Source organism: Carettochelys insculpta, chromosome 1, assembly GCF_033958435.1.
Source record: "Carettochelys insculpta isolate YL-2023 chromosome 1, ASM3395843v1, whole genome shotgun sequence".
Lineage (NCBI taxonomy): Eukaryota > Metazoa > Chordata > Testudines > Carettochelyidae > Carettochelys > Carettochelys insculpta.
The window spans coordinates 241,574,517-242,727,949 of NC_134137.1; the positions used below are offsets into that span (position 1 = coordinate 241,574,517).

Below are 1,153,433 nucleotides of genomic sequence, written 5' to 3' on the forward strand. Positions count from 1 at the left end.
GGACAGTAGTACATTCTGGACATACCCTATTGAAACATGTAAATGATCCATAAAGACTGCAAACCTGAGTCATATGTGGAAGATTCACTAAGTGATGACGCTAGGAAGTGAGAGAAAGAACGCTGGGGTCCATATACTCCTTCCGGCTAGAGTTAAAAAAAAGTAGTGAAGGAAAACACAAGGAGTTCTGCGTCTGCTTCTTCCATTTCAGAAACTATCACGAACAGAACAAAGGAAACGAGGGTCTCCCCTACTTCAGGAAGCTGATGGAGATAAGGAGTGCCAGAGGAAAAATTCCTCGATGCTTTTTTAAACAAATAGTGATGCTCTCAAAGAGGATGTCACCACCTCTTTGAGTGGGCTTCACTTGACTTACCCACTCTTGTTTGCTATTAGTGCTCGGACTTTCACCTTTGTTTAAGTTTGTCAGACTCTCACTTCCTGGGCTTGTCATCTCTTCCAGTTGTTTTCTCAGAAGCAGCCTGGTGCAAGGCTGTCACCACTTTGCCCTCTGAGACCCTGCAGCCTCCATTTTCTTCTCTTCCTGCTTCCCTTTGTAGCAGGCCCTTATTTTTTGGCAGCAGCTTTGGGTGCCTGCTCCCACATTTGGCAGCTACTTCTGCTGTTTTCTAACTATTTTATTTCTCTGTTTACATCTCCCAGTTGCACATCTACTGTCTGTGTTTATTGCTCAGCCTTGTTCTTAACCAAATTGATTTGGTAGAGCTTTTCCAGTCAGATTATGTATATTTACTGTTAGCCATTCAACAGTGCTTAATGGGCATTACAATGTATTTTTAAAACCCTTATCTAGAGTCTATAGTGTACGAAATATGGAGACAACAATGGTGGAACTGCACCTTCAGAGTCTAATAGGTTTCTGCATCAATGTTCCTTCAAATAAGTTGCTTTTGGGGTAGACTGCCTAACTCTCCTGTATTTTATATGCACCTTTGAACAGGATAATATTACTTTGCAACAAGCTTTTTAAAAGACGGGTAAAATTTTCAAACATGCCTAAATGACTGTGGGCTAGATTTTCAAAAGCATCTAGTACCCTTCTCTTTTTTTAAAAAAGTCTGCTAGGCACCTGTCTGCCTCTCTAGACATTTAAATATCTTCAAAAGTTGTCCCATCACTTCCCACACTACCACCAGTAAATGTAAGTGGTTCCACTCACTATTACCTCACATCAGGTAAGGTAAGGTAGCAGAGAAAGGGGGTTTTCTCCTCATCCCCCCACTGATTGCCTCTTGGGCCCTGTGATGGCCTGTTTTTCCCAAACTAACCCTCCTAAGATATGTGTAATCCAGCTCCCTCTCAGCGTTACAAAAATAAAAGTATCTCAGCAGATCATCCTTTCCCCTACTTGGGCTCTGCCCCCACCTCTCCTCTCAGCTCAGGCCCAGCCCTACCCTGGTTCAGTAATCAACGGTGCTTTTGGGGACATGTTGTTTTCTTTAAAAAAAAAAGAAAGGAACCCAGATCCTCTTTCTGTTCTGGGTTCCAGTCCAGGCACACCAAGGTCAGCAAGCAGTTTTAGTCTTTTAGACATGCTACTACTGCTACATAGGCCCTTCCCTGCTTTCAAGCCCCTGGAGTGGTTTCCCAGAAGGCTGTGGTTAATACAGTCTCTCTCCCAATTCTCATGTTACTCACTAGGCCCTTCTAGCTCCTCAGTCCTCTCCTAGTACACCAATCTCTTGGGTCTTTTCTAGAGCTAACTCCCTGCCCATAACCCTGCCCCCCTTCACCAACCCCATCCCAAAGAACAGAACTCGAACTCGAACTCGAACTCGAACTCGAACTCGAACTCGAACTCGAACTCGAACTCGAACTCGAACTCTCTCAGGAATTGCTCCCTAGCTGTGGTGTCCTCTAATGTAGTCTTTCTTGACCCTTACACAGCTTGGGTCATTAGCAGTAATTAAGACACCAGATTACATCAGATGAGTGTGGGGTTGCCAAATGTCTAATCACATAAGCTCAAACAGCCTCACCTTGCTTCTTCTCTGAGGCTCTACCTTCTGTTCACTCTGCAGCTCCTCCCTCTTCCTCTTCCCACCCGCCACCCTCAAATCACTTTCACCAGACTGGGACGAGGGATTGGGCTCTGAGATATGGGGTGGGACTGGGATGTGGGCTCTGGAGTCAGCTGGAGGCAGGTGTTGGAGAGGAGGCTCTGGCATGAAGTTAAGAATACAAAAGGGGATTCAAGGCTAGAGCAGGAGGTTGGGTGCAAGCTCTGAGAGAGTGGTGCTTACCTCATATGGCTTCCAGAAGTGACTAGCATGTTCCTCTAACTCATAGGCTCAGGAATAGCTCGAAAACTCTGTGGGCTGCCCCTGCCTGCAGCATCTCCCCCACAGCTCCAATTTGCTGTGGTTCCCAGCCCTGGGCCATCTGTGCCCCTAGTAGGTGGCCATGCCAGACACTTCCAGGAGTCACACAGAGCCAGGGGAGCTAAGGCACCAGCTTTAGTCCCACTGCACCACTGATGGGACTCCTAGCCAATCCAGGGGAATTGGCAGCCCTATCTGAGGGGTAACTGGTAGGTGAGAGGCAAGGGTGAATTCTATTCCCTTTTAGGGGCCATGAGTGTGATTGCAAAGATTCATTTATTTCAGCATTTGGTACTTAGTTGAGTCGATGTTTACAAAATGACTCATTTTGGTGCCTCAATCCTTAAGGTGTCAGGTTCAAAACACTTTCACAGGGCATAATTTTCAGCAAGTGCTCTGTTCCCCCTGAAAACACAGGCCCCTTTCAGTTGTCTTAAAATGGGCACCAAATAACTGGGGCATTCTTACTCACTAGTCACTTTTGGAAATCTTGGCCTTTATTTGTCTGTGAATGTTCATTTCACTGCACATTCTTCCATGCATAAATCCATGCACAGCATGCTTGGCATTATACACTTTACCTCTATTTATATTTCTTTCCACCTGAACTTTTTTTTTTCACATTTATTTTTTTAAGCCAGACCTGTGCAATTTGTTTTCCTCTCAACAAAGCTAGTTGAACTCTAATCCTATTACAAGGTGTTAATTGGACATAGATAGGGTTGAATTTCAAAAGCACTCAGGCCCAGATTCTCTGATATTTTGGACAACTCCATGGGAGTTAGATACCTAAGTATCTTGGAGAATCTGTGCCACAGCTATTTATTTTGCTTCCATTGAAGTCAGTTGTAAAACTCCCTTTGTTTTTAATGGGAGCACAATTAGATCAACACTGAGTGCTTTTGAAAATCCCAGTCAGCCTTTTCGATAAGTCCTGGGTACTCAGCTCAACAGATTCGGGTCAGTAGTTCTAATAAAATTATGCTGCCAATAAAGCTATTGTCCGACTTCTCACAGACTGAGTGAAATCTACTGGGCCGAGTGAGAGATTTGCTTTTGTTTTATGAACTTCTTTAACAACAGGCTAAGAGTACAAAGCAGTTACAGTGGTTATATTTGTGTGGGTTACGGTTTCAAAGACCACAATAGATTCAAGGAAGAATTTGAAGGCAGTAAGACACAGGAAACAAACTAGAAGATCCTAATTCACATTTGTCAGGACAGAAGCAAGATTTAGGCTTGTCTAACCTTATAAAAACAGCAGTGCAATTGCAGTTCTGCTGCTGAAATTCTTCAGTATTGACACTACCTATGCTGATGGGAGGGATGTTCCAGTCAATGCAGGTAACCCACTTTCCTAAAAGGTGGTAGCTAAATTAGTGGAGGAATTCTAGTGCTGTCTACATGATGATTAAGACTTGCTAATAGGTAAGTAATGTAGGCAACATGCACAGCCTCGTCACTGAAATTGGGCAGTATAAGCACTGTTAAACTTCCACCCACTCTAAGCAGAGTTTGTGTTGTCGACAGGCAAGCACTCCTGCCGACAAGACATTTTACACTGCCATTTGCTTCTGCAAAACTGTTCTTTGGGAAGGCAAGGGGATTAGCACTTATGAACAAGAGAAGTTTTGTCGTTCAATTGGCAGTAAAGACAAAGCCTCAGTTTTGGCTCAAATATGCTGCTTGGGAATGTGGAGGTACTCTACTTTACTTAGAACTCCCTATATCCATTGTTTCGAGTCACAGTACTGCCTTTCTGCCAGCTTGTTTTTTTGTCCGTTTTCCTGTTCAACAGGAGTGTTCTTTCTTGTGAGAGCAAGTTATGGTCTGATGCTGAGAGGTGCTTCACACCTGCAACTCTCATTATGTTCACTGGCATCTGAAATGAAAAGCCATAACACAGCGTACAGGTCAGTGCTTTGTGTTCTCAGTCAGGGATCAGTAGTGCTCACTCAAAAGTTGTTCTAGTAAAACATGTGAGCAGTTTTCAGCTTTTCACAGCATAGTCACCTGACCCTTTGAGACCCATTGCTCCTTCACATTCAGGCTACATCTACACTGCAGAGGTATTCTGAAATCAGATATTTCAAAACATCTTATTTCAAAATAACAGCTACACACAAAAGCTGTGTCTACACTATCCCCTTCCTTTTGGAAGGGCATGGTAATAAGTGAGGTCGGAAGATGCCAATGAGGCACTGCTATGAATATGCAGCACCTCAATAGCATAATGGCAGCTTCAGCAATTCGAAAGTGCCGCTTTCGAATCATGCGCTGCCCTTGTAGACAGAGGCCTTTCGAAAAGACCCCCTAGCCTTTGAAAGCCTCTTATTTCTATTGATGTTAAGAATAAGGGGCTTTCGAAGACTAGGGGGTGGGTCTTTTTTAAAAGTCCCCGTGGACATAGGCAGTGTGTGATTGGAAATCGGTATTTTTGAATCGCCGTGGCTGCCATTATGCTAATAAGGCACTACATAGTCCGAAAGGAAGGTGCTAGTGTAGACACAGCTAAAATGTATTTTGAAATAGCACCCCACTGTTTCGAAATAGCATTCCCAGACAAACAGCACTATTTCAAAATAGTCCCATTGGACGCCATTATGACTTCTTTCAAAATAGCGCTATTCCATGTCTTAACAGCAACTCTATTTCAAAACAGCTATTTCAAGATGGCCATTATTTGTCCTGCAATGAGGTTCACTGGTTTCAAAATAACACATCTGCTATTTCAAACTTATTTTGAAATGCACATGTGTAGTGTAGACACTAGCAAATTTATTTCAAAGTAAGAGCTGTTATTTTGAAATAACTGTCGCATAGACATAGCCTCAGAGACCCATTATGAGGGTTATCAGCTTTGCTTCAAATATCAACACGTGCTCAGGGAAACTAGAAGTATCATGTGACAAAAAAATTATCTTGAAGACTTTTAAGGGGTATACTATCACTGTCCCCAGATAATCAATATGAAGTTAGTGTGCTAATATAAACTTTTTTTAGATGCAATGAGAACTAACCTGGATAAATGAACTGCATCATGGACCTAATCCAAAACTCCCTGAAGACAAAAGGAATCTTTCCAGTAAGTTTAAATGGCATTACATCAAGCCCTATAAATACCAAAACTCTTAGATTATGAATCTGTTAAAAATTCTCTCCACATGCCTTACTGTACATTTGCCCTGTCCTTCCTGTTATTTATACACGTGGAAGTCTGCGATCTGCACCTCAGACCCCCAACATTCATATCATGAAAGGAATGAATGCCAACCACTGAACTGCAGGAAAAATGTTGCAGGAGTGTTCAACTTGGCCAGAGATTAGCTTCCCCTGTTTGAGAACATCATGTTCCTGTCACACCTCTGACATTTTCTTCCAATATACAGATTCCTTCCTACAAACATGTGTTGTTTCTTTGTTTCTTTTCAACTGACTGAGACATGTATGGCAAGCTCTATTGCTACTTGTGAGAACAGTTTATGCCTGGAGGACAGACAGCTGCTGCTGAGCATCTGTTTTCCACCTACCTCTTTGTCTCATCCCCTAAAACATCGTTTCTGTGGACTTTGCTGTGTTTAACATCCACTGAAGTTTAGAAAACCACAAACTAGAGGTTCTCATCCACACTCTAGCTCTGTTCTGCACTTGAATGCAGCAGCTTCCCTCAGCCCCCATGCTGCAGGGGACCTGGAACACGATACCACGCTGTATCACATGATCTAATCTTCCTAAACTGGAGACTTCTTTAAGGAACAGCCAGTGCTGAAAGTGAGATCCATTTAAACAACCCCCAAATTTAAGTAAATTAGAACATTTTTGAAATGACAGTTGTCCCCAGACGTATTAAGCAATACCACTCCTAATATCTCACCAGTCCCCAGCCACCATGAACCTCTCAACTCCTTCAAAATACTAAGGTTAGATTCTACCATGTTTACCTGGGGTAAATGCCACATTCTGTAAATACCCATATTGCTTTCAGTAGGGCTAGTTGTTGAGTTGGACCTCCATCCATATGGGTCGAGGTGACAAAAGAGTTCTCTATGATATGGCCAATAAAAATAATGTTAAACTGATAGTCTAGGACATTTTAAAAATTTGACTTGTCAAACAATTGAGGAAAGTGTGTATAAAGTGAACTGGAAAAAATTAAACCCGTTTTCTCTGTATTTTACTCGGTTCTCCATACCACTCTGTGGGGATTACGCAGCATTATGTGGCACCAGTTACTATTTGAAGAAATTATTAGGGGTAGCGAGTGGAAAAGGAAAGGATGAGGAACTGCAGAGATCAGCTTTATAATGGGAAGCTAATTTCAACTTTAACTATAAAGCATCTATCAACACTCTTAACATCTCTACCTCTTCTTTACATAGAGCTTACAGAAGAGGGAGAGTGCACTGATCAGCTTCAGCAGGGGGACCAATAAGCATAAAATACACACTGCACAAAAGTGGGCAGGCAGCACTGAGTCCACAGAAGGATGGGTCCTGCGTCAGAAATCTGACCTCAGCAATTAGCTGTAAGCTCGCAACAGAAAAGAACCCCATGTTGAGCACTGGCCTGCAGTGTGAGGCATTTTTGTCTCAAAGGAAGGGAAGGAAAGGGGCAACAATATCACAATAGAAGAACCTTCTCCTCCAGTTTTGTGTTACCTAAATGAGAACACCAGAATAGCCAGTGCAACTCTCAGGAGGCTGAGAGATACATCAGAGGAAACAGAGAGAGAGAGATGGGTGTACATGTGTGCATATAAGCAATATCGGACCCAGAGCCACAATGACTATTCGGCCTCTAGTCACATTCTAGCACCAATGGAAGTGAACGAATGATTTTGTTAATTGAAAAATATCATTTTATTTCACTGCATTTGTCATCTCTAGGCACTGTGACAAATTTTTACCACACATCATAAAATCTGAGCAGACTGTTTCATCTTTTGTGGACTGTCAGAAGTTAAAACCAAAAAAGGGAGTACAGTATAGGGTTTGAAAAGCTCACATGAAGGAGCCAAATGCCTTTATTTGCCACTGAAGAACATGGGACTTGGGGGCACTCAGTATCCTGTACAGTTTCGGCTAAGTTGTACCTTTTTTGACAGGGATAGTTCACATTGAAGAAATTGTGTGTGTGTAATGGTTCTAGCTACTGTACAAATATTAAAACATATTCAAAATGCTGAATTCTAATGACATACTTAATAGTTGTTTATTGGTAACATCAACATCACCAGGAAGAAACAGAAATACATGCACAACATGCATTAAGGTACCAGTTTCAAAGGGGGCAACAGAAAGGTTCCACCAAGGCAAGGCTCCTTTTCCAGCATTCTCTCCCTCCTTTTGGAAAAGAAACACAAGTGGCACTGAAACAGGCGCCGAGCATATCAGAGAGAAAACATACGGTATGTACAGAATGTCAGCATTAATTAGAGTATCAGGAGAAAATGTTTAAATGCTCCCTACCTTAAGGCTTTGGTTTTGTTTCTAAAACTTACCGTGGGTGTGGGGAGCCACCCTTTGGTCATCCTTGTAAGTGCAAAATCAATAAAATCTACAAAGACTCACGGCTACTGCCTTCAGAAAGGAATTCTTAATAGCTGTTTATGAACTCGCTACCCCAGTCTTTACCCTAAACGAGCTGCCCTAGATTATAACACCACCTTCCTCACAGGGATGATTCATCATTGCTTGTGAAGTATCTGAACCTTCAAAGTGCTGAGTGTAGTTACTACATGCTATGCCTTCCATTCTCTTTTATGGCCCTGACACAGACCACTTTTCTCAAAGTGTCTGAATAAATGGATTGTCATTTCTCACTGAAATTCGATAAAAGAAACGTTTGTTGGTATAGGTCCCTTTCCTCTGCCAAGAGCCCAAAGTGAGAGAAATAAAAATGCTCTCCTGGGGCTATATACCACCTCATTGTTTCGTCCTTGTTACTGGTAAGAACAGCACAGTGTGAAAGGCAGATGGTCACACTTTAAAGACTGACAAAGTAGTATAATGTAATTGTAGTAAAGCAGGCTGGACAATGGATGTAGCAAGACAAAAACTTCAAAGAAGTGAATATACAGACGTGGAAGGCCAACTAGCAGGACATGGGAGAAATGCTACGGAAACTGGCCAGGGAGATTATGTGGAAAACAAGAAGCTTAAATATCATCCAAATCTTATTTCACATTGAAACTACAGGCCTTACCTGGAAAGCAGAAACTACAGGTCTGACAAGTTCTCTTTGCCTTAGTCTCAGTGATCTTTATGAGTCCTTAAAATTGTCCTCTGTTGTATAGTCTGTTTTCACTAAGGCCAGATTTTACTATCCGGTGGAACTGGCCCAAGAGGCAAGGGCAGTGTCCATGAGAGAATATGAAAGGTTGATGCCTGGGTACACAACCCTGAATGAGGTAGACATGAAGGGCAAGAAGAGATACTAAGCATGGATGGCTAAAGCTCAAAAGACAGGTGGGGGACAGGTGAACTAAGATCATCTATCGCTCATTATGTGAAGAAAAGAAAAATAGCCAATATGTAAACAAAAGAAAAGCTGACAAATGGGAACACAAATCTGTTAAGAAATACAGAGAAGAATGTAAACACTTCTTAAAAGATAGCTAATATGGAGCAAGGTGGAATTCCTACTTGCCTTCTGTCCTAACACCTCCCCACAAGACAATTTCAGTAATGAAATTATAACAAGGCACAGCATTTATGTAGTTCTTTACATGTTCGAAGTGTTTGACAAACATTAAATGATTTAAAGTCAACACCCCATGTGGGATAATTACTGTCCACACTCTGCAGAGGGGAAAAATGGACACAAAGGAGCTAGATGACCTGTCCAAGGCCACACAGTAAGTGCAGGGCAGAGCTGGGATTAAGATTCAGGAATTCCCAGTCCTGTGCTCAATTAAGTAGACCACACGGCCTCTCGTTTTAGTATATTTATATAGCTGCCATTCAATGGAAATTTAATTGCCCCTTAAATTAAGAGTGTTTTACCCTCCCAGGGAGGTAACAGAATGTCTTGCATCACTCAACAACATTTCCATGGGCTGACTAAGTAGTTTGTTGATGAGCTATGAAAAGAGCTCCTTTGCCAGTCTGTCTTGTCTACCAGGATAGTAGTTTCTAAACGATACCGTATGTGGAGTATGAAAGCAAAGGAAGGAAAATGAGACTGGAATGGGACAGTCATGAGGATTTCTTCTCTGAGGTGTGGAAGGCCACACACCAATAATTTCCCCCTGGAAAAAAAAAAAAAGTTTGTGCAACCGTTACTTAAGTCTAATTCAGTATGCTCCTGCACATTACAGCCTGTGCCAGATCAGGTGGATTCACAGCAGAGATGCCAATGTCCGAACAGTCCACAAAAATCATCTTTTTTTTTTTTAAGTCTCAGCTACCATTCCCACCTAAGTCACCAATGCTGGCTCACCAGACCTTAAAAGTAGTGAACTGATCACAGAGCACTGAAAGTAGGCCCTGCCGAGAGAGATTTTCTTTGTCTGGTGTAAAAGAATCATAAAGTTGATTGTGTACATTAACTAAATATAGTAGGAGGCCACTGTGAATGGAACAATCACTCCCAAGAAACAAAACACCCCAGCTTGGGTTGGAAGTTATTCGATTAATGGACACCAGATTTGAAAGTTGTCATTCAGAGATATTACTCTCAGCAGGGGGTGAATCTGGAAGCGATAGCTCTTCACAAACAATTCAGCACAAAAGTCAGTGGGCAAAAGACTGCAGACCGACTGACTCCACTGTGAAGAGATCTCCAATGTATATTGTTCTGATTGTGACTGGGATGCCTTTGGGAGACATTAGAAAAAAAAATCTAGTCCTGCAGAGAACGGAGGAAAACAAATCATCGGATAATATGTCTAAGGAAAGCTGCCATGGGATAATAGCCTCCTGCTCACAGCAACCCAAAGACACTGAAACTACATGTTTTGAAGATATAAAACAGAGATTTGATTAAACTATTCCATTCCAGTCACCTTATTTCTATTCAGGGAATAGATGGGGTTGCTTAGCCTACTTATGTTGCTATAACAGAGGCAGCTGCTCCTTATGTGTCACATCTTCAAAACCATGGCTACCCATGTTTGTGTACCTAGCTGGACTGCAGGCACTACACTGTGAGTGCTTACACTTCCTGATTGCTTTAGTCACACTTGGCCAACAGTTCATTTTGTGGGCACAAAACCTCCAGGTACATATTCTTTCCACCCCAAAAAGAAGCTTATGTGTTGACTGAATCACTGCAGGGGACAAGCTGGAATTCTCCTGTCCCCTGTTATTGAACACAGTCGTGCAACCAGCAGCATCTGTGCTAGGGCCTGTAAAAGCTGTGGCATGGGCTCTGTGGGCTAGGTCTCCCCTAAGGAAATAGATTGCCATGTGTAAGGCTTTCACGACTTTCTACTCTCTTTGCTTTGCCTGAGAGGGAGGGGAGAGAGAGTTGTGGATGTTTCCCAAGCAGATAGAGTGAATAGGCTGTTCAAAACTTGTCAAGTAGCAAAAGAGAGTCCAGATGAACTAAAGATCCCCCCTGATTTTGAGACAGGCTGTGAGGAGAGGAAGAGAACCCTTCTCCCCAAAAGCTATTCTTCCCAAATACTCCAAATTTGCATATTTGAAAATCACAGGTCCAGGTCTCATCTCTCCCTGCCCCTTCCCCATGAGGCAGAAAAGGGATTACCATAGACCACAGGCTAGAGTGGCCCATATCACACCATCTGGTGGAAAGGGTACGGACCAGGATGCACACAGAGCTGTTCAGGTGGTAGCTCATTTACATGAGGTCATCTCTCTTTCTCGCACCTCTGAGCTGCCCCATACTCCTTTTGGCACAGGACTGACTGACCAACCCTTGCACGGAGCCATCCTGCTTAGCCTTCTGGGGTTCTACTGACACATAACTGACTTCACAATCTGTTCCTTTGTTTCTACAATTTGGTTTCAACCACTGAGTCCACGGAAGAGCGAACTGATCAGAAATTATTTTTAAATCACTTCTCCAGCCAAGCACCCTTTCCCCATTTGGAGTTCAGTCCCCCTTTGTGTGTGGGTTTTTTTTTTTTGGTTTTTTTTTGTTTGTTCGTTTGTTTGTTTGTTTATTGTAAAGAGTAGTTCATTGCCTGTCACCATCTGACATTAAAAAAACATCCAATACTCAGGGAAGCGCTTTGAAATCGTTGTACATATGTGCCCAGTGCCCACATGGGTGTTCTGTAAGAAACTATAGGGGAGATTCTGAATCCCCAGTGAGTGCCCAATGGCCATGTTTGCCTTTAAAAATCTCCCTCCTGTTGTTATTGTAAACAAGATAAAAATACTTAGGTACAAATCATCTTTGTGCATCTAGTAGGAAACTGACAGGAAAAACCATACTTAAAAATAATTCCTTACCTTTGATATTTCTCAGTTTATTAAAACAGACAATCCTGAAAGCCTGTTTTCTTTTTTATCATGTATCCTGCTTATTTAACATTTGAATTTCATTAACATGGGCGATAAAACTAAACAAATCCATGTTACTTTATGATACCTATGTCAGGTACTAACAGAGTGCTGTTGAATCAGGAATGCACACATTGCTTGGAATCATTTAAACTGAACATAACAACGAAAAGTAAGTTTAATTGAAATTTTCAAAAATCCTGGAAATATGATGGCTAAAGTGAAAGGGAAAAAGGTGTAATTACAGTTCTAGCATACTGGGCAAATATACAGAGCAGACCAACATGTTTTGTCCAAAGGCTGGAAAGCGTCTAAGTGACTCCCACCTATCTGAGAATATGTCATACTTAAGAAAAATCCGGTGTTCCAAGCTTGTAGATGGTGTAATGTCTCTGCTCATTATATAGATCCCATCATTATGGAGAGTACAAGTCAAGTTGAGACCTGATTTAGACGTGTTCTCCTTGAGGTAGACCCATTCTCTGGTTGCAATGTTGTAAGACTGCACTGTTAACATGTCCTCACTTTGGCCAGATTTTTGGTTAGGTCCCAGTTCATGAATACAACCCCCGACCAGGTAGATGGTTTCCTCAACAGAGAGCATCTGCTGCTTGCGAATGTGCACATCACACAGCTCAAAGTTGGTCCAGCAGTCAGAGATAGGACAGTACTGCAAAATGTTCATATTCCTATCTGAAACAAAGGATAGGTGTTTATGCAAAAATCCAAAGTACATCAGCATAGGATTATGGTATTTCAATCAATATTAGATTGCCTATCTGTGGGTCACACTAGCTCTAAAGAAACAATATATCTTCCAACACTGCACAACATATTTACAAGGAAGTTGGAATGATAATCTTCTCCATTTTGAGACTGGAGCCTCTGATCACTTGTTTTCTTTTTTAGAGGGAAAGATTTAAACCAGTTTTGGCACACTGATTACAGAGTCCAAGTGGTATGCAGGGAGTTGAGGGTTTAGGTGAATAATTCTTATATGTTAGTTTGTGTGTTGTCTTTTTAATCTTTGATCACTGACTGATAGTTAATAATTGCTCCACTCCCTCCCCCCAGAGAAGATACAGGTTGAAACTCTCTTATCTGGCTCCCTCAGGACCTCACCGGTGCCAGACAAAAGAATTTGCCAGACAATGGGGTTATCAATATTGTCTAGTACATTACTGATGCCTCCACAGCTTACTGGGCTCTTAGAAGACATTTAGGGGCAAATTACAGCTAAAGAACAGCACAGAACACTGAGAGCCAGGGCCGGTGGTTGTAAATAAACTTTATGGGACCAGGGGAAACTTGGCCATCCGGCTAACTAAAATCATGTCGGATTATGGAGTTTGCTGAATGAGAGAGTGACAGGTTAGAGAGGTTTAGGCCTGTAGTCTCAGATCTCAGCCAGTGCATCCTTTAAATGGGGACCAGTGGGAGGGAAAGCAGAAAACTCCAGGAAGTTCCCTAGACCTTACCATGCAGATTTAATTTACCTGTGAAGCACTGGCACATTACAGTGAATAGCACAGTGGAAAACTCTAGTGTGGACAAATAGACAAGAGCTAAGTATTTGTTTTCCTCCACAGTTCTAATACAGTAGATGCAAACAGTGTTTCCTTTTTCCTTCTTTCCTCATCCATGCACCATAATCATTGGTCATGTCAGAGGGCACGTACACAGCTCTGCTTTTGCCATTACATTGCAAAGGAAAGCTGCACAGCAACGGCAGGCTAGCACAGTGACGGAAGGAAGCAGACTTCTATTTAAATGTATCATGCATAAATGATGGCTATTTTTGTTTATTTTCTTGGCAGAGCAATGGAAATGCCAGGCTATAACAATTACAAGGTGAACTGAAATGTTTTCATTTCCTTTTTAAAATGAAAAACCTTGTCTGGGATATTAAATTGTTATGCGAACAGATTACAATAAGAAAGGTATTTTAAAAGGAAACAAAAGATGTCAGCTGCTGAGACCTTTGTTTCATCTTCAGCCACCCATACCTAAAAAGGAGACTGAGCTGCATGCCTTGTTTTGCAATCTGCAGAGGTGCCGAGCATGTGCAATTCCTTTAGAAGTTAGGCTACTTTAACGACTGGCACCCTGGTTTGTACTTTTTGGCTGTGAATTATTTTCTACCAAGTGCTTTATCTTAGGTTATTTTTGCTGTTTCAGAACACTTCCATCTATAAACACAGATGAAATTTTGGTCTTGAACAAATTGTTTGTGATCTCAGAAGACAATAGGGATTAAAAGAAATGTGTCTTACCTCTTGTAGTATATCCCCCAACAACATAAATTTTGCCTTTGCATTCACAAGCTGAGAATTCTGCAAGAGGGTTTGGCATAGATGCCACAAAATTCCACCAGTCGTGCTCTGGGCTGTAACACTCCACATTGGAAAGGGATTGGCCGCCAATTGCATAGAGCTTTCCGTTTACAGCCAAAAGCTTAAAATTGGACCTAGAAGACACAGATTGAAGTAATGAAATAGCTAGCAGATGACACACACACAAAAGAAAAAAAAAAGGAAAAGGAAAGGACATTTTTATTACAGTTCCAAGATACCATCATCTCTTCAAACTTGCACCATCAGCTGGTATATCGCAGACTGAACTCTTTTGTCTGTTTCCAGGTAGACTGTAAGATCCTTGGGACAGGACCTGGATCTTCTGTGTTTGCAGAGGTATAAGCACATGGAGGGCATTCAGGAAATTTATAATAATAATAATGCTTTTAAACATTTTATACTTAGATTTCAGACCAGCACATTTTAACTTTAGCTCTTCAGCAAAGTAATCTGTGCAAGCTGCATTGTGTTTTGTGTGTGTGTGTGTTCTGTTGCTCAGGCACGTGCACATGTACACAAATATTATTCTAGTCAGAGTTCCTGGATCTGCATGTAGAAGTAGATTAATGCATGCAATTGAGCCCTGTCCATGGCCTGTGATAGTATTTCAACAATCCATGATAAAAAGGTATTTAGTTTACTACAGGGTGAATGAGATCCTGCAGCAGATGAAAGGGAATAGTTCCTCTCTGTTTTTCTCTCTTTACTTTCACCACCAAAATTATTCTGAAAGTAACGCACTTTGGTATTCTTCCCTTCAGTCAAAAGCTGGAGCCAAACACTAACACAGTATGCTGAGCTCAACATACCAATAATCTGTTTTTGATGTAACAATATCAAAGTTCTATATTTCAACCTCCATTTTACTCTACTATATCCTGCATCTTTCACAGGCTGCAAAGGGAAACTTGCACATGATCTGTGGTATCATTTTGCACCTTGAGCATCTAAAGAAAATGCATGGAGAAACATTCCAGAAATCAGGGAATAAAAGGAGAGATAAGAAGACACAGAAAAACTGAAGAAAAAGAGCAAGATGGGAAAGAGATGGATCAATGGATAATAAAATTGCTTCTTCGGCACAACTTGACTTGAGCCAGATCCAGCAAATTTTACTCAGGTGATACTCCTTGTAAATGCAATTGGTGAAATTTACCCCTCTGCACTTGATCAACGGAAGGTCAATACAATGACTCATTTAGGCCCGCAAAGACTTTAGCAATGCAGTGGCTATCAGTCAAAATGCAAGCTTCACTCAGTGTGTGCATGAGGTTACAAGTCAATAAGAACACTGCCTAAGTAGACAGAGTATGTATGCTTTTGTCTGAACAAAATGAACACTGCCTGGCAGCAGACTGCCCTGCAATTTTTGCATAAATCACATGTGGGGAAACATAAGTGGGGGGGATGGCAGGAGGGAAGCCTCCTTCCAGGTGGAATCATTTTGTTCTTGTAATCCTGAGATGGCTCTGGCAACTCAAATGCTTCTGAGAAAGAATTATTTGCTTTTGATTCTGTTTTTGATGTCATTTACTATTAAGTCACTTGGCACACCTCGAGTCAACAGTCATTAAGTTTTCCAGCTTAAAGAATATGGACTTAAGTGGCAATAATGAGTATGAAATCAGAGCAATTACTTGCAAAAATATTCTGTGTTTCAAAGAGATGTGCCTATTTAAAAAGCTATAGAAAGAAGGAAAAAATACACACGTGCTCTACTGGAGTTCCAAATCTGAGGAACTGCAGATTGACTATATTTGAGAAATTAAGCATATCCTTTAAAATTACTAAAATGTTAGCAGGCCTACGGCTGTGTTTGTCTCTGTTATGAAAGGCAGAAGCAGAGCTCTGGTCTGATAAAATTAGTTCATTTGGGCATATACAAGATCTTTCACCTGATGGCCACAAGGCACTTTGTGAAGTTGGGCACTGACTACACTTAACAGATGATGGCTAAGAGACAGAGAAGACAAATGGACCATCCAGAGTCATAATGTCATAATGGAACAGAACTCAGGTCATCTTAATCAGATTTAGCAGCTCTAATCACAAGAAAATATGGCCCCTTGCTGCTTTACTTGTAGGGAGATCATTAATATCACATTTGCCTGATGGCATCTATGTAATTGGAAGCCTTGTTGGAAATCGAAAGAAAGTTACTTTGTCATTGATGTTATGGCACAAATCTCAACTCCTGATGGTCTAGATGGGGTTCATGTCATACATTCCTGTAAAAGTGTTCAAACTACTTGGGTGATTTCAGCATTGCTTAAGATGATGCTCAGAGCATGCCTGTCACATAAAGGAAGTCTACCTACAGCACTAACTCATTTATTTTTCTCACAGGCACTGATCGTACTTTTTCAGGGCTTGGCCCATAGCTTCATATTGCAATTACCTTGAATTACCACTCACCTTTGTGTGCCAATTACAGCCATGGTTTTTTACAAAATACTAACATGAGGAAACTATCCCTTTTTAATGTCCTTCAGCAGCTATAAACCAGGAAAGCAAGCTCCACACAACCACCATTGTCCCATAACCACTAGCCAGTGTTGCATGGGCCACACTTTGGGACCCACTGATCTCAATACTGGGTCATATCCACTCCTGATGTAACTCCACCGACTTCAATGGAGTTACACCAGGAATTACACCTTTCAAATGCGCCTTATTTGAATGTTATTCAATTTAATCCCAAGGTTCCACATAAATTTGTTGCCTCATTTTTATAGTTGAAAACTATTTACATCAGAGATAGAGATGCATGAAAGTCTGATTACAGGAAGAGGCCTTTACAGAAATAAATCCCATAGCATGTTCGGTTTCCTGTGTGAGTATGCCCAAAAGCCTCTTGTCCAAATCACTTCCTTGTCTCTCATCCTAGGAGGCAAAGAAAGGACTTGGCTAACACAGCATTACATGCACCTCCTCGCCCCCTCAAGACAGGACTGCAAGGAGGAAGATGAGCCCTCAGCTGTGGGGAAGGCCACCCTGCTGTTGAGTGGCCCTCTGTGGTCCTGCTGTGAAACGAGTTAGCGTGCAGCTCTGCTATCATGATGCCGCTGACAGCACCCTTCCCCTCCCATAGGGCCAGAGACACCCAGTCCCTGGAGGCCCAAGGAAGGCTGCAGTCCAAGTAGAGCAGAGTCCTGGTGTCTCTGCTCTGTCCCGCCCCCACACCCACTTTGTGCATGCAGGAATCAAGTGTCACTGGCCCTCCAGCAGCACAGAAAGCCAGCTGCAGCCCCAGTGTCACAGAAGTGAGTTAGTGGGGCAGAACAGACTGTGGGACGGAATAGGATGAGCCGCCGGCTGCAGGGGGAAGCCACCCCAATACTGAGTAGCTCCTATCCTATCCGAGGTGGGCAAAATCCAGCCCATGGGCCGGATCCAGCCTACCAAACACTCAAATGTAGCCTGCCAGGATATTCTGGGACACCAATGTCCTGCAGCCCAGGGGGCTGCTCAAGCAGGCTCCCTACCCGCCACAGCCCCATACATGGCTCAAAGAGGCCAACTGCTGGGAGCAGTGTGCACCTCCCTAGCCAGGGGAGTCTCCACATGCTGCCCCCACCCCCAACACAATCCTCACAACTCCCATGGGAGCTGCCTGGGCCATGCTTGCAAGTGCATGCAACCTGCACAGATCTTCCGCACGGGGCGCACGGCACAGAGACCCACATGCTGGCCCCAGCATCTGGCTGCTTTGAATGGTGTGTGGGGGTGTGACAGGCAGGCAGCCTGCCTGAAGGTCCTGCTGGGCTGTTGGCCAGGAACTGTCTATGGTAAATGCCTCCCGGCCAGAGCCTGCAACAGGCACCCCACCCCCTCCGGCAATCTGACTCCCTGCCCTAGGTCACAGTCCAAACCCTCTTCCCTCCCTCCTGCACCTCTGCTCCTGGTTACACCTCCCTCCCAGATCCTGCACCCCTCCCAGGCTCAGAATGATCTCCTGCACCCAAACTTCCATCCAGACCCCACATCTCTTCCTGCACTTCAATCCTCTACCCACAGCTCCCTCCTGTACCCAGCTTCTGTCCCAGACCCCACACCGCCTCCATTAATATCATGGAAAAGTGTGGCCCCGTGACCACTGACCAAATTCTTGGAGCAGCCCCCTCCATCAATTGTGCACCCGGAAGTACACTGGAGTTTGTCTATACCCTTTATTTTGGCTCTTTGTTATGTTTGCATCCCACACTGGGGCCTTGGCAGAGCAAGAGGCATGCGTGGGATGAATCTGCCCTACAGGCTTTTTGACAGGAGTGTTTGGAGTAATTCCTGACACACAGGAACTGGGAGTGAGGGGATGGAAGTGGGGAAGAGATGATCTCTTCAAGAGGCAGCCTGAAGGTCTCCTAATCCTCTGACTTCACCAGCAGCAGCTCCTCTTGACTTCCTGTAGAAACCCTGCAGGTGGCAGCAGTTCAGTTACAGCTTGCTCCCATGAGCCTCCCTCCAGATGTATCTGCATGCTCCACGGCTGGTGTTTACAACCATGGGATATTATCCACTGGGAGGGGAAGCACACCACTAATTTTGGAGAAAAACAACAATTAAAAATGCAGTCAAGGTAGGCTCAGAGGGCAGGGATGCTAAAGGCACAATATTAAGGAAATTGTTAATAATAATAATTAGGTAACCCTAACCTGTTGTAACCTGCTCACTCAGGAGTGTGGAAAAATACTCCTTGCCCTTGTGAGTACAGCAATTCAGAAAGTTGTAAAGCACTAGTGCAAAAGGGCTCCCAGTGCTGTTAGCTATTCCCCTTGTGAAGGTGGTTCATGTACAGCACTGGTGCTATGATTAAAGTACTGTTTTGGCAACCCTTTATACTTGAAAGCGTAGACAAAGCTTTAGTAAAATAAAACCTAAAAGGACTCTGCTTTTCACTACTCAGTCACTAAAGCCCCTTGTTTTCTCTCTCTCTCTCTTTCCTCACTAACTGGCTTCCAAGAGCATGACTTTCCATATGAAGTTACTTCCTTATAAACTGGGACCCTAATTTTCTGTGATAAAAAACAAACAAACAATATTCTTCACTACAAACAAAATAACTTTTTATTGTGATTAAAATTAAACAATGAATTTTAGTTTCCCTAGCCTCAATATATATAGTTATTAGTTAAACACAATGTTTTACTGATGTATAGTAGAACCTTGTGTATCATGAGCCTCTGTTATTTTTCCCTCTGAATTAACTGAACCACTAGCTGCTTGGAGATGGCAGGAGAAAAGCTTGGGCAGGCAGCTGGTGTCCCTCCTCCCCAATTTATAATAAGAGACAGAAAGTTCTTTGCTAATCCTCCAGATTATCTGGGGTTTTTTTGTATTTGTTTTTTAACATCTCACCAGCCCCTGTTCCCAATTAAATCAGATGAATGGGGTTCCACTGGAAATTTGAAGCACATTCAAAAACCAAACCCAAGGGTGGGGTAGGTTGAATGAGTTACGCAGCTATTTTCAGTAAAATTTAACTAATGTGTTTTTATTGTTTACTAAAAGGTAAAAATTAAAGCTTGTCTGTAAAAATGCAAATTCTGCGTTTTTCCTGCAGCAAACAGATTTCTAGGATCCCTGCTCATAATGCTCAAGACAGTTCAATAAACATGATATTTCAGTACAACAATGTGTGTTGAAAATGTTAACTACAAAGGTAGTAAGTATGGTCTAGTGACTTGGCCCCAGATTAGCACTCAGAGAAATGTGGATTGAACTCAAGCACAAACTTCCTACATGACACTTAGCTAGCCACTCAATCTACGCTGTGCATCAGTTTCCCGTATGTAAAATGGTGATAAGACAACTATACTACACATGGATTTTTATCTTCTCTACATCTATTACTGATTGTGAGGCCCTCCAGTACTACGATGATGAGGCACAAAAGAAACTGGCTAGATCACAGCTATAAACTGGATTGAAATAACTAGTCAATAACCTTTAGGATATGATGAAATCCAAGAAATTTTTAAGGGCAGGGCAATCTTTTTATTAGTTGCTATTCAGCACAATCATAGAAGATATGGGTTGGAAGAGACTTCTGGAGGTCATCTAGTCCAACCCCAACTGAATCATTCCAACCAAGGCTTTGTCAAGCCAGACCTTAAAAACCTACAATGAATGACCTTATTCCTCAAGGTGATCTTTTGGCCACGGGGGTATCACAGTTCACTTGGGTCCAAATTCAGGTCCCGCTAAAAAGTCAGAGTTAAATCACCAACTTCAAGGGGACCAGAAACCTTGCCTCAGTGTTTGCAGCAGTGATCCATGGAATCACCAATTGACTGAAGTTCCCTCTGACAGAGGAACGTGTGACTGCCCTTCCTTGGAAGCATGCTGAGCAAACGGTCTGTTTATCTCAGACTCCGTACACTCCGTTCAATGAACCATTGCGTTTATTGCAGCATCTCTCTGTGTAGCATAATGCCATGAAGCTCTAGCACTGCTGTGGCTGAGGCAGGGTCTGCACCTTTGTTATACTTCTCTCCTTTAAGAGGTGGGACTGTTTGACAGCTATTCATTTTAATACATGGTACCCATCTTCAGAGGTGATTACAAAGACAAGTGTGTGGGGGATGCTGTAAAGTACATGAGACTAAATCAAAAAATCTCATCTAATCTATGTAGGCTTTAAATATCCTGGGGCATATTTTGTAAAAACAGAAGTTTTAAAGAGTCCCCTTGGCAAAAAAGATCCCCCAGCTGTTTGCTCAGAGGGCTACATGTTCAGTGGCTGCTACCAAAAACACAAGAGGCAGAAACACTGCTACAGATCTGGCTCAGGTTAATGAGAATCCCGAATCTCCAGAACAGGGAGGCTTCTGGAGGGATTATGATCTGTTGGCTTACTTTTGTTACTTCTTCTCCACAGCTGGCAGCAAGGCATGCTTAGGGAAGGGCCCACTTGTTGAGAGTCCTACGGTGTGGTCTTAAACGTGCATGGTAAACACATCGTCAGACTTCAGTGCAGAAGAAGGATAAGCATGAGTGTGACAGGGTCTTCTGGAATATGAAGAATGGTCTTGTCATTAAGAACTTGAGACCTTAAAGATCTGAGATTTTATTCCTGCTTCTGCCACTGATTTATTGTGTGATCTTAAGTAAGTCACTTAAATCTCTATGTATTCCAGTTCCACATTTGTGAAATAAAGATAATACTTCCTACTATTTCCAGGGTTGCTATAATGATGGCATCTCTGATACTTTGTTAGAGATACATCTATCTCATAGAGCTGGGAGAAACCTTAAAAGGTCATTGAGTCTAGTCACCTGCACTCACAGCAGGACCTATTGTCATGTGGGCACTTTTTTTTCCCCTTAATCTATTTGCCCTTGATCCACACATGGCTACCTAAAGGATTGAACTCACCACCCTAGGTTTAGCAGGGCAATGCACAAACCACTGAGCTAGCCCTCTCGCCATTCATATGTGCTTTTGAGATGCTAAAATACTATGGCAAGAAATCTCATAAAACTGCTAAACAAGCAAACCACAAAAAGGAGAGTCAGGCTTTCAAAAGCTTGTTAGCTTGATTCATAACTGGGATGGGAGCTTTTGGGGTGAGACAATAGCTTAGTTGTTGGTCCTTTTACGTTGCAGTACCTATATTCTTTCTGGTTTGTCTCACTGATGCAAGGGTGCTCATGTGTTTGCCCTTGGTATCATAAAGTATAAACATCAGTGCATTCGAATTAGAGTGAAATTGCTCCTACAGAACCTAATAAGAGAACAGCATTCAGATTTTTTTAAAAGGTGTCTGAATCCATTTGTAAGCACTTAAATCAGTGGCGTGATGTCACAGAGTCTGGGAACTTTAGAAAGCCAGGCCACTTATTTAGAAGCACAAAGATGCATTTAGGACTCTAACTTTTAGCACCTTTACAAAAACAAACAAACAAAAAAAAAACAACCAACTTTGGCTACATCTTTATCCAGTGTCATTCCTCTTATGGGCCGTGTCTACACGTGCCCCAAATTTCAAAATGGCCATACAAATGGCCATTTCGAAGTTTACTAATGAAGCGCTGAAATGCATATTCAGCGCTTCATTAGCATGCGGGCGGCAGCGGCGCTTGGAAATTGATGCGCCTTGCCGCCGTGCGGCACGTCCAGACGGGGCTCCTTTTCGAAAGGACACCACCTACTTCGAAGTCCCCTTATTCCCACGAGCTCATGGGAATAAGAGGACTTCGAAGTAGGCGGGGCCCTTTCAAAAAGGAGCCCCATCTGGACGCGCCGCGAGGCGGCAAGGCGTGTCAATTTCGAAGCGCCACTGCCGCCCGCATGCTAATGAAGCGCTGAATATGGATTTCAGCGCTTCATTAGTAAACTTCGAAATGGCCATTTGCATGGCCATTTCGAAGTTTGGGGCACGTGTAGACGTAGACATGGAGAAAAAAAAAAGACAAATGAGGTTAATGCAGTGTTAAGCTATAACCATTTCTGTTAAAAATCTCAGGAAATCTGTGCTTTCAAGTCCCTACAGCAATATTCACTCAAGCCTTTATAGTTTGTGAAATACATAAAATGAGAGTAAATTACAGGCAAACTTTGCCTATGCATAACAAGAAGTCCCGTGGCACCTTATAGACTAACAGATATTTTGGAGCATAAGCTTCAGTGGGCAAAGACCCGCTTTGTCAGATGCATCTGATGAAGTGGGTCTTTGCCCACGAAAGCTTACGCTCCAAAATATCTGTTAATCTATAAGGAACTACAGAACTTCTTGTTGTTCTCGAAGATACAGACTAACATGGCTACCTCTCTGGTATTTGCCTACATATAGCGCTCTGGGGACATCTGAAATTTTATGATAACATTAATTTCAGAAAGTGATCTGGGATACCACAAAACTTGAATAATCAGATTATCAAGTTTACTGATATTATTTTATACAACAAACAAGGGAAATAGGAGTAGAAAATGGGAACACTACACATATGCAACATGTCCCACTAACTACTGTGGTACAAACCTTTAATTTTGCATTTCCTGACTTTTTACAACATTTTATCCTGCATTGGCTTAATGTTTCTTCAATTAGACACTGGATGGAAGGAAGGATGGAAGCAAATAATGGAAGATCAACAATGCTCATTTCTCAGTGGCAAATTTGTGTTTGGTAAATACTATTCAGGAGACCATATTAAGCCACCTGATAGAAGTTTAGGGATCATGCTCTCTCCCTGTCAAGAGGATGAAGTGTTGTTAGTCTTAGGTTTACTTCCCCGCTTTAAGAGGCACAGGAAAGAGAAGGGATGCTGTAGGGCCTGATGCATGCAGAGGGCTGGAACTAGGTTACTGCCTCCCTTGATGCAGTAATAACTAATACCAAATAGACTGTTTCCACGATCAGCATCCCCACTATGAAAATTGTTCCAACACCCTTGGATCCAGTTGAGCAAAATGCCTTCAATGTCTGTTGGCTATTCTCTAGTCAAGGAAGAGGTATCAACACTAGTCGATAATTTCAAACTTCTTAATCTTTGGATAACCCTTTTCAAATAGGGGGACACAGCTCAAAAAAAAATGTGTTCAAGTTACCATGCATTATTTCTAAAACTTCATAAATGCATATATCCATGTAAAGAGTAATACTGGACATTGAATCTTTTAAGGTAAAACAAACTGAAAAAGAAGAGAGCTGGTCAGAAGTGGAAAGGTGCAGGTGAAAAAAAAAACCTACAAGATTTGTTCTGAAACACACACTCTTGCAGCAGAAGCACTGGATGTAGGAAATCTCTCCTGTCATGCTCATTTTGCAACTAAAGGTTCCATTCCTGCAATTTGATCAGTGTAGGATCTGCTCTCATGTAATGACTTCAGTGGGACACTGCATGGGTTGACCTTTACGGCTGCACAGAATTCTGATGAAATAAACAGTGTTCTGCACATACACAAAAATCTACACACAAAGATGAGAACACTGAACCAAGACCTATTAAAATCTGGTTTTCAAACACTCAGTGAGAACTATTTACATGCCAAATCATAAGAACTAAAAAATACCCCCAAACTTAGTATTGTCTAATCTGTCAGTTTTAAATGTGTAGAATTGTATAGCTGCATAGTTCTACTGATGATCCTTTAAAACATGCACCAGAAAGAAACATATACAAACTATAAGGTAGTATCAGAGAGGTAGCTGAGTCAGTCTACATTTTCTAAAACAAGATGCCACGCATGCATCTGATGAAGCGGGTCTTTGCCCATGAACGCTTATGCTGCAAAATATCTGTTAGTCTATAAGGACTTCTTGTTGTTTTTTAAAACTGCAAGATGTTTACTTTTTTTTCTAATTGTCATTATCTATTTCTTTATGAAGAAAAACAAAAAAAAACTAATTACAAAACACACTGAATTATATGGGCCACTTCCACTGACAATTATAATACACTTATGGTCACCTTCATCAGCCTTTAAAAACAGCGTAAGAAACAGGAAGAGGGGGTGGATGGTGGAAAGAACACCACCCTTGGGTATACTAAACACTAAGGTATATGAGGAAAGAATTGTGTTTTCATAGCATGTGTGCTGAGAGCCTAGCACAACATCTAAATGCCATGATACAAATAATAATGTGTTTGGTGGATCTTGACTGTAATGATCTGCACTCTCTGGCTGTGTCTACACGGGCACAAATCTTTGAAATAGCCATATTTCAAAGATTACTAATGAGGCGCCTCATCAACACTAGAATGTTTCCGTCCGCGGCGCTTCGAAAGCGCCGCTTTCAAAAGCGTGAGGCTCAGCATGGCTACACGGGGGTCCTTTTCGAAAGGACCCCGCACCTTTCGAAATCTCCTTATCCCGTGTAGCGGCACTGAGCCGCGTGCTTTCGAAAGTGGCGCTTTGACGGAAACGTCCTAATGCTGATGAGGTGCTGAATATTCAATTCAGCGCCTCATTAGTAATCTTCAAAATATGGCTATTTCGAAGATTTGTGCCCATGTAGACACAGCCTCTGTATGCATGGATCCATTGATGTTAACAAGGTTTCTACACGTGAAAGACCAGATTATTGAACCAAAAGGCACAATGCATGGGACTAGGAGAACTTTGCCTTCAGTGTTTTACCACAAATTTCTGTTTTAAATAAAGGTAGATATTTGGAGACAACAAAGCCTACTGGACCCCAGAAACCTGCTTCCCGTCTCTTTTGGTCATTAACACTAGCCAACCAAGAGAAAAGGGGAAAGTCAAGCACTGCTTAAGCTGACAGAGTTGACTCCAAAGATGCAGGTGAGTGGCTAATCAGGCCTTTAATATGAGGGTTTAGTCTATACCTGCATTACCCAATAGGCTGCATCTTTGCAAGGCATCATGTGGGGGTTTACCTCTTCTGGTTCATTGAAGCCATCTGACTCCATTCATTTATGCAGGGATTGTAACAGTGGGCAGCCGATATCTCTTGGCTGGTGATCCTGTAACCCCCGACGACGAACAGGTAGTTGTCCAGGATTGCTGACCCATAGCCTCGAACGTTCACCAGATCCAAGGGCAAATTGTTGGCCAGAGACAACCATCTCTGGGCCACCTCATCATACCTCATCATGGACCAAGGGGCTTCCTCCTGCATGGGGCGACGTGGGGCCAGGCCCAAAGAAGTGGCACCCATGAAGTTGCCGATGGCCAGGAGGGTGGCAGTGCCCTTCATCCGCCTCTCCTTCAGCTGCTGCCGGAGGGCACTGGGCAAGAGGAGGTGGGGGCGGGCCTCAGGCCTACGCAGCACCTGGTGGTAATGGGTGGCCATGAAGTCCAGGCAGGCATCTTGCAGGTCCTGGAGGCCATAGACCTGGGCCAGGCGGTGCAGCTCCAGGCAGTTGCCCAGCCTCACCTGGGAGAGGAGCAGGCGCAGCAGAGGGGTGACCTGCAGGTAGGAGGCGGCCTCTATCAGCTCCTCCAGCAGAGGGGGCTCCTGCTCCCCGCCCTCCTCTTGCTCCAGCCGGGCGAGGCACGAGGTGTTGATGAAGTCCAGCACCAGCTCCAGCCCCAGCGCGCTGAGCCCGCCGCGCAGCTGCTGCTCCTCCTGCCCCTGCCCGGCCTCCCGCATGCCCGAGCGGAACAGGGCGCGGAAATAGTCGCTCTGCTCGATCAGCTTCTTCTTGCACACCGGGTAGCACCTGTCCCCCAGCCGAATCCGCACCACCTCCTCCCCGCCCGCCCCCGCCCCCGCCTCCGCCGCCGGCGGCTCCGCGCGGGACATGGCCCGCTCCGGCCTTCCCCGCCGCCGGCTGGCAAGGGGGGCGCAGCCGCGGACTGGCCGGGGGGACGTGCCGGCGCCTGGGCCGCGCGATGGCTCCTCTGGCGGCGGCCGCAGCCCTTTTCCCGGCGCCGGTGCCTCCCGCTGCAGCGCCGCTGGCCTAAAAAGGCAACGTCGGAGCCGGCGGCCGGGGCTGTGCGGCGCGCCGGGCCCCCCGCGTCTCCAGGCTCCAGCTCCCGGCCGGGGAGGAGCCCGGGGAGGGCTTTAAACCGCGCTCCATGTCGTGCGCCTGGCTGGGGCACGGGGCGGCGGGCTCAGGCCTGCGCTGCCCTTCCCGCGGCAGTGCCCCTACGGGTCCCTTCCGGGTGGCGGCAACCCGGCAGCAGCGAACGGGCCGAGAGGCTTTTAAAGCGGCTATGAAATCGCCCGAAATGCGGGAGTTCCTGGTCCAGCCCTCACGTTTCTCTCCTCTCCGGGAAAAGGGAGAGCTGGCGGCTATGGAGTCACTGATTAAGTGGGCTGATGGGAGAGGAAGGGTGGCCTTCTAGTTAAGGCCGGTACTGCAGTTTCGGTCTGCCAGGAGAGATACACACCCGCATCTCGTAGTGCTGGAAAGGATCTTGGGAGGTCCTGGCGTCCACTCCCTTGCCCTCTTGGCACGACCAAGCACCATCCCAGGCAGCTTTTTATATTATATGTGCCCCAGACCCCTAAATTGCCCTTTCAAGGATTGAGCTCATAACCCAGCATTTAGCAGGCAAATGCTCAAACCAGGTGTAATTCCTAACAGTACCCTCACCTTCTTATTTCATCCTGGGGGTATTCGTGGTCTTTGTCTCCCACTCTGTGGCTGTTTTATTGGCTATGACGGGTGTGCCAAGTGGGGGGCCTGGAATTTCATAAGGGGGTGCAGCATGATTAACTGCTGGGTCTCAGGCTCATCCATCTCATTAAGAATGTTGAACTATGTTACTATTTTTATGTACGTATATTCATATTTATATAGCTATTAATAAAGTTTGGGGTTTTTTTTTACATTCTACAGTCTTTCTTACACATGCCAAAAGGTTTGTTTTTTCTTTTTTTCCATATGAACATAACCAAAATTTCCAGCAGTTTGGATTACATTAGAGCGGGGGAGAGGTGGAGGAGGCTGCTAGTTGTAGGGACAAAAAGCAGGGCCGAACACAAATAGTTTGCTCAACCCTGGGCTATACTGCTTGTAAGCTCTTTGAGTTGCTTAGTCTGGTACTTGATCTTGGTGGGGGATGTGAGAACATGCACCCTTTTATTTCATATAGTCTCAGAGGGACAGCCATGTTAGTCTGTAGCTTCACAAATAAGGTGTCCTGTGACACCGTTGAGACTAACAAATTTAGTAGGTCATGGGTTTTATAGACTATGTATTTATATATACATACACACATAAACATAATATTATAATCAACTTTGTACAGTGTATGTATGGTAAGGTTTTATTTGAAAACTAATAATTTTTTGATTAGTATTGTCCTGATAAAATGTCTACTCATGTTATAGGTGAAGTTCTAAAATTCGCCTGTATTCTAGTATTAACACATTTTCCAAACCACACAGCCCTGCCTAACCATAAGTTTTGCCAACAGTTCTGTCCTAAACCAAGGAATATACGCTTGCTTTAATTTGCATTCAAGCAGTAAACAGAGTCACTAAGCAGGAGAGAAAAACAAAAGAAGCTCAAACAGGTGAAAGAACTCAGCAGGAAATATCTTACACAGACTCTTTTTGTTGTGTTTCCCAATTGGAAATGTTTTTCAAGACAGGGAATGAAACTATGAAAAGAAGGGACAAATACCCCAAGACCCCTCCCCTTCACCTCTTCGGCATCAGACCTAAGAACATTAATTAAAAAAACAATCATTGGTCGTGAAAGGAAAGGGGTCCTGATCGGCTAGCAGGCTAGACTAGTGGTTTCCAACCTGTTCAGTAACATGGCACACTTTAATGAGACAACAGTTAAATGACACACCCACTTTTTTCAGCTGAATCAATTGCTCATGTCACATTTACTTACATTTACTATGGTCATAGTCTAACGAGAGACATTTTCAACATAGTAGTGCATACAACAAGCTAAACAAGGATCAAATAAATTCATGTTAAAGAACCACGGCAAGGGGAAATTGACGAAATTTCAGGGTACACTTAGTTCTCACAGCACACCAGTGTATTGTGTGGCACAGTGGTTGAAAACCACTAGGCTAGCCCAGGACGTAAATATCGGGGACAGGGAATCTGGGACTGAGAGTTTGTTGGAATCATTGTGCAGTATAACCAAGGCCTGGGAAAGCCAGGGTGGAACTGGCAGGCTACAGTTACAGACACATGTCTTGGAGGGACCAGCATTTTGGTGTCTGATTGAGAGAAGGCCAGGTTGGAGGTTACAATAGCAAGGAAATCAAGGCAGGTTTTGTGGGCAGAAGTAATACAGCTGCCCCCACCCCAATTTTACCTCCGATATTTCACAGGAATGCATAGGCAGCACTTTAATACAAATAAGTAAATAGTAACAGAAGAACGGCAAGCCATGTGGCACCTTATAGACTAAGATATTTTGGAGCATAAGCTTTCGTGGGCAAAGACCTGCTTCGTCAGGTGTAACAGGACACCTTACTCTCTGGAAAATCATCTGTCAGGTGATAGTTTTTGTTTCCTTGGTGGTTGTACTTCTTGGACTAGAAAATAACAAGTATTGAAAAACTATGTCATGGGGCAAAAAGAGTTTACCACATTAGACCCAGATCCTACAAACACATAAGCACATGCTAATGAAGTAAATGTCATCTATTTTAATGTGATTAATCACAACCATGCAGTTTGTGCATCTTTGTAGAATGAACATTTAGTGAGTTTAATTCAAGTACAATCACATGTCAAGGGTATGCAGTAGCCTAAATTGAAAATGAAAAAGACCCATCAGCTTGTGTAATCTGTCCTCATCACTACACTCTGAAGGTGGGGAGTGGCAATTAGCATAGGGATGTAATACAATATTGTTACATCAAAGTGTGATATTTTTATGAGCGACTGTATCCCTGTATTTATTTCTTGCACACTATGGCAATAACCTTTGTATAAATCTTGGTGAGATATCATTTAAAAACTGATAGTTTGCTGGTCATTATTGTCCTGGTAACCCACATGTGGGGACATCGTATATAAAGTTGTTAGAAGCTAGTTCATGGTGTTACTGACACATGTTCAAGTCTGAGGAGGGGACAAACCAGTTCCTCAGGGACAAAGGGTAAGCTGACACCTCAGCCAGATATAAATAAAAGCAATGGGCCTGCTAAATGACCATTCTTTGGCAGGAAAGGGGGTTCTGGGTGAAAAAGCTGCCTTTAAGCAAAGAAACACCCTGAAGTTCCTGTCCACATAGACTGGCCATTTTGATGTTCTCAGCTGGAAATTCCCCTTTGGAGATCAGGCAGGAAAAAGACTATGAAAAGAAAAGAGAGACAACCCCCACCCCACCCCACCCACCCACCCACCCACACACACACACACAGAGCCCTATCTATAGAGGCACCAAAAAGAACAAATGAAGTAACCATTGCCCTAGGGAAAGGGTCTTGGCCTAAAAAGTGTGGCCAGTCAAGACTGTTGAGAGCATCTAAAACTCCATTTTGAATGTAACCTAGTTTGTTTACTTAGGCACTACTTGTTTACTTTGTCTTTTTTCTTTTTCTATAACTACTGCTGCATTTCATGTCTCATTACTTCTACTCACTTAAAATCTTTCTGTAGTTAAACTTGTTTTCTTGTTTTACCTAACCTAGCATGTTTGAAACCAAGTGCCTGGGAAACTCTATTTGGGGTAGTAAGATAGGTATGTCTCATTTCTATTAATTAAATGATGGACTTTATATACTCTTGTATTGTCCAGGAAAGGGATGGGCAGTACGAGCCATACAAGACACACATTTCTGGGGGGAAACCTAAGACTGGGAGTATTTTGGGTTCACTCTGCAGTATTAACAAGGCAGGTAAGAGCCAAGATGTGCCTGGGTGGCTTGCACCATGCAGCAAACAGGCCTGGGAGTGATTTATATGCTGGAGGCTGTTTATAAGCAGTCAACAACTGGAAGCAACAGCAGAGAAGCCTTCTTAAGTGTACCCCACATTAGAGGGGAGGCATGACAGCTATTCATTAGCCCAGATTATACCCTAGGTACATCACAGTCTCATGGGCTACCAAAGGTATCTTGGGACATATTGGCATCTCCCAAGTCTTGATTGCACAGTCCTGGCTTGCCCCATGAAATACGGGGTGATCACAGAAATATTTAGAGGCACTAACCTTGCTTGACATGCTGGAGTCACAACTGTAATAAGAATGGACACCCACTAGCTACATATTTACAGTTTTTCCACTTTTCTCTTTCCAAATAATTTTCCTAGACCAATGTACTGAAATAAAATGAATGTCTTGCCCCAAGTTTTCCTCACTCAATATCTCGTCAGTAGTGTTTATGTATTGACAGGTTATCTGCAGGGTGGCTATGACATCACCAGCAAAGCACATAATGAGACTTACCAGAGAACAGAAGCTGGTGATCTGTGAGTTCAGGAGACCTGACAAAGCAAAACAACCCAAAGCCCATTTAAAATGACTTGAGCACTGAATGCCCCACAATTCCCATTTACTTAAAATCCCCCCTGGCCCTGGCTCAACCCATCTGCCCCCGCCAGTCCCACTAACCACCCAAGCACAGCTCCTGCTCGACATCCCCACTTGTGGCTTGGGCTCAATCCCCCTCCATGCGGGGCTCCAGTTCAACTTCACCCCCTGCAGCCCTAACTCACCCCAGATTTAACCCTCCGTCCCCTTCCCACATCCCCAACCCATCACCAGGCTTAACCCTCCCCCAACAGCCCCCTTGAACCCTGGACAAAAGTCAAGTTATGTGAGGTTGCATGGGAACACAATCCTCAGGTAAATCAAGGCGCTACTGTAGTAAGAGATAGCCCATGCCCTACGGGGCCTAAAATTTAAACAGATGCGACAAATAAAATGTGTGAGGGAAAAATATAATTATTCCCATTTTACAAATGAGAAGCTGAGGCACAAAAGCTACAAACTGACTTACCCACAGCCATATATTGACTCCGTGGCAGAACAGGGAAATGAACATTGATTTCCTGAGTACCAATCCTGTGCCATAACTATGGGGGATCACTGAATGCTTTTTTTTTCCCTCAATTTCTTTGCCTAAAGCTTAGGTTTTAGTAATCTGCACACAAAACCACTGTGATAGTATGTGAGAACCAGAAAAGGAGGAGTTGTAAACAGAATATAACCCTTGCCAGCCTCATATCACTAAGGTTAAACCAATATAAAAAATAAACAAGCAACACATGTGAGGCAAAGTAAATTAGATTTTAAAAGTTCCTTTGATGTTAATAATCAAAGATGTGAGCAGTGCCATGTAAAAGAAAATTTTAAATACATGCGCTTTCCATAATGTCTCCACCCTAAAATAGAGCTGCATTCTTCCCTAGTGACAGATAGACATTTCAGTCTGTATTCTATCAAAACAGAAATGGAGTCATGTAGCACTTAAAAGACTAACAAAATAATTTATTAGGTGATGCGCTTTCATGGTAATAACCTTTGTATAAATCTTGGTGAGATATAATTTTAAAACTGATATTTTCACTTCTTCAGATCATAGCCTTATCAGAACAGACTTCCCTAGTATAACTGTAATGCCTGTAATTCCTAGGGAGGAATCAGACACAGTGATTTAAAGTCTGTTGGAAATGATGAGTCAAATGCTGCCCCTGCTGAGCATTTTGTTTGTCATATGATACAAAACAGGCGTATCTGAAACATAGGATGCAGACGTTCAGTATTTCAGCCTCGAGACGATCAGAATTGCAAAAGCCTGTGTCTTTTCTGAGAAGCTGATTGAAGCAGGTTTTATTTCAACTGTGAGCTTTACGGCTCTTGAAGGATGGGCTACTAAACAAGGATAATCCCCTACTCAAATTCTCAGTCAAACAAAGCACTTCTTACGGAGTTCTCTAAACATTATGTTACCAAAAGAAACACCCACATTTTTAAGCAGTCAGTTACATTTCATTCCCATTATTTTCAGCTTATTTTGTCTGCCTTTTGATAGTTCATTTAATGTGTTTATTGGCCTGTAATAAAATTGTTGCATCGCACACGCTTAAAAAGAATGTGATAGGGAAGAAAAACACACTGACTTTTTATTTGTTACAAAGCACTTGACCTGTCTTTTGCTTCATTCTTTATTTATACTTATTAGCACTGGCAGGTGGCTGTTTTGAAGGCAAAAAACATGCCAAATGTTCTTGTCTTGCTAGGTATTCTCCATGGCTTATGAGACTGCTCACTCACTGGAGAGCACAAAGGAAGCATGTGTGCTTCAATCACTGCCTTAATACTCAATCTGTTGAATGTATTAAGCAAAAGATCCAGTTTGTGACGGAGTGAGGTTAAAAATGTCCCCTAACAAATCCTGAATGGGGGGTCAAGCAGGTGGAGCACTCTCTCTGTCTGCTCCTGCAACATGCATTAGGGGCACTTTTGCTTAGTGGCAGTCACCGATACATTCCAGGCTGGAACTTTTGCTTGGTCTTGAGGTCTGCCTGGACTAGGATAAATGCTGCAGTTTAAAAACAGAATGGTTAACACATTTTAAAGGCCTAATGCAGACAGGATAAGATGTGTTTCAACATACAATAACTGGAGAAGGGGCATATTCAGTAAACAATTGAGCTGTATGCACATTTTCTGAGGAGTGTGGTTGCAGGTTTTGCAATGAAAGTCCTAAGGAAGGCGACCGTCCGTCCTGTATTAGGTGCGACAGTCCCATATTTGGGACACCAAAAGACATCCCTGCTTATTTCTTAAAAGGGACTGATTGTCGTATATTTTAGCCCTCCCTCCTGCTGATCTTTTCTGGCAGCAGCTGCTGGCAGGAGTTCTCCAAGCCTTGGGGAATCAGGGAAGCCTGGGCAGCTGCTGCATCCCTGCCGCTTCCCCAGGGCGCAGGGAACACAGGCAGCTGCCGCTTCCCCAGGGCACGGGTGTGGGGGGGTAGCACTTCCCCGGGGCTCTGGGAAGGGTTGGCAGCTGCGGCCTCCTTCCCGGCTGCCTGCAGCTTTGTGGAGATGCCCCTCCCCCCATATCTCCTTGTTCCATATTTAGGACAGGGGATATGGTTGCCCTGGTTCTAAGTTCTGATACGAAGTCCAGTGCATTAATTAGCAGATTTGATCAAGTTTGTGCCCGTTTGCAATGAATGCAGGCACAATTTAAATGATTCTAGAAAGATTTATTGTTTCATATCTGAAGCTGGTTATGCATCGTTTTACTACAAAACCAGTGGAGACTCAAGAGGCTTTGACTTCAAGGTTTTGCTAGTGTTCATTTGAATCTGAAACTCAGAGAGACATTCAGGGTGCGAAAACCACCTCTCCTTCCTCTTGCCCTTGCAATCATTTTGAAGAAAACATTTAAAGAAAAACCTAGAAACAGATATTTCATCATTTCACCTAAATTGACTATTTAGCTGAGATGTGCCTGAACCAAAACCCTGGAATCTGATCACCTCAATCTTTGAGGAAATTTGAATCCCGCTCTGGTCTCTGTGAGTGAACAGTCACTCTCTGCTGGGCCAAACACAAACCTGAATGTATTCACACATCTGAACAGAGGTGGGTTGAAAATTTTTCAGTCCATTGATGCACGTTCATCAAAATCAAGACATTTAACAGGACTGTGTCAAATCAAATGACATTTTTAACAGCAGAAGAAATCTAAATGGTTCATTTACATCAAATCGAAATGTTTTGTTTCAGCCTTCTGGTTTCAATTAATTCTGTTTGGACTTTTTAACATTAAATATAAAGCAAAGCATTTCAACATTATTGAAACAATACATGTCAAGCTGTCAATGCTACAGTTAAAATGATTGAAACAATTAAACAATCCTGAATTTAAATTATTTCAGAACTTTTGTTTCACAGGAAGTTTTGAAATGTTAGCTTTTTAATCCGACTCAGAACAAAGAAGAAACAGAAACCCAACAAAAAATCAGCAATGGTGGATTTTTGCTAGGAAATTTAAATTCCAGTTTTTAACCAGATCCCTCTCCAAACATTGAAGAAGTTTAGTTCTGAGCTTTATAAATTGGGCTCCTCTCTACTGTTTAAGGACATACTTAATTCACTTCAACACTTGTATGTATTTCAGCTCCATAAACTTACAAAAGACCTGGCAGCAGATTGTCAGTGTTATGATTGCACTAAGCAAAGTTGAACACATTCCAGAGCAATGAGATATGTAAACACTTTTAACACAGATCCTGCATATAGGCCACTAGGCCATTCCCTCTTCCAGGGCTTTAGACCACCACAGGAGTCTGTCTACCCAGGCCTGATTGTAAGATCAGGGCATTTAGTCTTTTATTCTGATTTGCAAATGCATTCTTATTTCAATTCCCTCTCCAATATTTACATACAATTGATGCCAGAACACCATATTTTAGATTAAAACAAATAGCTTTGTTGGCATTTGGCATTCAAATATGTAGCAAAGTACTTTATTTTCCTTTTTTGCTTGGATTTGGCATAAAAATGGTTAATAAATGACAGCCATCTTCTCTAGGGAGCTCTTGGATTGTGCCATTATCCCTGCATACAGGTAGAAAACTTCAGGTAGAGATTTTCATTTATAACAGGTATTGCTACAAAGAACATTCTATCCCTTTGCTGTTGCTATGTTAATCTCTCTGCACAGTAGGATTACAGAGGACTATAATCTCACAAAAAAATGAACAGTTGCCAATTCGTTTCCTAAAAATAAATCTTAAACAAAGAGCTATGAAATACTATTGAAAACAGGAGGTTCTGATCTGACATTGATCAGGCTTTTTGCTAAAAGGAAACATTGTTACTTCCTTCCCCCTTGAGCACATGGAACAGTCAGACTTTTTGCAGGTAAGACCCTGATATTTGCTACTTGTGAGATTTTTGGTAATCCATGTTAATATTTTATCACTTTAAAAATCCGTTAATGCATTTCCCATAGCAGAGTCATTAAATGATTAAAATGTGGTAATGATGCTGCAATATAGTAGGCAGGTAAAATGCTTGATTTGTTGGGAATTGCCTGGAGTGGCTTCAGATACTTTGGATGGTAAAATCAGTTCAGAGTTCTTTAAAGAAAAAAAAGGTGAAAATTCCTTGTTATTCTTGCTACAATTATATATCCAGAATGAGGATGGAAGGAGGAATTAAAACTAGTACAAAGAAAAAAGATGCTATTACAGCCTCTTGAATGGAGCACTCTTCAGAAGAACAGACATATTATACAGAGGTATCAAGAAGAGAAAAAGTATAGCAACATCCACACTTTGCCAGGCTAAAAAAGTACTGAAAGTGTACACTGAAATAGACTCTTTGTATGCAGAACGGTACTTGTTATACACCTGGGGCACAATCTGGCAAACATTTATTATTCTCATGAGTAGCGTGCTTTGGACTAGTGCTCTATATAGCAGTTAGTTACAGGCTTAACAGAAATGATAAAACTTCAGTATTTATCATCTTATTGAAAATGTGATGCATGAATGTTAGTCATTACCATGTTTGAGTGATATTTCAACATCCATACCTGTTTAGCTGCCAGCCCTGAACTTTGTCCTGTAGAGGCAAGCCCCTGTGCTTGTACACAGCTGCACTGAAATCAAAAGGGCTGTGTGTCACTAGCAGGGTCCATCCACATGGAAAGAGTTGTAAGATGCGGTCTTAGCTTCTAAGTCCTTTTATGAAAGGTACAAAAAACTGTTGATCATGCATCAAATGTGAGGGGCCTAATTCTGACTCCCTTACTGATATGGAGAAGTACCTTATTCCACACATAACCCTGATTATTTCAGTAGAAAGTAAAGTCCTCATTATAAAAAGGGAAGAATCACATGGTTCATCATCAGATGTTCTCAAACTCTAGGTCAGAACTTCAAAGTGGGTTGCAACTCCCTATTTGAATGATATTTTTGGGAGGAAAATATCTACCACCAATATGAAGTTCACAAGAAAAGTCAAATATGTGGATATAATTGTGGTATTTTTAAGAACGATATTATCTTTGCTGAAAAATCACACCCTTATAAAAACATATTAATTGCAAATGATTGCTTTTCAGCCACAGCATCCTTCAAATCTGCAAATACAGTCCACTTATTATAGACTGGTGTATTATAACGTCTTTAATCTTTTTAACAGGGCTGCACATAAAAGAGGAAATCGTGCAGCAGAGCAGATGTTCAAAAAACTGGGGTCAGTGTTTGCAGAGCAGGTGCTGGAACAAATGCAATGTAAAGCACTGACTCCAGCTGCTCTTTTTGTTACATATGAACGTGTGCAGACCTTATACAATATCAAAAATAAACAGAAAAAGTCCATACAAACTGAGTTCTTTATCTTGTGGAACTGTAAGAGAGCAACTAACTATTCAGTCCATCCCATAGTAAGTGTAGGATGCAGCCTTCTCCAGTCACTGCCAGCTGTTATGGGATTTAAACCCACAAACCCTTTTTGGTAAAATGATAGGGTAGTTGATATACAGCAAAAAATAATTTAAATACTTAAACTTCAGTGAACAAGGAATGGAAGTACATGTGTGGCCACCAATTCATTCAAAAAGTAACAAGAGACTAAGCCAATCTCTTTCTTCTGTGTTAAGTATAATAATGGACCGGAACCAGGTGGGAGACCGCTATGCTCTCAAATGACTGAAATATTTCCTTTTCCAGAGAGAGAAATGGAGTGTTTCTGTTAGAATCGCTATTATTCTGTATTTATTCACACATTAAAGCTGCTTGCAGTAGATTGGTAAAACAGGACAAGCAAGGTAGAGTCAGGATCATGTGGTCTAGCTTTCTGAATGATTGAAGGCAATGTGTATCTGGGCTGCAGGAGAATAGAAGTCCATGAAAAAGACATTAAGAATCTCAACAGTTTACTCGGGACTCATCTTGAGAGAAGAGAACCTAAAACATGCATGTCAGACAATGGCTTAATCAACCTGGATCCTGAGAACAGCTTAAAAGAAGCTAGTTCCTTCTCCTGGCAGCGTTACCACTTCTCAAGACATTCTCAAAATGCTGGCTAGTCCCCAGTGCTGCAGGCTGGAGGAAAGGCACTCACTAAGCTGATCCCATCGAGGAGATGATTCTGTTGGTGGCAGCTGCAGAAGTGCTATTTATTCTGGGTTTGGTGTGGAAGTCGGAGTCCTTTTGCACACCCACAACTTTTTACAAAAACTGTTGGATCCGACGCTTCCCAGGGCTTCTGATTGATGTGGAGGGGTCTCAGAAGAGGGGCGCCCAGGTGCTGAAGACTTACACAGAAGTCACAGCACAACAGTGCGGCAGGACCTGCTGCCTTCTGAAGAATGGTAAGTGATTACTATCTGCTTCCGTACAGAGCCCGTACTGTCTGTATTAAAAATAAGTATTCGCACACATGAGGGAAGTTAATTTCAGGCTGTTTATACATAATTTAGTCATTGTTCCAAACTGTAAGAGTGCAACAATTTGATGGAAAGCAAGGACACATGTAAATAATTTCCTTCCTATATCCCCTCTTTATTCTTATAGAAGTGCACTTGGCTGCTTGAACTCTTTCAAGGAGCAAATGAGAATGTTGATATTTTTAGATAGGACTGAAATTGGGGTCTGTGTCTCCAAAGCAAGGGAGGAATATTATTTATTTAAAGGGTAATGAAATGGAGGACCTCTAGATTTCACTACAACACCGATTTCCTGGGAACAACATGCCAACAGCGCTATGTTTAAGTAAAGCAGACTCACAACATCCCTGGGAGTGATTCTGTCATCAGCAATTAGGCTGACAAGATCATTTCTTGCTAACTAGTATGAGTGATTTCAATGGGACTACACTAAATCAAAGTAAGTTACTACTGAACATAAGTAGGGATGGCAGACTCAGGCCTTTGCTTGAGCTATGTTAACAAGACTGTAAACTCCTTGGGGCAGGGACCATATTTTTGTTTTGGGTTTACAGAGCACCTAGAACAATGGAGATCTAGTCCTATGAGTAGGGCCTATGATGTTCACAACTTACAAATTCTGAAACACACTGAGAGTTGTTATTTAACTTGCCAAAGATACATAAAAAACAGTACTGAAGGTGGAATTAGAAGTCAGGAATTCCTGACTGTTAGTCACAAAGCACGTAATGACCACTCTGCTTTTCTATACAATTGCAGAAAACTAAAGATTCTCTTGGAGGTTCTGCACTGGCATTAATGGAGCAGGATGCTTTGCTAGGACATCAGCCTTGAACAGGATCAAATCAATACTGGACAAGTTGCATAGCAATAGTAAAAGCAAAACCCTTCTATTTCAGTTTTGATGCTATTTTAGATGACTGACTGAGGATAGGAACCTGTGAGGAAAATTAAGAGCTCTGCATCAAAATTGGGAGGGTTTAAATATCAACAAGAGATTTTGAGAGGTGTTGGGTTGTCTTAAGCAATACAATGACTAAGCAGTTGATATAAATGTAGCAAGATTTTATCCAAGATTTAAAAAATATCTATATACTTTGCTTGCATTTTGTAAGTCTAAAACAAAAAATTTCCATTAAAATATGCAAACTTTGGAATGGCTTTCTGAGGCAGATGGGTAATGGCACATAAAACATCACAACACAAAGTCACCCGTTCAAATTGTTTATAAAATAACAGGAAACAAGTTTGTCCTATATTGTTGGCATTTCAATTAACTATCTTAAATAAGGTTAAAACTGCTTTCAGCTTCCTAGTAAACAGACGTAGATACTACCAAACCTACCATTATAAACAACCTTTACAAGTGGCACTGTCATCCAACAGGCCAGGACTAAATGGATATCCAGATTCATAAACAAAACCAGTGAAACGGAGATTCAAAAAACAAAAATAGTGTTGGTCCATTCAAAATGGAGTTTTACAGTTACTGGAAAAAGTGTCACAGGGGAATTTACTCCACTATTATCCATGCTGTATTTTGTTTTTGTGACTTGACATAAGACTTTTGTGACCATGACTATCAAAAACAGTAGATTTAACAAGCACTAAAATTACAAGATGAAAAAGTTAAAATAATTAGAACAAAATACTTTAAAGTTACCTGGTAACTGTCTAAGGTAATCAAAGACATTATTATAGCATGCTTTTTGTAACCTTCATTTTTTTCCCTTCCAAAAAAACCCCACCCTTACCAAAAGAATTACAACTGGGGCAAATTAATTGGCTCATTCAATTCATTTTAATTCACCTTAAGCAGAAAACAAACTACCATATAAAAGGAATATAGACTCTAATATTTATTCTTTCCATTGAAAGTAGACATCTTTTTGTTACCCTTAGGAAAGAATTCAGTTAAATTTGCAATTGCTGAGTAATCTGCAAAACAATTAGACTTTTGAAAGGAAATGTTGAGATTGCCACAGATGTCTGCATTGGCACCTGTAATTCTTCCATAAACAAAAAATGTGAAAGTAAAAATTTTGGGACGGGGGTCTTGCTTTGAAATATACTGTCCAGCTAGCATGTCTATTTGCAGGCACTTCGTGTTCTTAAAAAAAGACATACTTTACCTAGAAAGCTGCAAAGTATTTCATGCATAATAATGTTAAAAGACACAAGATATATTATCACAGGACAGACTGATGCTGTAGAAATTAATGATGTATGCCTGTATCTAAGGATAAAGCTATAGGTTGCTAATGTAATTAGTGAAAAATGAGGAATACCCTAAAGTAAAATTATCAACATGAACAAAAAGATAAAGCTTCCAGTTTTCAAATACTGACTTTATACAGATTTGTAGTCGTACATTATTAGCAATTTGCACAGCATATTGGGATTCCAGAATGAAAGATACCATGTAAATGCATTAGTCATAATTCTATAACAAATACTTGAAAATCTATTGTTTTGGTTTTTATTTTATTTTATTGCTATTTGCTTACCAATTTTTTTTAAAACTGCAAGAGAAAATGGAAAGGCTTATTGGTGCTGAGAGCATTTTCTGCAATCAATCTTTAAAAATGGTCAGTGAAACTCAAGTTCTCTTATAGATGCAGAAAACTGTTGTCTATCCCTGATCTACAAAGATGGAAATATTTATAGAGTTATTGCAAATGGCAGCTTAATAGAGTATTAAAGTCTTTGTATTAGAGCCTATAAATAAGAATTAAGTACAACTGGGACAATACAGTGTCAGAATTTTTTTTATTAAGCCTGTAGGATTACTCTTCTGTTTTTCACACATCATGTTTTCTGTTATTTTCATAAAGACAGTGTTTATACTTCCTTACACCTGTCTTTTATTAACAAACACATGTACGCTAACCACAACCTTTTATCTTACTGGAGGCTGATGACAGTTGACTAGAGTTAGTTATAAAATATGAAGAATGACCTGACACAAGGAAAACTTGCTAATTATTTTCTGGTTTGAGACCTGATCATACCATCCTTTCCCAGAATTTTCATTAGCATTTTAGAGACACTCATCTGTTATTTGTTGACTTTTCTGTCTTGGTTCCAACTGGGCAAAAAATATTTTGGTTAAAACACCCAACGTCTGATCTATTTCTGCTGTCACATGTTATTTGCAACAGAACTGTAATGGCTCCATTTCAGAAAACTGATGTGTTCAGATTTATCATAGTTAATTAAGTACATACCCGTAAACTCATATATTTATTTTAAAAAAATATCACCTTTCCTTTACTGCACTAAATTTGCTTGTCTATATTGACAGGCCTATTTCCAAGTAGCATTTTGACTATGTTATTCTAAGGTAGTATGCAGGCTACTAAATAAAAAAAAACAAAAACAAAAAACCCTCAATAAATTAAGAAAAGAAAAGATTAAATATCCAATTCTGGTGTATTTCAAAAACAAATATGTTCTTCTCTTTCCACTGTAGATAACTGAAAATACTTTGAGTGTAAATAAAAGTGTGTATGTGGAAGGGTGGGGGAAGAGGTTGTGGCTTAAAATGATTATCCAAGGAAACACTATTAACAAATTTATTCCAAAAGCTAGTTTCTTGTGGGACTAACAGTAGGGTTGATTGTTGAAATAAACAATATAATAATGTGACACATTTATTACACCATTTTTCTGAGGAATTCTTCAGTGTGGATTCAGCATAACATTAAAGAGTTTTGTTATTACTGTGAAGGAAATACATACAGTGTATTTAGAACAGAGAGGTGGATCTGTCCCATGAAAGCTCATCACCTAATAAATTATTTTGTTAATCTTTAAAGTGCTACTGGACTGCTTTTTGTTTTGACAGTGTAGTTAGAATCAGGTTTTTTTTACATCAAAAACTACAGAATCATTCCAGAAGTGTTTTTGTAGCAAGGGTCCAGCACTTTTGATGAACATGTCTGTTCTAAGCAGAGCTATGCTGACACCATAAGCAGCTAATCTTAAAAGCACACTTCAAAAACAAACAGTCCAAATTCAAATTCAAAAGATATGGTCAGCATTTTCTCATATTCTTTGCTAACAGGAAGTATCAGCACCATATGATACCCTTTTAATCTTTCATTTCAGTCATAGCTTCTTTGCTATGCAAGAAGCTCTTTTTAGCACAGTTTAGTTTAGCTTGTCACTGGGAAAGAAGAACTGAGGTAAAAAAATATGATCATAACAAATCTTACTTATGGTTCCAAGGATGGTAAATCAGTTCACTGAAGGAGAATTAGCTTTGGACAAGATGTTTGGCTTTTGAGCACACTGTAAGATACTCTCACAGGAAACTTTGCCAGCGTTCTGAACGGCGCCTTACTTTAATTTAATGGAAAGTGTTTTAGCATTAGTATTACACAATCATGAGGGGCAAAATTTTCAGAAATATCTAAATGACTTAAAAGACTAAGTTTCATTTTCAGAAGTGGCTTTGGCACTTAGACATCTAAGTCTCAAGGAAATGAAGTATGTGTTGCTGAGACATCTAAGCACTTTTTATTCTTTTATCCATGGACTTCTGATTTTTGGCAGACAGCCCTGAAACCCAAATGATATCATATCAGACCTAGAGCTGTATAGATGTCATGGGTTTGCACTTATTGTTTAGCCCCCTACAAGGCACTATCTTGTATTATCAAAAAAACAAAAGATGATGCCTAGTTTAAGAGATTGTTAACGGGGTAGAAAGCCTTTTATCTGTAGGCCTTATGCCTGAATGCAGTGTACGTCAGTAATCATCATCAGCAATTGCTGTCCAACAGCATTGTAATAACCTTTGTGAAAGTCGTAGATGGTCTCAGACCAATTCCTAATGGACAGTCATCCACGTCACAAGAGCTACCATCTCAAAGTCACCCCTGCTGGTGGCTTTAGTAGAGATGTCCAGAATCATCTCACCAGGAAAGGAGGACTGTCCAGAACATGCCTGAGACACAATGGGAAGAGTTGTGTGGACAAGCTTGTAATAGCCTGACTTCAGCATACCTATTTTGCAAACCTGGGGAATGATCTGTAATGTAAATAACTCGGTTTCTCTGTGCTGACTTGCCCAATTGCAAAACGAAAATTAAAAATACTTGTAGTACCTGCCTCACAAGGTGCTGGCAGGCTTACTGAATGTTTGTAAACTATGATGGTTTAAAAGTGCCACGTGACCTTCCATTTATTATAACTCCTCTTTTAAAAAAATGTTAAACAATAAAAACAAAAGGCAATGTGAATGGATCATCATCCCCCCCCCCACACTACATTATATACTCTTTTCTCATTATAGTTTCCTGTAACCTGGCAGTTTTCTACTTTGAATCTATCCATGAGAACATTAATTGCCTGCACATTTATTGTCCAGCATTGGAAAGCTGCATATTGAGACCTGCAACCAATGTCATTTTATACAACATCACAGCAGGTAAAAATATACTGTGCATACAAAGACTAAAATAGACCAGTGATGGGGTCATTGGTTATCATGTCAGTTCAATCATGATGTTAAGATGAAGGGAAAACATCACCTTATTTTACTTGAAGCACATGTATAAATGGTAAAAGTGCCTTGGGAGCTTTTTCTTTATCTACAACAGTTATAAGCTAACTTGTAAATTTCATTTACTTATATATGTATCTATTTTATTTCTTCTCTTTCATTCAACCTATGAGAGATTAACTGAAAAAGCACCGGTATTGCTACAATTTACACTTTTAGGTGTGTATTTAATGTTGTGTGTCTTTTTTAATTTCTTTAATAGGGATTGATCCAGATCTTCTCATTTTTGAAAAATTCTCTTATAAAGATCCGAATACCCGTTCATCTTTTAACAAATGGGAAAGGCAAAACAACTCCAGGACTGCTGATTCAGAAAAATGCCGGCACAATAATGTCACATCGAGGTCTCTTCTACTCCAATCTCCATCTTCTACCACTAGCCAAGGCTTGGTGACAAATGATACTCACACCCACTACGGAAGCGGCGTGGTCCCAAAAATCAAACCAACCACACACTTATGGGCAAGATCTCTACCACTGGACAACCATTTTGCTAAGGAGACAGATTTGACTTCAGAAAGTATAGGTTTGACATCTAACTCAGACAAAAAGATGTCTGTATCCACTAAAAAGATGTCATCCCATCTGCCCAATCCTGCTCACCTGAACATCAGTAAGCAGCACTTCAATGAAACTAAAGGATACAGCGGCAGGAACTACACTTCAGATAATGAGGATCAAAGACCTTCTTGGGTGACATTGGATACAAGTGCTTGGTTTACCCCTGTGGTGCTTTGTTCTTTTTTCATTTGCCTTTGCTGTTGTATTGTTCTTCTGGCAGTTGGGCATTGCAAAAAGAAGAGAGGTCACTATAAGCCAGTGCGGAGAGGAGAGGTCAGGTCCAGGCAGTATATAAAATACACTCTTGTAAAAGATAGTGTGTAATAACAGATATAGAAAAAAGTAAAAGCTAATTATTTTGCATCACTTACGCTGGTGGAGGAAGAGGTAGCAGCTATGTTTAGCTAAATACCTTGCACCACTTATTTCTTAAGATCTTCCCTTTGGAGATTTTGAACTAATTTTTAGCAGCTATATTAGCAACTTTTGATAGCACTGTTGGTTAAACATCCTTTTGTAATTCTCTTTTTGCTACTCATTGATCCAAAGAGATATAGGGACAAATTCTAGTCATATATACATTCCCACAACTTTCATTGAACTCAGAGATGTTTGTACATATTTGTTTATAATGTGATCCAGAGTAACTTATTTACAATTAGAATCCTTTCCTAACCTCTCTGTAAAGACAATGGACTTGAATCCACATTCCTCTTTTCACTGACCTATTTCATGTAACCTGTGTAAAGCAAATGAAAAATGCGAACATATGCGAATAGCAGCATTTTACAATTGCTTTGCCTAAATCTTTATGGAAATGCAAAGTTATTGTTAGGTTATTAATATCTTAAACAATATCCATAAGTTTAAAGTAGTGGAAATTAGAGTTTGTAAACACACACTTACTTCATCAATTACCCAGGAAAGGGTTGTAGATACTGTAATTCCTTCAGTTCTTTGTTTTAAAATTAATCAGGTGATGGGACTTCCACAATTGTTTGGGTCTTATCTGTTGCCTGTAGCAGCACTGCCAGTTCCCTTCCAGAAACCTGTAGCACCTATCTCTTTGTTTCCCCTCCCATCCTAGATCCCAAGCCTTCTTGCACCTCCTCAGACCAATAGCCTTTCAAGTTGCTACAGCTTGTCTGTATCTTACAAATGTCAATCATATCCCAAATCCCCACCTCCCACAAGAAAATTGATGGAGTCTCTTGGCATTACAGCAAAATATTCATTTCATTCTTAATCATCTCTAACTGCTGTTTCCATTAAAAGGGCATGTACTTCTGTTCTCAGAGTAAATCCCAGAGGCTGGATCTGGTGCTTTTCCCTGCAAGAATGAAGATAAGGTGGTTTAGCCAGACACTTGTCATTCTCCACGAAACACTGCTCCCTTGCATCACCTTATATACCTTACACTCACGCCCACCCAAACGTTTTTTGTCTGCAAAGACCTTCACAATTTAGTGCCCCCCCCCTCGTCTAACCAAGCTGTTATCACAAGGTTGACCCCACCTTTTCGTTTTGTCCTGCCTCAATTTTTTACCCACTTCTTTCACAAACCCCCTTGTGCTTTTCCCAGGCTATATCCTTCAAGCCCCTCCTCAAACTCACGTGCTCTGTGTGAACACTGAGAAATGCAATCTGATAATGGCAAAGTAGGTAGCAAACTGATTACTGCTCATGACTGGCTCAGATTATTTGTGTGACTCCATGCCATCCACCCCGGCCCACTTATTTTTCCTCATCTACCCTATTTATATTCCTTCGTTCGGGCTGAGCTTTTTTTAGGAAGGAACAGTTGTTATATGGTTGGATAGTATACAGCACAATGAGGCTCTGAAATTAAAGGCCTTTAGACCTTCCCATGAGTGAAGATAAAGCAGGTGAGGCAGTCACACTATCAGGTGAGGGAGGCAAACTGTCACTCCGATGCTGCACCTAAGACCTGCCACTTCTATGAGGAGCTGGACTATATACTTGATGGCAAACCCACCACCGAAAGCCCTGTAGATACTTCAGCCAGCTTGGAGATAATGGAAAGAGGACCAACCAAAAGGACAAAGTCAGTGTTGAAGAGGTAGAGTTAGCAGATGGTGTGAAGCTCCTGGCAGGGCCACCCAGGAGGTCAGGCAGCCAAGCAATGTTCACCATGCCGGAGGTGTCTGGCCAGCTGCAGTGCTGACTGGAAAGCAAGAAGCAGAAGAGAAGATGCTGAAAAGTGGCCCTGGTTTTGTATTGCCAAGGTGGCTTTGGGTTACAGAAATGCACAAGGCTGTTTGTGTTTTTGTGTGATAAACATTTCCCTGTGCGGCTTTTAGAAGGTCTGTTGTAAGTCTTTGTTTAAAGAACAAAGGAAGAAAGTGTGAAATTTAACAACTGAGTAATTTTAAATTATGAGATGTGACTGAATCGATGCTTTTTTGACAACTTTTTATGCATTTCACCATCAGTCTCTCTTTTCAGGGACCACCAATAATCAGCCATCATGTTGATGTCTCAGAGTCCTTGATATCTCTTTTGCATTGTCTTGATATCCTGATGAAATCTTTCCCCTTGCTGTTCACTGACAGTACCAAGATTGTCAGGAAAATAATCTAGATAGGAGTGCAAAAAATGAATTTTCAAGCTCAAGTTGCATCCAAGTCTTTCTGATTTCTTTAGCATGTTGCCAATGATGTTTTTATAATCAGGATCTTTGTTATTCCCTAAGCAGTTTTGTATGACATTTCTAAAGGCCGCCCATGCGTCCTTCTCTGTGTCATTCATGGTTTCTTCAAAGTTAGTGTCAAGAATCAGTTTCCTGATGTGAGGACCCACAAAACATCCTCCTTAATGTTTTGGTAACTCAAAGCTGGGAACTTGTTGTAAATGTACTTGAAACAGTCACTGTTCTTGTTTAATGCTTTCACAAATTGTTTTATCAAACTTAGTTTGATATGGAGGGGAGGCAGCAGTAAGTTGTTGGGCTCAATCAGTTTTTCCATGAATTATATTCTTGGAGCTGGGAATCAGACTCTCCCTAGATGGCCTCTAATGGCCAATGAAGATCTCTTGCTCTGCTATCCCATTCACATAAAAAACATGGCATTTTTGTGTAACCAGCCTGCTGACCAAGCAGCATAGACAGCACTTTCAGATCTCCACATACAGCCCATTAATGCTCTGGATACTGCTCCTTTTCAAGGAGAAGCTCAAGATTTTTGTCGGTTTCTCTTAAGTAGAACAGACTGAGCAATAGGCACAGAAGTCTATTGATTGCCATTATGAAGTAGGACATCTTTGAAGAGTCAATAAAGAGTCTCCAGTCACCTGGTTGGTAAACTGTTCCCAAGCTTTCTATTAGTCTGGCAATGTTCTTGCAGTGTATGAACAGACCATCTGTAGAAAAATGGAACAAACTCTTTCTTGTGGTCTCTGTACCAAGCAAAACTTGTCCCAAGGCAAAGCAAATTCTTCGCTTCAAGTCTGAGTCCCAAAATCTCAGCAGAATCTTTAGGCAGATCCAGGTCTTTCACCAAGTCATTCAGTTCACTTTAGGTGAAAAGTTATGGCTCATGACTAGCATGTTCTGGTTCATACTCAATATCACCTCCAACATTATCAGCATCGCTGTCAGAAGATGACATGAAATTTTCAAGACAATTTGGTGGGTTAGAGATAGGCACATCAGGTCTATGTGGTATTGGCCGTATTGCAGAAGGAAGGTCTGGACAAGAAATACAGTGCTAGCACTTTAATTCATAGATCTACACTTGTTAAACGTGCACAAAAGCAAAAGATGAAATACCTAGCAGGTCTTATTCTCACCCCTCTGTTACCAATGTGGCGTGGCCAGTCTTCTCTCAATCCCTTGGGAAGAAGTCTTTTTCCTTTTTTTCCAGGAAGCGGGCGTCCCCTGGGACCTTGAGAGACAATAACCCTCCTGTCCAGCAGGCAAAGATAATTGGAGCTCAAAAAGGGGTCTGCCAGACCCTCCTCTTATACCTCTTGGGTCACATACGCTTCTTCCTTATCTAAAAGGGTGCCAATTGAATTAAATCGTCCCGTGATGCTGGTTCTCATGGGGAGTTCAAGGGCTTAGTTAGCACCTATGGAGACAATTTAACAATTTAGGGCATTTTTTCTTAATGGGCTGTAGATTCCTCCGTCTGGGACCAAGTGGGCGTATTCATCATGGGTATCACCGGTACCAGTTAAGGGCAGCCCGAGGCCCTGGCGGTTTGTTAGTCCGTTGTTCTTTGTTGTCTGGTTCCGGCCCATTCAGGGTCAGTCTGGCTCTTGCTCCGGAGCATCAAAGACTTGTGCTAGGAGATAAGTACATCTGCGCTCTCGGGCATTCCAAGACAGGGCCGTTCCTTTTAACCCTTTCGTGCCTGAAGCACCTAAGGGAAGCAAGATGGAGTATAGCAAAAGGTGGGGGGGCTCTGGCTGGCTACATATACCTTTCTACATTACATAAACAGAAATAACAGTCATCCCCATGACTCTTAAGCTCACGCCAAACCACGGGAATTCCAAGTGCCATTGACTTCATTTTTCCTTGACTCCATTGTCTCAAAGACTCCACACATGATGGACACATTTTATGAGGGGCCCAAGACTTGTCTTGAGCCCCAAGTTTTATACCAAAGTAGGTGTGATATACATTTCTAACAAAATTTGTTACATTCCATCTTTGCTTCCTTGGAACAAAACTGACAGAAGCGTAACAAAATATGTCTGGATCATTCAGGCAACCTTGAAATGCCATGTTAGGGGATTACCTGAAAAATGCAGAAAATACTGTTGTAAATATTCAAAACATAAAACAACAAAACCATTCTGTTTTGTTACTCTAATATATAATAATTCGGCACCCCTCTTCAACAAAAATTAAGATAGATGGCATTCATTTTGACAATTTCAATCAATTTGAGGTATTTTTGCATGAAAGTTCTTGAAAATAAGTTGCAGCATATAACACATTATAATATCATTTTTGGAAAAAGTAGACTCCAGTTTTTAGAAAAATCTGAAAGTCATGAGCAAAAATGGATATAATTTTTGAACTCAGCACCCCAAAATTAGTTAAGAACAATTATTTGTTCTTAAACAATGGAACCCATGCAGAAGGGTGATCAGTACAGTGTGTGTATTGTTTCCTATGTAATATAAGCAATTTTTTTTGCATAGTTGCTCATCTTTGTCTCCTACGAATTGAGAGAGCAGGCATTCCCACTACATACACAGGTAGTTTTATCATTTGCTTATTGGAATGTCAGAACCCAGATTTCATCATTCTTTCCTAGGAAAACTATGTGTAACGTAACATTGCAGCACCTATCACAGAGATGTACATCACTGTTTCTCATTTTCAAAATGTTGCCTGAAAGCTTTCCTGATTCAAATTGCCCCCACCTGTGAACACTTCTGCTAGCTCTGGTATTGGGCTGCTCCAAATTAGCACTCAAGCAGTCTGCCTCAACACGCCACCCCCGAGAAACCTTTCATCCTTAGCTGCACAAAGATTATGCAATGTACAAAATTTAGCTATGACAATAGGAATATTATCCTCAGTGACGTCTAACCTCTCACAAAGGCATTAGCTTGTTGTTGAACCATTTCTTACTGCTGTCCAGGATACCCATGAAAGGCTTCAAGAGTTAGGGACAGAAAGAATGAGCCAGGTCTCCGAGTTTCAGTATGGACTTTTCAACATCAGTCACTGCAATCTTCTGGTCTAGAAAAACTCCTGGCTCGTAGCTTAAGTTTTAGGCTGCTGTTCCTGAAGAGGTGTGCTTCCTCACCCACCCCACATTGATGTCAGTGAAACGCCCACAGAAATGCCTGCAACACCTTGCTATTGAGGTACTCTGTTGCAAGATGATCTGGTACCAAGAGTGGAATGTGTGTGACACTTACTGTCCCTCCATACTTAAGGAAACTAATTTTGGCAACGTTGTCCACTGTTGTACACTCTTTTCCCAGAATTATGGTCCTTCATAGCAGGAGACAATTAATTTCCCTCTGTATGTGCATTGATACAGCCCCAGCCATGAAGTTCCCAACTCCAAATTGGTTCACAATGGACTGGTAGCAGCCTGGAGTCATTTAGCTTTCACACTGCAATGGACACATCCATCTCTATTGTTAGGGCAACTCTCTAAAATTGCTCCCGTCATATCACACAACATCTCAGGCAGCTGGGAGTTGCTTCATGATTAACTGCTCTCCCATCCATGATGTCTTAATCACAGTTACCAGAGCGTAGGAGAGCAGTGCAGGGCTCATCCCTTCTCACCAAGATTCTCACAGTAAACCACTGTGGTTGAAAAATGCCTCAAAAGAAAGCCGTGAGCCTATGGAATGCTGGGCTAGAAAACAGAGTTATGGGGCATTGAGCAAAGTCCCAAGATGCACCACAGTCTGCTCTACTTCCCCACATGACGTAGCTGCAGGAAGTGTCACACTTGACTGTGGGTTAGGCCAGTGATAGCACCCCTGTTCTGGTTGTGCTGTCCCAACAGAGGGGGAGAGCGTGAGTGCGTAAGGCTGATTTTTATTACAGGTTTTAGTGAGTGTGAACATAACTTTTGTCAAGAAAATTCTGTAGTGTAGAAAATCCTTACACATACTCTGCTGGCTCTTCAATCCCCAATGCATTTTTCAAACCAAGTTACTGGATCAGCAGGTTAGTAAGTTGCTACCTTACCTTAAATGGGAAATTTGGTTAATGAATTTAGGCAAAGCAAATGAATTTTCAACAGTAACTGTAACTGTTAATCTTTTGAACTTCAGTTTCAATGTTCATCCATTTCTTTACTTTCCATCAGATATAACTTGATCTGCTCTCTTGAACAAAGAGGTGTGAAAAACACACGTATTCAATTTTTGTTATTTGTATTCAAAATCACTTTCTTAAAGTAAAGTTGCTGTTTACTATACATATAAAATTGATAAGACAGGCTTTAATTAATGAGCTGTTATGGGTTCAGGGGTTCAATGCCAAGTGCCTATTACTAGAATTTAGGAAACTATAGTATGACAAGACTGTTATGTTGTATGATTATATAAGGCTATGTGCACATATACAACAAAGCAGATGAACATTAGAATAAAGATATCTAGAAGTGCTATTCTGGAGTGAGGGGAGAGTTTAGCTTTTGAATCAGATGAAATAATGCAACAGAATTTTTATTTTATTTTTCTTCTGTAAAGCCTGACTTATTGACTTAAACCCTTGTACTCTGGGTGGAGCACAGGTCATCTACAAGTCTCCTTCACTTAATTTTTAGAATTCATTTTTGAGGCTTCATCTGGTTTTACCAATAAATTGGCAAGTTGTCTAAAGGGGCCAAAACATTGACATCTATGCCTGTCTTGAATAAGATGATACATCCATAAATGTACCCTCATGGCCCCTTCTCCAGCTTCCTGTAAGATCACAATGCAACCACTGACCCTGGTGAAATCTGTCAATTCTGTGAGATGCACTTTTGAATTAGAGATGAAGTTCAGTGTAATCAACTTAATTTTACAAAAAAAGCTTCTGGCAAATTATGGTGTCTTCCCTGTGATGGGCAACATTTAAATGCCCTTGACTTCATATGTGGTAACACTAAAACATTACAAATTACAGCTTAACTGTAACATATATGAATGAAATGGTTGGCCACATCCCCACAAATCATAAAGAGTTGTTTTTAGTTTTTACCCCACAAACCATTAACTAGGACTTTTCGTCCTCTGAGTTCATTATGAAACATTACAGTCAGCCACATTATGATGCTTGTTTACATAAAAAAAATTAAAAATAAGGTGAAAAAAACCCTCCTAATTTTAACCATGAACAAGCAGCACTCAAAATCCTCTTTTGTATGCAAGAAGGGAAGGAAGTATCAGTAACATGTACAAAAGAAAATACGCTATCATTTCTTTTCTACTTGTCTATCAATCACCATGCAAATAAACGTTCAGTTCAGTGTAATAATACAGAAATAGTTTATAAAACTTTTTCCTCGTGGTTTATCATGGTCATATGAGCAGACAACATAAAAATGCACCTTTTTCTGCCAAAAGGTGGCTCAGCAAGAACAGCACTTTGAAGAACATTATACTTTTGTGGAATTAAGGTTTAAGGTAGCCTAAACCTAAACCCTGATAAATATTTCTAAGAGAACTAGATCTGCACCTTTGGGATACCTTTCTTCAGTCTGAATACAGCCTTTCATTCTTAAAGCACTGTTTGTGTCCATAGTCTCACCTCCATAGTGCTCAGCCAGAAAGTGGGCGTTCTATAACTTGAGAAACTGGACTTTCCAAACAGAACAACCTTTATTTTCCAGGATTTTTGCAGCACAGATTTATGAATATATGTTCGGCCTTCATGTACATTCACAGACATACCATCTCATACTGTGATCTCTCTGTGGGAATTCCGTGGCAAAAATTAAAAATTCTGCCCCAAAACATTTAAAATTTCACATGCAATATTTTAAAATTCTGCAACGTTTATTGGCCAATAAATAAATGTGGAGGCTCCAGCATTGCAGTGGGGAAGACAGGCCACTGGCTGGATGGAGGTGGGAGATCACCCTGCAGCCCTCCCTGCTCTCCTTCATCCCAGTACATGGACTTAGTAGGGAGGCTGCACCCAACCTTAATACAACAGAAGGGGTTGGCCTGCCCCAGAAACACCCTGGGGCTCTGCCCCTTAATGCCAGGCATACTAAATATTGACAGGCAGGCGCAGCCAAGCAGGACCAAGCCTGTGCAGGTGGGATCCAGGCACAAGGGAAGAAGATTCTGTGTGGGCCAATTTGGTAATGGGCATCTCAGTGGGAGGCATAGGTGCAGGGGGGTTGGCAATGCATGGGGTCTTGTTGCAGGGTTCTGGGTGCAGGGACAATGGGACTCTGAAGGGGGATCTAGGTGAAGGTGGATGGGGCTCAGCCAGGAAATCTGAGTGCTGCTGTCATGGGGGACTGGGTGCAGCTATCTGGGGGTGCTGTGTGCAGGGGGCACATCATGATAGGGTTAAAATGCAAGCTGTTTACAGGGGTGGTCTGGGTGAAACGGGTGAGATTCACTGGGGTGAGGGTTGAGGATGTGGAGGGCTTGGTGGGCAGCTCTGGGTTCAGGGAGGGTGTGGATATGCGGAAGTCCAGATTCACAGGGATTGGGCAGATTGCAGGGCGGTTCCCTATACTATGACCCTGTGACTGAAAAGTGAAGGGGGTGGGGTTTCTGGGAGTGGGCCTAACCTGTCCTCGGCCACTCCTTTCAGGGGAAGAACAAGTCCTGTTCCACACCAGCCTAGCACAGGGCAGGAGCCACGTGAGGAGGTAGCTGAGCCCCACATTTCTGCTCCTCTATACTATCTGCCATCTACTCCAGGTGCCCAAAAGGATGTCCCTGAGTTGCTGGGGATGGGCACGTGGCCACTCTTGCGCTTCCTTTAGTTTTCTTCAAAAAGTCACTTCAGAAATCTGCAGTGGACATGAACTCTGCACATGCACAGTGATGCATAATTCCCCCCTGAGTCTTCCACCTAAGAACGAACTGGGTTGGCTAGAGGAAGACAAGTAACTCAGTAAGCGGCTCTCTTCTCCAGTGCGGTGCCATGGGTAGGAGCAGAACTACATTGCAGAAGGTGCTGTCTTTTGAATGAGAGTTAGGAATCTTGTCTCTTTGCTGACATACAACATTCATTCTGCTACCTTGGCCCAACAGTATCGGGCAATGTCATCTTCTGACTACCTTAAAAATCCACTGATGTGTCATTTGGCTAAAGTATTACTGCTGTAGTTTAGCTAAGGACTATTAAAAAGTTGTCATGTTTAACCATAGAAGCAGGTGCATTTTAGTATTAATCTCGATATCGTAAACTACATTGTGAGCCCTTTGAATGATCAGAAGTCATTGTTTCCTCGCCAGGTTTCTCAGAAAAAACAGGATTGCAGAATATTTAGGCAATTCCCTGCATTATGAGAGATTAGATTTATGTATGTAAAAATTTACTATAACATTTGTACAAATGTTGCAATATTGTAAACTATATATCCTCATGTATTTTCAGTTGCATCAGAATGCTCCATATACAATACTTAAGAATACTGAAAATAATATAAATCTATTGCTGAGAAAGGCACCAGGTTCAGTAAGATACATAGAAATTAAACATGTGCTGTCTCGTAATGTTAGACTCATCCTTAAGGATCTTGTTGAACTGGGACTATGCTGAGCCAGTCCTTTTAATATTCAATTAAATGAAAGGCAATGAAACATTAATATTGCATGGCTAAGCATTCAAAAGACAGGACTTGTCAAATATTAAACCGAACAAAAATTAAATCCACCTGTTTATCATGCACATCATAATACAATTCAAACTGCATCTCAAATAAAAATCATATATTTTTATATAAAACACACTTTTTTAGCATAATGTAATGCTTTCATTCTTGTATATTTACACTAACTTTTAATTGTTAGGATATTTTTAATGACTTCTTAGATATTGGATAGCTCAGTGGTTACAACATAGGCCTTGTAAACCCACAGCTGTGAGCTCAGTCTTTGAGAGAACCTTTCAAGGTTCTGGGGCAGATTAGGTTTTTTAAAAAAAAAAATCTGCTAGGGACAGTGATAAGTCCTGGTGTGAGTGCAGGGGCCTGGACTTGATGACCGCTTTAGGTCCCTTTCAGTTCTCTGAGATATGCTGTGCTATGATTTCTCTTCTCAGTAAGGAGATCCACAACAGATGGTGCTGACTTTCTGCTGCTTTATGGTCAGGACTGTCCCTTGGGGGGTGTGGACTCTGGGACAACCCCTCCTCTGCTCCAGGTTCTCAGGGAAGCAGAGCTGAGCAGTCTGGGTCACTCCACTTCCTGCAGCTCCCACTCCGGCTGGTGAGTGTGGGGGGTCAGCCCAAACCCTGGTGCCAGTGCCAGGCTCCCAAGCCGCCTTGGGACTCACAAGGCTGCCCAAACTGTGGGGCCTGGGGTGGCTACCCCCAAACCATTCTATAGGTGGGATGGCCCTGTTTATGGTTCTCTTCATTGCAAATAGCCCATAAAAATAGTTGCAAACAAGGAAGGGGAACCCACATAGTTGCTGTCACCAGTAACTCTTGCAACTCAGAAGAGGGCTGTCATAAATGACTGGAAACACTAACTTTGCTGCTGTTGTGTGGCTAGAGCTAATAGCCCATTAGCAATTGTGTGGAGGATAGTCTTCCATCTGTTGCATCTGACGAAGCAGGTCTTTGCCCATGAAAGCTTATGCTCCAAATTATCTGTTAGTTTATAAGGTGCCACAGGACTTGTTTTTGAAGATACAGACTAACTCAGCTACCTCTCTGATACTTGTCTTCCCATAGAGGTGCTGCACTGGTACAAAGACACGATCACATCACATGGGCTCCGTCTACATTAGCAAGCTCTTCCGAAAGATATTTTGAAAGAAGTGGGCTCTTTTGAAAGATGTCACAGAACATGTACACACAATCATTCTTTTGAAAGTAAATGCAAAGAATGTGGCACTCCTTTCGAAATGATTCTTCCTTTCCTGTTTCAGGACGAGCATCTCTTTTCAAAAGCTTCTTTTGAAAGAGAGTGTGTGTAGACGCTCCATGGGCCCTATTTTTCAAAAGAGCAGTCTTCAGGGGGCCCGATTTTTCAATACCTGGCCTATTCATTCAAAAAAGAGTGGGGACTGTGTGGATGTTCTCTTTCAAAAGAGCAGATCGCTCTTTTGATCTGCTTTTTTGTGTGTGGATGCACTCTGGCAAAAGATGTTCTTTCAGAAGAGAACTTCAGAAAGGGCTTCTTTCAAAAGACGTCTGTAGTGTAGATGTAGCCACGGTGCTGGAATCCATCTTGAATTTTGTACTTTTCCACAGAGGTGTGGTGGAATTGAAGTCTTCTCACTCTGTAGAACATCCACGTAATGCAAAAGAAATAAACTATTGTCTTCAGCTGGTTCTAAAGACTGCCTATCCACCCCAAAAGCTTACATGAAAACACCTGGAAACAAAAGGATTGTACGGACAGGTTGTGGAGAGAAACTAATAGACATGGGCATGTGGCCACCTCTGGACAAGTCTGGCCTGAAAATGACTTTACCTGAAGTAAGAAATATAGTGAGAAATTATGACTTTTAACAAGTTCTCTTAAGTGTATTAAGCTTAGCTTGTGTGTTTTGCTTTACTTTGTTGAGTAATCTACATTGTTCTATTGCTTATGACCAATTAAATACTACTTTTTATACTTCAAATCTGCTTTATCAATAGACACAGAATAAATAATTGCTATCGGGCCAGAGCAAACAGCTGTGCATATTTCTCCTTCATTAGTAAAGGGAACAAACATTTTATGAGTTTTCTCTGTATTAAACTTTATACAGAAAAAAAACTTTATACAGACTTTATATGGAGTTCTGGTCCCACTGGGGATGTGAACCTGTGGCAAGTCCCTGTGACTAAACCTCCCAAGATCTGAGCTAATTTCAGCACCTGTATTACTCTGTGGCCTACACCTCCCAACTGTGCCACCAATGGAAGACATTGCAGGGTCTGGCTCAACAGGACAGGGTAAGTGACAGGTATTTCAGCACCTCAAGGGACAGTCTCAAGGGGATCTCTGAGACTGAACCCATCAGAAGCAGTATGAACCTCTACTCTGAAGAATGCATTTTAATATTGCTGTCACTGTAATATGTATTATAAAGGATTATTAGGTAGTTTCCTCTCCCTTGCATATAGAAATTTATATCTGGTTCCTTATCAGCTGTGTCATGTCAAAACACATTGCCTCTGTGCAACAGTCTCCTCATTTCTAAACAGGTGACGTTCATACCTAACCTCTTTGCAAACTGATTATATAAAGTCAAAGAGCACTATAATATGTTGTGGACCAATTTCTATATAATAGGGAGAAAGTATTTTGGGAGTGAAGATGGGGATTCATATTTCAGTAAGATCCAACTGGCAGACACAGAATTTTTGGATAGCAGTGTGTGTGTGCGCGCACGCGCACGCACGCACACACAGATAGAGAGAATTTTTGGGACTACTTGTGGGGAGGGGTGGTTTTGTGTTTTTAATTACATGGCATAAGGGATTATTGAAACCAATGATTATCACATGAAGCAACAAAAGAATTTCTCAAGTACCTATGTGGAAACCTTGCTGAGGAAGTTGAGTCAATAGTCAACATTTCAACATCCTGAGAGACATGGCAAGACAGCATGCTGGAGGCACACAGTTGTCCCCTTAGATTAAGTCAGGAGTTCATTGTTACTGTGAAAATCATGGGCCTATCATTAGTGCTTTCCAGTTGTATGTGAATAGCTGACCACATTTAGGATGTCTTGTAAAGAGACTGGTCTCAGAGAAGTAGCTGTGTTAGTCTGTATTGTCACAAAACTGTATTTTCATAAAAAAGCAGTGAGGTAGCATTTTAAAGACTACCAAAATAATTTATTAGCTGAAGAACTGGGTCTGTCCCACAAAAGCTCATCACCTAATAAATTATTTTGTTAGTTTTTGAAGTGCTACATGACTGCTTTTTTAATTTTGTCTAGAGAAGTTATTGCCCTTGTTCAAGATCAAATAATCACCTCGTGATATCAAGTTAAGGACACTGACAGTCAGGGCATGAAACTTAATTTAACAGTCAATATAAGAAGAGTGGTGCTATTGGATAAATATCACAATCAATGATCTACTGTAACACAAAAACTCTTTAGTCTATAAACAACAAGATGTCCTGTGACACCTTATCAACTAAGCACCTTATAGACTAGAGCACAAGCTTTTGTGGGCAAAGACCTGCTTCAACAGACAAAGCTTATGCTCCAGAAAAATCTGTTAGTCTATAAGGTAACAGAGGACTTGTTTCTGGAGATACAGACTAACACAGCTGCTCCTGTGATACTTATCTTTAGTCCATGGTTCTTAATATAACGGCTCTGACATGAGCTGTTGTCCAGCTTCACCAAAAACAGATCACGATGTGTTGCAATAAATGCAACAAGGAAAAGATGGACAAAATTCTTCTCAAGACTTCTCACTGCAACATCAGGCATTTTTAAAGCTGCCCTTTGGGAGATATATATAAAATCTTAGCTTCCAACAAAGCACTGGCAAAATTTACATACAGAAACTCTTCCACCAGATAGGTTATTGAATCTGAGTTGCCTTTGCTGGAGACAGCTGAGTTTCCCTGACTGCATTGAATTTCATTTTGGGAACGCTGCATGGATTTGGAATCAGCTTCTGTCCTGTTCCACGGACAATGTTTTGAAGTTTTGTTTTGTTTTTTTTCTCCTCACCCCCCTTCCATTTTTCTTTTGCTCAAATTTCAGCTCATGGCAAGCTGAAGTAGAAGCGTTAAGAGCGCTTTGGACCATAACCTGCACACTAGCCCTATATTTCATGGTTGCTAAAGGTCAGCGCTCAGATAACAGGCCCATTGTTGGTGAACATAGTCAATGCCTCTTTGTTTGCCTGCAGGATGCCTTATTAGACTTCTGAAATTTAGAATATAAACATTGAAGTAAAAGAAATTACTAGTCCAGTTATACGTAACATGGAAACAGTTTAATTACAGCATAAAAATATGCAGCTGTAAGGAGCAGAGTATTAGCGTCGGCACAGTGTGTGATACATTACTGAGGCACCGACAGGGATACAGTAAGCCACTTTATGGCCCTACACATTTAGTACTATAGGTTGAACCTCTCTCTTCCGGCACCCTCAGGGCCTGACTGGTGCTAGATGAGAGAATTTTCTGGACGATGGACAGTCAACATTTCCAAGCACATTACCAACATCTCCACTGCTTACTGAGCTCTTCAAAAACAATTAAGGGTAAATTACAGCTAAATAACAGCACAGAACACAGAGCCAGAACTGGTGGCTGGAAACAAACTTTATGGGACCACAGGAAACTTGTCCACACCCATGATAAGTGGTCTAAAATCATGCCAGACTATGGATTTTGCCGGATGAGAGAGTTGCGGGTTAGAGAGGTTCAACCTGCACTATTATACTCCACAAGCAAGAAAAGAGGCACTGTCATTTGTAGATTGTGTCCTACAAGGACAGTACGTAGAAGATGCTAATGACTGTATTTATTATAAAACCCATTACACATTAGGTTAGACAACTTAATCATATTACAGCAGCCACCTACGAGCACCAGCTGAGGTCAGGGATCCTTGCATGAACACAGCAATAGATGGCTCCCCCTCACAAAAATCTTACAAGTTAGAGAGAGAGAGAGAGAAGCTGTGTCTACACGTGCACGCTACTTCGAAGTAGCGGCACTAACTTCGAAATAGCGCCCGTTGCGGCTACACGCGTCGGGCGCTATTTCGAAGTTAACTTCGATGTTAGGCGGCGAGACGTCGAAGTCCCTAACCTCATGAGGGGATCGGAATAGCGCCCTACTTCGACGTTCAACGTCGAAGTAGGGACCGTGTAGACGATCCGCGTCCCGCAACATCGAAATTGCCGGGTCCTCCATGGCGGCCATCAGCTGGGGGGGTTGAGAGATGCTCTCTCTCCAGCCCCTGCGGGGCTCTATGGTCACCGTGGGCAGCAGCCCTTAGCCCAGGGCTTCTGGCTGCTGCTGCGGCAGCTGGGGATCCATGCTGCAGGCACAGGGTCTGCAACCAGGTGTCGGCTCTGTGTATCTTGTGTTGTTTAGTGCAACTGTGTCTGGGAGGGGCCCTTTAAGGGAGCAGCTTGCTGTTGAGTCCGCCCTGTGACCCTGTCTGCAGCTGTGCCTGGCACCCTTATTTCGCTGTGTGCTACTTTGGCGTGTAGACGTTCCCTCGCAGCGCCTATTTTGATGTGGTGCCGCGCAACGTCGAAGTTGAACATCGACGTTGCCAGCCCTGGAGGACGTGTAGACGTTATTCATCGAAATAGCCTATTTCGATGTTGCTACATCGAAATAAGCTATTTCGATGTAGGCTTCACGTGTAGACGTAGCCAGAGAGACTTGCCCAGACAAAAGAAAATTAATTTCCTATGCACTCCATTGCATCCACGAAGACTATTCCCATGCCAAAGTTGAAACTGCTGAAATTTGAAAGTAACATCTGGTCTTGCTCTGTTCAGGCCATAATTAGTAAAGTTTGATGGGTAAGAGGAGATTAATTGCATTCAGTTGTATAGAGCAACAGAGTGCAGCATCTTCAGGCACTTAATAATGTATGCACAAAAACATTGTGATGCAAAAAAACCAACAGAAAAAAATAAGTGTATCAGATTCTAAGTGTCTCAAAATGTATAGCAAGTCAGTTTACAGTAATTCTGTAGACTACCCACTCCCATTTGCAGCAAAATTAGGTGAGGGGTTCAGTACCCAAACCTAAAAATCCCTTCTCCGTACAAACTGAAGAAAAAAATTCTCTGGAGTAAGGCTAAGCACTGATCTATAATTCTTAACATTTTCTAAGCTAAACCACAGCTTTCAGTTCTCCAGAGATTTCTGCTCTATAGCTGTCTAGAAAAAAGTTTGTACTATATAGGTACACATGTACACTCCCCCTCAAAACCAAACATTCAAAAACAGCAGAGCCATTTTTCCTTCTTGACACTTTCAAATAAGATTCACCTGGATGCAGAGCCAAAAGGAAGAAATGCTTAATGCTGAAAACGTGAAGGATTGCAAATTTCTGACAGTCTGGATATGAGTTTACTAAAATAAACATTTTAATCTGAACTATAGCAGATACCAAAACTATATTACTATTTTGTGTGTATAGAGGTATTTATTCCTGGACCAAAAAATGTGTTCTATCATACAGAAACCATTTGAGAATGCCACTCCTTTTAAAAGGAGCACATACATCTCAATCTCAAAGGCTGCATATAGACAAAAGCCACACAGAACAGTCCTAAGCAGGACGAAACAGCCACTTCCCTTCATCCCCCTTAGTTCCGGTCCCTATGTTCTTATGTTACTTCTTAAACAGCAGTGGGTAGGGAACAGAATATTGTGACTGTTGTTAAGCTTATTTAACCTTTTGTAGAATCTTCAATTCTGATGAACAAAAGCCTCAAAAATATTTTTGTAGCATGCATGCCTAATTTTACTGACATTACTACTTCTACTTTTTCATGCCATAGTATCTTAACTTCCTCAGCTTTTGAAACTTGCTTTTCTTTTGATCCTTGAAAAGAAAGGTAGTTTTACAATTTTTTGCGTTAAGAACCATTTTTGATAATAGGTGAATGCCACAATTACCAACTACTTTCAGAAAATTCTTGACTCTCCCCGCCCCCGCCCCTCTGCTCTCTGATTTGCTCACCTTGATAATATTTTTCTGATTTGTCAACCTTAATTACTATTTTTGGCTCTCTGTGCCTTAAATATTGAGTCTGTTCTGGTATGGCTATGATCTGAAGAAGTGGGTCTGTCCCACAAAAGCTCATCACCTAATAAATTATTTTGTTAGTCTTTAAAGTGCAACTGAACTGCTTTTATGTTTTGATAGTGTATAGACTAGCACGGCTTTCTCTGTTACTATTCAACTACTTTCAGGTTTTCAATGCTGTTTCTTCTGCCCAACCAACCAACCAACCCACCCATCCAACACAATTACCAAAGAACATAACCACGCATACAAGTCCTTCCTCCACTCATGGGGACAAGGTGTGGAGCCTACATGAATTTTCTGTACTCCCATTCATGTATTTACTCTTCAAGACAATTTAACACTCTCTTTGTACCATGAACAGGTCATAGCCTTTAAAAATATTTCATTAAATTAACTTCCCATCATGTCATCCAAATTGTTTTTGCTGATGTAATAAAGACACACAATTTTGGCTTATTCTACAAATTCCTTGTATAGATACTTTCAGCCACTCTTTAACCTCTCCCATATGACTCATGGTTCACTACTCCATACATTTTCTATTCCGGAATCTTACCTTTACCCTGTTCCCCTTCCTTCAGGGGAAAACACAGGTTGATCGGAGTCAGATGACTTTGTTTCATGGGGCTTGTATTGCAGGGTTCTTTTGTGGCTGCACAGACTTCTGGGCTCAGACTGGACTCCAGGCCATGCCAGGCATGGGCTTAGAAATATCCCACGTACCCCATCCTTAGAAATGACCTGTGTTCCCGATAATTTTTCCACCCATGGGTGGCATAAATTTTCTTACGCACATCAAGGCATTTATGGATGTGCACCACCAACAAAGAGACATGATGCCTGCTGTGGATGGCTCTAGGCACTCTGCTAAGCAGCTGGGTGGTACCTGAATCTCTCATGGGCAGCCACGTAAGAGCTCAGCTTTCAGGTAACACCGGAAATAACTTAGGCAAATAGCATCCTAAGTTGCATTTAAATTCAGTAGAACTTCGTAAAGCAAATGGCTGCTTTTGAAAAATCTTACCTTACATGATTTACCCAATGGTATGAAGTCTGTGGCAAAGAACCAAATTAGGGCCTCCTATGTCCCACACTAGGACCTCTAGTACAAAATGGTTAAGCCCATTAATACTCAGAAGGCTTTCCAGAAAAGACTTGATACAAATTTTATTTATAGAGGAAAGGAAGGATATTTGCAGGCAGTGATTTTGTCTTGCCAAGAAAATTAAACTGCATGGAAACATATTAAGTTTGTTGCTGAGCCTTGTTGAATCTCTAATCATTCTAAAATCCATTCAAGGTTTTAAAATTTGTAAAATTTCATGTTTTGTTGAATGGCTGGAAATTCTGAATTCTACACAAAGTAGCATTAACATGCACAATATTTTTGTACTGAAATGAGATCAGATTTGTGCAGGGAATGTCATTTTCCCTGTAATGGTTTTAAATTAAGTAATTTTACCACAGATTCCTTATACTTCAAAATGTTGTCTTCCGTTTCTCCTTCATTTTTAAGTGCAACAACAGAGTTTTTGTAATTCTCAACTATCTCAGAGGCAAGCAACTCTTCCCTAGTTACTTCACTAGCTCTCTCTGCTGCTCTTATTCGAAGAAGCACGTCCAAAGCATTCTTCTGAGAGGGGCTATTTTCCCAGACATATTCCTCCATGTCTGCTTCAGTCTTCTCACTCTCCCACATTTCAGTTTTCTGAAAGAAAACAGGCATCACCTTTAAAAATGCATCAGTACTGAATAGTGAAGGGACAACAATTAGGACAAATCTGAACTCTCTCCCCTCCCATTAAAAAAAAAAAAAAAAAAAAAAAAAAAAAAACTCACCTCATCTACAGTCCATGCAAAAGACCCCAAATAGAGCTTAAGTGACACTTAAGAGGTGAACAGGCTTTGTTTGCACCCTCTAGATATGGCGAATTTAACGCTATACTTGAAGGTCAAACTCTGATGAATGTAAACCTGGAAATCCATTTCAAATACATATAATTTGACAAAATTACTGTAATCTGGAGGGGAAAGGCAGAGCTGGCAGAAACAATGATTAGATCTCCAGTTATGTAAAATAACCAATTACAATTCAAACAAGGGGGCTGGGGGCGGGGAAAGCACAAATCTTCCAAACTGTAATTTTAAAATAATGGCCCAAATTCCATTTTCAGCATTTGAGTAGCTCTGTGTTTACACCAACCTATTCTGTATTTACACCATTACCGGTTATGCATTTACTGTTAAAATTGGAATCTGATCCAAAGCTTATGAAATGAAAGGCAACTGTCCCCACGTTACTGTGGATTTTGGAACACCAGCCATTAGGTCATTTGGACAAATATGTCTGTCTTCTGTTGGGTCCAGTTTGTGTAGTCAGATTTAAGCCAATTTTTTCCCCTTGTTCGACCACAAATTGGACTGTAGCTCAACACCTGCAGGACACATCATAAAAAGGATGAATGACTCTCAGTGTTGGTGTTTTCCCCCTCAAGGTTCATACTGGTGAAAAATAAAATCATTTCACTGACTGTATGCTCAAGTTGTTCCATCCCTGGCGTGAAAGACAGAGCGGACACATTGATATAAAGGGTAAAGAAGGATGGGGGGTTGAACACTGACACGAAGACAAAGCGGTGAAGAATTTCCAGTTCTGTTGGATTGTTACTGCCATTTAGAGCTCCAGCCATGAAAGTTACCCTCAGTACTGTCTTGATTTGTCTCACCACCTATACTGACACAAGTAGATGAGCTGGAGGATTGTCTCCCCCTCAATACTCCACCCAGAAGAAGAGACTGTATTGTAGGCATTTACGTGGCTTCAGAAACAGATCCTGTCATCTCCCCTGAGAAGGTGGTGGAAACGGTATTCAAAATTTGTGGAAGCAGGAAAAGGCATCTGGTGAGTCTACTGAAGCAAGCCATATATTTCCACAATAGGGGCTTTTTTTGCTCTTTTATTCAGTGTTGTCCACAAAGAGACAAAAAGAATCAGCTTTAGTAAAAGCCAGAGGACCTGCACATGAAGCAGCGTAAAGGGGAGCCCAGGTAGGTGGGGGAAAACATTCAAGTTTAGTAACTGCAGAACCTGTGCTTCACTATGGAGGAAGCCAACAGGTCCAAAAAACTGGTCCTCAGTGCAAGCTGTGTCCGGCCTAATCAGCACATAACTACATCTTTGGTAGCATCCTTACGGCCACACAGGTAGTATGTTTACTTTGAATGGATGTGGCCCACATAACACAGAAAACTGCATATACTGGACACAGTTGGTTGAGAACCACTGGTGTAGAACAAAAGGTAGGACTTAGATAATATTACCCCTGAGTTTCAAGTTTTGGCAACTGGTAGCTAATAGCCTTGTAATACCACCACTGGGCTCTGATCTCATCTGATATGAAATTAAATAAGATGGGTTGTTAGTATGTACTTATACAGAAGACAGCTCTCGTCCATCCTAAGGAACAGATTTATGATTTGGAGGAAGAGCACCACCTTCCAAATTATATCCACTTTTTACAGCTTACAAATTGTTTAGAGAACCATTATCCATGAAACAGCAGCTAAATTCTGATTATAGCTGTGATCCTGTCATTTCAAGTGTCTTATTTTCAGGCCAGCACCTGTGAATATTTGGGAATAAGTCTATTTGCAAGGACTACGCCATATATCCAGAAGTTCTTCTAATCACGTACGTCCACATTTTGTTTCATTGACTACAAAAGAGACAGGTGAAACGGCGTGCCAATTTAGTGGCATACCTGCATATGTAATTACTACAACATAAACTTCGCTTAAGCCACATCTGATTATTTCAAACAGATGAACACCACAGTTTTAGTTTTCATCTTGCTCACTTAAAATATAATCCAAGACTATACGTGAGAAAAAGAAATGTAAGCACATTAAGCCTTTTATTTTATATGTTATGTTTGTATTGGATTTAATACTGAGGAAAATCACTTCTGTAGATAGATATTTCTGTGGAAATAAGTCAGTCAAAACAAACACTCTACTAAACCCATACATCACTTGTCTAATAAAAATCCCTTAACAGGCAACTGTTGAGCAATCCTTCAGCTTTGCTAGCTATAAATAAGTTGCATTACCTATAAAATACTGTTCAATACATTTATTAATGACCTAAATGAGGGGATGGATTGCACCCTCAACAAATTTGCAGGTGACACTAAGCTGGGGGTCAGGGATAGGGTCCAGAGTGACCTAGACAAATTGGAAGATTGGCCCAAAAGAAGTCTAATGTTCAACAAGGACAAGTGCAGAGTCCTGCACTTGGGATGGAAGAATCCCAAGCACTGTTACAGGGTGGGGACCGACCGGCTAAGTAGCAGTGCAGCACAAAAGGACCTGGGGACTATAGTGGATGAGAGGCTGAATATGAGTCAACACTGTGCCTTTGTAGTCAAAAAGGCTAACAGTATACTGGGGTGCATTAGGAGAAGCATTTCCAGCAGATCTAGAAAAGTTATTTTACTCTATTCGGCATTGGTGAAGCCACATCTGGAGTACTGCATCCAGTTCTGGGCCCCCCAGAATAGAAAGTATGTGGACGCATTGAAGCGGGTTCAGCAGAGGGCAACGAAAATGATTAAGGAGCTGGACCACATGACCTATGAGGAGAGGCTGAAAGATATGGGCTTATTTAGTTTGCAGAAGAGAAATGGAGGGGTGATTTGATAGCAGCCTTCAACTTCCTGAAAGGGAGATGGAAACAGCTGGTGATGGATGGCAGAACAAGGAGCAATGGTCTGAAGTTACAGAGGGAGAAGTGTAGATTGGATATTAGGAAAAACCATTTCACCAGGATTGTGGTGAAGAACTGCAATGCCTTACCAAGACAGGTGGCAGAATCGCCATCCCTAGAGATTTTTAGGTCCCGGCTTGACATAGTCATGCCTACGGTGGTTTAGTTGGGGTTGATCCTGCTTTAGGCAAGGGACTGGACTAGGTGACCTCCTGAGGTCCCTTCCAGCCCTAGAATTCTGTGATTCTATGATAAAGAGAGTTTTACCTAAGCAACAGAGTAGTGCTATACAAAACACAATGCACAATAATGGCTAGTTTATTTAAAAGTGATTTCTTTTACATTTCCAACATATTGATCCAAGTTGTACCTTTGTGCTTATGACTTACTACCTGAATTTACAAATGCTTTAAGTGTTGCACTCAGAAAAAGGTAACTGAAAGCTCTTCTTGAAAATCCACCAGTCCAAATGTTAAATCAGCAACACAGATTAACCTCATGAAAAGGTTCATATAACTGACATTTAGAGAACCTGGGCACAATGCACTTCAGAAATAAAAACCTTATTCAGCCATTAATGACGGAAAATTAAGTACTGTAATCTGTATGCCCAGAGCACCAATAAACAAATGGTTACAATAAAAGGTACTCTCTGCATCATGAGATTTTTCAGCCAGAGTTGACACCTACACTTTTTAAAATAAACTGTTAATAAAACATTAATGCTTACATATTCTTAAAAGTTGGAAAAGTTATTATCCTGCTTTTCATACTAGTCATTTATCATTGCACACTGGCTTTTCAAGGCAGTTTGTCCAGTTTAGAAGGAATTAAAAAAACCCTCTCACAGGGATAGGGTTTCTCAAAGTAATGGAATGAGTGTTCCACCTGGTCAGTCCTGGACCAAATTTTTGTTGTTTGACAGACGCATGTCCTAGGTTCAACAAAAGATCACTGTGAGGCCTCTGAACACCTTTACGTTCCAGCAGAGGTAATAAAAACTAATTATGGTCATTACATTTATCTCTTCAGGAAAATCCTTTTCTGTGTACATTAACTGATGGGATTTCAAAGATGAATGTTGATAAACAGATTTACAGCGATTCTCCTTGAACAGTGCACTGCAAATGATTTTTACAGTTACATTAGTCTAATTTAAAATATTACTGGTTTGTAAGCTCTGAGAACAGGCTGGAGTGTCGAAGTAATTCTTAAATAAAACTAATTTCTTTTAGGGTGAGGAATGAGTATGATTTCAAAATAGAAGTGCTCTGCAAACACACAAGCCAGGTCATCCTTTCCCTCCCCAGTTCCTCTCCTGCAGCTGGAATAAGCTCCCGCCCCTTCTCTCCTGCCATGGCAAAAAGCTGCCACTGGCCATATTCTGGTGTGAACCCAGGGAGAAATGTGGGAGGTGAGGCATGTACCAGGAGAGACAGGTCAATCTTAATAGCCCAACCAGACATGGATGGCAGAAAGCAGTGGGCAGGGAAGGTTGGGGCAGCTGATCATCTGCCATGTGAGAGGTGTACAGTCACCTTTCCCTGTGTGAACCCTAAAGCCTTAAAAAGGTAAGTAAGTAAATAAAAGAATTCAACAACTTGAAGTTAATTTGAACATTTGTTTTGTGTAACTGTGATTGATTGCCATATTGAACTTGCCTGTATATAAGTAATTTTACCAGGTGTCCCATATTAAGCACAGGAAAACCAGAAGATTTACTGCAAGAATAAAAATAAATGAATCTGGAATTACACTTCCATCTGATAACACATTAGGGTAATCAAACCCATATGTGAACTCTAATACAGCAAACATTGGTGTCTCAGTTTACAGGGCTGTGAAGTGTGCCAGCGAGACAGTGATGCAAAAGAAGTACATCAATGCAAAATCTTAACTTGGAATGAGAGCTGCCCATTTATTCTACAACATGAAAGTGAAGGATGCGCTTTAACTTTGAATAAAGTTGTGACCACTGGAATATGCAAACTGTGTATGTTCACCATCTGTCTGGATTCACTGCTGTAGTAAAAACCTTAAACCTATGATTCCTCAAACAGGACTGCAATGGCTACTCCACTCTTCCACGTGTATACAAATTTCCAAGAATCATTCACCTGACACAGCAACTGGTGCTCCAGCCCAGTAAACACATCCAGGGAAAGCTACAGAATATTTTTCTTTTGATATAAATTCAGAAAATAGCTGATATAGTCAGACTAGGTGATTTTTACACTCCAATGATAAGTCTATGTTACTGCACAAATCTTTTATATCAACTGTGAACCTCCCAAAACAGGGGCTTAGAACTGAAGTGTTGACAAAGCCTTAACATTAAAAATTGGAGTCAAGCCAATATCAAAAGCCTTATTCTATAATGAAGCTCTAAGACAAACAAAAGAGTGATTTTTATTCACTTAAGACACTTAAATCACCGTTTTTCTTTGTTTATCTTCCAGCTTAGCACTGACAAGCTGTCTGCTGCAGTCATACCGTGGATTAAGGCTGTCAGTTCTTCTTGTGTGTCTTTTTGAAAGAGTTAAGAGTTAAAATATTTTAAAACCATTATAAGTGTCGTTCATTTGTCTGCGTGCTGATCAGAAAAACTTAAAAACTCACATTGACGGGAAAGCTGACTAACCACCCGAATAGCTAGCACATTAACTAAAATTAATGATGTTCAACAAAAATGCCAGTATTTATTAATAATTTTACACACCTCACAATGGAACTTTAATCTGAAGATACCCAGGATGGGCAAACCTATTTCTCTGTACTGTGCTGAAATAAGAATGCATTTTAGCTCCTTCACAGACCTGTCTCAAATTACAAGCCATAACGGAGAATGGTCATTGGGAACATACCAGCTCAGCTGAGCACTCCTAAAAGAAATGCCAAATCTATTTACATACCCATCACTGTGCACATACCAGAGCCTTGAACTGCACTTAAAATTCTTAGTTAGCATCTTGAAAAATAAGTATAAATGTAAAAATACTCAATAGGCAAAATATACTTTAGAACATCTCATTCTGAGAGAATTTACTGAATAACTGTAAATGCTGATACAGGGGACTGTACTCTAGGTAGCCTTGAAGGTAAGCTTCAAAGCAAAAGCTCTTGCTTTAAGTTTTAAAACTAAAGCAAACCTGTCAAATGTCATCCAATGCACATTTGCCCCAATGCCACTCTTGCCCGTGCTGACTGCAGTGTTACTACATGGAATCAGGGATACAAATAATAAGTGACGATTTCCTGTCAGCTCCCACTACTCAGGTGCTAGGAGCTCTCTCAAGGAGATTCTGAACAAGAGGCTTCCACCAGTCACTATCTTTGTACACGTATGACCAACTGTGGGAATGAATGTGTGCTAGGACTACTATATCCTGGTCCTAAACTATTAACACATTCCCCTACTCCCAGGAAGAAGTCCATGGTATGAGTTGGAAAGCACAACAGGAATTAAAGTGAAATTCAAAGGGGGAGGAGGAGACAGTGTGGACTTGGAAGACAGGACCATTTCAGTAAGAGGGCAAATTAAAATCAGAAAAAGAGAATGAGCCAGCTGGTAGCAAAGATGCAAGGATGAATAAAAACAGGTAACTTTGTCTTAGAAGAGCAATGTGGGTTATAAGAAGAGGAAAGATGATCATCTGACTCATGAAAAATTCCTGGGTTCCATAACCAATGCTGCTATGGATGTACTAAGCAACACAGGAGAAGTTCTATTACGTCTATATCTTACGTCTGAGCTTTTTTGCACCTTTAGGTTGTCTAAAGATCTGAAAGGTTCAGCCCAAAGCTTTTCAGAAAGCAACAGTCTTACAGAGACTAATGAGAAGACATCACAAAAAGCTGAAGAGGAAAAGGAATATTTTAAAGGGCTTTAAAATTTGAATTTTTTAAAAAATCTGTATCTATACCTAATAATCTTGAGAGAAAAGATGTCTTTGAAGAATAATCTCCTCAGTCTTTCATGTAACCTGAGACACTGCAACATATATTTGAGACCCTTTCCCTTTCTATAATTGCACTGTAGAACATACAATCAGTTTGAGGTTTCTATCCTGCTTTTTTAAACAGTCAACCTTGATGTTGGCACTCATGATCATGAGCCATTTCTGAACAAGGCCACATTGTTGACTATTTAAACATAGCAAGTTTGGAATTTTTCCATTAATTGGAATCAAGAATCTCACTTGCACCAGTAAAACTAAGAATAAGAAAGTCTAGTATTTGAAAAGCACTTAATAGAATCCTCCAAAAAGTGCCTCTAGGTTACAGGAGAAACACATCAGAATCTGCACGTAATAAATGCTCAAGTTAGGTTACATTTATCTAATATTTTCTCACCATTCCAAATAAAATAAAAAGCTAACTATGATTGTTATCCTACAATATAAATGCCTATGAGAAACAATGAAGACTGAGATCTCCAAACTCCTTTCACTTTTAATTTTAAATGCTTGAATCTATGTCTCCAAGAATGGTTTTATATACCTAACTACCTTTCAAAATGCACTTCAATGACAGGAATATCCTTTGCAAATTAAATTGCTAACTTGCAGGTGTCCATTACAAAACAAGTATAAATCAGAGATTCAATCAAAATTAAATATTTCAGGTATAAAGTGCACCAGTAAATTTACTTGTAAATGTAATATCTCAGAAAGTGTAATTTACTAAACCAGTACTAGGGAGAGATTATAAAGGTCTGCCTCATTAGCATGCCGGCGGCCACAGTTCTTCAAAATTGCTGCGGCTCACTGCTGCACGGCTCGTACAGACGGCACTCCCTTTTGAAAGTACCCCGGCAACTTCGAAATCCCCTTATTCCTAGCTGCTGATGAAAACAGCCATTTGCATGGCTATTTAGAAGGTCTGAGCTAGTGTAGACACAGCTCTATTATCTTACAAAGTCCCAAGAAAGTAAGGAGCAGGAAGACATGTTGTTCAGGAAAAAAAAACAAAAAACAAGGAAACAGAACACATACATACAGTTTTAATTTGCAAATCTTTCACTTAACTGCTACAGTCAAGAAGCTACAAGGAAAAGTACCAGCAACCAGTATTCACCTGATCTCCAGTCACTTTCCCTTTAAAGTCCAACTAAGAACTAAACTGCACACCGTTTGGACAAACTGAACTAGATTGCATTGGTTTATCTAAATTGGTTTTTAAATGATCTCCGAGCATGGATACATCATTTAAAAGTGTTTTTAGCTTTGGCAATGCAAGCTGAAATGACAAGTAATTAAAATTGATGTTAGTGTCCACAGTAGGCAGTTGCACTGATTTACCTGAATTGGTTCTTAAGCAGATTTAATTAAAAAGAGATGAGTTTGCAGGGCTCCAAAGTAAAGTGGTAAGAGATAAGCAACATTCACACATATAAGCAAAACAAGAACTGAGAATTTTAAGTACAGTCTGAAACACCAAAATCCAGCCCTCTCTTGTCCGGCAACAGCCATCACGTGGCAGGACCACTGATCAGTGTCCCAGGACTGGGAGGAGAAAGGGCCAGTCAGATCAGTGGCAGGAGTGCAGGATAGCCAGAGGTGGTCTGATAGCAGAGAGAGGGATGACGGGGAAGAAAAGGAAAGGGGCCAAAAGCAGCCAGGGAGCCTGAAGCCCTGGAGCTGCAGCAAAAGACCAATGCCCCAGGCTGGGAGCAGTGGCCAGGGAGGCTGGCTGGGAAACCTCAGTCTGAAGAAGCCATGACCAAGGCTGGAAGGAAAGCCCAAGGCAGGGAAGCAGCAGCTCACAGAACTCATTCCCAGGGCTGGGCAGGAAGCAGCAGCCCTGGAAAGCCACAGCTGGGGCCAGGTGGGAAACTGCAGCTGGGCCAGGGAGCCAGAAGGTGTGGAGCCTAAAGGGTGGTGGCATGGGAGGGGTGGGGAGAATCAGGGAACTGCATGCGACATTGTGGAGGGGAACCCAGGAGCAGGGGCTGGACGCCAGCAGGAGGCAGAACTGACCTCCCCTGGTCCAGGACTGTTCAAGTTCCAAGGGTGACAGACCAGGGAGGCTGAATCTGTAACATTTTTCCTCTCCCCGCCTCTTATTGTTATTCAAAAAAAATATCAGATGCAGCTCAAGTGTATCATGCATAGTATTAATTACGCCATAAAAATGCCATGCAGAAAAGGAGGTTGAGAGCAAATTCCTCAGTTTGATACAAACCACATGCAGCTCTTGGGTTCCTCGCAGTTTTTCAACATGGCTACTGGGTGTCACACAGTTTGGGCACGTCATCGCTCCCTGACAAAATACTGACTCCTCTCCATTTTAAACCGATGCCTTTTAGTTTCATTGGATGTCATTTTTTTACTGCATTACAACCAACAATGTAAGGAAGCATTCAGAACATTCTCAATAGTATTTTTATGGATTTTAATCATGTCACCTTTCGCTCACATCTTCTCTTTTGCCCAATTATCTTTATGTAACAGTCTAGGAGGGGTTGCAGGTGCTGGACAGAATTAGAAGTCAAGAAGTAATTCTTCCTCTCTACTTAGCACTAAGAAGTCCTGAACTGTAGCATGGCGCCCAATTCAGGGCACAACACTTCAGGAAAATATGGAAAAATTAGACAAAGTCTAGAGGAGAGCAACAAAAATTATAAAAAGTCTAGAAAATATGACTTATGAGGAAAGACTGAAAAATGGATTTAACCTGGATAAGAGAAGAATGAGTGAGGACATAACAGTCTTCAGGTATGTGTAAGGTTGCTATAAAGAGGAGACAAAGAACAATGACAGGAAGAGAAATAATGGGCTTAAATTGCAGCAAAAATTTAGGTTAGATACATAATGTTCCTCTACTTTTTTCCATCCATGTGCATAATGAACCGTTACGTGCACCAGTATCAAGGAAGTGTGTGGATGGACACCACCAGTAGAAACAAAAGCCTAGGTAATTACCTAATAAACTATTTTGCTCGTCTTTGAAGTGCTACTTGACTGCTTTTTGTTTTGATAGTATATAGACTAGCACGGCTTCCTCTCTGTTACTATTTTTTAAAAAGTTATCATAGGGATAATTAATCCTGCCAGGACAGGTTACGCATTTTAGAACTAACTACTCAAAGAATTAAATTAAAGCATAAGAAATAAAATTATGAAATGCACAGACTAGTAAGAAAACCTAAACAGAGAATGTGCACACATTTCAGGAAGTACCAAGAAGTAACACCACCAGCATCAGTATGTGTTGGGTGAGCACATGGGAAAGAGAAAACCTGAGGGCCACACACAAACGTGTGTGCGCGCGCATGCACGGGCTGCTGGGAAGCATATGAGACACTGTGTGATGTATCTACACACCGTTACACTCAGCCTGAAGGTTTGTTCAGACTGCAGCAGCTATATATAAATCCCAAGCCCTGTTCCGTTCTCCAACTCCGCAGTGATGGATACATTAGTGGGGATGATGGCAACATACTGACATCAGCATGCCTCTTTCCCTCTCCTCTCTGTACAGTAAGTGGAGGCTGCCAGAAAGAGCTGGGCAGGGTCTCCAAGGCAGAGGGCATGAACAGCACAGAAACAGAGCAGCATGGGGACAAGCATCTATACACAAGTTGCTGGAGGAGAGAGACTCTACTAATTAACATAGCACCTAATTGACTCTTGGCCACCTGTGCAGCTTAGAGGGAACAACATTCCTAACTGTAAGGGTAGTTAAGCACCGGAACAAATTACCTAGGGACACTGTGAACACTCAGTGAATTTGAGAACAGGTTAGCCAAACACCTGTCAAGAATGGTCTAGATAAAATTTAGTCCTGCCTCAGGGCAGTGGGACTGTACAGTCCTACATTTCTATGATTTTATGCTTCCAATCTTTGTTGCTTTTTAGCTTTCTCTTTTTTAAATTTTATTTCTGCTATGCAGAAGAGGCAGGAAATTAGCATAATATTCTAAGAGACAAAGGCTGTGTCTACACGTGCACGCTACTTCGAAGTAGCGGCACTAACTTCGAAATAGCACCCGTCGTGGCTACACGCGTCGGGCGCTATTTCGAAGTTAACTTCGACGTTAGGCGGCGAGACATCGAAGTCGCTAACCTCATGAGGGGATCGGAATAGCGCCCTACTTCGACGTTGAACGTCGAAGTAGGGACCGTGTAGACGATCCGCGTCCCGCAACGTCGAAATTGTGGGGTCCTCCATGGCAGCCATCAGCTGGGGGGTTGAGAGACGCTGTCTCTCCAGCCCGTGCGGGGATCTATGGTCACCGTGTGCAGCAGCCTTTAGCCCAGGGCTTCTGGCTGCTGCTGCTGCAGCGGGGGATTCATGCTGCATGCACAGGGTCTGCAACTCGTTGTCGGCTCTGTGGATCTTGTGCTGTTTAGTGCAAGTGTGTCTGGGAAGGGCCCTTTAAGGGAGCGGCTGGCTGTTGAGTCCGCCCTGTGACCCTGTCTGCAGCTGTGCCTGGCACCCTTATTTCGATGTGTCCTACTGTGACGTGTAGACGTTCCCTCGCAGCGCCTATTTCGATGTGGTGCTGCGCAACGTCGATGTTGAACATCAGCGTTGCCAGCCCTGGAGGACGTGTAGACGTTATTCATCGAAATAGCCTATTTCGATGTAGGCTTCACGTGTAGACGTAGCCAAAGTGTATAAAGGTATCTTTTACTGGACCAGCTTCTTTTCGTGAAAGCTTTTATCAGGGGCACTAAACTACATGGGTCAAACCAGACAGATAACCATTATGCTCTAGCTCTGTGGTGTCCAACCAGTTCTGAAGCAATAGCTACTATAGCCACTGAAGCAAACTAACTACATTATTCTGAAAATATATTTATTGTTCAAGCCAACTAGCCACACTCAACTGGTCATATAGCCATATAAGGCTAGTAGCTAGCATGTAGGACACCACAGCTCTGGCTTAAGCTAAGTCAAGCATACACTGCTACTTCACTGCACTGTAGCTTTCTGGCCCAGGGGTGTGAAAAACTCCCTCTTCCCCCAAGCGTTACAAAACTTTAAAGTAAAGCAAAGGGGCTCCTAGCACTGTGAGCTACTCCCCTCACGTAGCTGGTTCACCTAGAGAGTTAGGAGACCTCTCTCCCAGCACTTCAGCCCTGGCCACACTTCCACTTTAAAATGCTGCCACAGCACGCTTTAGTTTTAGAAGTACCGAAGAAGCTTCAGAATGAACTCTCACAGGAAAAAGGCACGCACACCATCTTGGCATTCGTTTCATATCTGATCACATCCTCAAAGGAAACTGCAGTAATACTTTCAAAAGATGAGCCTGAAAGCTTAAATTCAGAGTTTTGTTACATACACGTAATCATGGTCTCAACGAAGACACTGAATTTATGGCTTACTACAACAATCTCCAGGCCACTTGCCCCTCCCTCCTTTTGGCTAATGGGTACAGGGGTTTTAAGAAACCACTTCACCTTAAAATATTCCTTATAGTATGTACTAACTACTTAGAACAAACTCCATTCGCTCTTGTACTTAGCTGTTGTACTTAATATCTTTTCTAGACCCAACAAAATCCACTGTATAGCCAAAGCTTGTCTCTCTCATCAGTAGCAGCCACTCCAGTAAGATATTATGTTACCTCCTCCACCCTTGTCTCTAATATCTAGGACAGGCATATGCAAAGTGGGGGGCAGTCCCCCTTGGGTGAGCATGACATTTCCAAAGGGGGGGGGCGTGCAGCATGATCAGCTGTTGGGTCTCAGGGTCATTCACCTCATTAGAAATGTTGAAATATATTGCTGTTTCTGTGCATATGTATTCACATTTATATACCAATTAATAAAGTTTTTACATTCTACAGGTTTATTTTCTTACATGCACTGAAAGGTGTTTCTTTTTTTAACCCCATATGAACGTAACTGAAATTTACGTCAGTTCGGATTACATTAAACAGGCTGGGCGGGGGGGCAGGGCTATTAATTGCAACGGGGAAAAGTGGGGCCCCATGTAAAAAGTTTGCTCACCCCATCCCAGAACCACCAGGGCTACAACACTACTACATACTAAATAAGTCAACTAATTTTTCCTGTTCACCATTTTTCCTCTTTTCCCGATCATTAATATAAAGCAGAGATCTGTACAAGAATACTTACTAACCTCATTCCATCTTGAATACTGATTTTATATTTCTACTTTGTTTTCTACCTTTAAATCTAAATGATCATTCCTACATAAATGAGATTTCTTTATTTCTTCTTTAACCATTGGAGGGCAGCAAACTGCCATTTGTTGAGACACTAATAAGACATTCTTAATGCTATTATATTTGTATCTATACAAAATTAATACAAGAACCACCCCTTGCCTTTTATAATTATTTCTTAGTCCACCTCTATCAGAGAGACAGAGGCTGCGCCTACACTATGAGATAAATATGAATTTATTTATATCATATTTCTAATTCTAGAATTTATAAGTTCGAATTTGACCGGCCTCACTTCCCACCTGCTCCCCACAAAGTTGAGTCATTGCTGCCACACACAAACTGGCTAACATCGACTACTGCAGTAGTGCATTGTGGGAACCTATCCCACAGTTCCCTCATCCCCGTAGCATTCTGGGTATGCTCACTGGTCATGACATCATCTTCCCACACTGCATTTTCCTCATTCCCCTCCTGATCCCTGAAAATATGCTGATCCCTGGAAATAATGCAGAAGACACTCAAAATTAGAAGAAAAAGGATAGAAAAGTGTTTTTTGGTTTTCCACCCACATTACATTGCCAACACAGGCACAGTGACTGTATTCTCAATTGGCCATCCACTTGTCCCACCGGCCATCATTGCGTGCACATGATCCCCGAAAATAATGCAGGGGCCTGGACTGTTTTTTAAAGTGAGAAGAAAGAGGATAGAAAAGTGCAGGAAAAAAGAATTTTTGGTTTTCCCCCAGCAGCAGCAAGCCCCAGTACGGGCAAGCTGGTGGGGGCATATGCAGTGTGGGGACAGTTGAAGTGGTCCTTCCTCACAGCAACAGCCACACCCCAAATTTCTTAGCTGCTGGGGGAGACTCTTCCCTGGCAGCAGCAAGCCCCAGTGTGGGTCAAGGTGGGGGTGGGTCAGTAGAGGGCCAGTTGAGGTGATCCTTCCGCAGCAGCAGCAAACCCCTTGATCACCGTGGAAGACTTCCCCACAGCAGCAGCAAGCCCTTTAGCTGCTGGGGGAAACTTCTCCCCAGCGGCAGCAAGGCCTAGTATGGGCAAAGGTGAGGGTCAGCAGTTGGGGGGCCAGTTGGGGTGGTCTTTCCCCATGGCAGCAAAGCCCCCAGTATCTTAACCGCCAGGGGAGACTTCTCCCTGTCAGTAGCAAAACCCCCAGTACCTTAACGGCTGAGAGAAGACTTCCCCACGGCAGCAGCAAAGCCCAAAATATCTTTCCTGACCTTGGAGCCCTAAATGTGCGACTGGCAGCATGGTCAGCACCAAACGGCAGGCACATTCTTTTATTGTGTTTGATTGGGGGCTACTGACCTGACATGGCTGAGTGCAGGAAAGACCCAGACTGTGTGATGCCTGTGGGGGAGGGAAGGGGGTTCACACACAAATGTAAACCGCTGCGAAGTTTCTTAGTGTGTTATGCAAGCATGACCCCCAGCACAGCCTTGCTGACATATGGTACGGCAGGGCATGGGCTGGCACCACGCAGCCCAGAAAAAAATAACAAATGTACAGACAGAACATGAACTCCCTGCAGGGGCTATTTGAATGGGTAGATGCACTCACAGCATTAATAGCAAAGAAAGAAAGAAGCCTTTTCTCAGCCTGTCACAAACTAACATGAGCCCACAGCTAAAGACTCACTGCTCCTGCTTGGAAATTCAGGCTCTTTCTGTTAATGGAGAGCACCAGCCAAAGCGGAACACTCACAGGGAAATTGTGGGTTACACACAGGACACCTCTGGAGGCTAACAGATTCGCTTTAAAGACGTGACATTTCCACACTGGTCTTTAATCGAACTTCTGAATTCAAGCCTGATGCTACACCCATCAGGTAACTGCGATTTTGTAATCTTGATTTTAGTGCACCCAAAATTGAGCTAATGGTCTTTACAGTGAAAACAGTCTTGTGGTAAAAAAAATCGAGCTATTTGAGTTTATCTCGTAGTGTAGACGCAGCCAGAGACACTTCATTCAATTTATCTCAGTGCTGCCCTTTTTGTTTGGGGAATGTAGAACCTGTCTGCCACAGGCTCTTTTCTGGGAACAATCTGCAAAGCCAAGGCAAAAAAATACAAAGAAAAGATTCTAGACCATCTAGATTGGCAAAAGAACAAGATCACAGTAAACATTCTCCTCACCAATCCAAAACACTACAGCATTAAATAGAGAATACAGTGGAACAAAGCACAAGGTCACCCAGGCCGTGTCTACACTAGCCAAAAACTTCGAAATGGCCATGCAAATGGCCATTTTGACATTTACTAATGAAGCACTGAAATACATATTCAGCACTTCATTAGCACGTGGGTGCACGCGGCACTTCAAAATTGGCGCGGCTCGTCCAGACGGGGCTCCTTTTCGAAAAGGACCCTGCCTACTTCGAAGTCCCCTTATTCCTATGAGCAGATGGGAATAAGGGGACTTCGAAGTAGGCGTGGTCCTTTTCGAAAAGGAGCCCCGTCTGGGCGAGGCACGCAGTGGTGAGCCGTGTCAATTTCGAAGTGCCGTGGCCGCCTGCATGCCAATGAGGCGCTGAATATGTATGTCAGCGCTTCATTAGTCAACTTCGAAATGGCCATTTGCATGGCCATTTCGAAGTTTTTGGCTAGTGTAGACATAGCCCCAGTTATCTATTAGATAACTAAAGATGATAATGAACAGTAAATTCATGTGCAAAAACTTATCACACCCATTATTAAATGAATAACTGATTCACTTAACGATATGAAATATAAAATGTTAAGCATGACTTTATATTGCCAGATATTGTAAACGTTTTCAAGTTTGTATGTTGGAAATTGTCACCAAAATGTGACCAGTTTTGTTGACAAATCATGAAACCCTGTTTTCCTCCAACTCCTGTGAACAGACTTATATGGCAGAAAGTATGGTACGGAAAGGCACAGTGTAGTACATCAGTCTTTAAATGTCACCCTAATGTATGAGCATCAGCATAACAAACAACAGCATTAAACTGTGACTAACCAATTAAGAAGTCCTGATTTTCCAAGGCTGTAGCTGCAATGAAGAAAGCCCACTGTTTGGAAGTACTGCCTTCTGTTTTTTGTTTGTTCTGTGAGCAGCACTGCAGAGGCAGATGCAAAGCTGTCTAGGGAACCTCACTTGTGTTCTTTCAAACTTCCCCATGTTTTATTTTTTTAAACCTATACTTAGCGTTCAGTTTTCTGGCTAACATCTAAGTCTCTAAGGCTATGTCTATACTTACTAAAAACTTTGAAATCGTCATGCTAATGGCCAAATCAAAGAATACTAATGAGGCACGGAAATGCACATTCAGCGCCTCAGTAGCATGCCGCTGGCTGCGGCACTTCGAAGGTGCTGCAGTTCTCTCGCCCGCGGCTCATCTACACAAGGGTCCTCTTCGGAAGGACCCCGCCAACATCGAAATCCCCTCATTCTTATCAGCTGATAGGACCCCATGTAGATGAGCCGTGGGTGAGCAAACTGAGGCACTTTCGAAGGTCTTTATGGTTCACATCACAACATGCAAGAAAGGCAGCATAAGTCAATATACAGTCCAACTTTGTTTTCTAGTAAAAATACTGAAAGGAAAGAGTGGCCTAGTTTTCTTATTGCATTCTGCCAGGCACACTCATGCAAACATGCAATGTAGCACCACTCTGTTGGCAAGGTGACAAAATCTTGAGACTGCTTTTGTAATGCATGTAATGTTGCTGTCTACAGGGATGGCTAATCCCCCCCACTATTTAAAGTTCACACAGATTAAAATAGACCGTAGCCTGTTTGTTTCTGGCTAACAAGATGCATCAAAATTACCTTTCAGTAGGTCTACTAAAAGGGATTACTACTGATCATGGAAAAAAATTCAAAAATGTCTCGCAGACCATCAATTATTCATGGAAATCAAAGACAATGACAACTGACTGATGACTTCATCAAATATTAACATGGAAGTTGAAAGGTAATAAAAGGGCAAGAGACTTGTGCGTATTCAATACACAAGGAGCATTCACACGGCAATATCATATGGCCTTAACTTCCATCACTAAGTAATGCTAGAGCAAAGAACAGATGTGTTGTTTTCCTGGCCTTAATAAAAAAGGAGCAGTGTTTAGCTTCTGTTGTCACTGTTCTACTACTGGAAACTTTGATCTGTCGTCAGAGTTTGAGATTTGTGTTACGTTAACAAGAAAAGACCTACATTGGTAGCATATCACTGAAAAGTAAAAGCTTGTCTATGAAAATAATTAAAAATTCGGGGTGTTGATTAATTGCAGTTAACTCAGGTGATTAACAAAAAATTAACTGCAATGAACCACAGTTTTAAGTCACACTGTTAAACAATAGACTACCAACTGAAAAATCTATTAACTGTTTTGGATGTTCTTCTACATTTCGAAATACACTGATTTCAATTACAACACAGAATACAATACGTACATGCACACCTCCTATTTTTATTACAAACATTCGCACTTTAAGAATGATTACGAATATTTTTCAATTCATCCTGTAAAAGTACTGCAGTGCATTCTCGCTATCATGACAGTGCAAGTTAGAAGTGCAGACTATGTTACAAAACTGCACTCAAAAACGAAACAAGGCAAAATTTTAGTCTACATGTCCACGTTGTTCTACTTCCTGACCAGCCAATCAATAAGATAAACAAGTTTGTTTATATTACATGACATTATGCTGCATGCTTCTCATTTACAATTTCACTTGAAAGTGAGAACAGGCATTTGCATGGGACTTTTGTAGCTGGCATTGCAAGATACTGACATGCCACATATTCTTTACATTTATATGCATCTTCACATTTTGGCCACCATTCTAAGGGACAAGTTTCCACATCGCTGAAGCTCATTAAAAACAAGTATTAGTTAAATTAGAGGGTTAGCAAAACCATTAAACTATTAGGATCCTGCATTAGGCTGAAAAAAAAAAAAAAGTTTGGTACTTCCTTCACACTCCCTCTCAATCATCTTAGTTGTGCCTTGGTATCACTGCATTTATTTACCCACGTTCTATATACTCTTTGAAACTTGCAATACTTAGAGTGGAGTAAAATTGAATTGTATGGTTAAGGTTAACGGAATCTACTATTTTTTTAAATTGGTATTTTGAGATCTACCAGTCTGCTACATTTTTCCCTTTGAAACATACCTGTTCCGTACAGCATGAAAACATGCATGCTACACAAATGTCAAACGCAGCGAGCTATCCAAAATGTAAGTACGGGTGTTCAATGTTCCTTTTTATTGAATGTATGTTATGTTGCTTTTTCCATTCTACATATGTTAACAGATCCTTTTTTTAAAAATAAATCTTAATATCGTAATAAACAGAAATGGGAGAAGTGGATATACTGATTATTAACTGGCAAGTTGAGGCACACATTTTAATAGAAAAAAAGAGTATGGATTGAAAATTGTCTTGTGTTCACTTGAGGGCCCATATGAAAACGTTTTTCATTCTCTAATATTCTTGGTAACATTCTCAGCAACCGGGTGGCAGATGGGCGAGGACAACAACAACAAAACAAGGATACACCACACAGGAATAAAATATTCACCCGTTACCCACCAGAAGTGAATATTTCACTCACCACAAGGTCACTGCTTTCATGAAACTCACTGGCAGAACTAATACCTGTTTTTAATTTATGTCGTACATATTAAAGGAATATGTTTAATATAAAATATTTTCCAAAGGGCAGAAAAAGGATATTTTAAAACACACGTACGGTTCAATCATTTTGACATCATTAACATAACTTCATAGATTGCTTAGAAACAAATTAATTTTAGCACTTGAGAATTTAACGAATTAACTTTTTTAACCCTACCTTGTCAAATTATTTTGCTTCCTGCTTCTTTGTTGTTGTTTTTTTTTGGGTGGGGGATGGGGGTTAAGACAATCAAGTATTATAAAATCGTATTTAAAAAAAAAAAACAAATATTTTACACTCATTTCTTAATTTTCAATTGTGTACATTTAATAGCCAGTTGAAATCTTTTTAAAAGAGCTTCATTGCCATTTAGGTTTTTAATTCTACATCAGGATAAATTCAGTCAAAATTATTCCTAATTCTAGTCTGAAGAAATTAATTTATTTCTAAAACCTCCAGTGAAGCGATATTGTGTGCATATAATTCCAATAAAAATAAAATAGTGGAATTCTGGAAAGGTATTAGAAATGTGTTCAGTGGTTCACAATAGACAGAACACAGCTGTTACACTTTCTGTAACACTTTCAAGGATCCTAAAAACGCAGAACGATTCCACACACCACACAAATCAGGATTTTTAACTAAATATGGTACTAGATGAAGCGTTATCATCTCTGAATTAAAAGGACTTTTTATTTTGCCAGATGCATTCAAATGCTTACCCAAGATTCATGGTATAAAACTGTGAGGAGGTAGAGTCCATAGTCATAGTTCTGTCTCCTTAATGGACACCTGAAATTTAAAAACAAAGGATGCATATTAAAAATAGTCACTGTTCTATTTTGGGAAATCAAGAACAAGTATCTAAGAATTCCAAGCCAACTGCTCATTGTACTCTTCTTAATTAAAATCAATGTATACAGCTTTTTAGGACTTCAGCGTTATGTCAAGGAAATATCCCCTTCAGTGACTGATCTGCATCTACTCATTGGAGCAGATTGCTGACAAACTGGACAAAATTATGACAAACTAGAACCAATAAGTTACATCTTCAGAGTCCATTCAAGTATCTTTGCCTCTTGACCAGAGCTCACCTTCAATGAAATTCTGCATTCATTGAGCACAGGTGAATGGAGATAATATGAGGAAAGTATGCTGGTCAGTTAGTGAGTGAAGAATTAATATAACTTTAAATAAAACATTAGCTTTTAATATAAGAAAATTTAGGTTAACCTAATATTAAGTTAGACAAAGACCACCAAATATAAGTAGCAAGAAAGGGAAGGATATTGAACAAACTAAGAGGTGCATTTTTTGCCTCATGGTAAAGTGTTGCAGGGACCCACGACTTGCTCTTAGTTTAGCTTTATTACACAATGTGCAGTCTCCAGTTTGGAGCTGGGTCAAACCACAATCAACAAATGAGGCCTACCTCCACTACTATCTGAACAGCTCTGAGAACATATTAAATCTTGTTTTGCAGGATCCTTAGTTGGGCATTTTTGAGGTAATAGGTTTAGGGTTTTTTATTTTTTATTATTATTTCTTAAAAATAAGATGTAAGCACAAAACTACTGCGCTGAAGGCAAAACTTAGCATCAGGAAAAAATTTAAAATAATATTAAACAAGACAAGTCTCGTGGTATATACCAACAGATTGCTCTCTCACCTCAAGAATATATACAATCAATAAATTATATATATAAAATCAGGGTTGCCATGGGATAAGAGGGAAGATTCTTTCATGGATTGAGAACTGGTTAAAAGACAGGGGAAAAAAAAAGGGTAGGAATGAATGGTAAATTTTCTGAATGGGTAAGGGTAATGAGTGGTGTTCCCCAAGGCTCAGTCCTAGGACCAATCCTATTCAACTTATTCATAAATGATCTAGAGAAAGGGGTAAAGTGGTGAGGTGGTAAAGTTTGTGGATCATACTAAACTATTCAAAACAGTCAAGACAAAAGCAGACTGTGAGGAACTTCAAAAAGATCTCACCAAACTGAGTGATTGGGCAACAAAATGGCAAATGAAATTTAATGTGGGTAAGTGTAAGGTCATGCACATTGGAAAAAAATAACCCCAAGTATACATTCAATATGATGGGGGCTAATTTAACTATAATTAATCAGGAAAGAGATCTTGGGGTTATCGTGGATAGTTCCTTGAAAACATCCACACAGTGTGCAGCAGCAGTCATAAAAGCAAATAGTATGTTAGGAATTATTAAAAAAGGGACAGAAGATAAGAAAAAGAATATTTTACTGCCCCTTTATAAAACCATGGTATCCCACATCTTGAATACTGCGTACAGATGTGGTCTCCTCACCTCAAAAAAAGATATTTTGACATTAGAGAAGGTTCAGAAAAGGGCAACTAAAATGATGAGGGGTTTGAAAGGGGTTCCACATGAAGAGAGGTTAGAGACTGGACTTTTCAGTTTAGAAAAAGAGGAGACTGAGGGGGGATATGATAGAGGTATATAAAATCATAAGTGGTGCGGAGAGGGTGAATAAAGAAAAGCTATTTACTTGTTCCCATAATGTAAGAACTAGAGGACACCCAATAAAATTAATGGGTAGCAGGTTTAAAACTAATAAAAGAAAGTTCTTTTTCACACACTGCACAGCCAGCCTGTGGAACTCCTTGCCAGAGGAGGCCGCGAAGGCTAGGACTATAAGAGTTCAAAGAAGAGCTAGATAACCTTATGAAGGTTAGGTCCATAAAAGGCTATTAGCCAAGGGGTAGAATGGTGTCCCTGGCCTCTGTTTGTCAGAGGCTGGAGATGGATGGCAGGAGACAAGTCATTTGATCATTGTCTTCGGTCCACCCTCTCTGGAGCACCTGGCACTGGCCACTGTCAGCACACGGGATGCTGGGCTAGACGGACCTTTGGTCTGACCCAGTAATGGCCATTCTTATGTTCTTATGTTAATATAAATGATAGTTTTTCAAGTGCATTCCTGTGGGTTCTTTACAGCCTCCTGTTAGAACAATTTTTCATCTGGAAGTGTTAAAATTAATAGTTACATAATATAAGAAGTATGAGACAAAGAACATAGTAACACTACTGAGAATAAAACAGGAAATAAAATTAGGAATCTGGGTTGTCACAACATATAAATACGCGGATGATAAATCTCAAACATTTTACCATAAACCAGTAACTGAAGTCACGTGCCTAAAAAGCATACAAAGGATGCAGCATTTCACAATTAATGCAGGGGTCCATAATTAATTCTAATTTTATCATAACTTGCTTCATATTTTTGTACTTATTTTAATTAACTTAAGACTGACAGGAAGGACTCTGAAATTCAGTTTAGTTAGAAGTGGTTTCAGAAGGGCTTACGACATATCAAACACTTTTTTATTCCTCAAGCATAAGTAAATATTTGTGCTGTGTACTTTGCTGAAGCCATGACATTTGTCTGAAGCTCTTCTGACATGAAACAAGCCTTTTGGAAAGACTCGTTAATATGAAGCTGCCAGATTATTGGAAACAAGTTATTTCTGCAGGGGAAGTAAGACTACCATTATTTAATATTATTTAAGATATTGATGCAAGCATTTATGACAGATAAACATGATTAGAGAGCTTAAGTGTCAGCATTAAAACTAATAAGCTGTTGACACACTGAAGCTCTACAACTTTTACTGTACTGGTTGAACCTATCTTGTCTGGCACCCTGGCCCTAACTGGGGACCGACCAGAGACTTTTCCAGACGATGGGAGGTCAATATTGTCTAGCAGATATACCAACAACTCCTCTGCTTAGTGGGCTCTTGGAAGACATTTAGGAGTAAATCACAGATAAAAGCACAGAAACCAGAGAGCCAGGACTGGTGGCTGGAAACAAATTTTATGTAACAGATCAATAACTGACAGCTAAGGAAATACTGAAATGGTAATGAGTGACCTAATGGAACTGTACAATGAGGCAGAAAAAACTGTGTACAAACAACACAGAAACCAATACAATTTGGACTTCACCACAGGGCTATAGCACCAGTGCCTGGAAAGACTAGAGAACTCCGACTCGTCTCCAGCTGGCCGGTGTGCCCAGCTTTTCTATACAATGTCAGAGGCGCCTTCCTATCATGCTTTTGCTTTTTTAGTTAAGGATTTATTGCTAAAGCTGGTTAAGGCAATAAGCTGCTTGTAGGTAACAAGTATCTTGTCAGCATGTTATGTATTCAGAGAACCCAGAGTTGAACCTGAGAGAACTTTTGACTGCAACATGTGGAAACACATGATCCTGTTGGGGGTGGGCAAAGGCAATGCTCTACAACACCAGCAAACTGTTCTGAATCAACCACCACTGGAAAGAGTCTAGATTTTTGGGACGGTATTAATGTCAACCTTCTTTTGTTCAAGATCAGACCCAGACTACTGAAAAGGCATAACGTTAACTGGATACAAGAGAGGATTTGTTCCCTTAACTTGCCCTTCACTACACAATCAATCAAGTGTGTGAAGACATGGGCTACGTCTACACGTGAAGCCAACATCGAAATAGGCTATTTCGATGAATAACGTCTACACATCCTCCAGGGCTGGCAACGTCGATGTTCAACTTCGACGTTGCGCGGCACCACATCGAAATAGGCGCTGCGAGGGTATGTCTACACGCCAAAGTAGCACACATCGAAATAAGGGTGCCAGGCACAGCTGCAGACAGGGTCACAGGGCGGACTCAACAGCGAGCCGCTCCCTTAAAGGGCCCCTCCCAGACACAGTTGCACTAAACAACACAAGATACACAGAGCTGACAACTGGTTGCAGACCCTGTGCCTGCAGCATGGATCCCCAGCTGCCGCAGCAGCAGCCAGAAGCCCTGGGCTAAGGGCTGCTGCCCACGGTGACCATAGAGCCCTACAGGGGCTGGAGAGAGAGCATCTCTCAACCCCCCAGCTGATGGCCGCCATGGAGGACCCGGCAATTTCGACGTTGCGGGACGTGGATCGTCTACACAGTCCCTACTTCGACGTTGAACGTCAAAGTAGGGCGCTATTCTGATCCCCTCATGAGGTTAGCGACTTCGACGTCTCGCCGCCTAACGTCGAAGTTAACTTCGAAATAGCGCACGACGTGTGTAGCTGCGACGGGCGCTATTTTGAAGTTAGTGCCGCTACTTCGAAGTAGCGTGCACGTGTAGACACAGCTATGAAGTCCTTTTTTTCTGAGCAATGTGGGGCAGTAATGATAACACTGGTAAAAATGTGTAGTACCCAGAGGCACTGAGACTTCATGCTAGGGTGAGTGCAGTCTCTGCTCTACAGCCTTGGCCAAGAGCCAGCTGGCCTTCAGCTCATGTGGTACAGCACAGGGCTTTAGCCCCTATGATTGCAGGTTCAATCCCTGATGCCAGCAACCCAGGTCTGTCAGCGTTACAAATGCAAGGAGCTTAGGATAGGTCAAACAGTAGCACTGCGTACTTGACCTTCCACGACAAATCTCAAACCTCCTGTGGCTTAGGGGAAAAACACTCCAGCACACACACTCTCCTCAGGCAATATCTGTAATCTGCATGATTTTAGTTAGCCAGACAACCACTTACCATGGGCTTGGCCAAGTTCCCCATGGTCCCATAAGGTTTTGTTTCCAGCCACTAGTCCTGGTCCTCAGCGTTTTGTGCTGTTATCTATCTGTAATTTACCCCCAACATCTTCTAAGAGCCCAGTAACCAGGTAAGTGTTCGTAATGCTTCTGGACAATATTGACCTTCCATGGTCTGGCAAATTCTCTCATTTGACACCAGTCAGGTCCTGAGGGTGTCCGACTAGAGGGGTTCCACCTGTATCCTGAAGCTCCAGGCTAATAAATGAGTTGTGTTTTAATACAGAATAGCTGCTAGAGTGACTGTAGTCATTGTAGCCCCCCCGCATTTGATATATTTGTTGAGTCTGGAGATGGAAAATAGGTTTCATCCCGCCCTGGATTTCAGGGATCGGGAAACACCAGGAATAGAATTCCTTTCCCAATGCTGCAGAGCTATCTCCTCTATGGCTCCCTAAGCACGCAGAGTATGAAACTGTGCAAGGAGCAATGGCTTGTGAGAGGGGTTCAGAAGAGGGAAGAGGTAGGAATGTACAGAAGAGGGAAACTCAATGGCACAACCTGAACTCATGGTGTTTAGGACCCACGTTCCCCGTTAACTGAGGGCTTGTGCAGCTGCCCAGGAATGATTCAGGTACCACTCATATTATTAGCAAAGTGCCTACAGCCAGCAACATATATTTCTATTGGTGCACTGAGAAAAAGATATGGGTGGCTAGCACATGTGAGGCCAGACACCCTATCTCTACTATGGAAATGGTACTGATGGTTATCCGAGGAAAATCTTGAGAGCTTAGTAGGTGTGATGCTATGAAATGGAAGACTTCCCCAAACTCAGACAAAACAAGAAGTCAGCTGATGTTACTGGAGGGGCCACGCAAATAACCATCCTTGTCCAAAAACAAACACAGAGAAGGCATCAGTACCAATGATGAATGACCACCATAAGAGGCATCATGTTTCCACTTCGCACTGAAGCAAACAGTCCCAGAGCCAAGGCCAGCACCAAACCTAAAGATGAGGTCTGTAGCAATAGTATTGATACCAGAGACCCACAGCAACAAAAAGGATGTTGACCACAACTCTAAACTCTAAGGCAGTGTGGTATATGATGCTGATGAACATGATAACTCTGTGACCAGATGATACAATGAGCACAGCAGAAGCAGTAGCTGAATGCCCCTGAATTACTGGGGAAGAGAGAACAGAGAGATAGAGTAGAACAGATATAGTCTGCCAAGTGAACAGTACAGTGTCCAACTTATTTTGGCACAGTACCAGCAAACAGATGACCCAGTTTCATACAGTTTACTGGAGGAATCACCACAACACCCCTTCCTGCTCTAACCGCCAACTGTTCAGCCGGTTACATAAATCCCTAATATCAAGTAACCTACAAAGTCAGTTTCACACAAATGTATATGGAATGAAACAACAGGCAGGAGTAGCAGTCAACTGTGAACAACTTGGAATGCAAGTCCGTGATCAAAAAGTTGCAGCCTTATGTCTATTTCAACTTCAGTTATGCAGTTTTCCACTAAACGATACACATTAAGTTTAAAAACAATTTTTTTTTTTTTTTTGAAGATGACATGATTAAGTGGACTAAACATGGGACTGGTAGCCCAAACTCCCAAACACTGAACTTGGCTCTAGTAACTTGCTATGGAACTCTGAGCAACACTGTCTTAATTCCAGTGTTGTACACCAATAATACTGCTTATGTGCATAAGTGTTTTGATGATTACCTTATTAGTGCTTTTATATTTGTAAAGCTTTACAAACACTGATAGGCATATATCAGAATTTACCCCAATACTGATTTACATTCTGAATTTGTAGGCTATTTTGGTCAATAAGCAACTTATTTGGATTACCCTCTTATATTCTTGCAGTGTTAGAGAGAAAACGGGCTCCTCCAGGGCAACTTGAAGTGTAATTGTGAAGAACTAAAATGATTAGTGACCTGGACATAGACTGTAAGTGCATTTAATCAGTAGATTTGAATTCAGAAGAGGACATTAGTTCAGTGAGATAAATTGAGATATTATTAGTGATACAGGCCATCACTACTTTCCAACAGGTCAATGGCACAGACATTTTTCTCAAGTTACCATACCTGTCTGTTATAATGGTAAGAATATCTGTATCCTTACAGTACCGCTCTCCTACAAGTTTAATGAGCTTCTTCTTTGCATGGTCATCCAAGTTCAAGTTGGAAAGCTTAACCTTGAAGTACAAGAGAAAACATCTTTAGTTATGTTTTGCAGATCCAATCCACATACACACTCAAAATGCTTTTAGAATTAGACAGTATCTTTTACAAAGAAATTAAAAGCCAGGAATTGAGTTATACACATTTGCAAAATTTTCTTTAAAGCCATTACTTGTCAAAAGTATTTAAAATATAAATAAGGAATGATTTGATATTGAAGAATTTTTGAGTGAATTTGTCTCTCCTTTTATCCAGACGCATAGAAAATGAACAAGTACCCTGAGCCGAGCATTAGGACTACTACCCAGATATTTCAAAGATGGTGGTCCCAAGTGTCTAAAAACAGGAAGGCACAAATAGAGAGGTACTTTAAAACACAACAATGCTTACTGGGAATTTTTAACTATATTAAAGATATAAACTAATATTACAGCTAGAAGAGATCACAATGACCATACAAGATGCATAACACAGGCTGAATAATTTTCCCCAGTAGTTCCTGCATGAAGTCAATGGTCTTCAAATGCACAGTAAACAACTTTACAATGGAAAAGCAGAAGAATCCAGCCAAAGGGAAAATCAGCTTCAATCTACTTACTATATACAGAACCTAAGCAAGAATGGTAAATTGGAAGTAGTGGCTATGAGCTACTTGAATTCACTTTAATGAACTAAGGATTCAAAGAATACAACTACACCAGGAAATTAGATTTTTGCTCAGGAGCAACAGGAGTACATATTAGAATTTACCAATCTGAAAGGCAGTTGAGGAATTCTAAAAGACACTGATATTAACTAGTGACAGATTATTGCACCGTTCTGGAAAGGGAAACAGCCAAGCTGGCTTTTATATTCAAATTCGGCACATTAACACATGGTTTAAATCGTGATGGGAACTTTCTGAGTCACTATAGGGGCTCGTCTGCATACTTGGCTCAATCTAATTCTTGACTTTCCCCCCCACCCCTCCACTCTCTGATTTGCTCACCTTGATTATCTTTTTCTGATTTGTCCTCCTTGCTTACTGTTTTTGGTTCTCTGTGTCTTAAATATTGAGTCTGTTCTGGTCTGGCTATGGTCTGAAGAAGTGGGTCTGTCCCACGAAAGCTCACCTAATACATTATTTTGCTAGTCTTTAAAGGGCTACTTGACTGCTTTTTGTTTTGATATTAACTAGCAATAAACCAATTCATCTGAAAATGAAGAATGCAAGGAACTAACAGCAGATATCCATTTTAGCTCTTCGGGGGACTACTCAAAATTCAGAATTAGGGCCGGTCCATGAGGTGACTGTGCACAGTAAGCTGGAGTATAAATCTTGGTGCTGTAGCCTGTTGTGCTTAACCATACACATGCACCATGCTTCTGCACACCTCAAAATTTTGAGGAGTAAAGGGACTCTGAAGCTGCCCAGGCACTTTGAAGTACTGGCAAGTTAGCCACAGCTGCACATGAGCCAGCACTTCCAAGTTTAACACTTCAAAGTTGCCATGGGGGAAGAATTAGCTTAATTAAGTGCTGCATATGCACCGCAGCACTTCATTAATAATCTCCCGACACCCTATTTACCATGCTCCATTCGAAGTAGGCAGCTAGCGTAGACACGCCCCAAGAGTATCAGAAACTGCTCTGACAATCAAAGAAAATGTAATGCTGTTGGTCCCAAAGTATTAGAAAGACAACGTAGGTGAGGTAGCAGCTTTCATTGGACTTACTTCCATTAGTGAAAAACAGAAGCTTCTGAGGTTACGCACAGCTTTTTTAGGTCTGGGAAATTTACCAGTGCTATGTACACACTACAAATTACTCTGATAGAAAACTTACATTGTTCAAAAGTGTAAATCCGCACCCCAAAGCAATAGAAATATTCCAATCTAAGCGCTGGTTTGGCCAGCCCTAGTCACTAGAGCTACATCTACACTAGCATGCCTCTTTTGAAAGAGGCATGTAAATGACGGAAATTGAAAATGCAAATTAGGTGCAGATTTACCTATCTGGAATCTCATTTGCATATTATCCTTTCAAACAGGTTTCTTTCAAAAGAAGGAAAGCAATGTAGATGTTGCTCTTTTTAAAATAAACACTGTTTTCAAAGGAAACCTTATTTTTTTTTTTATTTTTAGGAATAAAGGTTCCTTCAAAAATAAACCCCATTTTCTAAAGATCTGCGTCTACACTGCTTTTCTCCTTGTGAAAGAAGCTTGTTTGAAAGGAGAATATGCAAACAATGACCAGAGTATGCCGGACTAGAGAGGTTCACCCTGAATAATGTTTCACATTGTTTTATGATATTGATACTCTTTATAAATATTAACTAATAGTGGATGATGTGACAACTGATTATATTTTCAGTCTTATAACACCAGGTTAGGCTAAATAGGAATCCTTTTGAGACCAGACCCAAGCAAGTACATTGAAGGGAAAAGGAGGAAAAAAAAGGGGAGAGCGAAAATTAAGATCTTGAAGAACTTCTACACAATTTTCTTCAAAAACAACACAGCTTCTGTACCTGAATTTTATAAAATCATGGAGACTTTTGCAATATCACTGATGCAGTCTGAGTCACTATTTGACCAAATGCCATCTGTTTTTTACCTTTAAATCTCCCTCTCCCCCGACCCCTGCAGATTATGTTGTCAGGGAATTAAACACTAAAGGCAGAATTCATTAACAATGTCTACAGTATGATCCTTAGTGCTTGGAAGGCCATATGGCTAGCTGTTTCATTTTTACTCCCTTTTTTGTCTGAATACTAATAATAAATATCCATATGCTGCCCTATAAAGGCTATATGATATGCAATCTCAGAAGACACAACCCTCAGCTAAATAGGTCAGTGTGTATTTGAGGGGAAGTCATGTGCATTTGTAAGTATGTGTCCTCATACACCTACATCTAAATTATTCACAATACTCCTGTTAGTTAAAACCATCCACTAGGTTGTACTACATATGTATTACCACTGACTTGGACTAACTGATGGTGACATTATCTTTGTGCTTTGAAGATTATTTTTGTTCTAAGCAAAAGATCCAATAATGAAAGCTATTGGTAATGAAAATCTGAAACGTACAACATTGTTGCAAATGACACAAATGTAGGTCAGCCCAGCTCTGGTCCCAGCTGCAGCCAGGGCATGGAGAGGGCAGCCAGAGCTGGGAATGGTAAGATGGCAGCTGGGGTTAAGAAGTCTTGGGAGGCTGAAAGCCTAGGGCTACAGCTGAGGGGGAGCCCAGGAGTGAGGCCAGAAAGCCAGCAGGGGAGCAATGATCTCCCAAGGTACAAAATCCCTGGCCCGAGACCACTCAGGTCTCAAGGTCCTGGACCAGGAAGGTCAAACCTGTATTTGAATTTGAACATCAAGATGAACTGGGATTGAAGAACACCTCATTTCCAAAAATCAAATATCAACATGCTACCCGTATTTAAATTTTTTTTGTTTCCATCTCACATTTACCTTGTTTAACACACAAAAATAAAACAACAACTCTGCTCCCACAAAGACATGAACACAAACATTCAGGCTAAGATTTTAATTATAATTATAACGCCTCTGGAATATTTTTAATCCCCCCAACACCCATTACTCTGAAACCATTCAATTTTCATGTACTTATGGATCTGGGAATATTAAGAAGTTCATAACTATACTAGAACCATTGAGAGAGTGCAGGGGTTGGCCACCTGCAGCTCTGGAGCCACATGTGGCTCTTTAAAAAGTCATTTGTGGGTCCTGGCGCTGACTTCTCTGCAGCTCTGGACCCTGTAATGACCCTGCTCTGCCACTGCTGAAACAATAGCAGCTAACTCTCCCTACTTTGGCTTACATGTCAGGCCAGGTCAGGAGTCAGCAGGGGGTGGGTCTGACCAGTGCTAGACTGGGCAAAATAGCAGGGGGAAGGGTGGCAGGTGGGGCTGGCCCTACTGCTGTGCCATCTGGGCTGGAGTGGAGCATTGTGGTGGGGCTGCAGTGAATGGGGTCCTGCTCCACTCGTACTGACCATGAAATCTCCCTGAGACAATTTAAGAAGGCAGCAAGCCAGTCCCTGGTATCAAAAAAGGTTTAGAAAGGAAAGCTGGGCATGTGGTTATGCAGCCATAAACCTGCCACCCAACAGCTCTTCATGGTTTGAACCAGCTCCAAGAAAATAAGTTTTGCTAGCTAACTGAATCTTCTACTGTTTGGGGAAACACTATTTGCTAACATTCATATGAGTAGTAAGCACGGCTACAGACACAATTATGTTTAGAGCTCTGTATCTACAAATGTCTTTAAAAGCAGGTGAAGTAGATGAGGCCTATATCCTCTGTGCAAAAATATCTTATTCTGGAGTCATGGTCACAGACTTTGTCCTAAAATGAGTTTAAACTTTGATATTACAGTAAACTCCCGATATACACGATTTTGACTTGTGCTTAACTTATATTACTGAAAGTTGAAATCCTGAGGTTCCTAGGGGCTGGCAGAAGCGCATCTCCTTCCGTTAGCTCCATCTCCAGCCCCCAGTTCCACCAGCTGGAGGAAGCTGGGTGTGCAGGCAGCATTGCTGCCTGACTTGCAGCTCCCCTGGGCTTGCAACCTTGTAGAACCCAAATTTTGTGCAAGTTGGAGGGAGCCGGGAGCTAGGTAGAAGCCTGGTTCCCGGCTCCCCTGGGCTTGCAGGAGCTGGGAAACTGACTAGTGCACCACTGCCAGTCAGTTTCCTGGGCTCAGCTGACTTACATGAAATCTGAGTTATGTGAGGCTGCCCAGGAATGCAACCCTCACATAACTCGGAGAGCTACTATATTTATTAAGGACTTTATCACATTCACGTGCATTGGGGCTCTTGAAGTATTGATTTTGTAACCAAATTGGAAAAAAAAAAAATGGTTCTTCTCGCTATTTTGATTGCAGACCTCTGAGACAGTAGAATAGGTTTCAAAGACTATTTTTAAACAAAATAAAATAGAGGAAATCTTTGCGAAGACAGATGTTTTCTATGCCTCTGGATATTAAACCCCCAACCTACAAGTGGATTAAAGCTCTGATAATGGCTCACTCTGCCCTCTTTGTTCAAGCTGAGTAAACTATCACCCAAATGCTCTGTGTAGTCCTCCAAGGATTTCTCCAGCAAAGCCAGGTAGGACTTTCTGGGATAAATATGACGCATACACTCATCCCTCTTAAATGAGTACTTTCTTTACAAGTACTTGCTTAAATGAGGGACACACGTACTTACCTTTTGTTCACTGGACGAGTGAATACCCCCAGCTAATACGAGCCTAACCCTCTCCCCACGGCTCCAACCCGCCGCAGCCTGACCCTCCACTGGCTCTGCGCACCTAAACCACCACAACTTAAACCCCCCCGCCAGCCCTGCGCACCTAAACCGCCGCAACCTAACACCGCTGGCCCCACAAACCAAAACTGTTGCAACCTTAACCCCGCTGCCGCCCCCATAGACCCAACCTGCCGCAGCCTGAACCCCAATCCTCCCGCGGACCCAACCTGCCATCATGTTTTAACCCTCCCTCCCACTCATGTCCCCAAACTGCCCCCGGCCTTTAACCCTCCCCAACCCAAGGTTCACTTACCTTTCAAAAGCAGTGCCACCTGCTGTCACTCCTTCCCCGAGTTAGGAGCACTTGGAACCAGAGACTTTTACACATATTTTAATGGGAATTTAGCCTCCCTCTTACCAGTTTTCACCTACCAGCAGAAAGTTGGGAACCAATTGCACTTGTATAGCAAGGGATGAGTGTATTTAAAATTACATTATTAAAGCCCGTCTATTTTACAATAAATCCTTTCCCCATAGTAAGTCATCTTGAAGATAGGGAATAAAATACATTAATGTCTGCTCTTTGGAACAGTTCCAATCCAAGCTTTTGTTACTATCACATTCCAGCAAATTAATAATGAGCATCACATGAGTCAGAGCACATTAACCTGATGACATTCAATTAGAAGGCATGAGAGATTAATTAGAAAGCTGTTAAATAGATCTCTAGGACCACAATACAAGTTAAGTCACTATAATAAAAGCTTCTCATTATAATAAAAGTCTCTCAGTTAGAGCAAACAAATGAAACATAAAAACAACAGTGGATCCTAAAAGATATGCTAATACTACTACCAGGCCCACAAAATGCCAGTCATTGGTCAGAGATTACTTAAAACAGCATTTCATAACCCAAGCATAAATAACTTTATCAAGCTTGATGGCATTTCTGTCCTTATAATAAAATTATCTGGCTGATATCTGTATCTGTCTTTGCTTTACAGGAAGTGTGAATGGCAAAAAGCCACTTTGGCTTTACTTTAAACTGCACCTCTCTTACATGATACAAGTCACACTAATATGAATGAGTTTCCATATGCTGCTCTATGTTTGAAGTACTCTGCCACCTTTCATTTGAGGCTCAGCTGCAACACTACTTGAAATAACATGAAAAATTATTGTTGTTTACTAAAACACTGTACTTACTCTTAAAGTCACCACTCTTGCTTTGGGATTACGAACAGATGGCCCTGCTGAAACATAATCTACTGTCTCAATTTCAATAGGAAAATGCTGCTCAAATTTCTCATCACTATCCAATACAGTTGGCCACTCCGTGCAGAAATCTGAGGGATACAAAAGTTGGTTTGAGTCAAGCAATACTGTGGTCCTTCAGCTGACAGTTTCTTAAAAACGTACTGTATTTTTAGTTTTAAAGAATTGTTTCATACATTTATATGGAAATCAGATTCCTTTATATAATGGACATACCAAAGCTGTTATTGGTTTAAAACACCACCACCACAAGATTCTTCATGTGCTCATCAACTTCATCATAGAAGAAGCCTTTCCAGACATTCTGAAAAAAATATGGGCTATGCAGCATACTCAATTAACAGCAGAGCTAGATGGGAAACTATTTTCTCATTTCAAAAATATTTGAGAATTTATATCTGTTACATCTGAAAAGTATTTTCTCCTCTCACCTCAAATTGGGTTTAAAAAAAAAAAAAAAGGTAAACGTCTGAAAATATTTGAGCACCAAGAAGCAATTGTTTCTCCATTTTGTGTCAATTGAAGTGCTCTGTTTCAAGAATTTTGAAGTCAGAAGAGTCATCAAACCCGGCCATGGTTTGGAAGTCAGTTTTGGCAGATGGACTTTTTTCCTGAAAAATTTTTAACTAGCTCTAGTTAACAGATTCTGGGTCTGCTGGGCTTAGGCAGAGGGTGAAAAGCAAACTTCAAAATGGAAGATCCCTGAATTTTAGAATAAACAATTCTTTAAAGAGAAAACCCTGCCACTAGACCACTCTTCTAGACGAAGGAGGCTCCCACTTGATATGTCTTTACAGATATCTGGGGAAGAGAACAGAACGATGGAACTCTCAACTAACGATGTTTCCTATTATTTAGAGATTTATAAATAACAACACGCATTTTGAATTCCACCTGAAAACTTACTAGCAGACACAGATTCTACAGCACCAGTATAACATGTTCTGGCATGGAGTTCTACCTACGAAGGGACTGCTACGTTCAGCATTACCTTTAATTTCCAAGCCATTTCAAGATGTGGAACCAAGCAGAATGCTTTGGGGTAATTAATTTTAAGGTGACAAAGGCATAAATAATTATGGCAAGATCTTCATGGAAGAAAATAGGTTGCACTTCTCAAAAGAAAGATGAACATGCTTGGCCTTAGTCTCTAAGCATCCAAGAATAAAACTAAACTTTATCTGCTGCACAGTCTCAGCAAGAGAATTTACACAATCTGTCTCAACTCAACTAAGCAAGTTCCTTGGGCCTTATGCTGGTATAGTTAAATTGGAAAAGTTCAAGCAGTGTAACCCCCAGTGTGGATGCAACACTGGGGGGAATCAGACCAGAAAAACAATATCAATTTATTTAACAATACACCCCAACCAAGAGTTTTATATGTACAAAACACTTGACATAGACCAGGCCCTCGTCTTCTCTGGATAGAGTTGTATCCGAGCCTCATTCTCAACCAAATATCTTGAGATCTGTTTCCCTGTGCAGCTTAGCCCAACAGAAAAGCAAAGCAAGGCAATCTCAGCAGCACACTGAACACATCACAACCCAGAGCCACTTATTAAGCCTGCCAGTGGCCTCTTTTCAAGGGGAAAAAAAGCTTGACTTCTTCTAAATCGAGAAAACATGAATACATAGAACCATGTGAAATATATTGTCTCAATCAGTGAGAGAAAAGAAAACTGGTACCAGAGAATACTGAGAGAGAAGTCTGACAAGCAGCCACCTTTGTATGTGGGTCATCTTATTCTGCCATACTGTGATATAACCAAATTACTTAAGAATTTGAAGGAGACTGTTTAAAAGAAGGGGCAAAGCTTACCTTTCAGAGCTGCACAGTGTTTCTTAATTGCTGGGGGAGTTAGATGCAAAAAGTTGGGGATCTGAAATAAAAGATTTGATTGTTTTTGGTAACATCACTTCTTCGTAAACAAATGAACTCCTGTGTGAACTTAAAACTGAATACACTCTCTTGACTGGACAATAACTTGCTCAAAAAACAGAGCCTGACTACACTTTCACTACTTATTCTCTTTAGACAAAATTGAAATGAGAGGATTAAACAAGTGCCTCTTCCCACCTCTGACCAACCACAAGTTTCATTAATGTTAGTAAGTTATGAGAGCAAGTCACTGGGAACAGATCCTATATACATAAAAGCTTAAGGGATCACAGGAATGAAAATGCTAGTATAGCTCATCAGATTACTTTCATCTTCATTTACTTCATGGGTGCATAGTTATAATATGCTGATATATCTATCACACAATATACTTAAGTATTAAGTGCTAGCTGTAGAGCCCTGCACATCCATGGACATCTGCAAGTCCATGTACAGGCATACAGATAGCTGCAGCTCATTTTTGTGGATACAAATTTTGTTTTTTGGACCATGCAGATTTGTGGGTGTCAGTGCTGATATCCATGGCTCATTTTTGTGGACACAGATGTGGATAAAAACTGTATCTGTGCACGGCTTTACCTACCTGGAAAAAAAATATTTGGATCAAGCCACATGGTAAAATCTTTGGTCTTTCAGAGATGGTATAACACTAAGTTATACAACAAGTTTATTGTGATAGACCCTACCTTTATAAGCTCCAAATTGCCTTCTTTTGCTGGAGGTACTCCTCCCTTCATAGGGTAGCCCATTCTAATGGGAAGAGGCACCGAAGCAGGATTAAATGCTGCTGCAGCTGGATAAACACTGCTCCAGTCCTGATCAACAGCCATCTTTTTTGTTCTAGGAGCTATAGGCTAAAGAAATTAAAAGTGATACAAATTAGGTGGGGCTTGATTACCTTGAGAGTGAATTAGCAATAAAGTGAAGGGTGTTCTCAGGAATTATTGACTGGCTGGTTATAATGGATCATCTTAAGACCAGTAACATCAAGAAACACCTTTTGCTAAAGTCATTGTTGAGCTTTAAGAAAAGATAGCTTTGTAGTTAGTGTTTAATAAGTTAATTTTCAATTGTAGAGCATTTTTTCTATCATATAAACACATAATTTTAACCAAATAACTGTATTAATGATGTTCTAGAAAAAATTGATGTTCACACTAAGAAAGTTTCTCTCTTTACTCTGAAGTATTGTGTACATCTGGTTTCAAATCTGTAAATGTAAAAAGGAAAGATGAGTCAAACCCAAATATATTTTATATCACATCTTATTTCACTCTGAGAAAAGTTTAAAAGTAAGAAGCAAAGGAATGAAAGAGAGAGACTTGTGACCCTTGGCTAGGACTACAAGGCACTCTGCCTAGCGCCGCCGCCGGCAGAGCTATGCAAAATGACCTTCTCGGGACTGCAAATGGCGTGCCGTTTGCACACTCCGGAAGCTCATTACCATAGCCACATGAGAATTCAGAGTCAGCAGAAAGGAGTGCTGGCACTGCAGAGGCCGTACTGCCATGCCTCTGCTGGATAAACTCCCCTCTGTTGCCATTTGAGGCATAAGGAACCGGCAGCTGGGATGCACACGCGCGTGCGTGTGTTAGTCAGCAAAGGCACGTCCACACGGCCTCTGCAGGGCTGGCAGCCCTTCTGCTGACGCCGAACTTTCGCAGGGCTCTGGTAATGAGCTTCAGGAGTATGCAAATGACACACTGTTTGCAATCCCAAGAAGCTCATTTTACATAGCTCTGCCAGCAGTGGCACTGGGCAGAGCGCCGTGTAGATGTAGCCCTTGTGTCTTCCTTATGAGGCATACACCATAGGAATGTAGATAGTTTGCATTCTACAACTCTATAGATTGTAACGATTCAGTGGTATGAAGGAGACTAGACAAGCATCAAACATTCTCACTGGCAGATTACTTGGCACAACTGTCACTGTTCTTTAAACATTCAAAGGCTGCAGTGTAGCTTGAGGTTTAGGGCTTGAAAGGGCCTCATGGCAATGGCACTGCTGCCCCATCTCCACTACAGAGTGCTGATTGGGGAGCCAAGACATGGAACATTTAAAGCACAGCCTCAATGGGCTTCAGACTGCCCTATCCCAACACTGCATGCACCATCTACCTTATGAACACAACCCCTTCAACCAATAAGAATTTCAAATTAAGAGCTACAGTTATCAATGTACTTGAGCAGCTTCACACTGCTCTGCTTTTAAGACTATGTAGATTCAGCTTAACTGGCTGCCGTGCTCTGGCTGCTTTGATGTGCTCGTGTGCGTATGAAGTCTTACACGTGATGCTATATAATAGACACCTTTGAATTTCTTGTTGATTTCACTTTTTTTTTTTTTTAAATTTCGAAAATCACAGAAGATGCCTAGATAAAAAGTCCAATTAGGCAGCATTAACGTTGGGCGTGTGAACCAGTAGTCTAGCATCAAAGCCATGACAGTTAATTTTATCATCTTTAAATCAAGCATTGCAAATCCAAAGAACTCAAGAGTCAAAGCCACACTTCAAAACACATGATTTTATTTTAAGTGTAACCCTGAGTGCCCAAGGCAGGCAATACTTGGACTGAGAACAATTACAATCTCTTAGCGTACATCTACACTACCTGGGAAGTTAACCTGGTCAGGGTCCAGTGGTGCAACAGGGACCAGGGCTGCTCTGGCCTGGTTAGAGCATCCCTGTCCACAGTGCTTTTGCAGGTGGGGGACGGTCTACTGTGGATGGGGCAGACGTCATCTGCACTGGCCCAGCTCGGAAGAGTTACAGGTAGAAGTGTTTTGGCCTAGCTAAAGCAGTCAGCCATAATGGAGGGTGGGGGTGTTCTAGCTGGGCTGGAGCAGTTCCTGTGTGTATCAGCCCTAGTCCTGGCATGCTGTGCGTAGGGCACTTCAGCCTAGCCAGAGCAGCCGCTGTCTGTGGCCTTTCGGTACGTCTACACTTAGCAGGAGATTGACAGGAGATTGCAAAATCTTTCCCTCTGAGGTTTGCAGTCAAACCCCTATATTCCTGCTCTCACAAGGACTCAGGGAGGTCACCAGGAGAAATACCCCAGTTGACCTCTCTCAGTGAGAAAACACCTTACAGTCTACTGCAAATACCTTGATTCTACCTATGCAACTGCTGTAGCTAGTACTGGGTATCTGTAGTCAACTGTAAGGTCTAGTGGAGGCCAAACCTTTGTCTCTGATTAGGTGAGACTTACCGATCAACTAGTTAAACTTTTGCATCTCTAGGTCAAATTACTAAAATACACAGTAAAAACTCCATACAGCCTTGTAGAGAAGTCTGCTGCAAACATTTACACTTACCACGCTTGTTTTTCTTGTTAACCGCGATGCCCTGCCTCTTGACGCTGCACCTGTAAGGAAGAGCACTCTGCTAAGACTTATGCAGCATTGCAAAAAACTTGCACATTCAACAGTCTGGCTCCATTGCCCCATAAGGGGCCCTGCTAGGTGCGTGTGCGGGAGGGGCCGTTCCCACAGAGTGGCCTCGCAGTGAGGCGGGGGCGGGCAGGGCCCTGCTGAGGGATGTTCGGCCGCTGCACGGAACGGCGCCCACGGGCCCAGCGTTACAACCTCCGCTGGGACACAGCTCAGGGCAACCTTTCCCAGGGGCGGGTTTCACCTTCTCTCTGTTCGAGCCCCGCCACCGGGGCGGTGGAATAAGCCGCTGCCCCGAAGAGCGACCTGGGCCCCGCGGCCAGCTCCGCGCAAAGCCGGGACAGCATCGGCCGGGCGTAGAAAGCCAGGCAGCTGCCGGCGGCCGCCATGCTTGCTGCTCGCGCAGGCGCACTTGGGACAACTCGAGTTACGGAAGCCGCATGAGGCCCGTTGATTCGGCGAAGTGCCTGGGTCCCTCGCGGAGGGGGGCGCGCGCGGCTCTCGAGTTAGCGGCTGGCACGCGCTGAGTCGGCGGCGGGAGACCTGCGTGAGAAAATGCACGTGGAGGTTGTTGGGATGGAGGAGGGAAGAGGGAGAGTGATAAATCCCCAACAGCCAGCGGTGCTGAGTGTTTAATAACAATCCCTTGCAGAGCAGACAGCAAACACGTGGTAACTGGGAGCGAACACCTCTCAACAGGAGAAAATAAAGGAAGAGGAGGGAGGTGGTGGAGCGGGTCTGCATTACAGGGGGAGGTTGAATTTACGTACACCATTTGGCTGTGTCTGCAATATGCGATAAAATCGAATTTAAGGCATTTGGCTTGCTTGTGCGAAGTGCCTGTCTTCACTATTAGCTCGATTTATGGAGCACTAAAATTGACATAATGTCCATAGCATCATATCAGAACCTGATGGGTGCAGCATTCCTGTTGAATCTGAAATTCTGAATGAAGGGTAGTGAGGAAGTGCCATGTCTTTGAATTCATTAGCTTCCAGACATATCTGGTATGTGCCCCCCCAATGCCCCACAGTTCTCGGCTCTGGCTTTTTTAATCTCCACTGCTCTCAGGTGCGCAGGAATTAGGTTACAAGAAGACTGTTTCAGTCTGGCATTTGGAAGCCCTTGACTGTAGAGTCATGTTTGTATGAAAGGCTGAAAATCTTGTCTCTTTGCTGTTAGCATGGCTGTGGGGGCTGTTCTGTGTTTACCTCTGCTAGCTGCCTTTTTTATTCTGTGCTGCAGGCTGCCAGCTGCTGCCCCCATAGGCTGTGGGTGGGGGTTATGCTTGTATGAGAGGCTGAGAAACTTCTCTTCAGCTGTTCACATTTTGTCTTGCGCCCTATATCCCGTCTCTGTCCTCCCCCAGAGGTGCCTGTGCCCAGCTGCATCATGTGGCTTGACCCCAAACCAGTAAAAGAATGTGCTGAATATACTGCCAGGCAGCTTGCTGGTGGTGAGGGTCCTGGAGCTGCCTGGGGGAAGTCTCCCGTGGTGGCTAAGATAAAGGGGGGCTGGCAGCTATTTGGGGGCCTTGCAGCCAGCTGGGGGGGCAGGGAGTCTCCTTCAGCAGCTAAGATACTGAAGGGCTGGCAGCTATTCAGGGGCCTTGCAGCCAACTAGGGGGAAGTCTACCTCTGCAGATAGAAAGTGCCATCAAAAGTTGAGAAGGCAGACATTCAGTGTAATGCCCATGTGTAGTTCGACATACATTTCTAGATTATGAATAGTAACAGACACCACTGGTCATCACCTACAGCCCCCATCTTAAACCACTGCGACGAATTATTAAAGACCTACAACCTATCCTTAAGCAGGATGCCACACTCCAGAAGGCCCTGGGTGACATGCCTGTTCTCTCCTACAGACAATCTCCCAACCTTATGAGGATCCTCACCAACAGCCACAGTCTGTACCACAGGAGCACCAGTCCTGGAACTTTTCCTTGCAACAAAGCCCGCTGCCAGCTTTTTCCACATATCTTCTCTGGAAATACCATCACTGGACCTAACCAGGTTACCCACAGAATCACGGGCACTTTCTCATGCTCCTCTACTAGCATCATATATGCCATCATGTGCCAACAATGCCCAGATGGTTTGTATATTGGACAGACTTCTAACTCCCTTAGACAAAGGGTTAATGGGCACAAAACAGACATCAAAACACTCCAGATCCACAAACCAGTTAGTCAACATTTTAATGGAATGGGGCATTCTGTTAATGACTTAAAAGTATGTGTGTTACTGAAAAAAAACTTTCACACCACTATTCAAAGGGAAGCAGCTAAGCTGGCTTTTATATTCAAATTCGGCACATTAACACGTGGTTTGAACCGGGATAGGAATTTTCTGAGTCACTATAGGGGTTCATCTGCGTACTTGGCTTAATCTAATTCTTGACCTTCCCCCCGCCCACTCTCTGATTTGCTCACCTTGATCACTTTTTTCTGATTTGTCCTCCTTTGTTACTGTTTTTGGTTCTCTGTGTCTTAAATATTGAGTCTGCTCTGGTATGGGTATAGTCTGAAGAAGTGGGTCTGTCCCACGAAAGCTCACCTAATACATTATTTTGCTAGTCTTTAAAGTGCTACTGGACTGCTTTTTGTTTTTCTAGATTATGGAGCACCAAGAAATAAAAGTGAAAGAGCAATAGCTCAGTATGGACTTGATGCAACGGCTATTGAAGTCAATGTATTAGCTCTACATTTACCACAGTTAGCCAAGTAAGGCTTGTAGCGACCAAAGGAACCATAATGCCATTGATTTCAATTGGCTTTGGCTCTGGCCAAATTTCTTTTCAGAGTTATGGCCTTATCCATTCCAGATCAATGATCTGGAGTGGGAAGACCTTCTTATGAAAAACATTGAAAATACTCTCTCAAGGGAAGAAAAAGTGTTATCACTAGAGTGGCTGGCCTTTGACAGAAAATTCTTGTTCTGAGGATCTTTGCCAGGAGGTCTAAATCTGATCCAAAGGCCACTGAAGTCAATGTATTAGCTCTACAATTACCACAGTTAGCCAAGTAAGGCTTGCAGCAACCAAAGGAACCACAACTGTTTTAATGAGCCATTCACATTTTCCATGTAATGCCCATGTGTATTGGCCTTTGAGAGAAGATTATTGTTCCGAGGATCTTCTTTGCCAGGAGGTCTAAATCCAGATCCAAGCCTTAATGTTGCACAGCTGTTGTTTAGATCTGCCCTAAGTCACAGTTCATTCTCTGGGTTACTTGTAGAGAAGTAAAGCGATGTGCTACCTCCCATTCAGGGCAGATTGTGAAGCTGTAGTTTAGTCACATGAATTTCTATCGTCAGCCCCTCCACTGCTGCATTTGCTCCAGTGCTTTTGCATCCCATTTTGAAAATCTGTCAGTTGGGAAGCCCAAAATCTTTTTTCTAACCTTTCCTATCTGCTTTCTTCATTGAGTCCAGCCCCCTGCACTCACAGCAGGATCTATCACCATCCCAGACAGCTTTTTGGTTAAATCTGTTTGCTCCCTATCCCTAAATGGCCCCATTGGGAATTGGGCTTGTAGCCCTGGGTTCAGTCGGTAAATGCACTGAACACTTTGCTACTCCTCCCCTCCCTTCACTTACAAAAAACAAATCACTTATACAAGCAAGATTCCACCTGGAAAAAGGAATATTTGCTTAACATGGTAGAGGAATGAGGGAAACAAAATGTAGGAAGATGTTGTCAGACACCCGCGGCCACTTGTGGGGCATTTTTTCCCATGCTGCACCAGTTAAAATACCCAGAATGCTTTGGGTTCAGGGAACTGTGGGATAGGCTCCCACAATACACTGCTGCAACAGTCAGTGTTTGATGATTTGTGTATGGCAGCAATAAGTCGAATTTGTGGGGCGCATGTGGGAAGGTGAGAATGCTCAAATTTGAATTTATAAAACTCAGCATTAAAAATCGATTTAAATAAAGTCCATTTTAGCTCGTTGTGTAGATGCAGTCCTACTGCTACGTCAATTACGTAGGTAAAATTGACATACCTTAATTTGGGCTTCCACACCATTTCCTTAAGAGAGCATGTGCCCCCACTTGACTTCCCTTACTCCTAACAGGGCAGGAGTACTGCGGACAATGAGAGCTCCCTGTAAATTCAATTTAGCTGTCCCCACTAACTTGTCCCCAACCTTGGCAGGTTCGATCTTCCCTGTAGCGTAGATGTACCCAAAGGCAATGAGTAGAAAGCAGCTGCTCTTTCCACACATCATTAAACTCATACCTGCATCCATTCACTGTTGCCAGTTTTCACTCTTTCATCAAAACTCGGCAATATATGTTTTTCTTAAAGCCCCAATTCTTGGATTAATCTGATTACTGGGAGACTCTACACTTTCAGGGAGTTTTTTGTTGTTAAAGATGTGTGAGAAAGTTTGAAAACATAGCCCAAGAGTACCCTAAAAGTTTCACAAAGCAGACATAAAACAGCCCATATGAATTTCTTTGTAAGCTTCTGGTTTTGAACTGGAGACTGGAACAGGAATACACAGAGACCAGAGGGCTTAGAAGTCTGTAGCTTAGAGACTGTGACTCTATTTACATTTATGTTTACCTGTGCTCCTACAGCATACCCCATGAGTTTCACACGTGCAAACCATGAGATTGGCTTTAAAATCATGAGTTTTTTAAAAATAAATTTTACATCCTTTGCTTACCTTTTGGTTTCTGGCTCTGTAAGATACATTAAGCTATTGGGTCATACCGTCAAGCTTTTCTCCACAATCATAAAATTATAATTTTTATATTTTTAAATACTTTTTAATTAAAATTTGAATTAGAATACCATCATGACTTCTGCCAGTGGCTGGCTGTGACCCTAAAGCATGAGCTTTAGAGGCATAAGACACTGTAGCCTACAGGGCTAATTTGGTTGCTTTTATAAATGATAAGTTACAGTAATTTTATATTAAAGTAGTTTGGCTGTAATACAAGGGGCTTACACACCACATATGGGATGTTGAGCTAAAACAAAGTTAGCCTACACATGTGCCTGAGAACTTACACCCAGATAGCAAAGTTGATTTTGTTTCAGGAAAAAGGGTTCTTTCGAAGATGGGGTTTATTTTTGAAAGAGCTCCATCTACACAGCTTTTTTTCTTTCAAAAGAATCTCTTCTGAAAAGAAATTATGCAAATGAAGCACAAGATATGTAAATCAGTGCATCATTTGTATTTTCGATTTCCCTCAAATTGTATTCCTCTTTCAAAAGAGGACTGTAAGTGTAAACGCATCCATAAAGAGGAAACAGCCTCTCCTGAATGTCTATTAAACATAGAATCATAGAATCCTAGGGCTGAAAGGGACCTCAGGCGGTAACTTAGTCCAGCCTACTGCCTAAAGCAGGATCAACCCTAACTAAACTATCCCAGCCAGGACTTTGTCAAGCCGGGACTTAAAATCCTCTAGGGATGGAGATTCCACCACTACTTCTAGGTAATGCATTCCAGTGCTTCACCATTCTTCTGGTGAAATAGTTTTTGCTAATATCCAACCTACATACTGGGCCTGATTCTGCGACAAGGAAATATCAACCCTAAAGATGGTAACTGAAAATGAATAAGTACAGTCATACCCGAGATACATCCATTCAAGTTACAAGAATTTGACTTTATGAGGAGTTTCATTTAATACCCCTACTTCAGCTTACAAGGCATTTCTTCACATTTATGAGGACCAATTTGGAGGCTGGCAGCTCTGGTAGGCAAGCACCGAGGGGATGGAGTCGGCTGCATTGGTCTTGACTAAAAGGCTGTGCAGGGGGGTGGCAGCGCCCTGTGAGAGGGCGGCAGTCTGGTGCGGGGAGGTAGACTTGTCCAAGTCCCAGCAGTAGATCACGCCGCTCTGCAAGACATGGATGCTGGGTGTGCAGCCCATCCCAGCCCTGCTGCTGCCGCTCACCTCCCGGATGGCTAGGGGGCCACCACTGCCTGCCCGCCCTGTGCAGCTGTGCCTCGGGTGCTGCTCGCTGTCTGTGGTCCTCCCTCCCATTTAGCGCCTGGCTCGCCTGCCACTGCCCCCTCGGCTGCCACCGGTTGGGCCTCTCTGCCGCACAGTCCCACACGAGGGAGGCATCGTCCCATTGCCAGTCAGGGGCCCCCTGTGCCTGCCTAGCTCCCCACGTGGCCAGCCCCTGGCAGCGCCCCCTCCCCACTTAACCTAAGCTGCGCTCAGGCTGGGCTGCCTCCCCATGCCCTGCTGTGCCCTGACCGCCCCCTTGCACCAAATTTAATGGGACTTGGTGTTGTTTTAGCATAAATGGGTGTACATTTTGGGGCTCAGAAATACAAAGTTTTTTCCTATTGAAAATAATTGTAATTACATTTTCGACTTACGAGAATTTGCCCTAAGAGGGGTTTTTCAGGAACGAATTACCCTCGTAAGGCAGGGGAAGACTGTAATCTATGTAATTTATACACAACCAAAAAATGAAGTAACAACATAAAACTGACATTAAGTTTCAGCTTTCTCTTAAAACTAATTAAGTTGTTTGCCCCCCACCACTCCTTTTAGATGGCTGCTCCAGAATCAGATCCTACTGATGGTTACAATGTCCAATGTCCAGGATGAATTTGGACAGTTTATATATTGTCATTTTTTGTTTATGTGACAACATTATCCTTGAGCTTAAATAACTCTTCACCCTTCCAAGTATTTAGCACTTTAGCTACATTTACGCTATACAGATCTTTCTAAAGAAGTCCACACACAAAAGAGCAGATCAAACGGGTGATCTGTTCTTTCAAAAGAGAGCCTCTACACAGCCCCTGGTCTTTTGAAAGAACAGGCCAGGGATCAAAAAATCAGGCCCCTTGAAGTTTGCTATTTCAAAAAAAAAGGGCCTGCAGAACGTTTACACACATTTTCTGTCGAAAGAACCTTTTAAAATGGGGCTCGCTTCCTGAAATGGGAAAGGAAGACCGATTTTGAAAGGAGCACTGCATTCTTTCAATTTACTTTTGAAAGAATGCTTTTTGTGTCAAGATGCTCAGTGAGCTCTTTTGAAAGAGCTCCATTCTTTCGAAAAATTTTTCGAAATAACTTGCTAGTGGAGACGCAGCCCTGTGTATTAACTAACAGGAATAGTAACTCCTCTCTGCTTTCTTTTAGCAAGACAAAACAAGCTCTTCCAGCGTCCTCTCCAGACAAGACAGACTTCATTCCCCTGATCATCCTGTTCCTATTTCAATTCATCTTCATTGAACATGTAGTATTTCAGATTGTGTCTTGTCAGTGCTAGGTACAGTGACATTGATAATTCTTTATTTGTATTGGAAAAGCCTCTTGTGATACATCACAGGATCTCATTTGTCTTTTTCACTGCCACATCACATTGGTGACTCATTTCTTCTGTAATTAATCCATAAACCCATGTCTCTCTCCTCCTCTGTTGTTTCCAACTGATGAACCCCAGCTTGTAGCAAAAGATTTTATTAAACTCACATTGCATAACCTTGCACTTTGTACTATTACATTTCATCCAGTTTTTTACTTATGTCTTCAAGGGCACCCAGATCTTCCTGGACAATATTCCAGTCTTCCTCTACATTGATGAAACTTCTTAACTTTGTACAAGCAGCAAATGGCATTAGCATGTTCCTACTGTTTGTGCTAAGGTCACTAATAAAAATATTGAATAAGATTGTTCCAAAACCAATTTCTGAGAAGCTCCAAGAGTAATCACCCTCCAGTCTAATAATCCACTTTTCACCATATGAATGCTATATGTGGACAACATGTTAGGAGTTATGTACATATACTAAAAATTGTCTTCTCTGGTTACGTGAGTTAAAACAGGTCACCAAAAGCTGATCCACATATTCCTGTCAGGAACTTAGGAAGAGATGCTTCTCTCTCTCTGGCTGATCATGTTCAAAACGGATGAACATTTACAAGTGGAAAAAATGCTAACAGACAAATTGCAGGGACTGCAGAAAGAAAAAAAAATAACAAGGGTTATCTTATTTAGGAATAAAGACAATAAATGTTGGAATAACATCCAGGATGCAGATGAAGCCCCAGTTGTATTTCATCCAAGAAAGAAAAGTTGTCAGCAGACATGGGCCTTGTCTACACTAGCCCCAAACTTCGAAATGGCCACGCAAATGGCCATTTTGAAGTTTACTAATGAAGTGCTGAAATGCATACTCAGTGCTTCATTAGCATGCGGGCGGCCGCGGCTCTTCGAAATTGACGGCTTGCCGCCACGCGGCTCGTCCCAACAGGGCTCCTTTTCGAAAGGACCCCGCCTACTTCGAAGTCCCCTTATTCCCATCAGCTCATGGGAATAAGGGGACTTCGAAGTAGGTGGGGTCCTTTCAAAAAGGAGCCCCGTCGGGATGAGATGCGCGGCGGCAAGCCACGTCAATTTCAAGGAGCCGCGGCTGCCCGCATGCTAATGAAGCGCTGAATATGCATTTCAGCGCTTCATTAGTAAACTTCGAAATGGCCATTTGCGTGGCCATTTTGAATTTTGGGGCTCGTGTAGACACGGCCACAGTCGACTGCAGATACTCAATTCCAGCTATGGCAATTGCACAGCTAAAATTGATATATCTGCAGTTGACTGTAAGGTCTGTCGTCATTGAGGGAGATCAACAGGATTGTTTCTCTCATCAACCTCCTTTACTCCTCGCAAGAACAGGAGTACAGGGGGTTGACTGTGGACCCAAGAGAGATCAATTTGACACGTCTTTACCAGATGTACGAAACTGAACTCTGGGTCATTCAGGTTTGATCTCCTGGTAAGTGTAGACATACCCTGTTAGAAGATGTGAATGTCTCTCCAAGGGCCTTCCTAGGAAAGCCTTCCTGTGGATGCTGCAAACATAATTTGAGACATGGCTGCACAACTGTTTGCTTGATAGTGAATGCCGTGATAATACTAGTACTTTTGCACTGACGGAAATAGGAATCACAGTAGAAGACGAAGGATTCTCACCATATATCAACCCTATTCAGGGCAGGAGACTGACATAATTGGTGTTCATTCATCACTGAATCCTCACCCAAGATGTGAGTTGTGATCATCTAAGAAATAAAGATTGAACTATTGAACAAAGATTGAAAGAAGGAAGACTGAGTCCAGGCAAGAAGGTTGTCTAGCTTGTGAATGAAATATCAGAAGTTCTGTGTTTGTGGCAAGCACAGCTGTCCTTCAAGCATGTCTGCAATCTGCCTAATATAGTGTTTCCCAATTTTATTTGGCCCTGGAACCTTTTTAAACTCAAAAGAATTTTGTGGACCCTCTAATAACAGCCTTATGTATGGCTTAACCCCTCTCAGCCCCAAACCCACCCCCTTTCCCAAGGATTAACCTACCTTAGCCACAGACCTGCCCCCGCGACTAATCCATCCACCTAAAGAGGCTCCAAGGCTAACCTTGCCTGCACAAACTCCGCCCAAGTTAGCTCCTCCCATTACCTCACCCAACATGGCGCACGAACATACCTCAGCTACCCCTGCTTCTCCAACTCTAGTCCTGAGGGCCTGATTTCATTGGCCACCATATGGCAATGCTAGAGGCCAGTCTCGGCCAATGAAAGGCAAGGATGACACAGGAACTGCAGGACCCATCTGGCTTCCCTTGTCCCACCCCCATTGCACATGCGCAGGCTACTTTGTAAGTGAGAAGGTCTTTGTGGCTCCCTGCCCTGACTTTGCTGAAATAATGGAACTAAATTCAGTTGGTTTAACAGCCTGATCCCTTCTGCTGCCCTGCCAGCCATTAAACCAATTAAATTTAGTTCTATTGTTTCAGCAGTGGCAGGGCAGGGAACTGCAGAGGAGTCAGTGGCGGCAGCGCCTGGAGCCACATATGACTCTTTAGAGCTGCATGTGGCTCTGGAGCCACAGGTTGTCAACCCCGATCATATTCTCCTATAACCTTTATTTTCACTTTGTGGAACCCTGAGGTTCCATAGAACACCATTTGGGAAACAATGGTGTAATACAAACTGTAGGGTGAGAATTTACTAATTGTAACCAGTTTCTTTAGTATCTAAATCTTAGATTGCATGTTTGTTTTATTGGTTAGGTAGTCTGCTTTGATCTGTTTGCTATTCTTTATAATCACTTAACATCTATTTTTTGTAGCTAATAAACTTGTTTTGTTTTGTCTGAAACTAATGAGTGTGGAATTATACCTTGGGGCACAAAACTGTCCTATCCCTTTCCACATTAGTTGCGGGGGGAGCAACTTTCATATTCAGTGGTGTGGAGAGATGCTGTTGGCCATGGGAAGTGGGGTGTGGGGAGGGCTGGCAAGGCCTCGGGCAGAAGGGACATGGCATGGGGTACAGTACTCCACAGCATTTCAACAGGGCACAGGGGCAGCTGCACTCTTTGCCCCCCACCCCCAACCCCAGTCGGCAGGCCTAGCTATATATCCCACTCTTGCAGAGCTACAAAAGTTATCGTTACACAGTGCAGTAAGACATGCCCTTGTATTTAAGGGGTTTGCATAAACAATACTGACAATAAATGAGAAAAGAGATCATACCATTTTTTATCCATTTCTGGCATTAGCTGTGTCATTTCAGGAAAATTACAGCTTCAGACTTTGAGTAATACCAGACGTGCCAGCACAGAATATGGACTCTGGTGTTGCAAGAGTTAAACTATGTTAAAAGCAATTTACCCTTTTTGTGATTAGCTGTGCTGATTAAAATATTAACAGACAGTGCAGTTTCTTTAAAAAGAGTTATTCTGACTTTGTTGTTCTGCATGTGGGAATTTAATACAGAAAATAGCCTTATGGGAACCATAAATCAAAAGCAGAAATTCTTATTGCTTTTACTTTTATCATGACTCATCTCAGCAAATGCCAAAATCTCTCTTCACTTACAGCTATGCACCTCTCTCTCTCTTTGTCTTTCTCTGTCTCTCTGTCTCTCTCTCTCCCCCTCTCATGCACACACACACACACACTGCCAAAGCAGTAATTATATTTTGATCAGTTACTTCAAATATACTTGTAATCCATCCAATTTTAATAACGATATTCTGTTTCCACTATGGTATCAACAACAGTATACGTCTCTTCCAATGCATCACTAATGATTTAAACAAGCGCAATAAAACAATGCTAGAACACTTAATATAATTGGAGTAAGGAATCAAATTACAGTTGAGGTTCACTGTGCAAGAATTTAAATTGCCCCTTATTATTTGAAAGCGCTCTACCACTGCCATCTGATACCTCTTCCTCCATTAGAATAGATCCAATATTTCAAGAAGTAATCTTGCCTTTCCTCTCTGTAACACAGTGATATCCACAGAGACTTTTCCTCACACTGTGTCTGAATAATTTCTTTGTTAATATATAGAATTTCTTAATAATTTCTATTATATGTGTAAAGCCAAGAGACGCTGGTCATCCACAGGAAAGACTGAACGTGTGATCTGAGAGGCTAAAGCCATGTGCCTCTACTGCAAGAGCTAAAAGCCCGCTGGCTTCTAGCAAAGGCTGTAGAGTGGACACTTGCTCTCTCCCTTGGTGGTGATCTCAGTGACTTTGGGGTACATATGGATATTACAATGATTATGGATTTTCATGAAATATCATACTGTAATTGCTTAAGAATTGCATCAAACTGGTAACGATATTTAAAAATAAACATTAAGTGCCAAACCCCAGCCTTTCAAATTAGAAGCCAGGTGGATCCAGTTAAATTGATGTGAGACAAGGTGGATTTGAACTTAAGAAAAAACAAGAAAAACTTCACTATAATTATTTTTAGTTTTACAGTAGTTCCTAAAGTACCAATCAAGATCAATGCTTCATTGTGCTGGGCTCTGAACTGCAAAATGCACATAATTGGCATGTAAATGGAAATTTAGAAAAATGTTATGAAATTTGAAATTTCCTAATTTCTTATAATATTAATATAATGTCACATCCTGAGAAAGTCAGCCTGTTGAAAAGACATTTTAAATATTGTCATTACAATACAGATATTGAATCAAATAGAATGATAGTAAGAGTGGATAGAGAAGACTATATGGTTACACAAATGGTCACGCACAAGGAGCTAAATATAGCATTCAGCTGATAGGTAATAATCTGTTTGCAGTGTAGTTTAAATCTAGATTTAAAAAAAAAAAAAGAACATAAGAATTGCCAGCATCTCATTCAGATTTGCTTTATTTGTATGCAACCCACCCTGTGCATAAAGCTAACACAGGGCATACGCACCAACAATATACTCTATAAATTATTTGGAGAAAATTCTATAGTCTATGATCTATGTTATACTGCAGGACTGCTGAGATGACCACAATAGCCTTCAAATCTATTTTTTATTAAAAAAAAAAAACAACAACAACAAATTTGGGCCTGCATGAGACTGATGTGGCTGTGTGTACACTATGAACTAAAACTGATTTTATTAAAATTGATTTATTAACGCTGGGTTTTATCAATTCGATTTTGAGCATCCTCGCATTTCCACATACTCCTCACATATTCGACTTATTGCTGCCATACATAAATAGCTTAAATTGACTGCTGCAGCAGTGTATTGTGGGAACCTATCCCACATTTCCCTGAGCCCTGTAGCATTCTGGCTATTTTCACTAGTGCAGCATGGGAAAAAAATGCCCCACAAGTGGGTGTGGGTATCTGATGACATCCTCCCACATTTCATTTTCTACATTTAATTTCCCTCATGCCCCTGCCATGTTAAACAAACGTCCCTTTTCCCAGGTGGAATCTGGCTTGCAAGTATAAGAGATGTGCTTTTTATAATTGAGGGGAGGGGAGAGGTAGTAAAGAGCTTAGGAATGGTTAGAAAAAAGATTTTGGGTTTCCCAGCTGACAAGTTTTCAAAACAGGATGCAAAAGCACTGGATCTTTGCATGGTTGCATCTGGATTTAGACCTCCTGGCAGAGAAGATCCTCAGATCAATAATTCTGTCTCAAAGGTCCAAGACTTTACCCGGACATCTTCAAGGGACCCTTCAGTAAGTGTCTGGTGTGTCACACACCCCAATGCATGATGAGGGGGCTGTTCACCCCTGCCATGGCTCAGGGCAGGCCAGCCACACAAGGCCAGCCACACGTGGGCATGTCCAAAGGTGACAGTCAGTATCTGCCCCCACGGACAGCGCCATAGGCCACACGTCACCTGAGCACAGACCTGTCCAGGGCTGGACAACCCCCTTTGCTACTAGCCTGTTCCCTAAGAAGTGGGTACCTGCAATAGTCAGGCCCATCCTCAAGTCACCGTGTAGTCCGTGTGCGGCAGGACCTGTTGTGCAGGGCATACATGTCACTGCTCCTGGGACATCCCTGTCCCTTGGCCCAGTTTATTTATTTAGCACCCCCATGTCCCTCATTATTGGAGAGGGGTGAGGGGTGGATGGGTGGGAGGGGTTGTGGTGGAGATGGGATGGGGCTGTGGGCCAGAGGAGCCAGTGGGGTGTGCCTGGGGGAGGGTCACTGTGGCCTGTGGGTGTAGCTTTCTCAGAGGGCCTTCTGCATTCACAGCCTTTCATGGTGGGACTGGCAGTTGGGGGCCATGGCTGGCTGCTCATATTCAGGTCCAACCTTGGCCATTCACCCCAGGTGGAAGGTCTCCTCCTTGGCCTCCACGATGTTGTGGAGGGCACAACACACCCCCACAACCTGGGAAGTACTGTCCACCTCAACGTCCAAGCGTATGAGGAGGTACCTGAAGGAGGCTGCTGACGGCCAACTCCACCAGGTAGCGTGCCCGGCCAAGATGGCTGTTGAACAGCTCCTGGGTGGGGTCCAGGTGGCATTTGTATGGCAGCATGAGCCAGGGCTGCAGGGGGTAGCTACATCCCCCACCATGCACAGGAGCACGGTGACATCCCTGACTGCAGGCTCCCGCTGGGAGATATAGGTCCCTGCCTCTGGCAGAGGCTGGAGTTGCAGAAGACCGGCACATTGTGGGCCCAGCCTGACCAGACCACACATATCCATGAACCGCCCACTATGGTCCACCAGGGCCTGCAGTACAACTGAGTGGTAGCCCTTCCAGTTGCTGTAGCAGGCCATGCTGTGGTCTGGGGCATGGATGGTGATGTGTGTGCCATCAATGACACTGAAGCAGTGTAGGAAGCCAAGGTTGGCAAACCCAGAGACAGCCACACTGAGGTCCCTGATGCAGACGACCCACCAGAGCTGTAGCACATTGATTGCCCTCACAGCCTGCAGGGGATAGAGTGTGAAAATAATCATGAGTGTGTGAAGGTGTGAAGGGATGCCCTGGCCCTGGTGGGCTCCCCTGCCACCTCCTGGCCCCCTTCTAAACCCAGCCCCCTACCCTCTGAGCCCTCCGGCCCTCCTCCTGCAAGGCCACCCTTCCGGCAGTGGGCCTGTCAGGGGGGGAATCACAATCCCTTGGGGTTTAATCCTCTCCACACCCCTGCCCCAACTCTTTGCACCTCCAACCCCATTACCGGAGTGTTCCCCTTGCCTGGGAGCCCCTTCCCTCCTCCCTGTGCCAGGCTTGCAAGCTGAGCATGCCTTACTACCATGAGACTGCCCTGACAGTCGACTTGCCCACAGTGAATTGCTACCCCATGAAGTGGTAGCTGTCTGGGGTGGTCAGGTTCTATACCGCACTCACTATGCACTTCTTGAGGGGAAGGGTTGGCCACATACAGGTGTTCTGGCATCGCAGGGTGGGGGAAAGCCATGTGCAATACTCCAGGAATGTGTCCTTCTGCATGTGGAAATTTCGGAGCCATTACATGTCATCCCACTTGGCCATCATCAGCCAGTCCCACCAGTCAGAGCTGGTCAGGGAGCTCCAGAGGCGCCTGGTCACCTGGGGGGGTGCATCGGGGCCATGGTGGGTTGGGGTGCTCGGCCTTGGTGGAGGGTATAACCCACTGGAAGAGCTGGAGGGTGGATGCTATGACAGTGGCCAGCAGCACAACCAGGGTGTAGATGTGGTGCCAGAATGGCTGTGGATCCATGGCTATGACTTAGCAGCTTGTGGTCCCTGCACTGGATCTGTGTCACTTTGGTCAGCTTGGCAGGCCTTAGCATGTGCAGGGAGCATCTTTTAGGAGGGGCCATTTAGGGGAGTGTATGGCTGGGGCTCCCAAAAGGGCTTGCCAGCCATGCAACCCTGTCCACAGTGTTTGCTGCCCTGTTCTTTCGAAAGAGTGGCCGGGGCTGTATGGCTGTTCTCTTTTAAAGAGCTTATAGATCTTTTGATCTGCTTTTTGTGTGTTGCCATGCGCTTTTCAAAGAAGTTTTTTCAGAGGGTCTCTTCAAAAATTACTTCTTTTGAAGGACTGCTGTAGTGTAGCCATAGCCAGCATGTTTAATCTGCTTGTAAGCTTCCTTTATCCAAAATACATAGTCACTGAAATTTAATAGGTAAAACCAAAACAAACAAACAAACAAACAGAAAATCAAAGGTCTTAACAATGACTAACAAAAAACCTTCCTTTTCAGTTACTCCACTGTCAGTTTATTGACTCTTCTGACATCAACATATTATTGATGCTCTGAGAAAACCCTAATTTCTAATTTAACAATTTTATATAACTTTCAAAGTGTCTTTATACATCATAAAGAAGTAAGAAGCACATATATCTAATTTATGTTTGTCCCAGCAAGACATCATTGATTTTATGGGATGTTATGGGAAATAGCAGATGAGCTAAATTAGACATGTAATGAAACACTAAGGCTATGTGTATGCTACAGCGATCCTTTGAAAGAAGTTCTTCAGGAAGAAATGTTCCAAAAAACCCTTCTTTTGAAATATCTCATCCACACACAAAAAAGCAGATAGAAAAACCCATGCACTCTTTCAACACAGAGCATCCACACAGCCCCTGCTCTTTTAAAAGAACAGGCCATGGACTGAAAAATCTGGTACCATGAGGACTGCTCTTTTGTAAGAAGGACCTGTTTGAGCATCTACACATGCTTTTTTTTTTTAAGAAGAATCTTTCAAAAGAATAGTAACAGAGAGGGAGCCGTGTTAGTCTGCAGTCCAGCAAAACAAAGACTGTAAATGTAAATGTAGCGTTTTAAAGACTAACAACATGATTTACTCGGTGAGGAGCTTTCGTGAGACAGACCCACTTTATCAGATCAATTGATGAAATTGATCTGATGAAGTGAGTCTGCCCCACAAAAGCTAATCACCGAATAAATTGTTTTATTAGTCTTTAAAGTAGCGTGTGCTACATTTCGGCTACTTTCAAAAGAGGTCACCCTTCTTGATCTGGGAGTGGAAGAGGGCTTCTGGAAGAAGAACCACATTCTTTCAATTTCGGATCAAAAGAGCATATTTTGTGTGTAGATGCTCTGCATGTTCTTTTGAAAAAGGGCCAGATTTTTTGAAAGAACTTGCTAGTGTAGATGCAGCCTAAGTGAAATGGTCCAATAGAGAGAAACGGGAGATGCAGTCCTTGGGGGACCATTCTAAGCACAGAGCTGCAGGTTTTGTTGAGTATGTGACTCACCAAAAATGTTTGTCTTTTCCTGGTTACACTCCTTCCCACTTGCATCACTAAAACAAATCAGGAATTACAAAAAATAGTAGCAAAAAGGTAAAATTTGAAGGAAGAGATTTCTGTTGCCCTCAAGCTGTCTAACGTTTTATCTGCAGTTTAAATCAGCGAGCACCTTATAGCTAGAACTCTGTACCATTTTCTCCTTTGAATACATTATGCTCATTAAATTGATCCTTGTATTAGATCAGAAGTGACCCTATAGTGCCCTGTCTCTGTTTCCCCTCTTCAGGGCCCCTTAACAGCTTCACAGTCTTTCCACACACTGCCTAAAGGTTTTAAAGTAACCCAAACAGTTAAAAATAATAAAACAAAGCATATTACAGCAACACAAAATTTTATATTCATCTCTGTCTCTACCACACTCAGAGCTCCTGTTCTTTCTTGATTTACTCTTCCCAAAGCCAACTCTCTTTGCCCTTCCAAGCTAGATTTCAGCCTTTCGGCTCTCGCTTCTCTCCCCTGCCAGTGCCATGTCTGATAATAGGGAGAAGACAGCATGTATACTGCCCTTCTTCAGAGATCTCCTCCCAGGTGTTTGAGGGGGAGAGGAATTCTGGCCAGCCTAAACTACATGTCTTCTAATCCTGGACCCTTAAAGGAACATGTTTTTTTTTCCCATCCAGCTGCTAATTACTCAGGACTGTTTGTTGTCTCCTGGCTCTGGCCATTTCATGTATCTGTGTTCATTCTAGTGTTCCTGCAGAAGAGTCCTCTGGCCCCTTCTAGGTCTGAAGTTCCACCATACTCCAATACAAGCCTCAAAGTAGACATTGTTTCTGCATTCTGCCTACAACTGTGAAGAGTAGAAAGCTGAGTTTTCTTCTCAGTCCTAGCCATTATGTTCCTGGGTTCAGCATAATAAACATTTAGGCACAGATTTTGCATCAGGACAGATTCTCACTGGTAGAGTCTCGTACAAGAATAGAGTCGTAATAGGTTAATCTATCCTGATTGCGCAGAAGGGAATTAGAATTCCCTTCTGTTACTCAGGGTATCCAAAATAACCTAGAAAAATGAAGAAGACTGTACAAACTTCTGTGCTATTTAGCATCATTGTGTTACATTCTACAGTCCTTATGCTGGTCAAATTTCTTGCATATCTCAATGAGAATTTGCCCTATTCACAGTTAAATGTCACCTTTATAGTGCCAGAGTGAGGACTGTCTGCATTGATGTGCCCTCTCCAGGGTACTGAATACATTTGACACACTTTTATATGATTTTAAAATGGAATAAAGTAAACATAATACTTAATTTCAACAGAAAAGGTGATTTTGCTATACCCCATTTCTGACTGCTGCAGGATAAAGATCACCAGTGAAAGTGGGTGGGGGTGGAAAGGGAAGGAGAGATAGCACATATATCTATTGGATGCATATACCATTTTAAACTTACTTTTTCTCTATTTTAGCCTCTAGTTCTGTCTCAGTTTATCAGCATTAACCATGTTAGAGGTTAGGTCCAATCTCTGTTAAACTTTGTAGTGAAAACTGAAAAAGTGTCATACAGTATCTTAGCCATTTCCACATTTTCTGCTGTTGTTTTCTCTCGCTCATTGAGTAATGGGCCTTCCCTGTCCTTAGTCTTCCTCTTGCTTTTAATGTATTTGTAAAATGTTTTCTTGTTACCTTTTTTCTCTCTAGTTAATTTAATTTTATTCTGTGTCTTGCCCTTTCTAATTTTATCTCTACAGGCTTGTGTAATAGTCTGAATTCATCCTTTGTAATTTGGTCTAACTTCCACTCTTTGTAGAGTTTGTCTTGGATCTGTCTCACGAAAGCTCGTCACTGAATAAATCATTTTGTTAGTCTTTAAAATGCTACATTTCTGCTGCTTTATTTTGTTGGAGTACAGACTAACACAGCTACCTCTCTGTTACCATTGAAGATGTTCTGGTTAAGCTATTGCGGTCTCTTGCAATACTTATATCTCCAATACTTTGGGATAGTTTGCTTTGTGGCCTTTGTGCCAGTGAAAACTGCCAGTTTCCTTGAGCTGTTTATCTCCCTAGACTTGCTTCCTATGGGATCTTACCTACCAGCTCTGTGAGTTTGCTAAAGTCTGCCTTCGTGAAATTCATTATCTTTACTGTGATGTTTTCTTTCCTACCATTCCTTACAGTCACAAATGCTATCATTTCATGATCACTTTCACCCAAGTTGCCTTCCACTTCTAAATTCTCACTCAATTCCTCCCTATTTATCAAAATCAAATCTAGAACAGCCTCTCTCCTAGTACAGGTTGAACCTCTGAAAAACGGGACTCTGTTCCAGGAAAGGGAGGAAGTGTTGCCTTATACACTTGGACTGTGGTTGTGATGTAAACCCTTCTCTGCCCTCCATCTTTCTACATTTGATGTTGAGATGTGATTTCTTAATGTGTCTGGAGATGAAGTGGGAATCCTCCCAGCACATCTCTACAGAGCTCTCATAGAGGGTGAAGGGAAAGTTACACTCTGCAACTACACATGCTGACCATGTGGAACCCTGTAAATCTTCCTGGCACCCTAACCCCCTCTTGAAAAAATAAATTCAACCTTAACAAAGTCGAGCTAATCTCATAGCGTAAACATTGTAGAGAGAGTAGTTATCAGTAATTCACAGGCATACTGGAAGACCAATAACAAGTAGGGCTCCACAGGGATCTGTTTTGGGGGTGATTCTGTATATGTATCCAATATGTACATATATGATTTAGATAAAGGCACTTATAAAGTTTGAAGATCATACCAAGCTGGGAGGTGTTGCAAGTGCTTTGGAGGATAGTATTGTAATTAAAAATATCTGAAAAAACTTGAGAAATGTTCTGAGGTAAATAAGATGAAATTCAATAAGGACAAATGCAAAGCACTTCACATTGGAAGGAACAGTAATTAGCACACATAGAAAAAGGTTAATGGCTACCTAGGAAGAAGTACTGTGGAAAGGGACTTAGGGATCGTAGTGGACCATAAGCAAAATGAGTGAGCAGCATGAAACTGTTGAAAAAGAAAAGCAAACATTATTCTGGGATTTATTACTAGGGGGTATTGTGAAGAAGACACAAGCAATAATTCTCTGCTGTTCTCCGCAGATTATGCCTCAGCTGGAGCATTGTGTCATGTACTTGGTACCGCATTTCAGGAAAAAAGTGGACTAATTGGATAAAGTCCAGAAAAGAGAAACAAAAATGCTGAAAGATCTAGAAAAAAAGATGTATGAGGGAGAATTGAAAGGACTGGGTTTGTTTGGTTTGGAAAAAAGAAGACTGAGCGGGGACATGATGGCTATGTCTACACTAGCCCAAAACTTCAAAATGGCCATGCAAATGCATATTCAGTACCTCGTTAGAATGCCAGCAGCCGTGGCACTTCGAAATTGATGCAGCTCAGCACCGTCACAGCTTGTCCCGGCGGGGGTCCTTTTCAAAAGGACCCTGTCAACTTCGAAATCCATTTATTCCTAACAGCAGATAGGAATAAGGGGACTTCAAAGTTGATGGGGTCCTTTCAAAAAGGAGCCCCATCTCGACGAGCCGTGGCTGCCCGCATTCTAATGAGGTGCTGAATATGTATTTCAACATTTCATAAGTAAACTTTGAAATGGCCATTTGCATAGCCATTTTGAAGTTTTGGGCTTGTGTAGATATGGACGATATGACCTTTCAAGTATCTAAAAGCTGTTACAGGGAGGGAAAAATATTCTTCTTAACCACTGAGGATACAACAAAAAACAATGGATTTAAACTGCAACGAGATAGGTTTAGGTTGGATATTAAATAAAATTCCTGTCAGGGTGGTTAAACACTGCAATAGATTATCCAGGTAATTATGAAATCTCCATCATTAGAGACTTTTTAGAGCAGTTTAGACAATCACCTGTGATGATCTAGATGGTGCTTGATCCTGTCACGAGTGCAGGGGGCCAGACTTGATGACCTCTCAAGGTTCCTTCTAGTTCTATATCCCTATGTTTTGACTTGCCTGTGGACTTTTTTCTATTGCCCCCATGAAATCTAGTGTAAATCCCTTTTCACTATGCTCTTCTGAGTGTATCCAAACATTTTCTTCTCCTCCCATGTTCGGTAGATCTCTCATCTCTACACATAATCTAATGTATTTCTCTTCTCAATAGCCCTGTCCATTAGGGAAGTTTTTTAAATGCTGCATGCTGTCAGAGAGCCAAAACGTTTATATACCATTAAACTATACAATACCTCTGTAGTGAGTCAGTATGGCCTCCTGCAGACCCGGAGGCAGGGGAGACTATGCAGAGGCCCTGGTGGGCGGGGCCGGAGCCAGGAGACCAGAGGCCCGCCCCTCAGAGGGCGGGGCCAAGGGCTAGAAGAGCCAAAGGCAGGACTCGGGACCCATTCAGGCAGGGAGGACGTGCCTGCATGAGCTCCTCGGCACCAAAGGGAGAGGGCCTGCGGCCGCCCGGCCAGGCCAGAGGAGCAGGCCCCCAGAGGCTCCAAGCAATCCCGGGTCCATACGCCCCAAGGGGACTACCCGGACTTCCCAGACCTACCAGGACCTTCCCGCCGGCGGAGACCCCCCGCCTTGGAAGAGGCCCCAGGAGCGGGCTGCCCCAAAGTCCCGGCGGATCCTTACAGCACTCAGACCCAGGATCGCCTTGCGTCTCCTGTATTACCGCTGCCCGACTACCCTAACGACATTGTTATGGACGACTGGCCGGAGCCCCCGAAGGTGGATGACCCGGAGGAGACTGACCTAGGGGGACCCCTCGACCAGATGGACTGGGACCTTCCGCCGGCAGAGGGTGAGGTAGGAAGTGGCCCGGGGAACGACGCTCACGAACCAATGGCGGTGTGTTGCGGTCTGGATCCCCACTGCCGGGGTTGCGTGTGAGCGACCCCCAGGGTGCCGGGCCGGGTCTCAGTGGAGTGGGAGGGCCTGCGACCCCCTACCCCACTTCCTTGACAGGGCCAGCCTGTGCTGGGCCTGCACTTAAACCCTTGGGTTGTTGCCCCGCCCCAAACTGAGGGCTGGGCCTGTGTTTAAACCCTTGGGTTGCTGCCCTGCCCCAAACTGAGGGCTGGGCCTGTGGTTACACCTTGTGTTGCTGCCCCGCCCCAAACTGGGGCTGGGATTGTGTTTAAATCTTGTGTTTCTGCCCCGCCCCAAACTGAGGGCTGGGCCCAGAACTGTGCTAGTACTTGGGGACTGCTGCCCTACCCTGAACTGAGGGCCGGGCATAGAACTGTACTATCACCCGTGAACTGCTGCCTTGCCCTGGACTGAGGGCTGGGCCCAGAACTATACTACTCTTGTGAACTGCGGCCCCGCCCCAGGTTGAGGATTGGGGCCTGTATGGTGTTGTAGCGGTGAGCCGCTGACCACCTGAACTGAGTACGGGCTGGTGCTCTAACCCCTTATTGCTGCCGCCCGCCCTAGGCCAAGGGGCTGGGCGTCTTTGGACGTGTTACAACCTCTCTGAGGTATTTTACAGCTGAGGATCTGAGGCATATTTTCCAATGGTCTAAGTTAGCAGTGTAGCCATTGGACAATTCTTCCTCTCCCAGTCAAGGACCGTGAATCAGGAAACTTGGGTTCTAGAGCTGCTGCAAATTCTTTGTGCAATCTGCCATTGTTTCATAGCCTTGGTTTCTTCTTCAATAAAATGGAGAGGGTTCTTTCTCCAGGGGATATTATGTAGTCTGTCTATAAAATGCTTTGAACTGTTCCAAGGCATTTAGAAGTAATTATTTCCATAGCGCAGAAGACATGTTATGCCTGCATAACTGGCTAGTTTACAGGTGGGAATAGAAATATAAGTACTTTGAAGATGAGTACAACCAAAAATTATTTTGCAGATGGAAAACTGCCATATGGAAGGATGAGGAAGAAATCATAGAGGACGTTAACTTAAGCAAAAATGAGTGTAGGGTAGAAGAAAGCCAGTGTGGTGCAAACTTTTGTTGAAGACCCAAAGTGTGGGCTAGATTTTCAGACAAACTCTCAACTTTTCATTGAAACTGAGCCACATTTTTGGAAAAGCATGTATGGTTTCAGCCAGGTGACAGCCATTTTCTATGGTTCACATGCACCATTGTCTGGACACTCTCTAGTCAGAAGCCGTGTCTACACGTGCACGCTACTTCGAAGTAGCGGCACTAACTTTGAAATAGCGCCCGTCACGGCTACACGCGCTGGGCGCTATTTCGAAGTTAACTTCGACGTTAGGCGGCGAGACGTCGAAGTCGCTAACCCCATGAGGGGATAGGAATAGCGCCCTACTTCGATGTTCAACGTCGAAGTAGGGACCGTGTAGTCGTTGCACGTCCCGCAACTTCGAAATAGCGGGGTCCGCCATGGCGACCATCAGCTGAGGGGTTGAGAGACGCTCTCTCTCGAGCCCCTGTGGGGCTCTGTGGTCACCGTGGGCAGCAGCCCTTAGCCCAGGGCTTCTGGCTGCTGCTGCGGCAGCTGGGGATCCATGCTGCAGGCACAGGGTCTGCAACCAGTTGTCAGCTCTGTGTATCTTGTGTTGTTTAGTACAACTGTGTCTGGGAGGGGCCCTTTAAGGGAGCGGCTTGCTGTTGAGTCTGCCCTGTGACCCTGTCTGCAGCTGTGCCTGGCACCCTTATTTCGATGTGTGCTACTTTGGCATGTAGACGTTCCCTCGCAGCGCCTATTTCGATGTGGTGCCATGCAACGTCGAAGTTGAACATCGACGTTGCCAGCCCTGGAGGACGTGTAGACGTTACTCATCGAAATAGCCTATTTTGATGTTGCTACATTGAAATAAGCTATTTCGATGTAGGCTTCATGTGTAGACGTAGCCAGAAAGAGGCAAATCAAAGAGACCAACAAACATTCAGAGTTTTGGAAGGACTGACTTGTGGAAAGAGGTATATGTGGGTATATAAATTAGCTGAAGATAGGTAAGGGCTATATCTACAAATATTTGAAGGGGTACATATCTAAGAACAAGAAGAATCATTTTGGACGGTACATGCTAGGTGTAACTAGGAATAGTCAGATGAAATTCAGAAATCAACTTCCTGAAAGTGTTTTAGTGGAATATCCTTTTTTTCTGGCAGAACGCACCGGAACAGAGTTCTGGCACCTTTTTTCCGTTAGAACACCAGAAAAATTTTCACCGCCAGTTCTGCAGCAGCAGGTGGACTGGGGCAGGAGCCCCCACGGCCTCACAACAGTCTGAGACTGTGGCATTAAAACTGAACACCTAACCCTTATGAGGAATCATCAGACTTGAGTTCTGGCACCTTTTTTTTTCCCTAGAAAAAAAGGCTCTGGATGTAATCCAGCTTGTTTGGAACATTTAGAACACATACAGGGCTAGAACTTGGGTCAAATTCCTGGCCTTCCCGAGAGACACTGTTTTATCCTTCAAAGAAATGAGACAATAATTTTATTTAAATCAATATTCACCACTTTTCTGGCATGATGACAAGATGAGAAATATTAGACTGAGGAGGCTACGTTTTGGATGTTCTCTTCCTTTTACTGGAATAACTAAAATGAGTGTTAGTTCACAAGAGGCACTGAAGAAAAAGATAACTCCATCGTGACAGGGTTAGATATAGCACCCTCTGCTACTGGCTTCACCAGATCTTCAGTGTACAAAGACTAGGCATTGTGTTTAGACCATAGAATATAAAAGACTGCGTCAAGTAAGTATCAGTGCCTAATTTAATTTAAAAGACTTTGAAGGAAACACCATTATTAATCCTTTTTAATTAGTCATATACTGGTAGTAAAAGATGGGTTGTGTCAGGGTAGTGGCAATGCAGGGTTCTGGTGGTAGAGACCTGAACATCTAAGTTATTGTTTATGTCTGCGCTAGCAACAAAGCATAAATGCTCCTCTCTGACAACTGGGAGTCCCTAATTCCTTTTTTTGCCTCACACCTATTTCCAAGGGAAGAGGGAAATATAAGGGAGGTATACTGAATGGGTAAGGGTGGGACTTGATAAGCTAGGGGGCAGAGTCAGACAAACAGTTCTCTCTGCACCTATGCAATCTGTCATCTGTAGCTGAGAAGCACAGAAGAGGAGAAAAGGGACAAACAACAGGAGAGAGTATGCGCTGCTTGCCAGATGGCTTCAGGTTTTTTTTCCATTTTTTTCCCGTGTCTGTGTGGAATCTCCCTTTTTAAATGAAGCACCCTAGTAAATGTTTGTAATGTAGCTTTATTTGCAAATGTTAGTTAACAGAACTCTGTTGGCAGCAATTGTCTGGTTACCCTTAAGCTCTGTAAAATGAACTGGACTGAATATTTCTGGTGTTTGTTTAGCATAGGTTCATCTTGTGAATTGGATGGGCTGAAAGGCTTCTTGCTTTAAATTTACATGTGCAACTAGCTTTCTAGCATAATGGGAAATGTCTAGAGAAAATGAAGATTCAAAGTATTTATCTATCAGCAGTGTGATTAACAAGGGTATTTTTTCACTTTGCAAAATGCATTAAAATTAGTTCTTTTGATGACAAATCTACTACCCCAAGTAAACCTTACATGAAATACCTGGGATGAGCGGCTCTATTTAGAAGTATTAAAATGGCAATATATTCACTCATGGAATAAGACCCTTGAACAATGAAACAAGAAAGTTCATTTTAACAAAAGACAGCAACTAAGGCTGAAATTCCATTTTAAATTACTCTGTTGTGCTGATACTGTAGCAGATCATAGGGTATGTTTTGAGGCCCTCTGAGAGGAGCAGAGCAGCTGCAAGTAATAGGCATCCGCACTTGAGTTACAGCCATCATTTCAGCATTAATTCCAGTATTGCCTGAGGGTAAGTTAAACCTGTAATATTATATTTCTATTTTTATGGACATATGTAAGAATTGAAGCACTTTTTAAAATGTCTTTTCAGAAAACAGATTTCTAACGCCTGCAAAACTGTTACACTCTGATATAAAAATAAATCTAGGTATGTGTTAGCACATATTAGACTATAGATATTCAAATCTCTCTTAGGAAATACATGCTGAGTTTTCTTGGCCAAATTTTCCACCCTGTTCAACAACTTCACTTAGGTCATTGAAATGATCACCAGTTTAACCTGTTTAGCAAAACAGAATCAGGTCCTAGATCTTTCATTAAACACACTGCATTTACATAGATCTACCCAAAAATCATTGTGAGTTAATGTAACATGTTAAAGTACCAAGTCCTTTTTTTTTGTTTTTTTCAACTTGGCCAAAACTTTGACTGAGCACATCAGGAATTACAACTTCAGGATCAGGCCTTTCATATATGCAACTGGCCATTCTCAGTCTTAAAACTGTCCTACAATGTAGACATCCTAGCCAAGTTTTCCAAAATGCAACATAACAAAGCTCCGTATTTTAAACCTATATATAGAATGCTTTAGAAGAACTTAGTCAACTTATAGATTCTCAGAAAACAGAAGCACTGATAAATTTGCAGCTGTAGCAGTTCTGTCTGCACTAAAAGACACTTATGTTCACCAAATTTAAAATTATTTGATAGAATCACCTAAGAAGAAAGTAAGGAGCATCTATTACTTGTATTGTGCTATTTTAGTAATTTGGAGCCTTGTTTTGTTTCATTGTCATTTCAGTGAATCTCAGTTTACCACCCCGCTCCAAAATTCTTATTGTCTAGTTATTTCCTGTGTCTTCATTGTCTAATATGGGCTTCTGATTTAATTTCAGAGCCTCTGAGTGACAACAGGTGACAGGCTGGTGGCTCACACTGTTGTGTCACGGAAGAGTTCCAGGATAACGGCAGAAAGACATCTTATCAGTTATCGGAGAAAGCCCAGGACGGAAAGAACACACAATAACTTCTTTTATGATTTTAAATATTGATCATGGTTAGCAGTATTTGTGCTGCATTACAGAATGTCTTGTGGTAATGGTGAAACTGGTGGGCATGCTACGTATAAGCTCTGTGATCAGGCCCAAAGCACCAGCTCCCAGTTAGGCACTCTGAATGGACACAGGAAGCCTTCAAGATTGTTGGAAGTCACAGGGAATTTAAACAATATGCAATATTCTTCAGTGGCACTAGTTCCAGATGCCATGGTGAATAATGGATCAGGACTTCCCTGTAACTCCGAGAAAGACACAAAGGATTCAGTTTTCCAGCTCAGCAACCAATCTATGACAGGAAGTGAAATCCGTAGGACCTACACAGCCAAGTGTTTCTATGGCCCTTATTTAACCAAAACTAGCATGCAGGGAGATGTCTACAACTTCCTGGAGAGGCCTAGTGGATGGAAGTGTTTTATTTACCATTTTACTGTGTAAGTACCTATACTTCTACATAATTTCTTATGTCAGAGTTGTATGAAAATGATCTAAAAGAACCCAGAGTACTATGAGTCAGTCTGGCACCCTTACTCATTTGCCTGGTTTTTGCTCACACAAGTACAGGTCGAACCTCTGTCATCTGGCACCCTTGGGACCTGACTTGTGCTAGATGGGAGGTCAATATTTTCTAGCACATTACCAACACTTCCATGGTCTACTGGGCTCTTAGAAGACATTTAGGGGTAAATTATAGGTAAATAACACCACAGAACACTGACAGCCAGGACTGGTGGCTGCAAACAAACTTTATAGGACCACAGAAAACTTGGCCATGCCCATGATAACTGGTCATTTAGATAACTAAAATCATGGTAGATTATGGAGTTTGCTGGATGACAAAGTTCTGGTTTAGAGAGGTACAACCTGTAGTTCCATTGAAATGGATAGAATTACTTGTTTCAAAGAAAGATTTGGCTTAATACCAGTTAACTTTTCTAGCATGGCTCACTGGAGTCCTTCAGTGTTTTTATTTTTACTTATGAGTTCTCTTTCAACTACTGTGCTTCATCTTTGTTATTTCCAACACAAAAAAGGTCCAGTACTATTGCCTCACTTTCATCTTTGTCTTAATTTATTTGTATTGTTCCAACTGAAGATATCATGGCTTTTGCAAACAAGAGAATGTGTAAGACTTAGTTCTGGTTAGATACATGGTATGTCTGTAGATGCACATTGATCAGCCTGCAGTTGCAAAACTCTTTTAAAGACATTTTTGAAGGCAACATGTTGTATAAACACTCAAACTCTTCACTTTTACTTTCCGTTTGGATTAATTAACACAACTTGGAGTTATCAGTGTTAGCTACAAACTTTGCCACAAATTAGTCATTTACATGTTTAGTACAGCAAACCCTCGATTTATGTGGAGGTTGCAGCCAGGGCAACTGCCGCATAAATCAAATTTTGCCTAAAATGGAGGAGGTTGGGGAGATCCCTGGAATTCCCCTAGCTAGGGGGTAGTGGGTGGCAGGAGCGTCTGCTTCAGCCAGTGGCTCTGGCTCCCCCTGCAGGTGGGCAGGGACCAGTTTAGGGGTGGGTCAGGGCACCTCCTGCTCCAGCCGCTGGCCATGTGGAGCAGCCATGGCGCCCCTGCCACCCTCCCCAGCTGCAGCGTGGCTTGGCCCCAGCAAGAACCAGCTTGGGTGGCGGCAGAACCAGCCGTGGTGCTGGAGCCCTGGGCAGCTGCAGCTGCAGCGTGTCTTGGCCCTGGGCAGCTCCGCCGGGCAGCTGCAAGGCGGGAGATGCCTCCTAAGGAGCCCCTGAGCCGGCCGGCAGCATGGGGGTAAGCAGAGAGGCAGGGTACAAGAAAATAGGGTCCCCTTAGACTTGGCTCACGTTAATATAAAAACGCATAAGTTGAGTCTGCGCAAAGCGAGGGTCTACTGTACACAGTCAGAGAAAATGAAGGCTTTGATTTATCTATGCAGCCGTATATGTTGTACATTGATACAGCATGAGTTGGTAAATACTGATGCAGATACATGCCCTCTCAGGGGTGTCTCTTTTTTGAAAGTTCAGAAATGGTAACCCCAGCTTTTTGTTACAGAAAAAGGCCTGAATGTGCCTTCACTGGATCAAGTGGGAGTTTCACCACTGACTGGAATGAGAGTAGGATTGAGTCCCTCCCCCTCCGCCAAGTCTTTGTTATGAAGAAAAATGGAGCATATTGCTCTTGTGTTTGACTCAGAATACTTTCTTAGGGCCTGATCCTATGTTCCTTATCCTAAGAAAACCACCACTAACTTCAAGTAAGCAAGGCAGTGCCAAATGCTTTTGAAAAAAAGACTTAGAAAGATATAACAATGATCTAAAATGAGGGTAAACCATGATGCCTCTGTTAGTCATAAGGCAGATATTCTTATAGCTATTTCCTCTCTGCCTCAAGATTATCTAGGCTTTTATCAAATGATGTTTTGCTTTATGAAATTTTGCCAAGTAAAAGGATAGGGCCTCTTTCAAGGACTATACTTACAGCATATAATCATGCCTACAGCTTAAAGAGATTTCATTTGTGTTGATTTAAATATGTGAATGGTCATGGTTTAAGCCTATTTGAGGCTGGGATTTATTTGTCTCACTAAAGTGCGTTTGAGATTTGAAATACTGACGATGAAAGCAAACTAAGGCTGACCTTTAATTTGTGCTTGTTGCAATGATTTTTAAACTAAACAGCAGTTGGGGAAACCACTGGAGTTCATAGAAAATTGTTTAATTTTTTAAATCTTCATAATGATTTTAGCAAAACTAAAAAGCACTAAATTCCCCCACACTCGCACATTGCCTTTAAAATCTTTTCATTAAAAGTTTGTTTTGATTAAAAGAAAACTTTGATATGATTCTTTAGACATTAGGTGCATCTAAATGTCTACCTAAGTGCTATACCTCCCTAATGATCAGATAGGATAGTGTGTGTGTGTGTGTGTGTGTGTATGTATATATATATATATATATATATATATATTCAGCAAAAGGAGTATCGAAAGTTGAAATGTAATTATTAATTTTTGTTATTAAACTAAGTTGGTGTCTTGAAAAAACACTTTAAAATGTTGTCCATTACAGGCATAATAAATTTGTAAGTGTTCCACATCTTATGTGAATCATTAGGCTCTTAACTCCCTTCTGCCTTGTATGTAATTGAAAACTTATGAATAAACCTATCTGTGTAGAATGTGGTTTTCATTAAGTCTCCTCAGATTCTCCACATTCTGCAGTGCCAACATTAGTCATTTCCAAATGCTTGGGGCTCTTATAACCAAATGGGATTTGAGTCAGGTAAAAAAGATAGACATTTCCAGTTCAGATATGAAAAGCATGCATTCTGTGAAAAAAGGCAATGTAGAATGTGAAACTTGCCAGCCCACCCGTATTCTGAAATTATTATGAGCACCTATTGTCTCGTGTATTATTTATAATTATTTATAATTTCCCTGGTGTCTTAAACTGTCTTTTAAAGGAAAAAAAACTTGATAAAATCTGACTCAAAATTTACTACCTGCCCCTCAAATTGTTGTAATCTATAAATCTGAAAACTAGAAAAGAGAACAGGTTATTTTTTCTTAATTTATGTTAGCTATTTATCTCAGTGGAATTATTCCTGATTTATCCTTCTGTAACTAATGTCATGGTTACATCCTAAACATATTAAAGAGTTTTGAAGGACTGGTCTGTTTAGGAATTTTCTCATCCTTGCCTCTGTTATCTTATATGTTTATTTACAAATTAACACCCCAGTCCTGCAAATCCTTACCTGAGTACTTCTTACATTTGTCACCTATGCTTCACCCGGCATACAAGGGTTTAAGTTAAGTAAGTCACTTAGGCAAGTGACTCCTGAAAACACTAAGGCGAACAGTGTGAAAGATTACGTGTGGACAAAAAGAGAATAGGAGGCAGCAGGAGCAGCCTGATAGCAGCGATGCACAGTATATGGTGTCTTGCTTCTCTTTTGTGCCAAACATTTTTTCTGATGCTACTGAAGCTACGTAAAGTACTGGATATCAGTATAACTTAGGCTGTCTACACTAGAGCATAAAGTCAATTTTAAGACACTTAACTCAATTTACAATGTGACTGTCTTCACTGAAATTCTCATCAGGTCACTTTTAAGGGGTGGTAATGTCAACTTTCTTGCCCCACCCCTCTGACATGGTGTAACACCAAGTTCAAATTTACAAGGTCAAATTAATGCTAGTATGGAAACTGTTACTTTCAATAGATTTTATTGGCCTCCAGGGGTATCCTGTAATGCCCCAATTGTGTCTGTTCTGGCTACTTTTGCCTCTGCTGCTCTCCAGATGTGCAGGAAGTAGGAAGCAGGAACTCAGGACAATTTGAATTTGTTTTATTTCTGGCCAGAGTGGCGATCACATCTCATTGGCATTCTCTCAAGTGATCACTGTGCTGGCAGAGGCTTCTGTTGCCACAAAACAAGCTGTGTAGATGGGGTTCTGTCTACCCACCAACTCCCCACCCATACCTCTGTCAACAGCCCCTTATTGCTGGAATGAGAGATAAGGGGCTGTTGACAGGGCGGTGGGGGGGTGTTGGTCAACAGAACCCTGTTCACGTGGCTTGTTTTGTGGCGACAGAAGCCTCTGCCAGGCTGGTGATCACAGGAGAGTATATAAATGAGGCATGCGATTTGTAAATGACCACCTCATTTGCATTGTCAAGTGACCTCATTTGCATGACCCTGCTGGCGGCAGCACGCCATGTAGACGTAGCCCTGACTGAATTTTGCCATCATGAAGCAGAGCTGTGTGGAATTTACACTCATGTAAATCATAGCTGAGCTTGGCCTATTAGTTTCAGACACAGAAGTTAGAAGTTGGGCACAAATCTGAAGAGAAAAGTGATTCACAGGGGTCTGTGAATCTAACAGTGCTTTTAGAAAACTGGAAAAATCACGTACAGTTCAGCTTCTTTCAATGGGCAGATCACAACTCTTCTCATCTGTGCGTAAAGGGGTGCTCCATGTGTGGATCTACACACTTTTTCATAGAAGGAATACTTGGATATTTTCAAAGTACCATCTCCTTCCTACACCTGTATCTGACAGAGGTCTCTCTGAACTATTCTGTTTCCACCTGAAGGGAACAAGAGGACTCGGAGAAGGCTGTGGGGACGCCAGTTTTTCCCTCTTTTTCCCCACAAAATGTATATATGCTTACTACAGCTCATTAAGCATACTACAAGATGCCCAGGTGGAGCTGCTGTAGTCTGCAACTGATGTGAGGGGCACAGGACCAGCCAGAACAAGTCTGGAGTCCCATGGATCCCTGGAGAGAGTGGAGCTTAGCACTTGCTCTTTAGCCTTCCCTGTATGGAGTCAAACACCACTTTCCCAACAGTTTTCTGGGAGGTAATGCACAGATTTCCATGGGAAGTGTTCCTTTTTACACTGGGAAATGAATCTTGCCCCCTTTGGTTTCTAAGTCAAGGTTTATATTCACAACAGAAACCTTTTACATATGTATTAATGTAAAGTTGATGGCCATAACTTATCACAGATATGGTTACTGTCCAAGATGTATGAGTTTGTACTTCGTACAGTCGGCTGAGTTGTGGAAAATAATTTAGATGGAGGTTTGTGGGAAGGGACATCAGGATAGCTCAGGAATTTTCATGGGAGAGTGAACCTTTCACCTCTAGGCAACTAGTCTGAATCTCGGCCAAGTCAGTAGTGAAGACGACTTAATGTCTCTTGGGGGAGATATGAAAGAATTTTTTGCTCTCAGTTGAATTCTCAGTGAAAGGAGGTTCACACCAAAGTCACTGGTAGAGTTAATACAGGCTGAAACCCATGTTACTGCTCAGAAAAGGAAAACAAGGACTGCATGAAAAGGGAACCTATGTTCTTGTCCATGTGAACAGTTACTTCATGGCAAACTGGGGTGTTGTCCATGTGATCCCTGCTGAGTAAGGTGACCATATCTCCTTATCCCAAATACAGGAGAGGGAGATATGGGTGGAGGGAAGGGGCAGCTCCTCCCAGCTGCACTGAGGCATGAGGAGCCAGGAACCTGGCAGCAGCTGTGTGAGTGGGCTGCCAGCTCCCTGTGCCTTGGGAAGGAAGTAGACGGCAGCAGCCAGTGCTCCTACTCGTTCCCCCTAGGCATGGGGAGCTGGGAACTGGGCAGCAGCCGCCAGTGTTCCTCCCAGCTTCCTGGAGCCTCAGGGAGCCGGGAGGGATGTGGCAGCCTATGGTGATCCTCCTGGCTCTCCCTAGTTGCAGGGAGCTAGAAGCCAGGCAGCAGCCATGCAGGTCCAGCTCCCGTCCCCCATGAGTGGCAGGGAGCCAGGTGTCAGATGCAGCCACACCAATCCAGCTTCCCACTCCTGCTAGCCACCAGGAGCCAGGCACAGCTGCATGGGTCTGACTCCTAGCTCCCGGGAGCAGTGGAGAGCCAGGAGCCAGCTGCAGCCGTGTTGGTCTGGCTCCTAGCTCCCACACCAGTGCACAGCAGGAACCGAGTGGCAGCCACTCCCCCTGCAACTATGGGGCAATTAAACCCAATTTGAAAATAAATTGGGACATCTTCCTAGCACCAGAAATACAGAGCTGTCCCACCAGAAACAGGAAGGATGGTCGTGCTACTGCTGAGCTGTATTAGGAGTGTGAAGCAAGGCAGGCCTCAGCATGTTTGGGAGGGGGTATTTGGGAGGGGCCCTTTAAGAGAGTGTCTGGGGAGTGGCTGGCCGGGGATCCCAGAAGGACTTACCAGCCATATGATCTTGTCTTTGGAGTTTCATGCTGTGTTCTTTTGAAAGAGCAGCCGAGGCTGTATGGACACTCTCTTTTGAAAGGGCGGCTTGATCTTTCGATCCGCTTTTTGTGTGTGGATGCGAACTTTTGAAAGATGAGCTTTCGGAAGATCTTTTCTGAAAGATCTTCTTTTGAAAGAGTGCTATAGTGTAGACATAACCATTATGATTACCTATTGTTTGTCATCTTGCTTATCATCAGCTTTTTTTCTATCTACTTTTATCAACTTTGAATCTGAGTAGTAAAATTGATCAACAGTAGCAAGCCCCTGTTGGACCTAGCTCATCTCTCTTATCAGGGGATCATAAACTCTGCTTGGAATAGGGTTTACCACAATCTAAGACTATGTTTACAGTGCAGAGTTATTTCAGGATACCTTGTTATCCTGAAATAGCTACTGTGCATCTATGAAATGTACTTTTCAAAATACTGGGCACACTATTTCATCATCCCTTTACACATCCTTGCAGGAGGAGTAAGGGATGTCTCAAAATAGCACAGTATTTCAATATATGGCGCTGTGTGGATAGTGCCAAATGCCAAAACAGCCTCTTTCAAAATTAACTTGAAATAGGATGCGTAATTTGCATAGAGCAAATTGCATATCTTATTTTGAGTGAAGGACACAGTGTAAATGTAGCCTTAGACATTACCAAGCACCTGATATAATACTCCACGTAAGTCAGATAAATCCCTATAATCACTTGAGAAGTATGAAAAAATCAGTTGCATGGAACATAAAGTGGTGGGATTATAACCACAAAACATAATAGTGAAAAGTTTATTGGAATAAAGTATGATACATTAGGCCCTAGATTGTGACTAAATTAGCTTATTTAACTGATTCTTTCTGACTATACCCAATAAATGCTGAGATGATATATGGCTCCTTCCCACAGATTTCTATGGGAGTTAGGTACCTAAATGCCTCTGAGGATCATAGGCTGCAATTAAAATACATACCTGGGAGAAATTATTAAAATAGTGGGTTAGCAAAGGTACTGAATCATTATAATATTAAAAATAAGTGCACATGTATGAAAACCTATTGGGGGAGAATATAGGTGAAATGTGAGTTCTTTGTAATAATTTTTAAAAATAATATGGCTCAGTAATTGAAGGCTATATCATAATATATGTAAATATGAAGCAGTGTTAAGGTTGCTAAGGCACCCTAAATATTGTCATTTTCCAATATGAGTATTTAAGTATTCATCCTCATTTTCTAATGTGATGATTTCCCCCAAATTTAGTTTAGTAAATACTGTGGTAATGTCAATAATTAAGGCAACTGAAAAATTGAGGACTTCTGCTACAGCTTATATTTAAAAAATATTTGCTAAGTACTGTTGTGTTTCAGAGATCATTAGTAGAGGTCTACTTAAATTGCTTTCTACAAGTTGCCCATGACATAAACAGCCAATTTCATGGATATATTACACATCTGCAAAATTTGCTATTTTTGCCATGACCAAGCCAAGAAAAAGTTTGTGACTGTTTTGCAGTGTATATCATGCTGCTGCTGGCAGTAGCACTGGGTTGTGAGAGAGTGGTGCCTGCTGGCCAGGTGCCCAGCTCTGAAGGCAGTACCACCCCCAGCAGCCATGGAGAAGTAAAGGTGGCACGGCTCTGGCACACTTACTTCCATGCTACTGCAGGCCTTGGTGCTGACTTCAGAGCTGAGTGTCTTACCAGCAGCTGCCATTCCACCTTCAGATTTCACAGGAGACCAGATTTCATGGTCCATGACATGATTTTCACAGCTGCAAATTTGATAGACCCTTAAGCATTAGTAGTAAATAGTTCTTACATGGAATTTGTGGACTTTTTGTAGAATACGTATAAGGTATAAACTTTCATTTAGTGATCCTGAAATCAGTGGCTTTCCATTTTTTTTCCATTTGTAGATACTGTACCTAAAAAAATTTCAAATGGAGGTGAATTCCCTTTTGGAAGTCTTAGACAAAGTCTGTAGACCCCTCAGAGGTCTTCAGACCACGAGTCAAAAACCTAAACTAAAAGCATTCAACAAGTAAATTAGCATAATGTTTCTCTTACTGTTATCTGTAAATGGAACTTGCAGACCATTATTTAGAATCATAGAATCATAGGGCTGGAAGGGACCTCAGGAGGTCATCTAGTCCAGCCCCCTGCTTCAAGCAGGATCAACCCTGACTAAGTCATCCCAGCCAGGACGTTGTCAAGCGGGGACTTAAAAACCTCAAGGGATGGAGAATCCACCACCTCTCTAGGCAACACATTCCAATGCTTCACCACTCTTCTGGTGAAGTAGTTTTTCCTAATATCCAGCCTACACCTCTCCCTCTTTAACTTCACACCATTACTCCTTGTTGTGCCATCTGACACCACTGAGAACAGTTTTTCACCCTCCTCTTTAGAACTCCCCTTTGGGAAGTTGAAGGCTGCTATTAAATTACCCCAAAGTCTTCTCTTCTGTAAACTAAACAAGCCCAAATCCCTCACTCTATCCTCATAGGTCTTGTGCTCCAGCTCCTTAATCATTTTTGTTGCCCTCTGCTGAACCTGCTCCAGCACATCCACATCCTTTTTATACTGGGGGACCCAAAATTGGAAACAATATTTAAGATGTGGCCTCGCAAGTGCCGAACTGAGGGGAACAACCACTTCTCTAGATCTGCTCAAAATGCTCCTCCTAATGCACCCTAGTATGCCATTAGCCTTCTTGGCTACAAGGGCATACTGTTTACTCATATCCAGCCTGTCACCCACCATAACCCCTAGGTCCCTTTCTGCTGTACTTCTGCTTAGCCAGTCAGTCCCCAGCCTATAACAATGCTTTGCCTCTAGAGAGCCCACTAATTCTCTTTTGAATCCTTGGAACAAGTATCTCTAGAGTGCAGACAAATATCTTCCCTTAACACGAGTCTCAAAGTGATATGATTGCAATATGGGCAACATATATAACACTGAAAGTTAAATACCATAAGGAGCATGTAACTGTATGTGTAAGGACTATGACCTCAAAATTAAAGTTCCATTTGGATGTGGTAATAATCTCACTTACTTGTTTGTATTACACATAGAGGGTTGAAATCAGTAATTGCTTGTGTTGGTAAGAAACATTATTTAAAATTTTTATGCAGAAGTTGGACTGCCAAGTGTTCCAAATTAGAAATGTACTAATTACATTTGGCACATACACCAGTTGCTGGCCTGTCCGATAAGGTTTATTTTCCTGTATTTCGTGGATTTTAGATGCTAGGGAGTTAAACAAAGTTCAAGTGTATTTCTCTATTTCTGGTGTCTGAGAAAAATACAAGAAAAAATCTTTTACGGAAAGTTACAAAATATTAGGAAAAAGGCTAAGGAAAGCTTCATTTATTTCTTAAAGGGGATGCTCCTGGTAGTGTGTTTGGGATGATTGTCACAGTTTGGGAGGAGGTTGCTACTGAATGTATATGCTTTACCACTTCTCTTTGTGATTCTCTCAAGTCTTAAATTTGTATTCTTCTTAAAATCCATAGGTACACATAGGCCGTGGCGACACTAGCCCCCGCCTTTTGGAAGGGGTATGCTAATCAGCCACTTTGGCAGATGCTAATCAGGCTCTGCTATGAATATGCAATGTCTCATTAGCATAATGTCAGCCACGCGTGTTTTGAAAGTGCCACTTTTGAAATGCACACCACCTGTGTAAATAGGGTCATTTTGAAAGGACCCCCTGGATTTTGAAAGCCCCTTATTTCCAAAACTAAATGGGAAGAAGGGGCTTTCGAAGTCCAGGGGGTCCTTTCAAAAGACCCCTGTCTACACTGGCGGTGTGCGATTCAAAAGAGGCACTTTCGAAATATGCGTGGCTGCCATTATGCTAATGAGGAGGTGCATATTCATGGCAGCAGCTCATCAGCACCCGCTGAAGTGGCTCATTAGCATACCCCTTCCGAAAGGTGGGGGCTAGTGTAGTCATGGCCATACTGGCCATAGTTACACTAGCAAATTTTGCAGACAAAACCCCAGTTTTGTGGACGAAACTGGTGGAACATCCACACAGAAAATGCATTTGACAAAACTCACCACTTTGGCCGGCAGCGTTCTGCCTTTCAGTCACGAGGCATAATGCTGCTGTTGACAGATTCTTCCGACAAAAAAGCTCTGTGGACACTCTTGGGGGGAATGGGGGGGCTCTCTCCATAGACAGGGCATCCAGGACAATGGGCAACCCTGTCTGCTGTGTTTCTGGGTGCCTGTTTTTGTTGAGAGAGCAGCTGGGCAGTTCTGCTACTCTGTCAACAGAGTCAAGTGCTCTTCTGATTGGCTTTTGTGTGTGGCTGCACACTGTCCACAGAAGTTTTGTCAGGAAATCTCTTCCGATAGTGACTTCTATTGACAGAGCATTGTAATGTAACCATAGCCTCTATGTTTAGCTAGTGCACATACATCTGGACTGGAAATTCTATAGATCTGAAGAACTGGGTCTGTCCCAGGAAAGCTCATTACCTACTAAATCATTCTGTTAGTCTTTAAGGTGCTATATGACTGCTGTTTTGTTATGTTTAGCTAGAGCTATTGATGATTGTGGGGGAATTTTTTGTATGCTATTTTGTGCACATTTTAAGTTATGTGATTTTTAGTTTAATATAAAGACTGTAAAGTAGATAACATTAAAAGCATGTAGTATTTGAGTTCACTGTAGCATTTTCGGTAATTAAAATGGATACAATGCTGAGGCATTTAGACACTTTCAGAGCATGCAGTTACTTTTTAGAGCACCTGTTTTAGGCATGTTCTGGTGTTAAGATCATTCTTTTGATTTCTTGTTAAGAAGGGACTACATGTGGTATTAATTGTGTAAGATGATATTTTTGGATGTATGTGGCTGGTGAAGTGTAACTGATTTATTTACATGTCATTGTTTTACATTTGTATTACTTCATTGGTACAAAGTATGAGATACTGAATAAGATAAGCAGCCACAGGGAGTTAAGAAGATATCCTCTTATATGCCATTCATCCCTTGTATTCAAAAAAAAGATATACAGAAGAAAACATTTTTGATAGTCATTGACCATTTGGTCTCCCTGAGAACTTTACACACTAATCTGCTGTAAATCCAAGACACTCGTTGCTGGAGCTGCACAGGGATTAGTTTTGGTGCAATTAAAACTGGTTGCAAAAGAGTGTTACCCACTTCTCCCATGCTAGCCTGCTCTCTTTTCAGAGCTAAAAAAGGAGCAGGGGCGGTACACCTGTGCCTAGCCACTGCCTCCTAATTAGGCTTAAAGGAGGCACCTGGGAGTGAGAGGGAGGAAAGATTTGCTGTGTGAGATTAGGCTGAGTTTGTCAGGAGATAGGAGCTGTTATTGGCAGGAGAGTGTGTTCTTCCTGAGGGAAGGGTTGGTGTCAGGAGAGCGCTGAGAGGGGGTTGCATGTCCTTGCCAGGTCTGAAGGTCAGGGAATGGCAGAAGGAGATGCCAGCTGTCCCTGAGATATGGGAAGAGTTAGAGCTGGCATGTTCAGGGCTGGAGAGCTGTACTTAGGGAAACAGTGACAGGACAAAGGGGGAGTGAAGAGTGCTCCCAGTGGAAGCTGGGGTTAGTCCCTGTTGAGAAGAGTACTGCGGCACTTTGCCTGGAGGGGCTGAGGTGGTTGTCCAGGGCCAGAAGAAGATTGAAAGAAGCTGGCCTTGATCATAGGTGCTGGTATGTGGGGTGTTGTCGCTTCCAGTGCATTGATGTGTGGCCTGTTTGCACAATGTTAATAACAAACCATTCCTGAAGTGGTATCGTTGAGGTGGGGGGCTCTTGACGTGAAGTTATTGAGTGGAGAAAGTGAGGCATGGTGTTGTGATGCCACCCCTTTCCACAAGTGGGCACTCACAGGTAGCCTCTCTGTTACAGTAATTCCCTTCAATTTGGTGCAGAGGCAAAGCCCCTATAAGAATATCTATGGTTTAGCCCTATTATTACTGCGTCATAGCTTATGTTCATGAAAAGCACAAATACTTTTTTGGTATGTGGCTACCTGTAGGCTTGGATTTTGCTTGAATTTTCCATTGCTTATGTACTATGACTGCTTTTTTGCTTTGTGTCTATGCTCCTTTTGCCTTAGTTTATTACTTCATGCTGGTTTTTTGTTTTTTTTTTTCCCTTCTAACTTTCTTTAAATCTCTTTGTATTTTCTTTCCCTTTTCTCACTCTCCCCACACTCTTTATCTTCCCTTCCACTTGAGACTTGTGCTTCCTCTTTGCCCACTCTCCCCTCTTGTCATCAGTTATCTCTGGTGCTTGGAAGGTGAAGAGTGGAGTGGTTGGCTCAGTGGCTTCCTAAAGAAGGTAATGTATTTTAGGTAGCAAAGGGAATGTTGCCAGCTGAACAGTCTTCTGCTTGAATCAAGCTGTGTGTGTAGGAGACAGGCAGCTTGTGGAGGAGGATTATGTGAGGATGGAAAACCTACTGTTGTGTTAACATTTAACATTTTAACTCAGACCATCAAAATAGCAAGACTTGAGAGAGCTATTTTAGGCTCTGAGGAGGCTTTGAGTCACGGTTTGCGGCTGTTCTGAGAGTGCTGGGTGCTTCAGAAAACAGATTCTTGCTTGGGTTGCATGAGAACCAGAATTTCCTTTTGGTGGAAAATATCACAGTTCTGAAAAAAACAAAACCTGTTCTGAACTGGAACAAAAAGTTGGATATGTGAATTTTTCCACAGAGGGATGTTTCTCGTCCTACCAGGTGGGTAGTTAAAGAGATGGCCAGTCAGAAAACCAGCCAGACTTCTGTCAGAAACATCAAAAGAAAGAGCAGTCAAGTAGCACTTTAAAGACTAACAAAATAATTTATTAAGTGAGCTTTCGTGGGACAGACCCACTTCTTCAGACCATAGCCACACCAAAACAGACTCAATATTTAAGGCACAGAGAACCAAAAACAGTAATCAAACTTGACAAATCAGAAAAAAAATTATCAAGGTGAGCAAATCAGAGAGCAGAGGGGCAGGGGGTGGGGAAGTCAAGAATTACATTAAGCCAAGTATGCCAAAGAGCCCCTATAATGTCGCAGAAAATTTGCATCCTGGTTCAAACCATGTGTTAAAGTGTCAAATTTGAATATGAAAGAGTTCAGCAGCTTCTTTTTCTAAAGCAGGCTGAAAATTCTTCTGCAATGAGACACAAACTCTTAAGTCATTAACAGAATGGCCCACTCTGTTAAAATGTAGACTAACTGGTTTGTGGATCAGGAATGTTTTGATGTCTGTTTTGTGCCCATTAACTTTTTGTCTGAGAGAGTTAGAAGTCTGTCCAATATACAAAGCATCTGGGCATTGTTGGCACATGATGGCATATATGATGTTAGTTGAGGAACATGAGAATGTGCCCGTGATTCTGTGAATAACCTGGTTAGGTCCAGTGATGGTATTGCCAGAATAGACATGTGGACAAAGCTGGCAGTAGGCTTTGTTGCAAGGAAAAGTCCCAGGACTGGTATTCCTGCAGTATAGACTGTGGCTATTGGTTAGAATCCTTATAAGGTTGGGAGATTGTCTGTAGGAGAGAACAGGCATGTCACCTAGGGCCTTCTGGAAGGTAGCATCCTGATTTAAGGATAGGTTGTAGGTACTAATAATTCGTTGCCGTGGTTTGAGTTAGGGGCTGTAGGTGATGACCAGTGGTGTTCTGTTCTTGGCTTTTTTGAGCGTATCTTGGAGTAGCTGGTCTCTGGGTATTTGTCTGGCCCTGTCGACTTATTTGTTTGTTTTTTCTTCTCCTGGTGGGTAATTCAAGTTTATGAATATTTGGTAGAGATCTTGTAGTTTTTGGTCTCTGTCAGTTGGATCAGAGCAAATGCGATTGTACCTAAGTGCTTGACTGGAAACAATGGATCTAGTTGTGTGCAGGATGGAAGCTAGAAGGGTGTAGGTGAGTATAGCAATCAGTGGGTTTCTGGTACAGTGTGGTACCGATCAGGCCATCCTTGATTTTTTTCTGTAGTGTCCAGGAAATATCTCTTGCGTGGAGTAATTGAGGCATAAGTTGATGGTGGGGTGCACATTGTTAAAGTCTCTGTGGAATTCTTCTGGAGTCTCTATACCATGGGTCCAAATCATAAAGATGTCATCAATGTATCTTAAGTAGAGGAGGGGTAATAGGGGATGAGAGCTGACGAATTGTTGTTCCAGGCTAGCCATAAATATATTAGCATGTTGTGGGGACATGCATATAGCCCATAGCAGTTCCACTCATCTGGAGGTATAAATTGTCGCCAAATCAGAAATAATTGTGGGTGAGAACAAAGTTTGGCTGTGTTGACATCAGGGGTGATATTCCTGATTGCTTGTAGTCCGTCTTTGTGTGGAATATTAGTGTACAGAGCCTCTACATCCATAGCGGCAAGGATGACATTGTCAGAAACTTTTTGGATGTTTTGTAATTTCCTCAGGAAGTCGGTGGTATCTCGCAGATAGCTGGGAGTGTTGGTCAGAAACGTGTGTAGCTTTGGTGAAAAGTTTTTGTGAAAATAAACCCATTCCTCCAAGACACTTTGTTGACCAGTTAGCACATTCTATCAGAAAACTTCTGACCTGTTCAAATTCTCACGCAGTTGTATCCAAGAGCTAAGGCTTTCAAAACAACACCGAATATTGTGACTTGTGGTAAAACCAAGTGATTTAGCAACAGTGAGACTGGTTCCTGGGGCATTCAGCCATTCATCTGTTAATTTCACCTAGGCTATGTCTACACGTGCCCCAAACTTCGAAATGGCCATGCAAATGGCCATTTCGAAGTTTACTAATGAAGCGCTGAAATGCATATTCAGCACTTCATTAGCATGCGGGCGGCAGCCGCGCTTCGAAATTGACGCTCCTTGCCGCCGTGCGGCGCGTCCAGACGGGGCTCCTTTTCGAAAGGATGCCGCCTACTTCGAAGTCCCCTTATTCCCATGAGCTCATTGGAATAAGGGGACTTCGAAGTAGGCGGCGTCCTTTCGAAAAGGAGCCCCGTCTGGACGCGCCGCGCGGCGGCAAGGCGCGTCAATTTCGAAGCGTGGCTGCCGCCCGCATGCTAATGAAGCGCTGAATATGCATTTCAGCGCTTCATTAGTAAACTTCGAAATGGCCATTTGCATGGCCATTTCGAAGTTTGGGGCACGTGTAGACACAGCCCTACTGAGTTAAACCAACAACTTGTTTGGACTTTAGACAACTATAGGAACAAAAGTGGCTTTTTATAAATCAAAATGGAAAAATAAGTATTTCACAGGAACGTAGGGTTCCCAAATGTAAACTACAATAATAAAATTTTAAAGCAAATGAGCACTGAAGCATTTAGAAGTGGTGATCACTTGATTTCTATAACATGTAAGAAAGCTACGCCTATGAAAAGGAGGGCCTTCAACCAGCCACTTAAAGAAAAGCTCCTTTTTGCTGGGAAAACCTATCCACTTGCCAAATCAATGGCTACCTTGAACAGTATGGGAGTCTAGTCTGGCTCCCCACCAGAAACAGGCCTATTGTTGGTCAGCTGTAATTGCATGTATAGGTGTCCCCTCTGTGCCTGTTTGATTACAGAAAAGCAGTTGAGATATCAGACCACTATTCCAGTGTACCAGAGTAACTTGTTGCATTTATGTTGCCAGAGCAAAGGGAAGCAAAAATCACAAAATTGAACATTATTGAAAGCCAGCAAAAATAAACATGAATTGTAGTTTCACATTGAAGGGAGAGTATCAGTCCTCTAAAGCTATCTCCTGGAATATCTTTTACGTAGAAGAGAAACTTACAGAGACTCAGTTCTTAGACTGAAAGCTGCCATCTGTCTAATTCTTTGACTTGATCATACTTGGAGTGCCTAAACACAACAGGAATGATTTACTGGTAATACACACAACAGATTTAGTACATTAGTCTCTCTTATTCGTGCTATTACTGTAATAGTATTGGTTAGGGTTGCCAGATTCCAAATGCCCCGTCCTGCTCCCACTTGCTTCATCCCCATCTCTTTGTCATTTGTTCTCCGCCAGCTTTACTCATGTGCTCATTTTCCCTGAAATACCCAAAGAGGCAAATTTGTTGTTTGGATGGATGTGCTGCGTTCAGGTTTTATTTGTTACAGGATACTAAAGCTGACAGCAAAATAGTTCAAAAAGGGTAATGTAAAAAATTCACAATGGTTTTCTTGATTATTTCCTTCCTCTCTTCCCAATTTTCATAACCAGCTGCATGTTTTTTCTCACTGAAGTTATTGTAACTTTATGTGTGGAATTAGGACCACATAGTATCACAGATGCAATGGGTCCACTAAAGGCCCACTCCCACGGCCCAGATAGAAATCCACAAGAGCACAATCACAGATGAAATGCACCTGTCCAGATACCTATATTATTAAATCTGTAGAAACTGACTCACACCCCAACATTGTTTTTTGTGCACAAGGCATCAAAAGAAATAAAAGCCAAAGAGGCGGTAAGTTTTTTATTTATGCAGCGATATACATATCCAGCCATACACGCACCTCCCGACACACAGGCTCCTGCACATACAGAGTGCATGCACGCACACACCTGCCTACCCAGAGACTTTTCAATACACTTGTTCAGGGGCTGCTTAAATCCTTCAGCTGAGAGGAGGGGGGCTGGAGGGGAGTGAAAGAGGCTGGGGACACAACAGCATAGGGCTGAGAGGGGAAAGGAAGGAGAAAAGAGGGAGAGTGGAGGGGCTATGTGGAGTGAATGGGGATGCAGAGGGAGGCTGCAGGTGCATGAAGATGTGGGAGACACAGGGTGTGTAGGACATAATGGGAATGCAGCAGCGTATGGAGGTGAATGGGGTGAAAGGGTGTCGGGGTAAGGGACATGGGAATGGTGACTCCAGGAGGTGGAGAGTATGGGTGGGAGAGAGTGCTAAGGATGGGAATGGGTAGGTGTGAGGGGGCAGGATGGAAAGAGATGCAGCCAGGGGTATGGAGGAGGCGAGGTAGGACAGGGAGGGATGCAGTGACGGGGATGGGATGTGGACCACACATGGCAGAAAGGAGAGCAGGGTGCTTTAGCTACACCCAAATGAGTCAGGGCTCCAAGTCACAGAAGGCAGGATGTTTGCAAGGCCAGACCAGCTGTACTAGACTCCGTTTCCCTCGGCGCTCCCAACCTGCATGCCCTGTCTCATCTGCAAATGCTCTCTGGCTGCGTCTACACTATAGTCCCCTTTTGAAAGGAAGTGCTGATTTACATATCTCATGCTTCATTTGCATAATCATATTTTCAAAAGAGTCTCTCAAAAGAAAATCAGCAGTGTAGACGGGGTTCTTTCACAATAAAACCTTTTTCTTGAAAACACCCTTCTTCCTAATTTTATTCAGGAAGGAGGGTGCTTTCGCAAACAGGGCTTTATTTTGAAAGACTCTTTCGAAAATGCGATTATGTAAAGGAAGCATGAGATATGTAAATTGGCACTTCCTCTGCATTTCTGATTTGCCTCATTTGCATTCCCCTTTCGAAAGGGGACTGTAGTGTAGACACAGCCGCTCCAAGCACTCCCACTTCTGGTGCCTCAGTCCCTCTGCCCTATCAGCACCCCTTGAGCCTGCCCCACACAGCACCCCCATCCACACTCCCCTTCTCTGTCCCTTTCCATACTCCAGCTCCCCACCCCCACTCCCCTGCTCTGGTTGTAATCAGACCCAATCTCAGGCAGCTGCTCTGGTTGTAATCAGACCCAGTCTCAGGCAGCTGCTCCCTTCCTCAGGCCAGAATCAGCTATGATGTCCCCTGTTGCTGCCCCCACTCCTGCACATAGTTGTGCCTGAAGCCTGTGTGAGCGATGCGTGGGGCCTGGGATGGCAACCTTGGCAGTGCCTCCGGCCTCATTCAGCTCCTCTCCTGGTAATTGGGAGAGGGAGATGGAGGTGTGAAGGGAAGAATGGGGCATGAGGGGGGAAAGGAAGTGGGGCCAATAGAGGCCAGGAGTGAGTGATGGGCTGAGAAGGTCAGAGCATCATCATACAGTATAAACATTTGGATTTAATGGATTTTTGGCATTAACGGACACCGCTTCCCCTCATTAGTGCATTAAATTGAGGTTTTACTGTAACTTCATTTTTCTTTGAGCTACCTTCATTGGGTTTCTTTATTAGAAAATGTCATTTTTTTTGAAAAAGTCAATGAAACACATTAATTGATATTGAATATGACTTTGTTCTTCATGTTGCTCAACATTAAAACAGCTATCTAGCTCCCAATAGGGTTTTCTCAAAGCCATTTGACATGAATGTCCTTGCTAGTGGTGTTTAAATACTGTTAGCAAACATAACACCTCAAGGCCACGGTTTGACAGGAGGTTACATTCTCAGAAAAAACAGTCTTTATTTTTAGCTTTGGTTGATCAGTCACCCCATGCACTATTCAATTAAGTAGATAGTATCTGGTACAAAGAAAAAAATGAGTAGATACCTTGCTTGACTTCCAAATTTTTCTTAAATCAGAAAGCCGCAACATATGGGAAAAACAGAACTGAAAAAGAGTTTTCATGTATTACCTCTATTAAACTCATTTAAGCACACAGTCATTCTTAGTGTAGAGACATAACTAAGTGTTAAGGGACAAAGTGGGTGAAGTCCTACAACCTAAAGAAGAGCTCTTTGAAAGCTCCAAAGCCAGGGCCATGTCTACACTTAGCAAAAACTTCAAAATGGCCATGATAATGGCCAAACTGACGAATACTAATGAGGCACTCAAAGTGCCAGCCGCGGCACTTCAAAAGTGTCACGATTCGCTCCCGTGAGGCTTGTCTACACTAGGGTCCTTTTTGAAAGGACCCCACCAACATCAAAATCTCCTTATTCCTATGAGCTCATAGGAATAAGGGGGTTTGTTATATAAAGTACATTAATAAAACATGAGTAGGTAGGTACTGATACAGATACACTCCCTCTCAGGGGTGTCCTCTTTTTTGAAAGGTCAAATATAGTAACTCTAATTTCTTTCCTCTACCTACAGCATCTTTGCTGTCTCTGCTTGTCTAATGAAACACAAATTAAAAGTCAAGCAATATAGTTCTTTATGTAGTTACTGTAGAAACTTGGATCCCAGATATATTGGAAGAAGGGGAAACACTTGCATGTCAGGGAGGGATGAACTACTTCTTTTCCATAACTTTTTCCATATCATGGAAGAGCTGCTGATGCAGCTTTCAGGAACGTGAAGGTTATGATGGGGAAGGAAGGCCTTCAAGGTTAAAAAATGGGAGAGCTTTTGTCCTCTAAGGTGAAAAGGAGGGAGATGAGTAGAGTGAGAGAATCTGGGTTGTTTCCACCTCACTTTTATAGCTCCATCACCCTTTGAAATGCATTTTGCTGAGTAACTCCTAGGAAGAGGTAATTTCGAGGTAACTCTAGATAAAATTTATCCCTGTGCTGAGGTTGGAGTGACGGAGTCTTTTTTGTGAAAGAGATGTCATGGTATTATTTGCTAAAATGCAGAACTGTTTGTTCTTGCTCCCCTTCCTCGCTAAAGCATGGCTGCTTGGTAGGTGATTTGCCATCAGTTTTGATGGCACCTTGTTAGATGTGCTATCTTTTCCTTTGTCTTTGAGTAACAGGTTTAGGCACACCCCAGGCACCCCAGATTTGTAAACAAATCTCAGTTGTGATTGCAGCCTTTGTTCACAACTTTACACAGTGTTACTGTGCACATTTCACCTTGTTATTTACCAGTCAGTTATTAGTTGTAAAAGATACCTTATAAGGCACATTTTGTAAAAATTTTTGTACAATAGCATGCAAGATGTGAATACTGGAGTGCATTCTATTGCAGTGTGATACAGTACTGTAAATTCAACTGTATGTGTGCTCTATAAGATATTTTTGCTAAGTATTGGGCATTCAATTTGCTGTTTCCAAAACTTGTTTGTACCCCTGTATTCAGGGGGTCCATTGGGTAGCATAAATTGCAGTTATCACAAGATATATAAGAGGAAAATAAAAATATTTTTGTGTTTTGCAGTAATTAAATTTTCTTTAAAGTTGAAGTTCTCGAAGATGACCCAAATCTTGAGTCCTGTTGTTGTTGTTTTGTTGCATATTCTGTAACAAGAATGTGATTTTTTTAAAAAATGTTCTGCAGTCATGTTTCCTATGGGCACATCTGCTTTCACCTAATAATAGAAAAATCTTATTCTAATGCTTCATGGTTACAGAAAAAAGCTTAAAAACATGAGCCCCAAGGGCTGAAAAATCAGAAGGCAAATAACCTCAAATATTTTTAAACTTTCATAGTTTTTTTAAGTCTTGATAACATAATTTTAATATCGAAGTGCTTTAATTTTCAGAGACAACAAGCACCTACAAATGTAGCTGAAATCAATGATGCTCTGCACTATCTGAAAATTGGGTTTAGATTGTCACGTGCAACCAAAAGAAGAGGCATCCCAAATTAGTTATCACTCTGAGAAATACTGGCCTTTTGTCCTTGTTTTGGGATAACTCATCAGGTACAAAATGTAACAACAGAAGATGCCAGTGTGACAGGCAAGAATCTTTTTATAGTCAAAACGAGTCAAGAGAAGCTTAAAGACTAGCAAGCAAAGCCAAATCTCAGCAAGGGGACCAATCTAGTCTTCAGAACTGTCGTTTCCCATGGCTGGTCTTCCCAGAAGACCTTCTCCATAGGTTCTTGGCCTGGGTTCTTGTGGCAAAGAGTTGGAAAAGTAACACTGAAGTTAATTGGTCATACTGGGGCAGGATATTTCTCTGGCCCCATGTCATAGCACATAATTAGCTGAATTTTAGACTATTGTAATAAGCAACATATTTTATTCCTGAGTGAAATTCCATTCTGGAGAGAAGTATCAGAGAGGTAGCTGAGTTAGTCTGTTTCTTCAAAAACAAGAAGTTGTCCTGTGGCATCTTATAGACTAACAGCTATTTTGGAGCATAAACTTTCGTGAGCGAAGACCCGCTTTATCAAACAAAGCAGGTAGTTTATGCTCCAAAATATCTGTTAGTCTATAAGGTGCCACAGGATTTCTTCTTCTTCATTCTGGAGAGAACCTTTTAATTGTGTCACAAAAATCCAAGAGGAGGTGCCTCAAGAATATGGAAAAGTGTCTTGCATTGACAGTAAATGGTATTTTTTTCCTTCCTCTCTTAACTTTTGTTCATCTTTGATTTAATCAGTGAATTGAAGAATAACCAGATACCCCAGCTGCCTTCTTTAATCAGACTCCAGGACTGATTACCTAAGAATCTAAAAGCTGGACTTGATTTGTAACAGGTTTGTTGAGCTAATGGGTCATACTGCAAAATATTTTCATTTTGAATGAGTAATCACATAAGCCATTCAGCAGCAGGCAAAATTAGGTCAAATGATGGGATTTCAGCTGTCTCTCACTAATACATCAGGAAGCAAAATGATCTTTAGCAGTTGAGATGATTTGCTGGTGATATGCCCTCTAATTCAGATCAAGAGGTAAATCTGCTGTGGTAACTTCACTGGGTATTGCATCACCGGGGAAAAAAGCACTACTTCTGCAGTGGGGTTACAATCTATTTATTTGTCCATCTTAATCCAGCAGTAGCTAAAGAAACAGTGTATTTTGCAAGCTTACATGAAGTTGCCAAATGGCTTTTACCGTTTCAGATTTTTAATAAACTGTTACACTTTAAAGTTTGTATCATCAATAGGTGCAAATGTGGTTGGTGTGACCTACAAAGTATTATGGTTGTTGAATAATACAAAGCCTAGGATAAACTGCAGAGTTGTCATATATGAATGACTTTTAGCTGAAGATACACTTTTAGTACAGGCTGAGTAGGATAGTAGTTTTTTTTTAGGCTCATATGATTAGTTTTGCTACTTTTAGACCACGGGGGTCCTTTTTCATTGTAATATTTTATTTAAAAATTGTTCACTAAGGTAATTTTGAGATACACATGCCCTTTTTGTGGAAATCCAAGATCTACAACAAATTTGATTTGCCTTATTTCAGTGTAATATTAATTATATGTAACCCAGGTCATTCTAAAATAGCAAATGAATATTCAGCAGGAATATCAGTTCTCACTGAGAGGCATTTTAAGACAAGAGATTCAAAGCTTTTTGAAACTGTTTGGTGGTGGTGATGGTGGAATTAGGAAACTTAATTTAAATGTATGTAAATATAGGTCTGAAATACACGACCACAGATGTCGCCAGATGAGAGAATTCCGGATTTTGGAGTTTCAACCTGTACCACTTCATAATGTTGTATTACTGTTCTAAATATCATGAGTTATTTTGGGTGATATTAAAGGATGCAGTTCTTTTTCATCAATACCATATTAGAAGGCCAGTGTAACCTTTTTAAACAATGTTTTGACTAATCCTCAAACCCCAATTCTCCCCAAAATGTGAAGCAGTCTTGCCTCAAAGATTTGAGTGCTGGCAGAAAGGGTTTATATTAAAACTGTCACTTATATTGAATTTGCTATTATATTAATCTAGTCCTCAGACCCTTTTTTGAATTACTATTCCCTAAGTAGTTTTATATTTGTGCAGCTGATCACTCATTCCTAAGTAGTATTTTGCATTCCATTGAAACAAATAGGATTAAATTCAGACAGTTTGTCACATTTTCAAAATAATTTTGAATTCCAATCTTGTCCTCCTAAGTGCTTGTAGCCCTTCCTAAATCCTACTTCATTCACTACACCTAGCATAGTGAATGCTAGAGAAATGAGGTTCAGTAGCTAAAATAGGAAAACAAGAGTTCAACATTACATAGAAATGTTAGATGTCTCTAAGTCACCGCTGCCTGATCAAATGCATGGTAGAATACTCTAGGATCTGACTGAGGAGATATCTGAGCCATTAGTGATCATATTTACAAAGTTATGTAAGACTGGAGAGACTCCAGAAGACTGGAAAAGAGCAAACATAATGCCCATGTATAAAAAGGGAAATAAGAACAACCCAGAAAACTACAGACCAATTAGCTAACCTCTATGCCAGGAAAGATAATGGAGAAAATAATTAGGGAATCCATTTGCAAATATCTGGAAAACAATAAGGTGAAATATAATAATGAACATGGATTTGTAAAGAACAAATCATGTCAAACCAACCTGATAGCTTCCTTTGATAGGATAGCAAATTTGTAGATAAGGGGGAATCAGTAGATGTTGTATACCTAGACTTTAGTAAAACATTTGATAGGCCTCACATGACTTCCTTATGAACAAACATGGAAAATACAAACTACAGGAGGTTACTATAATATGGGTGCATAATTAATTGGATAACCATTCTCAGAGAGTAGTAATCAGTAGCTCACAATCTTTCTGGAAGGGCATAACAAGTGGGGTTCAGTAGACATGAATTTTGGGACCTGTTCTGTTCAAAACTGGAATGTGTTACCTAGACAGGTGGTGAAATCTCCATCCCTAGAGGTTTTAAAGTCCTGGCTGGGATGATTTAGTTACGGTTGATCCTGCTGTTTCTTCAGCAGTGACAGGGCTTGAAAAATGGTACCAGATGTTCACTGGCCACAATATTCCAGTCATGTGAATTAGCTCATCCAATACATGATTTATTTGTGATTATTCACTAGTATTTCTAGTTCTTCCTGTTTATTCCCCATTCTTGTATTAGTGCACAAATTTAATTCCTTTTTGTGGTAACACTAGTTGGTAATGGCAATATATGTGAGGTGCAAGGGTCATTTAGCAGTAACTGAATGATCCTTTTGTTATTCCTGTGTTAGGCCTGATGTGTTTTGACTTTCTCAATAATGAGATTAGATATGAACCTGTTTTCATTTTTTTCTGACCTTAAATTTGATTACTCTTATAGACCATACTGGTTTAATATGTACTGCAGTAATCCAGGGATTTCTTAAAAAGGCAATGCAACTCTCACACTCAAAATATTAGTGGGTGCAGAACTTATGCATGCACAAATCCAACTTTATGGAACTTTGTGATGTGCTGGCACCCACCCTGAAGCACAGCAACCCCCAAACGAGGCAGGTTTTAATAGTTTAGAAGAAAATGGCAATTGCACTGTGCAAGTTTGCAACCCCTGACAGATTGCTATCTGGTTGCCTGATGTGGCAACGTGTGCTACTGTGGAAGCTGCAACAAGTCAGGCCTGCCCAAGAACTTTGTGGAAAAAAAATACATGAGTGCCTGGATGAGGCCTTAGAGGAGATCTCCGAAAAGGAGATGCGCTCCATCCCAAGAAACATTAACACGCTGTTCTGAGGGGCATAGAATCACAGCTAGCAAACCTGTACCTATACACAACCCGATAGCTATACCCGTCCCCAGCCTACTTCTAGCATGCAGAATGAATATTCACCTGAACTGCCTGCTCTAGGGGGCTCAGGGTATGGCTTGGAGGGGACCAGTTCCAGGTCGATGGTGAAGAGCTCCAGGCTGTCTGGAACAACTTCCTCTGCCCCTGCTTGTTGCTCCTTGCCTCCTCTCCTTAGCCCTTTTCCTCCAGGCCACCCTGCTCCTCTGGGCTCACCTCAAACTCCATACCATGGCCTCCACAAGTGTTGTAATTCAGTCCAGGCTCCATGGTGGGGTCAATCCCCATAAACACGTGCAGCTGTTGATAATAGCGGCAGGTCCATGGAGCTGCCCCTGAGTGCTGGTTGGCTTCCCAGCCTTTTTCATAGGCCTGACGGAGTTCTTTAACCTTCAACCCGTAGAGTCCCGGGAGTAACCTTGGGCAGCCATCTTGCACACCATCTGATCATAGGGTGGCCAAGAGAAACACAACCATTTAAGTGTCTTCACCACTGATTAGTCTCCCCAAATGGCAATGAAATCACAAGTCTCCTGCTGGGTCCAAGGTGGGGCTCTCTTGTGAGCCTGAGAAGGGCTAGTCAGTTCACGATCCTGACTGCTCATGACTGCAGTATAGGGCTCCTGATACTGTGTGATGGCTACCAATGTGGTGCGATGTGATGGGCAAAGGGATTTTTTCAGAATGGATGCCCTTTTTATTTGCAGGGCTGGGCTGCTAAATTCCAAATGAAAGGCCATGTCATTACTATGATGTCAGTTAAACAAGAAAACCAGGAAATTAAACTGGAATGTTCAAAGTAGAATAGTGGTTGGAATGGAAGATTTTTTTTCCTCTACCATCTGAAAAAGTTTCATTTAACCTATTGATTGTGGTATCGGAAGAGTTTATCTAGGTGAACTGAGCATTGCAAAGCTGAAATTGAAAACCTGAATACATAATATTTAACAATCTGAATTCTGTCACATTACCTAAGATCTGTTGAGTAGTCAGTTTTAGGACCAGACATCCAGTCATTTTTAGTGATTTCCTACTGAAGGAGAACTTGAGACATTGTGTCAATTTTAAGACCATTTGTTTTGTCCCTTATTTAAGCAGTCTCACTGGCATCCTGACTTTTTTTAAAGAAAATGGGCAAATTGTCCAATATTTTATGGGTCTCCTGTTCCCAGCACTGAGTGTCTCAGGGCAGCAGCCCCTCCGCAGGGTGGATGCCTCATTCCCCAGCATCCTGCATCTCAGAGAGGCAGCTCCTGCTGAAGAAAAGCTCCTCTGCAAGGTGGTTGCCCTGTTTCCTGCTGCAGCAGCCCCTGCTACCAGGGACCCCTTCCATGGGGCGGCTGCCACATTCCCTAACCCCACTGTTGGTAGGTCACAGAGCCCCTATCTCAACATCCCGCTCTCCGGCCAGGAGGTTACAGAGCTCCCACCCTCCACTCCCCATCATTAGGAGACTGCAGATTCCCCATTCTCAGTGCCTCACCATGGGGCAGCAGCCGCATCGCTGAAGAGCCCTAACATCATGGGACAGCAGCCCCCTATCCCCAGAGGCCAGTGTCCTGTATTTGCCATGTGGTCACCCTGACTAAGGTTCCCAAAATGCAGAACTCATGCACTGGATATTGAGCAGAAGCAAAGAATATTAAAGTAACTTGAAGATGGGGAGGTCATTGTAGATGTGATCCAGAGATCTGCATTGGCTATGTCACAGTATGCAATATTCCCAATGCACAAGAACAGCTGAGAGCATGCCTCTACCATGAATGGGCCTGATGGGCCTACATGCTTCCAGAACTTGAAGAGCAGCAAAGACAAGGCACCATATAAGTCACTACACCTTTACTCTGGATGGAGGATTAGGGGGCACTGACTACATGTTCTCCTTGCTCCTACAAAGGTGATGCATGCAGGTAGTAGAAAAACAACATAACAATGACAAGCAAATTGCTATAAAAGAGTTCATAGTATTGTAGCTGAACTCTGTGACCACCTGTGATTCTGCATTTGCCAGCATCCTGATTTGTTCATGTTTGCCTTCTTTAAAATACAGTAAACACTTGAAATGCATGACTTGGAGTTGTGTGTCGCTTTCATTTATGTGAGTTAAACACAACTCAAAGCTGCTCTGTGGCTGTCTGCTCGCCAGGCTCCCCAGTCTGGGGAAAGCCAGGTGGGCAGACAGGGAGAAATGATGCCTGGCTTCCAGAGTGGTGGGGAGCCAAGATATTGACCAGCCTTGGTGGGCTGGTCAGTTTCCCAGCCCCTGGAAGTCCAGGGGAGCTGGGAACCATGATATACGAGTTTTGCAGGCGTTGTGAGGAACACAGTGCCAGTGTAACTCGGGGTCTACTGTAACCATAAATTCTATTAATCAAATATCGTAAGTGATAGTCTCTTATGTCTGTTTTGCCGGCTGTTAAATCAAATCCCTCTCAATTATACAAAGACCCAGTTATCTGGGGAAAAAGTGCCTTCCATGCCATTTTCATAAATGGAAGTATACTTTTTTTCATTAACCAGTTATAATTGGTGACATGAAAGAGCTGATGAGGGAAGGAAAAAGGTGAAAAATTATAAGGCCCTGTACTGGAAGAAAATAATGACTTTCTGGTTTGTCATATTTTTAAAATGTATGGTATTATTCCAACTTTGTACTGTAACTCAATGAATGGAAGTCAAGTAATCAAATCTTAAGCTGATAAGCTTGCAATTAATGTTCCGTTGCTTTACAGTAAGGACAAGTATGATTGCAACATACTGCTATTCCGTTATTTCACCAATGTTTTCATTCATTTTGCATAGATTTCTGATGTTGTCTTTGATGTGAATCTAGGTTACATACATTCCCACTTGAGGAGATCACCTGAAATGCACAAATAAAGCATATTTTTTCAACAAAATGTTTATCTATATTCATCGGATTATCCCTTTAAGTGGGAGACAGCACAGCACCAGATGCCATGTAGAGCTGTTATATAACCATTTAGTGGGTACCTTTTTTCCCTGTCTCCAGATCAAAAGGGAGTAAAAATACAATTATCCATGGTGTGCTGCTCTATCACCAGCCAGTGACTGGGAATCCTATAATCCATATGAAGAAACTTAGTTGATTAAACGTAATTACATGGATCAATATGGATAAATATTTAATGAGTAATAAACAGAAACCTGAATTTTGAAGATGAAATAGCTGATACTGTTGTAATACTTCCAGCCTTGAGAAATGTTTCTGAGTGTCTTATGATACGCATTGCAATTTTATCAAAATGTTGAGGAAAAGTGCTGTTCTGTCGTCAAGAATAAAGCAAGGGTGTGTAGAAAACGATAGGTTTGTGATGAATCTGTCCTTTTGTGGACATTGACAGAGCTCTTCAGAACTTATTTCTGAGCATGTGCCGTGAAGAATTAGAAGACGAGTTGGCTGAGAACTCTTCCTGTTTGCTTGGGGGGATGGGTGCATTAATTGTTTAATTTAAATAAATACAGACAGGGTAAAATTCAAGCTCCCTGTTCTGAAGTTGCATTGCTTCTGTGTGTGGGTTCTTTTTTTTTTTTTTTTGTTTGCTTGTATGTTTGTTTTTTTGGTCCCTTAATAATCTGTTGTCTGACAGGTGAGTTTCCCAGGAATTATGTTCACATCGTACTGATTACTTCCTCAGGTGTATGTGTGAAACCTCAGTGCAACTAGCTCACAATATCAAAGAGCCACAGCTTGGGGGCTTGTTCAGACAGGAAGGTGATGGAGCCAATTAGCTTTTGCTGTACAAAGCATGAGCCCCCACCCAACTGTTAGTGGATTCCGAAGCAATAATATACTCAGTAATTTAGGAGTTGCAATATATCGTAGTGGACAGAGCACTAGCATTGAACTTAGGAGACCAGAGTGTTTGATATTACTTTGCTGAATGACCTTGGATAAGTTACTTTCCTTCCCTATGTTTGTTTTTGCTATCTGTAAAATCCTTTATCAGATTAGAACAAACACGTGTCATGGAGGGTCTGGGTGTATTTGGTCCTGCCTCAGCTGTAGGGTGGATTAATGACCTTTTGAAGACCCTTTCAGTCTTAAAATTTCCGTTATTTAGAGCTGATTAATTTTTTATGGACCAGTTTTCTGTTGGAAAATTTTCATCTAAGTATTTCACAGGAAAGGGTCAATTTCAACAGACTTTTAGATTGTTTAGAAAATGATCTTCTGTCCAGAATTAGTCTTTTTTTGGTAGGTGTGCAGGCATAGGTATTGGAGAGATGCCCATTTGCAACAAGGATCCTTTGGATAGTGTGTTTCTGTAGTTGGTGAAGGAGAAATCACATTCATCACCAGTGGTTAAGATATGGAAGGGTGGTTCCAGGGGATTTAAGATTTCATCGCCTGCAGGAATCCTAAATCACATCCTTTGAAGCTAGTATTAATAGGAAATGTCATAAGATAACTCTCATGGGCCTTCCTACGCCTTCCCTACCTTCTGTGGGCATATCCCATGTGATCCATACAAAAAGCAGTCAAGTAGCACTTTAAAGACTAGCAAAATAGTTTATTTGGTGAGCTTTCGTGGGACAGACCCACTTCTTCAGACCAACGGAAGAAGTGGGTCTGTCCCACGAAAGCTCACCTAATAAACTATTTTGCTAGTCTTTAAAGTGCTACTTGACTGCTTTTTGTTTTGATAGTGTATAGACTAGCACGGCTTCCTGTCTGTTACTATTCAACATGTGATCCATAGTTTGTGACAAAGGAAATGCTGTCCATCAGATGAAATAATGACCCTCTGAATTTACAATAGAGGGCAAATATATATTTTATATTGAAACTCTTGAATCAAAGAACTTTCACTGAAGCTGTAGTGATATTCTCTCAGTGAAGATGTTGAGTGATGGAAAGCCTTGTTCATCCAAACTCTGCTTTAGAACTAATGTTTTCTACCTCTTAATTTGAGGATGGAATCTTCAACTGCTTTATTGAGATCAGATTCACTGGCATTGTAACAACAGCTTCAGAGCAAGAAGGCCAGACCACTTAACCCCCCCCTTTTTTTTGGGGGGGGGAGGAAGTTGAGGGAGTGTCAGGGTGTGGGGAGACGTACAGTGTTTGTTCAAACTATGTTAGGATAGGCTTAGGTGCTTCTTATTACAGCAAATGCAATGCCCACACAGCTGAAATATTCCATGGTCTCATTACTGCTCAGAAATTCATTTTCTATAGGGTCTCAATCACCTTCTTAAATCTTAACTTGTGGATGATGGTGAATGAATTTTTTCAGGGCAATCTTAATAGAAGTATTTGTCTTCAGATCCATTTTCAAACCCACACAAATAATTAAACTAGTTGTCATCTAAGTTAGTGCTATCAAGTAAGGACAGTTTGCTCTCAATCAGATGCGTCTGATGCTGTTGATTATAGAATATTAATGATCCAACCAACTGGATGGATAGATGATTTTGACAGGATTCATTCATTATGTTGGGGTCTACTGGGGGTCTAGCGGACATTGAGGAAATATGCTTGCACCGAAGAATATTCCTGTTGAGAGTCCAGTAGGGATCACTCTTTGATATGCATATAAACTAATTGGAGAATTGGTACCTTCATGGTTGGGACTGTATCCCAAATATACTTGGTATGAAGAATTAGAGCACTGACTGCATTGTCTTTTTGTGTGCATCAACTTGTGGTGTTAATGTATGAGAAGGACCTAGTTCTTGTACATTGGGAAAAAGCATACACATGTTTGCCTGTATGGAGGTCCTGTATGGGTACTTTCTCAGGCATTTGGGCAGCATCCATAACTTAGGAGGACACTGTTAACCATGAGGTGACTGTGGAAGAGCAAGTTTCAGCCTGGGCCAAAGTGTGTTTCAATATCAGCACATTTCAGAAATGCAATGCTTCCTCCATGATGCTGACTGTGCCAGGAAGAGCCACAAATCTGTTCCATGGGAACAATACTAATTATGTTTCATTTAGTATTGCCTTTAAAAACCACTTCTAGATTGTAGCAGTTGTGGAACATGGCCTCATGAGTGATCAAGGACCTTTGCTCACAAATGGGTGGATGTTGGCTCTCTCTTGCTTATTACGCAGCCACTGAATGTCGTACTCTCACTGTTGGTGTATAACATTGGCTCAGTTAACTTTGCAAATGGCATAGGTTGTGTGTGTTCTGGTTATTTCAGCACATGTATATTCCTTTGCAAATGTTAAATTAGTAATCCATGTATTTTTATGCATGGTGGGTGAGTTGTACATGTGTTGACTGTACTGCAGAGAATTAGGCTCAGCTAACAGTAGCAAGGTGAGAGGGCGCTTGAAATAAATGTGGCACTAGGACTATTCTGAGTGGCACAGCAGAGTAATGTGAGGTTCTCCTAAAAAACCTTGGAATCATTTGCCACAGTTTTTATGGGCCACAAAAAAAGCCTCTGATTTTTAAGAAAAAAATTGGTGACCAATTTCGCTGCTAGCAGGTAGTTTGTATTGATTTACATTTTCAAGCCATTTTTTAAAGAGGAGGGTGACTGAATATTATAGGCCATGTCTACACTAGCCAAAAACTTCGAAATGGCCATGCTCGTCCAGACGGGGCTCCTTTTCGAAAGGACCCCGGCTACTTCGAAGTCCCCTTATTCCCATGTGCTTATAGGAATAAGGGGACTTCGAAGTAGCCGGGGTCCTTTTGAAAATGAGCCCAGTCTGGATGAGCCACGCGGTGGCAAGCCGCGTCAATTTCAAAGTGCCGCGGCCGCTCGCATGTTAATGAGGCACTGAATATGTATTTCAGCGCTTCATTAGTAAACTTCGAAATGGCCATGTGGCCATTTCAAAGTTTGGGGCTAGTGTAGACACATCCTACGTGGTTTTCTAAACCTCCATATGGCATGCACAATCTTTTTTGAGTCTTACCAACAAAGTTAATGCATTATTTACATCAGGCTTGGATGCTGCTGCATGCATGACTGAATAAGATGACCATATCAAAACATAATTCTGAAGTAAGCAGCTCATTTAAGGAGAGAGATTCACTTCTTGGGATATATTAAGGTTTTATAAATTAAACTACTGAATATAAGTTGGAGAAAAGCTTTGATCCTATACAGATCTAATTACATGAATGTGAGTGGTCTCATTGACTTTAAATGGATTACTTACAGATGTAAAGCTGAGAGTATGCATAAGACTTTATTGTGCCAGTATATGGCTGTAAAAACATACATCCTATCATGATACTTAGAAAAGTTGATCAACGAATTCAGTTCTCCCTGAATTAAATTACTGATTTATGTGAACTTCCTGATTTGATGTGCCATGTGATTTTTTTTTTTCTCTGTAGAAGGTTACAAGTATAGTATTACTTTCAAATTTATTTTGAAATTCCACAGTGATTCTACTACTTTTGTTTCAGCTTTAAGAACAAGAAAATCCACTGTCGTCTTTTTTTTTTTTTTTTTTGTAAAGAAAGTGGAGCCAGTACTCAGCTGGCTCCCCATCCCCACCTCCCAGCCAATCCCACGCCTGGGTCTGCTGAGGTGCTGCTACTCAGTACCGAATAAATAAATAAAATTTTTAAAAAAGGCCCTGAGAAAATTTTACATTTGAATTCTAGATTCTGGTTTATTCCATTATAGGATGTCTTGACCCTTCTCCTCAGCATTTGTTATAGGCCACTGTAGGGGAAGCAAATACTGAATTAGATGAAACTTTTCTGGGAGTCATTACTGCTGTATTCTTTTCAAAATCCTCTTATGCCGAAAAGAGAGAGAACAAACATCTCCTTATTCAGAACTTTTTATTTTACTCTTTTTGGAAGGTTCTGATGGGCTTTAGAGTAGAAGAAGTCCTACTGTAATCCATACAGCATTAGAAGCTCTAAGAGCTGTGAAAATGCTATGTAATATTCTGAACCCATACAGTCTAGTACCGTGTGACAGAACTCTGTTTGATAGGCTACTCAATATTTATGCTTCCTATGTACTAACTACAGTAAATTTTAGCTCACATAGCGAAGTGAGCCTCTTCTGAAGTGTGCAACACTTACAGACAGCTTTTTTGAAAACGTTTAAAATAAAGGGACAAATTCTACACTGATATACTTCCAAGGAAAACAGGGTTGTGCACAGCAAATATGGGCCTAAATACTTACGCCTTGTTTGTTGGATCAATCATTCCATCTCTTAGGATCTGTATAAATATTCTGGGGAGGCCTAGGGGGGAGAGGGAAATTCATCTTGTATGCCCTGAAAAACATTGTAGTAATTCATTCATATTGCTGTGAACTTCACAGGGGCACGGCTGGTCAACTTGAAAGCTTCTGCAGTTGAACTTGGCTAAGAAGCCCTCTGTGAAACCTGGTACTTAGGAGTTTAAAGTGTTAAAGAAACTTGCAGAGCAGTATTTCCTTATCTCTTTTCCATGTTCAAAGTAAGAAATGTGAGGGCAAAGAATTCACATGAGGACTTGATCCAGTGACAACTGAATTGGAATGCTGTGGATGAGAGAACGAAACGTACTAGAGCATTAATCGAGGGCTCTGCTCCCCTCCTTGAAATTCTGAATCAATATTGGAGAACAGGCAGCCCTAAAGTCCTTCCCAGTGCATTTGATTTTAAGCCCCACCATGGTGATGTTGAAAGGGACATTTGCAAACAGATTTGAAGGTCAGTGCTGCATATGATTGAAAATTAATATGATAAACATATGCATATTAGTAATTAGACCATACAGGACACAGAAATTTGAGGCAGTTTGGATTTTTTTAAAGCTACAGGGTCCTACAGTTAAATGATGATTTTTGAGTTACAGTTTCTGGTTAATACTTTATTCTTCCTATAATCTCTGAAATTATAAAATGCTGGGCACAACTGCTAACAGCACCACCTGCTGAGCAATTTGAGTCATGATGTGGCCTTAGCTATTATAGGGGAAAAAATAAGCACAGCAGTAAATACTTTTGGGTTTCTAGAAACTATTCAAACGAAGGTGAGTGTATTGTTTCGGGTTTGTAAGGCAAAGCAGATATAGCCTGTCACATCTGAGGAAAATAATTTATGAACTTTAGAACAATTCCATGCAAAAAAGTCTTAGTATAAAAAAAGCAAAAATTAAATTCCTAGGGTAATAATGATTCTGCTAAATTTATCTACCTATGTTCTGTATTTAATGATGTAAGCAATAACTAACTTAGGCACTCATTTTAACAAGAAAATCAGGACTATAAAACTCAGATATCTTACCTTTGTAGCCTTTTTTTATCTGCATGTGCTGGTTTTTGTGATGTTTTTAAACAACGTAGCCAACAGATCTTGCAAACTTTTTTACGCTGGAGTTTTTGGGCTAGCTGTGCAGGTTTGTGATGGAGCTTGTAAGCTCTTTGAATTAATTCATTCCATAAACCACAGAGTTTGAGGATGGGGTACAGTTTATCAGCTAGTTAGTTATATGTGGGATTGAGGCTTGTGAACCATTTTGGCAGCTTCGTGAGAGTTCAGTCAGGACTCTTGTTTTAAGATGAGGGGATTTGACGCCTGAAGGAGTCAGGAGATGTGGATTGATGTTTCTGGGCCACCCAAATGAAAGGAGGAGAAACTCTTGGCTTCTCTGATGTATGTAGAACCAGATGTCCACTTCAGTCCTGCTTGTTCTGGAGGCATGGCGAGGTGGTGAGAATTGTAGTAAGAATTCATGCCATCCTGGTAGAAGAATTCTTTGTGAAACATTTAAATTGTACTTTTGCACACTGTTCTGCATGTTCCCATTTGTGCAGAGATGAGTGATCAGAAACTATATGTATTGAATTAATGAGTATTTAATTGATTCTTAAGCATTTAAGAACACAACAATCTGACTCAGAGTGTTCCCCATTTTATTTGTTATGGTTTTCTAACTAGTGTTTGGAATGATGCACATACTTTCTGGAGGCATTTATTTCTTGTCTTGCTTTAATGATGGCTATAGAAATACTACATCTTCTCTGCTAGTTTATATGTATTTTGTAGTGGTTAATTTAATTACTTTTATAATTACTTACGGAGATATTAATTTAGTCCTTAAGTCTAGTAGTGTCTGACCCCACTAGAATTAATGTGCCCATTTGAAAGATACCCATTTCAGGGTAAAAGTAATAGTGACTATTTCACTTCAAAGCCATTACTAACTTCATGAAGGGTCTATTTTAGAAGGAGGTATTGCTAGTGTGAATTTTAGGTATTTTAGCTCAAGTGAGTATTATCCTATTTTCTTTTTTTTTACAACCACAGGTCATGAAAGTTCCTTTTTTTTAAATCTGTAGCTCCCTTGAACGACACTCGGTCTTCTGGATGTCCAGAATACTGAATTTGGCTGAATCAGAAGAAAAGGCTGATTACATGATATGATACAGAAGCATTTTAGCTGTCTACACTTGCATTCCTCTTTCAAAAGAGGAATGCAAATGAAGGAAATTGGTGATGCAAGTGAAGTGCTGATATACATATCATGCACTTCATTTGCATTATCTCTTTTCGTGGAGATTCTCCTGAAAGGAGAAAAACAGTGTAGATGGGGCTCTTCCAAAAATAAACCCCGTTTATGAAAGAGCCTTTATTCCTTAAAAAAAATAAAAGAAAGAGAAAAAAATTAGAAATAAGGGTTCTTTCAAAAACGGGGTTTGTCTTCGAAAGAGCACCATCTACACTATTTCTTTCTTTCAAAAGAATTTCTTCTGAAAAGAGATTATGCAAATGAAGTGCAAAATATGTAAAGCAGCACTTCACTTGCATAATCTCTTTTTGGAAGAGGAATGCAAGTGTAGACACAGCCTTTGTGATGACTAACATTAGAGAAAGCAGGAAGGAAGAAATGTACTTGGATTTGTATCTGCAGTGTAACATCTCTGATATATCATTTAACACATTGTCTTTTTATTACAGATTTCTACTGGTGCTGATTTGTTTAATTTTTAGTGTGCTCTCTACAATAGAACATTATTCAGAATTTGCCAGTGGGACCCTTTTCTGGATGGTAAGTGTACTCTTTCTTTTCCCCCTTTTTTTTGCAAAAATAAATTTTGTTTGTTTTGGTGAAAAAAATCTGTTAATCTTTTCGTAAGACTTAAAACAAGGAAAAGAAATGAAGAAATCTATTGTTAGTCCATTAGTAAGGTAATAGAATTTAAAACACTAACTACTGTTTTTTTATGCAAAAGTAACGTAGAAATTAATGATGCAATATGGTTAATTAGACTTTACAAATCTATAGCATCTGAGTATTCACAGGGCAGCAGTGTTCATTGTTTTTTATTATTAGCTACAGAAAAACAATGATGACCATCTAGTTGGAGTTCCATAATGCAAGACACAATTTTTTTAAGCCCAGTAACTCCCATCACATATGAAATATTTAAAGGAGCGTCCCACCTCCAGGAAAATACTACTTTTTGCACACACTTTTGCTCCTGACAGTACAAATTGCTAAAGGGTTATGATCTTCAGAAGTATTTGAGTCTCACTGGTAAGCATTTTCTGACACAATGATTTAGTGTCTGGGTTGAGCATGAGACTCTACCACAGCCAGAGGAATCATACCAATGCCTCTTATAATTTAGTGGCAGAATTTAGCCTATCCCATTCTTCTTCCATGTTTCACTGCTCCCCCTTTCAGTCTTTAGGCCAAATGAATCTGGTGCCTGTTAGGACTCATGACTGCTACTAATCTCCTAATGTCTCAGGCTTTTCTTGAGGAACTTATCAAGCAACATACACTAAACTCTCTCATATCCGGCATTCTATCATCCAGAACTCTCAGACAACCGTCACTTTAACCATACATACATCTAAAGTAGGTTTTCCATAAGTAAGATATAGTGAAAGTAAAAACAAATAAAGCTAATACAGTATGGTTGGGTCTACACCTGGCCCCAACTTAGAAGGGGGCATGTTAATCAGGTCAATGGGAGATTACTAATGGAGTGCTGCAGTGAATATGCAGTACTTCGTTAGGCTAATTCTCCCCCACAGCAACTGCAAAGTGTCAGACTTCGAATTGCTGGCATGCTTGTAGCTGTGGGCACTTCGAAGTGCCTTTACTCCTCCAAAGTGCCATTAGTCCTCACAGAATTAGCCTAATGAAGTACTGCATATTCACTGCAGCACTTCATTAGTAATCTCCTAACGCCCTGATTAACATGCCCCCTTCGAAGTTGTGGGCAAGTGTAGACAAGCCCCATAACTTTAGTGTACAATACTACTGTTGGTAAATAAAGTACTCTGCATACATTATTATTATGGTTTATTTTTTTAATATCTAATCTTGTTTTTCTCTAGTATTATACATTGCTAGCTATACCTCTCCATTATCCAGAGTATTTGAATATCCGGCAATCTCCTGGTCCCAGGGCTACTGAATATGAAAGAGTTTACTGTGCTTAGTATTTTGCATTGCTTACCTATTGAGTTCTCAGTCTCACTGTTGTCACTACCAATGGTGGGGGGTGGGGCGCAACAGATTTTTGCAGTGGTGAGGAACATCTGTGCTTTTGGAATTGGTCAGACGTCACTAACCTATTTCACAATGGCCACTCAACGTCCCCCAGATGGCAGTAGTCTTCTGTTACTAACAGTCCTTGGCTAGCTTTGAATTACTGGTATTTGGATGAGAGGTGCCTCATTTTATTAGCGAACACTAAAGCTTACATCGCACCTTAGTTTTATAAATACAAGATGACTAGTATGTGCACATTTACCACCAAAAGTTGTTACATTATGTATGATGTTGAACAATGTTATTTTTGAAGCTGCTGTGAAGTAAAATGGGGGAAAATGTGTCTGGGGATTCCAGAAGACGGTCATCCACACAGCCCCAAAAGAGGGATAATAATGGGAACGTTTACTGAAGCAGCCGTTACTAAAGTGAAGAAAGTGTGCCATGATAATACATAACATTTAAATCAATAGTTGTCAATCTGTGATCCGCAGGCCCATGGGGATCCACAGGCTAAGCCTAAGATTTCCCAAGAGGCTCATACTTTGATTTGAAAGTGTTTTAAGGATACGCAAGTGAAAAAAGGTTGAAAAACACTGATGTGAATTTATAGAAGCTCAGATCTGGTGAGCTCAGTGTGTAACATATCACAACCGCTATTATGATTTTTATTTTAAATGGTGGTTTCCTGATGTGATATATTTTTTCATTTTAAAAATAGCTTGAGAATGAAAGCTAGCTTACCATTTATTTCACTGGAGCTTAAACTTCTTTCGTGCATGCTGTCTTGCATGTGGTCAGGTCAACCATGAGTAGCTTCACAGGATTATTTTTACAAATTTGTCTCATGATGGTGATGTTGTAGCAAATATAGTTTGAATTTGCTCAGAGTCAAACAAAGTACAGCATTGTTCATGTGCAAGGCTCTCATACCTTTGGAAATAGATACTGTAATGGCAAGTTATATTGAGTCAGAACCTGAAATAATGATACTGAGAGAGAGAAGCCAGCACTGACTGTTCTTACCAGCCGTGCCAACAGGCACCGCGGGCCCCAAGGCAAGGTGGGAGGGGGCCCACGGCTCCATGCCCGGAAGGGGTGGGGCCAAAAGTGGGAGGGGTGGGGCCAAAGGCAGTCAGCGCTCAGCACCTGCCCATACTGCAGTGCTGGCCCACCCATCACTCCCTGTTAGCCGCAGGCAGCTGGAGCACTGTAGCAATGGCATTTCAAAGAGACCTGTAGCTCCAGCCACTGTCGTTGCCAAAGTAGCGGTAGCATTGGCTGGAGCTCTGGGCTCCTTTGAAATGCCAGGCCTAGGGACAATTGCTGTCTTTGCCCCTCCGCTTCCCAGTGGTCCTAGTTCTTGCAGTGGTTAGATGTGTGTTTATATGGAAATATAATATTTTAGTGAATTTAGTGCATATGGGAAAACTGTCATTTAACATTCCTAGTGACTTAAAGTGCTGTCTTTTTGTTGTTCCATTTTTTCCAACCAAATGGGTGGAGCAGCAGCATGACAGACCCAAGACAGTCTCTGTGCCACTCTGTCAAAGCACTGCCACCCTGAGCTGAAAGGTCCATGTCTCTGGGATATGTCGTTCTCTGATTACTTGTTCTCCTGGGAAGTGCCATAATAAAATAATTGCAGGGTTCACCTGCTTTCATTTTTCTTATAACTCCAGCCAAATGCAAGTGGGTGAATGGCTATTGTGAAATATTCTATAGTTGATGCTAAATGCCGAAATGATTACTTCTGTTTATCTGCTACCTTAGCTTTTAAAAATCTCGTTTGGCTGAGATTAGAAGCTTTTGCTTTTCACTTGGTCTGCAAGTAGGGTTGGTGGACTGGTCAGACAGTCTCTGTCCCCACTCCCATCCATCCACTTACGCAGCGGAGCGGAAATCTGCTTTTTATCAACAAGGACACAATTCAACTGACCGTTTATTGTGATAGATGCCTGGAATTGATCCCACTGACAGTGCCACACTTACGACAAACTGAAGAATTAGAGCAGGCGATCCTCCAAAAATGGTGATTTATGCTATAATTAATTTCACTGAACCAATATCAAAGGGCTTCCACAGTATGACGCTGGTTAACCAGAAGCCAAACTCAGCCCCTTTTAGGCATCTCAGCGCTTGGTTCTCATCAAGACAAACAGGTCTAATATAGTCTCCATGTTAGTCTGTAGCAGTGTTTCCTAATTTTATTTGGCCATGGAACCGTTTTAAACTTGCAAGAATTTTGTGGAACTCCATTTCCAGGCCCTATCTCTCTCGGCCCCCAAACCTGCCCTCCATCTCCAGGCTTTACTCACCTCATACTTGCCACTTTGTTCCCAAGCTTTACCCTCCATCCCACAAACTGACCCTCCATCCCTACGTTTAACCCCTCTCAGCCCCAAACTGCCCCCCCATGACTAAACCATCCATGACACTGTCTGGGAGGCTATGCTGGGTGGCCGCGTGAACTCAGTGGAAGGAGGGCTGGTGGGGGTGAGCCAAGCCAAGCCAACCACAGGGGTGTAGCCACTCTGGCACTGTGGCAAGTGTGGGGCTTCCTGAAGCAGAACCCCAGGGTTCTGCGGGACACCTTTTGGGGAACACTGGTCTGTAGCTTGACAAATAACAAGCAGTCATGTAGCACCTTAGAGATGAACATGAGCTTTCATGGGTAAGATCTGCTTCTTCAAGTGATTGAGAATAGAAAAAAATACAGTAAGGACTCAGAGTATGTGAGGGTTCTGTTCCATGCACCCTCACTTAAGTAGGAGTCCATCTTTGCCCCAGCAGAACGCATCTTCTGCATCTGGGGAAGCAGCAGAAAGATAAGTCTTGGGATGGGGGGACAGTTGGGAACAGTTAAGCCTGGGGTGGGTTAGGGGTGGAGTTGAGTCAGGGCTGTGTGCAGGGGTGGTGAGCCAGAACCCTGCTTGGGTGGTGAGTCAGGCTGCTGGGGAGCGGGGGAGGTGTTTGAGTTGGAGCCATGTGTGATGAGCCGGCAGGGGGCTTGAACCGGGGGTGGAGTGTTGAACCAGAGCCGCAAGCAGGGGGTTTAAACCAGGGTGTGAGGATGGAACTGGGGCTGCGTGCAAGGGTTTTGAACCAGGGTGGGCAGTTTAAACCAGGGCAGGGTGTGGGGGATGAACTGGAGACAGGTGCAAGGGGCAGTGAGCCGGAGCCAGAGCCGGGCATGGGGATGGGGGTGAGCTGGAGTCACACGTGGGTGGTGAGCCAGCACCAGGGTGGAGTTGGAGTCATGCCTGAGGGGTGGTGAGCTGGAGCCAGAGGCAGGAGTGGGGGGCGAGCAGGAGTGATGCTTGGGTGGTGAGCAGAGCTGGGGTAGGGTGACTGAGCCGGGGCCATGCAGAGTCATGGGGGTGGGGTTTGGGCCAAGGCAGGGGGAGTGAGTTAAGCACAACCAGAAGTCATGCTACAGGGTTTACTGTCAGAATTAGGATCAGCCGCAAAAGAGTGGAGTCACATACTCTGAGTTGCCATACTCTGAGACCTTACTGTAGAATCCATGGTTTATATAGTGGGGAGGGAAAGTGTGTTTGGGGGGGAAGGGTTACCTAGTAGGACCAGTTGATAAAGCAAATTAAGTCGGATGTGTCCCATTCCTGTGAATATCAAAGTGGGGAAATTGCCCTTGTAATGATTAAAGTAGCTGAAATCTCTGCTGAGGCTGAGGTTAAATGTGTCAAATTTGCAAATGCATTGTAATTCAGATGTTTTCCTCTGTAATCTTGTGGTCAAATCCTTCTGGGGAAGGATAGGTACTTTAAAATCCACTGTTGAATGTCTAGGGAGGCTTAAGTGTTCCACTACAGTTGTGTGTGTGTTCCTGTTCCTGATGTCAGATTTATGTCGATTATCCTTTGGCACAGATAATGTCTGCTTTGTCCAATGCGCATGACAGAAAGGCATTGCTGGCACATGGTGGCATATATCAAATTAGTGGGTGTGCAGGCATATGAGCTGCTGATAATGTGGGTGGTGGGATTAGTTTGTGTAATGGTGTTGATTGTATAAATATGTGGGTAGAGTTGACAATTGGATCTGTTGAGTGAAGAGGCTCCTGGGTTAGTGTTTCTGTGGTATGGTGCGTGGCATTTTCTTGAGGTTGGGTGGCTGGCTTTAGGAAAAGACTGGTCTGTCCCTCAAGGCCTGTGAAAGTGAGAGATCTTTTTCCAATACAGGTTGTAAGCTTCAGTGATGCACTGGAGGAGTTTAAGCTGGGGGCTATAGGTGATCAGCTATTTTTCTTGATGAGCCTATGATGTTGTCAGCCTAAACTTAGTAGACTAAGAATTTATTAATAAAAGAAAACAATAGAATTATAAATGTTTAAGACTCATATACATATAAGTGATTTTCAGTGTTCATAAGTGAGGATCATAGTAGTGATGGAATAGAATGTTGGCTTGCAAAAGTCTCTGGTAACTTCTGAAAGATTGGAAAGTGTTCAATCCATACTCCAAGATACTCCTTTTACTATCTGGAGACTTGGAGCAGGAATGAGACAAAATGAAAATGTCTCAAGGGATGTTTTATATTCCCTGCCATGTACATGGAAAGTTACTGACCCAAGATGGATTCTGAGATCACAGGCCTACATCACATGCCCTTACATGTTTTGTGAATCAGAGGAATGACCACTGGCCCTTCGCTATCTGTGTCATTCTCACAAAGAGGTGCCTGGATGGGATGAGGTTTTTTTTCATCAGCCCATTTTGAGAGCTGTGCCCTTAATGGACAATCAACTTATTGGTTTCTAGCCCTGACGTAAATCTTTCTGAGGCCAGGGTGTCACCTCAGAACAAAATAAATGTTTTGCTACACACATCAAAACCAATATTCGTAACGTTAGATACAAAGATGATACGTGGATTTAAAGAGGCTAATCATACTTAATTGTACCTTTTCCATTGACAAATTACATGATAAACTTTATGCAAGATTTGTTGCAATTGTACAGCAATGGTAATATCAATGATATGAATGATCATCTTCAATCATCCATCACCTTGTACAGCAGTCATCTTCAGTCATACAGTACCTCAAGTATGTTTTAGTGCAATTTGGTGTTATCCATTTTCCTTATTGCCCTCTAATTCTAGTCAAATCCCTCATGAACGTGATTTCTATGAAATATTTTGTTAAAGTTTTATGTTTTTAGAGTACATAATTTGTTTTTAACATGGGAACTCCATGTATTTCAAATATTTTCCCATTTTAGTGCTCCAGTATTATGTGTTTATGCTTTACTTGTGCATTTGGCTTGGTGACAGATACTTAAAAATGCAGGTAAATTCATTTTCAAAAAGAACTATGGTTTTTATTTTTATGGTAAAGTTTCCTCAGGTAAACAATTAGGAAGTCTCATTACACTTGTTTTTCTTAAAAAAGTTGATCTAATTTTATATACTCTTTCTTCCATTGCCTTTGACTTCTGTCATGATTCAGCTCTAAGGTTTCATTATCCAATGATTTGCCAGAGTTTCATCCAGTTGCTCCTATCTAGATAAAGAAAACTCTGCTAAACTTGTCTGTTTCATCTACAGATTTCATAGTGAAAATTTCAGTCAAATAAGTAATTTGGCTAGATTCTCTTCTGTTGCTTTTTGAAATGTTCCTTACTCAGCTAGCTCAATTATCCATGCTAGGAAAGAGCCCTAAGAATGGAGAAGTCTCATTGATAGTCTCATGTCTGGCCATGCTGCATATGTTACTGATACTTTTGTTTTTCATGGTTTAACTTTATTGGCAATGAGATAGGGGCTGGTATTAGGTGGTAAAAGAGATTTGAAAGAAAGAATGGCAGTGGCAGGAGTGAGGAAGGAGGTTAAATTTTTTCAGAGCAGAGCTTGCAGAACTGAATGGAAGTAGAAGTTAGTCTCTTTTTAGGCACTTGGCGACCATTTTCAAACTGAGAATTTGCCTCCTCATTCCTCATTTTCCTTCTGAAAAATACGTTCTCCTGTCATTCTGTCATTTTAAAAATCCCATGTCAAAACATTTAGCAGGAGGTAGAATGGGTGGGTTCTTTTTTTCGGTGTGTCTAATCCTGAAAGATGTCATTCTGCTTTATCTGCACCATAAATTGTAGAAGAGCCGTACTTTCCGCAGGGGTAGCAATGTGGTGCCTGTCACCTTATTTCATATACAGAACATTAGTGAGCGATTGCGTGCTCTTGTGCTGTAGCTGCTCCATAGGAGCAGACTGCACAGCTCCTCTGACTGAAGTGGGGTGTTGTGTGGGTGTGGGACTCAGCCTGTGTAGAATAATCTGCAGGATCAAGACCTGTATTTGTTGTTTTCCCCTAATTGGCTATAGGTGCCCTACAATGAAAATGCATATTTTAATCCTTTTTGTGTATGGGAAGCACAATCCATCCCATATTCTAAGTTTTGCTTACTGGCCCCTCTATTTTAATCTACATTCATTTTCTCTATGCAGGGGCATTATGAAATATTAAGTGACCTCTATTTCTTCTGTAGGACAGAGAAAGAAGATGGGGTAGGGAGTTGTGAAATGTGAGGCAAATGTGAAAAATCGGGATAGGGAATGGAGGTGCCTATATAAGAAGAAACCCTGAATATCGGACTGTCGCTATAGAATCAGGACATCTAATCACCCTAAGAAGGGAGTAGAGAGATCAGTGTATTCTAATACTTTATGTAAACTGTACGTATGTAAGCTGCGTTGAGAGCCTTATGGACATGATATTGTACAAATATAAGCTGCTAAATCAAAAAAAGCAAAAAGCAGTCCTGTAGCATTTTAAAGACTAACAATATAATTTATTAGCTCATGAGATTTTGTGCGACAGACCTACTTTAGATCTGGGGAATCCTGATGAATCCTGATGATTAAATAAAGACAGTTTAATTTCTAAACAACCCCTTCTGAGAGTTAATCTACAGAATACTTTGTTAGTTGCAAAACCAATGGCCTATTTTCATGTGTATATATATATCTACCAGAAGAGGTCACCATTGTTATTTACAACAGATGTGTATCAACATTTTGACACTGCCCCCCAGCATAGGCAGTTTCCTTTTGTGTAGCTCAAGAGGGATGAAGAGCACAACTGATTTATTTAAGAATTATTTAAGTTTTTAACTGTTTCAAAAACTAGGTGAACAAATTCAGTTTTGAATATAACTGCAGTATACTGACACAAGCAAATGGATCAATTTATATGCTAGCTTGAGAAGAATGGTATTTTAAGATCTTGATATTGAAATATTTGAATAAATGTAATTAGCTCAGGAGATAAATAATATTTACATCAATAAAACATTTGTTCAGTTTATTAGATGAATTTTAATAATGTTTCGCCATCAGTTTAGAAGGTTTAAGTGTTTTGGAATTAAAATACAGAAAGAAAATACAACTTGGTCTTCACTGATAGCATACATTCTAGTTTGAAAGGAGCAAATGGATGTTGAAATCATTATTGTATTTATTTGCTAAGTTGGGCCATACAGCCTAATTCCCAAATGTTTATCAATAACTCTTTTTACTGTGTGCTTTGGGGTGTGTGTGTGCATGTTGGGGGAATCTGAGTGGTCAAAAGAGATTTTCATATTTAACCACCATTCTTCCGCTGTGATAACCTTTTGAACTTAAATGTACTATGTTTTTCGATATAAATGTTAGTTTCTATATTTAGGAAAGCTATTTTTTTTGAAGAATCATTTCTGGCTTAGTTTCGTACCCTTGCCCATCGTGATAGTATCTGACCATCTGATTAGCTATAGCAATGTTCCTGGTAGATTCTATGGACACACCGGCTTTGTTTCTTTTAGGAGGTAAAATCTCCAGAGCCAGTGTGCCCATGGAATCTGTTTTATGTTGAAGATGCCCAGATACAAGTTAAATAATATCCTCTCTGCTGTTAACTTTTCCTATTGGAAGCAGGCTTCAGAAATTCCTTTTTACAGTGTAGGCGCTTCACTGCAGAGCAGCAGCATCACACACCAGTCTCCTGTATCTAGGGCAGGGATTCCCAACATATGGGTCAGGACTCAAACATGTGTCACCATTAGATTTTCTAAGGGTTGCCAGCTGGGCTATTGTGAGCCACATGTGGCTCTTTAAGAAGCCATTTGCAGCTCCCACTGCTGCCACTGCTCACTCCTTCTCCCAGTCCCTGCCCTGCCCCACCGAAATGAAACTCAATTTAATTGGTTTAATGGCTGATGGGAGGGATCTAGCCATTAATCCAATTAAATTGAGTCACCATTCAGTACAGCAGGGAGGAAACTGCCCACACTGGAGACGGGGAAGGGAATTGGAAGGCTGGGGACGGCCATATGGAGGTGGCAGCCTGGTGAAGGACCAGCGAGGGGGTGCAGCAGTGTGCTCATGAGGTAAGTGGGGGTGCATTTTTGGGCTGTGAGGGGTTTAAGCCTGGGGGGAGGGGGAGGTGGTTTGGGGCTGATGGGTTTAAGAATGGAGGGGGGGTTGTGAATCAAGACTTTATAAAATTTTTCTTTGCCAGGGGAGAACTTCCCTCCCCCCACCAGTTTTGAATTGCCTTGGGTCACAGACTCTTACTGAATTGTCAAAATGGGTCGCCATCTCAGAAAGTTTGGGAACCACTGGGGAGAAAGGCTCTAGGTTGCTACTTTGGGCTACAGAAGATCTGGTTCAAGTGCCTGCTCTGACACGGGCTAAGTGATTGTTGGCAAGTCACTTTCTGTCCCTCCGTTTTCTATTTGTAAAATGGGGATGATAGCACCACTCTACCTCACTGAGGGTTGTGAAAATAAATACATTAGAGATTTTGAGTCATTCAGGTATGTAAAGGTTCTCATCACCATAGTATCTAATGAGATAAATACTTCCAGAATATTCACTTCTCAGTCTTCCTGGCATTGGGTTCTCTTGTCACTCGGACAAAGAATGAATATGTAATTTTAGTTCCATCTGTTGTTCTCCATTCATGGTTGCTAGTGCTGTCAAATTTTGGCTGCTTGTCACCGTGTCATCTGAATTGCTGGCCTATTTCTAACGTCTTCCACCATCCTGTTAACCATTTCCATCGCTCCACTTTTTCTTATCATCCCCTCTTCATCTCTTGTGCAGCAGCTGTTCCTTTCATCTTTTATTGCTATCTGTTGCTGCTCAGTTCTACAAATATGGAGATTATACTTCTAAATAAAGTCTTCCCCCGCCTTACGAGTGTAATTCGTTCCTGAAAAACTCCTCTTAGGGTGAATTCTTGTAAGTCGAAAATGTAATTACCGTTAATTTCAATGGGAAAAAACTTTATGCGTTCCTGAGCCCCAAAATTTACACCCATTTGCACTAAAACAACATCAGATCCCATTAAAATGAACACAATTACTTCAATAGTTAACATTAGTTATCATAACACAACCTAACAAGGCATTTTTCCTTCATTAATTACTCTACAATATGTCTGCAGAGACAGGGGAATGGAAATCAAAGAGCGCCTGGGAGGGGTGCGCAAAGCTGGGTAGCTGCCCGTGGCTGCAGAAGCAGGGCCGGTGCAAGGGGGCGGGCAGGGCAGAGCAGGGCATAGGGAGGCACGGGGAGACAGGCTGGCCTGAGCGCAGCTTAGGTTAAGTAGGGAGGGGGCAATGTCGGGCTGGCTGCGTGGGGAGCTTGGCACGCACAGGAGGACCCCAGTTGGCAAGGGGCAATGCGTTGCTTGTGCGGGGCTGCACAGCAGACAGGCCCCACCAGCAGTCACCGAGGCGCTAAATGCAAAGGAACGCCACAGGCGGCAAGCAGCGCCCAAGGCACAGCTGTGCAGGGTAGGCAGCGGCAGCCCCCTTGCTGCCCGGGGAGCGAGCAGCAGGGGCGGGGCCAGGATGGGCTGCTTGCCCAGCAGCCATGTCTTGCGGGAGCACCTGGGAGACCGCAGCCACTGGCTGGGCCAGGGCACACCTCTGCTGCACAGCCGAGGTGGAGACCCAGAACAACCATCGGTAAAGGCTGGGCTGGGGGCGCTGGGAAACTGCCACCGGGCACTGTGGAGAGACGTGCCGGGCGGGATGCAGCTGCGGGCAGCCCTTGTCTGGAGCCGCAGCCTTTCTCCCGCTGCAGGGCATCCGTGTCCTGCTCAGGCGCACGAAATTGAAATGGGTCCTCGTAAATTCAAGGAAATGCCTCCTAAGACAAGGTAGGGGTTTTAAATCAAACTCCTCGTAAATGTGAATTCTCATAACCCGAATGGATGTATCTCGGGGTATGACTGTAGTAAACTTAGCCTCCCAGCCACAATCAAAATCAATAACAGTATACACATGGAATAGAGAGTCTTAGGCTATGCATACACTATGTCATAATATTAATTTCAAGTCATTTAGCCTGTCTTCACTGTAAATTCCATTGGCTCGCTTTATGGAGCACTAAAATCAACATCCGTATCATGACAGGTGTAGCATTCAGTTTGAATTTAAAATTCTGAATAAAGGGTAGTGAGGAAGTGCGATGTCTTCCAATTGAATCCATTAGCCTCCAGACATGCCCCATATGTGCCCCACAATTCCCCACAGTTTTCTGCTTTGGCCTCTTCCAGCTCCACTGCTTTCAGGTGCTGAGGAATTAGGCAACAGAAAGACTGTTACAGTTTTGGCACCTTCAAGCCCAGGGCTGTAGGGTCACAAGAGGCTGAAAAATCTCTTTTCTTTTTGTTTGCTTGTAGTGCAGCTGTGGGATCTGTGGTTCTGTGTATACCCCTACTAGCTGCCTGTTTTCTTCCTGCTCTGCCTGGTGCCAGCTGCTTCTCCCCCTCCCCTGCAAAGTGGCAGCTAGGCTGTGGGTGGGAGTTGTGTTTGTCTGACAGGACAAGAAACTTCTTTTCAGTCATTTACATGTTGTCCTGCCCCCCACATCCCCTCTCTTCCGTTCCTGAGAGGTGCCACGCATTCTGGAACTTTTCCTCACGTGCATCATGTGGCAAGTAGTCTGTGGGTGGGAGTTGTGCTTGAAGGAGAAACTTCAGCCACTGACATTTTGTCCTGACCCCCAAATCCACTCCCTTCCCTCCCCCCTCGAGGCACCATGCAGTCTGTAACTTTCCCGCGCCCAGCCTCATCACGTGTCTTGGCCCTGAACCTATAAAAGGACGTGCCGTGCAAGGTGCCAGGCAGGTGCCAGGCTATAGTCTGGGGTCTTTTAGCTACCCTGAGCCATAAGGGTTGCCATGAGTCATTGCAGTTTCAGTATAGCACCCATGTCTACTTAAACGTATTCTTCTTCTAAGGGTCATCTTTTCCAGAAGGCCTAAATCCAGATTCAGGTCCAAGCCTAGGCATGCTGTTAGTAGGGGAAGGTAGTGGGTCTCTCAAAGTGGTCACAAAGTTTGGGGCTGGCTGTAGCTGTGGGTCTTTTAGTTGCCCTGAGTTGTAACTGTTTCAATGATTCACTGCGGTTTGTGTGTCACCTGTGTCTACTTAAACATATTCTTCTCTTAAGGGTCGTCTTTTCCAGGAGGTCTAAATCCAGATTCAAGTCCAAACGTAGATCCAAGCCTAGGCATGCTGTTAGTTGGGGCTGGTGGTGGGTCTCCCTGGGCGGTCACAATTTTCGGGGCGGGTTGTAATAGGGGGTCTTTTAGCTGTCCCCGAGCTGTAACTGTTTCAGTGAATCTTTGCAGTTTCAATACAGTACTCATGTTTACTTCTTCTGAGGGTCTTTTTTGACAGAAAGTGTAAAATCCAGATCCAAGCCTGCAAAGATCCAGAGCTTTTGCACCCCATTTTCAAAAACCTGTTGGTTGGGACATGTTTGCTACCCCTCCTCTCCCCTCAATTATAAAAAGCACATCTCTTATAAAGGCAAGCCAGACCACCATCTGGAAAAAAGGAAGTTTGTTTAACATGGCGGGGGAAATTCGGGAATGAAATGTAGGAACATGTCATCAGATACCCACATCTACTTGTAAGGCATCTTTTTCCCATGCTGCACAAGTGAAAACAGCCAGAATGCCACAGGGCTTAGGAAACTGTGGGGTAGGTTCCCACAATACACTGATCCAGTACTCGATTTAAGCTACTTGTGTGTGGCAGCAATAAGTCGATTTTGTGGGAAGGTGAGGATGCTCCAAATTTGAATGGATAAAACCCAGAGTTAGAAAATCAATTTTAATAAATTTGATTTTTAGCTCATCGTGTAGATGCAGCCTTAGAGTTTTATTTTCAAAGCACTAAGCCACCATCCTATATCCCCTTTGTATTGTTTATTTGTCTTTTCCTGGTGGTATGTCCACCCTCCATGTAAACTCTTTGAATAAAATTTCTCTCTAAATTTTCCTTGAGCTAGTATATGTTTTTAGGATTCAAACTTGCAGAGGAAATATCTTTCTGAAGTTTGCAGAGGTGGGCACCCTGTGATTATCAGGGTGAGAAAAATGGGGCAGTGACATCTAATACATTATGGTAAATTGTTAATCTGCAGCTTCACAAAAAAACCAAGCTGTCCTGTAGCACCTTTGTTAGTCTTTAAGGTGCTACAGAACCGTGTGTTGCTTTTATCTAATACAGTAGTTCCACATTATAGATTTTATATTTTACTATATTTTTCTTAAAATCACTGATTTCATATTGTTGTTCTTTAGAGTTAGATGCATAAGAGGCAGCATTCACCAGTACTGTGTACTATTTGGTGCATACTTATTTTTACCTTTGCCCCTGTTTTCTCAGTGACCCTGCCATTCAAGACTGTCATTATGAATCTGTGCGAGGGAGATCAAGTGCAACTTTGAATTGTCTCTTCCTGAGTTTTATGTGCTTAATGGAGCAATCTGAATTGTCTTAAAATAGCTTTTTCTGGAATGAGTCCACCAAAGCAACAACTGGAGTGTTTAATATTCACCAGTTCCTCTCCAAATCAATCCCTTGCTGCATTTTTCTGATCCCAGGTCGAGAGCCGTACGATAGAAAGATGCATGTTGTTTTGTACACTGAATTCATGAGGCCTCATCCTTTAGTCCATTCTGAGGGAAGAGTTAGTGTTTTGCCAAAGTAACATATATAGGATAGCTTCCATAACCTGGAGTGCAGCTTCATGGAAGGTTTTAATTTGCATAACAAGGGGCTTTAATGTAGGTGCCTGTGCCTTTTAAAAATGGACGGGGGAACCTGCCGCTGGAAAAGAAAACATGCTGTATCTCTTATGCTGGGGAAGAGATCCTGTTGGCATACAAAGCATGTTTGTACTCTTTACGCAGGACAGGTCTAATGAAAATACAAGGTGCTTCTCTTGTCTTTTAAATTTATTTTTAACTTCCACTACAACCTTTGTGGCAGGAGGAGAAGCGGGGGAATCTCACCAGACAGCTGGGTCTTGAATCTGTGTGGCTGTATTTTATGTTGGCCTTTTAGGAGACTACTAGAAAATAGACTTTAAAGTAGATATTTTTAATGCATCAGATAACTTGGGAAAATATGGTATAGGAAGTTCCTCTTGGCTTTGGGCTATGTCTAGATGAGAGTCTTTTCCCAGCAAAACTGAGCTTTCATTGGGAAAAACCATGGAGCGTCTATACGCAAAATGCATTTTGTCGACAGTTTGTCGACAAAACTTGGCACTTCTGCTGGCAACGTTATACCTCTCTGCGTTCAGATATGATGCCTTTATCAACAGTTTCCTGTCAACAAAACAGCCATGTAGATGCTTCAGGGGCCTTTTGTTGACAGATGGGTTTCTGGTTCACCAAGCAGCCCAGTTTGCAGAACTTCCTGTCAGCCATTCTGTCATGAGAGGACCAGGCAGCCTGGCTGCTTTCTGTTGACAGGATTGCTCCTTCAGTCTGCTTTTATGTGTAGATGCAATCTGTTGACAGAAGTTTTGCCAGAAAATCCATTCCGACAGTCACTTCTGTTGACAGAGGCTATTTGTATAGACATAGCCTTGCTGGACATGTTTCATTAACTCAACTCTTGCCCTATTTTGGTTGTTTAGCAGCCACTGTCTTTATGGAGATGGAATAGTCATCAAACACAGGAATTTAGTACAGAAATGAATTTACATAGTCTGAGTGCAATGTGTTCTACAGTTTGCTCAAACAGAGAACAACCACTGTGAAACACTGAAAGTTGTAAGGTTATTTATGAAGAAATGACCAGATCATGATAGTTTTAGTCAGATTCCTACTTCAGTTGCCCTTTGATCTAAATGGGAGTTGTTTTCTTGTTATAAGACCTCAGATTTTGACCCAGGTGACTGGATTTATTTATGTATTTTTATTTAGTTGAGGTGAGAGGTGGGGAAAGAGCAGAAAAGCCTGGAACCCAGACTTTTCTGACTCTCCCAAATTCAGAGGTTAGGAAACAGTGTATGATTGGGCTTATCCACCCTAGCCCACTCATTCGAAGGGGGCATGTAAATGAGCCCAAGTGGTGAATAGCAATGAGGAGCTGCGCTGCATATGTAGCACCTCATTAGCATAATTCTCGCTGCATGAAGTTCGAAGTTGCAAACTTCAAAGCACCAGCAAGCTGTGTAACCGCGGGCGCTTCGAAGTGCCCATACTCCCAAAATATTTGCTGGCGCTTCAAAGTTTGCAACTTTGAAGTTTCCACGGTGAGAATTATGCTAATGAGGCACTGCATATGCAGTGCAGCAACTCATTGCTATTCTCCAATTGGGCTCATTTACATGCCCCCTTCAAAGGAGGGAGCTAGGGTATACAAGCCCATTATGTATAATCTGGAAATGGGTATTCATTTTGGATAGATGGCATTGTAAATCAAGAATATACCCTTTTCCTTACAGCTACAGGTACTTATATGCCTCAATCCCCAACTAGGTTAATTTAAGGAAATTTGCACAGCTGCTGGTCTATGAATAAATAATTGGCAATGCTATCTTGACCAAATACGTAGTTTATTTCAAGCTGGATTTTAAGGTTGCTCTTGGGGGCATCTTTTTTTTTTTCACCAAAAATAAGGCCTTTAAGTACTCTATAAAAGGTTCCATTCACAGTGGGTCAGAATGAACTCTTGTATATTTAGGCAGTGTCTATCCACCTAAGTGTATTTAAGGAGCTAAAGCTTTCTATACAACATCCCTGCAGATAAATTCCAGCCTTCAGTGGTAACCTGGCTGTACAGTTCAGCAAAGTACAGAGTTGTCATTCCCTCATTAGCCAGATGACTAAAATTCTATCTTCCAGCATGTGTCCTTAAACTAGAGGACCAAACAAGTACTCCTGGTGTGATGTCAGCTAATTCTGGATGTCACCAGTGCTCTAAAATATTTAGTTATGTGAGATTTCTTTGTAAATGATCTGTGAAATGTAGAGTATGTGAATCTTTTCAGTTAAACACATTGATTACAGGTTTAAGAGCTTGGGATTACCCTATGGGGGACATCCCAGGTATGTTTTGGAGGGCTTCTCAAAGTGAGTTTTTGCACTTGGGTGGTGGTAGCATACCATTCTAGGGACATAGTGTCTGTGACTTAGGGGAGTTTTTTAAACAGGCACCTTTAGTGGCAGGGTACATGTAATTTCTTGTAGGCCTCCATCTTCTGCACTTTGAGTGTCAGAATGGGGATCAGCCTTGACATACATAGAATCATAGAACACTAGGACTGGAAGGGACCTCGAGAGGCCATCGAGTCCAGCCCCCTGCCCCAATGGCAGGACGAAGTAGTATCTAAACCATCCCTGATAGACATCTAGCTAACCTGTTCTTAAACATCTCCAGCGATGGAGATTCCACAACCTCCCTTAGCAATTTATCGCAGTGTTTGACCACCCTGACAGTTAGGAACTTTTTCCAAATGTCCAACCTGAACCTCCTTTGCTGCAGTTTAAGCCTGTTGCCTCTTGTTCTATCCTCAGAGGCCAAGAAGAACAAGTTCTCTCCTTCCTCCTTATGACTCCCTTTTAGATACCTGAAAGCCGCTATCATGTCTCCCCTCAATCTTCTGTTTTCCAAACTAAACAAGCCCAATTATTTCAACCCTTTTTCATAGGTCACATTCTCTAGACCCTTAATCATTCCTGTCGCTCTTTTCTGGACCCTCTCTAGTTTCTCCACATTTTTTTTGAACTGCGGTGCCCTGAACTGGACACAATACTCCAGCCGAGGCCTAACCAGCGCAGAGTAGAACGGAAGAATGACTTCTCGTGTCTTGTTCACAACACACCTGTTAATGCATCCTAGAATCATGTTTGCTTTTTTTTTTTGCAACAGCATCACACTGTTGACTCATATTTAGCTTGTGGTCCACTATGATCCCTAGATCCCTTTCTGCTGTAGTCATTCCTAGACAGTCTCTCCCCATTCTGTATGTGTGAAACTGATTGTTCCTTCCCAAGTGGAGCACTTTGCATTTGTCCATATTAAACTTCATCCTGTTTACCTCAGACCATTTCTCCAATTTATCCAGATCATTTTGAATTATGACCCTATCCTCCAAAGCAGTTGCAACCCCTCCCAACTTGGTATCATCTGCAAACTTAATAAGCGTACTTTCTATGTCAATATCTAAATCATTGATGAAGACATTGAACAGAACCGGTCCTAACACAGACCCCTGCAGGACCCCACTAGTTATACTTTTCCAGCAGGATTGAGAACCATTAAGAACTACTCTCTGGGTACGGTTATCCAGCCAGTTAGGCACCCACCTTATAGTAGCCTCATCTAAATTGTATTTGCCTAGTTTTTTGATAAGAATATCATAAGAGACCGTATCAAATGCTTTACTTAAGTCTAGGTATACCATATTTACCGCTTCTCCCCTGTCCACAAGGCAAGTTATCCTATCAAAGAAAGCTATCAGATTAGTTTGACAAGATTTATTCTTTACAAACCTATGCTGGCTGTTTCCTATTACCTTACCACCTTCCAAGTGCTTGCAGATGATTTCTTTAATTGCCTGCTCCATTATCTTTCCTGGCACTGAAGTTAAGCTGACTGGCCTGTAGTTTCCTGGGTTATTCTTATTCCCCTTTTTATAGATGGGCACCATATTTGCCCTTTTCCAGTCTTCTGGAATCTCTCCTTTCTCCCATGATTTTGCAAAGATGATAGATAAAGGCTCAGATACCTCCTCTATCAGCTCCTTGAGTATTTTAGGGTGCATTTCATCAGGCCCTGGTGACTTGCAGACATCTAATTTTCCTAAGTTATTTTTAACTTGTTCTTTTTTTATTTCAGCTTCTAACCCTACCCCTTTCCCACTAGCATTCACTATGTTGGGCATTCCTTCATCAGACTTCTCAGTGAAGACCGAAACAAAGAAGTAATTAAGCATCTCTGCCATTTCCAAGTTCCCTGTTACTGTTTCTCCCTCCTCACCGAGCAATGGCCCTACCCTGTCCCTGGGTCTTCCTCTTGTTTCTAATATATTTATAAAAAGCCTTCTTGTTTCCCTTTATGCCTGTAGCTAGTTTTGAGCTCATTTTGTGCCTTAGCCTTTCTAATCTTTCTCCTGCATTCTTGTGTTGGTTTGCCCATATTCATCCTTCGTAATTTTTCCTTGTTTCCATTTTTATACAATTCATTTTTTATTTTGAGATCATGCAAGATCTCCTGGTTAAGCCAAGGTGGTCTTTTTCCATATTTTCTATCTTTCCTACACAGCGGGATAGCTTACTTATGGGCCCTTAATAATGTCCCTTTGAAAAACTGCCAGCTCTCCTCAGCTGTTTTTCCCCTCAGTTTTGCTTGCCATGGGACCTTACCTACCAGCTCTCTGAGCTTACCAAAATCTGCCCTCCTGAAATCCATTATCTCTATTTTGCTGTTTTCTGTTCTACCCTTCATTAGGATTGTGAACTCTATGATTTCATGATCACTTTCACCCAAGCTGCCTTCCACTTTCAAGTTCTCTACCAATTCCTCCCTATTTGTTAAAATCAAATCTAAAACAGCTTCCCCCCGGTAGCTTTTTCAACCTTTTGGAATAAAAAATTGTCTCCAATACAATCCAAGAACTCACTGGATAGTCTGTGCCCCGCTGTATTAGTTTCCCAACATATATCTGGATAGCTGAAGTCCCCCATCACCACCAAATCTGGGGCCCTGCTTGACCTTGTTAGTTGTTTAAAAAAAGGCTCATCCACCTGTTCCACCTGGCTAGGCAGCCTGTAGTAAATGCCTAGCAGGACATCACCCTTGTTTTTGCCCCTCTTAGTCTAACCCAGAGACTCTCAACACATCCATCTCCTACATCCATCTCCACCTCAGTCCAAGTGTGTACATTTTTAATATATAAGGCAACACCTCCCCCCGCTTCCTCTCTGTCTATCCTTCCTAAGCAGGCTGTACCCTTCAATACCAACATTCCAATCATGTGTATTATCCCACCAAGTTTCTGTGATGCCAATGATGTCATAGTTATATTTATTTATTAGCACTTCCAGTTCTTCCTGCTTATTACCCATACTTCTTGCATTTGTATACAGGCATCTAAGATATTGATTTGATCTTGCCTCCCTGTTTTGCCCTGACCCTCTTTTTACTCTGACATTGTTGCCCATGCTGCCTCCCATTTCTGACCCATCAGTCAGGTTTCCATGTTCTCCATTTACCTGTGGACTTTGCTCCCCTGCCCCCGTCAAACCTAGTTTAAAGCCCTCCTCACTAGGTTAGCCAGTCTGTGTCCAAATACGGTCTTTCCCCTCCTCAAAAGGTGAACACCAACATAAAACAAATTAATGGTATTCAGAACAAAATGGGCAGATAGTATTGGAGGTACTGGAAATCTGAATGCCTCTTTCTTCCATGTATTGACTATTTTGAGCATGGTTAGTGGGTGAACCTAAGGCTGGAGAAGAAAAGGTCCCGCCCACTCCTTCTGCCTGAGGCCCCACCCCTGCTGCCCCCCTGGAAGTCTAGCCCCTCACATTGCAGGAGTGGGCCTCCCCTGCCCAAGTGGGGGGCACACGGCCCCAGCCTCTTCTGGCTCTGGGATCATGGGGAGGGTGGGTGGTGTACAACTGCAGCCTTCCCTGGAGCACAGGCAGGGAAGGCACCCTCCCAGGCCCAGATCATGGGTGGCACACAGCAAGCAGACCCCTCCATCCCCAGAGTGCGGGTGGCATTTGGCCCTAGCTACCCCAGCCCCAGTGGGACTGAAGCCCAAGAGATTGGGGGAGCTGTGCAGAATGGTGGAAGGGCTGGAGACAGTGTGTGGGCATGGCCAGCAGGGCAATTTGGGAAGCCATTGCCTTCCCCTGCTTCTTATACCTGCTGCCATGATTTTCAGCCAGCTAGTTTCAGATTTAATCTTTGTTGCTTATAATAGGGAGATTTAGGATGAGCTGTGCACATGCTCACTGCTTGTTGACTTTCATTGCCTTTGAGTAGTCATTAAATTAAGCAGTTGGTTAACTTGGCACTTTCAACTGTAAGGATAAGAAAACCTTGAAGACATGTTATCTGATCAAATTTTGGACATAAGCACACGTGTACAAACATGGGAATTTTTAAACTGATATGCCTGGCGCTGAGGGTTCATTCTTTTGAGCTGGTATTCGTTGATTGACTCTTGATGGGCAAGCTATTCATTTAGCCATTCCGTTTCCTCCCTTTACCGAGCACCTCAGCATGCCAGTAAAAGAGTGAAGAGAGCCTTCTGTGCACTCGCCACCCAAAACACAACTGCAGCTGCGAAAATACTTGCCTTTCTCATGTGTGCACTTGAATCACCCCAGCTGCATTCATTCCCTTCAGCTGCTTCTCTGATGCAGTGTGTCTTTAACCATATGGGGAGGTATTGTTCATTCTGAGCTATAGGTTTGTTTGTTTTTATATGTTTTCATTTACACAATGTACAGCTTACTTACTCATGCAAGGAGTCTATATGTGGTCACAGATGTTCCAGCAAGACAGTCAAACCTAGTATATCATCAGAATTGGTGACCTTTCCTCAAAACATTCTAATTTGCTGAAGTTTGGGACTGTAAACTTTTGGAAGTTGTTTGCCTTGTCTTTCCCTTTCACTGTACCCTCATATCAGCATGTTCGTGATCTTTTAAATATGATGTGTATTGATCCAAGTGCTAGAAAAAGCATCAAACTTTTAATGTGTTTTGATTTTTTTCTAGATGTGCTTGACAAAAAAGATTAAAGGATTATGTAAGAGTTGATAAAACTGCATCTTTTATATATAATTAACTGGAACATCCTTTGTCTTGAAGTGTCTAGGGCAGGGGTGAGCAAACCTCTTATGTCAGGGCCCACTTTTTGTCCCTCAAATTAACAGGGCACCCCCAACCTGTCTAATGTAATCCAAACTGATGGAAATTTTTGTTATGTTCATATGAAAAATAATCCCTTTCTGCATATATAAGAAAATAAGTGAGTAGAATGAAAAAACTGTGTTAATTAGTATATAAATGTGAAAACGCATAACTAAAACAGTAACATTATTTCAACATTTTTAATGAGATGGATGAGCCTGATACCCACCAGCTGATCCTTCTGTGCCCCCGTTATGAAATTTCATGCCCCCCAAGGGTGCCTTCCCCCGACTTTGCTCACCCTGGCCTACAACACACTAAAGCTTTGGATTCCAACACAGAATGAGACAGACATGCAGTTACTGTAAGTGTTGATACTAACTTGAGCAGGGAACAGTAAGTAAGCAGACACTAGAAAGCCAATGTAAACTCTGATGATTTTATCAGTTCTTGAAAGTGAGTGAATAGCTGTCAAACTTCTGAAATCTCTTCTATCAGATTATGGAGCCATTCAGTTTGATTTAGCAAATATATTTCATACAAACAATGAATTAGTAAGCTAAAGGAGAGAACTGAGATTAATTGATCAGTTTGAGGGATCCGTCTGTAAGAGCTTTGACTTCACTACATAAGCCAGAAAAAGGCCTGTATGGTGATATTACCACATTTTTTCCCCATCAGGAAAAAATCTCAGAAGTATAAGTTCTTTGTGTTTTTCTTTTCAACATCTCTGTTATACATACTGTTTTCTCTTAAGCAAATACTTAGTATAACTGAACACAGCAATTCTACCTCACTGTTCCCGTCAATAATTCTCCCAGGGTGTGTCTACTGTAGGAACTAACTTGGAAGTTAACTTCGAAGTAAGGCACTACTTTGAAGTAGCCAGCAGAGAGTCTACACACATGTTGGGTCTGTCCCACGAAAGCTCACCTAATAAACTATTTTGCTAGTCTTTAAAGTGCTACTTGACTGCTTTTTGTTTTGATAGTGTGTAGACTAGCACGGCTCCCTCTCTGTTACATTTTCCCTTTGTTGGAAGTTAACTTTGAAGTAGGGAGTCCAACTTCTAAGTCCTTACTCCATTCCTGGGACTGGAGTATGCCCTATTTCAAAGTCTAACTTTGAAGTAGGGTGTGTGTAGATGCTCAACTTCGAAGTTGTATTTCAAAGTAAGCAACTTAGAAGTTATTTTTGTGGTGTAGACATGGCTCCACTGGTGTTACAGATCTCTGTTAAGTCTGAGTTTGAAAGCCTGCATTTTGGTGGTGGTCGGGGAGAGAAGAGACATACTTGTATGTTGCAATTATATGGTACATCTTTTCTTCTTATGAATTCCTGTGACAATCCTAACCTTGGATGCTCAAGTAAATAAAGTGTCCAGGAGCCTGCCAAGGGCTAACCCTGGTGAACCACATCTGCCTTGCAGGCTGCTTAATGTTCATCCCTGCTGTGGACCATACATACAGGATAGCAACTCTGTTCTGGGAAACCATGACTCTGAAAAAGATTTGGAAGTTTTGGAGCATAATCATCTGAATGTGAGCTGCAGTGTGCAACACTGTGGCCAAAAGGACTCAAGCTGTCCTAAGATAGATAACTCATGGAGTCTTGAATAGAATTAGAGAGTTTATTTTATTTCTGTATTTGGGCTAGTATGATCATTGGTGGAATACCATGTCCATTTCTGGTGTCCGTAATTCAGGAAAGATGTTAATAAATTGAGTGGGTTCAGGGAAGAACTAGGAGAATGACTGAAGGATTAGAAATAATGCTACATAATGATAGACTCACAAAACTTAATCTATTTAGTTGAACAAAGAGGTGGCTGGGGTTGACTTGATTAATTTCTAAGTAATGTATGACTGATGTTGCAGCCTGCAGTCTAGCAGTGAAAGGTGTAGCAAGAGTCAATGGAAGCAAGTTGAAGCTAGACAAATCCAGGCTGGAAATATGGCACTAGTTTTAAACTGAAACAATTGACCAATGGTCATGTTGGCTTCTCCATCACTGCCCATTTTAAAATCACGATTGCCTGTTTTTTTCTGAAAGATGTACTCTAGGAATTATTTTGGGGAAGTTCTGTGGCTTGTTATACAGGATATCAAATTAGGTGTCAGTAGTTCCTTTTAATCTTGAAATCTTTGCCTCTATTAAACAAAACTGACCACATTCCTTTCTCTAAATGTGTAATTAGATACAAGTGACTTGATGGTAGAATTGATTGTACAATTCAGAATTCTAAACCAGGTTTCAAATTTGTGAACAATAGCTCTGCATTTTTGCATAACTTTGTATCCATGTAGAGCTTTTATTTATTTGTGTGTGCATGCATGTTTGTGTACACCTGATGGAATCATAATCAAAAGATCCCTTACAAGGGACCTGAAAACAAATGTTTGTGAACATTAGCCATTAAGTTTATTCTAAAAAATGAAAACTTGACTCGAAAGGAGAATGTTGTAAGCTCCCTTAAATTGCAGAATCACATTCCATAAAGAACAGGTAGTTCTTTGCTTATATTGACCTTTTGTGTTCAGAATGAAGAGCAGTACCAAACATAAAAGGAGTAATTGATTCTCTGTGGAAGTCCTGGGGATCATTTCATATAATATTTTGGAGAATATCATCTTGAACAAAATAGCATGCCAAACTATCATACTGACCTGTGATCTCCCAACTGTCTTTATCTGGAAATTGGACCGCACATTTAATCAGATTTCTAATCATCCTTGGTTTTCAGTTTGCATAGAAATAACATGAGAAAAGTAAAAAGATTTCTTGTGTTTGATCCTTTTGCTTTCCATTCCAGCCAAAGCCAAGCAGTGAGTTAATTACATTTTTTTCTTTTTAATTCTGACAGGAAATTGTTCTGGTGGTGTTTTTTGGTGCTGAATATTTGGTGCGGCTGTGGTCTGCTGGTTGCAGAAGTAAATACATTGGCTTTAAGGGAAGACTACGTTTTGCCAGAAAGCCCATATCAATTATTGGTAAGATCTGTGTTGTTTTAAGACTGTTCCATTAGCATCCAGTTTGAAGTGCAAATGTGAAGTCATTACCAAAGCGATTGCTGGGGACTTGCAATGCAGCCTTGATTCTGAGCACTGAGGTGTGACATTGGGCAAGGTGTCTGTGTCTCTTTGCTATTTAAATTGTAAAATTTTCAAATCAAGGGCAGGCTTATTATGTATTAGAAATGTGCCTAGTGCAGCAGGGTCTCCAGGCACTACCATGGTACAATTTATTAGCACTAATATTGCATATTACTATGCATACAATACGCATATTATTGCATATTGCAAATTATGGTATGCAATGGGACCTTGCCTGTAGGGGATTCTAGCTGAAGAAGGAAAATCTGTACCACATAATTTTGCTTTGGTAGAGAAGACAGAGAACGGCAGCATATGCTGGTGATACCGGGGTTGGTGAGGCTAGGTGAGGCACTGGCCTTGGAGAGGATGATTCTATTTGCACACCTCTCACTGGCTGAGTTGTCCCTTCTTTCCCCCAGTCCCAGCTTCTAATGATGCCTGAAATTGTTCTCCAGGTTGGACAGAGTGGAAGGGAAGACACAAAGGATATTCTGGATGGAGGAAAATAGGGGCATAGAGAGCTAGGTGGAGGAGAATGAGAGTTATGTTGGCAAAAGGGATGGTAGGAAGAGAAGTGACAGGGTTTGGACCTAACATTACTCTAAACATTCTGTTTTTGTCTTGTGTGTGTTTTTCTTTGTTTATAAACATTTTGGGAATGGCTGCATCTTGCTGTGGTTTTTACACACTACCTTTCATGTTTTGGCTGTGTCTACACTAGAAGTGTCTGCCCACAGAAGTTGCTTTTGGAAGAGATGTTCCGGCAAAACTTCTGTCAACAGATCATGTCTACTCATAAAAGTGGATCGATCTTTTGATCTGCTCTATTGACAAAAGGGCAGTTTGTGTGTAGATGCTCTGCGGGTTTTGTCAACAAAACATCAATTTTATCTACAAAACTCTCCTAGTGTAGACATAGCCTTTAGGTTCTACAATAATACAGATGTGTATGATGTGTAATGGATTAAAAAGTGTATTACACACAGAACACTTTTTAGTTATTAAGGGACTGTTGTTCACCTTCATAGGTTATTTTGATACAGGGGAATTGGAAATTGAGTTTTAGCTCACTGGGTTTTGCGGTCATGTGCCTCGTACTCATAGGTGGGGGGCAGTGCCTAAGTTTAACTGCATCTGCAGCGTCCATGGCAGATTCCCTCACCGCTTATGATTTGCATGAATAATGAATAGGGGGAAATAATTGTGCAGCTTTTGCATGTTGGAGAAAGTTTCATTGCACACAAAGCAAACAGAAGCAGAAATGCACAAAATATCTAGCTGTGTTTGTATATGGGTGGTTACCTCCTTTGGGATGTGAGAACTGATTCAGTGCCTGCAACTTCATTGTGTATGGACCTGACTCTGGTAAATGTGGCCTTGTGAGGAAAAGCCCAAAAGATTTTAAGATTTTCTGAAAACTTTTTTTTGCAAGAAATTATGATACAGCTAATTCTATAATTGACCTAGGCCTCTAGATAATACCACAAGCAAGAGCATGAAACATCCTATGCATGCAATAACTTATCCTCCCCCTCACTATCTCACAAATACAGCTAAATTACAAAACTTCCATGAGTAAATATCATCTGACAGAATATTCATTTGAATGCAGCATAAATTATATAAATACTGTTAGATTGTGCTTTCGATTACATGTCTTCAAGGTGCTGTCCTATTCCACGTTGCAATAGCAATTAGTGTTTTTATTGCTTAGAGAGCAAGCAGTGCACTTTAACAGCTAAGTGTAAATTGTGAGCACAGGGTTGCAACATTTTTGGTAGGACACTTCACAGTGTCTCATTATAGAGAACGTGGGAGGTCTTGTACAAAAGAGCTGTAAATACTGTTTTATCCTTGTGGGAACTAGGCATTGTTGCGTAAAAACATTTGGAAGTAAGGCTGTTGCTGTTATGTAGCAGAAGGAACTCTGTGTACTAGTCATATTGCGAGACTTGGCAAACTTCAGTACGTTGGCTGGTGGTGTTAAAGCCATGCATACCTATTCTGGCTTTATGGAAGGCAACCATAAGGGAACACTAAAACAGAGAAATTTAGGATAATTGAAGGAGAAATACAAAAGGAGTGTAAAAAACAAATGTCATGATTCATTTACTACAATTTTAAATTGATGTGAGAGTCACCGGGATTTGCCTGTGTTTATTTTATATTTTTAAATTTCAAAATATCCATTGACAAAAATTGGATATTATTACATTTTGGTACAAAAGACTATTGTTTTGACTTGGTGACCACACCAATGTTTGAAAGTTCCCAGAAGTGATTATTCAAAAACTTTCCCCTCAGGATGCTTCTGCCCTGGAAGAAAGCACTATGACGTGGCTGCAGCTAACCCAAATCAGTAAGCTGTGGGGATGTACATTTGCTTTATAGAAGTTCAGCCTTGGGCTGGAGCTCAAATGCCTACACAGCAATTTTTAGCCATGTGAACTCAAGTCAGCTGACCTGGGCAAGTTGCAGGTGTTTAAGTACTGTGTAAATGTGCTCCGAGCTATTTTCATTTTTATTTTTGTTATAGATGTGAGGATACTGATGTTTATGGAAGAGAAGAGACTTTTCATTGTCACATCCACTTATCACTTTATATCCTAAACTGGCTTACTGCTTCTGAATTCAGTGCAGTATAGAGGAAGGAGTTAAAATTGGCTACTCTTGTCTCCCTTTTGTTTCCTCCTCTCTTTCCTTTACTTTAGTTCTTCTAAAGCTTTACTTTTGTTTGTTTTTTTGGCGATGCTGGATATAATAAACAAGCATGTTCAAAAGAACAAAATCTGGGTTGGGAGAAGAGATTTATTTGATAAGATGGTAGAAAGCCAGCAAGTTTTCAGCAATAGTATTCTGTGATATTTTTGCATGTTTTTGTTAAGTAAGTAATTTTGAAGTGAGGTGTAACTTGGTGGTGTGCAAAACAAATCTGACTCCTGCAACGGGTACAGTAATTTGGAAAGGCTGAACGGTACTTGTTTCAGGACCTCAAATTACCTTAAGACCACGTTTCTCAACCAGTGGCACATTTACTTTTTGGGGTGCATGAGAGAAGTCTGAGGGGTACTTAGATTTTTTTAAAAGGGGTACTTTATAAAAAAAATGGGAAACAGTGATCTAGGGACTTTGATTCTTTCACCCCAGTCTGGAGCAAGCTAATTTTTTTCAAGAAGGGTGCTTTCGAAAGTGGGGCTTCCTTTTGAAGGAACCCTGTCTACGTGGCTAATTTGCATTTTGAAAGCAGCAGTTTTGACACAGCGAGGGGCTGCCATTTTTCAAATGATTCTGAATATTCATATCAGTGCCTCATTAGCATTTTCCTTCTGCTGTGTTTACATGCCCCTTCCAAAAACGAGGGGCAGGCTAGATACAGCCCTGCAGCAGCATAACATGTTTCTTTTTAAACATGTGTTTGAAAATCATTGGGAAAGAGATACATAATAAAACAGAAATTATCTTATGGCCTCTCTGTCAGTCCATGGTGTGCCTGCATGTTGAATACTGCATGCTGATGTGATTTCCTCATCTCAAAAAAGATGTGCTCACTGGGACTGAAAAGGTTCAGAAAAGGGCAACAGAAATGATTGGGGGATGGATGGCTGCTATATAGGAAGAGATTCCCATGGTCTTAGATTACTAGTATAGTAAACAACAAGAAGTCTTGTGGCACCTTATAGACTAATGGATATTTTGGAGCATAAGCTTTCGTGGGCAAAGACCCACTTCATCACATGCATGAGTGGGGGATGGTTTCAGAGGAATATTTAAAGAGTGAGGTCCCAGAAAAAGGGAGGGCCAGAGCTGACAAGGTCTATTCACCAGGTGGAAATGGGCCATGAACAAGTGAGGAAAAAGTGATTCACCAAGAGGTTTTCACAGAGCTGAGCTAGTGCTGCAACCAGGTGCACTCTGGGTAAGCATGTGCCGTGGTCTCTCATCACAGAATGGACAAGTGCCAGGAGCATCCATGAACCATGCCAGCTACACAACCATGCTCCCAGATCTATGGAGCTGATAAGCCTTGCATCACAGTGAAGAACATCCTGGCCCACAATGGCTCCTGCCCTCTGAAAGTGGGAAGAAGTTCTAGCACTTACTGCCCAGGTGGTGCAGGAGGGTGAAGCAATGGGTGTTGAGGAGAATGAGCACAGAAAGGAGTTTGAGATGCAGTATGAGACGGAGTAGTCAGATGTTGTGCAGCTGGCTCAGGTGAGGTGTTAGAGGTGGCTACAGAGGCTCATGATGAAGGAAGTTTGATGAAAAGCTTCAGAGGGTCAGTGGAGAGTGTGGAGCAGCCTTCTTCAGGACCCACTCAAGAAAAGCGAGAGAAGTAGAAGGCAAGGTGGACTCAACTTTTGGAGCACACAGTAGGGGATGTGTAGAGTGGACAGCTCTGTGCACTGGCTGAGTGTTGTAATCTGGGACATTTCAGAGTCTGGTATCAGCCAGGACCAATCTGTGATGTTTCAAAGGGGACGCCATCACCTGCACATTCAGAAGAGGTTGTGTAGGAGGGGTTCTGCAAGGAGGCCCTCCTCTGCAATATCTGCTATGGACCCAGTCACTGACACTAGGTTCCAGGTCCTGAGGAGGTCCTAGTAAAAGACTGATGATTGATAGCTCAGAGAGGTCTTGGGAGGTAAGTGATGCCAGCCATGCTGGAGGTGATGGAGGGAGCTATGCACCAACATGCTCCATTGGAGGGTTTGAAAGCAGGAACTGTGAACCTGGCTGTGGATGCAGAGCAGGCCTGGTCTGCCTTCTCATAATGGGACACTGAGGACACCCACAGAGACCCAATGTGGCCTGTCCGGGGAAAAAAATTCTGGAAACTTCTTCTGGAGGCTGGCTAGAGTTCTTGTGGAGTGGTCTCCATGTGCTGACTGTATGCCAGCGCATAGTCTGGTCTGATGGCCAAACAATGTCCTCCTCCAGAGGCACAGGAAGTGCACAGGAGGGCACTGCTCTGGAGATGAGGTAGGAATGCAAAGTGAAGGAGACTGCCTGTAGGATTGTTGCTCTATTTGTTGCAGAAGCTGGAAGGTCTGTAGTGGCAAAAGTCCATGGTCTGCAGGGAAAGAATGGTTCCATGGCAAAGACAGTTCAATGCTGACACAGCAAATTGAGCTCTATCCTTGCCTGTGCCACATACATCCTATCCGAGACAAGGCAAATCACCAACCTTTCATGTGTGTTTCTTGATTGTCCATGTCTGTTTGAGTGCCTGTTTTGAGACTGAAGGGACGGATTTGTAGAAGGGCTGACGACTCAGAACTGAAATCGCAGAGCTATTCTTCAAACATACCAAGTGTTATATAATGCTAATAAAACACCCTCGAGCTACGTCTACACATGAATGCTACATCGAAATAGCTTAATAAGCTATTTCGATGAATAGCATCTACACATCCTCCAGGGCTGGTGCCGTCGACGTTGGGCAGCACCACATTGAAGCAGGTGCTGCAGGGGAGCATCTACACGCCAAAGCAGCACACATCGAAATAAGGGTGCCAGGAACAGCTGCAGACAGGGTCACAGGGCGGACTAGCACTTCCGGGGCAACAGCTAGCCACTCCCTTAAAGGGCCCCTCCCAGACACACTCAGCCTGCACAGCACGCGGTCTTCAGAGCCATAGGCACGCACACCTCGGCGAAGCAGTTATGGACCCGCAGCAGCAGCAGCAGCAGCAGCAGCCAGAGGTCCACCCAGCCGCCCCTGCAGGAGCAGTGCTCGCCCTGCGCGATGCCATGCAGGAGGCAGCTGATCACCTTTTATTTGTGGAAGAGGAGCTGCCCCCAGGGGAGGAGGAAGCAACCCCAGACCCTGCTGTCCTCCTCTCCCCCCCACCGCATACGCCGCCAGCTGTGGAGCTACCCCACGAGTACTGACTGGTGGGAGCGGCTGGTGCTCGGCGAGTGGGATGATGATCGCTGGCTCCAGAACTTTCGTATGAGCCAGCAGACATTCCTGGAGCTCTTCCAGTGGCTCACCCCCACACTGAGGCACCAGGACACCACCATGCAGCATGCCCTCAGCATGGAGAAATGGGTCGGCATCACTGTCTGGAAGGTGGCCACTCCAGACAGCTACCGATTCGTGGGCCAGCAGTTTTTGGTATCAGCAAGGCCACCGTCGGGGCTGTCCTCACGGAGGTAAGAGGACCCATGGGGAAGGGGAGGGGAGCCCTGGGGGTGGAGGGGAGCCCTGGAGCGGGAGGGCCAGACACACCCTGCACACCCCTCATTGGTGCTCTCCCATGTCCTTCCCCTGCAGGTCATCCGCACCATCAACACCCTGCTCCTCCACAGGCTCGTGCGGCTTGGGGTCCCGGATGCCGCCATCGCGGGATTTGCCACCCTGGGCTTCCCAAATTGCTTCAGGGCTCTGGATGGGACCCATATCCCCAACTGAGCTCCGGAGCACAGCGGAGGATGCTTCCTGAACAGGAAGGGCTACCATTCGGTGGTCCTCCAGGCCTTGGTGGACAGCCGGGGCCGCTTCCTGGACATTTATGGTGGCTGGCCTGGCAGCACCCACAACGCCCGGGTATTCAGGAATTCAGGCCTGTGCCGCCGGCTGGAGGCGGGGACCTACATCCCCCAGTGGGAGATCCCTGTGGGGGACACCACCATGCCCCTCTGCGTCATCGCAGACGAGGCATACCCCCTCTGGCCCTGGCTCATGCACCCTTACACGGGCCATCTCACAGCCAGCCAGGAGCACTTCAACACGTGCCTGAACCATGCGCGCCAGGTGGTTGAGCGCACTTTTGGCCGCCTCAAAGGGCGCTGGAGGTGTCTCCTCACCCGCCTTGATGCGGGCCCCACCAACATCCCCCAGATTGTGGGCGCGTGCAGCGCACTCCACACCCTGCTGGAGAGCAAGGGGGAGGCATTCTTTCAGGGCTGGGCTGTGGAGGCTGGCAGGGCTGACGTGCAGCCACCCACTACCCCCAGTCGCCAGGTGGACCCCAAGGGGACCCGGGTCCAGGAGGTCCTGTGGGCCCATTTTGACCAGGCCACGGGGTGAATGCTGGCAGGCCCCCCACTGCACCCCCCATGCTCCACAACACTCCCTGCCCCTACGCCCACACTACAGAGCACCCAAGAGCACACCCCCCCCCAATTTTCTTGCAAATAAAAATAGATCTGTTGTTCTTGAAACCACAAAATGGTGAATTCTCTTATTATTACTACAAATATATGTATATTATATGATAAATAGTAGAACACAAGGAAGGGGAGAACTATTTACATGGGGGGCAGGTATCATAAAATAACAGGGGTCTAATACAAACTATATACAAAATAATGGGGATATGTACAAAGGGGGAGGGGGGGCCACATCCTGGGCCCCACACCCCCTACTGTCCAGCGCTTGGGGTTGGCGGGCGCGACCCTCGCCTTGGCCTCAGCCCTGGCCGAGGCTGGCTGGGGGCTGGGCGACCTGGCAGATATGGCTGGCGGGTGTCAGCAGGCCCCAGGTCCCCTTCGACGGAAGGCCCCTCAGTGGCGGACGACGGGTGGAGGGGCGGGTGGAGCGGGCAGGGCGGGCAGAGCAGCGGCTGGCACGGCATGGGGGGCCAGGTAGTTTGCAATGCGCTCAAAAGTGTGCATAAAAGCCCCCCATGCCTCCTGGCGCCAGGCCAGCGCCCGCTCTTGCAGTTGCAGATGCCACTCGTCCACCCGCAGGCGCTGCTCCGATACCTCCAGCTGTCACTGGAGAGTCGCCAGCAGCTGGGGGTCCATCACCATCCGGTGGTGGTGCTGGGTCTGCTGTCAGCCCCGCCCTGGGGCTGGTCGGTGCTCCGCCGAGGGGCTGGCCTGCAGCGATGGCCCTGGTGGGCTCTCCGGGACCACTGACACCTCGCCGGCGCTCTCCGGGCCCTCAGATGGTGCATCTGCAGAACACGGGGGGGAAGAAGAGTGGAGACAGCCGTTAGTGTGGCCCCCGAGCCGTGGCCCTTGTCCCCCACCCCTCTGCTGCTGGTTCCCCATCCCCGTCCCCGGGAGATGCTGCTGCTGCTGATGGGTGTCCCACCCCCTCCCGCCAGGGGACCCTAGGTTCCGCTCCCCCCATCCCAAGGGATGGGGCATGGCACTGTCCTGCTGGGGGGGGCAGGGGCTGATTCACTATTCTGAGGGACATGCCACTGCTGTCCTTGGGGCCATGGTCATCTGGGCACGTGGAGGGCTCTGGTCATGTCTGTTGTCCCCGCCCCTCAACCCCGGGGGTGTGCACCGGGGGGGTACATACCTGACAGTCCGCTCCCATGGTCGGGGGACACCCTCTGGGCGGATGCCCTGCTGGAGCTCCAGGATGACAGCGCGATGTGGAGCCCCCCGTCGCTGGAGGAGGATTCCCCCTCCTCCTCCTCCTCCTCCGGCATCCCAGGGGTGGGCTCCTGGGGGGGCCCCTGGGGTGCGGGACTTGCCTCCGGGGCGGACTCCGCTTCCGGGGCCTGCTGGGTCTCATCAGCTGAGGTGTCAAGAGTGGCCGGCGGGGAGGAGGTGTGCCAGGGGCCCAGGATGGACCTGAGCTCCCTGTAAAAGGGGCAAGTGGCAGGGGCGGCCCCAGATCCGCTGGCCGCATCCCGGGCCCAGGCATAACCCTGCCACAGCTCCTTGACCTTACTCCTGACGTGGTCAGGAATGGGGGCAGGGTGACCCCGGGCGGCCAGGCCCTTGGCCAGCCGAGCAAACACATGTGCGTTCTGCCTCTTGCTCCCCACTATGTGGAGCACCTCCTCCTCACTCCAGAGCCCCAGCAGGTCCTGGATCTCAGCCTCCATCCAGGAGGGGCCCCGCTGCCTCTTCCAGGGCTGGCTGCCAGGCTGGGAGCCCTGGCTCCCCTTGTGGGGGGTGCCCTGGGGGCGCTTGGGGGGCTGGCGGGCGGCTATCGCAGCAAGGGGGCGTGTCTTTGGGCTGCAGGGAGGCGTGCAGGCTGGCCGCGTGTTACTGCTGCCGCCTGCACGCTCTCTCAGCTTCCTGCACAGGAAGGCAGGGGGCGGGGAGCTTTAAGGGGCTGCTGCACACGGCAACCATAGAGCTCAGGGGCTGGAGAGAGCATCTCTCAACCCCTCTGCTGATGGCCACCATGGCGGACCCCACTATTTCGATGTTGCGGGACATGGATCGGCTACACGTGCCCTACTTCAACGTTCAACGTCAAAGTAGGGCGCTATTCCCATCTCCTGATGGGGATAGCGACTTTGACATCTCGCCACCTTACGTCGATGTCAACTTCGAAATAGCGCTCGCCACGTGTAGACGTGGCGGGCGCTATTTCAAAGTTGGCGCAGCTACTTTGAAGTAGCTGGCACGTGTAGACGTGGCTTAGGTGTGCCAAATTGGCCACCCAAAATAAGTGGATACTTTTGACCTTCATCTCTTTGCACCTTAGTTCCATACTTGTAAAATGGGGATAACACCCCATAGGGTTGGGAAAATGAATTTAAAATATGTGAAACATTTCAAAACTGTAAGGATGAGAGACACAGTAAGGACTATGAAGGAATAATAATTCTGCCTTCAGAGCAGTGTTTAAATAGCATGTAATGAATAAGGGAAGAGATACACATTGGCCGTGTCTACACTAGCCCCAAACTTCGAAATCACCACGCAAATGGCCATTTCGAAGTTTACTAATGAAGTGCTGAAATGCATATTCAGCACTTCATTAGCATGCGGGCGGCCGCAACACTTCGAAATTGACGCGCCTCGCCTCCCTGCGTCTCGTCCCGACGGGGCTCCTTTTTGAAAGGACCCCGCCTACTTTGAAATCCCCTTATTCCCATGAGCTGATGGGAATAAGGGGACTTCGAAGTAGGCGGGGTCCTTTTGAAAAGGAGCCCCGTCGGGAAGAGCCGCGTGGCGGCGAGGCGCATCAATTTCGAAGTGCCACGGCCGCCCGCATGCTAATGAGGCGCTGAATATGCATTTCAGCGCTTCATTAGTAAACTTCGAAATGGCCATTTGCGTGGCCATTTCGAAGTGTGGGGCTAGTGTAGACGTAGCCATTGAGTAACAAAATGAGAATATGAAATACTGAATAGCTGCTCATTGAATACCACCCATCCTGTGTGCTGAATGAGAGAGGAGTCCTAGAGAAAAATAAAATGTAATCTTGTAATTGAAGACTGTGTTATAATGCATGCAACACAATGGAGTCAAATGAAGTTACCACAAGCAACCTGAATTCTGTCAGTTCCTAACTTTTGAGCACTTTATAATGTTCTTATAGTGTGAATATGGGGAAAGGGAGTGGGATGGAGATTGCACACTTTCTGAAGTGGAAATAATGGGGAATTTGGATATGATTACCAAACATACTTTTACTTGGCCCAGAAGAGATTTTAATCTTAGTTTTCCACATGTGAAATTCCACTATGTTAACTCACTGTTCCTCTAAAACTCAACTTAAAGTGGTTTTGTTTTTGTTTGCCTTTCTTTTCCTATGCTCATTGGCTGTTTAAGTGCCAAAGTCTAATTTTTAATGTTTTTTTTAACAGATCTTATTGTTGTGATAGCCTCAATTATTGTTCTGAGTGTAGGATCGAATGGGCAAGTGTTCGCCACATCTGCCATAAGGTATGTTCATCTTGTAGCTTAAATAGATAATTACAAGAGCATGCATCTATAAACCCATATATCGCTGTAGACAGGGACGATTATCAAAATATCAAAGTAAATGTACTATGAAGAACGCACTGTGTGCTTGTGCCTCAGTGACTGGGAAAGACAGTATCAAGACCAAGCATGCTGTGTGGGTGTGAATGTGGAAACAGAACACACGTGACTGGAGACACATTATGTCCCAGACAAAACATAAACTATTTTCTGAGAGCGGAATAAAATATTTGCTGAGCGGGGAGGAAAGAATATTGCAAGATTGATGGTTTATTTAAGAAGTAATCCAGCACCATTTATGTCACTTGGTTACTTTTTTGGGGCATGAGTAATTACTTCACTTAAATCCATGAAAGCACAACTGCATTTTCTCTGACACAGGTGATACATACTGTGTAGGAACTATACACATTTTATTTATGTAGTGATTGTTCAGCTTGGCCCAAGTAGCACGATCTTATTTTGGATGATAAACTGCGTAAATACTGAAATGGAGCAGAAAGGAGTGCTGGTGGTGGATTCCCACTGTGTTTAATTTAACAAAAGGGTGCTGTGCCTCCTATAATGTGCTAAGTGTCTTCCTTCCCACTAAGTCATTGGGCACTGAGGGAAGTCAGCATTTTGCATGCCTGGGCACAACATAGTATCAATCTAAGGCAGGAGTGACAAAACTTTTTACACTGGGCCTCACTTTTTGTTCCTGCAATTAGCAAGGCCCCACAACCTGTCTAATGTAGTCCAAGCATGGGGAAAAATACTCTTTTGGCACGTGTGAGAAAATAAGTATGTAGAATGCAAAAGCTTTATTGTTTTCCATGTAAATGTGACTACACATGCGTAAAAACAGTCACATAGTTCAACATTTTTAATGAGATGGATGAGCCTCAGACCCAGCAGCCAATCATGCTGCAACTGCACCCCTTTAGGAAATGTCATGCCCCCCACAGGGGCCTGCCTCTCACTTTTGCACCCCGTTGTAGGGTATTTATAGGGCACTGTCTTTTGCCATATGAAAAGGGCAAGGTTATAAAGTGTTCAGAAGAGATAGACTTTCTAAAACTACAGGCAATGTATATGTTTAGATTAGTTTAGTTATGAGCAAAATGCCAGGGAAAGAGTTAATTGAAAATGGGAAACTTTTATTTATCCTAAAACCTACAACTGAGCCATGGGCTCAGTCTGATCTTTTCTGGAAAGAAATTTTATAGCCAGGATCTTGAAACCAAAGATATTCAGTCCAAAGCACCAGAGATTCTAAACCTTCAGTACTTAATATTTCATGCTAGGTCAAAAAGTAAAAGGGTCTGGTAATTTTTATATTTTTTTCTTTCAGGGAAGCTTGGAAAAAAGTAAACTTTTAAATAGAGAAGTTGGCCTTCAGAATACCTAATGCAGTAATAGGAGAGTTTGGAGGACATTATTGTGGAGAAACCTTTTGAGGTTTCTGCCTATTAATGTGGCTCAAGAGAGCATAGCTCTACCGGGTTGATTAAAAAAAAGAATTAAAAATGGCTGAATTTAAAAAAAATACCGTAGAGGTTAGACATATTTGGACAGGTCACTAGAAAGCAAAGTTGAAGGACAATCTTTCTGTAAAAAGATGGGTAGACAAGATGATTCTTTCTTCTCTGGTTACTTCGAGTGATAAGATTTCAATTTAGTAGTTGCTACAAACAATACCTAAGTGTAGGGCTGGATTGTGGGTGGGAAGGGGGATAGAGGTCATGATAAAACAAATCAAACAAAACTAATGAAAATATTTGAATCTGAATTATTTTTTTTAAATCATTTGTTAAGAAAATTGTTATTTTGCACATCACTTGAGTTTCAAAAGTTCCCAGTTCAAAATTTATGCCCTGTTGGGTTACTTAAAAGTTGTGTACTATTGTATGTATTTGCTGATTGGATAATTTACGTAATTAAAATAGGCAAAAAGTCAGAATTATGACTTTTTTATAGTCGAATGTTCAGTTCAGGTTTTTCTTTTGGAAAAATACGAGTTAAAAGTTTACTCTTTGTCAGTGTTCGTACCAGTGAAGTTTTGGTACTGAATGTTCCCAGAAAGCAGGCATGTGAGAGTCACAAATAAGTAAAAAATGTCATGTGCTTCTGAATGGGAGCAAACGCTTTATTGAACTGTTTTTCTTATACTGGTATATTGTACACTTAACCATAGAGTAGTATACAGTATTGAAATTATGAGTCCACACATGCAAGGTACTGAGTAGCCCAAAATTCCCTAGCACATGTCTAGGAACAGAAGTTGCTGAGCATCCTGAAGAATGAGGCACATGGCTGTTTTATTACATGCACAAATGCAACATTAAAATTGTTTGTATTGGTATTTGTAATTAAGTTTTTGATTTAATTTCATAGTTTTTAATTTCATTTTATATTTTGCTTTCAGGGGAATCCGGTTTCTCCAGATACTTCGAATGCTGCATGTAGATCGGCAGGGTGGTACTTGGAGACTCTTAGGATCAGTTGTTTTTATACATCGTCAGGTAGTGGATATTTAAAAATTCCTAACATGCGGCCCATGAAGTTTATTGCTCTGTTGGGCTTCAAATACTAATCTGGTTTAAAATGAACAATTATTGTTGCAATATAGAATAAATCACATTCAAAGACAATCCTGTTTCTTTTTTATTTTTAAAAAGTGAACATGGTCAGGTGGAAGGCTCATTTCAGGTTGGTGGCTAGTGGGGAACAGCTGTGGTATTTTGGGGGAATTTACTGAACACAGTTACATGGTTTGTCTCATATAAAAATGCTGTCAAGCGTATGTGCAAGAAATGTGTTCTAACCTGGGTTATTTTGGGAAAAAAACAAAAACCAGTGGAAACTCCTTACATAAACACATGGACCATTTTAACCATTTCATTTTATTTATTTTATTAAATGGTGTGGTTTCTAATCTTGCCATGAATAAAAATATTAAATATAGTGTTAGGTAGGACATGCAGAAAACACTATTTTATCTAAGGTTATAGGCTGTGAAATAGAGGCAAGTATTTCTATATGTAGCTGTCTGTTTACATTTTACTGTTACCCCTCCTGTTTGGAAGTACCATAAGCTTAAAAATCACTTTATAGATAAACTTTATTACAGGTTTTGACAACTGAATGACTGAAGAGCCCCTTGGGTTACTTTTGAATATTTTTTGGAGGGAAATGAGTGCTTGTGGTTATCTATATCAAAACAATTTTTTTGTCATCCTTGCTTTACTCATACTATTATGTTATAATGGCCCATTCACACTATGGAGTAAATGGACATAAATCAGACATCAGGAATGGTAACATACAAAAATCTGTAGAACAACACTTCAATCTTCCTGGACACTCAATAAAAGATTTAAAAGTAGCAGTCCTACAACAAAAAAGTTTCACAAATAAAATGGAGAGAGAAATCTCTGAGCTGCAATTCATTTGCAAATTTGACTCCATCAACCAAGCATTGAACAGAGACTGGGAGTGGTTGGCCCCTTACAAAAGCAGTTTCTGTGCTCTTGATATTCACACCTCCACATTAACAACCGACAGTGGGCCACATCCTCCCTTACTGAACTGATTTGTTTTCTCTCCTCTTGATGTATACAACCGATAATGGGCCATTTCCACCCTGACTGAATAGACCTTGTCAGCTCTGGCCCTCCCCTTTTCTGAGACCCCGCCCTTTAAATCCTTCTCTGACCCCACCTCCCCCACCACTCATGCATCTGATGAAGCTGGTCTTTGCCCACGAAAGCTTATGCTCCAAAATATCTGTTAGTCTGTAAGGTGCCACAGGACTTCTTGTTGTTCTTCACCTTTATAATCATGTATTTTTCCTTCTATGACAGTCCTTCTTTCACACTCCTTCATATAAATCTGTTCTCCAGTTAATGTAGATGACTATGAACTTCCATTGCAGGTGCCACCTGCATTTACGCCAGTGACTTGTACAGATCATAGTTATGTCACAGATGATTGTGAGCTGCTTAAACCAAAACACTGAATATTTATAATGTAAAAAAACAAAAAGCAGTCAAGTAGCACTTTAAAGACTAGAAAAATAGTTTATTAGGTGAGCTTTCGTGGGACAGACCCACTTCTTCATACCGTAGCCAGACCAGACCAGACTCAATATTTAAGACACAGAGAACCAAAACCAGTAAGCAAGGAGGACAAATCAGAAAAAGATAATCAAGGTGAGCAAATCAGAGAGTGGAGGGGTGTGGGGGAAGGTCAAGAATTAGATTGAGCCAAGTATGCAGACAAGCCCCTATAGTGACTCAGAAAGTTCCCATCACGATTTAAACCATGTGTTAATGTGCCGAATTTGAATATAAAAGCCAGCTCGGCTGCTTCTCTTTCCAGAACGGTGCGATAATTCCTCTTCAGTAACACACATACCTTTAGGTCATTGACAGAATGCCCCATTCCATTAAAATGTTGACTAACTGGTTTGTGGATCTGGAGTGTTTTGATGTCTGTTTTGTGCCCGTTGACCCTTTGTCTAAGGGAGTTAGAAGTCTGTCCAATATACAAAGCATCTGGGCATTGTTGGCACATGATGGCATATATGATGTTAGTAGAGGAGCATGAGAAAGTGCCCGTGATTCTGTGAGTAACCTGGTTAGGTCCAGTGATGGTATTTCCAGAGAAGATATGTGGACAAAGCTGGCAGCGGGCTTTGTTGCAGGGAGAGATTCCAGGACTGGTGTTCCTGGGGTAGAGACTGTGGCTGTTAGTGAGGATCCTCATGAGGTTGGGAGGTTGTCTGTAGGAGAGAACAGGCTTGTCACCCAGGGCCTTCTGGAGTGCAGCATCCTGATTAAGAATAGGTTGTAGGTCTTTAATAATTCGTTGCAGTGGTCTGAGTTGGGGGCTGTAGGTGATGACCAGTGGTGTTCTGTTCTTGGCTTTTTTGGGCCCATCTTGGAGTGGCTGGTCTCTGGGTATTCGTCTGGCCCTGTCGATTTGTTTTTTTACTTCTCCTGGTGGGTAATTCAGGTTTATGAATATTTGGTAAAGTTCTTGTAGTCTTTGGTCTCTGTCAGTTGGATCAGAGCCAATGTGATTGTACCTAAGAACTTGACTGTAAACAATGGATCTAGTCACGTGTGCAGGATGGAAACTGGAAGGGTGTACCTAAGTATAGCGATCAGTAGGTTTTCGGTACAGTGTGGTACTGATCAGGCCATCCTTGATTAGTACTGTAGTGTCCAGGAAATGTATCTCTTGCATGTTGTAATCGAGGCATAAGTTGATGGTGGGGTGTAGATTGTTAAAGTTTCTGTGGAATCCTTCTAGAGCCTCTGTACCATGGGTCCAAATCATAAAGATGTCATCAATGTATCTTAAGTAGAGGAGTGGTAATAGGGGACGAGAGCTGAGGAATCGTTGTTCCAGGTCAGCCATAAATATGATAGCATATTGTGGGGCCATGCGGGTGCCCATAGCAGTTCCACTAATCTGCAGGTATAAATTGTCCCCAAAATGGAAATGATTGTGTGTGAGAACAAAGTTACAGAGGTCAGACACCAGATTGGCTGTGGTGGCATCAGGGATGGTATTCCTGATTGCTTGTAATCCGTCTTTATGCGGAATATTCGTGTACAGAGCCTCTACATCCATTGTGGCAAGGATGGCATTATCAGGAACTTTTCCGATGTTTTGTAATTTCCTCAGGAAGTCGGTGGTATCTCGGATATAGCTGGAAGCGTTGGTGGCATCAAAACACTCCAGATCCACAAACCAGTTAGTCAACATTTTAATGGAATGGGGCATTCTGTCAATGACCTAAAGGTATGTGTGTTACTGAAGAGGAATTATCGCACCGTTCTGGAAAGAGAAGCAGCCGAGCTGGCTTTTATATTCAAATTCGGCACATTAACACATGGTTTAAATCGTAATGGGAACTTTCTGAGTCACTATAGGGGCTCGTCTGCATACTTGGCTCAGTCTAATTCTTGACCTTCCCCCCCACCCCTCCACTCTCTGATTTGCTCACCTTGATTATCTTTTTCTGATTTGTCCTCCTTGCTTACTGGTTTTGGTTCTCTGTGTCTTAAATATTGAGTCTGGTCTGGTCTGGCTATGGTCTAAAGAAGTGGGTCTGTCCCACGAAAGCTCACCTAATAAACTATTTTGCTAGTCTTTAAAGTGCTACTTGACTGCTTTTTGTTTTGCACTCTGTGTGTGTGCTGGGGGTGGGGGAGGTGGGGAGGAAGGTTCTGGGTGCAACTCAAAAATACCACGGAGAATTTAAGCCCACAAACCAAGTGAATTTGAAGTTCTGTTACTCCAGAGAAGTGATTATGGTGCTCTATAAGCAGTCTTTATATCTGTGGTGTTTGACCCAGGAGATCACCCACACACACATATGAGCAGTTGAAACTCAGACATGCTCTTTGTTGATGTTGGACAAGTGTAGCTGAACAGCAGTGAACAGAAGGGAAAACAGAGCTTTTATATCTCTCCAGTCTGCCATAGAAATTTGGGTTTTAAAGAAAAAAACCTTCTGCTTCTTTTTATTGGTGTCCAGAACCAGGCATGCTAGAACAATTTTTAGAGTAAGGCTGCTGAGACCTGCTGAATCTGACTGGAAAATCTGTATATGATGGAAAACACTTCAGGACAGGGAGTGCTGCAGAAACCCCTGGACTCCTACTTTCACCAGCTGTGGTCAAAATACAAAGCAAACTTCTTTTTTCAGTGTTGAATCAGATGATTTTTCAACACAAAGGCTGTGTCTACACTTAGAAAAAACTTTGAAATGGCCATGATAATGGCCAAATGGAAGAATACTAATGAGGTGCTGAAATGAATATTCAGCACCTTATTAGCATGCTGTTGGCTGCAACACTTCAAAAGTTCCAAGTTTCGCTCGCCTGTGGCTTGTCCACATGGAGACAAAGGACCCTGCAAACATCAAAATCCCCTTATTCCTATCTGCTGACCCTAACCCGAACCTTAAACCCTAACCCTATCAGCGGATAGGAATAAGGGGATTTTGATATTTGCAGGGTTCTTTCAAAAAGGACTCCCGTGTGGACGAGCTGTGGGTGAGCTAAACTCAGAATTTTCAAAGTGCCACGGTCAGCGGCATGCCAATGAGACAATGAACATTCATTTCAGCCCCTCATTAGTATTCTTCGAGTTGGCTATTAGAATGGCCATTTCGAAGTATTTTTCTAAGTGTAGACCCAGCCAAAATGGGATTCTAAATCCATGAAAAGTGCAGAAAAGTAAATTATGATGGGTCCCTTTGAAAACGGATTCTCTTGGATCTGTGTGTACCCAGAAACACTTACTAAAGGTTGAACCAATGCTTCCCATGTGTGTTTGAGTTTTACATATAGCTGTATTAGCTCACTGAAACCCAGTTTTGGCCAGGGCACTTGGCTATTTTCAGCAGGCTGAGTTTATACAAGTGTTTCTTGCCAAGGGCAACAGAACATGAGTCAATATCACATGTGGTGATGGAAAAACTTGGAAAAATCCTGCAGCTCACTGAAAAAGTATTAAGTTAACTTATCCCACTCCAGCTTATGAGCCTCTAATCTCAGAGGTTCACTTATCCCTCATCTTGCTTTGTGAGATGCCATAAAGCTTCTAACAGAAGGTCAAGCAGTCTTTTGTCTAAAAGTTCTGAATATTATTATTTGGGGTATTTGTCATTATTAAAATGTGTCTAGTCTTAGAAGAACTTATTGGCTTAAGCCCCTGAATACCGATCTATCACATTACCCTGTAGGCAAGTGTGATCCTCTTTTGCTTTCTTTGCCCACTACCCACCCACTAAAAGATTTTTAATTCCTAACTGCAAAGTATAGAGTATTGGACTGCTGTGAGTGAGAAAAGGAAAATGGCTTTTTTTTTCATTCTCTTGGTATTTTGCATTAGATGTCCTAGTCAAAATGCTAGAGTAAGCTTGCTGTGTATGGTAAGTGCGAGGACTGCACACACTGGGCTTTTGGACTTTGTATTTGGCCCTTTTACTGACTTTCTTGTCACGACCAAGTTATTTTTTTTAACTTCTATCTCTTACTTCATCTATAAAACAGAGATAATAGTATGAGCCTTGATTCCAGGAAAAAAATCAGGGAACTTCAGTTGTTAGATGCTACTTTGTACAAGGCATCAAATCCTGTTTCTTTATATGTACAGGTTGAACCTCTCTTGTCTGGCACTGTCTGCTCCGGCAATGTCCAGGGTCTGGCATGATTTTAGTTAGCCGGATGTCCATGTATCATGGGTGTGGGCAAGTTTCCTGTGGTTCCCTAAGGTTTGTTTACAGCCAGCAGTCCTGGCTCTCAGTGTTCTCTGCTGTTATCTAGCTGTATATTATCCCTAAAAGTCCTCCAAGAACCTAGAAAGCAGTGGAAGTCTTAGTAATGCTGCTAGACAGCATTGGCCTCCTGTGGTTCAGCCCTGGTCAGGTCGTCAAGGTGTTGGAGTAGAGGTTCAACCTGTGCTTTAATTCACTTTTGTTGGGATCTTTATATGCTATCTTATACACATCTTGTTAGTATTGGGCTGCTGGGACAATTTCTTTAATATGCATATAAACACATATGCTCTTGCAATATTTATGATGTGTGTGTTCTGAGTTTCCATTCGGGATTGTTTGCATCCAGACTATGTTTTGACAAAAGTTCAGGCTTTGAAGCATAGAAGCTGAAACTGAGATATCCTTATTAATCCTGGTCCCATTTGAGCCATAGTGGCAGGAATATCATGAGATTCTGCCCAACTGGACTGAAAATCATATTGGTTTGCCTGACTTTTAAAGCCAACTCTTTACACAGAAAATCTTCCCAATTATCTGGTCTCTCACCTCCATTCCAAGACAGAATCAGTGAGGAAATAGTAGATGTGTTCTGATAATTTGTAACATCTACCAATAGTTTGGACACTTCGTAGTTGGGCTTTGGTTTGAAGCAAGAAATAGACAGCCTTAGTATCATTAATAGGCTGCATCTACACTAGCCCCTTCCTTACAAAAGGGGCATGGTAATGAGTGAATTGGGAAGATGCTAATGAGGCACTATCATGAGTATGCAGCACCTCATTAGCATAATGGCAGCTGCACGCAATTCAAAAGCATCACTTTTGAATTGTGCACACCTGTGTACATGGGGGTCTTTTGAAAGGACCCCTGGACTTTGAAAGCCCCTTCTTCCTAAAACCAAATAGGAAGAAGGGTCTTTCGAAGTCAGGGGGTCTTTTCGAAAGGCCCTCATCTACACGGACAGCGGCGTTCAGAAAGTAGCACTTTTGAATTGTGCATGGTCACCATTTATGCTAATGAGGCATTGCATATTCATATCAGCACCTCATTAGCATCTTCCGAAATCCCTCATTAACATACCCCTTTAAAAAGAAGGAGGCTGGTGGAGCCACAGCCTCACCTTGGGCCAGGATGCACCCCCCCATCATAATAGAGTGGCAGCTGCTTAGTTTGCCCATAGCTAGAGTAAACCATGCCTACCAACTCAACAATATATTAGCATGATAAAATTGGATGATCACAGTGGAAGGACTTGGACAATATAGCACAGAAAGCTGCCAACAACAAGAGAAAACAATACAAGCTGCAAATTTAAAAAAAACCTCTTAACAGAGTTCAAAGAAAGAAGATCAGACATAAGTCTATTAACTACTGTACAAAAGAAGGAACAGTGTTGGTGGAGGAGAGTTGACCACAATGGAAAAATGAACTAGTGAAGATTCAGATCAGATTCAACCAGCACATTAAAGCAGCTAGACCTGAGAAAAGGACTTATAGTGGTGAAATTGGATGCTACTAAAAACTGTGAAGAGAGAGGGAACAATCAGGACTAACGGATTACCTGAAAATTTATAGAGACATGAACTGACATTGTTTTGTGCAAAGATTTGATTAGATATACTGAATCTGGATTACCTAAGTGAAGTGTTAATAGGCAGAGTATGTCGAGCCTTGACACTTAATCCTACAAATAGCAAATGCATTCGGGAGGATTCCAAGGCTTCACTATTTCCACGTGAAAGATACTGTAAAGAAAAAAACTAAGGGAGCTGAAAAAGTGAGTTTAAGGTAACAAAATCTAGATCTTCCAGGAATTCTGCTCCCTGAAATTTAGATTTGGGTGCTAATATAAGACTTGACAGAAGAATGGTGGGAGAGAAATGTGTATTATAAATAGAGGGGGTCTTTGTTAGACTAGTGGATTTTATTTTTTAAAACTATCAGTGTAATATTTGGGACACACAAGAAAGGAGAAGCATTCTCTGAAATCTACAATGGAGACGAGAAGAACACAATGAAGAATTGGGGAAAAATAGAGGTTAGGTAAGTAGTAAATTTTACTACGTGGTCTACATGCAATTGGCAAAGACTAAATTAAAGTTATTTCAAAAGAGAAGAAAACAGAAATTAACATATAGTCTCTCAGGCAACACCAAGTAAATGTAGATGAAGTCTCAGATGTCCTTTAAAAACATTAATTTTAAAAAAATTGAGGTGGAAGGCAATACTTATGTGAGCAAATAAACATTCTGAAAAATAAATTGAGTTAAGCATTATATATGTGCTTGTGGATAACTTAGCTCAATTTCCTTCAAGTCAGTTACTCCTATTGAGTTGGTGTATGTCTCTAAGTCGACAGTGTTATGAGGTTGCAGTTATTGACAGAGTATTCAGGAAAGGTGTTGCATATTTTTACTATATCTAATACTGAAGAAGATTTCATTAGACTACTAATGCATTTTATTATTGTCCTTTTTCCAAGATACAACTATATCATCTTCTTACCATTTATTGCAAGTCCAAATTGGATAACAAAATATTATGCGTACCTAGGAGATGTGATCAATGCCTATGGTTGTGTCAGAGATGAGGTTAAAATAGGGTGACACCATAGTTACCTAGCCCAAATACAGGACACCTTGGGGAGCGGAGCGGAAGAGGGCAGTTCCTCAGCTGCCCCATGCCTCACAGGACCAGAAACTGGGCTGCCGCCCTTGCGGGGGGACTTCCCCGGCTGCCTAACACCTCAGGGCACTAGGAACAGGGCTGCTTCCCCTGCTGAAGACCTCACTGGTTGCCCCATGCCTCAGAGCACCAGGAATGGGGCAACAGCCATGCCGATGCTCCTCCCAGCTCCCCCTAGACATGGGGATGTGGGAATCTGGTGCCACTGCTCCTCCTGGTTCCCCTGAGGTGTGGGGAGCTGGGAGTCAGGCAGCAGCCACACCCTAATCGCAGGTCCCCTTCCTGGCTCCCTTTCCCCCATGGCTGGAGAGCCCATGAGTATGTGGTCAGCTCAGTAGGGGGCCTAAATATGGAGCAATTAGCCCCTTTGTTAAAATAAATCTGGATGCCTACCTGGTACCTGAAATATGTTGCTGTCCCAGCCAAAACAGGGAGGATGGTCACCCTTGGTTAAAAAGAGACATGCTTTAGCAACCCCTTTTTGCACAGTTGGTGAAATTATGCACGAATAGAAACATTATATTTGGTGCCAAAAATAGCAATTTATCAAACAGGTGTGCTGCTGTATGGTATGGAAGCAGCTGCATGAAATGAAACGGACATTGCAAGGTTGGAGGCAGTAAGGAGTTCTTTGGAAGATAGCAGATATAAGATGGTATGACTTAAGATAAAGCAAGTTAAAAGAAGAGTGGGATGAAAAATGAGAGTGCAGAATTGGATGCCATTGAAAAAGATAAGGGTGGGGACAAATTACAAGGTGACCTTATAGGACATCAGAGAGACTAACACAAATGCAACCATAGTATATCAGGGTGATTACAGAGTAAGAGGTGGGACATCTTGTGCATGAACGTGAATGGAAGAGACAAGCCATTCACAGGAATGAATGGTGATGTGCTCCCTGGTCTGTTAATTTGTTGTAGGATGTGAACAAGAGACACATTTACGGTAAATAAATCACATACACTGGGTGTTGAGTGTGATTTACCCTCAGTTTTAAAAGATAGTAATTTTTGGCATATCACCAAAGTTGGCCAATGACATCGCGATATCTTAAATCTGTTTTAGCTGTCAAAATGATCTACTGTCAGAGACCATTTGGCCTTGAATGACCTAATCTTGAAGCAAACAAAGAGCTATTCATTGATTCATCTTTTTTTAAAAATGAAAGTGTGTTTTGCATTATGAACATGCTGACAGTGTCTCTTTAACCTTACTATTCCATAACATTGCCATGATAATGCCTTTTAGCAAAATATGCTGGTGTGCAAAAACAAATTAAGTTTATTTGTTTGAAACTGGTAAGTACGTAAATGAATGCTTATATAATATTTTCTTTCTTTTGTGATAGGAACTCATAACCACTCTGTACATTGGATTCTTGGGACTGATTTTCTCATCCTACTTTGTCTATCTTGCTGAGAAGGATGCAGTGGATGAAGACGGAAGAACAGGTTTCTCCAGCTATGCTGATGCTCTGTGGTGGGGTGTGGTAAGTCATCTGTAGCAAAGAAAGTGCCTAGTCTCTGTCCACTCAAGCACCATGGATGATTTTTTTCCTGAGTAAGGTTTGTTTATTTGCAAAATCAGGCCCTCTATTTATAAATAATGATCTGGAAGGGAAATTCAACTTTTTTTTAAAAAGTAGACTTGATAAATACTAAAGTATATTATGGACCCAAAAAGGTAACACTGTGGTAATCTTTTTCCATTGTGTTTTGTATATTAATTACAAGCTCTTTGGAGTCCAATTGAATTTTCTTTTTCTAAAAAAAAAACTGCATTATTTTCAGAACATTCCCTCTTCGAAATTTAGGCCAGGGTGTTTCATTATTGCCAGGGGCCTGGCAATTTAAAAGGGCCCTGGGGGCCCTGGCTGCTACTGCTGTAGCTCTGCTAAAAAGCATTTCTTGAGTCAAAGAATCCCTTTGATATGCTCCATGCAGGTTCTAAGGCTGGATTACTGGGCCCCAGAATCTGCACGGGCCATATCAAAAGTATCTTTGAATCAAGAGATGCTGCTATGGCTTTACCCAGGGAAGTCAGATTGGGCCCAGGGAAGAGAGGAGAGGCTCCGTGTGGCTGCCCTGGGGCTCACCTCAGTAAGTAGGAGACAGTGCTGGGCAGGCCCAGGGCTCCTCTGGCAGGGCAGGGAGACACGTGAGGCTTCTCCTAGTGTGAGGTCTTGAGGTAGGGATCCCACTAATTTCTGCCTTGGGGTCCAGGATTGCTGTCAGTGCCTGAACTTACCAGTGTACCGACAGCCCCCAAGTCATATATGTTCTAGAGTGCAAATGGCATATTCTAAAACATGGAATTTGTCTTAGCCTTAAATAGTTCCACTGAGAGTCATTGACAGAACCTCCCAGATCCATCAGCTGTTTTGGATATCTGACAGTGTTTCCCAGAATCAACAGCATGGCTCACATAAGGAGCCCTGCTGAACTAGAGAACCAGGCCAGTTAGGGGAGTTGTAGTGCCCCCCCTTTTTTCATTAAAAAAATAAAGAGGAACTGGTACTGTGTCAGCCAGCTCTCTGTCCCCCCAGCCAATGCCATGGCTGGGGTTGCCGAGGTGCCGATACTCAGTACTGTCAAGTACAAGCACAAAAGTGGAACCAGGAAGTTGTACAGGAGCATGAATGCCCAGTTGAGTGGAGAAGGAAATACACGGTTATGTGGGTAGGGAAGAGTGAGAATAGGTTTTAGCAACGTGCTAGGGTTGTGTTCTTCTAGCCATGTTCCTTACATTAATGACTGATATCTGAGAAATGTCTTTCATCTAGTCTCCAGCAGTCACAGTCTGACACCCCACTTGTGTTCTTGAGGGGCACCTTTTTCTCACTGGCAAATCTCATGTGGCTGATCTGTCAGTGTGACAAAATGCAGGAGGTTGAGGAACTGGGTCTGGTGATAGGGAGGAGAATAACATACCCTTAGGATATTTATGATGAGTTGTTATTGGGTGCAGACTTAGAACCACTAGCTCCCACATACCCATATTAATACCCCCCCCCAACACTTGTCCATTCAGCCCTGGCACATCCCTTATCTGTCTATTTTCTCTTCTTCCCCAATCATGCTGTAAATCAGAACTTTAAATCCTCCTTCCTACTTCCCATTGGCAATTCAGTGAATACATGCATCTAACGTCATATTTGCTGTGTTGATTACAGTGCTAATTTTATTTCATACTGTTTCTTCATCTGTGCAAGGGAATTCATAGCAGAAGTGTGCAGCATGTCTGTATGACTATTGAATGTGAGGAGTGAATGTTAAGGTATGCTACAGAAGGTTCCTTCTTGTTTACATGGATGGGTTTTGCCCTTATACAAGACTTTGCTGGCTTTGACCCAAGTGTGTGCATGTGAGAGGGAAAAAATGTTTGGGTTAATCCAAGACCAAAGGGATAACCAGTTCAAGTCTTTGTTTAAAAAAAAAACCCTCCCTGAAATAAAGACCAGAAAGAGTTTGTAGGATGGGAAAAAATGGACCTTGAAAGTCTCAGTACATAAACATTTATAATATTTGCGTTAGAATGTGTTACATAAACCTTTACTAAAATATTTTTATAAAAGTTTGATTTACCCTTTTTAAAGGCTTAGTCCAAACATTTTGTAAATCTTTAATTTCAGTGGTAGCAGAGAGATAGCCGTGCTCGTCTATACACTATCAAAACAAAAAAGCAGTCCAGCAGCACTTTAAAGACTATCACCTAATAAATTATTTTGTTTGTCTTTAAAGTGCTACAGGACTGCTTTTTTTTTTAAATTTCAGTGATTTAGTTAGGTATTCAACTAACTTGTACGATACACAAAGCATCCAAGAAATTGACCCAAAAAATTGAAAAAGCTTGACCAAAAAAGCCTACCCTGAAATGACCACACACAACTAAATAATTTGGCAGGTGGGAAAATCAGTGGCCCGCAATCATTTGTTAAGTCCCATTATAGGGCTATATATTTATTGGGGTGGGGTAGCTCAGTAGTTAAAGCATTGGCCTTGTAAACCCTGAGTTATGAGCTCAGTCTTTGAGGGGCCATTTAGGGGTCTAGGGCAAAGAAAAAAAAATCTGTCAGGGGTGGTGATAGAGGTCCTGCTGTATGTGCAGGGGACTGGACTTCATGACCTTTCAAGGTCCCTTCCAGCTCTATGAGTTAAACATATATCATAATACAAAGTTTATAAGGAATTTAAACTCTTGTGCTTTTGGGTATAAAACAACCTCTAATCAATGGGGCTTAGGAAACTTTCCATAGATAGAGATCCTGGGTTTGTTTTTTATTATATATTTCTTTTCTACAAAAACTGAACATGTCTGCCCCTATTCAGACTCAGCAACGAAGAGTCCTGTGGCACCTTATAGACTAACAGAAAAGTTTTGAGCATGAGCTTTTGTGAGCACAGACTCACTTCATCAGATGCACCTATTCAGACTGACACCCCAAAAGGATATGTATCTGCTGAGGAAACTTTAACAGCAACCAAATCCAACTTAGTCTATCACCAGTTCAGTATTCAAAAGGGGGTGGGAAGGATGCAGCTTTTCGGCTAGTTTTTACCACCATATTGTCTATATATGATGAAAAGTAAATGGAATCAAAATTATATTAGAAGAGGGTCTAGCTGTGGGAGTTTCACCAACATTAGGGCTCCTACCAGCGCTAGCATCAGTTCAGCTGATCTCATCTGAAGCTTGTAAATTCCGACAGTGTGGTCAAGCCCAAAGAAGTTAGGGGCAGCATGGGAACTGAAATGTGTGTATACATATAATAATCACCTGGGATGACTGTTCAACATAATGTGTGATTGTCAAAGGATGCAGATCTGTGTTCTTGTGACATCTGGAGTATTTAGCTATGGTCTTATAACATTTCCTGTTACAGTGGCATATAAACCCCTTCTGCCAGAAATAAACACAAAAACATCCTTTTCTTTTAGCTAGCGTCAGGAACATTCTTTAGGAATTTAACCCATTTTTCGAAGACAACTAACTATTTTGTAATCTAAGGGCTAGATCTTGCAACTCTGACAAATTAAAGGCTGCAGAATCAGGGCTTTAAAATCATTACCATCTCTTTGTATGGGCATCTGCTGCAAATATTCTTGATTACAAGTTAATGCAAGAAAATGGTGAGAATTTTCAGAAGAAATGGATAAGTTTAAAATGTAGGATGATTAGTACTTTTTTAAAATGCTTTCAATTGTTTAAGATAGGTACATTTATAATTCCACTTACATTTTAAAGTGTTGAATTATTGGGCAGAGCGCTCAGGGATTTTTCCATAAAATTCTACTTGAATTGTGCAATGGGTAGATAAAATCGGCTTTAAGTCTTTATCTGTGTGAGGCAGGCACACAAAGGAAGAACACTGCTTAAATTGTTTAAGCTTTCCAGACGTGTAGGCCTCTGCAGCATTAGTGAGTCATGGTGCAGGTGCAGTTCACAGCTGGGACCAGTGAGACAGAGCAAAATGAATCATTTAGTTTCTTTTTCTTTTAAAGCCTTCTGTAACACAAAAACACAGATGTGAAGTTATGAGGGAGTGAAATTTGATTTCACTTTTGCTTTTCAAAACTAATCCATTTGGCGGGGGGGAATCTTGGTAGCAGCTTTTGAAATTTTTTTTGTGTAGCTGACAAAACCACATTCTATTATGTGAGATATTTTGCTTACTGTAGAAAGTGAAAGTTTGCTGAATTTGATACAAAGGTCCTGAAAGGTTTAGGAAAAAGGAAAATCAAACAAAAATAAAAGGAACTAGGCAACAAATGTTAACCAGGTTCACTCACACTAGCTGAATGCAGAGCTGTTTCATCTACTTTTGACAAGCATGGCAGATTTAACTGCAGAGTTTTATGGAAGGCTTGTGGTGTCTTATAAGAACCATTTCCAACACTATTATCTTGTTAAAATAGATGGAAAGGCTTTATCAGTTGGTCATAATTATTAATCCTCCCTCTTCTTAAATTATTTTTGAGTCCTCTTTCAGGATTGAAGTTGTTGACGTCTTATTTCCATTCCTGTCCCTTGACAATATGTGTTAGTGTCTTTTGATGGGTACGGGACTAATTTATGTCTTGTAGAATTTGAGTCAAATAGCTGCTTGTCTACATCAGATTACTCTTCCGGTAAAATCAATTTTTGAGCTATTTCACCAAATCTCTGATGTCAAAAACCCTTGTCCCAGCCAGAGCAACCTCCCTTTGTCTTCAATATTAGGTTCTTTTGGTTCCAAAGCCCTAATTTGGAAAGACCTTTAAGCATGTTAATAATCCCGTTGCTGTCAGTGAAACTACTCTCATTCCAGAAGCTATGCATGTATATGTGTTTGTAGGCTCACAGGCTAAGTTAACTAGTTCATGTGCAGATGATATGAGTGCACATGTGAAATAGTGAATCTGGTTTAGGCAATAGGCTTATTTTTTTCAATAACTAATTATCATGTATATGCTGAGTGGCCCACTAGTATTGACTACAAATATAATTCTAGACAGGATTAAGAAAGCTGGAGAATTTACATCATCTGTAATCCATTCTGCATGCTCCAAAGTATTAATTATATTAACAAGAAAGAAGCCTCTTAAAGTAGCAAAGGCAAAACTTCCTGAGACATGTCCAGACACCTGCAGGAATCTGTCAGCCAAATGTCTGCTGCACGGATGGAAAAGCATCTCTTCCTTTTCTGTGGTTATGACTTTTCATGCTGTCTCCCACATCAATGTTAGAGCAGCCCCACATTGCTACAGTTGGTTTTAATTCCTGCTGGCAAACTCAGAAAAACAAGGAGCCTTTCATAGGAAAATGAAGGAGAGAAGAAAAAGCAAGATATTCAAGGATCATCTGGATGCACTGTGGAGCTGAATGGCCATTAAAGAACCATTGTTTTAATTTCCTCCACTCCCAAGATCAGATCGTTTTGAAACTTAACATGTGGTGTTGGTGCTTATCATTGCTATTGGTTTTGGGTAGTATTCAATAGCCCTGATCATTATTAGAGCCCCATCACACTAGGAGCTGAGGGGAAGAGGTGATCCTTGCTGAGGTGAGTGTACAGTTGTAAGTTGCAAGGTATTAAAGATACGAAATGTGGTTTGCTGAAAAATTAGCATTTTATTCAGCATATGGAGCCAAAAGTCTATAGAGTAAATTTGAATCTATAGGGCTTGATAGTCTTAGTTTACCAGTATTTTCAGCCTTCCTTTTTGATATCTATTCGCCTTCCTAACACATTACAAAGCTTAAGTGGGGATTGCTATAAAGGAAGCATATTCTCTTCAGCTGTTCATAGGCTTGTCAGAAAAACCTAAAAAACCTGTAGATCACTGGTTGTGTTTTGAGATACAGATGAACAGGGTTCTCTAAGGAAATAATGCCTATTTATTTAAGTAGCTGTGACTATGCCCTAAATAGATTTATTTGTTTTCTCTAGGGACATTCCAAAATGTTTGTCAAAAGGAAATTTTGATGAAATAGGCTGTTTTATTGAAGCCAAAAAGTTCTGAGGTGATGCATCATTTTCCATGGAAATTTTAGTAGGAAAGGTTTTGGGTCGGGGAGAAATTGACAAAGAAATTGACAGTCTAGCTTGTGTTTAGGTTATCTTGCCTGATGGATGGGTGACTGCCCCTTCAAGCTCAGTGGAAAAGCTAGGTTCAAGTTCCTGGTCTGTCTCAGTGTGCTACTGGGTGAAAAAAATTGCTCTGATTTGGAGCAGAGGAGGGCAGTGAACCTGCATCTTCCATGTCTCTGGCCAATACGCTAACCATGCAGATAAACAGCCTGTCTTGAAAGATTCAGCAGTTGTAGAACCTGGCTCTGTAGGTTTCATGGGAAGGAACAGCTTTCCACACCACTGTCTAAGAGCTCACTCAGGAGAAACACTTCACAGATCATGAGCCACAGTAGCCTGACCATTACAGGGCATGCTGTCAATGGACAGCCCAGTTAATGGGACATTGATCTGGACATACCGGTTAAGCCTGAGGAGGAGGATTTTCTCCGCAGCTAGGCAGAATTCTAACTAACAGCTCGTAGAGACCCCACTCTTTCACACTGCCCGTGATCTCTGACTCTTTCCCTTAGCTTTACTTCTTGTCTTCACTTTTGCATCCCAGCACTGACTCCAAATTCTGGCCTCTGGTTCTCAGTCTGGGATCAACCCACGCCTCCACTTCCTACTGTTTGAATGGCTCTAAGCACTAGACTGCCTGATCAGCCCTGCCGTTCGATGTGTTAGGCATGCCTTGATGCAAGTTCATTCTTCCTTATAGTTTTGCATGCTACTTCTCTTCCAAACAGGCTGATGTAACATGGTGAGGTTCTCTTGTACCTATACTCTGGCTTGGTCTACACTTACCTTGCATAGTGACGGCTGCTACACAATTTTATGTAAACCAATTGCATACCAAAAATTGATTTTGCAGCCATCGATATTCGTCCCTGTCCTCAGTGTAGAATGCTGATGGGAGTGCTCCTCCTGTCAGCATTCCTTAATCCTTGTGGCTCACAAGGAGTTTGGGGGTTGGCATTGACCCTGGAACACACCCTTTTGCACATGCGCGAAATGGCACCCCAGAAGATTGAACCTAAGCGCTCAATCTTCCACAGCACATGTAGACTCAGCTTCTGCGTGCTGGTGTACCTCCACTCGGTGTATTTCATTTTTCTCTTCCTACTAGGAGACCTCTGCTGGGACAGTGTTGATGGAGGACCCCAGTGCAGAGGGTTTTGGAGTTAGTGCCCCAAAGAGATGAATGGGGTAGCTCACCCTTCCCTTGGCCCAGGTGAATGTAACTTAAATGTTGTGCAGGTAGTGTTGTATCTTAACCCCCTCCCCACCACCTTAGGTAGGGCTCAGGGTAGGAGCTTGAGCAGAGCCATGAAAGAACAGTACCTATAAACAATTTAAGTGTGGGGTTTAGTGCAAGGGGCTAATGGCAGTGGTTCCACTCAGGGGTGGGGTGGAGGTTGATGTGGATGGTGCAGGAGTCAGAGCCAAGGGACTGAGAGGGGCTCTAGGCAGAGGGTTGGGGGGTGTGGAGGTGAGTATGGGGGAAAGGCTTGGGGCTGGTCTTGCTCCAGTGGGGTGTTTTGGAGGCTGGCCTGAGGCAGTCCTGGCTGTGTTTGGGGTACCTGGGTGGTGACGAGGTGACTGCCCCACATTGCTCCTTTTCTTACTCAGGGGGCTGTGGGCTGGCTGCATGGGGGTACTGCATCTGTAGGGAAATGGGCACCAGCTATGGGCTGGCCTCCTGCCGCTCCCTTCCCCTTCTTCCCAGGGCTGCAGCAGTGCAGAGTGCAGGGATGTCATATGCCTGCGCTACCAGGCATCCAGCCATCATAGCGAGAGAGTGGCAGCAGGACAGTCTGGGGTGTGGATACTCCACAAGGAGGCTGCCTGGGAGTGCACATGCCTCTGCCTGAAGTACACACTTGGTGGGCCCTCTTGTCCTGCTTTACTGGCTGCCTGCTGCTTAGGATGGCATGTGGGACCACCAGCACCACCATGCAGGAGAGCCCCAGGGTTCAGAGGAAGCCAAGCTGTGAATGCACCATGCCTCCACCTGCAGCAGAGTTTTTCAGGGCTGGGTGGGTCCTTCTTACCAGAGTCACACACTCTTTCTTCCACCTCTGCTCCGGGCTATTGCAATTCTAACCTAAGGAAATGATGTCAGGAGCTGGGGGTTTAGGCATGGGCCTTAATGTTTGTGTCTAAATGATCTGGTGAGTGGGAGCGGGTGAACTCTCTGGAACAATGCCCACATACTATGCACATAGGAAAAATGGTAAACACTCTTTGACAAAGAATAAATGGACGCAAAACAGACATCGGAAAACTCTTAATTCACAAGCCTGTCAGCCAGCATTTTAATGGAGTGGGCCATTCTGTTAATGACCTGAAAGTCTGTGTTTTACTGAAAAGGACCTTTAACAACCGCCTGCAGAGAGAAAGTGTGGGAACTCCCTTTATATTCAAATTCACCACATTAACATGTGGTTTGAACCAGGACGGCAGTTACCTGGCCCGTTATAAGGCCTCTTTTACATACTTTGCTTTATCTGACTCTTGACTTCCCCCCGCCTCCTACTGCCCCTCTGCTCTTCTGATTTGCCCACCTTGATGACACTTTTTCTGATTTGTCTACCTTGATAACAGTTTTTGGTTTTCTGTGCCTTAAGTATTGAGTCTGCTCTGGTATGGCTATGGTCTGAAGAAGTGGGTCTGTCTCACGAAAGCTCACCACCTAATAAATTATTTTGTTAGTCTTTAAAGTGCTGCTGGGCTTCCTTTTTGTTTCTGTGGAACACAGCAATCCAAGTGGATTATCCTATGTTGTTCTGCTTTTCCTTCACTCTCTGGAATAACTTTGTAATTTGGCAATGACTATGTTCTTGGTTTATGGTGCAGGTCACAGTCACAACAATTGGTTATGGAGACAAAGTACCACAGACGTGGATTGGGAAGACAATAGCTTCCTGTTTCTCAGTATTTGCTATATCTTTCTTTGCACTTCCGGCGGTGAGTAGAAACTCTAAGAAGTTATTTAATCTTGCGTGCAAATAAAACAAGTATTCGTTAATAGGTGCCACTGTGAGGAAAATGTATTTTTTGTATGTGTGTGGGGATTTTGTCCCAAAATATACCACGTGGTTTATTGTACCTTTTAAGTTGTAATATTGTTTGTGAAAGGAAGGATGAACCAATTGCAGGGGCAGTAGGCTTAGAGTTGGGAAAGCAAGTCTCAGTTTCCTCATCTTCCATAGACTTCTGGGCTGACCTTGTAGAGAGGGTGAGTTCAGTGATGTGAGCATAAGCCTCCTAAACCCAGGGTTGAGAGTTCAACCCCTGAGGGGGCTATTTAGGGATGTAGGGCAGATTGATTTAAAAACCATCTCTTGGGAATGGTGTTTGATCTTGCTATGAGGGCAGATGACTGGACTCAACAATCTGTCAGAGTCACTTCCAGTTCTCTGAGATAGGTATAGCTCCCTATATATGTTCCTTTTTTGTGCCCCCTCTGTAAAATGAGAGTAGATCTTTCCTCATGAGAGTGTTGTGAGGATAAATGCATGGAGGACTGTGAGGTGCTCAGTTAATACAGTGGTGATGGCCTTTTACATACCAGAGGGACTGGGAATTAATCATAGAATAGCAGTTTTCAGACCTCAAAGGTCTTTAACAAGGAGATAAGAACCTAATCCTCCATATGACAGATATGGAAATTGAGACACAGATAGGGGAACTGAGCAGTAGGCAAGTAGCAGAACAGAGAATAAAGCCCTGATGCCTTTAACTTCATGTCCTTCTGATTTAAAAAAACAAACTGAAAAATTGTGAAGAGACAGCCTCTGCAACTGGGGAATCTGAATTGGGTCTGTTGCAAAGCACCACGACTGGGCTTTTCTGGCTCCCTAAATCATTGAATGTGAATGAGCCTAAGGACAAAATAACTGAAAAAATATGCTACAAGACTTGCATTTGAAGTTTTTCAATTAAAATCCTTAGGGGTCGTCTACACTGTTTTTTGTGCTTGTTTTTTTTCTTCCACATTGCAAACTTGATTTTCTGGAAAACAGGACATTTAACTTGAAATAGCAACTCCACCAAAATGAATGACTTTCGCCCCCCCGCCTTCTCAGTTTTGAAATTGACTCAGTATGTACTGAGCAGAGGTAGTAGGTAGTCCGTTGTGTCTGACGATGATGTCTTGAGCTTGCACAGGCTCATTGGCTGTGGATTTGCATGTGGCTGAGGAGTCCAAGCTTGGAACGGTATGGGCGTTCACAGTGGGGACAAGGGAGATGTCCTGGCTCTGTTGGTGTGGCTGCTGCTGTTGCTTTCTTCCTCTCATGAACATCAATGAGGCATATGTGTCGCTGCTCTTCAAAGTTGTCATATGCGTGTCATACAAGAGCATGCCAGCCTCTTTGGTCTTTTGCATGCTGCTCTTGCTGATCTGGTTTTAAACCAGCATGAGCAATGTTGGCCTTCACACAGTCTTTATATCTCTTGTGAGGCCTACCTTGATTCCTTTTGCCCTGGGAGAGTTCACCGTAGAGGAGTTGCTTCAGGATTCTCAACTCCTCCATTCATATGATGTGCCCTGTCCAGCGAAGCTGGGCTTTCAGAATCATGGCTTTGATGCTCATGGTTTCTGCTCTGTCCAGGACTTCCAGGTTCGTAACTCTGTCCTGCCATCAAATGTGCAGTATTGACCTCAGGCTGCGTGTGTGGACATGGTCCAGCAGTTTTATATGTTTTCTGTACAAAGTCCAGATTTCACAGCCATACAGGAGACTGGTCAGGACTACAGCCTTGTACACTTTCAATTTAGTGGACTGTCGGATATTGTGCTGATTCAACACTCCTGCTCTCAGATGTCCTAGTGCCCAGCTGGCCTGGCAGATTCTGTCATTGATTTCCTTGTCAAGGGAGCCATCACTGACTATCACACTGCCAAGGTATTTGAACTCCTCTACTGTTTTTAACTCTGTTCCTTCAATAAAGATTGAAGCGGGGAGAGCAGCAGATCCTGGGGCAGGTTGAAATAGCACCTTGGTCTTTCCGAGGCTGATGGTTAAACCAAAGAGGCGAGTGGCATCAGCAAACTTGTTGATGATGAGCTGGAGATCAGATTCCTTGTGTGCCATTAGCGCACAGTCGTCAGCAAAAAGGGCTTCAAGGATGAGCCTCTCAAGCATCTTGGTTTTAGCATTCAGACAACGAAAGTCAAAAAGTGACCCATCAAGTCTGTATTTTATGTAGACTTCTGGGTCCAGGTCCCTAACTGCGTGGCTGAGGACGCACGTGAAAAAGAGGTTGAACAACACTGGGGCCAACATGCACCCTTGCTTCACACCATTGGATATCTCAAATGGATCTGAGGACTCGCCATTTGAAAGAACAAAGCCAGTCATGTCATCATGGAACAGGCATATGAGGTTAATGAATCTTCTCGGGCAGCCAAGTTTTGACAGGATAATCCACAGGGCTTCTCTGTTGATGGTGTCAAATGCCTCTGTCAGGTCTATAAAGACAGCGTACAGATCCAAGTTCTGCTCTATGCACTTTTCCTGGACCTGACAAACAGCAAAGATCACGTCAATGGTGCTGTGGCCTGGGTGAAAACTACACTGTGCCTGTGGTAGGTTCTCCTCTCAGATGCTGCAGACGGTTGAGGATGACTCGAGCCAAGATCTTCCCAGCAGTACAGAGAAGAAAGATGCCCTGGTAATTTCCACAGTCAGCTTTGTTGCTGTTTTTCTTGAAGAGGGAGATGATTGTGGTATCCTGTTCTCTTGCTATGAGGGCCGTTCTTCTCTCAGGCCTCATAGCATTCTTCCTGTCCAAGGGGGTGCGAACATTGCATGCTGCAAATATCATCTTTCTTTTCACTGTTTTTCAACTGCTGTGAGGGTAAAACTGCCAGCTGCAGCATGCTGGCCATTTTGTTTGGGACAAGCAATTTTTGGAACACCTTTTCTAGTCCCATCCCTCATTTTGAGGGTGAGCAGCTCTGTTCCTAAAAAGGCCTGCTCAGTCGCATGGGATGCTGCCAAACTCCTCTGTTGTCCCAGGGTCAGAGTCAAGCGACCAAAGTCCACAGGCTGCCTACGTGCAGGTTTGGAGCTACGACTCCCAGTGGCCACCTCCGCCTGTTGCTTTGCCCCTCCACCATCGCCGCAGGACTTTGAGGTAGACAGATGTGACGAGAACGTGAAAAGAACCTGTGCGGGAGAATGTTTAAAGTGGAAGAGCTGTTGCACAGGGGCAGTTCCACTCTGTCAACCTCTGAAACCTGGTTCCAGTGGTACAAAAAGTCATCACAGCTGGGAATTTCTAGGCTGCAGATTTAGTGTGATCATTCAATTTTGCAATGGTCTTGTGGTGTGAAAGCTCTTTTCAGAAATAACTTATTTCAGTGTTAGAATGAAATCGAACGCTGCTGGTGAGAATAGCTTAGCATTACACGTGCAACAGGAACTGATGGAAGGAATAGCAGGCAGCACAGAACACTGTGCAGCTTTCAGTCTGAAGCCTGACAAGAGACAGTGGGTCTTGTCTAGCTAGAAACTCAGCCCAGCCCATTTCCAATGTGTTTCCCACATTTTTGTTAATATTTTGAGCAAAACTAGGCTACAGTGTTGTCAAAGCCAGGAGACACTTGTCTACTCTGAGTTTCATTGCAGGTTTGTTCAAAGCAGAACTTAAAGGCTACATCTACAAGGAGCTGTACTGCTGGCAGTGTGATGCAAAGGAAGGCTCTTAAAAATGCAAATGACCACTCATTTTCATAGTTGCACAGCTAATTTGCATACTCCCTGGAAGAAAAGCAGAGATAAGGGGATGCCGACAAAGGGGGTTTTCACTGACAGAATCATGTCCACACAGAGCATTTTCTGATGACAGCAGCCTCTAGCAGCAGGGCGATCCCACAGGAATATTCAAGTTAGCTGTGTGGCTATGCAAATGAGCAGCCATTTGTAGACATTACCAAAGTGTATAAACCCACATTACTTTTAAAATGGACACATATTGACAATAGCAATATCCAGTTTCAATTTCTCACAGATTAGATTTATTTTTAGTAATGTTGTGCTCTATAAAATTGTACATATGTTTCCGTGAGTTCTTCCACTGGTGAAAAGAATTGTGTATTTGTGGGGGAAGTAAATAGCGAATGAAAATACAGCCAGAGTTCAGCTGTATTTTTCTCACTTCTCATATGTCACTTGCTTTTCAAAGGAACTGCTGTGTGTCTACAGCAACTGTATCAAACAGTGTTCCCCTTAAATTCTGGGTGTGAATGTGTGGTTGTTATCAGCAACGAAGGGTCCTGTGGCACCTTACAGACTAACAGAAAAGTTCTGAGCATGAGCTTTTGTGAGCACAGACTCACTTCATCAGATGCTGGTGAGTCTGTGCTCACGAAAGCTCATGCTCAAAACTTTTCTGTTAGTCTATAAGGTGCCACAGGACCCTTCGTTGCTGTTACAGATCCAGACTAACACGGCTACCCCTCCGATACTTGGTTGTCATCAGTCTTTCTGGGGACAGAATGTTTCCTGATTGGTGTAACAGAGTTAGTGAAGTCATGAGGTTCCCAGAATAGCTCCAATAGCACTGTATTTCATCAATGGATAAATACATTTTGTCCTCCTGGAAATGTTAGGAATTAAGATATACCATGACTGTAACTGAGGTAGGTGGAAATTCTTTCTCATTAATATTAAAGAAGTCGCTTAGAAAAAAAGGCTTTTATTTTGTTCTTTAAATTTTTGTTTTAAAAAGTTTCCTCAAAGGCTTACCATTATTTGCTTTATTTTTAGGGTATTCTGGGTTCTGGTTTTGCCTTGAAGGTACAACAGAAGCAGCGTCAGAAGCATTTCAACAGGCAAATCCCAGCTGCAGCTTCTCTAATTCAGGTAACTCTTGAAGAAAGACCAATTAGAGAACAGATGGAGGAGGAAGTGTTGTGTAGTAATCCCAGCACAGGACTAGGTGTTAATATTCCCTGTAAACTGAGTGCTTGGATGGCCAGCCAGGAGAGATTCACGTATGGCCAAGTTCATTAGCAGAGCACCCACAGCCTGTGTTTCTACTGGTGGTGCACATCTGTACGTGAATTCCTCGGTGCACATAAAATTTATTTTGCCTTTGGGTGGGAAAAAAATTAGAGAGAACACTGGTTATGATTTACAAGTTCTGTTCCAGCTCTGCGGCTCACTTGCTTTTAAACACTAAATCATTTTGCTTCAGTTCACTGATACGTGGCTTGAGGATGATTACCTGTCCAATAAGCTTGTGAAGTTTTATGTTTTAAAGGAAGAATAAAGAACAAACAGGCATAAATCAGACATCAGGAACGATAACATACAAAAGCCTGTGGGAGAGCACTTCAGTCTCCCTGGATGCTCAGTAGCAGATTTAAAAGTAGCAGTCCTACAACAAAAAATTTCAAAAATAAAATGGAGAGAGAAATCTCTGAGCTGCAATTCATTTGCAAATTTGACTCCATCAATCAAGGATTAAACAGAGACTGGGAGTGGTTGGCCCCTTACAAAAGTGGTTTCTGTGCTCTTGATGTTCACATCTGCACATTACAGTCTGACAATGGGCCACATCCCCCCTGACTGATCCGACTTGTTTTCTCCTCTCTTGATGTACACTACCGATAATGGGCCATTTGGATCCTGACTGAATAGACCTTGTTAGCTCTGGCCCTCCCCTTTACTGAGACCCCCCCTTTTAAATCCTTCTCTGAAACCCCCCCCCACCCCCACTCATGCATCTGATGAAGCGGGTCTTTGCCCACGAAAGCTTAAGCTTCAAAATCTGTTAGTCCATAAGGTGCCACAGGACTTCTTGTTGTTTCAGGTTTTAAAGGGTTATGAGATTCTCAGGTGAGAGACTGGTCAGAGTGTCTGTTGAACTAAAGAATCAATTTTCTCATTTATTTTAATTTTCATGCAATTATTATTTACCTTGTAGTACTCCCATAAGTACTGAATATATCTTAAATAATTGGTGTGTATGTCCAGATACAACCTCACTCCCCAAATTTGGAAAATGCTCCAAAATTATATTTTATGTCGTGTAATTAGAATGTCAACTGAGAACAAAGTTACTAAAATACATCAGAATGCCTAAAAAAGGAAATTGGGAATAAAGAAATTTTGAAGTCTGGGGTTTAATTAGAAGTTCCTACATCTACATGGACAGTTTGTTTTTCAAAAGCAGGACTTTTGAAGCATGACTGGCTGCAATTATGCTAATGAGGCACTGAATATTTATATCAGTGCCTCATTAACAAGTTCCAATCCATATCATTTAAATACCCCTTCCAAAAGGGAGGGGTAGTGTAGACACGGCCTTGGTGATGATTACCTCATAGCACAGTTAGTCATGGAAGAGACTGCATTTTATTTGACATGCAGCACAGCACATGGCCGCATTTTTGCAGCATATTTATATAGTTCAAAGAACATTGCTGTAGGTTTATTTTTGGCCAGGTAGTAGTTACCTTTCCTTTAGGACAGAGAGCCCATTTGTTCACACAGAAAATTACCTGTTTTTTACTTTACAGACTCTATGGCGGTGCTATGCAGCAGAGAAATCATACAGTTCTACAGCAACATGGAAGATCTACGTTACCTCACCAGCTCAAAATACAAAAAAAACACCAGCGCCACCTAGCCCTAGTCTAAGAAAACAGGTTAAAAGGAACTTGCCATGCTCTTGGTTTTCATTTGGTTGAGTTAACAATAGAGTATAATAAAAGTGATGTCAAGGATGCAATGAATTTATCGATCTATGTGGGTTGGAAGTGACCTGTAACAAGACATAGGATCTGTTTTCTTGCATTGTGTCAAGATCAACTTAATTGTCCCTAAAACAAACTTGCTGGATGGATATTTCTCTGTTTTGCATGCATCCATTGGTTTCTATTGGCCTGATTTTCCCTTATCTTGTCCCTTATATAGACATTTATTAACTGTTCAGCTAAGCACGCACTGCCTCTTTATATTATCTGGTAGCTTTTTATATATTTTTATGCTCAAATTAATAATTTCATATATGCCTGGAAATGGTAAAGGCAGTGGAGCAGAAAGGCCTGTGCTCTCAATTTGGCTTCTAATACCATAAAGTAGTTATCTCTGAAGAAGGCATTTGAAAAGCGAGCTAGGCAAATATTCCAGCTTGGCTGAAAGAAGGCCGGATTTTAGCGTACATCCCTCTGGTTGCCAAGTTTTACTTTATTATTTTCATTACAGTACCAAACAGAGGTTTGTGCACACGCATAGTCAGAGATGGGCCATGCCCTCAGGATCATAAAATCTGAACAGGTGGTAGCAACAGAAGTGGGCCAGAGTAGCATAAGACATGCCATTGCTTCATTCCTGTGTAATATCATACAGTAAGCTAGTGGCAGGACAAGGAAAATAACTCAGATCCTTCAGCTCCCAAGCCAGTGCCTTTCCCCTGGATCATACACCCTTTATTTATTTTTATAGTTTTCCCTAATATACTATTAAACCTGGATTTCCCCAGCTACTACTTCATCCAATAATTATAGATTCAGCGCTTGTTCATTAATAGGTGAAACTTGAATTTGTGAAGAGGGCCGGCAAAGGTGTGTGCACCACTTAAATCTTTGTGGCCCTTCTGCTAAAAGTTCAATTGGTGTATAGAATGTGTAGTCGTTTGGCAGGGGGTGAATTTGACCATGATGAGAAGAGCTGGCTGTTCAGACATACACTTTGTAACTTCATGACAATCTTTAAAGCACATATACAACATATATGCTTCCTTACTAATTAGCTACTCTGCTTCAGGAAGTGGTTAGCTGAGTCGTTAGCCAAGATAAAATATATGTGAACTTGTCAAGAGATCTCTGCCCACCCAACAGTTTTCTGCTCAATTACTGTTTACAGTAGATGGCACTGCATATTCAGGAGGAAAGGAAACAGAAACAATGGTATTCTTTACCCAGTGCCCTAACAACCTAAATTGCTGAACAATTAGAGAAAATTAGCTGTGCCTGTCCAATATAAGGGCTTGATATCACCAGAAGGACTGCCAGGTGTGCAGCCCATGGCCTCAATCTTCTCCGTTCAGGGAAGTAACATACTGAAGGAGACAGGCTTTTTTTATCCTGATTCTGCTGGGTGTCGTGCTTCTTCCTGGAGGTGTTGGTGACTAATAGATCAGGCCAGTCAGCAAATGAGATTTCAGCTTTTGAGGTCTGGCAATTGGGCCTGGAATTTTTCAGTCTTATTGTGCAACACAGCTTGTCACACGAGTTTGTGTGATGGCAAATTAGCCCGTAGCTATGACAACCATTTTAGGGCATGCATTAAACTTTAGCTGTTTTACTCATGTCAGCAATGTGTCTCCACGAGTAGCTTTTCGGGTCCCTCTCTCTGGTGCATCTCTTGGCCAGTTTTGCAGTTATGCTTGTCCAAGAAGTGCTCTGCTAATGGCTGAAACAGGCAGCTTAAATGTCACATAATTTATAACAAGTCCCTCCATATTATTTGATGATGTTCAAACTCATTTTAGCAGTACAAAGTCACTTTGGTTACTGTTCACCAACTAGACCCACATGTTTAACTATTCCATTTCTCTTCTTGTTTTAACAACAATGGCAAAATTTCTGTTCATATGACTTAGCCTAGTGTGTGCTTTCTGAGGCCACATCTAGATTACCCAGAAGATCAACCTGCTCAGGGTCAATCTTCCAGGGTTCAATTTTGTGCTCCCAGTAGGGGTGCACAAAATGTACCTATTTGTGTCACTCCTTGAAACTCTCCTGTCGACCTTCCTCAGTGAGGACAGCTAGGAAAGTCAATTTCAGATAAGTCGATTCTAGCTATGCAATGACCGTAGCTAGAATTGCATATCTGAAATTGACTTATTTTGATAGTGTAGACCAAGCAGTTATATTTCTCTGATTATTCCACTCTTGGTCAAGCTCTATGAACACACTGTTTGGTTTCAGTTCCTTTTATTCATGGCTTCTTTCAGAATAGATAGATTTCACTAACTTGAGAGATCAAGCATGTTTAATTGCTAATATTTGCCTTTCTACTTCATTTTATCACTTCAACTAAAAGAAATCAGTAAGAACACAACTTCTTTCTTTTCTACTTCTTTCTTGTTCATGGGGTAAACACTTATTAAAGTTGACATTTTTTTCCTCAAAGCTTTATCTCTAATAGTTGACTTCCCTGTTATACGTATTTGGAATTGTAATATTCGATTCCATTAATTTCCCCATTTTACTTTTGGGTGTGGCACATCATGTAGTAGCAAGTTTTGTTGCTAATTTAACTTCTAATTAATTTACTTCTTCACAGACAGGAAAACTGGGAAAGTGTCTAGCTGTATCAGTATGTTCTTGAGAGGCTACAGGAATTCTCTCAGATTATCGCAGAAATCTAGTCATTAGACCTCAAATTTTTATATTCATTGCCGTGTGTTTTAACTTTCTAAAAGGCATTAATGCTTGTTCTATTGTAAAACAGTAATATATAATTTTGTGGCCTTAGTTGTTATACTCAAGTTTTGGGCATACAATTTGAGAAAAGTTAGACATTCTTTTAAAAGACAACTGACTAACTAGAAGTTTGGCCTCTTTATGGTGTTTTGAAGTTGGGAATACAGACTGTGTCAGTTTTGAAAACTTCAGCCAAGAGCTATGGCCATGGCTCTGAATTTCCTCTTTACTACTTTAAGATTGTAGTACCAAATTCAAATGTACTATGCAATAAATGTCTGTATGGAACTTATATCTTGGCTATTATCCCATTTCCATTGTTACAGTCCAGAAGATACAAAAGAAAAGGAAAACCTGGGCGTGATAATGGCTCTACACCAACAATAAATCCTGGAGAGGCTGTCTTATCCGTTCCACAGATTACTTACGATCACATCGATGAAAAAAAAGACAAAAAAGACATGGCTTTTTACCTTGATGAACCTGGAGGTAGTTTACTTCTGTTTATGTTTAGGGCTGCAAATCTTTCATACAGACATCATTAAAAGAACTGAACTGTCAAAGGGATATTTCTTTGTGTACACAATTGTAAAAGAGGTTATAAATCAAGTTTTATCTGAAAACAAAAAACCTTAAATGACAAATGTGGGCACAGCATAGTAAAATTAGAGAAAAATTAACATATTGTGACTATCAAAGACCCAGAGGAGCTGCTTTTTTGCTTAAAAAACTGCACATAAAATCCAAAATACCAGTTTAATTCTGCCTCTTAACATTTCTGGCACAGACTTTGCTTCACAGTCAGAACTAAATTGCAAAGCTCATCCCATGAGCCATGCTTCCCCTCAGTATGTTACCAATGCACACACATAACTGTCTATTTAATCAAGTGCCTACCAACTGGGAAGGGAGAAAATGAGATTTTTCTTACAGTGTATATTTGCGTAGCATGCAGATACTGTTATGTTTGGGTGTGTTTCCATATTTTATACCTAGGTGAATATGATAGCTTAAATTGGAGACTTTCTTAACTTCTTGCATTGAAGTATTGTGTTGTAAACAAGTGCTGTGTTTCACTCTGGAAACTGTTGGATTTGTCTTAAGAGAAGAGATTCTCATGTTTGCAAAGTGCTTGGAGAGTTTTAACGATGGAAGTTAATACATAAATGTGCCTATGCAATGGTATTGGTAGGACAATTTTCAGGGATTTTCTTACATCTGATTTTTTTTCTATCTGTAAACTACCTTCCTTTGTTTTACTCGGGGAAGAATCCTTTCTGTACAAATCTTGGACCAGTGAAGCCTCTAGCTTAGGAAATAGACTTCACTGGAAGATATTTTCCTCATGCTCCTATGTGCCCTTTTGGAAGCCTGCATATGCCTGCCAGGCCAAATGTTGGATCCAGAAATGATCTGGCCCGGTACAGTTAATGAAGTATTTGTTTGGGTAACTTTAAAGAATGCTGTGCCTTCTACCATTTGACATGGGGTGCAAGAAGTCTCCATAAACTTGCCTCTGTGCTAAATGGATTTTCTTTGTGGCCTTTGGGCTGTCAGAGGATTTGACAGCTTTTTTTTCTCTTTTTATGGTGCAATGCTTTACTTTTTAAATGTATTTTCTCTCAGAGTACATGCTGTGTGCCTGCTGCTGCTGAACACAGTGTAAAAAGCTGGTGTTTTTTTTTTGTTTTATTTTGTTTTTAATAGTTTGGACTTCATAGACGACAGGAATGAAGGTTAAGTGGTACGCTAGGTTGTATAATTGCTAACTCACAACACTGTTGAGCAGCAAAAATGTAACAGCTAAGGAAAGAATAAGCAGATGATGACATCCCAATTTCTTACTCAGAGGCCCCTCTTGGTGGACTCTTTTTATATGATATACCTAGAGTGAGGAGCAGCATCTTAATGGGTGTTGTACATGAACGCTGCTGAAATTCTTATCTTGGGCTACTTTTAAAAATATACTTATAAAGCAATTGCATTTAAAATTAGTTGCTATTTATATCCATGGTGCATCCAAAGGCAGATTAAAATATATTAGTTGAAGGTTTTGTTCATATATATTTTGGAGTTTTCTTATTGTTTTGAATTGAATCCTAATGTAAAACACCTGAAGTTATTCAGATGTCAGCCCTCTTTATGACAATCTTGTATTAGGTTGTAACTTGGAGTATTATTTTTACTGCTGGCATTCTCATTTGTTGCTAATGGCTATAAAACCTGGCTGGTATTCATGTCCACTTGGAGATTTTGCTTCATCTTAGTTATACAGCTCTTGCAAATAATAGACTGTGACAGGTAAAAGAGAAGAAAGTGTAATGTGTAATAAACTTTTATTTATTCCTTAGCACTAGAGAAGTTAGAAAAAGGAGAGAACATTAAGTCCTGTTTCATTCTCATGCCTATTCATAGTTTTTCATATATAGAATAATATATAGAATATTCCTTAAATTTTCAAAGTTTGACAAGCAAACTAGTCAGTTTGCACAACAGAGGAATAAATTGTGGGGTACCTCAAGGATCTATGCTAGGACTATACTGTTAAAAATATTGAGAAGAGATCTGGAAAAGTGGATGAAAAGTAAGGTGGCAAAGTTTGTAGATGATGCAGAATTATTCAGCAGAGGTAAGTCCGAAGTTAACTACCATTTTATGAAGGGATCTTACAAAACTTCGTAAACGAGCAACAAAATGTCACGTGAAATTCAATGTTGATAAATGCAAAGTAATGTAACTGGAAAACCTACTCTGAACTATATACAGAAAACAATGGATCTAAATTAAATCTTATCACTCAAGAAAGAGATCTTGGAGTTACAATGGATAGTTTTCTGAAAACATCTGTTCCCTGTGTAGAAGTAATAAAAAAAAAAAACTAACAAGTGTTAAGAACCATTAGGAAAGGTGTAGATAAGTCAGAAAATATAATGCCATTGTATAAATCCATGCTATGCTCACATATTGAATACTGTATGCAGGTCTAGTTACCCCATCATAAAAAATTACATTAGAATGGGAAAAAGTGAAGGGAAAGGGATCAAGGAAGATGGAGCAGTTTTCATACAGTCGTGTATGCTTTCTTCTTAGAAAAGAGGTGTGGGGGCAGGATTTGATAGAAGCCTATGAAACAGGGGTGGGAAAGTTTTTTGGGTTGGGGCCTCCAACTGAGCAGCATTAAAAAGACACTCCCTTTATTCCCCTCACACATCAGCCCTAGAGATGGCGGGGAGGGGAAAGGGCTGGGCTAGTACATTTTTGTCCCTGCTCCCCCAGGCTCTGGGTAGCACCAAAATGAGAAGTTCAGTATGTAGGAAGTGCTGCTGGAAAACAGATGTGGGGTCTGGCCAGGAGGGACAGTGCAGGAGCAGAGTATGGATATGGGATCTGGGTGGGAGGAGATTGCAGGAGTGGGGGTGGAAATGCATGAGTGAGGTGGGGGGGAGGCTGCTTACATGCATAGGTTCCCAGAGAGGCACATGGCTCTGTGTCCCCACCACTACCAGGCACCACCCTTGGCTGCTCCTATTGGCCACAATTCCATCCAGTCATAGAGGTGGGGGAAAGCAGCTACCATGCATTGGCATTACCCCAGCCACGGAGAGGGGCAGGGGAGTGGCAACATGTGGATCTGCTTCTTTCCCTCACCAGGCAAAGCCCATTGGCCAGATACAGCCCCAGCTTGCCTGGATCTGACCTGCGAGGCTGGCACTGCAGCCACGCTGTGTGGCTGAGGGGCTGGGGTGCCACTGCGGGTTCCCCAATGCTGTGGGGGAATGTTGGGGTCTGGGGCCAGGCAAGCTGTGGGCTGGATTTGGCCCACAGGCCATATCATCCCTACCTGTGCTGTAAAATCATGACTGACGTGGAGCAAGTAAGTAGTGGAGTGTTATTTACCCCTTTGCATAAAACAAGTTCCATTAATTTTTGAAATTCATAGCCAGCCAGCTTAGCAAATGTAAGGAAGTGCTTCCCAACATAGTTAACTTGTGGAACTCATTGCCATGAAAGCCCAATGTATAACTGGGTTCAAAGAAGAATTAGACACATTCATGGAGGATGGGTCCATCAATGACTATTGGCCAACTTGATCAGGGACTGGCACTGACTGCTCTCAAAACACAGGATAATGGTCTGAATGGGCTATTGGTCTGTCCTGCTATAGCAGTTCCTGTGTTCAAAGTGCTGCGTCCAATAGGAAATATATTTAAAAAGTCACTTAGGTAGGAAATACATTAAGGAAAAAAGCAATGTGTTTTTAGTGCTTTGTTCCCCTACCAGTCAGCAACAAAGGAAACTCACGTGTTTTTTTCCCCTCCTTCAAATGGGGGAAAAGAGAATTGAGGGTCATCCCCCCTAGCCAAAATTTGCAGAGATGATTCTAGGGACAGCTTTATTTCTGTCTTATTTATCTCCTTTACCCAAAGCAGAGGAGTAAATAAAAGTTTCCTGTTTTGCTTTATTCCTTCTGTAACAAAGCTTCCAAGAATGTGTTGAGCCAACTAGATTGTTTAATTGACTAAATATGCTTGACCTTCTGAACCACTTTAATCTGACTTCCCTCAAAGGTCCCATGTAAATAGTTTAAGGCTTACAGCCTGGTGCCTCAAAACCATTACCCCTCCCCCACAAAACTGAAATTAAAATAGAAGACTACTGGAGGAGTTTAAGAAGGGATAGTAGTAGCAGTAAACCTCTTCCACTCCTACATCTTGGAGTATAGGACGCTGATGATAAAGGAATGGTAAATGACAGGGATGATGATATCTGCTGTTTCAGCCTTCCACAGACTGGAGCCTTTGACTATAGGAGCATGGAAGCTGAGGGCTTTTAGAAAAAACTGTGACACACTTAATAGGAGCCAGGCAGCATCGTCTCTATGGATTTCATGTTGGCAAGACAGATCTGCACTTTGGTTTTTTTTACGTTTAATTGAGATTTGAACAGAAAACATTACAGCAGTAGCTTGTGTATATCAAGGCGAGAAATGAGAATTTGTGAACTGTGACACTTCAGAGAAAAAAAGTGACAACAAAAACCTAGTAGATCTATAATGCTCAGCCTATCCATGTGTGTGAAACGACATTAGAAAATCAAAACAAAAAGCAGTCAAGTAGCACTTTAAAGACTAGCAAAATAGTTTATTATGTGAGCTTTCATGGGGCAGACCCACAGCTCACCTAATAAACTATTTTGCTAGTCTTTAAAGTGCTACTTGACTGCTTTTTGTTTTGATAGTGTATAGACTAGCATGGCTTCCTCTCTGTTACTATTCAACGTTAGAAAATGTTATTTTCGTAAATACTGACTTGCAGAGTCAGGTTGTGATGCTCTCAAGTGTAATCTGCTATGTAAAATGTGGTATTGTGAAATAACTTTCTTGCACTGTTTTGGCCTGCATAATATAAACTATTTCTTTACTTCTGTTAACAAATGTGCAGTACGTGATCTTATGATGATGGTGGACAAGCAGTTTTAAGCCTAAAAGAATTATCCTAGATTGAACAGCTATTCAGTTTTTCCAGGGGGACATTTCTCTTTCTTTATTTCACTGTAACATCTCCTTATTCATCCTTATTACCCTTTCATCATCTTTTAAATGCTCCTAGCAAAATTGTTTTTTAAATAGTTCTTAAAGCTTCCATTTTTATCCTCTACCCAATGCTTAGAATGCTGTGGGGGGGGCACATTTGTTTAACTGAACTGGGTTTGGAGATATTAGTTGTTCCTTATGTTTGTTTTTTAACTGGATTTATAGAATGTGCTGTTCCATAGACCATAGGCTTAATTAGTGGACATAAATATATATAATTCTACATCTTCCACTGTTGAACAAAAAAATGTCGGTATCCTGCGAACAAGCAATGCCTCCCGTCTGACATGAATGTTTGGGAGGGGAGGAAAGGATCCTTATACATGTGGCCAATGGCATTAAAAGTGGCTGATTTTTATTAATATATGAAGAAAGCCTGAACACTTGACAATTGCCAATTAGTATGAGATCTTCTTCAAACAACAACTGCTATTTTTGTGTCCACCTCAAGTTAGAGTTACATGGAAGACGAGGGAGGCCTGAGGGATCCAGACAGGAACCAGTTATGGCAGGGTAACTCTCTCTCAATTACTTTCTCCCCAAAAAGGGAAGCTTAGGACAACAGTTGTCGAGTGCATTTGGCACAGTGCAGAGACTTGAAAAAGGGTTGACAGAACCCTACCTTTCCAAAGAATGCTGGCAATCTCAGGGAACAGTGAACCTAATATTTCTCAGCTTTCTCTTTGTTAACCATGAGGGACAAAGAACTGTGTTGCTTGCCCAAGCTCCTTGAGTACTTCCAGATTCTTGGTGAGTAGTTATTTTTGGGTCATTCTGAAGGCATTGAATTTATCTCATGCAGTACAAACCCAGTATATATAGATCATATTAGGCAAGCTTAATGAAAAAATCCTCGTAATGGAAGTAGAAGCATCATGGAGTTGCTAAGTGATGAAATTTCAAGAACAAGCCTTCAGAATAGGATTTCGTGAAAAAAAAAAAAAAACTAAGGTATTTTGCAGTAGAGTTTTCTTGCCCTGAATTTCTAATATTCTTCATCAAGAGCCCTTATGTACTATTTTACTCTTCTCTAAATTACTATACAATTTTCTTTTTTTAGTACTGAGCCCAGCTTTCTCCTCACTTCAAGTTGTTAAGACAACAGTTTACAGTTTAGAATTCAGGTTTTTGCTTGCTGCCACCATTGCTGTGTTCTATATTTTCTTCTGCAAAGAGATCTAGTATCATAGTAGCATCATAATTAAAAGCCAGAAAGCACCACTGGATTTAGTCTGACCTCCTGGATATCACAGGCCACCAGCCCCACCCAGAAATGTGTCAGAGTAGCGAGAGAACAGGGAGTTCTCAGTTGGACATCTGTTAGCATACCTATAGGGCTTAGACGAGATACTTCAGACAACTAGAAGAAATACTAATTCGGGGTGGCCAACCCACGGCTCTTGAGCCGCATGCGGCTCTTTGAGTAATTAAATGAGGCTCCTGCTTGGCGCTGCTTGACAGGAGCACCATCAACCACTCTGAGCATGCGCCCCATGCTTGGTGGGAGAAGCATATAGCTGTGGTGGTGGTTTCGGTGACTTTCCAGCATCAAGTTTGACCAGGAGACTGGGGGTGCCTGGTTCTAGGGGAAGGTGAAGGTCAAGCAGAAAGATAAAAAAGATCACTTTACATTCATGGGACTTGCATCCTTGTCTGTGCATTGTGGAGTTTCATTTTCAAATATCCGTTCTAGTATAAGCTGTCCCGAGCTGAGGTGAACTGAATAGAAAAAAAATTGGAAACGGTTTTTTAAATAGGAGGCTAGTGCCTCTTGGGGCTTCTCCGACAGATGGAATGTATTACAAACTGTCAGTTATTATACATCCTGTATACAATTCATTATTGCAACATTTATCAAAGTCACAAAACCTTCAGCATGATAAATCAGCATTGGGCTCTATCTATTGTTATGCTTTTTAATTTGCTTTTTGGGATTTTTTTCCATAGTAATATATTTTCCCCTGTGTACAAGTCAAAACTACAAAAGACATTTTTGGGTGCAAAAACCCAGCTTCAAAAGCTCTCCTACGTAAATATTGCTGTTGTCAATCTATACTGTACATAATGTAGTTTTGATGCTGTTGGCTTCCGTTATCTGTATCTGGTAGTGAATATGTTGTTCTTAGGGGCTGTTTGAATTGGCATAGAGTGAGGTTTGCCTTCATTCTATGGAATGGGGGGCTTAAAATCTGCAAACATCTATATTTGTATCTATCTATGGATGAAGTAAATAGTTTAAATGAAATGGATTCATAGAGATGCTGGTGTTGGCATGTTGAGTGAAAAGAGAATGTGGCTAATATTAACTGAACCAAGCAAATGTCCAAGTTAGAGGGTTTGTATAACAGTTGCTAATGAGAAATAGATGGGAATAGGGTAAATATCCCCCAAGTTACTCAGCTAAAGTAGCCAGAATCTTGGTTTTAAATATCTTCAGATTCAAAGAGGACTTAGTTTAATAAATACCTGTTGCTATATTCAAGGTAGTCCTGCTAACCTTTTTGTTTTAAAATCTGTTAGTAACTGTAGTGCACATAGTCAGATACCATTGCCTGTAGCTTGTACCAAATGTTTTGCAGGGAGATACTAGGCAGACACATTGTTACCTTTCCACCAGTGCATTTTAGACTTCTGACAGCTTTACCATTTCAGATCGGGTCACCTTGAACAAAATCTGGCAGTCAGTTGAATTCTGTGGCTAACTCTGTGATGTGCAAAATATGCTCTTGCTTGTGACTGCTGCCACTCAGGAAGTTTTCCAACTTTGTATTTGTTTTCATTGCTTCAATTTGTCTGCTTGACTCACAGCAGGGTTTTTCAATGTATTCCACATAGGATTTGGCAGAGTATGAATATGAACCTGGATCTCCCAACACTCAGATTAATGTGTGAGTGTCTCTCTCTTTAAACCTTTCAGAGAGAATTTTTGCTGAAACAGGTGCATCTCTGCAAAACATTTTAGCTAGGGTGAACTTTCATTTAGTCAAAAAATTTTTTTATCTAGCTGTTTATGTAACTTTAGGGTATGAATCCAGCTCCTCTGAAATGGGAGGCCAATGTGTTCTGACACTGTCACTAGGCTCCTCATCCAGCTTTCATGCCCAAATTGATGTCGGTATATAGTAAATAACACAATTGCATAGACTACAGCTGAATCATTTTTAGAAGTTTCTTCTGTTCTTGTAGTATTGGTATAGTTTGAGCAAGCTCGGTTTTGCAAAAATGAAGCCATCAGTGCTTTGCTATGCAAAAGAAATGCTAATTAAAACACAGTATTGGAAAGAATGGAGGACTCAGAATCAGGCCATTTTTCTTTTGCTGCCAAAAGTATAGATCTCAGCAGTTGAAATCCTACAATCTGTAGATAAATTGTGTTCACTAGAAATATGTTACCTGATAACTCTGTAGCTTGAGATGAGGCCCATTTAAATGGACACACATTTTTACTAGTGTATTGGTGTATGACACCTAGCTGAGAGTTGAACTGAGAATTTTGGGTCCCAGAGAATTGATGATGAGCCTGGCTGCTGCCCTCCACAGCCCCCCGGCACCGTGTGGCAGCTAGGCTATGGGTGGGGGTCATGCTTGTATGATAGGACAAGAAACTTCTTTTCAGCCATTTACATTTTGTCCAGACCCCCACATCCCCTCTTTTCCCTCCCCCCATAGGTGCCACTCATTCTGAAACTTTCCTGTACCTAGCTGCATCACGTGGGTTGACCTCGAACCAATAAAAGGATGTGCTGCGCAAGGTGCCAATCAGCTTGCATGCAGTGAGGATCCTGTAGCTGGCCAGGGGAAAAGTCTCCCTCAGTGGACATGATTTTTGGAGGCTGGCTATGGTCAAGGGTCTTTTGTCTGCCGAGGGGAAGTCTTCCTCACTGAACACGATTTTTGGTTAACAAAAGAAAATACTTTGTCACAAGAGCAGCTGTCCTTTCAGAACAAAATTTTTGTATGGGCTTTATCCAAAGGCCAAGGGGTGGCTATAGTTGGGGGTCTTTTAGCCGCCCGGGGGAAGTCTCCCTTAGTGGTCACGATTTTCGGGAGCTGGCTATAGTCAGGGGTTTTTCAACTGCCCAGGGGAAGTGTCCGTTGACAGTCATGATTTTTGGGGGCTGGCTATAGTTGGGGGTCTTTTACCTTCCTGGGTGAAGTCTCTCTCGGTTGTCTTGATTTTCGAGGGCTGGCTAAAGTTGCAGGTCTTTTAGCCATTGTGGGGGGGAGGTCTATTTCTGCGGGCACAATTTTCAGACATTTGGTAAACACGGCAGGGGAGTGAGGGAAATGAAGTGTGGGAAGATGTTGTCAGATACCCACAGTCACTTACTGGGCATTTTTTCCCATGCTGCACCAGTGAAAATAGTCAGAATGCTACAGGGCTCAGAAAAGTGTGGGATAAGTCACCACAATACACTGTTGCAACAGTCAACTTTGGGGACTTGTGTGTGGCAGCAATAAGTCGATTTTGTGGGGAGCCTGTGGGAAGGTGTGGATGCTCAAAGTCAAATTGATAAAACCTGGTGTTAATAAATTGGTTTTAGCTCATAGTGTAGATGCAGCCTAGGACTATTAGCTTAGGAAAAAGGAGACTAAGGAGGGATATGCTAGAGGTATATAAAATTATGAGTGATATGGAGAAAGTGAACGAGGAAAAATTATTTACTTGTTTTCATAATATCAGAACTAGAGGACGCCAAATGAAATTAATGGGAAGCAAGTTTAAAACAAACAAAAGGAAGTTGTTCTTCACACAGCACATGGTCAGTGTGTAGAACTCCTTGCCAGAGGAGGCTGTGAAGGCTAGGACTATAACAGGGTTTAAAAAAGAGCCAGATAAATTCATGGAGGTTAGGCCCATGAATGGGTATTAGCCAGGAGGTGTAAGGAATGTTTGTCAGAGGATGGAGATGGATGGCACGAGAGCTTGCTTGTAGTTACCTGTTCAGTTCTCTCCCTCTGGGGCACCGGGCATTGGCCACTGTCAGCAGACAGGATGCTGGGCTGGATGGACTTTTGGTCTGACTCAGTATGGCTGTTCTTATGTTCTTATAAATACGTATTTAAAATATTAAATTCTCACCTAATTTCCCCCTCAGAGAGGATAGGGGAGCAAGAGAGAACCCCTTGTGACAAATAATAATTGTTAATGCACTTTTAGAAGGTGCTTTCATAGTACGATGGGGACACACAAAAACTTGACTGGAGTAATGATGCCATGATACTTATATTTCTTATTTATTTGAGAAGTTCCATGCAAATTAAAAAGTGAGGGTATGTAGCTTTGATGAAAACTTCTCTAATCTATATTGTATATAAAACACTATGGCTGTGGCCACACTATGCCCCTCTTTTCAGAGGGGGCATGGTAATGAGCCACTTCGGCAGACACTAATGAGGTGCTATCATGAATATGCAGTGCCTCATTAGCATAATGGCAGCCATGTGTGCTTCGAAAGTGCTGATTTCTAAACTCATGCCACCTGTGTAGCTGGGGGCCTTTCAAAACAAACCCCCTGATTTCAAAAGCCCCATCTTCCCAAAACCAAATGGGAAGAAGGGGCTTTCGAAATCAAGGCATTGTTTTGAAAGGCCCCTGGCTGAATGGGTGGCATGCATTTAGAAACCAGCACTATCAAAGCACATGTGGCTACCATTCTTCTAATGAGGCACTGCATATTCAGGGAAGCGCCTCATGAGCACCTGCCAAAGTGGCTCATTACCATGTCCCTCTGAAAAGAGGGGATAGTGTGGCCACACCCAGGGTGGCTAATAATTCCTTAAATGAAAATGTCCACATTTCAGAATGGTCACTGAAAAATTAAATTTCTTCTTTATTGCATTTCATTACATTACAAACATGCCTCTTTCAAAACTAATTTGTGCTACAAAAAAAACATTACCCTGCAATTAAGCCTGTAATAAGCAAGTTTCCAAAGAAATTGGTCTCTGCCTAGTAGGTAATGGTTAATTCAAAATGTAACAGAAACCCAAGAGATACTTCTGAGTAACTGCTGGAAGTGCTCCAGAGGGCAGGTTTTACTCCTCCCATTAGCTCTGATGTTATATCTCCAGTGGAGATGTCCTCATAGTGAAATGAGTATGTTCTTGTTCAGGATTCCTCAGAACCCCCATCTTGAAACACCAGCATAACTTTTGAGACAAGTTGTACGAGTATTGAAGTGGCCCTCAAGTTTAATCCAGATTTTCTGTTGTGTTACTTGCAGTAACGGGGGACTTGATTTGATTATCTATAAGTCCAAGTCATTTGTTACAATGTGGTTTGTCAGAGAAAATAGTATGAGTTTTTATCTTTGAAAACATAGCATTTAATGCAAGTATGCGTATGTACATGTTCAAAGTTATTAGTTCTTAGTACACATCTTTGGAAAAACAACAGAAATCATGTATTTAAACACTACATAACACTTCAGAAATACACCCTTAGAATTTGGTTCAGCATTTATTGTTTTAGTGACTTTTTTTACCACATTCAGCATAAATCCATATCTATCAACAGTTTGCACTGTTTTTTTAAGTAACTATGGCATGTATATGGCAACACTCAGAAACTGAGCAAAATCACTTAAATCATATTGTTGTCAGGAGAAGTATGAATTCTGGTAACTGACTTGGTTCTCGCTCATAAGGAAGGAAATATTTCCAAAGTTTACAAGGTTTATTTAATCGTTTTTGGCATGTTTCCCATCACAGTTTTTCTCAAACTCCTCCCTGTTGTGTGTTTCAAGAGATATGAGTCTTCCTTTAATGTGCTTGGATACAGAATTATACACAGTATAAAAGTTCTGAGTATGCAGTCTAAAATGAATCTCCATTCACTTCACAAAAATGAAAGAAAAAAATGTAAAATGTAGGGTAAGAGTCATCTATTTGCAATACTTTTAGATTCAGATATAGAGTATTTCAATTGACATTCTTGCTAATTATTATATCTAAATGGAAGTTTCACTATGATTATCCCAGAGTCTTCATGCTAGGATTATTACTACATCTAGTAAATAGAGTTGAGAGAGAAAAATTGCTCAACCTTTCATTCTGGATAATCTTGTAACAAGTTAAGCTTTTTGTGGCTTTCCTTCAAAGCTTTTTCCTGCTTTTTGCAAGAAAGGAAAAGCTGCTAGGAGGCCTATTAAAGTGAGGCTGGAATACAATAAGAGCTCCAAATGATTGTGGTTGGTTGGTTTTACTGGAATTCCATCTTTGGTACGAAGACAGTATGTACATGGCTTGTCTAGCAATTAGAAGAGATCACTGGATGAGTCAGGCTTCCTGGATGCGTTCTTAGCTCTGTTACTGGCATGCTATATAACCTTAAGCAAGACAGCTAACTTTATTGAGCTTCAGTTTTCCCATCTGTAAAGGGAATATAATACTTGTGTCCTTCACAGGGATCTTGGGTCTTAGTTGTTTTCAAAGTGCCTTGAGACTGGCATATGGAAGGCATTTTAGAAAAGAAGAGGATTACATTACTGGTAAATAAAAAGTATGAGTATATCTCGTACTGTTAACATAAAAAAGTTATTGAAAATAATGGCATCTACTATGCAGTTGAGGAGCTGATTTGTTTCCAAAGAAAATGGCGAATGCTGTCTATAGAAAGCATACAGTAAATTACGATTTAATCCAGAATAGGTTACTTTTTTGCCACAAAGAAGTGTTTCTGCTGATGGAAAGGGCAACACATTGTTGCTGGCTCTGTTACCATGTGCTGCCATTGACAGCGTACTTTGAGTTTCTTTATCTTAAGGCAGTCGTGTCTGTGCAGAACTGGCCATAAAGTGGCTAATGCAACATCACTTGTTTTATTATTTATCTTACCTTCTATGTCAGCAGGAAAATGCAAAGAGAAAGGAATGGCACAAAGGGAGACACTTTGCTTTTACGTAAGTTGCAGCAAGATGCCTATATACCCATTTTGGCAAGGCACCTCTTTTCTGTTGCCAACCTTAGTGCTTTCCCCTCTGGTGATGATAGGCCTGGGGTAATGAGCCCCACACAAGCAGGGTTTGCCTTCCCCTTTCTGTGCTCTTTTATTTGTATTTTCAGGCTGGGCTGAAGAATTGACCTAAGGAGTGATCCTCCACCAGTCAAAAGGAAACTGCCTCATAAAATAACATGGCATCTTTTGCTGCTCTCCTCGCTGGATCAAGTTGTCTTGTTAGTTGCCCTGGGATATCAGCTCTTCCCCATTCAGGCACTCCAGTTTGGCTGTCTCTGCTATGGGAAGGAGCACAGCCTCTCACACTGGGGCAGCTTATTTCTCTACTGCAGGTAGCCAGGCAGCAGCTTTCATTTCTCCACTCCTGGGCTCTTCCCAGAGGAGGGATTTTAAAAGCCTCAGGCAGCACTTAACTGGATTCAGGTGTCCTGAGTTGACCTGAGGTAACCCCTTCTCAGCTTGTAGGAAAATGGGCCTTTAACATTCTAGGACTAATATATCAGCCTTCCAGGACCCACATGCAGCTGTCTTGCCTGACTTTGTCACATCACCATCTCTAACTGGAGGCAAGTGAAGAAAGAAAATCCATGCTCTGTACACTTTTATTTCCTGATTTTGTTGAGTATTTAGGTACACAGGTGAGGGCCAGTTTATAATCACTTTAATCATGCTGTCCATAGCATGCACTCCATAGCCCCATGTAAACCACGGTGTTCCCCTCTAAGTATGTGGGACATACCATGGGACTTTTGAGTCTTTCCTGGATTCCCTGATACCAAATCCATGGGGGAGAACTGATTTCTTCCTGTGTATTTTTGGAAGTCTCTCATTTCCCCTTTCAAGAGCAACTGAGCTAAGTATAAATCTGTCGATAGGTCACCTGCAGTTGTTAGATGAGGGGTATCAGTGAGGTTCCCCCTTCTCTCAATTATGAGAGAACTCCGAGATGAGGGAACAACCCACAAAGAGGAGAACTGGGGTTTCATTTAAAGAAGAGTCAAAATGATTGAAAAGGAGATGCCTGGACTTTATGTATTATTAAAAATACTAAAAGCATTTCAGCACATGTCAAAACAGACTTAAGTCAACCTATGTTAGATCAAATTACAGCCACCACAGTAATTACTGCAGTAACTGATGTCCACACTGCATAAGTTTAGTGTGTAAAAAGGTAAGGAAGAATAAGATATTTTGGATAAAGGTTTGTTGGTCTGGGGGAATCTAATGAAAGCTCCATCTTAGAGTGGGGATATGCAACACTATGAACAAACTTTCTTAGCCTTTCACAGAGGCAGAGAATGCAAGAGGAGCAAAACATTTTTTCTTCGGCCCCAGGACAACCTCCTTCCTCTATAACACTCCCATCATCATCAACAGAATATTCTTCCTGCTACAGGCTGCTACAAGATAACTCCCACATATCCAAACTTCTCCAATTTGTAAAAGCCACTGAAATGGGCAGCTACCACTATCCAAAGGAGCAGGAACCACACAGTTTTTGGTAAAAACCATTGGAGAGACAAGGCCACGTGACCTGCATAATGGTTCCATCACATTTGTAGTGTGGAAGGGCATTTGGCAACTGTGCAGAGTTTAGAAGATGCTGTATCTGTCTCGGAACAGGCTGGATCAAATTACTGGCAAGTCCAGAAGCGTTATGCAAATAACTGTTCTTGCTGTCTACTGGTATTTCCACTTTCCCATGTATATGAGAAGGAGGAAGGGCAGGAGTGTGTGAAAATGAACCATAATCTACAATCTTCTAAGTAATATAAAAGGTTAGATTTGGTTTCAGGTGGATTCTTGCTTTATCTGAATGGATTTGCCTGTTCTTTTATGGTGGTAAAAGAAATTTTTTCTACCATATCTGAAGTTCCTGTCTGGATTTTATCAGAAACCAACTGCCTCCCATTTGTTGTTTTGCCCTTGAATAGTTCAGTAAATTATAATTTGTTACAATTGCACTGAAGTTGAATTAACTTAGATGACCTAATCAAAGTACTGGACGCTGACTGCTGAAAGCTTGGATTAAGTTAAACCTAATGGTAAATTAGTTTGGTGGCCTTAGCTGAGCTCTTGGGTTATATCTCTTTGGCTACGCCTAGACAAGAAGTGTCTGTCTACAGAAGTCACTGTCAGAAGAGATGTTCTTACAAAACTTCTGTCAACAGATCACATCTACACATAAAAGCAGATCAATCTTTTGACCTGCTCCCTTGATATAAGGCCCCTCCCCCAGAGTGTCTACACAGCTTTTTTGTTGACAGTTACGATAGAAAAAATGCATTTTGGCTGTGTCTGCACTAGAGAGTTTCGTCTACAGAAGGGGCCTTCTTTCGACATAACTCAGGGAGCGTCTATACACACAAAATGTTCCATTGACAGAGTCTTGACAGAACCCTGCATCACTCAAAAATTTGAAGCATAACTCTTCTGTTGACAGAATTCTGTTGACAAAAGTGCAGTGTAGACACTTCTGTTGACAGAGGGGGCTTCTGGTTCACCGGGCAGCCCTGTCTGCAGAGCTTCCTGTCAGCCATTCTGTGAACGGAGGACAGGGCCATCTGGCTGCTCTGTCAACAGAGCAGATTGCTCTGTCAGTCTGCTTTTATACATACATTCACTCCATCAACAGAGTTATGTCGTCACAACTCTGTCGATAGATGTTACTCCTGACAGATGCTTCTAGTGTAGAGGTAGCCTTTGTGTGTAGATGCTCCACGAGTTTTCTTGACAAAACCCCAGTTTTGTCAACAAAACTTTCTATTGTAAATGCAGTCATCGGAGTTTTCCATCTGAGCCCAAGAAATGCTTGGGATACAGCCAGTTTCTGACTGTAGCAAGAGAACTAGGACAAAGAGATTTTTTTCCAGACCTACTTCTTGAATGGTACTAACTGGCATTCTTTTTTTGTACATTGTATTTTTTTAGTAGATTGCAATTTGATTTTAACCAGGAGAGGATGGCTTAATAACCTAAACACCATGCCTAGGGTAGTTATTTTCCTTCAAGCTGATTGCTCCAGTCCCATGTAAGGTCAGCTCCAGTCCTTTGGTTTTTTTCAGGTTAGATGAATTGAATGTGGTGCTGTCTATTGTATGTGCTTCATTTTAAGCAGAACATGAAAACTGAGGACCTGTATGCCCTACTTGGGTAATGAAATATCCTGTTATGTTTTTAAGGAGTGTGGACTTGCTTCGCTAGTCTTGTGCCTCATGCTACATGCTGGCAGTTATTCTGGGACCCCAGCCCAGAGGTGGCTGCATTTGAATGGTTTGTTGAAGCACTTTGGGACCATTGAAACTGAATGTTAACACATAATATTTATAACAACACTAATCATACATCAAGGTGTCTCACACTTCACAGAAATTCATTAGATTCTGGTATAACCTAAAGCTTAAAAGCAGAGGAAACATGGGTGTCTTATGTTCTCTGTATTATCTGTAAAATCAATCTTAGGCTGTGTCTACACTGCCCCAGAAGATCAACCCGCTCAGGGTTTCACGCATTTTGTCTGCATGCATGAACCTGACCTCTCAGGGGCTGCAGTCAACCCTTGTACTACTTGCGAGGCATGAGGAGTAAGGGAGGTTGGTGGGAGAAGCTCTCCCATCCACCTTCTCTTGTACAGACAGACAAGTTAGCTAAGTGCAGATATGCCAATTTTAGCTATACAATTGGCGTAGCTACACTTGTGAATCTGTGGTCAACTTTCTTAGTCTAATGTAGGTATAGTCCTATTCATCTGCTAGCATAGATAATAACACCTGGATGCTTTCCATGCTTTTTTGGTTCTTGCTAAGATCTTTTATATGTGAATTTTTATGGGCAATTATCATGGACTTTCTGAAATTTTTGAAGGAGGAGAGTGGCTTGCAGTTCTGAGTTACATAATTATGGGTAGATCATCTGAGATCCAGTTCTACTCCAAATGCCTGGGTTACTGAAGTGCAGCCAACCTAGTCCTGATTCTTCCTCATTGGTACACTAAGCTGTGACCCAGTTCTAACCCTCTGGCTTAGGTTGTGTTCTTTTACATGTTGTAGCATGCCTGCTTCTCAGAGCTCAAATCCAGTTTTCAGAAAGCTGAAATGCACAATGCTATTTAGTGCTGGTCAATTTTTTCCTTTTTCTTCTTAATGAGGGTCTAAGTGCAACCAGGCCTTCAACTATATCTCAGATTAATTCTATCTCAAGTCATAATGACCTGAATCTATTTTAAACTAGTGTCTGCTGAGTGTGCCTGTAACTCTAGCTGTCTTCTGGTTCCTATTGCTGTTTAGTGGAAAGGACCAGATAGGGTGTAATTTCCATAACGTTACAAACACAGAAGAAGGTGGGGGATATCTTGCTTATAATTTGAACTAGTTCACTCAGTTCTGAATATGGCACTTCCCATTCTTTGTGGAGAAATTGAATATTAGGAGATTCAGAAGGCTGTACAATATTTCCAAGAAGCAAGAAACACTTTCATACGATGAGAGTTTAGGTTCATTCATTCATACTCTGTACATGATTTTGAGATTAGCCTGTAGAAATCAAGTTAGGTCAGTGACAGCTCTTGCACTGGTGCTTTGTATAGAAGCCCAATAAGCCTGGTATAATATATCATGCTTAAACTTCTGCAGAAGAAAAATGTTCAAAACCTTTACTGTAGGGCTACACCTGTACTAGAAGCATCTGTCTACAGAAGTTACTGTCAGAAGAGATGTTCCCACAAAGCTGTTGGCAGATTGTGCCTACACATAAAAGTGGATGAATCTTTTGATCTGCTCTGTTGACAAAAGGGCTCCCTGAGCATCTACACAGCTTTTTGTCAACAGTTTGTTCACAACATGCATTTTGTGTGTAGGTGCTCCATGGGTTTTTTTCTATAAAACCCCAGTTTTGTCTACAAATGTCTCAGTGCAAACATAACCTAAGGCTATGGTTACACTGACCCGAACCACAGGCAGCAGTATAGAAATGAGTGCTCTTGAAAATGCAAATGGCTGCTTATTTGCATATTTATTCACTGGCAGATGCTGCCACTGGCACAAAAAAAAGCTTTGTAAACATGGTTCTACCAGTGAAACCTCCTCCCCTTTGTCAGCAGCCTCTTATGCCTGATTTTTTCCAGGTTTTTCCCCCTCTAAAGTTGCCAACCTAAGTAAGCTACACTTCAGATGAAGTTTATCTTTGCCTAAAAAAGCTTACGCTCCAAAAAATCTGCTAGTCTGTAAAGGTGCTACAGAACTTCTTGTTTGTGCGGGCACAGACTGGCATGGCTACTTCTCTGATACAAGTAATGTGAGTCACTCTGGTGAAAGATATGTATCAGAGAGGTAGCTGTGTTAGTCTGTATCTTTGAGAACAAGAAGTCCTGTGGCATCTTATAGACTAACAGATATTTTGGAGCATAAGCTTTTGTGGGCAAAGACCTGCTTCATCAGATGCATGAGTGGGGGGTGGAGGGAGGTTCCAGAGGGGAATTTCAAGAGTGGGGTCCCAGTAAAAGGGAGGGTCAGAGCTGACAAGGTCTATTCAGCAAGGTGGAAATGGCCCAGTATCAGTAGTATCAAAACAAAAAAGCAGTCAAGTAGCACTTTAAAGACTAACAAAATAATTTATTAGGTGAGCTTTCGGGGGACAGACCCACTTCTTCAGACCATAGCCATACAAGAACAGACTCAATATTTAAGGCATAGAGAACCAAAAATAGTAATCAAGGTGGACAAATCAGAAAAAAATATTATCAAAGTGAGCAAATCAGAAGGGTGGGGGAGTCAAGAATTAGATTAAGCCAAGTATGCAAATGAGCCCCTATAATGTCCCAGAACATTCCCATCCCAGTTCAAACCACATGTTAATGTGCTGACTTTGAATATAAAAGAGAGTTCATCGGCCTCTCTTTCAAGAGTGTTCTGGTATTTTCTGTTCTGGTATGGCTATGGTCTGAAGAAGTGGGTCTGTGCCACGAAAGCTCACCTAATAAATTATTTTGTCAGTCTTTAAAGTGCTACTTGACTCCTTTTTTGTTTTGATAGTATATAGACTAGCACGGCTTTCTCTCTGTTACTGTTAGTAGTATGTATCAAAAGAGGAAAAAACAAGTCAGATCAGACAGGGGAATGTGGACCCATTGTTATAGTCTAATGGGGCGATATTAGCACCCAGGGCAAAGAGGTCTTTCACCATGGCTGCATTTAAATGGAGCAACCTTAAGGGTGAGACTTTCATGTGTGTGCAGAAGAGAGTTTGTCTTAGCACTGACCCACAAATCAGGAGCTTATTCCAGGAAAATATCAAGGTGACCACAAAACTCAGCACCTAAAGAAAAAAATCCAAAATTCACTTCATCTGATCTTTACAGTAATCCCACTATAAAAACAAAAGTCCCATCTCTGTTCTGAGGGTTGTATTGAGAGAGAAATAGTTTTAAGTGCACACTTCATAATTTTAAGAGGTGTTCACACACCAGGTGTGTTGTCATGAAATCATATCTTTTCGTGCACAAAGAAGTGGGGTCAATCTTAAACTTTTCCTGGAACAACAACAACAGCAACAAAGAGAAACCCCTGAAGTGAAACAGTCTAGTAATAGGTTTGTTTCTGCCATATTGCCTCTAAAGTATATTGGGTGAAACTTTAGAATTTCTCTGCTGGTCTGCATATAATGCTTCTTCATAGGTGACAATGTATAATGTGTGTAATATTTGAACTGGATATTCATATCCCTGACACATGGTAAAGTAAGGGGCTGAAGACCCAGTGCCTTCAACTTCTAGAGAAGTGTGGTTACATATTTGATGATGCCTCAAGAAAGTTAATGCATGTATCAAATATTTTCTCTTGAATATAACAACAACCCACTAAATTACAGAATCTGTAAGATGGACATCTGAATCATTTGAAGTTCACAGGATAATGCCACAAATGTTTAATTAGTTCCTTTTGAATTCTATTTTTTTACCTTGCAGTAATACGTATAACTGTTATTTAGAATTGAAGGCAAATTGCTATGGCATTTGAAATATTTCCAAATTGAGCCTTTTAGTGACTATGTATTAAGTCATATATGTAATTTGGAAAAGGAAGTCCCATGAAAATCCTTTGTCATTTTTTTTTCTGAAATTCAGTACATTATAAGGATAGGAATAATGGGAATTTTTAAATAGGAAATAATTTCAGTTTAATTCATTCTGTAGATAAGAAATATTTTTGTCTTGACTTGCTTCAAGTTTTGAAATAAATACTAATTATTTTGCCAGCTAATGAGATTTATTTTAACTTCCAGTATTTTTCCAGTTGCTGGAGAACAAGCATATTTGTGACTTAATAATAGCAATGCCCTTTTTTCTTTACTTCATAATTAACTGCTAGTGAATGCTAACTTGTTCTACAACAGTTCAATTGTGTGATGCAAAAGATTGCAGCAGACCTCAAATAATTACACATTTCACTGTAATGACGACAATTGGTTTTGTGTTCTTCTGAGTCACAACCTAAACGAATTCAGATTTTTGTTTTTTTAATTTTAATGGCAGGGCAATTTGTATGCTTTGAATATTAAGAGTAATGAAAAAACATTATAACAGCAGTTCTTAATCTCATAATGTGAAGTAACTACATATACATAACCTGGTATGTTCCTTGTCTGTAACGTTAAGAAGCTTTCCCTGCAGAACCAGGAAGCTGCTGAGTGACTTTCCACTGGCTGTTAATTGTTTCATTTGAGGGTCAAGTTCTTCTATTTTCCAAAAGAGCAGTTAAGGATCAGTTTCAAAGCTAATATAAGCTAGTGTTTTCCCTGAAAAGGCTCACTGTACATCTTCTCTCCAGAAATGCCAAACTAACCCAATCAATACACATTCTTTGCTAGCTTAAAAAAAAAAGTTATATTAGCACCAGTGTTTTGAACTTGGACAGCTGATCCTTTAACTTCATTCAGAAGCTCTAGATGGCTAATCCTGAAAATATATTTCTAAATGGATTCAAAATGTCATTGAATAAAGTGATAAAATGTGAGTGAGAATAGCTCGAATTTCTGAGTGATTGTTGAGTGGGGTTTAAATAAGCAGAAGAATGCCAATCACATTTGAAATAAATGGAAACTATTCAGTGCTATGGAATACTGAGAAATTGGTTACTCTGGACACTGTGTGAATGCAGTAGTTGTATTGGCTTTTCAGTGTGGCTGCATCTACACTAGCAAGTTCTTCCAAAAGATTTTTTTGAAAGAAGGGGGTGTCTTTTGAAAGATCCTGCAGAGTGTCTACACGCAAACAGCGTTCTTTCAAAAGGAAATTGAAATAATGTGATACTCTTTTCGAAAGCACTCTTCCACTCCCGTTTCAGGAAGAAGGCCTTCTTTCAAAAGCTACTTTTGAAAGAAAACCTGTGTAGATGCTCCTCAGGGCCCTCCTTTCAAAAGAGTAGTCCTCATGGCACTTGATATTTCAGTCCCTGGCCCGCTCTTTTGAAAGAGCAGGGACTGTGTGCATGCTCCCTTTCGAAAGAGCAGACCACTCCTTTGATCAGCTTTTTGTGTGTGGATGCACTCTTTTAAAAGAAGCTCTTTTGGAAGAGATCTCCTGGAAGTGTAGACATAACCATACTGGATAATTCCTGTTCAAATTCCTCTTGAGCTGCTCCGAGCTAGAAAAAGAGCTGTACCAGAAAATGAACTCATTGATGACAAGAAGTATCAGCAATTGATTCAGTGCCAGCTGCATGGAGCTGCATGGAGTTGAAATATAATCATAGACTACTGTGATGGAATTGAAGGTGTTCTGTGAATACTGCACATTGGTTTGGTTGTCGTGATGGTATTTCCAGAGAAGATATGTGGACAAAGCTGGCAGCGGGCTTTGTTGCAGGGAAAGGTTCCAGGACTGCTATTGCTGGGGTAGAGACTGTGGCTGTTAGTGAGGATCCTCATAAGGTTGGGAGGTTGTCTGTAGGAGAGAACAGGCATGTCACCCAGGGCCTTCTGGAGTGTGGCATCCTGATTAAGGTTAGGTTGTAGGTCTTTAATAATTCGTTGCAGTGGTCTGAGTTGGGGGCTGTAGGTGATGACCAGTGGTGTTCTGTTCTTGGCTTTTTTGGGCCGATCTTGGAGTAGCTGGTCTCTGGGTATTCGTCTGGCCCTGTCAATTTGTTTTTTTTACTTCTCCTGGTGGGTAATTCAGGTTTATGAATATTTGGTAAAGTTCTTGTAGTCTTTGGTCTCTGTCAGTTGGATCAGAGCCAATGCGATTGTACCTAAGAGCTTGACTGTAAACAATGGATCTAGTCATGTGTGCAGGATGGAAACTAGAAGGGTGTACCTAAGTATAGCGATCAGTAGGTTTTCGGTACAGTGTGGTACCTGGTCTATGGGCAACCTGCTGATGCACAGAAAAAAGTTCCCTAGTGTGCATTAAAGTAGTACAGTTTGAGTGGAACTGCATTGGCATTCAGTAGAGAACATTTAACATTTGCTAGCATGGCCCTTAAAGACTAATTAGGCAGAACAGTTGGTTTGTAACAGTGTTTAAATCTCTGATGGTGTGGATTCAGGCAGAATGTGTTACAACGTATTGTGTGACTTTCAGAATCTTTCGCATTCTCTGTGCATATGTATATTATTACGCTTAAAGTGAATATACCACTACCTACTTGAGGTTAAAACTGAATTTGTAGGTCTAGAACAAGGGATTGTGGACAATGGTGTCAGTTCAGATATTTTGGACAGAAGGGTGAGGGAAGTTGCAATCCCTGCTCCTCCGGGCAGGGGCCCGGTCTGTTCCAGTTCCCATTCCCAGGGAAGCCAGTTTTGCTTAGACCCAGTGACTCTGCCTTCTCTCAGCCTCACACTGCGTAAGCCAGGCCTGCTGGAAATTGGGTTCTCAGTCACTCTCCTGTGCTCTGACTTCCCGTATGTCAAGTTGCAAACTCTTTAGGCCCAGCTGCCTCTATGTCTTTAAGAGGGATAGTCAAGCCAAATATAAGTGTCATTCTGACCAGGAAGTCAGAGCAATGCTCCGGATGACTTTGGCAGTATTGTATTAAAAGTGACCAGGTCATGGTCCTCCCACACTTGTGAAATTTTGGAATGGTGGAGACACTGGCTATTCCTCCCTCCAGCCTACTGTTACTGATTCTGTTTGCCAGTGACCTTGAAAAGCCAAAAAGGAAGAGACTGCTTTTTATACTTAACCTGAGGGTCTCAAGGTCACAGTATATAATTCAGGATAAGAGCTTGGAGTGCTTGGAAAAAAAAAAAGATTAGATGGATAATGAAAATACACAAAGCCATGTAAGATGAACATATAATAGGGATATAAATCCTTATACTTTTAAGGCGCAAGCCCAAAAATTGTAATTAAAACTTAAAGGCAGACTATTCTGTAATTATTTATTATGTCACTTACACATTCCCTGACACCTTGTGCTAGCCATTCTTCATTATAGATCATTAGCTTACATCACTGATGCTCAATGTGTGGACTGTGACAATAATGTATATAGGACATGCTGGTGGACTGAAGAGAGCTGGCTCATTACTTGTGCCTGTTTTTCTTCCAGCTGCTGAAATGTTTTATAAGTTGTACATTAAAGACTTTCCTAGTTGTTTAGGACATTACCACAGACTGGTAGTCTAGGTGCCAGTGGGAAAATAGGTGGCTAATATTACAAAGAGGAAGAGAGACAGTGTAATGGTATGAGTAGGTTCATTAGACCACCTTAAGATTAGTCTTCACATTAGAAGCCCATCTGAGAACACCTGGTTAGGTAGACCATTGGTCTGATTTTTATATGGCATTATGTGTCCTCCAAGAACAGAAGACTTGAGGCTAATTTATTTCTGATTTCAAGTAATTTAGCTTCTGTGCCTAGTTACACATCTGTTGAAATAATTTTTCACCACTCCAAGTATTATGTCCAAGAGACTAGTCAAAACAGTAGGTTAATATAATCTCCTACCACAAGATGAAGACAGGAGATTAAACTTCATGGCATCACTGCTTAGTGGAATTCCTAACTTGAGAACTGCTGTCTCATTTCAGTCTTCCCGCAGATGGAGATCATGTGATACACATGAAATAAAGAGAGTTTTGTTTTAGGGCACAGTCTTAGGCAAATTTTCAGTTGAATTCAGTGGAAATCTTGAAGAGCTCATCAGGCTTGTCCATTTCGTTGTTTAATATGTACTTCTCTAAAATTGCCTAGGTGTTTGGTACTAGAGCTTGATATAACCTCTTGAATGCTGGAGCAGAATCAGTAGGCAATGACTGAGGTTCAGCCCACACATGGAATTTTCATGTAGTTCTGTTTTATGGACACTAGCGACAGTAATCAGTAGGTCCAATAGTATGCAAATTTTTAGACAGACTGACTTTTGAGATAAATATTAGTAGGCAGCATATAACATGAATGTTTAGTCACAAACATGGACTTTTGCTTTAGTTTTGTTTATCACATTGTATAATACCTTCAGTGAGAGACACTTCTAAATTAGATGGATGCTGCCTTAAACAAGAAAAAGGGTTAAGGCTTTTGAAATGGGTAAGTTGTCACAGTAAGCTGATGATATCTACTGTGCTAACCTTGACTGAGTCCCATAAAAGGTTAATGTGTTAGAATATAAAGCCACAAATGTAGAGAAACTGTGTTTTGTTGCTACTATAACTGTGTATGTATCAGAAGGCCAGTCATACTTTGCTTCAAAAATGTGCTGTTTATGTCAGGTGAATACTTGCTAAGCACGCATGCTTCTAAAAATACGTCACACCTTGTAAAATAGGATCTCGTTACTTTTCTTTCACGGGTTATTTTGTTTCAGAACAATTTTTATGCACAATATCTTTTTCTAGCAGCAATATAAAGCCCTTTTTCCCAGAGGGGGGAAATCAGCAAAAATCAAGTAGGTAAAAGTAACATGAAAATAAAAACAGCATTGAAAGAATAGATTGGAATTTACTGTTGGTCTTCTGAATCCCTCTTTTATACTGTTTTGTAATAAAATACCTGTTTTCAGCTTAACTCCTAATAAAGAAAGAGACCTTATCCTCACTACTGTTCTATGAAAGTTAATGTTTTTATTGGTTTGGCTGAGCAGTGGTTCTGCTTACACTCTGCTTCCTGTCTGGTCTTTTCTGGCCCTGTGTGTTTTTGCATGCAGGTCGACAGCTTTCCTGGTCATCCTTATCCATCCGTGCTGCAAGCTGTCCACCATCACCAGGTACAAGGCACAGTATCTACGTACACCATCATATCTGTTTTAAGGAACTGATTATTGATGTGATAGTACATGTTTTATGTGTAATTAAGCTGGCTCAGATTTACATCTCATTATCATTCATGTGCCTCTATTTCCCCTGTTTGTTTCTCCAGATGTCTACCTTCACTCAAGTTCTTTGGTGCTCATGTCCTGTTATATTTAGTTTGGGTGCTTTTACAAAACTTAAGCAGCCATTGCAAAATGACGGCAGACTTTTAACAAGTATAATTGACCTGAGGATGGTTCAGATTATCTTTCAGCTTGTCTCTTGTTTTTGGTGAATCTGATTTTCTTGGGAGCTGGCAAGTAGGGGTTAAAAAAAAGTAGCAGTGAGTTAGGACTAGATGTATATTGGCCATTGTGAATATTTTGGCTCGAGCTGGATTCGTATATTAACTGAATCTAAATAGAATATTTAATGCCAAAAAATACCTAATTCTACCTAAGCCTAATTAGATATTTTTTAACTCTTGTTCCTCATCCTCTTCTCTCATTTCTCTTTGTGTGTACATAGAAATTCTCTTCCTTATCATCGACCTCTTATTCCTTCCTGATTTGTTCATTGGTGCCCTAATCCAGTATGAATGATGTTGATGGGCTAATGGAAAGTTTCTCCCAAACTATAGGGGAGACTTGTGAAAATTTCTTCCATTTCCCCTCTAAGAGGGAATCGTGCCATGAACCAGTTTATGAAAGGTGATGATGGAGTCTCCATTGCTGACAATTTTAAAATCAAAATTGTTTTTTTTCTTCTAAAATATATGCTCTAAGAATAATTTTTGGCCTTTCTATGGTCTGTATTATACTGGTGGATAGACTAGATGATCAAAGTTGACCCTGCTAGCCTTAGAATTTCTGGTAAAAATCTTCCTCTGTTTACATTTTGGTGAAAGAGGGCTTTTTTGGGGAGATGATGTATTTAAGAATAATTCTGGCTATTGCGTGGAATATAACACTTTTTAGTGTGTTCAGTTTTAAATTTGGGATATGTCTTTTTTTCAAGTCTAGCAATTTGGAATGTTTTAATGTAAGCTTAGTAGATTAATTTAATTGGTATACATGCATCTGTATTCTTAAGCTATGAATGGATGACTTTGATATCAGTATAAAAGTAATTCATCTATCTATCATATAGATATGGAACCAGAGAGAGTCTCATTCAATCTGTATTATACACAACTTATTGTTGAGTGATGAGAAAAGATAGAAAAAAGTTCAGCTTTATTTCTTTTTTTTGTGTAAAGTTTTATAGAATGTAGTAGCAATAGTTAAGTCCCACAGCTGATACTATACATTGAACTTTCCCATAGTATGCTGCGTCAAGCCATTATTCTTCCTAAAGTCATCCTCTGAGGAATACCGTGAACTTGTAAATTAAGCTTCAGCATCTGTGATAGTTCCTGTGTGCTTTTGGTAGCACTTGAAATGGAACTTAAAAAATTACAAATTAAAATAAAAGAATCCTCCCAAACCTAAAATAAAACAAACCCTACACGCAGCGAGAAATTGATAGTTATCTGATACCAGTGAGTCCCTATCCTACTCAACAAGCTGTCATGACTTCTGCTGCTCTACCACCATTGATTTAATAGGGGGTTGTATCAGAGACCATGAGAAATGGTCATAGGAAGGAGAGGGGAGAGAGAAGTTTTCAACTGGTGTCACTCTGCCACATCCCCATCTTATGATGTACCTTTCTTGTGATTCTCCTCCTAATGCTAGTGCAAAGACATTGCATTTCGTCCAACATCTTTGTTCTGGTTCCAAGTCTGGAACTGTCATCGGCGAGCACAAGGGATCATGGACCTGTACTGCTGGCTGTCACTTTTTTGGCAGGCTATCGCTCCCCACCCATCCCACAGGGAAGCAATGCATGATTGTGGTCCCTACAGCTTCTGCCACCAAAAGAGTTGAGTGGTTGTGCAAGCACTGGGCATTTGCCACAGAGTGATGATTTTCTCTTAAAGGTTTTTTGCATTATTCGGTGCCTATGAAGCCTGGCACTTGAAAATGTCCTGGATTCAGTACTTGTCTAATAGAAAACCTGGATCTAGTGAAATACTATTTATTTGGTTTAGTTCTCAGGTCCTCAATTGTTTTCAATCACTGCAGTGTCCAACTTGCAATTCTACATACAGTCAACTTCCACTTAGAGCAAAAGTGGGCCTCAGGAAAAAAAGCAAAACAAAAAACACTCATCTGTGAGAGGGTTCTCGTGAGTGTTTTATCATATGGTGTATATACCATACCATGTGTATGCATTTGTATCTTTGCCTATGGCATGTATATATTTGTAGTAATCATCAAAACAATTCACCACTCTTTTCTAAAAATCATAGGACTGTTTTTTAAAAATAATCAAATGTGGGCACTCTAGGGTGAGAAAAGAGTGCATGTACTTCCTCCCTAATGTTTTGTGGTCTTTTTAAATTATTTGTTTAGCGAGAAGACGCTTAGAAGTGAGCAGCAATGAAATGTCACAGGCCAACAGCTTCACAGATGACATCGACCTCATATCAGAGGAGTCACCACTCCCTGCTGTATCAGATGTGTCACAGTAAGTGGAGTAATGGTTTCTACTGGATAATGTACCCATCAAGTAAAGACGTGTGGAAATGCTATACAATGAATAGAAGTTTTAGATTTTTTTTTTTAAACATACTTGCCGACAGCTTTAAATCAAGAGCTGCATAGCCTATTGGGACAGAAAAATTGCTGTTAAACTATGGTTAGGAAAGCTGGGGTACGAGTGCTTTTTGTTTGTGGTTCATCTTTTGTATCCGATAAAAATATTTCCTGAGACTCAATTCTCAAAGGCACCGTCAAGCTCTACAGACTTGCGAATGAGTCTAATTTTGTTCAGCTAGTTTATTGTAGGTCATAACGAAACACTTGTGTGGGTGTGGCCTGAAAGGAAGGAAACTGTTGTTGAAAGGACAATTCAAGTGCAATATTTTCCTACAAGGTGAAATGAACTTGTGGGATGTTACCTCAAAGTTAGGGTAGACACTTTAATGGCTATGCTCATAAAGGAAGTATGTAGAATTATATGCTTAATAAGGAAATAGTGTGCTCAAGGGGAAGAGGGTAAACTAGTTAATGCCATCTTGAATGCCATTAAAAATGAGCGGGACTGGAAGGATATGTCTATCCTCAGAGTACATTGCAGGGGTTCTGACTGTCTGAACTGGTTCATCATGTTGCTTACCATTTGGTTTAACGAGTGCATGCATCACCACTGTTTGGTAGAACCACACAGTGCCACAGCAGCTCTGTAAAAGGCACGTTCAGGTACTCTGCAGCATCTCTCCTATAATACTCAAGTCTCTTGTTGAGTGTCCTGACACTGGGGGCAACTGTCAAACTTGGGGCATCACATTGGCAGTGGGAGCTGGTATTGGTTGGATTAGGGAAGCTGTGATGTGTGTGGCTTTTGTTAAGTTGAAGAGAAATTAATATACCCATACTCATTTAGCAGACCTCAGCAAAAAGGGGTCATCCTAGATGCTGCAACCAATTGACAAAACAAAAGCTTGTAATTAAAATCTCCTGTGATGGCAGAGGTGTGTGGCCTAGCAGTATTTAACAAGAGATGCAATTTCAATGGATTTTCTAGCCAACATCTTTTTAAAATACTTTTTTGAGTGGTATAGACAGAGCAGAATGATTTTCAAATCTCTTCTAGTAGCGTGTGGTGCTTTTACTTTTACATCCTGCTAAATGTGTTGGTTTTCATTTGAGAACTACATGAAGAATAACTCTTGCTTCTTCATATGAGTTTGTGTTACTTTAAAAACAGCCCTCATTTTGTACATTTATGTAGTTAGAAAACTAGCCTGTCTGAGGAAGTTACATGTTTGAGTTTTCAGAATATAACAAGCGGATGGCCAGAAAATAATGTGACATTTACATTTTTTTGCAGTGAAGTTGCAAGGTGTTAAGTCCACATGCAAGTGACTTTCTTGCATTTGAGTTATTTTCTTCCAAGTAAGCAGGAAAAGAGCTAAAAAGACCTGTTATACAGCAAGCTTGCATTCCAGCTGTCATTGGGTGCAGAACAATGTTGATGTTACTCTGAGAGCAGTGCTGTACATATTCATCAGTTTAATGTATTGCATAGTAAAATTCTAAAAAAATGGTGAAGTGGAGATGTAATAAGGATCCAATGCGCTAATTAGGTTTGCCATTCCTTTGCTTAATTGCATTTCATATCAGATATACGAGATGCACACAACACATTGGTTTACACAAAAGTCCGAATTCCAGCCGAAAATATGTTTCAGGGAGAGGCCGAGCTCGTTAAAGGTCTTTTACCGGAAGAGTGTGATTTGCCTGTTTCTAAAGCACTTTGTATGATATTCCAATTGTAATGTCTTTACAATTTTGTTCATTTTTGAGGAGGAATGCTTTCCCAGCAAACACATATAAATCTTCAGCATGAGCCGAGCATATTGCTTTAAAATTGCTGATTTTAGGAGTGTAGAACTTATTCTATAAGCAGTCTATAGAAGATAGCCTTAAAATGAAAATAAATGTTTGTGGGGGAGAGAGAGTTTGTTTTGCTTTTTATGTTGTTCACAGATTTAAAAATGTTAGAATTGAATATTTTCATAGTTGTTGCAAATATTTAAGTTAGAACAACCATTAGCATAAAAATTGGCAGTTAAAACCAAACTCTGTAATTTAACGGTGCAACTACTGATGATACAAGACTGGTGTGATAGTCATCAGTGCTTGAGTAGCAACTTTAGGATATCTGTGCTGTTTGGTTTAGAAAAATTGTAGTTACATTAAGTTTTTTTTTAAAAATCACGTAATATACCATTTTCATCAATCATGCCAGTTTGTGAGTTTAGCAGGTTTGGTTTAATGATTGGTTCATGTTGTGAGGTGATAGTGTATCAGAATAAAGCTGCCCTAAAGCATCTAACTATGAATTTAATCAAGGGTCTCTTCTGTGCTTACATGAAATGTGGACTTGGACATACATACATGTACTGTCACGTATTTGGTATTTAGTCAAAATCTTGTTAGATTAGCAAAATAATTGCTTATGCATAGGTGTGTTTTCTAAGTTGAGAATGGCTAAAATATGGCTACGCGTATAACTTTTTATTTTAAACAACTAAATATTAAATAAATGTTAAATCAACTTCCAAAGGAGTGTCTACTGCTGGCTTTATATATATGACTAATTCACTGACTTTAAATGGCCTATGCACATAAGTGGGGAAGTAGAATGTGACTTATATTTACTGGAGAAGCCAGAGGTGCATCTGAAGGAATCATTCAGGTAGATAATATCCATACTGAAAAGTGTGATTCTTTGGGTGAATAAAACATTTTTAAAAATACTGAAACATGCATTTACATATCATAACCCTTAGTACACCCTTACAGTAGAGACCACGATGCCTAAATGAAATCATAATCCTGTTACAACCGTCTGTAAGGTTGTGTCCTTAATACAGTTGAAACTATGCCAGGCACAACCATTTGTCAAGGTGGACACTTTTTTCCAGGAAACCAAAACATGTTAATGACCACTGTGGTCAAGAAGAGATGTCAGGCATTTATGGCAGCCTTTCTTCTTCTTGATAGCCAAATAAAAGGAGGGACCCAGTAAGGTCCCTGCTAAATGGGAAAGAATTCCTGGGGTTGGGTTGAGGTGTCCCAATGTGGAGAAAGTTGAAAATCACAACTGCAAGCTATGAAATTTCTTAATAGTCTGTAAATGAATTCTGAAATTGTAACTATGCTCAGGTGAAATAATTTCCTATGCATATTGGTCATTATATGAGAACCATTAAGAACAAGTATGTTCAAACATGATCACTGATATCACAGTTTCAGAAAGGTCTGAAAGACAGATTGTATAACTTTAAAGACTTGACACAATAAAAAGAGCTAGAATGGCCAGCATGCCACTAACTTGGATTGTCTTGTTGTGGGTGAGCTTATTTCAAAACTGTTTATTTTCATACGCATGTGCTGACTATTGTCGACATGTTATGAGCTAAACGTTAGATGGAGGTGTAATGGCATGATTCCAGAATAGGCTTGCGTTCTAAGAGTGCCTTGGTTTCCCAGGTCAGGGCGACACTTGAGTATTCCATTAGTTTTGTTTATGTGGGATATTTTGGACATCCACATGTGCCATTGAAAGATTTGGTGTAACATTTTAAAAGGTGCCCATGTCCCATTTTCATAACTGCTATAGGCACTTAGAAGTGTAAGTCTCACTGAGTTCCAATGAGACACAGCTCCTAAGAACTTAAGACTGTTCTGAAGTTGGAACTTAAGTTCCTCTGTCACTTAGGCATTTTTTTTAAATACTCTTTGTAATCTTGTCTTTTGTTAAAATTCTATTCATAGGAATTTATTCAATTGTATAATACCAAACTGATGAATTATCAATGTTCATAGGTAACAATCTCAGAGGAGCAGTCTTGCTACTCTGTGTTTAAAAAATATCAAGGATGTGTCTGACAGTTATTTTTACCCACAAAAGCTTAGGCCCAAACAAATCTGTTGGTCTTTATGGTGCCATATGACTCATTGGCTACGTCTACACGTGCAGCCAACATCGAAATAGCTTATTTCGATGTTGCGACATCAAAATAGTCTATTTCGATGAATAACGTCTACACGTCCTCCAGGGCCGGCAACGTCGATGTTCAACTTCGACGTTGCTCAGCCCAACATCGAAATAGGTGCAGCGAGGGAACGTCTACACGTCAAAGTAGCACACATCGAAATAGGGATGCCAGGCACAGCTGCAGACAGGGTCACAGGGCGGACTCAACAGCCAGCCGCTCCCTTAAAGGGCCCCTCCCAGACACAGTTGCACTAAACAACACAAGATCCACAGAGCTGACAACTGGTTGCAGACCCTGTGCCTGCAGCATAGATCCCCAGCTGCCGCAGAAGCAGCCAGAAGCCCTGGGCTAAGGGCTGCTGCCCACGGTGACCATAGAGCCCCGCAGGGGCTGGAGAGAGAGCATCTCTCAACCCCCCAGCTGATGGCCGCCATGGAGGACCCAGCAATTTCGACGTTGCGGGACGCGGATCGTCTACACGGTCTCTACTTCGACGTTGAACGTCGAAGTAGGGCGCTGTTCCTATCTCCTCATGAGGTTAGCGACTTCGACGTCTCGCCGCCTAACGTCGAAGTTAACTTCGAAATAGCGCCCGACGCTTGTAGACGCAACAGGTGCTATTTCGAAGTTGGTGCCGCTACTTCGAAGTAGCGTGCACGTGTAGACGCAGCTATTATGTTCATTGGTAATAGAGATGTAGCTGTGTTAGTCTGTATTCTAACAAAACAAAACAGCAGTCACGTAGCACTTTAAGGACTAACGATGATTTATTAGGTGATGAGCTTTTGCAGGACAGATCCACTTCTTCAGACCAATAGCATTTCCAGTACAGACTGGCAGTTATCTAGCACAAAGGTCCAAAAAATTGCAATAAAAATGTGTTTGATTTATCAGTTTTTATTGCAATTTTTTTGGACCTCTGTGCTAGATAACTGTCAGTCTGTACTGGAAATGCTATTGGTGTGAAGAAGTGGGTCTGTCCCACAAAAGTTTATCGCTTAATACATCATTTTGTTAGTCTTTAAAGTGCTATATGACTGCTGTTTTGTTATGTTAATTGGGTAATTTAAACCAGGGGCTTTTGATAGCTGAAGTAGAAGGCGGTGTATTGAATACATCCAGTTATGTTTAGTGAGGATCTAGTTTTAAAATAACAGTATAATATAAACATAGACTGTACTGGTCAGCATGAGATTAAGAGCAAAATTATTTCTGATCCCCAGTAGAAGTTTTGAACCTTAGTAGAAATCAGCACTATGTATCAGATGTTTTAGTTATACTAAGTCTATTTTACCTTTGCTTGTTATTTGTGGATAATCAGACTCCTCAAGATGATGTATGCCCTTTTTCACAACAAGAAGTTATAATTTACTGGACTCACAATTGACATTTTAAACAGTACAATACAACATAGAAGTTGGTTATACTAACTGATTGGTTTTGTCCTAGATTTGTGTAAGAAACAATTATATTCCCCACATCACCTGCTTCATATGTGAAGAGCTGCAGTGTTGTACAGTCATTTGGTATATTACACATTTCAAACACTATAGTAATATTTTCAGATTATATTGCAACTTAAATGTATTTTCCTTTTGGTGGGATATTCTGTTTTAAATTTAATTCTAAATTTAAATTCTAGGCAGAAATAGTAGAAAACTGATGTGATATGTAGTTTAAATTCTGCATCATGTTTAGAGCTGGGAAAAAATTGTTAAATACTAAACCTAGGCAAAAGCTTTTGGCTAAAACTTTCTTTGGAAAACAGTACAGATTTGGCAGTACTGAAATGTTGTACGTTGTTCTGAGTTGCCTCAGTTTTCTTAAAGTAACAATTTTTAAATCAAAATGCTCTACTTTAAAGTAAACATTTCCATTTTCATTAAAAATCTTGTTAAAGTTCTTTTAGTTTGGTTTAAAGTGAGTGAAATTGAAACTAAAATTTATAGACTAGCACGGCTCTCTCTCTGTTAAAATTTTAGGGGCTTTTCTAAATGAAATATTCAACTCAACCACCAATTGTTTTTTACTCAATGTTTTATTTGCCAAAATTTTTTTGTTTGATTGTGAAGTGCTTTTTTTTTCTGATTTCTTAGAATTTCCAGCAAACTAAAATATTCCGTTATTTGTTCAAATCTAGTCATGCCACTCAGGCTACATCTACTCTATGACATAAATTCAAATTTCTTAATATCAATTTTGTAACGCTGGATTTTATAAATTTGAATCTGACTATTCTCACCTCCCTACATGCTCCTCACAAAGTTGACTTATTGCTGCCACACTCAAATTAGCAAATATTGACTGTTGCAGCAGTGCATTGTGGGAACCTATCCAGAGTTCCCTCATCCCTGTAGCATGCTGGGTATTTTCACTGGTATTTGACATTATCTTCCCATGTTGCATTGCACTCATTCCCCTCCCGTGGTAAGCAAATGGCCATTTTTCCAGGCAGAAGGAAAGAAAAGTACGGCATCAACAGAGATTGCCAAATTAACAGGAATGTCTTTATTCCATACATGAATTGCTTTTTGAAACTGTAGTTTTAACTGAGTTATCAGGGATTTTATAAAAATTAGCAGTTGTGTGTGTCTTCTCAACCGGCCATCCTCTGACTGTCCCCCTGCTCCCTTGAAAAATGAAAAACATGAAGAAAGTAGACAGTAAAGATTTGGAAAAAAGAGGGTCGCTGAAGGAAAGGGTTTTCCCAGTCTGCTATACAGCTTCTGTGCACAGTCTGTACTCTCAACTGGCCCTCCACCCACTCTTCCCTGCATGAATAGGTGCAAAGTTAGAAAAAAGAGGATAGAAAAGGCTAGGAAAAAAGATTTTTGTTTCCCCTCTTCACTACACAGAAAGGGTACTTGTTCCATGGTTGGTTGTAATAAATGTAGGCACTTCCTTGAAACTGGCTGATTATCTTGTTTCAAAAATGTACGGTAGCAAACATATTAGGGCAACTTCTCCATCAGCTCTCAGTCCTATTGGTACCTGAAGATAACACACAGTGTTTTATTTCTTTATGTTACACTTCGATAACAAACGTTCATTGAGCAGTAGGTCTACAATAGAGCTGTTGGTTTAATTTACAGCATGAATTGGGTGTACATGTACTGGTTTAGCCAGGGCAATTTGGGTGGCTAGCCACTCTGAATATAATCCGGTCTGGAATGCCGGGCACTTGCTTGAGCACTTAGCTTATCCCACTGCTAATGCCACTATGGTTCCACAACTATAGCTAGTTTTAGTGGACTAGCTCCACCAGGGCTGGCATGCATACATCTACCCAAGTGGTGTCCCTTGGCCATAGAGTCCTAGGGACTCTATTTTGTGTCTTGACCTGAGAGCATTAGCTGTTAGCTGAGCATGGTAGGCTACCACACCTGTTAAAGAATTGTGGCCAGCAGGGAGTCCTTGCAGCTGAATGGAATATTAACCTTTTGCAGCAAAATCCAACTCCACTCTCCAATAACGGCTACAGGGAATACCTGGGGCAAGAGGGATGCTTCATTGTATTAACTTAGTTTGAAGGCGGTTAGTATTTCCTCCAAGTGATTGTTTGGGTCCTTCTTTATTTGATATCCTTGATCTGTTCCTTTCACCTTCTTTGGATGTATATCCTGCTATATTGGTCCCTGATTCCCTGTTAGAAACTGTAAATTCCTAGAGGTTACAGGTGTTCTTAGTTTATGCCTCTCCAGTGGCTGGGAAGAAGCATTTCGGCAAAGGGCCCATGGCCCAGAGATCTGAAGAGGGAGGAAAAGGAGATCTACAGCTCTTGGAGATTGAGGAGTCCCGGGAGTGGGCTACTGATCAATACATTATGGAAGAAGAACTGGCACTTCCTTTGCCGCTAGCCTTTCTGTGCTCAGCATTTCAAATACCAAATGATCTTGCATAGAGGCCATGAAAGTGACTCTGCATGGGCAGATGCTCAGTCACTTCAGCAGAGCTCTGGGTGTATGGGATCATTGTGCAAAATGAGAGGAGCAGTAAACATACATAAGGGTTCTCCCGCATGAAAGTGGATTTAGGATTTTGGCCAAGCAGATTTTTTTGCCCCCTGTTAGCTTAATAGTGGAAAACAGGGAGCAAAATATGCTTTCTGTACCCACAACCCCTATTGCAATGATCTGCCTAAGAAAGTGAAAGCAACACTTTGGAGACAAGCCCCCATGCCCACCATGCCCTGGAGCCTACAGTGGCTGTCAGCCCTGCTAGTTCCCACAGGGTCTGCTGGGAAAAGTGGCAAGTAAAATCCGAAATGGGGCTCTTTTTATTAACAGAGGTTGAGGACAGACATACAGTCAGTGTAAATGCACCCCAAAGCAATGTGAAAAGTAAATAATGGCAAAATCAATGTGCATCCTAATAGCAGAGTGAGAGAGAGACGTATGATGTAGCCAGCAGCCTTTGCTAAGGCAAACTTCCTTCTGCCCCCACCACATGCACCCTGGTGAGGAATGATTGAATTGTTTAACCTGAGGCAGTCACCTGGTATCAGTTGTGTGTCAAGAGGGGTGAAATCTAATAGAGGGAAAAAAAAAAACCCGATATGGACAATTGGTTCCCTATACCAACAGGTGGCAGAAGCCTGAGGAGGGCTAAAGACTTTTTGTCTTTTGCTTGAACTTCTGTTGATCCTGGAATGGGAAAGCTTTTGCTTTACCCAGATACATGTAGTGTTCAAACCATGTCAGATTACCCAACCACAAGAGGCTGAAGATGTGAGGAAAAACTGAGGCCTAACACACAGCTATTATGGGGAAATAAGAGCTAAAAATGTACTTAGAACGCACCCCCATTATAGGTAGTAGCTTACATTGCCATAGGAAAAGGGAGACATTTCTGGTCATCTTGACTGTAAAATGTATTTTGTTAGAATGAAATTAAATAAAATAATTCCACTTGAAACATTTTTAATAATTTCTTTGAACTGTTTGTGAATCAGTCTTTGCAGCACTAACCTAAAAAATTGAGAGCAAAGTTAGTTAGAAACTAACTGTAAACCAAAAATGGAGTCAAATAGTCTGAAGCTAACCATTCCAAAGCTGGTTAGTCTTTCTCTTCATTGTCGTCTGAAAGAGAATTACTGAAAGTTAATAGTAAACATAGTGAAAAATAGGTAGTATTTCAATGTTCTTTCAGTTCGTTCTGATAAAATGACTCTAACTCAAATGTCCCTTTTAGGTGAACAAACAAGAAGCCCAGTTTAAATTCCAACTCTTCCTTTGAAACTTTAGATTCAGACTAGGATATTCATGGGGCATAAGGAAGTTTATTTTCCATGTCGGTTAGGCGTGTTTGAAAATCCCAGTGAGAGTATGCAGCTCTGAAATGTAACATGAATACATTACACATCTTTTCCATATTTTTAGAGTGTCTGTATAGACACCACCTCCCCTTATCCAGTTTATCTGTTTTTAATTTCATTAAATAAAGGACATATTGGTATGTGAGATGCTGGATATGTCAATTAAATGATATCTTGTGCAAATCACCTGAATCCACAGAAAACAATTAGGACTCACATGCATGTAGACAGCAATAAAGTGAAAACAAAAATGTCTTTTGTCACCATTGAATGTTAAAATGGCCTATGCTTTTGGGGTCAGTTTTCAGGGGTTCTAACTATAGCTGCAATAACACAGCACCTCCAAAAATCAGGGATTTCGTGCAAATTTTTCTTGTTTATTCCATTATCTCTTCATTGTGATTTTTAGCAGTGAGGACACCATTGCTGGGCACAGACAAATACAGTTAGAGGCTACAGAAGAGAAAAGGTGGGGGAGCAATGCCACCAATGGATGTATTGTGAGGATGGTGGTTACCAGGCAAAATGGGCCGATACTGTAGGTTGGCAAGCAGAGAGACAGCAGCAGTGAGAATTCTTACGGTACTTCTACACATATGGGAAGATTGATGTGCTAGTGGTTTATCTTCTGGGGTTTGATTTAGCATGCCTAGTGGGGATGCACTAAATTGAACGGTCATGGAGCTTCTGTGAACCCTGGTACTCTTGGCAGTCACAAGAAGTAAGGGAAGTAGATGGGAGAGTTTCTTCCATCAGCCTCCCACTGTGTGATTAGTGTCAAAACTCGATTTTAGATAAGTCAACTCCATCTACACAATTCTCATAGATGGATTTTCATATCTAAAATTAATTTTTCCTTTTAGTGTAGACCAGGCCTTATCTGTGAATGGGAGCAGACATACCTCTTCAGAATGATTGTTTACTTGCTTTTATTAATTTTGACAATTTTTTAAACAATGAAAAAGCCAAAATAGATAATTTGCAAAAATCTAAAGGGAGGAGAAAAGAAGACAAAAACAAACAAACAAACAAACAAAACTCCATGCCTTAAAGGGAATGAACTCTGTTATTTGCCTCTACTTCTATTGTACTACTCCCTGATGCTATATTAGTATTTATTTTTTATTCTTCATATTATAAGAACTCCTAGGAGCCTCAGTCATGGACTGAAACCCTATTGTGCTGAATGTTGTACAAAACCAGAACAAAAAAAAGTGTCTGTGCAAAGAGTTTATCATCTAAGGGCAAGAAAAGATACTGGATACAGATGGATACAGATATATGGGGGAGTACAATAAGACAGTCTGGCTAGGTCTACGCTACAGCGATCTGCTGACAGACATTATTGTCAGAAGACATCTTCCAGCAAAACATCTGTCAACAGATCACATCCACACACACAAGCAAATCAAAAGAGCAATCCATTCTGTCAACAGAGAGCAGCTAGACTAGAAGCTCAGCAAACAGGGCTGTCTGTTGACTGAGGGTCCCCCCAACCCCCAAAGCATCTACACAGCTTTTTTTTTTTGACAAACTGTTGACAAAGTCATTATTCCTCATTGCAGAGAGGCAGAATGCTGTTGGCAGAGGTGCAGAGTTTTGTCAACAGATTGTCGACAAAATGCATTTTGTGTGTAGAAGCTCCGTGAGTCAGTCAACAAAACCCTGGTTTTGTAGACAGAACTCTCTAGTGTAGACATAGCTTATAGGTCAATATGATAGGCTGTGGTCTCAGCATGTCAGCAACCCAATGGCTGCCCTGTCAAACTTGTCCTTGTGTGAACCTAATATAGATGACTATCAGTTGATTTGCAATAAGGCTAGAATGGCTAGTTCTGTACATGATACTAAATACTGATTTTAATCATTGTACAAAAACAATTTGGATGAGTGCTTTGGAGTTTGAAAACCGAAATAAATTAGTTTGTCACATATTCAGGTGCATGTCATAAATGCTAACGACGGGTTGACTTCTTATGGTTCCTATAATAATCAATTCAGGATTTACCTTTAACATTATGTTTTATCTTAAGCTTTCTGGAAAAAAAAACTTCTTTTTTAACATATATATTATAACCCAGAGCCAACAGTACAATCAACTTCTTAAATAAGAGAGAATTAGTCAAGCTCTTTCAGATTTTAGTTCAACTGCAATCTCTTAAAAGCTTGGTCGTCTTAAAAATATAGGAATCTGGGCTCTTCTGAAGAAAGTTTATTTTTAAGTTTCTGATCTTGCATGGAATGAATTGTTAGAGATTTATATTTTTATGTAAGAGGTAAAAATATATAACATGCATCTAAAAAGCAAGTGTCTGAAGAGAGGGTATCTTTGGGAAGTAGCTGAGATTTCCATTGTCAATAAGAGAAATATAACTGAGTCAGAAATGCACCCCTACCCTTAATTTTAGATGTAATGGTTTCCTTGAATTTGAATTTCTTACCACTGAGGTGTGGATCACTTGGATTTCCATATTTGTGAATGTGGAATTTATTTGTACATAGTTCTTCTAGTTCATTCACCTCTAGAATTTATTGGGGGTGGACCTTGAATTTTGGCCAGTATTTGTCCTTAAACTCAGTTGTACAATATATGGAATTATATCCAAAAAATATGAACAAGTGAGGAGAGGTACTTTCTTTTAAAGTAGTAAACTTTGATAAAATATTATATAAAATCTTGCAATTAATATAAAATGTTAATACAGTTTGTTTTTGAAAGAACCTGATATACTTGTTTCATTTTTAATTTTGTGCAGTTTATATTTAAAAAAAAATTTAAATGCAGAGAAAACTGATGTTATTTGGACAGTAGAGGGCACTGCATTATAACAGAAAGACAAAAAGTCAACTTTTGGAAATGTGATTTGTCAGTTATTTTTAACAAATGTACAAATCTAATTTAAGCATTTGAATTTTCTAAATATTAAGCTGACTATAAGGGTTTCATTTCATTCAACTGATGTTCAACTATATTTTGGATCTTTTCTCAAAGACACAATGTAGAATTTTACTTTGTCCACCAGACAGGATACTGTAGAATAACAGCTTTCTTTTTGTCAACATATAGCTTTGTATGTATGGCATAAACATACATGTAACAAATTGGAAAAGTCCTGTAGAAATTATTGTAAGAATATACTTATTAGAATATAACATTTTCATTGTTTTTTTTGAATGATCCTCTAGAATTCTAGACTTGTTTCTGCAAGTAATAATTTTGCCACATTCAGAACAAAATATACTATTCATTTCTTAATCTTTGCTTCTCCTCCTGTCATTCTCCATCCCCAGCTTCCAACCACGACCAAAACTATTATCTGAACACACACTCAGTTGTATAGTAGAAGAGAGACCATCTTCTTGCTGCCTTATTTTTTGTGCTGTTCCTATGGTATATGACATTGGTTAATCATCTAAATAGTTTGTGTTTGAACACTTGCAGTAGTGTGCACATGTAGATTGTAGAAGCGTTAGAAGGGACTCCATAATTCAGACTGGATTTAGAATTTCAGTTAAAGCTGGTATTCGTGTGTACTCATCCACAGAAGTGTCCATTTTGCTCCATCACACTCATCAATGTACACACATCTTTTGTTACAATTAGAGCTAACACCGATGTACACAAAATAACACTGCTAACACCCATTACAATCTTCTCATATATTTCAGTGTATCTTTACACAGTGAAACAAATTCACCAATCATGTTGTGGCTTCATTTCGAACTACTCTCAGGCATGTATTTTTCTTTGTGAAGCCTGAATTAAAGCAAGACATGTTTCCAAGCTCCAGCAATTGAGAGGCCAAGAAACAGCAATAACTGTAATGCTCAACACAGCGGTGAGAACACGCGGGGAGTTGGGAAGTTGGTTTAAAACAAGTAGAGGTACAAGACAAGGAGATCCTATATCACCAAATATCTTCATCACACATCTGGAGAGAGCCATGGACAAGATCCAGGAAGAAGTAGAAGGGATATCTGTGCATGGGAAAAGAATTAACAATGTGAGGTTCGTGGATGACATAGTTATCATTGAGGAAGATAAGGAGAAGCTTGTGAAAACGGTGCAGGTGTTAAACGAAGAAAGGAAGCAGTACGGACTGATTATGAACATTGATAAAACAAAACCAATGGTATTTGGAGATAAGGAAACAGGAAGGAAGATCAGTGTGGATGGTATTGAACAAGAAAATGTAGATAAGTTCACGTATCTGGAGAGCGACATAACGTATGATCTAGACTGTAAGAAGGAAATAGAGACTAGAATAGCAAAAGCAAGAGCGAGTTTGAAGGCAATGGATAAGATCTGGAAAAGCAAAGCAATTAGCTTAAGGATGAAGCTGGGTGTCTTGAAAATGTGTGTATTCAGCAGCATGTTGTACGGATGTGAGACATGGGTGATAACGAAAGATTCGAAAAGAAGAATATTGGCATTCGAAAAGAGTTGTTATAGAAAGAGTCTCCTCACCTCAAAAAAGATATATTGGCATTAGAAAAGGTTCAGAAAAGGGCGACTAAGATGATTTGGGGTTTGGAAAGGGTCCCATATGGGGAGAGGCTAGAGAGACTGGGACTTTTCAGTTTGGAAAAGAGGCGATTGAGGGGCGATATGATAGAGGTATATAAAATCATGAATGGTGTGGAGAAAGTGAATATAGAAAAATTATTTACCTTTTCCCATAATACAAGAACTAGGGGACACCAAATGAAATTGATGGGTAGTAGGTTCAAAACTAATAAAAGGAAATTTTTCTTCACACAGCGCACAGTCAACCTGTGGAACTCCTTGCCCGAGGAGGCTGTGAAGGCCAGGACTCTATTAGGGTTTAAAAAAGAGCTTGATAAATTTTTGCAGGTTAGGTCCATAAATGGCTATTAGCCAGGGATAAAGTATGGTGCCCTAGCCTTCTGAACAAGGGCAGGAGATGGATGGCAGGAGATAAATCACTTGATCATTGTCTTCTGTTCTCCTTCTCTGGGGCATCTGGCATTGGCCACCGTCGGCAGATGGGATGCTGGGCTGGATGGACCTTTGGTCTGACCCAGTATGGCCATTCTTATGTTCTTATGTTCTTATGAGTCTGAGAACAGGATGGATGCAGAAGGTCACCAATAGGAATTATATAGGAAGATACAGCTGAAAGAGAACCTGCTGCAGAATGTTATAAAATGGAAGCTACAACTATCTGGACATATTTGAAGAATGAATGACGAACGAAAAATCAAGGCCATAGTATTCAGCCTAATGGATGTTTCAGATAGGAGAGGCAGACCCCACAGAGAATGGATAGATGATGTGGTAGATTGGTGTGGCACTAGTCTACAGAAACTAAGCCTCTCTGCACTGAATAGGGAAAGATGGAAGGAAATACTGAGATAGAGGCATCAGACACCAATGGGCACTGAGCCCACGGTTATTGATGATGACGACGACGACGACGACGAACACAGTCATACTTAGGGCTAGATGTGTGCTGGTGAGAGTTGTGGAGAACATGTGATGGCTGTTGTGTATGGCATATGTATAAATGTGACTGTGTCTTTCATATTGTGTGTGTATTGGTAACATACACAAACATAAATGTATGGTTTTCCCCTTGATTTTTCCCCTTGATTTCATGATTTTGTATCATAGATCAACTGGAACAGTTTTTTTTGTGTCAGAGAATATATGTATCTTATAGTAATAGATATGTTATGATAATAAAGAACATTTATTTCGCAAAGTCCAACCCAGGTCACCAATAAGGAGATATTCAAGATCATCTGTAAATTTGTGACGTATAGAGGATAATTGTATAAAACCTCAGGTAGTGACCACACATAGTTTAGTATGCAGCATGGAGACACAGATTCTGACTGTACACCACTTCCATATCACAGAAAAGTCAAGTGGTTGTCATGTAGTAAAGGGTTATGATGCATCTTTGGCTTGTGTGATATCAGAATATTGCTCCTTGGGAAAACAGATTGCAGATGACATGTGTACTGTGAACTTTCTGGTTACATTAACTTACCCAGGGAACATATTTTACAATCAGAAACTGAACCATATACTTCACAGTAGAAATACAGATATTCTAAATGTGAAAGATAAAATAGGGGGATTCATGAATAAATTTCTCATCACAGCTGCCGTATTGTTCCCGTGTCACCAGAATTTTTAAAAGTACAGCATGAAAGTAATCAAAACACTGGAAAGACAAATATTTATTTAACTTTTCTGGATTGTATTCCCATTTTGATTAATGTTTTCATGCAGTTTAACATAAAGCTCTAGATACTTATTGGATTTGAAACACATTCTCGTAAACAATTGACTCTATTCTATACTCTAGAATGTTGGGTTATGAAAATCTCTTAAATTGTCAACTTAATCTTCACCATGTGATTACTTTTCAACTCTCACAAATCAGGAATTCTGGATGTCTGTTAAAGTTGAGTACAAATAACTCAGTGATGAAGTTTTGAAAGCCCAGCTTCCATTCACTTCGTTACCTCTCTGCGTCTGAGTTTTCAGTAATGACTTCTGAGAAAACTAAACATAGAAATCAAGTAAGTTTGGAAAATAATTTACTTCTGGCTCTACCAGCAAGTCCAACTCCAACAAACAATGCAGAATAGGCCATCCTGCTGCTCTTTGGCTGAGGCTACAAAGGGAGTGTGCAGCTCAGAGTAACTGCCTGGCAGCAGTGCTTCCCCTTCCTTGGTACCTGGCAAAGGAGGGGAAAGAAGTTTGCAGAAAAGTTGAAGGGTAAGAGAGAGAATCCATCTGGTGATAGATGAAGTTGGGGGAGTGGAGAAGAAAGTAGGAAGATCATATTTGGAGGGGGCTTGTGTTTTCTTTTTTAAGGTAGAAAAGCATGGGTTTAACACCTAGATTATTTGTATTTAAACTTTACACAATTATAAAACAATAGCAACCAGAGGGGTGTGCTAGATTCAGTCCAGAGCCATGCCTTTAGGACTGGAGAATGATCTTCAGTCACTACAGCCACATGCACCTTCTTACATAACAATGCTGACTGTTTCACTTAGGACGTAGAGGAACAGGCATATCAGTTAGGACTGGGGGCTTGTGAAGGGTATAAATAAGTACTGGAGTGTGGAGTTCTGAGAGATGACTAAGTGGGAAAGCTGAGGGGGTTACATAGGGTGGATTACAGGAAAGGGTGCAAAAGTGTGAGAAGTTGGGACAGATTGTTTAATAACTGAAATTGTTTATAAATAACAAGATTGTCATTTGTCTCTTACAATGACATGAAAAGTTACGAAAACAGAGACTTTTTAAAAATTCAGATGACTTGTATAAGAAGACCTTACTGCGGGGTTAGTATGCATACACTAAAATCTTAATCTGAACACTAGTCTGTTTGTATCAAGAGTGTGTGTGTGTGTGTGTGTTGTGTCTCAGGAAATTTTGCTGTTCACTTAATCAAAGATGTACAGCTTAGAACTGGTCAGGAGTTTTTCAACAGGACTGTTCCTTTGGAAAATTCTGATTCATTGAAGTCGTTTGTGGGAATGAATGTTCCAGCTAAACCTGTGCTAGGGTAGGTGTGTTGTGCTATGTTTTGAGCCAACAATTTAAAAATTATCTCTGACTTTGTGGGGATTTTTTTTTGTTTAAATAAAAATGCCACAACTCATATTTCTAGTGCCAACAATCGATAGCTGAATATGCACTGTTCAAACTAATGTTTTAGTTTGCATCCGTATTTAACTATGGTGAGAGCTTTGATAGGGAAAGGGAGCTGACAGAAGTCTGGCTTTAACTGCTTTTCTGACTGTTTTAAACATAAATTTTATTTTATTAAAGCACTTTGTTAAGGTAATCCAAATAACTGATCAGTGATTCTTCAAAACCTAAGAGTTCCTCTCAGATTTTTTGGTTCCTAGTTACACAATTGTGCAATTTAAAATGCTAATGTTTTTGATAGACAAAATTTGCATCTAGCCTGGGAACATTAAAAATTACTTTTCAGGTTAGATTGAAAAAAAGGCCACACAATGCCCTTTTGCTCTTGTTTTCTTCTTATTTTTTATTACATAGCAACTTGGAACAGCAATTATCCACTTTCCTTTGCTTTAGATTAAGCTGCTATTTCCACGCCTGTTTATGTCACAAAACATTTTTAGATGTAATCCATATATTCTCCAAAAACTTTTCCCTAATTGCTTAGAAGTCTGTTTGCATTGCTAAGACAATTTATCTCTGGTCTCTGCATCAAAAAGAATGTATCAGACCATTACAGTACGGAAAGCTTAGTATATGGGCACTGATGCTTACAGTCATTGCACGCTATATTGAGTTCTGTGCCTGTTATTTCACATGACTGTTTTACTTTGCAGCATGGTGTAATGGCATTTTTCATAAATTGCTGATAGTTATCTCCTCTGGTTTACATTAATAGGCATGGTTACACCCCAAGAATAGAAAGAATAGAGCTTCTTGATAGTGTTTTCATATTTAATCAGCTGTCTACAATGTGTTTGGGCCCATTAGTATTAAAATATTATTGGTTAAAACTGAAGTTAGCTAGCTGAACACACATTTATAATGGTTTCTGTTACTTCAGCAGTTTCATTGCAGAATTCTTTTCAATGAGTTCTGTGACTTGTCCTTTCACCAACACAAACATTAGATGAACAATTTAATTTTTGATTTTTTTTTCTTGCTTTAATAGACACTTTCACTAGCAGTTTTTACATACCACCCTCCCTGCTTTTTAAATTTTTTCCTATGTATTTAGTGCTCTTAAAAGCAAGGCCTGGTAGAATAAGGGCAGAGATCTTACATTTTTGAGTGCAATGTGCAAATCAACGTCCCATATTAGTTTTGCTCTTTCTCCCTAGGCCTTGAGAGAGAGTAAATTTGCTATGACTGCCATGGAATCAAGTTCAGGTCACCCCTGATTGGACAGTGGGAACCCATGGTCCTTTCTACTTTTGACACATTTCTCCAAAAATGGAGATGATTTCACTTCTGAGACCACACAATATTGATTTTTCTGGGCCTACGTTTTCAGTGTTATGTATAGGATAGAATTAACAAAGCTAGCTTAGTGTGGGAGCACCAAGAGAAAAGACGGAGGAGGAAAGAGGAAGCAAATGTACATAATTACTGATTGATCGGGGGAAAAAGAACACAGCCAAGTGACTGGGTATTGCCTTGTGAGTATGAGCTCAAGGTCCTCCTTTGAGTCTCTTCAAGGATGTGAGACCTACGAGATTAACACATCCAATAGGTTGTTAAAACTTTCTGAGAGAGAATACAGTGTAGCTGATGGACCACTCTGTTCATAACCCAGTAGGAAACAGAACTTCTTTGTCCTTCATCCTTATAGTGGGTTGCAAGCTAAAGAAGAGTAACAGTGTTAATACTGTTGCAAAACAAATCAACAAGAATACCCCCTGATCATTCTGGGATCCATGCATACTTTGGGTTAGCAAGATGCAAGAAGTAATTCTTCTGCTCTGTTCTGTGCTGTTAAAGCCTCAACTGCAGTATTGTGTTTAGTTCTGGACATCACATGTCAGGAAAGTTATGGAAAGGTTGGAGAAAGTCCACAGGAGAGTAACAAAAATGATTTAAAAAGCATGATCTGTGAAGGAAGTTTGGAAAATATGGGCTCATTTAATCTGGATACATGAAGACATTGGTGGGGTATGATAGCAGTTTTCAAGTATATTAAATATTGTTACAAGGAGTAGGGAGAAAATTAGTTTTCATTATCCTCTGAGGATAGGACAAGACACAATGGCATATATTGCAACAAGGGCAGTTTAGACTGGACATTAGGAAAAGCTTTGTAATTCCTGGGAAAGTTGGACGTTGGGACAACTTGCCTAGGAAGGCTGTGAAATCTCTGTCACTAGGAGATTTTAAGAGCAGATTAGACATATACCTGTCATAGTCCTGTGTTTAGTGTAGGTGACTAGCTTAGAAGATCTCTAAGACCCTTTGAATCAGACACTGTTATGATTCATAATTGTACCATCCTTTAAGCATCCTTTGTCAAGGTCTTTTTATCTAAACAGATGAAGTCATTAGGGAGAAGACTGGAACATTGGTGACAGCATTAGTCCACTTGAAAGTTACTCATTTAGCACAAAAGTTAAAATTCACCTGTAGCCACTCAGGTATGGATTTAGAAGCCCAACTTTATGCAGCTTTGCTTGCAGTGTTGTTTACCTAATGCCATAACCACCTCTGCAGGGGGTGATCAGGCTACATTTAAAAAAAACCAAAAACCTTGTAGTTATTGGATTTTTGTAAAATATATATTACCATGGTTCTCCTTCTCATCAAAGTCTTATTACTATGCAGTATGTTACCCCTTTTGGGTTACTCTATTGTTTTACCCAATAATCAAAGCTATAGGTAGCTTGGAACTCTTTTGCATATTTACCTTTTAGTCTAAAATTAATTTTAGTGTATTTTGCATAGTTTGCAAACCTTAAAATTAAGACACCACGATCCCACAGCTTGTTTTACAACAGGCCTGTGTATGTGATGAGTAAGCACACTGTGGGTGGTCTAGGATAAAATAAAGTTTAAATGCCTGTTCCTGAGGGCAACTTTTTTCACCTCCAGTAGATAAACACGTAGCGATGGTTTAAAAGATTTTACTAGTTGGTTTATTTAACATGAACAACAAATATCCCAATGGTTAAATATAACTGTTTTTCCCCTGGTACTTTAGTGGAAATTATGTGCAAGATTTGTGAATGCTCAATTGTTCCAAAAGTGGGCCTTAGTAGAAATTTACTTCTGCACAGCGCAGTATTGAAGATTTTGCTGCATTCTGTGACACAGAACTCATGGAACTAAACCTCAAACAACCTATTTCCTTTTTCTCCAAAGCAGCCTTTAGTTCAGGCGATGAAGTATGTGTACAGAAAGTACACTGCAGGCTGGAGTCCTCCAAGGGAAATGCTCTTCTTATTGGATCATATGTCTGAGGTTTGATGGCATACATTTCTAAGCTTCATATCAACTCAAGCAGATGAATGGAGACATTTTGATACATACTCATATGTAGGGTTGGATCTGCAACCAAGTACTGTATATTTAATCTTTTCCTTGGCTGTTGCTCATTCACAATGTCTCTTATCTCATTTACAAATGGAAGAAGCATGAGCTCACTATAGAGTTTGCTATTCAAGACATCACCGTCTCCTTCACTTTTTATTCTTTGATACTTTCTGATGTGGCTTTTCTTATTCTGACTGTGTGGGCAAGAAAAACTTGAGCCAGATTCTAGGACATTGTACTCCCTCTTGTGAATTTTAAGTTTTATTTTTAGCAAATATAAAGCCACTGAAAAGTCTCTCTCTTAGTTGAGATTACTTACATTTTCTCCACAGTGCTGTGTCTATGTGACTGACCTACTCGGTGGGAATAATATCATGAGATGAGAAGGTAGTTCATGCTCCATACCCTCTCAGGCCACAGCTTCTCTTTTAAAGACTGCTAGTGAGGGTGGCACTTCTAAAAGCAATTTCTGGGTTGTTTATAGGCCTGATCTGATTGAATTGAGGCTCAGCTATCTCTGACTTGTTGCTTCTCACACCTCCCCTTGCCCCGCCCTGCCCCACAACAGTGACAGTCATTAGAAATGCTGAAGCTAAGAGAAACAAACATGTAAATCCTAGGCAGCTTGGTAGAGGGTGCTGTGGAACTCCTTTCCACAAGAAGTCAGGATGATCCTGAGTGTCTTCTTTCAGGGTGCAGTGCAAAGGCTTCTCTCTGCAGTTTCTGGAAGCAAAATAACTAAATGGGTTTTAATTCTTACTTATGAGACTATGTACACACAGACTTGCAATAATGAAAGGGATGACTCACAACCCATTTAGTTATTTGATTTCTAAGACACTTGCCAGGGCTCGCTTGCCCCTGCACTTTTATGTCCGTTATCTGCTACTACAGAATGATGATGTGAGCAGGCTCCCGCTGTAAAGGTGCAGGCTCACACTGTATGTAAAGTCAAAGCTAATGATGGAAAGCAGCTATTTAGGCTGTTTAGTTTCTTATTTTCTCTGTGACACTTTCTTGGGGAGCCCAGCACTATTTGTCACGTTGTTATAACCCTATCTGTTTGCCTGCTATCCCCTGACCAGGCATGCTCTTATGTCCTGTCTAGGTCCAGTGGGCGTGACCACTTCTGTCTTGAGCTCCCTTTGTTTGTCCTGGTTGGCAAGCTTCTGTTGCTTCTGTTCCCGCTCCTTGTTCTGACACCTGGCCACCCCAACTCCACCAGAAGCCTTTCCAACTCCAGCCTCCACGTCTCTTGGCCTCTCACCATCTGTGCTAATTCATCTGGGGAGCTGGCTGCTTGGTCTCCTGCATGCTTTGAGGGAGAAAAAAAGCCCCTTCTGGACCCCCAGTGTGAAGCAGGTGCCCCATCTTGCTTTATGACACATTAGTGCAGCAGGGCCAATAGTTCTCCAATTCGGCACATTTCACTGTGCACACAGCTGCTTCATACTAAAGTCAGCATGTTTCTTTTCTCATCCTGCTTTTTCTGCTGTTTACTCATCGTTACTCTCTGTTGTTCTATTTCCTTTACCCAAATTAGACAAACAACAAGTAACAAACATAACCTTTGTTTCCATGTTTCTAACTCTGAATCTTCTAGGCTTTGATGTATCAGTGTTCAAAGTGGTGAAGCTAAGCCAGCCAACAAACTTTGTGTAAATTCTGCCAACTACACCACTGTGACACTTTCTTGGGGAGGTCAGAACTATGGGGTCACCTTGTTACTCCCTTGCCTCAGTGAAGGAGAGTTTTGCTGATAGCTAATAGATTGAGGTCTCAGGCAGCTGTGGCCCAGGTGAGCACCAGTAAACCTCTCTTGCTAAGGCAAGGGCAGGAAGTAATAAATGCGGGCCTTCCTGAGAAGTTATAACATCATCTGTATATTTCTAGTGTTCTGGTTAGTATAACTAAATATACCTGCTGATGTAGTTTCCGCTATTGTTCATTCATTGAGACCATTCAGCCAGCTAACAGGTTTCACTCTCTGAAAAATATCCTGATAGTCGCTTATATCTTCCTTTTCTATTATCATTCTGTTACTCGAAGCTGTATCCTGTATAGCATTCTCAAACAGGTTACCTCTATCACCTTTACGACACTTCCCCCACCACCACCACCACCACACACCATGAATCATTGTTTAGCTAAGCAATGCTAATTATGCCTATTAAAATCTTTGTCAGTCTGTCCAGTCTCCTACATGCTTTTCTATTATCACACACTTGTCATCTAGCAGGAAACCCATGAAGTATAAGTTCTTGAACAGCAAAGAATTGCTATAATTGCCATGTTGTTAATTATCACAGCATCCTTGGTGTAACATCCAAGTAGGACAGGAAAGAGGATTGAGATTCACGAGTGAAAAGAAGGCACCTGACACCAAAGGCTAGTTGAAAAACCATTTATTTGAGGCAGTTAGCACTCAGGATCCCAAAGTAAATTTCCCAACTCTCTATTGCAAGAAGATTGATCTTATGCCCCTTCAACCATCGGGGACCCTGTAACAACTGCAGACAGTCCCAAGGAAGTCACGTGGCACCAGCACCTGGTCCAACGGAGAGTCCAATTTGCTGCCCAGCAGTGTGGTTTTTATAGGCTCCCTAAGTTGCTGAATCATGGTTATATAACTGTTCATTCAATTAGTAGATTGGATTTCCCCTTATGTGTTTATGTGCTGCTTACCTTACCTATCAGGCATTGTTCACATGCATACAGCAGTTAGGCTGGTCTCCCTGGATCACAACATCCTAAGGGGACTTCACCTCCCCCCCTGCCCCAGACCTGCTGGTACAATATTCTTCTGCTTTGGTCCCTTACACTTAGTGTTATGTTTTTGATTGTCAGATACTTGACTATAAACAATGTTTGCAAATCATAATCCAGCTGATACAGGCAGGCAGACAAAATACAAGGATATGGTTTAATTAGCCTGCAACTCATTTGGGAATGCCCCACAATAAATTATATAGCGATGGTCCTTGTTCTTTCCTTAGTCATATTTCCACTTAGTTTGATGGTTGCCATTATCCTTCCTTATTCCCAACTTGATCCCAGCCCACTGCTAGTTCCTCATCACCTTCCAGTCATATGAAGATTAAAGGGTATGATAAAAAGGTTGGGTATGGGGTCATTTCTCTCCATTGCATGAGACATTAGAATCCCCAATCCCCTCTTCCAGCTTCCCTAGGGCCACTGTTTCCCAAATGGTGGTCTTTAACCACCAGTGGTGCTGGGGAAGCTTTTAGGTAATTTGCCATATCTAAGGCTAGATTAACCCATCACTGAGTCCTAGTTTGGGCAAACATGCTCCTCCCAGCCAGATGCTGGTCCCCATTCCCCACTCTGGGTATTGCGACTTGGGGCATTGTGTCACAGAGCCCAATATACCCTCAGAGCCACTCACTCAGATTTGGTCTAACTGCTTGTCCATCGTGGCAGTGGAGCAACCAAGTCAAACCTGAGTTGCACTGTGACCTGAGGTACCAAGCGGCAATGTCTGCAGTTGGGCACCATGCCCAGCCCTGTGGGACACAAGCCCCTTTGTGGGGTGAATGCAAGGGGGGCTTTCTCTTCTAAACCGTCCCTTCCGTGTTGAGTTGGGACTAGATTTGCAGCACTGTGGCAGAGGGTGCATTATGTGTAATAGCCACCATGATGTCTGTCCGTCTAGGGCAAAATGCAGTTGGTTAGTAACCTTAGTAAAAAGATTGAGAACCACCACTGTAAAGGATGCCTTCCTCAAAGTCCACATCTAGCTCCAGTTTATCAGGGAACCAGAAGGCCAACAGAACAAGTAGATTCCCGTTACATGCTAAGTAGTTCCAAGATGCTCTGGATACGAGTTACATGCTAAGTACCAACATCTTACTGTAATACAGGACCTGTCCCACTGGCGCTCTGACCTACAGTGTGGAAGATGTGGGAAGGGGAAAGAACTCAGCCTATCCTGACCAATCTGGCTATGAGGGGGAAAATTGGTTTCTAGCCCCCTCTACCCCACCACCCCCAACACATGAACTCCTCCAAAACCCAACTGCATAAGACCCATAGCAGATCATGAAACCTAGTTCTTGTCTGATCCTATTGGTGGGTGGTGCTTTTGTGTGGTTCAAGAGTTGTGGCTGGAGGGAATGTGGATGTAAATAACCGAACGCGCCGGGACACTTAGTACTCTGGTTCCCCTTTCTCATTCCTATCAGACAGATTCTTTCACTCTTTGGTCCCAGTCACTGCTCCCCCACTCTTTTGTTTTACACCCTCCTGTCAAAACCCAAAGGCAATGAGGATGGGGTAGAGGGCAATCTTAAATCAGCTAGAGCCCTCTTTCTTCCTCCAGGATAGCCAAAATCTTACTGCTTTTTAAGTTATGGGGAGTGCAAGATTGGCAAAAATGAAGCTAGGCATGCACAGTTGAGATGAATTCTGATTAGCTGGAAGAGAGACCATGGTTTATCATTAGTGTCCCTCGTGACACCAGCCAGAAGAACACTGCATGTTGCTGTAAGAATTAGCTATAAAATAAACATTCATATTTTGAAAGTCAAAATAGTGGGTTTTCCAAACATACCGGTGTTCAAAAGTGGGCTTGATTCGTGAGATTACATGACTGTAAGGTTACTCAGATTGACCCCTGTGTACAGAAAAAATATTTTGTGATCATAAAATACAAAATGAACCTCCTCTCAAGAAAGGTCTTGGTTTATGTCCGTCTTTCTCAGTCAGCAGGGCTTATTTAAAACAGTATCTCTCTGGCACCAAAAAGCTTTTAGTGTTTAAATCTGGAGGCAATGATGTTTTCAAAAGGCAGAACTGTTGAACGTGCCTGTAATACTGCATTATAAGCATTTTCAGGAGTTTGTAGTAAACGATGCTTGTGATGTTTTCTTTTGGGAAGAAAATGTTTTAAAGTGTTGGCAAAAATCCAAACAAATGATGGTAAGAAGGGTATAAGTTTATTATTGGGTTGCCAGTAAAAATGAGATGTGAACTTTGTGAACTAGGGGAACATATGGCCATTTGACGGGAACGTGAAGTCTGTTTTTGTTTTTACTTCCTCTTTCTTAATCTGTACCCGTGTAAATGCCACGTAGGCGTTCAATGTTGTAGTTACATACGCAGATTGTTTAATTTCGTAAGTTGCCCCAAAAAGCTTTGATTATTTGTTTTTTTAATTGTACAAAGTAAAGCTAACAGTGAGATTGTATGCTCAGCTATACTACCTCTGCTATAGGTGTTACTTTTCCTCTGTATTTAGTGTGTCCATATTTGCAGTCCTTACACACAGTTTCTGTTGCATGATCAGGTCCAGTATTTTGCATCTTTATAACATTCAGACCAAAAAAAAGACCCACAAATCTTGAGAGACTCGTATTAGAGATTCACCAATGACTACTACATTCAGAGTACCACTGGCTTACATATTTGTTTTGGTTCCCAATCTTGCTCCAAAAAAATGACCGTTTCATGCTCTGCCTCAATTTGTCCCTCTATAAAATGGGGATAGGAATACTTACTTTTCGTGTCTGCGAGATGGTTTGAGCTCTTTGGAGTAAAACTGTCACAATTGCATTGGTAATTAACAGCTAAAGAATATGTAACTAAGCACTTCTTTTTATCATTTAAGTAAAGGTCTGTCTGTCTATTTGTATGTAAGTTACCACTTCTTCACTGTAACTAGATTTGGCTCAGATGGTAGTGGGAATCTGTTCTCTTGCACGCCTTTCAGAATAAAGACTTTATACTTTGCTTTTTTGTTTGTAACTTCCAGTTAACGGAGATGAGCATTAATACAACATGTGGGTTAATGACTGGTCTACAGCTGTCATAATGTTGCCACCTTCTGTTTAAATTTCAAATGGCACAAATATCAAAGAAAGAATAAAGTGAGTGAAGTGCAGCAGTCACTGATCAATTATTCTGATAACTGAGTCTAGATTTTCCTGAAATTAGTTTAGATTAATAAAACCTAAAGTAATTTTGAAAAACTTCCAGCCAATCTAAGCAGATAAAGGGATTAGGTAATATGACAACACCTGGATAAATGTATGGTAATATGCATTAGATGAGGAAATAATCACATCCATTAATGCACTTGGGTGATTAGGAACTCAGTCAAGTTGCATATTTAACTCATCTAAGAAGAATGAAAACAAAAGCCATGTTTACTCCAAAATAACCAGAAGTGAGAGTCCTCACCAGGGCTATTGTGGAACTTGCAGCTCCATGACAATAATTCTTTCAGCTGAAAGTGCAGTCCTAATGGTGCAAGGTTCCCAAGGCAGAGTGAGTAAAATGTGCTGCCGCCTTCCTTCCAATTGGCCCTTGTAAAGGAACGTTTCCCTAACTTTTGGTGCAGCATTTTGTTGCTGTTTTAAAGTTCTAACTGAACCACTGGCTCTGTCTCTAGAACCCTTTTCTAAACAATAACTGTACGTTTTCACTCAATACTTCATTTTGCTCTACTGGCCTTCTTTCCAAAACTTCCCTTTGATGTGCTACGGAAACCTGGACAATGCACCTTATTCTCAAAATGGGCCACAGATTTTGCACCTATCCCCACTTGGTGTGTGAAATAATACATGCCCTCTTCAGACTTCTTTTCTCTTCTCAGCCTTTTCTAGCCTACTACTTGTATAGAACGTTCCCATCTCTCTCCACTTCCAGTTCCCACTAAGTTCTGACCTCCAGTGTAAGACCTGAAAATGGAGTCAGCTGTTCTTGTGAAGAAACATCTCCAGACATTGCAGAAGTCCATGTGTTAGATGCTGCAGTGAGTTACCTCGTCTTTGGTATTTATTCGCAGCATGTGCCCCTGAGGGATGTGTCTCCCAAAAGCTGAGGGCCAAAGTCATTTGCCCCTATTGATTTTGCCAATTGCTGGACTTACCTGTAGTGCAAACTGAAGCTCTGAATCTGCAATCTGATCTCTCTCTCTGTACCCTTCTGCAATCCTCCTGAAGGCTCCATGTGGGTGCAAGGATCCACCCCCACAGAACGGATTGTTGAATTGGAGGTTGACTGTGCAAAGAAGAGCATCAGTTGTGGGAAAAGGAGGGAAAAAAATAGCACATTAATATGTTTAATTCTTCTCTGTATATAATGGAGGTTCAGATTTTTTTTTTCCCGCGTGGACTTACAAGGTTTCGAGCAACTACAACAGTCTCCTCTTTTAACTTGCATTTTTCAGGTAAACTCACTGTGATTTTTTTACATATGGGTGAAATGCTAATGAATTAATTTGTGTCACTCTTAAATTTGTGCTGGTGTAGTTAAGAATTGAGCCAACAATGCACTGATCAATGGATTCTATTGACGTGACCAATAAAAGACCTGAAGTCCAAATTGGCTTTATTTTCCATTTCATAACTCCAAAAACTCTGTGTTTTGAGAATAATACACATGAAAGGAGGCTGTTGACTACCATAGTATGTTCTAATGCAGCAAGCATTGAAATGTTTTGATACATCTGAATGTCAGCTACTTTCAGTACAGCATGTCCTGGAAGGGAAAAAACTATTTTTATATTCAGGGGGTGCAAAAGAGCTCAAAGAGGAAGAGATAAAGTAATTAATTGAGCTAGACTATGGTGAGCCAGATTTATTTGCTTGTAACAGCAGCCAGAATGCATTATACATGTAATCCCAGGGGAATTCTAACAGATAAATGAATAATACAAGAAAGTTACAAGTGGATATTCAAAAGTAAGTTAAGAAAAAGCAAACTGTTTTCAGTTTGGTAGCTCTCAAACATAAGGTGACCATCTGTCCCATTTTCAACAAGACCGTCCCATCATTAAGGTCTCGGGCAGGCGTCCTGATTGTGTTTTTTTAACAAACAGGCAAAGTCTCCTATATATTAGTGCACTCCCCACTGCTGAGCTGCCCTTCCCCTGGTCAGCGAAGCCACAGCACCCTCCTGCTTGTGGCTGCAGGTAAAAGCAAGTTGGTGCTGGACAAGATGTGCATGGGATAGCAGCCCCCCATTTCTCGAGGGAGGATCCCATATTTGGCATTGGGAAATGCAGTCATCTCACTCAAACATTATTTCTTTCTGGCTGTAGTACTGTGTAGCAGTTACACTATATGCAAATGTGGATACTACCAAACTGTGTTTTGTAATTAAATTTTTATTGATATTGGTAAGAGACTTCGAAATGATTGGATGAAAGCTTTCACAAAGCATTCACAGCACATGGCGCATGTGCACATATGCTTTTCTCCTTTTCTCTACCTGTGTATAACAGGCTGGGCAGGTATTGCTGCCTACTATCCCAGCTGCTTGAGACGACCATTTATGAGTTCCTGTTTTCAGTTGCCTGTAAGTTGCCAGACTAACTACTTGTGGTGAAACTTTACATGTAGTCTACCTCAGGTTGATGCATTTTATTAAATTCAGCCAATTCAGTTCATCTGCTTCTGAGAAGGAGAATAGGGGGGAAAGTTGTTAAAGTTAACGTTTTCTTGAAAGCTTTTCTTTGTGAATTTCTAGTACCCCGAGGCTTTGGAGCAGAGATGTGAAATCTGTCATTTGGGATGTACTTCTTTGCCACCACTGTGAAATTCAGTCTAACTCAAACTTGGCCAAATAATAATCCCTTGAATAATGGCAATATGCAGACACTAAGTTGAGAGTTGCTAGAAAGTAGCTGCTAAAATCTCCCAGGCATCCATTCTCACACAGCATTCTGCATTCCCTCTTGGCTCCTAATGTTACATAGATTCAGTGTGTGTCATTCCCACAAATGGACTAACATGGTCCCTCCAGACCAGCACTGCAAAAACACAGTTGGCCTTTCGTGTAACGGCTGTGCTGGGCCAGGGTGGGGCTGGACAGCAGACTCAAGAGTGGGAAGCTCGTCTCTCTCTTTGTCTCAGTGGCTTGCCTGCTGGCACTAGGATGACCAGTGTCCAGTTTTTGACTGGAATGCCTGGCTGAAAAAGCAACCCTGGAGGCTCCAATCAGCACTATCAACTGGGCCATTAAAAATCTGGTCAGCAGTGCTGCAGGGTTAAGACAGGCTAGTCCCCACCTGTACTGGCACTGGGCTGTGCCCCACAAGTGGCCAGGATTTCCAGCTCCTAGGCAGGGAGGCCATAGGTATTTTGAAATAGGGCTGTGTGGACAAGGACACTGTGTGGACACTGCTTGGCTTTGCAACTGTAATGATGCTCTTTTAATCCCACGGGAATAAGGGGACTTCGAAGTAGGCGGCGTCCTTTCGAAAAGGAGCCCCGTCTGGACGCGCCGCGCGGCGGCAAGGAGCATCAATTTCGAAGCGCGGCTGCTGCCCGCATGCTAATGAAGCGCTGAATATGCATTTCAGCGCTTCATTAGTAAACTTCGAAATGGCCATTTGCATGGCCATTTCGAAGTTTGGGGCACGTGTAGACACAGCCAGGGATAGGTTTCAGGACAATGGACAAAAGGGGACAAGCGGGGAGCAGGGGCCGACAATCAGAATCTGTTCCAGCTAGAGGCACTCACCTCTACTTCCTGGAATGGAACCCAGTATTCCAGAATATGACCTTTCTCAGTTGCAACCTCATATCTGTGACCCTCTCTGGCAAAATGTTTGCCTTGTCTGCTCTAGCACAGTTCCACATAAAGAATGGCAAGCTGATGTCACTATCAACTACTCTGTAGCTCAACTGGCCCATGACTGCACAGTGGATCTGAGGTTCCAACCCTACTGATGGGTGCCAAAGTGATGCAAATGATTGAATTTCAGGCAATGGGATGTCAGTTTGCTTTTTTTAGAAACCCAGAGTTATACGCTTAAACTGCATTAAAAGAGCATCATTACAGTTGCAAAGCCAAGCAGTGAAAAGTAAGGAAATGTCAGCATTAAGGCTGCCATTGTAATGCATGATATGGGTTATGCCTCCTCTCTTTTCTATCCTCATGGGTTGTGTCCTGGATTCTTGCTGGCGGTCATTGCTTCTACCTAGGGTGACTCCTCCCTTTGCCATGTGCACATGGGAGCTACTCCTAGAGAAAATCAGAACTAATATTGGCAGCTGGCAATGTACACAAAGTCCAGTACATAAGGGGACAGCAAAGTAAATAAAACAAGCCCCAGCAAATCAATGCCACACCTAACGTGAAGGTATGACAACCTGGAACATGGAAATAGGATTTGGGTAAGAGAACAGCTAAGGTTAACTAACACATTAACAGATAAACCATTTCCCCATTTCTTAACATTATCCGGCTCTCAGTCCTGTGTCTTATACCTTCCCAAGACGGATAGTAGACTGAGGTTGTGTGTCCAGAGAGGGAATTTTTGCACAGCTGTGAGACTCTAGCTGCAGAGTTCAAGCCCTGCTATGACCAGTGTTTCACAGAGAGACATCTGACCAAACACCAGCTACCACGAAGCAGTCATACTCAGGAGGAATCCAGGTAGGAGAATAGTGAGTCCGGAAAGAGTCAGGGAAGGACCCACATCTATGACCCAGAAATGAAGCTTAAGCAAGGTGTCTTCTGCTTAAGCCAGTCAATGCCACAGAGCTGCAGCACTGTCTCTGATTCAGCTTGCCAGATGCTGACAGAAGAAGATAAGGGTTAAAGAGTTTGTGTGGGGACAGGGGGGATTTATTTAATGTTTGTTATAGTTAAAGTTGATCTTTTCCTTCCTGAGTTCTTACTCCCCTTTTCCTAAAGAAGCCCCCCATTTTTGTTCATACTATTACTTTGGGGGTGTCATTCCATTGCTGGGGAGAATGGCTACTGAGCTGTATGCTCCTTGGCAGCCAGTTGTATTAACTTTGTGAAGGAAAAACAACTTTATACATGGCACAGTATAGTGCTCACTTACTACGCTGCTATTCGATATTTTGTTTTAACCTCAATGTTTAATGTGTAGCCTGAGGACTTGTTTACTGCACATTAGTGGAATCCACACCCTGCTGTCCTTTTGAGACAATGGTCACGTGTGGTGTTCCCCTCTGCCAAGCAGTAGCCAAAATTTGGGGACTAGCAGGTTTCTTTCTGTTCTAATGAGAACTTGCATGCTTCTGTTTATTTACTAAAGGTATGAAAGGTTCTATTTCCTTGAACAGTGGTAAGAAGAAAACTACAGACAGAGAGCTCTATTCCATAGAAATTCCAAGTAAAGTACTTCAGCCTGGCCCAATAATTGGCTCTGCTCATCTCCAGGGCTCTACACAGAATCCTTCCAATTTCTCCCTCCACTGCTTATTACAAGGCCATGTTCCTCCACCATATTCTGCACCTATGAAAACTCAGGTCCACAATTCTCTGCTGAAAATATAGATATACATTCCCTGTTGGTGACTATGCTGTGTGTGTCAATAAACTGTATCTGTACATATACAGAAGTTTCTATAGTGTGAGTGTTGCAGCTGTGAATATCAGGGTTCCCAACTATACAATGACTTAAACGCTGGGCCTGATCCTGAGTCAAGGACCTGTCAACCCTAAAAATGGTAACTGGAAAGTCATTAAGTAATCTAAGATCCGGCAACACAGCATTAAGTTACATCTATAATGAAAACAAGAATGAGCTTATCCTCAAAGATCAGCCACTCAGGAGGTAGTGAGGATATTGAAAATAAATGGCTACACAGAAATGGAGTGAGCTGGATGGGCCCCTCCACGAGGTCTGATGGGTGGAGCCCCACATCTGCCGGTTACCTGGCCGGAAGCCAAGGGGCAAGGCAGGAAATATGAAAGCTGAGCCCAGGAGCTCAGTTGAGACCCAGCCACTGGAGGAGCCAGATTCTGGTCCTGAGCTCCCAGGGGCGGTGGCTGACACAGCCCTGCAAGAAGCTGAAGACTGGCCTGGACTGCCAGGCCCACAGCTAGACCTCACTGAAGAGGAGCTACAAACCAAGGCAGACCCTGCTGTACCCAGACACAGAGGAACCTAACCTACTGCCCAGTGAGCTATGCCATGAGGGGCAGTTTGGAAGTGGCCTAGGGGTAGCTGAGTCAGTATGTTGCAGTTTGATCCCTGCAGACCACTCTGCTGCTAGTAGAGCTATGTGCTAGGTTGCAGTGGAGTGGGCAAACCTTTGCCAAACTTGCCACCCCTAATTTCTGAGTGGCAGTCTTCCCCTCTCGCTATTGTAGACACACACCTGTGTTTGTGGGCTATCCACCCTGCTAAGAGGCCTGACTATTGGCTGTCCTGCCTTGAGCCTGGGTTGTTACTGTGTACTGTTAGTGGCCCCACCCTGAGCTAGGGCCTAGGCCTGTCTGACTATTGGCTTGGCATGATCACAGGCCTCAGCACTAGGACTAGTGCAGATAAGGCTGATTCCCTGTACACAACTGTGTAGTAAGATAGAGTTTCCTCTCACTGATCCAGAGGAAGAAGAACTGAGCCCAGCTGGGCTACAGGAAAACAAATTCATAACATGCTTTCTGGAGACTTCACTTGACTAACTGATGAATCCCCTATGTACAGAAGTGTATCGAACCCAAAATTATCTTCAGTGTTTTCAGCCAAGGCTGGTTCAAGCCTCTCTTCTGTGAATGCAAACAAGCATAAATTTACTTTCTAGGTATAGGATGACAGGATGTTATCTCTGCCTTCTGAGAAGTACCCCAAAGTTCATTGTCTTCACTTGCAGGCAGGATAACACCCTATCCTGGTAGTGGCTTTATGGTTTTTAGTTTTTGTTTTACTTGCGCAGTATACTATTTGATTGTCTGTATATTATAATATGCAATACTAAACAAGGCAATAATAGCATTTAGAAACTCCAGGAAGGGTGAGCTACACATAGACAAACAGGGAAAAAAAGACATTGTCTAAGTTTAGAACACTTTTTAACAGACCATTGTGGCCCCAGTTAGAATATCTGTACTAGGAGTGGCTAGTAAGAGGCTGGAGTTCATAACCTAAATACTTCCAGCACACACAGTATAAGAGGCATGGAATGTGGTGATATCATCTCTGACTATGCCAAGAGACTTACAAAGTAGCTTTTCCTTGTTTTTGCTGAATACTGTTGTTTTAAAACATTCTTTCATATTTCACGTGGCTGATAAGCTTCATATAGCCGAACCATCCAGACTTAAAGACCGTGCATATCCCCCCCAGCCTCAATTTTGGACCATGTTGGTTTCTTGAACCGCAACTTGTAGTCTGGTTTGTCAGGATCCTTAGCCCTCAATTTCCACTTTTGAATTTTGAGGGGTGATTTGACTCTTAGAACTCAGAGGAAAAACCAAGAGAATCTGGCAAAAGTTCCTGGGTTCACAACAGGAAATTATGTTTTCAGTATCAATAACATCCTTGAAAATCTCATTGTTTTATCCATCTCCCAAGGGGAGTATCATTTAAGAATGGACACTTACTTGGGATGGGTTAGTGTCTGATGGCTTGCTCTCCTTATTCCTCTGTCTCTCAACTACTCTGGCAGGCAGCTAGCTGTCCATGCATCCCTGTCTGAGTTTTGGTGAAGGCAGCAAGGATTCCAGTTTACATTACCTCAGTCTGTCTTTGTGACAAATATATCTTAGGTAGGATGCTGCTATTCATTGTGCAGCCTTCATATTGCCTATCCTCCAGAAGATGTCCTGGGCCTCAGTAATGGGGGTCAGAGAGAAATTAGTATCTTTTGCTGGCTCTCAAAAAGACAGCAGATGGGGGATTAGGCCATCAATCTACTGTCACAAAACCTCCATTGACAACACCACAGAGCAGAGGATTTGCACATCTCCACTGCAGAAGAGGGATGCAGTCAGGAGCCTTTGCTTTTATTAGAAAGGGGAGAATTTTAACACTGATGGGGACTATTTTCAGTAGATCATTTCTACATGTTTTCTTAAAGTCAGTGTTTATTGTGATATTTCCTTATCTTCTTAAGCATTCAAAACATAAGCAAGCCTCAATGTAAATAGAAAGCTATTTGCTTTTCTGGTAATTTTCTGATTCTTGGTCCAAATTTGTTAAAAACGTATTTGCATCCAGAAACATTGTTTGTTATCTTTCCCCTTCGGTATATAGAAAATTCAGTGTTGACATGTAATTTACCTTTTACGCAATTTAGACACTAGCTGTCATGCATGAGAAAAGTATTGCACCTGACTAACATAGATGGGAAAGAGTGGAGAGTCTAAGAGGGAGGAATCAGATATTTAATGCACTCAGGGTGCATCTACACTGGGAACTAACTTTGAAGTTAACTTCAAAGTTAGGCACCACATCAAAGTAGCCAGCAGAGAGTCTACACACATTTTTCTCTTACTTCAAAGTTAACTTTGAAGCAGGGAGCCCAACTTTGAAGTCCTTACTCCATTCTTGGGAATGGAGTAGTGCCCTGCTCTGAAATTTATCTGCGAAGTAGGATGTGTGTAGATGCACAACTTCAAAGTAAGCAACTTCAGAGTTATTTTTGTAGTGTAGACACAGTCTCAAATCACATTTTGAATACCTTTATTCTTCTGAAGTAAGGTGCTGCTTAAAATGAGGATGGGTATCAGGATATGAACTTCAACCTTTACTTATTAGTACTATTGGGAAAACTAACCAAAGTCATCAAAATACATTCTTAGTACCCCGATGCAATTTCTTTTCTACATATGATACAAGAATATAGCCTTATTCTAAGGGTCTCCTGTGTTGTAAGAGATTGAGATTGTAAAATCCTTGTGATACAGACAGTAGACTAGATTAAATGATTCACTCCTATTTAAGCACCTAAATAAGGGTCAGATTTTTTTAAAGTGCTCAGCACCAAGCATGCTGTGTTTCTGAAAATCTGACTGATTGGGGGTACTAAGCTCTGCAGGGAAGGGAGGGGAGTCAACCTCAATGCTTTTTGTGCTATGTACACAGTAAAGTGCCCTGGCAATTAATATGATTATTATAATTGTGCATGAGATAACATACTGAACGTTCACCCTACATGTAAACCAAACCAGTTACATGTAACCCTAATCTCCTACCACCCACAAACACTGGCCCCTTAAAACTTTGCAGTTTAAGCCATGAGCATCAAAACACTCCTGATAACGCTGTGTTCATAGTAACTAGTCAGAAGTGTCTTAATGAAAGAAAGAAAGATGGTACCCCAAAGTTCTTGCAAGATTTCCAGACTCATTCAATCAAAACTTCACTTGGAGATGGTAGGTTCCAGTGTTATTCCCTGTTTGAAGTTCAGGGATTATGTCTAAAATGTGTAGAATGTTTCTAAAGGAACAACATTTTTTAAATGCAGCCAGTGTAGTTTGAGAGAACCAGTGTCGTTAACCTTTCTTTGTTACATGGCATGGTAAAGCATTTAAAAAAAAACCTATCCACTTGCAAATAAAATACTCAGTCATGCTGACTTGCATTGTACTTTAAGAACATTTAATTTGCTACAGATGATGTGAAATTGTAACCTATTTGAAATTGTATGGGCAAGTTCTTTATTCTTTGCAGCTGTTTGATTTTCTTTTTGCTCATGTGGTGGTACGTGCATCGGTCCTTCACAGAGATAAACCAAATTATGGACATACAGGTTTGGAATGAATGTACTCAGTCACTTATCATGCAAGAAACCCAGCAGATGCCCCAAATAAGCTATTTTTAACTTTTGTTTTCTCCCCAGAAAAATGAATGGAATTAGCGGAGGCAGAGACATGATTAATCATCACAAAAGATACTGATAAAATCCAGACCAAACAAAAACAAAAACGTGTTTCACAAGGAAGGAACTTTTACTTTAAGTCTGAGTTCCAAAACATTCATAATTCAATCTTAGTTTCTACTATATTTATATAAATGTGCATTATCCTAACTAAAACAACATGTCTACACTAAAGGGTTATTCTAGAATAGCTTATTCCAGAGTTGTTCTGAAAGAAGCTATTCTCGAATAAAGCATCCACACTATAGGTAAGCCCTGGAATAAGCAAAACTTAATTCAAACACAGGCTCTACTGTGTGGAGATGCACTATACTGGATTAGAACCCACAGAAGCACTCCAGGGAGGGACCAAGGCAGCTACTTCCGGTGACTCCTTGATCAGGGAAGTTGCTCTGAATGGCCATCTCACAAATCACTGCACCGCTTCCTCCCTGCTTCCAGGATGTAAAGGGGATGCGCAGGGCATATGCAGCCTTGTGTTCTGGTTGCCCTTGTGGCCACCACAGCATGGCACTGGAGCAGCTGTAAACCACTGCTGGGTTCATGGGCTTTGTGTTGCATCTCATGGCACATGTCCTCCAAACGGCCCACATGTTGATCCAGCAGGTCATTGATGAGAACCAGCTGCACCCTCTCACCCAAGTCATGGTGCTTCTGCTTCTGCACAGTACCCTCAATCCCCTGCACGCTGTGGAGCACTGCTTTTGGCGGCATGACACCCCTACTGACTGACTGGGGATCATGTCATTATGCAGGGATGGGATGATCAGCAGCAGCAGCTGCAGAATGTCCATATGCTGTCTTCCAGGAGCTCTGTGAGTGGCTCGCCCATGCCCTCAGCTGACAGGACACCTACATCCCCATGTAGATGCAAGTCACCATCACCCTGTGGAAGCTTGCGATGCTGGATGGTGACCGCTTCATCGGAAACCAATTTAACATGGGACCATCCGCTGTCAAGGTTGTTCTCCTGCAGGTCATCCACACCATCAACCAGGTGCTGCTGCACATGGTCATCACTATGGAAAACATGGACACCATTGTGGATGGCTTTGTTGCCATGGGCTTCCCCGGATCTGGGTGGTGAAGGGGTCTAGAAAGCATGCACACCCCCATCTTGTCCCCTGCTTACCAGACCATGGACTACGTCAACTGCAAGGGCTACTTTTCCAGGGTGCTGCAGGCCTTCACGGACCAGAAGGGCCACTTCACAGATGGCTGGGAAAGGCTCACAACACACTGATCTTCCAGAACGTTTGCCTCCTCTGGAAGATGCACTCTGGCACCTTCTTCGCTAACAGCACCATCGGATTCAGGTTGTTGGGTATGTCCATCATTCTTTTCAGCAACAAAGCCTATCCCTTGCTTCCCAAGGTCCAGAAGCCCTACATCAGCTGCCTGGACCCTGGCAAGGATGACTTCAACTCCAGTCTGAGCAGGTACTACAAGCTTTTCAAGCTTACATAGAGTTCTTCAGGTCTTCTCTCTCTCACTCAGCTGTGTGGATGCTTTCTTTCAAAAGAGCAGATCTCTCTTTTGATGCACTGTTTTGTGTGTGGATGCATTCTTTTGAAAGAAGTTCTTATGGAAGAGATCTTCCGGAGGGTCTTCTTCCGAAAGATCTCTGTAGTGTAGATGAAACCTAACAGAAGTTTGGTCCCATAAAAGATCTTACTTCACCCATCTCTCTAATATCCCGTGACTCTCACGATTACAGTAACACTGTATATTTTAGTGCAGACCATTTCTTAGCTGATAATCACTATTTCAACAAATCCAATTTTTCGGCATTATGGAAATATACAGATATACTTTATCAATCTACAGAAAAGGTTTTAACGAGGGATTATCAGATATAAAAGCACGGTGCAGTTTTGGTCTTCACATACATCTTCCTTTCTCCACACTACTCTGATATAACCACCATTTTGCAGCCAACCAAGAAAACAATAATGTTATTGGTTTCAGATTACCATTGTTTTTATGGAAGAGTATGTAAAATACTCGTTGCATAGGCCAGTTTTCATGGCTTGAAAATTTCTTTTTCCAGGGTGCCTTTTGTTTCAAGTGAGCTATACAGATTTGTGGATTTAGATGGAAACTTGATAACATTTTGTGATTTCTAGAGCTTTGTGAAATTTTCATAGCAAGACTGTATTTGATTAAAGGTGCTTCGTTCTTATTTCTCTATGGTGTGAAAATACAGTATTCACATGGAAGTTTTTCACGTCATGTTTTGATAAAGTGGTTCCTTTACATTTTTTCCTGTTGTTGGAGTGATTATGACACTTTTTTAAAGCAGATTTATTTCCTTTTTGTGCATGAGTCTGTTAGAAGTAACATGGAATTGGTTCTGATGCCCTCTTTGAATGAACCTAATCCATGTGGTCAGGAGTTTAATGCTAAATGTCTTGAGAGCTTGCTGCAATCCTGTAAGTCTGAGTTGGGAGGAATGGGGAACAGAGATTCTGGGCCCAGTATAGAGAAACTTTGAATACCATGTGTGAAGCAAAAGGCAGTTGAGATTTATAGAACCATTAACACCATAGATATTTTTTAGGAAATACTTGTTTGGCTTTTTTAGACAGGAATGAACTGTCAGTGCATGTAGCCAGTAACTCATCTGAGAAATTCAAAAGGAAGAAGAGCCAAACGATAGTCTTTAGTAAATTACGCATTTTAATATATTTGGTGAATGATCATAGAAACCACAGAAGCGGTGAACGTTGAAAGAAAGGTAAGAGTTTAGCATCAAGTGAGAATTTCCCGCTCTTGTCCTTTCTCCTCAACTCCCTGTTGTGTTGTGAAGAGCATGACTGACTTTGTATTGAGTGATATTTTTGATACTTGTTATTCTATGTGAACCACTCATGCTGTTGTGCTTTCTAACCTCTATAACCTGTTTTATTGGGTGTTTACCTGCATACATATTATGTCACTCAGTGTGCGGTGGACATATGTTTGTTGATTCCTGAGATAAGTGAAGTTAAGCTGATGCTGGGAGTTGACTGTGACTGTATTAACAGGAAGCAGGCAGGGGACAAACTGGTAGTGTCTGGTGATGGAGTAAAACTTTACTCGGAAGTTGTGTTAAAAGAGCGTCCCTTTTAATTTTTCATGCCTGGTAAACAGGCAGGGGAATGGGTATTTTACAAACCTGTTTGGCCTTTTCTTCTTAGGTCTTGAGCTTGTTTCTCATAAGTTGAATTTGCTTGTGCATTTTTGGGAAAAAAATAAGCTATTGGAAATCTTTCTGGGGTTTCATAAGGGACTTTTTACATTTATTCACAAGAGACTAAGAAGAAGAAACAAATCACAGGGCTGCCTGGAGAAGAAATGCATCTGCAATACTGGCCATGCTATAAGTCTAAAATAGCACATCTATAGATTTTTATACACTTTTTTAACTCGGCTGGGTAGCACTGGGGCATGACTGTTGTTCTCAAAGCACAGGCATGGCTAGCAAAGAAATGACAGTCAGATCAACAAGACCATAATGCAGGACATGAGCTATCATCATAAGTAAAATATATGATATATTCCTAGGATTTTGGGGGTTTGTGTTTTTCTTTTCTTACAATCCAGCTTTTAATTCTGGTTAACAGAAACGTAATTTGCCTAGTTAGTCTGTAATAGCGATCTTGTTTTTAGTTGGTTGTAAATAGTGCATTATCACTAGTGAAATCCAGAGGATGAGTGTAACTTCCTTTTGCACACTGTAAAGATGAAATGAGAGAATATGGTACTTATCTATTTTAGATAGTACAATATTGGATATATAGATGAGTGTTAATGTGCCTTAGATCATAAGTGCCTTTTGTGGCTAACTTGTATTTAATTAAATCTGTTGTAAGATGCTTGGACTGATACCTTGTGCTGGGAAACAAATTCAGTACTTTGGGGGGATGCTACAGTTTAAACTAAAGGTCATTGTGTGAGAACAGTTTTACACTGAGACCTTTTGGGTATGTATACACTACAGAGTTATTCTGGAATAGTTTATTCTGGAGTTGTTATTCCAAAATAAGATGTTCCAGAATAATGCATCTACACTACAGGGAAATCCCAGAATAAGCAAAACTTATTCTGAAATAGGGTGTCTATACACAATAGAACCTATTTCAGATTAAAGCCTCTGGAAGCATTGATTCCAGGGGCTCTAATCCAAAATACTATGTCTACACAATGAAATTACTTCTAATCTGAAATACTGTGTCTACACAGCAAAGTTAGCTCAGAATAAACTATTCCAGAATAGCTTATTTTGAAATAGCCCCTATTCGCTGTCTACACAGCCCCTATTTTGAAATACTGATTTCAAAATAGGCACTGTTCCTCATAGAATTATCAAATTTGAAATAAGATGACTGCTATTTTGAAATAACGGTTGTGTTGTGTAGCTGCTCGCAAAGTTTTATTTTGGATTAGTGACCATTATTATTAGACTTTCCCCCCTCTCTGTTCTCAGGAAGACCTCTTGATGCTTTTGATAAATTGGTGATAACTTCAGCTCCTTGGGCATCACTTTCTTGAGAAATTGGGCCCCAAGTTATATCTGTGCTGCACATGGATGTTGGTCATGTAAAAGTTACTTATTTGTTTATATGGTCTTTACTTTATAGTCATAATACATTTAACAAACTGTTTCATGATAGTTTGAATAGGAAAAGGATCCTGTCATATTGAAATAATAGTCAGTTCACAGTTTGCCTTGGTTGTATTTATATTAACTTTATTATGAGCAGTACCCTGTGAAGCTTTGTTGCAAACCTTGTTATGCTTTTCACAGATGGAAAGGAGCAAATATAGTACGAAGTGTACTTCATAGATGTTTTCCACGTGGAACATAGCTGCAATTATATGCATAGATTTTCAGGTTTCCCATGATACGCACATGAAAGTAAAACTATGTTTTGGTCTCTATCAGCTCTCTGTGATTGCTCAGACAGATTCATTCATTTCTGAAGTACTGCGACCAACTTTCCTTGTATAAAGCTTTTGACATTTTCATTTACAGTACATTGGGTCTAATTCTGAGACCAGTATAAGAAAATAAAGACATTGTATAAACTCCCTGTGTTGTCATCAAGTAATGTACACAGCCAATTTATGGAATTGGCAATTTTACTGCATTTCACCTCAATTCCCCTCCCATTATTTTACTCTCACTTGTTGCACCTTATTTCAAATTAGGCCCTAATCCTGCAACTTTTTTTCTATTGGACTGCTGCTCTTGTATGGAGCCCCTTTAAAATAATTAAGCATTTATTTTTAAAATATGTGTATTTCTTGTAGAAGTCAAACCTGTACAGCTGCGTAATAGTTTATTTCAGCTGATTCTCCTCTTGTCCCTGAAATCCCTTTTCAAGAGGTTCTGGACTCATTGCTTGATATTTAAAAACATTAAAAATAACCACAATTGTTACAGTTCTTGCATACATAACTAATACTTTCCACCATATGATCTTCCATCATGCTCAGCTGAGCAAAATGGGTCCAATTTTCTTTCAGTAGTAAATTAACTAAAGCAGCAATGATTCTTCAGCATTATAAATTTATTGCTGGAAGTTTAGATGACCAGATTGTTCATTTTCCATGCAAATAAATGAGCCCACCACCCCCCAAACCAGTTTTTCTTAAAGATAATACTTCCTTGAAAATGTATGCAGGCAGCAAAAATAAAGGGATACTTTATATCTCCTGAGAGAAGTAAACCAGCTAAAAGCTTATTTGCTTGGCAAAATCTTCCTATCTTGCAGAAGATCATGTCTGCTGCCACAAATCAGAAAGGTTTTTCTGAAATGAGAAGACAAAATAAACACAGGAAATTGCTGTTTTTTCAAGAAAGCTTTAAAAAGAAGCTGCATTATGTCACTTCAGAAAATGCAAGTAAAATCAACAGATTGAGTGTGTTTATTTTTGTGGATTTTCACTTCCTTTAGTAATTAGAAGGGTTATAATATTACAGTTCATAAATGAATAAACTAACTTAATTTGTAGGATAAAAGTCTTATACAAACAGAGCCACTTTAAAAAAAAAAGCGTGAACTCTTAAATGACATCTCTCTCCAGTTTTCATCTGTATTTTTTCTTAGGGGCCATGATTAAAATAACATCATGCTTATCAAACAGAAAAATACCTTGATTCTAACTTATTTTTCTTCCTTGTTTTTATTTACAAAGTCTATGTAATTCTTCATAGGGAGAAAAATACATTGCTGTGCAGAGGATCAGTAATAAGCCCTATATACCACTTAAGTCCTTCCTGCAGTTTGTTTGGTGGGCTTGAGTGATGGTGAATGGCTTTATTCCAGCACTTTGTGTAAGTATTGTTCGCACGTGTGTGTGTATGTATAATAAAAGAATCAGTGCCAAGTTTTCTGTAGTGCCTTCTCAGAGTTTTCTTAAATTAACTTTTTAATAGCAAGTAAAATGTAGTAACAACTGTAAAATCACTCACAAAGCACCTTCTGTTTAGGGATTTTTAAAGCATTTTGTAGTCATTAATTAGCTGTAAAAGATCACATTCCTAAATAAAACATATTAAATGTTGAACTGTATTGCTCATACTCTAAGGCTAGTGCTATGCTCACCCCTGGTGCCAACAGCTTGATGCAAATGAGCTGTTTTGAAAATTCAAAATGGCAGTTCATTTGCATATTTGATCAACTCATTTGCATATTTGTGGCAGAGAACAAGCAGTGAAAAGGCATGGTTCTGCCAGCACAACCATCCTTTGTCGGCAGACTCGTATCCCTGATTTTTTCCATGGGGGAGAAGCAGAAGGTAGTCAGCAAAAGTGCAAGTTCTCTCGACAGAACACATTTTTAGTTTGGATACGTCATGAGTTTTTTCAGCAAAACTGGGGTTTGTTGACAAAACTCTCTAATGTAAATGTAGCTTTAGAAACGGCTGGTGAACCTATTTATTTATTTAGTTTTTAAATGGGGAAAACTAACAAACATATAACATCAGGTAACTTTGAATTACATTTTTGGAACCCATAGTTTGCTCTGGCATATCCCAGAGATTGTTCTGAAAGAGAGTTAGTCTCCCACATGTGCTCCCACTGAAGCTTGTCCTTTCTCTCCCATGGGCAGACTCCTTTGGGGAGTCTCCTTTTCACCTGTCAAGATGGGGAAAACTTTCCAAAATGTGTATAAATCTTGAGATGCCTTTTTGGTCTGACTAACAGTTAATGCCCTTTAGGTAATGTGGCCCCATATCAAAAGTCTGAGATTCTACTTCCCTATTTTAAGGGTCTCTCTGTACCTTTAATTGTGATTTTTAAGCACACCATTTGACAGAAAGGGACAAAGGTGTTACTTGAGGTTTTCATGTAAAATAGTTTCTTCCATCTATAGAAATTTGAGAGCAACTGGGAATATTTCAGGTAGTATGTAGTAGGGTTGGTCCAGATTAGGTGGTTAAACCTCTTGAAAGAGTCTGTCAGTATTAGAAATGACTATTCTCATAGACAGTAAATATGGTCATCCAGTTATGTGCCACAGTCAGCTGTTGGGCTAGCATAGGAGCAGCCACTTCCTGGCTGCCTGATCCTTTTGGATCAGGGTCAGGTTAAGCAGCAAAACATTTGATGCCACCTGCTAGTGCTGTTATTGTTGCATGTGTCACAGTGTTTGGAGTTTACATGCTTTCAGATTATTTTCCAAAATTACACCCATGGTGATGATGGGTAGAGATTACAGACAGGAAAGAAGCATGTAGCAGAAGTAGAGGGTCTTCTTGTGTCTCTTGGTCTGGAGAAAGATGTCCTATGAGGTGGGCAGCTGTGGGTGACGGGGCCAGGAAATCCCATGAGACTGAGGATGTGGTGTTAGGTGAGCACGTATGCATGATTATTGTGCACTGTTAGTCTGACAGCTGACTTCCTGCTTGTTCATTACTTAAATGTTAAGTTCTTTGCAGCAGGGACTGGCTTTTTTTCCCCAGTGTGATGTGGACCTGTTCCAGGACTGGGGCTCTCAGGTGTTATGGTAATACGAATAATAATAGTGCATAGATCACTCTGGTTGCAGCTGCACAGGTGCTAAGTATGCATTACTGTGTATGTCTGTGAAAAGAGATGCAATGATGCTGAAAGTTTTCAAAGACGACTATAGGATTTAACCAGCCAACTCCAATCAACATTAATGAGAGTTTTGTAGCTGAATTTCAGTCCATATTTTCAGAACCGCTGGTGAGTCTTAATGAAGAGATGTGGCTAAGTAATAAAACTCAGCATGACGTGCTTTTTTGTTCACCTGAGATAAAGTTCATCTGGCAAATTGTCTTCCCCTGTGAGACATTTGTATTAATTTTTCATGCCAATAAAAGGTAACTGGTAGTATTCAAGTTGCCATATGTTGTAATCCATTTTTCTGTGTTCTGAAGTGCACCAGAACTAAATTGTAACACCATGCACCCAATGTTTCATAAAAGAGCAGTGAGTCCTGACAATGATAATGGGTCACCTAAACTATGTATGTAGGGTTGATAATTGATGCTCAAATGAGTGTGTATATATTGTGCTAATAGATTCTGTAAAAGAAGCTCCTGAAAATATGTTCTCAAGCACAGCAGCTTAAAGATGCACATGAGAAGACATCAGAGGTCAGGACGGATCCTGTTTAGTTTTATCCAATTGTAAAATCAGTCACACGTTTCCAGATGACTATGTACTTGAATATAAAGAACGTGTCTTAAACCGGTTTAAAAAGAAATCCTACCCATAGAGTCTTTTCTTTTATTATGGTATCTTAATTGATGCCCTTTTCACCCATTGGAATCCCATTCTGTTGGTTTTGGGACTTTTTTCAGCTTCTCTGTTGTACTGTGTGCATAGGTGACTTGTAGCAATCAGGAGGTCCACTGATCCACTGTGCTACTGCTAAATTTTTAATTGGTAAGTGGGGTGCCCTCACATGCCTCTCCTGGCTTTCTGGGTCACCCTGCAGCATGCCCCACCCCCACAGACCTCAGTTGGCCCAGTTATGTGAACAATGGAAATCACTTTAACTGGTATCCTTGACTGAACGAGGAAACCAACATGGGAAGTGATACTAGAAATGACCCTTTCATGACACTGCCACACCTAGGTCAGGTCTACACTAGGAGGTAAAATTAATTTTAGATACATAAATCCAGCTACAAGAATTGCGTAGCTGCAGTTGACTTACCTACAATCAATTTTTGCCACCGTCTACACAGCAGGAGGTTGATGGGAGAAATTGTCCCGTCGACTTTCCTTACTCCTCACGACTGCCAGGAGTGCCATGTTTGACAGTGGCAATTTGATAGTTCGATTTAGCATGTCCCCACTAAACAAGCTAAATCAAACTCCAGAAGATCAGCTGCCAGTGTGTTCTTCTCATAAATGTAGGTGTACCTCTAGCAAGTGTAGCAGTAAAACTGATGTTGAGATCTTCATTGTAAAATTCCCATAAGTTTGGGACATTTGTCTGTCTGGTCCTAAAATACAAACAAAATGGAAGCTTATTTTCCATTTGGGAGGATGTTTCTAGTGATTAAAGCTCAAAACTTGGACTCAGTTTGTATGTGCTGTTCTTGATCCTGTTACTGATTCGTTTGGTCATCTTGGGGATGTTGCTTAACCTCACCCTCTTCATTTTGCCTGAGAGAGGTATAACCAAACTATGCAGTCTACCCTCCCTTACAGGGTTGTTTAAAAAATAATTCAAGTAAACTGAGTGACAAGCTCATATCAGAGGTACTATGCCAGTGTGAAGTGTTATAGTAATATTATTTCTCTAAACTATTAAACTCTCTTGCCTTTGATCGAGTTTGGATCTATCATAATACCAGCTCTTCTAGTGCTGTTTTTCAGTAGAAGTCAAAGCCCTTTGCAAAAGAGGTCAGTATCATTACACACATTTTGCAGATGGGAAAACTTGCCTACGGTCACTAGTAGAGTAGGGAAGAGAGATGCAGTTTCCTGAGTCACAGAATGGTGCAGTATCCACTGGGCCACACTGGCTTGCTCTGTATCCAGTTTTTAGGCGTGTTACAGTCTCTTTTTTTCTTTTCCCCCTTTCTGGGCTTTTCTGTTTTGCAGGATTAGCAAAGTTGGCAGTGGAACAAATCATAAAGAGAGCAGCAGCCCTTCCCTATTTTTAAAAGTAGTTCTCAATCTTTTGTCAGCTTCTTCCTGACGATTGCAGAGCAAATGTGTAAGGCTATAACATCTCTATAAACTCATCTATTTTCCTGTAAGGATGGGTAGAGAGGGAGACTGAGACCACAATGTTTGTAGTACAGCAAGTCATCTTTAACCTACGCCCCCAAACAAAAGTCTATAACGAAAAGATACAGCCACTTGAGCCAAGACCACCATGCTAAGCAACAAGAACCCACACAGTTCTCCTTTGAAGTCAGACACACAGTGCCTTTTATGTTTGCAGTGTTCAAGGCAGAATTCAAGAAACACATTAGAGAGGTTAGGTTACACATTAGGTATGGGATATGCCACATGTTAATCTTAATTACCCTGGTCTACACATTTTTATATAATCTAATCTGCTAACATCTTTGTCTGGAGTGCTTTGTAGGATGGATGGATAAATAGAATATTTTAATATTGTTGCAAGTAGAGTGCTCTTTTGTAGATGATTGTGTGCTTAGAGGTTTTTAAGAAGAATGGGCAGTATCATGCTGCTTCCTCGCTGAATTTGTTTCCTGATGGAGAAACTGAGTCAGAGGTTAAAGTCCAGAAAATCCTTGGGGTCTAACGTACAACTCACTGTAAGAGTGGCAGAATGTGGTCATAGCTGAGTTGCCAGAGTCCTTTAAGCAAGTTTATAGCAGAATTGGAGCTAGACCTTTTTTCCCCTGATTTAAAAAAAAACAAAAACCTGCCATAGAGAAAAATATGTAGAATATTTATTTTTAAATTGGGGAGAAGGGAGTTATGAATCAGCTATCTGGCATTTTTAGCTTGCTCTCCTCTGGAACATCATTCCAATACCTTTTATTAGATAGGATAATTGAAAATTAATCTTTCTCACATTCAAAAATGTGGTTAGATTAAGCCACAACAGCGCTTCAGTTTTACTTGTGTACAGATGACTAGTTGATCAGTTTCTAAAATGATTCACCCATTGAATGTTGGAGTGCTCTTGAACTAAAAATGTAAAATTATTAAAGAAAAGGCAAAAAAAAAAGGTTTCAGACCTAACAGTGGCCACAAAAATTTAGTTACTTCCATGAATGAATGAAGCGGGTTTTTTGAAATAAAAGTCATCAAATTCTGCCCTCAGAGAAAAAGGGCATTTTCATAGTATTTTTCACATACAAATTTGCCTTTTTTTCCCTCTGTAGCCAAGAAAACAGAAGTAAAACAGAAAAAAAAATGGTTTGCTATCTAGAAAACTGATGTGATTTATTTTATTTCTTGCTTAGCTGGCAATGGTTTTTTTTTTTGGTTTGTAATTAAAAAACAAAACACTCGCAGAATGAGTCAGAAAAAAGGTAGGTAGCAAAAGAAAATCTTCATTTTTCTGGAAGCTATCTTTAGCACTTTGTATTGAGGGACAGGGGCAGAGGAGAACCAGATAGTTGAATGAAGGGTTTTTTTTTTAGTTTTTTTTTTTAATGTTTACAAGTTGTTTGAGTGTGACGTTGTTTTAAAATCTTAACCAAGATATGTCATGTTTTTAAAATGTACATAAACATTTGTGCCAGAATTAAGATCCCAATCTCACTATTTGTGTTAAATCATTTGTTAAATGTCAATTCAGCACTTATTGACAAGCAACTGGTCAGAGAGTCAACTTTAGCAGATGGAGAGGCATTGCTTCAGCATGAAAGTATTAAATAACATCTGGAAGTGAGCTGCACTTTGTAGAGCATATTTTGAAATCAGCTTAACATATTCCCTCTAAACAAAACAAGAAATTTAATGTAAAAAGGAAAGAAAAACATTCCAGCTGAACAGAATAATAATTGCTGAAGTACAATCAGGAGACATAGGAGTAATTGCAGAAGTGAGACTGAATGGAAGCAACAAGTATTTGGAATTTAAACCACAAGACAAGACATCAGAAAAGAAAACAGAAGGTCTTTAATATGGCCCTATCATTTAAAAAAAAAAGGTTCAGTTAAACAAGTATGTTGTACACAGACAAAAGAAGTACTATATTTGTTATAATGTGTGTGGAAGGAACTCAGTATAATGAGACTTACAATAGAACTTTTGGCTCTGGTTACTCTCTGGTTCAAAGTCTCAACTGTTCTTGAATTCTTAACAAGTTAAGGAAAAAGTTAAGCAGAAGAGAGAGCAGGCGAAATCTGCCATAGCAGCTTGCCCTAGCTCTTCTCAAAGACTAAATAAGGCATTTTTTTAAGGATGTTATTTCTGATGACATCATTCCTGCCACTGTCAAAATGTGACAAGCTTTGGCTCACTCTGCTCTCTCCACCTCCCCCAAAGTTTTACAGTGTCACTGTGCAGTTTGAAAACATGCAAAATACTGTTACAGATATAAAAAAAAAAGTATGCCTTCTTTCTCTGTATTTGTTTTTCATTCATGTCCAACTATTTATCAAACACTTTGATTTAGTAAATCTTTAAATAGGTCACTTGAAAAAGTTCTGGTCATTCTGTTTCCATTATATTATCTCACTGGCTGTGTCTACACTTGCATTCCTCTTTCAAAAGAGGTATGCAACTGAGGTGCAGATTTGCGTATCTGGCACCTCATTTGCATATTCTTATTTCAAAATAGCTTCTTTTGAAAGTAAACCCCACTTTTGAAAGAACCCTTCTTCCCTTTTTTAATGAGAAGTAGGATTCTTTTGAAGATGGGGTTTACTTTCAAAAGAGCGGTGTCTATACTGGTTTTCTTCTTTCAAAAGAAGCTATTTTGAAATAAGAATATGCAAGTGAGGTGCCAGATACCCAGATCTGCACCTTATTTGCATTTTCAATTTCCCTTATTTGCCTGCCTCTTTTGAAAGAGGAATGCAAGTGTTGACTCAGCTGATGCAATTTGTTGACAGAGGTTCTGCCAAGATTACTCTGTCCATAGTAACTTCTGTCAACAGATGGTTCTAGTGTAGACATAGCCCTTATGTGTTGTACAATTTTTATAGCAGTGCCAGGCCCTTGCAGGGGTCCAGGGAGGCCCATGCCATTTCCAATTTTGAGGCCCATAGCCATAATAAAAATAAAAAATGAAAACAAAATAAGGCACAAAAAGTGACATAATTTGACTATTTTTTATTTAACAAATGCTTTTCTAGCCTTTTCCTGTGAAAATGCACTTATTGAGGGATGCACCTAAAAACAAGTTGCATAAATTATCAAATGCCAAAAAATTAATAAGTGTTTAAATCTGCAGCCTCCTGTGAGCTTGAGGAGAAGGCCAAAAGGCCCTCCTGCACTTCTGTCCCCACCTCACCCCACCCCATATTTGGCCCTGGCAGCATCCACACCCTGCTTTTCACCCACACACATTTAGTTAATGCTACTAACTGACAGATTAAGATCGCAGATAGAAGAGCATATAAAAGACGAGCAAGCAGGGTTCAGAAAAGATAGAAGTACCATACAACAGATATTGGCAGTAAGACTAATAGTGGAGAAAGCTCAACAAAAGAACAAAAACGTATACACTTGCTTTGTCGATTTTTTCAAAAGGCGTTTGACCGTATAGATCAGAAAGTGACTTGGGCAGTGTTGGAGTCATACAGAGTGGATAGCAGACTAACACGGATGTTGAAAGATATCAATGATAATGCGGAGGCAGCGGTGAGAACATGCATGGAGTTGGGAAGTTGGTTTAAAACAAGTAGAGGTATGAGACAAGGAGATCCAATAACACCAAGTATCTTCATCGCACATCTGGAGAGAGTGATGGACAAGATCCAGTAAGAGGTAGAAGGGATATCTGTGCACGGGAAAAGAATTAACAACTTGAAGTTCATGAATGATATAGTTATCATTGAGGAAGATGAGGAGAAGCTAGCAAAAACGGTGCAGGTGTTAAAAGAAGAAGGGAAGAGGTACAGACTGATTATGAACATTGATAAAACAAAAACAATGGTATTTGGAGATAAGGAAATAGGAAGGAAGATCAGTGTGGATGGTATTGAACTAGAAAATGTAGGGAAGTTCACATATCTGGGGAGCAACATAAAGTACGATCTAGACTGTAAGAAGGAAATAGCTACTAGAATAGTGAAAGCAAGAGCGAGTTTGAAGGCGATGGATAAGATCTGGAAAAGCAAAGTAATTAGCTTAACAATGAAGCTGGGCATCTTGAAAACGTGTGTATTCAGCAGCGTGTTGTATGGATGTGAGACATGGGTGATAACAAAAGATTCGAAAAGAAGAATACTGGCATTCAAAAGGAGTTGTTATAGAAAGATTCTGAGAAGAGGATGGATGCAGAAGGTCACCAATGAGGAATTATATAGGAAGATACAGCCAAAAGAGAACCTGCTGCAGAAGGTTATAAAATGGAAGCTACAACTATTTGGACATATTTGCAGAATGAACGACGAACGAAAAATCAAGACCCTAGTATTCGGTGTTCTGGATGGTTCGAATAGGAGAGACAGACCCCACAGAGAATGGTAGATGATGTAGTAGATTGGTGTGGAGCTAGTCTACAGAAATGAAGCCACTCTGCACTGGACAGGGAAATATGGAAGGAAATAGTGAGAAAGGCATCAGACACCAATGGGTGCTGAGCCCATGGTTATTGATGATGATGATGATGACGACATTTAGTTAACATTGAGCCAACTGAAATCCATAGGTATTTCTAAGATAGCTGTAAGCATTACTTTAAAGATAAGCTACTAGCTCTGCTTATTAGTGAGTGTTTATTTTCTGATCTAAAGAATACTGAAGAATACATATTAAAAAAACTTTAAAGATTATATATTACTTGCCATTTAAAGCTTACTACCAGTTATGAGCAGTACAACGCATAAATAATGTTGCATGGCAACGTTGGATCCCAAGAAGATGGTTAAAAAGACACTGCATCTTGGAGAGTAGCTTTAACAGTGTGCTTGTAAAAGAATATTAAAACAGCTTAATAGAGAAGGGAAACGCTCACCATCCCAAGTCATTTTAAAATGAATTTACTACATACAATCTTAGAAAGAACATTTCTGCAGTAGAAAAACAGGGCATAAAATCAGATGAAGTTATGAAAAATAGAACAGCCAATGCACTCAGTTGAAGCAAAGACCTTTGGAATTAAGGACTGCTAAAGGGTGCAGCCAGTATAGTCACCAAGGGGTAGTGTACATGTTTGTCTCCTTTCCAGCTCAGGTATTTATGGCACGATTGTACATTGGGTTCTACATGATACTTATGGTCAAGCACTCACAGCTTCACTGATGTTTCAAAGCAGAGAAGACTTATTACAGTTAATAACTGGAAGAAATCAATAGCACACTGTTTATCTTTTGATAAAAGCCAGGTTATAATTGTGTGTAATGATGATTCAACATCTGTTGGTCTTCAAGAAAAGAACATGTGAAGAGAGAAACCTCAGGAATAAGGAATCAAGCTGGGATTGTGGACTTGTGTAACTGTGTCAGACTAAATACAACAATTAACTCCATTAGCAGTTTCACCCCAGTAGTGCCACTAACTGAGGAACCTATCTGAGGCTGGGTCTATACTAGCCGCAGAAGATCAAATGCTTAGGTTCGATCTTCCAGTGTGCCATTTTGCGCATGCATGAAATGGCGTGTTCCAGGGTCAATGTTAACCCCAGAACTCCTTACAAGCCACAAGGTTTAAGGAATGCCAACGTGAGAAGCACTCCCATTGGCATTCTGCAGTGGGGACAGGGATGAATATCAATGGCTGTAAAATCCGATTTTTGGTATGCAATATTCAAGGTAAGTGTAGACCCAGCCTGAGGGAAGGCAGTGCTCCTGATTCAGGATGGATGGGTAATAGAATGCATGGAGGATGCCTTCTATCACTAAGTCCCATCCCTCAATGCCTTTCTACCGTGCCTTTCCAAGTATGAGAGGGGTAGCTGTGTTAGTCTGTATCTGTGAAAACAATGAGAAGTCCTGTGGCACTTTCCAGACTAACAGATTTTTTGGAACATAAGCTTTCATGGGCAAAGACCTGCTTTCATCAAACACATGGCAATGACATGCATCTGACAAAGTAGGTCTTTGCCCACAAAAGCTTATGCTCCAAAATATCTGTTAGTCTGTAAAGTGCTACAGGACTCCTCATTGTTCATGCCTTTCCAAATGCTCAGTGTCTTTACAACAGTCTTTTTGTGAGTAACTAGTAGCAGAATGCATGCTTTGCACCTTGCAGGTTCCCTTGGGCAATGTGTACACAACAGCCTTGTTTCAAAGTAGGCTATATGTCTATGGGTACAGTACAGTACTCTGTCGACAGAAGTCACTGTTGGAATAGATTTCCTGACAAAAGAGATTGGCTTTTGTGTGTGGGTGATCTGAAGAGCTCTCAGCTCTCTTAACAGAGTAGCAGACTGCACGGCTGCTCTCTCCACAAAACAGGCACCCTAAGCACAGCACACGGGACTGCCTGTTGTTCTGAATGCTCTGTCTGTGGAGAGAAGGCCCCCTCAGAGCATCCACACAGCTTTTTCGTTGACAGAATCTGTCAACAGCAGAGTTATGCCTTGTGCTGAATGGCAGAATGCTGCCAAAGAAAAGTGCTGAGTTTTACTGGCAAACTGTGAACGAAATACATTTGTGTGTGGACATTCCACCAGTTTTGTCGACAAAACTAGGGTTTTATTGGCAAAACTTGGTAGCGTAACTGTAGCCTTCCAGAAGAGCTGTTCCGAAATAGCTTATTTCCAAATAACGCTGCTACCCACAAAAATGTATTTCAAAATTCCTCTCAGATATTTAGAAATATGGTGTCTACACACACAGGCCATGTCCACACATGAACTATCTTCCAGAAGACAGCTTCTGGAGGATCCCCTTCCGGAAGATCACATCTACACATAAAATGCAGTTCGAAAGAGCCTCCCCTCCTTCCAGAAGAAGGCATCTACACATGCATGGGCTCTCCTCTGGAAGAACAGGGCAGGAAATGCCGTGGATAGGGTCATATGGCCAGAGAGCTCTTTCGGGGCTGCTGAGCATGCAGTGCATTAAAGGACCCTTCCCTGCACAAGCTGCTGAGGCCTGCCATTCTGCTCACAGCAAGGCTGAGTTTGTCCCTACTCCTGAGCTCCCCAGCCACCAGTCACGAAACCCCCACAGCTGCAGACCCGCAGTGTTGCCCTAACGCGGATGCTGGCCATTCTCCTAGCCACCCTCCTCGGCCTCCTGTGGTGCAGGAGACCCAGGCCCATGAGTTCCAAGCCACCACTGCTTCTACTGTCGGGTAGCAATTTGGGATGGGCAAGTCCACTTTTGGGGTCTCGAGGTGAGCCATGCTCTGAGCACTGGCCTGGCTCAGGGAGTGGGGAGGGGGCTGTTGGGCAAGGGAGACCCTTGAGGACTGGTGGGGTGAGGACTTGGACCAGGGGGCAGGGAGGCCTAGCCCCAGGAAACTTATGCAGAGCTGCTCCTGGAGGGGCTGGAGGGCCCTGTAGGGAGGGAGGGGGAAGGGGCACCGCTGTGCACACCCACGAATGTGCTCGCTCTCAGTCCCTTGCAGGTCATGAAAACCATAAATGTCATGCTGGTGCGGAGGCTTGTGCGCATCAGGGACCTGGGCACTGTTGTCGAGGGCTCCACCAAGCTTGCGTTCCCCCAGTGCTTAGGAGTGGTTGATGGGATGCACATTCCCATTAGGTCCCCAGACCACAGCACCGACCACTAGGTGAACCTCAATGGGTCCTGTTCCGTCCTGCTTCAGGCAGTGGTGGACTCTCATGGGCAGTTCACTGACTTGTATGTGGGCTGGCTGGGCTGGGCACACGATGTGCATGTCCTTTGCAACTCCACCCTATACCACTGGATGGAGGCTGGCACCTATATCCCCCAGCGCGAGTGCACCACTGGGGACATTGCTATGCCTCTCTGCCTTGTGAGTAACCCAGCCTACCCCTTGCAGCCCTGGTTTATATCGACATACATGGGCCACCTCACCCCTCGCAGGAGCTCACACGGGCCCGGTAGCCTGTGGAGTGTGCCTTTGGCTGCTTGAAGACAAAGTGTAGAGGCTGCCTCACATACCTCGATGTAGGGGTGGAGAACGTCCCCCAGGTCATGGGCACCTGCTGCACCCTCCACAACCTCACTGGGGCATGTGAGGAGACCCTTCCCCGGGTGGAAGGCCGAGGCTACCCCTGGATATGAGCACCCTGCTGTAGCCCCCAACTTGGCAGCTCAACTCTGATGGGATCCACATCCGGGAGGCATTTGCGCACAGGGAGCACTGACCCTCACTCAAGCCCTGCACAGGTCCCCCTTCCACCCCTCACTGCCCCCCTTCAATAATCAGGGCACAGGGGTTGGAAACTGTTAAACTCTATCAGCCAGAACTTGCAAACAGTAAACAACATTTTTTAACAAATAACTAGAAAACAAAAAACGTATATGTTTGAACTGAAACCTGTACAACTATTTACATGGGAGGGTGTCAGGCAACAGGGGCAAACCAGCTTGGGTAGGGACAGGGACAGGGATGGAGGGGATCCTACTCAAGGGATGGTGTGCAGGGCATGAGCCCCAGTACCTGTAGAAACCTCTCCTGCCCTGGGTGCATGGTCCCTATTGGGGCACTGATGGAGCCAGGAGTGTGGGGAGGTAGCCGTGGGTGACCATGGGCTGGGCCTCAGTGGAGGGGCATAGGGAGTTGAGGAGGAGGGTTCACGGGATGGAGGGCCCATCATGGCCATGAGCCAGGCCTGAGGCTCCTGAGGGAAGCCTCAGAAAGGCCCGGGGAAGTAGGGCAGCTAGGGCTTCAGGGGCAGAAGCAGCTGAGGGGTGGGGACAGGAGGCTGTGGGGGCAGCTCCATGAGGGCCCTGCACACTGTGTGGAGCATCCCTACAACCTTCCCCCCAGTGTGTCCCACAGGCAGTTATGTTTGGCCTCATCCAGGGCCAGCTGCCTCTCAGCCAGTGTATTCCGGTGCCAGAGGGCAGTTGTATAGGCTGTGTCCTCCTCACTGTGGCCCTAGTGTCAAGCCCTCCAGATGTGTGGCTGCTGGACCACAGGTGCCGGGGCTGGTCCAGCCTGGCCTGGCTGCAGGACTAGTGTGCCTGTGGCGTGGATGGGGCTGGCAAGCCCCAGGCTCTTCATCCAGCTCTCCCAACCCTTGAATGGAGCTAGTGTGAGATGGGGAGGGAGAAGGAGGGGGTTCAAAACTACATCCTGGCCGTGGGTGCCAAGCCCCCACCTCCCATGGGCAGCTACTCCCACCTCAGACCCAAGGGACCAGAGTAGTGTCCTATGTTCTCGGCATGCTGTCCCATGCGGCGCATCACCTTGGCAATGTTGCTGCCTATGGTGGGCCCCCCAGGAACAGGGCAGTGTGGTGTTCGGACATGGGGGTTCCACATGGACTGGGCAAAGCCGTGCTCCCTGAGGTCCCCCCAGCACATGCATGCAGCTTGCTGGCCTCTCCACAGAGGAGGGTGCCATGTGTCACCTGCTGGCGTGGCCATGGCCCTGGAGTGCATTCCGGGGTGAGGCGTCTGGGGTTGGACAGTTACATGAGGTCCCAGGTGTGCCCCCCCGGGGGGACACGCCATGGCACGCCCTTACCTGAGGTGGCCTCACAAAGGTTCGTGATGCCTGGCTGGAAGTGGCTTGGCTGCTGGAGGTGCTGGGCAGCTAGATTACGAGGGAGCCCTCTGAGGATTTGTCCCAAGATGGGACCTTGATGTCCGGGAGGCTGGGCTGTCTGGCAGGTCTGGGCTGTTCTTTTGCTGGACCTGCTTCCCCCTCTGGTGCAGCAGTGGATGTGTCAATAGTGGTGCAGGGTGGAGAAGTGTTGTCCTCCACCAGTAAGTTCCAAAGCTCCCTGAAGTAGGGACAGCTGGCTGGGGCCCAGCCGGACTGGCAGGCACTATCCCAGGCCCTCATGTAGCCCTGCCTCCACTCTCTAATTTTCCACTGGACCAGCTCGGGGCTCTGAGCAGGGTGGCCTCAGGCAGCCAGCACATTTGCGAGGTGCACAAAGGCGGAGGTGTTCCTACCGTGCCTTGCAGAGTCCCACAGCACTTCTTCATCCCGCCAGAGACCCAGGAGGTCCTGGAGCTCCAGCTCCATCCATGATGGCCCCTTCTTTTTGTGGCCCATTTGGGGTCCTGGCTGCCCTGGGTTGGCTCCCTGAGCGTGCCTGCCGGGGGCGTGGAGTGGCTGGCTGCTGGCCATCCATCAGGCTCTGTTCTCTGAGGGGGTGGCTGTGAAGTGTGAGCTGCAGCCCTGCATGTGCTGCCTGTCTCCACACTCACAGCTCCCTGCCATGTGGTCTCTGGGTCCTTCGGCTTTAAAAGCACCTGGAGCCGGGGAGCATAGAGCCCCGCTGGGGCTGCCTGGAGTGTCTCCGTGCACCTGCTGGCTGCTGCCAGGATGGATTACTCTTCTGGAAGAAGGGGCTGGGGAGTGTCTAGACGTGTTTTCTCTGGGAAAGTCTTATGGACGAAGACATGCTTCCTGATTTGGGAGCAGAGTACAGAATCTGGAAGGGGGTAGCACATTCTTCTGGATTCCTTCCAGAAGAGTACCTGTAATGTGTAGACATGCCACAGATCTACCAGAAGAAGCCAGTGCTCTGCTGGAAAATCATGCATGTATAGACATGGCCAAAGAGCCTATTTTGAATGGGACCCATGGGATGCACTATGGCTTATTTCGAGATAGACTCTATTCCCTGTCTTAAAAGCACTTGTTTTGAAACAGCTGTTTGAAATAGGCACTCTTGTGAAATGAGGCTTACCAATTTTGAAATAATTCAACCACTATTTTGAAATTATTTGAAGCAGCGGTTGTGTTGTGTAGACACTTGGAAGTAATGGCTGTAATTTCAAAATAACTCTGCTGCGTAGACCCGTTGTTGCTGGCCACAGCTTGCGAAACACAGCCAAAGAAGCAATTCACACTCATGGGGTCTGTGCTGCTCTTTTTCAAATCCACACTTGAGAGCAGTACGTAACTAATATTCCAGGAAGAACTGAGAAGTTACTCTTATAGCTCTCTTCCCACCCAACCCCTACACAAAATCTGCCCAGAAATTATTACTTCATGGCGTCAGGAAATAAGGCACAAAGGAAAGATAAATATTTTTCTCCTTGTTTGCTGCATAACAGAAGTCTCACTTACCAGAAGGAGACATGGTGTATCTCAAAATCTATAAACTCAAGAATATAAGCATAATACTATGAGCCTCTCAATGACTTCTGTACAGTGTACAGTACAGCCTATTGTGTGGCATCTCACATTAGGCCTCATGTGCTCTCTACATACAACATAGTGCTGTCATAGAATTCATTTGTAAGAGTGTTGTGTGAAGTGTCAAATGAAAGCTGGTGACATGTCGGTCATTAATATCACTACAGAACCAGTTGCAGCTCAGCTTGCAAGCAGAAGCTGAAGGAAGCTCTAGACAGAAACTTGTTATAATACACATGCAAAGTATGGGTAGGGCTCTTTGCTGGCCAGGGAAGGAGCCCTGTGGCAGGGTGGGGACCAGGCCCAGGCCCAGGCCCAGGCCCAGGCTGGCTGGTGGAGGGGCTGGCATGGTGAAGGGTGGCTCTAGCAGAGGACAGGGCTGGGATCTGTGCTGGCTGGGGGAGGGGCTGTGGCTGGCACAATGCGGGCAGGGAGGTGCAGTGGGGGGTCAGAGCAGGTCCCATGCTGGCCAGGGTTGCAGGGGTTGAACATTGTAGAATTGTGCTTGGACAGATGGATGGATGGACACAGCAAAAATAATATCTATGATTGCATGATGTATGGATGAGGATATGTAGAGTCAGATATTGTTGAGGAAGATGTTTTCCTAATCTCAATCCTTTGGGCAGAGTTGATCAATATTCCTGTGTGTAGGACCAGGGTAGCTGACAGACTTGCTGGGGCCCTGGGCAAAGTGGTAAGTGCTCAGATCAGGGCCCATCAGAAGGGTCTGGGCCTTGGGCAGGCAGGGTCAGGCAGGATGCTAGCCTCAGCTAGCCAGCCTTCAGTGCTGCCAGGACAGTGCCATGGGGGGTTCTGGAAGCAATTTAAAGGGCCCAGGGCTTCCACCACTGCAGCAGCAGCAGCTGGGATCTTCAAGTCCTTATAAATCACCGGCCCCTAGAGCAGGTGCCCCTTTTGCCCTACTAAACCACATTGGTGGCCCTGTCTAGGACAAACTTGCTTGTCTCTTTGTCTGTATTTCTAATGTAAATTGCTCAGGATGAGAAAGAAACAATGGGCTGCTCACTTTCGTCTGAGGCAAACACCAGTTTTTCAGGAACAATGGAGACAGTAGACCATCAGCACACCTCCAGCAGTCACCATGAAGTCCTCCTGCCTCTTGAGACACAGACACTGAACTGTGTGGAACATAATGGCTATCTGTCACGTTGGTGGACAAAGTAGACAGTGCACTCTTTGTCTTTGAATGGTGGATCCACTAATACGTGGGAAGTTGCTGTAGGTAAAGAATTTCTTAGACTTCTTTCCAAGGCATTCAAAGGTGAATAGGCATAGAGAATATCAAGTTCTGCTTTGTTATCCTGGTGTAATAATTCAGTAATTCCACTGATTTTTGGTGGATTTGCTCAGGAATGGCACTGGCTTAGCCATGAACAAAATTTGACTGCCTGTAGTATGTAGCCCTTCAGTGGGTGTCTGTTTCTTTTGTGGTGGGTATTACAAGCACTGTCTCCTCCTCTCATGCAATATATAGGGTGAAAACTCACTACTTTTGGGGTAGGAGGTTAGCTTTATTTGCAAAGAAACTAGCACAATATAACAGAGTCCAGATCTAATCTCCATAGTGCTTCTTTGGGTTACTCCCTCATGGTTTGAAGTCCAGAGAGCTACTCCCACCTCTTTTAAATCTAGGGTAAAGTTTGCTAGAGTCCCCAGGTGGTGAGGGGTGTTTTATATTTCACTGTAAAAGTTATATTTAATCACAAAAATTAAAAAAAAAATCTACAGCCGAGTGATCAGAAAAACTGCTATGATGATGTCCAGAAAAATTGAGAGAATTGTGGAACATAAAATAAGAAAAAAAATCAACCATCTGGAATTCAGATGTTTTGGTGAAATGTTGTGTAATTTTCCCTTAGTTATAGCCCCAGTTTGGGAGTTGCCTAACTCCATAGTTGAACACTATAGATTCGATTTTATTTTTTCTATACGAGATGTTTTCTCATGAAACATATAAGCTGATAAAACAACATCTTGGAAGCTGATATCTTACATACAATGTTTTGATTGCTCTTTCTTCCTTTTTTCTGGTACATTTTTGTTTTAAAATGGTCTCTAATAAACTATATATTCCTTTGTTTAAAAAGTGTTGTACAATAGATGCCTTTAGATTAGGGATTTCTTGGTGGAGGTGAAGAAGCAACTTGTGGTCTTTTAGAACAATTTTAGAATGATTTTCCCCAAGAGTTGCAATATGGGCTTAAAAGGATTTTTAAAACAGTGAGTAGCTGGTATACAGTACTGATGATCTGCCAAGCACACTGCATAATGCAGTATAAATGCCTGGATTCCCCACTGCCATGTTGGTAGGTTCAGGAGATCCAAAGGCTGTGGGAGTACACACAGACAGAAAATCTGGAGTGGAGATCCTAAGGGGGATAGCAGGGAGGATTCATCGAACCTGCTTTCTGGCATCTCCTTGCAGTCACCTCAGTTCCAAATGTACTGACGTCTTCCCTTTGGATTCAACTGGGATAACCAAGGGGGATAGTGTCGCCTGGGCAATGCACTTGCTCCAATCACTAGCCCAGGCAATGCAGCATGTAAGAGGGTGCCAACTGGAGAGGACACTACATCCTAGCTGATAACATGGGAACAACATGTGAATTGGCAGTTACGGGTTATAAGCCCTTCTAAACTGGTGAAAACGATGCTACCATCGGTCACTTTTGTCAGGTGAGGTGCTCCACTGGTCAGCTACTGCCTGCTTCAAGCCGGGCAGCCCCTGGTCAGTAAGGTGCTGGCCCACGGCATCTGCCTTCCTCATTGGGTGCATGGGGAAAGAGCAGAAATCAAAAAGTAGATGTACATGATGTACTCGCCAAAAAATGAAATAATAAATCAACTTGCCTCAGGTTTGGTATCTGGAATGTGCAGACCATGTGTTCAGGACTTGAATCTGCCCATGATCTTACAAACACTGACTCAATATGCAAAACAGCAGTCATAAATCAACAGCTACACAAATAGAACCTTAACATTGCTGGTCTCCAGGAAACCAGGCTAGCAGATGCTGGGTCACTGAAAGAAGCCAACTACACTTCCCTCTGGAAGGGCTTGAGTTCAGAGGAACACCAGCTCTATGGAACTGGATTTGCTATTTGGAACCATCTGCTGAAATCTAGCAATACACCCACAGCTGAATTGGAGTGTATTATATCCCTGAAGTTCTGCACCAAGTCAGGATATGTCAACATCATCAATGCTTATTCACCCATGTTGGCCTCATGTGCCGAAGACAAGGACCACTTTTATTATAATTTTCAGAAAGTTATCGATTCCTTTCCAACTGGTGAATAACTGTACATCCTTGGCGGCTTCAATGCAAGAGTTGGACATGACCATCAGTCCTGGCCCGTCTACCTTGGTCATCACAGTATTGGGAAAATGAACAAAAATGGTCAAAGGCTTCTCAGATTCAGCTCTCAGAATCAGCTCTGCATCACTAATACTTTCTTTAGCTTGAAAGAGTGTCACAAGGTTTCATGGCACCACACCAGATACAGTCACAAGCATCACCTTGACCTTGTACTGGTATGCAGGAAACATCTCAACACCCTCAAAATAATACGCATGTATCACAGCACAGATGGTGACACTGATCACTCCTTGATCAGCAGCAGAGTGAAAATCATCCCAAAGAAACTCTGTGTATCACAGGAATGCAATAAGCCAAAAATCAATACCTGCAATACTAGAGATGTGCTGTAATGTTCTTTCTGTGCAGATGACGGTTGGCTCTTATATCAGGGGAAGGCATAGTTCAATGGTTTGTGCATTGGCCTGCTAAACCCAGGGTTGTGAGCTCAACCCTTGAGAGGGCTATTTAGAGATCAGGGGCAAATAGATTTAAACAAAAAAAACCTGTTAGTGATGGCAATAGGTCCTGCTGTGAGAGTGGGGGACTGGACTCAATGACTTCTGAAGATCCCTTCCATTTCTATGATATAGGTATATCTCCATATGATCTCACTCACAAAATGGAACACAAACCATTGATGAAACATGGTCCATGCTGAGAGATCCAATATATGAATGTGCCAAATCTGCCTTTGGAACATGTACATTCTCTAACAAAAACTGGGTTAATGGAAATGCTGACATTTTTAGATCTCTTTTTAAAGAAAAACACAAGGCACATCTGAATAACATAAAGAACCCATTTCAAAGCACAAGATCAATTTGGACATGCAAGATCTGTTCTTCAGACAGAATCCAGGCAGTGTGCAAACAAGTATTGGGCCAATCTATGTTCTAATATTCAAAAGGCTTCTGATTTGGGTGACTTGAAAAACATGGATGATGGATTGAAGAAAGCACTTGGGCCAAACATTACCCAAGTCACGCCACTGAAGCATTTAAAAGAACAAGTGATCATAGACAAAAAGCTGTAGATGTCCAGTTGGGTGGAACACTACTCAAGTCTTTATTCCCACAAGCGTACAATACAGCTTGAACTCAACAACCTTATCCAAACTGTTCCAGAAATGTCTGAGCTAGATGCAGACCCTACGGAGGAGGAACTTTTCTCAAGCTTGTGATGCTTTCTCCAATGGAAAAGCATCAGGAAACAACTGAATTCCAGCTGAAGTCCTGAAGGCAAACAAGGCTGTGCTTTTCCCCTTCCTCTGTGATTGACTCCTAAAATGTCAGAGAGCAGATGTCCCACATGACATGAAAGATGCAAACATCATCACTCTTTAAAAACAAAGGTGATAAGGCTGACTGCAGCAACTACAGAGGCATCTCGTTACTGAGCATCACAGGCAAAGCATTAGCCCATATCACTCTCCAATGCCTGCAAAAACATGCAGATGGAGTCTATCCAGAAACATAATGTGGCTTCAGGGTTGGCAAGTCAAAAATGGACATGATTTTCTCACTTTGACAACTACAGGAAAAATGCACAGAACAAGGAAAGCCATTATTCATAGAATTTGTGGGCTTAACAAAGGTGTTTGACACAGTTAATAGATCAGGACTATATAGAGTATTAACCAAGATTGGCTGCCCACTGACCCTATCCAAGTTCATAACATCCTTTCACAAAAACATGAAAGCAATAATGCAATATGATGGATCTACATCAGAACCATTTGCAATGAACAGCGGAGTCAAACAAGTGTGTGTTCTTGCCCTTACCTTCTTTGGCATATTCTTCTCAGTTCTACTAAATTGCGCATTTCAAAACTCACACAGCTATGTATTTCTCCACACGAGATTAGATGGCTCTTTCTACAACCTGGCAAGACTCAAGGCCAAAACTAAGGTCAAGAAAGTCCTCATTAGGAACTTCTCTTCACAGATGATGGAGCTCTCATTGCTCAAGATGAAGACGTGCTACAGTAACTGATGAATTCTTTATCTAGAACCTGAAAGTTGTTTTCCCTTGATATAGGCATGAAGAAAATGGTTGTATTCACTCAAGGTATACCTCAGCGACACATCATTCTGGATAACAGCCCATTAGATGTGGTTCAACTATTCTGTTACCTTGGATCTACTGTCACCACAAACCTATCCATGGACAAAGAAATGAACATCAGAATCGGGAGGCTGCTACTATTTTTGGCAGACATACAAAATGAACATGGAACCATCATTAGCCAACAGTGAAAACAAAGATACTAATCTACCAGATGTGTATTGAGTATCCTGCTATATGGTTCTGAGGCATGGACCATCTGCTAGAACCAGGAGAAAAAATTGAACAGCTTCCATCTTCACTGCCTCTGCAGAATTATGAATGTCAACTGGCAAGATAAAGTTTCAAATGCAGACGTCCTCTCAAGATCTGGCATACCCAGCCTCATAATGATCCTCAACAGAAGAAGGCTACATTGGCTTGCTCATGTGGGAAAAATGGGTGAGAAACATCTTCCCAAAGAACTCCTCTTTGGTGAATTGTCATGTGGGTTAAATACAAGAGGAAAACCAAAGCTAAGAGTCAAGAATACATACAAAAACACCATGAAATAATTCAACTTTGATCCAAAATCTTGGGAATGTACATAATCAGATTGAAATACCTGGCAGCAGTTGATATGACAGGACACATCCTTCAACAGTATATGTGCCAGACACGCAAAAGAACTTTGTCTTAGAAGGAAAAACTCTTGTACTCAAGAATTCGGAAATAGACTGGCATACGGTTATTGCAATTGACTGTGCAAATTCAATATTGGATGGATAAGCCATGAGAGAAGCTGCAGACTCTAAGAACGCCCATAGATCCTCACTGTCTCTGCTAAACACCATCTCTTGGGACAAAAAGAGGCCATAGCAAATGCCTGGATGAAAATATTTAGCTTTATTGTAAGTTACTTAAAAGTTGTTGGCTATGTGCTTTGTATAAATATCCTACTGAGACAATTTTTCTTTTCACAATCAACATATTCCAAATACTTATCTTTTCTGGATCTTAGCTAGAAATCCTGAGTTTTTAATCTTCCATTGTCTTAGCAAGGCAAAATACAGAAATGATGCAGTCATACAGGTTGAACCTCTCTAATCTGGCAATCTCTTGTCAGGCAACATCCATAATCCAGCATGATTTTAGTTAGCCAGATAACCACTTATCATGGGTGTGGCCAAGGTTCCTGTGGTCCCATGAAGCTTGTTTACAGCCACCAATCCTGGCTTTCAGTGTTGTGTGCTGTTATTTGTCTGTAATTTACCCCTAAATGTCTTCTAAGAGCCCAGGATTTAGTGGAAGTGTAGGTCATTCTGCGAGCCTATAAAGACCACCCGTGGTCCAGCACATTCTCTCGTTTGTCACCCGGGAGGTCGTGAGAGTACCAGACTAGATAAGTTTAGTGTCTAGTAATCTGTCAGTCAAGTTGTTGTTACATACAACAATTTCTGAAGCAATCACTGAATATTAGAAGAAAAGGTTTTCTGTGAAACTGTCTGAGATACGAAAGGCAGATCAGTGTGTGACTTTATGACAGAAATGATTTAGACTCATGTCTGTGATCATTATTGAAAGAATTACTATGCACTTATTGAAAAATATCAAAACAGATGAATGAGAAATATCAACTCTTGTGTATGAATGAATATAGCATATGCCAATCATGGGTAGGTGGAATGTACCACTTAACAAATTATTCTGTTCTTAGCACCCTAAGCTTCTTCATGTGCTTTCAATCAGAAGATGAGTCTCCTAAATATGAGGCAGCCAGAACAAACTGCCAGCTGTGGCCTTTTCATTTGCCTTCTATAGTTTCAGTTTGCAGACCTCGCACCAAAAAATCCTGCAACAGCTGGCTGCAGGGTGCTGGTCGTTTGCTGTAGCCATGGTGTGGAATTTTTTTCCATGCTGAGTATATTTAGACAGCAGCACACTTACAAACATGTTGTAAAATTGAACGCCTGCCATGGGAGGTGTGGGCCTCCTTGGTTTACTTACTAAGCCAGCGTTTCAATGGAGAAACAAATTTGATTTTTCCAAACCTCCCTCCCCCCATTCTTTCTTTCTTCTCTTTTATCCATCCCTTTTGCTAAAGAGACATCATTGATTTGTGAGAAGAAACTGAACAATTTAACCTCCTCACCCACTGGTGGTCATGAGAAGAATATGGATGGTAGTCAAAGGTTACCTTTTGAATATGTTTTAGGGGCTAATTTATTACAGGGAGGAAGTTTCAGGTTGGCTGCATTATTAGCTTCAAGAGAAGACCACACTTGAGTTTGTTTATGTCCTTGTGTCCATTGGAAGTTCTCTTTTGGAGCCTTTCTATGCATCCACATAGAGTACAATAAGAGCCCTTTTCGACATGGAGGAAGAACCAAAGGGCAAGAAAAAATGGGCTTCACTGGAACAGGAACTGGAGGTTATTTGGTTACAGACATTTTTATTATAACATCTTTATTTCCTCTGTATATGTTTATTCTGTAGTTGGATACATTTTGGTTAATAGAATGTAGAAAAGGGGTGTGAGTGAGGGAGAGAATCTCACAGCCATCTGTCAGAATAGCTATGAATCTTTTAGGAAAACAGGATACTGATTTACAGAGAAGCTGCGTCGACACTGCATTTCCCTTTTTGAGGAGAAATGCATATGAGGGAGATTGAAAATGCAAATGAAGCACTGATTTGCTAATATCATGCATCATTTGCATAACCTTGTAGGATCACATTTCTGAAAAAGACTTTTCTGAATACAAAAACAGCAGTGTACACGGGGTTCCTTCGGGGGAAAAAAATGTTTTCGGAAGAACCCTTCTTCCAAATTTTTTTTCAGGAAGAAGGTTCTTTTAAAAATGGGGCATTTTTCTGGAGGAACCCTGTCTATACTACTGTTTTTGCTTTTGGAAAAGTCTCTTTCCGGAAATACTATCACACAAAATTATGCAAATGAAGTTCAAGATTTGTAAATCAGCGCTTCATTTGCATTTTTGATCTCCCTTATTTGCATTCCTCCTCTGAAAGGGGAATGTAGCGTAGACACGGGTGAAGTGAGAGAGACTAGAAAATGCCCTTCCTTCTTTGAGGACTCTCATTTGCTACTGAGGAGAAGTTTCTTTGGAAAACCTTTTTCTTCGTGCATTCGGAACCTCTGGGCTAGACTGGAAAGCCAAGAGATCTTGTGAATTTCAAAATTATGAGCTGTTTGGCTATATTTAAACTGCCTGTCCATATTCGGCCCCCCTTGCTACTCAGCTCTACAGGTCATCAACCCATTCCTCAGGCGTTCCATCTGTCTTTTGTAAATACACTGGATAACTTAAACTTACGTTAAAAGCTGACTGCAGTGGGCATATTTATAGCTGAGATCCCAGAACAATTACCTGGCACAGTGCAAAGATCCCCTGGCCATCCCATATGACCCACTGCCTCTATTTGCATTTTAACATTTATTAACACGGTGGGGAAGGTTTGTTGTTTCTTTTCTTCACAGCTGGAGTAGGGGATAACTTACTCTACACCTGGGACTCTAAAGATTCACATGTGCCTTCATGCCTCAACCACCATTCCAGTGGACATGCATGCATTTAGCTGAAAGGTTCTGCTTGATAAGGATTTAAAGCAGAACAGACTGCTGCATGTTAATTTTCATCATCTGAGTTAGATGCCCCCAGAAGCAGGCTGATTTTCATTTTTGGTGGTTTGGGTTCTACATTTTCTACATCAGAGTGTGGCTTTTCGAAGACGTCTGAAAGCATGCTCCATGCCTTGCCCCTCTCAGGTTTTAGAAGGCATTTCAAATACTTAAACCTTGTGTCAAGTTCTGTAGCTGTCTTTATAAATCTCACATTAGTACCTTCCTTGCTTTTGGACATATCTGCTGTGAAAGTGTTCTTAAAATGAATAACATATGTTGGGTCATTGTCCGTGGCTGCTATAACATGAAAGATATGGCAGAATGTGAGTAGAACAGAGTAGGGAACATACAATTCTCCCCCAAAGAGTTCAGTTGCAAATTTCACATTCTTTTTTTTTTTAACAACTGTGATCACCATGGAAACATGTCCTCTCAAATGGTGATGAATAGCCATACAAATGTTTAGCATATCTGACATGTAGATAGCTTGTAATGTCTGCTACAAAAGTGCCATGCAAATGCCTATTCTCACTTTCAGGTGACATTGTAAACAAGAAACGAGCTGCATTCTCTCCTATAAATCTAAACAAACTTGTATGTCTTAGTGATTGGCAGAACAAAAAGTAGGACTGAGTTGACTTCTAGGCACCAAAATTTTGCATTGTTTTCCTTTTAATAAAGTTGTGTAATAAAAAAATATATATTTTAAAGTTGCACTTTTATGAAAAAGATACTTCAGTGTGGTACTGGCAGGAGGTGTATTGAAAAATACAGTTTCTTTTATAATTTTACAGTGCAAATATTTGTAATTATAATAATATAGAGTGAGCACTATACACGTTGTAATCTATTTTGGAATTGAAATCAATACATTTGAAAATGTAGAAAAAGTCAAAGGCTGGGTCTACAGTAGAGAGTTGTATCGACAGAAGGGGCCTAGTGCCATTCCGCTTTCTGGCAGCAGAGGACAATGCAGTCTGACAGTTCTCTGTCGACAGAGCAAGTTGTGTGTAGGTACAGTCTGTTGACAGAGGTTCCCTCTTGACAGTAATGTCTGTCAACAGATGCTTCTAGTGTAGACATAGCCAACATAAATTCAATTTAATAAATTTGAGTTAATGTTCTATTGCTTAACAGTGAAATTAAAACTGTGATTAACCATGATTACCTTTTAAAATCTCAATTATTTTTCTGAATGAATCATATGTGTTAACTGTGATTAATCCATTTTAGTGATTGATTAATTTGATTAGCATTTTTGAGAGTAATATGATTCTGGGAAATTTGGGAGCCACTTCCTTAACAGGCGTAGGCAGTAAGAGGAGTATTATGAGTCCATTAAATCTTTAAATACTTTAGGAGAAAGGGAAAGATGAAGGAAAGTGTAAATCCTCTACTTAGTAGGGAAAGAACACTAATAGAACATGAAATCAAGAAAACCAAGGTGCTATGTGCCCATTTTGTTTAAATTTTCACTAAAATGGCTATTGATGACCAGGTTACTTATCACAATGAATATGCACAAATCATGCCAAACAAACTACATTTTTTCCATTTTAGGATTACTGACCTAGTGCATGTGTGTGTGGGGAGCAGTAGGGATGATAGATCTTGAGTTTTAGTAAGGGTTTTGATGCAGTTCTATGTAACATTCACATAAGCGAACTAGGGAAATGGGATCCAGATGAAATTACTGTAAGATGGCTGTACAAATGATTAAAGACCATACTTAGAGTAGTTATCAATGATTTGCTGTCATATTGGGAGGATATGTCTAGTGGGATCCTACAAATGTCTGTCCTGGATCCAGTACTATTCAATATTTTTATTAACAATATGGATTATGGGGTAGAGCATATACTAATAAAATTTGCAGATGACATCAAGCTGGGAGGGGTTATTAGCAGTTTGGAGGAAACATTTAAAATTGAACATGACCTGATGCTAGATAAGTTGCCAACTTTGGTCCAAATCCAACAGATGCAATTTAATAAAAACAAGTGGAAAATACTTCACCGAAGAGGGAAAAATTAAATGCACAACTACAAAATGGGGAATCACCAGCTAGGTGTATCTGCGGGTTATAGTGGATCACATATTGAATGAGAGTCAGCACTATGGTGCAGGTGTGAAAAGGCTAGTATCATGCTGGGATGTATTACAGGGTGTGATTTTATGTAAGACATGGAAGGTAATTGTCCAGTTCTAGACAGGGCTGATCAGGTCGCAGCTGGAGTGGTGTGCCCAGTTCTCGGTGCCACGCTTTAGGAGTATGGATAAATTGGAGAGAGTCCAAATGAGAGCATCAAAAATTATGAAAGGTTTAGAATCTGGCCCTATATGGAAAAGTTGTAAAAACTGGGCATGTTTATCTTGAGTGAGACTGAGAGGTCTTGTGTGGTATATTAAGAGTTATTGTAAAGAGTGCCATGATCAATTATTCTCTATGTCCCTTGAAGCCAGGACAAAAAGTAATGGGCTCAATTTGCAGCAAAGGAGATTTAGGTTAAGTATTAGGGAAAACTTGCTAACTCTAAGGCTAGGTCTATGCTACAGAATAAAGTCAAATTTATTAGTTGACTTATTACCATTCGATTTTATAAAGTTGAAGTTGAGTGTTCACACCTGCTCACAAAGTTGACTTATTGTGTCCCCACTAAATCACCAAAGTTTGCCTGTTGCAGCAGTACCTTGGGGGCACCTATTCCACAGTTCCTTCAGCCCAGTTGCATTCTGGGTTTTTTTGCTGGTGAGTTATGGGACAAAATGCCCCACAAGTGGTTGTGGGTGTGTGATGTCATCTTCCCAGACTGCGTTGCCCTCATTTCCCATCCCCACCCCCTGCCATTGTAAGCAAACGACAATTTTTCATAAGTCTCTTTCCCCAATCAGAGAAATTGAGTCGTCCACATTACGGAAAGAAGCAGCTTTCACAAAAGCTTTTTCAGAAGACTTTAAATTGATATTAAATACAACTGAAGAAAGAGAGAGGCTGAAGGAGCCAGGTTTGAGCTAGAGAAAGAGAAATTAATGAGCCATCACTACAGAAAAGTAAAGAACGACTGTTTTTCAGCAGTCTCTTCCACTGGTGAAAACACACCGAACAGGAATGGTTCAAAGTGGGTCCCTGCAACCAGTGAAAGACTTCATATTATTCACAAGGAAAGAAGATACAATGACTTGAGAAGGAAAAGTATGGAATCCCAGAGGGCATTGGTGCCTAGTAGTTAGCATAACTGTAAAAGAAGAAAAGAAAGAAAGGACAGAGGACATTGGTTTCTAGTGGTTAGCCCCTCTTCCCCTAGTGAAAATGTTTCAGTAGCTGAAGCCCATGATACTCGAACAAAATGGGTTAGGGTTAGGGTACTATGCAACAAAATGGTTCTATGCAACCAGTGAAAGACTTCGAATTATTGACAATGAAAAACTGTTACCGTAGTGGTAGTGTATCTGGCTGAAGGAGCCAGGTTTGAAGGAGAGAGAGAGAGAGAAATTGGTGATTCATTGCCACACAGAAGTGAAGAACGCTCTAGGGAAGCCATTACATTGTTGTCTCCAACATGAGGCAAGGAGACCATTACAATTACTAGCTCCAGACTCATTATGAATCCTCAAGACTAAATAGAAAAGAAGGAAAGAATCCCAGAGGGCATTGATGTCTAGTGGCTGCTGGAAGGAGCCATTACCCCATCAGAAGTAGTAATGGCTCAAGAAGTGAGGGAAAAGTTAAGTAAGCATTGGAAGATAGAAAAGTTGAAGAAAGAATGAAGGGAATTCCCTTGACTCTTCTGGTAAAGAAGACAAAGCCCAAAAGTTCCATTTCCTCTCACAGGCTACATGACTTGGGAAGGGAGAGTCCTCCTTATGTTCTCCCATCACATTCTGCTTCCATGCCAATGAGACTAAGCCCTCCGAAGCAGTGAAGCCCTGTGCAGCACAGGACATGGCACTGTCTGCAGGCAAGGTCCATGCTGCCCAGCCACCACGTGGTTGTGTACGACGGAGGCTAGCCATGTGGTGTGGGGGAGAGGGCTAGCACACCAGTCACATGGCACCTGGGGAAAGGCTGCCCCCCTACAAATGTGAAGTGCAGAAGACAAGTTGCGCAGCCTGTTGAAGTGGTTCATTCAGCTGGGTGCTCCCAGAACTTATCTGGTAACAAGGGTATTGTTCTTTAAAAATCAAGCTCCATTCCTTCCTATGAAATCCTAACCCCAGCCACAGGTACTCTACATGCTCCTCCGACCCATCACATTCTGCTGCCGTTCCAATGATAGGGGTGGGGTGAGAAGCTTGATTTTCACCCAGCACTGCTGAGCATCCCTGGTGTTTACTTAGCACAGATTCATCCACCCACACAGAAATGAGATCCTGGGTCTCCTGATGGCTGCATCCTGGGGCTCTTTTGCAGCCCTGAGAAATTGTGGCTGGATGCGACCGCCATGCTGGCCAGAAAGAAAATGAATTCAAATTCATGGGCTTCCTGTTACCTACTTTCTGCATACCCGGAGAGCAGTAGAGGTGAAAGCAGCCATAATGGACACATTTGGGGTACTGCGGGATACCACAGGAGGTCAATAAAGTCAATTTAAAGTAATGCTGCTTCCACACTGGTATCAATTTGACCCTTAGAATTCAAACCTGATGTTACACCACCTGGGACAGGCAGGGTGAGAAAGTCAACCTTAGCACCCCTTAAAATTGACCTGCAGTGAAGACAGTCACATTGTAAAATTGACTTTATGCTTTAGTGTAGACATAGCCTCAGGGTAGCTAAGCTCTGAAGTAGGCTTCCAAGGGCAGTCATGGGAATCCCACCACCGGAAGCATTTAAAACAAATTGAATAACCACCTCTCAGGAGCAGTCCGGTTTACGTTGTTGCTGCCACAGCATGTGGGGCTGGACTAGGTGACTTTTTGAGGTTCCTTCCAGCCCTACATTTCTATGAATCTATGACGTGGACATTCACATTTTTATTTCAGATTGTGCATCTGATCTAATTTTTAATTTTTTTCATTCCTGTTTTATGTGCCATATGTCTCCCATACTAAGTAATGCATCCTGTGTGGTTACAGTACATAGTAACTAGGCAAGCTGCTTGGGCTTTGTTTTTCTTTGGGGCAGGGGAGGGTGGAGAGTGGGAAGGGAATGACTCACTGATCAATGTGACCAATGCAAGTAAAGCTGAAAGAAGTATTAAGCTGATCTGGGCAAACAAGTTCTAAGTAGTGCTGTGATCACTGTTGTCAGGGATCTGGTGCTTGGTAAAATTTAAGGTTTTGACTTAGGGATAAAATCTTTTTTCTGTGGTTGAGGGGAGGAACTTTTGAACTTCTTTCATTTTCACTCACATATCAACATAGTATAGTGCTAATAAAAACGATCTGCAAAGGTATATCTGGCTGAAATTATCATACTCTAATGAAGATTATAAGCCGTAAATGGAATACTGGCTTTGGTTATCTCAGAATTCTCATATGTAGGATGCAAAATGTTATATAAAGTTGCAGGTGCCTCTGATGATTTTCAGGCATAGCCACAATACTCTTGCCCATTTTTTTAACCTTTTCGTTCAGCAAGGACATAGTTTCAAATCCACTCTATGCTTTTGCTCTCCTGAAAAATTTATAAAGACGCACGATTAACCCAGCTGCTGAAAACCTGTTTGTAGTTAATTTCAATATTTTAACATATTAAAGCATTGGTTATCTTACATGATTTAATCCAATTAGGAATGTAATTTACCTTCAGAAGAATTATTATGTATAGTAATTCTCACCTGCGTTTCACGTTTGCTACTCCTGCTCTCTATTCAGTGTTTGCTCTAAGGCCTAGGACTACACTGTAGCCATATCTCTAAATAACTTATTGTGAACTCGGTGCTGTCCAAACATCATCAAAGTTTGAAATAAGTGACTATTTTAAACTTCTAGCTACCCCTTTCATGACAAGGGGTAGCACTAACGAAATATCACACTTGAAATAGCTCAGCTATTTCGAGGGCGACGCTTGTCCGCAGGGTTTCTATTTCGGGATACATTTATATGAAAAGGTTTTAAAAAAAATGGGCAAGAGCATTGTGAATATTCCATTTACATTTGTATCCCGAAATAGAAACCACAGTGTAACCACAGTCCAAGTGTTTGGGCCTCCGCACAGTGTAGACTCGTAGTCTAAAATTAATTGCAATAAATAGATTCATCCTAATTTTACATAAGGAAAATTTATGCTTTTTTTGTATGAAATTATATTTGGAAGCTGTCATTCACCAGTACATCGTGATTAATTTCTGCTGTGCTGTCTTTGCTTACCCCCTCCAATGATTAACAAAAAAGAACTTTCTTGTTGTAGTGACTGTCTCCCTTTGTTAAATGTCATGTCATAAATTGTTTGATTAACTTCAAATTTGTATGCACATATGTGTGTGTGAGAGTCTTCTGTTGATAGATGCCTCCACAGCAGACTTAAACTTTTGAGTTTGTCTCTGTGAGGAAAAGCGCTAGATGACTTGCAATGGAAGTTGAATTCTATAGCTATCTTCTGTGGCCCTGATTTAAGTCTGCTGTGTTGATGTGCCTAGTTGAAATCTTAACTAACTGTTAAAATTAGAGATGAATAAACTAGTTTCTGCTCCTCTGCACTAGATCTTCTCTGTAGCACCAAAAAGCTAAGTATTGAGGACCAGGTGAACATCCGTATTTTAAGTGGGGTGTCATTGGAAACCACTTATCTGATCCAGCAGCACCGACAGCTGCTGTGGGACTTGGGGCAAGGAAGGAAGGAGAACCCAGTATGGTGGAAGGGGTGGGTTTTAGGGCAGTCAGCCTGGCCCCCACCCCCTCAGACATGCATGAAGCAGTGGCACAATGCTCTACAGCATGTCAAAGGGGTCCTAGGGCATCTTTCCCCTTCCCCTTGGTAGAAATATTCTATTTTGGCTCCAGACCTAAATTACCAGTGTTGGGGGATGACACTCAGAGGCTTGTGGATTTTGGCTGTAAGGCATAATCAGAGTTGCAATGAGAACAGTGGAAAAGTGGAAACTCTTCTGGGTCAGAATACTTACTAGCAGTTAAGGCAACTCTCTTCTCTGAAGTGGGTGTCCAATATATTTTTTTAAAGAGAAATGTTCTAGGATAAATTAAAACAATATATTTATAGCTCAAGTAATATAGACTGAAGCATGGGGCGTGGAAGGTTGGAAAGCATATTTTATGCAGGTTGTTCATCCTGGAATCATTTATGCATCAAAGTATTATACTGTATGTTGTACACAGATGTGGCTTTAACACATAAACTAAATAGCCTCTTACTCTTTATTTCAGTGTTTCAGAACCAAATTTTATAGCTTTTGGCAATGTGTACCTAGGAGTTTGAAAATTGTTCTATAAGCAATATCTTGTGGTCATAAATTATTGCAGTCATTTTAGGTTTGTAAAAGCCCTACATAAATCTCCATGTAAGCACAACAATAAAAAGTGCAAATGTGTTTCTTGGGTCACCATTGCTCCAAGTGGTGTGCAATAGGTTTCCCCGCTGTAGTTTTTTAGGGTACTATCTTATTACCTATTTGCTAGCTCCCACCATAACCTATTGCAGTAGTAAAACTGCTAAGCCTTGCTGTTTATTTCCCATTCAATGTTTGGCAATATAAGTGGACCAGAGGTGCTCAGATGTAAAACGGGCTGCCTTTTCCAATATTAATAGCGCACACATCAGATCTCTGCCATACTGGAACAAACAAGCGAGATTTAATTGTTGTGGGCTTTCCCAGCAACTTATTTATCCACTTCACATAATATTTGGGTTTTTTTGTTTACTGGTATAGCTTGTATTGTTGAACACACTCCTGGAACTAGTCTGCAAGTCGTTTTTGAAGAGTATTGACTGAGTGAGTGAATTGTTACTGGAAACATGCCTGGCTCTTATTTTACTCTTATTCTCTTATATTCTTATTTTACTTTGCTAGCATTTATGTGGAAAACGTTTATGTGCTTTAGTCTTTGAGTAGCTGTTAAGAATAACTGCAGAATTTATCTATATTATGATAGTGTAGAAGTGGTCAGGAATTTTTTGATGAAACAGTTTTTCATCAGAAAATGGCAGTTTGTCAAATCAGAAATTGTTTTGTGAAGGGACTGGTTCAATGAAACTTTTATTATCAGAAAAGATTCTCTGGTCAAGGGTGGAGTCAAGAAGGATTCCACCCCTACAGCCCAGTGCTTATGGCACTCAACTAGTCAAACAGTCTGGTTTGTATTCATGAAGAAGAGGAATATTTTAGAAAAGAGGGAATTTTTTTATGGGGTGGTTAAGTTGTTTTAATTGGATTTTAAAAAATGTACAAAACTTAAATATGAATTTGAACAAAGCTTCAAGTCCTCAAACACTCCAGAAGTGTAGGATGTTCAGAAATCTGTGTCTGAACAGTGAAGGTCAGACGCTTCTTACATTTGATGTTTAAAACATAGTAAGTAGAAACATGGGTATTCTGGAGGGGAAAGATCCACTTGTCTTGAAATAAAACATTACAGGGCAATGTGTGTGGTTGGGCAGGAACTGATTTTCACAGTTACTCAGATTTATGGCTGCAAATAGTCGACGTTACATGGAATGCATATTCTGGGTTTCCTATGGGTTGGTTTGGGGGTCCAGTTTTGATGGATACAAGGGAAAGTCATTACATATCTATGGTATACATTTTTCAGAGTAGACAGAATCTGTAGAGCTTTTGGGGCAACTGAATGGTGTGGTTTCCTTTCAGGAGAGTGGTAGGAGTCAGTCAGGTTGCAGATACTAAAATACACAACTTTGTGTAGAAATTGCTTTAAGGGTGAAATTACTCCTGCTCAAGCAGATCAAAATCCCCCTAGTTACTCGTTTTACTCTGCTTTTCACAGTGTGCCCTCCTCCTGCAAACTTCTTGCTCTGTGACCCTATCCCCATTTTTATATTACCTACCCCTTTAGCTGTGGGAACTAAGCTTAAGTAGTCTTGTCAGGGTCCCCTCTGGGCATAAAACCCTATAAGCCTCTTAGGTCAGTGGTTCTTTATGACTGACTAAGACCAATTTAAGAATGGCAAAGCTTGGTGGTATTCACCTATTGTGCTGCTTGTAGAATCATAGAACACTAGAACTGGAAGGGACTTCGAGAGGTCATCAGGTCCAGTGCTTTGCCCCCAAGTCAGAACTAAGCACTGCCTAGAGAATCCCCAATATATGTCTATGTAACCTGTCCTTAAATATCTCCAGTGATGGAGATTCCACAACCTCCCTAGGCAATTTATTCCAGTGTTTAACCACCCTGACAGTTAGGAAGTTTTTCCTAATGTCCAACCGAAACCTCCCTTTCTGCAGTTTAAACCCGTTGCTCCTTGTCCTATCCTCAGAGGCCAAGGAGAACAATTTTTCTCTCTCCTCTTTGTAACCCTCTTTTAGGTACTTGTAAACCCCTATCATGAGCCCTCTAAGTCTTCTCTTTTCTAAACTAAATAAGCCCAGTTCTTTCAGTCTTCCGTCATAGCTCATGTTCTCTAGACCTTTAATCATTCTTGTTGCTCTTCTCTGGACCTGCTCCAATTTCTCCACAGCTTTCTTGAAATGTGGTGCCCAGAACTGGACACAATACTCCAGTCAAGGCCTAATGAGTGTTGAGTAGAGCAGAAGAATGACTTCTTGTGTCTTGTTCTCAACACTCCTGTTAATGGATCCCAGAATTATGTTTGTGTTTTTTGCAACAGCATCACACTGTTGACTCATATTTAGCTTGTAGTCCACTATGACCCCTTAATCCCTTTCCACAGTACTCCCTCCTCGTCTGTCACTTCCCATTTTGTGTGTATGAAGCTGAATGTTCCTTCCTAAGTGGAGTACTTTGCATTTGTCCTTATTAAATTTCATCCTGTTTACTTAAGACCATTTCTCTGGTTTGTCCAGATCATTTTGAATTCTTACCCTATTCTCCACATTGGTTGCAACCCCTCCGAGCTTAGTATCATCTGAAAACTTAATAAGTGTACTCTCTATGCCAATATCTAAATTGTTGATAAAGATATTGAATAGAACCGGTCCCATACCAGAACCCTGCAGAACTTCACTTGTTATGCTCTTCCAGCATGACTGCAAACCACTAATAACTACTCTCTGAAAATGGTTATCCAAACAGTTGTGCACCCACCTTGTAGTAGCCCCATCTAAGTTGTATTTGCCTCATTTATTGATAAGATCATGTGAGACCGTATCAAAAAGTCTAAAGTCTAGGTATACCACATCCACTGCTTCTCCCTTATCCACAAGACTTGTTATTCTGTCAAAGAAAGATTGGTCTGGCATGATTTGTTTTTCACAAATCTTTGTTGGCTGTTACCTGTCACCTTATTTTCTTCCAGATGTTTGCAGATAAATTCCTTAACTACTTGCTCCATTATCTTTCCCCACACAGAAGTTAAACTGAGTGGTGTGTAGTTTTCTGGGTTGCTCTTTTTCCACTTTTTATAGACTGGCGCTATATATAGTCTTTTGCAGTCTTCTGGAATCTCTCCTGACTTCCAGAACTTTTCAAATATGATAGCTAAGGGTTCCGATACCTCCTCTATCAGCTCCTTGAATATTCTAGAATGCATTTCATAAGGTCCTGGTGACTTGCACATATCTAATTTTTCCAAGTAATTTTTAACTTGTTCTTTATTTTTATTTTATCCTCTAAACCTACCCCCTTCCCACTAGCATTCACCATGTTAAACACTTCTGCATCAGACTGCTTGATGAAGACCAAAGCAAAGAAGTGATTAAGCATCTCAGCCATTTCCAAGTTTGCTGATATCGTTTCTCCCTCCCCACTGAGCAGTTGTCCTACCCTGTCCTTGCTCTCTTGCTTCTAATATATTCATAGAATGTCTTCTTGTTATCCTTTATGTTTCTAGCTTGTTTGAACTAGTTTTTTGCCTTTGCCTTTCTAATCTTACCTCGCATGCATGTATTGTTTGTTTACATTCATCCTTTGTAATTTCCCCTAATTTCTACTTTTTGTGAGACTCCTTTTTGATTTTGAGATCATGCAAGATCTTCTGGCTAAGCCAAGGTGGTCTTTTACCATAGTTCCTATCTTTCCCATGCAGCGATATAACTTGCTTTTGGGCCCTTAATAATGTCCCTTTGAAAAACTGCTAGCTCTCTTAATCCGCTGAAAGTTCCCCAGCTCCATTATCAGTGATTACATAGCCACTGCTTCTTAATGTTAGTGTACTTCCTTTTTAAGATAAATTCTGGAATACTGTGGCTTAAACAGTAGAAAGAATGATTTTGATTACTCATAAGCTACGTCTATACGGGCATGCTACATCGAAATAGCTTATTTCGATATAGCAAAATCGAAATGAGCTATTCCGATGAATAGCGTCTACACGTCCTCCAGGGCTGGTGCCGTCGACATTCAACGTCGACGTTGGGCAGCACTACATCAAAGTAGGCGCTGAAGGGGAGCGTCTACACACCACAGCAGCCCACATCGAAATAAGAGTGCCAGGAACAGCTGCAGACAGGGTCACAGGGCGGACTAGCACTGCCGGGGCAACAGCAAGCCGCTCCCTTAAAGGGCCCCTCCCAAACACACTCAGCCTGCACAGCACATGGTCTGCAGAGCCACAGGCACGCACACCCCTTGGAAGCAGTATGGACCCCCAGCAACAGCAGCCAGTGGTCCACACACCCGCCCCTGCAGGAGCAGTGCTTGCCCTGCTCAGTGCCATGCAGGAGGCAGCTTTTATTTGTGGAAGAGGAGCTGCTCCCAGGGGATGAGAAAGCAGCCCCAGACCTTGCTGCCCTCCAACCCCCTTGGCCGCACACGCCGCTGGCTGTGGAGCTACCCCACGAGCATGGACTGGTGGGAGCGGCTGGTGCTCAGCAAGTGGGACGACAACTGCTGGCTCCAGAATTTCTGCATGAGCCAGCAGACATTCCTGGAGCTCTGCCAGTGGCTCACCCCTGTCTTACGGCACCAGGACACCTCCAGGTGAAGTGCCCTCACCGTCGAGAAATGGGTCGGCATCGCTGTCTGGAAGCTGGCCGCTCCAGACAGCTACCGATCCGTGGGGCAGCAGTTCGGCGTGGGCAAGGCCACTGTCGGGGCTGTCCTCATGGAGGTAAGAGGACCAAGGGCGGGGGAGCCTGGGGGGGGGAGCCCGGGGGTGGAGGGCCAGACACACCCTGCACACCCCTCACTGGTGCTCTCTCATGTCCTTCCCCTGCAGGTCGTCTGCGCTATCAATGCCCTGCTTCTCCAGAGGCTCGTGCGGCTTGGGGACCCAGATGCTGCCATCGCGGGGTTTGCCAGCCTGGGCTTCCCAAATTGCTTTGGGGCTCCGGATGGGACCCATATCCCCATCCGTGTCCCGGAGCACAGCGGAGGACGCTTCCTCAATAGGAAGGGATACCACTCCGTGGTCCTCCAGGCCTTGGTGGACAGCTGGGGCCGCTTCCTGAACATTTATGTTGGCTGGCCTGGCAGCACCCACAATGCCCGGGTCTTCAGAAATTCGGGCCTGTGCCACCGGCTGGAGGCGGGGACATACATCCCCCAGCGGGAGATCCCTGTGGGGGACACCACCATGCCCCTCTGCGTCATCGCAGATGCGGTGTACCCGCTCCGGCCCTGGCTCATGCACCCTTGCACGGGCCATCTCAGCCAGCCAGCCAGGAGCGGTTCAACACGCACTTGAACCCTGCGCGCCAGGTGGTCGAGCGCACTTTCGGCCGCCTCAAAGTGTGCTGGAGGTGTCTCCTCACCCACCTGGATGCAGGCCTCCCCAACATCCCCCAGGTTGTGGGCGCGTGCACCGCACTCCACAACCTGGTGGAGAGCAAGGGAGAGGCCTTCTTTCAGGGCTGGGCTTTGGAGGCTGGCAGGGCCGACATCCAGCCACTCGCTGCCCCCAGTCACCAGGTTGACCCTGAGGGGATCTGGGTCCAGGAGGCCCTGTGGGCCCATTTTGACCAGGCTGCGGGGTGAACACTGGCAGGGCCAGCTGCGGGCGAGCCACCCACTGCACCCCTCCATCCTCCACAACACTCCCTGCCCCCACGCCCACACCACAGAGCACCCGAGAGCACACCCCCTCCACTTTTCTTGGAAATAAATAGAAATGTTGTTTCAAACCAAACAGTGCAACCTCTTATTAATAACTTAGAAAAAAAGGGGGGAACTATTTACATGGGGGGGCAGCTAACAAAACAGGGGCCCAACAAAAACTATAGACAAATGGGGGATATGTACAAAGGAGGGGGGGCACGTCCTCAGCCCCGCACGCTATTGTCCAGTGCCTGGTGTTGGAGGGCGCGACCCTCGCCTTGGCCGGAACCCTGGGCGAGGCTGGGTGGGGGCTGGAAGAACCAGCAAATATGGCCAGCCGGCGGTGTCCCCAGGACCATGGTCCCCCTCGGTGGCAGGCCCCAGGGTGGCTGACGGTGGAGGGACGGCAGGCGGAGTGGCACGTGGAGCAGTGGTTGGCACGGTGGGCAGAGCGGCAGGCGGCGTGGCGGGGGGGGCCAGGTGTTGCGCTGTGCACTCAAAGGTATGCATGAAGGCCCCCCAAGCCTCCTCGTGCCAGGCCAGTGCTCACTCTTGGAGCTCCAGCCACCACTCCTCCACCCGCAGGCGCTGCTCCGACACCTCCAGCTGACGCCGGAGGGTCGCGAGCAGCTAGGGGTCCGTGGCTGTCCTCGGGTGGCTCCGCCGTCAGCCTCATCCTGGGGCTGGTCGGTGCTCTGCCGAGGGGCTGGCCTGCCGGGATCGTCCCGGTGGGCTCTCCGGGATGACGGACACCTCGCCGACGCTCTCCAGTCCCTCCGATGGTGCAGCTGCGGAACACAGCGGGGAAGAAGAGTGGAAACAGCCGTTAGTGTGGGCCCTGACCCGTGGCCCTTGTCCCCCCACCCCTCTGCTGCTGGTTCCCCATCCCTGTCCCCAGGAGATGCTGCTGCTGATGATGGGTGTCCCCCCCCGGGGGACCCTAGGTTCCGCTCTCCCCATCCCCAGGGATGGGGCGTGGCGCTGTCCTGCTGGGGGGCAGGGGCTGATGCACTCTTCTGAGGGACATGCCACTGCTGTCCTTGGGGCCATGGTCATCTGGACATGTGGAGGGCCCTGGTCATGTCCCTTGTCCCCGCCCCTTAACCCCGGGGGTGTGCACCGGGGAGGTACATACCTGACGGTCCACTCCCACAGTCAGGGGACACCCACTGGGCGGACGCCCTGCTGGAGCTCTGGGACGGGAGGGCGATGCAGAGCCCCCCGTCGCTGGAGGAGTCCCCCTCCTCCTCCTCTGGCATCCCAGGGGTGGGCTCCTGGGGGGTGGCCCTGGGGTGCAGGGCTTGCTTCCGGGGCAGACTCCATCTCTGGGGCCTGCTGGGGCTCGTCAGCCGAGGTGTCAAGAGCGGCCGGGGGGGAGGAGGTGTACCGGGGGCCCAGGATGGCCCTGAGCTCCCTGTAAAAGGGGCAAGTGGTGGGGGTGGTCCCAAATTGGCTGGCTGCATCCCGGGCCCAGGCGTAACCCTGCCGCAGCTCCTTAACCTTACTCCTGACGTGGTCAGGAGTACGGGCAGGGTGACCCTGGGCAGCCAGGCCCTCGGCCAGCCGAGTGAATGCATTCGCATTCCACCTCTTGCTCCCCATTACCTGGAGCACCTCCTCCTCGCTCCAGAGCCCCAGCAGGTCCCGGATCTTGCCCTCCATCCAGGAGGGGCCCCGCTGCCTCTTCCCCAGCTGGCTGCCAGCCTGGGAGCCCTGGCTTCCCTTGGGGGGGTGCTCTGGGGGTGCTTGGGGGGCTGGCTGGCTGCCATCACTGTGGGGGGTGTTGGGCTGCAGCTGCTGAGGGCATGCAGGCTGACCGTGTGGCAGTGCTGCCGCCTGCACGTGCTCTCAGCTTCCTGCACAGGAATGCAGGGAGCGGGGAGCTTTAAGGGTCTGCTGCACGCAGCAACCATAGAGCTCAGGGCCTGGAGAGAGCGTCTCTCAACCCCTCAGGTGATGGCTGCCATGGTGGACCCCGCTCTTTCGATGTTGCGGGACGCGGATCGTCTACACGTGCCCTACTTCGACATTCAACGTCGAAGTAGGGCACTATTCCCATCTCCTGTTGGGGATAGCGACTTCGACGTCTCACCTCCTTATGTCAATTTCAACTTCTAAATAGTGCTCGCCACGTGTGGACATGGCGGGCGCTATTTCGAAGTTGGCACGGCTACTTCAAAGTAGCCGGCTCATGTAGATGTGGCTATAGACTAATTAAACTGTAGGAAAACAATTTTGAGATATTTCCAAAGACTTCCGTATCTGGAACTGGATGAATCATAGAAAACCTTTAAATAATTATTTTATTAAAAATACCAGCACTTGTAATGAATAGGTGCTCACTGACATAAGCGAGGTTCAACTCAGAGATGGTTTAGGATAAACAGGTGATGACATTTTGCTACATCTGAAGAGGCATAGAACTGATTGCAGGAGTAGAGCTGGCAGAATTTTTTTGGACAAATAACATATTTGCCGCAAAATGCTTATTCAGTAAACCCAAAGCTAATCACAAAGTGGACACAAAACTGCTGAACATTTTCAAGTCAGTGGAGTCAGTGTCTACCATGGGCCCCAGCGGTAGGATGGGAGGTGGGCCTGGCTCTGCACCCTCAGAAAGAGTGGAACCAAGGGCTTAAGGGACAGGGATTAATGCTGCTTGGATGGTGGGGCTACCCCCACCCCAAGGCATGCGAGGCAGTGCAGCAGGTCTGCTGAGGTCACTTCTAAGGGGCTCTAAAGCAGCAGCCAATGGTGGTCTCCCTGTAATGTTTAGCCTAGTAGCTAACACACTTATGTGTGTTTGGGACATCTTGGTTCAATTCTTCTCTCTGCCTAATGGTAAGCTGAGATTTCAGCTTGGCTCTTGTCTTCTCCTTGGTGACAGGAACTTGAGAAAAAACTTCCCCTGAGTATCTCATATCACCCCAGTTGAGGCACCCTTCTGTGTGATGAGAGACCCAAAGATAAATCCATGCCTAGGCAGGAATGTAGGTGAGTTCTCTAACCAATGAGCCAAAAATTATAAGAATATCACCAACTCTTCTTCCAACCATTTAGTAACTCTTTCTGAATTTGCTGGATTAAAAATAAATATTTTTCCCAATTTCTTGGAACTACTAGTGGTGCACAGAAAAATCATGTCTTTGTTCACATTTATGATAGAACTCAAAAAGTGGGCAGGACCAGGCATATCAGAAAACATGTAGCTACATCTCTCTGAAGAAGCCTCTTTTGGTGTGTGTTGAGCTGTAAGTAGTGACTGATGCACAGTTTTGTAATCTTGTGAGTACTCAGTGTATATCTGGGTGTGGAATTTTCAGGATAATTACAATATAGCACTGTCTTAAGTCAGCATCAGTTCAGGCTGCAGAAATTTTTGCTCTCTGGAGGAGTGCTAGTAAGGAGGCAAACCCTCGGAATGCTACTGACAGTTTGGATTATTTAAATGGTGACTGTAGGTATCCGATTGGTTTGCTAGCTAGGAACTTGATGATTATGTTCCATACATTCCATTGCTCAGCAGAAGAAAATACATTTGATTTAAAAAACAAAACAAAACAAAACTTGGGAGAAGAGAAGTGCTTTTGTTTTTGAAGCATGTGTTAAAACTAATGTGCTGTGCAAGGAACACAGAGGGCGCTCAGATACCAAAGAAAAAATTAAATATTAGCTACTACTTTTCATGATATTATTAAAAGATACTGTGTCCTGTTTTTATCTAAGGAAAATATTTCATTAAGTTAAAATTCTTATTTTCTAATGCTACATAAACCCATAATATCAAACTATGTTGCTTTTTTGTGCTTTCCCTAACCAGCTAGCTATGCAAATTAATGTATGAAAGCAAACATGACTTCTGGAATTTTAGAAATGGTAATAACATTTTAGTCTGATCTTATGCATGAATATATACATTTTTAAGATTTTACATATAGTATCTTATTTATGAAAAGTCTAAGGTTACTGCACTGTAGAATGTTTCTTCCACAGTTTCACATTTTTCTGTGATTATTTCCAATTGCAAATATACAGCTGTGTCTACACTCTCCCATAAATTCAAATTTAGGGCAGTTAGCTTGATATTACCATGTGACTGTCTTCACTGTCAACACCATTAACTTGGTTTAGGGTACACTAATATCGAGATTACAAGATCACATTTACCTGAGGGGTATGACGTCAAGCTCGAATTCAGAAGTTTGATTAAAGGCTGGTGTGGAAGTGCCACGTCTTGAAATTGCATTTATTAGTCTTCAGAGGTGTCCTGTATGTAACCCACAATGCTCCTCACTGTTCCGCTCTGGCTATTGCTCTTCAGTAAAAGGAAGACCGTGAATATCCAGGCAGGTGGAGCAAGCCTCTGGCTGTGGGCCCATGTTAGCATGACAGCCTGAGAAATGTCTTTCTTTCTTTGCTACTAGCACTGTGAGCGCATCCACCCATTCAAATAGCCCCTGCAGGGAATCATGGCTCTATGTCTACACTTGATATTTTTTTCCACACTGCCTGGGCCAGCCGCTGCCCCACACACCATGTGGCAACAAGGCTGTTGTGGGGGGTCATGCTTGCATAAAATGCCAAGAAACATTTGTGTGTGAACCCCCTTTCCTGCCCCACAGGTACCACACATTCTGAGTCTTTCCCGTGCTCTGCCACATCATGTGGGTAGCGCCCAACCCAATAAAAGGATGTGCCTGCCATTCGGTGCTGACCGTGCTTCCAGGCAGCACCATGGCATAGATGGTGCACGTTTAGGGCTTGAAGGGTGGGAATGATATTCGGGAGCTTGCAGCCACTGTGGGGAAGTCTTCCCCAGTGGCTAAGATATTCGGGGATTTGTTGCTGCTATGGGGAAGTCTCCCCTTGTGGTTAAGATATTTGGGGGCTTGATGCCACGGTGGGGAAGACTACCCCAGCACCTAAAATACTTGGGAAGGACCACCTCAGCTGGCCCCCCACTGAATGCCCCTACGCCCCTAGTGTGGCTTGCTGCTACTGGAGGGAAGTCTCCCCCAGTGGCTAAGATACTCAGGGAGGACCACTTCAACTGGCCCCTCACTGAATGCCTTGACAACCTTAGCATGGCTTGCTGCCGCCCAAGGGAAGCCTCCCCTGGCAGCTAAGGTACTGGGGGTTTTTGCTGCCGCTGGGGGGAAGTCTCCCCTGGAAGATAACATGCTCAGGGAGGGCCACTTCAACTGCTCCCCCACATTCATAGTGGGGCTTGCTGCCACCAGGAGACAGTCTCCAGTGACTAAGATATACTGGCGGAATACTTCAGCAGTCGCAGACCCCAGCACCCATCCACACCCCACCAAAAATATTTTCTGGAGCTTGCTGTCCATTGCAGACACCTTCTGGTTTTATATTTCGGATTTTCATGCCTTGACCTCCTCAGAAATATGGGTGCGGGGGCGTGTCTAGTTGAGATTTCTGTTTGTGTTATAAGTTCAGTGTGTATTGTTTCATTGACATCAACCATGTTGGCATTATCTGCATAGTGAAGGGGCAAGTCAAAAATTCTTTTTTCCTGCCCTTTTCTATCCCCTTTCTTCTAACTTTAGAATACAGTCTGGGCTCCTGTATTATTTTCAGGGATCACATGCAATGACAGGTGGTGGGACAGCAGTGGATGGCCAGTTGAGAACACAGTGGTTGCACAGAAGCCTTATAGTGCACTGGAAAGCCAAAGACTCTCCACAGTAACAATGTAATGAGGGGGGAAACCAAAAATTCTTTTCCCCTACACTTTTCTATCCTCTTTCTTCTAATTGTAAAATACAGTCTAGGCCCCTGTATTATTTTCGGGGATCGCATGCAGTGGTGGGAGGTGGGACACTCCATGGATGGCCAGTTGCGAATACTGTCACTGCACCCATGTGGGCAATGTAATGTGTGTGGGAAACCCAAAATTCTTTTTTCCTACATGTCTCTATCCTCTTTCTTCTAACTTTAGAATACAGTCCGGGCCCCTGTACTATTTTCAGGGATCACATGCAATGATGGGAGGTGGGACAGCAGCGGATGGCCAGTTGAGAACACAGTCGTTACACAGAAGCCTTATTGCGCACCAGAAAGCCGAAGACTCTCCCCATCAACAACTCTCTTTTCTGAAAATCTTTCCTATCTTCTCTCTCTTCAAGCTTATCAGGGTCACTGTATTAGTTTCAATAAAGTCAAAAATCTTTTTCCTTAGACTTTTCTATCCTCTTTCTTCTCATTTTGAAGGTCCTTATATTATTTCCAGTAATCAGTATATTTTCAGGGCTTGGGAGGGGAATGAGGAAAATGCAGTGTGGGAGGATGATGTCAAAGACCAGCGAGCTTACCTAGAATGCTACAGGGATAAGGGAACTGTGGGACAGCTTCCCTCAATGCACTACTGCAACAGTTGATGTTAGCCAATTTGTGTGTGGCAGCAATGAGTTGATTTTGTGGGGAGCACCTGGCAAGTGAGGATGGTCAAATTCGAACTTATAAATTCCAGAATTAGAAAATTGATGTTAAGGATTTCAAATTTATCTCACAGTGTAGACACAGCCTAATTAGTGCGTGAGTGTTCGTGAGTGTACCAACCCCAGAACTCCTCCTAACTTGATTATTGAGGGTGATTGCTATGCTGGATTTGGATCCCTATTTCTGAATATAACTCTACAGCAAGTGGCAAAATCATAATTCAATCTGAATTTAAACATTGAAATGAATGTTTTGATCTGAAAATGTTCATTCATCCATATTTCTACATTTTGTGGCAACTTCATTTCAAAAATACATTTCAGAAATACAAAGTGTTTCAATAATATGGACATACTCCATTTTGACACTTTTTGATTTTTCATTTTGAAATGGCGTTACATTACATTCACAGGTTTTGTTCTTTAGTTTTCTTTTTAAAGTCAGTACCAGATTCTTCTGCTGCTTCTCCTTCTCCTTCTCCTCATTCTCTTTCCCTTCCTCCTTTGGAAATTGTTTCACAGGAAACTTTGAAATTTTTACTCCACTTCAGAATGTTAAAAAAAAAAATCCAACTTGTGAAGTGGAATATACGTTTCCAGCCATACTCTATACCTGAGTCTTGCTTACCTATTTCAGAGCCGTCTTAAAATCTTATAAGAATAGTTTGAATATTTGGATATCACCTGTGAATCCAACCTACTTTCTGTTTCAGCCTCAAAACCAAACCTGATCTGGACCTCAAGCTGTGTCTCACTCATCGGTCTCTTGAAAAATCTGGCCTAAGTAAATATACTAAAGTACTCAGGATACAGCAACTTGCAGTATTCACAAGGTCTTGTTTTCACTAAGGGCTGCTAAGTGGGAGCTGAACTCTTTTTGGAAAATCTGGCCCTAATTGTGGGTGCTGTATGTTTTAAAAAATCAAGTCCAATGTGCTCATGCACGCATGAGTGTAATTACAGGTGGAGCATACAGGCATGTAGAGAAAAGACTGCCAAAATTTCACTGTAAATGACTTTTTTTTCAAATGCTTCTAACATTGCCAATTTTTCTTTTTCTTTTTCTTTTTTTAGCTGAAATTTTCCACATATATTCCTAGATGGAAAATAATGTTGTGTGTATTTTTTTTCTTTAAAGTTTGAGTGAAGCCAATTCAACTGAATTTATTAACCAAAACCAAACACATAATGGAGAGACATGCTTTTGTCATTATACGTATTTTTAAAATGTGTCCTATGTTGCAACTCTTTTGTTTCATGTCTCTCTCACCTCATGAGGAATGGTAGAACTTTGGAAGAGATATAATCTCAAGCCAGAGGAATATCTGTTTTGATATGGCTGCTTTATATGGATTTAAGCAAAGTATCTTGTGTGCATGCACGCTGCTTTTTCTTATACTTTTTATTCATAGATCTCTCAACAGTCTATTGAACTTACATATGTCAGTGAGTGAAGCTGATTTTCATTTCTGAAGGTTATAAGCTGTGAGGCAAGAGTAGAATGAAGCAGTACGGTGGATCTGATACATATAAGTTTCTGTATATTAATATTTATTTCAAACACTTCCAAAAGCACTAGAGGGAATGTTTCCTGGGTAAGGTGGTAATGTTGCCATTCGAAGTGCATGTTTAAGATCTAAAGTAAGCTATTACTCTCATCCATCCTTGATGTTAAGCAGTTGAACTATTTAAAGAATATTTTTGTATTATAGTACACATTATGACAAGTATCAGGGGGTAGCCATGTTAGCCTGTATCTTCATACACAACAAGAAGTCCTGTGGCACCTTATAGATTAACAGATCTTTTGGAGCATAAGCTTTTGTGGGCAAAGACTCATGCATCTGATGAAGCGGGTCTTTGCCCATGAAAGTTTATGCTCCAAAATATCTGTTAGTCCATAAGGTACCACAGGACTTGTTGTTAGAGCACATTATGATTACCAGTAGAATTAATCATGGAGGAGTTATTACAAAGGAACTTTGTGGAAACAGTCATCCCACTTAATTCAGAAGATCTTGTATAAGTACTCTAGATGGTGATATTGAAAAACCTTGAGGTGTCTACTTACGTGGCCCTGATTTTGGCACAATAAAAGAGAGTAGAGGTGACAGTGGTCTGATATATAAAGCTTGATTTGATTCTTGTTGTCATATCATAGGCATATTTTCTCAAGCATCTGAACATTGCACTTGTGCTTGGAGGTGGTGTTGAATTTCTCCATCAATGTTAGTGTTCTCTGTCAGATGGCTACCAAGGTAAAGTAAGTGATCAACATTCTACAAGGTCTCTTTATTGATCTGAACGACAGGAGCAGGATTTGTGTGGTTCACAGACTGATGGTTGAGTATTTTAATTTCCTTGGTGTTCAAAGTGAGTCAGCTCAAAGAAAATGTGAATTATTTTTGGAAGATCTTATGAGTTGAAGCACATGGCAGCAGCATCAGTATACTGGAGATAAATGGCTGATTTAGTGATTGTCTGTCTTGGATTGGAGGCAATTGATCTTGAACAGCTTGCTGTCTATTTTCTAATGGATGTCAAGACCGGGGAGGAGCTTGTCAGAAATGAGAAAGACGATGACATAAAGGAAGGTGGAGAAAAGGGGTAGAGTGATAACACAGCCTCGCTTGACTCCTGTTTTCACTAGGAAGGGGTTCATTTCAGATCCATTATTGATGACCATCATAGTGGAAGACTACAACAAATTTTGTTGGGCATCCAGATTTGGGAGAATTCTCCACACTGCCTCACAATTGATGGAGCCAAGTACTATTTTGAGGTTTATAAAGGCCACGTACAGAAGTTGATATTGTTTACAGGACTTTTCCTGAAGTTGGTGGGCCGTGAAGCTAATTTGGGTGAAACCTCAAGATAGTCTGAATCCACATATTTGCAATTCTGGGAGGACTTCCTTGGCAAGGTGAAACAGCCAGTTGAGAATTCTTGTGAGAATCTTTCTGGATGTAGACAACGGGATGATTCCTCAGTAGTTTCTACAATCCAGTCTGTCTCCTTTCTTGACAATAATGGTATCCTTAAAATCGTCTGGGTTTTCTTCTGAATCTTGAAGATTAGGATGTACAGATCTTGATCCATTTCTTCTCCATTTTCTTTTGTGGGGGACCACAGCCCACAGCAGACTATGGTAGCCTTATGGAGGGCGAGTATGTCGGCAGTTGGGTCAGTGCCTTTGTTTCCCAGAGACTGAGGCTCATCCAGGATCAGCCTGAAGCAGCAGGCTAATCTAGCACCTGGGGTTAATCAACCACCTGCAACCAATTAAGGCCCATGGAACCCTTTAAAAGGCTTTCCTCAGGTGAGGAGGGGAGGACGAAAGGGGACAGACCAGGAAGAAGGAAAGAACTGCAGAGGAAAACCTGCAAGAGGGAAGGCTTTCTGCAGCAGTCAGTAGAAGGTACTGGGGAAAGCGTCTGGGGAAGTGGCCCAGGGAGGTAGCTGTTGCACGTTGGGCTGAGGGCAACAGCTCCTTCAGCAGCAGCTACCTAGGGTCCCTGGGCTGGAAACTGGATTGAGTGGGACGGGACCATGTTCCCCACAAACTCCCCCACACTCTCTGGGGCAGCTTGGAAGGGGCAGGAGGAAACCCAGCATCCTTGGGGGATCTCTCCAGTTTATGAATGTGCAGAAGATGAGAAGGCTCAATAGGCTGTGCCCTGCCCTTGGAAAACCGGGAGGTAGAGCAAAATGGATACAGCAAGCCTCTGAGGCATTTCTTTAACTGCCACAAAGCGCAGGACCCACAAGGAGCTGCTCAGGACATTGTTACACTTTGGAGATTTTAGCTGGGATTTCTTAAGGTGCATGGTTTTGGGTTTTTTTTATTGTTCATCTATTTGATGACTTTCTGTACCTCGATGGCCGTGTCTACACTAGCCAAAATCTTCGAAATGGCCATGCAAATGGTCATTTTGAAGTTTACTAATGAAGCGCTGAAATACATATTCAGCACCTCATTAGTATGCAGGCAGCTGCGGCACTTCGAAATTGACGCAGCTCGCCACCATGCGGCTTGTTCAGACGGGGCTCCTTTTCGAAAGGACCCCAGCTACTTCGAAGTCCCCTTATTCCTATGAGCAGATAGGAATAAGGGGACTTCGAAGTAGGTGGGGTCCTTTCAAAAAGGAGCCCCATCTGGACGAGCCGCGCAGTGGTGAGGCGCATCAATTTCGAAGTGCCACAGCCGCCCGCCTGCTAATGAGGTGTTGAATATGTATTTAAGTGCTTCATTAGTAAACTTCGAAATGGCCATTTGCATGGCCATTTCAAAGTTTTTGGCTAGTGTAGACATGGCCAATGAGTGCTAATCATGTTCTGAGTCATCTTTAATATGACATTGAGGCATTAAGTCAAAGATTCTATTACCAGTGTTTGGAGTCATGATTCAGGACATCTTCAGAGTGTTCTTCCCATCATGCATATACTGAATCATTGCTTCTGAAGAGAGTGGCTCCATTCCTGATCTAAGGTGGTTAGTCCTTGGGTGCTGGGTCCAGAGATATCTTTGGTGATATTACAGAATCCATGCGTGTCATGGTTGTTGGCGTGTTGTCAGATCTCCTTCTCCTTGTTTTCCCACCAGTTGTTCTTAATTTTGCAGGTTTTCCTTCAAATCTTAGCTTTGTGTTGATGGTAGATGTATTGTAAAAACACAGCCTGAACACATAATCAGGACTTTCTAAGTGGCTGATCCTAGGAACTATGCCCGGCTACTTATCTCACAAATAAAGGACTTTTCCTTTGTCCAGTGGTAGAGATCTGTTATTTGTGAATCCTAATATTCCTAGTTGTTCACTTCTGACAGTCTGTCCTATTTTTTTTTTACTTCACTCTAAATAATAGTCTGTCTCTCTCTGACATCACATAACCTTGTCTGAAGGGACACAACACAGGGAAGGAGATGACAACGGATATAAGCATATCGGAAAGGAGTTGATGTGCCCAGTTAGGGACATGCATTCTGAGAGTAAAGCGCTGCAGAGGGAAAACCCCTTGTGTTCTAAATCATCCAGTACACATTCATTGTCATATGCAAGGAATGTGGAGAGAATTGCTACAGCTGCTTCAGACTCTGTCTCCTACTGAGTCCTTCCCTCTTCAGCCCTCCACGGAAACAGTGAGGAGGAAACGAAGCTCTTGGGGAGTTTAAATGTGCTCTAGCAGGTTAAGAAGGAGGAGAAGTTCTCTTTTCCTTGTATCAGAGAAGACGTGGGATTTAGCATCTCTAGCTTGCTGGCCCTGATGTTAAGAGTGTAGGCCTCCCCCGATTCAGTAGCATAGCACTAGAACTGACAAAAACCTTCTAAAAGGTTTTAGTTTTTTTATTTCAATTTTTTACACAAACACACCAAAAAGGGTGGAAAAATGAAATTTAAAATAAAAGTTGCAAAATGTTGACCAGCTGTGTATGGCTACGTCTACACGTGCACCCAACTTCGAAATAGCTTATTTCGATGTTGCGACATCGAAATAGGCTATTTCGATGAATAACGTCTACACGTCCTCCAGGGCTGGCAACGTCGATGTTCAACTTCGACGTTGCTCAGCCCAACATCGAAATAGGCACAGCGAGGGAACGTCTACACGGCAAAGTAGCACACATCGAAATAAGGGAGCCAGGCACAGCTGCAGACAGGGTCACGGGGCGGACTCAACAGCAAGTCGCTCCCTTAAAGGGCCCCTCCCAGACACACTTTCATTAAACAGTGAAAGATACACAGAGCCAACAACTAGTTGCAGACCCTGTATATGCAGCACGGACCCCCAGCTGCAGCAGCAGCAGCCAGAAGCCCTGGGCTAAGGGCTGCTGCCCACGGTGACCACAGAGCCCCGGAAGGGCTGGAGAGAGAGTATCTCTCAACCCCCCAGCTGATGGCCGCCATGGAGGACCCCGCTATTTCGATGTTGCGGGACGCGGATCGTCTACACGTCCCTACTTCGATGTTGAACGTCGAAGTAGGGCGCTATTCCCATCTGCTCATGGGGTTAGCGACTTCGACGTCTCGCCGCCTAACGTCGATTTCAACTTCGAAATAGCGCCCAACACGTGTAGACGTGACGGGCGCTATTTCGAAGTTACTGCCGCTACTTCGAAGTAGCGTGCACGTGTAGACGCAGACTATATGTAATAAAGCTTCCTCCCAACATTTCAGCACAATTTTGGGGGCTTTCAACCAGCAGTAGAGCTGATCAGAGTTGTGCACCTATAGAAAAAAATTCAGCTCGAGGTGGGTGGGGGAATATCTGTTCAAGCACCCAACACCTCTGTGAAAATATCTTGAGAAATTATTTTTAACTATTTTCCCACAGGCCTATTTGGCTATGCCTGGATTGCTGAGAATTGTCTGTAAAAAGATATGGGGCCAAATATTGCGAAAACACCCTCTGCTAACACATCCCTTCTTCCACATGGAACAAGGATGACGGCAGAAGGCTCTCAGAGCAGCAGATTTCTCTCAGGAGACCTCCAGTCCCCCGACAGAAGCCTGCAATCTAGACACAGCCTTTGACACCTCTATGCCCAGCCTTTTCAGAGCTCATTCTGTCTCAGATCTTTTAATTTGATAATACATGTTTCTATCAGAGCTAGTGGCTGGGCACTCTCTTAAATATGGAGCTACACGCATCTCATAGATGTGGAAGGGACCTCTGGAGGTCATTAAGTCTAGTCTCCTGCCATCTTGTGAAGGATCAAACACCATCAGTTTTTTGAGTCTATTTGCCCCAGATCCCTAAATGGCCCCCCTCCAGGATTGAGCTCGCAAGCCAGGGTTTAGTAGGCCCCTGCTCAAACCACTGAGCTATCTCTCCTGACCCAAGGGCCAACTGCAGGCTTTTCTGAGGTCTGTGGCTTGCTGCTAACTTGTTGGAAAGCTGCACAAAAGCGAGTCTTTCAGACCTAACATTTCTCACCAGGTTGCCTGAAGCCAATGTAATGATCTGCAGCTTGCTTGTCCTCCTTACTTGCTTGCTGGAGTAATGGCCAGCAATAAGTTTCTGTGAAGTCAGTCTTTCAGGTTCTTGATTTCTAGGCTTGTCTCTTTGATGTGACTGACCCACATAGCTGACTTGCTTAAGAAGCTCAGCTTAAGCCCACTAGCAGGAGCTTCTGTGGTAACTAGCTCAGTACCAGTGCTTAAAATAGAAGACCAAATAAGAGAAGGGCAGGGAGAGCTCATCTGTTCTGCAGACTCTATGTACTCAGAGCCTTCATGTCTTGCTATGACATGACATTTCATCTTGCTTTGCAAAGGGACACAACTAGGGAAGCCAATAAGGACAACGTAACAAACATATCTGAATGGAATAAGTATCCTAAAAACAGGCCCTCAGATATCTGAACAACTTGCATATTGTTATTGTATGCACTAGGAGTCTGGAATATCCCTTGTTTTCCTAAAAACCCTTTCTGCCACTTCCTTGCCCACATGGCCTACCATAGGATGGCAGCGTAGAGAGGAAACTCATAGAGCTGCTGTTTCCCCTGGATTCTGGGTAGGGGAGAGGAAGCAAGGTCTTTTACATCTTTGCCTCTCAACCTCCTGCAGGGAAGAAGAAACCAGAAAAGGTCAGTTCTTCCTGTGGAAGAAAAGTAGTACAGTAAGGACTCCCAGCTAGAACAATCCAGCTGCAGGTCTTGCTCCATCTACCAGCAGAAAGACTTGAACTACTAGCTCCTGTCTTCAAAGTTCTCTATCTGATGAGTAAATTTTTCATCAACCATTGAGGAAGCAGGTAGAGACAGAGGTCTGGGGAAGTTCAGCTTCCCAATCCCAGGAAAAGGATAAGGTAGGGGAAGTCTTTGTGTGTTCCCCACAGTGGTTTATTTCCCATTGATTTTCTACCAGCATTAAAATGTTCATTCTTCTTTCTCCCAGAAGAGCTATGTTTTATCACTTGTTTAAAAACTTTGTATGTGAAACTAACAAAGTGTAGTCCATTGTTAGTAATCTTTTGGACAACTGCCACAATGTGATTACCACAGTTAAAAGTTGCTCCTGCATTATAGTGAATACAAAAGCTATAGCCCTTTTATTTCCTTCCCTTGACATTTGGAACAATACAGGTCCTTTCATAAGTAGCATTGTATCATGTTTTATTCTGAATAAAATCAAAGTTAGCATTAATGTCCCAGGGATCTTTTTAAGAAGTATATAGTGGCTTTATTTGAAACCTGTACTCTATACATTTTTTTCTTGGGTTTGAATTGTGTAGGATTTCCTTTTGAAATAAATTACCAAAATGTCATGCTTCAAGAGGCTGCTTTATTGTAATGCAACGTTTTAATTTGTGTCCATTTGTTGGTGCAGTTTTCTTAAAACTGACATTGTTCATGATCTATATGATGTTAAGATGGTTTAGTTATTTCTCCAAATAAAACATAATGGATTTCATGTTTATCTCATCCATTGGCATACATTTGCTAATAACATACCCTGTTTTATTATTTTTATATTGTAACCTTTACTCCCAAAGGGTCCCAGCACTATTAACATGCTGCTTTTTCTGGGAGTAGGAGTGGGAGACTGGGCAGCAGATAACCAATGTGCACTTTGCTAGACTGCAGAGAAGGAAATAGGATATTTTGGGCAAGTAAATCCTTGAAATGCAGAGGATCGTTGCTAGGGGCAGCAAGCCATTTATTTAATTAATTTAGCTCTTCCTGTTAACAGATTACCAACTAACAGCCTGCCTTTATTTATTTATTTATTTATTTATTTTTATATGTGTGTGTGTGTGTATGTGTATCCATTGTCATTTGAAATTGAGTGTTTTACATGAAATACACTCATCCCTTGTTAAATGAATACTTCATTTACGAGTACTCGCTTAAACGAGGGACACACTTACCTACCCTAGTTCACTCTATGAGTGAACTTCCCCCGCTCATATGAGCCTTACCTCCCTCTCTGCGGCTTCAACCCCCCTAGGCTGCCCCCCACCAGCCCCACAGCCCCAGCCTGCTGCAGCTTGACCCCCTGCTGGCCCCGCAGCCTGACACCCCATGGCTGCCTGTATGCCTCGCAGCCCAACAGCCCCCCCGCCGCTTGTACCCCCCATGGCCAGACCCTCCTGCAGCCGCTTGTACACCCCCCTTGGCCCTGCAGCCTGACACCCCGCCTGTCCCATGGCCAGACCCCACTGTCACTTGTACCTCCAGCACCTGCCTGTACCCCTCTGCAGCCAGACCACTCCATGGCCGCCCATATCCCCTGCAGCCAGATCCACCCCTCTGCCACTTATAACCCCTGCGGCCACCTGTACCCACTGCATCCCCACCCCCCTGTGACCAGACCCTCCACCCTGCCACCTGTAACCCCCATGGCCAGACCCCCCTCTGCCTGTAAACTCCTGGCCCCACAGCCAGACCCCCGTGACCCCAGACTGTGGCAGCCAGGCCCCCTTACCGGCCTGCAGCCAGACCCCCGCTGCCGCCTTACCCTCACGGCCCCACAGCCCAACCCCCCCCAGTCCCAACTGTGTCAGCCTGAACCCCTGCAAACCCACCACTAGATTTTAACTCTCCCTCCTGTTCACAGCCCTAAACTACCCCCAGCCTTTAATTCTCCCCAACCCAAGGTTCACTCACATTTCAAAAGCAGTTCCACATGCTGCCACTCCTTCCCTGAGTTAGGAGCCCTAGGAACTAATCAGAGACTTTTACATGTAATTTAATGGTAGTTTAGTGTCCCTCTTATGAGTTTCTGCCTAGGAGCAGAAAGTTGGGAACCAATTGTGCTCGTAAAGCAATGGATAAGTGTATATCAGTCTTTGGATGTCTCATTAACTAGGCTTTATGACTGTTCCATTGACTATTTGTCTTCCTGCTGTAGCACATTGTTAAATAATTTTTCCCCCTCCGTGACTGGAGATTGAGGGACTAGTAGGAGAGACATAGAGCTCAGTGGTTTGAGCATTGGATTGCTAAACCTGGGGTTGTCAGCTCAATCCCTAAGGGCACCTTTTAGGCATCTGAGACAAATAGATTAGGGGGAAAAAAGAAGGGGTGGTGTTTGGCCCTGCCAAGGGGGCAGGTAACAGAACTCAATGGCTTCTCAAGGTCCCGTCCTCTTCTATGAGATGTGCATCTCCATATATATATATATATATATATATATATATATATGTATGTATGTATGTATAAGGACTCTCAAATATAGCTGATCAAAACATTTTTGGTTGAGAAAATGAAGTTTGATGACACATTAAATCCTTAGCAGTGAATGCAACATTTCATCCTAGCTATTTTTAAATACGTTTGTATAAAATTTCAAAATTGTGGGAAGAAAATCACTTTTTAAAGTTAAAAAAAAGCAAGTGGTTTTTTTTTCTGCTTTCACTTTATTTATTTCTGTGTTCAGGTGATTGTGTAATAGCTGAATTTAGATCCCAGCATAATTTACTCAGCCCATAATTCCTCTGCGGTAGATATACTGATTTTTAGGTACTTCAGTCTGTGGGTTGTCTTTTTCTCATTTTGTTATGACTCCATCAATTCCCACGGTACTTTCCTTCTTTTAGCTGTCATTGATCACAGTTCTTTTACCCTGCCATGTAAATAGTGTGATCTGATATCATTTTGTCATCAAGCTTTTTTCTCAGATGGGGAAGCTGAGACAGTTTGAGGAAATGCCTGGATGAGTCAGTCTGTATTTCCAGAGGTGGTGGGAGGCAATGGAAACCAGCAAGGATAGTGTCTGCCTTTTGTCAAGGAAGATTTAATATTCTGGCGTATTCCAAAAGTCTCGCGTGTTTTTTCAGTCTTACACATCTTCTTCAGAAGCAAGTTCTTATCTACATTTAGCAAAACAACAACAATTATCCCCACTGGCTTAAAACTAGTGATGTACTTGGTGGTTTGTAAGAACCAAGTACCAATCTCAGCCTCGAGGAGTTTACAGTCCAAAAGAGTTTAATATTTTTAAAATATTTCTCTCCAGTTTGGACCTCATCCAATTTGTCCTTGTAAGACAATAGGATATTTTGAGATATCAGCTAGTTCAGAATGTAATAGCTCTGTTTAGCAGTGGGAGTCACAGGGAACATATGTAGTCCCTGGAAATTTGTTTTTACGGGATTTCTGTTTACTAGTGGATGCCATTCAAGGTGTTGCTTATGATTTATGTCTGTGTGTGGCTTGTTTCCTAGATATCTGAGAAGACCAAGCTCATAAGAGAGATTAAGTATGGGCAGTTGAACTAAATAAAGGTTAAGTGCAGAGTACATTCCAATTTATGCTTATCTACTGACTAGCTGCTACAGCTCCCTAAATACTTAAGCTCTACTATCTGTTTTCCTCTCAGGAGCTACACCCTACCCTGATATCTGAGATGAGTTGTTAACAGAGCCTAGATTTAAACATCGGAGTTAGGATGAGATTTTTAAAGGCATGCATCATTGGCTTTGTCTCCCCCTGTTGAAGTAAGCATCCCTGTGGGGGGCCTGGCAGCCCTCCTCCCCTGCCCCTGCTTCATTCTGCCCCTGCTGCATCCCATCCTGCAGTCCTCTCCCCTGAGCCACACATTTAAGCGGATTAATCGGAGGGTGGGGTTGGGCAGCCAGTAGGCAGCAACAGAGGTCACCCACCACCCCCGTACTCCTAGTGGTGGTGGGAGCTGGACCGACTCAGCAGCCCACTGTGCTCCACCACCCATTTCCCAGCCTGCTGAGCTCGCGTTACTGCAACAGCAGTAAGCAGAGTGCCATGGCCCAGCCCACTCCGCTCCCCTGAGTGATGGAAGGCTCAGGGGAGCAGGATGGGGCTGAGGAGATATGCTTGCCACGGCCATGGTGAAACAGAGTGCAGCAAGCTGAAAGATGGGTGGGGGTGCAGAGCAGCTTCTGGGTCACCCCAGCTCCCACTGCCGTGTAAGTGTGAGATGGCCTGACTCCTCTGCTGTCCTACATGAGCTCCCCCAGATGATGATCCCCCAGGCAGCTCCCAGCCATAGGACTATTGAGGTGACTGCCATGAGGCTCCCCAAAGCCTGGGCAACCCCCAGTCCATCCTATGAATGAGACAGCTCTGACTAGGTATGAAAAGTGTGGTAGAAGAATAATATAGACAGAAAAAAGCAAACAAATCTACATTGTTCTTGGGGAGTCCTCTCAGTTTCTCTAGTTTAAACAGTAAATATTGAGGAGGGGAGCTTCTTGGTGTTCTTCATTAAAAATGAAAAGCAATAAAATGTGCTAATTTAAGTCACTGGTAAGATACAATAACATATTATACTTCTGCCCTTTCTGACTGCACATTAACCTTCTGTGCCCACATAGTGAGAGTGAGAGGTGGACAAGTTCCCTTCTAACAGATGTTCCCCAGGACAAAAAAGTTAAAACCAAATGAGCCCCCACAATTTGGTAGGACCCAGGTATTACCATAGCATGCATGTTAAATAATAAAGGAAAGTCCCACTACAAGATTTTTAATTGGGAGTTGTTGATGTTACAAGTCAAGATCTATATGAACAGTTTTCAACGCACTTTATAAAAGAAAAGAAAATCTGCAGTAGGCAAAACCCACAGCAATTGAAATATGTGTTTCTGGAACTAGGTAAAATCACCCTTCTCATATTTGCATTCTTTCTGGAGTTGTAAATATTATTTATATATTGCAAGGGCAAGCAGCATGAGTTCTGATTGGTTATCTGCAAGTCTGTATGCAGCCACAGAGTGTATTTCACCAGAGAGGAAGGACGGTCTTGTTGTTAGGACCATGGATTTAGAAAACATGGGTTCTTTGCCACAGCCTTTCACATTTAAAATGACCTGTTTGCTCTGTTCTTCAATTTTCAATACCTGTGTCTACATGTTCACGAAACATCGAAATATGTGACTCTCTTTCGAAAGAACGGGAGGAGCGTCTACACATGCAACTCTGTCTTTCAAAAGAAAATCGAAAGAACAGAACCCAGACATCGAAATCTGAACCCTGATCCTGTATCAGGAAGATCATCCCCTTTTTAAAAACTAAATCAAAAGATTACGAATGTAAATGCTCCACAGCCCACTTTTTTGAGAGAGGGGTCTGCCATGGCGCCAGTCAGCAGGGCCGCTCCGGCTGGCAGCAGCAGGGCTCTATGATTGCTGCGTTGGGCTGCTTTAAAGGCTGCTTCCTTCCTGTGGCAGGAAGCTGTGAGCGTGCTAGGAGCAGCCCCAGCACAAACTCCAGCAGCACGCCCTCAGCAAAGCCTGGGAGCAGCAGCAGGCCATGATAACTAGCACCCAGTCCCCACAGGAGCCCCAGGCCCCTCCCCCCACCCCCCGCACCCTGTGCCTTCCCAGGGAGCCAAGTGTTCTGGGAGCAAGAAGAAAAAAAGGGACCTCTCCTGGACCGAGAGGGAGCTGAGGGACCTCCTTGGGTTGTGGAAGGAGGAGGAGGAGGTCCTCCACGAAATGGGGGTGAAGTGGCAGAATCCTGCAGCATTCACACTCCCGGCCCAGGGCCTCCTCACGAGTGGCCACCCGGAGCCCGCTGCAGAACAAGTATGCAGTAAAGTAAAATAACTGAGGCAGGGCTATGCCCAGGCCCAGGATGCTCCATAGCCCAAGCTACCTGCCCCTACTTCTGGGAGCTCTGGGGCATCCTGGGGCTCCAGGACATCCCTGGTCCCTGAGAATCCCCCGGTGGATGTTGAGGGTGGCCAGGCCCCATCCCACACAGCACACCATAAAGGTCATGGCTGGACATCCCCCCTGCTGGGCAGAGAGCTTAGCCAGCTGCCGCCAGGCTGAGGTTGCCAAAGGCAGCTGTGGCTTGTGGAGGCTGACCTGGAGTGGTGGAGGGCAGCATGGGACAGGCTGCTGACCACCCTGGAGGGCATCAGCACCACGTTTCAGGAGTATGCAGCCAATGTGGCCTGCCTTCTGGCCCTTCCGGCTGCCCCTCCCCAGCCTTCTGCTGCACCCCCCCGAGCCCACTGGCACCCCCCTGCTGAGCTGCCCTTCCCAGCAGCCTCACCTGCCAGTGCTCCCTGCCTCTCCAAGGACCCCACACCTGAAAGGGCAGGGGATCCTGGGGGATGACGGGGCTCATGATCCACCACTCCAGGCCTAGACTGAGCCACCTGCTCCCCTCCAGGTTCGGACCTTTTCTGTCCCCCTCTGCACCATCTTTCCCCCCCGCTGTGCATAGTTGCTCCTTGGGGAATGATGGTGGGTGGCGAATGTGCAGGTGCAGTGCTAGTGGGGGCCGTGATGTGGGTGGAGGTGGCAGGGATGGTGGGTGGCAGATGTGCATGGGGAATGAGTGTGGGTGCATGTCACAGATGGCCATTCGTGAAGGCCTCTCTGAGGGCCTCCCTAATATGGAGGCCGTCCTGGTGGGCCTGGCAGATGGGGGCAGTGCCCAGCTGCTCATACCCAGCTCCGGCGCCATTGATCCCCCGCCTCCTGCCCCTGGCCACAGGCATCCCCCTTGCCCTCTGCAATGTTGTGGAGCATGCAACAGGCACCCGCCACCTGGGGCACGTGGAGGACCCCACCCTCGTGTGGAGACACCTCCACTGCCCTTAAGGTGCCCAAAGGCCCACTTCATGGCATTGCAAGCATGGTTGAGGTGCTGGTTGAATGGTTTCTGGGTGGGGTTGAGGTGTTCAGTGTATGGCCGCAGGAGCCACGGCTGGAGTGGGTAGGCCAATTCTGCCACCATGCAGAGGGTCATGGTGATGCCACCCACCCACTCAACCCCACCAGGATCTTACACTGGAGGATGAATGTGCTGGTCCCCAAGCGCCAGCAGATCCTGGAGTTCTGGAAGACCCAGGCGTCATAGGTACCCAGCCCAGCCCATGCAGATGTCCTTGAACTGGCCTCTAGCGTCCACCAGGGCCTGGAGGACCACGAAAAGGTAGCCCTTTCGGTTTGCATACTGGCCAGCACTGTGTGCTGGGACGTGGATGGGGATGTATGTGCCATCCAGAGCTCTGAAGCAGTTTGGGAAGCTCAGGTCCTTGAAGCGCGCTATGGTGGCCTCCAGATCCCCCAGACAGACCAACCTGTGCAGCAGCATTGCATTGATGGCTCTGATGACCTACATGCGGGGGGACAGGCACATATGCTCCTGTGAGGGCGTGGTGGGCCCATCCCCCCAGCCCCTGCCCCCCGCCTGCCCCCTCGCAGCCTGCCCCACCCTGTCCCCTGCCCACCTGTCCCCTGCAGTCAGGGGTTGCCCTCGCCCCCTCCCCCACCCATGGGGGGCATGTGGCCCAGGCCTGACTTACCTCCATGAGTACGGCCCCAACAGTGGCCTTGCCCATCCCGATCTGTTGTCCCACAGAGCAGTAGGAGTCGAGGGTGGCCAGTTCTCAGATGGTGTTTGTGACCTGCTTCCCCAGGGTGAGAGCGGGCTGCATGCAGGTGTGCTGGGGGCGAGCTGCCTCAGCATGCAGAAGTTCCGCAGCCACTGTTCCTCATGCCACTCCCCAACACCAGGTGCTCCCACCAGTCAGTACTGCTGGGGTGGGTCCAGAGGCCCCAGGGCACCCAGGGGGGAGCCTGGCAGTGTACTGGGCAGGGAGGCTGCTCAGCCACCCAAATAGATGGGGGGCGGCTGCGCTGACAGCGCAGAGCACTGACAGCAGGTTCTGCAGGATGAGGGTATCCTCATGCAGGAGCTACTGCTGTGCCTCCATCCTGGAACACGAGTGGGCTCTGCCAGGCTGGGGACAACTGGACAGCACTCAGTTTGTGTCAGGTGGAGAGAGGGCCCTTTCAGGGAGTGGCTGGCTGCATCCCCAGTAGGGCTTGTCAGCCATGGGACCCCATCCCCAGCATTCCTGCCCCTTTCTTTCGAAGGGGAGCTTATAGCTGTGTGGAAGCTTCCTTTGAATACACTGCGGCGGCCCTTCAAAAGGGCGGATTGGCCCACTGATCCACTTTTAGCATGCAGTTGCTCTCTTTTGACAGCCACAATTTTGACCTCTCCACGTCGATTTTCACCCTTTCAACTGGGTACTCACATGCAGACCCAGCTAAAGAGTAAAATGGGGATGACAACGCTTTCCTCTAACTTACAGAGACCTTGAGAGGATAAACTCATTAACACAAGTGAGGTGGTTAGATATGGCAACCCTAAGCACATAGAAAACCTTGTAAGAGAATTTCTCTAGGCTGTTTTATCAATCACTATAGTTCATCCTTGGAACCCTCCCCCAGAGCAGTGTGCTATACAGTCATAAAAAAAACCCTCTATCAATAAAAAGTCCGCTACAGAGGGCGTGTTGTGCATTGTAAACATCTTCCCAGCATGGTCTGGGATGCCCAGGCTCCACGGCCTCTGCATTCAGATTCTGGGGGGGTTGGGGTGCGTGCCTGGAATGGGGGAGGTAAGCTGCCTGCACAGCCCCTTCCCACCAATACTGCTCCAGGCCCAGCACGTTCTCAAGAGTCCCGGGGGCGGGGGGGAAGCAATGACTGCCCATGGGGGAGTTCAGAGGTCCATAGTATAGCAGAGTAGCAAACACCCTCCAAGCCTGGTCCCTTCACCTCCCCCCTTGCAACACCAAGTGCTACCAATGGGGTCAACAGCCCTCACAGGCTCCAAGGCAAGGTGGGAGGGGGCCAGGAAGGGGTGGGCTGAGGGCAGAAAGGGCAGGGGCCTAGGCAATCAGCCCTCAATGCCACTCAAATCGCCGTGCTCTCCCTCCTCTCCGAACTGTGCAGAGCAGTGCTGCTGTGGCACATCAAAGGGGTGCAGAGCTCCTACCACTGCTGCTGCCAAAGTACCATCAGCTGTGGCTGGAGCTCTGGGTCCCTTTGAAATGCGAGGCCTGGGGGCACCTGCCTTCTTTGCCCCCCTTGTGAGCAGGCTTGAGCTACCAGCCTCCAGGGAGAGGCAGTGGGGCTGGAGTGGAGTCAAGAGGCTGAGGCTGCCTGGGCTGCTCTCTGCTCCTATCCCTGGCAGGAGCCATTAGGCAGCTGGTGAGAGAAGCGAGTGGGTGGGAAGAAGGGGGCAAGGAGAAGAAAGTCCTGTGTCATCTGAGTGGAGGAGCAGGGAGGAACACAGGGAGAAGGCAGTCTTGCCACTGCCGTAGAGCAGCCCCTCACATATGCAGTACATGTGGCTGCATAGGAGCACCCAGCAATTTGGTGCACTAAATTTTCCAATGCCCTGTGCAACTGTGTATGCCTAGGATGGCGGTGCCTCTATCATAGGCCAAGCAGTGAGGTGGTGGCTTTACCTACCATCTTCTATCATAGTGGGGCTTTCCCTAGAGCTGCAGCACTCGCAGACTGCATGAACCCTAAAACTTACCTCACAAGCAAGGGTAAATTGGCAGGTTTGTGTAAATCTGCCCAGCAAATGTTATACAGATCATCAGATCTCTGCTGGGTTTGTCAAGTGATAAATAGGCTGCTCTCAGTGAGAACACCTGGTGCCCTGATATCATTCACTTTAAACAGAGCATGTGATTCAGGATGTCCCAATGAATTCTAGCCTGTGTTACAGCATTCAGTCTCAACTGCTCGTCATAGTTAAACCGAGCCAAGCCACCAAATGCTTTGTGTGTTCCTTGTATTAGCTTCATATATTTGATGAATGTTGGGCTCCATTTTTGCCTTTTGGGAATGCATAAGCCAGAGCACAGCCCCAATTTTACAAGCCACACAGTGATCTTTCCTGTCTGTCTAATATTATGCAGGGTCAGTCCTTTGGTTTCTGATGTGCCAAATCTAGACTGTTTACACAGAAAATAGACAAACCTGATTACATCTGTCTTATCAAATGTATGTAAATAAGCAAAATATGTTTAAAACATCAATATTTTGGGCAGAACATTTGTGGGAGATTCCTCACACCAAACCAGGAAGACAGAACAATGTGTGAAAACAATGTTTTAAATTGTTATTTCACCCTTGTTTTCCTGAAACAGAAGCGTAGTGCATGCAGAATCATTTTTTTTCAAACCTAATTCTAAGTGTAATGCCATGGAAAATGTTCATAGACTTACTGTTCTGAAGTGATTATCCTTTAAATCATGGCTGTTTCACTGGCTGCCTTCATCTGATCCTGAAACTATAAATGAGCTCCAAGGCTTTGATGTTGAGGGTTGGAACTCAAAGGAGATTTTCAAGGTCTTTGAAGTTGAGCTCTAGAAGGGACAATGCACTGTGCACTTATTCACTGGGGGAGTGCTGTCATCATAACACAGCTGAGTCTTTGCCAGTGTAAATTTATCATGGGTGTTTGAAGTAGCTTTATTGCATCAGTTTTCCTTTCATTTAAAAGTCAGGACATGAGTAAAGACTGGCGGGCTTCTGTTTCTGTTTCATTCTGTTTGTGTGAAATGAATAATTATATCAAAGGCAACAGAGTTTGGACACAATTTTGTGGGCTATAAAAAGGAATCTCTTAGCAACCCCTCCCTACCTTTTAAAAAGTTGCCATCAAAGACAAGCTCAGTGATGTTTCCACTCCCTTATCTAGTTTTCCTTAGATGATGCCAAACAGGTGACGTGTCATAGATTAAATTAATTCAGACTCTAAAGACTAAATTTCAAAGACTTCCTCCAAATTTTGAAAGCTCGTAGTTGTGACCCTCACCTTTCAAGAGCATTGTTCTTTAAGACCCCATCCTGGACCGAGATCCTGGTGGCTGGACCCTGCTGCTTTCATGGATCACCACTGAAGTCAGGAAGGCTTTGTACAAGTGCAAGGGTCTTGTGCACTGATCATTGCAGAACCGATGCCTAAATTGAGAACGAGCATGCTGAGACATGTGACATCATAAATTCACGTAATGAAGAATAAATGTACGAACTGGCCCTTTGAAGTGCTGAGTGCTTCCAGTGACATGCTGTGCACTCTCAACTTTAGATCAGTGGATGTTGAGGACACTCAGCACCTTCCATCTCGAGGCTCATATTTGGCACATGACATTAAAACCAAATTGAACAAAACACTTTTAAAAGTACTTCGGGGCGGGGGGTGGAACTACATTCTTAAAGGGCTGGGTTAGTTGTTTTGCCAACACTCATGATTTTATCACAAGCCTTGGTATATTTTCTGGGATTTTTTTCCTTAAAAAAAAAAACCTCCTAGAATTATGTAAGAGTCACAGTTACTGGGTGTTTTAAAGGTTTTAGTCCATGTGGTTGTGGGAAAATCTTGTAAATATGATACCCTCCCCCAAAATCCTCAAAGAAACCAGAGTGTAAATAAAAACCCTTGATTTTAAACATCTCATTGTTCTGGTGGGCTTGTTCTGATTTTTGAACATACTTTGGTAATACTGAAGTGATGATCATACTTTTTGGTCTATTATATCATTACCATTACAAGATACACTCATTTTAGTCCACTGCTTCAAGAGCCAAACTTTGTGAATAGTTCTTCAGGGAGTTAAGAGTATATCATATTATATAGCACTCTATGTAACTGATAACAAGATACACAGAAGAGGGTTAGTTATAATATAACCTCATGAAAATTAAGAGAGGAAGCCGTGCTAGTCTATAAACTATCAAAACAAAAAGCAGTCAAGTAGCACTTTAAAGACTAGCAAAAACTCACCTAATAAACTATTTTGCCAGTCTTTAAAGTGCTACTTGACTCCTCATGAAAATGTGATTATGTTCTTCATGTGTGATATTAGTAGCTCTGTGAGCATCATACAGAAAGTAGTCCAGTTTTAACTGGACTTTAAATATTATAACATGGGTTTAAGGTCTATGTTTTATAAATGCTAATTCACAGTGTAAATTCATGAGGGTAGTGTACATATTATATTGTGCACTTGTGCAGGGCTAACACAATGGGGTCTTGATGCTGCTTGCAGCCTCATTGTTTTACTGCAGATAAGTAGCAGAGTTTTGTTTTTGTGTTTTGGTGTGTGTTCAGAAGGCAATTTAGTGTATTTCACTCACAAATATGAACAAAAATGGAGCTGGCTAATGCCTACCCTAGTGTTCAGGTCTGAAAAATCTTTTGCAAACAAGTTTCTATGTGAGATAAGAATCAAATCCATAGTGTAGAGTAGAACGATAATGTGTGAGCCTTGCCATATAGTTCTGCCAGTGTATTTTGGTCCTTGCCTCTACAGCTTCTAATACTTTGTTTCAGGCCTTGATCTTTGCCTGTTGTACTGAATTGAATGGTGGCTTATTGATATGAATGTTTGATTGAATCTACCAAGCTCATATCACTTGTGACCTGAAACAGATTAAAACAGAAGTCTTTGCAGATGAAAGGCTTGAAGGTTTATCCTCTCTGCTATCTCGCCCCAAAGAGCTATATACTGTTTTTAGTAATTTCATGGTCCTTTTGTTGGAAATGAGTGTCATGGGACTAGGAATAATGACACGCTGTGACTGGCTGTTTCAATAAAGACAGGATTATGATGATGAGGGTTTTTTCTTCCTATACTTGTCTGTTTCTATGATAAATGTACAAGACTCAGCCAGTAGGCCCATCTTGATATTTCAAGCTGATACTATTAACTTGTGAACAAAGAACTAAAATAGGGCAAGTATTTTTTTTGATATTTGAAGTTTAAAATGTGTGTTTTGTGTGGATTTACAAGAGCCATGCTGACTTCATGAACGATACATATTTTGGTCTCTGTTCAGTAGATGCTCCTAATATTTTCATAGTTTAACGCAATGCTCAGTGCCTGTTGTTTGGGAGATTTTCAAGACTCTTTTACACATGTGGCTGTTCCAAGGATTTGTATTAGATTTTTTCCCCAAAAAAGTTTTTCTTATAGACATGCTGATATTAAATTGTCATAGTTAAGGGTAATAAATGAACCTAAGTGTTGCTTCTCATACCCAACCCCAGGGCTACATCTAAATAACAGCCCTATTTCAAAATAAGCCATTCCAGAATAGCTATCCTGGAATAACTATTCCAAAGTAAGGCTCTCCAGAAAAGAGGTCACTTAATAGTATGCAAATGAGGTACATAATATGTAAATTCTCATATCATTTGAATTTTCTCTCTCGCTTGTTAGCACGCCCCTTCTGGAAGGGCAGTGCAGTGTAGACATGGCCTTTGTGCATAACAATTTTGAAACAAGTGCTGTTGAGACGCGGGATATTTAAAAAAAAAAAAGCACTATCCTGCATCTTAGTAACACCCTTTTGAAATAGTTATTTCAAAATAAGTGCTTTTCCTCCTGAAATGATGTTTAATGATTTTGGACTAATGCACCTGCTATTTTGACTTTATTCCAAAATAGTATGTGCATCATGTAGATGAAAGCAAAGTTACCTCAAAATAACTTATCTGTGTGACCGTAGCCTAAGAGTGCTCCACTTCCCTGTCATAACCTGTGAGTTCCACTGGTTTGGTTCCCTTTGCATTCAAGGACCCAAACTGTAGACCCCATCTATTCACCTGGTAACTGGATTGGGCTGTCTTCGGACCCATTAGTGCTACTTCATTATTGGTTTGGGGGTTTGCTCTTGGTTGAAGCAAGCGGCTTCCACCCTCCCCTAGAAGTTAAATATCCTCTCTGAATGTCAACAGCACTGCATACTCACAACTTGGTTAAGGAAAAGCATGAATGGGAAAATGGGAATTGTATGTAATTATAATTGTCTATTTCTTCTTTCATTTTTACAGTCCTTTTCTACTTACAGCATAGTTCCAGTCAGTTTAAAGCTCACTGGCATTCAACTTAGCTGCAGTTTCCTATAAGTATTACCACAGGAATCTAGCTCTTATGCATGAGGGCTGTGTCTGTAAATGCAGTCATAAAATAACTCATTATCTAAGCATGTCCTAAACATGTACATTCTGAGGGAAGAAATGGGCTCCCATGTTCGGGTGCACACTGCGCGTGTTATCCCATGGAGTATTACCACAGCTTCTCAGTCCTTTCTGTATCTTTCCTTTCACTCTTCTGAGCAGCTAACATTGGTACCCAGTTGTGATTTTGTAGAAAAGCATGTAACTTCTCCAGTCGCTTAAGGGGACTCAACTATGAATCTTTATCAGAATAAATGAAAGCCGAACGACAGACTTTTTTAGGTCAGTTTCATTATTCTAAATGCTGAAGGGTCAATTTGGCCTCAGCCTTCAGAATTTTTTAAGCAAATACCCCTAAAAGAATTAATGGAATGGGACATTTGGGCACATCCAAAAAACTTGCATGCAAGTGTATTTCTTTGTTGAGAAACTGCTCTTGAAGCACTGAATCATAGAAATACAGGGCTAGAAGGGAGACTGAGGTCATCTAGTCCAACCCCATGTGCTGAAGCAAGAGTAAGTACAGTGAGGTCTTCCCTGGCAAGTATTTATCTTTATTTTTAAAAATGGCCACAAGCTCTCCAGGGAATGTTTCAGTGCTTAACTATCCATAAGGTGAGAAAATTCTTCCTACTATTCAATCTCCCTTATTGGAAACTAAGCTGTTACCTGGTTGCCCTATTGTCTGCAGTCATGGGGCAAAGTTGATCTCTGTCCCCTTTATTTCACCTTTTTGCATATTTACTATTTTACTCCTGTCCCTCCTCTTTTCTAAACATATCCAATTCTTTCCATATTTTTCTCACAAATCATATTTTCAAAACCTTTTATCATTTTTGTTCCTCTCATTTGGACACTGTCGAATTTTGTTCATGTCTATCTTAATGAACCTAAAACTGGAGATAATATTGCAGCTGAGATCTTACCGGTACTGGTACTGGTAGAACAATTGCCTCTTGTTTCTTACGTATAATACAATAATGTTGTCAGTGTATGTTAAAGATGAAGCTTCTTTATTCTCTGAAAAGATGTCTGGGTTTTCCCAAAGCAGATTTTTAACATAATTTAGTTTATGATTGAAATTTTTTCCCATTTTCACGGCCATTTGAAAGTGAAGCAAAGACACCTGACTTCTACCATGACAGCCTGCTTTTATTGTCAGAGTAACGTGGCCACATGGGTACAACATGCCCCTTTTGAAATGCATTGTAACCTCCACATACAGAAAGAGAACACATTATATGGTCCTTTATTTTTTATTAGGATGGGGTGATTTACTTGGGATTGGTCCTGCTTTTAGCAGGGGGTTGGACTAGATGACCTCCTGAGACTTTTCCAACCCTATAATTCTATGACTCAGTGCATAGTGGGCAGATCACTACACCTCATCATGATTTATAACGGACCTGCAACAATGCAGTGCCAGAATGTTGTCCTAGTCTTCAGTGGTGAAGTGAATGGAGGAATTTGGTGGCTTGTGGAAGAAAAGAGACTTGTTGAATGATACCTTGATGAGCCAGATCAAATGGTTGGGGTTGGATGGCAGTTAGCTGGTGATTGTTAATAAAGTGAGGGTTAATTAGGATAATTATGGGGTTGTGTATTTGCCTGATCTATGACAGTAATTTGCATGCATAAATGAGAGGGTCAAGAGAGTGTACCTATGTGCATGTGTGCTGTGGTAGGGGATTTACGAAGGAGAGGGTATGTAAGGGTTTCAGTAAAGGGAAGCAAAGGTTATGTTGAAGATTTTGTATGTGCATGCTTCAGTGTTTAGTGCTGTTACTGAGCAGGCCTGCTGATGTGGGACGGGGCAGGGCAGAGGGACAAAAGGGATGGTTGCTCTCAGGCTCGACATGTTGAAGGGACCCAGAGCCCCAGCCTTCGCTACTTTGGCAGCGGACATGGCCAGATCTCTGAGCCCCTTTCAAGTGCTGTGGCTGCTGTGCCACTTTGCATGGCTCTGAGGTGGAGGGCAGTGCCACGATCCAACCAGTGATAAGGGCTAACTGCCTGAGGCCCCACTTCTTCGGCCCTTCGCCCTGCCCTTTTCAGTACATGGAGCTGGTCTCCCTTCTGAACTTGCTCCAGGGCCCACAGTGGCAGTTGGCCCCATGATTTCCGAGACTCCGTCCATAGACAGATATGTGCGTGCAAGGAGAAAAAGCATCCCTGTGTGTTGTCTGAGAGGTAGAGGTGGGGTGGCTTATATGATCTTGGAAGCATGTTAATGTAGTTTTGTGGGTGGCCTGGTAAATGATCTTGACGATTTTGCAAGGCTGAAAGAGATAATTTTCTGTGTATGAAAGACAGGGAGAAAAAAATCTTAATTGTAGTTTTATTTAATAAATGAATTTATAAATCTGGGAAGTATTAAAGCTGCAAATCACTTGGGGTCTGTTTTCTGTAAATTTAAGAGTTTGGGCATTTCATTTGGCTATTTATCTCCTTGCTTTTGAGTAAAACTAGAGGCAGAACAGGTTATTTTTCATCATGTGCCTTTATGCACAGTGTCAGCATAACGAGTCTTCAGTTTAAAAAAAGGGAACAAAGAGATAATAGAAAGCTTCTAATGAGAAATGCATTGTGTAAGGGAAGAGCAAACAACCAACTTGTTTTATTTGTTTGGTTTTCAAAGGTGCTAGTCATGATGGTGATGGGGGGGTGGTCGTTTTGATTTTGTTTTAAACAACACTTCCTTTTTTAAAAATGCCTTTCCATAAAATGAAAAGTGATGGCATGATCAAGTATCATATTAAGTCAACATGTGTGACTTCATGTCTTCATTTTGGTGAGCATTTTGTTAATTTTCACTTCAGATTATGTAAAGGTAAAGAGAGGCCCTGAAACAGATATTTTAATCGGGTATCTTAATCATCTGTGCTTTTCACTTGTATTTGCATTATATGCAGGCAAACTAAGTTGTCTGTTTTCACATGTTCTGCTAACAGTTACAATGAATGAGCCCTGTTCTCCAGTGGCAGTGCAGTTCAGTGTAATTATAAGAGGGTCTGGCCCAATTAATGGAAACAAAAGGCAGACCTGGGACATACGATCACTAGTAAAACATTTTGTGTGTTTTACATCAGGGTATATTTGCATCTCCAGAACAGAGTATAACTAAGTTTTGTAATCACATTTTAACAAGTAAAATTATGTAGTAAGATCTATGAACACTGATTTGGTAATGACATCACACTTTAATTATGTCTGTACAAATGCTTACAAGCTACTGCCATACTTTATAAAGTATATTACCTGGCATTTTTCATTCATAAATTAGAAGCCTCAGTCAGATTGGGGCTCACCAATTGGCACCCTTCCCTCCACCCTCAAACCCCCTCCCCCCCTGAAAAAAAGAGAGTTCACAAGCTAAATTTGTCAGTATTGAGTGATGATAGTGGGATTGATAGTAATATCATCCCTAAACACAATGTACGTTACTGGTGAAGTGGTACATTAGCTATCACTTTAATGGCCAAACTCCGTCCTTGAATATATGCTTGTGGTTCCCATTAACTTTAATGTCAGCAGCCTTTGCATAACTTCAGAACACAGTTTGGCTCTGTTCATCTTCCAAGAAAATTTAGGGTCTGATTTTGAAACCCTTATGTTTGAGGGAACACATTGGGGCTACTTAAGTAAGTAAAAAGACTTCCCTCAAGAGTAAAGATTTACCAGATCAGGACTTAATTCACTGTTGCTGAGGGGGGTAAATAAATAAATAAAAGAGGAAGGTCCTCAGCTGGTGTACATTGCAATAGTTCCATTTAAGTTAGTGGAGCTATGTTAACTTAGGCAACTGAAGGTCTTGCCTGTACTCTGCTTCTGTGAGGAAATTCAGGGTATCCTCAGTTCTTCTGAAGTAACCCTGGATAACATTTTTTCAAGTTCTAAAATGTTGTCAAGCAAAATTGATTTCTCCATGCTAAAACCTTGGCATCAGTCAATAAGTAAATATATTGTATTTGATGTTGTACTCCTTATATGGGTAAAATATTGACGTTATCAGGAATTTTGTCTTAGGTGAGGAGAGCTGGAAACTTAGTTGACTGTTCCGACTTTGAAGTAGTTCTCAAATGTGAAGCATGAAAGTATTTGTGAAATGCCTTATAAACTTTTATATACTGTTAGGATGTTTTTCACTCATTTGGGAAAAAAGTCAGAGAGAAGATGCTGAAATTCTAGTATTAATACTGAGTTTATTTTTTCTAATTTTAATTCTATACACACAACAGTGCATCACAGGAAATTGCTGAAGTGAATTCCTGAATCAAAAGTAAATAAATTAAAGGCTACATAAATTGTTTTAACATTTCAACTCTTGTTAAATATCGTCACTTGCATGATTTGAAATTATAAGGGGGTCTTACTGCAGATGTATTTATGAACTTTTATAAAGTAAACTGAAAAACTATCTAAAGAATACTGAGTTAAGGATCTAATCTGAACTCCTAAACCCCACTTCAGAAAAACATTTAAGCACTGGTTTAAGTCCCTTTAACTTCAAGGAGATGTACACATGTGCTTAAGTGCTGCTTTCAGTTGAGCTTGTATATTTACAAATATTGACTATATTTGTATGACATAATTAATTTCAGTTTGAATATTCACAGGTGTTACATCTTATTTATGTGACCAATGGCTGCAGGATCAGGCTCTTTAATTATAAATATTTTTATCAATATCTGATGAGAGAGGAGCTTGACAGAAAGAAATCCAGTGAGGATTTCTTTTTATCCTAGGAAACCTATTTTTTCCCCAACTTTGTCTTTTTCATCCAGAATTATAGATTTTCCAAGGTAACAAGAGATTGTTCGTCTCCACTACAAAAATAACTTCAATGTTGCTTACCTGGAAGTACAACTTTGAAGTAACAGACTTTGAAGCTGAGCATCTACACACTTCGAAGTAGGGCACTACTCCATTCCCAGGAATGGAGTAAGCATTTCAAAGTTGGACTCCCTTAACTTCAAAGTAAGGGAATATGTGTGTAGACTCTCTGCAGGCTACTTTGAAATAGCACCTAACTTTGAAGTTAACTTTGAAGTTAATTCCTAGTGAAGACACACCCATTCTTACAGAAAGTATTTTTCAGCGTTCAACACCTGTGGCTAACAAGTGGGTCTTGAAATAATTTATTGGGGTCAGAGAACGAACTACTATTCACAAAACAAAAAAGCAATAAAGTAGCACTTTAAAGACAAACAAAATAATTTATTAGGTGAGCTGTCATGTGACAGACCCACTTCTTCAGACCATAGCCAGACCAGAACAGACTCAATATTTAAGGCATAGAGAACCAAAAATAGTAATCAAGGTTGACAAACCAGAAAAATATTATCAAGGTGAGCAAATCAAAGAGTAGACGGGCGGGAGAGGGGAGTCAAGAATTAGATTAAGACAAGTTTGCAAAAGAGCCCCTATAATGACCCAGAAAATTTGCTTCCGGGTTCAAACCATGTGTTAATGTGTCAAATTTGAATATAAAAGAGAATTCATCAGCCTCTCTTTCCAAAGCAGTACAAAAATTCCTCTTCAGCAACACACAAACTCTTCAGTCATTAACAGAATGGCCCACTCCATTAAAATGTTGGCTGACCAGTTTGTGGATCAGGAGTGTTTTGTATGTCTGTTTTGTGCCCATTAACTCTTTGTTTTGTTTTGATAGTATATAGACTAGCACGGCTTTCTCTCTGTTACTATTCACAAGTTTATGGTAGGTAGGCAGAGTTAAGAAGTGTCATGAAATGCCCTGTTTTATTTTGTGCTGAGACGAACAGTTCTTCTCCTGAATACTGACAGAGAGATAGTCGTGTTAGTCTGTATTCTATCAAAACAAAAAACCAGTCAAGTGGCACTTTAAAGACTAACAAAATACTTTATTAGGTGATGAGCTTTTGTGGGACAGACCCTCTTCTTCAGATCAGAGTCTTCTGGTAAGGCTATGATCTGAAGAAGTGGGTCTGTCCCACAAAAGCTCATCACCTAATAAATTATTATATTAGTCTTTAAAGTGCTACTTGACTGCTCTTTTGTTTTTATGGTTGTTCTCTTGTGTTTTTGACATGTTGTCTGGGAGGAAGGTTCTACCTCCAGTGTTTCATGTTAAATAATCAAAGCAAATTTAAAAATAAGTAGTGTTGGCTTTCTTTGCCTGTATTCAGGCCAAGATCTTCACAAGGGAGCAGTCATTTGGGATGTCTGAATTATGAGGTGGCCTTTTAAAAAGGCATGTTTTCTGAGAGAGTGCTAAGAACCTACCTGATGAAAATTAGGTTCCTTTAACATGTCTCAGACTGAGTCCACAAAAACAAATAATCAGCTTTGAATAGCCTTTGTATTGTAAATTGTATGAGGTATTTGCAAAAGTGCACTGGAATTTATATGAAATTTTCCAAATTCCTGTCATTACCTGAGAGTTCTCAGCCCAACACGAACTTCCATGATAAAACAATCAACACTTTCAATGTTTGATTTTAGTATCTTAGATAGTACTACATTATAGCCGCGTCTACATGAGCCGGCTACTTCGAAGTAGCCGTGCAAACTTCGAAATAGCGCCCGCCACGTCTACACTTGGCAAACGCTATTTCGAAGTTGAAATCGAAGTAAGGTGGCGAGACGTCGAAGTCGCTATCCGCAACAGGAGATGGGAATAGCGCCCTACTTGGACGTTGAACGTCGAAGTAGGGCATGTGTAGACGATCCACGTCCCGCAACATCGAAAGAGTGGGGTCCACCAGGGCGGCCATCAGCTGAGGGGTTGAGAGACGCTCTCTCCAGCCCCTGCGGGGCTCTACGGTCACCGTGTGCAGTAGCCCTTAGCCCAGGGCTTCTGGCTGCTGCTGCTGCAGCTGGGGATCCATGCTTCATGCACAGGGTCTGCAACCAGTTGTCGGCTCTGTGGATCTTGTGTTGTTTCGTGCAAGTGTGTCTGGGAGGGGCCCTTTAAGGGAGCGGCTTGCTGTTGCCCGGGAAGTGCTAGTCCGCCCTGTGACCCTGTCTGCAGCTGTTCCTGGCACCCTTATTTCGATGTGGGCCGCTTTGGCATGTAGATGCTCCTCTGCAGCGCCTACTTCGATGTAGTGCTGCCCAACATCGATGCTGAACATTGACGGCACCAGCCCTGGAGGACGTGTAGACGCTATTCATCAAAATAGCTTATTTCGATGTCGCTACATCGAAATAAGCTATTTCGATGTAGCATACACGTGTTGACATAGCTTATATCTAGCAATTTTTTTCCACTTCAGGGGGTTGTGAAATGGGAGGCTGGCAGCTGGCAGGTGATGCCAGACCCCTTCTCTGCTCAGGAACAGAGACTCTTCCATCTGTTTTGTGCTAAGCTACAGAAAACTTGGAGTTTGAAGCTTCCAAGAGACTTTGGATCACCTCTCTCAGGGTACACAAAGGCCTGCCACCCATGTGACTATGTTACTTTTCCTTACTCTTCACTTCATTAAGCAAAAACAAGTATAGCAGCCAGCACTTCTGCTTTTAAATAGATAAGAAATGCCATCATTAAGCTTTTGTTTGATTGGTACCATAGTTATAATTTGAAGCACTCTGAACACATGGTTGTATGAATGAGAAGATAAGAACTCCTCCTAGACTTATAAGGAGTTAAGGGTCATGCCATATGCTATTTGAAAGGTATTTCCCCCAGATTGGTATGAAGGTTGATGTCACAAGGCATTACCATATGTATACAAAATGGTCATTTGCTCTAAATAGCAGGACTTAAATGATTTTTAAGCTAATAGGAGTTAAAGATAATATACCATTCAAATGTTAATTTCCTTTAGATTTGGAATGAAGTTTCAGGTTTGACCTATGACCTCAATGTCATGATAATTTGGCCATTCTTCCTGCTAGGGCTGTGTAAGCTGTTAACAAAGAAACAGAGACCTGTGGTTTTGTTCTTGAATTTTATATTAATTTCACACAAAATGTGTACAAAACATCAGAAGTTTTGGCTTGAAAATAAGCTTTTACTGAAACAGTTTTCAAAAGTAGGGGAAAAAGGAGTGTGCAATTCCATTCCTGTTGTGTGTTCATAAAATGCATGATCTTTCATACTTATTCTCCTTACTTATTAACTTTGTTCTCCTCTGTCTCAGTCTTATTTTTTACTTGATACTCTATAGAGATTTTAGATTTACTAACTTTTTTCTGGTCTGAATTTTGACTCTAATGAAAGTATCTGTTGAAAATGTATGTACAGATATGTGCCTAACACATATATTATGTAAACAAAAAAGTAACTAGTAATTTTTGAACCAGTAATTCAACTGCTTGCTCCTATGAAAATGAATATTCTCAGTAAAGCGTATAATATTTTGAAAGATCACGTTTTTTTAGTGATAACTGCTATTTCTTTAAAATATATATGTTTTTTAGTTTTATTAGGGTAATACATCCCTGGCTTTACCATGTCACTGGAGTCTTCAACTGGTTCATAAAAAGAAAACATTCATCTTTCCCAAAAACAAAGTTTTGTTTAGGATTTAAGAAAAAAAGTTGAAATTCGTTAATATTTACATGTAACTGATGTTAAACATGCCTGGTTTTTATCATTATTTTATTTTTATTCCTCTCATTTTTCATTTGACACTAATATTTTAATTTCAAGTTTCAGTTTTTCTCCGTAAAAGTAGTTCATGACCTCTTAAGTTTAGCATCCATGAGTAGGCAGCAAAATATCCATCATTATTATATTTTTGACAATTTGAGAGTCAAAGGCACATGTGTGTTACAAAGTACTAGTAGATCACCCATATGTCTACAGTAGCCATAATAAAAGGTTAATGTATTGACACATAAGCACTTAAACAATTCTAGCATTGTACTTTCTGCAGTACTTTGAAGCCATTATGTTTCATTTATAGTTAACTTACTCAATTCAGGGCATAGATAAAATGTCAGTCATACACTGTAGCCCTGAGGTCATGATTATATGAAAGCTTCTTTGACGGAGTACAAGTGATTTGGGATAAACAAGTGTGGAAAATGTTTATTTTAAGGACCAGAAGAAGACTTGAACTGTATTTACAAAAGGCTTATACCATCCTTACAAAACTACAGTGCTCTCAATTTAAAGGAATAGTTATCACAAATTTTAAGCCCCAAAAGTTGCCGTACTGTTCATGGTCTTGTGTCCGTCTGCCAACTCCATGTAATTTTGGATTTTTTAAGGGTTTAATGGTAACATGGAGTAAAAATGATTTTAAGAATGTTGAAAAATACCGTGAACATTGTCCTTTTCTAAGAAGTCAAAGCTGTGATGGTTTAATGATCCTCAGCTATTCTTTTTCCTACTCTTTGTAGCATTTCGATCAGGAGTGATAGCAAATCAGAGCATAAAACAATGAGTGCAAGGTAAGAAAATAATTGACCTGATTCTATTAGAACTGTCGTTAACATAGGGTATTGTAGCTCGTTATTTAATGTGATGTAATTCAGTGGAGGAAGCATTCTTTTATTCATTACGCAGTTTTAAAAACTAACTTTAAACTAGTGATAGGAGCAAAAACAAAACTAGAAAGCTAAAACTGAAGCACTGAGCTCAAGGGAAGAATTTTTGCATGGGCATTCAGTTCTGTAGTAAACCAGCTGCAGAAGCAAGTTTCAAATTCCTACATTAAGACTGAGACCAACAGATCTGCCCTCTGTTCCCAAAGGTTAAAGGGCATTTCTCCTGCAGGCAGAGTGGCAGTTGGTCCAATAAATATAGGACTGTTACCATGACACAGAAGGATCATTATACTGAGTAAGCTGACAAATAATTGGAACATTTCTTCAAGTCTACATGAGGGAGTTGAAAGGACAAGCGTAAAGTGGGTACATATGTTCTCTTTGAAAGACAAGTGGCTCTAAGCAGTATGCCTTTAGTAACTTTTCAGAGAGGTGTCACTGATAGTTTTATTATGTAGGCTTGCCAGAACCTGCTGGAAAATTAACCGTATAGGATTTGGATCCTACAGTTTGATTCTTAGCAGGCATAGGAGTCAACCAACAAGAGTCCAACTTCATTGTCAGGAATTTAGTGAAGAAATATTTTTGATAACACGTGAAGTAGGCAGTCATAAAGACAATTTTTTTTACCATAAATTGTTCATTCTAGTCACACTTGCATTAAACCATTTTCAAGTTGATCCATCTAAATCTTAGTCTATCCTGTTTTGACAAACAAAAACATTCTTTTTGATACCTTTTTGAGCAAAGTGCAATTAATAATCAGTTTAATTCCATGATTTACGGTGAATATAACAAGATGCAAACTCAAAATTCTTCTTTTTAAGTTTGAAATTATATTGTAGTATCTCATCAGCTGAGTTAATTAACAAGTATATATGGGATAAAGCCTAAAACAGGTTTTCTCCTGTTTGGGTCTTGTTCAAGAGAAGGAAAATGTTGCTGTAAATATTGAGGGCTTGTCTACACTACCACCTTCCTTCAAAGGAAGCAAGGTAATTAGGGTGTTGAGAGTTTACTAATGAAGTGCTGCCATGGATAGGCAGCACTTCATTAAGCAAATTCCCCCCCATGGCAACCTTGAAGTTTTAAACTTCGAAGTACCTGTATGCGTCTAGCTGCGGCTCACCCACCGGTACTTTGAAGTGCTGGGGCAACTTCGAAGTCCCCTTACTCCTAAAAACCAGTACTTCGAAGTGTAAAACTTCGAAGTTGCCACGGGGCAGGGAGAGGGGGGGAATTTGCTTAATGAATTGCTGCCTATGCACTGCAGCACTTCATTAGTAAACTCCCAACACCCTAATTACCATCCTTCCTTCGAAGGAAGGTGGTAATGTAGACAAGCCCTGGGAGTAGTTGGGTAGTGGAGGCTCCCACGGAGGCTGTGGAGTCCTAAAAAAGGGAGCTGGAAATCAGCGCAAGACACTCGCGAAGTATGGGTGGTTAAAGGACAGGCTCGCCAATGGGAGCTGAGGTGTTGGAAAGGGATCAGTTGTCCCCATGCCCAGAAATTCCTAAGGACCCAAGGCTCCTCAGCACCACTACCAATGGAGCAGCAGTGGCTGGAGCCCTGGGCTTTTTAATTCACTGCTGGAGTGTTGCATGGTACTCTCTGAGCAACTCTGAGATCTGGCCGGGTGGCGGAGGTGGGGGCGCAGCATGGAATGCGCCGGTCAGCTTTGAAAGCCTGCTGTTCCCAGCTCCTTCCCTTCTCCCAAGACTGCACCCTTTCTGGGAGTGTGAAGCCAGGCCCTCTACCCCCACCTCCCGTACACACCTTGCCAAAAGGCCTGGCAAACCTGTTGGTTTCCCAATTAATAGATAATTAAATCATTTTTATCTGTTTGTTACATGGGGATAGATTGGGAGACCACTAGAGCACCTATTTGTCCAAATGTTAGTACATGGTATGAAAAACCAAATTACTCTAAATTTGACACTTTTTTCATATTTAAGTCCAGTAAAATTGTCTGCTCTTTACATAGCATTGCTCAGTTTGAAGGCTCTTTCTACAACTTTCACTTAATATTTTTCTTAATTTTTATATATGTAAAGACATGCTCTGGAAGACTGCTGTCTTATGTTCTTCTACATGCATTTTCTTGCCACCAATCATTTAGCACTGTTGATAAAATGATTGCTGATACATGGAATGGAGGAAAAGATACTTCTTCTCTGGGTTTAAATGAAGGACGTTCGTGTTGAATCAAACTTGAGAAAAGAGAAACTTCATGTAAAAAAAAAAAATTGAAATATCCTGATTAAGGCAATCTCCCAGGTTAAATCTGCATTGCCCCTCTCTTCCAGAAGGGGCATGTAAATACAGTGGATTGAAAATGCTAATAGGGCACCAATATGAATATTCAGCACCTCACTTGCATAATGGCGTCCACTCGCTGCATCAAAAGTGCTGCTTTCAAAATGCAAAATAGCCCTGTAGATGGGGTTCCTTCAAAAGGAAACCCTGCATTCAAAAGCACCCTTCTTCCTAAAATAAATCAGGAAGAAGGGTGCTTTTGAAAGCAGGGCTTCCTTTCGAAGGCACCCCATCTATAGAGCTATTTAGGACTTCGAAAGCAGCACTTTCAATGTGGTGAGTGGCTGCCGTTGTGCAAATGAGGTGCTGAATATTCATATTAGTGCCTTATTAGCAGTTTTGATCCACGGCATTTACATGTCCATTCCGAAAGGGAGGGGCAGTATAGAGGTAGCCCCAGTGTTTAAAAAATAAAATTTCATGCCCCTTGTAAAAGCAAACCAAGAAGAGCTAATTGTACCATACTTTGAAGCCCTCCCTTTAGCCCAACTGTTAAGAAAGCAATGTGGTCTAGTGGTTAGAGCATTGGGGACCTTGGTGTCTTTTCATGCCTCTGCAAGAGATCTTGGGCAAATCATATTCTCTCTGTACCTCAGTCCCCCTACCTATAGTATGGGGGTAGTGATACTGACCTCCTTTGTAAAGTACTTTGAGATATATGGATGATCAAACTAGGTATTATTAGGAGCGGTTTGAAACAAGGACTATAATGAATTTTCATTACTGTTTTTATTAAATATAAACAATGTTAATGGAAAGTTATTTTCCATAAGTATTAACAGAGAGAGTTTCAGATATAAAGGGTAAAGGAATTCAGCAAAGATGCATAACCCTGTATATTGTGATTGTTTTATTGCAGCCAATTAATCGCAGTTAACGCACGTGATAAACTAAAAATTTAATTGTGATTAATTGCACTGACAACACAATAGCAGTTAAAATTTATTAAATATTTTTGATGTTTTACATTTTCAAATATATGGATTTCTGTTATAGCACGTGCTCACTTTATTACCATTTTAGCACTATAAAGTAATAAACAAAATATTTTTCAATTCTCCTCTTACAAGTACTGCAGTGCAATCTCTTTGTTGTAAAAGTGCAACCTACAAATGTAGATTTTTGTTGTTGTTACATAACTGCACTCAAAATGCAAAACTTTAAAGCCTACAAGTCCACTCAGTCCTATTTCTTATTAAGCCAATCACTAAAACAGTTTATTTACGTTTATAGGAGATAAGGCTGTCCTTATTTAGAGTGTTACAGCAAAGTGAAAACAGGGGTTTTCATTGGCACTTTTGTAATCAGCATTGCAAGGTATTTATGTGCCAGATATGCTAAAGAGTCATATGCCCCTTCATGCATCAGCCACCATTTTAGAGGACATGCTTCTATGCTGATGCTCACTAAAAATATGTTAATTGAATTTGTGACTGAACTCTTTGGGGGAGTACTGTATGTCTTCTGTTCTGTTTTACCTGCATTCTGCCATTCATTTCATGTTATAGAAGTCAGCGCCCACACATATTTGTTTGTTTGTTTGTTTTTAAGAACACTTTCATGGCAAATTAGGGTTGTGCAGTGTTCTGCGATCGGTGGGACAGTCTGAAATTTCCATGAAAAGTCCCGCATCTCGCATTTATGCAAAAATGTCCTTTGGTGACATTTTTGTGTAATTAAATACAGGACTGCAGGACTTGTCACAGAATTTCACAGCCCCAGCTAGGGTTTCTGCAGCTGGGGCTGCTGGTGGGGCTCTACGCCCCAGATGAATCACAGCCTTGGGAACCCAGTTGTGGGGAGTGGGAGATGCCAGCAGCCCCATGGCCTCACCAGTGCTGCTTTGTGCCCCAGCCAGCTCCCAGCCATGGTCACCCCAGCAGGGTGGGGAGAGGGCAGGGGAACCAGGCAGCCCCGTGGCCGGGGCACAGAGCCCTGCTAGCAACCTCAAGTCACAGGAACCCTGGCCAAGGGCATGGAGGGAACCCCAGCAGCTCTGCGGCTGGGAGCTGGCTAGGGCATACAGCCCCATTGGCAGCCCCAGCCATGGGAGCACCAGCCAAGGGGGTGGGGAAACCCCAGCATCCCTGTGACTAGGAGCCATCTGGGGTGTTTTGATGCCCTAGCCAAGAGGCAGCTTCCCAGCTGTGGCAGCCTCCTAGCCACAGGCTGCCAGGATCCCTTCACCCCTCCAGCTGAGGATCCCATGACTGGGGCTGCCTGTCTTACAAACCCTCCCCAGAAATCTGGCAACCATACAGCAGATTTGACAATGCTGAGATACTACCATTGTGTGGTTTCTAAAAATGGTTATAGCACTCTACCTCAAGTTTAAGAATCTGAAGAGCCCTCCACAATCTGAGAGGTATGAGGCATGCTTTCAGAACTGCTAAAAGGGCAGCTGTCTGGAAATTCAAAAGTAAGAAAGTAAAGAACCCAAGCCATCAGAGAAAAGTCAACCTTCTGCTAGTGGCATCTGATTTGGATGATAAAAATGAACATAGTCAGATGAACAAGAAATAAGATGAAGTGGACTTTAGGGTCTAAAATTTTATATTGTTTTATTTTTGAATGCAGTTTTTTGCATGATTCTACGTTTGTAAATTCAACTTTTATTGTAGATATTACATTACAGAACTTGTATTAGGTCAACTGAGAAGAGAAATACTTTCTATTTTTACAGTACAAATATTGGTAATGAAAAGGATATTGTACTTTGTATTGTGTGTCAGTAATGGAAATCAGTATATATGAAAATGTAGAAAACATCAAAATATTTAAATAGTAGTATATTGTTTAAAAGTGCAATTAATCATGACTAATTTTAATCATCTGATTAATAATGATTAATTTTAATCACTTGACAGCCCTATGATTTTTTAATCTTTCACCCATCCCTTTAACTAGTCCTGTGAAATCTAATATAGAAAGTAAACAATTTCATTTCTCTTCACGTATTTATTTTATTTATAAAAGATCTATAAATTGTGGCTTTATTTTTTTTGGCTGGTGGGTACTGAAATATTAATTGGATTAAAGGAACCATCTTTATATGTCCTTGTATTATCTCCAATTCAAAAAAAAAAACAAAACAAACCAAAAAACAACAGAATGATCCCAGTGTCATGAATATGTAGGGCTGTTAGAGGAGGCTAGCTTTCCTGCTAAGTATTTCCATCCATGGGCAGGATACATTTTGTTATGTGCACTGAAGGAGGTATGTGCAGCTGTGCACCACCAATAGAAACACATAATGTTGGTTGTGGGCTCCTGGCTAATAATCTGGGCATCATCTGAATCACTTCTGGGCAACTGTCCAAGTGCTCAGTTTACAGGGAATGTCCCAATTATATTTTCAACATATAACAGCAGCATGCTGGGCCGTGCTAGCTCATGGCTACTATATGTAGTAGTTCAGCAATAATCCAATATCTTTAAGTGAGAATTCAAAAAGCCTATAGCTGTCAATGTGGATACTGTATAAATCAAATGGCTGTGGAAGAGGGGGCATCAAAGTGGCATGCAGAACAACATTAAAACGATCCCATGTTTCTTGGTTCCTGCATCGTTAATTTTATTTATGTGACTAAGGAGTGGGGGGTGGGAAATAAAACAAGCTATATGTAAGATGATGTGGACAGCATGGCTTCTTGAGTCTACCAAGTTTCAAGATATTGTACTTCTTGTTGACCCAATGTGGAAGATTGTACTTTAGGTAAGTTTTGCATTGTTGTTATTTTCCTTATAGCTTGAAACTTACAGCAAAACAGAGTGAAAATCTATGTGAAGCCAAAAGAGGTTAACTCCTCCCCTCCATGAATCTGTCTCTACCCTCAACTCTGAAGCTTTCTGTTAATTGCAGGACAATAAATAAGGGAATATATTTATAATGTGAGCAATGCCTCATTTCAGGAGAGTTGGCCAGATGTGACAGTAACTCTCTCTTTTTTCTAACATTTCTGGTTCTGCATCTCTCAGGAAAAAAAAAACTGCTTTTTTTCCTAGATCAATTATATCATCTGTAGCAAATATTGATATTTGAATATTTGAATATTCAGGCCAGAGTTCTGAACGGTTGTCTTTGGGAAACAGAGAGCCCACAACATAAGATGCTGAACTAATCTTGTGTCACTGACACAGCTCCAACAATCATTTGTTCCTTTGATTGGAACTGACATGCTTCATGTTCATACTGGTATGGGGCTGGTAGGTCTAAGGAGCTGAGAGAGCCAGCTCTCATGTTGTGTATGACTAAACAACTAAAGGAAAGTATCCTAAAATTTCCAATAGTCCAACTTCATATCTGCTACTTCAACCTCCCTAGAAAGTGTCTCAGAATATATCTTTATAAATGTCATTCACTGGCACTTGCTCTAAAGTAGTAAACAGGTCACACATTCCTTTCTTATTTACAAATAATAGCTGAAAGTAAAGGATACAAACAAAAAACAAAAAAACCTTGAGGGAACTTCAAAATCATTGAATAAAGACATGAATGTAGCAGATGATAGAGGAGTTTTCTCAAAAAGATCAAATTATATTTTATAAGAACATAGAAATGGCCATACTGGGTCAGACTAGATGTCTATCTAGGACAGTATCTTGTCTTCTGACTGTGGCCAAGGTCAAGTGCTTAAAGGAAATGAAGAGAACAGGTAATCATCAAGTGGTCCATCCCATTGCCAGCATCTGGCAAAACACAGAATAGGGAAATCATGCGGCCCTCTCAGTTTCCATTTCAAGGGTTGCCACCACATAACCCATACTGTGTTTTGGGAAAGAATTCTTTAAACTCAGCTAGGTGCCCAACCTATCTGAACATGTTCTTACTGAGTACATGTGGGAAAACAAACAAACAACAAAAAAGTAAAGGAGAATGGTATCTCTCTCAATATGTCAACCAATCTGCCTGCATATTCTTTTTATGGTCTAATTTCTGTCCTATTGGCTCATACCAGTCAAAAGTGCAAAGGTAATTTTTTCTTTCCTTTATTGTGCATGAAAAGTTTTGAGAATGCTCTAAAAATGCTAATCTGACAAAAAGATCTGAACTAAAGGTATACACATTCATCTTATTATCTGATCTCTAATTATGCTTTTCAAAGTCAAACAGTTGCTAGTTGCCTGTTTATGGTACACCTGTATTTCTTACAGAGTGAAGGTCCAAGGAAAACATGTAAATTACTTTTCTAAGAGTTAAGATTTAATTCTTGTGTCTCTTGCTGAGCTTTTTTAAATCCATGTCATTTAACAAAATCAAAGATATACCACCTGTTAAAGCTGGTGGCTTTGACCTGTGCCATTGTGGGGGGCTTATGATGGTGGCAGTTTTTCATAGAAAAGAAACAAAATGTAGTCGTTTTTCCAAATTGTTAAGGATTAAAAAACATCTCAAGATCATAGAGATTAAAAAAAAAAAAAAGAAGAACCAGGTCATGTGGTTGTTTATGTCCTGATCACCACTTGTAAGTGAGAGTTAAAGAGCTTCGCTCTGGAGGGAATAAGTGCAGATGACTACTGTTTAAATGTTGTTTAAATTGCAATAATTTTGGGTGGTCCTCTTTGAATAATACATGGAAATATACATTTGAAATGTGACCCATCTTCAAACCTGTAAATGTGGGAAGCTGAAAGCTCCACTTACTAATCAGTTTCCGTTTTTCCTGTTTGAAATGCAGCAGACAAGAATTTAGTTTGTAGCAGATGCGTCACTTCTGACAAATGTATTTCCAAGTTAGGGTGTTCTTAGTTAGGTAAGCGTCTTGAAAGAATTCATTTTACAAATCTCTGCAATGGTCACGTACTTTTCCCTATGGCTGCAGCTACTCTGCAGTCCACTTTCGGAAGCAGAATGCAAATGAGCAAGATCAAAAATGCAAATGAAGTACAGATTTAAATACCTCACATCTATGTTGCATATTCCCACACAATTGCACTTCCAAAAGAGGTTTTTCTGGAAGCAAAAACAGCCAGGTAGACAGGGTTCCTTTGAAAACAAACCCCATTTTCGAAAGAACCCTTCTTCCTATTTTGTTTCAGGAAGAAGGATTCTTTTAAAAATGGGGTTTGTTTTTGAAGGAACCCCTTCTACATAGCTGTTTGTGCTTCCAGAAAAGCTTCTTCCAGAAACGCAATTGCACGAGAATATGTATTACAAGAGCACACTATATGTAAATCTGCATTTGCATTTTCAATCTCACTTACTTGCATTCTGCTTCCAAAAGTGGAATTCAGTGTAGACTTAGCCTATGAGTATCCAGTTTCTTCTCCCTACATTTTCATCTGCTGTATGATAAAAGGAAGCTCTTGTAATTGGAAAAGATTTCCATATTCACGGAATGAAGGAACATTAATATTTTATGTTTTGGTCAGTTTAAACGCATCCTTTTTTTTTAGGTTTTGAGAGATGACTCGCTAAAGCCTAGAATTTTAAGTTGAATACTTTTAAGTGGACTCCTGCACAAGGGAAAATGAAGAATGAAATCAAAACTAGAATAAATTATATTTTTAAATATTTTTTAAACCTGAAATGTATTATATAGCAAACCCTTGGTTGTAACAAAGCATTTGTATCCAGAGAGCAGAAGAAATTTCAAGACAGTCCTACATAGTCATTCTACCTTTGGATGTATGTACAGTTCCTACTAAATCTGAGAATAGAATATGTTCAATGATTATTCTTACACAATTCTCAATGTTGAATATGGAATCATAGAACTGGAAAGAACCTTGAGAGGTCACCAAGTCCAATACTCTGCATTTATGGCAGGACCAACCACCATCTAGATTATCCCTGACAGATGTTTGTCTAAAGTGCTCTTAAAAATCTTCAATAATGGAGATCCCTCAACCTCCTTAGGCAATTTATTCCAGTATTTAACCAGCCTGACAGTAGCTCTTTCCTGTTGTCTAACCTAAACCTTTGCTGCAATTTGAGCCTATTGCATCTTGTCCTATTATCTGAGGTAAAGAATAATACTTTTCTCCCTGCTTTTACGTATTTGAAAACTCTTATCATGTTCCCTCTCTAGGTCTTCTCTTTTCCAGCTGAAACAAACCCATTTCTTTCAATCTTTCCTCATAGGTCATGTTTACTAGACCTTGACTCATTATTGTTGCTGTTCTCTGGACCTTCTCCAGTTTGTTCACATTTTACTGAAATGTGGTGCCCAGAACTGGACACAGTACTGTAGCTGAGGCCTAATCTGTGCAATATCTCTATTGATGGCAATTGCACATCCTCTCTGGTCAACTTGTTCTATTGATAACTTGGTTGCAGGGGTAAAGGCATAGGGAGGGAACTGATGGTTTGAAAAATAGTGATTGGTATGTTTTTCTGAATTCTCCTTCCACCCATCCCCCGCTTAAAAAAAAGAAATTAGGGCATAAACATAACAATCCACCCTTAGCTTCTCTCCCTTTCCTGCCTATCCAAGCAATTTGAAGAGGTATTTAGTGCTGCTATTAAGTACGTGGACTTTGTCAGAATGGTTTTGTAGCCACAGTGGGAATGTAAGGATGGTTAGGGGAACTCGTATGGAATTCTAGAGATGGAAATGCAATTTCTAGCTGGGCCACAGATTTCATGTGTCATTTTGGGCAAGTTACTTGGTATATCTGTGCCATAAAATAGGGATAACAGCACTTTCCTACCTTGTGGGTGGTGTAGAGGGAAGCAGAGCAACCTGGCCCCAGCCCACTCTACTTCCTCTGAGCAACACAGCTGGGAGATGGGCTTGGGAGAGTGCAGCAAGCTGGGTTGCTCCACTTCCTGGTGCTGTGGTGAGTGGGGGAGGGGGCCTAACCCCTACTGCCAGTACTAGGCCCCCTTGTTAATCTCACAAGTCACATCACTTAGGGGAGGGGACTTGGAAGAAGGAATGCAATGGGGTAGGGCAAGACAGAGCAAAAGGAGGAAGAGGAGGGGTGAGGGCAGAGGAGGGTGGGAAGAGATTGTTCGGGTGGAGCCCAGGGTGGGGTGGCGGATATCCTAGGCCCCACAACTCCAAGGGATGGCCCTGACTAAATTAATGATTGTGAGCTTCTCACACACTATGGTAACAGGGTTTGTATAAGTAAATATAGTAGAGTTCATTTGCTATTGTTCAAGTCACACTGTTTTAGATAGGGCCTCAGGTGGTACTTTCTTGTTCATATCAGCTACTACATCCTAAATTAAATTCTGCCAATATAGCACAGGAGGATTATACTTGTTAAGTGTGCTTTTTGTTAATTGATGCCCCAAATCTCCATTTATGTCAGTGGTGTGGCCAGTCTTCTTTTGCAACTAGTAGAACTTATAAAGTGTTGCTTTGATTTCTTGCTGGCTACCATTAACCCAAGGTACAATTTGTATGGGCAGGAAGGAAGGCAAACATCTACCATGCATGTCAATCTCTATAATTCATAATTATATCATTAGTCCAGAAGCAGAGTAAAGGGTAACACATAGAAAGGCAGGAGTGTAAAGACTGGCTTTTGTTTTGGCAGGAGGGAGTGTTAAATTCAATAGCAATTACAACTCTTAAAATAAATCATTAACCAGTAACCTCTTGAGATATGGTAACATTGTGATGCAGTAATATTTTTGAGACTGTTTGAAGAGTATTAACACAGGGATCTCTCACCCCTCTCACTATGACTTTTGTTTTAAGGCAAAAATTTCTTTCCTGTTTTGCTCTCTGCCAATATCTCCATATTCCTTGGGTCCCGAACTTGCAGTTGGGTATCTGTCCACTATTGCAGAAACCCATTTGTTAGGGCCTGATCTCAGCATTAGGCCTTGGTTTACAAGATAATCATCTTTCTGTTCTTATTTGTATGTGCATAGCACAGTGACCCATGGCTGGGCTCTTAAATACTACCTTCAGTGCAAATTCGGTAAATAGATAAACACACAAGGTACAGGAATTTTACAAACTGAGCATTTCGCCAGAGCAGATCTAGTTTTTAATTTGGCAGGGTAATACCAAGGTGTCTTGCGCACCTGTGTGTTAGGTCACCTTCACTTTAGTCTAATGAAATGAAAGCACCATGTAACAGCATTACCACACAGGCCATGCAGCTGCTTTCAGAATCTACTTCTGCAACTATCACATCTAAGGAAATCATAGTCATTGTCTTCAGCTTTTCTGATGTCACACAGAGTCACCACAAATGTAATTTTCCATAACTTTTTTTTACCTAACTGAGATTTTGAAAACTGCAGAAATACAGGATCTGTTATCACTCTTGGTTTAATTTATTTTATTAATCCCACAGTGTCCTGGGCAGTGTTATAGTTGTGTCAGGCCAAGGACATTAGAGTGACAATGTGGGTGACGTAATATTGTTTATTGGAGCAACTTCTCTTCCTGGGGAAGATAAGCTTTTGAGCTTAAAGAGTCCTTCTACATGCCAGCTTCTGATCACAGTGGCAATCCCACAAGTAGCACATGACACTTTCTGTAATGATTCATTTGCTTCACTTCTCAAAAATATTTGTGACCTAATTGTATCTGTTTAATAGGTAGTGGGGATAGGTATGGCACTGAAGCGGACACTTCCTTAGGGCAGGGTGGACAATAAGCAGCTCGTGGGCTGGACACGGCCAACAGGAGCTGCAAGCTGCCAAACCTGTGGAGGTGCAGGTAAATAAAGCCTCCAGTTGGCTGTCAGGGGCTAACCCTGGTGATCTGCATCCAGCAATCAGGCAGTTTATTGTCCACCCCTGCCCTAGGGACCCCTTCTCTGGTGATTTAAAATCATGAATTTACGGCTAGAAGAGCCTCATCAGATCATCTAGTCTGACCTCCTGTGTATCATAGGCCACTAACACTTGACTGGCTGGTCCCTACTAATTCTTCATCACACCAGGATGCCCTCCTATATTTTTTTTTCCTCAGCATATCTTTGTGAGTTGGCATTTTAAATGTGGTACGGCCAAAGAGCAGTACAGGTTGAACCTCTCTAATCAAGGACTCTTTCATGGGGCAACATCCATAATTCATCATGATTTTAGTTAGCCAAATTTGGTGTGGCCAAATTTCTCATGGTCCCATAAAGTTTGTATGCAGCCACCAGTCCTGCCTGTCAGTGTTCTGTGCTGTTCCTTTGCTCCAATTTACCCCTAAATATCTTCTAAGAGCCCAGTAAGCAGTGGAAGTGTAAATAATGCTGCTAGACAATTATGACTTCCTGTGGTCTGGCAAATTCTCCAGTCTGACACCAAAGAGGTTCAGCCTGTACTGTGTTGGCCGAATCCTTCTCTTTCCCAGCTGGCAAGTACATACTGCATTCTTCCTCCCTGCTCCCCACACTCTTGCCCTTTCAATTTTTCCTTTACTTGCTAAGAGTATAGCACATACTCACTGTAGTTAGATATATTTTTCTTGGCTTCCTTTTCCATTTTCAGGTGTTCTTCTCTTCCTGCCACCAACAATTAAAACAAAGTAAGATCTTGTCTACACTAGCCCCCTCCTTTGAATAACAGCCACTATGGAAACTTCAAAGTTGCTAACCTTGAAGCGGTGACAGGCAGTGTAGCTGTGAGTGCTTCGAAGTACGCACCGAACTTCAAAGTTCCCTTATTCCCAAAATGTCCCTCTGGCAGCTGTGTCCTGGCTTTGCACCAGAAGCTGAGCTATAGGCAGGTGAGAAGAATGGAACAGTGACTGAGAAGAAAGAAGAAAGTAAGTGGAGGGAGATGAGGAATGATAGGCTGGAAAGCATAGATTTTTTCTCTTTAAATCTGGGTGATCCAGCTTGGAGGAGAAGCAGCAAGGGAAAACTATCTCAGGAAAAAGTCAGAGGTAGAGAAGAGGCAAGGTAGTTGTAAAAAGAAGATTCACTTTTGGATATAAAACAGAACATTTTGTCAAGGAAAAACAAACTTGAAAGAGAAGATGAATTAGGGTGGATGGAGGTCCTGATAATTCCCAGATTTTCTCATGAGTATATGGCAGCATGGGAGCAGGACTGATGAACTGGATATGAAAAAGGCTGGGATGCAAAGGGCTTTGGTGGAGGAAGGCAGTGTTATTCAATAGGAACAAAATGGCGGTATTTTTGAAGGGGAAAGATGATAAAAACCGGAAGTTTAATTTAAAATGAAAAGATGAAATTTATATTCAATCAAATATAATTGTTGCGCTTATGAAATGGTTAAACTTACCCAACTCATGCCTTAAAATGCTTCCCCTGTGCCTCAGCAGTTTCAGGGTATGTTGTCGGTAGAATCAAAACAGAAGGTGCAAGCAAGTGCTAAAGCCAGGCCCCTCCCTGTTGTTGCTGAATCCCATTGGTTGGCCAGGAGCACAGAGCATTAGTTGATTGTCTGTCATGCTCCCATGCCGACAATTTAAACTTTTTCTCCGTGTGTCTGTTACCTCTTCAGCTGCCCTGCTGTCCCTCTCTGTAGTTGTAGATTGTGAGCTGTGATTCCAGGAGCCTCTAAGTACAAGCAGTTGCCTGCTTTTTGGGATCAGGAAGGATTTGTACCTCATTGGACTTAACTATGGGAGGTCTGTTAGTCTTTTACATCTTCCTTGCACTGGCTCAGTTGGAGTACAGAGCATTAGATCACTCTACTCCAATCCCATTAGCGTAGGAAATGTCAGAAGATTCAGAAGGGAGCTGAGTCCTGGTCAATAAGCAGAAGGACCTAACCCAGGCTATTGGTTCTATGGTGGGGGTCCTCTGGAGCCAATTAAATGCCAGATATGTTATTTGGGTGAGTGTCTACTTCCACTATTCAGTGTTGAGTTAATAGGGTTGTCATTGACAACTGTTTAAAATCCAATGCAGAGTTTGTCTTTCATTCACTTGTTGACTGAATCTCAGACATTAAAGACAAGGGAAGTCTAATATTTAAAAAAAGAAAAGCATCTTAAAATTCACTGAAAGCTGATGTAGCTATGGCATGTGATGATGTATGTCTGTGGACAGAGTTGGCAGTCTGGCTCAATGATTTTGAATATGTTGCAGTTCATAAAATAAATATGCTGTGGTAGGAGGTACGTTTACTTGCAATGATGAATTGCCATCAGCCAGTTGTAATTGTGAGAAACAATTCTCACAAATTTTGTAATTATGTAGAGGAAATTTCCATGCAGCTGGAATTTGGGTGTAAGATTTTGTTATAAATGAGGTCTGCTGTACTTAAATGCCACTGTATTAATTTGAAATACATGAGTAAGATGTATCATTTCCTGTTCCTCCATCTGGTGTATCAGTATAGTGCCATCAGGCATGCAACACTTGTTTGATTTTTCTCCTTTCTCTCGTGGCATTTCCATTCTCCTTTTTCATGAACCTGTAATTTAGATTCTCTGGTAATTGCTGCAAATCCACTCCAATCTTAATTGCTGCAAATCCACTTCAGTCTTAAATACTTCATACTGAAAGAAATAAACAAATCAGCGCATTTACACATGTAACTAGGATGAGTGGGGAAAAAATACTAAATGGAAGTTTCATACACAGTAATCTGTCATTATATGAAAATATGGTACTGAAGTAATAAACAAGGGAATTTTATGTTACTCTTAAATATTGATTATATTTTCATAGTTACTGCACACATTTGGACCATAATCACTTTTAGCAGATATTAACAATGCAGATGGATGTGCATTAATAGTGAGCTGTACTAGAAATATTTTAGACCATAGACCAGCTGTGTATGCCTGTACACAGCATTTTAGGCCTGTGTTTTCAGTACTACTCATATTTTTTCTGCTGTTAACATACTCTATTTTTCCTAAAAATTTCTGGCATATGTAGCTCAGGTTGTTCTCCCTTTTCAGTTGACATGGTAAATAAGAAGTGGGCTGCACTATCTCCCTCCTGCAAATGTAAACAAAGATAAAGAGATTGCATTACTTTTAAGGGTTACCATATTTGAAGTTTTGAAAAAGAGGATACCCCTGAGAGAAAGTGTATCTGTATCCACGTCTACTAACTCACATTGTATTAATGTACTTGATACACTATAACATATTAATACAACGTCAGTAGGTAGATATTGAGACAGCTATACTCCCTCTCGGGAGTGTCCCTTTTTTGATGGTTCATATATGGTAACCCTACTTTTCTCATTTTTCGAGTGCAAATATTTGTAACAAAATAACATACAAGCTGCGTGTACACGTGCACGCTACTTCGAAGTAGCGGCAGTAACTTCAAAATAGCGCCCGTCACGTCTACACGTGTTGGGCGCTATTTCGAAGTTGAAATCGACGTTAGGCGGCGAGACGTCGAAGTCGCTAACCCCATGAGGGGATGGGAATAGCGCCCTACTTCGACGTTCAACATCGAAGTAGGGACGTGTAGACGATCCGCGTCCCGCAACATCGAAATAGCGGGGTCCTCCATGGCGGCCATCAGCTGGGGGGTTGAGAGATACTCTCTCTCCAGCCCTTGCGGGGCTCTGTGGTCACCGTGGGCAGCAGCCCTTAGCCCAGGGCTTCTGGCTGCTGCTGCTGCAGCTGGGGGTCCGTGCTGCATATACAGGGTCTGCAACTAGTTGTTGGCTCTGTGTATCTTGCACTGTTTAATGAAAGTGTGTCTGGGAGGGGCCCTTTAAGGGAGCGACTTGCTGTTGAGTCCGCCCCGTGACCCTGTCTGCAGCTGTGCCTGGCTCCCTTATTTCGATGTGTGCTACTTTGGCGTGTAGACGTTCCCTCGCTGTGCCTATTTCGATGTTGGGCTGAGCAACGTCGAAGTTGAACATCGACGTTGCCAGCCCTGGAGGACGTGTAGACGTTATTCATCGAAATAGCCTATTTCGATGTCGCAACATTGAAATAAGCTATTTCGAAGTTGGGTGCACGTGTAGACGTAGCCACAGTGAGCAGTGAGCACTTTGTATTGTGTTTTACAACTGAAATCAATGAATATGGAAATGTAGAAAACATCCAAAATATTTAATACATTTAAGTTGGTGTTCTTTGCTTAACAGTGTGAATCAAACTGTAATTAATCACAATAAACTTTTTCAGTGACAATTAATTTTTGAGTTAATCACAGGAGTTAACTGTAATTAATGCAGAGCCGTAGTTATAACTGGTTTAAAATATAAATCACAAGGTCTTTTAAAAAATGAGAAGTGGATTTTTTTTTTCATTCTTTTTCAGAAGTGACTGAATCATATTTTCCACAACTTTAAAAAAATGTTCACTTCTGATTATGGAAAAATCTGAAAAACCTCAGCCAAAGGTGAATACAGGGCAAAGCCTTCATTATAAACCAGAAATTATTTCAGTGCACTGAATAAATTTGAGTAAATTTAAGGAAATTGTGGTCAGCTGGCCAATATTTTACTTTGGAAATTAGAAGATGGTTTCTAGCTGTCTGAGGAGTTGTGGTTTTGGTACAGTTTCCCTACAGAAATCATGACACAAACAATTTAACTAGATTATATATTGGTTATGTTATGAATGGATCTTGTGATGGGTATTGTGGTAGTAGTGCAGTGGTCTGGATGACCCTAGAGGTCACTTCCATTCCTGTGTTCCAGGTATAGAAAGGTTTCCAGCTGACTTGGATCATCTCTATACTGGAACTTGCAGTTGAATTCAGAGATGATATGATTCGTCATGCATAACTACGAGGGCATAACTTGCAGGCCAAGTGGGAATAAGAGCGGGCTATAGCTGGAAAAGCAAACATATGTTTGAGCTTTTCTGCTCCTCTTACAAAACTAGAAGTGCTACAAGTGTTTATCAGAGTTGTTGAAAATATAGTATTCTTATGTGTATCACATCACATGAGGACTCTGTCATCTTGTAATTAAGAAATGGACCATAATTATTACCTGCAGAGGGGCAGATTTGAAATGATACATAAAACCTTAACATTGGCATTTTCCATATTTTGAGTGCTTACATATGTGACCTCTATGTCCTGCATATAGTTCCTGGCCATACATTTTAAGGGCCTCTCCTACATTGTTGCCTTGTAGGTAAAAAACTGTGGTCTTACAAAATACTGAGTCTCATAAACAAGACAAAATTGTATGTTAGTATGTACAAGCCCCAAAATATTCTTCTGCTTCATTTTCATAAGCAGAAAGAGAATTTGTGGCCAGTTGTACACAAATGTCAGGTCCAGAGATGAAATGTAATAACTTGGGCACAGTCAGTGAAGACAAAAAACAAAACAAAATTAAAAAAAAAAACTTGAGGACTAAGGTTTTGTGGTCAAATTCCACTCGAAGACACCATGTCTCGGGATTCTCCATAATATATTTGGAAATATAATGGTTTCTGTGTTAAGAAATTGAATTGGCTGTTAGGGTTTAGGTTTTGTCACGAAATGTGGCAGTTTTGATTATAGCTTTCATAGTACAGTATGAAACTACACCAAGCATGGTCACATGGCATTAGTGAATAGAGTGTTTCCTTTAAATATTCGTGCTTCTGTTATAAGTGGAAGAAAGCAGTGAAAGTAGTTTCACAGGATCAGGAAATTTTTGTTTTCATTGAGCATGCAAAAACTATGTTCCCACAACAGCAATTAATTACAGTATGATATAATTTGCCTTCTCATAGACAGAATATTTTCAGCCTTGTAAATTATTCATCTGAAAAAGTTCTGACGCTGCTTAAAAAGAAAAGCATTGCACAGAACTGTCACATTTGTGTAGGCTGTGTCTACCACAACAGTTAGCAGTTTAAATTCTTTTCTTTTTAGCCTTTGAGGTTTTGTCTAGAACTGAGCAAACAATTGAATTTTTGCGTGTGAGAGAGGCCCCTCATCATTTGAACCCTAAGGCCTTAAAGATAACTTCTTTAATAAAAATGAATACAACTATGCAGTTTTTCATTTTAACAGGGATTCAGTCAACTTGATAATGTGTAAGTTTGTACAATTGACTGCTGTTGAACTTGGTTGAATATGAGTAATATTATCCTGTGTCCTGTAGTCAGCATAGGAAAATAGGGTCACGCTATCTCAGGGTATGTTTACACTGCAGTTAAACACCCAGGGCTGACCTGTCAGCTGACATTGACCCAAGGCGTTTGGGCTATAGGCCTGTAAAAGTGAGGTGTAGACATTCAGATTCTGGCTGGAGCCCAGTGTCTGGGGCTCTCTCATCTCATGGGTTTTCATAGCATGCAAACCAGCCTGAGCCTGAATGCCTACACTGCAAATGGTTAGCCCCTTGAGCCTGAGTCAGAGAACGTGGTCCAATCATGGGTGTTTAATTGCAGTTTAGATGTACCCTTAAAGGCCTGTCTCTTTTTTGTAGGCAGCAGGGTCTCTTGCTTTGGTGTAGGTTTCTTTTTAGAAAATAGTTTTCTTCTGAGTGTATATTTGTGACCCACATTAGCTGCTAAATTTAGTAATACTATTAGTAATTTCCTCTATATTACATTCAAATAAATAAATATAACCTCTGCTCCCCTGTGCTGTGTACAAGTTTTGGCCAAATGACCACAAATCCATAGATGACAGTCTTCTCCAAATTTTACCTATCATTCCATCCTGTTCTATCTCACACATTTCATCCTGGCATGCTGAGATTCCAGAGGTTCCAAGAAAATCAGGCCACTTTTATTTAGCCCTATAAGTCGAGTTAGGAGATTAATTTTGGGAACCCAGATTTGGAAAATTTTACCAATAACATCACCATTGTTCAACAATATCAACGCTAAACAATGACAACAAAATGAAAACTGTGGTTGCTTTCAGGCCTGCAATACAACTTTTGAAAAGCAAGAGTGATAAATTAGCACCAGAAGAACAAACTTCTTATTTGGACTTTGTTGGAACTGTAGTTTCTGCAAAGTCTAACACTGGAAAGACTCATAGGGAAAGCTTCAGATTATAGCAGTGAGATGCACCTATCTAATGGTGGGTGCAGTGGGCTGAGACGGAATTCTTCCAGTCACTCTGTGGGAGTAGCAGCTGTGCCACCTCATTGAATGGAGTTCAGTGACACTTCAGTCTCCACCATATATGTGGGCCAATGGAGCATAACCTCACCCTTTCCAGCCCCTTGCATGAGACTACTAACAATAGTTGAAAGCAGTATGATACAAGAAGCATTGTGGCTAGCTCTATATAGAGGTTTAGGAGTACAAAGAGCTTTTGGCCCTGTCTTATCGCCATTCATTTGTACTGTGGCACAGATCCAGGCACAGTCTAACCCTTAGTGAAGTGAAAATCAATAATACGCATACATAGTAATCTTTGACTTAAAAAAAGAGGGAGTCAGGCAAATATTATTCTGGAGCTCTTTAAACAGTATGGTGATGTCTACACTACAGCGATCTGTCAACAGAAGTCACTGTCGGAAGATATCTTTCAACAAAACTTCTGTTACCAGATTGCAGCCGCACACGAAAGCGAACCGCAAAAGCGATCCGCTCTGTCAACAGAGAGCGGCCAGACTGCCTGGACACTCTCTTGACTGAACTGCTGATTGGAAGTACAGCAGACAGGGCTGCCCGGTGACCTGGAAGCCCTGTCTGTTGACAGAGGGACCTCCAGAGTGCACACACGGCTTTTCTGTCGATAGATTCTGTTGAGAAATGCGTTCTTCCTCATGGGGGAGAGGCAGAAGTCTGTAGATAAAAGTGCCATGTTCTGTTGATTTACTGTCCACAGAACACCCTTTTAGTGTGGAAGCACTGCAAGTTTTGTCAGCAAACCAGGGTTTTGTCAGCAAAACTTTCTAGTGTAGACATAGCTTTCATGTTTACTGCTGAGAAGACCTTCATTCTTGCCCCTTTGAGCACAGCTGACCTTGCAATAGGTACTCAGTGGTCATCTGTTTACATATTATTCTTATCCATTTCCAATGTTTTGCTTTCTGGCATTGATAAAAGTTTTTTTTTTTTTCTGAAGGTGCAAAAAGCAAAATTTAATTTCAGTTGCTTGCAGTATTATTAAGTAAATTACTAAATTTACTGATTAAATATCATACATGCAATTCTCTCTGGTGCTGGAGTGCAGTACATTTTTATTCGGCATACTGGGAGTTCTCTGTTGATGCACACATAGTAGCACACCAGTGTTTTATTAACAGAATATAGCAGCGCCTGAATGGTCAGGAGAGACCACCCAGAAATATCTGGGTTTCTGGGTGGGCCACTCTGACACAGCTTCTTTCTCTTGAAGCTTAATTTTTAAATTGCTACCAAATAACTTGTGAAGAAAATCTGGTCAGAAAAGGGCAAATGCTCCAATTTCAAAGCCACATCGGGTGAGTCTAACATGGGTGGGTGAAACAGTTCAAGCTAAATAAAAACCAGCTTGAACTTTCTTCAGTCCTCCCTCTGGCCAGTCTGAAGTAAAACTCTGTTTGAGTGTCAGAAAGTTTCACCCTGCCACCTTCTCACATCTAATCCTTGGTGTTCTTCATGTTCAAATCTGAGGCTCCCATTAGCTGAACCCCAAATCTTGTGAGAGTTTCTTCTCTGGAATGCCCTGTCAGATGCACAATACATTCTGGAGCATAATTAACAGGAAAGTGTAGGTACATCACAATGGAGAGCTGCTCACCCCACAGGAAATCTGTTAGAGTTTCTGAGATTCCATTTACAATCCAAACAAATTTCTTTACAGTTTTTCTTCCACCCACTCTGCTTCTGACAGACCTCCACTCTGATTAACAACAGTCAAGTATGACACTCATCTCCTTCTCTCAGAAGTGCCTGAGTCTTCCGATTTCAAATGCTGCCTTACCCATAGACTCTCCATTCCTGTGCCAAATGGTCATGCTCAGTGCGTCTACTGCCTTGGAGAGGCACATATTGCCCAGAAGTGTCCATATTGTAAAAAGTTAGCTGCACAGACACAAAACAATAAACTTTTAATGATGGTAAAGTCCCTCAGACCAGCTTCTGCCTTGAGATGAGATAGCCTACGTGCCAGCATCCACCATCTGCAGCATCCAACAGGTCTTCTACCTCTAAGGCTGTTGCCAAGAAACTGCTTCTCAAAAGGTCACCAAAAAGTGGACCCACATGTCTCTGCAGAGAGACTTACCCCAAAAAATGTGCTGTCCAGGTGGACAATCTGCCATCAGACCAGGAGGCAGCAAGAACGTCCAAAACCGAGATGTCCCATGGGGCTGATCACCCTGGGTGGGCAAACTCTCCTTCAGATAAATGCTATTTGAATAAAAATCGACCTCAGCATGAGCACCCTAAAGAAATAAGCACCTCCTTCTGTTCATCCACAATAATACCATCTGAGTCTTCATGGACAACACAGCTTGCCTGTTTTATATAAACCAACAGGGAAGAGCTCAGTCATATCCTCTGTGCATTGAGGTACTATGTCTGTGGCAATGTTGCATCTCCAACATTGTAAGCATTTCCTTGTCTTTCCTGCCAGGGCTTCCTAGTGTAATGGCAGAACAACCGAGCAGGCACTGCTCACAAATACATGAGTGTGAGATGTATTACCCAAACCTCATGGCCATATTCAACCAGTGGAGATTCCTTACTATAGATTTATTTGTAATGGCTCACACTTCAAAATGCCCTCAAGTGGGGCTTGATCACCACTCCCTGGCAATGTCCTCTTTACAAAATCGTACCACTAATATATGAGTGCCTCCCTCCCAATTCTTCTACTGAGCTGGGTGCCACACAGAATCAGACAGGACAAGGCCAGGGTCATATTTATTGCAACCACATGGCCCAGGCAAATGTAGTTCCCATATCTGAGATGGATGGCAGTGACACTGCATAGGACTCTTCCGCTACTTTCTCATCTCCTGACATAGGATGCTGGCTGTATTAATCACTCACCTCAATTCTCCAAATCAAGGCCTGGTTATTCCATGCCTAACAGGCTGAATGATGACTGCTTCAAAGAAGGTAAAGCAAGGGTGAGTTACATTCTCTTCAGTCCTGTTTCATTATTGTATGGGTACAGGGAAGCAGGATTGTACTTAACTTGTTTCAAATGAGAGGTTACCCTCAGCTGAGAGCAGATACCATGTTAAGCAATGGTATCGAGTGGCAGAGCTCTGTTAAAAGTTAGAGGGGTGGACCAGCTGAGAGGTGTGGACCTGCCCCCAAGGTTCCTTCCTGGAGTGGTTTAACCTCCCTCACCCACTGGCCTCTTCACAGTTCAAAGAAAGCTTTAATAGGCTTCATTAGGAGCTTCTTTGTTATATTAAATGTTCAGTCAGAGTCAAAGTCAGTTGAGATGGGTGTGTGGGTCTGTGTTTATATAGGAAGTTCCACGAGATGCCCCACATTTTTCTAACTTTCTTCATGGTTTGGTTACTTTGTGGCTTTACCTCAGACTTTCCCTGTGGAGGAAAAAAAAAAGTCTCATGATCTGAAGTTTTCACATTTTTAATGTTATATTTAAACTCACATTAATGCTTCTGTGCTTCCAAAACATCAGTACTTAAGTAATATAACCTCTGTAAGCTATTGCATATATAGCTGTTAGTGCTTAGTTCAAATTAATGGCTCTCAATAAGTGTGTCTGAGTAATATATGGACCTTTCCAGGTGGGGACCTAAATGTAATAGAAAGTGAAAATAATATGTAATAGTCAGCGCCACAATTCTAAATCCTACAGGTACAATCTTGAACCATTATATTTTATCTGTAGTGTGGTGACATTATGTATTATAGACACTGGAAATATAAAGCCTGCGCCAAGACTTTCAGTGTGTGACAAGATTATTCTTCTGTATATTTATGAAAGCAAATCTTTGTTCCTTGACCCCAAACCAAAGCACTGGTGTTTTTTAAGAATCCAATTAAATCATATTCCACATCAAAAGATGTTTGAACCCAATATTAGCAAACACAGTTATGGTATAGAGATCAAAAGGATGTTTTTACCTATAGTAGGATTTAACCACGTGTAAAAGGCTGACACACAAATTAAAATTAACAAGTAACCCAATGTTAGTCAAACTGTAATGTTACTGAACTTCAAATGTCAAGGTTTAAACCCATGCAAAGAAGGAAATTAAAAGATACGTTTGAAAGCCTGTCATTAGCCCATTGCAAAGTTCCTTAATATTGCGATGCACTGTTGATATGCTCTGTTTGAAGACGTGTGTTTGCATTTACCTTCAGTTATAACTAATTGATGATTAGCCTACAGCTGCTACATGCAGTGTTTACGGGTTTTCCTTTAGTGATGGGTATGTTTGTTTAAAAATGACCTTTCTCATCCCCAACCTTTTTCCTAAAACTTGATCAGAATCTGAACCAAAACATTTAACAGATTCCTGAAAACAGTTTGGCGGGTGTAATTCACCTTCATTTAATTTGTTAGTACTTCCTCTTCCCACCACCAGCAGTAATGCCAAACTACCCCATGAAAATCTGTTGTGGAGACATTTCTGTTATGGCCTTTCAAAGAATATTGAGGTATATTCATAAGAGAATTTGTTGCTATGAATATTTCAAGCTATAGAGCTTGGGATAGGTGCAGGGAAATGCCTAGATATTTAGCTGCATGTCTGAAAAAAGCCTTCATACCATCATCTAAGGCAGTGGTTCCCAAATTTTTCAGCATCATGCCCCTATAGATTTTTGAGAACTCTCAGGCCCCCCACCTCTTCTATAACATCATCCAACCCCCCTTTTAACAAAAATTCAATTCATAATTTAAGATTTAAAATAAACACTCAAACTTGGTATAAAATTTATTTAAAATAAAAAAATAAGCACAACAATTTTCTTGGCCCCAAAAATTTAATAAAAAATGCAATTTAGCATAAGAAATAGCAGAAACAAACCCAATTTAATGTGAAGGATCATGCTGCATTTTCTTCATGAGTTGGGAAATCCTAGGTTTGAAAGATGAAAGTGCACAGCACAAATGGTTTTTGACATCCAGTTGATTTCTTTGTTTCATTTTTAATTTGACTAAACTTGAAAAGCTATTTTAACAGAGGTACATTGATGAAAGTGGACAAATAATATGTAGCACTTCTTTTCCAACTTGCGAGTACATTGGGAAATATTTTATCCACAATTCCTCAAAGCTTGAATTTTCAAATTTATATTTTGCACTCGAATCATATTTTATTTTGCGTGCTTGTTCTCGCAATACTTCTGGCAATGAATCAACATCAACGTTGAATGGATTGCGTACTAATTTGTGAATGGGGTTACCAGAAAAGTTGTCTGGAAAATCATGGATGAATTCATCAGCAAGGCAGTCAAGATGAAACACAGTCTTGTCCTTCGCGTCCTCTTTACAGAGTTCTTGGAAACCTTCATTTTCAGCGAGTGATGAAAATGTCAGAAAAGATGAAAAGTTAGGCATTTGAGCTTGTGTTCAACATTTTCAAAGCTGAATTTTTTCCATAAATGCTTTGATGGCATCGTGGTGCACTATAATGTTTGTAGCATTGTTTCTTTGAGGCTTCAAACTGAGGCTATTCAAAGATTCAAAAATGTGCATGAGGTATGCCAGTAAAAGTTGAAATATTTGGTCCATAAATGCATGATATAACACTTCTTTTTCTGTTGCTTGAGGAAAACTTCCACTTCATCTTTCAGTTCAAATAATCTTGAAAGCACGTTCCCTTTGGAAAGCCATCATACCTCAGTGTGAAACAAAAGAGTGTTATGTCTGCTCCCAAATACAGGGTAAGGTGCTGGTGACAGAGAGGGTTTTTGTCAGCAGAACCAAGTCTTCACTGTTTGTTTTCTGCCGTGAATATGCAAATAAGTCACTCAGATATACAAATGAGCAGCCATTTTGCATTTTTGAGACTGCTCATTTGCATCAAGCTGCTGGCACTAGAGGTGAGCATAGCACTAGCCTGAAGGTCTGCTGTAGGCATCTTCCAAAGTGAAATTAAAGGCCTGGATTATATTCCACTAGAATAATGCAGTATGGCACCCCATCCATCAGCAGGCAGCAGTTCATTGGCATGGAGCAGAACCCTTATAAAATATAACTGGAGATCTTCAGAGAAGGACAAGTCCAAATTAACACCTGAGAGTCTCATAAAGTAGTCGGTTAATGCCTCAGCCATGAGAAGAACATGTAGGCTGAGTCTACACTATCTAGCCCTTTCAGAAGGGGCATGAAAATGCTAATGAAGTTCTGATATGAATATTCATTGCCTCATTTGCATATTGGCAGCCACTTGCCATGTCAAAAGTGCTGCTTTCTAAATGCAAGTTAGCCCTGTAGATGGAGTTCCTTTGAAAACAAATTAGGAAGAAGGGTGCTTTCAAAAACTGGCTTCCTTACGAAGAACTACACAACTATTTTGCATTTATCCTGAAAGGGAATGGTAGTGTAGACACAGGCATAGAAAACATAGCATTATTCCTTACAAAAACACAAGACTTACTTCGGAACTCCCAGAATCTCTACTTTCATTAGCTACCAGAGTATGCTATAACAGTGACACAAAACTCCTGAAATATTATGAACTGGGAGTGGTACGGCACATCATTGGCAAACAGTGAGTGAGTAACTTCAGGATCAAATGTGAATCAGTCATATGGCAGCTTTTTGTGCCAAATTTCAGTCAAATGTATATTTTACGGTGTTTGGAAATTCAGTTATAAGATGAATGCTGCCAAAATTTTAGTTCTATTGATGCTATAGCACTCCCACTATGATATAAAAGTTTTCCCTCTTCCTATGGTTTATTGGCCTCTTTCTGCATCCTTCATTTTTTTGGGATCTGAGACAGTCAAGCAGAGTCTTAAATATCTCAAACCTCTAATTGACAGCTATCTCAGTAAGGAAACAAGGAAGTTTTGTTGGTCAAAGTACCCAAACTGACCAAAGAAAAGAGTTTACAGTTGGCACTGACAAAGAAAAGTTCAGTGAAACTATTCTTAATCCAACTACACAAACCACAATCTGCTGGTGCCAAACTTGAGACATTGAAATGATGCAAGAGTTTGGTTGAGACTCTTTTTCGTAACAGATAAAAATATTTATACAAGTTATCTTTATTAATTTCATTTCTCTGCCCCAGGAAAGAAAGCTCTGATCCAAGAGTTAAACATTAGTCTTTGCTTTTGAAGTGAAGTCACTGACAAAATGAACTACTTTTTGCCGGGATTTCTTAAACAATTGCATTAGCAAGGCAGAGGTGTTAAAATACTAAAAAAGTATTAAAAAACTGCTGATATAACCAGGGTATAAATACATTCAAGACATGAGACAAGCAAGGAATTTACACTATTATAACAGTGATGTCAAAAACAAATTAAAGGATTGCCATAGCACCCTCTGCTCAAAATAACACCCTCTCCTCCTCCCCACAAAAGAAAACCTGCCAGCATCTCATGAGAGCCATCGCAGCTGGAGCTATCCTGGGCCCCATGGCTGGAGCTGTGCTGGACCCCATGGCTGGAGCCACGACAGGAGCCGCACTGGGCTGGGCCCTGCAACTGGAGCTGCATCTGGAGTTTCATTGGGCCCTGTGGCTGGAGTCATATCAGGGGCCATGGCTTGGATCAACACCGGACCGGAGCCACCACCACTGCTGCCAGCAAGTGCTTGTCCCACCAAGTGGTGGGGCATGTGCATGGAGCAAGCAGCGGGTGCTCCATGTGTGCATCCCCAAAGAACCACATTCATCACACCGTGGTGTCCAGTTTGCCACACATGGCGCAGGTGGCGAACAACAAGTGTATTGGACATTATTGGGACTGCTCTGTCTGCTATTGATATTCTATCTTTGTCACTTTAGAAGCTGTGAAACCTAGAATGGAACTTTGACATCAACACTCTGTAGGAGGAAGAATTAAGTTTCTTGCACACATTGCACATTGCACACCTTTTGCATTGTTCATATACAATTATTTCACAGCATGGTAAATGGATGTGGGGTTTTTGTATTATTAAGTAAAGGACCTTTAGACATTGCAAAACTTCTCTGTCCTGTTGCAATGTCAGCTTAGACATAGCCTGACCTGGCACTGTTTCAGAGCATACATTTTTATTCTCTGAGCTCTTACTGTTGGAGCTGTCTGAAGCTGAAGTTGCCAATTTAATGCCTATTCACCAATCACTTGGAGGCTTTGAGCCAGAGGAACTCAAGTCTGACCCAGATGATAGTTCTCTTTTCCCTCAGGAATAAAAACTACCATTTGTCTAGGAATAAGAGCTGTGTTGGGTTTACAGAATTTCATGTTAATATCACTGAGATGTTTGAAATCTTGTAACAAGCCATCTAGCACTAGGCTATTATATAAATCCAATATGGTTTGCAAAGCCATACACTATACTTTTAGACATATTACAGTGAACAAAGTATGAAACCAATATGTTTTGAACATTAGCCTTACACAGGGTGGAAAGTGGCTAGCATTTTAAAACAAGACAGAGGGACAGCTTCCATTTTGACAGAGGCATGAAACAAGATATTTAAGTATCTTTAACTTATTCTAATCGTAAGTTAAGACTTTGCAACTCACTTCGGAAAGTTTTATTTTAAGATCTAAAACTTTATTTAAAGGAGACATAATGAACATTGGCACCTGAAATTAAATGTTTAGTCTTTTCTAATTATGTGACTATGTTAGCTAATGGTACATGTTAAGTGACCTTATAACTGTATCTTTAAAGCCATTTCTTTAGTCCTTGATTGGTATCTAGTATGAAGGCAACTGTAACATGTAGGTGACAGAAGAAATTAATTTCAGGCTCGTATCCCTTTTAGTTGTGAATAAGTGGTCAAAAGTCCACGAAATTTGCTGCTGCTTTGATCATATTGCCCTTCCCACATTTTCTAGGGACAAAATCTTCCCTACATTTCTGTGTGTGGAAGGGAACAAAGGTACTAAGTATGGGGCACGGGTGTGTAGCAGGGGAAAGCAATGGCTTCTTGGCTTGCTCCCTGCTGTCACTGGTTCACAGACATCCCTTCCCAGAGTTGCTCTGTAATGATTTGGCAGGGAAGAAATAATGTCTTCTTGGAGTTTTCCAAAAATAACTTGACAATTTCTCTTCTCCCCGCGCCCATCCCTTTTCTAAAGAACAGGTATCTTATTATTATAAATATACTTAATGTAATAAACATTTTTATTCCTTTTCCACCAGTGCACATATTTTATTCTGAAAGGTGGTATGACTGCAAAAGCTTATTAGCACCGTCTCTCTAAACAGATTGCTCTGATCTCAAATGGATCTCTTTACTGAGATCTGTGGGGAAAAGCCTCATCCATCTAAGCCATCAGTTAGAAACCTCATGAGTCAAACCTCATGGAGTTTACAGCTGCTTAGAGTGATTGGCTTATCCATGCGAGGCTGTACTGTAACTCTTAACCACATATGTAGCCAGATAGAGATAAATCATTGACTTTAATGGAGGTTTCTCTGAGAACTGGTTAATGCTGCATTAGGTCCGATCTGCAGGGGAAAGTTTTACAAGTTATACTGCTGTAGTTATACTGGTATATTCCCCTTTCCCTATGGACATGCTTATTCCATTGTAAGTGTGAATTTTTCAATTTAGCTTCAACACTTTCCAGAGCCAAATAAGCTAACTAGAAAATAAGTGTCCATGAAGGGGAAAGAGAGTAATACCAGTATAACTACATCAGATTCATTTAATCCCTTCAGTTACACCAAAATATCCTGCCATGTAGGTAAGATCTTAATCAACATAGTAGGTGGTAATCATGTGATTTTTGCAGTGCCCTACAATGGTACATTATTGTATTCTTGTAACTAGGGGCTACTTTTCTTTGTAGCCAGAATCCCTTAATCATGCCTATGTAACTGCTCTGGTTAGGACTCCTTCCTCACAGCCACCTGTGTGATAGGGCACCTCAGAGTAGGTAGTGGAGTAGATAAGGCTACATAACATGATTGACTTGTCATTGTGTTCAGAGAAAAACGCTTCTTTGTGGTTACAGCTAATCTGTGCTGGCAGCTAGTGGATCAGATAGCTTTCCTGACCTCATTGGAACATCATGTCTGTAGTCATAAGAAATCTTATTTTGGTGCATATTCAGTTAAAAATGCTCCTATTTTCCAGATGTAGTTTATGATTCAAGTGCTTCCTGCAGCAGTGAACTGCAAGCTAGTCAGCTGAGGTAAAGTAATGCAAATAAAGATTTTTAATAAGAAGGAGGAAAGTGGGGTGATCATAGTGCTTTGAGGTGATAGATACCATATTTAGATCTCTGTGTGTGATGCAATATGGCAGTATAAAGATCAGTGCAAGCTGCATATGCAGAGCCAGCTTGTCACAAAGCAGTGGTATATGAATCCTTTTCCAGGGCAGCTTCACATGGAATATTTTCATTTAGGACACCACACTAGTGGAAATATGCTGACCAGCTGATTAAAAAGCAACAAAAAATTAGTAGACTGGGGATATGTATTGAGTACTATGAGGAAAGAGTTACAAGATATAAATCTACACATATCCAAAGTGTGAAAGTGCCAAGAATAGAAAACAATTACTTAAACTGATACAATACTGTAAAGGGAAATGGAATTCAATTTGGAAGGAAGATATATTGTGATTATTAGGAGTACTTTCCTTTTAAGACTGCAGAACCATCTCTCAAAGAAGAATGTGGAGCTTCTGTTTTTTAACACTTAAAAAACTAGACTTTACAAAACACAAGGAACCATCGTGAATTAGCCAAAAATGGGATGGTAAAACTTGATGGAGTTTTGTATAACTCAGTGTCTGACATTCATTGGATTTTACAGATTTATCTGTATGCTTTGGTGGCCAGTTTTGTGTCCTTTTGTTTTTTCTAATTTTGTGTATCATTACTTTCTTCAAGTGACATCCTATTCTCATATTATTGAACAGGGCATACACCAAATTCAAATCCTACTGCTTCTCAGTGAGAGAAAGATGTTGGTTTTGGATCCAGGGTTCCCACATGATGTCTTAAAAGGCTGAGGTTTTATAATAAGCACTGTTGTGTAAATAAAACAGTTGCCCACTAATCATTGTTTGATATTGAGTTAATGGAAAATGGAGCAGAAGGGGAGGGGAAGATTTACAGGAAAATGTTGCCATTAATGAAAAACGTTTCAGTCTTCACAGAACATGCTTGTTTTCAATTATATTTTATTTTGACCTTGTGGATAAGATTTTTTTTTCTGTAAGTGATTTCTTTAAAGAATAAGGGAAAAGTTATGATAAATCCTTAGTTTTATTTATGGGCCTAGAGGAGAGGTTCCCAACCTTTTCTAGATAGGGACCCATTCTGACAATTCAGGAAGACCTTGCAATGCAAGGCAATTCAAAACTGCGTGGAGGAAAGGAGGTTCTCCCCTGGGAAAAATGCACCCCTCCACTTCTGGCTTAAACCCCTCTCAGCCCCAAAATGCCCCCCAGACTCCCAGGCTTAAATCCCTCTCAGCTCCCCTGACCCCATGACCCCTGACCCCAGGCCTACCTCTGTCTCAGTTAGGGTTGCCAGATTTTTTGGAAAACTTATGAAGGACAGGCAGCCCCACCCACGGGATCCCCAGCGAGGGCTTCCTGTCCCACATAAGATTTCCAAAAACTGGGGTGTGTGGCAGGAAACCTGACTGCCCTGCAGCTGGGAGCTGGCTGGGATACTTAGATCTGGCTGGCAACGCCAGCCATGGGACCTCAGCCAGGGTGGTGGGGCCAACCACTGCAGTCCCATGGCAGTGAATCCTGTCTAGCAGTGCCAGCTCTGTGGGATCCCAGGTGGGAGGGGGTGGGGGACCCCACAGCAGCGCAGTGGGAGCCGGCTCAGGTGCGGAGCCCTGACTAGTTTTCAGCCCCCTCTGTCCCCCTGTCCACATGCTTAAACCTTTCTTAGCCACCCCGTGCCCCACGTACCTCAGAAGGGAGTTCCAAGCTGCCACTGCTGACCCCCACTGCTTCTTTGTTGAGCTTCCTCCTTCTCTGCCCAGCTCCCCCCAGCTGTCCTACTCCCTTCCCCCACCTGCAGCAAGGCAGTTCTCTGCATGGCCATTCTGAAATTTTGGGCTAGTGTAGACATGGCCAGAGTAATTTATTAGGTGATGAGCTTTCATGGGGCAGATCTGAAGAAGTGGGTCTGTCCCACAAAAGCTCATCACCTAATAAATTATTTTGTTCATCTTTAAAGTGCTACATGACTGCTTTTTTTGTTTCAGTTAAATTGAGTTCCATATTGGCATCACAGGGACCAGGAGCTGAGGAGGACTCAAGTGGCTGCAAATGGCTCCTTAAGAGCTCAGCTAGTGACCCTTAGAAAATCTAACGCCAACTCATATTTGGGTCCCAACCCATAGGCTGGGAACCCCTGGCCTAAAGAGATTGGTGGGAAGTTCATAGAGAACCTCAAGAAGGTGGACTTTTTAGGTTTGCTAAGTTTACAGAGTAGCTGTGGAAAACTCAAAATATGCAGTAAAGTGTGGGAAACACTTAAATGTGTATAAAGAATTCTCTGGATATGTAGATTTTCTTTCATCCATAAATTTCCAAGTGCTCTCACTCATGCGTAATGGGAATCAATTTGTACCCATTTTTATGAATGGGTAATTTGTAGCAACAGAGAGGGACAGGGAAATGATATCCGGACGTCTTTCTTGCCATAAGAATATAAACAAAGTAAAGTGGCACATCTACTGCTAATTGAACTAAAGCTGACTGCTGTTTTTAATTAGAAATTCTTTGCATGGATTAGTAACATCCATTTTTGGAGATGACCAGCTTGTATTCTCATGAGTTCTGTGGTAAAGTAATGTTATATGTTATCACACTTAATTTTATTCTGATCTTGTAGTTCATGTCTCATGTTAAATGTAGAAAGTGAAAGCTCTGGTACTGTAATTTAATTTAAAGTAATACTATTTTGAAGGTGCCTTTGTCCCACAAAAGCTCATCACCGAATAAATAATTTTGTTACTCTTTAAAGTGCTACATTTCTGCTGTTTTACTATTTTGAAGGCTTCAAGAAGCCATTTCTTAATCAGATTTGTTTGCTTGCTTGCTTGTTTTTAGTTAGGTGCGCATGAGTATGGCTTGCTTCTACAGAAACAAATGTGAAGTCACCAGACTTTTGGGAGTCAACAGAGTTCTAAATGGGCTCGCAACAGATTAGGATTTCAGTCTACCTCAGAAATGCATGAAAGGAATATTACATAGTGCCTGAGAGAAGGCAGTTCTTTATCTTTAGCAAGTAGTATCACTGAATTTTAAAAGTCCGTGGTGAATGATGGGACATTCTTTGTCTTATCGAACAGCTTCACCATTTACACATAGATAAAATAAAAATTAGAGCAATTAGTCTCTTGCAGCAGCTTGAAAAAGGACTTTGTCTCTACATGCATTTTTCCCCTTTCCGCGACTTCTTAAAAAGTGAAATCCTCTTCACATGACAGGAGATGCCTGGCAACAAAGTAGTTAGAAATAAATCTCATCAGTCTCGACAGGCTATGAATGGTCACCCAATCAACAGGGCTATGTCTACACTACAGTGATCTTTCGACAGAGGTTACTGTCAGAAGATACCTTACGACAAAGCTTCTGTCAACAGATTGCAGTCAGACAGCAAAGCAGATAAAAAAAGTGATCCACTATGTTAATAGAGAGAGGCCAGACTGCCCCGCTGCTCTCTCTCAACAGAACGGCCAACCAGAAGCACAGCAGACAGGGCTGCCTGGGGTCCTGGAAGCTCTGTCTGTTGACAGAAGGGCCCCTGGAGCACCCACACAGCTTTTTGGTTGACAGATTCTTTTGAGAAAGGCATTCTGTCTCGTGGGGGAGAAGCAGGAGGCTGTCAATAACATTGCCACATTCTGTCCCTGTACTGTTGACAGAATGCATTTTTAGTGTGGATGCTCTGCGAATTTTGTCGACAGAACCAGGGTTTGGTTGACAAAACTCTCTAGTCTACATGTAGCTTAGGATACAACTTTTGCTCATATGGTCAAAAAATGTCTTCTATTTTAGCTTCTGCTCAGTGTATTATTGTTTTGTTGATATAAGTTTCAAGCTCAGTTTCAAATTGTAGTGTGGAAATATAGGCTGACATGAGTAACAAGAAAAATTAATTTATTTTAGAAGAGCATCATGGAGATGACATAGCTGATAATGTGCAAAATGAATAGGTGCTGATTTCCAACATAGTGTTTAGATGGGGCCTCTGCAACCAATAGATGAGTTCCAGCATAGTATTCTGAGGAGGCTACGGCCCCGGGAGATGTCTATTGGCTCATATTTCATCACATAAAGAAAACACTACAAATTATAATTGTGTTACTTTTCTTACCTCTAATCGGGGCTTTTATTGTGCCAGTACTTGCCGGTGCTGAGTACCAGCAACTTGTTAGCCCCAGCCACAGGACTGGCTGTGGGGTGAGGATGGGGAGCCAGCTGAGTACTGTCTCCTCTGCTTTTTTTACAAAAAGAAGCACTACTGCTAATGTAAATAAGTTTGTTTTGCTTGGAAAAGAGAAGATCTTATACCCATAGATAGAACAAATATGAGTTCCAATATGACAGGAAACCACTATTACCCTAGTCTCATTTATTATTGAATTATATAGTATCTGTCAAAAGGAGTTTGGGAAAATGCAACAAAGGAAGTATTTCCTCACTTACAAGATTCACTTTTTTATGCTGCATAGTTAATTATCTGGAAAGATTTTCAATTATATCATTCACAGTTAGGTAAACACAAGTGAATTAGCTAGATTTCATTGTGTTTAGCAATATTATATAGAATGTATATTCAATTCACTGATTCCAGTTTCTATTATCTTTTTAGTTGTTGTCAGTAAATGTTGAATTAGTGACAAAGTGAACTTGAGTGATATGAAGAGAAGACATGGTAATGTGAAAGGTCAGAATTTTAAGTGTCATTAGATGGTTTTCCTAGAAGAGAACTAATTACGCATTTAAAACTTTTTCTTTCATCTCAGTCTGACTTACTATGTGTTTTGGGTCTTGGCAGATACATGTTATAGGCAGTATGATTTGTTCTTCCCACAGGGGAGTCAGTGGATGATCAAGTACCGAAATGTAATAATTTACCCTTTCCCTCCTAACGCAGAAACACAGTGATGCTTAAAATTTATATTTAAAAACTGCTGTCACTGCCTATTTTTAAAAAACTTAGAATGGCAAAGAATGGTTTCCATTAAAAATAGTATTTTCCCTTGATTTCCAAATCACAGAATCTTTAATGCTACCTGTGCTGCCTATAAGAAATAGCGTGGAATCTAGCATACCACCATTGTTAGCAACTGATTTTTGAAGGCCATTGCTATGTAACTAAAAGAATGATGACTGCTTGTTCAAATCATGTGCATGTGTAAACAACTGATTTTATATTGGACTCATTATGTTGTGTTTGGGATTATAACTAATATTCCGTCTAATCATTTCCAGTCATGAAAATTTTGTCCATGCATGTGCAGAATACATTTTTATATGAATGAGGTGTGTTGAAATGTGCAGCACCAGTAGAAACAAAAACTTAGTCGTGGGCACTCTGTTAATCAGTAGAGCCACATATGAATCTCTCCCGAGCTGCTGCAAAATCACTCACTTTACAGGGAACACTGATGATAACGCTATTAAACTGTCTGATTAATCTGATGAAGTGGGTCTTAACCCATGAAAGCTCATTACTTAATAAATAAAACTTTTAGTCTTTAAGGTGGTACAGTACTGCTTGTTTTCTATTAATCTGTTAGTATTGAGCATTTTACCATGATGTAATACATTTAGAGTGCGTGTACACTAGGAACTAACTTCGAAGTAGCCAGCAGAGTCTACATGCATTTTCCCTTACTTTGAAGTTGACTTCAAAGTAGAGAGCCCATATATGAAGTCCTTACTCCATTCCTGGGAATAGAGTAATGCCCTACTTTGAAGTTTAACTTTGAGGTAGGGTGTGTGTAGATGCTCAGCTTCGAAGTTGCTTGCTTACTTTTAAGTTGCACCTCAAAATAAGCAACATCAGTTATTTTTGTAGTGTAGACACAGCCTTCATGTCAGGAATTGGACTATGTTTCCAAAGTAGAATAAATCCATGTGGGTATAATAATATGACACATTCTAATAGCACATTCTATCCAGAGATCATATAGCACTTTGAATACACTATTAATGAAGACTCATCATACACCAGTGAGGTTTTTACACATGGAGAAGGTGAGGCATGTGGAGATCAGGTGACTTCCTGAAGGTCATACATGAATTAGGTGAGGAGTTGGAACTATAACCCACGGTAATTTACTTCCAGTCCTGTTCCCTAACCATAAAATCATCTTTTGTCATTAATATTGCTGAAGGATAGTAAGAAGTGCAGTGATGTTCAGGACTCTCATAGAAGGTCTGTAGATTGGTCTGAAACGTCGCTGTTTACATGCATGAACGTAAGTATGAATCTTGGAGATATAGCTCTTGACTCTTTGAAGTTTGAAAAAGCACTCTGTAGGACCAAAAGCTTTGTTCTGTTCATTCCTTCACATAAATCTGATCTGAATTATAACTTAAGAACTTACAAATGGCCACGTTGGTCAGACCAGTGGTCCATTCTGTCTTCCAGCAGTGGCCAGTGACATATGCTTCAGAGGGAATGAACAGAACAGGCAATCATTGAGTGATGTGTCCCCCATCATCTTACTCCCAGTCTGTGGCTATTTTTAAGCTAGTTAGTACCATATTTTTGGTTTCATTTTATCACCTTTGGCTCTTAAATGTAATCTCATTAATTTAATTATACTTAATAGGAAAAAGTGGGAAATTTTCATTTTAAATTCTTGATTAAACTTATTTCATGCTTTTCAACTGGCTCTAAAATTTTGACAGGCAGCATTCCAGAAACATGGCCTCCAGTCTCCATTGTCATCTATCATCCTTTCTCTTTACTCCCTTTTGATGTTAGAGGTGTGGCAGCATGTATTATTGTATCAGTATGACAGATCTAGATTAAATACACATTTCAGAAAAGTAATGTTTGATCAGTCACATCTCTTGCAAGGGGGAAGTGACACAGGCTTTATCTTCATGTCATAGCTAAGGTCCCTTAACTCTTCTGACATTCCTCAAGCCAGCTTTGGAATTGTTTCCAGAATTTCCTTTCCCGAAGACTAAAATTTCACATGCCCCTTTGATCTTCCATGAGTCATTTAAAGACCCAAACTGGATGGAGCTTGGTTTGTTTTTTTTCTGTTGTCCTTTACTGGAGAAATTAAACAAAATGTCTCTCTTTAGGCACAAACTAAGATACAATTCAGGTGCGTCTACACGTGCATTCCTCTTTTGAAAGAGGCATGCAAATGAGATAAATCAAAAATGCAAATGTGGTATAAATTTGCATATTTGGCACCTTATTTGCATATTCTAATTTCGAAAGAGCTTCTTTTGAAAGAAGAAAGCCAGTGTAGACGCTGCTCTTTCAAAAGTAAACCCTTCTTTGAAAGAATCCTTCTTCCTTTTATTTAATGGAAGTGTAGTGTGTAGAAGTGTAGCCGCACCCTTAATGTGGCCATAGAGACAGATCAAGGTTTCAACTGTGGATGGTTTGACATTTTGCTAAGAAGTTACTTGGGGTTTAAAAAAAAAAACCCAATGTTAGAGCCCATTTTGATGTATGATATCAAAACAGTATGAGACCTGTTGGGGAATACCCCTTCTTCCTCCTCCTCCGTATCATAGACTTTCAGGTCAGTACCACTGCAATCTCCAGTCTGACCTCCTGCACACTGCAGGCCGCAGAACTCTCAGGCCCACTCCTGTTTCTATTCCTATTTGGTCATAGGAATAAGGGGATTTTGAAGTCTGTGGGGTCCTTTTGAAAAGGACCCCTTGTAGATGAGACAAGCTCGATCGAAACACTTTCGAAGTGTCATGGCTGCCATTATGCTAATGAGGCACTGCATATTCATTGGATCACCTCATTAGCATATCTCAAGTGTCTCATTAGCATCCCTCTTTGAAAGTGGGGCTAGTGTAGACGTAGCTATTGTGTTCTAAACTTTGTTTAATTGAGCCTCAGTCCTGCAAACAGTTATGTATTTGGCTGACTTTGTGCATGTCAGTAATTCCTATGATTAGGCCTTGGGTTGTAAGTTCTTTAGGGCAAAGACCACTCCTGTTTTTCTTTCATCCAGCACTAACCAGATTGCCAGGGAACCATTAAATAAAAGCAATGTATTCTTAATCACAACAAGCAGGAAAGGGTCCTTTAGCTTTGGCCTTGCAACAGGGCTTGTATCATTAGGAAGGCTAAAAAGAGCTTATGGATAAAGGGAGAATGGCAAAAAAGAAATAATCAGAGTAGTCCTTTCAGTGTGTTCTGCAGAGAGTAAAACCCTCATCTGGGGTAATTTGGTCTCAGTGAGCTCATGGGGTTTTTTTTTTCCTCTCATCAGTTTCCACTCATGAGCAGTATTACCATATAGTATCATTGACATAAGATAAGCAGCCTTATGGTCTAATGGGCTACGTCTACACGTGCAGCCAACATCGAAATAGCTTATTTCGATGAATAACGTCTACACGTCCTCCAGGGCCGGCAACGTCGATGTTCAACTTCGACGTTGCTCAGCCCAACATCGAAATAGGCGCAGCAAGGGAACGTCTACACGTCAAAGTAGCACACATCGAAATAGGGATGCCAGGCACAGCTGCAGACAGGGTCACAGGGCGGACTCAACAGCCAGCCGCTCCCTTAAAGGGCCCCTCCCAGACACAGTTGCACTAAACAACACAAGATCCACAGAGCTGACAACTGGTTGCAGACCCTGTGCCTGCAGCATAGATCCCCAGCTGCCGCAGAAGCAGCCAGAAGCCCTGGGCTAAGGGCTGCTGCCCACGGTGACCATAGAGCCCCGCAGGGGCTGGAGAGAGAGCATCTCTCAACCCCCCAGCTGATGGCCGCCATGGAGGACCCGGCAATTTCGACGTTGCGGGACGCGGATCGTCTACACGGTCCCTACTTCGACGTTGAACGTCGAAGTAGGGCGCTATTCCTATCTCCTCATGAGGTTAGCGACTTCGACGTCTCGCCGCCTAACGTCGAAGTTGGTGCCGCTACTTCGAAGTAGCGTGCACGTGTAGACGCAGCTATGTGCTGCCAATGGAGGATGAAGTAGGCTATTATCTGTAAATGCACATGCAGAATTTTTGTCATTCTTCCTTTTCTTCAGCTGTATGGAGGAATCAGTGTGGTGTCTTTAGTGCACCATCCAACCAGCATGAACCATGCAATTGTTACATTGAATGTGGTAAAATATACACAGTTTCTGAGCTCCCTGCACAAAGATAGAAAAAAACAGCAGCCAAGCTCCACAGAGACAACCCTGCTTTCAGAGCTCCAGCTAAAATAACCATGTCTCAGCATTTTTTCCTCCCATCAGCACCTTCTCTGTCTATTTCCCAAGCCTGCCCTGTCTTCATTTCTAGCGTATGTCTGTGTCTAGATGGGGGGAAAATTCTCCCCATTGCTACCAGTGCTTCAGTGAGTGGGAATCCATGCTGTAGACAAGGCTTTAGTTGCTTCCAGTATTTCTGCCACTGTCCTTGTGATGTGTGCCTTAAATCCAGCCCAAACACACACAACAAAAACCGTTTGGTTTGAGATTGCCGCTGAAGTTACTCACAGTTGTCTCAGACACCTGTTTCTGGTTGCTGTGCAAGTTAGCTTGCTCCCCATTCTCTCAGCTCATTACCACTCTTCTCTGTGGTTGTGTTGCTAAGAAAAGAGGAGCCATTTCAGCCCGTTAGCTGGGGCTTCTGCTTTTTGCCCCACAGTGTGGACTACCCCAACATTCTGACACTGGGACATTCTTTTGCCAAATCTTTTGGGTGAAATCCTGGCTCCAGAGAGCATGTCTACACAGCCTCTGGGAGGTGTGATTCCCAGCGCATGCAGACAGGTGTGCGCTAGCTTTGCCTGAGCTAGTGCTTTACAAATAGCAGTGTGGATATTGCACTAGAGGTGGTGGCTTGGGTTGGCTGCCTGAGTCCAATCCTGCTTGAGCTCAGGAGGCTAGCCATGTGTCACCCATGCCGCAACGTCTGTGCTCCCTTTGTAGCGCACTAGCACAAATTGAACTGGCATGAGTCTGTCTACCCATGTGGGAACTGAACATCCCTGATGCAGTGTAGACCTACCGTTGACATCAATAGGGGCTTTGCTAATGACATGACTGGAGCCAGCACTTCACCATTTGTGTTTAACCCTTTTATCACGAACCCCACTTTGAGTGTCCATTTTAAAGTGTATGTCTTCAGCTTTGCCACCTGGGATCTGGGGAAGATAGGGAAGCATTCATCATTTAAGTTATTTTCTGGGTGGAGTTTGGTTCTGGAGACGCCACTTGCTGGATTAACTGTGTTTCCAAGCTTGCCTCAGTCTCAAGGGGCCCTGGCACTCATTAATCCAAGCAAATATACAGAAATAGCTTTACACATTCTCATTTTTATAGCTTATGAAAGCAAGGTTGTCAAATTCTTTAGTTAAGAGGCCTCTAGGGTTTCCTACATTTTACTTGGGAAAGGTGCCCTGACTGCTATTCTTAAACTCTCAGTGACATCCAAGTGTCCCGGAAGGCCAGAGGGAGCTCATTACCCTGGACAAATATATACATAGTGATGTTTCCTGCCCCCAGGAATGTAGTCTGAAACATTCAGGAATTATGGTAGTGATGAAGTATAAAAGGAATACATCATAATGTGCGTTGTTCATATTGCTGATTTAAAACAAAAAAGCCCCATATACCTAGGTTTTGGGTTTCTGTGGGTGGTGCACAGCTGCACATTACCCCAACATTGGTGCATATAACCGCATTCATTCCTCCTCGTTTATTTCCATCCATATGCAGAACAGTGGTTGGGAGTCTCCTGGAATTAGGCTCAATTTCCTGATAGCTCCTGCAGCCAAACCAGGAATTCAGTCACTAACAGTTAGGCAGTGCAGCAGGGCTAACGCAGACTCCTCCCTGCCCTGGGCCTGTGCCACCTCTGTGAGTGGCTGGCATGTCCCTATGGCCTCTGAGGGAAGTGGGGTCGGGGGTCTCCACATGCTGCCCTCACCTGCAGGGACTGGCCCTGCAGCTCCTAGGGAATAGCAAACTCTGGTCAATGGGAACTGTGGGTCAGTCCTTGTGGGGACAGAGCGCATAGTCACCTTCCCCTGTGGCAGGGCAAGGCAGGGGTGACCCTGTCTTAGCCCCTCTGCACTGCTGCCCGGGAGCGGCCTGAGGTAAGTGGTGCCAGGCTGCACCTGAACTTCTCCCCCAGCCCTGAGATTCACCTGCACTAAACTCCTTCTCAGAGCTTGAATCTTGAACCTCCCCCTTCCCCTAGCTTTCTGACTGGGGCTCAGCCCAGACCCTCTCCCACACTCTGAACCCCTTGGCCCAAGACCAGAGCCCGCATCCCCCCTGTACCCCAGTCCCATACCACAGCCTGGTGAAAGTGAGTGAGGGTATGGGATGGAGAGGGGATGGAGAGAGAGGGGTGGGGCCTCAGAGAAGGTGTGGGGCAGGGGCATGGCCTTAGAAAAGAGGTGAGGGAGGCAGGACAGGGGTGTTTGGGTTTGAGGTAGCTCCTGCATTGCACTTAAATTCAAAAAGTGACCTTGTGCTTAAGAAGTTTGGAGACCAATGTCCTCCACATAGCCAAATTATTATTTTCTAGTACCCCGAAATTATGCTGGATACCTCATATTCCACATCAGTACTACCAAGTTGGCACCATAAAAAACTCACTATCTGATACAATCTTAGACTCTTAAGCACGTGCATAAATTTGTTTCTTTACGTCAGTGAACTATCCCATGCACATAGTTACACACATGCATAAGTATTTGTGAGATCAGGCCTTAGAATGCACGCAGCCCAGCTAAGATGTGGGAGAGACAGACAATAGGAAGATCAACAATTTTATGTAGCTGTTAACAAAGTTATTAATAAGACGTGGAATGAAATACCTGATCCACCTGTTCATAGTTTAAATATACACCAAGAGAAAATATCCTTAGACAGTACTGAATTTATTTTCTAATATAGTTATAAATATGTATTAAATATGACTTAGATTTCCAAGCATATACCTTATTGATATGGTCTGTTTTTTTTAGTGGCATCGAGCCTCATTCATCCTTGTGGTATGCCAGTTAAATGTGTGTGGAACTTCTCTGATATTAATGGAGTTACAGAGTGAGGGAGAAGTAGTAATGCAATGATGAATTGGGCCCTTTAACTATGAGGGTCTGGCCCAGTTATGTCTACACTTAGGCAAACTTTTCACAGCCTTCAACGAGACTTTAGTCTGAGACTGCATCTACGTTGTGAGATAAATTCAAATTAAAGGCAGTTAGTTTGATATAACCACGTGACTGTCTTCACTGTAAGTACCAGTAGTTTGATGTAGGGAGCACTAATATTGATATCATTACTGTCTGTACTCAATGGGTGTAGCATCAAGCTCAAATTCAAAAGTTCAATTAAAGGCCAGTGTGGAAGCGCCACGTCTTAAAATGGAATTTATTAGCCTCCAGAGGTGTCCCGTATGTAACCCACAGTGCCCCTCACTGCTCCATTCTGGCCGCTGCTCTCCAGGTGCACAGGAATTAGGTAGAAGACCGTGAATTTCAAATTGGGACCAGGAAGCCTGTGGCTTTGGGCTCATGTTTGTATGAGAGCCTGAGAAATATCTGTCTTTCTTTGCTATTATCGCAGTGAGTGCATCTACCCTTTACAAATAGCTCCAGCACAGCGTTTGTGGTTCTGTCTGTGCTGCCTGGCACCAGCAGCTTCCCCACCACTACACATGGCAGCAAGGCAGTTGTGGGGGTCGTGCTTGCATAAGAGTCTAAGAAATGTCTTCTCAGTGGTTTACATTTGCGCACAAACCCTCCAACATCCCAGAGGTGCCACACAGTCAGGGTCTTTCCCGTGCTCAGCCGCGTCATTTGTCTAGCCCTTAACCCAATAATAGGACATGCCTGCCGTTCGGTGCTAACCAAGCTGCCAGGCAGCACCATGTTCTGGCTTGTGCACAGTTAGGGCTCCAAGGGTGAGAAAGATTTTGGGGGGAGTTGATGTGACTGAGGGGAAGTCTCCCTGGTGGCTACGATATCTGGGGGGACTACTTCAACTATTTCAACATTTCAACCAGCTCCACAGCCTCAGACCACGGCTTCCCCCCAAAAAAATATTTTTGGGGGCTTGCTGCCCGTTGCAGACACCTTCTTTGATATTTCTGTTATAAAATCTTTTCCCTAACATTTTCTATCTTTCTTCCTGCTTTGACCTTCCAGGGGCCCATTGAGATTCCTGTTTCCGTTATAAGTTCAGTATATGAGAGTTCACAGCCATCCCCTGTGTTGGCAGTGTCTGTGTAGTGAAGAGGGAAGACAAAAATCTTTAATCCCAGACTTTTCTATCCTCTTTCTTCTAACTTTGCACCCCTTCACACAGGAAGAGTGGGTGGATGGCCAGTTGAGAATACAGTCTGTCCCTATGTTATTTTCAGGGATCAGATGCAATCATGGGAGGGTGGACAGTCAGTGGGTGGCCAGTTGAGAACACAGCCTGTGCACAGAAGGTTTATAGTGAGCAGGGAAGTAAAAACCCTCCCCTCAGCAGCTTTCTTTCTTCAAAATCATTACTACCATCTCTTTCTTCAAGCTTTTCAGGGTCCCTGTATTATTTTTAAGGATTAGATGCAATCCTGGGAGGTGGGACAGTCAGTTAATGGCCAGTTGAGGATTTAGTTACAGAAGAGATTTTTTGTTAACTTTTTTGCCATCTCTGGGGATCCCCTACTTTTCTTCCTTCTTTTCCTTCCTTCTGACTGGAAAAATGGACATTTGTTTAACATGAGAGGGGAATGAGGAAAATGCATGTGGGAAGATGATGTCAAAGACCAGCGAGCTTACCCAGAATGCTACAGGGATGAGGAAACTGTGTGATAGGTCCCCACAATGCACTGCTATAACAGTGGATGTTTGCCAGTTGTGTGTGGCAGCAATAAGTCGACTTTGTGAGGAGTATGTGGTGAGGTGAGGATGGTCAAATTCAAACTTAAATTCCAGAGTTACAAGATCGATATTAATAAATTCAATTTTACCTCATAGTGCAGACAGAGCCTGAGTGAGGACGTGGTCTATGAACTTGATTAGGCTGTTCTAAATACAAATGTCTGGTAGGTACCACACACTGAATGCCAAATGATAGCGTAATGCTGTATCAAATACTATCAAACAGTTCAACAGGAGAAAACAGATACCTGCCTGGAGATACAAACAGCTTGAAAATATGATAGCTGTAAGAAGCGGGCAGGTGATTAGCGTTAATTCCTAGAGCAAGTGAACGAGGCAAAATGTGTAACTTAAAACTCCAGCTGCAGAGTAACAAGTTCATGGAAGTTTCAGCAGGTTCTGTCTCTCAGTCCCACATTCATTGGGACACCATATGGCAAGCTGCCTTATCCATCCAGTTCTGCATATGGCATGCACCATTTCAAATAGATTCTGCTACATGATTATTAAGCTTTACTAAAAGAGTAATGTCACAGCATCCCATCACAGCTGCCAAAACAGGGTTGGGTTACATAGATGGTAGCATCCAGCTTTCAGCTGCTGTATTGGGAATATTGAACATTTTAAATAGGATTAATTATATGACCTGGTGGTAAAGAGAGGCTGAGCAGGAATATGCTGATATAGACAGAAAGGAGTTTCACACCGGCATAGAAATTCTGGAAACTGTAGGGCCATTAAGAGAGATATTTGTCATCCTGTGTTCCTTCATCAAACTACAACCTGTTTTTCTTACCTTTCTGACTGATGAAAGGAAAGAAGATTGTTTAATTACAGCACAAGCTGTTCAGGATATTAACTCACTTTAAATGATCAGAAAGGACACATTAATGATACGCGTTTGTATGGTAAAATTACATTATTTACTTTAAACTGTTCAACATGATTTGTGTGTGTGTATAGCAATACTCAGCCTTGTGCAGCTATGGGGCTCCTCTCTGAATAAAAATGCAGAGAACCACAAATTAATCACTGTGTGATGATCTGATATTGCGTTGCAAAGTTTGCATTGGGGCATCGTCTCAAAATGACATGACATAATGAGCTGACACACAGCTGAGTTAGGTAATGCATGGGAGTTGCTTCCTTCAAAAGGGGTGTGAGAGGGAACAAATCCAAAGTTCAGAGTAACCCAAAATTTGGGATTTGAAATTCATGGCTCAGATTCATCTCTACATCTGTTTTTCTTTTTGTGTTTCACCTTCTGCATCCCTTCTTTACTTCTGAGTACTAGGCACTGAGGATTTGGATCCAAGCTGCCTAGGAGGGCAAGAGATGTCTCCTCTTTACTGGTCTTTTAAATGTTTAAAACAACAATAACTCTGCCTACAAAAGAAATAAGTTAGTGTCAGTTACCACTTGCTTCGAAAAATGGTCCTACATCTTTTAAATACATGTTACCATCTAGTGGAAATGCAGGTAGAATGTTTTACAATTTTGTTTATTTAAATTGAATTGTCTTTCATAAACTGAGTTGGGGGGGGTAATCTATCATCTATTTAACTGTAAGCAGCACTAGTCTATTGGAAGGTAATTGGGAAGTGACAACTAACAGAAAGGAAGAAACATCCTGGCTGTGTCTAAACTAGCAAGTTCTTTCGAGGGATTTTTCAAAACGAGGGGGATCTTTCAGAAGATCCCATGGAGTGTCTATGCATAAAAAGTGTTCTTTCAAAAGTAAGTCAAAAGAATGTGGCGCTCCTTTTGAAATCTCTCTTCCTTTCCTGTTTCACGAAGAGTGCCCCCTTTTGAAAGCTTCTGTGTGTAGATGCTCCGCCAGCCCCTTTTTTTCAACAGGGCAGTCCTCATGGGGCCTGACTTTTTTATCCCTGGCCCATTCTTTTGAATGAGTGAGGGCTGTGTGGACACTTCCTTTCAAAAAAGCAGATCACTCTTATGATCCTTTTATTTATGTATGTACGTATTTATTTATTTATTTATTTTTGTGTCGACACAATCTTTTGTAAAAAGTTCTTTCGGAAGAGATCTTCCGGAATGGCTTCTTTCGAAAGATCTCTGTAGAAGTAGACATAGCCCCTGTGTTAATACTGCATGGGGAAACCACCATGACTGTCAAATACCTCTGAAGGGAAAATGGAGGTTCTAATCATACATTCTGGGAGGATCCTTGCTTAAATCCCATCTCCACTGAAATCAATGAAAGTTTGGTTTGTTTACTTTCACTGTGGTCAGGGTTTCAACCCTCCTTCTTTCAAAAGCAGAAATTGAAACCCATATTTTGGGCTGAACAATGTTATCAAGGAAGGGAGGCATTTTAAGTGAGGGGAAAAGAATATTACTTAAGAACCTAGACACATTGCCTCATGTGTATTTTCAGAATCTGCAAAGTAGAGCTGGATTATAACTGACTCAGGCTGTGGACAGAGAAGAGTTCTTTGAGTAGTTTAAATGGGACTGGAACAAAGCATACAATCCTGGAAGGAAATAAGCTACCATGAAAGCCAACATGGATAACCTTCTAGTCTTTGTTAAAAAATGAGTGAAAATAACTATAGTTAGCTTATTTATGATACTTTATACGTTCAGCATACTTTTATAAACACTGACTATAATTTGGTAGCATGTGTTACACTTTACATAGCAGTTACACTGAATATTTAAACAAATCATCCTTTTTTCTGTATACCATCCCTGGTTAGATCTGAAAAATAAATATATGTGCTATAAGGTTGAATCAAATTGTGTATGGGGAAATACTGTATGTATTCCTGACAATTTTTTCCCCTTTCTTTGCCTGTAGAAGAAAGTTGAGTGTTGCTGGTCTAACAGGAGGAGTATTCAGTCAGAAAGGACTGACATCATAAAAACTTAAATAAAAGCGGCGCACCAAAATGTACACAGGTTAAGATGAGTGTTATCAGTTAACTGCTGTGCTTCTGTATTGAGCATCTTAAACAGGGATGTGCAAAACTACCCTGAGGAAGGGCTAAATCCGTCAGAATGTCTGAAAGTGCCTGTTGACCTTGCTCGTTAGCACGCGCATTTTGTCAACTTCTCCACCACGAAAAGTAATATAATATAATTTCAATAATAACCTTCCCATCCATCCACAGAATTCTTTACCAGCTAATTCCATTTTTGCTCCTACACCTCCGCTGCAGAAAAAAATGCCACCCAGCTGGACCTTCTTTAAAGAATCCCATCTCTCCCTTCCACTGAATCCTTGACCTGGAGCTGAGTTGGGAGTCACAAAGATTTAGGGAGGGCTTGCTGCTGGGGAAGAGATGGAGGTGACAGCTGGCTGCTGTTAGAATAGTGATGATTCAAAGTCCTCTGAAGTCAAAGGGAGTCTTCCTCCTATCTTCAGTGAGCTATGCATCATGCCTTTGGTGAGAGCCGTTCAACTAGGCAAAGTGACAGAGTTCTGTGGAAGGCTTAGCCACGCTAATAGCCCAGTTCTGCATAATAGATCCTGTCTGAAGTGAAGTACTTAGTGAACTTAACTAAGGCACTGAGAGAAATCCACTCAATGCTTATGTCCCAGTTCTGCAAATGGCTCCATCTGGTCTGACCACGCAGAGTCTTGTTGAGATCAAAGTAACTCCTCATTGGAGCAACAGACTGCCCACAGTCTCGAGCAAAGTAAGGGTCTTTCTGTCATTTTGTTTAACTTTGTTCCATACGCTTCCTTCTTGTGGGTGCTGGCTTCAGGAAAAAAACGATTTTCAGTTCAAATGACCCATCTATTAAAAATGCCATAAAAGATTAAAATCTGCTGTTTCTCCCGTAAGCCTTGCTAAGAAATTCCTTGTCAATTCCCTGTTCAGGGCTGAAATGTTGTTGTGGTGATTTAGGAAAGAGACTTTGTTGCTGTTTGTATTTTAACTGCTGTTTTCAAAATTGCTCAGCTGACAGAACAAATTGTACTTGTGATATCTTCCCAACAAAAATTATCAAAGTAATAAATGTTACTGAAATATGAGACTCAGAGCTAAATAAGTTCTAAACTAATTTTGAGAGAGGAGGGGACTGTGCCTTTAGTAAGCATTACTGTAGATCATTATTACTCATCTACTTTTATTAGTAACGATTACTATCACTGTTTCTGCAGCATAAGAAACTAAAAGATTTGACATGCTGATTTTACAGTCTGACTTGGGATTTTGAAATTGCAGTCAATCTGGAAGTAAAGGTGAAGGTATTAGTGAACTGAACCAGTGTTTTAGGGCAAAGGGTAACATATGAAGACATTAACCAACAAATAAAAATGCAATCTTTCACCTTATTTGTAAAAGAAAATGTAAGATTTACTTTGAGACTGATTAAAACACACATGTAGTACTGTTTTATGTCTCCAGCAAAGTATAACAGATTGACTGTGAGTTTATTGGGGGAGGGGGGAAGGATGTGCTGAAAGATTTTTATTATGTGAGAAAGAGAGAACAAAACCCAAGGAAACATCTGGACAATTAATCTCTCAAATCTTTGTATATAACATGAAGAAAATTACTCAAATATTGCAGGAGCCTTGCTCAGAAACAAATTAGCCATTGTTAGCAAAGCACAATATATTACCACCTTACATATAAGAAGGTCTGTGTAATTAATAATTAATTGATGTCCCTTTATTCTTTGCCTGTGGAAAAATAATGAACAAGGGAAACTACATATTCATCTCATATGGCTTTTACATTATTGCAACAAAGTGATGAATCACTTTCACCACCTTTGAACTGCTCCTTCATCTTTCAGAGAAGCGTGGGTCACTGTGGGATGCGGGAGGGGAGCCCTTCACCTATTGTTTAAGCCTGCATGGGTGTCTGATTACTAAGATGGACCCTAAACATCTGGTAGACGTGCCACCTCTTCCTGACATGTGTGCGCAATATGCAATTCCAGTCCTGAAAACAGCTACACAATAACAGGTGAACAAAGACATAGACTCTTTGGTTGAGCTGGTGAAACATTATCTCTTTGAGAGTACATTATCATTTAAATGAACGTTTGTTGAACTTGTTGTAGCAGAGACCTGTTCTTAAGGAAGAGATGACTGCCTCCTGACCTCTTCGTTCAATACTATCACTGTGGCAACAATAGAGCTCAGTTATATGCAGAAATATCATGCCAGTACTAAGTATACAAAGATGATATTTTATTTATATGATGTTTACATATCTCCCTTCTCCCTGTGTTTTATCTCTGATTTCCTCTCCTTGAACTTTCTGTTTTTGAGAGCTCAATCTTCTCTTGCTCCCAACAGCATTTGCTGCTCTAATCTGTCCAAGTCACTTTGGTTGTCTGCAAGCTTTCTGATTTTGTGTTACTTCTAAATTTAATCATGGTTGAATTTATGCTGAAAATCCTGGCAAATAGGAACCCAGCCGTGATCATACTGGATCAGATGACTGGTCCATGTAGCCAAGTATCCTGTTCCCAAGAGTGGCTAATATCACTTATCTATGAGGAAGAAACTCTGAACTAGACACATATGGGATAATCAACACCCAGGGAAAACTTCCTTCTAATGCCCAGTAGTTGCAATTGTTACTCCAGGTATTTTAGGTATTCATCTATGGTTTTGAACATCTTTTGACTGTAGCTGGGCTCGGCTCCTGTCTGCAGTGACATCTTACAGCACTGAGGTCTACAGTTCGATTGTGCATTGTGTGAAAGTGCATCCTTTGTCATTTTTTAATTTTACATATATAGAGAGAGCTATGAATGACAAAGGGAAAGGCTTGATTTTTATTAAGTTGATTAAATAAAACAGAAAATGTTTTCATAGCAGAGTGGTTTTAAATTCTGGATGCTCAGGACATCTGAAATCAGTCCACTTATAAATATGAATTGAGGATTTTGATTCAAAGCACCTTCTTCTAAAAATCTTGTCTTGGAATTTTACATACCCTTGTACATCCTAAAAGAGTCTGGGCTGGGCTTCATGTAGCAGTGAGCTTCATTTCTTGGAGATTGAAAGATGTTCCAATACTCAGGCTGCAATAGCTATGCCATCTGGAAGTGGCCCATGGGATCAAATTTTCAGAAAAATTTCTATAAATGAAATATTTATGCATCTCCTAATAGCATTAGTTAGCTGTGTTAAGGGTAACCCTTCAAGGGAAAAATTAGTCTAACACTCTTTTTTGTTAGTTTTGATATACGATACAATAAAAAAGTTTTTTGTTTCTTTTTGCTTATACTTTACATAGGGTCTTTTCTACCTTGGAAAACTACACTGACAAATGACATTGACATAAAAAAGATAGTAAACTGAGTGTCAAAGAGGATAAGGGATTTTTAGTCAGATGTTATAAAACTCTGATTTTTGTCTTTGACTTATTGTTTCATTCCTGCACATGATCGAAAGGAAATCTTGTTAAAGATTCAGTAACTCTACTCTCCTTAATGTGAGGTGTGAGAGTTCGTAGTACACTTAATTGAGATCCTAAAGAAGTCCACTATAAAAACCAGAACAAAAATCGGTAAAGTAGCACTTTAAAGACTAACAAAATAATTTATTAGGTGATGAGCTTTCGTGAGACAGACCCACTTCTTCAGACCATAGCCAGACCAGAACAGACTCAATATTTAAGGCATAAAGAGCCAAAAATAGTAATCAAGTTTGACAAATCAGGAAAAAAATTATCAAGGTGAGCAAATCAGAGGGTAGAGGGGCGGGGGCGGGGGGAGTCAAGAATGAGGGATAAGTAGGCATAATCTTTCTGACATCAAGGCAAAATAACAAACAACATTTAAAATAACATCAAACTTTATAAGTCATACAGAAGCCAAGAAAAAGGCACAATTAAAAAGTCAGCTTAGAGAAACTTTGTAATTATAATACTTAGCCTCCTATTTTTACTCTTATTTAGGAAGAGGCAAAATTTAAATTCAAACCTAACAGAGAGATAGGTGGAAGTGCTGCCTCTGGGAGTAATTGTTATCTTTATAATTCTACTGTGAATAATAAACTCACAAACACAGTGAAAAGAGTTAGTAAAGTTTACATCAGTGGTTAAAGCCATTCTTAACTCCCTTTATTGATTCAATGTGTTTGTTTTTTTTGTAGCTCATGCTTAAACTAGCAATAACAAATACTTGTAAATACTGTAGACCTGATATTTGTATATGTGTGCTATTTTCACTGTGTTTACTCATTAGTTTTATTAATGGGGAATTTAATGTTAACTACAGAAGACGAAAGATCAACATTACAGGATCCACATGCTTAGTTGGGAATAAACAGAAACAGTTGTACCAACAGACCCGCAAATCAACATATAGTGCAATCCTGTTTAGCTAATAACCCTGTTTAACCAAAATTCAGCCTTACCAAATCCCAGTTATGTCTCCTGGAGTGAATTGTTTACTAATTATTCAGTCCCTGTTTATCCAAATGTTTTTTAATGTTGCCAGAATGTTTCCAGAACAGTTGTACTGAACACAGTATAAAGAGTATGTGTTGCGGGGGAGTGGGGAGGGGAGGACCTGGGATCAGAGCCAAAAAACTGGTTTTTAACTAGCTGTGGTTTTATTTGATATGCAACATCAGTGTCTTACTTGACTTCTACGTCCTAGAAGCAGTATTATGGATTAATGATATAGTATTAGGGTAACTACTATAATTAATGATGTGCCTGACTTTCTACTGGAAATCTTAACCTAAGGGGTAGAAGTTTCTAAAACAGAACATTCATTAGAAGCTATTGCGTTACAAAAATACGTTTTATTTGTTTGTTTTGAAGCTGAGGAAAGCTGTTTTATGGGATCTTTGAAATTCATGAGGCACCAAAACAAAAGATTTCTTTTCAGAAACTTGATTATATATCACTTTTTGAAAACAAATGTTATTAAAATTTATTAAAATTTATTTGGAAGACAATCAATCCCATCTCAAAATCCCATGTTTTAATAACACATTACAATTACATTGCTTTTCAGAAAAATGACTGAAGAAGTCCAGTTTATTTTAGTACGTGAAGACAGTGTGTATGTGTGTCATAGTAATGGACAAATGTAGTCACTGGACAAAACTGCATTGCATACAGAAACGAATGAATTCACTAACACTCTTAGACAAAGGAAAAGTAAATATATATATGTATAAAATTCCATTGTGTCTCAAATGGATAGCTCATGAGCTAAACTGAAAACTAGAATAAAACTCAGTTTAAAACACACCAAACCTTAACAATCCTGGCAGAACATAACAAAAACAAAAGGAACCAGTAATAGTTTGGACAAAACTGCTTTCTATTCATTGCTTTCTAAAATACTTCATGTTGTTTAGGTGTTTGAAGATTTTTCAGGTTATTTTGCTGAAGTGAAAGGCTAAATGTTGTAGTTTACCAGGCTCTCTCTTTCAGTATTAGGCTGAAATTACCCAGATTTTTTGAGACAGGAAATTGAAAATCGAGTTGACATTTTCATTTTAATGCAACGTGGGACCTTAGGACCTTCCACTCGAGGCTTGGAATCATGAACCAGGTCCTCCAGCCCAGTGGAACTTTGCCCATTTGATAGATGGATGAACTGGGACAGAGAAGTTATTTGGTTAATGTCACACAGCAAGTCAATGATAGGGCCAAAAATAAAACCCAGGAGCCTCCCTCTTCACTCTCCCGTCTTCTTAAAGAATATGTCTTGGCTGGACCTGGAGGTGTAATTTTCAGACTGGATAGATGTCCCATGCCAACTCTGATCTCTCTAGTGTTCTAAACCCAAAAATGTGGCTGCGCTGGTGTGCACTAAGCACCCTGAACACAATCTCACCTGGAACTGTTGGTGCTTATCTGCTGGGTGCCCACCCTGCCGCTCTGGCTGTGCTGCAGGGTTTTTATTTAGCTCACATAAATAAAACAAGTGTTTGTGCATTTACCCACCCTGGAAATCATGCATATTCCTTCCCTACACTAAATGTGTAGAAAACAAAAGATAGTTTTCTTCTGATGAACTCTTTTGTTAATATAATAATGACAAATTCACAAATCCAATAATATGTTTCAGACCTCGGACCATTTGAATCAAATGCTTTTGTCTCTACTTGGTAGTGAACTATCATAAGTCACAGCCATTCATTTTGCCATCCTATACACCTGAATTCACCTTTTATGTATTCTCAAATTCAATTTATAGAATCCAGTCAGAGTCACCTAGGTATAATCATTATCTTACACTTCATTATGAGTTTTTTTTTTTAAATGGTGATTGACCTTTTGTCATACAAGCGTCATATAATGGTCTGAGGTTGGTTCAGTTCTAGATACTAACTAAGGCAAAGTTGCAGCTATTATTGCTGAACAGAAGTCTCTTTTAATGCTTGTTGAAACAAGACTGCCCTGTCACAAAGACTTGACATCTTTCACATCTGCAGTCAGTGTCATATCCCTTTGTCCAAATCTGCGTGAGGATCATACTCCTAGACAGATGGACTGGGAGCTGAGTGACAACTAAACAATACTTCAGTGGTAAGAAGTCGAGCGTAAAGCCTATTTTAATGCTTCAGCCATGCTCCCAACATGCCCCCTAGTAATTTCTTGATTTCCCCTAGGGTTTTTAGTTTTATCATCTTTACTAAGTTCCATGCATTAGAGATGTTTTGCAGAAGTAGTTCCTGATACAACATATGAACAGATTTTATTTCTGCTTGAAAAGTTTCTAAGATGAGAAACATATTTGCAATGACTAAAATGAGCTAGATCTGATTTTAATATGGGGCAATTAAATGCATTCTGGGCTCTGTTCATCCACATATGTCACAATGTTCTCACAGCTTCTAAGGGATCTAAGGTTTTTTTTTTACACGCTTATATCCTTACAAGTGTGGTGCATTTCATTTTCAACAAAGTGCTGAGTGAAAGTGAAAATTAAATCTTTTGACTGTATTTTGCCTAACATATGATGTTCAAAAGCTACCTGCAGTTTTGTTTTATTGCGGTAGTGCCTGTTGGCCTGCATCAGAGATCAGGGACCCATTGTGCAAGGCACTGTGTAAACATAGAAGAAAAATATGATCCCTGCCCCTAAAGGGCCTTTCAGATTTCAATTCACTTGCATAGCATGTCCAAATTATGTAGGGTTTCTCTTGTAGCTGTGCCACATAGCTCTTTTCTTCATTAACTTAAGTCTATTATTAGGAGTGTATACACGGACAGGTGTAGCAAACCAAACCTATTAACCCTGCTGTTACAGGTTGAACATCTCTCTTCCAGCACCGTTGGGACCTAACCAATGCCAGACGAGAGAATTTGCTGGATGACAGGAAGTCAATATTTTCTAGCACTTTACTAACATTTCCACTGGTAACTGGGCTCTTAGAAGGCATTTGGGGTAAATTACAGCTAAATAACAGCACAGCACACTGAGAGCCAGGACTAGTGGCTGGAAACAAACTTTATGGGACCATGGGAAACTAGGTCACAACCATGGCAAGGGGTTGTCTAGCTAATTAAAATCATGCTGGATTATGGAGTTTGCCAGACGGGAGAGTTCTGGATTAGAGATGGTCAACCTGTAGTGTGTATTTTATTGACTATTGATATGCACAGTCATGCACTACACACAGTCAAAGAACTACTTTAAATGAATGATAAGACTGCAAAGTCAAGCACTTAGGTTAGTAAATTCATGAATTAAGTTTACCTGTGCACCCTTAATGTAATTCTCTCCCATACATAGCTTATGATATAGTCCTTAATTACATAATCATATACTATTTTTTTCCACAACTCCCTTTTTTAATATTGGCTACATCTACACTAGCCCAAATCTTCGAAATGGCCATGCAAACGGCCATTTCGAAGATTACTAATGAGGCACTGAAATACATATTCAGCACCTCATTAGCATGCCGCCAGTCACAGCACTTCGAAATTTCTGCGGCTCACTGCTGCGCAGCTCATCCAGACAGGACTCCTTTTTTAAAGGACCCTGGGAACTTCAAAATCCCCTTATTCCTATCTGCTGATAGGAATAAGGGGATTTCAAAGTTGGTGGGGTCCTTTCAAAAAAGAGCCACATCTGGATGAGCTGCATGGCAGTGAGCTGTGGCAATTTCAAAGTGCCGCGGCCAGCGGCATGCTAATGAGGTGCTGACTATGTATTTCCATGCCTTATTAGTAATCTTCGAAATGGCCATTTGCATGGCCATTTCGAAGATTTGGGCTAGTGTAGACATGGCCATTGTATTATAATGCCCCTGGGCAATGGGGCACAATTTTAATTCTGGCATTTCCCAATCTGAGTGCTTGACTTCATTATCCTAACATTCTTTTAATTAATTTCATTCTTTTTAAAAGTAATTTTAAGTAATCATATCTCCAGTGAAATTTTTGCTGACTTGAATGTCTTAGCATCAGGCTAGCAGACAGAACTGTAACTGGACCCTTCACTTTTATGAAAACAGAGTAGACAAGAAGTCCTATTCTGGGCAATTTACCATCTATTGCATGCAGTGCGTTTAACTGCAGTTCTAATGGAGGAAGATACAGACAGCAAACCGTGTGCTTCTTTTGACTATTTAGCACAAGGGAAAGAGAGAAAATCCTAATTTCACAGTTTGCTGAGGAACGGATGAGAGGAGTACACTTGGAGAGAGGTATCACAGCTGTTTGCTTCTCTATCCTGGCCTTTACAGTCCTGGCCTTAAAGTGTTACTTGCCCTTGAAGGTGAATTCTATTGAATATCAGAGATGTGAAGACTTGCGGCTGAAGATTTTGCTCTGGGCAGCAGATGGAGGCAGGATCAGAGAAAGGGAGCGAGAGCATGAATCACTTTGCTGAATATTGTGCTTCACTCTCTTAGGACAAAGGAACTTAATGAGCCTCCTCAAGCAAAGATAATGTCCCTGCCAAGACTTCATTGTCCACCAGTGGGGCATGGGCTGGTGCATGAGTCATTTCAACTTTCTGTTGTGCTCTGCAGAATGTGGCTGGGAGGGAATGGCCATAGTTTACTTCTGTAGTAACATTATAACTTGTTTTATGGGGCAACCACACTGTGTCCACAAGTTCCCAGAGGAGAAATGCCAAGAAGATCTTTGCCTTTCCTGTTGTGTTGTCATGGAGTGACTGCCAAGCACAGCTGTGGCTGTAAGACAAGATATTGCACATGTACACTACCTGACCTACTCATAGAGTGGTCATCAGTGTCATGCCTCAAACATTTTATAGTGTACATACAAAGACACAGGCCAAAGTCTGCAGAGGTGGCTAGTGATTTTTGGCTTCCTCATCATGGGGCATGATTTTCAGAAAGCGCTGAACACCCAGCCTGTGAAAATGAGACCCCTCTTTTAAAGCATCCCAAGTTGGGCACTCAGAATTTCTGTCATTTCTTAATACCTTGATCATAGTTTTTTTGTTTTCCTTTCTTTTTGCCCAACCTCCAACATACTCTGACGGGTTTGTTTGTGCATGTGCATCTGTTAGCGTTGTATAAGTAGAGCTCATCAAAGCTTTTCTGATGAAACAGTTTTTCGTCAGAAAATGCCAGTTCATCAAACTGTCTCGCAGAAACATGCCAGTTTCCATAAACGTTCAATGAAACACAGGCTGGGTTTGAAGCCCTGCCTGACTTCCTGCCACTTCATCTGGCAGGCTGTGGGGGAATGTGGGTGATCAGGATCTGCGCTCTGGAGCAGCCTTGCCATGTGGACTGCCCTGAAGTCAAGGATGCCAGGGCATCTGTGGCCTGTAGCTTCAAGGCAGTCCCTCCATGAAGACTGCCTCAGAGTTGGGGACTCCAAAGCTCCTAGAGTCCATGCATTTGGGACACCCAGGCAGTGTGAACAATCTGAGGGTCATGAACTCCACAGCTTTCAGATTTCTTTTCACAGAGCCAAGAACCTGAGAGCTCTGAAGACCTTGTTGAAGCTAGGGCTTGGTTTCTGGTTCTGTGACTGTGTCTGCACTATAAAAATAACTTTGAAGTTGAGTGTCTACACACACCCTACTTCAAAGTTAAACTTCAAAGTAGGGCACTATTCCATTCTCAGGAATGGAGTAAGGACTTCAAAATTGGGAAGTAAGGGAAAATGTGTGTAGACTCTGCTGGCTATTTTGAAGTAGTGCCTAACTTTGAAGTTAGTTTCTCATGTAGGTGCACCCTGTGGGAATCTAGACCCTGTGCATCCTGGCTAGTGCTGAGTCAGCTCCATGGCAGAAAGCCTATGCAATCCAGCTCTAAGCTCTACAGCAGGGAACCTGGAAGCCTGGAGAATCCTGGCTTGGTTTGGGCTCTCTGTGCTTCTTGCTGTGGCACTGGGAATCTAACAGTCCTGGAAGAGCTGTCCCAAGTGAGGGCTTTCAGATTTCTGGATCCTGGTTCAGCCAGAGATTTCCAGGCCCCCTGCTGCCTGTCAGTCAGACCTGAATGGAAATCAGAACTGAGAAGCCCTGGGCACTATTGCTGAGTTGGAAGCTTTACAGTTTGGGCTCCCCAGGCTACATTTCATTTGGAAATTTTGAAATAAAATACATCTATTATTTCAGAACAATGTTGGTTTGTTTTTTCCCTTCTTTGGAAATTTAAGAAAAGCAAATCTACTGTTTATTCTGAAATGGAACATCTTGTTCAGACTGAATTTCTCCCATAAACTGAGATTTTTCGCAAACCCTCTGGGTGTCAGGTGTCATTTTTATTTAAATGCTCAACTTTCTGACAAGTAAGCACATGCTATATCCAACTTTCTTTGGCCTACTAAAGCACATATTTTTATTTAAATTTACAAAAATCACAATTACTACTGCCAATTTATGTCATTGAGACAATGGGCTACTCAACTGTAATATGTTTGCATAAATGTATTGGCTTTGGACATCTCTCCCTTGGATCAGGCAAGCTGGATAGAAACTCTAGTTAAAGTTATTTATGAAAAACTTTGGAAAGATGTTCAAAATTAATTTGCAATATAACCTGAAAGTCAGATTGGAAGTGGGAGAAGGGAGAAATGAAAGATTTTACTGTGCCTTGGAGGATGACAGCGTTAGGCTTTCAAATTGCAGAATTACTTCTCAACAGCAAAATGCGTTTCATGAGTCTTTCAGTGGGGAGTGGGGCAATAGGTAGTGATGGTCCTGAATATTTTTAAATACCAGCTCTTCCAAGCTGAATTATTATTTTATAAGCATGGTGGCTCACTGGTCGTGCTGTATATATAAAAATCACTGTGACCTCTCTGGGGTAATAGTCCTGAATAGTCCTGGAAAGGCTCCTCAATTTTTATGGCACTGCCATGAGAAATGTGTTAAAAACTAACATTTCTAGTTCCTTTTTGCCTATTCCTTCATTAATAAACATCTAAAATACTGCTTTGCTTTTCCTCTTATGTTCTCTCCTGTCTTTTCCTTATCCCTCCAATAACAGCCCATTAATCCTCCCTCTCTTCCCCCCACCCCCAGTTCTGATCCTTCTGCCAAGTCTCCAGTTTTTTGACTTACTACTGAACATAACTAGTTGATTGACTAGTCAAAAAAATTATTGGCTCATGAAAAAAAAATGAGGGAGAAAATCTTCAAAGATGTTTAAAATAAATGTGAGATTAGGGACATGCATATGGTGGCTGGTGCTTTTATGGTTTGTTTCTCTTTCCATTTACCTTATATTATCATCTTCAGAAGTAAAAGCATCTTTAAACCATTTCTGCCTCCAGTCCATCTATTAACAAACAAAACTGTTGCCTGGAAGTATAATGGGATCACGTGTTCAAGCTCCTGACATAAGATTCATGGATTCCGAGGCTGAAAGTGACTGCTTTTACCATCTAGTTTGATTTTCTGTATAATACATGACATAAAACTTACCTAAAATAATTCCTAGGAAAGCTCTTTTAGAAAAACACCCAGTATTGATTTTAAAGTGGCCAATGATGGCAAATCCATCACAACCTTCATTTGATAATGTGTAATGCGTAATTTTTCAAAAATGGATTTGTCTAACTTCAGTTTCAAATGCTGTATTATGTTATACCTTTGTCTCCTAGGTTGAAGAACCAAAATACCAAACATTTGTTCTCTGTCATGTCACTGCTTAACCTTGTCTTTATTAAAATAAGTAAATTGAGCTCCTTGAGTCTATCTCTGTAAAGCATGCTTTCTAATCCTTTAATCATTCTTGTGGTTGTTCTCTGAATCCCCTCCAATGTATTACATCCTTCTTGAATTGTGAACAGCAGAATCTGACACAGCAATACAGCAGTGGTATCACCAGGGCCAAGCATAGTGGTAAATTAATCTCTCTACTCTTTCTCAAGAGTCCTCTGTTCATGCCACCATGGAGCACATTAGCCTGCTTAGCCACAGCATCATGGGGGTGGGGATGTGGGGAGCTTATTTTCAGCTGATTATCTACTATAGACATACCCATCCATTTGAACTACTGCCTGGTACACTAGTCTCTTTTAGTGACTTCAGAAAACCTACTTAATATAACTGGGCAGGAATTCTCAATCAGAATGATTTTCGGGAGAAAAATGATATTTGTGCAAAACTGAATTTTTTTGAATAAGCTCTTGTTTTGTCAAACTTCTTTTAATGTTCCTAATAGAAAATAAATAACAAAGTTTTGAGTATTCAAATTGGAATACCTTGTTTTGTACAAATGATTTGAAATATTTCATTTCAAATGAGTTCAGTAAAATATTAAACTGTTTTTCCTATCAGCATGTTGTTTTATAAGAGCTATCCCCAGAGGACTAGCATTTCCCATAACAAAATGAGGATCTCCTTCTGAAAATGTTCAACTAACTCAGTATGAAACATTTAGGGTCAGTCCAGTAAACTGAAATAGAACACTTTAGTGCTGTGATGTTGGAATTTTTCATTCTGATTGCAAATATAAAAACAAAGTAGTTTCACCATTTCCAAATTGAATTGTTTGGAATTTCAATGCTGCACAATTTTTTTGAAATGCCAACTGCCTTCTTCCAACTGGACAAAAACTGTTGAAACATCATAATTAGAGATCTTGGAGCACAAATGCAGTTAAGTTTCAATGTGGACAGAAAACAGAAATAGATCACCATGTCACACTAAACAACTGTATGGTACACCTGGCCACATCAAATGACTCATTTTCAAAATTGAGGACATGACAATGGATTACTGGACAATACAGCAACAAAACATTAATTTATCACAACCTTTTTGCTACCTTTGATTATTATTGAAATTGTTGTGATTTGGGTGTCTAAAATAATATTATTAACCATTACCATTAAGAAAGACAAACCAAATTTGTTTTTTTATCATAATTATATTGCAAAGGTAAAAGCCACCCTTTTATTCCTCTCGTCTTTAAGCTTTCAGGATGGTCCCTCCATTGGCCAGTTCTCTGTCAAGGCACTACTACTTTGACGTAATACAGGAGTTTGGGTGCCAAAGAAAATTTTTGTAGACTAAGCTCAGCAGTGTTTCTTTTTGGTGGCTTAGACTAGGACAGTAGATGAATCGTATGAACAAGCCTCTTTGTGCTCCTCTTACTGTATATGGTTACAAAAAGAATTGAGGATTTGTTTATATGTTGTAATAAAAATTACATTAGCACTCGGTCCCCCAGCTGATCTGTGACTAAAGTTTTTCTCTGGTTGTCTATTGGCCGTGTGCAATGAAAGATAATAGAAGGCTTTGGGAAAATTCCAGCACCTCAAATTGTCATTGTTATACAAAAAGTTGTCAGTGCACACAACTGAAGCTGACAGTGTCTGGGATGCTTACCCATGGCGTTGAAAATACTATTGCTTTTGTTCACACAGTAATGATAGGCAATTTACGAATAGCCAACAATACAACATTATAACATTACCCTGGAACTGGGCAGATATGTTACTGCTGCCAGAAAGCATAATTTTGATGAACTGTTCAAGTCATCATTCAGTGTCATTACTCTGTCATAACATCCATTCAGGCTGCGTCTAGGTTATGTTTAGTTTGTTATTGTAACTACTGTAGTGGAAGTCAGCTGCACCATAACCTTTGTCAATAAAGGCCCAGGAAAAACAGTTGGGTTTTATATGTTATTAGCCAAGTTGTCATGGACTTTTTGTTTTCCCCTCTCACGATTGCTGAGGTCAGATGTCAGATCAAGGGCAAATAAAAAAAATCCCATGGTGATGGGGCAGAGTCATTACCTCATTAAATAACTATGCACTGGATTAATGGTGGCTTTGCCTGTGTTACTTTAGGTAAATCTCTGTTTTTTTCTGACCTAGTCATAACACTGAAACACTTCCTGCTCATTATAAACTTGAATCTATAGTAACTGTAGAGTCGATGGGCAAAGAGGATGCAGCGTTAAGCCCATTTCCTGGCCCCTTGTTTAATTAGAAATTAGTGTTACGTTAATAGTTGAGTGGACCAAAGCTGCCCTGTTCTCATCCAGAGGAAGAGAAATATATGGCTGGAGGATGTGGGCCACCATTATGAGGAGGATCTCTCTCCCTACTTCGTCCCACTTTCCAAAGGGTGATACTGGGAAGCAGTGAACTAAGATAAGAAACACAGTGCTATTTTGACTCCACCCTTCGTATGGAAAACCACATGCCAGACTGCTGCAAATATCCTTCTTTCAGCTATGCAATTTGCACAGGCGTCACCCTTATGTATCCTGAGATGGCCTCACAATGGACATATCTATAGCCTGGTGACCACAGGACTCCACTACTGTAATTCTTTCTTAGCAGGGCATCCCTCGCAGCTGCACTGCCTCTCTGCAATGACCTCAGAATGAAACAGCATGCCTGCCTTCCTGGACTGAGCAGCTGTATTTGAGTTACCTCCACCTTGCCTTCAAGTTGGTTGCCTTAAAACAGCTGGTGCTTTGGTTTAAAAATAACCTTTAAAATAAACTGAAGACATTAAAGAGAGGATTTCAGATATTCAAGACTCTCTTTCCAGGAGTCTGGAAGTAGCCATTCACTTTAAGGGGTTCATATCATCACAGTGATAAGTAACAGGTGTTAAAGATTTTCTCTCTATATTCTTGAGATGTATAATTTATTCTTCCTGAACGGCTGCCCCAGTACATCTCCTTCCTTTAGAAAAATGCTTGAAAATACTATTTTTTCCAAAGGTACTGCAGCTAGTGCATCTTTCCCTGCTTTAATCTCTACCCTTTGTCATAGTGCTAGTCTGTTGGTCTTGCATGTTTATGGTGTTTTAAACTGAATGGTGTTTTAGCTGTCTGTACAGCTCTTTGGAGGCATGGGCATGGTTGGGGAAGGAAGGCATTCTATAAATACCATGATTTAGAAGTCAGTAGGTCAGTGTTCTCAGATGAAGGTTTTTGAAAGAGTCACTTGCCAAAAAATAACTCTATAAAATGTATCCCTTGTGGAAGGGACAAAAGGAGCAAATGCCCAACTGCAGAGTCAAATGCCCCTCCAGCAGCCTGCCCCGGTGGGGAGAGGAAGGACCCAGAGCTAGAAATGAAGGGGTGGAGCCAAAGCCTTTTCCAGGAGGATGCTCTGGGGTGCAGCACAGTAGTCCTGGCTAAATGGGAGAGTGCTTGTCTGCTGCAGCACCAAGCTTGGCATCTGGGGACAGTGTCCAAGTGAATTGGAACCTCCTGCCCCATCTGGCTCACTCAGCTGCTGGAAGCCACGTCCAACTGGGAGGCACCCTGCTGCTACCACAGCCTAACACTCTCCTAAGCAGCCACTGCACTGCACTCAGCAGCATGTGGGAGACCAGCCAAACATGCCAGGTGAGGGGAGCCGATGCTGTGGGAGGAGAGCCCTCCTGGTAATATGGGGCAGAGAGGTGAAGAAGACAGCATTGGAGCCTCATATTGGAGCTTCAGGCAAAGAGGAGTAGGATTAACATATCTGACCTTTCAAAAAAGAGAACACCCCTGACAGGGAGTGTATCAGTATCTACCAACTCACACAAGGTACTATATATACCATATATGCTGTATTACATTAGTAGTATACTGTAGTAGTATTGCATATACTACAGTATACTATAATAGTGTAGTGTATACAGTAAACCCACAATTTTGCGGACCCCAATTTAGCGTACTTCAGGAACAGCAGACATCCACCAGCCCTGCCCCTGTTGTTCCCGAAGTCTGCTTAACTGCTACCTGTAAAATCCTAAATCATCACCTGCCACCCCACAAAAGAAAACCAGTAAGATAGGAGACTTAGGAGACTCACTGCCACAGCCTGGAGGAGCTGCTGCCACGCCCAGAACCACCACATGCTCCTATCACCAGGGGTAGAGCTTGTATGTGGACAGACAGCACTTGCATACACGCCCCACCCCTCGTAGAAGGAGCACGTGGTGGCTTCGGCAGCAATGAAAGCTCCTCCAGGCTGCAGCAGGGTTCTTGCTGACATGTGGCAGGGCCCCAAGCCATAGTGCGGCCTTGGGTGCCACACACGATGGGTCCCCCAGCCGTGTTGGAGTCCCCAGCCGCATCAGGGGCCCCAAACCGTGACGGCGGGCTCTGGTGGATCCTCCAGTGGCAGCGTTACCAGCAGCGGTTAGTAGTTGGCATCTCTTTTTTGTGGGGGACAGAGACAGGGGAATCTGACAGGGGTGGTGGGTGGGCAGTAAACCCTCTGATTTAATGGACTTTTGGCTTTAACAGACTCTCCTCCCCCCCATTAGTCTGTTAAATCGAGGGTTTACTCTACTATAGCACATTAAGACAAAGTGAGTAGGTAGATACTGATACAGATACACTCTCTCTCTCATGGGTGTCCTCTTTTTTGAAAGTTCAGATTTGATAAACCTAAGGAGGAGCCAAATGGAGGGCATGTACCCGCCTTTTAGCTGCCCTCCCTAGTGGGGAGGCAACAGTCAACTATGCCTGCCCCCCACCCCTGATATAACTGCACTGACTTATCTGAAGTTACTCCAGGGAAGAAATTTGACTGTTTCAACTGAAAACATTAAAAAGTTAGTTGAAACTGTTTTTTCATATTTTAGTTTTTCCATTAGCCAAACTGTTTAAAAAGAACACACTCATAGTATTTTACAATACATATTTAAGTAATTTTATTTCCCCTTACAGTTTTTCATCCTTACCCTTTGGATAGTTGAAAATATTTATTTCTTTACCAGAAATTGTTTTCCTTCCACTCCATTGACCTTAATTCGTTATGTGGCTCACATGAAGTATAAGATACAGGATTTACATTTTGGGTTTTTTTATTTAGTAAAAGTAATATCTGTTGTGCAAAAATATGAATTGTAGTATGAGATTTGTAACCAAATGCAAGAGAAAATGCACAGTTACAAATGTTGATCTTGCTTCTTGAACAATATCCCTTTGCAGAAAATTAAGTTTTACTCAAGGTTCTTGGTTCAGTATTTTATTAGATGAATTTTATCATCTTTTGGGGGGGGGAGAAAATCCCCAGCAAATGTTTGAGTATTTCCTTCACATAAATGAATTTTGCATAATCAAAGGGAATGTCTATACTGATGCTGGTCATGTAATTTCCAGTTATATTAGATGTACCCAGGGCATCTTTATCAAACTAGCATGCTGAAAGGAGTAGTGTAATTGCAGTTGCATAAGAGTCAAGAGAAGCCCAGCTCAGGCTTTAGGACATGTACTTTATGGTGAAAAAGAAGCTGCACAGTTGGGACTACTTCAGCTATTAGGTTACTGTTCATGCTTCCTTCTTGCCTTATTTACCTTGAATTTGTTAGTTCACTCTGTTAACCTTTGGATCAAAGTTTCCTTGTTTAAAGTAGCAAAGCCAACATGCATGACCTAGGCTGTGTCTACACTATGAGATAAAACTGATTTTAAGTCAGTTAGCCCTTCTTTTCCCAGTGCCTGTCCTCACTGTAAATTCCATTTCCTTGATTTATGGGGCAGTAAACTCGACATAATATTGAAATTGTAAAATCATAGTAACCTGACGGGCGTGGTGTTCAGTTTGAATTTAAAATTCCGAGAGAAGAGTAGTGAGGACACGCCATATCTTTAAATTGAATTCATTAGTCTCCAAAGATGTCCTGTGTATGCCCCACAATGCCCCACAGTTCTCCGCTCTGGCCTCTTCCATTTCCGCTGCCCTCAGGTGTGGAGGAATTAGACAACAGGAAGACCGTTACAATTCGGTGCCTGAAAGCCCGTGGCCGTAAGGTTACAAGAGGCTGAAAAATCTTCTTTCTTTTTCTTTGCTCGTATTGTAGCTGTGGGGTCTGTGGTTCTGTGTGTACCCCTGCTAGCTGCCTTTCTTTCTTGTGCTGCCTGGTGCCAGCCACTGACCCACTGTACCATGTATCAGCTAGGCTGTAGGTACGGGTTGTGTTTGTGTGATTGGATGCAAAACTTCTTTTCAGCCATTTACATGTTGTCCTGACCCCCCACAACCCCTCTCTTCCCTCTCTGAGAGGTGCCACATATTCTGGAACTTTCCCTCACCCACATCATGTGGCAGCTAGTCTGCAGGTGGGGGTCGTGCTTGGACGAGAAACTTCTTTTCAACCACTTACATCTTATCCTGACCCCCCCATCCCCTCTTTCCCTCCCCCTGGAGGTACCACACAGTCTGGAACATTCCCATGTTCAGCAGCATCACATGGCTTGACCCTGAACCAATAAAAGGATGTACTGCACAAGGTGCCAGGCAGCTTGCGTATGGTGAGGGTCGTGATTTTTGGGGGCTGGCTGTAATCTGGGTTCTTTCAGGTGGCTGTAGGAAGTCTCCCTCTGTGGTCATGGTTTTCAGGGCTGGCTGTAATCAGGGATCTTTTAGCTACTCCAGAGATGTCTCCCATGGCAGTCATGATTCTGGGGGGCAGGCTGTAGTCTGAGTACTTTTAGGCAGCTGTGGGAAGTCTTCAGTGGTCATGATTTTCGGGGCTGGCAGTAGCCAGGGGTCTTTTATTTGACTGGGGGATGTCCCCCTCAGCGGACATGATTTTAGGTCAATGGAAGAAAATATTTTGTCAGTAGAGTGGATGTCCTCTGGGACCAAATTTCTTGTACGGGCTTTGCCAAAGGCCAAAGGGGCTGGCTTCAGTCGGGGGTGTTTTAGCTGCTCCGAGCCATAACTGTTTGAATGGTTCATTTGAGTTTCAGTGTAGCAACCGTGTGTACTTAATCATAAGGGTCTCCTTTCACAGGAGGCCTAAATCCAGATGAAGGTTCTTACGTAATGAAAGGGTCTCCGCAGGGGGTCACAATATTTGTGGCTGTCAAACTTCTGCTGCCTTTTAGCTGCCTCAAGCAGTTACTGATGCATCATTCGCTTTTCAGTGTAGCACCCATGTCTACTTAGAGGCCTCTTTCCCAGGAGGCCTAAATCTATATCCAAGCCCAAAAGAAAGACTAAGCACGCTGCTCATAAGGGCAGGTGGTGGGTCGCCCCAGGCAGTCGTGATTTTCAGAGCTGTCAAATGTCATGATTTTCAGGTGCTGCCTGTAGTCAGGGGTCTTTTAGCCACCCCAAGCCATACATGTTTCAATGAAGGCAATGTAGTAGCTGTACAGTTACTACAGTTTTCGAAGTAAGGCTTGTAGTGGGGAATATTCTTGTCCTGAGGGTCTTTTTTGGCAGGTCCAAACCTGGCTGGAGCATGGGGTCTTTTAGCTGCCCCAAGCCGTAACTATGAACAATTCATTTGAGTTTCAGTCTAGCACCCATGTCTACTTAAACATAGTTAACATGGCGGGGGAAAGAGGGGAATGAAATGTGGGAAAATGTCGTCATATACCCACATCTACTTGCAGGGCCAGAATGCTACGGGGCTTAGGGAACTGTGGGATAGGTTCCCACAATACACTGCTGTAGCACTCAATTTAAGCTCAATTTAAGCTACTTGTGTGTGGCAGCAGTAAGTCGATTTTGTGGGGAGCATGTGGCAAGGTGAAGATGCTCAAAATCAAATGGATAAAACCCAGCGTTAAGAAACTGATTTTAATAAAATCGATTTTATCCTGTAGTGTAGACGGAGCCTGAGTCTAGCTAATGTGAAGTAGTTAACATGACACAGCTGACGAAAAGGATAGCTTTACACTGAAATACTGAAAACACTTCCTGCCTTCTTTTGGAAGCTGACTTCTGTGTAGCTTTAAACTTGACTTGATGGGCTAGGCACAACAGGATTTCCATGATCCATGGCCTTTAATATTACCATATTATTATCCTTTATCAAATCTTTTGGATTTTCTGTTGTCACCTAGTTTGTTCAGCATAAATAAAAAAATGTCCTAAAAGGGAATATCACAAAATTCACATCCAGGAGTAATAATTCAAAGAGTATATGGAAGCCCCACAAATTGACAAGTCATGCTTATGTCGGGCTGGGGTTAACTATTTTTGACCTTTCGCCCTGAGTTACTGAATGACAGTCCTGCACATTCATCACATAAATATATTGGGATAGTGAGAGAAGGAACAAATTGATAGGTGTTCCTTTTGTTTTTAGAAACTTTCCTTGTATTTTAGCAGCAGCAGTGGTACTCCATTTCTGATGACAAGGAAAGTGCCAGAGACTCAGCTGCTTATACTCAATACGGTCTTGTCTACACTACCTTTTCTTAAGATTTCTTATCCGTGGGAACAACGGTGAAAGACAAGTGTAAACAGAGCACTGATGCCTGCCATCATTTAAACTACCATGTCAGCAACATGGCAATTAAAATACTGGCAGCTGGTCCTGCCACCACACTTGTTGAATCCTTTTCTACAACCTTAATTACTTTGTTTTACGTAGTAAATTTCCCTGCATGAGTATATTTTTCTCAGCTTGATACTTGCCATTTCAGGCTGAGAGTGCTGACTCTTGTTTAAATTACATTTCATATAATCCTAATAACCTGGGATCGCATTGTGCCTTATATCTGGGGATTAGAAAGTGCCATAATAAAATCTCCCATATTATGGCACAGAACCCTGAACCAGGATGTTTGACTTGCCTAGAGGTCACATGGTGAGCATCACTGGCAAAGTCAAGAATAGAGCTCCTAATTTGTAGGCCTGTGCTCTAACCACTTCCTGTAAATTGTGGGAACATTTGATTAACTTAAAAATACTATGAGAATGAGACATTTTAAACTGTCCCAACTTTCTGAAAAAAATGGTTAGCCAGTCCATAATCCTTTCAGTTTCTTTCAGTAGTAAAATGTGGACAGGTGATCTTATATGCAGTATATTAAATACAGTTGAAAATGTTTTAATTTTAATTATATCAGCTGCCAGTAATCAAATCCAAAGCCAAAGATTAGGCTGACAATAAAGCTACTAGTTACAAGAAAATAATTTATTGCTGGGAAAGGATAGACTGAGTGCAGTATCAGCAGGATCTGAGAAGACAGTCAGAACTACTAAAGAGGAACATGTCAATATTACTAGAGGTCAAAATGATTGAGCATTCAATTACTTTCAAAAGTTGTTTGTTTAAGCTTTTACCCACTGCTAGCATTTAAAGTAAATGTTCTAGCTATCCTTTCATAAACAAATAATGATGCTGCCCTGAAGCGATTAACTACAAGCCCTTAGGACTGATTCTGATTTTAGTGTGTTGAATCCCTCTATTTTAACAAAAATAGTAATAATAATATGGGTTGTAAATTGCTGTTGGTTAAAACAATTTAAATTGCAATTTATCATGGCCAATGAAAACATTTTTTTTTCATGATTTCAAACTTTCCCATGGGAAGAGGTTGGAGCCGCTCTTCTAAGTGGTGTGTGTGTATGTCGAAACATTTCTTTGGTACAATTGCTTGGATACGCATTTTAGAAGTTTCTTCAGAGAAGGAATAGTAACAGAGAAGGTTCTTTGGAAAATCACAGAACTCTAACAGTGTTACAGTATAGTAGTTGATGTACTGCATGAGTGGATGCTATGCTACACAAAACTCTTACAATTCCATCCTCCATTTGAATGCAAGAGTGGTATGGACACTTTCAAAATAAAGAATCTTTATGAATGGGCTTGTTAGAATTCAATTTTTATTTTATTCTTATAATTTGGATGAATAATATCAATGTTTAAGTATTTTTTCAATATTTATCAATTTACATGTTCACAGTTGCTAAGAATTGTAGAGAGAACCAAAAATTATTGAGTGCCTGTAGACCTTGAGATTCAAAACCGTAAAGCTTTATAGCCATTAAAACACAAATGGTCAACGTCTTCTGTAAAAATATACAAAATTAATATCTTTAAACAGAACTCTAACAAGTTCCCAGGCAACATTTGTCTTTCTTTGCCTTTCTGTAAATTTCAGTTATTATTGATGAAAATACTTTCCCTGCAGTTTGTGTGTTCAGTGAAATCAACATATACTAACACTTACCAATTAAAAATCGAATGATCTCAAGATTATTTATAAGAGTGGTATAGTATTATCATGTGATCCTAAACTTGCAGTAGGATCTCCAGGAAATACAGAATAAGCGAACAGTAATGTCAGATTAAAGAAGACAGGATGCTCTATCTTAAAACTCCAGAGCTTTGAAGAAGTAAAACTTTGTATATGTGTTCAGCATTATTATTTAGATTTAGAATCGGGCTTGTGACTCACTGTAGTCAAGGGTGCATAATGGTTTCCATTTCAATGCCTTGTTTTCCCTGTGACATAACTTTCAGGATGAATTTTTCAGTGTTTGTCTTTAAGTGATCATAATTGTTTTGAAAAAGAAGAATGGTTCAGCCACTTCTGAGCATGAGGAGAAGGAAAAATAGTTTCCTTTATTGCTAATAAACAATATTGGAACCTTGTTGACTGTTCAACTTTTGACAGTCAAGTGGTAAAATTTGGCAAAAATTTTAAAGGCTAACAACTTTCCTTGTTTTACCAGCAAAATGGTTTTGATCCAACCAAATAAAAGCCTTTGAAAACTATATAACCAGCAATGATTGTTTCTGCTAAGCTTGTGCATGTAAGGAAGGATTCTAAGTGCTTACTCAGTGTGAAACTATGGTATGTTGCTGTAGCTGCATAATGAAATGTCTAGTTACATATTTTTCTTTCAATTTTTGTTACGGGGAAAAAAGGCTCCTGCCGACACTACAATGTGTGAGGAGGGTAAAAAGCAGCTGGGCAGGCTTTATAATGTGTACTTTTTAAGGAAGGCTTCCTGTGTGCGTATTTCTGCAGCGGACAACAGGCTTATAGTACTTTCTAGAATTTCAGAAGGCAAAGTTCAGGATAGTGATGAGGAAGAATAGCAATACAGGTTGAGCATCTCCAGTCCAGCACTCTCTTGTCCAGTAACCTCCATTATCCAGTATGATTTTAGTAGCCAGGACAATGTTAGCCGGTGGCCAGGTAATGTGTGGTGAGGTATTCCCCTGGGTCCTAAACAGCCCAGTTTTTTTTACTGTTAGAGCAGGGAGCTCCTAGCACTCTCACCTGCGGCCAGGCTGTGGTAACCAAACGGTTAAAGTTCTTTTTGTTGTGCCGGCTGTGTTGTAGTGACAAAAGGGTAACAGATGTCAGGCTTAGATCTTAACTAGTTACAAGTTTATTAAGCTACAGTTATAAGCGTCTGGTTCCAAAAGGCTATTGTCCACTTCTTATATGCTAGCAAAGTACAGGTGTTAACAAGTTACGTTACAATCCAATACAAAGATATCTGTTACCATTAACACAATGATATCTTGATACAGCGACATCTAGTTACAGAGCTCTAATTCTTTAGCTGTGCACAAAAAGAAAGGAGACCTAGCATGGGTATATCTTACCCTCTCTGCATCTCTCGATACCAGCGTAGCCAAGCCGGATCGGTCACTCAATTCTGTGGAAAGACGAATACGAGGTTGGGCGTCCCCAGTTGCGGACCTCAGGAGGCAATCACCTGACCCGACCAGCAGGTAGTTGGTGGACCGCACTCAGAGTTAGAGCTCTGCTGGGCCCACCTTTTATACCCCTTTAGATTACGTATTCTCTTTCTTATCTAAGGTGCCAGATCATACTGGTCTGTCTTTTGTGACGCCAGTTTGTTACAAGGGCATTTCTTACTTAATTTGCACTTGTAAGACAGGAGATAAGCAATTTAGGAGTACAGGACATTCTTTTTGTGTGGGCGGAGACTTCCTCTTCTGGGATGATATGTGTGTGTGCATCAAATCCATCAATGCCAGCTGAGGTGATTTCCTGAGGTCCCCCCCTTCTTGTTGACAGTTTGGCCTGTTAGCTTTTTATCAGTACTTTCTGTTTCTCAGGGTCACGATAAGCTAGCACATCTGGGCCTCAATAAGGGCATCAAAGACTGTGCTGTCAGCAGCCGTTTCCGTGCCCTGTGTGCTCCTCAGTGGGCGGGGGGGGGGCAGCGAGCTAGCTGGCTTGTAAGGGGGAGACTTTGTCTGGCTACAGACAACCACTTATCATGGGTGTGGCCAAGCTTCCCGTGGTCCCATAATGTTTGTTTACAGCCACCAGTCCTAGCTCTCAGTGTTCTGTGCTGTTATTTAGCTGTAATTTACCTCAATACGTGTTCTAAGGGCCCAGTAAGTCGTGGAAATGTTGGTAATGCTGCTAGACAGCACTGACATCCCAAAGTCCAGCAAATTCTTTTGTTCGGCACCGGTCAGGTCCTGAGGATGCTAGAGTAGAGAGGTTCAACCTATAGACATTCATACTTTTTGCTTACAGAAGTATACAGAAGTATACAGTATAAGAAGCAGATTCATTACCCACACATAAGGATGGTACTACAGATTCCGGAGTGACCCGAACTCCCCTGATCTCAAGAAGGGAGCATTGCAGAAGTATTTGGTTACCAATGTTCTGACTGTGTTTCTGCAAGTTCTTCATGTGTAATCAACAATAAACACCATAAGAAGGATGGAAATTGAAGAGTAGCATGGACCTATACTGACACAACTCCAACAACATCCGTTGCTTAATCTACGTTAACAGGATCCCACTACATGTCATACACTCCTACTTTTGGAGTCCTCCACATCACAGGCTTTGAATTGCTAGGCACCTGGGGGAGGCTTTTGGTCGCTTCAACTCATGGGCCTTTATATGGTAGCACGAGGAGGCACAGGCATCAGGTGTGACCCAACAGACACTGCTGTTCAAACAGGCACAATCTTATGTGCATGAGGCAAATATGTACTTAGTGCAGGTCCATACTAACAACCATCTGAAAAAAACACAGGTACAGTAGTTAAGTAACCTTTCTTTAATCGCACTTCAGTTCAGTGTTTGCATGAATGGTTTTGGATTTGTCTGAAAAATGTTGGGGGTTGAAAGGCAAATGATTGTACATTTTTTCTGGGATTGCTATTGCAGTGGGGGTTAATCCTTCAAACAGTTTACATATGGATAAAACAGAAATGTGTTCTTGTTATTTGTTTTCTGATAGCCTTCAATTACAATACACCTCTGCGGATAGCCTTCTTTGCTGTAATCATTAACCATTACCATTTTGGTTACGATGTTTTTTACAAGCACAGATTGGTTTTTTTTTAACTATTAAGTATTAAGTATTTTTTTCAAGTATTAGGCACAGAAGTAGCTTAAGATACCAAAATGCCTAATTTGTCCAGATACCTGCCTGATACCATCCAATTCCACTAATCACATCACCAGCACACCTAAATTGCAGCTTTCTGTTCTTGGCTTGTATTGGTAAATGGCCTTTTAAACTGATCCTACAGGTTAGAATAACATTTTTTTTCCTGATAGTAGTCTTAAATGAAAAGTTCCAGATGTTCAGAGCGAAATGTTCTTATTGGAGCAATGTGGAAATTGCTGTTTTTCTAGTTCTCCTCACATAAGTGAGGATCTGTTGCCTGTAGCAATATTTGCATTTGTTCCAGGCCCCATGACCTCAGGGTTCTGTGTTAAACTGCACTTGTGACCTCTCTTTATTAAATATATAACATGGTGCATGGAATGGAATGATAGAAACAAATGTGCAGGGAAAAGCAGGGCCACTATGGTCTTCTATTCTCCACAGTTTAGATCTCCTAAAAATCAATAAACATTAATAACAAGGACTGAAGGTCAGCTACAGTGAAGCACAAAAGTTCCTTACTATGACTGCAGTGGATTATTTCATATTCAGACTGCGGGGTCCTTTCTCTCAGTCATGTAAAAGCAGTTTTTTTATGTCTGACTGACGCCTCTATTAAATAATTGTCAATCTTCGATCACTGTGGAAGCTGCTGGGCTTTACAAACTAGCAAAAATGAAAACATGTACATCTGTGTAAAAGAAAATCATTCTACAGATTTACCAATTAATCGGTCTGACTTCTCAGCTAATTTATTTTTAAATAGCCTTTTTTGAGGGTATTGAATTTCGGTGGGACAAGTTGTCAGTTAAATCCACACTTGTAGGGGAATTTGTTGACAAAAGACATACCAGGATCATCTTGTGAGTTGCAGTGTCTTGTTTTTGTGATAGACATGCAAATATGAGTAAATATCACATTGAATACATGCATATGCATTGATAATATTGATAATTACTTGAATAGAATTAGTTAGCAAGCGTTGCTAAGCTATGTCTATACAAGAGTGATGATGTGTGGGTGTTCAGAAACTCTGGCCTGTGCTGCCACATGGAGGCAGAGACTTACACCCCGCCCCCCTCAGGAGATCCCGCTTGAGGACATCACGGTGCCCCTGTGCATGGTGACGGATGCTGCCTATCCCCTCCAGGCCTGGCTCATGCAATCTTATCCAGGCCATCCGAACCCCAGTCAGGAGAACTTCAATACCCAGCTAAACCACACCCAGGCATTTGAAGGGCCAGTGGTGCTGTCTCCTGGCACACCTGGAGGTGGGCCTCCTGAATGTCCTCCAGATGGTGAGTGCCTGCTGCACCTGCCATAATATTGTGAAGAATAAGGGGGAGGCACTCATCCACGGGTGGAGGGATGAGTCTGGCCTAGGCTACCCACAGCCAGCCACCACCCCAAGCCACCAGATCCATCAGGACACAGTCTACATATGGGAGGCCTTGCATGAGCCCTTTGCTCAGGGGCCCCAATGATTGTAGCCCTGGCAACCCCCAATGGGTGTCCCACACACTCCCCTTCCCTCCACACACTCCTCTCCCTGTCCCTGCCAAGCACACAGCACACAGGGGTGTGAGCTAAATAAAGTATATATTTCCTAGAACAAAACTGTATGGTTATTAACATGAACGTAAAACAGAATCATTGAACTATTTACACAGGGAAGGGGGGCAAACTATTTACAACAGGGCACAGGACATGGGTGCCTTCATGAGGGTCCTTATTGCTGGAAGGGGTTGAGGACCTCGAGTCATGCTGTCTCTGGGATCCACAAGCCCCCCCCCCACCAGTTTGGGGTCCCTAGTGGGGCTGGGATGGGGTGGGGAAGACGGGGAGGTAGGAGCAGGGATCTGCCTCAGCTGGGGAATTGGCTGTGATGGGGGCATCTTCAGGGGGACTGGAAGGAGGGGCCACAGTGGGGGGGCAGCAGGAGGGGCAGAGGTTGGGGGCAGGTGGGCCAGGAGCTCCCTGAAGGTGCCTGCCACATCCCTCAGTGTGCCCATCAACTCTGCCCAGGCCACCCGCTGCCAGGTCGCCTCGGCCTCCTCCAGGTGGAGGTTCCACTCCACCACCTCTGCCTGGTGCTGGACAGAGGTGGTGAGCTGGGGGTCCTCGGCAGCCTGCCTCTGGCCCCTCCTGGAGCTGGGACTCCCTGATAGCAGTGGTGGGGCTGTCCGGTCTCCATCCCTTGCCTCTGGGGGGCTGTCTGGGACCACACAGGGTGCTAGGCTCTCCTGGCCCTCTGATGGCAGTTGCAAGAATGGAAAAGAAGAGAGAGACAGGCTGTGAGTTGTGACCCCAGCACCGTGGGCAGTGGGTCCCCATCCCCTGTCCAATGGCCAGGCAGCCCTGGAGGACCGTGATAGCAGAGGGATCCCTGACCCCCTGGGGGTAACTCCCTTGTGAGGTCTGGCCCTACCCATCCCTTCCCCCTGGGAAGTGGGCCACGGTGCTATGAATGGGAGTGGGTGTTGAAGGCCACTGGCAGCCATAATGCCATCCTGAGGGCCACAGCCTGCCTGGGCTGTGGCTGGCCAGGGTCTGCAGGGGGCATGGGGGGCCCTCTGGCAGGTATGGAGCCCCCACCCTCTGATCCAGGGTGTGTGCCTTGTCAGGTACTTACCTGAGGGTCCACTGCTGAGGCTGGGGGATACCCGGATGGCTGAGGCACAGCTGGAGGTGTGGGAGGGGAGACTGATGACCAGCTCACCCTCCTCACTGGACCACTCTGGAGCTGGTTCCGGCTCTGGCCCTGTTGTGGTGGGGCTGGCCGCGGGTCCCGCCTCCTCATTGTCCCCTGGGTGGGGATCCTCAGTGGTGGTTGTCAAGTATGGGGGGTGGGCAGATGGTGTCCCTGGGCCTGAGAAGGCCCTGCAGCTTCTTATAGAAAGGGCAGGAGGCAGGCGCTGCCCCTGACTGGCTGGCTGAATCCCTAGCCCAGGCACATCTCTGCCACAGCTCCTTGACCTTGCTGCTGACCTGGTCAGGGGTGCGGACAGGGTGGCCCCTGGGGACAGGGTCATCTGCTGGCTGGGCAAAAGCAGCCACATTCTGTTGCTTTGTGCACATTTTGCGGAGGACCTCCTCCTCCTGCCAAAGGCCCAGGAGGTCCCTGAACTCATGCTCAGTCCAGGAGGGGGCTTGCTTTTCCCCCCCTGGCTGGAGCCCTGTGAGCCCTGGGTATACTCAGAGGGGGGACCCTGGGGCTCCTCACATGGCTGGGTGCTGGCTATGCTGCTCTAGGAGCTGCTGGAGGTCTCACTGAGTTGTGCAGGGCCTGCACGCTCTCAGCTTCCTGCAGTGGGATTTCTGGGTCAGTGCAGCTTTAAGGGCTGCTGCATGCACAGACCATACAGCCCCGCAGGTGCTGGCCAGCACATCTGAGCATCCCAGCTGGCTGGCGCCATGGCAGACCCGCTGTGTGAAAAGAGCAGGTTGCGACGCGTCTACACACGTTTTCTTTTGAATGAGCCTTTCAAAAGGGGGGTGCGGTGGGGGGTTCCGATTTCAAGTTTGGAAGAGCAATCTCGAAAGCTGGGGCGCATTCCTTCGATTTTCCTTGGGAAAGAGTGTGTGGTGTGTGTCGACACTCCACACTCTCTTTCGAAAGAGGGCTTGAAATTTTGTAAGTACTGGCTAGTGTAGACGCGGCCCTACTGTTTGTTGATGTCTGTACAGGACCAAATTGGGTAACAGCTTCTGTCACAACCCTGATAATAGTGGAAACTGAAGTTTGGGAACTGACTCTGAGACTTGCACACCTCTGTAAGCACTATGGTTCTGATGTGGTACTGCTGCTGCCTGTGATAGGTCAGGCTTTTTGGAGCCAGTGTAGAAGGGGTGTGGTTTGTGTGCACCATGTAGCCATCTCCACAGAGAGAGGTTTCAGAGGAGGCGGTAGAGTCTCCAGACTGCCACCATAGCTGTCAAATGGCATCACTGCCACTTTTTGCTGTTTGAACATTCTGGACTGCTGGCATCCATTGATCTCCCCTTGTGTGCATACACTCTCCGCCCTCTGGGTCTATGGCAAGGGCAGTTAATTTGATCCAGAAAATTTCGCCCAATGAGTATCACTTTTGCTGTTAGATGGATGTAATTCCTTTTGATTTCAGCTGGAGGTGCATACTACTGACTGAGAGCAAAATATGGCCCCGTGAGGGTAAGTCCTGTAATGTTAGTATTTTTTTTTTTAGTTAACACATTTCCCATCAGTTCAGAGCTAGATTATCATGCTCCTAATGAGAAAAACATTTACAAAGCTCTGTTAGAAAAAAAGAGATGATCAGCCCTAGATGATCCATGAAAAAGCCATGCCTAGAAAGAGCCACCTCTGGCATTAAGTATAATCTGACACAGCAGAGAGACCTTATTTCTATTTTACTGGAAGTGAATGATCTGTTTATGACATTATCCTGGGAAACTTGCTTTTCATGAAAAATTAAATTCAGTAGGACTGTGCTGCCTTACTATCTGAGGAGACGAAGCATAAGCAAGGGATTGAATTATGTTCATGGTATGCAGCACTGTATTTGCAGTCGAACCAACTTAAAAAAAAGCTCTTTAAAAGTACAGGACTGTTAAACACACTAAACTGGTGTGGGGCAACTGACAAAGTACTGAAATGTGAGGGTTTGAGCTATTAAACTTTTAAGCCTCTTAAATACATAACATTTCTCCACACTATAGCTTGGTGATTAATAGTAATATGAACTACCTCCTAATGGCCAGGATAAAGTGGGTGAAATGTATTAGCAGAACCATTCACATAAATGCAGCTGCTGGAAGTATTTTGGTTTTGGCTTATGTACAGGTGAACACTGAAAGTTCCTTGAGTGTCTATAGGAAGAAATACTTTGACCATGGCATTTTAAGGATATCTTCTGAATAATAACAATTAGTAATAAACAGTCAGGTTTGAGTTATGAACAAAACTATGTGTACATGTGAGATTTTTCCATTAAACATGGAATATCAATAAATCTTGTATTTAAAGCTGACCTGATTATAAAAACCTCTATCATGCCCCTGCATATTGGCTGGAAAGGGTCTTAAAAATTTCAATATACCATTGTAAAAATAATTACATTGATGAAACACAGTAACCCTTTAACTCCAAATCTGTTTGTCTGCAACTATATAATAAATAGTGGTATACTTGATTATGTGCTTGCAGTTTCTGTATTGATTTGGGAAGAAAAGAAGAGCACAGGAACAATACATTTATATATCTGGAGAGATTTACAGGTTTTGTCCAAGTGCAAAACACTTGGGAAGAAATCCAGTTGTGTTAGAGCTGGCCTAATAAGCTGTGTCTACATATACATTCCTGCTTCGAAAGAGAAACGCAAACAAGGGGAATTGGAAATGCAAATGAGGCACCAATTTTACATATCTCACACTTCATTTGCATAATCTCTTTTCAGACGAAATTGTTTCAAAAGAAAAAAAGCAGTGTAGATAACACTTTTTCAGAAATAAGCCCCATTTTCGAAAGCATCCCTTTTCCCAATTTTTTTCAGGAAGAAGGGTGTTTTCGAAAGCAGAACTTCCTTTTGAAGGAATCCCATTTACACAGCTGTTTTGCATTTTGAAACCAGCTCTTCCAGAATAGCAACTAGCTGCCATTATGCAAATGAGGTGCTGAATATGCAAATTATTGCATCATTTGGATGTTTGATCCACAGCATTTGCATGCCCCTTTCGAAAGGGAGGGGCCAGGGTAAACATAGCCCTTGTGTAAAATATGACATGTACCAAAGGTGTCGAATATTATAAAAGGCTCGTCAGTAATGGTGTGGGAATCTCCTTTTGTGATCAGTGTGGTTTCTTAATCTCACACTACAAAAAACATTTATACTATATCCAAGTATCACATTTTATTAGAGTTCCATTCAGCTGCAGCATTTGCACACCTCAGTATGCAAACCGTATGTTGGAATGCAGGTTTTGTCTCCTCAGCACAGGGTTGGGCTCAGCAGAGGGCATGGGGGGGTGGCCTGGGGAGCAGGGATGGTGGGCATGGTGGGCGCAGCCTGGAATCAGGGGCTTCTGCTGGATAGCTCAGTGCTTTGTGCATTGGCCTGCTAAAGCCAGGGCTACGAGTTTAATCCCTGAGGGGACCATGTAGGGATCTGGAGTAAACAGATTAAAAAAGGGATGGTGCTTGGTCCTGCCAAAGGAGCAGGGGACTGGACTTGATGACCTCCCTTCCACTTCTATGAGATGTGATGTGTATCTCCATGGCCACCACCCACTGCATGAGCTGCAGCATGCCTGGGGGCAGGGCACTGGAGGGGGGCAGCGATGGCATGGAGTGACGGTGGTGGGGAGAGTGAGGGCGGTGGGAGAAATGGGGGCAGCAGCCCTGGGTGCCTGGCCCAGCAAGGCCTGCCAGACAGCAGTGGCAGCGTTGAACTGGGCCATAAGTTGGTCCCAGGCCCACATCAGCCACTCCCATTCCCATGACCTCCACTAAAGCCCACAGCCGCTGCTCCGAGAGGTCAGTCTGCCTTCTGAGGGCCGCCAGGTAGGCCCACAGGATGTCCTCATCAGGCTGGCAGGGCCCTTCTGGCCATGGGCCTGTCCCTGCAGTGGTGGGGTGCTGGTGCTTTTGGGTGCTGGTCCTGAGTTGTCTGGCTTCAGCCCCGGGATGAGGCTGTTTGGCCCTGTCAGAGAGAGGGAGTGGCAGAAGTGGCCTGGCCCTTCAATGGTGCAGCTGTAAGGAAGAGACGGAGGAGAGATGATGAGTCTTTCCCACAACATGCCCTTTAAGGCCCTGCCCCCCACCCACGGTGACCAGCAGCCACCATCTCTAAGGCCAAGGGACGGGGATGTCCCAGGGTCATAGGCATGTGTGTCCTGCACCACAGGCCCTGTCACATGGGGACCACACTGTTCCTCGGTGACAGGGCTCACTACTGCGGCCCCCGTCCCCGCCCAGTGGCCTAGCAGCGAAGGCGGTGGGGGTATCCGGCCACAGAGGTTTCCTTGCCTGGGTATCCTCCCTGCCCCCTTCCCCAACCAGACATGCGGCTTGCAGTGCTCCCCACAAGGGTGGGTGCTGAGTGTTGCCTGCAGGCATTCCCACAAGCCAGGGGCCACAGTCCTAGGTGGCATGTCTGGTGTCAAGCCTTCATCTGGGCCCTGGGGCTCATCCAGGCACCCGTGGGGCTGCCAGCAGGCTGGCACCTGTGCCCAGGGTCTGCCTGCTGGGTCCGGGTGGGACACGCTGCCATGCATGTGGTTGCACATGCTGGGACTGCAGCATGAGGTCCTGCCCAAGCCAGACTGGTGAGCCTTTCTGCATGCTCCCATCTGCATCTGTCTCCCATGCCCTAGGGCATGCGATGCATGAGGTACTTTGCGGAGGGTCCCTGGAAGAGGTTCTGGGATGCCTTGGATGTGGCCTGGCTGGAGGGACCTGAGTCCAGGGTGATCACAGCATACCCCCCGTTCAACTCGGGGTCTGAGTCCGGCTCTGTCTCTGGCAGGGTCCCAGGATGCTCCTCCTCTGGCTTTGGTGGCAGTGGGGGGGTGGGGTGTTCCTCTGCTGTGTCCACAGATGCGGTGGTGGGGGAGCCATCCTCACCCCTCAGGAGCTGGTGCAGCTTGTCAAAGTAGAGGCAGGTGGCTGGCCCTGTCCCTGACATGTGGCATGTGTCCCAGGTCTGGGTGTACCCCTGCCAGAGTTCTTTTACCTTCACCTGGATGTGCTCCATTGTCCAGGCGGGGTGGCCCCTGTCTGTGAGGCTGGTGGCCAGGCAGGCATACGCTGGGGAGTTTCACCTCTTCACAGAGGGGTCCAATAATATCTCCTCCTTGGCTCAAGCTAATCAGGTCCTTGATATCCAGGCTGGTCCACAATGGAGCCCATCAGTTGGTGCCCCAGGAGGGTTCCTGTGAGCCCTACTGTGGTTCACTGGAGGGACCCAGGGGTCAGGAGGTGGCTGGCTTGAAGCCATCAATGTGGGATCGGGTGTAGGGAGTGGCTGTGAGGGTGCTGCAGTGAGCAGCCTGTAGCTGCTGCCATGCACTCAGCTTCCTTCCAGAGGGTTTCCGGGGCTTTCTGCGTCTTTAAGAATGTCTGGAGGCAGAGAACACAGAGCTGTGATTGCAGTGAACAGGGCACCCCTCTGGCCGGCCGGTCGGTGCCATGGAGGACTTTTCTGCCACTAAATATGCCCCCAGCCAGAGTGTCCACAAACCACACAGCTTTTTCGTTGACATATTCTGTTGAGAAAGACATTCTGTCTCGGGGGGAGAGGCAGAGGGCTGTTGACGAAAGTGCCGTGTTCTGTTGATTTACAGTTGACAACGCATTTTTGGCGTGGAGGCTCCATGAGTTTTGTTGACAAAACTCTGTAGTGTAGACATGGTTGAAATGAGATTTTGAATATTTTATACTTTACCAAATTCTGATACTCTAATTCGCATAGAATCCTGTTCACCTCAGTGGAAATATGTGTGAAGTTAGGTGCTATTTTATACAAGTGCCAGTATCAGAAATTGGCCTATGGAAACTCATTCACAGATGGCTGAACTTTAGCTTACATTTAGCATGGATCAGAAGATTCTATAATAATTGTCAGCTGGTGCTACATTTGGCTGTATGGAACTCTTGACATTAAGCAGCAGGTGGTTTGCATTAGGCTATCATGACTGCGATAAGAAGAGCACTGAGCTTTGTAAACTTTTACTAATCTGATACAGAAACGTAAAGAATGGCGATTTTAATGTGTATCTGACCAGCTGCTTTACTGACTGGTTCTTATTATTGGGGCAATTTGGATATGCCTAGTATGGCATATCACCTCATTTAATATTCTCTGAGGGGATGTAGCTAGTGTATCAACATGTGACCAAGCAGTGAAAGATACAAATAAGTATCTAAGCAAAAACTGTACGTCACATAAATGCTGTGGTTTCACAATAGCATTAGTTTGCTCTTTGGAGCACTTTGCAAGTTCAGTAACGTTGCAGAATGGGACCATTCTAAAATGTCATAGAATAAGCATTTAGTCTATGGAACACTGGTGAGCCAGAACCTCTCTGTCTCTTTATTACACTCACATGCACAGTATTAGTTTCATTACACCTGTGTTCTACTGTAAAGGTAGTTAAATGATTTGTGATCTTAAATAATGACAATATAGTTCTAAAAACATTTCAGCTCCTCCACTCAGTTTTGTAGAATGTTAGTATGCTATTCTGAGAGAAAGAAAATCATCCAGTGCACCAGGCTGGTGTCACGTAAATGATGCTCAAAAGACCAGGCCATATTTCACATGTACAGGAAACATATAAAATCTCAATGTGAACATTTCAAGTGCCACCAGGCAATGTCTTCTGTGGAAATGTGACACTTTGCTCCATAGAAAGAAAGATTAATCCCAGTAACCTAGTTACATTAGAGTTGGGATGTTACATTTTGATTTGCTGAAAGTCACTTTCTAGAGTCTACCGAATGAGGTATTTTTCCATATTGTATGCTCTGTAGTTTATATGCCAAGTTCTTTAGAATATAAATTTGGGTTCTTTCAGCATGACTGGTACCATATAGCTATTAAAGCCAATAAAATATAATGTCTGATTTTATATGTAATCAAAGTGCGTCTTGAATGTGATGGTGTAGCATTGATTCAATACCTACTCAGAGGGAAGAATGCCACCTACACACACATGCATGCTATTCCACTTAAAAGCATATTAAAAGAATGTTACAAAGACTGAATGAGGTAATCATCCTACAGAAAAATGCAATGTAATTTTCTAATTAAAGATTGTATCATAATGTATACACACAAGACAGTTAATTAAGGTCACACTGGTAAGTCTGATATTTCTGAAGTTTGCAATGCATGATTTTGTGAGTTAAGTTTTCCTTTATCTTGGTTTTTAACAGTTCTTTTTTGGGGAAGTTTCAATTCAAATGGTTAATGTTGACAAAGTTATAAGCAACTGAAAACAGAGGGTTTTTTTTAATGTGAAGAATCAGGCAAACTTACCAGTAACAGATGCTACTCAAACCACCTCTATTAAGCATAAAGGATTCAAATGCATTTCCAGCTTGCTTCTATACACAAACTATAGAGTCATGGCATGGGAATGTTTCAGATCAGATAGACTGCCCTCGCTTTCAGATTGGATCATCTCTGATGTATGGATAATTTTCTTTTAAATTTAAAATATATTCTTGAAAGACGTACTTTGCATGGCTGCAATTATAAGGATGTTTTCTAAGTTAGAAGAGTTGTTTATATATGACAGTTAATCCAAGTGTGTGTTTTGAAAAGACAGCTTAAAATAGCATAGTCATAACTTTGTAAATCATAAATGAAAATGGACATGAGGAAATTCCATAAACACAAGGCTAGCCTCAAGATTTGAATGAGGTCAGAGATCTGACTAACTGGCTCTGCATTGAACTTTTTCTGGATTAAATTGGAGAATTGGATAAAGTAGTGATGAGGTGAATCATTTTTGTAAACTCATCCCTTAAATTTGGGTTCCATTCTTTTCAAATGTATTTTTAGGATTCCTGGTTTACCAGAGTAGCATAGTCACAACCATTTGATATTGCTAAGGGTTCATTAGCGTGTCTATTACAAACCCCAGTTTTTAATGATATATAACTTTTCCATAATTGTTTGCTATGGGCTAAGAGCTGTCGTGCTCACTCAGCTTGGGAATATATTATTTTCATATAGCCATTTGTAAATTATAGACATGTAAACCACCCTTCATATGCACTCAAAAAGCAAGCTTACTTATTATATCCGTACTGCCATGGGTTGTGGTCTCATTAGTCTCACAAGCTAAACAGGCCTGGGCCTGATCAGTATTCAGATAAGAGACCTCCAGAGAAAACATGAACTGCTTCAAAAAATGGTGACGATTGTTCAGTAGGTGGCACTTTTTCCCTCCAGATCAGAAGTGTAACCAATGCTGTAATGTGTTAAGGCGTGTTATGGTATTGAAGATGCTATCTTTCAGGTGAGAGGTGCTCATTTTCTTACTGTGCACATTTGTTTTAATCTCATGCCCACTAAACCCAGGCAAATATCAAAAAGTCTAGAGGTTCAGGTGAAAGGACATCCAAAAGTTTAACAAATTTATCCAAATCTCTCCAAGAGATTTTTCCTGTAAAAAGTTGAGTACTTCCTAATTTGGATGGGCCACAAAATTGCATTTGTGTTTCGTGCACTGTTTTAGGAGTCTGCATGGTGAGAAGCAGCTTACTTTTTGTAAAATTATATTTGGGAAAAATACTTGTAGGTAGTTAAAACCAATACTTTCACAGCCTCCTTTTGATGCCACCTGTTTTGGCCCTGTGAAAAATATGAGCGAAGATTTTAAAAAGTAGCCAGTGATTTTTGGGGTACCCGACCTGAGACACTTTAACGGACCTCTGTCCTCTGAAAATCACACCACATTGAAGTATCTCAAGTTGAGCTCCTAAAATAATTTGTCTCTTTTGAAAAGCTTGGCCTAAATGTCTGAGGTTACAAATTAGTTTCCCTGCTGCTTTAGTGCTTTCACATTAAAAGTGCTACCTAGTGAAATTGTGCCAACATGGTGATTTAGGTTCACTAAGAGGATGTGAGAAGGTTTGAAGGAAACAGTTAAGTCACCTAGTGCACCTGAGTAGTACTGGTTCTGTGAGATAAGTATATTGAGGAACAGCCAATCAGAGGCACTACAACCTAAAGCAAAGTAAATCTTTGGTGGTGATCCCTCGTATCAGTTGTACCAATGAAGAGCGAATTAGTTTTGGATTTGTGTAACTTGTGGTATAATTTTAATAACCTCTACAGAAACCTTTTCAAATGTTTTACGTTCCTTTGCAACACAACTTATTACTGCACCACTCTCATCCAAAAGGGAAATGTCATGGTGCCTTATCTGCAACTTGACCTGAATCCTGCAAGAAGATTAAAGGTTAAGACATATATTGACCTTCTGTCATTCGTCCTTACAAGACCTGAGAATTGAGAGCAAGACACAGGAATTCATTCTCCTGCTGTACTCAGCACTCATTAGGCCTCAGCTGGAGTATTGTGTCCAGTTCTGTACATTGCATTTCAAGAAAGCTGTGCTGAAATTGGAGACGGTCCAGAGAAGAACAACAAGAATGATTAAAGGTCTAGAGAACGTGAGCTATGAGGGAAGACTGAAAGAACTGGGCTTGCTTAGTTTAGAAAAGAAAAGATTTAGAGGGGACATGATAGAGGTTTCCAAGTACCTAAAAGAGGGTTACAAAGAGGAGGGAGAAAAATTGTTCTCCTTGGCCCCTGAGGATAGGACAAGGAGCAATGGGCTTAAACTGCAAGAAAGAAGGTTTAGGTTGGACTTCAGGAAAAACTTTGTAACTGTCAGGGTGGTTAAACACTGGAATAAATTGCCCAGGGATGTGGTGGAATCTCCATTGCTGGAGATATTTAAGAGCAAGTTAGATAGACATTTATCAGGGATAATCTAGATGGTACTTGGTCCTGCTGTGAGGGCAGGGAACTAGATTTGATGACCTCTTGAGGTCCCTTCCAGTTCTAGTGTTGTATGATTCTATGAACTGACTGTCCAAACAAATAAGCAAGAAGGTATATGTATTTTACTACTGCAGCTAATGAGGATTCCACAAGAAATGCTTGTGCATTGCTCTGTAGTTTGATTTATGTTTTCTAAATGATACCAGTCTTGGTAGATCATTTTACATATTGATATGTAACATCCATAGTAGAAAAGATAATGATTTAATATAGGATTCAGGTGAAAATTCTGTCCCTCGCTATATAAATGCATATCCATACACCATAACAAAAGAAACACCTTAGAGCACACATGACCACACATATGTTTCCATACACTAGCATGTGACTAGTATGAAACAGAGAAGAAGCTTGATCTGGTGGTTAGCTGGAACTTGAAAGACCGGATTTCCGATGTGACATGGGATAAGTCACTCAGGGCTTGTTTTTGGGCTTTGTCAGTGCATGCCAAGCTGTGGTGTAAATCTGTAGTGCACTAACTGGCTGTGTGCACCCTACTGCCATGAAGCAAAAGTTCCTTAGTGCACTTTGACCTACACAGGTTAGTGCGTGTTAGGGAACTTTTAGTGTGCAGTACCAAGGTCTTCTCAGCCAACTACTGTATGGCCCACTAATGCACTGTAAATTTACACTCCAGCGTGCTGTGCATTAACTCATCCTCCATGTCCCTGTGCTCCATCTGTAATATGGGCATACTTCCCTATGTCAGTGCAGAGTTAGGATCAATCTATTGAAGACTGGAAATTGATGAGGGAATAGTATATGAACAATCTGAAATGTTCAGTCACCGAAGGGACTTGGATGCCCAAGTTTCATTAATATTAATGAGCAGCTGAAGCCATGTGATAGACCATGTCCTTAAAACTCACCACACAAACTTTATCATTTTAAAGTAAGTGAACTGAAATGGGGGAGGGGAGGAGCGGGAGAGAGAAGAGAGTAAAAAGTTGTAGAGCTTGTAGCTCTCCCACGACACACACCAAACATCGGGCCAATCATTTTGTATATATGCTTTCATCCTTCCCCCACAAGCCCCTTATCTGTGTTTTTATATGCATAGTGCTGATTTTCTATTGTCTTGGCCCTTTGTCTGGCCAACTACAACTATACAAAGTGGATGGAAAATGCTACTTTATAAAATTCCCCTCTTACCTTGGAGGTAGCACCTGACACTCTGAATTTACTTGGCAGAGGTATAAATGACTCCTTTAGGTGAAAGGCCGTGGAAAATTAGGCCTACAGATTGTAAGCGCCTTCTGGCATGTAACTGATATCTTGATTGATAATAAAAACATGAGCATCATTTTGGATGGTAAATAGTTGATAAACACTGAAGAGCTCATTCTGGGCAGCAGTAGTGATAAACTTAGATGTATGATTAATATTTGGTGTGCAAAAATGCAGATTTTTGTAAACTAACTGTACAAACGTGCTTCAAAGCCTTTGCCTGCTATATTGTGCTTCCTGCTCAGTCACGTACATTTATTTGAATGTGGATTTTAGCTTCAGTCACAAAGCAGAATGAGATATCAGTATTCGCTAACCATGAAGGAGGATCACAGAGAATTTGTTTTTGGCACTGGAGGCTGTAACGAGTGACAAGCTTTCACCAAGGGAGATTTTACACTGTGTGACCTCTAATGAAAAGCACAATTTAGAATTTCTAACCAAGCCGTCATATCTCAGATGGCAATACTGGGGCTGTAGTGAGTCCACGCAATAGAGAGGCAAAGGATCAAAATGAGGCATGAAGAGTGCTCTGCTCTCATCTCCACAGTGGTGGACACTAAGGTAAGAATACAGTTGTTCTGGTGGGCAGGCTATGTTGTTACTGTGTTGAGTGTGATTATCTGGACAACAGGCCCAAAAGAGGAGAAACAGAAGTCTGGCTCAGCTAATAATTCTTTGCTTCCCATGGCCTAGAAAGTTTACACTGGTCTAAATATTAACTAGAATCCCAGTTCAGAGATGCTTTTAATCAGTCATTAAGGCAAAAATCCCTTTCATTTCAATTATATTTTGCTTGAGCATGGATTAAATTAAAACATGGGCCCTGCTTTCACCTTGGTGCTAGTACACGTAGACAAGGCTCAGCAAAACTTCTTCCTCATAAAACTCATGCAACCCATCTATCATCCCTCCCCCTAATCCTGGGTCTCCTGTAGGGGCCTATCTATTCCTGTCAGTTTTCCACTCTGCAAGCCACTTGCCTGAGAATCATATCCCACTCCAGACACAACCTGCTTCCTGTAGGTCTTGGCCCAGGAGCTTCCCTGCTTCAGGCAGCTGTCTATCCAAACAGAGCCACCAGCCTTAATAATTAGCTGACCCCCAGCTGATCTGTCACCCATGAGGCTTGGCCCATATGGTTTGAAGAGCCAGCCAATCTGTGACAAGGCTCTACCCCATGGGCTAGGGATGGGAGCTGAACAAAAAGTTGTGTGATATCCTTTGCCTTCCCTTCACTGCCCTGAACCCAACAGGTGCAACATTTTTGATGCACTGTGCCCAGCCAGCAAGCACTCAGGTATTGTGCTTAAGGAGCTGTAGGAAAGCAGCAGCAAGTACAGAGGCACAACTGTGGGATCCAGTGATCAGTGACTTCAGCAGGTTTATGGCTCCAAGCCATTGCCCATTCTGCAGGGAGATGAAGGAGCCCAAATTCCTCAAATGGAACCATCTGGTGGAATCTCAGTGAGTTTCCAGGCCTCCTTGTGGGTTTTCTTGTATGTAAAAGTCGGGGATGGGTAAGGATTGCCAGATTTAGCTCTCGCATTTGGTGCATCTTCAGAAGTTTCAACCCAGGGGCAGCATATGTGTGTGTATGTGTGTGTGTGTGTGTGGGTGTGTGTGTGTAAACAGTCATGTGCCCCCCCCACCCCAAAATGCTGTATGGGGGAAGGGCAAGGGGCCAGAAGCAGACAGTGCCAGAGCCCAGTATCCTGGCTGCCGTCTGCAGCTCAGCTGCCAGCCCCATGCCCCCTGCCAACCCCCCTGCCCAAGACATGACTCTGCTCTAGGCACCAGGGAGAAGGGGTAGGGAGGAGTGGATGGAGGTGGGGGTTGTCTCAGGCTCTGCAGCCCAACAGGAATGGGCTAGAAATGGCATCGGGGGCGGGTCACATGGCCAGTGTCCCCCTGTACTCCCCACAGTCATCTGTTTCAACCCATATTTTAAATACATATGTTGAATTTCAGTCTTTCAATTAATCTTCAAAAATATTTTGGTCTAGGATGTTTAGAGTACATCTAAATCAGTTTATTGCCCAGTAAAGATGTTTCATTCCTGGTGTCATGCTCTATGAGCTATGAACTAAAGCATGGGTTCCCAAACTGGGGACCGTGCCCCCTGGGTGGTGTGCAGAAATTCTGGGGGGAGAGGGGGGCGTGAGGCAACCCAGACCCCCCCCCACGATCCTCCTCGCCCTTTGCTTCTGGGTCTGAGCCCCTGCCATTTTATGTGAGTGACCCGGTGCAGCCACTCGAAAAAGCAGACAGCCGGCGAAGACCCACATGCAAAGGTGAGTGAGTGTGGGTTGTGGGGAGAGGAGGATGGGGTTGGATAGAGAGCTGGGGGTGCCTGGCTCAGGTAAGGGGGATGGGGATTGGGATGGGGTAAGAGCAGGGGGCTAGTGGGGCCTGGCTTTCTGGGAGAGAAGTAGAGGGGCTGGGGGTGGTGGTTTGTGGGGCTCAGGCAGCTGGCCATCTTGCAGAACTCACGGGACTTGGGTGGCTGGCTCTGGCATTGCAGGGCACAGGCGGCTCGGGCTGATGGGTGGGTGGCTGGCCCCAGCAACATGGGGCTTGGGCGGCTTGGGCTGGCAGCTGGCCTGGGCAGCATGGGGCTTGGGCAGGCAGTTGGGGTGGCTGGCTGGTGGCTGGGGTGAACAGCTGGCCCCAGCAGCTGTCGGGTGGGAGGGTGGCTGGCCCCGGTGGTGCGAAGCTTGGGCAGGCAGCTCTGGCAGCACAGGTCTGAGGCAGGCAGGCAGTCGTTGCGGGCAGCTCTAGCGGCTGGCACAGGTCTCAGGCAGATGGCCAACTGGGGCGGCACCAGGTACCCACAAGGGGGCCAAGAAAATCTATATGTGGTTATCTTTAATTTTAAATAACATTTTTATATCAAGTTTTTCTGTTTATTTTAAATGACAAATTGAATTTTTTGTTAAATGAGGGGTTGGATGATGGTAAAGAAAAGGAGGGGGGTGTGACGGTTTCTCAAAAATCAAAAGCGGGGTGCTGAGAAGTTTGGGAACCACTGATCTAAAGATTATTTGAACTTTAAGCAGTGATAACATTTCACAGAACTGCAGGACAACTCCAGAATAATTTTTACTGAAGCAAACTATAGGCTGAAAAGGTGAAAACATATATCTCAACTGATATTCTCACCTAATTAAATGCTTTCAGGAACTGGAGCCTCAAGGAAATCACGCAAGACACACAATAAAATAATGAGAGTTATAAACACTGAAATAAGATTAGTCATTTAAATTTGAGAAAATAATAATGGATTTTGATTTATGTGGATTGTTACTATTGGACAGTAGCAGACATTCCATTAAACACTCTGGCTACGTCTACACGTGCAGCCAACATCGAAATAGTCTATTTCGATGAATAATGTCTACACGTCCTCCAGGGCCGGCAACGTCGATGTTCAACTTCGACGTTGCTCAGCCCAACATCGAAATAGGCGCAGCGAGGGAACGTCTACACGTCAAAGTAGCACACATCGAAATAGGGATGCCAGGCACAGCTGCAGACAGGGTCACAGGGCGGACTCAACAGCAAGCCGCTCCCTTAAAGGGCCCCTCCCAGACACAGTTGCACTAAATAACACAAGATCCACAGAGCTGACAACTGGTTGCAGACCCTGTGCCTGCAGCATAGATCCCCAGCTGCCGCAGAAGCAGCCAGAAGCCCTGGGCTAAGGGCTGCTGCCCACGGTGACCATAGAGCCCCGCAGGGGCTGGAGAGAGAGCATCTCTCAACCCCCCAGCTGATGGCCGCCATGGAGGACCCAGCAATTTCGACGTTGCGGGACGCGGATCGTCTACACGGTCCCTACTTCGACGTTGAACGTCGAAGTAGGGCGCTATTCCTATCTCCTCATGAGGTTAGCGACTTCGACGTCTCGCCGCCTAACGTTGAAGTTGGTGCCGCTACTTCGAAGTAGCGTGCACGTGTAGATGCAGCCTCTGGCTGTATTTGTTAAGCACACACACATAAACAAATCAAATCAATAACCCACTGGCTACATAAATATAGATATGATTTTGGAGTTAACCTCCCCACACTGCTGCTAAACATCCCCTCTCAGAGCCTTCACAAGCAAAGTAGGAAATAAGTGCTGTTTAGCATGTCTTGATGGCTTTGCAAAACCAGGTTTTTGTGGGCAGCAGTTTGTTCTAACTGCTAGACTGGCCACGTTGCCCTATGGCAAATACAGGACACTCACCTCTGGAGATGCTCTCCCTTGTCAGGGCTCCTTGGCGATGGAGGCTGCTGCTCCATGGCAAGGCACTGAGGATGGGGGCTCCACAGCTTCCTGATGAGGGGGGAGCAGAGGATGGGGGCTTAGCAACCTAGGGTGTGTGTGTGTGTGTGTGTGTGTGTGTGTGTGTGTGTGCGCGCATGCTGAGAACAGGGGCTTCACAGCCTTCCAGCGGGTAGGAGGGCAGGGGGAGATGGGGAACAGCAGCCACCCCACGTGGGAGCTTCCCCGCTGCAGGAGCTAACGAGGCCGCTGGCCTATGGTAGTGCTTGCTGGCAGTGGGGGCTGACACGATGGGGTGCCAGGGAATGGGGCAGCTTCCTGATGGAAGAGATCCCCTGCATAAGGAGCTGCTGCCCTGAGGCACAGGGACCAGGTAACAGGGTGGCCTCCTCACAGAGGAGCTCCCTGGCAGTGGGGGGTGGGGGGCTGCCCCAAGGCACAGGGACCCAGGGAACTGGTCAGCTGCTCTGCAGTGGGGCTCCCTGGCAGCAGAGGCTGCTGCCCTGAGACACGGGGTGCTGGAGAACAGAGCCCCACCAAATACAGGACAATGTGCACATTTTCTTAAAAAAATAGGGACATCTGTGGGACAGCTTAAATAAGGGACTGTCCTGGGAAAAACAGGATGGATGGTCAGCCTACTAGATGCTCACGTCCTTAATGGAGAATCCCCTGCCAGCCATGCCCTGTCTCTAATGACAAAGTGGTTTCAGCTCAAGGACCTCCGTTCTCTGCAGCTGGGCAGTATGCCGAGGAGAGAGGAATGGTTTCTTGGCCTAATTATTGACAGATAGTTGTGCTTACTCTACTGTACTGGAGGCCTGGTGGAATGCATAAGTTCAAGGTGTATGCGATGGAACTGTGGAAGTAAAGGAGTAATGCTGTAGTTTTGTGAGCTACATGAAAACATCTCAGCCAGTACTCCGCATATGTTTTTCATTAGATCCTAAATTTATATGCTGTGTATATTCCAACTGTGAGGCCGTGTATACACTAGCCAAAAACTTCGAAATGGCCATGCAAATGGCCATTTCGAAGTTTACTAATGAAGCACTGAAATACATATTCAGCGCTTCATTAGCATGCGGGCGGCCACGGCACTTCGAAATTGACGCGGCTCGCCACCGCGTAGCTCGTCCAGACGGGGCTCCTTTTCAAAAGGACCCCAGCTACTTCGAAGTCCCCTTATTCCTATGAGCAGATGGGAATAAGGGAACTTCAAAGTAGGTGGGGTCCTTTCGAAAAGGAGCCCCATCTGGATGAGCTGTGCGGCGGCGAGCCACATCAATTTCAAAGTGCCGCGGCCACCCGCATGTTAATGAAGTGCTGAATATGTATTTCAGCGCTTCATTAGTAAACTTCAAAATGGCCATTTTCATGGCCATTTTGAAGTTTTTGGCTAGTGTAGACACGGCCAATATGTTAATACAATTACTAAGGGGATAAGTGGTTAAAAATTGGGAATTAGTAAACACTATCCACATCTCACTGATTTAGAAAAATTAGAACAGATTACTTGCCAGTGAAATGACTGGCGAAAAGGTTCAGTAACTGTGATAAACGCTTGCAGGTTTCATTCTGTATTCCAAGTGTTTAATGTTAATTTCATGCATTTACTTCCATTTCATATCTATCAGTGGGCTTCCCTAGATGAATAATATTTCAAAATGTGGAGATTATTTAAGGCCAGGAAGAATGAACTTGCTTCATTTCTTCTGGGATAAGAAGGTAAAACAGTTTTTCACGATGCTTTGGTGTAATATGTGTCTTGTGCTGTTGGCCTTCAACGAAAGTCAAGTCAGCTGATCATGATGCTCTTTTGGATGTGCATTCAAGTAATTTCTTGGAAACATAAGGGTGGATGTGTTTTTAATTCTAGTTAGTGTACTCATAACAAGTAAAGTTACGGTGCTTCGAGCAAGTTGCTTGTTTGTTGGCAGAGATGTCACTTTGATGACACAAGATAGGGAAATTGTCATTAAACCATTCTTCCACTAGAAAGTCTTCATCAATTTCATGTCTCAGCATGTGTCTTGATTGGTGGGGTCAAATATCTGCCTGAGCTAGAGTTTCTCTCTCTGAGAGCATATTTGCAGCTTTGATAGGTAAGAGGGGTTGCTTTTGGTCCTCACATACCTGAAGATATGTGCAACCCAAAAGCACTAGTCCTTTTGCATTTTATTTATGGGAGAGACTGTCTCCAATTCAGAATAAAATAATTTCCTGAAAAATTCCCTGCTCCTGAAACCTGTTTTGCATTTCAGCTAAATGCTCAGCTTGTGCTTCACGCTGACATTATAAACATAGAGTGGTCATCTCTGTAACATGTAGTTCCTATGGAGAAAAGTTTAGGTGACTTTTACTACTTGATTTTTACTTTTCAGCTGTTCAGAGTTGATGATAAAAGCATATATCATCTGTCTTTTTGTGATTTGCTAGAAATTCTGTGTGATAGACTAATCATTCCTTTGACCTTTAGTTGTCCCTCTCCAATTTAGGTTTATTATAGATAACTGTTTAACCTTTCCTTCAAATCTACAAATCTGTAATTAATTCTGTGTACAACACAGACTATTAGTGGACTTTTGCCTCATGGGTCCATTAAAGAATTTGAAATCCCTCAGATGACGTTGTCCATTTAGCCCTTAACTTATCAGTGGCATTTCCTGTTGGCCTAAATACAGCCTCAATTAAATCACATGCCTCAGCCATGAGTCTGTGTTTTACTTAGGTAGTTGTTTCTACTTCTTAGGACTTTTTCTCTTTCATGGATTCTTTTTCAAGGAGGATTGTCAGACTAGCAAAATCTTTCAGAAATGCCAGACTTAAATCCTGCTCACTGTGGAGGGATGCCAGAGCCTCCAAACTTAGGAAAACTACCAGGATTAAGCTGTGCAGGGGCTGGAAGTGGCCGATTCAGGGACACCACAGTTCCAGACTCTGGCTGTGACTCATGCCACAGGAACTCACTACGGTAAAGAGGGGAGGCAGGGGCATAACTAGGGATTCCTTATAAACAAACCTCGAATGGGGAGCAGAGTGGTCATAGTAACTCATTCCTACAGCATGTGAGCTAAGCTAGCAGTGGCAGCCTGGATGCCTAAGTGTTATGCTCTGGTTTGTTTCCAGGCTGGAAGGGGAATTATTCTTTCCCTTATACACAGACAGCTCACTTGTACTCTGTCATGAGGGTGAGGATGTCATCCTTTAATTATAGATTCTTCCTCTTTCATAATTTGCTTGCACCTTGACTAAGCAAAGCTATTCTTTCCCAGCCAATGGTGGTGTTCCACCTGATCCAACAATAAAGATGAATTCGTCACATTACGCTGATTTTTATAGCAACAGGTTCTGATGTTTCAAACATGGGAATATTACTAAATGGCATAATCTTGCAGAAGCAAAAATGTGGTAAACTGTTCTAACAGACAGATTTGAAATAATAGCAAGGAACAGAGATAATACAGCAAACTTCCATTTTCTTGCTTCTAGTTTGCTTCAGTGTTAAAGTGATTCTTCAGGAGAGTTCTGGAAGGCTTTTGTCATCTTCTGTTTCTGTGCCTTGTATTTAAGTTTTTAGGCTATATTGCAGTTTACTTCAGCCATTTTACAATGAGTGCCCTTTGGCTTTTAAAATATTGGTAGAGCAAGAATTAAGATGAAGTCCTTTGTCCTCCTGCTTTACCATGGATGCTCATTTTTTTCCCATAAAAAAGGCTCTCCATATTGACCACACAGACCTGAATCTGCCCTAAAAATAAACAAATGAATGGAAGAAACACATTCCTTCAAACCCTGAAAAATGCATTCCCCTGTCCTTTGAAAAAAGGTGGTGGTGGTGAATTGCTTAATGCTCTAATACTTGCCCCATGCACTTAGGATGCTGGGTCATCTTTGGTAGTCGATGGATACCTGCATGCCATGTTCTCCCTGTGGTGTCTATGCTCTCTCTGTTAGGAGTGCAGGAAGAATGCCAGTATTTACAAAAAAATCTTATATGCTGCCTATTACAAACACAGAACATAAGTGTGTGGAGGAGATTACAAATAATTTTCAGGTCCACAGTATTGACACTGTCCTTCTAAATCTTTTGTGAAATCTTTACAGAGAGAATTCACATGAACCCTTTGTTAAGACAAGATGTTCATCTGGCTATTTCCTTATGACCACTATTAAAATGGTGGGGTCGAGATACCCAGGTGTTCTCAGCTTTCTTCTTCAGCTTTTTCCGAGGCATTTTGAGTCTCAGTTTCATACCTTGTCCCACATTTGGCTCTCAGAAGACTGAGGTGAAAATGATCAGGAGATAGATGAGAATATTTCATGGATTTCTGTGTGAGTGACTTCACAGGTCTGTTTATAATCCTGGCTTAAAATGGGTTGACTACTGTCCTAGAATTTCCAGCCACAAGGGATGTTTTTACTTAGGAAAGAACGTTAAGCATTAGTAACCTGAGGGCATTGTTGTTTGCAACTTTTAAACAGTCTTCCAGCCTATTCAGAGATCATAAGTCCCTAATGGCAATTATTATACAAACTATTTTTTTTGTTTGACTTTGTTTGTCTTTTCTCATCTAGAGAGAAGTCTAGGCCAGAACAACCATTACTTCTGTGAACAGCTACCCATTACTTTGGTGTGCTGTCAGCCTGATGTGAGTGTGTGTATTTAAAAAAAAAATTGCTCTTAGGTCAGTGTGTCTAAAATCAAGTGGTAAATTGTCATAAGAACCTACATTACTGTGGTATGCTTTATATTTGACTAATATATTATGTGTAGATGGATGACCTAGCGTATAAACAATCAAGCCTCTTTACTGTTGAGAGTATTAAATTCAGTGATTGGAAAATTCATAGTAAGCCTAGCTTTTTTGTTTGTTTGTTTGTTTTGTTTTTGCAAATTTAGTTTTCAGGAGCAAGCATCTACTCTTCATAAACACTCTATTTGCACAGCAGGGTAGCTGAGACAGCAATAGTCCTAGGGATCAGGGCCCCATGCAGCTTAGACTGGTGGCATGCAATTTATTGCAGTCTGCTCTGCTGGCTCACTTCACTTTCTTTATCTCACATCTTTATTCTGCCTACTGAGATGTACAGTAGGTGGAATCTGTCAGGCATGAAGCCAGCAGGCAATGTGAAAGCGGAGACTGCTGGCGTCAGATTGATTAAGCCTGTGCACGTGTCTGCAGAAAGGAGACATCAGGTTTAATCACTCTGCCTGAATTTCTTTCAGTTCCTTTCTCTTGGAGATAAATGTCTTGTGAAATGTCTTGTGCAGCGCACAGCAGGAGCACTCCTATAAGGCAGAAAAGTAATAAAGGATAGAAACTTATTTTTCCTTACCATTCTGTTATTGGCAGTGATATGCAAAGTTTGAAAGAAGGACATGATTGGCTTTACTTAACTTCTGCCTAAGTGCAATTAGTAGTGAATAATGTTACTTATTTTATTAGATAAATGCTTCATGACTATCCCATCTCTCAAGAGCAACCTTTCGGAGATGCTAACCGTAGCAATTCTTAAAGGTGGTAACTTTAGCTGTTGTTGTTTGTGTTAGGAAGCAAAAGCCTTGAAAGTTACTTTGGCTTGCGGCTTTTTTGAGAGCAAATGGATTCTTATTTTTAAAAATATATGTATTTGTTTTATTGGTTTCCATATTTAGAGATCTGCAGTGTACCAAAGCTGGGCTTGAAGATTAAAATACAGCACATATTTATGATAAAAAAAGGAGCTCTGCACATGTAGTCAATTCTTCTCTGGTATTTAAACCACTCATATATGTCTTATGTAAATATGGGGATAAGAAAAGATGAAGACAAAAGATGGGGGAGAAAGAGTAATGGAATGTCAATACTAAAATTGAGACAAGAATTAGCCACTGACAGGTACTTGAAATTAAGACCACAATTGCCTTTCAGATTGGTCCTCAATTTTTGTAAGTGGTAAGCTGCTCTTCCTTTTCTGTTCAGAAAATAAAATTCAAACTTAGCAGTTGCTTATTATTAAAATCTGTTAATGGAATGGGTGTCAGGGTCACATAGCACTGCTGTTTAGACTTGGGAGTGACAAACTCTTATACCATATTGTGACAAAATTGTGTGTATGTGCCACATGCTACTCTGAAGGTATCTCGATGTGTCCCTGCCTGATACTCAGAACCATAGTCATACAATATATGAAGCTCTATGTACTTCTGAGGTCACGCCATGACAACTGAGCCTTCACATACTGCTTAGCTTCTTCTATTTTTCCTGATCCAAAGGCCACTGGAGCCATAACAAAAAAAATAGCGCATTTAAAGTAAGTGCCCCAAACACTGCAGCATTGGTATTGTGAATCTTACTGGTTTGAATATTAATGCGGGATTCTATAGTAATTTATTTATTTATTTTCAGTATAAGGGGTTGTCACAAATTAAAGGCGACCAGAGACAAAAGACTGGCCCTTGGCACAGCAGTAATAATGGAGTGTTTTTCTCTAAAAGGAAATCAGGGATCGAAACTAAAACAGACAGGCATGCTGGATTTTAATTTTAACTTACAGATCCTATTAAGTCACAACTATTTGGCTGAATTCCAAAGATCAGAAATTAAAAGGATTGGGCTGAACTGAAATTTCTTTGATAACATCTAGGATTAACTATTGCAGCTTCTTGTTTATTGGTCTTGTGGAGGACAGTTAGAGTAAACTTTCACTCATTCGGTATTCTGCCATTAACTCATCTTTTGGCTAATAGATAAGAGCAAGGCCCTGGCACTTGTGATTATTAAAAATCCTATGACATTTTTACATGAAGAAGACGTGTTAATCACACTATCCTAGCCAAACAGCACCCTGAGTGATTAAACTGTAGATTTACCTTACCCTCCAGTCCACCCTTAATTGGCTGAGGGATTCACTTCCTGCCCTAAATAATTGTGTAGTGCTGGTGAGTGCTGTTAAATAGCTGCCTTGCTTCCTTCCAGTGGTTGCTGCATTCTGAAGTATGGGTAACTATGGTTCAGTGGTACATAGATTGATTTTTGTAGCTGTGCCTTCAATCATAGAGGCCGCATCCACACAGCATTCCCCTTTCAGACGAGGAACGAAAATGAGGGAGATCAAAACTACACATGAAGCGCTGATTTACAAATCTAATGCTTCATTTGTATAATCTTGCAAGTGCGTGTCTGGAAGAGACTTTTCCAAAAGCAAAAACAGCCATGTAGATGGGGTTCCTTTGGAAAAAAAGAACATTTTTGAAAGAACCCTTCTTCCTCGTTCAAGTTCTGTGCTGTTGTTTAGCTGTAATTTACCCCTAACTGTCTTCTAAGAGCCCAGTAAGCAGTGGAAGTGTTGGTAACATCCTAGAAAATATTGACCCCCCATCATCTGGCAAATTCTCTCATCTGGCGCTGGTCAGGACCCAAGGGTGCCGGATGAGACAGATTCAATCTATACAACATTTGTGGAAGGATGTTCATATATATTATAGAGTATATGTCCCCAAAGCAACAAATTAAAATTGTTTAATGCTAACTGGACTGGCATTTATGGTAAAATGTTCCTTTACTATTTTGCTAAAATGACACTGCCATTTACCCTGTTTGCTGGTTGGCTCAGAGATCAGCATCAATCTTCACCATTGCTGCTTCCTTCTGTGATGCTGCAATCCTCTCTCTTTGGCCCACACACCAAAATAAACAACTAATCTCCTGCTTTGCGGTGGTTGCTGTACCCAGAACTGATCCCTTGGAATCCCTGAAGGGCCCTCACTGGGCAGGCAGTCCTACTGAGAGCAATCTCTTGAACGGCCGTTCTCCTTAACTCTGCTGACTAACCCTTGTGAGAAGCACCTTAGTGGGAATGAAGGTGGCGCAGCACCTGCTCCAAGAGAAAGCTCACAATCATTTGTTTTCCTGTGGGCTATGTGGGCTGCCTCCTTTAGGCAGGATATTATTCCATTTCAGTTCAGCTTTTCTAATCATCCCTTTATTTCATTGAACAGCGGAGTATTATGCAATGAAGACTGCTGAAGGCTTGCCATGAGTATGTTCATTAAGTAAAGCAATCCTCTCAGATTTTTTAGTGCTGTTCTTATTTCATAGCTGGGGGTGGGGGAGAGATTTTTTTCCAATTTTGTGGTGATTGTTTAATATCTTGTCTTCAGAGCTTAATATTTGCTTAAACTTCTTAAGTTGACATGAAGGTTTATCAAATGGTTAAACCTAATTAATGGCAGTTTACAAACACCACTGGTCCTCCCCTTAAGCTATTTTTGAAAATAAATTAATAGGGATAGAACAACCAAATGGCCATCCATAATACTAATATATGAAAGGTGGAATGATTAATAAAAGATCTGGCATGAAAACAACTGTGTAATATTTGATGCAAATGCATTGCCAGGACCCAAGGGAATTAATCATACAGTGTTTTTTTGGGCCTTGGCGATAACTAAGCTTCTCAAGCCAATTTTTTTAGAAAGCTGGTAAAACTATTGGACTTTCTGCTTCTCATTTTGTAATTTTTGTGCCTGGAGTGAGTGAAGCATGAGAGAGCTTCGGTTTTGTTTATGACTTCTCCAAATGCCTGCAGAAATGTTTTGTTTTTAAGCTGATATGATCAGGAATAAATTGTGCCACCAAAGATGTCCCTTCATTGGAAGGAATTCTGATATCAGTGTATTTTAGCTAGGGTTGGCTTATTTTTTTTCATTCAGCATTGTTGTAAAGCATTCAGTGGGAATCAGGGCAGACTTTCCTTTAAGAAATCCATGCATTTTATAAACCCAAGTGAGGTCTTGACCTCCAGGTTTCAGGACTAAAGTGAGACTAGAACAGCCGGATTAATGGGAACCATCAAGGGAGGATCTATGGCTGGGAACTCAGAAAGGTCAAAGCAAAACTTAGTGACCTATGAACAAGTAAGAACATCAAAGCATAGTAATGGCCAAACTGGGGCAAACCAATGGTTTTCTGACAGCGTCCAGTGCCAGATGCTTCAGGGTGGCTGATCAAAACGGGGTAATTATCAAGTGATCTACACTCTGTTGTCCACTCTCAGCTTCTGGCAGTTGGACATTGAGGGAGTGATCAGAGCATGTGGTTGCATCTCAAACCATCTAATAATGAACTTATCTAACTCTTTTTTCAAGCCTGTTATACTTCATCACCTCCCATGGCAAAGAGAATACGGTGGAGACGCCTTGTTCCACACATTCGTGGTGCATTGCGTGCAGCAGCAGTACTTCCTTCTGTTTGTTTTGTGCTGCTTATTCATTTCAGCTGGCGATCCCTGGACCGTGTGTTGTGTGGAGGGATAAATAACAATTTTCCCCTCTGCCATTCAGACTTTGTAGTTCACATAGTTGTCTCATTTCTACACTAGGTGATTCCATGCTAGCAGTTATTTTGAATCTCTCCTCACGCTAGTAGTTATTTTTGTTGCCCTTCTCTGTTCTTTTTCCAATTATAATGTTTTTGAGAAGGGCTAATCAGAACTACATGCTGTATTCAAAGTGTGTGAGCATACCCTGACTTCATATCGTGGCATTATGATGTTTTCCGTATTATCTGTCTCTTTTCTCATGGTAGTTAACATTGTTACCTTTTTTTTAACTGCCACTGCACTTTTAGCATGTTTTCAGAGAGCTATCCATGATGACTACAGAACTTTCACGAGTAGCAACAGCTAACATAGGTCCCATCATTTTGTGTGTGATTATTGTTTCTAATGTGAATTATTTTGCACATATCAATACAGTAAACCCCCAAGATATGTGCAACCGAGATGCATGTGTCTCGAGTTAACATGACTGCTATCCCCAACAGGAGCAACCTTCCGCCACCAATAGGAGAGGTTTCCCCGTTGCTGTCAGAGGTGGCAGCTGCTTCTGTCAGGGGCAGCAGCCAAGAGTCAGGCTCTCAGCTGCCACCATGCACAGGAGTGGGGAAACTGACTAGGGCACCAAGGACAGTGTGGTCCCCAGCTCCCCTGCACTTGCTGGTGCCCTTGTCAGTTTCCTGGCTCCCCGGAGTTGTGTGAGGATTTTGACTTACACGGGCTGAGGAGGTAAGTCCAGGGTCTAGTGTACTGAATTCCATCTGCCATTTTGTTGTCCAGTCACCTAGTTTAATAAGGTCCCTTTTTAATTCATTGTAGTCCATTTTGGACTTAACTATCTTGACTAATTTTGTATTATATGAAAAAATTGCCACCTCATACTTCAGTGTCATTTATGAATATGCTGAATGGCACCGATCCTAGTACAGATCCTTTGAAGACCCTGGTTACCCTTTGTTTCCTGTCTTTTAACCAGTTGCGGATCCATGAGAGGACCTTCCCTCTTATGCCAGGACTGCTGAGTTTGCTTAAGAGCCTTTGTTGTGGAACCTTGTCGTAAGCTTTCTGAAAGTCCGAACACACGATATCAACTGGATCATCCTTGTTCATATGCTTGTTGTCCTGTCATAAGATGAACTCAACCCTGTGGTGCCTCTCACTGGATGTCTTAGGAATTATCCTCATGTGGGGCCCATCCTCTGGTGGTGTCCCACTATTGTCACTTCACATTTGGGCCCGTGTCTCTCCCTGGACCATGGCATCCCCTTTCTGGACACTTCCCTCTGGGTGTGCTTCGCTCTGTTCTCTCCCTCATTGCCTAATATTCACCTCAGTGGCCCACTGCAGTCATCGGTCTACCCCTTGCTCCAGAGGCAAGCTGCAGTCTTACTTGTCTGCTTTCGTCCTTAGCAAGTTTTGGGGGAAAAGGGAGGAGCAGGCATACCTGTTATTCTAGGTCCCAACCCAGGGACTGCTCTCTTTTTACCTTCCCCTCCTTCCCGCTTCCCTGGGTCAGTTCCCTGTCATAGTCCCTAGTGCCTTCCCTGCCCTTGTCTCAGGGCCGTAGTCTAGCAGTTCCCTAACTGCTGGGCACTGTGCTCTTCTTGGTACTGATGGCTCCTTGCCCTGCTGGGTCCCAGCTCCTCCTTCCTGGGCTCCCTTGAGGTGCCTGAACTCCTCCATCCTTCAGCTCCTTGTGTACAGGGCTTGCTTCAGTCTGATTGGTTGTTCTTCAATCTGTCTTCCTATTGGCTGTTTTTTGGATCTGCCGTAATATTGGCTGTCTGCTGTGCAGCTTCCCTGGGGCTGCCTTTAATCCTTGCACGAGGGCAGTGCAGGACAGCCACCCGATTGACTCCCTCTCAAAAATTATAATAGATTGTTGAGGCATGAATTGCCTTTGCCAAAAAGTGCTGACTATTCCCCAGCATGCTGTGTTTGGCTATGTGTCTGATAATTCTCTTGTTTGTAATTTAGTATTACTCAATTTCCCCGTTAATGGAGCTGGGTTAACAGACCTGGAATTGCCCATGGAATATTTTCAGCAAATTGGCATTACATTAGCTACCCTCCAGTCCTATGATACAGAGTTTGATTTAAGTGATAGATTACATTCCACAATTAGTAGTTGTGATGGGGTTCAGGGGTCCCCCTGCACTGCACCCCGTCCGCTGGCAGGAGTGACTCTCACTCAGCAGGTACAACAGGAGGTTTATTAGGCAACAGGTGCCCAGTTTCTCACAGAAGCGACAGTACAGCAGTCAGAGACAGTCCTTCCAACCCATCCTGGGGAGAAGACCCCGAGGGGTGCCCCTCTGGGGTGTAGCCTTCCCCCTCCTCAGGCTGGCTGCCTTCCAGCTCTCTCTTCCCCTAGCCTAGCCTCAACTGCCGCCCCCGATTCAAACCCAGCTCGGCTCCTCCCTCCTCTTTGTTCAGGGCAGAGGTGTTACCTGCCAGTTGTAGCCCCAGGGTCATCCTTAGCCACTGGGAACTGCTCTGCTTGCCTCTCACATCCAGCCTGACTTACACATGCACACCCCCCACTCCATCACAGTAGTTTTGCAATTTCATATTTGAGTTCCTTTAGAAATCTTGAGTAAAATTAGGTTAAGTAAAATGGCTACTAACTATATATAACATTTTACAAATTAACCCCAAAAGACATTTCTTAGATTCTTTTCTTGACATTATTTAGTTCATAATTAGGGCTTTTCCAAATTCATGGTTCATTCTGGTCAATTTCACAGTCATAGGATTTTTAAAATAGCAAATTTCACAATTTCAGCTGTTGAAATCTGAAAATTCATGGTGTTGTAATTATTGGGGTCCTGACCCAAGACGAAGTTGTGTGTGGAGTTGGGATGGGTCACAAACTTATTGTAGGAGGAATTGAGGTACTGCTACTCTGACCTCTGTGCTGTTGCTCGTGGCACTGCCTTCAGAGCTAGTCAGCTGCTGGCTGGAAGCCCAGCTCTAAAGGCAGAGACACTTGCCACAAAGAGCATCTCAGAAAGAAGGATGGCATGGTATGGTACTCCACCAAAACAAAACAGCACAACTGTAGCACTTTAAAGACTAACAAAATGATTTATTTGGTGATGAGCTTTCATAGGACAGACCTGCTTCATTCCACGCAAGCTCAGCACCATGTGACAGGGTTATGCCAGGGGAGTGAGTACAAGAGGGAAAAGCAGGGCTGTGTTGAACTGGCAAACAAATGGAGTGGTACAGCTGGGGATGAGGCTGCCCTGGGTCAATTGGGGCCAACTGGGCCCACTTAAGACTGCCTTTAAAAACCCTTTGCCAGTGGGAGGGAAGGGTGATTAAGGAGAGCAGAGAAGGCGAGTGAAGAGAAGCAAGGAGAGTTTTCTAGGAACAACAGAGGAGTGGAGGAGTTTGCAGCAGCGAGGGGCTGGGGCCTCCGTCCAGGTGGCCCTGAGATTTGGCATGAGGCTAGAAAGAACTGATCACAGGCAGATGAGCTGATCCAGTATTGGGAATGTGCTGCTGCTGCCACTACCTGGAGGAGGTATGAGCTGTGGTGTCCAGGGTGAGGGGAGGCCTTCCCCATCAGTAGCAGCCACACAGGGTCCCTGGGCCGGAACCTGGGGTGAGTGGGCGGGGCCCAGGTTCCCCCCCAGACCATCACCCCCTCCCCGTCCCAAGAAGGGCAACGGTGTCCTGGCCATGGGGCCAGTGGACTGAACAGAGGCCCGTAGCCCAGGAACAAGGTTAGCCATACCACAACCAAATAAATCATTTTGTTAGTCTTTAAAGTGCTACATTTCTGCTGATTTGTTTTGGTGGAGTACAGACTAACATGGTTACCTCTCTGTTACTATTCAACATGGTATGGTATTGTCCGCTTTCTTCTGGGCAGCTGCCTGCAGATCTGAGCCCTCGGTCAGCTAATGCCGTTCTCTGGCCACCCAGGGGTTGAGTAGGGTGTGGAGTAGAGACCAGATTTCATAGTCCACGATGCATTTTTCATGGCCAAGAGTTTGGTAGGACCTTATTCATAACATTGTGGAATACAGAGACTGAATTATATTTGAGTGCGTTATTGTTTAATATCATTGTCTTCAGCTTCTGCATTTTTGATGCATCCCTTTATAAAGAGGGAAATTTTTCCCCGTCACTTCTGGTGAGAATGGCTTGGGAATTGTAATGAAATCATACAGAATCCAGCAATAGACTAATAGACTTTAAGAACAGAAGGGATCATTGTGATAACTTAGTCCAAACTTCTGCACAGATACCTCACCCACCCCATCCTGTAACAGACAAATAATCTCCAGTCTCTGGCTGTTATTGAAATCCTCAAACCTTGATCTGAAGGCTTCCCTTTACAGACAATCCACTATCAATTCTAGTTTAAAGCAGTAAGTGACCTGTGCCCCATGCTGCAGAGGAAGGCAGAAAATTTCAATGATCTCTGCCAAACTGACTTTGGGGGAAAATTCCTTCCTGAATCCAAATATGGTGATCAGTTAGATTGTGATGCTGTTGGTAAGACCCAGCAACCAGACACCTGGGAAAGAATTCTCTGCCTTAACTTGGAGCCCTCTCCATGTCGTGCCTCATCTTAGCAGGCTGTAAATTAATGTTTTTTTATAATCTTAAACACAGTTCAGAAGGGAAAAAAGTACTGTGGGAAGATGTACTAGGTACACATGAAGTGGAACGCTTTCCTCAGGATTTGGGGATAGTTCTGGGGGGTTTAAGCTGATCAGGAGCATCTATTGTATAAGATGTAAACTGAGTTCTGACCCCATTTAGTAATTACAGAGTCTTTACCACTCCTCACAATTTCCCCTTTGAATAGTTACATTCTGCCGACATAAATTCTGTACACTGTGTCACTAGATACCATTCTTTTTTCCCGTTCTCTCTAGTTGTTGTTGTTGTGTTAAGCCATGTTCCGCTTCAGTGGTATAGGTCTTTTGATAGTGGGCAAAGTGATTTTTGTTTACTGTATGTCATTTACAGGACACTTTGTGTTCTTGCATAACAGCAAGTTGCATATGAATGTAAAATCATGTTCTTTCGAGGCTTCACTGGGTTTATGCAATGGCATGTTGAATATATGACAATGAGACATCCCCATTTCTACAACACCTTTTAGATATCTCTCAAACTGCACTGTAGATCTCCCATTCTCATTGTTCTAGTATTATTTAATCCATTTTCCCCTCTTTCAGCACATCCCCAAGATATTTTGTCTCTGCTTCTTCTCTGCTCCTTCATTAAAAGTATCTAGAACCTTGCACTGAAGTTTCATTCCTCTTCCTATCCCGCAACCATTTTTTTTTCTGAGCGCCTCACTTCTAGGATTTCTCAAAATCTTACAAACAGTATAGTTAGCTGTTGTTTTCGTGTAGACAGAATGTCTATTCTCTACACTCTAGTTCTGTCTAGTCAGAGAGCATTTAGTCTCTGACCGTACTTGTTGGCTTGCTATTTACAGCTTGTACCAGGGGTGCTGAGAGCTCTTGAACGCAAGTGGAAACTGTATACATATAATGGAAACCACTTCAAGCCAGGAGGCATACAGCTCCCCACACTCTTAGTTCCAGCACCTATTACTAATATCACTAACTTTGTTAGTGTGCAGGTGTCTGGGTGGTGATGAGCTCTGACATACAGGAGGTCAGACTAGTTGATTCTATGGTCCCTTCAAGCCTTAAACTCTGCTTTCATGAACTTCTGTCTAAATTCAAAATACTTAACATCCGTGATGTCATAAAGTCTATGGTGCAAACAGCAGTGACTATAAGCACCTTGTTTGCACTTTTACTGCCACCATTGGTATAACTGCAATGGTGAGAAAGTCGAGAGGAAAATATCTAATGTAGACAAGAGTCATGACAACAGAACCCTTCCAGGACAAGGAGATTTTTAGAGAACTGTTCCTCTGCAGTACCATCATCTACTATTTCTAATTTTGTAGCATCTGTGCCCACATCTCCTTAGAAATTAAATTCACAATGACACACAAAGTTGGGCAACTCACTCCTGTCTCTGCCTTTTGCTCACTCTGTGATCTATTCAGGGGGTGTCATGTAGCCTGTGGGTGTTTCCTCAAATGTAAAATTCTTTTGCTATTATGGTCCATCACATCTGTGAAATGCTTTAATATCTATGGATCAGGAGAAAAAGAGAGTATAAGAGAAGGTAGACTTTGTAGTATAAAAATTAATAAAGTTTAGATAATTACATTCAGCCCAATTTCCTGTACCTTCCGAAGTGTGAAGCAGGCTGGGAAGTCTAATGTCCATTGTACAGCATATAGATTAGCCTTCTCTTTACCCGGTAAAATATATTTTCCGCATGTCACTCCCTAGGTTGAATTTGCAGTGGGCAATGGCTTCCAAATTTATTTGTAGTTTTTCTATTCCTCAAAATAGTTTAAAGGGGTTTTAAAAAAACCCTTAAATTCCATCAGATTCACTGACTCCCATTCTTTTCATGGCCTTTGAGAGGGGAAATAATCATCCCATTAACCATCTCAAAACCCACATGGAAATGCCTTAGAAGATTGATTGTGGTTCACTTCCAGATGGTTAGATAGTACACATGGAACCTTTGTAATCTCTTTCTCAATCCAACATTTTAAACCTCCCTTTGTGGCATGCTCCAGCAGGCTAGCATCAAAAGTAGGACACTTGTAGGTTGAAGTTTTACCCTTAATCAATCTGTTTTGCTCCTTTATATGAGGAAGTTATAAAATGAAAGAATCATGAAGAATGCAAGGTAAAACCACTAGCAGTTACTGAGTGATCCAGTATGTCTACATGCTTTTTATTACAGCCAAGTGAGTGAATACTGCTAGACCACCCTGCCACAGGCTAGAACTAAAGAACTGTGTTCTGACTTTGTAGGTGGGTGAGAATGTACCCTACCAAACAGGAGCCCTGATTTCAGACATAGGCTTTCTTTGGCTGTTGGAGTTTACAAAAATCACTGGCTCTGTTTCCAGATGAGGAGCATTACTGTTAGAGAATGCTGCTGTTGCCAGCATGTTTGTTGATAATAAATACTTTTCTATTTGTCTTGATTCAAGAAAGAGTGTGCTTAATTTGAAATATGTTTTTAATTTTATGATCAGGAATATATTACAGAGGCTTTTGGGATAAAAACAGTGTCTAAGGTCTGGATGGCCCAGGTCATTGTTAATGAGTTATAGAACCTCTCCGTCTAAGTCTTCTGGTTCAACTCTAGCCTATGTCTCCACCTTACCCCTGTTCAAGAGTTTAAATGAACCAATAATTTGGTCATTGTCCTGATCCTAATTTTCAAGTGTTTCCTTATAATTATAGCTACTGCCACACAGTTTTATTGGGAGTCTTAACAGAGAGGTGAAGGACTGAATGTGTATGGAGACTAAATCATCTCTTTTCCTTTGAAATGTGGCTTGTCTCAGGTAGATGGGAGAATATTCACTCTTCCGGGCTGTCAAGCCAAACTCTTACAGACACAAGAAATATTAACTGCAATTCTGTCACATAGTTATTTACAGATCGCTTTTATGGCTACTGGCATGATGATATAACGGGCGGTAAGGAAACACAGAATTCTATGGCTTGTGAAATCTATGTGCTTTGGTTGGGGTTTGGTTACGCCAGCATATTGTTATAGTTATGCCACATTCAGCCTATTTACTTTAACCTTTGCTCTAAATTTTATCATGGTCATTAGGAGGGCCTTTATTCCAAAGATTTTATCAGGCCATATGACGTTCGTAATTACATCACAACATCAGCCTCCACAGCACTCCTAAGGCATTCTGACTTTTTTTTTTTTTTTTTTTTGCCATTCCTGGCTTTGCTGCATAGTCTTACAAACAGCTGGTTATAAACAATGCAGAAGCAGCATTGCTCTCAGATGCTCTATTGACAACTGCAAGATGATCCAGACGGTAACTACTAACTTTTCTTAGAAGAAAAAACAATGTAGCCAGACAAGAAAGGATAAATCTTTGTGAATGCAGACAGTCTGAATTCAAAAGTTAATTTTCTCCAGTTAACAGTAATTTTTTGGGGGGGAGGGTTGAAGTGATCTATTTCCCCTTTTTACAATTTATCAGAAAAAATCTTTTTTATATGAACACAAATACAAAGGGGATAGATCATCTGGCTTTGTTTTGTCGATATACCTGACAGTGGGAGAATGATTTAAATCCAAGAGACTGCAAGGAAATTTGCAGACCATGTCACTTCAGTGCTGTAAATGGTACTGGATGAGAACAAATTATTTTCATACTTCCATACAGAGTAACACTGAACATTACCATATCTCCAGAATAGCACAGTTAAGTGTGTGAAAGCAGTCCCCTGCTGCATCAGCAAGCTGTGCAAACTGTAACTTGTTAAACCTGTCAGCACCTAAGCTTGCAGACTGAGACAAGATTATGCAGAGAACTGTGCTATTTAAAGTGCAGCGCAGGATGCTGAAAAATTCCTAGTACTGCACAACAAACTAAAGCACCAGTAAAGATGTAGAACAGATGACTTTGGATATATGAATACAAAGTTCATTAAAGACCATATCCACGTCCCACCTTGAGTAACTAGTGTTGGATCTTCTGGGAGCAGGTAACAAGAACCCTCTTTTTGGGCCAAGGAGTGGTAGTAGAGCCAGTCTGCAGCCTGTTTCATAGAGTGGGCTCTATGTCCACTACTGTTGCACCCCAACACTGTGCAGGCAATAGCTGGTGTATTTGCACAGTAACAGATGCATTGGTCCATCATGACCCTAAATCCACTCCAAAAGCAGCATACCATGTACCTCCAGGGAGCCAGGATCTGTGCTGTATAAGGAGTATTCCTCACTTACTTAGGCTTCTGAAATTTGGTTCATTACTTCTCTCTGTCTTGTGCAAACCACCCAAACAGTACCAGCTTCTCTGTGTTTGAGACTGTCTACTGCCACAATCCTGGTGGAAGAAGGATTTGCTTCCGAATGTATAACAAATCAACAGCTGTATTTTCAAGTGGAAAAATAAATAGAGCAATTGGTATTCAGGGAAAGATCAATTACTGTATTTAAGGAAAGCAAGAATGCTCTTGGCTAGTAACTGAGTGTAAACAACATAAAATAATACCCTACCTTTTTTTGCTAATAAATGTGATGTTAAAAAATTACTGGACCAGGAGTATAGTAAAATTTTCCGGACTTGCCTCTGAAGAAACAGAACTGACTATTCCACATCCTAAAGTTTGTTCTTCCAGTAGCTTTCCCTTTTATTGAGTTTTGCTGCGGCTGCAACATAGAAAAATAATAGGAAGTTGAAGCCAGGGCTATGCTAAAGCCAATAGCTCAATGTACTGATTTTAGAATTATAACATTTGCACGCCAACTGGAAAATGAAAAGTAACCCAGTATCAGGAGGGCTGATTGGTACCCACCATAATGTACCACATGTAAAGATATTTTCTATCTCTGCCTGCCCCCCAAAAAAGTTCCCATTAAAAAGTTGCACAAAAGTGAACATTAAAAGGCTATTTATGAATTCATTCCGTCAGTCTTGTGATTATTTTATTCAATAGTTTGAAATCAGTAGAAACAATGGTCCCAGTTGATGGTATCTTATCTTGTGATGTTATGTAACATCCACTGCTAGTTTAAATATTAGTGGGACTGTGTTTCATGTAGATGACATTCAGATTTGCACAATCAGAGGACTTTGTAGATTGGACAAAGGTAAAACCCAGTAGACATCTGCATACGAAATAAGAAAATTAAACATCCAAGCCTTTGCACCTTGACACGAGGGATTGCCTACACTGCTTTAGTTAAGTATCTTTCTCACACCCACGCAGAGGCCATGTCTATACTACCCCTCCCTTTCGGATGGGGTATTTAAATAACATGGATTGGAACAGGTTAATGAGGTGCTTATATGAATATGCAGTGCCTCATTAGCATAAGATCAGCCAGTTCTGCTTCAAAAGTGCTGCTTTCGAAATGCAAACTGGCCGTGTAGATGCAGGCACTTTGAAATAAACCCCAGACTTCAAAATTCTCTTATTCCCAATTCATTTTGGGAGTCAGAGAATTTCAAAGTCTGGGGTTTATTTTGAAGTTTTCACATATACATGGCCATTGGGGGTTGGGGCTCTGAGAAGTTAAACCTGGGGGGTGGTTTGCGGCTGAGAGGGGTTTCAGCCTGGGGTGCAGGGGAGGGGAGGAATCATCAGACTTGAGTTCCAGCACCCATTTTTCTAGGAAAAAAGCACCAATTGTGTCCATAGCAGGGCTTGCAGTAGTATAATTGTCATTTTAAAAATCACAGTCCTAATCAATTTATGCTGATGAAAATTTGAAACTTAAAATTTCTTTCATCTTCTCAAAAATCAAATCAAAATTATTAAACAAGTAAAATTCTTGCTAACTAGCCCGCCTTCTTATTTATTTTGTATGAATTTCCTTCTACCCTCCTAAAGCTAGCAGAGATTACATCTGCAAAACCATCATGGCAGCACATCTCTGTCTTCCTATAATTAACAGTGGCCGTGTCTACACTAGCCCCAAACTTCGAATTGCCATGCAAATGGCCATTTCGAAGTTTACTAATGAAGTGCTCAAATACATATTCAGTGCTTCATTAGCATGCGGGCGGCCGCGGCACTTCGAAATTGACGCACCTCGCCGCCGCACGGCTCGTCCCAATGGGGCTCCTTTTCGAAAGGACCCCGCCTACTTCGAAGTCCCCTTATTCCCATCTGCTCATAGGAATAAGGGGACTTCGAAGTAGGCAAAGTCCTTTCGAAAAGGAGCCCCATCTGAACGAGCCACGTGGTGGTGAGCCGCGTCAATTTCGAAGTGCCGCGGCCGCCCGCATGCTAATGAAGCACTGAATATGTATTTCAGCACTTCATTAGTAAACTTCGAAATGGCCATTTGCATGGCAATTCGAAGTTTGGGGCTAGTGTAGACATGGCCAGAGTTGTTTGTCATTTAACAGACCTGTCACAACAAATATATTCTGTCATAGTGAAAAATGCAGTGTCAGTAGTTTGTTTGTTTATTTGTTTGTTATGGGAGCATGGGGGTGTAAATAGGACATTTCAGTTGCATTCAAGTAGGTTGTTTTCATGTTATCCATGTGAATTCTTTAAGAGAGTGACCGTGTTTTCTGGTATATATAATAATGTTAATGCCAAAGGGAAAGGAACACAAGGCAAAATAGGAAAAGCACTGGTTAAAACATATTTAGAAAAGTTAGATGTTATCAAGTGGTCAGACCCTGACGAAATTCACCTCAGGGTACTTAAGAAACAAGCTGAAGCAATCTTGGAACAATACACATATATCTTGAGAACTGATGGAGGATGAGAGAGGTTGCAGAAGACTGGAAAAGGGCAAATTTACTGCATAGGAACAAACAGGACCTTGGGATTTAAAGACCAATCAGCCTGTCTTCAGTGCCTTGAAAGATAATAGAACAAATTATTTAACAATCAATTTGCACCTAGAGAATACCGAGAGAAATAAATAATACCAAACCTGGATTTGTAACAAATAACAAATCATGCTAATGCAACCTAATTTCCATCTTTAACATGGTTACTGGCCTAATGGATGTGGAGATAAAATGAAGACATGATAAAACTTGCTTTTAGTAAGGTTTTTGACACACTTCCACATGACATGCTCATAAGCAAACCAGGGAAAAGGGGTCTGGATGAGATTATTACAAAGAGGGTGCACAAGTGTTCCAGCATTCACGCTCAAAGAGTAATTTTCATGGTTCACTGTCAAATTGGGCAGAAGGATCCATTTAGGTCCTCGAGAGTTTCTTGGGTCTGACTTCAATAATGCAGTGGAGAGTGTGCTTATAAATTTTGCAGAAGACACCAAAGTAGGAGGGGTTGTGAACACTTGGAAGAATAGGATTAGAATTTAAAACACCCTCAACAAACCAGAGAATTGATCTGAAATGAGAAAGAGAAAATTCAATAAGGACAAGTGCAACATACTGCATTTAAGAAGGAAGAATCAAATACATATTCAGGAATAAGATGGTAGACAGTAATATTACATGAAAAGATGTGAGGATTATACTGGATCACATACTGAACATGAACCCCAAATATGATGCTGTTGCCAAGAAAAAAAAAAGGTAATATCATCCTAGAATGTATTATCCAGAGTGTTATATGTGAGAGACAGGAGGTAATTGTTCCTCTCTGCTCAATACAAGTGAAACCTCAGCTGGAGTGCTGTGGTTCTGGATGCCACACTTTAAGAAATACACAGACAAACTGGAGAGAGTCCAGAGGAGATCAGTGAACAAGATAAAAGGTTTAGAAAACCTGCCCTCCCTTCAAAGGTTAAAAAAAATGTGGGCGTGTTTAGTCTTGATTAAAGACAGAACAGAAAACTGATAATTTTCCAAGTCTTACTTCTGGGGCATTCTGCACCAAATAAATAGATACAATTCTGTGCACAATATTTTTACATTCCATAAATTTTGTCAAAATGCTACGTAATCACAGCAGTTTCAATTATTTTGGTAATTTATTTCAAAATGTCTGCCAGCAGGTAAATCTGTAACAATACAGACACACACAATCCCCCGCTCCCAGCGGTAGAGTTAAAGAAAGCCCTATGAAACTCAGTTCCTGTTTCTTTGCTCCCCACCTTCATTCTCCTTGCCTGAGCCCAGCAAAGGGACCAGATACACACAACTCCTCCCACTCACCATAGTTCAGCCACATTGTCCACCTCCTCACCCAGCCAATACACCCAAACCCTCTTCCCAACCAGATCCCAACTGCAAGGCTCTCAGGACAGATACCCACACCTTCTCCTTACCTGAACCCCTCTGTGGGCCCCAGAGCCCAGTTGAGCCTCCCCCAGCCCAGACATCTACCCCTTCTCTCCCCTCCCCCAGAGTCCACGAATCCAGAGTGGGAGACAGCCTGATACTGTTCGCAGGATTGAACAGAGTTCCCTGCAAACCACTGTCTCCTTCTCTCCTCAGGGCATGCTGGGAGGTACAGCTGCTAGGAATCTTCTAGCCCGCACCCCATTCTGCCCACATCCCAGCACAGTCTTCTATGTACAAGCAGTCAATTTGGGCTCTGCTGAGTCCAGTGACACCTAGTGGTGACCAGCAGCACTGCAGCCCATTTCTGTGGTGGGGGAAAAGGAAATTGCACATGTACTGCATTTATTTCTGCAAAAAATCTGCACTGTGCAGTGGTGTGGAATTTCCCCTGGAGTAAAATATGTTAAGGGCTGATTTTAAGAGGTTGGTGATCCGTTGTTCTCCATCTCTACTGAAGGTAGGTGAAGATGTAATCAGCCTAATCTGCAGAAGGGAGGAGTCTCAGATATCAGGAATAACTTTCTAAGTATTAAAATAATTAAATTCTGGAACAGACTTCCCAGGAAACCCCATCACTGGAAGTGTTTAAGAACAGGGTGGATGAACACTGGTCAAAGATGGCCTAGGTTTACTTTGTCTTTCCTTGGTGCAAAAGGATTAACTTGGATAACTTCTCAAGTTTCCTTCAAGTCCTGCACATCTATGATTCTGTGTAGTGCCTTGACCTTTTCAGAGCACGCCATAATGGAAATTAATACTACCACAATGACAACTTTACCTCATTTGTTTTTAATCACATGTGACAGACATTTCTGTGCATCAGTTAGAGTATTATGTAGCTGTATTGGCACATCTCAACTGATGTGATGTGATTTACTGAACTGATAAATATTTTATGACATATGAGTTCATTTGAAACAGGAAAGTATTGCCTTAGCACAAATTGCTGCAAAAACGTGCAGTGGTTAATATCAGATTCATGCCCTGTATAGCACCACCAGCATGTAACGCTATGGAGATAAGAGCAAGATTTTCAGAAGTGACCAGCTAATTTGGATACCTAATTTGACACCTTAAGGAATTGGCAGGAAGTTGGAAATGCCTGCTTCCTGAGAATCAGGTCTCATTAATTTGTCCCAAAGTCACTTGAAAATCTCTTCATAGATCTGCATGGAGTGGGCATGAAGCCACTCAACTCATATTCATTCTAACCCCGCCAGTGAAGAGTGGAACTGGCTCATCCAGCCTCCAAAGTGGAGAAGCTAGAGAAAGAAGTGTGTACGGTCTTGCTGGAATATGTTGTGGCTTCATTTACACTACAGAGATCTTTTGAAAGAAGCCCTTCCGGAAGATCTCTTCTGAAAGAATAACAAGAAGTCTTGTGGCACCTTATAGACTAACACATATTTTGGAGCATAAGCTTTCATAGGCAAAGACCCACTTCATCAGATGTATGAGTGGGGAGGTGGTTTCAGAGGGGTATTTAAAGAGTGGGGTCCCAGTAAGAGGGAGGGCCAGAGCTGACAAGGTCTATTCAGCAAGGTGGAAATGGCCCAGTATCAACAGTACTTATCAAAAGAGGAAAAAACAAGTACCTCTCTGATACTTCTGAAGGAACATCTTTCGAAAGAGCGTCTCCACACACAAAAAAGCGAATCAAAAGAGTGATCTGCTCTTTCGAAAGAGAGTGTCCACACAGCCCCCACTCTTTCGAAAGAAGGGGCCAGGGATCAAAAAATCAGGTGCCAGGAGGACTGCTCTTCTGCAAGAAGGGCCCTGTGGAGGGTGTATCCATATTTTATTTTGAAAGAAGCTTTCAAAAGAAGGCCTTCTTCCTGAAGGGGGAGTGGAAGAGTACTATCAAAGGGAGCGCCACAGTCTTTTGATTTACTTTAGAAAGAATGGTTTTTGTGTATAGATGCTCCTCAGGATATTTTGAAAGAGCCCCCTTCTTCTGAAAAATCTTTTGAAAGAAATTGCTAGTGTAGACGCAACCTATGATTCACTACATATTCCTGTGGGCACTTATGTAGAGCCCTAATCACGTAGTAAAACTGGCCGCTGAGATTTAATCCCTTCTTTCCCAGTGCTACTCATGCAGTTGAAGGTGGCACTTGCACTTTCAGGCATAACTGTAACAAAATAATTGTAATGTAAATTTTCAAATGATTAATAAGTAGGTATGCAATACAAAAGGATACACCTAACTTGTCCACAATAAATACAAGAGAGGTCATATGGGAAATAGGACACTATAATGGGTACAGGCTTGCCTCTTTTTTGAGCAGGGGGGCAGACTGTTTTTCCTTTCAGCCTGGGCTTTTTTCAAGCTTAGTTGTAAATAAATAGTGTTGTTTCAATTATGGTCATTTTTGCTGGTAACCGTTTGGAACAGAAATGATGTTTGATTATTTATTATCTGCGTTCTAGAAGATCAGGGCCATACTGTGCTTGTTATGGTTACAAACACATAGTAAGAGACAGTCCCTTTCCTAAGAGTTTACAGTTTAAATGGATGTCTGAAAAATGGCAGGAGAAAGCAAATAGTATCTCCATTCGTGGCAGGAGAAAGCAAATAGTATCCCCATTTTACAGATGTGGAACTACTTTATCCTGTTATTGCCACCACTGAGATGACTGTTCTGAGATGCATTGCATACAGAGCCCAATCCTGTGAGTGCTGAGCCATTTTCCAAATGAGGCGGAAGATGCTCATCCTCTCAGGATTGGGCCCCGTGCTGCAAAATCATCAGCTTAGTTAGGAAATCAGGTTTTCTGCAAATTGTGTATGCATACTTGATCATAGTTTTGTGATTGACTTAATTATTTCGGGGGTTAATTACTTTGGTTGCCTTCTGTAACAGTCATAAAATGTTATGCTTTTAGCTACCCAAAAACCACTTTTTTCAGATTTCACTTCATTTTTTCCATCCCAGAATTAAAAGGACTATTGTGCGTCAGCACTTTTAACAAATGTCTGTCTGCAATGGAGATTAGATTGAAATGGATTCCTTTCGACTATATACACAGACGTTTTGAGTTTGTGGAGTCGAAACACTGTTACTGGGGAATATTTTGAACAAGTACAGATTGAGCCTCTCTAGGCCGGCACTCTCTGGGGGCAGCGGCTCTGAAAGCCTAAGGCCAAACAATCTCTCGGCTGTCAAACTGAAGATTGTTTTGTGGGATATTTGGCTGCAACCGCTAATGCCCTTGAGATATTAATCCACTCTGTTTGGTGAGGGGGCAGCTCTGTGCACTGCCATTCCCCCTGTCTGGGCTGGAGCTGCGAGTGCCAGCTCATGGTAAATGGGGGGAGCTCCTCCTGTCTGCTGCCCTGCCCAGCAGGCAGTGCTCCTGCAGCTCTGACTGGCCGGTAATCATGGACATTGAGAGCTGTGGGGGCGTTACCTGCAGGCAGGAGCAGTACACTGAGCCACCTGCCCTCTCCCTAACCGCAACAAGCTGGGACATGCTGGCATGGGGTGAGGTCAGACAGAGAGCCTGCCTCAGCCCCACTGTGCCACCAAAGGGAGCTGCCGGAGGTAGGTATGCTACAACCAAATCCCCTGCCCCAGCCCTGAGCCCCCTTCCACGCATTGCTGACTGCAATTATTCCCAATGAATGAGAATTCCCCAGTAAATTCAAGTCATACATTAACACTGATTAAAATCTCTTCCCTTTGTATGTGCTGCCTATTGCTATTGCTACCACAGATAGGACTGTTTAGTGAGGGTCCTAGATCAGCCCTGATAATGTTAGTTATAATCCTGGTAGAGTGTTAAGAAGACAGTTAATGTTATCTACAGAAAGTAAAAGACATAGAAAGATTTGTGCGTGTGACTCTGGGAGGATCATTAATGAGGTCAGGCTAGCCACCCACATTTTTGCACTAATAGCTGTTTTACAAAGCCCTCCCTGGTAATCTGTTGTACGAATATCCATTGTGCTCTCTTTATGATACCCTTACTAACTGCTTTGCAGCATATTTCATGCGATAGAATGTATGTACATTGTTAACCATGCAGTATGTGAAAACTGGGTTAAAATTCATGTCCAATACAGTTCCTCCATCTGGTTTTGAAAATACAGGGCAAGCAGTGTGGGTGGGACCAAACTATGATCAAATATGGTTTAAAAAACATACTTAACCAGAGTTTGATCCCCTTTACATTAGTCAGTTATGTGTACTGAAAATTGACTTACTGAGGCCACTTTGGAGCATGGATTTCTCACACACAGTTCCAGCTGTAGAAAAAAATAACATGTAGTCTCACATGTTAAGTATGTAGCTTCATAAAAAAGCAACCAAACAACCAAACAACACGCAGTCCTGTATTAATTAAAGATGAACAATTTTATTTCTTAGATAATGAGCTTTTGTGGCTCTCACTTGTGAAAGCTCATGACCTAATAAGTAAAATTGTTCATCTTTAATTGCTGCAGGGCTGCTTGTTTTTTGTGATGACAGACATAGTCGATATTGTAATCAGAGAATTTTCTGGGCCAGTGAAAATTATTTTTGAGCCTCTCCTTTTCTCTTGCCATGAACAAGAATAGTTTTATGAAAATTTGTTGCATGAAATAAATAATCCCCCTCGGAGCAACAGAAAGGGAAATGGGGGAACTTAGACATAAAATGATGCCTATAGCATTGAGTTAGAAGTAAAGGTACAAGAAAAATTTATGTGTGTAGAGCATATTTTCTATAAGTAAATAAACCCCTTGGTCATGTTTCTCACAATCTCTCTACAGATATTGTCTTTTGTCTGGTGGTATATAGAGAATCTGGTCAAAAAACTCAAATGTGGGTGCCCAATGTTGACAAGTCCAAATATTCCAAAATTGTGAGCCACCACTTCGCTTCCTCTCTGCCGTGTTTCCTCATCCTTGAAAAAATCATGACTGGAAGAGAAAAAAAAAGTCATCACAGGCATTATGAATAGTAAATGTTGAGTTCTTTTCAATTGCTTTTGGAGACGGTAAGGATAAGATTTTTAAGCCTTTCTCCGCAGCCACGAGGGCAAGTCTTTTGTTAAAAAAATCTCAGTTGCCTGACTCTGGTAGCCTGAGGCTTCAAAAATGCATTAAATATCCTTTGACTCACAATAAAATCTCAAGAGCTAGAAGACTGATAGCCCCCTTAAACTCAAGGGGTCTGCTCACATGCATAAAATTACTCGTGTGCATAAGTGTTTGCCAGATCAGGGCCTAAAGTGGTTTCTGATCTTTTGATAGATCTCTCTGGGATCTTTATGATTCAAAAATCTTTTTGTGAATGTTTTGGAAGCTGTGGATGTTCTCCAAGGCATAATATTTTAAAAAAACAGTTTTTGAATCTCAGGGAAGAAGATGCTGTAAGTACAAAGTACCGTTGGGGTCATCCTAGCATTGGCCTAAAAGAATGTGTCCCACCTATCAGACTGGGTACTTATTGTCAGAGAGTTACGTTTGTCTGGCTTTTTTCTATTTTTATTACTTAATACTGGGTAACGCTAATGTTTTGAAGTGTAACGGCAATCCTCATAAATGCAAGTATTAAATTGCTACTAATGACTTTTTTGTTAATTACCGACCCCCTCTGTTTTGGCTCAGCTTGTACAACTCAACAATTTCCAAGGGATTATTATTTGTTTAATTCTGGCATACAATGATTTGCATTGTCAAGTATTTAATATCTGCGTTCAGACTGTGAACATTACTAAAGCTGCAGATTTGTTTTGTTATTGCCTCTAGTTCAGTAAGCTCTGAGCCTGGAGGTAATTCAGCTGTCCCTACAGGGAACCTGAGTGGAATCTCATACTTGCCAGAAACATTCATTTATATATAATTACATTTTCTTTCATTATAATAGTACTTGCTCCCAAAATTGCAATGGGGAGAGAGAAATTAGTTCTGTGTACTCCACAGCTAGTATTTTATACTGCAAAAAATAAATTTTACTGACCAGGTGCAATAGGAAAATGTGTTAACTTGAAGCTATCAGGTAAAGGATTCAGTTTCAATATTTATTTTTAATGTTCTTCCTTTTTTCCTTTCCTTTCCTTTCTTCTCTGAGGTGTAAAATCATTCAGGGGTTAGATTGTCATTTCACTTTACAGCACAATTTTCCTTCTTCTGTAATATATATGTGTTGTCTTTACAATAGAAATGGGTGAAAAACTGACTTGAGTTTTGTGCAGCTTCTACATTGCTTGTTTTTAAATATACTTTTCAAAGCCATATAAACAAATCATTGAAAATCAGCTATTGATTTTTGCAAAAAACAATTGTCTTTCAAACTGTCCAAAGGCTGTTTCCGTAAGTCTCATAACAACGGTCATAATTGAGTACTGGGGATCTGAGAGAAGAAGTGTTCACGTCACTCTGGCATAAGAACATGAAAACGGCCATTATTGGTCAGCTCAAAGGTCCGTCAAGCCCCGCACACTGTCTTCCAACAGTGGACAATGCAAGGTGCTTCAGAGGAAATTAACAGAACAGGCAATCAAGTGATCCATCCTCTGTCAGACATTGTGTAGTTTCTGGTGTGTTCTATGGGCCAAAATTTGGCTACATATTATATAGCTTGTGTAGACTTTGGAAGGAAATGCTTGGGAATACTAGTGGTATAATTTGCCCCTTTGATTTAGATAGAGTGAAGGAGCTTATTTAAAATAAACCAAGGTGCATTTAAAACCCACCTAGTATAATCAGTTAAGCAAAACCACATTTAAAATTCACCACAGGCTAACTGTGCTCTGGGATGAACATCCACATCTCCCATTAAGATGAGCTGCAGAGGTCTGAGTGCACGGGAGAGAACCCTTTTTCTGACTGTTATGCTGAGGAGGGAGCTTTTCTTCAGTGGGTTTCATCTTGGTCTGAGCTCTCAGCTTGCACATACTGATAGTTTTATTGTTGTATTCGCCAATAGAAACCAATTGCTAAATGAAAGCCTCTTACAGGATGAAACCCTGAGGCAGTTTGTGTGAGTGAAAGGCAAGGAAGTTGAGCAGTATTTTTAAAAGGAGAGGGGGAAAAAGTAGTCTACAATCAGAAGTCTCAGCATGAGTTCTTACATGGTGCAACTCTTTCTTTGCCACTTTGCAAGAAGGGTTTCAATCCCATTGCCATGTCAATTGTCAACATCGTTGCAGAAAGCACAGTCAGCACTTCAGCATGAAACCACTGAAACAAAACAGTAACCCATATAGTATGCTATCCCAAAGACTGGAGGGTTGAGGTCATGAAGGTCAGGCCCCCAATAAGGGAATGTTTTAATTGGTTTCTATTCTCTGCTGTCCCCCTCCCCCCGCGCCCCCCCCCCCACTCTCTCTCTCCCCATTGCAAGCCTTGGGCCTTTGGTAGGTCATGTGCTGGGATTATGAAGCGGTATGGAGAAAATTGCAATTATACAAATATCGCTATTACTGTGACATATTACAGATAGGGGGAGCACAGGGCCTCTACTACCAAGTAATCCTGTAAATTGCTTAAAATAACAACAAAGAGCACTATGCACATTTTTCATCCATTGTCAGACTGAAATAAATAGGTCTTTCTTTAACATGCCTAATCCTGCTAAACAGTACAAAATCCTATTACTCAATGAATTATAAATCCTGCTTCAGCACCTCATTTGTCCTGGAGTGTTTCATTGTGCAAAACAGAAATTCAATACCTCATTTTATTCACACAATCCACAGCATGACTGATTTCCCTCTGCTGCCACCCTCCTTTAATGTTGGTGGTTCTCTGTAAGTTTTACTCTACTACTACTCTGAATTCTTGGGAGGAAAATAAGACAGCATTAGCCTGTTTCAGAATCTGCCTCCTGGTTCCTTTGCTTACTTTCTGACTGTGGTGAATTGTAAGTTAATGCAGTACAGATTTAAGCCCTTGGTAACTTAACTTTATGATGGATGTGTATTGCATTGTATTTTTCCTTCAGGGGGACACTTAATACTGTTAGACTATGTCTACATGGCAGAGTTATTCTAGGATCCTGGAGGTATCCCAAAATAGCTACTCCATGTCTTTGGCACACACCCATAATTTTGAAATAGTTTTTGAAATGACGGGCACGCTATTTCGACATCTCTGTAGTTCTCATAACAGGAGGGCTAAGGGATGCTTCAAAAGAGCTCATTATTTCGACATTTGGTGATGTTTAGACAGCACCTAATGCCGAAACAAAAATAAGCTATGTAATTTGCATAGTGCAAATTGTGAAGCTTACTTTGAGTTCAGGCTGCCATGTAAATATAGCCTTAGTGTTTTGATGTTTTCCCACACTGTCAAGGAAAGAAGTTCTGATCATTTCTTTAAAAGTTGGCTGCATACTCACATAGATGAGGTACGCAGATGACCAATGCTTCTTTGAGGTATGAAAGGGCCAACTGCAATATCAGAGGTAGCTGTGTTAGTCTGTAGCTTCGAGAACAACAAGAAGTCTTGTGGCACCTTATAGACTAACACATATTTTGGAGCATAAGCTTTCATGGGGAAAGGCCTGCTTCATCAGATGCATGAGTGGGGAGGGTGGTTTCTGAGGGGTATTTAAAGAGTGGGGTCCCAGTAAGAGGGAGGTCCAGAGCTGACAAGGTCTATTCAGCAAGGTGGAAATGGCCCAGGATCAACAGTATTTATCAAAAGATGAAAAAAGTCAGATCAGACAGGGGGATGTGAGCCTTTGTCAGAGTCTAATGGGGAGATATGAACACCCAGAGCAGAGAAACTGCCTTTGTGCCTTTATTTATGTATAATAGTCTTTCTATTTTCTGTTTTTTTATTGTAAAACAGAAGTCTCATGTGAAATGTCCAGATTTTGCTCATGAGACCAGATTTGCATAAATTATGCATGATTACATATCAATCCTTCCTTAATAACATGGAAGTACAGCCTTCAGAGCCAACTTCTGCCATGAATAAGAAAGGCAGCACCTCTGGGAGGAGGTCAGCACCTGCAGGCCAGAAGGGGCATTCATTCTGCTAATTCTGATTTTATGTTTATAATAAGGCAATGGTGGAGGAAAGGAGAGATGTGATCCTACAGAAATTTAAAAAATAAACAGAACTCTTATGGAAACCAGTGGAGTTATGTCAGGAATAAATCTGGCCCACTGTTGTGGATTTACACAGATTAGGATCAGATTGTGGCTGGCCTTGTGAGAGAATATAGATGTGGAGAGATGGTGAGAAGCCTTCCTTCCATGAATCCCTCAGAGCCTCAGGCACTGCTCTATGCTAGTCGCCTAGCAGGAAAATGAAATGGAGCAGAGCTGTCCAGAACACAATAGGAAGGGGGAGAATAAGCACAGCAGCCACTGGCGGGTCAGTAGGGCTATAGCTAAAGCTTTCATGGAAGTACCAAGAGGAATTTTAGCTGAGTCAGCCAGAATTCCTTCTGGGCTTTGCTGCTGCACCGTGGCTCTGCTCTCTCTTTCTTCTCCCTCGCCAGTCATGCCTCTGGCTGCAAAAGCCAGAATCTAACTGCTAGACCTTGAAAGACTGAATTTCTGTATGTATACAGTAAATATTTTAAAATCTCTTTGCATGCAGTCTGAAATCAGTTTTGTTCTTTTGCCACTGCCAGTATTGAAGACTTGGCAGTTGAGGTAAATGTAACCATACTCTATCAACGACATTTATTTATTATGCCTCAGTATTTTTGTCTTTCAGTCTGTATTTATTTTAAAAATCTTTCTATTGTGTTTAATTGGCATATCTTCTATATTGTACGCAATAATTTTAAAGATAGCCTTTCCATTCTGTTTCTCTGCTCCATATGAATCGTCATACAAAAATCTCAGAAATGTATTTTGCTCAGGAAAGAAAAAAAAATAAAAGCTCTGTACATTGCATAATAGTAACTCAAAATCTTTGGTAGCCTGATACTGTCATCCTTAAAAGATCCTCAAGCATCTTCTACCTACAACCCAAAAGCTGCATTTTCCTAACATGGTTCCATATTCTAGAATCCTTGACTGTCTCCTGCCTAATAAATAAATAAATCCAAAGTCCCCAATTGTTGTGGCAGAAAATAATTTGCTAATGTAATTCTGTTTTACCCATACATGGAAGAGCAGGTAATTTCATTCAGTGAATGTTAATGTTACTTAGAAAACACACTAAACATTAAGAAGTCCTGTGGCACCTTAGAGACTAACAGATTTGTTGGAGCATAAGCTTTCATGGGCACAGACACACTTCATCAGATTCATGGACATGCACACAAAAGCTTATGCTCCAGAAAATCTTAGTTTATAAGGTGCCACAGGACTTCTTGTAGTTTTTGCAGATACACACTAACACAGCTAGCCCTCTGATACTTGTCACACTGAACATTTTTTGAATTAAATCGTTTCCCTTGTCCACTGGTATGGGGAGTTCCTTGGTGCAGTAGAATCATTGTAGTTTGGGGAGAAGGAGACATGATCTGGTGCACCAGTGGAGACTCTAAGGCACAACAGAGCACAGTTTGGGTATGGGGTCGCATTAGTGACCAACATGGAATGGCTGTTGCTTCAGTTTTGAATCACAAGGGAATCCTAAGTCTCAAGTTCGAATAAATGAAAGACTCAAAAGAACCAGAGCTGAAGCTAGTACTTCTTGTGATTTTAAGACAAAATCTTGTAAAAATGTAGCTGCAATACATTTGGACCCTGTACACCAATTTGACTTTGTTAAAACTTGTTTATCTGAGACACCTTGTACATTTTCCAACATCAGAAATTTTCGAAGATCAATATTTTGTCCTCTAAAGTTTTGTAAGTCAGAAGTTTTGTCATTTGTCATTTAATCTAACACATCTGTTTGAACAATATAATGATCAACAAATATAGAAACTTTGGCATAAATTTTGATATAGTTCTGGAATATGTAAATATTTAATATTGTGAGATAAAGAGAGTAAATTACAGCTTTCAGAACTGTGCATGGATGTCCACAATTATGGATTTTCAGGCTTTCACCAAAAAAAGCATTGTTTATATATAAGTGGCCAAAAAAAACATTGACGCTTTTTGTATATTTGTGAAAAAACAATGTGTCTGTCAAAACATCTTTGCCTTATAAACATTTCTGAAAAGCCCTCACAAAGAAAAATCTGCTATACAAGTTTAATAAAAACAATTCAGGCTGACATAGCTTTCTACTAAATAATTAAGAGTAGAAAGTAGTTATCTACATAAGCCTTAGGACTTTGTTACAGATTTGACTATGGAATCACAAAGGGGATCTCAGTAAATAAATTCAAATGTTTTGATTTAACATTTGCTGTCTCTTACTAGAAAGTGACTTTCTTTAGATGTTATTTGATTATGTATATAATACTTATAAATATTTTGCATGGTGTTTTAGAGGCAAAAATTACAGATACCGATTCTGAAGAATTTACACTCCAGTGCTTAGATACCTGCAAGCACTTTCACTTGTGAATAAAGCAGGACAAGTAACTGATGCTTTTGGTTCAATGGCCATTCAGAAAATGAAAACTTGGTTGATTCAATCTGAGGTAAAACCAATACCTTTTTGAATTTTTAGTGTGTAAGAAAAATTGGGAACTTTCATTTCAGGTTGGCAAAATGTCAGTATACCATACTTGAGCAGTTGTGTGTGAGTGTGTGTGTGTGTGAGAGAGAGAGAGAGAGAGAGAGAGAGAGAGAGAGAGAGAGAGAGAGAGACTCTGTAGCCCAGTAGTTAGGGCACTCACGCAAGAGAGGAGGGAGATCTGAGTTTCAGTCCCTGGTTCAAGGAATATGTTTTTTATTTTTACAAAGTAGAATAGTTTCAGTAGCAGAGTTTGAGAAGAGTTTACCCCAGAATAACCTATAGCAGGAGTTAGCAACCTTTCCAAGGCAGAGTGCCAAAATTTGACCTTTTGACCTCTATGTACAGTCCCATTGCCAGTGATACTTTTTAAAGTCACTAATAGTCCTACTTTACAAGTGCTTCATTAATAAATAAGTGAAGAGGCAGAACTTTACTGTTTAGGTGGTGGTTGGTAGCATTAGCTGGTCTTTTGTTAATCTTCAGGCAGGCATGGCTTTGAGCAAGCTCCCAGCTGCATGGGGGATGAGGAGCGGGACTGAACTCCTGCCTCGCATGCTGATGAATATCAGCTCACATGCTGCTCTTGGCACCCGTGCTAGGGGTTGCTGACCCCGGGCCTATAATCTGGTGCATAGAGCATTTATGTGGTATATCTGGGGATCTTAGATTCAAGTTCATACTTAGTACCAGGGATTCAGACCTGAGCCTTCCACATCCCAGTAAGTGCCCTAACCACTGGATCGTAGCATAAGCTCCTTGTTGGTTCTGTGACTGGTTCCTAAATATATGAATAAAAAGTTTATCTCACCTAAAATGGAAGTAAGTTTGTTTTGGAATTATAGAAACAATTTGTTGCAATGTTTCTGTAAGTTTTCAGTTTTGAGTGAAATAATTTATAGAAACCAGCATGAATTTGTGAAACGTTTCAGAGAACCCAAATCTGCAATCTTTTTTTTTTTTTTTGCCAAACATATACATACAAGCTGAAAAATTTCATTCATCTCCACTCATGCAAAACTTGACACATCTGAAGCAGTCCACTAGAACTCAGTGGGACTACTTACATGTACAAAGGTATGCATTAGTATAGGTGTTTGCAGGACTGGGGCCCAGCTGAGTAAGAAGGCATATAGAATTGACAGAGCACAAGTGGGGTAAGGACCGTAGGAAAAGTGATAGAAAACACAGCTAGGGACAAGATGTAGGCTTGGATAAGTTGCATGAGCCTGGAAATGAGGGTGGAGATGAATTTTTTTTCTAAAAGAACTCTGTTTCACCTTTCTTCATTACAATGTTTATGGATTCATTCAGATACATTTTATCCTCTATTCTTTTTTATTTTAATTTAATCTGTTCACTGTGCTCCTGTAAGCAGAAAAGAGTCATTTCAGTGCCATTGTTGCAGTGAACCAGAGAAAAGCCTTTGTTTTCACAACATGTTAAATGGTATTCTTTAAATTCTTCATTGATTCTATTAAATTCAAACAAAAAAAGGCCCTCATAATCCCAACATGCAATAATTTGGAGTGATTGGCAGGCTCTGTTCAAAAGAGTCCCTACAATCAATTCCAAGAGTTTTTGAAGGTCAAGACTAAGATTCATTTACAGTGCTGTGTTGGGGCCCAGGACTATAACAATAATAGGGGATGCTGTGGCACAGCAGAGATATTCACTGACAAAGGAGTGAGAAAGCCTGAGGAAAGAAATAGCAGGGAGCACTGTAGGTCAGAAATGAGATCTTGGCAGAAGTGCTTGGGAGCCCCAAGAGTGGAACAGCAAAGGCTGTCACAAGTCAGGTCGGAGGTGTTTGGCAGAGCAGTGTGGAGGCCCAAGATTATGCAGAGGGGATGGAGAGTATTGATGTTGGCACAGAAGAGCCGGCCTTGCTTTTGTCCATGATTTCAGTCCTGAACTTCAGTGAGCTCTAATTTTACTCTCCTACGTGGGAAAATATGATTTGTCTGATGGCCTAAACCTAGGATCTTGTAATATTGTTCAAAATGTGAGAGATGTGATACCATGAATTGTCCCAGAATTAGATCGCGACTATTGATTAAAATGGAAGGTGCAATGCTTATTACTGGATGATTTTGGGAAAGTTTGGGTTACTGTAGGCCCCTTAAAATCCCTGGTAAACTACATTCCACAAAGTCTGCATGCAGCAGAAGAAGCAGTGTGAACTTAGCTTCCCTTAGCGCTAAGGTGACCATCCGTCCTGTGTTTGGTGTGACAGTCCTGTATTTAGGGAGCTGAAAAGGCATCCTGACTTATTTTTTAAATAGGACCAATTGTCCCGTATTTGGCCCTCCCTGGTGAGCTTTCCCTGTGGTGGCCGGAGACTTGCAGGGCATTTTTTCCGGCCACCACCATTTTAAATTGTATTTCCCTGACTGCTGCACCACTGGGATGCCACTGCTGGCTCCAGCCTTGCTGAGGTGCATGATTGGCCTGGAGACAGATCTGGGGCGTGGGAAATTGAGGGCTGGAGCAGGGGAGCTGGGGATATTGCAATGCAGGTCTGGGGCCACCTCTGGAGCCCCTTCCACCCCCAGTCCCTGTCACGGGGCTGGGGTGGAGCCATAGCCCAAATGCGGCCGGAGCCCTGCACAGTGTGGGGGGCACAGTACCCCCAAATTGCCGCCACATCACAGGGCCAGGGCTGTGTGTCTGACCTAGAGCTGTGTGAATACTGCCCCCTCTAAAAATTATTGGGAGGAAGGGTTGTTTCAAAGAGGGTTTTATTTTCAAAAGAGCCCCGTCTACACTGCTTTTTTCTTTTGAAAGAATCTCTTCCAAAAATAGATTATGCAAATAAAGCATGAGGTATGTCAATCAGTGCCTCATTTGCATTTTTGATTTCCCTCTTTTGCATTCCTCTTTCAAAACAGGAGTGCAAGTGTAGACACAGACGTAATGTGAATTGAATATTGTGAGCTAACTGAGAAAAGTGAGTTGAAAATTGATAGTATTTTATTACACAGAAAACCTGATTTCATGAGTTATGCTTATCCAATCAGGGATGTATCATATGACCTGTATGGCCTATCCCAGGGGTTGGTAATCAAAATAGCAAGTAGAGCCATTTTTTTCAAATTTGGTGAAAAAAAACAGTAACTCAAGAGCCACAATGCAAGTGAATATGAGGCGGTCCTTAATAAATAATGCCAAACCATACTTTTTGTAACCCCCTCTATTAAGAACAGTGCGTATACAATGATTTGTAATACAATGCATGGAGAATGTTCACAATCTGTTTGTATATTCTATTTCCTCACACTTTACTTGTGTGTTTCTACCACTGCCTTCCTGACTTTTACTCCTGAACCTTCTCCCCCTCTCTCGAGATCACATAGGCTGCGTCTACACTTGCATTCCTCTTTTGAAAGAGGCATACAAATGATGGAAATCAAAAATGCAAATAAGGTGCAGATTTACATATCTGACATCTCAGTTGCATATATGTATTTCAAAAGAGCTTCTTTCAAAAGAAGAAAACCAGTATAGACACTACTCTTTTCGAAAGTAAACCCCATCTTTGAACGAATCCTTCTTCCCATAAAAAAGGGAAGAAGGGTTTTTTCGAAGATGGGGTTTACTTTTGAAAGAGCAGTGTCTACACTAGTTTTTGTCTTTCGAAAGAAGCTATTTCAAAATAAGAATATGCAAATGATGGGCCAGATATGTAAATCTGCACCTCATTTGCATTTTTTATTTCCTTTAGTTGCATGCCTCTTTTGAAAGAGCAATGCTAGTGTAGACGCAGCCATGTTGTTTGCCATTTAGATATGAGTTGTTCATGTTTGGTCTTTTAGACATGCACCAGTTATCAGTTATAGCATTGGGAGCCACAAAGAAATCCTTAAAGAGCCACGTGCAGCTCTGGAGCTGCAATTTACAAACCTCTAGCCTATCCTATATAAGCTTGTGGATAGCCAATCCTTGAATCAATGCACAAAACAAAATTTTTGCAAGAAATCTAGTATTATTATTTTATTTTATTAATTTGTATTATTGTAGCACTTGGGGGGCCAGAATGGAGATCAGCTGCATTGTTCTAGGCTGGGGTCAGCAACCTTTACAATGCGGAATGCCAAAATTTGACCTTTTGACCTCTTGGTACAGTCAGAGTGCTGGTGGTACGGTAAACTCTCAAAATGCGTGATTTTGAGTTGCACTTAACTCTCATGAATGAAATCTCACTCCCCCTCGGCCCCAGTTCAACCCCTTCAGCCCAGCATGGCCACGCTCACCCTGACTCCAGCTCACCCCCCCCGCCCCCCTCCCCACACCTGGTTCTTGTTCTGGCTGTGGCTCTGGCTCTGGCTCTGGGTCACATGTGGCTCCAGCTGAGCCCTCCCAGCCCTGGTTCAAACCCCCTGCCGGCTCACCACCTGAGCATGGCTCTGGCTCACCACCTCCACACGTGGCTGTAGCTCAAGTCCACCCACCCAGGTTCAACCCCCCCTCCCCCCACACAGCTCTGGCTCAACGCCACCCCTTGTCCCCCCACAGACCTAACCTACCCCAGGCTTAAACTCCCTGCCCCCCCTCCCATGGCCCCAACCCACCACCAGGATTAACCCTCCCCAACTGCCCCCCCAACCCGATGACTTACCTTTCCAAAGGAGTTCCAGGTGCTCCTGCTGCTCCCCTGGCTGCAGAACGTGTGTTCTGCCAGCGGAAAAAGCTGCTCCCACCTTAGGTGCGTGGGAACGCAACCCTTGGGTAACTTGACACACTACTGTACTTTTAAAAGTCACTAATAGTCCTACTTACAACAGCTTTAGTAATAAATAATTGAAGATGCAAAGCTTTACTATTTAGGTGGTGGTTGGTAGCATTGGCTGGCCTTTGGTGAATCCACAGGCAGTGTAGGGGAGCAGGGGTAGGGCTGAGCTCCTTCCCTGCATGCCAATGAAATAGGCTCGTGTGCCACTCTTGGCGCATGTGCCGGGGATAGCTGACCCCTGTTCTAGGCACAGGAGAAAATAGGAAGACACACTCTGCATGGCAAAGAGCAAATCAAAAGAGACAAACAAAAGAGTGGGACCAAAGTATTGTGGCCTTATTTTGAATTAGTAAGCATGGCACAGAGCTATTAAGTGAGTTGTCCATGGTCACAAAAGAAATCTAAGGAAGAAAGAGCAGTTGAACCAGTTTTTTCTCTTTCCTGGCAAGAGACTTGATCCACAAGCAGCCCGTCCTTCCTGTATTTCATGTGTGTGAATAATTTACTTCAGACTATGGATTACTTCAGTCCATAGGCTGAAATATATTAATCAAATGATTTTAAGCAATGAACATATTGTAAATTTGATGGTTGGAAATTATCTGCATATGAGAAAAAACAGCTATATTCAATAAATAAATTGTTTATTGCATGTTATTCAACCTGTGCTTATTTAATACTTTGCTTGTTCAAGGAAGCCATTTCCAGCAGTGTCTGACTGACATTGTAAGTTATCTTGATCCTGAAGGTGTCTTTTCTTTTAGCAGTCTTTAAATCCTGATACTTGTCAACCAGGTTTCATAGAAAATATTCAGTTGCTGTTTGTTAGTGATGCTAATCCTTAGCATGTTGCTACCATGAATAGATTCTGTAATACAATGTATCAATGGCTTATTGCAGTTAAACATAAAAATGATATAAAATGAAGATAAACTTTTTCAGTATTTATTTTAGCAAAGGATTATTTAAATAATTGTACTAAAAAGTCTTTATATTCAGCAAGATCCTTATAAATGGTTTAATACCTCAACTGATAGACAAAGACAATAGTGTTTCTCATTGCAAGTTAACAGTCCATGGGGAACATTATGATTGCATGCAGATTTTCCATCTACTCTTTGGCCTTGCTGTCCTTCTCTGATTATTGTGCTAACCCTGGAAAACTCACACTTCATTGTATCATATTCCTTACCAAGGAAGCACACAATCTTTTAAAGAATACAATATACTGAGTGTATTACACCTCGCCACAAAGGCACTGAAACATATTTTTAATTTCTTTAAAATTTCAAATTTTTGTAGCTACAATGACTAGTTAACCAGATGCTTGATATTTTTATGGCCCCCTCAGTAGGTAAGCAGAGAATATGTCCCCCTGCTCAGCAAAGGGCTTAAGGAACATGTTTCACATTAAACATATGAATAATTCCATCTTTATTGAGAAAAATGCTTATTACATGCTTAAGTGCTTTACTGAAGAGGGAGGAAGTAACTTACATGCTCAAGTGCTTTGTTGAATCAGTGTCTAAAGGAATAAAAGCAGTGCTGTATCCCAGTCTGGTTCATTCTGCACTGATAGAGTCTACACTTACATTGCAGTCCGAAGTTGAAAACAATAAAATGTAAATATACAGATAACAAGAACAGTATGTAGTGAAGATAGTTCATGAACATTAAAACAAACACATGACAACTGTGTCACTGCCCTATCTATTGTAAACACTCTCGGAGTGATTCTGCAGAGACATATAAATCCCAGATGCTGAATGTGTTCAGTACATTGTTTTCAGAATTTATATACATCCCAGGCTCTGTCAGGTTAAGATTTTTTTTAAGTTAATGGCCAGCATAAAAAGGCCTACATACTGAACATAGTTTCATTTATTAAAATATTTTTATTGGCATTACTAACATCTTGTCAAAATTTAATATCTCTGCCTAACTTCATCACACTTACTTTTTAATAAACCACTTATAACTGTTGTATTGGAAGGATGCTTCATAATGAAATATGGATTATTAGATGCATTCCATTCATATGATGTCCAAGTTGGAAAGGACATGCTTTAAGAAGATTGAAAACATTCATGAATATATGTAGTCCTTTTAATGGATTGTTTTATCTAAAACAGATAAGGCCACGTACATATCAGAACTATGAGTATGCATTGTATTTCATGGTACTGAAGCCGATGGTATTAATCACATGCTTGCAGTTAGGAATATAATCTCAGAGGGGCAGCTGTATTAGTCTGTAGTTTTACAAAATAAATAAATAAATAAAGTAAGGCATCCTGTAGTACTTTAAAGATTAACATTTTTATATATGAGGTAATGAGCTTTTGGGTAAGACTGAAGAAGTGGGTATTGTCCATGAAATCTCATTATCTAATAAATACAATTGTTAGTCTTTAAGCAGTTAAGAATATATGTGTTTGCAGGATTGGGTTTTAACTGGTTATCTGCTGTTACATATGGTATGGTACATATTGTCTCTGGGGTCCCTTTTTCTCCTTTTTTCTTTGTACATGTGTGCTTTAAAAAGCTAATAAACTGTATCAAACTTAGGGGCTGAGGAAGAAAAAATTCATTTAACATATTGGCCATGTCTGCACTAGCCCCAAACTTCGAAATGGCCATGTAAATGGCCATTTCAAAGTTTACTAATGGAGCACTGAAATACATATTCAGCGCCTCATTAGCATGCGGGCAGCCATGGCTCTTCGAAATTAGCACGGCTCGCCGCCGGGCGGCTCATTCAGATGGGGCTCCTTTTCAAAAGGACCCTGCCTACTTTGAAGTCCCCTTTTTCCTATGAGCAGATGGGAATAAGGGGATTTCGAAGTAGACGGGCTCCTTTCGAAAAGAAGCCCTGTCGGGACGAACCGCATGGCAGCGATCTGCGTCAATTTCGAAGTGCCGCGGCCACCCACGTGCTAATGAGGTGCTGAATATGTATTTCAGCGCTTCATTAGTAAACTTCAAAATGGCCATTTACATTTACATGGCCATTTTGAAGTTTGGGGCTAATGTAGACATAGCCATTAGTTGTAAAATGTTCTAGTGCTCAAGTATTTATCATTGAATAATCTTACCAACTCAAGGCATTTGGTGCTGTTTCTCATTAACTTTAGCATTTACTTTTAACTATTACTTTAAGATATTTTTCAACAACCTAATAATAAGCAGAAGAGATGATTAAATTTTGGACATGCAGTGGTACACTCCGTGTCAATGTGCATGTTACTGTAATTCTTCTAAATGTTTGCTTTCCGCAGAAAGTCTATTCATGTCGCATATCCTTTCCCATTTTAATGGCATGAGTATGGAATGCATCTAAGGATCAGTATGGAGGTACATGACAGTGAACACACTATGTTAAAAGAATAGTATTAAGATTTCAAGTCAAATGCTCAAAAGTCAGGAAATGCTTGAATTAAGATTTTTCTGTGGGGAAAAATCATTGTATGTGATCGTGTAAGTGAAGCTGCATCATAATGCTTATGCAAAAGCTGGTGGTGGGGGCAAATGAAGGTTGGCCAGGCTGTCTCAATTTGGGCAGTTCCTAACTGTGGAGCCCTGCAGCCAGAGGCCAGGAGTGCAGCCCTGAAGGAGCTTGGTGAACACCTGACTGCCAGGCTCTGCACCCTGCCCCCACAGCCATCTACGGGGCTGCACTGGACTGTTTATCACCCTCCACACCATCCACCAATACTCAGACCCATGTGGAGCACTTTGCATAGTGCTCCAGCAGCGATTTAAGAGGCCCTGCTGTGGTAGTGGTGGCAGCAGTTAGGAGTCCTGCTGGTCCTCTGAGGTACTGCCTCCTTTGTTCTTCCCATTGATGGTCCTGGTCACTGGTGGTCCTGCGCTCAGGGATGTCAGACTACAGATGGTGCTGGATTGTGGAAGTCCAGACCATAGATGTTGAAATCTATGTAAGCCGGTTCTCAGGGAGGAATGAAGCACACTCTCTGTTGGGTTTCATGAGTGTTTCTGACAGCTGGAGGAACGGTGAGCTCTAGAATCCTGGTTTCCATTCCAGGCTTCAGAGATGGTGTCCTCTAGTGAGAGCAGACTCTTCTGCCCACTACCCAAAAGCTTGAGCCTGTCTGCCCCATCCCTTCTAACTATCGCTGCCCTGTCTTTTCCCCTCCTCCAGCTCCTCATCTAGGTAGTCTTACTTTGTGTTCGTCAGATTTCTCATCACCATCCCAGTCTCCTTACCTGCTGGCTGTTCCTTCACATGTTCTCTCTCCTTCCACCTGCCTGGTCTTCTGGTCACATTCCTCCTCTTCACTTGCTCCCAGTCCCAGTGTTCCTCTCTGTGATCCCCACTGAATCCCTCTCAGGCTCTTTGTCCCACTCTCTTGGCTCAGACAGTCCCAATACTTCTTTTGTGCTCTGTCTCTTCATCAGATCTGCCTTGGTACCCCATGCCCTGGTTTCCACACTCTACCCTGCTGTCATTTCCACTCACTGATAGCCCCCAGTTCCATTTGTATCTCATCCTCCTCTGCCTCCAAGACCCACTCTACTCATCACCCCAACCAGTCTGCCTCTTGTCTCCTCATTCAAATCATGCAGTTTCCTCCTCTAAGCTGCCTAAGTCCAGTAGAGACATTATTTAGTGCAGATAAAAGACAGGTCCCTCTACTCCCCAGTTTATTGCCTGGCCCACCACAGCTATCAGCACCTCAGTGCTGTGTTGTGAAAATCCTGGTCCTCCCTAATACACGTGGAGTCTTCAAGGAATTTAACTCAAAGCTCTAGCAAATCTTTACTGAGCACCTGGAAACAGCGATCTTTCAAAATCTTGTAACTCATTTAAATTGGAAGGATTTTCACAAGGATAACAAAAGTTACATCCCTAATGCAAAGACCAACTCCTTGTCCAATTTCTATTTCCTACTCAAAAAGCATGGTGGTGTGAATGCTTTTCAGAGCAAATAGCATCAAATTTTTTTATCATGAGCAAAACAATATATTTTCACCAGCCTTGTTCTCTGCAGTGGCTGAGCTATTGTCTCATTAAAAATGAAATCTAAAGCCATTCACCTGAGGCAGGCATGAAAAAAATTATAAGCAACTGAAAACAGGGTCCTATAATATAATGTATTGCACAACATTAATAGCAGGTAATGATATCAACCCAGCCTATAATGTATCAAGGTATTAGTTCTCAAAAGAGATCATTGAGTGAGATTATTGGAATTTGGAACTATTATAAAATTCTACAGTATTTTAAATATTTTGTACTCTCTGTATATTTTAGCTAGATTTTCACTGCTGAAACCCATCCAGTTTGACTATTCTTTCCTCTGAGTTTCTCTTTCATTCTCTTAAGCAGTAGTACAGTGCAGCTGTTTTCATTTTTGTTTTTGTTTTCATTCCTTCACAAGAGAATGTTTATGCATAAAAATAATTTGTTCACATAAAAAGAACAAACATGGTTAACATTTAGCTTAATTATAGGTCTATAGTTAGCTGACAGTTTGCCTTCAGCTAATATGTGTGTTGTAACTGCGATTTTGGTCCCTGCTTCAGCAAAGCATGCTGAATATGTCTAAGGATTTACTGAACTGGGGCCCATACAACTAATTCACTATTTTAGAAGACATCCCCCCTGCTCTCCTGTGCTTTCAGTGAGTTCAATAATTTTACGATCAGCTTGATGCAAGAGAAGGCACAACTATTCTTTATACTCATTTTTAGAACCCGAACGATACAACCATTAACTCTGTCACTGGGATATGAAGTGAAATTCAAAGAATGAAATTACCTTGTTCTTCTTCCTTTCTGAAGGTCAGACATGAGACATATTGACAGACAGGTAGTTCTTGTTACCTCCTTGAGGTATAAAATTATTCTTGTTGTGAATGCAGATGGATCCAATCATAATATTAAAGTGCTATGTCCTTTGATCCAACAATCTTAAAACCGCACCAGTTAATTATTAGATTCTTTGCCCACTATTGGTAAAGTTACAACTAGGGGAAAACTGTGAATTTTCATTTATTTTTATGTTTGTTTGCCCCTATCAGAGATCATCTCTTATGTTTCAGATGATCTCGGCCAATTTTATGTGTTTGACTTTCGTTTGCAGCAACGAGAAATGAAATTTCAACCTATTTCTTGATTACAGAGTACTTAACATTTAATTCCTATCCTATCTTTGCTTTTCAATTATCAGACCAGGTCTAGGAAGATCCACACATGGGCAGGCTATTCTTGTAATTAATTGTTTGCTTTTCTTTGGCAGCTTTGCAATCTGGTCTTTGTCCAATATATCTGATAATGTCACTACTGTAAGATGCTTTATAGGCGTAGTAGCTAATGTACCTCAGTGCATTTTTACTTGAGAGACTTTAGCTGGGTTCCAAAATATAAACTTATTAACAGTAACCAGAACAGTGCTGGAGCAGCCCTCCTGATAACCACACATTTTAGACCTCTCACCCTGACTTTTCTCCCTTGCTACTTGCTTGACCTCTCCCTTCGCACTTACAGCAGGGGCATATTGTGATTGTCCTTACTTCGGTAACAAACACTGAAAATTCTCTAATCTCTAAACTGTATTTGTTTCTTATCTAACAATGTCCAGGATGTCAGCTGTAAGCGCAGAGAACTTCTGTTCCCAAAGCACAGGCCCTTGTCATTTAGGCAAGAGAGGACTCTTCTTTCACTTTAAGAGTCTTGGGGCTCATAGTTGTGGCATACAATTGGGTAGGGCTGACACCATATACGGAGACAGACTGTATTAAACTCGATATCTAATCAATAAATGACTCCTCCAAGTTTAGGCAAATCTTATGGTCACATATCTGGAGGAACATCTGAATTTAAAGTTTACACAATGAATCCACAGCTAACTAAATGTGCTATGAATTGATTACCAGCTAAACTATGTGCATGAGCCATTAGATCACTAAGCTCCAAAAATACAGGCATCATTTAGGTATGCCTACATAGCTGTAATTTCCAGCTCCAGCAGATGTCCACATGTTGCTTCTGCTCAGACTAGCATGCTGAAAATAGAAGTGGCAACTAGCATAGGCATCGGATATAGGGATGCGGGCGGGGGCGGATACGTTCTACACCACCTCCCATGTTTATGCAGTGGTCGGCTGCCACCGCACACTCATGACTCTCTGGCTGTGTCTACATTACCACCTTCCATCGAAGGAAGGATGGTAATGAGGCTGTTCGGAGTTTACTAATGAAGTGCTGCCGTGTATAGGCAGCACTTCATTAAGCAAATTCTGCCTCCCCCCGCCCCCCGCAGCAACTCCAAAGTTTTAAACTTCGAAGTACCGGTGCACGTGTAGCCACAGCACTCCCGCCGGTACTTCAAAGTGCCAGGGCAACTTCGAAGTTCCCTACTCCTCAAAAATAAGGCTAGGTGCATGCAGGTACTTCAAAGTTTAAAACTGCGGAGTTGCCGCGGCGGGGGTGTGTGGAATTTTCTTAATGAAGTGCTGCCTGTGCACGGCAGCACTTCGTTAGTAAACTCTGAACAGCCTCATTCCCATTCTTCCTTCAAAGGAAGGTGGTAATGTAGACACAGCCTATGTTAGCCATGGGCACAGGCTCCCAGCTGCTGCTCCACTGCCAGCCCCACACTGCCAGGGTCCCAGTGCTGCCTCCCCCCAGGATTGCAGCTGCTTGTCCTGCAGCTGCCCCCAGCTGCGCTCTCAGCCTCACCTCTCCCTTATATCTTTCCAGGCCACTCCCTCCAAGAGACATGGCCCTGCTCCCAGCCCCAGCTCTGATAAGGGGGCTGGCTTTTAGCAATCTCCCTATTAAAAATGTTCCAGCTCCGCCGCAGGCTTGCCACCCAAACACAAATCTGTCTGAGACCCTAGTTATGTACTTGGGTGGTTGGCCTAAGTTGCCTACCCTTAAATGTGAAGTCAACTTCCCTCAGAGGAGCATTGTATGAGTTCTGCATTACCTCATTAGCTTTGTGCATGGTGATCAGAAAGGGAAATCTCAACCACACTAGAACTTGTTCCACAGGAATGAGGCTCACCAGTTAGCCAGCCAGCTATCTCCAGTTTCATCATCTAGGACAGCATTTCCCAAAATGTGGTCCATGGCCCAGTATCTGTCCTTGGGATAAATTTATACTGGTCCTTAGAAAATATGCAAATTATCACCCACGATCCTATTAATTTGGTACATTTTGTATTTTCCCATGTAAGTAAGATAATAAGAAGAAGTTAGGCACTTAAGTATTTTATATCAAGATTTATATTATTATTATTTTTATGCACTATTATTATTGTGAATAAATAATAAACAGTGAACATTTATTCATTTTTCATTAGTCATTTTTATATGCATTTATATTTTTAGGCCGCAAAAAAGTTAATGAGAAAAAAAATAGGTCCCAATTATATGAAGTCTGAGATACCTTGATCTAGAAGTATCAGAGAGGTAGCTGTATTAGTCTGTATCTTCAAAAACAACAAGAAGTCCTGTGGACCTTATAGGGTAACAGATATTTTGGAGCTTAAGCTTTTGTGGGCAAAGACCTGCTTTGTCAGATAGGTGCCACAGGACTTCTTGTTGTTTTTGATCTAGAAGGTGTACACTTACCCTTCTCCAGGGACCTAATTGAACTTACTGAGCTTTTACAGTGAAAAGTCACAAAATTTGGACTATTTTAGTCCAAGTGTTGCAGCAACTTTCCGAATCCTGTAGCCCTTACAGAGACCACCTGTCAGCCTCCCCCTCTTTATGCATGCTTGCGTGCTGTGGTGGACTGCAACTGTAGCAGTAGGGCAGGGAACAGAGATGGTCCCTCAGGCCTGCCAGTCCCAGGTTATTCAGGGCTGTATACTTCACCTAGAGAACAACAGGCAGCTAGTGCAGGTCCTGGAACACTGAGATCTTACTGGGAGCATGCGATGTTCTGCTTACCAGTTAGTTAGTTCTGTACCAGTTTAAGTCTCTGAACAGTTTTAAGGAATAATACTATTTAGGATGCATTGCAGTACAAGTCTCTCTGTTCCAGCACGCTCAGGACCTGACCAGTGCTAGACAAGAGAATTTTCCAGACTACAGGAAGTCAGTGTTGTCTAGCAGCATTACCAACACTCCCACTGCTTACTGGGCTCTTAGAAGACATTAACAGGTAAATTACAGCTAAAGAACAGCACAGAACACTGAGAGCCAGGACTGGTGGCTGTAAACAAACTTTATTAGGACCATAGAAAAGTTGGCCACATCCATGATAAGTGGTTGTCTGGCTCACTAAATCAGCCTATAATCTGTTTGAGGTGACAAAAGCAGAGACAGCAGTGGCAAGGTCTGGATTCTAAAGGAAAGGTTTCAACCTTCTAGTCAGATGCTGAGAATAGAAAGCTGACTCAGTCAGCGGTACAATGTGATCACCAAAGAGCAGTGAGGGGTCTAAAATCACTTCTAGGTTCATGCTATTAACTATTGGTCGCCACAGTCCTTCTGTCAAAGTACTGCTGTTGCCTCTGCCATGTCCTCAGTCTTCCACCCCATCCCTCCCCACCAGTCCACCCGTCATTTCCTCTCTCTTAGCTGGGCTAAGTTATCTCACTCTCATCCCAAGCTGAGTAGACACTGGCTTTGGCACTGTACTGCATCACCTGAATCAGGAGTGATGGAGACATGCAGTCAGGTATCAGCAGGTGGAAAACACTGAATGCCATGCCCCCACAGCAGCCTTGCCTGCATGTTGAATGGAAGTGTGACAGAATGGTGCCCCACCTTTGAGAGCTCTTCAGGAACAGTTACCCACCGCAGCCCATTAAAATCTCTCAAAGAAAAGAATGAAGCCACTGAAGAGCAGCCTGTTCCCTACTGGCAGGCGGGTCAAAGGTACCTCAGGATCAGCTGCACACAGCCAGGTGATAGACCAAATAGTACCATCTTGGTCTCCATCTGTCATCAGGAGGAGATCATCAGACCATTCAGGTGGAACAATCTCTCTCCCATAGCCCAGTCTGTACCCAGTTTGACATGGATTCAGGAGATAAAAGGCAGCTAGATTAAGGAGAGTTTTCTCACCACAACTGTCTGGGTAATTTTACCCTGAAAGAGACAATGTGATACTGGTCTATAATTAGCAAGACTGACAGTGTCCAGAAACACTTCTTGAGTTTCCTCCCTAGCTACAGGCAATGTTCCCTCTCTAAAGGGAAACACTATAAAACACAGATCAGGTAAGGGAAGGGATGTTAACCCTACAAAGAGAGTAAATGGAATGATTGTTTGCAAACACATTAGTTCCAGGATTTTGTTTTTGTTTCATTTTGTTTTGTTTTGTTTTGTTGTTTGAGGGAGAGAGGTACTGAGGAAAAGATTAAGTAAAGAGAAACATAAAGGAGGGGAGTGGGGCCATAAAAGAAAACGTGTGAAATGAGGGGGATAGAGCAAAGGGAAGTAAAGGGAGCAGAAGAAGCAGGCAAGGTGGATTGAAGAGACAATGTGGGTGGGAGCAAGAGAAGGTTGGAACAAAAAGTCCACCTGTACAGGAAAAAGAATATACAAGCTGCCAAAACCACTGTATTATCATCAGTGGATTAACTAAACAAATGGCTTCCCAAATGCTAGTTTGTGCAGCCAGGTATCCTGGTACTTACAATAACAATAATGGGTTTAAAAAAGCTGATAACATCCTAACAATATCATTTTACAAATAGAACATTTGACTTTCACATTCAGAGTTCCCACAACAACCGCTCGCAAATCAATATTAACAAAAGCTCCTATTTCCATCTCAGCATTTCAGAGAGAAACAAAAGGCCCAGAAACAGGTGGGGGAGTATTCTTGTTTTCTGTGTCATTTGAAAGAGGTGATATTTTGACTTACAAGTATCCAAGTGCAGTCGCATACTTCATTTCCACTATACAAAAACAGGAAAAACCAGTTCTTTTGGCTTGCTACTTCTTTTTATTGTTCGTTGTTTGACATGTTTTCCTATTACAATTCACAGCAGGGAACATTTATCTCCATTTTGAAAACCAGTTGGCCCATTGTTAAGTAAGAAAGCTGCACTTCCCCAATAGGAAGTCAAGTGTCTCTACAGTGTCATAGAGAGCATTCTATAATAGAAGTCAACATGTGTCAGTGCTGAGAGAACATGTACAATGTTGGTGCTTGTGTCTTTAATTAAAACAAGTTTCTCTCACGTACACATTGAAAAAATGGTGCAGTGCACAGCATGTGTGATGGTAAATTCAGGATCTTCCAGGGTGATTCCAGCAAAGCTTTCAGACCACTTGAGCTACGTGAGGCTTTGATAGCAATGGCTTTTGTGTAACATTAGCAGAAGCTGAGGGGGTTTTCTTCTTCTTCTTCTTCTTCTTCTTCTTCCTTCTTTTTTTTTCTGATCTGAATGGCTTTGTATGAATTAGTCCACTTTATTTACTCTGACCATTTAAAGAATATCAGCTTCACACCATAGAACTCTTTCACTTCTACCTTTCATTCTGCATCTAGGTTCTCTGGTTTTACTATGTTGGAATTGGTGAGGATGCATAATGTTATTATTGTTTTTCCTGGCCAAAATCATTTTCAAGATTGATGGGAGACAAATTTTGATTTGGAGAGCTCTAAGCATTGATTGTCAAAATCACGAGCACACACACCAGTATCAGGTTCAACAAACACTTGGCCATAGATAATTGTCCATTTCAATTCATCCACTTAGTCTTTGTGAGCTAGTTCATTGTTTGTATGACATAAATGTATGCGTGCGAGTGTAGCTGCCCTACTTTTAGTCTAGATACAGTGTATGTGATGTAGTCACTTAAATTTTGTACTTTTCCCATGGTAAACAATAAGTACTTTTTATCAAAATATGCCTACTATATGAAATGTGCATAGGAAATTCTGAAAAGTTTAGTTTATATAAAGTTTAGAGGTGTCCTGAATCAGAATCGTAGACCTTAATATCTACATGCTTTGGGGAAAGTCAGGATCCACACTTTGTAGCTGTGAAATGTAAAAACCAAAGCCTTTGATCCAGCTATGGGTAGAGTTCATCTTTACACCTGGATTCCAAGTGTGTGGCTTGAGCTTATATTTACTAGCATTCAATATAGCTAGTATTTAGCTAGTCCCTTCTCTTTTCAAACATATTTTATTCTCACTCTGTTGAATGTCCATATTTTATTGGATGAAGCAAATGATTGTGATGCATTCTACTCAATTGGATGAGCATCCAAGGTGCCAACATGTTTTTTGTGATAATAATTGTAACAATAGAAAAATAAAAAATAAAATGTGAGTTAATTCCCACCTCTTGGCTTCCCAATGCAGATGACTTTTCTACATCTGCCTTTTAGGTCCCAGTCTTGCAATTAGATGTTTGTGGGTGAACTCCAGGGTGTCCAGACAGACAGGGGATTGTCCATCTGGAACTCAGTGCAGGATCAGGGCCTTAGATTGCCAATTCTTTGCAGCAGAAATGGACTCTACACCTTGAACTGTCAGTGTCAAGCGGGTAGTGTTCAACAGAAAACAAATGAAGTTTCTGTTCTTCTGTTATATTTTGTTATGCTTGTTGTTCTTTATTTTTTTCCTGGTCTGGTCTAAAAAAATCAGATCTAAACAACAGATATTAACAATAGATTAAATCTGTGGAAAAAATGTGTTTATGTTATGGATCTTTCAGTGATAAAATGTGCATTGAATGTGGGTTTGTGGTGCTGGCATGTATAAATACAGATAAAATATCAGCATAAAAAATAACTGGGCATAAGGAAATAAAACACAAAGCAAACAACTTTTTCTTTTCATTTTCTCCCTGAAGACTTTAGACTTGAATGTAGCAAGGGATGTAAACTTCCTCATGCAATTGTAGAAGTCTCTAAGGAATTCAAAACTACACTTCCTCTGTATTGTAGTTATTTTCATCTGAAGTTATGTAGAGCTCTGTAAATAGCTAAATCACCTAATAGTCTTAAAAACTATAGATATGTTGCATTCTACATTCCTTTTTATTGTCTAAAAAATATTAATGTGTAGTTTAACATAACTGCAAACTGCCAGAAATCTTTTAAAAAGGGAAATAGTATGCTGGTTAATGTAACAAATTCTCTTTCTGTCTTTATATAGCCTTTTGGCCAGATTTTGGCTCAGTATGTTTTGTACCAAGGTCTGACACAGAGCTGGCCTAAAACCTGCATATCATGTATCTCCAGGAGCAGGGCACTACAAGTAGGGTTGCCAAGCATCCACTTTTCTACCAGAACCCCAGTCGAAAAAAGGACCCTGGCAGCTCCTGTCAGCACTGCCTACTGGGCCATTAAAAGTCCAGTCAGCAGTGCAGCTGGAGTTCGTGGCCCAGTCTACATGTGGCTCACACGAAGTGGCTGCCCACCACTTGTGGCCCCTAGGCACAGGAAGGCTCCACACAGGCTCAGCAACAGGTGGGAGAAAGTAGGGGTAGTTGCACCAGACCCCAAAGTTTCAAAGGGGCCTGGAACTCCCAGCCACTGATGCTGCTTCTTTGGCCACAGTGGTGGCCAGCGCCCTAGGCCCCTATGAATTGCTGCCAGGGTACCACTCTGCATGTCTCTGGGGCCTGGGGGAGGGGTCCAGCACTGTGGTTCAGGCGTCCCAAGGCCCTGTCCCTTCTGCCCAAGGCCAAGCTATTCCAGTACATGTAGCTGCCCCCACCCATCTTTCCCTGGGCCCCACAGTGGCTGTTGGCCACACTGGCTCCATATGCTGCCTCTGCTCAACTGCCAGCTCCACAGCACCCATTGGCTGGGAACTGCAATCAATGTGCGCTATGGGACAGTGCCTGTGGGCACAAGGGCAGTGCTCAGGACCTCCCTAGACCTAGGGGCTGCCAGGACCTGGCAGTTGCTTCCTGGGAGCTGCAGGGAGTGCTGCCGGGGTCGCACACCCTCATTCCATGTCTGCAACCTGGAGTGTCCTCCAGTCCCTTGCCCCACTCTGGAGCCCCCTCAAGCCCCTCATCGCTGGCCCCACCCAAGAGCCTGAAACCCCCTACTTCATCCCACCCCACCCCTAGCCCACTGAAAAGGATTGAAGGTACAGGGCAGTGAGCAGTGGAAGGAGAGGGGATGGAGAAAGTGGTGGTGGAGCCCTGGAGAAAGGAGAAGGTGGGGTGGACCGGGGTGTTTGGTTTTATGCTATTACAAGGTGGCAGCCATAGGTACCAACTCTGTGGGTGCTCTGCATCTGGAGCACTTATGGGGAAAATGGGGGGTGCTGAGCACCCCCAGGGAGCTCCCCCTACTATTACATCCTCCTCCCCCCAGCACCCCCTGCCTTGTGGTGGGCCCATTAGTCAGCACCTCTGCAACTTTCTCAGCACCTACCACCTGCCTTGGATCAGATGTTTCATGATGTAAGGTGGCATGGGGTGGCAGAGGCTGGGACAGGAGTGAGGAGATAGAACGGGGCATGAGAAGAGGCAGGATAGGAAAACATGGGATGGGGTGAAAGAGGTAGGACAGGGATGGGGCTGCAGTGGGGGTGGGGCTGGGGCTGGGGGGGAAGCATCCCTCCCCCACTCCAGCAGATAAGAAACGGCACCTATGTTGGTAACTCTTGTGATTTAGTCATATAAATTCAGCTTTGTGCCACCGCTTACCTGGCCTCCATTGTAGTGGTATTCCAGGGGAAAAAGGGTCTTGACCAGAAAGCCCTTATCCTCCAGGGCTTCATCTACACTACAGAGTTATTTCGAGATAACCACTGTTGTTCTGAAGCAACTTTGCTAGCATCTACACTATGCATGCTCTGTTTCAAAATAAATTCGAAATCGTGGGTGCATTATTTTGAAATTGGTAACCTTTGTTGCAGAAGCAATAATGCCTAATTCAAAATCTGTGGAAAAAACATATTTATATTAAGATGCAGATATTTTGAAATAGGCACTATTAAGACATGGAATAACGCTATTTTGAAATAAGCCATAATAGTGCCCAATGGCACTATTTCCAAATAGCACCATGTATCCGGAAATGCTATTTTGAAATAGCTAGTTGCTATTTCAAAATGTGTGTTGGGTGTAGCTGTGTTATTTTGAAATAGCTGTTCTGAAGTATCTTATTTTGAAATACCTTTGTATTGTAGCTGTAGCCCAGCAATACTTGACTTCTGGAAAGGCCTCTTGGCTGCCATTAATAGCTGGTGTATTTTAGAACAGATCCAAGCCTGCTCTAAATTATACCAGTGCAGAACTAGGCCAGGACTGGGAGGGTAAGAAGAGTGTGGAGAACTCTTCGGTATCTCCCCTTCTCTTGCTGTGCTTAACTTAGATTCTATCCATTTAGCTCAACACCCTGTCTTATAACAGTGGTCAATCCATAGAATGGGGCAAGTATCAAATCATCCGTCTCTTGTCCCTTCTCAGCATCTGGCAGTCCGCATTTCAGGATTGTATCCCTGGCCATTTTGGCTAAAAGCCATTGATAGACCCATCCTCCTTGGACATGTTTTTTTGAACCCAGTTATGCTTTTTACCTTCACAACAATCCATGGCAATGAGTTCCACAAGTTGACTGTGCTTTGTGTAAAGAAGTTTGCTGCCTGCGAATTTCAATGGCTCTCATTATAGGGGTAAATAATACTTCTTTATTCACTTTCTCCATATCATTCATGATTTTATAACACTCCGTCATATACACTCCCCCATTACACAGTTCTTTTTTCAACCTGGGCAGTCCCAGTCTTTCTAATCACTCTTCATATGGAAGTTGTTCCACATCCCTAATCGTTTTTGTTGCCCTTATCTGCACCTTTTCCAGTTATTGAGATGGGGTGACCAGAACCACGTACAGTATGTATGATGTAAGCATCGTTGTGTGGTGACATCATGATATTTTCTGTTTTATTATATAACTCCTTAGTGGTCCCCAACATTCTGTTAGCTTTTGGGACTATCACTGCACATGGAGCAGATGTTTTCAGAGAACTAAACACAATGACTCGGAGGTAGTGTGCTAACAGCAAATTTAGTCCCCATCATTTTGTATGTGTTGTTGGAATTATGGTTTCTAATGCACATTACTTTACAGTTATCAGCACTGAATTTCATCTGCTGTTTTGTTGCCTAGTCACCCGCTTTTGTGAGCTCCCTTTATAAATCTCATTCTACTTCGGACTTAGCTATCTTGACTAATTTTGTATCCTCTGCAAACACTGCCACCTCACTGTTAAACCTTTTTTCCTAGATCATTTATGAATATGTAGAACAGCAATGGTCCCAGGAGAGATACCTGGAGGACCCCCTTCATCTACATTGCCCCACTGTGAAAATGAACCATTCATTGCTACCCTGTTTTCTATCATTTAAGCAGTTACTGATCCAGGAGAAGATCTACCCTGACTTCTCGCTTTATGGAAGAGCCTTACTGAGGGACCACGTCAAAGACTTTCTGAAAGTCCATGTACCTTATGTCCACTGTATCACCATTGTTCTCATGTGTTTTTCTCCTTAAAAGATGCTAATAAATTAGTGAGGCATGGTTTCCCCTTACAAATCTGTAGGAACTCTTCACCCATAAATCATGGTCAAAGAATCATAGAACAATAGAGCTGAAAGAGACCTAAAAAAGCAATCAAGTCCAGCCCCCTGCTCTAAGCAGGACCAAACCCATCAGATTAGCCCAGCCAGGGCTCTGTCGAGGCAAGACTTAAACATCTCCAGGAATGGAGACTCCACTACTTCCCTGGGTAGACCATTCCAATGCTTCACCACCCTCCTAGTGAAAATGTTTGTCCTAATGTTCAACTTGGACCTTCCCAACCACAACTTGAGTCCATTGTTCCGTGTTCTTCCATCCGTGACCACTGTGAACAGCCTCTCTCCAGCCTCTTTGCAACCTCCCTTCAGTAATTTGAAGGCTGTTGTCAAGTCCCCCCTCAGTCTTCTCTTCTGCAGACTAAACAGTCCCAATTCCCTCAACCTTTCTTCATAAGTCATGCGCTCCAGCCCCCTAATTATTTTAGTCACCCTCCGCTGGACCCTCTCCAGTGTATCCACATCCTTCCTATAATTGGGGGCTCAGAACTGGACACAGTACTCCAGATGCAGCCTTCCCAAACCCGAATAAAGAGGAACAATCTCTTCTTTGGATCTACTGGCAATGCTCCTCTTGATGCAACCTAATATTCCGTTAGCTTTCTTGGCTACAAGGGCACACTGTTGACTCATGTCCAGCTTCTCATCCACTACAACTCCCAGGTCCTTTTCTGCAGAACTACTACCGAGCCAGTCGGACCCCAGCCTGTAACAATGCTTGGGATTCTTCCGGCCCAAATGCAGGTCTCTGCACTTGTCCTTTTTGAACCTCATCAGATTTCTTGCAGCCCAGTCTTCCAATTTGTCTAAGTCACTCTGGACCCTATCCCTACCCTCCAGCGTATCTACCTCTCCCCCTAGCTTAGTGTCATCCGCAAACTTGCTGAGGGTGCAATCCAACCCCTCATCCAGGTCATTGATAAATATGTTGAACAGAACAGGACCCAGAACCGAACCTTGAGGCACTCCACTAGAAACCAACCGCCATCCCGACATTGAGCCGTTAATCACTACCCACTGGGCCCAACCTTCTGGCCAGCTTTCTATCCATCTTACCATCCATTTATCCAATCCACATTCTTTTAACTTGCTGACAAGAATATTGTGGGAGACCGTATCAAAAGCTTTGTTAAAGTCAAGATAAATCACATCCGTTGATTTTCCCCCATCCACAAAGCCAGTTATCTCACTGTAGAAACTAATCAGATTGGTCAGGCATGACTTGCCCTTCATGAATCCATGCTGACTATTCCTGATCACTCTCCCCTCCTCCAAGTGCCTCAAAATGACTTCCTTGAGGAGCCCCTCCATGATTTTTCCAGGGACTGATGTAAGACTGACCAGCTATAGTTCCCTGGATCATCCTTCTTCCCTTTTTTAAAGGTGGGCACTACATTTGCCTTTTCCAATCGTCCGGGATCTCTCCCAATCTCCACGACTTCTCAAAGATAATGGCCAAGGGCTCGTCAACAACATATGCCAACTCCCTCAGAACCCTAGGATGAATTAGGTCCAGGCCTATGGATTTATGTACATCATCTGTGTGTCTGATGATTCTGTTCTTTATTATAGTTTCAGTCAATTTGCCTGGTGCTGAATTTGGGTTTACAGGTCTGTAGACACCAGGATTACTTCTAGAGCTTTTATTAAATATTGGCATGAGAGTAGCTACTGTCCAGTTATCTGGTATGGAAACCGATTTAAGCAATTGGTTGCATACCACAATTAGGATTTCAGTGATTACCTATTTTAGTTCTTTCAGTATGCTTCAGTGAACACCATCTTGTCCTGGTAATTTATTACTGTTTATCAGCTGGTTCCAACATCTCCTCTATTGACCCCTCAGTGTGGAAGAGTTCCTCACACTTGTCACCTAGAAACTTAGTTACATTTTACAACCATTTTGAAATTAAGACTGGCGTGATTTTTCTGCCTGTGCTTGGAGATGGCTCCTCTGCCAAAATGACTTCTGATGACGAAGGATGTGTCTACATGGGCACAAATCTTCAAAACAGCCACGCTAATGGCCATTTTAAAGTTTACTAATGAGGCACTGAATTGAATATTCAGTGCCTCATTGGCATTAGGATGCTTCTGGCTGTGGCGCTTCAAAAGCGCTGCTTTCGAAAGCACGCAGCTCAGCACAGCTACACGGGGATCCTTTTCAAAAGGCTCCCACACATTTCGAAATCCCCTTATCCTGCTCACTGATCGGAATAAGGGGATTTTGAAAGGTGTGGGGTCCTTTCGAAAAAGACCCCTGTGTAGCCGCGCTGAGCTGTGCACTTTTGAAAGCGGTGCTTTCAAAACACCATGGCCAGAAGCATCCTAATGCCAATGAGGCACTGAATTCAGTATTCAGTGCCTCATTAGTAAACTTTGAAATGGCCATTAGCATGGCTGTTTCAAAGATTTGTGCCCATGTAGACACACCCATTGTCCCAAGGTATTTCAAAAATGATCCCTAGAGAAGAAACAGCAGACAAAGTCATTCTTCTGTCCCTCTTATTTCAAATAACATAAGTCAGACTGTTTGCTACCCTGTCAGTATACTACATACATTTTTAGGGGGAAATCATATATATTTCCAACAAAGCACTTATAATCTGTTTGCTTGCCAAACATTGTTTCCTCCAGAGGGAGACTGCTTTTTCTTTAAATGGAAAAAAATTGATTGTCCAGGCTCTTAACTCCTCTCCTCTTCATAGTCATGTGTATTCTTGGGACTGGCTAAGGCAAGTGGTAAAATTCTGTCACTACAAAAGTCCATGGAAAAACTCCCATTGATTTCAACAGGCCAGGATGTCAGACCCCTTCTTAAAATATTGCCGGCACATGACTATAGCATCAAATTCTGGAAACTAAAACTGGATGCCTCAGCAGATTTAGTCAGACATAAGTTATGGCTCAATAAATGAGTCATGGTGAAATTTTATGAGTTGCAATGTACAGGAGGTCAGACTTGGTGTTCTGATTGTTCAGTCTTACCTTCAGAGCTATGATTCTCTTACCTAGCTGTTCTTTCTAACATAAATCTGCTTTAAACAGCCAGCCATTGGTTCTTTTAATGGCCCCACAAATGAAGTCTCTCTTTCACCTTGGGAATCCCAACACCTCAGAGCTTCTTTTATATTTTTTTAAATAATTGTCAGTGTAGTCTTTGGCTGGAACAACATTGCCTAAAAGGAATCACTTCTCTATAGGAGCAGCCAGCTTATTCTCCCATTGCCCTCCTGCCAAGGCCATCACTACCAAAAAATGTCTGAGATAGCAGAGAAGAAAACTAAGGCTTTGGTCGGTCTGTACACAATACCCCTGCCAGGCTACTTTACATGATATGCAAATCTCTAGCAGCATGCGTTGTATTCTTATTTATTGGTTAGTCCACGAATTGCCAACCAGTGGAGTTATTACTATAACGCACATGGGAGAAGTCTGTTATGTATCTATGAGGCTGCAGCATTCAAACATCACTGATGAATCAGGCAGGGGAGGTGGGTGTCATTACTTATACAGGCCTATTATCCCTGTTTTGCACTGACCTTTCTTTTAATCTGCCTCTCCAAAAACCTATTACAGTAACCTCTCGACTTAATGGACTAATGGGGCCAAGGGGGTCCATTAATGCCAAAAGTCCACTAAATCCAAATGGCTATTCTGTATGATGATGCACTGACCTTCCCACCCCATCACTTACTTCTGTCCTCTGTCCCCACTTTCCTTCCCTCCTCCTGCCCCATTCTTCCCCTCACACCTCCATCTCCCTCTCCCAATTACCAGGAGAGGAATTGAATGCCGGCCTGGTTCCTTCTACCTCCTGCAGCTCTCAGAGCTGTGGTTCCTCCAGCCCCCGACTCCAAGCTGCCCATGTGAAGGCAGAGCCTGGCCGCCTCCAGCCTGCCAGTGGGCAGCTGCCTCCGACACAATGGCTGCTGCTCAGTGCCATTGCAGGCAGCAGTGGCTGGGCGCCCACATGCTTCAGGCACATGGGGCTGAGTGAGGAGAGTTCCTGCACCCCACCACAGCCCTGCTCCTCTGGGTCCATTGGCCCCAGTCACTCTGGCAGCTCCTCCAGCTGCAGTGGCAGCTCTGGTGAGTCTGTGGCATGTATTTGTGACAGGGAGGCTGGCAGACAGCGTCCCTTATTTCTGAAGTCTGTTATATCAGGGTCTGTTAAACTGAGGGTTTACTGTACTTTCTGGTCTGATTCAATGGGTTAAAAGGCACGTAGTCTCTGGTTAACAGACTCAAAAGTTGGCAAGTGTGAAAAACTTGTGTAGTCTCATCTATGTATTTTGGGGCTGTTACTTATGTATTACTATTTTAACTATATATTAAAATTAGCTAATCTAATGGCCATAGATAACCTGCCCCATCAGTGCACATAATGAATAAATTTAATCCCTGTGCTATTTGCCTAATCTGGATATAGTAATATTTGTAATTCCATAGTACCTAGAGACTCCAACCAAGATCACAGACCCATTGTGCTAGGCACTGTACAAACACATAGTATGAGGTGGTCCTTGCCCTATGAGTTTATTGTCTAAGGGCAGGTCTACACAACCCCGGAAGATAGACCTGTTCAGGGTCAACCTTAAAGGTTTGATTTTTGCGTGTCTAGTATGGACGTGTGAAATCGACCTCTGAGGAGTCGCAGTTGACCCCTTTACTCCTCGCGAGATGCAAAGAGTAAGGGAGATCAATGGGACAAATTTTCCTTTCGACTTTCCCCAGTATAGACAGCCAAGCTAGCCAAGTGCAGATGCATCAGTTTTAGCCACGTAATTGCCGTAGCTAGACTTGCGGATCTGACTCCACTGTCTTAGCCTAATGTGGACATAGCCTAAAAGACAAAGGGTCAGAAGCACAGGGCAGCCATATGATATGTCTGAGGTCATCCTGAAGGCCAGCTGCTTAACTGGGAATGGAATCCAGGTCTTCTGATTCTCAGTTCCATTATCAGATAGATGACACTGCTTCCTTATCTGCCCCTGTATCATGGCCCTCATAAAAAGTCCTCCTTTAAATGTTTAATTTAGAATTGCTAATACTGGGCTTATTCAAATCTTGCACCAGTTTTCCGGTGACTTGTGATAAAGCCAGTCCCTGCTCTTGTATACTTATGCTCACAAACTTCAAAAAGAGTCATCATTATCAACAACCATGGGCTCGGAGCCCAATGGTGTCTGATGCTATTTCCTTCCGTCTTTCCCTGTCCAGTGCAGAGTGGTTTAGTTTCTGTAGTCTAGCTCCACACCAATCTACTATATCATCTACCCATTCTTTGTGGGGTCTGCCTCTCCTATTTGAACCGTCCATTCTGCTGAATACCAGGGTCTTGATTTTTCCTTCATTGTTTATTCTGCAGATAAAGGGAATGCTTAGACTGAAATCAGATGGGAAATTCTAGACTTCGTCCAGATGGAAGTTTTGCTTATTGCACCATGTTTTTATACATATAATAGTTTTTATATTAACCATATCTGTCACACAGTTTCCAATCAGTATTATGGCTCTGCTGCTGCATTCCATTCCTTATATATTACATTAAGTGAAAGGTTAGACAGGAGTATTTTTGATTGCTTAAAACACTGTTAGTAAATTATTTTTCTTTTTATCTTTAATAATCTTATTTTGGAGGAATGCTCTTATGGTAATGCACCTGAAAGCATGTGGCTCACAGCATTAACTGGAGCCACATGTGGTGCTGTATATTATCTGACTTTATGTCCTTCTGAAGTTCCTTATAATCATCTCGATTAGCCTCAATTATGTTAGGTCATCCAGAATTTCTTCCACTTTACTCTTGGCTTTCCTCTTCCAGACCCTTAATAAATGTATTAAACAAAACCAGTAGGCTATTTCTTCCTACCTTTTTAATTCTACCTGACTCTGTTTCTAACTCATGACAAAACGTTGGCTTCCCATGACTATGGTAACTCTTAGGGAAGCATTTTATCAAGAGCTATGCTAAAGCGTATATAAATTATATATACCAATTTTCCTTTATTGATTATTTTGTTTTCCCCAGTACCTCTCTTCCCCACATAAAGGATTCTGAGTAGAATAGTAAGGAATTGATTTTCTTTGTGGAGATCATATTGGTTTGTTCCCTATGCGTCTAGATTGATCTACCTTTAATATGTTTTTTTCACTAATTTACCCAAAACTGTAGTAAGGTTTGCTGGTCTGCAATTCCAACTACTAGCCCCTTTTCAATGCTAGGTACATATGTTACCCTCCAGTCCTCTGGTGCACTAGCTGATATTGAAAGATTGTGTATTTCTCTTAGCCGCTCAGCCATTTCATTCTTAAGTTCTTCATGAACACTTGACTGATCCTGTCACCATTTACATTATCTGTTGTGGGTAACATCAAATCTGCTAGTGCCTCCATCTTTGATAGGGCCTCTTCCTTTTTACCTGAAAAAAGTAGATATCTTCCCTGCTGGAGTTCAGACTGGCACAAATAATTAATTTAGCTTTTCTCCAGTGTTGTGGGCCTTCTTATTGCATTCTTTACTCTCTAATAGTTTAAAGGTGCTACTGACTCTGCATTTCTGGCATCTGTACTGCATTTGCCAGTTATTGTTTTTGGTGGGGAAGGGGCTGCTCTTTAGGGTTTTGAAACATGGTTTACATTGTTTTTACTTGAATGGGTTGCAACAGGTGCTATATCATTGTATTTACTCAGTAAGTCTGACACAGCCATTGTGGGAGTTGGAAACACCACTTAATAATAGCAGTCACCCTTGCTAGTTGAATTGTGGGATGTTATGGGCCAGACATCCCCATTTATAAACTTCTGATAGCCTTGTGGAAATCTTTGAAATGCATGTTATTTAGAAACACCTCAGCCTCTGTCACATACTTCCTTTTTCTTCCTTCTATATTACTAAGGAATTTTGAATGAAAACAGGATCTTTGTTTCTAAAGAGTTCATCTTACCCTGGTATCCGCTCTCCACCTGAAGCCCTTAATTGTATCCACAATAGCCATTTGTGCTGTCACAAACAGAGGATTACGGCTTCAAGTGCGGAATAGGCAGCAGGAACACATGGAATCGTCAGAGACAAAGATTCTGTTTTCATGCAAATATCTTGAAAAAAAGAAGAGAGAGAGAGAAAAGAAAATATATTCAGTGCAAACACTACCTTAGTGAAACATTATTATGAAGAAACCAAAGACACAAAAATCAGGGGTAGGATTTCTATAGCAATTATAACTCTCCACAATTTCCTGACACTTTTAGCTTTCACATCTCACCCCAGTCAGGAACTACAACACTGGATCCACAAGCCAGCACCTACTCTTTAGTAAAGTTTAAATTTATATCTGTATTCCAAAATAGGATGTATACGCCTCCTCATTTACAAATGGGATCTGATCCTGCAATCTGTAAGTCATCTGTATTTAATATGTCTAAACTGCAGTTGTTCTGGGAACACCAACATTGAATTATTCAATATCGTTGGTCTAAAATGTCTACCATAATAAAGTATTACATCAATGGATGGTCTTTTATTGAATTTCCTCTTTTAGAGTGGGGGAAGAGGTACCCTGCCTGCAATTCTGTGTGGCTTCTTTGGAATTTTTCTCCCCCCACATCTTTTTTGTAGATTGTAAAAATGGTTAGTCTCTTTGGCCATTAGGTGAGAATTATTTTGATGATTGTATAATTATATGCAGTGGTCCAGATTCTAGCTCAATCAAGCAATTGGTGGTTCTCTACTGTGATGCTTTGTGACCAACTTATATTTTCTTTACATGGAAGTCATAATGCTTGTGACTGGTAATGAGACAGTAACTGACAAAAAGGAGTTTGTAGCAATGAATAATTATAATAATTATAATTTGTGAACCAATTATTGCACCAGTTGAGTCCATATTAAATATAATTCAGTAGGTAATTTTCAAATATATTTTAGCTCATCTTGAAATCTGAACAAGAATGAAATTAATTCCTTTCCCAGTTCCTCAAAAATGACATTTGAAAAACACAGGTATTGATTTTTTTAAAGAAATGCATATTATTACCAAAATCTTTATCCCTAGGACAGTATTGGTGGTAGGTCTGTATCACAATAGGTGAGTTTATGTGTCATTTCATTAGTGATTTGTGGTGGGTCATTCTAGGAATGATGATAATAAATGAATTCCAAAGGAAAATGTCTCTAACCCTCCAGAATGGAACGACTTGGAAAGCAGGAATGCTGGCAAAACCCACAGTTAAAATAGGAGAGGGCAAATTCGATATGAGATGTGAGTTTGCGGATGAGATGAGAGTTTGCAATGTTACAGCAGCAAAACAACTAATGTGACTTTAGTCTGCATAACCTGCGCATCACAGAGCAGAACAGAGATATTTGTTACACTAGGAGATGTTTCTTTTAATGGATAGTCAATTTTATCTAAGAATTTGCACTACTCCTTTACCCTCCCCTCTCCAAAAAACATGTTAAAAGAAGGAACTTTATTGCTGCAAAATGAAGACATAGGAAATGCCTTTGCAACCTTAATTTATCCTCTTTGTATGCATCCTCTTTATATAACTTTTTCCAGAGACTGCCCTGCCTCATTCAGGGAATAGGATGGGCAGTGCTCATTAAATTGGCACCTATTTGGAAATTTATTTTTCCTCATTGTTCCATGTGTCACCCCAGCCCTAATTTCTTCTATGCTGTTCAAATCCTGCCATGTAATTTCCTTGTTCTTCCTCACCACTGTAGTATTTGAGTGTATTTATCTTTAGTACACTCTGGATGTGGCGGGGCGGGGGAGTCATCCTCATTTTACAGAAGTTGAGATAACAGAAACATGCTCTGAAAGTTACATGCATCTGATGAAGCGGGTCTTTGCCCATGAAAGCTTATTCTCCAAAATATCTGTTAGTCTATAAGGTACAACAGGACTTCTTGTCGCTCTGAGAGTTGCTATTCGGTCAGTACAGGATCTTTCACTTCAGAAGCTGGCCTGCTCTGTCCTGAGCTGTCTGTCAATTTCTGTCTTCGTTCTCTCCAAGAGGATCCTATTGAACACTTTTGCTGGAATAGACAGTAACATGATGCCCCTCCAGTTCTTGCATTCCTTCAGGTTGCCTTTCTTTGGAAGCTTGATAAGGTAGTCATGTTCCCAGTCTTATGGGATCTCTTCAGTCTCCCAAATTTTCATGAATAGATTATGCATCATGTTGACTGATGTCTCACTACCTGCCTTGCTTGTTTCTGTGGGGATATTGTCTAGACCAGGTGCTTTTCCACTTTTCAGATTGGCAATGGCTTTTCTAATTTCTTCTTTTGTAGTTCTGCTGCTGTTAATTTGCAGCAGTATCTTTGCAGGTGGTAACTGCATTCAAGACTCTCCGTCCCATGTGGAGTTCACAAATAATATCTGCAAAGATGAAACTGCGGAACTTCAACACAAATGTGAAGAGTGTGTTCTTGTATGGATGTGAGAGCTGGCATACTAAAAAGTCTTCAAATCACAAGCTATAGATGTTCATAAACAGATGCCTGAGGTACATCCTTCACAGCAAATGGCAAGACTTTGTCACAAATGAGGAGCTTTAGAACAGAGCAGGACAAGAATCAATTGACATTGAAATCAAGAGAAGAAAGTGGGGATGGCCAGCCCACACTCTCAGAAAACCATTGTCCATCATAGTCTGTCAAGCTTTCACACAGAACCCACAAGGAAAATGCAAAAGAGGGAGACCTCGGACAACGTGGAGAAGGTCTACTGAGATTGAAGGACAATGGCTGGGGTACTCCTGGAGCCAGCTAGAAGTTTTGTCACAAGACAGAGTAAAGTGGCAGAGACTTGTAGATGACCTATGCACCACTCAGAGTACAAGGGTTAAGTGATAGTAGGAGGAGGAGATGACAGAGAAGAAGATAGCAATTCCCCACTGGTTTGGGTGTCCAATTTAAGATGTGTGATTTTTCAAAGGCCTTTAGCTTTATACAGCACTTTCTACTTTGAAAGCACAGCTTCCATGCACATTAGCTGCAGCTGTGAGTGCTTAGCTTACAAATCAGACCAATATTCTAAAGTCAGGCACCCAGAAAAGGGGGGAACACATGGTGACAATCAATTAAAGTAGTGATTAATGTGACTTACTCAGCATCACACAGAAACTCTGTGGCAGAGGAAGCTGTAGACTCCAATTCTACAGGAGCAGCATTCAGTGGCTGTGCCCTGGGACCCTTCTTTCTCTTTCTGTAGTCTATCCCTGGTCTCTTTCACTACATACCTTCCAATATTTGTAACAAATGATGCCCTACAGACAACCACCAGCTTCACTTCATAGCCCTGATTCGTCATACGTTGTCCTGTGCATCAGATGAGTCTGGGTTCCTTTGGGAACAAACAGAAATGCCATTTTGTAATAAAGACTATATCTTAATGCATACTCACAGTAAGGCCAAATTAAGGTTATAGAGGCAATCTTCAGTCTGACATTTCCTGAATTTTCAGTGCTTGACTTTTCAATTCTCAAAATGTTCTTTTAACTTAGTCTTTTGTGCATACTTTCTTAAATTAAAAAGCCAACAAGAAACAGAAATTCACATTAATACCCCCTCATTCATCAGCCAGGTTAGAACCTTTGATCCATCACACAGCTCTATGCAACTTGGCTGACAAACAAGCAGGAGTAGGTTGTCATCCTACATAAATGAGGATACCGAGTCTTGGCTATATGAATATATATTGTTATATTGTTAAATCATCATCATCATCATGCTCCAGTATTATCCATGGATATAGATAGGTATAGATAGATATACTGCATATATAGATGTACTGTACATATTTACTTAAAAAAGAACCAACATACAAGATCTTTAAGCCTACAAAGGAGAAAGCTGCTGTCTAAAATTTAGCTCCTTCCTGCTCACCAAATAACTGTAGATTTGAATAGTCATGTGCTCTGTTAAACCATTTGCAGAATTTTTGCATTTTAGGTGCTCATATGGACCCCTTCTCCTTTGACTTTAAAATTCGAGCAATGTCTAAGAGCACTGCTGTTTTCTGGAGGTAACTGATGTAAGTTTGCCAACATTGTGTGTAAAAAGTAATGGACTCTTAGCACCTCCACCCCCCTTCTCCTCCCAGTATTATTTATTAATTAACTATTATCATCCTTATCATTCATAATAATAGACAGCAGTCACCTACATTCAGCTGGGGTATTTCTGCTACAGCATTCAGCAACTCCTAATCTTGTTGTAAGGAGGCTGAAAAAAGGGGGACATCCCTTGGCAGTCTTCTTGATGGATGTTATCTTTGCTGCTAACATGTTCTTGAGCTGCTCATTTAGACCCTTGACAATCACTCCAAGTGCTCCAGTAACCACTGGGATCATCTTTATTTGAGTTTCTGTAATTTATTTCACTTTGTGGCAGAGTTCATCCTTTGCCATTGTATCTACTTATTTCTTCTTCTCATGTGTCTGGCTGCTGGCATGGCACTATCAATTAACTTGGTCTTGTTGATCATCTAGAAAAGATCTAGAAAAGGCAACAACTATGTCTGGTCTGTTTGCCAATGTGATTGTTGCTATTAATATTTTGATTTTATTATGTGGACTAAAGATGGATAATGATGATGAACACACTTTGCTCCAGGGGTTTTACTGATATTTGCTGACAGTTGAGGAATGGTGCGACCCTGGAATATTGGGTCCATTCCAGGCTCTGGAGGGGAGCACGCTCTAAAACCTTGTGCCTGTCTTCCACCATGCTTGCTCTCTTCTGTCCTGTACCTTCCACCAACCAATCTCCTCACCATCACCTGCTCAGTCCAAGCCTCATCATAGTCCTAGCCTCTTTATGCAACCAATCCTAGTTTTTCGCTCCTTGCTCCTCATCTCATCTCATAGACTCATAGAATCCTAGGGCTGGAAGGAACCTTAGGAGGTCATCTAGTGCAGCCCCCTGCCTAAAGCCGGATCAACCCCAACTAAATCATGCCAGCCAGGACTTAAAAACCTCTAGGGATAGAGATTCCACCACCTCTCTAGATCAAGTATTCTAGTGCTTTACCAGCCTCCTGGTGAAATGCACACCCTTCCACCCCACTTTTCACGTTCACTGACTCCCACTCTCCCTTCTTCCGATTTCCCTTTCCAGCTTCCAGCCCCAGTCTGCCTCCCCAGGCTCTTTGCCCAGTCTATCTCCACACCACACTCCTACTCCCTTCCTAACACTTTGTCCTAATCTCCACTTCCCTTGCTTCTTGTTCCAGATTCTTTGCCCAGACAGTCAATTTCTCCCCAGCACACTGCCTCCTTGTCAGCTCTGTCTCCCCAGCCCTTGCCCCAATTTCTCCCAGTGTTGGTTTTCTATTGCAGTTTCACCCACTGTATTGCAGATTCCACCCCCCCCACCCCCACCCCACCCCACTTCTTATTCAATGACAGTGTTTAGCCTGCCACTGGTTGGCTCCCAGTTCCACCCCATTTCTGTCACTGACTCCCAGCCCCAGCCTTCCCAACTTCCCCAGAGCCCAATCCAAATCTTCTTGCCAAGAAATCTCAGCCACCCTTAACCGATGAGGGCACCTAATCCCACTCTCCTTGTCTAACTTTAGGCTGTTTCCTCCCCCAGTCCCTCTCTCTTTCAGTCCCAGTATCACCAGATTCTTTGACCCAATCTACTTCTTTCCCTCTCCCTGATCTGGCTCTTGTCCTCTCTGCATTGAAATCTGGCACCTTCCTCCACCAGGCTGCCTGGGTGCCAGCATTGTTCAGGGGAGGTGTCACTGAGAGCACAGAAGAGGCAGGCATCCAGCCCAGTTTCAGTTCTGGTTTAGGCCTGGAGCAACCGGGAGCAGTCGTTAGAGGGAGAGTTCAGCATCATGTAGAGAGGCGGTGAAATCTCTGTCCCTAGAGGTTTTAAAGTCACAGCTTGACAAAGCCCTATTTAGCTGGGATCGGTCCTCCTTTGAGCAGGGGGTTGGACTTGATGACCTCCTGACATCTCTTCCAACTCTGTGATTCTACCATCACCCCAGTAGCCCACTGCTAGAGCATGCTCAGGCACTTTGTGGGTCAGGGTCATGCAGAGGAGCAGTTGGGAGCTGAAACATGCTTAGTGAGTTTGGAGTCTACCTGTTATGTTCTAGGAAGTCTCCACTGGGCAGGTGCAAACTACATGCTTTCAAAGTCCTAAAACCTCTCCCAGTCTGGATGAGTTTTCCCAGAGATGACACATGGCACCTCTGAAACCCTAGAGCAATCTTTGACCATCTGTCAAGTCCATGCTCCAAAGCATGGGGAGTATGAAATATTCTCAAAAGATCTGCCTCATTCTTGGAAATCATTGAACCAGTCTGGATGAATTTCTTTGTAATGTTCCATCTGGGGCAGACACTCAGTATGAAAAATTTCAGCCCAAATCATATAACTTTGGAAAAGTTAGAAGCAACTGCAAATAGGGCATTGTCTCAGAATTCGGTCTCCTTTTGGCCTCTGCCCCTTCACCTTTCACCTCCTTCCAAGGGAGTAGATGTGTGTGTGGTAGGGAGATTACAAGTATGTGTGACAGTTGTAACCAGCTACACTAAAAACAGAGCTGCAAGAAGAAATGTTTCCCATGAAAAGTGGATGCTCTGTAGCCCGTTTTCTTCCCGTTGTGTGTGTTTTTATGTGGAGGTGTATTGGGTGATATGAAACAGCTGTGAGTAGGTATGGACATAGGATGTTCGTGTCATGTATGGGACATGTAGAGCAGGGAGCATACCTCAGTGTGATTTGGGATTGAGCTTTGTAGAAGGGAAATGAAAAGATGTGAAGTGAGACATAGGATATGTTGAGTGGTTGTGGTGCATGTAAGTTGGTCATGAGTTACAGATGGCTGTGAGCTGGGCAGGACGAAGGTGCGATTGCAGGACATGTAGTGGGAGTCCAGAAAAATATAAAAGGGAAAAACAATATTTCATGAAGGTTTGCCCCAGGGTCACTGTCTAGGAAACCACTTGATACTGTGTATGTGAGTGTGGGCTATTCAAAACTTCATACTCTTTCCTTACCTTGGCAAAACTACTGGTGTCAAAAGGACTTTTGTGTGACTAGGAACGGTGGCACTGAATCGGGCTCTTAAATCAGCCACCCAGGAGGATTCCACTGTGGGTGGTAAGCCATAGGGAGTAGCCAGATGGCTGTTGAGCTGGCTGAGTAACATTTATGGTGATTAAAGGGCTAGGACACCCAAAGGAGCACATATGAAAATATACATTGGCTCAGACATCACTTCTGACTAAAGTATTAATTTTCAAACTGTTTCATGAGGAGTTACATTTATTAGCAGTTTGTATATGCAAAGCTTTGTGCGCAAGGCAACACACCATGGTTGCATTATTGTTAATACTGATAGGATCAGCACACATAATACCCCATGTACGGCTTAAACAATTTACCCCCAACAGTGTAAGTTACTCCAAAACAAAACTAAATCTAACATGTAAGTGAAGAAAAATGTCTACATCTTGACTTTATTTCACTTTAAACCTCAGTGTTTAAAAAATGTTCAGCTACTTGGTATTAATCAAATCAAGCTGGATAAATTTACCTTTTATAAATCTGAAATGAAACTCTGTTTTATAGCTTGAATATTATTTTTAGGAAGATAAAGTTGTAAGAACCTTTGACTGGTCTGTAGTAAAATATTTTACTGCAATTTTATTTTCCTGGGAAAATATTTTTAAAACATTAACAGAAATGTATGGCATAAATTTCAAAGTCTATCATATAATTTCATGTACAAATATTTATATACATGCTCCCAGGGAAGTTAAAAATGTACTGTTTTTATAGAAAATATACAATGCCACGTATACTCACTGTATAGTTACTATAGTTTAAAATGGCCAGGGTGATATTTTTCAATGTCTTTATGAAAATATTGTTTAGTTAAAATTGAGCTAATGATTCTTAGCAAAGTGAATTTTTGTTTTGTAGTACTGGTAAACAGAAACAAAGACACGTGTACGAACCAGGAAGCCCTTAAAAATGATCTACAGACGGAGGATGTGATTGCATTTATTTGGTTTTCTGTACATACGCAGTACAGTCTGCAGCTTGGCATAACATTTCTTTTGCAAATCCATCCTGTTTTTGCCTTTGATAGCAAATAGCAAAGTCTTGGAGTCAATAGGAGCTTGTCATAATTTTGGCCTTTTTATTTTTAAAATACTAATTATGGACCTGATTGAAAGGCCACTGAAGTTAGCAGAAGAACTCCCATTAACGTAGTAACTGGTCCCATGTTCAATTATTTACCAAAATAGTATGGTACAATATTTCATCTTCAGACCCATTCTGTGGCTATATCCAACTCTCTAGTACCTTGCATAAAAACTGTTATTGTTTTGATTCTGATGCTGACATTTCTTCAACTTCAGAGTGGTTATTGATTATTCAGTAATTGAACCAACTGTTGAATTTCAGTCATGAAGGAATAAACAAACACAAACCATTATGTGACAGTCCAAGCAGTATCCAAGAAATACATTGTACAGGGCTAACATCTCCTGCTGAGAATCAAAATGCCATAAATAACACACATATTTTCAGGATGAGGCCCTTTGTGTCAGAGCATGTTTTATTCTCTCCAAAATCAAAATAATGTCTTGTTGACATTTTTTTCTGATTCTTCTTGTTCAGTTCTGATTATATTCCTCAAATCAACTCTCTGGAGGTTTGTTTCTTCATGTTATTTTTATTTAGCTTAGCCTCTAGAAACTTGGCTGCGTGTAGAGATGTAAAGTCTTTTCCTTTTGGCAAGCTACTTTTCTTTCTGTGAAAAACAAGGTTCTTCTGTATGTTGTTCTTTGAAAGGGTTAACCTCACAGTTGCTAATACCATATAACTCTATTAGTTATTAATGCAGTCAACTCATAAACACAGTTTAGAGAGTATTAGCCTTGGAAGAACTTTCCAGGAGACCAATATATCAAGTAAATCCTGAAGTCCCTTAACCTCAGGATAGAATTACAAGTTTATAATTTACTCAACACTTACATGACCTGGAGAACAAAGCATTGCCAAGTCAGTCAAAACTAAATTACTCTTGACCTTAAATTAGTCTTTTTCATGGTATTCAAACTGTAACGAAACTGCTGTTGAAATAATTCGTGCTGTATAAAGCAAGTTTGTACCTCTCCATATGGATCTCCAATAGAATTTTTGTATGATTGTTAACTAAAAGCAATGGATTTGTATCCTGGTCAGAAAATCCAGTTAATCTTGATTCATGGGTACATGAAACACTCATATATACATTTCTATGCCTCCAATCTTTCAGCTTTCTTATGACTAGAATAGTATATGGTCCAGAACAGTTAGTTGTAGCTATTAACTGGAATTTAGTACGGTTACTCTGATACTGTTAATTTGCCTGGTTAATGATAGCTGCCTGTTGTCACCTGAGAGGCCTATGTGCCATTGTTACTCTCACAAAATGGGAGTTTTGCCTGAGTAAGGGCTAGGGTGACCATCCATCCCATATTAAGGACACCAAAAATGTGTCCCTACTTAATTTTTAAAAGGGACTAATTGTCCAGTATTTGGGCCCTCCCCCACTGCCCTTTTTCACCAACAGCTAGCCAGAGAGCACGTAGGTCACTTCCCTGAGCCTCAGGGATGCAGGGGGAGTGTGGGTAGCTGCTGCTTCCCCAGGGATCCTGGAGAGTGCTGGGGCTGCCGCTTCCCTGGGGCTCGGGGAACGCAGGCAGCTTCTGACTCCTTCCCAGTTCCCCAGGGCTCAGTGGATCTGGAAGGAGCCACTCCTCCCCCCTTATCTCCCTGTTCCGTATTTGGGGCAAGGAGAAACGGTCACCTTGGTAAGGGCTCCCATGAGATCAGGTCCATGGGAAGCATCTATGACTTGATAAAGCAACTTTATGCACCCATGTTGCCAGTTATGATACTAACTCTGATCATTTTTCAATCCATACTGAAACTGAGTGGTTAATGGACTTTCCCCGATACATCATTTAATTTCAAGCTTGGGCCCCAATCCTGTAAACACTAAGACCTTGGTCAGCCTTACAAAAGATGGCAGGCATAAGCATTTCAGCTCTGAAAGTGAAAAAAAAAAATCCTTCTTCCTAGCTGACCAAGTTATGCCCCTCAGTGTGACTGCAAATACAGTATGACGCAGAAAAGTATTTCTGTCCATTTTGCTATTGTGATTTTGGGGGTTCCGTTGCCACCAGAAAAACTCCTCATGCTTTTGTTTTGTTTTTGTTTTTGTTTTTGGTTTTGTGGCTCTTCCAACATAGTAATACTGGTATAGCGATAGCAGCAAAGTATATGCAATGTAGACAAGTTCTTACTGTGATGCATGAGTACAGGGAGACCATTCATGAGCCTAAAATTGTATAGGTTTTCAGGATTGGGGCCTTCATTAATTGTAATTATAATTAGACCTGAGGCTATAAAATCTCTCTTGTGTCTGAGTCAGAAACTGTTCCTGAAACTGTTTGTAAATATTATTATTATATTTTATTTGATTATGATAAGAATTAATGCTAGAAAGCCAATTTTCAGGGTATGAGTGGGAGAATGTGGTTTCAGATTTGATTTTTAACGCTAGCACAGTTTGACTCAGACAACTGACTTTGGTTCCAAATTGACCTAGGCCATAAGGCATTTTAAAAACACAACTCTTTTAAAAAAAAGAAAAAAGAAAAACTTGTTCATTTTCAAAAACTCAGCAATGCAAAAGGGTTTTAATTGGGTTACTTAATGAATGCTATAGCGTAGTCACAATAAACATGCGATCTAGGGCCAAAATCTGCCCGGAAAACGACAGGACATGACAGAACACAATGTCTTGTTCTCTGCAATTTTTCTGAAACCTTTCATCGTAGGTACCTTGGGCTGCATCTACATAACAGCCTAACTTCAAAATAAACTATGCAAATTTGTGCTATGCAAAATGGAGTAGCTTATTTTGAGGCAATTTTGGACTAAAGTGCTATTTCGAGGCATCCTTATAGGATGAGTACAGGCATACCAGAATAACACGTCCATTATCTTGAAAACTGTTTCTTAGACGAGGGCAGCTGTTTCAGGATACTGCCGTATCCCAAGATAGCACCCACCATGTAGGCATAGTTTTGCAGTGGGGTTCCCTAGTAGGCCTAACAAGTCAGATGTGTGCCTCTTATGGTCTTTACAGATCGTTTGAGTGCAGTTTCCAGCTCAAGGAGACAATACTCCTACTAGCACAGGCACAAGTGGCAGGAGGGGCTAGCTGCTCGAGGTATAATCTCATCCAAGACATTAGGCACTAGTCCAGGCTTACACTCATGCTGCCACATTTACACTTCTAGTTTTCACATTCTCCCTTAATCAGAAGCAGCACAGGTGCATGTACTTGAGCTGGACATTGTATTTCCACCTCCAGTTTAGACATCTGTTTTGGGGCTTCATAGATTTGCAAGCCAGAATTCACTGTTATGAGATCTAGTTGGACCCTCTACATAATGTAGGACATGAAGTTTCACACTATGATTCCTCCATCCAGCTCCAAGAACGTAGGGTTAAATTGAACCTATCTTCCTGAGAGGAATCCAGTCCTGATTTTACTGACTGGATTATTGCATTATTTCATTGATATGCTCCAATGTTTAATTATCCTCAGTGTTAAAAATTTCCATTTCTCTTTAGGTTTCAATCGCCCCTATTTAGAATTTATACAGATTATAATGGCATCTGTCAAGGATGATCTTTGCAATAGGACCGTATAGGAGGGTAGTACCAGACATAAAATGGTCCCAGGCTACTGCTGACGGAAAGTGTATTAGAGTAACTGCTTTGAAAGTCCACTTTGCATATTTCTAAAATGTAGCCCCGAAGCTGTGTATTTGAAGTTATTTCTTCACTCAGTTCTTAGCTCACTTCCCAGTATGTAGAAATTGGGAAGGTCTTTGAAGGTCAAATTCCATAAATTGTAACAGAAAGTTATATCCTGCAGACCATCTTGACCAGAACTCCCACGTGGGAGTTTTCCCAAGTGAGGTCTGCGAGATTTGATGTAAGGATTTTTAAAAATGATAAATTGTATCAGTGCTTTACAAACTGTGAACCACAGCTCCTTTTGGGAGGCCTGAAAAGTTAATGTGGGAACGAGGAGTCTTTGGGTGAAAAATTAATTGATATGCCTGGTTTTCTAATTCACAGATTCTTAAATTAGCTTAAAAATCACCTGCATCTTATATGTGCATCTGTGTCTTATGCAGCAGGCGACATTAGGCGGATAAGACAAAGAGACACTTCCCATGCCATCTCTGGCATCAGCATCAGCACTCGTCTGTAGGAGAAGGGAGCTGAGTGGGACAGAGATTCATCTTTACTTTGTAATGTGATAATTTTGACCAATTGCTAAGCCTACTTGTAAAAAATACTCCAGTTGAAGAAGGTGGTAATTTTAATAAAATTAAACAGTGAGGCTGTGTCTACACTGGCACAAATTTTCGAAATAGCCATATTTAGAAGATTACTAATGAGGTGCTGAATTGAATATTCAGCACCTCATTAGCATTAGGACTCTTCCAGACACAGTGCTTCGAAAGCGGCGCGCGGCTCGGCGCAGCTACACGGGGGTCCTTTTCGAAAGTACCCTGCCCCTTTCAAAATCCCCTTATTCTGATCAGTGAGTGGGATAACGGGATTTGAAACGTGTGAGGTCCTTTCGAAAAGGACCCCCGTGTAGCTCCGCCGAGCCGCGCGTCGCTTTCAAAGCACCACGGCCGGAAGTGTCCTAATGCTAATGGGGGCGCTGAATATTCAGTCCCGTGCCTCATTAGTAATCTTCGAAACGGCCATTAGCATGGCTGTTTGGAAGATTTGTGCCTGTGTAGACACACCCTAAAGGAAGAAGAATAGATAATATGATGATAGCTGTGTTTAGATGTTTGTGTCTCCTGTGCAAGACTAGCTGATAGAACAAATTAAGAAGTAGGTACCAGGGTTGAAGAACTTTTCTTTAATACACCTATTCTTCTCATTGGAACCTTAGGTTGTGGCCAAACAAGCCAAAAATCTATATGTGCAAGTTAGTTTAAAAATGTGGATTACAGGGATTAGATTGGATTATGAAAGGCCTTGTCTACGCTATCCCTTGTAAAACATTGTGAAAAAACACCACTCTGAGCAAACTAATTTACATCAGTTTAATGCAGTGTCTATACTGTGCTATGTCGGTGGGAGACGTTCTTCTGTTACCAGACCTTCTGCCTCTCGTTGAGCTGGATTAATTAGTCCTTCCCATCAATTTATTATGTCTTCACCAGATCTGCTAAATCAAAGCTGCTGCATCAATCGCTGCCACACTGCTGTAGCACACTAGTGCAGACAAGCCCTAATTAAACAAATTGTGTGTAGCTGGATGAGATAGTCAGAAAGTAATATTGACGCAGACAAGCACAGTGTTATTAGTACTTATTTTGTAGCTCTAGTCTGTCTGTGCCAGTGTCAAGTACCTGATGTATAAGGATTTAATTCGGATTAGATTTTTTTGTCTCTTGACCCAGATGCTCAGGAGAAGAGCTGGCAGAGTAGTTGCTTGAGGGAAGAGAAGGGCGAATGCCTTCCAAAAGGTTAGCCATTGCACCCAAGGGTCATGAGAGTGGGGTTTCATCCAAAAACTGGCAAGTTTTTTTGTTTATTTTCTGACTGCTGATTTATTTTACTTTCTTGTTATACCATTAATCCTTAGGTTTGTTGATACGTGTTCTTATTTTCCCCTGTTGAAACATTTCACCAGTTTTGAAAGCCCTTGTTCTGAGATCTCAAAGTGCTTTACAAACATTCATGTCCTGTCATTGGTTCAGGGGACTGGTCTTGATGATTTCTCTTGGCCTTCATTCCAGCTCTCTGATTCTATGGAATAAGCCTCCTGACTAAGGGTGTTTTTACAGGCATGTCTACTAAAACATAGAAAGGATAAGGAACAGGTCCAAGATTATGCAGCGAGTCAGGGGCCAAACTGAGATTAGAATCCAAGAGTCTTTTATCATTAGCCTGGGTCTAAATACTGAACCACACTTATTCTCAATTAATATCTAAGGGAATCATGTGGATGAATGCCTATGCCCATTCAGATCCAGTGGTAGGATCTTACTGTTACTGGGTAGAATACAATGGCCCTGACGCACCAAAGCAAATGCTTAAAGTTAAGTAATTTGCTGAAGCAGGGTCTTAATCAGGGTAAAATAAACCCCAGACAATGATTCTTTTTATTGCGCCCATACTTGCCAGTACTGAATACTAGAACCTCTGCAGCCCCAGTTGCAGGATTGGATGGGGAGTAGGGGCAGGGAGCTGGCTGAGTACAGGCTCCCCACCTCACTTTTTTTTTTTTTTTTTGGTTCCAGAAAGAGAGAGAGAGAGAGTGAGAGCAAGCTAGATGGAGCAAGAAGACTGTCTGTGCTTATTTAGGTGCTTCCATGTAAGCAAATAAATAAAAGGGCCATAATTTGAAAGTGCTCTTCATGTAGCAGCTCCTATTGTGACACTTGGAGCTCGATTCCTGAAAGAACTTTGCCCCAGTGTGCTAATCTCTTTTAGGCATCTGTCAGTAGCACACTGATTCAATGTCTTGTCAACAAAATGGGGATAATACTTTCCTACCTCACATTTGTGATATGAGAATCAGTAGAACCTCAGAGGTACAAAGCGCTTGGATGTTAATAACTCTGAAATGTTTGTGACTCTGAACAAAACATTATGGCTGTTCTTTCAGAAGCTCACAGCTGAACATTCATTGACATAACACAGTTTTGAAATTTTAATGTGAAGAAGACAAATACTGTTTTCCCTTTTTTGTAGTAGTAGCTTACATTTGGCACAGTAATGTCACAGTGTTGTTTTCTTTTTCTGCTGCTGCCTATTTGTGTACTTCCTGTTCTAAATGTGCTGTATAGTTATACCTCTAGTGTCCTTAACTCCATTTCCACTTGAAATCTATGATTATTTTGGAGCTGCTCTGATTCTATAATAATAGGGACCATCTAAGCCTAACCTGTATTTTATACTTGCAATGTATAATTTTTAAACACACAGTAAAAGCTTTTTGCTCAGTAGTGCAGCTTAAATCACTACTGGTATATAATGCAGAGTAATTATAGAGACCTGAGCTTCCAGAAAGCCATTAAACTTTTAATTCTTAGAACTGTTCCCTGACTAGATTGTGATCTAGTTTCTGTGCAGGTAAAGTAGGAATTAAAATTAATGAACCCAAACAAACGGGTGTTTCAGAGACTCTGTCTTTGCCAGGCATTTTTTTTTTCATGACAGAAATCTGTGCAGTGTAAATATGGTGCTCAATCATTGATGCATATTAAGAGCTCAGTGTTGTTCCCGTAACTGTTGAGGATAAAGAAGGAAATGAACTCTTACAGGACTCAGAATAGGAACTCAATAACAGTTTTTTTAAAAAAAAGGAATAAACCAGAGCAAAATGAGTAAGGTGCCTCAATCCAATTCCCAGGGAACAGTTGTCAACATCTTAGCTCCTATTGTAGGAGGTACAATTACTTGTCATCCTGCTTTCTAGTCTCACCAGAAAGATGAAGACCTGAATAAGCATGGATAGGGAACAATCTTCATACTCCTAGGGGTGATTCAGTCAGGTCAGCAGATTGATGGGCATGATGATGCATGTATTGCTCCTGGAGTTTGGAAAAAGAGAGCACATTGGTCTCAAGGCCTGTCTCTCTGGCACCTTTTACTAACCAGTAACGTACTCATTTAATTTCAAATCAATTATAAAAAGCTGTTCTTGTTTTGGGGAACAAATCACAGGGATGAATGAATCAATAATAAATTTGCCCCCAAAGTCTCAATATTGGTCTTAATTGATGGGTCAAAAATTTGTGAATATTGACCATAATCTCTTTGCCCCTATGAAATCATCTTGTTTGCTCTGATAGTGCAGGAAGGGATCAAAGAAACACAATGAGAGAAGACAAAGCCCTGAGACAAGACACAGCCAAAACAGCCAACTTTTATTTTTATTTCCAGCTACATATCCTCAGATAAGTTGTTCTGAGGCTGGTTGGTGCCCAGCTGCAGCAGAACTATATGTATGTTTGGTGGTGAATTTACATTACTTCTTTACATATATTTCTTAACTAGAGATCAAATCTGCACATTCCTTCTCCTTCTTCAACAAACACTTTTTTGTGATGTTGCTGAAATACTAATGATGACATCAATCAGTAAAGATTTGGGGTACACATAAATATGCAGAAGTTCAGGTGCCATCTTCCCCACACAATTCCCCTCACCCAATAAGCTCCATCTGCCTTTGGCTATCTTTTTTGGAGAGATTCTCAATAGTTTACTGCCCTTTGGTTAGTTTCAAAGACATTTCTCTCACTTTCTGTCCCCCAGTCCTTGTCTACCTCAGCTAATGGACTGTCTGCTCAATTTCCCACACAAATTCCCTGCCTTTGTCCACAGTTTGTTCTCTGGCCATGTTCCTGGAACACTCACCATCACTCACCCAAGTGCTGTTCAGTGTACAGGGTATGTTGTATGTGTGTGGACAAGAGGGGAGCTCTGATGTGCTGAGACTCATCAATTTTATTCCTTGTAGTCACTGCAGTGAACTCAAAGCAAAGAAGCATATGGGCCGTTGGGTGGGAGTAACAACCCCCAGCTAGCCACCAGTCACTGCACAGAGGGCCGCAGTAACAGAAGGCCATTAGCGAAGCCTACAACAAGCACCTTAGCTGACACACTTCTTGAGACTGAGTAGGACTGAATCTCAGGATGTTTTTGGAGAATAAATATCCAAGACAGTCCTACCTAAATCAAGCATATATAGGTGTAGCATGGGGTAGGCAAGCACAGTGCTTTTTTGGCCCTGTACTTGTTGGTACTGAGTACCGGCACCTCAGCAGCCTCAGCCAGGGGAGGAGGGGGCAGGGAGCTAGCTAGGCACAGACGCCTCTTTTTTGTTTAAAAAAAAGGCAGTGAGTTGGTATATTGTTTGCATCCAGCACTATGTTCTGAATGATTGCCATGCTATTTCACCTAGTTTTGATTTATAAATTACCTGAGGAAGAGATATTTGTATCAGAATTGGTTTAGGGTAGGGTTCAGGTGTGTTCACATCTGACTCTTGGCTAGGGATTATATTTCATTCAGGCTACACCAAAATTTTGCAACCCATCCACTTGAGGTTTCTGATCATGTATTTTAAGGTCAGAAGGAACCATCAAGATCATCTTGTGCAAGGCACAGGCAAGACAAGCAAAGTGGTTGCCTTGTGCCCTGTACCTTCAAGGCCCCATGATCCAGTTGGTGATAGCATCCACCATCCACCATCAGGGTCTCACTGTCAGTGTGCTGCCTTGAGCTCTACCCACTGGCAGGTGCCACTGAGCTGGATCTGATCAAGTTTGACCTCCTGCACATTACAGGGCACAGAACCTCACCCAACCACACCTGAAGTAGACCCCCTAACCTCTGGCTGATTTACTGAAATCATCAAACCATGATGTAAAGACTTCAAATTACAGAGGACCCACCATTTACAGTGGTTGAAACCTGCAGCTGGCCTGTGTTCTATGCTGCAGAGGAAGGCAACTCACCTTCCAGGTCTCCATTAATCTGAACTAGGGCAAAATTCCTTTCTAACCCCAAATATGGTGATCAGTTAGACCTGAAACATATGGGCAAGACCCACCAGCCAGACACCTGGGAAAGAACACACTCTTGTAGCTCAGTGCCTTCCCAATTAGTATTCCATCACCAGCCGCTAGAGATATTTGCTGCTAGCAGTCACATATTGATAACAAGCCATCTCATAAAGCACATTTTTTTTTGTTTGGTTGTTTTTTTTATTCCTTGGATCATCCTAGTGGCCTTTCTCTGCATCTGTTCCAGTCTGAATTCATCTTTCTTAAGCATGGAAAATCAGAACTGCACACAGCATTCCAGATGAAGTTTCATCAGTTCATGGAATCACAGAATCCTAGGGCTGGAAGGGACCTCAGGAGGTCATTGAGTCCAGCCCCATGCCCAAAGCAGGACCAACCGTAACTAAATCATCCCAGCCAGGACTTTGTCAAGCTGGGACTTGAAAAACTCTAGGGATGAAGATTTAAACACCTATATAGGTAACGTGTTGCAGTGCTTCACCACCCTTCTGGTGACATAGTTCTTCCTACCAGCAAACATACAACTTCTGCTCTGTAACTTGAGACAGTTGCTCCTTGTTCTGACATCTGTCACTACTGAGAACAGCCTCTCCCCATCCTCTTTAGAGCCCTCCTTCAGGAAGTTGAAGGCTGCTACCAAATCTCCCTCACTGTTCTCTTCTCCAAACTAAATAAGCCCAAATTTCTCAGCCTTTCCCCTTAGGTCATGTGCCCCAGCCCCCTAATCACTTTTGTTGCCCTCTGCTGGACCCTCTCCAATGCATCCACATCCTTTCTGTACTCAGGGGCCCAGAACTGGACATAATCCTCCTTGTACGATGGTACAAAGATTTCTCTGTCTCTACTGGAAATAAGTTGTCTGATGCATCCTGTGACTGCATTAACCTTAATAATGGCTGCATCACTTTGGCAGCTCGTAGTCATTCTGCGATCAGCCCGTACACCCAGGTCTTTCTCTTCTTTTTTTGGTTCAAACTCATAAGTCCCCAGATTAAAGAAAATGATTGTAGTTACTATCTGAGTGCATGTTGACCTTATGCTCTGCATTATTAAATTTCATCCCATTCCTGGTAGTGTAATTTTTAAGGTCATGCAAATCTTCTTCTATGGCATTTCAGCCCTCCTCTGTGTTGGTAATACTTCCCAATTTTATGTCATCTACAAATTTTATTAACACACTTCCACTTTTTGTGCCCAAGTCATTAATAAAAATGTTAAATAATACTGGTTCAAGACTGATCCCAGAAGAAGTCCAATAGTTGCCTCCTTTCAGCCTGACTGTTTGCCTTTTAATGTGATCTATTGTGATTCTGTTAGGCTACGTCTACACGTGCACCCAACTTCGAAATAGCTTATTTCGATGTTGCGACATCGAAATAGTCTATTTCGATGAATAACGTCTACACGTCCTCCAGGGCTGGCAACGTCGATGTTCAACTTCGACGTTGCTCAGCCCAACATCGAAATAGGCACAGCGAGGGAACGTCTACACGGCAAAGTAGCACACATCGAAATAAGGGAGCCAGGCACAGCTGCAGACAGGGTCACGGGGCGGACTCAACAGCAAGTCGCTCCCTTAAAGGGCCCCTCCCAGACACACTTTCATTAAACAGTGCAAGATACACAGAGCCAACAACTAGTTGCAGACCCTGTATATGCAGCACGGACCCCCAGCTGCAGCAGCAGCAGCCAGAAGCCCTGGGCTAAGGGCTGCTGCCCACGGTGACCACAGAGCCCCGCAAGGGCTGGAGAGAGAGTATCTCTCAACCCCCCAGCTGATGGCCGCCATGGAGGACCCCGCTATTTCGATGTTGCGGGACGCGGATCGTCTACACGTCCCTACTTCGATGTTGAACGTCGAAGTAGGGCGCTATTCCCATCCCCTCATGGGGTTAGCGACTTCGACGTCTTGCCGCCTAACGTCGATTTCAACTTCGAAATAGCGCCCAACACGTGTAGACGTGACGGGCGCTATTTCGAAGTTACTGCCGCTACTTCGAAGTAGCGTACACGTGTAGACGCAGCTTTAGTGTGATCCCTTTAACCAGTTCCTTATCCACCTTTCAGTTCTCATGTTTATCCCTGTCTTCTCCAATTTAACTAATAATATCCCACTTGGAACTGTGTCAAATGCCTCAGTGAAATCCAAATACGTTTGACCTACTGCATTTCATTTGTCTGAAAATCATTCATTTTCTCAAAAAAGAAAGAGATCAAGTTAGTTTGTCACAATCTACCTTTTGTAAAAAACACGTTGTATTTTATTCCAGTTACTTTTTACCTCCATATGCATACCTACTTTCTGTACCAAAAGTTGTTTCAAGACCTTGCATACAATTCAGGTAAAATTAACAGGCATGTAGTTTCATGGATCACTTTTTTTCCTTTTCTAAAAATAGATACTCTATTAGTAAGTCTCCAGTCAGAAGATACCACCCCCAACTTCACAGATTAATTAAAAATCTTGTTCTTGAACTTGCAATTTCATGTACCAGTTCCTTTAATATTCTTATATGGAGATTATCCAGGAGCCCTAATGCTGTCCCATTAAGGTGTTTGAGTTTGACTTTCACCTCAGATGTGTTAATTACTACTTCCATATCCCCATTTCCATGGGCCATCCTGTCACTGCCCCTAAGTTCCTCATTAGCCTTATTAAAAGCTGAGGTAAAGTGTTTTTGTAGGTCATAGGCCATCCCTAGATTAGCCTTAATTTCTGCCCTATCCTCAGTGCTTATTAGTGGTCCTAGTCATTCATTCATTCATTCATTTATACAGCTACAGAACCTTGTATTGTTGGTTTTCATTTCATTTGCAAGGTCCATCTCTTCTTGGCTTTTGTCAGCTCTTCCTTGACTGATCCATTTTTCTGACTGCCAAGAAGTAGCTTTCCTTGCTGAGCCATCTCATCTTCCATTCCTTGAAGGCATTCTGCTTTCTCTTGGTCACCTGTTTGAGATGTTTGCTCATCCAGTTTGGTCTGCATGACTTCCCCATGATTTTTTCCCTTAACTGGGATGCAGGCATCACATAGGCATCTTTGATTTCACAGAATTCCAAGCCTCCTTCATATTCAGATCCTTGTGGTCTTCCATCCATCTTCAACCCCTCGACAGTCACAATTTTCAGGGCCTGGCTGTAGCCAGGGGTCTTTTAGCTGCCTGTTCTTCTTCACACAGCACACAGTCAACCTGTGGAACACCTTGCCCAAGGAGGCTATGAAGGCTAGGATTATAAGAGGGTTTAAAAAAGAACTAGATAAATTCGTGGCTATCAAAAGTGTACTGTCTTTTAGCCGCCCTGGGCTATTACTGATGATTCATTTGTGTTTAAGTGTAGCACCCATGTCTACTTAGAGTCCTCTTTCCCAGGAGGTGTAAATCAGTACCCAAGCCCAAACTAAAGCCCAGGCACACTGTGTCAGTGTAGCACCCATGTCTACTTAAACATACTTAACATGGCAGGGGAAAGAAGGGAATGAAATGTGGGAAGATGGCGTCATATACCCACATCTACTTTTGGGGCCAGAATGCAATGGGGCTCAGGGAACTGTGGGATAGGTTCCCACAATCCATTGCAGCAGCACTTGATTTAAGCTACTTGTGTGTGGCAGCAGTAAATCGATTTTGTGGGGAGCAAGTGGGAAAGTGATTATGCTCAAAATCGAATGGATAAAACCCAGCGTTAAGAAATCGATTTTAATAAAATCGATTTTATCTTGTAGTGTAGACGCAGCCCTACACTACAAAGTTAGGTCGATTTACGTAGTTCGATTTTGAGCATCCAATCTAACAAATATGATTTTGCATGTTCCCACTAGGTGGCAGTACTTGACAGAGCAGATCCTCAGTGCTAGGCATTGCACCAACTCAAGGAATGATGCACTGTGGGTAGCTATCCCACAGTTTTGCAGTGTATTGGAATTCTGGGCGAGTGTTCCAATGCCTTATGGGACAAAAACATTGTTGCTGGTGGTTATGGTGCCTGTCATCACCCTGCCATGTCTGTGGCTTAGAACCAGAGTGACAGTGCACTAGTCTTGTCCTGTGGTACACTTGTCTAAGCTCCTTTATTTTCACATGACATTGCTGTGTGCCCTTATCCCCCATGCCCTGGGCAATTTTGGCACAGATAATATTTTTTCTGTTGGTTCAGAGCTCTGCCTGCACGGATTCTCCCATCCCCTCACCTCCCACCCCAGCACCCTGGTACAGCACCTCTCCTGAATGATCCCTGTTAGAGTGAGTTCATGCTTTTGGGAATGCCTGCTCAGCTGTGCTGCTGAGCTCTCCAGGCTGCTACAACTGGGAATGACCATTCAAAAATTCCACAGGACATTTACTGCTCAGCTGGCTGGCTGAAGAGCATTGGAATTGAAAACTCTGAGTCATCATGTGGAGGCCAGTCATTCCAAATTCCAATACACAGTGTTTCAAATGCCCTTAATTCAAGGCATGAATGTTGACTCTGGCTCTACTCCACTTGTTCAGGTGGCATAGAGGAGTCCATTTTAAAAGGCCTTTAGTTCGATGGGAGGGACTCAGCAGCGTAAACACCCTCATTAGAAATTCAACCCAATACTGAATATGTTGACCTAAGCTCAAAGTGTAGGCCAGCCATCAGAGTATTTGCATTGGCATATAGATGTCTTAGTTTCTGATTGGCTTTGCCAAGGGTCCTCACCTGATTGGGTCTCATTATTCTATTGCCATTACCTGTCTGTTAACATCATTGGTACTAACACTCTCTTTCTTCTTAAAATTCGTTCTCCTCCCAGTGTGTCCCTTGTCCGTTACTGTATTCTTTCTTTCGTGATTTTCCTCACAATCAATATTTGAATCAGACATGTAGATTACATGAGCATCTCCTATCTCCTCTAGATTCCTAGTTTAAGGCTCTTTCATTCGGTTGTGCAAACTTCCACCCTCGGAGTTTATTTTCCTTTTACACAGGTGGAATCTATCCCTGAGCCAGCAGTTGATCATCCTAATCTTGTCTCGCCTTCACTTTCCTCCTATGTAAACAATCAGAATCCAATTGAAGATCACCTAGTCCTCCATTTCTTTATGCAACCTCCCTAACAGGGTATAATCTCCCTTGATGCATTCCAGAAGGAATTTGGAAGTGTTGTGTTCTTGCATGAAGAACAATCAGTAGAATTTTTTCTTCTCTTGTTAGGATTCTCTTCAGCCTCAGGTCTACCTCTGGTATTTTAGTTCCTGGCAGACAGCACATCCGTCTGTTCTCCTGATCACTGCTGGTGAGAGGCCTATTTTTCTTCTTCGCTGGGCATCTCCAGTCATGTACAATGGCCTTTTCTAGGTGTTGATGTGATTATCTCCTCCAGTCATGTAGACTGGCCTCTTCCTCGTGTCGATGTGATTGTCTAGCCTTTGTCCTGTTCTTCCTGTCTACAAGTCCTCTTGTCTTGTGTTGCCCCTTGCAATCTTCTGTGACTAATCTGGTATCTTCCTGGGGCTCAGTCCCCTGGGTATCTCTATTGATTTGTCCCTCTTCTTTGGGGACTAGCTGCCATTTCCCTTCTTTCTTACGCTCCCATTTTCTGTTGGTACATCTTAAACCCCTTCTTCATCTTCCAACTAAGCAACCTTGTTCTTGAGCTCTGTTTCTCCTTTGCTAGGTGGTCTTTCCCTCTGCCTAGTTTTCACAGTCTTATGCTTCCACTGGCCACGTTCTTCACCCAGCAGTCTCCTCTCAGTTCTCCAGGCCAGCTTGCATCTAAGAGTCTCGTGTTCTTCCTTCAGCTTCCTCTTGTTTCCCCTCCATCATTTGCTTGAAGCCATTTTGAAAACTCAAACATAGTTTCCACTTGCATCTCCAGACCTTGAATTTTCTCCTCTATCAGCTCTGTGAGGTGCCATTTTATACAAATGAAGCTCTCTTAAGGTACACATTCCAGGATAATGTTCATCCCACAGCTTCCAAATCTGGTCATCTTCTTTGTCTCTTTTATTCCTTGGGTCACTACCATTACCGTCCCAGTGTCTGCTATAGCTTTCCTGCCAAAGCTCCTGTCTAGGAAAGGACAAAAACAAAAGCCAACCAACCAATCAATCACCAAAAGAGAACACCAAGCACTTCCTCTCCCAAACTTGCAACTTTGGGGATATTGTTTGCATCATCCCACACTATTTCCATGATTCTTAATTCAAATATTTTTAATATTATCCAGAGAAAGGAATCTCCTTTTACCAGATACGTGTGTATATAGGAATATTGGTTTACCTTGGCTAAATTCTAGCTTCAGTTATTGGAAGTCAACAGAAGCTTAATGGAGAATCTCTGAAGTTCAGGAGAGCCCGATGTTGCTCACAGCTAAAGTTCAGCCTCTGAGTCTGAAGTTTTCCCTTTTTGTTTTGTTTTATTTTGTTTTGTTTTGTTTCTGATTATACTTTTAACATTTCTGTCACCAGAGGTCTCCCTTCTGTTTTAGCTAATAAAATATTGGTCTGTCTAGGGCTAGCAGGGCCAACACTTGCCCCAGGGCAAAGTAGAAGCGGATCCCAGCTCCGCACCCTGGAAGGTGTGGGGTCAAGGGGAGAGGGGCCAGCCTAGGCAGTAAGCCCTTGATGCTGCCCAGACAGCAGTGCTAGGTCCCTTCCACTCCTTTACAGCCAAAGTAACAGAGGCATCAGCTGGAGCTCTGGTTCGCTTTGAAGTACCAGGCCCCAGGGCAACTGCCTCCTGTGTTCCACCTATCAGCAAGACCTTCTTTGGTATTTCTATATATGAGAAAAATTACTGCAGTGATTGCTAATCACAGCCCTTTCATGGCTACAGTGACTAAGAGTAGATACTCATGATAAAGTATGGTTGAAGAACAAAAAAGCACATGTAGGAATGAGGGGTTCAAAATATTCCCTGTATTTTCCAGCTGCAATATCTGACCTAGTCTATGTCTTCTGGGCTTAAAAAACCAAGTCAGTTGAAACACTCCAGAAGAGGTACCGTATATTGTTCCAGGCAGGGGTTGCAGCATTATTCAAAGACCCAATATAAATATAGAGCTAGCATGATGGTTTTCTCAGATTTTCTGTTAAACACCCATGTGTAAGAAACACATTCATATCAGCAGTAACGTCAATAACACAAAGTGTGCATATATGGTACTGTAAGTGTGTATCCTCAAACCAGTTTTGCAAATTGGGGCAGAGAGCTATAATTAACCTAGCTGAAGTGGCTTTTATTTTCCACAGTATGTGATCAAAGAAGTTAAGCTACACTAAATAACTCATTTCATTCACGACACCTGAATAAACTGCAGGAAAATCACTCTGGAATGCACATTCTGATATCTGCACCCATAAAAATAGTACATCCTGGATAAAACCCTTCCTTATTTCTATGTTTAAGTGCTAAGGATAAAAACTTCTGGACTGAAATGTGCATACACAGTGAAAGCAATACCCAGCAGTGCTTTTGAGACTCATATTGTGCTTCAAAACAAAAAGCAGTCAAATAGCACTTTAAAGACTAGCAAAATGGCTTATTAGGTGAGCTTTCGTGGGACAGACCCACTTCTTCGGACCATAGCCAGTGGTCTGTCCCACGAAAGCTCACCTAATAAACCATTTTGCTAGTCTTTAAAGTGCTACTTGACTGCTTTTTGTTTTGATAGTGTATAGACTAGCACTGCTTCCTCTTTGTTAATATTGTGCTTCAGTGCTAAAATGGAATAATTCTAGTACTTCTGTAGTTTAGGGTCCTTCCACTGCCTTCTATAAACCCAGTTTTCCACCTAAAAATATATGACTTGGCTGTTTCAGGTCACATTATGCTGAAAGTTATCAGACTGGGTGCAAATGATGAAAGAAAGGGATTTGTCCTAGCTAAGCTATATTTTAACAGAGTGGCATTAAAAAAATATTTGTGAATAGTTTTCAAAGGAGTTTTGTATTTAATTACCTACCACTTTCCCAACCACTTTAATTTTTTAAACTGAAAATTGTCAGTTCCTTTGGCTTGGGCTGCTTCCTTTATTTAAAAAAAAAATTAATGGTTCCAAGTTTTCTAACTTAAAAGTATCAACTTTTCATAATACTTTCAGTGCCACATGTAATGGACCCAGACATGGGGCCAGGGTGCCTCCCTGGCACACAGCCTGTAACAGCTGTGCGGTCCAGACAGGCTCTGCAGCCATACAGATAGACTCAAATCCTAAGAAGGGAAAACTATGTCAGTAAAGAGGGGGCCCTGGGCCCCTCATCCTCCAGATTAGTTGTTGGCAAGAGGGCACAGTCACTCAACATCAAAGCTTTGCAGAATGGTTTGTTCATTAAAAAAAAAAAAATCTCAGTTTCTTCCCCATCCCCCTTCTCTCTTTCCCCAACCCACACCATCTGTGTGCCAGCAGCTCCACAGGCAGTGCCAGGAGGAGAGACATCCTTAGATCCATATGAGCAGCCCCCCTTCCCTGTCCACACACGCATTATAGGTATGACTAGCCTTACAAACTTGTAGGTTTGTGTAGCAGCCAAAGAGGTAAGGGACACTTACTATTGTCCAAATTAGCCTGAGATGTTGGCACCATCTCAGGAACATGCCTTAGGATGACGTCATGTTCTGTTTATAAATCTAAGTGCGTATTACTGCAGTAGACACTTTGATAAGACCCGTTATAGTTACAGATGCAAAAAGTTTCCATTATTGGCTCTTGGTTTTATGTTCTCATAACTTTCTAATACTGTCATCGTTGGGACGTATATTTTTCTGTGTTATTCTATGCCAAAATGCAAATGTTTTGGAGAAAGCTTCAACAAAATCCTTCAGCTGTTTCTGTGTTTGAGAGAGTGAAAAAATTCACTTTTGCCCAATGGCAAAATTCTAACCACATTAGTTTTGAATGGGACTCTTGCAAAAACAACTAGTTCAAAACTTGACTCAGCATAAGCTATGGTACTTAATGAGGACTGTTGATTTTGTTTGGTTTTACACATAAAAATGTCTGAGCAAATTACAAAACAACTTCATAGTAAAACCAGTAGCATCTATATGTGTGTCACTGCCCTCTGCTGGATAGAATCAGAACTCTTCAACAGTTTCATAGGCACTATAATGCTGACAGCCACTATAGATTTTTATTCTTATTTAGCTCAGGAGCTTAGGTCTTGTGGCTTAGATTGATTTCATCCCTGCTGTCACACTGCAGCTCAGCGGGGCTCTGTCCAGCACAGTGACAACCATGAAGCTCTTAGACTGGCTCAGATTTTTATCACAAATTACGTACTATAAATCTTACAGGGTGTATAATGTTTAACTGTTCCTTAAGTTTGCATTAATATTGGGGCTAGAGAATGGTAGCTGGATAAATGAGTTTATGTGAGTGATCACAGGTTCTTGTCATCTCTAAAGCATTATCAATTAGGGGGTTCACCCAGACGAATGCTTTAGAGGGACACTTAGATTTGTACACATTGGACTGACTGTTTCTCATTGAAAAATTGAAAGCAAGTTCCAAAAAAATCAGTACAGAGCTGGTTTTGAACACAGCAACTTTTCATTAGTGTATGAATTGACACAGCGGGACCCAGTTTCATCAGTGATCCCTGACATAAAATTCTTTTCTAAAACATCTTAAAGCTCTCTCTGGAGACAGTGACCCACAGCTGCTTTTTACGAATCGTTCATAACACAAATAAAAACACTTGACCAAAAAAGACTGTGTTTACAAGAATGAATAACACAGAGATATAAAAGAATTTAAGTAAAAGTGAATCTTGATCATGCAAGATTTGTCATATAGTCACTTAAAGCCAGGATACAGGAAAGCAGCCTTATTCAGGACACTATTTAAGCATGTGTTTAGCAAATCAATAGGATCTGAGCACACACTCAAACACTTTCCTGAATCAGAGCTTGAAGCAGAGGACTGGGAATTAATGGTCTGTTCTAAAATCTACCACTGACTCACAGTGTGCATTTGGATAATAAACATAAACTCTTCGTTTGAGGTCACATTTATACTAGGTCTTAAAATCGATTTTAGATACTCAATGCCAGTTATGGCAATTGCATAACTGAAATCAATTTATCTACAATCAACTTACCTGGCTGTCCTCACTGAGGGAGGTTGGTGGGAGAAACTCTTCCATCAACCTTCCTTACCCCTCATGAGATTGAGGAGTAGAGGAGTCAATTGCCATTCCCCAATAGTTCCATTTCACACATTCACTAGGCGCACAAATTTGAACACTGAAAAGTCGATACTGAGCTGGTCAATCTTCCAAGTAATGAAGACATACTCTCTGCCTAACTAGGAATAATCATAACAATGCTTAGAGAAAGGGATTATAAGGTTAATTATTGTTTTTGTATTTAGAGTGCCTCTGAGATCTTCTGGTGAAAAGTACCTTATACTTATGTAATGTTTACAGAAATTAGTCTGTCATTACAGATTTGTGCCGATAGCTATACTAAGGCCAAGTAAGTTAAATAGGAAAATATGAAGTGAAAGACTAGATTGTCCTTTGGCTGTGTATATTTGTGTGTGCATGCACTCATGCACAGGTGTTTGCTTATCCAAGTACAAGGCGGGAGCAGTACAAGAAGCAGTTTGATGCATCACTGGGGGACAGAGAAGAAACAGGTTGAAGGTGTGCCAGGCTCTGCACCATCCCCTATGCAGTGCCTAATAGCCACCATTTAGTCCTAAGTGGGGAAAAAAATAATAATCTGTGAAATTCAAGGCTTGGAAATTCAGAATGTAGTAGACTGACCTGGGTAATGGCAGCGAAATCTTTGTCAAAGAGGGATGCACCAATGCTAGACCAGTTGCCCGGGGACAGGCCTTCCCACTTTTTGACATGGACATATTATGTGAGGCAGACTGGTGCCACTTTGCACATGCCCAAAGCCACCTCCTTTCCCCCAAACTATGCTCCATTAATAAATTGGGAGCAGCAGGATCCCATCCCCCGCCCCAGTACTGGTACCGTTGGGCCTGTTCACATACAAAACTGTATTTATAACTTATGCGACAATTTAGATCCATCTTTTACTCATCATCATCATCGCCAACCATGGGCTCAGCACCTGTTGGTGTCTCATACCTCTCTCACTATTTTCTTCCATCTTTCCCTGCATCATCTAACCAAACAACAGATGTTTTTTCTATTAAAAATCAGTGTTGAATGTGGTTACCTAGAATTCAAGGGTAACATGATTTTTAAGAAGAAACTATCACTCACCACTGGGGTGTAACAGTTAAGTGTGTATCTTCTGGAGACTGTATGTGTCTATAGGTAATGAAGTTAACACACATATCTCGGCTCTGGATGCATACGTTTTCATGTTGTGTTATTTTCCACTTCAATAGAATTTTTAAAGTGAGGGATCATTAAATATGATATCAGGAAATTTGAAAATGGCTGAGATGCTTAATGACTTCTTTGCTTTGGTCTTATCCAAGAAGTCTGGTGCAGAAATGCTTACCATGGTGAATGCTAGTGGGAAGGGGGTAGGGTTAGATGATAAAATAAAAAAAAAAGAACAAGTTAAAAAATTACTTAGAAAAATGAGATGTCTGTAAGTCACCAGGACCTGATGAAATGCAGCCTAGAATACTCAAGGAGCTGGTAGAGGAGGTATTTGAAACTGTAGCTCTCATCATTGAAACGTGCTGAAAGTTGGGGGAGATTACCAAAGACTAGAAAAGGGCAAATACAGTGCCCATCTATAAAAAGGGTAAAAGGAACAACCCAGGAAACTACAGACCAGTCAGTTTAACTTCTGTGCCAGAAAGATAATGGAGCAAGTAATCAAGGAATTCATCTGCAAACATCTGGAAGAAAATGAGGTGATAGGTAGCAGCCAGCATGGATTTGTGAAGAGCAAATCATGTCAAACCAATATAATAGCTTTCTTTGACAGAATAACAAGCCTTGTGAATAAGGGAGAAGCAGTGGATGTGCTATACCTAGACTTTAGTAAGGCATTTGATATGGTTTTGCATGGTCTTCTTATCAATAAAGTAGCCAAATACAACTTAGATGGGGCTGCTATAAGGTGGGTGTATAACTGGCTGGATAACGGGTCTCAGAGAATAGTTATTAATGGTTCGCAGTCATGTTGAAAGGGCATAACAAGTGGGGTTCTGCAGGGGTCTGTTTTGGGACCAGTTCTATTCAATATATTCAAAGATTTAGATATTGGCCTATAGAATATGCCGATTATGATTGCAGATGATACCAAGCTGGGAGGGGTTGCAACTGCTTTAGGGGATAGGTTAAGAATTCAAAATGATCTGGACAAACTGGAGAAATGGTCTGAGGTAAGCAGGATGTAGTTTAATGAAAACAAATGCAAAGTACTCCACTTAGGAAGGAACAATCACCTTCATACATATAAAATGGGAAGCAAGTGTACTGCAGAAAGGGATTTAGGGCTCATAGTGGACCACAAGCTAAATATGAGTCAACAGTGTGATGCTGTTGCAAAAAGAAGCAAGCATGATTCTGGGATGCATTAACATGAGTGTTGAGAGCGAGACATGGGAAGTCACTCTTTCGCTCTACTCAGCACTCATTAGGCCTCAATTTGAGTATTATGTCCAGTTCTGAGCACTACATTTCAAGAAAGCTGTGGAGAAATTGGAGAAGGTCCAGAGAAAAGCAACAAGCATGATTAAAGGTCTACAGAACATGAAGTATAAGGGAAGACTGAAAAAATTGGGCTTGTTTAGTTTAGAAACGAGAAGACTTAGAGGGGACGTGATAGTGGTTTTCAAGTACCTGAAAGAGGGTTACAAGGAGAAGGGAGAACAATGGTTCTCCTTGACCTGTGAGGATAGGGCAAGGAGCAATGGGCTTAAATTGCAGCAAGGGAGGTTTAAGTTGGACATGTCAGGGTGGTTAAACGCTGCGTTAAATTGCCTAGGAAGATTGTGGAATGTCCATCACTGGAGCTATTTAAGAGCAGATTAGCTAGATATCTATCAGGGATGGTCATGAGGGCAGGGGACTGGACTTGATGACCTCTCAAGGTCCCTTACAGTTCTAGTTTTCTATGATTCCATGACCAATAATTGCTGACTCTCCAAATACAAATAAGATTTTCAAAAATGCTCAGCCCAGCCTTTCTCCCAGTAGAGTCCATTAGGAGCAGATTCTGGTCAATGTTGAGTGCTTTTGAAAATCTGGGTAGAATGTATCTGTACTGTAAGCTGGTGTTTCTCTTAGTCTATTGCATAAAATAAATATATTTTTCTAATAGTGAGGTCTGTTAAAATGTATAGTAGCCTCCAAAGGGCAACTTGATCATATGTGATGATTAAAACTTGACAGTGCCCTATAAAAAGTACTGTAGGAAACAGATCTTTGCCAACAGGGGAGAAATGGTCCTAAAGGATTTCACTGGTACATATTTTCTACAGGGTGTATCTATTTGAAGCTGGTTTTACCTTACAGGACACATTTCCTTGGATTGCATTAAATGACCCTATAGGTTCATACAGACTTCAGTACTTGCTTAAACGAGGAGCACATATACCTCCTTTAGTTCACTCAATGAGTGAACTTGATCCACTAATATGAGCGTAACCCTCTCCCCGTTGGCTCCCACCCCCTGTAGTCTGACCCCCCTGCTAGCCCCTCAGCCCCAACCCGCTGCAGCCAGACCCCTCCCCCACAGCCTGATCCCCCTTACAGCCCTGTAGCCCCAAGCCACGGCAGCCTGACACCCCTGCCAGCCTCACAACCAGACCCCCCCCTCTGCTTATATCACCCGCACCCCACAGCCTGACCCCCGTGCCAGCCCTGCAGCCTCAAATTGTGGCAGCCTGAGCTCCACCCCCACAGACTCAACCCGCCACCAGATTTTAACCCTCCCTCCCGCTCACAGCCCCAAACTACCTCCAGCCTTTAACCCTCCCCAAAGCAAGGTTCACTCACCTTTCAAAAGCAGCACCACCTGCTGCCACTCCTTCCCCAAGTTGGGAGCCCGAGGAACTAATCAGAGACTTTTACATGTAATTGAATAGGAATTTAGAGTCCCTCTTATGAGTTTCTGCCTACAAGCAGAAAGTTGGGAACCAACTGTGCTCATGTAGTGAGGGATGTGTGTACGTTTTTCTTCAGGCTGTCTTTGCCTATAGGTAATGTTTATAGTTCTGTGGTTCCACTCTTCTAAAAGTTGAGTTTCATTTAATACAGTGGCTTTTTGTGCTGCAGGATTGGTCTGGGGTGGGAGATTGGGCGCGGAGCTGTCTGAGTACCAGCACCTCTATTTTGTACAAAAAGAGCGCTGGTTTAATAACTTTCAACTATTTCTGTATCAAATGTACTCAGTTTATAGACAAAAAGACATTTCCCTCCTAATCACAACCCATATACCCTATGAGCCAAGCTCCATGCTTTTCTTTTGTCATAATAAAGGTCCTGCAGGCCAAACTACTAATGAGCTGTCTGTGGCATTTGTTTAATGGGTTTACACATGTTTAGTAATCGGAACAGAACAAATCTGATGATGGCACCCAAGAAGTTTTGGAATCCATCTCACTTCCTTCATTTTTTGACTCTAGAATGTTCTCTGTGTGCTAGCAGCAAGGGGCTAGGGTGGGGAGCTATATATTGTGCACGCACACATTTCATAGAGACACTGTCTGTGTAGATATATTTTAAATTAAATTAGAGTTTAAACAGTGACTTTCTTAGATAGAAATAACTTAAATATTTCCACAAGATTTAAAAAAAATATTCCTCAGCTTGTGCTGCATTGCCCAATCAACAGGAATGATTTACTCAAAGAACAAAGTGTGCTGCTATGGTACAGGCACTGTGTGTTTTGTAAAGCACTGAAATCATTATGTCTTTAAGACCCTCGTACTGTAAAGGGCACCTCAGACCAGGAGAAACCAGGGCCGCCTGCTGGCTCCTTTCCCTAGTGAATGACACTAGGGGAGAGGCAGCTAGATCTGCTTTCAGGATACTTGGCAGATCCATCCACCAGGCTGGCTGGCCTTTTCGAGGCTGTCATCAGATGTCAGTGATGATGTCAACGTAAAGTATTACACTCTGAGCACTGTTGCCAACTTGGAAAGATAAATACAACTTTGCTCATCTCAACTATGTGATATTGATGCATGCGTGTAAATGTTATATGTCAGTCTGTATTCGTCTATGAATTTGTGCATACAGGTACAAACACACATTGTATATGTGCGTGTTGCGTTAGGCTTGTTTCAAACTTTATGGCTCGTTATTTTCTCCTCCTCCTGCCTCTGAAGAATCAAAGCACTTTTTCAAAGGACTTAATTTCCATGCTTTGGAGCTCATGGGCAACCATTCAATAAAAGCAAAATAAGGAATGCGGTCATGGTTCTAAAAACATTTCACATTCTTCAAATGGATGCCAGTTATATGCAATGACAGTAATCCTGTCTAATCCCCCCCACATTTTATCTTTGTACACCTGCTTCTACTGTCTCTCTTATCAATTTATTATACTTAGAGCCAGGACTGTACAAGAAGGCAAGGCGATGAAACAAAAGAGGCATACATGCTTAATGTGCTCTGTTATAAATTTGCATTGTAGAAAAGTATTGGCACATGTTGTAGTTCATTGTTTAGTCATTTTGTGTGTGTTTTTTACTCGGTAGGTTAACTGAAGCACACCGAACAGCTGTCAAAGTCATAAGGCGAATGCAATATTTTGTAGCCAGAAGAAAATTTCAGGTAACCAGCGCTGTTAACAAGAGAGGGAGGAGGGAGAAAGCTAAATTATGGGAGGTTGGGAGGCGAAGCAGTGGACTGGACTTGAAAATGTTCAGTGAACACAACTTGTCCTTGAGCCCTAGGCTGGGAAAAGGCCTTTGTAGCTAAACACTAGGCTGCATGCTTGCTCTCCACAAGGAGGCAAATTTCACGATGTGTACAGAATTCCCAGCTAACATCAGTTTGGTGCTCCAGAACACTCCAACCTGCAGCTTTTCTAGAATCAGCTTCATCATTATTTTTCACTTATCTTTTTGGTTGCACTATTATTCCAGAGTAACTTTTAAAGGATGACTTTTTTCCCCTTTTGAATAAAATAATCAATATGCTCATGCATATTGTTCAAATAACAGAAAAGATTATATAGAGGATCTGCTCCAGTGTAGCTGTATATGTATTATGATCGTCATCCAGTAACCATATGAAAAAATGTTTTGAGAATAGTTTGTGTGCAACAAACCAGATTTAACTGGTAGTAAATAATCCAGTGTTACTTTCAAAATCGTGATCAAGATTTTCCAAAGTGACTTGTAGTTTGAATGCCCAACTTCAGCTATCTTAAAGGAGGCCTGATTTTCGGAAAGTTCTGACCACCCACTCTCTGAACATTCATTTTCTTACAAGACTCTCAGGTAACTCATTTACAATTTGAAGCATCTAAAATCACCTGTCACTTTGGGAAATCTTTTTCATTCACCCACCTAAGGTCTAGTTTCCTAATTTCCCAGTACAATAGCACCTTAATATTAATTTATTGATGGCATGCTTCTTGTAGTAAGTAGTGAGCAGATTTTCAAAGGCGCTGAGTACACAGAGCTCCCATGGAGTTCAACAAAATATGCAGATGCTCATTACTTCTGAAAATCTAGCTACAAGTTTCCCACACAATCCATTAGTCAATAGTTTTCACAGTATTTGTGAGGTCATATAAAATTTAAAAGAAAACCTGTATGGACATCATGGTTTCAAGCAAATTTGACTTAATTCCTATTATTTAACCATATAGGACAGCATATAAGACAAGTTTGCCAGGTTTGGAACCAAAGGAACTGAATTTGTGACATTTTTTAAGATATCTATGTATTAATTGATATTGGTAAATCGGTACACAGATGACCTTGTGGTCACAAAACATAAGATAATATAGATAAGAGTCTGAGATAGACTTGGCCAATTCAGATACAGATGACTTGAGTTTCAGATGTGCTTGAATTCTTTACTCAAAAGACATTGGATTTGAGATGGATTTAGAATGTTGATTTCACATAGTCCTGATCAAGGATAATTAATGCGGAAATGAGGCCAGAACTGGAGAGTCTGAGAATTACTTGCAGGCCAGCATTAGGGAAAACCATGCCCTAGACAAACTTGTGCTTTGATTCCCCAGACCTTCACTGCCTCCCCAACCACCCCTCCAGGGCCCCTGCTGCCTGCCCGGGCTCCCCACCCATCTCCCCATGCCCCCCAACTCCTGCTGCCTCCACCATCTTCCCCCTGTTGCCCCAGGCACCTGCTGCTTCTCTATCTATCCCTTCACCCCTCATAGCCTGCCCCATTGCCCTGAGCTGCCTTCTGTGGCTTCACAACCCAGGCCTGCCCCACTCCTTGCCTTTTGGCCATGGCACAGCCCCCCCTCCCTGAATACATCACCCACCCTGATTTCTTGGGCTTGGGGAGTTTTGTATTTGCCAGATTTTCCTGCGGGGCATGTGTGGGGGTCTCCATTATATCCTTCCCCTAGTTGTGCTGTATATTATAGTTTTTACAATGAGAACTTGGCCATAGATTGTGTTTAGTTGAGGCATGTCTGTTGACACCGTGCCAGTAGTTGGCAAAGACATAAGATGTTCGGGTCTAAGGAGGGCTTTTGGGAAAAGAGAAGGAAAAAAATAGCAGTAGAGAGATTTTTGGAATCTTGATTCTTTCCAAATGTTAGACTGGGCTCAGGCAGCATTCAATGTACAGTACTTTACAAAAACAAGGCTTTAGTGCTGATGATTTGGTAGCAGGAATAAAGAGAGTTTTAAGTGGGGGAGTGGAATTGTATTGGGGATGAGGAGAATTAATCATGCCCATAGTAACCCATATTTAAAAATAAACACAAAAAGCCTAGTACATTTAGGCACTGGGCCATGCATCATCTTTAAAAAGAGAGTATCCAAAGGAAGGGAGAGAGGGTTAGCCAAAATGCACTCAAAGCACCCCTGCCAGTCAATCTAAAGAGTAATATTGGCACTGTTTCTCTGGGAGAAGACAATAGTCTGCTTTTCTGGCCAGAAATAGTGATGTGTCAGCGTCTACAACAAAATGTAGCTGAGAACGGGGCAGCAAATTGGCAATAAATTGAAAGCTTCAAATGCAAACACAACAACAACAACAACAACTCTAAAGCCCTGCCATAGGCAACTAACTGAGGAACTCCAGGAGAATATTTTGTCATTAACAGTTTTTATTTTTCATTTTCCAGGATTTCTTTCCACTCCAGTTGCATGCTTTCTATTTGAAATCTCTGTGTGGCTGCCTTCCAAGCATGACTCCAACACATACTGTAGGTGTTCTATGCATGTGTGCAATGGTGCATGCTAATGGCTCTGGCTGAAGCTGTGGCGGAGTGGAAACAGACAACAAGATGACTAATGAGCTGTTTTCAGTTATTTTCAGTTACTAGATTTGCCGTGTACCTTTTTTTTTTCTTCCTTGAGCCAAAGCCAAAAGGATGACATCTTGCCCCAGAATTCCCACTGTGCTGGTGGCTCTGAAAATGCTTGTATTTTCAAAAGCAGATCCGTTTTCTTTCTTCCCCTAATTTGTTCATGCTGCACGTCTTATAGTCACATCATTTTATGCAAATTAGCCAAGCTTATTTTTAAACCCTTTCTCACCATCAACGCCCATCAATTGGCGATTAACAGCAGCCGCTGGATTTAGGCTTAGAAAAGGAACAAGAGGGAGAAACCCTGGATTTTTAGCCTTTTTACCTTTTTAGCATCAGTTTTATTGTTTACCTTAGTTCCTTTTTGTCCCTAGAACGGCTGGATACATACAGGCCCATACCCAACCTCCTATCCAAACACAGTCAAGTTTTGACGAATCTCCTATCACACCAGTCAGGTGGACTCAAACCCTGTCACTAAGCCTCCCCAAACACTGGAGGAGTTTAAAGCTGGATCAAAGCTTTATGAACTGGGATCCACTCCTGCTGTCGAGGATGATGACATCTGTATGGTTCTGTAATAAGTTGACGAAAGTCACAAGTGTAACCTTTGCATTTTATACAATGGCTTTCTGTGCTTAAAATGACCTATGACACTCCTGTATTTGCTCAGCATTTGACAATGTAAAAGCATGCCTCTTATTGACTATAAATGCATATTTCTCAGCTTTCTTCCTGTGCTCAGTGTGAACTCTTAATTTCCACGATCATCTTACATTTCACTTTTAACAGAGAACTTTCCAAAACAACAACAAAAATTCTGGCAAATCAACACTGATGGACCAACTGACATAAATGAGGGATGCAAAGCGAGGGTTATTTCACAGTCTCTCACATTATTTCTTTCACAGCAAGCTCGAAAACCATATGATGTACGGGATGTAATTGAACAGTACTCTCAAGGACATCTTAATATGATGGTTCGCATAAAAGAACTTCAGCGAAGGTATGCCCTGTCTGTCTCATTGGATATTTGATTTCTCTGGTGCTGACTGGCTTTAGAAAAGATGTGTACTTAATGAACAACAGTTGTCAAAAATTGCAAGATGGGAGCATGATATCTGCCAGGCTTGATTTAGTCAGTTTTTAACTCATTTTTGACCAAAGTTTAAAAATTGTCAACAATCCTCCCTGCCCCCCCCCCAAAAAAAGGAATCAAACACATTGGGGTATGTACTGTGAAATTAAGGGCACAATGTGTGCATTTCAGACCAGTTCCCACAAAAGAAAAAGTCTTGCAAAAATGATTTTCCTTTCTCTCTCCTCTCTGTGATTCACCATAGGAGAAATCATTATTTCATTTGTGCTTGCCTATCTCTCTAAAACTCTTCTTCTTCCCCTGTCCCCTTTCACAATTATTCTGCTTGCTTGCTTTTCTTTCATATATATATATATTCCCAGCTATTGAATCAGTCGTGAAATTTTGCCTTAAAAAATTAATTCTGGATTTCAGCATAGGTTTGACTTTTTTTTTTCTTTGTAGAACTACAGTAAGTTACAGTAAGTTACTAAGAACACCAGAGCCAGCCCTTTCAACCACTGAGGCCATTGGCATAATTCCTACTGAGCGGGATAGGGCTCACTGTTTCAAAATAAAATTATTTTTAAAAAACATTTATGTGACTCAGGAAAAGACTACAAATATTTTGAAAGTGTTTTATTTGGATATGAATAGTTACTGGATTCAGTGTAATATAAGTCTAAATCGTTTTAGGTATAAAATAAAAACAAAGAAATAAGTAAAATATCAGTATTCATGCTAACAGCTTTATTCCAATAAATAATTATCTATAGAGGACCAGACTGCTTACTGTACATAAATCCAGAAAGTCATGCAAGACTAGCATTTTCACTTTCCTTGCTGTTGGTTTAAAACTTCTGTTCTTTTGCTTGTAAAAATAGGCATGTGTACAGTTCCAAGCAACAAACAATCAGCTGTTTGATAATACTTCTGTTGGCAAACTAAAATGTTTCTGTTTTCTTTTCAGACTGGATCATTCCTTAGGGAAGCCTGGCCTTTTTCTTCCAGGTATGATGATTATAGTGTTTTATAACATGAATGGCTCCATCATTCAATATAAACAGCTGTTGGTAGACCAATCACAGAGTCATTTGCTGGATGTAGTAATAGGTTCGGTACAGCTGCAGAAGGATTATTACTTGTCCATTCATGTAGGGCTGCTGAGATTAAACAGAAATTTTTGATCCATTTTTCTGTACGGCAGCAATCTGTTGATAGAGGTTTTGTCAGAAAAACTCTTGCGATAGAAACTTCTGTAGACAGACGGATCTAGTGTAACCATAGCCAAATAGAATACACACATTCAGGGGGTCATGGGCTCTTGAATAATAGCTTTTTGATCTGGTTTGCATACTACATATTTGAGTGGTGCATATTCATATTCAAAAATATATTTCTATGAAAATATGGGGACAAAGTGTCAGTTAAATTTTCAAAAGTTCCAAAGACTCATTTTCAAAGTGAAATTGTATGTTTAGTAATATTTACTAAACAAAACTGTCTAATACCTATGAAATGGCACAAATAATAAAATGTGAAATAGTAATAAGCAAATTTCATCACCTGATGAAGTTCAGTAGTTTTGAATGCAACTTGAGAGAATTCCCAGGGCCATTCAGGAGCACGGGGGGACATAATCCCACAAAAGATTCAGTGTTTGAATTCCAATAAAGATCCTGAGGCTTGCTGCTTTATTGGATCCTCCTGTGTGTGTGGAACACAGCTGAAAACCTCACCAGAAACAGGCTTTCTTGTGATATTTTTGGTACTTTTTCCTCCTTTTGGATGGATTTAGCAGGACTTTCTTATGTTGTGTCATTCTGTTTCCAGGCAATACCTGCAAGTGGGGAAGAGCAGTCTTTCAGTAGCTTAATAAATATGTTTAGATAATTCTGGCTTTTAAAATGAGTTAGCAGACACCTAACTCATGTGGCAGTCAGTATTTAAGTACTCTTTTACCCCATTCTCAATAAAGATGAGGAAGGCAGAATTAAAAAGAAATCTACCAGGAGGGAACAAAAAAAAAAAAAAGCCCTCTAAGCAGATATCATTTTAAATAGACAAAGACTGTTCTCCATCTTGCCTCTGAATGTGTTTGTCATTTCTGGGTGAAATTAGTTCCTCTGAAGAAACAATAACTATGCACCACTTCAGTCCCATTTTCAGAACTAGGTGGGAGCCTATTCACCACTGATCTTGACCCTCCCCAGACATAGTCAAATTTCACCCCCATTAAATAGTTACTGCAGATACTTACAGTATTTCATATTAAATTAGTTCCATAGTTATTTTATAAACATTGTTTTGACTTTGTGGTCAAATACTGGCATCTGCACATTCTGGAGAAGGTGCAGACGTACAGTACAGCTATGTAACAAAATCCAATGTACTTCCATTCTGCCTCTCAGTTGAAGAAGGGGTCAAGACTACTTAAATTATGTCCCAAATGATCTAATCCCTAAGTTCGAGGGAACTTTTTTACCTATTATATTAGAAATCCCAGACACAAAAGAATAATTCTTTACAGGTACCTGCATGGAACTTGTGTAGTATCAAAAGTTAAATATGGACCCAGAATACTTTAATTGCTTTAAAGAAGAAAGAAAAGTGTAGTGTTTCCTATTAGCCTACTTCAATCTTGGCAGCCCTCAGTAGTGTACATGGCTTGATATATTTGCCTGAACTTTTGAGATGCCTTTTACAGTCTGAGTTATACCCAGCTCAAATACTCCATTTTCTATCTTTAGAAAAATACTTCAAAGTGGATTTTTGGGGGAAAAACTTCAATAACTTAATCATTTATGGAGCAATACCTTGTGGTATGCTAAAAATTGAGGGAGATCTCTTGCCCTGTGAAAATGTAGCAGATCACTTCTAACTCAAATCATTCTCAGGCAATTTAGCTGAAATTAATTTACTTAGGCCTGGTTTACACTAGGAATCAAAGTCAATCCAAGATAAGCAATACTAGCCATACCATTAGTGTAGCTAGAATCAGTGTATCAGGATCAATTTTGTACCCTAGTGTAGATCAGGACTTTTCAGGCTCTTGCTGACATCCCTTACTCCACATGGCAGCATGGAGTACTAGGGTTGATGGCCAAGCCCAGAGAGATTAATTTTGCCATGTCTTCACTGATGTGGCAAAATCGAACTCTGGCAGATCGATCACAGCACATCAAACCCACAGTAAGTATAGTCATACCCTTAGTTACTAACCACACGTATTTTTTCTCACTAACGTAGGAAACACACATATTTTACCATTATGGCATGTTATGTTCTGATGTGGTATGGCATTGTACTTTAGTAAATAGTAAACTAAAAAGTCATCTCCCATTTCACATATTCTTTTTCTCTTCTTATTCCCTGGCAACAGACATTTCATAGATGTTTCAAATAATTTTATCTGCTCGAGTTTTTGGTGATCAACTTGAGATTTCTTGTCCCTGGTTGTAATTAGTGGGAGGTCTGACTGGTCTTCATTCTAAAAGTCAGGAGCAAGGTGTCACGAGTTGTGAAGTAAAATATAAGGTGTCACCTCGGATTAGCAAACCCTTATGGAAATGTTAACTTACATTGGTTTTTAAAAAGGTATTGTATGTGTGGTGGAGGGGGAAGAAAGACACATCAAGAGGCAGTAATTTATAATGATGAAGTCTTGAGATGGGCTGGATGACTCAAACCTATTCTCTATCAACTTGATAGTGCAGGATGCTTCCTAGTGTACATCTACCAGTGTTTTACCTAGTTTAAATATAAACAGAGTAAGTGATAGGCTTCTGTCATATTCCTGGGAAGATCATGCTACTGTCTGATACTGACTAGCATTAGGAAGTAATTCCTGATATTTAGCGTAATTTCTCCTTATAAAACAAAACAGAAGTCATATAGTACTTTAAAGGCTAACAAAATAACATATAAGGTGATGAGCTTTCATGGGGCAGACCCACTTCTTCAGATCTGGAAATTTCATCCCTTCATAGCTAACTATATTCCTCTCTTCATAGTGATAACACCATCTTCATTTTTGTGTCTGTTTATGCACTTCTCACACACACACACACACACACACACACACACACACACAAAAGCCGTGTCTACACGTGCACGCTACTTCGAAGTAGTGGCACTAACTTCGAAATAGCACCCATCATGGCTACACGTGTTGGGCGCTATTTCGATGTTAACATCGATGTTAGGCGGCGAGACGTCGAAGCCGCTAACCCCATGAGGGGATGGGAATAGCGCCCTACTTCGAAGTTGAACGTCGAAGTAGGGACCGTGTAGTCGTTGCGCGTCCCACAACATCGAAATAGCAGGGTCCGCCATGGCGGCCATCAGCTGAGGGGTTGAGAGACGGTCTCTCTCCAGCCCCTGCGGGGCTCTATGGTCACCGTGTGCAGCAGCCCTTAGCCCAGGGCTTCTGGCTGCTGCTGCAGCAGCTGGGGATCCATGCTGCATGCACAGGGTCTGCAACCAGTTGTCGGCTCTGTGGATCTTGTGTTGTTTAGTGCAACTGTGTCTGGGAGGGGCCCTTTAAGGGAGCGGCTTGCTGTTGAGTCCGCCCTGTGACCCTGTCTGCAGCTGTGCCTGGCACCCTTATTTCGATGTGTGCTACTTTGGCATGTAGACGTTCCCTCGCAGCGCCTATTTCGATGTGGTGCTGCACAACGTCGATGTTGAACATCGACGTTGCCAGCCCTGGAGGACGTGTAGACGTTATTCATCGAAATAGCCTATTTCGATGTCGCCACATCGAAATAGGCTACTTCGATGTAGGCTTCACGTGTAGACGTAGCCACACACACACAAATATATATTTGCAGACTGTTGATATCTTGGCCAGTCAATATAACCCTATATTACAAAATAACCATGCAACAACCAACCCTAGATTTCAAGAATGTTACTTAGGCCATGCCTGCACAGTAGTGTTATGCCTGAGTAAGCTATTCTGGAAGAGGTATTCTGGAAAAGCTTATTCTGAAATAGCACTGCTACACACAAAATGCATTTACAAATAGCCTTCAGCTGTTTCAGAATAAAGCATCTACACACCATACAGCCTGTTTCGAAACAGAGAGATTAGACACACTATGGGTTATTTCTAGATAGGCTCTATTCCCTGTCTACACAGCCTCTATTTTGAACTACCTACTTCAAAATAGTCACTATTCCTCTCTCAGGCTGTGTCTACACTAGCACCCCCTTTTGAAAGGGGGATGCTAATGAGCCACTTTGGGGTATGCTAATGAGGTGCTGCAAAGAATATGCATGCCTCATCAGCATAATGGCAGCCACAGCACTTCAAAAGTACCGCTTTTGATCGTGCGTGCTTCATCTATATGGGGTCCTTTTCTAAAGGACCCCGCACATTTCGAAATCCTGTTATTCCTATAACCAAATAGGAATAAGGGGATTTTGACATCTGTGTAGACGAGCTGCGTGTGATCAAAAGTGGCACTTTCAAAGTGCCGTGGCTGCTATTATGCTAATAAGACACTGTATATTTGTCGTGCGGGTGGCGGAGTGGTACTATATGTGAAGGATAATATAGAATCAAATGAAGTAAAAATCCTAAAGGAATCAAAATGTTCCATAGAATCATTATGGATAACAATTCATTCCTCTAATATGAATATGGCATTAGGAATATATTACCGACCACCTAACCAGGACAGTGATAGTGATGCTGAAATGATAAGGGAGATTAGAGAGGCTATCAAAATAAAAAACACAGTAATAATAGGAGATTTCAATTATCCCCATATTGATTGGGTGCATGTCACCTCAGGACGGGATTCAGAGATTAAATTTCTTGATGCCTTAAATGACTGCTTCTTGGAGCAGCTAGTACAGGAACCCACAAGGGGAGAGTCAATTCTCGATCTAGTCTTGACTGGAACGCAGGATCTGGTCCAAGAGGTAACTGTTATTGGACCACTTGGAAATAGTGACCACAATATAGTAACTTTTAATATTCCTGTGTTGGGAAGAACACCGCAGCGGTCAAACACTCTGGCATTTAATTTCAAAAAGGGGAATTACACTAAAATGAGGAAGCTAGTTAAACAGAAACTAAAAGGTAGAGTAATTAAACTAAAATCCCTGGAAGCTGCATGGAAACTGTTTAAAGACACCATACTAGAGGCCCAACTTAAATGTATACCCCAAATAAAAAAATACAGTAAGAGACCTAACAAAGAACCACCATGGCTTAACAGCCATGTTAAAAAGGCAGTGAGAGAGAAAAGGGCAGCTTTTAAAAAGTGGAAGTCAAATCCTAGTGAGGAAAATAGGAAGGAACATAAACACTCCCAAATTAAGTGTCATAATGTAGTGAGAAAAGCCAAAAAAGAGTTTGAGGAACAGCTAGCCAAAAATTCAAAAAACGATAGTAAAATGTTTTTTAAATACATTAGAAGCAGGAAGCCTGCTAAAAAAGCAGTGGGGCCCTTGGATGATAAAGATATAAAAGGAGCGATCAGGGAAGACAGTGCCATTGCGGAGCAATTAAATTATTTCTTTGCTTCAGTCTTCACGGCTGAGGATGTTACAGAGGTTCCTAAATCTGAGCCAGCCTTTTTAGGTGACAAATCTGAGGAACTCACTCAGATTGAAGTGACATTAGAGGAGGTTTTGGAATTAATTGATAAGCTAAATAGTAACAAGTCTCCAGGACCGGACGGCATTCACCCAAGGGTTCTGAAAGAACTCAAATGTGAAATTGCGGAGTTATTAACAGTGGTTTGTAACCTATCCTTTAAATCCACTTTGGTACCAAATGACTGGAAGACGGCCAATATAACACCAATATTTAAAAAAGGCTCTAGAGGAGATCCTGGCAATTATAGACCGATAAGTTTAACATCAGTACCAGGCAAATTAGTAGAAACACTAGTAAAGAGTAAAATTGCAAGGCACATAGAAGAGCACGAATTGTTGGGCAAAAGTCAGCATGGTTTCTGCAGAGGGAAGTCGTGTCTAACTAATCTACTAGAATTCTTTGAAGGGGTTAATAAACATGCGGACAAGGGGCACCCAGTGGACATAATATACCTAGATTTCCAGAAGGCCTTTGACACGGTCCCACACCAAAGGCTTTTATGTAAATTAGGTGGTCATGGGATAGGAGGAAAGGTCCTTTCATGGATCGGAAATTGGTTAAAAGACAGAAAACAAAGGGTGGGAATAAATGGTAAATTTTCACAATGGAGGAGGGTAACTAGTGGTGTTCCCCAGGGGTCAGTCCTGGGACCGATCCTGTTCAACTTGTTCATCAATGATCTAGAAAATGGTGTAAGCAGTGAGGTGGCAAAGTTTGCAGATGACACCAAGTTGTTCAGGACAGTCAAAAGCAAAAGGGATTGTGAAGAACTACAAAAAGATCTCAGCAAACTGAGTGATTGGGCAGCAAAATGGCAAATGAAATTTAATGTGGGTAAGTGTAAGGTAATGCATGTTGGAAAAAATAACCCAAATTACACGTACTACATGATGGGGTCAAATTTAGCTACGACAGATCAGGAAAGGGATCTTGGAGTTATAGTGGATAGTTCTCTGAAGACATCCACGCAGTGTGCAGCGGCAGTTAGTAAGGCAAATAGGATGTTAGGAATTATTAAAAAAGGGATCGATAATAAGACAAAAGAGATCATACTTCCCCTATATAAAACTATGGTACGCCCAGATCTCGAGTACTGCGTGCAGATGTGGTCTCCTCACCTCAAAAAAGATATATTGGCATTAGAAAAGGTTCAGAAAAGGGCGACTAAGATGATTAGGGGCTTGGAAAGGGTCCCATATGGGGAGAGGCTAGAGAGACTGGGACTTTTCAGTTTGGAAAAAAGGCGATTGAGGGGCGATATGATAGAGGTATATAAAATCATGAATGGTGTGGAGAAAGTGAATATAGAAAAATTATTTACCTTTTCCCATAATACAAGAACTAGGGGACACCAAATGAAATTGATGGGTAGTAGGTTCAAAACTAATAAAAGGAAATTTTTCTTCACACAGCGCACAGTCAACCTGTGGAACTCCTTGCCCGAGGAGGCTGTGAAGGCCAGGGCTCTATTAGGGTTTAAAAAAGAGCTTGATAAATTTTTGCAGGTTAGGTCCATAAATGGCTATTAGCCAGGGATAAAGTATGGTGCCCCAGCCTTCATAACAAGGGCAGGAGATGGATGGCAGGAGATAAATCACTTGATCATTGTCTTCTGTTCTCCTTCTCTGGGGCACCTGGCATTGGCCACCGTCGGCAGATGGGATGCTGGGCTCGATGGACCTTTGGTCTGACCCAGTATGGCCATTCTTATGTTCTTATGTTATATTTATTGCAGAGCCTCATTGGCATACCCCAAAGTGTCTCATTATCATCCCTCTTTCAAAAGGGGGGTGCTAGTGTAGACACAGCCTCAATGAGATTTATCTATTTTGAAATACGACATCCACTATTTCGAAATTATTTCAAAATAGCAGTTGCATTGTGTAGACGCTCACAAAGTTATTTAGAAATAGTGGCTGTGTGGACATACCCTCAGTTACAAAGTGAAAAACACAAAAATTAAGACGTTTTGAATTTACAAGTGTCTATCCAACATTTTCCCACTATTTACAAAGGCAAATAATCTGATATACAAAAGAAGGAATGGAGGGATGAAATACTGTGTTTTGAAAAGATTGTAGAGGAGTATTATGAAAACAAGATGGAAATGTTTGAGCTAGTGCCCATGCTTCTGCCACAAGGCTTCCCAGACTATGCACCCAGTTTACTTTTATGAAAAGAATACAGCATTTATTAGAAGGCAACACTTATAAATTACATATGTAATAACTAAGTAAATGAAGGCTAACCAGAAGGAGGAAAGATTGCAGACTTCTATGACATATATACAGCATGCATGTCAATAACGTGAAAGCCATGCCACAGATGACTGAGCATTGCATGACACGTCTTTCACTTCACTTAAGAGGAATGCCACATGCCACAAAATAGCTGCAGCCCCTACCAATCATTCTGCTGGGCAGCTACTGTTTTCTTGTTTTCTCTTCTAAGTAGTGTACTGAAGTAGTTCAGATGAGAGCTAGTATTAACTGGGTAGCTTATGCAGATATGAATTGTGTAATTAGAGCTTGTTTTTTCCAAGGGGTTTCAGCAAGTGAAAATGGGGAAAAAATGAGCTCAAAGCTCACAAAAAGGCACAATTTTTCAATTAAAATCCAAATAGGTGTGAACATAAAATTTCTGTTTCTACAAATGACTCTCTTCCATCCAAACACAAGTTTTGAGAGGAAATTTTCTACCACCTCTATGTGTAACTGACTGATTTAGTTATGAACTCCAAGCTGCCTTCTGAATGTTAGATATGCACGTAACACCTTTGTCTCTGGATATCACCTGGTCTGAAAACTGTATGAAGTTTCTTATAGTCTGTTGATTTGTGCCTCTGAAGATGGTCATGTGCAATTCCACGAAAATGGAAAGATGTTTCGGATATAAGTGGTGTCTTGCCTATTTGAGAGGGATGGTAAGTTATCTATTTGCGATACAGAGCTTTGCTCACACAGCTTCTGATCAACAGCACCCCAAGGGATTGTGAAGCAGAGAGCTACAGAACATATGTGTCCTAATACACATGTTGGGAACTTGTTAGAATTCAAAATACTAAGGCTCAATCTACACTACAGCGATCTATTTACAAAAGTTACAGTCAGAAGGTATCTTCCAACAAAACCTCTGTCAACATGTACCTAAAACAGCAGCTGAAAAGGGCAATCCACTCTGTTGACAGAGAATGGCTAGACTGCCCAGCCTTCTCTTTGCAGATCGGCCAACCGGAAGCTCTGCAAACAGGGCTGCTGGGTCAACCAAAAGCTCCACCTGATGACAGAGAGACCCCTGGAGCATCTACAGTATAGCTTTGTCAACAGATTCTGTCAACAGAGGTATTCAGCCTCATACAGGAAAAACAGAACTCTGCCGAGAAAACTGCTGCGCTCTGTAGACAGTTTCTCTATAGAACACATTTTAAGTGTAAACGATCCATGAATTTTGTGGACAAAACCCCAGTATTGTCAAGAAAAACTCTATAGTGTAGACACAGCTTAAATGTGTATCTGTTGAACCTTCAAATTATTCCGCTTTTGATGGAGATGAGTTCAACATGTGAAAAAGGAATGTACACATGGGCGTGAAAAAGGTACATTTCTAACTGCAGACTGTGTATGTGCATTTTTTCCATCAGAAATATATGCTAACTTTTGTTTTTGTAGAAATAAAATCTCAGATTTGAAAGCAAGCATTTTAGTTCATAGGGCAAAAATGTCTAGAGTGCCCAAGTCCCATTGATTTAAGCTCCTAAGTCACTTTGCTGAATATTGAAATGTAGGTTCATTGGAATGTGGCTGCAAGAAGCCATCTAGTCCAGCCCACTGAGCTGAGGTAAAAACAAATATTACCTGCTACCTAGGGAGTCCACTTGTGTATTTTTAAGTTCATGGAGAATTGTCCCTGTCCAGTATGGTAATAAGGAGGGGTAAGAAGAAGTAACTATGGAGGGGGGGAGCAGAGGTCAGGGTAAGGATGGGGATGTGACTGCACTTCCATGTAAAGTGAAGCAGGCGGAAGTGGTCTCATGCTGGTGGTGGTGAGGATGTTTCGTATTCTGTCAGGGAGGGGGTAAGCAGTAGCTACTGGATCACTAGCCAATTCATGACAGATGCGCTTTTGGCATTTTTGCCCATTATGAATATTTTTTGTAGTCCATAATATAATTATTATTATTTCTGATATTCTGTTACCATAGTGCTTAGAGGTCTCAACCATAATTTTTGGCCCCACTGTGCTGGGGTCAAACACAAGAATCAAGCCCTGTTTGAACAATTTCCACTTTTAGATGCCAGTCCGTCAATTCAAAATCAGGACTTATACAGGCAAACCGAGAAAGGGTTGGAACTGAGAAAAAGAGAAGTGCAATGACTTGCCATCTGTCATACAGTGTGCCAGTTGGAAATAAAAGTCAGGTTTCCTAAATCCTTGTCCACTACATTATGCTGTTTCTCACCTTTATAAATATGAAGATATAAGTACTTATATAAAATATGTATGACTGTGTAGTTGTATACGTACATTGTATATGTGGTACATATAGACATATGCACACACATATTACATGTATACACAGTTCCTCTTTACTCATACAGTGTATGAAATGAGATACATTTTGCTCTCATGTTGTCACTATCACCCTAATGTTTTACTAGCTCCTATTTTACTTTAAATCCCATTGAATATACTCCCTAGTTTCATCTTATTCTTTGTCTAATGAATGTCACAATTTTTTTCTTTTAGAAAAAGGGGTAGACAAAGGATATTATACTGTAGGAGCCAGACTGATCCGGTTAGAGGATAAGGTAAGTGTATGAAAGCCTTGCTTCTTTTTTTTTTTCCCCTGGCTAATGATATCTGATCTACAGGGCTTCAAGATACTATCTTTGTGTGATTTACTTTGGAAGTATGGGGCACCATAATAAAGAAAAATATCCTAATTTTTGTAAGGGATTGATGAAGTTACGTGCAGATGTTGTTAGCACATTTAACCATTTAACTGCCATGCAAACTTGATTTTTGATTTCAAGAGTAATACTTTCATCTTAAAGGCACGTCACGTAAGTCTGGTAGGCAAAAGTTGCATAGTGATACAGTGTCTGTCATACCAAAATTACTAAATTAAAAATGCTAGAGGGGACATTATCAGCACTGTAATTGTTGATATCTCCATTTTATCATAGCAGACATTTTCTCCTCTAGCTTGTTTTAATATATGAGACAAAGTCTATCTGTGATCAAGGATAACTATAGGCATATCTTCTTCAAGTTTTAAATGGAGGTATTTAATTTTTTTTAATTATATAAAGGAGGAAAAGGGCTTTGATGGTATTCTTGAGAAACCATACTACATCTTACAAAAATTAAAAGTCAAAGTGATACAAAGATGAAATGCCACTCGCCACCTAATTTGGAAGAAACGTCATAACATTGAACTATATAATGCTGTGATCTTGGAGAACTGATCTACATAGACCATTAGCTTTTTAGACGTGGATGGGTTTGTTCATAGTGATAATCAAGAGTGAAGGCAATGGTATATAGTACGCCTGGAAATATACAGCATAGGAAGGATATCTGTGACAATAATTCCACCAATTTGTATGAGAAATAATTCCAAATGTTGAAAACAACTATTAACTTACTAAATCAGTAGCTGTATGATTCTGATGCCTCTGTGTCATGCAGAAATCTTTTCCTATTGATTGATTCAAGCATAACATCATCACTTCCCACATATTCTGTTGGACCTGCTGATTTCTATGTGTATGTTTATTTTCTCCAGGACAATGAATGGAATAAAAACATAGAACTGTAATTTATTAGAGGAACCTGCCAAATACATGAAGTGTTTCCAGCTTACTTATATCCTCAGAACAATTTGCAAATACAAAATAAAGGCTATCAGTAAAAACTGTCACAGAATGAAAGCCAAACATTTGCTGTTTTGGTACAACTTTCTTCAGTTGTTCATGACTTTGGTCCTATATAGAGAATGTCACTATGGTTAAAAAAAAAAAAAAGAAAAAGACAAACCTCTCTTGCATGTTGAGGTTTTTAAAGAGTAAGTATGTTTGCATCTTTTATGACACTAGGCTAAAATATGGGCTGTGTCAACACTTGTGAGGTTTTTTTAAAAAGCCAGGGCTCTATCGAAAAATCCCAGGAAATATCTACACACACAATGCGTTCTTTCAATATTAAATTGGAAGAATGCAGCACTTTTTCCAGTGGCCCTCTTCCTCTCACAGAGCACCTTTTGGAACAAACGTGTAGATGCCCTAGGGGCCCCTCTTTTCAAAAGAGCGGGCCTCATGGTGCTGGATTTTCTGGTGTGTGGACGCGCTCTTTCAAAAGAAGACTGTTTGGAAGAGATCTTCCAGAAGAACTTCTTTCAAAGGATCGCTGTAGTGTAGACCTAGCCTGTATGTTTACACTGGTGTCTTCTTTGTATAAAAAAGAGGAGTCGATACTCATCCAGCTCCCCCCACACCTCAGCCAATCCCATGGCTAGGGCTGCCAAGTTGCCAGTTCTCAGTACTGGGAAGCATGGGCACAAAAAAAGAGTGCTGGTTTACATAATAGAACAATGTTAGTCTTCCTAGATATCCATCTTTCAGTGGGACAGTAGATGCTACCACAGCCTGTGGTCGAACTCTTCCCCTCAATCATTTTCCCATATCACACCAACTCTCATTTTAAAGGGTTTGCCCCATAGTTAGTACTATGTTCCCAAATTTGAAATTACTAGGAATCAGGAAGGGTAAAGTGGGTCTTCACTCTCTGAGACAAATAAATGAAATGTGTGTGTGTGTGGGAGGTGTATGGCTGACATGAGGCTCCACTGAGTAATGAAAAATGATCTGCTCCTTTGAACTTGGAAAGCTTTGGGATGCAGTCCATCCCCGCTGGAGAATTGGTTTGAACATGCAGTCACCCGAGGCAGACATGGCAGCCTCCCAATCCAGTGACACATCTGACAAAATGGCATAGTTTTGGGACAAAAGGCTAATTGGTTTAGATTGATAAAAGAAGCAGTGCTAGATTTGTTTTTAGCCCATTAAAACTGTGTGTCAGTAAGCAGTTAACACGTTTCTGCTCTAGATTGATTTTTCCCACCCGCATTTTCTAGTAGATTGCTTTTGTCTTTATGTACAAAAGGGGATTATGCAGAATTCACCCATTCAGAAGGCTGTGCATTGTTCTACATGGAGCCACAGCAATTGTCTGTTTATAACGTTTCAGAGAAAAACTGTGTTTTTGATGCTGAGGATGAACTTTAGTCTTAAGGTTTCTTAATGTATTATTTACATAATTTAGGACAAAGCCCCCTCCCCACCCCACTCCCCAGAAAAAAGTTGAGTAAGTAGCAGGATGGCAAGAAGTTTTCAACCATCCAAAAATAATGAATCTTTTTCTTTAACATGAGCAGCATTGTCTGTAACCTCAGGTTTAATCACTGTCAGTGCTTCTGAGGTAATATTACAGTAATAAAAATGATCTGGACAGGTTTCTATGGGATAGAGTAGCATCTGAGTAACAGCAAAGGAGTAAACATAACTGTGTTCTACAGAGTCAAAGGCAGGTGTGAAAGTGCTAAAATACAGTTTCCGGTGAATATGTTAAAAACCCTTTTGACTTCATTAATGCTATAAAGCTTTACTCCTGTGTTAACATGGTGTGTTGCACGTGTAAGTTTACCCAGAACACTTTTCAGCCTGCTCTTCTCTGAGTTGATTATAGTGTGTTCTGGTCAGGATAAAAACCTATTGTGGTGCTTCTTCATAACAGCACAGAGGTGTGTAGAACAAGAAATGGGGCTTCTTTCCCAGGGATATGTGCCTTTTGGCCGACCCTTCTGTTACCTCAATGGCAGGGTTTACTTTTAAATTGCGGCCTGTAGCCATTGACAGATTCTTTTGAAATGCATTAGGAAGGAAATCATTTCCAAAATGATGTCCTCGAGTTGGCATTAGATTCTCTTTAAAATTGTAAACTAATGCCTCTTTATGATGAAATAAATGAGTACTATATATTTTTCCCAAAAAGTTAGAAATAAAAATCTTGATGTACTGTGTCAAACTGACCACCAACCTGTAAATAAAAACAGGAGAGGAAAGAACAAACAAATGAAAGGTTAAAAAAGACAGCTGTGTTGTCTTTGAAAAAGAAATCTATTAGGTATTTTTATAATTATATGGCAGTCTTCTTTATGTGGTATTTATAGTTATGATTTACATCCATATTAACATAACTGTTTCCATACTTAGAGACAACATGCGATAAAGTAGGAGCCAAAAACAGCCATTTGGTAGCATTTAACAAATGCTGAAATGCTCAGAGAAAGCAGGGCAGTAAAGCTGAACCCATCTGAGCTTTATTCATCTGAGTAATGTGAGCCAGAACAAAAACATGGTCCAAAATAAACAAATGAGGAGGTTGGATTGTGGTGGTAGACTCTCTCTTTACCAGTTTAAACAATAATTCTAAGCTTGGGAGTAAAACGATGAGCTCTGAAGAGGGGTTTCTATGCATCCTCCTTTTGCATAACAATAGTGAGATTGATGTTCAATGAATCTGACTCCTGCTATAATTACATCAAGAATCATTAAATAGTCATCATCGCATTGTGTATCATCGTGGCGCCTGCAAGCACCACCATAGTGAAAGGGCTGTCAGCATTTCCATTATAAACCCTTAATTTGTGGGGTAGTGGGAGGACATGATTCACCTGCCTAAAAAAAATCAGGGCTGAAAATTACTGTGCAGTGAGCTAATTTAAAACTCTTTTTGTGAGGGGTCAAGAATACATTTAAAATAAACCCACCAAATAAGATAATAATAATAAGACAATAAATCCACCAAGTTAAGATTTTGGAGGGAAAGGACACTCATGGGGTTAGGTTGGGGTGGAATTTTTGTTATTGTTTTGGGAGTGCTGAGCGGGGTTTGCACCACTGTTTCTTATACATTGATTCACATTTTGTGATGAAACTTTCTAAACAACTGGTTTGTAATATGAGTTATTTGGTTTTGGGTATTTCTAAAAAACAAATTAACTTGAACTTAGGCTGCTGTTGGTGATGTGTATGTGTCCACATTTAATGCCATTAAACATACCCACATTGTGATGTTAGAACTCTAATGGATAATGAGTAATAGTGTGTCTTAGTCTCAAGATACATCAAGGCCATTTGGTCTGAGACATTGTGAGAGATCTTGTTAATATGTATTAAGAGAATATTACTAAAATGGGCCAACTGTACTGTTATAGCGCTATAAATCCAGAGTAAATCCACTGACTGTCCTCAGAAGTAATTTGACTATTACGTTCAAAGTAGTTCCTAATCTGAAAAAGAAATGAGCCAGTTTTTGCTCTTCTTTATTTCTGTGGAGTTATTCTGGATTTATACAGGTATAAATAACAGTACATTTGGCACAAAGATATAAACCTAAGAAGACTGGCTTCCCATTTCTGCCTTTGCTCCTTATTGAACTATATTGAATTAATTGGATGATGCCCAAAAAGTTCATTATTGTGGCTGAACAGAATTCTGTTTTCACTCCACTCCACAGAAGTATTGCAGGCATCCTGGTGCAATGTGTGAATTGCTCTTCCATGTATACTATAATACTTAAAGCCCATGGGATAGGTTCAGGACAGAACTTTACCCTGAGCATTAGTTCATTCTGATTTAATAAACTGGGTCCTTAGCAATACTTAAGTGTCCTGCTTTTCTAGTTGACTTCTCAGTGCAGAGATGGCAGTGGCAGCCTAATCTTATTTTTGATAGCTCAAACAGGTGATTTTTCAATGCTTTGGGAACAGTGGTAAACTTTGTTTGCCCAGCCCCTATAGTATGGCACAGCAAAAATACAACCCACTACAAAATTAATTCTGAAAATGCTGTGTATAGGATTAGGACACCTGAGTTTTTAACTCATTTGTTAGATTTCTGAAATTGCTATTCACCATGTAGGACATAAAGTCTAAGTCTATAGTTCAGTTGGGAGAATTTTGTTAGTTTGAAACTTTTTCATCATGAAAATTTCACTGTTCTTATACACTCAACAGACCCATTGCAATAAATATGACTTTATTGAACTAGTGTAAATCTAGAATAACTCTGCATCAACTTCAGAGGATTTAATACATATTTATAATAGTGTAGCAAATGAAGAATACGGTCCAGATTAGCCAATAAACAAGTCTAGAAACCAATGTCAAACTGCCTGTAAAACTTTTCTGACCCTGAATAAATGTATGAAAGCAGGGTTAAAGGTAAGAATTTATTCTGATAAGTACTTTCAAGCAAAAGGAAGGAATACATAATATTTTCGATTCTACTAATAAAACATGAATCCTTCCCTTAAAGTTCCTGTTATGTAGCCTGTTTACGAATCAGTGTGAGGTATCCTTTGTACATCACAGTAATTTGTATCGCCATGAAGATCCCTCCCAAAACAACATGGGGACCACATGGGCTGTTTTTTAGTTCTGTCATAAAAACTGGAGAGGAATGGAACCTTCACTGCTAGTGTTGAGAATCATGGGTCTGATTCAAAGCACAGTGAAGTCAGTAGAAGGCTTTCCCTGGGATTTGGATTAGGCCCATATTTTAAAAATGAGGAATTTGACACTGTGAATAGTCATCAGAACAACCTTAGAGCACAACAAATCAAATGTTAATTATTTAGGAGCCCTATCACTAAGCATGCCGATAATTGTTGTCTCTTCCCCTGTGGTTGTATTGTCTGTTCATTAAGGTCCAGGCATAATTAATTTAATGCCATTTACAGCAGCCTCCAAGATTGCTGTGTTTAGACAGGCAGTATGATCTAATTGCTTTTCTGATATCTTGGCTGAAATTGTTCCAATGGATCTTTCTTTCTTTCTTTCTTAAAACCTATTAATGTTGCTCATGATGTCCTGCAGCATAAAGGGGGCTTGTGCATTATGCACTTGCTTAGCCCTTCAGCAGTAAACTAAGCAGGCTGTGCCTACGTAAGATCAACATACATTTCATTTAGTGGCAATCACTGAGAGAAACGTACAGAAGATATGCTTCATGTTAATTGTCATTGACAAAATTACACAAAATTACTGTGAACATTGTTGAAAGGGAGAAATAATTAAATGGTTTTGGAGCTGTTTATAAATAATGGAGCCCTGGGGGAATGGAATCTTTCTTGTGCTAAATTGGTCGAGGATATCTAATCTGAATCAATGCAGCTGAACTGATTAATTTAGGGAAGAGCCTACCTACTACTGATTAATGTGGTCAAATTTTGCAAACTGATTTGTTGCTATATCACTATAGGTTTTGAGCAAACATGGTGCTTCTGATGAAAATGAGTTTCAAAGACATAATAATGCAAAATACAATGCAGGCTTAGCCAACCCTATCAAATGGTAACCGCAATCTGGCAGTTTGATAGGAAACTGCTGTGTCCTGCTGTTTGTCCTGTACGTCTAGCCTATTTGACAGACAATGGCCTTCTACCTCGCAGATGAAGTAATTGCCTCTAAAAATGTGCTGACTGGATGGGCTAGTGCTTAAGGTATAGCACAGAGCACCCAACTGGCATCCTCTTGTTTGCTGAACAGACCTGTTGCCTATCATCAAAGTACACCCTCTGGAACAAAGCAGTTCTAGAGCTATGGCATTTCCAAAACCCTGAAACTGTGAGTGCTGCATGTCCTGTAGAATTTTCTGTTTTGACAATGCGTGGACAAAAATAAGACATTAGAGAGGACATTAAAATGTATTGGTTTCAATAGGAGTGAACAGAATAGCATTGTATAATCTTTGTGTGTGAGTGCATAATATGGGAAAAAGTCAATTTCCTAAAAGATCCCAAGAAAAATATGGGGTCATTCAGGGACTGTGCTCGCTACTATCTTTTTTAAGACAGGTTACATATCTCCTCAGATCTCTCATTTCCAGAGTCTTCCTGGGTCAGACGATGTCGAAAAATGTGCTTGTGTTTCTAGAGGTAGAAAATAGTGTGTCAGTTTTCTGAATTTTTTCACAAGAGTCTTCGTTTGTCTTCTAGATCTGGCTCCTGGAGACATGTAATTATGTGAGAATCCATAAACTAACAGGTTTCCATCCCTCATTTCAGGAAAAAATGCTTGAACACAAGAACACTATCATCTCAAAAACCAGAAAGCAAATAAAAAGAACCCCACACTTACTCTTTTTATCTCATTATTTTAAAAAATGATTTTTTGATCTCTGACTTGAGATGTTCAGTAGATGAGGTTATCAGTTCTGAAAAAAGAACTTAAAGGCAAAAGCCACATCTGGGGGCAGAGGAGTGTGGTGTGAAAAATGTTGTCACTGTGAGTGGTGCAGTTTCACATGCCCTAAATTTCACTTTGTTCACAAATATTCACATCTGTTTGTTGTCAAAACCACCCCTGTTCAAAAACAGGGCCACTTTCTTCCATTTTACAGGGATCATGGGCCTGGTTCTGCTTGCAAAACCTGTGTGTATCTTGCCACAAACATTCGACAAAATCCAGATCACTCTCATATTTGCAAGATAATATGAAAAAAACCTTCAAGTATAGTAGTTTAACATTTTAAATGTCTGTTTCGTGTATCTCCAGCACTGGGGTGGTGGGAGCACTGTATCATTTCTCTAGATTTCCGATGGCGCTGGGCTACTTCATATGTGACCCTGATTGGTATCTATGGCAAGTCATGCCATATCCTCTTCTATATTTCTAAGCTATAGCTCAAAGCCTGGTTAGTGAGATAATGTGGAGGTGGGTGGCAGACAAAGTTCCCTTTAATCTTTTCCATCCATGTGTGAAATAAATTTTTATGAGCACCAAGGCATGTGCAAATGTGCACCACCTCTGGAAACAAAATCTACCAGTGGGCACTTTACTGATAAGCTGGGTGGTATTGCAGGCTTTCCAGATTGGCCACACAAGCGCACAGTCTACAGGGAACACTGGTGGAGGGGCATGAACATACGGAGAAGAGGAGATAAAGTGACACTGCTCTGGCCTTTGATAAGGATAAAGCAAAATATTCTGTCCTTCTACTTCGAAATAAAAATTATGTGACAGGATCAGCAATAAGTAGCCCATGGCCTGGAAGTGGTTTGCCAGGGTTAGCTCCTGGTGGGCCTCTGACACTTTATTTACCTGCAGCTATGGCTGCTTGCAGCTCCCATTGCCTGCAGATCACTGTTCCCAACCAATGGAACTGTGGGAAACTTACTGCCCACCCCACCATAGCATATTGTTAGTTTTACTGCTAAATTTCAACCCTAGCGGCTGCAGACTACATATGCATGGCTATGTCTACACTAGCATTCCTCTTTCAAAAGAGGCATACAAATAAGGGAAATCACAAATGCAAATGAGGCACATATTTACATATCTGGCACCTCATTTGTATACTCTGCTTTCGAAAGAAGAAAAGCAGTGTGGACATGGCTCTTTTGAAAGTAAACCCATCTTCGAAAGAACCCTTCTTGCTATTCTTTTTAGGAGGAAGAGTACTTTCAAAGATGGGATTTACTTTCAAAAGAGCTGCACCTACACCACTTTTCTTTGTTTGAAAGAAGAATACGCAAATGAGGTGCCAGATATGCAAATCTGTGCCTCATTTGAATTTTTGATTTCCCTCATTTGCACATCTCTTTCAAAAGAGGAATGCTAGTATAGACGTAGCCATGCTATACAAAACTTGTCACCACGTGTAACTAGCTGGTTTCTGAGGCAGCCAGATGGTAGCCAGTTTTGACTGTTCAAGACTAAAACTAAAATCTTTGAAAAGATCACTTTAAGTAGGAACCAAGAATTCAGCCATTTATTTGCTATAACTTTTGATTGCTTTTAAAATTGTGATCATGTAAAAGCAGAATGGTGTTTTACTGAATGCCCAGACACGGGATGCAGAATATCCTGGTTCTATTCCCAACATGGCAATGCACCTTCTGTACGTATTTGAGCAAGTCACTAAGGCTTTGAACAGGCAGAAGCCCAGGACTCTCTCCACAAGTTGTACTCAATTGTGTACCTGACTTGTGAACATAATTAACTTGGTTACACATTCAAATTGGATATCTGTGTTTAAAAATGCCTAAGAGTCCATTTGTGCATGGCATTACTTGATTTGTATGCAATATTGCACAGAGCTCTTCCGTGTAAGCGCAGAAGCTTATCTCTCTGTCTAGCAGAAGTTGGTCAAAAAAAAGATATTACGTCACCCACCTTGTCTCTGTAATTACCCTGCCCCCTCTGTCTCTCTAACTACTGAGTTACACATACAATTTTAGGAACTGTGTACGTGAATTACATTTTTCCATGTGGTTCTGGATTCTGTTGTCTGCTTTTTATGTCTCTGTTCCTCTTCACTCTTGTAATTTGGAGATTATACTTACCACACAGAGTATTTTGAGACTATACTCGTTGATATCTATAAAGCACTTTCAGATTCTGACAGAAGACACCACAGAAAATTCAAGCTAGTATTGGTAATTTTTATTATAATTATTAGTTATTACTAAGCGCACCCTCGTGATGAGCACAGTTTTGTAAACACCATTATGTTCTGACATACTGATATTTTACAGTATATAATTAAAAATAATTGTTTAGCTCTTGAGAGCAGTGTTTATTTCCGAGCCTTGTAACAAGATGTCACGCAAAGTGTATAGAATATGGATCCATTCTTGGAGTCCTATTGAAGTTTTGCCTGAGTTTAGAATTCCAGTAAAAATCCTGTGTCCCTCTCACATGCAGCAATAAGTAGCAGCTAGTGGAAGCCAAAGTGTGACTTACAGGAATCATTATTTTAATCTAATACACTCATATTATATGCACAATATAGTGCTCTCAGATTTCCTTCCCCGACTTTGATGTCAAAAATACATTTGTTGTATTTGGAAGGTAGTTTTCTATCCCAAAATATATTCCCTGTGTTTACTTAATTTTACTAGGTGGTTTTGTAGCCTGACCATAGCTCAGACTAACTGGAGTTCTTATTATGTCATTCAGTAGAAAACTCCCTTGTGTTGAGAAGGTTTTTCTGCTTCTTTTTCCATAAAACCATAAATACACATGAATGTCACAAAACAGAAGTAAAGCCAGCAGACTTCATATTTTAAGAAACAAAAACTGGATATACTTATTAGAATTTCTCTGTAATGAGGTCATTTGTGTCAGAGCAGGAAATGTACCAAACAGCATGGGACAGAAAATCTAGACTCTGTAACAAACCTTCCAACAAATTTGCTGCATTCATTACTTTTCTAGTATGCCTCCAATGTAATCTATAGAGCCCACAAATGACCACATTCTGTTTATGTATATACAAAGTTCTATATATCTACTACACATAAGACTAGCAATTTTACTAGTGGGAGAAGTTTGTTGTGGTCCTTTCATACAGCATATAAGTTTGCTTATTATGAGTCCACTTACAAAAATGCTGAACTATGAAAAGCTATTAAAATGTCAGATTGTACTAATTTTGCATTAAAGGGGAAACTTCACTTTAAGTTATAGCTCCAAAATTACACTACTCATTCATGATTTTTATTTTATTTATTTGTGAATGTATAATTGGCTGCCTCCAAAAATGTCACTGTAGGAGGGGAAAAGTTTCATTTTCCTTGGCGTGCGCACTGTTGCTATTCCTGTGTTCATTTGGCTTGGCTCAGACATGGAAATGCTGTAGTCTGAAATAACTTTTTATATGTTGACATGAGCATTTAACTAGAATAAGCAAGCAGAATGGACTAAGTTGGATTCAGTGACTAACAAAACATATCTTATACTACACCTTTTAATACATCTGACTATATTTATGGTTATTTCATTTTAAGAACTCTTTGCATCTACCTATAAGAGAGATGCAGAAGAGTCTCACAGAGGCTCACAGGAATACATTAGACCATAGATGATGATAAATTTAAAAAGAAATCAGATTCTTAATATATATTTGAGATGTTATGTATTGAAAACATAAAACCAAACCTGACAAAGAGTTATGCGGAGCTTGAAAACCTGTATCTTTCACCAATAGAAGTTGCTCCAATAACCAATGTTAACTCATCCACCTTTTATATTTTGCCACCAACAAAGCTACAAGAAAAATGAAAGTTAAGTTACTAAGAGCAATGGTATCTCAGCTCCCCTGCAAAATACCTTCTCTTCTGTGCACACTGATATTTTAAAAATAGATTAATAGAATTTTACCACCTCTTTCCCACTTCTGAAAAAGTGACTGAACTGAAAACAAAGATTCCTCCAGATCTTTATTACTATAATGGAATTTGTAGATACTAGAAAATGTAAATTTAGCGTGAAAGAGCCCTGTTTTTCATAGTCATATTGCTGCTGCTGGAGAATATCACAAAAAGAGAATGAGAGATACCCCCCACACACAAATTAACACAAATTACATGGAGAACAGATTACAGTGTGGTGTAGTGCAATATACAAGTGGACCACTAAATTTAGGAATAATCAAGTGAAACATACTATTTCAAAGGAGCTTGTAAATACTTTGCAATTTCAAATAAATTAATGTGTTAAGTACATTTTCCCTAAGGCATTTATAGATTTATTGAGGGGTGGCATCTCCTTCCATTTCTCAGAGAGCTATTTATGTCTGTGCGATATAGTTTACACCCTTATATTTTAAACTTTTTTTTTTGTGTGGAGGGGATATGCTATTTTAAGTGATTCCACGTTCTACTCACACAGAGGTGAAGTCACAGGAAGGCTTCTCCTGGTCTTGATCTGTGTTTTTCTCAAATTTATTTGTGAAGTACAATTTCAACTGGTGGTTGGACTACAAATATTCAAAGGACCCAATTCTGAAGTCTTTACTTTTAGTTCAATCCATACTCAGGCAAAACACCCATAGAACAGGGGCTCGTTATTAGTAGTAAAATTAATAATGAGTCTGTTGAGGATGTGGGATCAGATTTTTGAATGAAGATTTCTTTCCTGAATTCATATGCAATCTTGTAAAGCTGAAATATATTTGCTTTACTCTCTCCTTCCGAGGCTAGGTCTGTACTGCCTTGAAAGATTGACCTACTCAGGGTTGATCTTCCAGGGTTTTGTTTTGCAAACACACACAAAACAGTGCTTTCTGGGGTAAAAGTCGACTCCAAAATTCCTTACGAGCAGCAAAGATTAAGGATGGTCAATGGGAGAAACACTCCAGTCAACCTTCTTCCATACAGACAGCCACTGAAGTCAACTTCTGAAAAGTCTATTTTAGCAATGCAATTCACATAGCTAAAATGTGTAGCAGTGGTCAACTTCTATGTCTAGTACAAACAACCTGAGTTACAGCTGTTAGAGTAGTTTTATAGGTTAGAACAGATCAGTTTTAAGTCTCTGTATAGTTTGCAGAAAACTTTCAGATATAATAAATGCCTTATTTACATTTAAATAAACTGTATTGTGCGTGCGTGTGTGTGTGCATGGTTGGAGTATCTGATTTTTGTTTTATTGTTGCTGCTGCATTAGTACATCAGACAGAAAAAGAAATCTAAAGAGCGGTTTATGTTTGCTTATGTTCAGTAGTGACCTGTGTTTTCTCACTGGTAGCCTTGCAGCCTTCATGGCCTGTGGCTAAAGACCTCAAGAATCTTTTTCAACCACTACTGTTTAAGCCTCTTATATGTCAACAGCAGAGACTCAAGTGAGGGGGCCATAAAATGGTGGCATTTCTTTTTTGAGCCGATGGGTTTGTTTGTTTATTTATTGCATCCATATTTCTTTGAAAGAAATGATTGGGCTTCCACTCTCCCCGCACATTTGATCCTGCAGATAATTATTCCCTTCCCTTACCCGAAGTGTACTTAGTCATTGGAGCAGGCTCTAGAAGGAAAACAACAGGGAAATTGCAACACTACTGGTACAATGTCACAATATTTAATAGTTCATTTATAAATATTCTTGCCAGGACAACTATTTCTTTCTGGAGTACTTCATGAGCTTGTCTACACTTGTCCCCAGCTTGGAAGGGGAAATGGTAATCAGGGCCATGGGAGTTTACTAATTAAGTGCTGCAGTGAATACACAGAACTTCATTAGGATAACTTTCCCCTGTGGCAACTTCGAAGCTTCAAATGTTGAAGTGCCGGCATGCATGTAGCTGCAGGCATTTCAAAGCACCCATGCCACTTCAAAGTCCCCTTACTCCTCATGCAAGCCAGCACTTTGAAGTCTGACACTTTGAAGTTGCCACAGGGAAGATTTAGCCTAGTGAAGTGCTGCATATGCACCGCAGCACTTCATTAGTAATCTCCCAAAACCCTAATTACCATGTCCCTTTCGAAGTTGGGGGCTAGTCTAGGCACTGCCTTAGGTGCCACTAAAACCCTATCACTTCGTATCTGAGTACCTTCCATTAAAAATATCAGTATTAAAGTCACTGGTAGACAAGGGAGTCTCTGGCACTTCTGTGTTTTGGAAGTAAAACTCTGCTTGGGATAGGTGGTTTTTCAAGGAGGATGTTTTTTTGGAAATTTCAGGGATGATTTTCAGCAATGAAGATTTCTAAAGAAAATGACACAAAGTTCATGTCACTTGAAAAGAAATGGAAAAAAAACAGTAAAGACAGCTGGAGAGGAGGGTTTAACTTCCAGCACCATACTCTGGGCAAGAAACAATGGTTCCTTGTACAATTGTTTTGCCTTGTCAGTTTAATAAAGGTGTCAGCTGTCAAGTTTCTTTGTATGGAAGCATCAAGGCCCACTCTTCTGTTGACATAGCCACAACCATTCCAAAAGGTGGATTTACTACTGCTGCTGTTGTATTAAGTGGCTACATGACACTGTTAGAGTGGCATTGCTGTAGAGCTTGTAATGTAGAAATGTCTCTACTGTAGGTGAAGCAGCTGAATCTGACCATTATGTACCAATTATTTATATGGGACACAGCTGGGATTCCTGGAGCAAGGCAGGAGAGTCACCTCTGGCATGTTTACACTGCAGTTAAACACCTGCAGCTAGCCATACTGGCAGATTCAGACTTGCAGGGTTTGGCTGATGGGACTATTTAACTGTGGTATAGACCTATGGCGCTGGAGGTAGGGATCCACAGCCCAGACACTAGCCTGAGGCTGAACATCTACGCAGCAATCTTTGACCCTGATGTCCAAGCCTGAGTCAGCTGACCTAGGCTACCCAAAGATGTGCTGAGTGTCTTTTATTCCAGTGTAGACATACCCTGAGGGTCCAATCCACACCCTTTGAAAACCTCATACTGAAGGAGAAGGTCTCTTTATGGTCCCCCTCCACACCACTACAGAGGACATGGCAGAGCACAGCCAACACCATTCCAGACCAGAAGGTTGATAGCAAGAGAAGTGCCTGAGCTGCTGAGCCTGAGGGCTGAGGCACAGAGGGGTTCTGGGGGCCTTGCCCTCATGTCCAGCAGGCGACACATAGGAGCCTTTAGTCATTTAGACTTCAGACACATAGCTCACTGAGGGAATCCCACTTTAAGTTACTTGTTTGTTTTGTTAGCCTGTGTAACCAGGTAGATATTATTACTGTCAGCCTGGGCCTTCATCGTCCAGATCTTCTTATTGCTTGTTGTACTGTCTAACTCATGTTTTCTTGGCATTTTCAAGTCTTCCGAGTGGGCAACTGTGTATTCCTGTGGACTTGTACGCCACCAAGTGCAACAAAGTTCTAGTTTTGGTTGAAGCTTCTAGGCATTGTCACAGTATAAATGATAATAGTGAAAACATGAAATGCACGCTTCCAAATACTTAACAATAGCAAGCTTGTAATAGTTCAAATATACCCCTCTTCTGATCCTAATTCACACTTACATAGGGTTATATCATTGGAAGAAAGTAGCACAAGGTAATGAGGAATAAATGAGCATAGTCATTTTGTTTTCCCCACTTGCATCAGTGCACATGGGCTGGCTTTCCTTCTGTCAATGGCATTTCCTTCAGAATAGCAAAGAACGTGCCCCTTTTAGCTTCCTATTGCTCTTTTCTGAGATACTTTGAAATTGTGGTTGACTTTCTGAATTGTTCTTTTGTTAATTTCCTCTGCAGATGAGTTTGTTCTGAAGTCCCTTGTTGGTTTAAACTGTGGTGTCTGTCCATTGGGCTCTTTACAACCATAACCTTGATTTCTAACAAGTAGAGGTGATGGAGGAAGCTTCATTGGTTTGTCTGGGTAGAAGGAAGTGTGAATTAAAAGACAATAACGGAAGGTTCACCAATATGAAAAGAAATCAGTTAGATTCATGTGAGTAACAGAAAAAACAGGTTTCAAGATCTCCATTTGCCAATGCTATGGATGTAAAATTTATCTGGAGTAATATCCAGTGAAAATAGGTACTTTCCCTAGTTATCAATGGAGAGGTAAGTGTTTGCTATATTCTCCCTTAGCCATGAAAAAAACCACAGACGTGGGGAAAATGTCTCCAAAATTTCAGTGGTTTCAACTAGCCTTAATGGATCAACCATTTTTTTCTTCATTCAACCCTCAAGGAGGAATATTCTGCTTTATATGGGTGTGGGCTTCACACAGCATGGGTCCCAGGGATCTGTCTGTCATGGATTCCAGGGATTGGTGCAAAGCACCAAACCCTTTGTCTTGCAACCTGGACTTGCCCGTATGACATACCAGAGTGAAATTCAGACCAGTGAGGGACTTTCTCATGCCTGCGCTGCAACTTTGGTTTGGCTTACAGAGTCTCACTGAAGTAGCTCCACCTGGTCCTCTTATAAACTGCCTTTTGGCAATCAGCTCACACTATGAGTGTTTGTGTGTAACTGCAGACTGCCAGCCACATTTGGGTTACATTCTGGTTCTCACCAGCCTTGGTTACTTCTGCAGGATGACCTCAATACACAGTCCCAGCCCCAGAGTTTCCTCCAGAGATGTGTGTTCTGTTCTGTACTGTCCAGCCCTCTTCTGGACCTTTCAGATCTATTAAGTTTGTTATTCCTTTAAGGGAATAATATACACACAAATTACCACCCTAAATTAAATTACTCTGACAGTTTAATTTAAACACTCTGGATTAGACAAAATAATAACACAAGTTTTGTTAACTACAAAGAGATTTTAAATGAGTACAAGCAATGAAGAATAAAAGTTGGAAATGGTTACAAGAAAATAAAGATAAATTATTTCTAGTGCCTCATTTAACAAACTATATTAGATTTAAGGCATAGTTTCTCATTGCATGCTTCCAAAACCATTACTGAACAAACTTTTAGGTCAGGACCCCCTCACCCAGAGTCCAATGACTGCTTCTTTTGTCTTCTGAAATGGAGAGAGTGTCTGCTTGTCCTTTATGTAGCGTCAGTTTTCTTTGGAAAAATATTTCCAGCCAAGAGCCAAGAGATGGATTTTGGGGAAGAAGAGCACCTCGTGCTGTTCCTTTGCTAAGATGCAAAACTCTTTGTTCCAGCTCACCTTTCTCACTAACAAATGTTTGTTTCACAGGTGATCACCCATCTCTTCTAGTGAAACCAGGCTGGGGCATCAATTTGGCATTTGTCTTTGGAAAAACTTGTTTAAGCACTCCCCAGACTTCCCTGGGAAATGCGCTTTAGTCAGGATTTCCGCTTATGTTCATAACTTTACATAAAGTGTTGCAACATATATTTTATCCTGGTGTCCCTGTTGAGTAAGGTACGAATTTTCAGATGATACCTCAAAAAGCATACTTTGCACAAAGATTATTACATGAGTGTGTAGGGTGTTAATACAAGGTTACATTCCATTGCTTCCCATATAAAAGTCACTAAGGGCTCTCTTCTTCCTCCCTTATTTTTGAATGATCTCTAAGGAACCATAATGCTATTGGCACTCCGTCTGTGGTACCTGCATCCTGTTTCCCTCTCCAAGGAGGATGAAGTCATGGAGCATGATGGCATGTTATAAAGAAAAGAATTAACTTTCATCTCAATATCAGCCAGGTTGTCTAGTGGGTTTTCTCTGCAGTATGGCTGTTTCCTCTTTTCTTCCCAAATTTTGCAGAATCCATTCCTACGTGTAGGAGGGAAGGGAGTCTTGCAACTGCTGATTTCTACCTTATTTCTGCTTTCAGTGGAATGCAGTGAGCAGCATAAGACCTGTGTGCATAAAAATCAATGGACTCATTCTAATTTGGATTCTTTTTGTCATCCACTGAGGGCAAGTTCTATGAGATTTTAATTTCACTCACAAATCCCTTTGTGAAAAGCAGTGTACATGTTGCTCACTAAACCTGTCAAAACTACCAGTTTTAGCTTTGATTGTGTTGTGAAAACTGACCCCAGATTTTTACAAGTATTCATGCAATCTAGGGCAAATTTTTGCCCTTTCCAATGGCCTCTGAAAACAGACTCCTAGGTTTGCAAACAGTAGTGGGTAATGCGGCATATTTCCAAAATAAATGTTTACCCGTTCCTTATGCATTCATCTAAATCCTTCTATTCCAGTGCTACAACTGAAAAGCACTAAATCTCTTTACAAGTAGATATAAAACTCTGTGTGTGGTCAACATTTCCAGTCTAATAAACTACATGTTTTCAAACATTTTATAGTACTCCCTACAGATATAAAACACAGTTTTATTTTTAAAAAAAGTTTCAGTAAAACAATAATATAGAACAATTTACATCCAATTTACATTCAGGGAGGAGGTGTCTGAGAGCCTGGATCTGATTAGGCTTAGGCTAGTCTGATTCAGGGCCAGACCAGAGTGAAGGCTCTGATTAAGGATGATGAAAGTAAATTCTCATGAGCTGCTGTTACAAGGTTTCAGGCCAAACCGGAGTAAATCTCATGTGGTCAGTTTTCTCACTAAATTTTTGCCACACCTCAACCATATCCAGACAGCAGGTCTGGTTAGAATCTGTTCCTCACCCAAAACACTAGGGATGGATTTGGATCTGGAAATTTTCATCAAAACACACACATTTCTGCTTCTGCAGAACAAATATTAAAGGGTTTCAGATCTGAGGCTTCAGTTCAACTGTATATTATATTGACACTGGTAATCTTAGTTCCAAACTGGGTCTGTTGAATGTGGAATCTTTCATCTCTAGATCACCTTATGAGTACAAATCCAGTGAACACAAGAACATCAGAATGGCCACACAGGACCAGACCAAAGGTCCATCTAGCCCAGAGTCCCATCTTTCCATAGAGGCCCAGGCCTGATACCCCAGAGGGAATGGGCAAAACAGGTAATCACCAAAGCGATCCCTCTGCTGACCTCCATTTCCAACCTCTGACAAACAGAGGGTAGGGACCCCATTCCTACCCATCCTGTCTCATAGCCATTGGTGGACCTAAGCTCCGTGAACTTAGCTAGTTCTTTTTTGAGCCCTGTTAAAAGTCTTGGTCTTCACAACCTGCTTTGGCAAAGAGTTCCACAGGCCTACTGTGCACTGTGTGCAGAAAAGCTTCCTCTTAAACCTGTTACCCACTAATTTCATTTGGTGACCCCTAGTTCTTTTATTATGGGAACAAGTAAATAACTTTTTCTTATTAAGGGAAAGTAGAGACCAGTAGCGAAGTAGTGATCAGGCTGTTACTAGGGGTATTCAATAGGTATACAGATACACAGAACAGCAGTTAAGCATGTGCTTATGCCTCAAACTTCAGTGCTGTCCTTACTCTGGACACAGATCGCAGCCAAAGTGATAGGGGGTGGCCTGTGTAAAATAGTCCTGCTACACCTACTGGAGCTGAACTAGTGTCAAAAGTGTTGATGATTTTTTTCTAGTACAGACAAGGAGTGTGACTGAAACACACTGGAAGTTATGTTAATGGAAATTACATTAAAAAATTGAAAGGAGTATGTACTCTTCTCTCAGCCCACATATATTTTAAAAAAAGCAAATTACAGTCTTCTGTAGTTCTTTGCATTCTGGTGGGACCTGGGTGAAGGGAATGTTCCCAAATCCATTTTTTCTTAATATTGATATTTATGATTGGTGTAAATGGACCAAAAAATAAAACAACTTTGCTTCACATACAGAAAAGAAACATTTTTCATAATTCTAAACCCACAGCCTATAAATACATATAATGTTAGTATTCAATGTCCAGGCCACATAGGTAAAGCAATTTAGATATATGTTCACTTATTTCATCAAAACAGTGCTGTCTTTTAACCATTCTTTCTGCTGTTTTAATAGGCTATCTTGAGATGACTGTCAGCACTTTTTTGTGGAAAGACACAAGTTTGCTAAATATATACTCTGTGTGTATAAATATAGTTGGGTATAAATAAGGAAGAGTGTATATGCATTTTGTGGCTACTTCTGATTTATTTGAGAGTGTGTTTATTGATTTATTTTTATTAACATTTATTCAGCTGTGAAAAATTTGGCAATGGAGGGAGACCTTATATACTTTATCAAGATTTATGTATGTATAGCCAAATAATTTATTGCTGTAACGCTGAATGCTCTGATTTAGTGGTGTTGGACAAACAAGCATGGGCCTGATAACTGCAGTAGCAACAAGACTGGATTATACATTATGAGAAGTGTGTGCCTATGTTCAGGAACATGATTGAACTAGCTTTAAAAATGGTGGTTAATTTGGTGTTCCTATTTAATAGGCTAGCCAGTGAAATGCAACAAATATAAAAGAAATACTTTTTTTTTTTACATGCAAACAGAATAAAGCATGAGACTCTAGAAAGCATTGAGTATAAGAGCTTGCAAATTTAGGCAGTAATATAGGTAATCAGAACAGCCACAGTTACATTTAGTTATGATTGTCCTGACAAGAACAGGGATAAGCTTTCATGCTTCTGGACAGGGCATAAGCCAATCATTAAATGATGAAGTTAGGAAAAAACTTCTCCGGTGGGCAAGTAATGCCTTAAGGTATTCAATTAGAGGTGAATGTCCTTTTTTTTTTATTGTTTTATAAAAGCATCTTCTAGTGACATGAACTACTTGTTGTGGTCCAGAAAGGCAATTCCTCTATTCCTTTAAAAGCAATCTGTGAAACTATAGCACTAAATTATTCCCTGAAACCGTCTCAGTTCTAAATAAGTGCACGTTTGTGTACTTAGCATTTATACAATGTAACTATGAGCAGATTCTGACCCAGAGAATCATAGCCTTAAAAATTTGGCTGAGAGGATAGGGGGCTGCAGAGGACTTGGAATATAACTCAGCAGCTTAAGTAATTCAGTTAAATGAAACAGATGAGTGTAATCAAAATTGTCCTCAGTGTTTTTCATAATTCAAAAGACAAATTTTGAAATCAAAAGTTAAGGTCATAGAAGTAAACTGTGATTGAGCTAAAATACAGTGTACTTTCACAATGGGTAATTCACGCAACTAACCCAATGGCTTTTTTGAGAAGGTAACTGATTTTTGGTCAAAGATTTAATCTACCTGGGTTTCAGTGAGGTGTTCGATACAGTTCCACATGGGAAAATTATTGATTAAATTGGAGAAGATTAGGGTTTGTATGAGAATTAAAAGGTGGCTAAGGAACTGGCTGAAGGAGAGACAACAATGGCTCTTACTTAAAGGTAAGCTGCTGGGCAGGAAGAAGGTTACAGGAGGAGTTCCTTTCATTAATGACCATGAAATAGAAAGTGGGAGGTGTTAATGAAATTCATGGATGACACAAAATAGGGAGGCATAGCGTACCCAGAAGGACTGGAATATTGTAAAATATAATCTGGATGACCTTGAAGATATGGAATGACTTGTAAAAGTGCCAAATGCAAGATCATACACTTAGGGAATGAGAAGAAGATTTTTTTCCTCTAAGCTGGGGGCAGAAGAGGAAAAAGACTTGAGTGAATTAGTTGATCACAACATGAGTATGAGTTACTAATGTGATGTGACAATTAAAAGGGCTAACACAGTCCTAGGATGCAACAGGTGAGGTAATTTATTAGAGACTGGGGGATGTTAGTACCTTTATACAAGGCATTGCTGAAACCTCACCTGGAACACTGTGTACAGTTCTGGTCTCCCATATTTAAGAAAGATGAAGTCAGAGTGGAACAGGTGCAAAGAAGGAGACTCAAAGAGCTTGGCTTGCTTATCGTAACCAAAAGAGGCTGACAGGAGATAAGACTGCTTTCTACAAATACTTCAGAGGGCAAAATACCGAGTGTGGACAGGGGGGAAGTTATTTAAATCAGGTGTCAGCATTGACACCAAACCGAATGGATTTAATCTGGCCATTAATAAGTTTAAACTTGAAATAAGACCCATCAGAGTGAAGTTCTGGAACAGCCTTCTAGAAACAATAATTGGGGCAAGAAATTTAGCAAGCTTTGGGCCTGAACATGATAAGTTTATAGAGGTGAGAGTATGGTACGACTGCCTATAATGGCGTTTAGCCAATCAGTGAATGCAAAGAGTATGTGTTTCCAATGGCCAGTGAAGAGACACTCTGTGGGGAGGGTTCTGAAGCTACGGCCACACAGCCAAGTTATCTCAAAATAACAACTGTTATTTCAAAATAACTTTGCTATCGTGTACACTACGCACAGTATGCAAATATACTTGAAATAACGGGTGTGTTATTTCAAAATCAGTAAACCTCATTGCAGGAGGAGTAGTGCCTGTTTTGAAATAACTATTTCTAATGAGGTGCTGTTAAGACGTGGTATAGCGCTTATTTCTAAATAAGAGCTTTGTGTGCAAGCTATGTATTTCAAAATACATTTTTGCGTGTAGCAGCCTTACTTTGAAATGGCTATTTCAGAATAGCTATTCCAAAATAGCTGATTTTTAAATAGTGTTGCTGAGTAGACATAGCCTGAGTTACAGCAACAGTTCCCAAACTTTTTCCAGTCATGGAATGCTTGGACGTTATAGCATGCTCTGAGGAACATTTTATCTTCTTTATATCATCATACTAGCTATGAGGAACATCACTAAAGGAAAATATTTCATAATAATATTAATTAAATTATTGTACAGTAAACACAGCTCAACAAATAATAATGAAACCAGACATTAACAAAATAAATATAGCAGAGATGACAGATAAATATCCCAAAATTTATTTTTTTCCCTGAGAATAGGAAAGAGACTTCCATTACTCAATTTCGCTGGTGGAACACTTTGCCATACCTTGCGGAACACCAGTGTTCTGCCAGAACATAGTTTGGGAACTGCTGAGTTACAGTGATACCTCGATATATGTGGATTGCATCCTGGGCAACCTCTGCATAAATCAAATTTTGCATAAATTGGGGGTGGGGTTGGCTGGGGAAGTGGGCAGCTGGAGAAAGTGTGGGGGAGGCAGCCACACGCCCGCCAGCTTCTCCCAGCTGGGGGACACACAGCTGCTTGAGGCATTGCAGGTAACGGTGGCCAGGCGCCAACATGCTTCACACACACTGGGCTAGGGGAGGAGACCTCCTTTGCCCTGTCACAGCCCCTCCCCTTCCAGCTCCTCTGGCCCTGCTCCAGCCGCTGTGGTGGCCCATCCAACCCCAGTGGCCCCAGCCACTCCGGCAGCTCCTCCAGCCCCAGTGGTGGCTCTGGTGAGTCTCTCGCATTTATTTGGGGGGGAGGGCTGAGGGGGGCAGACAGTGTCCATTATGTCCAAAGTCCGTTATATCAGGGTCCATTAAATTGAGGGTTTACTGTGTTTTCCTTACAGGCAGTTGGAAGACAAAAACTACCAAGAAAAAAAAACCAGGAAGATTCAATTATTATCTGTTTAGAATTGCTTAGACACTGGTGCATAAGGTCTGTAAAAATGCTTAGATATAAGACTGGGAGTAGATGGGTGCCCAGCAGTTTGCAGAATAAAACCCTTTGTTGGGTAGTGTTCAGTTTCTGTTTCCTCATTAACCACAAATAATTTTCTGGATAGAAAACCAGGCTTGGGAAGTAAGTATTTGGTCTGAAAGGCTTAAATGTGCAGCATTCAAGGGTCAGTATTTTAAGGCTCGGTTGTACTGTTTCCTAAATTAAAGACACAGTATCTACTGTTCAGTTCTCAACTGGAGCATTGCCAGATCCTGGCATTTTCATGCTGATGTTGGTAAATAATATATGATTCGTAACTAACCATACAAATGCAGACTTGTGGGTTAGACCAAAAAAGCAAGTACATCACGCGGACAGAAACTTATTCAAAGGTGGATTCAGTGATAGTCGTGCTTGTTCCAGCCTTTCAGTTACATAGTAAACTATGTCCAAGCTTCCTCAGTCCAAAGCAGAGGTATATGGTTAATTATAGTATTACACATTATTATATGTTTGTGCTTCAGTAACTGTCAGGTGAGGGGGAAAGTTGGAAGTGCTTCTGGTGTAATACCTTGCTCTAGCAAAGGTGCAGAATCCAGTTTTGTAGAATGAACCCTTCTGAGAAAGGAGATTATATGAGAGAGAACTATGTTTTAGGCCCTATACCAGTGTTTCTTAAACTTTTTAAGACCATGGAACACCAAACAATGAAAATTTTCTACAAAAAATGTTGTCAGGTCATTAAAAAAAAAAAGCCCAAACAGCAACATATAAAGCAAAAACAAAATGAAGTAATTTAATCAGGTATCATAACAATGAAGAAGTAACATAACATTGTATCTGGTTTTAATAACAAAATATATGCCATCAGTGTATTTTTCCAATCACTTGCAGCACACCTGTGAATTGTTCATGGAACACCAGTATTCCGCAGAACATAGTTTAAGAGACGCTGCACTGGACAAGTCACTGAACACCTTTAACCTCCCCATCTGCACAATAAGGATAATGGGCTGGAGTCAACATCAGCTTCTGCTGGCCCAGGCCTTGAGCTTATGGAGAGAGGAGTCCTGAAGACGCAAATGGCATAATGGTTCAAGCTACCTGCCATGCTTTTCACATTGGGTGAGGGAGGATCTGGGATGGAGCCAACTGGCACAGTTTCCCAAGAGACAGGGCATATTTAAGAGGTATGGAGCTGCTTTGTCATATCTCCCAGTTAACCTCTGTAAGCAGGGCTCTTATGGAGACCTGGCCAAAACTTCAAGCTGTCCTCTTCCTTCAGAACATTTTAGCGGCAGTACGAGTTTTTGTATTTCATTCTTCTCTGTGCCTAATACTGACCTACCTCACATATGGGGTGTGTCTCTACTTGCATTTCTCTTTCGAAAGAGGCATGCAGATGAGATACATTGAAAATGCAAATGAGGTATAAATTGGCATATTTGGACCCTCATTTGCATATTCTAATTTCGAAAGAGCTTCTTTTGAAAGAAGAAAGCCAGTGTAGACACTGCTCTTTCGAAAGTAAACCCATCTTTGAAAGAATCCTTCTTCCCTTTATTTAATGGGAAGAAGGATTCTTTCAAAGATGGGGTTTACTTTTGAAAGAGCAGCGTCCACACTTGCTTTCTTCTTTCGAAAGAAGTTCTTTTGAAATTATAATATGCAAATGAGGTGCCAGGTACACAAAATTATACCTCATTTGCATTTCTGATTTACCTCATTTGCATACCTCTTTTGAAAGAGGAATGCAAGTGTAGACACACCCATGGAGAATTAATTAGTATCTGCAAACGGCTTTAAAGATGGCAACAGAGATATGGTGTTTGGACAAATACTATAGTGGGTACTAAAACAAAATCTACAACTGAACATCATTTTCGGCATGCAGGAGTGTTGCAGATCAGCTTCAGCTGTAGACAACACCCCTGATGTCTCCACAGTTACTAGACCCACTGATGTCCATGCATCAGCTACCTTAAACAAACCAGAGTTAGGCCAGTTAAAAAAGGGAAATTATGTGCTAAGTGATAAGAGCAATATTCAGAGTCAGGGATCCTGAGGCAAAATCCTGGTTGCATTGTGCGTTTTGGCACTGATTCAGTCGGGCCAGGATTTTCATCTCTGGGGTTTCATCCTGACTTGGATTTTGCAAGTCACATAACCACCAGGGGCCTCGGTTCAATTGTCTGTAAAATGGAGATAATACAATCTGCCTTGCAGAGAGTTGAGACTTGGTCAAATAATAAATTAATTTATAAGGATTTTGGGAGCTTCAGGCAGGCGTTTCTATGCATGTATTTACTTAGTGACTGATTTTACAAAACTTATTGCAGTCAATTTTATTTTTTCAATTGATATTGCATTTTTATTACTTGTTGTCTGGTCTGTTTTGAGTAACAAAAAGCTCTTTTTTTATGCCACACTGTGGAAATTAAATTTTAATACAGTACAGAGGCAGGAAAATGCATCTTTCATAGCTGAAAACCAAGCTGATTGACAACAACTGCTTTTGCCAGCAAATGGACCTGGCTTTGTCCTACACTGGTATCTGTACCTTTTCTACAGCTGGGAGAAGTGTTCAAATAAAATGGCCCCTCTAAGCTTCAGCATTTACTGCCACTTCATGGAATGAGTTGAAGTCAACATTATTTCCAGTGCATTTTCATTGTGTAGGGGAACTTTGCGTGAAAGACCTTGACAACAAGCAACCAATAACGGCACTGACTTTTATGGTAGTTCTGTTGTTTGTTCAAATGTATGATTACACGTTGCACAGTATAATGTTAGTGTTCCTATCTTTCTTTCCTATTCTGCATTAAAATAGTTTGTGGGGCTGTATTTAAAGGAACCTTTGTTTACTTGGTGAGCTGAAGGCTCACATAAACGATACATTTATATTTTAATTTCATGCACAAGGAGAATATTAAAAAACAAACTATGGTGCCAGATATTCAAAAGCTGTTCCACTACTCCACCCACCTCTAGTTACTACTTTTATGACCATGGAAATGTTTCTTTTGTTTCAGTAGAAAAGCTAAATTGAACTTCAATGAACTGAAAACTTATGAACACAATCAGATTTTAGATATGAAGTAACGAACTATAGCTGTAGCAGTATTGGAGATACAGCAATGAAATACAAGTATGCTTCGCAGATACACAGTAACTAAATTAGAAGATTAGGATCACAAAATCCCTTGTTGTGGTGGAATGCCTGTTAAGTCAAAATGAAAAGGAAACTCTTGTCAAACTGCAGAATGGGGGCAGGGGGACACTTCAAAGTGAAAGTAAAATTAGAAGAACTTATGCCAAACCTTTGAAACATATAGGACATTTTATTAAACATATTAATATATGTCCCACTGCAGTAAGGATTTTAAATTGTATATTAACATACACAGACTGAGACTAGTGTTTTTAGCAAGTGGAAAGGTCTAATTCTGCACTTACATATTAAATTGAGAGTTGCATACGTACATCTAGGGCCACAATTTTGCACTGGGGAATCTTATTTCAGTTGATAATCATGTTGACTTCTTGACAGTAAATGGGGCTTATGTCCCAAGATGGATTGCAGAATTAACCCCAGCAAATCAGGATAGAAAAGCAAAAGCAATTATTTTAAGCTGAGTGTAAAAAAAGAAAAAAATCCTATTTTTAGTATGTTTACTACTTGTCAAAGGGCTTTTCTGTTGTCTGAGACCCAGACCACTGAGGTTTACCACTGCTTGTATAACATGTTTTTCAATAATGTTATTCCTTTTTAAATAAACTGCATGGTTTCACTTGGTTTTGGAGTCCCTTGCATAGCTGTGTGATTTATAATGCAGGATTTACCCCATAGTGGGTGAAGGGGAGGGAGGAGGAAGATATGAGGTCCTGTTTTGCCCTCAGAGAGATGAGTGTAGTTCCCATTGACCACAGCCATCTCGCCAATGGCAGAATTGGGCCTGGAATGATTTTATTTTCCCTGAAACCCAGTTCATTTCCTACTCAGGATACATTTCTAAACACAGTATCTCATGTTTTTTGTCAGAAATATTTACTCATGTAAAGTCAAGCAAAGTAAATTTTTTGTAAGTTCCTTTTCTAATAGAAATGAGTATTGAAGCATATAGTCATGGTGTCAGCTTGCTAAAGCTAAATATGGACAGTGTTTTCCTTTTTTGGTATCATTCAGTCCCCATTTTATTTTCAGTCTGAAAGGGATGATTTAGTGTTATTTGGTAACGGATGTAGAGTGGACATTGCGAGTTCTAAGAATTTTGCATTCACCTTTTAAAAGCAGAGGCCTGAATGAGTTTGTTGACAGAAGCTGAGCAATTTGAAAATACATTTGAAAGTATGCAATGGGATTATGACACAGGAGTGTGCCAGAAAAATTAAAAAATAAAAAAAAAACAACCCAAGCTCTTATTATGCTGCTACAGTAGCTTATGCACATATTAAATGCATAATTTGTTTCACTTCCCTCTTAAAAGAAGAATGCTATAAAGCGCTAATAAATACTTTTATTTAATTCTAGACTGGTTTTGATTCAGTTTTGAGTAAGGATTCTGCTTATATGATTTTTTTCAAAATTATTTGTGTTTGTTTGTGAGGAATCCTTAACTTTCGGTTGGAAATAAACTTACTATTTTGCTAAGCATAAACAAGATTTAAGACACTTGGTCAGAATGGGTTGCTCTAGTTTTCTAAACAAGGGAAACATTTCTGACTAGAGTATGATTTTTTTTCCTGTAGCTGAGGATAGTTTCATCAACTGACATTATTGTACACTGACAGATCAGAAAGACTGCTTTTTCACATTCATCGCTATCCTATAGGGAAGATATAAAAAGTCAACAAACCTATTTTTGGAAGCAACAGGGCTTTGGAAAATGAATTTTTTTTTCATTCAGTTGGATGGCATTTTGGACTTAATCTAAGCAGAAAAAAAAGTCTGCTCCTAATACAAAAATGTGAAAAACAAACCTTAAAAAAATAATAAACCAATGAATCCCTCTTATAGTAAGATTTCCACACTGGGGGACACATGAAAAAGAAAACATTTTGAGCAAAAAGGTGTTTATTTCACATTTAATTTGCTGTTCTCAAATTAGCTGTTGGAGATATTTGTGTCTCAGGAGTGGATTAAGGACTTTGTCCAAAGTCCATTGATATCAATGATAAAACTCCCAAAAACTGCAGTGGCTTTTAGGTCAGGCCCTATGGCAGCATCCCTGGGATCCGAGCCACACAACTGGAAAGGTTATCATGCAGTGAGCCAGCAATCGATGTGGCATGACTGTGAACTACTGACTTCTCTCTCCCAAGGAATGACTCACGTATGGCAAGTGCTTCCAGGGGACATAGGTGCTTCCACATGTTGTGTTCTGATGTGTGGTTTAGCCAGTTCCCTGGCACTCATGAATGTTACTGTTCCAGTTTTGTTGTGTTTCTCTGTTCCCTGAATAACTTTTGCTGCAGAGAAGGAGAAAGGACCACAGAATTTTCATTAATGCTATGCAAGCCCACATCCAGCACTTATTTTTTTTTTTTTTTATTTTTAGGACCTGCTCTGGGTTTCCACAATAGCTGCGTCTACACGTGCACGCTACTTCGAAGTAGCGGCAGTAACTTCGAAATAGCGCCCGTCATGTCTACACGTGTTGGGCGCTATTTCGAAGTTGAAATCGACGTTAGGCGGCGAGACGTCGAAGTCGCTAACCCCATGAGGGGATGGGAATAGCGCCCTACTTCGACGTTCAACATCGAAGTAGGGACGTGTAGACGATCCGCGTCCCGCAACATCGAAATAGCGGGGTCCTCCATGACGGCCATCAGCTGGGGGGTTGAGAGATACTCTCTCTCCAGCCCTTGCGGGGCTCTGTGGTCACCGTGGGCAGCAGCCCTTAGCCCAGGGCTTCTGGCTGCTGCTGCTGCAGCTGGGGCTCCGTGCTGCATATACAGGGTCTGCAACTAGTTGTTGGCTCTGTGTATCTTGCACTGTTTAATGAAAGTGTGTCTGGGAGGGGCCCTTTAAGGGAGCGACTTGCTGTTGAGTCCGCCCCGTGACCCTGTCTGCAGCTGTGCCTGGCTCCCTTATTTCGATGTGTGCTACTTTGGCATGTAGACGTTCCCTCGCTGTGCCTATTTCGATGTTGGGCTGAGCAACGTCGAAGTTGAACATCGACGTTGCCAGCCCTGGAGGACGTGTAGACGTTATTCATCGAAATAGCCTATTTCGATGTCGCAACATCGAAATAAGCTATTTCGAAGTTGGGTGCACGTGTAGACGTAGCCAATGTGGCCACTGCACATAGCTGTTTCTGAATCTGGAGCTAAATTGTCAGATTCAGGAAAGGATCAAACATCACTCATCAAAATAACAATGCATGCTTGGCAAAGAGTATGGTAAAAAATAACAAATTGTATGGTGACTACAATCCTGCCCAAATTTAGCACCCATTCCGCAGCAATGACAGACCTGAAAGGGAACGAATGGAGACTATCCCTTAACTAGCATAAGACGCTATAGGGGGACTGTCGAGGTTAGTAGACCCAAAGTGGAATTTCTCTGTTTGATGTTATACTGAGCCTGGACTTATTTTGGTTCCATTTCATCTACGCAACCCAGTGGGATCTCCCTGGCATAACTGAGAGTCATGGGGGTTTTTTATGTCAGTCCGTCTGTCTAACCACTTTAAGGGAACTCACAGTTTATGTATTAGTGAGTTAGCAGAGCCGGCCAGGATCTCTAAAATGGTGACACAGGCACAAACTCAATAACCAGCAAAACATCTCTTTATTATTGGAAGAGGGACCAGAGGCACGTCCCTGAAAACATTTTCACCTTCTTTCCAAGGCAGGAACTTCCTCTCAGAGTTACCTGCTAATGCATCTGGGAGAAGCCAGGCACAGGAGCTCCCTCTCATCCATCCAGCGGTTACTCTGTTACACTAATCCACAGTGTTTGAGTGCCTCACATTGGTGTATTTATCCTCAGAATATGCTTATGTGGGAGAAAAGTGCAACTGTTGTTATTTTTCAGAGACTAAGGTGGTGTCTACACTAGCCCCCTTCTTCAAAGGGGGCATGGAAATGACACAGACTGGGGAATATCACAGAGGCCCTGCTATGCATAGCCTCATTAGCATAGCAGCCACGTAAATTTTGAAGCTGCTAACTTCAAAGTGCTGACAGGCAGTCTAGACACGGGTGCTTCGATATACGTGCCCAACTTGAAATTCCCTTGCTCCCAAAGCTAATTGGGAGCAAGGGAATTTCAAAGTTGCGTGCATATTTCGAAGCGCCTGTGTCTAGACTGCCCATCAGCACTTCGAAGTTAGCAGCTTCGAAATTCGGATGGACACCATCATGCTAATGAGGCACTGCACATGCATGGAAGCACCTCATTGATATTCCCCAATCCATATCATTTCCATGCCCCCTTTGAAGAAGGGGGCGAGTGTAAACACAACCTCAAGGTATGTCTACACATCAGCCTTATTTCAAAATAATTTGTCCTGAAAGAGCTGTTCTGAAATAGCTTATTGCGAAAAAACGCTGCTACACATATAAATGCATTTCAAAATAGCACTCATCTGTTTCAAAATGCAGCATCTCCACACAATAGAGCCTTTTATGAGATAGAGCCACTGGACATACTCTGGCTTATTTTGAAATAGGCACTATTCCTCGTAGAATGAGGTTTACCAATTTCAAAATAAGCCAACTGCTCTTTCAAAGTTATTTCAAAAATAGCAGTTTTGTTGTATACATAAAAGGATAGTTATTTTGAAATGACCGCTGCTATTTCATGCAAGAAGGCTGTGAGGGCTTCTATGTTTCTTTAGTCTCTAGGGCTAGTGACCTTACTCCTGGACGTCCTGTCTCGCATAGCCATGAGTTTCAGTTGCCTATCTGCCTTTGAGCCATGTGACAGTGTGCCATGAGAGTTAGGACTGGGGTTAGGGTTAGGGCACTCGGTGGAGATTAGACAGATCTGAATTCAATTTGGGGCTCTGCCCCACACATCCTGCACTATCTTGGCCAAGTCATTTAATCTCTTTGTGCCTCAGTTCCCTGTCTGTAAAGTGCAGATATTGGTGTTTGCCTGACTCCCATGGGTGTGGTATAGATGAATTAATCAGTGCCTGTGAGGTGCTGTCGTGCTGCAAAGGTGATGAACAGATGGACAGGTAGCTTGTTTGCAGCATCTGTGTAATTTTGACAAGTTCCTTTTTCATAATAAAAAGTTAAGCACTCTTTAGACATTGATACAATCAATGCCTCTAGCTCCTAAGCAGCTATTCCTTAACAAAAATATAAGTGCAATCAAGAGGGAAAAATGTCCATAAGGATACATGTTAGTGGTTCAAGCTTCCTAAAAGTTTGTTATAAAAAACAGAATAACAAGATGAAAAATACTTAGAATACCTTTATTTAGGATGAATGGACGTCCTCAGACGCTAATGTGTTGCTCCAGTTGAGCTCCGTGGAGGTTGGAAACTTGTTCAAGAGCAAAGTTTAGTGTTTGGGAGAATGAAAGAATAAAATATCACCAAGCAGCTGAGCAATGTTTGACATCTGCCTGTTGCTGTGAGCTTGATGAACTCCCACCATCTGTATTTCTGGTAATGTCTGTATTAAAAGAAATTAAAACATATGCACTTGATTAAAATATCAGAGAGGTAGACATGTTAGTCTGTATCTTCAAAACAACAAGAAGTCCTGTGGCACCTTATAGACTAACAGATATTTTGGAGCATAAGCTTTCATGGGCAAAGACCCTCTTCATCAGGTGCAACATCTGACAAAGCGGATGCTTATGCTCCAAAATATCTGTTAGTCTATAAGGTGCCACAGGACTTCTTGATGTTTTTGATTAAAATATTTATTATTATATTGTAGTTGCACCAGGCTAAACTGTTTAGCAGAACCCCACTGCTCTAGATTGTATACTAACACTGAATAAAAAGTTTGTGCCCCAGAAAGTTTTCAGTTGGGGCTGGATTCTGCTACCCTTACTGAAGTTGCAAAGCAATGTACTTTTTGAGAAATCCTACTGATTTTAATGGGGCAACTACCTGAGAAAGGTATTATGCAGTGTGAGTAGAGGTGGCAGAATTGGAAGCTTGCAAATAAAAATTACTGGCCAGATCCTCAGTAGATATAAATCAGCTATTGAGCTAACTGTGAGGGCCAAGACATGGGGAAATAGTAAAACAACACACCATCTTCCCCCAGTTGATCTGAAGGAAAGGGTGATATTGGAAACAGACAGGATTATTTAACCATACCATACAACTGATCTTTTTAAAGAGCACGCTCCATTGCCAGGGTAGGGCTCAATTAAAAGGGTGGTGTAAAAAGTGAAGGCACATGTTTGAGTCAAAAATCCCAAAGGATGGCGTTTTAGAGCTAACGGTTGGACAAAGTCTCCTGAATCATGCTTTGAACCCAGGCTGTGCTGCCTGTTGATGGGCAGAGAAAATGTAAATGCTTTCAGATTGGAGTTATTTAGGGCTATGTGTTGTAAGCCCTCTACTTTGGCTCAGGCTGTCTGCTTGTATCATTAGAGACTGCCTTCTTCCCCAGTCAAGTAGCCGTGGTTTTGGCAGTGGCCTCTCTCCCACAGGGAGATAAGGCAGTTTGTACCATGTCATTGACCAGAGGCAGCCACAGAACATTAGGCAGGCTCCTGACTGTCGAGAAGTTGAAACTGCTTGAAAACAGCAGGGTCAGTCTGCTCTCCAACACACTGATATTATCTCATTAGTGGTGGCATTTATTGCATGGCGTGAGAAGCAGAAAAGGGAGTTGTTAAAAAAAAGAAAACAGTTATATTATATGGTCTGGCTAGGCGGAAAGAGTGCAGTACACAAGAGGGGGTTTTCTTTGTTAAAGATAGCAGTTTCATACGTGACACACAAGCTGTGCAGCAGCAGATCCCTATGTCCTTAAACCATCTCTGAGAAAAACCCTCCTTACAGTGAGGAGCAGGGGAGGCTGTTTACTTGAAACTCTGCCTGCCTTCACCGACCTTTGCAAGAGCCTGGACCAAATTCTGGGTTTACAGAAAAATGTTGGTGATTATGATTTTGTAACAAAGTGTTAGCACTGATTTAGAGCTTTTTCCTCTCCAGGCAACCTGCATTGATGTCATAATGCAGTTTTATAACTTCACTGTCTGTTGCTGTGTAAACCCTTGTGATGTCTCTATCTTTAAAAACAATGAGGAGTCCTGTGGCACCTTAAAAACTAACAAATTTATTTGGCCATAAGTTTTCATGGGTAAAGTGATGCATCTAATGAAGTGACTTTTACTCACGAAAACTTATGCCCAAATAAATCTGTTAGGCTTTGTCTACACTGCAAGATAATATTGATTTTAAGTCATTTAGCCCAGTTTTTTCCAAGTGCCTGTTTTCACTGTAAATTCCATTAGATCGATATATGGAGCACTAAAATTGACATAGTAGGTATCAAAAGAGGGAAAAACAAGTCAGATCAGACAGGGGGGTGTGGGTCCATTGTCAGAGTCTAATGGGGAGATATTAACACCCAGGGAAGAGGAGCTGCTTTTGTAAGGGACGGGCCACTCCCGGTCTCTGTTTAATCCTTGGTCGATGGAGTCAAATTTGCAAACAAACTGCAGTTCAGAGATTTCTCTCTCCATTTGATTTTTGAAATTTCTTTGTTTTAGGACTGCTACTTTTAAATCTGATACTGTGTGTCCAGGGAGATTGAAATGCTCTCCCACAGGTTTCTGTACATTACTGTTCCTGATGTCTGATTTATGTCCATTTATTCTTTTACATAGAGACTGTCCAGTATGGCCAATGTAAATTGTAGTGGGGCGTTGCTGGCACATGATGGCATATATTATATTAGTAGATGTGCAGGTAAAGGAGCCCCTGAGGGTATGATTGTTGTTAGGTCCTATGATGATATCACTGGTGTAGATATGTGAGCAGAGTTGGCAGCGAGGTTTGTTGCAGGGATTGGTTCCAGTTTAGAGTTATTGTGTTGTGATATATAGTTGCTGGTGAGGATTTGTTTAAGACTGGCAGGCTGTCTGTAGGTGAGGACAGGCCTGCCTTCCAAGGTTTGTGAGAGTGAAGGATCATTGTCCAGGATGGGTTGCAGATCACTGATGATGCGTTGGAGAGGCCTTAGGTAAGGGCTGTATGTGAGGGCCAGTGGTGTTCTCTTGTTTTCCTTGTGAGGCCTGTCTTGTAGCAGGTGGCTTCTGGGTACCCATCTGGCTCTGTCAGTCTGTTTCCTCATTTCCTTAGGTGGCCATTGTAGTTTGAGGAAAGCTTGATTTATTAATGCTGGGTTTTATCAATTCAATTTTGAGCATCCTCACATTCCCACATTCTCCCCACAAAATCGACTTATTGCTGCCACACACAAATAGCTTAAAGTGAGTGCTGCAGCAGTCTATTGTGGGAACCTATCCCACAGTTCCCTGAGCCATGTAGCATTCTGGCTATCTTCACTGGTGCAGCATGGGAAAAGAAAGGCCCTGCAGGTAGATGTGGGTATCTGACAACATCTTCCCACATTTCATTCCCCTTTTGCCCGTGCCATGTTAAACAAATGTCCCTTTTTCCAGGCATGGTCTGGCTTGCCTTTATAAAAGATGTGCTTTTCATAACTGAGGGGAGGGTGGGGGTCGTAAAGCTCTTAGGAATGGTTAGAAAAAAGATTTTGGGTTTCCCACTGACTGTTTTTTGAAAACAGGATGCAAAAGCACTGGATCTTTGCAGGCTTGGATCTAGATTTAGACCTCCTGGCAAAGAAGACCCCCCGCCCCCCCCAGAACAAGAATTTGTGTAAGTAGACACAGGCACTACACTGAAACTGCAATGAATCACTGAAATAGTTATGATGTGGGACAGCTAAAGGACTCCCGGCTACAGCCAGCCACAAAAATCATGACTACCCAGGGAAACCCACCACCTGGTCCTATTAACAATGTGCATAGGCTTGGATCTAGGTTTGCACCTGCATAGGATTTAGACCTTCTGGAAAAGAAGACCTTTAGAAGAAGAATATGGTTAAGTAGACATGGGTGCTATACAGAAACTGCAGTGAATCATTGAAACAGTTACAGGTCAGTGCAACTAAAAGACTCCAGGACTATATACAGCCATGAAAATCGTGTCCACGAAGGGAGACTTCCCCCGGCTGGCTAAAAGACCCAAGACTACAGCCAGATTTGGACCAGCCAAAAAAGACCCTCAGAACAAGAATATTCTTCACTGCAAGCCTAATTTTAAGAAATGTGGTAGTTGTATCGCTACTACATTGCCTTCATTGAAACAGTTACAGCTCAGGGCAGCTAAAAGACCCCAGACTACAGCCAAAACACCTGTGGCACCTTATAGACTAACAGATATTTTGGAGCATAAGCTTTTATGGGCAAAGACCCGCTTCATCAGGTGTAGACACAGCCTTAGTTTTTAAGGTGCCACAGGTCTCCTTGTTTTTAAATAATCATCAGTCATCCTTTTATGACCAATGAACTAATGATTCACCACAAAAAATTATCCAATTAATTTATCTTTTTTTTTTCAATGGTCACAGAATAGCCCTGAGCAGCTGGCGATTTCCTGGGATGCATTTATTATTTGAATGCTTTAAAATCTGTGTATTTATTATAAACAATTCTTTCATAAGTTTTAGGTACAGTCAGTTTTCGATATAAGTTGTTTTGCATTTCCACCATTGAGACTCTGGGGAAGTTTTTAAATGTATGGTATGGTGAGTGAGTGGTACCTTAGGTTTTAAATGGTCACATAGGCAACATGTACACTCTTACAGTCCCTATCACCCTCTGCTAACATTATTTCTTAGGAGTAGAAAATTCCTCAAGATACACTGTTTCACTTTGTCACTCCTTTGCGGTCCCTATACCCTATATATATCGAGTTCCCTCCATATCAGCTAATTGGTCAGACATAGGGTGACTATCCATCCTGTTTTGGCCAGGGCAGTCCCGTATTTCTGCTGCCAGGAAGGCATCATGCCTTATTTTACCACAGAGGCTAATTATCCCATATTTACAACCCCTGCTGAGCTGCCCTTCCCCCATGTTAGTACAGCCACAGCTGATGGCTGGAGAGCACAGAGAGCACCTACTCACTGGCCATGTGTACAAGCAGCAGCAGGAGAGGGAGCTAGCTAGGACCATGTCATAGGTTAGTAAGGCAGGATATGTTGCGGGGGTGGTACTCTTGGCTTGAGAAGAAGCTGGGAGCTTCACTGGTGGTTTTTCAGCCCTGCTTTCAACTCCCAGCAGCTTGGAGAAGCCAGGAGTCTCACTGGTGCGGCCGCAACCCTGTCTTCAGCTCCTCTTGGCATAGGGAGAAGCCGGGAGCCTGACCTGCCGGGTGGCAACCCTGTTCCCAGCACCCAGCAGGATGGGTCATCTGGCAAACCTTCCCTTCCACAGGGCAACCACCCCTGCAGCCAGAGACTGCCTTGTGGGGCAGCAGCTCCATTACAGCATCCCATGGCATGGAGCAGCCAGGGAGATGCACTTGCTTGGCACCCTGGATGGTGTTCTGTAATTGGCTTATGGAAATACGATCACCCTAGTCAGATAGGTTGAGTGGTATTGTGTCTGTCCCTGGATGGTATAGGTGTGCAGGTACTTCGAGCTTCATATATTTGTGCACACAAATATACAATTCAATTTCCAAAAAATATCTATGCATTCAGGCAATGTCTACCCTTTCAAAAGAGGCATGCAAATGAAGGAAATCAAAAATGCAAATGAGACACATATTTACATATCTGGCACCTCATTTGCATATTCTTCTTTTGAAAGAGCTTTTTTTCAAAAGAAGAAAAGCAGTGTCAAAAACAAGCCCCATTTTCGAAAGACCCCTTATTCCTAAAAAAAAATGGAATAAGGGTTTCTTCGAAAACAGAGTTTATTGTCTGCATATATACTGCTTTTCTTCTTTCAAAAGAAGGTCTTTCGAAATGAGAATATGCAAATGAGCTGCAAGATATGTAAATATGTACTTCCTTTGCATTTCAAGTTCCCTCATCTGCATGCTTCTTTTAAAAGAGGAATGCTAGTGTAGATGTAGCTTCAGTGCTGAAGTTCTTGGCAGCACAATGAATTGCATGGATGTTGCAGAAAGCACAAAAAGAGTGTGAGCATACCCAAAATGAATTCATTCAAATTTCAAGTGAGTATCTGTAGAAAATATATTGCAGAACTGGCCCAAATCTAGTATTTATAAAGTCATACAGAGTTGATAAATATAGTGAACTAGTCAGAATAAAAGGCAACACAGTGATATTCCCCTGATAATATATTTTCCAGCTTATCAGTTGAATTTATTCTTTTGATGGACTTTGGAGAAGATATGCAATGAAAGCTCATAGCTATTTCCATCCTGTCATCTGCTGCTGCTACAATTAATAACAGCAATAATATTTATTATTTTGTCCTTCATTTTTTGCCAACATATGTGTCAGCAATTTATATATTGCCACATACATGCACAATTTTTATGGATCTAGAAGATTTAGTTTCTCTCAGAAAGTGCTGACAATATCTGTTTAAAATGAATATTATAAGTAAAAAAATAAAGGGAACATTGTCAGCTGGCAAAGTAAAGGGAGCAACATATTAGACAGTGTTTCATATTATGATTTTACTTTTCAACTTTTCATTGAAGAAGTCAGACAGCAGTGTTTCACCTAAGTGTATATTTTTTAAAAATCAGTAAGTATAAGAGGCATCCTTCCAACTTCTGCCTCAGAACTAGAGTGTAACTTAGAAAAGATTAATAAACATTGGAAAGAATCCACAGCATGCTTTATTATTTTGTCAGATATTGCTCTGTGTGTGTGTGTGTGAGAAAGAGAGAGAGAGAGAGAGAGAGAGAATGGTGAATATATACATTACATATGACAAATTAAAAAGTTATCATACACTCATATCACAACTCTTTAAAAGTGTTATCTGCAGCTCTCAGTGTTAGTCATCCACTTTGCTATCAAAATTTAATATGAAAAATTTGAAGTGCTTCTTTCCTTCTCTTCTATTTCTGATGACGAGATACATTTGTGTATATGCATGCAGCGCATTGAAAGTATATTTCTACTAGGTCACAAACGTAAATGTACATTATTAATGTGTGCTAAGGGGAGTTGTGCCTGGACCTCAAAGGGATAATAAGTGCTCCCTAATCTGACATCCACCTAGAGGTCACTTTTGTTCTGGCTACTATACAGATTAACTTCTTTTGTTCCTCTTTTTTTAATGCCCAGGTTTGGCTTTTGCTTAGCAATTGCCCTTGGACCCCTGGATGCAGTGATAGTAGAAAGGCTGCTGGGTTTAAGGGCTTTCCAAAACATTTGCTGGAGCATAATCATATTTATCTCAAATTCTCAGTAATCAGAAAAGTTTGCACTCAGGTCACAAAAAGACTGCTTGTTTTTGCTTGTTTTTAATAGCATTCAGCCTATGATCCAAAGTGCCCCTTGCAAGAGGCATGAGACCTTGACTCTTGACATGGCGCTGGCATGAGGAATGACGTCTTTTCATTTCCTCAGTAGGTGTATCTTTTTCTTATAGATTCTGTCATTCTCTCCCTGTATTTTAATCATTACTATTTCTGCTCCCTCTAACCCAAGTCCTCTTGATGATTGATAGTGAATTAATGGCAGGTGAAATTGTAACTCTGGCCATCTATTTCACTGTATCTATGTGGTAAAAGCTGTCTTGACAATTTCCTGTGAAGATGCAAAGAGATACTGGATAGATGCAATATATTATTTTAGGGTGAAAAGAAGATTGGATTATTTTGGTTGGTTGATCAGCCTTGCTAATACTGTAGAAGGATGCTGAGGGTAATGAAAGCATCTTAGACTGTGGCAAATATCCCGTATTAGTAATTGTACTCACACAGGCAAAAAGCAAAAGATTCATAAGAGCTAAGTGAAAAGTTCAAAAGGGACAATTCAATGCATTCAAACCATGAGTTTAAGCTGCATTAGGCATCAAAGTTGTGCTCTGGACATCTTCGGGAATCATGGGAAAAATGGTATTAAGCAACCTTCCCTCTTCTCCACTTTCTCAATCCAGAGGCCAAAGGACAAGAGATGTGGGGTAGTAATCTGCTCTTTTGTGCACCTATTGTCTGTCTCCTGGACATGTCAGAAACCAGCAGGAGGTGTGGCACAAGAACTTGAATGGTGGATCTACATTAGCTGAGGTCTCCTGCACAGAGAACTTGAATGGTGGATCTACATTAGCTGAGGTCTCCTGCACAGAGAACTTTCATGAGGCTGGACACTGGTCTTTCTGCTATTATAGTGGGGTCCTGGATCTTTCTGTACTGACTCACTATCTGAGAACAAATTGTGATTTTTCTTAATATATATTCACTATTCAGATTTACTCTACAAACATCTTTTAGAATTGAATTTGCTCTGTGGCCCTGAAATCCTGAATATTCTAAATATGAGTAGTGTTTTCATTTTTTGTTAGCTTAGAATTGTCATATAAATAACATAGTATTGTTTCTGTTCCCTGACAGCATACCTTGTTAAGTACATCCAATCCTGAAATTCATTGGTTTTCTGTGAAAAGCTGTGCCTGTAAAACTGCCTTGGAAGTGAGTACAAAAGAGGCACAAATAAGACCAGAGCAAATTCACTGAATATTTTCATAGAGAGTCACTTAGCTGTAAATCCACCGTCACATTTGCATTAAGGAGGAGATTGGCAGAGGGTGTGAAAGAAGGAAGAAGGCTCTATGGCTATGTCTACACCGGAGAGTTTTGACGACAAAACTGGCATTTTGTGGGCAAACCCACAGACAGTTCACATTCTCAAGGCGTTCTGTTGACAGTAAATTGACAGAACATGGCACTTCTGTCGACAGTGTTCTGCCGTTCCCCCTTGAGGCAGAATGCATCTGTCGGCAGATAGCTGGTTTGGACATTCTTGGGGGTGGGGACTCTGTTGGCAGACAGGACTTCTAGGGAACCAGGCAGCCCTGTCTGCTATGCTTCTGGTTGGCCATTCTATCAAAAGAGTGGCCAGGCAATCTGGCTGCTTTCTGTCAACAGAGCAGATCAATCTTTCTATCTGCTTGGCATTCTGGCCACGGTCTGTTCACAGAAGAGTTGTCAGGAGAAACATCTGTCGACAGATCGGTATAGACATAGCCTCTGATAGGAAGGCTTGTCTTCTAGCATTGTATTCTGGCTTGCAATGCAACCAGTCCGCCCTGACTGTAAGCTTAAAAAAAAAAAAGACCTAATAGAAGGTTGTGTTCATCCATCTGCAACTGCTGGATGAGTCATTCTCTTTCTTCTCAACATCCTTTCTACTTGCTCAAGGACTACTTAGGTAGTAAGGTAAGATTTTGGTACTAGTGATTTTGGGTGCCTCAATTTTCGGATGCTCAAACTGTCACCTGAAAAGTATCTCATATTCTCTACATTCTGAAGGTTTGACTTCTTTAAAGTTTAAAGTGAAGCACCCAAAACCTGATGCACCAAAACTCACAAACTACTTTTGGAAATATTGTCCTATATTGACACTACGTTTGAAACATGAAAGAGAAACATGTCTCTAATTGAATTTTAATGTGACCTCCAGAATTAAGCTTAGCAGTGTCCCTCATCTATCCTGAAGAGTGAACAATATTAAATCAGACTGAAAAATTAGTTGGTCATGTAGGTCTACTCAAGAGTCCCTCAAACTCCAAGAGCCAATTGAAGTTCAGTGGGACACAGTTAGTCAGCAATAAAATTATACAATATATCCAAGCCAAGCTTCAGACCTGTCAACAACTCTCGTAGATTTCCCTTTCCTGCATACAGAGGGGATGGTTATGACTCAGGCTTTATGGCTATGTGTACACCTGTATTCCTCTTTCAAAGAGGAATGCAAATGATGGAAAATGAGAATGCAAATGAAGCACTGATTTACATATCTCACACTTCATTTGCATAATCCCTTTTTGAAAGAGATTCTTTTGAAAGAAAACAAGCTGTGTTGCTGTGGCTCTTTCAAAAAGAAGCCCCGGTTGCGTAAAAACCCTTATTCCTAAAAAAAATTAGAAATAAAGGTTCTTTCGAAAACAAGGTTTATTTTCGAAAGAACCACATCTAGACTGCTTTTTTCTTTTGAAAGAATCTCTTCTGAACAAAGATTGTGCAAATGAAGTGTGCGATATGTAAATCAGTGCATCATTCACATTTTTCATTTCCCTCATTTGCATTCCTCTTTCAAAAGTGTAGACGTAGCTTACGAGTAGCTACTACCTTAAATCACAAAGAAATTGGGAAGATTTTGTTATGTAAATCTTAGAGAAAAGAAATTCTAGAAAGGATAATTCTCCTTGCAGAATGTTTGCCATTTGAATCTTGTCCATAAGTAGGTAGATAAGAATTATAAATTGAGGAGGTTATTCTGGCATTAGATGTGAGAAAAATGGGATATATAATTTTGTATGGAGTTAGAAGGATAATGTTTCGGAGCAGGAAGAGATAAAACAGAAAATATCTAAAAGGACTCTTATATAGAGCTGGGACATGAATTATCAAAAAAAAAGATTAGCCAGAATTAGGCAGCTTAGAAAATAAAAGAACCTCCCCAGAGATAGACTGAAGACAATCCCAAAATGAAAGGAACCAAATGAGCAAATTCAATTCATCTTTCTGAGACAGTCACTAACTCAAAAAGCCTGGGATCAAGGATGGCAAAGGGATGAGTCAGAGCCAATAAGCAATTCCAGCTTATTTATTTAGTGTTGTTGAAATAGAGAACAAATAGCTGAAGTCAAAAGCACGAAGCCATCAGTTTCAAAAGGAGCTCGTTTGTTTTGGTTTTGAAAGGTTTTTGAGATTACAGCACTAGCTGCATAGTTGAGGTTAGAATGATGCATTCTAGAGGTGATTTGTATTTATTGGGGTTATAAGGGCAGGTCTTACTGGACCATATGGCATTTTTATAAAGCTGGTTTTATGACAAAAGTAGGAGGAGATCATGTTAACTTTTCACAAATTGATAGAGAAACAAACAACTTAACTGGATATTTCTGGTCATTTGAGAGATGTAGAGATGGGACTTAGTAAGAATATTTGAATTTGTTTTGGTTCATTTTGAACTTCCTTTAAACACCACAGGGATTTAAAGGTTTCGCTCATGTATTTAAATATCAGAGAGGTAGCCATGTTAGTCTGTATCCACAAAAACAACAAGCAGACCTGTGGCGCCTTATAGACTAACAGATTTATGGGAGCATAAGCTTTTGTGCACAAAGTGGGTGAAAAAGCCTTGACACAAGCAGACAATATGGCTGCATCTACACTAGCAAGTTCCTTTGAAAAAAAACAGGCCTTTCCCAAAAGAACCTGTGGTGCATCTACACACAAAATGCTCTCTTTCAATCTGAAATCAAAAGAATGCAGCACTCTTTTTCTGGTGGCCCTCTTACTCTCCCAGATGAGGAAAGCACCTTTTTCCAAAAGATTCTTTTGGGAAAAAAAACCAAAACAGGTAGATGCCCCAGAAGCCCTATTTTTGAAACAGCAGTCCTCGCGGTGCCTGGATTTTTTGATCTCCAGCCCGTTCTTTTTAAAGCGTGGGGGCTGTGTGCACACTCTCTAGCGAAGGAGCAGATAGATTTTTTTACCTGCTTTTTGCGTGTGTACGCACTCTTTCAAAAAGATTTTTTGGAAGAGATCTTCTTTTGAAAGATTGCTGTCATGTAGTTGTAGCCTATGTGTTTTAGTACGTCTATATATAGAAAATTATTTGAAAATCATGGCAGACAATCAGCTGAATAGAAGCTCCCGTTATGAGGCTGTAGTGAAGAGAACTGAGAGCACGGGATGCAGATATCCAAAAGCAGAGTAGGAGCAAAGAAATTATTTTACTGCTGTATTTGGCACTTGCACTGGAAACAAGCATAATTAAAGGACAAGAAAACAAAGACTCAAGGAGCTCATCTATTTAGCTTGACGAAAAGAATATTAACATGTGTCATGACTACAATCTTTAAGTATCTACAGGGGGAACAAATACTTGATGATGAACTCCACCATCTAGCAGAGAAAAGTGATCTTCTCTAGTCCAGTTTTTAACACATCCTAAAACATATTGAATGGCACAAACAATGCAAGAAAACAACTTAATTTTGAATGTAGTGGAAATATCAAATTTCCATAATTACAGCCAACAGCATGTTGAGAGGGTGAAATTAAGGGGTATGTGGGTGTGTATTTGTAGTAATTTTTAACCTGATTTTTTCAAAATAAAGCAATCAGTATTTGGACAAATGGAATGAACAGTGCAAAGGAGAAAGAAAACCCTTGATTTTACAAACAAAAGGCTACGCTAAATATCAGATTGATTCATTATGATCTTTGACTGCTCAAGATCTGCTTTAGTATAAACATGAATCCCAAAGGGTCATGCTGGTATATAAATTGGAGTTTCTCTTTCCTGATCCATCAGAATGACATTGAGGCTACCTACTCACTGCGACTTAAATCAGTATGTTAGGTCACTCAGGGATGTGAACAAGCCACCCACAGAGCAATATTACTTCCACCAACCTAAGTACCCGTGTGGTGAATGCTATGTTAGTGGGAAAGCTTCTCACATCAACATAACTACTACCACTCACAAGGGGCTGAAGGAATTAAATCGAAGGGAGAACTCTCTCCCCTCAGCTTTAAGCATCAGCATTAGCAGCACAGATGCATCTGTGCCTCTATAATCTCTGAAGTGTAGCCATAGCCTGAGGTGTCCATTAGTAAAACTGAGGCCACATCTCCATGAGGGGGAAAGGTGTGTTTTTAATGTAGGCTAAAACATGTCGATGAACATGGGCCAAAGTCCTAAGGCTGGTAAAGCAAGATGTAATTTTGACACATTTTAGCTAGGAAACACTGTTGGGGTGCAGGGGAGCCTTACAGCTTGACAACATGGATTATTTTCCTACTAGAAAAATGTGTTAGCAACACACCTATTTTCCTCATGATCATGAGGTTTTAGAGACAATATTTCCTACTGAGTCATTTCAAAGGACTCTTTCATCTTTCAGATCCCTTGTTCTATGGTATTGAGCATTTTTTCTATTTTCACTCAGTATAAGAAATGAAAACATGTCCTAGGCAAGTGGTCAGTCATTTTCATAACTGGGCCCAGCACCTTGAAAATATCTTGCACAAGACGTGTAACAGCAGACTGCAATTCCTTGGCACCTGTGACTTAAACACATTAGTTTTCAAGTCAGTTCAACATAAATGTAGTTTGTTAGGTGGCACTGCCATTACATGACCCTGAGGGAACTGGTTTTGGGTTATGCATCCTTGGTTAATATTACATTACGCGTTTCCTGCTCAGTTTTCCATCAAAACTACTGAAGCCAGAAGGCACAGTTTTACATTTCTCAGAAATTACTTAATTGTAGGCCTAGTGCACTATTGGACGACATCAAGCCAAAGGTCAAGGTACTAAATCTGCCCCAGAAATATCCTGTCTGGAGCTTATGGTTGTTTCCTATTGAAAATGAATGTCCACCTCACCCCTGGGCATTTATTAATTGATACAGCTAGAATATGACATGAGTCACAGCCAGTTATACAACTCTACTTGTGTCATGTGCTAAAGGCTTTTAATTACAATAGTGAAGGTGCTAAAGTTCAGGTTCTCCCAGTGCCCACCCCAGGCTCTCCCTAAATACACACCCACTGAATATTCATTGGTGACACTTATGTTTATAGTTAACACTAGTGGGATGGAAATATTTTCCTTAATGTCTTTTGTCTTTAGGGTGACCATCTGTCCCATTTTGGCCAGGACAGTCCCATATTTCAGGCACCAAGAGGCATCTAAAAGGGTGTCATAAGGCAGAGGGAGGGAACTTGTTCTTCCTTGCCTCTGAGGATAGAACAAGAGGCAATGGACTTAAATTGCAGCGGGGAGGTTCAGGTTGGACATTAGGAAAAAGTTTCTAACTGTCAGGATGATCAAACACTGGAACGAATTGCCAAGGGAGGTGGTAGAATCTCCATCACTGGAGCTATTTAAGAAGAGATTAGATAGATGGCTTTCAGGGATGGTCTAGAAAGTGCTTGGTCCTGCCATGAGGGCAGGGGGCTGGACTCGATGGCCTCTCGAGGTCCCTTCCAGTCCTACTCTTCTATGATTCTATCCATACTTATTTTAGCAAAGAGGTTAATTGCCCCAGGTTTATGCCCCCTGCTGAGCTGCTCTTCCCTTGGGTCAGTGCAACCACAGCTGCTGGCTGCAGAGCACATAAAGCACATGTTCAACGGCCATATGTACAGGCAGCAGCAGGAACGGGAGCCAGTAGGGGCCATTCCATAGGTTAGAAAGGCAGCGTATGTTGTGGTTGGGGTGGTAGTGTGTGCCCCTCCGCCCAGTCCTTTTTAAGATTTTTTTGGGATCTGGTGTCCTGGGCAGCTGCCATTCCAGCCAGGGATACCGCCCCCCCGACACACACACAAGGCAGGGCTGCAGCCCCATTCCCAGCTCCCTGCATCTTAGAGAGAAGCCAGGAGCTGCACAGTCCTGTTCCCAGCTCCCAGAAGCTTGCAAAAGCCAGCAGCCTCACCCACAGGGCTTCAGCCCTGTTCCCAGCAGAACTGGTTAGTTGGTGGAACCCGCCGCTGTTCCATAGGGTAACTGCCCCTGCAACCAGGGAGCTCCCCTGTGGGGCGGCAGCCCTGTTCTGGCATCCTGTGGGTATGAGGCAACCAGGGAGCTGCATTTGCTTGGAAGTTTCAGTCAGGGATTCAAACCCTGCTGAGGGTGTCCCATATTTGACCTAGGGAAATAAGGTCACCCCATTTGTCATAGTTTTGAATCACATGTTTACAACCCAAACTCAGCTAAATATTAGCTTCAGGTCCCTTCACTTAAGCTTAAGTGGATATTTAAGTTTTGTTTTGTTTTGTTTTTCTCTGTTTTTCTCTGAATCAGGACCTGTGTGTTTTATACTTAAATTACTACTTTCCATTTAGATCATTTTACAATGATCATGTTAAGGAGCCATAGAAACTAAAGTTTTGATTTCACTCTCAGTAAGAGTTATGTAAGAGAATAATATTATTCCCAAGGCTGTGCCAGCCTCAGCTGAAGATGCTGGTTGCTCTTTAATGCATGACCTTCTGGATCCTAATCCTAAAATGATATGAACACCTGCAAATCCTTTTAGCTTCATGGAGAGTTTATGGGTATGTTTTGATACGTGGGATTGGAATTACTGTTAACTGAAAAATTGTCCATATTTGTTTCATTCAAAATATAGTAAAGTTCCTGTCAAGAATGAATGCATCAGGGAAGAGACAGAAGAACAGACACTCCTCAGTTTCTAAGAGGATATAGTGACATGGATAACAGATTAATAATAATAAGTGCCATAAAAAGGTATTCAATCCTTCTTCCAAAGGCAGAAGACAATGCAATAGATAGAACAGAAGCTTAATTCAGATCATGTATTTTAGAAAGTAACCTTGTCCAATAGAGGTTGATCATATCATAAAACCGCTTTAAAATATTGATACACGTTTTCTCTCTGCCAAAGAGAAATCCAGGACTGGGGCAGCATACAGTGTTTATTTCAGATTAAGACTGAAATGCCTGATAGAGATACGTGGGCTGGGTCTACACTTGCCCCCAACTTTGAAGGGGCATGATAATCAGGGCCACAGGAGATTTCTAATGAAGTGCTGCGATAAATACGCAGCACTTCATTAGGCTAATTTTCCCTTGCGGCAACTTTGAAGCATCAGACTTTGAAGAGCTGGAATGCACGTAGCCATGGGCACTTTGAAGTCCCACACTACTTCAAAGTCATTGAAGTCAAAATTTTGAGGAGTAAAGGGACTTCGAAGTAGTGCGGTCACTTTGAAGTGCCCACGGCTTACACGCATGCTGACGCTTCGAAGTTCTATGCTTTGAAGTTGCCGTGGGCAAAAATTAGCCTAATGATGTGTTATGTATTCACTGCAGCACTTCAGTAGTAATCTCTCATGACCCTGATTACCATGCCCCCTTCAAAGTTGGGGGCAAGAGTAGACAGGCCCATGTAGAGTCAGGACTGTAATTGCAAATTGGAACTCAGGTATGTTGCAGAGATTTATTTAAAGAGAGGGCTGCAGGATACCAGTCTTGTCTATATGAAATGGGAGCCAAAGACAAGTAGGATACTACATTTATAGATGTCTAAAAAGAAATTGTATTGCAGTTAGGAAAGATGGTCTTATCATTGACACAAAGGGCTGGGATTTACAAGATCTCAGATCAGTTCCTGGGAGACTGACTGCTCTTCTGTTCCTTATTTGTAAATGGGAGATAATGCATCTTTTTGTCCCTCCATGGTCTCTGTTATCCATTTAGATTGTAAGTGTTTTGTGAGAGGAATGTTGTCTTACAACACTCAGAAACAGTGCCTAGAACAATTATTAAGAGTTCCCAAGTTCTACTATGATGCAAATAATAAAAATGACATTGAAGCAGAAAACAGCACTGTTAAATGTATCATTGCCCTGTAGCCCCCTGCTGAGCAGAGTCAGTTATAAAATCCCTTGTCAGGAGGCTAAGACAGAAATGATGATATCTTCAAGAAGTGTTCTACTTGATGTTCACAAAGCTCTGAACTCTTCTGGCAGGCGCTGTGCTGCCTCCTTTGAATACCACTGCTACAGTCTGGAGAAAGCTTGTGCTCTTCTTAGAGTGAAGGTTTACACAAAGGATTCTGTATAATGGGGCTAATTTGTTTTAGGTCAGCACCATTTGTGTCAAGACGAAAACTCTCCAGAGCTGGCTTTAAATGTAATATGCTTTGCTGATACGACAAGCAGGTGGTCATGCCTTCCTGTGCACATCAGACTGAAACCAGCAAGACTGCAGGCTCAATGACCACAAGGCAGCACGCATTCTGTTGCTCAAAAAAGTAACAAGAAACAAAAATGGGTCCAAAATACCCTCCCAGATGCAGAAGAGACCTGAAACAAACAAAAACACAGTTCACTGTCTGTGTTTGTTGGGAGGCATGAATCTTTTTTTTTTTTTTTTTGTAAGCCTAACAAGTAAAGGAAGGCAGGAGTTTAGTAGAATTCTATTGCTTTCCTTTCTTTCTTTCTTTCTTTCTCCTGACAAATCCCCAAGGTCAACATTGTAATAAACAGCAGGAAGGACCCAATTTTCTGCACCTGTGGTCTTGTTTGTCTATACATTTCTAAAGGTGAATGATCACTGGCGACAGAACGGAAGTGATTTCAATGGATTGGTTTAAAAAACACAGCAGGCTAATCAGTAGGCACTCAGGTGAAATCGCTTTCAAGCATTGTTATTGCAGAACACTAGTGTGGCAGGGCTACAGTGTATGCAGCTGAGGTTTTTTTGGGTAGAAGAAAAAGCATTGTTCTCAATTCCAGCCTGTAGTTAGCTAGCTTAATAGATATATGACACAAACCTGTACATCTGAAATCTCTTACTCGGACCAATAAAAGAATTTTATTTAATTTTATAGCTGTTTTCATCATACAAAATTGAGCACTGGAAAAAAATGGTAGTGGATTGAGCCAGGGAGAATGAGTCCTTATCCGGCTTGAGTTATGTCAGAGTAAACTTCCTTGCTTTTTCTTCTTTGTAGCTAGTCACAAGTGAAAGGATAACACAGCACTTGGCTTTGGTGATCAGACAGCCGCAGAGGATGTCATTTAATACCAGTAACGATGGTGACAGATGCCCACTGGGAACTGCAATGAGAACCTGACCCTGCACCATTGCAATCAGAAAGGCAAGTGTGGACAAGAGGATGGAGGCTCAGGAAATTTGGGTTTCAGCCACTGAAAGACAGGCCACTTCATCTCTGTGCCTCTTTTCCCCTTTATACACCTTGTCCATTTCATTCGAAAACTCTTCAGGGTGGGGACTGTCTCTTACAATGTACAGAGTTTAGTACACAGGGGCCTTCTCGGTTAGAACTGGAGATGTTTGGAATGAATAGGAAGGAAACCCAGGTTCAGTTCCTCCTGTGGGAGCAGTCCCCTAGATTGCAGAAGAGTGCTCCAAAAGATATCCTGCTGTAGGTCTTGCTCAACATCTCCTCGCAGAGCTGTTCCACTCTTTACGAATAGCCATCAGAGCAAGGGTTTGAAGCAGGGCTCTCCTACCAGCCCCCCTCTGCCCTCCCAATGAGTGCCATAACTACCAGGTTGTAGATGCATTCTCACTCTCTCTCCTTGGCCCAGTGACCGCCCATTCTCATAATGAATGACTGTGTTCTATGAATGCCAATGAATAGTTGTTGGGCCAGCCAGATAGTGTGAATAAATTTAAAGCTAACACCTGTGCATCCTCATCCTCATCCTCCTCTTGTGTCAATCCTCTCCTTTGCTTTTGTCAAAATGCCTGAATCAAGAAATGCTTCAACTTTTAATAAGTGATTTTGTTAGTCTTTAAGGTGGTACATTTCTGCTGTTTTGTTTTGTTGCAGTACAGACTAACAGGGCTACCTCTATGTTACTCATCAAATTTTAAGTTCAGTCAAAACTATTCTGCAGGGATCATTTCTGTTAGTCTATAAGGTGCCACAGGACCCCTTGTTGCTTTTTTAGGAATCCACAAACAGTTTCATGTTGAGCAAAAATGCATTTTTTCAGCAAATAAACTATTCAGGTGAATTTTACCCAGAATTAACAAGGTGCTCCTGTGATCTAAAGAAGTGGAATTAAAGTGAGAGTTTTCATTCCAGTGGAGCCACAACCAAGTAGTGGGAGACAATCAAACTCATTTTACATAGGCCATGGAAGAAGCATCAAAAGGTAACAACTTAGGTCACTGCTGACCTGGACTGGATTGGAATAAGTAGCTGATGGAATGTTATCAGAACAGAGATAACCCTGGCATCAAGTCTAGGAGCCCAGATTAGCCTAGCCTGGGTATAAGAATCCACACTGATAAGTCCGACTTGAATCAAAGCGAAGGGGTTCTGATCCTACTGCCAACCATCTTAGGCATCCACCTCCCCACGTATAGGTGAACTTAAAGGAATAAAAACTATTCCCAGCAATTTGAACACAATATTTCCCCATACTATTAAAATCTTCTATTTTTTGTTCAACTGGATCTTGCTGTGTGCAGTCAAATTTTCATGTTCCCAAAGGTACAAAAAGCACGAGCGTTTGGAGTTATGTATTTTTGCCGTCTATCTTAATGCCGTATGGGAACCATTTGTAGGATTCAAAAAATGTGAGTTCTGGTCTTCTCTTGGTATTTCAGGTCCTGGATGATGGGAAGCAGTGTGAAAAGATTAGCTTTCATGCTGTAATGGCTCCCTGGAGATTTTATTAAAAGGCAATTAAAAATCTAAACATAAATGCCAGACTGTTTTGCCTTTATCTGTGTTTACCATTGGACCATTTCTGACATCAGAATTTATTTACATCCCTACCAAAAAGATCAAGTATCTGAACACCCGAGTACCTGCATTAACACACTTGCTGAACACTTCTGAAGGGTATGTGGTATTATTTGCAATCTGAAAAATTAGGTCTGAAAGTAGGTGATGATATTTGTTAAATATTTTTGAAAGGGAACCCTAAAGAAGTTACCTTTCAGCATCTTTATGAACCAGAAAAAAAGACAAAATTAATCAAATTTGAATTTCGTACTTCCTGTGCAATCTTCTCTAAATGATTATCTGAACACACATCTGAGGGCCAGAAACCCAAGGAGGAACTCAGGGCTCTTACTCTGGCTCACTACATGGCCTTGGAAAAGTTGTTTAATGTCTTAGTGCCTCGTTTTCAACATTTGGAAATGGAAGGTGATTCTTAGTTACTCATGTGACCCAGCAATCATGTTTTGCAAATCAAAAAGCTCTCAATAGCTGCGTCTACACATGCACGCTACTTCGAAGTAGCGGCACCAACTTCGAAATTGCGCCCGTCGCGTCTACACGCGTCGGGCGCTATTTCGAAGTTAACTTCGACGTTAGGCGGCGAGACGTCGAAGTCGCTAACCTCATGAGGAGATAGGAATAGCGCCCTACTTCGACGTTGAACGTCGAAGTAGGGACCGTGTAGACGATCCGCGTCCCGCAACGTCGAAATTGCTGGGTCCTCCATGGCGGCCATCAGCTGGGGGATTGAGAGATGCTCTCTCTCCAGCCCCTGCGGGGCTCTATGGTCACCGTGGGCAGCAGCCCTTAGCCCAGGGCTTCTGGCTGCTTCTGCGGCAGCTGGGGATCTATGCTGCAGGCACAGGGTCTGCAACCAGTTGTCAGCTCTGTGTATCTTGTGTTGTTTAGTGCAACTGTGTCTGGGAGGGGCCCTTTAAGGGAGCGGCTGGCTGTTGAGTCTGCCCTGTGACCCTGTCTGCATATGTGCCTGGCATCCCTATTTCGATGTGTGCTACTTTGACGTGTAGACGTTCCCTCGCTGCGCCTATTTCGATGTTGGGCTGAGCAACGTCGAAGTTGAACATCGACGTTGCCGGCCCTGGAGGACGTGTAGACGTTATGTCGCAACATCGAAATAAGCTATTTCGATGTTGGCTGCACGTGTAGACGTAGCCAATATATGCTAAGAATTATTACTTTTGTGAATCTAATAAGCATCCCAAGTAATTAAAATACTATCTGGTGCGTACTCTGTGTCTGGGTAATCTACATGTTATGACTGCCTAGAATGAGACCAGGGCCGTCATAGTCCTCAAGTGGGCCAAAAGGGGGAGACTATTTGCTGTGTCTGGCTTTACTGTTATGGACTGAACATCTGCTCTCACTCCCTCACACGTACACGCAGCTCAGTCCCACTCTTATCCCGGCATTCCCATTTACATGTTGAACCTTCAGGGCACAGAACACCTGCAGTATCTCCAGTACCTAAGCAATAGCCAAAAATAACAGTAAAATAACAGCTGGATGTTAGAAGAACCCAAACACAACATGATATGACACACCGCACTGCCTTCGCAGCAATAAAATTACTGATGGGTCAGCAGATAGTTTATCCAGAAGTTCTTAAGAAAGACAGTTCAGATGACTTTTGAATTATTTTCATAATTCCTATTTATGATTATTGCTATCAATAATCTTACTGGTGAATCTGGTATACAGCCTATGATTTACTGACATTTTTATTGTATAGAGCTACAGCACCTTTAATCCAACCATCTCAAGATGTTTTGCAGGCATTAAATAATTAAGCCGCTGAAGTAGTTAAGGGATACCATAAGGATCACGTCACTCATTGCTGACAAGCAGCTACCTCCAAAGTGAGACTGCACAGCTGTGTACCAACGCTACTCAATATCTTAGTTCAGGAAGTGAGAGATACTGACAGTGATGTATTTCTCCCACTTGAAAAGGAAAGAATGTGCAGTGGTGAGGTTGTATGCAGCACTGAGACAGCTTTTGTTCACTGCATACACAGTGTTGCCAGTCCTTGTGATTTTGTCACAAGTCTTTGGATAGTTTATGTTTGTCTTAAAGTCCAAGCTGCTGAACTCATCAGAATATGTGAGAATCTGATTTCATGTAAAAAAAAAGCAGGTGGGGTGAAGGATTCCCCCACTAGGTTTTTTTTGGAAAATCTTGAAAACATAACCTGAAGATACTCTGGAGATTCAAAAACCATGCTTTTGGGGGGGACTGACTCATGAGTCTTTGAACACATAAGGGTGGCAGTTTGAGCACTGATGAAAAAATTGCAGTATAACATTGTGGTAGAAAATACAAGATGCACTCTAAGAAGTTTCAGTTAAACTGCCTAATACAATTCATTTATTGAAGCCCTCACAGTTCATCCTTCAAGACTGGTGAAACAATGTTAAGAAGTTTGTTGTGAAAAGAAAGTCCCAGAGGATTAATTCTGCTCCCATTGAAATTGGTGATGTGTTTTCTCATCAACGTAAATAGCATCAGGATCCAAATTTCGCTGACATTCTGGCATTCATATAGCAGGCTTCTCTCTCCAGTATTCATAGCATTTTAATAATAGAGATGAAGGAAGCTGCATGGAGTCCATATTGTATCAACTTTTGTGGCAATCTGTTAGGTCCTGAAGGAATCAGGAAAAGTCAGACAGTTTTAAATATGATGAAGACCATAGTACAACTTGCTATAATGTGATTAGATCTTTAGCTAAGCAGGGTTTGGTCAGGTTATCATCTATCTGAGAGACCTCCGAAGAAAAGCTAGAGGCTAAAAAAGACTTGATTAACTAGGTGGCATTATGTGCTGGATGGCCATTCTAAACCAGTGCCCTGGTGTTGCTGTAGTGTTGGGTGTGCTGCCTTTCAGATGAGCTGTAAATAAAAAATATTATCAGTTGTGATTATGAAATACCCTATAGCATGTCTCTTGCAGGAATAAGCATGTTGGCTCTGTGCTTGAGCCAAATTCCAGTCGGGGTGATTACAGCCTACCTTCCTAAATTCCCCCTTTCTTTGTGCAGATAAGGAATTCTTTTTCATCCCATGCCCCTAAATTGCTGCATGGCTGTGTGACAGGCACTGTTATGATTGCTGCAGATTTCCATTGCAGAGTGGTGGCAAAATGGCAGGTGAAATGTTCCCAATGTGTGTACAGGGTGTAATTCTCTCTGTGCTTGTACCTTCCGGAAGGTCTGTCATAAATCAGCCCAGTAGTTATCGTTATCCTTATGATGATGTAAAACAAGTTTGAAACAGGCATGCTGTTATCGTGGAATAGAGTTGTCGGAATATACAGCATAGTACCCAGAGCTATCTGCATTTATTCAAAGGAGCATGTGCTGTCCAATACTGGAATATTTACAAATGCAACAGTTTTGTTTGTACCTGTAAGAGGTGAACAATAAAAATGATCATACACTAGCACCACTTTTTTCAGTCACATGTGGCTTTACTTCAGACTGTGAGTGACACTAGCTGACTTTTGAAAGGTCCTCTCTGAGAGGTTATTTTTCTTTGCCTTCTTCCCATTTCCCTCAATTAAAAGCTAAACTCTTGAAATTACAACACTTAAAAAATGTAGGGGGCATTCTTAGAGGAAGCCACGAATCACTGAGAGTAGCCGTGGGCAATGGGTGAACATGCATCTGGGGGAGGTTAGCTCCAGGTCCCATCCCCTGTTCCTGAAGCCCCATTCCTTCTGCCCTCCAAGCCCTGCCAGATCCTGCAACACAGCTGCAACCACACCGCCCCCCTTTACTCCTTATGCTTCCTGTAATACATTGATGCACGTTCTTCAACTTGCTGGAACAGTTTCTACTGTTCTGCAGGGCAAGACTGGATTGGGATCTAAGGCATTTGTAGGTTGCCGGGGGAGGGATGATGTGGAGGCTGTGAATTATGATCATTACACGCTTTAAAGCTTATCTTGTTCTTCAGAAAGAGTAGGTCCAATAAACGTATTACCTCCTCCACTCTTACCATTGCATTATTTTGCAACCTTGTGTTCTTCCCCTTTCTTTTGTGAGCTATGAAGTACGTGACATATCAATTGCAACTCGTGATCGTACTGAAATTATCTACCATCTCTGTGCCAGTACTGCTAACCCCAAGTACTCCAAAACCATGAATCAGGCCGCACAAAACAGTAAGGTGATTTTAAAATCTCCACAGGATTACATTTTCACTTCTTTTCATTCACCTTCTGGTATTTGAGCATTTAGGGTTTGCTTTTTAAAGCCTTTTCCTGAAGCCAGGAGAACCTTTCCTCTAAACCATGTCACATGAGTTGTCATTTCAAACATTAGCTTTAATTAAGTTTTTATATCTGATCTCAGCAGCTGGGGTTTTAAGCAAAAACTTTAAAAAATGCAAGAGCTGGCAATACTGTTATGTCTGACTACCTGTAGTTCTATGATATCTAATCAAAGGTTTTACATTGCACGTTTACATCTGTAATATCTGAACAGACTAAAAGATGAATTTCACTGAATTCCCAGAGCAGTGATTGTGCTTCAGTACCTTGATTTTTAACAGGGAAATTATTTGATTTGCTTTATCAGATGAATATAATTAATTTGCGCCCCTTTGAACTGCTGTAGTGTCCTAGGCCCTGCTGCTTCTGCCCTTGGCCCCGCCCCTTCCAAGGCTCAGAACCAGGCTTCCGTCGCACCTTGCCATGGGGCCCAGGACAGCTGCCAGCCCCCGCTAAGCTAATCTGTCATCACTATAATAATTCATAGTTCACTGAAAATAGATTTGAAAGTGGGTGAAGGCACCTGACAGTGACTGGTAGCACGGTGCACTAGCATGTGTAAGATTCAGGTTTGCAGATAATCTCATCTCCCTTTTTTCCTCTCTCTTTATTTCTCTCTAGCTGTGAGGAGTGCTTTGAAGCTGACGTGAAAGGTTAGTACCACGCTCAGCCTTAGTGCCTGCAGCTTGATGCAAATGAGCAGTCTCGAAAAGGCAAAATGGTTTCTAATTTTTGTATTTGAGCAGCTCCTTTGTACGTTCATGAGAGAAAAGAAGCAGAGAAGACGTGGTTCTGCCAGCAGAAACCCCCCGTTGTCATCAGCCCCTTATCCCTGACTTTTTTCCAGGCATAAAGGGCTGCCAACAAAGCTGGGGGAGGTTTGCTGGCAGAACCATGCCTTAACCACTTGTTTTCCGCTGAGAATATGCAAATAAGGCACTCAAATATGCAAATGAGCAGCCATTTTCTATTTTTGTCACTGCTTATTTGCATCAAGCTGCTGGCACTAGGGGTGAGTGTAGCGTTATCCGAAATGGGAGGGATAGGTTCAGGAGGGAAGTTCCATGAACTGTTGATGAGTGCAAGAGTCTGGAAATCAGAAAATGTGTTTTTCTTATTCTTATTTACATTATGGTGAAGTCCAAGGACTAACTGGAAGAGAGCCACACTGTGTTCAGGCACTCTATGAATACTGGGTAAGAGGGTGGCCCTGTCCCAGAGAGTTTACCATCTGACCAGACAAGCCAGACAATGGGTGGGAGGTAAGGATATAACTAGCAGGTACAACAGGTGCCTTGAGCCCCAGGGCAAGGAGGGAGGGAGGCAGAGGCAGATCTATGCCCCAGAAGTGGCAGAGCCAAGGGCAGCAGGGGCAGGACATAGAGCATTCAGCCTTGCCTGGACTGTGCTACCCCCTCCTCCCACACACACACAGCTGTGGTGGTGGACAGGGCTCTGGTCCCCTTTGTAATGCAAGGTCCCCCAGCAAGTCAGTGGCAGAGCCAAAAATAGGACCCATATCTGCTGAATCCCAGTCCAGTGCTTTATCTGATAGGTCATGCTGCCTTTCCTAACACAGCTCTCTAGAATGCTATAAAAGCAAGGAGTGGAATACATTGACTCCTTGCCATGCCAGTAGTCATCAACTGTATTTCAGGACCAGTAGTACTGATTATGCTGAAATATAGCTATCACTAAGAATCCCTCAAAGCCAATTGGCAAGAGGGTGTCCAGTCTATCCTGACTGGTATGTACATTATGATTCACCAAAGAATATTGTGTGATGTCTTAAATGAAAGGCAGGGTCATGCTGGCCATTGATATAATTGTGAAATGTCTGTACACATACTGTGTGAGGAGTTATGTTTATAATCTGCAAATATACCTGAAAAACAGGCTTTCCTCCAGATAGAAGGTAAGAAGTATAAATCTGTTAGGATGTAAGTTAAGCCTTGCAACCTAACAGAATTAAATATTCATTTATATATAAAGTTAAATGTGAAAGAAGAGGCGATAAATCAATAGAGGAAGCAGCACACCAGAAAATTAACCTGTGGGTGTTTATCCTGCATCTGAATAGAGACAAAGAACTTTGGGTGTGTATGTAAAAGAAGGAGACACCCTTTGTCCTGTAGCTAAATCTGCAAATATTGCAATTACTTTTATAAGAAAGAGATCTCAGCCACCTAGAGATGAAAAGCTGCAAAGGGCTTTGGGTGAGATAAACTTCATTGGACAGAAAGTCATCCTGATAGCCAAGTTTGATCTCCAGAAAGCATGTTGTGATTTCGTTTTATATCCAACTATTGGTTTCCCATATCCTTCCTCACCACCATTTGAATCTTTGGTAAGGCCTTGTCTACACTTGCTAGCACCACTGCTCATCTTCATCTACATAAATATCCTAGCTGAAGTCAGCAACGAAGGGTCCTGTGGCACCTTATAGACTAACAGAAAAGTTTTGAGCATGAGCTTTCGTGAGCACAGACTCACTTCTTCAGATGCTGGTCTTGGAAATCTGCAGGGCCAGGTATAAATAATCCAGAACAAGGGTAGGGATAACAAGGTTAGCTCAGTCAGCAAGGGTGAGGCTTACTACCAGCAGTTGATCTGGAGGTGTGAACAGCAAGGGAAGGGAAGCTGCTTCTGTATTTAGCCAGCCATTCACAGTCTTTGTTTAAGCCAGAGCTGAGGGTGTTGAATTTGCAGATGAATTGTATCTCAGAAATTTCTCTTTGGAGTCTGGTCCTGAACCTTTGCTGCAGGATAGCTACTTTTAAGTCTGCTACTGTGTGGCCTGGGAGATTGAAGTGCTCTCCTGCGGGTTTTTGTATATTGCCATTTCTGATATCTGATTTGTGTGCGTTTATTCTTTTACGTAGAGACTGTCCAGTTTGTCCGATGTATATAGCAGAGGGGCATTGCTGGCACATGATGGCATAAATTATATTGGTAGATGTGCAGCTGAATGAACCCACAATGGTGTGGCTGATCTGGTTAGGTCCTGCACATCTACCAATATAATTTATGCCATCATAATATACAAAAACCCATAGGAGAGCACTTCAATCTCCCAGGCCACACAGTAGCATACTTAAAAATAACTATCCTACAGCAAAGAAATTTCAGGACCAGACTCCAAAGAGAAATTTCTGAGATACAGTTCATCTGCAAATTCAACGCCCTCAGCTCTGGCTTAAACAAAGACTGCGAATGGCTGGCTAAACACAGAAGCAGCTTCCCCTCCCTTGGTGTTCACACCTCCAGATCAACTGCTGGTAGTAAGCCTCACCCTTGCTGACTGAGCTAACCTTGTTATCCCCACCCTTGCTCTGGCTTATTTATACCTGGTCCTGCAGATTTCCAAGACCAGCATCTGAAGAAGTGAGTCTGTGCTCACGAAAGCTCATGCTCAAAACTTTTCTGTTAGTCTATAAGGTGCCACAGGACCCTTCGTTGCTGTTACAGATCCAGACTAACACGTCTACCCCTCCGATACTAGCTGAAGTCGACATCCTCACTGCAGCAGCTTGCATGTGGTGAGGGCGAAGGGTGCTGCTCTCCCATCGATGCTGGTACTCCAGCAAGACTAAAAGAGTAGCTGGTGTTGCCAAAGGTGATTCAGAAATCAATTTATCGCATCTATACCAGATAAATATCATAATAAATCAATGGATGGTGGATCACTTGCTTCAGCATTAAACCACTGTATAGTGTGGAGAAGGCCATAATAAAATTAATTTTTGTTTTCACTATGTGTCTGTCTCTGTCCTGTAATATTACACGTGTGCTGGCCCAGAGCTGTGGCTGCATCTACGCTATGAGATAACATTGAATTTAAAGGAGTTAGCTCAATATTAAAACATCACTGTCTTCATTAGCTCAAATTAGTGAGCCCTAATACCAATAACAAAACGTCAATATTACTGGATGGCTATAGTGTTAATTTTGAATTTAAAATATTGAATAAAGGCTAGTGTGGAAGCGCCATGTCTTTCGTTCAAATTTACTAGCCTCCAGAAATGTCCTGTATGTATCCCACAAAGCTACATTGTGATACTCCATGTGTGGCCACTTTCTTCTCCGCTGCTCTCCATCTACATGCACAAAAAGAAGGTCACAGGAAGTCCACGAATTTTTGATTGAATTGGAATTTGAATATGAATTCTGCAGTGCCCAGGCCTGCAAATACAAAGGTCCGGAAGCACAGCTGACAGAAGCAGGTGGGGGTGGACAGGGCCAATGGCACGGCTGCCCACCTCTATGCCAATGTCCGCAGAGGATGCACGGCACAGGGATCCCAGGCAGGTTTGTGGGAGGGCTGAAGGCACAGCTGCCCACCACTACAGCAACGTCCAAAGGGGGGCATGGTACAGTAGACGTGGATTGGTTTGTGGGAGGTCTGAATTCTGCTACTGGGTGCACTGAATTCTGGGACAGTGCTTTGCATTCTGGGATTCTAACATGAAACACCCACAAGCAACAGGGGCTAAGGCACTGTGGGAAAGTACCCACAATGCCCTGCTCATGCTGTCGAACTTCGTCGGGCAATGGGGATGCAGAAACTCAACATGGAAAAACGGTGGGTCAAATTTCAAGAAGGTTTGTGGACACTTAACCTAGTTCTTATTAATTTAAATTTAAAAATTGAATTTATTAAAAATCAAATTTATCTCCTAACGTAGACACAGTCTGGGTCTCACAGACTGGTTGCTCACTGTTGCTTTGGGGACAGCAGACCTGGTATCTCTGAAAGTTGTCAGTATTGTGCTGGCTACCTCAGGGGAGCGCTTCAAAGGGATCTGGAGTGCACCTATTGTTAACCTGCAAAGGCGAGGAAAGGACTAGCAGAGCCTGTAGATGAGTGCTTGAGTGGTTCACAGGCTGGTCGTGTCAGGGAGTTGCCATTCAATGAGCACACGCAAGACTCCCTTGTGCTGGTGACAGAGAGTAACAAGGCCTCTTGTAGTCCTGTGTACCCAGAGACACCATCACACTGGCATTAGTAACGAATAGTCTGGCCTATGTCCATTCCCCTGAGTAGATTGTCAGCCATTGTAATCACTGTTATGCCTGGCCCTGCCCAAGTCTAAAGTGTGACTGATAAGGAGCCCAAGGATTATGAATATCACCCACTTTCTCAATTAACTTCTCCTGAAAAGAGAGTTTAGAGACTGGACAGTGGCTGACAAGAATGGTAGACATGATTGGTGGATTGGTTGTTGCTTCATAGCCGTCTGCTGAACATCTTTGTGCTTGAGTATGCCTTTTATGAGCTATCTAGGTTACATAATGATATCTTTCTACTCCTCTCCTCTAGCACTCATCCAGTACTCTCTCACCTTTGCTTGTCTTCATTAAAAAACCTCATTGCATCCTCTGCCACAGAGGGAAGACACATTTGTCTTGATTTATGAGTGCCTCGGCACTGTATTTCTGAGAGGTGACAGTTACTGTGATATGTACTGTACAGCAGATGACCCAGCAGGGGGCTGTTTACCAGAGTTTCCTCAGCATCTGTTTCAGTTCCTGCTGTGAGCTGTCAGTGCTTCTGGTTTTATAGCACCTTCATGACAATCTGTCACTCCTTTTTATGGGTACAATGCACACTAGCTGTCACCTCTTCCCAGAGGCTATACACAGGCCAGCTTAAATGCAGTTGTTCCATGTGGCAGCAGATAAGTTGTGCTCCTCATTTTGGCAGTTTTCCTTTCACAGCTTCATCTGTCCCCTTTTTCTGCATTACAAGGGATAGTGGGTCCCCAGGGTAGGTCAGATGGTGCAGAATTAAGGATTCAGGGAGAAAATGGGAGATTATGCTTGGCCAGACACGGCAACAAATCCTGAGTTCCTTCTGTAGGGATGTAAGAGTCACCTTAATATAGAAAGTTGGTGCGTGATGCATGCCAGGCCCATTCTTCTAACAAAGCAAATTAACCTTTGGTGATAGCCCATAAAACACTTTTATATGCCTTATTCTTAAAATGTTTACAAGTGTGGGTATATGTATATGCTTATGTGTATATACTCATGCACACTCAGAGCCCAACTACCACAATTGCCAAAGTACATGCGTTATTCCAGCTTGGCCTGTTTTGATTGCAAAACCCAAGTGGTTCCTTTCACTTCATCTGAAAACAAAAACACCTCTGAGTGTACAGTACCAATCCTAATCTCTGCCGCTGTCTTCCATCATTAATTTGAGTCCATGACAAGAGCACAAGTGGTATGAAATCAAAGCCTTCTGCATAAAATTTACAGGGCCACCAGAAGAAAATAAACAGATCTGTAGTTGTATCCCTTAACTTTCAAGCTGTAGTGTTTTTAATGCCTGCAAGATTAATGCAGCACATTACAGGGTTATCTATATTATCTTTTTTTTGTTTTGTTTTAAAGGAATGGCGTGTGATTGAGAGTAAACCCTATTGCAGCAATGTTTTTTCCTCCAACAGGTTCTCCTGACTGGTCATTTGATTATAGCGAATCCCAAAAGGCCTGTGGATTAAAAACAAAGGCTGGTTTGTAAGTGAACTTGCTGTTGATGGATTAAGGCAGTGTGCCTGCTGTAACCAGATCCATAATACAAGTTCATTCATTTGGAGTGCAGCTCTCAACTCACATTACACTCTCTCTCCTTGGGCTCTTTACCATCCAGGCAGTGAAACTTTACACCTCCGTGATTTTATCACAGTCTCAGTTCACCAACAATGGGTGTCATGCTGTGAAAAATACAGCTATAAATCAAAGTTATATGTACAGCGTGGGCACTAACCTTTCTGAAGACCTTGTCTGGAGACTGCAGCTAAAGAGATTTGTTTGTTTGTGCTATGTATATACACATAAAGCAATCTCAGACTAACACAGTATGTTTCATTGTGCAAACAAAAAAAATCTCCATTTATAGCACAGAACAAGAATTCTGGAATACTCAAGTTAATTGCCCCTTTTCACGCTGACTCTTGAATGGTAAATAGATTCAAAAATGATGCATTTTTGAGTAATGTTTGAAAACACTGTAACAAAACGTGTACACAATTCCAAAGTGTCTCAAAGATTCTCTCATAAGAATTTTTGTGCTCCTGCTTCTCTTCTGCTCAAATGTTGCTCTGAGAACTTCTGAGTTCTTGAGAGTATGTATTTTAAAAGCTGTTGTTAAACTCTTCAAATTGACAGAAGATAAAGTAAGGAAGCAACTGGTTTTAATCAGAAAAGGTTCCAAGCCCTGAAAAAATCTTTCCAAGAGTTAATTTGAAAAACTGAGAGTCTCCAGAGGCCCCTTTCCCTTCTCCCAATGTTTGTTTGCGCACAAATACTGTCCAAAGATCTTCACCTCCAGGCCATTATTCTTGCCAGCCCTGCTATCGAGTGGGCAGTAAGCTGCCACGCATTTTCACAAACAAATGCATTATCAACAAATTCTTGCTCAAAGCAATAACCAGGATTAGAGAAGCTAGAGACCAAGGCTGAGAAATATTGGCCCAAATCTGTGAGACTGCCACCAGGAGTGGCAATGATCTACACTGCAGCATATTAAAATTTTGTGTTATGAAAACCAGAGGTGTTCCTTATAGTAAAGTTAGCTTCTGCATCTACTTATTATTTAATAGTGTCTTGTTAAGGCCTCGTCTACATAGCTTCCTGCCAACTTTAATATATTTCTTCTAACAAGCCAACTTAGCTACATCAGTGTGGGCCATAAAAACTACACCAGGGACTACCATAGCCATTCCAAACTAGTCCCGAGTAATGAGTTACAGAGTTAAGTCAGTGAGAGACAGAGACAAAATTGTGAAATTTGGGGAAATTCATGGTCCATTACAGCTAGATTGTTCATATTTAATAAGACATTGGTTCTAGCCCTAATGAAACATGTTACGTGTTGTCTCCGCATTGGTGTGTCACCGGAACCCCATAGTGCAGACAGACTGAAGTGACAAAAAGGGGTTTTCCAGTTCTGTAGGAATTTCAGTCCCCATGTGACAGTAGCTACTTAAGTGAAATCTCTCTTCAGGAGGCTTAGCTGCATTTACACTATGGCTAGGTGAGTACCGATAGTGCCCAGGGAAGTGGATTTTTCATACCCCAAACCAACATAACCACATTTCCCACAGTTTTAAATGGGGAACAGAACTTAGACTGCCCATTAATTGGAAATATAACAAACAACCTCAGTAGTGATCATATTAAAAGATGTATTTTCTAAATTATTGATTGTTTACCATCCCACATAACAGCTATTCATTTTTATTTAAAGTTTGTGGCAGACTATTTGAAACAAGCTTTAGAGAAGAACTGATTGAAATTTTGATGTCATTTTTTTCATGGAAAATGCCTTTTTTGAAAAAATGGTACTTTTCACAGGATATTATAAATATTTTGCCTGTTTTTTGGTGATCAAAAATAAAAAAATTTAGTGGGCAGGGTGCTTTAAAAGTGTCAGATTCAGGAAAAAGCCGAAAAACAAAAAATGTAATTTTGGTCAAAATATTTTCCTAGGAAATACACTTTCCTGACCAATTTTACTCCAGGTTTTGTTTTTTTTTTTATTTGTTTGTTTTGTCTTTTGTTTTTAAACAACTGAGAGAAGAAATATAGTAAATCTTTCTGAGGATTCACCAAAAATGTCCCATGGATGGGAACAGGACTGGAACTGCCTGCTGGTGATAGTAAGCACTAATTTGCATATCTGTTCATGGAATTAAAAAATTGGCTATTGGAGTTGGTGCACAGGGAATGAATTATGTTTCTTGTATCTGGCTTGACAGTACAGCTGTACAACAGTTTCATTAAGGGATGGGAAGGATATCCTTTCCCATATTTTAGCTTAGTTTTGTGTTAGTCAGGTTAAATAACTTTTTATTTCTTGGGTTGGATTTTTTTATTAGCAATTTCAAGTATCCACCATGGAGCCAATTATAATGTTACAAGACTCTGATAGATGGGCTTGTTGTGTCTAAGTCAAAAACATAATGAGCTCCATAAAGGTGGGTTTTGTGATAAGGTTGAGGAAGTCATTAGAGACATTTCTTTGGACTGCTTGAAAATAGACTGGGCAAATCTTCAAGAATCAACTGTCTTTATTTTTTGGAGAGAGCAGTGAAAAGGCGCTGCCGAGGATAGTCCTTGTGAAATGACTGAGTTCAGCTATGATGGAGAGTTTACAGCAGTGCAACTTTATCACTGCAAGTTTTGTAATGTGTCCACTCTAAGTCGACAGGAGAGAGCTCTCCTATTGACATACGTATTCCACCCCCCATGAGAAGCAGCAGCTATGAGAGCAAGAGAAGCCTTCCCACTGATGTAGTGCTGTCCACACGAGCATTTATATCAGTGTACCTTAGGCCATGTCCACACTAGATGCGTACAGTGATGCAGACAATGGGAGAGAATTCTCTCATTGACACAATACAACCACTTTCGCAAGCTGTGATAGCCATGTCAATGGGAGCAGCTCTGCACAGCAACATTGATCTGTCCACACCAGCACTTCTGCTGTGTACTTATGCCACTTGGGAAAGTGTGGGGAGGAGTATTAGTAACATAAGGTAAATTGACATAAGTTGTAGGGCAGACCTTGCCTGAATAGCCTCAGCCCAGTTCTAGTTTATACAGGACAAGTGTCCAGATATTGCATCAAAACCAGTATTGCAACTGATACTTTTGTGTGCAGTCATGCCAGAAGAGATCAAAGACTAAGTGACATTAGCACTGATCCAGGACTCCTTGTAATCAGTGGGACCTTTGCACTTGACCTCATTGACAATTGGGTCAAACCATGGAGACTAACATTACCTCTGTGGGTATGCGTCTAGAAAGAGTGTGGAAGAATATTTCCTGTATCTGTTCAATATTTGCTCTGTACTGGGAAAGAGTATTGCCCAAAACTACTGCTAGATTGAGATAATGTTTGATTACTGAGCTAGTGTGAGTATCACTTACATATGCCTTTCTTCAAATGTAGCAAATAAGATATCACTTCTACTTACTGTGAAGACTAATACTGCAGGATTAACCTCTTAAATCTGGTACTCTCTCATCCAACAACATCTGTGGTCCAGCAGGACCATGGATGTTGGCAGGACCAGAGAGTCACAGGTCTGGGGCCAGACCTGAATCCACGGGGCAGGGGCTGGGGCCGGAGCAGTGACTGACAGCCTGGCCAGGGCCAGAACCAAAGCTCCAGCCAGAGTCCCTGCTGGAGTGTGGGGCCAGGACCAGAGTCCCATGGCAGCCTGGAGTCCCAGGGGAGTGGGAGGCTGGGGCCATCTGGAGCAGAAGCCCTGGGCCTCCTTTGGTGGGGCAAATTCTATCATTCAGGACCTTTTAAATCTCAACCATGCCAGACCAAGGAGATACAACCTGTAGCAAAGAGGGTTCAAAGTTTAAAATTGTGTGTTCTAAAATGCAAATAGTTTTATATTTGAAAGGCTGTAAGTTATTGATAGACGGGCTGTGCTGTGGGCTGGTAACTGTGGAAATGCATGGCTGCCAGCTACTTCAGATGAACCACTACATTTGAATGTACCATTCTTATAACTCTGTTTACAGAGCTGAAGCACAGGGGTATTACATTTACTGTTTAAGATCATACTATCAACATTATACAAGTCTGTCTTTGAAGGGATTTATCTGATGTTAAGAAACTGAAAACTCTCAAAACAAATCACCATACCTGGCAACAATCTTTTTGCAATTACATATCAAGAGTGTTTGTACAATGTGTATTACTTTGTCCTTATTCCAAATGATCATGCTTCTCAAGAAGATGGCTTCATAGTTATCTCATTGTTTTTCACTCTGCCTAGGGACTGGACTGTAGTTTAGCTCTGCATACTAGATCCAGATTAGATCATTCTGTGTATCTTTTTCTTGCTTATTACCCTTATGAGCATTAACTAATGCTCCTTTGGAAGGTCAAATGTTACTTATTTTTCACCTTCCACAAGTTCTAAAGATTTTTAATTTAAAAGTTGAAACATGGAGGTGTACATATCTCATAGTGCTGGAACGGACCTCAAGAGACCATCAAGTCCAGTCACCTACACTCACAGCAGGACCTAGCACCATCCCTGACACTTTTTTTTTTATTATTATTATTATATAAAATCTAACCTGCCCTAGAACATCCCCCTCAAGGCTTGTGTTCATAACCCTAGGACTAGGAGACAAGTGCTCTAACCACTGAGCTCTCCCTCCCACTCTTAAGTAAAGCTATTACTATTAAACATTTAGTAATATGGTGCAGCCTGACTTTAGAGATAATTACTAATTGGAATTGTCAAAAGTCATAAAACATCTTAAATGCATGGTGTTGGGTATCACATTCATGGGGCCTTCTCCCCTCCCCCAGCTAAATGTGCATGCTCACTCCCTCCACAGAGTTGACCTTGGCAAGGTTTTCTAAATGTTCCTCATATTCAGGACAGTGGATAAATCTAGACCTTATTATTTCCCTAGATAGCTAGAAAGAGTCAGATTTCATGATCGCTTTGAGTTTTGGAACCCCCTTAATTTCCATGCTATTGTTAGATTTTATTTAACAGAGGTTGAAATCCTGGCCCTGTTTGTCATTGACTTCACTGGGGCCAATAATTCACCCAAAGACTGCTTCAAGCTGTTGTTTCTGCTGAGAGCCTTAGCAAATACTTCCCAAACAACAAGCTTGTCTGAACCCTTATGCAATCTTTTTTAATTTTTTAATGTCATGGCTACTGTGTTTTGGCCTCAGCACAAGCAGCTGAGCACCAGTTCTTCTGTAGTGGAGAGGAGATACTAGTGTCCCATGTGTCATTTTTGCCTGATGGGCAGATAAAATAACCTCACTGATCCACGTTAGAATCTTAAGGGATGAGCTATTGTGCCAAATTCATTGTCATTAAGGATTAAATGATTGTTACTTTGCTGTGCAATGTGATCAGTCAGAACTTCAGATTGTTCTTTAGCTCTAATTCTTTGGGTGCACAAGGATCGTAGCTCTATCTGGGCTATAGCTGTGAATTTCTGATCCATTGTGCCACAAAGCTAAATACTCTAATGGAGAAATTCCACATGGTCAAAGCTGAATTTATATATCCTTTACCCCTGTAATATTTTTCTATATTTTTCACAATCACAATATCACATAGATGTTGTGAATATGGATAAAGAACATAACAGTAATATATTTTCAAACCAAAAAAAAGGTTTTACACATGAATTAAAGTTAAAAGCATGTTTCAAAGTGGTCAGGCTAAACACCTAAAACTCAAATAATACATTCCAGACACACTGGCACACTTTAAAAGGTCCAGCAGTCTGGAAATGAGTAGTTAAAGAGTGCATCCAATTTCCCACCGCCATTGAATCCTTTGTCTCTTATAGTCAGCTTCCCTGATCGACATTATACTTCATAATAGGGTATTTTTTATACAATAGTAAACACCATAAAAATTGGCCACCGTATATTAAAAGTAAACAGAACATATTCACAAAGCCGCTGATGTGAACAGAACAAAAACTTCCTTCTATGAGATGAAAACTTCAATGCATTTTGAAAATATTCAGTAATTTCCATACATAAGGGAATGTTGCCTAATAGCCCAATAGACTATAACAGATCTATGTAGCCAAGCTTTCATCCTCCCATTGAAAAGATTTCTGGTAGCTATAAAATCAGAATGTTCCCACTCTTCACACGCTCATGCCCCACCCTTCTTAACACATACATAATTGTGTTCTGAACTCTTCAAGTTCCCACACCTTCTCTCCAAGAAAAAGAGGTGTAAAATGTTGATCATAAACTGATAATCTCTACAAGATCAGGGAGATGTCATGGGAGAATCTTTCCACTCTGAAATGTGTATGGCTTATTCTCAGGCTCAGATAATTGTAGGCATCTGTTATCACTAGCTTTTTGAGTGGTGAATGGTAAGGTGTTTTGGGGGTTTTTTAGCTTGTTTATTTTTAAGAAAAATATTAAAGGCTATGAAACATCTTTGTGGGAGCCACTCCTCTGTCTATACTGCCTCTGCATGGTGGGAGAGGTAGGAGCAATGATGAGAATTAATTCAATGGTATTTTCCCAGATAACAAATCAGTCTATAGTGGGTGTGGCTGAAAAGTTAGCTGAAAAGATAGTCAATAGTTAGCTGTTACGATAGTCAAGGGCAAATTACAATCAACACTGATTTGGTTGACCATAGTTAAACCCTGTACCAAACAGGAGTTATGACCATAGTTCATTGATCTACAGTAGATGACGCCTTACACATTTACAACTAACCCACATTCAGAAAAAGGTTAGCAAAGCCAGTTACTAAAATAGATCTGTTCCCTTGTGTAGGCAAGGCCCATGTTTCTGAACAGATTAGGAATTCTAGAATTGTGACTAAGAAGAAAGTGAAAACAGTAACTATGGAGAGGACACTGATGAAAACCAGGGAAGTGGCTGAATATGAACTCTGAAGGCTATCTTCAGGCTCCTGTATTTATAGATCTGGGCTATGAAAGCCAAACAGATTAGTAAAGTTGGGTGTCTCTTAGCCCAAAGTTGCTGCTTGGCTTTGAATCCATCTTATGTTAACAAAGACCAAAAGTGGTCTTCTAACAGTTATCGGGCTCCATATGTGAAGAAGTTTTGCAGGTTTCCACCTAACTGGTAAAGGACATGCTGATTTTATTAATTTGACATCCCTTTGAGAGATGGGACAATGTGCTAACTGTTCACAAAATTTGGTCTTTCCAATTGGGTGTAGGAAAAACCTTATAGATAATCCCTTCAGATCATAATTGAAACCCATTGGTAGAGCAGTATGGTTGTAGGTGCTCTACATGTTTATGATAAGGAATTTCAATGTCTAGAGTTGTTAGCTTCACACCTTTCATAAGCCCAAAAATGAGTTTAATTCCCACTTAATTCCATAATTATAATAGGATAGACACCACATGTGTGCTTATCATACCCATGTGCTAGTAAGTGCATTTTCATGTACCGACTCTTCTCAACTCATCTGCTAATCCATCTCATCCAGGGCTACTTTTGATATTCCAACTCCTGAACAGTTTCTCCGAACAAGCACCATAAAAATGCACATACACACCTGCAATCACCAGCTGTAAAACTGTTTCTTTCCCCAAAGTATGGTTTTAATGGCCTCTCAGATTGGAAGAGTTGCTGTGGATTTCTAACTCGGAGGTGTTATATCTATGTATGGGAAAGTCTGCATCGTGGAATGCAAGGAGAAGAGGGAAGAGGAAGCAGAGTGGATCTCAGCACCATGACTATGTTACTGTACTGCTAAGACACTTGGACCCCACAATTTTTTGAAAATTATTTATCCCTTTTTAGAGTGCCAAAGCGGGTGAGGTAATATCTTTTGTTGGACCAACTTCTGGTGCTGAGAGAGAGAAACTTTTGAGCTTACATAGAGCTTTTTTTCAGACCAATGCTGCATATGGTTTTCCTTATATCCCTTATACATGAAATGGGCTTATTGGTGGGGAAAAACATGTAATTGAAAATGACTTTGCAGTGATCAGAGGACATAAGTCTCTCCCACCACAGTGCTGGAATGGGAAGACCTGTGAGTCTGTAGGGTCCTGATGAAGACATCACTCCCACCAGCAGAAGCAACCTCTGCTGTTCTGTAATGGCATACTGTGGAAGCACAGATCTCCCCTGCTGCCCCACAATTTCCCCCCGTCCTACCCCTCCCACCCCATAATCACCTGTTACTTTGTACTTCAGGCAACAGAGGGGAATGAACCATTAATATGGCTTCTCTTTGCAAGGAACAGGGCAAAGGAGAGAATGTTATTGCCAAGCCCAAACATTCGAAAGAATCAGTCTGTGGGAAAAAAATGAGGGTTTTTTTGTTTGTTTGTTTGTATTTAAGGGATAACATATTTGCATTCTTTTTATTTGCCTTTTGGCTTTTATGCCATTAGCGTTCACTTAGGTCACATTTTCAAACTTTTCTCCATAATCATGAGGGTTAAAATCTTACTATTTGGAAAAATAGAAAGCTGACATTCTTATCCAGTCACATGTCTCCAGGAGATGGGGCTTTACACCCAACACAATGCATTTACGAGTCTGAGAAGAGGAGTGAGGCTCCCTATTTCATTGTAAATATGCAAACACATATCACTGAAATATGATATGGAATCAGAAGTAGTGTGTGTGTGTTTTGCACAGAGCCCTTACTATTCTGGCATATAAGGGGTGTTAAGCTCAGACACATGGCTGAAAGAGGAAAACTTAGCCATATGTACTGCTGAAAAATAAATCGAGTCTGTGATTCTTTTTCTTTTGAAAATTAGTAACAGATAAAAAAATACAATCAGAAATTTGAAAAACAGAGCTTTTTTGCTCGTTGAGTTTTGCTTGGCTCTGATTCTGTTTGACAGGGAAATTAATACGCATTTAGTGTTACACAATATGTACTGAGAGAAACAAGATGCCTCTGGTTAGCAGACTTTAGTGTAACAAGAGGAGGGTCAAGACCTTAACAAGAACAGTGCAAGTTCAAGAGTGTGCAAATACAGTCTCTCCCTGTTCCATAGGATTAAACCTCATCCAGTCCCATTAATGTCACAGATCAAGTTTCACATTTCCCTTGTGCATAAGACACAAATTAGAAAGTAGTCCTAACAGGCTCATGTCCAGTCTAGCTTAAATTTTGGCTCTGAAAGGTATTTCTGTTTCTATGGGGATGTAGTTCCAGTGCACGTGCAGCCTTCCCATGGCAAACAAATCAGGAAATTGTTTTGTTTTGTTTTTTTCAAAAATACATCCCTGCTAAGGGCTCGTCTACACTACCACCTTCCTTCGAAGGAAGGATGGTAATTAGGGTGTTGGGGGTTTACTAATGAAGTGCTGCGCTACATAGGCAGCACTTCATTAAGCAAATTCTCCCCCCCTCCATGGCAACTTCGAAGTTTTAAACTTCAAAGTACCAGCATGCATCTAGCTGCGGAGCACCCACCAGTACTTTGAAGTGCCGGGGCAACTTCGAAGTCCCCTTACTCCTCAAAATTTTGAGGAGAAAGGGGACTTTGAAGTTGCCCCAGCACTTCGAAGTACCGGTGGGTGAGCCGCAGCTAGACGTGTGCCGGTACTTCGAAGTTTAAAACTTCGGAGTTGCCACGGGGGGGGAATTTGCTTAATGAAGTGCTGCCTATGCATGGCAGCACTTTATTAGTAAACCCCCAACACCCTAATTACCTTCCTTCCTTCGAAGGAAGGTGGTAGTGTAGACACAGCCTAAGTGTCACTAAAGGCTGCCACGTTTTACCTTTATATACATTTTAGACCTTTCATCCAAGAACTTTGAGAAATGTTCAGATGGTAATAACTTTGCTTTTTAAAATAACTTTTTACATTTCTTGGTATTTTTCCTATTTCTACTATTTTCATTGTGACAGCATACTATTTTCATTATATGCCTGCTATTGTAAATTCTGTGCATAGAAAATATACATAACATGAAGAAAACTAGAAAAATCAGGAAAACTATAACTTTAAAGAAAAATTAAGTCTGACTGGCTTTCAGGATTTACCAGGATTTGTGTGTACATTAACAAATTAAAATATTCTATCGTAAAGGAAATGAAAATGTTTGTGGAGAATTCAGTAAGAAACCTAATATTTTTTGTTATGTGAACATCTATGGCAAATTATGTTTTATAGTTGAACTTGGATTGGACAAGCCATAACTAATTTGTCTGATTATGACTGAATGCCAATACTTCTCTCTTATACTACATTCAAACAACTTCATCTTTGAACTGAAACTCTGTGGAAAGGTAGCTTCCATCTGACCTACTGCTGCTTTTTAATGGTGGGGACAAAAACAGTAATTAAACAACTGAGAAACAAATCTCTAGGTTTGAGAAAGTGCATTGAAACATATGGGATAATCAAATTAGATGCAGAAGAGTGAACTAAGTACACTTTAAGCAAAACAGCTACAGTTGTTTCTTATGTTCTGTGATTTTCATACAATAAACAATAGGTAAGCTGCTCAATCGAGTGTCCTTTACTGCTGCAAAACACGTGATATAAATGGTCTGATCATGATTCATTAGGTCCTTAGAAAAGTAAAAAATACCTCAGCTCTGTCTTGTTACCCTTATTAGAAATCAAAGAATGGAAATGAGTTGAAAAAGAGCAGATCTCATTTTGCAGTCACCCTCATTTACAGATTCCTGACCCAGGGACGCTGTCGTCCGGACATTTATTACAGATGTCGGGATTCCAAGTCTTTAATCACTGTGTTGCTAATTAATACCCTATTTGTTACTGTCACAGGCTGACCACTAGATGTGCAAAACGCCACATGTGAAAGTACTTAATGTAATCAGGTAATACATTAGCGAGGTGCTGCTCAGCTGTCAGTTTGTTGGAATGTTTGGCTATGCCAAGAAAAGCATTGAAAAGTACAAAAAGTGGGGGTGGGGAGGGAGGCGAGATTGTTGTGTGTAAGACCTGCTCTTGAATCAGCCAACAAGGCTTTACCTCTTCAGCTGAAATGGTACATCTCAGTCATTGAAACTGCACTGCTTTCTGCTGCTTGTAGGATGTGATTTCACTCTGAGCAGGTCAAATGCATTAAGTGTATCACACGGTGTCGACTGCGCAAGAGTTTCCACAGTAAAAATCAGAAGCATGAAAGTAAAATATCTTCAAATGAAAATGCCATTGCTCAAACAGATGACTCCAGTAATTTCTCTGTCACAGAATGATTTCCAATTTCTATTGGAAATCTAATTTAATCTAAATTTAATAACAAAAAAAGAGTGAAAAAGGAGGGTGAAAGTGAGAATTTACTTTTTAGGGTAGGACTACTTATTATAAACATTATACCTAATAGTGAAATGCAACTTTTATAGTAAAATGAATTAGGAAAGAAGGGAAGATGAAAGTAAGCAAAAGTATGTTACAAGTTGAATACCAAAAACCTGTTCCATACCAAGAGCTAATGCATCCTTGTAGTAGTATTCAGACTTATAGTATTTGTCATTAGGTAGGCTAAGATGGTAGGCTAAGCTACTGCTCCTTTTTATTCTTGGTTCCTTCTGTGTGAGCATCCCTGTAGGAGTATTCAGACTTACGGTATTTGCCCTTGATTCCCCACTCGATAATTTTACACTGTCCTTGTGCAGAGTAACATTATACCTTGTATTTCTTTCTCCCTCCCCTCATCCATATTTCCCACTTTTTTTTCCATAGGGAGTGTGGTGGGAGTTGGAGACAGCGTATTATACTTGTTCATATCTGTTTTGTGTATATAGTTCTGAAAGGCAAACCAGTTTGGAGCTTTTTGTTTTGTTTTGTTTTCCTTTGTTTTTTGTTATTTTTTTATGTTAAATGTCAGTTCTCAGGTCACATTTTAAGAAAAGATTGTGGCTTCTGACAGGCAGTGAGAACTGTGGACTGAACTCTGCAAATTATTTAAGCTAATCCCCAGATCTGATAAAGTGGGTCTGTCCCACAGGAGCTCATCACCTAATAAATAATATTGTTAGTCTGTAAAGTGCTTTAGGACTGCTTCTTTGTTTTATTTATGCACATGACTACTACATTATTTAAGCATATTAACTTTGTTTTCTTGTGCTTAAAGCTGATCACAGTGCAATTAGCCCATTTAGCTGTATTCCTGTGAAATTTATCCTGTATTCCCAAAAATTCATTCCAGAGAACTTCAGTCTGCAGAGCGCTGTGGAATGGGCGTTTGTACGGTCATGATCTTACCTTCTAATCTCTAAGTAGGGGTTCTAGATCCACGTCATTCAACTGAAGCCAGCTCAGTCAGAGCTCTACCAACACAATTTTACGTGTGTGCGGTTTCCTCCAAATGGCTGGGGTTGCATTATACCGCTTCCAGCCTGACAGGCAGCTGAGGGGCTCATTCCAAGGTAGATACCATTACTGTTCCTACAGTTGACTGACCTAAGATGCTTGTTCAATGGAAGGACCATCCTTATTCTGGAACCAAACATGTGTATTACCTCAGTAAAATGTCTATCCAAGGAACAAAGCACTTAGTTTCATTTCTGAATCTAGATTTCCTTTGTTGCAACTCCAAAAAGTATAGCGTTAAGGCTACTGGCCAGCTACATGCAGGTTTTACAGAAAGTTGGATGACTAATTTTAAACTAATATTTTTTTCTTGAAAGATGCAGATTCAAGCTGACAGAAACATTTTGCAAATTAGCTTTGCTTTTGGTAAATTATTTTGGTCTCAAAAAAGCTTTCAATGTGCCAGCAATTTGTTGAACTGGGGGTTCCCTTTTGTCAGGTGCAAATGCTAATCACCAGGCTGTTAGCTATTCTGAACATGGGTGTCTCTCAGTCTCTCCCATTGAAGCTGTTACGGGTGGTATAAATAATTATTTTATTGCCCCTTTTTGATCTGAGCAGCTTGACAAAGTTTGGGGCTTTCCAGATATTCCAGCTGGAAGTAGAAATTTGTGGTACCCGAATATTTATCGGATGCAATTTGTTTATTTACAAGGAATGACAGAAGGAACCAAGAATGAAGAGGAGCAGTAGCTCAGCCTACCATCCTCCCAGTCTCACTGAGGCAACACCAAACCCAGAGTTGCACTCTGCAGCTTTTTTCCCACACTGGATTTACAGACTCTTGCTTGGCTTTTCTTGTGTCTTTTCTTCTGCCTCTCTCCCAATTCTTGTCTGGGCAATTGGTATCTATGTGCACAGTGTGTTCTTTGTCATACACTTACCCAAAACAATAAGCCCAAAAGCTCCAGGCAGGTTCACACACAAATTTGTCTTAGGCGGGGTTAATGTTTACAGTTACATCATCTGAAGGGTGAGTTAACATCTAAGAACCTTACTAGGGTTGAACCCAAGCCCCAGCAAGACTTAACCCAGATCATAACAATATAGTCACTATATAGCAGGGACTGGAACCTTGATTTATCTCCTCCTAGATAGATCCCCATCCCACCTACCCACTGGGGAGTAGAGTCAATCTCACTCTTGCTGTCCCAGTGACGATTCAAGTATTTTGTACAAGCTAGAACAGCTTCAACAGGAGAGATTGAGAGCAACCCACCCTGATAGCCTGGTGGTTAGAGAACTCACCAGAAAGGAGTTCCAATTCCTACTTCCTCTGCAAATATTTAATAATGTATACAGAATTATATTGTACAATTTATACATTTATTATAATTTATATAATGGAGAACATCTGCAGTTAAATAAAGTCAACTATCATATAGCTTGGGGGCTAGGCAAATCTGGTCAAATGCCTTAGTGTGAATCCTTGCTTCAGAGCACACATTTGAACCTGGCTCCATCACGTGAATGCCGTAAGTACTAAACTATTGAATATAAGGGAGAGGAACACCTACTCCTCAATTTTCAAAGAATCATAGAAATCTAGGGTTAGAAGGGATCTCAAGAGGTCATCTAGTCCATCCTCCCTTGCTGAAGCTGAACTAAATCATCCCTGAGAGGTGTTTGCCTATTCTGTTCTTATAAGTCTCTGATGACGGGGATTCCACAACCTTCCTTTGTAACCTAATCAAATACTCAATTGTCTTTATAATTAAAATGTTTTTCCTTTATGTCTAACCTAAGTATTCCTTGCTGCAGATTAAGTCAATTACTACTTGTCCAACCTTCAGTGGGCATGGAGAGCAATTGATCATCACCTTCTTTCTAACATCCTTAATGTGACTGAAGAATGTTATCAGGTCTTTCCTCAGTCTGCTTTTCTCAAGAATAAACATACCCCATTTGTTTAATTTTTCCTCTTAGGTCAGTTTTTTCAAGTTTCATTATTTTTGTTGCTGTCCTCTGGACTCTTTCCACATAGTCCTCAACTTTATGTGGCACCTGAAATTGCATACAATGCTCTAACCAAGGTCTCACAAGTACAAATAGTGGGGGATGATTACCTCCTCTATCATCATCTTTTATAGGACATAGGGCACTGTTGCTAATACATCCCCATCCCCAGAGTTATATTAGTTTGTTTTGTGACTGTATCACATTGGCTTCTATTTGATTTGTGATCCACCAATCCACCATAACTTCCACAACTACTTTTTGGGGCTACTGCTACCTAATCATTTATTTCCCCATGGATGGCACATACAGTGGGTTTGGAGAGGCTAAGCCTTCACAAACCATGTTCTGTTTGGAGATCTGGAGGTGGGGGTGGGCTCCAAACTTGGTGGCATCCCCCAGTCTCACATCTGGCTTCCAGCTAGGGCCATGCAGGGGAGAGCTTCCAAGATCAGACAGGACAGGGGAGATCTCAAAGCTGACCCCGAGCTGTGGCCACAGGTGGAAGGGGGCTCAGAGCTCCACCATCACCCCACCTGGGCCAACACTTTGGGGGAACCAGTAAGTAGGGGGCAGGGCTTCATGTGGAAGAGGCAGGGCACAGGGCCAAAGGAAAGCTTCACATCTTGCCACTGATTTACCAACTGGCTGAGAGGAGCTTAACCCCTGCTTTTCCCCAGGCCCTGCTTCCACTCCACCTATTCCTCTGAACCTCAACACTACTCTGCCTCTTCCTACCTCGGCATAGCTAGGACAGGAAAACTGGGTGGGCAGGCAAAGATGGGGACCTGGACAGAGGGAGGACACGTCTCTCCACTCCCTCTTGCCAGCCTTTACCGTTCAGCATGTGCCCAAAACTGAGGCTGCATAGAGCACACAGGCCACCAGGGTTCAAGCTCCACTTGCCCTTCCCAACCCTGACTCAGCATCCATCCACCTGGCCATGTCCCTCTGCTGCTGGTGCTGTGTGCTGCTGCCATGTTCTACCACCCCATCATTAGCCCTACCGAGATCTGCCCCCATGAGGCACACTCAGGCATGGAGGTGGAGACTGGGGTAGCAGTACATGACACTAGCAGGAGAAAGGTGAGGCTGGCTGGCTGGATACCTAGCAAGGGGCGGGAGTCCCAGCCTGTGGATTCTGGGGGATCTGGCCCTGACTTACATGGGCATGGTAAAATGAACTTTTATCATTGGTTTCCAAATGAAGCCTATGAGATGAATTCGTTTGTGGAGTAAGTTGGTAGAATTCCATTGGCTTCAGCAGAGTTCCATTTACTAGCAACAGATCTGAATTTGGTGCTGTGACTTTGTAACCTTTCAAAAACAGTAGCCAGCTATAAAGCAATTTAAAAACATTGAACATGTCATCTAGAACTATGTAGTCATAAAATACTAGAAGATATAGATGAATATGTTTGTGACACCGTGCATATTTTTGTAGTATTATTAAGAAGCAATGTTACTGCTAAGAACAACTAAGTCAGTTCTTGGCTTCCTTGATGATCTAACTAACAAGGCCTTACTCAATTTGACAGCATTTCTTCATCTATAATGTGATAACTTTTGAAAGCTGCATCCAATCAATTTCAAAATTTCAAGGAATGTTCTAGGCCCCAGTAAACAGAATCCCATTGATTTTGGTTAAAATTGGAAAACTAGAATGGGGAAATTAGTGAAACACAGAGCCCTTTACATCTGGTTAGCAGACCCAGCAGCATCTACTAGCTCTGTAATTGTCTAGAGATCAAAGAATTAGGGGATGGCAACCATTAACACATTCCAGCCTGACGCCCCCATCTCAGCTGAAAATGTTGACACCCTGCTGATTTATCTCCCAGACGGCAGAAAGAAAAGAAATAAGAATTATAATGGTGAGGAGACAGAAGGGGAATAGGGGCACGCACAGAACCCTGGCCTGGGCTGGAGGGTGTGGATAATGAAGCCTGTACAGATAGCTCGAGAAGGGAGGAATGGGGAGCACAGAAGACCCTTCATAGCTGAGGGGAAGTGGGTAATAATGAATAGATTTCTCTCCGTCTTGGTTTATTTACCATCCATACCAGTTTAGCGTTGTTAAACTCACTAGTTTTCCTTGCCTATGTGTATGGGAAAGTCAGTAACCATAAAAAGGCCAGCCCAACAGAGCGGCCAGGGACATCCATACCAAAGGAAAGAGAAAATAAGAGAATAGGTTAAAGAAAAGAGGGGAAATATTTTTGTACAGCTGAGGACAACTACTTTGATACTTCCTTAAATTTTGAATTAAGTCTCCCTAATTTGATATGACTGGTCAGTGAGTTCAAACCAGCGCTATATAGTCATGATGTGATCATTGTTCTTAAGTACAACTCTGAGCAGAATACTTTTATGTGTGTAGCCCTTCTTCTGGAATGAGTTGAATGCAACCAGGGCCAGGTTCAACATCTAGGGGTTTCTTTTCCATCCATCTCGCATAGAACCAGCTCAAGCCACCAACCAGTTGTCTGGGAAATTCAAGCGCCCTGGGCGCCTCAGAGATGCAATGCTTCCCAACTCGCAAGCACAGAGTCTGAGTGTACAAAAGAGACTTTTAATGGAAGAGGCAGAAGAGTCATATGGCATAAGCTTGGGAAAATACCACACCCAGAGTTCATAACCAATCCTCAAGTAACTGTCACAGCTCAAATGGATTGAGCAGTGTCCTTTGCCTCTCAGGCTCACCAGTCCAATACTGTAAACAGCCCATCCACAGACCCAAACTTTCTTCATACCCTCCCTTTCATCTGCCCCACTTACAACTCTGTCCAGTCCATGCAGGCCCTGTCACATCACCCTAATGCATTCCCTCATGGAGCCTGAGGCAATGCCATCTTTGTGCTGGTCCAGCATTCCACTTGCCCCTGCCAACTGCCCTACTGGCCTCCTGCTTCTTCTCTTACTGGCTGCCTGCCAGTTGCCCCTGCCAGCTTCCCGCTGCTTCCTTCTGACAGCTGCCTGTCCACTGTGCTCTGCTGGCCATTTACCTGCTGTCTTGTGGGTTTTGCTGTGATCCCAGCTCTCTGTGGCTTCAACTACCAGTGATTTCAGCTCATAGTAGCATAGCCACCAAGGAGGATTCTCACAAAATAACTACAGACCCAGCTTTAGATCTGTCTTTGAACAGTGGGGTAGGGGTGTGGGGGGGGTACTCGTCAAACCAATCTTACAGCTGTATGGCCAAAAGGCTCCCAGCCAGCTGGTTCAACCACTATCCCTCCCTCATTCCCCCTCACAATGCTTACATGACGGGAGCCCTGTGCGATCTAAATCTTACACAGCAGTGATGACTGCCCTGTACTCCCACAACAACTTCAAGCATTGGTGAGACGCCACAATTCTTACACTGGGTGATAGCATAAATTGTGACTTTCCAACAACATGTTGTTTACAATAGACGAACCATCATTGCTTCACCTGCTACCCATCAGGCTTCGTTTACAAAGTATTACATATGCACATCTTTGCATTTTCATGCAAATAATCTCTAAAGGACACATTCCCCAAATCCTTCAGCAGTATTGAGCTCCTGCTGGCACATTCCTTACATGCTTATAATTTTTTCCTCTACTGAAGAGGTACCCACTATCAAGTAAGCCTGTCACGAATGTAAACATGTGATACCAGGGAAAGAGAGTAACATAGATCATAGAAATGTAGGTCTGGAAGGGACTTGAGAGGTTATCTAGTCCAACCACCCATGCTGAAGCAGGACCCAACTAAACCTAGAGCACCATTAGTAGGATTTTGCCAAACTTGTTCTTAAAAACTCCAATGACACAGATTCCATAACCTCTTTCAGAAGCCTATTCCATGACCCAATTATCCTGTAGTAAGAAAGATTTTCCTAATATCTAACATAAATCGTCTTGGCTGCAGATCACAAATTACTTCTTGTCCTACTTTCTGTGGACACGGAGAACAATTGATTACCATATTTCTTATAACAGCCTTTACCATATTTGAAGATCATTCCAAGTATACATTTTATATAACATATGTAAGTGAAACAGTACCACAATGCAACTGTTCTCTCTTTGGTTGCACTGTCATCACTTCTCACAATCTAAGCAAAGTTGATCCTGCAATTGATGAGATATCTCAAGAGGATACAAAGAGGCCAAAGGAAGTAGTGTTGGTGGTTCATTAGATGATGTTCTGCCTTTTGAGTCATTACTGAACAAATGTCCCAGCATGGATTTTGTAGAGCACTCTACCAACTGAGGTGTTGGCTTTTGACTGTGATGTGAAATTGGATATTGACTATTTACCTGTCATTTAAACACTCCCATAGCACTTATGGTACAGAGGATGTGAACTCTGCTGTCCTGGCCAAATTCCATTTGGGCAACTATATTCTGCTTACCTAAAATATTCCTCCTATAGTTTCAGTTTGATATGATACAGTCTTTGTTTCCTATCCTTTTTCTGAATTAAAAGTGCTATATAAGGTCTAGGTACTATATAACTAAATGCTACCATTATTGTCTTAAGCTGTGGTAAAATATTCAGAGTGCAACAGCAGGTTTTTTTGTTTTCGGGGTTTTTTGTGTGTGTGTGTTTTGTTTTTACCTGTGACAGTCATATTATTATTATGGAAATCCTTTTTATCTTGTTTCTATGACAACTTCAGCTGACACCTGGTTCTCCATCTCTCTCCTCAAAGTCCAGCTACCCTTCTGACCCATCAGTCAGAGAACAAGAACATATTAATGAGGGCTTAACGTTTAATAGAGGTTAAAGGTCCCCATAATGAGAGAATGGGATGTCGTCTGGTGCTGCAATTAATGGATGAACATCTTGACTGATGTTCAGCAAATCCAGAGCTGTAAAATTCTCATTATAAAAACTGCATCTTGTGTACAAGAGGGCCAAATTAAGGTTGCCCAGGCAACCTTAATTCTGGAATTTCCTGACTTTGTAGCGTTGGTGTTTGCAACCTTAACATTCTTTTGATGCATTTGATAACTGCATTGTGTTCTTGACCATCTTGCCCATTTAATATAGAGAAGGCTAGCTGGGTTTGTGGCTGTGTGCTTTATATGGAGATTTTAGGAGCAAAACAACTTTTATTTTGGAGGTATTTTAATTCTGTTCATACAGCAAGTTATAATCCTTTTGAAGCTTTTTGGATGTCTTTATAGTGTCACCTTACAGGACATCATCCAACATGTAAATGACATTTATATCCAATGAACCAAAGCTTCTTGACCTTCAGATGGGAGTTAAAACACAGAGTAGCCTGAGGCATGCAGGAAGGTCTGGGTTAAATAATTTGCAGTATGTTAATCCTTTGAACCCATAACATCTGACTCTTTTTTATGACAGAAACACATGAAGAAAAAGTCTTCTCAAGCTCAAAGCCTATTGTCTTCTAGTATGAGCTCTGGGACATGCTGGAAAACAGTCACACTATGTATAACTAGAAGATAGACCACTAACCATCCAAAGTTGTTATTAGGTTCTCATGCCTTTTAAGAACTTGTAATCATTAGGAATTGCCACCTTCACAGCCTTCAAATTATTTATGACATTTTAAACCTGACTGGACTGGCCCAATTCTTTGTGATCTAGATTATGTGAATTTTGTGTCTTGTTTCATTTTTTTCCACATTGTTAATGGTTATGTACTTCAGCTGCAAGGAATAAAGCAAGTGCTAGATGCAAAGTAGAGAGAGTACTGGCAAATACTGTCCCCTTCCTGTGCTAGAAGTGGAGAAAGGGATCCCCTTTCCTTGCCTTCATTTGTCTTAATCTGATTTTGGAAGAGAAGGTGATTCAAAACCTTTGTTAGCTCCCTCTTCCCTTGAAAAATGAGGCCAATTACAAATACATACAGACTCTTTTGAATCATCTTTACATCTTTAGTAGTGTAGGGAATTGCCTAGAATCTTTCAAAATGAGTTATGGAAGAACCCCTTGATTTCCTCATTTTTATTTGTTTTGACACCAGTGTTAGGTTTCCAACAAGAATAGAGAACCCAGGACTTTGCCTCTGTTTGGCTAAGCATGCGTACATGCGTACTTATTCAAAGCATGCAAATGGACTGCTGCTTAAACAGACCAACTCTTTTCAGAGGCATTTCTTGTATCCCATTTTCTTCTCGAAGGTGGACCTAATGTTGCATCACCCCCCAAAAATGGGGTGTTGGTGTTTGTTTGAGGACAGTCGTCAGAATTGATTAGCTCATCATCCTGTACTGGGTTTACTTTAAATATTGATGGATTTTCATTGGAGAAACTGCATATGCAGCAGGAATTTAAATTAAACATGTTTTGAAGCACTGTGCCAATCTCTTGAAAACTGCTAAGTGAATGAATTTTTAAGAGGCGGAGTATTGGTATATCATTCTACAGTTCACATCTGCAAGATTTCTTTCTTCCTTACCCCAGATGTGTAGCTGACTTGGAAAATATTGGGTTTTGTGACATAAAAGAACTAGCTTCCATTTAGATGGCAAGCACAGGAACAAATGTCCTCACGTATAAGCACACCACATCCATTGAAGTCAATAAGAACTGAAGTCAAAGTTGATCTTTACACTTTACTGCATGTGTAGGACATATGGGACAAGTACAGATTAGACATAAAATTACACCTGATTTCTTAGGATCATTTGTGGCGGGATGTGGGTGGGGGGAATGCTGATATAACTTTCATTTAAATTAATGGGTCTTAAATATCTAAGGAAACTTTGTTCAAAGGTAAAGTAGAATCTGTAGAATTCTGGCCAAATTCTAGAGTGATTACATAGTGCTTTAAAAAATAATAGCAACCCTTGGATGGTTTAAATTTAAAGTTCTTATTTTCAGTTCCATACCACAGAACATATTATAGTCCCGATGATACTATGTCCTACAAAAGAGAAAGACTTATTTCAGAGATTGTTTATGGAACTGTTGATAAGAAGAACACCATTAGAAACAACATTCACATATTTGAGGCTCCCATTTACGCAACACCTTAAATCTGGTTCAAGCAGTCTATTACCACCTGAATCTGAATAATTTTACCAGGTTTCCCATATTCAGCATAGGGAAATATGGCCTTCTAGAGAATATTCAGGAAGGATTCACTCTTGTGGTTTTGCAACAAATGCAATCTGTGGAATATCCATAGTCCATAACTCTACTATCTCAGGAGTTAATAAACCCTTTGAAGAATTGTATATATTATTCTTAATCTTTTGTTTGTTGAAACCTTTCCTTTTTCCAGTTTCCTAATCCAGGATGAGAGCTGCATGCCAGATGGCCTCAGTTCACAATATCCCCTCCTTGTCTCCCAGTGATGATTGATAAATGTGAAATAGTGGATGTTGCACATTCTGTCCCAAACTCCAGGGGAGTTTTCAGAGTTTGTGGTGACTATTACTTTTTAGAGCCTCGTAAAATGTGAACACCATACGACAGATTTGCTAGTATTGCAAAATGTAAGATTTAAGAGTCTGCCAGTCTAAATAGCATATTCTAGGTTCAAGCATATAACGAATTGGTATATAAATATTTTATCCTCTGCTGATCTTGATGTCTCATTGCATTACTGCTTTGCCATTTCTACTAATTTCAGGATGACTTATAAATGCTTTATAAGCTAGAGCTACTGCACCTGTACTGAACTTTGGTGTGTATTCTTGCCATATGCTAGGAACAGGAAGTCACAGCAGGAAGATGACCTTTTCTCATGTTCATATAACTGTCTTCCTACCTCATATTTGGCCTATTTGGTTACAACTAGTAGGTCTCCCAACTGAAATCAGACTAGAAGAAATTGAAGTTGGGAAAGCAAGTTCTGTCCACCAACAATAGAAAGAATTGAAACAGATCATGACATATATCTTAAATCACCTTCGCTCACCTATACTTTTGTGATAGAGGTAATGCAAGGGGGATCCAGATCTTGAATTCCATGATTGTTCAGACAAGCACTAGATAGAAATGAAGGAGTTGCATTCCTTACAGTTGTGAGGGGCCTACAAGAAAGAACAATGAGAAGCTGCAGCAGTGCTGCGGCCTGTGACGTTGTGTCTCTTAGGAGAAAGACATCAGTCTTGTTCCACAGAGAGTTTTAATGATGCTGTGGATACAAGTGCTGATGATGACAGGCTTTATAAAAATCACAGCCTCCCTTTGCAGTTTTCCTAAATTGTGGTTGTGATGAATCTCTGAAATTCATCCTAATCTTAAATCCAGAAGGCTTTTATTGATCACAGAATCCTTTGAAGAGGTTCGATGAAGCCTTAGCTGAGCTTCTGGCATCTTTCATGGAATGAAAGATATGAAGATATGTTTATGGTAGAACAAACTATCCTCTTTAAATTTTGGGACAGACCCATGCGAAATGTATGGCTTGCTCCAACCTTCCATTAAAGGATCTCTCATGCTAATCTAGGAGAATGACTAAAAAGAAGCCAGGACCCCTGTTAAAAGATTCCATTCCATTCTTCCCTCCTCTCAAGGTCAAAATCTCAAAGGCTTTCCCCCAGATTTGGCAACTCCAAAATGAATGGTGGAAAAGGGTCTCCCTCATAAATTCTTTTGGGTTTGTATCCTGGCATCTGAAACTACCAAATAAAACTGAAGCCTAAACAGAGTGAATTTTCATATGTACAAATTTTTTGTCATCATAGGAAAATAATTTATTTATATTTAATTATTTACCAATAGTTGTTAATAACATTTTGCACAGATAAAGATAAAATTTGGTTTTACAAGTCGGTTTCCCTTCAGATGATTTCAAATGCAATGGGACAACTGAAGTAGAAAATCCATTTATTGTACCTACATGCTGGATAGCAAAGATCTGCCACTTTGTCAGTTTTCAGTAACTCAGCTGTGTTTATGGTGATAGGAAAGCAACTTGGTGAAAGTGAGGTAAAACAGCTAATACAGGGAAAGATAAAACTGCAGTTAATTCAGCCATCAGGAAACTGATCACTGAGAAATGGTCTTGATATGTCATTTTGAGCCAGGCCAGGTTGTGATTTCATTCAATCCACTCCTTGTTTAAGTTTTAGTGCTAAAAAGACCATTTATCAGCCTGTCACTCACACAAACTTCACGAGGCAGGTATGAAGTGGCCATAGTACCTCAGTCTGGTGTCGCAAAGAACAGAGGCCCTTGCTAATAAAGATTTACTGACACTGTGCTGCATCAATCTTTCCTAAAGATAAGGATGCAGGCTTGGTGGGAAACAGAATTCAGTAGACTTTGTGGTGTTTATCAGGTAGCCGGAGTAAGAGCTGTCTGCGGTCCCCGTTTAAGAGCACAGATACCTTGCCAATATACCCCAATGGCACATAGTACCTGTTTTGTTTATGTCTGGCATTCACATCAGCTCCCCTGTGGATCCTATCTGAAGAAGTGGGGTCTGTCCCACGAAAGCTTATCATCTAATTGTTTTGTGAGTCTTTGAAGTGCTACAGGACTGCTTCTTTGTTTTGTGCAGATACAGACCAACATGGCTACCTCACTGTGACTAGGAGACAGAAGTGTAATTTGAGCACAAGCTTGAATGCTGGGTATTCCTGAGTTCTAATCCTGGCTCTGAGAGTGGCGTTGAGCAAGTAAATGAGGGCCTGATTATTGAGGTGATGACAATAGTGGGATGTCTGAAGATCTGTACACTTAAAATTTATATTTAGTCTAGGTATCCACTTAAAATTTACGCAGGTATATTAATGGTGTGATATAGATATAGATATAGATATAGATATAGATATAGATATATACACCAGCAGAAGCCCTAGTGTAGATACAGTTATGCCAGCATGAAAGTCCTTTTGCCAGTATAATTTATTTTGCTCAGAAAATTGGTATAGGCTGTAGTAGCAAAATCACTCTTCTGTAGCTATAAGCTGCATTCATACTGGGCATTTTGTTGGTAGAAGAATTAGATTAAAAAAACAAACTCCTAATTGTTATGCCAACGAAAGCTGAAGTGTAGATCTGGACTATGTGTAATATATAAGTATACCGGCAATCTTACCTAGCATAGAATATGCCTGGCACTCTGTGCCAGTTAACCTGTTTCCAAGCTGGTTCTTTATAAAGGTATTATGATGATTAGTTTATTGATGTTTGCAAATGTTTTCAGGGTAAAATGCACGTTAAGTGCTATGTGTTATTTACGAACGCAGATGAGTGGTTCCCTAACACAAGACCTGCCTGTGCTGTGATCCTATGAAAACAACAAGGTCCTTTAATTTTAGAAATTAAAATTAATTTATAAATAATTATATATATAAACGTTCTAGAGTGATGCAGAATGTATAACCTTTCCAGGTTCTCTAGTTCTTCCTAGTCCTGGCACATCAAAGGAGAAGCCACGGTGAGACATCTGTCACTAGTTAATGTCATGGTAATGGACATAGAACCTCCTCTTCTGTTTGGTTCAGTGTGGTCAGCCCTTTGATGGATGTGTTCTGCCTTCATCCAGTTTGATCACTGCGGTCAGCCCCTTGTTCAGAAATGCATGTGAACAAGAATGTCCTGACCTGAGATCCTTTTTAATACAGCAGGGATCCTTGATATAAACCATCAAAGGAAACCTTTGATCTCTTGACTATCTCTTAGTCATCTGCAGCAGAATGCAAATAAAGATGAAAACAAAGCTAAGGAGCAGCGCAGCTACATTAAAGAATTAGGCTTCCTTGCCGGCAAAGGAACTACTCATAGCAGTGATGTTTTACCCTTTCACTAGGGTGGAGGCGCAGAGGGGGAAAGAAAGAAAGAAAGAAAGATTGATTTACACATTGGTGAAATCTTTTTATTAAAAAAATTTTCCAGAGGAAACATTATTTATTTATTTAATTACACAAGGAATTTATAAGAGAGAGGAAGGAGTAACAATCATCTGCAGCTAATGGAAAATATTGCTTATCTCCCTGTAGTTACCGTGCTTCTTGTAAGAAGTGACATTTGATGCTGCTTTCAAAGGCCTGAAGATGAGTTGTGGACAATTTCTCTGCATGTCTGCTTTGCACACGACTATTTCTGGCTATTAAATGCAGAATGTCAGCAAATTTTAAATTAACTCAACTGCATATGAGAGCCTCCACCTTTTATTTGTGCTACTCATATGGAGCAGTCTTTATTTTCAAGTATGTTCATTTTATTTTTGCAGTATATTCTGAGACCAAGACATGGGTATGATAGAATCTCTAGTAACAAATGTGTGACATTTAAAACCTGAAAAAGTGTGTATGTCTGATGCACTTCTTTATACAAAGAGCTGCGCAAAATTTTTCAGCCAAAGTATTTTTTCACCCGCCCCCCCAAAAAAAAATACAGAGACAAGTTGGCCGATACATTTTGTGAATGTGTCAAATTTGCTGAAGTGTTTTAATATGAAATGTCTTTTCATTTTTAAATTTAGTTCATTTTATTTAAAACAAACAAGCAAAATAACCACAAAAACAAAATGATTTTTTTTCAATATGTTTTGCTTAGGGTCAAATGAAATATTTCCTTCAACACAAAAACTAAGCAAAACATTTTATTTCAGTTCTGTACAAACTTTTGTCACTTTTTTGGTTTGCCAAAATATTTTTGGTTGACGTGAAATAAATTTTTTTTCCAGTATAGCCACTGAATCAAAATAATCCATTTTTTGCACAGGTCTGTATGTATGTTTATGCTCACTGTGTATGTGGGAAATTTTCTGATATTATGTAACCCTAATATTTTAAATACTTTATTTAACGGTATATTTCAAGAAAACAGACACAAGCTTCCTCTTATATTATAGTATCAATGTCTCTAAATCCTCTTCAGCTGAAACTGCCTCTGCGGGTGAGAGGGTAGTACCATTTCCATGACCCTTGTAGTCCCTAGCATCTGGAGTGATACAAGTTTACCATAGGTTGTGATTCTCCTGGTCAGGATATGTACATATAATCAGATGCTTATAGCTCCAACAAACAGCAGTAGCTATTGGATAACTGCACCTCCAGTTTGCAAGGGAGATACTGCGTCAATAATGAAATCTGGTTAACAAAACTGGTTCCCAAAGAAAATATTTTATTTCTGTCAAGGTTCTTTAACTCCCACATTGATGGTGAAATCAGTTTCCTCAGCCTATTCAATGTTGGAACAAGCTGCAGGTCTATGTCACAAAGTACTGGGAATTCAGAGACAAACTCCAGTTATACATTTCCTGCAAGTATCTCATTCGAAATTCAGAGCCTTAAACCTTTGTAAGATGCAGGTTTTGGTAGATCTAGAAGGCCAAGCTAACCCTTAGGCTTGACTCTGTTCAGTGACGTTACAGAGAGAAATTTTATTCCAGAGTGTTTAAGTATTTATTTAACATTTTAATCTGATTTTAGGTTCTGGGCCCTTAACTATTAGGATAGTGTACCTCATATTCCTGTGCAATAAAAAATTCACACATGCCCTAGATAATCAGAGCAATGTGGAACTGGGTGCTTTAGAATGACAGAGCTGATTGTTCCTTTGCATTTGCTTTGATCTGTATGGGGTTCCAGCAGCCTGAGTTACACTTGAGCTATGTCTACACTAGAGCTATCTGTGAACAGAAGTTACTGTCAGATCTCTTCTGACAAAACTTCTGTCAACAGAAAGTGGCCATACTACCAAGCATATTGAAAGAGAGTGGCCAAACTATCCAGCCACTCTATTGGCAAAATGGTCACCCGGAAGCAGAGCAGACAGGACTGCCTGGTGTCCTGGAAGCCCTGTCTGTTGACAAAAGGTCCCCCAGAAAGTCCAGACAGGCTTTCCGTCAATCAGTTGGATCGATCGCTTTCCCAGATAATTTCCCAGGCTTTCTGTCAACAGATCTCTGTTGATGGATGTGTTCTGTTTGCTGGGGAAGTGGCAGAATGCTGACGACAAAAGTGCCACATTCTGTTAATTTACTATCAACAGAACACCTTGGAGATGTGGACACTTCCTGGGTTTTGTTGACAAAATGCCAGTTTTGTCAACAAAACTGTCTAGTATAGACATAGGCTGCAAGTTTTAGAATGTTACCTCCAACTAGGTCAGAACAAGAGCTGTGTTGGAATGCTAATTTCTGTTTGATGGACAATGGGGGTGTGTGCGTGTGTCCCAAATCAGAACAAAAAGTTAGAAATGTGAAATTTCCCATGGAGTGGAGATTTAGGGGAAAAAAATCCCATTTGGGGAGAAGCAAAGTAGAAATTTTCAAAAAAAGATCAGGGAGAAAGCCCTCCGGGATGTGAGCCCTGCCTACTATGCAATCTCTCTAACCCCACAGAACACTTCAGTTCTACCATCTACTGGAAACTTATGGAAACCTATTCCATTGGAAAAAACTGTTGACAGTCTCTGATCAAAAGCAATGAGGTTCATCTGGGTTTTTTTCCACCAAAATTAAGAATGTTTCCTGATCTGAAGTGAAACCATAAACCAAGCCAATCTTTTCAGTAAATCAAAGGTGTGTATTAGGCAAAAATACTGCCAAAACTTAGTGTTGTTTCACAGTGTGTAAAAAAGTTTCATGCAGGTCTGTTACCTAGCCATGGTAACTATTATATCTCTGACTATTTCTTTGAGGTGAGCCAAGGATGAAGCGCAGTCTTCAGTGCCTTTCCTATGAAACAGTTAAGTGCTTTATTACTATTGAATTATAGGAGAGGATTATTATATGTGTTCATCCAGGCAAGAAGAAATGACTTGAGAGGAAATGCTTTAATTCACTGATTATGGCAACCAAACAGCTTCATGGGTTTCAATTTCTGTTGTCTGATTTATTACATTTGTGTATGACAGAGACAGGGGGCAGAGCTAGCAGGCAGGGAGAAGAATGCTAAGTCAGTGAGAGTGGAGAAAGTTTGTCTCGTGTCCCTTCCTGTTGATTAATGGGAAGTGTTGCTGAGCGCTGAGGAGAGTCCCCTCCAGTCAGGTCTTTTTAGCCTGTGGGATCCCTCGCACAGAGCACCTAGGAGGGAAAGATTTAGAAAACACTGAAATCCTGGGGAATTTCAAGGACTCTGTCAAGGTCATCAAGAAACCTGGTTTAGCCACCTTTCACCTCACCCCCAGAGGGGGAAAGGAATAGGCATTCCTTACAAAAGGCAGTTCTCATTGTAATGTAGTGGTCTAGGGCTATACATTAACTTTTGAGCAGACTGGTCCTTCTGCCTGCTGACTATCCCCAGACAAGCCCAGACCAGTATTCTGCAAGGGTTGGTAATTTATTGCATAAATGTCAATCTGGCAATGGAGATTTCTTTTCTTCAGATGTTGTCTCAGAAATGTGCCCATTTAAAATTATTAATTTCTGTAATTAAAGGGTAGCTGAGAGATTAGGGTGACATGAAAGCTGGGACACCCCATTCCATTTATCAGGATGGTAGCATTTAAAAAAAGGTGAATACATCCTGAATCTTATGTTTATATTTGAATAGGGTTAACAGGTACCGAAATCCAGGAGTTCAAAATTAATAGGGGCTTCTCACACGGTTAAAAAAGCTTAAGGATTTGTGTCAGATACCCACTTTTCTGACTATAACAGCATTCCAGGGCCTTAGTGGTGCAATTAGATTTGTTCTGGCAATCTGTTATGCTATTGCTGATACCAAGATCACAGTTTGGAGCCAAGGAGTTGGCGTTGGCTCTGAATTAATATCCCCTTGCTTGATGGATTTTTTCTTCTTGTATGTTTACTTTCTGGCTATTGTAGTTCACTAGGAACTGGCAAATTATTAGTAATTTTACTTAAACTAAACTTGTTCGTGTTGTTTCGAGGGAAGAGATGATATTTAGGTGCCTACCTGTTTGAACACCAGATTATTTCCTCCTCATGAATTAATATACACTAGCTTCATATCTTCTGTTGCCTTCCTAGGGAGTTTATACCTGGCAAGTTTTAAGTAGCCTTTTGTATGATCTTCATTTGATCTCATTTTTCATAAACTTATTTTTACTGTTACTACCTTTTGTGCCATTTAATTTTCTGTTATTTCATTTGTGCACTCTAGCATTCAATGCTTGTACTAGACACTGCACTATTAACACAAAGATAGCCTGGCAGCAGCAGAGAGTGCCCAACCTAAGATTTGGACAAAACTTGACTGCTGAATAAAGAGACAAACAGGAAGGAATGGAAATGTGTGAAATACCTCACCCTTGAATTTTTCACAAAAATAAAATGTCAGTTCATAATTTTAAAAAATACAATTTGGACATGGAAAAAATGAGATCTTCATTTAAGAAAACTATATCAAAATTGACCTTTTTGTTTGAAGTTACAATTCTATCATTTTAGGAGGAAAAATCCCCCATGTTTACACCAGAAATAGAACACTTCATCTTGGATCACATTATCAATTTATATCAGCATTCATATGCAAACCATATACTGATCAAATAGAAATCACTAGCCAAGGCTGGCTTCATAAAATGTTTGAACTGCCAAGCACATCACCCAAATTCATACACTTAAATTATACATTGAAAGCAAAAATTACAGGAGGCTCACTAACAAAAGCAAAGTAATATGTCATTGTATTTAAATAAAATAAGTTTTTGGCCTACTTTTTTTCCTGTCAGCCTAATTAGAACTGAGTGGAGAGACTACTTGATATATTATGTAGCTGCCCTAAACTTGCTCTCCTGGCTAAAATTCGTGGTAAATGAGTTTTCATCCCTCCCTGCCACTTGTTACAGCTAAAAGAAACTAGCTGTAAATTGGCTCCAGAAGGCTTTGAGAAACTTCTACAACTGGATGGTTAAGCAATCATAGTTTGTTTAGGTTACTACAACTGTCAGTAAAGCTTTGTAATCTTCACTCAGAAAGAGCTGGTTGATGCATTCTCAAGGGTGGTAATTTGCTAATCTCCTTTGCAGCTAGCTGCTGTCTTTCATTGAATGAAATTGTCACCAGGCTGTTGCAACTTCCTTGCAACTTCTGTTTAAGCAGCCACTCTCAATTTACAAAAAAAAAAAAAAAAAGGATTTATTGTGTCTTAGCAACTAGCTGAAGTTAAACTTGAGGTTTAAACAGAATGGCAAGCTCAAGCCTCTTTCAAACCAAAAAAGCAGTCCAGTAGCACTTTAAAGACTAACAAAATAATTTATTAGGTGAGCTTTCGTGGGACAGACCCACTTCTTCAGACCATAGCCAGACCAGAACAGACTCAATATATAAGGCACAGAGAACCAAAAATAGTAATCAAGGTTGACAAATCAGAAAAATTATTATGAAGGCAAGCAAATCAGAGAGCAGAGGGGCAGAATGTGGGGGGCGGGAGGCATCAAGAATTAGATAAAGTAAAATATGTAAAAGAGTCTTTATAACGAGCCAGGTAATTGCCATCCCAGTTCAAACCACATGTTAATGTATCAAATTTGAATATAAAAGAGAGTTCGACAGCCTCTCCAAATGGCTGTTGTGCCCTCCCCCCTCCGGCCTTCTGCCCCCTCTGCTCTCTGATTTGCTCACCTTCATAATAATTTTTCTGATTTGTCACATTTATTGAAATAAAAGAAATATGTGCAATTCACTATTTCTTTTTTCCTTCTGCTATAAAATCCATATTAACTATTGGTCCTGGGTAACATTTTTAGATGCACCTAAGTGACTTAGGCCAGGTCTACACTAGACTTGAAAGTCGATTTCAGATATGCAATTCTCGCTGTGGCAATTGTGTAGCTAGAATCAACGTATCGGAAATGGAGTTATGTGACCATCTTCACTAAGAAAGGTTGATGGGATCATATCTTCCATTAACCCCACTTATTCCTCACAATAGGAAGGAGTGCAGGGGTTGGCTGCTGACCCCAGACAGATTGATTTCACATCTTTACCAGATGTGTGAAATCGAAATCTGGAATATTGACCCTGACCAGGTTGATCTTCCCGGAAGTGTAGACAAGCCCTCAGTCTCCTATGTCTCACACAAGTCAAAGGACATTGAGCTACTGAAACACATAGGTTAAGAAAAAGTCACAGTGCAATTTTTTATTTTCTTTTTGTTTACCATATTAATAATGCCCACACATCCCCATTTCCTTACAGAGATGACTTACCCTGTTTGTGCATGCACATATGTGAGCACTCATAGTAGAAAACACAGGCTGCAAGCATCAACAACAAAAATTGCAACAGGAAGGAAGATGGGTAGTCATCTCTTTGATCTGAGTTTTAATTAACCTTTATCTGAACTGCTGCTTTGGAGGCCAATGTTTCTTCTATTTTTATTTGATTTTCATATAATAGAGGAGCACAAGTGGTTTGGGGGTGAATGTTATCCCACCTGGCATCTTGCTGGTATTTATACTGAAATAAGAAACAGAGGAAGACAGGGATCATGGGAAATGTTTGTCACATTTTATGAAGACCAAACAGAACCATATTTCCAGAATGATAGAAAGATCATGGGCCTTATTCTGCTCTCAGTATTATATCAGTATAAGTCAGGAGTCACTCCAATAAGGTTCATGGAGTGACATGGGTGTAAGTGACCAGCAAATAAGCTGATTCTTATACAAAGTAGTGAAATCTCAAACTAAATTGTAAGGTTTTCTTTTTTTTTTTTCCCTGACTACTCTCTCTATTTCAGTAACTTACTATTTTCATGGGAAAATGAGAGCAAATCTGGCAGGGGTAGACACTGTCAAAGTGGATTTCTGGGGTTAATTTACCTATTTTGCAGGCACATATTTTTATGAGATTTAATGAGCTGCTGAAAGGAGGAGTGCTGCTTTTTTTCCCTGATGGCAGCAAGATGAAAACAAATGGCTTCTTAGGATTACATTAATTGGCACTTAAAAAGTTAATAGAACTTGCATGAATCCACAATAGCAGCACCTGGGAGAAGCATGTGGGAATTCCATTGAGATAAACGGAAAGCTGGTAGCACAATAAAATAGTAAGATTCTATTTGCAGATTCTGGGTGGGGGGGCAGTCTTTTGGTTCTTACTCAGGCAAATCCCCCCACTCAAGTTAGTGGAAGTTTTGCCTGTAGACTGGGCCTGTAAAAGAAATTGTATTTATAGAAGGTTTATAATATTCCGAGTTAAGAAAATTCTTTTAAGATATTTTTACCTTACAAACAAAAATACCCATTTTTAATTCAGAAAGTGACTGATGAACAAAAATCTGTTTCTTGACCCCATAATGCCAACCACAAAGAAGTTACATTCCTTGTTCCACAGGGTCATGGGCTGCCCCATGTGTCTGATTATCAGATACATAAACAGAGAAAGTGTTCATAAATTTCTTGGGCCAAATTCAGCTCTGAGATACTCACATACCACACCTGCCAATGTCAGCAGAAGAAGCACTTAAGGGCAGCTCTGCACTACCCTGGAAGATCAATCCTTTCAGGGTCAATCTTCCAGAGTTCAATTTAGCATGTCTAGTAGAGAAATGTGAAATCAACCTCTTAGAGGTCAGAGTTGACCTCTGTACTCATCATGAGATGCAAGGAGTAAGGGACGTCAGTGGGAGAAACTCTTCGACCTATGTTCCCATGTATAGACATCGAAGTTAGCTGAGCACAGATACGTTGATTTTAACTAGGCAATTACCATAGCTAGAACTGAGTATCTGCAGTCAAATTTCTTAGCCTAGTGTAGACATATCCTAAGTACCTTCTCTCTGGGTATATCTACACTGCAATTAGGTGCCTGCAGGTGGCCTGTACCATGTGGCTTGGTCTTGCTAAACTTGGGCTATGGGGCTGTTTAATTCCACTGTAGACTTTCAGGTTTGGTTTGGAGACGGCGGGCTCTACAGTCCTGTAAGCTGGGAGGGACCCCAGAGTCAGCCTTACCTTGAACCTGAAAGCCCACACTGCAGTTCAACAGCCTTACAAACTTGATTCAGCCAGCACAGTGTAGATCTACCACCAGCAGGCAGAATTTCAACCCCTTGTTTTCAATCCAAAAACAATAATGGTAGAAACTGCTTTAGTTTCGTATGTTACTTCTCACACTTGTTGTGTAATTCACTGTGATGTAATGGCCCTGATTTTCTGGTCAGGCTGGGCTCTGTTTGGCACAGCATCCAGAGGGCGTGGAAGCAGCAAAAGTAACTTTCCATCACTATTGTGACTCTTCAGTAGGCTGGGAGAAAGAAAAATTAGCAAATACTAAATTTACTGCAACATTTATTTTCTGGGGCACCAAAACTATTAGTGAATTCCGACTGAATTTGAATAGTTTTTAGTTTGGGGGTATAAATGACATTTTTCATTCAATTTTTCTGTGCTGTCAGAAATCTTGGTTTGAAATAAAATGACTTTTGTTTTTTTCCAGGTATTTTGTTTCAGGCACAAAACCAACAAATCAATTATGCACACAAGTATACTATTGAGCCCCAGGCTTCTGGCTGACACATGTGCTGCTTGAATTTGTAGTCCACTACCAATAGGGCGACCATAACTCCCTGTCCCAAATACAGGACAGGAAGCTATGGGGGGAGAAGCAGCTCCTCCCAGCTCTGTCAAGCCCCAGGGAACAGGGAAGGAGGAGGCAGCTGTCAGTGCTCCCTGGGACCCCCTGGCACAAGCCGCAACCGCCAGCGCTCCCTGGGAGCCCTGGGGAAGCCACAGCCCCGACGCTTCCCAAGAGCCCAGGGAAGCAGCAGCCACTGGCACTGCCTCAGAGCCCCGGGGAAGCGGCAGCTACCCACAGTCCCCCTGCTTCCCTGAGGCTTGGGGAATTGACTTCTGCCAGCAACTGTGCATGCACAAATGCTGGTGGAAAAGGTTGTGGGGGGAGTGGGTGGCCCAAATATGTGACAATTAGGCTCTTTTAAAAAATATGTCAGGACGCCTTTTTTGCATCCCAAATATGGGACTGTCCTGCCCAATATGGGATGGATGGTCACCTTGACTACCAAGAACCCCAAGGGTCTGTACCTTCAGCTAGGAATAGCCAGGAAGTGCTGGTGCTCCAGTTTGTACTCTCCTTACCCCAGGGGTTGATGCTGGCCCTGTGGTATCTAGGGATTCTCCACTTTGAAGGAATCTGTGCAGTTAAGCTGTCTTGTGGCCTTTCTTTACAGCTCAGAATTAGGCCTCCAAAAGCCAAAACTTGCCATAAAATCTAATAAAGAAAATAAAATCTAACAATGAAAATTCTCTGTGTATCTTTCTATCGGTCTCTTCTGTGGTATTTTTCTGTCTCTCACTCTTTCTCTTTTAATACCCTATTTGTTTGACTCTGGATATTACTTTAATCTATTCCAAGATGATATTTTTAACACAATCGGAGATGGAAGAAAGTTATTTGGAATCTTTTCAAAGGAAACAGTTATCAGTGTTGGGGATTTTTGGTTTGCTAGATGGCTTTTCTAATGTCTCTCTCTGTGGTATATCTGTGTCTGTACATTACATATTCCAATTAATACAATATGTTGGTAAAAAAACTTATAAAATTGCAAAAAAGACATTACATAAAAGAGCAAATTGTTTGTGCTGACTGCACATATATCAAATGAGTTGTGCAAAATGATACAGAGGTGCCATGACACTGTGAATGTGGTATTTTAAAAATAGAAGAGAGATGCCTAAGATAAGACTAAAAAAATAGCCAGAATAGAGATTGTGTATCCCTTAAAGCTGCCTTACAATATCTAATTTCATCCCTGCCAAGAGGATCTGCACAGCTGATGACAGTATTCTTACAAAAATGTGTAGCATAACTTTAGTTATGAAACTAGCGTGGTGTGTTTTGCAGAGGGTGGAGTAAGAATAAGGACAAGACTTAGTTTTTAAATGGTGCACTTAAGGTCATGGACTGACTGGCTCCAGTCAGATTACCGCCCTTATGTCTGCAGACAAGCCTCTTAATAACTACACTGAGGTTCCCGTCTTCACAAACTGCACATGGGAAGAACACTGTATCTTGAGGATAGCATATAAGATTTACTCGCCCATTACCACTGTGGAGGAGTCAGCGCTTTGCTCCTGGAATAGTCATCTTTACTGAGGTCACAGACTTGAGAACTTTCCCATAACTGAAGGTGAATAATAAAAAGGTGTTTTTAGAAAAAAGAAAACTTGCATATAAGAGGCCACTGAGAACATTTTCGATGGGATTGTACATATATTGTATATCTCCCTTTTGCTTTAAAGGTAATAAAAGTCAAGCCTCCAAAGCCTCTCTGTACTGAAGATCTCTTCCTAAATCTACCCAAGGACAACCTTCTAGCTGCTAATGTCCTACATTCCTGTGTTGGGCTTCAGTACAGAACATGGTGATGGAGCAGCAGTTTGCTCTAGTGGGTGACTCCCCCTCTTCATAAACAAGGGGTGTACCTCCAAACACATCATGCTGAAACTCCCTGTGACGTTTGATGCTGTTTTTCACCAAATATTCCTGACCTGTCTCCACAATGCTGCAGGGTTGAACAGAAATGCCTCAGTGTTATGGGTGGCCAAATAGTCATGGCAGCAGAAAAGCACCCAGTGTCATCTGCAGCTAACCAGTGTATCTATGTTCATTCAACTGGAATGCTTTGTGATATGCAATACCACGAACCAGCAGATGTTTTTGCCTCACTGCTAAAAGGCTATAGGAGGCAATAGAAATGCACTTAAATGTCTCAGGTTTGGTCTATACTAAGAACTTATAGCAGAATAACTACATAACTCAGAGGTGTGAAAAAATCCATGCTCCTGAGTAACATACTTATAGTGATCTAATCCCTCCCCCCCAGTGTAGAAAGCACTAAGTTGACTGAAGACCTTCTCTCACCAACATAACTACCACCTCTTGAGGAGGCAGGGTATCTTTGCTGATGGAAGAAACTATTCTCTTGGCATAAGTAACATCTTCACTAAGTGCTACAGCAGCTCAATTGTACATGTAGATAAACCCGCAGATCCTTTCTCTTGGAACACACCAAAAGGGTCACTTCTGGGATAACTGGTGATCTAAAAGGGGTTCTGGATTTGTATTTTAGTGCAGTTTGAACCAATTGTTGCCATCTTCAGTTTCTACTGGACTAGAAAATCAGAGCACTTGCTCACCCTGTCACAATGACAAATGACAGGACACCATGTTGCTAAAATTTAAAACATAGTATGGGCACGCCATTCTTTTTCATACACGTACAGTTTCTTCTGAACCTTCTCTTTCAGGATGAAATTTCCCATGCTTTGTCTCAGCTGAAAGGAAGATTTTTTTTTTTTTCAGGAAACATTTCAGGCACAGGAAATCAGGATTCAGTCTTCCACCATTTTATATTATTGTTGTGGTGTGGGGGATACAGCGGTTCTCTTTGGTTGCAGGCTTACTTATACTCCATGCAGCATTTTTATGTGACAAACATTATGCTTTTTTGTCTTCTGTAGTTCATGTTGCTTGTTCAATGCAAGTGTTCACAATAGCCAAAGCACATGTAAATATAGGTAAAGGAATTTCCTAAAGGAAAAATAAAATTGACGAAGTCTATTGACTTATGTCCACCTAAAATATAAAGTCCTTTGTAAACCGTAGAGGGCTGGATCCTGAGCTGGTTGACACACATTTGCACGAGGAAGTATGGAGATATAAATTCCAAACCTTTTGTCCTTTTGAGAGCTACCGCCACTATTGGTCTGTACAGTGGATGGAGAGGGAGAGCAGCCTTGCTTTGTTTGTTTGTTTGTTTGTTTGTTTATTTATTTATTTTCTCCAAGCTAATGGTCAGCACCACGGAGCTGGCACAGAGGGAGCAGTGATATATGTCCATACAGGGGCATAAGTGGAGGTGAGGTGGGGAACAGAATTGCAACCCAGGCTACGTCTATACCACGAGATAAATTTGAATTTAGGTGGTTAGCTCAATATTACCACAATTGTCTTCACTGTAAATACCATTAGCTCAATTTAGGGAGCACTAATATCGATATCATAATATTGTTGGAACCTGCTGGGTGTAGCGTCAAGTTCAAATTTAAAAGTTTGATTAAAGGCCAGTGTGGAAGTGCCACATCTTATAATCGAATTTATTAGCCTCCAGAGGTGTCCCATCTGTGACCCACAATGCCCCACAGTGCTCTGCTCTGGCCGCTGCTCTCCAGGTGTGCAGGAATTAGGTAACAGGAAGACCGTGAATTTCAAATCAGGACCAGGAAGCCTGTGGCTGTGGGGTCATGTTTGTAAGAGACCCTGAGAAATGTCTGTCTGTCTTTGCTATTAGCACTGTGAGTGCATCTACCCATTACAAATAGCTCAGCATGGAGTTCGTGGTTCTGTCTCTACATTTAGTATTTTTTTGTGTGCTCCCTGGCACCAGTTGTTGCTCCACATCAACACATGGCAACAAGGCTGTTGTGAGGGTTGTGTTTGCATAAGAGGACAAAAAATTTCTTCTCAGCAGTTTACGTTTGTGCATGAACCTTTTCCTTCCCCTACAGGCACCACACGGTTGAGGTCTTTCCCACGCTCAATACATCACATGGCCAGTCCCTGACCCAATAAGAGGATGTGCCTGCTGTTCGGTTCTGACCTGCTGCTAGACAGCTTGCACAAGTCCTGGCTTGCACATGGTTAGGGCTCCAAGGATAGGAAAGATTTTTGGGGGCTTGCAGCCATCTGGGGCGACTGCTTCAACTGGCCCCCCACCAAAATATTTTGGGGCCTTTCTGCTGCTGGAGGTGAAGTCTTCCCCAGCGACTGAGACTTTTGGGGCATTGCTGCTACCAGGGGGAATTCTCCCCCCAGCAGCTATGAACTGTGGGGGCTTGCAACTGCCTGGGGTCACTACTTAAACTGGCCCCCCACTGGACACCCCCCCAAACCCCACCCCAACAAGTACCCAGGGTGCTGGCTGCCACCAGGGGGAAGTCTACCCTGGTGGCTGAGATTTTCACGGCCTTTCTGCCACTGGGCGGGGGGAGTCTCCCCTGGCAGCTACAAATTGCGGAAGTTTGCAAACACCCTGAGGGTGACAACTTCAATTGGCCCCCAACTGTAACCCCGCCCATCTGCCATCCCTTGTGTTGGCAATGCCTGTGTAGTGAAGAGGGACAACACAAATCTTTTTTCCTAGCCTTTTCTATCCTCTTTCTTCTAACTTTGCACCCCTCCATGCAGGGAAGAGTGGTTGGAGGGCCCATTGAGAGTACAGTCCATGCACAGAAGATTTATAGTGAACTGGGAATCCAAAAGCCCTCCCCTCAGCAGCTCTCGTTTTTCTAAATCTTTACTATCTACTCTTTCTTCATTATTCTCATTGTCCCTGTATTATTTTCAGGGATCAGATGTAGTCAAGGGTGGGGTGACAGTAAATGGAGGGCCAGTTGAGAAGACACACACCTGATGATTTCTATAAAATCTTTCATAATTTGGTCACAGCTACTGCTTTAAAAATCGAGTTATAGAGGAAAGATTTCTGTGCATCTGGCAATTTTTGTTGATGCACTAGTTCTCCTTCCTTCCATCTGGAAAAATGGACATTTGCTTACCGTGGGAGGGGAATGAGGGCAATGCAATGTGGGAAGATGATGTCAAATACCAGTGAAAATACCCAGAATGCTATGGGGCTAAGGGAACTGTGGGATAGGTTCCTACAATGCACTGCTTCAGCGATTGATGTTTGCTGATTGAGTTAGGTAACAATGTCAACTTTGTGAGGAACGTGTGGTGGTGAGGATAGTCAAATTCAAATTTATAAAATCCAGCATTACAAAATCAATATTAATGAACTGAAATTTATCTCGTAGTTAGACATAGCCTCAGAGAGTGATGTTTTTGTCACTGGTGTGCTCCTTTATGAACTCTCCTTAACTGAGGATTTGAGATAATGCTGGGGTCCACCCTGAGATGTTTTCCTTAGTTCATTTAAAAAAAGACTTAATTTTTTGCTTCAAACTTTTGTCTTAGTCTCAATGAGAATCATTGTTTATAACAAACATGAATGTAATTCTAGTCTGATATTTTCCAAAGACCAAAGGGAGTTAGGCACCCTCTGATTTTCACTGCCTTTAGTTATATGAATCTAGCTCTTATACGTTACACCAATAAATTGCAAGTGATTGAAAATTATACTTTTGCCATGCAAAGAACTGTATTTGCATGTGCTTTGATTTTCCTCTAGTCTGCTATTAATTTCCATATACTCCTTCCCCTCTTTGGGAAGGATGCAAACAAAAAAACAATGCTTATATGCATACAGACCAGAAGTAAACTGACTGATTTCAGTGACAGCGGACATAGGGTTAGTGCTCTACTTTCACCAACCCTTTATGAATCGCATTAATTAAAACATGAAGTTCTCCAACACACAGGCAGTTAACATAAGGCCTGCAGAAGAAATACTAGTCACAGCTTCAGCAATGCAGCAAAGACCTATATTTGATGCATTTAACAGTTTTCCACTTGGCATTGGTTATGGCTATTTGTGAAATGTTCCTGTTCAGAAGCTATTTAACACTGCATTCTGTGTCCTCCAAGGTGAATTAATAAAATGAAAGGCATGCTTAAAGAAAACTTAATTAACAACAATGGACTAATTAACATACAATAATAATGAATGGTTTAATTTAATTGTGGTTATAGTTCAGAACAATATCAGTGCCTTTCTGTGGAACTTGACCAACATGGTAGCATTTTGAAATTTTGAGCATACGTCAAGATTTTTGATAAACAAAACTGATTTTGGGTGCCTGAGTTTTGGATGCCTCTTGTAAAAAAGAGTCTGATTTTCTAAAGTTCGGGGCTCATGACTTCCTGAACAGCAGGTCCCTGTTAAGGTGTTCAGGTTTTGTAAAATGAAAGGCATCAAAACCACTTCTGAGAATCTTGGACTTCTATTTAAAGCAGGTGTATGGCTCAGTTGACTGTGAATATTTTTAAAAACAGAAATAGAAATGTCCCAGGGTCCAGTTGATGTGTATTTGTGCGTGCGTGTGTGTGTGTTTCTTTCCAAGACACACACATCCCATTTTAGGTAGCTGCCAAGTATGAAAGAATGAATGCTTGTGCTTGGTAGGTTAAAAACATCATCTGTGGTTAATTCATGCCTCAGAGCTCAAAGAGCTAAAAATGCTGGGTGGATCATTGTGGTTTTTCAAAATTAAGGTGTTTCATTCCCCTGTAGTTTCTCTGCCTTTGTGTGTCATCGTTTTCAAAACTTTTATGGCAAGCTTAAATTTAGAGTCCTTTGTGGCTTTGTTGGGGCACCCTTTTTATGCTGTGTGGTCATGAATTTGGGCTTCCTTTCTTGATGCAGGTTGGGCGGGGAGCTTCTTGATGAAGTAATCAGGGATGGGCAAAATAGCATCACAGATCAGTTATTTTCCATTCACATGCCTTCTAAATTGACAAGAAGTAGCCTTGCTTAGGGAGCAAAATGAAGTCAGAAAGAATAGAATAGAAGCAAAGTTAGATGTAGGTCATGGGCCAATTGTTAGTTTTTTGGTGACAGCAAATGATGGCACATAACTGTACTGTTTTTATTTACTGTGGATTTTTATTACATTGTGTGTTTCAGGTGAGCGAATGTGTCCACTGGCCACAAAGATTTTCAAAACTAGGTACCTGAAATTAGCTTTCTAATTTCTTATTTAACGCACTTAAATAAAGAGGACCTGGGTTACAGAAGTCAGTGGGTGTTGCTGGTTGCTCAACACTTTTGAAAATCAAGCTGTTTATTTAGGTGGCTGAAAATAAACTTGGGCATCCATGTTTGAAAATCTTTGCTCTTGTCTACCATGAGAAATAATAAGTGAACTTCCTATGGACCTCATACATATATAATTACTAAATGGATACTATAGTTAAAGAATACTATGGTAGCTACATCCCTGAGTGTAAGCCCTGGCCAGATCTATATGACAAAGTTAGGTCACCCCAGCTATGTTGCTCAGGGTATGAAAAATCCAGGCAGGAGTCCTTTAATCCAATGGCTAGAGCATTCACATGAGATGTGGAAGACTCAGTCCAATTTCTCTCCTCTGGTGGAAGGGAAGAAAGGATCTGTACTTGGGTCATACAGGGTACATCTACACTTCAAGAAAAGCTGACTTAGCCATGGTACTGACAGTGCAAGGTCAACAGAAGAATTTTTACATTGACCTCACCACTGCCTCTTGGTGGGATGGATTAATTGTGGTGACAGAAGTTCTGGTTTGGTTTGGTTTGGTTTGGTTCTAAAATTTTCCACCTTTAGAAACATCTGGGATGACAGTTCTGAGGTGTCTTGATTTTGCTGGAGGATTGACTAGGGTGTGTCAGAGTTGTAAGCTGAAATTTCTCTTAACTGAAGAGACAGATGTGCCAAGTCTTTACCAAGGACATTTCTTCTCCCAGATGTTCATTTGGTACTGGAACTTAAAAGATGTGAAAAACAAAGAATGACAGTGTGACTAAAAATTCCTCCCCTTTTCCTTCACTTGTGATACTTTTAATAGTTTTCATTTACCATAAAGTGTTTGCAGATAAGTAAGACCAAAAATGTCTAATGCGGGAAAGTGAATATGAAATATTTGGACCACACATTGAAGATTAAAAGCACTGGTAGTGCTTTGTACCATTGCTGTCCAGCTTCAGCCAAATTCTGTCTCCACACTAATAAAACAAAAATCTGACCGAAGTCAAAGGCTGCATCTGCACTAGCAACTTCTTCCAAAAAAAATGGACCTTTTCTGAAATAATCCATGGAGCATCTACACACAAAATGCGCTCTGATCTGGAATCAAAAGAAGGCAAAACTTTTTCTGGCTGCGCTCTTCCTCTTTCATATGAGGAAGAGCACCTTTTTTCCAAAAAATACTTTCAGAAAAAAGAATGTGTAGGGCCCTTTTTTCAAAAGAGCAGTCCTCATGGTGCCAGATTTTTTGATCCCTGGCCCTTTCTTTCAAATGAGCAGGGGCTATGTGAATGCTCTCTGTTAAAAGAGTGGATCGATATTTCAATCAGCTTTTTTGTGTTTGGATGCACTCTTTCAAAAGAAGTTTTTTCTGAAAAAATCTTCCAGAAGAACTTCTTTCAAAAGATCATTCTAGTGTAGATGTAGCCAAACAGAATTAATAAGCAGGATTTTACTCATAGTTCAGGTACATTAAATGAGAGTAACAAGATAGCAGTACAGATTTTTTTCAAGATACAATTACATTTGCTGATTTGACTTCAGATGTGTGAAATTTATTATTTATAATATCTACCATGAATCAGTAGCAGGTGTTCTAATATGATCCAGTTGTAAACCCTTGAACTGAAGGAAAGATTGTTTATGGCAAGATTCAATACTCTAACTACCAGATTATTCTCACACTCTTTCTCTGGCCCTAGTTAGGTTAGATTTTGGAAGACCCAAGATTCTTTCCCAGTAACCATTTCATTATTTAAATAAAATGAAACTGCTTCAACAGGACCAATTCACAGCATCATACCCCAAAATATTCCATAGCCCAATGAGTAGGGGGCTTTCATGAAGTCTGGAAGGCAGGAGTTCAAATTCCTTTTCTACATCAGGCAGAGTGGGGAACTGGACCTTGGTTTCACGCATCCTGGCTCAGTGCTCTCACTACTGAGCTGTAAGGGAGGACTCAGTCAGTGCTGCCTCTAAAAATCCACAGTGGGTCAATTCATTTGACTCCAGACAAGCTGGTTTTTGCTTGTGCGTTTTCAATTCATTGAATTTTCACATATTTTTAGTTTATTGTGCTTTGTTTTATTTTGGAACTGCTAGCAAAATCCCAAGTGCCTGTTTCCCTTCCTTCAAAGTCCTTCTCAAAACCACACTCAGTCAAAAGCCTGTTAATATTTGTAGCAAAAACAGAACAAAAACAAAAACCAAAAACCAAAAAAAGAGAAAGTTTTTGTGCTTTTTCATATATATATATATAAAAGCTTTACTGCAAACGTATGTCTTCTTTCAGGTCAATGGCATTAAGCTATGTCTCATTGCCTATTATAGAAATCCCAAATAAAAAGATAAAAGATGCTCCAGGGCAAACTTTTTTTTAGTGATTTTGGAAGCATCATTTTTGGGGTACTCTGCTTGAGATACTTCAGTTATTCCTGATTTTCAAAAAGTGTCAAGCATCTTCTCCCCTCTAAAAATAGTCTTGTTTTAGACTGGCGACCCAAAAGGCAGAGAGTGAGAGAAGGGTTGGGGGGAGAGTGTCTGTGTGTGCTTTGCCTGTTGGTTTAGACTGTAAGATATTTGTGGCAAAGACTCCATTTTCCTTTGTGCTTCATAGAACACCTTGCACATTGTTAATTTTTAACGAAATATGAAAAAATGTAATAAAAATGTGTACAAATTTTAGCTGGGCCTCTGAATTCCCGTAGGATGGGACAGTGGTAATTGAAGAACCTGTTTTATGACACACGGGGCCAGCTGCATAACAGAAAAACAAAGGCCATACTTTGATTAATCCTGTAGCTCTGCTCCATGCTCCTTTCATTAGTGCTTCCCCAACCCTAACCATTCCTCACGTGAGCAAGAGCCAGGACAACACTGGAGTCTTATAGGATAACAAAATCCAAACGGGTTAGAGAGATGGTGGAAATGATAAACAGACTCAAATGTCAGGTTCTGCCAAGTCGGCACCTGGAACGAATGTATTTTTCTATTATTGTATGCTAAGTGGGTTTGCCTTAAGAATTGCTTGGAATTTAATAATGGCATTTCCTGAAGAACAGGTTTGAAATAAGTTTAATCATAACCAAGTGCTACTTTGCTAATTTTTAAAAGGCAGCCAATTATTAGACATTTCCGTGGCCATTTGAAAGGTTTTTTTCACATTAAAATTTAAAAAAAAAAAAAAAGACGCAAGTTAGCCAGATGTTTCTTCTCAGGTTTCAACAGCCTGCTTAGTTTGCATGTACAAAATGGGAAGGGTCCTGTTACAGTACCAGGTGTTATATGCAACATATAGCATGACTGTTAGTATTGTTTATACAGTAGTCCTCTAACTCAGTCTCAGGCTTATGCTGCCATGCCTGTATCTACGGGTGTGACTGTTAGAGCTCTTTCAAACAAAGGTCTCTGTGTCTTATCGAAAAACACTGCACTAAGCTGCATTGCAGGAGAGGCAATCTCGCATGTCACAATATACTGTAGCACCTGAAGCTTTTGCCTGCTTGGATTGCAGCTGATATGTACAAGTCTCAATTGAGCATTACAGTAAATTACTTAAGGTAAAGAAACGGCATGGGTCAGTGAAAGCATGGTGAATTTACTGAGTGTTAGCATATACATTTCAGGGCTGTCTAACATTAGAAAGCTGCAATTAGAAAGTCAGAAAGAACTCACAGATAGGTCATACGGTTTTAGTTTGTTCTCAGAACTCTACATCCCACCGTTTCTCTCAGGTGGAAGAGCAATCTGAGTAATAACACGTAAATGATCACACTGAGGACTAAGCTTCCCAAATTTCTGAGACAACCCCATTTCCAAGGGCTCAGAACCCACAACTGACGCCTGATTTTCAGAGTGGCTCAGCTCCCATTTTGGGCACCTAAACAAGGGTTGGACTTTCAAAAGTGTCCATTCTGCAAGAGTTCACATTGTGACAACCGTGGTCAGGTTTTCAAAAGAGCACCACATTTATTTTTGTGCTTAAATTGGTGCTGTGAAAATCTAGACTGCATGACTTCAAAAATTCTGGCTCTAATGCTGTCACAATAAGTAGCTTTTAATTTAAAAAGCAGAATTTTCCCAGGCTAAGTATCTGTTGCGGACACTTGTTTCATCTTGTCAGAGCTTGTTGGTGTGATGCGACAATCTCCATTTACGAAGAATGCCAAAGCATGAGATAACATCAACCCTACAGACTTATATTACGTTTATGAGCATTTTTTCAGTCATACTTGCCATGTGCTTAAATAAATTATCATAGCATAAACCTATACAGTTGTGCCCATACTTTATACATAATGGCTGCAGTTACACTACAGCAATCTGTCAACAGAAGTCACTGTCGGAAGAGATTTCCCAACAAAACTTCTGTCGACAGGGTGCGGCCACACACGAAAGCCAATTGGAAGAATGCTCCACTCTGTTTAGGTTTGACTGCCCGGCTGCTCTCTTGACAAAACAGGCACCCAGAAGCATAGCAGAAGCTGCCCACTTTTTTGGTGATAGCGCCTGTCAACAAAAAGCACTCTTCCCCAGGGTTTTGTTGAGATACTGCCAAGAAATCCCATGTTCTGTGTGGCCGCTCCACTAGTTTTGTCGACAAAACCGGGGTTTTGTTGACAAAACTCGCTAGTGTAACCATAGCCTATCAGTGTTACGGCTGTTGCTTTTATCTATTATGTGTTTGGGGGAAATCACTTGTATATGTCCCTCTGCTGGTTTGAAGCCCTTGCCCCATTTTTTAGTTATGCTACTCTGTCACCCAGTTTTGATTAATGCAAGACACTCTATCTGTGGAGTAGCCTTGAGAAACCATGCTGACATTTCCACTAGTGCAGACCACATGCAACTAGTTATACTGCAGAGAGTGGGAGCTGTTTAGGTGCTCACTGCTTTTGAAAATCAGGCAGGTGCCTAAATGTGGATTTAGAGGCTTATCTTGACATCTACTGTTGAGAATCTTGGCATTAATATTTATATATTTGTCTCTTTGAAGATTTCACAGGTTTTACTCTCTAAGCCAGTTCTTGCCTCACGCTGATTGTTATTGCCCATTAATATTAATGATCGTTGTAGTTTGACACTGTTATGGCTCCATATATTTGCTTTGCTTTAGGAAGGAAAAGACATGTATCTTTGTGCCAACTGGGAGTGGGGGGAGGCGGGGGAAAACTATTCCTGTTGGTGTTCATGTTTATAAGTCAGGGTTAATGGTTAGAGTTTGAAGTAGGCATTCCTCCATATGCTTGTTCTGGCTTGGGCAGAAGAGAGCAAGTCTAGTGGTTAAATCAAGAGAAAAGGCAGTAGCTTTGTGTTCCCAGTTAAACAGTGATGTGACTTCAATGTTGGGAAAGGATTTGATCCTGAGCTATCCTGCTATTCCTGTAACCAGAATCAGGCCCTAAGAGTCAACTCACGGCCACTGATTTTGTGTGCCCTTGCAAAAGCTGCTTAAACTGTTTGTACTTCATTTTAATAGTCTGTAAAGTGAATATCATGGGTGAACACTTGCTCCCACTGAATTCACTGGGAGTTCTTCCACCGAGTTCATCGGGGCCAGGATTTCACAGTTGCTCTCATCTGGGGATTACTATGTTTCATTAATTGATGCTTGTAATGTATTTTGAAGCTCTGGGAGGAAAAGCCCTCGGAAAGTGTCCACACTGAAAGGTTATTATTGTCAGTCAAAATTTTCAAGGTAGTGGCCCAAATTCCCAAAAGAGTTCGGCATTCAGTAGTTCCAGTGTAAATATCAGAATAAGTGGGCCCTTTTTCAAATGAGCTCATCTCCCATTTAGGTAACTAAGGCTACGTCTACACGTGCAGCCAACATCGAAATAGCTTATTTTGATGTTGCGACATCGAACTAGTCTATTTCGATGAATAACGTCTACACGTCCTCCAGGGCCGGCAACGTCGATGTTCAACTTCGACGTTGCTCAGCCCAACATCGAAATAGGCGCAGCGAGGGAACGTCTACACGTCAAAGTAGCACACATCGGAATAGGGATGCCAGGCACAGCTGCAGACAGGGTCAACGGGCGGACTAGCGCTTCCGGGGCAACAGCTAGCCGCTCCCTTAAAGGGCCCCTCCCACATACACTCAGCCTGCACAGCACGCGGTCTGAGGAGCCATATAGGCACACAGACCCCGAGCGCCGCAGTCATGGACCCCCAGCAGCAGCAGCAGCTAGAGGTCCACCCAGCCCTCCCGGCAGGAGCAGGGCTTGCCCTGGCTCATGCCATGTTGGGGGCAGCTGAGCACCTTCTTGCCCCAGGGGAGGAGATGCCCCCAGGGCAGCGGGGCTCAGCCCCTACCCCTGCAGCACCCCGCCCCCCACCCCCGCCTCACACGCCGGCAGCTGTGGAGCTACCCCACCAGCACCAACTGGTGGGAGCGGCTGGTGCTTGGGGAGTGGGACGACAACCACTGGCTCAGGAACTTCAGGATGACCCACCAGACATTCCTGGAGCTGTGCCAGTGGCTCACCCCCGCACTCAGGCACCGGAACACTGCCATGCGGCGTGCCCTCCCTGTGGAGAAACGGGTCGGCATCGCTGTCTGGAAGCTGGCCACTCCGGACAGCTACCGATCCGTGGGGCACCAGTTTGGTGTCGGAAAGGCCACCGTCGGGGCTGTCTTCATGGAGGTAAGAGAACCCACAGGGGGAGGCCAGGCCAGGGCAGGGGGGCCAGAGCAGGCCAGGGTAGGGCAGGGCAGGGCAGGGGGGCCAGGGCAGGGCAGGGGGCCAGGGCAGGGCAGGGCAGGGTAGGGCAGGGCAGGGCAGGGGGGCCAGGGCAGGGCAGGGCAGGGGGGGCAGGGCAGGGGGGCCAGGGCAGGGCAGGGCAGGGGGGCCAGGGCAGGCCAGGGCAGGGCAGGGCCACGCACACCCTGCTCACCCCTCATTGGGGCTGTCCCATGTGCTTTCTCTGCAGGTCGTGCGTGCCATCAACGCCATGCTCCTGCACAGGCTCATGAGGCTGGGGGACCCACATGCCACTGTCGCCGCCTTTGCCACCCTGGGCTTCCCCAACTGCTTCGGGGCTCTGGATGGGACTCACATCCCCATCCGCGCCCCGCACCACAGCGGAGGCCGATACCTCAATCGGAAGGGCTACCATTCAGTCGTCCTGCAGGCCTTGGTGGACAGCCGGGGACGGTTCCAGAACATTTACGTGGGCTGGCCTGGCAGCACCCACGACGCCCGGGTTTTCCAGAACTCGGGCCTGTGCCGCCGGCTGGAGGCAGGGACCTACATCCCCCAGCGGGAGATCCCTCTGGGGGACACCACCATGCCCTTCTGCATCATCGCGGATGCGGCCTACCCCCTCCGGCCGTGGCTCATGCACCCCTACACGGGCCACCTCTCCGCCAGCCAGGAGCACTTCAACGAGCGCCTGAACCGTACGCGCCAGGTGGTGGAGCGCTCATTTGGCCGCCTCAAGGGACGCTGGCGATGTCTCCTGACCCGCCTGGATGCCAGCCCCAACAACATCCCCCAGATTGTGGGTGCCTGCTGCGCCCTGCACAACCTCGTGGAGAGCAAGGGGGAGAGCTTTCTGCAGGGCTGGGCCGCTGAGGCCGGCAGGGCACACGTGCAGCCACCTGCTGCCCCCAGTCGGCAGGTGGACCCAGAGGGGACCCGGGTCCGGGAGGCCCTGCGGGTCTACTTCGAGCAACAGGCTGCAGGGTGAACTCTGCCCAGGCCCCCTACTGCCCGCCCCTTCCTCCCCCACACTCCTGCCCCAATGCCCACACCATGGAGCACCCCACCGCCCCCCCCGCAACTTGTCCAGGAGAAATGACAGCACGAACTTGTGGGTGAACGTAAATGTTTTTTTTGTCTTAACGAATTTTTTTCTTTTTTTTTAAAAATAAATATATATGTGAAACAGAAACCAAAAAGGAGGGACAAACGTTCAACAAAAGCAAGATGTGCACAAATAAAACAATATACAACAACAAATCAAAGAACTGTGCGCCATCAACAAAAAAGAAAAGCAGGGAGGAGAACAGGGAGAACTATTTACGGGGGGGGACGGGGCAAACAGGGGCAACAACAACAGAAACCAGTCCACCAAAAACTATGTCCAACAAGGGGGGGGGCCACGTCCCAGGCCCCTCGCCCCTACAGCCCAGCAGTGGGTGTGCCCGGCCGGGAGCTCCGCCGGGCCTGCAGTCTGGTCCGCGGCTGGGTGGGAGCGGGCTCCGCCGGAAGGTAGCGGCGCTGGCGAGTCTCGGGTGGCTCCAGGGGTCCCTCGGCGCGGTGGCCCTCGCGGGGAGGTGGTGGGGCGATGGCGGACGGCCCGGCGACGGCTGGAGCAGCCGGTGGTGGGGCTGCAGGAGCGGGCATGGCGGGCGGTGGCTCGGCCGGCGCGGCACGGGGGGCCAGGGAGTCAACCAGCCGGTTGATGGTCTCCATATAGGCCCCCCATGCCTCCCTGCGCCAGGCCAGCGCCTGCTCCTGCAGCCGGAGGTGCTGCTCCGACACCTCCAGCTGCCAGCGGAGGATGGCCAGCAGCTGGGGGTCCGTGGCCGCCGCCGGTAGCAGGCGCGGGGTCCGCCGTCTGGCCCTCCACAGGGCCGGTCGTTCCTCGGCCGAGGGGCTGCCCTGGAGCGAGGGTCCCGGAGGGCTCTCCGGGACAACCGAGGCCTCGCCGGCACTCTCTTCCGGTCCTTCGGATGGTGCAGGTGCAGGTGCAGGACACAGGAGAGGAGGGGGGAAAGAAGAATGGAGACAGACGTTAGTGTGGGCCCCGAGCCGTGGCCTTTGTCCCCCCCGCCCTGTGCTGCAGGTTCCCCATCCCCGTCCCCGGGAGATGCTGCTGTGATGGATGGGGTTCAGGGGTCCCCCTGCCCTGCACCCCGTCCCCTGGTGGGAGCGACTCTCACTTCACCCCGCAGGGTCTGACAGCAGGAGAGCTTTCTTAGGCCACAGATGGCCAGTTTCTGGCAGGAGTGTCAGCACCAGCTGTCGGAAGAGACAGTCCTTCCAACCCGTCCTGGGGAGAAGACCCCAAGGGGGGCCCCTCTGGGATGCAGCTTTCCCCCTCCTCTGGCTGGCTGCCTAGCAGCTCTCCCTTCCCCTAGCCTCTACCTGTGGCCCCCGCCCTCGCCCCCCAATTCCAAGCCAGCTCGGCTGCTCCCTCCTGTTTGCTCAGGGCAGAGGTGTCACCTGCCAGCTGTAGCGCCAGGATCCTCCTTTGGCCCTGGGAGCTCCTCGGCTCTGGTGGCTCATATGTAGGCTGAGTCTCCCTTTGGCACTCCCCCCACTCCATCACATGCTGCTGCTGCGGGGTGTCCCACCACCTCCGCCCGGGGGCCCCTCGAGGTTCCGCTCCCCCCTGGCCCGGGGATGGGGCATGGCACTGTCATGCAGGGTGGCGGGGGACAGGGGCTGATGGCTGCAGTGCTGCGAGGGCCGTGGCCCTGGTGTCCTTGGGGCCATGGCCATGTGAGCGTGTGGGGGGCCCTGGACACATCTCTGTTCCCCCCGCCCCTCCAGCCCCGGGGTGTCCACCAGAGAGGGGTACCTACCTGTGGGTCCGCTCCCACGGTCCGGAGATCCCCGGGGGTCGGAGGCCCTGCTGCTGCTCCGGGATGGCAGGAGGAGGATCTGCAGGCTGGATTCTGCGGAGGAGGAGCCCCCCCCCCCCTCCTCCTCCTCCTCCTGCCGCGATGTCCCGGGGATGGCCTCCGGGGGGGGCCCCCGGGGTGCGGGGCTTGCCTCCAGGGCGGAGTCCGGCTGCAGGGCCTGCTCGGGCTCGTCAGCCGAGGTGTCAAGGGTGGCCGGAGGGGAGGAGGTGTGCCGGGAGCCCAGGATGTCCCTGAGCTCCCTGTAAAAGGGGCAAGTGACGGGGGCGGTCCCAGATTGGCTGGCCGCATCCCGGGCCCGGGTGTAACCCTGCCGCAGCTCCTTGACCTTACTGCGGACGTGGTCAGGAGTGCGGGCAGGGTGACCCCGGGCAGCCAGGCCGTCGGCCAGCCGAGCGAATGCATCTGCGTTCCGCCTCTTGCTCCCCATTACCTGGAGCACCTCCTCCTCGCTCCAGAGCCCCAGCAGGTCCCGCATCTCGGCCTCCGTCCAAGAGGGGCCCTGCTGCCGCTTCCCAGACTGCGTGGCCCTCTGGCTGGGCTGGCTGCCCTGGCTGCCCTTCGGGGGGGTCCCCTGGGGGCTCTGGGGGGCCTGCTGGGCAGCCATGGCCGGTGTCAGGGGCTGAGGGCTGTGCAGGCTCGCCGCATGTGCAGGCAGGAGCCTGCACGTTGCCTCAGCCTCCTGCAGTCAGGGCGGGGGAGGGGACCTTTAAGGGGCCGCTCCACGCGGCCACCAGTGAGCTGAGGGGCTGGAGAGAGCGTCTCTCAACCCCCCAGCTGATGGCCGCCATGGAGGACCCGGCAATTTCGACGTTGCAGGACGCGGATCGTCTACACTGTCCCTACTTCGACGTTGAACGTCGAAGTAGGGCGCTATTCCTATCTCCTCATGAGGTTAGCGACTTCGACGTCTCGCCACCTAATGTCAAAGTTAACTTCAACATAGCGCCCGACGCGTGTAGACGTGACGGGCACTATTTCGAAGTTGGTGCCGCTACTTCGAAGTAGCGTGCACGTGTAGACGCAGCTTAAGTGAAACAGCCACAAGTTCTTAGCACCTAGCACCTGCCGCACAGAACAAATGCGAAATGATAGGTGCTGAACACTCCTAAATCTGACCGCTATTGTCATTGCTTACAGTCTCTGAAAACCTGGCCATGGGAGTCTGACAGCAGGCATCCAGATAAGGAGCCTGACTTTTATTTGAGCGCTTCCAGTTCTTGCAAAAATCCTTGTGAGCTGGGAGTTCAAGACATCTTATTTAGGTGCCTGAATATGGTTTTGTGTGTCCCAGCTTGAAAAAGTTGTCCATTACTCTTATTAATTAACTGTTGATAGATTTGGAATGAAGTGAAAATGGAGAAGAAAGACTTCTTAAAGAACAAATCATTGCTGTGTTATTTTTTTCCACTGGGAACAGCTCTGTCACTGAAAATCATATGGGGTTTTAATGTTGAAGATCACCCTCCAAAAAGGTTTCCAGGCAGAACTTCAGAGGTGAGCCCATCTGTGTTTGGGTGAGTGAGGGGCATAGGTAGCAGAGCACTTCAGGCAGTGTTATTCATCATTTGGACAAGGCAAAGAAGTTAAGACACAAACTGTTTGTAAATCGAATGCCTATATTGCTTTACGTTTACTGCAGTCGTTGATTCTTGATGGAGCATTTTATAATGGCTGTGTCTACACTACAAAAATAACTTTGAAGTTGCATAAGGTTCGATCCACCTTTTCAAAAGACTGCTCTGTTCTTTCAAAAGGGAATGTCCACGCAGATCAGAGTGCTCTTTTGAAAGAGTGAAACAGGAGGTGCAGCAGATGGGGTTGCATGGCTGCCAAGCCCTTCCGGGGCCTGCAGCCAGCAGCTTCCTTAACGGGCCCCTCCCAAACGCCTCTGCCCTGCACAAGCAACTCAGCACCCAGCACGCAGCATAATGGAGTCCGAGCACCTGCTCCTGGCCTTAGAGGCCGACGTCCTGGGCACTGTACTACAGCTGCTGTGAACAGTCATTGCAGCCATCCCCATCTCCTTGGGTGGCTGAGCTGCCCCCTTCTGGGGCTGTGGAGTTCCCCCAGCCTGGATCCCACCAGTGACACCCCACCCCCAGGCTTCCCGGTGCCTCTGGAGCCACCCCAGAAGCTCAGACTGGTGGGAGCAGCTGGTGCTGGGGCAATGAGATGACGCCAGATGGCTGTAGAACTTCCGCATGAGCCAGGAGACCTTCCAGGAGCTCTGCCACTGACTCATACCCTCACTGAGGCATCAGCACACCCCCATGTGCCCTGCTCTCTTCCTCAAGGAGCACGTCGCAAACGCTATATGGAAGTTGGCTACCCCAGACAGCTACTGCTCTGTGGGGCATCAGTTCAGGGTGGGCAAAGCTACCGTTGGGGCTGTTGTCATGGAGGTAAGCCAGCCCTGAGTCACACCCCCACCACAGGGAAGGGAGAGGGGGCTCCTGGGCAAGGGGACCCTTGGCGGCGGGAGGCCATGAAGGGGCGGGGAGACAGGGGCTGATAGCAGGGAGGGGGCTGGGTGCAGGGTTTGATGGCCATGAGGGGGATTGGGCGGAGGGGGAAGAAGGGAGGTGGCAGGGATCAGTGGCTGGGGTGGTGGGGCTTGCAGCTGCCCACCGTACCCTTACAAGAGCACACATCTTCCATCCCATGCAGGTCATCCATGGAATCAGTGTGATGCTTCTCCACAGAATCATATGCATCGGAGACCTGGATGCAGCCATCGGGGTGTTCACAGCACACAGCTTCGCAAACTGCTTTGGCGCCCTGGATTGGACACATCCCTATCAGCACCCTGGCACACAGCACCAGCTAGTTCATCAACAGAAAGAGCTACCACTTGGTAGTCCTCCAGGCCCTGATGGATCCCAAGCGCCACTTCATGGATGTGTGTGCGGGATGGGTAGGCCGGGCACAAGACAAACGTGTTCCAGAATTCCGGCCTGTGCTGGTGTATTGAGGGTGAGACCTACATCCCCTAGCAGGAGCTCCTGGTCGATGAGGTCACCATGCCACTCTGCATGGTGGCTGATACCACCTACCTGCTGTAGCTGTGGCTCATGCAGCCCTATACAGGCCACCTCAACCCTGCCCAGGAGGCCTTCAACACCCACCTCAGCCAGGCTCTCAATGTGGTTGAACAGGCCTTTGGGGACCTGAAGGGGCAGTGGCAGTGCCTCCTCTCGTGCCTGGAAGCTGGGGTGCAGAATGTTCTGCAGGTGGTGGGAGCCTGCTGCTCCCTCCACTGGAGGGCCAGGGAGATTCATCCAGGGGTGGGCAGACGAGTCTGGCCCTGGTTATAAGCAGCCCGCCGCCACCCCCTGTTGCCAGGCCAACCGTGACAGGGTCCACATCAGAGAGGCTCTCCATAAGAGCTTTGCTCATGGGCCCCACTGACCCCCAACCACAGCCGCCTATCACCATGCACACCACCACCACCATCCCCTCACCAAGTAGACAGGACATAGGGATCGATGGAAAATAAAACTTTTGCTTTACACTGTACTATGTTTGATCTATTACGCAACTAACTCGAAAACTCAGTACAGTGGGGTGGAGCCATGTACATTGGGGTGTTGGGAGGGAGCTGAACCTGGGGGGGCTGGGTGGGAGCTAAAACTGGGTGGCGGGGGCTCGTTCAGGTACAGGAGTCAAAGACTGAGAGCCCCATTGGCTCCGAGATCCCCTCCCACCCTGAGTTCAGGATCTGCAGCGGAGCTGGGAAAGGGCGGGAACCATGGGCAGTTAGGGCCATGGGAGAGCTTCAGCGGTGTCAGGGGAGCTAGGGAGGCACACAGGAGGCTCAGCAGGGGTCTTGGCATGGGGGGGCAATGGGGGTTTTGCAGGGGAGCCAGGAGATGGGCCACATTGGCCACGTGCTCCTGCAGTATCCTGCTAATGTCCCCCAGGTAGTCCCAGACATCCCTCTGCCAGGCCATGTCAGCCTCCTCTAGCCAGTGGTGTCACTCAACCACCACAGCCTGGTGGAGGCTGGTGGTGTCCTCCCACAACCACTGCTGAGGTCTCTGGCCACAGGCCCAATGTGGTGCTGCTAGAGGGGCTGGTCCTTCTCTACCACCTATGGGGAGGACTCTCTGGGACCACGGAGGTCACAGAATTCTCCCAGCCCTTGGATGCCACAGCTGAAAGGAGAGCAGGATGGAGTTTCAGTCCCTAATCATGGCCTTGGGGCAGTTCCCATTGGGCAACACCCACTCACCCCTGGGACGAACACCCTCCACCACGGGGGCACGGAGGCCATGGGGTATCACAGGCACATTGGGGTTCCCTGCCCATGTGGGTCAGGCCCCAGGTGCAGTCCAGCCCCGCCTACCTCTCACTGCACATGTGGCTCATGGCGCTGTCCATGGGCCTGGGTGCTGGCTGTCACCAGTGGGCATCATGGCATGCTGCAGTCCTTGGCCAGCCAGGAGATGTCTGGACTGGGACCACTAGGCATGTGCGTGGCCCACTGGCAGCTTTGTCGCTCCTGCCCGGCTCGCTGGGGTGTGTGCTCTGTGAGGGACTCACTAGAGGGTCCCTCGATGAACTCTGGCAACCCCTGCTTCCCTGTCACCCAGCTGGACAACTGGAAGGACACATCAATCACAAGGTTCCCCCTTCTCGCTTGACCACTCCTGGGTCACGTCCAGCCCTTGGCTCTGGCTCTCTGGTCCTGGCTCCTCCAAGGCTTCTTCCTGTGGCTGGTCTGCAGCCATGTCCAGGATGGCAGGGAGCTGTCCTGAGGCCCCAGGATGGATCGGAACTCCCAGTAGTTGGTGAGCATCTGGACTCATCCCTGCCTGGGTGTAGCCCTGCCGTAGCTTCTTTACTTTGGTCTGGAGTGTGCTCGGGGTGCCCTGGGTGCTGAGGCCGTGGGCAAGGTAGATGAAGGCTACAGTATTGCAGCATTTCACCCCCACCTCCATCAACACCTGCTCCTCTTTCCAAAGTCCCAGAAAGTCTCTTAATTCTGGCTCTGTCCGGGAGGGAGCCCTTTTTTTCTCAGATGTGGGCTCCTGGGAGCCCTGTGAGGGCTCTGAGGGGGGCCCTGGGGCTCCTGTGATGGGCAACTGCTAGCCATTGCTGGGTAGTGATGTTCTGGGTGCAGCTGGGAGGGTGTGCTCCAGGAAGCTCATGCCTTTGTTGCTAGCATGCTCTCAGCTTCCTGCCATGGGGTTTCTGGGTCCATGTAACTTTAAGAGCAGCTGGACACAGAGATTATGGAACCCCACTGCTGTGGGCCAGGGCGTCTCCACGCTCCAGCTGGCTGGCACCATGGCAGACTCTTCTTTTGAAAGAGTGGGCTGTGGAACGTCTACACGTGTCTTCTTTCTAAAGAGAATTTCGAAGGGGGATGTGCTTCCTAATACAGGATCAAGGTGGGGATTTTGAAATCTGCACTGCATTCCTCCAATTTTCTTTTGAAAGAATGCATTGTAAGCGTACACGCTCCTCGCGTTCTTTATGAAAGGGGGCAATGAATTTCGAATTTCTTTGCACATGTAGGCACGGCTTCATAGTCCCACCCTTTAAGCATGCCTTGGTTCTGGGGCATGAGCCACAGCTGTGTATGCTGTGGGATTCATTTGTAACTATAGATCTTTCAGCAGCTCTTTTCATGTGGGAGAGCAAGCTGATGAAAACTGTAAAGTTCTAACGCACTCTACATCCTCCCCAAACCTTAAGATCTTGCAGTGGCCCTTTGGAAGATTTTCAAAAGTCCTTTTCCTGAACTGTATGCGCAACCCCTCTACGTTATAGGGCACAGGACTGCTTGGCACTTTTGAGTTAAACCATAGTTAAGATGCAATGCTAATTAGAATAGGAATTAATATTTCATAACCTGGTGGGTGATACCATATTTTCCATATAGTTGCTCTGCTCTCCTTTTGGCCTCATAACTACGGTCTGGAAAGAAAAGGAGATTTCATATTGATTGTGTGGCCTAGATGTGCATCAAGTTTTATACTGGGGTGTAGCCTTTGCAAGGCCATATCTACACTTTGTAATTATGTCAACCTAACTCACATCAGGTTATAGCCACCACAGTTTATAACATAACGTGTATGTGAACAGTTGGTTCCTTGTGTCAGGCATGCACCTCCTCACCAGGAGCACTTGTATTGATTGTCTTATCAGAGTGGGGCATTGTGGGATGGCTCCTGAAAGCCAACACAGAGGAAGACTAAGCCACAATGAAGATTAAACTGGTGCCTGCACACCCACCACCATCAGGAAACCTAGTCCTGAACACTACACATGTGCAACTGAAGATCTGGCCTACTGTCTCCTCCCAAAAATTTGAAGTTCTAGACACCATTTAAGCCTGGACTTTAGTGTTCAGGACTTTAATTTAGGAGGAGAGTTTATTTATATCTTTCAAGTGCTACATGAATATTGGTTTGTTTTGTTAGAATACAGACTAACACGGCTACCTCTCTGTTACTTTTCCTTCTTTCTAGTTTATGAAATTGTATGCTGTTGCTTCTCATTAAAAAAAGTGTTTTTTTTATTTAATTAATGTATTCACCACTGATATCACTGGGACTTTTAGTTCTAGAAAATCCAAACGACAGCTCCAGGGTATTGCAAATTAAAAAGTAGTCACATAATCATGTTCCATTATATGCCAAATATTGGTTCTCAATTCTGATAAGTAAAGTACTAAATTAAAGTGAAACTGTCAAGCAGCCCAAGCAGTTCGAACTCACGAAGCCCAAGGGGCATCTTCAAATAGGCCATTGTCAAGTTGGTACAAGTTTTTATTTAATTAATAAAAGTCCAAAAGATAGGAAAGACATGAAAAAGACAGAGAATCATGGGGAAAACTTTCATCAATTAAAATATATTCTAAGGGAAGAGATGGTTTTTGAATTTTAATCATTGCCTTGAGGTGAAACTTCTGTTCTCCCTGCCTCACAACATTCTACTATACCAAAAGGTGGCAAATTCAAAAAATGATAAAAGGAAATACCTTGTCACACTATGTATAATTAGAATGTGGAACTTACAGCTACAGTAAGTCAAGACCAAGAATTTTACATGGAAAACAAGAATACCCTCAGTTATGATAGTCAGAGCTCAAAAAGGAAGAAGAGAATTGGAAGGGATATAAAACCTTATGTTTCAAGACTTAAAATTATAAATTACCAGTAGCGAGATTACGACATTAATAGAATGTGGAACAGTTTATCCTATATCAGAGGGGTCTCTTGTACTTTCCTCTGAAGCAACTGATGTTTTCCACAGTCAAAGATGGGATACTACGCTAGATGGATCGTGGGTCTTATCCAGTATGGGAATTCCTATGTCAAAAATGTAAACACATCCAAATTCGCTAGTGTAGTAGAAGCAGAATACAAGTGTGATTATAAAGCAGGAAGTGAAACTAACCAACCTACTTTCAATGTCTTGGCTGAGTGAAGTGCAGCAAGACAAGAAATAACACAAATCAGTAAAAGTACATTAAATTTTATATTATTTTGATTACAATAAACTTTTGTGTTAGCAACATAAACTGAAAGACACTTTTAGCATGTTACTGTGGCTTTAAAAGAAACACAACACTTCAGTTTAGTTTTCACTCACTTTTTCCCCATACCCAAACCAGTGTTTCCCCTAATTTTTTCCATCCATGGGTGGAATAAATGTTGTTATGTGCACCAAGTCATGGGTGGATGTGCCCCACCAATAGAAACACATGGATTCCACTGTGCATAGCAGTGGGCATTCTGTTAATCAGCTGGGTGGCACCCGAATCTCTCCTGGGCAGCCACCCAGGTGCTCAGGTTATAGAAAACACTGCCCCACACCTTAGACTGGATTGGCAGATGGCCACCCCGAACACACTTCGCATCCCTTTGTAATATGCCTTAACATAGTAGTCACTATCCCTCCTTTTTTCTGCTCCTTCACGCTCTAATTTCTCCTCTGTATGTTTTTTCTTGTGTATTTTTTCCTTCTTTAATTTTTTTTTTGTTGACTCTGCCCTGTGTCACATTCCTCATTCTCTCTCCCACAAGAAGGCCACATGCTGCTAGGAGTAGGAGGGCATCCAGGGCTGAGCTGAGCACCCCAAGAACAGGACGGAGAAGGCTGGCTTACATTTGGAGTTTTGCAGCTCATGTAAGCTGCTCTCTCAGGCTACGTCTCCACAACAGTGATCTGTCCGCAGAAGTTTCTGTTGGACGATGTCTTCCAACAAACTTCTGTTGACAGATCATGGCCAGACTCTCAAGCAGATCAGAAGAGTGGTCCACTCTGTTAACAGAAAACAGCTGGACTGCCTGGCCGCTCTATCGGCAAAATGGCCAACCGGATGCACAGCAGACAGGGCTGCCTGGTGACCCAGAAGCCCTGTCTGTCGACAGAAGGTCCACCTGAACGTCCACACTGGCTTTCTGTCAACATTGGCATTCTGCCTCACGGGGGAGCGGCAGAATGCTGTCAAAAGAAGTGCTGCGTTCTGTCGATTTACTGTCGACAGAATTCCTTGGGAATGTGGCTGCTCCGTGGGTTTTGTTGACAAAATTCCAGTTTTGTCAACAAAACTCTCTGGTATAGGCATAGCCTCAGCCAGGGCTACACCACACCATCACAAGAACGTTGGAAGGTGTCCCCTGCTGCCGTACTCAGAGGTGTGCAAAGATGTACAAGTATAGGTAAGTATATAGATTCCACCAGCTTTTCCCACTAATGCCAGTCTTCTCCATCATCTCCCTCAAAAACCCATTGAATTAGTCTCTGTCCCTTACCCCTCCCAAACAAGGCAACACTGTCATGGTTTAAAATTGTTTTGTGTACAATTGCTTCCTTAGGAGCTGATCCTACAAATATTTACTACTGGTGCTCTCTTTGGTACTTAGTCTTGTTGGCTAAAATGTTTCCTAGATTGGGACCTGAGATCCCAATTCCAAACTTGACAGCACACAAAATCAATTTCATTGGGTCTGCACAAGAAGCAGCAGTCTGTCTGTAGTCTACCAATGACAGATTTGGAGCCAGAGTTCTTAAGGTTCTAATTCTGACTCCTTCACTTACCTGGAACAATCTCTTACTCCACCACTAGTCCCATTGAGATCAGTGGAGTTAGCTATTATTCACTTTAAGTGTGGTCAGTATTTGCCCCCACACTAGCTGCTGTAAAAGAATTAGAGAAGTCAGGTCAGCAAGTTTTGCAGGGTTGGGAAACACTTCATGTAGAACCATGATTCAGACAGATTACGCTAAAAGTCAAAGGAGTAACTTTAATGGAAAAAAGAGTAGCTCTAATGGAAAATCCAAAGAATAGAATGCAAGGTCGCTGTGTTTTATAGTCTTAAATTACCATATATCACAGCTACAGAACTTTAGGAAACCATGACTAGTTTTTATCTTGACTGGGTATTACAGCCAATAGCTTTCAATTAACTTCTTTTACTGCTCCCATCAGATGCTGGCAACTAAACAGAAGGGCATTTAATTTTGCTGAAATGTGAATGGGGATTGGTAGGAATAAAAATTCAAGCTGAAGCAAAGGCTTTTTCAGTCCATCAACCTCTGGCACATCAGCAATGCTTTATAGGGTTTAGAAGTTCAGCTGTCACAATGGTACAATGGGCATTCTGATGCTTGTGAAACAAATAAACACTTCCCACAATTTACAGGGCCTTAGAACATGCACGGAACAGGTCAACTAAGAGCACTGTCTTCACTTCCATACAGAGTTGTAATTTCTAGCCTGTGGAGACATACCTAGGCTAGCTGTATTGCTCTAGGACATTAAATATATGATACATCTACACTTCAAGCTGGAGGAGTGATTCCTCACTCCAGGAGGTATCCTCGTGTTACCTCTTATTCAGCTGGTGCACTAAAAAAGGATTATATCCATGCTGGCACAAGCAGCAGGATGAGTTGGCCACCTGAGTACCTACCCGTCGGAGAACACAAGCGTGCACTGGGGGTGATAGCCCCTCCTGTCATTCACAGCTCCACAGCTATGCTCTATTTTAGGCTACATCTACGCCACAGCAATCTTTTAAAAGAGCTCTCCTCCAAAAAAACCCTTCTTTCAAAAAAGCGCATCCACACACAAAAAAGCAGATCAAAAACTAGATCCACTCTTGTGATAGAGAGTCTCCGCACAGCCCCTGCTCTTTCAAAAGGACGGGCTGGAGATTGAAAAATCCGGAGCCACGAGGAGAGGTCTTTTGAAAAAAGGGCCCCTGGGGCATCTACACATTTTTTTCTGAAAGAACATTTCAGAGTAAGGCGCTCTTCCTCATCTGGGAGAGGAAGAGGGATGCCAAAAAATGTGTTGAGTTCTTTCAATTTCAGGTGGAAAGAGCGCATTCTGTGTGTAGATGCTCCACAGGGTCTTCCGGAAAAGGCCCCATTTTTTGAAAGAACTTGCTAATGTAAATACAGCATTAGTGTTCTAGCCTGTTCCCTCAGTATGGGTGTCTTCTCCAACTGGGAATCACAGCCCTAGATGCCAGCTGCATCTATGCAAGTTTGGTAAAAATCATCCAGCATACCAGCAGATGTTTTAAGCTCTCAGTCAATAAGAAAGCCTTGCCATTGTCTTGTTAAGGATGAATATAGCAGTCTTGATCCAAGGTCCACTGAAGTTCAGAGAAAAACTCCTACACACTTTAATGGGCTCCACTGAAGGTCCCAAAAATATCAGACGTATGAAATCTTTCTTTACCTCTACATTGTACATACATCTTTAAAAAAATCACATGTGAAATCATGTCATCCTACAGAGCAAAAAAATTTATAAAATATACGGTGTGAGTTTTTTGACTCAGCCTATGAGCAATTACAAATACTGTAAACCCTGGATTTAACAGACTAATGAGGGATGAGGGCCCGTTAATGCCGGAAGTCTGTTATAGCCAAATGGTTATACTGTGTGATGATGCACTGACCTTCCCAGCCCATCACTCACTCCTCTCCTCTGCCCCGCCTTGCATTCCCCCTCCTGCCCCATTCTTCCCCTCACACCTCCATCTCCCCCTCCCAATAGCCACGAGAGGAGCTGAACACTGGCCTGGCTCCTTCCACCTCCTGCAGCTCTCAATGCTGCAGCTCCTCCAGCCCCCGGCTCCAAGCCGCCCACGCGAAGGTAGAGCCTGGCCGCTCCCAGCCTGCCAGTGGCTACAGACTCTGACACCATGGCACTTAGCACCATTGCCAGCAGTGACAGCTGGGCACCAACATGCTCCATGAACAAGGAGCTGGGGGAGGACATCTCCTGTATCCCACCACAGGCCCACCCCCTGGCTCCTCTGGCCCTGGTGGCCCCAGCTGCTGCAGCGGCCCCTCCAGCCCCAGCTGCCCCAGCCACAATGGCAGCTCCTCCAGCCCCTATGGCAGCTCTGGTGAGTCTCCGGCATTTATTTGGTAGGGGGGAGGGGGAGTGGGCAGGAGAGCTGGCAGACAGCGTCCATTATTTCCAAAGTCTGTTATATCAGGGTCTGTTAAATCAAGGGTTTACTGCATGTAAGCCATCTCCTCCAGAGAGCATTATGAAAAAAATGCTTTCATATCTCCACATGTGCAGTCATGTTCCTGGACCTATGTTTGTACAGCCCTATAAAATAATAAATTAGAAAACCTGCATGATTTTCCATTAAGAGACTCTCACAGTAAGAGAATATTCATTTTCAAGAGCTAAACAGTAAGGGAACAAATGGGATGGGGGAGGGCCTTTAAAAAAAGAGAATAAGAAGCAGTGCCCTGTTTAAATGTATGCTCTTCTTTTTCACCTATAATTAAGTTTAAAAAAAAAATGCTCAGGGAGTGTTCAAGTAAAAAAGAGCTTGAACTTCACAAAATGATTTCAATTATGAAGACACGTCATTATGTTATACATTTGTTTCAACTATTTCTCTCTTTTGATTAAAAAAAAAAAAATGACTACTCCTGGTACACTGTCAGATTGAAACCAGCTGTGGGAGGCCTGAAGGTAGATGGAGAGTTTCAGGAGCAAATATGGTTTTTTTTGTTTTTGTTTTTTAATTTACAAAGGGATGTAGGAATGGGAGTAGAAGCAAAATTGTGTCTTTTCTTTATATGACTCCATTTATTTTAAAATCCTTTTAATGGGTTCAGAATATGGGAGGAGGGCTCCACACTGGGACAGAAGGCTGGGGTGTGAGATGGGGCGAGGGTGCTCCAGCTAGGAGTGAGTGCTCAAGGGTAGAACCTGGGATGAAGAGTTGGGGTGCAGCAGGAAGGCACTCCAGACTGAGGCCCAGGGGGTTGGAGTGATACATGGTAAATTAAAAGCTGGAAGATCTTTACCATTGATCTTGTTTGGCTTTCCGTTTATAGTTGGATTTCCAGGTAAGTGATTTCCATCACGTTTCAGCATTTGTTTGGGAAGGGGTATTTGAACCATTAAGCTGCAGTCCTGACCTTAATCTGTCCCTGCTCTGGGGAATGGGGGAGCTAGCTAGGCCAGGACTGCAGAGATGGGGAGGAAAGGGTGGGCCAAAGGCAGTAACTAGGAAACAAACAGGCACCATAAATTATCTTTTTAAAATCTACTGACTCCAGTGAAATTTAAATGGGGGAACAGTTAAATTGGCCTGGTAGGTTTCATTCTCTTTTTGTACTGATGCAAAAATATCAACCGGTTTGCATTGTTCCAGAACCTAGCTCCAGGGCTCCTCTCTGCTCACAGCCTCCTGTATAGAGTCCTACCCTGTATTCTTGACTCCTGCCTTCCTGCACACACACCCAGCCCCAATTTCCAGCAGTTCATTCACATACCCCAGCCATCCCCAACATTCTTCCACCACCACCCCCCGCCCCCCTGCTCTGCTCTGGCTCCTGCACCTCTGTCTCTCACTACCAGCCCAAACACTACCACCTGACACTGAAGGACAGCAAGCTGAGGACAAGACAGGCACTTCTGTGGAGCAAAAAACCACTTAATCATAGGTATGCATTTTAAATTTTTACCTATTTTTGTTACACTAATGCAGTGTATGGTTTACATGGGGGCTCAATCAACTTAATGTTATATTGAATGTTTTTACTGCTTAGTTCTCATGGACTGCCATTGAACTCACTTCAAGCAATTTTACCAGGTGTCCTGTATTTCACACAGGGAAATATGGTCACCCTATTTACCACTGAAGTCAGGGCTTGTCTGAACAATTTCTATATGATTTTAAGTCGATCTCTTTGGAAGCAGATAAAGCTAAATTGCTGACGTTGTGCAATTATACTGACATAAAGCTGCTTATATAGGCCACACTGGTATAAAACACCCTTTTACCAGTGTAACTGTGTCCCACTAGGGGATGTCACTGATTTGGCTATATGGGTTTGTAATCCATACTGATAGCTTGGTACAAATGTTGTGCATAGATGAGGTCTTATAGGTAAAAAACATTCTACACTAGGCCAGGGGTGAGCAAACTTTTAACATCAAGCCCTGCTTTTCATCCCTGCCATTAGCAGGGCACCCTCCTCCTCCCCCAACCTGTGTAATGTAATCCAAACTGACAGAAATTTCTGATATCTTCTGATAGAAATAAGGGGATTTCGAAGTTGGCAGGTCCTTTCAAAAGGGAGCCCCATCTGGACAAGCCGCGCAGCAGTGAAAAGCGGCAATTTCGAAGAGCCATGGCTGCCAGCATGCTAATGAGGCACTGAATATGCATTTCAGTGCCTCATTAGTAATCTTCAAAATGGCCATTTGCATGGCCATTTTGAAGATTTGGGCTAGTGAAGACATGGCCCATATGTAATAATTTGGTGTACTTGTTTTCCATAGTTGTTGAATATGCTCCCAGTCCTTTCCCAATGAACAAAGTGGCAGAACACCTAGGCTATGTCTACAATAGAGGGTTTTGTAGACACCAGTTTTGTTGACAAAACCTGGGGAGCATCCAGATTCCCAAGGTATTCTGTCAACAGTAAATCCACAGAACACAGCACTTTTGTTTACAGTCTTACCCAGCTCCCCCCGAAGGCATAATGCCTCTGTCAACTGAGATCTGTCAACAGAAAGCCTGTCTGGATGTTCTGGGGGGCCCTCTGTCAACAGCCCTGTCTGCTGTGTTTCCAGTTGGCTGTTTTGCCAATAACATGGCCGAGCAGTCCAGCTACTCTCTGTTGACAGAGCAGATCGCTCTTTCGATCTGCTTGGCAGCTTGGCTGTGATCCTTCGACAGAAGTTTTGTTGGAAGATATCTTTCAACAGATCATTCCAGTCTAGACATAGCCCGACTGATTTAAATAGAGAAAGAAACAAACCCTTATTGAAGCTTTAGAAGTATTCGTATGGCTATTGCAGCATGTTAAATTGAGATGTGTTTGCATTTGTTTGGACTGTGAATATTTGTTTGGTTTACATTTGATGTATGAATGTTTACTTGTAAAATCAATTAAAAGACTTATTTTAAAGTCCTGTAACTACTAAGGAAAAAAATCTTACCTTGGTGCAGAAAATGCTTGTATTAATATTATTTTTAACCGGGGAAAAGGGGATTAACTAGTAAAAACAGAGGATTCAAACTGCCACTCAGACTCTGATTTGCCTCATGTTGTCATTGAGACTCATTAGATGTAAATCCATGAAACATGTTAGAATCTAAAATTCCTGCATATAAAAATTTGAAGAGTCTGCTTTAAATATTCTAATTCACATTATGATATCATTTCCTCTTTCAGTGTTCTATTTTATACTACCAAAATATTTAAACTGGTTTAAAAACAGAAGGAATCAAATACATCCGTGCTTTAATTCCACTGGTTTCAGTGACTTTAAACCCAGAATTTAACTTGCTGTGTGGAGCACCCCAAAACTTCAATATGAGAGCTTATGTGTGTGTGCATGTATATAGATAGATATAGTAGAACCCTAATTTACATGATTTTGACTTGTGTGTTTCTAGTATTAATGTGATTCGAAATCAGCAATGAAATTACAGTACAGGAAGCAGGGCTAAGGCAGGGACGAAGCAACACTGGCTTCTTGGCAACCCCAGTCTGGTTTCCAGGGCTTGCTAATCCCAGCCAAGTCACATTACCCCAGCCGCAGTGCTGAAGAAGTCACTTCCTGCCTCGGGCACAGCCATAGACGGCAAGTCCACAGCACTGCCTGACAACCCCACAACACTCCCGGCCCTCTCCCGCACCACCGCATACCCCCCTGCTGCCCAGCCCAGGCTGCCTCCTCTCCACACTAGACCAGCTCCTTCCTCACCTGCCCTGCCCTCTGCCCATTCCTGGGGGACCACTAGGGGAGCCGCGATTACCAAGCCACCACCCGCACTATGCACACCAGTGCTAGGGACGCCTGTGGCACATGAGGCACACAGCAACACCGCCACCCAGCCAGGGGGAGACAGTGCAGCGCTGTGGGGAAGGAAGGAGGGGAGGGGTGCGTCTCTCTGTGACAGCGGGATACAGCTTATCCAGAGCCGGGGCAGCCAGCCCCAGCCAATCATGGCACATAGCATTGCGTGATTGGTGGAGTGAAGAATCTGGGAGGGGGGAGGGCTGGTTACATGCTGGTGAGTGGTGGGATGGGGGGAAGCAGCAGGAAGGGAACTTAAAGGCAGGGCCAGTCCTAACTGATTGGTGGCCCCAAGCAAAGAGGGCCACAGAAGCAGAGGCAGGAGTTAGCTGCAATCGTTGGCATGGGGCCAAGCAGGGGAGTGCTGCCCTGCTACTGTGCCCTCCCACCAGGCCCTGCTGCTCCCTTGGCCACCCACAGTTCACCCCAGCTGCCAGGCTGCTCAGCTGCAGGCCTGCCCCCTCCCCCATCCCCATGTGGCAAGGCTGGCTGGAGCACCCGCTGGCGCCGACCCCACTGGTACCGCAGCTGCAGAGCTGGACGTTTGCAAATGGGGGGCCTCAACATATGAGGAATTTGACTTACGTGTGGTTCCTTCAAAAACACAACCTGCACATAAGTCAGGGTTTTCCTATATAGATATAGAAGTAGATATCTATATATGAAAGTAATATCACATAAGGATCTACAGATAAAGGAAGGGCCTGATCCTCATTTATTTGAAAGGCCCTTTACATTGAGTGTAAAGGGGTCTTATTAAGTAAGTACAAATAAGAATCAGGCCCAACTGTATGTCTCATTACAGCTTTCCGAATAACTTTCTCCTGTGCCTGGAAACCTTGGCTCTACAGTATAAATAGCAGGGAGAATCATCAGAATAATAAGTAGAGCAGGGAGAATATTCAGCCAGACACTGAGAAGAACTGATGATTTATTTTTAACTTTGCAGTTTTATTCCACCAGCACAGTTTTTCACAGTTTCCTTTTAGCAGCCCTGGCCCATCTTTTTCAAGTGGTGAGGAATCAGGGTCTGTTTTCAGTAGCTGAGCCCACTGAGACAAAAAGTGAGTTTTTCCAGTAGTTTCAAGTGACTTGTAGCACCCCAGCATGAAGCATCAGATTGAATATTCAACTTTTACTGTACCCTATTTTTTAATAAAAACTTAGCGTATTCTATAAACTTATAAACTGATATAGGTTTATAAGGGTATTTTATCTAAAACAGAGGAGATGCAATTTCCTGAATAGCTTTTATAACCACTGAACACTCAATAAGCAGCATATAAATAAAACGTTAAATATGTTATAGTTTTCCAAATCTTCCATTTTGCTAAACCAGCTATTGTTTCTTCCAAAAGCAGATGCCCTCACTGGAAACCGTGCTGCCTACTCCTCACTCTCTGTTTTGTCTCAGAACAGGCAGCTGGATTATTTGCACTGATTTCAGGTGCCATAGGAGGACAGGAAAAGCAGATGGGTCCTTGGGTAAACTGGTTCCTATTATTTAGGAGTTTGCCAAAATTAGAGCCATTATCATTTTTAGAGCAGAGGTGAGCAAGCTTTTTACGTCAGCCCCCACTTTCCATCCCTGCAATTAGCAGAGCTTCCCCAGCCTGTCTAATGTAATCCAAACTGATGGAAATTTGGGTTATGTTCATATAAGAAAAAAAAAAAAACTTTGGCATGTGTGAGAACATATGTCTATAGAATGTAAAAACTTTATTGATCAGCATATACATTCATACATACATACATATCTCCTAGAGCTGGAAGGGACCTTGAGAGGTCATCGAGTCCAGTGTATATAAATATAAACACACATATATAAAAACAGTAACATAGTTCAACATTTTTAATGAGATAGATGAGCCTGAGACCCAGCAGCCAATCATGCTGCACCCACCCCCAAGGAAATTTCATTTCCTCTGAGGCCCCTGCCCACCCCTGTTGTAGAATACAAGTGCCAGTGAGTCTCACCTTTCGAACTCATGCTCCCATGTTCTGCTGTGACTGAAATCCATGAATGGTGTTATTAAGTTCGTGTAATTTCATTTAAGTTGTCCAAGCAAATGACCACAAAATTTCACATTGCTATGGGCAGGACTGCATCCACAAGAAGGGATCACGGCTTCTCAATATTTCAGGCAAGGAGAATGCTACTTCTGCCTCCTACTGACATACGTGTTCCCAGGAATAGGAAGGACGTACTAAATAGATACATTTTGCTCCTGGTCAAAAGTAACGCCACAAAGTAGACCTTGTCTTAACATCTAAGTCAAACCCTCTCATCCATAATAATAGATTATAGCATTTGGCAGCAAAGTATAATACAGATAATTATAACAATGCTGCTGGACACCAGACATGATCCTCTATGTATTTTCCAGGTCTGTCCAGTGATACATTACCCTTTTGCATGGTTGGAGCTTTAACTAGTTGTCTTGTATCCAAGTCTCAATCTTTATGAATCAAGGAGATAACACAGAGATGGAAGCAGGATCTGACTTCAGGAAGAGCATAGGATCCAAAAAGAACATACAACACCTGCAGTTGGTGGTTCTTTATGTGGCATCTGTAATCAGCTCCTATAAATGCAATACGAGTATCGTTCATAGACTGCTGATACCTCAGATTAGTGCCTTTAATCGGTTCCCCTCTTGGTTTCATATATACACATTGAACAACACTGAGAAATGTCCCTCTGAGGCTGTGTCTACACTAGCCCCAAACTTCGAAATGGCCATGCAAATGGCCATTTAAAAGTTTACTAATGGAGCACTGAAATACATATTCAGCACCTCATTAGCATGCGGGCGGCCGTGGCACTTCGAAATTGACGCGGCTCATCGGCGCGTGGCTCGTCCCGACGGGGCTCCTTTTCGAAAGGACCCCACCTACTTCAAAGTCCCCTTATTCCCATGAGCAGATAGGAATAAGGGGACTTCGAAGTAGGCAGGGTCCTTTCGAAAAGAAGCCCTGTCGGGACGAGCCACGCGGCGGCAAGCCGCGTCAATTTCGAAGTGCCGCGGCCGCCCGCATGCTAATTAGGCACTGACTATGCATTTCAGCGCTTCATTAGTAAACTTCGAAATGGCCATTTGCGTGGCCATTTTGAAGTTTGGGGCTAGTGTAGACATAACCTAAATGACACCCAGCTGTGTGGCTGTCAATGACTGAAAGCAGATCAGTGAAAAGAAAAACTGTTTCATACAAGTATTCTGTGATCTTCTTTTTTTCTGACTGGTTTCCCCATTATTCTGCAAAGCATTCACTGACTGACACACCCTATATAAAGCAACTGGAGAATGTATGGCTTGTAACATACAGCTCAGCCATAGCACGCTGCAGCGGAGCACGTGTGGTGCACAGGTGTTTGATTTTGTATCAGCTAGCTAGTCAGCTGCAGCCAAATCTGTCCTTGTTTCTGAGACAGGAATGTGGGAGTGGGAAGAGGAGCATATCACCTGCAGATGGTGTACAGAGAAGAAGGCAGAAGACTGGTTCCGCCATAATTCCTCTTCAGTGGATAATTCCTTGGAACTAGCAAACACTCCAAACATGCAACTGACGAGCACAGCTTGAACAAGCTGAGCTGTCCTCCTGATTCTGCAGCAATGCAGCTCTTAGTGCTTCTCAGCAGTTGAATAGGCAGTTGCTTTATTAGCATAGGTGCCATTGCTACCCTTAATATTTCCGTGCCCAGCACTCACTGCAAGCCCCTGTTTAGTGGTGTATTTACAAATGTGAATTTAAATGACCGAGAGCTCATCTCTAATAAAATTACTTTATAGTTCTTAAGACCTTTCCTCAGAATCAAAGTGTTTCCATCATTTATAACCCAGACTGTAGATCTTAACCAAACAAACAAAATCTAATCGGTGTGTCTTTCTGAAGCTGAAATCTCAGTTCATGAATTATAGAAAGTCACTTTCAGGAAAATAAAGGTAAGAACTTTGGAATGGCCATAATAGGTTAGGCGAGGGGTCAGCAACCCCTGGCATGCATGCCAAAAGCAGCATGTGAGCTCATTTTCATCGGCACATGAGGTGGGTGCTCAGCCCTCTCCCTCCTCCCGCATGCAGCCGGGATTTTGCTCAAGGACATGCTGCCTGTGGATTAACAAAAGACCAGCTACCAACCACCACCTAAGCAGTAATGCTCTGCATCTTAATCTATTTATTTATTAATGAAGTGTTGTAAGTAGGACTGTAGATAGAAGTCACAAAGTTAAATTTCAGCACTCCACCTCGGAAAGGATGATGACCCCTGGGTTAAACCAAAACTCCATCTAACCCAGTATCTCTTCTGACAATGGCTCATGCCAGATGCTTCAGACAGAATGAATAAAACCAAGCACTTTATTGAATGTTCAACCCCTTTATCCAGTGCCAGCTTTTAGCAGTCAGAGGTTTAGGGACACAGAGCATGTGGTTTGTGTCCCTGACCATTTTGGCTAATAGCCATTGATGAACTATCCACCATAGAATTATCTAGTTCTTATTTGAACCCTGTTATACTTTAGGCCCTTACGACACCTCTTGGTGATGAGGCCCAAAGGATGACCATATATTGGGTGAAAAAGCATTTCCTTATATTTGTTTGAAACCTGATGCCTACTGATTTCACTGGCTGACTGCTAGTTCTTGGGTTATGTGAAGGTTAAAAATAACTCTTCCATATTGACTTTCTCCCCACAAATCATGATTTTATATATTTCTGCTATATGTTTCCTTAGTCTCTTATGTATCTTGCCTGTAGTGTAGAAGTTTCAATGGAAAGTATATGTTTCTTACTAAATCCATGAACAAAGAGTCAGGCAGACATTTGCAAACCCACTGTGACAAGTTGATGCTCAAATCACGTTGGAGTTTGCATCTCTCTTTTGGAAAAATGGCACTGTTTTTATCTGATTTTTTTCTTATGCATTTTTGATGCCTTCGAATGATGAAACACAGAACAAATAAACTTGGCTGTGCGTTCTTTCTGGACTTGAACTCCTTTGTAATTGGTATTGGCTGTTTCTCTGTCAATGTAGTAAAACTTTCCTTTATTAGGTCTGTTATATTATAGGGTAGTGTATAGTTGTGTTTCGGTGAGAATTTTGGCTTATAAGAAGTTGACAGAGCTGAAGATTAGGTTTCCCTGTTTATTCACAGAACTAGTACAACACCACTAATATCACTACGCCTGCCCCGAAGGACCACTGTTCCCAAGGCTACTGCATACATCAACTGTTTCCTCAAATTCTCCAATACCTCATGTGTACACAAGCTTGGTGTATATAGGAAAGAGAGAGAGAATTGTCCCTCTTTAGATTCATCATGGGAGACTGAAGGTCCCTTAGGGGAACAGTAAGAGTGTTTTGTAGATTAGTTAATGTTTGTAAAGCATCTTGAAGATTAAAAGTGCTGTTGAAGTGGTAACTCTTATAAGCTGCGTCTACACGTGCACGCTACTTCGAAGTAGCGGCACCAACTTCGAAATAGTGCCCGTCGCGTCTACACGCGTCGGGCGCTATTTCGAAGTTAACTTCGACGTTAGGCGGCGAGACGTCGAAGTCGCTAACCTCATGAGGAGATAGGAATAGCGCCCTACTTCGACGTTCAATGCCGAAGTAGGGACCGTGTAGACGATCCGCGTCCCGCAACGTCGAAATTGCTGGGTCCTCCATGGCGGCCATCAGCTGGGGGGTTGAGAGATGCTCTCTCTCCAGCCCCTGCGGGGCTCTATGGTCACCGTGGGCAGCAGCCCTTAGCCCAGGGCTTCTGGCTGCTTCTGCGGCAGCTGGGGATCTATGCTGCAGGCACAGGGTCTGCAACCAGTTGTCAGCTCTGTGTATCTTGTGTTGTTTAGTGCAACTGTGTCTGGGAGGGGCCCTTTAAGGGAGCGGCTGGCTGTTGAGCCCGCCCTGTGACCCTGTCTGCAGCTGTGCCTGGCATCCCTATTTCGATGTGTGCTACTTTGACGTGTAGACGTTCCCTTGCTGCGCCTATTTCGATGTTGGGCTGAGCAACGTCGAAGTTGAACATCGACGTTGCCGGCCCTGGAGGACGTGTAGACGTTATTCATCGAAATAGACTATTTCGATGTCGCAACATCAGAATAAGCTATTTCGGTGTTGGCTGCACGTGTAGACGTAGCCATAATGGTGATGGGTTCTCCCAGCACAGTCACCTCCCTAGTCCTGTGAAGATAAAGGATGCCCTTGTGAGAGCTGTGCCTCTAGAATTCAACTTGTGTGTTAGGGGGATAGCAGGGCTAGAATGTTGGGTTCACTACACACGTCTTCTACCCATCTGAGAGGCACCAGTAGATTTCTGGGCCAGATGAAGGGTGGGAGTCTCAACAGAAGCTAAAGAAGTGTCTGGCAACATGCAACCCACCAGTGTTACATGCGGTCTGCCAGACATTTGATTTACTATTGCCATGTGCAGGGTTGCCAGATTCTGCTGGTTTACATTTACCCTCATATTTTTCCTACCGGCGTTGCTAAAATGGCATGCATGGAAAGCAAGGGCCTGTGATTTGAGGAGCATGCTGACTGCACACAACATCGACTGTGAGAGCTGTGCAGGCCGGCTGATCCAATCAAAGTGCTGCTACAGGTCAATCAGCACACCCCAAAAATTCAAGGTACACAAGCACAGTTAGCAAACCTATCCTATTCTGGGAAACCATTCTGGTTATGATAATCTTGCAGCCCCCTGAGGAGAAGGAGGGTCACTCGTGCATCCCACTCAGTGGCCTGGGTTGCCCATCACTCACCTAGAGTCAGAGTGCCAATAAGAATACCAATTAGTGAAAATTTTAACATTATTTTGTTAGTGGTATGGAGGTACTTGCTTGAACTCATGTCAGCTGGAACACATGACAGTCTATTCAACCAGACTTTTAGACCATGCTAAGCAGTGTTGTACTGAAAAACCCATCATAAAACGGCACCAACTTCCAGTAACTACCACTGTAGGCTAGATCTGTGATTGACTCCACTGAGGCTTTAAGAATTGGCAGCAATTGGCCTGAGGGATTGGACAGGATTGGACAGGGACTTTATCTAACTTTGTATAACTCAGAACATTACTAAGCTGGGGGCCCTAGATGCTACTATAATACAACCAATGAATAAACAGGAAATAATAACTCAAAGCAAAAGCAAGACGCATTTAATTATAAAACTATCACAATAGTTTTTAGCATAGATGTAGTAAAAATAAATAAAGGTCTTAGATATTCACAAAAACAGTGTTTGCACAGCAAGTGTCAGACTCATAACAAATGTTTGGCGTACTTGAAAGATATATTTCTCCATAGCCTTGTCTACACGTGCACGTTACTTCGAAGTAGCGACACTAACTTCGAAATAGCGCCCGTCACGGCTACACGTGTTGGGCGCTATTTCGATGTTAACATCGACGTTAAGCGGCGAGACGTCGAAGCTGCTAACCCCATGAGGGGATAGGAATAGCGCCCTACTTTGACGTTCAACGTCGAAGTAGGGACCGTGTAGTCGTTGCGCGTCCCGCAGCATCGCAATTGCGGGGTCCTCCATGGCGGCCATCAGCTGAGGGGTTGAGAGACGCTCTCTCTCCAGCCCCGGCGGGGCTCTATGGTCACCGTGTGCAGCAGCCCTTAGCCCAGGGCTTCTGGCTGCTGCTGCTGCAGCTGGGGATCCATGCTGCATGCACAGGGTCTGCAACCAGTTGTCGGCTCTGTGGATCTTGTGTTGTTTAGTGCAACTGTGTCTGGGAGGGGCCCTTTAAGGGAGCGGCTTGCTGTTGAGTCCGCCCTGTGACCCTGTCTGCAGCTGTGCCTGGCACCCTTATTTCGATGTGTGCTGCTGTGGCGTGTAGACGTTCCCTCGCAGCGCCTATTTTGATGTGGTGCTGCGCAACGTCAATGTTGAACGTCGACGTTGCCAGCCCTGGAGGACGTGTAGACGTTATTCATCGAACTAGCCTATTTTGATGTCACTACATCGAAATAAGCTATTTCGATGTAGCGTTCACATGTAGACGTAGCCTATGAAGGTGATCTTCAAAGTAAGGCATATAAAAATTTAAATAACCCTGTCCCAGCATATACTCTTATCAGGAATTTTCAGAACTTCAGTTTTTATCATTTGACAAGAAATAACTAAAATAACTTAATTAGCAATTAGCAAACAAAGTCAAGTCACAAAACAGTACAACTGACTGCTCCAGAGAATTTTGCATGAGGCTAGTTTGTGTTCTCTTGTCATTCTGCCCAAGGTAGAGTAATTCAGATTCAAAGGTTGTTAATTACATGCAACTTCATGATGTCTTTAAACTCTCGAGCTGGATTCTTATTGACACTGAGGCCCTTTTATATTCTTGAAGTGGGCATAAATGCCGTGCTTACAATCTCTTTAAGGCCCTGCATTCTACCAAGCAGTGTAAAGTGTCTCCTGGTGGATACACAATGGAGCTAGTGGTACAATTTCTGGCTCATGGAAACATACCCACACCAGCTGTAATCAAACTAGCATACTAAAAATAGAATTGTACCCATGGTGATCATAGAATCATAGAACACTAGGACTGGAAGGGACCATGAAAGGCCATCGAGTCCAGCCCCCTGGCCCAATGGCAGGACCAAGTACTGTCTAAACCATCCCAGATAGACATCTATCTAACTTGTTCTTAAGTATCTCCAGTGATGGAAATTCCACAACCTCCTTTGGCAATTTATTCCACTGTTTGATCACCCTAACAGTTAGGAACTTTTTCCTAATGTCCAACCTAAACCTCCCTTGCTGCAGTTTAAGCCCATTGCCTTTTGTTCTATCCTCAGAGGCCAAGAAGAACAAGTTTTCTCCCTCTTCCTTATGACACCCTTTTAGATATCTGAAAACCGCTATTATGTCGCCCCTCAAGTGTGATGCAAGTGATGCAAGTGTGGAATGGGCTAACGGCTCTGAGTATGTAGGTACTTAGAATCTTGGACAAGACCATATTTGGGGCAGCTAGCTCATCCCACTGCCCACATTGCCCTGGCTCCATTTCTATTTTGAGTGCCTCTGTTTCCCATTTTATACAATGAAAGTAAATGTGTCCTTCATTTTGAAAATCTGCTGATGAAAAGTGCCATGTTAAGTGTAGTGTGTTGTAGAATTGTTAGGAATAGTTATGATCATACTGACACAAAGTAGAAAATATTGCGTACAGATGGAGGGTAGGGAAAGAAAAATGCAAGTTACTCCAGAATAACTAGGGAAGGGAATGATGGGAGAAGTTTAGAGTACAGATCTGTCTTAGCCTCAGAATTTACATCTGGATATGCTCATACCCAAATTTCATGAAAGTTCAGGGTTGTTTTGTTTGTTTGTTTGTTTATATGTTTGTCTCACCCATCTCTGGTTTAAGTTCTATTATAAGACACACTACTGCTTCCTCTATTGTATCTTCTTTATCTAAAATGTTATATTGACAATTTGTTGTATATCAAGTAATATTAAATAACAGCCAAGAAGCAGATTAGAACAATAACTGCTCTTTATTGTTAGTATGTATGTTAGTATGTATTTAATATCATGAGTATGAGTTCACTGTCTAGTTCAGGGTCTCCAGCCACACAACTCCCCTGTAGGATATTGAATAACAGCAGAAGCAGACAACGAAGTGCAGAGAGAAGCATTACCTCATCACAGCTCTCTCAATGGCTTAACATAACCCAAGAGCAGAAGGCAGCTACCTGGAAAATGCTGAAAGCTACTGATTAAGTGTTTCCTGCATGTACCAACCACTCCAAAAAACAGTTGTGTTGACAAAGGGCCCAGACAGACTTCACGAAGCCATGTTGCAGATTAAAGGCCCATCTTTGAGATATTTGTCGAGGAATTTATACTCAACATTGCAATATCTGAGCACCACACAAATGTGAATATGTTTACCCTCCCAATACCCCTTCTGAAGTAAGCCTTTGCAATTAGCTCCATCTCAAAGATGTAGAACTGAGGTACAGATAGACTCTCAAAGATATGTAGGCAACTAAAGGTGCGGGTAGGAAGAGGAAGATTAGGAACAGATGACCCAGATGACTGCCTGGGCTGCTGGGCTTGGAGATCGCTGGGTGAGTGGTACTATTTTTGTTGATAGTGACAAAAAGGAGAGTAGAATGTTTGAAGTGAAATGTTTTAGGCCTTTTGTATGTGATTAATTTTCCACTAACCTTCTAGAATGTTCTGGATTTTGGTAGAATCTTGTGGATCCTTCCAGAATTTCTGAGAACTACATTTTCCTCAAATTTTCTACAATTTTGTCAGACAGACTTTTAAAAATTGGATGTGTGATAGGGGGAGGGGGGAGACACAAAAGATCCTCCTCTCCCAAGGCACTGTTTGGTGTAGGCCAGCTCTGCAGATACACAGCAACAGGGATTTGATTGCAGTGCTCAACCTTCTTAGGTGCTTTTAAGAAATCCCACTAGGCACATACGTTTATACACCTAAATACCTTTAAAAATCTGACCCTAAGTGATTTGTCCGAGGTTGTGTAAAGTCAGTAGCAGAGTCAGAGTCTGAATGCTAGGCCCACGGTGTCCAATACGCAGTTTGCCACATGTGGCTGCTAAGTGTGGCAAAGCAGCTCGTTAAAGCAGCACGCATTTTTAAAAGGGACAAGCACGTGGTGGCAGAGGTGAAGGCAGCTCCCCCTGCAACTCGCTCGGGTCCTTGGGGTGGCTCGGGGTGGAGCAGCTCATGTGGCGCAGCTCCAGCATGGCTCCAGTGAGTCACCGGCAGTTTGCACATGGGAGGGAGGTGTTGGGGTAGGGGGAGGGTGCCTGGCTGGGGTGAGGGGCACGTGGCTGGTGGGGGGGCGTGTGGCTGCAGGTGAGCTGCGGCAATTTTTACATTTTGTTTTGGACACCACTGCACTGGGCGCTCACTCTGTGTGTGCTCCAGGGTGGAGTAGCCATGGGAAAAAAATAGCAAGCGCTTAGCACCCACTGACAGAGCGCTTTCCCCTTTCCTCCCAACACCTCCTATCCTCCAGGAGCTGAGCTGATCAGCTCCTCACCCTCCCTTCCAGCACCCACCAGAAGCCACAATCAGCAGCTCTGCAGGCTGTAGGAGGCATTGGAAGGGAGAGCAGAGCAAGGATGGGACATGCTCAGGGGAGGGGCCAGAACAGGGTTGGAAGAGGAGCGGCAGGGTCTGGAAGAGGTGGGGACAGAGCAGGAGGTTGGGGGAAGGGATGGAGTGAGGGTGGGGGTTGGGGCTGAGCAGTGGTTTGGCACCCCTGGGTAAAGCCCTGTGGTCTCAACACAGGTCTCCTGGGATTCAATGCAGGGATCCACTGCAGCCCCATCTTTCTTTTCAGGCATTGCTTGACTCTCAGTTCTTTACCCTAACCATGTGGCTTCCATTACAGATGTATATATTTTGTTTGAGTTAAGTGCCCAGCACCCCCCTCAGGTATCCAAGTCTTAGATGTCCTTTACCACCCACCAGGTTCACTATTCTATCCCATCAGCTTTTCTTTGGTCGCCTTCGATTTATTTATTTAAGCAGCGCAATCTGTCTTTTTGCTTCAGGCCCAACTTAAGCTGTTCCATGCCGAGAGCCACAGGTGCAGTCTGCCTGCACTCACTCCTCAGGGTGCAGTGAGGTTCAAATGTGGACAAAAAATGGAAAGTCAAATCAGAAGTGAAGCTGGCCAAACTCTGGCTGGAAACACTTCAGACAATTCGTAGAAAGTAAACAGAGAGAAAAAGGGAGGAGAAAAAAGATTTAGGGAGAAGCTCACTGTTGGAAACTAAACACACAGCTCTGGGCCATGGTCTGTAGGGATGTGTGCAGATCATTCTCTGGGCTGGTCACCTAGCATGAACGGACTGAACTCTTCAGGTGTTTTGCATTGAGAGACAGCCACTCCTGCCCAGTAGCACTCGATTGTCAGGTAATCTACTCAAGTGTCTGCCATGGATTCCATACAAGCTGCTACAAAGATTCCACTATAGTAAGTAGGCATTTAATGTAATGACTGTCACAGCGGAGATGCGTCAGTACAGTATTGCTACTTAATGGGTTTGTGAAAGAGCAGATGAGCAGCCTTGTATCCTGGTAGATGTGGTGGTTTTGCTCTCACCCACCTTTGTAATTGAGATGCTTTCATTTCTGGAGCTGATGAAGAAGCTGCACCTACTCTTACTCTACCAGACTAGATGCATTTTGGGCAGTAAGGGAAAATCCATTAGCTAGAACATTTTTATTGGTTCCATGTGCTAGGCACATGTAGTTGTCATCTCCAAGTTGAATGCAGATGTTGGAAGTTGTGGAGTTTTTCTGTATCATGTAATGCTAAACCTGCATACACAGACATATATCGTATGTATCGTGTGCGTGTGCATAGAATGTAATGGTTACACATTAGTGGGCATCCAACCTGAAAAAAAATTATAAAATCACAAAAAGGTCTGTAACTAGTTTAACTTTGATCAGAATTGCAGAAAGTTTCTAAATACAAGTGATAATGCAACTATGTACTCAAAATAATACTGTACCAGAAAATTTGAGAAACATATTTAATCCCTATTATGCATTTTCCTCTACTTTTTGTCTTCATCTGATAGGATGCCCAATAACATTTAAATATTACATGGTAGAAGAACTGCACCATTTCAGCATATGGTAGCAATGAATTTTTTCTAGCTGATGGGTTGCCCTAATTCACTGACCATAAACCTTTTTAAATCTGGCTGCTAGATTACCTGGTCACGCATAAATGGAAGAGTTAGCAATGAAAGTCATCTGCTGTATATAACTGTCTGTGGCTCATAATCTCTCTTGGACCACATTGCTCATCATAACACTGTTGCTATAATTTTAAACATCACTAAATGCTGACTTGGAAACCAAAACTATCCCTGAAGGATCATTTTTTAAAAAATTCTGGTTCATGCTCATGAAAGTAATATTTCAGTCTGAAACTCTGGCACAAATTTCCAGAAAAACAAGTTCCTTAAAATAATAGTGCTTTTTTGTAGTTTCCATTTGCAGTCAAAATTCTTCATTGAACAGAAATAGTTTCATTAGAGGTTTTTCCAATTGTTTTGTTTGTGTGTGCCTGTGTCACTTACAGAAGAAAAGTCAGCTCTCCAAGAGACGGGTTTTGCATTTCGTTCTGAAGCAGAGTTTGGTTATTTGCTCTTGCAGGCATGAGTTCCATTATATAGTTTCAACTTCTGTAAAAGTTACAACTCCTGCACTCTGCGCCTAGTCTTATTGGGGTGATAGCTTCTTGGTGGCAGTGGAACATAGCCGGTATGGGAGGTCATGGCTGCTCCGCGAGAGACAGTCACTCAGGCAGGGCAAATTGCAGGGAGGACTATGAACACCAGAACTGAGGCCTTAAACTGGAATTAGTATTCCTTGGAAAGCCCGAGCAGACAGAGGATCACTAGGATGGTGACTTGTGTTGCTAGGCAGATGAGCTGCAGAACCTTTTTCAGGGTCATTGGTTTCAGCCGCAGCTACAGTGAGTTATAACAATTGAGCCTGTAGGTGGCAAATGTGTGGATCACTATAGCCAAGTCTGATCCTCTAGGTAAAGCGCACACAACCTTCTAATTAATTGCAGATGAAACTGGGTGTTTTTCACTGCCATTGCTATTTTCACATGCAGTAATATTGCACCATTTTAGTTGAATTCCTGCAGCTTTGTGGAGATAGATCACGAATATCTGAGTGCCACACATAGGTCCCAGGATGAGCATGGATGCATTTGCCATCTTTATGCACAGGAAGAGGACATCCATCACAGCAGTCTCTTCTGTCTCTGTTTCATTCCTTAGCCTAAAGCTTAACTGAAATGAATCCAATATGATAGCAGACCTTGGGTGGCACTGGAAGATATTTTTGTCTGGTGTGTCATTTAGAAAAGATGCATTTGTAATAGTATTTCCCAGGTCTAATAGTTAGTTCTTGATGCTTCAGGCAGAGGCCAAAAATGCACTGTTTAAAATGTGCATTGTCATCTGGGAAATTTCTTCCTGATCCCTATTTCTCTACATCCCAGCAGATGTGAACAGCCTTCGGTGAAGTGCACATGGCTGCTCTGGTGTGAATTCTTCTATCACTCTTAGTTTGCATCTACACTACAGCAATCATTTCAAATATGATCTTCCAGAAGATGTCTTCCAAAAGATCTTCTTTCAAACGATCGCATACATACACAAAAAAGCCCATCAAAAGATCATTCTGCTCTTTCGATAGACAGCATCCACACAGCCCCTTCTCTTTCAAAAGAACAGGCCTACAATTGAAAAATCTGATGCCATGAGGACTGCTCTTTTGAAAAAAGGGCCTGTGGAACAGCTACATATGCTTTTTTTCCAAAAGAAGCTTTTGAAAAGAGGCACTCTTCCTGATCCAGGAGTGGAAGAGCACCTCCGAAAGAAGACGTCTGTTCTTTCAATTTACTTTTGAAACAGTGCATTTTGTGTGTAGATGGTCTATCTGCTCTTTCAAAAAGGGCCTGATTTTCTGAAAGAACTTGCTAGTGTAGACACGGCCTCTGATAGTAATTATGGCTGAGACAACTGGAATGCTGCCAGGGTTTAGATCCCTCTCAACACCGTACAAGTGGGAACTGGGACTTTACACTATGTAGCCCATATTCATAGGATCATAGAAAAATAGAGCTGGAAGAGACCTAAAAAAGCCATCAAGTCCAGCCCCCTGCCCTAGACAAACCCTTCAGATCAGCCCAGCCAAGGCTTTGTTGAGGCAAGACTTAAACATCTCCAGGGATGGAGACTCCACTACTTCCCTGGGTAGACCATTCCAATGCTTCACCACCCTCCTAGTGAAAACGTTTTTCCTGATGTTCAACCTGGACCTTCCCAACCACAACTTGAGACCATTGTTCCGTGTTCTTCCATCCATGACCACTGTGACCAGCCTCTCTCCAGCCTCTTTGCAACCTCCCTTCAGTAAGTTGAAGGCTCTTATCAAGTCCCCACCTCAGTCTTCTCTTCTGCAGACTAAACACTCCCAATTCCCTGAACCTTTCTTCATAGGTCATATGCTCCAGCCCCCTAATTATTTTGGTCGCCCTCCTCTGGACCCTCTCCAGTGTGTCCACATCCTTCCTATAATTGGGGGCCCAGAACTAGATGCAGTACTCCAGATGCAGCCTCACAAAAGCCAAATAAAGAGGAATAATCACTTCTCTGGATCTACTGGCAACGCTCCTCTTGATGCAACCTAATATGCCATTAGCCTTCTTGGATACAATGGCACACTGTTGACTTATGTCCAGCTTCTCGTCCACTACAACTCCCAGGTCCTTTTCTGAAGAACTACTACCGAGCCAGTCAGACCCCAGCCTGTAACAATGCTTGGGATTCTTCCGGCCCAAGTGCAGGACTCTGCACTTGTCCTTATTGAACCTCATCAGATTTTCTGTGTTTGATGTGTTCAGTAATCACTTTGTCAGTGTTTTTTTAAATGGATATGACTTAATTTTTTTTCATTGTTAAATATCCACTTTTCCATATCCAAAACTTTTAAAGGAATGTGCCAGTTTTGCTGGTCAAAGGTTTTGTTTGTTTGTTTGTTTTGGGGCAGGGGGATGTCCTCAATAGAATTTCTGATCAAAGAGCTGAACTGAATTCCAGCTCCTCATAGCCAATAGTGTGGTGATGAGCAGCATCTGAGATGTGAGAGATCCAAGTTCAAGTGCCTCTTATATGGATTTGGAGTCAGGTATTTGAGCGTGGGTCTCCCACATTCTGAGATCTTCTTCAGGGCCTGTGGCTTCATTCCTAGAGAAAATGAATTGTCACAATCAAGTCTAGAGATCACATATCAGCTATAGAGTCAGTGTCTCTCTGGCCCAATGAATAATTAATTTGTTATACAAAGTGGAATATCTCCAACACAAGAGATTAAGGGGCTTGCCACAAAATAAGTCAATAGGCCAGTGAATAGGGCAGTTACCTAAAATGTGGGAGAACCACATTCAAGTCCCTGGTCCAAATCAGGCAGAGCAAGAACTTGCACCTTGGTTTCCCATCTCCCAAGCAAGTCTCCTAACCACCAAATTATTGATTGTTGGGGATGTTGCTTGGTTTCTTTTTAATTTTCCACAAACATACACTGAAAGGTCTGGGGTTTGTTGTGAGGTAAAACAAAACAAAACAAAACAATATAAAACAAATCTTGAATGTTTGCTCAGGATTAGAAGACTGTTCCCTGCCCAGGTCTGACTATGACAGAGCAAGGACCCTTCCCATGCACATCAGTCTGAGTCAGATAAAGTGTTCACATTTTGCTGCTGTTGTTGTTGTTCTACCCATTCTGGGAGGCCCTGTTCCTTTCCTTTTAAACAGTTTTGTGACTGCAGCACAAATGCATAAAAAGTCACATAGGGGTTTCATTTCTGGCAGATATTTCCCACTGCTTATCCTTGAGGTGCACAGTAAGTGTGGAGGAACTTGTTCTTGTCCCTGTGGATTTTGTAGTTTTTGAATGTAAATTTAAAAACACACCCTTAAAAATGACACTTGGCCCTTGGTAGCCTTAGAGAAGGAAGAGGGAATCCCCTGTTTTATGAACGATAAAGAATACATTAAAGTTTTAGAAATAGGGCCTTAATTGTTTTAAGTTACTATGAACTTCCAGCACCATTAACTGCAGAATGGAAAAACTACTAACTTTCAGAGCTATAAATTAAACCCAAGAAAAACCTAATGTTTATTGAAAAAGTAAGGATGTCTCTCAGAAAAGGCCTCCTCTCTTGGGAGCAGCAAAGGTTTGAAAGTACAATCTCTTTGTTATCCTTGCTGGGCCCAATAAGGGAAATTAAGAGCAAAACAAAAATGCCATTGCTTTCTCATGACAATGTGGTGGCAACTGTCATGGTACAAGACTTTTGAACACAACCTATGTGTGTTTGGAAACAGACGCTTGAAACTACACAGAGGAAATGGCTACGTATCATCTAATCCTGGGACAGCCATAGCGCTCCTAGCCTCCTGAGCTGACGTATGATGAATATTGAAACTTAGGAAGACTTCCTCTAAAACTGCTAGTAACCTTACCAAAACAAAAGTGGGAGAAGAGGGGGTTTGACTTCCTCTGGGATTCAGGGTTTATTACAGCTAGAGACAAAGTATTTTTCTATGGTGTTTGCTGAGTGGGTTGTTGTTGTGGGCTTTTTTAAAATTTTGTTTTCTGGGTATGGTTTTCAACTAGGTGTCCAAGTCTGAAGGATGCTTCTTGGCTATAATAAGTGGCGAAAAAAAAAAAAGAGAGAGAGAGGAAGAAGAAAAAAACAGTCCTCATTTATATTTCACAGTTGGTTTTCAAATATTGCCATGGTACTTAGGATAGGGAGCATGAGGCACATGGGGAGGAGGAAATGGGGCAGAATTGTTTCTGGACAGTTTGAAGTCATAAACTTCCTCTTCTCCAGGTTTCCTCTTCCAGCTGTTGAGTGAAGTTGCTCTAGAGAAACAGCTCCTTTGCAGCTGATGTGCGTCATCATTATTTAACATCCTGGCTGGTGTGCCAACATGAGCGCCCACCGATTCTCTTTGCAAGGCAGCTTTGTTTATGCATGCATCAGAAGACACAGATGAGCAATACAGGGATTTGGCAGTTGATCAAGGTTGAATTAAACTGTGCTTCATATTCAGCATCTCACCCGTTTTCTGAAGCTGGGGTCAGCTCTTTAGTCTAGCCTTGGATTACCCTCTTCTTAAAAGAAAAAAAAATGTTAGGGTGGCCTTAATGTTCTCCTTCTGAGCTCTGCATAAACCTGTCATATGAAGTCCCTTCAGCTTTCTCACTAAATCGTAGCTGTCTTGGAGAAAGACTTATGAAGCTACTCTGAAGTGTTTTGGTGATTTTGCATTTTATAAGGCAATCTCTGGTAAGGATGTTTTGCTGCTAAGTCTCAGTGGATTCTGAGAGCCTGTTACCCCACCCTGTAATCTTCTGATATGATGAAAATTCTGCAGCATTGTGCAAGCTAGAGGAGCAGGGATAGCCCATTATTATATCTTTTAATGGAGTCTGAGCCTCTGTAGGCACCACAAACTAGAATTACCTTAATACAAGCCAAGTGGACAACTGTAGGGCCTTGGGAGCCCTTGGTTGAAACTAAATGAGTGAGTTGTTTGTTCCTGTATGTTCCTACTTAGGTCCTGGTTCTTTTCTCTCTGGCTACGTCTACACGTGAAGCCTACATCGAAATAGCTTATTTCGATGTAGCGACATCAAAATAGTCTATTTCGATGAATAACGTCTACACGTCCTCCAGGGCTGGCAACGTCGATGTTCAACTTCGACGTTGCGCAGCACCACATCGAAATAGGCGCTGCGAGGGAACGTCTACATGCCAAAGTAGCACACATCGAAATAAGGGTGCCAGGCACAGCTGCAGACAGGGTCACAGGGTGGACTCAACAGCAAGCCGCTCCCTTAAAGGGCCCCTCCCAGACACAGTTGAACTAAACAACACAAAATACACAGAGCTGACAACTGGTTGCAGACCCTGTGCCTGCAGCATGGATCCCCAGCTGCCGCAGCAGCAGCCAGAAGCCCTGGGCTAAGGGCTGCTGCCCACGGTGACCATAGAGCGTCTCTCAACCCCTCAGCTGATGGTCGCCATGGCGGACCCCGCTATTTCGAAGTTGCGGGACGCGCAACGACTACACGGTCCTTACTTCGACGTTGAACGTCGAAGTAGGGCGCTATTCCTATCCCCTCATGGGGTTAGCGACTTCGACGTCTCGCCGCCTAACGTCGAAGTTAACTTCGAAATAGCGTCCGGCGCGTATAGCCGTGACGGGCGCTATTTCGAAGTTAGTGCCGCTATTTCGAAGTAGCGTGCACGTGTAGACACGGCTTCTGACACTGAGACTAAGTCAGGAATAGCTCCACTGAAGTAAAGGGACTTATGCCAATATAAAACTGATGTAAGTCAGAGAAGAAGCAGGCCCAATTTTCCATTGTGACTCTCCTTTGTCTATAGCACAGTCCTGAAAGGCAGGAACTTCTAAATTTTAATCTTGGCGAGGACAATGATTCTCTGTTGTAGTCTCTGGAAATATATGTAAGCCTTTCACTTCTCTTTCCCCATGTATAAAATCAGGAAAACACTCAACACAAACCATGTGAGGGTGTTTTTGTTTTGTTTTGTTTTGTTGTTTCATATGGTGTGAAAATATTAATTAAGGTACCCCTAGATATTAAATCACTTCTCTGGCCAAAACTTTTTATTTTAATTTACTGTTATGGAGAGTTGTTGGACACACCTGGTTATGCTGGAGCCCTGCTCATACCTGAAGTGTAGATGGCAGTGGAAGGTCTATATATATATAATATTTCATGCTAAAGTGCACTACAGTTTTTGATCTCTCCTTAATGCATCATGATTTTGGGTCAGAATTATTTTACATTCACTACACAATGGTAATTATTAGCAGTTTCTCCCATTCAATTTGATGCATTGTCTAATCTGTTGGCATAAATTTTCTGTGCCATTCTGGAATTATGGTGGTTTTCCTTAGTTGTGGGTTTTCCATTCAAAAGCCGCTCACTTTTGAAAAAAGGAAAGCACCTCAGGTTAGTAGATAAGAACATGTGTCAGTCTGAAATGTGAAGGCCTGATCTTCATAAAGTAATAAGAGAGAGACTATAATTCCCTTGTAAAACTCTTCACAGCCTTTCTACTGCTTCCTAGGGTTCCATGAGTGGCCATCACAACAGAACAATGCATATGTGAGTTCTGCTTTTAAAATTTTCATTCAAAGCTGATTGAAGTCAACTGGACTTCAACAGGCTTTGAATCAGGAACTAAATATGTTAGGAAAATCCAACATCCCTGAATTCATACACCCTAGGAGCTCCTTTCTGAAAGCAGTTATGCATGGGAATTACTTCATGTATGTTCAGGCCAGTCAGTGGGGGTTCCAGGTTATTCACTTGCATTCGTGTTTGCAGGTCTGGGGGCTTAAAAGTGGTACTTAAGCATTACAGACAATTTTTTACTGCATGCCACTAATTTTGGTGAATTAATCACCAAGAAATAATTTTAAAATTCCTACTGTGTCTTGGATGTTTTTGTCCCACCTCTCCCCCATGAAGCAGAACACCTTTCTCAATAGAATCTGACAACAAAAAGGCTGGTTTGGACACTGCAGGGGGCCCTCTGGCAACAGACAGTGCTGTGCTTCCGGTTTGCTGTTCTGCTGAGAGAGCAGCCGGGCAGTCTGGCCACTCTGTGTCTGCAGAGCAGATTGACAGAGAAGAGCTGCTTTAGTGTGTGGCTGCAATCTGTTGATAGAAGTTTTGTCAGCAGATATCTTCCCACTGTAACGTCTGTCAACAGATCACTGTAGTGTAGACGTAGCCCACATGAAAATAGGCATTTTTAGTTATCAGAAAGATATAAAGTCCTTTGCAGTACACAAAGGAGCTTAGATCCCATGTGGTGAAACTTCTACTTCCTTTGCTTCCCCTACTGATAGCTGGTCCAATGCCCATTGAAGTGAACACCAGTGTTTTATTTGACTTCAGTGACCCATTGTTTCCTCCCTGAAAAGTAGATCAGCTGCTGAAGTTTGAGGAACAAACTGATGGCAGATTTACCAAGGAAAACACCTTGTGTTATTTGGGAAGACCAGTTTTTTGTCTTACTGACATTAAAATGAGTTACTGCAACATTCTGTAATGTTATTTAAAGGAATAAGGATATTCAACTGAGTTAAGATTTTTTCCAGATTATATAGGTGGGGGTGTTTTTATTTTCGTTTTATTGTCATTAAACATGATTTTATAATGAAAACCCAGCAGTGTTCTGTTAATAAAGTACATTTCTCCAAAAGACTGTCTTCGTTTGCTTTCTACTTTCTTAAATGAAAGCTGACAGAAAGCAGAAGTAATCATCAGGCACATAAAGGGGCAAGCAGGGTTAGTGAAATAAAGGAGACTAAATCTCTCATAAAACACCAGTATTTTAACTACATAAAAACATCACAGGCAGCCACGTTACACATCTTCACTTGAATTTTTTGAATGGAAGGATTCCGTTGGATTGCCATCAAGAAATATGTTTAGAGGTTTGTCTTCTGACATATTAAATGGCTGCGTCTATACTGCGGCGATTTTTGAAAGATGATCTGCTGAAAGATGTCTTCCAGAAGATCTTCTTTTGAAAGATTGTGTCCACACACAAAAAAGTGGATCGATCTCTGCTCTTTCGATAGACAGCATCCACACAGCCCCCACTCTTTCGAAAGAACAGGTCAGGGATCAAAAAATCTGATGCCATGAGGACTCCTCTTTTGAAAAAAGGGCCCATGGAGTGTTTACACACACTTTTTTTTTTTGAAAGAAGCTATTGAAAGGAGGTGGTCTGCCTGATCTGGGAACGGAAGAGGGCTTCCAGAATAAGAGCCATGTTCTTTCAATTTCAAATCGAAAGAGTGCATTTTGTGTATGGACGATCCATGTGTTCTTTCAGAAAAGGGACTGATTTTCTGAAAGAAGTTGCTAGAGTAGACGTGGCCATTGTATATTTCCTGTGAATAATATACACTGCTGGGCTCACAAATTCAGAGGATCAGTAGTTGGGCAGTGACTGGTTATCAATAGCTTCAATCTGGGCACCAGTTTTGTCTGCACTGACAAAAGAGATGCCAAGAGGGTGTTTTGTGCATTCTCCTACTGTGGTCTAAAAATAGATGATTTTGCTGTCTGCCTTCTACGTTCTTGAAACAGAGCTGTCTCAGGAACAAAGTACTACTTGGATAGGGCTAAGGGAGGGGAGGGTTTAGCATCCACATCTGAACCCACCTAACAGCACCAGCTCCACAAAGATTTCACATCTGAACCCACCTAACAGCACCAGCTTTCCACAAAGATTTCACCAGGTCTCCAGCTCCCAAATGGCTAAAAGTCATGCCACAACCCAAAGCTCACATGCCTTTATGCATCAAAAGACTGTGGATTGAAAGATTATTTTTTTTCTGCCATTTTGTGGGCAGAGTTAAAAAAAACCTTAAGCAACACTACTTCAGAAAATAGCTTCCTGGTGGATGTCCTCAGTGAAGTTACTCAACCTGAAGCTTCCTGACACCTCCAGAGATGTTTACAGCAGGCTATCTTGTCTTCACTGACTACTTGGCTTTAGAAGGGCCATGCTGAGGAGGTAGCTTATTGTAAAGATTCTGTGACTACTTGTGTCTTTTTCCTTATGCAATAAATAACTGAGAACTGGCCATAAATAAACCATGGTGTTGCAAAATAACAGTAATAACTGTCATAGGATAACTTCCATAAACATCAGGCCCTGGTCAAGCAAATACCTCTGACTGTGGTTAAATTTACTCACGAGTAGTCCCACGAAGTCATTGGTTCTACACACACAGAGAAGGTTAAGCATATCCATATTCATTTACAGGAACAAGCAATCAGAGGATATTCTTAATCAACTGAATTACAGATAAAGAATGTTTTCTCCCTCTCTCTCTCTCTCTCTTCCTTCCCTGTAATATAGAATTAGAGGTTCTGTGAGAGAGACAGGAAAAGTAAAGGCGCTGAAATGTGTTTTCTTTCATCTTTTGTATTACCCATTCTTCCTTTTGCTTTGTAGTTGCCTGCCTCAATCTTCTGACACCAGTTTGTATAAAGTATTGTTCTGGTACTGCACTTAGCTCTCTGGCACGCTTCACACGCATTTGGGTTGGCAACTTTTGGAACTGTCTCTTGAGCGTTCTGTGGTTATTTGCTGATTGACTGCATTACTTTCCAGACTCTGCTTTCCTTCTTCCTCCTTCCCAACCCTCAGGCATATCGTTATACCTGTTCACTTAACAAGAGCACTTCACTTAAATGCAACCCATGGCCTAGAAGGTGATATCCTTTGGCAGGATGTAGGTTGGTTTTTTTAATCCCCTTAAACTAAAATGCACATCTCATAGAGCTGGAAGGGCCTGAGGAGGTCATAGAGTCCAGTCCCTTGGCCAGGACCAAGCACCATCCCCACCCCTTTTTTGGGAAGGGAATGTGATCTAGATCCCTAAATGGCCCCGCTCAAGGATTGAGCTCACAACCTAGGGTTTAGTAGGCTAATGTACAAACCACTAAGCTACCCATCCTCCTGTCACATATGCTACAAAAGTTGTTGGTTGGCCTACCTTCAAACACATTCTGCTATGTGTTCTATCTGTCTACCATCCTTCAAATTAGGTGGCTGTTACATTTTACTCTAGGATAAGAAATCAGACATGAACTTTTCTATCTACTTTATTACATGTGATTTAAGTACATCGAGTTAAGATTAACTCCCTTGACATCTGAAGGTCATTTGGCTTGTGTGTTTCATTAAGTGAATAGATGTCATCTCTTGATTTTTTTAAATACAAATGAGACTGAAATCTCCATGAGACACTGCCTGTCCCCCCACTCCATATGGTACTTTCAGGTTAGAGCCTTATTCACGATATGCTATGTAGTCAATTAAAGAGATTTTTCTGGCCCTTCCCTTTCTCTTCAGCCATTAAATATTTGTTATGGGCGTGTCAGATGAAGGTAGTGGAGTCTTGTGCTTCAAAGGCATAAAAGGATCATCACAGCTGACTTTGCATACCTTTGTGATATACAGCATGATCAAGTTGGATTTGGTATTGTTGAGATTAGAGGGGTTCTTTCTGCTCTGAATTTTCAGTGCTGTAGAAGGGGATCCTAAACTTGATTATTCATTAAAGGAAGTGTGCATCATATGGTCAGGGTTCTGGACATTGGCTGAAGAGATTTGGGCTCAATTCTTAACTCTGCCACAGATTTCTTTTAAGCTCTTCATTTAAACTCCTGGGCTACGGCTACACTAGCGAGTTTGTCAACAAAACAGGTGTAATGTCCACACACAAAGTGACTATGTCTACACTAGTGAGTTTTCTTTTTCTGAAAAAGGGGGGGATCTTTCGAAAAACCCCATGGAGCACCTACACACAAAAGGTCTTCTTTTGATATTATATCAGAAGAATGCAGCACTGTTTCCATTGGCCCTCTTTCTCTCCCAGGTAAGAGAGAGCGCATTTCTCTGAAAGATTCTTTTGGAAAAAAAATCATATGTAGATGCGCGGGGCCCTTTCTTGAAAGAGCAGTCCTCATCGCACTGGATTTTTCGATCCCTGGCCCATTCTTTTGAAAGAGTAGGGGCTGTGTGGACAGTCTCTACTGAAAGAGCAGATCGATGTTTTCAATCTCCTTTTTTGTGTGTGGACGTGCTCTTTCAAAATAAGCTTTTTTGGAAGAGAACTTGCAGAAGAACTTCTTTTGAAGGATCGCTGTAGTGTAGACACCACCAATGAGTTTTGTCAACAGTCTGTCAACAAAAGTCAGCACTTCCACCAGCAACCTTCTGCCTCTCCCAGATGAGGAGGTACACCTTTTGTTGACAGATCCTGCCCCCAGAAGAGATGTGTGGATGCTCTGTGGGGCCTTCTCTCAATAGACAGGGCATGCAGGACAATGGGCAGCCCTGTCTACTGTGCTTACAGATTCTTATTTTGTTGAGAAAGTTGCCAGACAGTCCGGCCTTTCCGTTGACAGAGCGGAGCATTCTTCCAATTGGCTTTTATGTGAAGCTGCACTCTGTCGACAGATATTTTGTTGGGAAATCTCTTCTTCTGTTAACTGACCACGATAACATAACCATAACCCTTAAGTCTCAGTTCACTGTTTGTAAAAATATAATGATAATTTTGTCTTTCCCTCACCCTTCACCTGTCTTGTTTAATTAAGTTGTTACACTCACTCTGCCCTAAAAAGTTTTTTACAGCATAATCCATTCCTGATTTTAGCTGGGGCCTTGCTGATAGAAACAGAAACTAAGTCTGTTATCTGCTATGTGAAATCCCTTGTAATAAAAGAGTGTCGCATGAATTTATTAGGCATTAACAGAAGACCTCTTGCAAAGCCTATAAATAATGAAAAAGAATACCATGTGAATCAAGGAAAATCCAATGCTCCTCAAGACAAACCACCCCACCAACACCACCACCAACAGGGAGATTACCAATTAATGTCAAAGGAAGAGAAACGATGAAGGTACCAAAAAAAATAAAAAATAAAATAAAAAAAGAAGCAGACCCAAGGAATGATTGATGACAAACCAAACAAAACAGTAAATGTGCCCTAAATCCAGACAACAAGGGAGTGCAGGTAGTTCCTCAAGTAAAGATTTTCAGCCAAGAAGAACCATTGGCCACTCCTTAGCAAGTCTAGGGACTGATTGCTGACTCACCTCAGCTAACCATAATTGCTAGGCAAGGACATATGTGGTTCCATGGTTTGTTTTTAAATTACCTCTGACCACTTTATAGGGTCTTTTTGTTCATAAAAATGTGTGTGCATTAAATTCTCCGCAGTGGTGAACCAGTTTATCAAAATGATCTTCCTCTGTCAGCCTGTTCTGTTAAACTTCTACCCAAAAAATCCAGTCTTAGATAGATAGTTTTGTTGTGTTTGCCAGCAGGTAGCCATATATTAGAGGGATTTTGCTTTTTAGAGGAGTCCTTCATCATATAGTGTTAATGCCACATATTACTGGAGCAAAGACTTTTACCTGGAGCCCCTGGATTGAAGGCAGAAGTGCAGCCAGATGGACCAAAACAGAACTTCCCTTTGATTTAAATAGTAGCAGCTGCACTGCATTTGTCATCCTTTCATGTGGATGTTTGTATATTTCATTCTTCTGCTGAAAATAATTTCTGTTTGCTTTTGTTTTTAATTAATATTCTAGCAATTTGCATCATGCTGTGTTGCACAGAATACATTTACCTCATAAAACAACATTAGCAAATCTGGATCCGACCGCAATGGAAAAAAAATGGTTGAGATAAAATGACAGGTGACCTAAAGTGTCACCACAAGGCTAGAATTTTTTTTTTTGTTTGGTTTGGTTCGGTTTGGTTTTCAAAAACTGTTTGTTTAGTTCTGTTATCGATTATACTTTGGGCTCCAGGCTACCTTTGCACTCAGCAATGCCCAGGAGAACCCAGTCAGTCAAAAGGAAGGAAGTGAGAGGGGAACTTGTTTTTCACAGGCAGAGGGTAACGATACATGTCACCTCTTGAAGCCCCACTTGAATGAAGCACTGAAGCATGTGCTTTGACTTCAAGGGGACTTAAGCAGGTGCTTGAATGACTTGCGTAACAGGGACTTCAGATGCCAGTTCAAATCTAACTTAGCTCTGAAGTGCACGAAAGCCGTTGCCATTTGATGGCTTTGTGTTGTCTTATATGAAATGAGGTTGGTGATTTCAGTCGAGCATACAGCATCGCTAAGAGCCACTAACTAGCAGACTGCAGAGAAAGGAATGGGCAAGGCAATGCTAGCTCAGAGACAAGGCCAGGCCGAGTGACAATGGGGCAAAGGGGGCAATTACCCAGGCTGCTATGTGATGGCTTTGTGTGGGGTCCACCAGGGAGGGAAAGGTCGAAGTGGGTTTAGGGCAGGAGAGGGCTGGGTGTTTCAGTGACAGTGCTTGGCTGAAGGGAGGGAGGTGTTTGAGGCTATTTTGCTGTTCAGCTGATGACCCGTCTTTGGCACCACATGTCTGATTTTAGGGGATTATTGCTGATCTTTGGGATAGTTTGGGGTTGATGGGTTGGTTGGCGATAGGGGCTGTCAGCTGGTGAGGATATGTTGCTGTTGGGATTGTGTAAAGGGAACAGTGAGGGAGTCTCTGCAGAGGACTTACTTTTGTTCACTAATGATCCTGATGAAGGCTCCATCCCTGACCAGTTTTAAATCAAGATCTAAAACCTTTGCTGTGGGAATTATTTTGGAGGAGAATATTCCCTTCTGGCTTTGAAATCTATAAATAAGAATGTAATGATCCCAAAAGGAAGGTAAATTTAATCATCATTTAGGTCACTGGTTAATGTTGGGGACCCTCTCTCTCCCATATAGTAGCCTCTGTTTGCTTCAGACAGACTTTTAGTTGGATTTTCCTTTGTGTGGTGAGGGGGAAATTGGCTAATCCAGAATGTCACAATGAATTTTTCTCAGGGAGTTTAAATGACTTGCCTAAGGAAACCTAATGAATCAGTGGCACAGCAGAGACTGAAGCCAGTGTGCCACTCTAACCTTTAGGCCACATTATCTTAAGTGTTCCCTAAATTTAGGCATAAAGGACCATATTTTAAAAGGAACCTCAGTTTGGCTTCGCTTTCAGGTTGTTTAACATGCAAATGATAATCTATACTGAACTGGGTGCCACAAATGTAGCGTATCTGGGATTCTTTTAGCTGTAGGCATTAGGAATGGGTCAAACAGCTTGACTGCCTTTCAGTGTATTGATTATGTCTTGGAAGTTCACACTTATTTCTGGGAAGAGTTTATACACAGACATGAAGGAAGGTCCTGGAGCTAAGTGTGGACGTGTAGGGCTGCCTTTGATGGCACATGGCAGGGGAATTCCCTGGCTGCTTGTGGGCTGGTTCTGGTTCAGGAAAGCGGTGGACAGAATACCACATTGGGTAAATCACTTAACCTCTCTGGGCCTTGGTTTCCTGTCTTGGGATAGCAGACTAAGGATAGCAAACCTTCCTTTGTTTGTCTTGTCTGTTTAACTTGCAGTGTCAGGAAGGCAGGGAACTGTCTCCATGCATGTGTACAATAACCTGCATAATAAGACCTGATCTCAGCTGGGACCCATAGGTGTCACTGTAATACAAATACAAAAATAATAACAGCTGTAATGGGTCCCGTCATGAACCTGAGTTATGACATCAGCATGGTCAAGTACCTTCTGATACATTCCAAATTTTTGGGCCAGTTGTCTGGAAATAACTTAAAAAATAAACAAAACAAAACAAAACAAAGCAAAACAAATCTTAGCTGGTTACTAGGGCATCAGGTTACTCCTGGCCTGGGGAGGGAAGAGAAGAGGGAATTCTTAAGTGTTGAGCCTTTGCTCTACTGCCTGCAGGTTTCAGACACAGTCTATGTAGTGTGTGTCTCAGAAACAAATTCTGATGCAGCTCTGGAGCTTGCACCAATCCAGGGGGGATGGAAAAGGCAGCTGGATGGAACTTATGGGGAAGGGCTGAAAGTTAGGATCTCTCTGGTTGGTAAGTGTGTATTAGAGAAGATGATCCACAGAAACATAGGCAGGAGGATTCTGGACATTTTCCAATGGACCCAGCTGGAGGGGACGTCAAACCCATCCTTCTGGAGCGGGGAAGGGGAGGTTGTCTTTTCCGCCCTGGCTCCTGGAATTGTTACCAATGGGCCTGTGTGAGACACAGTGAAGGGTTGATGTGAGACTTGCAGTGATGTTGGTCTTGCTGTCTCTGCCACCTGCTGTAGAAACCCTACAAGGGTAGAGAATGTTTGGGGAATAAAGGCGCAAGTGAAGGAAAAGTTGAATAATGGTAGCTGTGATGTCAGAGAGAGTGATCGGTCCCTCAGCAGGTGGGCTTTTTCATCTCTTAGTCGTCCCAAGTTTTGAAGGAGATGAAACTTAATTATGTTATGTGACATCTATAAGTCTGTTCTGATACGGCTATGGTCTGAAGAAGTGGGTCTATCCCACAAAAGCTCACCATGTAATTAATTATTTTGTTAGCCTTTAAAGTGCTACTGGACTGCTTTTTTGTTTTGGTGGCATCTATAAGTGTGTTTTGTTATGATGTGTACATTGATTTAAATTTAAATAACAGTAAAAATGCCTCTAAAAATTCAACGCACCCTGATAATTGGTCTTACAGTAGCCAATGAAGACAACCTAGCTGCATAAATCATCATATACAAATATACAAATGAATTAACTTGGACAGTCTGTAAAAATTTAAACAACAAAACAGCCCTTTGGCTCTTTCTGACACAGCCTCTCAACCTTCCAACAAATTGCTCGGAATGCCATCAAATTTGTCTATTTTAGACCAAGATATATCCCGTAGGCTGTCTACTTAAAATTAGTACAGATGGGGTTTACATTATTTACTTAAAGGGCTTAAAAGGGTATTTTAGAAAGAAAAATGTAGGCAACTATGCCAAAGATAGATTCTTCATCTGCATACATGCATCAATTTTATTTTATTATTTTAATTTTTTTTTATTTATTTTACATCGTTTTTTTACACCGTGCTTATCACCGTAATAGCCACGTGATGTATCTCCCTGCAAAAAGGTTATGCTTACAAAAAATTCAATGCTGAGTGGGTCTGAGTCCTGTGCTGGATCAGGGCCTTCCCCTCAAATTGGGGGTTGCTCAGATCTAAATCTGAATTTTCTGAACTTATTTATTCAATTGTTATTGATTCTAGGGGAATCATGTGGCTAATGTCCTCCACACTGTTTTAAAAATAAAACTTGAAATGCGCATAATGAGGTTATTTTTATTCTCTCTGATTGCAATTAGATGTTTATAAACTTTATTGATTTTTAAAAATGAATTCCAAATGTAGATGTGAAATCTCAAATTAATTTTCTTATTAATAATTACACAAAAATAAGAACAAAAAATCTTACACTGTGTTTTTTCCAAGACATGATTGAAAGTTTGGTTTCCTTAGGCTCTTTGTTTGGGAAGGGTTCCTGCCAAATCAGATACATTAAGCTGCACAACAGCGATATTGCATTTCTTTTATAAATCATGGTAAGGTCATATCAGGTAAATGTATGATTTTATTGCCTGGCATTGTACCTCGTACTTTTCGTGAGCCACGTGCGATGGGTGTGTTCAAATAAAAAAGGCAGTGTTAGTTTTGGACACTTTATACTTCTATAGATGCTTTTTGGCCTGTGGGGGCCAGAAGGGAAGCCAGTGACCTGAATAGCCAGGCATGAGTCTCAGTTAAAACATTTACACAGCTGAGATCAGGAATCTCTCCTGTGCTCAGAAAAAACAGTTGAAGCTGTGAACTACTTTCCAACGTATTGCTGACTAAAAGAGCAGCATGAAGGGAAACTGTCCTGGAGATTTCATTTGGAAAGAACAGAGAGAGGTTTCCATTTTCATGTCTAGCCAGTGCAGAACTCTCTTTCTTCTTTTTTATGGGAGTTACCATCTATCAAAGCAGAGAAAAGAAGGAGATTCAGAACAGACCACTGATATTCTGAACTTCCCAAAGTGACAGAATTGCGTTTTGTGACCATGTTCATTTCTCGGCCTGGCCTACAATTAAAAGTTAGGTTGACATAGCTACAGTGCTCTGGGGGTGTGAAGAAAGTCACACCCCTGAGTGCCATATTTATGCCAATCTACCCCCTGGTGGATGTGCAGCAGAATGGAAGAATGCTCCTCTTGTTGGGGCAGATGGAGTTCCTATAGCAAGGAAAAACCTTCTTCCAATGCTCAGAGAAGCATCTACACTACATCTTCAGAGTCTCTTCTGTTTGTCTTGTCAGTTCCCCTGTGTTGAACCCTAGACAGCGTCTCTACTCTCCATGTCACAATGCTATGCTGAACTCTTATTCCTCACCAACAGCCTGAGTGCTCAAGGCCTGCAGCCTACAGCAGCCACAGTCCAGGCTCCTTATTGGTTGGACAGAAAGCGTAGCTAGACTGTAAAACACCCAACAAAAAGAGAAAGCTGTGTGAGCCACTGATCATTGCTTGAAGGTTGCTGTCTACACAGCCTTGCCATCTCACCTGCCCTCGTCTCCCTAACCCACTAACTAGGGAGTGGCTCTCATGGCTTCTCACTCCTCTCAGAACTCCAACCATTGCTCCAGACTGCTTTGGATACCCATTCATCTCCTAGTATTCAACCACCCAGGCCTATATGACCACGCCCTGGACTGCCTCTAGCCTGCTTCCCCCATTGGTCATTCCAGTTTGCTCAGATCTCTTTGGTCTCCCTCTAGGTCTGTTCTACCAGAAAAAAGCATGGATTCTGCATGGAGCTGTGGGTCTTCAGGAGCAAAGCACTCATCTACAGGCAGAAACCCAAGCCTTCAGGCTACAGTGGACCGGCTTTGGGTGAGAAGCACACCCTTTGGGAACTGGTATCTGAACTACAAGTGGGAACATTTTTTTTCTAACCCTGCAGCCTATGCTGTCCGCTGGATTCAAATTCCCAATACCTCTGCAATGGGACTTGTATTAAGTTTCGATATTTTGTGAACCAGTGCCGTCACTATTTCCTGCTATGGCCCAACACCTACTAGAGAGACCAGGCAAAGGTGGAACTTGTCATCAGCCTTTGAACAAGGGAGTCCCTGAACTGCGTATCATCCTGTAGGAACAGCTAACTTGGTCAGGTTCCTGAGATCTTTGCCATATTTGTTATGATCCTTACTGGGTTTGCAGAGGGGAGGAAGTCCTACAGAGACTCTGTCAGGAGCTGGAGGTCAGCTACAATGCGTGTACCCCATTTCTGATGCCTGGTGGCAGATAAGATTTGGAAGGAGCCATCCTAGCTGCACCAGTTCCATTTTGGTCTCAGTGACGAAGTAAAAGAGGTGATTGCCTGCATCATGCCTTCCATGGATCTCAAACTGTTTATTGAACTTGGGGTCCAAATCTACATCAGAGCCAGAAAGAGGCAACTTTCACCCCTCATCCAGACATCACCCAGAATCCCTGGAAAGATGCCCTTGCCTGAGCCCATATTAGAAGACTCATAATGGACCTGACTGGACCTTTCCAAACTGGAGCACTGAAGGCAAGAGAAGTCATGTTTTTACCTTGGTGGCACCAACCATATGGTGTCCATTTGTTCTGCCAAGTCACCAAACTGAATGGCTCCAGGAAATGATCATGTTTAGCCTCCATAAGGGGAGGAAGGGGACCAAACTCAGACTAACCTGGGAAAATACCCAAGACCTTTCCAGAAACACATTCCCAATGCCTGGCCAAACATCTAAAAATTATCCTCACCTACAACTCCAGCTGCATCTCCAGCCTGTAGTTTCCAGACAGGTACTTCCCCTCAGAAGACCCTGATTGAATCTAGACAAGACGATATCTTCATAGAGGCTATCATGGCTCATGTTCTTGACCTTCCAATAAACCCTAAAGCAATCCCTAATTTAATCAAGACAATCATTGAATTCCTTCTCACCTCTGGCTCTGTGAGCTGAATAACTACAGTTTAAGACAATAAGAATGCCCCAATAGTGGGTCAGACCAAATGTCCATCTCACCCAATGTCCTGTCTTTTGATAATGGCTTGCTGCCAAATGCTTCGGAGAGAATGAACAGAACTGGTACTCAGGTGATCCATTCCCTCTTGTCCAGCCCAGCTTCTCGCAGTTGGAAGTTCCACTGCAATCCAGACATGGAGTTTCATCCCTGCCCACCTTGGCTAATAGCCATTGAGGGACCTATCCTCCATGAATGCAGTGCCAGCAGTTTATTGATATTGTACTGTCCAGCATTTGGAACCCAAAAGTTTAAGAGAAGTCAGGTGGGCACCATATTTCCAGAGCACCACCAAAGTATCACAGTGGAACTAAGTGGCTTGTAGCCTTTCCAGGCACCCCATCCTGCAATTTAATAAGCAATCTCTTTAGGGCAGTCTTTGCTGGAGAGGGAAAATGTTGATTTCTGTGACATATCTGCTCTAGCTCTGATTAATTTTTAATATGAAAGCTCAAATGTAACTGTCATGGAGTGGGGGCAAGAACGACTAGCTATCCCACATGTGAGACTGTCCAAGGCGCTTGGTACATAGTTCCAGCTGCAGTATAGATATACCTTTTCTCCATGATGGATGTTGCTCATATGCAAGCAAGGTCAAAAGAGTTTCTTCTTTTCCTTCTACAAGATGCTAGTGCTCCTTACAGAACATAAAGTGCAATGTGTACATCTTTAGTCTTGCTTTCACTAATATGAAAGAACAGCACAACATACCTTTCAAAAAGGTCCACATGCAATTTTTCCCCTGGGGTAAGGAAGAAAAAGGGAGAAAGAATGACTCATGAGTGATGACAGTCCTGTCACTTCATGCACTACTGGGAGGTACTCCCATACACCATGGTGATGGGCATACTCTAAAACCCAGAGCAGAAGAAAGGTGGCCAAAGGACAGCCATAGAGAGTTTTAAAATATGCTTTATGGTTGCCTTCATATTTAATTTCACTGTGTGTTATGCATTCTGCAACCTCTGTCATATACAGAGAGAGAAAGAGACAAATACATCTGTAGGAAACTCATATTTCTTTCTGACAAATTATAGCATGCTAGAAAATCAGTTATAGTTATGTTTTCTATGTTAAAATAATGTCTGTTATTTTTCTCTGATTCTCATAGGACTGTAGTCACTGTAGGTAAAAACAATACAATATATTTCAAACTGCTGTCAGCAAGGGTTGTGTGTGTGTGGCAGTGAGGGGGAAAAGCAGTATCTTTCTAAACCCTGAAGCATTGTGTAATGTTATATGCTTTTTTATGGCCCGTATGCGTGCTCTGTAGAGAACGCAAGCCTACAGTTTACTGTGGGAATGAAGGGCAGCCTGAAAAAAATGCAAACTGAAGAGGAAACCATGGCTTCAGTATTGTGATATAACAAGCCTAGCCTGGGAGATTAAGGGAAACTTCCCAAAGGGAAGCTGACCATGAAATTGTAATATAAAAATAAATCATAATGAACCTAGAAATGAATACTGTGTATTGTTTTCAACATTGAGGTATATTCTGTGAAGAGATAGGTGCATGGATCAGGAGGCTGAATAGATCCTAGAGTCTATATAACAAACAGAAATAATTATGATTAGTATGGAATTTACTTGACACAAAGTACCACAACACACAAAACTTGTCTGCAATGTTATGCATCCTGCACATAGATATAGATGATTACCATTCTACTTGTCCATCCAATGAAGTGGGCCTTACTCAGGAAAGCTTATGCCCTAATAAATCTGGTTGTCTGTAAGGTGCTACAGGACTCCTCACTGATTCTACCCATGCAATTGATAATCAGATCCAAATGATGTAACCAGAAAACTCTGTCTGCTAGTTTTAAACCATGGGAAGTCTTCATGCTCTTTTCAGCCATTTGGATTTCATCTGATAAGGAAGCATTCATTTTAGTAGTATAACCTTCTTTTAACCCACAATACCCATAGTAGGCATTAGCAGTGTGGAGAATTGAGCATGTGCATCAGCAAGGTAATAGCCTTCCCTGGAGAGGTGTGAAATATTTGCATTCAACCTTGAACCCACTCTGACTCTGCGTCATTTGTCAATTGGGCTCTTCTTTGGTGGAGACTCAGAGCTGATGTCTCTGTGAACCTCTGCTGGTTCAGAAGCTTCCTGCACTCAGGGAGCGCCTGTAATTGAAAAAAGGAGACGAGACTTATGAATCAGCACTGCTTCCTCTGTGACTGAGAGGATCAAAGGGACAACTGTTCATCCGGCAGCCTGGAAGTCCCGGCACTGCTTAGGGGCATGTATGTGGTGGGAGAGGAAGGATGGGAGGAAGACTGAATTAGGACTACAGCTGGCAGCCTACAGGGCAGGACACAGGAACTCAGAGGGAGGGGTGAGATTCTTTCTATTTCTGGACAAAAATTACAAACATTTGTGCCCAAACATGGACAGGTGGATAGGGGCTTTTCCTGTTTTTATTTTGGTTATCATGCAGAAATAAAAAGGCAAAATGTGAAGACATGTTTCAGAAGGGTAGCCATCTTCGTTTGTTTCATCAAAGCCAATGAGGAGTCCTGTGGCACCTAAAAGTCTAACAAATGCATTTGTACATAAGCTTTTGTGGGCTGGACCCCACTCATCAGATGCAAAATGCTGAGAGAGGATGTGCCTAGTAAAGTCCACAAATTTACCATTGAGTATGTATGGCAGGGTCATGACACCCCATCCCCAATACCGCCCAAGCACAGGTCACAGTCACCTCCAGGGGACCTGCTGCTGTTGAGGTTTGTTGGACTTGTAGGCAGGCCTGTGTAAGGGAGGAACTCAGTGCAGTTGGGAATGACCTTGCAGAAGCAAGAAAAGCCAGGGCTGAGAGCTCCCATGCTCAGGGCCCTGTGGCCTACAGCGTGCAATTGCTAACTGCCAAGCTCTCTGCAGAAGAAGACAGACCAGGCTGGTGGAGTTTTTTTAAAAATCCCCCAGAATTCATCCCTGACCTTTACTCACACTGAGGAGTGGAACCTGAGAGTGCTTGTGGGACCTGAGAGAGTGCTTCCCTCTCTTGTATGCCAAGGAAGAGGGTTGGGGGAAGTGTTTTCCTTTTGTTTAGACTGCCTATATCCCCCAGATGGGGTGGACTCACTAACAGGCGCAGCTCTGGAACCGAGGCTATGTCTATGTGAGAAGCATCTGTCAACAGCAGTGACTATTGGAAGGGATTTTGCATCAAAACTTCTGCTGACAGATTACATCTACACATAAAAGCAGATCAAAAGAACAAGCCACTCCGATGACAGAGAGCAGCCAGACTGCCTGGCCCTCTCTCGACAGAATGGCCAACCGGAAGCTTTACAAACTGCGCTGCCCAGTGACCGGGAAGCCCTGTCTGTCAATAAAATAGCCTAGAAGAATCTACACAGCTGTTTTCTTGAAAGAACACTCTCAAGAGAAGCATTATAGCTGAACAGGGAGAGGTATAGCGCTGCCGGCGGATGTGATGGGTTTTGTCGACAAACTACCAACAAAGTGCATTTTGCATGTAGATTCTCTGTGGGTTTATCCAACAAAAGCCTGGTTTTGCTGGAAGAACCCTCTTGTGTAGACATAGGCCATACCACATACCCCAAAACCAGACCACAAATTTGCAACCATCAAGGGAATGACCTAGGAGGTAAGAAAGTGCCTACTGGCAGCTGCAGGGGACAACCTTGAAACATTAACCGGATTTACCATGATGACATAGCTGAACTTGTAGACTGCTGTGTAGCAAAATAAACCACTAAAATACACAAAAGTGATGTCTCTTCCACACACAGATCTAAAAATATGGGCCCTGGTGTCCAACCACAGGATACCCGTAACGTCAATGGGAAGCCAGTCATGGTCAATGGGAGTTACTCATATCCTGCATAAGTACCTCTCTGCTTGAAATCTGCAAGTATTTCTTCAAGACTATGGCCATGTCTACACTAGCCAAAAACTTCAAAATGGCCATGCAAATGGCCATTTCAAAGTTTACTAATGAAGCGCTGAAATACATATTCAGCGCCTCATTAGCATGCGGGCGGCCGCGGCACTTCAAAATTGACGCAGCTCGATGCCATGTGGCTCGTCCAGATGGGGCTCCTTTTTGAAAGGACCCCGCCTACTTCAAAGTTCCCTTATTCCCATCTGCTCATAGGAATAAGGGGACTTTGAAGTAGGCAGGGTCCTTTCAAAAAGGAGCCCCGTCTGGACGAGCCGCGCGGCGGCGAGCTGCGTAAATTTCAAAGTGCCGTGGCCCCCTGCATGCTAATGAAGCGCTGAATATGTATTTCAGAGTATTCATTAGTATTCATTTGCATGGCCATTTCGAAGTTTTTGGCTAGTGTAGACATAACCTATGTGTTTTTGCCTACCATTTCACTTGTGTACCAGTCCTCAAAGCACAACTTGGACATTGATTTACAATTCCTTATAATGATTATTTTGGCTACGACTTAGTCTCCTAAGCAAAATCATGATGGAGGATGAAGCTTTATTTAATTTAAGTAAATTTGTGGTTTGGGGGTTTTGCGTAGTTAAAATCCTGAGATTTTCAAGAATGTCATAGTTTAAAATAATACCACTGATGATGACCTTTCCTCGAATTTTTTTTTTGTCTTCTTTTATTCTCCTCTATTAATGGTGAGCCAAAACCTAGTTTTAGCTGAGTTATTTAAAAAAAAATCTTGAGAACTTTGTCCTGGAATAGTAATTCTAAGTTATATTTATTTTATTTTTTTCTGTTAACCTGTGCTCAATGATAACCATTGTCGTGTATACATCACCGCAAATGTACTCTCTGTATTTTCTGTCTGTTTGGCTCTTTATATTCTTGATACTCAGAAGTGTGATGACTTTTACAGTCCCTCAGCTTTCGGTACACCTCAGATGGAAAAGCTGGTTTCTGCTTTCAGTGAGGCAGAGTTGATGATGGCAGAGTTAAGCAGCAGACAGTACACCAGGACCTGCCAAATCAAATGATGAAATGCCCATCACTCATTTGGTGTAACAGAGAATGCTAGCAATTGCCAAAGAACATTATGATAGTATTATTGGCTTCTATTTGAAAGACGTCTTGGCTTTACCTCAGCATTAAGAAACTGATTTTTATCTCACTATTACACAGATATTACTCTGGCTTCTGAGGAATTATCCCTCATTAGCACCACTTAATTAATGCTAAAACATATATGTAAAAATCTTGTGTAATTATCTACAATGGAATAGATTATTATCCCAGGAATTTCTTTGGCTCCGTGTTTCTGGCAATCTGCACTGAAACAATTCCATACCCATAAAATTCTGGCACAGCATTCTCTACTATTAACATTTAGCTAATTTCTGTGTGCAGTTCCCAGAGGAATCCGTGGGCTACTCATGTCTGTGTCTGAGGACACAATCCGGTCCAGTATTTTATCAAAAAGACTAGCAATATCTTTAAATGACAACTGCCAAATTTAGTCCCCAGTTACACTTATCCATTCCCACAGATTTTGTCTGCATGGTGTAGATATCATGGAGGATAAAATTTGCTTCCAAATTATTAGTATAATACCAAGAACATTTGTTTTGAACCTTACTAGGTAATGATCTTACTACTAACTGTTGTGAGCTGGATTTAGACAATGAACTACTAGAATTTGTTTCCATTGTTCTTATTTATTTTCTCTTTTATTCCTTGCTTTTTGAAAACCTAAAATATGTTACAAAACTTAATGTAAATGAGTATGTCCATGTAAATATAATTTGTGTGGTTTTCTTGTGCTGAAAGTAAATACCACAAATACCAAACCAGAGTGATCTACTATTCACCAGTTTGTAATATGGCTGTGTCCTTCATCAGAGCAGCTGCATAGTCAATTAAAATATGTAATTAAAACTGGTTAAAACAGAGAAAGTATTATATATCATCTGAGCCACTGAGGACAGATAAACTCATTGAGATGTGGGTAAGATTTGGGACACAGAGAGGAAAGAGGAATGGCAGAAATTAATATGTCGATATGGTAAGCAAAAAATATTAGCTTCCTTGGGGTAAATAAGCTTTTATTTATTCTCAGTGTATCGTATGTTCCTTCAACACTGTCAGAAAGGATAGTGGCAGGTTTCTGTACTTTGCTTTTGCATATTAATCTCCAAAGTTTATCAAATCCTTGGACAAATTTCTGATAACATCCACCCACAACCATCAAACCACTGCTGTAATAAGGGGTTGGTTTTCCTTTTGTATTTTTAATCTTTTGTTTATAAGAGGAATTATTTTATTTATATCTATATCTGTTTATTTGTCTATATATAAAAATGGACATACACAAAATTTGGAAACAAAAACATATACGCTGCATCTACACTACCCCTTGTTTTGAAATTAATTTCGAAAGGGGGCTCAATTTTGAAAGAGGCTGCAGAGCGTCTACAAGCCCAAGAGCCTCTTTCAAAATTGTTTTCGGTGAAAAGGGGCACAAATTTTGAAACCGCTCTTCCCATCCGGGATTGGGAAGAGCGGCTCCATTTGAAACCAGATTTCGAAAAAGGGCATGTGTAGACACTCCAGGCCCTCAATTTCGAAATTCTGGGTCCACCATGGCGGTGGCTCCAGGGAGCACGGAGACACACTAACAAGCCCCAGTGGTCCCTGGGCCAACCCCTTAAAGCCGCACGGCCCCGGAAACCCCGTGCAGGAAGCTGAGAGCATGCCCAGGGCCTGAGGAGCATGAGCTCTGCCTGGCACACGCTCCAGCAGCCCAGACAGATGTGCCACACAGCCGATCAGCTGGATGATGAGCCCCCTCACACTCCCAGGACCTCCCAGGAGGCCCCCATCTCCCAGCCCGAGGGGTCACCTGAGGAGAGGCAGGGCCAGAAAAGAAGGGGCCCCTCCTCGACAGAGGCCGAGGTAAAAGACCTCCTCGGCCTCTGGGCAGAGTAGGAAGTGCTGCTCCACAGCACTGGGTGGCCCCGCAACGCAGCTGACTTCAAGCGGCTATCACTGGGGCTGCGGAGGCGGGGACAGCCCCAGTACGCGGCAGCTCAGGTCCGATTGAAGGTCAAGGAGCTGAGGCAGGCCTATAGCTGGGCCAGGGATGCCTGCAGGCGATCAGGGGCTGGGGCTGGCCCAAGGTGCCTGCATTACTGGGCACTGGAACAGCTCCTGGGCCCGAAGACAGCCCCAAGCCGTCGGCAGTACTCGACACAGGCAGGCCCGACACCGACTGGACTCACACGAACAGCTGGGACCCTCAAGCCAGACCACACCTGTGGAGCCAGGGAGCGACTCAGAGGAGAGGGGCCCACTCGTGATCGCAGTCAACTCTGGTACTGCCAGCCAGGCCCCCTCAAGGCCGGTGTCCCCGGACATGTTGTCCGGAGCCCCAGGTAGGTAACGGATGGATCGGGCAGCCTGGGTGAGGGGGCCTAACCCACAGTCCCCTGCCCCATCCCAGACCCAGGCATGGCACCATCCAGCACCCGCACACGTGGACAGTACCCCAGCCCTCCCAACCAGGAAGGGATGCGGGGGCCAGGCCACAGCCAGCAAGTGCCCCACAGCTGAGGTCCCAGTGGGCACATGGGAGACCCAAGGGGGGGGAAGTCAACAGGGGAGGCACCACCTCGGGGGATGGTCCAGGGATGGCGGGGGTGGTGCGGGTGGAGTCCCTGGGTCCGGGCAACAGCACTGACGGGTGGCCTCTCTCCCTCTTGTGTCTCCACAGCATCATCCTCTGAGGGCCAGACCGCACTCATGCCACCATTCGACAGAGCCAGAGAGCCCTCATCCCCATCACCCAGGCTGCTACCTGCCCCGTCCCGGAGGGCCCGACGGTGACATGGTTATGACCCTCAGGAGGAGGTGGAGGCCCACCCTGCAGCCATCCGGGAGCAGACTGTCATGCTCCGGGAGTGGCTGCAGATGGAAAGGGAGGACAGGGCCTGGTGGAGGGAGGTCTGGGCTGAGGCAGCCACAGCCCTCCAATGGCTGGCCCCTATGCTGGCCTCCCGTTGCCCTCGTCCCCCCCACTGCCCCCGAACCTGCTCCTGCCACCCCTGAACTCACTGCCCTCATCCCACTCACCCTCACCCCATCCTCCCGGCTCGCCCTGGGAAGCTGGCTGAGTGCCAGGGCGAGCCAGGGGGAGGATATACCCCCGTGTCCCTCAGCAGCACTCCATCCCCTCCACCTCACCCAGCCCACCCCGTCCCTTAGCCCCTGGGCAATCCTACCTCCCCATCCTGCCAGACCCCTCCCGGCCCCAACAGGACCCCCACACCCGGGGCAGCAGGTGCCCCCCGTACCTGCTGGGGGACTCACCTCCCCACCCCAGTGGGGGACTAGGCCCACCCGTGCCTGTGGCCCTGGCCACAGGGGCATGCCCCTGCCTCATTATATATAGTTCTCCCACATTCCCCCCATATTTAGCTCCCATAGGAAGACCCCACACCATTTTTCCAGAGCTGTTTATTTACATATATATGGTTGGCCCCCAGCTAATAAACCCTTTTTTGTGCACCCCAGTGCCCCCTGTGTGCGGGGAGGGCCATGCTGCAGGGTGGGTGTGAGCCAAGTGCCAGGTGGAGGTCAGCGTGGTTCCTGCTGAAAGGACCCTAACCCCTTCCCAGACCCTAACCCCTTGTTGATGTGCCTGGCGGCACGGGGCCATGGGCAGCTGCTCACAGCTGGGGCCACGGTCTGCAGCCCACCCTGGCATGTAGCGCTCATGCTTGCCCTCCACTATATTGTGCAGAGCACAACAGGCTGTGACCACCCCGGGGACGTTAGGCAGGCTGGTGTCCAGCCGTGCATTCAGGCATCACAAATGCCCCGTGAGGCGTCCAAAGGCCCACTCTACAGTGTTGTGGGAGTGGTTCAGGCGGCTTTTAAAAGTGTCCTGGCTGGCAGCGGTGTGCCCAGTGTAGGGGCACATCAGCCACGGCTGCAAAGGGTACGTCCCATCGGCCACTATACATGGTGGCATCATTGTGTCCCTCACAGGGAGCTCCCAGGCAGGGAAGTAGGTGGCCTCCTCCATGCGCCGCCCCAGCCAGGAGTTGCGTAGTACCCGGGCATCGTGGGCTTGCCCGGACCAGCCCACACAAATGTCACAGAACCGGCCTTGGGCATCAATGAGCACTTGGAGCACCACCGCGTGGTACCCCTTGCGGTTTATGTAGCGTCCCGCGCTATGGTCCAGGGTGCGGATAGCTATGTGGGTGCCATCAAGTGCGCTGAAGCAGTTCGGGAAACCGAGGGCTACGAATCCCGCCATGGCGTTGTCCAAGACGCCGAGGCAGATAGTCCTGTGCAGGATGATGCGACTGATGGCCTGGAGCACCTGTAAAAGGGGGACACCGACATGTGGGGCCTGCACATCAGGGAGCCTCCCTGCTCCCTCCCCCTTCCCCTGCAGGCCCCACACCCAGGAGCCCCCTGCCACCTCTCCCTCCCTGGGGTGTGTGTGGGGCCCTTGTCTGACTTACCTCCAGGAGGATGGCTCTGATGGTGGCCTTGCCCACCCCGAATTGGTGCCCCACTGAACGGTGGCTGTCCAGGGTGGCGAGCTTCCAGAGGGTGATCCCCACATGCTTCTTGACTGGGAGCATGGGCCGCATGCGGGTGTCCATGTGCTGCAGGGCATATGTGTGCCATTGAAGCAGCTCCAGGAATGTCTGCTTTGTCATCCTAAAGTTCTCGAGCCACCTTTCATCGTCCCACTGGCCCAGTACCAGCCACTCCCACCAGTCCCCACTGCTGGGGTGGCTCCAGAAGCGCCCTGGGGGATGGGAAATGGAGAGCAACAGTTGCCCTGTTGCCAGGGCCTGCAGAACCCCTGTGGGGAGGAGTGGAGGTGGGTCCCAGGGCATCCACCAGGCCCAGGATGGCAAGCACCACCTGGGTCCCAGTGTGGGTGGGGGCATCGGCCTCAGGCAGCTGCTGTTTCTCCTTTCTCATCCCGCTCTTGGAGCACCGTCCACACAGTGCTGTGTACTGCTCTGCAGTGCTCTGAGTGTGCAGGGTGGGTGTGTTTGTGAGGGGCCCTTTAAGGTGGCTGCTGGCTGTGGGAACCAGAAGGGCTTGTCGACCACGTGACCCCCTGCGTGGCGTTTCCCAGCTGCTTATTTTGAAAGAGCCCACGTTCCTGTGTGGGCACTCCCTTGCGAAGAATGGGGGTTTCTTTCGAAATAGCGGATCGGTAAAGCGATCCGTTTTGTGTGTGTAGCCACGCTATTTCGAAATCCCTTATTTCGATTTTGGTTTTTGATGCTCCCCCTTTCGAAGTTTCTTTGTGGTGTAGACACCGCCATATAATTATAAACTGTATGAACAGATTTCTTTAAACAAAACAGAATGTGTGTAAATATAGCACACTGTGTATTTTAAGACACTATGCATCCAGACAGAGGTTTAGATTAAAGTTTAAAGAGCTGCACAAAAACGGCTGGGACCGTGAATCAAATATATTGGAGTGGTGGAGTGCGAGGAGTAAGCCCTTACAGCTGCAGCTGCTCAGTCTCCTGACAGCCTAACAAGTGAACTAGACAGTCTGATAGATCGAACAAGGTTCTGCCTGAGGAAGATAGCAGGCCATTAATTAAATCCAGCAGCAGCCGTAACTTGCTGGCTGTTCGACAAACACACCTGGCTCCCTGTGCTTGCTTCACTCCGAGCCCTGCTCTTGCCTTGACCCTACTCTGCACTCAGCCTTGCTCCAGTCCTGTCCTAGCTTTGCTCCTCCCTTGAAACCAGCCCTGCTTATGCCTTCCCTAGCTACAGGTAGTCCAGTTCTGATCCTTGGTTCCGACTCCAACTCTCTCCTGAGCCCTGACTCTGGTATTCGAATTCTAACTACTGCTTAGACCTTCACCCTTGGTCCTGGTTCTGACTCTGTGTCAATTCCTGGCTCTGGCATTCTGACTCTGACTTCTGGTTCTGACTTCTGCCTCTACTCCCCAGCTCTGACTCTGCTTTGTCCTTGGATTCTAGTACTCAGACTCCATCCACTGAGTCTGACTCTGATTCTGCTCTGACCATGAGGCCTGACTTCCTCCAACCTGGTCCCCTGACAGGAAGGAATACCGTTCCAATTATTTTAATTCTAATTCTCCTTTTTCTGAAGTAATACCCAGTCCCAAATGTTTGAAAATCCTGATATGAGATTTTTTTTAAATATCTATATTTAGGTTTCTAATTTGCTTTCTGATTTTTGAGCCTTTAGATTTACATATTTTAGCTTATTTCCCATAGTCATGAGAACTAGAAATGCCTTTTGTGGGGCTTGATCCAGCTCCCATTAAAGCCAGTGAGAGCCTTTCCATTAATTTTAATGGGAGCTACATTCGGCCCATAATGAGGTTATTTTGTGAGCGGTGTTCACATTAATTTTTAAAAGCTAGAGATGTCAGAGTTTCAAGCAGTTTCGAAGGGGCCTCAGTCCCTAAATGTGTTTGCTAAATGCTACTGTAATATAAGCAACAAGTAATAAAAAGTAAAGTCCATTTTAAATCTGTTTGTTATTTCTAGTATAAAAATAGATCACTCCAACCCAATGGGATTATCCACCTCTTTGTTTCCTGGCCAGTGCTTTACTGTTGTTGTTTGTTGTTTTTTAAAATAGTTTTCCTGTTCTGTTGTTACAGATGAATTCTGGTAAATATTTATTCCTATACTTGTTACAAGCGTATTTCTTTCCCTCCAGGGAAACTGCAGAATTCCTAATGTGTGGAGCTGACACATTTCAAAAACAAAAGGGGCCCCAAATGTAGATACACAACAGAGAGGGCAAGAAAGCTTGTTGCATCTTTAAAAAGTTGCTGTGTGCGACTTTGTTGAATGCAGCCGACTTGGATCTTAGGGATGTTTGACTTGGCTGAGGTCAAAAAGAGTCAGGATGAAGAATTACAGACAGGGAAAGCGTATGATCTTGCCTCTTGTAAAGTCTTGATTAAGTATGAGTACTTTTCTCCTTACACCTAGTAAGACCAGACTCTCTGAGCTGAAACCGCCCTGATTTAATACTGGTCCTGTTGGTTTTTTATGCTAAGAACGTGGATAGAAGCATGTTATATGCGCCCTTCATATCAAGAACTTTGAGGGCAGGGAGGTCTAATCCCAGTGAAATCAGTGATAAAACTCCCACAGACTTGAGTGGTGCGGAATGAAACCCACAGAACATCTATATATAGAGCTGATGGGAGGGGAGTGGCGTACTTCTTGGGATAGTTCATCAGTCTTCCTCTGCACAATGGAGTTAAAGATTTTCTAGTTGCCAGTACCACTCATAGAGATGAAATTATATAAGGGGCCTAGGTCCATTTCCTCAAAAACTAAGACAAGCAAACAACCAAAAGGGTAGCAGTCAGGGTTACAACATATGAGGAAAGTGCTCAAGGTTAACACAGTGGCAATCCAATGTTTTAATAACATCAGTTTGAGGCAAGATAAATAAATACTCGTTAGGTACTCACAACTTCACTTTAATGAGCTGATTGTCTTCTCATAGCTGCCATGATAGGAATATTTCCTCAGGAGGGATTTGAATTCAGAACAGGTGGCGAGCATTTGTACCAGCTGTCAATTCCTCTGCCACATGTAGAGGCAGTGTGCTAAAAATTTCAGAAATAGCTGCAGTTGCCAGAAAACAGGGTGTGGAGGAGTGAAAAAGGAGACAAAGGCAGATCAGCAAGGATGGGCATTGTTATACACGGCCTTGAATGGTGAAGACAAAAAGTGTGCACTGGGTGGTTGGAATTCCAGGGAACTAAATTTTGCTGATTTCACAGAAGATGAGTTTCTTCATCCCACCTGTGTCTTTGTGCACATCATAAAACTAGCAACAAATTTACCATAGCTGTCATTCCCTCTCCAGAGGAGACTCCAGGGACCATTGAGGTTGCTGAATTTCTCTAAAGCTGAATTTGATTCCAGGATACTATTAGCAGCAGATGCAGTACATAGTTGTAGGTAAGGATTAATGCTCATTAATCAAAGCTGAAGTATTTGTGCTGTAGGTCAGTAGCAAGATCCCATGGGCTTGCTGTCCCATGCCTGACTGGCCAGTACTATTGTCTTTTCACATTTCTTAACATGAGGAGGGTCTAATCCTTCAAAAAGTTGAGTGCCTATGGCTATGTCTACGCGTGCACACTACATCGAAATAGCTTATTTCGATGAATAACGTCTACACGTCCTCCAGGGCTGGCAACGTCGACGTTCAACTTCAACGTTGGGCAGCACCACATCGAAATAGGCACTGCGAGGGAACGTCTACACGCCAAAGTAGCACACATCGAAATAAGGGTGCCAGGAACAGCTGCAGACAGGGTCACAGGGCGGACTCAACAGCAAGCCGCTCCCTTAAAGGGCCCCTCCCAGACACAGTTGCACTAAACAACACAAGATCCACAGAGCCGACAACTGGTTGCAGACCCTGTGCATGCAGCATGGATCCCCAGCTGCCGCAGCAGCAGCCAGAAGCCCTGGGCTAAGGGCTGCTGCACACGGTGACCATAGAGCCCCGCAGGGGCTGGAGAGAGAGCAACTCTCAACCCCTCAGCTGATGGCTGCCATGGCGGACCCCGCTATTTCGATGTTGCAGGACATGGATTGTCTACACATGCCCTACTTCAACGTTCAACTTCGAAGTAGGGCGCTATTCCCATCCCCTCATGGGGTTAGCGACTTCAACATCTCGCCACCTAATGTCGATTTCAACTTTGAAATAGCGCCCAACATGTGTAGCCGTGACGGGCGCTATTTCGAAGTTGGCGCCGCTACTTCGAAGTAACATGCACGTGTAGACGTGGCCTGTGTGTGAGAAGGACAGGTGCTTGTAACCTAACAGGTAGCTGTTAACACCTGGTAGATATGTTCATGCATGGTTGTATAACCAGGAAAGAAATAACTATTCTTTCTCTGCTTGCAGATTTGCCAACAGTATTCATACCTGTGACTTTAATTCTAGAGATTTAATTTGTTGTCTAAAACCACAAAGGTGTAGATCAGCTTTAGTTCTAGGATTTTTTTTTCTTATTTTCTAAAGGTGGTTATTACAGTGACTTGAAACTGCTAAAACCAAGTTGAGTAGCTCAGTTTGGCTGCGTCTACACTATGAGATAAAAATCAAATTTAAAGGACTTAGCTTGCTATTAAAGCATCACTGCCTTCACTGTAAATACCATTAGCTCAAATTAGTGAGCCCTAATACCGATAACAAAATGTTGATATTACCAGATGGGCATAACGTGAATTTCAAATTTAAAATATCAAATAAAGGCTAGTGTGGAAGTGCCATGTCTTTCATTTGAATTTATTAGCCTCTAGAAGTGTCCTGCATCTATCCCACAAAGGTACGCGGTGACCCTCCATGTATGGCCACTTCCTTCTCCACTGCGCTCCATCCAGGTGCGCGGGAAGAAGGTCAAAGGAAGCCTGTGGATTTTTGATTGACGTAGAATTAGAATTTGAATTCTGCAGCGCTCAGGCCTGCAAAGGTGAAGGTCCAGACTTGTGGCTGATGGAACCAGGTAGGGGTGGACAGGGCTGATAGCACAGCTGCCTCCTGCTACACCAAAGTCTGCAGAGGATGCATGGCAGAGGGAACCCGGGTGAGTTTGGGGGAGGGTTGAATTCTGTTACTAGGTGCTGGGACAGTGCTTTGCATTCTGGGATTCTAACATGAAACTCCCACAAGGAACCTGGGCTAAGGCAATGTGAGTTAGGTACCCACAATGCACTGCTCACGTTACCAAACTTGCATAGGGCAATGCGAAAATGGAAACTCGGCACAGGAAAATGATGGGTCAAATTTCAAGGAGCTTTGTGGACACTTAAATATGAATTCAGAAGAACAAAGTTCAATATCAAATTTATTAAAAATTGAATTATTCTCATCACATAGACATGGCCTGTCAGTCAAAACTCATGCTAAAAATACAATCATCTAAACTATTATAAACTATCCCTTTAAATATTCATGAATTAAATTTTCCTCCGAAAAATATAAATTAACACAAAAACCAAGCATCTTGAAAAAAATGTGAAAGGAACTTTTATCTATCTCCTTGACTTTTGATGTATTATGGTGAATATACTGCAACTATGGATACTTTCTTTTAATACTTTCTTTCTTCTTAATGACCTTATGTAAAACAACATGGCAACACATAATTAAATGAGAGATTTTTTTACCGAGTTAAAAATAATTGCATAATTTCAGTGATGAGAAAATGGTTGAATATATTTGTTAGGAATTATAGTCCCTCCCAGGATATATATATTGGCATAAGGATTGTAGTATGTGGTGTTTACCCTGCTGAAGCTGACTGGTGTAGCCTTGTTCAGATTCATGTCCCATCGGGGGGGGCGGGATGGACATACAAACAATTTATCATGAAATGCTCAAGCTAAAATATATATTAGTTCTGTAAATCATTAATGCGTGTGTATTACTAAAAATGATTAGCAAACACATTGTTCTTGTAAATCGCTGTATAAAGCACAATTTTGTAAGTTCATAGCATTTTTCAATAGTAGTAGTAATAAAAATAATAATATATCTCAGAAGACTAGCATCACAGATGGCATCCTCCAGTCTACAACTCTCTTCAACTTGACTGGGATTTTTCCTAATGGTCAAGCCTCAGAGGTATTTGACTCATTGCTTTGCTTTGTTTCAACATACAATATGCAATATGAAAGCATAAGACAACGGTATGAATTTATACGAAGCAGGGAATTAAGTAATAACACAGATTGTTTACATAATTAAAGTTAGGTGTGTGTAAGAAGAACTGTATATTTGAAAACCAAATTGAAAGGTGAATACTGTGGCTTCTCAAACTGTAACCTTTCTACCATCCAATCAGTCTGGCAGACTGGTGTGGAATTTATGCGGTACACAGAAGGTGATTTTACATAGAATGTGTTATTGGTAATGCTATTGTTTCAAGGCCCAAAATACTAATAGAGGTGAGATGGTACCTTCCTAACAGTTAAGCCAATGACACTTGGACTGTGGCTGTACGTGACTCTTTAATGCATCTTTTGTGGCTCTTCGCAGAACCTGATGCATCTCCTGTGGCTCTTCACAGAACCTGATATTACAGCATGGGGTGATTTAATTATTACCCAGTCCCAATGATTTTACTATGTTATTAACCAATTAAGTTATCAAGTTGCACTACATTCTCAGTTTATTTGCTCCTAGAATAATGTGTGTATATATAATATAAAAATATTTCCCATCATAAACCAGAGTTGCCACACTGGCTCTGGGGCAAGGTGGGGGGAGCTCTGCCCCTTAAAGGGCAGGACCAAGGGCCATCAGCCTTCAGTACCACCTGTACCATGGTACTGCTCTCCCCATCCACCCCACACGCACTCCCTGACAGCTGTGGGCAGCCAGAACAACAATGCCATAGCGTTTCAAAGGGGCCCAGAGCTCTGTCCACCACCACTGCCAAAGCAGCAGTGTCGGTAGCTGGAGCTCCGGGCCCCTTTGTAAAGCTGAGCCTGGGGGCAATTGCCCCCTTTGCCTGCCCCACTGGCAGCCCTGAGTATCACTGCTTTAAGAGTTCGATCTTAGAAGACATCTCTCCTTCTAATGTGCACTGATATTGACTTAGTGCTGGATCCTTCAGAGAGCTCTGTGTATGTGAACCTTGTGTCCTGACAGAGCCCCATTGATGACAACAGAGCTGAGCATATGGGTTCATGGATAGTCCTGTGCAAAACTCACTGCAGGATCAGGACCTTATTGGGAACATCCCCTCCTAGTGGGCACCTACACAATACTAATCTGAACTACCAAACCCCTGTTCCAGCATGCCTTCGGTCTTGTGTAGCATTGAGCATAGGGTTTCCTGGCATGAACTCAAGTTGGGTGGTTTCAAGACCCTAGCCGGAGGTGTTCAGAAAAATCTTCCCAGGATATTATATAAACAAGAAATCTCAATAAACCCAAATATAAATACACACACACACACACACACACATTTCATTCAGGTTGAAAGAAATGCTGCCCAGCACAGAAAACCATTTTCTTAGCCATGTTCCTGCATTTTCTGTGTATCAGGTTGACTCCATGCTGTAATTAAATGTCTTCTGCCCAAACACTATGCAGAGAAATCCAGTTACTGAGGGTATTTATTAGTGGTATTGATAACCAAATTCCTGACATTATTTCGCTCTTTCTCATTTTATTGTACAATAAAAATATGTCACTGATCGGTTGCCATGCCTATTTGACTATTTTGATAACCCCCTGAGAACTGATAAAGTCTGAAATAGTATGGCCCCTTTTAAGGGAAGTCTAATCATGTTTTTGAGCCAGCTTTGGAACACATGGTTCTTTATTAGCCTAATGAGCTTCCATTATCCCATTCCTAAAGTTCTATTCAAGCCCTGTATTTAACGTAAAGTACCCTGCTTAGGTTAATTAGAGTATATTATCTTGGATGAAAATGCTGAATCTTATTCTGTAGAGTCAATGCTTAGAGAATTTGTTAATACACTGCATGTACCCAGATTGGTTCTTAATCTTAACCTTGGCGTGTGTTAGCAGTGCAATTACCTACTTGCAATTGCTGCCTGTTTCTTGGCAGAGGGAAATCTGAACAGAGGGTTATTTCACTACAGATAGAAAATGACTCATTTTGATTACTCAGTCATGTCCTTTTCTACTTATCCATATACAATGGGAAAGTCTGATAGTACCACAGGAAAAAGAAGCAGCGTGTGATCATGTAATTTCCCTCACTTCACCATTTAGTTGTGGTGAAACCAAAAGGCTGGTAAGTGTAAGACAAGACGAACTGATAAATTTCACTCTGCCTGATGCATTATTTCCAGGTTAAATCTGAATTTACAGGAGTATTGACTGGTTCAGTATTAGATGACAGGAATCGACAATGTATTTTATTTTTGTTTTGCTTTCTGGCTCATGTTTTCACATAATCTCATTTTAAGATTATAGATAAGATTATAGAGTAGGGGGGGAAGAGGGAAAATATTTAAATCCAACCAAAAGCTATTTTAAATTAATATTGTTGCAACTAATATTAAAGTTGCAGGTGGTCTATACATAAATTGAGTGAAATTTTCAAAAGCTCCTTAACGGCTTAGAGGCATACATCCTGTTTTCAAAAGTGATGTAGCTCTGTTAGGCACCTAAGTCCTATTGAGTTTCAGTGGCATAAGTATACTGCAGGTATAAGTAGTATGCATTATAGATGTTATAACTGTTCACAAAGAAGTGTCCTTTTTTTTGTTGAAAAATTTATAAATTCAATTTTTTTCAACTAGTTCTAGTTGTCAGCACAGCATCAGAATTATTGATGGTTGTAAGCAACCTGTTGACCTGTTGGGCTAGCTAACAATTTATTTGATCAGCCATTTATTAAAACAACTATTACTTATTAACTGTTTATAAGTATACCCTGATTATAATGCTTTTATGTTATTTAAAAAACTGGGAAAATATTTGTTCTGTTTATTTCAAGACCTACATTCTTAAAACTACCTGATGGTATCCCTTTTAATATATATCTTGCATCAGTACACCTGACATAAGCCTATGACAAAGAGACTATACAAAACTATGGCAGATTTAGTTAGGCCATAGTGTGAATGCATATTATGTCATCCTGCATTGCGTAGGGTCAGTTAGATTACGCGGATATAACTGAGAGAAGAATTTGGTGCTAAGAGTTTAAATCAGAACAATGTTGTTAGTTTAAAACAGCATTTTTATGGGATTTATGGTGTTTTTTTAAAAGCCTAATTTAAAAAAAAAAGCTGAAATATTGCATCATAGCAGATTTTGGAGTTATTTCCAAAGGTGGATTATGTGATTTATTCTTAGCTAGTTTTTAAAAGGGAGAATAACTTGTTATAGACTGCAAGATTTTTTCCACCCAAAGAAATTACAGGCGGAAGTGTAAATTTGTACTCAATCCTTATAATATGTCTGAGCCTAATGATTTTGAAAGTGTAATTTGAAGGTACTTCCTGTTTACAAGGCAATAACCCTGTTCTAGGCCAAATAAATTCTACGACTGAAAACTCAGAAATTTTAGTAGAGGATGGCAGTTGTTATGAGTTAACAGGAAAGCACCCTCAAAATCATTATTCTGTGCTGAAGCGTGCTCACTGACCTTTCACCTCTGCAATCATCTTGGCTTCTGTAAAACCCTCTGTCCGGATTGGATTAGACATGAAGTTGACAGCGGTAGCCAACTTCCAAGCCCTCTTCCCCCTGCTGTCAAGCCATCTAGCTCCTCAGTATGTTTTTAATGTATCCTTGGGGCTCCTTCCTTGTGAGAGAGATTTAGTTTTCTCTCCCACCATTAGGAGTAATTCCTATTCTAATTAAGTAGTACGAAATATCAGGTGCAGAACTGATCAAAGGATCTGGCAAGGGAAAGAAGATGAGGAAGACATGTAAATATATGGATGGGGACTGAGGTATGAATGTAATCACCTTCCAGATATCCAGAACAGTGAATTAGATTGGAGAGATTTGTGGAGTCTGAAAGGAGAATGGAAAAGACATTTCAGTCTTCTTTGAGTCTAAGCACTATGCCTCAGGTTTATCACTGAATTTGGTCCACTATTTGGATCATTAGCTTCCCATGGCCTGAGACTGATGGGGAATGCAACATGTATGCTGATTCATGCCCCTTGATGTTTCAGTATAATAATGGAGCTGGGTAGGGTTTTCTTTTTCATTTTTTTTTATTGTCAGAGAAAATAAAACTGTCAAAATATCAACATTTTCCATATTTTCCCATGATTTTTTTCCACAATAAATTTAATTCCTATTGTAATTTTTATGGGTCTTGTTTTTAAAATTATTGAATATTTAAGTTACCAAAATGTGGCTCTCACTGAAAAAACCATGGATTTCTCCTGGAAAGCCTGAAACCCTAAAACACTATTCAGTTAAAAAGACATAAAAAGTTGCCAACAGTTGATGCATTTTAAATATTACAAAATGAAAACAACTTCAACATTTCAAAAATTTTCACAAAATCACTTTCTCATTTTTGACCAACTCTAATAACAATAACTTGCAGGTGTTTCCTGTGAACTCAGTAGTAACTATATCCTGGGATAATAAAACTCTTTGGGGTTTGGCCCATTTATCATATTTAAATTATAACTTAAAGGTGCATCCTGTTTACGGGGTAAAAACTATAAGCTGGACTAAACAAACTCCTTTGGAGCCATTCCAATCTATTGTGTTATGTCAGACTTGGGCAAAGCTTGGAAATCTGTAGTAAAAGTTGCAATTGCCCTCATTTTAAAAGGATGTTGTGTTGTCCATATTAGGGAATGAGTTTAAAAAAAATGAGGAAGACAATTATCTAAAAATCTCTAATGAGGGAGACAATTATCTAAAAATCTTAGTTTATGGCTGGGTTATCAGACAATAAAAGCCCCATCTAGAATCTTTGTTTGCAGATCAGAACAAGAATCAGAGGTAAATACATATTCCAGTCTTTATCTTCTCTTTCTGGTGAGTCTGAAGGGCTTGTTCATTTCACTGAGTACAAACCCTTGCTTGGTGAATTTGGAACTGGAGCAGTGTTGACATGATCGTACTCAAGTTACAAGTCCACTGAGTTCAGGCTCCTACATTCCTGTTTTTGTTACTACCGGTTTCCTGACTGTGATTTTAAGACAGATGTCCTTTTTGTGGGTGGGAACCTGTAAGAGAAAGAGAACATGATTCAGGGAACAGGTGAAAAAGCAATGTAGCTGGGTCTAATGCTGAGCCTATTAGTCCTCCCCTAGAAAACTCTGTCTGAACTGTTTTTAAAAGAGGGAAAATTTAAAATAAGCAGAGTACATCTCATGGGCAGTCATGGCTAAGGGCAAGATGCTAAGTACTCTTGAGAGGGTGAGTGCATTCCACTCCGAGGGTGCATCTACACGTCAGATCTTCCAGAAGAACACAGGCTTCTTCTGGAAGGTCTGGGGAGCATCCGCACAAGTAAGGTGCTCTTCTAGAAGGAATCCAAAAGAACACACCGCTTCTTCCAGATCCCTAATGCCGGTTTCGCGAGAGGTATAATGCCTTCTTCCAGAAGATTCTTCTGGAAGAAAGCACATGTGGACGCTCGTGGACCACTTCTTCCGGAAGAAGCAGTCTGCTGTGGCGGCTCCCCACTGGAGCTGGGAGACAGTCTAGCAAACTCCTGAGGGCTCTATGGTGCCTGCTGCCAGCAGCATCTGAAGCTACAAGGAGCTAGAAACCCTGGAGCAGGAAGCAGGCACTCTGAAACTGGCAGCACATGCTAGACTGCAGCACGCAGCCTACTGCCACCCCAGAATCGATGGCCAGCAGCCAGCTCCCCCACGTCCCCCCACACACATATATATGTACATGGGGAAACAGCATTGACTCCCTTTGAACTCCTTGTGGCGCTGCAAAAGAGGAAAGTTAGTTCCATCCAGACAAGTGCTGCGTATTCTTAGAAGTCATTGCCTTGATAGGCTGGGAATAACTAGGGGTCCCAGAGCATTATTATTCTGTTATTTGAGGAGCCACTGATGTATGCATTATATGTTCATATTGGTCTAATGTGCCACTGTATCATTTGAGCTTGTCGTCTGTGTAACTCCACTGTTTTGCCTGAGTGAAAGTGAAATTAAGTGGAGAATACAGAATTTATTCTTAATGTAATTTCTCAACTTCATTGAGCAGTAATTAGGACTGTGTGTGCTTTCCATGAAAAATTTGGATTTTTCATCAAAAAACTGAATAACCAAAAACTGAAATGTATTGGTTCTGAAATATCGTCACAAAGCTTCATAGTAGCTGTAGTTATGCCTTATGATCCCATTCTCCTCTATGGGGTCTATGGGCTGAGCTCCTCTGCTGAACTTCATATCCCATAATTCTCTGCCTCTTCTCACCAAGACATGAGATCATGATGCGTCTTGTGAGACCAACTGAATGAGGACATGAGGAACCTGAATGGCAGCTGCCCTGCAGCAGTATTTCAGAATTACAATATTTTGAAGTTTTATTTTTTTCAAACTCTTGGGGCATAGTCTTCCAAAAAGCTCTAGTTGTAATAACAATTTTCACTATCTATATAGTGTTTTGTGTCTAGGCTATGAAGCAGCCTCTGCAGCCTGTCTCTAGCAGATTGTGATCCTAAAGTCACTAACTCCAGCAGCTCATCCTCCTCTCACAGCTCATGACACAATCCTGAATTACCAAAGGGGAGGCATTTAATTACTTTTAGCCGGTCCTTGATTGGCTCCAGATGTGCCAATCAACCTAACTCAATCAACTGGCTCTAGCTGGTTCTTGATTGACTCCAGGTGTCTTAATGGATCTGGGGTTGACCTTGTTTGGTTCCCAGGGGAACAGGGACTTGTTTAACCTGTGGCTACTATACCCATTTTCTGCTACTTTCTAGTAGCCACCTGCACCCCATCACAGCACTTGTAGATTATAATTAAGCAGCAGCTCTTTCTAAATGCTTCATAACCAGAGCATTTTTCTAAGTATAATGCCATTAATGAACAGTTTTTTGCAGTTGAGCCCAAGACTGGATCTAACAGCATGAGCCTCTATTTGTTAAGCTAAAAGACAAGGTACGTTAGATCAGAGACAGTAGCAGCTAATAAACCACAGTATCCTGCCTAGCCACTAGAGACAACACCCTGTGTTACCAGAGGTTACAAAATACAGGTGTTAGATCAACGATTAGAAAGAATTATTAGTAATCCTGTGTCCCAGTGACATCAACAACTCACACCCGCACCTACCAGCACTCCACCTGCATTCAGCAGTAGCATTTATGTCAGGGGTGGGGGAAGTTTTTTGGGTCGGGAGCCACTGACCAATGAAAAAAAATGGACAACCAACCTTCACAGAGATGGCCCCAAACTGAGAAGTACCAAAAAAGAAACACTCCCCTCAAAGCTCCAGCCCCACAGCATGGTGGGAGGCAGCAAGGCTTAGGGTTTGTCCCCAGGGCTGGGTTAACTCTTCTGAGGGTCCAGAGCTAATAGATATTGTGGGAACTGCCCTAGGCTCTGGGATAGGGCCAAAAATGAGAGGTTCAGTGAGTGGGGGGGCGCTGCTGGGAAGTGGGCTGGAGTGAGGGCTCAGAGTGTGGGTGGGAGGTAGAGTGCTGAAGCAGGCTGGGCATGGGAGACCTGGGCAGGAGTGGGGGCTAGAAGTGGGGTGGGAATGCAGGGGCTTGGTGGGAGGGTGGGTGCAGGAGTGGGCTGGGAGGTGGGGGGTAGGTGCTGGGCAGAAGGAGGGGTGCAGGAGAGGGCTGAGGATTGGGTGCCTGCCTGACGAAGCTCCTGAGGGGGCACAAGTGGCTCTGCGCAGCTCCCCATCCTGCAGGGCAGCACTCCCGGCAGGTGCTGCCCCCATCACTCCCATTAGCTGTGATTGTCAGCCCAAGGGAGTGGTGGGGGCGGGGCCTGCAGGGAGCACTTCCCTGCAGTGGACGGAGTCATTTTCTCCTCCCTGCTGGGCGGAATCCACAGGCTGAATCTGGCCCTGACTTGCTTTGATCAGACCTGTGAGGCCCAGGGATCCCCCTCTCTGAAGCAGGGATATGGCATTGGCATTCCAGCCAGGGCGTACCGTCTGCAGCCGCAGCACTAGCACTGCCTCATGCTGCTGGGACGGGGTGCAAGACCCAAGCCTTGTGGGCTGGATCATGGCAAGCTCTTGTCTGGATCTGGCCTGCAGGCCACCCCTGAGGTGAGGTGGTGATCTGCCTCATCAGGAGGGTGGGGAAGAGGAGGAGGAACATATCCTAGAACAAGTCATTGGTAGGTCTGCTGTGGCCTGTAGTTTTAACATGTTGGCCTGTGGTCTAGTCAATATGCCACTACTTTTAAAGCTGTTAACGGAAAGTAGTTCTTAGTTCTTAGTCAAGGATTAGGCTCTCATCCCTGTTTCACCTGCAACCTCCCCTAAAGGTTGGACATGTTATTAAATCTCACCCTGTAAAGACAGAGAAAATAGTGAGACACCAGAACATTGTTAGGGTTGGAATCCTAATATGTGGAATAATTCATATGAGAGGAATAGGAAGTTAATCTGTTTGGCTCAGCAGGTTTGGCAAAAAGCCCCATAAAAATACCAAAAGGTATTTATCTTCCTATCCTGGATTGCAAGAGCATCTGAAATGTAGAGCTTAGCTTCACAGGGACCATCTGCTGTATCAGCACCAGGACAGGTAAACTGTAATTTCTATTTTAGTTTTATTACTTTAGGTAGGTCTACACAGCACAGTTGTTTTGAAATAACTATGTGACCATCCACATGATGCAATGGCTATTTTGAAATTCGAAATAGTGGCCATGTTATTTCAAAATTGGTAAACCTCTCATCACAAGGAGCAGAGACTATTATGAAATAAGCCACAGTGCATCCAGTGGCTCTATTTCGAAATAGGCTCTACGTGCGTAGACACTGCCTTTCGAAATAAGAAATTTCAGAATAGCTATTGTGGAATAGGTTATTTAGGAATAAGGCTGCTGTGCAGACATAGCCTTTGTCTAATTTGGTGTAACCACAGGAAAGATCCCCCTACCATGGTGAAGTTCTCAGGCTTCTGCTCTACCCCAGTGGAATCAGATAGCAAAAGGATCTGAGTCCCTGGCCCAAATCCCTTTATTCAGAGGCCCGCCTGACCACTAAGACTCCTGAGGGCACTTACCCTAGTCCCAGTGTGGATCAGTCAAGGCAAAGGTTAGTGTGTACTCACTCAGGGTACAATCTCCTCACTGCCAATTTCTCTTTCCCAGTGATCACCACATTGGGTTTAACCCACATGTAGTTTATTAAACAGCAATTGTAAACAACTAAGGGGCAAATGGAAAAGCACAAAGGACGAAGGAGCCTGTCAGTGTGGACACAGGGATTCTGTGCACAATAGTCTCTGGAACGCGAGAAGCTGTACAACCTGTTCCTTAGACGTCTCTGGCCTTATTTCCAGGACCTGGGCAGATTGTGGTTATAATAATGGTAAGACCCCTGCTCTGGCAGTGGCTATATGCACTCAGGTTTTAGGTTGCAGGAAAGACCCTTCTCCTCAGTGTCCACCCTCCCCTCTGAGTCACGATTGCCTTTCACATCCATTCCCTTCAAGTCCCTCCCTCTGACATTACCTGCCATTGATTCCTGTCTGATCAGGATCCCCACCTCATTCTCCCCAGCTGCTCACCTCTCTTGGCTGCAGCTTGTTTGTGGCATGGCAGGCCTTCCACTCGTGTGGTGCTGGTCCCATGCCTCTCTGCTCAGCTCAGCATGAGTATAGCTGGCCTCTGCTGCTCCAGCTTCCCAGCTGTGGGCAGCAGCACTCTCCCTGCCTCTGCTTTCCCTGCCCTGGCAGTCCCAGGTCACATTGATTAGCCTGCCTGCCACGTCAATCCGGCTGACTTGGCAAGCTGGACTCCCACCATTGTCCTGGAGACCTTCTCTTCAGTGTTTCTCCTTCTAGTATTGGGAGAGGACTAACAAAAACCCCTCAATACACCAGTTGCCTTAGCAGCTCTGGGTTTCCAGTAAGGCTGTATTAGTCAGGTCAAGTTTTCATGAGTCTTGGTGAGACCCATTTGCTTCAGTCTGGTGGATTTGGTAAAAGAGGATTTTTATTTTATGTGAGTCATCAAACTTAGGATGAAATCAATGCATTTTGTTGATCTGTTTGAGAAACTGTAGGGGTCCATCCACCTCCTTGTGAAACAAGAAACTCTCACTTCCATCAAAAAAAAAAAAAAAACCTCTGGACAGCAAATGCATTAGAATAGCAGTAACATAGCTAGAATCAACTTATCTGCAATCAACTTACCTGGTCATCCGTATAAAGGGATGTTGATGGGAGAGTTTCTCCTGGCAACCTCCCTTACTTGTTATGCTAGCTAGGAGTACAGGGGTTGACTTTCGATCACAGGTAGTTCAATTTTGTGCATCTCTACCCAACCACTCAATCTTCCCCATAGCATAGACAACCCTATGTCAAGAGCAGAGCACTCTCTCATTGATTTCTGTACTCCACTTCAGTGAAACTAGTATAACTTAGGTTGACCTACAATGTTAGCGTAGACAAGGCTTCAGTTTCAGAGGAATATTTTGTCAAAGCCATTTCCTGTTGCTGTCTTTGTGATCCAGTTACATTATAAGTCTGAAACACCCAGGTAAGTGAGTTTAAATTGGGTTTCACTGCAAAAATGTAGCACAGCTGAAGAAGCCAACCTAATTTAAAGCAACACTTTGAGGAATTAATTTTGGTAGCAGAAGTAATATTTCCTATAACTTCTCAGGCACCTTTTCTCCTATCAAATATTATAAAATTGAAAATTTACCTAAAATGAAGTTTGGCGAGATTGATCGTTTGTCTCAAAAAAATTAGAAAGGCAAAAGTCCAGCTAAAGACCTGCTTCTAACATTTCTGTACTAACGAGCCCTGTACAGATCTTCTGGATGGTGATAAATTTGGCAGCTACATTTTCACCATTGGCTGAAACTTACATAGTGTGAATGCTCTTTTCAAAAATTAAAAAGCATCCCTCCTAGGATGTGTTCACTGCTCCTTTCAGCATAGGTTGATTAGGTTAGATAAGGGTTAAATCACAGTTTTGCAGGCTCACAATGGCGACTCCTATTTTATTTTCTCCTTGATTCTTATGCCAGACACATGTCTGGACTGAAACTATAATACAGTCAGTGTCTGGATCTTAGTCAAGGATTAGGCTCTCATCCCTGTTATTTGTGTTACTCCTTGAAGTTTTAAGTGATTTTAGCACTATAAAATAACAGTTGTGGTTTGGGAGATCTTTAGCCCTATTGTGAATCATGCCACCCGCCATCTACCCTGGTGCAGGCTTTTGAGCTAGCTTTGAAAGCCAGGTTCTGGCATGGAATCCAGCTGTCGGCACATGTTGTTCTTCTGTGTATGTTTTCAGACAGGTTGCCAGTGACTAGCATGTGAAATCTTAGTGGTTTACCCACGGTGGTCAATGAGAATCTACATTCAAGCTGGAGACTGTGAGTTTAGAAGGTTTCTACTTTTTTGTATGGCATTGGTTCAACCTGACAACATATGCAGAGATGTATGAGATTTCAGTTCAACACAGGGGAAAATAGGGGGAGAAAAACTGATTGCATGAGACTGCCATCATTCTGGGACCAAAAACTGCACCATCAAAGCTTCACTAGAATGACTGTCTAATGCGCCTTTGCTGTTAAATCAGATGTGTACCCACATCTGAACACACATTTCTTCAGCCCATTTTTATGTTGTCTAAGCTGTTTTGTGGTGAGCTTCCTTGCAGAATCCTCGTTACTAACTTTTTTTGTAGGAGAACTTCAGACAGTTTTTTGTGAGGTCATTCACTCCAAACCCACCTTGACTGAATAGCAATGCTGTCTTAACCAGCTTAGGTAAGGGGAACACCTTTACATGTTGAATGTGGACAGTACCTTTGATAGAAGAAACAGTTGAATATTATTGAATGATTTATCAGTCCCTTACTCGGATGATCTGAATTTCCTTTTAGCTGCTTTCAGTCACAATTTAGTCCTCGACTGTGTGTGTCAAGAGGAGTGGGGGGGATGAGTGGTGTAAGGCAGAGGATTGGGCGGTGATGGGGGCTCAGGACAGAGAGCTAGGGGTGCAGAAGTCAAGGCAGATGGGAGGTGCAGGACTCAAGACAGGGGGCTCAGGACAGGGGCCTCAGGGGGTCTTACTGGCGCCATCTGTGGTGGCAAGCATGTGCTGTTCTGGTGGTGGCTCCTCCCAGAGAGCCAGGACAGTGCTTGCTGGCCAGCAGCTCCCCCTGAGAGGCTGGGGCTGCACTGCCCGGGTAGTGAGTGCCCCTGGAAGAGGGGATCTGGGGCTGCATGGGGGGCTGGGGCTCTGCAGTCTGGCCCCAGCATCCCGCTGCCTCCCCCACAGAGCCTGAAGCCTGTCTGCGGCAGGGCAGTACTGTGGGCACAGCCCCAGGCCTGCTGCTGCCCCTCCAGTCTGCTGCTGTCCCAGGGCAGGGCATGCTTGAGCAGTGGCCCCCCTGTTCTGAAGCCTATTGGGGAGGCAATGCTCTGTGGGCTGGCCCTGGCCTCCAGATGCCCCATCCATCTGACAACCTGTTGTGGGGGTGCTTCAAAGGCTGGCCAGGTTCAAGGGGCTGCTTCCCCCTCCAGCACACCTACCTTCATGGCCAGAGAGTGTCTGGGACTTTTGGCTCCAGGGGCTGCCCACTCCTCCAGCAGTCTACCCATGGCCTGCAGGCTGTCTGGTAAGGGGCCAGGCTGTGTTGACCTTCAAATTATTGGTATAAATCCAATCATTTTAATCCAGGTACACAGGGAATTAATGCTGTACATGAAGCCTTAGCAATCTGAAATTACAATAGAATGCTCTACTCCTAACTCACATCTGAGAAATTAGTGAGATTGGAATTATGGTATGGATTAACAAACTAAAAATGGTTGAGACCAACTGCACATTGCATTGTTTTATTTTGTTTTATTTAATGTTCTAAAGCAATCTATGTACAAAACACTATGTGCCCTAACAACAAGCACATTTACAATGAGACAACTATGCAACACCATAGCACAACAAGAGCTAACACACCAACAAGCTGGTATAGCCGCCCCATCCTCCAAAACTCCTTAGGACTTTATATATAAACCACTACAGCAGCACAGCTGCAGCAAAAATGGTATCTATGCCAACGGAAGGGGTTCCCCTATTGTTATGATCCCTGAGTGCAGTGGTCATTCACAGACCTGTCCCGTCAACTTAGCACTGTCTGTGCTGGGAGTTAAGCCACTTTAGCAGCATCACTTTGGATACGTCTACACTGGAGAGTTTTGTCGACAAAACTCACTGAGCAGCTACACAAAAAATGCATTTTGTCTACAGAAACAATGTAGACACGCTGGGAGGGGTATTTTGTCAACAGAGCAGGTCAAAAGATTGATCTGCTTTTCTGTGTGGACACGATCTGTCAACAGTTTTGTTGGAACATCTCTTCAGAGAGTAACTCCTGTAACCAGCTGCTCCTCTTGTAGACATAGCCTTGGGGTATGGATTTTTCACACCCTTGAGCAATATAGTTATACTGACCCAATTGCCCAGTGTAAGCTAGGCCTTTTGTTCAGCTGTGTTTGAAAGCTTTAAAACAGATGGCTTTGGTATGGTTGACACATCCCAGGGGTACCTAGGGTTTTAAGGCACCTAATCACCCTCTATCCTTGGTGTGAGTCAGCCTTATCTGTGCCTTCTGAGGTCAACTCCATGGGCAACACCAGCCCTTCCCTATCAGCTTACACAGACATCTCAGTCTCGCTGCAGGTTACCAACAAGCACACTGCAAAGTCCAGCCTCTGTTCCACGTGCACAGTATTCAGAATCACTGGTCCCTTATGAACTGTACACTTAGGATTACTCATGTTCGTCCTCATCTCACTGCTCCACTTAACACAACACTTTGATATGTTTGTAATTATTTCAAGAAAAAGTTTGTTGAACAATTTTTTAATTAAAAAATTCAAGTAAAAGCAAATGTTAGAAACAAACGGTAGCATATCAAATAAAATCCTAACACCCATTCTATAGCCTAGACTTAATTAATAAGACAGTCTCGTCTCTAAACAGGGATTCCTCATTAGCACTTTACAGCCAGGCAGCCTGTCCTCTCTTTATCAGGAGACAAGGCATGCTGTCAGTTCGTTCCATAGCTGAAGCTGGCTTTGGGTCTCCCTTCCGTTCTTCTGGTACGCCAAACAAATTATTTGAAATTAGTCATACACAGGACACCCTCCTTCCTGTAGATTTCTGGATCTCTCATTTTCACAGTCTTGATTGGATGGTGGCTCAGTATGCAAATATGCTTACACTGGGAGGCACTCACTGACAGACATGGAAGTAAGCATCTACTCCCCCCTGCCTGAACAGATCCTCTCTGAGGCACATCACCTCCGGGTGAGCTGCCTTCAACTTCTAAGCTTTAAGAATGTAATTTCTACTATAAATACATAATTTCTTAAATACATCTGCACATATGTTACAAGAGGAGGCTCAGCGAGACTGGCTTATTTTGTCTAACCAAAAGGAGCTGAGGAAAGATATGATCGCTCTCTACAAACATGTCAGAGGGAAAAATACCAGGGAGGAAGAGGAGTTATTTGAGTTAAGCACCAAGGTTGGCTCAAGAATAAATAGATATAAAATGGCTGTCAATCAGTTTAGACTTGAAATTAGAGAAAGGTTTCCAACTGTTAGAGGCGTGAAGTTCTGGAACAATTTTGCAAGAGAAGCGGTGTGGGGCAAAAAAAAAAATCTCATGCTTCAAAACTGAACTGAAAAAGTGCACGGAGGGTATGGTATGATGAAGTTGCCAACAATTGTATTAGCATTGGCTAGTGGCAAATATCTCCAGAGGCTGGAGATGGGTTACTAATTGGGGCAGCAACTGTGTAACTGCCGGGTATTCTTTGCCAGATTACTGGCTGCTGAGTCTTGCCCAAATATTCAGGGGCTTGTCAGACCTCCTTGCACCACGACTCCTTTCTGACAATAAAAATTACTATATGACTGCAGGTTAGGGAACTGAAGCCTGAGTCCCAGCCATGTCACCCTGGGGGGAAGGGGACACAAAGCGAAAGCCTAAGAGCTTCAGTCCATGCAGGGGTCCTACTACCTGAGCCTTGCTATGCGTGGCTGAAGTCAGCCTCTGCCCAGGGCTGAATCTTTCAGGCGTCAGACTTGGGCAGTGGGGCTAGGGCTTTGGCTTCAGCCCCAGCAAGTCTAACACCAGCCTTGATGACCCCTTTATAAAGGGGCCATGACCCGCTTTGTGGTCCCCACTCACAGTTTGAGAACCACTGGCCTAACTTACTGATTGCCATATTTGGGGTTGGAAGGGAATTCTTCCCCAGGACAAATTGACAGAGACCCTGGGGATTTTCACTTTCTCTGCAGCATAGGACAAGGAGTCACATGTTGATATGAATTAGACTAAAGGGTGCATTCTCTGTAACTTGAAGTATTTAAATCAAGATAGGAAGACTTCACTAAGGCAGAAATTGTGGGCCTTCTATTCAACAGGGTGGTGAGGTTCTGTAGCCTCTGACAGGCAGTGGGTCAGACAATGGCTACATCTACACTAGCCCCAAACTTCAAAATGGCCACGCAAATGGACATTTCAAAGTTTACTAATGAAGCGCTGAAATGCATATTCAGCGCTCCCTTAGCATGCGGGCGGCCCCGGCACTTCGAAATTGACGCGCCTCGCCACCGCGCAGCTCGTCCCAACGGGGCTCCTTTTCGAAAGGACCCCACCTACTTCGAAGTCCCCTTATTCCCATGAGCTGATGGGAATAAGGGGACTTCGAGGTAGGCGGGGTCCTTTCGAAAAGGAGCCGCGCGGCGGCGAGGCACATCAATTTCAAAGTGCCACGGCCACCCGAATGCTAATGAAGCGCTGAATATGCATTTCAGTGCTTCGTTAGTAAACTTCGAAATGGCCATTTGCGTGGCCATTTCGAAGTTTGGGGCTAGTGTAGACACGGCCTAAATGACTTTGATGGTCCCTTCTGGCCTTAAAGCATGAAGCTGTGTCCACATTACAGAGTTCTGTTCACAGAAGTCACTGTTGACAGATATTTCTCAACAGAACCGCTGTCTACAGAACAGGTCCACACATAATACAGTCTCCACTGGTCAAAACCCTCTGTCATCACAGAGAGGCCAGACTGCCTAGCCCTCTGTCGACAAAGCAGCCAACCAGGGCTGGGTCTACACTAGAGAGTTTTGTGGACAGAGGAGCCTTCTGTTGACAAAACTCAGGGACCGTCCACACACTTAAAGCACTCTTTCGACAGAACTCTGCATTTTCCTCGACAGTCTTATCACTCAAAAATTTGAGGCATAACAATCTCTGGACAGAATATTGTTGAAAAAAGTGCAGTATAGACACTTGTTTCGACAGAGAAGGCTTCTGGTTGCCGGGCAGCCCTCTTTGCAGAGCTGTCATTCCATTTCCTGGCACCAGAGGGCAGTGCATCCTGGCGGTTCTCTGTCGACAGAGCAAGTTGCATGTAGATGCAATCCATCGACAGAATACTGATGAGATTTCCCTGTCAACAGTAACTTCTGTCGACAGAAGCTTCTACTGTAGCCATAGCCCGGGAGTTCTGCAAACAGGACAGCCTGGTGAACCAGAAGCCCTATCTGTTGACCCAGGTACCCTTTCCCCCACCCCAGAGCATCTACATTATCTTTTTGCCACAGAATCTGTTGACAGAGGCATTATGTCTCGTAGGGTGCATCTGCACTAGCAGTCCTCTTTCGAAAGAGGTACGCAAATGAGGGAAATTGAAAATGCAAATGAGGTGCATATGTGCATATTTGGTGCCTCATTCACATATGCTTATTTCAAAAGAGCTTCTTTCGAAAGAAGAAAACCAATGTAGATGCTGCTCTTTTGAAAGTAAACCCCATCTTTGAAAGAATCCTTCTTCCCATTAAATAAAGGGAAGAAGGATTCTTTCAAAGATGTGTTTGCTTTCAAAAGAGCAGTTTCTAAACTGGTTTTCTTCTTTCGAAAGAAGCTGTTTTGAAATAAGAATATGCAAATGAGGTTCCAGATATGCAAATATGCACCTCATTTGTGTTTTGATTTCCCTCATTTGCATACTTCTTTCAAAAGAGGAGCGCAAGTGTAGACGCACCCATACAATCAAGACTGAACTTGGCTGGGAAAACAGTTGCATTCTGTTGACAGATTCTCAACAGAATGCATTTGTAGTGTGGAAGCTCCCTAGTTTTGTCAACAGAAGGCCTCTTCTGTCAACAGAACTCTGTGGTGTAGATACAGTTTGAGTCTGTGTGTCACTGATGTGGAATCTGTGTTCTTCCATTCTTGGTCCCAGAGTTTCAGGTGGAGGTCGGGGATTCTCTTTTTCATGATTGTTCTCTAACTTTCAACCCCCAGTGAGACGTTCACACACGTTGTTGATCCCTGAAGGGTTTGAACTCATTGGGCTGCTTTGGACTTGCCTTTAAAATTTCATTTGAAAAAGCATTTCAGCAGGATTTGCAGTCTTCAAAAACCATGGAAGCAGCAGAAAAGCCGCAGGTGGTACTTAGGAAATTCCTCTGTTCTCAGAATCTTTTTGGATAACAGTTTTTGCACGAACCATCTAGATAAGAGTTTTCGAGTAAAACTTTCAGATACTTTATTGGCTTCATTATGTACAGGATAAATTTTTGGAATTTTTTTTTCCCTGCAAAATGTTAGTTACACAAGATAAATTGAGGGGCAACAGCAGAACAGAATTACTGCAGTAGCCTTTTGCTTCAGGAGCTAGGTTCAAGCCCCACCTTTGGTTTCAAATAAAAAAGGCTTCCCCAGTTAAAACCTTGATTATAAATGGAAAGCCGGCTGCACTGTAAAGCAACAAAATAATGTGGCACAATTAGGCATGACTGACAAGCTGTGTCCAGAGAGGCACAAAAGTCATCAAACAAGCAGTACTAGCAAAGCCGTCCCTAGGGAAGCTGGGGGGGCAAACCTGCCACTGCTGGCCACATTCCCATCCCATTGCTGCTCTGTCCCCATCCTTTCCCCTCTCCACCCATCCCGGCCCCTGGTCTCCCCCCTTGCCCAAAGCCCACCGCCCTCAGTGACACGAACCGGAGGACTACTGAGGGGCCTGGCGCACAGTGGCAGCAGGAGCCAGGTCCCCCCCTCTTTCCCCCGCACACACACACTCACCGCAATGGCAGAAGCTGGAGTGACCTGGCAGTCTGCTCCACTCTGCTCCACTGCCTTCTCCCAGCTCGCTGCACTCCACTTTACTGTGGAGGTGGGAAGTGGAGCACCTTAGGGATGGGAGCAGGGTCCTCTGCTTCCTGCTGCTGTAGTGAAGCTGAGGGCAGCAGGATGAGACATGGGCAGCAGGGTGGAACAGAGCAGGCTGCTGGGTCACTGCAGCTCCCACTGCTGCAGTGAGTCAGGAGGGGGACCCTTGCTGCTGCCCCATGGGCCTTGTCCAAAGGAGGATTGAGGCGGGGTCTGTGGGGCTCTCCAAAGTGTGTGGCATGGAGCAGCCGCCCTGAAGTGAGTTATGGACAGGACGGTTTTGGGGAAAGCACCCAAGACGCTCTGCCAAGCTTTATAAAAACCTACAGCTGGAAGACTGGAGGGTGTGGAGTTTGGGTTTAGGGCTGAGGTCAGTGCATGATTAGGCCTACGTATGGGCTTCATACTGGCATCATAGAAAAGTGACAGGCAAAGAATGATGTGCATTGGCAGAATTGTAGAGTCCCAGGACTGGAACGGCAACATGTGCTCTTCTGATACTTCTATCTCTATTTTCCTCTCTTGCTTCCAAAAACGACACAGAGCTGTCCTGTGTTCGTGAGGAGTTTTGGACTCGTTTCTTTTTGTTTTAAAACCGGTGATGACATATCTTTGTTTTGTGTTTTTGTCTTTTTTCACAAAGGAAACAGGAATTGTTTAATGTCTGTCTAGCCTCTTTCCCCTCCCTTCTCCTTTTCCACCTGTTTAGATGTTTTCACAGCGGGATAACATGCATTCCCCCTGGACCAGGGCTCAGCTGTTAGGAGCGGAAAATAAAACCAACGCTTTCAAAGTATTTTTAGCCCAGAGAAAATAAGACAGCTTCGAATACCATACACCCATCAGCTCCTCTGGCTTGCAGAAATCCATGCCCAAACAAAAAGGAAACAGTATGATTAGGCTGAGCTCATTGATTTCAGATTAATGCCAAATCTTCTGGAGTGAATCACTCCTGGATCCCACCCACCCGTCTTTTTAAAGGTGCTTTCCCTAGAAGTTCCATCATCTGGCTTTTCTCATGTTTTGTCACTTGCGCTTTCATTACCATATATGCACTTAACCAGTCTTAGCCTCATGCCCTGCTCCATTTGTACAAGTTAATCTGTTGATGACTTGCTAATCAGCAGGTGGCAGATGGATCTCCTATATCTCTCTGATCTGTCCTCTTGTCAATCTCAAGGGACTGGCCTCTGAGAAGAGGCAACACAGTAAGGGGATATGGCACTAAACAGATGATGCATATTTTAGTCATACCTAATGACTGCTTTGGGTTTCCAGGCTCCCCAGATGCCATTTGCTTTTAACAAATGTCTAAGCAAGCTGCGGAGATGATATTTTAAAAATGTCTTTGAAATGACTGAGTCACATTTGCAGCATATGTGCTCTTGACAGTTGCCCTCTGTTCTGCCAAGTTGTTGTTCTTGCAGGTAACATCTGCCCTAGGCTACTATAAGAGGGAAAATATAAAAGACGATTGGCTCTTAGTAGAGGTGGGTGTGAATGAAACTCTGAACCCAAATACCCCTGAATTGTGTAAATGTTTGAGATCCAAACTTTAGTCTGGATCCATATTTTACCAGTGACAGTTATATTCAGGTCTGAAGGAGCTGAATTTGGGGATGTTTGAAATCTAGGTCTGAATTTTACATTTTGCGTTTACCTCCAGTTGAGATCCTCTTGACATCTGTGTAACATTCCACTTACTGCTAGGTAAGTGGCAGAAATATTCTCAACATCAGCAAAGATGATCGACATCAACATCAGAGTTAGGCCAACCTTAATGACAAAAATCACGTCCAAAGGGTTCATGAGAAAACTAAATATTCTTCATTCGCACTCTGACTTTTTATAAAAAATTAAACTGCAATTTTTGCTGACATGGCTAATAATTAGGTGGAGGAGGAGAAGGGGCTACTATCAAAACCTAGTAAAAGAATATCGCAATTGGAAACACAGCAGAGTGTCTTTTACACAGATCCTTGGTCTTTTGAGGGAAATTCAACTCTTTCTGCAGAAACTGACGCTTCTTTGTGGGCTTGTCTATACTACCACCCTCCTTCGAAGGAAGGATGGTAATTAGGGTGTTGGGAGTTTAACTAATGAAGTGCTGCAATGCATAGACAGCACTTGACAGCACTTCATTAAGCAAATCCTCCCTCCCCCCCCCCGGCCACAACAACTTCAAAGTGTTAAATTTTGAGGAGTAAAGGGACTTTGAAGTTGCCCCGGCACTTTGAAGTCCCGGCGGGTGAGCCGCGGCTAGACGCGTACAGGTACTTCAAAGTTTAAAACTTTGAAGTTGCCGTTGGGGGGGGGGGGGGGAATTTGCTTAATGAAGTGCTGCCTATGCACAGCATCACTTCATTAGTAAACTCCCAACACCTTAATTACCATCCTTCCTTCGAAGGAAGGTGGTAGTGTAGACGAGCCCTATGTGATTTGTCACTGCTCAACTCCCTACTATCAGGTCACTTACTGACACAAATGTTTCCCAATATGCCTTTCTATTAACTAGCTCTTTAAATTTGACAGATAAGCTGCCAGTGCTCTAGGGTGACCATTTTACAACTGGCTGCTGTAGGTTACACCTTTCTCCTGCACAGTCGATGTAGTGAGCGTTTTCACCTTCCTTTGGGTGAAAGAAGGGATTTTGGAGTCAGCATTGGCCTACCGCTGCTTCTGCTGCAGTCAGTTGGCTCCCAAAGTTAAGCCAGAGCTTTTGAAAATACCATCAGCTTTGTTTTCCTCTTTTTGTTCCTAAGGAGATGGAGCATCCTCACAAAGACATAAAGCTAACAGCCAATCTGTTGCTTCTCTTGATACTTTTAAAGCTTTTTTTTATAAAATCTTGAGCATGTCATGAGACAAAGCTTTGTTTTTAAGTCACTGTCAATTGGCCATTTTGGCTAGACTAAGAAGGAATACACTTACAATGTTTTCAAGCCTTACCCTAACAATTTTTGTCTGGAATTAGCCAATAGCACTTGGGAGAAAAATATTTTAGAACACCCATAAGGAATTGTCCCATGAAATTCACCAAGTTCAGGGAGCTTGGAGTCAGAGTTTAATTATAGAGCCAGCCACACAATTCTGTAAACAGCATCTCTGAAGCGGTACCTGCCTCTCCTTTTGCATTACCAAAGGTCTGCATGCATCAGGTATGCAAAAGTTAATGGTGAAGCAGTCGAAAGTCTGACACACATTTTTCAAAGACTGTTTCAGTGTCACAATCCAGTTACTAATTAAAATTTATAAAGGGAGTTTAAATAATGTTGGCAAAATTCTGTCTTCAGGGTGATACTGGGATTGCCATTCCCTGCGGACAGAATTTGTCTCAATGTTATGTGGCTGCTTTTCATATTATCATCAAGTTTTAATCACTGGTACTAAAACCTGGACATGGCACACCTCTCAGGAATGGTCTGTCTCTTAGGTAAGCCTGCCTTGAGAGCTGGGGGGCCGGACTAGGTGACAACTCAAGGTCCCTTCCTTTCCTACACTTCTGTGACCACCTTTTCCTTAGCATTCAACAGAAGATGATGGCATTTTGGCCAGTGTGGCTGAGATTTTTGAAGCCCTCAGTGTTGGCTTAGGTCTGTTCCCATTGATGTCAATAGTAAATACCCAATGATTTCAACTGGAGCAGAGTTAGGCCAACACGAAGCATTTTTGAAGATGCTGTCCTTCATGGAAAGGAAACTAGGGAAATAATAATGTTTGCAACATGTGTGGCCTTGTGACCAGGAGTTTTGGCTGGTAGTTTGGGCACAGGTACAGATATGGGACTGAGAGAATTTTACTTTGATCCCAGTGGCTACTTAAACAACCTGAAAACTCCATTTTTCATAGGCATAATCTGACTTCTATATTTAGGGGGCAGGCAGGGCCCACTGGGGCTCAGATGAGGTCCACATCGGGGAGTCTGGGGAGGGAGTTCTGCCTCAGAGGCTGCCAAGCCTCTATGGGTTGGTGTTGGTCAGAGTGGGAATGCAACACAAAATTATAACTCAGTGTGGGCTCTGTTCAAAAAATTGAAAAACTGCACAGGGTGCAGGGAGGGAGTAGTGAGGGGCTGTGTGCTGGGAGGGGATGGCTCATGGTGCAGGGAAGGGTAGCTAGAGGCTGTGGGCATGTATGGAGTAACTAAGGATGGAGTGAGTAGGCGTTGGGCTGGGAGGGGCATAGCTCAGAATGCGGGAGGGGCTGTATCTGAGATGGTGGTGCTACTGTGAGGCACGGTCGTGCGCTGGGCAAATCTGTTCCTTGTGGTGGTGTGTGCATAAGGTCAGACCATGCCATCCTACACAGTCACCATGGCCACTGGCACCTAGTGATTAACAGAAACCAAGGACTACAACCTCCTCAACCTGGAGGACATGGCAGCTACACCCAGTGCACACATGGCAACTGACCTGGACCACAGACTGTCTGGTGTCACCACTCATCCCCTCCACCCCAAATATTCCTCCATGTTCCTCCAGGGGACTGTGTCCAGCCCAAGCCCAAAGGGGGTGTGGGGCGCACTCTGAGGGAGACAGGGGTGGTTTGGGGCAGGAGCAGAGGTTCCTCTGCAACTATCCAGTTTGGTGTGGGCAACGAAGTCCCACATGTATCCCACACACCTACATGTGGGGAACTGTTCCATGTAGGGGCACTGAGACGAGTTCACAGAGAAAGTATAAGTGTCCTTTACAGCCTAAGCTGAGAACCAGCTGGCCTTTAGCTCAAGCTGTAGAGGTGCCTGCACTGAAGTCCCAGGTTTGGGCCTGCCTGTGGGCAGTTACACGTGCACCACTAATCTCCACCCATGTGCGGGCCAGGTGCCTCTCCATCCTTCTTAAATGGCACCCTGAATTTGGACTCTTATGTTTACTTGTGTGATATATGTGACGTCATAAAGATAGGGATAATAGATTAGCATGAAGACTATCAGCATGGTAATGAGGAGAGGCTGAAGGATTTGGGCTTGTTTCATTTACAGAAGAGAAGACTGAGGGGTGATTTAATAGCAGCCTTCAACTTCCTGAAGGGGAACTCAAAAGAGGATGGTGAGAAACTGTTCTCAGTGGTGTCAGATGGCAGAACAAGGAGTAATGGTCTGAAGTTGAAGAGGGAGAGGTGTAGGTTGGATATTAGGAAAAACTACTTCACCATGAGGGTGGTGAAGCACTGGAATGCATTGCCTAGAGAGGTGGTGGATTCTCCATCTCTTGAGGTTTTTAAGTCTTGTCTTGACAAGGTCCTGGCTGGGATGACTTAGTTGGGGTTGATGCTGCTTGAAGCAGGGGGCTGGACTAGAAGAGCTCCTGAGGTTTCTTCCAGCCCTAGGATTTTATGATTCTATGATTCTAATATTAGGCCATGTGGAGCTCTTAAAATGTCATTTGCCATATACTCTCACAGGAGATTTAATGTCTAGTCAGACATAGGTAGATTGTCAGACGTGGTATTTGGAGCCTTGTTTGTCCATCAAGGGGCAATGGAATTTACATATGCAGCTGGAGGGGCAGCAGAACCAAATCACTGTGCCCAAGCTTCTGCTCTTTCCAAGAAAAGCATTTACCTTGACTTGTGGTGGTGATATTTGGGTACTTGAGCCGCGTGTGAGCAGGTAAATAACTGGCAGATGGTTTTCTTTCTGTAGGTAAGTTAGAGCTTTCAACATTGTGTCACGAGAGATTAAGAAGGGGCAAGACATGAGGAAGCAAGTTTTCAGCTGGGCGCCAGTAGTGGTGTTAGCCAGCATTTCTGACATGCAAACTGTGGCAGACACATTCCAAAGGGGCCTAAAGGTCCTAGTTATACAGAGTGTTTACAGGTGTGTCATTACCAAGTATTAGTATAAAACGCTACTGTGAAAAAGCATTTTTAATATATCCCAGCTGTTCATAAAAAAAAAGTTAAAAATAAATCCTGAAGTCAATTGGCAATTTGAAAAAGGCAGTAGTAAAACAGAAACAAAGGATCAGAGCACGAATATGCTTTACATGAATAAATCTGCAGTTTATAAAGTAGTGCATTTATTATAACCTTGTGTAGTAAACAAGTTTATATAGTTTTGCTTTTATATATGTACGTGCCTTTACCAGAACACGTAACATAAGATACTGAACATGCTATTTTTCACTGAGTCATGGAAGCTCTGAATTCACATCCCACCATCTAATGCAGCTAAGAGTATGTCTTAATTGCAGAGTTAACTCAGGGTATAGCTACAGAGCAAAAAATAAGCTATTCCAGAAGAGAGATCCTGGAGTAGCTTATTTCAAAATAATGCTGCTACACACAAAACACATTTTGAGAGAGCACACAGCTATTTTGAGCACTGTTGCTGCCCACACCTTTATCACATGGGCTAATGTTAGAGGGATTCGGGATCTAAACATTTATTTTACCATTTTAGTTCTTCCAGTAAATAAAACCATCCATTTATGAGGCTCTAAGGTGGTCAGAACAAGAAATGGATCCTGAGGCCCTAAATTCAGGGATGGATCTGAACTTTCCAAAAGTTTGGAGGTGTTCAGGATTTGGTCTCATCTTAAACAGACCCGGCTGGACTCAATTTTATTTTCTGTATTATCCAATTTAAAAAGCCCTTTTAGTAAATTCAAAACATTTTTTTTTTAATTTCAGGTGCATTTTTTTCCAGGTAAATGATATATCTGTTCATGGAATGTAACAACCATCCATGGGGCTTGTATGACAGATATTACAACTGGCAACTTTGTAAGTCATAGACGATAGCTCCTTCATATGGAGCAGCTGTGTCGTAATTGTGTTGGGATGTAGGTGTGGTTTCAGAGACCAAAGGCCATTTTCTATTTTGGAAGGCAGGGCGCTGGAGTGCAAGGAGGACATCAGACAGAATTTTACTGCAGGCTTCTATAATAGGCAGTGCTTAAACAGAATAAATTAATATTAATTAATTAATAATTAATACCAATAATAATTAATATTAATTAAGTAATATGATCTGAAGAAGTGGGTCTGTCCCATGAAAGCTCATGCTCCAAAATATGTTAGTCTATAAGGTGCCACAGGACTTCTTGTTGTTAAAAAAATTAATGTAATTGTTTAGTACAAACTCCAGTTAGAATCATAGAATCATAGAAGAGTAGGACTGGAAGGGACCTCGAGAGGCCATCGAGTCCAGCCCCCTGCCCTCATGGCAGGACCAAGCACTTTCTAGACCATCCCTGAAAGCCATCTATCTAACCTTTTCTTAAATATCTCCAGTGATGGAGATTCTACCACCTCCCTTGGCAATTCGTTCCAGTGTTTGATCACCCTGACAGTTAGGAACTTTTTCCTAACATCCAGCCTGAACCTCCCCTGCCGCAGTTTAAGTACATTGCCTCTTGTTCTATCCTCAGAGGCAAGAAAGAACAAGTTCCCTCCCTCTGCCTTATGACACCCTTTTAGATACCTGAAAACTGCTTCATGTCCCCCCTCAATCTTCTCTTTTCCAAACTAAACAAGCCCAATTCTTTCCGCCTTTCTTCATAGGTCATGTTCTCTAGACCTTTGATCATTCTCGTTGCTCTCCTCTGGACCCTCTCCAATTTCTCCACATCCTTCCTGAACTGCGGTGCCCAGAACTGGACACAATACTCCAGCTGAGGCCTAATCAGCACAGAGTAGAGCGGGAGAATGACTTCTCGTGTCTTGTTCACAACATACCTGTTAATGCATCCTAGAATCATGTTTGCTTTTTTTGCAACAGCATCACACTGTTGACTCATATTTAGCTTGTGGTCCACTTGTTGCAATTAAAAAACAACTCAACAACTCAAAGCTCAAGCATGCTGGGGGGGCATGGTGGGAGCGTAAGGCCGTATACCTTGTGTTCTGTGCACCAAGCTTTAGTCCGGGAGACATTCGCACACATGAATACAGCCACTGAACTTGGTGGGCCTATCCATGTGCATAAAGAATCACTCACAAGCATAAGTGTTTGCAGAATCTGTGCAAAAGGTGCCAGTTTCTAGTGTTACCAAACCAGAACTCCTCATCAGCACTAAGCTCACTTAAAAATCAAAGAAATTCAATACTTGGTTTTAAAGGGCATGAGAAGCAGCAGAACACTGTTTATAGTGAATTTAGTTCTAAGTTTTCCCTCTTTCCCTTTAGTCCCTGAAACCATACTGAAATTTCACCGAGTTATTGAGCCAAATTCTATCTCGTGCCTGAGCACAACTTGGCCCTTATCCCAGAGGTATTTAGAAGAGCCACAAGGCTGCTTTAAAATACACTTCTGGGGGAGGGTCCTTAGCAGACTTTATGCCAGAGGACGATTGTACCGTTGTGCCACATGTGCTCCCTCATTTGGTGTGCCCCTTATACTGCAAAAAGGGAAGTACAATTAATGTGGGATCTAGATCCATCTATGCCAGTGGGGAATTTCTCTACACTAGGGAAATTCTCTGAGGATCACATGAAGCACATTTCCAGTTCTTGGCACTACCTACATATAGGGCAAAGGAACCAGCTCTCAACAGGGAATCTAGCCTTTTGACTTTCACTAGTTGCACTCAAAATATAAACAAAACAGTAACTTGGGATATGAAACTTGAACCTCCAAATTATTATCTTTGGATATATTAATACGTTTCTGGCCAGCACAAAATTGCAGGCAAGCCCTGACCTTCCTCTTCTCCCATTCAGCTATTCTTTCTTCCCCTGCCTCAGCATAAGAAATGTTTGTGCTATTATAAGTAGGCTATATTCATGTAACAAACACACAAAATCCCTTTTGGATTCTGGTTTATGTCTTAAATGAGAACCTTGACAGCTGTAAAAATATGATTTGCTGTGGTCACTAAGCAAAAGATTTTTTTTTAAATTCATCTGCAGCCATTAAAAGAGTCGGGGCTTTTGACAATGATATTCTGCAGTACCATAAGTGCAGATTTTCCATGAGTTAAAAAAATTAAAATCAGGCTTGGCTTGCTTAATATATTAAAATGATGAGCAATAATCCTAAAAATAGCAACATTCTTCGTTTTTGCTTGCTTTATAGCCTGGCGTTTGATCAGAGTGAATGAACGTAGACTCTCAACAGGCTCTGAACTAATTTGGTGTTAATTACTAGGCTCTTAATTCCCCAGCTCAGGAGCTAGACACAACACATGAGCATCCAGAAGCAGTCACTAGATCTTTTATGTTAGTTAAGCTGCAGTTTTCCTGCCTGTCTGGTTTGAGACATCGAGGTGATATGCATTTATGTGTACCCTTTCATTTGGGCACAGCACACATTACTTCCTGCCTTGAATTGTTATTTATACAGTTCCTAGCACAGTGATGTGCATGACTGGGTCTCCAGAGTACGATAATACCAATATAATATGTAGTGTCGCTGTGCATTAAGAGCTGAGAGTTTTTGAACCAGGAGGGGATGTGTTAATATAGTGGACAAAGTGTACATATTTTTAAAGAGTGTAAGTGATTTAGGAGCTTACATCCGCAGACTTTCCCATTGACTTTCAGTGGGATTCAAATACTTGGAAAATGTTGTTCCAAATGTTTTAGGTATGTTTGTGTGTGTATGTTTATATACGTGCACTAATAATATATATGTAGGTTGACCCTCTCCAGTCCGGCACCTTTGAGATGTGACTGGTGCCCAATAACAGAATTTGCCAAACCACAGAAGATCAATATTGTCTAGCAGCATTACCAACACTTCCACAGCTTAGAAGTGGGCTCTTAGAAGACGTTGAGGGGTAAATTGCAGCTAAATAATAGCACAGAACTCTGAGAGCCAGGACTGGTGGCCGGAAACAAACTTTATGAGGCCATGGGAATCTTGGCCATGCCCATGAAAAGTGGACATCTTTCTTACTAAAATGAAGCCAAACTACAGATCTTGCCATGTGAGCATGCAGGATTAGAGAGGTTTGACCTGTACATTATTTTTCTGGGGGTCCAGATTATTTTATTTACACACACACACACGCACGCACGCACGCACGCACACACTAGGGTGACCATCTGACCCATTTTCACTGGGACAGTCCCATATTTTAGTCATCACAAAGGCGTTCCTACTTTTTTTTAAACAAAGGAGCCAGTTGTCCCATATTCACTCCTCCTGCTGAGCTGCCCTTCCCCCAAGTCAGTGCAACTGCAGCTGCTGGCAAAAGCCACCAGTGCCGGATGGGCAGCACAAGCAGCATGTACTGACCAGCCAGGTGTTCAGGCAGTGGCAGGAGAGGGAGCCAGGGCCCCTGCCATAGGGGTAAGGCAGGGTATGTTGGAGAGGTTAGTCTGGGTGCCACCACACCCCCCATCTAAGATTCCAAGGGGTTCTTGTTGCCCCAGCAGTGCTGGGCGGCCAGGGAGCTTCTTTGTGGGGCAGCTGCCCCTGCAGCTGGGGAAACACCTACAGGGAGGTAGCCCCATCCCTGCCGCAGGGCATCTGCCCGTGGAGCTGGGACTTTCCCTGCAGGGCAGCCGCCCCTGCAGCTAGGGAGCCTCCTCTCATTCCCCATCAGGTAGCTGCCCTCCGCAGCTAGGACGCGCCCACGCCATGTCAGCCCCACAGCATGGGGAAGCCAGGAGCCCCACGTGTAGGACAGCCACCGTCCACAGCCAGGGAGCCCTCGTCCCTCAGGCAGGGTGGCAGCCCTGTTGCTGGAACCCAAAGCTGTGGGGCAGGTGGGGAGCCACCTTGCCCCCCTCAGCACAGCAGTCCCTGCAAAGCAAGCACCCCCTGAAGCCAGGGAGCTCCCCTTGCAGAGTAGCAGCCCCGGCAGTTTCTGGTTCCCTGCAGTGTCAGGAAGCCAGGGAGTTGCACCTGCAGGGCACCTGCAGCCAGAAAGTTGCCCCCCACCCACCAACACACACACACAGGGTGGCAGCCCCTGAAGGGCAATCAGCTCTGGAGCCTGCGAGCTCCACTACAGGGCGTCAGCCAGTTTCTGGAACTCAGCAATGTGGAGCAGCTGGGGTGCCCTTCAGAGTAGGGCAGCTAAGGAACCCACCCTTCCTGCTCCTCTGCATTGAGGAAGCAGCCCCATTCCTTGGGGAACTAGGGAGGCCCTGTTGTAGGGCAGCTGGCCCTTTTCTCTGCCAGGCTGCATTCCTGGTGCCCTATGGCTGTGCAGCCACCCCTGCACTGAGCAGCCACCCCCACAGCCAGGAAGGACACCCACAAACCTGCAGGTTGCAGCCTCATTCCTGGTGGTTCCTGTGCCTGCTGGCCAACAGGCTGCAGTCCCCTCTCCGGGTTCTGGGAGTGGCAGGACTATACCCTGCATTTTGTTTCAGGAAGAAGGGGGGATTCTTTTCAAAGGAACATCCCCCACGTGGCTTCTTTGGCCTCCAGAAATGGCTTTTCCAGAAGCCTGATCACGTGGGAATATGCAAATGAGGTGCAAGATATTTAAATCCATGCCTTATTTTCATTTCCAATCTCACTTATTTGCATGCCCCTTCCAAAAGAGAGGGGCTGTGTAGATGCATCTTTTGTGATTTTTGCCATTTATATGGCAAACTGGAGCTACGTCAAATATTGAGTGGAATGCAATTCCTTCTTGCTATAAAATTTAAAGCCAGAAGAGACCACAAGGGCATCTAAGGGGCTGTCCAAAAATTACATATCAGTAATTTTTTTGAAGACCCACCTATGTGGATGGAGGGATAGCTCAGTGATTTGAGCATTGGCCTGCTAAACCCAGGGTTTTGAGATCAGTCTTTGAGGGGTCCATTTAGGGATCTGGGGCAGATAGATTGAAAAAGTAAGGGATGGTGCTTGGTCCTGCCAAGAGACCAGGGGACTGGACTTGATGACCTCCTGAGGTCCCTTCCAGCTCTATGGGATGTATATCTCCATGGCCGTGTCTACACTATCCCAAAACTTTGAAATGGCCATTTTGAAGTTTACTAATGAAGTGCTGAAATACATGTTCAGCACCTCATTAGTATGCCAGTGGCTGCAGCACTTCGAAATTGCTGCAGCTCGCCGCCACACAGCTGGTCCAGACGGGGGTCCTTTTCGAAAGGACCCCACCAACTTCACCAATTTTGAAGTTGCTGGGGTCCTGTCAAAAAGGACCCCCATCTGGACGAGCCACACAGAGGCGAGCTGCAGCAATTTCGAAGTGCTGCGGCCGCCGGCATTCTAATGAGGCGCTGAATATGTATTTCAGCACTTCAATACTAAACTTTGCATGGCCATTTCAAAGTTTTGGGACACTGTAGACGTAGCCCCTATGTTTATGTGCTTGTAACACTTCATAATACTGAAACGCATACTGAAAATTAAGGACCCACTGATCTCCTAATGTGTTATATAATTCATGGACAGCCCCTAATCTGACTTCCTGTGTGTCAGAGGCCACCTGGTGCAGACCCTTCACAGACGGGTGCAGAAGAAGCTGAACACATTGGAACTGCAGGCTATGGGGAAACCACAAAGGAATTCATTCTTCCATGTGCTCTACAGAGCACTGCTCCACAGTGATTCCCTCCAGAGTAACATGTAATGAGGTTGGGAGGGGTTCAGGGAAGGATGTAGCATAGCCTGTGAGTCTGTGTGTGTGAATCCACTTGCCAAAATCCCTTGTAGGTGCGAAAGGGAACACAACCACTTCTAGCACACCTTCCGGGCTTCAGTGGCAGCTGTGGGTGGCTCTGCCTGGTGCTCAGTGCTCTGGTTTCCAGACTCTTCACAGATGGGAGGGAGGCTGAAACAGAAATATGTGGTTTCATCTTCTGAAAGGGGAAACAAATGCTGAAAGGAAAACAGAAGAGAAGAGGTGCACCTGATACACCATAGGCCTCTGCTGAATAGCAGTGGTAGCAAACCCCATCTAACTTTCTGTCACCATCTGATTTGTGGATCTTGTTACAGAGAGAAGGTATGAAACTGGAAATGTGCTCATTAAAAAAAACCAACCCTGACACCTGGAATCTCTCATTCCACCTTTATGCAGCGGCAAAGCACAGGGCCTGCACCACCTGCAGCCAGCCCAAAATGCTTCTGAATGCCGGGCCGAGAAAGTCAAGAGATGCTTTTGAACAATAACAAGGAGCCCATTGTCCTGCCAGGGCTTCCTTTTCCCTCACCAAACAGCCTCTGAGGAGACTGGGAAGTATTTATAGAATTCACGCTGACTGGCAAACTTGGCAGCAGGGGCTGCCACCTGTGCTTGTCTGATTCTAGCCCGAGCAGACAGCCACCATCTAAGTGTGAAAGTGGGTAGGAATAACGCGAGTGATTTAGAGCCATAGGGGGAAAGAGCTGCAGCACTGGCTCAAGCACGGAATTTATTATGGAGTTGTGGCACTCTGACATTTTTATTAATGTCAGAGTAAAACAACTGTGAAGGCCTCGGCCTTTTATCTTTCTCTCCTAAGGCAATATGTCGGAGATGCCTGCTGGCTAGCTGGGCAGCTAGCAAGTATCTGAAGTTTGTTTGTGTAGGGAGAGGATATACACAGCCATATGTGCGCCTGCTGAGTCATCTGCAGTAAAGGCCTCATGCCAGCTCCCATGCATAGATCAGATTTGGAAGGAAGTTCCATTTTAGAAACCTCAGAATAAGAACTTAGCAGATAGTGGCACCAACATACAGGAAACATTTATGGATAGATACTTCAGCCAGGTCTACATTAGACTTTAAAGTTGATTGTAGATATGCAATTCCAGCTAAGCAACGATAGACTTACCTGGCTATCCTAATGAGGTTGAGCTTCCAGCTAGAGAAGACCTACCCTTAGAGGAGAATCCCACTTTTTGCAGCATGCCAAGCATGGTCTATGTGTGCATACAACTCAAATGTATCTTGTGCAATTGTCCTGCATTCTGACCTGAATACTGAATGCGGTCAGGAAGATCCCAGAGCTTGGGTGGCATTAAATTGGTTTAGATGATTGGGACTCAGTGGCAAAGGAGTTATCAGTAAGGAGACTGGCTGCCAGTTCATTAGATGCAGTAGGAAAATTTGGGTGCTGGGGTTTCAAATAATCAAGTTAACATAACATTAGTAGCTACACCCTTCCTCCTCTAGCAACAGAAATGGGCATAGAGTGTCAAGGCCATAAAAAGTAATGATTTATTTTAATAACTGACGTGTTTTATACCTACATTTGGTGGGGTGGGAGGATGCATGGGGAAGTAGTCCCTGAGGGCAGAGTTGAACATGGGAATCTCTCTTTGCAATAAAAAAAAAAAAACCTTTAAAAAACTTCAGTTTTTAGTGGGCCTGTAAGCCAGGTCCCTGTCCAGTGCTAGTGAGCAGATGCTGCTTTACCAATCAGCTAAGGCCACTCTCATTAACCACCTCCCATTGTGCTCCCCCTTCCCAGTCTCTCTTGGTATGCAAAGCACAAAACCGCCCATGTCTACACACTGTCAGTTCCCAGGAGAGTTCCTAATGTTTAGGTCGCACCTGCACTAGAGAATTGCACCATGAGGCTGGCAATGGAGGGACTGAACCAATGCCAGGTGCAGAGGGGGTCAGTGTGCCCATGCTAGGCATTCTGATTCAGATGCAAACAAGGCCTAACCTCCACCCTCAGTGGTACGGGCATGTCACATCTCACATACAGACGGAATGTTGCACCAATGCATTGGTACGTCATGCTCACAGTGTGTACAGTAGGCATGAGCCTGTGTTTGCAGTTTGCTGAGAAAGCCAGGGATGAGACTGAAGGAGAGATTGAAGGATGGGCTGGAGCACTGTGAGATTTCAGTGTAAGGACTTATTGCACCAGAACTTATGGTCTGCTTTGCCATTGCAACAGTACAGCTGTGACATTATGGTCAACCAACTAAAGGGTGGTCCCCATGGGGGTGGCGTGGAGGGATGAACCATTAGTGATACTTCTCCTTGTGCGTACATGTTGGCTGCGTCTACACGTGCACGCTACTTCGAAGTAGCGGCAGTAACTTCGAAATAGCGCCCGTCACGTCTACACGTGTTGGGCGCTATTTCGAAGTTGAAATCGACGTTAGGCGGCGAGACGTCGAAGTCACTAACCCCATGAGGGGATGGGAATAGCGCCCTACTTCGAAGTTCAACATCGAAGTAGGGACGTGTAGACGATCCGCGTCCCGCAACATCGAAATAGCGGGGTCCTCCATGGCGGCCATCAGCTGGGGGGTTGAGAGATACTCTCTCTCCAGCCCTTGCGGGGCTCTGTGGTCACCGTGGGCAGCAGCCCTTAGCCCAGGGCTTCTGGCTGCTGCTGCTGCAGCTGGGGGTCCGTGCTGCATATACAGGGTCTGCAACTAGTTGTTGGCTCTGTGTATCTTGCACTGTTTAATGAAAGTGTGTCTGGGAGGGGCCCTTTAAGGGAGCGACTTGCTGTTGAGTCCGCCCCGTGACCCTGTCTGCAGCTGTGCCTGGCTCCCTTATTTCGATGTGTGCTACTTTGCCGTGTAGACGTTCCCTCGCTGTGCCTATTTCGATGTTGGGCTGAGCAACGTCGAAGTTGAACATCGACGTTGCCAGCCCTGGAGGACGTGTAGACGTTATTCATCGAAATAGCCTATTTCGATGTCGCAACATCGAAATAAGCTATTTCGAAGTTGGGTGCACGTGTAGACGTAGCCGTTATGTCACAAGCACACTAGCGGGCTGGAAAGGCAAATTCTCTGGTGTACGAAGTGCCTACTGCCTGAGGTACAAAAAGTGCAGAAATGATCCATGTTAATTTCCAGGCACCACAGCAGTTACTGATGGGGTCATTGCAGAGAGGAAGTGGTGAGGGAGTGGAGGAGGAAAATATCATTATACTGAAAACTAAGTTACTGAGTAAATACACAGTAGTACAGACACCTCCTGTGAGGGGGGGTGTGATTGTGTGACTTTTTACTCCCAGAGTGTGCTACCAAAGCCAGCAGCACTGTGCATGTGTTGTACCCCTTAAATGTGTGACAGAGATAACGGGCTTACAGACCTCACTGATGGAAAATTCTAAGAAACAGAAAATACAGACTTGGTGCTATGGCAAACCCGCCGCTTTTGTGTGCATTTTCTGATGTATTTTTTCCTCTGGTTAAATCCCCTTCCAGAGTAAGGGAACAGCACTCGATTTAGGAGAATCTAACGCAGACTCAGGGTAATAACCCTGGGACCTCAGGCCAGGAAAGAGGTCAGTCACAACCCATGTTTCATTCAAGAAAGTAATCTGAATCAGAGCTGCTAGAAGTGGAAAAAAGACTTGTTAGATCAGTTTTATACAACTGTGGGATACAGACCTCCAACAGAGGGCATGTAGTATCAAGTATTAAAGAACAGCAGAATATTTTGGGCACATAGCGTTTCTGTCCACTTGGACATGAGTCCTGTGTTTAAAATGTGGGAGTTTTTAATAACCTTGCAGTTCTGTTCCTTAATCTCTTTTTAAGCTGCATATTGTAAAAGATGCTGATACGATGCAGCAGAGTCAACAAACATTGAATTTATGAGCCTTTTAGAATGACCGTGGTGCTTATTTACTTAATGGGATTTCAGTGAGGAGAGTGAACATCCAAATAAGCTGTGTTTATTGCACATGGTGCTAGGATATGTACTTGCAAGCCATGTCATCAGGAATGCAGAAGTTGTGGAAGATGCATAGTATATTTGGCAGGGGCTGCGCACACCTGCGACTGCAGTGCCACCACCACAGGAGGGTGGTACAGGAAACCCTTCTGTGTTCAATGTGTTCAAGAGTTCACCAAATGCTGCTCTGGGATAATAATTTTGAACTGGAAGGGAGGGGAGGGGTGAGAGAGAGACCATAGTTTTTCAGTACATTACACAAGAGTACTTAGGACTAGGGTGGACCAAATGGAAAATGGGACACCACAGGGAAACTGCCCGAGTGTCACCGTGCACCTCCCCCATGCCTCCTCTGACCCTCCCTGCCTGCTGCCCATGTAACTGGCCCAAGGCTCCCTTTTCTCCCCCATGTTTATGGCTGGCATGAGTCCCAGCCACCTGTGTGCAGGGCCAGCCTGAGGCCCTCTGCTGCCCACCTGCCCAAGGCCCCCTGCAGGCCAACTGCACACATGGTCAAGGTTCTAGCCAAAACAGGACATGTGGTCACCCTGTTTGGGAAGCTGATGGCAAAGCTATGATGGTTAAAAAAGTAGTTTGTGTTGGCAAAACTGCTCCTCCAAGATATTACCAGATGGAGCAAAGTAATTGGATTGGGAGCAAAGATCATGCAGCCAAGAGCTGTCATAATGAAACTAGCAAATATTTTAATCAACGCAAGTATTTGCTTAACAAACGAGCATGGAAAGCTGGTTTCTTTATTTTAGAATTTGTCCCTTTGGAAATGTTTACTAGCTGGCTCCATGTCCATTCTTTGCACTGAGAGCCAAATCCAGTATTGACATAACAGATGTTAGCCAGGGTAGTTTGGGGCAAATCACAGCTATTTTTGGTTTCATGATCATTCTGAAAAATCAAAAAAAATTGACAAGTGGTAGTCAGCAACAATTGTGTAGGGGATTTTCACATTGGCATAAGTCTACTGGGAATGAGTTTCACTTGAGAGACTGATTTGCAATCCGTAACTTTCAAATCACAGTCACCCTGGGCTAGCTTACAATCAGTAATCTAAAGGATTCAGGTCCTGTTTTGAAGTACATGGACCATACAATCCACCTTTATTTGATTTGATTTTTTTTCTGTGTGTATCTCAAATTTGCAAGCATAACCATACAAATTACATATGAAACTGGCATCTTTGCACATGTGCACAATTTTTAGTGCTTATGTTTAAAACTAGCTCTTCTGAATATAGTAACTTTTACTGTACAGAAATGTGTAAGTGCCAAATCATCTTTCAAGTTTATTATTATTAATCTTTACATTAAAGTTTATTGTTGTTAATTATTATTGATAAAGCTTATTATACTGTGTACAGGCATATCAATTTGAGCCCACAAACATAAGAGAAGTTTCTTACTTTCTCTTTGATGTGATAGTGTGCAGCAGCAGTATGACTGAAATCATGGCACACAAGAATTGGGGTCCATAGGCCTCTGAATTTGGGACCACTGAACAAGACTCCAAGTCTCTGCTACCCCCAGTGTGTGAACAGCAGCTCCCACTTTGGTTCTTCACCCCTCAGTACTGAGTCCAAGTCATTAGACTCATAGAATTGGAAGGAACCTCAAGAGATCATGAAGTCCCACCCCCTGCACTCATTGCAAGACCCAGAACCCTGACATTTCTTGGCCTCCTCTTCCAGACAACAGGCCAGGGAACCGAGCATGAATTTATGAGTTGAAGGAGAACACAGCAGTTTAGAGTCCTTCCCTACCCATTGGAGATGCTGCAAGAAGGGCTCCTGCCTTGTTGGATAGTCCAGGCCCTACTTAGTCTCACTCCACCCCTGAACACATGGCTGTAAGGATTTCGGTGATTCCAGTCTGTCACATAACTATACCATTCAAAGGTAGGAGAGGAAGTACAGATGGTTTGCTGTAAGGACTTTGCCCTTTCCAAGGATCTGGCCACACCCAGATGCTATTATGTATTTAGCAGCATGCCTGGTTTGGAAATCCCAGCAGTCCTCAGGCACCAGAAGGTGAAATAAGGACAGTTTCCTTCATCTTTAAATTTCCTTACTGTGTTTTGTTTCAGCCAGACCCTTTGTTTTTTTTAATATAGTTGTTTGTGGTTTAATTTCCTTTGGGATTATTAGGTTTTTTTTAGTATTATTAAACCAGAGAAAACCCACCTCATTGGAATTGTGTAATGAGAGTGACCAGATAAATTGTAACAGCTCAATGAAATTAATTGGTCTTCCCATGAGACCTTGCAATAAATCTCACAGAGCAACTGTGAAATTACTATGTGCCACTGCTGTAAGAACACCTGTTCTTAATAACTTTGATGCTCTAACTTGTATTCTGACTCTTGCTTGTACAACGGCTGCCACTGTGTCTTTATCTTCCTCTGGAGTGCCAAAGGACATCAAGGGTCTCACAAGAGAATGTAATGCACACCTGCTTTTAAAATATAATTAATGTCCGTTTTAATAATTTTGTTTTCCTGTGAAAAAGACACTACAAAAAAGTCTCCATCAGGCATGTATCAAAAAAGTCACATAAGAAACTCAGAAAAATACACGACTCTAAATCCCACAATAATAATTGGGGACTGGTGATTAAAATGAGTGACAACTGATTATACACTAACTGATATGCAAAATTACTGTTTTCACATGCAAATAACCACGGAGTGAACATATGCCAGTACCTTATAGATACACTTCATTGCTTTAATTATATGTGTAAATTAAAATACAGTTGTGTGCTGCTAATTTTGCAGGTTAGGCCATACTTTACTAAACAGGAAAATACATATATGAATATATGGTTATATGTTTTCACGAGAAATAAGCACAACAGTATAAGGCAAAACAAGAACCATAATAAAATCATCCTTCCATAAGGCACCTTCCTCTCAACCATTCTTAAAGAACTTTACAAACTGTGGGCCCGTTCTACCGACCTAAATAAGGCTAAAGTCCCATTGACTTTAATGAGAAGTAGGCGTATGTTTGGTCTTTCAGTTCCTGGAAGAGTATGAGAATCAATCCACTGAACTGCAGCCACAATTTGAGGTGGAATCTGGCAGATGTTTCTTCTTATGTAGCATCTCCAATAAGGGAAATCTGCAACCACAGTAGCTCATTCTATATGATCCTCCATTAATTTCTGTAAATAAATAATCTTTTCAATCAACCCAAGGAACTATCATCCATCCAAGATCTTTTCTGTCTCATATGCATCTGCCATCAACTTTCCTGCCAGTGTCCGTAAACATGTGTCTATTTCTAATGCTTTAAAATATGCCCAGCAAATTGAGTCTCTCTCTTCATAAGATCCCTGACTAGCATTTGCTAAGTTCCCATCAGGAATGACATCTTTTTTATTTGTTACACAGTCTACCCTTGGAATTTTCAGCGTTCTTCTGAAACCCCACAGTTCAAAGGGCATTTAACCACTCAAGTGCGTGTGAAATAAACAATATACAGGTGCAATGACAATACAAGCAGGACATAGCTACCCCAAGATTAAACACACAGCTTTTGAGATCCAGGTAGGTGAAACATAGCCCTGGAAGATGCACTCCTTCCTTTATGGCCCTGCAGTTCCCAACCTTTTCAAAAAGGGGACCCACCTCGTCAAGTCAGTAAGAATTTGATACCCAAGGTAATTCAAAATGGGGGGAGGTTCTCCCCTGGGAAAAATGCATCCCCCCCCCACCGACTTAAAACCCTCTCAGCCCCAAAACACCCCTGCTCCCGGACTTAAACCCCTCTCAGCCCCAACACCCCCCCACACACACCTACCTCACATGAGCTCCACGCACTACCACTGCTGTTCCTTCCCGGGGCCACCACTGTGATCCCCTCTGTGTGGCTTCCCCGCAGACCTACTACTTCCTTCCCCACCTACAGCACGAGCAGTTCCCTGCCCTGTAGCATTGCAATGGAACTCAATTTAATTGGTTTAGTGGCCGGATCCCTCCTGTCGGACACTAAAACAATTAAATTGTGTTCCATTTCAGCTCTGCAGAGTAGGGACTGGGAGATGGAGGAATGAGTGGCAGCAGTGGAGGGAGCCACAAATGGTTCCTTAAAGAGCCACATGTGGCTTGGAGCTGCCCAGTCGACGACCCTTAGAAAATCTAACAGCGATCCATGTTTGGGTCCTGACCCATGTTGCATAAATCCATGCTTTATGCGCTGGACTCTCAGGGCTAGTAGAAGTGTTTCCAGTAACAGTATTGCCAACAATGGCTGTTGTATGTTTGGTGGGAGATTTGATTGTAAAACACCAGCACCTCAAGGCCCATAATAGCATAAGAATTTCAGCTTGCATTTTAAGCAACAAGTAGGTGTTTAGCCTTTGTGGTTGCAGTGAAGAATCTGAAAATATGAGCAAGTGTCATGATTCTGAGGGCTTAACTCAATGATTTTTAATGCTTCGAGTTGGCAGTTCTGGTACCATCCCACCGATGTCCTTAAATGTGCCCTGAAAGGGCTACCGTTAGGTGTGTTGGCTGTCTATGCCCATGCACTGTTTCTCCTCTCTGCTGAGACAGCCAACAAAGATGTCACTTGGGCTGTGAACTCCTCCTCTCAAGGAATGTGACGGAATTGCCCTTTGAGCTTTTCATATGGAACCTCAATGTGAAATCTGAGGGCAAAAGAAACTAAAAGGAACATTTGCAGGAATCCCTGACAAACGATACCTCTGAACCTCCCAGGCCTCTCTGTAGATTAGAATGCCCAGTAGTTGAAACATGCCTCCAACTCAGGTTAATTTAATTGAGTCACATTTCTGAACGTTCCATGGTGTCGTGGTTCAGGGTTGCAAATCCAGAGCACTGTGTACTTCACAATGATCTGCTGACATAGCTCCCAACCTGGGGTACTGCCAACCAGCCTACCAGCGTTCAGGTCACACCCTGAACCAGCAACTCTGACCCCAGCAGACTGACTACAGACTCACTGGAGTTCATACCTGCTTTGGTTACTACCTGCATTGTGACCCCCAAAGACAGTCCCAGTCCTGAACTGCCCCAGAACTATGCCCTAAAGTGTTTACCCCTTTCCTGGGCAACTCAGAGGTATAGTAAGATTTCTTAAGTCTTAACACATCACAACTTACTAACTTAACTAAATATCCCTCTTTCTGTACGCAGCATCAAATTGGTTTACGGTAAAACAAAATATACATAGGATTCAGTGAGTTCATGTATAAAAAATGAAGCTAGAGTTACAAGTAAATCAAAACAAAACATGTTTTTAAAAGTCTAAGACTTAATCTAGCAAGATCCAGGCTTTCTTCAAGATGTTTCTCACCAGTCTTTCTTCTCAGCCATTGCTGACTTTCCCTCAGTCTGTCTGAGCCTTCCACAAAAGTACATAATGCTGGCCTCCCTCACCTTAAGGAAAAGATCTTTGCCTAAGTATGCTTCTCACTTGCATTCAGTTCCACAGACTTCATCTTTCCTCTTGATTTAAGACTCAGTCTTTCTCAGCCAGCTTGATTTCTGGTCCCTTGTGTCTGTGTAAATGATGGACGCCAAAGATGGCTTCTGTTACTTGCTTATATCTTCCCAAGTTCAATGAACTTGTTTCATGAGACAAAAGAAGCAGTCCTGTAGCACTTTAAAGACTAACAAAATGATTTATTAGGTGATGAGCTCTCATGGAGCAGACCCACGTCTTCAGATCTGGAAATTCTGATAAAAGTAAACTGGTACAATGAGAATTTAACAGAAAGATAGAAAAAAAGTAAATGTAAACTGCTGAATCAGCTACCTAGGACAGAAGGATGGTGGGGAGGGGGCATAAAAAGAGGGAAGAAAATTATTTCCAGCAAGTGTCTATTAAGATAAGTGAGTTGCCTGAGGTTACTACAAATATCAAAGATGGGGAAACTGTCCTTGTAATGCATAAGGTAATTGCTATCTTGATTGAGACCCAGGCAATTCAGATGTCTCCCTTTGTAATATGGCGTTTAAAGCCTCTTTGTTTTTGGATGCAAGTTTTCAGGTCATGGATACTATGGCCTGCTCCGTTGAAATGCTCACTGACGGATTTATGTGAATTCAGATGCCTAATGTCTGCTGTGTGGCCATTCATTCTTTGACAAAGTGATTGTCCAGTTTGTCGAATATATATGCCAGACAGGCATCACTGGCACATGATGGCAAATATAATATTGGTGGAGATACAGGAATATGAGCCTTTGATTGTGTAACTGAGGTGGTTAGATCCAGCGATGGTGTCTGCAGAGTACATATGTGGACAGAGCTGGCAATGGGGTTTGTTGCAGGGAAAAGATCCAGGTTTAGTATTTCCGTGGTATGGTGTGTGGTTGCTAGTGAGAATTTTCCTGAGGTTGGGTGGTTGTCTGTAGGAAATAACAGGCCTCTGACCCAGAACCTCTGAGAGGGCAGCATTATGTTCCAGTATATGTTGTAGATTGTCATTAGTGCGCTAGAGGGGTTTGAGCTGGGGGCTACAGGTGATGACAAGCGGTGTTCTGTTATTAACCTCCTTGGGCCCATCTAGAAGTAGCTGCTTTCTGGGTATTTGTCTGGCCCTGTCAATCTCTTTTTTTCTTTTTTTTTTTTCACTTCTCCTGGAGGCTAATTAAGTTTTAGAATGCCCGGTAGAGACTGTGGAGTTTTTGTATCTGTGAATACCACTGGAGCAGATGCAGTTGTATCTAGGGCTTGACTATAAATGATGGATCATGTAGTGTGTGCTGAGTGGAAGCTGGAGGCACGTAAGTAAGTGTAGCGGTCAGTGGGTTTCTGGTGGAGAGTGGTACTGATCCTGCCATCAGTGATTTGTATTGTGGTGTCTAGGAAATGGATCTCACATGTGGAATGGTCAAGGCTGAGATTGATGGTGGGGTGCAGGTTGTTCAAATCTCTGTAGAATTCTTCCAAAGACTCTTTAGCATGGGTCCAAATGAGAAAGATGTCATCAATGTACTGTAAGTAAAGAAGGCTAATAAGGGACAGTAGCTGATGAAATGTTATTTTAAGTCAGCCATAAAATGTTAGCATACTGTGGGGCCATGCGGGTGCCCATAGCAATGCCGCTGCTCTGGAGGCATAAACTGTCCCCTAGTTGGTAATAGTTGTGGGTGAGAACAAAGCTACATAGCTCAGCCACCAGATTTGCCATGGCAACATCTGGGATGGTGTTCCTGATGGCCTGTAGTCCATCTTCATGTGGAATATTGGTGTAGAGAGCTTCTGCATCCATGGTGGCAAGGATCGTATTTTCAGCAAGGTTTCAGCTGTTCTATAATTTCCTCAGGAAGTCAGTGGTATCTTGCAAGTAGCTAGGAGTCCTGGTAGCACAGGGTTTGAGGAGGAAGTCTACATAGCAGGATAGTCCTGTAGTAAGGGTGCCAATACCTGTCCAGGGTTTCCAGGTTTATGGATTTTGGGCAGGAAATAGAACAATCCTGTCCGTGGCTCTGAAGGCATGTCTGTGTGAATTTGGTCCTGAGTAGATGCAAGGAGTTCCTTAAGAATATGGTGTAGTTTCTTTTGGTATTCTTCAGAGGGATTAGAGGAAAGAGGTCTGTAAAATGTAGGTTGGAGAGTTCTGCAGCCACCTGCTGTTCATAGTCTGACTTATTCATGATGACTACAGCACCCATTTTGTCATCCAGCTTAATTATAATGTCAGAGTTATTTTTTGAGTCTCTGGACAGCATTGCATTCAACACAGCTGAGATTATGTGTCACTTGCTGTTGTCTGCGCACAATGTCAGCCTGTGCACGGTTGCAGAAGCATTGACTATAGAAATCCAGACGTCACTTCGACCATCGGGGGGAGTCCATGTAGAATTCTTCTTTTGGTGTTGGTTGGGGGGGAGCTAGTGGGTCAGCTTGATGTTCATTGGTCTATTGAAAGTATTCCCTCAGACAGAGAGGATGAAAGAAGGTTTTGAGGTCACCACAAAGTTGTATTAAGTTTGTGGGAGAGGTGGGGCAGAAAGAAAGTTCCGGGGAATAAGACAGACTCTTCTGGGGAGCTACGTCAGTAGCTGGAAAGGTTAACAAGAAGTAGGATGACCCCATGCTGTTCTTCCTTCCCTTTGTATGAAGTTGTGTTCCTTAGTTGTGATTTTACCATGTTTCGTTTATAGAGGAGCCAGGTAACTAGCTACCCCCACTCTCTCCTGTCTGGGCAGCTATTGTCCCTTTCGCCACACACTTTAAAAACATATCAATGAGTATTCATCATACCTCCTATTGTGTTCATACGTATATTTGGCATTGATATCAATCACCAGTGAGTTATCAGCTTTCAGAAAAAACTTCTGTTTACTTGTGTAAGACAATCATAGCTGATACACAATCAGTTGATTCACTTGCTTATCACCTGAAGTCCCTTCTCCCACACATTTATAAACTAATAAATCTTTGAAATGATTCTTCTGAAACTAAAACCCTTTCTCTCCTCTGCTGGGTCTTTCCCCACTTGTTTTCTTGATTGGTTTGTTTATATGGTCCAGACATGCTGACTTTCAACCACCTTGGGAGTTTTGATGGCTTCATTGACCACACATGTAAATTGCAATCCTGTATTCTCTGGCCAGCCTTGATTCATTTGTATTCAAGACCTTGGCTGGCCTGTTTACGAACTCCATCTCGCATGCCTTCTTTAAACACACTTTAATCATAATTCCAGCACAGAGTCATAATTCTTAATGAACAGGTACATCATGCTAATGATCCTAGAGTTATTAATGTTCAAAGATACCTCACAAGGCATATTTTGTACAAAGATTATTCCGGTAACGTCTAGGCTCTGCATAGAGGTGTGCAATGTCACAGGCAGCAGAATATTTTCATTTTTGACTGTTCTCTTTCAGTTTGGGGAAGGGCACCTCGGCCTCCATCTCTAAAGCCCTTAATGGTTCTGCCGCAGGACAATTTCCATTCCTTCCCTCTGCACATCTCAAACCCAGCTGCCAGCCCCTTGGCTGAAGAGGACTAGACTGGAGTGCACTCCTTTTGGAATCCATCAGGGCTGCTCCTTAATCAGCCGGTGGAGCTGCTGTTGAGTGACACAAAGCACTCCCCTCTTAGCCCCAGCCTGATCTGGCTGTTTTGGATCGCCTGCCAGCCCGGAAAGCGAGAGTGGAAAGATTTCTACCTCCTTTCAAATCATCTCCTGGCACGTTTATTAAATTGCTCCGATTCCCCTTGCAATATTGGGTGAGCAAAATTACTTCTATTTCTCTTTTCCTCTACGGCTCCTCCACCGACCTCTTTGCGTCTCTCATTGCCGAAAAGCAGAAAAAGCACGAAGTGCACAGCTTGTAGCACAAGACACCATGAATCATCAGTCCTGGGAGATAAAAGCTTCAGTTGTTTCATCCCACAGTTATACATTTTCTGATTTACCTCTTATACGGGCAATGGTTGTGTGTTTCCTGTTACCAGCTGCAAATCTATACCATGCATCTCCCACACTGCAAAATCCCTAGCTGGGATCTAACCTTTAGTATTGTTTCTGGGCTGGAATACACAAGCCAAATCAATCATCTTGTTTGTCCAAGTCATCACTGGAACAATCGAAACTGCATGTGCCGCTTTGCTCAGAAAGCTGGTAATTAAGGAGATAATACCTTGGGGAAGGGAAGGGATTCACATGGCCCGAGCACTGCAGTCTGCAAATCCCCAGCGCCTCTCACATGTTGCTCCCATCTTGGGAAGGTCATCCCCTGGGAGGGGTTTCTTTGCTTGCCGGGGGGTGGAGGGGGGGAAAGGGGAGAGAGAGTTCCCGCTCCCACAAGGGAGAGTATTAACCCTGCCTGCTCCACGTTAGGCTGTCATAAATGGGAATGGGGGCAGGAAATGGACAGGTCCTGTCAGCTGTGCCCTCAAATCTATGTCTACACTGTCATTTTGTCAACAAAACCCGGGAACGTCCACATTCCCAAGGCTTTGCATTGACAGTAAATCAACAGAACTCAGCACTTCTGTCCACAGCGTTCTGCCGCTCCCCCATGTGGCAGAACATGTCTGTCGACAGAGATCTTTTGACAGAAAGCCAGTATGGACGTTCCAGGGGGGCCTTCTGTCAACAGACAGAGCTTCCGGGACACCAGGCAGTCCTGTCTGCTGTGCTTCTGGTTGGCCATTTTGCCAATAGAGCAGCCAGGCAGTCTGGCCGCTCTCTGTCAACAGAGCTGATCACTCTTTCGGTCATCTTTGCGGTCTTGCCACAATTGATCGACAGAAGTTTTCTCAGAAAATCAGTAACTTCTGTCAACAGATCGCTCTAGTGTAGACATTGCCTTTGAGTCCACCACAGTCAGTTAAACTTCCCTTCCTCCCTCCCCTCCCCGGCTACACTGCAGGGGGTGTGAGGGTGTGTAACCCGAGATTTTGCAAAGCAGTGTGAAGAGCTGGCAGGGGAGATGGATGCAATCAGACTCAGAACCTACTCTGCTACTCTTCAGTGGAGTGCAGAGAGTCACAGCAGTGTTCCCAAACTTTTTGAGGCTGCAGAACACAGATGAAAATTTTCTTTAAAAGAATTGTTGTCTGTCCAAAAAGTAAAAATAAAAATAAAAATAACCAAACAGCAATCCCTAAAGCAAAAGAAAATGAAGTAATTTTATCAGGTATCCTAGCAATGAAGAAGTAACATTGTGTCTAGTTTTAAAAACAGAAAAGATATACCAGCAGCGTATGATATCAGAAAAGTGTCACACTCATGGCACACCTGCGAGTTGTTCACCAAACACCAGTGTTCTGTGGAACATAGCTAAACAGACTGACAGGGTTCTTGGTGGTCATTTTATGCATGCTGCCAGAAATTGCCCTGACCTGTAATGTCCATGTGGCTTTCCTTCCTTGTGACATGGGGGTAGAAATTATCCAATAAAAGCATGAATCTTGTATTTAGAGCTAGTTAGTGGTGGCTTCTTGCTTCTACTTTCTCCTTCTGAGTGATTTAAGATTAAATAGAGAGGGCAAAGGGAGGAGAAATCCATGGCAATGTAGAAGATACAAACTTGGAACAGAATGAGGGAAAGAAGAATCTCAACTGCAGGACTGGCTTTCTCTTTTTCTGTTCTTTTTTTTTTTTTTAGATAGCACTATCCATGTGACAACTGTTGAACATATGTTTTGTCTCCTCCACAGTCAAATTCCCCTCTTCCTCTGAAACTGTCCCCTCCCATTACATCATAAATGGGTTAGTTTTAACCCTGTTAGCTAATATTTGTACTGTACTTCAAAGATGTAAAGTGCCATGTAACATGCTTAGCATTATTATTAACATACAGCTTACTGGAGTATTGCATTTGTTGCTAATATGTAGCTTTTCCCCTAGGATTTGGGGGTGGGCATGTTAACACAGAGGGCTCTGCGCAGGCACATTTTGTCTGTGCATAAAGACTTTGAATATCTGCATTTCATCTCCAAATGTGTATTTGTTTTCATTCATGAGATGTCTGTAAACGTTTGCCAGGCCATTTCAGAACAATGTAGTCTGTTGGAAAGGGAGGAAAACAGCTTGCTAGCTTGTTAATTACATTGGTGAGGTTTAGCTGTACCCTGCAGAAAGCGAAGTTCTTTTCCTTGCCTAGAAAGCTGGCCAGGGGAGAACAGATTTCAGGTTTTCAGAACTCAATTTCCTTTGAGGGGAAATGGCTGGTAGAAAACTGAGAGAGATGAGTCCTCACTTGGATTTAATAATTTGAGAAACAGGTTCTGTCATTGGTATTTTTGTGGTTTTACCTCTTTAAAATATTGACTGGGCTTAGCTTCATTTGGAGTCTAAATGTATTTAATTTGTTTTCCATCCGGGGGGGGGCCTGATCCTGCACTCCCAATTATTTGTCTGCAAAAACATTGTTGTGGACCCATTATTTTTATTTCAATAGCAGAGAGGGAATTTGGTTTACATAAATGGCGATCAACTCTTGCTAATACAGCTTGCTTTTCTTCCTTTTACATGCACTGTCCTGGGGGGAAGAAAAAACTTTAGAAAATGGAAGAAAACACCCTTCAAACCTGGTGAGCGCTGGTTAAAAGCTAGTGGAACCAATCCTTCTAAGCTCCTTCAGCTCCCATTGGGGTTTTTGTAGACTAAAGTTTGTGGTCCTGTTTTATCTTATGTTAACTGATTGCCAGTTAGCTAACAGAGTTGTAAATGTTAGATTAGACGCTCCACAAACATTTGTTCCAGGACTCATTCATTCTTGGCTTAACCCACAGGACTCAGCCTTTCAGGAGCGCTCAGCACTTGAGAGGATCAGACTTATTATAGCCTGAATAAGAAAAAAAGTTTGGCCAGATTTTTCACCTTGAGTGTCTACAGGGAAAAAGAGCGAAACATTGCAAGTCTGTCAAACGGCGAGGGTGGAGCAAGACGCCAAAGCGTGATTTTTTTCCGTTGTTTTTAATTTTTACAGCCTATGAGAAACACATTGACCAAACTGTTTACCACATGAAACAAAGCAGGGCTAGAATATTTTCAGGCCACTAAACTTGGATTTCAGACAGCCAACTTGGCCTGAAACGCTGGATAAGGCTACAGCAGATTGGCAGGGAGAAGTGAGCAAAATATGCATCTGTCCTTGTGCCAGCTTTAGGCCAGGCTGCCGTTTTGTTTGGTGTCTGGGGAGCTGGTTTTCAAAATTAAACCAGCCTTCAACTCCCCCCACCCCTGCTTTTTTTTTAAACAAGGCTGAAGAAAGGAGGAACTGAAAGAGATTCCTGTCCAGCAGGCGTGCACTGCTCTAGCAACTTTTGCATCACTTTCTGTGAAGTTGCTGAAGATTTTTTTAAATTGTTCCATTGTAAAATAGTTTACACATTGTATATATAAACAGGCCACCGCAGAACATTCACAAGCAAGGAGAAAACAGCTCTATGGATTAGAAGGAGGGTGGAGTCAGAGAGCTGGAGAGTCATTAACTCATTCCACATGGGAGTTTCCTTTAAGACAAGCAGAAGCTTCAGTGTTTTCTTTTGCAGCTGTAACAGACCGCTCTACCCGAACATAGGTACCTCTGGTGAAGGGGGTCTTTGCCTGCGAAAGCTTATGCTCCAAGATATCTGTTAGTCTAAAAGGTGCCACAGGATTCCTTGTTGTTTTTGCAGATACAGACTAACACGGCGACCCCTCTGATACTTGTACCTGAACATGACACCCTATAGACCAGCGCAGCTAAGTAGAAAGTGAACTAACTGGAGGCTGTTTCACTCTGTCTCAATATGTTGTTTGTTTGTTTGTTTTCTCATGGCATCAGTGGCTGAAGTGACCTTAGGCTGTGTCTACACTATGCGATAAATTCAAATTTATTTATATCGATTTTCTAATTCTGGAATTTATAAGTTTGAATTTGACCATCCTCACTTTCCGTGCGCTCCTTACAATGTCGACTCATTGCTGCCACATGTGCATTGGCTAACATTGACTGTTGCAGTAGTGCATTGTGGGAAGATATCCCACAGTTCCTTATCTCCATGCCATTCTGGGTTTGCTTGTTTGTCTTGACATCATCTTCCCACATTGCATTTTCCTCATTCCCCTTCCGATCCCTGAAAATATGTCGATCTCTGGAAATAATGCAGAGACCCTCAAAGTTAGAAGAAAGAAGATAGAAAATTCTAGGAAAAAAGAATTTTAGGTTTTTCCCCACTTACATTGCCAACACGGGTGCAGTGACTGCATTCTCAACTGGCCATACACTGGGTATCCCACCTCTCATCATGGCATGTGATCCCTGCAAACACTATAGGGCCCTGGGCTGTATTTTAAAGTGAGAAGAAAGAGTATAGAAAAGTATAGCAAAAAAGAATTTTTGGTTTCCCCGTTCATTATGTTGGTATTGGGGAGAGTCTTTGGATTTCCAGTTCACTATAAGGCTTCTGTGCAATGACTGTGTTCAGTGGGGGGCCAGTTGCACTTGTCCTCCCTGATCTCCCTGAGTATGTTAGCGCAAAGCCCCCAGGATCTTAGCCGCCAGGGGAGACTTCCCCACGGCAGCAGCAAAACCCCCAGTAGCTTAGCTGCTGGGAGAGACTTCCTCATGGCTGCTGCAAGCCCCCCAGTAGCTTTCCCACCCTTGGATCCCCAAAAGCTCAATCTGTCATGGTGCTGCCAGGCAGCAGGTCAGCAACCAACAGGAGGCACATCCCTTTATTGGGTTGGGGGCCATGCTGGAGGTGAAGGGGGGCTCGGTGGGGGGCCAGTTGAGGTGGTTCTCCTCAAGTATCTTAGCCTTCGGGGAAAACTTCCCCGAGGCAGCTGCAAGCCCCTGAATATCTTTCCCGCCCTTCAAGCCCTAAATATGTACAATCCATGCCATGGTGCTGCCTGGAAGCACGGTCAGCACCAAATGGCAGGAACATCCTTTTATTGGGTTGGGCGCTACCCACATGATGTTGCAGAGTGTGAGAAAGACCCAGCCTCCCTTCAGGGGCTATTTGAATGGGCAGATGCGCTCCTCCCCACTAATCTGATGGAGTAGGAATTGAGTCCTAGACGTTATTCATATTATGGGGAATGTAAGACCAGAGAAAGGACTAAGACTCTGTTTACACTAGTGAGCTTACGCCAGCACAGCCTTACTGAAGCAGCTGTGCTACAGTTGAGATCACGCATGTAGTCTCTCTGTGCTGACTAGAGAGAGCAAATTGCATAAATTATTTCAGAAAAAAACCACAGTGTAAATGTAGCCCTAGAGACTAACACGTTGATTCCATCATGAGCTTCCATGGATAAGACCCACTTCCTCAGATGAAGTGGGTCTTACACTATTTTTAGTAAATCTTTATGTGGTTTTCAATAAAATGGCTTGGTTTCTTTTGCATAAAAATCGAAAGCCATAAATCTATGTAATTTACAATTGAGCTCGTGTTGCATAGCATCTGGAATTCAGTATCTAAGAAAAGAAACCAACAGTAGGTTCAAAAATAATGTGGTTATTTTCTTTAAATGACAGTGGTGTTGAGGAAATATGACCTGAAAATCTTTAATGAACTTTTCTTCAGGTCCCTAGATCAGGTCTACAATTAAATTTAGATCAAAGTATCTATGTTGCTCAGGGTATTGGAAAAATTCACATCTCTAAGTGCTGTAGTAAAGCTGACCTCACTTTATGTAGACAATGCTAAATTGATGGCAAAATTCTTCTGTTGTTGTAATTATTGCAGCTCAGGTAGTTGAATTAACAGCACAGGGAAAAACCCTTTTGTTGTTGTAGCAGTTGTCCACAGTGTAGTAGTGCCACTATAGCGCTGGTAGTGTATGCATAGCCGAAGTGAACAGTTCTCAGGCAAACATTACAGAAAAGCTGATTTCAAAATGCACGCGTTGCTACTCGCCTTATGATCTGAGTGTGTGCTGGAGTATTTACTTCAATCCCGTCTCTATTCATCTTTGGTTTACAGAAAGCTGTGCAAAGCATTGTATTTAGAACTCAGTTAATTGTGTATGTTTTACACTTTTAGAGAATTTTTTCCCCTTCACAGTTTTTATTATACAAAGGTATTTATATGAAAGCAAACTCATAGTATTTGCATAGTTCAACTACTCCCACTGTGTATTCCCTATCTGAAGCTATTATCCAAGCTGATGGACATAATTTACAGGAAGCCACTGAGCTATCATCATCCCTGTAGCTGTAACTGTGGCGTTCAGTGGAGTTTTACTAGTAGGGATTAATCTGACACATCTCATTCAAGGGTGGATTACAGCTAAAATAGGTCTAGAACTTCTGCGTGTTTAGCACCCATGCAGCTTATGTATTCCACGTCTGAGATGGAAGCATACTGTGCGTGACACCAGTGATGACGGCGTACTGAATTTCAGCTGGAGCATGCCAGCATTGCAGCAAATCTTACCTCTTTGTCACACTTCTTCACGAGCAGGTGCTCCCAGCTGGGCTGCTTCCCCATTTTCAGTATTTTGCAACATACCTGCTCTGCAGTGTTCCCAGTCAGCTGAGCACTTAGGAGGCCACCCAGGAGAGATGCAGGTGCAGCCCAGCTGATTGGCAGCACCCCCACAGCCTGCAGCATGTGTTTCTGATGGTGGTGGACATCCACATGTGCCTCAGGGCACATAACACTTTTTTTTTTTCCCTGCCCATGGATGGAAAAAGTCAGAGGGGACTCTGGTGTTCAGTACCTTTGACGCGCATTGTGTCTGTAGGCACATTTCTACCCCTTTGACCCCAGACTCAGGCGGATCTCCTACCAAACTGTGACTCCTGTCTCAGCAGCCTGGACTTTGTCAGGCAGTAGTTGGATTGTGAGAGACAGAAGAACCATTTGCCCCTGAGGAGATAACGCGGGTGCTATGGTAGCCGAGGTCTAAAATGCAAATTTGCAAAGTCAATGAAGATTTTCAGTGTTGCCCACTCACAACTTTATCTTGAATTTCATCCTATCTGCTGCTTTTCTGAAAGCCCCAACCTTATTCTCTTCTCGGCTCTGTTCTGTATAGGCTGTTAAACCATGCTCTTTTACTTTAGTTCTGAGCACCTTCCAGCTGTGTGCCACGCCACTTAATCCAATATGTGCCACATATTATTTGTTCTGTCATCCTCACCCCAGAGAGAGAATCATGTGCCTGGGAGTGTTTTTATTCTGGCAGGATGTTTTGTTGGTATATAAATACACCTGTTCTATAGTAGGGCAGGCAAAGTCAAAAAGATGTGTGGCAGGTCTGGTCACAGAGATCACCTTCTAACTGTCATTGGATGTGCTGAAATGCCACTGAGCCAACCTTCCTGACTTCCTGGGCACTCCCTTTGCTCTGGCTTGCTGCGCATGGCCCTCTGGCCTACCCCAGTACTGACACAGAGATGAGGGGTAACAGCCTACAGCAGTGTAATACACCCACGGAGATCAACCCAATTCCGGGGAGACTCAGTTAACAGGACTTGTCACAGCACCCAGATGCACAGCCACTTGTAGAGGTATTGCATTTGTCACTGACTTGCTGACTCCCCAGCCACAACTGGGAACAAAAGAGGTTTCCTTCTAGAACCTTCTGTGCAGCTGTCCGTTGAGTACCTCTTGTCAACCAGTTCTTTGTCGCTGGCCCTGCAACAGTGCTGGAGAAAGAGGTAACAACATATAGCATTTTTACTTCTCTACTTTGTCCTTATGTCAGCTGCTGCTTCTTGCCAGTTTGTTGTACATGCCAGTACACCAGTGGGTGTCAGGCAGAGGTTGATTTTTAGATAATGTTAAATAATGTTTCTATAATGGCAAAACCCCTGTGTTAATGCAATATTACCGATGTGGATTTTTTTTTGGTTTTGTGGGTATTTTTGCCACTGTAACTTATCACTCTGGTATAAGTTATACAGGCACAAGCTGTATCTGCACTAAGAGGGTTGGTTGATGTAACTATACCAATAAAACTTTTTCTCCTGAAGAGCTAGTCATGGACATTGTTGAAGCTGGGGCTTCTACAGCCATACAGAGATGCTGAGAGTGCGCCCGGATACTGTGCAGCAGCCAATCTCAGAGCCCACCCCAAGAGATGCAGGCTCACAAGGCTAGGGCCGTTGCACTAAAAACAGCTGTGTAGACATTGTGACTCAGGCTCTGGAGCCTGGCAAGGGTGGAGATGAGGCGGGTTTCAAATCCCATACTGCAGACCAAGCAGCAGTGTCTATTCAGATATTTTTAGCACAGTAGTCTGGGCCCCGCAAGCTCAAATCTATTGACTTGGGCTCTGGTGCGCACTGTGGTGGGCTTCCTGTTGCTGTGTAGATATTCTCATTGAGTGTTGTATGACAGGTTCAATACCCCAGGGACTGTCACCTGATGTGCTGAAAATACCACTGAGCCTGCCTCTGGGGCACCCCACCGCCCTGCCTTTCTGAGGCAGACCTTCCAGCCTCCTCCATCACTGGGACAGTGTTGTAGTCACAGACCTCTGCAGTATAATACAGGCATTGAGAACAGATCAGCTCTGCAAAGGCTAAGATAATAGGACTCGCCTCAGCACCCAGGTGCACAGCCCCAATGGGACCTGAACCCCCAATAAATCCATCTTACTCAGTATAAAGCTTATACAGAGTAAGTTCATGAATGCTTGATCTCTTTCTTATGTAATGAGAAGCACAGCTGCTTGTCCCCTGTCCAACTTCCCCGCTCCCTTAAACAGGTAACAGTTATTTACACAGAGTTCATTAATAAACAAAAGTGATTTTGTTAAGTATAAAAGATAAGATTTAAGTGGTCATAAGCACAAGCAGGCAGAGCAATGTAGATTACAAAACAAAATAAAACAGACTCACAAGCTGAGCTTAATACACTAAAGAATCTTGTCACAAATAGTAATTTCTCACCCTGGGTCTCATTTCAAGTAAAGTCCTTCTCAGGCCAGAGATGTCCTTTCTTACCTGGGCCCAGTAGTTCTCTCCCACATGTGTTCTTTTGTTTCCAGGTATCTCCTGGGGGTGGGGAGGCAGCTGTAACCTTAATTCCTTCCACCCTTATACAGAATTTGCCTCAGGTGAGAGACCTTTGTTTGATTCCTCCATCCCCTTGTGTAAAATTACAAATGCAAGGTGGGTTCCAGCATTAGCTGACATGGGGTATGTCTTCACTACCCAGAAGGTTAAGCCAGTCAGGTTCCATCTTCCAGGGTTAAATTTTCCATGCCTAGTGGGGATGTGCAAAATCAAACTATCTGGGGTCAGCAGTTGACCCCCGTACTCCTCAATCTTTTGAGGAGTAAGGGAGGTTGACCAGAGTTTCTCCCATGAACGTCCCTCAGTGAGGATGGCCAGGTAAGTTGATTGTAGATAGGTCAATTCCAACTACAAAATTGGGCTGTGGCCACACTAGCCCTCTCCCTTCCGAAGGGGACTGGCAATGAATGATTTTGGAAGATGCTAATGAGGTGCTGCCTCATTAGCATAATGGCATCCACGCACAATTTGAAAGTGCCACTTTTGGAACTCATGCCACCCATGTACCTGCGGGCCTTTCAAAAGGACTCCCTGACTTCGAAAGCCCCTTCTTCCCATTTGGTTCATGGCAGCGCCTCATTAGCATCTTCTGAAATCCCTCATTACCATGCCCCTTCTGAAAGCGGGGAGACACAGCCTTGCTGTATCTGGAATTGTATATCTGCAGTCGACTTTAAGGTCTAGTGTAGACCTCGCCATGGCCATATGTCTTTGAAGCACCCCAAAGTCCATGAGTGAGTAGCAGTGTAGCATAACTGCATGAAAACAGTTCTCTCCCATTCTATTGTCTCTGGCTAATGGATCATTAGGTCTGTGTCTGGCTTCTTCCTTGTTGTTCTTGGCAGGCTGGTAGTGGGCTCTTCCCAACATAAACACATTGATAATAAGTTTATTGTCAATATACCTAATTTCAGATACAGAAATGATACATACACACAAATGGGAAAATCATATTCAGTAGATTACCATTTTTCCAATGGTACCTTACAAGAAATGTTTTGCATAAAGCATATTCCAGTTATGTCATATTCATAAGCACATTTTCATAAAGAATATGGATAGCCCATGACAGGCAGGGAAGATGACCTCATGGAAGGAGTACTGGAGGAAGCCCTGTCTTTTAGTTTCATGTTTGTACAGTACCATAGTACAAATGAATAATAATAACAAGATCTGGGCAAGATCAACTGAGCTACAAACTAACTCTGTGATGTTAGGCAACTTACTCTCTCTCCCGCAATTCCCCATCTGTTAAATAGGGATAATATATCTTTACCTGCAGGACTATTGTGAGAATGAAACCCAGTAGTGATGGTTAGGGACTCAGATACACTGACGATGAGGGCACTATGCTGGATCGCGAAATGCTTTTTTAAAAAGAGGTACCTGGGTTTTGCACACAGTATGCACACATTGGGGCACACCCGCAGCCATTTTTGTGTGCAGACTGTGCAAAGTATGTGAAAAATTCCATATGCCAAATGAACTGCCTGTATTGTGCATGCAGCTGAATGTTTTGCACATGCAAATACCTGTTTGTACACAAATTAGCCAATGAAATGGTCCATACTTCAGAAAATGAGTGGCTTATGTGACCTAATGATTAGCGTTGGCTGGCATACTGGAAAATAGCCGTGTTCTCACAGTTAATAACACCTTTTGACACTAATAAGAAAAAAAATTCTCCCATGCTCTTTTCTTTGATGATCAGGTGAACACAGACAACTATAAACTTGTGGGAAATGTTTTGATGTGTTGCCAGGAACAGACAGTTGTTTTTTTTTTCTTTTCTAGCTGACCTCTTTGATATTGTGTTGGGTTCTCAAGAACTTTCTCTGGAGGGCTTCAAGAAAAAATAGAACTGGTGTTTCTATTTTTGGAATCCATCTTGTCGGGATTCAATATAGATAGATAGATAGATAGATAACATTAGATTATTTCCTGCATTGAAGAACCTTGCAGGATCTGCCAGAAAGCACTACACTTCTCAGCTGTTGCCACTATGAGGCCAGACAGTTGATTCATAAAGCTTGCCAGAAGCAAATGGGTAAAGAATTGTCCAATGCGGGTGCATCTACACTTGCATTCCTCTTTTGAAAAAGGTATGCAAATGAGGGAAATTGAAAATGCAAATGAGATGCATATTTGGCTAGTTGGCACCTCATTTGCATATTCTTATTTCGAAAGAGCTTCTTTCGAAAGAAGAAAACAGTGTAGATGCTGCTCTTTCGAAAGTAAACCCCATCTTCAAAAGAATCCTTCCCATTAAATAAAGGGAAGAAGGATTCTTTCAAAGACGGGTTTACTTTCGAAAAAGCAGGGTCTACACTGGCTTTCTTCTTTCGAAAGAAGCTCTTTCGAAATAAGAATATGCAAATGAGGTGCCAACTAGCCAAATAGGCATCTCATTTGCATTTTTGATTTCCCTCATTTGCATACCTCTTTGGAAAGAGGAATGAAAGTGTAGATGCCCCCTGAATGATTTTGCTTCAAGGCAATGACTCTAAATGCTTCAGAGAATCTGAGTCATGACAGTGCATTTTTTTTTCCCACTAGAAAATTTTGCCTGAAGTCCACCATATCCATTAGAAACAAAAGGGAACAGAATCTGAAAGCAAGTCATCTGATTGCAACAGACAACGAATCCCATCTATAGGTCTGACAGTCTAACTACTTGAGAGGAAAACAGATGTGCTCTAAAACCATTGGATGAATTAGCATAATTTATAATGAGATTTTTTGCTGAAATAATCAGCCTAAGCTGCAAATGAACTAGAAGGCAATTCCATCTGGTGACCTCATATTTCATTAGTCAGCAGCACCTGCAAAAGAAAAGAAATTTCCCAGATTCCGCCCCACTTTCCTTCCCTTACCAAAGGAGTTTCCATCACAATTTCATTTTCCACGTCTATCAGTGAGTGAGATCAGTTTCAGATGACATGAGTCTTTGCTGCCAAAACCTTTAACTGGCTGCTCGCATCTGGCATGAGTTCCATTTACTTGTAAGGGCCAGAAATGCAAATGAAGGAACAACACCATGATGCGTTTGCAAAAGGAAGTTGTTGTTTCTTCATTGTTTTGATTAGCCCATGGTTATTTGTGCTTTGAAAGATGGCAGAAAACATGTGATGCCAGAAGCCTCTCAACAGCTACTGAAATTAATCTGACAAACGCAATCCTTGCCACTGGTGAGGAGAACAAATTGACCCTATAGCCGGGCCTGCCAAGGCGGAGGGAAGAGGAAAAAGGAGCAACTGCCCTGGGGCCTGACACTATTGTGGCAGTGGCCAGAGTCATGGACCCTTTAAATCTCCACCAGAGTTCCAAGCGGTGTGCTCCAGGTGATGCTATGGGCTGGCTGGAGACAGGGACATGGCCTAGTCTGGGCAGCACTGAATGCCGACTACCCCTCCCCACCAGCCCCTGCTTCTGGGAGCATGGAGCCAGCCCCCTCCCTCACCTTGCCCATGAGCCTAGCAATTCTGTAAGCTCTCCACCTAGAATTTACACGCAGATTTGATCACATCGTTGTGCAGACTTGGATGACCAGCAATTGCTCCAGAAAGGTCACTTCATGAGGAGCTTGCTCCCATCTCTCAGTGCTAGGATGTGCAACAGGCTTAAACTGCAGCAAGGGAGGTCTAGGTTGGACATTAGGAAAAAGTTCCTAACGGTCAGGGTGGTCAGACAGTGGAATAAATTGCCAAGGGAGGTTGTGGAATCTCCATCGCTGGAGATATTTATGAACAGGTTAGATAGATGTCTGTCAGGGATGGTTTAGACAGTACTTGGTCCTGCCATTGGGACAGGGGGCTGGACTGGATGGCCTCTCCAGGTCCCTTCCTGTCCTAGTATTCTATGATTCTATGATTAGGAAGCCCCAGGCCTTCCAGAAGCAGATCACTATTGCCATCTGGAAGCTGGCTACCCTAGGCTATTCCAGGTCAATGGAGCCGTGTCTACATGTGCACGCTACTTCAAAGTAGCGGCACTAACTTCAAAATAGCGCCCGTCACAGTTACACGTGTTGGGCGCTATTTCGATGTTAACATCAACGTTAAGCGGCAAGACGTCGAAGCCGCTAACCCCATGAGGGGATAGGAATAGCGCCCTACTTCGACGTTCAACGTCGAAGTAGCGACCGTGTAGTCGTTGCGCGTCCCGCAACATCGAAATTGCGGGGTCCTCCATGGCGGCCATCAGCTGAGGGATTGAGAGATGCTCTCTCTCCAGCCCCTGCAGGGCTCTATGGTCACCGTGTGCAGCAGCCCTTAGCCCAGGGCTTCTGGCTGCTGCTGCTGCAGCTGGGGATCCATGCTGCATGCACAGGGTCTGCAACCAGTTGTCAGCTCTGTGGATCTTGTGTTGTTTAGTGCAACTGTGTCTGGGAGGGGCCCTTTAAGGGAGCGGCTTGCTGTTGAGTCCGCCCTGTGGCCTTGTCTGCAGCTGTGCCTGGCACCCTTATTTCGATGTGTGCTACTGTGGCGTGTAGACGTTCCCTCGCAGCGCCTATTTCGATGTGGTGCTGCGCAACGTCGATGTTGAACGTCGACGCTGCCAGCCCTGGAGGACGTGTAGACGTTATTCATCGAAATAGCCTATTTCGATGTCACTACATCGAAATAAGCTATTTCGATGTAGCGTTCACGTGTAGACGTAGCCTGGATGACCAGTGTGGTATTGGCAAGTCAACTGTTAGCACTGTGGTCATAGAGGACTGTGAAGAAATTATTGCTGTGGGTTGCCTAGAGGTGGTGGAAGATTGCTAATGTCCTTGAAATAATTGCTGGGTTTGCAAGAATTAGGTTCCTATACTGGGGCTATCAATGGCAGCCACAAGGTACCTATGGGTATGTCAACCAGAGGGATATTCAGGCACTGTTTGATTGCAGAGGGAGATTTGTGAACACCAACATGAGGCTATCTGGCAGGGTGCATGATGCCAGGTTCCCCAGGAAATTGGTACTAATCTATTTGGACAAGGAGAGTCTTTATTCCTCTCTCAGTGACCTGGCAACCAATGGAGTATCAATGCCCACTATTATTTTAGGGGACCCTGCCTATCCTCAGCTGCTTTGTCTCATGAAACCTATTCCGGTGGGGAAAGACCTGGAAGAAGGCTTAATTACATCCTGAGCAGTCACAGAATGGGATGGCAGGCCGGTGTTGCCCGCGGTGCTATCTGGATGTCAGTGCTTCTAGTGCCATTCATCTTATTGAGGCATGATAAACACTACACCCTCAATGTCATGATACGGGCGAGAGTTGTCACCGCATGCTGATAAAAGATTGTGCCAGTTTACAGGTCCAGCCAAACAAATAGAAAGTGTGTTTCTGATAACTGGGATTGGAGGAGCAAGGAAAGTGAGAGGTGTTGTGTGTGGCTTTGCAGGGGAAATGTGGTGATGTGGAGCACTGCGATAAAACCAGCCCCTCCGAAACTGTGCACTGTCACCAGATGTGAACTGCACAACAGCAACGTACCTTCCCCCCTCCCCTCATGCTTGCACAGGGGTGTACTGAACAGGGTCCATCTGCCCACGCTCACTCTAAGGCCAGGAATGCATTGACTGCCAACCTCTCACTGAATCCCCATTGCAGCAGGGCCAGAGCCAGGTTCTCCTAAGTCACTGGGATGCTTTTGTGAATGGGGCAGAGCAGACTCTTATTGTTTTAACCTACCTCTTTTTATAGTTTCTCCCCCATTTGGGAACATTGCCCAGTTTCTCCTCTGGCTTGTGTTTTTGTTATGCTCTTCCCATGGCTTTTCCTGCTCTGCTCCTTTCCTAGTGGCCCTTTAGTTACCCTGTGGTAATTAAGTACATTCCCTGCATATATTTTTTACTTTCCCATGGGGTTTCATGGGCATGGGGAAATAGGGAATGGAGTGCTAAAAAGTACAACCTTAATAAATCAACAGGCAACATGAACTTTTCCCATGTTAAAGGCAGATGCATCGGTTAGTTTCTTATTGAAAATACCTATTTTAAGTTGTGACATGTTGGGGTTTAATATATTTTCACTATCTGTGGGAATGAAACTTCCTATTGTATAGAAGGTCCAGTTAACTGCTGAGAAAAGTAAGTTTTTAAGCCCATTTCATCATATTATATTTACATTTGCTTTACATTACGCTGTACAATTTTTATTGGATCGTTGGCAGCTACAACTTTTAAAATAGCTCTGTTTTCTTTCTTTTGTGAAAGCTACGAGACTCTGTCAGATCGGGGAGGACTAGAAACTGACCCAGTGTCTTTATTTGCCAAGTCTATGTAATTTCTTATGTGGGATTATTTTCATAAACAAATGCCTCTGTAGGGTAACCTAAAAAGAAAAAAGTGGCAGCTGCCCAGCACTTATGAGCAACTCTACAATAACAAATCAGCATGTAGTCATAAGCATAACTATAGTACAGCCAATCCCCAGCATCAACACTCACCCCCCCACCCCGTTCGATAAGCTTGAAGTCATGAGATTTTAAGAAAATAATAATGTTGAGGTTCATTTTTGTTTGTTGTCTGGGTTTTGAGTCTTTAGGGGACCTTCTGGTCCCAATTTCAAGATTTCCTCAGCAGGCAGAAGAGTTAGAAAGCAAAGTGAATGCTGAGATTGTCTTGTAGTCACTTTACTCCAGGAGCTCGGGCTTAAAGAGAAATAAATATCACAAGACTGGTGATAAAATCATGGAAGTTGGCAATGCTCAACCCTACAACAACAAACTCATATGTTTCCACAGGGCAGGAAGAGATACAGTGAGGAAATGGATTTTCGTTTCAAGATAGGTATCTTCATATTGTGAGTAATACCCAGGAGGTCTGTTTAGTTTAACAGCTGCAGAAGGGTGATCTGGGATAGAATAACCAAACCGAATTTTTATACAAATCCAGTGGCCCAGTAGATAGGATGTGATCAAACAAAGACTGCAGACCTCTTTTGAGATCTGGAATGTTTCAGTTAACTTGTGGCCAAAATTTTCAAAATAGGAGCTTAGAACTACACCCTAAATTCATATTTACACAATAAATGGTCTGATTTTTAAATCAGGACCCCACTGAAGTACCAAAATCTGAATTTAGAATCCTATCTTTAGGCTTTTGGCCTTCTTTTTTGTAACTATGTGCATCTCTCCAGTTCTTGGTTGTGGGCCTCAACGTGGCACTGGAAATAATATAAAAGAGGACGACTGATGATACAGTTTTGCCCTCCTCTCTCACATAAATACTTTACACCCTTCATGAATAAAACCATGTAGGGGGTGTATTTTCATCCCTTCTCACCATAGATGGAAGCTGCAGCGGAAGGAGGTTAAAGGACTTCTCCCAGGTCAGTTTTTCTTGTACTACTGGATATCTGCCTTGATGTATGCTGGGAAGTACCGGCTGTATCAGAAAAAAGTCTTTTCCTAGAATATGGCAGCATAGAGTTTATGGGAAGGGGAAAACTGGTGGAGGTTTAGTTTTATCTCTGCACTTTACTCCAACCTCCTCCTGCCTTGCTGTTTTAGGGCATGTCTTCACTATATGGAGGATTGACCTGGTCAGGGGTTCAATTTTGTGTGCCTAGTAGGGACATGCGAAACCAAACTATCTGGGGTCACTAGTCAAACCCTGTATGCCTAGATATCATGAGGAGTAAGGGAGAGTTTCTCCCATAGACCTGCTTCAGTGAGGACAGCCAGGTAAGTCAATGGTAGCTAAGTCGATTCTAGCTACGTAATTGTCATAGCTCAAACTGTATATCTACACTTGACTTTAATGCTAGTGTAGACCTGGCCTGAGTGACTCTGCACCACCACCTTGCTCTCCTGCCTTCAGAGTTCCACTCCAGACTATCCCCACCCTATCTCCCTTTCCCTCCACCCCACGTACCTTCCCTGCTTCATGGACTCTTCCTTTCACCCCACCACAGTCTACACTTAGGATGATGTGATCCCTGTCCCAAAGAGTGAACAATCTAAATAGACAAAAGGGGGTGTCTGTGAAACTAACCATAGTTGTCTGACCAAGCAACAGCCTAATAACTTGGCCTGCGCGCTGTATTCTTTTCTTCCATTGTTTATCTGTGTTTGTTTAGATTGTAAGCTCTTTTGGCCAGGGATCCTGCCTTCATTGTGCTAGGGAAACCCTAGTGCTAATTGGATCCCTTGACTGCTACCACAATGAAAACAAACAATAATAAATCATTGCAGAACTGTGGAGAGATTACAGTTAGAGCTGTGCAAAACTCAGCAGTTTTGGTTTGCATGGGTTCCTCCCCTTGGAGCCAGCGTTGTGTTTTGGATTTGTATGTAAAAACTCAGAACTCATCCCAAACTACTAAGAGCTGTCTGGTTTGGCATTGAAACCATGCAAAACCACTGTTTTTTTGTAATGGCTCCCATGGGAAATTATAAATGTACCAAGTCTCACTCCAAACTCAGCCCAGGTTTGCTGGTAGAAATCCTTTAACCTCTGCAAATCTAATTGGGGGGAGGGTAGAGGGGACAGAGGGAGACATATAAAATTTAAGCCACTTATATGGATTCATTATCAAGTGGCTAACCAGAAAGCTTCATCTCCCTTAGCTGTCCATTCAGGGCTATGTCCTTTTAAAAATTATACACTTGAACCTTTTTAATCTGGCAACCCTGGAAGCAGCGTATGCTGAATTAAAGATTTTGCAGAGCCAGAGAGAGCGCTGTGGGGCGCAGGCATGCGGGGGATGAGGGTAAGGCACTTACCTAGCGTCCTGCTTCTGGGGGCACAAGTGGTTCCATGCCCCCTGCCAGTCCCATGCATTCCCCGCCCTTGCCCCTCCCCCTCCCGCTGTAGGCACAGCAGGGAAAAGCCTCAGGGGAAGCAGGTCTGGAGATAAGGGGGAGCTGCGGCATGAAGAGCTGCTGCCTCCTCTGTACCACAGGTGTTCCCGGATTACAGACAGCAGGAGTCCAGAGGGCCAAGAGGATTTAGGATACTCTTAATGTTGCTCCATTGATCTGAGAACAAATCCAGCTTGCTTCACTCATAGAAGGGCCGCTTACTTCACCCGAGTAATTCATCATCTCACTTGCCCCAGCCTCCTAAGGACTATCCAGTGAAACAAGCAGAGCAGGACCACTGCACTTTGGACATGTGTTTGTGTGGCTGCCGTGCTGGTCTGTGGATCATGCTGTTGCAGCCAACGTAACTCTTGTTATGTCCGAATAAGCTGCGTCAGCCAATCTGATTTCTGAAATTCTGACCTTTAGTCCTTGTGAGATGTTTTTAAAATGTTAATTCGTCCTATCAGAATCCTGCGTGTGCATATGCATAAGTACTTGGTTCTAGAGCTTCCAAGAGCAAATCGATGCCTCAGTTTCTTGCCTGTAAAATGGGTATAGCAATCCTTTCCTGCAGCCTGTTTCTGTCTTGTCTCTTTAGAATGTAAATTCCTTCAGGGGATAGAGCATATCGAAAGCATTGCTAAGCCTTCCATCAAGGACCTGCTTGAACGTAGTACACTTGATCTTAGCGAAAAGGGATGTCACTCTGTATTTCACCTTCTGTGTCAGTGTGCTTTCACAATGCCTCTGTCTCCCCTAGGGCCCCTAATAAGTAACTGCAGTAAGGATGGCCCTGCACTTGCTGGGCTGAGGAGCTCACCCTGGAGGAAGCAATGGAGCCCTTTCTGCTTCAGGGAAGCAAAATATCTCCTTCTCTGCCACTGTACCTCTTCCCTCTCCTTTGTGGAGTGCTGCATGCTCCCTGGGAAGTATGGAGCTGGCAGTCCCTGCATTTTCCAAGCAGAGGATTTATCATGGTGTTGGGTCTTCACAAGGGCCATACATGTGAGTGCAGACTTCTTGTGCCTTCCTCACTCCCACACTGCGAAGACTTGTAACATTATGGCCACTCTAAGGGACAGGGTGTATTTTGGACATCTGTTACAAACCACATGTTAACTAACATAGATTAAAATCTTAGTGTAAACAAGGCAGTTATAACGTTAACGTGTTAGCTGGCCAAGGCAAACATAAGAAGGGAATCCAAGCTTACGTCTATACTGCTGTGGAAGATCGATGTTCAACCCGCTTAGGGTTGATCTTCAGGGCTTTGTTTCACCCATGCACAAAATGGTGGTTCTGGGGTCAACGTCGACCCTGGAACTCCTTGCAAGCGGCAAGAATTAAAGGAGGTCGATGGGAGAAACGCTCCCGTTGACCTTTTCTTCCGGGAGGATGGCCGTAGCAGTTGACTGCTGTTAAGTCGATTTTAGCTTTGCAATTGACATAGCTAAAATGGTGTATCCATGGTCGACAGCTATGCGTAGTGCAGACATAGCCTATGACTTTAGAGTAAACAAGGCTTAAGCACAGGAGCACAATCTGTCTGGAGACAATCCACCTCTGCTTTGTGCTCTTCCCTAAACATTGCTCCTGTGCAGGAGGAGATAGAATCCTCTGCTTCATGCGACAGAGCCACTGTGGATCCATTCCTCTGCCTACAGCTAGAAAAAATCACACGCCTGTCAGGGTATGCATGGATCGCTTGGCCCTGCCCCTGTCACCTGTCATCTTCCTGGGGCACATGAAGAGCCTCACAGAGCATTGCTGCGTACATGCAAGAGTTGCAAACCTTGGATTGGATTGGATCCCCACAGCCTCCCAAAAGCAAAACCATAGAGATTCTGAGGTAGTCAGGTCCTTTTGCACAGTCGTAGTCAGGGGGTGGTGTCTGAGGTGCGATTCTTTTCATACCAAGCTGATGACACGCAACTTTTGTTATGTTAATGCACTTTTTAGTGCCTGCCTTAAATTCAAGGCTGGAAGAAAAATATCAAGGCAGCTGCAGGTCAGACCACCGTTTGGCTGCCATTGATGGCACTTAAAAATAACTTAGTCGTTCTCTAGTCCCAGTGAATTCCACCTAAAAAGGAGGCTCCTGCTTTCATCATTGGTGGTTATGTGTGGGAATTGTACTGAAAAGATGGTATCTTGAAATGCTTCAGGTGAATGTCCTGGTGAGCTACCTCCTGCTTCCACATACGGCTGAAGTTGACCACGCAGCAGCTGTATTCTTATCTACTGATGAGCACCAAGCATGTGCTCACATGAAAATGGAAATACCCCAGCCACCATCTTAGCAGGAATGGTTTCCTCCTCGCTGAAATATTACCATGGTGAGACGACGTCTCAGCGGACTCTTGCTCAGAGATGATGGGGCTGTGTGACAGCCCGTGGTTAAATGTCCGGAGGAAGTGAACATAGTGTTGACTAAATCTAAACTATAAGTCCACGGTGTCCAACTAGTTTTGAAGCATCAGCCACTATATTATTGCTCTAGTGAATTAGCCTGCTTAATTCTGAAAATATATTTGTTGTTCAAGCCGACTAGCCATACTCAACTGGGTACATAGCCACATGTGGCTAGTGGCTATTGTGTTGGACACCCCAGCTATCGGTCATACTCTCCAGGCCATGACTTCATATATATAATTGTTATATTTTCATTACACATTTAAAACGTGGTGCAGAGAGACACACACACATTACATGCTTCTAAAGTACAGAACTTTAACCAGTTGATTGACAATTTTTTAAATGTTTTTGTTAGATAAACAGTGCAAAGTATTGATATGCAACTGAACGCTCAGACAGACTTCTGTTGGCTTGACATGTATCATGCCAGAGGGAAAAAAGAAAGCGATCTGGCAGTTACACCTCTGCATCCTCCACTCCGTTTCCCATTGTCTGTCAGCTACAGGTACAGGGCAGTGCCTGTGCCACAAGCTTCTTCACAGTGCCGCCCTGGCAGTGCCAGCTTTTGCAGGTCAGCCAGCTAGCTCAGCAGCTTTCAAACAGGACTCCTCCCTTTCTGTACTTTAATTAGGGCTTTGTTAGATTCTCCCCTGGGGTTGCAGCCAGAGAATTTTGAAAATTCTCATCTATGTCCAAGTTAGAACAGAGAAAAGAAAAGTCCACAACTGAGATAATGGGTTTGGGAAAACCTACTTTACTACAGCTTTAATAATGCATTTAGTATAAGGTAATTTGAGAGAGTATGTTTAGTGTATGCACGCACGCACACAAGCCTATAAAAATATAATATGCTGTACATGTGTTTTATCAGCTTGGCGGGGATAAATACATGGCCAGTCCTTTGCTTGCACCGTGCTGCCCCTGCATTGCATTAATCCCCCAGTGTCCACCTGTTGCTGTATTTGCAACCTCTGAGCAATGGTGATGTAAGTAACTCTCATGCCTTTTTCAAACATTTACCAAGCAGCTGTGTGAGGATGCTAACCGATTCAGGGCTCACTGCTGCATGGTGCTGGCCCCAGTCCAGCAAGGTACTTGTGTTATTGCATCCATTTGGCAAACAGCTGGGAGACTCCAGGCTTATCTACCTGGAGACTTGCATTTAAATAATTAGCTCAGTTCTCAGTCAAACCTTTTGTTGTTTTGATGCAAGTCTGTGCACGGATAGTCTCACTTTGATGTACAAGTACTCAGTGTCAGTTTAGCTCAGGTTATTCTTTTTACCCCTTTAAGTTAAATTGACATCGGACACTTTCATACACAAATAAATACTCACACACGGGGTGCCTGAAATATCAAATGGTACGTACTACAACTGATTTAGTCATTTCAGTGCAAGGTTGTGCACAGACCATCCCATTGGAAGTCACCCAGACTATGTGTACATAGCCTCTGGAGCATCCCTTCCTGCGTGGGTAACCACACATACCTTAGGTGTGTTTGAGTTAGGGTACCAAAAACTGGAGTATGGGCACAGCATCATGGCAGTGGCACAAGCCAGCCACATGTTTATAAATCCCGGGTGTGGGGCGAGCTTGGATTTGGGTGGCTAGCCCATGCCACTGCCCATTCTGCCATAGTCATGCTGCTATTTTTAGCATGCTTGCTTGAGTAGAACTAGCAAGCGTCTGTCTGCCCTGACTTGGAGATGTGTTCCCCCAGTGGCTGTTTAGATGTACACCCTCCAGTATACCTGAAAAGAGAGCTAAAGTTTGTTGCCTCCCCATTTCCCATTTCGATCGCTAAACATTCATTCGCTTCCTGGTTTTTAATCTGTTCTGTGGCATTGTCCCAACCCCGTCACCAACCAACCAGTGCTGCCACGCTATGGCAGTCATAAAAGTGCCAATATGAAGAGGGAGAAGGAACAGCAAGAGCAATATCAGTATGCAAGTATAGTGGGTGTTTTAGGTAACAGAATACTCACCGGCCCTATCTTCGTCTCCCATACTCTTCTCAAAACGTGGTCTTCTGCTTTCTCGTCCCCATCGCAGGTTAATTCCATTTCTGCTGACTGTTGGAGTCCAACTACTGTCATTAATATACACAGGGACTTCCTGGTGAGCAAGTTCCCCGGTTGCTGCTTGAGGCACGGTTCATTGTGTTTTGTCTCCTTATGCTACGAAGTGCGGCTCAGTCAGCACTTTAGCTGGCTGCAATCTCTGAGGTTCCACCACTTCTATCCTCTAACCAACTCAGTCAAACCTGTTCATTTTCCCCAGATCTTCATCTTGCATAAAGCACAGGAAACTGCATGTTCCACACATCAGCATGACACAATGGGTCATCCTAGGTTCCCATGATTTACAAGTCCAGTCCTTTGAATGTACTTCTCTGCGTTTCTAGTTTATAATCAAATTCAAAACCGGAAAAGATCCAATTTTTGTTTGGGTTTTGGAGAACCAAATTTGAAGCCCATTATATGGAGCTCCTTAACTCTTGGCCTCTAATGCCAATGTTGCATGGGTAACTTCCTGCTTTTCTTACTCTTCATCTCAAAAAACAAATGATTTCACTTCCCTACTGTCCCAGAATATAAGCATGGGTGCTGGCCATAAGGGTGTGCGGGTGCTGGAGCAACCCCTGTTTAAATTGATTTCCCTCATATTCAGGGTTTATCATTTTCTCCAGTTGCTCTCAGTACCCGCCCCCCACCCACCTGTCCCTCTGGCTATCCAGACTCTCGAGGATAAGTGTGATCAATGCTTGGGTAAAAAGTAGTTGCAGAGCTGAATGAAAGCAAGACAAAAACTGTAATGTGGAAAGAGAAAATGTGACACTGCTCTCCATAGTTTTCCTCATAAAAATAATAATTCACAGTTAGCCATTAAAATTGATTGAAGAGCCTTCCTACCTGTTGGAGTGAGAGAGTAGTTAACTGAAGTTCATTATACTCTCTTAGGAATTTCTCTTTCCCACCCCCACTCCCACCCCGTGCACTACCAGCGTTATCTGAGCAATTTACAATCTTCAATGAATTTATCCTGTCAAGCAGGGAAATACTGGTATTCCCAGTTTCCAGATGAACTGGAGCACAGTGAGACAGGAGTTGCAAGGATAATAATGAGTACAGCAGATGTCCTTGCCCTATTTGGCACACCATCTAACAACTGCTCTAGGAAATCTTTGGTGCCTAGAAGTTTATCATTTACATGGGTGGGCAAGTTAGTCTTATCACTGTACTCTGTTCCACCAGAAGCATGCAAATGACTTTACGCTCAGTAAACTTTGGCTGCATTTGAATTGAGGAGGCTATGGAATGGCGTCTCTCCCTCCCCACCATAATTAGTCTCTCTCATGCTGGATCAGTGGCAAACTGAGTATCCTGCAGGGATGAGATGAGCTAACCCCAGTCATAGGCTACGTCTACACGTGAAGCCTACATCGAAGTAGCCTATTTCGATGTGGCGACATCGAAATAGGCTATTTCGATGAATAACGTCTACACGTCCTCCAGGGCTGCCAACGTCGATGTTCAACATCGACGTTGTGCAGCACCACATCGAAATAGGTGCAGCGAGGGAACGTCTACACGCCACAGTAGCACACATTGAAATAAGGGTGCCAGGCACAGCTACAGACAGGATCACAGGGCGGACTCAACAGCCAGCCGCTCCCTTAAAGGGCCCCTCCCAGACACACTTGCACTAAACAGCACAAGATACACAGAGCCGACAACGAGTTGCAGACCCTGTGCATGCAGCATGAATCCCCCGCTGCAGCAGCAGCAGCCAGAAGCCCTGGGCTAAGGGCTGCTGCACACGGTGACCATAGAGCCCCACACGGGCTGGAGAGACAGCGTCTCTCAACCCCCCAGCTGATGGCTGCCATGGAGGACCCCACAATTTCGACGTCGCGGGACGCGGATCGTCTACACGGTCCCTACTTCGACGTTGAACGTCGAAGTAGGGCGCTATTCCGATCCCCTCATGAGGTTAGCGACTTCGACGTCTCGCCGCCTAACGTTGAAGTTAACTTCGAAATAGCGCCTGACGCATGTAGCCGCGACGGGCGCTATTTCGAAGTTGGTGCCGCTACTTCGAAGTAGCGTGCACGTGTAGACACAGCTATACTGTGCCAATCACGCAGGACTGATCGGGCAACTTGCTGGCAATAAATTCCTGTATAATGAAGGAATTATGGACCACTGCACTTGCACTGATCAGCAGGAGCAGACCAAGGGGTACTGCCTGTCTGTCCACATGTCCTGTTTATAAGACACTTTTTTCCCATGGTATATAAGCCCTATGCAAAAATTAATAAAATTGTTGAGTGTGCCATAGGTAGTGTTTTTCTCACAGCCTCTAGAAATGCCTAGCTAGACCAATAAATGAATAAATATATTTTATGGTAGTGGAGATTTGACACAGCTTTACAAAGAGGAAGTAAAAACAAAACAAAAAAAAAATTCAAGTAATGGAGGGTATGACGCCATGCTGTTTACAACAAGGATTGTGCAATGAACAAGCTAACAGGACCATCCCATCCAACTAACTGGAGAGTCTGTCTAACCTCCTTAGTCAACTCTTCCATGGCACAAATGAAAGCACTTCATATTTTTTCCACTGCACATCTCTGTCTAATGTTGTTTGTGGCTGAAAAAAATTGGCAGCTTGTAGTGAAGCATATGTTGTGAAATAAAGGTGTGACTCATAAAAACTGCATATGTGTCCTTTAGTCTGGGCCAGCTTTGATTTTTTTTCCCCACTCTGATTTTGCAGCAGAACTTGTAGCCACAGCCATATGACTAGCTAAGAAGGGCAGTGCATCATGCAGGGTGTGGTTTCTCTGTGATGTCGCAAATAGGGATGAAAAAATTACAAGGAGAATCTAAGCAGGGACTGAGAGGGAAAAGATTGAAAAACCTTAATAAAAACAGCCCATATTTCTAGCAGAAGAGAAATAGTTAAATAATTGCTGGCTTGCCTGGTGGTTTTTTTGGGAGGGAGCGGTGGGGAAAGCAGTTTCAAGGGAACATCTATAATGCTTTGTCTACTCACAAAAGTTGTATCACTTTAAATTTTTCCAGTATAGTTAAAGCTGTAGACACACTTATAAAGGTGCTTCATGCCAGTATAGCTCTTCCCATAAGGGAAGGGGAATAAAGTCTGCTAATATCAGGCACTTTTACATCAGCACAACTAGGGATCACGCCAGTGGAACTATTCCGGTTTCAAACAAATCGCCTCTTCAATCAACAGAGCTTTGCTGATACAAAATCTGTGTGTTGACCAATCCTAACTTCAAAATAAGTGGACAGCTGTTGGTCTTGAGAGCAGCCTGACAATAAAGCATGGAGAGTGTGTTGCAGCAGAAGCTGCAATCTCAAGCAAACTTCTTAGTGTGAAGGTTGTCCATTAGGACTGTGATGTAGGGAATTTCAGACCATGCAGCTGACTGAAAGGGGAGCAACAGGAAACCCCCCAGGAACAAAGTGCAGAGGAATAGACATTTTGTGTTTTTATTTAAACAGGAAAGGGAGATGGAAACCAAAACAAATGAACCTGTACTTAAAATACAGGTTAATAGATTCTAGGCCGCTAAAGGCCATAATACCTGACCTACGAGTGGGTGGGTATGTTTGGGACATAGGAAGGGAGGATTTGGAGAATGGAGGAATTATATAGATAAGTTTAATGGAATGAAAATAAACAAGAGATATTTGTTAAGCGATAGGGGGACTAAGTCAAACAAGATATTCACGTGGCTTATATATGTATTTTTAATGTTTCTGGGGATTGTGTATATGACAGCAACTGATTTCACTGAAACTAGTTCTGTTTTTCACTTTTTCAAAACCTTATCTGTGCAGCCAGTGGTAAAAGTCCCATTCTCTTCACAGGGATCAGACATCCATATGAGGGACTGTGCTGATGCATATTAATGGCTTGCAGAGTTGGCACCTGATTATCTGTGTATTCGTGAAATTGTTGGGGATACAGTGTACACCTAGGGTGCCAGTAGCGCACCGGGTGTGCCACGTCACAGAAGGCAGTATTGTAAGTGCTTCAGCAGCTAGGCCTTGTGTCACTAGTGGGTCTCAATAACCACTCAGAAACAGCCTAAGGGAAGCTGTTTACTGGGGCTAGCAGGAAATAGGAGAGTTTGCAAAAGCCCTATGTACAGATACTTAAACAGTTACAGTTCAAACTAAATAACAGCAGCTCCTGTTTGGGTCCCTGGAGCAAGCCAATGTGAGCTCTGCAGGATTAGTGCTCTCTCCACTCCCGTCATTATTCAAGCAAATAAGTATCTGTGTATTTCCAAGCTGGACTTGATTAGCATCTCTCGTTGGGACCACCATTGACCTGGTTCCTTGTCCAGCCACTGCTGCTCCCAGCTATGATGTCTGCTACCCACAACTTGGTCCACATGCAACTCATCCAGAAGATCCTGGGTCTTCCCTGCCACCACATGGCTCCCACCCCGAGTCCTGCCACTTTCTGGTCAGTACCCTTCCCCTTAAATGGCCAGGGGAAGTGCAATGGGGAGGGGGCTGATGGGACACATAGTCCCTACTTAGCCAGGAAGATGGGATGCACCATGAACAGGGGGCTGATGGGAGTTGTAGTTTCCAGTTCTGCAGATCTATCAAAATACTGTCATGGTGAAATCTCTATGAAGATGTCATCACTATGGTGTTTCTCTGAACACCTCAATTACCCAGTCTGGCAGCAGCATCTTCTACAAGGGATGAGAAGTGTAGCTGTAGACTGGTGCTCCAGAGCTGACACACCCACAAATAAAAGTGTGAGTCCTTGGCTGCCACTCACAGCCAGCTCCCCCAGCATCCTCTGGCCACCAGCGGCCCGGCTGATAATCTGCCCCTCCAAATACCTTCTACCCGATGAAATCAGCTATTCTGCGATATGCAGGAGGCACTGGGGGAGCTGATTCTGTTGAAAGTAGACAGCTATCAGTAGTATAAAAGCCCTCACCATCATGGGTTGGGTAAGCACAGGAAAGTTGGAGGGAGGTTGCCTGCACTCCATTCCTTTTATGGATGAAGAACTTCAGCCTTCTGAGCTGTCAGTCTTTGAGCGGACACACCCACGAGGCAGAGCATTTTTGTTTTAAATTGAGTGAACATTTTGAAGATTATGTGGCTACTTCGATCCTCTTTTTCCCCTTTTGTTTATTGTACAGTTTGTTTTGTATGTGCCTGTGCATGTGAGAGAGACAGAAAAAAATTAAGGTCCCTCATGATGATAGGAATCCGTCTAGCCTGTGGTAGATTTGACAGCACACTTCAGTCTTCCCTGTTGCTGCCATTCTTAGGGTCCCTGTTTTTACACTGCAGAGATCCTTTACAGATACTCAGTGTGAACTCACTGTGCTAAAATGAAGTATTTAAAGGGGGCCCTAAGGCAATGGTTTTCAGAAGGGCAGAGTTATTAGCAACCAGAGATGACAGTCAGATACAGAATGCAAACCCTCTGATCAAGGTTAAGACCTCTCACTTGCAGAGTCCCAGTGGCTAACATGACCAGATTTCCCTTTGCTCCCTGCTATGACTCACTGGCGTTGGTTTCATTATGATTTTCTTTAACCTTACTACATGCCATTATAGAATCCTAGGTCCCTCTTAGAGAGAGAATTCTAACACAGCCCTAATAACAGCTATTTCATCTTTCAAACTGCATTTCCAGTCTCCTCTCAAAAGCGCAGTTGTGGATATTTAAAGGCATTAGATTTGTAGATTGTCTCTGGAGCTCTTTTGTAACATGGAGGAGCAGAAGTTTTGTTGCCATTTGCCAGTGGACAGCTGCCAAACTCACCTGTCTCCAAGGAGCCTACGAGGAGCAGATCACGTCTCTGAAAAGTCTGTGGCTAGGCCTGCTGGCTTCTCACTTTACTCAGCTGAGAAATGTTTTCCAAAATTTAACCCTTTGCCCTTGCATTTGCCTGTGCATGTTATTCCAAACTGACAACTTGTCCTGTTTGCAACAAAGCTGAGGGAATCTGGCAGTTGTTAGGAGATTTAACAGGGTTAGCTACATTATCCCTGTGTGTCTTGGGAAAAAAAATAGGGCCTGATTCTGACAACTTTACTCACGTGGCAGCCTTGGTTCCTGGGAGTAATCCCACATGCTGCAGGCAGGCCTTTAGTTACCAAAAGTCTCATTTTCCGTCTATTAATCAAGCTTGACCATCCTAAAACTACTTATCAAGTCAAAAATTTTCTAAGCCCCAGTCCATTGTATTGAAGCATGCATCTTTCTTTAAATGAGTTTCCATCAGTTTCAGTGGGATTATGCCCAAGCTTTGTTAAGCACAAGCTTGTGTCTGTTAGCTGAACTGGGGCCATAATGCAGGGGTTTGGATTAGTGCATAAAGTACAAGGCCGAGAACCAGAGATCTGCCATAAATGTCCTCTCTGAGTTTGTGAAGCGTCTCTGTGCCTGAATGACCCATCTATAAAATGGGCATTAAAATACAGTGTATATCTACTGTGTACAGGAATGTTGAAAAACTTAATTTATTTGTGACTGGGAAGCTTTTTCAGCCTTTGGATAGAAGACAGTATGAAAGTGCAAAATGTTATATCTGTCGGTAAATGCCATGTCTGTTTTCTCAATTTTCCAGCAAATATTTTGGTGCTTTTTCCTGCTGGAGAAAATACGTAAATGCTGTAACAAAACTGTTATTGGTCACATGCTGTGACTGAACTGGAACAATATTGAGAAGCACAGTATTTTTGAATGATTGTAAAATAAATTGGCATAACCTTTAAGATCTAAGCATCTGCTTGAGAGCAAAATTGGCAAAACCTCACTGAAGAAAACCTCAAAATGTCTTTAGTCCACCTCACCATAGTTCCCTGCTTAAAGCTTTTACACTCCATCTTCTTCATGTGTAGTAATGCTGGCTTAATTTCTGCTCTGTACAGTATTTCTGTTTAAGAAAGATTCTGTTGAGTCACTACTGGCGTCAGCCAAACAGGCTTTTCAAGAACTGGGGAGCAAGAAAATCAAGGCTGTGGTTTTTCTAAATTAATTCCAGTCCCAGTCATTAACCCTTACTGCTCTAGTGTTTTCCAGACTTCTGGCCACATACGTGCTTAACAGAACATGCAGATTTTCTGCCGCCACACTTTTCGCTCCTTCCATGGGTGCAGCACGCTACACAGACAAAGGGTGTGTCTAAACTGCAGTTAGGGTTGTGATTTACAGTTCATGTAGCTAGCTGTACCAAAGCTCACTGGTTTGGTGAAAATAGAAGAGAAGTTACCTTTTTGGCAGCAAATTAGAGTACAGCTAGCACAGGTCAGTCCGTGAAAGCTGCCACTCTCACTCCGGCTACAGTGTAGATATATCTGTTCACTCTCACCTCTGTGACAGTCTAATACCTCAACAGCCAGCCTGCCGATGGGGGCGGGAACCAAAGGGGCAGTTGCCCCCGAGACCTGGCCTTTTTAAAGGCGCCCCCAGCCTTTTTGAAGTCCCACATCAGTACTGCTCCAGACGCATGTGGTTGTGAGGGAATGGGGGGCAGTGTTGTGGTCCGGAATGTCCTAGGCCCTGCCCCTTCCACCTTGGCCCCAAAGCCAGGCCCCGCCTCCAACCTGTCCTTAGCCCTGCTGCTCAACAATGAGCTGTTCAATAAGTGACTTAACTCAATTGTCGGTCTCTTCCATCCACACACCTCTGACCCACATCCTATCCCTTGGTAAACAGCTGTGGCGAAGATAGGAGCAGAGAAGGACAGAGAGAAGTGAAGGGAAAAGAGGGTACAGAAGAGTAGAAGGGCAGGATTCTCATACCTTAGTCATAAGGAGTGTTCAGGGCATCGCACAGCCTGACCCATATTCTCTCTCTCTCTCTCTCTCTCTCACACACACACACAACCATGTGACTCCATTGATGTAGATCTCCAAAGGGTTAAGCCATGAGAACTGGTCTACCATTGACGGAGTTAAAGAGACAGAGGCTGTAACAGCGTCCATCTCTTTCAGGCTGATTTCTGACTTACGAGAGAAGGAAAAGGTCAGAGTGCCACAGGTGATGTAGGGAACATGTTGGGCCAGGAGGAGGATGGAACTTTCTCATGACAAGCTTTAGTTTGGACATTTAAGGACCCCTTGGCTACGTCTACACGTGCCCCAAACTTCGAAATGGCCATGCAAATGGCCATTTCGAAGTTTACTAATGAAGCGCTGAAATGCATATTCAGCGCTTCATTAGCATGCGGGCGGCAGCCGCGCTTCGAAATTGACGCTCCTTGCCACCGCGTGGCGCGTCCAGACGGGGCTCCTTTTCAAAAGGGCCCTGCCTACTTCGAAGTCCCCTTATTCCCATGAGCTCAAAGGGCACATTTTGGCCGTGTCTACACTAGCCAAAAACTTCGAAATGGCCATGCAAATGGCCATTTCGAAGTTTACTAATGAAGCGCTGAAATACATATTCAGCGCCTCATTAGCATGCAGGCAGCCACGGCACTTCGAAATTGACGCAGCTCGCTGCCGCGCGGCTCGTCCAGATGGGGCTCCTTTTTGAAAGGACCCCAGCTACTTCGAAGTCCTCTTATTCCTATGAGCAGATGGGAATAAGGGGACTTCGAAGTAGCTGGGGTCCTTTCGAGAAGGAGCCCCGTCTGGATGAGCCGCGCGGCGGCGAGCCGCGTCAATTTCAAAGTGCCGCAGCCGCCCGCATGCTAATGAGGCGCTGAATATGTATTTCAGCGCTTCATTAGTAAACTTCAAAATGGCCATTTGCATGGCCATTTCAAAGTTTTCGGCTAGTGTAGACACGGCCAAAATGTGCCCTTTGATCTAAACACGGCCCTTTTTCCAGTGGCCCTCTTCCTCTCCTAGATGAGGAAGAGCACCTTTTTTCCAAAGATTCTTTCGAAAAAAAGCATGGTAGGCACTCTGCGGGCCCTTCTTTCAAAGAACCAGTCCTCGTAGCACTGGATTTTTCAGTCCCTGGACCGTTCTTTCGAAAGAGCAGGGGCTGTGTGTACAGTTTCTATAGAAAGAGTGGATCGATCTTTCGATCTGCTTTTGGGTGTGTGGATGCACTCTTTCAAAAGAAGTTTTGTTGGAAGATATCTTCTGGAACCACTTCTTTCGAGGGATCACTGTAGTGTAGACACAGCCGATGATTCCTAGAGAAAAATCTAAGATAAAATGGAGTTACTGGCTTCTCATGAAGGCCTGTTAGCCAAATACAAGAGAATAGGGAGGGTTTTCTTTTCTAGATTTTAATAAAATCTAGAGACACTAACACTAAATAACACCCCTCCCGACATCAAGACTGAGGGTTATGTCCCCAGGTAACCTCATTATTACCATTAGCAGCAAGGTATCTAAAACCTTTAACGAGTGAAATATGAATCTCTGAGAACTCACCTCCACGCAAATCAATTCCAGCCCCAGACCACCTTTAGCAATTCAGAATCCAAAGCAGAGAATTCATACCATATCTGCATCCCTTGTTTTTGTGAAAGTGTTATGTAACCAGCTGTGAATGGTCTGCGACCAATGTTAGAGTTAAGGTCAAAAAGTTTGTAAATTAGTAATTTAAAAAAAATTACTGGAATATAATAGCTATTGGAAAATAAAAGTTTGAAAGCCAAGTCATGTGGAATTAAGTTTTCACAAATACCTTAACTCTCCCCTTTTGCCCTGGGTCCAGCCCACTTTATTGGGAGATGCATCTATTTAAGTAATACAGCAACTATAGAAGCTTTTGCAGCATTTGATTACACCAGAAGATGTAGTGCATTCTACTCATATGCCTCAGTATTTTTTGCTAATTCTGGTAATCTTACTTCACTCATCAATTTATACAGAGTGGCTGAGGTATGGGTGGGCGGGGCGGGGCACATCAGGCCTGTATCTGAACGGCGTTGCCTTCACAGCCATGTAGGGATGTCTAAAGAAATAGGGGTCTTAGAGAGAGTGGGTCTCTAGTTGGTATATAGACTGTTGGTTAAGTAACAAGTCTATTCTGGGTAGCAGTGGAATGGCAGAGGTAGACAGTGCTGTTTCTGTACCATATACAGAAAATGAATTAGGAGGAAATTGCCCGACCTATGACTTTTTCCCCCTTTTGAACCCTACTGTGCTAAAAACAATGCAATTGTGGTAGGAGATACCATCCCATTCTTGCCTTCAGGCCAGAAGATGTGTGGAAATGAAATTCTGCTCCTCTCTAATTGCCCCTCCAGGAGATTTAGCATGGTGAAGAAATGCAGATTCTGCTGCTAAAAGAGAGGTTCATTTCCAGTCTATATCACCCAGAGCAGGACAGGAAGCACTAGTGCTCAGGGACTGGCAGGAACACTGCCACTTCCTCCGGGTTGCACTATGGAGAGAATTGCTAAATTAAAGAACAGGTGCAGGAAGGTTCAGCAGAGAGAATATAGTATGTTCATCTCTTGGGCAGGTAGATTTCCAACACTGCCTTTCCTGCCAAGTCACTGGTTGTCTATATATAAAGATACTGGCAGCCATGAAGATATAACTAACCTGGGTGTTTTGATGGCCAGTGGGTGAGTATAATGAGCGCAGGTGAAGTCAGCAAGGTGAATAATGTGTTGTTAAAGAAATCTCAACATGACAGACATTCAACCATGGCAGCTAAGTTATCCTTCTTCGGAAAAAGGGGCCGGGGTGCTAGAAATTTTATTAAAAATGAGAGTTTTGTTTATATCCAATATCAGTTTAAAGATTCAACCATTGTTAAGACTTGCTGGGATGGAGCAATTTTCAAAGGTTCAGAGTTTCACGTCGGATAATGCCAGTGTGAATGAACCCATATTCCTTAAAACGCTAGTTCTCCTTGGGCTTGCCAGCACTGTGGAGCTGTACTGCATTGGAGTCCCTTTGTGAACAATTGAGGCAGATGACATGATACTGACTAGGGCTTTCCAGTGACAGGAGCCCAAAACAATTCATGTTCAGCATCATGTCAGATAATCGTGATGGAGCCCTGTGGGTTTAATCATGACTAGCTCACAAGATGCTGAGAGTGGCAGCATTTTGTCGTGTGGACCAGTCCCTCAGCAGCAACTGAATAATACCAACGTGGCGTTTTTAGGCCCTGGCCAAGATTTTCCAATGTGATTAATCATTCTGGGATCTGTTTTCTTTCTTTAGTGGAGGGTCTATATCATGGTGTTAAGCTTGACATACCATGAAGGGGCCTGATTTTCAGAAAGTGCTGCAGACCCACCATCCATAAACCAGACCTCTCAAGGAGCCTTCAGTTGGGCATCCAAAACTGTGGCGCTCTGCTGAAAATCTTGCTCCAACTCATGTTTGAAATGACATTTTTATAAACATGAGAAGGCTTTTCCAAAAGCAAACTTACTCTCTTGTTTTTCAAACTTGCATTTCCAAGGCACCGTGATGGACAGAACTCACCCTTAACTCCCACCCAATAAAAAAATCTTCTCTGTCTAGTGATTTAATGAAGCAAAAGGAGAGATCAAGATCTAATAGAAAGATATTCCTTTTACCAGAGCACCAGAATTTGCCAGTAAAGTAGAGCTCTGATATTCTTTATAGGCCTGCCTTCGAATGATATACAGTAATGGACATAGTACCTAGCTAAATCTCCAATCATTAAGTGCGTCACATGAAGGAAAGAGATCATTCAGCATCCCAAGATAGTAAAATATGGAGAAACAGCTGAAATCTGAGGAAGGCAGAAGTGTAAGATAACCTGGGGGGTGGAGAGAGGAATTAAGATATTTTCAGCACTGAAATAGCTTGTTAAAACAGATCTTCAAAGAAAGCACCATCCCAATAGATAATCTAAGGTAAGTTGGATAAGAAACTTCCGGAATGCTCTAGTGATCATCCCTGAAAAATGCAGAGGGTCACTCAGAGGGGATGATTCAGCTTGCCTTTGCTGGACCTGCTTTTTGGCTCACTAATCATCTATAGTACTTGCCCAGTGGCTTTATTCTAGCCTAAGCACAGAAATGTGCACAACAACCTGATTTTGAGAGTTGTGGAAGCCTCCTGTTTCTCCATTTGGTTTGCATGAGTCTGTGATGGTGCCAGGGCGTAGCTCCTGGCTGCACAGAATATTTCTGTTTTCAGTCTTCTCAGGCTCCCCCATCGCAGCTGCACTGCCATGCTCTTTTAAAATCCATGTGAGTGAGCACTAGAGTGAACAGGTAGGATTATATGCTCTATTGTTATTTTTTGCTCTAAATCTGAAGAAGCGGGTCTGTCCCATGAAAGCTCATTACCTAATAAATAAAACTGTTAGTCTGTAAGGTGCTACAGACTGCTTGCTTTGTTTCAGGCAGGACGTGTGAGCATCTGATAGACCCTCCGCTTTATGATCCCCTAACAGGTCATGCAGATGGATCAAAAGCTTGATGACATCCTGAGCAATCTCCAGGCTCAATTTGGCACTCAGCCACAAGCGCAGACAGCAGCCTCAGCCACCCAAACTGGAAGACGTTTTCAGCCACCCTTGGATTCCCCTCTTATGAACCGGAAAATGTAAAAGCAGCAGGCTACCACCTCGTCACCTGCTCGTTCTTTCATGTAGAGTTGCTTTTATTATTGGTTTCTGGAACTTCTGCAGCCTTCATGGGTGGAAGTTAAATACTCTGCTGCAGCCTCTTAAATTAAAACAAAAACAAAAACAAAAACAAAAACAAAAACAAAAAAAACAAGCGTGTCCTACCCTGATGTGTACAAACCCACAAACTTTTGCACCCAATAGCTTTAAAATTATGGAAGATTCCATGTCGCCTTGTGGGACACTGACCATGCCACAGTATTTAGGCAGACTGTATCCACTCACCCACGCAGAGCACACTGTTAAAGTGATAATCCCATAAGAGGGTAAGAGAACTCATTCACAGGTGGGAATGAAAGAGGCTTGCCTTTTTGGCATTCACTCTTCTGTTCTCACCAGTTCAGTGCATGCAGCATGCTTAAGCAGGGGAGGGGGGCCAGCATTTGAACATGAAACAAATGGAAATCAGTGAACAGGAAAATTAAACAGCATGTTTTGAAGTAAAGACTTTAACCAAGCAGCCAGAATCATGAAAAGGGCAGATTTATCTGCTGGTGTGAATGACAAAGTAAAGACAACAGGCTACTGATTAAAAATATGAAAGTGTACAGAGGCTGGCTGACATGAGAAAGACTGAAGCTAGACCTCAGCTAATTAAAGCAAAGCATTTGCCAATGAGACGAGATGCACGTTGGAACAGACAGAAATGAGAGATAAAATCTGCTTTGGGTAACTGCACAAGAACATTTTAATAACTATCAGCTGCACTGATGACTGCTATCCAGAAGGTTCTCACTGTTTTACTTTCATTCAGTGATGATTATTGACTCCAGTTGCCTTATTTTTAGTAAACGAAACCTGTATAACAAGGAGAGGTGTAAAACATGCAAAGCTCAATTTTAATGACTTGACTAACCCTGAAAGCAGCAGTGCTGCCATTGTGATTTTGAATGACAATATTTAAAAACAATGCATATACACACACTGTAAATGTGAATGCTAGGCTTTGTTAACTAATGTGCTGTATATAAAAATGCTGAGTTTCCATGTAATATGATTGTAAATTGAATACGTGTGCTGGCTGAAGTATTGTTTCCGTGAAATGTTAATGATGTGTACAATTACCCAGGAAAGAAAATGTATCTTCTCCTCCACATCAGCCAAGCAATAATATTGCTGAATATGTAAATAATAACGATAAATAAAAGGTGTATTGCTATTTTGTAACACCTTTTTTATATTTGCCTTGATGTTTCATGGTAAGTACAATCAACCGAATTCAGAAGAAGCCAAATCCAAGCCGATGGACTTTGAACCCTTTATCAGCTTGCAGGGAAGGGTAGAGTAGCCAGCTGGACTTAGGACACATCTGGTCTACAGACGGTCAAATTAAGGCATGCAAGTCCAGCTATGTTAACTACACAGCTGGAGTCAATCAACCTTAATTTGGGCTTCCATGCCATCTCTACTAAGGGAGATCGATAGGAGCGTTCTCTCCCATTGACTTCTCTTACGCTTAATGGCAGGTAGGAGTACCAGCACTGACATGGGTGCCCTGTAAGTTCAATTTAGTGTGCCCCTACCAAGTGTGCGAAATTGACCTGAGAGATCAACCATGGCAGGATGGATCTTCCCCGTAGTGAAGACTTCCTCTAAGTAAACATGGCACTAGGAGCTAGGAACGCCTGCGTTCTAAGCCCGCTGTGAGCCTAAGAGCATCCAGCGGTCAGGGGGCTCACTGGAATGTAGCAGTGTCAGCTGACCTGAACAGCTCCATGTATCCTAACTCATTTTTGTCATAATTTATATCAAAGGGTGTCATGTAAGGTGTTAGATGCAAACTGGTGTTATGCTCTGGTCAGTATGAGTGTATGGTACACGTGTGGCTGGTATATGAAACCATTTAAGTCTGCACTGGACATATGGTCTTTAAAGTGTGTTTAGCAGGAAGACTAAGTAATTTGGTTCCACCTGTTTGCTTGGATCTCCAGTGGAAACTGAGCAAGGAGAGAATGAAATTACATTTCTATGCAAGGTAAATAAAACCATCAGGCAAAATGGGGTGGGGGATGGTCACTTAACACTCTCTATGGGGGGGATAGAAGCAGCTGTTCCAGGAACTGCTCCTGCCTCCAGCAATGAGGCATTGAATTTCAGAAGATGTAAGCAGAAGGAGAGAAAAAAAAACTGTAATTGGCTTCCTTCACTTGCAAGGTCAAAAGGTGTTCTATACTGCAATAAAAAATCCATGACTAGCCCATATCAGCTGGCTCAGGTTCACCCAGCTCAGTTCTATAGGACTATAACATTTCCATGTAAATGCTCAGGGATAGAGCCCACTCTCTGGGTACCTTCCTTCTCATGGGGTCCCAGGGCCTGCACCCCAGCCAAAGCTCAAACATCTACATTGCAATTTTGTACCATGTAGACGAGAGCCCCGAGAGCCTGAGTCACTTGGTATGGGCCAGACAAGGATGTTTTAGTGCAACATAGGCATACACAAAGAAACAAAGCACTTGGAGCCCTGTGTTGGAGTCTGACTGAAAACTGGCCAGTCATGCTGGAAAAAACAACTGTGGTGAGAAAATTACTTGGAACCAAAAGTCTCTAGTTTGTTAACTTGGGTTGTAGTCTTAGAAGCTTTTTATTTTACTTTGTTTGTAATCATTTCTGTCCCATTTCCTTCTTCTTCATATCACTTCAGTACCCATTGTTCATTAATAAACATACTCTCATTTTATTTTACATCTGCCTTCTTCTTCTTCTTTTGTATGCCTGATGTACAGCAGCAGCTACAATGTCACCTGGAGTTGATTGAGCCAGATGCCTACATCAGGAGTTGTAGAAGCTGTCTCCTTCATATTTATAAATTTGGCAGTAGGTGGTACTTTCCATGGTCTGTCATGGAGAGCTACACCCAAACACCAGAGAGTTCTTCATTTTCTATTTGTATATTAGATGTCCACATCTACTATATTTGGATTCGGTTCAGAGTTGAGCTGGATGACCATGGATGTTGACCCCCCAGGAACCATCTGTATGGGATCCTGCACAAAGTGCTGATTTTTTAGTGATTGCATGAAGATAAGTAAGTGTTCCTAGAAAGTCTTGTAGGACTTATGACCTTGAAGCAGAGGCATTGTCAAGATCTTGGTGGATAGGAAGACATCTGTTTTATTGGATTCACTGAGCTTCATGGAGTGTCACAGCAGTTTGGCATATGGGTGTGGTCGTGATAGTAGAACAGGTAGCCACGGTGTTGGAGCTGACTTAAGGGTTCCAGTGATGCATTCATTGCTGTATGCAGCTGGGTGTCAACAAGTCAAAGGTGGCTGCATCCATAATAGGTCATAATATTCCACTACCAAGTCATATCGCAGATGTTGTCAACACTGATGACGATGCACCTCAGGTTGTAGCTGCAAGTTTCTGCATTATGATGGCTCTCATTTTGTTTCTCTTTGCAGCTACCTTGAGTTTCATTCTGAGGTACATGGGGGTATAATCACCTTGCATATTTTTCACACAGAAAGCTACTTTCAGTGTGTGCTGGTACTCCTATTATCAAGATGAAATGTGCTTACTAATGGTTTAGTTTGAGACTACATTTCCAGAATTATTGTTCCATAGTTCAGAGGTCCTCAGTTAATGATTTCTCAGTGGCATCATGGTTTGGTGCTTGGAATGTCATGGCAACACCATTGGCATATCTGAATTTTTATGATTTAGTTGGAGACATGCCACCAGTATCTCCTGTAAGCTGAGCACTTGGGCAGCTGCCCAGGAGAGATTCAGGTACCACCCAGCTGATTAGCAGAGCGCCCGCAAGCACCCACAGCGGGCAGCACTTTTTTTTCATGGTGGAGCACATCCATGCATGCCTCTGTGTATGTAACCAAATTTATTCTGCCCCTGGAATGGAAAAATTAGAGTGAACACTGCATTTCACTTATGTAAATACTAAAAAAGATTAGCCTGAGTAAAAAGCACTGTGGTAGACTTTTGTTTATAGTACAGTACAAGCATGATTACCCAACATCCCTGGGGAATGGGGATTGTTCGGTAATCAAATGTTCCAATTAGTTGAGCAAGCACACTGGCCCCACTGCCGCTAACCCTGCCAGGCTCCGTAGGGCAGCCAGCCTCAGCCAGGCCTCTGGGTCTGCAGATGCCAGCCAGTCCCCCTTGCCACTGGTCAGCAAGCCCTGCAGCCACCAGCCAAGTGGGCCCATGGCCACCAGCCAGTGCTGGTTAACAGAACTTGTCAGTTTTCCTTACTGTATAAGGTGAGTTGATCTTATTGCCAGGTAGACCCTTAGGCATCTTTTACTCAGCGCAGTCCACAGCAACCCAAGTGTTTGATAGCAAAGTATAATTTTTCGAGTTTCAGCATCAGGCTGTTAATCCATAAAGTGTCATACACAGATGACAGGTAAACAAATACTGTGCCAGTCTTCATTTTTTTCTCAGAGCCAGCTTCCATGTGAGTAGTGGGTGCCAGAACTTTCTGGCAACCACTACGTTTTGTCTGGAAGATTGTCTGTTTGACTGGGATGATTGGCTCAGTAAAAGGGATGATGATACATTCAAGAAGTCTACAGGTTGTGCATAAGAGAGAAATTTGCCTATATATTCACACTTCATCAGTGGGCTTCCTCTGCTTTGGAATGGCCATTACCGTTGCCTCATGTTTGAGAGATCCATACTGTCCTTAAGGTACTGAAGAATAATGTTGCTAGCCATCACAGTCTTTCCAGGCAGAGATGGTGGAAGAGTTTTGGTGGAATATTGTCAGGGCCTGCAGCCTTCCTTTTACGCCCCCACCCTCCCACGCCCTTCAAGGCACGTCTTTTTGTCATTTCCTCAGTGCTGACAGTAGAAGACTTTTCTCAGGGATAATCCTCAGCCAAGTTCACAGGTTGCTATGGTTGGCTGTCCCTTTAAAGGTGTGGCAAGCTCAAAGGCTTTGTGAGTGTTTCAGTGGATGGGACTGAGCAATGTTAGGTGGATGGTTAGGTGAACCTTGGAAGCTGAAAATGCGGTTGGCGTCACTCTGCAGGGAGCAATCCAGCTGGAGTGAGGCTATCGTGATGTGAACACACTGATGGTCTCGACTGCGAGCCAAAGGCGCACAGTGTATAGGCACCCAGGGTTACTGTGCCTTCCTGGTCGGGGCTGAACCCCAAAGCATCACACTGACTTTGCTACTGATTCGGTCTGTGATTCTGTACTAATCACATTGTTGTCAGGGAGGACCTGGGGCTTTATCTCTGTTTTATCTGTAAAAGGGGGATTATCTTTTTTTATTGTTTGTTTGGCAGGACCCCAAAATGTGGTGGATATTTGACAGAGCAGACACAAGACACAGTGCCTGCCCTGAAGCGCTTACAGACATGCTGATATAGCACATAGTATGGGATGCTGACATTATGAATCCTTGTAGATGCCATCAGGGGTGTGTAGGATAAAGTGAATGTTTGGTCAGCATTTTAACCATGTAAATGCAATTGAGGTAAAGTACAGCCTTGACTATCAACGTCTAGCTGGGGACATGAAGTTTACTGGCACAGTCAAAGGTCTGAATGAATGGGGGTTGCTGAGGCCACGTATCAGCAGAGCTAGACTTTGATCTTATGAGGCACTCCGCACCTTCCACTTCCACTGAAGTCCAGAGGAATAGAGGGTGCTCAGCACTTCCCAGCAGACATTCTGAGCCTAGCAAGACTAGGCCAGCAGTAACCAAATGACTGTTTTAATGCTGTCAAATCAGCCACTAATTACCTCGCACTTTGAAACTGCTTCCCAAATGTGTGTATCTGGGAATTCAGGCTTGGAAGGAGCACTCACAGACTGATTCCAGTCTTTAGATTGGAGGTGCTTCTAACACACAGCACTAACGACATGTGAGAGGCAATGAAAAACGAGATGTGCTTTTAATTCAATCAGCCAATGAGCCACCATTCCATTTTGTCTGATTACTGTGGAGCATTACTACGCATGCAACCCTGGAAAGTGGTAATTGATCACTGTCAGAGGAATGTTCAGCGGCCCCTGCTTATCAGGCAGGATTGTGAGTTTCAGAAATATATCAGTCAGTATCTACCCAATTCATTTGGATCTGGTCTCTCTTTTCCAGCGTGCTCTATTGTGCCACACGGTGACTGTCTCCTTCACCCTCCATCTCCCCCGCACTATTCAGAAAGGAAAGGAAAAGGCAGCAGACATCACCAGAGAGGCTCGTGGATTTTGCCTCTCAATCCAGCCACTCCAGTAAATCTAAAAGTGGGGGAGATGAAATTTCCTTCCTGGGAAATAGCAAATGCTTATGTCATTGGCATCCCTTATCTTTTCCATTGTTAGTAATTAGTAACCACATTTTGTTACTTATTAATGTGGCACCTACAAAGGGTGTCTGGGCAAAGTACAATACAATAAAGCCCTTATCATAAAATTATAATGACATTTTCACCCTATGACATTCAAAATAAATGTAATTGGTCCTATATATCGGGGACCAGGGGGAAAGGATGGGTAGCAGGGAGGGAGGAAAGAACAGAGTCAGAAATGTGAGCCCAAGAGTGGTAATTTTTAAAAATGGATTAAATGAAATTAAAAACATAGACATGTTATGTCTGGAAGGGACCTTGAGATGTCATGTGATCCATTCCCCAGTACAGCTACAGAATCAAGTATGCTTAGAACATCCCCAAGAGGTGTTTTGTTCAGCCTGTTCTTAAAAATCTCCAATGGTAGGTATTGCCCCACCTCCACTGGTAACATATTCCAGTACTTAACTACCCCCTTATAGCTAGCCTAAATCTCCCTTGCTGTAGATTAAGCTCATTACTTCTTCTTCGGCTTTCAGCAGACATAGAGAACAAGTGACCACTGTCCTCTAAGTAACAGCCCTTGTTATATGGGAAGAGTGTTATTAGGTCCCCACTCATATTTCTTTTCTCAATACTAACCATATCAGTTATTTTAACCTTTCATCATAGGTCATATTGTCCAAACCTAAAATAGGGTGCAGTGGCAGAATACCTAAAAGGAGGAGAAAGTATGATCGCAGACACTGTTCATCAGGACAAGACTCGAAAAGGACGTTACGTGTAGCCAGCACCCGAGCCACTGAGGAAGTTAAAAGCCAGCCATCACTCATCACCCCACTTTGGCAGCAGCCACAGTAGAGAATGAATGCAGAGTGGGTATAATGGTCCCAAGAATACTCATAAGCAAATGTGCTTATTTCTGCATTCTGAGCATGCTACAAGTGACAGAGAAACCCCACCATTTGGACTACTGAACTGAGTCTTGAGGTCACAAAGGGGGGTAGTGCTGTTGTAAAGATGGCAGTTTGCACCAGAGAAAAAACACGTATGCACTCATGTGGAAAGGATGGTTAGAAGCAATGCTAAGATATTTACTCTGATGCAATTCTACTAATTGGAGCTCTTCCACAGCTGGAGACACAGTAGAAGACAACCTCTATCCAGTAACAAAAATGAGCTGAGAGTTGAGGGAAAGGTACCCTCGTGCTTCTAGTTGAGAATATTACTTGAAATCTGTGGCTCCAGAATTGGGCTGATCAGTCATCAACAGATTTGTAAGTAGGAGGGTAACATGAAGACATCCTACTCATTATCGAGTGACTGCCAAGAAGACAAGAAGATTACTTGAGCTTCCCTCCATCCCCAACCCAAAAAAACAAAGAGCATGTCGAGACCATTCGGAAAAGTTGTATGCTGTCATATCCTCAACATATTGATTCTATCTTGTTTCTAGGAAAAGATCTTGTCAAATCTTACCTTTTCCTAGAGAAGCTTGAGACCTCATCAAACTTCTAGCATTCCAAGTATCATTTCCTGATGTGTAAACCAACCTTCCCTCCTTTAGGGTGTTTAGTGATGCTCCCTTCACTAAGCAAAGTATCAACAAACCCATCATTTATGGCATCACAGCGACATAATTCTAAACAAACTAAAATGAAGTTAAAAATCATAAGTTCAAGAGATGAGCCTCAGGGAACCCAGAAATCAATGCAGAACTCCTGTAGTCACAGGGCCCCAAGGAACTTGCCATAAGCTGATTTAACCTATCAATGAAGAATGTCACATGTGTTAGGGGAGTCACTAAAGGTACAGCTAACAGGAGAAGGCAGCCTGGGTTGATCAGCCTATATATTACCCCAAAGAGCTTGATGTTTCCTTGCAATGTCTTTGCCATGTTCTTTCACTTCTGTGCTCTAGCTTTTTAAGCTGCCTGAGATCAATACTAATCTATAGAGCCTCCAGGAACAAGACAAGATCATGGCCTCAGACAGGTCATGGGAAAGCTAAGAGTCTCCTTGAACAGCTGTTGGTATCTCTTGATGAGCAATTTAATACCTTGCTTGGAAGATCATTAGCTAAAGTCTTTTCCAAACATTCAAGTTTTTTAATAATACCAATAAGTTGCAATCGAGGTGATGTGGATGAAGATCAAAGTAACTCCAGCCAGGATTCCTCCAGTCAACTTCAAATGTTGCACGGTCCCTGTGACACATAGGGCAGAATCTAGTGCCAGGAGAGAGCTTTCCTACTCAAGTGTGCTCTATTCAGCCAACAAGGGAACAGGGAACTTGCAGTCCATAAACACTGATCTCCTATTCTTCATATTAGCATCTCGATGAGGGGAGTTTAGCACTCAGATTGCACAGCCTGTTGTAGGCAGGATACATTTGGCCAAGTTCATTCCAGTTGTATCTCCTCCAACTACAGGGGAATGGTATACCAGGATAAATATGATTTATGACTTGCTTAAACTCCTTGTACCCTGCACCCAGGCCTGATATGGCTTCATCTTGTCATGTCAGTCCTGAGCAAAGGATTAATTAGATTTTGCAATTAAGAACACCCTAATAAGCGGAATGATGGAGCTGAGGATCCATAATACTTCAGTGGTCAATATTCTGAACCAGGAGGTTGAAATGTGGCCTCTCATGGCCAAGACAGAAGAGAAGTTGGGCATGAATGAACTAGAACATCTGCCAATGAGCGAACTCATTCAGTGGTATGAATTCAAGTTGAATGATTTTGTGATTAAGGATCCCACTCTCCTGAGCCCTTGCCCAATGCTCTCTGAGGATGTATAATCATCTTCCCTGAATACCTCCCAGCTTCACTGTGAAACTCATCTGTGACCCAATACAAGCTGGTTAGAAAAGATCCCTCAGAATTCACAATTGCTGAATGATGCGAATGGTAGTCATGCCAGATTCAGCTCAGGACAGAATCTCATGGAAGCAGCATAGCACATTAGTACTTTCCAGCTAGCAGCATGAGAACTAACTACGTAAGATCCTTTGAGACCACGGGTTCAGAGTACACACCAGCAACAGATGTAATGAAACTGTTAAACTGCTATGGCAAAAGAATCTCCAAGTACAAGCACCTAAGCACTATTATGTGCTTCTTTCTAGAAAGGTAACATCTTTCTGTCTCAAATTGCAGCATGAATCTTCCTGTGGCCCTCCTGTATTATAAAATTCCACACAATTCAAAAGAAGATTTTCCACTTTCCTTTTTATTCATGCATGACAGCCTGCAGGACAAAATGAGGAAAGGTGGGAATCTAGGGCATCTTTCAGTCTGTTGGCAGGGTCCGATGATGCAAGGTGTTCAGAAGTTATTAGAACAAAACCTTGGGGGGATTGCATTCCTATTTCCATAATGCATAATCAGCCATATTTTCATAAGCAGATCTTATCTGAAAATGTATACTAACATGTTTCACTCCTATAATTTCAGTGATCTGCATGGAAGTTCCACATACGATATGACTACATCTTGGGTGAAATGTGAGTTCTTCCCATTCTCCTCAGTATTAAGGCTTCTCATTCTAAAAAATGATGCTACTGTGCCCCCTGGAATAAATGAGAAAGACTGTAGATCAGAGATCTTCTGTCTAGTTAAAACACAGTATCTCTTGACAAGCATGAAAGAACAGCAAGTGAGATAATGCGTGCTGTTGAAAGAGAGGCCGTGTTCTCTAGATAAATAATTTGATTTGGCTACCGCTATAGGTTTTGTATCCACCCACCTACACTCTTCATTTTTCACCAGCGGGTGCTCTGCATCCTGCACAAAGGTCCTGTCTTCTCCAGCTTTAACTCCTGAATGCCATGACACCTGCCTTCTGCCTTCTTCTTAACACAAGAGCTAGGGGTCACCAAATGAAATTAATAGGTAGCGGGTTCAAAACAAACTAAAGGAAATATTTCTTCTCACGATGCACAATCAGCCTCTGGAATTCCTTGTTGGAGGATGTTGTGAAGACCAGGACTTTAACAGAGTTCAAAGGAGAGCTAGGTAAGTTCATGGAGGATGGGTTCATCAATGGCTATTGGTTGGGATGGGTAGGAATGGTGTCCCTAGCCTCTGATTGTTATAAGCTGGGAATGGGTGACAGGGGATCATTTGTTCTGTTTATTCCCTCTGGAACACCTGACATTGGCCACTGTCTCAAGACAGGCTACAGGGCTACATGGACCTTTGGTCTGACCCAGTGTCACTGTTCCTGTGTTGCTAAGGGGGAATGAAACATGTTCCTTTCCGTATCAGGCTGCAGCGCCACTCTTTTTTGTTTGTTTATTTTTGAGAATTGTAGTGCTTTTTCCTGTTCCTCAGCACTCCTCTCCCCCCACCCTCTTCTCCCCAGGGCTGGGTGTTCTGCTTTGGTAATAACTGTCACTCCCAACCGGTATAGCAAGTAGGAGACAAGAACTGTAAAAATAACACCTAGCTATACTGCACAGCAAACCAGAGTCCTGTCTCTAGAATAACAGTACAAGAGACATCTGCGGTATTTCTAACCAGTTGTTCTAACTTTCTAAATAATAATATCTGAGAGGAGTTTTATATTTTGGGGGTAACTTCTGCTGGAAGACAATTGTGCTATTCAGATGAGTAGACTAGTTAAAGATTGCAGCTGAGTCTTGTGGAAAGTTGTGATACATTAATCATTAAATCACATGTTCCATATCAGGCGGAACTCAACCAGCTAATTCAAGCTGCCAGGAGTTACCTTGCATCCACACTAAGGAGGTCAGGGTTAGCTAGAGCACTTTAATGGAGCCCAGCCTCCACTCAACAACTTTTCCTCATAGAGCTAAAAAGCCAAAGAGGGGCAGCTCCCAACTCCCATTGACAAAGCTGTCGTCTCCTTTGAAAATTCCAGCCTAAACCACCAAGCAAATGAAAAGAAGTTGACCAATGGACTGCCCCAGCTTCGCTCCCAGATAAAGTGAGCTGATAGCAGCATCTTGCTCCTGATGATTTGCCATACTTCTCAATTCCCTGTATCCCACTGAACAAAGCAAGCTTTCCCAGCCCCTGGAGACAATCAAGGGCAGGGCTAGGTGAGGGTTACTGGTGCAGGGGGGTGTTCTCTGTCATATGTCAACCAGCGTCTCTCAAACAGGAAAAAGCAAAGTTGCAAGGAATGTCTCTGAAATTAGTTTTTTTTTTGGTCCCCCCAAAATACTGATTCTAAGCCATTAGCCCTTATTACAGTTTACAGTGGCTCCTGGGTGACTCTGCTTAGATTACAGCCTTACACTAGTGTGCCTCATGGTTTGGATTTGATCTGTGGGCTAGGGGGATCTGAATGTTAACTTATCTTTTTGGTGTTATTTGAGCTCTTCTTGGGGAGAATGAGGCTGAATGGGAAGGCAAGGACTCGCTATAGGCATTGAGGAAAAGGGGATTTTGAGCTCTGTGATGAATGTAAAGGCTGCATGTAGCCTCTTCAAACAGACTCCTGAGGACTTCTCTTTGTTTAACAAAACAGTTGTGTTTTTAAACGATGGATGCTAGATTTGTCCAAACCATTTCCTTAACACAGGAAAAAAAAATTTTTTTTTAAAAATCCGCCCATCACTTATTATTTCTAAGCAAAATATGGATTCTGCCTCTTTGTCTATCTCATCTTATGAAGATAATGGTTTGTTGGTTTATTTGTTTATTTGAAATTCTCCACAACAAAATGCTTCGGAGTGAAACACGTGAGTCTACCACACAGTGAATGATATGCAGCAATACCATAAATACCATTTTCATTTTGCTGTGCTTAGGATCTGGGCTGGGTAGGCAAGGAGGGCTGGTTATAGTTCCTGTGATTGACCAGATTGCCCCTAATTCTTCGGCCTGTTCAAGCTATGAAGTACATGTCATTTTGTACTCCTCCAAATGGTGGAGGGGCAGAGGCTACTGGAGACCAGGTGTCACCCCGCAACGCAGAGTAGCCTCAGAGTTGCTCTAACTGACACCAGCTGATAGCAGCCTTCAAGGGTCTAATGCATACATTACTCCAACTCTACCCTCTAGCTCAGTGTTTCCCAATTTTATTTGGCCACAAAACCCTTTTAAACTTGAAAGAATGTTGTGGAACCACTAATAACAGTCTTATATATGGCTTAACCCATCTCAGCCCCAAACCCACCCCCGCACCACCGATCCCCTGGATTATCCCACCTCAGCCCCAAACCAGCTCCCGGGACTAGCACATCTGCCTAACCCCACCTGAACAAACTCCACCGAAGTTAGCTCCTCTGACTACCTCACTCAGCATGGTGGACAAACCTACCTTAGCTACCACTGCTCCTCCAACGCTAGTCCCAAGTGCCCAATTTGATTGGTTGCCCTATGGCAATGAGAGAGGCCAGTCACAGCCAATGAAAGATGAAGATAACATTGGAACTGAAGGACCCATGTGGCTCCCCTTCCAGCTAGCCCTTGGCTGCTCTTGGCCCACACCCACTGCATGCACACCGGGTACTTTGCGAGTGAGGGGCTCTCTGCAGCTCCCTGCCCCACAGCCACTAAAATAATGGAACTAAATTCAGTTAGTTGAACAGACAGATCCCTCCCATGCCCTGCCGGTCATTAAGCCAATGAAATTTAGCTCTACTGTTTCAGCGACAGCAGGGAGCCACAGAGGTGTCAGCAGCAGCAGTGTCTGGAGCCAGAAATGACTCCTTAGAGCCACAGGTTGCCGACCCCTGACAATTTTCCTGCTGAACCCTTATTTTCACTTCACAGAACCTCATTTGGGAAACACTGCTCTGGCTAAACTCCCGTCCCCCATCCCAATGGGCCCACTGCACTGGGTACTGCATTACCAAGGTAGTCCCCCACACTGAAGTAATCCTCAACAACTGCACATGTGTGCCAGCTTTCCAGCTCCTTTCAGAGAATTACAAAGGGCACCAAGAGTTGACCAATAGACTCTAATACCAGTTTTGGCCAGTAAGCTCTCCTCTGTATCCAAGAAAAGCACTGAGGGACAATCACTGTCAAGGGCAGAATGGAAACCTACTCAGATAACTAGCCCACTGATCACTGGCCCACAATTACATTTTGGTTTCAGGGTTGAGAGCTTCGTTTGTTGCAAGAATCATGGTCACATGTCTACATGGTGAGTTGGACATGTAATTTCCAGTGGCGAAGATGTATGCATGCCAGCTCTGAGTGCCCACACTAAGAGTAGCCATGGCAGCCAGACCAGCCACGCCAAGTACAATCCCATAAAAGACACTAGGTACCTGAGCTGGCTTCATCCTGACCATAATTCTACCAGCTTTGGTGGAATTGACTTGTTCTTTTACTGTACTTTGGTCTATACTTGTGGGTCAAATTCAGGTCTGGTTTTAAGTGAAATCCATTCCACTGACTTCTTGATAGCTTACATCAGCTCTGAATGGGAGCCAGAATTTTACAAAGACTAGTTATAAGTAAATATTAGGGTATCTCATGGGTTGGTTAATTTTATGGAAATGATATGTGCCCTAAAACAGACAGAAAGGTGAGAGTGAGGCAGGATAAAGGGGAGTAGTTTTTGGTTGAAATTTGCATAGGTTTGGAAACTTATTCTCTTTATTTCAGATAGGTTCATACACCCACGAGCAGGCCCACCAATGGTGCAGAGAACAAAGGGGGAAGTTGCCCAGGGACCTGGCGTTTCAAAGGGGCCTGGTGCTCCAGCCACCACTGCTGCTAACTTCAGCAATGGCTGGCACCCCTCGCCCCTTTTAAGTGCTGTGGCAGCACAGCCACACCACTCCACAGGACCCAGGGGCGGAACAGCGCCGTGGTCAGAGCCGTGTGAAGGCCTCATTGCCCTTGCCCCCGCCCCTTCCCCCTCCTGCTCTTAGCCTCACCCCTTCTGGGGCACAGAACTTGGCCCCCTTTCCATCTTGCCCTGGAAAGGAGTGTAGGCCCCCCGCTCACGAGCTTCCCTTTCAGCTGACTATTTGGATGGACCCAAAGCCTCTTAGGAAAATGTGAACCTACACATCCTGCCTGGCTTCGCACAAAAATCTGGCAAATCCACCAAGTTTGATGCTGTCCTCAAACCATAAATCGCTCCAGATATGCTGAGGTCCCCCTCCCTGGCCCACTTTTCAGGTGTGCTCTGAAAATCTGGGTTTCAGCTGAATATTTTCCACAGTTCTGAAAGCTGAAGTGGTTCTCAGGTTGGGTGGACGGGGCCTGTATGACCAGATTATCCCCTCTGGTCTGGAGAGCCACAACTCAGTGAGGAATCCCTTACAGAGACCACCTCATTCACCTTTCCGGAGGCAATCTGTCCCATGATATACAGGGTGTTTCTGTACCTGACAGATCCTGGGAACTGAGGAGGGTGGGACCCAAGAACATCTGTAGTCATTGTGGATCCCCACAGGCACTCCTATCCTTGTTGTTGCTCCAGAGCTGTGTGGATTCATTGGACTGTGCTAACAAGAGCTCCCCTCTAGTTGTGTTGGCTCCTGCAGCTCAGTGGAGAAACTAATCCAGTCTGAAGTTGTATTGCATTTCAAGCCTGGAATAGCAGGGCAAGGTGTGTTCCTCCCTGTCAGTCTCACCTGAATTCCAACCTCTGCCTAGCATGGAAACTCTGCTTATGTATGGATCCCTATGCAAGGTCTTGAGGGAAGAGAACAGTGACCCAGAGGCACGCAAGCCTCTGTTCTGCAGAGCTTTCTATTTGCACCTCGGGAGTATGCCCATTAAAACAGAGCTCACAGTTATGAATTAGGAAAGAAGAATGTATGGAAGTCATGAGAAGATTTTTTTTTAAATAATAACCCCAAAGTTGAGGAGGAACGTGATGGCGCAACCCATAAGATTAGAAAAGCCAGGTGTTCAGAAAGGTAAACAATTGGCTGAATGAGAAGGTTGGATACACAGAGCTCAAACTGCCTTTTTCAAACTTTTGGTTCTGTTTTTCTTCTTTATCTTTCTCCAGCAGTTGCTGACAGCTGACCTTTAAAGCTCCAGAGAGCTGCTCCAGCAGGTGATTTACTAACAGCTGTGCCAGTCAACAAATCGAAGGGGGTCAGAGGTCACCACAGGCTTTAGGTGGCCAGTGGAGAGTGCGATTGCAAGAGTGGGATTTAATTAAATAAAGATGCATTACACTTTTTATTGATTTTTGTGTGGGTACGCATCTTGTTTTGTCTCTGCTCCTGGCACCTGGACGTTTCATCTGGGATGTGTCAGACAACCCTCCCAGAGTCCCCCACCCCCTCACCCCATACATCCCTCACGACAATGTTCACTGAAACCTCAAACTTGCAAAGAGGCATGTGAACAGGTGGGAACTAGTCAATAAACAGAGGAGCACAGCAGCTGACAGCACACAGAAATCCCTTGTGTCCCTTAACATTCATTAGGTGCTTGCTAGATTGTTTTCTCCTGGTCTGACAGCGTTTTCCCATCCGCAGACTTGCTTCTCCTCAGTATCTGTCACAGGATCCATTTAACAAAAGCATTAAATAAACATCTCTGCTTTTCTTCTCCTCATTTGGTAATTTTCCCATTGACATCAATGGTGAGCTGGATCAGGTCTTTAGTGCATATCAGAGGATAACATGAATGTCAGAGGATGACCTTGACAGGTCTTATCCTGTCCCCGACAGTCCAGGCTGGACTAAGTATTATCTAGATCATCTGTGACAGGTAACAAGCAGTCCTGTGGCACCTTAGCGACTAACAAATGTATTAGTTCATGAGCTTTTGTGAGCATGGGTTTTGCCCATGAAAGAAAATATATAATTGGAGATGTGTATCTCCTAGATCTGGAAGGGACCTCAGGAGGTCATCTGCTCCAGTCCCCTGCCCTCTTGGCAGACCAAGCACCATCCTTGGCATTCCACAACCTCCTTCCGCAATTTATTCCAATGCTTAACCACCCTGACAGGAAGTTTTTTCCTCAGGTCCATACTAAACCGCTCTTACTGCAATTTAAGCCTGTTGCTTCTTATCTTATCCTGCAAGGTTAAGGGGAATATTCCAGTCATGCATATGATCCTGCCAAGTCACTGTGATAGCAACTATGTCATACTAGTGTGTATTTACTAGCAATTAAAACTCTTCCTGTTCATTCCCCATACTTCTCGCATTAGTATACAGTCATCTAATGTATCAGTTTGATTTCCCCTTTATGTTCTTCCTTGTCTCTCCCTTATCCCTTTTGTAACAACCCAAGCTCCCCCCCCCGCCCCCGATACCAACCCTTTTATCAGTTCTCCATGTTTTTGACTTACCTGAAGGCTTTTATCACCTGGCCACATCAAATCTAGCTTAACAGCCTCCCCACTAGGTTAGCCGGTCTGTATCCAAATGTGCTATTCCCCTTCCTTGACAGGAGGACCCTATCTCTGCTTAGCAGTTCTTCTTCTCAGAACAACAGCCCTTGGTCAAGGAAGTTGTGACTTTCCTGGTGACACCACCCTTGCAGCCAAGCATTCGCTTCCAGGAGGCATGTGTGTCTGCCTAGTCTCCTTACCCTTGACCAGAAGGATTTAAGTGAACACAACCTGTGCTCCCATCTACTTCACCCTTATTCCTAGAGCTCTGTGGTCACTTCTGATCTGCTCAGGTTCATATCTCACAGTAGCTTTAGTGCCCACATGGATGAGTAGCATGGGGTAGGAATCCGAGGGTCAGATGATCTTAGACAGTGCCTCTGTAACAGCTCAGATGCAGGGCCTTGGCAGGCAGCATACCTCCAAAGATACAATGTCAAGCTGACAGATGGGTGCCTCCATCCTTTTTAGAAGAGAGACACCAATCACCACTCGCCTACGTTTCCTCCTGGAAGTGTTGGATGGGATCAGCCCAGTGTTGAGTGATGCATGGCTCCTCCTTCTCCACCTTTGAGCATGATTTCCTAACATTCATTGCCAGGGCAGCAGCATCACTATGGTGGGTGCCTTGACTGAATTCAAGTAAATTCACTGTGCTAGTTGGTGCTACCAAAAGCTGTGCCAGCATTTTTCAAACCACTGTTGAATGAGCCAATACTACAGATGTTGTTAGGTCCAGAGGTGGAAAAAGTACACAAACAGTTACTTGAGTTACTTGGGAGGGATGTACTTAAATACAAGTCACCAGTGTCCTTTGGAAAACTACTTGTGTAAAAGTACACATGCATACACATCAAATCGTTATTGTACCTAGAAGCTGTGATTTTACTCAAGTAACTTTTGGGCACGTTTTCCACCTCTGATTAAACCTAGACTTGCCCATCACTTATTCATATACAAAGGAGGAACTCTGTGTTGCTGATGCACCTGGTCTATTGCTTAGCACTCCCAGGCTCTACAGGATACTAATAAGACCTGTTTCAAAAAGACTTGTTACTGCACGTTTAAGAACTCATATCAGGACCATCTTAACTGAAACTCTGGTATTGCATGGAAATTTGTTTTAAGGGACAAAGTCTGAAAGGTACTGAGCAGCTGCAGTCCTCCAGGCTAGAGTTGCAAGGGCACAATACACACAAATGGAGCCAGCTTTTTCAAATTCTGTTCCGTATATAAGCATGACAGGTTAGGCTTTTATTGGCAAATGTTAATTTCACCACACAACACAAAAAATGGTGAAAAAATGTTTCCATTGATAACAATTGAAATTTGCATTTAGGCAAAGGAATCAAAATGCTGCTTGAGAATTTCATAGAGTTTGATTTAAGGATAGTTATTTTGTGTATTTTGCCATCTAATTTTAACACTTTCTGTTTTAATGGTTATAAAGCTCTAATTTCTTGAACCACAACATCTACTGTCATGACTTACTGCTTGACTTCCTCTGTTGTCTGCCCTCTGACACCCCATGACTTTCTGCAAACATGAACATTTAAACTAAGCAAGCTTAACATCCATTACTCTGCAAATTTCAATTACTAAAAAGAAAAACATACTTACAAATAAACATGAATGTTAGTTATCACAATTATATTACAAAAATTGAATTCTCTCAAGCCTCTCTAATAGGGGTGTCAATTAATCAGAGTTATTGCACATGATTAACTCAAAAAAATTATTCGTGATTTTAAAAAATCACTATCACATGGTTAAGCAATAGACTGCCAATTGAAATTTAGTAATTAATTGGATGGTTTTCTATGTTTTCCAAAATTTTTAATTTCTATTACAACACAGAATACAAAGTGTACAGTTCACCCATCACAGCTGCCCATGTTTTATGAAAATTGGCTTATGAATAGACATACCTCAATGACGCTTTAGCTTGGGGTGAGTTAACTGCGAGGTGGGCCCCCTCAGGGGTGTGTGAAATTTCAATTGGCTGCTATGTGTCAGGCTCAGCCATCTCATTAAAAATGTTGAAATAGGTTACTGATTAATACATTTTTTTCACTCTTCGTACTTCTTACACCTGCCAAACAGTTTTGCTTTGCTTTTTTCATATGAACATAACCGAAATTTCTGTTGGTTTGAATTATATTACACAGATTGTGGGAGGAGGAGGGCTACTAACTTCAGGAACTAAAAGCGGGGCCCGATGTAAACAGTTTGCTCACCCCTACTTTAGACTAAGTACCTCCCATAATATATCAATTTTATTGTTGCACTCTGCTGAATGTGTGTATCTTTTTTTTTTTTTGCATGGTAAGACTGAGTTGTTTGGGGTTTTGGTCAAATTTGGGAGTTGGTTTCCTAGGTTCTGAGCCCTCATAGCTGGCCTGATTCAGTGCCTGTTTTGCTCTGTATCAGGGGGGCGGTAACCCCAACTGTATGATTTGTGTGAGGGGGACCAAAAGATCTGGCCCTGCAAGACAGGATGGTGTGGAGCCCCACGGAACAGGAAGGTGGGCTTCAGTCGCATGATCAGCACTCTGGGGGGACAACCCTAAGGGATGTGATTCACCCTGTCACACCCCCTTTATATTATTTTTATTAAAATTATTTGGACTGTAAAAATTATAAACAGAAGAAATAATATTTTTCAATTCACCTCACACAAACAGTATTGTTCTATCTCTTTATTGTGAAAGTGCAGCTTTCAAATGTGGCTTTTTTGCTTATATAACTGCGTTCAATAACAAAACCATGTAAAACAACGTAAAATGTTAGCACCTATAAGCTGTTTAGTCTTACTTTTTATTCACCTAATAACTAAGGGTGCATCCACACTAGGAACTAACTTCAAAGTTAACTTCAAAGTTACGCACTACTTCAAAGTAACCAGCAGAGAGTCTACACACATTTTCTCTTACTTCAAAGTTAACTTTGAAGTACGGAGCCCAGCTTTGAAGTTTTTACTCCATTCCTGGGAATGGAGTAGCGCCCTACGTCAAAGTTTAACTTCGAAGTAGTCTGTGTGTAGACACTCAACTTTGAAGTTGCTTACTTCGAAGTTGTACTTCAAAGTAAGCAACTTGAAGATATTTTGGTAATGTAGACACAGACTAAGACAAGCAAGTTTGTTTACATTTACGAGAGATAAAGCTGCCTGCTTCTTGTTTACACTGTCAGCTGCAAATGAGACCAGGCAGTCTAATGGTGCTCTAGCTGGCCACAAAAGGTATTTACATGCTGTACATTTATGTGCTCCTTCATGCTTTGGCACAGTTTCAAAGAACCTGGTCCATGCTGATGGTGCTTATTTAAAAAAAAAAAAAAAGTATTGTTTACATTTGTGATTGAACTCCTTGGGGGAAAACTGTGTGTCTCCTGCTCTGTTCTACCCACTTTCTATCATATATTTCATGTTATAGCAGTCTTGGATGATGACCCAGCATGTGTTCGTTTTCAGCCCACTTTCACAGCAGCTTTGACAAAATGCAAAGAAAGCATCAGTGTGAGATTTCTGAAAATAGCTACAGCACTGGAACCAAGGTCTAAAATGTGAAGTGCCTTCCAGATGTGGAGAGACAAGGGGTGGAGCATGTTTTCAGAAGTCTTAATAAAGCAAAACTCCAGTGTGGAAACTGCAGAACCTGTGCTGTAATTGAAATCAATATATTTGAAAAAGTAAAAAGCATCCAAAATATTTAAATAAACAGTATTCTATAATTGTTTAACAGCACTTTTAATCATGCAATTAGTCACAACTAATCAGGTACTGTGCTCAACACCATATATGTAAGTCCCTATCAGCAGCACATCAAACATTATGGCTAATACATTTCACATGAGATTTTTTATCCCATTCTCTCCTCCAGGGAGAAAAGTGCATGGAGTGGAGTAAGAAGCTCAGCTCCTATTTAGTAAGTGCCCAAGTAAGTAGCCTGATTTTCAAAGCTTTCCACACATTGAACATGTGACAAAGTGGATCTTTACCCACAAATGCTTATGCTCCAATAAATCCGTTCGTCTATAAGGTTCCACAGGACATCTTATTGTTTTCACACATTGAATGCTGATCTCACAAATGCTGAACTTAGACAGCACAATAGGAGTTGTTATGTGCTGAGCGTTACTGAAAATTTAATTTTTAGATCATTAACAAGGGAAAGATCGAGACAATGTCTCAATCAGTCCAACAACCCCACCATCATACTGGGAGGGAATGACCTGGAAGATGTGAAGCAGTTCACCTATGTGATGGAGTGGGGAATACCTGTGTGTGTGTATGGCTCACAGAGGGTGTGGGGCTCCTGCTGAGGGTAACCCTGACGACCAGGTAACACCTTTGTACTGCAGACAAAGGAGGAGGTGGAGCCTGAGGGGTTTGAATTGGAACTGGGAGTTGGAAGCAGTTAGTCTGGGCTGAGGGAGAGAGAGACAAAGGAGGGGGCAAGGCCCCGGCTCTGGGGGCCCCTCGGGGCCTCCTCTCCCCAACATGGATTGGACTGGCTGTCTCTGCCTGCTGTACTGACTCCTCTGTACGATGCTGTGTCCTGTCGGCTAATAAACCTGCTGTTTTCCTGCTGAGTGAGAGACTCTCCTGCCTGCGGACAGGGTGCAGAGCTTGGGGGACCCCAGAACCCCATCACACCCTACTGCAGGAATTTTATGGGCAGAGATGGAGGAACAGACAAGGATATCAATGCCAGGACAGGGAAAGCAATAGCTGCATTCAAGACTGTTTGTCCCATATGGCATTCGCAAATAATATCTGCAAAGAGGAAACTGCAGATCTTCAACACAAATGTGAAGAGTGTGCTCTTTTATGGATGTGAGACATGGTGTACTAAAAAGTCTTCAAATTACAAGCTGCAGACATTCATAAACAGATGCCTGAGGTACACCCTTCACACCAAATGGCCAGACTTTGTTGCAAGGGAGTAGTTTTGGTACAGAGCAGAACAAGAACCACTTGATGTTCAAATCAAGAGAAGAAAGTGGAGATGGCTAGGCCACACACTCAGAAAACCGTCATCCAGCATAGTCCTTCAAGCTAGCAGATGGAACATGCAAGGAAAATGCAAAAGAAGACTATCTCAGGCAACATGGAGATCTACTGAGATTGAAGGACAACAACTGCGGTACTCCTGGACCCATCTAGAAGTTTTGTCCTGAGACAGTGAAGGGAAACTTGTAGATGACCTATGCTGCACTCGGAGTACAAGGGCTTAAGTCATGTAAATAGGAGCTGAGATCAGCTGAAAAATTGTCCCCAGCAGTGGGTGCTGAGCACTTAAAAATCTGACCCAAAACTCATTTGAAAATCAGGCCCTTGTTGATTTCAGCGAGAGTTGCAGTTATTCATTGTCTCTCAGGACTTGGTCCTAAATTAGTAACGCCTGAAAAATCAGTGTGACTAAAATTAGGGATATGCCATAAGTATTACATTGATTGTTTAGCAAACCTGAAGGGCCAATTAATAAATATGATGGCCATTGAGCACTTTCACACTCAGGAATACTTTTGCTTGACATGTTACTAAGCAAGGATTCTATGAAAATTTTATAAAGTTCCATGTTTAATAAAAAACAACCAAAAAAACTTCTATTGACTTTTCAGAGACGCATAGTTTTGAAGGCCAGAAAGGATTCTTATGATCAGGTAGTCTGACCTCTTGCATAACATAGGCCCTAAACACTTCATCCACTAGTTTCTGCACCAAGCCCATGATATCTTTTTGAGCTATAACACATATTTTAGCCAGGTAGAGGTCTTGATTCAAAGATATTAAGTCATAGAGACTCCACCACACCCCAAGGTAAGTGGGTTCAATGCTTAATTACCTTCTTATAAACATGTGCCTTGTTTCAAGTCTGTTTGTCTAGCCCCATCTTCCAAACATTAGAATGCATTTTGCCTTTTTCTGTTAGATTAAAAGCCAGCTGTTCTTAGAACTCTCTTCCCCGTGTAGGTACTTCCATTGAATCACCTCTTAACATCTTGGAAAAATACCCCTCATATCTGAGATATCTTAAGTTTCTCGCTATAAGGCATGTTTTCTGGACCTTGAATTAATCTAAATAATTTCCAATTTCCCAAATCGTTCAGCATGTTTCCCTTTTAGTGTTCAGTTTTGTTAAGAGAGCTGTATGAAAGCTGGTGGCTAGAGTTTGCAAGGGTCAGTGAGAACCTTCATACTGTGTCACTTCCCCTGAATGTTCCTTGGTGGTTTTAGGCTTAAATGACCCTAGAAGCTCAAAGTGAAGCTGCCAAGTTTTGCTTAAAATTTTTCTTAAAAGAGACCTCTGGGCTAGGTTATGAATTTGTAATGAAACCCCAAGCCAGCTGTGCTTTATGTGGGTTTGGGTTTCATAACAAAAGTTTCACAAGGGTTTATAGCAGCAACTATATGCAGAAGAGAACCTCACAGGTGTCAAAGTTCTGTGGCCTAATGGTTTCCTCCCCCAGAGCTGGCAGTATTCATAATATACACTATTTACATGCAGCCATTTCAAACAGCCATGGCCGATTGGTCCAGCTCCACAGCCCAAGCTCAGGCCAAGCACCTGGCCAAAGGATGGTCTTGTGTTTACATCACTGGTCTGGCATGTAAGTGCTCTAAGCCCAGTTCCCAGCATTACCACAACTCTCCTGTTTGATCTTGGCTACATGAGTATTTTCAAAACATACTAAATTCCTCTACAAATGAACAGGAACTGAACATCCAAAATGCCCTAGATGACTTTAGAAATCCCACCCTAAATCCCTGTGCCTCGTCTCTCTACTCATAAAACGGGGTAATAGGAGTTCCTCTCTGGCATCCTTTGTCTTGGAAGCTCTTTGTGGCAGTCTGTCTCTCTGTGTGCGTAAGCATCAAATGCAATGGGGGGGCCAAGGCCCTCCGGCTGCATAAATACCAATGTTGGTTTCGGGCGGAGTCAGAACACGGTGTTTTTTCCTGAGTCGAGACTGCAGGACTGGCCCTAGGGAGGAGGCTTAGTCCTCTCCTCAGCCATTGGCTCCCTAGGGCAAGTCACTTGGCCTTCTTGTGCCTTGGCTCCCCTTCTGTGAAATTGGAATAACGGCACTACCCTGCCTCAGTAGGGCAGAGGTGGCCAACCTTTTTGTACTGGGGACAACATGGCAATTTTTGATACGTTCCAGGGGCTGAACACAAAATAGCCCCAAACTGCCACCCCTTACCCAGGCTTAGCCCCTTTCAGCCCCAAACCCTCCTCCCCATCCCCAGGATTAACCTGCCTCAGACGACGGGCTGCGTGGGCTGCTCCTCTGCAGCCGCCACCTCCCCTGCTTCTCAGCGTGGCTTCGCAGCTCCAGCCAGGGCAGACTTGGAACTAAACTGAATTGGTTTAACAGCCGGATCCCTCCCACCACCCTGCCGGATGTTAAATCAATTCAGTTTAGTTCCATTATTTCAGCAGCGACAGGGCAGGGAGCTGCGAGAGGAGTTGGCAGTGGCAGTGCCTGGAGTTGCAAATGATTCCTATAAAGAGGAGCGTGAGGCGCTTGAGCCACAGGTTACCGACCTTGGCCCCGGCAGGACTACACCCCATATCCACACTCCCTTTGGCCAGCCTGAGTAAAATGGCATCACTGCTGTGGGAAAAGGCTTTGCAGGCTGGATTAAAAGGACTCATGGGCTGGAATCTGGCCCATGGGCCTTGTGTTGGCCACCCCTGCACTAGGGCATTGTACAGTATGCACAGTAGAGATTCTGAAATGCTGTGAGTGCTAACGATGAAAAACACTATGTAAAACCAAGCCCTCCTGTTATTTAACACATGCGCATAGATAGAGATTTGAGTCTCTTCCAGCTAATGTTTTTGTCTCCAAATTCTGAATCTCAGCTCAATCTGCTGATGTGACACAAAATGCTGTGTTTGTGTTGGTGTTTTTTCTTTCTTGGCACTGAAATGCAGTCTTAAAGCTTTTGTTTTGTTTACTTAAAAAGAGTCAGGCCATGCAACCATCAAATCTCCAAGCCTATAGGAGGAACTACAGTTTAGTCTCTGAGACTGGCCTTGCTTACACTTTTGTTAGTTGGTTTCATAGTTGTGGTGATGTTTGTCATCGCCTGTTGTTTTTACCTGATCTACGCAGCATGACCTCTAGTAATCATTGCCATACTAGCATTTTGTTTATTACTCACCACCTATCTGAAAACCACAGACCAGTTTTTAAAAAAGTGTGGGTCTGTGTAAAATTTCGTTTGACTCTCCAGGGCCTTATAACTCTTAAAAACATACAAGGAAAAAAGAAATGACTGGTTATAATGAACTGTTAGGGTCAGATCCCTCTGTGATAGTAACTTGAATTATTACTCATGTGTTATGACATCTCTATTATTGGACACTAGACCTGAATGTTGATTCTAGATGCACATTTCCAGTTACAACAATTGCATAGCTGAAATCAATGCATCTAAGATTGACTTATCAGGCCATCTTCACAGAGGGAGGTTGATGGGAGAAAGTCTCCCATCGATTTTCCTTACTCCTTGAAAAAGTGAGGAGTACCAGCATTGACTGTCGAGCCCTGATGATGCAATTTAGCATGTCCCCACTAGGGCTAGGTCTACACTAGCCCCAAACTTCGAAATGGCCACACAAATGGCCATTTCGAAGTTTACTAATGAAGCGCTGAAATGCATATTCAGCGCTTCATTAGCATGCGGGCTGCCGCGGCAATTCAAAATTGACGTGCCTCACCGCCGTGCGGCTCTTCCCGACGGGGCTTCTTTTCGAAAGGACCCCGCCTACTTCAAAGTCCCCTTATTCCCATCAGCTCATGGGAATAAGGGGACTTCGAAGTAGGCGGGGTCCTTTCGAAAAGGAGCCCCGTCGGGACGAGCCGCGCGGTGGCGAGGCGCATCAATTTCAAAGTGCCACAGCCGCCCGCATGCTAATGAAGCGCTGAATATGCATTTCAGCGCTTCATTAGTAAACTTCGAAATGGCCATTTGCGTGGCCATTTCAAAGTTTGGGGCTAGTGTAGACACGGCCTAGGTGTGCTAAATCAAACCCAGAAAGATCAACCCTCACTAGGTCAATCTTCCATGAAGTATAGACATACCCTCAGTGCAGCTGCTCTATTATTGGGATGTCTGCTGTGAACATTTCATGTTGAACAAGGTATTTTCAATTAATTTAGTCTGTGTCTTGGGCAGGCAGGCCAAGAAGCTATTGCTTTAATTTGCACAGCTGCATTTCTCAAACTGGGGTCTATAGATGATATTTCAGGGACATCCTCTGGTCAACTGCTTGTCCGCTCCTCCTCAATGCCTTCTTCTGCCTCCCTGTGCTTCCTTCACACCAGGGAACAGCTGTTTAGTGGTTAATACAGCAGGTATGGGAAGGAGTAGAGACAGACTATGCTTGGGGGAGGAGGCGGTGAAGAGCAGGGTCAGGGATGGGAGTGGTGATGGGGCCTTGAAAGAAGGGCTGGAGTGGGCGGGGGGGCTGGAGCTGAGTGGGAGTGCTTGGGGTCAAAAAACATTTTTAAATAAAAATGGATCTCCCAGGGTCAGTAAGTTTGAGAACGGCTGTTGTTCAGGATTTTTCTTTTTAAAAGGGGAAAGCTAGTCACACTGAAGTGTGCTAGGTGACTGGCCAGTTGTCTAAGTTCTGTATCTAAATTGAGGTTTGTGGTGGCGTGCATTGTTGGGAAAACCAGAGGCGAGTGCAAGATAATGTAAGTCATAGTGGTAAGATTTACACACACTAATCTTTCGTCTGTGGTGTATTTCTTACATTGTTTATTGGGCCAAGATGTTCAAAAGTGGATGCCTAAAGTTCCGCTCCTATAAGCAAAATTTTCAAACGTACCTGGGGTACATCTACTCTGGAATAAAAGAACCCCAGCACAGCCATGTCTGGCCAGGTCAGGTGACTCCAGCAAGTAGGGCTTGGGCTACAGAGCTAAAAATTGCTGTGTAGACATGTGGGCTTGCCTTACCCTGGAGGCATCTGAATTCTCAAGTCAGTGGTTCTCAAACTTTTTGGCATCACGCCCCGCTTTTGATTTTTGAGAAACCCTCACACACACACCACCTCTTCACTATCATCCACACCCCCCTTTTAAAAAACATTCAATTCATAATTTAAAAAAAACACAAAAACTTGATATAAAATGTTTTTTAAAATTAAAAATAAGCACCAATAATTTTTCTTGGCCCTTTGCAGGTGCCTGGTGCAGCCTCAGCTGGCCAGCTGCCTGAGCCCCATGCCAGCCACTGGAGCTCCTCACCCACCTGAGCCCTGAGCTGCCAGAACCGCACGTCCAAGAAGATCAAGCCCTGTGCTGCTGGGGCCAGCTGCCCACCTGCCAGCCACCCCAGCTACCCAACCCAGCTGTGGGCCAGCTGCCCGAACCACCTGCCTGAGCTCTGTGCAGCCAGAGCCAGCCACCAGCCACCCGCCCGAGTCCCATGCTGCCAGGGCTAGCTGCCTGCCCACCAGCCCGAGCCACCTGAACCCCATTCTGCTGGGGCCAGCCACCCAAGCCTCATAAGCCCCGCAAGCCGGCCGCCCGAGCCCCCCCTGCCCAAGCCCTTCTTCTTCCCCGAAGCCAGGCACCCCCAGCCCTGCAGCTAGCTACATGTGGGTCTTTGCTGGCTCGCTGCACCAGATTACCCACATAAAATGGCAGTGGCTGAGAGCTGAAAGCAAAGGCCAGCTTTGTGTCAGGTGGGGGGAATAATGGGGAGGGGCTGGGTTGCCTAACGCTTCCCCTGGAGCTTGTTTGAAAAATCAACCCATGGATTTGGTGCCTAAATATGGACTTAGGACACTAAGTTTAGGCTATTTTTTTCTCTAAGCATGGCCTAAATTTGTGTGCCACAGATACCAGGCAATAAACATAAATTAGCACACAAACACAATCAACCAAAGCAGATACCAAGATTTTGTGATTTCCACCTATATAATCCATTGTTGCTGTCTGATCCATTAGCACCGAGATGGGGTGGGGGAGCAGAAGAAAGACTGGATAAGCAGGCACAGCTTAGTCCTTCACACTGATGGTATTACAATTCTAGGGAGCAACTGACAACTTTTCTGTGTTTTGTTGATAATTGTGATAGGGGTTTTTTCCATTATACAAAAAAAAAAAAATCCCAGCATAGATGTGTAGAAGTAGGACTCCTGGTCATTTTTCTGGCCTTGTCTACACAAGGAAGTTAACCAGGATTGCTATCGCAAAATAAATAGTTGTGGGCTAACTTTTCTGGAATCACTTTCCATAGAGACATACTATGGAACCAAGTTCAGTTTGAGGAGACCAGATCTCCGAGAGATCACTGCAGGCAGGGAGAAGCTGAGGCAATGTTAAGGCAAAGCAATGCTCATAGAAATGGCCCGTATTCTTAGCATAGTCTTCCACCACTGAACACAGTGGAAGTTTTGCCAGAGATTTCAAATGCCCTGTTGCAGTTAAATAACAGTTCACAAGTCTTTCTCAAGACTTTCGATGTCATTTGCTGAACAATTTTTGGTCTCTAGATTGTTTGTGAGCAGTTTGTTCAGAACGCTTGTCAGCTGAAATGCATGCAGGGTTGTATACAGTAGGGTCTCATGATTTGCAAACTTAATGTTCGCGAGTTCAATTATTCATGAGCGGCCAAGTGGCCACATCCCCAGAGCTCTGGGCAGGAGTGCTGGCAGCTACCGCTTCCCCTGGGGCCCCACGCAGGAGTGCCAGCAGCTGCTGCTTCCCCCAGAGCTCTGGGCAGGAGTGCTGGCAGCTGCCATTTCCCCTGGGGCCCCAGCCACCCTCCATATTCATGAAAAATCAACATTCATGAGGGTTCTGAACATGGAACCCTCGCGAATGTTGAGACCCTACTGTAGTTTAGATTGGACCCCTGGTCACAGGATATTGTTTAGGTGACCTTCCACTCAACATCAAATTTACAATGCAGACACCAGTATCTACACGGTCAAATTTCATTTTCATTTATCATGACTACTCTTACTATTTACTTAAATTCACTGTTTCTATGACTATCCTTGTCCCTTAACTCATTCACTTTAAAATGACTTAAGTGTTGACCTGGCAGTTGAAACTCAGAATGAATAAATATTAGTGAAAAATCCACTCAGAAGTCTGAGGGCAGGGCGGGGGGGGCGGTCACAAACACAGCTTGAACCCAATTCATTTTTTTTATTCTGGCAAACATTCCAGCCCTGTTCCCTCCACCTGAGTCCCCACCCCACCTGGGGGCGCAGAGCCAGGCCCTCTCACCTTGACCAGGAGCTCAACAATACTGTCAGCCTGCCAGGTGGAGTCCTAGTACCTCAGCAGGATACAAACCAAACCAAACAGAGATGTTATTGTTACAGTGGAGGGCATTTGTCAGACCCAGTCTGGATTCCCTGTGCTCAGTAATGGGCCTCCTGATGTGGGAAAGATCCTGGGTGCGTCTACACTTGCACTCCTTTTTCGAAAGAGGCATGCAAATAAGGTAAATCGAAAATGCAAATGAGGTATAAATTTGCATATTTGGTGCCTCATTTGCATATTCTTATTTCGAAAGAGGAAAGCCAGTGTAGACCCTGCTTTTTCGAAAGTAAGCCCATCTTTGAAAGAATCCTTCTTCCCTTTATTTAATGGAAAGAAGGATTCCTTCGAAGATGGGGTTTACTTTCAAAAGAGCAGCGTCTACGCTGGCTTTCTCTTTCGAAAGAAGACTATGCAAATGTGGTGTTAAATATGCAAATTTATACCTCATTTGCATTTTTGATTTCCCTCATTTGTATACCTCTTGCTAAAGAGGAAGGCAAGTGTAGACGCACCCACTGTGGGTACAACAGTGAGCAACAAAGAAGACAGTATTTCCTTAAAAAATAAAACAAAACAAAAACAAAAAAAAGCCCTTCAGGTTATGAGGAAAGTTTATAAGGAAGGTCTACCTATTCTTCTTGAAAACAAAAGGACAATTTGTGGTGAACTACCTGTGGTTTTCAGAAGCATTAATAGGTGAACAATAGACACACATTTGTCACCCCATCAAACAGATATTTAAAATTCCATGCTCAACTCAGCAGAGTGGAGGATTTCAGGAGCTCATGCGTAATGCACCAGGGAAAAAGTTACCAGAGCAGCAGATGAAGACCATTTTCGGACCGAATCTCCAATACAGTGTGTGCTAAAGGGCATGTGCACTTCTGCATGTGCACAGCTTGTAGGACTGCAAGCCTTGCTCCAGCCTGGCTTTTGAGAGGGCAAATCAGGGTCTGTTTTCTATGCACCACAGTGGCACCCAATTTGGGAGCGCACAAAGTTGCGTGTGCAATTTTGTGCATATACTTGTGAAAATGTGTCCCAATGATATGAATGAAAACCCAAAGTATATTTGTTTCTGGAGCAAGGGGCCCAATGGATACAGTGAAAACTCAGAAAGTTAAGCTTAAGAAATATGTAAAAGGCAGACATCAGACTCTGAGATATGCCTGCTCTGCAAAGGAAAGTAATTGCAGTTTATCTTACAAAAATATGTGTCTTGATAATGTCTCTCTTGGTCTGCAACTTGCAGACAGCTGTGTTATTGCCTCCAAATGAAAGCAAAAGGTACCCATTGCATGCAATGGGTTGGCCATATCTGGGAATTGTAATAATTTAAAAATATATATGTTCAAGTAGGCAATTGTTGCCCAGGACGTGAACATTTGGAAGTTGTTTCTGAACCCTTTGGCAAAGGAAAACAATTCTGCAGAAGAAGCCAGGAGCTGGCATTCTGCTTTGCATACTAATTTACTCTACCTTGCCATGCTTACTTCACGGTGGTTTCTTAGTACTTAAATCACAGAGGTAATGACCGTAGCTGTTTGGCTAAGCTCAAGTGTAGTCTCAGTTTAATATTTCATACGTCCTTTATGTATTCTGAACTGTCAGGGAGATAAATTGGATGAGCTTAATAGGATCTTTTCCATCGGTATATGGTATTATCTTCACAATACACTGCCTTGCTGTATAATTTATTTTTGAAACAAAAAAAATTTAAAACACTTTGTGCTGAAATTTAGTTTTACTTTCCATGTTGCTGTGTTATTTTTTGCTGCTGTGGGAACATAGGAACAAAATAGACCTGCATAAACTGTTGCCCAGGGGATAATTCCTTGGTGAGCTAACTAAGGACTGGTGGAATATCTAGCCCCTCATTTCTGTATTAACCTGCACTTGCTGCTGGTAAATCTGCAGTTCCTCATATTGATTTGTGTACATGGTCAGAAGAGAAATGCCTCCACACCAAGTGAAAATCACTGTGGTAAAAACAAGCTAAAGACACAGCTTTACATGTAGATAAGATAGTACTGGCATTAATAGACCCGGCCATCATCACTGCACCAGTACTAATTAGTAATTTAATTTTTTTCATGCTTATTCATATGTATTTTTAACACTTGCCCAAAGAATTGCTAGCTGAGTACGCAGCTTTTCAATTAATAGTGCATTGAGCGTGAACACTCCATTTTCTCTGATTCAGCCATATTCCTTCTTGTTTATTTATCTGACTTACAATTTGTAATTTCCACATCTCTTGGCAGACAGAGCCCATTAAATTCTGCTACTCTCCCTGGCTGAGGACTGACTGGTGCCCTCAGTTTGCTCTCTGGGAGCCATTTTATTTCTCCCCGTGCAGATGGAGAGAGAGATGGCTGCCTTTGAAATATTTCTGCTTCTGTAGTTTCTCTTGACATCACACAGCCAACCCAGTGGCCTTCCTAACTCCTACCCCCCAAACTCTTGTGCAGTAATGAGTCAGACCTTCATAGTCTCCTTCCTGGCCTTTCTTTCATCCTGCAAGTAGCTGTCATTCAACCTGCTGAGCGGTACTAGTTTTACTCACACAGGCAAGAGGACGAAGTGATTGAAGGTGTGGAGCTTAAGAGATTCAAAGAAGTTGAGGATATTCACATATCCTGTGCTCTGCCAAAAGCTCCCCATAACCTCAAGACTTTGTAGAGGTTCTACAGAGTTCATCGAACTCTGTTGGCTGGTTTGTTTTCACTTTCTGTGTGCTTCCTGTTTGAGACCAGCCTTGGAAAGAAAAAAGCAAGTATCTTGAGAGAAGCTATTCTGGTGGATGAAACCAGAAAGCATACAGATCAAAACTATAGGCCAATGATGTTAATAGACTTCTGGACCAAATATTTACCATGCTCCCAAACCAATTGCTAATCATACAGGATACCTTCCTGAAGTTCTGCACCGATTGTAACAAAGCTCCTCAGCAATTCTAAGTCCTCTCACTTTTCAAGACTGCTAAGAATTTTTTCTCTGACATGTAAAATAAATCATCTGCAATACAGCTGCATCTACACGACAGCGATCCTTTGCAAGAAGTTCTTCTAGAAGAGCTCTTCTGAAAAACTTCTTTCAAAAGAGTGCATCCACACGCAAAAAAGCGGATCAAAAACATCAATCCACTCTTTTGATAGAGAGCATCCACACAGCCCCCGCTCTTTTGAAAGAATGGGCCAGGGATCAAAAAATCTGGTGCCATGAGGACTGCTCTTTCAAAAAAAATGGCTCCTGGGGAATCTACATGCTTTTTTTTTTTCCAAAAGACTCTTTCAGAAACAGGCACTCTTCCTCGTCTGGGAGAGGAAGAACGCTGCCGGAAAAAGAGCTGTGTTATTCTGATTTCAGATCAAAAGAGTGTATTTTGTGTGTGGACACTCTGCAGGTTTTGGATTTTTTTTTTTTGAAAAAGGCCTGGGTTTTCTGAAAAAACTTGCTAGTGCAGACACAGCCTGGGAATCTTCTTTCACTCTTATTTGCCATCTCCTGATGAGAGGATGGTCCCCTGAAAGTACATCATTGTTTTTACAGAAAGAAAGAAATTTGGGGTTTATGTCCAGTTCCTTCTGAATCAGAGTCATGTATGCCTTTTTTCCATAATGTCCCCTTGACTTGGCCACATGGTTGTTTTATGTGCACTAAGAACTGGGCCAGATAATTCATTTCACATCATGAAATTTTGGGCTTATCATTGAGTAAACTGAAACATGGAAAGGTTAACTGACTTGATTTACATGATGATGATGATACGCCACCAAAATGGGAGTGGTGCAGTACAACAGACAAAAGACAGTTCCAGCTTTACTTATGTTTGAAAAAGATGAATGAGGGAATCATTCAGCTCAAACGATGATAGCATACTGCAGATCTGAACATCAGGAGGCTCAACACGAAATCATTGTTGCCTGTGATGAGCACCGCAGCTCCAGTGTCTAACATCATAATCTATGAGGATGGATCTTGATAGATATAGATGGAGCCTAGCTATAAGCGTGGAGACAACAGCTTATGTAAACTTTGGAGTACTGGAGTAGCTCTTGGCATGTAAAAGAGAGGAAGATACTTAAACACCACAACAACAGTAGCAAAAAAAGGAATGCTTGTGTATTAAATTTTCAGAAAAACAAAACAATGATGATCCTTTTCTTCTTCATAGTCCTTTGTTTGGCTGCCAAATACCACAGGGAACAAAATAGCAGGTTTTGCTGTGCATGACAACTATGTAAAGTCTGAGGGAAAACAAATCTTAAGCAAATAACTCAAAACAAAGAATTAGAGAAAGGAGGTGGAAGATAGAGAGAATGAGCACTGCTAAATCTTCAGATGTTGTTGAACTAGATCTCAGTTGGGCAAGGCACCAAAGCATGTGCCTACATTTAAGATTGAGTAGTCCATTGACTTCAGTAGGACTGTGCTCATGCTTAGAGCTACCCATGTCCTCATGTACTTTGCTGAATCAGGGTCCTACAAGCAAAAGTTGCCCCTCAAGATGGTTCTAGGCATATTTCAGATCCAGACTTCCCCAGCATTTAGGAGGACCTGAATTCAAATCCCAACCCACTCAAAATCAGAGGGTGGTTGGATCTGCTTCAAGGAAAGGTTTATTCTAAGACCCACCTCCAGCTAACCTGAGAAAAAATGCTGGATAACCTCAAATATATCTGGTATGTGTAAGCATCCAAAAGTTCAGCTGTGTCTCCAAACCACTTTGGCCTGGCAGTCTCAGGGACTGGGCTTTTGTGTGAGAGACTAGTGCAAAAGTGCAGTTTTTATTGCAGTATTTCCAGCACAGCACAAGTTGGGAAAGCACTAGAACGCTAAGGGCCAGACCCCAATTCCATTCTTTATTTTCGGTAAAGCCTCCCCCTTCACCCTTTGCCATTAATGATACTGTTTGGAGGCATTGATTTCAGTAGACTATTTCCAGTAATAAAAGTTAAGCATGTGTGTAATGCCTGGTCTACCCTACAAAGTAAGATCAACATAAGATGCTCTGCCTCTGTCCAGTAATGTATGGGTGTAAAATTCCCCCAGTGTGTAACCTGACCTGCTGAATCCCCTTGGCTCTCCAACCTGGGATAGTTTTTACATTACTTTGCTAATGAACAGCAAACCCCTCCAGGTTCTGCTCACTCACAGCTACCATCATGTAAAATCCCTACCCGCTCAGTACATGAATGCTATGCCCAGTCATCCAGGAATAGATTCAGAGTGACACCTACATAATACTCAGTACCAGCCTGGCCCCCTCCCCAGAAAATGTGTGTCTTGTACCATTCAGATGTCCACTATATCATACAAATTTATAAATTTCCATATTCTAACAATGTGTAATGAATATACATCAACCTTTACGTCTCAGGTGGAGATTCCCAAACATTCAGTCCAAACATGTGGGTTTAGATAAAACAGGTTTATTAACTACAGCAAGGTTTTAAGGGATTTACAAGTAATAAGACCTAAAAGTCAGAGCTGTTACAAAAGAAATGAAAAGAAAAACACACAAGCTCATACCTCAACTTTACCAAAGCCAATAAGTTTAAAAGCAAAAGGGTTTATGGCGCAGCTTTCCAAACGGCTCTTCCCTTCTCATCTCAGGAAGAGCCCCTTCTTTCCAAACTCTCTTTCGAAAGAAGGCCAGTGTAGACGCTCCACACATCGCTCTTTCAAAAGAGCAGTCCTCCATGGCACTGGCCAGCTGGCGTGCGGAGACGCTCATGCCAGCATATGAGGGGTTCTATGGCCGGAGTGTCCGGCTGATTTAAAGACACACCGGCCCAGAAGCCCAATGCAGGGAGCTGGGAGCGTGCTTGCTGCAGGCACCGCAAGAGCCTGCAGTAGCACAACCTCACAGCGAGGGCAGAGACCAGCGAGGCACCCCACCGGCCTCATGGCAACACCCCAAAACCCCTGTGCCCCCCAGGAGTTCCCCACTGACCCACCTGAGGAGTCCCTGGAAGACAGTCCGGGGCCAAAAAATCGGGCCCCTTCCTGGAGTGAGGGGGGGATCAAGGACCTGTTGGGGCTATAGGGGGAGGAGGAGGTGCTCCTGCACATGACTGGCTGGCGCAGGAATGCCACAGCCTTTGTCTGGCTTTCGGCCAGCCTGACAACCTGGGGCCACCCCATCCACTCGTCTGACCAGGTCAGATCTAAACTGAAAGAACTGCACCGGGCGTACACCTGTGCCCAAGATGCATCGGGCCACTTGGGGACAGCACCCACTGGCTGCCCCCACCACAAAACCTTTGTTCGGCTGCTGGGCCAAGGGATGCAGCTGAGCCAGAGGCTGTAGTGGACACAGCAGCATTGGAGTTGGAGGCCCAGCTCATGCCAGGCGATCAGGTGGGACCCTCTGGCATGGATCACGGCCAGGAGTAAGACTCATCCTCAAGCAAGGAGGGGGCTCTGGCCATCAAGACCCCCTCCAGCAGGGACACCTCCACCCGGGCTACCCCCGAAGTCCTCAAAGGACCATTAGGTATGTGACCAGTGAATCAGACACCCAGGCCTGGGAGTGGGGAGCCACCCATAACAGCCAGCAGCGGGCCAGCCACTTGGCTGCCAGCCCCATCCCAATACATGCTGGCCAGCCGTCGCCCATGGCCTATGGGGTGGCCCACACTTGGCACTCAGCGCCCCGTGCCATGGACAGCACCAGAGCTCACTAGCTCAGGGAGGGGGCCCAGGAGGCGGACAGATCATGCCCAGCACATAGCCCACCCATGCGGGGACCTCCAGGTGCCCAGGATCCCTTAGGGCCCACCGGCCGCTGGACTGTGGGGCTGGCCATGGGGAGTGGGAGGCACAGCCCCTGGAGCCAGAGCAAGGGGCTGACAGGTTGCCCTCTCTTCTCTTGTCTCCACAGCACCACTGAATGAGGACCAGGTGAGCCCTGTCCAGGGCCAGGACACCCTCCCCACCCCCCCAAGTGCCAAGGCGGGGTGGGCCACTGACCATCCACCACCTGTGCGTGCCCATGCACGGAGGCCACATCACCACTGCCACGGGGTCGAGGAGGAGGAAGAGGAGGCTGCCTGCTAAACAGCAGTCAATATGGGAGCAGACGGCTGTGCTGTGGTGGTGGCTTGACCTCGAGGAGGTGGATATGGGGTGGTGGTGTGCGGCCTGAGGCAAGGTCACTAGGACCTTATGGGCCTTTGTCAGGGCTGCCACCCGGCGCCGCCCCCCCCACTGCCTCCCATGCCACCTCCTGTGCCGCCTCCTGCTCCACGTCCCCCACTGGCCCCGCAACCCGCACCCTTGCCACCCCCCAACCTCGCCACCCTCCTCCCACCTGATGTCCTACCAGCTGCCCTGCTGAAGCTGGCACAGCTCCTCCTGGCCAGGGCAGGCCCTGATGCACCACCCCACCCTCCCCCTGGCGCCCAGGCTGCAGTCACCACATCCCCAGCACAACTCTGCCTCCCTGTGATCCCATCCCTGTCACAGCCCCACTGGGGCCCTGCAATCCAGGGCAGTAGCACCCCCCCTCAGTCGCTGTGGGTCATGGCCCTCCAACCCCTGTGGAGTACTAGGGCCCACCTCCCTCCAGATTCTGCTGTCCCCACCTCCCTCCCACACTCTGTACATAGTTCCCCCCATTCACCCTTATATAGCCCCCACCACATTTGTATCTTCGGTTCCAGACAGTTTGCTTTAAGTTTTAACGTGTTTATTTGCAAAAACCCCTGTGTCCTGTGTGATAGTTGGGGGAGGTGGGGGGATGTGTACATGTGGGGGGGCAGTAGTGAGAGGTGCACATTGGGGGCAGTGGTGGGGCATGTGTCGGGGGCTGTGGTGGAGGGTGCCAGGGGAAGGGTCATTGGGGCCCCTCAGTGAAGACCGCCCTGAGGGTCTCCTTCACCCGCTCCCCATCCTGGTTTTCCAGGAGGCGCAGGGCATGGGGGGCTGCTCATACCCGGCTGCTGCCTCGGCAGCCCACCCTGGTATGCAGGGTTCCTGCTTACTCTCCACAATATAGTGGAGAGCGTAGCATGCGGTTACCACTGCGGGTACGTTCCTGGAGCTGACCTCCAGCCTTGTGAGGAGCCAGCAGAAGTGCTGCCTGAGCTGGCCAAAGGCCCGCTCCACCGAGCCCTGGGACCAATTCAGGTGTTCATCGAAGTGCTCACAGGTGGGGTTGGTCTGTCCCATGTAGGGATGCCTGATCCATGGGGTGAGGGAGTGAGGGGCATCTGCCACGATGCATGGGGGCATGGTGGTGTCCCAACGGGGAGGTTCTGTGGGGGCACATAGGTCCCCTCCTGCAGTCTCTGGCCAAGCAAGGAGTTCCGGAAGATCCTGGTGTCTTGGGCCCACCCGGACCACCCCATGCAGATGTCCAGGAAGCAGCCCTGGGCAGCCGCAAGGGCCTGGAGGTCCACAGAGTGATACCCCTTTCCATTAACGTAACAGCCCATGCTGTGCTCCATGGCCTGGATATGGATATGGTCCTATCCAGGGCCCTGAAGTAGTTGGGGTAGCCCAGGCTGGCGAAGCCCTCCATGGCAGTGTCAAGGTCTGCGAGGTGGATGACCCTCCACAGGAGGATGGCATTGACTGCTCACACAACCTGCATGGGATGGAGGGCGTGCGCACCACGAATGCATGTCATGGTATCTCTGTCCCCTCCCCCATGAACTCCCTGGACCCCTCCTTGGGTCCCTCCCACATTTCCATTGGTCGCCCTCTTTCGCTCACTCTTAAATACTCTTTCAAAGCCGCCCTAAGCCACATAGCTCCACACTGAGTTTGTCTGATGGCCATTGCTTCTGCCTGTTCAAACTCTGAAGACAGCCTCTCTACACTTTCTCAACCCTGTGGCAAATGTTCCTCCTTTGCTCCACAAATATTAGGCTGGACACAAAAGACAGCTGTAGTCATTGGCATATTTTTCATGTTGAGACCCAAACTGGTGAGTAAACAATGCCAGCATGTTTTCAGTCTTCAGCAGTCATGCTGCACCTGCTGATCCTTTAGCTGAATCTTTCACTGACACTGTCGAGGTGGCTGGTATAAAGCTTAATAAATCAAGATCACAGTTGGAATTTCACCATTAACAGTGGCAATCTGCTGGTCAGGAAAGAAGTTCCCTGCTTGTAACTTTCCAAACAGTCCTATGTTGTTAAAGATGCACCTTCCCGACCAGCCAACACTGATAGCTGTAAACCGTCAGTTCTTGCATAACCACAGAAAAGTAACCCTTTCTGTGAATGTACTCTGTGGCAAGGTGTTCTAGGGCCAAAATAAGGATGTGTTTGCTCCCCTGCAGTTTGGGAGCTCCATGGCTTCAAAGCCATCCACGATGTCTTGCACATAGCCAAGTGTCATGGTTTTACTTAGCAAGCGACACTTAATGGACACTGCATACTTGCATGACTATGGCCCCCACAGTGGCTTTTTTCCCCCATTTCAAAATGACAACCCACTGACTGGTAGTAAGCCAGCACTGCAAGTTTCTACAGGGTGATTGTCACTAGCTTCTTCGTCAATGCAGCTCTCATTTTGGTTTCTGCATAGTTGGTGGCTGGGGCCAGCTTGACACACAGATCCAGCAGTGTGGCCTTGTGCATCCAAAAGTTCTGCAGACACTGCTCCTCATCCCCGATCTGCATTATGACGTGATCCCACCAGTCAGTGCTTGACCTCCAGGCAGTGCTCCACTGTTGGCAGCTGCTTCATGAACACCATCAATAGTCAGGGATTGCTTCATACTATGTCCAACAGCAATCTGTCCTCCAAGAAATGATTGTGTTTCCCACAGTTGTTCCTGTGGCTTGGCCAATTCCACAGGATTGTGCATCTTGTGCTTGTAATGCTCATGACAATAGTATTGGAGGGGTAGACATGCATCTGACATGCATCTTTGCCCACAGAAGCTTATGCTCCAAAAATTCTGTTAGTCTATAAGGTGCCACAGGGCTTCTGGTTGTCATGACAATCACGTAGAACTGCAGTCTACGTGCTGATGGCAGAGAGGGCAGACAGCAAAAGGCCCCGTGTGGCAGGCCCACCAATGAGGGGCTGGGCGGCCAAGGGCGCAACAGCCCTCATGCCCAGGAAATCAAAAAGCTGCAGGCCCTTTAAATCATTCCCAGAGCCCCACACAGTGCACGGAAGCTGCCTGGGGAAAGACAGCTCCAACTCTGTCCCTTCTGCCTGAGTCTCTGCCCCTTCTGAGGGTACAAATCTGGGCCCTCCTCCTGCTTTGCCAAGGAGCCCAGCAAGTCTGATGGCCCCAGTGCATGAGGATTTGTGGGAAGTTGAAAATTGACACTACAATTATGAGAGTTCTGATATTATGGGATGGAAAACACTGCATTGTGGGAAATTGACCCCTTCCTCCCAGTCACCCATACATGACCCATTCCCCCTGCTCCCCATGCATTGTCAAAAGACAGTGCACTGAATGGGGGAGGGTTGCTCATCTACCCATGGTGCACAGCAGCATGCATCAACACAAGCACTCCTGATGAGCGCACATACTGTCCATGCAAGGAGCACATGTACATTGGTATATTAACTGCAATGGCTGTATGCTGACATAACTTACATCAGCAAAACATTGCAATGGAGCCATTGTTGGGGTCATATAGGACTCCCGGAACCTATTCTTGGGCAATTGCACAAACTTTTGGACTCTCACCTGACTGACTGACTGACTGAATCTCTTGTGTGTTCCACCATCAGCATTTCTGGGTCTAGAGGACCTTCTCCTCCACTCCTGACCTTCTAGACGACTCAACTCCTATTGGAGACATGCTGTGAGGCAAGCCCTGCTTTACTGTTGGACCCTGCGTGCATTCTACTCTGATAGTAAACCCCTTGGAACTGAGCCAAGCCAATATTCCCTGTGCTTGGATGCTTCCTCTACATTGCAATCTATATAAAGGTCTTTCTTTCCCTCCATAGATGCTCTGGATATGAAATTAAATAAATAAATAAATAAATACATTGTCTTTTGTTGCCAGGAATGTTGCCAAGGCCACCTGTGAGAGCATGAACCTACTTTTCCCTTAGCTCAATGGCTCAGTATGACAGAAAGCTATCAGAAATGCCTCAAGAAGGTGTTAGCTACAGTTGAAGTCCCATAGCTACGTTTACTTTGATACAAACTTCTTTTCAAAAGGAGTATCTTTTGCAAGTAGTTTAATTTGGAAATTCTGTCTTTGTTTTAACTAAGCGACAAACTGGAGACCTGCAGAGCCCACTTCCAGGTTCACAAGAGTAGCAGCCATATCATGGTCATTGCAGCTTGGATTTGCTCTTTCTCAGCTAGCTCTCTTCAGTGAATTTATGATTTCTTTGTAAGCAGGGTGTGTTACTGACCCACCTAATGAATGTTATTTTTGGCTGGCAATTCAAACGCCATACATTAAACTTGATTCTCTGGGCAGCAAAGTATTTTGTTGCTGAAATCCAAGGTGCAGGTGCTTTAAATGCAGAAAAAGTAACTCTCTTTCCCCCTTCCCCTCAAACCCTCCGTTACTCGGTAAGGGAGCCATCTCAAACAGGCAGGTCACGCTTTCTTTCAGCCCTTCCAAAACCCAGCACTATAGCTCTTTTAGTTACAATTAGATCTTTGTTATCATCTGACGCATCTTCAGAAGAGGCACCAAAATAGCAGACATTAGGTACACATACTCCCCAGTCATGTCTATGACATTCCTCTTGTTTGACATCAGGCAGTAGCAGCTGAGACCTAAAATAAGTGGTTGGCCTGAAGCTGGCAATTAGATACCGTCGCTCTCCCCAGAATTAATTACTGACCCCCTCATTCCTCCCAACACACACAGCCATGCACAACTATTTCTCCTCTCCCAAATAAAATCAGCCAACTGGCTAAATAGTTAGAGACCCCAATAAATAAGTTTCTGTCCCTCCCCTAGCTCCTCTGCTGTTACTTTCTTCATTGCTCTTCCTGAAAAAGAGTAGGCTGCTCCTTTCCACTCTGTTCTCTTCCCTTCCCCTACCCCGGCCTTTTATCCTGAGTATTCCCAATTCACAGGCAGGCAGCACTGTAGAGTTACTGCCCATAGAAGAACAGCGGGTGGTGGGGAATAGGAAGAAAATGAACACTGTTGGATTAGAGCAGGCTGAGAATTTTAGCCCAGTATTTTTTTCTGTCCCTTTGCTCCAAGATCATGATAACTTGATGACGATGAAACTACACTGTGACTGGTTTAAGCAAAAGCTTTGTGAGTGATGATCTTTATTCCACTCCGTCCCAGCTTTTTCCTCTGTGAGCCAGAGCTGATAACCATCTCCTGCAATTCAAGAGGTTCTGTGTCATCTCCATGAAAGAGCTGGACCTTTTGTGTCTTGAGAGCAATATTTTGATTTGTTTTCCCTGGCATCTCAATGCTGCTGAATTCTGTTTAAATGGGAGGGATGGCCAGTCAGTGTTTAGCAGGCAAAACTGAAAAGCCAGGAAGAGGACGAGAGGGCAGTGTGTGAACAAACAGAATGAACAGGGGAAATCCAAGCTCTCCCAGTGTGTCAGAAAGAGTCCATTTTGAATATGATGGATTGTTCTACTTCTCCCTGCCTGCAACTGGAAAACTAATGCACTGGGGGGTGGGGGGGAGCTAGATCCAAAGCTCATTGACTTCAGTAGGTTTTGGAGCCTGCCCTTGATGTTTTCTCTCTGATAAAAACTGTGTCTGACAAGTAGCAGTGAACAGGAGGCCTGCGCTAGAATAGCCGTAAGCTTTTTCTTAAGTTTCCCAGGTTGTAGTTTTGACATCTTGCTCTTCCATAAAAATATTTAAACAGTTTAAATGGCTCATGGATTTAGATAGGCTTCCTAGCATCATAGAAGTTAGGAATGGAAAAGAGGTATTAGTCATTCAATCCAACCACCCCAAGGCCAGTGGCCAGATTGTTATTAGTCATTTATATAAGCCTATAAATTTACAAGATGCTATGCAAATAAAGCAATGGGTTCCTGGGTGCAGCAGAGATGTGGATGCTCTCAGAGACCTGGTTACAGGGCCCTGATACTCTGTCAGGCCGTAGTACAGGTTGGAGCAGCTTGGGGCTGCTCTAACGTGCATCACCTGGTAATGGTTCCAACGGATGTTCAGCAAGCAGGGAAACCCCAGAATGCTTTCTGCTGTTGTCCCTCTTCCTTCCTGATTGCTACTGTGCGCAGCAAGGAAGGAGGAATAGGAGTTGTCTCTCTCAGCCCCATGTACGCAGAAGTGGCACAAAGGGAGCAGAAGGTGACCGAGAATCAGCTTTACCAGGCAACACACATCCCCTGCCCCAAAGATTTTACTGTCCAAGAGTGTGACTGCAAAAAATCATAGGCAAATGTCAATGGGACTAGTTGTGAGTGAAGTCCCATGTGCATTTTCAGGATCAGGCCCTAACATAAAGGACCAAATTATCTTCTCATTTATAACAATGGCTGCCATGGGAGTAGGGTTTGACGAGTAATAGCTTAGTGGTTTTAGCATTAGCCTTGTGAGTTCAGTATTTAAGGGGGGGATTTGGGGCAAATAGATTTTTTAAACAAACAAATCTGTCAGGAGACAGGGTTGCTTGGATCTGCTGAGAGGGCAGGGGGCTGGACTTCATGACCTGTCGAGGTCTCTTCCAGCTCTGTGAGATAGGTATTAATACGTGAAGAATTCAAGGAAGTTAAAAGTGAGAAACAAATCACTGGCAGTTCACTGAAATATTTTCCAGGAACAAACGCTTTCCACAAGTGCACAGGCTTTGTGTCATGCTTTTCGTTAGCTTGAATAAAAGTGTTTCACTGTTCTTTGTTGTGGTGTTGTACTCCTGCAATCCCCTTCTAATATGTATAGACTTGTATCCCCAGTGATGTTGGGATACAGGTTGAATCTCTCTACTTCGGCACCCTCGGGACCTGACTGGTGCCAAAGGAGAGAATGTGCTGGACCACGGGAGGTCAGTTTTGTCTCACAGCATTACCAACACTGCCAATGCTTGCTGTGGGCTCTTAGAAGACATTTAGGGGAAAATTGGAGCTAAAGAACAGCACAGAACAGTGAGCCAGGACTGGTGGCTGTGAACAAACTTTATGGGACCCCAGGAAACTTGGCCACAGCCACGATAAATGGTCACCTAGATAACTAAAATCATTCCAGATTATAGATGTTGCCAGACAATGGTGTGCCAGAGTAGAGAAGTTACCCCGCACTACTGTTCCAAGGCTTTCCCCTGTTGAGATCTATATAGATCTGTCCTGGAGGGTATTCCATGTGCTAGTGTCCCTGCTGGAATCTATGTGCTTGCCTCCCTGCTTTTAGCGAGTGTTCGCTTTTAATGGCCACAGATTTGAGCTTGAAGAATTGGCATGAAACGAAATGTGAAAATTCATCTCTAATGCTGACGCTTAGGAGACCAAAAGAAACAAGCAGGTGCCTTCTGACAAAAAAGACTACTGCTTACTACTAGAAAGAGAGCTTTGAGTATCTGGCAGGGTGTTTTAATTATCTCTGCCCCACTGCCTGCCAAGTTCTGAAATATGACTTGTTGTCACTAAATCCTGCACTGGTGACATTTAAGGGAATTTCTATATATAGTTGCATGAAATTGGTAAAAAACAAAATAAAAAGTGAAAATTTCGGGAGGCTAAATCTTTTTTTCTTCTTCAGTGAATCAAGCAAAAAGCCATTTTTTTCAACCAAAAATTCACACTCTTGAAATCCGATAAAATTGGAGGAAATCGTATTTTCATGCAGATTAAGTCCAGGGCTGGAAATAAATAATTCCTGCAATCTAAACCTGCCTCTGCCAATGACACCTCTTAGCAATGCCTTGTACTTATGTAGGCTATTACTACCACTGCTTAGTGGGTAAATGGCATTTTTTACATTTTACAGATGGGGAAACAGAGGCTCAGAAAGGTAATGCAAGTTTGCTAAGGACATACAAGAAGTCAGTGGCCCATCAAATCTAAAGATCAGAGCCTGGAAATTGTTACATATGTGAGTAGTGCCGTATTTCTCATGCCTCCCAAGAACTATGCTCTATCCCTCAGACCATAATGCATCCCAGATTCATCACATAATCACTCTAGCTACATCTACACTAGAGAGTTTTGTCAACAAACCTCGCATGTCCACACCAAAAATGTGTTCTGTCAACACACTGTCGCCAGAAATTGGCACTTTTGTTGAGAGCCTTCTGCCTCTCCTCCATGAGGCAGAACTCCTTTCTTGACAGAATCCGTCAACAAAAAAGCCCTGTGGGTGCTCCGGGGCGCACTCTGTCGACAGACAGAGCTTCTGGACCACTGGGCAGCCCTGTCTGCTGTGCTTCCATTGGCTGTTCTGATGAGAGAAGAGCAGCCGGGCAGCCTGGCTGCTCTGTCGACAGAGCGGATCGACAGAGCGATCTGCTTTCGTGTGTGGCTGTGATCTGTTGACAGGAGTTTTGCCGGAAGATATCTTCTGACAGTAACTGCTGTCAACAGATCACAGTAGGGTAGACATAGGCTCTGTGTCTCAGTTTTCCCTATTAGCCGGTGGCTTCAGGCACCTTACATCCTATATACTTAGATTTTACTGTGGGGTATCAGATTGCTCTTATATTATAGATGGGTAAGTCAATGTTCCACTCTAGTTCCCTTTTTCTTTTCTAACTGCACTAGGGACAACAGCATTTGTCTCAGGTTATCAGACTTTCCAATAACGTAATCATCTGAGTGCTTCCTCATTTTGCTCTAACTGTTTGGCTCTCTGTAGTGCATTATTGACAGCTCAGTGTAAAGCAGCAAGGTCATATCATGGCCACCACACCTTCCACATAAATATTATTACAGTTGTCCATTGGGGTGTTATCAGTGTATCGCATACTCTGGGTTTAGTTAAATGGAGGAAGCCAAAACCAGGGTCCCATTTGTTGCCTGCCCTGATAGACGTTCTATTGATAGTTCCACCTTACATTGGCAAGGCCTTTTGTACCACTCTGGGACAGCTGTTCTGATGCCAAGAATTCTTTGCTAGCTGGCCAGCCCCTGTGGCGCTACCAGTGAAGCTCCAGTTTCAGCAAAGAATTTGATGGTTGTCTGGCAAGTGTATAAATCATAAAAGTAGCTTTGTTCTAAGACACTTCAAACCTATTAGGCTCTCTTAGATGCCGGCCGTTTGCTGGCGTTTGCCAGCCAATTTATATAAGCTAAGCTGTGCAAACTATTACCTTTATAGCCGGTGGGCAGTTTGTTACACCACATGTGGACTCTGCTTTGTTACTCTCAGCTGCATTCTGCTGACAACAGGGTTATTCTCACAGTGATGTGCAGGCATTTTATTTCATTTTATATTAAAACCAGTTGAATCCAGTATTTAAAAGCAATCAGCATTGAAGCAACCACATCCTCCATTATTTCCTTTTTTCCTTGACTTTTGAGCTGAAGACAGGCATTCAAAGCACAGCACCAGGCATTCCCTGTTTGCCACCGAATAGGTGCAGCCCAGATTAGGGCAACGCAGACTTATAATGCTCGACCAGTGTGCCCCAACGCTTTATGAAAAGTGCTTACATCCACGTCAGAGACAGCAGATTGGTATCCAGGCTTCTTGAAGAGAGAGCTTTCCAGTGCAAGTGTGTGTGGAATCTACAAAGGGATACAAAAAAATTGTAAGCCATGGGCATGCTGCACTGCCCTGGGCAGTGGCCAGTTTCAAATGGCTGGCACATCCTTGGCCCAGTTCACAAACAGGCAAGATTAAAATGCAGCAGAGGACAGGCAGAGAATGGGTGTCTGAAGAAAGAAGGGTGAGAGCCAGAGCTGGTGCAAGCCAGGGTAGCTCCTTTGACATCAGCGGCTCCAGTGGACAGGTTTAATCCAGTTCAGTGAGCTAATCAGGTGAAGCCACTGGGAACTCAGCATTTTGGAAAATCAGGCCAGGTATTTCAGTCCCTGCCCATGGATTTAGGAGTTTCACTCTGGGCTTCCATTTTTGAAACTCCTGGCCTTTGTGGAGCTACTGAATACTCAAGTGCAGCTGATGGCTGAATGGAAACAAGTTGGAAGACACTTTCATTTAGCGTCACAGCTCAGGTCAACCTTCAGCAAAAGTGCGTCTCCCAGAGAGTACACAGCAAGGTGCAAAACTGTTCCTTTCCCATTTGGGGAAACTCACAAGTCACAGATTGGAGGATCTGTGCACCTACTTGTCACCATGGATGATGGGTACCCTGCTCCTTACTGGGTAGCTGAAATCCAGCTACGCCCTGTATTTGAGCCATGTCTTCTTTACATTCACAGTGTGCATACAGATCTCACGGAACTGACCCAAAAATGCACAGCCGCATGGCAAACTATAATTCAAGGAAGGCTTGGCTGAGGGCAAGAGTGGAGGTTCTGAGCGGCACCAGGTAGCACAACCAATTGACAAAGGCAGAGCACAGCTCAATGAAGCTAAAGCAGGGTGAACATAAAAGTATTTTCTGGCCACAGTGGCACCTGTATGTTTACAGATAATGTCTGTTGCTTAGTTCTTCTTCCAGAGCACACTCATCCCTTGCTATACGAGCACAACTGGTTCCCAACTTTCTGCTCATAGGTGAAAACTCATAAGAGGGACACTAAATTACCATTAAATACCTGTGAAAGTCTCTGATTGGTTCTTAGTGCTCCCAACTCGGTGAAGGACTGGCGGCATGTGGCACTGCTTTTGAAAGGAGAGTGAACATTGGGTTTGGGGTGGGGTGGTGGAGAGGGTTAAAAGCTGGAGGCAGTTGGGGGCCATGAGCAGCAGAAAGGGTTAATATCTGGTGGTGGCTCCAGTGGAGAAGGCGGCGGCTCGTTCCTCCAGGCTGCATCAGCAGTACCTGGGGGAGGAGTGCGGCGGGCTGGGGGGTTCAGGGACTGGGCCAGGGTGGGTGTTGAGAGCAGGCTAGGCTGGGGGGTGTGCGGAGAGCTGCAAGCCAGAGGACTGTTGGGAGCGGGCCAGGCCGGGGCGTGCTGTGGGCCAGGGGAATGTTGAGAGTGGGCCGAGCCAGGCCGGAGGGTGCGGGGGGCAGCTGTGACGCAAGGGGGAGGGTGTTGGGAGCAGGCTGAGACAGACAGTGCAGCGGGAGCTGCTTTAATGTGTGCAGCTGGAGGTACTGGCGGCTTCTCCAGGCTGCAGCAGCAGTAAGTAAGTTCTTAACTTACCTGGAAGGCTGGGTTAGGGTACCGGGCTCAGTGGGTGTTGGGAGTGGGCCAGGTTGTGGGGTGAGGGGGCTGTGGGCCGGCAGGGGGTTCAGGATGCAGTAGGTTGGGGCCATGGAGCTGGCAGGGGAGGGGTCAGACTACGCCGGGTTGGAGCCATGGGGAGACGGGGTACGGCTCGTATTAGCGGGGGGAGTTCAGTCGTCCAGTGAACAAAAAGTAAGTGTATGTGTCCCTCGTTTAAGTGAGTACTCAAAAGTAAAGTACTTGTTTAATGAGGGACAAGTGTATTGTGCTGCATTCATCACTGTGGGATTTGTTCTCTGGGAGCCCAGAGCTTCAAGAACCTTCTGGAAAGCAGTGTCCATGGGGCCATGCAAGTGCCTCCTCACAATATTCGACAAGAGGCCTTCAGGATCCACCACAGTTCCCTCCTTTCTGAAGCTGGCTGTGGGCTTTAAGTTCCTTTCCTCTCTGCATGGAGATACCAGTGCTGCAACATCAATCTTGCGGCAAGAGTCTCATGCTGTTTTCACGTTTCTCTATAACCAAATTATAGCCCACAGACAATTTGGAGCAGTGATGATGGACTCCAGTACAGAGCCACATCTAAACTGTCTTGGGCTACAAGGAGGGTCACCACATCACAAGGCCTGGATGGCTCCTACTAATAAATAAACAAAGAATAAGTGAAAAAACACTCCTTACTTTCAGCATAATCTCCAGCTGCTAGACCACGAGGCATGCTAACCCTTCTTGCATGAACTTGCAGAATGCTTCACAGGGCCACTTGGTTGCCTCTTCTTTAGCCTTGTCTAGAGAAGGGTATCTACAACAAGGTCCTGGGGAATTTGTGGGTAGGAGTAAAATGGAAAAGGAGCTCTAGGACAGAAGAATTCTGATGGATGAGGAGGAGGATTTCAAAGCTGAACTATATCTGCTCATTCATTGCTCCTTTGGTAAAAGCAGCCCCAGGACTCATTACGTTACACACAGCTTCTTGCTACTGGCCCTCCTGGAAAAGCCAGGCTGAGGCTCTTGGGGGAATATGCTGTCAAAATCAATTAAAAGAAAAAGAAAACATGGTAGAAATGAAGCATAGCAATGAAAACAGAGATCGTGAAAAAGCAAAATAGATATTTTTACACTTAACTTCCTCTTCTGATTTGTGTCAATTCTCTCTCACTCAGGCCTCTATCCAGGCACAGAAGCTCTGGGTACAAGAATGCAGTCTTGGCTCTGACTTCCCCAGTCTTTCCTCACTTTATGAGGGGACTCTAATTGTCCAGACAGAGAGAGAGATTTTAGTTAATTATATAGTAAAGCAGGGACTAACAATTTGGAAGGATTCACTGGTTCATTCATTGCCCATGCACTGGTGTGTTCATACCCTCCCAATGCAGACAGACTGTTAAATATATGATTCTGAAACACGTAGCTATGTTTTCTGTTTATTGCACTTTAGAAACCTGTCATACAATGCACTGGTTTTGAAGATGGCTTAAGGGCAAGCGTGAACAAGGACAAATTGTTCTGTGCAGTAAAAACTGTGCATGGAAAAGCATTGCAGATATGCATCTGATTCTGCTCTGAGCACCCCTGGGGTGAACCACAACAAACTCCACTGAAGACAGGGAAGCTGTAACAGTGTAAAACCAGTCAGAGATCAGAATGGGGCCCATGATCACTAAATTTCCAGACCCAGTTAGGAACAAGGAAGAGTTCCAGAAATAGTGTGTTAAAGAAACGTCTGATGAAAAGAGAAGGGGAAAAAAGCACCTGCCTGTAGGCCATGAGAAATGTTGCCCACAGGAAATTAAACCTCATAAGTCATGGAATACTGTACTCTCTATGCCCACCTAAACTCATGCCAGGAAGAAGAAATAAAAGCTGAAGGTTTGTGGCAGGGAGCGATAGCAGCTGGAGCAGTAATAGCACTTACAGTTGATAGTCTGTCTCAGATTTCACAATGGGCCCCCCCTTTTCCTGTTCAGATCCTCAGAACACTAACTGAGGGGTAATGGGACAGGACGCTGACATTGGAGAGAGGCCTTGGCAGCTGGCAGTGGGGCAGCTAGAATCACTTGTGCAGGAGTGGGAGACAGCAAGCTCTTTAGGGCAGGAGAGGTCTCTCCCTCAGGATATATAAAGCACCCAGCACAGACAGGCCCCAGGTTCGGATTGCAGCATGTGGTTCTTAGGGTACTACAAATCATTTCAATGGAGGGGCGATTAAGGTGTCAGGGAAGAGGATTTTACAGCAGAGCAGAGGCTAGCTGAACAGATGCGGCCACTGGCAGGAGGAATAACAGGACTGATGAGCAGTTGGAAAGTCGGTCACGAGACTTGTCAGGAATAGCAGAAATACTGGCAAATGGTAGTTATATTGGGGAGCTGCTGAAGGAGCGATCAGAGCACTCCTTGAGGATTAGTGGGAAGGGTTTACAGCTCTTCTAGTTTACAGAGCGTGATGTATTGAAAATATATGACAGTTGTAACCTGGCCACTTTAAATACTCAGAGATTTGCCCTGGTCCTGCATACAGGCAATCTGCAGTCAGCCAGCCTAGAATGAGGTGTGGTTGGTTGTACCCCTCTGTTTTAGGGAGGAACCTGCTTTGTCTCTCTCTGTTTGGAATCTTGTGTGTTACCATTATGAATTCTACCAAATAACGTAGCATTACATTACAACCGCCTCCTCCCCACTCCCCCAGTAACAGTATTTATGTCTTTAATTTTTCAGTGTAAAATAGAGCTGGACATACATTTTCTGCAATGCTACCTGTCACGTGAGAGGAATGTGCTCTCTCTCAAAGCTAACTTGAGCTTGAAGGAAATCCTGGTTTCTCTGTGCCCTTTCCTGGTTGTGTTCTTACAACTTTGCTTCACTCTGAGCTTCCCTTCCTTACCCAACATTGTATTATTACTCACACACTTCTTGAGCCTTTAGTGCAAACAGCCTACTTGGGATCAAGAAATAGAGACTCTCATCCATCACAGCAGCTGCTGCTTTTCAGGGGGGGCGGGAAAGCATTGACATGCAAGAAAAATCCCCGTTTGCGTGAGTGGATGTCTCTCCGTGACTGTACAGTGCCTGTGCTCTCTTTCACTTTTCATTTCCACAAGTAGCCATTCCCTGCCTGCCCCTTATGAGGCTCCCAGGGCTTGCTTCCCTTTCATGCCAGCTCTCCATAGCTTTGTCGACATTTGAGACATTTGCAAACAGTGCCCCCACTCTCTGTCTCAGCTGCCACTGCAGGGGTTTTGGCCAGAGACGGGGGACTGGTTAAGCCACACTTGCCTTTGGCTGACTCCTGACTGAGGGGCCACACTGACAGGCAGGAACACTGGAACCAACAGCTTCACCAGGCCAGTGGGTAAAGTGAAGGGGGGCCTGTTTTATGCCCAGGAAGCGGCAGGGCTTCTTTCAGAAAGGGTGAGGCAGGGAGCAGCCAATCCTCAGCCCCACTGGACTGCAGCAACTCCCCCACAGTCACTCAGTGTTCCAACAGTGAATTAAAGGGCCCCGGGCTCCGGCTGCCACCTCTGCCAAAATAACAGCAGTGGTGGCCATGAGCTCTGGGCCCTTTTGTATCACCAGGCCCTGAGGCAACTACCTCTTTTATCTCCCTATCAGTGGGCATAGGCAGGAGAGATCTGAGCAGCCAGCTGGCCCCACCTTCCCCAACTTTACACTGAGCATTCATCCTCCAGTTTGCAGCAGCTGGCAGTGTGACTCAGCACAACAAATAAATAACAATCGGTTTTACTAAATAGATCCAAGTGGGATGTAAATCTACAGAAGACTGAAACTCCCTGCAGAATGTTCTGGTCTGATATGATCTGAGTTTTGAGTAAATCCTGACAAGTATCAGAGGGGTAGCTGTGTTAGCCTGTATCCACAAAAACAACAAGTCCTGTGGCACCTTATAGACTAAAGATATATTAGGGCATAAGCTTTTGTGGGCAAAGACCTGCTTTGTCCGATGCAGTGACATCATTGTATCTTCCGAATTGGGTCTTTGCCCGCAAAAGTTTATGCTCCAAAATACCTGTTAGTCTATGAGATGCCACAGGAGTTCTCATTGCTTTTGAGTAAATCCTGAGATATATTCTGTGGAAGTCATCTCTGCTTGGGTCCTGTCAAATATGAGTTAACATTTCTAGAACACTTTATTACCTGTCTCTCTTTTTAAGGTATTACATTGCCCTCTACCTCTATTGAAATCAGTGGAAGTATGGAACCTAATTACCACAGTGGAGTTATGTCGAGTGACTGTGTCAGAGGCACTGCTACTGCTGAGGAGACACAGCTATGAAAGTAGGAGAAGGAGATTCACTTGCTCTCTTTGTAAGTGCTCATAGGCAGACTCAAAGCTGGGACCTTGGGAGCTTCATAGACGTGCCGCTGTAGGTTGAGCTAAAGGCCAGATGGCTCTCAGGTCAGGCTGTAGACGACATTTATTCTTTCTCTGTGAAGTGCTCTAGGTACCACTCCATGGGATAGTTAACCACACATAGGTGTGTGTGTTACATCTTGGCTTTTTCTCCTTTGGTGTAAAGTAAACTTTCTGGGGGGTCTTTTACTATTTTTAGCTTATTTAGTCAGTGGTGGTTGGTTGCTCTCCGTTCCACTTCATTCTTCTTTATTTATTTATTTTTGCTTAATTTTCTTTTACTGGGCCCCTCTCCTGCCCTGCCGGCTGTTAAACCAATTAAATTTAGTTCCACTGTCTTAGCGGTGGCAGGGCAGGAAGCCACACAGAACTCAGCGGTGGCAGTGTCCAGAGCTGCACATGACTCCTTAAAGAGCCACTTGCAGCTTCGGAGCTGCAGGTTGCCAACACCTCATCATTTTCTCACAGAACCCTTATTCTCACTTTGTAGAGCCCCGGGGTTCCATAGAAGACAAGTTAGGAAACACTGACATAGAGCTAGCGGATTGCTAAATAGTTATACTGACTGTTAGGTAATGGGAGGGGGTTTCTGGCTCATCCGTGGTGGTGGGGTCCTTTTCATTCAAGGCCTGTTCACAGGAAAGAGGAGCACAGGTGTTTAGCGCTCACTTTGAGACTGAGTGGAGCTCCTCTTCAACTCTGACCTCGAGCTTCTCCATCAGCATGAATGCCTCCCACGAGCTGGAAAAGTCAAAACGCAGTTGCTTGGCTTGTGTTTTGGAAAAGATGCGTGTCAAAAAAGTCACGTCCCAGGGAAGCTTAGGCAGTGTTTTGTAACACTGCAAGGAGCAATGGTGTCACTTTACACACCAACCAGCTGCGTCCTGAAAGAGTGTTTTATCCCTCTGTGGTAGAGTGGGCTGGTGAGCTAAGTGTGTCCAGGCCTTCTGTATGGATTCGACCCTTCTGTCTTTGAAGTCAGTGGCAAATTCCCATTGACGTTAATGGAGCTTGATTCTGCAGGCACCACTGGAGAGGTGCACTTTGAGAGACAGGTATTACAAATCTCAGCATGCTGTGCTACATCTCTACGCGAATAGAAGGGTGCGCCTATCAAGATGCACCAGAGGAATGCTGAGGCCTAGAGTCTCTGAGATGTGCACTCCACTATCAGAGCAGCTATAATTCACAGTCCCCTTTTTATGACTTTTTCCTGCAGTCTTCCAGCTGCTGGGAAACTGCTAATTGCCTTTCGGTAAGGCAGAAACCCTCTTGATACAGTGACTCTGGAAACAATGGCCCACTTTGCAAGGCTTTAAAAAAAATCCATCCTTGATCAGGTTAAACCCAGACTTTTAGCTGAGTAAAAGCTGAGTAAGGACTGCCAGATTTAGCCAACATGGATTGAAAACCACAAACCAGACAGAATCCCATTGGATGCAGAAAATTGTTTGAGCCTGGGAGAATCAAGTAGATGCAGAAATTCTGCAGGCAGGATAAGATGGTAAGGTGAGCTCTTCAAATAACACACCAGAGGGGCAGGACTCTACAGAGAGTCAGAATATGCATCTTTCTCTGAGGGATGGTGATAGGTCCTCCTGTGAGTGCAGGGGACTGGACCCAATGACCTCTCAAGATCCCTTCCAGTTCTATGAGATATGTATATCTCCATATCTATATACAAGTACATACTATACACAACAGGCGCTAACCCAACATGCTATAAATACATAAACATGTTGGGCTAGTCCATTTTTGGACACAGAGTACTGTCCTAGAGGGGCCCAGTGTCTAGTTCAGTCTGCTCATTCCTGTGCAGTGGATAGTAAATCTCGATTTGCTTGCTTAGCCTGATTAGATTTTTTTTTTTCCAATTTAACCTAAAGATGTGACTTACATGAAGTGGAAACCACTTCCCTCACTCCAAGTATAGCTGCAGTGTCTGAATCACAATAGTCTTCCTGGGCTGCTTGTCATAGAATCCTAGGGCTAGAAGAGACCTCAGGAGGTCCTCAAGTCCAGTCCCTCAGCAAACTGCTGTCCCTCACACACGGCTCATGACAAAACCTTCAACCTGTGAATATTGATCTTGAAGACGTGTAAGAGAGAACACTTCATAAATCAAAGAATCAACACGTTGTTGGCTGCAATGGTGTGGTCAGTAACTCCAGAATCTGCTAGCCTCTTATTAAAAGGGGAAAGCCTAATGTTTGGCAACCACATCATGATTCTATTTTTGGCTCAAGCACTTTGTTCCCTCAAAGCTAACCCTCCCCCACATCACCCACACATACGCACCGCTCCTGACTCCACCATCACTTCATTCTAACTTTGTCGCCCACTGGTTCTGTCTCGTATTGGTGGGATCATCTGACATCCCTCTCCCGCACCCCCTCGCCTCAAACAATTAATGGAGGAAAACCCTTATGCCATCCTTTTTAGTTGTGGCAAAACTAGCAAGTTAATACTGTGCCCTGGTTAAATGTGAATTTTTGTGCCAGACCTGGAACATTACTGAAAGACAAGTCTGAAACAGCTTTAGTAAGCATAATGCATTTCATATTTAGTTAGGGCCTATTCTTGTGATCATTTTATGCACAAATAGTCCTCACTCCAGCAAGTAACTCCTCTCTCTTTAATGTCAGTGATAACTTTTTTTCACTAAGCTCCTTTTTCCCCATACAAACAAAACAACTTAGCCTACGCCCACACAGCAAAGTTATTTCAAGATAACAGCTGCAATTTCAAAATAACTTTGCAAGCATCCACACTATGCACATGCTATTTCAAAATCAATTCAAAATAGGGGGCACATTTTTCAAATTTCATAAACCTCATTGCAGGAGGAATAGCACCTATTTTGAAATAGCTATTTCAAAACAGGCACTGTTCAGGCAAAGAATAGCGTTATTTCGAAATAAGCCATAATGGTATTCAATGGCACTAACTTGAAATAGGCACTATGTGTCTGGCCATGCTGTTTCAAAATAGCTGAGTGCTATTTCAAAATTCATTCTTGTGTGTAGCTGTGTCATTTCAAAATAAGATATTTTGCAATAGCTATTCTGGAATGGCTTATTTTGAAACAACCTTGATGCACAGATGTAGCCTTAGAGGCCAGATACTCAATAAGGCCTCAGTTGCACATGTGGGGCATCAGTGGACCTTTATGCAGCCTGCAGCCATTTATAGGATTGGGACCCAAACCCTTGTGTGGATAAGGACTATGGTGATCTGACTCACTGGTTCCCCAGTCCGCAATCTGTGGCAGGGATTCCGAAGCAGCACCCTTAGCACTTGTAATAGGGTCTCGTCAAGGGAACAGTTTCTAACTGAGTAAGAGGGGCAGGGACCAGTTTGTAGAATATTCATGACACATTACCAATGGGTTTTTAATTTTTTCCAGATTATTACTATTGTTTAAGAAAGGAATATGCAGAATGAGAAACATACTTTCCTCATGACAACAGTATGCGCCATTCATCATTTTGTGCTCTAAAAAGAGGCGTCATAAATAAAAGTTAAAAATACATTCTAACATAATAATTGCTTTAGCTGATTGGCACCCCTTGCTGAGGGCCTCTGCACACTAGTACAAAGCCATGCATTATGAAACAATCAAGGCAGCATCCTTAAGTACCACAAATCCCAGGGGTGGGAGTCAAAACTCCCCTAAAATACAATAAATTGAACAACATGAGACACATAAACCACATGCACTGCTATTAAAGCAGGAACAAAAAGGGATGAGCTCTGAAATGGTTTTGCATGACTCAGTGGACTGGTAGTTTTCATCTAGTCAAAGCATGCATCTTCACTAGGAAAAAGTGTCTGGTCTGAACAGCGCCAGGTAAAACCCCTAGAGAACAAAAACCAGTTTGTAGCTTTCACACATCAGGGTGAGGTGTAGACCAGGGGGAGCCTAGGGTTTGGGTCCACCTGCTAATGTATGTTAACCTTACAACTTGCTGCTGTCACTGCAGTAAATTGACATGCTCAACACAGTAGTCAAGAACTGACAGGACCTAGAGCAGGGATCAGCAACCCCTGGCACAGGTACCAGGAGTGGGATGCAAGCTGATTTTCATCAGCACTCCAGGTGGGAGTTCAGCCCCGTTCCTTGTCCCCCATGCAGCTGGGAGCTTGCTCAAAGCCATGCCACCTGTGGATTAACAAAAGACCAGCTAATGCTACCAACCACCACCTAAACAGTAAAGCTCAGCATCTTACTTCATTTATTAATGAAGTGTTGTAAGTTGGACGTTGGTGACTTTAAAAAGTATCACTGGCACTCAGGCTGTACTTAGAGGTCAAAAGGTCAAATTTTGGCATTCCACCTTGGAAAGGTCGCCGACCTCGACCTAGAGTTTTGAACCTTAAGGGGTTCCTTCATGAATATTGATGGAGTAGAGTGGGGAAGTTTGTGTTGATGCTAAATTCACACCAAAATGGAATGATTCAAAAAGATTTACCCTTCCCCGTCTCCCAAGTAGCAAAAAATAAACTCTGGCCTATATTGAGATGAAAGGGAATTCCAGAAGTGCAGGCCTGCACTGAAAATGGACATAGTCCTGACTTCTGCTCTTCAACCATTATATTCCAGGTTGGTTTGCAGGCCCGGGAATCAGAGTATGTTGAGCCAATGGAGTAACTCAAGTGGGTCAAACCCTGTAACATCCTTCACACTTTCTTTATTCACCTTAGCACAGCCAACACTCCTCCCAAATTTCCTGAAAAATTCCCTACTTGGATGGACCCACCCCACAGCCAGTAGATCACTTTGCGGGAAGATTTATTATTTTATTGGTTTGATAGCTAGATTTGAAATTACATAAAGTGGAGGGGAGGAATGCTGTTTTGCATTATTAGGTTCTAAAGCAACAGAATCATGCTGTGGTGTCAGCATTGTCATTGTGACACAAACTTGGTATATTGCTGTGTGCACACCGGGTAGTCTATGGTCCCCATGATAAAATGACTAAACCTTCATAGGCCAAACTTGATCCTCTGATAAACTGTATTTCCCACCTTAAGGGGAGCAGTGGCATCTGAATCCAAACTGCAGAATGGCAGCACTCCCAGGCCAGTGGGGGGATAGAGGTCAAGATAAGAAGGATTCAGACCCTATGGTCCCTGCAGATCTAGGGAGCTGGGATGAAGTTGAGGAAATAGAAAGACAATGGGGAAATTAAGGCATTTTCTAAAAGAGAACAAACTTGAATGTCAGCTTGTTTACAGGCAAACAGTCAGAGATACAAGCTAAAGCTATTTACAGTGGCTTCTTGTCTTGGAAATTCTTTCACCAACCATAGGCTGTCCTACTCTGGAAGTCCCTATTGTGATGCCACAATTTCTTCTGCAGCAGCAGCAGCTGTGTCAATTTTATTAGAAAAGACTTTTGGCTTTTAATCGTTTCCACTGGAAAAAAAAATCTGTGAAGTGGTTTGCTGCATTCAAATGCTGCACACCATATGCACCCAAGCTGAGAACAGCCAACGCAGACGGGACTTTACTCATGACGTGAGTTGTGGTCAATAGAGGAAGTAAAAAAGAGGAACCTGAGGTTTCTATTAATCGAATAGGAGATATTGCTTTACAGGAATGTAGGATGTATTACTACAGATTACATATCACAGAGCGTGAGGTACATTTCTGAGATGTACCCTAAGTAGCTGAGAACAGGCAATCCAAGAAACTGAAAGGTACTTCCTAGAAATTTTGAAGCCCCAGCTGCCAGTGCGGAGAGCTTTCTTGGTCAATAAGTATGAAATGGCACCTGCTTCCCTTCCTCTTTTCCTCCAGAGGTGGCAGCATTTCTGTGTGGGTGGCCAGTTTGTGTATCATTAAACAGGAATAGTTTGTGTCACATGGGGGAATGTTTCAACATAAAAGATGCTGTGTAAGGATATAGGATTGCTCAAATGTTTGAAAACTAAGTAACCCTCTTCAATAGAGGATAACCATTCTGGGACAGCAAACAGGTTTGCAAAATGTGGGAATCCTGATGCTCAAGTCCCATAGGTGAAAAATGTCTGGAAGTATTTTATTCATTTCTGCCTTTGGTTCCAACCCAACCCTGGGAAGTCAGAGCACCTCAGAAATGGAAAATAATGGAAAGAAATAATGAACACAACTTGTGCAAACCCCACAAGTTGTCCCAGATAGTTGGGTGTACCCAGCATTCTGCTCCTGGGCATCTGGGTTAAGAGCAAAGGGTGATTTTAAGCCATTTTTCCACTGATCAGCCAGGGGCTGGTTTGGTCCTCAGTGGAAACGAGAGTCAGTCTTTATGACTACTGTAATTTACACTAACTTGTAACAGCTGTAAGGGCTTGTGAGGACTCACTGGCCATGTCTACACTAGCCCCCTCCTTTCAAAGGGGACTTGTTAAAGAGGGATTTTGGCAGATGCTAATGGAGTACTACCATGAATATGCAGTACCTCATCAGCATAACGACAGCTGCATGTAATTCGAAACTGCCGCTTTAGAAATACACACCACTATGTAGATGGGGGCCTTTCGGAAGGACCCCCTGATTTTGATAGCCCCTCTCCCATTTGGTTTTGGGAAGAAGGGGCTTTTGAAAGCACGGGGTCCTTTTGAAAGGCCCCCGGCTACATGGGCGGCGTGCATTTCAAAAACGGCACTTTCAAATCGCGCATGGCCATCTTTATGCTAACGAGGCACTACATATTCATGGCAGCACCCCATTAGCATCTGCCAAAATCCCTCATTAACAGTCCCCCTCTAAAAGGAGGGGGCTAGTGTAGACACGGCCAATATGTCTCCATGTCAAGCGCCTCCCCACCTGCCCATAGGTAGCTCTCTGGACGTGGGTATAGCAGAGGGCTAAATGTAGCCCTTTGTTTCACATTTGGGGTGAAGGCAGATAGGGATTTCTTATTTTATTTAGACCAGAGTCCAAATCTTCAGTGATCCACATTTCCACAGTTCCCGCTATCAGTCAGTGTGTCTAGTGCTGGGAAAAACTACCAATGCTTCCTTTGATGGGATTTGTGAATGAAGACTTGTATATGTGTTTATTTGGACAAATCCAGTTCCTTGCAGTGAAAATGGCTGCAAAATTCTTCTCTCCAGACAACTCTCTACACTTTTTGAATTTGCTTGGTATGAAAAATGTGTTGCCTTTGCCAGGAACTGTTCCTATTTTTCACATCATTCCATCTTATCCTTACAATATAACACTTCCTGATCTGTAAGAACTGTCAGCCATTCATTCCCACAGCACGTCTGAGGGCATCTCAAAACAGTTTTACTTTTTGACCCCCAAGAATGGGATTTTTTCTTACTGGTTTTACTTGCAGAGATTCTTTAACAAGGATTCATGCCCAACTTCAGGAGGGAAAACCTCCAGGCACAGCTGATCCCAGAAAGATGCTCAATGGCAAATGAATATCAAATAATTTATTTATGATTTATTATTTATATGGCAATAAGTGGACCAGGTCCCAAGTGTGGTAGGCATTGTACATATCGAGACCAAAAAGAAGGCTTTTGCATAAAGCAGTTTACAACCTATGCCATAAAGGGCTGAAATATTAACATTAAAGCCATACATGGGCCGGGATTCAGAGCTAGGTTTGGCCTTAGATGGGGGTGCTTAGATAAAACAACAGTGAAATCCCACAAGCTGCTTTCGTGTGATTTCACCCCAGAAGAATCAGGAGGTCAGCTGTTCTCACAAGATTTCCACCATTTTGCAACAAAATCTCAAGAGCACTCACCAACCTCCAATCCAACATCAAAAGTGGACCTCACAGATTTGATTGACCTGGAACAAAACCTCAGGAGTGAATTCAGAACCACAGAGTCCCTTCCGAACCCTCAGCCACCGTGACATTTCAACAGGTACAGAACTACAGTTCCAGTTGTGTCCTCTGTCTAATTATATTTGAAACCAAAACCCAGGCAACCAAAGTTATTTAATTCTAAATTAACAACTTCCCCCACTCTGTTCCTCAGCTCTGACACAGAAGAATTTTTCACTGCCTCTTTCTAGTAAGCTAGAAAATTGGTTTGTATGATTGTCGCTTAGGAGGCATGATTCCCCACCCCCGCCCATGCAAAATTAGAGGATTTAGAATATTCAGCCTAATGCTGCAGCTCTCACACAATACCAAGCTCACTGTTTTGTTATGAAGAACTTGGACTCTCCCTTTATTTGTTGCTTGTTATTTATCCCGTTGCACATTTCGCAAGAGTACAGGGGTTAGCCTCCAGCATTCTGGCCGAATTCCAACAAGGGTAATTACATTCTGCCTACCTAAATTCCCTCTTGCAGGTTCAGCTGAAGACAGGTATTATTCATCTTTGTACACTGTTCTACAGTGCTGCAGTGCAGTGTCACACTGCTGCCCTTTTTTACACCGGAGAATGCTGCATGTACATGGCAGATAAAGGGATTAATATGACATGAGAGTATGGAAAGCTACTTCAAGGTAAAAAGCGTTCAAAAATGCCAGACATTGTTATGCTATCAGCAGATCTCCACACTTCATACATTGATTCTTTGGCACTGGTTTGGCTCAAAGGGTTGTCACAGAGGAAGACATTTGATCACTGTGGAAGCTGGGCTCAGAGTTATCCCTGGATACTGGTCTCATACTGTGCTGGATTTCACATTGGTTCCTAGGAGGACTGTCCTCTGGAATCACTGGGAAGAGAGGAAGGAGATGGGGATTCATCTGCAAAATAAGTGGGCGGCAGGGGAGACATGGGAGTATTATCATTCTAAACATATTTAAATGTGCTTCAAGATGAGGTTGGGTGGGATCGACAGCTGGTAGGCAGGAAGAGGAAAGGAAATATAGGTGATTGGGGTGTTTTTCAAATTATTTTAAAACTTGTAAAATTTTATCAGCTCATAGCTCCGGCTTCTGAATTATGGGGCTGCTCAGCACCACCTGGAGGCCATATTGTCCATTTTCTGCACAAAGACCCCACAAATTCACACAGAGGTAACATCGGGATGACTTCAATGTTTATGCCCTAACTCTGCAAGCAGGTCATAAAAAAGAAACTCCAGTCAAACAGGGCAATAAATTTCCTGTTGAAACTGCATGTGACATTTCCCAGAAGCAGCTGTTGCTATTTTTGACACCCATTTGGACTGATTCATGTAATAATGTCTGAGTAGTTAGAATAATGTGGTGCTTTATATATTTTTAAAGTTCCTTTTCTCCTAGCTATTGTTATTGTCTATCTAATATTAACCAATCCCAATAAGCAAATAAAACCTCTTTCAAAACCACTTAATTTTAATCCAAGGCACAAACTGCCTACCGATTGAAATTCTTAAAGCAAAGAAGTGCACCTGATTAAGGGAGAGGACTCTCCCATATTGTCACCAAAGAGTGTACTTTGCACTTTGCTCTGGCCATCCTACTGGACTTATCACAAGGAGTTGGCTGCTCTCACCTGCATAGGAGGTTGGTTCAGTTCCTCGCCTGCCCCAGGACTGAAGAAGACAAAATGGTGTCACCTTTACTCCCAGTTCAGCTCTGCCTGCTCCAGTACAGTCAAGTGTTGATCCCAGATGAAACTGCCACCCAGATGGAGCAAATACAGAGCCACAGCTGCTTGGTGGTAGTGTAACTATTGGCACTTATAGAGAGACAAGACTGCATTTCCCTGATGGCTGAATATTTTTAAAGGAACATTAATTTTTTTTCAGGACATAGCACAGTCTCACCCCCACCTTAGAGGTACGCTACTATGGTGTCTGACAGCATCGGATCTGTACGTCAGGTCTCCATATTGTATAATTTAGAGGTAGTAGTAGTAGTAGTAGGCATCCTTCAGTCTACGCAGACTATGGATCGCGCCCTTTATAGTTTCAATTTAGGACTTCATTTACAGCGTCTACTGTGTATAATTTAGATCACGCTTAAATATTATACGTGATGAAAAATTCCTCCTGGACTTGGGCAAGAGCAGCAAGGACAGTCACCGAATATCGTGCTAGTGCCTTTTCTGTGATCTGTTAATTGTTCTGAAGTTTAAACCTTCGGATGACACAGGGAAGAGCACCTCATGCATGCCCATACTAACCGTAGTTCTCATAACACTAAGCATAGTCTCTTGACTCTGATTATTCATGTGGTAATGCCTAACAATGCCTTGGGATTAAGGGTGTGTGCTTGGGAGAGAACAAGAGTGTTCACTGCCAGAAGCAAATGTAAAGATGTGCTGGTTTCAGTTCTAGCCATAAACCTGGGTGAACTTGAATCTGATGTAAACAGTCTGCAGTTACTTGCATTGCAGTGAAAACATCCTGCCATGATACCAGCCCACAAGAAGGGTCCTACGTGCAAGCAGCCCCTCTTGACAGCATCAGTGATTAGGAGATAGCCAACCTGGGAACATACCCACCCTCCTTGTCTCCCCATGTCCTGGGAGAGACTCCTAAGGCATAGCACATTTTTGACCAGGCACAACCTTCCCTCTTGCGACCCATGCTCCAGCAATGAGTTTTCAGGGCTGGCATCTCACTACCCCACTTATTTGGACATGCAGAGAGGTGAGGACTCTTTAGTGGTCCACTACTTTAGGATAATAAAGAGTGATTCTGGCCAGGAGGGGAAAACAGCTACTGTGGTCCTGTGATCTTGGCAGCAAAAGGAGCAAGGAGTGGAAGGAACCTTGGCTCCACAGCTCACCATGCACCAGGGCAGCTGGCCGTGCCCATGGGGAGAGGGGCAGAGTATGCTGCTCTTGCAAAAAGGTGAAGTAATTATGTCCCCTTCCATATTTATACCCTCAGAATTAGGGGAGCACAGAGGAGTAGGTGTGATTCTGAATTAGTTTGTCCTCTGCATGGGGCAGGTCTGAACCTTTCCCCCAGCCCCCTCCCCAACCCTCTTCTTCAAGGCAGGTTTTAAAGTTAGAATCCATGCCACTAGGTTGTTCCCCTCTCCAGATACTCTTCTGGTCCCACTCGTGTGTGTTACTTCCCTGACACCACATGTAGCCTACTCCTAATGCCCCTGCTTCCGGCGCAGGATCCCAGAGTGGGGCTTCCTTTGGGCCTATCAACGCCTCATGCAACTACCCTTTTCTTGCCACCGCCTCAGTCCCGTTGAAGGCACATATAGCTGGGGGGATGAGGGGGCTTTCTGGGCAAAGAAGCTAAACCACCCTAGTTTGTTTACCAGAGGAAAGGCTGGCTTTGCAATGTGCTGAGCTAAGTGCAACCAAGGTAGCGCTTGAACAAACTGTACAAGAGGCATCTCACTAAATGTACATTCAAAGCGAAACTACACTTTCGGGAGAATTATTTCAGTGATAAGAAGGCAGCGAATAGGAAGCTGAAATAGAGTATCATGTTTACTGTGGTACTAACAGGTGTTTACAACCCTTAGAATGTATCTCGTTGTGAAGCATAGGAGCAGTCATTAACAAGACATTGCCCATGTACACTAGAAAGAGAAGAGATGCTTCAATTGTCTAGATCATGAGCTGGTGTAAATGGATATCGTTCCCCATAAAGGTATGTCTACACCAGGGGTGGGCAAGATATGGCCCATGGGCTGCATCCGGCTTGTCAAGCCTTTTGATCTGGCACATGACCTGTTTCTGAGGCTGAGAAGGGGAAGAACTTTGGGTGCTGCCCCCACCCCCAGCACAATCTCTCAGCTCCCATTGGCCAGAAACACTCATATCCAGTGTGATCTTGGGCAATGCAGCACAATTTCTCACCTCCCATTGGCCACAGCCTGCTTCTTGCCCCGCACACCAACTCCCTCCCAGACCCTTCATCTGCTCCTACACCCCTCCCCCAGGTCAGAATCTTCTCCTGAACCCCCACCCCCTTCCTGGACCCCAAGCCCTACTCCAGGTCACAACCCCCTCCTTCAACCCAATTCCCACTCAGACCCCAACCCCTCTTCCGCACCTTTGTCCCCGAGCCCAAGCTCCCTTCTGCACCAGCCTCTATCCCAGACCCCACGCCCCCACCATAGAAAAGTGCAGCCCTTGACCACTTATCAAAATCTTGGGGAAACCTCCCCATCAAAAATTGTTGCCCACCCCCGTCTACTCTGTGATCTGAGGTGTGATTGCAGCATGTGTAGGCAAACACCTGAGCTAGCTAAGTGCCAGGCTGTCTTTGTGATACGTGTATGTATGTCTACCTCAATAAGGCCAGGGCACCTAGGCGTGACCCCAACACAGGTAACACATTTATTCTCCAGAATGAGGGAATATGTGTGCTGTCTTGAGCCAAGAATAATGCCAACTGTTCTGTTCTGTCCCAGTCAGCCCCCACCTCAGTCCTGAACTACACTCTCTGCCACTCCAGTGTTACAAGGCCCTGCTCTGCAGTGCCAAGGCACTGAATCCTTACCCACACTGCCCTAAACAGGCTGGATCAGAATGGACAGCTCTACAGTGTGCTTGGAAGCAGCAGAAAGCAGATGTTGCAAGGGTTTGTTAATATGCTGCTCTCCTCCAGTCCCCTTGTTTCTCATCATTCAGCTACACAAAAGGCCCTTCAAACCATGCAGCAAGAAAAATAGGTTGGCTTTAATAAAATAAAGGCCTGGGTGCATATGGCATGGTGAGAGGTAACCATCCTAATGGTTGATGGCCATGATTCAGCAAGGATTGAATTCATTGCCTCCGTTGCACAGATACCATACTGTTGGGTATATTAAACTAAATTACAGCAATCATTTAACTGAGCACAGGAGAGTCAGATTGCCTGGGTTAGGGCTGCTGTTCTGCCAGCACAAAGACGAGCACTGGAGAGGGAAGTCACTCCTAGGGCGTGACTTAAGATGAACCAGTCATTAGGGCATTAGCCTGGGGTTCGGGAGACTGGGCTGAAAATCCCTGCTCTACTACACTCACCTACTGTGTGATCTTGGGCAAGTCACTCATTGTCCCTATCCATACCTCACTTCCCACAGCCATAGAAAGAGGTGAGAGAAAGCAAGAAGTCTGCTCCTCTGTTACTTAGGGGCAACAGCACTGGAGGGTGCACACTCTTCTGGAGCCGGAGGTGCTATGTGAAAGAGAGCTAGCCATTGGCCAATAAATATCTGCATCCTTCAGTGTTCTGTACATTGATGCATAGTGATTTGGCTTAACATTGCATTATGTGTGTAAACACTGCTCACTCATAGCACTTAGCTAAGGGACAAAGGGAGAGGGGGGAGCGTGGGAGCCTGCCAGTGCAAATGCCCAGATGAGGAAGCCAGCAAACATAAATTAGGAAACCTGAGTAACTCTTCCTGTGTTGTTATGTTTCTGCTTGTGCAAAGAGGAGGAAATGTTTGCAAGCTGATTTCTCAGAATGACTGTCTGAATCCAAGGGCTCCTGCAGAATCTTGCCATCTCCTTCCCTCTGTGGAAACCCTTGTTCAACTCATGCACTCACTGTCCCAGGGTAGGTTTTCTTTGGGATCCTTGCTGAATACAGGTCCATTCTTTTGGCAACTGGACATGTACACCCATGGGCTGGGTCTACACAAGCCCCTTCCTTTTGGAAGGGGCATGTTAATGAGCAGGTTTGAAAGATGCTAATGAGGCACTGCTATGAATATGCAGCACCTCATTAGCATAATAGCAGCCGCAGCGATTCAAAAATGCAGCTTTCAAATCATGCGCTGCCCGTGGAGATGGGGACCTTCCAAAAGGGGACCTCCCACCCCGAGTTTTCAAAAGCCCCTTCTTCCTATCTGGTGTTAGGAAGAAGGGGCTTTTGAAAACTGGGGCGTCCTTTCAGAAGGTTGAAAGCCACACTTTCGAATCACCATGGCCTCCATTATGCTAATGAGGTGCTGCATATTCATAGCAGCGCCTCATTAGCATCTTTCAAACCCACTCATGAACATGCCCCTTCCAAAAGGAAGGGGCTCGTGTAGACACAAGGGATGGTGTCCAACCAGTTCTGAAGCAGTGGCCACTGCTATGGTGAACTAGCCACATTATTCTGAAACTATATTGATTGTTCAAGCCAACTAGCCACACTCAATTACAGAAACAGCCATGTGTGGCTAGTGCAAGGGTCAGCAACCTTTCAGAGGCAGCGTGCTGAAATTTGACCTTTTGACATCTATGTACAGTCCGACTGCTGGTGATACTTTTTAAAGTCACTAAAAGTCCTACTTACAACAGCATCGTTAATACATAAGTTAAGACGCAGAGCTTTACTGCTTAGGTGGTGATTGGTAGCATTAGCTGGGCTTTTGCCAATCCACAGGTGTCATGGATTTGAGTAAGCTCCCGGCTGAATAGGGGAAGAGGAACAAGGCTGAGCTCCTGCCTCACGTGCTGATGTAAATTGGCTGATGTGTCAATCTTGGCACCCATGCTGGGAGTTGCTGACCCTTAGACTAGGGGCTAGCATGTTTGGATACCTTGGATGTACATTTTTAAAAAGCTGTAAGCCAATGTATGCACCTGTGATGATAACGAATCATTGGGTTTGCTCCTCTTTTATAATAGCAAAACTCTTCTCATCCTAGTGTCACAGCAACTGGTTTCATGTAATTCACAGATCAAGTCAACCATAGCATTTGGGCATTTCCTAACTTTTCATTTTAGGAACATGGTGATATTGTATGCATTTATTTTTATAGGGTTTGCAGCAGCTACTGGACAGAAGGCACGTTACTAATGTCTTAGAGGTAAATTAGAGGCCAGTGAGTTGCAGACACGATTCTCCTTCCCACCCCCACTCCTTGCCTTGGGTCGTTAGTGCAAATTGTGTCCCAGGCGAGGAGTGGAGTACAAAGAAATGTCCTGGTGGCAACTGTAGCTATTTCCCAGCTCAGGAAACTAAAATGTATGGACGGGTTTCATGGTAAACAGCTGCTTCCTCAGTTGTGTTATAGAAAGTGCTCCCAAGGCTTTTCACTACTGCTGTAGCTAAACAAAATGAAAACCAGAGACAAACATGCTAGACTGTGTTTGATTTTTTCTGGTGGCAGCAGCTTTCAAAACACGTTGGAAGATACTGTAAGGAAAAGGATGACTAGGATCTGAGATAGTGCATATCTACACAACCAAATGGGATTTATATCATTGATCTGAGGTCAGAGAGCTTGATTTTGCCCCAGTGAAGTGTGGAGAGTTGCATGCTATGTTTATACATATGCATGTAACATGCAATTTATATATACACTTTTTAAACAAATGCATTGGTTATAAATTATACACCGTGCATGCTTACAAACACAGAAGTAAAATAGGTGAAGCTAGTAGAAAAACATCTATAGTTAACATCACCAGAAATTTAAAACTATGCTGTGACACTATGTCCCCAGATTTTTATGGACATGTGTTTTGGATATGAATAGGTATAACTCATATATGCTTTATGCAAAATTGGATAAACAACCTATTGTTCAAGATCTTGTAAACAAATGTGTATATTCTATTTGGATGCATTTATCATCCATGTATGAGCAATTATAAATTTGCAATGTAAATCTGCTTATTAATCTAAGTCTTCTAGTGAAAGCCATTAATGGTACTTAAGCAACTTAATGGCCTGTTGCTCAAAACAATGATATGTAAATGATTGTGTTTTTCCTATATGCGCAAACTGTGGTTGGTCTTATAGGCCGTGTCTACACGTGCCCCAAACTTCAAAATGGCCACGCAAATGGCCATTTCGAAGTTTACTAATGAAGCGCTGAAATGCATATTCAGCGCTTCATTAGCATGCGGGCGGCAGCGGCGCTTCGAAATTGACACGCCTTGCCGCCGCGCGGCGCGTCCAGACGGGGCTCCTTTTCAAAAGGACGCCACCTACTTCGAAGTCCCCTTATTCCCATGAGCTCATGGGAATAAGGGGACTTCGAAGTAGGCGGGGCCCTTTCGAAAAGGAGCCCCGTCTGGACGCGCTGCGCGGCGGCAAGGCGCATCAATTTCGAAGCGCCGCTGCCGCCCGCATGCTAATGAAGCGCTGAATATGCATTTCAGCGCTTCATTAGTAAACTTCGAAATGGCCATTTGCATGGCCATTTCGAAGTTTGGGGCACGTGTAGACGTAGCCATAAAGACATATGCCCATACCGCCTGGTGGTGTAATCCACCTAAATTTGGTACGTTTCCAGGGGTGATGGTGAATTAAACCGGCCGGCAGCATGCTAATGAGGCGCTGAATATTCATTTCAGAGCCTCATTGGTATTCTCCAATTTGGCCATTAGCATGGCCATTTTGAAGTTTTAGCCAAGTGTGGCCACAATCAAAGTTTGTTTACAGCCACCAGTCCTCGATCTCAGTGTTCTGTGCTGTTCTTTAGTTGTAATTTACCCCTAAATGTCGTCTAAGAGCCCAGTAAGCAGTGGAAGTGTTAGTAACGCTGCTAGACAATATTGACCTGCCATGGCCCAGCAAATTCTCTTGTTCGGCACTGGTCAGATCCCAAGTGTGCCAGACTAGAAAGGTTCAACCTGTAACTGACTTTGATCGATCTGTCACCCCTTGCAACCACTTAAATCCTACTTTTATACTTAATAAATCACCTTCATCTATTATCAAACTCAGTGTAAATAATTGTTACTGTGGGAGGAAGGGGGACAACAGATGTGCATATTTCTTTCATTGATAGAGAGATAACTTTGTGGACTTGCTTTGTGTTAAACTTCTATGCGGCGTAAGACTGATTTATCTGGACAAAAAGCAGTCAAGTAGCACTTTAAAGACTAGAAAAATAATTTATTAGGTGAGCTCTCGTGGGACAGACCCACTTCTTCAGACCATAGCCAGACCAGAACAGACTCAATATTTAAGGCACAGAGAACCAAAAACAGTAAGCAAGGAGGACAAATCAGAAAAAAATGATCAAGGTGAGCAAATCAGAGAGTGGAGGGGGAAGGTCAAGAATTAGATTAAGCCAAGTGTGCAGATGAACCCCTATAATGACTCAGAAAATTCCCATCCCAGTTCAAATCGCGTGTTAATGTGCCAAATTTGAATATAAAAGATAGCTCGGCTGTTTCCCTTTGAATAGTGGTGCAAAAATTTTTTTTCAGTAACACTCATTCTCTTAAGCCATTAACAGAATGGCCCATTCCATTAAAATGTTGACTAACTGGTTTGTGGATCTGGAGTGTTTTGATGTCTGTTTCATGCCCATTAACCCTTTGTCTAAGGAAGTTAGAAGTCTGTCCAATATACAAAGCATCTGGGCATTGTTGGCACATGATGGCATATCTGATGTTAGTAAAGGAGCATGAGAAGGTGCCCGTGATTCTGTGAATAACCTGGTTAGGTCCAGTGATGGTATTTCGAGAAAAGATATGTGGACAAAGCTGGCAGCGGGCTTTGTTGCAAGCAAAGGTTCCAGGGCTGGTACTCCTGGGGTACAGACTGGGTGTTTGGTCCTATTTGGGGCTGTGCTCCTTCGTGCTGATGAGTTCCTGTAACTGAGCCCTCCTAGCACTGAACTGTTATCAGTGTCTGTCTGATTCTGGTGAGGGGCTGTTACACAAACTCTGTGCCTTTGCTGGGAGAGGCCAGGGGTTCTGGCTCAGCAGGACATAGCGGGAGGGTCCAACGCTCCTGCTAATGTTTTTCATCCATGGGCAGAATAAATTTTGTTATGTGCACCAAGACATGTGCAGATGTGCACCAACAGAAACACATCCTGCAGGCTGTGAGCACTCTGCTAATCAGCTGGGCCGCATCTCAGTAGTTCAACAATGTCTCAGAAGGAGAGAAGGAGCAATATGTTTTGCCCATATGGGGCAAGGTATGCCTACTCCACATGGGAAGAGAAGGAGTTAAAATACTGTGGGCAGAGAAAGTCCCACCCCTCCAGCCAGACTGAGCATGCTCCCAATACTGGGGCAGTTTTTAACAGGGAACAGCTCAGTTCAGTCTGGGTTGGATTCTGGAAAGGAAGGACCTGTTACAACAGATCCAGAAGTAATACAGACTGGGAGACTGCATTGAGAGGTGAGACTGGGTAATGGAGCCTGAGGATCCTGAAACTATAACGATTATCCCAATGCTAGAACTGGTAGGAAGTGACCCAGGGAGGGCATGGGAGTGCTATCTCCCTCCTGCGTGAGCATAGTGTGTTGTGGTGGGATTCCCCACTGAGTTAGTGGTGGATCTTTTCCCCATTGTCAGTGCCATGGGTTGAGGTCTGATGGTGTAGGATGGGCTCCAATCCAGGTCCCTGCCAACCCCCTTGGACTCTGAAAATTAGGTTGTGCTGCCCTGAAATCCAAGAGCCATGCTACTGACTGGGCGTTAGGCCATTTTGCCCTGCATTCAAGAGCTACTAGACTGACTTGGACCATTAGACCATGCTGCCTTGGAGTGATGGACTAATTCAAGTCACTTTTGGACCAACAGCAACATCAGCAGTGTCCAGACACTCCTGGTGCCCTTGCCCTCTTGGGAGGGGGGTACATACACCGTGACACCATGCTAATAAATTCTCTCACCTGTTTAGTTGAGAAACACTAGCACCTCCATATTTTGAAGAAGGGACTTCAATTTGGCTGATAAGACTAAGGTCTGGAATGTGCCTTTTGCTGTTCATGTAAAATGTGCTCAGATTTGGCTTCTGGAAAAAATCTGTCTGCCCATGCTCAGAGACTTACAAGTTAATGTCAGCTAAATTATTCTGGTTGCACTGAGCAGGCGTTGAGGAAGACAAGGAGGAAGCTGCCTGGCTTGAATGCAGCAGGATGAGAAATGGCAAGGGGCAAGGTTGAATTTAAAAGGTCAGATTAATAGTAGAATGGAAACAGCGTTTCTTTAAATCTATTTTATTAGCCTCCCGTGGTGTCCCACAGGTATCCCACAATGCCCTACAGGTATCTGTTCTGGCTGCTTTCAACTCTGCTGCTTTCCAGGTGCACAGGAAGTGGATAACAGGAAGCCTGGAAATTTGAATTAGGTAACAAGAGGAATTTGAATTCATTTTCTTTCTGACCAGCATGGATAGCACACCTCAGAAGCCATCCATCGCATTGCAACGCATCTAGCCATCTAACCATTACATCAAGCCATATTGCCATCACGAGTTCTCAGGGTCACAAGAGAGCTCCAGCATGACGCCATAACAAGATCCTCGATCACATTTCTGTTTGTGGAGAGGAATCTATTCTGAGCAGACTGCAAGTCAGGAAGCGAAATGCAGACATTTATGAAAAGATTTTGTGGGGTATGATCAGAAAAGGTTACTCCCATGATGCTCAGCAATACTGGGTGAAAGTAAGGAGCTCCGGCAGAGCTATCATAAAGTCCAAGACGCCAACGGGTGATCTGGGTCATCTCCCAAGACATGTTGGTACTACGAGCAGCTGGACACCATTCTTTGGAGGGAGCCAACCACTCTCCCTGAGGTTAACTGGAACTCTTCAGGAGGCCATAATCAGGACTCCAGCAGCAGCTGAGAGGGGGAGCAGGAGGCAGACACTAATGTAAAGCAGGATGCCGACATTCAGCGGGTGCCTGCTGAGGCTGATCTTGCCAGGCCAGAGCTCTTCATCACCCTTGACCTCATTGACACGTGAAGCTCTAGGGTACAGCAATGATGCAGAGGGCTCTTCTGGTGAGTATATTATTTTAGAATGCTACAAGTGAGTTGCAGCTGGGTTGGGCTATATTTCTAGGGAGCACATTTTTTAAACTGCTACAAGTGGGTTGCGGCTCAGGCATGGTGGATCATGCCCCTTAGAACAGCTTATTAATATTTCTGGGTATGGAGTGATTATCCTATTTTGGAGATCTCCATAAAGGTCTCAGCCAGGTACTCTTTTATTTTTCACATGAGGTTTTTTGGGAGGCCTGATTTATTGCAGTTTCCATGATAGCAGACCTTGCCATGCCAGGCAACCATTAAGTAATCTGGTATCATGGAACCACACAGCATTCTGGCAAATTTTCCAGCCCTGTGCTCAGAGTATGAGCATATTTTTTTTCACTCTGTTATTCTTAAAAGGCTGATGTCTCTTCTGGTGACTCAGAAGAAGCACGGCAATTTTCATTAGAGTTTTTTGCACTGCTCCATGGCCATTTAAATTTCCCAGGGCCACTCTGACACACCACAGGGCTGGCAGGCTCTCTGTCTCCCGCCTCTGTGCAGCTGGCAGGCTCTCCGGGCCTTCTCCCCTCCCACCACACTGCTGGCTTTTTCCCTGCGCAGGATTGATGAGAAGCCACCAAGAAAGCTTTTTTTCTGCACTTTACATTTTACAGGGATGACCCTCCCACTCCCAGCCCACTGTGAAATTGGTGGCATCAACCCATACCCCCACCACGTGGCTGCTGGGCATGCAGACACTGCTCCCAGACACCAGCACATCCAGTGCAGGCTTCCCCTGCTTTAAATGGATTTTTCCCTGCACAGGATTGATGAAGAGCCCCTTAGAAAGAGGTTGTTTAGCATGACTTACGCTTACAGGGATGACCCACCCTGTCATACGGCTGGTGGGATCAACTCCTCTCCTTGCCACGCACTTTACAGTTTACAGGGCTTTGTTTCAAACCCTCCCCCATTATTAAGCCACCAGAATCTTATCATGTCTGCAATGAAATGGTCTGGATAAGTAATAGCTTCTGTTCTGCAGAGGTTGATTCATCGTCATCATGAAGAAGCCAAAAGTGGCCTTGAAAAACAAAAGTTGCAGTGATTGTCAAACAGAGACCCATTCATTCTATGGGTAAGTGCTTTGTGTCAAATTTAAAAATTGTATCTAAATTTAGACCTTCACTATCTTCAGCAGGCAGCATCAATGGGGGAGACAAGGTTGCTGTGATGAGGAGAAAGAAAATATCAAAACAGGACCATATCCTGCAGCAGCTGGAGAAGACTGACAGGGAGAGAGCCAGAGTTGCTGCTAACCAAACATGGACACAGCAGTGGTGACAGAACATGCTGCCGTGTCACCAAAGCTTGTCTGAGTACAGGAAAGAGGATTCAGCAGAGCTCCTGGTGGCTGTCAGGGAGCAAACTGAGATCCTGATTCCACACTGAAGCTGCAGAGGGACACCCACCACAGGACTCATTATGAGGACTCCACACCCTGCTGCCTGGCCTCCCCTCCTTATAGCTCGACACACACCCTTCTCATTGGGTCCCCCAAACACAGGGAGGAGGGCAAGGACAGTCTCCCACTCCACACCCATGATCTCTCCCCACTGCAAAAGGCCATTCCACCCACATGCGACTTCTCTTCTTTTTCCTACCCCTTAACCCTCCTCTCTTCAAAATAAAAATAATCTTCTTTGTGAAAACCACAGTGTCATTTATTGGTTCACATAGGGTGGAATGTAGTTGGAGGTGCTTTCATAAAGGTCAAGCATACATCATTGTAGAGGGTGAGGGTAGTATCACAAGAGTTAAATGCAGCAGAATCATGTGGCTGTCTGCTCATTCATAAAGGTATTTTTCAAAGCTTCCCTGATTGCCATTGCTTCTGCATGTGCATTGGTGGATGCACTTGTATCCAGCTGTGCATTACCCCTACTCATGGCATCTGCCTCTGCAACCCAGGCTGGCATGTAATTTTCCTGTTTGATTCATAAATGGTATGGAGAATACAGCATGCTGCAACCACGCTGGGGACACTGGTTTGGAAAAGGTCCAAATGTGTCAAAAGGCACTTGAATCTGACTTTTAAATGGCCAAAGGCACATTCCATCACAATTCTGCACTTGCTCAGCCTATAGTTGAAGTGCTACTCGCTAGGGGTCCAAGGTACCTGTGTATGGACTGTCTTTGTCTAAATAAATACTGCACGCCACTTTGAGAAGTGGCCATAACGCAATGTGCAATGAATATAAGCTGTTGCGTATCCATGTGGCATGAGCCAGGGACAGGCTTTCAGAAAACAGCCCAAAAATGGCACAAGATCACTTAGCCCATCTGTTTGTTTTTCAGTGGGGCTGGATGCTTTGCACTCTGGGATGATGACATCAGACATCCACAAGCACATGTGGTGCATTTTTTCCAGTGGTGGAAAAAGTACCCCAAAAAGTTGTCTGAGTAAAAATACTGCTACTTTGGAAAAAGTGTAACTCAGTAAAAGTCAAAGTATCCTACAAAACTATTTGAGTGAAAGTACAAATGTGTCATGTCTTAATTGATCTCAAGTATCCAGAAATAAAAAGTAGCCTTCCTATGGAAATCTATGGTTAACCACCCAAGTTATCATAGGGAACCATTATTTTTCACATATATATTATACACACATGCATATGTACATAAATATATATATGTATAAACATACATAAAATATGCATGTGTGTGTGTGTATCAGAAAATCAGAGAATATTAGAACTGGAAGGGACCTCAAGAACTCATCAAGTCCAGCTCTTTACCCTCATGGGAGGAACAAGCACAATCTCCGTCATCCCTGTTAGATATTTATCCAACCTGTTCTTAAATATCTCCAATGATGGAGATTCCACAACCCCCCTGCCCCGCCCCCACAGGCAATTTATTCCAGTACTTAAACACCCTGACAGGACATTTTTCCTAATGTCCAATCCAAATTTCCTGTGCTGAAATTTAAGCCCATTGCTTCTTGTCCTATTATCACAGGACAAGACGAACAATTTTTCTCCCTACTCCTAATAACACCATTTTTGATACTTGTAAGCTGCTATCATGTTCCCTTGCAGCCTTCTCTTTTCCAAAGTAAACAAGCCCGATTCTTTTACTCTTCTCTCATAGGTCATATTTGCTAGACCTTTCATCATTTTAATTGCTCTTCTCTGGATCCTCTCCAATTTCCCCATATCTTTTCTAAAATGTGAGGCCCAGAACTGCACACACTACTCCAGTTGAGGCCTAATAAGCGCAGAGTAGAGGGAAGAATAATTTCTTGTGTCTTGCTCACAACATTCTTGCTAATGCATTCCAGAATCATGCTTGCTTTTTTGGCAACAGTAGTATCATAGAATCCTAGGGCTAGAAGGGATCTCAGGAGGTCATCTAGTCCAGCTCCCTGCCTAAAGCAGGATCAGCCCCAAATAAATCATCCCAGCCAGGACCTTGTCAAGCCGGGACGTAAAAACATCTAGAGATGGAGATTCCACCACCTCTCTAGGTAAAGCATTCCAGTACTTTACCACCGTTCTGGTGAAATATTTTTTCCTAATATACAACCTACACCTCTCCTTCTGTAACTTCAGACCTTTGCTTCTTGTTCTGCCATCTGTCGCTACTGAGAACAGCCTCTCTCCATCCTCTTTAGAGCCACCTTCAGGAATTGGAAGTCTGCTATTGACTTGCCCCTTATTCTTTAATTCTGCAAACTAAATAACCCCAAATCCCTCAGCCTCTCCTCATAGGTCATGTGTTCCAGTCCCCTCACCATTTTCATTCCCCTCTGCTGAACCCACTCCAATGCATCCACATTTGTTCTTTTCAGGGGGACCAAGAACTGGACACGGTATTCCAGATGGGGCCTCACCAGTGCCAAATAGAGGGAAATAATAAAGTCTCTGGATCTGCTGGAAATGCTCCTCCTAATGCACCCCAATATGCCATTAGACTTCTTGGCTACACAGGCACACTGTTGACTCATATCCAGCTTCTCATCCACTGTAATCCCCAGGTCCTTTTCTGCTGCACTGCTACTTAGCCAGTTGGTCCCCAGCTTGTAACATTGCTTAGGATTCTTCCATCCCAAGTGCAGGACTCTGCACTTGTTGAACCTCATCAGATTTCTTTTGGCCCAATCCTCCAATTTATCTAGGTCACTCTGGAGCCTTTCCCCACCCTCCAACATATCTACGTCTCCCCCTAGCTTAGTATTGTCTGCAAATTGACTCATACTTAGCTTGTGGTCCTCTATGACGCCTAAGACCTCTTCTTCCGAACTCCATCCTAGGGAGTCACTTCTCATTCTGGATGTGTGAAACTGATGGTTCCTCCCTAAGTGAAGTACTTTGCATTTGTCCTTATTGAACTTCATCTGGCTTACCGCAGACCATTTCTCCAGTTTGTCCGGATCATTTTAAATTCTGACCCTATCCTCCAAAGCAGTTGCAACCCCTACCATCTTGGTAACATCTGTCAAATTGATAAGTGCACTCTCTATGCCATTATCTAAATCATTGTTGAAGATATTGAACAGAACTGGCCCCAAAATTGACCCCCTGGACTGCACCCCCACTTGTTATTGCCTTCCAGCATGACTGTAAACTATGAACATAGTTGTGTGCATGTGTCGTTTATATAGTATATACACATACATATATTATACATTTATATTTCAAATCTGGAATTTAAATATAGTCACAGCCTTCATTTATAAAGCTGAAGTATTACCAAATTAAATACAGGAGTCAAATTATGGAAATTACAAATTACCAGGAGGTGCACTGGGACTAGGGCTGCTTCTGCCTGGCTGGAGCACCATGCTCCATGGTACACATGGGGCCACTCTGGATGGGGGCTGCTTTGGCCAGGCTGGGGGCACTGCCAGGCTGGGCTGCTGGAGATGGGGTTTCCTCCGGCCATGCTGGAGCACCCTCCACACCCAGTGGTGCTGCAGGCAGGAATGCTACAGCTGGGGCAAAGCAGCCATGATACCCAGTGTGCTGCAAGCCAGGGGACCCCAGCCACCCCACCCCCCACCGGTTTAATCAATTAAGCAGTTAAACTTAGCATTTAACCAGTTAACCAATTAAATGGGATTTTCCATCCCTAGTCTGTCGTGGAGGAGCAGGCTGAGGGTGAGGTGTTTGGGAGGGTGTGGGAGTGAGCTGAGGTTGGGGTATCTGGCCAGGGGGAGGGCACAGGAACAAGAGATCGCAGCAGCAGACTTGGAGAAGAGCTGGGCAAGAGGGGGACGGAGGACCTGACCAGGGCTGGGAGCGACGGGTGGCAGCGGGGAGGAGGGGGATGGGGATGCAGGAGCTGGCCATGAGGGTGGACACTTACCTTGCTCTGGGCTCCCTGCCACTCCCAGGTACTGCCCTCTGCTGAGCTCCTATTTGGCAAAATCACCCCAATAGGAGCAGGGAGGAAACCGTCCCACGAGCAGTTTCCAGTATCCCATTCTCCGAGGCAAGGGGAGGGGGAGGTTGGTGGCAGCGTGCAGCACCGCACTTCTTTTCCCCACATGGTAGATCTGGCCTGCAAGGCTAGGGGCTTCCTATCCCAACACAGATACTGGTTTTGAATGAAAAGGTGTTTTAAAAGGCTTCTTTGTTGGAGGGTCACTTGGCTTGTTGATTGGTTATTTTTTAAAAAAATCTTCACTACATGAAAATTGGATGCTTTGTGCATGTGGTTGTGCTTTAGCCAATCAGAATGCTGGCTTGTGCAAGTGTCAGTGATGAAAGTAGTGAGTAACTAAGTGCTTTTGGAAATGGTAGCAGAATAAAAAGTACTTGCTAGAAAATTGACCTAAGTAAAAGCTGACATCTCACAAAAATAAATTACTTGAATAAAGTGCAGATATGGGAAAACCATACTGAAGTAGTATAATTTAGTGATTCTTCTTTGTCACTTTCCAGTTCTGATTTTTCCCATGAGCCACTGGCACAAAAACCCAGAATGCAACAGGGCAACAGGCACTGTGGGATAGGTATCCACAATGCATTGCTGACACAGTTGAACATAGGTAAGGCAATGGAGATACACTAAGTCAACTTTCCTAAGTTTGCAGATACTCAGCTTTGACTTTATAAAATCTAGAGTTAAAAAGGTGACTTCATTAAATTCAACTTTATTTCATAAAGTAGGCATAGCCTTTGAGAATCACTCCCAGCTGAAGTTCAAGAGACAGAAAGTTTGGGGAGGTGGGACCATGCAGCTGTGTCTTTGCCAAGATGTAAACGGCTCGCTCTCACAGTCTTTTTCTTGGCAAAGAATGGGTGCTTAATTAGAAGATAGTCCATTTCATCAGTCTGCCCTTTCTCTTCAAGGAACCAGTTGGTTTGTTTCTGCTTTTCTAAACTTGGACTATGTTTCAGTAATGTTATACAGTAAAATCTGATAACTTTATATACAAGATTGCCATGCATATTAGGACAATTATGATCAGCAAATTAGGAGTTTTCCAAATGGTACCTCACAAGGCATAGTGTGTAAAAAATCCATTATAGTTTTGTAAAAAGAGTAAGCGTGGGACTACACACTGCCATAAAACATATACTAAGATCTATACAACAAAAGCTATGCATGCCACTAATGAAAACATCGCTGTTTCAATTACTCCTAGCTGTGAAATATATCTAATACACAATAAAAACTGATGAAAACATAGCATAAGGATGGGTGACAAACATCTCCCAACAACTAATTGCTGTTTAGTCTAAATCACCAGAGCATAAAGGAGAAGGCAGCAGAGCTCCTACACAAGCAGAACAAACATTGCTTTAAAACACATCTGTTGATGAGTTTGCATTTGAATATGTGTTCCCGTTAACTTCAGTGGGGCTATTCATGTAAGTAAGTGCTTGATTGCACATTCTGGTCCATGGTAAATGTTATTTTTAGATAAATATTAAAAATACTTACTATAGAAAAAAATCTTCCTCACAGCCAAAAACATTCATGACCTTAAAAAGGAAATCCCTCATTCACATAAAAATCATTCCAGTCTCAATCCTGAAGCATGTTCTAATCAGATACAATACATAGCAAATATGGAGGAGGTAGGTGGTGAAGGGTTTATAGGCAGGGGCTATGAGATGATGGTTATTAGAGAAAAGTGTGTGAGATTTAGAGTGAATTTATTACAAATGGAGTCTAATAATGTTGTAATCGCTATTATTGTTGTTGTCAATATTAATATTAATAAAGACTAGTTTAGGAGCCTCAGTCAAAGAAACCACATAGTCCCGTTCTGCTAAAAGATCACTAAAATATTGGGGTTTAAGTTAACATACAACCAAGTCATTTTAAGTAATTGCTAGAAACTTGTAAGAGAAAAAGGAATTTGAGATTCTGTTACATTCTTATTCTCTTCATGATATCAAAACCTAACTATTTTCTCCAATCCAACTTTAAGGAGTTTCCCCTATCCATCATGTACTCATGATTGGAACAATATGATTAAAGCTACTTACTTTAATCATCCTTTAATTGGTAGAGAAATCTATTTGTGGGAGACAAACATGTGATCCTGATTATGTAAATTACATGCACTAATGTCTTTTAGGATTGTCATATCTGAGAGCTGTCCCTAGGCCTTTGAAATGATAAATTACTGACTGTAAATCTTCAATTAATGATGAAGTACTGAACATATATCTGATGTTTGCTAGATATTTTCTAAATGAAAATAATAGTGCATACTATAATTTATGGTTACTGGACATACTTTCAGGTTAACAGAGAAGATGAACAAATGAGAGGCTGTCTGGAAATTTTTATGTAGAACAATAGGCCGAACCTTCTGCTGACAGAGTAATGCTGAAGAGAACGAAGTTCCATTAGCAAAGAATAAGGCCATTTGTCTCCAGCTGGAACCAATGAAGATGGTAATTTGAGTTCCTTTTTGAGGAAAAGATTAATATATTTGTTGTTCTAGAGGGAACAAGATGGCAATAGCCCTGCCAAGGCTACATTTAACTAGTGAAGGTGCAGTTTGTATTTCTTAAGGAGATTTTCTCTCTCTCTTCTCCCCAAGCTGCATCAACTCTTTCTTTAAAGTCATTATTTAATGTAGCCATGTTGCTGTCTGATATCTTCTGTCACTTGGGAACCCTTTCCATTTGCTCACAAGATCATGACGGCACTGGTACATTAGAAAGAAACTGCACAGATATGTCAACAACAATCTTTTTTCACTGTTTAGTGCCTCTTCCCCTTTGGATAACTTTGTCTCTCAATTATAATTCCTCAGATAGTATTTTCCCCTTTGCATGGATTATCTGAGCAACCTCGATGAAACGGACTATGTACTTTTGTTCACAGGCTCTCCTTGGTCTGCTGAAGACACCATATCTTCTAATTCATTTCTTATTTTGTATGTGTTTAGAGAGATTATTTGTATGACCTAAGTGACTGATATCAGTTGGTAATAATGGCTTTATAGTAGCTCATTTCCTGTTCATGCCCTGGAAACCTTCTGTATAAATGCAGTTTTTCCTCCTTAAGGTAATCAACGTTATTGGCTCTGAGGAAGACATTGTATGTCAGAACATTAGTCATATCTTTAATGTTTGTATTAATTCTATCTAGCTATTAAAACATTATTTTAAAATACTGAAACATTCAGTTTTATTGCAGTACCACAGCCCTTTATTTTATGCCTTCCATTTTAATTAATTATTCTTTCCCTGTGGCAGAAATTAGGTCAAAGGGTACATAATATAGAGATGTTAATGCTCCTTTAACGTGATAACATGTAAACCCATTTTTCCCTCAGCTTCAGTCACTACCAGCCTAGGTCAGATTAGAACTAATAAAGAACAGAATTGTTGTGTTGCTTCTTAGCCATTCACATCTCTCAAATACTAAAAATGCCTTCTGTTTTTGCAGTGTAAACCTAAGCAAGCCACTGATATGTAAGCAAGAGTCACAAACAGAGATCCATTTTTCTACCATATTACCACTGAATTCTGAATAGTAACAGAGAGTAAGCCGTGCTAGTCTATACACTATCATAACAAAAAGCAGTCAAGTAGCACTTTAAAGACTAGCAAAATAGTTTGTTAGGTGAGCTCTCGTGGGACAGACCCACTTCTTCAGACCATAGCCAGACCAGAACAGACTCAATATTTAAGACACAGAGAACCAAAAACAGTAAGCAAGGAGGACAAATCACAAAAAGATAATCAAGGTGAGCAAATCAGAGAGTGGAGGGGTGGGGGGGGAGATCAAGAATTAGATTGAGCCAAGTATGCAGACGAGCCCCTATAGTGACTCAAAAAGTTCCCATCACGATTTAAACCATGTGTTAATGTGCCGAATTTGAATATAAATGTCAGCTCGTCCACTTCTCTCTCTAAAAAGGAGCGATAATTTCTCTTCAGTAATTTATCTTCAGCAGCGGGCTTTGTTGCAGGGAAAGGTTCCAGGACTGGTGTTCCTGGGGTATAGGCTGTGGCTGTTAGTAAGGATCCTTGGCTACGTCTACACGTGAAGCCAACATCAAAATAGCTTATTTCGATGTAGCAACATCGAAATAGGCTATTTCGATGAATAACGTCTACATGTCCTCCAGGGCTGGCAACATCGACGTTCAACTTCGACGTTGCGCGGCACCACATCGAAATAGGCGCTGCGAGGGTACATCTACACGCCAAAGTAGCACACATCGAAATAAGGGTGCCAGGCACAGCTGCAGACAGGGTCACAGGGCGGACTCAACAGCCAGCCGCTCCCTTAAAGGGCCCCTCCCAGACACAGTTGCACTAAACAACACAAGATACACAGAGCCGACAACTGGTTGCAGACCCTGTGCCTGCAGCATGGATCCCCAGCTGCCGCAGAAGCAGCCAGAAGCCCTGGGCTAAGGGCTGCTGCCCACGGTGACCATAGAGCCCCGCAGGGGCTGGAGAGAGAGCATCTCTCAACCCCCCAGCTGATGGCCGCCATGGAGGACCCGGCAATTTCGACGTTGCGGGACGCGGATCGTCTACACGGTCCCTACTTCGACGTTGAACATCGAAGTAGGGCGCTATTCCGATCCCCTCATGAGGTTAGCGACTTCGACGTCTCGCCGCCTAACGTCAAAGTTAACTTCGAAATAGCGCCCGACGCGTGTAGCCGCGACGGGCACTATTTCGAAGTTAGTGCCGCTACTTCGAAGTAGTGTGCACGTGTAGACACAGCTCTCATGAGCCCACTGCCAGCTTTGTCCACATATCTTCTCTGGAAATACCATCACTGGACCTAACCAGGTTACTCACAGAATCACGGGCACTTTCTCATGCTCCTCTACTAACATCATATATGCCATCATGTGCCAACAATGCCCAGATGCTTTGTATATTGGACAGACTTCTAACTCCCTTAGACAAAGGATCAACGGGAACAAAACAGACATCAAAACACTCCAGATCCACAAAGCAGTTAGTCAACATTTTAATGGAATGGGGCATTCTGTCAATGACCTCAAGGTATGTGTGTTACTGAAGAGAAATTATCGCTCCTTTTTAGTGAGAGAAGTGGACGAGCTGACATTTATATTCAAATTCGGCACATTAACACATGGTTTAAATCGTGATGGGAACTTTCTGAGTCACTATAGCCGCGTCTACACGTGCACGCTACTTCGAAGTAGCGGCGCCAACTTCGAAATAGCGCCCGTCACGGCTACACATGTTGGGCGCCATTTCGAAGTTAACATCGATGTTAGGCGGCAAGACGTCAAAGTTGCTAACCCCATGAGGGGATGGGAATAGCGCCCTACTTCGACGTTCAAGGTTGAAGTAGGGAACATGTAGTTGTTGCGCGTCCCGCAACATCAAAATTGTGGGGTCCTCCATGGCGGCCATCAGCTGAGGGGTTGAGAGACGCTCTCTCCAGTCCCTGAGCTCAATGGTGGCTGCGTGGAGCAGCCCTTTAAAGCTCCCCGCCGCCTGCCTTCCTGTGCAGGAAGCTGAGAGAGCATGCAGGCAGCAGCAGTAACACGCGGCTAGCCTGCACGCTCCTCTGCAGCCACAAGAACCCCCCAGTGCTGTGATGGCCGCCCCCCAGCCCCCCCCAGGGAACCCCCCCCCAAAGGGGAGCCAGGGCTCACAGCCCAGCAGCCGGGGGGGAAGCGGCAGCGGGGCCCCTCCTGGATGGAGGCCAAGCTTCGGGACCTGCTGGGGCTCTGGAGCGAGGAGGAGGTGCTCCAGGTAATGCGGAGCAAGAGGCGGAATGCGGATGCGTTCGCTCGGCTGGCCGAGGGCCTGGCCGCCCGGGGTCACCCTGCCCGCACTCCGGATCATGTCCGGAGTAAAGTGAAGGAGCTGCGGCAGGGTTACGCCCGGGCCCGGGATGCGGCTGGCCGATCTGGGGCCGCCCCCGTCACTTGCCTCTTTTACAGGGAGCTCAGGGCCATCCTGGGCCCCCAGCACACCTCCTCCCCTCCGGCCACTCTTAATACCTCGGCCGAGGAGCCCCAGCAGGCCTCGGAGGCGGAGTCCACCCTGGAGGCAAGCCCCGCACCCCGGGGGCCCCCCCAGGAGCCCACCTCCGGGGCACCAGAGGAGGAGGAGGAGGAGAGGGACTCCTCCTCCAGTGACGCCAGCCTCCATATCATCCTCCCATCCAGGAGCTCCAGCCAGGTGTCCGCCCCCCGTGTGTTCCCCGACCGTGGGAGTGGACCATCAGGTATGTACCCCCCCGGTGCACACCCCCAGGGTTGAGGGGCGGGGGGTAATAGATATGGCCAGGGCCCTCCACATGCCCAGATGACCATGGCCCCAAGGACAGCAGTGGCATGTCCCTCACAGGAGTGCATCAGCCCCTGCCCCCCCCCAGCATGACAGTGCCATGCCCCATCCCCGGGGCTGGGGGGAGCGGAACCTCTAGGGTCCCCCGGGGGGAGGGGGTCGGACACCCAGCAGCAGCAGCAGCAGCAGCAGCATGTGATGGAGTGGGGGGAGTGCAAATGCGAGACTCAGGCTAGATATGAGAAACAAGCTGAATAGCTCCCAGTGGCTAAGGATGATCCTGGGGTTACAACTGGCAGGTTAAACCTCTGCCCTGAACAAAGAGGAGGGAGGAGCCGAGCTGGGTTTGAATTGGGGGCGGCAGTTAGAGAATAGGGGAAGGGAGAGCTGGAAGGCAGCCAGCCTGAGGAGGGGGAAAGCTACACCCCAGAGGGGCACCCCTCGGGGTCTTCTTCCCAGGACGGGTTCGAAGGACCGTCTCTGACTGCTGTACTGTCACTTCTGTGAGAAACTGGGCATCTGTTGCCTAATAAACCTCCGGTCGTACCTGCTGAGTGAGAGTCACTCCTGCCAGCGGACGGGGTGCAGTGCAGGGGGACCCCAGAACCCCATCACAGCAGCATCTCCCGGGGACAGGGATGGGGAACCTGCAGCAGACGGGTGGGGGGACAAGGGCCACAGCTCGGGGCCCACACTAACGGCTGTCTTCACTCTTCTTCCCCCCCTCCTGTGTTCCGCAGCTGCACCATCGGAAGGACCGGAGAGCGCCGGCGAGGCGTCAGTGGTCCCGGAAAGCCCTCCGGGGCCATCACTCCAGGCCAGCCCCTCGGCAGAGCACCGACCGGCCCCACGGCGGGGAAGACAGCGGACACAGCACCACCAGCTGACGGCGACGGACCCCCAGCTGCTGGCCATCCACCGTCGGCAGCTGGAGGTCGCAGAGCAGCGGCTGTGGGTGGACGAACGCCGCCTCCAGCTGCAGGAGCGGGCGCTGGCCTGGCGCCAGGAGGCATGGGGGGCCTACATGAGGACCCTCAACTGCATCGCGGACTCCCTGGCCCCCCAGGTTGCGCCAGCCACCGCAGCGCCCGCCCTACCTGCTCCACCCACTGCTCCAGCCGCTGCACCGTCCACCGTCGCACCGCCACCCGCCACTGAGGGCCATTCTGCCGAGGGGGACCTGGGGCCAGCTGACACTCGCCGGCCGTATCTCCTGGTCCGCCCGGCCCCCAGCCAGCCCCGGCCAGGGCTGCGGCCGAGGCGGGGATCCTGGCCGCCTACCCCCAGCGCTGGACTGTAGGCACGTGGGGCCCAGGACATGGCCCCCCCGTCCCCCTTTGTATATATTCCCCCCAGTTTATTGTTCTTTTCTTGTAAATAGTTTGCATTTGTGACCCATTACGATGCTGATCCTTACCCCCCCATGTAAATAGTTCTCCCCTTCCTTGTCTTCCCCTTTCATGTTATCCCGATTTTTATAATGTATATATATTTATCAGTTTGATTTCCCCTGTACATAGTTTGCCTTGTTCAGAATATTTATAATAATAATAATAGTTGTAGTAAAGAGGTTTGATTTGACAAACAACTGTCTGTTTTTATTTTTACAAGAAAAGTCAGGGGGGTGCTCTTGGGTGCTCTGTGGTGTGGGCGTAGGGGCAGGGAGTGTTGTGGAGGATGGGCGGGGTGCAGTGGGGGGCCTGCCAGCATTCACCCCGCAGCCTTATTGAACTGGGCCCGCAGGGCCTCCCGGACATGGGTCCCTTTGGGGTCCACCTGGCGACTGGGGGCAGCGGGTGGCTGCACATCGGCCCTGCCGGCCTCCACAGCCCAGCCCTGAAAGAATGCCTCCCCCTTGCTCTCCACCAGGTTGTGTAGGGTGCTGCACACACCCACAATCTGGGGGATGTTGGTGGGGCCCGCATCAAGGGGGGTGAGGAGACACCTCCAGCGCCCTTTGAGGCACCCAAATGTCTGCTCCACCACCTGGCGCGCGTGGTTCAGGCGTTGGTTGAAACGCTCCTGGCTGGCAGACAGATGGCCCGTGTAGGGGTGCATGAGCCAGGGCCAGAGCGGGTATGCTGCATCTGCGATGACGCACAGGGGCATGGTGGTGTCCCCCACAGGGATCTCCTGCTGGGGTATGTAGGTCCCAGCCTCCAGCCGGCAGCACAGGCCCAAGTTCCGGAATACCCAGGCGTCATGGGTGCTGCCAGGCCAGCCCACATAAATGTCCAGGAAATGGCCCTGGCTGTCCACCAAGGCCTGGAGGACCACTGAGTGGTAGCCCTTCCGGTTTACGTAGCGTCCCCCACTGTGCCCCGGGGCACAGATGGGGATGTGAGTCCCATCCAGAGCCCCGAAGCAATTGGGGAAGCCCAGGGTGGCAAACCCCGCGATGGCGGCATCCGGGTCCCCAAGCCTCACGAGCCTGTGGAGGAGCAGGGCGTTGATGGTGCGGACGACCTGCAGGGGAAGCACATGGGAGAGCACCAATGAGGGGTGTGCAGGATGTGTGTGGCCCTCCCCTCCCCTGCCAGGGCTGCCCCCCCCCTCCCCCCGTGGGTCCTCTTACCTCCATGAGGACAGCCCCGACGGTGGCCTTGCCGACGCCAAACTGCTGGCCCATGGATCGGTAGCTGTCTGGAGTGGCCAGCTGCCAGACAGCGATGCCGACCCGTTTCTCGATGCTGAGGGCACGCCGCATGGCGGTGTCCTGGTGCCTCAGTGTGGGGGTGAGCCACTGGCATAGCTCCAGAAATGTCTGCCGGCTCATGCGAAAGTTCTGGAGCCAGCGGTCGTCGTCCCACTCTCCGAGCACCAGCCGCTCCCACCAGTCAGTGCTGGTGGGGTAGCTCCACAGCCGGCGGCGTGTGCAGCAGGGGGGGAGGGTGGCGGGGTGCTGCAGGGTTGGGGGTTGAGTCCTCCTCCCCTGCGGGCAGCTCCTCCTCTGTGGCAAGGAGGTGCTCAGCTGCCTCCTGCATGGCATCGAGCAGGGCGAGCACTGCTCCTGCAGGGGCGGCTGTGTGGACCTCTGGCTGCTGCTGCTGCTGCTGCTGCTGCTGCTGGGGATCCATGACTGCGTTGCTCAAGGTGTGCGTGTCTATGGCTTTGCAGACTGCGTGCTGTGCAGGCTGCATGTGTCTGGGAGGGGCCCTTTAAGGGAGCGGCTAGCTGTTGCCCCAGAAGCGCTAGTCCGCCCTGTGACCCTGTCTGCAGCTGTTCCTGGCACCCTTATTTCGATGTGTGCTACTTTGGCGTGTAGACGTTCCCTCGCAGCGCCTATTTCGATGTGGTGCTGCGCAACGTCAACATTGAACGTCGACGTTGCCAGCCCTAGAGGACGTGTAGACGTTATTCATCGAAATAGCCTATTTCGATGTCGCTACATCGAAATAAGCTACTTCGATGTAGCGTTCACGTGTAGACGTAGCTTATAGGGGCTCATCTGCATACTTGGCTCAATCTAATTCTTGATCTTCCCCCCCACCCCTCCACTCTGATTTGCTCACCTTGATTATCTTTTTCTGATTTGTCCTCCTTGCTTACTGTTTTTGGTTCTCTGTGTCTTAAATATTGAGTCTGTTCTGGTCTGGCTATGGTCTGAAGAAGTGGGTCTGTCCCACAAAAGCTCACCTAATAAACTATTTTGCTAGTCTTTAAAGTGCTACTTGACTGCTTTTTGTTTTGATACCGAATTCTGGTGTGTTGGATTCTCAGGATTCAGACAAAACTTGCCTGTAGAACAAGAGGATGAACACTTCACATTCAAGGGCAAATTTCACTTCAGAAACAGCTTGTAATCTCCAGAGAGCAAAAAGTGCCACCATGGAAAGGAATCTGCCTCCCTTCCCTGTGTCATCCTACCTCGTTCCAAAGCCACAGCCACTGCCTAGAAATCCCATGTAGCGTGCCTTGACGGCAAGCACAACACTTTGTTCACAAAACCATGTTTTTCATAGTCAGGAGGAGCATGATTCACACTCCACAATGACTTGCGCTATTTGAAGCAAACATAGTTAACAAGGCTTTTCAACAAACAATCCACAGGCTCCTTTTAGCTCTATCAGGCCATCCAATTAAATACTGTAGTTTAAGATCCTGTCCTGTCATTTTTCCCTCCTCCAGGTCTCCTCCACTGCTAACCAATGTGAAGCAAGTGATAGGGGTATTGAAGGGATATCCGTTCCTGCTCAGGTTGAGCCTGTAGTGCCTGCAGAGGTTCATACGTCATCCTCTTTCTCAGCAGGCTAGTTTTGAGACAATAATTAGGATGATAATTTAGCATGATAAAAGGAAAACTATGCAAGGCAGGGAGTCCCAGCCTATGGGTCGGGACCCAAACATAGAGCGCCATTAGATTTTTAAGGGTCACCACCTGAGCTCTTAAGGAGCCATTTGCAGCCACTTGACTCTTCCTTGGCTCCCAGTCCCTGCCCTGTGGTGCTGAAATGGAACTCAGTTTAACTGGTTTAACAGCTGGCAGGAGGGATCCCTCCCTGAAACCAATTAAATTGAGTCCCATTTTAGCCCGCAGGGCAGGAAACTGCCCCAACGCAGGTTGGGGAAAGGACTAGGAAGTCTGGGTGGATCCGGGCAGAAAAGGACGTGGCCCAATGAAGGAGCAGTGGGGGACAGCAGCAGCAGCTCAGAACTGTCCTTGGGTGGCTAAGATAGGTTTAAACCTCCGGACAGAGAGGGCTGAGAGCCGTTCAGGGCTCCGCACCCCAGCCAGCTCCCACTGCGCTGCTGCAGGGTCCCCTGCACCCCTGTCGGAGATCCCACGGCTGGTGCTCCCAGTCAGAGCTCAGTGCCCCAGCTGTAGGGCTGCCAGAGCCCCTGCCCCGGTTTTTGGGAAATCTTACGAGGGACAGAAAGCCTTGCCCTGGGATCCCACGGGTGGGGCTGCCTGTCCCACATAAGTTTTCCAAAAAACTGGCAACCCTAACTGAGAACGGCTTAAGCTGGGGGGCAGGGAGTATTTTAGGGCTGAGAGAGGTTTAAGCTGGGGGGGGCAGAAAGGTGCATTTTTCCCAGAGGAGAACCTCCTCTTGTCTCCCCACCCCCCCAATCCTGGTTTTGAATTGCGTTGGGTCACAAGGACTTCTTGAATTGTCAGAATGGGTCCCCATCTCGAAAAGGTTGGGAACTGCTGATGTAAGGCCTGGTTTCTAGGGGATACTTTCAGCAATTAATATTCAGCTATTCGTAACTGCACCACTGCAAACCTCTAGCATAGACAAAGAATTCATACTGTGTTGCAAAAACTACCGTTGTAATTGGCATAGTACAATTTTTGTGATCATACAGCCTTCCTGCTGATAGGCTGTTGACATGGGTGTAGTGGTGTGTTTTGTGGTATCTATGCACTGGGCACTGATGCAAAACTACTTCCAATAGGTCACTGAACAGCAATAATATACTAATGGCATTCATTTAGTTCTCTTGGTACCTGGATCAGACCTGTGAAAGTAGGAAAAATTACTCACAGGTTTTCAGATTAAATGGGCCTTTTATTCTCATATAAATAAACGGAGTTTTACAATCATGGAATCATAAATGTGTAAGAGAGGAAGGGACCTTGAGAGGTTATGTAACCCAGTCCCCTGCACTCAAGACAGAACTAAGCTATCGAGACTATGCCTGACAGATGTTTGTCTAACCTGCTCTTAAAATCTCCAATGACAGACATTTCACAACTTCCCCAAGCAACTTATTTCAGTTCTACCCTGACATTTAGGATGTATTTCCTAATGTCCAACTTAAACTTCCCATGCCACAGTTTCAACCCATTGCTTCTTGTCCTGTCCCCAGAGGTTAAGGAGAACAGTTTTTCTCCCTCCTTCTTACGACAATTTTTATGTATTAGAAAGCTGGGATGATGTGCCCTCCTCAGTCTTCTCTTCTCCAGACTAAACAAACTGATTGAAAAAAAATCTTTCCTCAAAGATCATGTTTTCTAGACTTTTAATCATTTTTATTGCCCTTCTCTTAATTTTTTCCAGGTTTGTCTACCTCTTCCCTGAAATGTAGCACCTAGATACACACACAATACTCCAGTGGAGGCCTAATCAGTGTGAAGTAGAGTGGAAGAATTATGTCTTGTGTCTTGCTGACAAGACTCTTGCTAATATAGCCTACAATTATCAGAACAAAAAGCAGTCAAGTAGCACTTTAAAGAGTAGCAAAATAGTTTATTAGGTGAGCTTTCGTGGGACAGACCCACTTCTTCAGACCATAGCCGTACCAGAAGTGGGTCTGTTCCACGAAAGCTCACCTAATAAATTATTTTGCTCGTCTTTAAAGTGCTACTTGACTGCTTTCTGTTTTGACAGTATATAGACTAGCACAGTTCCCTCTCTGTTACTAGCCTACAATTATGTTTGCTTTTTTGTATGAGTGTTGACTCATATTTAGCTTGTGCTCCGCTATGAACCCCAAATCTCTTCCGCAGTAGTTCTTCTCAAGCAATCATGTCCCATTTGATTGTGGCAACCTAACTCAGGTGCTTTGCATTTGTCCTTATTGGATTTCATCCTATTTGCTTCAGACCATTTTGCTAATTTGTCCAGATCATTTTGAATTGTAAGCCTAGCCTCCAAAGCACTTGCAACCCTCACTGTTTCGTATTGTCCACAAACTTTTTAAATCTAGAGCAGATCAAGAGACGTGGTTGTTCCCCTTTATTCAGCACTGGTGAAGCCACATCTGGAATATTGTGTCCAGTTTTGGGCCCCCCGGTACAAAAAGGATGTGGATGTGCTGGAGCAGGTTCAGCAGAGGGCAACAAAAATGATTAAGGGATTGGAGCACATGACCTATGAGGAGAGGCTGAGGAATTTGGGCTTGTTTAGTTTGCAGAAGAGAACACTGAGGGGTGATTTAATAGCAGCCTTCAACTTCCTGAAGGGGAGCTCTAAAGAGGATTGTGAGAAACTGTTCTCAGTGGTGTCAGATAGCAGAATAAGGAGCAGTGGTCTGAAGCTAAAGAGGAAGAGATGTAGGTTGGATATTAGGAAAAACTACTTCACCAGGAGGGTGGTGAAGCATTGGAATATGTTGCCTAGAGAGGTTGTGGATTCTTCATCTCTAGACGTTTTTAAGTCCCTGCTTAACAAGGTCCTGGCTGGGATGACTTAGCTGGAGTTGATCCTGCTTTAGACAGGGGGCTGGACTAGATGACCTCCTGAGGTCCCTTCCAGCCCTATGATTCTATGAATACTCTATATGTCCCCCTGCCACACACACACACACACACAACTCCTGCCTGTGCCACTTCCAGGCTGGGGAAAGGCTGTCCCTAAGGGGGCTTGGAACCCAGGACAACCCACCTCCACTCCTGGCCCCATCTCTTCCCATCTCACCCCAACCTCTGTTCTGTCCCCTCTCTGACCCACCCCCATTCCACCCTTCCTCCAAGCCCCCTCTCCTGAGCTGGTGCCAGCAGCAGGGCTCAGGCCCCCTTGCACTCACCAGTGGCGAAGGTGGGAAGCAGAGCGATCCAGCCCTAGCCCATTCCTCTCCCCCAGCTCCCAGCCACGTTGCTCCACCTTCTGCCACCAGCAAACATGGGGGGCAGATCCACCCCTTCCCTCAATTTCCTTCCCCAAGTGACACAGCTGGGAGCTGTGGGAGTGGCGTGGCCATTCTCTTTCCTACCACTGCTGGGTGGAGCTACAGCCTGTGCAAGGCCCCTGGTTAATACCATGGGCTGTGTTGCTGGCGAAGGAGGCTTGGAGAAGGGGTGGAACAGCTCCCCACGCTCACCAACAGCAACAAGTGCAGCAGTGCGTCTGGGAGCAAGGGGAGCAGAGTGGGACATGGGGTGGCAGGGAGATTGTCCTGGGTTCTGCAGCCTCCTAGGGATAAACCTCCCCCGGGCCAGGAGTGGCATGGGGAGGAGCCACATAGGAGGCAGTCACATGTCCCTGTCCATCAGTCACCACTGCCTGCAGGGATCAGTTCTGGGTCTGGTTCCTGCAGCGCCCCCCCCCCCAGCAAAGTAAGGGGCCCTGAGTGGTTGGAAGAACCATCCATAGGATAAGAAAGCTGTGCCTGCCAGCTGCTAGCTCTTTGCCCCTCACCCCCATGGTGGGGGGCAGATATGACACTTTATGGTCTTCCATAACACATCACCCTGCCTGCAGGGTCCCCACTTGCTCTCCCCTTCCAACTTGACTCTGAACCACTGATAACTCTTTGGGAACAGTTTTTCAGCCAGTTATGCAACCACCATATAATAGCTCTATCTTGGCTGTATTTCTCAGTCATGAAAGGAAACTACACCCCAAAGTCTATGGAGAGATTTCAGTTGTTCAGGTGTAATTGGCTGTGAAAACTGCTTGCTTCTGTGATTAGTCTAGCTCTTGAGAAAAATCGTACAATAATCAAGCAGTATGAGCTGCCTGATACTCATGCACAAGACTGTTATAACAAACCACTACACAGGAAACTATTGATTTGGGTTCAGTTTCCACTTTCCGAATAGTTATTACAGGCAACACAGATAGCAACATCTGTAATGAAGGATATCTGACATTTTCCATTATCAGACCTTCACTTCAGTTGCTTATAACTTTGCCAAACTTAGATAATTTGAGCTGCAATTTTCCATGACAGTTGTCTGCCTTTGTCCAAATTTTTTTAATTTCAACAAAAATGTTTTCACCATTTCCAAAAAATGCTTTTTTCTATGTTAGTACTTTTAACAGTTGTTTCATTTTAGTATGCTGGCAGCCCCATGTTTTGGAGTAAAGCAAGTTGACACCACCACCTACCTGCTTCCAGCCTGGTGGGTGGAGCCAGGAAGGCCACCTCCACCGCAGAGGCAGAGAGGCTGGACAAGAAGTACAAAAAGTGGGCTCTGCACTAGAGTTGTGCTGGAGCTGTGGAGGGAAACAGACACCCCCAACTGCTGGAAGGTTTTCTTTTACTAAGAGTTTGGATTTATCAAAATGGCTGACATGTGGACTCCATTTTGATTCCAAGATGGAGGTCTAAGTGCTGAGTCAGGCTGACAAAGGGTTTTACCTCAGAGGGAAAAGGCAGGAAAACCCTAGCCTTTAGGCGGGAAAACCTTCAATCACGTGACCCACTCAGAATTCTATTTAAAGCAGTACCAGACTTGCACCAGTAGGAGGGTCCAATACATACCCCAGAGGGAGGGTGCCAAACTTACCTCAGGAGGGAAGGGTTTAGAAGTTAGGAGCATCACAGAGGTAGAGATTACGGGTTCTCTGCAGAATTGGTGCTTGTGTCACAGAGGTGGGGGCCTAGTCGTCCCCTACGGAATTGACACCCTCTAGCTTTTCCGCTTCAGCCTGTTTTCCTAGCCCTGTTATTTTAGCAGCTGCCAGTGAAGATAGGGTGAACATTAGGTCGGGGAAAGTGACACTTCCTGTTTAAAAAGAGATATAAGAGACAGGATTTGTAGGTTAACGAGGCGCCAAGACCTAAGGTTAGTTAGATAGATATAGATAGACTTACCCACACACGAGATCCATTTTCCTCAGGCATACTGCACACAAGACGTCGCCGGGAAGATTACGAAGACCAGAAGACCTGAAGACAGAAGTGAAGAAGAGAGAGCCATATTGGTTCCTGCAAGGGACAAGATCATAATCCGAACAGTGATTCCATCTGTTGGGTCAGGAGAAAGCATGCCTGTGGTACGAATGGACTTGGGGCTGGAAGTCTGTAAATAGTTTGTATTATTGACAACCAGAAGGTTTTCTTTAGATTCAATTGTTAGAAGTTCAAGTGTTCTGCAGCAGTGTGTTAATAAAGATATTTGTTTATCAATTAATTGCTTCTCCTCCCCTTTCATGATGATAGATGCACGCAGGCTCAAACCTATTTACTTGCTGTTGTCTAAGCTGAGATAAGCTCTTAGCAACTGTGCCCCCACCACTCTGCCCTTCTCAATTGTGGCCTGAGAACGGGTAACAGATTTGGTGAGGCAGCCAGAAGCCTGAAGTAGGGGAATACTTGATTGAGATGCTTGCTCAGAACCCTTGATGTTACTTATGTTGATTTTTTTTAATTTTAATTTTCTGGCTCTGTCAATAGGTGACAACCCAAAGGCTGTAGGGAGAATCAGTATCAAGAAACTCTTATTCTTACAGGATTTAAGGCATACAGTGGTCCGAGAGAGGGAGTGATCCTGAGACGGATGGGACACATCCACCGGGAAGGGTTTGAGCATAACCCAGTAGGGGTGCTGTATACCCCGGTAAAACACAGAGTATGTACAGAAGTTTCGGTCCTGGAGAGGAGTGACAGTACTAGGCAACCGTTAGGATATTGGGTGACCATAGGAATTTATAGAGTACGGCTCCCAAGGAGGAAAAGCAAAATAGACTGGGGAAACTGCAGGAATTAATAGAGTGCAGCCCCAAAGGAGGAGAAGTAATATAAATTTGGGTAGCGTAAGGCCCGTTTTGAGTAATAGGTTGGGCAGCGTAAATTCCCAGGGAATTGGTTGCAGTTGAGAGCAAGGTACAGCAGCTTGGCATACAAAACGGGAGTTGTTAACCATTAGGAAGATACACCTCCTGAAAATGTCAGGGTCTGTCAGGTGTAAGGATTTTATATTAGGAAAATGTGTGCTCGAGTTTTGGGGGAAACCAGGTGGCTACCAGTAGAGAGTAAGGGTTCTATAAAGTCCCATGTAGACTTATTTGGAAAAGGCAAAAATCCATGGGCCAAAGATCTGTTAAAGGGAGTTAATGCTTGGGAATTATTAAATCATAGTTGGGATAATTTTATCAAACGTAAGACAGTGCCAAAGAAAAAACAGAGAAAAAGAGCACTGTGGTATGGTCTCTTTATCACAGCTTGGGAATTAAATAAGGCATGTGGGGATCAGAATAAAGAAATCAATAGGTTGCAATTAGAATTAAAAGAAAAAGATTTGGAAATTGAAAAGCGGCAAGGCAAAATTGACAGTTTGAAACAGCAAAATGGAGGCTACCTCACACAGCTGAGCCAATTGATGGTACAGTTGTCCAACCCAGTTGAATTAGATCATAAAAACGATAAAGAAATTAAACAAGTTAGATTTAAATTTGAAGAAGCCCAAGCGGCCATAGCGAATTATTAAAAGAAGCTCAAGAACATAGATCTGAAGGAATTAATCACAACAATTGTCACAGGGAAATCAAAAAACTTAAAGGCAAATTATTTAGGGTGAAGGGCATGCTGCAGGCAGCCCACAAGAATCCTTTGCGGTCGGCGTCTGGCAGCTCCACAGAATCTTTGATGTCACCAGAGTCAGGCAGTGGAGAGTCAGGGGAGGAAAATTCTAGTCTGTTGCCCAGAGTTCCATATCAGGAGATACAACCTAGGGCCCCTATCTTAGATGATAATGCAGGAGGAAATTTGCAAGTAAATCCAATCACAATGACAATAGTAAATTTCAGACAAGGATCTGGGAGGAATCCTGAGGGTCTGTCAGGAAGTGAAAACATTCACTCCTGAACAAGCGAGAGCAACAGGGAAAACATTGGGTCCTCTAAACAGACGTACGGTGATTAACTGGGTGGCCAGAGTACATGCGATGCCTAGCATTGGAATAGAAGACATAGGAATGCTAATTAGAGAGTGTATGCATCCAGAGAAATTCAGTGCATTACCCATTACAGTTCAGGTTGGAATTACAGGAACCCATATGCAACTGTATGAGAGCTTAATTTGCTTTTACTTTCCTAGTCAGAGCATGATAGGGAGGTATTATACAGAAAGGCAGCGTCATGGCAAAAGGCCAGAGTCATATATCAACAGGAAAAAGCTGTTGTTCAGAATAGCTAGTGGCCAGCAGAATGACACTCCAGAATTCAGAGAAGCAGCGTTGCAGGGGTTACTGCCAACGTTAAGAGTAATCCTTGGTCGGGTGGATTGGAGAAATATTACTCTTCGGGAATTAGAGGAACAGGTCAAAGAGACATTTGAATTGCAAAGCAAAGTATTCCCGCCTCAGGACGTAAGGAAAAATGTAGCTATAGTAATGGATAGAGATGAAGGGGGATGTAAAAGACAAAATGGCTTTAAAAATGATAATGGTTCCCCAAGATTAAAGCAGGAAGGTCAGGGAATCTATTCCCCGGGAAGTAACTGAAGGAGGAGTGATGTAGGTTCGCCCAAGCAGTGCAAAAGAATTAATAGACCATTCTCACCCAAACAAGACAGAAAGAGGGACCCTGTAGAAACTAATGAGGTTAAACATCAGCCAGGTTTTAGAGTGAGCGCGTGGAAAAAGCTATTGCAATATGAGGCTTCTGAGGCTATTCATGGATTGCCCACAAGGAGCTGTTGCGGAGGTTAAAGCATCATGAAAGATCTGAGGTTTTGGAGGAAAGTCCTCCAAATTTATGCTAAAAGGGCCAAGCTTCCCCAGGTCAGCCCAGGGAGGCTCCTATTATTTTTGATAGGTGGGTTCGGCCTACGACTATTATAACCGTGAGAGGGAAGTTTGGTATGGTTACTCAGCCCATATTGGCGGATACAGGAGCCTCAGTATCCCTTATGTGTTCAAGATGCAATCCGGGACTAAAAGATCTGGAAATGGACCATGAAAAGGTGTTAGAGGGTTTCAATAGAAAAGAAACCATAGTACCATTTATTAAGTCAGTTCAATTTTGCTTACATAACATCAGATCATGGGGATCCTTTGGAATATGTGATTTAAATAACCAAGACATCCTAGGGATAAATAAAATCAAGGACCTGAGTTTAACTATTGACTTACTTAATCAGAGATTGTTGCAATTTGATAATATTGATCAGCGTATAGTTAAATCATCTTCGGCCAGGGTGGCTGCCATTAAGGCACCTGAAGAGCTTGTCCTCACTCAATGGTCGTACGAAGTTATGGAATCCATTCAGATGCACAAGTCTGTGTTTGCAACCAGCAAATTACAATGCGGTACAGTCAAATGCTTGATTGATGTTAAGGGTCCTGACCCAAAGCAGTATAAATATCCAGCCACGGCAGAAGAAGGGGTCAAGTCAACTATTGAAGGCTTAATACAACAAGAAGTCTTAAGACCTACGGAAAGCATTTGTAATGCACCTATTTGGCCGGTGTTGAAATCTGATGGGAAAACTTGGAGACTAACAATTGATTACTGAGAATTTAACAAGGTAACTCCAAGAATGACCCCCGTAGTGGCCAAACATAATGAAGTCATTTCTGCAATTACAGCTGGTACTAAATTTTTCAGTGTACGTGATTTGTCAAATGGTTTCATTTCTATCCCTTTGAAGGAATCGTGCCAATATAAATTTCCGTTTACTTATAGAAATCAACAGTTCACATTGACTAGGGTCCCACAAGGGTTCCACAATGCGCCTTCCATATGTGATAAACAGGTCTCCCCGTTATGGGATAATATAGACGGGTCAATCAGAGTGATTAGTTATGTGGATGATATCTTGAGCCATTCAATCAAGCGGGAAGAAAATTTAATAGCTTTAAATCATGTGTTGGGTATTATGAAGGAGGCAGGCTTTATTATAAATCCTGGTAAGGCCCAAATGGCTTTGCCTGAGGTCACCTACCTAGGAGTGCGTATATGGGCACATGGACATAGCCCAGATCAACAACGAGTAGAATTAATTTGTAAACTTCTTGTTCCTCAAGATATTACTGGACTAAGATCTTTCCTAGGGCTAGCAGGTTTTTCACGAGATTTTATAGAAAATTTTGCTGAAGTTGGAAAACTGCTGTACAATCTCTTAAAAAAGAATCATGAATGGATTTGGACGGAGTGCCAGATGGCTTTTAACAAACTTAAGCAAGCATTATCCTCAGCTCCAGCTTTGGTGTTTCCATGGCCAGAGCATCCATTCATCTTGCAACTAGCAACCACAGATAAAGCGATTAGCGCAGTCCTAATGCAGGATTTGGGTCTAGATTGCAACCTGTAGTTTATGGTTCAAGAGTGATCTCAGAGATAGAAAAGAATTTTACCCCGTGTAAGAAAGAGGTTTTAGCCCTAATCTGGTCGTTGAATCACTGGGAGTATTTAATTGGAATGGCGCCAGTAATTTTAAGAACCACCCACTCTCCAGTAAAATATGTACCGTCAGGGAAAATCAGTAACGGAAGGGTGTCCCACCCACGTTTGGCACCTTGGACACTTAGCTTGCTAAATAGGAATGTTCAAATCAAAAAGGTACCCTTATTGTCATGCATGCCATACGCTCTACAAATAGAAGGGCAGGAGCATGAATGCCCTCCCGCTTTTAACAATGACAGTTGCAAAATTTCTCCTTTTACATTGAGGTTATCTTATCAGTCTGTATTAAACAATAACCTCAAGAAATGGGTTACAGACAGAAGCTGCTATTATAAGGATGGAAAACCCCATGCAGGGTATGCAGCATATTGCCCAGACTCAGAGGAAATGCTGCAAGGCACTGAAAACAGCTATCAGCACAGGCTGCAGAATTAGTTGCTGTGCTTGCAGTATTAAATCATGAAAATCCAATGTTAAATATATGTATCTGCGCAGACTCGAGCTGGGTAATACAAGCTTTGGGTAATTGGCTACCCATATGGAAATCAAGGGGCATGCAGCCTGTGGACGGGCATCCCATTGTATATGCTCAATACCTGCTGCATGCGTGGGAAATAGCAGTCAATAGAAAGGGAGACACTTGTTTGCTGAAAGTAAAAGCCCATTGGAAAGATATGGAAAAGTCATCTGTATGGAACAATTACGTAGACGTATTGGCAAAGAAGGCTGCTCTTATGGGAGCTGAGTCATTGTGGACGTTAACTAAGGAGTTTATTAATGAGGTAGTTTTAAGCGTTAGAAATGAGGTGGACTGTCCTGATTTAAAACAGTTACAAAATCAAGATGTAGAAATCCAACAACTTCTGAAAAAGGGCATATATAAGGGACATAGTATTTATAAAGACAAGTCTGGTTTGACCATGGTTGTGGACAGTAATGATTTTAATGCACTTCCGACATTATTATTTCCCGGTTGTTTGCGTAAAGAGTTGATCAGAATTGCACATGAACAAGGACACTTTGGTATAGAGAAAACGGTAAAGAGAGTTAGTAACACAGCTTGGTGGCCCTGAATGAACAGTGATGTAATCAAGTATATAAATAATTGCTTGGAGTGTGCGCAGAACAATTCAAATCCTCAGTGCAGCAAACATCCAATAAGACATCAACCTATTGGAGGCCCATGGTCTCACCTCCAGATCGATTTTATAGGTCCACTTCCAATAACTGCAAAAGGAAACAAATACTGTCTTGTAATAATCGATGCATTCACAAAAAGGGTTGAGGCATTTCCAACCAGAACGAATACAGCTAATGTTACTGCTAAACTTTTATTAAATGAGGTGTTCTGTAGATTTGGGCTGCCAGAGGAAATTGACTCTGATCAGGGACCACATTTTATTGCCAATATTACAAAATCATTGTGTGCTGCATTTGGAGTTGAACAATGTTTCCACATCACAGGGCATCCCCAAAGCTCCAGATTAGGTGAAAGAACAAATAGAACAATAAAGACCGCTCTAAGAAAAATCATAGATGTTCAGGGAAAGAAATGGGACGTTAAAGTGCCGCTAATATTAATGGCATTACGGGCAGCGACAGCGTCCCATACATTCACACTGCATGAAGCCATGAAGGGAAGGCTTATGCGCCTTCCTGAACATTGGTGGCTGGGAGGAGTTCCTCCAGATGAATTCCAGCCTGGCTTACAAGTAAAGAAATGGATAATGGAGATTATAAAAAGTGTTAGTGACATTCAATATAGAGTGGCTGTACAGTTAAAAATGAATATAAAAAGCATGAATGACAAACTAAATAAGGCAATTACAAATGTTGAATGGAATGTGGGTGATAAGGTGTTGTATAGATATTATTCTGATAAAAGACATGTGTTAAGTCAAAAATGGGTTGGTTCATTTATAATTATCAACAAGGCAAGTCCCACAGTTTATGAAGTCGAGATAACTGATAGCAAAGGGAAGAGAATAAAGAAATGGTTCTATATTAGTCAGCTTAAGAGGTGGAAAGGAACTAATAATGGTAATAAGGAATGAATTATTAAAATAAAGCTAACTGTTGTTTCCTTTTCCCCACAGAAAACAGACCGGTCACATCATCTGAACCATTATCAGGTGTTATTGTATTTGTATTGTGCTATGTTCTATGTTTAACAATTGTAATGCTCTTGTCATAGAAGAGGGAGAACATTATTTTTGCACCATAGTGCCTGATGCACAGTCGAGAAATAACTTGTCCTTGGGAACAAGAGATGAGTTGTGGTTATCTATTATGAATGCAGAAGGATCTGTCCCATAGTCATTGTTCGCATACTCTGAGGCAGAACTATGTAGCTTACAGTAGAAAGAGGAATTAGGGAGACAGTCAAGAATAGTATCAGTAAACAGACAAGTGATCTGGGAAAGAAAAAATATTTATCCTTTGGGCCCTATAGATCACATTAAGGACAGATGTTCTTGGGATCTTACAAACCCAAAGTTAATAAAATGCGTGAGAAATAGGGTAACTGACAACCCGTATAAATGCTCCTGTATTTCTACCAACCTTAAAAATCAGATAAAAGAGGGAAGCAATAAAATTGCAATATATGCAAGTGCTCATTTTTTCTAGATCGTTGCTTGTTAGGATCCACTTTCCACTCCATTCCATATTTGTACATCTAGATTCTCAGAAGGATGGGAAGCAATGGTGCAATAAATCACAAAATCCTAATAGTTTATGTAATGCAAAAATCCCATTTGTAAGTAAAACTAGTCATATGGGTTGGCTAAATATGATTTTAGGGGTAAACCATACCAGGTGGTGTCATATTATTGGTTCATATGGGTCTATACACCGACAGCTAGTCGTAATACTGCCTAAACCATATATAAGCCCAACAGGTCCTGTTGTGGTAAAAGATGATGCTAAATGTCTGATGTTCACACATCCTCCGTATGCCATGTATAAAATTACCGTAAATGTACAGACTTCTGTTAGTCTTATGCAAGCAAAGTGTGGACCTTTAATTAAGCCTTTATTACAAGGGTGGAACAGGTGGTTGAGAGATGTATTACCGAATGTAAATAAAAGAGCAAAACGGGATTTAGGAGCAAAAATTCTGGGTGGTATTGGCACAGGGATTAGTGTTATAAATGCACCTAATGAAGAGGCATTAGCAAATCAAATAAGTAAGGTAGGCCATGAATTATATACCTTAAGCAAGCCCATAGCGGGCGTTAGCGCCCGGAGGTTTCCCCCCCGTGACGTGGTAGCCAATTGACGTGCGGGCGAGCCGGGGCCAGAACCCAGGGCCCTCGAGGAAGGGGGAATCCCACCACCCACCGGCAGGAGGAGTAATGCAGTCACTAAAGGGCAATGGAACTCCACCTAAGGTCCGCCCACCCCCTATCAGGCAGGCACCCAGTCAGTCAGAGAGGGAACCAACACAGGTATAAAGGGGACTAATAACAAGTTTATTAACAAGCAAAACACAACAGCAACACAAACACATAAACCAGTTCAACAACTCTATTTTTGACTATACTCTAACTTACAACAATGGATGTGTGATCCATCCTGGGAACCTGTGGTAGTATATTTATTTCTCCGCAAAAGAAAACGGATTCGTTAAAAGGGAAGAAATGGAAGGAGGGAAGGGAGACCTGGGCTGGGGCGCTACTCCTGGCCCAAATGGGTAGTGGTGGAGGATACCGGTTCCTTTTGCCCTTAGATAGCCCCCAGACCCCACCCTTTTTCCTGGGACCTTTAGCCCACTCGGGATGAATAAAAAATGGATGGGGAAAGGAGCAGCAGAAAGGTTATGGGTATCTTCTCATGGAATCTTTTATAGGTTTGTTAGAACTTCTCTTTGTTTAACATCCAAGTTATTGATATATATATATAGATATAGATATAGATATATAACCATAAACGATGTTTAACTACAATAACATATAACAGATCTTAACCAAGTACTCTTAATTAAGTGTGGTGGGCTTAGCAGGTCTGGCCTTGAGGGGTCAGACCCCCAGGTGTTACCCTCCCCCCGTCGAGAGACGGTACAGTAGGAGCCGTGTATCTCCTACTCCCCGCTGAGGGGCTCTGGTGTCCACCAAGTGCCTTGTAAGTCCTAATATGGTGTTTATGGCCCAGCTATACCGTAGGCCCAATCAAATTACGTGCCCTGTGAGACGGTGTCCAATCCGGTTTTTGGTCGAGTCCGATGAATTGTCCAATCCAGTGTAGTCAGGAAGTACCCCAGCACCGGCGCTGCTTGCGTGCGTTGGCATGGTAGGTGGAGCGGCGATGATATTGGTGGGTCCTAGGTTTCCCTCACCGGGCACGCAGTACCCGTGGCTGGAGCCATGGGCCAGTTCGCCACGCAGTGGGTACGCCTGAGGACCCACTTGCCGCTCCTAGACACAAGCGCGGTGCTGGGGTGCATAGAGGCGCTTGTTTGGCGGCGCCACTTCGCTGCTCCTTGCTTCCCCTTATAGGGAGCTGAAGCAGCAGTGATAAGCTCTTTTAGCTGTGCTGATTAGCAGTAGATAGCTCAGTGATTTTAGCAGCTCAAAACAACACCCCCTCTGGAGGCTGAGCGTAGCAGCAACGCCTCAGCCCTGAGGCCACAGTGATTGTACAGCTCTTAGGCAAGGCCACCCAGAAGATGGCTGCTCCAGTGATGTCACAGCTCTCTGGCAAAGCCACCCAGAGGAATGGCTCCCACAGTGATTTTATAGCTCTGAGGCAGAGCGCCCCCAGAGGGAGGGTTGCCACAGTGATTCAGCTCTGACAGAGCCACCTAGAGGGCTGCTGCCACAGTGATTTTACCCCGCAGCTCTGGTCACAATGCTGCAGAGGTCTTGCCTGTAGTCTTCTCAGGGCGAGTGTCCAGTCCAGGAAGGCGAGGCAGAATGACCCCGAATGGGCTGAGAGCCCTGGATTTATAGGGAGCTTACATGATTATTCATAAGGTAATTTCCATATTCATGATTTGTGTTACAGTTCTCAATCAGGTCCTCTCTCTCGGCCGAGGTTTCTGGAAGTTGGCAGAAGCCTGCTCCCTTTGACCAATCAGAGGGCTCTGTTTGAATCCTAGCTTCATGGATTCAAGTTACCGGGGGAGCTAACTGCCCCAAAATGGCCGTAGGTGGGGCCAAAAAATGGCGGCCTATAAGCTTTTAGTTTGTCCATGTCCCTGTATAGATTTTACCTCAGCCAGAGGCTTGTTTCCCCTGACACACGGGGGCGATTATGTCCTAGAGATAAAAATCCCCGACAGCGGGTTCCCTTGATAAAATCGCAAGTTTTAATTTTGATGCGATAACAACTCTAGCATCGTGGTACAAGGACCAAGCTGAAGACTTGAATAAACTAATTATAGCTACAAGTTATTTCCAACAAAACACATCCTTAGGAATTAGCTGCGTGCAAATGCAATCATGGATTCTATCCACGATGCAGAACTTTATTACTTTGGGCCTACATGGTATTCTCCCTGTGGCACTCAGAAATATGATCATGGAAAAAGTAACCACCTTCGAGAAGGAACACAATAATGTATGGAGATTGGTTGATTTTAGGTTCAACGCAGATAAGGCCCAGATTATTGCTCACATTTTAACTATATGACAAGCAGACTTGAGTTGGGTTTATCCAGTGATTTCTTTAGGAATTAATATAGATCATGCTGTTCTAACACCATTAGATTTGCCTTCATGGGTCATAAACAGAAGCGAGGAGTTCATAGAAGTAGATCCTACCTCTTGTATATGGGAATCAGATGTATATGTGTGTCTTCAACCAGTGTATGAGGGTCCACATATTTGCTTAAATAAGATAGAGGCAAAATGTCATTATCACATGGAAACGAGAAACAGTTCAAGTTCTGAGGTTGTAATATTAAACAGTAATTGTATTTGCATTAGGAGCATGTGCCTACGTCTACATGTGCACACTACATCAAAATAGCTTATTTCGATGTAGCGACATCAAAATAGTCTATTTCGATGAATAATGTCTACACGTCCTCCAGGGCTGGCAACGTCAACGTTCAACTTCGACGTTGGGCAGCACCATATCGAAATAGGTGCTGCGAGGGAACGTCTACACGCCAAAGTAGCACACATTGAAATAAGGGTGCCAGGAACAGCTGCAGACAGGGTCACAGGGTGGACTCAACAGCAAGCTGCTCCCTTAAAGGGCCCCTCCCAGACACAGTTGCACTAAACAACACAAGATACACAGCCGACAACTGGTTGCAGACCCTGTGCGTGCAGCATGGATCCCCAGCTGCCGCAGCAGCAGCCAGAAGCCCTGGGCTAAGGGCTGCTGCACACGGTGACCATAGAGCCCCGCAGGGGCTGGAGAGAGAGCGTCTCTCAACCCCTCAGCTGATGGCCGCCATGGTGGACCCCGCTATTTCGATGTTGCGGGACGCGGATCGTCTACACGTGCCCTACTTCGACGTTCAACTTCGAAGTAGGGCGCTATTCCCATCCCCTCACGGGGTTAGCGACTTTGACGTCTTGCCGCCTAACGTCGATTTCAACTTCGAAATAGCGCCCAACATGTGTAGCTGTGATGGGTGCTATTTCGAAGTTGGCGCCGCTACTTCGAAGTAGTGTGCACGTGTAGACGCGGCCATGTGTCTGCAATTTATCATCAATTATGTGTATATTGTAAACCACAATCCACATGATAATTTTTGTGCATGTTTCCTTTTAACCATCAAAAATGTGATATTGATTTCCAATCTGAAAGGTTGAATACAAGACAATTAGTGACTGCCTATAATTTATATCACCATGTGGAACCCATTAACCTGGGAATAGACCTAGAGGTATTAAGGCAACTGGTGAAACACCCTAATGTTAAAGAGCAGCTAGATCAGTTAGAACTGCATGGAAAGGAAATAATGATTTCTGTACATCATTCAGCTGAAGAGATAGAAAAGGTCCTAAAAAGAGTGGAACAAGAATCGAGCTTTGCTCACTGGGGGGAAATATTGTTCTAAAGTACTGATGTTAACACTTGGCATATTTTATTGCATCCGTTTGTTGTTATTCTAGTAGTGCAATTTGTTATTATTATGTTATTAGTTGTTGTAATGTGTTGGATCAAGGTAGTTTCTAGCAAAATTAAAAGACAGCCCAAAGCAATACCTTTAGATATGCTCTTCTCATGAGTGATGACAATTGTACTAAGGTACAAAGTCATCGAGGGGAACTGTTGGAAGGTTTTCTTTTACTAAGAGTTTGGATTTATCAAAATGGCTGACATGTGGACTCCATTTTGATTCCAAGATGGAGGTCTAATTTCTGAGTCATGCTGACAAGGGGTTTTACCTCAGAGGGAAAAGGCAGGAAAACCCTAGCCTTTAGGCGGGAAAACCTTCAATCACGTGACCCACTCAGAATTCTATTTAAAGCAGTACCAGACTTGCACCAGTAGGAGGGTCCAATACACAGCCCAGAGGGAGGGTGCCAAATTTACCTCAGGAGGGAAGGGTTTAGAAGTTAGGAGCGCCACAGAGGTAGAGATTACGGGTTCTCTGCAGAATTGGTGCTTGTGTCACAGAGGTGGGGGCCTAGTCGTCCCCTACGGAATTGACACCCTCTAGCTTTTCCGCTTCAGCCTGTTTTCCTAGCCCTGTTATTTTAGCAGCTGCCAGTGAAGATAGGGTGAACATTAGGTCGGGGAAAGTGACACTTCCTGTTTAAAAAGAGATATAAGAGACAGGATTTGTAGGCTAACGAGGCGCCAAGACCTAAGGTTAGTTAGATAAATATAGATAGACTTACCCGCACATGAGATCCATTTTCCTCAGGCATACTGCACACAAGACGTCGCCGGGAAGATTACGAAGACCAGAAGACCTGAAGACAGAAGTGAAGAAGAGAGAGCCATATTGGTTCCTGCAAGGGACAAGATCATAATGCGAACAGTGATTCCATCTGCTGAGTCAGGAGAAAGCATGCCTGTGGTACGAATGGACTTGGGGCTGGAAGTTTGTAAATAGTTTGTATTATTGACAACCAGAAGGTTTTCTTTAGATTCAATTGTTAGAAGTTCAAGTGTTCTGCAGCAGTGTGTTAATAAAGATATTTGTTTATCAATTAAGTGCTTCCCCTCCCTTTTCATGATAATAGATGAACGCAGGTTCGAACCTATTTCCTCACTGTTGCCTGAGCTGAGATAAGTTCTTAGCAACAGTACCCCCACTGCTCTGCCCTTCTCGATTCTGGCCTGAGAACGGGTAACACACCCACTGCTGGAGTGGGAACTCAGAGGACCCCTGCTGTACTGAGGACTTCCCTGACCTCTCAGGCTGCCAGACATACTGACAATGAAGAAGCTGCTCAGATTCCTATTGGCAGTGTACCCTGGGGAGATGGAGGATAAATCAGGTACATCCCAAAAGGAAGCAGTAGCCCAGGAACAGCTGACTACAGTTTGGCTGCATTGGTGCCTGAATACAAATCATCATGTTGTGGCTGGCCCCAGCAGTAGAACCATCCACCACAGTTAGGTCCACAGGCTGGGACCTAGTGCAGTACAGTGGGTGCAGGTCCCCCTACCCTTTACTGCCAATTCTATTTCTGAGGTTGCAGCCTTCTTGGCATAGGCCAAGAGGCCTGTGTTCATCCGCTGTTTTCCAGAGCCATGATACCTGACTATTTGTTGCTCCAACCTGCCTGAGTACCTGAACCTCTTTGTCTTTTTGGTGCCCTTCCCTGCCTGGGGGCCTAGGCTCCAAGACTGTTTACTGCTCTGCTCTGCCTGAGGGCTAGAACCCTAGATTGTCTATCTGAGGGTTTGAGCCTTGGAGACTGATGACTGTTCAGCCTCGCTCAAAAGGCTCACACTGCAGAGACAGCTAATTTCCCCATTTTCAGATTTCCTTTCTAGGAATAGGAGAGTGAGAGGGACGTGGCCTACGTTCAGGACTGATAGGAAGGGATGGTCACACACCCCTACATGGAGCAAGGATCTGAAGTTTGGCAGGGATGTCATCCAGTTATCAGGAACATGTCTCTTTGTCATCCCCATAAAAATCTGCACCAATCTTGCCCAATGATAGGCTTCTGGGAAATCTCAGTTTGCACACACTCAGTAGAGAGTTGTAGACTTTACCGCTAAACTCCCTGAAGATTCCAGGCATGCTAAGCATGCTGCACCTTCACACAGCTCCTGTGGGACAAGTAAACAATATAGCTCATCCTGACAAAGCCACAATGTATGCTTCATTCCAGCTTGGCAGAGGCTGAGTAGGACTTTCTTGACACCTGCACGTTCTGGGTGATGTGAAGTGATGTGACACCAGGCACAAGAACTCTGAGCAGGAAGACCTGTCTCTTCTACACTATCAGTGCTTGCCTTACTACTAGTAGTCAGGAAGAAGTTTTATGACTTGAATGCAGAAAGGTGAGGGCTGTGGGATGAGAAGGAAGATATTTATGCACCCTAAACATCTCCAACTGGACACCCAAAATTGGAGCACATGTTTGATCTTCATTTTCTGTGCTTTAGCTGCCCAGCTGTGAAACAGGGATCATACTACCTTCTCCTCTCTTGGGGGTATTATGAAGACAAACAGATCAGTGTTTGTGAAACAGTTGGATAATAAAATGATGAGCACCATAAAAGAAGACCGTGAGAAAATTAATAATTCTGTCTTCAGAGCAGGGTTTGAATAGTTGGCAGTAAACAAAGCCTGAGGCCACACAATGAACAATTAGGAGAAAACAATATCTTGAACAGTTTTACTCATTAAGTGAGTACCAGCATCCTAGGCACTGAAATAGACAGTGATCCTGTGGAAAAAAATTGTACATAATTGTGTAATTAAAACCTGTACCAGAATGCATAAACACAAGGGTACCAAATGAATGTTGCATAGGCAACTCTAATTCTGACATTTCCTAGCTTTTGAGGGCTTGACTTTGCAACCTTAATAATGCTATTTTAATGTAAGGCTTTTTTAAAAAAAAAATGTAATTATAATCAGTGTGGGGAATCTAATTAAGATGTTAGAATGTACTGAGGAAGGGACAGATAATTATATGGAAAAATTCATATTATGTCATTTATAAAAGGATGGTACAATATCTCCTTCTCTTGAATATGGCAATCCATCTGAATCAACTTATCTCAATTGAGACATAGCTGAAATAATAAAAGGTCTTGAGAAGACAAAGAAAATTATGAGAAGCAATAGACACAGAGAACAGTTTCCATACAAAGAGTAACACTAAACCAGAGTTAGTTAATTAGGAAAATGAAAGGGCAATAAGAGACTCAACAACAGAATTTATATAATATAGAGATTATCTGAGTGCGCCTGCTTACCCTCTCCTATCATGAGCAAAAGGGCATTCAATGAATGTCTGAAACCTGAGCCCTACCACCCAAGAGCTGAAACCCTCAGACTTCCACTTGGGCCCCAGGCAGTGGGGTTTGGGTTTCAGCTTTGGGCCCCAGCAAGTGTAGGTGAGCCCCAGCAACGCCATTAAAATGGGATTGTAACTGTGTCCTGACCCAGTCTGAGAAACACTGAACTATAGGAACAGGGGCTATATAAATACCTAAGATAGACAGAAAATTATTTTTGAAACACATCATACTTTTGAAAGAGAAAAAAGATCAAGTCTTAATAGTGACACTTATGAATTTTATAACATTGCCCTGTCCCCAAGAAAGCTAGTTCCTGTGGGAAGATTAAGGATCTTTTGTGGATGGCAAAGGAGTAAATTCATGAAAAGGCTGCAGCTGTAAAGCCTGTTCAAATCATTGATTTCAAAACTCTGAGACACCTGAAGCAAATTTTCATTAGCAGCAGTTGAAGCAGACTGGTATCAGATCAGTAAATATAAGGAGACAAGTCCTAGCCTACATCAGACACTGATTACCAAGCTGTAGCTATTTGCATCTGGATTATACACATGCACCTCTACTCAGTGAGATGAGAAGATATGGTAACATTTGAGGCTGTAAACACTTAGGACTCCCTACATGAGGCCTGGGCAGTAGCTTGGTTTTTAATAGCAGAACTATACTGGGCCTGCTGAGAATTAGGATAAAGTTGGTCCTATGTCCCCCTGCAAGGATGCTTTCTTTAAACATTAACTTGCAAGAAAATGTGCAGCAATTCCTTTCGCGAAATGTCCTGCAAAAATGATCGAGAACAGGGAAGAATGTAAGTACTTTGTAATGTGTACAGACCACTAGGAAATTATCCCTCAGATCTCTCATAAAAGAATTGGCATTGTGTGGAGATAAAGCTAGTAGAAAGTACTCAGCAGCAGTGAGGCCTCACTGGCCACATGGCCAAATGCACCCTCCTATCTAGTACAGTAGTTACTGCCAGTGGAAAATAAAAACGCCATCATCCAATGCTATCATGCAGCTTGGCTCAAAATAGAGAACTGCATGCTGGGACCTCTGATTCTAATCCAGGATGAATGGGGCTGCAAGCAGCTCATTTCACACCTAGAGATGGTTGTTGGAACACGAGGGATGGAGGACCTGTGGGAAATCTCAAAACAAAGTATTTTTTCATACATGTCTAGAGTTTCTATAGTGTAGTTAGATTTTTTGGGACATACCATAAACCAAATACTTTGCTCGTGTTTTTATGGATGGTCCGGACTCTGTGGCCAGGGTACCTTTCCTAAAGGCACCACCTTCTTCCCGGTTAGTGTGGTCATTGGGAATCTCAGAGATTCTGCTTTTCTAGTAAAAGATTGATATTTTCTGCAAACAGCAGAAAGTTTTCAAATAATTTGACTCAATCAAAAGCTTAATTTTCTGTCAAAAATAATGTGTATAGAAAAAATTGAACCAACTCAATTTAAACAATGCAGATGAGGCCCTTTGTGTAAACTGCCAAAATGTCTGTCTAAAAGGGACAGCTTTTAGCTTCTCTTGTCAAATCACTCCACTTTAGAAGCCAGTGGAAGAAAATGTAGAAAGCAAGAAGATAAAGAAAACAAATAGCAGTTTCAATAGCCACAATCATATCTATTTGTTGAAATTATAGGCAGACCTAGCAATGATGCCTGTATTTAAGATTGCCAACATCTCCCACCGTAAAACTTCATTTTCAAAGTTTGCTTGTAACGTTACCAAATTTAAACTTTTCAGGCTCATGGCTGAAATGTTTCTACACTGAGTGTCTGCTTCCAGTAGATTTTTTTGAAGTCTCATCTAAAATATTCAGCTAGTTCCAAGAACAAGATTAGGAGAAAACATGTTATTTTTGCTGATTTTTAAAAATCGCTGCAACTGTTTCATTGGAAATTTTTTCTGTTAATCTATCTGTACCTCAGTGCCTCAGCCATAAAAAGGAGATAATAACAGCTAGTCTCAGGATGTTAGTGATAAAACATTCACTAATGTTTATGAAGCGCTCAGGTGCTATATTAAAAACATCACAGAAAAAAACATGATGAAGCCAATGATTTTGTATTCCAAGCAAGGTTTGCAAAAAGGACTTGAGTGAGGAAGATAAAAAGAAATACTGAATGAGGCAGGAAAAAAAAATAGTATGTAATCTTCTAGGCCAGGGGGAGCAAAGTACAGCGAAGGACCCTCGGGGGGGCATGAAATTTTGCAAGGGGGGCACAGCATGATCAGCTGGTGGGTCTCAGGTTCATCCATCTCATTAAAATGTTGAAGTATGTTACTGTTTTTATGTCTGTGTATTCATATTTAATAGTCTTTATATTCTACATGCTTATTTTCTTACATGTGCTAAACGGGTGTTTTATCACATGAACATAACCAAAATTTCCATTGGTTTGGATTACATCAGACAGGTTGTGGGGCCCCAGATAATTACAGGGACAAAAAGTGGGGCCCAATGTAAAAAGTTTGTTACTCCTGATCTAGGCTATGTCTACACAGCAGCATTATTTTGGAACCATCAGGCTACAAGTTCCAAGGCTTCCTAGTCTACACAAAAGAGGTAGAATAGAAACAGAGAGCTAGCCATGATAGTCTATATACTATCAACACAAAAAAAGCAGTCCAGTAGCACTTTAAAGATAAATAAAATAATTTATTAGCTGATGAGCTTTCGTGGGACAGACCCACTTCTTCAGATCTAGGTCTGTTCTGGTATGGCTGTGATCTGAAGAAGTGGGTCTGTCCCACGAAAGCTCATCACCTAATAAATTATTTTGTTCATCTTTAAAGTGCTACTGGACTGCCTTTTTGTTTTGACAAAACAAGTAGGTTTCCTTTGTGGCTCCGCGCCTACATCACACAAATAAATTTACACACACAATTCTATGTGTTTTCAGAGTCATAATCACCACTTGTCAAGGTGGACTAATATATGCCCATTCTAAACCAACAATGATACAATCTTTACAATCCACAATCTATCTATATGGAGATGAGCATCATGGTTTACGTTTGCCTCTGCATCTGAACTGTACTCGCCACAAGGGAGTGCTACAAGAGTTAATCGGATACATCTACCTGATCCTGGCATGGTGTCAGTTAAAGCAGCCATGCACGGGCCTAGGGCTCCTAAGGGACCCAAAACCTGCAGAGGATCAGTATAGTTCATTTCTGCTGTTCATCTTCCCCACCTGCATCTACCCCACATTGTTTCCTGAGGACGGGCTGACATGGGTGCTAGATCTGCCAGCTTCATGCCAGCAGAAATCTCCTCTCTGCCAGGAGAACTTTGATGCACATTTGCAGACAAAATCCTGCCCAAGCTGTCAATGCTCATGTCCACAGGTGAGTTCAGTTCAAATGTGACAGCTGCTTTTCAAAGTGGCAACAAGTTGCAGCAAAGGTCATGTGGTGAATCAGGCAAGCCAAGCCTACAGAATGCACCTGTTTTACTTCTGGCTCCTATGACTTCCAACCAGACTTACAGACTTTGGAAGGGTGTGGGCTCCATACCCAGAGGTCTGAATGTTGGATTGCTAGCTTTATACGTATTTTCAAAGAAGCAGGCATGCTACTTCTGTACATCATTTCTTAGCCATGCAAGTATATATTAAAGATGAAATATTCCCACAGAGAAAACTGGTGGCCACCTGTCAGTAGGGAACATCATAGCCATGTCTACACGTGCACGCTACTTCAAAGTAGCGGCACTAACTTCGAAATAGCGCCCGTCACGGCTACACGCGTCGGGCACTATTTCGAAGTTAACTTCGACGTTAGGCGGCGAGACGTCGAAGTCGCTAACCCCATGAGGGGATAGGAATAGCGCCCTACTTCGACGTTCAACGTCGAAGTAGGGACCGTGTAGTTGTTGCGCGTCCCGCAACTTCGAAATAGCGGGGTCCGCCATGGCAGCCATCAGCTGAGGGGTTGAGAGACGCTCTCTCTCCAGCCCCTGCGGGGCTCTATGGTCACCGTGGGCAGCAGCCCTTAGCCCAGGGCTTCTGGCTGCTGCTGCGGCAGCTGGGGATCCATGCTGCAGGCACAGGGTCTGCAACCAGTTGTCGGCTCTGTGTATCTTGTGTTGTTTAGTGCAACTGTGTCTGGGAGGGGCCCTTTAAGGGAGCGGCTTGCTGTTGAGTCCGCCCTGTGACCCTGTCTGCAGCTGTGCCTGGCACCCTTATTTCGATGTGTGCTACTTTGGCGTGTAGACGTTCCCTCGCAGCGCCTATTTCAATGTGGTGCTGCGCAACGTCAAAGTTGAACATCGACGTTGCGAGCCCTGGAGGACGTGTAGACGTTACTCATCGAAATAGCCTATTTCGATGTTGCTACATCGAAATAAGCTATTTCAATGTAGGTTTCACGTGTAGACGTAGCCCATTTGTGTTAAATAATAATTATGGGCAAACCTAAATTTCTGGTCATTGCAAGCTAAAAAACACCTGAAAATTGCCTTCTTTGCCTAGAGTCTGGGCCCAGAAATCTTGTAATTGCTTGTGAGTGGCCTAAATAGGCGGAAAATTATGTTCAGACTTTCAGACATAATCCAGGTGTACTTAATTTCTTCTGGTCCTTAAAGGTTGCCACCTTAGTTCATCATAAATTTATCGTTTAAAGGTCATGTGCAACAATGAAATATGATTTACCTTCAGCCAGAATTCTTGACAGTGAGACTTTCTGACAATCTGGAAAAAACTCTGCCATCCTGTGTGTTCTTTACATGGGCCAAAGAAGGTTTGCCACATTTCAGGAAATTGTACATTTATCAGACTTCTAAGAAAAAGTGCTCCAAAAGTTCTATTTACATTTCATGCACTGTTCATAACTTCCTTGGTTACTTTGATTCACTGTCAAAAATATTTACATTTAAACAATTTCCATGTGGCTCTATCCACTCCTTTGTACTATCTTACCTTCCCATGCAGTGAATTAAAAAGGCTGAATTTATTTCATCACGCTGATTTACGGCCCAATCCTGAAAATAAATGTGCCGGTACAGATCCTTAAACCCACATGGAGTCTATGAGACGGTCTAATAACTTAAACATGAATTGGGTCAGGTCCTTACTGGAGCCAAAGGGAACAAATGCAGTTTATATTTTACATAGTGTATTCCTGGTCAACACCCCAAAACTCTTCAAAGAATCAATCATAAGCAAAGAGAAAGTCCATCTCTGTTGACCCTGGGAAGCCCTGGCCATGTCTCAGAGACTTCTGAGAAATCTGAAATATCCCAATTTTCCATTTAATTAAAAAAAACATGAGCTTGTTCAAAGTGTATTGCTATGCCAAATATTTTTTCTCTGTTACAAAGGGACAAAGAATGGGAAATGACAATGAAATGGGGATTTGGTGTGATAAGTGATGCATGGAATGAAGAGAAAAATCAAATAAGTGTAGTTAAAGACACTCAATGCTTCATGCTATACACATGCATGACACTAAGGCTCTGTCTACACTTGCATTCCTCTTTTGAAAGAGGCATGCAAATGAGAGAAATCAAAAATGCAAATGAGGTGCACATTTACGTATCTAGCACCTCATTTGCATATTCTTCTTTCAAAAGAGCTTCTTTCAAAAGAAAAAAAGCAGTGTAGACATGGCTCTTTTGAAAGTACACCCTATCTTCGAAAAAACCCTTCTTCATATTTTTTTTTTTTTAGGAAGAAGGGTTCTTTCAAAGATGGGGATTACTTTTGAAAGAGCTGCATCTACGCTGCTTTTCTTCTTTCAAAAGAAGAATATGGAAATGAGGAACCAGATATGTAAATCTGCACCTCATTTGCATTTTCATTTTTCCTCATTTGCTTGCCTCTTTCAGCCTAAGTAACCGGGAAAAATCCTCTGGTCTGAAAAATGTACACATGCCTGTTGACTCAGAAGCCAGCAACAAAGATATGATTATGAATTTAAAAAAAAAAAAAAAACCACTTGTATTTCATATGCCTATTCTGTGGCCCAAATTCATATTAGATGTGTTCTGTTTTTCAGTTTTGAAGATATGGTCAACTGAGTCACAGCTATTATGTAAATATGGTTATACTCTGGAAAGTGATTCTTTAAAGGCAATGACATTTTTGTGCTCCATATTTATTGTCTCTCAAATGGGCCTCATTCAGTGGAAAAACATGTTCCTCTTTTTTATTCTATAAAGATTCTTACACTGCCTTCATTTCTGTAACATCTGAGTGTCTTCCAGTAATGCATTAAGAGATTAGACTAATATGTGCCACATGCGGTTTGTTCTCCTTTATCATCTCTCACTCCAGAGAGAACTGTGTGCACAGTTAGGTGTTTTTGTATGATTATGGCTACACTGCAGCAATCTGTCAACAGAAGTGTCTGTCCAAAGAGATTTTACGGCAAAACTTCTGTCGACACATTGCGTCTACGCACAAAAGCAGATTGAAAAAGCGATCCGGTCTGTCGACAGAAAGCGGCCAGACACCCTGGCCACAGAATGGGCCCCGGGACCTCAGAAGACAGGGTCACATGGACAGCAAGCCCAACCAGGAGCCCTAGCCAGGTGTGCCCTTAAAGGGGCACCCACCCCCACCCACAGTCCATGCCCCTGCTGAGGCTTGCCTGCCTCCTTGAGGGACAGCAAAGCTACTGCAGGGCTTCCATGCTTGCCGTGACAGAGTTTGCCCTTTCCAGTCAGCTACGGTGCCAGATGAGCCCCTGGGTTGTGCTGGACCCATTTCCACACTTGAGCTGCTGATCACCCTGATCGCAGCCATGCTCCATCTCCTCCAGTGGGACAGCTCTGCCACAGGGGTTGAGGTGATGGCCTTCAGTGCATCAGGCACCCCCCAGCGCCCACCCCGCCTGGTGACCAGGTGGACCTGGAGGTGCACCACCAGTGTCAACTGGTGGGACCAGCTGGTCATGGAGTAGTGGGATGAGCAGCAGTGGCTCCAGAACTTCTGCATGAAGAGGGACACCTTCCTGGAGCTCTATGCCTGGTTCATCCCTGCCCTCTGCAGACAGGACACCTGGCTATGACCCACCATTCCCCTGGAGAAGTGGGTCACCATCACCCTCTAAAGCTCACCACGCCTGACAGCCACCACTCAGTGGGAAACCAGTTCCGTGTGGGGAAGTCCACCGTCACCTCATGCAGGCGAGGCATTCTCGGGCTGCAGGCCCTGCACAGGAGGGAGGAAAAATGGGGAGGAGGGTCCTGCCCAAGGGGGACCCTTGGGGAGCAGGGACGGCGGTTGGGGAGAGGGAGAATCCCCGTCCCCGGAGAACTTTGCCTATCCTCACTCACACAGATCCACTGCTGGAGGGCAGCCCCATGGAGAGGGACAGCCGCCTGCACAGCCTGGGGGAAGGAGGACCAGAGGGGAGGGGGAGCCTGCCAGAGCCCAGGGACACCCCTCTTCATTCCCTCACATGTGTGTTTGGTCTCTGCCCCAAGGAGACAGAGACAGCCATCAACACCATCCTGCTCTGGAGGGTCATCCGCATCGCAGACCTGGACGCGGCCATGGCTGTCTTCACTGACCTGGGGTTCTCCAACTGCTTCGGAGTGATCAGTGGGACCCACATCCCCATTCATGCCCCAGACCACAGCACGGCCCAGTATATAAACTGAAAGAGATATTACTCCATCGTGCTACAGGCCCCGGTCAACCACAGGGGATGGTTCCTCAATATGTATGTTGTGTGGCTCGGCTGGGCACATGATGCCCACATATTCTGCAACTCCAGCCTGTTCCTGAGGACAGAGGTGGGCACCTACATCCTCCACTGGGAGATGGCCATTGGGGACATGGACGTGCCACTGTGCATGGTGGGAGACACTGCCTACCTCCTCCTGCCCTAGCTCATGAGACCCGACGCTGGCCACCTGGACCCCACCCAGGAACTCTTTAGTGCCAGCCTCAGCTGGGCACGCAACCAGGTGGAGTGTGCCTTCAGCCATCAGAAGGCATGGCTTAGGTGCCTCCTCACCCACCTGAACGTGGGGGAGCATAATGTCCCCCAAGTTGTGGGGGGGTGCTGTGCCCTCCACAACATAGTGGAGGGCAGGGAGGAAGCCTTCCTCCCAGTTGGGATGGCAGATGCTGGCCACAGGTACAAACAGCCAGGCACAAGTCCCATCCACCAAGCCCACAGGACAGGGTGTGGAGCCACAAGACCCTACAGGACAGCTTCTCCCATGGCCCCCAGTTACCCTCCCCCGGGCACCCCTAGCAGGGGCCTCAGGCCTGCAGCCCAACCACATCCCCACCCTGACTCCTCCTGTCACCCACACACCCACCCCTCCCCAAATAATGAGGGACACAGGGGTGGTGGAAAAATAAACCATTTACTAACAAATAGGAAGAACGCGCAGAATAAAAGTTAAGGAAAACTATTTAACATACATAAATTGGGGTGGCTGGGGACAGGGGTCATCCAAACTTGGAGGGGGCTGGGAGTGGGGGGCTCAGTCTAGGGAGGTGGTGGGGTCCACAACCCCACAGGGGAGTGGGACCTCTGAGCAGCACCGGCTGCGGGATCCCGTATGGCCACTGGTGCAGTGTCCCTGTCGAGGCTGGGATGTGGCTAGGAGCACAGAGAGGTACAGGCTGGGGGCAGGGGGCGAGGGGGCTGCGGCGGCATCAGGCTCAGTGTGAGAGCAGGTGGGGCCTGGCATGGTGGAGGGCCTGGGGGTAGGGGGCAAACATGGCGATCAGCCAGTGGGTGAAGTCCACAAGGCCCAGGGGATGTCGGGTGGGGATAGCGGGAGCAGAGGTGGGGGAGGAGGGGTGGGTGCCTGGGCCATCTGGTCCCACAAGATGCCGGTGATGGCAGCCACATGGGACAGCAGTTCAGCCCAGGCCCACATGCTAAGGACATCTGTATAGGCCCACAGAGCATTATCCTCTGGACAGCACCAACCCCTCCAGCTGTAGACCCGTCCTGGTTGTGGTGGTGTGCCGCCCCACCCTGGCACCACATCTGGACTGCCCGGTTCCAGCCCCTGGAAGGGGCTGGCTGGCCCCAGAGGTGTGGTAGGGCTGGCCCAGCCCTTGGACGATGTAGCTGCAAGGAAAAGAGCGGGGAGAAACGGTGAGTCTTTCCCACACCACAGCACTTAAGGCCCTGCCCCCATCCTCCTGTGCACAGCAGCCCCCACCCTGTGCTGAGCGACAGGAACATCCCGGGGGGCACAGACATGGGGTTCCTGTGATGCTATGGGGACCGGACTGACTGCTGCACCCCCTCAACCCCCCACATGACAGGACAGCAGCCCAGGGGGACTCCAGCCATGGAATGGTCCTTGCATGGGTGGCGAGTGCACTGGGCGCAGCCTGGCTCTCCCCCCACCCGCACGTGCGGCTCATGGTGCTGTCCACAGGACTGGGTACTGACTGTCTGCTGCAGGCATGCACACGAGCCAGGAGCCATGGCCCTCCCTTGTGTGCCTGGGGTAGGGCCGGTGCCTGTGTAGTCCACTTCCAGCCACGGTAGGGGCAGGTGCCCCAACTCCATGCCCAGGGGTGTGTGACACACCAGGTCCTTACCAGAGGGTCCCTCAACAAGATGCCCTGCTGGATGTGGCCCGGCTTGAGGATCCTGCGGCTACAGAAATGACGTGGGTCCCGTCACTGGACTCAGGGTCTGAGGGCAGCTCTGGGTCCAGATCCAGATGCAGCAAGGGTCCCAGTCTGGTCCTCCTCCAGCTCTGGCTCCTGCTTGATTGGTGGAGGGTGGGCCTCTGCAGCCATATGCAGAAGGGCGTAGTGGGGAGCTGTCATCACCCCCAAGGAGGTTATGTAGTTTCTTGGTAGTAGGGGCAGGTGCCCATAAGCTCCTTACTGCATCCTGGGCCTGGGTGTACCCCTGCCACAGCTCCTTGACTTTCCCTCACACCTGCTCCATGGTCTGGCCGGCCCTGGTTTGCCAGGGCAGTGGTGAGCCAGGCATAGGCAGGCACATTACACCTTTTGGCAGCAGGGTCGAGGAGCAGGGATTCCTCTCCCCAGAGGCCCAGGAGGTCCTGCAGCATTGACTCCATCCAGTATGGGGCCCAGTGTTTAGTGGCCCAGGGGGTGCTTCTGGGACGCCTCTACCAGCTCCCTGGAGAGCCCCAGGGTGTCGCAGGGCTGCTAGCTGTCAGCCATCTCTGTGCTACTGCTTCTTTGGGTGGGTATAAGGGTGTGGGTCCCTGTAGCTGGTCTCCCTGCTGCTTCCACACTCTCAGCTTCCTGCATGGGCTTTCCAGGGCTTCTTGTGCCTTTAAAAGTGGCCGGCGGCAGACAGCATAGAGCTATGATTGCAGTGGAGAGGGCATCTCCCAGGTCCAGCTGGCAGGCACCACGGAAGACCTCTCTGTCCACAAAAGCGTTCTGCCTCATCTGGGAGAGGCAGAAGACTGTTGACAAAAGTACCACGCTTGTCGACAGGCTGTCAAAAAACGTATTTTGTGTGTGGATGCACCAAGAGTTTTGTTGACAAAACCCCCGTTTTTCAGAAAAACTCATTAGTGTAGACATAGGTGATGTGTTTATATCAGAGAAAGCAAAGCTGAAGATGTGGACCTTGCTCTTGAAGCAGAAGGTGCAGAGGTTATGAAAATTCCTGTGAGAGTTCATTGCACTTTCTCAAACCATCCCGCAAGCTCTGTCTACCGCGCAGACAAGAGCTTTTCCCTTATTATAGAACATTCCACTGGGCTTTAAGAGCAGAGCTGTTGATCACAGTCTTCATCACACTCTAGGCAATCTTTTAGATATGCTGAGCCCAAGCCACTGAGTGCCATGAAGATAAGAGCCAAGACCTTGAACTTACTTGACTCAATTTTCCTAATTCCAGGCCAGCAAACACACACTGAGGACTGAAAAACAAGCAGAGTTATTTCCTATTCATCACCAGTAACAGATTGTGCAGGCCAAATTATACCTCCAGTGACAACTGTGCAACCTTTTGTCTATCAGTTATGTCCTGGGTGACCGCTGTGTAAACTCAATACAATCAGTGGGTTTGCACAGGTGTCCCTGGAGCTTAGTAAACAGCTCTGATGATGATACCCAAAAACAAATGAAACCCAGACCTGCTCTCTCCCAGAACTTCAAGGGAAATGTATTGTAATTACTAAAGTCAACAAATAGAACTCTAAAACCCACAGTCAGGAGATCAGTTAAGCAATATGTCATTTTACAGTCACTTTTTAGAGATGAGCCACACTGTAAGGTGACGGCTAATAAAAAGTGAAGCAGTAAGGGAGAGTTCTAGGAATATGTCTGCACATCAAGTTAGAGGTGTGATTCCCACCTTAAGGAGATATTCCCACACTAGTGCTGATTAAGCCAGTGCTCTGAAAATAGAACTGAGCTACAGCTGCCCAAGCAGTGTGAAGACCTAGCTGCCCAAGTGCATATCTGTGTGAGATGCTAGGCACATACTCAGGCCAGCTAGGTCCTACAGACTTTTTGCACTACCATGGCTACACTATTTTTAGCACCCTAGTTCAATTAGAACTAGCACTAGTATGCCTCCTTGAGGTAAGAATCACCTCTCCAGCCCAAACTGTAGACAGACCTTACTTAAATGGGACTGTACCTGAGGAAAAGCAGCTCTCCTGGGACTGAGTTGCAGAAATGAGATGTGGCAGAATAATTAGGCAGGGCAGTGAGTGGAGGCACAATAAGAGCATGGAGAGGAGCGTAAACTAGCAGAACAATTTTGAACTACAGTTCAAATTAATGTGATGGGCTATGGAGGCATTTCTCTTTGCTGTCTTGGCTCTAGCTGGAATTAAATTCTTCCCTTTTTTGTGACCTGAACTGAACAGGCCCTCCAAGTTCCCTATCAGGCAGAAGGCCAGAAAGGCCTGAATATTCTATTCTTGCTCCGGCCTAGCCAGCATGAAAGTCATAAGAAAGTAGTTCTGGTTTTTTTGCTCTCTCTGAACCAAAGATCTTCCTGACACAGCCTAGATAAGGACAGAATTGCCTCCCAGCACAGCCTGAGCACTGACAAGCCCAAGAATCTACATCTTCTCAGGGCTGTGAAGTTCTTTCTCCTACTGAAACCTAGAGCAGCTGCTCCTGCCTGCTTGAGAATCTCTTGCCTCTGTTCTTGCCTCTCAACTGATCAGTAAGTAGCAGACATGGTTGGGAAGACAGCTAATAAGTTCTGGGAAGGTACAAGCAGAGATCAGGCAACATAGGGTCATGCTGAAATGTGAGCATCCGATCATCCCATTGCAATACCTGGGTCCAGATCCTGCAATACCTGTTTCATAAATCTAAATCAGCCTGATGTAAAATGCTAACCTGGACTTTCCTATCAGTGTCATCCATTAGTCCTGGCTCAAATGAATCAGTTAAGAGTGAGCCTTTGTTAGTACGTTTGAGCCAAGTTTTATCATTGTGTCTGTATTGACATAGACATTCCAGTCAACAGTGTTAGTCTAAAGGCCTTAACCGTTCACTAGCTGAGGGAAGGAACTAGGCAGCCCTCATTGATTGATCATGTACTTGCTTACTGCATCCATCCAATGTAACTGGCCACAACAGCAAAGGGGTGAGTCACAAAGGCCCCACTTTTGCAGCACATCTGATTGTTCTACATCTGATGCTAGTGAGCTCTGCTCACACAGATGCCCTAGATGACAAAAGTAGGGAGCTGGACTGTTAGACAGTGCCTACCTTGTGGTAGATCTATGTGGTCTATCTATCTTGTCACCCAGAACACCATGTGGAGGTAAGGCCAAGGTTGTTTAAAAGAGGTCTCCAAACAGGATGCCTTGACTTAGAGTGATAGATCAGTGGATTAGGCATAACTTTAAATAGTGGTACATGTGACTTGCCACGCATCTTAAGGAACAGATTCTGCAAGGCAACTTGTCACCTTTTGTCAAAAGGGGCGAGTCAGGATAGGGCCAGCAGCAGGGCTTAGTGGATTGGTCTAATGGTACCAGCTGTTGTGCACAAAGATTCATTCTGTCCTGTGTGAGAGAAGCTGAACCACATCAAAGAGCAGTCCTGTGCTATGGAATAGTAACAGGCAAACCCAGAGCTTCTTAGTGTTTGCATATAGGCCCCTCACAATGCTTAATATGTAATGAAAGAGGTGCTGAGATTCAAGCAGTTTTTTACATTCAAAACACAAGCACCAAGCCCAGAGATGCCGGAACTATGAATTGATATACCTAAAGGTGCCAGGGCTCAGACCCAGCAAGCTCCAGCACAAATTAAGCACTAGGCCCCCAGGCTGAACCAGTCTACCAGTCAGGTTGCTTCTAGTCTTTATGTTCATTGCAGTCTGGGTAAGGTGTTTCCTGAATATCATTGTACAGTCCAGTGTCATACCTGAACACAGAAGCTTTGGGTTGTGGGCCAGCCTGTGGCCATCAGGAAGATGTAGAGCCATCTGTTGGACTTTGTGTGGCTTAGATGGAAATACCTGGAAACTCTTTTTTTGCACTTGGTTAAAGACTCCATCTTTTTTTTACACCACTGAGTCACCTCTTTTGTATCTTCATTCATGACTCCTCCTAGATGCCTGAAATGCTTCTAGGACCTCCTCCCAGACCCCACCGTACCAGACAGATGTCATGTGTGTAGATAAAACACCTGACATTAGTGCAGGGAAGGCGGTGATTTCTGAAGAGATTGAAAAGTTACAGTCTACAGCTATAAGGTACAGAACATTGTTTTGGGAGTTCCAGGAACTGGGTTTTGTTTTCTTTGGGTTTTTGTCCCAGTGAAACTTGGAACCGGCAGCCTCTAGCAGCAGCGCCCCAGCCAAGAAAATTCATAATGACAGGACCAATGCCAGTTTGTAAAGTAGGCCTGCCTGCCTGCCAAATCATGCTATAGGCAGCCATAAGATCTAGAAATACTCTGCCTGTCTTCTGCAGTCAATGATGGCAAAGCTAATGAATAAAGACTAAAAGTGTATAAGTTGTATAAAGACTAAAAAAACAAAAAATGTTATGGGGCAGAAAATGTAGATTCCACATTCAATTATCAGCTCCATCAAAAATATAATCATTAGCCAATATTTTTAATTTTTCCCCTAGAGATCTTGGGCCTGAGTCTCTGTTCGGGGGTGGAGGGTGTTGGAATTAAACAAGGAAGAAGTAGCCTCTAAGTGAAACTTCCCATGTAAAGAGGTTCACTGACCATTGGAGAGCTGCCAGGATAGTTTTAGAAAACATGCCTCCCTCTACCTTCCTGCCATCAGATAGAAATGTCCCAGCAAGTGGGAGAGAAAGGACAAAATGTGCTCATCAAAGCCACTTTTCCACCAGTTTGTTTCTGAGCTAATTGTAGGAATGGAAAAAGTAAGATTCCAGGGGGGTTCCATCTACTTAGACCCAGAGCAGGGTAGTCCTCCTGCAAAAAAAGGAAGGAAGTAAAAGCAATTTAGATCAGAAGATGCCTGTTTCAGGTCTGCTTTGGCCAAACTATTTCCAGATGTATATTTCCAATTCCAAGTGGCAGCAGGATTGTCTGATTATGGTCAAGTCTTCAGAGCAAAGAGAGACTACCAACTTATTTCTCACTGGCCACTAAACAGCTGTCAGATGGGGCAGGTGCAGCTGTTGTGCAAAGCTGTGGGGTGAGGCTGCAGAGGTTAGAAGAGCCACAGTACATTGGCAGGTGGTGCCCTGGACTGCAGTCTCAAAGAGTGACCTACAAGCTGCAGCTTACTGGAGGGTTTGATTGCTGTGTTATGTAATATTGGAATAAAAGTAAATTGCTAAACACAGCTATGTTTACTTTAGTGCAAAGAACAACGCAGATGGCAACAGCTTTCAACCTAGAGATTAAAGGCACCACACTCTCGTAACAATTCTGTGAGTCACACAGTTCCATCCTTTCATAAACACCAAACCTTTTTTCCCTTTAAATATGTGCAAATAGGGGCAGTTTGACTGCACATTTTATAGTTAGGATTTTTCTAACATAAAAAAAGATAAACCCTGCTTGGTCACCTACCCTGCTGATTGCTGAGATAGTTAGAAACTGTCTGCCATACAATTCTTCTGCAATAGCAGAGAGAGGAAACTAAACCTCACCAAACCAAGAAGCTGACTTGGTTAAACTTTCCTGAGGGTAGAATGGGTATCAGAGCCGGACAGGGGTGAAATACGGAAGAGAATAAAAGGCAACTGAAAACATTACAGTGGATGAGACCACATTTCTGCCTTATCTTCCCATCACTCTTAGGCCTCTAATCCTCTCCCATGCTTCACTGCTCAAGTTCCACTCAACTCAGCTCCTAGAAAAAAATATTAAAAACTAATTTCTCTCTACATCAGGCACTGCCACTAATTTGGTAGCTAGACAATACCATAGTTCCTTAGCATTCAAACAAAAAGTCAGATGTAGCTTCTTACATTTTCTCAGGAGACTTGTGTGGATCCACAGTGAATTCAGAAACTAGCTGAATGGAAAGAAAGCCACCAGGCAGAATGTGTGTAGTAGAATAAGATTATAGCAGCTCCGCTAGTTTAGCCAGTAGAGGTCTCTCTTCTACTAATCCACTAATAAAATAATAATAATAATAATAATAATAACAATAATACAAAAACGTTTTCCCTTTTGAAAACTATTCTCAAAACAGAATGAAGTAAGTGAATGAGCGTATTGGCTCTGCTGGTAACTATTTGTCACTTCAGTCCACAAAGAAAGGAGGCAGACTACTGGATAAAAATGTTACAGTGCTAACCTCAGGCTTTTCATCCAGTAGGAAAGGCCAGCCTAGACCCCAGAACAATACATGTGTCTGCCACCAGTGAAAAAGGAGAGTAAGGGGTATTGCTGAAAGTGCTCCCAGGAGGGATGTGGTCAATTTGCTTGAAGAGCTGTTTCATCCACGCATGGGTAGTTCAGAGAATTGGTAATGTGATATGGAGCCTTTCCTGTATAAATCCCTGGTTTCAATCTGGATAATCAGCAGAGCCTGAAAGCCTTTACAACTTAATGGCTATTCTGTTGGCCCGTGTGAAATGAACTGTTGGTCATGATCCATCTCTTAATTGGGTCTACATCACAAAAAATATGAAAACTCAAATCAGCTGGAATCCTCGTTTGCAGTCTCAGAGGAGAGGCCAAGGTTGGAAGGGTATGAAGGTATCAGTCCTCATCTACTAATCTACTGCCATCATACTGGAAGGGGAGCATATGGAAGCCTGTGCTGGTACTGCCCCTGCTGTATCTGTCCTGTGGGCAGACAACTTTGAATAAAAAGGAGAGTCAATCAACATTTCCCATCAATGTGAAATGCACATTAAAGGTGATCAGTAAATATTATTTCAAAGAAATCCAACAGTTAGATGTTAAACGCCTCAGATAACCATCTGGTATAGGGAAGCTTTAGCACATGATCAAAGAAAAACATATCTTATAATCTTCACATCTGACATTTCATAACCAAAATAGAGCTCAAAGTGGTAGCCATGTTAGTCTGTAACTTCAAAAACAACAAGCAGTCCTGTGGCATCTTAGGGTATGTCTACACAGCAGCCTTATTTCCAAACAAGCTACTCCAGAAGAGCTATTCCAAAATAGCTTATTTCAAAATAATGCTGCTACACACAGGCTGCATCTACACTAGGAAGTTCTATCGAAAGATATTTCGAAAGAAGGGGGCTTTTTCAAAGAGCCCACTGAGCGTCCACACACAAAGAGCATTCTTTCAAAAGTAAATCAAAAGAATGCAGTGCTCCTTTTGAAATCACTCTTTCCTTCCCGTTTCAGAAACAGCACCTGCTTTCAAAAGCTTCTTTCAAAAACAAATGTGCGTAGACATTCTGCAGGGCCCTTCTTTAGAAAGAATAATCCTCATTTTTGATCCCACGCCTGTTCTTTCAAGAGAGCAGGGGCTGTGTGGATGCTCTCTTTTGAAAGAGCAGATCACACTTTTGATCTGCGTTTTTGTACGTGGACAAACTCTTTCAAAAGACTTTCTTTCAGAAGAGATCTTCCAGAAGAGCTTCTTTTGAAAGATCTCTGTAGTGTAGACATAGCTACAGGGTATATGTAGCAGATAAAAAAAAAAAAAAAAGGAAAAGGAATTTATTTGTCATTATAGATTGAACCTTTTTTTTCTGGCATTGTCTCATCTGGCAACATTTGTAAGCTGGCATGATTTTAGTTAGCCAGGCAACCACTTTACATGGCAATGAAGGGTCCTGTGGCACCTTATAGACTAACAGAAAAGTTTTGAGCATGAGCTTTCATGAGCACAGACTCACTTCTTCAGATGCACTGATGAATCATGATCATCAAGATGCATCAGATGCATCTGATGAAGTGAGTCTGTGCTCACAAAAGCTCATGCTCAAAACTTTTCTGTTAGTCTATAAGGTGCCACAGGACCCTTCGTTGCTGTTACAGATCCAGACTAACACGGCTACCGCTCCGATACTTTCAGCCAAGTTTCCCATGGTCTCATAAAGTTTGTTTGCCCCACACCAGTCCTGGTTCTCAGTGTTCTGTGCTGTTCTTTAGCTGTAATTTACCTCTAATTATCTTTTAAGGGCCCAGTAAGCAATGGAAGTGCTAGTAACACTACTAGACAATAATGACCTACTGTGATCTGACAAATTCTCTTGTTTTGCACGTCAGGTCCAGTCATGAGGGTGCTGGACAAGAGAGATTCAACCTGTAGTAGGATCAGTTAATGAAGCAAATTAAGCGGATGTGTCTCATTCATTGCATGTGATGTAAAAGTGTGAATATCAAAGGTGGGGAAATTGCCCTTGTAATGTGATAGCCAGTTAACATCTTTATTGAAGCCTAAATTAATGGTGTTAAATTTGTAAATGAATTCCAGTTCAGATGTCTCCCTCAGTAATCTGATGATAAAGGTCTTTCGTAGAAGAAAGGCTACTTTTAAATCCATTATTAAACGTCCAAGGAAGTTAAAATGTTCCCCTACAGCAGGGGTCAGCAACCTTTGTGAGGCAGAGTGCTTGATTTTGACCTTTTGACCTCTGTGTATTGTCTGAGGGCCGGTGATACTTTCTAAAGTCACTAACAGTCCCACTTACAACAGTGTGATTAATAAATAATTTAAGATGCAGAGCTTTAGTATTTAAGTGGTGATTGGTAATATTAGCTGGTCTTTTGTTAGCCCACAGGTGGCATGGCTTTGAGCAAGCTCCCAGCTGCCTGCGGGAGAAGGGGCGGGGCTGAGCTCCCACCTTGTGTGCCAAAGAAAATTGGCTCATGTGTCACTCTTGCTGACCCCTGCCCTAGAGGTGTATGTGCATTCCCATTCTTGATGTCTGATTTGTATCCTTGTATCCTTTGGTCCTACTAATGAGAGGTAACTTCTTTGTCCTTTTTTTTTCTGCTGTATATACGCTGGATTCCGTTATTTCCACTCATCCGATGAGGTGGGTTTTACCCATGAAAGCTCAGGATCTAGCGAATTTGTTGTCATTATAGATCTGCAACTCATGTCCAGGTGCCAACATGCTCACCATGGGACCCTGCTCTAGACTGAACCCAGCTGATGTCAATAGGCAATGCACAATCCAATAGGAATTTTTCCATTGACTTTAGTGAGGGCTAGGTCAGATCCAAAGACCACCTTCTCTGAAACGTCCTGTAGACTTTCATATCCTATCATGAGTCACCTCATCCCAGAATTCAAGTCCTCGACTTCCTCTTTAGGTCCAAGCTAGCCTTGTGAAAGGCAGTATATCCCCTTTGGTAGTAAGCAAAATGCACGTGGTAGTTTGCTTATGTAATCCAAGTGATTTAGCAAGACTTTTCAAAGCCAAGGGGAACTTCTGGTCAGCTTGAGTCCTGGGCAGTAGGGTTCAGAAAGGTTACTAGACAGGTGTAGTACAGCATGGGATAGCAGTGAGGACAGTGTGTACTCATCCACATTGATGTAGTAGCAGTTTAACTCCACCTGTCATCAGCTACCCATAGAAAGCGGGGTTACAGCTGAACTGATTTAACTTGCTAATGCACCAAATGGAGACTGGTGTGTGTGCACAACTACTCCCACCAAAAGGAAGGTTTTATTAGTGTGACCTTTGTGTATAGACCAGGATGTTAAAACAGAAAAGGCCCAGATCCTAAAAAAAATATTTAGGTGCCTAGCCCCCATTGATTTAAATGTGAATTAGGTACCTAAATACCATTGAGGATCTGGGCCCAGGAGCCTGGCTTTATGGCCTTTTCCCCTTTGTAACGTATGTTACCTCCCACATTGAAACAAACGGGAATTAGTGCCTAAATGTCAGCTCTGGACCAATCTGATTTAGGAAACCTCTTGCTGGTTCTCATGAGCTTACTTTTCATTTGCTTCCAGTGTTTGCAATTCTTCCATCCTCTTTGCTGGACACTTAAATGTTTCCTCTTTCTTGGGTCTCTCCAGGGGGCCAGCATGTTAAGGGTGAGACTCCTAGGTCTCATTGTGGGAGGCAGGGACGTCTCCACATCTCTGCTACTTATGTGCGGCATAGTCAAGGAATAGGCAGAAGTTAATGAGGGAGGATTTGGGATAGCACTTCATAGTATATAAACAGATGTATCTTTTACCTGCAATTTATTTTTGCTAGCATCGGTAAATTTTCATGTTCTCTTTAGTAATTTTCATAGTGGTATTTATTGCCTTATTCTTTCTTTCAGCTAGACACCCAGGAAATCACACAAGAACAGCAATCTGAAGCGTGTGTACTTATTTATTCACAGCAATCTGAAGTGTGTACTTATTTATTCATTTATTTAAATTAACTTAGTAGTTTTAGCAGAATGTGTATTTCCTCCTGACCACCAAAGCAGAGATAATAGCAACATGGTTTCACTTTTATCCCACTTTCATTTATTTATGTTTTAGATTTTAAAATAATGTGGGGTTATGTAAAGAGACTTGAATCAGTTAGGCAAAAAATAAGGAAAGCTTTTAAATGAATGAAGGGGGACAGAATGAAAGCTGGTCAGTAGGAAGAAAAACAAGGAAGCAGACTTGGCAGTGGGAGAAATGTGATGAACAAGTCCATGATTAAATGGCTTCCAGAGTGTGTCCTGATAACATGCACTTTATATGGCTATTAGTATTTTTCCTCCAGTCAAATTTTTGGAAATGTGATGTAGTAAAATTATCAAATGGATGTACAAGGTAGTTATGGTTAAGGAATCCATCACATCATATACATATTTTCTGGATGGGGTGAGAATGGTTTAGATATGAAAATCTTCCTACCTCCCGGAGAACCTTCACTTCAAACTGTACAATAAAGACACTGTGTTTCATTTTTATATAGCATCCTTCAGAATGTGGCAAAACATTGCTGCAAGTGACAGCGCAGAGTTAAAATACATTACAGAAATAAGCATATGTGCCTACAAAGAGGGAAAGAAGCTCCTGAAAATGAAGTAAAGCAAATAAAGGAATTTAAAATTAGTAATGATGCAAATAGGGAGTTGCAAAATGAACTTCTGAGGATTTCCTCAGCTGTTTCATGTGATATCCATCAGTCTACAATGTTCGCACTTTGTATTCAAGGATCTGAAAGCATTTTACAAACAATGTAAACTCCACAGCACAGTTCTGAAGCATGGTTATTTTAGCCATTTTCCAGACACTGAGGCACACACAGAGCACTGAAGTGACTTATCCAAGGTTAAACAGTAAATGTGAAATTGAAGAATTCGGCTCGCCTAGCTTCTAGTCCTCAACTTAAATCCCTAGAAACCCGCTTCTTTTCTCGAAAACAGGTTTTACCGAGATTAAAAAAGAAATCCTGGTGGCAGCAAAGTAGACACACAAAGAAACTTGGCTGCAGTGAAAACTGCTAGACTGCCTCTTCCTTTTTCCCGCCACCCCTTTCTCCCTCCTCTGGAGACTCCCTTCTCTAGGTTAATGTTAAGACACAAAAAACAGAGGAAAACAAATCTTGTCCTCTTGGTGACGGATTTTGCTTTGCATTCCAGTGGGAGGCTGCACTCTCGCTCGTTTATCTGTTTTGTAAACGACCCCTTCATTTAGTTAATCAGTGCAGGAATCATGTTTATCCCCTCCGCACCCCCCAAGCAAGAGCTTCAAAGGGGAAGGGGGGCTCCCCACCCTCCTCAGAAGGACCCCGCTTGTGGAACGTGACCCCCTAAGACTCCCTCACGCCTGGCCTCTGTGTATTGATTTTGCCGGAGATTGCTACGCTGCTTCCCTGACACATTGTGCAACGCCGCATTCGCTGAATTCTTGGCTGTTTGTTTAGCCCCCTCCCCGCCGCAGCAGTGGAGACGGGAATGGGGGGGAGGGGAGGATGCTATTGCATCAGGCTGAATAGGGCGCGATCGCCGGCGCTTGAGAGTCAAAGCCAGCCAGCGGCTTTCCACACCCGCCGTGTGGCAGCATGGCTGCACCCTCCCCCTGCCCCGCAAAGGCTCGAGCGCAGGGAGCTGCGGCTCATCATGGCATCCAGGGCGAGGCAGCGCGGCCAGGGCGCCAGCAGCGCGCTAGCGGCTAACGCGCCGCCACCGAAGCAGCAGCAGCAGCAGCCGCAGAATTCGAACTGCCCCGACGGACCAATGAGGGAGTGTATGCAAATGAGCCCCGCTCCCCTAGCGGGTGCAGAGCCACAATCTCTCGGGCGGGCTGGGAGCCGCTCGCGGCTGAGCCTACAGGTCCACCTTAAATCTCCCCAATGGCCGCTTCGCCGATGGGCTGTTTCCCCCAGCCCGGGCTCATTGGGCTCCGCAGACGTCAATCCCGTTTACAACAACAAACTCGGCCAGCAGAGGGAAAGAGCGAGAGCGAATCCCCGCCCTCTGCTCCCCCCACCCAGCCCCGCTGCAGCGCGAGGTGGGTTGCACAAGAAACACACACAACTTTCCAAAGGTGCCGGCCTGTGGCCGCTTCCCCAGAGCCCGGCGATGCTTTCAGAGGCGGAGGCGTTGGGCGGTGGGGGCGGAGGGGGGTAACGTGTGTATCCCTCGTCTCCCATCTCAACGCCATGATTGTTGCAACACTTCTGGAACTGGGAGGTGGGGGGCGAGAGGGACCTATCACAATGATGCAATCCCGCCTTCGCCTTGTCTCTGCGCTTCTGGCATCGCCCCTCCGCCGGTGCGGGGGAAGGGGGGCTGCTTTGGGTTGGCTTTGGCGGGGAAGCTGCCCCGTGACTCCCTGGGGAGCGCGTTTTGCCCGCTGTTTTCGCTCCCCTTGGCCGCACGCCCTGCTGGGGGAGGTGAAAGCCCGGAGGCAGGGACGGGCCCGAAACGCCGCAGCTCGGCGCCGGGCTGGTTTGGGAAGGAGGGCTGGAGGAGGCTCGTCTCCACGCCCAGCGTGCAAGGCATTACATGTAGCCGTTGGGGGTTGTTTTTTAACTCGGTTTGTGCAGCGAGGGTGTGGTGACGGGGCCCAGGTGGGAAGCAAAGCTTGCTAGACGTTCCCGGCAGGGGACTGCTGCACCGCCCCCCGTTGAAGGGTGCCTGCGCTTTGCACGGCAGCGTCCAAAACCTGATCTCCCAGTTACCCTTCGCGCCGCTCTGAAGCGCAGCCACCTTCGCTCCTCGCCCCGCAATTGTTCTACAGCCCATGGGGTGCAGCCCTGCTACCAACCTTCCCCGATTTACCCTCCGCCCCTCCCGTGAGCTGGCCCCAGCTCTCCCCACTCCCCAGCGTTTGAATCCTTTCGGGCTGTTTATTTCCTATCCGTGAGCACTTTTGTGCCCGGCCAGCTCCCCCTGGGCGTGCTGCACCTTCGGGCGGCGGCTTCGCCACTAGGCGTGTAGGGAGCTAACGAGCTGGAGGCCGAGAGCAAGTTAGGCCCTGGGGATGCCATCGATGGGGCCGGGGCGGGGGGCTTTGAAAGCGATCCCCAGCCGGCAGCCGAGGAAAAGCACAGTGGAAACACAAACACTGGCCACTCCCTTTCTCCGGACCTGGGCCGCTCGCAGTCCCCGGGTGGGAGCTGCATTGCCTCTCGCAGGGAGCCAGAGCGTGCCTCGGGGCTCCAGCAGCGTGGGGTACAGGCAGCCGGCTCCGCCCGCGGGGGGGAACGGTTCGGTCCGGTCCGGTCCGGTTCCCCTCCCCGCTTTTCACTGCAGGGCTAGTCTGTGGCCAGCCAGTCCCTGAGCTAAGGCAACCACCGAGGGAAGCCCGGGCACTGCGAAATAAACAACAGGACCTGGCTTAACGGGATTCCAGCGAGTACATTAGCCTCTCCTCAGCTGGGAAAGGCTTTCACATGCTGAGGGTCGGGGCTTTTTCTGGTGCACATAGATGATTTTCACGGGGCCTGGCTGGTTGCTAATGATTGGGAAATCAGTCCTGCTAACGCTGTCCAGGGCTGGGGCAGACTCACGCTGTTGATCACACTATATTTGGAGCCTTGTGCACAACAAAACTTACTCCTGCTATAGGGCTTTCCTGCTAAGCAGATGGCAGTGCTTATATTGTACCCCCTCCCCCAGCGCTGAGAGGAAGGTGAAACTGAGGCACAGGGTTGCTCTGGGGAGCTAGGAAAGCTGAGTTAAAACAGCCTCCTGAAGGGACCTGAGGTTTTTGTTAACCAGTGGTGCTTCTGTGGCTGGCAAAGAACACTTTGGGAGAGTGATAGTGAAAGAGCAACACATGGAATTTTTTTTCTAATCACCTTTATTTTCCAAATATCAGAGGGGGTAGCCAGGCTAATGTGTGTCTTCAAAACAACAAGAAGTCCTGTGGTACCTTATAGACTCACGTTTTGGAGTATAAGCTTTTAGGGGCAAAAAAGTGGGTTTCTAGCCACGAAAGTTTATGACTTTTTGAGTGGGTTGAGATCTACTTTACCTTACTATTTACAATAGATTATTTGCATGCAAGATGCCTATTGTTTAGTGCTCGTTTCTTGTGGTGATGCAACCTCTTTGGTTGTGTGTCAAAAAGGCTAATAGGAAATAGCAGCAGCCTTACCTGCATTTTACTTGTTAGACATAGGTTTGTGCTCTTTTTCACAGGAAACTGGCTCTCCTTAGGCATTTGTAAGGGAACAGCTTAAAATTGGATGAAAAACATTATCCCTATCTCAAACCACTTCTGTTTAGGTCATCATTCACCCTGTATTGCATATAATTCTATATTAGAAGAGAGAATCGCTTCAGTGCTGTGAGGTTCTTTGGACAGAGGTGACATATTATTGTACTACTAGAGATCCCTGGAATACAGGAATCCTGATCCCTGCCATTATGCATGTGTTTAACTCTGTGAGGGAAAATAGACCCAATGGTTTCACTGGGACTACTCAACTGAGTAATGTTGAGCACATGCATTAGTATGTGCTGATCAGGCCCAGAGCCATAGATCCTGGAATATTTCCTAATAATTAACTCTCTCTATGGAACAAAAAACAATGTGTTTGCTCTATAAACATGGAAATAATTTAGAAGCACAAACATACCAAAAGCAAATCCAATTGTGTACTTACTGCAGCCAGTATCAGTCAATTTAATTGTTAGGTTTTTCATATGGACAGAATACTGTGATTTAGTTCTTTTTGGGGAAGGGAGTGGGGAGATGAGGGAAAAGGACACATTTGGTAAGATGTTGTTTGTAAAAAGTGTGTTTTCAGAGACAGTCACATCGGAACTTGAAAATTCTTTAAAATAGGGAGAAGGGAGTAGAACTGCCAGATTGCAGGCATAGATTGTTGAGGGAGTTAAGGCCCAGATTCTCAAATGTATTTAGACTCCTAACCTGTATCAATTTCAGTGGAGGTTAGGAGCCTAAATACTTTTAAGGATCTGGGGCTCAGCAACATCTTATGTCTGACACACAGTTTGGCAAACCTTGTGCCATCTGATGGAAGATATGGTCCAGTGTATTGAGTGTGTTGTGACAAGATGTTATTTGGATTAAGATTTAAAAAGTATAGCTTTTAAATAAAATGGTGTGATTCACATATATATACACACACACAGAATCAAGAAGTTGTTCTCAGTTAATCTGAGATAATACGAATTACTCGTAGAAGTAACTAAGTTATGACATGTGGCCTGAGGAACTATATGTTTATAATGCTGTGTCTTTATTCCTTACTTTCCCACGTTTTAGATCCACAGAGGGAAACCTGCTGTACTACTTGAAGTAATCTACTTACTTTTTGGGTCAGATGAAGAATGAAATTGAAACACACAGCACAGAATTCATTTCATATATATGGCAGTTTTCTTTATTGATTGCTTGATGTAAAACAATATCAATTGGCAATTTTTTCTCACGCATTACAAAAACAAATATTAAACTTGGCTCAGTCTGCAATCCTTTCCGCACAGCCATATTAACAGAAAAAGGAAAAAAAACAGAAACAAACCAAAAAAAGACCACTAAAAGTCTACCAAATAGAGCATTTACAAATGCACAAAACATGCCGCTTTGGCTTTATGGGGAAAAATATCTTCTTCTAGATTAAAAAAATCTTTTAACATAAATAAGTTAGTATAATTTCTCAGTGTCTTTACAGAGTTATGTACACAGGTACACTTCAAACTTATGTTTTTATTTTTACATACAGATACACAGGCAATGTAGAAATACTTTTTAAAGATGTAGTGACCCTTTTTATTTCACTCACTCAATCATCAGGGAAAAGAGATCAGAAATCAACACTACTGTGTTTTGGAATATGAACTCTCCAGATTCATATGAAAATATCCAAGCACTGGTAATAGTTACAGTCAATGGAACTACTCTAAAATTCTTTAGGTTTATCCTAAGAGATTTAAGAAGTTGCAGGACATAAAAATCCTTTTGCTGCTACATAACGGAAACAGAGCTCCCACCTCTTAAGCTTAATGTAGTAAGTAGAACTTCACAAGCAGTCTGTAACAATCTGCTGTAGCCAGTGTTAGCATTATGGTGTATTTTTTTAAAGACATTATAGCTCCCACTTAAAAGGACAATACATCTTTATTTAAAAAAAAGAAGACAAAGAAGAAAAAGAAGAAGAAAAAGAACCTCTACACTGCTTCTCTTCATAAATTTCCCTGCTTGCTAGATTTTAAAAGCAAGTTTTAATCGGTCACCTATGTCCAGCCCCTCCCCCCACCCCAACAAAGGTTTATGTGCTACATAAGGTAAAAACTATATACACAGGTAGTACAATAAAGCAAATAAGGAAAAACCTAATTGCACAATGCTACATCCAATGCTTTTAGAGGCAGGTCTTTTAAGAGTGCCTAAAATTTTAGTGTTATTGGTTTTTTTTGTTTTGTTTTGTTTTGTTTTTCAGTGCTTGTACAAGATCTCCATCCCATGGAGAATCAACGATATGTATTTTAATTTTATATATATATATATATATATATATATATATATATATATATATATATATATATATAAAATTTTACATCTTCCTCCCTTCATCAACCACTGAGGCATCCGATGAACAAGGAAATGTATATTCTGAACTCTGCAATGAAAATAAGAAAGGAAGGTATTAGAAGTGCCAGAATAAATGTGATCGATTTGCTCTAGGAGTGATCATGACACAAGTCACTATTTAAAAAAAAGTTGATCAATGCATCCTTTGCCCTAATTGTTGGAGATGGAACAATTTTAAGTGGGATGAAGTGCCAACAAAACTTTTGACCAGTTATCAGAAGTATACAGGCACAAGAGGGATATATTCCTTTAAAACCAAGGGAAAGTCACCTCCGCCCCACCCTTTTGGAGGTCGATGAGCCACATATAGCTTTTTAAAATTCAGCAGGCTTCAACAAGAGTTGAGAGCAAGTGAACATATCTCCAGAGCTCCCCACAGTTAACTTTTTCAAAGTAATATAAATGCGGTGTTACTCAGCTGCTTTTCAATAAATCTGATGCTGACCCAGATGGCATATGTAAGATCAATGCAAGATTCTTTTGCAGCTGATCCATCTTCCTGAACTTAATGGTATTTTGGGTTGTAGTAGTAAAATAAACAACCGTCTTCTACTCCTTTTCCTTTTTGTCCAGGGACACCATTAGTTTCCTCTTCAAACACCCAAATAAACAGACAGTAGTAGAACAATTTGCATACACATGCATGCTGACGTGTTCATGGATTGTTTACCCCAGCAGGTCTAATTTCTTTAAACTTCTGCTTTACAGCTTAATCTGTTCTGCACAATCACAAATCATGTTTGGAAACCCCTTCCTTTAACACCCCACCCCACACTACCTTGAAACCATCAGTAAATTTACAAAAAAACCCAGCCCTTACATTTAAAAAAACCTCTCTTTAAGGCAGTGTGCTGATTGTAAACCCCAATTTGTGTGATTATACAAAAATGAACAAAAAAGAACAGTTTTGATATAAAGAAAATTCTCAGCAAGCATTTACAACCCTTATTTGTTTGCTATTATATACAAAGACAATAGGAAAAGCCATCAATACTTATCTGAAAGTTTAAAACAGTCTACAAAGAACGTGTTTGAAGCTCACTAGTTCTACCACCCTAGTACTGATACACTTGGTAAGAGGATCCTCTCTACTTAAGTGACCCAAGACTTAAACCAGTGGGAAGGTATTGTTTATTAATGGCACATAGTAAAAACGCACACATTTACACCCCATATCTCCCCTTCCCAAAGTTTAGCGTAGTCTTCCTCAAGCATAGTAACATGTATTTAATCTGTAGGCTTCTATTTTAAAGCCCTTTTGAATTTTTTTTGGAGTTTTAATAAAATACCAAGTCTAGAAAGTTAATCAGAGAAACTAATATCATAGGAATGGCCTCAGAATGGACCTGTCCGTCTCAGTTATACTAATTAAAAGAAACAAAAAACCCCACCATTGTAAGGGGAACTCACCTAAACAGTTTACGTTTGACGTCTTGGGCTGGATTTCTTGGGTGTTTGCTCCACTGAACTGGCACTGGAGGATTCTTCTGAAACCTCCTCTTCTGTTGTGTTGGCTCTTTTAGGTTGAGGGGAGGAATCTAGGAGGGGAAAATTGGAAGAAACAAAAGGAAAAGTGAAAAATTGATATGAACTATATTTGCTGCCAGGTGGGGGTGGGGGGGTGAATATTTATGACCCTCGGTGTGCCAGCTATGGATAGCATGAAAGAGATGGGGAGAATTGTTTCTCTGCTTAAATAAAGATACAAGCTTCTTGTTTTGTCCAAAATCTACTTCTACGCTTTGCTTCTATGTGCTGTGAAATTAGTACTATTTAGTCAAGTCAAAAGGACGCAGAGTTCTCATAGCAATTGGGGGCTGTAATTTATAAGTAGGACATTTGGTTGCAAATGATCCGTGGGCTCCAAAAGTCAATTTAATTTAAGATTCCCAAGAGTACAGGCAGTCCAGGGTTTTTAATCTAAGAGAAGGAATAAATCTTAAAACTGCACCCAGCAGAACAGTTTACCATAGGCAGGACCTACTGAGTGTGATGCATATGCAAAAGAGCCACACAGTGCTAACCCTGAGGAGGATACAGTAAAGTAAAAACACTTTTGTTTTCTTAGAAGTACGTTACCATCCGTCGCTGGTCGTTTTCTTTGCCCAGTGCACTGGTCTGCCAAGTCCGTTTGATTTTGAGATACATCAGTTTTTTGCTCTACAAAGTGAGTGTCCTCTGAGTTTCCCTGAGAACCAACCAAAATCACCGCTGGGCAGTTTCCATTTACATCCAAATTCTCATGAGTGGCAGATCTGCAAGCAACTTTGGGGGGCCGGGGGGGTCTGAAGTAGAACTCGGGCGAGCTCCCTTTCTCCACCGCTTGCCACTCAAACCTGCCAGCCAGGGGCTTGTGATTCTTGAAATCAAAATTCCATTTCCTTTGATATGCCTCCTCCATGTCCTGGTGATGCTTCTTTAACTCTCTGCTTAACTCTTCGTGATTCACCGGCCCAAAGAGGTTCCTGCAAGCTGAAGGCTTCGGATACTCCGACTGCCGGGCTTCCATCCGCTCCAGGGTCGGGCTCCCATTAGAAATACGTACGTTTGACATTTCCCCCCACCCTCTTTCTTCTGGCGGTGGTGATTATTTCACCAAGTTAAAATATGTTCTTCCTGGCTTTTCCTTTTTTAAACTCTATCGCGGCTCCACGAGAAGCGACAACAACAAACAATTGCATAAGACGCAGGCCGGGGGGGAAGAGCACCCCTGATATTCACCAGAAAGTCTTGGGCAGATCAAGTGTACGCTGGGGCAGAGTGGAGGACGGGGGGCAAGCCAAGCCCCTTTGCAAGCCCTCTTCCTGGCTGCTAGGCAGCCTGCGGATCCCCCGATCCAAAGCGTGCAGGCGAGCCTGGCTGGTGTCAGAGCTGGCGTGTGGTTTAAAAGAAGGAGGCGAAGAAGAAGATGGGAAAAAAACAAGAAAAGACAAGCCCTTTTCTCAGTTGCCCAATATGGCGATTGAAGGGAGGCTGACGAAGAAGAAAATGATTGACACTACGAGTCTATTTAAACAGCGGAGGCGATCCATTGGTTAATGCGCAGGGCGCCGCCCCATCTCTGCGCCTTACCTCTTCCAAACAGCCAGCTCTAAAGGTGGGCCGTGTAAGGACGGAAAATGCTGCATGTCAGAATCCTGTAGGCAGCCTTCCGCTGCTGCTCCTGGCTCTTTACAAACATTAAAGTCTTTCGGAGGCAAATCGCAGCCGGGGGATGGGATGGGTGCCATCGGGGCAGAAATTAACCAGCCTGGGGGGTCAGTGAACTGTAGGGTGCAGCAGAGAAGGGGCTGGAGGGGAAGATCGGTGGAAGAGGGGTAACGAGCTGAGCCGAGATGCTGGCAGCTGCTGTGGGTTTTTTTTTTAGTGTCTCCCCCCACTGAGGGAGAGACAAAAGGGAGCAACAGCTCCTGGGGCGAGCCCCCCACTGGGTGTGCAAAGCAGGCGGGGGGGGGCCAAAGGGGGGGTTATTTCCCCTCTCCTTTCGACACCGTTCTCTCCACCGCAGCTTCCTGTTTGCTCTTAAAGCTGCAGCTGCACTCCAGCCTTGTCTCTCCCTGCCAGCCCAGCAGTCTCCCTCTGCGCTGGGAGCTTCCCACAAAAGTCTCTTATCAGTTGACGCTGGAAGTCTCATTGTCTGAGCTCACCCTGTGATTCCCTGCATTGCACAGCCCCTCCTTGTAGTTCGTTTCTATGGGAGAGTCAGGCCTTTCCAAATGTAACTCCAGAGGCACTGAGCCCATGTACTAGGGAGAGTGAAGTCTCTGCTCTACAGAGCTGCCTGAGTGCTAGCTGGTGTTTGGCTCATGTAGCAGAACAGGGTGTTTCAGTCCCTGTGATTCCAGGTTCAATGCTTCCTGCTGATACATTCTGGCTGTGCTGGTCTTACACAAGTTGTTTTTATTAGCGTGCTGCAGCCCCGGCTCTGCAACCAACCCCCCACCCCCTGTCTGGAAGTTTGAATGAGCAGGATAGGGGTGGAGGGAGAGCATTCCCTGAAAGCTGAGCACTTGGGCGGATGCCCAGGAGAGTTTCAGGTGTTGTGCAATGCCCACAGCTGCTCACAGCTGACGTCGTGTGTGTCTGTTGGTGGTGCACGTGTGTGTATGGGCTGGTGCACATAACAAAATTTATTCTGCATATGCATGGAAAATGATATCAGAAGTATGGGCGGGGGCCACTAGCTTTTAGACAACTCCCAGCACCATAACTAAGGTACCATTTACTGCTGATTCTTAAAACCTCATTAATCTGTTTTGCATTAATCACTTGCGGAAAGGGCAATTAATTGAGAATCTTAATTTTGAGGCCATTCTGTAAATTGAGAGTTTGCTTTCTCCTGCACTGCAGGCTGTGCTCACTTTTGGCCACCCTACCTCTGTAAAGATGTAGCTAACGTGGAGAGATTAGCAAGCTAGGCAGTGAAAATGATTCGAGACCCTGAAATTTTAGGTGTACAGAGAGACTGAACAGATTAGGGCTGCATTGTGCTGCCAGCAGATAGCACTCTAGGGCAGCAATGTCCAAGAGTAATTGAAGGATTGCCACAATTGTGGTTGTCATCCTTCCCTATTTGCCACAGCCCCCCCACTCTAACAATGCCTCCCCTCCCCCAGAGCCAGGCACCTTCAGCCCCCACACTGCAGGGAAAATGAACGTGGCAACTCACCAGAGCTGCTGCGCGCTGGGACCACAAGAGCCATGCTGGGACCTGAGCCACGACCCGAGCCACAGGAGCTGCACTATTGCCTGCAGGAGCCGCTGCCGCCACGTACTTGTCCCAAAAAACAGGGACACGTGGGCAGATGGTAAATCCCTGGTACAGGTGCCACTGAACCTAGACTGACCCCCAAAAGTAATTATCGGAACAATTCTGGTGCGAAGTCCCAAAATACTGCTGCTGCCTAATAGAAGTGTAAGGGCCCCCAGGCTGTGACACTTGGTGCTCCCTCCCTTCAAGGGGGTGAAGCAGTGTAGGTGCTAAATCCATTAGGACATGGGTTCCCAAACTGGGGAGATGTGTCCCCCTGGGGGGGTGAAGAAATTCTGGGGGGGGCACAAGGTGACTCAGCCTCCCCCCCATTCCTCCCCATCCCAAGAAAGAGCCCACTCTCAAACACAGACTCAGTTGGTTAACTACCAATTGAGTCCTTCTTCCTTCAACACACAGGGGTGCTGTGAGCAGCCCCTACCATTTTATGTGGGTGACCCTGCAGCCACTATAATGAGGAGGTGGCTGTGCATAGCCACAGGCAAATGTGAGTGAGTGAGTGTTGGTAGGGGGAAGGGGAAGGGACGGAGGAGAGGAGGATGGGGAGCTGGGGTGTCTGGCTGAGGGGAGGCGGGCTGGGGTAAGGGGAGGCTGGTGGTGCCTGGCTTGGGGAGAGGGGAGAGCTTCTGGCAGCTGGACCATGGATCTGGCTGGCAGGAAGCTTGTGCAGCGAGGCGCTCTGGCAGCTCACGCACATGGGGGACTCTGGCTCTGGCAGTGGGCAGCCTGTGGCTCAGGCAGGCAGCTGGCCTGTAGATCACAGGGCTTGGATCAGTGGTCGTGTGGCTTGGGTGGCTGGCCTGCAGCTCGCAGGGCTTGGGCAGCGGGCCCACGGCTGGCAGGGCTTAGGTGGCGGGCCCGTAGCTCAGGTGCCTGGCTGGGGCTCATCATCCTTCACATTGTATTCATTTTGGTTCTGATATTAAATTACATTTTTATAAAATTTTTGGGCCAAGAAAAACTATTTGTGCTTATTTTTATTTTTAAATAACATTTTTATATATTTTTGTATTTATATTAAACTGCAAATTGGTTTTTTTGCTAAAAGGGGGATGGATGATGGCAAAGAAGAGGTGGGGGGGCATGAGGGGGTTTCTCAAGCATCGAAAGGGGGGGCCGCGATGCTGAAAAGTTTGGGAACCTCTGCGTTAGCAGGTAGTGTGCCAAGGCTTGCTGCCTCTGCCTCACTATTGCGACTGGAGCACCATCACCTGTTTGCCCTGCAGGCAGGGGGGAAGGAGCACCTGTGAGCCTCATGGGGTAGAGCCACGTCATGCAGGGCAGGGGGGAGATGCAGCTCTTTGAACAACAGCAGAGGGAAGCTCCATCTCTGTGCTAGCCCTGTGTTCGCTTCTAGGCTATGCCCAGTGCTTTTTTTCTAGGAAAACAAGGTGACAGAACTCAAGCCCCAAACCACCCCCGTGGTGGCTTAACCGCCCCCCTGAGCAGCCCCAAACTGCCCCCAGGCTTAACCCCCCATGTGGACCTAAACTGCCCCCTCTCACCTCTATGTTTAACCTCCCACTTCCCTGCATGACTCCAAACCGCCCATAAGCTTAACCCCTCACCCCCACGCACACACAGCCCCAAACCACCTATAGGCTTAATACCCACCCCCTGCATGGCCCCAAACTGCCTGTAGGTGTAAACCGCCCCCCCACACACAGCTCCAAGCTGCCCCTAGGCTTAACCCCCCAACCCCATGCAGCCCCAAACAATGCCCAGCGTAACCTCCCCACCCCCTTGTATCCCCCAAATCACCTGTAAGTTTAACCCCACAGCCCCGCACAGCTCCAAACTGCATCCGGGCTTAATCCTCTACACCTGCCAATGCAGCCCCAAACTGCACTCACATTTAACCCCACACACATCCATGTCTGGCCCCAAACTGCCTCTAGGCTTAAACCCCCGCCACACCCCCCGCCATGTGGACTCAAACTGCCTCTAGGCTTAGCCCCTCCCACATCCCCGTGTGAACCCAAACTGCCGCTAGGCTTAACCCCCCACATACCTCCATGTGGCCCCAAACTGAGGGTTCTCTTCCTGGCTTTCACGGGAACTCCACTGCTGCTCCTTCCCAGCCAGGCCCTCCAGCAGCACAGCAGGGGCAGCTTCCAGGGCCCTGCCGTGCTGAAAGCCTAGCACTCAGTTTAATTGGTTTAATGGCCAGATCCCTCCTGCCAGCCATTAAATCAATTAAATTGAGTTCTAGTTTTCAGTATGTCAGGCAGGGCAGGGAGCCTGAAGACTGAACAGAAGGAGCTGCAAATGGCTCCTTTAAGAGCCATGTGCAGCTCAGAGACGCCCTGCCCAGCCAGCTTCTAATATGGCAACGCCAGGAAAAAAAGGTGGCGGAACACAGTTCCGCTGCTTTCCACCAGAAGAAAAGCTCGGGTAGTACCCCAGTTGCTTTTATTGCCTATGAATTGCAGCCATTGGAAGCATGGGGTGGGGAGAGGGTGACTGGAAGTAGATGGCTGTGTGAAGCCACCTGCAACCTCCCATCCCTGGTCTGTATTATATAACTGCCCCCATCCCCTACCCCTTCCTGCCCAGAACATGCACCTTTAGCCCTCTCACGCATACCTAAGTTTCCCATAAAAATGTACGAGCACCAGTCTCCTAAACACTTCATCCAGCTCTGTTGCGAGCCCGGATCCTTGGCCCCCGTCCACTTGTGGGACATGGGTGAGTGAAATGAGTATCCCCCTTGCTTTTTTTCCCCCTGCTTCTGAAGACATGGGCCACATATGTGAATGGTTTTTGTTTCTTTTTTTGTTTCTGCTCACTGGGGGAGCTAGGAAACATGGGGGATGGGCGTCTGGATTTTTTTTCTTTTGTTTATGTTTTGGTTCTTACTTGAATACTGCCTCTCACACAGACAAGACATCCAACTACCATGCTATAGGTTTGAGTGGAGCCAAGGATGGGGAGGGTACTCATTCTTTACTGACACAGATAGGAATGAAAAGACAGTGAAAGATCCACCAAAAATCCCTCCAGGCAAGGGTGAGAGGAGTCATGAATCAACCCTAGCCTCATCAGCATCAAAGATAGGGCAGGCAGACAACGCCATTAGTATGCAGAATGGAGAACAGCACTTCCAAAGCACACACTGTCCTGACCTACGGGACACTGAGAGTAGGAAAACACTGTCTTGTGGTAAATATCTGCTCGAGATGTTAACGAACGCATGTCTGCACACATGAGGAGAGATGGGTGCTGAACCTGGGGGAATATGAGCGTGGCAGCTTAACAGGCTGTTAAACCCTGCCCAATGAATCCAAAGGCACATGTCTGCAGCTTTGCACTGCTGGGCAACCAGTCAAATGAGTCCAGAACATATGAGGGGTCAATGTGTAAGTGCTGATTATCCAGTCCTCTCCAAAGTGCTGTGTTACTGAATGTGACTGACACATTCGTGTGTCTTTCATGTTGTCTGACTCTAGGGTGGGAACAGTCCCATTCTGGGAAATGTAATTCCTGCAGGAGAGCTCCCTTGGGAGGGAATTGGCAGCAGACAGAGTATAGTTCCATATGAGAGCAAATAAATAGAAGCTGCAAAGAGATAACTCCCCCATAACTGTAACACTAGTGAATGATTACACCCTACAGTAAAGAGTGAATCTGCTAATAATACCCAGTCCCTCCCCAGCTCTTCTGTAGGACAGTGCCAGGAAGGTTCAGTCCCTCTCCTCCCCCCCGCACACATGAGTAGCACACAAGGCAATCATGCATAAGAGGTGGGAGCTCAGTTCTACCCCTCCCCTTCACAACTGGGAGCCTGTGCCATGTGTTCCTCATGTGGACCCTTAAGGGCAATGCATAGTCTAGCACTGTTTGTTTACCCTTCCTAAGCCTGCCCAGCTCCCCAGAAGCCTCATTGTCCTGCTGGTGGGCAGTCAGTGCATGGCTGCTCCCACTGACCGGTGTGTGGTAGTGACTCAAGAGCTGAGTAACAGAGGTTGTTGAAGCTCCGGCAGCCAGGGCCACATCGAGCACTGGCTGGGGCCAGGACTGGTGCAGTGCAAGGTGGTCCTGGCTTTGGGGCTGAATGGTGAGGCGGCTGTCACTCCTGTGGGTAACACATAGTAGCTGGGCGACCAGGGCCAAGTTGCGTTTTGGCTGCTGCCAGGGCTGGAGGCAAGGCTATGTCTGGCTGGGGCGGTGGCTGCCTGGTGAGGTGGCTGCCATGTGTAGGGAGCAGGTGATGGTCGTGTGGGTAGTTGCAGTTGAAGCTGGGATTGGAGTTGTTTTGAGGGTCTGCAAAACGGTGGTCTGACAGTCATTCAGGGTGTGCTTGTAAACATTTTAAAATATTTGGCTTGGGCCCACCACAGAGGCACTTATCCTTACTTCAATTTTCCTTTTTTTCCCAGCCTCTTCCGGGGATGGGGGGTTCTCACAAATGTTAATAAACTGAAAAGGGGACCAATAGCCTTAAAAAGTTGGGACCTATTTATATACTGTGTATCTAAAAGTGCATTGCTCTTGATCCCACCACTCTTTGCTGCATAATATACTGAATGAGGTGGGTTTTAGAGTTATGCCGAATCGCAGCACTCCACTTCTACAAGGTTGCTGACCCCTGCTCTACTCACTTCTGTACTGGTGGTTGTGGCTGTGATAACTGAGACACTCATGTATGTTTATAGCTTTTTCAGTCACATTCTGCAGATTTGCAGAAAACTGGTTTTCTAAAAATATTATACCAGGCCAAACATTACCTGTGCCACATACCTTTATGGCGAGTAAGTTGGTTTTCCATACATAGGCAGTTTTTTGAGTGCTTTCTGTCCAAATATACCTTCTTTTCCTTTTATTCACATCTTTGTGATGTCACCTCCCCTGTCTGGTACTACTATGATCTTACTTGCTTACAATGATGAAGGTGATTGCGTTCTGTCCTTGGATTGATACACTTTCATTTCCAGAGACAAATACTTCCAAATTTTGCAAATAATCTGCAATTTTCTTGACTCTGTTTTATGACTGGACTATGATTTGGCATTCTTGGCTTAGCCTTACTTTGCTTACATGTCTGCCATGTACACTGATACCTTCCACCTGTCCTTCCCCCGCAGTGGTTGCCAACCAGTAGATCGGGGTCAGTTGGTGGATGTTGGAGACTGACAGGTGATTTTCACAGGTTTGGCCAAGAGGCGGTCCATAATGGTGCTTCCGCTGACCCTCCCCTTCCTGCTGTGCATCTGGCTGCCCTTGTATCTGTCCTCTCCCTCCCCTCGCTGCTTGCTGTGCAGGGAAGGTAAGGAGAGGAGGGGTTGCTGGTGTCAGGGTTCCCCTTCCCACCCTGTAGTCTATCTCCCCAGAACAGACTGGAGGCACAACAGGGCTTGGGATGGAGGGAGTTTGCTGGGTGCTTTTGAGAGTGCTGCAGGGTCAGAGCAGGCATGAGCCAACCTCAGCCCCACTGCATCACCACTCGGGAGTCTTCTGTGGTCAGCAATGTCCAGCTGCAGCCTGAATTCTTGCCCCAGTCATCAACCCACTCCTGAAACCAAGCTCCTTTATACAGACTTACCCTGAACCCCTTCCTGCACCCCAATCCCAGCACCAGGTTCTTGTCAGAGCCCTTCTCACACTCCAAATCCTTTAACCTAAGACCACATTCTGCACTCCAACCCTCTATCTGTGCCTAAGGATAAGGGGGGAAGGAAAAATGGAGGACAGAGTGAGCAGGGGCAAAGAGGTGGAGAATGGGCATGAAGAAGATGGGACAAGGGTATTTGCGTTTGATTGGCTACATCTACACGTGAACGCTACATCGAAATAGCTACATTGAAATAGGCTATTTCGAAGAATAACGTCTACACGTCCTCCAGGGCTGGTGCTGTCGACGTTCAACGTCGACGTTGGGCAGCACCACATCAAAGTAGGCGCTGCAGGGGAGCGTCAACACGCCAAAGCGGCCCACATCGAAATAAGGGTGCCAGGAACAGCTGCAGACAGGGTCACAGGGTGGCCTAGCGCTTCTGGGGCAACAGCTAGCCACTCCCTTAAAGGGCCCCTCCCAGACACACGCAGCCTGCACAGCACGCGGTCTGCAGAGCCAGAGGCACGCACACCTCGGGCGACACAGTCATGGACCCCCAGCAGCAGCAGCAGAGCAGCCAGAGGTCCACCCAGCCACCCCTGCAGGAGCAGTGCTCGCCCTGCTCGATGCCATGCAGGAGGCAGCTGATCACATCCTAGCCACAGAGGAGGAGCTGCCCGCAGGGGAGGAGGACGCAACCCCAAACCCTGCAGCCCCCCGCCGCACACGCCGCCGGCTCTGGAGCTACCCCACGAGCACCGACTGGTGGGAGCGGCTGGTGCTCGGAGAGTGGGACGACGACCGCTGGCTCCAGAACTTTCGCATGAGCCAGCAGACATTTCTGGAGCTGTGCCAGTGGCTCACCCCCGCACTGAGGCACCAGGACACCGCCATGCGGCGTGCCCTCAGCATCGAGAAATGGGTCGGCGTCGCTGTCTGGCAGCTGGCCACTCCAGACAGCTGTCGATCCGTGGGGCAGCAGTTTGGCGTCAGCAAGGCCACCATCGGGGCTGTCCTCATGGAGGTGAGAGGACCCACAGGGGGAGGGGGAGGCAGCCCTGGGGGTGGAGGGGAGCTCTGGAAGGGGAGGGTAGGGGAGGGGAGCCCTGGCAGGGGAAGGCCACACACACCCTGCACACCCCTCATTGGTGGTCTCCCACGTGCTTCCCCTGCAGGTCGTCCGCGCCATCAACGCCCTGCTCCTCCACAGGCTTGTGAGGCTTGGGGACCCGGATGCCGCCATCGCGGGCTTTGCCACCCTGGGCTTCCCCAGTTGCTTCGGGGCTCTGGATGGGACCCACATCCCCATCCGTGCCCCGGAGCACAGTGGAGGACGCTACTTAAACAGGAAGGGCTACCACTCAGTGGTCCTCCAGGCTTTGGTGGACAGCCGGGGCCACTTCCTGGACATATATGTGGGCTGGCCTGGCAGCACCCATGACGCCTGGGTATTCCGGAACTCGGGCCTGTGCTGCCGGCTGGAGGCTGGGACCTACATCCCTCAGCAGGAGATCCCTGTGGGGGACACCACCATGCCCCTCTGCGTCATCGCAGATGCGGCATACCCGCTCCAGCCCTGGCTCATGCACCCGTACACGGGCCATCCCTCTGCAAGCCAGGAGCGCTTCAACCAGCGCCTGAACCACACGTGCCAGGTGGTGGAGCGCACATTTGGCCGCCTCAAAGGGCGCTGGAGGTGTCTCCTCACCCACCTTGATGTGGGCCCCACCAACATCCCCCAGATTGTGGGCGCGTTCTGTGCCCTCCACAACCTTGTCGAGAGCAAGGGGGAGGCCTTCTTTCAGGGCTGGGCTGTGGAGGCTGGCAGCGCCGATGTGCAGCCACCCGCTGCCCCCAGTCGCCAGGTGGACCCCGAAGGGACCCGGGTCCGGGAGGCCCTGCGGGCCCAGGTCGACAAGGCTGTGGGGTGAACGCTGGCAGGCCCCCCACTGCACCCCGCCCATCCTCCACAGCACTCCCTGCCCCTACGCTCACACCACAGAGCACCCAACAGCACACCCCCCGCCACTTTTCTTGGAAATAAAAACAGACATGTTGTTCGTCAAACCAGAATATGTTGAACTCTTATTATTATCATAACTATTTACAGGCAAAATAAATATTATATATATATGTATTATAATAAGATAAGATGACAGGAAAAAAAAGGGGAAGACAAGGAAGGGGAGGACTATTTACATGGGGGGGCAGGTATCATCATAACAACATAACAGGGGTCTAATACAAACTATTTACAAAAGATAAGTGAAGGGGATATATACAAAGGGGTAGGGGGGGCCACATCCTGGGCCCCACACCCCCTAATGTCCAGCGCTGGGCGTGGGCGGCCGTGACCCGCGCCTCGGCCTCAGCCATGGCCAGGGCTGGCTGGGGGCCGGGCAGACCAGTAGATATGGCCGGCGGGTGTCAGGTGGCCCCAGGTCCCCCTCAGCGGAAGGGCCCTCAGTGGCGGATGGCGGTGCGACGGTGGGTGGAGCAGGCAGAGCGGCGGCCGGCACGGCATGGGGGGCCAGGTAGTCCGCAACACGCTTGAACGTGCGCATAAAGGCCCCCCATGCCTGCTGGCGCCAGGCCAGAGCCCGCTCCTGAAGGTCGAGGTGCCGCTCCTCCACCCGCAGGCGCTGCTCGGAGACCTCCAGCTGCCGACGGAGGATCGCCAGCAGCTGGGGGTCCGTTGCCGTCCTGGAGTGCTGGCTCCGCCGTCATCCCCGCCCTGGGGCTGGCCGGTGCTCTGCCAAGGGGCTGGCCTGGACTGATGGCCCCGGTGGGCTCTCCGGGACCTATGACACCTTGCCGGCGCTCTCCGGGCCTTCTGATGGTGCAGCTGCGGAACACGGGGGGAAGAAGAGTGGAGACAGCCATTAGTGTGGGCCCCGAGCCGTGGCCCTTGTCCCCCCACCCCTCTGCTGCTGGTTCCCCATCCTCGTCCCTGGGAGATGATGCTGCTGCTGATGGGTGTACCATCCGCTCCCCCCATCCCCAGGGATGGGGCATGGCACTGTCGTGCTAGGGGGGCAGGGGCTGATGCACTCCTGTGAGGGACATGCCACTGCTGTCCTTGGGGCCATGGTCATCTGGGCATGTGGAGGGCCCTGGTCATGTCTGTTACCCCCGCCCCTCAACCCTGGGGGTGTGCACCGGGGGGGTACATACCTGATGGTCCGCTCCCACAGTCGGGGGACACCCGGTGGGCGGACACCCTGCTGGAGCTCTGGGATGGGATGTCTATCTGGAGCCCCCCATCGCTGTAGGAGGATACCCCCTCCTCCTCCTCCTCCAGTGCCCCAGGGGTGGGCTCCTGGGGGGGCCCCCGGGGTGCAGGGCTTACCTCCGGGGCAGACTCCGCCTCCGGGGCCTGCTGGGGCTCGTCAGCCGAGGTATCAAGAGTGGCCGGAGGGGAGGAGGTGTGCCGGGGGCCCAGGATGGCCCTGAGCTCCCTGTAAAAGGGGCAAGTGACGGGGGCAGCCCCAGATTGGCCGGCCGCATCCCGGGCCCGGACGTAACCCTGCCGCAGCTCCTTCACCTTACTCCTGACGTGGTCGGGAGTGCGGGCAGGGTGACCCCAGGCGGCCAGGCCCTCGGCCAGCCGAGCGAACGCATCCGTGTTCCGCCTCTTGCTCCCCATTACCTGGAGCACCTCCTCCTCACTCCAGAGCCCCAGCAGGTCCCAAAGCTCGGCCTCCATCCAGGAGGGGACCCACTACCACTTCCCGTCCTGGCTGCCGGGCTGGGAGCCCTGGCTGCCCTTGGGGGAGGTGCCCTGTGGGCGCTTGGGGGGCTGGCGGGTGGCCATCGCAGCGGGGGCGGGGGTGTGGCTGCAGAGGGGCGTGCAGGCTGCCCGCGTGGCTGGGCTGCCACCTGCACACTCTCTCAGCTTCCTGCACAGGAAGGCAGGGGGCGGGGAGCTTTAAGGGGCCGCTGCACGCGGCGACCATCAAGCTCAGGGGCTGGAGAGAGCGTCTCTCAACCCCTCAGCTGATGGCCGCCATGGCGGACCCCGCTATTTCGATGTTGCGGGACGCGCAACAGCTACACGTGCCCTACTTCGACATTCAACATCGAAGTAGGGTGCTGTTCCCATCTCTTGATGGGGATAGCAACTTTGACGTCTCGCCGCCTTACGTCGAGGTCAACTTCGAAATAGCGTCCGCCACGTGTAGCCTTGGTGGGCGCTATTTCGAAGTTGATGCAGCTACTTCGAAGTAGCCGGCACGTGTAGACACAGCTATAGAATCTTAGGGCTGGAAGGAACCTCAGGAGGACATCTAGTCTGGCCCTCTGCTTCAAGCAGGATCAACCCCCACTAAGTCATCCCAGCCAGGAACTTGTCAAGCCCGGACTCAAAAACCTCAAGGGACAGAGAATCCACCACCTCTCTAGGCAACATATTCCAGTGCTTCACCACCCTCCTGGTGAAGTAGTTTTTCCTCCTATCTAACCTACATTTCCCCCTCTTTAACTACAGATGGCTGCTCCTTGTTCTGCCATCTGACACTACTGAGAACAGTTTCTCACCCTCCTCTTTAGAGCTCCCCTTCAGGAAGTTGAAGGCTGCTATTAAATCACCCCTAAGTTTTCTCTTCTGTAAACTAAACAAACCCAAATCCCTCAGTCTCTCCACAGAGCTCTTGTGCTCCAGCCCCTTAATCATTCTTGTTGCCCTCTGCTGAAACTGCTCCAGCACATCCACATCCTTTTTATATTTGGGGCCCAAAACTGGACACAATATTCCAGATGTGGCCTCACCAGGTTTGAGGTGGACCTTGGATTGCATTTAAATTCAAGCAGTAATCTTGTATTTAAAAAGGCTCTTAACCACTGTTTTACCATAGTATGTACGGTCACTGTGTGCAATGAGCTTTTTTTCCTACGAAGAATTGAAAGGAAAATCTTCTGAAGAAAAAATTGCAAATGTTTTGGCCTATGTAAAGAGTAGTGTCTACCCTGAAGGACTGAATAAATTGGGCAGACAGACCCTATGTTGCTTTGCTGCCAACTTTTCCTTGGACAGCAAGGAATTCTGTTCTTTTTTTTCATGAGGCATTATGATAGAATAGTCAGCCTATAACTGATGGTCCTGGTGTCACTCCACTGATATTATTTGCAATACTAACACCATTCTTCCATGGGATTGAGATTATAAAGCCCAATTTTGTTAAAATCAAAACTTTGCCTTGAAAATGGCAAGTCAATGGCATATGAATATTAATAAAAATTCTTTCATGAGCTTGTACGTTTAAAAAGTATGTTTTTCAGTGTATGCATTAGAAACATTCTTAAGTGTTATATCAGTACAGGGAACATGTTTGCATATCTCTGCATCTCTGCAGAGGTTTCATTCCTGTTAAGTACTGTGGTTAAAGCACTGGTTTTCAATGATAAAGTCTGCCTACATTAGAAACAGTTTTAAGTATTACATCAGTACAGGGAAAAGTTTGTATATCTGTGTTGAGGTTTCGTTCCTGTTAGCAACTGTGGTTTAAGCACCAGTTTACAATAATAAAGATTTTCAATATTAGAAAAGTACTTCTGTGTGATTGTCTTTGTGTAAGACAAAGTCTGTAACAGTGAACCCCATGTGTGTGCATTTGCTACCTGTGACAGTAATTGCAAGGCAATATTGGTTACAGGACATGGTGCTAGATGAATTGACCTACTTGGCAGCACCATTGAACTTCCAGCAATAATAGTTTTGCAAACCTTTATTCTGATTGTGACGTTTCAGCTTTGTCAGGTTAAGATATTTATTCCAACTCCCTGGTGATGCGATCTGTACTGCAGCTCCACAAGGGGAACACCAGGACTACGTCTACATGAGAGGGTTTTTCTGGCGAAACTGGGCGTTTGTCAGAAAAACCCACAGAGCATCTACATGCGAAATGCGCTTTGTCGACAGTCTGTTGACAAAACTCGGTTCGCCCACTGGCAGCGTTGTACCTCTCCCTGTTCAGGTATCATGCCTTTCTTGACAATTTCCTGTAGACAAAAGAGCTGTTTAGATGCTCCAGGGCCCTTTTGTCAACAGACAGGGCTTCCGGTTTACCAGGCAGACCTGTTTGCAGAGCTTCCAGTCAGCTGTTCTTCAAGAGAGGGCCAGGCAGTATGGCTGCTCTCTGTCGACAAAGCTGATTGCTCTTTTGATCTACTTCTGTGTGTAGATGCAATCTGTCAGAAGACGTTTTGCCAGGAAATCCCTTCCGACAGTCACTTCTATCGACAGATGCTTCTCATGTCGACATAGCCCTGCTGTATATAGGAAATAGGGAATCTCTGTTTTAGGTGCATATATGGCCTTGATTATCATCAATCTCAGTACCTCATTAGAGGTCTTCAGTTCAGAGGGTTCTATGTAATATTTTTGTGATTTAAACTAAGCCTCTTAGAGCCCAACAGAAACATTCAGTTAATGAGAAACAGGTGCTTTATCTTGTAACTTCATGGGAGTACTAATAGTAATACAGCTCCATTGTCATGGTTGGAGTATTGGAGACTTGCTGCTGGAGCTGTACTTACAACATCACGTAACCCTCTCAGAAATGCCTGCACCTGGAACTGGACAGTGTAGATTAGCGTTTCTGCTATTGGAACAAGACCAGTGGTGACAATGAAGAGAAATCTGAAACAGGGAAAAATGTACTGTAAAGAAATCCAAGAATGTTGATATTGCTTGCACGGAAACAAAGGGCGATTTTTTCATTCATCTTAATAGAAATTAGATAAAGTCCTAAATGATGTGCTGGACAAAGTTAAACCATATACAGTTCATATCTTTGTTCACATGAGAGCCAAAGGAGTAATTCTGCAAAAAGTCACTAAGTTTTGTCATTGACTTCAGTGAGAGCAGGAATAAGCCCAAAATGTCACATCTCTTAAGGTGTTATTTTATAGTTTTAAACCCGCCCCCCTGAAAAAAATCTATAGTTTAATACAATACAAACTCAAATAGGTATGTCCTGACTTGAAGCTTTCTAAACCCTGTAATCCTGGAAGATGAGATTTTGGAAGTATATTCAGGAACCTATTCAAATTTGGTTTTACAGTGGAACTGTACACATAGCCTTAGTTAGAACATCACAAGGGTTTTACAAAGGAAAACATCCGATATCATTCCATTCCTGGTGCCTGCAATAACGCCTGTAGCCAGACAGACTACCTGACTATGGGTGCCTCTATCCAGATCCTGGTGTGGTAGTGCAGGGATTGTGGCTAGCAATTCCCACTAAATGAAATCCCAGCTGGGGAAGCCATGCTATGTGTAAGATGCCTGTTGGTGGGATTGCTCAGGAAACAGGTGGCAGAGTGCATTGTCCAGGTAGGACGGGAAGCAAGATAGAGGTTCACAAGTGAAAAGAAGGCGCCTGGCACTAAGGCTCGTTGAAAAATATTTATTTGAGGCCATCAGCACTCAGCACCCCAAAGTAAATTTCTCAACCCCATACAGCAAGAAGCATTGATTTTACATCCGTTCAGTAGTCAGGGACCCTGGAACGACTGCAGATGGCCCCAAGGAAGTGATGTGGCACTGGTGCCTGGTCCAACGGAGAAGTCCAATTTGTTACCCAGCAGTGCAGCTTTTATGCTTTTCATTGCATACACAGGTTCCCTGAGTTGCTGAGTCATGATGATTTAACTTTTCATTCAGTTACTCACAGGGCAACCAGGCTGCTCTCCCTGGGTCATGACAGCGTAAGGGGACATCCACCCCTAGATCTGTGTGTACAGTATTCTTCCACTTTGGTCCCTTACACTCCGCCCCTGGGTGAGATGGAGTTCTTATGCCCAATGTTCACTGTGTTGCTATGGGGGAATAGCTGTCCCAGTGTTATCCAATCATTTGGTACATTATTAGATTAACATACCGTTGCAAACATACATCCATAAACAAAAGTTAATGCATAACGCCACTATACAAATAATAGCTAACCACAATAGGGGATGTAACAATAGCCAGCCAATGGCACTCCACGAGGGTGACCAGTGGAAAATGTCATACCAATGGCTAGTGGATGACAGTTCTACCTCTCCTGCTATGACAGTCTGTGAAAAAGGTGGAGCGCAGTTCCCAAGCTTGATGTTCTATGTTGAAACTGTTGAAAGACATGCTTCTAGGCCAGATACCCACTATATGCACCATGTGGTTACTCACATTTGGTCAGGTGTGTCCGTAGAATACAATGCAAAGTAGGATGATTAATAGGAAGAACCCACCATGTAGCCCTGGAGCTTGAACAATCATTTCTGCTGCCACCAGAGGGGTCGCATCTTTGGGTCGTGGCAGAATCCATATGTACTTTCCCACCCCATCTGAATCCACCTAGAGGGCATCAGAGGGTTTGGGTTCTGCAGGGATCCCTGAACCCTTGAACCTCTAGTGGGGTGTACTGCCCACGATGAGGCTTGAATTAAGGTTGCAACATGCTTGCCCCAACACAGGTTTCCATCACAGGGTGTGCCTGGGGGTTAGCTGTCCAATTTGTTCTTTCAGAAGGCCACTGGCACATTCCACCTGCCCAGCTGCTTGTGGGTAATAGGGGATGTGGAAAATCCACTTAATGCCTGCCTCTCGCGCCCATCCTGCACAGTGGCACCTGTGAAGTGGGTTCCCCTGTCAGCATGAATTTGGGCACCTGGCCCACAGAGTTGTAACAGGCAGCGAAGGTCTACGATGGTGTTGTAGGGGGTGGCCCGACCGCATGGGTGGACTCATGTTAGCCACTGTATGTGTCTACTGCTACTAAGACATACTGGCACCCTCCTGAGTCTGGTACTTGCCAAGTATAGCCAGGGCTGTTTTCCTGTGGTATATGGCCTGGGGGTACCTCTGCCAACTGCCACTGCTTACCTAGTAGGCTAACATTGAACTGTTCAATAGTGGTACAGGCCTGCTCCCTAGTGCAGGGATTCCATGGTGACTAGCCCATTGCTAGGTTCTGTCCACCCCTGCATGGCCCAACTGCTGGTGGGCCCAAGTAGCGAGGAGGGATAGTTTAGTTGAGTCCAGATCAGTGGTTACAGGGCACACTGCAGCCAGGGCATCTACTGTCGCATTTAGTTTGGTTGCTTCTCCCTCCTTCTGGGTGTGGGTGTCCACATGGGATACCCGTATCTCCTGGTTATGACACAAGTTTCACAGTTCTTGCCAGATGGTGGCACCCCACACCGGTTACCCATGTATCTGCCAATTATCATGGGCCCAGTGTCCTGACCACATGGCCAGGCCATTGGCAATGGTCCAGGAATCAGTATACAGCAGATATTTCTCATCTGCCTGTTTTATGGCCCTCTTACAGGACACATGGAGCTCTACCAGCTTAGTCAGTTGGCTTGATCCTCCCGTGCCCTCCTTCACTATCTGTATGTTCTGTATTTGCTGGAGTGTGGCAGCATGCCATCCTCACAAACCGCCCTCCATAACAGGCCAAGCCATCAGTAAACCAGGAAAACCTTCTTTGGTTTGGGGTAAGCAGTTCATATCAGGGGCCCCAGGTGGCAATGCCCTGAGTGGGCAGGGTGTTTGGGGAGGACACTCCACACCATCCAGTAAGTGCATCACCATTTCATGCAGGTGCGATACCCTACCCTGGCCTGGTGTAGCACGCACCTGGGTGTACCAGTACCATTTCAGTAGGGTGCTGGGCACAGCGTGCCCAGATCAGGGAGTAGCCGAGTCACACACCCACTTCATGATGAGGTGCTCAGTGTGAAGAAACCTGTCCATTTTTCTGTGGCATGTTCCATGTCCAGTGGCGCCAGATAGGAGGCCAGGACTTGCCTCATTGGGGATATAGTTATCACTCACTCCATCAGAGATTTACACCAGAACCTGAGGGGAACATGTCATTTATGCTGCATCCTGCAAACCACCTGATTATCTTGGGCAGATACCTGCAATTCCACCAGACCCAGATCCCATGGACCCAGGGCCAGTGGCGTGGCTATTGTGGCTTTGACCTGTTGAAAGACTTGCTTCTGATCATCTCCGCATTTGAAGGTGGTCTTTTTCCTGCTAACTTGAGAAAAGGGTTTTAAGGTGGCCTGTAGGTGTAGAATGAAACCCCACCAATAGCCCAACAATCCTGTAAAATGCTGCGTCTCTTCCTTCGAGGTGGGATGAACAGCATTCAATATTGTGTTTTTGCTGCCTCCGGTATCACTCGCTGTTTCCCTGCCTGAATAAGACTCAGAAATTTGACATTCTTGCTGGGTCCCTGAATCTTGTTGGAGTTTTACAGCCCATCCTCACTCTGAAATGAGTCAGGAACACATTGAGAGCCTCTGCTACCTCTTCCTTGGTGTTTTCCTGAATCAAGATGTCATCTATATATTGTATGCATTCAATGACCGGAGGTAGTTTTGGCAGTGCTTGCTCCAGGTCCCTGGATATCAGGCCAGGGCATAAGGTGGGCAAATACAAATACCTTGGGCACAGCCATGTAAATGTTTATTGCCAGCCATTCCACGTGAAAGCAAACTGATCTTGGACCTCAAAGGCCAGTGGAATCGAGAAAAATACATTGGCAAGGTTCACCACTGCTTTCCAACTTCCACTAAACTGGGCCGCCTGTTTTGTTAGGGTGACAACATCAGGGCAGCATCAATTAAGGGAGGGGGCCGCTCAGTTAAGGTTCCTATAATCGATAGTCATGCATCAGCTACCATTAGATTTTTTGGCTGGACAAACGGGGCTGTTAAAGGGGAAGATGTCAGCCAGATGATGCCAGTCTTCTTCAGATCCTCAATCATTGCCGTAATTTCTGCTGTGCTTGGTATGTTCTGGATGGAGAGGAGAAGGGGCCACAACTGGTTCCCATTTGGCATTACCTGATGAAATGGCCTGAATACTAAATGCAAAGTGGCCACCAGGCAATGACAACTGAAGGTCTCTCAAGACACCAATTCCCAGAGCATATTCACCCCTGGTGTTTGTAATAACCACAGGGCATACTGAGAGGGGCAAATCCCTGATCTCCAAATGGAGAGTGGTTTTAGCACTGGAATATCAGGTCCCTTCAAACCCTGAATGATGACTGGGGCCCCTTTCTTTGAGTTTGGGGTCCCATTGTCCACTAGGGCCATAACTTGAGGCAATTGTTCAGTGTGGTGTTGCGCAAACCGGTGGTTTCTCCCCACCCAATGACCGAAATATTGGCCGAAGGTGCTAGAAACTGTTCACCTGGGCCAATCAGAGAACTCTATTTTAAACCTGCAGCCATGAGTTCAGGTTACTGGGGAAACCAACAGACTCAGAGTGACCGTTGGTGCTGCAGCCAAATGGCAGCCTATGACACTTTAGATTTTCCATGTACCTGCATTGATGTTAACACACGCCAGAGGCTTGCTTTCCCTGACACATGGGGACGATAATGCCCCAGGGATAAAAATCCCTGACATGCCCCCGCGGCCACGTGTGGAAGGGCAAGCTCTCTGGCCCTTGCAGGTAGCATGGAGATTGGGAACGCAAGGGGTTCCATCAAGCCAATTAAATACCAATTACGGGTCACCTTAAGTCCCTTGATCTTCCCGGCAAACTGAAAACATGTTACATAGTTGAATTTCCATAGTTACGATATTTACAAAACATCTTTTACAAATTAAATACTTTTAACAGTAGGATTACACTTAATTAAATATTCATACCAAAATCAGTCACCACAATGATTAAGCCTTGTAAAATTTTACCTTTGGTAAGCTGTCTGCATTACCTTGGGTATCATGATTAGGAGAAAGTAACGATGACCTGGGTGTGGGGGCTCCCCTACCTGTTTTCTGGGGAACGCTCTGACATGCGAGGTTGTCAGAGCATGGAGGGTCTGGGTTTCCAGCTTAAAGGCTGCCATCCCAGACGCACCACTGCCTTTTCAAGTCCGAGATCAGTTAATTTTTTACACTCCTCTACAGGTATGCCTTTCCCTCGCAAATACTCAATAGCCGCGTCTACACGAGCCGGCTACTTCGAAGTAGCCATGCCAACTTTGAAATAGCGCCTGCCACGTCTACACGTGGCGAGCGCTATTTTGAAGTTGAAATCGACGTAAGGTGGCGAGACGTCGAAGTCGCTATCCCCAACAGGAGATAGGAATAGCGCCCTACTTCGATGTTGAACGTCGAAGTAGGGCACATGTAGACGATCCGCATCCCGCAACATCGAAATAGCGGGGTCCTCCATGGCGGCCATCAGCTGAGGGGTTGAGAGACGCTCTGCCCAGCCCCTGCAGGGCTCTGTGGTTGCCGTGTGCAGCAGCCCTTAGCCCAGGGCTTCTGGCTGCTGCTGCTGCTGGGGGTCCATGGTGCTTCCACGGGGTGTGTGGGCTTGTGGCTCTGCAGACCGTGTGCTGTGCAGGCTGAGTGTGTCTGGGAGGGGCCTTTAAGGGAGCGGCTTGCTGTTGCCCGGGAAGTGCTAGTCCACCCTGTGACCCTGTCTGCAGCTGTTCCTGGCACCCTTATTGCGATGTGGGCCACTTTGGTGTGTAGATGCTCCCCTGCAGTGCCTACTTCGATGTAGTGCTGCCCAACGTCGACGTTGAACGTCAACGGCACCAGCCCTGGAGAACGTGTAGACGCTATTCATCGAAATAGCTTATTTCAATTTTGCTACATCGATATAAGCTATTTCGATGTAGCATACCCATGTAGACGTAGCTAATAAGAGCACTGCAGTATCTCCTTATTAAAGAAAACCCAAAGAATGGACTGGTGTCAGGGGCAGTTTGACCAAAAACCTGATTGGAGCATGTGTGTCTAGCCAGGGACTCCTCCCCCGAATCAAGAGAGGGGTCCTCAGTAGTCACAGTCGTAATCGGTTCCAAGCCCTCATCAGTGTCAAACGAGACATTGGAGTGACACTCCAACATACACGCTAGTCCGGAGAAATTAAGGTTTGTTAGGTATATTTCTTCCCAGCCGTTTGTGTTAATAATGATATAATAATCATCTTCACTTTCATTTGCCTCGCTTTCATGGAGTTGGACATGTTGGACCTCGTATCTGGTGCGAGCTCCCGCCCTCCAGGGGCAGCAGACCTTGTGCCCCCAAGACTGCACTTCTACTACCTGAGAGGAGGGAAGGGTCCGGGCCTCCGAGGATCCCATTCTCGTCGCCATGTTAGCGCAAGCCAGTGGTTTCTCCCCGCCCAGTGACCGAAATATCGTGCGGGTGAGCCAGGCACTGGGACCCTCGGTTCCCAGTGGCAGACCCACGCCGCCCTGCCGAGCAGGAGAACAGTGAAGAGTGCAGTCGTTAATGGGAGCAATGCAACCGCACCTAAGGCCCACCCTATTCCCCTGGCAGGCGGTAGCTGTTAGAGAAGACCGAGGTCCAAATGTGCAACAAATTAACAAGTTGATTTATTAAACCTGTAACACAGTTAGTTAAGCAAATAATAAACAAGTAACAAGGATGACCTTTTCCGTATATAGCAGTATTCACCTTTTAACTTACAATTGTACTGGTTGCACTTGTGGTGTTCTGTTATGATTCCTTTAGAATAAATGCTTTATTATACCGCAAGGCAAAAGATTTGTTAATTAGCCTAATTTGGATAGGTATGAGATTTAAGGTACCAGGGTTATATAGGAAGGTAGGGACCCTGTAATACGTACATATACACATAGATTGATTAGGAATGTTCTCAGACTATCAAGCTACCTAAACGGACAGGCGGGGCGCTACTCCCTGCCATGACCCTTGGGCCGGGGTGCTAACCCGACCCGGCTGGTGTCAGGGAGACCGTGATATGACGCCAGCCTATAGAAGCGGGTAGGTGGTACTACTTCCTACCACAGCCATGTAGCAAGCGAGTTTGAGAAACTGGGCTGGGATAAGGTAATTAGTATCTTACTTATCTGTTAACTATAATACCTAACTACTTTACCATAAATACCAATACCAATACCAATACCATTAACTAGATAACAGCAGGCAGTTACTAATAACTATATACAATTAAACGTCAACCAAGTACAATATGCCTGAGGGTTTAAGCTCGGCCCTCAAGGGGTCAGGCCCTCAGGGGCTGCGGCCGACTTGTCAGCCCACCGTGCAGCAAGGGAAGCCACCCCCTACTCCCCCAACGGGGGCCCCGAATCCCCAGACCACAGTGTGTGTCTGCGTCTAGAATGGTTAGGTAATCCTTTATGTGTCCTGTAAATCGGCGTCTGTCAAGTCCGGTAAGTTGAGTCACAATCAGCGAGTGGTCAAATCAGGTAGAAGAAGCAAGATGCCAAGATGGCGGTGTGCACGATGGTATGGCCAAAACTGTGATGGCAGTGCAAGGTGGCAGACCCCAGGTTATGCCGCCGGGTACGGAGTACCCCCCACCGAAGCAGGGGGCCAGTTTGCCATCCGGCGGTTTGGCCGAAGGGCCTGCTTGTTGCTCCTAGAAGCAAGCGCGTTGTCTGATGCTGAAGTAGCAGGCGCCACAATGACGAAGCTGGCGCTGTATCGTCTGGTGGCCTCGCAGATGATTTTCTGGGAGCTCTTCACAAAGGCTTCGCCTAAGCGGGCTGGCCTAAGGGTACAGCGGACACTGGCCAGGTAGCCACGCTCCCCTCTGCGGTCGCCACTGTTCTGACAGTGAGCTCGCAAGGCCGCTGAATGAGCTGCAGCTCCTAGATTTATAGAGCTAACTCATGAATATTAATAACATGATTACCATATTGAGAATTCTGTGCAGGTGCTCTCAAACAGGTCCTCTTCTTGGCCGAAGGTGCTAGAAACTGTTCCCCTGGGCCAATCAGAGGACTCCATTTTAAACCTGCAGCCATGAGTTTAGGTTACCGGGGAAACCAACTGACTCAGAGTGACCGTTGGTGCTGCAGCCAAATGGCAGCCTATGACACTTTAGATTTTCCATGTACCTGCATTGATTTTAACACAGCCAGAGGCTTGCTTCCCCTGACACATGGGGACGATAATGCCCCAGGGATAAAAATCCCTGACATGTGGTAAATAGTCAGGGGGACATATGGCCTAGGGTGTCCTTGGACATCCCCTTGGGTAACGCAGACTTGGGAGACACAGCTGAGTCTCTAAGCCTGGTATCCCTGTGGCTGATGGGTCTGGGGGGGTACATATTGCTTACTGCTGAAGGTGGCGGGGGAGGCAACCCTTCAGTTGAGTAAGGGGCCATAGGGATAAAGCTCTGCCCCTGCCAGTTCTGATTCAGTTTCCCCTTTTTGTCTAGTGTCTAGACCTAGCTTGTGGACTTTGTCCCAGAGGTGGATGGCTGGCTGCCTGTCAATTTCTGTCTTGGGGGCGCCCATAGCCAAAAGGGCCAGAAACATATCTTTCCTGTTCCATTTACCTTTCCCATTATTTTGAGAGTCCTTGCCCTACTCTGTTGGGTGGGTGCACCTGTCCTACATCTTCTCCCATCTCAGTAAAGGTATTCATTAGTATAACTATGTCTCCCATGGGGCAGTAATGACAGGACCTAACAGGGCCAACAAGGGACCCTTGTAGTGGGAAGGGGCTGTAGCTATGATGCACCACTGCATCCTCCGTGAAAATGGGAATGTATCAGGGCCTGCAAAGTTGGCCATATACATTCCTGCCTGCATGGCTTCTTCCCGTAACCTCATGCCCACCTTGCTTGGTTCTTTCCATTGCTTATCCTTTTCGGGCCACGCAGTACTGTCAGGATAAAAGGCTGCTAACTCTAGTGGTGCGCATTCCATCAAGGGGGGACAGTTACTGGATATGGCATGTATCCACTGATTAATAAGTGGATTAGATGTTAAAGCCTCCTTCTTTTGTAGCTTCATCACATCTAGGGCAATATCATGCACCTCTGAATCCCATAACTGGACAAGCCAGGTGTCCAATTCCTCACCTGGTTTCTGTTTCAGTCTACTACCTAAATCTCTTAGCACAGTCCAGGTATAATCCCTCACCTTCTGTCTAACCTAGGGGGGGTCCCCAGGCATGCATCCCCGGTAGATGGTGGTAGTGATATTGGCTTCCAAGGGTGAGCCTGAGGGCGGGGGTAAGTGGCCCCCACCAAAGAATTGTAAGGGGGAAGATCAATATAGTCCAAGTTCAGAATGGGTTCCTTCCAATCCCCTCTATCATCCTCCTCATTGAGGAGTTACAAACATCTCGGTCCCATGCTGTGGGATCCCAATCTCCGGACTGGAGCACCCAGGCCTTCGCCTGCAAAGGTTGGCAGTCCCAGTTGTGCTTATACTTTTAATTTGCATATCTGACACTCATGACCTCTAAGTTCTGGCTTATGTCGGCTGTCTGTTCTCACGCATGTTCTAGTGACACCTGTTGTATTCCCGACATTGCTTTCGCTTTCTCCAATTCCTCCTTCAACTGTGCTACCTTGCACTCCAATCCTTCCTTATCTTCCCATGTCTGCCACAGTGCACAGAGAAATAGCCACCCAGCTTGCCGCATTCCCTTATCTCTCTTCTGTACCTCCAGAGCCTCCAATACTTTCTAAATACTGGGCAGAGAGGACCCCTCTGCCAGCTCCCCCTCAAACTGGACCACGGGCATCACACGGTACGAGATCTGAGTTACCAGGCCCCAAGCCGATGTTACTGGCCATACAGGAATCCAGCACGCCACCTGTCCTCGCTTTCCTTTCTGCCAGCACATCCTGAAGCAGGGCTTTTTTCACCCGTGAACACCCTCCTTGCTGCACCAAAATGCATGGTCCAGCTAGGATAGGCAACAGGATCGAGGTTCACAAGTGAAAACAAGGCACCTGACACCAAGTATAGCTGAAAAACATTTATTTGAGGCAATCAGCTCCCCAAAGTAAATTCCCCAACCCTACATGGGAGAAGCCTTGACCTTACAGCCCTTCAGCGGTCGTGGGCCCTGGAACAACTTCAGATGGTCCCAAGGAAGTCTCATGGCACCAGCACCTGGTCCAATTTGCTACCCAGCTGTGCGGTTTTTATATGTTTCTTCACATACACAGGTTCACTAAGTTGCTGAGTCATGATGATTTAACTGTTCATTTAATTACTCCTAAGGCAGCTAGGCTGCTCTCCCTGGGTCATGACATTGTAAGGGGACTCCGCCTCCACCCCTAGATCTGCGCATACAATAGTCTTCCGCTTTGGTCCCTTGCAGAGAGCTACAGGATAAGGTGGCTCGACTAAAGAGCGTCCAAATCCATGACAAATTCGTGGAGAGCATTCATGTGGAGACAGGTATAGGGGGAGGAAGCTATCCCATTGTAAAAGACTGCTGACATACCACTGGTGGAGGAGGAGATGGTCAGAAGGACGCCAGCAGCTGGTCACTTCTGCAGCAGGCAGTGTTCCACCTCTGCTACCAACCCTCCTACCATGGTTCTGGAGAACAGTTACTGTTGCAGATACAAGACGTAAGGAAACTGCCACCTGGTACCCCCAAAATAGCAGAAGAGGAGAAGCCTTGTATCCCCAAGGTTAGGTGGTCTGCAGCCATGACTGTGAGAAGAAAAAGCAGGGTAGTGGTGGTTGGAGACTCTGTTCTGAGGGGGGCATGAAGGCACCCATCTTTCGCCCTGACATGTTATCTAGGGAGGTATGCTGCCTGCTAGGTGCCAGTTACAGAGGCATTGTGAAGGATTAGCTGGTCCTCTGACTACTAGCCCATGCTGCTCATCCATGTGGGTATTAATGGTGCTGCAAGGTGTGACCTTGAGCAGATCAGAAATGACTACAGGGCTCTGAGAGTACAGGTGAAGGAGTTTGGAGCGCAGTTGCTATTCTCTTCAGTCCTTCCAGTCAAAGGCAGGGGGCCGTGCTGAGACAGGTGAATCCTGGAGATGGCAGCCTGGCTGTGAAGATGGTGTCATCAGAAGGGCTTTGGCATCCTTGACCATAGGTTGCTGTTCCAACAAAGACTGCTAAGCAGGGATGGGCTTCACCTTTCAAGGAAGGGGAAGACAATATTTGGACGCAGACTGAATACCTAGTGAGGAGGGCTTTAAACTAGGTTTGATGGGGGCAGGTGACCAAAGCCCACAGGTAAGTGACAAACATGGAGACCTCAAAGGTGAGTCAGAAACGGAAGGGAGCATGGTCTGTAAAAGCAGAGATAAAGGAGGAACAAGGCAGAACTGAGAGCCAAAAATCAAATCAGTATCTTACATGGCTGCATACAAAGGCAAGGAGCATGGGAAATAAACTGGAAGCACTTGCCGTGATATAGCTGGCATCACAGAGATCTGGTGGGCTAACACACAAGATTGGAATATTAGTATAGAAGGCTACAGCCTGTTCCAGAAGGAGAGGTGGGAAAAAGTATTAAATGCATTTACACCTGGACTGAGGAGGAGATGGACATAGGAAACAGACTTGTTGGGAGTCTGAGTTTCAATAAAAGTGGTGGAAGAAGAAGGGTCAGGTTATGGTAGAGATCTATTACACACCGTCAAACCAGGCAGAAGATGTGGATGAGGATTGTTTAAATAGCTAAAATGTAATCCAAAGTGCACGATTTGGTGTTGACGGGGGACTTCATCTCTCCAGACATGCTGGGAAAGTAAAACGGCAGGACACCAATTATCCAAAAAAATTTGGACTGCATTGGAGACAACTTTTTGTTTCAGAAGGTTGAGAAAGCTACTGGGAGGGAGCTGCTGTAGACTGGATTGTAATGGATAGGGAGGAATTGATTGAAAATGTAAAAGAAGTGGATTAGAACATGAAAGGCCTCTCCGGAGCCAGTGACAGACGTGTGGGTAGCACAGTCTGACAGCGTTAACTCCTTGTGTCAGAATGTGGTGCCCCTGAACCTGTGGATGTGAAAACCCCCTCTGGAGCTAGTGACAGGTGCATGGGTAGCCCAGTCTGAGAGACCAAACCCCATTTGTCATTGTTTGCAGCCCCTTTGACAAAGTGAACCCCCATATGTGTGGATTAGCTCAATGCGCACAGGCAGCAGAACCTGAGGGAAGCATAAACCGGCACGCGAGTATGAGAATAACTGCTACCAGGCGCAGATTTTGAAAGTGGCTGTTGTTGTTGTTACCCCAGCCTTGGCTGCCGCTGGTGCTCAGGTTTTGTTGTGCACTGCACTTAAAAAGGGGGTGGGGAGGAACTGGTGGAAAACCATTTTCCAGCTTTTTTCTGCCTCTGGTCGGGGCTGCAAAGCATCCCCAGCTTCCCAGCCCTGTAGCACATGGGGCTGAAGCGGAGCCCAGAATGCCAGAGCAGCGGGAGTGCTGGGGAGGCTGCTTGTTAAATTGCGATTTCATTTTTGTGAGCAGTGCTTCTCCGCCAGAGCTGCCGGCCCCCGCACCAAGCTCTCACCCTGGAGATGGGAAGGCCATGAGTCCACAGGAAGGTGCTGGGAGGGCATCATACATTCAAACCCAGGCGGTGGCCGGCGTGGGAGAGCAGGACCCCCCTTGATATGATGACACCCCTTACCAGCTGGAGAACGGGCAGTGGTAGCAGGCGGAAGGGGTAGCCAGCTATGGGGAAAGAGAGAAAGAAGTAGAAGCAGGGGCTCCCCGCAGCCTTGGTAGAGGAGAAGGTTACCGGGAGCAAGTTAGCCTAGTTTCTGTGATGTCGTTGGGTTCAGTGCTCCTGTGATGACACCCACCTCCCTGGTCAGCCTCTGCAGGTTCAGAGAAGATGTAATTGCCATTGCATACCTTTAACCCTTTCTGTTCCCTCCCCATCCCTAATCACAGCCCTGGCTGTCTCCTTAGTGAGGTGCCCTTGTCAGGGGCAGGGAGTTCTCTTAGGAACATAGACCACATCCAAATATGATCATTAAGAATACTCTCAGAGATACTATCACCAGTCTCTTGCTGAAGGGCTTACTCATTTACCTTTGTAATGGGTGCAGAAAGATCACAGTTTTGGGGCTAACATCTCTTTACACCTGTTCCTCCAACTGTGTTCCCCTCTATCCTGTAGAACATGATATAATTTCACTTTGATTTGATTTCAGTGTGCCTAAGCACCTCCAAACTTGCTGTCTTGGACCCATGACTTCAAGCAGAGAGCTATAAAGCAGAATTTAACTGGATGAGGGAGAGGAGTCAGCTGACCTTGAAGTAACTGGGTTTGTTCTCCACCCACAAGTATGCCTGGGCCCAATGTTTCTAATGGCCGGCTCAAGCTTTCACTATGACCACTACTTAAGGCAATGATGTAATGAAAATAATACTTAGCGACTTCACAACACCACAAGTCAGGCTGGGGGAAGGAGGAAGAAAAATAAATCCGGAAAACATTGTTTTCCCCTTTTCCCCATTCAATCACAATGACTATTCCCATTTCTCCAGGCATACAGAGGTTTACTGAATGCATTAGTTTCAGAGTACAGCGTTCTTAAACTTCATTCTGTACAATTAGGTCAAGGTAATTTTGCATTTCATTGACACAGCTGCAGAAGTGCCTTCACTTAAATTTAGCTTCTGCTAGCATAAGTGCCTCTCTAAGCTGACTTAGGCCTTGTCCTCATTCCCATGGTCCATTGACATAAATTACACAACTTCAGCTATAAAACAACTGAGGTTTAGCTACTTAGATCTGCTTACCACAGTGTCTTCACTGCAGTAAGTCAACAATGACACTCTCCCTGTTGACTCCTCTTACTCTTCTCGTTTTTGTTGAGTACCAGTCCATGAGAGGGTGCTTGGTCGTCAATTTATCATGCCTATACTAGACACAGTAAATCGACCCCTGCTGGATCAGTTGCTGCCCACTGATCCAGCCTGTATTGAAGACATGCCTCTAAACTATGTTTACAGTTAGAAGATTACAACAGCATAGCTCGTCTCTTCTACCACAAGTCTAAAATCTTATTTTTAAAAATAAAATTAAAATAAATAAAGCTGACATTCTTAGGAGTCCAGGAGCTTGCCTGGACAAATTATACATGAGTGTTATCAGTTGGATGTCCAGCTAGGGACTCAGTATTCAAACAGCACCAGATTTAGGTCCTGGTCTGTACTAGAAAAGAGAATTAGTTCTATTACTTCCGAGGTTTGCATCAAATTAGTAATTGATTTAGCTAAACTGCATCACTTTCCTAGTACAGAGGAGGTCTAAATGAATCACACATCTTTCTCAGCCAGAGTCCCAGTGGACTGGCAGTAAATTGAAAAAAAAAAAAAAAAAACAAGTGTGAGCTTGAGCCTTTAAAAGAGATCCTCGAGCAGCGATGTCCAACCTTTTTCCATTGGGGCCACATGATAATTTTTTACATGTTCCGGGGGAGCCGAACATAAAATAGCCCAAACTACCACCCCCAGGCTTAAACCCCTTCCAGTGCCAAACTGCCCTCCAGCCCCCCAGCTTTAAATCCCCGGCAGCCCTAAACTATCCCCTGCCCACCCCCAGGCTTAACGCCCCTCACAGCCCAAACCACTCTGCCACTGGCCTGTGCCCCAGCCAGGGCTCTGCCCCCAGGGGCGGTGGTGGTTCAGAGCTCTGGCAGCCAGGGCTTTGCCGACGGCCCTGTGCCCCAGCCAGGGCTCTTCCCTGGGGGCCGGCAGCAGCTCCATGCCCCGGTTATTGAGGACTCTGCAGCAGCCAGCCCCATGGCAGCTGGCCCTGTGGCAGCTGGTCCCACTGCAACAGCCGGTCCCGCAGAAGTTGGTGCTGCTGCAGCAGCCAGCCCCACAGGCTGGCTAAAAAGGTTCTGTGGGCCAGATTCTGGCCTGTGGGCTGCCCATTGGACACCCCTGCCCTAGAGTAAACCATCCTGAAAGCCTGTGTTGCACTTTGAACATTGGAGGCTGTATCAATGCAGTGCAAAGAAGGGGTAAAATGCCACCATTCTGACTAGAAGTATTTTACGCTCATTTGCACATGAGAAGATTTTCCGAGAAGATTTTCCAAGAAGTTTGGGATAAACATGAATTGGAACCTAAAGCAGTTCTCTGGAGAAAATCTGCAAATGACCTGTGGTTATCATGGTCTTTCGACAAGACATAACTCAATTCGTAGCTCACTGAAAGGGACTAAGCATTATCCTGCTTCCCATTTTATGATCAGTGTTTGCTGCCACAGTCAAGTTAACTTTCTAATTGACATCAAGGAAGGGTTTTTTCCCCCCTTAGTTTTGTTTCCCCCTAGAAGAAATAAATCACAACCATTCCACCTTAAAATAGTTTAGGCTGTAAGTAAAAAGGCTGTGTCTGCAGCGACCTTGCTATGATCTAAAGTGTTTTGTTTACAGTCAGGCACTCCCCCCCCCCCCCCCCCAGCCCCCGCCGCGGGATCGCTGCAGCAAATAGTGAGAGAGGCAGGCATCTGCTGTAGTAAAAGAAAAGCGTGCAAAACTACTATACAGCCTTTAAGGAAAGATCTTCAAATATCAGAGCGCCATCCTCCTGCAGAAAGAGGGCACAGCAGGCAACCTGAGCCAGGTTTTCAGATAAACAGTTCCGAGGAGACATGATGTACTTTTTAATCCCACTGGACGTTTAGTTATACACCATGCTGGAAAAGACTGAGCTCTTCAGCCATTATTTTCCAGTACTTTTGAAGTAATTCTCTCTCTCTCTCTCTCTCTCTCTTTCTCTCTCTCTCTCTCTCTCTCTCTCTCTCTCTCTCTCTCTCTGTGTTTCAGCTGTAGAAGAAATGAATCAAAGGCTGGAAGGAAGAGAAGATTAAAGGAAGAAAAAACTCAGGGAAATGGAAAGGAATGAGATGAGTTTATGAAGAGATCTATGCTTTTCAGTGCTACTTCAACACCCTCTGTTTTCAGCTTTTACTTAGGCTGCAGCATTAGCTGAGCCCTTCAATTATATTCTGGCTTTGGGAACTCCTTAAGCAAGCTTCACATCTTCATTTTGCCTACTATTTAAGACAGCACTCGCACAAATGGCAAAACATACTTAAGCAAGCCACTTAAAATCTTGTGGGTTTTTTTAAGTTAATTTAGGAAGTGCGGGTCAAGCGGAATAATCAGATAACCACTCTACCAGACACAGTTGCAATCAAGGGTGAAGAAACTGGGAAGAGGAGGTAATATAGTCAGATTGTTTGAGGAAGCTTGTTTTTGACCTGTCCAAGGCTGTGAGAGCTCATTATAATTCAAACCCCATTAAAAAGCAATTTGCATGCAAAATACTACCTTCCTGGAGGAATTTGTGGTTATGGGGTAAGTATAATTCCAGACACAGGCCCAAATAATGCACCTGAGTGGTCCCACTGAATTCAATGCAGCTATTCATATGCATAAAGCTACTCGGGTCACATACTTAATTGTTTACAGGATTAGGGCCATAGAGAAAGTGTATATATGCTGACTGGTGGGTTGAATTGGCCTGCTATATCTAAGTCTTTTAAAGAAGCCCATTAGGGCTTGTGAGTGTGAGACTAGCCTTGCATGAGTGTACAAGGGCAGCTAAAGGATACAAGAAACTTTCTCTTCTATTTTAACTCAGTGGAGGTGGAAAAGGGGGTGACTCCTATCTTCACTAATGGGGTACATTTTAACATTACCACTTACACGTTAAAGGCCAAGTTAGAGATGGGAAGAAGATGGTCCTCCCATTTCACAAAGGTTTTGTAAATTTTTTCCCAACCCACACTGGGATGAAAAAAGATACAATTTTTAAAACTATCCTGAAACAAAAGTTTTTCGTTCAAGTCAATTGACACATTTCATTTTGAGAATTTTGAAAGATTTTGTACTGTACAAAAGTTGTTTTCAACCAGAAACCTATTTTTTTTTCATTTTAAAAAAGGTCAAAATGACGTTTCAGCAACTTTGAAACTTGTTCTTTACCTAATTTTTGTTTTAGTCTAGAAGTTTGTCAAAACCTAACCTCTCCCATGAAAATTTCAGGTTTGATGAACAGGCGTTTTTCTATGGTGGGGGTGGGGGGGAATCTAATGTGCATGAGCTATCTTGAAGTAAATACACAGTGAAGACCAGACACTTTCATTTTACTGTGAGGTAAAATCACCCAAGTCAATACCAACCAGAACTAGGATGTTTACCTTCTTGAGTTTACCTCTCGATAAAAATAAAGTGCCTGGTCTTCACTGTGGTTGTGTCTCAGAATAGCTCATGCACATTAATAACTCTGAGGTAAAAACACAGAGGTTTTTAGCAGTGAAGACAAGCACTGAGTGCAATATGTTTCCAGAAATTCCAGTTTGGACAGTGTACCACCATACACATCCCTTGAAGGGGCTAATAATATTTTACTACCTCACAGGGGTGCTGTGAGGACTAACTACTTTGTAAAATGGTTTGAGGATTTAAAGTGCTATATAAGAGCTAAGTGCTAATAATAACGCTTAATTATTGTTATTATTGTTATTATTACTATGACAGTAAACAGTTGTCTAACCACCTACCCAGTAACATTGTGCCGTAAAGAAAGTTTCTCAATAGATAAATATATCTTGTGGAAACGAGTTGTTCTGTTTTTCTACACAGCCTGAAGTGAACCTTTCTGGGAAGGGAATCATATTTTCTAGCCGTGTTTTCTCAAGCACAATTCTTTAGGTTCCTGAGTGATGACACATTCTAAAGCAATGTTTTTGGCCTGAGATGTAGATCTGTGAAAGGGACACTGGCTCCATTTTTTAAAGCCATTCATTAAATAAAAACACCTTATGTCATATGTTATGTTTCTCTCAAATGCTTAAAGTTTTTAGTGCATGAAATCATATGGTGTCTGGATGTTTTCCAGAACACAGCACTAACCTCTAAATCAGTAACTGGACATTGCTGGAAGGGTTTGGTGAGGAGTTTTTTACGTCAGTTTAGTGTTTTGTTTTCTTTCAGTAAAAGCTACGTCTTTCTGTACTGGGCTTTTTCATAAAAGCAACACTCCATGTATGTGGTAGGACTGAATCTACCCAGAAGGCGCGCACAAATTAATACCCAGCCCAAAAAGACAGGAACAGCTGTTCTGTGGGCGTAAATTGTCATAGTTCCAAGAGCTATGACAATTTATACCCACTGAGGACTTGCCCCAAAGTTTCTTCTTTAGCTGTTATAATTGCTAGAGGATCAAGAGGGTTGGAAATATTTTCCTTCCATAAATAGGCCCCCTGGTTTGGCTGCTTCCTAAACTCTTTTTTAGGATATATTTTACTTTCTAAAGAACTTTGATTTAAAATTACAGCCCATCTCAGGCATCAAAAATTACCATGTCATGTCTCTGTGCTCAGTGTAATGGATAAGACACTGGACTGCATTGTATTAACCTTGAGCATGTACTTTCAACTCTCATTGCCTGATTTTTCCCTCATACTTTGTCTGAACTGACTGTTTAGAGAGCCCTGCAGGAATACAAAATTGGTATCTTAATCTGCAAAATGGATTTCTGGATATCCACAGTGACTACCCATTAAAGCGGATAACCACAAATTTGTAGGGTTCTAGAAACAAACTTTGTATCCTCATCCACATCCCTATCTATAAAAATGAGTCATGGACATCCACACTCATATCCAGGGATGTGGATACCCATGGCTGTAAAGCAGATTTGCAGGGCTCTAATTATTTAGCTGTTTGGGGACTGTGTGCAGTACCTAGCACAATGGGACCCTGTGTACTAGTGTAGTAAAGATATTAATATATATTAATAAATAATATTCTATATTAATAAGGACATTAATTAATATAAACAGGTGCCTCAAATTATTATATCTTCTGGTATTAATAATATTAACCCATGCTACGGAATTGCACAGCTTTATGATACAACATCACTAGTGCACTAACATATAATAACACAATATCCCCACATGGTAAATTTTCCCATGTCACTGCAAGTTTCTGGGAAGTCAGAGGAAATCCGAAAGAAGCAACTCCCTGTGACCTGTAAGAAGAGGAGAGAGTTTCTTTTATAACCAGCTGCTGCCCACTGGAATCAAGCATAATGCCTCCAAGAGCTCAGGGTTGGGCAGAAAAATGACTTTTTTGTTTGTTTGTTTTGAATAAGAAGGTGTCTATTAAAGGAGATTTGCAAAGGAAAAAAACAACTGGATTTGTGCTCTATTTATAAAAGCTTTGAAAGGATTATTTTTCTGCTTATTTAAATCCCAAAATGAAATATTTGTTGAAGCAACTAGCTGGTCTGTTCTGCTTTTCTAGTGTTACTACTTCCTCTGTCCCAGTTGTAGCCATGTAAACAGAAGCTTATGTTCAAACTATTTCCTTGAAAACCTCATTTAAAAGAACTCACTGTCATATTTATCATTGGTTTGAAACACATTTTGAATGCAATTTTCAGCCAAGTTAAGGTAGCTAGCCTTCATCAGAGGTTTATGTGTCCTAATATTCTTGAAAGTCAGACACAAAACAAGTGGAAATTGATAAACTGTTGGAAACTAAGAAACCCAAACTCCTGAAAGCATATACACTCGATTCAATGGCTGTACCACCTTAACTCTGCCCCCATGTGATGCACGGAGGAAATGAGACTACTTTAGGCCAATATTGCCAAGCCCAGTGTTCAAAAATCACAAGTCAGTCCCCTGATCATGAGATTGCCTTAAAATCACGAGAGTGTCTGTTTCGTTTGTGTGCTTGTTTGTTTTTCAGATAAAAAGTGCAGCATTTTGATTTATCTTCTAAGCTGTTTGGAGCCTTTAGGGGGTGATGTTTTCCATTTTCTCTCTGTAACCAGGAGGGACAGAATCTTACCTTTCAGTAAACTGGGATTCTCCTATGATTAGGTGAGTCCAAGAGCTGGGGATTTCACAAAAATACCAGGTATCACAAGACTCATGTTAAAATCACAAAGAGTTGGCCACAGTAGCTGCGTCTACACGTGCACGCTACTTCGAAGTAGCGGCACCAACTTCGACGTTAGGTGGCGAGACGTCGAAGTCGCTAACCTCATGAGGAGATAGGAATAGCGCCCTACTTCGACGTTCAACGTCGAAGTAGGGACCGTGTAGATGATCCGCGTCCCGCAACGTCGAAATTGCTGGGTCCTCCATGGCGGCCATCAGCTGGGGGGTTGAGAGATGCTCTCTCTCCAGCCCCTGCGGGGCTCTATGGTCACCGTGGGCAGCAGCCCTTAGCCCAGGGCTTCTGGCTGCTTCTGCGGCAGCTGGGGATCTATGCTGCAGGCACAGGGTCTGCAACCAGTTGTCAGCTCTGTGGATCTTGTGTTGTTTAGTGCAACTGTGTCTGGGAGGGGCCCTTTAAGGGAGCGGCTGGCTGTTGAGTCCGCCCTGTGACCCTGTCTGCAGCTGTGCCTGGCATCCCTATTTCGATGTGTGCTACTTTGATGTGTAGACGTTCCCTCGCTGCGCCTATTTCGATGTTGGGCTGAGCAACGTCGAAGTTGAACATCGACGTTGCCGGCCCTGGAGGACGTGTAGACGTTATTCATCGAAATAGACTATTTCGATGTTGGCTGCACGTGTAGACGTAGCCAGTGTTATCCATTCATACCAAAGAGTTTATTGGTTACCACGAAAACTGAAAATGTCTTACTTCTTAGAGGTCTGAACTTCAAAGATACAGAACACTCACAAGTTCTGTTTTCAAACCAGTGGCAGTGTAAGTGCTCAGCAGTTTTTAAAATCAAGCCATGAGGACTGCAGGATTGAGGGTCCTTTCCAAAGGTTTGAAGCAAGGGGGGAATGTGGCTGGCAGGAAGGTTTGAGGGATCAATCTACCTTTCCGCCCCAGGCTATGTCTACACAGGCAGCTTCTGTCAGCAGATGTCACTGTAGGCAGAATAACCCCAGCAAAGCATCTGTCCACAGAGAGCATCCACGGGGCTGTCTACAGTGTGCCCCTTAACCCCAGAAATGTGGTGTGCATGGAGGGCAAGCCCTTCCAGAAGCACAGGCTCTGAGCAGTTGTAAAGCCCCCCCTCCTCCCCCCACCAAACGCCACAGTCCCTGCGCATAGCAAGCCTTGCAGAGCTCTGCAGGCACAGCCAAGTCGCTGCAGGGATCCCAGTCTCCACTGAGACAGCCTGCTCCTGACACTCAGCAGCATGCCACAGGCTAACCAGGTAAACCATGTTTGTCTTGCTGGGTGCTTATTGCACCCCCCGGGCCCACAGAGAAGTGCTACAGTGATGAAAATACAGCAATGCCTCTGTACCTTTGTAGCATTTTAAGTGGGTGAAAAAAAAGAGGGGGTAAAAAACAAGGGTGATGTCCTGCTAGGAGTCTGTTACAGGCCACCTACCCAGGTGGAAGAGGTGGATGAGGCTTTTTTTAAACAACTAACAAAATCATCCAGGTCCCAGGATTTGGTGGTGAAGGGGGACTTCAACTATCCAGATATATGTTGGGAAACTCACATAGCAGGGCATAGACTATCCAATATGTTCTCGGGCTGCATTGGGGACAACTTTTTATTTCAGAAAGTTGAAAAAGCTACGAGGGAGGAAGCAGTTCTAGATTTGATTTTAACAAGTAGGGAGGAACTGTGAGAATTTGAAGGTGGAAGGCGGCTTGTGTGAAAGTGATCATGAAATCATAGAGTTCACAATTTTAAAGAAGGACAGGAGGGAGAACAGCAAAATAGAGACAATGGATTTCAGGAAGGAGGATTCTGGTAAACTCAGAGACCTGGTAGATAAGGTCCCATGGGAGGCAAGACTGAGAAGAAAAACAACTGAGGAGAGTTGGCAGGTTTTCAAAGGGACATTATTAAGGGCCCAAAAGCAAGTTATCCCACTGTGCAGGAAATATGGTGAAAGACGGCCTTGGCTTAACCAGGCTATTTTGCATGATCTCAAAATAAAAAAGAAATCACATAAAAATGGAAACTAGGACAAATTACAAAGAATGAATACAGGCAAACAACACAGGAATGCAGGGGCAAGATTAGAAAGGCAAAGGCACAAAAATGAACTCAAATTAGCTACAGGCATAAAGGGAAGCAAGAAGACTTTTTCCAAGTACATTAGAAGCAAGAGGAAGACCAAGGACAGGATAGGCCCATTGCTCAGTGAGGAGGGAGAAACAGTAACAGGAAACTTGGAAATGGCAGAGATGCTTAATGACTTCTTTGTTTCGGTCTTCACCAAGAAGTCTGAAGAAGGAACGCCTAACATAGTGAATGCTAGTGGGAAGGGGGTAGATTTAGAAGGTAAAATAAAAAAAAGAAGCTAAAAATCACTTAGAAAAGTTAGATGTCTGCAAGTCACCAGGGCCTGATGAAATGCGTCCCAGAATACTCAAGGAGCTGATAGAGGAGGTATCTGAGCCTTTATCTATCATCTTTGGAAAATCATGGGAGACAGGAGAGATTCCAGGAGACTGGAAAAGGGCAAATATAGTGCCCATCTATAAAAAGGGGAATAAGAGCAATGCAGGAAACTACAGACCAGTCAGTTTAAATTCTGTGCCAGGAAAGATAATGGAACGAGTAATTAAGGAAATCATCTGCAAACACTTGGAAGGGTGTAAGCTGATAGGGAACAGCCAGCATGGATTTGTAAAGAACAAATCATGTCAAACCAATCTGATAGCTTTCTTTGATAGGATAACGAGCCTTATGGATAAGGGAAAAGCAATGGATGTGGTATACCTAGATTTTAGTAAGGTATTTGATACAGTCTCGCATGATATTCTTATCAATAAACTAGGCAAATACAACTTAGATGGGGCTACTAGGGGTGTGCAAAACTGGCTGAATAACTGTACTCAGAGAGTAGTTATTAATGGCTCTCAATTCTGCTGGAAAGGTATAACAAGAGGGGTTCCACAGGGGTCTGTTTTGGGACCAGTTCTGTTCAATGTCTTCATCAACGATTTAGATATTGGCATAGAAAGTGTGCTTATTAAGTTTGTAGATGATTCCAAGCTGGGAGGGGTTGCAACTGCTCTGGAGGATAGGGTCATAATTCAAAATGATCTGGAGAAACTGGAGAAATGGTCTGAGGTAAACAGGTTGAAGTTTAATAAAGACAAATTCAAAGTGCTCCAGTTAGGAAGGAACAATCAGTTTCACACATACAGAATGGGAAGCAGATGTGTAGGAAGGAGAAAGGCTGAAAGGGATCTCTGGGTTATAGTGGACCATAAGCTAAATATTAGTCAACAGTGTGATGCTGTTGTAAAAAAAGCAAACGTGATTCTGGGATGAATTAGCAGGCATGTTGTGAACAAGACACAAGAAGTCATTCTTCCACTCTACTCTGCACTGGTTAGGCCTCAGCTGGCGTATTGTGTCCAGTTCTGGGCACATCATTTCAAGAAAGATGTGGAGAAATTGGAAAGGGTCCAGAAAAGAGCAACAAGAATGAGCAAAGTTCTAGAGACCATGACCTATGAAGAAAGGCTGAAAGAACTGGGCTTGTTTAGTATGGAAAAGAGAAGACTGGTGGGGGGGGGCGTGATTGCAGTTTTCAGGTGTTGAAAAGGGTGTGATAAAGAGGAGGGAGAAAACTTGTTTTTCTTGGCCTCTGAGGATAGAACAAGAAGCAATGGGCTTAAACTGCAGCAAGAGAGGTTTAGGTTGGACATTAGGAAAAAGTTCCTAACTGTCAGGGTGGTCAAACACTGGAATAAATTGCCAAGGAAGGTTGTGGAATCTCCATCTCTAAGATATTTAAGAACAGGTTAGATAAATGTCTATCAGGAATGGTCTAGACAGTACTTGGTCCTGCAATGAGGGCAGGGGGGCTGGACTTGATGACCTCTCAAGGTCCCTTCCAGTCCTAGTATTCTATGATTCTGTGATTCTACCCTGAGGTCCGTAGTCTCAAAGTTATTTAAATTCCTATTAGAAGTTATTTGCCTCAATAGTTTTGAAAATATGCTCCTAAAATCCAGCATAGGGATATGGAATGACCCTAAGTTTATGTCTTCATTTATAAAAGGCATATTTCACCGAGGGATAACTAACGCTGGTTAGCTATTACAGCTGTGCAAATTTCTTCTTTTTTGGTTCAGTGGCCAAGCCAAAATTTTTTAAAAAATCACTTGGGATTGATCCAAAAAATTTCTTTCTAAATTTTTCAGCAGACCAAAAGAGGTACAAACATTTGTTTTGTCAAACAAGACTTTTTATCCAACCCAAAATGAAACATTTAGTTTTGTTTGTGAAGAGTTTTTTAACCTTTTGGGAAATAAAATGGAAGTACAATTCTAAACAAAATGTCATTTTGAATAACAAAAATCTTTCATTTCAAAAGTGCTAAAAATTAGATACTTCCGGTTTGTTTGTTCTTTCCAGAACCTTTTTCGTGTCCAAAACAATTTGGTGAATTGGTTATGAATTTACAAAATGTTTGGTTGACCTGAATATCCTACTTTTGATAATTAAAAAAAAATTAATTTGCAAAATTTTGCTGCAAGTTATGCCTAAGATGCTGCAAAAACAATGCAGTGACAGGTCACTTGAGTTTCACTAAGTCCTTGCCTATAGTACTCGTGCTTTGCCAGTTTATTATAGACACAGTTTATTCCAACAGGAGATTTTTTCTTTTTTGTCGTTGTCATAGTTACATCACTTCCTGGCATAACATTAGCTTTGCTCACAGGCTCTGTCTCTACTACAGCGATCTTCCGAAAGAAGCTGTTCCAGAAGAGATCTTTTAAAAAACTTCTTTCGAGGATCAAATCCATGCACAAAAAAGCAGCATGAAAGATCGATCCGCACTTTCAATAGAGATCCTCCACACAGTCCCTGCTCTTTCAAAAGAACAGGCCAGGTATCAAAAAATCTGGTGCCATGAGGACGGCTCTTTTGAAAGAAGGGCCCGCAGAGCATCTACACAAACTTTTTTTTCAAAAGAATCTTTCAGAAAAAGGCGCTCTTCCTAGAGGGCCACTGGAAAAAGGGCCTCGTTCTTTCAGTTTCAGATCAAAAGAGCACATTTTGAATGCAGACGCGCCGCAGGTTTTTTCACAAAAGGCCTGACTTTTCTGAAAAAAATTGCTAGTGTAGACACAGCCACAGTAGCTGTTCGTAGCTTTGTTGGTCCCAGTATATTGGAGAGACAAGGTAAAGGAAGGTTATTAATACTGCTTCATGTATGAACACATTTGGTTTCCAGCTCCAGTGGGACCTTCTCTTTGGGGTTTATGAAGCAGTATATTTATGTATTATTATAATATGTATAGATATATAGATATGATATGATATAATACAATATATTGTCTGACAGACAGTCTGGATTATGCTTGTTCTTTATAAAGCAGCATTTTTTGCACATTTTCTTCAGATTAATTATTCCAGGTTTCTGAATGGAGAAAAAAATCTTAGAGAGAGATTCACCAACGTAAGTATTAAAGCCTTAATCCCACAACCACCAACTTCTGGATATAGTATTTCTACTGTGAATAGTTGCATTAGAGTCTGTAATATTTTCATAGAGTTGAAGACCAGAGGAACCATTCTGATACTTTTGACTGACCTCCTCCTTAGTGCAGAACAGAGGATTTCACCCAGTAATCCCTGCATCCAGCCCATAACTTTGAGCTGAAGCATCTTCTGTGTAGAAAGAAATAGTAAGGCCCAACCTTGCAAACTTCTTCTCTGGTCATAGTGCTTAATATCGTTAAATAGATCATAGTAAAATGTTAGATCCACTGGGGCTTGTCTACACTACCACCTTCCTTTGAAGGAAGGAAGGTAATTAGGGTGTTGGGAGCTTACTAATAAAGTGCTGCCATGCATAGGCAGCACTTCATTAAGCAAATTCCTCCCCGCGGCAACTCCGAAGTTTTAAACTTCGAAGTACCAGCACCAGCTCCGGCACTTGGAAGTACCGGTGGGCGAGCCGTGGCTACATGCATGCCAGTACTTCAAAGTTTAAAACTTGGGAGTTGCCGTGGGGGGTGGAATTTGCTTAATGAAGTGCTGCCTATGCACGGCAGCACTTTATTAGTAAACTGCCAACACCCTAATTGCCATCCTTCCTTCGAAGGAAGGTGGTAGTGTAGACAAGCCCTTGGTGTTTGCAGATGTGAGTCCTAACGTGACCCATTGACTAAGTATTGTGTACAAAGCCAGGCATAAAATTTTCAGAAGAACCTAACTGACTTTGGAACCTAAATCCTATTTTCAAAAGTCAATTAAAATCATTAAAAGTTAATGGGATTTAGGTGCTAAGATGGCTAAGAAGTGGCTTTAAGATAGACTCCTAAATCACTTAGGCCTGACTCTGCAGAGATATTGACATGTAATGCTCAAATGGGATTTCAGTGGTGATTAGGCACCTAAATAGTTTTGAAGATCTTTGCCTTAGATATTTTAGTTTTTTAAAAAAATCCTTTGTCTACATGTGAAAATTGCATGTGTTGATTAGGCACCTAAATACTTTTTCGGATCTGGGCCTTAGGTGCTTCCATTTTTTTTAATCCCTTGTTTACATGTGAAAATTGCGTTGATTTAACCTGCCTGTATGTATATCTAAATAAGCTTTAAAGTGTTTTATATCCATTTAATTTATGATAATTGGCTTTGGGTTTTTTGGTTGTGTTTTCTTTATTTCTTTATTTAAATTTTTGCACTAACAGAGCATGCATCCTTTTTTTTCCTTTGATAAAGATAGCTACAAATCTTTAAAAACAATGAGAAGTCCTGTGGCACCTTATAGACTAACAGCATAAGCTTTTGTGGACAAAGACCCACTTCATCAGGTGCATGTCAAATCTTTAACAGCTTTCTTTTCTCACTCTGGCTATGTCTACACTAGGACACAACGTCAAAGTAGCCTATTTCAAAGTAAGAACTTCGAAATAGGCTACTTCGACGATTATCGTCTACACGTCCTCCAGGGCTGGCAAAGGTCGACGTTCAATGTCGAAGTAGAGCTGGGGAACATCGAAAAGAGCTGCCCCAGAGGGAAACGCAGAGCATCCACACACACAAGCCCCCTATTTCGAAATAAGGGGCCAGGAAAGCCCATGAACCGGGTCACAGAGCACGCTAGCCGTTCTGGGGCAGCTGCAAGCCGCTCCCTTAAAGGGCCCCTCCCAGGCACACTCGGCCTGCACTGCACAAGCAGCCCTGCGTTGGTGAGACAAGCCTCACAGACCTCGAGCCCGCAGACATGGACCTCCAGAAGCAGCTGGAAGCCCTACAAGCTGTCTCCCACGGAGCAGGCGCCCTTCTAGATGCTGCCTGGGCAGCCGCCCAGCAGCTTCTGGAATTGGAGCCCTCCCCAGGAGCACCAGGAGACGCCCCCAGCTATCGGGCCCTCCTCACCCTCCCCCGCCGGGTGCCCCGCTGACTCTGGAGCTACCCCTCCAGCACCGAGTGGTGGGAGCACCTGGTTATGGAGGAATGGAATGATGACCAGTGGCTGTGGAATTTCCGCATGAGCCGGCAGACCTTCATGGAGCTCTGCCAGTGGCTCACCCTCGCACTCAGGCACGAGGACACCCGCATGCGGCGCGCCCTCCCCGTCGAGAAGAGGGTCGCAATAGCTGTCTGGAAGCTGGCCACTCCAGACAGCTACCACTCCGTGGGACAGCAGTTTGGAATGGGAAAGGCCACAGTCAGGGCTGTCCTCATGGAGGTAAGGAGGCCTGGGGCTGACCTCCCTGCTGGGAAGGGGGGCCTGGGTGAGCAGGGCCTGGGTGAGGAGGGCGTCAGGAGGGGGGCTTGGGTGAGGGGGGCCTCAGGAGGGGCTCACACTCTGCAAACGCTCACAGTCACCCGTGTTCCCTCCCCACAGGTGGTGCGTGCACTCAATGCCCTGCTGCTGAAGAGGGTCGTCCGAGTTGGGGACCTGGACGCGGCCGTCGAGGGATTCGCTGCCATGGGATTCCCCAACTGCTTTGGAGCCCTTGATGGGACCTACATCCCCATCCATGCCCCAGATCACAGTGGTGGCCGCTATGTCAACAGGAAGGGCTACCACTCTGTGGTCCTGAAGGCCATGGTCGACAGCCGCGGCCGCTTCCAGGACATCTACGTGGGCTGGCCTGGCTCTACCCATGACACCTGCGTTTTCCAGAATTAGGGACTATGCCGCCGACTGCAAGCGAGGACCTACATCCCCCAGAGGGAGATCCCTCTGGGGGATACCACCACCGTACCCGTCTGCCTTGTGGCGGGTGTGGCATACCCCCTCCAGCCCTGGCTTATGTGGCCCTATACAGGCCACCTCTCTGACAGCCAGGAGTGCTACAACGCCCGCCTCAACCATGCCAGACAAGTGATCGAGCTAGCTTTCCGGCACCTGAAAGGCCACTGGCGTTGCCTCCTGGCACACCTAGATCTGGGCCTCCCAAACATCCCCCAGGTTGTAGGGGCCTGCTGCACACTCCACAACCTGGTGGAAAGCAAGGGGAAGGCCTTCGTGCAAGGCTGGGCACAGGAGGCTGCAACAGCCTACCCCCAGCCAGCCGCCGCCCCAAGCCACCAGGCCCACCAGGATGGTGTCTGGGTCCAGGAGGCCCTAAGGGAGTACTTTCACCAGGGGGCCCAGTGAGCGACCCCCCCAGCCATCCCTGCACCCCGCCCCAGCACCCACACCCCACCCTCACCAAAAGCACGGGGGACACACGTTTTGGGAAAAATAAACCTGTCATTATTTACAAGAAAAACAAAAATGTCACCTCTTTTTGGCAAATAAATAATAATATTAGCAAAAAGAACAGATTAATGAAAATAATAACTATGTACAAGTGGGGACATCTCTACAAACTATAACGGGGGGGTCAACTATAAATAACTATATACGGGGTGGGGACAACTATTTACAGGGGGGGAGATGTGGGCAGGCCACCCATCGGCCCATCATTCTGGGGTGGGGGTGGAAGGCGCGACCCCTGCCGCATCTGGCTGGCTGGTCCCCCTCTCAGCCGGGGTCCCCGGCAAGGCTGGCTGGGGGCCGGGAGCATGGGGAGGTATGGCCGAGGTGGGTCCACAACCCCGGGTGGCTCCTGCTCTGAGGAGCTGGCGGGACAACAGCGGGTGGGACATCAGCGGGCGGGGAGGGCAGGACGGAGGACATCGGGGGGGCGGGGGGAGGAGGCAGACGGGCTACCAGCACCTCAGCAGTATCGGCCACCTGGTTAAAGGTGGCCATGAACTCGCGCCAAGCCTCCCGGCGCCAGGCGGCCTCCCACTCCTCGAATTGGAGCCTCCGCTCCTTGAGGTCCGCCTGGCACCGAAGGGCGGCAGCCACCTCCGGGTCGTAGGTGGTGGTGGTACGGCGGTGTCGTCCCCGGGAGTGGACCCGGACTGTGGCAGGCGGTGTCCCCGACAGCTGGTGCTCCGGTGGTCTGGGAGGGCTGTCGGGGACGACAGATGGTGCGGCTGCAGAAATAGGGGAAAGGGGGAAGGGAGGCCCGTAAGTACCCAGCCTTGACCCGTGGCCCACCCCCATCCACCCAAGGGCCTGTGTCCCCACCCCATCCATCCCCCATTGGTGCGTGCACTGATCCTGTGGGTGACCCCCTCCAGTGGTCCTCTCCTCCTACCGGGGGTGGGGCACGGCACCGTCCATGGGTGGAGGTGCTGCTGGGCACTGGTGGCTGTGGCACCGTCCCTGTGCTGTGGATTACCCGGACCATGTCAGGCTGGTGTGTTGTGGGGAGGTGGGGGGCCCCCGGTCAAGTGATGCCCCCGCCCCATGCTCAGGGGGTCTGTGCCCTGTGGGGTACGTACCTGATGGTGCACTGCCAGGCTCCAGAGATGCCCATGAGGCAGACACCCAGCTGGAGCTGTGGGACGGCACATCCCGCACCAGCTCCCCCTCCTCACTGGACCACTCCGTGGCTGGGGTGGAGGGTCCCAGCTGTAGGTGTGGGGGGGCAGGGCTGGCCTCCGGTCCTGACCCTGTCTCCGAGGCCGGCTGGGGCTTGTCGGCCGTAATGTCAAGGGTGGCTGCGGGGGAGGAGGTGCCCCGGGGGCCCAGGATGGCCCTGAGCTCCCGGTAATAGGGGCAAGCAGCGGGGGCAGCCCCAGACCAGTTGGCCAAGTCCCGGGCCCGGGTGTAACCCTGCCGCAACTCCTTGACCTTGCTCCTGACATGGTCAGGAGTGCGGGCAGGGTGCCCCTGGGCAGCCAGGCCCTCAGCCAGCCGGGTGAACGCCTCCGCATTCCACCGCTTGCTCCCCATGACATGCAGCACCTCCTCCTCCCCCCAGATCCCCAGCAGGTCTCAGAGCTCAGGGTCTGTCCAGGAGGGGCCCCACTTCCTGTCCCACCAGCTGGAGGCCTGGGAGCCCTGGGATGGCCCGGAGGGGGAGCTCTGGGGGCGCTCGTGAGGCTGGCTGGCTGCCATGATGTCCCTCTGGCAATGCAGGGACACCACGTGGCAGGGCTGCTGCGTGCACGCTGCCAGCTTCCTGTTACGGGGTTTCTGGGTCCCTGCGGCTTTAAGAGCCGCTGAGTGCAGAGACCATAGAGCCCCGCAGGGGCTGGACAGAGCGTCTCAACCCCTCAGCTGATTGCTGCCATGAAGGACTCCGCTATTTCGAAATAGCAGGACACAGATTGCCTACACGCACCCTATTTCAACGTTCAACATCAAAGTAGGGCGCTATTCCCAGCTTCGTGTAGATGCGACGGGTTCTATTTCGACGTTGCGCCGTCTACTTTGAAGTAGCCGGCTAGTGTAGACATAGCCTCCATGCTGCTGGGAGAAAGGGATGATGTGAAGACCAAATTTAATCATTGGCAGAACTTGAAAATATTTATATAAACAGTAATTCTTTTGTATTTATAATTTTATAATGGAGACCTCTAGTTTAGGCCTTGGAGGCTAGTTATTTCTGCAGTTTTTACAGAGCTGGTATTTCATTAATAAATCATTTGATTCTTTTCCTGTGTTGTTTATAACAAATGACACAGCCTATACTGTAGAAAGTCAGATATGATGGTTTTCTTTTCCTCAATAAGTTCTTAAATCTTGGCTTGGAAAGGGGCCAGACCACGAAGCAACACTGTACCAGCAGTAACATTTTGTACCTTATTTTTAAAACAAAACAACAACAACAACAACGAAAACCCTCACTTAAAGTTCTTTCCCTTCATCCTTCCCCAAATACACATACACCCTCTCACATTATGCATTCTTTGTCACGCATGCGTGCGCACACACACACACACACACACACAGAGTTTGTGTTGACAATTGTTGGTGAGCCTGTCATAGCCTGTAACCTCTGCACTGTATTTATACATTTATATCAAGCTGCTAAGGAAAAGCTCGTCCCCAGGCTCTAGTGCTACATTTTTTAATAAATGACTAGTGATTTTGGATACCACAATTGAGACACCTTACAAAATCAATGCTACTGAAAGTAGGGCACCCCAGAACTGGGACACACAAATCACTAATTGCTTTTGAAACTATTGGCCTTGACAACCCTTTGAAATTACACAGCAATTCAATTAAATCTGCAGAATTTTAATTACTCCCAGAGAATCACAGAGAACAATTAGCAGTAAACATATGAACTAAGTTTCAGATGCATAAGCCAGTGCTCACACAAGCCAGCCAGCCTGACAAATCCTCCCGTGCTTCCTAACAGCCAGGGAGAAGAAACAGACCCGGCAAAGTGCTCTTCCAAACTACAATAAACTTGGGATTTTTTTGGAGGAAGAGGAGCAGTGAATTCCAAAGGGATGGGTCCTAATGGGGGAACATGCTGCCAGCTCCCGCCCTCTCTCTCTTGTAACAGACATTCCAACCATTGCACCTTCGCTGACGGGGACAGGGAGAAAGGTGGGCTTAGGCCTTGTCCACACTTGGAGTTATGCTGGCATTCCCACCTGAGGGGTACTTCACATACCATATGCTACGCTGGTGAAGCACTCTGTGGCAGGATAGACAAACCTGGCGCTGACTAGGGAAAGGACTAATGAGGGTTGGTTTGCCCCCACCCACACACACACATGCATTTCCAAGAGTAACCAAACTGTGAAATTTAGGAGCAAAACACCTCAACTTGCCTCTCCCTATCCATCTCTTTTTCACCTAAGAAGCCAAAAAATGTTACCGTCGGACTTCGGGAGCAGATCCAGGTCTAAATGTTAGGTCAGCCGGGTTACTGGAAACGTGGTAAGGGACTTCACCTTGCATCAAGTCCAACTAGTACTAGAAAGTGTTTTATCTTTATTTCTCTTACAATTGTTTCTGACTCTAATGGCTTCTCCCTGAACTCACTTAAAGCCTGTCTCTGTAGTTAAATAAACGTGTTTTATTCTTTAATCACAAGTAAACCAGTGCTGTGAACTGAGTGAGTAACTCCAGTTAGGTTAGCAAACTGCTGTATATTCATCCCTTCAGGGGAGCGATGAACCAAATATTTTTGGACTGCCCAGGAGAGGGCTGGATAGTGCAAAATGCACATTTTGCAGGGGAAGTCTGGGATGGGAAGCATGTTGGGGTCACTCTACCTGTGGTAACCAAGGCTGGAAGTCAGTGTGCGCCTGATGTTTGCTGACAGGCTGTTGGGTGCAAGTTAAAGCGTGGCTGTGGTTAGTCACGGATACTTTGAGTGCGAGCAGTGTTTCTGGTAAGCTGAGCACTTGGGCAGCCACCCAGGAGAGAGTCCAGTGCTGCCCAGCTGATTAGCAGAGCCCTCACCGTCACCCACAGCTGAAAGCATGTGTTTGTAGTGTTGGTACCCATCTGCACGTACCTTGGTGCACATAACAAAATTTCTTCCTCCACAGAATGGAAAAAATGAGAGGGAAAACTGGGTGTGACTTGCATGTTGGTAGACTCAGGTTGGGATGAACAACAGGAAAGCATCGTGAGATGCTGCAGGAAGGTGAGAACACAACTCACTGGTGTGGATTGGACCCTGGAATCTCATACATATTTTAATATAAGTTTCACGCAAAGCACGGTCCCTAAGGAACTTCTGTCAGGGCAGTTGCCCCAAGCACTTTGCATACAAGACAGCTGAATAACCAAATAGCTGCTTCAGCTGCTGTTTACCTCAGTACCTGGGATATAAACTCATTTGATGTCTGTTATATTAAGAATAAGTATATTTGTATATATGGGCTCATAGAAGTGGGTGGTTATATGACAGCTGGTGTCTCATAACCAAGGAGAGTGGATTTTATAACTAGTGAGTCAATGCCTGGCTGCAAAGGATTTTTTTTTGTTGGTATTTTTAACTGACAAGCTGTGTTGCAGGTAGAGCAGAGGTAGGAGGCTGTTGCTGAGGCTGACACACTGAGTATGACAACTGTGGGTGTAATTGGCTGCTTTTCTTATGCATATTTTGTTCTCTAGCCCTCACATTGATGATTCAGCCTTGCTCAGGTCAATTATTTACAGTAGGGTTGTCCAATTTACATCCCCTGGAACAAACCTGGCTTGGAGCCTTGTTAAAGTATAGCTGACACACTGGAGCAAAATTTTTCTGACACTTGTGCTCCTCTCAGGCGCCAGTAATATTGTTGTTATTTGTACTGCCATAGCACCTGGGATCCCAGTCACAGATCAGTACCCCCTTGTGCTGGGTGCAGTACAAGCACAGAACAAAAAGATGCAAGAACTAAACAGGTTTTCCAAGTCTAAGGTCTTGGCCTTCGGTAAACATTTCAAAAGTGCCTCAAGTCCAGATCTCTGGAAGTTAAATGCTAAATAACTAAACCTAAGTAGCATACCAGACTAATTCCCACTCTCCAAAGAGACTTAGGTGCCAAAGGCCTGGTCTGCACTAGGGAACAAAGTCAATCCCAGATAGGCAGTTCTAGCTCCACCATTAGCACAGCGAGAATCGACGTATCAGAATCAACTTGCTTCCCTAGTATAGATTGGGGCTTTTCAGACTCATGCCGACATCCCTTACTCCACATGATAACGTAGAATACACAGCAAAATCAAACTCCAGAAGATTGAGCGCAGTGCGTTGAACCTGCAGTAAGTATGTCATACTGCAAGACCGCCTGCACTCATCAGTGCCTCCGCTGCTTTTGAAAACATGATTTGGCTCCTAAGTCACTTAGGTCCTTTTACACAGAAATTGCATGAAGATTAATTATACGGCTAGAGTTAAACTGTGGCAACTGAAGGCTAGGGTTGGCGGACATCTGGCTTTCGACAGGAACGCCCAGTCAAAAAGGAACCCTGGCAGCTCTAGTCAGCACAGCAGAGTGGGCTGCTAAAAGTCTGGTTGGCCACAACATCAGTGGGGTAGGCAGGCTCCATGCCCACCTCTGTGCAGCTCCCAGGAAGTCACGCTGACATATCCCTCTGGCTCCTAGGCAGGAGGCTCTTTTTCCCAGCCTGTGGGAGCTGCAGAAATGACACTCAGGGTGGCACCTGCAAGCAGAGGCAGTACACGCAGCCCCCTGGCTGTTCCTGCACCTAGGAGGCTAAGGGACAGGCTGGCTGCTTCCCAGAAGCCACCACCTCCACCCCAGCCCCCACCCGAGCCCTGAGCCCCCTCCCACACTGCTAAGCCCGTGGCCTTGACCTGGAGCCCCTTCCTGCACCTGAAACCTCTCATCCCTGGCCCCACCCCAAAGCCTGTTTCCCCAGCCTGGAGCCCCCATTCCTGTATTCCTACCTCCTGCTCCAATCCTGAGCTTGTTCCCAAACTTCAAACCCCATTTCTGGTCCTAGCCCAAAGCCCACATCCTCACCCAGTCAGTACTCCCTCCCCCGCCCCACCCTCTCCCCAGCTCGAAGCCTCCTTCCCTACTCTGACCCTCTTGTCCCCTCCAGCCCAGATTCCCCCACCCACACACCCAGCTGCTCATCCTTCTGCCCTAGCCTGCTGAAAATGAATGAATGAGCAAAGGTGGGGGAGGACAAGCGACAGAGGGAGGGGGCATGGAACGAGTGGGGGGGTGGAGCTGTGGAGAAGGGGCAGGACAGGGACCAGGTATGGATGTTCTGTTCGCTGCCCTTAGGAAGTCGGCAACCCTACTCAATGCACTGACTGCATGGGTTCACAGTGTTCTTGGCATACCAAAGTGCTTTCTAAGCATGGTGCATTGCAATGGGGGCACGTATCACAAGGAGCTTTGTTCTTCCCTCAGGCACACAGTATTTTGGTAACCTTTCCTGGCAGAATGTGGGCTACTTCCTGGAGGCCAGAGGAGCTGTGGGCAGAGAGGTCAAACTTGAACGATCCCTCCGGCTCTGTCTCAGTATTCGTCTAGTCCCAGGGCAACTTCCACGCATCGCTGTTGGCATGGAGAAGGCTCAGAGGCACACAGCACACCTGTCCCTTACAGAAATTGAAAAGCAACTCCTGTTGCTTGGCTTCACTGCAGACTTAATTCAAACTGGGATAACTCAAGTGCTGCCCCTAATTCAAGTCCTGTCTACCCATAAAACCGTAACTCTGATGTGGTGGTGCTTTTAATTTGCACAGACTGGCCTGTCCAGGGATAGAGGCAGCTACCAGAGTTACCCAACTCTTCAGCTACTTACACAACCCCCGTAGGCTGCTACTCCCTCTGCCACAGGTTGTTTTATTTGTTCTGTGTGGCCACCCTCACTCGTCCAAGGGTAATACGAAAGGAGATAATTTGAGGGTAGATAACCAATTACCTCTGCAATGAAGCCACAGCCTGAGAGAGAAGGTGTGCATGGTGACATCCTGGAGCCTGTGGGTCTTTCAGGACCTGCTCAAGGACTCAGTTCTGCCCTCGCTGGTGCAGTGGGGGACAGCAGTGGAAGGATAAGTTGTATTCTTCAATCAGCCATGGGATGAATTCATACTTCTGCTCAACTGATTTAACACTGTCAGAGAGGAAGTTGCATCGCTTTGTGAACCAAAATAACTTCTATCGATTCAGATCCAGAGAGCCATCAGTGAGAGGATAGGTGTGTGCAGATACCTGGTACTTCTTGCTGATATAAGGAATGGTCTGTTGATGGAATTTCTGTAGATAGACAAGATCTTAATTTCCAGCCCCAAGAGCCAAAAGTGGCTCTCAGTGAGGACAACTCCATTAACTTCAATGAAGTAACCCCTATTTACACCAGAATTTGATGCCATGTATTCAGCTGAATTTGGTGCAGAACATGAGATGGTAATTAGGCACTGAAATAGGAGAGGGAAAGCAAATTGAAAAAGCTCGGAGAAGGAATAAAGGAAAATAAGAAATAAAGAAAAGAGAAATGAGAGGAAGAGGAAAAGGGCAAAATCCAAGAGCAAGATAAGAGAATGAAGGGAAGGAGGAAATAAGCTATGACAAAGACCTATTCAACATGATAATTTAAGTGTCAGCAACACCTATTTTTTTTTAAAAAATGGTTCAGTCTCATGTGGGCATAAATTGCTTTGACTGTGCAGTGATGACCCCGGCAAAAATGTGTAAAGGCCATGGTAGAAACCCATTCCTGAGGCCATATCTAGGTGCTTGCCCCAAAGACATAATCATGCTTTGGGCTAAGCAAGCAACTGGTGTTGGGCTTCATTCGTGTTTAAATATGGGGATGGGGCATTTTCATCCTATGGTGTAGAAGGTTCCATGGGGACAGGAATGAAAAAGGGCAGGGGACTGGACAAAAAAGGTTGGACTGAAAGAAGCATTTCAGAAGGAAAACAGAAAGGAACTGCTAAAACCAAGTGCTCTCTGTACACATTGTTCTATTTCATGTTTAGGGATTAGGGGATTTTTAACACAAAGGATCTGTAGGAGGAGAGAACTTTGTTCTTGCTGACGTGACTCCTTTGTTGCTGGTTCCAGCAGCTGCTGCTTTTTCCTGCATGGTCTTTTCCAGTCAGTCTCCCTCATTCTTTGGGAAAGAATGCAGAGGCTACTCCCAGCTGGCACTTGCCAAGATGTTTGGCTTGCAACAGTCAATAGCAGGATGACACCAGGTATGTGTGAAACCAAGGTGGGCTTGCATGTAAAATGAGTGATCTCACTTGGTCTGTGGAAAGCTGTTTAGTCACATGGCTCTGGGTCTTCTTTGTTTCCAGCTGCTGAAGCACAAGAAAAGAGGTTAAAAATAAAATAAAATAAAATACTTCCCTTGTGTCCCTTTTCCATGTCAGCTATCATTGTAGCTGCCACAGGGAGGCCTTGCAATTGCAAATGAGCGGGGAGCTGCCCCTGAGAAATCTCCCTGTTAAGACACAGTCCTGCCATAAAAATGTTTGAGAAGCTCAGATGCCCCTCTGGGGCTAAAGGTTAAACATAAGGGGTACGACAGGCTACCGCAGCAACATGAAACACTCCAGAAGACATTGGCCTCTGATACAGATTAAATAATATTTAGCTAAGTTAGACATATTCAAGTCGGCAGGTCCTGAAGAAATTTACCACAGGAGTACCACAGGCACTGGTACCAAGAAACTAGCTGAAGCAGTCTCAGTACAGTAGGCAATACTCTTTGAGCATTCAGGAAGGACAGATGAAATCCCAGAGGACTAGAGAGGGGAAAATCTAAAGCCTCTTTAACACAAGGAACAAAGAGGCCTCAGGGCATTATAAACCAGTCAGCCTAACTTTGATACCAAAAAGAGAACTGAATAAATTATTGAGCAATCAATACGTAAGTACCAGAGTATAATAGAGTTAAAAGAAATAACCAGCAGGGATTTATCAAGAACAGATCATGTCAAACCAACTTGATTTTCTTCTTGGACAGGATCACCGGCCTCGTCAAAGTGGGTGTCAGCTGTAGACATGATATATCTTGATTTCATAAGGCTTAATGTGCCAGTGTCTGAAGCAGATCAGGGAAATCTGATCTACATAAATTGCTATGAGGTAGGTGTACAACTGATCGAAAGACCAAACTTGATGGCTTGCTGCCACATGAGGAGGACATAGCTAGTAAGGTTCTGCAGGTTTCCATCCAGGTTTCAGTCCTCATCAATATTTTAATTAATGAGTTGAACAATACAGTAAGCCTCAAAATGTGTGATTTCAAGTTGCGCTTAACTCAGATTAACACGAGTTATGCGCAACTCAAAATCCTGCTCCCCCCAGCCCTGGCTCAACCCCCCCCCGCCCCATGTGGCCCCAGTTCAAACACCCCATGGCCCAGCTAACCACCCCCTACCCCCTCTCCAGTCCTAACCCACCCCAGGCTTAACCCCCCTGCCCTCCTCCTATGGTTCCAACCCACTGCCAGGCTTAACCTGCCCCAGCTGCCCCCCCAACCCCAGGACTTAGCTTTCAAAAAGAGCTCCAGGTGCTCCTGCTGTTTCCCCAGCTGCAGAATGTGCATTCCGCCAGGGGAAAAAGCCACCCCCCCAGCCCAACTTCCATTAAATTCGAGTTACGCGAGGGTGCTTGGGAACACAGCCCTTGCATGACTTGAGGGACTACTGTAGAGTGGAAAGTACACACATAAAATTTTCAAATGATACCAACCAGGGAGGAACTTTGGGACACAGGGTTGGAAATGAAAAGGACCTTCATGGATTGGAGAATTGGTTTCAATGAGTTAGAAGAAAGTCAATAAAAACAAATGTAAAGTATTACAATTAAGAAGGAAAAATTAAATCTGCACCTAGAAAGTGGGGAATGACGGGCTAGGTGGTGTGACTGCAGAAAAAGATCAGGGAGTGGATCAGAAATTGAACATGAGCCAAAACTGTGATGCGGTTATGCAAAAGACTAACATTCTTCTGGGCAGGGCTGTCCTGAGGGGCGGGGGCAGAGCCAGGGGCAAATCCACCAGTGCCTCAGATGCAGGTCGCTGAGTAAACCCCCCCCACCCCCCCATGCCACAGGCCCGGCTCCTTCCCTGCTCCACCCGCACCCTGCCCCCCCCCCCCGATCACCCAGGCCAGGGATTAGTTGGGCAGGGCGTAGCACAGGTGGCAGCAGCAGGGGGTCACCTCCCTGGGCATCCTCCCCAGGACTCACCACTCTGATAACTAGGAGCGGAGGCTTCAGGGAGCTGCCAAAGACAAGCAGTGCTCGGCGGACCTGGAGGCCATGGTGGAGCGAGCCAGGCTGCCACTCAAGGCACATGGTGAGTCGTGAGGGCAGGGTGAGAGGAGGCAACCACCTGCCCCTGCCACCCACACGTGTGCCAAGTAATCCTCCCCTTTCATCCATAGGACAAAGTACAGAGACCGCTGTGGGGCTCCCAAAAGTGCAGAGCTTGGGGCAGCTGCCCCACCTCATCCTCTGCTTCTGGGGTGTATTAGCAGGAATGATGTATCTAAGACATGGGAAGTAATTAGTCTTTTCTACACTGCACTGATGAGGTGCAAGCTGAATAGTGTGTGAATATTGGAGAGCCACACTTCCGTAAAGATGTGGAGAGACAGGCAAACAAGAAAAAAAAATGTTGGGTTTAGAAAACCTGACGTCCAAGAAAAGGGTTTTTTTGAAAAAAAAAAAAAAAAAAAAAAGGAAACGTTTAATCTTGAGAAAAGAACACTGATAAGTCTTCAAATATGCCCAGGGCTGTTGCAAAGAGGAGAATCATCCATTGTTCTCCATGTCCACTGAAGGTAGGAGAAGAAGTAATCAGCTTAGTCTGCAACAAGAAGGATCTAGGTTAGGTATTAGGAAAATCTTTGTAACTCTCAGGATAGTTCAGTACTGTAACAGGGTAACAGGGGAGGCTGTGGAACCCCAGTCACCAGAGGTTTTTGGACAAACACATGTCAGAGATGGCCTAGGGGGGTTACTTGGGCCCGCCTCAGTGTGAGGACTGGACTTGATGCCTCTTGAGCTTTCCTTCCGGCCCAAACACTTGTATGATTTTATGAGTCCCTTGATCCAGGCAATATACTGACTTTCACTTCAGGGTCATGTTAATTAAATAAGGTTAAATACGTCTGAATAGAATGACAGTGAACCCTGGATTTAACGGACTAGTGGAGGGGAAGGGGTGTCTGTTAACGCCAGAAGTCCGTTGTAGCCGAATGGTTATACTGTGTGATGATGCACTGACCTTCCCAGCCCACCACTCACTTCTCTCCTCTGCCCCACCTTGCATTCCCCCTCATGCCCCATTCTTCCCCTCACACCTCCATCTCCCTCTCCCAATAGCCACGAGAGGAGCTGAACGCTGGCCTGGCTCCTTCCACCTCCTGCAGCTCTCAATGCTGCAGCTCCTCCAGCCCCCGGCTCCAAGCCGCCCACGCGAAGGTAGAGCCTGGCCGCCCCCAGCCTGCCAGTGGGCAACAGCCTCTGACACCATGGCTGCTGCTCAGCGCCATTGCAGGCAGTGGAGGCCGGGCAGTGATATGCTCTACGTGCACAGGGCTGAGGGAGGAGAGCTCCTGCACCCCTCCACGGCCCCTTCCCCCCCAGCTCCTCTGGCCCCGGCAGCCCCAGCCGCTCCAGCAGCTCCTCCAGACCCAGTGGCAGCTCTGGTGAGTCTCCAGCATGTATTTAGGTGGGGTGAGCTGGCAGACAGCATCCATTATTTCCAAAGTCCGTCATATCAGGGTCTGTTAAATTGAGGGTTCCCTGTAGTCTAATTTAAGGCCCTAAGTTGGCCAAGCTCGAGAGTACGAGGGGATTGTCTGCACTTAAAAACCATGGCCCCTGCCGACAGTAGGTGTCAGCAGCAGGATTCCCTGAACAGGGTTTTAGCTTCCAGCGTAGCTAAGGCCAAGATCCAGCACATTTTCTGTGAGCGTGATAAAGCCTTGAGCAGCAGCCTGGAGGCAGTGGGGCCAGAACAGGTTTCAGCCGTGGCCCCAGGCACAGTGCTGAACATGGCAATTCCTTGACCGTACTTGAAGGTAAATTGTGGGCAGCTGCCCTCTTCTGGCACGTGGACCAGGATGGAGTTAGCAGATGTGCTGAACCACAGTCCCTGCTAAGAAGGTGCTGACTCAGTACTAAACAGTCAGGGTCTTAGTGGTTAGAGTCTTTCTAGGAAGAATCTGGTGATGCTGCAGAAACATTTGTCTGGTTCCTGGTATCTGTTTGTAAGCCCTCAGCTTTATATTCGCTGTGGGCTGCAGTACAGCTTCCCACGGCAAAACCCACAGGAGGGGTATAAATAGCCTCTACATTTCCACTGAATACGGCCTGATAGGCAAAGGGCGTGCATGTGACCAGCCAACCAGACCGCATCGTTCTGGGGCACCCAGGGGGAAGCGCTAAGCTCTTGGAGGGGGATTCTCTGCGCTGCCCAGCCTTCCCCTCTCTCGATAGCAACGCTTCTGCCTTCGGTTCCGTCTACACCGCAGCTGGGAGCGAGCCCCTCCCCCCAGCCTGGGCTGCAGGCTTCGCTCTCCGGCTAGTGCTTTAAAGCAGCAGTGTGGACACTGCAGCTCCAGCTGTCAAGCCCATCCAAACCCCTGGCTCTAAGCTTGGCTAGCCAGCCTGCATGTCTGCCGGAGCTGCAGCAGCCACGCTGCTATTTTTAGAGCACTGGCCTACTAGCAAAGCCTGCAACCCGGCAGGGGGAGGGAGTCTCACTCCCAGATGCAGTGTAGACTGGTAAGCCATGAAGTCATTGGCTTGTGTCCAAATGGTAACACCCTCCCGAAGGAAGATGCAGACACAGAATGGGAGCTGTTGTACCCTTAGCCTGCATCTAGATATGTGGTAGGTATCCAGGGGAATACACTGAAGACAGCAGCTGCTCCCTAGTTCCTGTTTCCTCCCACTTGTGCCCTCCAAGCCACCATGCTGGGGAAATCAGGGGATCTCCTGGGGGTTTCCTTCCTTCATGGTACCTACCTCCTCACCACATGCTGTTGCTCCCCTTTGCCCTCGGTGGTGTATAAGGGAGCACCAAGCAGCCATTCAAAGGCAGGACTGGGACTTTAATCAGGAACTCGGAAGGTGTCTGCTAAACAAGAGAGAGCAGGAGAGAGAGCCACCACTGCCTTTCAATCCTCCCACTTCATCCACGTTTCCATTTCCTGCTCACTCTCTCTTTCATCTCTCATTCTGTTTTCTTTAGCAACCTCTCTCTTCTTCCCTTTTTTCTGTCCCCTGGCTTTTAAATGTTATTTACATGTTTTGCTTCAGTGCCCGCTCTTGGTAATTTAGTCCACATGTGCGCATAATTCTTCACATGAAACGCTCTTGCACAAAGCTTTCTGCAGAGCTTGTTTTCTTTTTCTTTTTTTTTCCTTTTCTTTTTTTTTTTTTTAAAGCTAATGTTCTCTCGTTGTCACGTTCCCTTTCTCCATGGATGCGGGTGCTCTGCGAAAGAGGTCAGCTTAACCCTGTGTATCAACTCCAGCCCCCTCGCGCTTCATAAATATCAACGCCTCAGACCTCTCGCCTTCTCCCTCCTGATGTTTTCTTCCCCTCCCCCAAAAGCAATCAAGAAAAACAAGTCTGCAATTGGTATTTATTAACAGACCAACAACAGCAGGTTTAAATCCCTCCAGGCTTGTTTTTGTTTTGATAAAATGAAGTGGTAAGGAGGGGAATGACAGGTCAGAACACTTCACCCATGTTTTCAGCCTTAGATGATTAGGGCACCTATTGGCCTGTAAGTCTGTAAACTGAGGGCGGGGGATTTAACTCTGACATAAGCAGGCACAGACTTTGAAGGAGTCACTCCCATTCACACCTATTCTGAATTTGACCCTGGGTTTTAATTTATCTTCCTACTTCCTGCTCCAGAAATCTCCAACATGAATACCATTGGGGCGGTGCATTTTAAAATGACTGATCACCAGGAAATGAGCTCAGAGGTTTATCTATTTACATATATGCGATCACTTTAAAGAGCAGCAATATAATTTCTCCAGGAAGGATGGCAAGTAAATGTCTCCCTGTGAACTGAAGGGAAATTACAGCACTGGATCATGGTCGGTACCTGGATGCTGATGAGGGAAAGCATTCCTATTCCGGATTGCATTTACGCTCATGCTCACCTTCCAACTGAAATCAGTAACTTGAAACAAGAGTCTGAGTCCAAAGTTTGTATTTAAGAGCAACCCTGAATAGGAATAGACTGAAGTGGTTTCTCAAATCGGAGCCTTGGTTGGGACATCTTAAAGGTAAAAACAATGTTGCAGGTAGTGGGGTGTGGGGTCTGCTTCAGACGGGAGCATTTCCCCTGTTTTGGAGTAGAGCACCAGTCACTGGATGACTGGGTGGATCCATTGGATGGTTTGAGGTGGTTGCCAGCAGCGCCGACAGTCGCTGTGAACCCCAAGACAAGATGGGCCAGAAGGGATGGGGCCAAGAGCAGTTGGCCCTCGCTGCCACCTGGACCATGGCGTTGCCCCGTGCCACTCCCTTACAGCCGCGGCCAGCTGAAGTAGCGCTGCCGCAGCGTTTCAAAGAGGCAGGGGGCAACTGACCCTTTGCTTTCCCCATTGGTGGGCCTGGTGGTCATGCTAGGCCTTGTGCTTTGTGGGTCCCTGCACTTCAGGGCTATGTAGAGCCGGGGTGGCATGGGGGCTGGTGGCAGCCCTATCCACCGTGCTCTGCCCTGCCTCAGCGGCTCCCAGGGTCATTTGGGAGAGGAGGCGCTGGGGGCTTGGGGGAGAGGGTGGAATGGAGCAGGGCGGGAAGAGGCAGGGCAGGGGCAGGGCTTGATGAAAGGGGTGGAGTGGGGGTGGCAGGACCTGGGGCTGTGGAGTTTTCCTGCGTCTCGTTTCCCTTTTGGAATGCCCTTGTCCCTGGTAGGGTGTCAGCAGTGTTCCCCCAATTCTTACCATCCATGGGCAGAATAAATTTTGTTATGTGCCCCAAGGCATGTGTGGATGTGCACCGCCAATGGAAACATGTGCTGCCCTCTGCAGGGGGCTGTGGACTCTCTGCTAATCAGCTGGGCAGCCTCTGAATCTTTTCTGGGCAGTCGCTGAACTGCTCTGCCTACAGGGAACACTGCCTGCCAGGAGGCACACTGCCATTGGAGACGCCTTCTTTTGGTTGAGAGGCAAAACAGAGACCCTGAACACCTGTCGCTATTGAGGGCTCAGTTATGCCAGGTTGTGTTCCTCCTTGATTCCTATTGACTTAAACATTATTGATGCTGGGCCCTATCTTGAACAAGTGCTCGGCCTCCATTGCTCTCACTGACTGACAAGTTGTGGAGTTCTCAGCACCTCTAAGAATCAGGCCCTTAAAGGTCCATGGAAGGGAAGAACGCTGAGTATCTTGCTGTATAGGATCAGCGCCCTGTTTTATGGGGCCCTAAAAGGACCACGGCCCTTTGGATACCTTTTCAGAAAAGCAGTGATGTCAGTCCTCATGGTCCAAGCAAATTCCAGATACATAGCTGGCCAGTCAGCAGCTCCCAGTGGGAGGGACGGGGAGAGGTCTCAGCAAAGCTGAGGGGAGAACGCCGTACACAGCCACTTGCTCCAAAGTTCAGCACAGAACACTGTCTTTAGGGAAATAACAGGCCATGTTTCTTAGACTTCTTTTTATTACCATTCAAAGCCTTTTATTGCGCCCAGAGATGAGATTACCCCATCTTCTGGATGCAATTTGCATTGTTATCGCCATTCAGAAAGCCGGAGATTCCACTGAGTGGAGGCGCATATTTCTGGAACATCTCAGATGCAAATTAGGCCGGAAGGGAAAAGTGGAATAGCAGACTTCATTTTCATGAGTTTCCCAGCCACCTGTGTTTGTGATAATAGCAAATCCCGCAAGGTGGCCATAAAATGTACAACTGTTTCATCACTAGCGTAGCCCTGTACTGGATCTAGATTAAAATACAATGCTGTCAGAGTAAACTCTTTCACCTCTGAGGAAATTGACAAGAAGACACAATGGCTTGGAGAAAGTTAGGATAATTCATTAGACCCACTGCAGAAACCAGACTAAACAGACACATTTGTATCCAGGACTATCCTGAATGAAAAGACTGGATAGGTAGCAAGGTTCCTTTGAGTTAATTTTCTTTACCAACGTCGTCTAGTGCAGGGAGGAGAGCACTGGGCAGGTTGTCCATCACCCTCATCCCTTCTCCCCATGAAAACCTTGAAGAAAAGAAGGTAATTAAAAGGCTCCAGCTACACAGTATTTCTTTTTAACAGAGGCTTAGTCAACTTAATGTTAATTGAAATGTTTGTACCACATCGTTCTGATTGATTGCCACTGAACTCACTTGAATAACTGAGTAATTTTAACAGGTGTCCCATATACAGCATATGGAAATACAGCCACCCAAAGTTTGCTGATGGAAAGCTGGTAACAGTTAGGTATTGTTTTTACAAAACAGCACAGCTCCCTGTGCAAAATTCATGGATTTCATGAGGACTTTCCATGAGAACTCACAGGAGTGATCGCTGAAGGCCTGAGCCAGTGTTCTCTGAAGCCAGTGAGTACACACGCACATCTCACAGAGCTGGAAAGGACCTTGGGAGGTCATTGAGTCCAGTCCCCTGCCCTCTTGGCAGGACCAAGCACCCTCCTTTTTTTTTTTTAAAACCTATTTGCCCCAGAACCCTAAATGGCTCTATCAAGGGTTGAGCTCACAACCCTGGGTTTAGCAGGCTAATGTTCAGGCTTGAATAGATTGCCAAGGGAAGCACTAGAAGCACCACTCTTTCAGATCATTTAAAACCAGACTGGAAAAAACCTATTTAGTCAAGATCTTCAAAAATGCCTGCCCCAGGGTAGGCTCTTAAATCCATAGCTGAGCACCTGTCTGATTTTCAAATACTCCGAGTACCCAGTCAGGCACAAATTTTTGAAAATCCCAGCCCTAGAAAATATCTGATAGAGAATGATCCTACCCTGAGGAGAATTAACTGACACGGCAGGGCTTTCCCGCCCCTACCTCAGAGTTCTGCTTAGAATCCTGAGCTAAAACAAGAAAGAGGATTGAGAAGCGAGCAGAAGCAATGAAGGCCGGGGCAGGGAGGAGGTCAGTACAAAATAAAGCCCTTACCAGCTGGACAATAAATGGCAGTACAGAATAAAGGTGTATCTACCAGTGTGAGGGCAAGCAGCTCACACAAGCCTACTGATGCTCTCTTTAGTCTGGCTAGGTAGGGTCAAATAGCAGTGACACTCGGGCAACAAAGACCCCAGCACTAGTAATGCAAGAATACACTGGGATGCCATCACATTTGTACAGTTCACACTGTGGCCTGGGCTATCATGGCTTCACCCTTACTTGGAGTTGCATAAGGTACAGTCACACCTCAGATTACAATACAGCCACACCGGAAAAGGCAACCACTTGGAAAACACCATGATGATAATGATAACTTTGATTCTGCAAAACAAAAAAAAAATTTCCAGGATGAAAGATGTCATTCGTTGACCAACCCTTCAGAGAAGCAATTCTCTGGAAAATGTTTTTGTGTGGGTGTCTCTTTCTTTAAAAAAAAAATAAAAAAATACAGTATAAAAATGGGACAGATGATAATCATAGACAAACTGGTGTATATCTGAATTAACTCCACTGAAGTCAATGAAGTTTGTGTATGTTTGATTTGCACATGAGAATGAGAGCCTAGAAGGCAGCTAACTGAACAGAAATAGTGCCTGTCACTTTTTCATCTCTAGCACATGTTCTGAAATCATCAGTTCACCTTCCAATATGATTCTGTTCAAATTACTTGAAAGTTTATGCTGCACCCATCTTCAGCTGAAGGAGGAGAGTTGTCAAAGGCAGTATCTCAGTCTAGCAAGGCACCTTGGGTGTGTAAAAGTTGGATTTACTTTGTTTTCTTTACTGTAATGTCCTTGTCTCTAAAAAAGCCCACCAGGATATGCCAGTGTTGATTGCAGTGACACCTACTGGTGAGAACAAAGCCAACCACATTGTTTCTGATTTCAGCATGTTTTTAATTTTAAAAGTCAGTTGGAGGTTTATGGAGTTTTCTGTTCCTGCCTGACCCATCCTTTGAGAAACAAATGCCAGTGCTTTGAAGCCATTTTAACCCTTCCCCTAATGACTTCACTGTGCCCAACATCTCTACATGTATATGCATTTATAGTTTAAACCATTCTTATGAAAAGATTATACAGTACTCTGGGGCAAATTGCACTCAAAGTTGCCTGTTTGGGTCAAATGTATAATGCTTGATTTTAATACTGCAGGCTTCTGTCTGTGTGTCTCACACAGGCACACTTGCAAAATATTAGATTAGACATTAGGAAAAACTTCCTAATTGTCAGGGTGGCTAAACACTGGAATAAGTGACCTAGGGAGGTTGTGGAATCTCCACCGCTGGAGATGTTTAAGGGCAGGTCAGACAGAAACCTATCGAGGATGGTCTAGATGGTGTTTCATCCTGCCAAGCGGGCAGGGAACTGGACTCGATGACCTCTTGAGGTGCCTTCCAGTTCAAGTGTGTTCTATGATTCTGTGAATCTGTACCTACATTTTTAGGGCAAATTAAGCATGGTAAATTATAACCATTCACCACTTAAAAAAAAAAAAGAAATCTTAATTAGACATCTAAGCCTGCTTTGAAAAATAGGAAGTATACTTAGACATGGGACACATCGAATGTTTTTAAAATGACTCTAACTGCCAGGAGTGCCAAAAAAGGTACACAGGATTAGTTTATAATGTGTATCATCTGGGCATACCGTGTTTATGTAGAGAGCAAATGCTTAATTCGTTCTGTAGTGCACATAAACCTGCATGACATGGCACAGCATTAATTTTCAGCTGAATGTAAAAGCTTGGCTGATGGAAGAAAGTTCAGATATTATAAGATGTTTTGCCTGTAGCATTTCAAAGTGAATCTGATCAATACTAATAAAACTCATATCTGTAATGAATTAAAGTAAGCCCCACCCTCCCGCACTCACACACAGTCCTTTAAGTGACTCTGGGCGGAAAACTATTCAGCTTGGAAAATTAAGGTTAAATCTGAAAGGCAGGGTGAATTCCTGGCCATATTGAAGTCAGTGGGCAAACTCCCCTTGACTTCAGCAGGACTAGTATTCTGTTAAAAACCTCAGAGACAGTATCAAGGTAAATTTCAGGGAAACAAGTGTTATCCTGCTTCAGCACACAATCACTCTCTCTAATCTAACCCCTGACCTCCAGCAGTGACTGCTCCTTCACAGGAAAACAGTAACATAGTGTTAACTCAGATTTTGTCTAGATATAATACTAGGATCATGTTCCATAGATTGGCTAACAGGCTGCCAGGACACGTTGTGAAATGTATGGACTATGTTACATGCTATTCTGTGTGAGCAAGGATGATATAATCTGGCCCAGAATTATTTATCTTAGTCAAGATTAAAGAGAACTATGAGGTGCTGCCGAGAACCCATGACAGAGGCTAGCCATGTCTCCGAATGTGTCCCTAGAAGGTCCAAAGGTGCCGTGGTGGTCAGTGTGGCATGCATACTTGTACACCTCTAACAATACAAATGTAACTCTTCTGCCAGAAGGAGCCAGCAGCAACCCGGGCCGGGTTCAACATCTTGGGGTTCCTTTTCATCCATCTCACACAGAACTGGCTCGAGCCCCCACCAAGTAGCCTGGGAAATGCACACACACCCCTGGGTGCCTCAGGGGGCAGTGCTTCCCCACTCGCACGCACGGAGTCTGAGGCTACGTCTACACAAGCACGCGACGTCGAAGTAGCAAGCCCAACTTCGAAATAGCATGTGCCGCATCTATACACGGCACATGGTACTTCGAAGTTGAAATTGACATTAGACGGAGAGACGTCGAAGTCACTGTTCCTATCAGAAGATGGGAATCGCGCCCTACTTCGACATCTAACATCGACGTAGGACGTGTGTAGATGTTCCATGTCCCACTACGTTGAAATAGTGGGGTCCACCATGGCAGCTATCAGCTGTTAGGTGGAGACGTGACGTCCAGTCCCTGCTGGGCTCCATGATCTCTGCGCCAGCAGTTCTTAAAACCGCACGGACCCGGAAAACCCGTAGCAGGAATCTGAGTCCATGCAGGCGGCAGCCGTGCCTCGAGGTGCCTCTGCACAGCCCAGAGAGAGCACATAGCAGCCAGCCAGCCAGCTCCCTGAGTGCCCCCAGGGCTCCCCTGCCCCGCACCGTCCCAAGGCTCCCAGGCCTCCAGCCAGCGGGACAGGAAGTGGGGCCCCTCCTGGACTGACTCCGAGCTCTGAGACCTGCTGGGGCTCTGGGGTGAGGAGGCGGTGCTCCACATTATGGGGAGCAAGCGGTGGAACACAAAAGCGTTCGCCCAGCTGGCCAAGGGCCTGACCGCCCAGGGTCACCCTGCCCGCACTCCTGACCATGTCAGGAGTAAAGCCAAGGAGTTGCAGCAGGGTTATGCCCGGGCGCGGGACTTGGCCTGCCAGTCTGGGGCCACCCCTGCCACTTGCCCCTATTACTGGGAGCTCAGGGCCAACCTGGGCCCCCGGGACACCTCCTCCCCACCGGCCATCCTCAACACCATGGCCGAGGAGCCCCGGCAGGCCTTGGAGCTGGAGTCAGGTCTGGAGCCCAGCCCTGCAGCCCGAGGGCCAGAACCATCCACTTTGGCCATGGAGTGGTCCAGTGAGGAGGGGGAACTCATGATGGACATCCCCTCCCGCAGCTCCGTCCAACGGGCCTCCCCTGACCACGGTAGTGGACTGTCAGTTATGTACCCCACAGGGCACACATCCCCAGGGCATGGGGTGGGGGCATCGCAAGTGACCAGGGATCCCCCACCTCCACAGCAGACCCCAGCCTGCCAGGGCCCTGGCAGACCACAGCCCAGGGACGGTGCCACAGCCACGAGTGCCTGTCAGGACCCTCACCCACAGTCACCACTGTGCCCTGCCGCCGGTGGGAGGTGGGAGGGGGCGGACCACGGGAAGGGGCCTGGCACTGTCGACATTGAACGTCAAAGTAGCACCACGCTACATTGAAAGGGGCCGCCCTGGATACAGAAAGGAAACATCCACACACACAAGCGTCCCCCTTCGAAATCAGGGGCCAAGAAAGCCCACGGACGGGGTCACAGGGCAGACGAGCCCTTCCGGGGCAACAGCAAGATGCTCATTTAAAGGGCCCCTCCCAGACACACTCAGCCTGCGCTGCACAAGCCCTGTGTTGGTGACACAAGCCTCACAGACCTCGAGCCTGCCAGACATGGACGTCCAGCAGAAGCTGGAGGCCCTCCAAGCTGCCTCCTGAGGGGCATGTGCCCTGCTAGACGCTGCACGGGCAGCCACCCAGCAGGTCCTAGCAGGGGAGCCCTCTCCGGGGGGCACAAGGGGATGCCCCGGATCATCGGGCCCTCCTGCTCTCGCACCACCACCGGGTGCCCAGCGAGCTCTGGGGCTACATCTCCAGCACTGAGGGGTGGGAGCAGCTGATCATGGGGGAGTGGGACGACAACATGTGTCTGCAGAAGTTCCGCATGCACCGGCAGATCTTCCTGGAGCTCTGCCAGTGGCTCACCCCCGCACTGAGGCACCAGGACACACGGATGCGGTGCGCCCTCCCCATCGAGAAGAGGGTCGCAATAGCTGTCTGGAAGCTGGCCATTCCAGGCAGCTACCGCTCTGTGGGACACCAGTTTGGTGTAGGCAAGGCCACAGTCGGGGCCATCGTGATGGAGGTAAGGAGGCCTGGGCACACACCCACTGGGGGGTAGGGGAGTCAGGGAGGGGACCCTCGGGAGGGGGCCCCGGGTGGGGGGGCCAGGGAAAGGGAGGCAGGGTGCAATGCACATAACCACACGGGTGCCCTTGTCCCCTCCCGCAGATGATGCATTTCCTCACTGAACCTGAGGAAGTGCCACCTTTGTGCTGGTCTGATGTTCTGCTTGCCCACTACCAGCTACCCAAATGACTGCCCACTGCTCAGCCTACCAGCCAGCAGTTGCCTGCTGCTGTTTTGGGGGGTTTTGCTATAGCCAAAACCCCGTGATCTCAGCTCATAGAGACCTTCAGCTCAGGGCCTAGCCACAACATCTACTGAGGCAGATTCTAACAGAATAGCTATAGACACATCATTAGGTTTACCTTTGAACAGCGGCAGGGAGGAGAACTAATCAAACCAGTCTTACAGCTGTATAGCCAAAAGGCTTCCTGCCAGCTAGCTCAACCACTGTGCCTCTCTTTCACCCTCACAGTGCTCTGAGGGGGGGGGCACTCTGCAATCCATATCTTACACAGCAGTGATGACTGCCTTGTACCCCCTCAAAACTTCAAGCATTGTTGAGACTCCACGATTCTTACACTGGGTGATAGCATAAATTGTGACTTTACAATAACATGTTGTTTACAACAGACAACACTTCATTGCTTTGCCTGCTCCAATCAGGCTTTGTTTATAAGGCACTACATATGCACACCTTTGTATTTTCATGCAACTGATCTCTGGAGGACACATTCCCCAACTCCTTCAGCAGTATTGAGCTCCTGCTGGCACATTCCTTACATCTTCCCCGCCCCCAGCCGAGAATTTGTCGTCCCAGCAAATCACACTTCTGATTACACTATCCATGTGAATTCCCTCCTAAGGTTCTGAGAAAACCCACTATGGCTTCCACAAGTCTGTGCAACAGGCATATTACATCCTCCCCAACCTCTCCAGATGCATGGTAAGTTTGTCTGTTTACAGGCTTTATGATTCTATCTCGCCTATTGAGCATGGGCATAACAGGGGCTGTAGGAGCCTCTTCTGAGGACAGGAGCAAGGGGAGCCCTCCAGAGGATTCCCTTTCTACTGGCATAGGCCCTTGTATCTCTTGCTCACACACAGAGATGTCCTGGGCATCAGCAACACCTTTGACTTGCATATCATCTCTGTCCACTAATTGAGGGGCACCTACCAATGCTTGATTCTCCTCCAGACTGTCTGTAAATGGGACAAATTCTTCATCAGCGTTTAGTGTTGTTGTGGGAGGAGGGTTTCCAGCCACAGGCCTAAACACCTGTCCTGGGGTTTAGTGCCGAAGATGTTGAACTTTCCCCATGCTCACTTGATAGAATCTGAGATCGGGTTCCCATTTAAGGTGCTCCACAGGAGCCTCATCCTCTTCAGATTCACTCTCGAAGGCGCTGGGTAAGGGTAGATTAGCCCCACAGTGCTCACGGCCTGAGTTGGGTAGTGGATGTGGCCTTGCACTTTCTTCTCACCCTGGTCCCATGTCACAGTCCATCTCAGAAGGGGCATCAACCTATTGTCCCATGGGCAGTAGGAGATTTCTATGTACGGTCCTCAGTGGCCCTGATGCACTCTCAGGTTTAATCCTGTAGATAGGCAGGTCCCTAAATCTTTCCACCACCAGGCAGGGTGTTGCCTTCCATCTCTCAGCAATCTCGTGTTTGCCAGCAACACCTAGATTTCCAGCAGAACTCTATCCCCAGGCTGGAGCTCCTGCAGGTGCACTCTTGCATCATACCAGTGTTTGTTACAATGTGTTCTTGCAGGCAGCTGCCCTAGCCAAACTGTAGGCATCCTGCAGTTTTTCCCTTAGTCAGGAAACATACTGCAGATGCATCTCATAGCTTTCCCCATCCTCTGACACCTCAAAGCATAGGTCTATGAGTAGTCTGGGCTCTCGTCCAAACATCAGCAAAGACAGGGTGGCTCCTGTAGCATTGTTCTTGGTGGTATTGTAGGCATGCACCAAAAATGCAACAGGTTGACCCCAGGATGCCTTCTGCTCAGGGCGCAACATCCCAGCATATCCAATAGAGTTTGGTTAAATTGTTCTAGCTGAGGGTCACCTTATGGATGGTAAGGGGTTGTCCTGGACTTTTTTATTCCTGCCACCTTCAGCACCTCCTTCAGGAAGTGACTCTCAAAGTCTCGCCCCTGGTCAGAGTGTATCTGAGTTGGGAGTCCAAACACTGAAAAGTACTTTTCCCACAATACTCGTGCTACCGTGGTGGCTTTCTGGTCATGCGTGGGGTAGGCCTGAGCATACCATGTATAGTGGTCAGTCACCAGTAAGATGTTTCCAATATTCTTCCTATCCAGTTCTAAAGACAAGAAATTAATGCATACCAGCTCCAAGGGTTTGCTGGTTGTGATGTTCTGCAGATAGGCTGCTCTAGTGGGCAGAGTCTTCCATTGAACATATCGAGCACACGTCTCGTATTTCCTGCGTACGTCCTCGGCGATCCAGGGCCAATAGAACATATTGCGGATAAGCTCAAGAGTTCTTTCCATACCCAAATGCCCAAAATCATCGTGCAGAGCCCTGACGGCCAGGCCTCTGTACCCTGTTTGTAGTACCAGTTGTGTTCCTTGATTTTGCAATGGATCTACTGTGACCCAGTGCAGCACGCCTTGTACCAGTTTCAGTTTGTTCCCCTCCCTCAATAGTAGTTTACTTCCAGGACTGGAGGGAACAATGGTCATAGGGTTTTGCCCCTCTCTTTTTGCACGTAGGCTATCACGGATGTCACCATCTTGCAACTGGGCTTTGTGCGAGTCCACAGCATTGAGTCTGGGCAATGGAGATTGGTCCGACACAATGTAGTTCACAGAGGCCGATGGCACACTCTCGGGTGGTAGACCCAGAGTTCCGGCAATACAACTCTCAGGGGGCTGGGACTTGTGATAACTTCCTTTGCAAATGGCTCTAACTCCATCTAAAGGGATCTCAGCAATTTCTGATGCCTGTGGGCGTCATGACAATGCATCTGCATCGATGTTGCTTCTCCCAGATCGGTACTGTGCGCAGAACTCAGAGCTGGCCAAGGCAGCCACCATCTCTGCCCAGTAGCATCCTGCTTAGCACTGGTCAATACATACGTCATTGGATTATTGTCTGTCCGTACTTGGAACTTAGCACCATACAGGTAGTCACAAAACTTCTCAGTGATGGCCCACTTCAAGGCCAAGAACTCCAGCTGGTGGATGGGGTAACGAGTCTCGCTGTCAGACAATCCTTGGCTGCCAGAGTCTATGTCTGCCAGCCACTTCGTGGTATAAAACCTCTCCTAAACCTTCCAGACTGGCATCCGCATGTAAAATAAAGGGTTTGTTTGGGTCAGCAAACACTAGGACTGGAGCATGAGTTAGGCAGTTAATGATGTATTGAAAAGCTCTCTCACACCTCTCATCCCACTGTGATCCAAAAGGCTCTAGAGGACCACAGCACTTCTGCTCTGGAAGCCTTTGGAGCCTCCACTTACCCCTTGTCTTAGTCTTGCTCTTGCTGAGCTGGTATCTGCAGGTGAGATCATTCAAAGGCTTGACAACGGTACCATAATTCTTCACAAATCTATGGTAGTATCCACTAAATCCAAGAAAGGTTTTAAGCTCCCTGTAATTTTTGGGACATGGCCATGTGACAAGTGCCTCTATTTTATCTGGGTCAGGACTCACACCTTCCTGGAACACAATGTGACCCACATACTTCACCGATGTTCTACAGAACTGGCACTTGTCGATAGAAAGCTTCAACCTATAGGCTTCCAAACGGTCGAGGACCTTAAGAAGTCTTTCTTCATGCTCCTCCAATGTTCTTCACAATACGATCAAGTCATCCAAATAAACAAAGACTTGCAGTAAGTTCATGTCTCCCACAACTTTCTCCCCAAGATGCTGGAATGTGGCTGGTGCCCCAGAAATCCCTTAAGGCATGCGTTCAAACTGGCAGAACCCTCATGGGCAGACGAAGGCTGTCTTCTCCTTATATTCTGCTCCCAGAGGAATCTGGCAATATCCACTTAGAAGGTCTAAAACTGAAAACCACTGGCTTCCCTGCAAGCAATCTAAGGCACCTTGAATCCGAGGCATAGTGTACTGGTCAACCATGGTACGGCTGTTAATGGTGCAGTAGTCAATACACATCTGCATCTTCCCATTCTTTTTATGGACCACCACAATGGGTGAAGCATATGGGCTTTGGGATTCTGTAATGATGCCATTGTCAGCCAGCTCTTGAAGATGCTGTCACACGTCTTCCATCTCGGATAGAGCAATCTTTCCAGATCTATCTCAGAAAGGTCGAGAATCTCTGATGTTATACTCGACCCCTTTTGCACATCCCCCATCCTACTCATGCAGTGAGAATACTTTCAATCTCTCACAAAGCTCCTTCCTTAGCCACGCCTTCCACTCCTCAGACAGTGGTGAATCTCAGAAGCCAAATCTTGCTGGATCTATTGTTGGGGCCAGAGTGCCACACTGAGGCCTTACCACTGATTCGAGCTCTGAAAGGTCTGCTATCTTTTACTCTTGCTTCACAACAATATCGTGATTTGGTTCAGTAGCAATCAGTATAGTCACCTTTTCTTGGTGATGACTCCACTGGGAACCAGCATTCCTTCAGGGAATCCTCCTTCAACTGGCTCCTCTACCATAGAATCATAGAAGAGTAGGACTGGAAGAGACCTCGAGAAGCCATCGAGTCCAGCCCCCTGCCCTCATGGCAGGACCAAGCACTTTCTAGACCATCCCTGAAAGCCATCTATCTAACCTCTTCTTAAATATCTCCAGTGATGGAGATTGCCATATCTAGAGCTCCTCCACTGCTCTATAGCCAGGTACTCCTGGCAAACACCTCTTGCTCTGTCCTTGCAGGCACTACTAAGGGAGCTGTGCCCACATACTGCAGAGCACCCATTGGTAGTTTGGGTGACTCCTGTTTAGCATCCTCAATTTTCTTGTAGGTTTCAGCACAAAATGTATGAATCATCAGGGTGCTCTGGTATTGGTCCCCAGCCTGTCATCTGCAGTATTCCACCAGTACTTCAAAGAGACTGGGGTTGGTCCCTATTAATATGGACACATCAGAGATTCCCCTTGGGGTCAGGCCATATTAAGGCGGCTGTGTCTACCTCCTTTCTTACCCCACCACCTCTTCCAGGAACTCTAGGTGCACTATGATGTATCCTGCGTAGGGGTATTCATTCATGCTGAGTCCACACAGGCCAAGACCCATCAGTGGTTGAATAGGCAGGTGCCCAAGCATTCATTGGCAGAATGACTGGAACAAGATAGTCACTTGAGATCCTGTATCAAGCACAGCTCTACATTCCATCCCTTCTATCTTCACAGTGACCTCTGCTCGTGGCCCTATCAGTCCTTGTCGGATTGTGGTGGGTCTCTCTCTTCTATGGGAGCCTTCAGTTCTGTGAGCTTAGGCAGCTCCTTTCCCAAACTCTGTGGTCATTTCCCAACTATTTCCCATCTAATCCTCAGTTTCCCATAAACTAAGTCAGGATTTTCCTAGTTTCAGCAATTGGCAGCATCTTGACCACACCTGTAGCAGAAGAACTGTCCTCTCCTCCTCCACCTGGGTGGGAACAGTGGCTCCAGATGCCGACGTCTCCCTCACCACAGCCTGAGGCTCCTCATTCTTGCAAATCTTAGCTTGGTCAATGACGCTTTGCAACTCAGCCATCTGTCCTATCAGGACCTGAATTTGTTGAGCAAAGTCTTCCCCGGTGTTCACCATCACTACACTGGCTTTTTGTTGGGGTGCTGTGCTGGCTGGCTCAGGTATCTGGGCTTCTCAAAACTCATTGGCAGCCTTCCTCGCTTCCTCCTGTCTGACCTCTTTAGTCAGCTGAGAGTAGCTTGGAGGGTGTTCCTGTCATTCTCTTAACCGGAGGTGAAGTAGAATTGGGCTTTAATAATGAGTTCCTTTTAAAATTTGAGCCAGTCTGGACTGGTCCATCTGCTCCATAATAACCACTCCCCTAAAGACAGCTCTGTGTAGCAGTCTCCCCAGCCTGTGTATATAGGTCGAAACCTTCTCTCCCTGGTGCTGCTTAGCATTAAGGAAGTTACAATAGCTGTCTTTAGGGCTCTTTACGCTCCCAAAGGCATGAGTGAGGGCCTCTAGGCAGTCTTTTACACTGCTCTCCGGCTTAGTGAGCTTCAAGGTATGAATCACATCTAATGTTGGGCCCCTGAGATTCTCTATTAAACATCTTCGCTTCTCTCTGTCTGGTACAGCCCACTGCTCCAGCATTTCAGTGGTGTGTTCTAGCCAGGGTTCAAACTCCTCTTCCCCAGGAAATAATCTTAGCTTACCATGGACGCTTGCCATAGCATGGGGTAGCATACACTTTTCCAATGTCTGCCCCAGTGCTATTGTCCAGGCATTAGCTGAGACTGCCACCCTTGAGCTAGAGGCTTCTGAGCCAAGGCCCAACAAACCTGATGAATTAGCCATGATACAAACAGTAACTTCCTCAAATACAAAACACAATTGTTTCCCACTTAGCAAATCACTCAATGGCCATGTCTACACTCGCCCCAAACTTCAAAATGGCCACGCAAATGGCCATTTCGAAGTTTTCTAATGAAGCGCTGAAATGCATATTCAGCGCTTCATTAGCATGCGGGCGGCCGCGGCACTTCGAAATTGACGCGCCTTGCCGCCGCACGACTCGTCCTGACAGGGCTCCTTTTCGAAAGGACCCTGCCTGCTTCGAAGTCCCCTTATTCCCATCACCAGTCCAATACTGTAAACAGCCAATCCACACACCCAACCTTTCTTCGTACCCCCTTTTCAAATGCCCCACTTACACCTCAGTCCAGTCTGTGCAGGCCCTGACACATCACCCTGATACATTTCCTCATTGAACCTGAGGCAAGGCCACCTTTACACTTGTCCAGCATTCCACTTGTTCCCTGCCAGCTGCCCCACCGGCTGCCTGCTGGCTGCCCACTGCTCCTCCTACTAGCCGCCCGCCGGTTGTGCCTGCCATCCATCCACTGCTCCTCCTACTGGCTGCCTGCGAGTCACCCGCTGCTGTCTTGCAGGTTTTTGCTGTAGGCAAAACACTGTGAGTCCAGCGCTCAGGGTGTGTCTACACTACAGCTCTGTTTCGAAAGAAGGTCTTTCGAAAGAGGGCATCGAAAGAGGGTCTTTCCTAACGGAGCATTCCCACATGCCAGTGGGGACCAAAGGTTCAATCCGTTCTTTCGAAAGGCCCCCAGCGCAATTTCGAAAGAGAGCGTCCACACATACCAGGGCGCTCTTTCGAACGAGAAGGGTCAGGAAGCGCCACGGGCAGGGCCACATGGTGGATGAGCTCTGCCGGGGCCGCCGCCCGCTGTCCCTTTCAAGGGCCCGCCCCACAGGCCTCGGTCTGCACACATTGAGGGCCAGCAACCTGTCCCCAGGCAGTTACAGACAGAGAGGAGGGGACGCATCCCAGGCCCCCATGGACCCCGAGCAGCACCCCCTTCCATAGTGGCCATGGCCAGCACACCGGCCACAGTCTTGGCCGCTGTGCTGCAGCAGCTCCGGGTGGCCACCACAATAGCCACGCCCCTGGACATCAGTCTTAGGGCACAACGTCTTCAGCTGGTCCCCTGGGTCATACGCCGCCTGTTGAGCTTCCCCACAAGCAGTGACTGATGGGCCCGGCTGGTTCTGGAGGACTGGGGCAAGGACTAGTGGCTACAGAACTTCAGGATGACCAAGGGGACATTCCTGGAGTTGTGCCACTGGCTTGCCCCAGCCCTCCAGCACCAGGACACCCGCATGAGGCCAGCGCTCCCCCTGCACAAAAGGGTGGCCATCGCCCTGTGGAAGCTGTCCATGCTAGACAGGTACCAATCTGTCGGCCACCAGTTTGGGGTGGGCAAGGCCACCATCAGGGCTGTCCTCATTGAAGTAAGCCTTGCCCAGGCCACACCTAGACCACATGTGGTGGGGCAGGGAGTGCCCTGGCAAGAGGCACTGTTGGTAAATGGGGGAATACCCCAGCTAGGGACAGGGACAGGGATGAGGACAAGGATGGGCTGGGGACGAGGGTGGGAATGGGGATGGAGACGGGTGAGCACCCTGGGGACAGCGGCGGGGATGGGAACGAGAACAGGTGGGCAAGCTGCACCCCACCCCACACTCACGAGTGCGCGCCCTCTGCCCTGCCAGTCGCCCGAGCTCTCAACAACATGCTTCTGAGTCAGTCAGTCCATGTTGGGGACCTGGACGATGCCATCCAGGGCTTCCAGGAGCTGGGCTTCCCAAACTGCTTCGGGGCCCTGGATGGCAACCACATCGCTGTCCGGGCCCCGGAGCACAGCTGTGGGGCCTTTGTGTATCACAGGGGCTACCACTCGATGGTCCTGCAGACTCTGGTCAACGCCAACAACTGGTTCCAGGACATCTGCATGGGCTGGTTCAGCCATGCACACGACGTGAGGGCATTCCGGAACTCAGGGCTGGGATGTCGCATGTCCGAGGGGACCATCATCCCCTAGCAGAAGTTCCCCATCGGGGGACACAATGATGCCGCCCTGCATCGTGGCAGACGCAGCCTACCCCCTGCAGGCCTGGCTGATGCAACCATACGCTGGGCATACCCAGCCAAACCAGGACCTTTTTAATGAGTGGCTGAACCAGGCCCGGAACACTGTGGAGCGGGCGTTCGGCTGCCTCAAGGGACATTTTAGATGCCTGCACACCAGGCTGGAGGTGGGCCTCCCCAGTGTCCCAGCGGTGGTTAGGGCCTGTTGCACCCTTCATAACCTGGTGGAGGCGAAACATGAGCCCTACATGAAGGGGTGGGCTGCTGAGGTGGAGTGCAGTTATGAACCAACCCTCCCGCTCCATGCCGCCAGGCCCAGCAGGACGGGCTGTGGGTATGGGAGGCTCTGCACCAGGCCTTTGAGCAGGGGCCATGGTGACCCCCCACCCCGACCCTGCACGTACACACCCCACCCACACCCTGCACATACACACACACACACACACACACGCACACCCACCACCACGCATGCATGGGGGTCACAGGGTAAAGCATGGGTGTCCAACCTTTTGGCTTGCCTGGGCCGCATTGAGTGAAGAGGAATTGTCTTGGGCTGCATATGAAATATAGTTAATGTATATAAATCACATAATCATGTAAAAAGTTTACGATCTTGTGGGGCCGCATCACTAGCTGTCCAGGGCCGCATGTGGCCAGCGGGCCGTGGGTTGGACACGCCTGGGGTAAAGCATAAAAATAAACTATTTCGTTAACAACAGAACTGTGCCCCTCCATTCTTCGGGGGACTATTTACATGTGGAGCGGGGAGGGTGAACAGGGAGCTGGGGGGAACTATTTACATGTGGAGGGGGAAGAACAAATGGAGAGCCGGGATGAACCCCACCAGGGGGTGTAGGGGCCCCAGGTGCGCACCCTGGAGGCCCTGAGGGGTCGGGTTTGGGGTGGGGGTCCACACCCCTCAACAGAGCTTGACGGCCGGGATCCCTGTCGCCCGCGCCTGCCCCTTCCTCCCTGTGTCTGGGGGCCCCGCCAGGGTCGGGCCATTGCTGGCTGCATAGGCAGTTAGGGGCACTGCTCAGTTGCAGTCCCCGCGCCCGTGCCGGGTGCAGCATGCGGGGAGGGAGGGTGGGGAGCTCGGCCTCCAAATGGCCAGCCCTGGCTAGGAACGTGTGGACCAGGTGGACAAGACTGGCCGGAGGGCGGTGGGGAGGGAGCAGAGCCTTGAGGTTGGGCTCCCCGGCGGGGGGCATTGCAGGGGGATGGGGGATTGGGGTGGGATGGAAACTGCTGGGAGGGAGGGGAGAGGATGTGCGGGTGACAGGGGCATGGGGGACGGCCAGAGCATGACGGGGGGGTGGGTGCAGGAGTGGCCTGTGATGGAACAGCAGCAGCGGCCAGGTGGCCAACCACAGCCTGGTGAGGGAGTCCAGGTTGGCCGCCACCTGGTCCCATGCCTGCTGCTCCATGGCAAGCCATCCCCACACCACGTCCGTCAGCTCTTGCAGGGCCATGGTGTGGCCTGCATCCCCCGCCTCCTCCTCCCCAGCCTGGCGGCGCCGGCAAAGGGACAGGCAGTGGCCCCGCTCTGTCCTCATCTGGGTCCTGGGCTGCTCCCCCTTGCGCTTCATGTTGGGGCTCCCTGGGCCCATCACAGGGCTGCTCCGCCTGCTGGCTGCTGGAGCTGTAGAGACAGAAGGGGAAAAGAATAGGCCATTAGTCCCAGTGACGGACCCCTTGAATCCCCCCATCTTCCCACCCCATCCCGGGGGCCCTGCAGGAACCACATCCGGGGCTCCCCATCTGGGTTGCGGGAGTGCTACCTCCCCTCTGCCACCCTCAGTCCCTCCATGGCCTGGCAGGCCATGGTGCTGTCTGGCCCACATGGTGCTGAGTGCACATGTCAGCCCTCTGGCCTGCCTGTGTCTTGGGGTTGGTGTCTGCAGTGGGCTGCAGCCACCCTGGGCATGACCGCACACCCCCTCCCCCGGCTCCGCGGCCACGGGCATGCACAGTACATTCCTGTGGGTCCCCCCAGGAACTCCGATGAGGCGCAGGTGGAGGGGGCCAGGATGATGAGCTGGAGGGAACATTGATGACGAGGGCACCCTTGTTTGAGACCTTGTCATCACTGCTGGCCGGGATACATGGTGGGCAGCTGTTGGTGGCGGGTGGTCCAGGGTGGTCCTCCCCCTCAGTCCCAGTCTCCTTCAGCTCTGGCTCCGGCTCTGTCGGGGGGTCAGCTGTGTCCAGGACCATGGCCAGGGGTCCCACATCCTTGGGCCCAAGGAGGTGGTCAAGTTCTTTAAAATATGGGCAGCTGGTGAGCACTACCCCTGACCACCCGGCCGTGTCCCAAGCCTGGCAGTAGCTCTGCCAGAGCTCCTTGACCTTGGACCTCACCTGGTCTGGGGTCCGGGTGGGGTGACCCCAGCTGGTGAGGCCCTTGGCCAGGTGCTTGAATGCTGCTGCGTTCCGGCACCGGACCCCCGTCTGGTGCAGGACCTCATCATCTTTCCACAAGCCAAGGAGGTCCTGCAGCTCTGCTTCAGTCCAGAAGGGGGCCCCGTGCCTGGGTTCCTGGCTCCCCTACTGGGAGGATTCCCCCCGGTCCCTAGATGGCCCCTGGTGTGGGTGGGAGTCCTGGCTGCTGGCCATGGTGCCAGAGGTGGTGTGGCTTCTCCCAGGGCATTGCGGCTGGCAGCAGGCTGAGCAGCAGCATGGGCTCCCTGCTGCCTGCATGCTCTCAGCTTCCCGCCTGAGGGCTTCTGTGTGCCTGCATCCTTAAGTGCGTCCAGATGCTGGATCCATAGAGCTCCATCTGTGCTGTGAGTGGCGCCACCGCCTGCCAGCTGATCGCTGCCATTGAGGACCCGCTCTTTCAAAAGAGCGGGCTGCAGAGCATCTACACTTGCTCTCTTTCAAAATAATCTCTCAAAGGAGGGAGCTCTTCCCATTCCAGGAACAGAGGACTGACTTCGAAAGAATGGGGGAGTTCTTTCAAAGTTAATTTTGAAAGAGCATCAAGTGAGTGTAGACACTCCACAGGTTCTTCAGAAAGAACTCAGTCTTCCAGTCTGGATTTTGAATGTGCTTGCTAGTGTAGATGCACCCTCAGTGATTTTAGGTCATAGTGGTATTCAGCTCTGGGCTTTGCCACAGCATCTCAATGTTTACCAACGTGGATTCTCACAGAATATCTATAGACCCATCTTTAGGTCTACCTTTGAACAGTGGCAGGGGTAGAACTAGTCAAACCAGTTTTCCAGCCAGCTGGTCACAGTCACGATCACGCCCCTTTTCACTCCCACAATTCTGTGAAGGGGGAGCCCTGTGCAATCCATATCTTATGCAGTAGCGATGACTGCCCTGTACCCCCACAAAACGTCAAGCGTTGTTGAGACTCCACAATTCTTACACTGGGTGATAGCATAAATTGTGACTTTACAACAACATGTTGTTTACAATAGACAAAACTCATGGCTTTGCCTGCTCCCATCAAGCTTTGTTTACAAGGCACTACATATGCACACCTTTGTATTTTCATGCAAATGATCTCTGGAGGACACATTCCCCAACTCCTTCAGCAGTATTGAGCTCCTGCTGGCACATTCCTTACATCAGGGTGAGAAAGGCATTTGAAATTCTACACAGAAATATGCAAAGACATAAACCAGGGGCTAATGATACACAGCAGTGGGTGCTCAAGTGAGACTTATAAAGTTGGATCAGAAATTCTCAGGACAAAGGTCAAGGCATCATTACAGAAAGTGCCATGAAGAGATCATCAACTCGATGAGCAGCAAGGGAGAAAGCAACTCATAAGAAGCTAAGCTACATGAAGAGGACAGAATAATATGGACTATTTTGTGTGTCTCCTGTCCAAAAGGCTGGAGCTGCAGTAGATATGGACTTGGGAGGAGAAGATGTGGACTTATAATAGATAATGGACTCATAATAGATAATAGTTTTGTAGATTTTTGTTTTAGTGTTACAGACTCTAAGACTTTCTACTATGTAACATATGCATTCTTTATTACTCTGTGGCTACGTATACACGTGCCCTAAACTGTGAAATGGCCACATAAATGGCCATTTCGAAGTTTACTAATGAAGCACTGAAATGCATATTCAGCGCTTCATTAGCATGCGGGCGGCCACGGCACTTCGAAATTGATGCGGCTCGCCGCCACGTGGCTCGTCCAGACGGGGCTCCTTTTCGAAAGGACCCCACCTACTTCGAAGTCCCGTTATTCCCATCAGCTCATGGGAATAAGGGGACTTCGAAGTAGGCGGGTCCTTTCGAAAAGGAGCCGCGTCTGGACAAGCTGCACGGTGGCAAGGCGCGTCAATTTCGAAGTGCCGCGGCCACCTGCATGCTAATGAAGCGCTGAATATGCATTTCAGTGCTTCATTAGTAAACTTCGAAATGGCCATTTATGTGGCCATTTCGAAGTTTGGGGCACGTGTCGACACGGCCTGTGATATGTTAAATTTTAGCACACATTTTTTGTTCTTGCCCTGCTGCGATTATGTAAACGTGTGCCTGTGTGTGTGAATGAGAGAAAGAATGGATGTGAAAGGACCTTCAATTCCTAGAGTATCAGGCTGTGTCTACACTAGCCCAAATCTTCAAAATGGACACACAAATGGCAATTTCGAAGATTACTCATGAGGCACTGAAATGCATATTCAGCAACTCATTAACATGCCACCGGCCACAGCTCTTCAAAATTGCTGATTTTTGCTGCCACGTGGCTTGTCCAGATGGGGCTTCTTTTCAAAAGGACCCTGGGAACTTCAAAATCCCCATATTCCTATCAGCAGATAGGAATAAGAGGATGTCGAAGTTGGCAGGGTCCTTTTGAAAAGGACCCCGTCTGGATGAGCCACGCAGAAGCGAAAAGCAGCAATTTGGAAAAGCCGTGGCCGGCGGCATGCTAATGAGTTGCTGAATATGCATTTCAGTGCTTCATTAGCAATTTGCATGGCCATTTCAAAGATTTGGGCTAGTGTAGACATAGCCTCAGAGGTGGAGACCAGGACTTGTGGCAAACCAAAACAAGGCAGATTGACTATCTCAAAGCTGAAGACAGACACCCTTTTTTGGTGAAGAATGTATAAGGACTTTCCCAAGACCAACACCTTCGGGCCATCAGCATGAAAGGCAACACCCAGATGAGGTTGCGCTCAGAAAGATTGCTGGAAATGCTGGGTGCTGTTTGAAATGCTCAGGCCTGATAAAGCAAAACACATGGACTTGTACGAGGGAAGAATCTATAAAGAATGGGGTGTCTTGTCTTAGTCTTTGGGTTCTGTCCTGCTACAATGTGGGGCACCAGTCCTGACAGAAAGAACTTGGCTCAACCTCTGCATTCCTGATCTATCTAGCCAGTAGACCAAGGTGGGCAACAGACTGGTAACTATAACATCACCAAGATGTGTGTGTGTGTGAAAGCATATGCTGCTTTGCCTATATTGTTTAATAAATCTGGCATGGTGCCTTATCCCCCTGAAAAAGAAAAGATCCCACGTGCTTCTTTTAAGCATAACAAAGAAAATGAATGGAAGCATTGCGGAGAGGTTGTGAAGGCATTTCGTGCAAGGAGAGATTTTAGCAAAGCAAAGATTTTGTACAGCCCTATCACACACACACCCAACCTTTGTAGCCCTGCCTCTGCTCCTTGTGCAGCACAGAAGAGAAGGGCAGAGTGAAAACCCTACTGGGATGATCCAAAACACGTTGGCAAGAAAGGAACCAAGGTGGCATCAGCCCCCTCTTCTCAGAATACCGTGCAAGTCAGGCTTACTAGGATACATACCCAAACACAAGGTGCAACACAGTGTGTACCCCTTCAGCAGCGCTCCAGGGAGGTAGCTCTTCCGGGTCTGTAGACTGTGGCCCCTGCCCACCTCTCCCTACCACTGCATTTGCTCCTACCCCCAGCAGCTTGGTTTACCCACCAACTTTCAGAGGCTGCTAGCCTTTGTTTATGATCAGCTCTGTGTATCAGGAATCAGTGCAGCGCCTCGTGGGGTGAACAGCCAATAGAAATGATCCCTTCATCTTTCATAACACTCTCTTGAACTTGTTTTCTCTGCTAGCTTGGGAGAATGGGTCTCTCAGAATTAGCAGAATTTTTATTGCTTGTAAACAGCTCTGAGTGGGGAAGAAGATCACTTTCGGGATAGTCTTCAGTCAGTCTAGCGTAACATGTTACAGGGGCCAGTAGAAGCTGCTTGGCTCAGACTTTGATTATATATATACATATATGCGAGACTGAGAAAATAGCTACCTAGGTCCAGGCCCAGGCATGGTTTAGTGTAAGGAGAGCAAGACAATTGCCTTGGGTCACACACCTTCAGGACCTACACTCCAACTGATGACAGCATCTACCACCCATGAGTGGGGCCCCGTTGTCTATGTGCCACTTTAGTCCCTGCTCAGTATCTGAGCCCCACTGGTCTGGCTCTGCCAAGGCCCAGAGAGGGATGTGCTTGACCCCAACAGATGGATTAAAAATGGGGATGATTCCACCCATCACAGTCCATGTAACTGGGAGGCTCCATTTCCTGCCCATTTGGGTGAAGAGTTAAGGTGGGCATCTTCAGCCTCTCCTGTCTGCCACTTTGTTGAGTCAGTAGAATGGCACTTTCAGAAGGGAGAGGTCTCATCCCCTCATTTTTTTTTGGCTGATTAAACGTCCACCAGCCCGAGCACATGGGTCCACCCACATCTTAAGGTCATTGTGTGAACTATAAATAGCACTTGGGTTGGATATGGTCTGTGACCCGGTCCCCAGCCCTCAGAAGGGAAGTCTTGAGCAGCCTCGTAACCAAACATTATCATCATCAATCATGCATATCCTACTACAGAGCAATGACCACAGAGAACGCTGTCACATCTGACATCAGGTAGTGAGGCTCCATCCTATGAATCCACAAATCTATGGGGCAGTACTGCAGGCAGCACCAGGGAGGGTCAAGGCATTCAGCCTTTCCTGAATGGATGGAGAGTTTGAGAACACAGTATGCTGGGGGAGGGAGGCTGCCCATCCCAGTGACATGGCCAAAGAGCATGCAAGACCAGCTCTGAATGTCGTAAGGGACTGACAGGGGTCCAGATCTTTGAAAGAGTGTGACATTTTGCACCAAGTCATACCACTTGAAGTCAAGATTTGGCTCTGACAGTGCATAGGGAACATCTCTAACCGCTCGAAGTCTACATGGAAGAGGGTCCATGTTTCTGAACTTTGTCTCAGCATGAAGATATTTTGCATCCATAGGCGAGCCATGTACTTCATGAAGGAGGCAGAGAACATTTGTTTGTTAAAGAACATTCAGTTTGCTGCGACGCAGCAAGGTCTTAGGAGCAATTAGTTACAAGCAGAATTTTTAAAATGCCAACAAGTACTTGACTGCGGTCTTTATTTCAGCATTGCTTTTATTTAAAAGCTTTGTGCGAACATGAGATTAGAAACAATGCAGCAAAACAACCAGGAAATATGAATGGAGAGCTAAACACAAAGATGGTTACATAACAGTAACTCTACCAAATAAAACAGACAGACTTCACTCCTGGTAAAATTCAGGTAAATCTACCATTCAAACCGCGACTAGTGGATAGGCAAATCTTGTGCAGTTAAGCACTGGTCCATCTCCCATTCACATCAGTGCAAAGATTTTCACTGACTTCAGTGGGAATGGGAGAGGGTCGCTAAGGAGCTAAGGAAGGTAGATCTTTCATATGTAATAATGTGCCACTATGAAGTACAAGATAAAGCTGTTGATAAAATTCCCCACCCAGGGGATAAGTCAAGTCCTGGTAACAAATTTCTACATCATAACATGCCAGTATTTTATTAGCTAAAGCCTATGGAGTGCAAAAGAAGAGACAGGGGAACCCTAGAGGAGTTATTCTAACCACCTCTGACCAAATGGAACCGCGTACAGTGCTGCAAAAATAACCTTGTCTGACAATACGTGGCTTTTCCAGTGAGAGCAAGTAGGGGTGTGTTTTTCTGTTGTTACTTAAGGTCATCAACACTAGGTGTCACTGTGAACTTGGGGGGACAGGAAGTGAGGGAATACAGAGGATATGGGAATAAGACAAATTTATTCATCCTAACAGGCTGGGACAGGTTAGAATTTACCCCTCCCCCTGAGATAATGCAGAGTGGGACACGCACACTACACTTTGACAGCTCTCTGATGTGGCGGGCGGTTATAAAACCACAGTACATGATACAACAGCTTCAAAAGAAATACTGACCGCTCCTCCACCCAAAAAAAAAAGGCCAACAACAACACAAGAAGATAGAAAAGTTCCAGGTTCCTAAACATTCTGTATTTTTGAATCCCCAGTATGTCTGTCCCAGTGATGGGACAGATGAGCTTTCGCAATGAGTATTGTGAAGGTGCAGCCCTCAGTTAATGTGAAGTGCAAAGGGTTCTTGAACACAGATGTTGGCAGCAATGGGCTTGGCCTGCAGGATGAAAGTCAATAATTGTTCTCGTGTTTAAGCCAAGAGAGAGAGAGACAGAGAGAACTGAATGAAGGTATTTTCCAGTACATTTTCCACCTCCCTCCCCAACTTCCCCCAGACAGTAGCAGACGTATCACGCCACTCCTACAAGCACTGCACATTTTCCTCAGGAATGCGTGTCTATTTTTGGAGAATTCTGAAACCTTTGAGAACATTCCTCATTCACAAACACACTCTATTTTTTCCTGCGTTCCCCCGTGACTTCCCCATCCTGCATTCGTCAGATACTGCGCATTAAATAGTCATGCCTGAGCAATGACATGAGGCACGGAGCTGAGAGAATTCTGACCTCCCTAAGGCCCTAACCCTGAGAGAACCAGGGAGAAAAGATTCCCTTCACCTTACAACTAGCTGGGAAGCATGCTCCAGGCCTATTAGTGACAGGTTGAGCTATTTTGTTGTGATGTTTTTTTCAGTACCAAAAGGTTTTTCAGTACCTCAAAAGTTTCTGTTTAGATTAGGATGGAAAAAATCAGGCTATTCCTCTTCCTGGGCATTCAAGTCTCACAAGAACAAGCACTCTGAGACCCCCTAGTGTTGGCTGCAAATATTGCCAGTGAAATTCTTGTGATTTGCTTGTTTGTTCTCTGTTAAGGAAGGTTATATTTATATTTACACACATCTGCCAGCACACAGCCCATTCGGCTACATATTGTCCCAATAACCCCTTGGGTTAAAAACTGAAATCCTGAATCAAACGCATCCCATAACAATGAAATCAGAAGGGGATCCTTAATTTGCATGTCCGTACAAATTAAGGCTATGTCTACACTTAACAGCGGCTGCCACCTGAGGCAGGTTAGGGCATGGGCAGCTGAGCACCGCCACCCCCCACCCCTGCAGGGTGCTGGACCTAGAGGTGCTGGGGGCTTGAGGCAGGCTCCATCCTGCCCTGGGTTACAGGCTGGTTCAGTGGCACTCAGCCACATCCCTGCTGATGTGCCCACAGCCAGGCTGCCCCAGCCGCTCCCTGGCCACCCGGCCCTGATCCCCTCCGTCTGAGCAGCCTGAGCCTCATACATAAGAACATAAGAATGGCCATACTGGGTCAGACCAAAGGTCCATCGAGCCCAGCATCCCATCTGCCGACGGTGGCCAATGCCAGGTGCCCCAGAGAAGGAGAACAGAAGACAATGATCAAGTGATTTATCTCCTGCCATCCATCTCCTGCCCTTGTTATGAAGGCTAGGGCACCATACTTTATCCCTGGCTAATAGCCATTTATGGCCCTAACCTGCAAAAATTTATCAAGCTCTTTTTTAAACCCTAATAGAGTCCTGGCCTTCACAGCCTCCTCGGGCAAGGAGTTCCACAGGTTGACTGTGCGCTGTGTGAAGAAAAATTTCCTTTTATTAGTTTTGAACCTACTACCCATCAATTTCATTTGGTGTCCCCTAGTTCTTGTATTATGGGAAAAGGTAAATAATTTTTCTATATTCACTTTCTCCACACCATTCATGATTTTATATACCTCTATCATATCGCCCCTCAATCGCCTCTTTTCCAAACTGAAAAGTCCCAGTCTCTCTAGCCTCTCCCCATATGGGACCCTTTCCAAGCCCCTAATCATCTTAGTCGCCCTTTTCTGAACCTTTTCTAATGCCAATATATCTTTTTTGAGGTGAGGAGACCACATCTGCACGCAGTACTCGAGATGTGGGCGTACCATAGTTTTATATAGGGGAAGTATGATATCTTTTGTCTTATTATCGATCCCTTTTTTAATAATTCCTAACATCCTATTTGCCTTACTAACTGCCGCTGCACACTGCATGGATGTCTTCAGAGAACTATCCACTATAACTCCAAGATCCCTTTCCTGATCTGTCGTAGCTAAATTTGACCCCATCATGTAGTACATGTAATTTGGGTTATTTTTTCCAACATGCATTACCTTACACTTACCCACATTAAATTTCATTTGCCATTTTGCTGCCCAATCACTCAGTTTGCTGAGATCTTTTTGTAGTTCTTCACAATCCCTTTTGCTTTTGACTGTCCTGAACAACTTGGTGTCATCTGCAAACTTTGCCACCTCACTGCTTACCTCATTTTCTAGATCATTGATGAACAAGTTGAACAGGATCGGTCCCAGGACTGACCCCTGGGGAGCACCACTAGTTACCCTCCTCCATTGTGAAAATTTACCATTTATTCCCACCCTTTGTTTTCTGTCTTTTAACCAATTCCCGATCCATGAAAGGACCTTTCCTCCTATCCCATGACCACCTAATTTACATAAAAGCCTTTGGTGTGGGACCGTGTCAAAGGCTTTCTGGAAATCTAGGTATATTATGTCCACTGGGTGCCCCTTGTCCGCATGTTTATTAACCCCTTCAAAGAATTCTAACAGATTAGTTAGACACGACTTCCCTCTGCAGAAACCATGCTGACTTTTGCCCAACAATTCGTGCTCTTCTATGTGCCTTGCAATTTTACTCTTTACTAGTGTTTCTACTAATTTGCCTGGTACTGATGTTAAACTTATCGGTCTATAATTGCCAGGATCTCCTCTAGAGCCTTTTTTAAATATTGGTGTTATATTGGCCGTCTTCCAGTCATTTGGTACCAAAGTGGATTTAAAGGATAGGTTACAAACCACTGTTAATAACTCCGCAATTTCACATTTGAGTTCTTTCAGAACCCTTGGGTGAATGCCGTCTGGTCCTGGAGACTTGTTACTATTCAGCTTATCAATTAATTCCAAAACCTCCTCTAATGTCACTTCAATCTGAGTGAGTTCCTCAGATTTGTCACCTAAAAAGGCTGGCTCAGATTTAGGAACCTCTGTAACATCCTCAGCCGTGAAGACTGAAGCAAAGAAATCATTTAATCGCTCCGCAATGGCACTGTCTTCCTTGATCGCTCCTTTTATATCTTTATCATCCAAGGGCCCCACTGCTTTTTTAGCGGGCTTCCTGCTTCTAATGTATTTAAAAAACATTTTACTATCGTTTTTTGAATTTTTGGCTAGCTGTTCCTCAAACTCTTTTTTGGCTTTTCTTACTACATTATGACACTTAATTTGGGAGTGTTTATGTTCCTTTCTATTTTCCTCACTAGGATTTGACTTCCACTTTTTAAAAGCTGCCCTTTTCTCTCTCACTGCCTTTTTAACATGGCTGTTTAGCCATGGTGGTTCTTTGTTAGGTCTCTTACTGTGTTTTTTTATTTGGGGTATACATTTAAGTTGGGCCTCTAGTATGGTGTCTTTAAACAGTTTCCATGCAGCTTCCAGGGATTTTAGTTTAATTACTCTACCTTTTAGTTTCTGTTTAACTAGCTTCCTCATTTTAGTGTAATTCCTCTTTTTGAAATTAAATGCCAGAGTGTTTGACCGCTGCGGTGTTCTTCCCAACACAGGAATATTAAAAGTTATTATATTGTGGTCACTATTTCCAAGCGGTCCAGTAACAGTTACCTCTTGGACCAGATCCTGCGTTCCAGTCAAGACTAGATCGAGAATCGACTCTCCCCTTGTGGGTTCCTGTACTAGCTGCTCCAAGAAGCAGTCATTTAAGGCATCAAGAAATTTAATCTCTGAATCCCGTCCTGAGGTGACATGCACCCAATCAATATGGGGATAATTGAACTCTCCTATTATTACTGTGTTTTTTATTTTGATAGCCTCTCTAATCTCCCTTATCATTTCAGCATCACTATCATTGTCCTGGTTAGGTGGTCGGTAATATATTCCAAGTGCCATATTCATATTAGTGGAATGAATTGTTATCCATAATGATTCTATGGAACATTTTGATTCCTTTAGGATTTTTACTTCATTTGATTCTATATTATCCTTCACATATAGTACCACTCCGCCACCCGCACGACCTGTTCTGTCTTTCCGATATAATTTATATCCCGGTATGATAGTGTCCCACTGATTGTCCTCATTCCACCATGTTTCTGAGATGCCTATTATGTCAACTTCCTCCTTTGATATGAGGTACTCCAGTTCACCCATCTTATTAGACAGACTCCTAGCATTAGTGTAAAAGCATGTTAGAAAACTACCACTATTTATATGTCCGCCTTTCACAGACGCGTTGGATTTTTTTATATGCGATTGTTTCACATCTGATCTTGCCCATATATTAGTTCCCACGTTCCCTATCTGACTAACTTCTAGGGAATCCCGATCTATGGTGCCTCGTGTAAGAGAAGTCTCCGTCCGATCCAGGTGCTCCCCCGCACCAATCGGCTTTCCCCCACCTCTTAGTTTAAAAACTGCTCTACGACCTTTTTAATGTTTAATGCCAGCAGTCTGGATCCACCTTGATTTAGGTGAATACTGAGAGAGGCAGGGGGTTGCTGCGCAAGGTGGCTGGAGTGCAATAGGGAGGGGGCCATGGGCAGCTGTTCCCCAGGGCTGGGAGAAGCCGAGAGACCCCAGCCAGGCAAGGGGCTCTCACTGTGTGCTCCAGGGCAGACCCCGTGGGGTGCCCAGAGTGCGTTAGCAGGGTGGGGGGGGGTGTCACTGCTCCCGGGAAGCTCATGGCAGTGCTACCCTGCCTGGGAGGAGCAGTCCCCGGGGGACGGGGAGGGCGCTGGTAACTTTGCAGACCTGTTAGAGCCCAGATGCCACTGAGCACAGCATCCAGGCACAGGGCACACGCAGGCCCCATGTCCCGCCTCAGCCCCATTGGCCTGGCTTGGAGCTCCGCCACTTCTGCCTGCACCGTCCTGCCACACAGGCTGCAGACTTTGGGGTCTGGGATCCCCCCACCAGCCTCCAGGAGTCTGGCAGCTCAGTGGGGCACTACTCCCAGGGCAGGGCCAGGGGCTGCCCACAGATGGGGCAAGCCGGGCACACTGCACCCTACAGGTGCCCCCATGGGAAAAGACCCGGCCCCGGCAGGATGCACGTGCAGGGCCCCAGGCAGCCTGGCTCCAGGCATGCACCCCGAGGGCCACCCTGGGACCCCCAGGTAGTGGGTGGCTCTTGCTCTGCATTGGGCTGGGCGCTGGTCTCATTGACTCCTGAGCAGCTTCAGGGGCTGCCAGGCAGTGCAGAGTCACAGAAAGCAACCAGGGCACCCTGTGCCAACGGGCTGGTGCTGTGTAGTGCCTGGGACCCTCTGCCTCCCCTGATACAGCTGCAGGGCTGGACTCCCAGCCTCCCTGCACCTCGGGGAGCTGGGAAGGAGGAGGCAGCCACCCCCCCCACCACACACATACCCCAACATACCTCTCCCTCTGCAGGGCCCTCTGCTGGCTCCTTCTGGTGCGGCTGGAGAGCATGTGAGTACGTGCTGTCTGGCCAGCGGCTGTGCCTGTGCACCGGCAGGGGGCCAAATGGGGGCAATTGGCCCCTTTGTTAAAATGTTGGGACGCCTTTCTGGTGCCCAAAATACGGGGCTGTCCTGCCAAAAACAGGACAGATGGTCACGCTCCCTCCCTCCCTCCCTCCCTCCCAGCACCCCCGCCATCCTGTACCCCCGCCCACCCAGACTCCCCACCCACACCCAGCTTCTGCCTTGTCCCTCTCAGACCCCTCACCCCAAACCCACACTCCCAAACCATCCTGCACCCATCTTCTCACCTAGATCCCCAGCCCACTCCTGCACCCCTCCCATCCAGACCCCATCCCTCTTCGACACCCCCCCTCCAGCCCAGATCACCCCCCCCAGCCCACCCCTGCACCATCCTCCTGCCCAGACCCTCCAATTCCAGCCTGCTCCTGCAGCCTCCCACCTGCCAGATCACAGTCAGGGACCACATTAGTGAGGTGGTTTTACTGCTTCTCACTCCTGTGACCCCCAACTAATTTGTCTACAGGTCAGTGAGCCGTGACCCAAAAAAGCTCCCTACCCCTGCTTTAGTGGCTGGGGTGTAACGACATCCCTAGACTATACCCTAGCCTGAAGTCGGGGCGTAAAACTGAAGATGTGTCTGAAAAGTACTTTGGTCCAAGACTGCTTGGTTGTGCTAGTGGAGGTCTTGTTTTTGCATGGGGCAGCTACTAGTCAGAGCCTCCCCTCTGAGGGGCTGTTTGGTGTGAGATGAGATCCCATAGCACAATGTGGAATTCAGCTGCTCAGTGTTTACTAACCCGCATGTACTAGGCCCAGATCAAGTGCAGGTTTAGGTGCTGTCACTTGTGGGGCAATGGTGCATCTACCTCAGTATGTACTGCTACACAACCCCTACGTACAGTTCTGCAAAGCTTTGCAGTTGCATTGCAATCACCGTGCCTGTGTACTAGGCTCAGTTTGGGAGCCACCTAGAGGCTGCACACAGAAAGCTTTAGAGGAAGCCTAGTTTTGTCCTGGTTTATTTCTACAAGGCTCTGGCTTAAATTGGTAAAGGTCTGACTGTAGTCAAATTGATTGAAATCAGTTATCTTGTAGCTGTCCCTTCTCTCTGCAGAACTGGACGACACATGCTGCAAACAAGCCCAACGCCCTAACGAATTATTTATTCAGTGAGGACAATACAGGCCTTTCCACTTGAAGGACCCTTAGCAGCAGATACTTGAGTGGATGTATTAAGAAGGAAGGTCTTTGATCACTATACTCAGGTGGGTTTCTTCTTCTTTTGGATAGCAGCCAAGGCCAGGCAATGGTGAAGAGGTAGCTTTAGGTCTGGGAGTTTTCATAATGAGAGGCTAGTTGAAACAGTGTGTTTAAGAGAGAAAGAGCCTGAAAAAAGCTGCCTCTCTAGAATGCAGGTGTGCTCCCCACACATTACAATTTGCACTTTGCTTTTACCATTCAGGAGTGGATATGTTTATAAAGAAATTAGACTAGAAGACAATATCCTGCATCTGTATCCACTCCTTTCTCTCCCAGTCCCAACAAAGACATCATAAAAACGTGCTCCTCAAGTCCGTATTTTACTGACTGCTTGGGAGCTGCGACGCCTTTCTAGATGGGCTCTTTGCTAGCAGCTGTATTTCAAAGAAAGAATCCCAGGGAGTTTGGACTGCACACAGAGTATTTTTGTTTAATTATGCCACGTGGCCTGCGATAGATAGCTGCTCCTTTAAAAGAAGCGATCGTCAGCAAGTATTTGAATCGCAAAATGCTTTAGTTAGTTCAGGGAGGAAATGGACTATTATTTGTTTGATTCCAAACCACCTGGAACTACTCTGAATTTCCATTGTAAACTCTCCCTGGCACATTAATGCCATTATCCACACATGTATTGAATATTAGATCTGGCCAGGTGGCAATTATACTATTAGTTTTGTTTTCAACAAGTGGGTTCTGTAATCTTTAAATCTAGTGTAGTTACGGATGTAATGGAAGTTCAAAACCCTAATGCGGCAACTTGCCCCATGGGAGCAGTGAATAGGTTATTGATCACCGAGGGTGAAAAGTGCAGGTCTGTTTGCAGGATAACCTTGTTTAGCAGATGGGAGACTATGTGAGGCTGAACTGTTGGGTTTCTCCATCTAAAGAGACATAAAGCTAACAGCCCAAAGTGACTTACTGATGAATAATAAATGATTCAAACATAAGCACAGTAATTCCTGGATAGATTGATAGAGAGATACAGTCATCCACCTTGTCTGGAATGGCCATCTGGCATCCAGATATAGAGGGGTGGGTGCGCTGGAAGATAATATTGCCTACTGAAAGTCATGACAGAGACCTGAGCCCCACAGTTGGTAGAAAAAGAAACCTCCAAGACTACAGTAAGAGATTGTGCACCGTGGCTCTGTGCACAGAGGTCACACTGTACGGATAGACTTGCTTTGTTCGCATAGCAAGAGACTGGTAAACTTTACAGCACTGTGTTCCTTTCCTTCTGATTTTTAGAGGAACTTCCATAGGACCAGGGATTCATGCGTGTAAGGGCAGGAGGCTAGAGAAACGTGCATCATCACTGGCCTCCAAAACCCACCCACACAGGGAATTCACTGAGGAGTTAAGTCAGCCTGTGGCCATCATTTGCTCTTTTCATAGGATTTGGAAATCCCACACTGGGAGCTTTGCTCTGGGAGGAGAGAACTGATGCAGTTAATTAGAGTTCCCCTGTACAGACTTCTGAACAGTACAAGGAGACCAAGGTACAGGTTGAACTTCTCTTATCCAAGACCCTTGGGACCTCACTGGTGCTGAATGAAAGGACAACAGGAAGTCAGGTTTGTCTCACAGCATTACCAACACTTCCACTGCTTACTGGGCCTCTAGAAGTAAATTAGGGATAAGGAACAACACAGAACACGGAGAGCCAGGACTGGTGTCTGTAAACAAACTTTATGGGGCCATGGGAAACTTGGCCACACACATGATAAGTTGTCCTCCAGATAACTAACATCATGCTGAAGAACGGATGTTGTTGGACAAGAGAATTCCAGATTAGACGTGTTCAACCTTCATCACTAAGTACGTTTTGTTTAACCGGCAGGTGACCATCTGTCCCATATTAGTTGGGACGGTCCATATTTGGGACACCAAAAGGCATCCTGACTTATTTTTTAAAAGGGACTAATTGTCCCATATTTGGGCCTGTGGGGAAGCGGGGTAGTGTGGGTGTGTTCCACGTCCCTGACACTTCCCTGGGGCGGACAGCAGCTGCTGCTTTCCTGGGATCCCGGGGCGGGAAGCAGCTGCCACCTCCTTCTAGCTCCCTGGGACTTGGTGGAGCTGGGAGGAGCTGTCTCTCCCTCATATATTTCCCTGTCCCGTAGTTGGGACAGTGAAATATGATCGCCCTATTTAACCAGGACAGTTAAATGGCTAATACATTTTGAATGTGCTTGTCTGAGCAATATTACATCTGTACATCACTAACATGGCTTTTTAAATGGAGGTCACAGCTTCTATCAGTTATACGAGTGCTAAGAAGCCAAAAAGAATCTGGTTAATTAAGGTTCTGTCCAGTGCTTTTTTGTTTTTTTGGTTTTTTTTTACAGCCAGGACAGAATAAAATCTTTACGTGCACTTAGGTGTAACCACCAACAGGCAGACTTGAACCTGATAGCTCTGAAGGTTAGTGCATGAGCCTCTGCAGTTTGAGCTAAAAGTCAGCTGGCTTCCAGGTGTGTGTGTCAAGGAGACTTTTTCTTTCTCTCTGTAAGAAGTTTAGGTGCTACTGCCTGGGACAGTGAACCCATTAGGTGTGTGCATTATATAGGCATGTGCAGATGTTCGCCATCGACAGAAACACATGCTGCCCACCGTGGGTGGCTGTGAACACTCTGCTGATCTGCCGGGCAGCACCTGAATCTCTCCTGGGCAGCTGCCCAAGCACTCGGCTTACAGGGAACATTCGTTCTCTCCCATGTGATTATGGAACAGCAACAGAACCTGCTTTGATTAATTGTGTGTCCCTCTACATTTCACAGGCCACCTGTGAAGGCAATATCCTTATCTTAAAGAGCTCATATTCTGCCTCAAACTCTGTGAGATGTACAGGGATTGAAAGGACAGAGGGGAGGACTAAGGTTTTCAGAACAAATGGAGGTCAGGTACACAAAGGGGACATCAGCTACGCATCACAATGCCTAACTTTTGGTGCCTTGCTACTCAGCGGAACTCACAGAACTGAGCTGGGTGCCCAGGCTCCCTACACAACATATGGGGAGAATTAAGCATTTTTGAATGGGTTTCACAAAAGCCAGCACACCAAGCAGGGAAGCCACCTAAACTAGCCAGTAGGACAGGCTGAGGAGAGGGACTGGGTGCAAGTGCCACTTCTCAGGGAGAGGTTGGTGCCCTGTCTCCATTCAAGATTTGCACGAGCCCTCTCCATGGGACAGACCTCAGCCCCTTCTCATCATAAACAGCGGGGGCAGGGAGAGGGTTGCCGTCTCACAAGTCTAGTGGCTGGAGCACTAAAAAGGGAAAGCACTGACAGAATAGGGATTTGAAAGTGGGCCCCTCAGCTCCTGGCTGAGTGCCTTGACCACTGGGTTACAGACAGCAGTACTGTCATTTGGAAGGTTAGGCTCACACAAGGCTCACCTACTGGATTGGCCATGCAAGTGAGACATGGGGAAGGAGGCACCCAAACCCCTTTGTGGAGCTAGGCCTTCTGCGGATTTTGCTTTCCTCAACTTTTTAATGATCTGACTTAAGACACCACAAAGGGGCCTGATTTTCAGAGGCTGGGTGACCAACAGTCTCTGAAAATCAGGCCCCCTTAAGGTACCTCAGATTGGGCACCCAAAATAGCTAGTCACTTGTGAAAATCACGGCCATTATCCGTGACGTGACCTGTGCAGCTTCCTTGACGTGAGCAGTGAGGAAGGGCAGGAATGAGGAGGGGAGCGGCATGGGGAGGTAGATGGAGCTGACTGCTATAGTTCTCTTTTGCAAGTCCCTCCACTCAAAGAAGCTTGGGTGGGGGTGGGGAATCCTCCAGTCTTCATCCTGTCCATGTTTTAAAAGGAATGAAAGAAACCACTGCTGCTCCTGTGGTCCTAAGGGTCCCTAAGACCTTCAGTGTCTTCGCTGAAATGACTAGCTTCAGTCTGAGCTATAATTTCTACTCCAAAGATTTTCTCAATTCAAGAAACAAAGAAGAAAATAAGACTGGCAAGAGGGGAAGTTTATTTTTCACTGCCAGACATGTTCGAGTTGGACTGGTTTGTAGAAAATATAAATTAATGCACAGGTCGGCTCCAGGGACGCTGCAGCAGCAACTACTGAATAGTAATGGTGGGGTTTTCCCTGGAATTCTGAACTATAATTAAAACACTTAGATGCTATCTTCCTCATGAAAAAAATGCTCAGCTCCGATTGAGCACTTCCTGCTCCTACTACTGACTCAGGAAGCTCTTTGATATGCATATTTACATAGCATCAAAGGTCCTAGCCCTGCAGCAGTTATTCAGGTGAAACTCACATTGGCTTCTAGGGAAATTTTACTTAAAGTAAAGACTGCTCATTTGTAAAGTATGGATAAAGAGAAGCTTAGTCATCCAGCTCAGACCCCCAAGGCCAGCATAGGATTGTTCCCTGCAATGTTTTCTTGAGTTATGACTTATAAACATTCTAATATACATCATGCATCACGCTGTATACAGTGAAGGTGGGTAACAGTTCTGAAAACATTAGGTACCTTGCAACCGATAAACAAACCCCAACCCAAATCTCAAAGCAAACTGTCAATAGCTTTATTGTACTCACACCACTTAGGGTCAGATCCTCAGCTGTGTAAATCAGAGCAACCTGTTTGAAATCAGGTTGAAATGCAACTACATAGCAGCAGAGAAACTGGCCCATACATCCCTCTCGCCACCCTAAAACCATGGAGTTTAACCTCAGCTTTCCTGTGCACTGCCTTTATTGAGGGTATCCCTTCATTAGTTTTCCATCATCAGCTGCATTGATCCTTCACTGCAAGTGAAAATGGGTCTCATCTTTTATCTCTGGAGGGCACTCACAGCTCTCCTGCAAAAGGCTATATTCTCTCCATCAGACAAGAGTTGGTTTGAATAGGACTTGAACATCACCCTGTCAGCTCCCACTCCCAGCTTGTCATTCCATCTGCTTCCAGAGAGAAGAGAAATGTGCATTTTAAATTTATATTCACACTGGCATTTTTTAAATCCAAGACATAGGTGGTTTCCATAGCGTTACTTTATAAGAGAAAAGGGTCAAACTTGTTTAACCCAGTTAATGTACAGTCTGCTACCTGATCTCATTGCAACAACATGAAATGATGTGTTAACCCATCTCCCCAAGTATAAACACAAGCTAAAATTGTGCAAGTCCCCTCCCCCGCCAGTCTTATCTGCATTATAGAACCCTAGAAGATTTACATAGTGTTGCCCAGGTCCTTCAGGGCAGGGGGCTGGGGGCACAGAATGTGCAGAAATCAAGACAGGAGATTGGGTGGGCAGGGGCTAAGTGTAGGGGTGGGAGGACAGAATTGGTCTGTGGCTGCCAGCACAGGATGATAGAGTCCATGTTGCCCAACTGCCAGTATTGCTCCCTGGGGCAGCCTGCAACGGTGGAGGCCATGCATACTTTTCCTTCCTCCCATGGACCTCTCCAAAGGAATAGAGCTCCGTGCCTTTCAAAGTCAATGTAACTTGCACCTTACACTGTGTCCTTTGCAAGGACTTCAGGGCCAGACTTTTAAAGCTGCTTGGGCATCTAAAGATGCAGCTAGATGTCTCATGGGACTCTCAGAAGCATCTAGGTACCTAATGTCCATTGAATTCCTGCTCAGGCTCAGATTGATAGTTATGCCCCATAGCTCCCATGGGATTTATGCATCTAAGTACCTTTGTGGATATGGAATGTAGGTGCTTCCAAAAATGCCACTAGCCACCTATCTACATCTCTCAGTGCTTAAATACCTTTAAAAATCTGGGTTCTTAGGATTTAGGCAACAAGGTATTTAAAGCTGATGGTTTCCAGACGTGGTCCCTTAATTTAATCCTTGGCACTGAGTCTTTTCCCTGAGCACTGATTTCTGAGCAAGAATTGAGGACAGATGACCCAGCTGGATAAAAAAATGTTGACCCAAAGCTTTGTTCAAAAATCAAACCAAACCTCAGGTCATCAATTAATGTAAATTAGCATAGCTTGCTTCAAACTCCCCTCCATGAGGTTACACCAATGGACACCAACTGATGATCTGCACATTTGATTTGGAGATGGCAAAATACTATAAAGCAGGCTGTACGTGTGGTATTTCTAGGCTGACTGGATTGAGGGCCCATGAGAGAACTGTCTTCATTAGTTATTTCCAGTTCAGCTCCTCGACTAAGGGTATGTCTAGGCTACTCAGGAGATCAACCCACTCAGGATCAATCTTCCAGAGTTCGATTTCATGTAGAGACACACAAAATGGAACTATCTGGGGTCAGCAGTCAACCCCTGTGCTCCTCAGTATCATGAAGAGTAAAGGAAGTTGACAGGAGATTTTCTTCCATCGACCTCCCTCTGTGAGGACGGCCAGGTAAGTCGATTGCAGATAACTTGACTCTAGCTACACAATTCCTATGGCTAGAATTGCATCTCTATAATCAACTTACCTGACTAGTGTAGACCTGCCCTAAGGCACAGATTCTCCTCTCACTTGCACCAACATAAATCAGGAGTGATTCTATGGACACCATGGCAGGAGAACTTTGTGAGAGGAGAATATGGTCATCGGACCCTGATTCTCCACTGTCTTGTACTGCATTTAGACCGGCATACAATGAATGCAAACTAAAAGTAAAATGTTCCCATGCTGATCTGAATATGAAGCCTGTCACTTATAATAAATATATAGGCCCCAGTATTGCCAATACTTTAGCATATGTCTCTAAATTAGTACACATTAACTTTCATGGGACTAGTCACACATGTGAAGTTAAGCACGTGTGAATGTTTGCAGGATCTGAGCCTGAGAGATGATTGGCCATTGCACAAGCAGAATTTTCAAAACTCTCTACAGAATTATAATGTAACAATCAACACTGAGGGTTACTACTTCTGGCAGGTGACTCAATGAAGAGGGCAAGAGAAAATGAGCTTGGGGGCTGTGGCTTCTTCCTTAGTACTTTTTAATAGGTTCAAATAATACTTCTTTCTTTCTTCCTTTTCAGGAATGTGGTTAGTTCCTCGAAGATCCTTAGCTCTGTGTCTATTCCTTCTATAATACGTATGCTGTTTTATGATTTTTATTCACAAGAAGCCAGACACATTAAGCGAATACACCAGGCCTGATTCTTAACTCTGTTACCTCAGTTTTGAACCAGCGTAATGCCATCATCTTCTGGTCACTTACTCCTGCCTTACACCAGAAAAAGCAAGAAGCAAATCAGCCCCATTTTTATCTTCAGCGATGACTTCTTTACCACAAACCCATAGCAAAGACTATGAGTACAATTTTCAAAACTCTGACATAGGCACCTAAGCTCCATCTCTGAGAGCATCATAAGCATTTTGAGCCAACTTTTTCAAGGTAGTCATGCATGAGTCACTTTAGAAAATGGCGCTAAGCCTCCTAAATAGAGTGTGGGTGGGGAGGGAGGTTGCTTCAGGGCAGGACTTGGGTACCTTAGCCAAACTGGGGGATGGAGGAAAGCATACACATTGCATGCTGCATAAGTCAAGGCTAGCTCCAGTCACTGTCACATGCTCATTCTCATGTGCACTAAAATTCCCCCAGAATAGACAACAAATAAACAAACTGTAGCACCAAGTGGATCGGCAGAGTTCCAATGCCAACCTGAGTCTGTCTGCACTGGGCATGCTTCCCTCTGCTTGTGTGTAAACACCGTGGAGTAACAAAAACACTACTTCCATCATGTGATCTGCAAGAAGCACTCACTTGACAGCCAGGGCTTTGGAAGGTCTCTGCATTATTGTAATTGCCCTTTTCCAGCACAGCACTGGGATAATGAGGAGGAGGTGAGGAGGTGCCTTAAGCAGTTTGATGAGTAATACTAGGGCAGAAGGAATCCAGGTGTGCACCTGAGTTTGCTTATCAGATACGCAAAGAGGACTCAGGGGAAAAATTTTCTGATGACACATGAAGAGCTGTTCTTCCCATCACCTATGCAGTGACAGTATACAGGTAATTTCCGTTGACAAGAATTGGACTTACGTATCTTAATATCCTGTGCCTTGCGCCCATCCATGAGCACCTAATAAAAGAAGAGGCCCAAGGACTAGGAAACAGAAGAAGCAGGACCATCTCTCAAGGGATGGCTTTGTTTGCTCTAACAGAGATGGAAACAACCTTTACTGGTTGTCCTTATTCACGATCGTAACAGATGAGGCAATATCCTGTAATATTCTGGGAAAGCCTCCTGTTTAAAATGTATGTAACATCGTGGGCTAAGAATTGCTTGTAATTCCCTGGCAGAAAGGGATCAACGCCTCCAGGTTCTCAGAGCAGAGCGGGGGATTAGCAGTGTTCCCTGTAAACTGAAGGCTTGGGCAGCCATGTGCTTAACTTCACATGTGTGACTAGTCCCATGAAAGTTAATGTGTACTAATTTAGACACATGTGCTAAAGTATTGGCAAGACTGGGGCCTAAATACTTATTATAAGTGACAGGCTTCGTATTCAGATCAGCATGGGAACATTTTACTTTTAGTTTGCATTCACTGTATGCCGGTATAAATGTAGTACAAGGCAGTGGAGAGTCAGGGTCTGATGACCATATTCTCTTCTCTACAACTGGGATTCAGGTGCTGTCCAGCTGATTAGCAGAGCCCACAGCTTCCAGGGTCGACAGCATGTTTTTCTATTAGTGGTGAACCTCCCCCTATGCCTTGGTGCACATAACAAAATTTATTCTGCCCAGGATGGAAAAAATTAGCGGGAACCCTGGTGATTAGGCAGATTCCCTCAGATGGTAACAATGCAACAGAAGAAGAAAGGACCTCTGGATAAGTAGCCTGAGTTTAAACTGACTCGGGCCCTTCTTTCTGATCCAGCACTGGACCCGCACCTTGTGGCCAAGGAGAACCTCAGTTCTTCCTGGGAAGGGCTGGAAGACCTATGGCCTACTGAGGTCCATAAGATAGACGGGTGACCTGTGGTAAGCTTTTAACATGCATATAGGAACTTACTGTTTTAAAATATATCTCCTCTGTAGTGCTTCCACTTTAAGAATGAATGTGCTTGCTTAGAAGCAACTATATGGTAATTTGTGGCTGCTGGCAATTACAGCCTCTAAAGAGTAAGCAAAGCTCAGGCACTGGTCCGTTTAGACAGACCGTGTGGCTGGCTGAGACTGTCACAGACAGAGAGCAGTGCAGGTTGGAAAAATCCTGGTCTGGAGTGAGAGCACCACAGATCTCTGCCCAACAGAAGTGTTCGTTGTGGAGCCAGGGGCCTACAGTGTGGGCCTTTGAGGGGTAACACAGATGCAGTTGCCATGAAGCACGTGGATGAGGTTGTCCAAATAGAGTTAATAAGGTATCAATGGGCAGTGATAAAACTGAACCAGAAGGTTTTTTCGCTAAATTACTTTAATATTCTCTAGTCCTAACAAAATCCTGCCCATAGGGTTAGAAAATGCACTGAGGCCAAAGCAGAACAAAAATGTCCGGCCTGCTTCCCAGCCTCAGCTGTTGGAGCTGGTGATGTGGGAAAAAGGAATCCGAGTAAACCCTGCACTTGTCTTGTCACTGTGACATACTGAGTGTCCTCGGGACAGAGAGCAGCCGGTGTCTGGTTTTGTGCACAGCAAGCTCGGCTCCCCTCTCCCCTCTCTTCCCTGCCCCACCCCTCAAGATAAAACCCTTGAAAGAGAAGAACCTATTTTGCTTTGCATGTAAAGTTCCCTCCCCTGCAACTTCCTCACAGCAGAACAAATCAAGCTGGGCGTCCAAATCAAGAGCAGAAGCCAAACCTTGTAAGAGAGCCCCGTGCTCCCGGAAATCACAGGGGCAGTATCCCTTACCAAGCAGTTGCAGAGAGCAGAAGCCGTCTGGCTGACACCAGGACACACACTGTGTTGCCACTTTGACAATTTTGGTATATCTCTCCCCATTCCTTTGAAGACAAATGATTTGTTGCTGAAAATTGGTGGCTTGGCTGCTCCCCTCCCAATTACCCAGACACGGCTGGTTGTGCTTGCTGAGCTGCTATCAAGCCTCTCTTTCCAGCTGCAAGGCCGCGTGACTCTCATTCTCCAAAAAACTCCTGGCTCAGCATCATAGGAGAAGGAGGGATTAAAAAAATGAGCTCATACCAGCTCTTCCAATAAGTCTCTTAACGGCGAGTCGTATGAGCTCGTCATTTCTCCTGCCTCCCTTCCCAGTCTCCGATCCTCTGTTATCCTTGGCTGCAAACTTTTGAAGGTCCCAGTAGGGATGGCTGGATTGGGACAGGATATCCCATTCAAAAGCCCAACTCCCAGTGTGGCTTTTTCCTGCTGGAAGCAGTCATGAAATGTTTTTTTCCTAGAATGGTTTGTCTGACCTACATATTCCAATGCTGTGTGATCTGCATTATTTCACTGACCTACATTTTCATTTTGAAAAATAAAAAGCCTGGGGAAAAGGGCCAGTAGAGAGGTCTGGGAAGCAGGAACCCAACCCCCCTGTAAAAGATCTCCAAGTGGCTGCCTGAAAGGAAAACAGATTATGCAGCTTCTTCTGCACCTCCTTATTTTCTCCTCTCCCACTGTCCCCCCTGCCATTGTCCCCCCAGTCCCTCAAAGCTGTTTCTGCGTAAAAACCAAAACAGTTTGCCCACCAATTCAGTTTCAACTTTCTAATGAAATACCAGGGTTTCTCCAGACCTCTACCCCTCCCATTTGGAAGTCAACTTACCCCCAGTAAAAAGAAATTAATATCTGTAGGGACACAGTGCTCCCCAATTTGCAGCATGGGCCTCCCCTCCAGCTACAAGGTGCTAGCTTACTGGTGAGTGGGACTGGGGTGTGAGGTCCACCGCCAGACAAGGCAGAAAGGAGTCCCAGAACCCAGTTATCAGCTGACAGAGGGGGACAAAACATGAATAAACAGGAAGAGGGGGCCAGGCCACGGGGTCAAAACAAGGTAAACCGAAAGGGGCAATTGACAGCTGGGCAGCGTGACAGTCTCTAATCAAAGACCATGTACAAGATGGACAGTAGCAGTGTAGGCTTCCACGTGCATAGATAGGGCTCTGCACAGTTACAAAAATATGGATTTGAGTCCAATCCACACATGCTGGAAACAACATGCATCTGATCTGCAGTCTGCTTCCCACCTTTCATGTGTATGTGCATCCCCACCCTGGCAGCAGCAAGCGTTCTCAGCACCTCGCTCTCAGGAGCAGCATCTGTGGGGGTGGGGGGTGACCTAGAGGGTGCTTGTCCTGCACTCCGTTGGGAGCTCCTGATGAAACAGAGTAGGACAAGCATGTACACCGACCATGCTCCTCCACAGGAACAACACAACCCCACTCCCTGGTAAGTGCCAGGCAGGGCAGAGCGGGACAAGAACCTGTGCAGAGCCCTTTTTGTAGTAGCTGCATCCACTCCAATATCTGTAAAATGAACCGTGGCTATCTACAGATTTGCAGGGCTCTACACATACAATATACCCATGCTACGTATTTGGACCCCTCTCTGGTCCTTCACCATACCCCAACTCACAGGGGTTGTCCTTGGGCACATGAGCTTAGCCACCATAGCTTTAATTGTTCCTCTCTGCACTGACAAATCCCAGATTATTCTCCATTATAGCTGACAGTGCTGTCTTCCTCCCTGTCCCCCAGGCTCACAAACTGGGAGCCATCTTGGATTCCTGACTCTCATTCTTCCGATATCCAGGCTGTATCCAAACCTAGCCTGTCCTTTCACCACAACTTACTGAAACTCTGACCTTGTCCTCTCTATGCTAAAGTCAAGAACGCTGTCCCAGGCCCTAATTGTGAACATTTTAATGGAGTGGACCATTCTGTTAATGACTTAAGAGTATGCGTGTTATTGAAAAAAAATTTTGCACCGCTATTCAAAGGGAAACAGCCGAGCTGGCTTTTATATTCAAATTCGGCACATTAACACGTGGTTTGAAACGGGATGGGAATTATCTGAGTCACTATAGGGGCTCATCTGCATACTTAGCTTAATCTAAGTCTTGACCTTCCCCCCCTACCCCTCCACTCTCTGATTTGCTCATCTTGATCATTTTTTTCTGATTTGTCCTCCTTGCTTATTGTTTTTGGTTCTCTGTGTCTTAAATATTGAGTCTGTTCTGGTCTGGCTATGGTCTGAAGAAGTGGGTCTGTCCCATGAAAGCTCACCTAATAAACTATTTTGCTAGTCTTTAAAGTGCTACTTAACTGCCTTCTGTCTTGTTAGTATATAGACTAGCACGGCTCCCTCTCTGTTACTATTAAAATAACAAAAAGATTAGCCCTGTATTTGAGCAGTGGGGAGAAACAAGTTAAACCAGATTAGGGACCCGTAGGCTAGGTCTACGCTTCATGATAAAGTCAAATTTAAGGTAGTTAGCTCAATTTTACAACATCTCTGTCTTCATTGTAAATACCATTAGCTAGATTTTAGGGAGCACTAAGATCAATATCATAACGTCATCAAAAGCGGCTGGGTGTAGCATCAAGTTTGAATTTAAAATTTCAAATAAAGACTAGTTTGGAAGTACCATGTCCTAAAATTGAATTTATTAGCCTCCAGAAGTGTCCCTTATGTATCCCACAAAGCTACGCGGTTACGCATTATATATGGCCACTTCCATCTCTGCTGCTTTCCAGGTGTGCAGAAAGTAGGTCACAGGAAGCCCGTGAATTTGAATTCATCACCAACAACCCTGGGAAATATAAGGGGTAGGCAGAAGCTATAATTTCTTTTACCCATCACATTGCACCATATCGGTGGCCATCGCATCAATGGCCATCTTTTGCAATCATGAGCACTCAGGGTAGTAGTCTGCTTAGTTCTCAGGGCCACAAGAGACCTCCAGCATGAAGCCGTCAGGCAACTCTGGATCTCCTTGCAGTATGGGGAGAGGAATCAGTGGCGAGTAGACTTTGAGTGTCCAAGTGCAATGCAGACATATTTGAGAAGATGTCGCACAGATTGATTGCCGGAGGTTACTCCTGGGAATCTATGTAATACCAGGTGAAGATGAAAGAACTCCAGCAGGCATATTACAAAGTCCGGGAAGCCAACCAGTGGTCCAGGTCATCTCCAAAGACCTACCGCTACTATGAACAGCTGCACATACTTCTTGTGTGGGACCCAACCACGTTGCCTATTCTTAATTTTGACACTCCTGGGCTACGTCTACACGTGAAGACTACATCGAAATAGCTTATTTCGATGTAGCAACATCGAAATAGGCTATTTCGATGAATAACGTCTACACGTCCTCCAGGGCTGGCAACGTCGATGTTCAACTTCGACGTTGCGCAGCACCACATCGAAATAGGCGCAGCGAGGGAACGTCTACACGCCAAAGTAGCACACATCGAAATAGGGATGCCAGGCACAGCTGCAGACAGGGTCACAGGGCGGACTAGCGCTTCCGGGGCAACAGCTAGCTGCTCCCTTAAAGGGCCCCTCCCAGACACACTCAGCCTGCACAGCACACGGTCTGAGGAGCCATAGGCACACAGACCCCGGGCGACGCAGGCATGGACCCCCAGCAGCAGCAGCAGCAGCAGCTAGAGGTCCACCCAGCCCTCCCGGCAGGAGCAGGGCTTGCCCTGGCCCATGCCATGTGGGAGGCAGCTGAGTACCTCCTTGCCCCAGGGGAGGAGCTGCCCCCAGGGCAGCAGGGCTCAACCCCCAACCCTGCAGCACCCCGCCCCCACCCCCGCCTCACACGCCCGCAGCTGTGGAGCTACCCCACCAGCACCGACTGGTGGGAGCGGCTGGTGCTTGGAGAGTGGGACGACGACCGCTGGCTCAGGAACTTCAGAATGAGCCGGCAGACATTTATGGAGCTGTGCCAGTGGCTCACCCCCGCACTCAGGCACCAGGACACCGCCATGCGGCGTGCCCTCACAGTGGAGAAACGGGTCGGCATCGCTGTCTGGAAGCTGGCCACTCCAGACAGCTACCGATCCATGGGGCAGCAGTTTGGTGTCGGCAAGGCCACCGTCGGGGCTGTCCTCATGGAGGTAAGAGAACCCACGGGGGGAGGGCAGCGCAGGGGAGGGGGGCCCGAGCAGAGGAGGGCAGGGCAGGGGAGGGGAGGGCAGAGGAGGGCAGGGCAGGGGAGGGGAGGGGAGGGCAGGGCAGGGCCACGCACACCCTGCTCACCCCTCATTGGTGCTGTCCCATGTGCTTTCCCTGCAGGTTGTGCATGCCATCAATGCCATGCTCCTGCACAGGCTCGTGAGGCTGGGGGACCCAGATGCCACCATCGCGGCCTTTGCCACCCTGGGCTTCCCCAGTTGCTTCGGGGCTCTGGATGGGACTCACATCCCCATCCGCGCCCCGCATCACAGTGGAGGACGCTACATCAATCGCAAGGGCTACCATTCTGTGGTCCTCCAGGCCTTGGTGGACAGCCGGGGCCGTTTCCAGGACATTTATGTGGGCTGGCCTGGCAGCACCCATGACGCCCGGGTTTTCCAGAACTCGGGCCTGTGCCGCCGGCTGGAGGCGGGGACCTACATCCCCCAGCGGGAGATCCCTCTGGGGGACACCACCATGCCCCTCTGTGTCATTGCAAATGCGGCATACCCCCTCCGGCCCTGGCTCATGCACCCGTACACGGGCCATCTCTCCGCTAGCCAGGAGCGCTTCAACCAGCGCCTGAACCACGTGCGCCAGGTGGTGGAGCGCTCATTTGGCCGCCTGAAAGGATGCTGGAGATGTCTCCTGACCTGCCTGGATGCGGGCCTCAACAACATCGCCCTGATTGTGGGTGCCTGCTGCGCTCTGCACAATTTGGTGGAGAGCAAGGGGGAGGCCTTTTTCTAGGGCTGGGCTGTGGAGGCCGGCAGGGCCGACGTGCAGCCACGCGCTGCCCCCAGTCGGCAGGTGGACCCCGAAGGGACCCGGGTCCGGGAGGCCCTGCAGGCCCACTTTGATGATGAGGCCGCGGGGTGAACTCTGCCAGGCCCCCCACTGCCCACCCCTTCCTCCACCACACTCCCTGCCCCAACGCCCACACCATGGAGCACCCAACCGCACCCCCCTCCCACTTTTCCTGGACAAATGACAGCACGCACTTGTGGCTGAACTTAAACTGCTTTTTCTTTTAGAACTTTTTTTTTAACTATAAATAAAACAAGAACAAACTATATACAACATGTGGAACCAAAGTAATATGTACAAATAAAACAATAGTAATAAAAAAGTGTGTTCAGTAATAAAAAGAAAACCAGGGATGATAAAGGGGAGAACTATTTACATGGGGGGGACGGGGCAAACAGGGGGCACAAAATAATAAGTCCCAACTATATACAAGGGGGGGGCCACATCCTGGTCCCCTCGCCCCTAAAGTCCGGCACTGGGCGTGGGCAGCCGGGAGCCCCGCCACGGCCGCAGCCCTGTCCGGGGCTGGCTGGGGGCGGGCGGACCGGAAGATATGCCCGGCGAGTCTCAGCTGGCTCCAGGGGTCCCTCAGCGCTCTGGCCCTCGGCGGTCGGTGGCGGGGCGACGGCGGACGGGACGGCGACGTGCGGAGCAGCTGGTGGTGCGGCGGGTGGAGCAGGCAGGGTGGACACTGCGGCAGCCGGCGCGGCATGGGGGGCCAGGTAGTCCACCAGGCGGTTGAAAGTCTCCATGTAGGCCCCCCATGCCTCTTGGCGCCAGGCCAGTGCCCGCTCCTGCAGGTGCAGGTGCTGCTCCGCGACCTCCAGCTGCCGACGGTGGATGGCCAGCAGCTGGGGGTCCATCGCCGTTGGCTGGTGGTGGCGCGGGGTCCGCCGTCCAGCCCGCCGTGGGGCCGGTCGGTCCTCGGCCGAGGGGCTGGCCTGGAGCGATGGTCCCGGAGGGCTCTCCGGGACCACTGAGGCCTCGCCGGCGCTCTCTTCCGGTCCTTCCAATGGTGCAGGTGCGGGACACAGGAGAGGAGGGGGGGAAGAAGAATGGAGACAGGCGTTAGTGTGGGCCCCGAGCCGTGGGCTTTGTCCCCCCAGCCCTGTGCTGCAGGTTCCCCATCCCCGTCCCCGGGAGATGCTGCTGTGATGGATGGGGTTTAGGGGTCCCCCTGCCCTGCACCCCGTCCCCTGGTGGGAGCGACTCTCACTTCACTCCGCAGGGTCTGACAGGAGAGGTTTCTTAGGCCACAGATGCCCAGTTTCTCCCAGGAGTGACAGCACCAGCTGTCAGAAGAGACAGTCCTTCCAACCCGTCCTGGGGAGAAGACCCCAAGGGGTGCCCCTCTGGGATGCAGCTTTCCCCCTCCTCAGGCTGGCTGCCTACCAGCTCTCCCTTCCCCTAGCCTCTACCTGTGGCCCCTGCCCTCCCCCCCAATTCCAAGCCAGCTCGGCTCCTCCCTCCTCTTTGTTCAGGGCAGAGGTGTCACATGCCAGCTGTAGCCCCACGATCATCCTTTGCCCCTGGGAGCTATTCGGCTGTTGTTGCTCATATCTAGCCTGTCTCCCTTTTGCACTCCCCCCACTCCATCACATGCTGCTGCTGCTGCTGCTGCTGCTGCTGCTGCTGCGGGGTGTCCCACCCCCTCCTCCCAGGGGCCCCTTGAGGTTCCGCTCCCCCCTGGCCCGGGGATGGGGCATGGCACTGTCGTGTGGGGTGGGGGGGGCAGGGGCTGATGCACTGCTGTGAGGGACATGGCCCTGCTGTCCTTGGGGCCATGGCCATGTGAGCATGTGGGGGGCCCTGGACACATATCTATTACCCCCCACCCCTCAAGCCCAGGGGTGTACACCAGAGGTGGGGACATACCTGTCGGTCCACTCCCACGGTCCGGAGATCCCCGGGGGGCGGAGGCCCGGCTGCTGCTCCGGGATGGCAGGAGGAGGATCTGCAGCCCGGATTCTGTGGAGGAGGAGCCCCCCTCCTCCTCCTCCTCCTCCTCCTCCTCTTCCTGCCACGATGTCCCGGGGGTGGGCTCCGGGGGGGGGCCCCCGGGTGTGGGGCTTACCTCCGGGGCAGACTCTGGCTGAAGGGCCTGCTGGGGCTCGTCGGCCGAAGTATCAAGGGTGGCCGGAGGGGAGGAGGTGTGCCGGGGGCCCAGGATGTCCCTGAGCTCCCTGTAAAAGGGGCAAGTGACGGGGGCGGCCCCAGATCGGCTGGCCGCATCCCGGGCCCGGGAGTAACCCTGCCGCAGCTCCTTCACCTTACTCCTGACGTGATCAGGAGTGCGGGCAGGGTGACCCTGGGCAGCCAGGCCGTCGGCCAGCCGAGCGAACGCATCCGCGTTCCGCCTCTTGCTCCCCATTACCTGGAGCACCTCCTCCTCACTCCAGAGCCCCAGCAGGTCCCGCAGCTCGGCCTCCGTCCAGGAGGGGCCCCGCTGCCGCTTGCCAGCCTGGCTGCCCGCCTGGCTGGGCTGGCTGCCCTGGCTCCCCTTGGAGAGGTCTGCTGGGGGGGCTGCCGGGCAGCCATGGCAGGTGCTGGCCCTGTTCTGGGTGGCTGAGGGACGTGCAGGCTGGCCGCGTGTCTGGGCTGCTGCCTGCACGTTCCCTCAGCTTCCTGCACAGGAAGGGAGGGGGAGGGTACCTTTAAGGGGCCGCTCCACGTGGCCACCATTGAGCTGAGGGGCTGCAGAGAGCGTCTCTCAACCCCTCAGCTGATGGCCGCCATGGAGGACCCCGCAATTTCGATGTTCTGGGACGCGCAACGACTACACAGTCCCTACTTCAACGTTGAACATCGAAGTAGGGCGCTATTCCTATCCCCTCATGGGGTTAGCAACTTCGACGTCTCGCCGCCTAACGTCGAAGTTAATTTCGAAATAGCGCCCGACGCGTGTAGCCGTGACAGGCGCTATTTCGAAGTTAGTGCCGCTACTTCGAAGTAGCGTGCACGTGTAGACACGGCTCTGGAGGCCTTGTTTCAGAGTCCAGGGTGAGCCAAGAGGAGCAGAGGAGCCAGGAGGAAGTGGCCAATGGAGAGGAGATGGGGCCCAAGAATGCTGTTCCTGACAGCTTGGAGCTCTTCGCCTCTGTGCTGGTCCCCTCTATACCAGTCCCTGGGGCCAGCTGTTCTGGTGAGTATTTTCTTCTGATTTCTACAAACAGGTTGCAGCTGGGTATAGGTAGAGGTACAGGTAAGTGTATGGGTATGGGCTCGGGTCAGCAACCTGCAGCTCCAGAGCTGCATGCGGTCTTTAAGGAGCCATTTCCGGCTCTGGGCGCTGCCACTGTTGACTCCTCTTGCAGCTCCCTGCACTGCCCCACTGAAATAATGGGACTAAATTGAATTGGTTTAATGGACAGCATTAAACCAATTCAATCTAGTTCCATTATTTCAGCGGGGGCAGTGCAGGGAGTCACCCACACTGCATGTGGAGGAAGCCAGAAGTGGGAGGGGCGACAGAGTCTTCCCCTGCCGAAGCTGCACAGCCATGCCCGCCCTGCTAGAGCTGCCGAGCTGCACTAAGGAGGAAAAGTTTCCAGGGGGGAGGCCTCCTATGAATGCAGATTCCCTCCCTGCCGAGTCAGTACCTCCTGCCAGGCAGTGCAGGACCCCCCAGCTCCTCTTCACTCCACAGCAGCCACTGGAGCCTGGAGCTGCATCCAGTGGTGCAAGGTGAGCTCCCACAGGATCCAGCCCAACTCCCTTCCCAGCCCTGGGACCCAGGGAGTCCGGCACTGGTGCAGCTGGGTGGAGAGCAGCTGGGAAAGTTGCAGGCACTTTCTGGCCTGAGCAGTTTGGGGAAGACCAAGGGTTTCAACGATCAATGGGCTAACTTGCACCTCATAGCCCCTAACTCTCAAGCTGTCGGCCAGAGGATAGTAGTTCTCTAGCTTTCAGTCTCAGGCATCACGGAGTCCTGCTCTCAAAGGGCACTGTGATATTCACCATATCTTCTTCTGGCATGTGTTGGTCACAGCGATGGCAGGCCGCAGTTGCCTGTCTGTTCAGTGGATGGTGGAGTTCATGGTGACCTTCTCAAAGGGTAGCAGGATGGCTCGGACCAGCCAGACTTGGATGGTACTGTGTCACAGCTGTCAGACTCTGGAGTGGGGCCTGCAGCAACACAAGACATGGGGTAGCATTTCACTGGTATAAGTGCACTTCCTGCATTGCTTTCCCTGATTCCCATAATGGACGGCTCCATTCAGCAGAATGCACTTGAGCTGGGCCTCATGGATGAACCTACAGTCTGCAAATCAGGTGAAGCTGCTCAGGAAGGAAATGGTTGCTGGCACCCCACTTGTAGGTCATCTCTAAGGCCTTGCCCTGGTCTGGCTTCTGTTGCAGGTTTTGATGTAGTAGATCAGACAGCAGCTCAGTTTAGCTGCCCAGGCTTGGATGCGGAAGACTTGGACTCACATGGCTAGTGTGAGCCACCACCCACAACTCAATGTCTGCATGGCTTTGTTTGGTGCGCTAGTTTCAGCTGAGCTAGTACAAACCTGCCTGCCTGTGCTGGTACCCACACCTTCTAGCTGCAGTGTAGGCCTGCCCCTATTTTCCTCCTCTTATTTTTTGGTCTCCTCCTCTCTTTTCCCTTTCTCCTCCCACATACCACCACACAAATGCACTTCTCTTGGCTAATGTCTCAATGACTATATTGCTCATAAAAGCAAAGCACAACCAGCCCGGACTTGAAACCGCCGGAGCGCAGGTGGAACTTACAGGCTTGTTCCTACTCCTCCACTCTACAACTGTCCTTTGGACTTGACTCAACCCTACCCTTACTGTTCCAGGCTTAAGCCCACTCAGAGCACTGCAAGTCCCCATGTACAGCATTCTGCAACGCTGGCACGCCCATTCTGTTCCCTCCTGGGTTCGCACTCATCACTACTGATTGCTTTCCAATCCAAATACACCTCCCCCCACCCCCAAGTTCGATGTCTCGTGCCTTCTTCTCCCCTTGCTCCCTATCGGTAGCAGGATTCTCTGCCTGCTTAAAAATCAGGTTTTTTACTTAGCTGCCTAATTGATGGCATCCAGGTTTGAAAATGTTGTCCATGCTATTTAAAAATACCCTGAAATGGTCTGTATCACTTCTCTTTGTAGAGAACGTGCCTTAAAATGGGACAATCACAGTTGCAGAAAAATGCCTCACCTCTCAAGCCCAGGGAGGGTACTTTCCAACTGCCGTTCAGCCCTCTAGACAGAAAAGTGCTGAGGGCTGGGACCCATCCTCTCACTGTGTCCTCATACAGCAACAGCCTGCCAGGTTTCCTTGCTGAGACATGACGATCTGTCATTCATTTCCCGCACAAAATGCATAGATCCCAGCCCCATTACCAGGATTTAATAGGGAGTTCCCTGGCAAATGTTTCTTGGCGCTACTGCCTAACACTTTGTGTTAGGGTACAGAAAAGGTCTCTGTTTCTCTCCTATCTTTGTGCACCATGCCCCATCACTAGAAGTGATAAATATTCCTCACCCTCCCCCACCATCACCCCACATCTTCTTGAGGTAAGTATTTTCAAGGTGCACCACCCAGGGAAGATGAATCTCCCACCACTTACTGTCTATTCAGGAACATTGGCAGCCTTGACTGAGGTATTTGTGTTGCTGACAAGAAGTCTTCTGGGATCCCAGCCAGTCAGGCGTGGGGATTATAAAAGGGCCTGGACTGCAATGTATAACTAATAACAGGGAAACAAGACACCCAGCTGCAGTTGAAAAAGCCAGATTTTTAGTTTTCATCTCCACGTGCGTGTTGTTTGTGACTCCCGAGTGGTTAAGAGGAGGTCAGTGGCAGTTGCCAAAAGAATGGGGCTGTGCATCTGCTCTTACTTTCTAACCCTGGACTTCTGTCCCTGAAAACCATTGTGTTGCACATCATAGACCTCCTTGGAAATACTGTGGGATATGGATCCCTCCTTTGAGTACAGTCACAATGGACACATAAGATTCTGAAAGAGAAGGCCCAGATCTAGCTTGACAAATGTGCAGAAAAAGGAGTCACAATACAAACAACACCAGGATAATGTATGAGGCATAAGTAGCACCTTTGGTCCTTAAACATCTCAAGCTGCACTGTGGCTGAGGTTTTACAAAGCTGCCCAAGTGCATAAGGCAGCCAAATTTCACTGGAATGTAACTAACATTCAGTGCCTAATGCCCTTAATGAAGTCTCAGCCCATATGCAAGCCTTACTGGAATGCAACCAGCTCTGGGGTAAGAGCAGCACTGAATACTGTACCACATTGGAATGAAAGAAATACTTGGCCAAGGACTCCAGCCTAGGCCTTTACACTCATGAAAGGTGTCAGTGGCTTTTAATGTTGCCACGTTCTGGGGTGCAGTTTATACAAATAAGAGTTTGCATCACCACATGTCCTATTATCCTGTGTGCCTTAAAATATTCTGCTGCTGTAACTTCCTGTCTGGATATTCCTGGACAGCACGCAAGCAAGCACTGAGAATTTGTGTCATTCAGCAGGTCTGACTCCAGCAGCCTGTTTGGTACATCAACATCATCTTCACCAGCCTTGGTTACAATTAGCCAAGTGATCCGAACCATCATCCCAGTCTTGCATTTCCCCAAAACCCGCTGCCCTGAAACATATAGCCCCTCTCTGAGGACTTTCAGAAGTGCAGTAAGGTCTGTTGCTCCTTTAAAGAGACAAATACCACAGCAGTTGGTTGCTTTAACTGGAGTTAACATTCATTTCAAGTCAGTAATACAGCAATGAGTTGCTTAATAACAGAAATAGGTTTACTAATAAACAGAGAGAAATTTTAAGCATGTTCAAGAACAAGAGATTAAAGGTTACAAGCAAATAAAAGTGAATGGGCTTTCTCATGAATAAGGGTGAATCGATAGTCTCAGTTGAAAGCAAGATTCTTATCACGCTTCCTCCCAGCAAGATGGCTTTCTGACTCCCTCGTCAGGATCTTCTGTAAATACCAAGGTGCTACAAGTCTTTGGTGAAAGACCTTAGGGCTCTTTACCCCCTCTATTTTATAGTCCAGCAAGTGTTAGAAATGTACCCATTCTTAAAGTCCATTGCCCCTACTGTGAGCAAGGCTATGGAGTGAGGTGGAGAACATTCCATGCTGATTACAATGCAAAATTATCTATGCTCACAGCCTCCAATATGCCAGTGAATGTGATTGCCAATTGTCTGTGACTGCAGTTGACTGGAGGCATTGACTTATCTCTTATCCAGAAAACACCTGTTTATTTCCCTGACTTGTCTGGTTCCAGTGTATCTTAATCCCATATTTCCTTCACATTTTTTCAGTCCTCCAGGTGTTTGCTATACATGCCTCACTCGGGAACACTGAATTTCTGGATGTTGCACGTACAGTGCTTGAACTTCTTTGGTACCAGAGAGTGTCATGTCTCATCTCACTCCTAGAATGATCATTGTGCTATCGGTTTTTAAAGATGCCTACAAGACATCTACTAGATACAGGTCACCCCGTAAGTGAATAGGTACACTGAACTAATTAGGTGCGCTGATGTCATTGAGCCTCTTGCCTTTGACTTTGGAATGCTCATATGATCACAAATGTAGATTGGGCTTCAGGTTTCAAGTCTCATGGAAAAATTGGTTGATTACTAAGAGAAAGACCAGAGCTACTGGGCCAAGAGCCTCCAATGGATCTCCAATTCAATACAATGGCAGACACAGTTTTACATTTATAACCATATATGTCTAAGCACTAATATTTCATTGTATGAGGAATAAGATATAAGGATATCTTTCAAATGTAGATCCCAGAAATATGGAAAATACATCAACGTGTAGGTACCTAAATAAGTCAACTGAGTTTTCAGAGGTCTTAGAATATGCATAAGAATGTAAGAGCTGCCGCACTGGGTCAGACCAAGATCCAGCTTGCCCAGTATCCTGTATCCAACAGTGGCCAATACCGGAGCTTTAGAAGTAGTGTACAGAACAGGGCAATAGCAAGGCAATCTACACCATCTTCCTCTCCTACACTCTCTGTGGTGTTGCAACTGTGTTGGCCCCAGGATATTAGAAAGACAAGGTGGGTGAGGTAGTATCTTTTATTGGACCAGCTTCTGGTGGCTAGAGAGACAAGCTTTTGAGCTTACACAGCACTCATCTGGTAGTCACAGGATTAGTGTCTCCCTGAGCATGTGTAGGCTGACACAAAAGGAAGTTGACAGTGGTTGAACTTGTTGGATAACCTCCCGCTCTGTTCCTCAGAGATGGTAAAGTCTGGGGTTTGCCTTGCTATGGAGATGGCCAATTTGCCGGGAGCTCTGTTTTTGTACAGAGCCTTCTGTCTCTGCTCTGTTACAGGTGTATGCAGTATGTTTACAATAACTGAGATAATAAAGAATCCTGTGTTTCTGAGAGTAAGAATACATGTTTTGAAGTGTGCTATGTTTGAAACACCAGCCAGCTAGTCTCTGAAGGTGGAAAACAACCCTTGGGGAGAGCAGACCTTGCAAAGTAATACATCTAATTGCTGCAACTGGGAGTATCACTGGGGCTATACTGAGCACAGCAAACAAAAATGGCTGATAGTAGACAGGAAAATCTACGCATCCAACTAGATGGGCAATTTTACCAGCCATGGGATGAAAATCTTCTTATTAGTTGTGATTACTTGAATGTTTCAGGAATAAGACAGAGCAGAGTTAAAGATAGACCAATTAGTTCTAATCCGTACATTAATCAGCACAAAGACCATGAGGATGCTGTTAGTTTGGGAGATCAGGACACATCGCTGTTGCTGGATCTAAGGGACAGGATGGAACAGATAATCAATACGTCACTACTAGGGAAGAAACTGGGAGAGAATATAATCCCAGGGAGAGAAATGGCAGCAGTACACACTCTGCAGTGTGCCCATCTGATCAAGAAGTATATCAGTGTGGCAAGACAGACTGGAGGTTTGAACCAGAAGGATGGACTGACTTTTTTAAGACTGGCCCATCAGATGGAAACAAGGCCACAAAAGAGCTATTCAGAACCTGAAATAATGGTGGCTGTGGTTAAAACAATTTGTCCAGGAAGCAATCTTCAAAATTACGTGGAAGGAGATAATACCATGACACTACCAAAGATATGGGGATTTTTGAGATGCTTTTATGAAGACAATGATCCTGCTGAACTCTACCATAATGTTACTAGTGGAGTCCAGGATTCCCAAGAGACATGTCAGGATTTTCTGGTGTATGACTTGGATTTGCTACTGTTGATATCACCAGAAGCTGATTCCACTTAGAAGGATGATCCACTCGATGTAAGATGTGTTTCTCCATTCAGTCACTACTGTGCTACCAAGTGATAACGTGCCATCTGTGATGTAGTCCTGCCTTTAAGATAGATTAGTTATAGATGAGGCTTCACCAGAGAGAATGACCATTGAAAATGTCTGGGAAAGAGAAAAGAACACAAAGCAGCAAGTCTGGCACGAAGAAAAGCTGCAGAACTATGTGATAGGCCTCTGTGGTTGGAGAGTTAGAGATTGATGAGGAGGCAACATCAATAAGATAAAATATATCCTTATCTGGGCCTACTCTGATGCCCGGACAAGTTTAGTCAAAATTAAAAAGCTAAAAATGAAGATTGCTGCAATCAGAGATGAGCTGAGGCTCCCACCTCTATTATGACAGAAGTAGACAACTCCAATCCACCCCAGAGAGTGCTCCTTGGAGGTAAAGCAATGTCCCAACTATCAGGAAGAGGACAAAAGCACTACAATAGAGTGTTGTGATAGTGCAATTTTCTACAAAACCCCTGGACAAACCTTACTGAATTAAGTGTGTCTTTTGCTGGAAGAATGGTTTGACATGTGAACTCCCAAAGTAGTACAATAGTCATGTAATGAAGTCACAGACAGTCCCCTGGGATAGATACTCCTGGCAATCTTGCTACCCAGGCAAGCTGGACAATGTGATAAATGGTCACTTACTCCTAACATCACAAAATACTCAAGTCGCTGCTAGTCCCAAGAGACCAGTCACTCACCCGGATCAATTTTTATCCCAAAGCTCACAGCAAAGACAATGCTGTTAGCCAACTCTCTAGTAAACTAACTAAAAGTTTATTAGCTAATAAAAAGGAATGAGAGTTATCAAGAGGTTAAAAGAGAGAAAAATATATGCAGGTGAGTCAAAGTCTGTAATTTAAAAAGGTGGCAGACAGGTAGTAATCTGCATGCTTCCAAGAGTCTTCCAGGGCTACCCAGGGTAACTTCAGAGTCTCCATCTTCTCATTACATACATATCTCAGAGCTGGAAGGGATCTTGAGAGGTCATTGAATCCAGTCCCTTGCGCTTTTAGCAGGAGCAAGCCACCCTCCCTGACAATTTTTTTTAATTTAATTGCCCCAGGCCGCTGAATGGCCTCCTCAACGACTGAGCTCACAATCTTGTGTTTACAAGGCCAATGCTCAAACTACTAAGCTAGCCATGCCTTCCTTAGACTATTTACTTGGCATCCCTTCATATAGCTTCTCAGAGGAAATACGCTGATAATTCAGCTACTGCTGTGGGCTCGCTGTTTGATGACTGAGAGAGAGGAATGTATTGAGTGTTTTGTCTCCCTTCATTGCACACAATGGACACTAGCTTTGAAAAGTACAAGAACTGACATATTCCTTTTAATGTTCTTCGTTTGCATTACGTATGCCCATGGAGTCCAACCAGCTCTGAAGCAGTGGCCACTGCTTCAGGGAACTAGCCACATTATTCTTAAAATATATTTATGGATCAAGCTACTTAGCCACACTCAACTGGCCAAATAGCCATTTGCAGTGCTTTTTCATGCTGGTACAAGAAGGGGTGCAGAGGCAGGGCTTGGAGGAAGGGGTGAAGCAGGGGCAGGGCAGGGTAGAGCAGAGGTGGGATGAGGTGTGGCCTGGTTGGGGGATGTTCTGGGCTCCACACTTGGGGCTCTGGTGATGGGGGGTATTGTCTGAGGCCCTGTACCACCCGAGAGATGGACCTGAACACAGTAGAACCCACAAATCAATTTGGGTAGCCTCTCTGAGGTTGTGCCTCCAGTGTGCCAGATGCTCCAATATCTAGTGCCAGTGACTTTAGGTCTAACAATACATCTATCAGAATTAATTGCATAGGAGATCCAGTTGTAGGTCCATTGTGAATTTGATATATAGGCATTGCAATTATTACACAAAACATCTACAATCAAAAACTCAAACTAGTGACACCAAAAGTCTTGGTCCCTAGGCTGTGGAGGATTTTTTTCATGTTGGAACTAAATAAAAGTAGAACAACAAAGCTAAGCTTACGTGTAACAGGTGAAATGTGTTACAGGTACATGCTGTATGTTTATACTGACTGTAAGTCATATGTAACCCCCTGTTTTCAAAGGATGGAGCCTGCATTTTGAAGGGGTACATACCCGATATGTTTGGAATAAGCTAGGAATGGATCACCTGGGCTGTGTCTACACGTGCCCCAAACTTCGAAATGGCCACACAAATGGCCATTTCGAAGTTTACTAATGAAGCGCTGAAATGCATATTCAGCGCTTCATTAGCATGCGGGCGACCGCGGCACTTCAAAATTGACGCGCCTCGCCGCCACGCGTCTCGTCCAGACGGGGCTCCTTTTTGAAAGGACCCCGCCTACTTCGAAGTCCCCTTATTCCCATCAGTGCATGGGAATAAGGGGACTTCGAAGTAGGCGGGGTCCTTTCGAAAAGGAGCCCCGTCTCAACGAGACGCGTGGCGGCAAGGCGCATCAATTTCGAAGTGCTGCGGCCGCCCGCATGCTAATGAAGCGCTGAATATGCATTTCAGCGCTTCATTAGTAAACTTCGAAATGGCCATTTGCATGGCCATTTCGAAGTTTGGGGCACGTGTAGATGTAGCCTTGGGCTGTGTCTACACTACAAAATGACTTTGAAATAAAGCATCCACGCACAAAATGCACCCCCTCCCTTACTTCAAAGTAGGCTTCCTCCTACTTCAAAGTTAAACGTCTACACACAAATAGCCCCTACTTCGAAGTAAGGGGCCAGGAAATGATGCAGGCAGGGGTCGCATGGCCAACCCCTTAAAGGGCCCCTCCCAACACCCCCACCCTGCACATGTTCAGGACTGCAAGGTTGCAGACAGCAGCAGAGCACGTGCTGGGGAGAATAGCCACACACCATGCACGCTTCCACCCTCCCCAAGGACGAGGTCTTCTCCACCCTGTCCAGCCTGCCGGCCATTCAGGTTGCCCTTCTCTGCCAGCAGCACAGCCGGGTCACCCCCATGGGATGTAGCCTGCAGGCCCTGGCTGCAGCACTGCTGCCCCTCCCTCAGGCCCCCCTATTCTGGTGCCAGTGGGCCTTGGCACCAGCACCAAGTGGTGGGACTGGCTGGTGCTGGGGGACTGGGACAACAAGCAGTGGTTGAGGACCTTTCGGACAACCCGCCAGACATTTGAAGACCTCTGCCACTGGCTTTCCCCAGTCTTCCAGCACCAGAACATCCAAGATGTGGCCAGTGCTCCTGGTGTGGAAGAGGGTGGCCATTGCACTATGGAGGCTGGCCACCCCCAACAGCCTCCAGTCCATTGGCCACCAATTTAGAGTCAGCAAGGCCACCATCAGAGAAGTGATGATTGAGGTAAGTCCAGCCCCCACCACAGACCCACCCTGGGAAGGGGGCTACTGGGCAGCGGACAGGGGGTCCCTGGGGGAAGGGGGCCCCTGGTGGGGAAGAGACAGAGGGGCTTGCCGGTCAAGAGTTCATGTACATGTCTTCCTTCCCACCTCCTGCAGGTCATCTGAGTCATGACCTTGGGGGTCCTGGACACCGCCCTCACCACGTTCACAGACCTGGGCTTCCCCAATTCTTTTGGTGCTTTGGATGGGATGCACATGGTGATCTGGGCTCCGAACCACAGCGAGGGTGCCTACATTAACAGGAAGGGGTACCTCTCGGTGGTACTCCAGACCCTGGTAGACACAAGGGGCTGTTTCCTGGATGTGTACGTGGGTGGACAGGCAGGGCCCACAACACCTGGATGTTCCAGAATTCATGTCTGGGACGCTGGATGCAGGAGCGCACGTATGTCCCCCCGCGGGAGCTCCCGCTCGGGGACATCACAATGCTCCCCTGCATTGTGGTTGACACCGCGTACCTGCTGCACCCATGGCTCATGCAGCCCTATACCGGAAAAGTCTGTGTAGACACTCTGGATGCTACTTCAAAGTAGAAGCTTACTTCAAAGTTAACTTTGAAGTTATTTTTTAGCATGGACACAGCTTTGGTGATTTCCTGCTCTGTTCATTCCCTCTGGGGCACCTGGTATTAGCTACTGTTAAGAGACTGGATACTGGGCTAAATTAACCTTTGATCTGACCCAGAATGACTGTTCTTATAAAATTATGTGCAGACACAAAATCAGAAAGCCCAAATGAGACCTCTTGGAACATCAGGGTTAGGGTTAGAGTTCCAGGCCTAACTGCTCATCACTGCAAACCACCATGTGTGAAACCAGACCCCACGTCTGAAAGCCCCTCCCAGGAACATCACCATGAGACTGTGACTACAGGTTTTCCTTGAGCGGACTAAGGGAACAAGCGAGCAAGAAGCATTAAGAAAACAGCTATGACGTGATGAAGTGGTCACATTGTACAAAGAGAGGTGAACAGTAACTGAAAAAATGCCTACACAAAGGCTGGATTATAGGCAGAGAAGCAAGTGCCCAGGGGTGCCAATGTTTTCATGCTGTGAAGGATAGGAGGATAGGATAGGAGCAACAGTTATCAACACTCCAAGAATGTCAGCAGATCCAGCCCTGAGTTCAGTACTGCACTGAGTGGGTGAGGCCTCTTGCCTGTAGGCTATTAAAGCACGATGTATTTAAGATCCCTGAGATTAGTAACCCTGGCAGTGCCTTGTTTTGACTGGAAAGAAGCCATCAGCATTAGAAGCTGAACTTGTGGGAAAATATATATATAAATATACATATATTTGCTTCTTTGCCTCCCCCTTAATCTGCATGAATTCTGGGAGCTGCAGATAACCTTCAACATTTGCTTTACATTACAACGCATAATCTCAGGACTAACACATACCAAAGCCTGTTCAAAAAAAAAAAAGCAGGGTGGTGGGCAGGAAGAAATCACAATACATTTTCCAGAACAGTCAAAGGAATATTTGGTTCACACGTATGATAATGAGAACATTTAGTAAGGAAACTTCAAGGAAAGCCTCTTAAATAATTTATCTGGTGCTATCATTGCTCAGTCTCTCTTCCAATATCATAGAATCATAGAATGCTAGAACTGGAAGGGACCCTGAGAGGTCAACGAGTCCAGCCCCCTGCCCTCATGGCAGGACCAAGTACTGTCTAGACCATCCCTGATAGACATTTATCTAACCTGTTCTTAAATATCACCAAAGATGGAGATTCCACAACCTCCCTAGGCAATTTACTCCAGTGTTTGACCACCCTGACAGTTAAGAACTTTTTCCTAATGTCCAACCTAAACCTCCCTTGCTGCAGTTTAAGCCCATTGCTTCTTGTTCTGTCCTCAGAGGCCAAGAAGAACAAGTTTTCTCCCTCCTGCTTATGACACCTTTTTAGATACCCGAAAACTGCTATCATGTCACCCCTCAATCTTCTCTTTTCCAAACTAAACAAGCTCAATTCTTTCAGTCTTCCTCTGTAGGTCATGTTCTCTAGCCCTTTGATCATTCTGGCTTTTTTCTGGACCGTTTCCAGTTTCTCCACATCTTTCTTGAAATGCGGTGCCCAGAAGTGGACACAATACTCCAACTGAGGCCTAACCAGTGCAGAGTAGAGCAGAAGAATGACTTCTCGTGTCTTGCTCACAACACACCTGTTAATGCATCCCAGGATCATGTTTGCTTTTTGCAACAGCATTGCACTGTTGACTCATATTTCTCCTGTGGTCCAGTATAACCTCTAGATCACTTTCTGCCATACTCCTTCCGAGACAGTCGCTTCCCATTCTGTATGTGTGAAACTGATTTTTCCTTCCTAAGTGGAGCACTTTGCATTTGTCATTATTAAACTTCATGCTGTTTACCTCAGACCATTTCTCCAATTTGTCCAGATCATTTTGGATTTTGAATATACCCCATTGACTTGGTAGTCTGCAGTTTAAACAACTGGAGATATATAAGACAGGCCTTGGCAAATCTGTATTTGTATGCACAAACTTTGAAATTGCATTGCATTGTAACTGCAAACGTATTTGCACATGCAGATCTCTATTGGCATTTTTAACACACACAGCAACAGCTCGGGTCAGCAGTCCATATATTTGATTGGCATGAGAGACATGGATCAGCATTCCCATTGCACTGTCCAACAGTACCCAGCCCAGGCTGGGGAAGCTAATGACCCAAACAGTGGATCAAAATTAGTGTTGAATTCTTAGCACATGCAAAGATGTGGAAGCACTATATGGACTGACAGAGGTACCATGAAGACTGGCAGAAGGCTAATGACAGAATGCTCTCAAGAAGGCACTAGGCTTTAGAAATTGCTTCCCGATTGGTCCTACAACATACAACTTAGCCCTTCTCTACATGACGGTCTGATACAAATATATCATTGCCCTAGTGTCTATGCTGAGCTAGCTACACTGTGGTAGCCCTCCGCCATAAATGTGCTGCACTGGTGTTAAGCAAGACCTGCTCTAATGCAACACATCTACCCTGGTTGGAGCTTGCAATAATGTTACTGCACTGCAAACTGCAGTCTCCCATTGCTCCAGTGCAAAAATCCATACTGTAAACGAACCCCTAGACTCACCCTACAGACCCTGTGTAAGACGTCAAATGAAAAAAAATGAGGAGTCCTGTGGCACCTTAGAGACTAACAGATACTTTGGAGCATAAGCTATCGTGGGCAAAGACCCACTTCGTCAGATGCAAGCCTAGTGCCTGCCTGAGACCATTCTGTCAGTAGCCTTCTGCCAATCTTATCACTACCTCCACCAATCCTTATCAATGCATCCACACCTTTGCACTATCGGCATCTGACGAAGTGGGTCTTTGCCCATGAAAGCTTATGGTCCAAAATATCTGTTAGTCCACAAGGTACCACAGGACTTCATGTTGTTTTTGCGGACACAGATTGCAGACCACTCTCACTAGATCTGTATGGCGCCCTAACCTTGAAATAGGTCATTTTGGCATGTGGCGCTATCTAAACGCCCAAATGATGGCAGTCTAGCAAAGTTATAAGAAACTGAAAACAGAATCTTATAATGGGAAGTGACAGCCAATCTTATAATTGGTGCTGTTGCCAACCTAACTTCTGATACACATGAAACTTCCAATACAGGGCAACTATTATAGGCATCTACAAATCACTTTAAAGCATCCCATCCTCTTAAAGCCTTTCATTCATCCTTTTAATTAAAGGCCCAAGTCCACAGGGCAGCCAATTTTTGCTATTCCTTTGAATCATCAGACACATCTCACTCTGTATGTAGGGCCTGATTTTTCATTTCCCTGCATCTTGTGTGTAACTTCTTGGTGTAAAACTTTATGGGCCAGATTCCATTCTCCTAGCTTAGGAGGGTAGGGGAAACCATACAGGGCACAGAGCCAGCCCAGTAGATCCTACCCTGCTCTCCTTCGCATGGCTGGCTCAGAGGTCATGGCTGGGGAAAGGGATCCTGGCTGGGACATCCCTGTACTCCTCTAATCCCTGACTGCCACTAATTGCACAAACTACAGCAATTGCCAGCTGCTCTAATTCAAGCAAAGGGGCAGACCTGAGATGAAATGGCTGCCAGATCAGAGGACCCAAATGTGGCTTACCACAAACCTTGCCCCCTCCTTTCCGTTGTACGCTGAGCAATTCCTCGGGCAGCAAAGAGGATTGGTATTTAGTACTGGTCAGACTTCAGATTATTCTCCTCTGGTAGCTGGAGTGGAACATGTCAATGACCCTTCTTGAAAGAAAACCAGCCTGGTCTTGCCACTCACTTTGTATGGAGGTGAATGACACCACATGGCACAAAGCAGCACAGAATCAGGACCCCTCTGTCTTTGCGCCATACAAGATGCCATCTGGATGTACTCTTAGGGCAGGTCTAAGCTACAGGGGAAGGTCAAATTAAGGCACACAATTCCAGCTACATTAATTATGTAGCTGGTGTCAGTGTACCTTAGTTCAGGCTTCCATGCTGTCTCCACTAAAGGAAGTCGACAGGAGCATTCACCCCCATCAGCTTCCCTTACTCCTAATGAGGGACAGGAGTACCAGTGCTGCTGCTGCTGTAAGGTTGACTTAGCATGTCCCTACTAAGTCTGTTAAATTAAACTCTGGAAGATCAACTGCAACAGGGTCGATCTTTCCTGTAGCAAAGATGTACCCTTATGAAATAAACTGAGAACTATTGCTCTTTTGGTCCTGTTCGAAGCTTCCTTGCAATGGTTTGAACCCATGATTTCCAAATCCACAATGTAAGCTTTTGATTTCGCTGTAGATAACACAGCCTATTCTTACCTTGCAGGGAAGGTGTCACTCTCTTTATAAATTACCCTAGTACATCAGTTCTCAGTCACCATCCACCCCTTTCAGCTCGTTTGTCTGTATCCCCACTAATATCAGCATTATCCTGATTCTTCCATACAGGCAGATGAAAGTGCATTATTCATCAATGGAGGATACGTTGCTACTTTCCTAGAAATACTGTGCCTCCCAATAGGAACAAGATTTCTGCCAGCCCTCTGTGTTACTGGCAAAGAATGACAGTTTCTCAGCACTACTAATTCATTAGTCTATGCTCTGAGCCTTTGAATTTGCATAGCTTTCCGACACAGGGAAACTAGGTTTTTAACAATGTCCATGCCATCTGTCTTCTCTCTGTAGAGGAATTTATCCCTGTTTTTAGAAGCCAGTGGGGAATGGGTCTGTTTAGCATTCTCACCTAGTTACAGTCAGTACGCTGTGTGCTCCTACTGGAAATAAATGTGTGCGCCTTCCTGGACTTAGAAGAAGATGCTATATGCCAATTTTTTTAAAATATATTCACTTGACAACATGATTACTTCAAATCTGGGGAATGTTTTATACAGATTTTCTTACTTCGTAAATAAGGCTACAGCTGCCTTGTTTATTTGTTAAAAGCAGTGGTAAAAACAGCTTAAGGATTTATGATGGGGAGCATGGGAGGAATAAGAAAAGATCTCCAAGGACCCCACTTCACTTACCAAGTCCCTAACTACCACTTTTAAATGGCCTGAACCATGACAACACTCTTTCCTTGCTCTGCTCAATACATGTGGAATTCTCTCATGATAACTCACTCCTCACTCTGTCCACGTGCTTCCAGACTGACTTACAGATCAGATGCGACAGAGTTGTACAAACAGCATAGTCCAGTGGAGGAGGCATTGACCTAGCACTCAGGTGAACTGAGTAACTCCACCCCTTGCTCTGCTTGTGTGATTTTGGGCAAATCCTTTTGCTGCTCTATGCCTCAGTTTCCCCATGTGTAAAAATAGGGATATCATTTACCCTCTTTTGCAAAGAGCATTTCTCACCTGTACATCCTAAAGCAAAGTACTACTGTCTGTGCTATCATGTAGGAGCCCAGCAATGCTACACAACAGGCAACTGGTAAAGGCCAAAAGATTTGGTGGGGAATAGTGCACCTGGGAAATGGGATAGTATAGAGGGGGATAACCATGGAACAGCAAGTTGCAGGGAGAGAAGGCAGTGGAGGGAGCAAGGAGCATGGAGAACAAGGAGAAGACAGGGCAAAGGGGAGAGACAGATTGATCCCTGATCCTGTAGGAATTGCAGAGGAAAGGAATAAATTGAGGGAGGAGAATAAGCAGTTAGAAAGGGAAGGAAAGAAAAGAGCCTACCCATGACCAGGCCAGTGCAGGATTGTTTCTGATTGTACATATTCTAGCTCTTTGCCACATTTATTTTTAAATAGCTCACTCCCACTATTTCCCTTAGGGGACCAGTCAACAGCCTAACAGATACCAATGTGACATTTTTCCTGATAGGCTACACTTTCTTTTTCTAAGTCACATCCTGTGTCTCTTCATTATTCATCCTTGTGAGTTACAAAACAATCCCCCTTCATTGCAGTGCTTATACCCTTGAACTATTTTTAGACTTATCACATCCCTCCCATAGTCATCTCAAAGCCAACTGATACATATTTTATTCTTTAATCTGCCCTCATAAATCAGAAGAGAATCTCAAAGAAGTCAAAGAACAAGCCATAAAGTATCTCCATTGCATATGTGCACTAATAAACTGCCTTCTTCTTATTAACACACCCACCACACTAGTGGTTTTGTGCTAACGAAGGCTAAATATTCAAGAAACTGCTTTCCCCTTTCCTGCTTCCCCACAAATATACAGCTCTTCAGGATAAGGACTGTTTGTTCTGTGTTTGTATAGCTCCCAGAACAGTGGAGTCCCCCCATGATGATACTACATATTAATAATAATAATAATAAACAACACATAGAGCTCCAAGAGTTAACTTGTCAGACCAGAATATTCTCAAAATCTCTCAGGTGTAAATAAGATCAGGAATTTGCTAACTCATCTGACTGCACATATACATGCATTTTAACCTGCAAAACACATAACCTCCTTATCAGGAGACTAGCCAGTAGTCGGCTATTGCTCTGACTGGCAACTAATTGGAAGAAGGAGTAAACATTCCTGTGGCCAACTGTAAGGAACTCACACCCTGAATGAATGTCCTGAAACTCCTCTTGTGTCTGGTCTGAGTGACGAAAACAAAGGCAGTCTCTTACTAATCTGAGAAACTGAAACAAAGCAAGCAGTCCTGTAGCACCTTCAAGACTAGTAATATTATTTATTAGGCTTCATGGGACAGAAATTGAAGTTGGTCAATTAAAAAATGAAATCAAACAACCCCAGGGAACAGTTTCACTCTGATTTCTTTTGTGTTTGGTTTCTGCCTCTAGCCTTCATTTGCAACAAGTGCACTGGGTGGTGGGTTAAAATGTGACAACTGCATTTGTAACATGGAAAATGAATCCCTAGAGTTTTTCTGAAGTTAGTGTCAATTTGGATGGCTAATGGTAACAGGTCCTACAAGGTTTCAATGCTCATTTGTGTTTCCCTGAGAAGGATGGAGGAGGAATCCTGTACGTGCGACTTCCAAAACTCTGAAAAATCCCTTCCCCATTTCTCATGCAGTCTGGTACCCGCATGGAGAGACACAGCATGTTCCCAAACACTTGTTGCATTCAAACCGTTTTATTTTGGTAACACTGTGTTGAGGCCACGGGCAGCTTGGGAGGCTAATGGTGCTAAAACTTTGTCCTGGGCATAATACCAGCTGGAAGGATATCACAGGATGCTAGCCCACCAGGGAAACAGGAACATAGGAATTGCAACACTGGAACAGACCAATATTTCATCTAGTGCAGTATCCTGTCTCCAACAGTGACCAATGCCAGATGCTACGGAAAGGAAGGCATAAAACACCCATCGTGGACCTAATTGTGCATTACACAACAGGGAAAGTTTCGTGCTGTCACCTGCTGGTGATGAAGTTCTGCCATGAAGCAGGAGAGTTTACATGCCTTGTAAGTTTAGTTCTGCAAGTGTGACAGCAGATGCTGAATATTAACTGCAAACAGGCCTGGCAGGACCTGAGTGTGAGCAAAATGTCCAGAACAATGTTTTGTTGAGAGCTAGGGCGGGATTTTAAACAGGCCACAGAGTTGCATGGTTCTGCTCCTGTTGAAATCATGGGGGCTTTACAGTTAACTTCAATAGGAGCAAAATTAGGCCAACACTAAACACTTCAGCAAATCTGCACTTATCTTCAGAGTTGGGTGTGGGACTTCTGATGCTTACCATGGAATTGTTTCCAGGATCTGAAGGTGATGAAGCCCTATGTCATTATTCCGTAAATCTTTTACAAAATCTGGGCCTTCACCACAGAAAAAATTGAAGTACAAATAAGAACTCTCAGAGCTTTGCCATACAAACTAATACTAAGTTTGCCTGTTAGGTGACCCTCTAGCCCAGTGTTTCTTATACTATATTCCATGGAACGCTGATGTTCCGTGAACAACTCACATGTGTGCTGGGAGTGTCTGACACTTTTATGATATCGTAGACTAACGGTATATATATTCTGTTATTAAAACCAGATACAGTGTTACTTCTTCATTGTCATGATACCCAATTAAATTACTTCATTGGTTTTGCAGTATATGTTGCTGTTTGGTTTCTTGGTCTGCCAATTTTTTGAAGAAAATTTTTATAGGTGTTCGACACAAAAACTATTATTGTTTGGTGCCCTGTGGTCTCAGAAAGTTTAAGAAACACTGATGTAGCACATCTTTGGCCAGATAGCTCAGGTGACAGCATGCAGTCACTGAACCACCATCTTAACCTATAAATCAGTTAAAATGATAGGGAGGCCCAACCCAAAGTCTATGTCTACACTAGAGAGTTTTGTCAACAAAAGGCACAGAGCATCCTGATTCCCAAGGCATTCTGTCAACAGTAAATTGACAGAACACAGCACTTTTGTCGACAGCTGTACCCCACTCCCCACAAGGCATAATGCCTCTGTTGACAGAGCTCTGTCAACAAAAAGCCACTCTGGATGTTCCGGGGGGCCTTCTCTTGACAGACAGGACTTCAGGGACACAGGGCAACCCTGTCTGCTGTGCTTCCGATTGGCTATTTTGCCAATAGAGAGGCCAGGCAGTCCGGCTGCTCTCTGCCGACAGAACGTATCGGTCTTGCAATCAGCCTGGCAGCTTAGCCACAATCTGTCAAGAGAAGTTTTGTCGGAAGATATTGTCGGACAAAAGCTTCCATTGACAAATCACTGTAATCTAGACATAGCCAAAAAGTTCAAATACGTTCCCAACTATGCTTTAAATGTTACCAGAATCCTGTGGTGCATGAATATTTTGTTCCATTTCGGGCCTGTAACACCTCCTAACACCTTTCACATTGTTTAAGTCTCCCTGCATCCCAAATAGTCATCTCTGTCATTGTTAGATTGTGCCCAGACTATACAATGCACTAAAATGATTCTATCTCAAATTACTACCCAGGGATAACTTACCCAGGGAGAGACAAGTGTTGGGAGGCATTTTCTATCATGACCTGCATCCACATTGTAGCTTAGTGAGCCGTGGGTGGTACCAAGACTTCTAGGGGCCCATCCCCTGGTGCACAGGGTCAGCAGCACCACTCTGTGACTACACTCACTGGGTATTGCAGGAGAATTTGTTAGTCCCTTTTGGGTGTATGAGCTACATGCAGAGCTGGAGAAGCGGAAACAGTAGCTGTGGCTTCTAATGGCAGGTGAATCCACCTGTACAGTACTGGCTCTGGATGGCTGGCAGCAGGCTGAGACAATGACTTGGCAATGTAAGTTCTTGAACACTGGAGCCCTGTACCAGAGATGAGCACAGTTGCTGGTTACTGCTGTTGGGAACCATGGACAGCTGAGGGGACAGAACACTGAGCCGACCTATTTGCGGTACTTATAACTTCAGGCAGGTAAACAGGGAATAGACAGGTAAGAAAAAGAGACTGCAGGGAGGCAATGAAGGACTCAGCCCCCAACTGTTGTGTCCCAGTGCTAGCCTACCTATATTCATCCTAGAAACAGGTCAAATAACCAACTCCGTTGGAAATCCACTTGAGGTGTAACCCTTGCCCCAGACTTGCTCATTTGTGCACTTCCTACAGCAACAAGAGCAACAGGGTTTCGTGTCTGGACAGTAGCTGAGTTAAAAAGATTGCTCAAGCTGGAACCCACATTAAAGAACATGGGCAAATTCCTTATGGGAGAGACTGTAAGCTCCCTTCCTACCAGGGTTATGAGTTACCCTGACTCTGCCACTTCCAAGGCCATATTTTAGTTCAATAATTATATTTAACACACCCTCATTTAAAAAGTTTATTCCATACATTATGTAAATTCTGCATCTTAGGTGACAGTTCATTACAATAGCAGCTAGTAATACCTGGGGTAGCAGCCAAATCACCTTAAACAAGAGCAGATTTGATTGGCAAATTATTATATAAGTGGAAATAAAATTCACAAGATAAAAGAGATCTGGAGAGAGTCCTTGTAGTTCAGGCACTGAACTGGGACTCAGGAGCCCAGCGCTGCTGGTAGCACCATGGGAGACACTGACCACCTCATTTAACCTCTGTGCCTCTCAGTTCCCCATCTGAGAAATGGAGACAATACTAGCCCCTTTGTCCCACCTTTCACCTGCCCTGCCCATCTAGATTACAAACTCTTCAGGGCGGATGCCATGTCTTTACAGTGCCTACCACAACGGGACTTCCGCTAGAACCTCTAGGCTCATGGTGTCCAACAGGTTTGCCACTCACCACATGCAGCAAACAAGACACTGCAGTGTGGCATTTCCAGCTCTGGAAACACATGCAGCTCTTGGAGCCTTTAGGCACATATGGGGAGTGCTGTGTGCCCACTCCATGCATGCACCCCACAGCTTGCTTGGAGAAGTGGAGAGCAGCAGTGGCCCTGGTGGTGGCTCTGGTGATCCCAGCTGCGCTAGCAGCCCCAGTGGCCCCAGCAGCTGTAGCGCCAGCAGCTCCGGCCACTCCAGCGGCTCTAGCCCCAGCTGCCCTGGCAGGGGTGCCCCCTGTGGCAGCAGCTCCAGCAGCCCTGGACGTGGCTCTGGCAGCACTGGCCACTCTAGTGGTAGCCCCAGCAGTAGTGGTGGCTCTAAAGACTCTGGTGAGTTGCCAGCATTGATTTAGAATGGGGAGGGGGCTGTGAGTACCTGGATCTAAGGGAAGGCATTTATTTAGAGCAGAAGGATGAGGCTGTGGTGAATACGGAAGGCCAACAGCAGCAAGTGAGGCAATCTTTGAATACCTATTGGACACCACTGCTCTAGGCAAATCACCTATAGTAAGAATAAATACATCCAGCTGCATACTATAAAGAATCTTTCTTGGCAGGTGTCATGGTATCTTGCTCTACTCACCACTCAGTAGCACCTGCCTGTGATGCCTCTGAGCAATTAGCCTGCCACCAGGTTTGATCCTTCTTCCTTCAGTCATCCAGACTGTTGTTCCACTCACTTATTCCCAGGGGCACCAGAAACAGCAGCACTTTCCTTTCCATGGTTTCTCCCTCTGGCTAAGTCACATTAACATTCTCTCTCCTTCCAAGATTTCACATCTTAGCCGTGTCTACACGTGCACGCTACTTCGAAGTAGCGGCACTAACTTCAAAATAGCGCCCGTCACGGCTACACGTGTTGGGCGCTATTTCGATGTTAACATCGATGTTAGGCGGTGAGACGTCGAAGCCGCTAACCCCATGAGGGGATGGGAATAGCGCCCTACTTCGACGTTCAACGTCGAAGTAGGGACCGTGTAGTCGTTGCGCGTCCCGCAACTTCGAAATAGCGGGGTCCGCCATGGCGGCCATCAGCTGAGGGGTTGAGAGACGCTCTCTCTCCAGCCCCTGCGGGGCTCTATGGTCACCGTGGGCAGCAGCCCTTAGCCCAGGGCCTCTGGCTGCTGCTGCGGCAGCTGGGGATCCATGCTGCATGCACAGCGTCTGCAACCAGTTGTCGGCTCTGTGGATCTTGTGTTGTTTAGTGCAACTGTATCTGGGAGGGGCCCTTTAAGGGAGCAGCTTGCTGTTGAGTCCGCCCTGTGACCCTGTCTGCAGCTGTGCCTGGCATCCCTATTTCGATGTGTGCTACTTTGGCGTGTAGACGTTCCCTCGCAGCGCCTATTTCGATGTTGTGCTGCGCAACGTCGAAGTTGAACATCAACGTTGCCAGCCCTGGAGGACGTGTAGACATTATTCATCGAAATAGCCTATTTCGATGTTGCCACATCGAAATAAGCTATTTCAATGTAGTCTTCACGTGTAGACGTAGCCCTTTTGAGGCAAACTTCCCTCAGTGTTCTGTTCCTGGCTGGCTGGTCTGTGACTAGTAGGGAAACCCAGGCCTTCCCCCTACAACATATTCTAGTCCAAGGAACCTCAGCCCAGCAGCTCTTACTCTCTAAGCCTGTGCTGCTCCTTCCCTGGACTGCTTCCTACACTACTACATGCATCAAGAAATGCAACTACAGGTCTCCTCTCTCAGCATGGTAACATCCTCTCTTTATAGATCCTGCCCAGCTCTTCTCCCCAGCGGGACGTCATCCGCAATAAGGCAGGAACACTCCCTACATTTCCTTCAGATACAGCATGATGCTATTTGGCCTCATTAATCTCTTCAAACTTTCATCATACCAGCTCCTAAGTTTAAGTTACAGAATAATAAAATATTAGCGGTGACATTGACAGACAGTTTTCTGGAAAGGTGTCACATGTTCCAGAGTGGTCTGCGTGTGTCATCAGAGTTCCTCCTTTCTTATACCTTCTCTAGCAGGTTAAATCTCCATTGGTAATATGTCCTCATTTAGACTAACATGGTGGAAACTCATTTGACTGGAATTTTGGATTACTCATGCCCCTCATGATCTCTGACCTGCATAAAATGTTAGGCCATTTTTAGTCCAAAGTACTCCCTCCTATTCTAGCATCAATATCCTGTCCCATCATAGACACAGGCTTTTGTCAGACTATTAATTTTGAATAATAACAGAGAGGAAGCCGAGCTAGTCTGTACACTATCAAAACAAAAAGCAGTCAAGTAGCACTTTAAAGACTAGCAAAATGGTTTATTAGGTGAGCTTTCGTGGAACAGACCCACTTCTTCAGGTGAGCTTTCGTGGGACAGTTCTGTTCTGGTCTGGCTATGGTCTGAAGAAGTGGGTCTGTCCCATGAAAGCTCACCTAATAAACCATTTTGCTAGTCTTTAAAGTGCTACTTGACTGCTTTTTGTTTTATTAATTTTGAGGTTTCTTCCACATTGCTATTACACTGGAAATGTGTGTTTGTTCCCCACATCCACACAAAACAGCTTTTTGATTAGATGCTGTAAAGCCAAGAGATATTGTGTCTACTGTATTAACAACATGTTGGATCTTAGCTGGGTAGTGCAATGATAAACCCCATTTGTTCAATGAACAGTCTGTCAAAGGGTGACATTCAGAGCTTAACCACAACTGCCAAGTTTGGCTCCAGCTCTTGTATTGATCTTTGGTTCAGGAACTATCTGCTTAACAAGTATCAGAGGGGTAGCTGTGTCAGTCTGTATCCACAAAAACGAGAAGTCCTGTGGCACCTTATGGACTAATAGATATATTGGAGCATAAGCTTTCATGAGGAAAGACCCACTTCATCAGATGCATCTGATGAAGCGGGGCTTTGCCCATGAAAGCTTATGCTCCAATATATCTGCTAATCTATAAGGTGCCACAGGACTCCTTGTTTTTGCTTAACAAGCGTTCATGGAGTGCCCAGTGGGGACACTCGACACAATAATTAATAGTAAAATACAATATAAGAGTAAATAATAATGTATTAAGTTCTCAAAAGTGTGGGAGAAGGTCGGGGCCAATGCGTTGCCTCAGGCCCATTTCACACTCAGGAGCTGCATCTACACGTGCACGCTACTTCGAAGTAGCGGCAGTAACTTCGAAATAGCGCCCGTCACGTCTACACGTGTTGGGCGCTATTTCGAAGTTGAAATCGACGTTAGGCGGCGAGACGTCGAAGTCGCTAACCCCATGAGGGGATGGGAATAGCGCCCTACTTCGACGTTCAACATCGAAGTAGGGACGTGTAGACGATCCGCGTCCCGCAACATCGAAATAGCGGGGTCCTCCATGGCGGCCATCAGCTGGGGGGTTGAGAGATACTCTCTCTCCAGCCCTTGCGGGGCTCTGTGGTCACCGTGGGCAGCAGCCCTTAGCCCAGGGCTTCTGGCTGCTGCTGCTGCAGCTGGGGGTCCGTGCTTCATATACAGGGTCTGCAACTAGTTGTTGGCTCTGTGTATCTTGCACTGTTTAATGAAAGTGTGTCTGGGAGGGGCCCTTTAAGGGAGCGACTTGCTGTTGAGTTCGCCCCGTGACCCTGTCTGCAGCTGTGCCTGGCTCCCTTATTTCGATGTGTGCTACTTTGGCGTGTAGACGTTCCCTCACTGTGCCTATTTCGATGTTGGGCTGAGCAACGTCGAAGTTGAACATCGACGTTGCCAGCCCTGGAGGACGTGTAGACGTTATTCATCGAAATAGCCTATTTCGATGTCGCAACATCGAAATAAGCTATTTCGAAGTTGGGTGCACGTGTAGACGTAGCCAGGAAGTGACACAGAACTTACAGAATAAAAAGGTTTTCTGCAGACCAGGGCTGCTCACCTGCAACAGACCACACCACAGTCTTGGTTCTATTACTGCAAACCCAGAGCCCAAAGAGAAGGATGCTACAATAGCTACATCTCATTCCCTATTTTTTATGTGACTTTTCACCCAGTACATCTTTCTCTTGTTGAGTCATCATCCCTCAGGGGGCTGGCAGTACTTGCACTGAATCCCTCTATCCTAAAGGGCTTTAAAACAGGTTTAAACAATTAAGTCTGGGCTGACTTGCATCATAGAGGATCTTAAATATTGTTTCGCTGACAAATTAAAGCTGTTGAATGGCTGGCAAAACATTATGGTTAGTGTTTTAATGTGTTCTTTAGTGCTCATAAAATTAACTGCTCCTTGGGGTCCATGCTGACCTTAAAGAAAGGCTATTACAGTATAACAGCTTCACCTCACTTTGGGTGACGTTTTCAGATGTGCTGGGGCTACGTAAAAAGATGGCTCTTTGCCCCAGGTGGCTAATGAAATAAATGGGAGGCTACTGAGTACAGGATAGGTGGCAATATTTTAAAAAGCAAAAAACAGAAAACTTTTCTGGTGACACTTTTATCAACATGAAATAATTACAGAAAAGAAGTACCCACTTTTCTGAAATCATGTCCTGCTACCAGTGAGATAGGCATATTTCCATTCCCCCTCCCCCATTCTGAATGGATTTATTATGCAACATTGAATAAGCATAATTAACATTCAGTTTGAGCTAATGAGCAGCATCCACAATCATTTGACTTTTTTCTAGATTCCAAGCACTGTTCCCAATACCCAAGCACTCAATTCCACTGGAAACACAGACTAAATATGAGGTGGTACAGGAAATCCTTTTCCACTAACATTGTGAAGTTATAGCAAAAAGCCTCCAAATGTTTCAATTGCTTAAATAAAAAACTGGGACTGGGCTAGAAAAACTGAGGCATATGGTTACTTTTGGCTGTTTATTGGTTTCCCTGTGCCTCTTTCTGAGTTGGCAAATTTCTAGTTTCCCTTAACAAGCACTAGTTAGGCCCTTGCTTGGTAAGGGGACTGGATTCTAGTTAAACACTCCATCCTTGTGCTTGGAGCAGGACATTGAAGAGAAGGGAAAAATGATTTTAAGATCTTGTCCACATAGGAGAACTTGATCATGCTGGCTATTCTGGGATAACTATTCTGCTATACCTATTCTTATAGGTTCCAGCTACACTGTAGCCATAACTTGAAATAACTTAAGCAATTTGCTCAATGCAAATTGCATAATTTATTTTGAGTTATTTTGAACTTGGTGCCATCTACACAGCACTGAAGTTTGAAATAAGCAGCTATTTTGAAGTTTCCTCTGTTGTACAATGAAAGGTAATAGAACCAGAATATGATGCTCAAAATAGTGCTACTATTTCAGGTATGATATTTAGCCATGGAGTTGCTATTTCAGGGTATGTTTGTAACCAAATAAATATAATGTAATCAAATATAATTTAACTCTTCTGAAATAACTTTCTCAGGTAGAAACTCTAGTCCCTAAGGCTATGTCTACACAGCACCCTAACCTTGAAATAAGCTACACAATTTGTGCTCTGCAAATTGTGTAGCTTATTTTGAGTAGATAACACCTGTCACTATTCAGTTATTTCAGCATGTGGCACTGTCTAAATGACACTAAATGCCAAAATATCAAGCACTATTTCAGCGTATCCCTATATTCCTCCTGCAATGAGGGGTTCAGGGATGCCAGAATAGTGAGCTCAAAAACTGTTTTGACACAATGGGAGCGGTTCTTAGATGTGGGCAGCTATTTTGGGATACCAGTGTGAAAAACTGGGATGATCCTTTCGAAAATAATCGCAACTTTTTAAAAAATAAATCACATTTAAATCTAAAATTCTCTATCCTGTTGTGACAAATGATCCTAACATACCTGAAAAGGAAAAGGTAGACAACATGTATCCTTTTTTTCTTCCAATGTTTCTTTGTGAATGTGAAAGCTAATATGTACAGTCACTATCCCCTGCTCCTCTGCAGACAGGAATGTGTGACTCTTTCATTGACAGGCAATAAGGGAGTTAAAAAAACGTTGTAAAAGATATCAGGAAAAGGTGGCTGTGATGCCCCCTTCTCCCAAATGAACAAAGAAGGTGATGGGCGAGACTGGTGGCCCAACTAACCTAGTTTCAATTGACTGGATCGCGTCCCTTTCCCTAAAGTTAGTTAGCAGCTTTCCAAGAGGCACCAAACGAAAAAAACCCACCCCAGGGAACCGCTGCCTCTGCCTCACTCACGCCGGGATTACACTCTTCTCCACCCCCTGGGCTGAACTTCCACCTCCTCCGACTCCTTTCCCTCCGCAGCCCTGTCCTGGACAACAAGGGTTTGGCTCAGGTTTGGTCTATTTGGCACGGAGCAGCTCGCGGGGGGAAGGGGGTTGCAGTCACGTTGCAGAGACACGTGCCGGTACCGCGAGCACTGGACAGCCGCCCGGAATGTGCAAGCGGAGCAGCTGCGGAGTACGGGCTGGGCGCGCGGCGCGGCGGGGAGGGGACAACGCCGGGCCGAAGACGAGCGGCTGCGGCGGGGGCATCCGTGCACCCCGCAGCCCTCCCCCGCCGCCCCGGGTCGGCAGCGGCTGGATTGCCCGCCCCGCTGGGGAGCAGGGGGAGGCGGGGCGGCGCAGCGCAGCGTGGGGGAGGCCGGGCAGCTGGATGGCAGCGAGGCTGTGCGCTGCCGCTGGGGCTGGCGAGCGCCCTCGCTCTGCGCATCTGGACCGCCGCGCCCCGGGCGCGCGCAGGAGCAGCCGACGAGCCCCGGGGGCAGAGGCCGGCCCGAGCAGCGGCGGGAGCCCGGGAATGTAAGTGAGCCCCGCTCTGACGCTGAGCAGCCCCCGCCTGCCCGGGCGCTGCCAGTACCTCCCCGCGCAGCGCCGGCCGCTTGCTGCAGCCCGGGATTTCCGTCTCGGCCGGGCCCCAACCCCGCTTCCCCGCCGCGCTGCGCGTCTCAGAGGGGCAGCCCCCTCCGTCTGGAGCGTCTCCGGAGTCGAGCAGCCCGGGAGCACCTGAGAGACTCGCACGTGGCTCAGACCCACTTCTTCACATCCCCCCCCGGTCTCGGGCCGCTGCTCGGCCCGGACACAAAGCGGTTGGTCTTTAGGGTGCTCCGGGGCTGCTTGGGTTGGGTAACCCTGGAGTCTCGCGTCGGGCCACCCTGGAGTCTCGCGTCGGGCCAGCCTCGAGCTCCCTTCTGGTGTCAGTTTGTCGCTGGCCTGATGGTCTCTTCCCGGGGCGCTGGGGTGTGGGGCTGGCGGTGTCGCCGGGGTGAAGCCTAAGGCAGGCACAGGGCTTGGATGGAGGAGGCGGCGGGGGAGGAAAATCCGTCCTCAGGTGGAAAATTTAAATCTTCCCCAGTGGGGAAATAATCCAATGATCTGGTTATTATTATTTAATTGATTGATTGATTAATTTCAGTTCCTGTGCCTAAGAAAAACCCCACCAGGACTCTCCCAAACCCCACATCAGTCCTCCTCAGCGGGCACTCCTCTCCCTGCTGTACACACACCCACAGGTTTGCGAGCAGTGTGTCTATAACACGAACAGGGCTTCTCTCTCTCTCTCTCTCTCACACTCACACACACACACAGGTTTGCGAGCAGTGTGTCTATAACACGAACAGGGCCTCTCTCTCTCTCTCTCTCTCTCTCTCTCTCACACACACACACACACACACACACATAGGTTTGTGAGCAATGGGTCTATAACACAGCAATGGGCCTTTTACAGGAACAGGGCTTCTCTCTCTCTCTCTCACTCACACAGGTTTGTGAGCAGTGTGTCTATAACACCCCACTTCTTTATAACACTTCTTTCCTCCCCACCCCCCCACAGGTTTGTGAGCAGTGTATCTGTGACACTAAGGGCCTCTCTCACACACACACACCAGTTTGTGAGCAGTGTATCTGTGACACTAGCAGCACTTCTCTCTCTCTGTCCCTCTCACACCTGCACACACAGGTTTGTGAGCAGTGTGTCTATAACACGAACAGGGCTTCTCTCTCTCTCTCTCTCTCACACACACACACAGGTTTGTGAGCAATGGGTCTATAACACAGCAATGGGTCTTTTACAGGAACAGGGCTTCTCTCTCTCTCTCTCTCTCTCTCACTCACTCACACACACAGGTTTGTGAGCAGTGTGTCCATAACACTAACAGGGCTTCTTTCCTCCCCACCCCCCCACAGGTTTGTGAGCAGTGTATCTGTGACACTAGCAGCGCTTCTCTCTCTCTCTGTCCCTCTCACACCCGCGCACACAGGTTTGTGTGCAGTGTGTCTATAACACGAACAGGGCTTCTCTCTCTCTCTCTCTCTCTCTCTCTCTCTCTCACACACACACACAGGTTTGTGAGCAGTGTGTCTATAACACGAACAGGTCTTCTTTCTCTCTCTCTCTCTCTCTCTCTCACACACACACACAGGTTTGTGAGCAATGGGTCTATAACACAGCAATGGGTCTTTTACAGGAACAGGGCTTCTCTCTCTCTCTCTCTCTCTCACACACAGGTTTGTGAGCAGTGTGTCTATAACACGAACAGGGCTTCTTTCCTCCCCACCCACCCCCACACAACGGTTTGTGAGCAGTGTATCTGTGACACTAGCAGCGCTTCTCTCTCTCTCCGTCCCTCTCACACCCGCGCACACAGGTTTGTGGGCCGTGTGTCTAGCCCTCTAACCGCGCTGCCCCAGGGTGACACTGGAGGGGTTGCTTTGCAGCGTCACCTCCTGCAGAGCCGATGGCTAGGGCGTGGGGGGTCCCTGCGGATCGCCGCTGGCTCGCGGGGAGCTCCCTGCGGGACTGGCTCTGGCGTCCGGGGGAGCCGCACCTGTCCGGCGAAGCGGTGACTGGGATGACCGTCCCGCCCTGTCCCCGTGTGCGGTGCCCCGGCCGCTTTGTGCTTGCGAGGTAACTGGAGCCGAGCCGAGCCGAGCGCGGCGCTCCAGCGAGGCGCGCACCAAGCGCGCTTCTCCTCCCGCCAGCGCCGGGGCCGCAGTGGCGCGTTTCGCGGCGGGCCCCAGGCGGGTCGGACCCGCGGGGGCGGGGGAGTGTCCCGCCTCGCTGGTGCAATTCCAAAGGCCCGGCCCGGCCCCCCGCGTCCGAGCGGGCAGGTTGCAAAGCAAGAACGGTCGCTGCGCTTGGCTGGGGAGGAGGCAGCCCGGGCCTGTGGTGATCTGGGGCGGGGCGGAGCGGCTGGGCCGCCTTGGCTTTGTTTTGTCTCTTTTGTTGTGCTTGTTGCTCCTTTGGGATCGCTCCGCACAATGCAGCCCCCGCGGGGTCGCTGCAGGAACTGTTAGAGTCGCTCCCGCCTTCCCCAGTCGCATTTGCGGGGGTGGATTGCTTTTCGTTTTCACCCCCAGGCCCGATGGCTCTGGCAAACGACCACCGCACCACCCGGCAAGTGCTGACTCGTGGGGGAAGGCTCTGCAAAGCTGCTGACTCCTTATCGTTTGTATTTGTCCTTATCTTCTGTCTTCTCCTTAGTCACCGCCTGTAAAGGCCGTAGGTGGGAGGGAGAGCCAGGACTTGTTAGCTTAACAAACGCAGGAAAGCTAATGGCCTTTTTGACTTCCCAGAGCAAGTACAGAATAGGCCTGTATGCACTCAGGTCCCTATTTATATTTCTTGGCTATGTGAAAGGAGCCAAAAGTCCAACAATATATTACATTTGGTTGCCTCTGGCTGGGGACTTCCTTGTGGCTGGGCAGGAGAGCTGGAAGAGGGTGCTACACAAATGTGAATATCTTACAGGTGTTCCACCCCTGCCTATGCTTTCCTTCTTCCTAAGGGAGCTGACGGGTAAGAAAGGGTTACATTTCCCTGAACTTTGCCTAATATTTCCCCCAAATTCTGCATCCAGATAGGAACGCTTGGCAGGACCTCACTGGGAAAGTGTAGGTGCAAAAAGGGGATAGAAGCAAATGCGCCTCCACACTTACCCCACATCTAAAGGCGTGCCGTGGGAGTGTGATAACCCTGACCCTGTTGATTGGAACCCGGTGAACAGCACAGCAATTGCCACTTGAAAGCGCTTGCCTGGAATATGTGGCTTATGGGTTCCCAGGACTGGCAGCTGTGAGATGACCATTCAGCTCTTCTTGGAGTTGTACCATACCTTGTGTCTGAGGGTATAGAGAGCAACTCCTACCCACTCCCATCCCTGCTGTCCTGAATCTGTACAAGGGGTGAGCCATTGGAGGACAGACTGGCACACATGCCTTTGCTGAGGAGGCAGATAATGTGGCAGGCATGACACAAAAAAGTTAGTGAAAAAGACGAGGTCAGAGTAATTTAAAATCAGGGAAGGTGGCTGTGCCTTGGTATTCCCCTGGAAAAGGTAAAAGTCCCAGCTACCTAGTGTAAAAATAATGATACCTCACTGTTACAGAGCGCTTTTCAGCAGCCTATCCCATTTTACAGATTCGGAAATGGAGGCACAGAGCTGTGCGGCGACTTGGCCAGGGTCACATGCATCAAAGTCAGGAATAAAAACCAAGACTCCCAGCATTCTGTGTAGTGGACCATACTACCCGAAAGGCAATTGTGTAGCTGACAAAATAGGACTTGCCAACCACACACACACATTTTAAATTACATTCAAACTTTTTTCCCCTAAAAATTCGTTTCACTGTTTTGACCACTGATAAGAGATAGTTGAACTATTTTGACAGAAATGTTCCATGAAAATTTTGAGGGGAAAAAGTAAAAATGTTTATGAATTAGTTTCTGACACACCCTAGTTGGCCTATAAGCAGAGGGAAATTAGAAATGGCTACCAATAATGCACTTTGTATTCATGTTGAGGTCAATGGAGTTACTTGCATTAGTAAAGACTCTTCCCATGAATGAGGTTTGATTCATAGATCTGAAGGCCAGAGGGACCGCTATGATCTAACTTGACCTTCAGTATAACAACAGGCCATCAGACTTCCCTGAATTAATTTGTGTCTGCATTTGAACACATCTTTTAGATAAATGTCCACTCCTGATTTCAAAATTTCTAGGGGTGAGTAGACAGGCCCAGTAGGTGTTAGCAAAACTCAGAAAAATCAGTGGTCAAGAGAGACTGAACCATAGTGGCCACAAAGAATTTCAAGGTTCTAAATATGTCATATGTAGAAAGTACTTTGGATTATTTTGTTTTTGCAGATTTGTAACACACAGTTTTAGACACAGAATAACATGTGGAACTCCTTGCCACAGTGTACCTAGAGAAACATTGGGGTGATCTTTCAAGTCAGCGATAAAGTTCCTATTGACTTCAGTAGGGCCAGGATTTCACCATAGATATTTATATGAGCACTGAAAACATCTACAGCTATCAAATATGCCCCCAGTTTGGCAAAGATCCAATTCCTTGTCATCTATTATTATTATTGGTATTGACTAGGACCCCATTGTGCTAGGTGTACGGATAAGATATAGCCATCTCATAGAGCTGGAAAGGACCTTGAGAGGTCACTGAGTCCAGTCCCCTGCACTCACAGCAGGACCAGTCACCATTCCTACCAGATTTGTTAATTATGCTGAGATAGGAATAAGGGGATTTCGAAATGTGCGGGGTCCTTTTGAAAAGTACCCCCGCGTAGCCAAGCCATGCACCATTGAAAGTGGCACTTTCGAAGTACTGCGGCCAGCAGCATGCTAAAGAGGCGCTGATCATTAGTATTCTTCGATTTGGCCATTAGCTTGGCCATTTTGAAGTTTTGGCCAAGTGTGGCCACAGCCAATGAAGGCAAGACATTTTAGTTTAACCATGAAGTAAACTGCTGGGATCAACCCCAGAAAGGGGTATAGGGCTGACTTTGGTGAGTTTAAAAAAATAGCACCTGGTTTTCAGCATCTACCTCGGGGTTGTTCACCTCCATTAGTTACTCTAAAGGAAAAAAAATGTAGCTTTATTTGCAGTGAAGACAAAGCCTCAGCCTCCAGAATGGCCCAGCCAACTCCATCACCAGCACTATGTGAAGCACCCACAGTAAATACACCATTGGCTGAGGCTCTGGTCAGCAGAGTCCACTGAAGTCAAGTGAGAGTTTTTCATGACGATTAGAGATTGGCAGACATTTTTCCAAACTATTTCCAAGCATTTCCCTTAAAAGGATCAGAAATATCCCACCACTTGCTACATCCCCTATAGGTGCCTCTTGAACTGGACACACAAAAGGTGTCTGATGGTCTTTCTATCTCTGGCAGGCAGTCATTGCTTTGTACGCTCGTTGGAGAGCGGTGGATTGGAGAGCAGATGGAGTGGAGGGCAGTGAAGGCAACCCGGGTACGAAGGAACCTCTTTGGCCCCGTGGACCATGAGCAGCTGCAGCAGGACTTCCAACACATGCTGCGCAGCAGCATAGAGGGAGCACAGAAAAAGTGGAACTTTGACTTCTTACAAGACATGCCAGCAGAGGGGCTCTTACAGTGGGAAGAACTACAGAGCCGGGATGTTCCAGCCTTTTACCACAGCTGTGTGGTAGGTGAGGCTCGCAAGCCTTTGAAGCCCTTGAACCAGGGTATAGTCAAAGAGGTCAAGGGCCACAATTTTGCCACAGTGACACTGACTGAGAACCCCAAAGTTACCAAGAAAATGCTGGGCAAGAAGAACCAAGCAGGGAAGAAACGGAGACAAACTTCCTTGACAGGTGAGTGAGATTTGTATTGTATGCTGTTCGGTGTGTCAAAACTATCTCTGAAAGCTTCTCCAGAATTTAATCAAAATAGGCCAGTAATTAGCCTCTTCTTAAATAAGGAACGCTTGAAATAAACCAAATGACATGACTGAATAGTCTTACATTTTTTTCCTATCAAGAGCCATGCCCTTTACTATACCCACCTATCCACAGGTACAAAATTATTTCTTTTCAATTGACTAATGATTTCCCCCAGAACATGTTTATGAAAACGCAGGCATACACAAGATGAAGATTTGCTGTTTCATACTGTAGCAGGATTCAACATCATCTGATGGGTTAAGGAAGATTGTCACAGTTTACATAAGAAGCTGGTTTTCTAAAGATCTTATCACCTGCAACTCCCAAAGGTATCTGTGGGACTGGTGAATGCTCAGAATATCAGAAGGTCAGGCCAAAAAAAGGTATGATTGCTCAGTCAAACTTAGGTCCAATCTGTTCTCTAGAATTAGACTGACCTACCTACAGTGCTCAGGGTTATGGAAAATTTGTGCCCTAAGCACTATCATTAGGGCAAGCTAAGTCTTGGTGCAGACAGATCAGATCAATTGTTCCATTAACCTAGCTACCATCTGTTGGAGAGATGGATTAATCAATCTGATGGGAAAAGCCTCTTCTGACTATAAAGAAGTGCCTACACTGTGGTGCTACCATGTCACAGCAGACAGGGCCATAGTGTAGGTGGGGGAGATTAGGCAACTAAAGGGAAGGGAGCTATGAAGAGTAGTTAAGATGACTTATTCAAGGGCAGTCTGGATCTCAGGTTGGGTTGTCCAGCAAATCAATATGACTTTCCCCAGTTTTTTTCATAAATCTTCACAGTTAAGGTGACTACATGTCTTGTTTTTAAAGGGACAATCCCATATTAAGCAGAATGACCCAGCAGCCTCTGCTCTGCTCCACTCTGCTGCCATCTCCCAGGGCGGCTCAGTTGCTCCACTTCACTGCAGAGGCAGAAAGCGGAATGCCCCAACCCCAGTGCAGGCTGGCTGGGGAGCGCAGCTGGATACTATGCAGCTCTGCTGCCCTGCAGCTCCTGCTGCTGCAGTGAGTGCAGGGGTGCCTGACCCCTGCTGCCAGTCCCAGCCCACCCTGTGGCCTGCGGGCTAACCGGAGTTTGAGGGACCATCTGATCCTTAGGCCACTTGGATCAGCTGCCAAGGAAGCCCTTAAAGCGGGAGACCCAGGTGACGGCAACAAAACATCCTGTGTACAGAACAGGTCTACACACACCGCCCCAGGCCACAGAGGCATGCCAGTAGTGGTGCAAGGCTACTAGCTGGAGATACGGGCAGTGGTGGTAGGGGCATGTGTGGGGAGTGAAGAGTGCAGGCAGGGCCAGGAGAACACACAGAGACTCCCCACTCCTTCCAAAGCCCTGCCAGAGGGATACGTGCTGGCCCACTGGTGGGATTTGAGGACTCGCACTGGCCCTAAGGTAAATCAAATTTGAGATTCCTGATTTACACTTTAAAAGACAGGAGCGGTCTGGTTAAATAAATATCATTGTCTTAAAAGCCAGCTGTGCGTTCTGAGGCTCTTTCACTGTATATGGCTCCTTGGGCAGGCAGAGTTAACCAGTAAAAATGCAGGCACTTTGCCACAGTCCCAGCTCATCTGAACATTCATACCATCACCATCTTGCTTCAGAATGGTTCCAACTTCTGTTCTGCTTCCATGAGAGCATTTCACAGCTGCAGCGTTGCAAGACAGCTAGGCTTTGGATCCTCTTTTCCAGGAACTGAACTGAGCTGTCCTTTTTGTAAGCCAGACTTCAGATGCTTCTGTGGTCAGAGCTAGAGAAGGAGAAGAGGGAAGAGAACGATATTGTCCATGCAGCACCATCTTCCCCCTTTCACGTGCCAGCTCCCATCCTTTTGTTTTCAGAGCACTGGGGGCTTGACTTTGGGGCTATCTACACAACGCATGCTACAGCAGCACTGTCACTCTCCAGATCATCGCCTTGTTGTGGTGAGCAGGCTTGTGTGTTTCAGTGAACCCAAAAGCAATGCCGTAGGGAGTCTTGTGCTCCCAGCAGGTCACCCATGGTGCAAGATCAAGGGGGAGGGTCCAGACCAAGAATGATCCTAAAAGTCCTCACAGCAGAACAGGCGGTGAATAGCAAGGGTAAATGCTACCGTGGCTGTGAAGGTGGATGATGGCTGCAGTGGACAGGAGACTCCCAGTCGTCATGGATCCCATCCCATTGGACTTGAGCCTTCTCTCCATCAAGAACCACATGGTGGCTGCACTGCAACAGTCCCCCCACATTAAAAGAAGTCATCTTCCTCTGCATACTACTCTCCTAAATTTAAGACCTACAGCAAATGGCAAATGTTGACAGGAGCAGGATTGTGAAATCTGGAAGCTTTTAGTCATGGACCAGCATGTTGGCAGTAGATGTATGTAATACCGTTTTGAGGACAAAGGTGGTAGAATGGTCCAGCAGCTGCATCTATGACTGATCAGCCCTATAGAGGATCCGTTCTGCTCAGCCCACATGGGGAGGGGGCTAGAAAAGGTGCCAAACATAATCCACCTCAACCCTCATGACTGGATAATCAAGTGTAGTGGGTTCACCTCTATGCAGTCGAAATTGAATAGTAAACTTTGGAACATGGAATATTCACACTCCAAATGGACAACCCAGACAATGGATGACCCAAAAAATGCATGGCAGTTGTCGCCTGTGAGCTGTGATGATTCAACATCAATATAGCTGCCCTGGCAGAAGCACATAGACCAGAAGGACAGCAAAGAAAAGAAAGTGGAAGGTACACATTTTTCTGAAAAGGAACCCCAAAGGAAGAAAAATGAATTCATGGAGTAGGATTTGCCATCAAAATAGAAATGACAAAGATCCTATCTGAAGTCCCTTTTGACATCAGCAAGTGTCTCTTGACTCTCCGCTTGAAGTCTGCCAAAAAACCAACAGGCAGCTGTCGTCAGTGCTTATGTGGCAACTCTAGACACTGAAGATGACGTGAAGGAGAAGTCCTACACCCAATTGGATACAGACCTCGAAGACATCCCCAAAGAGGACAAGATTATTCTGTTGGGGGATTTCAATGTCAGGGTCAGAAGAAACATGGACCTCCTAGCAGTCTACCATTGGGAGATAAGAATATGGTAACAGCAACTGCAATGGAGTGTTCCTCCTTACAAAATGTGCAGAACATGAGCTCCTCATCATGAACACCCTCTTCCACTAGAAAAACAAATTTAAGACCTCACAGCAACATCCTAAATTGAAGCACTGGCACTTCATAGACTACATCATCATCTCTGCTTGGGATCAGCTTGATGTCCTTCTCACACATAAAATGACTAGTGCTGATGACTGCTGGACTGATCACTGCCTTATTCAATCCACAATGGTGATCAGGATTGCCACCAAATGGAGAAGTCAGAGAAAACAGATCCAACGAAAGATTAACATGCAAGGTTTGAAGGACCCCACCAGACAAAGTGACTTCCAGTAGTGCTCCAAAGGAAGCCGTTGACAGTACACCCTAAAGATGCGGAAGAACACTGGTGTCAATTGAAAAATGCCATCATTGGAGCTTGTGGAGAAAGCATTGACCACCAGTCCAGGAAGCATCAGGACTGGTTTGATGGGAATAATGTGGAAATTGAATTCCTGACTGAGGCAAAAAGGAAAGAGACTTTAGGAGGGCCTATCAAAGCGACACAATGGGGAGAGAAGCACATGCTAAGGCCAAGGCAGAAGTCCAATGTAAAACAAGGACTCTGAAAAACAAGTGATGGCCTGAAAAGGCGCAAGAACTCCAGCATCTTGCAGACATCAATGGTACAAGAGGTTTCTTCAGTGCTACCAAAGCTGTTTATGGACTGAGAAACCATGGAACCAATCCCCTGAGCTCACAGGATGGTACTCAACTCTTGAAAAACAATGAAGCCCTTGCTTCTCGCTGGAGGGAATACTATAATGAGCTCTTGAACCGGCCCTCCATGGTGGTCCTAGAATCCCATGGCCAAATCCCTCAGCAACTGCCTGGGGATGATCTTGCAATACTTCCTACCTTGAGTGAGCTTCCATCAAATCAGTGAAGTGCAACAAGGCAACCAGACTGGATGGAATCTCTGCTGAAGTCTTTAAAGAAGGTGAGCCAGAGCTCCACAAACAACTCCACCTCCTGATTCCCAAGATCTGGCATAGGGAGCAGATGCCACAAGATTTCAGAGGCACACTGACTGTCAGTCTCTTCAAGAAGGGTGACAAGTTGGACTGTGGAACCTATCATGGCATCTGCCCCCCCGGCAACATAAGGGAAAAATCTTAGCTCGAATCCTTGCAAACCAACTTCTGCCATTCTCAGACGAAATTCTCCCAGAATCCCAGTGTGGCTTCCAACCATTACGAGGAACAGTGGACATGAGCTTCACCACCCAGCAACTATCCAAAACATATGTATATATCATGAACAAAACCATGCCTTATACATGAGTTTCATCCACTTGAGCAAAGCATTCAGCTCAGTCAGTCATAGCACCCTGTGGACCATCCTGTCAAAGATCAGCTGCCCCAAAAAATTCATTAGCATCTTGAGTCTGCTTCATGAGAACATGACTGCCACAGTATTTAACAACAAGAGATCCCTAAGCAACTCCTCTGAGGTCAAAACAGGAGTCAAACAAGGCTGTGTAATTGCTCCATCACTGTCCTGCATCTTCATCACCATGACCCTTCACCTCATTGATGGCAAGTTTCCAGATGGCGTGAAGATTGTCTGTAGAATGAATAGGAAGCTTTTCATCTCAGGAGACTGAAAGCTAAGATCTCCACAACCTTGAACACAGAGCTCCAGTACTCAGGTAACAGCATGGTTGCTGCTCTTTCTCCCACAGCCCTTTAGACCATCTTAAGTGCCTTCGCTGAAGCATACAAGAATCTCTGGCTCACACAAAATATCAAAAAGACCAATGTGCTCCACCCCCACCCCCCAGTGGGACAATCTCTGTTGAAGTCTATGGAGAGCGGCTGGAAAATGTGGTGCACTTCCCATACTTTGGAAGTCATCTTTCCACAAAGTAAACATTGATGCAGAAATCCAGCACTGTCTGAACCTTGCAAGCTTTGCTTTTGCTTTCCTGAGACAAATGGTCTTGGAGAGCTGTAACATCTACCTGAAGACAAAAATTATATACCAAGCAGTGATTGTTCCAATGCTGCTGTAGACGTATGAAACCTGGACAACATACAAGCATCATTTGAAGGCACTTGAACAATGTATCATCAACGCTGCCTCAGGAGAATCCTAAATATCTCTTGGGAGGATAGGCGCACAAACACTAGCATCCTGGGAGAGTCGAACGTGACCAGCATTGAAGCCATTATCATTCATCAGCATCTTCGTTGGACTGATCATGTGGTTTGGACATCTGATCAGCACCTCCCAAAACAGATTCCTTTTTCCATGTTGAAGGAAGGACAGAGGAGCGTTGGGAGACAGCAGAAATTATATAAGGACATGCTGAAGGCATACATGAAAAAGTGCAGCATCAGTGTTGATACTTGGGAGAACCTTGCCCAACATCATCCCCAGTGGAGAACAGTAATCCGTGAGAGGTGGCGCAGTTTGAGAGGTACCAGTGCAGTACAGATGAAGGGAGGCAGAAAAGATCGTCAAAAACTGCCTAACACCCTTCCAGCAGCTACTAACACCTGCCCCCTTTGTGATAAGATTAGCAGTTCCACAACTGAGCTGAACAGCCATCAATAGACTCACAAATAGGAGGGTGACATGAAGATGTCCTGCTTATTATCAAGTGACAAGAGAGAGCAGCACTGTAGTGTAGATGTTTTCTACAATGAGAAAAGTAGGTAAGACACCTCCCTTGAGTGGTTCAGTAACTAGGTGGATGGAAGACTTTTCCTGTTGACTCAGCTGTGTCTGTATCTCCTGGACGTGTAGTTTAAGAAACTGGGGAAAAAAATTTAAAAGGGATTGGTCTAAACTACCAAGTCAGTTCAAGCTAGCTACATCACTCAGTGATCTGAAAATTCACTCCCCTGAATTATGTTATTAAGCTGACCTAAAATCGGTGTCAACACCAGAAGTCTATTGGAAGAATTCTTCCAATATACCAAGAATTCTATTGACATAACTACTGCCTTCCACGGAGGTGAATTTATAACAGCAGTGGAAGAACCTCTTCCCTACAGCACTGCAGGTGTATCACTGTAGCATTTCCAGTATAGAAAATCCGCTTGGGCACTTAGAGCCCAGAGCTTCAAAGGCAATTAGGACCCTAATTTCCACTGAAATCTATGGGAATTGGATCCTTAAATATATTTGAGGATCTGGGCCTGGGCAGCTCCTACATGCACAAGTCTCTCTTGAAGATGGGAGTTGGGCTCCTTAATTATGTAGGTGCTTTTGAAAATTTTGCCCTGGCTAAAATTCATTATTGATGAATGTGAAGATAAAGCCATTGGAGTCATTTGTCGGTTTGACCCACCAAGTATATAATCCACAATATAGTTCCCCTCAGCACAAAGTACATGAATTAACATTAGTAAGGATTATATTTTGTGAGAGCTTAGACATCCCAATTATTACTGTTGTTTCACTCCTCCTCCTCCCTGCCAAGAACTTCCTGTAATGTTTGCAGGCCTTTTTTCCCGGTAAATTAGCTGCTCAGACTCCCAACAAGATGTGGTATTATTTTGGATCACCATTATACTTAATTATTCTCACCATAAATCAAACAATAGAACTTAATGAAATCAGTTGTAAGATTCTCTTTGCAGAACTTGGCTGTGGAAACCCATAGCATTCCAGAGAGTATCCTCAGCCAGTAGTGTTCTCTGTAGAAATGAATACAAGCCATAAGCTTCTAGGACTTGCAACATACATTGCCAATTGGTTATGTGGGAAAGTGAAGCTGAAACTTTATGAGGACCCAATCCTCAGCTGGTTTAAATTGGAATCATTTTATTAAAGCCAATGAAGCCACTGTATACCAACTGAGGAGGTGGAACTCAGCCTGTAAATGTATAGATGTAATTTCAGCTACATTTGTCATGTTAACTACCAGAAAAATGTCTTTGTTTCTGTGTTTGGAAAAAAATGCTTTTTGATATGTTCACAAATTATTGAAGGCAGGTCATGGTACTGTCATCAAGATGAATTTTGAACTTGAAGCAGTAATTACACATTTTGTTATGGGTAAAGAATATAGAGTAGTCCCCCATAATTACAGAATGAGAGATAATTCGGTGTTATTGCAAGTTATGTGCAGTCTTCCTAGAGTTCTTATTTGATGCAATAGGTAGAACATGATTAGTAGAATTCAGCATGATTGTAATTCTTCTGATGTTGTTCTAAACTGCAGATCTATTTTAGGATGGTAAGCGAGCACTGAAAAATAACTGTTTATGCAAACACTATTGTGCTGGATCTAAGAGTCACAGAGTAAAATGTCACATTGGTCAGCTTGTATAAGAGGGTCTAAAGTACTTTGATCTATACTGGATAAAAGCCAGCACATTTCCTGTGTTTGTTTGGTATTACATAGCTTTATATAGAACATATGAAAGTTATTAGTTTTGTTCCCATGTGGGCCTTACAGAAGCCTACCTGACTACTTTAGCTGTGAGACTATAGAGATTTCTTTAAAACATCATTCAGCAGTTCTGTAGTTTCTAATTCTGTTTGTTTGTTATTATACAGATTACTATTCAGCTAAGAAGCAAGTGAAAACTACCAGTCAAGCTGCTACCAAGAATTTAACTTTCTGAAATGCAACACAGAATAGATCTGCACCAGAGAGGTTATAAAGAGCCAGCAAGTTTGTCTGACATTCAGAAAGTGTGTGTGCTGACTACAGATGCTTAAGAGCATCACATGGATTGATACATGCATGAAAATACTGATCTGAAGTCTTATAAGCATAACAAAACTCACATTGGAATGAGGTTTAATTGGAAGCTCTTTTGCTAAGGGTCGCTCTCTGTAGAAGTGTTGGTAAGCAAGCCTGGAAATGTTACTGGAATTGGCTATTGTAGCAACTTACACCATATGCGTTTCAAAGAACACTGCATATGGGAAAGCAGTGAACATCAGGTTAACCAGCGGTACAAATACACTGCTGCATTTGAACAAGTCAAAACACGATCAAGATTGTATTATGGTTCTGATTTTATATTTTTTATATCTTTAATGTACAACTTGTTTCCTGTTTGTGAGGGTGATGGCTTATCCAATCAATAAGTTTTACCAGCTAAACTATACAAATCTGCTTCATTTAAAAAGTTCCCAACCCAGCCCATGATTTTTCAGGTGCAAAGGTATGACTACACGTGTGTATCTCAACTATTGGTGGACCTAGATGTTTGTGTTTATGTGGCAAATTCTCTGCTTCTATGAATGGACACAGCTGAACTTGCTTCCATGGAGTTTTGCCAATTTACAACAGCCCTATGCATCTGTCTACTTGACCATGTTCTCAGAACAGGTTAAAACCAAACAAGCACTCCTGGAGCACCTAAAAGACTAACAATTTTATTTATTGGGTAATGAGCTTTTGTGGGAAAGACCCTCTTCAGATTTGGGCAAAAATAAGAATCCAGGATCTATATGTGGGGAGGGGAAGAGGAGGAAAAGCAAGAATCGGAAAAAAAGAGCTGAGGGTGGGGAGTCACCTGTTATTAATAGGATCTGTGGAAGAATGGCAGCTGTGCTACTTAATTTACTTCTTCAGGTTGTTAAGCATGGGACTGTTATAAGCATAAGTCTGCAAATTTGCACCCATTAAATCAGGGACCTGACAGTAAAATCATTCTCTGTATCTCCTGTGACAGATAACTCCACTGAGGCCAACTGGTGCAAATGAGAGCAATTTTTGCCTTCTTGGGCACAGCTTTTTTAAATCTGGTTACTATGGAGACATTGGGCCAGATTCACAAAGCAGCTTAGGCATGGTGATGTTCAGCATCATCACGCCTACCTTTTAGGTTCCTAGAAGCTCCCTAGGATTCACAAAGGCTCTGTGTGCAAAGAGTGGAGAGAGACAAGTGCCACAGAATGGGATTCACAAAAGCCAACAGGCTGGGCAACTACTTACCTTGCTAGCCATGGGGAGATGCCCAACTTGGGCTGATGGATGCTAAGCCCCGCCCCTCTTGGAGAGGTGGGTTTTGAAGTCTGGGCTGCAGGGAAGTGCTTCCTTGGGGTTGCATTCTCAGCTGCAAACCTTCTCTTGGGGTTTCCAACACTGCTCCCCACATCCCCACCCTATCTTTCTGGTAAGTGAAAACTGAGATGAAGAGAATTTATCAGGATTTTCCAGATGGGAAGATGTGGGTCTGTCCCACAAAAGCTCATCACCTAATGAATGATTTTGTTAAAGTGCTATAGGACTGCTTCTTTCTTTTGTGAAGATACAGACTGACACAACCCAAGAAGTTGGGCTGACAGGAGGGTGATGGAAGAACATTCACATAACTTGGAGCCGGCGAGGTTAGGGCACTCACAGGTGGTAAATCCCAGTTCAGAACTCTCTTTCCCCTGCTAGTGGAGGTGGGACTTATACTGAGGTTTCCCACGTCCCAGGTGAGCACACTAACCACTGGGCTAAAACACTGGAGTTGGACCTCCTCTGTGCCCAACTCCAGCCAGCCATTTTGTGTATGCTCATATAGAGGGGCCAATCCAACAGGCAAGCTCTGCGGATTCTTACCAGATTGTGCCCTGGGGGCATGTTAGGCTGAGGAGCTCCTGTCTTTCCTCAGTTCATGCATCATTCTGGGGTTAAGTGTCTGGACGCCTGGCATGGAGCCTCATAAGGTGTTTCCATTACTACTTAGGATTTTTCTACAAACAAAGGATATTAATAACACTGGCTCACCCATCCCTCTTGGTGCTGCATGGATTGTTGTTTCTAGCAGTTTTTGTGCCATACACATTTCCCTTCTCCAATCCACCCACCAATTTGGATAATTAGGTTTTATGTCTCTTGGTGCCCAGTGTGCAAAATGTAAAGAGAACCCTACAAAATATACATGCCAAATTTTTGTGTCTGGACTTATTATGTAAGCTGCTGTGTTTGACAAATGAGTTCGGAAAGACCTCTGTAATTGGGCATCTGAGAAATTGCACTGTATTTGAGAACTACTTTTTGACTAAAATCTAAAATATATGGAGTCTTGTACAGTAGATTTTGTATGGGTATGTGCATATTTGTGTATGTTATACACATGGGATGCAATTTATACATGCTACACCAATATTACATGCAGCACCAAGGCAGGATAATTATTCTTCCATAGGAGCAGTGATGTTTAGCTGGAAGTTATAGTTTATTGAAGCTGCTGAAATGTATCCATTTTTATTGGGAAAAATGGCGTGAATCAAGTCTGTTCTTTTATGTGCTGAGCTGTGAATGCTCAGCATGTTGTAGATGGATACTGGAACTAGGGGTGCTACTGCACCCCTTGTCTTGAAGTAGATTCCATCATATGCACATTTTAGGGACTGGTTCAGTGTCTCTCAGCACCCTCACTGTACAAATTGTTCCAGCAACCCTGGTTGTGGGGTCTGTATTTTCAACTCCAGGCAAGTGAGAGAGTCAAAAGGAATTATTTCTCTTTAAATCTCTGATTTGGAAACTGTGGAAACAAAGGACCTAGTTCTGTTCCCATTGCCATCTGTGGGAGTTTTTCTCAGTGGAAACAGACAGAGTCTCCAAAGGGACAGTATTGTCAGTTAACTCAGAGTGGTTGTGGGTGAGTGTTGTGTTTGGGTGCTCCGCAATCCTGATACAATAGAAAAGGCATATTGGAAAATAGAATGTTTTCTTACTGTTGGTGATGACTAAGACAGATCTGTTTTAAGTGTGTGATTTTCTCTGATTTGAAAAGAATTGCACAATGGTATGTTTTTTGTCCATTGTTAAAATCAGACCAATGACACTTTGTGCCTTCTTGCTTTGTAGTGAAGTGTTAAGCAGCCATATTTATTTCTGATCAGTATCTCTCTCTCACACACACACACACACACACACACACACACACGAAAGCCTATACATGTGTCATGCACAAAGTCACCATGATGTTGCCTTGTTTTCTTACAGGGGAAAAGGGATTCCTTGGTATACAGAGGAAGATTAAGGATTGAGCATGTCAGTGTGAGACTGCTGGTTAGAATTTAGCCCATCCAAATTTCTAACCTCTCTGCCAGTTACTAGTGTAAATGTTAGCTTAGAATGTTAATAAAAAAATCTGCTGGCAAGATTCAGTGATGTGTAGTGGCTTGATGTGCAAATTTTTAAAGCTTCTTAATAATAAAATGTAAATGAAGGCACAGTGTACAGAAAGAAGTTTTTCTCACTATTGAACTCCATAGCGTTTGCAGTTATGATGTCCTGACACTAATAGAGGACCAGGTACTCAGCTCGTGCATATTCTTGCAGATCACTGAAGTACAATGGAACTGTGCCAATTTCCAGGAGAGGTATTTTGCACTAGTGCGTTGTGTAACTACAGACCAAAAGTTGACCAAGCCACTAATCACCTGTACGTAAACTGCCTCCTCTCTGTGTACACAAATTTTACAATATTGGCACTGCCATAGCAGGACTATGGCTATTAGCCCTACTACTGAGCATGTGAAAGGTCTTTGGTTGCTGAGGCTTCTCATGTAAGGGATAGAGAACAGTTCATTAGAAATCTTTTGTCCCATAGTTAACATTTCGATGGAGAATTTATTTTAACAAGGAGACATGGAAAAAATATATTTTCCCCTTTTATCCTGTCAGTTGCACTTTCTTGTCAGACACAATTTAAAATGTTCTTAATAAAGACTTTTCAGTTGCAACACCTAATAATAATACCTATGCATAGCAAAGAATAAAATAATTAAATAGGCCTAAAAAAGTCTCAGTCTTTAAATGTGTAGAAAAGGAGGCAGATTCACTTGAAGTTAGGCAGCATACTGTAGCTGTAACATATGTTTTAGTTCCGTTTAAGTATACAGTGCTCTGAGTGAACTAGCTATAATACAGTAACAAAGCTGTTCAAGACATATTTGCTGACCACTGACCTTGTTTGGCTCCCTGGATGTATGAGACAGACCAACAGTGAAATCCCCAAGGAGCACTTTTCCATAAGGAGAAGCAAGGTGCTGTGTCCTGGAACTGAAATAAATTTGGGCATTAAAGAAGTGGTAGCTGCACTGTTTTCAGCTCTTTAAATGTACTCCTAACTACACACCAGGGCTATGTCTAGATTTGAGGGTTTTATCAACAATACAGCCATCTTGTCGACAAAACCCACGGAGCATCCAGATTGCAAAGTGCTTTTGTCAACAGCTGTACCCTGCTTGCCACAAGGTAGAATGCTGCTGTCAACAGAGCTCTCTTGACAAAACACCAGTTTGGACGTCCGGGTGGCCTTCTGTTGACAAAAAAGGCCTCCGGGACACTGCGCAACCCTGTCTGCTGTGGTTCTGAGTGGCCATTTTGCTGATAGAGCAGCGGGGCAGTCCTGCCTCTCCCTGTCAACAGAGTGGATCACTCTTTCGATCCGTCCTGTGGTCTGGATGCAGTCGGTCAACAGAAGTTTTGTCTCAAGATATCTTCCAACACAAACTTCTGCCGACAAATCCCTGTAATCTAGACATAGCCCAGAGGAGCAACTGCATCAGGAATGCATGATATTTAGCCATTTTAACCTCTGTTGTTAATAAACAGACAGCTAATCCCACTGAGCCACTTCCCTGCCATTATATTCATAATACATGACTCAGGGCCCTATATGCTCCTTGATCAGTGGCTCAATTCTTGCTGACACCAATGGGCATCTTACACACAGATTAAGGGAAGCATGTGGCCTTCAGGCTTTTCCACTCAAGATGAATAATTGTCCCACATGCAACACAATATTAGCTGAGAATGGGACAGATCAAGCACAAGTATACCCCTTGCATTTGTTTATGTATTGTACAAACTTGGAAAGACTCTCTCAGGTATAGCTTATTTCATTAAATTCCTTTGGCAGCAATTGAAATTGTGCCACTGCGGCAAGCTGTCCAGGAAAGCAACACTTGATGCTTTCAGTTATTTTCAGGCTATTACAAACAGCTTTCTTCTGCTGCTTAAAACAACTTCTTTGCAAACTGTCGTATGCACTCTTCTGTATGTCAGCATTGGTTTTAGGGAGAACCTGTAGACAAGTTACAGTAGACATCTATACTCTAACATTATCTCTTTATTAAGGCATGGGTGGAGGGACTTATTTATTCCAAAGCTTGTGAACTGCTGTTAGAAAAGTGGATTTTCTCTTGTCAAATGGCAAAGCTAAATACAAAGTTCTTTCTGAAACTCAGAGGGTTTATGTTGTCCAAGGTACTTTTTTCAGATATTAATTTTGCTTTGCTTGGAGTGTTGTAATGATTTAGGTTCGATGAATTTCACTGTAAAAGTGTTGGTGTGTGAAATGTTTGGTTGTCAGCTGTGGATATCTGCAATATAAGAAATAAAATCTGATTCATTACTTTTATTTATTACTTTATTTATTTTACAGCAAACATGACTGAGTTGTCCTCCATTCATATGCTTTTTTTGTTTTTTCATTGCTCCAGTTTGGATTCCATTCACTTTTCACCATACATCAATCTGCTTTCACAATGCATCACTGATGCAAACAATATATTAGCACTACATTTGGGGTAATTTAAACTCAGTTAACTTAAATACTAGAAAAATTTATTTTTCCCCCAGAGCGCCTTTCCAGATTTTCTTACTGAAACCACAAAGGCACAGTCAGCGAGTGCTAGGCCTACAGGGGGTTTAGTAACCCCCTGTCTCTCTGCCTTGTCACCCCACCAACTGCATGCATGCCCAGCATGGCCAATGAAGGCCCATGTCCAGCAGTACCAGGGCCAGGAAGGGAGTGGGCACCATGGAGTAAGGGTACCTCCTTGATGTGCATCGTGTGATACTGTGATAGGCTCTTCTAAATCAGTGAGAACCCATGGGCCAGAGAGGGAAAGGGGGCCCAGCCTCACAGGCCAGGAGCTGCTGCTGTGAGGTGAGTGTAGAACAGACTAGATCTCAAAGTGTTCCACTCCTCACTGAGCTATGATGGACTCGGCAACCTCACACACAGCACATGCTGGAGAATGGGGCCTGACGTGTACACAGGGCAGCCCCCTCTGCCTCAAAGAATGTTTTCACTAGCTGCCTATGGGCACAGCTAGGGCGTAAGAAGTCCATTCTCCTCTCCCCCTCTTCTCTGAGATGTTTCTGTCTGCTGAAGAAATGCTGCCTTTTTAATGGTGCCAGCCATCCTTCAATCCCCCAGCAAGAAACACTGCCACTAAAGCTGCTTAATTCCCGTTTGGCAAAGGCAGGAGAGCTGGCCTGCGGTGGCCAGCACATATTCCAGCACCCACGGTTACATCTCACCTGACTAACTCCTGTGATTTCATTTGGCATTCTTCCCTTCCTGCCATGAACTGCCACAGAGAGCTGTGGTGACGTACTATGCATCGGTCATGTTCCACCCCAGAAGTGGCTGTATTTCACTTCCAAGTGAAGTGATTCGTCTATGATATGCACACACGTGCTTATTATTCATTATTTATATTGCCTTATCGGTCCATGGAAGCTAATGGGCAGGCAGCTTTTTGAAATTCATGCAGGTACCTAAATATGGTTCAGGGCCCTAACTTTTGGCTTCTGTTTTTGGAAATCTTGGCCAAGACCATTTTTCCTGTCACAAAATAGTGTAGATAAATAGCGGAGTCAAGTTATTACCTTTGGTGGCGGTGACCTGCGCTTTGCCCATTAAAACATCTCCTCTGAGCACTTTCAAACAGCTCTTAGGCTGCAAAAAAATCAAGATACACACACATACACCTGGTAGATATCCATCATCTCCCCACCCTGCACAAATCTGAAACTTCCCTCCTAAAATTACATTGGCCTGAAGCCAAAGATAGTATTTAGTTCTGGATCAAGTCAGTGTGATGGTGTGGGGAGACTCCATCCACTGAAAGATGAATTCACCCGGTCCTTCAAGTTGCCCTCTGTCTCCAGGCAGTGAGAACTAAGGGTTTATGTCAATAGAGTTGGCCTGACCCCCAGGGCTCTAAGGCCCAAAGGTCTGAGTCTACATAGTAGTTCTGATTTATAAGGCGATAAGAGTCTCATGCCCCACATCAGTGGGGTAGCCCTTCTCTGCAGGACAGCACAGCCTGATGGCCAGAGACCTCACAGCAAGATTCAGAAGTGATACCCCATGTGTGTAGGGAAGCGGGGGGCCTGTCAGCCAAGCAAAAGAGTCACCTTTTGGACTGGGGCTGTAAGGCTGCGTAGCTAGACTCACTATACTTGCCTTCCAGATGGGACTGTGCGGCCTAGCAGCTGGGGGTTGGGGGGAGGGTGCCATTAGCTGGGGGAGTAGACAGCAACTAGGATAGGAGAACTGAGGCCTGCCCTGCTCCATTGGAGTCCAGCCCAGGGCCCTATCAGTGCTGAGGGTGCTGGTTACTCAGGCAGCAGGGATCTAGTCACAACACACTATCATCAGGCGAATAGCTCATTCCTTCCCCCCTCCCACATTCCCTCCTGGGGTCACTTCCTGCACAACAGCCATGGTGGTGGTCTGTGTCTCTTTGGGGGGTCTCTAGGTTTCTCAGCTGGCTCAGCTCCCTGTAGCTCAGGCCTTCCTGGCACAGCCGCATGTAGCTGTATGTCTGCTTGGGTCTTGGTGCCTCTGTCTTACATGATCTCAGGTTCATTTGTTGCTAGATAGGAGCTTGCAAGGAGCATCCTTTCTCTGCAGCAGTCAGCTCAAACCGAGCTGGGATGCTTCGTCCTATACTGGTGCTCTACCTGGAGCATGCCCAATAGGAGGCTGGAGGTGTGGCTTCTTCTACCCAGAGTGAGGCCTTAACCCTTCCTCCTCCAGTGTGGGGTGAGTTCACCCCATCACAGACGGCTTGAGGTAACTTCAGGGCTAGAAAGGACTGACCTATATCACTGGAAAAGGGAAATTTCCCTCTTCTGCTGGGATACATAGTGCTTGCTTCTGGCCTTGGCAAATCCATAAATATCAGGTCCTATAATGACTACATTGTTTTATACAGAATAACTTTTTGGTCATGTTTAGAGGGTTAAAAGTGTTATAGACCCAAGTCAAGTTTGTGAGGGTACATCCACATGCGAAAGAAGAAGAAGACCTGCAGCAGTAAATCTCAGAGCCCATATCCACTGACTCTGAAACGATGCCTTTCAGAGCCCAGGCGACAGCCTAAGCCCCAAGAGCTACACCGGGGATGGGCAATAATTTTCACACAGGGGCCACACCACACATTTTGGTACTGGTCACGGGCCCAGCTTGGGCTCCCCAGATGGGGCGGGCCTTGGGCAGAAGGGTTGGCCTGGAAGCTACGGAGAGAATGTGTGAGTATGCAAAAGAAACACTTTGGCTGTGTCTACGCTACCACAAGCCTTCGAAAGATCTTCTCCAAGACAGCGTCTAGAAGATCTTCTTTCAAAAGATCACGTCCACACATAAACGGCAGCCCAAAAGAGCTTCCCAGTCCTTCCAAAGAGCACGTCCACACAGCCACAGGTGCTCTTTCAAAAGAACAGGCCAGGAAATGCTGCAGATGGGGTCACATGGCCGGAAAGCCCTTCCGGGGGTGCCAGCCATGCGCCTGCCATAAAGGGCCCCTCCCAAACAGCCCCTGCCTGCACATCCTGCTGAGGCCTGTGGAGCTGTTTGCAGCAAAGCTGAGCCTGTACCTGGTTCCAGCCCTCACTTGTGAGAGCCCTGGACCCACAGCAGCTGCAGACCCACAGGATCACCCTGGCTCGCTTGCTGGCCATCCTGCTGGCAGCCATCCTCTGTCTCCTGCAGTGACATGACTGTGAGCCCTGGCAGCCACAGGGAGCTCCTCCTGCCCTGGCTGTGGGGTCCCTGTCAGGGCACAGAAGGAGCCAGGAGCATGGGGAGGTAGGGGTGTGGGGGAAGCCACGGGCTTGGCAGCTCAGGGCTGGGGTGGCTCAGGCAGGCGGGCGGCTGGCACAGGGCTCAGGCAGCTGACCAGCTGGTGCTGCATCTGGCACCTGCAACATGGGGCTGTGCCATTAGCCTGGCTAGTCCAGGCTGGGAGGGGGCCGGCACAGTGTCCAGCACCAGCCTGTGCTGCAGCTGGTCTCTGTAGGGCCTGGGCCATGCCTGCAGCTCTGGGGCCGTGCCAGCAGCCCAGCTGGTGCAGAGCTGGTGCCCATGTGGCCAGGGCCATGTCCAGCATTGGGGTGGAACCAGCTGTCGCAGCCTGTGGCTGGGCTGGTTTTGGCCCAGCAGGGGTCAAGGTCTGGCAGGCAGTAAGGGGGCCCTGGGGCTGGAGGGGGCGGGGGGTCACTAAGGCTCCGGCGGATGGCACACAGCGTGAGGTGGAATGGCTCCTTTGAGTCACTGGCAGTTTGTGGGGGGTAGGGTGCCTGGCTGCAGGGGGCAGCACTTGGCTGTGGGGCGGGGGGTGTCATGTGGTGATTCATGCAAGTGTGTTTGGACATTGCTGGGTTAGATGGTGAGCTGGGGGTGCCTGGTTCTAGGGGAGGGGCGGGTGATGGGGTAAGAGTGGGGCTGGCAGTGTTTTCCTCTGGGGGAGGGGGTTGGGGTTAGAGGGGGACTGGGGGTGCCTGGTTCTGGGGGAGGGCATTGATTTAGAGCTGCAAGGGGCACTGGGGTGCTGGTTGTGAAGCCTGGGGGCAGTGTGGGGCTTGAGTTGTGGTGCGGTGAGGATGGGGTTGAAGCTTGAGTTCCACCACCAAAAATGGAGGTAGAACTGTCTTCCTGCAGCCTGTGGAGGGGGAGTCCCACAGCTACACACCAGAGCCGGCATCTCAGGAAGTGAGTGCGCTGCTTCCCCCTCACCCCACAGCTGCTTTGTTTCCTAAAAAGCTGGGTCTGTTGCCTGCCAGCTGCCCAAGCAGATGGAGCTGTTGCAGACCCGGGACTCCCACTCCCCTGCACCGCCCTCCATGCAGGAAGGCAACAGGTGGAAGGAAGTTGCTGGCAGGCAACAGAGCCGGCTTTTCAGGAAACCTGCCAGCTGTTTGGGGAGGGGAAGCAGCACACGCACTTCCTGAGACCCCGGACCTGGCATGCAGCTGTGGGACCCCCAGGTATCAGCCGAGCTGTCCCCTCCCCTCAGGCACACCCCCCTGAGTACCCTGCCTCTGCCCCAGCCCCCATCAGCACCCTGGCTTATTTGTCTGTGAGTCAGTGACCCCCTGACCCAAAACAGGTTCCCCGCCCCTCCCGTAAATAAAGACAATGCTGAAATGTTTGTATTGGCTGTATTTTATTTAAAAATGAAGCCTGGCCAATAAACCCCCAAACAGGGCCAAGCCCCCATCTGCCCACAGCATCATAACACTGCTACGCCCCACACACACTTCAATCCTGAGCCTGTCATACACCAGAACCCCTTGTCCTAAGCCTCTCACATCCCCAGTCTTCTGCCACCACACTACTGCACAATCCACATACTGCAAATCTTTGTCCTGAGCCCATCATACTCCCAGCCCCCTGCCCTGAGCCTCCATAAACCCCAAGCTGAACTTCTGCACCCTCACAGCCACAAGCCTCTGGTTTGCTCAGCACCCCAGCACTTCCCCTAACCCCAACACTCTCCAGCCTGGAGCCCCCTCCCTGAGCCAGCAGACCCTTCTCCACCTCTTCCTGCACCCAAATTCCCTCCCAGAGCTTGCTCCTTTCACCCCTTCCCACACCCAAATCCCTCATTTCCACCCCAGAGCCCATAACTCCTCTCTCAACCCCGAGAGACTGAGTAAGGCCTGGGGACAGCAAATGATGGAGAGGAGGGGAACAGAGAAGGTGTGGGGCGGGGGTCTTGGGGCTTGCCCTGACTTTTAAAAAGCGATTTCGGGTGTAAAAAGATTGGAGACCACTTCCGTAAAAATTTTTAAATTTCAAATTTCATACCACTAAATACGCATTTTTTTTGGCCTTTCAATGTGCAGGAGACTACATTAAGTATGGCTTCACTGTCATGGAAAAAATGGGATCAATCTTCCTCAATGTGTAGTATGCCACACAGTACCCAGCAATGATACCTTTAGACCTAGTCATCTTGACTGACACTCGACAAAGAACCATATCACTTTGACAGACAAACCAAGAGTTTTTTGCTGCTAAACTTCAAAATTTTAAATGCATGAAGCTGGACGCTACTGGAGCTTTTCATCAAGCATCAGCCAAAGCAGTAGAAGCATCTTATGAACTGTCATTGCTCATTGCAAAAGGCAAGAAGGCACAGATAATCAGAACAAAAAAGCAGTCAAGTAGCACTTTAAAGACTAGCAAAATAGTTTATTAGATGAGCTTTCGTGGGACAGACCACCTAATAAACTATTTTGCTAGTCTTTAAAGTGCTACTTGACTGCTTTTTGTTTTGATAGTGTATAGACTAGCACGGCTTCCTCTCTGTTACTATTCAACAGATAATCAGAGAAACTCTTGTGAAGCCTTGCTTGTTGAAAGCAGCTGATGTTCTGCATGATGTCGAAAGCAACAGAAAACTATTGGAAATTTCGCTTTCCAAAAATTCCATAAAATGTCACATCGATGACCTGGCAAAAGATTGTAAACTTTAAGTTGTGGAGGCAGTGTTGGCTTCTCCTTTCTTTACAATTCACTGTGACAATATCATAGATGAAGCACAATGCTGTCAGTTGCTTGTCTACATTCGATTCATGTACAATGGAATTGTGAAAGAACTGCTTTTTTTTTTTGAAGGAATTGATGACCACAAAGGATTTTGATGTTATGAAAACAATGTCCAACTTTTTTGAACAAAATAGACTTTTATAGGGAAAACTGGTTGGTGTACGCACAGAGAGTGTTCCAGCAATGCGTGTCTCACGCTCTAGATTTGTGACATTTGTGGAAAAAAAAAATCCAGCCATAACCACAACTCACTGCGTCATACACAGACAAGCGTTGGCTGCTAAAACCCTTCCAGGTGACCTACATGACTATTTGAATTTGGCCATCAAAGTTGTCAATTTTGTAAAGAACAGTGCTCTAAATACAAGACTTTTTGCTGTCTTTGCGCAGATTTGGGAGAAGATCATAAATCTCTTTGGTTTCACATGGAGGTATGATGGCTTTCCAAAGGTAATGTGCTTTCAAGATTATTTGAATTGAAAGACGAAATCGAAATTTTCCTCAAGCAACAGAAGAAAGAAGAGTTATGTCATGCATTTATAGACCAAACATTTCAACTTTCACTGGCATACCTCATGGACATTTTTGAATCTTTGAACACCCTCAATTTGAAGCTGCAAGGAAAGAACACTGCAAACTTTATAGCATACCACAATGCCATCAAAGCATTTATGGGAAAAAATTCCAGCTTTGGAAACATCAAACACAAGCTCAGATGCCTAACTTTTCATCTTTTCCAAAATTTCATTACTTGCTGAAAACAAAGGTTTCCAAGAACTTTGTAAAAAGGATGTGTAGAACAAAATCTCGTTTCATCTGGACTGTCTTGCTGACAAATTCATCTTCTATTTTCAAGACAACATTTCTGGCAACCCCATTCATAAATTAGTACGCATTCCATTCAGTGTTGATGTTGATACATTGCCAGAAGTATTGCAAGAAAAATATTATTAAAGTGCAAAAGATAATTTTGAAAACTCAAGCTTGGAGGAATTTTGGATAAAATGTTTCCCAATGTACTCAAAAGTTGAAGAAGAAGTGCTACGTATTATTCTCCCATTTTCATCAGTGGTATCTCTGTGAAAAAACTTCAAGTTTAGTCACATGGAAAATGAAACAAAGAAATTGACTGGATGTCAAACACGATTTGCATTGTGCACTTTCATCTTTCAAACCTAGGATTTCCCAACTTTTGTAGAAAACGCAACATCATCCTTCACATTAAATTAATTTTGTTTCTATTGTTTCTGATGTTAAATTACATATTACATTTTTGAGCCAAGAAAAAATATTTGTGTTTATTTTTAATTTTAAGTAACATTTTTATATCAAGTTTTTGTGTTTATTTTAAATTATTTTTTGTTAAAAGGGGGGGTTAGATGATGGTAAAGAAGGGGAAGCATGAGGGTTTCTCAGAAATCAAAAGAGGGGTGTGGTGCTGAAAAGTTTGGCAACCACTGATTTATGAGCTTTATCCTACTTGTTGAAAAGCGGCCTTTTTCAACAGTAGCACTACTAGAACCTGACATAATAATCAACTTTTTGGCAACGGGGCTTGGAGAGCTGGAAGGGCATTGTTTGTTTTTTGGAAGAGGGAAAGAAGGAGTAGAAGTGGGTCAAGGAGTGAAAAATGATTTTCCTTGGCTCTAGTGCCCAACTAACGCAGAATAGGCCCAGATCCACAAAGTTTCTTTCATGTTAGCTACTGTGTCACAACTTAAGGGCACTAGTCAGCAAAATGGACACCTGCCTTTTTAACGTTCACAACAGTTACATCTACATCTATGATCTGCACAAATTCAGGTCTGTGTATCCTCTCAAACATAATCCATTTTTTTAAATGCAGAAAAATCATTTTAAGATTTGTGTCAGATTTCACAAACAAATGAATGGTAACATACACTTTCAGAGTCTCTTGCTTCTGAGCAGCTGTTTCTATGACCCAACTGCAGTGGATATTAATAAACACTACCATGCAGCTACATTAAGTCACATGCTATCTGCGTCAAGCTCTCTCCTCCACGAGCACATCTTTTGCTGGGATTATGGCGATGTTATACTTTAAAGGGCTATAAATCTTTTGCCGATTCAACAGAGCACATTTCTTCAGTTAGATGAAGAGCATTGTTTGAATTTTTGCGGTTGTACAATTTGTTCTGTCTCTTTTTTTTCAGCCATGCTAAACAATGAAGTGACAAAACTGTGCTATTATGTAGGGGATTTGATGTGCTAGACTGCAAGAGATTTTTAACTTGACTGCCACAGACCCAGGTTATCCCTTCTACCTTTCTATAAATCTCTATTATTAATGGTTACCAAGAATCACATTCAAGGAGGCTCAAAGCTGTTAGAGCATCTTTGCCTTGAAGTTTCACGGAGGCTCTTGAAAATTATGCCATACCTGGATTTATATAATCACATAAATGTATATTTGCATATCACCTTTCAGCCAGGAAGAACCCAGAAATGTGCATACTGTGTACAAAGCCTATTTTGCCCAACATCAACATGCAGCTAGCTCGGGGATGGAACACAACAGCAGTTTTAGTTGTGTACCACAGGCCCATTACGCTTTACACAATACAGAAATGACATGAAGATTTACTCTGCTGGAAGATGTAATCTGAGTAATACTCAAAGTGCCACGGAATTGTCTAATAGCAACAACTTCATCTGTAGAGCTCAGAGAAATTTTAAAGCTGAAATCATTTGACAGCGTACTAAGCATATTCAACAGCACCAAAACATCTTGCAAATTTCCATCTGTTTTGCTGAATTATTCTGATTGACTATCAATTATTCTGATTGAAAACAACCCACCCTCCCAAAAAAATCTCCCAAATGTTTGATTTTTGACATTTTCAAAATGAAACAATTCAATTCTTCTTTTCAAAATACCTTTTAATTTCTTTTAAACTGAAATATTTTGAGAAATGAAGGGCTTTGATTTTCCCAGCCAAAAATCATTCAACCTAATATGACTGTTCAACATGCTAAAATTCTTTACTGTTTCTTTTTTATTCAAAATTAAATTTTTACTTCCTTTTTCAGAATTGCCAGTAGACTGAAAAATCTGTTAATCACACAGTTCTACTTATCTGTACATCTCCCAGATTTAAAAACCAAATTCAGAAATGACGTAGAAGGGGTCGAGGTTAGACTTCCCTCCCCACTACACTAACCCTGATCTATCTTCATGCTTCCTGCTGATGTGTACAAGCATCTAAATTAATATAATTTACACACTGAGAAGGCAGGTGAAGATGCATGGGGCTGCACTGGGAGCAGCCAGATGTTTGTTGCTAGGCTTTCAAATATCGGGATTAAAACAGTTAGCTCAATTACTTTCATTACAAATTATTTTCTTCTAATCTTTTCAGGACTCTTCACACCGCAGAGCAAAAAACATTAATCACCTAAGGTTATGTCTATGTTAGCATGTTTTGATTTCACATGTCTGGTAGGGATGCGCAAAATCAACCTCTCAGGGGTCGCAGTTGACTCCTGTATGCCTTATGAGATGCAAGGATTAAGGGAAATTGATAGGATAATCTCTTCAGTTAGGACAGCCAAATGAGCCGAGAGCAGATATGTCATTCTAGCTACTCAATCGCCATAGCTAGAATTGCATATCAGCAGTCAATTTATTTTGCCTAGTGTAGACATAGCCTAAGTGTTGGGCTGAGAGTCAAAAGGCAGGGCAAGTCTACGACCAGGTTGGCTCCCCATACCACTAGGAAGCTGCCAACAGCACAGCTGTTATTGCTGCTCCAAACTGTGGCTGCAAATTTTTGCTAGGCAAGTTTTGAAATGCTGCTGGAGAGCACACACGTCTACAAACATGGAGTGACGATCAGTGGCAACCTGACATGTGACTGAGTATATTGGAGATTGTCTCTGGTTCTGTGGTCTCCACTTGTTCAGCACTCCATGGCCCTAGTGAGTTCTGTACCCCTGCTGTCAGAGAAGAAAGTAGTGGATTTGCTATGATGCCAAATCATTAGCTGTCTCCAGATAATTTGAAACAACTTAACATGAGATGGGAGAAGGTTGTTATCTTAACTGCTCAAAAAGTAACTCTATTATAAGAGAAGCTTTTTTTCTGCAGCACCCTTGGGAGTGGGAGTGGGGGATTCCTGTAAGTAAAAAGTTCTGATTAAGTAAGAAAGAGAGAGTCTGGATGTGAGAGGGGTCTCAAGGCAAGAGGTTGGAGCACAGGAAGGGTTTTGGGATGCCAGAACGATGGACATTCACCTTGGGTGTCTTCCTACAGTTGGTGACCTCTTCCTGCTGCTCTTGATAGAGGCAGCTCTGTGCACTGCCTTCACCCACAGGCACTGCCCCAGCAACTCCCATTGGCCATGGCTCCTGGACAGCAGCAGCTCTGAAGCCAATACTCTGCATAAGGTGAGGCACTGCACTGAGCTGCCTAACTGCACCTCTGTCAGGAGCAGCAAGGACAGGTTGCCCCTTTCCGGGAGCCAAGTGGAGCCTGGTAGGGAGCCTACCAGCCCCACACCAGGATGGTAAACTGGACTTTCTATGAAGACCAGAAATGCCAGTTTATAGAGCTTTTCAGATGGCTTGGGGCTGGATAACCAGCATTTACTGTATTTATAAAATACATTTTATCAGAGGTTTTAGGTGTCTAAGAATGTAAATAAATTTATCCTGTGTTCTATTGTCCATTCAATAATGTTTAACCCTCCAAATAAATTATTTTAATAGAATGGCATTAGGTATCTTCTACATATTAGCCACCCAGTCCAGTAACCTTTACTCTTGCACCCACACCTTACTCCTATGAATAGTCCCATTAACTCCACCACCTTTACTTATATGAGTAAGGACTACCTGCATGTACGAGTCAGAAGATCCAGCTTTTAGTGTGTTGTTCCAGCTGGAATTCTTCAGTGGTTCTCTTTACTTCAGCTCACTTTCACATTTTAACTTCTCCCCTCAGGGAATAATAATGAAATCTACCAGTGGTTTCATGCAGGTGGATACTTGCTCAGTGCCTAAAAAGCACAAAAACTACCAAGAACCAAACTGTTCTTCTCAAAAATTAAACCTTCGCCATGAGGACATTACTTTTGTTTCTTCCATACCAATGACCTTGGAATTTCATGCAAATGAGTAGGTTGCTTTGCTTTGCATATATATTTATATGTAGCATCAGCCCCCTGTAAAAAAAAAACATGACTATTGAGTACTGACTGAAAAAATCAGTGCACAGACAAAGACTTAGTACATTCATGACATTATTTGTCTCTAACAAATAACAGTAACCCCAAATGACCTTCTGGCTTTTGGCTCCACCCAGGTTTTTGGCTTCTTTTCAATATCCTGGCAAAAGTTGCAGACATCCGCAATGCCATGCCAAGTAGCTGTTTTGTCTGTAGATGTGTAATAGAGATTAGAACAGTGGTGGTGACGTGTCATACAATATCCCCTTCGAATTCAAACTGGCATGGAATTAATTCCTCAGTGCCTTTCCCAATGACCCCAAGCATCACATCAGGAATGAGTGGATCTGCACAAGACAAAGAAAAAGTTTCCATCGTTTCACTTTATTTTCTCTCCCTGCCCCCACCTCCCCACCCAGTTTCGATTCTGAAACCTACTCTTTCATGTCAATGATTAACTTGATGCTATTGGGCTGTGCAGCCCATGTGAAGGACGTACTGAGTGCAGGGGACATTACATCATACCTTTCTGATGTGCTCAGTCATGGATCACTGATTTGCCACTGATTGCAAGCTAACAAAACTGACACTTGAATGGAAAAGAGAACATAACCCCTGCACATGACTCCTTAGCACTTCCCCATGTAATCATTTTTAAAGGGACACCTGAACTGTGGCCATTATGGAAATAGCTTTTGTTTTCCTGTAGTAAGCCTTAAAAGGAAATTGTGCTTTGACTTAAAAGCTTTTTCCCTCCCTGTCTTTTTCCATCAGAGACAGGAAACAGTTCTCTCCAGTGTTCAGACATACACATTGTGATGGGCAGAACATCAGAAATGCAGTAGAAGAAGGCAGCCTAACTTTCTGACAAGATCTCTACTGGAAGGAAAGAAAAGGAAATAGTCCTTAGGCTCACCACCCAATCCAACCCAAGTCTTCTTCTGTCTCTAGCCATGCGCAGAAAGAAAGAGCTTTTTTTAAAAAATAGTTTTATTTCTCATTGAAATGCTGGCACCTTTTTTCAGAGTGTGCTGGCAGGGTATTCTGTGGCTGGGTCTGCTGGCAGGGCTCCACACCCCAGCCAGCTCTCAGCCACAGGCCTGCAGAGTCTTTCCCACCCCTGACTGGGGCTTCCATGGCTGGGGCTGCTGGCAGAACTCGGTGCCCCAGCTGCGGGGTCCCACAAGCCCTGGCTGTGGGGTGAGTATTAGCACCTCTTTTTTTTTTTTCTGTGACAAAAAAAGCATTGGAGAAAACCATTGAGCTTTCCATTCCTTACTTCTTGGGAGGTATAAAGAAAGGATTTTGTCAAACAGGAGAGGTGGGATGTTCTGTTATCTTTAATATTAGAATTTCAGGTCCAGCCTACTGGAAGAACATAAGAACGGTCATACTGGGTCAGACCAAAGGTCCCTCTAGCCCAGTATCCTGTCTGCCAACAGTAGCTAATGCCTGGTGCCCCAGAGGAGGTGAACTGAAGACAATGATCAAACGATTTGTCTTCTGCCATCCATCTCCCGCCTTCGACAAAAGGCTAGGCACTGTACCTTACCCCTTGCTAATAGCCATCTATGGACCTAACCTCCAAATATTTATCGAGCTCTTTTTTAAACTCTGTTAGAGTCCTGGCCTTTACAGCGTCCTCTGGTAAGGAGTTCCACAGGTTGACTGTGCGCTGTGTGAAGAAAAACTTTCTTTTATTAGTTTTGAACCTGCTACCCATTAATTTCATTTGGTGATGACAGGAGAACCAGTGCAATGGTGATGAGGGACACAGAGCTTCTCGGTAATAATTAATGAGTAATCTGCGTTGACCAAGTTAGTGGAAGGTTTGCCATGTGGCTATATTGGCTCAGCTTAATAGCAGGTTGTAAGGGAAAAGTAGAAAGCAGTAAGGGCACAATGGCTCCAGATTAGACTCCCTACTCCTCCCAATAAACACTTAAAAGTTGTTATGAGACAATACTTGAGTTATAAACTGTGAATATTCTACCTCTTGGCTCCAGCCAAGTTACACAACTTGTTTTGCAACAGAGGGCCAAGGCGAGGAAACAGAAGCTCAACAGAAGTTAAAAGGATTCTCTCTGTCTCCAGAGGGGTTTTACATATAGGGGATTGGCATAGGCAGGGGAAAGTCTGAAGAAATCAGGCATTCCCAGGCTACCACAGGGGGGTGGTAAGCCTCTAGTTAAAAGACATGTGCATAGACTTTTTGTTGTTGTTTTGAGACCCTTTTCTCTTATGTTATGCTTTATGCCTGTGGTGAAAATACTACAGTACTTTTCGTGTTGAATAGTAACAGCGAGGGAGCCGTGCTAGTCTATATACCATCAAAACAAAAAAGCAGTCAAGTAGCACTTTAAAGATTAACAAAATAATTTATTAGGTGAGCTTTCGTGGGACAGACCCACTTCTTCAGACCATAGCCAGACAAGAACAGACTCAATATTTAAGGCACAGAGAACCAAAAACTGTTTTTGGTTTTTGAAGAAGTGGGTCTGTCCCACGAAAGCTCACCTAATAAATTATTTTGTTAGTCTTTAAAGTGCTACGTGACTGCTTTATGTTTTTACAGTACTTTGGTTTAGGAAGGCCATCTGGGTGCTCTGTCCAGTTAATACTGGAGTCAGACTTGTGGCAGAAATTTCAGTTTCTGAACTCAGCCCAGCCCCTGATCTAAGTCTGGGAGAATTTCAGGATTTGGTCCCAGGAGAAGTAACAGATGAGTCCTGATACCGGAGGAGGAGCACACAGAGCCCAAGAGGGAGAGAGGGTGCAGCTTACCCTCTACCTATGATGGCGGTGACATCACCAAAGTCAAGAGAGTGAAAGCAGAAACATTCATATAATCTGCTTACACCAAAGTACTTTACCCTCTCCTATGCCTCCCCAGCTGTGAAAATGTCCAGCTTCTACCATGCAGCTGTGTAATGCCAAACTCCCATGACTTGTTGGCCTGCAGCTGTCAGTCCAACCTGCAGCCTCTCAGGACCTGTAAGTCTTGGAGACAAGTGATAATGTCACTTTTTGTCAATGTAAGGGGCTTTACCCACCAACTCGGGATTTAAATAGGCTTCAGCACATTCAAAATGGGGAAAAAAGGATGTGGAGAGGCAATCAATATAAAATAAATTCAATTTAGTGTCAAAATACACAGTACTGGGAGGTTGGTGTTTATTTATATTACGGTGGCTTTTCACATCTTTAGCAGTGAAAAGGGACCTGGCAGTGGCTAGAAATATAATGACTGTCCATGTGAAGGTACATCCCTTATATGATTGGAGTGGTGTATAGGGGCTGAGGTATAAATGAGAAGCAGGCTCAAAGGAGAATTTTTATTATGCATTTTCAGACTTAATTCCTTTAAAAACTCTATTGTCCAATTCACCTGCAGCTGCAGCAGAATCTCCGGGTCTGCCACACAAACCAGGGGGCCGCACCAGAGCCAATATCCCTCCAACAATAGAAGGGGCAAGGGAGGTGGGGTTTTTTTTCTGCTTCACTCTTTTTTTTTTTTTAATGGGCCCATTGTAAAGCGTGCCAACATTACAGCTGTGGCCAGGGCTACAGGCTGGGAACGTGCTCCTTTATTGTACTGCATCACACCAAAGGAGTGAAAACTCTAGCAACAAGGGAAGTTGTGGGGGACTAGCACAGGCAGTGGGAAGGCTCCATTTCATAGCCTTCTGGGTAACCCATTAACTCGGCCCTAATCACTTTGCTACACAAATGATGGAGGCCTGGGAGAGGGCAAGGAATTGGCTCTGTACTGGTAAGCTTGGTGCTTTCTCAAAAAACTGCACTAGTACCATGTCCTAAATTTATACCAACCAAGAACACGGGTGTCTGCGTGTCCCTCCCCATCCCCCAGTGCCTGCATTTCCCCACCCCCTCACTGTCCTCTCTCTCCTTCTCACACTCTCGCTCCCAGCCTAGCTTAATAGGGGACGTTTGTTCCTCTCCCAACACTACCGTTCTCCACACTCATCAGAGAAACCAGCAGGAGTCCTCTGCTTCCTTCCATGTTCTCCAGGCCAGTGAAGAGGGTGACTCCCCACTCCTGTAAGCGTAACCCGTGGAAGGGGAGCTGGTCTCTTCCCTTTCTCCTTCTGCTTACTGAGCCCCAGCGCTCAGGGCTGCCTACGGGGGAGTGGAGGGGACTAGGGGGGCAGTTGCACAGGGAACTGGCATTCCCAACGGGCCCAGAGCTCCAGACACCACCACTGCTGCTTCAGCAGCCGGAGAAGCTTAAGGCCCTTTTGAAATACAGTGCTCCGCACGGCTGCATGGAGCGGCGGGACCAGCTGTACGGTCTGAGCAGTACTAAGGGCTCACTGCTCTAGGCCCCACCCACCTCCACCTTTGGCCCTGCCTCTTCTGCCCTTGGCCCCGCCCCTTCCAGGGTTCAGACCTGGGACCCCATCCTACCTTACCCCAGAGCCTGCAGCGGCTGTCAGCCCTGCTGTCAGCACTGCTTCTGCCTCTCGGATGGTGAATGACGATCTCAGCTCAGCTCACCAGATGAGAGGCAACCCAACATGGGGGTTTGGAACTGCACTACCCTCCTCTTCACCGCAGGCTAGCGGGTGCTGTTGAGGGGCATTGTTGCCCCTTCAGACAGATTAAATTTTGAGTTGGGTGAAGAAGAATTTCCCCTGTCTTCCCTCTAGTAGTTGCACCTTTGGGCCTCACCATAGACTCTGGATCCAGTTGGCCTCAGTGCACACAATCCTGGCCTGATGATGATGGCAATCACTCATTGCTGAGTATGACCATCTTCCGTGGGAGTTGTGCAGCCTCTGGTGGCTGCTAAAGCCTCTCCTTGAACCACAAGTTCTGTTACAGTCAGGACAGATCTTTCCAGCTACAGGAGGAAGCTGTCGGCCATGACTGGCAGTCAGTCTCTCCTTCCTCCTGCACCTCTTGTCCTCCTCAGCTTTTCAGTGGGCAAGTCCAAAATGCAGGGGACTGTTGTGTAGGATTTCTCTCCATTGTGGTCAGTCCTGTCCAAGTGTCTTCCAAGGGTCAGTGTCAATATTGTACTTCTTTAAGTTATCCTTCAGCAAGTCCTTATAATGCTTCCTTTGTCCTCCTATGTTACAGTATCCTTCTTTCAGCTGAGAGAACAGGACCTGCTTTGGGAGATGATGGTCTGATACCCAGAGAACACGACCAGTCCAGCAGAGTTGCTGATGGATGATCATTGCCTCAATACTGGTGGTCTTTGCCTCTTGTAGAAGAAGATCTTGCAGGCGCAGCATTGATGATGCCTCTCAAGGACTTTCAAGTGATGTCTGTAGGTTGTCCTGGTTTCAGACCCATACAACAATGTTGGGAGAATAATGGTTTGTTAAACAAGAAGCTTGGTGTCTGTTTGAATATTGTGATCTTCAAAACCCCTGTCCCATAAACGAGCAAAGATTGTACTGGCGTAGCTCAGACGGTCTTGGATTTCTGCATCAATACCTGCCTTGGATGAGAGATGATTTTCAAGATAGAGGAAATGGTCAACATTCTCGAGTACTTCTCCATTGATTTGAAGAGTTGGAGAATGTAGTGTCTCATTTGGCGAGGTCTGATGGAGCACTTTGGTCTTCTTGATGTTGAGAATGTGACCAAGACCTGTGTAAGCATCACCAAACACGTTCAGGCTATTTTGAAGATATTTCTCATAGTGGGCAAAAAATGTATTTTCATCATCTTACTGCAGTTCCACAATAGATGTGGTGGAAATCTTACTTTTAGGCATCAGCCAGCTAAGCCTGAACAGCTTTCCAACCCTTCTATGAATGATTTCAGTGTCAGCTAGGAGCTTCCCAGCAATTAGATAAAGAATGAGGGGAATAAAACCCGCAAACATGGTTGGAGTGGTGATGCAGCCCTGTTTGATTCCTGTTTGTACTTTGAAGGATATACTCTGGAAGACAGTACTAATCAGAACAGTTACTTTCATGTTGTCACGAAGAAACTTTAGGATACTGATTTATTTATAAGGACATCCAAATCTGCAAAAGTACAATCCATAAGGCACAGAGATTCACTGAATCAAAGATGTTAGTTAGATTAATGAAAGCCATATACAGTGTTAGATTTTTCTCCCAACACCTTTCTTGAAGCTGCCATGCTGTGAAGATCATATTCACAGTTTTGCAACATTATCAGAAACCACTCTGTGACCCTGGTAAAATTTCTTCTGACAAGGGCAGAAGGTGAGTTGCAAGGATCCATGCCACAATTTTGCCTGCAGTGGCAAGAAGAGAAATACCATGATAGCTTTCACAATCTACTTTATACCCTTTCTTGAAGAGGATGACAACCAGGGTGTCCCTCATTTCACTGGGTATCTCCTCCTTTATCCAGATTTTAAGGATGATCAGGTAAAGCTGCTGAATTAGCTCTGGTCCACCATCTTTAAAGATTTCAGCTAGTATCCCATTGGAACATGCTACCTTGTTCTTTATCTGCTTAATAGCACTGTGTGGTGGATCAGCTCAAGGACTTCATCTGCCACTGTGGAGGTACAGTTAAGGAGATCTTCAAAATGGTTTTTTTTTCCAGTGAAAATTGATGGCTTCGTTGTCCTTCAGAAGTGTGGTTCCATCCTTAGAGTAAAGGGGATTCATGATATAAAAAGCTAGTCCACAGACAGCTTTAATGGTGCTGAAGAAACCACATATGTTCTGGATGCCCACGAGACATCAGGGTTCTTGTGCTTTCTCATTTGTTCTTGAGTTTTCTGGCCTTACGTTGTACTTCTGGCCTCATCTTGGCATGGACTCCTCTCTTTGTATTACAATTTATGTGATTCTACCAAGCTTGAAAAGTCATTCTCTTCTCATTGATGGGTTGTTCAATTTCAGCATCATTCTCGTCAGACCATTTGTGATGTTTTCTGTTTTAGTAGACTATGGTTTCCTTACAGGCATTGACAATTACTACTTCAGCTGGATCCAGTCTTCTTCAGTTTCTTACGAAAACTCCAATGGAAGCGTGCCTTCTGAGACTGCATGGAAGTAGTCACACAATGGGGTCCTTCAGATCTTGAATCTTCAGCTTCCACCTGACCTGCTTCTTTTTCAGCCTCCATAGCTAGTTTTTCTGTTTCTATGGTGGTGTACATTTGCACCTTGGTGCACATAAATTTTATTCCACACCTGGTTTGAAAATAATCTGCACATGGGTGGAAAAAATTAGCAGGAATATTGGTCATAATCATTTATTTCTCCCACTCCTTGCCTTTTCTATTTATGCTGGAAATCCTTCAGGGCAGGGCCAGTCTCTTTCCAAGTGTTTGTGTTATGGAGCCCTAATCTTAGCTGAAATCTATAGGCATTACAGTAATACAATTTAACAACAACAATAATTCCTTGAGGACTCAGGTTGACAAGTGCTATTAAAGTGCAAAATATTAAGTAAGGATGGTGCTGATAACAGTGAGCTCATAAATAGGTGGTACTTCTTCACACCACACAAATAAGCCTCATAAGAGCAAAGCATGTAAGTTTTTTCTGTTGGTGGTTAACTTAGTGCTCAGCCAAGTTAAAAGTTGTTAGAGACAAATTATAAATGGACATTGAAAAAAGAATCCATGAAGATTTGTTGGACGTTTTAATGAATTTGATTTAAGTGAGTTCACACCCCTGCAGAAGTAAGAGTCAGTTTTCAATGAATGGTGTAGGATATTCCTGGAAAGCACATTTGAGATTTGTAGCATGGAAAAGCTGAGTCTAAGCAAAAATCACATTTACGTTTCTGATCAAATTAGCTCAAATGTCAAATACCCACAAAATTTCCAGGTAGCAAATACATTTGAGAAAGTCTCAAAAATAACTTGTAAACAGAAAAAGATGGGAAAATGCATCAGACTCATCATTCACTAAGATTTATTCAACCACCTTTACTGATAACATGGCACTAAGTTTCTTCTTTGCACCTCAGCCAAAGAAACCCAGTGGTGACTTTGAGCATCACTGTTTTAATTTGATAAAGACTGCCAGTCCTGCTGGCGTAAGCTGCTGTTTTAAAAAGTGGATATGTATTCAATAGAGATATGGAGGAAACGCATCAAGATCATCTCAGCTTCTTAGCAAAGCCCAGGTTTAAATGTTTGCATAGCTAAAAGCTAAGTGTTGCACCATGACTATTGAAAGCATTCACCACATGCATTTCAACATTGTGTTCACAGTAGAGAGCTCAATTCTGAAATAAGGCAATGACTGGATGCCTCTTGGGTGGCCAATTCAGTCTTAATTACCTCTGCTTAGTATACACTGAGGGTACATCTACACAGCAAAGTTACTACGAAATAACAGCTGTTGTTTCAAAATAACTTTGCTAGAATCTACACAATGCAGCCACTGTTTTGCAGTCATTTGGTTTATTTTGAAATAGGTAACCCTCATTCTGAGTGCATGTACACTTGCATTCCACTTTCAAAAGAGGTAGGCAAATAAGGGAAATCAAACAAAGCAAATGAGGTGCATATTTGCATATTTGGTGCCTCATTTGCATATTCTTATTTCAAAAGAAGAAAACTAGGATTCTTTCAAAGATGGGGTTTACTTTCAAAACAGCAGCATCTACACTGGCTTTCTGCTTTCAAAAGAAGTGCTTTTGAAATAAGAATATGCAAATGAGTTGTCAAATATGCAAATATGCATCTCATTTGCATTTTTGATTTCCCTCATTTGCATACCTCTTTTGAAAGAGGAATGCAAGTGTAGAGGCATGAGGACAGCAGCTATTTCAAAATAGGCTCTATTTTGTGTAGACACACTTTTTGAAATAGCTAAACGTTATCTTGAAATGTATTTTGGCTACGTCTGCACTACAGCGATCTTTCAAAAGAAGCTCTTCTGGAAGATCTTGTCCGAAAGAGTGCATCCACTCACAAAAGAGTGATCTGCTCTTTCGAAACAGAGCGTCCACAGCCCCCGCTCTTTCAAAAGAACAGGCCAGGATCAAAAATGAAGACTGTTCTTCCGAAAGAAAGGCCCTGCGGTGGGTCTGCACACGTTTTCTTTCAAAAGAAGGTTTTGAAAGGGGCGCGCTTCCTGAAATGGGAAAGTAAGAGTGATTTCGATAGGAGCACCACATTCTTTTGATTTAGTTTGGAAAGAATGCCTTTTGTGTGTAGACGCTCCACGTGCTGTTTCGGAAGAGCCCGTTCTTTCAAAAAATCTTTTGGAAGAACTTGCCAGTGGAGACAAGGCTTTTATATGTAGCAGCATTATTTCAAAATAAGCTATTCCAGAATAACTCCTCTGGAATAGCTTATTTTGAAATAATGATGCTGTTTAGACCATACTCTGAGTCAATTTTCAAATCAAAAGGGGGGTCGGTGAAGGCCGTCCATTTTGGAGGCGTTACTGTTTCAAACTGAATGTCCTGTTGTTCCAAAACAACAAGCTTTGCAGCGTGGATGCAAAGTAGGCGTGTGCCTGTGTGGTGGCTGGGAGCCTGTGATCTCTCTTAGCTCTTACTACCTTCCAGGACACATGAATCAAATCATCGCCTTAAAAAAGTGATTTTATTAACAAAACAAAGAAGACATACTTGTTAAGTATACTTGGTTGCTAGGTGTTACAGAGCAACTGAAAAAAGGATAAAAGCACAGAGAATTACTTCCCTGGGATGCAGTTGAAAAATTACAGTGTTTGGGGCGGGGGGTACATCAGCCAGCCTGAGAAATCCCGCACCAAACCCAAAATTAACAAAATAACCCTGATTGCATCTGACTAAACATTTCATTTCTACTCACCTATCTGTAATTCCAAGATTCTTCTTGAGGTCCGGCTGTTATGGAAAACTTCCAAACATGGTTCCAGACTTCATCCAGCTCTGTCTCTCTCCTCTGGCCGCGCAAAAGACACGCCCAGCAGGTAACTGTTTCAGTTCAAAAATCCCCCTCTCACTCCTCATTGGCTCCCTGGCTCCTTGCTAACACAGAGCCCACCCTCTCCGGGTTTAACCTTTTACAGGCAATTTAAACAACTGAAGACTGGGATGTCTAGAACAGGGGTAGTAGTCCTCCCATCCGTCACAAACTCCACAGATAGTAAAAATAGGACTTTTTTGTAAAATATTTCTCCTTCCTCTAATAAAAATTTTGATGAATATTTTTCTCAAAAAACAGATTTTCTAATCAATCACCAATATTCAGCCTTTCTAGTTATTCCATCTGTGTCTCTTAGTCCCAGCTAGACATATCCACATCACAAAACCACCTCTTAGTTGCTGGAGAAAGAATGGCTCAGGGTGCTAAGGGGAGAGAATGTAAAGCTTCTCATCTCCCAGGCACTTCTTCCTACCACTCTCCTACAACTCTGCAGAGCTGTACTGAGGTGCACTGGAGAGAAGGTTGGTGTGTCATTCCTCATGCCCTACCAGATCTGTTGGGAAACAATGCGCTTCACTCTCTACTTCTCAATTAAGTAGCACCGCATTTATGATCACAAAATTCACTTTTGGAAAAGTTTTAACAAACAAAGAAAGCACATCACACAACAGGTCACAAGTGATACATGTCTGTTTAGCAGGAACACCTAGTACTCAGCTAGTGGAAGTGTTGCAGGCCAGCAGTAGAGCTATCTGAGCAAGATTCTTCTGAGTGCATTGTTTCACCTACAAGAGATATGAATTTGGCTAGAGCTTTCAGGCTGTAACTTTTACAGGAACTTAGAACAATAATTATAAACAACATATGCAATAAAATGTAGTTGACTGAAGAAAAATTAAAACACCAAGTGAGAACTCTATTACAGCCCACAGAGACCTTACTTCTTACTAATGATAAGCTTGATGACTGAAGTTGTCAGTTCATCTGCAAAAATGATACGTTAAATGCATTTCTTGAAATACTACTGTTTCTTCAGCTGTGTTGTCCCACTTGGTGGGGTTCATTTTTCATGAACGTTCTAATAAGCAAATCAAATTTAGTTCTCCTAATGTTTGTCAAAAGGTAGTGTCATTTCACAGGGTGTTCTTAAATTGCAAATATACAATGGTAATTGTCAGTTTTCTCAGCAGAATCCTAAGAGCTCTACCTCCCCAGTAGTGGAAACGAAACTATTTATTTATTTATTTGTCCAATTAAAACAGTACATATTTTCAATAGTGATTATTCCTAATAAGCTGTTCACAGGTAACTTATAAAATGTGGGTTATTCATAAACATTCCTGGGAGACTGATTTCAAGCAACAAAACAGTTAAGAACAACAGGATCTGATCACAGATCCTTTGCAAGCAGAAAAGGGAGCTAAATTCTTCTCATTAAAGTATTTGTTGGGAATTATTCACCCACACCCTGCTGGGCTGAAGGCTTCTCTCAGTGGTTTGAGTATTGGCCTGCTAAACCCAGGGCTGTGCACTCAATCCTTAAAGGGGCCATTTAGGGATCTGGGGCAAAAAAAAATGTGGTGGGGGATAGTGCTTCATCCTGCCAAGAGGGCAGGAGACTGGACTTGATGACCTCCTGAGGTCCCTTCCAGCTCTATGAGATGTGTATCTTCTCTCTTCCATCACTGAGCAAGTCCATGCAACTTAAATCCTCTCCTTCATTGTATTAAAAACATTTCATGTAGCTGCTCCATGAAATGGCAGTGAAGGGTTAGGAGGTCTTTCTTAGGGTTATTGATTTTTTAGATTTGGTTGGTTACTAGTTCCATTTAGTAATTTGCATTACATGGTTTTACAGGGTGATTAGCAGCAATTGTCAAGCTTAGAAGGCAAGAACAAAACTCCAAATCCCATTTTTCATCCTTTAAGTATTTGTTTCTCACATAACAGCAGCAACCATTGCTTGCAGCTACTGTTTCTAGAAGTTGTGAAAACAAAAGTGCTCCTGGCCAGTGAGTGGTTACATGCTACATGGTAAATGGATCCTGCACCAATTCTGCTTCTTGCAAAAAATACAGCCTTTGGTCAAAAACACTCAAAGGTTTGCGTTTGTGCTTGACCCATCTTCCCAGCCTACTTTTGAACGATAGCTGCCACTTCTCGGTTGCCCTTCCTTCCCATAATCATACCATGAACTATTCATATATCAGCACTAATCTATGGCCACCTAAGACTTCACAGTTATTGCTGTGATGTACAGCATGGCCATAAACCAGCTCCAAAAGCATAGGTCCCTTCCTAGAATTTAAGGAGACTCTGTTACCGATATAGTCCCCAATTACACACAGCTGGACTGTTCTTATTCCAATCAGTAAAGGGCATGGGGCATTTACACATTTAGCCATCTTAATGAAATCCCCTCATACTGATTATTCTTATTATTAATTGGGGGAAGGAATTATTTTGGGAGGTGTTATCCATTAGGATCCATTAGGATCTAACTCAAAACTTTTCTGCCTTTCCACCAGACATGTCTCCCCTCTTTGTTTTTTATAATGCTCCTGCAGTTAGCCAATGGGGTTTGTCAGGGAGTGACTTGAGCTCAGGGGCGGTGGTGGAGAGGATGTGATGCTGCCAGCTCCCTAGCAGCTTTGTTCGTTTGTGTATGGTTTATATTGGGCCTTAATAAAATGCAAAGGAGTGTATGAATTAGTTTGATCATCTACTTTAATTAAAATGATTTATCGCCGTGGCTAAGAAAAGTAAACCAAGATGCCTGGCGTGTTGTACGTTTAAATGAATACTGCTTCCTGCCAAGGAGGGCTCAGACAGCATTTCACACATCTGTGGTGCACATGGGTGCTCCATCTGAGTATGTGTGTGATTGGGCTCAATGCAGAGTACAAGGGAGAAATTCTATGGCCCCTGCTATACAGGAAGTCAATGTGGGTCCATGCTGGCCTTTAAACCTCTAAATCTATAATAAAGCTCAACCCTCAGTCAAGTGAGGTGGGGAGGGAGCAGAAGTACTCTTCCGAATCCTTCTGTCCATCTTTTCATCTACTGGGATGCACAATAAAGCAGAATCTGGGGCCCAGAGGTACTACTAATGGTGGGGAGGTCCCTCCTAACCCTGTGCCCCCTACAGAAAAAGTGAAGTACAGAGGGATTTTGAAGAGTGTTTCTCCTCCCTCCACTCCTCACTTGAGAGTGTCTACAGCTGTGTTACAGACTCCAAGATTTAAAGGCCAGCATGGACCCTTGTGATCATCGGCTTCCCATACAGCCCAGGTGATTGGCAGCTAGGTTCGAACACCCAAGTTAGCCAAGCCCAAGTGTGAGCAACCACACTGCAATGCTACACCTCAGTTACTGCACCTGCCCCAGTGCTGGGCTCTCCTGTATGTGTCAGGATGGCTTCTGGGGGCCTCCTCGGTGTTGTAGCGCTGCAATAAGCTGAACCACTCTGGGGTTCTTTCCCAAGGAACTGTGTGAGAAATTGTCTGTCATTGAGGGTGCTTAGGGGGATAGTGGGAAGGCATTGGAGGACTATCAGCACATACGTGGGTTAGGCTACATCCTCACTGCAAACTTGGTGGGTTATCAACCCTAGTGAAAGCTCCATTTGAGTTTTAGCCTGTAGCCCCAGCCAGGCTAGCTAGTCCAGATTTACTGCAACACCGAACTCAGATTAGGAGATTTTGTGTGTGTGGACAAGAGTGAGCTAGCGGCATTACCCAAGTAACAGCACTCGCTGCAGTGAAGACATTTCCACATACACACTGGGTATCAAAGAAGTTGCCCTTACCATGGATCCTCCTCCTCGAACATTGAAACCCTGCACTCTTAAATGAACCGCAACAAATAAAGCATCATACTGAAATGAAAATTGTTGTGTAGGGGAAGTTACTTTCTCATGGTTCAAGGTAGATTGTTGCCTTAATGGTAAGGACACCCAGGCTGCTTCTACACTACAGTGATCTTTCAACAGAAGATCTCTTCAGAAAAAACTTATTTTGAAAGAGCAACTCCACACACAAAAAGGCAGATCAAAAAATCAATCCGCTCTTTCAATAGAGAGCATCCACACAGCCCCCGCTCTTTCAATAGAACCAGCCAGGGACTGAAAAATCTGGTGCCATGAGGCCTGCTTTTTTGAAAAAAAGGACACCCAGGTGTCTACACATGTTTTTTCCAAAAAAATCATCTACAAAAAGGCGGTCTTCCTCATCTGGGAAAGGAAGAGGGACACCAGGAAAAGCGTTGCGTTCTTTCAATTGCAGATCAAAAGAGCACATGTTGTGTGTAGACATTCTGTGGGTTCTTTCGGAAAAAGCCCGTTTTTTTTCAGAAGAACTTGCTCGTGTAGACGCAGCCCCAAAGTGCAGGGTGCATTGTGTGATTGCCTCTTCTTTTACTAATGCCTTGTCCAAACTAGAAAATAGAATGTTTTTCAACATACGATATTCGAGTGTGGCTAGCCTGAGGTCTCCCTCAGCTATTACCAGCTACCGTGCTTTTAAAGAGTCAAATTGTATCAAGGCCAGGTCCAAAAACAGTATTTAAAATTATATCGGCTAATAAGTGTCCAAACTTCATCTAATTTCCTAAGAAAAATTGTAAGAGAGGTATGATGATTTTGACTCAGCTGGCCATGCTGCTGCCCTGAGAACTACTGCTCCACAGCTCATGTCTCAGTAGGGGCAGAGTCCTCCCAGACTCACAGGCCAGAAGGAAAGGGCCATACTACAAGTAAATGGAACAGATGCCTTGACAGCAGAATTGTCAGTCTGATTTCAACAGGCTAGAACATGAATCCTTGCCCACAGCTCAACAAACACAGTCTTTTGATAATCGCATTCTAGGTGCCTATTGTCACAATGATGTAGCTTATCTGTACAGCTGGACCAAAAATATGATTTTTGAAGTATTTTGAAGAAGAAAGAATAATTTGTTAACATTTCACAACAAAATCACTGCATTTTTGAACTAGTACTACAGTCAGATATCGTTAGACATGATGGGAAGCTGAGGGCTAAATGTTGCTACTTATCTTCTTTCCTCCCTCCTGTCCTGGTAGAATTGTAACTTTTGCAGAATGATGACTAGGTGTGTTCCTGGCCTAATGGCAGCACGGTGAGGGAAATGGGGATTTTTCGGTGGAAAATTTCAACTTTTTATCCAAATAACCAAAATCTTGAAAATCAAAATTTTCTGGCAAAAGCTGCCAAAAAGTGGTAACAATTTTCAGCTGAAAACTTTTTCTTTTTATCCAAAACAATTGTTTTCCAACCAAAAAAAAATCTAAATTTTTTGAGTCAAGACAACACTTTCAGCAAAAATTATTGAAACAAACATTTCCTAAAAATAAGTCAATGAATATTTTTCAACCTGTTCTACCAAATATGGGTTTCTTTATTCATGTTGCTCATGCAGGTCTGGGTACCAGTATCTATGAAAATTCCTTCATATTAGAGTAAAGATTCCCTTTGGGTCAGGAAATTTGGTGATGCAGTAGGCTTGTGATACCTGTAGCAACAGGTTTATGAATATTTACAGGCAGGACCACTATATTGGTAGTGTTTTCCAGTGCCACGCTGAAGACTAAATTTAACTCCATTGTCATGTGAGATATTTCAATCTTTCGCTCCATCGGCTGGCATTATGACATCATACGCCCAGTCCCTGACGGAGAAGAAAATACCCAGCATTGGGCTTTCTGTCCAGTTAAGAAGATGCACAACAGTGAGGAGCTATGAATATGCAGATATGTTGAGATAATATTGACTTAGAGTCTTTTTCCAGTTCCTCTCTTGGCTGGAATAATGACAGATGTCCCAAGGGTGTGATGAGACAGTTAAAAATGGGAGCAGGGGATCACGTGGGGAGGCAACATGAGCTCCATAAGCCACATGGGCAGAAGGAGGTATATCTCGTACACACACTGGATAGCAGCAAAATCAGAGAAACAAGCACATAGTCAGTCAGAGGAGCTGTGAAAATAACCTTTATGAATGAGGCTGCTTCCTTGCTCTCCTCCTTGACTGAAACTAAAGTGCCCTCTGCTGTATCTGTCATGAACCTTTAAAATGAGAGCCAGCAAATGTCAATCCAATAAATACTTCTCCTTCATCAGTGGCCTTACTCTACCTTGCGCTGTAGTGAAACACATACAAGTGAGGCTGTGAAGAGACCCATAACGCAGCCCTACACCGCACTGTAGTGCTCTGCTGTATGGAGAAGCTGAGGTTAAATGTACAGACTATGATAACTCTCATCATTGGTTAAGTTCTCAGTTCAAGGATTACCTCCACTGGATTTATGTACGGGTCCTGAGATTACTTGGAAACATAGGCACCGACTCACTTAGACACTGGGAGGCGCTTGACCCCTGCTCCACCCCAGACCCCGCCCCCCACTCCATCCCTTCCTGCAACCCCCTACACCCACTCTGCTCCAAGCCCTGCCCCACTTCTCCAAAGGCCCCACCCCATTTTACCCCTTCCACCAAGACCCCACCCTGCCTCACCTTTCTCTTCCCCCACTCCTTTCCCCCCACCCAAGTGCCTCCTGCTCATTGTGAGCTGGGCACAATGAGAGGGAGATACTGGGAGGGATGGGAAAAAGCCAGTCCAAAAGGCTGCTGGCCAGTTGGGGGCGCAGGGGTAGGGAAGAGGTGACTACTCATAGGGCTGCCACTGTCTTTTTCTATGGGTGCTGCAGCCCCAGAACACCCATACCCATCCATACCTATTGTCAGGAGTTCAGTCCTGGAACACAGATCTTCCCGCAGTAGGTACGGACATTTCCTAGCAGGTCAGCTGGCTGCTGGAAGAAAATTCTCTCTTTTTCTTTCCTCCTCTCTCTCTTTACAGCTTTGAGGGCAAGGAGATTTTCCTGGAAACTGGCCACTGGCTGATGGAGGGTGTGGCACAACAGAGGTCAGCTGGAGACTTGCTCTTCCCAGCTTCTGATGTCCACGTCATTTTCCTAAAGATCGGCTTTCAGCGTGTCTTTGTAATGTTTCCTCTGACCACTGTGGGATTTCTGACCGTAAGTGAGCTGGGAGAACAATGCTTGGTTTGGGAGATGGGAGTCTGGCCGTCTCACACAATGTCTCGCCCAGCAGAGCCGGCGCGTGATGCTCAGTGCTTCCATGCTGGTGACGCTGACTTCAGCGGGGATGCAGGCACTAGTGCAGCAATCTTGCCACTCGATGTGACAAATCTTCCAGAGGCATCGTTAGTGGCACCTCTCCAGGCTTGGAGGTCACACAGGGTGTTGCACCCGAAAAAGAGCACAGTCACAGCAATTGTCTTGTAGACCTGGGTTTTGGTGTACTGCCATAGGTCACAGGCCATGGAAACATAGTGGAACAGCTTCCCAAAGGAAGCAGGTGCCCACTGTGTCCTGCGCCGGATCTCACTGATGGTTTTTGTGTTTTGAGAACGTTGGCTAGGGAGGTAGCAGATGTGCTCAACTGTCTCCAAAGTCTGTCCCTTAATGGTGATTTCTAGTCTGAAGTCTGAAGCAGGCTGAGGAATAACTTTAGCCTTCTTGCTGTTGAGTGAGAGTCCCAGGCTTCAGTATGCCTGTGCAAAAAATCCCAGTATGGACGAAAGGTCCTTTCTTGGTGTGCGCAAGGATGACACCGTCACCAGCATTCTGAAGATCAGTAGGGAACATCCTGAGGTCTTTAAACTTCACGTGGAGTCATCAAAGATTAAAAGGTGCCCATCCATTCTGTACTGAGTGTCAACACCGTTGGGGAGGAGCTCTTTAAAGAGGACCAAAATGACTGCTAAACAGGTGGAGAAGAGGACTGAGGCAATAACATGTTCCTGCTTCTCCCCAGTTTTGATTATGAAAAGCTCCTTGTCCAGGCCATTACAGAGAATGGTGGCAGTCATCCGATCATGGAGAAGCCTTACAATCTTAATACATTTTGGAGGGCGGCCAAATATGGCCAGTGGCTTCCCCAGAACTTTGCAATTGACAGAATCAAAGGGTTTGGTCAAATAGATGGAGACCATGTACAGGTCCCGAATTTGACTGTGAGACTTTTACTAGATTTGGTAGGCAACAAACGGCATATTGACTGTCCCACCCCGTCACCAGGCTCACTGCAAGGGGGTATGGGTCCACGAGGCCCTGCAGGCCCATTTTGATCACAGAAACCCCCGAGCACCTCCCTGGCCTTCCCTGGAGGGCCCCCCCCATACGGCGCCCCCACCGCCCACGCACCATCCCCCCAACAAGCACACGTTTCAGGTTCTTTGGAAAATAAAACTGTGGATTATTGAAAACTGGTAACTGTGTAATGTTCACAACAAAAACTCCAACCAATATACAAAGGAGGACAACTATATACAAGAGGAACAACTATATACAAATGGGGGCCCAGTAGGTGGATCGGCCCTTGGCCCATCAGTCTGGGGTGGGTGTAGAGGGGCGCGACCCCTGGCGGGTATGGGTCATGACTCCCCACTTGTCCGCAGTCCCAGGCGTGGCCGGCTGGGGGCCGGGAGGACCGGCAGGTATGGCCGGGATGCCTCCACTGGCAGGTCTTCAGCCCCAGTGGGCTCTGGTTCTGGGGGCTGGCAGGTGGCGCAGCAGGTGGCGCGGCAGGTGGCATGGCAGGGGGCATGGCAGGGGGCAAGGCATGTGGGGTGGCAGGAGGGCATTGGGTGGAGCGGTGGGGAGGGTGGCGGGGGGGCACTGGAGGGTGGGAGCTGGGCGACAACCTCCTGGATTGACCTGGCTATGTGCCAGAATAAGCCCATGAACTCCTGCCACACCACCCAGCGCCAGGTGGACTTCTCCCGGTTGAACCTCAGTCTCTCCTCAGCCACCTCCTTCTGCAGCCAGAGACCTGGCAGGAGCTGGGCGTCCATCCCCAGGCGCTGGTGGTGGCTGACCTCCGGCAGGCTCTTGGGTACCACAGAGGGTGCCTGGCTGCCTGGCTGCCTGGGGCCTCAGATGGTGCAGCTGCAGAGAGGGAGAGAGGGAGGGGAAGGATGTTAATGCTGTGCCCTGGCCCAGGGCCCATTTCCCCCGCACCCCCCTTGGGTGCTGGGTCTCCTTCCCCATCAGTGGGTGTGGTGTCCTTGTTGGGTGTCCCCATTGCATGGTCCTCCTGCCCCCAGGGTTAGGGCACAGTGCTGTCCATGGTGTGGGTGCTGATGGGCACTGATGGCCATGCTGCTGTCCTGGGACTGTGCTGCGGCTGGGCAGTTGTGGGTCGGGGTCTGCTCGGGGCGTGTGAGGCTCCTGGTCATGTCTGGTGCCCCCAGCCCGTGGCCCAGTGGTGTGTGCCCTGTGGGGTACCTACCTGACTGTCCATTGCCGTGGTCAGGGGAACCCTGGTGGGCCGACACCCGGCTGGTACTCCAGGAGGGGAGGTCTACGAGGACGCCCCACGCCCACTGCTGGACCCCTCCTCCACCATCCTGGGGGGGGGGCTCCTCGGGTGGGCCCCAGGGTGAGGGGCTGGCCTCCGGGCTGGACTCTGGCTCCAAGGCCTGTTGGGGCTCATCAGCCGTGGTATCAAGGGTGGCTGGGAGTAGGAGGTCTCCTGGGGGCCCAAGATGGCCCTAAGCTCCCTGTAGTAGGGGCAAATGGCAGGGCCGGCCCCAGACTGGCTGGCCGAGTCCTGGGCCTGGGCGTAACCCTGCTGCAACTCCTTCACCTTGCTCTGGACGTGGTCCAAAGTGCGGGCAGGGTGACCCCAGGTTGCCAGGCCCTCAGCCAGTTGGATGAATGCTTCTGCACTCCACCACTTGCTCCCCATTATGTGGAGGCACCTCCTCCTCACCCCAGAGCCCCACCAGGTCTCGGAGCTTGGTGTCTGACCAGAAGGGGCCCTGCCTCTTTTTGGCCCCACACTTGGCTGCCGGGGGTGCCTGGTCCCCTCAGGAGGGGAGCCCAGGGGGGTGCACTGGGGGCTGGCTCGATGCCATGGGTGGTTGGTGGTAGTTCAGGGCCTCTGGAGGGTGTGCAGGGCTAGCATGTGCGTGTGCTGCTGCCTGCAAGCTCTCAGTTTCCTGCCACAGGAAATCCAGGTCTGTGGTGCTTTAAAGGATGCTTCACGGGGGGACCATAGAGCCCCACGGGGGCTGGACAGCGCATCTCAACCCCTCAGCTGATTGCCACCATGGAGGACCCCGCTATTTTGAAGTAGCCGGACACCAATCTTTGACATGCAGATCATCTGCACGTTGAATGTCGAAGTAGGGCGCTATTTCCACCTTCGGATAGGAATAGCGATTTCGACGTCTCAACGCCTAATGCCGATTTCAACATCAAAATAGCGCATGGTGCATGTAGATGCGACACGTGCTATTTCGACATTGTGCTGGCTACTTTGAAGTAGCTGGCTGGTGTAGATGCACCCCCTGGGTTTACAAGGCAAATGCGCTAACCACTGAATATTACGTTAAATACAAAGCAATACCCCGATGTGATGATGGGTACAATGACTCTTCCCTGCTTATGGCTCTGTCTCACAAGCTTTTCCATAGTTAGTGCAAGAAGAAGGAATCACGATACAAAACAGGTATTATTGACTGACTCACATCAAACCTTCATATTCAGCCAGAGGAAGTAATCTTTAAAAGGACACAGTCAAAAATTTTCCCTGCTGGAGACAGCAAGGTGATGCCTCTATAATTCCCACACTCTGATTTATCTGCTTTCTTCAAGATTGTAACAATGTTGGCACATCTCAAGTTGTTCAGGCTCTTCTCATTACATGAGATAAGAAGAAAATCTTTGTGGAACTTCCCTACCAGTCTTCATATCCAAACTTTCTGCCTTGTTGTTTCTAGTTTGCATAAGAACATAGGCCATAACAGGGTACAAAAAAGAGCTAGATAAGTTCATGACGGGTAAATCTATCAATGGCTATTAACCCAGATGGGCAGGGATGGTGTTCCTAGCCTGTGCTTGCCCAAAGCTGGGAAAAGGTAATGGGATGGCTCACTTAGGCTATGTCTGCATGACAGCCTGATTTTTAAATAAGATCGTTTGAGATGGTCATTTTGAACTATCTTATTTTGAAATAACACAACCAAACACAAAATGCTATTTTGAAATAACTAAGCGGTATTTCAAAATGCATTTCCCATCCATAGCGCTATTTCAAAATAGTGCCACTGGAGCTCATTATGGCCTATTTCAAAACAGATGTTATTCCTCAGGAAATTAGGTCCACTGGAATCAAAATAATACATCCACTCTTTCAAATTTATTTCAAAATAGCAGGTGCACCATTTAGACACTGCCAATGTTATTTCTGAATAACTGCTGTCGTTTCGAGACAACTTCGCCATGTAGGCATAGCCTTAGTGATTACCCATTCTGTTCATTTCCTCTGAGACACCCAGCATTGGCCACTGTCAGAAGACAGGATATTGGACTAGATGGACCTTTGATCTGACCCAGTATGGCCATCCTTATCATTCTTATGTTTTTACCTCCTGATTCTGAACCAGTGGACTCATTAGCAGTGTCAAAAACTTTCACTTCTAGGCTTATTATAGAAGTACCACCAGAAAGGCTGGACTTAAAAGGCCTGTCAGCTTCTGAAATCTCCTTTTCTGGGCTTTTAGCTCAGCAGCAAACAAATGGCCTCTTGGCTGAAAGCCAGAAGAGGAGGCAGTCAGCTAGAAGCCAGGTCCCCTTCAGAACTTGTCCTACAGTCCCTCATCCCAGTGCAGTCTCTCCTGCACTCCTCCTCCCTCTCCGTCCTAGCCACATTGTCCCCATCCAAATCACAGCTCTTCTTCCCACAGTTACAAGTCCTACCTCGTCTCAAGATCTTGCCTTCCTCCTTCCCCTCGTGCAGTCTATATTTAAACCGTTGCTCCTTTATTTCCCTCATTCTCTCTGTCCAAGTCCACTCCTCTTCTGTCAACCTGAATGAAACCCTTGCTCCAGTAAACTCTCTGCACAGCTGAGGAAGCAACGCAGTGGGCCCACCTTGCTTCACTTCTTCCCCCCACCATCGTCGACGAGTGAGAGGGGAAGGCAGACCCTTGCTGCCAGCTCCACATTCAGGGTCCCATCTATTGCCTCACATGTCCAGGGCCCTTCTGCTGGCTCTGGGGTCCTGCAGGCCAGGGTGAGGGTTGGGGGAGCTCTGCTGCCAGTCCTGTGCCACAGGTCCTGACTTCTGGCCTGCAGGCCGGGTTTTGCTCCCAGTTTCTGCTGGAGGGAGAGGACAGAGTAAGAGGGGATGTCAGCACCCTCACTCTTAAAAGTGTTCCCGCACCACTGACCAGGGGGTCTGAGCACACTACTACTTATAGGCACTTCCCATGAAGCTCTCATTCACCACAGTTCCTAGCCAGTGGGAGCTGCTGAGTCAGCGCTCAGGGTGGGGGCAGTACTCAGACACACACACACACACACACACCCTGGGTGCGTCTACAATAGCCAGCTACTTCAAAGTAGCTGGCACAACATTGAAATAGTACACATCGCGTCTACACGCACCGTGTGCTATTTCGATGTTGAAATCGACGTTAGGCGGCGAGACATCGACTTCGCTATTCCTATCCGAAGATGGGAACAGCACCCTTCTTCGACGTTCAATGTCGAAGTAGGGCGTGTGTAGACGATCCGCTTCCTGCTACGTCAAAATAACGGGGTCCTCCATGGCGGCCTACAGCTGAGGGGTTGAGAGACGCTCTGTCCAGCCCTTGCAGGGCTCTGTGGTCGCTGTGTGCAGCAGCCCTTAGCCCAGGGCTTCTGGCTGCTGCTGCTGCAGATGGGGGTCCATGCTGCATGCATGGGGTCTGCAACCGGTTGTCGGCTCTGTGGATCTTGTGCTGTGCAGGGTGAGTGTGTCTGGGAGGGGCCCTTTAAGGGAGCAGCTTGGGGCTTTGTGGGCCCCTTATTTCAACGGGGAGCGCTTGTGTGTGTGGACGCTCCACATTTCCTTCCAGGGCAGCTCCTTTCAACGTTCCCCATTGCTACTTCGACATTGAACATCGATGGCACCAGCCCTGGAGGACGTGTGGATGATACGCGTCAAAGTAGCCTATTTTGATGTTCTTATGTTGAAATAGGCTACTTCGACAGTGTGCTAGTGTAGACGTAGCCCCTGAGGCATGCTGGCCACTTGCAGGAGCAGCACAGAGTGACAAAAAACAGGAAGCCTGACTCAACCTGGGTGCTTTGACAAGGCAGCGGCTGGGTGCTTCCAGACCCTTTTATGGTGCCTGGGTCCTTGACAATTGCTCCTTCTAGTCAGCGGGCCTGGGGAAAGGTTAACAAAATCAGCCAAGTTTAGTTTAGAAAAAGGAAGACCAATAGGGGCAGGGCATGATAACAGTCTTCAAATGTGTTAAGGGAGATGACGACGAGGCTTGTGATGAATTGTCCTACTTGCCTACTGACAAGAAGTCAAGAATCAATGGACTTAATTTGTAGAAAAAGCGATTTAGGTCAGATATGAAGGTGAACTTTTAAATGCTGGAATAGGCTTCCACATGAGGTTGCTGAATCCCCATCCTTGGTGGTTTTGAAAGACAAGTTAAACACCTGTGAGGGATAAGCTAGGCTGTTTTGTTCCTGCCTCAGTGCAGGTG

At 43.7% G+C, this 1,153,433-nt stretch overlaps 6 protein-coding genes across 6 annotated transcripts; 3 read left to right on the top strand and 3 right to left on the bottom strand.

The window, feature by feature from the left end:
- Window positions 1-7,223: 7,223 nt before the first annotated feature.
- Window positions 7,224-26,857, bottom strand: KLHL42 (kelch like family member 42). The gene is made up of 3 exons (XM_075003196.1): window positions 25,510-26,857; window positions 14,086-14,279; window positions 7,224-12,505 (listed from the first exon to the last, which is right to left on the bottom strand). The coding sequence occupies exons 1-3, from the start codon at window positions 26,376-26,378 to the stop codon at window positions 12,054-12,056; spliced, it is 1,515 nt and encodes a 504-aa protein (XP_074859297.1). The 5' UTR covers window positions 26,379-26,857; the 3' UTR covers window positions 7,224-12,053.
- A 10,762-nt stretch (window positions 26,858-37,619) lies between these two features.
- On the top strand, window positions 37,620-44,377 carry MANSC4 (MANSC domain containing 4). Its single transcript, XM_074983674.1, has 3 exons — window positions 37,620-37,848; window positions 43,223-43,357; window positions 43,695-44,377. Exons 1-3 carry the CDS (start codon window positions 37,620-37,622, stop codon window positions 44,375-44,377), a joined length of 1,047 nt encoding a protein of 348 aa, XP_074839775.1.
- An 18,204-nt stretch (window positions 44,378-62,581) lies between these two features.
- MRPS35 (mitochondrial ribosomal protein S35) lies at window positions 62,582-102,011 on the bottom strand. Its single transcript, XM_074983676.1, has 8 exons — window positions 101,851-102,011; window positions 101,532-101,581; window positions 98,903-99,070; window positions 98,136-98,196; window positions 96,248-96,387; window positions 89,682-89,791; window positions 82,728-82,797; window positions 62,582-63,137 (listed from the first exon to the last, which is right to left on the bottom strand). The coding sequence occupies exons 1-8, from the start codon at window positions 101,993-101,995 to the stop codon at window positions 62,853-62,855; spliced, it is 1,029 nt and encodes a 342-aa protein (XP_074839777.1). The 5' UTR covers window positions 101,996-102,011; the 3' UTR covers window positions 62,582-62,852.
- Window positions 102,012-127,968: 25,957 nt separating this feature from the next.
- On the top strand, window positions 127,969-830,843 carry LOC142007131 (potassium voltage-gated channel subfamily KQT member 1-like). The gene is made up of 16 exons (XM_074983677.1): window positions 127,969-128,372; window positions 163,874-163,964; window positions 188,472-188,598; window positions 199,218-199,296; window positions 201,743-201,839; window positions 211,653-211,793; window positions 220,713-220,823; window positions 225,635-225,730; window positions 227,392-227,520; window positions 230,631-230,793; window positions 258,546-258,660; window positions 560,764-560,839; window positions 564,443-564,537; window positions 565,580-565,620; window positions 575,969-576,030; window positions 829,392-830,843. Exons 1-16 carry the CDS (start codon window positions 127,969-127,971, stop codon window positions 829,545-829,547), a joined length of 1,983 nt encoding a protein of 660 aa, XP_074839778.1. The 3' UTR covers window positions 829,548-830,843.
- Window positions 830,844-961,866: 131,023 nt separating this feature from the next.
- CDKN1B (cyclin dependent kinase inhibitor 1B) lies at window positions 961,867-966,137 on the bottom strand. Its single transcript, XM_074983678.1, has 3 exons — window positions 965,180-966,137; window positions 964,511-964,638; window positions 961,867-963,128 (listed from the first exon to the last, which is right to left on the bottom strand). Exons 1-2 carry the CDS (start codon window positions 965,652-965,654, stop codon window positions 964,520-964,522), a joined length of 594 nt encoding a protein of 197 aa, XP_074839779.1. The 5' UTR covers window positions 965,655-966,137; the 3' UTR covers window positions 961,867-963,128; window positions 964,511-964,519.
- Window positions 966,138-1,098,726: 132,589 nt separating this feature from the next.
- LOC142017876 (uncharacterized) lies at window positions 1,098,727-1,118,601 on the top strand. Its single transcript, XM_075003210.1, has 3 exons — window positions 1,098,727-1,099,202; window positions 1,104,595-1,105,037; window positions 1,112,783-1,118,601. Exons 1-3 carry the CDS (start codon window positions 1,098,838-1,098,840, stop codon window positions 1,112,848-1,112,850), a joined length of 876 nt encoding a protein of 291 aa, XP_074859311.1. The 5' UTR covers window positions 1,098,727-1,098,837; the 3' UTR covers window positions 1,112,851-1,118,601.
- Window positions 1,118,602-1,153,433: the final 34,832 nt, after the last annotated feature.

Coding starts and splice junctions, on each gene's coding strand:
- LOC142017876 (XM_075003210.1), top strand. CDS start 1,098,838: ATGTGCAAGCGGAGCAGCTGCGGAGTACGGGCTGGGCGCGCGGCGCGG. Junction 1,099,203..1,104,594: donor AGCGGCGGGAGCCCGGGAAT/GTAAGTGAGCCC, acceptor TATCTCTGGCAG/GCAGTCATTGCTTTGTACGC. Junction 1,105,038..1,112,782: donor GAGACAAACTTCCTTGACAG/GTGAGTGAGATT, acceptor GTTATTATACAG/ATTACTATTCAGCTAAGAAG.
- CDKN1B (XM_074983678.1), bottom strand. CDS start 965,654: ATGTCAAACGTACGTATTTCTAATGGGAGCCCGACCCTGGAGCGGATG. Junction 964,639..965,179: donor AAAACGACCAGCGACGGATG/GTAACGTACTTC, acceptor TTCCCCTCCTAG/ATTCCTCCCCTCAACCTAAA.
- LOC142007131 (XM_074983677.1), top strand. CDS start 127,969: ATGTCTTGTGGTAATGGTGAAACTGGTGGGCATGCTACGTATAAGCTC. Junction 128,373..163,873: donor TTTATTTACCATTTTACTGT/GTAAGTACCTAT, acceptor TTTTTATTACAG/ATTTCTACTGGTGCTGATTT. Junction 560,840..564,442: donor TAGCCAGAAGAAAATTTCAG/GTAACCAGCGCT, acceptor TTTCTTTCACAG/CAAGCTCGAAAACCATATGA.
- MANSC4 (XM_074983674.1), top strand. CDS start 37,620: ATGATTCTGTTGGTGGCAGCTGCAGAAGTGCTATTTATTCTGGGTTTG. Junction 37,849..43,222: donor CTGCTGCCTTCTGAAGAATG/GTAAGTGATTAC, acceptor TTCTCATTATAG/TTTCCTGTAACCTGGCAGTT. Junction 43,358..43,694: donor TTTATACAACATCACAGCAG/GTAAAAATATAC, acceptor TTTCTTTAATAG/GGATTGATCCAGATCTTCTC.
- KLHL42 (XM_075003196.1), bottom strand. CDS start 26,378: ATGTCCCGCGCGGAGCCGCCGGCGGCGGAGGCGGGGGCGGGGGCGGGC. Junction 14,280..25,509: donor GCTTCAATGAACCAGAAGAG/GTAAACCCCCAC, acceptor TGTGTCTTCTAG/GTCCAATTTTAAGCTTTTGG. Junction 12,506..14,085: donor TGGGGGATATACTACAAGAG/GTAAGACACATT, acceptor CCTTTGTTTCAG/ATAGGAATATGAACATTTTG.
- MRPS35 (XM_074983676.1), bottom strand. CDS start 101,995: ATGGCGGCCGCCGGCAGCTGCCTGGCTTTCTACGCCCGGCCGATGCTG. Junction 101,582..101,850: donor GGGGCTCGAACAGAGAGAAG/GTGAAACCCGCC, acceptor TCTTCCTTACAG/GTGCAGCGTCAAGAGGCAGG. Junction 89,792..96,247: donor CAAGAGTGGTGACTTTAAGA/GTAAGTACAGTG, acceptor TTGTACTTCAAG/GTTAAGCTTTCCAACTTGAA.